We start from the raw sequence: 1,153,433 nt of genomic DNA on the forward strand, positions 1-1,153,433 counted from the left end.
GATGAATAACGTTATGTGTATTAAGTTATGTGTGTCAACCCTACACCTATCAGCCAAAACATTAAAACAACTGACAGGTTAAGTGAACAACACCGATCATCTTGTTCCGGGAAACTTCGGGTTCTGACATTCATGTGGATATCGCCAGACACGCTCCACCCACCTAAACACCAGTGCAGAGCAGGTACCCCACCTTATGGCAGCGGCACTCCCCAGTAGCATTGGCCCCCCCCAGCAGGACAATGCACCACTCCACGCCACAAAAACTGCTCAGGAGTGGCCCGAGGAACATGACAGAGACCTCAAGGCATTGACCTGGCCTCCAAATTCCCCAAATTCCAGTCTGATCAAACATCTGTGGGACATGTTGTTACCCCGCCTCACAACCCACAGGTCTCAAAAGATCTGAAGCCAACGCCCTGGTGCCAGACACCAAGGGACACCCTCCAGAGGTCCTGTGTCCATGCCCTAACAGAACAGAGGCATGTCCAGTCCAAGGAGGACCCACCATGGATCGGTGGTACCTCTGTGGTACTGGCATGTCCCTCAATTATTCAATGTGTGTCTACATAGAAATAAATGGATTTGAGGCCGCACAAGATGCAGCATATGCACAGCCCTTTATTTGGCCAAAAATAACCTATTCTGTGTGGCCTTCAAAAACACAGATCCTTTCCACTTTCCTAAAATTTCATTATGGGAAAAGGTTTTTCGTAGATTTGAAGACAAATGGCTTGCGTGTGTGTGTGTGTGCGCACACGTACACAATGACTGCTTTAGAGACATACAGTGAAACCATGATTTTCTATGCATAATGCATTGAAAGATCGCAGTGTGTGACTCTGGGGTACTTAATGCCCAGCCACTCAGAGGCAATTATCTCGACTAAGCAGTGAGACAAGTCAACAGTAAACACAAGTGCAGCACCAGGTAACCCTTTCTATGAAAACACAAAGACTAAAAGATCCCCAGGCGTCGGCTGCCTGGCAAATAGCATCAGCACTGTTACAATTTGGAGGTGCGGGATTAAGACACAAAGCACCTGAAATCACATTTAGATTCCTCTTTGGCAGACATGGTCGTTTTCATTTTCAATTTTGATTTTGCAACAAAGCTTTAATGATTTATCACCAAAGGAATCCAAGCACTGCTGGTTATTGCAAAGAAATGTGAGATATAGATGTCTTAAACTCCCTTTTCACCTGGCATCATACTCGAAGTACCCTTTTTGTCTCCAGTATACATTTAAATCCCATTTTTTCTACTCTTCATATTGTCATACTGCTACATTAGATTTGTCAAACCTAAGGACTCTTTATGCTTTAAATGATCTAGTCTCTACAACATAGTGTCCAACCCTGTCTGAAGTGTTTTATACCCATTTTGAATGGGTTCATTCGAGGGCAGAGTGAAAAGCTTGTCTTGAGATCTTCCTCCCGGCTGAATCCCACTGCCTCCCGATGTCTCTGCAGGTGTGTTTAATGTGTACCTTTATTCTCAGTGCAATGAATTGTGCAAATGTGGGATAGCAGACAGTACGTGTAACATGTGGCAGAAGAAGTTGTGTGAAGAAAAAAGAAGTCATCCTTTACTTCCCTTCGTTGCTTTTTTTTTTTTTTTTTACATATACAGCACAATACCTCACGAGTGGCCACCTAACAATCAGAGGGGCACAGTCCGAGAGGAGCTTTAATATTGAAATGGAAGACACCCGTCCTTTTCTGTAGACTATTCAATAATTAATAATGACGCAGCCGTTAGCCTGACTGTCTGTACTTTGTAATATGTGCCAAATAATGTCAGTAGGGAGATGATTGCATTATGTTATCATGAGGTGATTTTCTGAAAGGGGACCTATTGTCTTACATACCTTATTTCCTCTCATATATACCTATATACAGTACAGGCCAAAAGTTTGGACACACCTTCTCATTCAATGCGTTTTCTTTATTTTCATGACTATTTACATTGTAGATTCTCACTGAAGGCATCAAAACTATGAATGAACACATGTGGAGTTATGTACTTAACAAAAAAAGGTGAAATAACTGAAAACATGTTTTATATTCTAGTTTCTTCAAAATAGCCACCCATTGCTCTGATTACTGCTTTGCACACTCTTGGCATTCTCTCCATGAGCTTCAAGAGGTAGTCACCTGAAATGGTTTCCACTTCACAGGTGTGCCTTATCAGGGTTAATTAGTGGAATTTCTTGCTTTATCAATGGGGTTGGGACCATCAGTTGTGTTGTGCAGAAGTCAGGTTAATACACAGCCGACAGCCCTATTGGACAACTGTTAAAATTCATATTATGGCAAGAACCAATCAGCTAACTCAAGAAAAACGAGTGGCCATCATTACTTTAAGAAATGAAGGTCAGTCAGTCCGGAAAATTGCAAAAACTTTAAATGTGTCCCCAAGTGGAGTCGCAAAAACCATCAAGCACTACAACGAAACTGGCACACATGAGGACCGACCCAGGAAAGGAAGACCAAGAGTCACCTCTGCTTCTGAGGATAAGTTCATCCGAGTCACCAGCCTCAGAAATCGCAAGTTAACAGCAGCTCAGATCAGAGACCAGATGAATGCCACACAGAGTTCTAGCAGCAGACCCATCTCTAGAACAACTGTTAAGAGGAGACTGCACGAATCAGGCCTTCATGGTCAAATAGCTGCTAGGAAACCACTGCTAAGGAGAGGCAACAAGCAGAAGAGATTTGTTTGGGCCAAGAAACACAAGGAATGGACATTAGACCAGTGGAAATCTGTGCTTTGGTCTGATGAGTCCAAATTTGAGATCTTTGGTTCCAACCGCCGTGTCTTTGTGAGACGCAGAAAAGGTGAACGGATGGATTCCACATGCCTGGTTCCCACTGTGAAGCATGGAGGAGGAGGTGTGATGGTGTGGGGGTGTTTTGCTGGTGACACTGTTGGGGATTTATTCAAAATTGAAGGCACACTGAACCAGCATGGCTACCACAGCATCCTGCAGCGACATGCCATCCCATCCGGTTTGCGTTTAGTCGGACGATCATTTATTTTTCAACAGGACAATGACCCCAAACACACCTCCAGGCTGTGTAAGGGCTATTTGACCAAGAAGGAGAGTGATGGAGTGCTGCGGCAGATGACCTGGCCTCCACAGTCACCGGACCTGAACCCAATCCAGATGGTTTGGGGTGAGCTGGACCGCAGAGTGAAGGCAAAGGGGCCAACAAGTGCTAAACACCTCTGGGAACTCCTTCAAGACTGTTGGAAAACCATTTCAGGTGACTACCTCTTGAAGCTCATCAAGAGAATGCCAAGAGTGTGCAAAGCAGTAATCAGAGCAAAGGGTGGCTATTTTGAAGAAACTAGAATATAAAACATGTTTTCAGTTATTTCACCTTTTTTTGTTAAGTACATAACTCCACATGTGTTCATTCATAGTTTTGATGCCTTCAGTGAGAATCTACAATGTAAATAGTCATGAAAATAAAGAAAACGCATTGAATGAGAAGGTGTGTCCAAACTTTTGGCCTGTACTGTATGTATATATGAGGTTACAATGCCAGAGGTTCATATAAAACGTGGCCAAAATTTCAAGTCATGAGGTAAAGGTAAACGTTTTTTTCTATTTTCAAGACGAGCTGATGTCGGCTTGTGATGCATTTCTTTGTATGGTCATCTGCTCCTGGTGTGCCTCTGCAAGTGTTAAAATTACACACACTGCTTCATGTAGCTACATGCTAAGGGAAACATGAAATTTTGGTTGCTGTTGTTGTTAACTTCTATCATGTTTCTGCTGAAACGTATGTTTGTGAAGATTTTGGTTTTAAATGCTTTTATTGGTGATTTTTTCATGGTAGAAAGTACCACTATACTGCAATGCAGTGCTACATGTAGCTACATGCTAAGGTCATGGAAACATGAAATCTTGGTTATCGCTGTTGTTAATTTTGTCACAGATTTTGGATCATTTCGTACTGGGGCATGTCTGAGTGTGAAGATTTTTGGATTACTGGTGATTTCTCACAGTATAAAGTACTGCTGTACACAGTCATTCCCCACTGCAGGCACAATGCTACATGTAGCTACATGCTAAAGTCATGGAAACAATAAGTCTTGGTTGCTGATGTAATTTTCTCCATGGTTTCAGATCATAGTCCTGCTGGAAACTTTTCTGACTGTTAAGATTTGGTTTAGAAGTGTTTATTTGTGATTTTTACAAACGTACAAAGTGCCACTATACTCACTTACACTTATTCCCAGCTCCAAGAACACTGCTTCATGCTACCCACATTGAACGTGAAAGTTGCCCATGTTAATTTCACCCCAATTTCTAATCAGATTCCTGCTGGAACATGTCTGGTTGTGTTTAGAAGCTTTTGGGGGTGATTTTTCATGGTCAAAAAATGCTGCTATTCTTCGTTACAGTCATTCCCTAGTCTGAGAGTCTACTGCTAACATACATGTAGCTACACACTAATGTCAGGGAAACATGCACTCTTGGTTGCCAGTGTTGTTAATTTTTCCTTGATTTAGGATCAGACTTTTGCTGTAACATGTCCGACTTTCAGATTTTGGTTTTGGTAAAAGCTTTTAGTATTGATTTTTCACTGTAGAGAGTGCCACCATTCTCCATTACAGTCATGCCACTGCTACAATGACGGTGCAGAGAAGCCACGAAATGGAAGACCCAGAAACACGGACCAATCAGAGCAGACTGGGCTGGGTGTTTCGGACAGAGGGTGAATACAGGTGTTCCAGCACAGACAGTATGAGGAAAATAAATTGTTATCTATACCATTAAAGCATGTAAACATGTTCCTATAAAAATCCGAACACAATGAGCCTGAAAATGAGTGTGATATGTCCCCTTTACTATTACATGCAATCCATGCTTTGCAGTGTGAACAGCATGAATCAAGGTCACTAATTCATCATCATTTTGATGCTGAGCCAAGAGATATCTTTTAAATTTCACACGTTTCCCCTTGATGAGTGTCAGTGTTCCCCACAATATGTCAACAAACACCACTATTGTGTTTTATCTCTGTCTGCTTCCACACCAGACTTCAGTAACTCTGACCAGAGATGAGCTGTTTTAAAAACAACTTTATAAAGCCTCCAGTCCCCCTTTAAAGGAAGTGCACACCCGGTGGTGACTCATTGACAGTTTTGTCATGAAGCGTCCAGACCGATCTCTCCCAAAAGGAAATTAATGTGCTTGGGGTCCCAAAGGCTTCAATATAAAGCACCTCAAATATGAATACACTGCACACTAAATGTGTCTCCCACAGCAGATGACTTCCCCTCTGATGTTGACTTTATGTTTCTGGAAACACAAACAGCCCGGTGACTGGGTTTTCTGTGGGTAATGATGCACACCGAACAATTTCATTTCAGATATTGATGGCATGTCATCACCTCATTGGAACTGTAGCTGTTGAATGACAGAGATGTTTTTGTAAGAAATAATGAGGTGTTCACACAGAGTTTTGTTCATTTTACTGAAGCGATTGAATGGGCTGCGTTCAGTTATGCATTTATATTCACAAAATGATGGCCTTATTTCCAATACTGTGAGACAATAGTCTGTGTCTAGATGATTTTGCAAACTGAATACTTCACAGCAATCCTGCTTACGTGACAGGATTACTGTTTACTGCCGACTGTTTCTGAACCTCTAAGAAAATGATTGAAATTGCAGCTTTATTGGATTAACAAAACACAGCCTGCTAATGTAGTCATTTCGTCATACTTTCAGGTTTGTTAACAAGAAGAAAACATCCCATGTCCCAAGAACAGAGTGATTTTCTTCATCAGATCATCCTCAGGATGTCTCAGGTATGGCCATGGGCAGAATATAAGACAATGGACCCCAGAGCAAAGACAATGCAGAAGGCCCCATCACCTCTCTTATATAGGAGCCAGATGCAGATTGTATAGATTCTTCTGGTTGTTGTGTCTCTGTGGTTCGGTGTCTCTTTGAAGTTTTTTGTGTTTGTGGAAGTTTAGCCCCTTTTTGCAGTTGTTTTGAATCTCTTTGCAGCTGTTTTGCATCTCTTTGTAGTTGTTTTGTGTCTCTTGGTAGCTGTTTTGTGTATCTTTGTGGACTTCTTGTGTCTCTTTGTAGTGGTTTTATGTCTGTTTGTGGTCATTTTAGTGTCTTTGTAGTTATTTTAAATCTCTTTGTGGTTGCTTTGCATCTCCTTGTTTTCACTTTGTGTCTTTTAGCATCTGTTTTTCATCTCCTTGTTGTTTTGTGTCTCTTTGTGCATAATAAATGTTTATTTGTGGTCCTTTTGAGTCTCTTTGTAGTTATTTGAATCTCTGTGTCGTTGCTTTGCATCTCTTTATCCTCATCATGTGTCTTTGTGGTTGTTTTGCCACTTTTCATAGTTGCTGTGAATCTTTGTTTCTCTTTAAAGCTGTTTTACACATCTTAGTAGTTGTTTTGTGTCTCTTTGGTTTTGAATCTCTTTGCAATCAGTTTGAGCTGTTTGACATCCCACTGTAGTCATTTTGTGTCTCTTTGCGGACTTTTTGTAGTCGTTTTATATTTATTTGTGGTCCGTTACGGTCTCTTTGGTCCTATCAAGTGTCTTTGTAGTTATCTTGAATCTCTTTGTAGCTGCTTTGCATCTCTTTATAGACATCTTGTGTCTCTGTGGTTGTTTTGCCCCTTTTCGTAGTTGTGAGTCTCTGTCTTTTTGCAGCTGTTTTGCATCTCCCTATAGTCATTTTGAGTCTCTGTAGTCATTGTATGTCTCTTTGTGGCTGTTTTATGTATCTTTGTGGACTTCTTGTGTCTCTTTGTGGTCATTTTATGTCTATTTATGGTCATTTTGAGTCTCCTTTTGGTTTACACGTGCTAATTTGAGTGACATTTTGCAGGTGAGAGTCAGGGCGGACAGTTTGGGCCCCTGGGCCTGTGCCCAGTAGACCAGTTTGTTAATTTATCCATGGGTAGAGATGAAGAACTGTGCTGTAAACTTTAAAGTTTCTCTATGTTGAAAACCAGGCACCAGCCCATGAGTTGATAATTTCACAAGAGTCTGCAGCTTGTTGCTACACTTTGAAAACATCTTTCAAATCGGAGTGTGCAGGTGGAACATGGTGCAGCATCCGCCCTGCCACGTCCAGATAACTGTATGAAGTTAATCAGCAAGGAAAGGGACTTTACATCCTACAAGCTGCTGTGGTGTGACAGATATGAGGAAAAAAATCAGTCCTTAATCTAGTCCAATACACAGTCTACCTTCTCAGCATTATCAAAATTGCATTTTTGATGTGTACGTAGAGATGTGTGTGTATGTCTGTGTCTCTGCCAAGTTAAGGCACTAAAATGCTCAGAACACCTGCATCACTTAAAGATGATCAAGAGGGACACCAAAATTACACCACATCACCCAATTTGTATTTACTTTCCCCTCAAGTGTTCATTTTACTGCGAGCAATGACATGGTGTACCGTGAAATTACAGAAAGGGGAAAATGCACTGACAAAATCACCACGTTGTCAGTGTGAGGTCACTGCGCTTGTTGTGCAGCATCTTATTTTGTTGATGTGGCAAAGTGCAACCCTGTCTAACTATCAGATTATTGCTCTGTGCTCACTGCATCAGGGTGTTTGCACCTGCATTTTTTATGTGTAAGAACCAAACCGCTTCAGCTGTGTTTATTCTTGCCCATGCTGTCATTCTGTCCCGTCAGCCACATTCCCACTTCTCTAAAACCCTCAGACTATTCCAGCTGTCCCAGTCTCCTGACTCCCACATCCAGCCACTTCCTCCTGCCCTGCAGTAATCCCTTTCCCATCATTCCCATCACCTGACCTTCCTAATGTACAGTTTGCATACAGTCTCTTTCAAAATAAATGCACAACGTTGGTACAACATTGCAAATTGACATTTCTGTCCTTCAACAACAAATGCACATGGTTACATTTTGCCTACACGTGGACATGGTTGGGTTTAGGCAAAAGAAGCACGTGGTTGGGTTTAGGAAAAAAGAACAGGGTTTGGCTATACAATCACAGGGGAAGCAAGCACTGGCCTCCTGAGTAAAAGTCGGTGGTTGTTTGACCCATCCACCACCCTCCCGCCAGCCCCACTTGGACTTTCGCCACCTAAATTTTCCTTGTTGTCCTGCGGCGTTTCCCCCTGGCAATGCTGGGTGCTATTAAACAATAATGGCGACCACCCACGTATCATGCTGATGTGAAAGGACGGCTTTTTTCGTTGGTGTTAAACAGGGAACTGCCCATTGGTCCGACAGCCCATTGGTCCAACATCCCATTGTTCCGACCATATTAAACCCATTGTTCTGAAGTCCGTTCCGAAATCATCATGATTCCCTGTGGTTAAGGTCTGGTTAGGTTTAGGCACAAAAACCACTTGGTTAGGGTCAGGAAAAGATCATGGTGACAAACACATAAGCTGTGAGCCTGCTTCGCCTCAAGCCTTTCCCAGCTGACCCAGAGCCGGTCATGGCGCACCATCAAGGCAGAAATACGCCCACCAGGAGCCATTCAGCACTGCGGACCGTCGGACTAATGGGATGTCGGACCAGTGGGCTGTCGGACCAATGACATGGACCCGTTAATCACTGGACGTCACCAACCAAGTGCCGGTTTTTGACGACTTTGGAGTGAGACCGCGTTGGCTAACGTCGACAAACACCCGGCACCCAACACTGAGTCCACTAATGCAGCATTTTCTCTACATTTTGCGGCGAAAGCCCAGAGACAGATCATGTACGGCTGAAGTTTGCGCTGACTGAATTCAAGCTGTTACAGCTGCCAACTGACGGTCTGTCTCCGGACTTAATTCTTGTCTCATTTGTGGTCTGATAAACAGTAAAGCATCAAATTCAGTGCCCCCCAGTGCTGAAAAAATACCAGAGAAAAAACGGATGTAAAATATTATGATATTGTGGTTTTAGCATAATGTCAGTTAACGTTGGCTTGCTTTAGCTAGCTACAAAACTTGTTAGTAAACACATTTTAAACTACAATTTGCTTCATGTCTGGGCCTCTTTTCTCAAGCTTTCAATAGCTTATCAGGGTTCCATTTCACATCTTCATTATTTCTTATGAACTGTACTTATATTTCTTATCTGTTTTTGTGAATAAATGGTGTCAATTGAATTGCTCTATAATCCAGACAATTTGCTAGCTAACAAATGTAGCTAAATAGTGTATTGAGCGGTTAACTTCAGCCAATTCATCCAAACTCCCAGGGCTGGTTTGTAAATTACTTAATCAGCTACAAAGCAACCAACGCCAGCTTAGCTAAGTTACAGCAAGAGGGGCAGCCAACAAGCTAACATTACCTAAGCTAAGGTTAGCCAACTAGCTGTAAAGCTACACTGTATGTGCACCGTAGGCCAGCTCGGTAATCCATCCATGCTAATGACAAAGATTTTCTTAAAGTTACGTACAGAATCTTTAAGCTAATTTGCTTCTGTAGGCATCTTGGCAGGTCAACACAAAAAAGCAGCACAACAACAAACAGTACAAAGTAAAAGTATACGACAAAGAATGAAGAAGACATGCAATACAAAGCTACACACAACAGCACATCATAAGTGTGCTTGCCAAATAAACGCCATTGAAAGTCAAGCCAAAGTCATGAAGACCATAAGATAGAATACAAGGTCAGTAAACGTTGTACTTTTGGCCAATCCCCACTCATTCCCTGCCAGATTGTCTCGCCTCACCATTTGTATCAGTCATAATAACAATGTACTTGCCAACTTAATTGCTGAGATGTGGTACGTGGCAGCATTGCTAAAAAGAAGTCTGTGGTAAACATTAAGTAGTCAATCAAACCGATGTTAGCTATTTAGCAGAGAAAGCCGAACAGTAAATGACCTCCTGGTTCAACTTGACTTAATGTCCTTGCCACAGTGAACACACTGTTGTTCTGTGAACTAAGGGGTTATTCCAGACATTTTCAGCTTTGACAAAAGATAAAATAGTTTAGATAACCTGGCTAAAATGCTGGTTTGTTAACAACCTGTCTGATGATCTGAGTGCACAAGTTTCTTACCTCGTCCGACTTTTCAGATCTCAGCAATAACACTGATGAGCACAATGTTATCATAACTGATAGAAATGGTGGTCAAACTATGAAAATAAGACCCAAGATGTAATAAATTGGAAGTATGCTTTAAATTATGACTTGTAGAGTGGATTCTGGCTTTATCTAGGGCAGGGGTCTTAAATGTTTTACAGGCCAAGGACCCCTTAGCTGAAAGAGAGATGGAGCAGGGACCCTTATACTATAGTATAAAACTGAGTTGTATAAATAAAATAAACTGGGCCTACAGTACGTGAAGGGCCTAAAGCGCCATGTGGGAACAAACCTTTTTATGGTGCATGCAATACTAAACTATTAAATTAATGGTTGTTGGAAGACTCATATTTATTAGGGCTGTCAAACAATTAAAACATACATACATCAACTCTTCCTGTGAAAGTATTTTGGCAAATGTGTTGTAGTAAAGCTGCTGGATTTTGGACACAATTGTCCCCCTGTCCTCTACCGCCGAAACTGCAGTCCTTTGCAGTCTATTTTGTAAGGGAGTTAGTTGCTCACAGGTAGACTTACTCCGTTTGAACACCTGGTCGAGTGTGGCTTGATGAGGCTGGCTGCTAGCGCTAGCATCAGAAGCTGTGCTAGCTTGGATCTCTGGGTTCGCTGCTAAATGATTTGTGTTGAGTTGATATTTCAGGCTTTAATGCTCTTCAGAAATTGCAGATAAGGGTGCACCTATCTACAGTTCAATCTGGGTGTTTTCTAAATGTTAATGTTTAATTTATGGGACCAAGCAGTGTCGTGTCGTCTGCCTCCATCATGTGAGCGACTGTGGCCTTCAATGACACACCGGGATCAAAGGGCACCACAGAACGCTATTAATCAGTGTTTATTTTTTAAGGCGTTATTTTTACTGTGATTAATTATTCGATGCTACGCTATCATTGGCTAGTCTGCATTCAAGGGACAGGACTTAGTGAAGGGTCAATTCAACCTTTTCTCACCCCGAAGTTGTCAAAATCTGGTGCTTGGTCAGTGACTTCCGGCATCAGACACTGACGAAAAAAGCTGCCCTTTCACATCGGCATCAGGGTGAAAGGAAACAGGACGAGAACAAAAGTTAAGGCGGTGCAAGTCTGAGTAGGGTGGGTGGGAAGGCTGGTGGTCGGGTACAACAACCATCAACTTTCCCCAGGGAGTCTGGTGCTCGCCTCCCCTAAGATTATAAAGCCAAACCCTGTTCTTTTTTTCCTAAACGCAACCACGTGTGTGTTGGCAAAACATAACCACGTGCGTCTGTTATTGGAGGAAAAAAACTGTGAAAATGGAGATGTATTTTAAAAACAGACAATGTGTGTAACAGGCAGAACTGGACACGATGACCCCGGACGTCAACAACCAACGCCAGGGTACCTTGCATGTCATAGGTCATGAAAAGTCCGTGACCAAAATATCGATATGTGACGAGGTTGGAGTGAGAATGTGTTGCTCGATTTGGTGGCCCCCCTGCAGTAACTCTGAGGACCTCCAAGGGGTTGCATATTGTGACAGGAAGTGCACTCCCAGTATGTAGGATAAAAACAGGGGGGGGGGGATCTGCAAAGAGAGAAGTAAATTTGTGTTGGACTGTCCTAACTCCATTGTCCTCCTTGGCTGCTGTTTTCCTCTGCTAAACAACAGTTAGCAATCTATTGGACACTAACAAGCAATTTTGTACACAACTGAGTCCTAAAGCAGTCTCTGGTTTATGCTCTTGTTATTCAGAGCTGCAGCATAAATGGAAAAAAAAAAAGATAAACAATCTCTGGGAAATTGCATGCCATGTCTGGAGAAATCTGATTAATGGTCTTCTAACAAGCGCTCCAAGGAGGCTCTGCCACTCCCATCACCCAGGAATTCTGTGTAAATGAGAGAGTCAAGGGTAAGACTGACCTTTTCAAATATGCTTGTTCATAATGTCCCTTACTGACACCTGAAATTCTGCACTTAATTTTAGCTACTCACAGTTCTGGCACACAGGCACAATATGAACTAACTTTTCTCACATCGGCAGGCTCGAGCATTTAGCTTTGCATTACTGCTCAAAGGCAGGACAGCTCTAATGACTGAATACAACTCCTGTCATTAGACTGAGGCAGGAACCAGCTGCACCCATGGGTGTTATGGTGGAGGTTGGTGGGGAGTTTTAAACCCAAATCAAGGCCCCAAAAGTTTAGTCAGTGTTTTTGGTTTCTCCTCTTTGCATGTCCTAACATGAGCTTAAAAAAACAGATTTTTATTCTCCCTGGGTCTCGTACAGTAAAACAAATCAACATTATGTCAAACGTTGAAGGACAGTGTTTGAAAAGTGAAGACGTTGGTGCTCAGACTTCTTTGTTCCTTTATAAATGGCTTTCAGGGACAAACTGTGTCCTTCCTGAGCTGTTAGAGGCTGAGTGCGTCACTCTGTGGACTGAGAAGCAACAGGCTCAGTGTTCTGCTCCTGTTTCTCGGCCAAAGTAAAGTACGCTTTAACCAGCATGTTTAACTGTGTGGGTGGATTTTACTTGACGTAAAGGTCCATGTGTAGGATTCAGGGGATGTACTGACAAAAATGTAGAAAATTTAGGGTATAATCACCTGAAAATAAGAATTGTTGTGTTTCCATGACCTTTGAATGAACGTTTATATCTACATAGGGAGCGGGTCCTCGTCTATGGAGATCGCCATGTTGCACTGCCATGTTTCTACAATAGCCCAGAACGGACAAACCAAACACTGGCTCTAGAAAGAGCCATTCATGTTCTTGTGTCAGCCACTGTAGCTGGCAGCCCCTCTGCAATGACAGCATAAGTCAAACTACTCCAGCATGTATACAGTCAATGGGACCCAAACTGGCTGAGGCGCTCTGCGCATGCTCCACAGTTTACGCCCCAGGCTTTGACCTGGAAGTCAAACAGCATTAAATGCATAACAGAAGGAGAAACTGGTAACAACATGGCGAAATCTACATCCAGAGTCGTGCATTTTTGAACCAATGAAATGTACAGAGCTGTAAAGTTGTCCACCATGGCACCAGTTTGCCGCTAGCTAACCGTAGCTAACTTGTTTGTCAATTGTTTGGTCTGTGATGTAATAGGTCAACTGGAAAAATGTTCAGTGCTAACAAACTGAAAGGGGGCGTGTCACCACCTATCGTAGCAGAGTCAGACATTCTTCGGTCACTAATTCGATTTCCCTCCCGTACTTGTATACTGAGACAAGGACAGTAGTCCATAGCTCGACTTAACTGTGCATGTAAAGATACTAAGTATCATCTTTCCCAATTCATTGTCTATGGAGCAGCTCCAGACTTTCTACATTTTAAAAATGGTCATAGTTCCCATTTGATGACAAAACAGTAATTTACAAGTTTTTCAGTTTGGCTTAAATTTAAATTGTGTCTGTTCTTGGTGGCACAGTGGTGCAGTGGTAAGGACTGTTGCCCCACAACAAGTGGGTCCCTGGTTTGAACCCGCACTAGGGACCCATCTCTTTGGAGTTTGCTTGTTTTCCCCATGTCAGCCTGGGTCTTCTCGGAGTTCTCCTCCCACTGTCTAATGTCAATGTATCAGCTCTGTGATAGTCTGGCGACCTGTCCAGGCTGTACCTTGCCTCTCGCTCAATGTCAGCTGGGATAGGCTCCAGCCCTCTGCGAGGAGAAGCAGTTACAGAAATGGATGGATGGATGTCTCTGCCCTCCAAACATCCAGTAAAAGCTGCGTCGTCTGCCCAAAGTAATGTCAATAGCCATTTATTAGAAAATCATTCAAATGAGGATGGAGAAGAAATCAATATATACAGAAAGCCTCTGTGTCACCCATATGTCTGCTAACCCTGCCCTCTGGTGGGAACAACGTGGAGCTTCTGCTTCAGCAAATAAATTCAATTGTAGTATCCACGGGGGGGAAGTGAGTCTGTGACAGTGAGCTCCTGCTCCCTGTGTCACTGGAAAAAATAAAATGAAATAAATGTGGTAGACAGTGTCCTGTGACATCAGCAGGCTAATGGATGCAACTGAGCAATCAGCTGGCACATCTGCTTTTTATTAGCCTTGGTGTTTACCTGCTCCTGACGAAGGTTTAAAAGAAAACTGAAAGATTTAAACAGCAAATGTGCCTTTTTCAGAATCTGAGAAAGGCATAATACTAAATGTTTGTGGATTTCCTGGTTACAGATTAAGAGATAAACTCCATTTCAGACAGAGAAGACCCGGGATTGAAAGCTGTGAGTCTTTAAAAGTAAATCAAATGTAGTATCACATGTTAATACTGTGTATGTATACACACAGTGGCCACTTGACTGTGTGTTAATTTTGTGATTGTTGCAGAAAAACACAGGTGTGATTAATTTCCTTGATCAGGGCTCAGTTCCATTCAGCGTCCCAGTTACCCTCCCACTAAAGCATTATACAAATTATAATTATATTAAGTGTTATTGATTACACCTGCTTCTCCTGCTACAACATGTCACAACATTTTGATGTGAAAAAGGCCTGTTGCTGTGCCTCCACTCTGCCCCCAGCATCATCTCCAGAGGGGAGCTTCAGACCGATATGTAAATGACACAGGGTCCCTGCAGGTTGTATGTGTGGATTGTTTGGTGTTTAATTATCTGAGCCACATGTTGCACAGGCAGGACATTAATGACATTTCCTGCAGCATTCAGAACTGCTTTAATATGTGTTTTTGGCAACGTGCAGGCATCAGAACAAGCTGGAAACAAGATAGTGACATTTTATCACCTTTATGAAGTTGATCTGACAGCTGATTGAGCAACACATCCAGCAGGCACAGAGCAACATTATCATTCATTCAGAGTCAGGTTTCTGGACACTTGTTGAATGTAAATCAAATATTCGCTCTCATTTTACCCCCACTTTGCTTTCCATCAGCTCCTGAGAGGAGTATCTGTGTCTTTAATGCTTCACTATTTTCACTATTGTAGCTAACATGGCTGGTCTTCTATGCTGGGCAGATCATGCACCGTGTACTCCCGACAGCATCTGGTCATGCTCCTGATGAGATGGTGGATGTTGTCCTGGGGGATCTCTTCCCAGACCTTGATCAGGGCATTGAGAGCTCCTGGACAGTCTGTGGAGGTACTTCGCGACATCAAATACACCAACACATAACATCCCATAGGTCCTTAATTGGATTTAGGTCAGGGGAACAAGAGGGCCAGTCAGTGGCATCAATGCCTTTGTCACCCAGGAGCTGCCCACACACTCTGGCCACATGAGGCCGGGCACTGTCCTGCACCAGGAGGAACCCAGGGCCCACTATACCAGTGTAAGGTCTAACAATCATTCTGAGGATTTCATCCTGGTATCTGGTACAGTAGTCAAGGTACCGTTGGCTATGACATAGAGGTCTGTGTGACCCTCCAAGGATGTGCCCTATGTGGGACTGGGTCGTGGGGGCAGCAGGCCAAGCAAAGCACCCCAGACATTCCTTTCCTCAGCAACGCTTTCCAGCTCCTCCTGGGGGAACCTAAGGAATTCCCAGGCCAGATGAGATATATAATCCCTCCAGCATGTTCTGGATCTGCTCCGGGGCCTCCTACCAGTAGGACGTGCCTAGAACACCTCTAACAGGAGGTGCCCAGGAGGATCCTGATCAGATGCCCGAACCACCTCAACTGACCCCTTTCGACATGAAGGAGCAGCGACTCTACTCCGAGCTCCCTCCGGATGTCCGAGCTCCTCCCCTTATCTCTATGGCTGAGCTCAGCCACCCCACAGAGGAAACTCATTTACACCGCTTGTATCCGCAAACTCATTCTTTGGGGCACTGCCCAGAGCTCATGACCAATAGCTGAGGGTTGGGACATAGATGGACCAGTAAATCCAAAGCTGTGCTAACTGGCTCAGCTCCATCTTCACCATGAGAGACCGGCGCAGCACCCGCATCACTGCATAAGCCGCACCAAACTGCGATCCATCTCACTCTCCATTCTACCCTCACTTGTGAACAAGACCCCAAGATGAACTCCTTTGCTTGAAGCAGTAACTCTCTCCTAACCCGGAGGGGCAATCCACCGGTTTCCGGCAGAGAACCGTGGTCTCAGATTTGGAGGTGCTGACTCTCATACTGACTGCTTCACACTCGGCTGCAAGCCGCCCCAGTGCATGCTGGAGGTCACGGTGTGATGAAGCCAACATCATTTGCATTTCATAACTTTTCCAGGAATTTCAAGACCATTGGAACCCTGCACTGTTGTATTTTCTTAGTTATATTGGTCTGTCCTATCTTTGAAACCCCCCCACCCACGACTATTACTGTTTCATACACAGTGCTAATAACACATTTGTCTCTTACACAAGTCTGGCTTTATCTCTCTCCCTCTTATCTTTGTGGGAATTGTGTGAATTTCCAGCATGATTTGATTTTTAATATTAATCACTCCACTGCCTGCTGGCTTTCACAACATGTTTCTGAGCCACATGGAGATTGTAAAAATAACATTGAAAAGCTAATGACAAGCAGTGGGTTTCACCAAACAATCTCGGTCCAATATTAGAAGCAAACAGATGAAGGATAATGACCGCATCCTGATGTCCTCCCTTACTGTCTTCTTCCTCTCTGCCTCCTCCCACACACGCTGTAACAGACTGGATTGTCAGCGCTGCTAAGTGGTTGATTTGTAGTCGGGGGCCTTTCTTGGAAATTAGACATTGTTTCACCCCATTATGTGTTTTAAACATCACAGTTCAATACATACAGTACACTGTGTGTAAATACACTCAGGCCCACCAACAGATTCATGTACATCATTTCTCATTAATGCTGAATTAGAATTCAGTATTTATAGACTGTTATAAACTGTTTGTTAGTATGCACTCATTTCTGTCCTCAGTGTTTTGTGTAGTTGTTGTTGTTGCCTATAATGTATAAAGTTTGTGAAGAACTTTATCAAAAGTAAAAAGACTGTTCCATGAATTTAAAAGTCTGTTTGGTGCTTGTCCTTGTCGTAAAGGATAAGCCTGATGTTGTCAACAAACCAACACTGCATTAGCTGTCTCGCAAAATTTTGGCAAGCCTGTTTGCTCCCGCTGAAGTAAATCTTTTAAAATGGCTCCAAATACATAGAGAATTAATCAAACAAAGTGTTCTGGACTTCAGAGTTGTTTATTCTCTCTGCCCAGCTCCTGGATGCAAGTGCAAAGAAGGAGGAGCGACACATGCAGCGCTGCACAACACATCAACCCCCCCCTACACCTTAAAGGACCAGAGCAGAGGTGAGTAGCAGGTTTCACATTTCTTCAAATGGACTCCGACGAAATGAATAGAAGCCAGTAGATGTTCAAAAGGTGTAAGATATCTGAAAACTCACAATGTGGAAATTGTTGGAAATAATAACCATAATTACGGATGCATGATACTGGGGTTTTTTTGCCAGCAGATGGAGACATGAAATACGATACTTTTCAATGTATGTGATATTCACTCATTGGACAAAATAAGAAAAAGCATGTTGACCAATTCTGATAGCTCATTTTAAAGCCACTATCTGCCGATACCGATGACATGCTGATATTATTGTGTATCCCTAATAAGGTTTAAGGTAAGCTATTCCAAAGGGCTGGAGTCTCAACAGCAAACGCTCCGTCACCCTTTGGCTCGATGACGCACTCAGATGCCTGCTGCACCTTTTTATTGTTGCCAGGCAACTACCCCATCATCTCCTTACCCTAACCTTTCTGTGTTATCAATCTGCCATTTTTTAAATTTATTTCACAGTAATCAGTATCTAGTTCCTAAAATGTTGAGGCAGAGGGTACTTGCTGTAGCTCTGATTGAGGGTGAGAGGCCGTCAGTAAATAGTTTGTTGGGCACAGATAAACGGAGATCTGTGTGGGTACATGAGACCCTAAAAAAAAAAGAGGGTGGATCACGGGGAGTACCATCAGTTGGTCCAGGAGCTTCGCGTCGGTGATGGCCAGTTGCAAGCATATTTTAGGATGACTCATTGCCAGTTTGGTAACCGGCTGTCTATCATCGGGCCGTGTAGCTCTGGGCACATAGAAACGCAAAAACAGCAAGCAAAAAGCTTCACTCTACTTAAAAACAATTACAAAAAGCTGCTTCCAGCTACAGAAACACTTTCTGTTTGATCAGGACTTTAGTCTTCAGCCTTGACTGGGGAATAGCTAACGGAGCCTCATCACAGGACCTGAGGTTATGGGATGGTGAGTAATGATTCAGAAGCTCAGCCAAGTAGCTCGGCGCCATACCATGCAGGGCCTTAAAAGTCAAGACAAAAATTTTAAAATCAATTCGAAAACGGACAGGCCGCCAGTGTCGGTGTCAAGTCTGGTGGCTGCATTTTGGACACTGTGAAGATGTGTAATCATGTTTTGCTGAGGGCATGTAAACAGTTATAATAATACAGACAATAAGTGATAAAAGCATGAATAACTCTTGAACATTCTTGAAATTAATAAAAGATCTAACTTTAGTGATATTTCTCAAATTGGAAAAACACAAGGTAAAATTTCAGATGTCCTCCAGTGGTCTTATCAGAAACAACCTTTCGACTGATCCACCACAGTCAGGGAGATGGAAGTTAATGGGTTGAAAGCAGAGATGGAGGCAGGTGGGACATAGTCCTCAAAAGGACTTTAGTTTTTCAGAGGCCCCTACCTGAGGCAGACCAGAACATTTGCACTAATACCTTCCCTTATATCTGCTGTACACATATGAATATCAAAATATATATATATATATATATATATATATATATATATATATATATATATATATATATATATATATGTATTTATTATAAAACTGGAGCTGTGAGGCGTTTAAATACAAAGATTTCACACAGACAACTTTTTAAAAGAAAGTTACTTTTACTTAAGCTAATATATGATGGTATGTTGGAACAGTTCATGCCATCACATTGATTAAGAAACTTTGTACAAAAACAATAAAAGTAGTGCAATTAAGTAAAAATGAATAAAATGAGGAGTTGTTACATGATGTTAATATGTAACAAATTCTGCAAAAATAAACTGTTTTTATTGCTTTAAAACTATTAGAGATACATTAAAAATTGAATTTTATTCACATTAAACCCTATAGACCTCAAGATTTCAAAATGTATCTTCTCTTAGAATATTTAAAAGAAATACTTTCTCCTGTTTTTACGCCTGCACAGCAGCCATAGCCGTGGCTGAAAGCATTGTGTTTTTGGGTTGATCGTCCATCCACCAGTCTGTCCATCCCATTCTTGTGAACGGGAAAGGGAATTTCTTCAAATTTGGCACAAACGTCCACTTGGACTCAACAAAGAATTGAATAGATTTTGGTGGTCTAAGGTCAAAGTTTAAGGTCACTGTGACCTCGTCCGTTGCATTCTTGTGAACATGTTATCTCAAGAACACCTTGAGGAAATTTCGTCATATTTGGCACAAACATTTATTTGTACTCAACGATGAACTGATTAAAATTTGGTGGTCACAGGTCACTGTGACCTTGCATCTCATTTTCATAAACATGATATCTCAAGAAGGCCTTGAATGAATTTCCTTTAATTTGACACAAATGTCCACTTGGACTCAAGTATGAACTGATTAGAATTTGGTGGTCGAAGGTCAAAGTCACTGTGACCTCACAAAGCATGTTTTTGGCCATAATTCAGAAATTCATACATTAATTATGGCAAAATTTCACACAAATGTTTAATTGGGTAAAATGATTAAGCGATGACATCTTATATCCAAAAGGTCAAAGGTCAACTTCAATGTGACATCATCATAACCTGCAAACGCACTCATTACTTAGTTATTTTAGATGAATGAATTCAGTGCCTTCTAAAGAATTTTCAAGGATCTGCAGGAACCCTGTATTAATTCACAGCTGAAATAATCCCCAACAGATGTAATATTTACTCCTGTTTGAGTAATGTTGGCTATGAATTACAGTGCCCAGCTACCGTCGGAGATCATTTAGCCGTTAAAAAAAAAAGAGCTAAATATCTGTAAGCTGTTTGTAGATTTGCATCTTCAGTAGAAATCAGTGGACTTGGTTGCTTAGAGTCACAGACAAGTCTTTTTGGGGGTATTTGTTACCTAACAACATACACCATCCTTACCCTTTAACTCCTACATAGAGAGCCTGAGCACTGGACTTCCAGCCCATAATATTTCCATGGCATTTTACTATCAGTCCCAGCAAATGAGTTCAATTAATGTGCTGTGGCAGATCATTAATCTCCCTGTGGAAACAGTGATGTGTGGCTGAGAGAAAGAGGCTCAGGGACAAAGTGATGTTGAACTTTAGAGACGGTTTATTTAAACTTGGATTCATTTACAGCAGTTCCACTGGAGAGGAAAAGGGTTCGAATGACGTCCTAGCCACATTAAACCTACGGTCCTATCTACTGTATGTACAGGGAGGAGGATGCAGCTCGATAGTGCAGAAGGCACAGAGTTGGCTTAATACTTGCCTGTAAGCGCTGCGAACATGACAGAAAGGATAACGAGGTGAAATGGCAGCCTTATATCGGAGACTCGTGTGTTTTGCTTAATGTCAAGCCCAGAACGCTGAGAGATGATGCAACTCAGGAGACCATGGCTCCTCTGTTTTTACTCCAGTCTGTAGTGATATAGTGGAGTAGTTGAAAAACCACCAACAGCCAAGCATCTGCTCCTTTTTCAAACCCATTTCTCTAAATGTACACTTAACAAGCACGGTAATGTGAGCCTCTCGTAGCTCCCACGTGATAAAATGAGCATTGCTTGGGTTTTATTTCTGTAAAGCTGGTGTGTTTTACAATATATGATATGTGAAAGAAAGAAAACTTAAATGAAACTGTACAATGTTAAGGCATTTCGCAATTATAGTGATGCAATCTAACCAAAGATGAACAAAATAAATCACAAAAGGAGGGATAAGAAGCAGGGAAATGCGAGTCACCAACGTTAACTGTGATGGTTTGGCAAGAAAACGGCATGCTTCGTTCACATCTTCAACTCCTCATCACTCACACACACCCTGCCAAACCTCACCCGCACCCCAGCCAACACTCAAAATTTCCAACCGTCCAATAAGAGCTGCCAGATCTTCCAAAATAAAAGAAAAGCATGAGCCCCAGTGTGAAAGCACAGGAGCAAGTGATGACAATAGAAGCAGCAGATCCATGCTCAAATATGATACACATCAGAATTAGGAAGACTTGTCCTAGCATCATTCAATATGGAAAGAAAAAGGTATCAACAACCTTCCACTCGTTCGCCAAGGAACACACGGAAATCAAACAATAGATGTACAAAGTGTTCGATACAATAATGTGACGAGATTCATTTCTGCCACGAAAAGGATAAACCTTATAATATATGAATACCACTCGAAACAAAAACACAATTCAAGTAAAGCCTTTTAAAACTGAAAAAACTACATCATAGTTTAAAATCACTTGGAATTCTTGCATCTCAGATTTAGATTATGCTGCTTATATAAAAAAGTACATTCAACAGGTACATCAATTATGGAACAAAATTATAACATAGAGGTAAGTAAAATCTATCAGTAATTGCTATTGAAAAAAAGTCGTACATAACAGGCGTTAAAGGTGGACTTAGACTGTTTTTATTCTCTTGGGAGGTTTGGATTTAACACGGCGTCTGCTCCAAGCAATGATCTGACAAATTTAATAATTAATAGATTTTATATTTGTGTCAAAACAGCACAGCAGGTAGTGGTCGGTGACTCAAAATTTAAACATCAACAGCAATCTAATTAGAGCAGTTTGCGAATATAATTCAGTACATTTAAAATAAATGATTGTCAAAGTCTCAAAATATGAATGATGGAAAGCATAAATTCTTAAAGCTACAGTTGGTTTCAGCACAACATGAGTCACAAAAATTCAGGGAAATGTACTAAATTTTGCAGTTTGGTCGGTCATTTGACCGTGTTTCACTTCACTGAAGGTATTTAATCGTTAAAATTCAGGATAAAAATGTAAAGTAAGTGTGTTTCTGTAAAACTTTTAATGCCATCATTATATTGAAGATGCCTAATCTTAATAATTTACCTGTAAAATAAAACTCTTTAAAAAAAAAAGAGGGTATTTCTACGTAAAAGCTTTAAGAAAAATGTTTGTAAATTTATTGGTTTTGCACTACTTTAATTTTTAAACATTTTGTTTAGCAGCAGCCTCTAAAAGCATTTGATAATTTAACTTTTTTTTCTACAGTGTATCCTGTCAATACCGGGCGTTTTCAGATAATCACAGTCTAAGGCCGCCTTTATTTATCTAAACATTTCCCAAACTCACTTACACACATTTTGCACACCAAGCAAGTTTTTGCACGTTTTTGTTGTCCTACAAAATAATAAAAATTAAATGATTTAATCATAAATATATTACCATAGTTATACAAATATAATTATATACTAATATATAATTATATTTATTTTTAGAAGCCGTCAAACTGAAACAAAGTTTATATAGTTCAATATCAGATTGTTTACATGTGACCTTGGACAAAATAAAAAATAATCACAGGAGCAAATAAAAACAAAATGTGCAAGAAATCTAAAAGGTGCACTAACTATGCAAACACATGAACACGTGCAACTGATAATGATTCACTTAAAAATTAAAGCACAAGTAATTCAAAAGCATCCTAAAATATAATGACTCCAGGGCCACTTGACATTTACATTAATAGGACAAAAATCACAAGTTTGATTTCAAACCACAGGCTCATCATAGGAAACAAAAAGAGAAGCATGGCTGTGGAAGAAGGGACCGGCAAGTTAATGTTGGAAGGAGAGAAGACGATCTCCTCCGTCTGTTTTCAAGCAAGCAAGTCCACCGTAGGTAAGGCAAGATAATGTTTCGCTTCATCCAGGTGCAACAAAGAAGTACTGAACATTTAGTGTCGAAGCCAAAACTACAAAACTGCTGCAGAGCGACAGGCAGCAAATTAAAAAACAAAACAAAACAAGAGGCAGGTGAGTGATGAAGCCACAGAGGAAGGAAAACAAAAGGCAGAAAAATCACATTGTTTAAGTGTGACAACATCTATTTGTCTTAAAGTAAAAAACAAAAACAATTTTCAACACGGACCACAGGAAGTTCCACAGCTTATTTAACTGCCATTAAAGTGGACTTACTGATAAGCCTAATAGGAGACAAACCGAGACAATGGGGCTCATTAACTTTACTGTTGGTGTTGTGTTCTGTTTATATATTAATGTGCACAGTGCAATCATCTAAATACTTTAATCCACCTTTACTGACACTGCAGACAAACAGGGAACATAGCTGATAATCTGGGACAGAGCTTATATAACTGGGAGTTCTATTAAAGGTTCAATGTGTAAGATTTAGGGGGATTTAGTGGCATCTAGTGGTGAGGACTGCACTTTGCAAGCAGCTGAAACTTCTCCTGCTTAGAATTCCTTCAGTGTTTATTGGTCAGGAGGTTTTTAACGGGAGCCAATTATCCACAGAGGTCTCTTTCTCTCCAAAACAAACCGACCAGGCGATTTAAACCGGTAAAAACACTGAATAAAGCAGTTTCATGTTACAAATCAGCGTTTCTCCGACACTATTTGGCATGCCGGAGACATGCCGCTAGCCTAGCAGCTTCTAATATGTGTTCTTTTTTTTCCTGATAACTTAAAATCCAGACGTTCAGGAGATTTACCGGGAGATAAATTATTTGCAGAGGTCTAAACAGCTAAAAGCGCAGAATAAAGCAGTTTCACGTTAAAACAATCAGTGTTTTTCCGGCGCACCCACTGCGGAGGGGCTGCTAATTACGGTAGCTGACTTAAAAACGCAAATACCCCTTTCTAGAGTCTACGGCTGCCCCCTAATAGTCCAGAAAGGTCATTAGTCAGAAACTCTATCAGGAGCTGCGTCTCGTCAAAATAAATCAAAACGTATAGGAGTGGACCATGTGGGAATTTAATTTAAAAGGACAGACACAGGAAGTGTCCACGCTCAGCAGTCAGACAGGAGTCAGGTTAATTTCCAGGGCTGGTACCTGCAGTTATTCCACAGGCTAGTTAATAACATGTCGGGCAGGAAATCCAAAGTGTGGGATCATTTTGAGAAGGTGAAGGACGAACCCAAGGTGATATGTAAACTCATCTTCATTGGTCGACTACAAACATGACGTATCATCTGAAACTCTGAAACATGGAAGTAGCCACATGCCCATTAGCCCACAGCGTCATTAACAGGCGGCTCGCTCAGTGTGTGACGTGCACTTGTAGATAAAATATAGGCCTATATTAATGAAGGTTCATTAGTACGCTTTTGTATTTCTCTATGAAATTAATATCGTAAACATGAGGGCGACTAGTCTACTAATGGCCCTAAATGACCATTATTGGTTGACTAGGAAAATTCTTAGTCTGAGGCAGCCCTACAAGAGTCAGTGTTTGGTCTGTCTGTTCTGGGCTACTGTAGAACCAACATGGTGATCTCTGTGGATGAAGATCTGCTCCCTCTAGATATTAACAGCTCATTCTGAGGTAACGAAAACACGCTGATTTCTATTTTTAGGTGATTACACACTAAAGAAAACATACTTATTATACTATATTCCATTTCTGCCAATTTTTCTCCTTAAATCCTGCACACTGAACTGTTATTTAATTCCTACGTTTGAACAGATTTAATGCGATGTCCAAATTCTGATCAGACGTTTAATTACACTGTTTGTTGGGCCTGGTGCAGAGAAAAGTGCCAAATTCATTCCCTTCCCTGTTGAAGCTGCAGTGACAAGTGCATATTGAAGATTTAATTATAAATGTGTTGCAAGCATCTTATCCTCGAGCATTTATCTCGACCTGAGTAGTCAAGCATGTTTAGTGCACTTAAACACATTTCAAGTGACTAAACATCATGTTTTCTCATCATGGGAGATAAAAAATACTTTGTTTACAGACGGTTCGGAGATATCCAAACACAACACGCTCAACTCATAACTAAACTCTGATAAATGCCAACGTTTCTTGTGACCTGCTACTCTGTGGTTTTTCTTTTTTACTTGGTAGATGAGGCCGAATGACTGCTAGAAAAATGGCTGTGTTGTTCTTGGATCTGGCCTTCTGCCGTGTTTATGTACTGCATGTTCTGACATGGCACAAGGGGACTCAGGCAAAAATAATAATAAACAAAGAGAGAGAAAAAAAAAAGGTTTTGCACAGAATATCAGAGTTCCTACAAATATTTACACGACAGATACAGGCACTTGTATATCTTTGGTTGGAAAAACCCAACATTGCAAGAGTAATGCATTCACAGAGCTTTTGTGTCCCTTATTTATTTCCAGGGTTCACTAGGCAACTGGTATGTTTATTTATATTTCTTCTGTTTCTTTGAGTTTGTCCATGTTACAGGTAAGTTCTGACATAGCTCTCTGATGTCTTTTTAACCCTCTGACAATGCCACCTGCAACACAAGAAATGGGTTTTAGTGCAGATTACAAACTCATAACAGGAATTACTGCATGCAGGTAAATCATCTTAAGCCCCGTTTCCACTGAGCAGTATGGTTCAGTTCAGTTCAGGACACTTTTTTTTCCCGTTTCCACTGTGAAAAGTTGTGGATGGTACCAATGGACCCATTCTGTACTGTCCCCATTTTTGGTCCCCCCTCTGTTGGGGTACCTAGCACACAGATCTGGTGGAGGTGGAGCTGTGGCGTGAAAATGTTGGCGTGCAGCCTCGTTCTGTGGACGATAAACCAGGTGCAGACTTCCATCTGTGTCACCGGTAGCGAGTGCTGGACGGAGCAGGGAGTGACAACAATCCCGCCCACATTTAAGGGAATGGTTTGCAGTGGAAACGCTCTAGGGTCTAGGTACCATGTCTGAAGGGTTACTTCTGGTTCAAAAGGTACCATACTGAAAGTGGAAACAGGGCTATACATCCTTCATTGAAACAACACACACATAATAAAGACAGGAGCAGTAAATTAGATGAATAGAAGGTGACAGAAAAGATTCTTTAAGTTTGATCAGATTTCGTGAGGTAATTTTGACCCAAGAAGCTACTGTGTTTACAACAGCGTGCAGTGCTGTCTGCAAAAGTGTCATTCTTGATATTACTATTAAAATGGTGACTCAATACAATATTTCAAATCTTAAAACTTAACAGCGCATAGGAACTCTAGGTCTCTTCAGTAAGTAATGAAGAAGCCACTGCTGTGAAGAAATCATTAAAATCATTTTTTGCAATCAACTGAAGAGTAAAGCCTCTAAAATGTCACTATTAAAGAGCATCTCAACCCAGACGTTTCATTATCCCAAATTTAGCTCTGTGTAGCTAACATCTGCTCGATTTCAGCCAATAGCAGCTCTAAGTTAAGCTATTGCTGACGCAAACCCAACATTTCCTGCTGCTGCATCACATTAAAAGTTCCCACCCAGTAGTGTTGCACAGGGGAAAAAAAAAAACATTCAGACTGGTTTGATTTTGATCCAAACACCGGATCAGATCAATACACCAAATTTACCACCAGGTGTCACACTTTACTCTGCAGCTGATCCCATGTGGAACTTAATGAGACTTAAGCCCCTTTTACACTGCCTGTTCAAGGTGTCAATATCGCGGCATAATGCCGCCTTCTTGTTCTGTATATAGGTATGATGGCTGAATGGGGGGACAGAGTTGTCGTAGTAGCAGTGCCGAAACGGGCAGGACAGGACCATGAGCAGCACAGGTGTAACGTTTTGACAACGTGCTGTGTGCGTGACCCACCACAGGAGATTTTTAAAGTAGTTATTAGCAGTTAGCGGCTAACTCAAAGAAAAACAATAGCTACGGTAAATGTCTGCAAATTGGGAAAATGATGACATTCGAGAGCTCCTTACCCTTTTTGCCATGTTTTGCCATTGTTATTGTTTGTAAAGAGCTGCCAACGTATGTTTATGTCACCCTAGAGGCCGATGCTGTGGCATGACTTGTCACGCCTGTCACACCTCGTTTAATTCAGGGATGCCTGTATGTGGTCTAAGATCACATGCTGGAGTGGCATGATGCTGCCGTTGTTTGGTCCTGTGTAAAAATGCAAAGACGGCATTAAGGAGGGACTTTGTAGTGCGATCTACTGGTAAAGGGGGCTTGAGAGAGCCAATGACTGAGAGTGTAGAGACTCCAGTCCAATAGGTGGCAGTAATGCACCTCTATACTGGTTTGCCAATTATCAATAAACACTGAGAACCTAGAAGAGGCAGTGAGTGAAGCAGTGCTACCATCAGCAGGATGACTGACACACTTGCCTCATCTGTTTTTCAGCTCACCCCTTTAGTTGGCTTCCAATTTAAAATGTTGCCATATTGGCGCTGTTTTATTTTCTAAGACTAACTGCCATGTCTCTTCCTACTACCCCATAAAACACGAGAACTTTCTAGTGAACCTGTAGCGTGTGCATGTCCCCGCCTGCCACCTTTAGTGAAATTTGATCTCCTTTGAGTTGCTGGACTCGGCTCGGCAGTAAACGCTACATGGCCTGTCAGACACTTGTGACTCTGTTCGTCAGTTTATAAACAAATACAGTATAATGTTAATCAAATTGTCATATTGCTTATTACTAATGCAATACAAGTTGGATTTAGCACTGTGCAGCCATCAGCATAGGTTGCTAATGTAGGCTAGTTGTAAAGTTGCCAGAATGTGTCATATGGATGAAAGCCAGTTCAGCCAGTTTACCTAAAATCAAACCAGTTTAACCACGCTGGCAAAACCAGAAATTGATCCAACTCTACCATTGAGCATATAAGCAGACGGCTTTTATTGTGAAGCAGCTAGGGAAAATGAAAAGTGATATTACCGAGTGAGCGGAGCTTAATTCGTGGAGCTGTTCTTTGAGATGAACTGCAGAGCTTCAGCTTTGCCCTACCCCCACCTGCCTGTATTGAAAATGGCATAATTTGCTCTGTTATTCACACAGTGTGACACTCAAAACTATCTGCTGGGCCTGACTCAGACGATGAGTCACAGCCTGATGACCTATCTTAACACTGTGAATCCCCGAACTTGTGTGAGCTGGCTCCTCTACAGTGGCTGATAGAAGGTGTTGTGTGTATTGGGCCACAGCAAGCATTAAGACTGAAGAGGACAATCTTCCTTTATCGCTTGGAACAACATGCAACTACGCATGAATCAGCCACATCGAGGAGCACGTAACAATGTGCTGCCAGAGTTTATGGCTTTTGTGTGGCGATACGAACACATCAGCTATAATCACTTTAATCATAACTAGTCAAAGAATAATTAGCAATTATGTTGATGTAGTATTAAGGGTAGTGTCAATATGTGATACTATAGAATGAATGTGCCAAGAAACAATTACACAGAGAAGTCCACATATTTTGGACAGTTAGAGAGTCAGCAGAGTGATTGGATCATGTCTTTGACTGATCACTGGTCATCAATGCTTTGCTGGAGCTACCTGTTCTCGTCATATAGCACTGCTGGTGTCTGTTGTACCTTCTCAGGGCAGAAGTCGGGGTTGGTTTGCCGTACTTTGCCAGGCCGCCCCTTGATGACTGCATAGCAGAACATAGTGATGACCATGACAAACAGGAAGTAGCTCGTGTGCATCAGGTGCAGGTTGATGAGGGAACGGTCGTCCTGGTGGGAAAGAGTTTAAAAGACATTAATAAATATCAGAGTAACTGCAGGTTTGGCATTTACAGTCCTACATATCATAGGGTGCATCTCAGTAGGTGTGCAGTTTATTACTTTCTTGGATCGAACTTAATGGAGTCCTTCACCTGCATAATGATCATTTGGATTAATTACCCCCTGTGAACGTTAACTTAGACATGGGAATAACAACATTACACACTAGGACCAGGAAGTCTGTAAAATAAAACCTGTCAGCCTGATAATAATTGTTGTAGAAAAAAAGGCGGGCGGTAACTCACATCAGGAACGATGACAGTAAGCTTTGGGTTGAGTGCGTGGTACACCTTGCCGATGGCTCCTTTGTAACACCAGAAGGGGTTGTAGTCCTGACTGTACTTGGTATCAGAGTCGCGGACTGTGGTGAACACCTTGTACCAAGATGTGGCATTGGTGTATGTCTCTGGCACGCAGTGTGGCGGCTGCCTACAAACCAAAACAAAGAGCAATGTCTGTTGACTGCTGTCATTGAATGCTTCACATTATGTTGGTTATGACTGCAGAAAATGATATCTGAAATCTGACCCCAAGGGAAAAAAAATCACTGTGGGCCCAATCTTAAAGCCCTGAAACATCAAGCAAACTGCCATCCGTCAATGTTAGGCCGTTGGCCCTCATCTGCTTTTTTATGACTGATTTGGCATGTTGAATCGTCAGGTGAAACAGCAGAGCCCATCGGTGAATGAAATCACTCTTAAAGGCAGTTTAGCTCAGCGCACAAGAAGAGAAACGGAAGTGAGGAAAGTAAACAGCTAAAGTCGAGGGAGTGAGAAAAAAGGTAAAATTATTTTTCTATAGCCATTGAGCTCTTTAGCAGAAACCTTTCATTACTGCTTGTGTTATTGTTCACTGGCACACGGTAAATATCTCTGTTCTTTTAACATTGGATTGTGTTGTTAATGTGCTAAATGGCTAATTAGTATCAAGACAACCTTCTGGTTTCCCTTTTTTGAATGACGATTACAGACTACCACTGTCAGCTGGTGCGGAGAGTTATTTCCTCTCATGCAGGCAAAGAACATACGTGCTGGTTGACTGTTGGCCGTAGTCTTTGCGGTGTGTTCATTTGCAACTTTTTGGCTAGGACACAGGCAACACAATGTGATGCAACAGTTGGCTTCCGTTGCTGCTAGTCCTCCAAAGTAGGTTTAGTGTGTCTGGGTTGTACACCCAGCGCAGCAAGTTGATTGCTTGTTTCATTCTGATGCAGTTGTCACTTTCACAACCAGCGTACACACTGTGTCAGTAATAGCAGCAGTAGTAGTTCATTATTTATTTCGGAAGCTAAAAGTTATGTTCTGTTTCCACTGCCAAGCTTATCAATACAATTTCTAGTTTTGCTGCTTAAATGTGCTGCAGTGACATTGCTGCTCTTACTGCATGACTCTTTGTAGAAAACTGCTCACTCCTCCAATTTGCCGAATCTACCATCCAAATAGCAGTGCGCCAGGTGTAGGTGATCGATCTAAAAATATCACCAACCAGACCATATCACCAACTGCTATGACTAGACATTGTTCAAAAGCACAAAATATTGTCACAAATGATATGAAGGTATTGAGTCAAAAACTTTGGGATACTGTATTTCATTTTTTCAGTGTTGCCCAGCTCTCGGCAGAGATATAAAGTGTGTCCCGATGAGTCAGGGAGGCAGTCCAACTCACACTGTGACTGGGAAGATATTGCTGGCCGCTGTGATGGTCATGCAAGTGCTGAACACCACCTGCTCGCAGTGGCCGTGCAGTACACACTCGTCTGAGTTCCAGGATACAGGCAGGGTGAAAGTGATGTTTATTTCTTCATGGGCTTCTCGGCCTACACACAAAAACATGTGAAAATACAATGAGAGCATTTCAGATTCTTAGGAAATTAACATGAGAGAAAAATCTTACTGTGAGTTTGTTGCTTTTAGGCAGAGCTACATTTCTACGAAACTCATCGATGAGCACAATTCACAGGCATGTAACCTGCATATCTACATTCCCCTCTTTGTTTTTATTGACATGAGAATAATGACCTGCGAAATCAGGCATTAAAGAGAGGTGCCTCTTAGCTCTGAGGCAATTATTAGAGCCCAGAACAGGCTAAACAGCACGCATACAACTCCTACAGCGGGAAACCAAACAGAGCCAAAGCAGCACTATTTGATATCATACCAAGCTACTCCCCTGATAACGAATGATAGGCTGATTTTGCAGGCGTATGCAATATTTATCAAACTGCAAAGGGGATTAGAAGATTATCAGTCAAACTGAGTGGACTCCTGGGTGTGACTGAGGATAGATGTGGTTGTGTTAACACAAGTGCACATCCTAAGGAAATTTTGGAAAATGAGGAGGTGTTGGTTTACTTTCAACACATAACATAAAGGATGTAGACTTAAAAGTATTAGAAAACTTTAAACAAGCATGAATCAAGATGAACATTTACACAGAAAAGCTACCCCAGTGTCAAAATAATTTTTAATATACAATATATTAGGGATGTGCCAATCTGATACTGATATTGGACCGACACTGACTGATCTAGGGATGCACGATAATATCGGCAAGTCATCTATATCGACCAATATTGGCTTTAAAATGAAATATCGTAATCGGCCAACATGCTGATAATATCGGTACGTCACTGACCAATATCGGCTTTAAAATGAATCAGAATTGGCCAACACACTTTTTCTTGTTTTGCAGAATGAATGAATATTATATACAATGAAAAGCATTATATTGTATGTCTCCATCTGCAGTATGCCTGCATAATATGATGTTAATTCCACTACAGAAGAGACCTGATAATCACTAAAATTAGGTGGGGAAAAAAGTGGATACATCGATATCAATATCAGTAATCGGTCAAATGAGTCAGCATATCAGATATCGGAAACAAATCCAATATCATACATTCCTAGACTGATCGATAACAATAGGATTGATCTTTCCTTTTCAATTCTACGTTTACAGTTTGAGCTGCAACTCAAATCTCTATTTGGACAAAATTTTTGCTAAGAATTTTTGTATATTTATTTAATGTGTGGTATTTATTAGGTTTCTTGCTGCGTTTACAAAGTTTACAGATAAACTGTGATTCCTGTTAATTGTAAAGATTTGACTATGACCAAGGGGTTCCTACTAGAGGAGGGTGATATGGCCCTAAAATAATAAAATGATATTTCATGGTATATTTGCGGTAATGATATTCTTGACGATATGACAAATTAGTTAAAAAAAAGTGTTATTAACTCTCGAACATAGAATTGCATCAAAATAAGTGATAGTTTTACAGTTTGCCTTCAAATATTCAGTAAAAACTAAAATGATCTCTCATTTCTTTAGTTTGTGAACAACAACAGTAACTCAGAGTGAGATTCAGATTCTGTTACAATATTAATAGTTCAACAAAATAAAATCTACCACAAATTACACATTTAAACAGCTCCCAAATACAAAACATGTCCCCTGGGATCTATACATATAAAACAACAGGTGATTTCCTTCTTATAGTAAAATCCTAAATGATTGAGTTGTTGTTGTTTTTTTCCACCTGGACCTTTATGCTCTGCCATTTCTCCTCTAATCATCAGGCTGTAACCTGTGACTGGCTGTTATGATACCACAACTATCACACAGTCTGACATATGTAGTTTTTTGTCGAGCCGCGAGCGTCACGTAGGTTTACATTACTAAAGGTTTATGATAAAATCACTTAACACAGACTCCCGTGTGCGCACGGTGAGAGAGGAGAGGGAGAGATGCTGTGCTGCTGCCAGAGGAGCCGCTGAAGTCCGGGGCTGTTCATAAAACATTCAGGACACCACAGTTTATTCTACACTACTGAAGCTGCTCCTCTTTTTGGAACCACAGCGGAGTCGGTAATAATTTCGCTTTCAGTCATGCTTGTCGCTCAGTATGACATCAATATGTCGAGAAGTTGAAATATTACGAGTATCACAATATGAATTTTTCATATTATCATCATATTAAAAATTATACCAGTATTATTATGAGCGAGATGATACGGCACACCCCTTTTTGACGACACTTGGAATAAAATTTAATTCCAATTTTAAAATAATGAAAATTGAAGGAAAAAAACATGAAGTGACACCAATTACTTGAGATTAGGAACAATGTTGTAACATAAAATGACTTGTCTCATGACGGAGATGAGAGCAGAACAGAATTGGGAAACACCTGCCGTTTATTGGCGGGTTTTCTTGGCAATTTCATGTTTCTCACAATGCATGTGGGAATCCACTGCCTTGATTTCCACCTTGCTGAGGTTGAATTCTTTTTTTGCATAAAACACACCAAGTCTTGTATGCAATGCCTTGTTTCAGCAATGCTGCGAAATCTTGGTTGACCCTCTGAAACCTGAGCACATTAGCTTGATTTCTTTCAAAAACGTGGGAAGAAGGCAATGAGCAACGAAAGAAGAAATGACCCAAAAAAATTAGCAAAAGTAAAAAGTTAGTAAAAAGAGCAAAATTAGAAACAAGAAAATTAGTAAAAAGAAATGAAGAAAGTTAAAAACAAACAGAAGGAAATGACCTGGAATAAGCAATTAAAAATTATAATTATATTTAATAAAATTATATTTATTTATATTTAATAATTATATTATATATAATTCTGTAACATAATTTTAAAAGAGAACAATAAATACAGTTTTTTTTTTCCTCTAGGTTTTTTCTTTATTTATTTATTTTTTTGGCAATTTGAGGAACATTTCCTACCAAGTAGCTCATTGCCTTTCCCCCCAAAATCAATCAAGTCTTGCAGTATATGCTGGTCTGTTTAACAAAAAAAATGTATACATATTCATACACAATACTTTTTTAAATACTATTATAATTTTACTACTACTACTAATATCTACTATAATTGAAGAAAAGCTGTTATGAACAATTAATTGACTTTGCGAGGTTCCTTGAAAAGAGGAAGTCGACATGTCCTGGTACACTCTGTTCACCTCCTGTGAATTTACACAGGACTGTTTGCTCGGTGCAACAAAACATTTGCATAGCCCCGTATTGACTTTGTTCAACCAGTCTAGTGGCTTTCACATTTAAGACAAGGGTACATGTTGTTGGCCAGCTGCTAATCCTGTAACAACAATATAACAGCAACATAAAGTGGAAGACAAACAAGGGAAGGACTGTCTTTGGAAAATTCAGCATATGAGAGTCGTATACATTCAGGAACAACAGCGAGATATTGATTTGGAAAAGGGAGAGATAGTCAGAGCAAATCAGAGTTAATCACAACAGAGCAGGTGTTGGAGGCTGGAATGTCCTCAAAGGAAGCAGCCAAAAAACACAGATAAAGCCAATTCCAGTGGGATTAACATTAGTGACTACAAGTGCCGTAATAAATAAAACTACCTGACCTTAAATAGAGACAGAGATGTAAGTTTTCTCTGTTGTTAGGGTGTTATAACATGTTGAAATGCACTCATTATACGTATCCTAACAAAGTTTGTGTTGGAGAGCACTTATGGGCACGAAACAGATTTAATGAAAATAAACATCTACAGTCAGGTCCATAATTATTTGGACAATGATACAGTTGTCGTCATTTTGGCTCTGTACACCACCACAATGGGTTTTAAATGAAACAATGAATACCTGCTTAAAGTGCAGACTCTCAGCTTTCATTTAAGGCTTTTTTCAAAAATGTAGTATGAACCGTGTAGGAATGACAACCATTTCTTCACACAGTCCCCCGACTTTAAGGGCTCATAAGTATTTGGACAAACTAACATAATCATCAATTAAACAGTCAGTTTTAATACTTGGTTGCAAATCCTTCACAGTCAATGACTGCCTGAAGTGTTGGACCCATAGACATCATCAGATGCTGAGTTTCTTCCCTGGTGATGCTCTGCCAGCCCTTTACTGTAGCCGTCTGCACTTCCTGCTTGTGTTTTGGGTGTTTTGCCCTCAGTTTTGGCTTCAGCAAGAGAAACGCATGCTCAGTTGGATTCAGGTCAGATGATATGACTTGGCCATTGCAGAACATTCCACTTCTTTGCCTTAAAAATGTCTTTGGTTGCTTTTGCAATATGCTTCAGGTCAATGTCCAACTGCACTGTGAAGCATCATCCAATGAGTTTTGAAGCATTTGGTTGAATCTGAGCAGATAATGGTGCCCCAAACACTTCAGCTTTCATCCTGCTGCTCTTGTAAGCAAGACAAGACTTCACTGGAATAAATACAGAGGGTTTATCACAAGATGCAAACCATTGGTTAGCCTTAAAAATGGAAGGCCAGATTAGAGTTTGTCAAAAACCATCTAAAAAGCCTGTACAGTTGTGGAACAGCATACTATGGACAGATAAAACAAAGATCAACTACCAGAATGATGGGAAGACAAGAGAAGGAAGAAGGGAAGGAACTGCTCATGACCCAAAGCACACCACCTCATCAGTGAAGCATGGTGGAGGTACTGTTATGTCATGGCCATGTATGGCTGCCAGTGGAACTGGTTCTCTTGTATTTATTGATGATGTGACTGCTGAGAAGAGCGTCAGGATGAATTCTGAAATGTTTGGGGCACCATTATCTGCTCAGATTCAACCAAATGCTTCAAAACTCATTGGACGATGCTTCACAGTGCAGATGGACATTGACCTGAAGCATACTGCAAAAGCAACCAAAGACATTTTTAAGGCAAAGAAGTGGAATGTTCTGCAATGGCCAAGTCATATCATCTGACCTGAATCCAACTGAGCATGCGTTTCTCTTGCTGAAGCCAAAACTGAGGGTAAAACACCCAAAACACAAGCAGGAAGTGCAGACGGCTGCAGTAAAGGGCTGGCAGAGCATCACCAGGGAAGAAACCCAGCATCTGATGATGCCTATGTGTCCAACACTTCAGGCAGTCATTGACTGTAAAGGATTTGCAACCAAGTATTAAAACTGACTGTTTAATTGATGATTATGTTAGTTTGTCCAAATACTTATGAGCCCTTAAAGTCGGGGGACTGTGTGAAGAAATGGTTGTCATTCTTACACGGTTCATACTACATTTTTGAAAAAAGCCTTAAATGAAAGCTGAGAGTCTGCACTTTAAGCAGGTATTCATTGTTTCATTTAAAACCCATTGTGGTGGTGTACAGAGCCAAAATGACAACAACTGTATCATTGTCCAAATAATTATGGACCTGACTGTATATGACTGGACCATGTGGGAATTTAATTTGAAAGGACAGACACAGGAAGTGGCCACGCTCAGCAGTCAGACAGGAGTCAGGTTACAAACCAATCACAGCCGACAGATATCTTTCCCTTCTTCTGTAAATATTCAGTCTGATAAATACAGAAAAGTTAATCATGTTGGTGCAGGGCTACCCAGAGCTTTACATCTGTCCCACAGACGATAGGCCTACACACTTATAAACAGCGCCTGGAAGAAGATCAGCTCTGCACTCAGGATCTCAGGTAAATAGGCTATATGTTGCTTGTTAAGGTTGCTTAGCAACGTCAGACGCAATCTGCCGCTATACGCTCTTGAAAGCTGAATCAGAAAAGAGCACGAGGGTAGCGCCCAGATTGACTGACTCCTGTTTCTGTTCCTTTTCTGAAGATCCACAGTTCTCACACGAGGAAGGTAAAAAGTTGAACGAGGTTTATTGAAAATACAAAAAAGGCAAAAAAAAAAAAAAAAAAAGGTCAGCCAAGTCCTTCCAAATTTACATCTTGTACGGTCCATTACCAACTCGAAGTCCTATATCTATACATTTTCATGCATTACCTGTTGTTATACTACAACACTGCGTGACACGGTCAAAAACTTACTACGATCCGAATCAAACTTTGTGTCGTCTTTTACACACAACGAAGTCGACAATCTCCTTTTGTCATGCGCACTAAACTGCCTTATTGCACCACACCTGGCGTAAATAACCTGTGCCTGTATATAGAAATGGTATACAGAAAATAGTATACAGAAAGTATACAGAAATGGTTGTGCAAACTTAGATGATAGCATAACCTTTTTACAGATTTATTTACCAAATATCAACATGTGTTTAAGTGTCTCTTACAGTTGTTATGTTGGGACAACATTACAATTAATCATCTGTCCACTAAACTGGACAATATATATTTGTTCATATTTTTCTCTTGTACATATTTTTTTCTATTATATTTTTAATGATATATATTTTATTGCTATTTTTTTTATTGCTATTGTTGTTTCTTGTTGCACTGACTGGCACCTTAATTTCATTGTACACACAATGACAGTAAAGGCTATTCTATTCCAACATGCATGGCTGGCAACTTTGCTGTTGTTGAAAAAGCATCTGCAGTAACTTTTTTGGCTTTAAATCAACCGATTTACATTATTAGAATGTAACTGGCACTTTTTGTAACAAAAACAAACAAATTATGTTTGAGGAAAACGTTCATTTAAAAATATTTACAGATAGACAGGGGAGGCGTGTGTAGGGGCTGAGCAGTCAAGAGGAAGGAGCTGAATAAGTGAAGGAGGGAGGAGTAAAAAGAGAGGGGAGAGGCCGAGGAGTCAGGAGCAAGGGTCAATTTTACACTGCATTAAACAGTATTAGAATATGTTTTTGTCTAAAGAGGAATTTAAAAAATCTTGACTGTGGTGGTCATTATTCATGCATGAAAGAGGTGATATATCCACAACCTGTGGCAGTGAGGCATTATTTTTTAAAACGGTTAATAAAGGCTTTATTTTATGGTACAATTGCATGTCTTTCAAACTACAGCTGTTTTGTTTAGACGTTTGGCTACGCTGGTGGTGACAAGAAATGTTGTTGTGTGTGAATTTTTTTCAGGAAGCGGACAGGTGTGAGATATCTGTGGGAATTACAATGAAGAGGGGTGGATCAGAAATAGGTACGTACATGTACACAGGAGCTTTATTTGACCCCCCACCCCCACCCCAAACCAGGGATGATGAGAAAGAGAACCTACCAGACAGGCCAACTTGCTGCCCCAGCACTGTGGCGTACAGGTGAGTGATATTGCGAGAGTACCCTCCAAACGGGCGCTGGGGGTCCAGCGTGAGGGTGATGGGGACTGAGATGTTGATGGGACCCGAGTCCTCCAGCAGGAGGGGAACCTGGGTGCTGGAACGAGCTTGGCCACTGGTCACGACCATGCTCTCTGGCGTGGTCGACTCGTTCAGACCGTGCTTTATTGTTTCGTTCTCTGACACACAAAAGTCCAGCTCATTGAAACGCAGCAGAAAGGTGTTCCAGTCCTGAAAGAGGAAGTGTGTATTAGTTGTTGAACCTGTTAGAATATGTTGAGAATACTCAAGCAAGTGGGTGTTACATTGGGACCCTGCCAATACCAGTGAATCACTTCTTTTGATACCTTTATTTTTTCTACTTCGTTCGACACCCATCATGTGAATGGAAGAATTCAGTTGCATAAAATGCCATCAGGCACCACCGGCGTGTAGAAAAGCTAAACTGTCAAGTGTGTTGGTGACATGTTGGTGAAGATTCTGTCATCCAGGTCATGGTAATTATAAGTGCTATATCGTAAGCAACTGGATTTGCTTGAGTTTCTTGAAGACATTTCACCTCTTATACAAGAGGCTTCTTCAGTTCTGAAGCCCAGTTCAGACCAAAGATTTGAAGTTGAAACAGGAAACTACTTGCAACGCGCTGTTCTGCAACGTTGTAAAAACCTGACGGTTCACACCAATGCAACTAGATGAGATGGTGTATCATCTCTAGTCAACAACTCTCTGTAGTTGGGTTCTGAATTGCAGCTATTCAGGTTTATTTTGTGGCCGAATATAATTTGTAGCCTCTTAAAAAATGAATGAGGATAGTGATAGTGAGATACTGGATACAGTTGCATTTATAGTAGTGATGAAATGGTGAAAAACCCAACGTCCGACACCAGCACACTGTGAGGACGGAAACAGAGGGCTCAGCAGGGACAGAGCACCTGGCACAGCAAGCAAACACACCGTCTGCGGCCATTTTGACTTGACCAGCGGACTTCACTACAAGCCAATTGGCTGCTGAAACAGGTGACGTGCTTTACGTTCTAAAACCAGCTGCCGGTGATTTGACCAGCTGAGTTACAGGTGACACCTTCAGTCGGCGTGAGTCGAGCTCAGACTAGGTTTTGTCTCATCGTGAATCTTTGGTCTGAACTGGGCTTAATGGACTGGTGCGGTGTCACAGGCAGAGAGTTTAAAGCCTGCAACACCAGTCTGTTAGAACTGAAGAAGCCTCTTGGATGAGAGGTGAAACGCCTGCAAGAAACTCAAGCAAGTCCAGTTGCCTACGATACAGCACTTAAGAAGTGTTTTGGTGGCATGCTGACCCGCCAACTCTGTCAAATCACACTGCTCAACTTAACTACACCAGAGACTGTGTGTGGGTTGTAGCTGCTGCAACAGGGGGCCAAACACACGTCACATTAAACTGAGGAATGCTTGTGGTGATTGACTGAAAACAAAACCATACAAATAGTCATTTTCTCATGGGTCAAATGCAGGTATTTTTTGACTGGAGAAGTTTCAATACCACTTGGCACTCTCGCAAACATACGCAGCCCAAATCTCAACCTACTTATTCTATATCCACTGGTACCTTTACAATCCATCCATTTCATTTTATTTGCATATGCTTCCGATGCAGAGCCACATGCAAAGGTATATTTCCATGTATTGTGAACTGGAAGCCCTCTGTTTTTGCACTGACTGGTTTTGTTTTGACTTTTACTTTCTCCAATTTAATCTTTGCAGTCATGTATACTTGATTTGGTATTTGTTATATTAAAACAAGCTTCTTTTAGCCCTACAAACTGAACTGGGTGAGACGAGGTCACAGCGTGAATGCAACATGTTCCAAAAGTTTGGGCAAATACATCCTTGTGGCACAAAGCACATCACAAAGGTCGCGACCTGACATTTAGCATCAGCGGCGCCCACGCTTTACTGGTACCTGAGAGGTTTTTAATGGAGCAGACTGTGTAATTTCATCTCTTTTAAAGAACCGTGTGGGTGTGACTCACCTCTGTCAACTCTGGAGACTTGATCTCCTTAATCTTGAAGAAATACCCGATGGTCAGGAAGGCGATGGCTACTGCACTGACGCTGATCATAAAAATGACCAGCGGTGGACGGTTGTTGATGTAGCTTCTCAGGTTCTCTATAGGATTTAACAGGTACACCTGCATGTGGACAAATGCACAACATGCCAACATTTAGGCATTAATCTCATGTGTCACAGAGATTTCTAACAACAGTGGTAAATAATTAGCAGGCACAGACACTTTGAATCTTTACCTGTACTCGTGTACTCATTATAAAACCTGAACAATGGATCATAACAGTCTGGGTCTAATATTCACTCTCAAAACTTAAGTCTGTTTTAGGTTAAACTAAAATATTTAAAGGTAAACTATGCAGGATTGTCAGTGACTGTTTGTAAACATGCTTGCCGGCCCTAGATTCACCTCGCTGTATTTGTGTTTTTTGGCGCTGTGCCGATTGGATGCCTGCTGCGTACAGTCTGGCACCTGGTCACTAACCCTGACCTCGCCTGTGGGGCTACACGCCCATAATCATCCCAAACATGGAAAATAAGAAAATACAAGCAGAGAGCAGAGTGTCTGCAGAAAATTACACCGTCAAACACTTTCAGTGGGTCAGAAGTGATGATTGAGGGGGATTACCTCTATATGAGTCTATACAGTGTTTTTTTTTGTTTGTTTGTTTTTTTAGGAAAATCCTGCACGATATACACACGTGGACAAAATTGTTGGTACCCTTCTGTTAAAGAAAGAAAAACCCACAATGGTCACTGAAATAACTTGAAACTGACACAAGTAATAATAAATAAAAAATTCACTGAAAATGAACTAATGAAAATCAGACATTGCTTTAGGATTGTGGTTCAACAGAATAATTTTAAAAAACAAACTAATGAAACTGGCCTGGACAAAAATGATGGTACCCCTAGAGAAGATTGAAAATAATTTGACCATAGGGACATGTTAAACTAAGGTGTGTCCTTTAATTAGCATCACAGGTGTCTTCAAACTTGTAGTAAGTCAGTCTGCCTATTTAAAGGGTGAAAAGTAGTCACTGTGCTGTTTGGTATCATGGTGTGTACTACACTGAACATGGACCACAGAAAGCTAAGCAGTTGTCACAGGAGATTAGAAAGAAAATTATAAACAAGCATGTTAAAGGTAAAGGCTATAAGACCATCTCCAAGCAGCTTGATGTTCCTGTGACCACAGCTGCACGTTATTCAGAGGTTTAAGGTCCTGTAGCCAACCTCCCTGGACATGACCGCAAGAGGAAAATTGATGACAAAACTGAAGAGATGGATAATACGAATGGTAACCAAAGAGCCCAGAACAACTTCCAAAGAGATTAGAGGTGAACTCCAAGGTCAAGGTACATCAGTCTCAGATCGCACCATCCGTTGCTGTTTGAGCCAAAGTGGACTGAATAGGAGACGTGGAGGACACCACTGTTGAAAGCAAATCATAAAAAAGCAAGACTGGAATTTGCCAAAATGCATATTGACAAGCCACAAAGCTTCTGGGAGAATGTCCTTTGGACAGAAGAGACAAAACTGGAGCTTTTTGACAAGTCACATCAGCTCTTTGTTCAAAGATAGAAAAATGAAGCATACAAAGAAAAGAGCACGGTACCAACTGTAAAACATGGAGGAGGCTGAGTGATGTTCTGGGGCTGCTCTGCTGTATCTGGCACAGGATGTCTTGAATCTGTGCAAGGTGCATTGAAATCTCAAGACTATCAAGGCATTCTGGAGCGAAACATGCTGCCCAGTGTCAGAAAGCTTGATCTCAGTCGCAGGTCATAGGTCCTTCAACAGGATAATGACCCAAAACACACAGCTAAAAACACCCAAGAATGGCTGAGAACAAAACATTGGACTATTCTGAAGTGGCCTTCTATGAGCCCTGATCTAAATCCTATTGAACATCTGTGGAAAGAGCTGAAACATGCAGTCTTGAGAAGGCACCATTCAAACCTGAGACAGCTGGAGCAGTTTGCTCATGAGGAGTGGGCCAAAATACCTGTCGACAGGTGTAGAAGTCTCATTGAGAGTTACAGAAATCGCCTGATGGCAGTGATTGCCTCAAAAGGTTGTGCAACAAAATGTCAAGTCAAGGGTACCATCATTTTTGTCCAGGCCAGTTTCATTAGTTTGTTTTTTCAAATTATTCTGTTGAACCAGAACTCTAAAACAATGTCTGATTTTCATTAGGTGATTTTCAGTAAATTTTTATTTATTATTACTTTTGCCAGTTTCAAGTTATTTCAGAGACCATTGTGGAGTTTTCTATCTTTAAAAAGTGATGCATTAATAAATGGGCCAGAAAATGTGGTAGAAAGTGTGTAGCCATCTGGAATATCAGAGATTTGAATTAAATTTAGGGTTGAAATTACACAAAAATCAAAGGTAGTTTATGTTGAATTGTCAGTATCTGATGACTGCTTACAGATTTTACATGGTTACTAATGACATGTAAACAATGTATTAGGTATTGTGCCTGATTAAGGTTCTTTCACCCTTTGAAACCTGGAGCAACGTCACTTTTCTTGTGCCGCTTTCTACAGAAGCGTATTGCATTCCCTTGACAAATAAAAAAAGCCCTGTTTTTCTGAGTAATTTTTTCTTTTTTTCGGAGTACTTTATTTATTTTTCTGTTTTTTGGTGTAATTTTTTCTGTTTTTCTGAGTAATTTTTTCCCTGTTTTCTGAGTAATATTTAGTTTTTTGTGGTAATTTGTTTCTGTTTTTCGTGGTATTTTTTTTTTGATCAGTAAGGGTAAGGCATGTAATTAGTTACATATAATAATTGAGCTATGTTTTCGACTGCATCCTTCTAGTGTAGGCCTATCGCTCAATGTAACAGGTTAGGTTAGTAACAGTTTGTAAAATCATGCCCATACACGTTTGTCAGCTAATGTTGTTAAAACCTGTTACTAACCTAACCTGTTACATTGAGCGATAGGCCTACACTAGAAGGATGCAGTCGAAAACATAGCTCGATTATCATACCCTGTGTGTAACTAATTACGTGCCTTACCTTTATTGATCCCGTAGTTGAAACTGTCTAGCAGCAGGAGCACGGATGCAAAATACATCCGTGAGCAGGAGTCACCATGGATGCAGGGGTCATTTGCAGGTGCCAGGTGGGAGATTATCGCGAAATTTTCAAGTATCTCGTCTCCTCGTTCAGAAAAAAAAATACCATGAAAAACAGAAAAAAATTACCACAAAAACAGAACATCCCCTGAAAAACAGGAAAAAAAATACCAAAAACCCCCCCCCAAAAAAAACCAGAAAAAAATACCCTGCAATGCAATACGCTTCCGTAGCTTTCAGATGTCTTTCGCAAGTATTTAAACCCTTGAACCCTGGGTAAAATGGTGTGATTAGGGAAAAGGCAATGTGCAACTTGGTTTAGAAATGTCCCACAAAAAAGAATAAAGCAAGGGAAAACTATATCTATAATTATAATTATTATTATTATTATTACATTTTTAAAATGATGTTACCGAATTAGTACATTATTACAATTATTACACTATATATAGTGTTTATAATTTAAACACTCTTTCCAGGATTTGATTATTAATTCAATCACAGTTAATCAAATTACAAATAAGGTTGCAGCAATAAACTGGTTTTAAGGTATAACGTATTATAAGAGTTGACAGTAATCATACCATGTTCATTTGCTTATCTATGAATTTGGAAAAAAATGCAACTGAATGGAGAATCTCACATTTATTTCAGTTGTTTTCAAACAGGGAGACTTTGTACACATACTTCCATTAACAAAATGGTTTCAAGTTTAATTTATATTTTCATTCCTTTAAGGGTCATTCTGACACCATAATATAAACTGTAATACCGTGACACGTATTATGTTATAAACAAGCACAGAGCTTTCCAGCTAACAGCAAATTGTACCTAACAAGATTAAATGTTAATGTCTCAGGGTTTAGCTCAATTTGTCTTGCATCTTAAAACTTAACCTGTGATGTGACCTGCAGGCAGTGACTCTCCTCATCAGCAGAGAGGACAACAGGACTGACACTGACTGATGTCTGAGTTGTTTATTCTTATAGTTCACTCAGTATTGTGATTTCAGGAGTATGATTCACTTTATTAACATTTTAGTTTCCAGTGAGATATTGAGTTTATATTGTGACTTTGCAGTTTTAATATTACTGTTGCTGCTCTAGAAACATCATTTAGTTAGGATATAATTAGTTACTCTGTGCCTACTCTTTTTAAAATGATTCCTTGTTAAATTTACAGTATTAGTGCTCTGAGAATCTCTTTCATATTCTAGCAAAAATTGGTATTATAACTGAAATATCCCCAATTAAATTGAGTTGAATGGGAAAATCGAATCTAAGCGGGACCTTGTGAATGGAAATCGAGGACATCAGTGGTGATACCCAGCCCTAGTTTACATGTGTACTTTTTTGTATTGTTTGCTGCTTTCATTTTCCCTGTATTTGTCTGAACTGGACGTTACTGTATTTCGCCTCTATGTTGGATACAGATTGCTGCCTTTGCAATGTGCACATTATCTGTCCTTAAAAAAAACAAGAGAGACTTAAAAAATAGTCTCCTCTGCCCACAGTCTGACGTGTCTTTTTTTTTAAGTGTTATTACAAATAATTCCTGCATGTGTGTGAGCTGTCCTGACAGACATCACTGCTCACTCAGTACACACTGTAGCTACCTGCCTGTGTATGACCTTTAGCCATATTCTTTAAGGCAACATACTTCACGTTCAAAACATGAAGGAAGACTGGTTTTCCAACTTCTACATGTGACTTTCCCTCCTCCAAAATACCAAGAGTGTTTGCAGCGTTCAGTAACAATGCAAGAGTTGACTCTTAGTTGGAACAAAATGTATATACCGTTATTTATCATCCAATATGGAGCTCCTTACTCCAAACAGGATGCAAATCACGCTATGCAACGTGAAGACATTTGGTATTAAATAAGATATCTATAACTTGAAAGTGCTTTTAATGAGACGCTGTGTTTGGTTTTCTCCATGCCAGAGACCGCAGCCAGGTGACAGGAGCTGTCAACCTTGTAGCACGATAAGCTAGCTACCTGGCCCTCTGACAATTGTTCCAAGATGTGACAACAGTGTGACAAATGTGACATAGTAGGAATCGGACTGTAACACAAGAAACAGCCGGCTACATGTAACAAAGCAACACATACGCACCATTTTTTCTTTCTGTGCATGCGACGGATGCTAGCTGGGAGGTTCGTTGCGGGCCACAATAAGGCAGCAGTTTAGCTAGCAAGCTAGCTCCGCTGCGAAGCTAGCCTGTAACGTTACTGCTCGCTAGCTTGCTCGCTTGTCCCGAAGCTAGTCCCTCCTGAAGATGCAGCTGAAGAGCAAAAGTCGGTGTTCGGTGGAGACAGCCAGACTTTCAGCGTAAAAAGCACCACGTATCCTCCTTCCCATTCTTTGCTCTATAGTTCACTGCAGCTCTGATGAGAAATAGCTCTTGCGTACAGCCTGGAATAACGTCAATAATGTAGCTAGATCCTCCCCGCCGACATCTCCGCGTACCCGCACTGCGAAGTAGAAGCGTCGTAGCGCCGCCTTTTCGGTATTTCCGTAGAATGTACGCTCGAAATTGCTCGTCCGCGCATTGAGTGACGCTCCCCCGTACGCCGTATGCGTAGACGACGAAAGAACGTTCAGCGTGTTTACAAAATGTTGAGGGCTTTTGCTGCATTCAAGTACCCTAGGAAATATAAGGTGCAACGGGGTTTGCGCAACTGACGTCTTTATAGGCTTGTTTCTTGTTTTTAACAGTGGATGGAGCACCTGAAAGCAACACTCGAGTATAAGTACAGATATTTTTACCAGAAAATGACTTTGGTAGAAGTTAAAGTCACCAGTAATAATAATAATAATAATAATAATAATAATAATAATAGTAATAGTAATAATAGTAATAATCGTATTAGTGATAATAGTAATAATAATCTGGAACATTTTTGTGAATTTTATTTTATTTTATGATGTTGTGCAGTGAGTTTGTGACAATTTTGTTTTTCTTACTCTGTTTTTGTCCTAATTTTGGGTTGATATTGAATTCTATTGTCTCATTGATATTGTGGGATTTTAAATTGATGTACTTTTAATGTTGTTTTGTGAGTGGACCCCAGGAAGACTAGTGACCACTTTGTCGAAGCTAATGGGGATCTGAATTATTATTATTATTATTATTATTATTATTATTATTATATAAGAAGAAGAATGCTAATAAGAATAATAAGACCTAGAACACACTGTAGGGATTAGTAGTAGTAGTATTACTATTATTCTTATATTAAAAATATATACTATTTAATGGAAACATCAGAAATAAAATTAAAATGCTTTTGTGCATGCATTTTATTTAAAGACTACGGGCATGGCCAGTGATAGGCTGTAATTCTGATAAATGTATTTTACATTACATATTTGAAAAACACAGTGGTCTTTCATAATTGATGGACTTTATAGAAATGGTTTTGTTTTTCTATCAAAATATTTTAGTGTTCAGTGTTTATGTATTTAAAAATAATGAAAATACTTTTTTAAGGAAATTTTATCTAACCATACAATGTACAAAAAAAACGTCAGGTATAAAACGAAGACAACAATACATGAGAGCTGAAAACAAACTGCAATGACAGATAAACAAATAATAAATAAAGTAAGAATGGAGATAAGAAACAACAAAACAAACAAACAAAAATCCCAGTTCATTTCACGTCAGGGGTTTCATCAAATATTTTTGCTAATATTCTAAAAGTATTACTAATTATTAAAAAAAATTACCAAAACTTTTGTTTATGAATGAAGAATTTATTAAAATAAAGAAGTTAACAACATAGTTCAGAAACTCGCCAAGATCATCATAGTTACAGATTATATATTTTAGAGTAAATCAATGAGTGAAGTAGTGCTGAAAGCATGAGAACTTAAATCAGACCCAAACTTCATTGTTATTCCACACTGAAAAAATAAATGCGTTATCTGTCTGCATGATGACGTCACAGGTTATATATACAAACCGACTGTGCCCAGTACTTTGCCCTGACTTGTTCAACATGAATGAGGAGGAAGCAGAGGGTAGGTGAGGCATACATTTATGTACAGTAGGCCATATCAAAGAGCTTAACACTTTTTAAAAAAAAAAAAAAGCTTGCGAGTGTTAATGTTTGGTAGGTAGTCCCTTTTATCATTTTAACATATTCGCTAGATGTTTGTTAATTGTTACGCCAAAGAAAATGTCTGAAATAATGAAGGGGTTTTACATAATTGTAGATGCAGTTGAACCAAACCCTTAAGAAGGATGCTCTCTTTTAGCCTGTTTTTTGCCTTAATTTAATAGATAGATAGATAGATAGATAGATGTACCATGTATACTATATATGATATATACTTATTTAATTATTGCAGTCATGTAGATGGTAAAATTACAAGTGCATTATCCATTATAAGGTGATATTTTCTGATGTCATTTTCTTAATGTAGCTGTGAAGCTCCGGTTCAGCAGATGGCGGTAGATACTTCCTCTAATTGTTTAAAGGTCTATGAACCACGGATGTATCATCAGCTTTCTCCCCCATCCGACCATAGATATATAATAACACCGACCACACCGACCCCATCATGCATTGTGAAGCCACAGCAGCCCATGCTGTCGCCCATTTGGCTCTAGCTTCAGGCTAGCTGCATTTAAGCTAATGGCATTTAACAAGAGAGATACCAGAAGTGTGACATTTATCCTTCAAAATAAAGCAGAAGTGCCATCTGTTGAAATAAGTAATGCACCTTACGTAGTTTAAAAGTCGTGTACAAGGTGGGGCAGCAGTTTACGGTTAGTACACAAGGATTGCATGTTCGATTAGAAATACGCTTAATGTAATGGACACCAACTACTTCGTAAGGTTACTTTTATTTTGTTAACCCAAACCGGAAATGCGCTATCTTTATAATGTAATTGGCGTGTAACTGACACTGGTTTGCCGTTGGCTAACAACAATGAGGAGAGCTAGCAGTTTCAACCGCTTTCCCGTATTTTTCAAAGCTTCTCCAAGGTACCGTGACTAAATATGTGACTTTCACTCATTTTTGATACGTGGTACAGTGTGTTTGGCTAAAGCTAACCAACCAACGTTAGTTAACGTTAGCCAAATAATTGCCTTCGTGTCAGTAGACGCGTGGCTTGCTAACGTGTATCTAACGTTTGAACCTACATACAACTTTATCACGGTTAACATACATGCAAGGTTACTGATAAAGTCTAATTCTTGTTGAAATGGCGAAAAGGCACTTGTGAGTTTCACGTTTTGCAAACCCGAAGTTCCACCACCTTTTGTTAAGTTTGCAAAATTGTAATGTAATGACTGTGGAGCATGTAAAACAGTACAGACTGCCAACAATGATGTTTTTATTGCAGAACTTTCTAATGGCATTCTGGTCAGTTATGGTGGGATTATCTAGCAAAAATTTAATTGCAAGTAGTTTCACCACCATCTCCTTTGTTATATTCAGCTGCAGTCCACCAACATTGTGCCTTGCTGTAGACGTTTACCAAAATCAGAAAGCTGTTGTACTAGTTAACGTTGTGTCACTAAAATAAGATAAAACAAACAAAAAAAATAAGACAGAACTTTATTTATACCGAGTGAAACTGCTGTGCAGTTAGTTGCAATACAAAATTAGATGAGTGCAGGTACAAAGCATGCAGTGTAAGAGGTCTGCCATAACAAAATAGAAAAGCAATGCATAGCAAATATAAAAACAAAATATTACAAACTAAACTCACACTAAACTAGATAACAGTAAGGTGCAAAATTTAGGAACCAGCTCACAGTAAGGTTAAAAATGTACAATATGAAAGTAGTTAAAGGTGACATATTATGCTCATTTCTGCTTTCTGACAAGGTTCCCTGATGTCTAAATGGTACGTTAGTAACGTGCTTTGGTCGAAAAAGCTGAAGGATTGAGCACAGCAGGGTTCTTGAAACACCAGTTTCACAGCCCTGCTCCAGATGGCCGGTTTCAGTGCCTTTCCCTTTAAATGCTAATGAGCTACTGCGTGCGCCACCCAGAGACGGTATTTGCGCTGCCCACCTTTTCCTGCCTGTGGAAGACGTGAGGCCGGCACCGTGTGACCATGGCAACGGCTGAGTTTGTGAAAGAAATGGCTGCCGGACAACAGACTGCGGTGCAACCGTACATGTTCGAGCCGGAGTCCGACCCTGAACAACAAGACGCTCCAGAAGAAAGTCAGCAGCCAAGAATGAACATGGATGTTTCTCAGTGGTTAGTAGTTAAGTTTGTTACCTCGACATTACTTTTATGTTACTGCATAGACTAACGAAAGTTTTACTGGCTTAGTGGCCGTATTCCCATGTTGTTACAGATCACAACCCCCTTCTCCTGAGTGTTTACATCATAAATCTTCGCCAAACCTCGGCTGGCGTTTACTGCTGTTCAGTTGCAGTAACGCGGATGCAATTGAACACTCGCCCATACTAGAGAAAAGCATAACCCCATATTATTTATTTATTTTAATTTACCTTTATGTAGCCAGGTAAGTCTGTTGAGAACCTGCTCTTATTTGCAGTGACGACCTGTAAATAGCTACTGCCACAATTTTCAACAACTGTAGTTTTCAATGAGCCAGTTGCCTCCCATCACCTCTCTACCAGCAGTATTGTTTTTGAACCGGTTCCAACAGTTTATAAACTTTAAATAAATATTACAAAAGAAACAATGCGACGTGATTGATTAGCTATGTAGTTTCCAATGAATAACACAAATTCTGTTTAAAAACAGGTGTTCCTGTGGCAATTGTGAACAAATGCCTATCGAGCCCGAGAATATCTGCTGTATGGAAATACCACAAGTAAGTGTGAACACTGGGCAAACATGGTTGTCATTTTACAGTCTCTCTTTTCTGTTATCCATTGTCACTCACCTTTCATAATTTCTAGGTTACACGAAGACTACAGCAGCTTCCTGAGCCACCATCATGCATGGTGGACCATCCTGGCCTAGAACCTGTCTGCCTGAATCTATTTTCACTGCAGAATGCACTGAACATTTATTGGGCAGACTATGGACCTTTACGTCTGAGGGGAATATTGCAGTAAGCTTTTAGTCCTATAAATACTATTAATTTATTGCAAAAGTGTTATGATGAAAAGTACATAACTGCTTTCCCTATCTTACATTGCTTATAGTTTATCTTTACTATTTTTTACTTGGTAACATGGTAACACAACTACATATCAAACAATGAAAACACACAGAACAGTTAGTAAAGATGTTTTATTGCAAGAAACATTTGTAAACATACAAAATAAATATCTGAAGTGGAACAGTTGAACTTGCCAGTTGCCATGGATGTGAACATTCAGTGCTGACTTTCTATTGAATTGTGTCCAGCCAATATAGATACCTAGCCTACAGAAGCTTTGTAAGCTGGTGCTGGGGCTTTCTGGGGCGGAGAGTGAGAGTTGTGCTGCCTGCCTGCATGGTGCTAAGGATTCGTGCAGAGTTCCCTGACGCAGAAGGACAGTATGTTGGGTTCAGACCTGTCCTTGGTTGAACCTTGACACGTAACTGGCTATAACATCCAGCTTGTCGGGTCTTTCATACTGAGCAGAGAGGTCTTCAGGGATTGTAAGTTTCAGCACCTCGTTCACATATGGGGCAGGGTCCTGGAAAACCTTCTCGAAGATCAGGTCCAACAGTGCATCAACGTAGTCTGCAGTGCAATAAACAAAAATTAATGTTTACAAGAAAATTGCACTAGAACCAAAAAGCCTTGTGCTGCAGTGTTGTAAAGTGTCTCTTCTTATTTCTCCTAATTTATACATTCTCCTTATTTATTATTTATTTTGAAAACCATCTAAAAAGAATTCAGATTTTATTTGTGTTTATTTTCAACCTTTTGTGTTATGCTTGTGTGTTCATGTTTATTTTAATTTGTTGGGTTCAAATAAAAGATTTTAAAACTTACGGAATGTTGGCTCTGCTTTCACAGGCTTTGCGGTGCATTCTCCATGTTTAGATTTGGGGAAGTTGACTCTGTACAGCAGCTCTCCACTTGTAGATGTTGCCTGTGGTCGGCCAGTATTTTCATTGTAATGCAGGGCAGCCAGGTAGAGTCTTGGGTGGAAAAATAGTACTTTAAAAATCATAGCAAGCACACTAAACTATAATGAACTAAACAGATAGTGATGTTTTATTCACCTGCATAACATTCCAAGGTAGGGGAAGACAACATTCTTGGGTGCAAACCGCAGAATGACGCTGTGAAATGCCTCCAACGATGAGGTCTGATAGTGAGGGCTGAGCTTTTCCACATCTTTCAGAATTCTCTTATTAGTCAACGCCTTTTCTAGCCTACAGAAAGCTGGTGTTCCTGAAAAAACAAAACAAAACACATGAATTCAAATGGTTTAAACATCTTTTAGATATATAAAAAAAACACATTTTACACACAATTTTGTGTGTCTATCTACCTGCTGTCAACCATTTGCTCTTGTCTCTCGAGGTGCGCTGCGGATGCAAGCACTGGGGGAAAGCAGGATCTTGATGTGTGTGGATGTCTTGGACATGGTTAAGAATGGAGGTCCACTTAGCCACTCTCTCTGGCCCTGACGTAGAGGAGGCTGCTGTCCAGTACACATGGTTCTTTATGCTGCGAAGCCACTTCTTCAGCTTCGCGCAATCTTTGTTGTGGGCTATCTTGACCAGTTTTTTGGACAGCCCTAATAAAACAATATTTCAGTCACGTTCAGATAAACAGTATATGTTGAAAACAAAACACGTAACCCTAACCCATGTAACACATTAGTAATTATGATACTAGGAAAATATAGTGTGTGGACCTGTGAGCAAGGGCATTTTATCCTGATTTTCACCGTCTAACACACAAACACAGTAACGAATACCTTTTTCCATGTGCCAGACATCGTAGTACTGTGTCACTTTGGCCTCCCTCAGGAACTTCTGGATCTGAGGGTGACGGTCTGTGACAATTCTGTCCAATGCAACACCACGTGCCTCCAAGAGAGCAAGGCTTCTCTTCAGACCTTCTTTCTCCATGTGATAACTTCCACCAACTTCGTTGCTCTGATCAGAAGAACACAAAAACAGAACATAAAAGTCTATTAAACAAAATGATTTTTAAAAGCACTCGTTAAACACAGATTAGTTAACTTGAATACAGATCACACCTTTGAACTCACCTGAACCAGCTGTATGTCAATAATAGTGTTGCTCCTCAGGTCCATCACTGAGTAACTGCCAAACTTGGCAGAGTGCCCTTCAAAAATAAATGCATCATTTCACAAAAATTACATTTTACATATCACTTTGTTGTACTTCATAGTAACCACTTTTCTAAACAAAAAAATTAGAGTAAAATGTATCAGAGAATCTTGTATACCTGGTGAGTCAGCCCTTAGGTCGCCACCTAGAATAACACTCTCCTGCTGACTAAGCTGCTCCATCATGGCGTCCTGCACAGTCTTCCACGTGTGTATGATGGCAGGCTCTATGTACGTCCGTGCATGACGGCGAAAAGTGTCATACTGAAACATCTTCAGCTGCATTGCCCGGAAGATCTGAGGACAGACAGACAAGATGTGTCATAAGTACTGCTCTATACAACATTTAGCAATATGATATGCAAAACAAATAAAATTACATAGTGAAGTCTTAATCCATTACCTTTTCAAGTTTGAAGAAAGATGCACCTGTGGTGTATACTGCAGCTGAAAGCTGGAGGTTTCCTGCAGGTGTGCTTCCAGAATTGGCTGGCTGTTCCATTTTCTGAAGAACTGACAATGTGGGCATGTCTGTTCTACAGAGAGGAACGTGCCTATCCTTCTTGTCTGCACGTCTGAAACACGCTGACAGACAGGGCACACCTCAAACAGCTCCATCAGACACTTTTCATAGACAATATATGCTGGTGTCTTATGAACAGGGCAGGAAGGCTCCAGTCTAGTAGAAAAACAAAAATTGCAAAGATAAAGGATCAGGATCATACGAAGAATCCTTGGGGTCGGGAATGTCCATGGATGAACTGCCCTCCAATGGATTCTCCTCTTCCTCCTCCTCCAGTTCCAAGCGAGCCCTTTTGCGTGGTCTCTTTATTGGGGTTGATGATAAGAATGGTTGAGAAGTTGAGAAGGCAATGGTTGAGGTGCCAACTCCAACATCAGCACAGGACACTGATTTCTGTGTGCCTTTGATAGATGAAAACAGAATTTTCATTAGCCAATCCATATTCATAACAGAGTAAAACAAAAATTACATATTAGAGTAACATAGTGACTAACATTACATCATATGCTTTTGTTCAACAAACCTGTGCTTCTGAAGTGAGGCTGGAGAGTTCTCATGGAAAGCTGTGTGCCAACTGTGCATGTCACTGGTTGGTCTGTCTGGCAGGCAACATGATGCACCACAGGCTGCTGTACAGATGTGCTTGGCTAAACACAAAAGGAGATAATATGTTCTGTGTCTGTTTTCTCATGTTACATGAAACAAAGCTATGTAGACAGAAATGATGATTAAAAAATCAATTTGATAAGGCAAAATCTGGCAAATCATAATCCGAGCAAACCCACGCAAATCCCTCATTTCACATTAGATTTAGTAAGTGAGCAATACACATTTGCGAAGCAACTTTTCTGTGTCCGTGCCTGCATATAACTAACGTTAATCGTAGCACAACACAGCAGACATGTGGCAGGTAACCCCTGTCTCCGGCTCCAAAACAAAGTAGTGATTGCTTTACTGCAGATAACGTTTTGGTACTCTCAGATCGGGTCTCTCATGCCAGCAGCTAACACTACACAATGTAGTTACATGCATACCAACACAAAGGAAGTCGTTCGACTGCCAAGGTGCTCCTGGGCATCTAACACACTGTCCTTTAGCACAACATGCTAATTAATTAACGTAGCTCACTGGCCATGAATAACAGACCATTTCATGCTGTCCTCTCTGCGTGTTCACGGCGGAACAATAGCTCACCGTCCGTGAACAACTGAGACCATTTCATACAGTCTGCTCGGCCGTGAGCATGTGGAGGAGACGGTCTTCCATGCGTGATCACGTCGGAACAGCAGCACTAACAACTGAGAAATTGTTCGCGGACGGTGAGCTAGCTAGCAGCTAGCGCTAGCTAGCGCCAGCTAGCATGTTCACGGCCGCGCAGTGGCTCACCGGCCGGTTAGAAGCCATCAAATCTCAATATCCTAATTCATTTTAAGAGTGCTGATATGACAAATTAACGTTTGGCAACATTAACATTACCGTGAATCCTATGGCCAGTAAGCCCAACGTTGTAACGTTAGTTCAGCCTCATATTTACATCGACGGTTAGCGTTAGCTCATGTGCTAAACAGCCAAAGTAACACAAACTACACTGTTTTTTAATACTTACAGTTCCTTCATCTGTGGCGTCGCCACGGACAGTGGGTATGGATCCATCTTTTAGGAACAATCTCGTTGCTAGTCCAGCCTTATACTGACCCTCGTTGCTGAAACAGTCCGGCGTGAAGTGATTGGCACAGACAAAAACGCTTTTGCTCACTGAAGCTGGGGCGTTTCCCTGAAAAATAAAATTTAGCCACTTCGCTCTGATATCCTCTTTGGCAGGGAGGCGATGTAGGGAAACATGAGTATCCGTGCATCCGACGAGCAGGAGTGCTTGGCTTTCGGGTTGTACATGGTAGCGGTCAGGCTGTCATGGCGGATCCTCGTTCAGGTAGCCGGCGTAATATGGGAGGAGATACCCAGCGTGAGGGTGGGAGTATTCATATCACTCAGATTTCACCCGGACTGTTACGTAACAGTGCGGGTGAAATCTAAATGGCTCTTCTAGAGACACATTCCCTGACTCAGCAAGTTTACAAAACATTGACTTAGTGGTCGAAAATCATTCTTAAGGGGTGGGGAGGCACTCCGGATATGCAAATATACATACTAAAGCAACGAAAAAGTGAGTTTTGCATAATATGTCCCCTTTAACAGTAGACAGAAAATTCAAAAATTTTAATCTAGCTAAAAGGTTAAAAATATGATAACTAGCTAACAATCCGATGCAAAATATACAGTAAAGTGCAAATAAATGCAGCTTACGTATACAGTATATACAATGACACAAAGAGGTTACCTTTATGAATGAGAAATATCATAAAACTTCACTTGATAGCCCAGACTATTATTTGTTTAAATCACAGAACTGGGACAGGCCTTTAGTTCCTGTTACACAAAACTATTGCACAGCAAAGACGGCAAATACAATCAAATTGCTTATTTGATCCAATATGAATATTACTTGTATGATAATTAGGGTTTGAATAACTTATGAATAATGTGTTATGTTATGACACCTAAGGCACCTGGCATACTTTCACAGCACTGCTTTATCCTGTTAAAACAATGTTCATAACTAATACTGATTTTTATGAAAGACACTTAAGACTTTTTTGATCATTGGACCCTTACGGACTGATGGAATATGGATAACTAACCGTGTAATCAAGGAATGGACACATTCTGATTCAGAGGAAGGGAGTCACCACTTGGTTTTTCATCATGACCGTAAATCTGAATGAATTACATTCTTCTCTGGTGCTCATGGTTTCAGTAAAACCAACATTAAAACATTTAAAGACGATCTAAACCGCTAATTAACGTTAGTTCAAGTGGGTAGTCAAAAGTCTGGTTCAATACATCCAAAGAACTTACATAAAAAAGAACTGCTTGGCAACCAGATCGGGCGTCTGATTGAGACTGGTGTTTGATTTTTATGTGTGTAGCCACACTGGGCTAATAAAAGGGGCTGGGCTTTTAATTGAAGTTTTACTGTATGTATGCTTGCCTATGAATATGTTTATAACTCACTCTGACATCTCTCCACTTTGTGCATGTATAGGTCCTGTTTGTGCATGTGTGTGTATTTCAGACCTGTGTGTTAATGACAACGGAGTGAAAACTTGAATTTCCCCTCTGGGGGATTAATAAAGTATATAAAATTAAAAAAAAAATAAAATAAAATAAGGTGTCAGAAGTGAGATCCAATACAGAATGTTCACGATTATGTCCATGATATTTCCACTATCACCACATGTAGCACTATCTCTGTACTCTTTTTGTTTGTTTTTTTTAATTAGCTAACTGTTTTTATTTAGACAAATGCATTTAGATATTGAGAGGTGAGTTAAGAGGACTTTTTAAATGTACAACATTTGGTTTGGTAACACATCTGTTGGTATTGAGGAAACAGGTGTAGAGGTTACTTGTAATAGAAACGTGATAATGGAAACAAGTCATGTGATCCCAGTGTGATACCCCGATGAGTTTAAGTAATGTATGCACGTTTGTGTGGTCATGATGTCTGGAACCTTATGGAAATCAATGATTTCCTGTGGACTCAGTTTTTGGGGCTGACTTTGTCCCTTCTGTGTATTGGGAAGCAGCGCTACTGCAAATGAGTTGAATGAGTGCTGATATGAAACCTTTACTCCAGCTGATTGTTCCAGTAATGTTAAATATGTCAAAGCAACTATTATATAGAACGTAAATTAATTGTATCTTTAACCATTATGTCCCTTTGCTTTTCTTTAGGTTGTAACTTTTCCACTGTCACACCTGGATGCACAGACTGCTGTCTTTATTAGCTCATAAGACTCTCTGTGTCGGCCTACAGCCTCTTGGGACACTTGTCAGGTGTCAGCAGCTCTGGAAAGTGTCTAGAGCCTTTTCTGTCTCTTCATGCTTTAAACATCTATCTCCAAGCATTCATGTGTTAAATATTTCCCAGCAAATCCATCCTTCCTCCTTGGTCTCCACGCTCCTCCAGAACGATCCTCCCCAGCGTTCCCTACGTCAGCCTTTCTCCAGCCAGCCAGATATGGCGGAGCAGAGGTTCCTTGTGGAATACGCCAAACGTGGCACTGCAGGATGTAAGAAATGCAAGGACAAAATCGCAAAAGGCATAGTGCGCATAGGGAAGATTGTGCCGAACCCCTTTAGCGAGTCTGCAGGGGAGATGAAAGAGTGGTATCATGTGAAGTGCATATTTGAGAAGCTGGAGAGGGCGAGAGCCACCACCAAGAAGATTGAGGACATCACAGATCTGGAGGGCTGGGAAGAGCTGGAGGACGAAGACAAGGAGCTCATAAATAAACATGTTTCAGGTACAACAGGCACTCGCTTAAAATTACTTTGACTTCTTTTGTACATGCAACTTTTTATTGTGGATTGTATGTAGTTCCAACACTCACTGTAGGGACGCGAAGGAGCATGACCTCTGATCTTTTTAGAGAGTTTCCTGTTAATGTGAACACTTGTGGACAGTCAGCAGTCAGTGAAAGTGACCAGAGGCTGCAATGCAATGTTCATACTCACCTGTACAGTATTGCACAACCAGTTAAAGAGCAGCAGTTAAGTGACTCGAGGAATCAAACATCAGTAGAGATATATCTGAAACAAGTACTGCTCCTGTTGCTTTTTCTACATTTTGATACCCAGTTATTTGGCATTGCTTGGTGAGCTATAAAGGAGTTAATGTATTTCAGGCGACACAAAGCGAGGTGTGCCTCACTTTGTTGCACCTAAAGCCAGGTTCCTGCTCAACCAGTAAAATGAATTACGTGGCCTGACATTCCAAGAGCGCATCATGGATGGGAACGTCTTCTCAGGATATCGTCACATCAGATTTAACAGTGTGATGCTACTCTTCCATGTTGTGCTGTTGTACCTGAGCTTGTGTTGAAGCTAATTTAAGGCTTTCAGGTTAGAGTAATTAAACAATCAAATTTACAAAACAGATTCAGGATGAAAACAGCAGAACAGCTTTTGACATGTATGTATGTATTGTACATGATTGTGTACGCATTGATATACAGGTGTGATAGTAGGGCCTGGCAATCGAAACTTACCTTCTGAAGTGCTACAATGCATGAACACACACAGTGGGGAAAGTATTAACAGATTTAAAAAAAAAAAAAAAAACGAAATTACCAACATGGGTGAAATTGTCCCCTGAAAAACGTTGTACTGCCTGTGTAGTCACATGACTGAGCAAACACTGAGCAACTTGAGGAACTTGTACCAAAGAGAAATGCCGTGTTTGTCGTTTGGACACATTTTGGCTTTCATGAAGATTACACCAAAGAGAAAGAAATCAAATGTAAATACTGCGGAAAATCCATTTCAGCAACCAAAGGTAATACCACCTATCTTTTTAGCGCTTGGAGCACAATCTTGTTACCGAATATGAACAGTGCATGGATCAGAAAAAGAAAAAGACTGAAAAGCACCCAGCAACAAGTGCCTCAACAAAGCAGCCACAAAACAGTTATTTTCCAATTTTCACATGGCAGTATTTAAAATGATTTATTTTGTTTGCAGAAATGGAGGTTTTTTGTTTTTCTATGTTTCCAGGAAACTTGCTTTTTGTATTAAAACTAAAAGGTGACCTTCTTCGCATGTCGTGTTTATTTCAAGTCATGTGTGCTTCGATTTTTAGTTGTTCGAAATATTCAGTAAATAACCATAAAGAGTCCATCTGTTTGTGTTTCCTTCAATCATGTTAAAATCACAAAGATAAGATATGCGCTATCTCATTGGAAAAAATATCCCAGCTTTAATAGTTGAGCATATTTACCTTGTCATTAAACTAAGAGGGCAAAAAACAAAAACAAAATATTTGTTCATTTATCATAATCGAGGTAAATGTTTAATCATGATAATGATTTGAAGTCATATTGCCCAGCCCTATGTGATAGTGTGTGTGGTATCTCATGTCAAATCTCTCCTTATTTGTTCTAAAGCCGTTTGTCTTGTCTCGTAGACCTGATGGCCAAAGTCAATGCAAGTCCAAAGAAAAAGGTGCAGGCCAAGATGAACACCAGTGGCCAGCTGATGGCTCCGCCTGCTGACCCCTCTGTCAACGCTCCACGCAAGTTCTCAGGCTTCACCGGTAAGTCTTGATGTCTCAGGTCAGGTGGTTTCTTATTTGCTCTAAAGTTATTTCACAGTAGATGAAACAACAAAAGCAGCTGAAGCAAGGAACATTATGACAAAAAGGTTGATTGTCTCATTTTGAGACAGCTGAAAGGAACACCATGGATCAGAGTCAGAACAATATGCTCCACCTCTGTCTCATTTATTTCACAACGAGTCCTTAACACGTTTGCTTTTTAGTAAACTGGCTTTTTAATTATGAGAAACTGCAGACAGTGTAATCCAGATTGTTCAGCCCAACTTGTAAAGCCCATTTCAGACCAATGATTTGTGACAAGATGAGTTGGAACAGGCAACTACTTTTCTCTGCAACGTTCCAAAATGGTTTCATCTTGTTGTGAATCTTTGGTCTGAAACTTAAGGTACATTTAAGGTCAGATTGTTGTTGAGGAAAAATCTCTGACAGAGAAGGTTGTTGCTCGCCAAAAACCCTGCTCATCACAATGTCAATGTTTCCTACTTCATTCCTGTTATTGTACATTCATATTTCCATAGTAACTGACTCTATGATGGATCTGTTAAAATCAGGAGTTTGACTGTGAATGTACCCGATGTACTCACTTTGTAAAATTGCTTTCATCACATGTACTTCCTCACTTCACTGCCCCCATCAGCTGCGAAAGCTGGCAGCTCCAGCAGCCCGGGACCATCCTCTTCCTCTGCCAGTGTCAGCCAAGGCAGCCCCCTGTCCACCAAGCTTTGTGACCCCCAGCACAAGGACTGCCTCTTCAGAGAGTTTCGCAAGCTCTGTGCCATGGTGGCTGAACACAACAGCTACAACGTCAAGACGCAGATCATTGAAAAGTTCCTCAAGAAGGGCGCAGGAGGAGGTTGGTGTTTTAATCAGGTTTTGTTTGTTATTTTGCATGCAAGACCAGGATTTGTACAGCTATATAGCTATCGCTAATCTTCTTTTCTTCCATCCTAGATAAGTTCCATGGAGATCTTTACCTGACAGTGAAGCTGCTGCTGCCAGGTGTTATAAAAAGTGTCTATAACCTGAATGACAAGCAGATCGTAAAACTCTTCAGCCGCATATTCAGATGCGACCAGGAAGCCATGGTGCGCGATCTGGAGCAGGTCTGTGATCCTCATGCTCTCACACATCAACACGTATCACTTTGTTAATGTTCAAACGTAAAACCACATATGCTGCGTGTTTTATTTTAGAACTAAAAACCTTCATGTCAGTGATTATTCAAAGCCTTCATTCTTAGACTGAAAATAAATTTCTCAGGGGATTTGTTCTGGGCCAATTATAGTCTCTTGGCACTGTGTCTTAAAAATGATGACAAAGAAACTAATTGTCAAAAATGACACTTTCAAACATATTGGATTTTTTTTTTTTTTGTCAAAATGAAGGGCGATGTGTCTGAGACAGTGAGGATGTTCTTCGAGGAGAGTAAATCATTTCCAGCGGCTTCCAAGAGCCTCCTGACCATCCAGGAAGTGGACGCTTCACTGACCCGCCTCTCCCAGCTGACCAAGGAGGATGAGCAGCAAACTGAGCTGGAGAATATTGCCAAAAAGTAATGCAGTACATCATCATCATTTTCATAGTAATTGGGTCAGGTAGTAAAACAGTACAATAAAGGTAATTTGGTAAAATGATTAGTACTGTGGACCTGCTGTTGTAAAAACAGTTCAAGATAGGGCTGAACAATTAATTAAATATTAATCTCAACCGTGATTTTGGTCGTCTGCAGTTAAATCAACATGATCAATTATATACTACTATACTATACTGACATGCAAAGAGTGCTTGAGACTTGTGCCTGCACTGCAAAGCAAAACAACTAACTTGTTGAATGACTTGAAGAAGCAGCATAATCTGCAGTATGATGAATGCATGAAGGTTAAGGTTAATAATGTTCCTTATGTCACTTCACTGTATCCCCGTCTTTGTCCAGTGTCAACTCAGACATTTATAACAACGAGTCATGGTACTGTGACTGCTGTCGAAGATTTAAATCATCAGTCGACGACCCCTCAGTCAACTGAGATTCTTTAAGTTAAGCAGCGTACCTTTCAGCCCCGTTTCCATCGAGCAGTACGGTTCACTTCAGTTTGGTAAGCTTTTTTCTGTTTCCACTGTGAAAAGATGTGGATGGTACCAGTGGAACCGTTCCGTACGTCCCCATTTTTGGTCCCCCCTCTGTTGGGGTACCTAGCACACAGATCTGGTACTAAAAGGTGGAGCTGTGAACACTGCAGTCTGATTGGTCAATAGAGGATGGTCACTCTGCTCAGGACTGAGTTGTGACTGGTTTTGAGGCTCATGTAACCACTGTTCATACTGTGGAGAGTTTTATTAATAAACTGTAGCTATAAAATGAAAGGATGTTTTGCTGCCTCTCTCAGCAGCTGGAGTCGGAGAAAAAATAACTTCATTCACTGGGCCGACTGCCGGTGACTTTTAAGGTGGAACGTTAAAGGGCCAGTGTGTAATATTTGGCATGGTTTATTGTCAAATCTGAATCTGAATCTGAATATTCTACCCATTAATATGTTTATTTAAGTGTATAATCACTATAAAATAAAATTTGTTTGGTTTTCGTAGCCTTATAATTATGCTTATATATATATATATATATGTATATATATATATATATATATAGCAAGGGCCTTGCTTTAGAGAGGTCGCCATCTTGCGCCGCCATGTATGTAAGGCAGCCCTAGCGGACAATCCAGCCAGCCAGAGAACGCGTTTCACGTGTATAAATAAACCAACGAAGACAGCGGAAGGAAGGAAGAAGGAGGAGGAAATAGCAGAGAGTGTTAGTAGTTCGTCGATGGAGAGTAGTGAAAAGTTTTTTTTAGTTATAAAGTTTGCGAATGGACCACACTTACCACGCAACAGGAGAGAATGAACCCGAACCGTCATCTGCGAGGAAAAGAAGACGCAACTTCACTCCTTGTGATGCACTCTCTGCGGTGCTTTTCCTCCTGGTGATATATCTCCCCAACGATGGTAGCAGTAGCACCGAATCCCATTCTGTGCAGCAAAATGGGAGCGGAGGATTCAGCCTCTCTTCTCATCCGCTCAGTGTACTCCGGCTCTCATCTGTATGCTGCGGCTCAAACAGGTATGGCTCTGGGTCTGTGTCCGCTACAAGAAACTCTTTAAAATCGCGTTCAAAGTCGTCCATTGCAGCTACTATAGTCCGGAGATATTGCTAGGCTAAATAAACAGCTGAGCTCTGTTTACAGGCTACGCTGTCAGTCAGTGTGCGGGCTGGAGATTGGCGGAGCAGAGAGGGGAGGGGGTGCCCGCTAGGTAGTGTAAACGAGTATGTGTGTATGAAGTGTGTGTGTTACGCTAGAAGAGTCAGAGTTTGGGACGGAGTCTTTTACCCCCTGGAGTGTTACCGGAGTTTCTGGAGTGTTCAAATAAACTGGCCTTTTTCCCAAACGCTACTCTGGTCTCCTGCTCATGAGGGATCCATTACAATATCGTAACATGGTTTAGATTTCTAAATAAACATTCACCTCGTCGCTAGATAGACCTACTCCTGAAAAACTTGTGTCTCCGCAAGGCTTTTTGTCCCTACGAGGCCACCATCATTTACCCGACGGGAGGGGTGAGCGAGTGAGCCCTGCAATCTAGAATTTGACCACTGATGTCACTGTTTTCAAAGGTTTTCAACCCATTTTACACACTGGCCCTTTAACTTGTAATGTTACTCAATGCATGAGTTGATGACGTGAATCAATCAGCACACCTTAAATTTCACTGTGACAACTTTGACCATTACTTTAGTTTTTATATGACATACACTTTTAGTAATGAGTAGATCTTCAAGCATTTATATATATTCATTTCGACAGGACAGCATATATCCCAATCCTCACTCTGAGGGGAAAAAAGAGTTGCAGAGCGTTGTTCCAGTGGGCAACATTAAACCCCTGAGCTTGTCATAGACGGACAAATAAATGCACAAAGATGCTGTTTTTAAATATCCCATGGAGAGAGACTCTCACTGCAGCCTGTTCTATTTTGTTCTGAAAATGTTGGCATGCAGCCTCGTTCTGTGGACAGTAAATGAGGTGCAGACTTCCATCTGTGTCTCCACTGATGAGGAAATACAGTGAGTGCTGGACAGAGCAGTGAGTGACAACAAGCCCGTCCACATTTAAGAGTACTGTTTGCAGTGGAAACACTAGGGTCTAGGTACCATGTCTGAAGGGTTACTTTTGGCTCCAAAGGTACCATACCGAAAGTGTTAAGTGGAAACAGGGCTTTAGGGATATTTTGGCCCCAGATTCAGCTGTATTGTGAGTGTTCCTCAGTGTCTCGCTGCCCTCTGGAACAGGCAGCCTCAGGCCCAAACCTAGGGTCAGTCTGAGTGTGAAGGAGGCAGTTGCCTGGAGGAAGAGAGGCTTTGGCCGGTCAGGCTCTGTGATAACATTATCTTCTGCCTTCTGCTTAGCAGTGATGAATTTACAGCCCACAGCAGTTTAATATACGACACTGTCTCTGACTTTTGTTTGATATCTGATATATTTGTTTGGTGTCAACAAAAAATGTTGTTGCTCATTTCTGCTCTGCCGTTATTGTAATTAGTACGTATTAGCTTGAATGGCTAACTTGGCTTGTTTATTGTATTACCTGGACTTCAGCATCACCCTCAAACTCTTTATGGAAAAAAAGAAACAAATCATCAAATATTCGTATCGAACAGCCAAATTCTATTCATTCTATTTACGACCCATTTTCCAAACATTACATGCTCAGTATGATAAGAAGGGTCTGTGGCTGAGTACCTGACTGATGTGTCAATACCAACACTAGTTCTTCTAATAACCCAAGTCATCATGCCTGGTCCTGTCTTTTGTCTTTCTCCACATGACGTCTCTGTCGGTGTTAGACCTGTCAGTGATGTGTAAATTGATTTTTAAAAGCAAGCAGTTTACTACAAAATGTGTAAAAGCTGCGGAGACAGGCTGTCTGATTTCTTTCCCCAGTATTTGTAAATGTTGCCATTATTTGTCTCCACTTGTTTTGCTTGCACCTCTTTTTCCTCTTTGTAGTTTTTTGGTTGTCTGCCTCAGGCATGTCTAACACACACATACTCGACATCTGTATTTGACATTCTACCCTGCACAGTAGCAGATGCCAGAGTGGGATTATGTTTATTTGTCATAAGTAACATCTTTCTAGCTGTAAACAGATAGAAACATTGTTTTGTGTTGTACTGACAAAAAGTCTGCTTGTTGATAGAGCAGATTTTTTTCTGAATTACTAACAGTTTCTGAGAAATGCAGTAATACCAAGTAATGCAGTTATAAGCAGCTGGATTTCTGCTTCGTGAAATGCTGTAATACTGCAGCATTTGCTTCACAATTTTACCCCAGTGATAATCTGCATTCTCTTTCATTATAGATGCACCGCTAATGACCTGAAATGCATCATTCGGCTTATTAAACATGACTTGAAGATGAACTCTGGAGCAAAACATGTGTAAGTGTCTGTCTTCTGAGGAGAAATTAATGTATGCTGTTCTTTCATCGCTTTGAAGAAAGGTTATACACTGAGCCACAACATTAAAACAGCTGACAGGTGAAGTGAACAACATTGATCATCTTGTTACAGTGCGCTGGCATTCATGTGGATTCACCTGACATGCACCAGCCACCAAAACACAGATGAAGTACACCGCTCATTGCCTCCAAATTCCTCAGATTACAATGTGATCAAGCATCCATGGCACATGCTGGTACCCATGGTCGTCCTGCATCCATGCCTCGACAGGTCAGAGCCAAGTCCGATCCACGGTGGGGTGTCTGGGGAGCTTTTGAGGTGTGGACACAGGAGCTCTGGGTGTGTCCTGTGTTGTCTGGCACCAGGGCATTGGTGGCAGATCCTTTGAATCCTGTGGGTTGCAAGGTGGGATACCAGCACATCCCACGGATGCTCAATAGGATCAGGATCTGGAGTATTTTGAGACCAGGTCAATGTCTTGAGCTCTTTGTCACGTTTCTCCGGCCATTCCTGAGCAGTTTTTGTGGTGTGTCATGACACTGCTATCAGGGAGTGCTGTTGCCATGAGGGGATGTACTTGGTCTGCAACAGTGTTTTGGTGGTGGTGGCATCTACATGAGCCAGGACCAAAGGTTTGCCAGCAGAACGTTATTCACTTCAACTGTCAGTGCTGATGGGTGAGTTGTCATACTCCTCTTGACCTCCTCTTTCATTGTGCCTGTTATGCAGCTTGGATGCTGTGGATCCAAATGCTTATGATGCCTTCAAGGCCTCGCGTAATCTGGGTGACGTAATTGAACGTGTGTTGAGGAATCAGCAGGAGGCGTCTAACGGCTCAGGACCCAGGAAACTCCTCACTGTGGAGGCCTCGCTCATGACCCCCGTTCAGCCCATGTTGGTGAGTACCACCACTGAAATGTGAAAAATGTATTCACTCTCACTGTTTTTAATAGTTTCCCCTCTTAGATGTGTTTAGTTTTTTTATGATTCAATACAATGCTGACTGAATAAAGGAAATCAAATTACCAAACAGAGTGAGGGATTTTGACTTAAATAGCAAAGGAAAAGTTTTCATACACATTAAAAAACTGCCTGGATAAAGTCACTTGTGCATTTAGAAATATGTTCTAGATGAGGGTGCTCAAATTGATGGGCCACGTTTTTATCGGCTGATATTTATTTCTAAATAGTCTGATCGGTGGTCTCTACCAAGGCTGAAAGTAAGAGCCGATCATGATGCAAAACATGCAAGACAATTTTCTACGCGCTGCTAATATGGCTTTACCGGTCTGGTTAGCGCTTCCCAGCAGGATAATGCACCATGCCACACTGCAAACCTCACTCAGGAATGGCCCAAGGAATGTGACAAAGACCTTGAAAGATCTGAATGAGCACCTGTGGTGCGTGGCATTAACCCACCTCTCAACCCACTGGACTAAATGGATCTGCCGCCAACGCACTGGTGCCAGACACTGCAGGACACTCCTAGAGATCCTGTGTCCATGCCTCGACAGGTCAGCGCCAAGTCCGATCCAACAAGACCCCACTTTGGATTAGGGGTACATCTGGGGTACCAGCACATCACAAGAATCCTTGAGCAGATGAAGACCTGGGAAATTTAGAAGCCGGGTCGACACCTTCAGCTTTTTGTCACGATGGAAATCCCGTTTCTAAATAGTTTTGGTAGTGTGGCATGCTGCTTTTTTCTGCTGAGGGGCCATTGCCAATGGAGAGTGCTGTTGCCATGAGGGGGGGTACTTGGTTTACAACGGTGTTTGAGTGTGTGGCACATGTCAGGTGGTATCCACATGAATGCCAGAACCAAAGGTTTCCCAGCAGAACAATGCATTGGATCAAAATAATCAAAGTTATTCACTTCACCTGACAATGCATTGTTCTGCTTTTAATGTTTTGGCTGATTGGTGTGTGTGTATATATATATATATATATATATGTATATATATATATATATATATATATATATACATATATTCGTGTGTGTGTGTGTGTGTGTGTGTACAGAGATACTCAAGGTGCCCATATGAAATGAATCAAATGAACATGTGACCTCCCAGCAATGCTTTTATTTAACTGCTGATTCATTATACATTATATATCCAGCAGTAGGCCATCCTATAATAATCTGTTTTTGCCTCAGGACAAGGTATGTGGATTATCTGTCAAAATATAAACCCACTAAATTAGAAATAGATTTCCAATAAAAGAAAGTAATTGTTGCTTTGGTTTGCCAAAGAAGAAAGCGTAAGTAAGATATGACCTTCTGAATAGTTGAAGTAATGTAATGAGATGTCTTTGTTCTAATTCCAAAGGCAGCGTCAGACCTCTTAATAAATGTTAGCTCAAAGGCTCCAGTTTTAAACTGCTGTATGCACGAAAAAAAAGACTCAGATAAAACACATTTCTTTCACTTTTTTAATAATTGCGCTTTAACAAAAGCACATTTTTGTTCAGTTAAGACTACAATGGCCACACATCGAAACAAAACAAAGCAAACCTGCCTCCACACATACGTTCAGTAAGAGAAGAGGGACTGTTTATCTCACCGTTAAGCTGTGTCACTGCCTGCGACTGGCCCGCCAGAGGATTGAATGAGGTCCCTAGATTCCCTCACATTAAGGGAAAACTCAGAGATGAAGAGAATATGATGTTTAGACTCTTTCCAGTTGATTTCTCTTGACTAGACAACCAAACAGGCAGCAGCTGGACCTTTCAGATAACTCTCGACTCTCAACATGACTATCCAGAATCCTGCTTTATAAATGCAGCTATTAATTCAGCACGATTTAAAATGTGCTTTCCAAAAAATCTACAGACCATTAAATTGCACATTACGCAGCAGACTTTTAATTACACAATATGAACGTACATTGGAATTCACTGCAGCTATGTCACATTTAAGTTTACAAATGAACAACACGGTCCAGCTCCCAACTTGCCACAGGATTCCAGCGTCAGTGTTTTCAGTTCAAACTTCCAGCTATTTTTAACTTAAATTTACAGGAGATAATAAGAAGACACATCACTTGCTGTTACAACTAGTTGGCCTTTTCGGAAGGGAGACACATGGAGTTAGATTAGAGTATGGACATGTGTAATTTAGGGTGGTGAGCTTTTAAATACAGTCAGTGTACTAAGAGCCACAGGTGGATGTGCAGTCACATTGCCAACATAGTCACATGGATCAGTAAGATGGTGCATTATTACCAGAAAACACTGTTAGAATATTGAGAAGGATAAATTAGGTTTTATGTTGTTATTGAGACAAACACGTGTCCACCAAAGAATTCAGTTCAAGATGCAGCGTTGTCTTTTTCTCAGCTGTCTTTATTTTTGTATATTACATCTTATAAAATGTATTATTTTAATACATTGAACAACTTATTTTATTATTATTTTAATTATTTTAAAATATTGAGCAAGTTTCAGCAGCAGATACAAACACAGCAAAACGATAGAATCTTAAAATATACAACACATTCAATAATAAAATATTAAAACAGACAACTGCTAATTGTAATTATAATAATAAACTTTATTTGTATAACACTTTTGTAAACACAGTGACAAAGTGCTAGCCTGGAAATCCAGACTCACATCTAGAAAGATTTTGAATCTGGCCCTCACCAATACACTCTTCCTACCCAAGGGGCGGCACTAACTGAGACATATTAAATGCTGCCGCGGGGCAGTCTCCTGTTCCTCTCTCAAGGAAAAAGATAAGTGTAGTTGGCTTAGCGTTTCTTCAAAAGTTAAACTGAATGGACGCGGTCCTTCAGCAGCTGCCATCTTGGCTGTTAACTTAGACTGATCTGATTGGTCCGATGGCGATTCACCAGGCTCTGCTCGTCGGGGCCAGATGCCTGTGCAGTGCAAATTCGAATTTGTTGGGGCGGGGCATTTGGATTTCCAGGTTAACAGAGTGCTGTATGAGACAGATAAAATTGTATACACCATCAAGATATAAACAGCAATAAAATACATAGGGCAAAACATTGACCATAGGATAAGACCAGATAAAACAAAGTTTGTAACAAAAATAAATAAATAAAAGATAAATAAGATTAATAAAAGTGGGATCTAGACAAACAATAGATTTGCTGTTAAAAAAAACCTTCCTGTAAAAGAATGTTTTGAGGAATGTTTAAAACAAAGACATTGAGTTTTCTGACGTCGGGTAAGGAGTTCCTCAGCTGTGGGACTCTTAACAGAAAGTGCCCGGTTTCCTCTTGTAACGAGGCAGGCTGCTGTCTCTTAAAACTGTCTTCTGAGCCAGCAAGTCTAATGTCTAAAGGCAGGGTGTTCCATAATTTGGGGCGTAGTAGCTAAAAGAAACATTCCCAAAGGTTTTTGTACTGATATTACGTACAGGAAAAGGGCAGCTGTGGAGGATCTCAGGGCAGCTGCGGAGGATCTCAGGGTTTGTGGAGGGACATAAAATGTTGGGGAGTCTATGATTTAACATGGGGCGATGCCATTAAGAGCCTTTAAAACCAATAGAAGGACGTGAAAATCAGTTCTGAAAGATACTGGGTGCCAGTGTAGGTTACGTAAAACGGGAGTTAAATGTTCTCCTTTTTTAGTTGTTGTTAAACTCTGGCAGCAGCATTGTGAATGGTCTCTAACTTTGCCGTGGCAGTTTCAGGTAGGCCAGTGTACAGAGTGTTACAGTCATCAAGACGACTGGAAACAAAAGCATGAACAAGCGTCTCGGTAGCTTGCTTGCTCAGTAGAGGTCACACCTTTGTTATATTGCATACATAATAAAATGAGCTTTAATATTGAGATCAGAACCTGAAATGGCAATGCGCTGCAGATAACAATTTGGGTATGGGCGCAACTCATGCCAATCGGCTCTAGCCTAACAGTAGCAGTAGCCCCAAGTGATGGTTTAGTGAATCAGCTGATGTCCCACATGGTAAACAGCGCAGCAAAACTGGGAGCGCTTGAGACTGTCCGTTTGTGTGCGTCAAACTGACACTGACAGAAGAAGATCAGCAACGCCTGTAAATGACGCCAAAACACAATAGAGATCCTCAGCACGGTTTTACTCCCCAAATGGAAAATCTACCCACATCTGGTACTTGCCAGTTTTAGATTTTAACCCCTGTCTGTCAACAAGCAAATAGTTTCAACAGATTACATTATCTAAGCTACTTTTTCTCTTCCAAATACTGATATAACCCGGGGCGTTTTATTTCCAACCTGTCTGATTGTCTGTTTGTTGACCTGTTAGACTTATTTTCAGTTATGGCACAGTTATGTTCCCATATCTCAGCAGTTAACTTGGTGAGTATAGTGTTCTCATTATTGATAAGAATAATGGCCAAAAGCAAAAAACAATGAAATTTAAATCATTAAAAAAACAAATGATCCCTTCAGGGTTGTAAAAGTTGAATTTCTATCGACAGCACAGCCTACAAGATGGCTGACTTTTGCCACGGGAGCGACGAGGGGAAACTTTTAATGAAAAGTCATTATGTATTAGAGTTTGGTTCCTTGCTGAGAGCTTGTTGTTTTCCTTTTTGTGATTCCAGGCGGAGGCATGTAAATCCATCGAGTACGCCATGAAGAAATGCCCCAACGGGATGTACTCTGAGATCAAGTACGATGGAGAACGTGTGCAGGTCCACAAGAACGGAGACCATTTCAGCTACTTCAGCCGCAGCCTCAAGCCAGTGTTACCACACAAAGTCAGTCACGGCTCCCTCACACACACATATATACAGTACAGATTCAAACACACCCACACAACCCATGAGGCTGTACACCAATTAGTCTGACAATGCATGTCAGAATAGAATCTCCTCAGGTTTGCCCCGGCAGGATTAGCAACTTAAAGGTATTTTCCCAGCGTGAAATTTAGACATTTCCCACAGTGATTTTCCAGCATTTGCTCTCTCAGCATGAGGCCGGGAGCCTTAAACATGCAGGGATAAATAGCTCCACATCATGTTCATGGGCCTTTCAAACCACTAGAGGCTGCTGCTATGCACACAATGTGTACCTCACAGCAACCTTGAGCCACAGTAAACGTCAGTAAAGAACAGCAGGCACCAGGATAAAAATACCTCAGAGCTTTAATGCTTTTGGAAATGTAGAAGCAGTGTGCCTCCACCCGTTTTATGCAGGCATCTCTGCTTTGTTCTTTCTTGCTTTTCTCACAGTTCTGCAGACTTTATAATGTTAAAAGTCTCTGTTTCCAAGCTCCACACATCAGTATTGATGACAGTACCTGGAGGCACGCCCCTCAGTCACTTAGCTTCTGAGCAGATTTTTAAGAACCACAACTACTATCTTTCCCTCCTGAGGCTTCTTCTGGCGAGTTTCTCTCATAGTGTGGCCAAGTTTTTGTCTTTTTATCCTGGCTGGCTTTAGACATGTCATCCTTTGTGACTGCTCTGCCCATACTGCCCATCAGCCAAATGGAAGATAATGAACCCTCTGCCACTCTAATAAGGCAGTTTATGTGATTGACTACATTTGCATGAACACTAATGTTTCACTATGATTCCGAATAAGACAGAAGTCAGAATTTGATACAGGTCATGTAAACAGCATATTCCAAATGGATATTTAGAAGGAGGGCTTTTTCCAAATGTATCATTTTCTGATTTAGGGTGCTTTCAGACCTAGAGTTGTCTCCTTTGGTCTAAATCATGGACTAATTTTGTTTCAAAGTTGTATAATTGCCTAGAGTTGGTTCATGTTCTCACGGCAGCATTTACAAGCGGACCAGATCAAATGCCTTGAGTGAGAAAGCTGCTCTTGATTGGTCAGAATTTCCATGTGGGGAAAATCCAGGAAGTAAAACAATGTGTCATGTGACTGCAGTTGGTTCAGATCGAGGTCGGAACACGTTCTCACCACAAACGAACCGCACCAGAGTTTGGAACAGGACCGAGACCACCTCTTCAAGAAGGTCTCGGTACAGATGTTTTTGCGCTACATGAGTGTGATTGCTGTGTTCACACCTGCCCATACGAACCGCACTAAGGGGGCAAACGAACTAGAGTTCAATTGAATCAAACCAAACAGGACAGGTGTGAAAGCACCCTCAGGCATGTGTGATATGGTGGTAATCAGATTGTAGGAGCACTCTTTGAACATGTACACAGCGCATTCTGAATCCAGAAAGCCACAAGTATTTTACACTATTTTACACACAACATTTTCGACATGTTCTTGCAGGAGAATTTTCTCTGTTAAATTTTGAAGCTGAGCAAGAGCAGTGTATGGGATCTCTGCTCAAAGGTACAAAGAAGCAAAATGGCACAAGCAGCTCCAGTTAATCCACTTTACCATATTTTGACATGATAAATGACATGTTAGGGCACATTAATCTGAGTATGCGGGGGTGAATGTTAACTGGAATATTTATTTTCTTCAGCCATGTAAACAGCTGAGTTGGAATATTGTCTTTTTCAGAATAAGGGTAAAAAAACAGTCATTTTGTGTCACTGTCAGGATAACATTCTGTGGAGGTGGGAGTGGATGACAATAGTCCAAGTTTTGTCACATTTTCTTATTCTGGTAAATGATAAGACTGTCAAACTGTTCAGATCATGGAACATGGATACAAGCCCAAATAAAGAAGATCAGCTGTGTTGTAGTCTGAATTCATTGTTTGTCATTTTTTAATCTACGTCAGGTTAAAGCACCTTATTATTGAGACAGTTTTTACCCTGTGAAGCCAATTAAAAACCTGGGGTGGTGCTAGTCTCTGAAGTCTTGCTGTAGTGCTTTTTATTTCTGCTCAGACCTAACCCCTGTGTGTGTGTGTGTGTGTGTGTGTGTGTGTGTGTCCATGTTGATGTTTCAGGTGGCCCATTTCAAGGACTACATCCCTCAGGCGTTCCCTGGAGGCCACAGTATGATATTGGATGCTGAAGTCCTTCTAATTGACACAAAGACCAGTAAACCCCTGCCCTTTGGGACACTGGGTGTACACAAGGTGAGAACACCACAGCCTCTTAAACAAAAAAAAAAAAAATGAATTGAGCAGGTCATTGTTGTCACACCTTAGACTTTCCTCTCCCTCCAGAAAGCCGCCTTTCAAGATGCCAAAGTGTGCCTTTTTGTTTTTGACTGTATCTACTTCAATGGCATGAGTCTCATGGAGAGGTAATGTGTTTCATTTGATTCATTGTCTTTAACATCTTTGCATTCCAGTGTTCAAACACATGATGAAAGCATATATGTTTTAACACGTGATAAATGCTTCATCCAGACTTTAACAAACACCTCGAAACTGAAGGATTTTTTGTGTCTTTGTGGTAGTTGTGTGCCATATCATAATGTTGACGATAATACAGGTATTTGTAATATGAATCGAAAAATTCATATTGTGATACCCGCACTATTTTGACTTGTTGACATATTGACGTCGTACTGTTACCCACAGCAACAACAGGCATGGCTGAAAGCAAATTATTACAGACTCCAGGGTGGTTCCAAAAAGGAGGAGCAACTTCAGTAGTGTGGAATAGACCGTGGCGTCCTGAGTGTTTTATGAACAGTCCCAGACAAGCAAAGTTGTGTCACAAATTTAGTTTACATTAACAACAATGGATATTATTTTTAAATAGTACAAGCTGTCTTACATTTATCCACTGTGGTCATATTTATTCTCCAGGCCGCTGTGTGAGCGCAGGAAGTTCCTGCATGACAACATGACAGAAGTCACCAACAGGATCCTCTTCTCAGAGATGAAACACGTCACTGTAAGTAAAACTCGTGATTTGTCTCTCTCCTATATACATACATACATCTGTAATAGTTCATGATATGGTATGGTGTGTGTGTGTGTGTGTGTGTGTGTGCGTGTGTGTGAGACAGAGGGCAGGAGATCTGGCTGACATGATAACTCGTGTCATCAGAGAGGGACTTGAAGGCCTGGTGCTTAAAGACATCAAGGTTAGTCACCTTTTATTTCTACAGGGTTCAACGCTAAGGTTTTTTTTTCACTTGCCCGGTTGGGCAAGTGCCCGAAGTCAGTTTTTACTTGCCCTCTAAAAATTGTTTAATTTAAGCGGCTATCAAATAACAAAGACTGCGGTTATTACTGTATTGACAGTGTCAGGGCTTAAAGTGAAAAATTTGTCAATCATTCTCCGTCTATAATTTTGCGCCCTACTTGAGCCATGCCCACCTCTATTTATTTTTCACCCCTCTCTCCAGTTCTGCTGTATTAACACCGGGTTTAATATATTTTGCTTCCATCTCTCTGCCCTGCTCTACTCTACTTCAACGCTACTTAGCTCTCTCTCTACTCTACCAGTAGACTACCACATCCACCTGTTGCACAAAACGCACACAGCAGTGTTTCCCCTAGGATGGAGTTGTAGCAGCGGAGGTGAAGCACATGCATGAAAAATAATTTTCACATGCGTGAAACTTTTTTGTATGCTTGCAAAGCACAGCCTGCTGGGATGTTTCTATGTATCTACTGGCACCAGAAGGGCTCTTTAGGACTAAGTACATACAGTACATGTGTGCACAGTAATGAGCAGGTGAAATGTCTGTCTAGCTTACATATGAGGTGTCTCAAGATTTAGGAACATACAATTGTATTGAATATAATAAAGTAAAAAGTCACTTGACATGCTGCTGTTTTGTGCTATGACCTATTTAAGTGTTGGAAGTTGTTATTTACGTGACAACGCCTGAACGCAACACAAGCTCAGCACCAAATGAGTGCCGCGCTGCGCTGCGCTGTCTCTACATGTCATCATGTAGAGACAGAAATGACACGATGACATAACACCATAAATAGTATATTATGTTATTTTATGAAGCGTCCATCGTGCAAAATAATATCAATGGGGGCTGTGGGCAGGACATTGTTACACAGCTGTGCCTGTGACTTCAGGCAGAGAGACCGCTGCATCAGAGCAGAAGGAGTACGTTTAGAAATACATTTATTTTATCAATTAGTTATTAACTTTTACTATTTTGAGCAACTTGCCCGATTGGGCAAGTGAGTTGTTAGTTTACATGCCCGACCTTGAGTTTTACTTGCCCCGGGCAATCGGGCAATTGTTATTGTTGAGCCCTGTTCTACATGGAAGGAAACCGGTGGGAACATGTATCTAACGTACATAACAGTGGAAAGAATGTGAACACAATGAAGGAGTTATGCTGTGTTCATGTTCAGTATATCTTTATGTCTCAGGGCTCCTATGAACCAGGGAAGCGCCACTGGCTGAAGGTGAAGAAGGACTACTTGAACGAAGGGGCGATGGCAGACACAGCTGACCTGGTGGTGCTGGGGGCCTTCTATGGAAAAGGCTCAAACGGTCTGTAACGCCACAACCATCCACTTGATTTGTTTTTTAATTAAAGGCAAATGATAACACACAGAGCTCAGATCACAACATGACGTGACAACATGGTCTCACAAAGAGAAACAAAGCAAAACAAAAACAAAAAGTTAGACTTACACAGACCAACGTGGAAAAAGAAAAGATATAAAAATTAGTCAGATCAAATCAGTCACTGAAATGATTACAGTTTTTCTCAAATGCTAAAACACAAAAGCCAATCCTCTAAACCAAATGACCAGTTGTCTAAACACATTTACTAAATCTAGCCATCATTTGCCAATATCATAAACACATTTCACATGAAGACACAATTCACAAAACACAATCCTCCGTTCTCATAAATCTAAACACATTTTTCCTTGCTAAAACACAAGTTGCAAAAGAACTCTGCTCATATTCTCAAATGAAAGCTCATGTGATGCAAAATGCTTGCCACAGTCAACAATATTTGAACACAATGAACACACCTGGCGTCATTCATTACACACAACGACTCAAAATTGAAGACACCTGTTGCTAATGCTGTGACCACATGTATAAAAGCAAGTTCAGAGTGCACAGTTTCCAAACAAACACAATGGATGAAGGCAGAGTCAGGGGAAGACGAATCCGAGTCAGAGGAGGGAGAGGAGCTGGCCATGAAAGAAGAGGAGCAGGCCAACGAGGAAGAGGAGTTCAAATCAGAGGAGGAAGAGGAGCAGGCCAACGAGGAAGAGGAGAAGGTCCAGGAGGGAGAGGAGAAGGTCCAGGAGGAAGAGCAAGACAACCTCGCACCATCATTACAGACGAGATGCGAGCAACAGTCATTGACCATGTCATTGTCCATGGCATGACAATGGCTGAAGCAGGACTAAGAGTCCGTCCAAACCTGAGTAGGTTCACCGTGGCCAACATTATCAGGGCATTCAGACAACACAACAGGTATTGTACTCTATTGCTTTCTTTGTCACAATACAGTTTTACAAGCCTGTGAAAGTAGTCTATTGGTTTCAAATCAGTTGTTATTGTAAAACATGTCAATTGACAACACATGTTTCTGTCTTTAGAGTTGAAAGAATGCCACATAGAGGTGGGAGGGCTGCCATATTTACAGCGGCACAAGAAACCCTCATTGTGGATATGGTTCGTGAGAACAACCTCATCAGACTCCGGGAGATCAGAGACAAAGTCATTGCCGATAATGTCAACTTTGAGAGCATTGATGATGTCAGCTTGGCCACAATAGACCGAGTTCTCCGGCGCCAAAAGATGTGGATGAAACAGGTCTATAGGGTTCCCTTTGAGCGCAACTCTGCGCGACACAAAGACCCACGTTACAAGTATGTGCAAGTAAGTATACATCCATGTTCACAGTACAGTTAGTGGACATACTGTGTTGCTCAGTGGCCTACATTACTTCTGGACAATACTGTGCTACCTGATTGACTGTTGTTCTGAACACCTGCGCACTTTCACATTTTCACAGAGGATATTACAGTTGGACGCGATGGCCAGACCTCATGAGTACCTCTTCCTGGATGAGGCTGGCTTCAACTTGCAGAAACGAAGGCAAAGAGGCCTTAACATCATTGGCCAAAGAGCCATCACTGAGGTTCCTGGCCAACGGGGGGGTAATATTACTCTTTGTGCGGCCATGGGTTCGGAGGGGCTTGTCCACTGGCATGCTGTCCTTGGGTCTTACAACACCCAACGTCTCCTCACCTTCCTAGAGGAGCTAAAAGACATCCTCCTGGACCGCCAACAACACCATCCTGGGCCCGCACATCCCATTTATGTGATCATTTGGGACAATGTCCGCTTCCACAGAACAAACCAAATCAGAGAGTGGTTCGCCACCAACAGTAACCAGTTTTTAAACGTCTGTCTGCCACCCTACTCCCCTTTCCTGAACCCTATAGAGGAGTTCTTCTCATCGTGGAGATGGAAGGTTTATGACAGACAACCATACACTAGAGAGAACCTCCTAAGGGCAATGGAGCTGGCCTGTGCTGACATCCCAGTGGAGGCCTTCCAAGGATGGATTCGCCATTCCAGGGGGTTTTTCCCGCGGTGCCTGGCAAGAGAAAATATAGCCTGCGATGTGGATGAAGTGATGTGGCCCGATGCAGCTCAGCGACATGATGCCGCACAGTGATTGTGGTGTGAATAAAGTAAATAAAAAAACTTCACACCCTGAACATGTTTTCAAGAGTTGTTGTGTGCAATAGATTGTTTTTGCATTGAGTTGTGTTACAGTAGTGTACATGCAGTATTTTCTATAGATTTATACTCTTCATATGAAACTCACAAATCTAAATGCCTAATCCTCTACAGAGATCTAAGAAGATCCGTTACTGTAAAGTTTCTAAAAAAATATGCATTGGCAGTTATGAAACAAAGAACCTTCTCACAAATTGAGCATTGTGTTTTCAATTGTTTTGCTGTAGTGTGTAATGATGTGTATAGTGTTTACATTTTTGAAAGCTTCGAGCTGCTCTTTTGGTGTGAAAGTTTGAGTTTTGAAGTGAGAAGGTGTGGTTGTGTTTATGTAGCTTTAGAAAAGGGTGTTGTGTTTAGACATTGGGGAACATAGAGGAAACGTTTGTGAAATGTGTTTTAGCATTTGAGAAAAACTGTAAGTTAATAGTACCATTAAAAATAAATAAATAAATTAAATTTACATGACAGGTAGTTGTAATTCTATGTAGTTCCATTTTTCACTTGAACAACTTATTTCGCATTTTATGTTACATTTAGCTACTTTACAATGCTTTGTAGCAATGTTTTTTCCATAAGAAACTGACATTGCACTGTACTTTTCAGGAAACTTAAATTGATTAAGATTTTCATAAAAATATTCTGAGGACAGTTTTCTGGGGACTTGCGTGTCTTTTCCAAGCCTTACCACTTCCTGTTAAATGAGCAGTGTGACTCTGGAGATATCCAAATTAATTAACCGAGACAGTTTTACTATTACTCTGTATTTTTAATAATGCTATTATGAAAACTCTTCCAATGATCAGGGGGGCCATTTTGTGCTCAAGTTTCAGCTGCACTGACACTTAATATGGTGATTATATCCACAGTGCCTTTATTAAAACATACAATAGCATCCTTGTAGAGTAGTGGATTCAAATATGATCCAAAAATATGTAAAGATCCTGACTGAACTTCACTCAGACAGGACGGTGAAATGAACATTAATACAACTCTGTAATGGGGCGTCCGTGGCTTAGTGGTAGAGCAGGCGCCCCATGTACAAGGCTGTTGCCGCAGCGGCCCGGGTTCGACTCCAGCCTGTGGCCCTTTGCTGCATGTCACTCTCTCTCTCTCCCCCCTTCACACTTGACTGTCCTATCCATTAAAGGCTGAAAATGCCCCCAAAAAATATCTTAAAAAAAAAAAAAAAAAATACAACTCTGTAACATCATGAATACAAAAGCCCAGAATCCAGCGTAGCAGCATTTTATGTGAGAACCATGCAGATGGAAGATGGTGCATAAGGAGAGGATGTCATTGGATAAAGCGTACATGCCGACAAGATATGGGAGCCATTGTGGAGGCTGGGTAATGAGCATATAACACAATGGAAGCATAACAAATGCAAAAACAAAGGTACAATCTCAAAAGCATGGCTAATGAAGACAGCTCATGCAGTGTGAAGACAAGCTAATAGAGCTGCGGCAGCAGATGAAAACACTTGTCGTTACATACTGTGGGACAAAGAAAACAACAGCTGGAAAAAAAGACTTTACAAGAGGATTTGAGGAGGATCGTTTTGGGAAGTTAAGTGAAATTATACAGTGTAGGAGTGTTTGTTCAGAGCCAGAGGAGGGACGGTGTAATGGGTTTGCAGAGTCTCCACCGGCAGCACTTTCCTTAATTTCTCTCCTAATGGCATGTGTGTTCTTCCTCCCACCAGGGGGCATCATGTCCAGTTTCCTAATGGGCTGTTATGACCCACACTCCAAGAAATGGTGCACAGTCACCAAGTGCTCCGGAGGCTACGATGACGCCATGTTGGCCAGGCTCCAAAAAGAGCTGGATGTGATCAAAATCAGCAAGGTCAGAGAGGATCCACTTAGAGGCCTGCCTGGAATATTGAGCTGATGTAATAAACTCAAAGATTAATCATTTGTGTGTGTGTGTGTGTGTGTGTGTGTGTGTGTGTGTGTCTTTGTAGGACCCGAGCAAAATCCCAGGCTGGCTGAAAATCATCAAGAACTATTATCCAGATTTCATTATTCGTGATCCTCAGGTGAGTTCTCACTACTCAGCACATTTCCCAGCGAGTTTGTTCCTGCACAGCCAGTTGTATATCTGGGCACTGCAGACCTTCAAATGAAGTTGTAAGTTAAAAGCATCTCTTGCATATGTCTTCTGCAGGAATTTCTCTAAATAAATTACTCTCAAACATATTGAGTTAATGACCACGCTTGCTGCAGAGCTGGGAAGTGCATATTTACTGAAAAACTGTAACTTCAGAGAGTGAAAACATCAGATTGAAATGACCCGTCTGGCTTTCATGTCTGAAAATAGAACTTTGTAATGAAATCCACAAACTTCTACCATTAAACCGTGATAGTCGTGGCATTTGAACAAAAGTTAGAATTGCTTTTTTTTTTTCCTCATGTAATGGAAAAGCACTCATATATCTGTCGTGTCATTTGTGTTTCACCTGCTGTTGTGTTTCTTCTCCTGCAGCAAGCACCAGTCTGGGAGATCACAGGCGCAGAGTTTTCCAAATCAGAAATGCACACCGCTGATGGCATCTCTATACGCTTTCCCCGCATGACGCGCATCCGTGATGACAAGGACTGGAAGACTGCCACCAACTTGGACCAGCTTAGAGTAGGATATCACCATTTTGATTAAAGTACACATTAGGGCTATGCAATACACACAGAAATTCATATTTCGGTATTTACAGGCTGACTGGCGTTACACAAAGCCACATTTGAGATGTCAAAAGCAGTTTTATAAAAGCAGACTGTGATCAAAATAAAGAATAAAGCAAATATGCAGCTGCACAACAGTTACACCTCCAAAGCACTACAGTCCCTGACAAAAGTCTTGTCGCTTATCCAAGTTGTAGGAACAACAAATAATAACTTGACTTGTAGTTGATCAATTGGAATCAGAAATGGCTTATATGTAAGGCAAAGGCCTCTAGATTATGCTTATTATACCAAAATAAAGTTGTGCATCATTCACTGAGTTTTATCATTTAATTAGGACAGAAAGGTCAGATCTTGCTTGGACAAAAGTCTTGTTGCATACAAAAATAATGTACTGTAGAAATGATACTTTATTTTGAATACACAAACATGCTCCAATAACATCAGAACATAAAGTCATGGTGCCTTGGGAAAAAGAATTAAAGGGCCAGTGTGTAAAATGGGTTGAAAACAGTGACATCAGTGGTCAAATTCTAGATTGCAGGGCTCACTTGCTCACCCCTCCCGTCGGGTAAATGACAGTGGCCTCATAGGGACAAAAAGCTTTGCGCACGAGTTTTTCAGGAGTGGGTCTATCTAGCGTCGACTCTTCTAGCGTAACAGACACTTCTTACACACATACTCGTTTACCATACTGAGTGGGGACCCCCTCCCCTCTCTGCTCAATCCCCAGCCCGCACACTGACTGACAGCGTAGCCTGTAAACAGAGCTCAGCTGTTTATTTAGCCTAGCAATATCTCCGGACTATAGTAGCTGCAATGGACAACTTTGAACGCGATTTTGAAGAGTTTCTTGTAGCGGACACAGACCCAGAGCCACACCTGTTTGAGCTGAAGCATACAGATGAGGAACTCCATGTGTTTGATGCTGAGTGGGTGAGAAGAGAGGCTGAATGCACAGAATGGGATTCGGTGCTACTGCTACCATCATTGGGAGATATATCACCAGGAGGAAAAGCGCCGCAGAGAGTGCATCACAAGGAGTGAAGTTGCGTCTTCTTTTCCTCGCAGATGACGGTTCGGGTGCATTCTCTCCTGTTGCGTGGTAAGTGTGGTCCATTTGCAAACTTTATAACTAAAAAAACTTTTCACTACTCTCCATCGACGAACTACTAACACTCTCTGCTGTTTCCTCCTCCTTCTTCCTTCCTCCCGCTGTCTTCGTTGGTTTATTTATACACACGAAACGTGTTCTCTGGCTGGCTGGATTGTCCGCTTGGTTTGCCGTACATACATGGCGGCGCAAGATGGCGACCTCTCTAAAGCAAGGCCCTTGCTATATACATATATATATATATATATATATATAAAAGCATAATTATAAGGCTATCAAAACCAAACGAATTTTATTTTATAGTGATTATACACTTGTATAAACATATTAATGGGTAGAATATTCAGTTTCAGATTGACAATAAACCATGCCAAATATTACACACTGGCCCTTTAATATCGTGTATGACTCCCATGAGCTTGGAGGACTGCATCCATACATCTCGGCAATGACTCAAATAACTTATTGATGAAGTCATCTGGAATGGCAAAGAAAGCAGTCTTGCAGGACTCCCAGAGTTCATCAAGATTCTTTGGTTTCATCTTCCAAGCCTCCTCCTCCATCTTACCCCAGACATGCTTAATAATGTTCATGTCTGGTGACTGGGCTGGCCAATCCTGGAGCACCTTGACCTTCTTCACTTTCAGGAACTTTGATGTGGAGGCTGAAGTATGAGAAGGAGCACCATCCTGCTGAAGAATTTGCCCTCTCTTGTGGTTTGGAATGTAATGGGCAGCGAGAACCTCTTGATACTTCAGACTGTTGATGTTGCCATCCACTCTGCAGATCTCTCGCACACCCCCATACTGGATGTAACCCTAAACCATGATTTTTCCTTCACCAAACTTGACTGTTTTCTGGGTGAATCTTGGGTACATGCGGGTTCCAACAGTTCTTCTGCAGTATTTGCTGCGATTGGGATGCAGTTCAATGGATGATTCATCAGAAAAATCAACCTTCTGCCACTTTTCCACTGTCCATCCTTTCTGCAAGCTGTGGGCCTTGGCAAATGCAACACGATTCTTTTGTTGTCTTCTGTTTAATGCTGGTTTGTGAGCAGTAATTCGGCCATGGAGGCCATTGCGTGAGAGAATTCGACAAACTGTTCTGGTAGATACAGGGGTTTCTGGTGACCAGTTCTGATGTTGCTCTGCTGCAGTTGAAAAAGGGCTGGCCCTGGACTACTGAAGCAACAAATAGGCCTCTCTAACAGTCTTACGGGGTCTGCCTGACCTGGGCTTGTCATGAACGTCACCAGTTTCTTCAAATCTTTTTTTTATCCTCTCAACTTGACGTTTGGATACACTGAAGATGTCTACCACCACAGCAGCAGACTTGGTCTTCAGGCTCTTGATGATCAGCACTTTGGTCTGTGGTTGAATCTTTGGCATGTTGTCAGCGGTCAGGTTGCACTTCACATCAAGGTCTGGTGTGCTGGGTTCTTTTTATACACACCTGGGAATGTGTTAATTACAGTATTTGTCACAGGTGGAGCTCTAATCTGTGATTGGTTGAATCGTTTAAAGGGCCAGTGTGTAATATTTGGCATGGTTTATTGTCAATCTGAATCTGAATATTCTACCCATTAATATGTTTATACAAGTGTATGATCGCTATAAAATAAAATTTGTTTGGTTTTCGTAGCCTTATAATTATGCTTTTATAAATATATATATCAAGGGCCTTGCTTTAGAGAGGTTGCCATCTTGCGCCGCCATGTATGTACGGCAGACCGAGCGGACAATCCAGCCAGCCAGAGAACACGTTTCGCGTGTATAAATGAACCAACGAAGACAGCGGAAGGAAGGAAGAAGGAGGAAGAAACAGCAGAGTGTTAGTAGTTCGTCGATAGAGAGTAGTGAAAAGTTTTTTTAGTTATAAAGTTTGCGAATGGACCACACTTACCACGCAACAGGAGAGAATGAACCCGAACTGTCATCTGCGAGGAAAAGAAGACGTAACTTCACTCCTTGTGATGCACTCTCTGCGGCGCTTTTCCTCCTGGTGATATATCTCCCCAACGATGGTAGCAGTAGCACCGAATCCCATTCTGTGCATTCAGCCTCTCTTCTCACCCGCTCAGCATCAAACACATGGAGTTCCTCATCTGTATGCTCCGGCTCAAACAGGTATGGCTCTGGGTCTGTGTCCGCTACAAGAAACTCTTCAAAATTGCGTTCAAAGTCGTCCATTGCAGCTACTATAGTCCGGAGATATTGCTAGGCTAAATAAACAGCTGAGCTCTGTTACTGGCTACGCTGTCAGTCAGTGTGCGGGCTGGAGATTGGCGGAGCAGAGAGGGGAGGGGGTCCACACTCAGTATGGTAAACGAATATGTGTGTAAAGTTATGAAGTGTGTCTGTTACGCCAGAAGAGTCAGAGTTTGGGACGGAGTGGAGTGTTACCGGAGTTTCTGGAGTGCTCAAATAAACGGGCCTTTTTCCCGAACACTCCTCTGGTCTCCTGCTCGTGATGAATTCATTACAATATCGTAACATGGTTTAGATTTCTAAATAAACATCCACCTCGTCACTAGATAGACCTACTCCTGAAAAAGTCGTGCGCAAGGCTTTTTGTCCCTACGAGGCCACCGTCATTTACCCGACGGGAGGGGTGAGCGAGTGAGCCCTGCAATCTAGAATTTGACCACTGATGTCACTGTTTTCAACCCATTTTATACATTGGGCCTTTAAAGACACGACAAGACTTTTGTCCAAGCTAAATCTGACCTTTCTGTCCCAATTAAATGATAAAGCTCAATGAATGATACACAACTTTATTTTGGTATAATAAGCATAATCTAAAGGCCTTGCCTTTCATGTAAGCTATTTCTGATCCCAATTGATCAACTACTAGTCAGGTTATTATTTGTTGTTCCTACAACTAGGATAAGCGACAAGACTTTTGTCAGGGACTGTGGTCTGCAGCAGGTATTCTGTGAAGTGCTGTAAAGTTTAGTTGATTCTAAACACACATTAAACATGGCTTAATGGTGACAGTTTCAAACACAAGTACACAAATCAGCTTCACTATAACTCACAGCATTCACAGACAAACACTTGTCTTTATCTGGACACATTTTCCAAACAAATACAACATGCTAACGTTATTAGCACAAGCCTATGGTATTTTACATTGTATAAATTAGCCTAGGGATGAGCAGAGATTTCCTCTGCTCATATGAAGCCAGGATAAATCACACACAAGACTTAAAATGCTATTTTGTGGAGGCTTTATTGTCTTCACAATTTATTGTTTCTTATCTGTGAAATTGAAGTAAATAAAAGCTTTGTTTCCACTGAGGGAAATGGGTTCAGCTTACAAACATAGACAGGAGCTTGAAAATATATCGATTTATTGCACCTAGTCGTTATATGGCCCAGCCCTAGTACATATGCCATTGTCTGATGTTATTCATAAGTATAGTTATTCCCAAGTGCAGGAAGAATGAGTTGTGTGCAATTTTACCGCAGAAGTATGAAGAAAATAAAACTTTTAACTTTGAATCAGATACTGCTCATTCAAGGATATGACTTGTAGAAAATTTTTTCTTAAATGCAGTTAACTGAAGGCACCATGGGAAATAATTAACCACAGACACCAAATAAATAGGTTTCAATGAGATGGCAATCACAAAAGATGCTTTAGAAATCAGTAAGTCATTTGTTACTGAATACCCAAGGTGTGTCATTGGATTGTTTGTTGCTAATTGCTTGCAATATCCATCTGCATATCTGATTGAAGTTGGATGAAAGAAGGGAGGTAATGTGGTATAGGTGATGGGAGGAGTGAAAAAATTTAGCCTGCTATTTAACAGTGCACCAATGTAACTGCATAAGCTAAGAATGATTTAAATGTGGAGAACCAAATTTGCAGTCAGTTGTCCTGCAAACATTGACAAATGAGCTGAAATATTGGCCGAGGCACTAAAACGCCTGCGCTACATTATTTGAATGCAACGCAGGTCCTCAATCTTTAGGACACATAACATTACATCTTTTGGCTGAAGCCCATGTTGTCATTTCATCACTCTGCTCAGGAGTTGTACCGCATATCCAAGGAGAACTCTGACTTTAAAGTGACAGCTGGATCGTCTACATCCAATAATGACAAGGGCTCATCAGGAGGGGACAGCGGAGGAAGCTCCCCGTCGTCTTCGTCCCACGGAAGTGCTACACCCAAAAAGACCAGTAAGTAAGCTCAAACAATGAGCTGAATAAGTGTCACTATTTTCATACCTTTTTGTTTTGAAAAATGCTGCTTCTTCAACAGTTTGATTTGGGTTTTGAAATATTGAAATCACAAACATGTAATGAGGCAGGTTTACTTTTTACTTACTGTTTTACCTGTGCAGTGTCAAAGAAACCTTAATATAGTTTGTCATTAACAAATGTCATTGTATGATGTGTCTTAAAAGAAACTCATAAAAAGTCATAGAACTGTATGTCATCCAAAAAAAAAGTTGTAAAAAATGTCCATAGTATGTCATAAAAGTCATAGTATTGTATGTCATAAATGATGTAATGTATAGTAAGTCAGAAAAGATGTAATAGTATAGTCTGTCATAAAAACGTCAAAGTGTAGTATTCCATGAAAATGGTAGTATAGCATGTCAAAAAATGTCCTAGTATAGTATATCGTAAAAAACGTCATAATATACTATGTTATAAAAACGCCATGGTAAAGCATGTCGAAAAAAGTCAGTATAGTATGCCAGGAAAAAAGACATAGTACAGTAGTAAGTCACTGTACAGCATGTTGAAAAATGTCAGTGTATAGCATGTTAAAACAATATCATAGTTAAAGCATGTTCAAAAAGAGTCATAAAATAGCATCTTCAAAAAGAGTCATCATATACCATGTCCAAAAAAACATTATAGTATAGCATGTCAAAAAGGCCATACTGTAGTATGTCTTAAGAAAACTCATAGTATAGCATGTCCAAAATAATTTCATAGTACAGCATGTTCAAAAAGAGTCATACTATAGTAGGTCATAAAAGAAAAGTCATAGTGTAGCATGTTCAAAAAAAGTCAGTATAGCATATTGAAAAAAAGTCATAGTATAGCATGTTGAAAAAGACATAGTATAGCATGTTAAATAAAGTCAGTATAGTATGTCGAAAAAAGGCACAGTTTAGCATGTCATAAGTCGTAGTATAACATGTTAAAAACGTCAGTATAGCATGTTGAGAAAACGTCATAGTTAACCATGTTGTCATTGTACAGCATGTTAACAAAAAGTCATAGTATAGCATGTTGAAAGAACATCACAATTTAGCATGTCAAAAAAGTCATAGTATAGTATGTCGTCCAAAATATGATAAAAAAAAGTCATAGTATAGTATGACGTCCAAAATATGATAAAAAAAAGTCATAGTATGACGTCCAAAATATGATAAAAAAAAGTCATAGTATAGTATGACGTCCAAAATATGATAAAAAAGTCAAAGTATTGGGGCGTCGGTGGCTTAGTGGTAGAGCAGGCGCCCCATGTACAAGGCTGATGCCGCAGCGGCCCGGGTTCGACTCCAGCCTGTGGCCCTTTGCTGCATGTCACTCCCTCTCTCTCCCCCCTTCACACTCATCTGTCCTATCAATTAAAGGCTTAAAAATGCCCAAAAAAATATCTTAAAAAAAAAAAAAAGTCATAGTATAGTATGTCGTCCAAAATATGATAAAAAGTTATAGTATAGTATGACGTCCAAAATATGATAAAAAAAAGTCATAGTATAGTATGTTGTCCAAAATATGATATAAAAAAGTCATAGTATAGTATGCCGTCTAAAATATGATAAAAAAAGTCATAGTATAGTATGACGTCCAAAATATGAAAAAAAAAGTCATAGTATAGTATGACGTCCAAAATATGAAAAAAAAGTCATAGTATAGTATGTCGTCCAAAATATGATAAAAAAGTCATAGTATAGTATGTCCAAAATATGATATAAAAAAGTCATAGTATAGTATGTCGTCCAAAATATGATAAAAAAGTCATAGTATAGTATGTCGTCCAAAATATGATATAAAAAAGTCATAGTATAGTATGTCATCCAAAATATGATAAAAAAAGTCATAGTATAGTATGTCGTCCAAAATATGATAAAAAAAAGTCATAGTATAGTATGTCCAAAATATGATATAAAAAAGTCATAGTATAGTATGTCGTCCAAAATATGATAAAAAAAGTCATAGTATAGTATGTCGTCCAAAATATGATTAAAAAAAGTCATAGTATAGTATGTCGTCCAAAATATGATAAAAAAAGTCATATAGTATGTCCAAAATATGATATAAAAAAGTCATAGAATAGTATGTCGTCCAAAATATGATATAAAAAAGTCATAGTATAGTATGTCGTCCAAAATATGATAAAAAGAAGTCATATAGTATGTCCAAAATATGATATAAAAAAGTCATAGTATAGTATGTCGTCCAAAATATGATTAAAAAAAAGTCATAGTATAGTATGTCGTCCAAAATATGATATAAAAAAGTCATAGAATAGTATGTCGTCCAAAATATGATAAAAAAAAGTCATAGTATAGTATGTCGTCCAAAATATGATAAAAAAAGTCATAGTATAGTATGTCGTCCAAAATATGATAAAAAAAGTCATAGTATAGTATGTCCAAAATATGATATAAAAAAGTCATAGTATAGTATGTCCAAAATATGATATATAAAAGTCATAGTATAGTATGTCGTCCAAAATGTGATTAAAGTCATAGTATAGTATGTTGTCCAAAATATGATAAAAAAGTCATAGTATAGTATGTCATCCAAAATATGATAAAAAAAAGTCATAGTATAGTATGTCGTCCAAAATATGATAGTATGTCGTCCAAAATATGATAAAAAAGTCATAGTATAGTATGTCGTCCAAAATATGATATAAAAAAGTCATAGAATAGTATGTCGTCCAAAATATGATAAAAAAAAAGTCATAGTATAGTATGTCGTCCAAAATATGATAAAAAAAGTCATATAGTATGTCCAAAATATGATATAAAAAAGTCATAGAATAGTATGTCGTCCAAAATATGATATAAAAAAGTCATAGTATAGTATGTCGTCCAAAATATGATAAAAAGAAGTCATATAGTATGTCCAAAATATGATATAAAAAAGTCATAGTATAGTATGTCGTCCAAAATATGATATAAAAAAGTCATAGTATAGTATGTCGTCCAAAATATGATTTAAAAAAAAGTCATAGTATAGTATGTCGTCCAAAATATGATATAAAAAAGTCATAGAATAGTATGTCGTCCAAAATATGATAAAAAAAGTCATAGTATAGTATGTCGTCCAAAATATGATAAAAAAAGTCATAGTATAGTATGTCCAAAATATGATATATAAAAGTCATAGTATGACGTCCAAAATATGATAAAAAAAAGTCATAGTATAGTATGACGTCCAAAATTTGATAAAAAAGTCAAAGTATTGGGGCGTCGGTGGCTTAGTGGTAGAGCAGGCGCCCCATGTACAAGGCTGATGCCGCAGCGGCCCGGGTTCGACTCCAGCCTGTGGCCCTTTGCTGCATGTCACTCCCTCTCTCTCCCCCCTTCACACTCATCTGTCCTATCAATTAAAGGCTTAACAATGCCCAAAAAAATATCTTAAAAAAAAAAAAAGTCATAGTATAGTATGTCGTCCAAAATATGATAAAAAGTTATAGTATAGTATGACGTCCAAAATATGATAAAAAAAAGTCATAGTATAGTATGTTGTCCAAAATATGATATAAAAAAGTCATAGTATAGTATGCCGTCTAAAATATGATAAAAAAAGTCATAGTATAGTATGACGTCCAAAATATGAAAAAAAAAGTCATAGTATAGTATGACGTCCAAAATATGAAAAAAAAGTCATAGTATAGTATGTCGTCCAAAATATGATAAAAAAAGTCATAGTATAGTATGTCCAAAATATGATATAAAAAAGTCATAGTATAGTATGTCGTCCAAAATATGATAAAAAAGTCATAGTATAGTATGTCGTCCAAAATATGATATAAAAAAGTCATAGTATAGTATGTCATCCAAAATATGATAAAAAAAGTCATAGTATAGTATGTCGTCCAAAATATGATAAAAAAAAGTCATAGTATAGTATGTCCAAAATATGATATAAAAAAGTCATAGTATAGTATGTCGTCCAAAATATGATAAAAAAGTCATAGTATAGTATGTCGTCCAAAATATGATAAAAAAAAGTCATAGTATAGTATGTCGTCCAAAATATGATAAAAAAAGTCATATAGTATGTCCAAAATATGATATAAAAAAGTCATAGAATAGTATGTCGTCCAAAATATGATATAAAAAAGTCATAGTATGTCCAAAATATGATATAAAAAAGTCATAGTATAGTATGTCCAAAATATGATATATAAAAGTCATAGTATAGTATGTTGTCCAAAATATGATAAAAAAGTCATAGTATAGTATGTCGTCCAAAATATGATAAAAAAAGTCATAGTATAGTATGTCGTCCAAAATATGATAAAAAAAGTCATAGTATGTCCAAAATATGATATATAAAAGTCATAGTATAGTATGTCGTCCAAAATGTGATTAAAGTCATAGTATAGTATGTCGTCCAAAATATGATATAAAAAAGTCATAGTATAGTATGTCGTCCAAAATATGATAAAAAAAGTCATAGTATGTCCAAAATATGATATATAAAAGTCATAGTATAGTATGTTGTCCAAAATATGATAAAAAAGTCATAGTATAGTATGTCGTCCAAAATATGATAAAAAAAAGTCATAGTATAGTATGTCCAAAATATGATATAAAAAAGTCATAGTATAGTATGTCGTCCAAAATGATAAAAAAAGTCATAGTATGTCCAAAATATGATATAAAAAAGTCATAGTATAGTATGTCCAAAATATGATATATAAAAGTCATAGTATAGTATGTCGTCCAAAATGTGATTAAAGTCATAGTATAGTATGTTGTCCAAAATATGATAAAAAAGTCATAGTATAGTATGTCGTCCAAAATATGATAAAAAAAGTCATAGTATGTCCAAAATATGATATATAAAAGTCATAGTATAGTGTCGTCCAAAATATGATATAAAAAAGTCATAGTATAGTATGTCGTCCAAAATATGATAAAAAAAAGTCATAGTATGTCCAAAATATGATATAAAAAAGTCATAGTATAGTATGTCGTCCAAAATATGATAAAAAAAAAGTCATAGTATAGTATGACCAAAATATATAACAAATGAATCAGGAAGAGTTGTATAGGTGGGATGTCAGTACTGCAAATGCTACTTTATTCAATATATCATCATTGACATGCACTCACTTCACAGACAGCAGCACACCCAAACCAAAGGTGGTGAAATCCCGACCTCGCACTCCTGACTCAGAAGCACCCAGTGCCAAGAAGGTATTTACTCCACATATACGTCATTAGTTTAACCCTGACAGTCAGTTTGAATGAGTAAAGTTGAGCTGCAGGTGATTAAAGGATGGTTTGTTTCCTGCCAGGTGAAGAAGAGTGAAAGTGTTCACAGCAATGGACAAACCAAGACAAAGCCAACCTCTCAACTACTGGAGCCAAGAAATGACAAGGTCTCTAGTCATTAAACAAAGACTAGCAGTGATCTAGCTATCACATATTCAACTCAGATTGGCATGGTGCTTTATAAAAGTACTGAGGAGGAAAGGGTTTTTCTGCAAGTTAAACAAAAATGACTGTCTGACAAAAACACTGTAGTGAGAAATAAATACACCTGATCTTCACATTCATATCATTACAATGTGAATACTTTCTTTTCTAAACAGGTTAGAATAATTAACTGAATAACATGTACAAAGTGCTTCCTCTGCTGACCATGTGTATTTTCTGTGTAGACACTGCTGGACATCTTCAGTGGAGTGAAGCTTTTCCTGCCCGTCTCAGTCGAGGACTTTGACAAACTGAGGCGGTACTTTGTGGCGTATGATGGTGACCTGGTCCCAGACTACGCCGCCGCCTCAGCCACACACACACTGGCTGAACCCGAAGAGGACAGCAAGGCCCAGAGAGTGTCACCCAGCTGGATCTGGGAATGCATCCGCAAGAGGCGCATTGTACCTCCCTGTTAATAAAAATAAGCAGAACACATTTTATACCGTGTGTTAACCTGTCTATAAGAGACTGCACATCAGTGTAACTTAACTCTAAATCCTTGTTTGGACACAAAGCCAGATCACACACTGCTCTCAGGTCATACCTATTTATTCTTTTCAAGATCTTCCTGTTTTTTACCCTTGAAAAGTACACTTAGTTTGGGGGATTAGTTTTTGCCATTTTTAAGTAATTGGAATATTTTGAATACTGGGGATAGATGTAGCCAGTTTACTGGTGACACTGTACTGTAGGTGTAGAGTTATCCTAAGAAATGTAGTTTAAGCAGCTAAATCATGAAATGCATTTTACACAGACATCGTGCAACTAAATCACAGCACTAAAATGAATATGCAGCAGAATTATTTTTACTGCCAAGTGGAACATTTTGCAAGGTATTAGACCCCAGCCCATGAACTGAGAACAACTAAATTTGTCTGCCGTTTGGAATACACAAAATGCTGATGAAATAATAAAAATGTCTGAGTTACATCGTTCTCCCATTTATTTTCTACAATTTGTGTATCAATTTATCCTGCAGCTGCATGCAGAAAGGAAAGAGGTAAAGCACACATGATGCTGCCTTCCTGAACTTCTAACATACTGCGCCACATTTTACCAACTACATGTACAGAGTATATCATAATATGGACGACATACTATACTATGACTTTTTTTTTATCATAATTTGGACGTCATACTATACTATGACTTTTTTATGACATTTTGGACGACATACTATACTATGACTTTATCATAATTTGGACGACATACTATACTATGACTTTTAAATCACATTTTGGACGACATACTATACTATGACTTTTTTATGACATTTTGGACGTCATACTATACTATGACTTTTTTTTAATCACATTTTGGACGACGACTTTTTTATCATAATTTGGACAACATACTATATACTATGACTTTTTTATCATATTTTGGATGACATACTATACTATGACTTTTTTATGACATTTTGGACGACATACTATACTATGACTTTTTTATGACGTTTTGGACGACATACTATACTATGACTTTTCTTAATCACATTTTGGACGTCATACTATACTATGACTTTTTTTTTATCATATTTTGGACGACATACTATGACTTTTTTTTATCATATTTTGGATGACATACTATATGACTTTTTTTTAAATCACATTTTGGACGACATACTATGACTTTTTTATCATATTTTGGACGACATACTATACTATGATTTTTTATCATAATTTGGACGACATACTATGACTTTTTTTTATCATAATTTGGACGTCATACTATAGTATGACTTTTTTTTAATCATAATTTGGACGTCATACTATACTATGACTTTTCTATGACATTTTGGACGTCATACTATACTATGACTTTTTTATCATAATTTGGACGACATACTATACTATGACTTTTTATCATAATTTGGACGACATACTATACTATGACTTTTTTATGACATTTTGGACGTCATACTATACTATGACTTTTTTTTAATCACATTTTGGACGACGACTTTTTTATCATATTTTGGACGTCATACTATACTATGACTTTTTTATCATAATTTGGACAACATACTATACTATGACTTTTTTATCATATTTTGGATGACATACTATACTATGACTTTTTTATGACATTTTGGACGACATACTATACTATGACTTTTTTATGACGTTTTGGACAACATACTATACTATGACTTTTTTTATCATAATTTGGACGTCATACTATACTATGACTTTTTTTTATCATAATTTGGACTACATACTATACTATGACTTTTTTCTGACATTTTGGACGTCATACTATACTTTGACTTTTTTATGACATTTTGGACGACATACTATACTATGGCTTTTTTATCATAATTTGGACAGCATACTATACTATGACTTTTTTATGACATTTTGGACGTCATACTATACTATGACATTTTTTATCATATTTTGGACGTCATACTATACTACGACTTTTTAATCACATTTTGGATGACATACTATACGATGACTTTTTTATGATATTGTCGACAACATACTATGACTTTTTATGAAGTTTTGGATGACATACTATACTATGACGTTTTTATATTTAGACATCATACTATACTATGACATAAAAAAGCCATAGTAAAGTATGTCGTCCAAAATATGATAGAAAAGTCATAGTATAGTATGACGTCCAAAATGTCATAAAAAAGTCAAAGTATAGTATGACGTCCAAAATGTCATAAAAAAGTCAAAGTATAGTATGTCGTCCAAATTATGATAAAAAAGTCTTAGTATAGTATGTCGTCCAAAATATGATAAAAAAAAAGTCATAGTATAGTATGTCGTCCAAAACATGATAAAAAAGTCATAGTATAGTATGTCGTCCAAAATGTGATTAAAAAGTCATAGTATAGTATGACGTCCAAAATATGATTAAAAAAAGTCATAGTATAGTATGTCGTCCAAAAAATTATAAAACGTCTTAGTATATTATGTCATCCAAATTGTCATAAAAAAAACATAGTATAGTATGATGTCCAAAATATGATAAAAACAGTTAAAATTTAATACCTTGGAAAATGGCATTTAAATCTCTTTAATATTTTAATTGTTGCTAAATAGACTGATCAACTTTTATTACATTTTTAAAACCAGTGGACATCCCGGTATGAGAGATATTCATTGTTTTAGGAAGGCTTACTCCTCCTAAACTATATACATCTTGCTTTTATCCCAAATCATGAGACTCTGCACAATCCAGTGAGATGCAGAAAGGTTTTTTGCTGCAGCCCCCTGCATCTGAATGGTTTTCGAGGATAATTCAGATTTGCCTTTTTATCCCCAAGATGCTTTGGGCTATGAGGTGCTCTAATTAAATGTTTGAATGCATTGGAGCTCTGGGGGGGGCAGACTGCACATGAACCCGGCCTGCTTCCACTGAAAGGCATGAAAGAAGCACACAAGGAAGGATTTTTTTCTGTCTCTGTATTCCTCCCTTTTAACAGGTAAAAACAAATCTCCAGCCGAAATCTTCACTTTGCCATGAGAAGCAAAGATGTCTATAAGTCTAAGTAGTGTATAATCTATGCCCACAAAAAAGGCCTTGCTGAAGCAGTAGATTAAAAGAGCATCTAGATGGAGTATATTTCCTGTGTTGTGATGTAACTAACTAAATGGTGTTTTTAATTGGGATGAAATTTAGCAATCATTCAGGTACTTGCACAGTGCTTTCTAGAACCACACGGGAGAAAAAGAGAAAACTTCAAAGACACATTTTCTTGCAAATTTGACGCAGAAACATTCACGCACCTTTGGTCATAGGATTATAGTCGGCTCTCGTCAGGAATCAGTCTCATCCAGTTTTCTCTTTCCTGAGGATCCTTCTGCGGAGCGACTCCACCACTGCAAGTCAAAGTCTTCTTTGATGTGACAAGGCTAAGAAGTAGAGCAGATGACAGTGTTGATTTACTAGTTAAAAAAAAAAAAAAACTCTGCTGCAATATTAAACATTCATTTTGGCTACGTTCATTCTGAATGTACTTTGTCAAAGTGCTTCTTTGTTTCGTCTTTTGTAACTCCAGAACAGAATCTGGATAATTGATGCCTTTGTGGACAGTTATTTATGAGAGGAGGAAAAACTAACAAAGACTGTAGAAGCGTTTCTAGCAATAATATCAATATCATCCCATTATCATTAATATTCACTGAAAGTCCAATAATGTATTTGCTATAGGCAAAAGCTCCTACTGTCTGTTCTGCTGCAGGTTTGCCTTTGTCTCCAACTCTGAAAATATGAACTTCATCTAAAAGAAATCCTAAAATTACCACAGTGTCCCACAAACAACAACCATCACTTCCAAGGAGACAACTGGCAACTGATTTCAATTGAGACGTGCAATCAACAAACTTGTTTATTCCATTTTCAGTCGTAAATGCAACCTTTATATATCCAAGTTACACATGGTGGTTCGACCTATCTGATGTTTATGCTGTGCCTCTTTATGTACTGCGTTGTTTTGTTAGCATCTTTGATAAACTAAATCTACCTGTACAGAAGCTAAGCGATGTAATGCTGTGGACAGGGGCCACAGCAAAACATATTTTAGCCACCTGAAAAGAACCACCTACAACTAGAAGTACTGCTTTGCAGTTACATGCCTGATATGAATGGTGGTGTCTAAATGTATACCTTGCTTGAAAATATATCGGTATATCGTACATAGTCGTTATATTGCCCAGCCCTAGCTTACACTTTAATGGTTATTTTTTAGGTGACCAAAATTAACCAGTTGAGGCAGCATTTGTTTTGCGCCATTTTCTTTTATGTACGTGATGTTGGGATGTTCTACTAAGCAGTTACTGTAAACAGTGACATTCAGTCTATTACAGATTATAAAGTTTTATAGTGGTGGAGCCAAACTGAACTAACTTAACTGGAGTGCTCACTCACAGTTTTGCTTTTTGTAGATGGACATTTGTCCATACACAACTGTAAAGCTGCTTTTGGGAAACTGCCCGATTGTCCTGGATCTAAATCAGCAGAATGAGGCTGTTGTCTGTCACAGCGTGTCTCTGTCAATTAGAATGATAAGACTCCCATACCTGTAAAAACCTTGCCTGGAGCTGCTTTTAAATGGAAATAAAGAGCTTCTTTATCAAACCAGACCTGTTTTACACGAGCAAACATAACTTTAAAGTCTCCATTTTACCTAGATGTTTTGACATTTACCTCTCAACGAAGCCCCTTTGACAGAATCAATACTGAGCTGAATGATGTGCAAGTCAATGCTGAATGTAGTACCTGTCTGGAAGACTTGATCAACGTTGCAGAGCGCAGAGTGGAGTGGCTGACGGCCGCAGCCCTCCCTACTCGCTCCAACAGGATCCTGGTTCTGGGGATGTGACTCCACGACACACCGAGGCCTGGCTGCACCTCCCCGCTGCCACTTCTCGTCACATGATTTGTAACCTGCAGGCCCAGACAGCATCATGTTTAATCTTTTGCTGTGTTTTTTTCACCTATCTGGGGATTATCACAGCATTTCTTCATTCTGTTTCATGGCTTGGTTTAGCTTGTGAGAGATAGTACGAGCTTTAGAAGAGGAAAATAAATATATAAGTGGGACAGACAGATTGTCCCACTTTTAATCAAAGGCGACCATCAAACAGCCTATCAAATCATCTTTATCTCACTTCAAATAACTTGATGATTTCAGATGAAGGCAAATTTACTTTGGTGCCTGCTGGTTTTAATATGATTAGTTCATACTTTACATAATTATAACCTCCAGTCATACACCTGAACTAACAAATGGATTTTTTTTGCCCATATTAAATTGTCAGAAATCAGTAGCCTTTTGTTTTTATCTTGATTTTCTTTTCTTCCCCGAAACAAAAGTGGGGGAAAAAAAATGTTTAGTTTTCATGGCATGTCTCAAAGCAATAACAAGAGGAAGTGTGAAAGGGTTGGCGGAGAGTTTAGATTGACACTGGAAATGCATCTTGCATTTAGAGTAGCACACGTCAAGGACTGTGTCATCCTTACCAAAGCAGCAACATTGAAGTCCTTTGCCATTGTCTTAAGAACTCCTGCCACTTGTATCATCAAGGACATGCCTGGAGGCAAAGGAAGTTGTAGAGAGGTTGGTTCGTGTGCAGAATACTCCCAATGTCTTTTTTTTATGGCATTTTCTAAGCAATTCAACAGTACTAAGTAAAGCTACAGATATCATTGTTGTGACATTTACTGTCTTTAATATTCTTATGATTGGCTCATTTTGTTTATAGCCACGCTGACAGCGGAGCTCAGAGGATGGCAATGACAGTCAGTTCACGACTTTGGACCAGAATAAAAGTATTAGACAGCCTGACGGGGGATTTAGTGTGGAGGTTCCTGGTCCCCACAGGATGAATTGCAATTACTTTGGTGATCCTTTAAAGGCCATGAATATCTTTTTTCTCAATCAGCTTTTTACTGTGAGCGATGCGGTCCTACATCTTCAGCCAAAGTCTTTAGAGTTATTTCACATGAGAGATTTCTGTATTAGTGCTTTTGTCTTTACTGGTCTCGCTGGTTTAAAGTGGGCTGAGGTGGAAAAAGGTGATACCACATACTTAGGTGAACCAAACAGGATTTAATAGCTAGTAAAACTGCTAACTCATTTGTTTAGGAACTGTCATTTGCTACTGGAGTTTAAAACCCCATTTCCACCAAGCTGGAGTTGGAGAAAAAAAAACTTAATTCACTGGGCTGACTGCCGGCAACTTTTAAGGTGGAACATACACATACACTAACACTTTTCGTAATGATCTTCAAGCGTTTATATATATTACCTTCAGCCGGGTTATGTGAACTGCATATATTCTAATCCTCACTTCCTGAACACTAAACCCCTGAGTTTGCCTGAGAAGGCCTAAATGCACAAACCCCCTATCTTTAAATATCCCATGGAGAGACTCTCACTGCAGCCTGTTCTATTTTGTTCTGAAAATGTTGGTGTGCAGCCTCCTTCTGTGGACGATAAGCGAGGTGCAGACTTCCATCTGTGTCACCGCTGATGAGGAAATACAGCAAGTGCTGGACGGAGCAGTGAGTGACAACAACCCTGCCCACATTTAAGGGTACTGTTTGCAGTGGAAACGCCAGGGTCTAGGTACCATGTCTGAAGGGTTACTTTTGATTCTAAAGGTACCATACTGAAAGTGTTTGTAGGAAATGGGGCTTTAGTTTCAATATTCAATGACTGAGGACTCTTAAAAGGAAATACAGTGGAAATGTTATGTTGGATTGAATGGGATCTGTTTCTACGTAAGAATGTACTGTATCTCTGTGGACACATCAATAAAAAAAACTGCTAACTCATTTAAATAAGGGCTGAAAACTAGACACATAACTACCTTTTAATCTGAAACTTTATTTACACACTTTTGCTCCTTGTTTTGTCTTTAGATGATTTTTTTTTCTTTTCATTTAGGTGTTCTTACTTCTTGTCTTTACTGTCTTTTTTTAAATTCATACATGTTATTCCTACAGTCTACAACTGCTCAAAAATATTAGTGCTAAAACTAAACTAAAATTTGTGAGGTCATCAATGACAAGGTCTGAAATTGCTCTCTAGAAAATGAAATGGGCAAGATGTTCTAAATGACATAAAAGCAGCCAGGTGAATATTCTGAGAATATGCAGTGTTTCCCACATATTTACTGTCATCAGGAAAGTCTGTGAGGACAGAGACTGCAAGCTGCTGATGAACAGCCATCGAGACAGTTTTACCCGTTGCCGTGGAAACGTTCAACTGTCACTGCTGTCATATTCATACAGTATGTCATATAAGTTGATGAACAGTGCTGAACTCATCTGTCCCTGCAGATTACAAGATAAATATCCCATGTATAGCATTTGTTGTTACTAAACAAAAATATATGAAAACATCTCTATACAACAGGCTGCACATGTTCAAAAATAAAAATGTTTGTAAATAAGGATAGGACTATAACTCAATAAATTGGGTATAACTAACACAAGACCTTCTTTTGTTGTTTTTCAGCCTTTTTTTTGCCTATTTTACTGCATAGCCTGATAGGCTGCAATAATAAAATGTATTTTCGGCCCCTCTACAGAACTTTACTTCAAAATATCCCTGTATCATGATGTGGTTTTTAATTTAATTTTGTAAAAAGTGTCCATAGTTTTAAACAAAAACCTTTATGAATTTGCTATTTCTGTACACTCACTTTTGGTAGATTTTAGCTTTTTGTTCTTTCTGTTCACAAGTGCTTATGGAAGATTTATTTTAGACCCCCCCCCCCCCCCCCCCTTTGGATGTTGTATTGAGCGATTGCTTAATTAGATTGCTGTTCTGGAGCTTTCTATAAACCAATAGTTAGCAATGAAGTTGAATTAGGTTCACTTGGATTAAGAACTTTAATTATTTTGACTCTCAAGAGGTCAGACTCCAGTTGAAGTAGCTCCAAGGTTAATGAAAACAGCTCCATTAAAAACTGATATCAGAAATTTGACTTTTCACTCTAAATGGCCTGGTTTGAGGTTTAACATGATTGCACTAATGTTTCTGTTGTATTTTCACACTCTCCTATGACTGGAACTAACTTGGATGTCATGCTTGCAGAATGTGTGGGAATCCTGTTGTGATATTTATTTTACAGACATTTGGAGTTTACAGGCTCAGGTGTAAACACAGCCTCAGGTATGATGCACTATGATGGACTCGCAGAGAGAGATATCACCTTCATTCTGTTTGCCTCCCAGTAGAGGAGAGATAACAGCTGACACTGAGTCCACGATCACTGCCTTCACAGAGCCACCGCCAACACACACCTAATACAAAATGTGACAAAATTAGACTGCTGAAAATTTCATCTGTCTTTCTCAAAGGTTCCCCGGGTAAAACGGGATTGTTGGTATATTTTAAGCATTAATATAACAGCAAACAAACCTGCTGAAGCCCGCCACCGCGAAGGCTGTACAGACAGTCGAGTAAAGAGAAGACGTTAAACAAACGGTAGATATGGATCCTCTGGAGAGCTTCCATCTGTAAAATGACAATTTATTTCACATCATCTTATATTACACACCATGCAATATTACTTTGAAACTCAGTCCCTGTCATCTTACCTGCTCCTCTGAGTTACTTGTTTCAGCTTTTAGCATTTGAAGCAAGCGGCTGGCAGTCAGCCCCCCTGTCGTATCGATGAATACTACACTCTGTTTTAGCCGGTAAGAAATGTGCACAGCGACTCCGAAACACACCTAGAAGCCATGACAAGCACACAGGGAATAGTTCAAGATAGCATGGTTAATTTGTGTTAGCTAAACGATAACTCTAAAAAGTATTATTTCAGCCAGAGTACAGTTTCTTATTCTAAAGGAGGAGAGGAAATTCTAAAAAGGAGGAATTTATGAGTTTGAAATTATCAGTGATGGAGAGAAAAGGTAGGAAATGTTCACCTGAGATTTGCCACTTCCTGGGCCTCCTGACAGCTCTGTTATCTCTCCAGTATACAAGCCTGAATCCAGCAGTTTATCTAAGCTGCAAGAAACAAGGTACGATTCATTACTCACACCTGCCACCCCATGTAATAAACTATTAAGTCCACGCACATCCGTAGAGCCAACAAAAACTGCAGTTGGGCGAACATAACACAAACAGAGCTTGCATTAGGTTCCAGACTATTCGTAGGATGTTTGGCCAATTCCTAATTTCAGCTGCTGTTTCATTGCTTCTTATCAAGCTCAGCCACTGGCTGCGTCTTTCAAATTGAATCTATCAAAAAATAGTTGGCTTTCCATTAATCTCAGTGTGTGCCTGCATGCTTGTGTGTGTGTGTGTACTGGTACTTGCTACACAGTGAGGACCTACACGTTTTTAACCGACAGAGTGAGGATACTGTTGTAAAGTGAGGACATTTTGACCAGTCCTCACTTCTTCAAAGGCCAGCTTAAGGGTTAAGAGTTGATTTTAATTAGGTTAAGGTTAGTGTAAAGGCCCTGACACACCAAGCTGATGGTCAGCTGTCGGTCAGCATTGGGCCGCTGATGGGCGCTTGTCCCACTAGTTGGAGTGCTATGTCCTGCACTGTTATCCCTTTACAGCCCCTGTCTGCTTTTCGTTTTTCTTGGCTGATTCAGTATATTGAATCAGCATCTACATCAGTGAATGAAGTCACTATATTGGCAGTTCAACTCAGCCCACAACAGAAGAAAAACAGAAGTGAGGAAAGTAAACAAAGAGCTAAAGTCAAGAGTAGGGCTGGGTTAAAATAATCGATTCATCCGATTCAAATTGATCTTCATTTGAATGACCCGATATCGATTCACAAAATCCGAGATCGATCTTTAATACACGCTTTGTCCCACAGATGTGTGAAGCTTAAACCCCGTTAATCTGTTTTTACATTTGGGTGTAATTTATTATCGTGTTGCAGCAGCCGCTCCTCCTGCTGTCTGTGCGCCCTGGCTACTGCGCCATTTCTACGCCTGTTACTGTGAGTGTAATAAAACCTCCTCAAAGAAAAAGTCAATACTTTATCATATACAGCTGTTCAGCAACATGTAAACATGTAGAAAAGTGATAATTCAATCTGCTCTGTCCAAGTTTCTCATCCACTGCTGCTTATATTATGTTATTAAAAGCACAGAAGCTTCACAGCTAATAGGAAATTGTTACTAATAAGCTGAAACAACTGTTTTTGTTGAAAGGCTAAACAAAGTTCAATGATTAGATATGTAGGGAAAATGAACAAGAGTTTGCTGATGCTATCAAGCTAACCCTCATTTCACTTCATTAGTTGCTTTCCCAATTATTGTTAATGACTGATTAAAGACTGTGTGTTGGGTGGCATGAACTTTACCGTTTCGCAAGGGGGGGTATGAAAGACAGTTTGCGAACTACTGGGCTAGGGAATGCATGGTGTTATAATATGTGTGTGTGTGTGTGTGTGTGTGTGTGTGTGTGAGTGTAGATGGGATTGTTTGTTAGTTACAAGTCTAATGGGTGTGTCTACTGAAGCCAATTTACATATACTTCCAGCAAAGAATAAAATGACATACAATGCATAGTTAAATGTATAGTATACACTTGTTTATGCATTTACTGCTGTAATCAAGTGAACAACATGAGGTAAAAGGAAACTTTTAGTTTGTAATATCGATATAATTAGAGAGAGACGGGACTAAATATCTATGCTTGGAGAGCTGCTGCGTCCATCATTACAGTCGATGGGAAATTGAAGAAGCAAAAACGACATAATAGCCCGTTCAAACTCTGCAGCTGTGGATTACTACATTGATCAGAGCTTTTTGCACTGTCTGATGTAAATGCATTGTAAGATGCAATGTCTTCACAAGATAAATTTTCTCTCCCATGTTCTCCTTTTCAGCTGCTGATTTTTGGTATGTTTCACACTTCCACAATGGAGTTGAGAAGTGGAAGGAGTAATTTATGATGTCCAGGATTCTCAAGGTAAAACTCACATTACTTCCTGCGTAGACATTGTTACATGACTGGCAGCTAAGGCACTTTAAAAGCTTGAAGGGCCATGAAACTCCTCCAGTTGAATCATAAGTACAAAAGACGAGCGACAGCATCATCTGGTTCTTTAATAAGAAGTCTAAGATACAACCCTTTGTACATTCAACTCCCAAGAAACGTATAGATAAAAAAGAAACATCTAACCACTGAGTGTATACTTCTGTTGTGAGTGAGTCACTAATTGTAAGCAGGTTCTAGAGACTACATTGCATAGAAAGATGATAATTAATGCAGCAGTAAAAAACAATTCACTTTCAGATTTGGGTCCATTTTGGATAAATTCAGCAACTAGGGTGCAAATCTGATTTGCTCCTACGACTGGCTTCATACTAAAGCAAATGCAGCTGAAGCTCACGGGAAAAGTCATATTTATACCAAACTGATGGAAAATACTTGATTTCTCAGAAAACAATGGCCACAAGATAGAGTTTTCTTAATTTATCTCTGAAATTCCCTACTTCAGTGTTGAGGAATATTTAGGACTGTGACATGAAAACTTTGATATGAGTTTACAGTGAGGAAAAATACTTAAACATACTCATTTATACTTTTGTTTATTTACTTATTTATTGTGACACAGCGGCTTCTCGTTTTTCAATTCTATTTAGTGAGAATTTATAGTTTAAGGTTAGATAGGACGGGTCTTTATTGATCCCCAGAGGATAAATTAAGTTTTGCAGCAGCATAAGGACAGAAAAAAATACCGATAAATATAAAACTTAAACAAGAACATAAGTGACATAGAAAAGTAAAATAAGAATAGAGGTAAAAATAGAAACTAAACAGAGCAATTTAGTTGCTTTGTTCAATGTACTGTATAGGATTGTGTCTGTTAATGTTGGTCTGAGCATCAAACCTCACTACTTTTCATTGCTGACCCAAATATGTCCACAGAACAGGGTACCAAAAACTGTCAACTGCAACACCGGCAACACATTGTCACACTCTATTTCTTGTTATAGTGATTTAAAGGAATACTTCAACCCCCAAATGACCACTTATTTTACCTTGCGTTGTGTTGATTTTGTACAGAAAACTGTTTTTCTTTCATGTTTCTGGTGAGCCAACAATTAAATTCAATGGTGTCCATGTTTAACAGCAAAACTACATCGAAAATTCTATTTACAAACTCTCACACAACTCAGTATGAGGCAATACACCGTGTATAGTGCAGTCATAGTTATAATTCAAATCTCATTTATCCAGTCATTTGCCCAGTACTTTCCAAACACATACACATACTAACCCATTTGCTACAGCTTTAATATTCAAAACTAAACTGAAAGTGAAATGTATCTATGCTCTTTTCAAAGCCAGACTCACTGACAAAAACAGTATTCTTACCAAACTGATGTGGGCAGTGGTAGACCAATAGCACCCACTTTAAAGGAGAAGTCCGGCATTTTGCACTTTGAGTCCCATTTCTGGGTTGTTTATGATGAAATAGAGTGGTTAAGGCCAAAATTGCTCCTTTTCAGAGAATTTGGCTTTCCCCTACCTGGCTTAACACTGCTGCCTATGGCCATGTGTGAACCTGTCCTAAAACCACCCTAGATGTTCGTTTTCAAAGCCATGAAACTCACCAAGTGGTCAGTGGTGTTTGTTGATGTTCTGACATAAAAATCGTAGCAAACTGTGTTTTCCATCCGTGTTTTCACTATTCATCTCAATTGTGGAACTATTTTTTCAGCTGCCTCACACCCGTGTGTAAACTTCCGCTTGATCGTTCATTTGACCCTGAAGCGTTATACACTCCAGCCCACTCGATGCCGATAATGCTCCTTTACGTGGGTGTCGCCAACCGGCAGGAAACCATTGCAATGTAATGGGACACAGAAAAGAAGCAGAAGAAGGTTGGCGTCGTGTTTAAAGGCATCATACTGCACAGGTTGTTTACAAGCGAGTAAAAATGGGCTAGTTTTGTGCGGTGAGCGACTGCGGGAGAATTCCTCTGAAGAGGAGTTGTCATCAACTTCCCTTCCTCCAGGAGCGCACACAGCACTGTCGAGCCGGCACTTTCACTGAGCTAAAAAACTACAATGACTACATGCTTGTGGTAAACAACCCCCTTTCCGTTTTCGGTGGTGCATTACTACCAACGGACAATGAGGTTTCCTATAGAAAATCAGAGCGAGTTTTAATTATAGTATTTGAGCATAGAGCATAGATACATCTCACTTTTAGTTAATTTCCCCGTGGAGGAAATGGATGCCTGTTTTGGAAGTTCTGAGCATATGACTGGATAAATTAGACTTGGATTATACTACAAGAGCTGGGTGAGAGTTTGTAATTGGAAGTTTTTATATAGTTTTTAGAAATGCATGATACTGGATTATTTGCTGTTATCCAATATGCTGATGAATAACAACTGATTTGGCTGATAACTGATACTGATGTCGATATATCCAAATTTTTTCCCCACCTAATTTTAGTGATTATCATCTTTTCTGTAGTGGAATTAACATCATATTATGCATGTATACTCTTATCATGATGGCCCACCAGCAGATGAGTACATGAAATACAGTACTTTTCAGTGTATGTAATACTCATTCATTGTGCAAAATAATAAAAAACATGTTGTGCGATTCAGATATTTCATTTTAAAGCCAATATCTGCCGATACTGATAATGTACCGATTTTATCATGCATTATACAGTTGAACTATTAGGTAATAGTTCAACTGTTGTTAAACATGGACCCCATGACTTCAATTTAAAGAGAAAGCAAGGAAAAAAAAAACAACAACAACAATTCTTTGTGAACTCAGTGAAACACAGGATGAGTAACTAATAATAAAAATGGTTATTTCGGAGGTGAAGAATTTCTTTAAGTGATAATTTAGTGGACATCTGTATTTCATTTTGGAAAGATTCTGATAGGTTACAACATAAAACACTGGAGCATTAGAACTTTCTAGATTTATTTTACAAAGATGTAGATATTTCTATTGGCACCAGCTTTAAAGGACAGAGTGTTGATTGCACACTTTTATTTAGATCATCACCAAGGTAGTGTTTGTCATCATAATGCTTTGACCATCTGTTCTTTCAGTACAGGAATGTTTTGATTTGTCTATTTTGATGTTCGGTGATCTGTGTACTTTGTTGAATCTCATCATGTTTGCCTGCATGTGATGATGGATGTGACAGCAATGCAGTCAAATCTACATAGCCAAGGTCCTCCAGCTTGAAGGTTAAGCATCGCTGGCAAGCCTGTGGTTGGTTAATAGTGGTTCTCATCACACACAGCGTGACTGTGAAGAGGAGAATTGGTGGGGATGGACATACTTGCATTATTTCTGCCTCCTTTGGCAATGGAGCAGAGAGGGTTGCACTGTTGATGAAAACACCAGGTTGCGCTCTTGTAAGGCCTCAGAAGGATGAAAGTGATTGTCCTTGAAAAGCTGATTTCTCATGGGCTGCACTCATTGGTGAGATCAGAATACTGTTCAGTCCTTGGACCTAAAGGTTTATCTTAGTGACTGGAGTGGAAGCAACGAAGACAGATTTACTCTACTTTTGTTTCTACGCAGGGCTCTTTTTAAAGACTGAGTCTTGTGGACAGATATTTCCTTCCATACACAGCATGTGGTTGATAATATTCTTCATGAGAAGGCCATGACAGGAGACAATCTACCATCGTCATTGAGGTGTTAAGTGACTGAGGCTGAACCGTATCACTTGATCACACCCAAACATTGCATAGCATTATCATATCTCTGTCATTATACTATCAGGTGTTGGCAAAAAATATTATGTAGGCTACATGACACACAAACTGATGACAGCTGTGAACCATCAGCTCTTATCATCCACACTGTTAGTATGAGGAAGCACCACAGCTGCTGGATATCTGATGAGGTTTGTTACGTTTGTGTTGCTTTCGTTCTGCTTGTCTGTGTAAAGTCTGTTTGATACTCTCTGCGGCAAAAAACAAATTAGAGCCATTTATTACTCCTCATAAATGATTATACTATTTTGTATTTTAGCATGTGAGCTGTGAGGGAGGTCTGTGAAAGGCAAGTTGCATTAGTGTGTGCTGCCAAAGAAATGTTTTTCTCCACGATGACATTGGGAGTGTTGACACTTTTTCTTAAAATGATAGACAAGTTTTGGTGATAATATATTTGATAGTAACAAAAACATGGATGTATCAAGAGACTTGGATGCAGCATTTGAGGCGGGGCCCCGTTCGCTCCTATGAAAGTTGCACAGTGGCGCATGAAGCCAAAATCACTCTATCTTCCATATTATGGAGCCAAGAGAGCACTGGAGACTTACAATGGACAAGTTCAGCCAAGTGGCTAACTTTTGCCAGCCGAATAGCTAACTTTCTGTTTAGCACTCCACTAATTTGAATGGAGATAAAGGGATTTAATTGTGCTGCTCTCCTAGACTTTTAAAATGTTATCAGACCAAATGGATCAAATCCCGGTAGGGATCTGTGAGTCAGATCTAGGGGTGGGGGAAATTTTTAGATTCTTAGATGCATCGCGATTCGGACATGGACGAGTCTGAATCGATTCACAAACATCCAAATTTCGATTATTTAAATCTGTTAATTAGAGTAATACAGAAGATTCTAAATAATGCGGAACTAAGAAGCGCGGTACGTGTCATCTCCGGGACACTTTGGGATGCGCACCTGGAGCAGACACGCGCACAGAGGAAAACAAACATGGCTGACCGCTACCCACCTCGCCGTGAGAGCTGAACGGCTTCTTCTAATTTAAAAGCAGATGTGTGGAAACACTCCGGCTTCTACAACGTTGACGGCGGAAGCGAACTGAACAAGAGCCACGTTATATGTAAGCTGTGTCGTGCTAAAATAAAATACTTTAGCAACACAACAAACATGAGAAGCCATGTAACTCGATTCCACCTGACGGAGGAGTCAGGGAGACGGCAGGCTGTTGTTGCTGCGGCAACTAGTGGCGCTACCGACCAGAGAACAATCGAGGAAGCAATTAGAAAGCTGCCACCCTCATCGAAAAAGGCGAAGCGAATTACGAAGGCCATCGCGGCATTTATTGCCAAGGATTTGCGTCCTTATTCTGTCGTGGAAAATCAGGGATTTCGAGCACTGCTGCATACACTGGAGCCCAGATACACTATTCCATCCCGACGCTATTTCACCGACACTCTACCATCAAACCAAAACAGAAGTCATGGCCTCACTGTTGAAGGCAGGTAGGAACGCAGTTACATGTGATGCGTGGACGTCTGTCGCCACCGAATCATTTGTTACTCTAACTGCGCATTTTATCTTGTGATTTAAGATACCAGTTGTTACCTCTGGTTCTGTACAATGAAGTTGTAACTTTCCAGTTTGCAAGCATTTCCATTTATATGTTTAATAAAATATAATGGAAATGAATTCAACTGTTTCTTATTACAAATGCACTGTTTTTAAAAATTGCAAGTGTTGAATGCTTATTCAGTGAGACAAAAAGAAATGTGTGTTGTGAAAAAGTGCATCAATATACATAAATTAAAGATGCATCAATAATCGTTTTATAATCGAATCGTAGCCTCTGAATCGTAATCAAATCGTGAGGTGCCCAAAGATTCCCACCCCTAGTCAGATCCACCCCTAGCTCCTTCACAGGTCCAACCACTCATCCAAATATGGTCACATTCAGAAAGAATAGAACAACCACATATGCAGTAATGACGATGGTTGAAGAAATAGCTAATGCCATCGACAATGATCTTTATACAGTAGGTATTTTTATAGACTTAAGTAAAGCTTTTGATACTATCGATCATAACTATTTACTGGAAAAAATGGAACACTATGGATTTAGAGGGACAGTTCACGCATGGCTGAAAAGTTATTTAGAAAATAGACAGCAATATGTTCAAATAAACCAAACAATGTCTGAACTTAAACCGGTCACCTGCGGATTGCCTCAGGGCTCCATCATTGGCCCCAAATTGTTTATTCTTTTTATTAATGACATATGCTGTGTTTCTAATAAGTTAAAATGTATTATATTTGCTGATGACACAAATTTGTACTCCTCTGGGGGAAACTTAGAAGAACTTTTGCACACTGTTGAACAAGAGCTTGGAGTGCTTAAAACCTGGTTTGATGTCAATAAATTATCTCTTAATATAAAGAAAACTAAATTTATGATATTTGGAAGCCAATCTGGAAGTGATAGTAAATTAAAAATCTCTAACATTGAAATAGGAAGGGTTTGGGAGACCAAATTCCTCGGGGTTGTGATTGATCACAAATTAAATTGGAAGAAACACGTTGAGTATGTAAAAGGGAAAATCTCAAAATCAATTGCAATCATGTATAAAACCAAAGACATGCTAAATCACAACAGTTTATATTTAATTTACTGTTCATTGATACTTCCTTATTTGACTTACTGTGTGGAAATATGGGGATCTACGTTTAAAACCACAATTGATAAAATTGTATTACAACAAAAACGAGCCATACGCATCATAAACAAAGCCGGTTACTATGATCATACTAATCCATTATTTTTAAATTCCCATGTTTTGAAGTTTAGAGACTTGGTTTATTATAGAACAATGCAAATCATGTTTAAAGTAAATAATAAAACACTACCAGACAGCATGCATAAGTTCTTCATAGTGTCTCAGAGTAAATATGAGTTGAGAGATGGAAGCAAATTTATGTTACCAAAAGCTAAAAAAGAAGTTAAAGGAAGATGCATTTCTTTTAAGGGGGTTCAGCTGTGGAACAGTGCTGATCTCAAACTAAAGCAATGTACTTCCTTTGTTATGTTCAAGAAATCATTATGTGCATTTATATTTAGGAGTTATGGCTGTAATTGAAAAACAAAAAAGGGAAAAGAGTCATGTATGTGCATGAGTACGTATGTATGTGTGTATATATGTATGTTTTTTTTTTGTTTTTTTTTGTTTTTTTTTCTTTTCCCACTTGACATCAAGAATTGTGTAGCTCAAGATGCATAGCAGGCGGGCATTAATAAGCTTCGCTTCTGCCTGAGCCTTTTTCAGTCAATTTTGTATTGTTCTTTTCTTTTGCTGCTTTGAAGTATATATATGACTGAAATAAACTAAACTAAACATCTGGCTCTGAATAAACTAAGATGGCAATGGCCGAAATGCTGAACTTGAGGCTTCAAAACAGGACCAAACTGTTCAAGCTGTTCTATTTATTTGTCATTATAACCGCATTACTGGTGATTATTTATAAAAAAATCTCAATGTGTAAATACTATGTGAAACCACCAATAGTCAACCCAACAATATGTGATATGTGAATGTGATATTAAAGTAGACAGCTTAATAATGGAAATTCAGTTAAAAACAGTAATTAGTTAGGAACAGAAAAATCTGACAGTCCATGAAGGTTCCCCTGCTCACAGTACTATGGATTTTAAAAAGGTATTATGGCCTTAAACAGGGAGAGAACTACATTAAAAGATTAAACAATGCATCTGATTATTTTATTATGTAATAGTAGGAAGGGTTTCTTTGATCTCTTTTGATTTCTTATTGAATTTCTGACATTTCTCGTAGTTGGTTGACGTAAGACCAAAAACTGAAAAAGTCCATGTCCATCACATTCTTTTTATCCGTCTCTGGGCTCGAGGCTCTCATTCACTGAGCATATATCAAACAGCTGGAAGAAGAAAGGGAAAGAGACATAAAAATAATATGCCAAAAGGTGTCTCGCAGCAGATGTGATTGAAAGCTGAAGAGAAGTCCTAACAGTGTTTACAGCCTTCAGGGCTTCTGGCTTTAGGAAGGAAAAGTCTAAGCAAGCTGCCTTCACTCAACATGATGAAGAAAATGTAAATAGTCAAATATTTGCATCATGTCATTCAGGCTACGTCCTCTCTGACAGAGCTGTTTTTAGAAAAAACATCACAGTTATCTGCTGATATAATGGATATTGTTTTCAGCATTAGCTTGTAAGCAACGCAGGAAATAACATCAACATATTACAGTCTCTCAGAGACTCTACAAAATCCTTTACATATTACACACTCTGACAGGTACACCTCGCTGAAACTAACGTAGTCTAATAAAACAGCCCTGCGATAAATCCTACTTCCATGACAGCTATAATGTTCAGGTTTGTTCGGAATGTTAAAGAGAGATGTTATTTAAACTTTATGGTCATTTTGCAGGCTGTGGGGTTTTATTTGTTTGTTTTGTTTTGTTTTAAATGAGACAAGTGATATATACAACCAATAACAACATATGACATGTACGGAACATACATATCTGGGGATCAAGTATTGTGGTCAAAACTCCCCCCGGCTGCTACACTAAATAAACCATTGAACTGACAGGTTATCTGATACCCCCGGACAAACACAACATAAACACATATATAAGATATACACACATACATCCACACTAGAATTATCATGATACTGGAATTTCTAACTTCAATACAACACCTTAAAAATATCTATATTCAATACAATTTTCTAGGTTCTAGGTTTTGGTTTAATTTGACAAGGCGCAGCTCTTAATAGAGTTTCACTTTTTTTTTTCCTGCGACTAAGCGACCAATGAAATCCTACTAATGACCTTTCTGGTCGACTAACATTTGGCTGACTATTAGGGGGCAGCCATACAATGGATACATGATAATACCAACAGTTGTAATGATAATGAGGTCCTAACCTGGCCAAGACCTGTCCAATGGGCATAGGACCAGCACATAGGCAGTAGTTTGTGGTGCTTTTGAACTGTATTGCATTATACTGATATTTTGCCCACCCTATATCAACAAGGGTGCCAAATATTAGAAACACCACTCATATAACCTGCAGCCTCCAAACTAACCATGAGGTTGAATCAACACATCCCTTAAACATTTTCAACAAGAACTGAACCATATATAACTACATATAATCATTAAGGCTGGCAGACTGCATTAGTTTTAGTTAAGTATACCAAATGGACTGGAAACTAAGTGTATGTTTCATTACTCTGTCTCTGGATAAACCACACACACCACACTGCCTGTACAGAGTGTGACACCATGGACAGCAGATATCATCCATCAGTTCATCTTCTCGCCAGTAGAGCGCAGCCAAGATACACAAATCACACCGCCTTTACTCACATGGCTGATTCACTTTCATATCACTAATCCAAAGCACTAACTAATTTATGAAAACCACTTAAAAAGAGCCACGGAGAGAAAAAAACACCTGTGGTCATTAATTATGCTGAAACAGTGAGTTTAACTGTAGAAAAGGTACCATCCTATAAATTATGCCATGCTGGCCCATTTCACAGATTTGTCCAGAGCAGCCTGTGTCCTGGCTAAAGAATATTTCCCTTCAGAAAGTGGTGAATTTATCTGCTACGCTTTGTACCACGACTGCATACAGATAACTGAAGCTTGTGATGCCAGCACACATCTCTGGGCAAACCTTTCAAGGGATGCTGTGTCTCAGTTTTGCAGGTTAATTCCAAGCACTGCTGTCACACAATGCCACGCTGGCAGCAGTGGGAATTTTTGGTTTCTTTCAGGTCATTAAATTTTCATTTTTCAATGTACCGCAAAAATGTTTTAAAGGACTTGTCTGTGACGTTTGTTGTTTTTAGTGGAAAGTAGTCAGGCTAGGGGCTGAGTTAATGCAGCTGATATATCAGGAGCCACTGTGGGCTGCGTTCACGAGCCAAATGGAACAACAAGCGAAGAAGTCGGCTCTGGCTGTTAAAATGTAGCACACGGGCCATTTCTAAAACACTCCATCGGTCTGCTGTATTTTTAACCACAGCAACCGTGCTCCAGATGCATATTCTGCTGGCACAGTTCAATGCAAATTGGATTTCAGCAACATTTAAAAGATTTTAGTTTGATAAAAATGAATCGATGCAAAGGAATCTGGTTACAAAACATCTTGTAATGTACAATATTATTGATTTTACAGGTTGTCCTGTGATTGTTGATGGTTTGTGCTGGTCTGCACAGCTTAAGAGAGAAAATTGCAAACATGATGAAACCGACAGAAATGGCTTATAAATGCATGGCTTGTTCCAACAATGGCAGTTTACGCACAAATTGGGTTGGGGGAGTAATTAGTTACATGTAATGGAGTTAGGTAATTAAATTTAAGGTTCCCACACATTTTTACCAAAGAAGTTCCAAAACTTCTCCATAACTTTTCCACTATATTTTACCCCATTTCCATGACTCTATAAAAGTAGTTTAGGTAGTCCTATATAGAGATCATAGGGTGCAATGATGAAGCCAGCGTGCTATACCTTGAGACAAGCATTGTTACGAAAATGTAGCATGGAATATAGAATAAATCTACACATACAGTAGACACTAAGCAGTAACGTCATCGGGCCTGACTACAGCAGACATAAAATATGCGCCATTTGCTGGCAGTCTGTTGAGCAGCCTTTTGGTTGTCTTGATACTTCTTCCCTTTATCATGGCTGACCAAAGCCGATTCCTCCACGTTACTTACGTCAAAATGTTTCGGTGTGAAGCCTACAATCCAGCACAGCCATACATCGAAGGCCATACATTATTAAACACGCACTTCCCCAAGCATTTGAGGATAATCAAACTGCTAGTGCTCACTAACCTCACTCGCTCATTAGACATTCCTACTGCAAACTAGCGGCAGTAGCTCAGTCCATAAGGACATGGTTTGGGAATAAGAGGGTTTACATATTTGGTGCCTGTCTGGACTAAATATTGAGTGTGGACTGGTAGCTTTGAGAGGTGCCAGTTTGCCTCCTGGGCACTGCCGAGGTGCCCTTGAGTAAGGCACCAAACCCCCAACTGCTCAGGGTGCCTGTCCATGGGCAGCACTCTCACTCTGACATCTCTCCATTAAATGCATGTATAGGTCCTGTTTGTCTATGTGTGTGTATTTAACCTGAGTCCTGTCTGACTGTTGAGTGTGGACACTTCTGTGTCTGTCCTTTCAAATTAAACTCCCACATGGTGCAGTCATATAGGTTTTGATTTATTCTGAGAAGGGGCAGCTTCTGAAAGTTTGTTTTGTTTTGTATTTCTGCGACTAAGCGACCAATGAAATCTTGCCGACTAATGACCTCAACTAACATTTTGTCGACTATTAAGGGGCAGCCCTAGTTACTAGTATCACATGATATTGTAAAACTATGATTAGCATATGAAGATAAAGAAGAAGATTTACTTTATTAATCCCTGAGGGGAAATTATATTTTTTCGCTCTGTTGTCATATACACACAGGCCTTAACAGGCGGCTCGCTCAGTGTGTGACGTGCACTTGTAGATAAAATATAGGCCTATATTAATGAAGGTTCATTAGTACGCTTTTGTATTTCTCTGTAATGTAGCACAGTGTTAACAATGTTACTGATACTATTCTTTCTCACACCTTCAACTCAAACCATTGTGCTGCCCCACCCTAAATATATAATTAAAATAATATCTTAAACATGCGGGCGACTAGTCGACTAATGGCCCTAAATGATGACTATTGGTTGACTAGAAAAATTCTTAGGCAGGGGCAGCCCTACTAGTAACATTTCAACGGCAATAGAGTGCTACTCTATATTTCAAATTAATAATACAAGAAACATATTTCAGGTAAAGTTAAGATATGTTTTGGGATTTTTATCAACACATTTTAAACAACAGCCAAAATAAATTTTCCAAAACATTATGTTACTTTCAAAAAATTTTATAATTTCGTATTATTTCCAGGAATTTCATGACCATGAAAACCCTTTGAATTACAAAATAAATGCAACTGTAATAGTTACTATGAAAAAAATACGTAATTAAATTACAGTTGCTAATCAAAAGGTTGGTGATTACAAAGGGGTTAGAGTACGTCCAAATATATTCTTTGCGGTATAAAGTTTGTATGTACAATATATCATTCTTTCTGTTTCTGTTGCATCTTTTCACTGTGCAGGAACAACTTCTTTTGACACAACCTATTTACTGACATTTTTCAGCTTTATTGCCCAGTTTAAAACATTTGTTAGAAAAGTGACGGCCGGGGCGTCGGTAGCATAGTGGATAATGCCGGCGCCCCATGTACAGAGGCATCGCCTCGCTGCAGCGTTCGCGGGTTCAAGTCCGGCCTGCGACCCTTTGCTGCGTGTCAGTCCCCGCTCTCTCTCTCTGTCTCCAAATTTCACACACTGTCCTATCCATTGAAGGCAAAAGCCCACAAAAATAATTTAAAAAAAAGAGCCCTGTAGCTATGGAGCTCCTTACCTGAGGAACTCGGTGTCTTTGTTTAAAACACTCCTCAAAACATTTTTATTTTTTTTTAATTTTTTTTTTTTAATGTATCATTTTTAAGAGGTCCCATGTCTGGGAACGTTCTGTTATCTGAAAAACTGAACACTAAATAAAAAGTTCAAAAAGAAAAACAACATACTTTTACAGGGTTTTTACAGTAAATCTGTTGTGTGTCTAGTTTTTATCCTTCTTTAATCAATTTTATTATTATTTATTCTTATCACACACTGATCTGGTCTTAGCCTATGTTCAATGTTTTTATTTCTGTGTTTACTATTTTGTCTCATAAAGCACTTTATCTATCCATCTATCCATCCATCCATCCATCCAATTAAAATGGTTACTTTACTTTTACGTTTTTTACAGGGTAACTTGTATCTGTAACCTTCCCAACACAGACCATCGTGCCCTTCAACTTTCAAAACATCAAATGCAGCTGTTACTACCACTAAACAAGTCACAGACTTTAATCTGAAGTAATATCAGTTGGCACTGACGAAGAAGCTGCTGTATGCTCAAAGAAGCATCGCCACAAAATCACTTTTGCCTCTAAACTGAACACTGGGGAAATGTCTTCTAATTCAATATGTGGGGAACTGTCCTCAGGAATACATATTTGATTTGGGAGGTGAATCTTCCTTTAAGCTCTTGTGGCACTGAGCCCACTGTTAAATCCTCCAGTCCTCAAAAGACAAAGCAGTGTGCTCTGCTGTGTGTGCAGAATTGTCTTTACCTGGGATTTCCAGTGGAGAGGATGGCTGTTGAGCTCAATAGTTCTTCATACAGATCAGCGCCTGACACGGGGAAAGCTGTGTGTTGGGCCAGCAGCACTCGGCGGATGGCAAACAGAGCCTGAAATACAAAGAATACAGTGTGAGGCTCCACACAAATGCAGCACAGCACAGTAATAACACAACATGCACTCATCTACCTCGGCTAGTGGTGCCAGATTGGGTAGTTTTCTGCCCAATTGGGCCATTGTGATTATAATCCAAATGCACAAGGTGAAATTTTTGGCTTGTTCTGATGCAATTAGGGGGATTTTTTGAGATAATGTCATCATGTCCACACTGTCTGCTCTTTCTGTGCCTTCACATATCACATTTGGTAAATATAGTACAGTGGGCAACTTTGGCTTTAAAGTTCCAGTGTGGAGGATTTAGGGGGATATATTAGCAGAAACATAATATAGTAAGTATAATAAGAGTTGTTGCGTTTCCATCACTCTAGAATAGGTTGTTTATGTCTACTCTAGGAGGGGGTCCCGTAACCATGTTGCCACAGTAACCCAACACGAACAAACCAAACACTGGCTCTAGAGGCCATTCGTATTTTCACATCTGCAACCATACTTAGAAGCCCCTCGATGACGAGAGCATCAATAAGACACAGATTTTTGATATGACACTGCTTCCTTTGGTGTTTTTAGCAATTTAAATCACCTGGTCTGTTTGTTTTCGAGAGGAAGAGACCTCGACAGATAATTCAGCTCCCGATAAAAACCTCCTGAATGTTTGTATCTCAACTTATCACAGAAAAAAAAGGTGAGCACAGGTTAGCAGGTGCTATGCTTGTGGCCTGTCTCTGACATGCCAAACAGCAGTAGAAAAACAATGGTTTGTAATGTGAAACAACTTTATTCAATGTTTTTACCGGTTTAAATCACCAGGTCCGTTCGTTTTAGAAAGGAGGAGACCTATGCAAACAATTCGTCTCACAGTAAAAACCTCCTGAACGTCTGGATCAGAAATAAGGTGAGCACACACTAGCAGGTGTTGGACTAGTCTGACAGCGGTGGAGGAACACTTATTTGTATAAACTGCTTTCTTCAGCATTTTTACTGATTTTAATCACCTGGGGTCTCATTTATAAACATTGCATACACACAAAACAAGGGCTGAAAGAGGCATATGCCACTTCTCACAAGAAAGATGTGACTAATAAAAACAGACTTGATGGGAGAAACTTTGACCCATGCTTACAAACATTTTGGAGATGGGAACTTGGCGACACAGATGGTGAGTTTGAAGCCTGTATCGTCGAAATTGCCAATTATTTTTTGGTGCATGGCATTTTGGCTTTTGTCTGTACATACATTTTCAGTATGGATGCGACATACTGTTTTATAATTGAGACCTCTGGTCTGTTTGTTTTGGAGAGGACGAGACATCTGCCGATAATTCAGCTCCTAGGAAAATCTCCTGAACGATGAACACTGGAGGAATTCTCACCAGAAGTTTCAGCTGGTTGCAATCTGTAATCTTCACCGCTAGATGCCACTAAACCCCCGTAATCTTACCCACTGGACCCCTTTATGGCACCAGCAGGTCACATACAAAAGTTTAAACATCAACACCAAGAGCATATGTGCAGAACATGGAGCAGTTTCTGCTCAGGCTCTAAATCGATGCTTGTATTACTCTGCTATGCTTAATTGCAGGTGTACCACCGTAATGGTTCAGGATAGCGCTGGGATAAACACTGATTTTCTTTATTGATTAGTTTTAAGATCTTCTGTTCAGGTAATTAGAAGTTGGTAAATACTGAAAAATGCCCATCAGATTTTGCCGCCTCTTTGATTTTTCCTTTCTCTCCCTCCCTCAACCCTTACACACCGCTGCGTACAAAATAATGATTGTCCACATCATTTCACGTCTCACACCTACACCTACACCTGTCTTGAAGAAACAGCAAATCCAAGTATATAATTTTAATGTACTGTTTACCTTTGTTGTTTTTCACTTCTGTGGACACAGAATGTTCACTCATGTTTTCTTATTAATCAATTGTCTTCACTGTTTAACGTCAATCTAATGATGCACTATAGTACCGTGTTGTTCTAATAATAAAAAAGAAAAAGAACATCACACCTCAGAGTCCCGGAGCCCAAGATGGAACCTTCAGTTTCTTCCGGCCGCTAACTCAAAACCTAAATGTTCTCAATTATACAATATTAAAAAGAAGAAGAAGAAGAAGAAGAAGAAGACAGGGTGTCTGCAGACATTACCAAGTTAAATTTAAGACGTTTTAAGACCTTTTTAATACCACCTTACCTGACATTTAAGACCAAACCTGCTGAGGAAATAAGTATTCTTTCCAAGTAAACACACTGATGTCAGTTCAAAATGAACAGCAAGGAAAAATGACAACAATTGGGTGAGTTTAAGTTTAATGTGTTTAACGTAAAAAGAATACAAAATGTTATTGCCATTACAAATGCTATTTATTATTGCAATTCTTCGGTTTGTCCGATGATTGTAAAGTCAGGCTGGAGAACTTTTTGTGGTAATGTGATGGTATATATTTAAGACCCATTAAATCTGAATTTAAGACATTTTAAGACTTTTTAAAGGACCTGTAGACACCCTGGAAGAAGAAGAAGAAGTCAAAGAAGATGAAGAAGAAGACGAAGAAAACGAAGAAGATGAAGAAGAAGAAGGAGAAGAAGACTAAGACCAAGACTAAGGGCCCATCCCAATACGCCCCGCCCCCCCTTAGCCCTACCCCTTGGCCCTACCCCTACATTTGCGCATTCCTAATGTCCCAGTGTCCCAATTCCTTTTTGCGTGTAGAGGTAGGGGGCATAACGAGGGGTAGTGGGTATGAAACTAGCACTTCGTATTGGGATTGGGCCTAAGACTAAGAAGAAGAAGAAGAAGAAGAAGAAGAAAAAGAAGAGCAAATGCTGACACTTGAGATACTGGAACAAGCAAATATTAGACTTTTATGTTTGATAACTTAAAAGTATAATGATTCTGGTGGGCACTTCCAAAAGATAAGGGGCGAAATAATTGAAAACACAGTCATTGTCACTGTTATTCTATTTCTATGGGAGAAACTCTAAAATGTGTGAGTGCTAACACAAACAAAGGCTTTCTCCAGTCCCAGAATACTTTGATTTGATACCTCCCAACCATGCATAGTGCTTATCTTGGCATTTTAATTGCCAAACAAGTATACTCACAGCTCTACACAAGCATATTAACTTTGGCATTTGTTGCCTAATTAAAATAAGCACCATCAGTGTTCAGTTGAGACACTGAAACCCTCCATTTATTTGAATTTCAGCACAGTAAAACACCCACACTGACCGACTATATGAACAGGCACATGTGACAATTAGGCATTCATTCATTCATTTTCTGTAACCGCTTATCCTGTTGGGGGGGCTGGAGTCCATCCCAGCTGACACTGGGCGAGAGGCGGGGTACACCCTAGAAAGGTCGCCAGACGAGTCAACCATTCACACTCACATTCACACCTACGGCCAATTTAGAGTCGTCAATTAACCTGCATGTCTTTGGACTGTGGGAGGAAACTAAAGTAACCGGAGAAAACCCACACTGACACAGGGAGAACATACAACTCCTCACAGAAGGGCTCCCCCACTCCCCGGGAACCCTTTTGCTGTAAGGTGACAATACTAACCACCGCACCACTGTGCCACCACAGTTAGGCATCATACAGTTAATTATAATGGAGTCAATTTGATGTTGCAGATCGATAATTATCACTGAGTGAACATCAATCTTGACAGGGACTAACCTACATCCCACATCAGGACAGCTTAACCACAAGGTCACAGAGAAACATCTACTGACTGATAAAGAAGGGACATTTCTACATAAACTCCTGCTGTTAATTTTGTCCCTTGTGAAAACATGACTCTCTAAGACATGAACCTTCTTCCAGTATAACTGGCTGCAAAATCTCATCACTTCGACGAGACTTCATCTCTCCATGGCTGCTTAGAACTGCATGAGATCTGCACTCCAGCAAATGAATAAAAAGTTCCATAACAAACTACAAACTTTTTTATTTATTGAGGATAAAAATCCAAAACATCTCGGCCCACCGTTCACACTAGATCCCACACAGTGATGGCACAGAAGAACAGCAGTCATTACATAATTGGATTTTCACTGGCCAATCAATCAGCTTGCACATTGATAATGATGACTCAAAAGCCTTTGAAGCATAAGTTTTCTACTTGAACGGGCAACTTAAAAATTGAGTGAAATTAAAAATACATTTTCTACATTCTAATTCTGTGTCTCTGTGTATTCAGATATAAAAATCCCACTCTTTTCTCCCCCTGCAGAATGTTAATACATATTCTGATGATTCATATTGCACTCAAGGGCGCATACATAAATGTATCCAATGAAAAGTAATATGGGGCATCCAGCCAACCCCTCCCATCATATAAAACTGCACTTGACTGTTAGTTTGTGGGTCACAGTATCTATCAGAGCAGTATCACGGGTCGGAGGTGTGTGTTTGTATTCTTATTTTCATAGGGAAATATTTTGGCCTTTGCCTGCAGATCTAATAATGGGTGGGTGGTACTGCTCTTTAAATCGCTGTGGTTCCTAATACACAGAACACGGCGAGGCTGCCAACAACTGCTGCCACCTCCCGCACTTGGCCGCCGGTGAGCAGATTAATCAGGCTGTGAATTCGAGAGTCCATGGATGCTAAGTCACGCCCACTTATGAGTGATCAAAACCCAACACAAATTGATCAGATCCCTCTCATAATTAAACCCTGCCCACAAACTCACTTTCACTTGGAAAAAGTCACTTGACAAAAGCTTAAGAAGCTCTACGTGGTGTTTGCCTGGGACTTAAAGGTGGCTGGTAAAAGAAAACTCCGACAGAAATAATTCTTAAAAAATATTGGGACATTTTTCTTCAAATCTCTAAAGGAAGTAGAGAACTTTATGAATAATCCCTTGCAACTCCGATGAAGGTTTGGAATCACATAACGCAAATGAATACAATAAAAGGGGAAAAAGACCATAATTACCCCATTAGATCTTCGATTTGTGTTTTTATCCATCTGTACATTTTCATCCACTTATACAGGGCTGGGTCGTCGGGGCAGCAGGCCAGGCAAAGCACCCCAGATTTCTCTCTCCTCAGTAACACTTTCCAGCTCCTCCTAGAGGACCCTAAGGCGTCCCCAGGCCAGACAAGAAATATAATCCCTCCAGGGTGTTCTGGGTCTGCCCCAGTGCCTCCTACGAGTGGGATGTGCCTGGAACACCTCTAACAAAAGGCACCCAAGAGGCATCCTGATCAGATGCGTGAACCACCTTCATTGAAATGAAGGAGCAGCAGCTCTACTCCGAGCTCCCTCCTGATGTCTGAGCTCCTTACCCTATCTCTAAGGCTGAGCCCAGCCACCCTTCTGACGAAACTCATTTTGGCCACTTGTATCTGTGACCTCATTCTTTCAGTCACTAAGAGTCAATAAGGGAATCGATAAAGAATCAGCCTGATAAGCAAAATCAATAATGGCATCAGTATCAATAAAATCTTTTCAGTTCCCATCCCTCCTAGGAAACTTTGAATTAATTTGCTTGAGTGCAGTTTTAAGCTTATTTGATGTCTGTACTAGGGTTGTCAAAAGTATAGATACTCAAACGCTGTATCCGGATACGATACTAATTTACAAAAGTATCGATACTAACAGTGCACGCCACCTCAGCGCCTGTCGGGTGCGCGAGACGGGTCCAACGGACACACGCTGTGCAGGCAGTGTCTGGCAGGCACAGAGCCCTCGCTGCAACCCAGCTTGTTGTTGTCGCTGTGCATGCATGCACACATTTCTGTTGCTGTAATATGGCCAGCGTGGCTGCAGGAGGATCAGAGCAGCCAGTTTTGGTCAAAAATGATAAAGGAAAAAGCGCTCTTTGGAAATATTTAGTGAAGTGAACACACCACGCTGCAGACGGCAGGTACAGCCTCTCCCCTCACTAGCAGCTGAGCAGCTGGTGTCGCCAGCATCTGTACCTACCATGACTCAGTAGGACAACGTCCCACTAGTAGGGATGTCTGCCGATATTAGCAAAAAACGTGCATCGGCATCGGATCGGACTGCATGGAAAAATGCTGATCCAAGAACTCCGATCCAGTTTTTCACGGACTCCGATCCAGGTTTTCTGGCCAGCCCAGCGCTCCACGATTCAAGCAGTCCATTCCAGTGATCCGCTCCAGCACTTACTATCAATCCACCAGGCCAGCATGCAGACGGCAGACACACACAGAGGGAAGGGTAGGAAGAGTAGCGGTCAACTTAGTTAACTGACTATTTGTTTTCTGCGCTGGTTTTTTGAGAGTGATATTTTTATTTGGTTTACACTCTTACTGTTTAAGTAAAGAGCACTGATGGCATTGTTTTGAGCACAATTAGTGAAACTGGAGCCATGGTGGACTATTGCTTGTTTAAACAGTTGTACAATATTGTGTGCCTGTGCACCAGGCTTGCACTGACACTTGTTAAATGTCAACAATGTCTTGTGGTGGTAATCTATTTTTTATTTATTAGGGGCGCAAAGCACAAGTGTGTGGAGTCTTGCTGCTATTTTAATTTCAATGTTAGACATTTTAAAGATTTCTTGTGTTGATTTATTTTCTATTTATTAAGGGGCCAAAGCAGCCAAAGCAAACCAGCTATATTTTTTATTTAATGTTAATGTTCACGTTTAAAGTTTGTTTATTTAACCCTGTTAACAATAAATGGGTCAGTTTCTCATACCAACTGTTGTGGATCATTCTAACTAACCCGATTAAGTAGTTGTTCTTGTTAGAGTAATATTGCTTGATCAAACCTTTTCTAACATGACTGACAACAAAATAAGTGAATATGTATAATACGCGTTTGGATCGGATCGGTATCGGCCAAAACTCAAGGCTGTAATATCGGTATCGGATCGGAAGTGAAAAAGCTGGATCGGGACATCCCTACCCACTAGATCTATACAACATGAATCTACTGCATGAAAACACAGTGTTCACTGAGCAGGCTGGGCTGTGGTGCTTTTTATGAAAATAGATCAGAGCTGGAAAACATCAAATTTTCAGTCCTGTTTCTGTAGAAACAGCACCAACGGCTGTTTAGCAGGCTTACACATTCTGATTAGTCTCCTCTTCTGGGCAGAGAGGATTTCCTGCCAGAGTTCATGTCCAAAAGCAGGAATGTATCTAGGGAAAATAAATCTGTTGGGTCTCAATTAGTGGGAATGTTGGCGCCTTAATTTGGGATGTGGGCTCATAAAAAAGGTGTTTTTTTTTTTTTACATAGAAACCTTGCCTTGAGCAGCTTTAATTGAACTGTAGCAGGCTGCTTTAGTCAGATGGATGTGTCGGTGCAGATGTTCCACCACTGGCCTCCAAGTTGCTGCAATGTGTGCATACAACAATGGTTCAAATCAACAGCAGGAGTGTGATGCACCAGAGGGATGCTGGTGATCAGCTCAGGGGATGCCTGCAGGCTGAACAAGCTGGTCTGGAAGTCTAGCTGGGCCACTAGGGGGAACCTGAACCTGCTGCAGGCGGTGAAGGGAAAAAGAACATTCGAAAATGTAATGATCTCATGGAGGGCGAAATCTTTCATTCATTCTGTGATAGACTTTCAACTTAAATCATCGCCATCAAGGTGGTACTTAGCTCCCACAACCAATAAGTCATTGGGGGCTTAGTAGGCTCTAAGCCAGAGGCTGGCATACTAGTTTCTGCTTTACCTGGTGTAGAATCTGATGTCTTTTGGTGCAGAAGCAAACCGCTGAAGTCCAAATAAGATTCGTAGATAACATGTTGAAACTGCTGCGGTCGAGTTCAGTGCTCCCGAACACCGGCCCGTGTCTTGTTGGTGTAATTATTCCAGTCCAACAATGATGGGCCAGAGTTTGTTGCTCATACTTGTCGACTCTTGGCAGTAGCGAAGATTTCGTAATCCATGAAACGGCAGCTGCAAACCTCAGTGTGTTGGGTCATCAAAAACCCCGTCCGCCTGAATTTGCTGGCGTTTTTTGGAAGCTGAAATCGCTGTGCCAACCCGAAGCTGAGCAAAGTGGCACACATCAATGATCATTAGAGCCACCCGCAGTTCTTGGAAACTTGTAACACTTGCTTACGTTGTACTTTTTTGATTTACATGCAACATTTAGTGTTGTTGTTTGTTGAGACGGGAAGGAAAGCAGAGACTAGTATGCCAACTCCTTGCAAAACTGGATGTGCGTCACTGTACTCGTGAAGAGCTTATTATATGTAGCCAGTAGGGCTGTGAAGTTCTGGTCGGTTGGTCGACTGTTTGGTTATTATGCTCTTGTCCGACAGAATTCTCCTAAAACAACAGCTGTTGTTGTTCAGCATTTGTATCTGTCCTCTGTAATGGTTGGTCTTTGCTGTGTTTGTCCCATCCCTCCTCCACTGTGACTGGACGGCTGGTGAAACATTGCAAGTATCACAGTATCAATTTTCATTCCAGTAATATCATGAACGAGATGATATGGCACACTCCTGCGTCCCAGATGGGTCGCTCACCCAGCGCCTGCTTATGTGTGTTCACCCTTTATCTGATCCAGACATTCAGGAGGTTTTTTGTCAGTCAAATGAGGTCTCTTCCTCTCCAAAACAAATGGACCAGGGGATTTAAACCGGTAAAAACACTGAATAAAGTAGTTTCACATTACAAATCAGGGTTTCTCCTATGCTGTATGGCTTGTCAGAGATGGGCTGCTAACCCAGCACCTGAAAAAGTGTGTTCACCTTTTTTCTCTGAGAACTTAAGATCCAGACATTCAGGAAGTTTTTTACCATCAGCCGAATTATCAGCACAAGTCTCTTCCTCTCCAAAACAAACAGACCTGATGATTTAAACCAGTTAATATGCTGAAGAAAGAACTTTCATGTCAAAAAAGATGGGTTGCTTACTATGGTGGCCGACGCGAAACTTGAATGGACCTATCTAGAGCCAGTGTTGGTTTCATCCATTCTGGGCTACTGTGGAAACACGGCAAAGCAACATGGGGCTTTTTGTGGATTTTGACATAAATGACCCATTCTAAGGTAACGAAAACACAACAATTATTTACAGGTGATTATACATTCAGATCCTACACACTGAACCTTTAATTAAGCCCCTTAATCTAAACACATCTCCTCATTGTAACATATAACAGCTCATCATTGAAGCCTAACTTTCCATAACATTATTCCCTTGTAATGAATGAATTTCATACCTTTATTTTGCAGCCTTAGAAAGAATTGAAATGAAAACAAAAGACACCCACACTTTAAACTTGGCATGAGCAGCGCAGTGTGGGAGATTTAGGCTCTGACCAATATCATGTTGATCTTAGGCACACCTTCACCCACACACAGCATGAGTTTCTCATTGTGTAAGTGGTTTATATTAGGTGAAATACAATTTTTAAAATAACAGACAGTTACCCTTAATTAAGCAGAATTCCCACTTGGCTTGTTATGTACACTCACAGCACACCAGATCATCTGGTTAACAAGCCAGGTAAAACTGTTTCACAGCGCAGGGTCGGTTCAAGGTAAAAGATCACATTAGCTTTCTATTTTTTTCTGTATGTTTAATTGTATTTTCTCAATAAGCAGTAGACTACAGTGTGTTCTGTAGATATGAGAGAGAAGTCACGTGGCAAAAATTGTAAAAATGGATCTGATAGGAAATAAAAGTACTATTTTAAATATAGCTGTGTGTGTCCAGTAAGCAGTAAACAATAGAAAAGTTTATAGCCACCAGGAAGGCAAAACTCAAAATTTCCTCATTGGGCCTGCCATAAAGTCCTTCATTATCAGTTTGAGCCCACAAAGAGAAGGTCAGCTCTTTCAGTTTCAAATCATTTTGCTGTGAGAATCAGAATGAGCGAGCAGAGATCATGAAAGAAATTCTGCCTAACTCAGTTCTGACCTTATGGGCAGATAACAGGAAACTATATCGTTTTTTTTAGATCATAAATAGTGTTTTCCCACAAACTTTTTCCGAGGTATAAAAGTGCAAATAATCAGGATAGAACCCAGAAGGACCTTCCAGATAAAAGTGTATCAGTGGATAATTGTGTGGGTGGACAGGGCATGGAAGTCAACCCAGGCTTTCTTGGTAAAAAAAATAAATGAAAAGATGAGTGAGAGCTTCCCAGGCTGTAACACATCCTCTGTGGTCAGACTGTCTGTACGTGCAGTCTGGACAAAGAATTTTGTAACCCCGAGAGAAACTGTAGGAACAAAATGTGAAATATATTGTACAGTCTCCATATTCTCAACTCTGCACATTTCATTTTCATGTTGGCCGGCTACTAGGGCTGTTAGCAACCAAAGCAAATCATGGTCGACTGAAATTCTACCTACTCTTTGATGAACTGATTGGTCACTGGTGGAAAAATATCTGCATGGGTTATCTGTAGATTAACTAAATCACCACAGTACAGTGAGTGCACTCTACCTGGTAGCTGTTGTGTGTCCACCAAAGCGTTTTTTTCCTGTCACAGGGCTCAACATTGACACTTGCCTGGGGCAAGTTAACTCTTTGTACAGGCAAGTGGAACACCCTGAGTGAAATATAAATGTGATCTCCAAAGTTATAATATCAGAAAATAAACTGTGCACCTTTAACACTTTTCCAACTGATCTGATTGCACGAGGCCATCCCACCATTTATCGTTGAACAGGACTGACATTCTAGACAGTAGACACTGCAGAAGTTAACTTTGAGGTTGATGATGTCATATATGACATAACATTATGAACAATAAGTATCTCTGTAACACTGCATACGAGAGAGAGGGACTTACTGGGTGTCTTCCGAATCAGGTACTTTTTCTTTTTACTTTTAGTATGTACTGCAGCTGCCTTTAAAATGTACGTACTGTTGCATGCAGTACGCACACAATCGGGACATGCTACTTTTTTTTCCCCTCGGGGATCAATAAAGTATTTCTGATTTCTCATAACATTACACACTGAACTTTGTTCTCTTGCTTTTATATCTGTTACCTTGGAGATGGAACAAACACCACTCACCGAGTTCACCAGAGACAGAGATCAATGCAGAGAGCTCTGCTGTTGTTACTTTACAATGTATTAGTTTAACTTTAAAGTTACAGCCAGGGGTGTGCCATGTCATCTTGTTCACGATAATACCGGTATGATTTGTGATATAAAAAAGTTCATATTGAGGTACTGGCGATATTTCAACTTGTTGACATATTGACCTCATACTGTTACCCACAGCAACAACAAGCATGGCTGAAAGTGAAATTACTACCGTCTCCGCAGTGGTTCCAAAAAGAGGAGCAGCTTCAGTAGTGTGGAGTGAAGGGATGGACACGGTCAGCAACAATACTCAGGTAGGCTGTGGTCTTTAAACCATGCTCAGTTGGTACTAAGAAAATCTCCCCCACACCATTACACCACCAGCAGCAGCCTGAACCGTTGATACAAGGCAGGATGGATCCATGCTTTCATGTTGTTGACACCAAATTCTGACCCTACCATCTGAATGTGGCAGACCTTGGTTGTAACCAGTGGCTATTTGTCTTCCTGTTGCCTTTCTATCATCTTGAACCAGTCTGGCCATTCTCCTCTGACCTCTGGCATCAACAAGGCATTTTGGCTCACTGGATATTTTCTCTTTTTGGAACCATCCTCTGTAAACACTAGAGATGATTGTGTGTGAAAATCCCAGTAAATACTCAGACCAGCCCGTCTGGCACCAACAACCATGACACGTTCAAAGTCACTTAAATCACCTTTCTGATGCTCGGTTTGAACTTCAGCAGGTCGTCTTGATCATGTCTACATGCATAAATGCAGAGTTGCTGCAATGTGATTGGCTGATTAGCTATTTGCGTTAACAAGGAGTTGAACAGGTGTAACTAATAAAGTGGCCGGTGAGTGTATTTAATTTAAAGTCAGTGTAAATACCTTATATGACACAGAGCATCTCTGAGCAAGTTCCTCAATGTCAGATGACACCACGTCCTCCACTGTAGAAACAACACACCATTCTTGTTACTGTTGGTTTTTTAATTCAGATGAAGCATCTTAAAATCAGTGACACATAAACACTCACCTGTTTTAATATCAGCAGCGCGCAGGTCACGCAGTAAATCCGCATCCAGTCCAGGACACATTCCCTCTCTTAAGACCACCATGGTTTTGCATTGTTGACTGACAGTCAACGTGTATCTCTGAGAGAAAGTAATGAAGCTAGCTCTTTTTACAGACGCCGTTAGCAACCGTTGTTTTTAGCTTTGCAGCTAACTTACAAAGCTAACTTTTCTGCCTCAGTGTCCGGTAAAGATCGAATGAATGACTTTCTGGAGTTCACTTTCTAAAGTTCACGACGACAAAACTCCGGCAATGTTTACTTATAACAAACTAACGTTTTTACAAAACTTTTTCGACTTGCTTCACTGACGCCACAGCAGAAAACGCTTCCTTCCGTCAAAACGCGAAGGCTTACGGTTCCTCCTCCGGCTTGCCGTAGTTCAGCGCTTTCGCAGTTTTTGGGTAATGTAGTTTAATGTTATTACTAATGTTAATGTCACTGTTTTATATTGTTATATAATATTATTATTTAATGTTACTGCTCCCAAGTTGTTGATAGGGTGTTACTTTTTTTGTCTTCATTTCTTTTTAAATAATGATCATAAACTCTTTAAAATAAACTAAATCAAACTAAACTAAACTAAAAAATAAATCAAAAATAAAATACATTACAGTTAAAGAAAATAAAGGTAGTTTAGTTTAGTTTAGTTCAAATTATTTTAGTTCAGTTTATTTTAGTTTCTATTCCTCTGCATCTTGAAATCTTTGTATTCACTGAAACTGTGAAATATTGAAATGAAGGTGTAAAAAAATAAAGAATATTGCCCCTCAGTCACTAATTCTATAAGCACTAAAACAGCTGATCATTCACAATTTGATTCAGTCACAAAACATAAACACAACAACACCTACTTCAAACAAAGGCCCGCCAAATATGTTCAAAAACACAAAATCAATGGGAAAAAATGAAGGAAAAAAAAACACAAATTAAACCCAACATAGGACATAAACCATTGAAGCAAAATAAATAACTACATAAAATTAAATTAAATTACATAAAATTACATAAAATAAAGTTAAATTAAATAAAATACCATATAACACAAACAAGTGTAGAAGCTGTGGTAGAGGAGCATCACAAATTAGCCGACTTATAGTCAGAGTAACAACCGCAGCATTGTTTGTGAGTTGTTGTGTACAAGTTACCTCGATGGAGATGCTGTTATACATCATTTCCCATCATGTCAAATTAGTCCAGTCATTATGCATGTGCTTTGTTTCATACTCAGAAATGTTATACGGTTTTCACATAGACTCTTTGGAACAGCTCTTAGTGCACTGGTGCATTATTAATATTCTCATAAAGTCATCAATGAAAAGGCTTCTGGGGTTCACCTTGTCCCCTCTGCAAAAATCAGTGCTGTCGCAAGTGTGGAAGTGTTCGTGGCACTGTTGACGCTGAGGGCACTTACCTTAAGAGAGACTTCTGACCGGACGATGCAGTGATCATAAACTGTATTGCATACTGATCCTCACCAGCTGAAAAAGTCATTGACTTTGGCTCAGCTTGTCCCTCTTTCACTACTCTCTGGCTAAACTTGTAATCAATTTCTATTTGTAGTTCTTCTGTCAAGCAAGCCAAGTTTATTTATAGCACATTTCAGCAACAAGGCAAAGTGCTCTACATAACACATCAAAAGCATCAAAACAAAGTGCAAAAGAAACACATTATCAAAGGAAATTTAATTGCAATTAAAACCTTAATTAAAGAGCTAGAGAAAATAAAATAAAAACAACCTAAAAATATGAAGACAGGTATAAAATAGAAAAATGTACAGTGCAGTGTAAAAAATGGATAAGAGTTTGATTTAATAAAAGGCAGCAGAGAAGAGAAAAGTCTTCAGCCTTGATTTATGAGAGCTGAAGCACATGTGCAGTTTGTGGTGTGTAAAAGCTAAACGCCTAAATGCCTCCTCATGTTTAGTCTTGACTCTGGGGACACAAAGCAGACCTGTCTGAGAAGACCTGAGAGGATGGATCATAATGTAGCAGAGGGTCAGAAATGTATTTGGACCCTACACCATGCAGTGCTTTAGAAACCGACGACAGTATTTTGAAATACAGTCATTTTCAACTTAAAGGGTTACTTTGGTATTTTTCAACTTGGACCCTACTTTGTCATGTTTTATTGTCCAAGTGACTGATGGCAACAACAGTTTTTGAAATTGGTCTAGTATTGAGTGAGACTGCTGCAGCTGGCAACAGTGAAACAGGCTGCACTGTGATTACTTGGGGCAACTGTGCATCTTCAATGTACGTCCACTAAAAATGTTTTTTTTGTCACTGACAGGCTCACATTGGCATTATAAGTGTCTGACAACAATACAGAAAAGATCCCTACAGTTATAGATCTTTTTGTTTAACCAGCAACAGCCGCGAAATCACCATCATCAAACCCACCAGACTCCCTTTTAAAAAAAACAGTAATTTTATCATCGTAAAAGACATCTCATTCAAAGTCCACAAAAACAATACAAATATCACAAAAGCCATCTTGGTTCATCTTCCCATTGTTTCAACAATCACTAACTCTGGTTTGGTTGAAATTAACCCTTGATTCACCCAGTGAGATGTGAAAATATGCTGGCTCTAAACACTCTAAAATTACTGTTTAGTTAAATGGAGTCTGGTAGCTTTGGCCATTTTAGGGCTGTTTCAGGTCAAACAAAAAGGATCTTACTTTTTAAAAAAGGTCTATCCCTGTAAGGATCCTCCCCATAATGTTATTAGACACTTTTAATAATAATCTGAGCCTGTAAATTGCAAAAACAAACACTTCTACATTGACGCAGAGCCAAAGCCTGACATGCACCTCCCCTGAAATATAACTACAAGTCGCAGCGAGACAGACCTCATGTCTGTTTCTGTAAGCTGAAACCATTTCCCTCAGTGGAAACAACCCTTTTATTTACTTTAATTTCACAGATGAACAAACAATAAATTGTGAAGACAATAAAGCCTCCACCAAAATAGCATTTTAAATCCTGTGTGTGATTTACCCTGGCTTCATATGAGCAGAGGAAATCTCTGCTTGTTGCTAGGCTAATTTATACAATGTAAAATGCCATAGGCTTGTGCTAATAACGTTAGCATGTTATATTTGTATGGAAAACATGTTTAGTATAAGACAATTGTTTTGTCAGTGAAGCTTGTGAGTTGTAATGGAGCCAAATTTTGTAACGTTACCTTTGTTAAATGTTGCTGTTGTCCCTGGCTCCATTTGAGTAGAGGAAAAAAGTCTGCTAGCCGCTAGGCTAATATATACGATGTAAAATGCCATCGGCTTGTGCTAATAACATTAGCATGTTGTATTTGTGGGGAAAATATTTCCAGCAAAGGACAAGTGCTTTGTCTGTGACTGCTGTGAGTTATAGTGAAGCTGATCTGTGTACTTGTGTTAGAAATTGTCTCTATTAAGCCATATTTAATGTGTGTTTAATGTGTGTTTAATGTGTGTTTTGAAGCAACTATACAGCACCCCGCCACCGATTAGTTTTTGGAGGTGTAACTACAGAGTGACACAGACACACCACCACACAAGTATAAATGCTCACAACAGCGTGGGCAATGGCGTAGGATCTGCCGCACAAGTATAAATCCCCCTTAAAAGATTACATCACAGTCTGAGCAACACACTGAACCCTGCTAGCCATCTTATCATTTTATTTTAATGATAGTTTTTCTAATCTCTTATTCATAGATGGGTGCATTGCTTCTTCTTTTTAAGCACTTTGAAATTACCCCCAATTTCTACTTTATAAATAGTGTTGGATTTATTTGATCAGATACCCTGTGGAAGAAGGAGAGACAAGAGAAAATATGGTTTTCTCAGGGATCAATAAAGAATCCTGTAATAACTATTAATATGCTAATATAACTCGACCCAAATGAATTGTATTAGAGTCATGGATAAAGAGCTGGTGCTGTGTTAATAATTTGACTACATCTGCGTGGGTGAGTATTGAAGATGAACTTTTTGTTGGTGGAGTTTGGAATAAAATTGCTGCTCTGTACTTTCTATTACTGAAGGCTTATTCTGAGAAGTTATTTCTGTTTCCAGAACAGTCCTGAGAGTACATCACCCAAACGAAGGCGCTTCATCTTATACACAGTGTGATGTAAAAATACTGTGCATGTAAAGGTTAACTGCAAAAATAATGGAAACATGGCTCAAGTATATTGCAGGAGGGACCTCACACAATACTGGTGCCTAAAGGGAGAGTTCACCCAAAAATCAAAAACATATTTTTCCTTTTACCTGTAGCACTGTTTATCAATCTATTTTGTTTTGGTGTGAGTTGCCAAGCGTCTGTGATATCGGCCGTAGAGATGTCTGCCTTCTCTCTAATACAATGGAACTAGATTGTACTCGGCTTATGGTGTTTAAAGTGCCCCAAAAATAAATTTGAAAAACTCAACAGCAATGTCTTTTTCTAGAAAGCATGAGGCGATTACTCAAGATCATTCACAGGCCTTGTTATGAGCAGTTTTGTATAGAAATGATTTTCTTTCTACTGAACTAATAAACGCACTACGTTTGTACAACACCACAAGTTGACGTTATTTTTCCTTCAACAACAAACACACATGGTTGGGTTAAGGCAACATGAGGAAGTGGTTAGGTTTAGGAAAAAAGAACAGGGTTTGGCTTTAGAATTCGGATTCGAACATCACTCTCTCAGGTGAAAATCAGTGGTTGTTGGACCCATCCACCACCCCTCCTGCCTGTCCCAGTTGGACTTTTGCCGCCTTAACTTTTGTTCTTGTCTTGTTTCTTTTTCTCCCTGGCGCTGCCAGACGCTGTTAAAGGATGCCTTTTCCGTTGGTTTCTGACACCACAAGTCACTGTCCAAGCATCGGATTTCAGTGACTTCAGAGTGAGACTGGGCTGTGCTCATCATTATGTGGGATACATGTGAATTTTGGTGCGTTACTTTTCATAACAAACGTACACACTCTGCATGAGACAGCTTGAGTTCTGTGAGAAGTGCATCATGAACATGGAATAAATCTGGATCACCTTCCATATCCCTTGATCAAGATTTTTCTGTAACTGTACAAGATCAGTAAAAGTAAAAAGACCATATATTACATTTTAATTTGACAGAGCTTCACAAAAAATATTGCTATGTTTGGACTGCAAAACATAAACAGTCTCCATCACCTTTTTTGGGGGGGTGAAGTAGTGTAAAATAACACACAGGTAGTAGAGAAAAAAAAAGATTCAGATGAGTCATTGCGTTCACACTGCTCTCAACAAGCTAATTATGAGCATATGTGCGCACCAAAACAGTTCAAGCCAGGCCTGTTGACTTGGTTATTAGCAGAGTGAAAGGTTGTTATGCTGGCTATTTTGTGAAGTCCATTTTTTCTGGTACAGCTGTGAAAGAAATGTCAGTCAAAAAAAGTGTTACTGAGTGCTGGAAATCATGTGGCAAAGAATTCCTGCTTTGATTAAAATCAAAACTCTCTAAGTCACATCTTCTCAAACTGTTTGAAGACAGAAATGGAAATATGGTCAAAATCATTCATTTTAGGGGCAGCCAAGAGGAAAGAGATGAAAATTCAGAAGACTGCATTGGAGTCCTTAAAAAGATTGACCTCAACAAGAGCATTCACAGACTCTCTGGGCCTCGGGTCGATAACGTATTGAGAAAAGAGAAGAGGCAGCACCATCTCTGCTCTACCTTCACCATCTCTAGTGAGTAGAGATTAATAATGCACACAGCAGTTTGAAAAAACAAACAAAGCTCAAAAAAGATGCACAACCCCACGATTCGTCAACACATCAACCCCAAGGAAAAAACAATGGCTCAGTCCCATTTTTACCAAATGGAAGCAATGTTGCCAAAGTCAGCCTCACTCACACAGAGCTTGTCTTTCACAAACATACACCAGATCCATTCCAGACTTCACATTTCAACCCCGTTTTACACGTATGCATGAGTCCAGATTGGTGTCTGAGATAGTGTCAGCTATCATCAGCTGAAAACCTCCACATGAGGGAATTTTTGGTGAGAGAATGGTGTCAAATCTCTCTAACACCAGACAATCATCTTTGCCAAGATTCTGTGAAGCTGGTCTTCAGAAGCCAGTTGCCAAATGAAAGTGTTTTATTTTGGCAGTTGCACTCTGAAAAGTTGAACTTACTGGAACTTTTCAACTCCCTCATGACTTTCTCATGAGTAAATAATTTAGGCCACATTAAACTTTGACGAGTTATACCCCTCACCCTCTCTGGGGATTTCCTCTTGAAATACTACCTAATAATATTTCAAAACTAGGTGCAATAGTATATTAAGAGGTTACCTCTGAACCCAAAGTGTTCAGAGGTACATACTTCTAAGGTCCCTGCTGGTATTGGACATCAAAATTAAGTCAGGGAGATGTTGGACTCTACCCCTTGACCAATGTTAAATTTTGGTTGGAATGAAAATCGGGTTGACGTGTTGGAGAATAAAGACTCAAAACACAAAATAGGACATTTGAGGGTTTACTTGCAAAATAGTTAAAGAATTAGTACATCATGACTTGTTATAGAGTCTGACAAACAAGCGGTATCAGCTGACACACCTACAGCTTTCCAATACACATTAAAAGGTGTTTCCTGTCACATAAGCTACTGTTTTCCTGTTACTCAGACAACCAGCTCTGAGAACAATTGCCTCTCCTCACATAACCAAATCTGGCCAGAATCATGACAGATCATTTGGCTTAAGTCACATCAGGATAATAAATTTATGTCAGGTCACGTACACCTTATATTCACACAAATTAAGCTAATTTGTTAACTAAGGTTCAGGAGCAGGGCCACTTCTCAACCACATCTCTAAGCCCACTTAAATCTGGTCAACCCATCCCGCTCTGTTTGTCTCAGATTTCTCGACCCACCCTCCCTTTCCCTTCCCTTCATCTATCATCCTCCCTACCTCATTCGTACCAACATGAGAGGCTTCTATGAAGAGCATTTTCATATTTCATGTTATTTACATTATCTGGCAAATGCCATTAACATAACAAAACTAAGAGTCCTGTTTTGATCATGCAAGCACAACTACAAATGTTCAAGGTCAGGAAAACTACATTATGGCGCAAGATAAACAGTCAGGATCACCAGAGTTTGCAAAGACCATGAGTGTCAGCAACAAAATACATGGTAATCCACAGAGCTTTAAGTCCCATGACATGGATTTGAGTCACAAATTTGATGACTTAAAACTCAAAGTGACAAAACTGAAAAAGACTTGCAAGTCGACCATAAGCTGTAAAATATAATGGACGTAGCTACCATGACGTCACCCACAAGTGGATACCTCTGAAAAGGCTGAAAAATGAACCCAAAGCAGGAGTACCAAAAATTACAGTTCCTTAAATGGCCATTTCAGGCTGGCTCCAAAAGCGAGTCAATCCCAAAAGACCCCCATGTTAAAATACCCACCTTTGTAGCATAAACAAACATGTTTACAGCTTGGTACATAAATGGTTTTGGTCCATTTTCTGTACCAGGCTGTAAACATGTTTATTTCTGCTGTAAAGTTGGGCACTCTAACATGGGGATCTATGGGTATTGAATGAATTTGGAGCCAGCCTCAAGTGGCCATTCAAGGAACTGCGGTTTCTTGGCACTTTTCGTGTTGGCTTAATTTTTCAGCCCTGCAGATTTCAAATTGAGCTCCACTTGGACTTAAACACCAGTGACTCATGACTTCACTTGGCACTGAGACTTTTGACTTGAAAATACTCGATACCTTGCCCCAAGCCCAAAGATTAAAAAGTATGTTAAGGCTGGCAGTGACATATATGACATTAAGGTACTCTGTGTGTCTATTTTATATTTACATTACACAACAAGACAGGACAGAAACCTACTAAATTCATTTTGTTGTGGTACCAGTTAATAGTGCTCCATGCTATAAAAGTGCAATGTCACTTTCTTTTTTAATGATAAAGTTCAGTTGCACTTATTTTAACCCAGCCAGCATTTGTATGTGGGGCCCATATGGGTAGTTAATGGGCTGAAAAATGAGCCCTATATGGGACTGTCCTTCGGTTCCATATTGGCCCCATGACATTTGCTTATATGAGTGGACTTACCCCAGTGCGCCCCCGATAAGATTCCCTTTTGGGACCCATACCCACTTTGTACCCAGGTAGCCCCAGAATGACCCATGTGGGGCCCACTTGGTCAAACCCACCCATGTGGGCAGTTTGTATGGGGCAAATATGGAACACGTGGACATTCCCATATAGGGCCCATTTTTCAGCCCATTAACTACCCACATGGGCCCCACATACAAATGGTGGTTTTAAAAATTGTAATTTCTGTAAAGTTCATATCCTTTCACTCTGTTAATAAAACTGCATTACATTTGGAAAAGAGCACATTATGACTTGTTTGGGACTCGAAACTCAAAGTTTAGGACTTCGGACTTGACTCTGGACTTGAGTGCAAAGACTTGATACTTACTCAAAACTATGACTTGGTCCCATCTCTCCATCCAACAGCTGTCAAGACATTATACAGTGAACCACTAATACTAAATTGCTGGTGAATCTTCATGAAAAGTCAGTCACCAAAATTCTTATTATTATTAATTATTATTGTGATTCATCTTCTGTAATGAACATCAATGTCTGTACCAGTATTTGTTCTAGTACATCTAGTTTATGGAGGGATATTTCATTAGAGAAGTGAAAATTTTGACCTGCTGGCCAGATGAAAATGGCCTTGTTGATCTCTTTCCAGCCACCCACTGACTCAGGTTGATGACTTTGACCTCTCTCCCAGTAAAAGCTTTGACTGGTTTTGGCCTGCAGGCAGCTCATATGTGTCTCTCGTGTTAATTCACCCTCTTGTCCGAGGTCATTTGATGATAAAGACCACCGCCTTGAACAAAGATATAGATGCCCTGCATATGACCACCTGTTATCATGTAAAAATTGAAGTGTACCTTTGAGCTTAGATTACTTTATACCAAGGGTTAAGACTGAACACTGACGCTCATACTATCAGGCTGTTAGAGTTGAGCAGTGCTTTGGCAGAAAGTACAAAGCTTCTTCTAAAAACTGGAGAGCAGATCGGGAATCTGCAACAACAGATTCATGTGCTGTGGCAGTTCTCTGCTTGTTACAGCTTTGTAGATGAGGTCGGAGAGGTTGAAATCCAGATGCTTCTGGAAACTCTATGCATGCTACCGCTGAGTTTGTTCTTGTTAGAGACAGAGTGCAATTATATTGAGGCATCTGTTATATTATGACCTCTGACCAATGACAAAAAAAATGTTTAGAAATTCTTCTTCTTCATTCTTCAAACATAAGCAGTAAAACAGACTAACTGTGCGTTCACACCAAACGCGATGGACGCGATGTCATCGCCTGTAACGTGAGTATCGCGTCGCTTGATCACAAATGTCACCTTTTTGATCATCGCTTCATCGCTTCAATCGCGATGACACAACCCTCCTCCCGCAATTTTCTTCACCTCCCGCTATTTTCTCGTCAACCATGGCTGAGTTAACTACTGTAGCTGCTCTTTATCTGTTCTGGACATCTGATTTGGATCGGAGACCCAAACGCCGCCATGTCTGGGTTCACAATATCCTCCAGAAAGGCACGCAGCTGGGTGAATATCATCACCTCCTGCAAGAGCTGCGTCTGGATGACGGTCGTTTCCAGCGGTACTTCAGGCTGACACTGGCCCAGTTTGAGGACCTGTTGGCCCGTATCGGTGCGAGGATCTCCCGGATCCTGAAGGACTTTATACAGGCTCCTGCAGTGGTAAAGACTGAGAAAAAAATATATAGCTAGTGGATGTGCATGAGCAGCCCATCTCCAACATGCCAAAACAATATCAGAGAAACACTAGTCTGAGTGGGTGGAAGTTCACTGCAAAGATCAGCCTCTCATTGGGCGGAACGAGCCACCCGCTGAAGTCCCGCCCTACCACCTCTGGTTGCAGTTTTCAACACGTCCTTTACTAACTTTTGCGGTGTTTGATCTTGCGGGGATGTAGCCATTTTTCTGCCATGGTTCGCGTCCCATAGACGATATTTTTGTGGGCGTGTTACACCAAAATCTGTTTCCCCCCAGCAATATTTTTGCAAGAGCACCGTTGCTGTGGCACCGCCAAGAACGATTGTGATTGGTTGAAAGAAATACAAGCAGCCGGGGCGTTATTTTCTCCAATCTTAAAGTGAGAGTCGGCCCAGCCAGACCTTTCTGTTCTTGAGAAAGGTCTGGTGAGCGAGACTAGAGAAACACTAATCTGTAAGGTGAAACTGCTTTATTTAGTATTTTTACCGGGATGAATTATTGGGTCTGTTTTTCTGGAGAGGAGAAGACCTCTGCAGATAATTCAGCTCTCAGTAAAAACCTCCTGAACATCTGGATCAGAAACAATGTCAGCATACATTAAATTATCAGAGAAAATATTTGAGCAGTCATTAGCAGGTGTTTAGCTAACAGCATGTCTCCAATGCGCCAAAGAAATGCTTATTTCTAAAGTGAACTGCTTAACTTTAGTATTTTTACTGGTTTAAATCACCAGGTCCATTTGTTTTGGAGAAAAAGAGACCTCAGTGAATAATTCAGCTCCAAGTAAAAACCTCCTGAACAATGAACACTGAAGGAATTCAACCAGGAGAAGATTCAGCTGGTTGCAATGTGCTATCCTCACCACTAGATGCCACTAAATTCCCCAAAATTATTTAAAAAAATTAAAAATGTATTAAAACTATTGTTTTAAAGAAACCAAAAAGGCTTAACATTCAGCATTATCAATGGCTTTTGCTCATTTATGGCATCTTCATAACATAACAGACCATTATAACAAAGTGTCCTTTGGTCAGGAGTGGAAATTTAGACAGTGCAGTGCAATGTGGTTGCACTGGTGCCAATGGGACAGTGGTGGGGGTGGGGGGGAGGGCATAGAGAAAGTAGGCCCTCCAAAAGTGTGTCAGCCAGAAAACAAGCCCTTGTAACTCATTCAGATTACCACCTCAGAAATACACCCATGTTCAAAGAAGAACTCATGTTAAATTAAAAAGTGGGGCCAACTGCTATATATGCTGTTGTAAAGGCAAACGCATCTCAATCATGGTTTCTTTCTTTTTTTCTTGTGAAAGAGCCAATAGCAATCTGTTCTACAATAAAAATTATATGTTTACTTTAAATAAACTATAAAGCCACAATTAAACTATAAAAAATTATTGTTTTCACATACAGATTTGTGCTGATGATTGCCGGGTAATATATTGTAACAGACTGGGTGTTAACTGTATAGATTCTGTCACTGTTAGTATGTGTTATGTTCACCTACAGTAAAAAGGTCTGTTATGGCAGATGCTGAGTTTTCCGTGAACGTGTTAATCCCAGCAAAGTTGTGTGTTTTTTGATGCTGTGAAGCCTGTCAGTCAATACCAGCACCTATGACAGCGATTTGTGTGAGATACCCCCCTGTGGTTGGCAGAGGTTTGAGGAAGAGGGGTTGTTGTTATTCTCTAGTTTGTGTGTGTGAAGCCGAGGAGTGGGAGTTGTTGAACTAGCTGCTATCTCAGACAGCACCTTGTAAAGCAGACAGGTTTGTTGCTTTGGCGTTGCAGATGGTCCACAATAGCCTGTGTGAAAGTTAAGGGAAAAAAAGCTGGCAAAATGAGTTCATGTCTCGTGACCTCATTGTTAAGGCGACACTACAGTATGTTGATGTTGTCCTGTGTCAAGTTGTAGCTAGTTTGGATGCAAAATCTTGCACTAGGGCCCATCGTAGTAACATGCACTGGGGCCCGTCCTAACTACTGTACCATATGCCACAGCCTTTGGTCCTGTGAGATAAATGAGTAATTGTCACAATAAAACAAATGACTGATTTGTTTTTGTTTGGCCAGTAGGCAGACTCACATTAGGATACATCACTGCAGCTTAATGCTAAATGATAATCATCACAGTCCAGCGTTTGTGGTGAAGCCACTGTAGATCTCTTCCAATCTCATGAGTTTTGTGGGTTCTGAGCCAACTGTCGATGGGCCCCTCCCTTTTTAGCAAGGTACATTACCATGGTAACTAAACTGCACATTGGCCCCGGCAGACTATATCCAGGCTATTGAGCCTAAATATGTATAAAGCCCTGGCATTCACTGGACCCTGTGGCCATTTTAAAACAACCACCTTTATTGAGACAATTTCATCTCCAAACCCGATTACCTGTCTCATTCCAAACAAATGAAACAAGTAATAAAAAGCACCGCACAGTGGGACAGTTGTGAATTAACAGATACTGAGAATTACTGTTCTCAGGGCAGTTCTATTCAGAAAGCAGCGCAGCCGCTCCGCCTCCCGTGATGATTTATTACATCAAACACGTAATGAATGCTTGTAGCATTTCCAGGCCATTTGCCCAGTGAAGATGGCCTCTTTAACTAGCAGGTAGCTCGGATTATTTGATGATAGTTATCAATAATGAATTAAATTTACTACTACATATTAAGAGTGCTCAAATTATTCATTGGATTCCAAGGAGTGATTGATGTAGTAGAATGCACCCGTAGTCCATCACCTCAGCATGAGCCTGACACTTTTAGTGGGAAGACACAGTGTTGTCTCAGTGAAAAGAAGGTCTACTTCAGATTTAATATCTGCCTCAGCTGGAGAAACAACGTTCATCTTCTGATGTTTATGTCCTGCCATTAGTTTGTTGTTTTAAAGCAGGGTGCTACTACTACTACTTTCCTAAAGCCACTTCTATATGTCAATATATGTGGAAACATTGTAAGCAGCTGATAAAGAGAAGAACATGCATTTCCAAGGTTGATGATTTCCACTTTTTTTTTCTCAGTAAAATGAAGGATTACATGATGTTTTGTGCCTTAAGAGGATTCGTTTTTCCTGTTAGACTAAAAACACTCTTTCTGGATAATCTAAAAAATGCTGCATCAGCAAATTTAGCTTAGTTTTTTTAAAAAATAGTTAGTTTAGTTTTAGGAAGGACTTTTTGGAGATACAGGGTTTCTATGACAGCAAAATGATCCTTAAATAATCCACAATTATTTCTAGGGCTGCCCCCTAATAGTTGACCAAATGTTAGTCGACCAGAAATGTCATTAGTTGGCAAGATTTCATTGGTCGCTTAATCACAGAAACAAACAAACAAACATTAAAAAACAAACGCTGTGCCTTGTCAAAATAAATCAAAATCTATATGACTGGACCATGTGGGAATTTAATTTGAAAGCACAGACACAGGAAGTGTCGCTCAGCAGTCAGACAGGAGTCAGGTTAATTTCCAGGGCTGGTACCTGCGGTTATTCCACAGGCTAGTTAATAACATGTCGGGCAGGAAATCCAAAGTGTGGGATCATTTTGAGAAGGTGAAGGACGAACCCAAGGTGATATGTAAACTCATCTTCATTGGTCGACTACAAACATGACGTATCATCTGAAACATGGAAGTAGCTACATGCCCATTAGCCCACAGCGTCATTAACAGGCGGCTCACTCAGTGTGTGACGTGCACTTGTAGATAAAATATAGGCCTATATTAATGAAGGTTCATTAGTACGCTTTTGTATTTCTCTGTAATGTAGCACAGTGTTAACAATGTTACTTATAGTATTCTTTCTCACACCTTCAACTCAAACCATTGTGCTGCCCCGCCCTAAATATATCATTTAATAATTAAATTAATTCCGTAAACATGCGGGCGACTAGTCGACTAATGGCCCTAAATGACGACTATTGGTCACTTAGGAAAATTCTTAGTCAGGGGCAGCCCTGATTATTTCATGCCTGCTTCTTTCCATTTTGTGTTGTTAATAAATTGTGTTGCACATATTGTGATCATGCCTTTATTTCTGCCTTTGCCTCTGAAAACCTTATTTCCGCCCCAGGGATCAATACGTTTATCATAGAAACTAAAAACAGCTCATCTAGATTTGCCCCTTGTTGTATGAAATTGGCTATTTGCTACAAACAGTCCCTTTTCATATATGAACCTGGTTTTATCCACTGATTCTATTCACAGATTCAGTCCCTTCAACTTCATACAAGTAAATGTATCAAACCTTTCGAGTTTTGATATTTTTTCTAAATGTGATGCAGTTTCTACCTGACACTCCCTTCCGACTTGTAACACCAGTCAGTATGTAAGACTTAACATTGATAAAGATAAAATATGTAGGCAGGATATGTAAGCTCAATTCAATGTTTCAGAAATATCACTGACCAATGATCTGTCCTTCTTTCAGGGGCAAATAGTAGACATTTCAGTTACCTCCGAGGCCTTGCGTTGCATTCATTTGGTGTTCGAATAATCTGAAAAACTAGCAGCCTGTCAAATTTCACCTGATCCGATTCCTTTGCTCTTCATTATCAGCATGTTGTTAAAACCCTCTGAGCACTAAAATAAAGCACATTTTCTTTGTCGCATCTATGTTGTTTCCACATTACAACTTAAAGCACATGAACACACACAAGTCGGAAGAATGACCTTTCAAGGAGCATTGGCCTTGGCTGGCGGAGGTCATTTTAAATGTGTTTAAAATGTGCGATTTTAATTATTCCTCCGATCTGACATAGCAACATCATCACATCAGGTCAAAGTGCAGGGGAGGGGTAAGCAGAACTTCGAGAGAGATTTGCAATAGCGGGAGCTAATCAATAGAGCAGACAGGCTGAACAGTGCTAAGAGAGACCAAAGAGTTTTGGAGCTGCTTTTTAGATCCATTAAATGTTTTGGACATCAGGGACTTCAACTGTGGGGCATAGCCATTGGGATTGAGTTTTGCAGCAGCGAATGGTGGAGCTGCAGACCAGCGGACATAACATTGTGATCTGCCCGGGGATGTGAGTGGCATCAGCAAGGAACAATTGGATGTCCGACACCATTCAAATATAAATATATGAAAATCAAGTTTATACCCCAGTATACCACATGAGGATAGCTTGAATGCTTTGAGTTATTTTTTGAATCAGCGGTCTGAGTTAGCCTACATCCACCCACTGAGTTATTGTCGTCTTTGACTAAAATGGTCCTAACTAAAGACTACTTCAAATTTCAAGATCGTTATTATTTACAGTGCAGAGGCACGGCAATGGATTCTCCTGTAGCACCAAACTACGCAAATTTATTTATGGGCAAGTTTGAGGAAGATTTTATTACAGCAACAATCCTTTTTCAGCAGTCGTTAAAACATATTAGAGGTACATTGATGATTTATTTTTTGTATGGAGTGGTAATGCAGAGGATCTGAAGAAATTTCATGAATATTTGAATGGCAAAAAAAGAATCTATTAAGTTTACACTTAATTTTGATTTGGAGAAGATTTCATTTCTGGATGTTTTGGTTAAGACAAAATGTCAATATTTTACATACAGAGGTGTATAAAAAAGAGACAGATAGGAACACTTTTCTCCACTACAGCAGTTATCATCCACCCTCGCTTAAGAGGAGTTTGCCATACAGCCAAATTCTAAGGTATAAACGTATTTGTGATTTGGATGAAATCTTTGAGACACAAGCCAAGAAGCTCTGTAATAATTTTGTCTCTAGAGGTTATAACAACACTGGTTGAAAACACCATGGATAAAGTTTGTCAGATCCAGAGGAATGTTTTGATTGAGCCGAAAGAAAAAGTTCTTTCTAACTCAGTTTCAATGGTGTGCACATATAGCCCTATTTCCAGTGCACAAGGTTGTAAAAAATTATTGGTATATTCTGAACACAAATCCCAAAATTGGAAGAGCTTTTCAAGAGCCACCAAGATTCTTCTTTAAAAGGCAGCCCAATTTGAGCAACTATTTGGTGAGATCCGTTCAACCAAAAAAAAAAAAAACAACCTCATCATTTTTTGTCCAGTGTGCCTAATGACAATTTTCCTTGTTTCAACTGTGTTCAATGCCCAAATCTGATCAGAGAAAATTATTTCTCACATCCTAAAACTGGTAAGATTGTGAAAGTCAAAGGTAGAATAACATGCAACACTAAATTTGTTGTATATTTATTGAAGTGTCCTTGCAATCTGTACTATGTTGGTAAAACAAAATGTGAACTAAAAACTAGAATCTGTGAACATGGACGTTCTATCCGCAATCATGATTCTAAATCGGCAGTAGCCAGACATTTTAATAGCTATAACAGCTGATCTCAGATATATGGGCATTGAGGAAGTTAAGATTCCACCTAGAGGTGGAGATCGGGATAAAATCCTTTCGCAAAAGTAATGTTTCTGGATTCATTTCCTTGACACTTTAGAGCTAAAGGGACTTAATGAGGAGTTGGTGCTAACTTGTTTCTTGTAAGAATGTTCTTGACTAACAGGCCTACAGGTTAACAATAAAAATTTATTAAATCAATTAGCCTGCTCAGTTTGCCTGCTCAGTTTTTTTAAAAAAAAAAAAAAACCTTTAAAAACTTTAAAAATGTTAAAAGCTTTGAACTCTTAGAGATTGAGATGCATTTCATTGTTGAATAACTGTTTAAAAAACATCACTATTGTGTTTACTGAATTGTTTGTGTTGATATAAGAGGCCGATTACACGTGACCGGCTATTTTCATAAACGGACATTTCACCGTTTACGCTTACCCGCGTATATATACACAAGAGCATGCCAAACCTGTAGGTGGCAGTGTAACGAGAAGCTCAAGCCTTCGTTGTATCCATTGTCACCATAGCAACATAGGTCGCACTTTTGACACAGGCGCAAGTTCCGGCGCATACTGTGACGTCGGCTGCCTTTAACTCCATTTATCTCTGTTTATTTCAGTTTACATGCAAACGTGCAACCGGAGTTTTCCAAAATCTCCACTCTGGCCGGAGTTTTTAGAAAGACTCGTTTTCAGAGGAGAAATCTCCGTCTGCGTGTAAACGAAGGGCACAAACGAGAAAAGATGTCTCTGTTTATCAAAATCACCGTGTACGTGTAAACGGCCTCTAAGAAGGGATTGTTGTTGTTTTTTTCCTTTTTTTTCTTCTCTTGCAATTACCTGCAGCTGCTGCGTCAGCCTGATTACTGATAAGTGACACCTGTGTGTAACGCATTCACTTTGTTGCTTGTGCATGCTGTGCATTTTTCATTGAGGATTCAGCACCCAGTCATACTTCTGAGGGTTGAGCATGCTTGTTTGGACTTCTGAATGTAAATATATGAGAAATATTTGGCACGTGCTGTCCAGTGAAGAACTGTCTGAGGTGAACGCACCGTCTTTGGACTAACGGAACCTCAGATGTAAGTTCATCTGAGCAGCTTTCCTGAATCTCCATCCATCCATTTCCAGTTGCTTATCAGGGGACGGATCACGGGACCACAGGCTGAGCAAAGCACTTTCAGTGCAAGGGAATAGCAGCTCTACTCTGAGCTCCCTCCAGATGTCTGAGCTTCTCTAAGGCTGAGCCCAGACACCCTTCTGACGAAACTCATTTTGGCTGCTTGTATCCGCGATCTCATTCTTTCAGTCATTACCCAGAGCTCATGACCACAGGTGAGGGTTGGGACTTGGATCGACCAGTAACTCCGATATTTGGTGGGCTGACCCGGTACATACTTGACACTAAAGAAAGAGTCGTTCAAAAAGACTTGTTCATTTCTTTTTGCCCATCACGAACAGGAGATGAAGATGACACTGACTGGGTTACATCAGCTACTTGGTAGAAATCAGAAACATCAAACATCAGGCGCATGGTGCAAAGTTACAGTACATGTTTTCGAAAGCATCAGTGTGCTGTGAGACAGTTTTCAATTCAGTTTGAGCCTGACTCCATCCTCTATAGCTGGGGATGAATCATGCATGAAATATAAATTATATAAAACATGTCTTTGATAGTCATGTAACATGATGGGTTCGCTCAGTATGTACAGCAGCGCATGGTGGTGTGCTGTGACCTGCAAGCCCTCGCGTCTCCCCCTGGAATGTGATATTATTAATCTTATTTTACACAAGTGTTCTCGTGTCCTGAGCCCACGATGCTCCAAATGCTGCACATCACCCTCTGATGGTCACTGTGGTTCAGTTTGGCACTCTGCAGCTTACTGACATGTTTCTTTCAAAGTAAAATCCCCAAACTGCAGAGAGGAAAATCATTATTGGCTATTTTTTCTAATATTCTTTCACCCATCAATGGATCCCCGAAGTTCTTCTACAAGCAGTTCTTTTAATTAAAAGGTTCCAGATATAAATGTGTGAGGAATCTTTTCAGAGAGAGAACTGCAAAAGAACCTCTTTGATTTCTGATAGTAGACCTACAGATTTATTCTCATGTCCTACTTTATGTTGCTTTGTAGAGCAACATAAAGGTGTAGTAATTATCTGATTATCGGCGCTGCTCCTCATTAGCCTCTGTGTAGTTGAATAAAGGATAATGCAGCTTTCACAGGCTGAACAAAAGTGTCTTACTCATTTATTTCTTCAATGATTACTTTGCTTTTAACCCATCGGCTATCATCTGTCAACAACAAAGCCTTTGTGGCAAGGGCCAATATTTTGGGCTGATCAGGTATAGCCAGATGATGTCCTGGCCAAGACTTCTCTTACATGTGCCAGTCATTTTGACTAGTCTGCACTGGGAAGTCACAATTTACGAGTTGGAAATTTCAACTGAAACGCCCTCTGAAGTCACATTCCTGACTTGGAAAGACAGAGAAATCTCTACAACCTCAACCTCAAAATCCAGGATGGCTGCTGTAAAGCATTAGCAGTAGTAAAAGCTGTGGTAATTTACTGTTTATTAGCACTTACATCTTATTTGTGTCTCATTACAACAGTTGTACATACAGCACTGTCCAACCTCTATCTGTGGACATGTTGCTTTGCATTAGTATGCGCTAAATACAGTGTGTATGGAGCTTTTTCCTATCTTTATTCAAGAGAGTGGTATATCAATTTGAGAGCATTACTTATTGATTTCACATTCAGATTTTGTAATAATGTCCCTCAAAACCCTAGCCTGGTGAAACCATCCTGATCTCGCAAGCTCATGTTCTATTTCGCTCCGCTGATCAGTCTGGCTATGCAATCATAAAGGCGAATTCTGGCATTAGTTAAAGCTTACCGGGCCGATCACAACCGTTTTTTACTTTGGGGCGGGTTATTTGAAATCAAGGCTGCACTGAAAGCTTTAATTGAAAAAAAGGATGTGTTTGCCGTCCTTCCTATGAGGTTTGGAAAAAGTTTAATTTACCAACTGGCTCTGTTGATCAGAAAAAAAGATGGGACTCAGTGAAAACCAGTGGCTATTGTTGTTTCTCCACTACTTGCTAATTGAAAAACCTCTGTCTGAAGTGTATACCAAGTTTTTAATACATGTAATGAATTCAAGAAAATAAAAAGAACTGGCATTAAAGAATCTCTTATCCAGGATGCTTCTAACTTAAAGGAATCCTCCAATATTCATGACTGTGGAACATCACACTTGATAAATATTCGGTTTGTTTGTTGTGGTTGAAGGTTTATTTGCTTTCTCTGCATTTCCTCTTCTAGGTCAGACTCTTACTGATTATTAAGTTGGACATGTTGGCTTAGAAAAAGGCTTGGGGTTATCACCCTCTTGCAGAGGGCTTGCTGCCGATGGACCCTGACAAGATGTTGACTCCCACAGAGGTTGTAAACCCTCCCTTTCTCTGCCATTTAAGGGAGGCTGCCAACAGTTCCTATTAAGTCTAAGTGTGTGTGTGTGTGTGTGTGTGTGGGTATGTGTGGCATCTTACTTCATGGAAATGTGGGAGATGTCCATAATGAAGGATGTCAAAATTAGGCTGAAAACATATCATTTGCATTATCAATATTATCAGTTTGTGTTCTGTTGTTCCAAAGAGGTTATATGATCGATGGAGACATGACGTTACATGCAACCTCAGTGAACTCAGTATTTTCAGTAATGACTTTAAAGTCAACCTCAGACGGCATAAATTGCTTTACATAAATAAAACTGATTGCATTCAGATGATCAAAACAGATGACTTTTAGCGTCATATGTACCAAAACTGGTGGATTCAGTGGCATGTTTGCTTCCTGTGATAACACTTCCACAATTCATGACACTAAGTGGGTGACACTGGAGCCTACGCAGACTTCCAACATGACATGAACGCATCATGAGCCCAGCTCCAACATCAAAGCGGGCTGAGCTTCCCAGGCCTGCTGTGAAGGTGGCAATGGACTAAAAACACATTTTCACCGTCTGAGAGACACATTTGCATGTCATTACACGGAGATCGCTGCACGGCCCAATCGGAAATGATTTTTAAAATCTGGGGTTTTTTCCCAGCACCCTACGTGAAGTAAAGTGCGGCCAGCAACCAGCCACAGCAGCACAAGGCACACAGCAGCCACACAGGGTTTAAAAACAGTCACCTGTTATTGTCTACCTTTCTGGTGTTTCCAATGAGGCTCAGAGACCAGAAATCCACACAGGAGATCTGAGGGGAAAAACAAAGAGACCTCATACAAACAAACTTTGCTGTTGTTGGGTCATGTCCTCTCAGAGGGCCCAGGTGAGTTGTGGTCTAAACACACAACCTCACACTCATCACAGCAGGTGTCAGTCTGTGGCCAAAAGCTATGTTCTCAAGCTTAGACTTTTGTTTCCTGAGCACCGTAGCAGGAGCCAAACAGACTCCCACACACTCATGCAATCGTTCACCGCGCTCGCGGGATCACTCTGAAACGCCCTCAGACTGAGTGACTGTGGATGCATGTCAGGATGTGATGGCATGAGCTGTCAACACTGCTGTTGTTGTTGTGCATACACTAAACTCAAATAAATAATAACTGAGCCATGTCCTCTAAGTTATGATTTTAGGCCTTATAGGACAGGACAAGATGACAATTTTGTGTTGGGGTAAGAAAAGTTGAATTTTTCATGGGCACTTGTGTGCATAAAACATGTATGGTTATCTGGTGAGTTGCACAGTCGCTGTCCCGAAGTCCACATTGTAGTTTTTAGCACAAAGAGATCATCAAAAAGCGAAAAAAATGGCTCACACAAGGGCTTGAAAAACACATCTATGGCATCTATCTTCTATGATTTTTTAATCTTTATGGGCATATACAGCTTCACACACTAGAAAACCTTGAAACTGTACTTATGAAAAAAAGGAAACTCTTTCCAAAGGCTAGCTTGCCTTCCCCTCAATTTTCTAGGCTTTCATTGGCCAAGGTTGAAGGCAAGACATGCTTACAAAGGAACACCTTGAGCCACCATAAAACTTTAAACTGCTGTCTCTCCCACCATGATGAATAATGGTTTTGTTGTCCTTGGTTGCAAAACCGTCTTGCCTTAGAAAACAGAAAACCATCCAGATAGATTTATTTAAAAAGCCACCAGGACACCAGTAGCTGCACTCAGCCTGCACAGCCAGTCACTCTGATAAAAAAGGAAATGCATGCTGGAATTCTGCAAGTTGAGCAGTGGGAGGACACATTGCTTTGGTGAGCACTCGCCAAATGCTCTATAGCAGCTCCTGATTACACAGCATTTTAAGCCGTGAATAATGTTGGTTTGGGTAGAAAGGCCACTGGCACGGCACATCGACCTGGCTAGGAGATGTCAACATGTGTCGGTGAACGCAGCTTGTTTTGATGCTGTCTCTTTATTGGCAACCTTTCTCTGTGTTTGAGCATTTCCCCAACAAACAAATTGATTTTTTCCCAAAGTGCAACACTGCTGTGTCAAAGCTGCAGAACACATCTAATTGTACTCTATTGAGGATTCCTTCTGTGTCATCTATATTTGGCCCTAAAGGTTTAAAAATGAGCCCATTTAATGACAAAGCCTCTTGTTACAAGCTACAGGTTGCAAAAGCTGACCTCATGTAGGAGGGTTATACTTTAACCAGGATCACCAAAAACTCATCCAAAGTCATCCTCAGGAGCTCTAAATCCTGTCTGCATGTCCCCCTATAAAGAAAGAATACAGTAGCCTACAAAGATTTTATGTCATGTGGCATTTAAAGTCTGAATTCTCTGCATGACTGGTCTGTTGTGCTAATGCAAAGTTTGTTCCTCACTTGCATTCCCCTTTGTAGAAAGTCCAGTGTGGCAGCTAAACCAGCTACATGTCCCAAATCTGCCTTTTGTATGTCTTTTCAGAGCCTGTGTCTTGTAATGAACTACCCCACATTTTAACTTCAAGTGGGCGTACAGGACAGGTGTGAAAAGGGCAGTTATGTTTGTAGATTCCACGGAGCTGTCCCCGAGAGGGAGGCCAGCCTAGAGGACACCCAGACACACCAAACCCACATCAAAGAAACTAATGGCAATGAAGGCCGACTGTTACGTTGCTGCACGTTGCCTGTGTCTTGGCCAAAAAGTTGCACTCGAACACGCTGCAACAGCCAACAGCCAACCAGCACGTATGTCCTGCGCCTGCGGGAGAGGAAATAACTCCTCATAGTGGCAGTTGTCTGTTATTCAAAAAGAGAAAACGGACGACCAATAGGATGGGTTTAAGATGTTAGTTAGCCAGTTAGCACATTAACAACACTACCTGGGGTCCGTTTCACAAAGCAGGTTCAACAAACTCTGAGTCTAATTCTGAACTCTGAGTTGATCTACTCTGAGATAGGAAACTCTGAGTTTCCGGTTCCAGAACAGCTGATTTGAATCAGTTTAATCAACTCGGAGTAGTTTCACCTGGAGTCAAGCGCGTGCACCACAACTATAAAAAGCCAGCATCAATGGAGCCCCAATTCGACGAGTCACCATGGCAACGGGGACGGGGAGGGCTGCGTTTTTCACCCCACTAGAATTAGAGGCCGTTTACACGTACACAGTGATTTTGATAAACGGAGACATCTTCCTTCGTTTGTGCCCTTCGTTTACACGCAAACGGAGATTTCTCCTCTGAAAACGAGTCTTTCTAAAAACTCCGGCCAGAGTGGAGATTTTGGAAAACTCCGGTTGCGCGTTTGCATGTAAACTGAGATAAACGGAGATAAACGGAGTTATAGGCAGCCCACGTCACAGTATGCGCCGGAACTTGCGCCTGTGTAAAAAGTGCGACCTATGTTGCTATGGTGACAATGGATACATGGAAGGCTTGAGCTTCTCGTTACACTGCCACCTACAGGTTTGGCATGCTCTTGTGTATATATACACGGGTAAGTGTAAACGAAGATCTTTTTGAAAACGGAGACGGTGAAATGTCCGTTTATGAAAACAGCCGGCAACGTGTAAACGGCGTCTTAGAAATCTTAATGCGCTCATACGGCGAGTTTGAACACGTTTTCAAAAAGAAGTGCAACACCGCTGCAGCTGCAAAAGAGAGGGCGACGGCGTGGGAGAATGCATAAGTTTAAATGTAGTCCTTTGCAATCACAAAAATATTACAGGGGAAAACTGCTTGAATGGTAGCCTATTAATTTATTTCATAGGTGCAATCCCGCGGGGGAGAAGTGCACTTGGCAGCAGTTTAGGATGAAATATAAAAACATTGTTCAAACAGGTAAGACCTCGGCATAATCTCATGGGGGTACCTCATTTTGATCATGTTTTACATTGTAAAGTAAATATTAAGTGGCTGTTTGACTGTGCAGTTGTTTTATCCCCAACATAATGCTGTTTTCACACACATAAATGTCTTCTCATCTATATCATGTTCTGTTAAATAATTAAGCCTATTTAAACTAACGCAGACTTCTACTCAGCCAACAGAAAGAAGGCAGATGCCTGTAAAACGAGCACACTTTTCTGACCGCCCTGCATACAGTTGCCTTACTCAAGTGCTCAGCATCTCTGACATTGTACAAAAAACTTCCATTTGCAAAGAAACACAGCGCATTTTAATACAGTCTGTGAGCGCAACACACAATATCTGCTGGGGTGTGAGAGCATGACTACGATTGGTAATGTTGCAAATGTAAGGACGGATTAGGTTGTGTATGTAGATGATGGACTGTGACGTGAAACGGTACCGCTCAAAAAGATAATTGTGTGGAAATGCTAAAACATCTATGCGCGGTCTGATATCCATCTCCCGACGAATATTTAATTCTCTGCGCAGTAATTCTGCACCTTCATCCACTGATCGTTATCAAAAGGACATGCCATGGTGAAAAAAGTCGCCACCTACTGTGCCTAATGGACTTCTAATATACTGACTGTTTTTTTTAATGTTTTTTTTTAAATGACAGACGGCAGAACTAGGCTACGCCAAAACTCGCCTGCTGACTGAATGAATGAGGAAATCAAATGGAGTGTGTGGCTCTGAAAGAGGGCGGAGACAAAGAGAAACTCGAGGTTCATTGAGAAAAACCTGGTCCCAACCAGGTTAGGTTCATAGAGTCTGTTACTATGGTAACTGACCGAGATCTTACGTTACCTCTCTCTTTGAAACAGGCTAGAGTTACCCCTCTTTCTCTGGTTTGAGTTACCTCCCTTTTTGAAACGGAAAACTCAGAGTTTCCCTCATTTCAGGGTTAACAAACTCTGAGTTTTCACTAAACCTGCTTTGTGAAACGGACCCCTGATGTTGAAAAAACAAAGGATATATACTGTGTGCAAGCAAACAATAACACCAACCGTTACGAAACATTTCTGCTAACGAGCTCAATGGCTAAAAAAATTAATCTGAGCTAATATGACAAGTTTGTTTTGATCTCATGCCCTCCTGACTTAAGTCATTTGTCTGCTTTCCTCACTTCCATTTCTCTTCTTGTGCACTGAGCTGAACTGCCAAACAGAGTGATTTCATTCACAGACGGGCTCTGCTGTCTCAGACGCTGATTCAACATGCTGACTCAGCTGAAAACCAGTCGTCAAGAGCCGACAAGGGCCGACAAGGGCTGACAAGGGCCGACGGCGGTGTGTAAGGGCCCAAATGCCTTTTAATATTTGTGTGGAAAAGCGTTCGCAGGGTTTCTGCTGGGCTACAAAGATAATTCACAGGACTAGCAGAAAACCACAGATATGCGCCGTGGAACCAAGAACCTGGTCTCACTTCGAAGCTGTCGAAATCCGTCGCTTGGGCAGTGACCTGAGGTGTCAGACATTGATGAAAAAAGCTATCCTATGAAGTTGGCATGATACGTGGGCGGTCGCCATAATAGTTGGCGTCAGGGGGAAATGCAGCGAGACAAGAACGAAAGTTAAGGCGGCAAAAGTCCGAGTAGGACAGGCAGGAGTGGTGGTGGAAGGGTCCATCAAACATTGACTTTCACCCAAGAGAGCAGTGTTTGTGTTCCGAAAGATTCTAAAGCCAAACCCTGTTCTTTTATCCTTAACCTTACCACATGCTTTTGTTGCCTAAACCCAGCCATGTGTGTTTGATGTTGAAGGGAAAATAAAAAGTCAATTTGCAATGTTGTACCGACGCAGTACATTTATTTTGAAAGAGACTGTATGCAAACTGTAAATTTCCTGTGAAAATGGAAGTGTAAGCTCAAGTTTGAACAAATCACTAATGATAACTCAACCCAGTCTCACTCCGAAGTCGTTGAAATCCAGCATTTTGGCAGTGACTTCTGGAATCAGAAACCGATTAAAAAAGCTGTCCTTTGACATCGGCATGATACAGGGCTGGTCACAGTTACAGTTTAACGGCACTTAGCAGTGTCAGGGGGAAACACGACTGGACAAGAACAAAAGCTAAGGGGGCGAAAGTCTGAGTAGGGCAGGCGGAAGGGGTGGTGGATGGGTCCAACATACACTGACTTTCACCTGCACCTGGGAGAGTAGTGTTCACATTCTGTAAGACTGTAAAGCTAAACCCTGTTCTTTTTTCCTAAACCTGACTACATGCGTTAGTTGTTGAAGAAAAAAAACGTCAATTCGCCTTGTTGTACTGACAAAGTGCTTTTATTTTGAAAAACACTGTATGTAAACGTTACATTTCCTGGAAAAACAGAAGTGTATTTTGAAAGAAGACAATGTATGTAACAGGCAGAACTTGACACGGCGTCCCAGAACGTCAACAACCAACGCACCCAGGGTATCTTTCATGTCGTATCTGGACGTAGAAGGTCCATAACCAAACGTGATAGGAGTGAGAATGTGTTGAATAACTGGACCTCCACCTTCTATCCATGGTGCTGAAATATGTGCCACAATAAACCCAATGAAATGTGTTTTCATTGCTTTCTCTAAGCCGTGCACTACATGCAAACATTAGGCACTGTGAATATGAGAGAGAGCTGTTTTTAATAGCACAGTAGATCCTTGACGTCGTGTCACATTGCCATACTTTGGCTTTTGCTGAAACAACGCCCCTGCTCTCTGGTCATCATCCCTGCCCTCTCTGAGAAACATTTTACACTCATCTGAAAAAAGCTAAATGTCAGTGAACACAGGTCAGTGTTTTGGAAAGATAAATGGCCACTGTAAAAGCCAGGTTGCCCAACCCTGAGCCTGTCCCTGAACCCCCCGCAGAAAGTTGTATCTAACTATGCAAAAGTTTAGTTTAATCATTCATATTCACTGAAATCTGCCTGAGACTGTTTAAGAAAACTTCTTCCACAGCAGACATTTAAACTTGTCATCGTAGGAAAAACACAGGCGTGACTAATAACATTAATAAAGACTCTGCAAAATACCAGGACCCTGTCTTACCTAAATGGAATGCAGCCATGTTTACTACCTTTATTAATTACACCAGTGCTTTTCCTTCTATGACTTGTCAGAGTGACTGTTGCGCCCAAGCTTTAAGATATATGCCTCAGGGATTTTGGCCTCCACCTCAGGTGAATGGGATTTTGTTTGTGGTGCTCACAGTGTTGAAAAATGACACAGAAGAAATACAAGATCATCACTTTCCAGAAACAGTGTCCTGGGATCAGGTCAATCCACAGAATTCGAAGTAAACTGTTTTCTTTATTGGAACTAGTTTGTACAGGAGAAATAGCTCTTATGAAAACTGTTCACAGTGAGATCTATGGATCATCAAGAGTAATGGGCACAGTGCTTCTTAATATATATGTATATATATGTGTGTATATATATATATATATATACATACAGTACAGGCCAAAAGTTTGGACACACCTTCTCATTCAATGCGTTTTCTTTATTTTCATGACTATTTACATTGTAGATTCTCACTGAAGGCATCAAAACTATGAATGAACACATGTGGAGTTATGTACTTAACAAAAAAAGGTGAAATAACTGAAAACATGTTTTATATTCTAGTTTCTTCAAAATAGCCACCCTTTGCTCTGATTACTGCTTTGCACACTCTTGGCATTCTCTCCATGAGCTTCAAGAGGTAGTCACCTGAAATGGTTTTCCAACAGTCTTGAAGGAGTTCCCAGAGGTGTTTAGCACTTGTTGGCCCCTTTGCCTTCACTCTGCGGTCCAGCTCACCCCAAACCATCTGGATTGGGTTCAGGTCCGGTGACTGTGGAGGCCAGGTCATCTGCCGCAGCACTCCATCACTCTCCTTCTTGGTCAAATAGCCCTTACACAGCCTGGAGGTGTGTTTGGGGTCATTGTCCTGTTGAAAAATAAATGATCATCCAAATAAACGCAAACCGGATGGGATGGCATGTCGCTGCAGGATGCTGTGGTAGCCATGCTGGTTCAGTGTGCCTTCAATTTTGAATAAATCCCCAACAGTGTCACCAGCAAAACACCCCCACACCATCACACCTCCTCCTCCATGCTTCACAGTGGGAACCAGGCATGTGGAATCCATCCGTTCACCTTTTCTGCGTCTCACAAAGACACGGCGGTTGGAACCAAAGATCTCAAATTTGGACTCATCAGACCAAAGCACAGATTTCCACTGGTCTAATGTCCATTCCTTGTGTTTCTTGGCCCAAACAAATCTCTTCTGCTTGTTGCCTCTCCTTAGCAGTGGTTTCCTAGCAGCTATTTGACCATGAAGGCCTGATTGGCGCAGTCTCCTCTTAACAGTTGTTCTAGAGATGGGTCTGCTGCTAGAACTCTGTGTGGCATTCATCTGGTCTCTGATCTGAGCTGCTGTTAACTTGCGATTTCTGAGGCTGGTGACTCGGATGAACTTATCCTCAGAAGCAGAGGTGACTCTTGGTCTTCCTTTCCTGGGTCGGTCCTCATGTGTGCCAGTTTCGTTGTAGCGCTTGATGGTTTTTGCGACTCCACTTGGGGACGCATTTAAAGTTTTGGCAATTTTCCGGACTGACTGACATTCATTTCTTAAAGTAATGATGGCCACTCGTTTTTCTTTAGTTAGCTGATTGGTTCTTGCCATAATATGAATTTTAACAGTTGTCCAATAGGGCTGTCGGCTGTGTATTAACCTGACTTCTGCACAACACAACTGATGGTCCCAACCCCATTGATAAAGCAAGAAATTCCACTAATTAACCCTGATAAGGCACACCTGTGAAGTGGAAACCATTTCAGGTGACTACCTCTTGAAGCTCATGGAGAGAATGCCAAGAGTGTGCAAAGCAGTAATCAGAGCAAAGGGTGGCTATTTTGAAGAAACTAGAATATAAAACATGTTTTCAGTTATTTCACCTTTTTTTGTTAAGTACATAACTCCACATGTGTTCATTCATAGTTTTGATGCCTTCAGTGAGAATCTACAATGTAAATAGTCATGAAAATAAAGAAAACGCATTGAATGAGAAGGTGTGTCCAAACTTTTGGCCTGTACTGTATATATATATATATACATATATATATATGCTGAGTTAAATGTAAGTCTGCTGATAATCTGAATTTTTCTAATTGCTGACAAATCAAATGAAAAGACCAGAACCAATAATGAAGGAATCCTACTGACAAGTCTTGTGTGTATTCCTTCATTTCAGTGTCCACCACAACAAATGTAATCCATGGCTGAAAATAATACCAAATAAATACACTATTATCTTTTGTTTAAGAAGTGCTTGCTGAAAACTACAGTGCCCAGCTGTTTAAGGACATTAGTAAGCCTTTTAAGAATTAGAGTGTATATTTGTTTTAAAAATAAAGATATATTTTTTTAATCCCCGAGGGGAAATTCAATTTATTTTTCACTCTGTTGTTATATATATAGAGGCCTGAAATACACACACATGCACAAACAGGACCTACACATGCATTAAAAGGACAGATGTCCAAGCAAGGAGGCTGCCTTGGACAGGCGTCCCAGGCAGCTGGGGGTTCAGTGCCTTGCTCAAGGGCACCTTGGCAGTGCCCAGGAGGCGAACTGGCACCTCTCCAGCTACCAGTCAATGCTCCATACTTGGTCTGTATGGAGACTTGAACCAGTGACACTCTAGTTCCCAAGCCAAGTCCCTATGGACTGAGCTACTGCTGCCCCAGTTGGCTTTGGGCTGAGTGCCACAGTGAAAAGTATTGAGACTAACAAACCCTTAGCTTCGATCTGTCTATGGGATTTGCTGACTATAACAGAAATGTAAAATAATACCATCTGAACCCTTTTTCCATTCTGTGAGAACCACCAACAAGACTCCATTCACCTCCATTGTATTAGGGTGGAGGCATAAATCTTAGAGTCTGTTTACACCTGGTACTAACATTTGTTCTGGCGATCCAAACACGAGGGGACAGTTGAGACATATCGTTAACATCTGTGCCTATCATACATCTCCAGTGTGTTCAGATGTTGTTACTAACTGTATCACTAACATTGGATGTTAAAAAGGGCTCAGTGCACAGTTATTACATCCACACTCTTGCAAGCTGATTGCTAGCACACTCGCTACTCACATTAGTGCTGGGATGGAGGGACAGTCCAAAAACATTATGCCTCCGGTCATGACTATTGCCAGCGCAGAGGCATAAAAACAAACTGTCAACAGAAGGGCACCTCTCCAGTATTATATCATCAAAGTGCTGCACATATCTTATCCAACCTGGTCTCACTCCAAAGTTATTGAAATCCAGTGTGTCAGACACCGACATAAAAAGCCATCCCTTCACATTTGCATGACACACGGGCGAACGCTGTTATTGTTTAACGGTTTCCGGTGGGGTAGAGGGAAAAGTTAAGGTGGTAGCAGTCCAAGTAGGGCGGGTGGGAAGGGTGGTGTATGGGTCCAAAAACCACAAACTTTCACATTGGAGTCAGGTGTTCGCTTCCTGTTAGGTTGTAAAGCCAAACCCTTGCTTTCACACCTGCCCTGTTTTTGTTTTCAATCAAACTCAACTTCGTTTGAGCAGGTGCAAACACAGCAATCACACTCAGGTGTGCACCAAAACAACCGGACCGAGACCTTCTTGAAGAGGTGGTCTCAGTCCGGTTACAAATTAAATCTGGTGCAGTTCGTTTGTGGTAAGAACATGTTCTGACCTGGATCTGAACCAACTGCAGTCACATGACACATTGTTTGGGTTAAACATGAGCATGTTACAGTCCTGGAGGATTATTAATGTGCACCTCCTCCTGTACTGCCTTAATATGCACATTCAGCACATCCAATGCATCACAACATTGTTTTCTAGTTGGAGCCGCGCCTCGTTTTCAAACTGTATGGTTTGACTAAAATGAACAATGACAGCAATATAGTCCACGATGAGCAGCGCTAAAATCAACCTACGTAGTTGTCCCTACATTGTGACATTAGAAAGGGTCACATTTATCTTGCAAGTGTACTCTTCTTCAACGTTTGGTTTACTTCCTGGATTTTTCCCACATGGAAATTCTGACCAATCAAGAGCAGCTTTCTCACACAAGGCATTTGATCTGGTCTTAGAGAGATTAAATGTCTTAGATCCCATCACCATTGATCATCAGTGTTGCTCATTAATTTGTGTTTGATGTTCACTACTCAAGAAGTTAAAGAATTGTTGAAACACTTTTTTGGGGGATATCAACTTTCCCTCAACTTATCTGTCTACATATATTTCAGTTAGTGACTTCTTACCATATCTCTACAGAGAAGGGACTTATAGGGATATATTTAGGCAGAGAAATGTAAAAGGCACAGCTGGAGCAAGAGCTTTACCAGTCACATGAAGGGTTGTAGCCCTTACCTAAAATGCAACATGTCTCGTCTCAGCATTGCATTCTGGTCTATGGAGGCAGCTGTCAGTGTGATTCTGTTATCTCTGCCTCTCCTATGATGGATTTCTTCCTGCACGATTGCTGAAGGCCTGTGAAAATGGTGAGTCTAGAAAGAAGCCTCCGTCTTTGATTCTTATGGGGCTGACGCTGAAACCTGACATTTACTGTTGATGTTTTATATAGTTAAAGATATTTCTGCTGTCAGGCTGTGTTGTAGCTGCTTTGGAAATATCTTGACATGAGATCACAGTCTCTATGACTGGCCTGTTATCCACAGGAATAAAACAAAAACATTACAAAACATAAAAATGGGACCAGAAATGTAAGCTACATCAACATCTGCTGCTTTGGGTGTTTTTCCCCTTTTTGGTTTCAAAATTTTATGTATAAAAATTGGTTGTTTTACTCAAGTTTTTATATCTTTTTTCGCATATCCCTGTACTGATTAATAAGTCATTAGAGCACTTGATCAATTAATAAGTTCATTCCTCTGGGGCAATAAAAATCCACACATCAGGAGATCAATGCTACAGCTCCCCAAAGCTCTCGGTGGCTTAGCATTGCCCAATTTCTTACACTATTACTGGTATTCATAAACTTTTATATTGGATCAACAACACAGCAGACAACATTTGCCCTGGGTAGAGATGGAACTTGCATCCTCTTAACTCTCTCTTCATTCCCTGGTTTGCTCTCACCTGCCTCCAACTTTACCTGAAACTCAGTGGTAATTAACTCTGTTAGACTCTGGATCCAAATTAGGAAATGCCTAGCCTTCATAGTGCCTCAGACCTCTGCCCCACTGTAAACAATCACCTATTTCCAGGGGTGGGTAGTAACGCGTTACAAGTAACACACATGAGTAAAAAAGTAGTTTTTTGAGGAACGAATACTTTTTAAGTTCCTTTTTTAAAACTGTACTTCTTCTCTTACTCAAGTATATTTTTAAGCCAATAATCTACTTTTTTACTTCACTACATTTGCCATTTACCTTTGTTACAACTACCATATATTTCCAAATAGCCGCCGGGGGTTTGACCCCATTTTGCTTAGGCCTATTAAACGCCGGTCTGATTAAACGCCAGGGCGATTATTTCCTCATTCATTGCCTCAAGGAGGGGTGCGCTTTTACGCACGGGTCGGTGGTGAAGTGGTGCACATGACTCGTGCTACGGACGGACGGACAGACAGACAGCCACGTATCTAAAACAGGTAATACATCTGGCTACATCTTTCCCACATCAAATATCCATGATCGCCTTGACCCGCGTGCGTAAAAGCGCACACAATTCCGTGTCCTCTCACTGCGGACGCAGTGATTTGATGGCCCGGTACTCATTGTAGCCCACTCTTATAAGACCCAATAATAATAATAATAATAATAATAATAATAATAATAATAAGTTACTATGGACCTATATGCCATCCCTTTTAATAAAATTACCAGTAGAGTTCGCTTAAAAACAGGTAATGCAGCCTGAATTACTCACGTGCGTCCCCGGTGAAAATCGCTGACATGCATGGGGAATACAGCTTCTACAGGCTCTCCATAGCTTACTGTCAGGACTCAGGGACCAGAATTCAGGATGGCGGACCGTCGGAATGGCGATATTTCGGTGTGGTGGCCTGTAACTGTTGGTTAAATGGCCAACCCTAACCCGTTCGGTTGGTATTCGGATAACTGGGGCTTTACTGGTATAATGCAATAGCACCACCCAGCGGTGAAACCCGTGTACATGAAAAAAATGACCGGAGCCAGGTCAAAATGAAGAGCTTCTTTTTGTTTGAAAAGAGCCAACTAAGTTAGCATGTTAGAGATTTATGCACATATAATCCCAGTTTAGGACATAGTTCTTACAAAACAAGGGAGAGATGGGATTTTCATTTTGTTACTGTTATGGTCATTTGTAAAATAGTTCACCTGACACCTGGTGATCTGGCAGGAAAGTCCTACAGGGACCTGTTATACCTTTACAAACACATTTGTGGATGGAACTTGGGAACATTATAGTGCTACTGTTTACCATATATTGAATGGTTTCTTATTTATTTTATTGGTTTTTATTTATTTTGTTAACAGCGAAAAAGACGTAGAAAAGACAAAGAAGTTGGGATGTCATTCTGTTTTTAAAGCAAGGTCATCCACTCAAATCACAGATAGGGAAATGGAGAAAGAAGAGGTTAGGTGAGGAAAAGAGGGGTAGAGTGAAGGAGATGGAGAGTGGAAGATTGGTACCTGCTTCATTAAAAAAAAGTTTTACCAAGTGCTGTTTTTTCATTATTTTGCACTGGTCCGCACACCCTAAAAAATATTCAAACGGAAAGTAACTTGTACTTGAGTAAATTATTAACCAGGTACTTTTTTACTTTTACTTGAGTAGGTTTCTCAAATAGTAATTTTACTTCTACTTGAGTAATTTTTTGTCAGTAATTGTACTTTTACTTGAGTACAGATTTTCAGTACTCTACCCACCCCTGTCTATTTCTGCCCTCTTGCACTGATTTAGCCTTTCTGACTTGGTTTGACAAAGGGATAACTCATGGGGGTGCTACTACGCTGAGTGACTCCAGACAGGCTCCGTTTTAATGTGTGTTTAGACAGTTTTATTGTGTTTTTGGTGTGTGATTTATGACTGGTAGGATGCTGATAGCAACAGGTTTCTATCTGGCGTGCATTTAGCTTGCGATCTCAAGCTTACACCAGGTAAAAGAACTTTATTCAGGACCGGCAGTGTCACTCACCGCCAACCCAGGTAGACTCACCTATTCACAGGACTACCTGTTGGAGCTGGGCGACGTGCACCTGGAGCCATGGCAGACACCACCCCTCCTCACAGATCAGATTCCTTTGGAGTTACGCCGCCGACACAAGCGGAGGAGAATACGGAGGATAAGAGGGTCCAGTGGAGGGATACGGAACTAGACTCACAAGTCAGTCTTTAGACACTTTGCTTAACTAAAGACTGATGACTTTCTCCCTGATTTTGTGTTTAGATGGGCGGATACAATTTCAGAGTTTAAAAAAACTCCCTATGTTGCAGAACCAACAGTAAATCCGCAGGGCGATCCTTTGATGGCTCGCCGAACTCTTGTGCTTGTAAACATAGTTCCACTAGAAACGTGTAGCGGTACAAAATGGGTCAGCTGTGCTCACAGAAAACGCCGTCAAAGTTAGTGGATGTTTGTCGCGTTTGTGGCGACACATTCTCACCAACTAAAAGAAACAAACATAATCTTTTACAAGGCCATGACTCATCCGTCCGGCCGGACTATAACGTTAGAGGGAATCGCCTTGTTGTTTACAAATACTTCCGGGTAGAAAACCAGCAGAGCTTTTAGCTATATATATAGCCTATATATCACATTTTTCACATCACTGTATCACCGTTTGGACTAATCCGATGTTTGTAAAGTCTATAAACACAATGATTGAACAAACATTACTATTTCTGTGTGCACGTTTAGCTAGGCTAACCGTTAGCTGTTAGCCCTGTTAGCCGTTAGCAGTGTCTGTAATAGGTAATAACTCATTAAACGGTCCGTGAAAAAAATATCTTTTCCAGCAGATATCTTAGTTACAACATGATTGAGCTAGCAAAGCAGTTTTGTGTTGCTATGTGTGGTATTTATTCAGTTTTAGGAAATCACGATGTCTAGAAAGCATCAGTGGCTGCAGCTGACAGGGACAGCTAACAGCAGCAGCAAAGCTAACATCAGGACGTCATCTGTTAAAAGCCTCCCGTTGTCGGATACGACATGAAACTACTCCAGTTAGCTCAATCATGTTGTAACTAAGACATCTGCTGGAAAAAATATTTTCTTCACGTATGAGCACACGTTTGATAAAACAGAGTTAAATCTCTCGGCATCCATTTTCAAGCTCTCTGTGTGTTTGTTTCCTTGCGGACGAGAAAAGGGGGAGCGCACATTTCCGAGAAGGCGTGTCCTTTTCAAAAATGCAAGAGGCGTTGCTTTGTTGCCGGCCGTTTTCTCCGCTGTGTTAAACACACTTTAGAAAGGAGTGTCCCCAGACTATCAGAAGGCGGAGATCTCTGATTGTCTGGTGGCGACACTAATACGGAACAGACTGAGGAGAAGGCGCAGCAGGCTCTCTTTACCTGCTATCACACTGTCAAATGTCCACGTATATCTTGTATAATGTCTATTGTGTTTTGTGTGTTCTTGTCGATTTTATTTCGGAGCTTGCCAAAGACGAATTTCTGTTACTTGTGACAGACAATAAAGGTTTATCTTTCTCAAAGAATTTCGACTTACCTAAATCCCACCTATTTCGTTTTTTTCAGCTAAGGCATTTTATGTGGAATCAGAACCCCAAATTCCCCAGTCGTCCTCCAGAAACTCTGGTAGACTTTTTGTTGGCTCTTGATCCTGAACAAAAGCGGCTAATTTCTTGCATTTACAGCCTTATCAATTCTACTATTGATAGCCCAGCGTCCGGCCCCCAGGGATTCTTGGGAGCAAGAGCTGGGAACCACGCTACCTGATGATTATTGGCAACAAGTCTTACGGTTGGTTCACTCCTCTTCAATATGTGCGAGGCACGGCCTCCTACAGTGTAAAGTTGTGCACAAAGCTCACTACACTAATTTGAGGCTTTCTCAGATTTCAATGCAACTGATTCATGTAATAGGTGCAAACAGTCTCCAGCCGACCATTCCCATATGTTCTGATTCTGTCCCTCACATTCTGGTCTGATATCTTCAAAACTCTTAGCACAGCATATAATACTACTATCACTCCTGGACCTCTCTTGGCCTTGTTTGGTGGCCCCTTGCAGCCTGTTACCTCAAAAGTCATGCAGACTGTTCTTGCCTTTACCACCCTGTTGGCCAGGTGACTCATACTCCTTAATTGGAAACACCCTCAACCTCCATCTCACAACAGGTGGGTGAAAGAGCTGTTACTGTCCATTAGACTTGAACAGCTTAGATTATCCCTCAATGGCTCCCTAAACTCATTTGAAAAGACTTGGAGACCTCTCTTAAATCATATTGAGTCTTTGACATCTCTGCCTGATTGTGATGACTGTTGTGTTGTTGCCTGTGAAATTGCTACCAATAAAGAAAGTTAATTAAAAAAAAATAAATGTATAAAAACGTCACTGAATTTAAGCCCATATATTGAGGAGCTGTATCTATGCCCTGTCTAAAACATACAGGTTTTCTCCAGCAGCAGCGCTCCTCCTAAGCGGTTTGATGTGAATACTGGTATGGAGGAGCCCCTCTGCAGAAGTGACCCTTTATTACAGGTTGGATAAGGTGTAAATGGCTGGTGTGCTCACAGAGGGCCACGCAGATTGATTCACTCGGAGTCACCCCTGCACTCCATATTGAAACAAATTACCATATTGAAACAAATTACCATATTGAAACAAATTACCAGTGAGCTGAATCTGTTCCAGTGCTGAAATGCCACTGACATATGACATCAGAAAAATAATATGTTAAACCATACCAGTCCTGTTATTAGCAGAGGTGCACTCACACTGTTTATCTGAGCATCGCATGTGTAATTAAGTGGATAAGCTGAGATGGACGACCGCTAGAGTACGGAATGACAAATTGACATGGATGCATGCTTCAAGCAATGTACATTTATACGTAACAGGGAAACACAACACAGTCACAGCCTGCGGTGTGGCTGGACTGGCTGAATCCTACATTTAGACCACAGAACAGACATTGGGCCTCACAGTGGGAGGTGTTTATCACCTTAAAGTTAATGTAAAAATCATGGGTCAGTCACAGTATCTGAAATTACCCTGCAAATGGCTTTTCCGAGGAGTTAGAATCTGAGATATTCTTAAAGGGACATTGTGTAACATTTTCAGTTGTTTATTGGCAAAAATTGATGTCTGCATTCATAAATATGTCATCACTGGTGTATTATTACCTCCACCAATAATCTGACTTATTCTCGTAAAAGGAGAATTTCGGATTTGTTTGTACATTGTGCGGGTAAGTCGTCTGTGAGGTTCCATTACGTTTCGCCATCTTGAGAATACACCCGCCAGCAAGGGACATACAGCACCGCCTTTGGCGTTTTCGTTGAGAGCCAGGCCAGCACTGCGTGACTGAGGAGCCGAAGGAGAGGAGCAAGAGGCGCTTTGCTACTACCCTGGCAAATTTGAAACAAGGTCCCACTCTTTGAGCATAATGCAGGATCATGCATATGCAGCATCATGGGAGACGGAATCCTTGTCGCCAAGAAAGCGCAAAAGGGAATAGAAAAGGCAGCGTGACCGGCGAATTAAAAAAACGAAGGCCCACATCGGGGTAGCCTTTCCCAGGTAGAGAGAGCTGCTGAGGGAGAATGGTAATGCAATCACAGGCCAGCGCCGCTGTTGGCTGTTAGCCGCTGTTAGCGGCTAGTCGCTAACAGCCTCATCCCTCTCCTCGCATCACTGCGCCGCTGTTAGCTGTTAGCCGCTGTTAGCTGTTAGCCGCTGTTAGCCGCTGTTAGTGGCCAGTCGCTAACAGCCTCATCCCTCTCCTCGCCTCACTGTGCCGCTGTTAGCTGTTAGCCGCTGTTAGCTGCTGTTAGCGCTGGCCTGTGATTGTATTACCTTTCTCCCTCAGCAGCTCTCTCCACCTGGGAAAGGCAACCCCAATGCTGACCCTTGTTTTTTTAATTCACCGGTCACGCTGCCTTTTTGATTCCCTTTTGCACTTTCTTGGCGACGAGGATTTCGTCTCCCGTGATGCTGCATAATACATGATCCTGCATTATGCTCAAAGAGTGGGACTTTGTTATGCGGCAGTAGTGCCGCTGGCCACTAACAGCTGTTAGCGGCGCAGTAATGCGAGGAGAGGGATGAGGTGTGTGAGGTTGAGCCACTTGTCAGTTGTCAAAGGACAAGACGTGATTGGTTTGTTTCAATTTACATCCGCCCCAACAGTCCTACGTTGTAAACACAGCCAGCATTGTGAGGAGGGGGTTTGTCAACTCGCGTTGCGTGTGTCTGTGTAGGAGCCTGAATGAATACTCCATGTAGTATCGGATGACATGGTTTCATCAGTGTTATCATAGCTTTTTGGTACACAGCGGCTACAGTTGTTGCAATACGTGTTTGAAACAGTGAGGCGCTAGAGTGCGCCATCTGTTTGAATGCAATATATGATTTCAACGTTAGATAGGAGAAATTCCTATACACCGTGGCTTTAAAGGTATACTATGGAATTGTCAGTACGTATTTTTAAACACAACCTCCAAATCTGAGGACATGGTTCTCTGTTGGAAACCGGAGGATTGCCCCCTCTGGGCTGGGTTGGGACATAGTTGCTGCTTCAAGCTAGGGAGCTGAAGTATCTCGGGTTCTTGGATACAAGTAAGGATAGAATGGAGGGTGAGATGGATGGGTGGTTTGGTGCGACTTCTGCAGTGATGCAGGCACTGCGCTGGACCATCGTGGTGAAGAGGGAGCTGAGCCAGAGGGCAAAGGATTTAGTGGTCCATCTACGTCCCAACCCTCACCTGTGGTCATGAGCTTTAGGTAATGACCGAAAAAATGAGATCGCGGATACAAGCGGACGAAATGAATTTCCTCTGTGGGGTGGCTGGGCTCAGCCTTAGAGATAGGGTATGAAGCTTGGACATCAGGAGGGAGCTCGGAGTAGAACCGCTGTTCCTCCGCATCAAAAGGGGTCCGTTGAGGTGGTTCGGGCATCTGATCAGGATCCTCCTGGGTGACCCCTGCTGGAGGTGTTTCCTGCATGTCCGTCTGGCTCTGGAATAAACCCAGAGCACACTGGAGGGATTACATATCTTGTCTGGCCTGGGAACAACTTGGGGTCCCCCAGGAGGAGCTGGAAAGCGTTGCTGGGGAGAGGGACGTCTGTGGTGCTTTGCTTGGCCTGCTGCCCCCGCGACCCGGCCCCATATAAGTGGATAAAAATGGATGGATGGATGGATTCAAACTTGATCACCTCTCCCTATGCTGCTTGTACGCACACTGCAAGCCACAAGAGAATGAACATTGCATTTGTTGTAATGGAAAAGACGATTCTTTGACAAACTAAGCCAATCACCAGCACTTACCTTTCTGACAGAAAACAGGCCAACTCCACATCATCCTCTCCTTCAGTGCTCACTAGCTAAAGTGTGAGCCAACCCGATACATTCTTATTTGGAAAGAGCTTTGTCCACTTTGCATTGCTATATTTATGTTTTTTTTTTCTTCAGATCTGTGTCTACAATTTTTGTTGTTTCCTCTTGGATGCTGTGCTGCTACCTGTTAATAAATTCTGACCATAGACTATAAAAATATTGGACATAGCCACCATGATGTCAGCCACTGCTTTGCGGACTCTCACTTTGAAGCCTTGAGCTTGGCATTTTAGCCTTCACCATCTTGTTGTTTAGACCCAGAAGCAGGGGCGTCATAATGGGGGGAATCTCTGCAGATATATACACGGCCATACGCTGAGAGTGGAGTATTAGTGATGATTGAGATGGATTACATTTGTATAAACATATACATTGTTTTGTTATTTAATCCTGCAAAGTGCCTCTCATGCATTGATAAATAACTATAACATGTTTTTTTCAGTGTTCAATTTACTGGAAATGTAGCTGAAATAAATGCCAAGTGTTTTATTTGTCTTTTACACATGGAAATGAAATCAGTTCACATGTGAAATTTCCAGTGTCTTTACATTTGACCAATTTTAATGCCATTTAGGGTTTACGAGAATCTCCACAGATTTTACATTATCTCATGTGGAGTCTTGGCTTTTCAAATTTTCATTTTATTTTTACAACTACAAGACAAGAGATGCAGCAAAAAGCAGCAGTTAAACACAGCCCTGTAGTGTCCTGTACTCGAGTTCACAACAGCCTTTCAGACTGGGCTGAAGTTTCTTTATCAAAATGTGTTTATTCTGTTTACAAGGTTTTATAAATCCATTCCAGGATTTTTTTACTCTGTGAATAAAGACAAATGGGCCTAAAACCTGTACACGAGAGCAAAAGCAATTGAGCGAACAATAAACAATACCTGTCATTTCATATCTTCTATATCACAGATACGACAATAAATGTTTGTGTGCCAAGTGTGATCACTGTTGGGTTACACAGTTTGTTTCAGTTACACTGAATGTGGCCCAGAAAATGACTCACTTTTTAAGATTTGAGTCTTTATGAAGACCTGCGGTCTCATTTATAAAACAATGCGTAGGATCCACACTAAAAATGTACGTATGAGCAAAAGCCAAAAATGGTGTGCGTCAAAAAATATTTACAATCAGGCTTCCACCTCACCATCTGGATCATGTCCCGTCTCCAAATTGTTCATGGGTAAAAGTTTTTCCCCTTGAGTCTGTTTTTACAGATCAGAACTTTTTTGTTTGTTTGTTTTGGATGGGAATAAGCAAAAGGGAATAAATTCTCATATTCTCCTATTTTTAATTTCACAATCAACTCTATAATTCTTTTTTTTTTTTTTTTTGTTAAATCTATGTGTTATTACCTCACCTGTGTTTAAGTGTTTTTCATCGACCAGTTTTGGATGCATCTGACTGAAATCTGGTCGACTTAAAAAGCAGCTGATAATATTTTGGTACAAATCCAGATCTGTGATTTCTGCCATTAGATAATTCTTTTTCCAGACACAACTTTGAGTGTGAAGATCTGTCCAAACTGTAGCATTACGCAAGTCTTTGCAACTGGCTATCAGATGTAAGCATCTGTCTCTTCAGTCCCGTAAACCCTCTAACTCTCTCCTAATGACCTGTGTGCCTTACCTGAGTTCAAAAGGCTTTGATCTCAGCTGCCCAAATGAAGTGAACTAAAGGAGTAAACACTCCACACTTCAAGTAAACAGCTCCAGGTATGGATTTTTTTGTGGACGAGAGCTGCTGGATGAATAGACGTGCGGTACAGTAGGTTTATACAGCCAGCACAGCGAGGGGTGAACAGCAGTGATCCATGAACTTCAAACACTAGTGGGACTCAAGCCAGGATCTGATCAACCCTGGCAGGGACACATGCATAGGCAAAGGTGTCAGATGTGAGCTACATACAGTATGGTTCAAATTCAAAAAAGAATAAAAGACTATATGATCAACCTCCTCTCCTCTTTTTACTTCAGTGTCACAGAATGTGCCAGTGATCCATATAGTAAGATAGATTTGTTGTTAAATATCTGGGGATGAGTGGAGGTAAATTTAACTAGTTACTGTAAATAACATCTTCTCACAAAATGTATAAAAAAATCATAACTTTCATATTCTGTATAAATCAGACATGTTTGCGGTTTTTGTGCCAGTCCTTTTGTAAAATATTAAACGAACAGTGTGTAAGATTTAGGGGGATTTAGTGGCATCTAGTGGTGAGGATTGCAATCTAGTGGTGAGGATTGCAGATTGCAACCAGCTGAAATGCCTCCTGGTTAGAATTATTTTAGGGAGTGTTCACACCTGCCCTGTTTCATTCGGTTCAATCACACAATTTGTTTGCTCCCTAAGTGGGGTTCGCTTCGGCAGGTGTGAACACAGCAATTTAATAGACTGTACATCCCCCCAAATCCCCCCAAACTCTGGTCATCAATCTCTGTTGCCAGGGCATTATGCAACCCAAAAGGCATGACCTCATAGGAATACAACTCATCTGGTGTACGTGGAAGCGGGAAAAAAAAATCAGGCTTTGTCAATGCGTTTACCTTTCTGAGATTGGTACAAAACCTGGGGGTGTCACAGAATGAAAACATAATGGTTCTTATTTTCAGGTGATTATTCACTACAGAAAATATACTTACCATACTTACAAGATACTGTTTCTGCCAATAAATCCCCCTAAACACTGGACCTTTAAATATCTAGGGAGTTGAAATAAAGTAGTCATCATAAAAAACAGTTGAAATCATTTCCTAAAATGTATAAAAATCATAATCATCAAATGCCACACTCTGTTCAAGGCCAGTGTTCCTTCATATGTAAAGCTCCTGAAAAAAATCCTTGCTGACACACAATAGACATCATCAGCACTGTTGGGTGCAGTAAAAATCACACAGTGTCATTTGTGTATTGCATTTTCTTTAGTACTTTACATATAACGGGAAAATACAAGGGTTTATTTTCAAGAGAATACAGGAAATTGAACAGTGCTCTGTACATTAAGATATTATCGTGAGTGTTGTGGTTACTTGGCACAGCCGACTGAGCCGTGCACATCGTGCACAGTTTTCCATGGGGGGTGCTGGGCTGGGGGAGGGGGTACAATTCAAGATATTCAATTATATGTAGTAAAAAGACTAAGTTTCTATTAGCAGCTTGAAGAAGACACAAAATGAGCAATATGTGCACTGTCACTGAAGCAGCATTACAAAAAAGAGTTAAAATTCACAGAGGAAGGGGTGAAAAATAAAATGTTTCTGAGACACATCATGTAATAGGCAACATATTTACATACAATGTGAGTAAATCAATGAAAAAGAAAAAATTAAACCCTACGGAAACGGTGTGTACAGCTGCTATTAGATACTTAATCTGTTATATTAGTGTCACCAGATTGGGCTGACCACATTAACACTGAACAGCCAGGTTTAGTTTATAATCCTACATTCATCCTGAGAATCCATCATTTAAGGTTAAAACTGATACACTTCCCGCTGGCTGCTGCTGCATCTCTTAATTTCATGGCAAATCATGTTGATGCTGTGGCTGAAGGACGGGCTTGGACTGTCAAAAAAGAACGTCTCATCTTCTCTTTAGATGTTAACACAGATTGAATATTATTAAACACTAGAATCAGGTCATTATTCATTTCAACCACATGGAACATAGAGAGGGCATGCAGTAAACCAAATCCTTAAAGTCCCAATCCAGGATCAAATGTGGGTCTATATACATGTAGAATATTGAAAGGTATGGTTTACTGATGGAAAATAATCTCATGGCAACTTTAAGAGAAAATTAAAGCCTGTTTTGCTCCAGTATTTACAACGTTGCAGTAACCATTTCCATCTTCAGATCACATTAAACACTTGTCACATATGGCCAGTCGATGAATAAGGAGCTCAGGAAACATATCTTTAACGTAAATATAAAACCTGTCTCTAATTCAATGTTTTTGTCCCATTTACAGCTGTTTTTTGTGGAACAATGCTGCCTTAATGTGAACAATTCTGGATTGGGTCTTTAAAAAGGCTGTGGGGACTGAAAAAGCAGGTAAGATGGCAATAAAATGTTTTAAGTGACGAACAGAGCTCATGCTCATTATCACCACAGAGGCAGCAAGTAACATTAGTTTTCTCACAGGATCACCAAAACCAGTCAGTTAACATAAAAGAAAAAAAAATCCAAGCCCTTAGATGCAGTAGAGAATTAAAGAAAAAGTGACACGGAAACAAATTTTTATCACATGGTTGCTTCATTAGTCCTGAAAATAACTTGTTTTATGTGAGATCAGAGCTTGAATAACATCAGCCTTCAAAAGTAATCTCCAATCATCCACTCTACTACTAAAAGCATACGCTACGCTAACAGGGCAACGGCAATTAAAAATACTATTAGCTCTGCTGTCATCATGCTCTCAGTTACGATGTGTCTGGCTGCCTCGCAATGTTTTGGTTGAAGTCTCACTTGAGATATTTTATGCGCTTTCTAAACACGGCAGATCTTCCCCCCTTTCTGCTTTAGTGTGATTTAAAACCCATGTCAGGAAACCTTTAAAAGCTCAACAGCAATTAACACATTGCTGCACAACAAAACCTGCGAAAGACATCCAGTGGCTGTGCTGTTTTCAATCACTTTGATTTGTCAGTGAAGCCAGTCAGCATCCTGAAACACTTTCACACAGCTCATCTGCCAGTGGCAACACAACTGATTTCTTTGCTACTAGTCTCTTGCCTCGTCCTTTCAGTTCAGACAAAGCAAATGTGTGACCTCTACAAACGAGTTCACTGGAATAGATCAAACAAAATAGGGACTACAGATGTTGTAGAGTGTGTTTTAAAAACAGCATGACAACATGGGATGGCCATGATTTAAATGATAGCGCAAAAATCAATAACTTATTCTTGTTTTCTGGGTGGATGACATTTCCCAAAGAGTTTCGAGGATCTTGCGTTCAGTGACAATGTTTCCAACTAGTACATTTTTTTTTATTTTGCCCAAAGGCTAGAGGCCAACCAAAGGCGAAATAAATTATCAAAAGATTAGATCTGTTACAATTCTGATGCATAGCAAATCCCCATGTTCAACAGTCAACGTGATACCACTTTGTTAAAAAGCTACAGTTCTGTTGTGACATTACCGAGGGGAACCGTCTACTCACCACGAGACTATAAAATTTTCAAGACTTCAACTGGCTCCCCCGCTCCTCTACCTCTGAGTAAGTAACTTGTTGAACGTTCGTGCGGGTGGTGACGCTGGCTCAATACGGTATATACATATTCTAGAGAGGAATGTCTGCATGTATGTAGGCCTGACATGGCATGCGTGTGATGCATGATAACATATTTACTTTGTGTAGGAATGATTATATAATTACAATACAAACATTTACAAATTTGGAAAAAGTTGCTGATTGTGCCTCGAGATCCCCTTCCATGCAAAGAACGTTAGAGATCCTCACAATACACAAGCTCTTTTCTAATTTTACCTCATGCTCGAGATCGGTCGTAGCGTTTTACGTCGTACTACACCGTCTCTAGCCGTAGTGAGAAAACAGGGTGTCCGCGCTGATATAAGAAATGAACTGTGACCATTTTTTTATAAGGCATTGGATTTGTTCAGGACCAAGAGGACTAGTAGTAGGGCACTGCTCTCGACTACCTATGAAATGTAGAAAAATGTAAGGAATGAACATGAGTACAAATCATGAGTGTGCTGCACCAAGAACAACAATGAAGAAAGTTTCGCCATTAAAAGAACGCTTTTCCTACTTTGGCAAAAACAAAATGACTTTTTAACATAGCTTTCATGAGAGTCTTTGACAGTTTTTTGTTCATCAAAGGCATCTTTGTTTGGAGTAGGTACAGTACTGCAGAGTCCCACTGAGCCAGCAAAAACACAGCCAATACTGAACCTCTTCTACATTCCTGTCCATGTCAGGCATTCTTTAGAATCTGAAAATAAGAGAGCTGGAGCAGCTCTCACGTTTGGCCATGGCTCGGCTTCCCCGTGAAACATGTTTCCTGTAGCCAAGATTTACAGATTTCTCTAGTGATTGAGATCCTCTGGTCAAGTCTTTGGCTTCCTCGCATTCTCTCCTGTGTGAGCGTGTATGAGATTACAGCACTGTGCAAACTAAATGGAACACACCCTAACCAAAACGACAGTTGGCCTTTTAGTCTGTGAAAAATTATCTTTCACTTAGGTGAAAAAGAGAAAAATAGAAAGGAACGTTTCTTTAGAAAGCTGAGAGCTGTGCTTCACACCGCACCTCTTATCTCAGGCTATTTCTTTTATTCTGCGCATGTAATCGTGCAGTTCCTCTGGGTCTTGAAAGCCCATATCCTGGCACACCCACTGAATGTCCTCTTCATCTGCTATGGGGATGGAGTTATAGGGCAGCTCTTCTGTGGGAAGGGTGGTGAAGGTGGTAAACTTGACTCTCTTGCGCTTGGAGGTGGGTGAACTGGCCTCCTCGCCGTTCTCCTTCGTGGAGCCCCCGGAGCTGCCGTCGCCCCGCCCGTGTACCTGGCTTTGAACGCTAGTCTGGGAACTGCCACTGCTGTGATGGTCCCCGTGGCAGCAAGTCTGTACGCCCTCCAAAGGGTTACTGGGACTTTCTACCTGCTGTGGTGACAGATCACACTGGGCCCTCAGTGGCTGGCCGTTTCCCAGGAACACCCAGTGGTGGGAATGGTCCATGTTGGCCTGACCCTCAGGTGGGATCCGCTTGTGGCGGTATTTAAGCACGAAGACAATGCAGTTGATGAGAAAGACTAAAATGGCCAGACAGAATACACCCAGAAGAGCGTACATGCCAATCTCAAGGTCGGTCATGTTACGGGGTGAGTGCACAAATTCATCTTCCTCCTCTTCGTCACTCTCAGTTGGTCGCTCCTGGTTGCTAATGGTGGGGAAATTGGTGTAATCAATGGGAACACTGGCAGGCTGCTCATTAGATGTCTCATAAATTCTTCCACTGATGTTCGGATCAATGATTGGACGCCTGGTGACGGGCACCAGCTCTATTTCGCCCTCGGTTGTTGCCTCTTCCTCAGAATCTTCCTCTGGGCCAAAGCGGACCTTGACATAAACTGCAGCAGATGCAATGACGCTTTTGCGTTTGGTTTTCTGGCAGGCCTCACAGATGGTCATCTCTAAACGCACCATCTCACCAGATCCCTCCCCTTCTGCCACCACCACAGGCCAGCGTTGCTGAGGCTCCTGGGATATCAACACAACTCTGTCATCCAGTGTGGAGGCATTGAGGTTGTAGTCTTTGGGATCAAAGTAAGTCAGAGTGGCGGCTGTGTTGTCACTGAAAAGCATCCACACAGACAAACTGGCCTCCTGTCAGACAGAGAGAGAAAAATACAGTTTAGCTTGGCTGTTTTTTTTAACACTTTAAAAAACTTTTATTAACTTTAAAAAGAAGAAAAAAGGTTACATCATGACAAAAATGCAATTACTTCCCTGATGCAGGTATTTGAATATTTGTTGATATCACAACAGAAAATCACATGTAGCCCTTTTCCGTAAGTACACATGTGCTGGCTTGGCCTGACCTGGGGCATCAGCCCGGTGCTGTAGAGATTTGCATCTCCATAGAATAGGGTGACCCACTTGAAGGTGGACTTTAAAGCCCCGTTTCCACCAAACACTTTCAGTATAGTACCTTTGTAACTAAACATAACCCTTCAGACATGGTACCTAGACCCTATGTCCGTTTAGTGTTTCCACTACAAACAGTACTCTTAAATGTGGGCGGGGTTGTTGTCACTCACTGCTCTGTCCAGCACTCACTCTATTTCCTCATCACTGGTGACATCAATGGAAGTCTGCACCTTGTTTATCGTCCAAGAATGGGGTCACATGCGGATATTTTCAGAACAAAATAGAACAGGCTGCAGTGAGTCTCTCTCCATGGGATATTTAAAAATAGTGGGTTTGTGCATTTAGTCCTTCTCAGGCAAACTCAGGGGCTTAGTGTTGCTGTAGCCCACAGCAATGACACTCTGTGGCACCTTTTGTGAGGATTAGAATATGTAATCCGATCGAAATCAATACATTTTTAAACACCTAAAGCGCCACTCACTATTAAAAGTCTGTGTCATCAAAGAGAGACAATAAAAACTAAAGTAATGGTCAAAGTTGTCATATTAAAATTTAAGATGTGCTGATGGATTACTCATACACTGAGTAACATTACAAGTAAACGTTCCACCTTAAAAGTCACCGGCAGTCGGCCCAGTGACTTGAGTCTTTTTCTCAGACTCCAGCTGCTGTGAGAGGCAGCAAAACATCCTTTCATTTCATAGTTAAAGTTTACTAACAAAACTCTCCACAGTATGAACAGTGGTTACATGAGCCTCAAAACCAGTCACAACTCAGCCCTGAGCAGAGTGACCGTCTGCTATGGATGAACCAACAGACTGCAGTGTTCACAGCTACACCTTTTAGTACCAGATCTGTGTGCTAGGTACCCCAACAGAGGGGGGACCAAAAATGGGGACGGTACAGAACGGTTCCATTGGTACCATCCACAACTTTTCAGTTTTCTCACCTTTCTGTTGAGGTATGTAGCACACTGATCTGGTACTAAAAGATGGGTCTAGAAACACTGCAGTCTGTCGATCAGTCAATAGAGAGTCGTCACTCTGACTCAGACTACAGTGGACTATAACCACTGTTGCTACAGTGGCAAGTTTACATACATTGGTCAACTATTTATTGCCTTCTTATCTTTACTAGTTCACAGTTAGCAGCTATAGACTGCAAAAGAAAAAAAATAATTAAATTCACTGTGCCAATCAAAGTCTAACTTTTAAGGTTCAAAGTTATCTTGCATGTTACTCAATGCATGGGTTGACGTTGTGATTCAATGAATGCACCTTAAATGTCAATATGACAACTTTGATTATTCCATTGTTTTTATTGGCTCTCCTTTATGGCTAACACTTATGTGATGTTTCAGTCTTCAAGAGCATAAAAAAGTATTTGAGTTTCAACCAGTTTGGGCAAACTGCGAATATTTTATTTCCTCATTTGGAGATAAAGTGGCAGGACATCCTTCCTGTGTGCTTGTGCAGCACTACACTTCTGCTTGGCTCTTAACACCAGCCTGCTTTTTTTTTGGATCAGTGAGGTGTAGAAGTTCCTTTGCATCGTCTGTGACGATGAAATACAGTGAAAGCTGAATGGAATAGCAAGGCATCTGTTACCATCTGGTAACAACCCGGCCACATAATGAGAGTACTGTCTGTGTTGGGCACATGGCACAGGTCTACAGTTTAGGTACACGTCCATATGGGTTTTGTGCGGCACTAAGGGTACTATATGCGCTTGTGCTTGTGAACCAATGGAACGTTTTTCTCTCCACCCCACTGGTGGTACTGTGTTTTTTAAATTTTCTCTTCAATCAATCAAACTTTGTTTACAGTATATAGCATATTTTCATACAATAAATTGTAACACAATGTGCTTCACAGAATAAAAAGACAAATGCCCCAGAACCAAAAACAACAAACCCACATGGGGGCCTGCGTCATAGTGACACAGACCCCCATGCACCCCGCACCGGAGCGCATCCTGCCTCCAGACCGCATCCAGAAACGACACAGCCCGACCACACCCACACCCGGTACCATCATGCCCTGATGGAGACACATGATACCAGGCGTAGATGTAGTCATGCCAAATCACCTCCAGACACAGTCCAGAGACCGAGACGCACCCCAACGCGAGGTGCAAGGACCTGACAGAACCGAGGAAAAATTTTCTCTTGGCACTGCACAAATGCACACCAGATACCTATCTCCTGCCTGCATGGTCTTCTCACTCCATCAGCAAGCAGGGCTTGTATTTCCTCTGCAGACCAAGCTCTCTTCTCTCTGCATTTGTTGAAATGCAGTGGAAACTGATGAAGTACGTGCTGTGTCAGGCAATAAGAGCGGAGGCTATTTTAACATGTCACTAAATTGTCACTGAATGTTGACACTAAATAATGATGACAAAGCCTGTTTGACATCACCGTAACGCACTTTAAGGCAGTCGGATGCACTTTGGCCCGACTACGGAGATGGTTCATCTTGGGTGCGACTCAGCACAACTCAATCTGGAAATGGAAACTCAAATTAACGTGGTATGGTTTGACTCAGCATGGCCAAAAGTGCCAAAATGTCCAATGGTTGCCGCTGCCCGGTTGGCTAATTCTTCACAACTTTGGCATGAATAAAATGAGCAGGGAAAACAATCTTCTCCAGAGAAGGCACTTGGCAAAATTTGTTTCCTAACCACTAGCTTTACAGTTTTACAAGTTACTGAAAAAGAAAAAGAACTAAATATCTGCCAAAACTTAACAGCAGACAGCGGAGGTCCAAGAGCAAAATGATCAGCACCGTTGTTAGTGTGTGGCTCAACATGGATGAGGACCTAAATACAGGAATTTGTGACTGATTATTAGGCTGAGAAAAGAATAATCACTGATGCTGGAGACTTTGTGACTGACACAGCAGAAAAGCTGTATTTACTACAGGTCTTAACAAATTGATAGGTAGCTATGAATATTCTTAAAAAAGCAAAGCAATGAAAAATCGTCTTTGACCTCTCTGACCAACTTTTGCAATCAAAGTGGGCTGATTACTTCATTCACACTGTCAAAATGATGATGGGTAATGATTTTGCCAAGCCCAAACTGCTCCATTAGCTTTGAAAGTATTAAAAAAATCAATTTAATGTGTGGGTAAAAATTTGTGTTCCTAAAAAGCAGATGCAGAAAATAATGTGTCCTAAATTATAAACGAGTTCATTGTGTCCTCAAACATAACTGTACTGAGTTTCAGAGGTCTGACAGAAATAGTGCGGCACAGGTTTTTTTGTTAGGCTTAAAGGGTTTATGACAGTTTTTAGCTCATCGATGTGAGAGACAAGTGATGGGCTGTAAACCTATAAATGGTGTAAGAAATATACAATTCTTCACCCAAACAGAGAAGTTAAATAGAGCTGCTTGATAATTTCTGCAACAACATATTGTGTTGATATCAGAGTTTAAAAAAAAAGAGTCATGGAGCTGTGACTCTGCCTTGTGTTTATACCTCTCCAAAGAATATGTCAATGGTTCAGATCCCATTCTTTCATGGCATTGACCGTGATTTGAATATCTGTTCCCAACTGAGCCTTTGAAGTTCTGGACTTGCTCCAATCCCTAAATCTCCAGAGCGTTTGTGAACATCCGCAGTATCCTGTGCTCAGTACAAGCCTTGACACGCACACAGACGGCCTGCCTCTGATGTGCACACCAGCAAACCACTTTCAAGCACGGAGGAGGAAGGGGTGGCAGGAAAGACTGCGTTGTCCTGAAGGCTACAACACGGCTCCGCTCTGCAGCGCAGACAGATAAGGCACATACAACAGCAGCGTGTGCTTCGAATGATGAGCTCCTGTCCCGTGTCTTCGTGTTTGTTGCGTGTGATCTTCTTATTTTGTATTTTCTATCGCTCTTTACTCCCCTATGGAGAAACTGGACAAAAATGAAATCCTGCATGGTGGTTACCTGACAACATTCATCTGCTGCCAAGCACACCGCAACACTGGTGTCCGTGTAATCAAGGCTGCGTTTGACAGTCCCCTTTGTTCACAGCTTGCTTAAACATCAGCAACCAACCATTAGGTGAGCTGACAAAGAGGGAATATTTTCTTTCCAAAACAGATTCAGACATTTTTAAGCAAAGGCCAGATACACACCAAGTCTTTTCAGGACAAAAATCCCTTCGGTCCAGTTTGGGAGAAGACTACTATGTTGTGGCAATATCCAACCGAGAGCCAAACTTCTATCATCTCAGCATGACAGAATGAAGACAGCCTTTGATATGGATGATTTAAATAATACATTGAATATGAAATATCTGTTTTTATGAGCTGACTCGGCTCAGAAAGGGCTGATATGGGGGGGGGGAAACAGCAATGAGTGGGTGTTTAGACACTGACAAAAACAATTGGCACATGTTTTCAGGAAAGTTGTGCCCATTTACTGCTAAAAAATAAGCTTTTTTTTTTTTTTTTAATCAGAAGAGGTGACTAGGGAATCAAAAATTTGACGAGACCCAGAAGGACTTCTGTACTATGTCGATATTATTTTATGCATCTGGCTCACTAAACCATCGGCACACAATTTCCACAATTAATGTAGCCTGTGTATTTCCATAAAGTAATGTGTATTAGGGTGAATTTTGCCATTTTTCAATTTTCCTGTTTTCTCTGATTTGTGCTTTATGGCATCAGGGAATAAATATGTATGTAAATTGAACTTAAACGGCTTGGATTATAAAATATCCATAAGCAGGAAAACACGCCCCTGGAATTATAACTCTGGAACGTTTATTTAATAATACCATCCAGATTGATGAATACCGTATTAAGTAGCTCATTTAAGCAGTGACAATGAGTACGTAATGGCAACAGAAATGGTCCATGTTGAACCATCAAGCACTGAAACCTTTCAGTTCTGAAAGGCTTGAACTTTGTCAAGTGGAAAAGAGAATAATGCAAAGAGACCTTGATTGTCCAACTCTTCCCATCCATAGTTTATGTGTTTCATTCATTTCTAGAGTAATAGAGGACATTTAGAAAGTTTTCCTGTGAAACAGAATCAAATGGCTTGAAATAGCTCCAGTACCTCCTCTGAGAGCTTCGCCGGCAGAGGAATTGGCTGCCTTTTATGGCCCGGCCTTGGAGAGCACTTAGGACAATACATTACAATAATTAAATTTCAAGGTGGCCAAGAAGTGGAAAGCAAGAAAAATTGGAATTTAATGCTCGCTTCTCTCTCGCTGATGCTTGATGTGGTTGTCGTTGCATTTTTAGCAACGTGCAGGCCAATGAAAGGGCAAAAGCAGGCAAAGAACTCAGACACACACCCACAAACACACACATCTCCCTAGGTGAAGCAGGGCTGCCAATTAATTCCTTGCAGAGAGTTGCAGAGATCCTTACTCCTGTGTGAAGAGACAGTGGCAAAGGAAAAGCACAGTTTCTGCCTTTTTTTCATCCAGACGTCTCCTCACTTCTCACTTGAGCAATAAAATCAATTTTGGGGAAATGCATTTGGACATATCAGAAGTATTTTTGCCAGGCTTGGCTAATATGAAGGTTGTAATAAAACAGCACCCAAGGATACTTATTAGTTCACTGCAGCTGCCTTTATCTGGTGTCCTTGCTAACAATGCTGGCTGGAGCTTAAAAGATTTAGCTCGGAAATAATTTTATTACTTAGAAGTGAAACTAGTGCCTGCTTGTTGATATAGAGCCACTGAGGGGATTTGCAAATAAACTTCATTTTTCCACTCTGGAGACGGAAATAGGGAAACACAGTGGGTACATAAGGCATTAGAAGCGTTTCCTCTGCATTTCCTAATTGGTTCACTGCCATATTTAAATGCATATAGAGGTCAATGGTATTATGTTTGGACCTGAAGTGGGGCTGTCTATTCATTCCTCTCAAATGACTTAATATTTTGTCCATATACCAATACAAATCAATATGGATGAATCTGTAACAATGCAGCATGCTGTGATTCAACAGCAATTTGACTTAGATGCAATCTAAATATTGATCCAGGGTCCAGTGCAGTATGTACTGTATACTGACATAACAATAGTAAACCTTAACTAACCTTTTAGACTTGTTGCTAATTTGGATGAATTTTTCATTAAAATAGGACAAACTAGGTTCCAGTGTCACTGTCATCATCCAAATTCAGTAGCACTAGCTCTCATTATTTACCTCAGGTGGACTGCAGGTAACTTCACCATCAGTGCACATGCAGCATAAATATGAAGCAAAGGTTATGTTGCCACCTGCATATTTTTATGATACTGTTGTGTGTTTTGCAGCCTAAAATGCTTTTTTTTGAGGGTGGGCATTGGAGGGGAATTGATTTAAAGTCAGTATGTAATTTGGGAACATACATCTGGTTAGCTAAAGTACACACACATGCCTGCTTTTTGTCACTTTGGAGGACATTGTGTTGACATACGTTAAAGGGACAGTTCATTCAAAATCAAAATTACGTATTTTTCCTCTTACCTGTAGTGCTATTTATCAATCTAGCTTGTTATGGTGAGTGTTAATGAAATTGGCTGGAGAGATGTCTGCTTCTCCTAAATATCATGGTACTAGCCAGTATTCTGCTTATGATGGTGGAAGCCCAAAAAGTATATTTATAAAACTCAACAGCAATGTCTTTTCAAGAAATCATGACCTGGTTACTGAAGATAATCCACAGACCTAGTTGTGAGCAGTTTCATGTAGGAACTATTTTCTTTTTACCGAACTACAGCCGCCAACCGTATCACCATGCAGAAGTAAATATGCATCTCCTGTTAGCTCACCTAGCACCACTGAGCTAACTGACATTACAGCTCAGCTGAGGAGGACGTCATTATTGTTTACATCTTGTGCTATCATCAGCACGAGCCTCTCGTCCATGAGTAGACGGACACTTACGTCTGCATGGTGATATGGTTGGCCAGTGTAGGTCAGTAAAAAGAAAAAAGTTCCTCCATGAAGCTGCTCACAACAAAGTCTGTGGATTATCTTCAGTAACTGGATCATGATTTCTGAAAAGAGACACTGCTTTTAGTTGACTTACCGAAACTATTAATTAAGTTTGGAGCAAAACATTTACAAAAGTATGTTTGTAGTTTGTTTTTATTTCAGAGGGCGACGAGCATAGAAGAAAATTTCACTTTAAGCACCAGTTTGCACAGACTACATTAAAATAAAAGTGTATTTCAGTGGTGAGTGTTAAAGGCGCTGTATGTAAGAATGTGGCCAAAACGGTTACTGCACTCAAATTCAAAATACTGCCGCGAGTCGTGTCCGCCCCCCCTCCCCTACAGATTTGAGGTTGCTGGACAGCGGCACGCTGGAGAATGATTTGTTTGCCCACGGGCGGCTGCCGTGGCAGGGCCACGTCGCCACGTCGCCGCGTCCTTGATCTTCGATTTTCCAGTGGACCGTACGAGCAAGTCCGGCTTCTCTGCTGCTAACGCTGCTGCCAGGATACAGCTGAGGAGGAGCCGGCTGCTAATGCTATGTACTGGGACACTGCTAATGCTGCTTGCTGTGCTGCTGTAGCTCAGTCGTAACTGTAACTGATGCTGAGACTCTACTGACTGCGTGACTGGTAGACGGCGGTGGGTGGCGCAACAGGCCAAAACACAAATTCAAAACATAAACATGATTTGCAGATCGTAAAAATGTTTTTTAAATGCGAATATTCTGGCTGTACTATTGTTGTCGCTGAGATCAGTATGTTGTATGAACATTATTCCTTAGTCTCCGTGACATATTAGGATGATTTTACAACTATTTGCTTTAGATTTCTTACATATAGCTCCTTTAAACTGTGGAATTCTTTACAGAATGAATTGAAGGGATGTCTAAAAATATTTCAGTTTAAGTAAATGTTTAAAGACAGAACAATAGGACTATATGGAGTTGTCGTGTAGAAGCTGACATTGTGTTTGGCTTCCAATTCTTCTGTTCATTTATTTATTTATGTTTCTTTCTGAAGTTACTGTAAGTATTGATTATTAACTGTAACTGACAGAACATCTATTCTTATGATTATTTGTGTTTTGGGAGAGGGGCAGGTAATTTAAGATTGTTTTTTTCTCCCTGCTCTGTTTTGGTCATGGAATTGTATAAAAAAAATTTGGGATTGTGACTTTGACTGCTGCATGTGGACATGAGCAGAACAAATAAAAGAATAGAGAATAAATAAATAATAATAAAATAAAATTTTTGTATTGGCACTTTAACACCACAAGCCAAGTACCATTTAGTAAAAATTTATTAGAAAGAAGGCAGACTCTACAGCCGATAACTCCAACACTCAACGACTCATACTGACACTATTTAGACTGATAAATAGCACTACAGGTGAGAGCTAAGTATGTATTTTCAATTTGGAGTGCACTGTTCCTTACATCTCTAGAGACTTAACCCTAACTTTAACCATAACCACAATATGCTTAACCCAAACCTTAAGGTAAGTCCCCATAATGGACTTTGAGAACATATATCCCCACAATGTAACTAAAACAAGAATGCACACACACATTACCGGCAAAAATTCAGTTTTGTCATGAATTTTACACAGTATTTGGTTGAGATCTGTGGTTGTGTATACATATTGTAATATAAATAAAATAACATTGACTGGATGAATGATGGTTCCTCTGTCTTGTCGCACTGTGTGATAAGTTACCTGTTTGGGAGCGGTGAGCGTCTGGATGCCGGTTGCCTTGGCCACCATGGTGTGGCTGTTGCCGGGGCTCGGCTGCAGTGATAGGGTCAGGCCCGAGATGGCGTGAACACGCAGCTCCGTGATGGAAACCTTGTCGTCTGTGACCGCAAATGCAGACTCCCCCAATACTGCATCCACCGCCAGCGGAGACTCCACCTGCAGAGGAAAGATGCTCCTTTATTGTTTCTCCCCATGACAGAGGGACATCGTTTAAGTCCAGAATAGACAACAGCTTTATTGTTTTTCTGAAGCTCATAAAACTCTTGACAAGCCAATTTTGGATTAAAGTGCTTTGCACTGTTGTTTGTTCCAGTGTGTGCTGGATCCATGTGTCAATGCCTCTCTGTCTATCACAGTGAAAAACAAACAAAAAAACCCACTCAAGATAGAATCCATCAGCAACCAGACAGCAATCCGAAGCAGCCACCGCACGCTTTCAAAGTGACGGTTGGCAGAAACACTTGTGCCCATCTAAGTGTCACCACATGAAATACCAAAACCATTTACAGCTGGTCTCGCCTCTTCGGGTAATCCCAGTCTTTTGACAGGCCTCTGCACCCGGTACTTTGAGCACTTTTAAAAGATCATCATTTCACTTTGCAATTGCAACCAGAGGTCATGAGGGACTTGAACAAAAGTAAAGAGCCATTCAGTGAAGCAGTGGCCTTGTCCTCAGAGTCAGACGGAGAAATCTTTTCCACCTTCATCTCAAGCATTTTCCAGCTCGTATCAAATGAAGCGTGCTATGCTACAGCAGTGAGGGGTTTGGTGCTCTGACAAGTTTCCCCAATCAGCGTCGACTGAAATCTGAAACAGTGAGCCAACAAAATCACTGATCCACAAAAAACATTATCTAGAAACCATGAATTTAATGTGATGTTCACGTTTTGAAAATCTGGATTCAAACAAGACCCATAAAAAGAAAACTGTAAATAAAATGACATGGCTCTTCACCTGAAGCCTTTAATCTCCCTCTTCATACTGAAGCCATGCTGTGTCACAAACCCAGCTGCTAAAACTGCTTCTTCCCTTGCGTGACTTTTACATTATTTGTCGTCCAATGTTTTTTTTCTTTTCTTTGGCTCAGATCTAAGTGCCACGTAATTTGTCGTGTAATGTGGTGCAATGTCATTTGTCACGTAAAGGCCTGAGCCAAATCATCTGCGGAAACAGATGCATCTGCAGGTGTCTGGTTTTATTAATTTGGTCTCAATACGTTACGATTTCTGTTGTGCTCAAAATCATAAACTCGCCTAATAAAAACACACACATGCATGTGAACACTCGACACACACACAGAGTGCAGGGCATGCCAGTCTCTTTTTATGACAGCCCCTGTAGCTTGTGCTCATGATCTACACCGTTTAGTAAGTGAGGTCTAAATAACAGAGAGAACAGTTACAGTTTTTGTATAATTTTCTTTATGGCATAAGCTGCATGAAGTGTTTGGGATACACAGACCCTGTATTATCCAGTAAAAAGATTTTTTTTAATGTGCACAAAACAATAACAAAATGAATACTGAACTTCCTCAACAAAAACTGATATTTCAATCCATTTTTCCAACAAACAGTAACAACAGACTGTGGATGTTTCAACCAGGTTGGAATTTACCGTGTCACTACAAATTACTATATTTAAAAGTTTCTCATAAGAAATCATAAGGAATACCACAAATGTATTTCAAACCCTTGTATATTAAAGGTAATTGTAATAATAAATTTAAAAAATAGATTTGATTAAAATAAAGTACTTGGTTGTAAACCCTTTTACTGTTAGTAAACAGTATGATGTTTTTTTGGTGGGCAAAGCATAGCTGGAGGCAAAACAGTTCTCCACAGACATTAGCTAGCACTAGCTAGCAAGTCCTTTTGGCTTGTATTAGACAATGGAGGAAGATGACGTGAGTGGTGCTTTCAGAAATACTCATTATGAGTGTCAGAGCGCACTCTGGCACAAACTGGACTGTTCATATTGCACTCTCTGCACTCTGTCTGGGGAGACGGAGCAGCAGATCGCAGAGCGGAGTGAATGTGTGATCAACTTCACTGCTCGTTAATTGATGTAGAAATGTAAACCTCAGTTTCTTCGACCAACAGGGCTCTTATATTAGTGTAGAGCATCAGACTGAATTTACGAACGCACCAAGTCAGGTCAGGTCACTCACTCACCGGGACCGTGAGTGTTACTTGAATAAGTAACCAATGGGACCAGACTGGCAGACCTGTATGATCTCACTCAGTGGATGGATGATGTCACAGGACATCATACATCCTTTGTGGTTGATTACTATGCCAATCTTACAAAGGAGGACGACACTTGAACCATACAGTTTGAAAACGAGGCACGGCTCCAACTAGAAAACAATGTTTTGATGCATTGGATGTGCTGAATGTGCATATTAAGGCAGTACAGGAGGAGGTGCACATTAATAATCCTCCAGGACTGTAACATGCTCATGTTTAACACAAACAATGTGTCATGTGACTGCAGTTGGTTCAGATCCAGGTCGGAACACGTTCTCACCACAAAAAGAACCGCACCAGAGTTTGTTTGTAACCGGACCGAGATCACCTCTTCCACCACCACCTCATCTGTCTCGGTCTCGGTCTCGGTCTCTGTCTCTGTCTCTCTCTCTTTCTGTCTCATTGTGTCATACGGATTACTGTTAATTTATTATGTTGATCTGTTCTGTACGACATCTATTGCACGTCTGTCCATCCTGGAAGAGGGATCCCTCCTCAGTTGCTCTTCCTGAGGTTTCTACCGTTTTTTTCCCTGTTAAAGGGTTTTTTTGGGGGAGTTTTTCCTTATCCGCTGTGAGGGTCCTAAGGACAGAGGGATGTCGTATGCTGTAAAGCCCTGTGAGGCAAATTGTGATTTGTGATATTAGGCTTTATAAATAAAATTAATTGACTGATTGATTGATTGACCTCTTCACGAACCGCACTTAGGGGGCAAACGAACCCAACGATTGAACCGAACCAAACAGGGCAGGTGTGGGAACACCCTTAGTCTACAGAGGTTAATAGTTGGAAACAAATAAGTCTGTATCTGTGCAAAACACATAAATCCTACTGAGGTCACACAGAGTACGAATGAAAACTGTTTGTATACAATTGATTTTTCTGCTAAATATTCTAAGCTCAAGACTCACTTACTAGCTTTTCCTGGGTGCTTTATATTAAAAAAAAAAAAATATAATCGCCACTTCAGAATTAGATCCTCACCTTCACATTTTATCTCCAGTGTTATGGCATTTGCTACAACATGATAGCCCACACTAATTAGATGGCTTGATGACTGTTGCCAACCTTTGTGTTGCATAGATACAAGAATGGCATAATGCTCCTTGCTAATGTCCTCTTAGCCTACAGAGGTTAATGGTTGGAAACAATTAAGCAGTGGTGTCGGCTGTGTGAAAGCCTCTTTGCAGCTGTGTGTGTGTGTAAGTGTGTGTGTGTCTTCCCCCACAGCACCTCGACTTCCCTGCCCTTGATATTTTGCTTTAAATATCTCTGTACTCCACACTGTGTGTAGCGCTGTCTATTTGCTGCATTACTATCAGTGTAAAGTGTTATACGGTTACAAAAATATTGCTGAATTTCTTTTTTTTTTTTTTTTTTACAAGGAATACAAAGTCATTCTTCATATTGGTAAATGCTTCAGGGCTAAAACTAGGAAACAACAGTCTTCAGTCAGGTTCCACTTCCATATGCATATTGTTTGGATGTGATGGATTAATGTGCCAGAAAAGAGTAAAGTTTCACCAGAGAACACACAAATATGTGCACATGCAAGTGTACATGCTAAACCCTGAGGCATGATAGTAATCTGATGCATAAATAAACTTCTAAAATTTTATGAGGATCACTCAGTGGCATGACGGATCACTCTTACAGCACTAAAGGAGCTTTTTCTGCTACAACTTTGCATCAGCTTGACTGCGGGACTTTATGTTTCTAGGAAAATAGTCAGTTGTAGGAGGGGAGTCAATAGAGGTGAAGGCCAGAAGTTGTTTTAGTGTCCAAAAGGTGAAAGATATGTCCTGAAACAAGAGTGAGTCGGTTTCTGTGTAAAAAACACGTTGAAACATAAATCCTACTAAGGTCGCACCGAGTGTGACTCCACCAGTGAAAACTGTTTGTTTACAATTGATTTTCTGTTATTTCACGTTCCTTTCCACTGTGGCTGGTATTTTCAGCGGCCAATTAAAGTGACTAAAAAGAAAATCTAATACTATCAAAATCAATATTTGCAACTATGTACAAATGTCACAACACGATTCAAAAATACACCACATTGTACACATTGATCGTCTAAATAAAAAAACTGTAATCGCAGAAACTAATCTCGTTCTGGGTTATGATCCTTGATGGAAACATATCACACGGTGTAGGCATTTTATTCCTGAGCTGTCATGTATCCAATTTCAGGGATATTTAAGAAAAATCAGTTTGTCACTACAGATCAGGAGCTGCAGTACAAGTTTAGTATCAGCGCCTGTTCTTCCCCTAGTCTCTGCTATTTTTGTAGCTTCAGCTGGCACACATAGACCCTCAAACGCCACATAAACCTGTTTCATGCATGTTATAGCCGTCTATAGATCTGTTACCCCAAATCTACCTGTGCATAACCTTTTTAATTTTTCAACTAAAATATGGCACCATTTGAACAAAATAGCACAATAAGAACATAGAATGATAATAATTAAATAAAAACATACTCTATTTTAAATCAATAAGCAGCTGAGCACACATTTTGGGACATGAGCAGTACCCAGTGATATTTATAGATAAAATGGTTCACAGGAGTTGCCACCCACAGTTGCCAAAATACAAAAAGAGGCTTGAATGTGGAGGGGGGGGGGGAGCAAACAGAGACGCTCAGAATGATTCATTCCTTCATTTTATGTGCAAGTATAAAGGCTGTGAATATCATTACGAGATGTTAGATAGCTCCCTGACACTTAATGTTGTAAGTGAGGCTGTCAAGAAAACAGTGACGTTAAAATTGACATATTTGCTTATTTCCTTGACATATTTTGGCCACCCTAGCAGCATGGTAACAAAGTAAACATTATACAAGATAGAGGAGATGCAAATTCAGAATACAACCCAACCACGATATCCTGTATGCTAAATTCTGAGTCATGATCTCTTGTTTTTCATCCAGTTACTACTGATGCTATCACAATCAATAAGACTCCCTCACCTACACATGCTGGATGCAACATGTCCCAGAACGTTCTGTGGGGGTTTTCTCCACAAACGATATGAGAAACTTAGGAAATCAGTAACTGTGGAAAAAGAAAATGAAGCAATCTGAGGGAAAACGAAAAACCAAATTGCTGCACTTCATCAGCAAATACACCCTGGAATACATCACAAATATCACAAATTGATAACAGTCTGGGAGAAAATCTTTTCCCCCCAGGTTTTCATTTTTAATGTGACAAAAGCTTGTTTGAAGTGTAATTTCTTTCTGCAAGTGCCAGCAGTTCTCTCCCCCAAGTATTATTGTAAGAACAGAAGACTGCATCAGTGCCAATGGAGTAAATGATAAACTGTAGCCCTTGCTGCATCATTATTTTCAGACACAGTATTTGTGATACAGATCTTTTATTTTACAATGACCATTTGGTCTGTGATTCACCACACCATGGATGTTATACTTTGCCTGCTTTATGCTATCTGTTTTACTCAATGTAGAGATTAACAAACATGATCTTCATTGAATTGTTTTAGGATGGACTTCCAAATAAAAAAAAATGTAGTCATATTATTGTTTTTAATTTTATTGACTGCATTTATTATTTGTTTGATTTAGTTATATCAACCACATAATGCCGGCACAATGACCAAAAACTGCTAATTTTGCCATGCAGCCTTCTTTTCTTTAAAGGGACCAGTTATGCTTTTCATTATTTCCTGTCATATATATAATGTTACAGTAAAAGATTTTCATATTAAACGTGGCCAAAGTTTTCAATAATGAGGTAAACCTATGTAAAAATAATTCTGGTGAGCGAAAGGCTCAGGCCTCAGACCCTTCTGAATACTCTGTCTCCAACGTTTTTTTCTATTTTGTCTACAAGATTACGTCAACTTGTGATGGATTTCTTTTTATGGTCATTTGCTCAAGGCACGCTACTGCAAGTGTTTACATTATGTAGAGTAAACTGCTACATGTAATTACATGTTAAGGCCAGAGAAACATATAATCTTGGTTGCTGATGTTGTTAATTTTTCCCTGTTTTCGGATCATATTCCTGTTGAAATATGTCAGTTCGTATTCAGAGGCTTATATTGGTGATTTTCTAAAGGAGAAAGTGTTGCTTTGCACTGTTACAATCATTACCTAGCTGCAAGTATACTGCTACATGTAGCTACATGCTAACATCAGGGAAACATGTAAACTTGGTAGCTGATTTTGTTCATTTTCCCCCGCTCTCGGATCATATTCCTGTTGAAATAAGTCAGTCTGTATTCAGAGGCTTATATTGGTGATTTTCACAGGAGAAAGTGTTGCTTTACACCATTACAGTCATTGCCTGGCTGCAAGTAAACTTGTACATGTAGCCATATGCTAACGTCAGAGAAAAATAGAATCTTCGTTGTTGATGTTGTTAATTTCTCCCAGACTTCGGATCATATTTCTGCTGGAACATGCCTGGTTGTGTAAAGTTTGGTTTAGAAGCTTGTATTCTAGATTTTCTTGGCAAAAAGTGCTGCTACACTAGTAGCTGTGTCGCCATGTACTACACAGTGTACTACACAGTACATGGCTACATGTAGCTAACATCATGGAAACGGAATTTGTTTGCTGATGTTGTTAATTTCCCTCCAATTCGGCATCACACTCCTGCTGCAACATGTCTGGTTGTGTTTAGAAGCTTTTATTGGTGATTTTCCATGGTAGAAATGAAGAATTCTACATTACGGTCAATCCCTGCCTGTAATAATGATGCAGAGAAGCTGCGATTCAGAGCGCCTGAAAACCCTGACCAATGAGAGCAGAATGGGCCTCTTCAGGAGAGAGGCTCAAGGCCCAGAAACACCAAACCAACATCAAAGAACTTGTGGCGACGAAGGCCATCTGTTGTGTTGACTCATGTAACTTGTCTCTCAGCCAAAAGTTGCACCTGAACACACCACAAACACTACAGCCAATGGCCAATTAGAACATATGTCCACATATGTACCTGTGTGAGAGGAAATAACTCCCCACACCAGCAGGCAGCAGTAGTCTGTGTTCTTCATTCAAAAAAGTAAAGTAGAAGACCAAGAGGATGGATTCAAAGAGCTAGTTAGACAGTTAGCACATTAACAACACAACATGATGTTGAAAGAACAAATTATATTTACCGTGCAATTGCGAACAACAACATAAACAATTACAATCCATTTCTGCTATGGCTAAACAAATAAGCTTACCTAATACAACAAGTTTGTTTCGATATCATGCCCTCTTGACTTTAGTTGTTTGTTTGCTTTCCTCACTTCCATTTCTGTTCTTGTGTGCTGAGCTGAACTGCCAATCAGAGTGATTTCATTAAGCGATGGGCTCTGCAGGCTCCAGCACCAATTCAACATGCTGAATTGGATGAAAAAAGCCAACAACTGATCAAATACCGACCATCGGCTTGGTGTATGTGGGCATTTCAGACAGAGGGTGAATACAGGTGATTCAGCAGAGACACTAGGAGGAATCTCATAGTTTTGACTATTAAACAATGTAAACATGCTCTTGTAGAAACCCAAAATACAATTAGGAACCTGAAAATGAGCACTTTAATTTCTTGAAAACTCATCTGTGCTTTGTGACCTTTTAGTTTTTATATTCATGTCAATGCGCCCCCTGTCTTTCTGTGCTTTTAAGAAAAAAAAGCTCTTTCATGTCACATTCATCAAGCCAATTTCAACTATTTGAATCTTGTGGCAGGGTTTATTTAAAATCCTAATTGGAGCAGGGACAAAGCTGGTGAAATAAGAAAAAAACATCTTGAACTGAGTCTGTCCCTGTTACTTCGAAAACATTTTCTCCCCCTCTGATGGTGGGAGATAATTAACATATGAAAAGCCAGCACCTTCCGGCTGAAAGTAAACAGAGCTATTTTGACAAAATTTAACAATGTGGGATGAATATTGATTCATAGCTACACCAAGTAATGAATGATGAATGTGTTCCATGTCTGCGTTTCTGTCTGCCAGCGAGGAGAGGTCAGCTGTAGTTGTGTAGCTCCTTCCAGCCCAGCTCCCAGTTGAATTTGTCATCGGTGCTGCAGGCAGGGGAAGTGAAGTGAAGCACGAAAGTAGTTACACTTTACATGTTCCTCAACTAGGAGCTTCTCTATCAGTCACTGCTGAGCGCTCTGCTGTGTGCAGTTGGGCGTGGCGTCGCGTTGGCGGCCTTCACAGGAAGCTCCGGCACTATTTCACTGATGCTTAAGGCAAACAGAAGATCAATGATGAGTCCGAGCAGCAGATTGACACTGACCAGCACAGTTTCTTCACTAAACATGGGCGAGCACGCACTCATGCTAGTGTATATTACTTGCATCACACTACATTATCTTCTCTCTACTACACTCCACGCTTCTCTTCTCAAACCTTGCATTCAATAAATCATACTTTTGCAGTGCAGTGCAACGGGAACGTCAATAGAAGATATATTCATGCAAGCTGCAGATGTAGTGGGTACCTGATGCTGTTTCCTGTGGCAGAGAAAGGAAAACAAGTCACCTTTCAGGCAACAAAGCATCCTCAAACATCTACAGAAAATTACACAGATCAGTTTAAAGTAAGCAGCAGACCTTGAGAAGAGATCATTAACACCTTTTTTTCCCCCGACTAAAGGCTATGCCCTATATCACCATAAGCTGCTAATACAGGGATCTGCAGAAGGCAATTTAAACCTTCACTTATACTTTCATTATGCTTTATTACACTAAAATAAACGAGCTGCTTGAAAGTTAAAGTTGCGAGTACAAAGTACATCTTAATCACAAAGTTGAGCAGCAGTAAGAGTCTGTCGTACTCACTAATTGGGAGACTGGAAGGGCATCTTATCAAACAGTATGTGACATTATATTGTGTGAAGCCAGCATATTGAAAGCACTCCACATTTTTTGGAAATTCAAACAGTTTTTTCTTGCTGCCACTTGGGACAGCCAAAGTGCAAAGGCGCACAGAGTAGTTTTATCTTTGTTTTTAAGAAATAGACACACAGCTTCATTTGAAATTCTCTTGGAGTGTAAATAAGAAAATAGAAAAAAATAACACTGTTGTAGGATTTTTTTTGTTGCACATAGTAAAGTCAGATGTGTTCCTTGTGTCCCTCTGTAGAAATAGATATCTTCCTAAAATGTGTTGTTCAAATTAAGTCATACAGTAAATTTAGAGCAGCAAATAATATTGTACTATATAAGCAAGTTAATATACGATATCTCATTCACAGGTAAAACATATAAAAAACGTTTACCTTGACAGCTTTGCCCCTGGTTGCTGTTTGCTAATATGGACATAAAGCTCAGGTGGGGTGTTTAATTTTGGCATCACTGGGCAAAAATCCCATAATTATGTTGAACATATTGTAATTGAAGTGGACTGAGAGAACACTAGGCTGCTGCACCTCCTCTTGGCTCTGTTTTCAGGCTTTGGAATATCTCGGCTGTGAGCCTTTCGTCAATCTCAGGTCATTTCAGAGAAAAGGCATCCCTATTGGCTGTCGAACAAATGCACATCCTGTCAGTGAAAGCCTGATTTGTTTCCAACAAACAGCAACTTTCACCCAAGAGAGTGGTGTTTGCGTCCTGTAAGATTATCAAGCCAAACCCTGTTCTTTTTTCCTAAACCTAACCACATGTTTTTGTTGCCCAAACCCAACCATGTGCAATTGTTGTTGAAGGAAAATAAAAACATCAATTTGCGGCATTGTACCAACGTAGTCGGCTTATTTTAAAAGAGACTGTATGTAAATGTTAAATTTCCTGTGAAAAATAAAGTGCATTTTGAAGAAGACAATGCGTGTGGCAGGCAGAAGTTAACAGGGTGTCCCAGAATGTCTACTAAAGGCCCGAGGCTGCAGCTTTAGGTTTATGTTGATGTAAGCTAATGCTAACATTAGCTGGAGCCTTGAATCACAGTGTGTCCTCCACCCCACTCCCCGCCACTACAGACCACCTCAGCAGGCAGCAGCTGTGGGGACAAACCCGCAATCAGCAGCCACAGCAACCCGTATCTTGCCAGCAGAAAGCTTTCCCCCCCTGACTTCCTGCTGGATCGGCAAACTTTCTGTTGCTGCCATTATCTTACCTGAATCAAAAATCTATCTATCGACTCCAGAATGCACAGAACTCAGCTGCCAGGCTTTTAACGAGAACGAAGAAACGTGATGACATCACTCTTGTTGTAGCCTCTTTACACCGGCTCCCAGTATGATTCAGAACAGATTTTAAGATTTTACTGATCACTTTTAAGGCTCTTCATGGTCTCTCTCCCAGCTATATCTCCAGCCTCTTAGTGCTGTACATGCCAGGATGTACTTTGAGGTCCTTGGGCAGAGGTCTTTTGTCTGTTCCACAGGCTTGGCTGAAAATTAAAGGGTACAGAGTGTTTTCTGTTGGGGCACCGTGGCTCTGGAACAGTCTGCCAGAGGAAATCTCGTCGGCCGAGTCAGTAATCTCTTTGAAGTCCCTTCTTAAAACATACTTTTATCTGAGAGCCTTACCTGATTTTACTTGAGTTTTAAGTCTATTTCGACTGTCTTTTATTTCCTTAGTTTTTATACACTAAAATGTTTTCATCATTCATCCATCCACTTTCATCCGCTTATCCGAAGACAGTACACGGGGGCAGCAGGCCAAGCAAGCACCTCAGACGTCCCTCTCTCCAGAAATGCTTTCCAGCTCCTCCTGGGGGACCCCAAGGCATTCCCAGGCCAGATGAGATATCTAATTCCTCAAGTGTGTTCTGGGTCTGCCCCGGACCTCTGACCCCTTTCGATGCAAAGGAGCAGCGGCTCTACTCCGAGCTCCCTCTAGATGTCCGAGGTCCTTATTCTATCTCTAAGGCTGAGCCCAGCCACCCCACGGAGAAAACTTATTCCAGCCACTTGTATCTGTGATCTCATTCTTTCGGTCACTACCCAGAGCTCCTGACCATAGGTGAGGGTTGGGACGTAGATGGACCAGTAAATAGAAAGCTTCTTGTTCACGAGTGAAGGGAAGCTTTCGATGTTTTTATCAGTTATTTTAAAATGTGTTATTTTCATGTCTTGTCTGTTTTAATTATTGACATGTAAAGCACTTTGTAACTCTGTTTTGAAAAGCGCTTTATGAATAAAGATTACTATTATTATTACTATTATTATCATTTTACTACACAGGTTAGCTGGTGCTGCTGCTGGTCACCAGCCCGCTGTGACACCCAGTGATGGGGTGTTTACACTGGCTGAAATCAAGCTGCCACAGCTGCCGACCAAAGCTCCGGAGCTACTGCCCACTCTCACCCCCAGGAAGCAGTCTATAGTGGTGGGAAGTGACATGGAGGAAGTACAGGATGGCTAGTTACCTAATTCTTGTCTAATATGTGGTCTGATAAACAGAGAAAAAGAAAGCAGGGCAAGGAGGGGCTGAGTTTATGCACGCAACTCGACAATGCAGTAAGATTAAATATATCAATGTATAGGAAACATTGGGTTACTGCATAAAGTGTGTGCATATGCCCGTGGTCGTCTGGTGGGAGGGGCTTAGAACAGAAAGGGGTGAGTTGCAGGGGGAGGCTGTATTTTCAGTTTCTGTCACTTTTTGTTTTTGCCTTTTCCAGGTTTCTGCCTACCCCAGTTTTAATATTCAGCCCACATGACACATGTAACAGGTAGTATCAGTTAACCATGTTAGACAGTAACCTGTGTACAACATCAAGACAGCAAACTCCCAACAAAATACAATTTGCGATTCAGAAGAACAGCTTTATCAAATTGAACCTTGATCCATTTTTTGTGGACCTGAGTGACAGATCAGTTTAGTCTGGTTACGCTCTGACTTGTACAAGCTCGAGCCTTCATCTTGTAGAAATGACGGCCATTTTTCATTAAACCCTCCATCAGTGTAATCAACACTGACGAGCTCTGAGACGTATCCTGCCTGTTTCTGCTTGTTTGCACAAAACACAAAGTGCTTCTCTTCCAAGAGGATGAAGTTCTGATGAAATACAAATGTAATGCCTCTCGAAACACAGCAGGGAAAAAAAAGAAGAAGAAAACATGACCCTCGCTTTCAACTTTTATTGTCCTGTAAACTTTCAGGCAATTACACAGCTTCCCACGTCGCAAAGTAAGTGGGTGCAACAGCTGCAAAATAAACCTCTGCACCCCCCTCTGCAGGGCAAGGGTTCCCTCGACAGCTACAGAGCCGCGCAACCGAACAGTCTGCCCAGAGTCCCTGATAGTCACTCCAATAAAACTATTACTTTCTTGGGGGACATATTCAACTTTATTAGGCAGATCAAAGTACGGAGAGACAGGAAGAGGGGGAATGACACGAGACAAATGTCCTGGGTCTTAAGACATTGCTCTTGTGTATGTGACATCTGGGAATAGAGGCTGTAATGTGGGAGTTTGTTTTGACATTTTATTGCATTTATTATCTTCACACCTTCATAGATTATATAACTCTATATTTTTAAAAAGATGTGATAATATTTGAAGAGTCTTGCTGTTTTATATAATTTAGATGGGCTTAAATTGTGGGTGGAACTTCTTGTACTTGAATATTCACCCTACAAACCTCCAGCTTGTGTTTTTTTATGGTAATGGTAAATGGTCTGCACTTGTATAGCGCTTCTAGTCTTTCGAGCACTCAAAGCGCTTTTACACTACATGTTACAAAGATGCTGAGAAAGTGATTCATGCCTTTATTCCAAGCTGACTCAACTACTGTAACAGACTTTTTACTGGCCTCCTAAAAAACACCGAGAGACTTCAGCTCATTCAAAACTCTTTTAACCAGAACCAAGAGGAGAGAGCACATCAGGCCAGTCTTAAGCCCCACACACTGGTGGCCAAGGCTACCATACATGGTGCCACCTGCTACAGTGTAACCATTCACATGCACTCATACACTGATGGAACAGCCACTGGGAGAAATGTTGGGTTCAGTATCTCGCCAAAGGATACTTCAACACATGTACTGGAGGAGCCAGGGTTTGAAATGCTAATCTTCCCATTAATGGATGACCCGCTCTGCCTCTGAGCCACAGCCGCCCCATGTGACTGACATCATTTTTCCATATAATCCATTAAAATCATCCAGTGAAGTTATCGTTGCAATAGGATTCAAACAGTTGAGACATGTACCACACTGCAAATACGTCATAGAGTAAATATTAGAGTATAATTTTCTGGAGATATTAAAGATTCTCCAGATTGGACTCTATTTACATTCTGCTTTGTGTCTCTGGGCGACTGGTTGGTGTTTGCAGATATTAATGAAATAATCTCGGATGAGACGACCAACAGTGAATTCATCCAAGTCTGGCTTTTTGCTTTCAGAAAAGCTATTGTCCAGTAATCTTCTGGATTAAACCCCCAACTCCCCCCAGGTTTGCCGAATTCCTAGAAAGTCATCACTCTGCCATATAATCACAGGACATAAACAAGCCCTTTACAGAAAAACTAGGATCTGCTATCTTTCTGGTTAAAAGTTTAAACCTCAGATATTTCCTCTTTTTTTGTCACCATTTAAAAAGACCTGTCAGATCTAACACGGAAACACTTAATTCATGCAATAATCCTCAACCGTCTGTCCAAAAAGACAGAAATCAAATGACTGCACTAAGTGAACAAAAGCTGCTCCTTCTCTTCATTCATATTCATGAGCTGGTGGACAATTTGAATCAGACTCCAAAGACTCAAAGACTAATTCAAATCCTCTGAAAGACTGAAATTTTCACTAAGAGGGCCATTGTTGAGATCTATACTGTTCACTTTCAGAAAAATCTGCATAATAATTTCACTGTTCTTCGCACTGCAGACTGGAGGTCCTTTACTGTAACTTCTTTGTAATGTGAGTTTTGTGAGCCATCAATCATCTCATCCCACCGAGATCTAATTTCTGTTTCCTTCATGGTGTTTTAACATGAGACTTTTTAAGGAAGGATTTTTTTTTAAGTTGCCTCGCACATTTCGTTCATTCATTCACACCTACAGGGAGCGAGTTGCAGGCAGAGGAGGCAGCTGGAGTTTTGGTCTCAGTGAACAATGATCACTTGACTTACACATAATAAAGTGATGCCATGCTGGGAGCTTTAATTATGACTGAGTAAATTAGGAGTGACGTCTTCCTATAAATATGCTTTAACTGTTCTTATTTTTATCAGCCGCATTCACTGCACGATTCGAGGGGTGGTAATGCTGGTCGTTTGTACACTGGTCCATACTGAAATATCTCAACAGCTATCGGATGGATTGCTTTGAAATTTTGAAACAATTTCTGAAACATTAAACCTGCTTAGCATATTAGCTTTGTCCTTCTGAGCATGTTAGCATGCTGACATTAGCATTTTGCTCAAAGCACCAATGTGCCAAAGCACAGCCTAACAGAGCTGCTAGCTTGCCTTTAGACTGTAATGGCTGAAATACATGGGGCACAGAGGTAATGCGTCACATGGGCGGGGCAGAGCGGGGTTTTTTACCGGGCTAATAAAAGGGACGAGGCGTTTAACTGGGACTAGGCTTTTAATTGAAGTTTATCAGAATGTGAATGTTGCCCTCAAAATCCTAAAGTTTTGAGGAAATGTTCCTCCGTGAAATCCTCCACATCGTAGCCCTACCACTCCTGACTCCTCCTGCACCCACACCTCTCTATCTCCAAAGAACTACCAGCAACAGATGCTAATAGAGTTATAGTATTTGTGTTCTTTGGTCTTCTCACCCTCACGCCACTTTTCCAAAGGTTCAAAAATCCCGAAGCCTCTACAGTCTGAAAAGTGTCCCAATAGACTAAAAGCCTATCTTACGGCAGCCCGTTATACAGAAAACAAACACACATTGCTCTGGAAATAGCTACACTCTCTCCAAACAGAAGCATATGGCTAATTACATTGCCTTTCAGAACAATAATATCAACATATGATGAATTATCAGCCCACCTTCCTAGCAAATTGTTCAGGAGAGCGTCGCACTGCTATGTTATTGATTTTTTCCAATTTTTTGTTGTTGTTCCAAGATGCATGTGTGATGTTGTTGGTTACATGTAAAGAGTTTTAAGGCATAGATCCGTTCACGCTTGTGTAGCTCACTTCAAACATGAATGTGAACAGTGCAGGCAGAGAGATCAGATCTGGGGAGAGCATTAATCCCTGTGATGTCAACTTAGCCTTCGTCCGGCTGACCTTTGAATGGTGGTCAACTGATATCTAACATGATGAACATCATGGATTTGCTTATATAAGAAAGGAGCCTGAAGGCCACCTGATGGAGGACCCATGTTTTCATTCACAGATTGCAGTTTTCCAGTGACTGAACTGATCCACACCAGCTCCGGTCTGTTGTTCTTGATCAGTCCACTATGTTTTAAAGTTATTTGTGGGATGTAATAATTCCTGAACGCCCTATCTATTTATTTATTTACAATTGCTATGACGCAGTGTGGCAAGTTACGTCTGCTGGTAAATTGATGTATAATTATTCATACCCTTCAACAGATTACAAATGATCCATTGCCCATTTAAAATGATGGATTGGCGACTTATATCTTTCCTCCCTATTTCGCCATCGTCGGACGCATCCATCAGGCGACCATTCTTTCTCCTGACAGCCTGAAATTGTGATCTTTCATGGTGATCAAAAATCTCACCAACCGTTACTTCTCCCTGTCCCCATAAATGACCAGTGAAGCATCCGTAAATCACTGCCCAGGAGTCATAACTTGTGCTGCTTCCTTTTTTTAAGGACTCCTGAAACTGTCTTGGCTGATGCATTTATATGCACTTTACGTCAGACAGCTTTTTTACTTGAGAGAAGTGGACACCAGCAGCTGCATACACTTACAGGGAGGCCGAGAGGTTGTTGTTTTATAACAGACAAAAGGTGACAGAGAAAGATGGAAGGGACAAACAGATTGTGAAACTTTAAGGATGCATCTTGTTAATTACAACTTTGGTGCTCTGTTCACAGTTTAGGCCGTCACTCCAGATGCTTTTCATAACATTGTACTCCTCAAGTTATAATTTTCAAAATGGCCTTCACTATACTGAAGTTTTCTTGGTACTGTTTCAAAGATTTTCTTATGCAGGGTTCAGACTACATGACATTTTTTCCATTCGGACAGTCACTATGTCAGATTCGACATTTATGGAGTCATAAAATCTTGTTGTGATTTGGCTAACAGACACGACAGACTACATGTTCATCCATGACCAGTCATTGCCGGTCGTCTTTCAAATTCCTATTTTTATCATTATTACTTCAGTTGCTGTGGCTGTTCATATGCCAGCTGAAATATGGTTGCAATAATGTAAAAAGTGCCACCAGATGGCACTGCTCAGAGTCTGCCACCTGGTTGCCGCCTTTGAATAAAGTCCTGATTTCACCTGTGCGGTGTGTCCGGCAAAGTCTGGAACTTAAGAAGAAAATAAGAAAATATAGGCATGCGGCGGAGTTTCTGCAGATAAATACACTGCCACACACTGCTAGTGGGTCATAAGTGATGGTTGAGAGGGATTACTCCTGAATGAGTTTATACGTTGATTTTGGCAGACCACAGAATGCAAGGCCAGCCCTAGAAACACGAAAGTCTGCCCATGAGAGAGTAAGTATTGAGGTTAAACTGCTGGTCAAAGTGATTGATGATGTGAGTGTCAGTCTTTCCCCATTGGCTGTTGCTCGTTTCTGTTTAATCAGGCTGTTCTGAGAGTGTGATCAGGTATAGCCTTCCTGTATCATCAAAAAGTTATCACATCTGTTTCAGACTGTGATGAAAATCATTGGTAAGACAGATCATCATAACCTTCAGTCTCTCTTTAACCAGTGCATACTTTAACAGGTAGAGAGGATCCTCTGTGATCCATCCCATATCCTGCAGTCTCAGTATGAGTTGTTACTCTCAGGCAGAGGATACAGAGCTCAGCGGTGCAAACTGAATCGGTTTAAGAACTCTTTGGTGCCTGTATCAGTTGGTATTTTTAACAGTAGCCAAAATAAGCAGAGGTTACAGAGGCTGTACAGCAAAACTGACTGACTGATTGATGCCTCAGGGTGTGTATTTATCTGTTGGTTATGTTTTTGTATTTTTATGTGCTCTTTTTTTATCTGAATGTCTTCTTGTTTGCTGGTGGTGTGTGTCCACGTGTGCCGATGGGAGTCCAACTCAAATTTCCCCATGAGGACAATAAAGTATCTATCAATCTATGAATAGGTGCTGACAGTGCTGCTGCGACACAGACTTCCTGTTTATTTTTGTAAACTGAAATCATTTCCCTCAGTGGAAACAAAGCTTTTATTTACTTTCATTTCACAGATAAGAAACAATAAATTGTGAAGACAATAAAGCCTCCACAAAATAGCATTTGAAGTGTGTGTGATTTTTCCTGGCTTCATATGGGTGGTGGAAAGTCTGCTAGCCACTAGGTTAATTTATGCAACGGGAACTGTCATAGGCTTATGCTAATAATGTTAGCATGTTGTATATGTGGAAAAACGGTGTCTAGTATAAGGCAGTTGTTTTGTCAGTGAACCTTGTGAGTTCAAATGGAACTGAATTTTATAAGGTTACCTTTGTTGAATGTTGCTGTTGTCCCTGGCTTCATGAGTAGACGAAAAGACCGCTAGCCGCTATGCTAATTAATGCAATGTAAAATGCCATAGGCTTATGCTAGTAATGTTAGCATGTTGGATTTTTGGGGAAAATGTGTCCAGCAAAAGACATTTGTCTGTGAACCTTGTGCATTAAAATGGAGATAGATTTTGTACTTCTACTTAGGTTTCTTTAGGTATGTTAGCTGAAACAAATTAAACTCTACAGCACTTCACAGAAACTAGCTTTTATTTATTTATTTTATTTATGTATTATTGCAGAGTGACACATTATTATTAACGTCATGAGTGTGAATTATTAACCTTATACACCTATGGCAGTGGTTCGCCAAAAGTGGTTCGCGGGTCCATTCTGAATGGACCACAGGTGACTTCCATACCTGTCAAGTTTGTTAAAATACACACTTTACTTTGAAGTACGGTGAATTTCCGGCACAGAACTTTTACTTTGAAGTGCTGTTTCCTTCTGTGGAGTGAGTGGCTAATGGGCAGCTACTTGACAGAGGCAGTAAACTAACTGGACGACATGTCCAAACACAAGTATGATGCTGAATATATTAAACTATGTGGACCTTGAACTAATGCCTGGACCAGTTGGGAACCACTGATCTATGGTATAAATGCTCAAAATGACGTAAACCACTGGTTTTGGCTTCAACTACAAATCAAACTTTTGCTAAGGAGGGGAGGGTTGTGTTAAAATCAGGGGTGTCCAAACCTCCTTGAATGGGGGCCAGATAAGACAAGTCAAAATACCTGAGGTCCAGCTGCTTCATGCATCATATGGGTTATTAGAATATAAAGAATCCTGTGCAAATCAAACAAACAATTCTCAACAACTCCTGTGTACTTGTCGCCTCACTGCTTGGTCCCCAAAAACACTGTGTCACAAAACATAATTTCACAAGTTCAAGTGTATCAATGTTTTCTTACACTCCTACTTTACTGTGGCCACGTCTGCTACCTAGCAGGATATGTCTGTTGCTAGGTAACTGTTTGTTTGCTCATTTACCATCTGGAGACACATTAGTCCCACCTGTGTAATTCCTACTTCGTGCATGTCTACAAACTGTGTGACAGTCCTGCCATCGAGAGGTGAATGGAAAAGATGCAAAGTGTGCTGGCTTGAATACCAATAATGTGTGGGGCCACATATAGTGTAGTTTGAACGACAAACCGCAAGCTGTTTAAAATTGGTCCGCAGGCCATGATTGGCCCCTGGCTCAGACTTTGGACATGCCTGTGTTAAATGATCAGTGAGTACAGCTCCAGAGAAAGAAGGTCCCTTCTGCTGTCTGAGTTTAATGCTGCCACTTCCTATTTCAAATCAAAGGCCACGGTCATTTACATGGTCCAGCCGTATATCAGATTGTAACCTCGTCTTGTTTAGGGACATCCTGCATGGTATAGCTTTAATCAATGCATAAGCAATCTAAAAAAGAAACCAGCTTCTTTAGCCCTGGCTAACAGCATCTGTAAACTCTGAGAGAGTGATGAGCTCTAACTTTTAAATCTTCCTTCCTCATCTCTTTAACTACACCTTCAGTTTGTGTGTGTGTGTGTGTGTGTGTGTGTGTGCGTGTGGTAGCTGCGGTGCACATTCCAGGAACACCATACCCGCTTTCAGGCTTCTCACTCAGACATATCATTTGTCATCACAAGGCACTTAATTTTTCACTGCGGATTTATGTGAATTCTCTGCACTGAGGTGTAGAAGGCGGTGTGTTTACCTTCAGCACGGTGGATCCCAGCTCCAGGCCCACCAACACCGTCCTGTCCACCAACTCGGCTATTCTTGGGTCGGCCACCTTCAACGAGTCCTGGACCAGGTCTGTGACATCCACCTGCCAGTCGGGCCCCAGCATGGTGATGACCTGGTCGGTGCCCTCGGTGGAGGTGGTGTGGAATTGGGTCAGCACCTTAACCAGGGCCCGCTGGTACTGCAGAGTGCAGCCTCGGCTCACACGGCGCTCATCGTCCTCATCGTCTGCGTCGCTGTCCCTGGTGCTCCTAAGATGGAGAGAAAAGGGGAAAAATTATTGTGATAAAGAGAAAAAAAATGCATTAAACATTCCTCTATATGGTGTCAAGGATAAATTTAATAAAGTAAGTGCTACTCTAAACCACCCATGAATGGCGTGGGTGCCAATTTTAGGCAGCTGTGAGTGCTCTGCAACAAAGAAACTGAGGTGGAAAACTCGAGAAGCTTAACTCAGCTCCCTGAATCTGGCCAAATTCATCTGGAAATGGCCACTGAAAAGATTAAGAACTCCTCATGAAACATTAAAAACTTAAAGCCGTCACCAATCACAACTAGTCACTTCTCTAAACCGAGCAGCTGCTGCTAAATTATGCTCAGCACTGTGGCATGATGCTACGTCTCAATGTGTGCCGTCTGTTCTTAAGGTCTCTACTCATTTTGTAATTTGACATCATAACGGTGATGAGAAACTCGGCACCGCTCCACACGAATCCATCATATTATCTGTTCTGATGTAACAGCGATGAGGAAAAAGATCCTCGGGGCCAGCAGGGAGGGAATGATAGGCACCAGAAAGCAGAGTTTTGGACCGATGCCCTTCTTATTTCACAGGAGCCCTGGGCAGCGGGGTTAAACATGCCAGGTGCATCCCCCACTGAGCACAATCTGCTCTACAACAAGATGTATGAGTTACCCAACTTCGCTCAGCACGCTTGACAGTCTGCCAGTTCCTCCTTAAAAAGCACTCTTCTGCTTAATCTTAGCTTTGACTTAACTATATGAACGACTTGAGATTCAGGAGAGGCAGCAGGGCTGTCAGCCACTGACAAAGTGTATATCCCACCCATTGATTCAACGAACTGGTCTGATTATTAGGCTAAACACTTCTGTCCCGAGGTCTCATAACCGCTTAGAATACACTCCCTCAACATCCAGATGCATTGTTGCGTGCACCTCTCCACCTGTCCCACCTACTGGGCTCGATTATTAATTCATCTTAGCATGCCTCCTCTCCACACCTCATCCTTCCCAGCCGTACTTCAGCACTCTGCTCTGCTTATAACTTGGCACTGGCAGGTTATGTGATGTATAGGAATAAAATGCCCCCCCATAAGGCTCTCATGGATCATTGGAGGTACCTACATGTAGCTGTTCATTCAAGCAACTTTAACGTACCCTCATGAACCTCTTTCGCTCTGATTAAGCTTGGGTCACCTCGGTGTGTCTATGGTTGGTTGAATGTGTTACTTTGAAATTAATAAAAAATGCAAAGCTCTTTCACAACAATGTGGTGAATTCAATGCTATGGAAAATATTGTCTTGACAGGTAAAAAGCTACGGACATTACATTAGTCAGCACAATGATGCATAGTATTAGTACAAACTGCATATATGCAGTCAGTAAAACAATAACCACAACAACAAAACATAACAACAAAACAAAAATAGCATGTAGATGCAACAACCTGATTTTCCTGTAGTAAATTAGACATTTGCAGGTTACAATAATCTTGCATGTGGATTCTATCTCAAATATTAAAGAGGACCTACGCTCATTTTTAGGTTCATACTTTCTACTAGAACATGTTTACATGCTTGGGGGCGGCTGTGGCTCAGAGGTAGAGTGGGTCGTCCACTAATCAGATGATTGGTAGTTCAATGCCCAGCTCCCCCAGTCGGCATGTCAAAGTATCCTTGGGTGGGATACTGAACCCCAAAAAGCTCCCGATGGCTGTTCCATCGGTGTGTGAGAGTGTGTGAATGGTTACTGAGTAGCAGGTGGCACCTTGTATGATAGTCTAAGCCACCACTGTGTGAATGGGTTAATGTGATGTGTAGTGTGAAAGCGCTTTGAGTGGCTGGAAGACGAGAAAGCTTCCCTGCTGAAAAAGCACAGTCTGCTCTGATTGTTTGACATTTCCAGGTCTTTCATTTATGGCGGCTCTGCACTGTCACTGCAGCCCGGGAATGACTAACAGTGAATACCTGCAATTTTTACTATGAAAAATCACCAACAAAAGTTTCTAAACTAAACTGACATGTTCCAGCGGGAATATGATCTGAAATCGGGGAGAAATTTACACTCCTGGATGATTGCATGTTTCCCTGACATTAGCATGTAGCTATGTGTACATTTGTAGTGTGGTTGGTGCAGGGGAATGACTGTACCGCAGAATAGCAGCACTTTCTATCATTAAAATCACCAATAAATGCTTCAAAACACGACTGACATGTTCCAGCAGGAATATTATCTGAAATCAGAGCGAAATTTACAACACTGGCAACCAAAATTACATGTTTTCCTAACATTAGCTTGAGCTACATGTAGCAGTGTATGCTACGTCTGTCGAAACTGAGTATTCAGAACAGTCTGCCTTTAGGGATTACTTCTACATACATTTACCTCATTATTTGAAACTTTGGTAACGTTTACTATGAACTTCCTTCATTGTAACACTATGTATAAGACACAAAATATGGAAAAGCGTCATAGGTCCCCTTTAAGTTTGTACAAGCCTTTAAAGTTGCATACCTGTCGCATGCATGGCCTTTAAGTTTTTTTTAAAATTAAGAAATAAAAAAACAAACCATTAGCAGAATTGTTAAAAAATTTAGTATGCATCATTTTGGTTGAGACTTGACCATTTGGTGCATTTTTATTCATGGGAAGTGAAATTAGAGTAAAAGAACCAGAAGAAAACAATGGTAATTTATCACCAAATTGGGACCTGCAGAACAAACCTGAAAAAAACACTTTAACCAAACTGCTGAAAATAAAACTCATTTAATGAGCAGTCATTAGTGGTGGCACTTCACACTGGGCTTTATCTGTCTAGTGTTTGCATGTTTTCTTCATCTACTGGAGTTTTTTTAATGTTAAAACAATTAAAAAAGAGAAAATGAAGAGATAAAAAAGTCCTTCATCACATATTCAGATTCAGAGAACAAGGGCTAAAAAAATACAATTAAACAACATTGTCCTGCAGATATTTTAGTAAATTGTTTTAAATTAGGGATGCATGATAATATCAACATGTCATCTGTTTCCGCAGATACTGGCTTTAAAATTAAATATTAGAACCGGCCAACATGCCTTTTCTCAATTTGCACAATGACACACAAAGTACACACAGTAGGACCTAATGCTGTGTTCTATTTACCTTGGACGTTGCAAATTGGAGCTGGGAATGGCGTCAAACGCAAGTTTTAGTACAACAACTCGAAAAACTGAGATGTTATTAGCAATGCCACTTCAAGCTAGGTTCGACATTGTTAGCAATGCCAGTAGTTAACAATGCATCAAGCTGTTTTTTTGTGAATACAAACACTGTAGCAACATGTCCACAGATAGAAGTTGTGCTGTGCGCTGTGTCTATAACTTATTTAAAAGACAGAAGAGACAGTAAACAGTGCATTACTATAGCTTTCACTGCTGTTGATGCACCGAGCAGCAACTTCGGAGTTTTGAGTTCGGGGTTGGTGAGGTTCCTCCGACTTTACGAGGCGGAAATCTGACTTCAGGGGGCGTTTCAGTTAAAATTCCAACTGGGAACTCGCTGCAAAGTCTCAGGGCTGCTGTGAAACTGTGCCAACAATTGTGCAGGCAACAAAAAAGTTTGTCTTGGGTGAGTTGGTACATGAGACAATCAAGAAAGGACCGATGAGGAGATACACGCACACCAATGCAACTGGTTTGGACCGCCACAGAAAAAGGTCCACAGGCTGAGATCAATGCAAAAATAGTCAATTTATTTATGACAGCTGTGCACAAAGAGAAGGGAACTTGGAAATTCTGACTTTCCAGGAAAAGAAACACACCATAACAGTCCAGATATCCAGTCTGCTGCTGCATCAATCCTGACCATTAAGTTTTTTAATGTTTTCTGTGACCTCCAATTTAAAAATGATGCATAACTTAATTTTGAGTACCTTAATAACTCAAAACCAGATAACCTAATCAAGAGCAATCGCTTGATGTTTTTTTAATCATCTTAAAAGGTAATAAGAAGACACTAAACTGGGAAACTAGAACCCTAAACTGATTTTAGGTACAGTGCATTTTTCTTCCTTTTAATATTAGTTCTCTGGCCCGGCTGACATCTGGACTTCATATTGCGGCCCTCTGTGTGTTGGAGACTGACAGTGTTAGCTTCAGGTCATGTAGTTGCTGTTGTACTTAGGTAAGTGAGTTAACAGCAGACGCTGAGACTGCACACTCAGTTACTCATTCAGTTAAAGATGGAGAAAAACCCAATGAGACAGTAAGACTCTCTCTGTCTCTGTCAAGGAGTTTCACAACTCTTGGCTCAGGTCAGTGAAAGTTTACCTTCCTGAGTCTGTACCTGAAAATAAGGTTGATATTTTTTCTCCCCAAGAAGAATATTGTCCGTTCTTATTAGAGTCTCTGATACAACCGTACAAGCTGAAGCTTCAGTGCACACGGGCTGCCCGCCCGATTACACTTCCTTTCCTTTTTTAGAGCATGTTGCTGGATAATGCAGCCAGTGAGCAATTCTACTGCACTGTAGCAAAGGCCCACTGCAGGCCAAGAGACCTTGCTGCGCATGAAGGTTCAGAATGTGTCACGTTGCAGAAGTGAGGGGATGTAGGATGGAAAGGCTGCAACGGAAAGGAAAATAAAAGGAGGCGAGGGAAGGAGTGTGGGAGGTTAGAGGTTGTACAAAGGAGAGTCCGAGCGCCTGTGAGAGGAGGAAAATAAGCAGGGGAGAATGAACGATGGGGGGATTGACAGGAGTTAATGAAAAGACAATAATTCAGTCTAACAATCACAAAATGAAGCAGCTTAGGAAAGTCTGATGCAGATAATCATCACCATTTGGTGTTAGGGGAGTGTGTTTGAGATGACTAACGAGCTGCTTTATTTTGTATCAGAGTTCTTACTTTGAGGTTTTATTTACAGTGCATTGTAAGGCCTTTGCAAACATCAGCTAATTCATTATCGCAACACACTATAATGACTGTAAACAAACAAGACCAAGGTCAACACAAATGGATCCTGATATCTCCTGCCAGTGCTACAGGGCCTTCCAAAAATTAAGATGATTTCTTGTAAATCCTGTTGCTGCCTGTCCATTCAACACATATTCACTCCAACCTCGTCACATATTGACGTCTGGCCATGAACCCTCCATGTCCAGACATGACATGAAAGGTACCCTGGGTGCGTTGGTTGTTGACGTTCTCGGACGCCGTGTCAAGTTCTGCCTGTTACATGCTTTGTCTGTTTTCAAAATACACTTCATCCTCTTATTCATGAGTAGATGCACGCTTCCTTCTGCATGGTGATACGGTTGACAGATGTAGTTTGGTGGACAGAAAATAGTTCCTTCATGAAACAGCTCATGAGGCCTGTGGATTATTTTGAGTAAATGGGTCATGATTTCTGGAAAGAGACATTGCTGTTAACTTTTTTAGATGTATTTTTTGGCACTTTGAGCACCACAAGCAGAGTGCCATCTAATTCAAGAGAAGGCAGACATCTCATCATTAGGCCTGATCAAAAGTGTTTTCAGTTCGTTTCAGTGTTTCACTTCTGATGATTTAACTTTGCTACATTAAAAGAGAGTCCCAAAGGTGGTTCCGTGTCTGTCAGATGATATGAAGGGGATACTACAATATCAGCAGAGCAATAACATAATGCACAGTGGACTTTCGAAGAGGTAGCATTTTTTTCTTGAAACATTATGACTTTCTTCTCATTAAATTATTTATTTTTGTTATATTACAACAATTTTTTTCCTCAAATATAACTTTATTCTCCACTCCTCAGAGAACACAGATATGTGGTATATGTTTTAAATGTGCAGAAAGTTTTGAACAGTTGAGAAAAACAGTCGAAAGCTATACAAAATGACTGAGAGCCTCACTGCATCTTATTCTATAATATATATAGACAATGAATCGTCAGCTGTTGTCTGTTTGTGTTGTTTTTACATTAATAAAGACATTTCCATTATAGATTGGTGCATAAAAAAATTACCACAAAGCAGGAAATTAAGGGTTTGCCTCTTAAAATTTCCTGGAGGGGACAAAATCCAAACTCCCTTCTTAATAAGTGTCCCCACTAGTGTTGAAATGAAACCTTCGCCCTTGTAATTCACCACATTTATTTAAGTGGGTTACAACTAATTAGAGACTTCATAGATTCTCTTATATAGGGGAATACAGATTAGAGAATAGCGATTATTCCGCACACAGCCCTAGACGTATACAGAATCATGGAAACAACTACATTTTCACGGCAACTGAGTACTCTAAATCTACTGATGAGGACGGAGTGATACAGTTGAAAGCTCCAGAACAAGCAAGTGAGTCGACCTTCATTGGGTTTCTTTTGTCAACACAAGAGATTTATGATTTCACATTTGACGCCTCACATTCAATATCAGCAATATCTGAAAACAGCCCTAGATGACAAGAAAATCTCTCTCGGCATTTCCTTAGACTTGTCAAAGCCTTTTGACGCTGTTAATCACAACATCTTTACTGCAAAATTACAGAAATATGGCTTTCATGTTGTTGCTTTAAAATGACTGCTCGATTATTTAACGGACAGAGAACAGTATGTCTTTATTGACAGGTATGATTCAAATAGAGTTAACCTACCTTGTGGAGTACCTCAGGGCTCCATCCTTGGACCTCTTTTGTTCTTGATTTACATAAATGACCTACTTAGCGTCTGCCAAAAGGCACTGCCTTTTTTATCATTCAAGAGGCAAATGAAGAGCTATCATCTATTTTTAAATGGTTTCAGATGAACAAACTCTCAATATAGAAAAATCGAGCTTCATGATATTTGGAAACAAAAATAAAAAATATAACAAAGATAAAGCCAAAATTTTCATAGACAACATCGAAATAACTCAGGTTCCTTACAATAAATGTCCAGGGGTCATAGTAGGTGAAAAACTACCTTGGATATACCATATTTAACTTGTCTGTAAAAAAAAACTATGAAGTCAACTGGTATCTTATGGAGAGTTTGTTTACTGTCGATCATTCCTGTATTTTAACATTTTATTACAACTTAATTTACCTTCATTTAATGTATTGTAATATGGCATGGGCTGCCACATGTCCCACTCATCTCAATAAGACTTTTCTAATTCAAAAGGAATTTTTGAGAGACCCTAGCTTTGCTAAAAAATGTGAATCATCTGCTTCTCTTTTCAGAAAATATCAATTCATTTATCAATTTTAATATGAACATATACCAGACTTGTGTATTCATGTATAAATATGTACATCTCACTTATGACTTGCCAGAGTCTCACTCCGAAATCGGCAAAATCTGGCACTTGGGCAGTGACTTATGGTGTCAGAAACCAACAAACAAAGGCGTCCTTTAAAGTCGGCAAATTTGGAAAAAACTTCTTCCATCTCTACAATCATCATCTGCATTATTGTTATTCAAAAAATATCTGAAAACTAACTTGCAAAGACTGATTCATTTGTATATTGTTTGTATTTTTGTTGTTGTAAATTATACATCTCTAACAATTTTGCAAGACTTCTTAGTTTGGAACTCTATTCAATTCTGCAATCTTTGATTTTGACTTTTTCTTTTTATGTTTGATTGTTGGGAGGTACCTCTCCTGCACAGTATTTTAACTTTTAATTCCTTGTTCCTGTATTTTTTGTACATATATATGCAAATACACTAAACTAAACTAAACTAAAACCACATGCCTGTGTGTGAATCTGGCTTGTGATAAATGTGCTGAATATATGATTTTTTGTGGGGGTTGTATTACTTTTCCAGACTTGGTGACTCATGGATATCTTCAGCATCAACACTTTGACAACAAGCACAATTGCCCTGGAATGAGATGTAGGCTGTTTTTAAAACAAAACCCATGCTACTGAATCAATCAAACAAGAGGTGCAAACATAAGCAGGAATTGATCTATTTCCTGAGAGGTAAACAGAAGGTATCACTACAAGCTACACCGAAGTCTAAAATGAAAGTGGTAATTACTTCATGATGTAAAAATACCTTGTATTTCACCTTTACATAGCACCAAGTGAAGCCAGCCTGCTGTGATAATGCTACAGCTATGGATCAGGCAGCAGAAGAAAAAGAATAATGCTATATCACATATATCAAAAGATACGTCCAACACCACCACTAGAAATATCAGTGAAAACACAAAGAGTCCTGTGGGAAGGCCAGTCTAGTCAGTATCAGCTGCTTCAGAAGTCTGCATGTGGTACCAGCGAGAATAATGGGAGCTGCCTTTGTCTGTTGGTGCCTGATGCTGCAAAGAACTACAGGGAAAAGTAAAGGAAATTACATTCCCTCAGTAAATCCAAATGACAGCATGCAAGAAAGAAATGCTTCACCTGCAGCGAGATGAATTCTCTGGCCTGGCTGTGTGGCAATCATAGCAACCTAAAATAGCTCACAAGGGGTCTTTGATTATTGTTTTCATGAAGGCACAGGGGAAGTTATATGCATAGAAAATGGGTTGGAAGAATTGCAGAGAAACATACTTTAGAGAAAGAAACTTTAAAGCACACCAATTTGCTTGAAACAACCATTCCAACAATTGTTATTCGGGGAACGTTAATAACAAAGAAAATATTGTTATACATGAGTTATACCATATGAGACTGCCGGCAAACCCTGGGGCCCAGTAAACGCCGGACCAATGGCAAACACCATTCAAAATAACGAGGTCTGAACATCTCACAAATCTGATAAAAGCCCATATATGATTCGTCATCTGCAGAGTTCTACTTTAATAGGCCAGGGCTTTTACAAAAAAGAAAAATGAATGAATGGTGCTAAAGTGGGAATTTAAGACACATTTTATACGTCAAAATAATACACCATCTATAACACATTATAGCCCATTGGGGATCTTTGAAAAATGAGGCTATGCAAGATGTTTTCCAAGCGTTCTAGGTCATTTGAAATACCTTAATTCTTCAAACAACTCCTTAAACACGCCATTTGTATTCAGGTTGGGTAGAAATGGATCTGGTCTACTGTGATGTACTCCTGCAGCGACGACAGCAGCCACCCGCATGAGTGTTAATGCTCCCATTAAACATTTCCTAAATGAAGGGTTGTGGGCCTGTTTGTTACCGCTCCATGCATGACAAGAATGCTGGAATATTTTAATGAGCCCAGGTTCCTTAACCTCAGACCACACTTTTCATTGGGGTCCAGGCTTGAGCACCCCTAATCTCCCGCTGGTGTCTTTTTTTCCCCACATCTAAGGCTCTTATATTTCTAACAGCTCATTCATTTTTTATTGCCTGCTGGATTCCTTCTATCGACAAACGCTTCTGCTGTATAATATTGACATGAGGGCCAAGCTTGGTCTTGATTCCTTACAATGACGATGATATAAACATAAGAATTGTAGAAGTGCGGTGAACTCCATCATCACGCTGAAAAGATGAGTGAGTAGATTTAGTCTATATACCTAAAATATAAAAATAGCCACAGATTTATGTACTGCATAGCCGTACTACTGCATGAGCAGTGTGAAGTGCAGCTACAACAACAGTTATTATTCAGAGTCCTGAGTAACACCCCAAATTACCTGCTTGTTAGTCCAAAAACATAATCCATGTGAAAGTACAGCCAATATCCATTGTGAAAATCCTTCTGTGTACTCACCCAAAGTCAAATTAAGTCTGTGTCTTGGACTTGTTGTGTAAAATGGGTTCAGATAGTTATGACACAAACATGACAACCTCGTAGATCAATTTGCACTTGAGAGCCTCATTTCGCAGGGTACAGCTCTGCAGCGTACCTGAGCCTGCCGCAGCATCTAATTGGAGCACAACAAGCAACTACACATAAAATCCTGGAGAACAGGGAGAAGACTGCTTTTTAGTTTCTAGTGTTTAAGAATGCTCTTTGGACAGTGAGTCCTCTGGTAATCATGTGTAAAAGACAAGAAGACAAGAAATTCTGCATCTTTTGCTCTGTGGCTTTGTTGGCTTTTACCATAGAGTAGATAAGAAAAAGAATGCTCTCTTGAGAAGCACTAATGTATGTAATGTACAGTGCTCCAGAGTTTCCATCAAGGTTAAACTTAACATTAAAAGGTCGACTCCATCTGCGTTTTGAAATGAAAACACCCACGCAGCTGTTAGCAAAAAGCAGTGACTTCGGTTAAAACACTGATGATAATAAAAGTAACTGAAAGGCTTAGTTTGGATTTTTGAAGCGGGGTTGTATAAGGAATTCTTATCCATAGTCAGTGTATTACCTACAGTAGGTGGCTGGTACAACCCCAGTTTAGAGAAGCAGGCAGGAGTATCACCATGAAAGGAGTGGCAGTAGCTCAGTCCATAGGGACTTGGATTGGGATTGGGTGGTTCATATGTCCTGGTCACACTGCGGTCTTCAGTCTTAATGACTGATTGAGAAATATGAAGGAATAGGTCTCCTACCCTGATCATCTAAACCATGTCGAGCAAAAAAATAGAAAGTAAGCACTATAATCCAACATAACACATGAGAGACTGTTTGCACATGACTACGCTTATCATTGCAGGTCAAAGTTGAGGCAGGAAGTAATTCTGTGAGCTTTGATGACAGTTATGATAATTACAGTTCTGCTTTATTTTTTCTTCTAAATAACAACCTGTCTGATCTCAAGTTTCCTTCCCTGTCTTTAGCACCATGCTTCCAAATGTCAGCAGCCACCTTGGTGAGTACAATGCTATAATTACAGATGGGAATGAAGGACAAAGCCATTAAAATAAGACCCAGGTTGCATGAGACTGTCATTTTCCCGTAACACTGCATGCGTGCTCAGTGGCAGTTCTTTTCTTTTTTTTTTTCAAGATTTTTTTTTGGCATTTTTAGCCTTTATTTGACAGAACAGACACGCGTGAAGGGGGGGGAGAGAGAGAGAGGGAGTGACATGCAGCAAAGGGCCACAGGCTGGAGTTGAACCCAGACCACTGCGGCAACAGCCTTGTACATGGGGCGCCTGCTCTACCACTAAGCCACCGACGCCCCGCTCAGTTGCGGTACTAGCACATGTGGTGTCCCAGGCAAGCCTCCCTCCGGTGCCGCCCCCCCCACAACCCTTAAAATAACATGTCGTTTGCTGCAGCCCAACAGTCATGTGCTTATTTGCTTTCAGTGACATGTACTTGTGTTTAATAATCATGTAAATCAATAAACAATGAAAAGAGAACAACAAATTAACTTACAGCAATAAAATAATATATGAATATACCCCTATTTATTTCTTTCTGTCTGTCTTTCTGTCTTTCTTTCTTTCTTTCTCAGTCTTGTCTTTCCTGTCTGTCCTCCTACACTCTTTATTCTGAACAGTTATTTGTGTATTTGGTTTACTTTTCATTTGTATTAGGTATTCATCTTGTTATGCCAGTGTTTTGTGTTGAAGTGTTAACCTTATATCTGTAATTTATCCTCCTGAGACCCAAACTTTTGTTTGGTATGCATTTTTAATTTCTCCTAGCTGTTTGGGATCTGTAGGACCTGAAAAGTAAAAAACACGAAACACTGTCAATGACAATAAAGTCCCAGTGTCCTCAAACGAGACGATAACAAAGTCCCAGTCCCAGCTTGTTACTGTTGTTAAAATTGATCAAATGTGTTGCCATATCAAACTACAAACATTATTAATCATAAATAAAAAGTTTCAACCATCAAATGTAATCAGGTTTTGGACCTTGTCTACTTTTGTGTCAGGTTCGGCTACATACTGACTTGGTAAAGAAGTTTGCCATCTTGCTTTTACATGGATTAGTGTATTGTGCTCTTACTACCACTAGATGGCATAAAGTGTCCACGAACGAGGACAACAGGTCTAAGTTAAGTAGAATGAAGTATAGGGTCAAGTAAAGCCAAAATGTGATGTCCTCATATGAGGACACAGGGTCTCAGGAGGTTATTTTGTTTTGTGTCAGCGTGATGACTAGAATAATGTGTTTCTGTTAATGTAAAATAAACAATTCATTCGTTCATTCACTCATCCATTCCTTCCCTCTCTAGTATCTTTTTTATAGTGCTGTGAAAACATCAACACATTTCTCCTTCAAACAGCTGGATTTATTCAAGTTTCTCACCAAAAGCTACATTTTACAAGATGACACTGAACACATCCTGAGAACGTTATAATTTACCTTCACAACATACTCATTTTTTACTGAGTAGAGCTTGAACACTTCATAAGGTAAATCTGTTCGTAGCAGCCACCAGCTGCTTAGAGGTAATGATAACTAGCTGCTAACTGCTAACAGCTAAAATAACCAGCTCTCCTGCTATTTTCATGTTCCTTCTCTCCACATCCAGTCCTCTCAGTAGTGTTATGGTAGCTGAGTGGGCTCCAGAGAGCTTTTGTCACTTTGAATTAATAACGATACAGCTTGTTTCGGGGTTCACGTGATGTTGGATAACTCGCCCATCTCTCCCAGAGAGCAGGTGAAGTGTAACGAGCTGGGGAGGGGGGCCAGTTATCCGATATCACGTGAACCCCGAAACAAGCTGTATCGTTATCAAGTCAAAATGATGAAAAAAAAGGCCTCTCTGTTATTTAGTAGGCTTTGCTGTGTAGTTATGATGTTGTGGCCTTATGTAATATTTCAAATAATAGTAGTAAAAAAATAAAATAGTAAAAGATAAATGTTTGATTTTTTCTTCTTCCATTTGTGGCGCCCCCTATGGATGAAGGCGCCCTGAGCATTTGCCCATACTGCCTACACCACGGGCCGGCACTGTGCATGCTTTAATTTGAGCCTCACCTTCTGTCGGGGAGAATGGGAACCCTCCAGCCTTTGATGAAGCTGAGATTGTTGTCAGAAAGTTCCACCTGCAGGGGAAGTTTGGGCACCCAGACGGTCAGCTCCAGCGGTGCGCTCAGGTGCTCATAGCTGAAGATCACCCTGGCGTTCATGGATCCCCGCGTCTCTTTCCCGTTGACGAACACGTAGTCGCAATTCATGGACACCTAGGACAGATCAGGGTCAGAAGTCAGAGACCATCTATATGGTAATGGTCACGTCGGTGGCAGAGGATCTAAGTGATATGTGATGATATACAGCACAGTATGGATGCAGCTGTCGGTGCCACAATTTATCACGGAGCATTTCAAGGTTGACACTTTCAGCAGAGCAAATACACAGCAAGGATCTCTCAGATATCTGAATGGGATGTGAAAGTTCAGAGCACATAAAACATCTCTGCTGATACTTTCATTTTGTCTTAAAAAAATCAGTTCACTCCAAAAAAACAAAAACCCCATAGAAGTATCATAAGTGGCTTTAGGTTTTTGAGATATCTGTCCCTGACATCGGAAAAACTCATGTTATATTTGTTTGGAAAACATGTTTAGTATAAGACAGTTATTTTGTCAGGGAACCTTGTGCGTTAAAATGGAGCCAAATTATGTACCATTACCTTTGTTAAATGTTGCTGTTGTCCCTGGCTTCATATGAGTGGAGGAAAAGTCTGTTAGCTGCTGGGTTAATTTATACAATGTAAAATGCCATAGGCTTGTGCTAAAAACATTAGCATGTTGTATTTGTGTGGAAATGTGTCCAGATAAAGACAAGTGCTTGTCTGTGAATGCTGCGAGTTATAGTGAAGCCGATTTGTGTACTTGTGTTTGGAACTGTCACTGTTAAGCCATGTTTAATTTGTGTTTAATGCGTGTTTTGAATCAACTAAACTTTACAGCACTTCACAGAAACTCTGCCTCCAACTAGTGTTGTGGAGGTTTAACTGCAGAGTGACACAGACACACCACTCCACAAGTATAAATGCTCACAACAACGTAGGCCACTTGTGTAGGCTACAGCGTAGGGTCTGCATAGAGCTGACCCACAAATATAAATCCTGCTTCACAGTGGCAGCTCTTCCTACAGGCGACAGGTGGCTGGCTAGGGCATCTCCACAACCTCATCCCACCCACCTCAAAAACTTAAAAAAACAAAACAAAAAACATTCAAAGGTCTACTGAGTATGATTTAGTGGCATCTAGTGGTTAGGTTGCAGACCGCAACCAACTGAAACTTCTGCTGTGTGCCAAGCTCATTCTGAGGTAACTTAAACACAACAATTCTTTATTTTTCTTTATTTTCTTTATTACTTTATTACTTTATTATTGTTTGTCTTGCCTCGGACACCTCAGTTCACCTCAGTCTGGCACTGAGGACCTGCTCCGTACTGTATGTAGATATAAACAACTAACTCTAAGGTACCAAAAACACAACCATTCCTATTTTCAGCACACAGTGCTTCTCAGCCGTGTGCCACTGACTCTGCAGGTTTTTATTCCATCCAAACACTACAGCAGCTGATTTCGGCAGCTTTAACCGGAGACGTGGAACGAATCAGTGAAAATCAGCTGCTGCTGTGTTTGGTCAGAATTAAAACAAAAACAAAAAACAGCCGATCTCTGGTCTTGATGGCAGAGTGCTGAGAACCGCTGCTGTAAACTATGCTTAGTGGCTGTGGGCTGTGCTCTGATCTAATTTGCATCTTTTATGCAGTCAAATTAGTGCTTCTAAGTAACAGTGTTTGTTAAGCATGTACAGTGCAAATTAGGCATGCAAACCACGTCCTAACCCCACCACCTCTCCTGCCCCTTCTCAGCATAATGATCTATGAACAATTATACAGACGCATGATATGCCAACAAAAGCTTTTAGGCAAACACGTAATTCATTTAATATGAAGCCTGACAGCAGTGTGACATTTCACATGAACTTCGGTCCTTAACACCTACATCAAGCATTAATAAATGCACATTTCTCCTTTCACAAGACACTCATGTAATGTGATATCATTTGTGACACAGCACTGACACCGAGCGTGAATTCAATATATGGAAATTCTAAATTTAAGCCCTAGCAAATGCCATTTTTAACTTAAAACCATTCTTTAGCGTTCCCATCTCGACAAAAATCTCCAGCTCCATTTGAATTATCATAAATACTTGTCCCCCTCTAACACTAAATTATTAACTGCAATGGAACTGGAGGGCTTTGCTTTTGGGCTCCCATCGAAGATTTATCTAGTGGTGGGAGGTAGCTGGCATTGTAATCAGAGGATCTAATCTTCTGCAAATGGAGGTCGGGCTGGCCAGTCTTCTCAGGGCTGAGGATTCATCATAACTGGGAGGAGGTCTGGGTAATATAATTCCCCCTCCATGCAGACAGGCCAGAGTGGAGGGAAGGGGGGTGGGTGGGTGGATGGACTTCTTAAGATGACAGTCTTTCCCTCTGGTTCAGTTAATGCAATTTTGTGCAGGGTTTGACCTTATGGGCTACCACAGTATCCAGTTTTTGTGTGTTATTGTTCTGTCTGCTCATGTGCGGTCTTATCTGTGTGAAGTGAGTTACAAAAGACGGAAGAAGTTACTCAACACAATGACCCCAGCCACCTTGATTAATCACAGTACGGCTGGCTGTATGTAGAGTCGAGAACATCTGCCTGACACATACTCCCTTCTACCCTAAAGCCACACACACACACACACACACACACACACACACACACACACACACACACTGAAAAGGTGCCCTAGCTGCAGTGCCGCTTCAGCTCCTGCGGCTATTGCCGCTGATAAACTTGGCCGGCTAATTGCAAGTCAAAAGCTGTTAGCAGCTCTGGGTATCAGTGGCCCTGTGGGGGCTTGCTGAGGAGGGCTTTCACACACTGAGCCGCCACATGCCGTCACACTGCTGCTAATGCGCTGTGGCATCTTCCCTGGTGCCAGCAGATTGCCTGGGTGGAGACAGATGATCAGGACAAGTGCAAGTGCTTCCCGCATTCGGTCATGTACTGGTCACATGATGCAGAGTGAAAGACTGGCTAGGTTAATAAAGGTGAGGACACCTAAGGAGCTGCCACACATTTATTCCATAACATTAACTGAATTTATTTTCCAAACGGCTCCAGGAAAGGCTGCAGTGGCTTCTGTACTTCAAGCAAGTAATGCTTTCCTTTTATTATGATGTGACTATTCTCTGTTCATCCACATTCTGCTGTGATAGCGGTTAAACACATTTATTCATATAATCCTGTGTGGAACTTGATCATCATCATTTCATTCCATCTTGAGCAGTTGGACTGCTCAAACAGATTTACTGCCATTACATCATCGGCTCATTATTTACACATGACCCCTTGAATGGACACTCCAGCAATTTAGTGTTTAACTTTCACAAAGTTAGGGGACTTAGAAGAGACAGAGGCGAAGATATCCGGACTTTTGGTCCTTGCTATGTGTCAAGATCCCAAAAGACTGGATCCTACAATTCTACGCTTCCCATGATGCAACTCCATAGCATAATTTGAAAGACCAATCCTGCCTGATAAATATCCACATCTGTCCAGCTCCATGACTCCAGATTGTAGCGCAGACTTTGTGTTTTTTTTCAGTCCCTGGGTGCAGTGGAAACATGTTGTTAACACAACCTCACATGTTGTCACCTTTTTGCTTATTCACACATGCAGCAGTTATGGTTCAAAATTCATTTGGAGTCTTGTTTCTGGCCACCTGGTAAATGTAACTTCAATATTTGCTCATGGCTTTAGTTGTTTTACCAACTTGTGAGGGAAATATCTAAATGCTCCTAGTCTGTAATACCCTTTTCTGACAAAAAATAGCACATATATGCAACTTTTTAAAGGCAGGAAATGTATGCCTTTCTGTTTTTGTTCTCTAGTGAGTCACCTTTGACATCAAGGATGCGTCGGAAAACAGGTAAGTAAATGGCACAAAGCAGCATAGAGCCCAGTGAAAAATAGTGATTACTCCTTTTGCATATGTTACTTATTTAGTCCCTCGTTAAAACTCAGTGCCGACTAATTATGAATTATTGTTTGAACACCGCTTGCGCAGATACCGACGGTATTTTGTGGTGGTGCGTCATTGTATCGTGCCGGAACAGGGGTGACAATTAGTGCACATTGGAGAAGTTTTCCTCGTAGGCTTTCTCGAGTGGTGTAATATAACAAAGTAATAATACTTTATTACAATGATCAAGTATTTTTTGAGTGTATCTGTACTTTGTTTGAGTTTTTGTATTTCTGTCAACTTTTACTTTCACTCCACTACATGTCTTAAATAAAATGCATACTTTTACTCCAATACATTTCCCCCAAGCATTTTCGTCACTTCGTTACCACAAAATTAAATTGGAAGGTTTGTTGAATCAGTGGTCTGAGCATGAAAATTAGATCATAGGTTAATCATGTAAGGGTGAATGCAAACAAGTGTGCCCAAAGTTGCAGCCCAGGCTGTATGTCAGATTAGATGCTACATGCTAGCCACTACATTCCTCTTAGCAATGAGACAGATGTGATGGAAGCTGAGAATGGTGTCCCACAGCATAAAGGGCAAGGAACGTTCAAGGAGATAAAGCTTTATGACATGTAACACCATGGTAACTGCTTCACTGTAGTATGTCAGCCTTGGATAGTCAAAGGTTTTCTTTAAAACCTTTAAGTTGTGAAAAAAGGCCTTGTTTTTCTTTACGTGTAATATTTTAATACGCTATATTTAAAGGTGGTGTACATGTTAAGAAGAAGTAAACTTGATAATACTCTGACGCTTGATAATTCTGCTTGATAATTCTGACCACTTGCGTTTTTTTTATCACTAGCATTTACTTTTACTTTTACCACTTAATTTCATTTAATATAATGAATAGGGATGCACGACACTGGATTTTTTTCCAATATCTGATATGCTGATATTCAACAACTCATTTGGCTGATAACCAATACTGCTATCGATATATCCACTTTTTCCTTTTCCTTTTTCCACTTTTTAATTTTAGTGATTATCAAGTCTCTTCCGTGGTGGAATTAAAATCATATTGTGCATGTACTCTTATTGTGTTAGCCCACCATCAGATGGAGACATGAAATACAATACTTCAATGTGTTATATTCACTCATTGTGCAAAATATGAAAATCATGTTGGCCAATTCTCCTTGAAACTACTTTTGATACTTAAGTACAGTAAATATCAGATACTTTACATTACTCAAGTAATATTCTAATAAGTGACTATAACTTCTACTAAAGTCATTTTCTGGTAAGATATCTGTACTTTTACTCAAGTCGTTTTCAGGTACCTCATCACTGCTGGCTTGCTCCCAAAAAGCCCTATCTGACTGAGATCTATTCATTTCAACCCAAACCAAAACTTTTTACTAAAACTTGACCATGAAATCCCTTTTTGGCAGCAAGCCCTCTAGGAAAAAAAATTAGTGCATCCACATGGGTGTCTTATTTCTACCACTGCCGAATGGAGCTGGTGCCAATAAATACTCATGACTGAACAGTGTCTTTTCAGAGCTTTTCGCAATGAAAACAGCTTCTTGCTGTGGCCGAAAAAGACGCTACAAGAGCGGTCAAAGTGAACCAGAACAGTTATTGTGGGGAGGACAGATAAATAATGGAGAGAAACAAAATACAAAGCTCTGTAAAGCTAATGGGAGATGCAGATAATTCTCCTTAAGTTCATCACTACCAGCATGCCCTTTCACATTATTTTCAGAATAATTTCTTTTATGGATGCTTTAATCTCCGAGCCCAGACTGAGATAACCTGATGGCGTCACCACAGTTAGTTTTGTCAGATTTGACAGACAGATTTCACACCTTTTCACAGGCTGAATAGTACTCCTCACTTGTTCCCCTTTAAACCACTGACAAGCCAAAGAACCTCTTGTGAACAGGAAGTGAAGACTGACTGGTGCAGACACAACTACACTGATCAAAACTGATTAAAGCCTCTTAGCGACATGGGCACTGATAATGAAGGTGAAATATAAAAATACAAAGACATAAAAGACTACAATTCATATTTCATTGTCATTAATAAAACAGAAATTCGTCCAATTAAAATAAGCCGAGAATCAACAAAGAATCAATGACGTCTGACAGAATGTGTAATTACAATGACAATAACAACAATCTCATGTTCCCTTTAATGGTTTCTCTGGACCTGGTGGAGGGTTAAATGCTGTGGGTGGTGGGTGAGGATAGTCAACTGCACATGCTCTGACAGCACAGTATGTATTTTGGAATTTACAAGGTATGTTGGACATTTAGCTTTTATTAGACGGCAGGAAAGGTCAAGAGAGAAAGGGGATGACATGCCACATACTGGACTGGAACCCCTGTTTCCATGGTTACATGGTATATGTCGCAGATCTACAAGCAACCTGGTCACTGCGAAGCACCAAAAGGCTTTTACAGAAAAAAATAAATGGTAGAAAAATAAAAAGAAATAAACAAAAGCAGATACAGACAAAGGATTCAAAACATTGTCCATGTTGGAGTTGCAATTATCCTGAGGTGGCGAGGAAAGAACACTCAGCTTGGCTGCTTGAAAGTTAAAATACACCGGGTGATTTCACAAAAACAGCTTTTGTTCCAGTGTCGCTCTGATTTCCTTTAAGTGTATCAAACAGTCGACGGGAAGACAAGTGATTTTCTCACCCACGTTTCAATGTCAAAGCCACGGCATGACAAAGAACAAAATGGATGTGGAAGAAAAACGGGGCCATCTTGATGACATTCACACGCTGCTTGGCATGTGTTTCCAAACAGAACCTGCAATTATCCCGGATTTTATCTTCAAATTTAAATATTCACTAAATTAATTGCCACAATATTCTGCCAAATGGAGTTCCCATTTAGGGATAAGATATGTATTAAATGAACACTGAATGAAGGCTGACATATGGCTAGCATTACTGAGATTGTGTCTTGGAGCTGTTATGAAGCTTTTCTTCATGTGATGGATGTGTGCTGGCTTCAAGAGCAGTGCAACCAATGAGTTCATTTAGCTCTGTTAGCTAAATGAGCCAACCCCCATTAGCCTGTTGTTGGTAGGATTAATGTTGTTGAGGGTAAAAATGATCTGTTGTTCTGTCTGGAAAGCTGGGACTTTGAAGCCTTTTGGAAACAGTTTAGATGTAATTTAAAAAATCAGCTTTTGATTGATGATCTCATATCGCAAAAACGTGATGTGTATATTTTAAAAGGTTGTTCATTCAACAATATATAAAAATATGTACCTCTTATGGAATCTAGCCATTCAAGTAGGTGCAATCACCTCCATTTGAGGGTGGAGGTAGAACTGTTAGAGACAGATACCTCAAAAATTCCGCTAGTAAAACCAAATCTATACCATGTGGCCGAAATAATATGGACACGTTAACACTACAAAGCTAAGTATTGTTGAACATCTCATTTCAAAACCATGGGCATTCACATGCTACTATCTGTTCTCCTGGAGTTGCTTATCACAAGATTTTTGAACCCAGCTGCAGAGATTTCCCCCGTTCAGCCACAAGAGCATTAGTGAGCTCCAGCACTGATGTTGACTTCTAAGACCTTGCTCACTGTCTGCGTTCTGGTTTCTCTAAAGGGCACTAAACAAGGCTAAGGTCAGGGCTCAATGCAAGCCAGTCTTTATGGGCCTGGCTTTGTCATGTCAAAAAGGGAAAGGCCCTCCTTAAAAATGTTGCAACAACATTGGAAGCAGACTATTGTCAGAAACAGTATTGTGTGCTGAGACATTAAGAGTGGCCTTAAAGTTGTAATACCTGGCCACATGCTCCAATCTAACAGAGGGCAAAATTTCACCTCCAAGCCAACTTCTAACAGCAGGGCAAGAATATGGAAAATCAAACCAATCTGCTGAAACTCTGAGAGCCAGTCTGAGTAACATGGCCATCTTATCATCTTCTCATGTGGCAGTTTTAGCAAGACACAAACACAGCTGTAAGACCTAATACATATTTAGATTGCTTCTCCCCAATTTCTCTTCAAGAATTGACTGCAGTGATTTCTTCATCTAAATCATCAACGTGTCTCTTAGACCCCATCCCAACTAGGCTACTTAAGGAGGTCTTACCTTCAGTTAACACTCATATATTACATATGAGCAATATATCCTTATTAACAGGTTATGTACCACAGTCTTTTAAGGTAGCTGTAATTAATCCTCTCCTAAAAAAGCCCACCCTGGATCCAGAGGTGTTAGCCAACTATAGACCAATATCTAATCTTCCCTTTCTTTCAAAGATCCTTGAGAAAGTAGTCGCAGACCAGCTGTGTGATTTTCTCAATGATAATAAATTATTTGAGGAATTTCAGTCAGGATTTAGAGTGCATCATAGCACTGAGAAAGCACTAGTTAAAATTACAAATGACCTTCTGATTGCTTCAGACAAAGGACTCGTCTCTGTACTTGTTTTATTAGATCTTAGTGCGGCATTTGACACTATTGACCATCAAATTCTGCTACAGAGACTGGAACACTTAATTGGCCTAAAAGGTTCTGCGCTAAGCTGGTTTAAATCTTATTTATCTGATCGTTTTCAGTTTGTTCACGTTCATAATGAATCATCCTTACGTACTAAAGTTTGTTTTGGAGCTCCGCAAGGTTCTGTGCTCGGACCAATCCTATTTACTCTACATATGCTTCCTTTAGGTAACAACATTAGAAATCACTCTGTAAATTTCCATTGTTATGCGGATGATACACAGTTGTATTTATCTATGAAGCCAGAAGAAAGTAATCAATTAACTAAACTTCATAATTGCCTTAAAGACATAAAAACCTGGATGAGCACCAATTTCCTGATGTTAAATTCAGACAAAACTGAAGTTATTGTTCTTGGCCCCAAACAACTCAGAGACTCTTTATCTGATGACATAGTTTCTCTAGATGGCATTGCTCTGGCCTCTAGCACTACCGTAAGAAACCTTGGCGTAACATTTGATCAAGATTTGTCTTTTAATTCTCATTTAAAACAACCCTCACGGACTACATTTTTTCATCTGCGTAATGTTGCGAAAATTAGGCCTATCCTGACCCGAAAAGATGCAGAAAAATTGGTCCATGCTTTTGTTACCTCAAGGCTGGATTACTGTAACTCTCTATTATCAGGTAGCTCTAGTAAGTCCTTAAAAACTCTCCAGCTAATTCAGAATGCAGCAGCACGTGTACTAACAGGAACTAAGAAACGAGATCATATTTCTCCTGTTTTAGCTTCTCTGCACTGGCTCCCTGTAAAATCCAGAATTGAATTTAAAATTCTACTGTTAACTTATAAAGCTCTAAATGGTCAAGCTCCGTCATATCTTAGAGAGCTCATAGTGCCATATAATCCCACAAGAACTCTGCGCTCTGAGAACGCAGGGTTACTCGTAGTCCCTAAAGTCTCCAAAAGTAGATCAGGAGCCAGAGCCTTCAGCTATCAGGCTCCTCTCCTGTGGAATCATCTTCCTGTTACGGTCCGGGAGGCTGACACCGTCTCCACATTTAAGACTAGACTTAAGACTTTCCTCTTTGATAAAGCTTATAGTTAGGGCTGGCTCAGGCTTGCCTTGTACCAGCCCCTAGTTAGGTTGACTTAGGCCTAGTCTGCCAGAGGACCCCCTATAATACACCGGGCACCTTCTCTCTCTCTCTCTCTCTCTCTCTCTCTCGCATCCTATTACTGCATCTTGCTAACTCAGGTTAACTCATATTGCAGCGGTGCCTCGATAGTGTGACGTGTGTGGTTGTGCTGCTGCCGTGGTCCTGCCAGATGCCTCCTGCTGCTGCTGTCATCATTAGTCATACTTCTACTGTTATTATACACATATGATTATTGCCACATATGTATACTGTCAGATATTAATATATACTTTCAACATATTGTACCACAGTAGCCAGAACTATAATTATAATATTATTACTTTCATTAATGTTGTTGTAAGCTACTGTCATTACCGTCTGTCCTGCATCTCTCTCTCTCTCTCTCTCTCTCCCTCTCTCTGTCTCATTGTGTCATACGGATTACTGTTAATTTATTATGCTGATCTGTTCTGTACGACATCTATTGCAGGTCTGTCCGTCCTGGAAGAGGGATCCCTCCTCAGTTGCTCTTCCTGAGGTTTCTACCGCCTTTTTCCCCCGTTAAAGGGTTTTTTTTGGGGAGTTTTTCCTTATCTGCTGTGAGGGTCCAAAGGACAGAGGGATGTCGTATGCTGTAAAGCCCGGTGAGGCAAACTGTGATTAGTGATATTGGGCTTTATAAATAAAATTGAAATTGAAATTGAAATTGTGGTAAGAAAACAACCACATCAAAGCTACGTATTGATGCCATTTGGATTGTTTTTTGGTACTGTTTGTGTTGTCATTAGTTGCACTGTCGGTGCTCATCACATATCGACTTTTGGTCATGGACTTTCCAAATCCAGCTATGACACTGGGTACACGTTCCCCTTGAAGTGAACACCGGCAACCCAGCTAAAAGTCAGTATTGTCGAGATAGGTCTGGCTATGGTGGCAGGGGAGGACGCTGCGCAGACCTGGCAGGCCCAAACGAGCAGTGAGGGTCTGCTGGGAATGCCTGGCGGAAGAACCTGTCAAGATGATCTTCAACTCCCACCTCCGGGAGAGCTTCGACCGCGTCCCGAGGGTGGAGGGGGACAATGAGTCTGAATGGACCTTGTTCCACTCTGCCATTGTCGAGGCGGCTGTTGCGAGCTGTGACTGCAAGGCCGCGGGGGCCAGTCGCGGCGGTAACCCCCGAACCCGCTGGTGGACACCAGAGGTGAGGGGAGCTGTCAGGCTGAAGAAGGAGGCCTACAGGGCATGGTTGGTCTGTGGGTCTCCAGAAGCAGCTGACGGGTACCGGCGGGCCAAGCAGAGCGCAGCAGCAGCAGTCGTGGAGGCAAAGACTCGGGCGTGGGAGGAGTTCGGTGAGGCCATGGAGAAGGACTATCGATCGGCTCCAAAGAGGTTCTGGCAAACCGTCCGGCGCCTCGGGGGGGGAGGCGGCAACTTGCTCACACTGTTTACAGTGGGGGCGGGGAGCTGCTGACGTCAACTGGGGACATTGTTGGGCGGTGGAAGGAATACTTTGAGGAGCTCCTCAATCCCACCAACACGTATTCCAGTGAGGAAACAGAGCAGGGGGTCTCGGGGGCAGGTCATCCAATTTCGGGGGCAGAAGTCGCCGAGGTAGTGAAGGAACTGCGTGGCGGTGGGGCCCCGGGGGTGGACGAGATTCGCCCTGGATATCTCAAGGCTCTGGATGTTGTAGGGCTGTCCTGGCTGACACGCCTCTGCAACATTGCGTGGACATCGGGGGGAGTGCCTCTGGAGTGGCAGACCGGGGTGGTGGTCCCCATCTTCAAGAAAGGGGACCAGAGGGTGTGTTCCAACTACAGGGGGATCACACTCCTCAGCCTACCCGGTAAGGTCTACGCCAGGGTGCTGGAGAAGAGGGTCCGGTCGATAGTTGAATCTCAGATTGAGGAGGAGCAATGTGGTTTTCGTCCTGGACGCGGAACCGTGGACCAACTCTTTACCCTCGCCAGGGTGCTGGAGGGGGCATGGGAGTTCGCCCAACCAGTCCACATGTGTTTTGTGGATTTGGAGAAGGCTTATGACCGTGTCCCCAGGGGCATCCTGTGGGGGGTGCTCCAGGAGTATGGGGTTGGTGGCCCTTTGCTAAGGGCCATCCAGTCCCTGTACCGAAGGAGCACGAGTCTGGTTCGCGTGGCTGGCAGTAAGTCGGACCTGTTCCCAGTGAGGGTTGGACTCCGCCAGGGCTGCCCTTTGTCACCGGTTCTGTTCATAACTTTCATGGACAGAATTTCTAGGCACAGCCGAGGGGTGGAGGGTGTCAGGTTTGGTGACAGGAGGATCTCGTCCCTGCTATTTGCGGATGACGTGGTCCTCCTAGCTCCATCGAACAGTGACCTCCAGCTCTCGCTGGGACGGTTCGCAGCCGAGTGTGAAGCGGCTGGGATGAGAATCAGCACCTCCAAGTCTGAGGCCATGGTCCTCAGCTGGAAAAGGGTGGATTGCCCACTCCAGGTCGGGGGGGAGGTCCTGCCTCAGGTGGAGGAGTTTAAGTACCTCGGGATCTTGTTCACGAGTGAGGGTAGGATGGAGCGGGAGATTGACAGGCGGATTGGGGCGGCGTCAGCAGTGATGCAGACGCTTAACCGGTCCGTTGTGGTGAAAAGGGAGCTTAGCCAGAAAGCGAAGCTCTCGATTTACCGGTCGATCTACGTTCCAACCCTCACCTATGGTCATGAGCTCTGGGTAGTGACCGAAAGAACGTGATCGCGAGTACAAGCGGCCAAAATGAGTTTCCTCCGCAGGGTGGCTGGGCTCAGCCTTAGAGATAGGGTGAGGACATCCAGGAGGGACTCAGAGTAGAGCCGCTGCTCCTCCACATCGAGAGGAGCCAGTTGAGGTGGTTCGGGTATCTGGTAAGGATGCCTCCCGGACGCCTCCCTTGGGAGGTATTTCGGGCATGTCCAACCGGGAGGAGACCTCGGGGCCACCCCAGCACACGCTGGAGGGATTACATCGCCCGGCTGGCCTGGGAACGCCTCGGGGTTCCCTCGGAAGAGCTGACGGAGGTGGCTGGGGAGAGGACTGTCTGGGCTTCTTTGCTGAGGCTGCTGATCCCGCGACCCGGACCCGGATAAGCGGAGGACGACGAGACGAGACGAAACAAGACAAGACGAGGTCTGGCTATGCAAGACTATGTCCAAAGTAAACACAGGTATCTCAAAACACCAAAAACTGACACTGGATTTGACTTCTTCATTTTCTCATCTTAGACTGAAGACTAGAGGCTATAGTGACTTACTTTCGCCCTTCAAGATAGAAGTGGTATTACAAGACAGGATGGGCCTGGGGCAAACTGATTAGTACGCTCATTTTAGTAGATATCTTTACAAGACAACACACAGAAATCTTTAACACAATGTTAAAACTTGTTATAGGAGCCATCCATGGTGTAAAATGTGTGTAGGTTGCTAATTTTTCCTGTAGGGGTCACTGTATTGTTATGAGTGTCTGTCAATACAGGTAGGAACCATTCATTAGCCCTTTTTAAAAAGGAATTGTGCAAATTTGAAGGAAAGCCCAATCAGTCTTCTTTCAGCATTGGCAGTAAAAAACAAAATCAGGGAGTGCGGCAAAATGCCGCCTGCCTACTTTTGTTGATACAGAATGCGCCTTTTTTGGGGAAATGGGGGGGCGTGAGCAAATAACAAAACGTGTAGCTCAGTGTGTGACGTAAACAGTGACGTACTCCAAGGGAAGCTGCGGCTGGTCAGTCCTTCGGCAATTCTCTCATAAGTTGGCCCGTCCTTCACTGTCCCCGTCACTTGACGGTTAATGGCCTCTTCATTTGCGAGGACAAGGAGGGTGCGCAATTCCTTGTCTCCCCAGTTGCTCATCTTTACAGTGTCTGTCAGGTTTGGGTTTCCCTCTTGCTAGTAGCTGCTCATTCCTGCTATCAGCTGTTTCCTGTTTATCCACCGCCAATGGGTCGCACATGTGGCGTCATCAACAGCTCCTCCCACAAGTCATCAAAAGCTCCTCCTGTGGCGGAAGGGTGCTTCGTTCTTTTTAAACCAAAAAGGTTAAAGGTTAAAATATGACTACCCTACGAGGCAGAAAATTGGGCACCTTGGATCAACTCGCCAACCCGGCTCTGTGTGTCTAAATGCTTGCAGTTTGCCGGCAAAATGACCCAACATTCGCCGAAAAACTGGCAGTGTAAAAGGGGCTATTGAGAGACAGATGTTGCTCTGTTCCTTGGGGAGCACACATCGTTTTTTGATCGCAACGGCGGGCCACGTCAAGTGAGATATACACTGCTCAATGCAATCGTGAAAATTTGTAAATTTGAATGGTTAATGGACACAGATTTGTGAATGTTTGTAAGTTTTTCATTTAAGACAATAATGGTAATAAAAGAGGAAGAAGTGGACTCTTTGTTTCACCTGATGAGTAGTAGCTGGTTTGGTTAGGAGAGCACGTCAACAAGTAAGTAGCCTGTCTATGCAGCCCCTCAGTGGCTTTAAGTTTAGGCTTAGCCGCTGTACTTGTAAAATATTTGTAAAAAATGTTTGTTCAGAATGTAATAGAATATTTTAATCTAGAGATCTGGCCATATCTTACACATTGCACTGTAACTGGAACTAAGGGGCCTAGCTTGCACCAAGAAGAACAGCCCTAGATTAAAAAGATGGACCAAGTATGTCTGGCAATATAATGTATATGCAAATATTTTTGGTAACTGGGTGAAACCCAAGAAACTAAAGGAATCTCATCAAATTCAAGATGTCATTACTGACATTTTTGCATCTTCTCCTGCACAATTACTGCTGCCACTTCAACTGATCATTCAAACCACCTCCATCCTGAGCTGCAGGGGTGTTTAAGCACACAACAGAACAAGATCTGTCCCTGATTTTGTTAGGTAATATCTTGTGTTTTAGATGCTAAATTTGGAGCTGCACCAAAGGTAAATGTGTCACACTAATATGCAAGTGTGGCGAGGATGAAGGAGCCTTCAGGCAGGTACAGTATGTGTGCAGGATGACCGCAGGCATGAGAAGTTATGTGCAGAGACAAGGCCTTATCTTTGCCTTCAGATTGGTTATATGAGTCACAATGCCAGGGGGAGAGAATGATGAGTAGGGGGGGGTGGGGGTGTGGGGGTTGGTCTAGGTTGCTTATGATGGCCGGCAAGTTGCCCCTACCCCCTGACACACTCACTGCTTTTTTTTTTCTCTATCCTTTCCCAGCTTGTACAACTGGGGTGCCTTAATAAAGTCTCCTGCACGTGCACACACAGACACAGCTACAGCTGTGCACATGCAGGATTGGCTTATCTGCTATAGGCTCTTGATGCACACTGCAGCTTAGTTATTTCCAAAGAAGAAAGAACTAAGAAATAAATAAAAAATTCTGTAAAGAAAAAACTGACAGCCTCTCACCTATTTTTACTCTCAAAGTTAGAAAAAATATAACAGCCTGTGGGTTGGCAAATATCCAAATTGGAAAAACACTGGGCTGAAAATAAAGCTTTATTCAGGGAAGAAGTCTTGAAAATAATTTTAGTCTAAATGCTGTTAAAGTTGCACTCTCATGACACGAGGCTCACAGGAGATGTGAAAAGGCACTGGAAAGCTTTGTGGCGTATGCACTTTGCACCACTCATCTGAGCTGCTCAGAATATGAAAACAAGACAATCTGGTTAGAATAGATCGGTGACTTTTGGCATGACAGTAATGTGCATGGTATCAAATAAAAAAAACAAAACAATGTAATGGAGTGTTCCACCTTTGTCTGTCTCGCTGTGAATATTTTTATTTCTACGTTGTGGGGGACTTTTTATTGAACTGTCATGACTTGTGTATTTCCTGGGCCTGAAGGGCTCATTTTAAATTAGCCTCGAATGTTCAATGGCAGGGGCATTGAAGCAAGCCCACTCAATATCACATGGCCCAGCGCCTTGTCTTTAATGGATAATGAAAAATGATAAATGATGTGCTGAGGCCAGCCATCCTAATGCAACACCTGTTCTTTCCTATTGACAGCACAATACAATACACCACAACTCCTGCCTTAAAGACACAGGTCTATACAGGAAACTCATTGATCTGAGCTCTGCTATGAGTTTAAATCATACTTTTATTTGTCCTCCCTCGGGTATCAGAATCTATTTATTCAAACCAATTTGTATAAAAGATAACACGGACAGTGTGAGGATGTGAATGTTAGTGTTAGTCCAGTATATCAAAGTGAAAATATATTGGACAGATACTGGTCTTTTAATAAGAACAGATACTGGCTGTACACAACTGATATGATTAAAGCCAGAGTCTGATTCGGCTTTACAGCTTCATGGCCTCAGTCTGTAAAATCCACAATCAAACCTGCCTCACCTGACCTTGAGGAGCTGCTAAGCCACCGAAAAGGATTTCATTAGTCTGACTTGATATAATAGTTTTACTATTCAATGAACAAAAGGCTTTTGGACACAGACTGGATTTGGTTTTCTTCAAATATAATATATTAATTTGTTGAATTTAAAGATTTCTGTTACTGTGGGACAAGCCTGACGAGTCAAAGTTGATCATACTGCGAGTCACGTCCGTCCTCCCTCTCCCCGATGGCTGTTTCCCACTGAGTGCAGTGTATTAACATGCAGCTGTTACTGTATTCAGAATTTTTCAATAGCTGAGCAACCTTTATAGGAGAAGGAGATGGAGTCAGAGAAATGAGAAGCATAAACTGGTTGAAGAAAAGCACTGCTGTGATTTCTATCCAGGGACGCAGGTTAAAACAGTCTGCAGGTGTTCTGATAGATGGAGTGAGATGGCGCACACTTGGGGACATCTTGCTGCTGGCAGAATTTATTTTTGCTCGCAATATGCGTGCTTGGACAGTTAACGTCAACCTCATGGTAATTAGAAAGTGGGTGTTAGACAATAGAAACAATACACAACCATCACCCTCTTCCATCATGCTGCCATGGTCACCCTTTGTGCCTGACACCCAGTGGAAAACAAAGAAAGTGTCGATAAAAACTTGGTTGGAAGTACAGTAGGTGAGACACCTTTGTGAAATCATCTGCAGCTGTCAATCTAAAAAAATAACAAGCCAAAGAAAAATAGAAATGGCTCGGACTAAAAAATAATTTTAACTGCTTATAACTTAAAACTGGACTCTCAGACATAAGGGTTCCAAAAGGGGTTCTCACTGAAGGACGGGGGTTTTACCTAAACCTGTTTACATCCTGAGAACCCCTTTTTGAAGACAGAGATTGCCAAGGGTTCTTTGTAAGACTATGGGTTACAATAAAAACCCTTTTCATCCAAAGATAGAGACCTTTTAACAGACTTTTTCATCCAAAAACACTTTTATTTGAATAAAGGGTTCTGCAAGGGTTCTTTGTAAGTTTGAGGGTTTTTTCGAGAGTCCTTCTCATCCAAGTAACCCTTTATTTAAATAAAGTGTCCTACAAGGTTTTTTGTAAGGCTGATGGCTCCATTAAGAAACCTTTTCATCAAAAAAACCCCACCCTTTATTTGAATAAAGGGTTCTAAAGGGGTTCTTTGTAAGACTAAGGATTACATTAAGAACCCTTTTCATCCAAAGAACACTTTTTTGAAGGATTAATTCTTTAACCATTCTTTGTAAGACTAAGAGGTCCATGAAGAATAAGAATAAAAGGGTTCTGGAAGAATTCTCAAGACTGAGGGTTCTATCAAGAAAAGGTTTCCTCCAAAGACCCTTTATTTGAATAAAGTGTTCTACAAGGGTTCTTTGTGCGACTAAGGGGTTCTATTAAGAAACCTCTGATCCAAAGAACCCCCAATATTTGAATAAAGGGTTTATTAAAAGGTCCAAGAGTCTTTCAAGGTTTTTTTTTGTAAGACTAAAAGTTTCATTAAGAACCCTATTCATCCAAAGAACACTTTTTTTGAAGAAAGGGTTCTTCAAGGGCTCTTAGCAAGACTAAGGGTTCCATCAGAAAACCTTTTCATCCAAAGAACCCTTCTCCTCACCCTCAGATATTCAAATGTTTACACCTGTAAATGATTTCTATAAATGCAGATGTATCTGGAATCCCATTAATCAATTAATCTTACTTGTGTTCTGCCATAGTTGCTATCTTTACAATTAATTCATACCATATAATACCACATGGTCAAAGATATTTTTCTTTCAGGTACCTGGTACTTGGCATTTTGCATTTGGTTCTAATATGGAAGCTAGTTTCAGTTCCCAACCTGCTGCACCACTGAAATACTAAGGGCTGTAGTAGTAGTGATTTTATGCACCCTTATTTCCGACTGTGCATTCACACCAAAAATGTAATGAGTGCCAGTGTTCACTCAGGTCGCTGGCATTTTAGTTTCATACATAAAAATGATTCATTTCCTTCTTCTGATCACAAACACCAGGCCCCTCATAACATGGAACTGGAGCTCTGTTATGGACTCAGTGGACCCGTTATTACTTGCATATGCCTCGTACTAAGGTATTCTTTGAGGTGTGGGTTCTTTGTTCAGTGCTAACTTGTGAGTTTGATGCAGTCTGAGAAGACGTTTTGTCCACACATACTTTCTGCAAACCTTTCATTATATTTATGTGTGTTACTTTGTTTAAATTGTATTTTCGACATCACTGTAAATGAAGGCATGCCCTCAATGATTCCTCGAGAATTAAATACAGGTTGAATTAATGATGGAAAAAACTCTTCTCTTTATATATGATCCCTTTATTGTCTACTTGAAACATATTTTATGAAGTCTGCCAAACAAGGAGAGGCTGATATATTGATATTATTATAGGCTGCGTGAGAGGAGACCTGAGAAGATGGATGAGGCAGTCTGGAGTATTATATTTAATATAAGGACATACAGTATATGCCGTTTACATCATTTAAGGTCACATCTCCCCTCACACCATCACTTTTTATATAATCAACAGCGCAAAGCGACACTGCAACACTTCACTGTGCTGCCTATACAATTATGCAATCTGCATATAGTGCAATCTATTATGATTGTAATTGACTGGAGAAAATAATAACAGCGTAATCACAGCCTCTAATGTGCTCTGCAAGTTGTTGTGATCCCACTTTAATTTATTTAATCAACCAACGAGACTTGATATTGTACTCTCCGCTTGGATTCCCTGTGAGCCCGAGTGGTGATTGTTCCCTGGAACCTGGGATACTGGTGTTATATCAGCCTGCAGCTATCACACTGAAGTGAACAACAAGAGATGCTGGGCTAGGTGTGGTGTGGTGCTTCAAAAAGCATACTGTATAATGGAGCTTTTACTGTTCTCTTGTAACCACACTGATGTATATGTAGAGCTTTATGAACATCCATTGATTTTATCTGAGGCATAAGGGAATAATCAAATCACGAGTGCCTATGGAGCAGCCCAAAATGAAGTTTTTATGCTTTCCTGATGTTGTGACTGTGGTGCCGGGCCACTCTCCAGTATTAGTGGACCAGTAAAGGGATTACATTTTCTAAATTGGCATCTTCTCCCAGATACAGAGATTGAGGAAATCAGGTTTACCGTACCTTGACAATGTCTTCATTGGAGGACTTGCACTGCACAAAGGCTGAGACATCAGTGACTGCTCCGTTCATCTCTATGGACACCATTTTGACGGGAATGGCCACAGTGCGACCAGTCAGAATAGCTGTGTTGATAATCTCAGTGTCCTGCAGAGAGAGAAAAAAAAATGATGATGATGAGAAAAAACATGATATTCATGAAACTGTGTGAGGTATGGAGTGATTTTCTTTGATATTTCATCAGTATTACTGATGTCCACATTTAAAACCATTACCATCAGGGCTCCTGTCTCTCTCAGGTGGAACTCTCAGTGGCAGACCAGAAGTCATTTTACTGAGATGTCTTTCATTGAATTTCATCAACTGACATTTCAAATGTGCTGTTCTACCAGTAAGCAACTGGAAGTAACAGAAATGGGGATAAAAGGACATCATTCAAAAAAAGTGAACAATCCAAGCCTTAGTCATTCACATTAAACACATTTTTAATGTGGTCCTTCTCGGTAAGTCACAGCATCAAGCTTAAACTTCAGGTGACATAAAAGACATGGCATTTACTGTGCCGATGCACAAGATCCGATGCAGCTACTTTAAAGGACAACTTCGGTATTTTTCAACCTGGGCCCTATTTCCCCATGTGTATGTGTGCGTATGATTCATGGGTACCGCTCATTCTAAAATTGGTTCAGTATTGAGCCGCGAAACAAAAATGGTAATGGGGGCAAATGCGTCCCGTATAAAAGTGCTTTTTTTCGCCACTGACCGGTTCAGATTGCCAGTGCTATCTCTGTAGATAGCATATTGTAGCGGCGCTGGGGCAGTGGTGAGTGTGAATGAGTAGAGTCAGCTGTCAGTCAGTGTTGGAGCAGAGAGGCGGATGGCGTCCCCGCTTGGTAATGTAAATGAGTATGTGTGTATGAAGTGGGTGTGTTACGCTAGAAGAGTCAGAGGACGGAGTCTTTTACGTGCTACCCCCTGGAGTGTTACCAGAGTTTTTGGAGTGCTTAAATAAACGGGCCTTTTTCCCGAACGCAAGAACAGGATGTCGCCCAACACCCCGTAGAGCTTTCATAGGCTGCCTTTGTCGGACGGCGAGATGCTGAAGTTGTGGCTAGTTGTGCTACAAATGGATGCTAACACTCCTCTCCAGACACTGTGCCTTGCAGACCATCGGGTCTGCAGTGCTCACTTCTCCCAAGATGACTACTGCCAGCCGAAGAAGAGAAGACATCCAATCCCGAAACACCTCTTCCTCAAGAAAACGGCTGTCCCACGAGTAGAGAGAGCTACAGACACAGTGGAGCAAAGCTCGTGACATCACACAGCCCAGAGGTAAGGGAAAGGCTAAGTTAGTATGCTGTTTACAGAGATAACACTGGTGATCTGAACTGGTCAGTGGTGAAAAAACACACACTTCACACACACATACTCATTTACAATACCAAGCGGGGACGCCCTCCGCCTCTCTGCTCCAGCACTGACTGACAGCTGACTCCACTCATTTACAGTCACCACTGTCCCAGGGCCGCTACAATATGCTATCTACAGAGATAGCACTGGCGATCTGAACTGGTCAGTGGTGAAAAAAAGCACTTTTATACGGGACACATTTGCCCCCATTACAGTTTTAGCTTGTTTCGCGGCTCAATACTGAACCAATTTTAGAACAAGCGGTAACCATGAATCATATGCACACATACACATGGGGAAATAGAGCCCAAGTTGAAAAATACCGAAGTTGTCCTTTAAGTTGGGTACATAAGTGGAAATTTGACTTAGATGTCGGAAGAGATGTTTTTTTGTCACAGCAGGAGTCTCATAAGGGACGAATGCTTCTTATCAAATGTCAGCAATGACTCCTGAAAAAAATTCAACAGGAAGTGTCGCTGTCCAAGCGAAGTGTAAAAGCAAATGTTTATGGTAATACCAGGAAGTGTGACTAACAAACATGCCTGAAATTATTTTTTCCTTAGTGCACCTACATTACCTATGTATTGCTTAGCACTCCACTCAGGAAGCTGTATTATTATTATTTCAGCTTGAACCATTTTGCCATGAGGGTTTTTGAGAATAATGTGTGAAATAAGTTCGGCTGTAATTGGGCCAAATAAAGCATACAGAAATTCATGGCAAATTTCTCAGTTGTTCATGTTAATGAATCTCTCTATAATAGGGTAATGCTACTCGACAGATTGGGGTTTGGTAATCTATTTGTTCTTAAACAACCAATATACACTCACTGGCCACTTTATTAGGTACACCTTGCTAGTACCAGGATGGACCCCTTTTGCCTTCAGAACTGCCTTAATTCTTGGTATCATAGATTCAACAAGGTGCTGGAAATTCCTCAGAGATTCCTCAGAGATTTTGGTCCATATTGACATGATGACATCACACAGTTGCTGCAGATTTGTCGGCTGCACATCCATGATGTGAATCTCCCGTTCCACCACATCCCAGAGGTGCTCTATTGGATTGAGATCTGGTGACTGTGGAGGCCATTGGAGTACAGTGAACTCATGTTCAAGAAACCAGTTTGAGATGATCTGAGCTTTGTGACATGGTGCGTTATCCTGCTGGAAGTAGCAATCAGAAGATGGGTACACTGTGTTCATAAAGGGATGGACACGGTCAGCAACAATACTCAGGTAGGCTGTGGTGTTTAAACCATGCTCAATTGGTACTAAGAAAATCTCCCCCACACCATTACACCACCAGCAGCAGCCTGAACCGTTGACACAAGGCAGGATGGATCCATGCTTTCATGTTGTTTACACCAAATTCTGACCCTACCATCTGAATGTGGCAGCAGAAATCCAGACTCATCAGACCAGGCAATGTTTTTCCAATCTTCTATTGTCCAATTTTGGTGAGCCTGTGTGAATTGTAGCCTCAGTTTCCTGTTGTTAACTGACAGGAGTGGCACCTGGTGTGGTCTTCTGCTGCTGGAGCCCATCTGCTTCAAGGTTGGACGTGTTGTTGGTTCAGAGATGGTCTTCTGCAGACCTTGGTTGGAACCAGTGGTTATTTGAGTTACTGTTGCCTTTCTGTCGTCTTGAACCAGTCTGGCCATTCTCCTCTGACCTCTGGCATCAACAAGGCATTTTCACCCAGAGAATTGCTGCTCACTGGATAGTTTCTCGTTTTAGGACCATCCTCTGTAAACACTAGAGATGGTTGTGTGTGAAAATCCCAATAGATCAGCAGTTTCTGAAATACTCAGACCAGCCCGTCTGGCTACCAACAACCATGCCATGTTCAAATACACTTAAATCACCTTTCTTCCCCATTCTCATGCTTGGTTTGAACTTCAGCAGGCCGACTTGATCATGTCTACATGCCTAAATGTATTGAGCTGATGACACGTGATTAACTCATTAGCTATTTGTGTTGAAGAGCATTTAAAAAGGTGTACCTAATTAAGTGACCAGTGAGTGTATGAAGATAATCTTGAATGAGGAAAAATATGCATAAAAGAACAGCCTTTAGTTTTTCGTTTTTTTCATCATGTGTCTGGTCCCTTACACTTACACAGTATATAATTATACTGAAGTTTAACAAGAGGATGTCTGTTTTTACATATAGTTAAAACTCCTGCATATCAAAAGGGATCAAATGGTGATAAATCCAGCTAGTTGTACGCACTGATTAAAATAATCCTTGAATTCTGATAAACAAGACCAATGTTGTCATTCCAACTGCATTTTTATTTTGAATGCTCTGGAATGCAAACAGCCAATTAAAATACACACCAGGCCTTCAGTCAAAGTCTGAATAGATTCTTTTTTTTTTTTTCTCCTGCAGATCATGTAAGCTGCAAGAGGGTAACAAGTTTTCTCATTTGTGCTGCACAAGTAGCCCAGGAGAGAGACCATGTAAATTTCCTGAAATCAAAAATAACATATTTAAATTTCTGCCCGACACTTATCTTGAAGTCTTAATAAGGGTGTAGAGCATTAATGTGAGACTTTCTCCCCCCACTAGTTTTTCCATTGGTTCCAACTCAACTGCAAGGCCAAGTATTGTTTATTCATTGAGGGTATATTATGCACAGACTTTGCATTTAGTTTTGTCAGTTCACCCACAACAAAGGTAGTCAGTGCTGCAGTGCCCTTAGGCATGACACTCTACCTCTGACAGTGACATAACAGCCCAAAGGTGCAAAGATGTCAAGAGGATCTACAGATACAATCTGAAACATTTCAATGTATTTTATTTTTTTTAGTTAAGCTTGAGGTAAAACAACTCTCTTATATGGCTGACACTAAAATACAAAAAGTAGAAAGACTGAGCATAAGAGTAAAGAGCACATACCAACTATAACCCACATGAGAAGCAAAATCTATATCACTATAATTGGTAATAACTGAGGCAATTAGCAGTAGAGTCACTTATCATTGACTTCACAATAGTTTTTAATTGCACACTTCTTCGACAGGCCTCTCCAAATGGCTGGCACAGAAAACATTAAAGCTTTCAGTCCCATCTGAACAGGATAACTTGAGATATGAGATGGTGGCTGAAAATAACTCTGTATAATATTTCTGAAGTTGTCAAACCACGCACCAACATCATTAAGGAAAGGTAACAACTTCAATCTATTTTCTCTGATTTGTAACTATGCCCAAAACAAGTGTATTTCCATCCACCTATTTTTATTTTACATTTTCAATTTGTGCATAGAAAAACCTCTGGAACACCAAAAGAAAAAGTTCTCATGCTTGGATTAGGTGGAAAGTTGGTGTATCAATAAAAGCAAAATGCAACAAAGTGCAATGCTAAAACTGGTAAGCACAAATGTAGAAAATAAAGGAACACCCAGTATAGAACCTTGTGGAACTCCATTAAGCAGCTGGTGCTGTAGAACATTAACTTTAATACATTAAGTCTTACCAGAAAAGAAGTATTGCACACTAACGCTTTGTCAGACAGGTCTCCAATTAATAAACGTCTGCTTAGGCTTTAGACAGATCAATAATTAAGGATGCAGAGCTCTGGGAATCAAAAATATCATTACACATATCATTACAAACTTCACTGCAGCAGTAATGGCTCAACTTTCAGGCCAATACATATGCCGTTCATATGATATCCTACAAATTAGCACCCCACGAATGACGTTACATCCTTAATGTAAAATTACTCAAAGTTCACTTGAAGTTCACACTGTTCAAAACACATGACTCCAAGGAAAAGTCCCAGCGGAAAGTACCGGGTTTTTATGACCTATCCACCACCCCAACCTGCCTCCTTGCAAGACTGCTCATGACTGCTTTTTTGTTTACCACCTTCAGCGCATTGGTCAGGTGATCACAGCCTTTCAAAATATGTGGGATATGAACAAATGTGGGTGCATTACATTTCATAGGAAAACAAATGAACAATTTGTGAGAACAGCCTGAATATGGTTAGGATTATCAGTAAACCAATCAATAATTTATTTGTCACATGGCATTAAACAAGCTACAATTCCAGCGAAATGTCTCATGATCCCATCAGCATCTTCAACTTGTGCACTGTAATTAAGTCTTTTCTTTTTTTAACGTCTTCATTTTCTGTAACCACTTATCCTGTAAGGGGTCACAGGGGGGCTGCAGCCTATCCCAGCTGACATTGGGCGAGAGGCGGGGTACACACTGGACAGGTCACCAGACTATCACAGAGCTGACACATAGAGACAAACAACCATTTATGCTCACATTCACACCTACGGACAATTTAGAGTCACCAGTTAACCTGACGTGCATGTTTTTGGACTGTAGGAGGAAACCAGAGTACCCAGAGAAAACCCGGGGAGAACATGCAAGCTCTGCACAAAAGGGATCCCAACATCCAGGATTGGGAATAGAAAATGCAATGTTTAAAGCTCTATCTAAACTACAACAGAGCTCCTTTCAGTAAGTCCAATCACTGCGCCCCATTCTTTCTGTATAGTCATCTATACTTTGTGACTCATTTGAAATTAGTCTAAAACATCAGTGTTCTTGATGCAAATGACATCACCCAGATTGGCTTTTCGTTTGTAAGAGTAGCTAATCATTTCATTGTGACTGAACCCCATGATCAAATCTATCTAATTCTCTTCTTTTATTGGCAAGATTATTATTCTAAGTCTTTTACTAGCAATCATAAGCGAAAATCTGCTCAACAAATTCCAGTATTTTTTTAGTTAGATTTGGTTTTGTTGCTAAAGATAGGCAGAGCGGCTTTGTTTTATTTTTTATTTTCCTGGCTTCAAGAAACATGGCCAATTTATGGGAAACAAAGCACAGCAGACCTCTGTGGATAATTGACTGGACTCTGGGGCGAAATCCTAATTGAAAGACATCATCCCTAAGCTCTACTTGCTGTTTTGGCATCTGGTAAGCATTACACTACACAAGACACTTTACAATTACATGTGTGCTACTTTGGGAGCACTAATTATGCTTACCTGAATTCAGTTTGGAACAGAAATCAGTCATTGCTGCACAGAGCTATCATTTCACTTAATTACTATGTTCTTTATGAAGCAGCAAAACAGTTATTAGATTACCTGCTTAATGGTAATACAAAAATGTTGTAATTCGAGCGACATACTAAACTAAATTGGTTTATTATGGCTAAATTGAAAGTCTTTAAACACTATGGTATGAAACAAAGCAGGGCCTATGGGAGATATGAGGGGGACTCTCACCACCTCAAATGTTTTTTTTTTTAATCTTACATTCATTTTCTTTAATAGAAATCATAATAGATCCAACAGAGATAACAAGACAATGGGAACAATGTTCATCCTAAGATTCAATACAGTATCAAAGGAACTCAGCAAATACCTCCAAAAAGCTGAAGCCCTCTTCCTGACAAGCTAGGTTGACCTGGTTGCTCTCAATAGGTGCCTTCATGCCCTGATCACACAGAAAGCTTTTTAGCCGCTGGAGGTGCCTTTTTTTATTCTTTTTTTTTTAATGAGAATGAAGCTTTTTGCTTGCTGTTTTTCGTGTCGACGCGCCTAGTGTTTTTGTGGGAGCACTCTGAACTCCTACAGTTGAAAAAAACGTTAACTCATAGCGGAAAAGTGCCCCACATTATCTCTTTTATTGTCATCATTTTTTTCCCCATTGTCCAATCGGATGATTTGAGAGGCGGGCCTTCTGTGGTGGTCACAACAACAAGTTTACAGTTGGTAAACAATGGAGGAGAAACAGGTGGTAGCAGTTGCTGGATACCCAGAGCTATACGGCCAGACAATAGACAGCTGGTTGTCAAACTGCCCCCGAGTCCTCTAAAATATGCCTGGAAATGTCCATCATGGAGGCAGCAAGAGGGTTCCTGGCTTGAACCCAGGGTCAGAGGTTCGAAACCCAGGGTGGGGGTGGAGCTTGCATGCTCTTCCCATGTCAGCATGGGTTTCCTCCGAGTGCTCCAGCTTCCTCCCACAGTCCACAGACATGTATGTTAGGTTTTGTTGGGAACTGTTAATTGGCCGTAGGTGTGAATTGGAGGGTGAATGGACCCCTGCCATCCCCAACAGGATAAGTGGTTACGGAAAATAAATGAATGAATGAATAAATGTCCGGCAGCGTATAATACTGATGTTGTTACCGGCGGTGTTTCAAACTCATGGTGTCCAGCAGCAATATAAACTGACACTGCCTGGCAGGGTATCATACCGCCGCAATAGGAACCTTTTTGCATCGGTGTCTGACACCAAAGTCACAGACAAAGTGGCAGTACTTGACGTGGGAATGAGCTGGATATCATTACTATCAGGCTAATTTTAAAAAATGAGCCTGCCACAGACTCTAAACAGCAACAGTCATGTCATTATTTTTGCCCAGGGGGGCAGCAATTGTATCAGGGTGGTCATGGCCCCCTTGCCCCCCTCCTTGGGGACGCCACTGGTTTGATGTGGTCATTACCTGATTATCATCACATGTGCTGACATAAAGTGAGTCACAATCAGTCTTCTCTCTGAGGCACACACTAGATCCCCTCTAAAAGTGAGCTCCCGAAAGCCACGGTATAGTTCACACACTGGCTTTGCACATGGCTCACAAGGATGTGCACGAGTTTTTGGCCTTGATATAATAAACTATTCAACCAGCAATTTATGTAGAATTTATTTTTTAAGTTTAAAATGTGTGTGTATGATCTCAGTTTAAATGTAACTCATTTATAGGGTTGATTACACCAACAAATGATTCCCTTTTTGTGTTTACAGATTACAGACAGCAACGTGCTTGTGGTTATTGTAGTCCCATTAAATGTACTTACTTACTGTGGAGCCTGGCTGGAATCAGGGCCTTGGTTTAACAAGCACTGAGGCGAGGTTACTCAGCGTGTGAGACTTAAACGCTCAGTTGAACTTCTACCATTTCCACCTGCTTTTGAATAATGTAAACAATACATTTTGCCAGATGTGTATCTTTATGAATGCACTGAGATATACATGTAAAAATGTGATGCGTGACTTCAAGCTGTGGGCTTTGCACAACACAAAACGTCATTTTTTATTCAACATCTGGTTGTTACTGTGGCACAGAGCAGCTAATGGAGTAAGGAAATCTGGCATAACCGCTACCCCCTGCTCTGCATCATCCTTCCTGTGTTCCTGCCTCTTCAGCTCTCTCAAAGTAATAAGGAAAGAGGGCTTTGATGGCTCTGTGTTAAGAGCAGCCTAAACTGTGTGACAAGCCTCAGGGTTGATTTAACCTTACCATTCTGGAATAGTTTCTCCTTTCACATTGTAAATTCACTGGTAATTCCACCCTTCTCTTCCTCCTTCCTCTCCTCATCTGCAGCAGGTCAACTGTAGTTGGCGCACAATCTGTGGTCTGCCAACCATAAAAACCCTCTTCTTCATTCTCTTTATTGTCGATTTACCAGCCCTTTCTTCTTCCTCTTCTCTCTCCGTCCTTGCACGTTACTCAGCCAAAAGTTACTGTAGGGGTCCATCCTAAACCTTCATCTCTGCTGCTTTGTTACACAAAAAGAACCCTGTTTGTATTTTGGAGACAGATCCACCTCCCACCTCTTTATATCAGCAGTTTCTGAAAGTGCTGATCTGTTCTACAAACCTCTCAGTGGGTGTATGGCACCAGCTGGAAAGTGCTGTACAGTTTGCATCAATTGCTTTAAGCTTACAATGACAGTTATTCTACAGCAAAACAAGTCTTTTTCCTTGGCCTCTTTTCCTTTTACCTGATTCATTTCTGATTGAAACGCTTTAGTTCCTTGACCTGGGCAGCACAGACGTGCTCATAAAAAGCCCTTGGTTGATTTATGAACACACAGCGGCCATGTTCTCTGCGCTAATTACAGTACATTCTGATGTTAAACATAAAAACATCACTTTAGTACTTCAGGGCCGTTTTGTACTCTTGTTAAGGGCTAAGAGATAAGCACCTGCTGCAGGGTCAAGTCCAGACTGGCAACTCAACTTTCATAGTCGCAACAGCGGTTATTACTGTTCTTCATTTAGCAATCAATCATAGTCATTAGATTATTCACATCACACTAAAATAGCCTCCAGGGCTGTTCAGAGCACAATATGCAGGAGAGGTGGAACATAACCTCGACTAAGAAAAGCACAAAAGCACCACTGTCAGGATTCTTTTTTGTCCCTAGATCCTGGTAACACTGAAGTCACTCTTTAAATTTGGAAAACAAACATTTACTGTAATGTAATGTCAAGATGAACTCCAGTGGGTGATCATCAAAAGGCAAACAAACGAATACGAACAAAAGTAAGTTATTCATTCAGACGCAGGCATTGACTCATGCTCATTTCCCAACCTGCTTTGTATGTCATCATTTTTAAACAGGTCAGTATGATTTTAAATTTACTGATTTAAAGGTCCAGTGTGAAGAATTTAGGTGGATCTTTTGGCAGAGATGGAATATAATATGTTTTTTTGTGTATAAACACATTTAGAATCATTGTGTTTTTGTTACCTTAGAATGAGCCGTTTATATCGACATCGGGAGCAGATCCTCGTCCACAGAGAGTGCCATGTTGCACCGCCATGTTTGTAAATGGCCAGCTAGCTTTAGCAAACCTTTGGCAAACCTTTGCATGGTGATGTTAGCTTTTCAAACCAAAATAATCAAATATTTAAGTAGCTATAACAGAGTGCTACAGTACATTCAGAAAACGAAATCAATACCTTCAAACTAAAATTAAAATGGGATGTCTGAAAGTTATTTACGTTGTGTAAACTTGCTTGTGTCCCCATGAAAATAGTTGCTCTCTCAAGCTGCTTCCTGTCTCATCTTTGACTGACGAGGCAAACAGCCAATCAAAGGTCATGATCAGTAAGTGACTAATCAAAAAAGCAGAGACATCAGCCACTGTTGAACCAATCTAAGGAGCGGAGACCCCAATCACTGAACAGAACCGTGAGCACACATTAGCAAGTGCTGGGCTAGCAGCCTGTCTGCAATGTGCCGAACAGCATGGAAGTAGCACTGATTTGTACTGTCGAAACTGCTTTATTCAATGTCTTTACCAGTTTTAATCACCAGATCTGTTTGTTTTGGAGAGGAAGACACCTCTGTGGATAATTTGGCTCCCTGTAAAATCCTCCTTAACAATGAACACTGAAGGAATTCTAACTAGGAGAAGTTTCAGATGGTCATAATCTGCAATCCTCACTGCTAGATGCCACTAAATATTACACTGTTCCTTTAAACTGATCTTAGGAGGATGAGCAAAGTCATTTCTTGACTTTCTGATTGTACATCACACAACCTTGCCATTACGCACCCTCCCATTAAGCGTCTCAACAACCTGCCATAATGATAAAGTTGGTCTGTTCTGCTTGCTTTGATAAGACCAACTGTTTTCAGTTCATCAATCATGTATAATGGGGTGTTACCATGGTCTAACAGTGTCACTTCTCTTGCTGGGGGAACTAGAACGTCCACTTTTGTTTTGTTTTGATGTAATTTACAATCCAATTAGTCACCACAACTGAAATGATGGATTAAGCCTCATCTTTCAAGGCGACCACGGGTGACCGACCTGCAGGACTCCATCACATCTGAAAGTCGATAAATGTTGCCTGATGATGAAAGTTTTTAGGGTTAGTGTGAGCATTTCACTGTGCCTTCTGACAATTTAGAGAGTGCATTGAGCAGAATTGATCTATTCTATTTAGTCAGTTGTGACTATTTATATCATTGAACAATGTCAGTGGTATTTCATAGACTAATTGGAAACACTCAGAGGATTCCTAGGGTGTGAAAACTTTCTGAAGCAATCGAGCCTGACTGGGTTAAGTCTTTTTCTTTGTTTTCATTTCAAAATAAATGTACTCAAGTCTTCTTTTTACGGCGTCAAGGAAGACTACTGATGTCCTTAAAACTCCCCGTAAAACTGAAAATATTGGAGATAATGACAATACCAGTCCCCTCTTACTGTTCCGTCTAGTATTAACACGAGTCCTGTGCTTGGAAACCGCAACTAAAAGGCATTAAAACCAGAACCATTTACTCATATATCTAACAACCAGGTAATATAGGGTGCAGAGGTGGCAGGCAGTTACAGAAGAAGCACCAACAGTTCCTGCCATCCTGCTTCAGAATGTAAATTTTTACAAGACAAAGTCACACAGGCAGAAATCTAATTTTGCAACGCAGCTAAACACATCTGGGTACAAGATGCATGCTAATCCCAAATTTCACCGGAACCAGAAATATGAAGTGAACCTTATGTTGCAACAGATGTGCAGTACACACAAAGTCACAACTGCAGATCAAGTCTATTTAACGGGCCTTCAGGTGAGGAGCAGCTGTAATACTGCAAACAGATGACAGCGAATGTGCGACTGACCAAACACCTTGCTGTTCTTTAAGAGTCTCAGGGCTGCAGCGATGACCTTTGCCTGCCAGGGATACTGCAATGTCCTCAGAAAAACCCTCACATACAGCAAATGCTGGACATCTACTCCTACACGCCACCTGCATCCAGTCCTCTATATTATTTACCATGCATTGTGAATTTTAATGAGCAAATTTCATATAAGTTTTTTGGCCTTTTTTAACTGGAACAGGTGAGTAAAGCAAGATCACAAGAGAGGAAGTAGGCAGGCGAGGCATAGCCAGAGGTACTCAGCACCTCCTGCTTGATTAATTTCCCTTTGTTCCCATAATGTGTTTACTACCCTCACTAATTGCACCTTTCACAAGGCAATGAGAGGAGCCCCAATTAAAAGTAATAGATACCTAAGTGTTCTAGGATTGGTTGACTTTCCTAACAATCAGCAAGTCGTTGGCAGAGAATGTAGATGTTGATTAGATTTACTTGTAATGAAAACCTGTCTGTTTTATGTCCGATGCTATGTGATATTTACTTTTATACAGATGCAGGCTGTCACGAATAAAATATACAGTTTAGGGTGGATAAAGGAGTGCTTGTCGGATTCCTGATGCAAACAGAATTCCTGCTACTTTCACTTCAACACATGGACACACCATTACTGGGATTGAGTAACGTGGGAAGCTCATACAGGTCTTTGATTATGAGAAACACAGACTGCAGCAAAAAACAGCCTGCTTTAAATTTTCCCCCTGACAATCTGCACAAACTCAAACAGGTTTTGGGCTGTTTGGGTGTTCTGAGCTGCTCCACAGGATCAGGAAGCAGCCTGATCCAGGCATTTTTATGAAGGACCGGTAGCAGATATATATGTTTTCCTGTCCAACATACCATAACCTTTTTACTTATTTAGTTTTAGCCAATTGTGAGAGTGTGCACTGTGCAGCTGTGTAAGAAAACAATGTGAAACTAGAATTGCTGCCTGGTGGCTATACAACACATTCTCACTCCGACCTCGTCACATATTGACCTTTGGTCATGGATTCTCCACGTCCAGATACGACATGCAAGGTACCCTGGGTGCGTTGGTTGTTGATGTTTTGGGACACCGTGTCAAGTTCTGTCTGTTACATACATTGTCTTCTTTGAAAAACTACACTTCTGTTTTCACAGGAAATTTAATGTTTACATACAGTGTCTTACAAAATACACGCACTTCGTCAGTGAAGCAACGCAAGTTGACGTTGTTTTTCCTCTAACAACTAATGCACGTGGTTAGGTTAAAAAAAAAGAACAGGTTTAGGCTTTATAATCTTACGGGACGGGGTACCGCTCTCCCGGATTAAAGTCAATGTTTGTTGGATCCATCCAACACCCCACCCACCTGCTCACCTCACTTAGATTTTCACTGCCTTAACTTTTGTTCTTGTTCCACCGCGTTTCCCCCTGATGCTGCTGAGCCCTGTTAAACTATAATGACAACCAGCTGCACATCATGCCAACGTGAAAGGACAGCTTTTTGTCAGTGTCTGACGTCAGAAGTCTCTGCCCAAGTGCTGAATTTCGACGACTTCGGAGTGAGACCGGGTTGGGTTATATACCTCTGCTAAACAGTCAAGAGGCAGTTACAGTTTATATCCATGTCTGTCCAGACTCAAATGTAGCCATCACAGCGGAAAATGCTTCAAATATTCATCTTGCTATAAAGAAACTATAAATTCTTAAACATGGATGCTTCACATACATCTTCAACCAGCAGCACAGAAGATCTATACAATTTAAGCAATTTCAAGACGGACACACAAGATCAGTCACCTATTCAGTGTCCGACCAGAAGTCCTCCCTTCTATTCCTGAGATGTGATCAGAAAAGAGATGGATGAGAAAGGGACATATACAAGGTCACAGTGACCCTTGACCTTTGACAACCAAAACCTTATCAGTTAATCGCTGATTCCAAACACACCTTTGGGCTACATGTGAAGAAATTCCCTGAAGGCATTCTCGAGATATCTCACCCATGAAAATGGGACAGAAAATACAAAAACATAATGCCTTGGTCACGGCTATCGCAGCGGCATAAAAACACTATATATATATAGAGAGAGAGAGAAAATAATCTCACATCAGCCTCGACCTACAGACTAACATTCTTCAGCACTGAGTCACTGTCAGAGTCAGGCAGAGACCAACCAGGTATAACGAACATTTGTGTGGCTGCTTGCACTGTGCAGCCACACAATGGGTAGTGTTGAATTTCAAAGGGAACAAGGCTTGTATGAGATCAGACCTTCTGATGGCCTCCACAGTGAAATATGTCATTATGCACTCTGACAGCTCATTGATCATCCGTCTTACATTTAAAAGCTGGAGGCAGAAATGTAGATGGAAAATTTCCTTTAAGAACAAGGCATTTTCAGTTTTGGTGTTTTGGTTTATTCAACAAACTTTACATGATTAAGGAGTGGACCTGAGTTGGTCAAATAACTTAATGATTTAAAGGTCCAGTGTGTAGGATTTAGTGGCATCTAGCTGTGAGGTTGCTGAACTGAAACTGCAACCTGGTCTCACTCCAAAGTTTTCGAAGGCCGGTGCTTGGTCAGTGAGTCCTCTGCTCTGTCTGATCGGCATCTATATAAATGGCTGAAACATGTGGGACAAGGCAACCCAGTCTAACTCCGAAGTCGCCGAATATGGGCACTTGGTCACTGATTTCTAGTGTCAGACACCGTCGAAAAAAGCCGTCCTTTCACACCATTGTCGGAATTATACACACCATTGTTCTGTAATGGCATCAGGGGGAAACACAGCCGAACAACAACATAACTTGATGGAAGGGGAGGAGGGAGGGGGGTTGAATGTCTGAGTAGGGCAGATGGAAGTGGTGGATGGGTCCGACAACCACCGACTTTAACCCCGGAAGCTGGCATTCGCCTCCTGTTTGAATATAAAGCCAAACTCTATCCTTTTCCCCAAACCCAACCATGTGCGTTAGTTGTTGAAGGAAAAAACATCAGTTTGCAGTGTTGCACCGATGTAGTGCGTTTATTTTGAAAGAAACTCTATGCAAACTGTACATTTCCTGTGAAAACTGAATTGTATTTTGAAAACAGATAATGTATGTAACAGGCTAAAGTTGACATGGCGTCCCAAAACGTCAACAACCAACACACCCAGGGTACTTTTCACGTCATATCTGGACGTAGAAAGTCCATGACCTAATGTCAATATGTGACGAGGTCGGAACGAGAGTGTGTTGGAAACGTAACTTTGGTGGCTGACACCACAATGTGAAAGGTCCTATCTAGAGCCAGTGTTTAATTTGTCCATTCTGGGCTACTGTAGAAGACCAAGACAGCCTCTGTGGGACTTGCTCTGTATGTAGACATAAGCGGCTCATTCTATGCTACCGAAAACACAACAATTCTTTTTTTCAGGAGATTAACGTAATGAAAACATAGTTCTGGAAACTATATACTTTTTCTAGCAATAGACACTTGGTGGAAATTAGGGATGGGCATCAATTTTCGATTATCGATGACTGATTGTTAAGGCTTTTGATCAATCACAAATAATTTTGATCGATAGTCACAGTGTTTCCCCTACAATGCCTGGCATAGGTCCGGCGCGCCGCTGTGCAAACGAGACCCCCCGCCCAGCGAGTCATCGTGCCAACGAGACCATTCCGCCCGGCGAGCACGGCGGCTCGACGGGCCTACGAGACCCCCGCCGGACCTATGCCAGGCAAAAAATCAGAAACAGACGGAGGCTCTCATCGCTCTCCTTGGCGGCTTCCCTTGAGGCCTCTGAAAACACTACGCCATTGAAAGACTGAGGTTTTGCTGAAAACTGAAGTCTGTAACTCTGGCTGGCAACGGTTGTAAACACCCAGGGGTGAACTGCGCATGCGCACCATTCTTCCTCTTTGGCCTGGGGGTTGAAGCTCAAAAGTGGGGCAGCTGCGCTCTCTTGCGGCGACAGTCTGCACTGCACTCTTTTGTTTTCTTTCTTTTGAAATACTTGCTTATCAATTAATCGATAATTGATCGTTATTTTTTTTGATGATCGAATAATGAATTTTTATCGTTTGCCCATCCCTAGTGGAAATGAATCTGAGTTTAATAATAATCCTGTCACTCACCATAGCTAGAGGGATGATGGCCTGAATATCCCGCTGCACCACTGTCAACTCCGTCACCACCTTCTCTGAATCGGGAGGCGGGTTCTGCCCCTTGTAGTCAATGTTCCAGTTGATCCTTCTGGTCACCGAGAGGCTGGTGAAATTCTCCATCTCAAAATCCAACTGCATCACCTCGACATTGCCCAATACATCCCTGCCAGACCATAAAAACACACACAAAACAGAATTAAAGCAACGTTCACACCACCAACATATTCCTGAAAAACACAGAATAACAAGAAATTCTGGCGCTGCATTCAATGTTTCATTCTGGTGATAGAATTGTTGACTGGATCGTTTTTAATTATTAAACATGCCATTCAGTGAGCTGTCGACACACAGCTCTGCAGTTATTTTTAAAGTTTTCTTTAAGCTCCCCTTGAGTTGCAAAAAGAGATCATGTATTTATTAAAGCTTCAACATGTGAAGAACTGCAGCCAGAAGCTTTAAAGCAGTAGATACTTGTCAGATGATGTATTTTAGTATTTGTTCTTTATTCAATATTGTACATCTGCATATCTGAAGGCATGGTGGCACATGAGATAAAAAGGCAGCATGTACTTATACATATGCAGTCGATCACCCTTAGGAAACATCATAGCTTTATTTTCTTGTACTGGAGCTGAATGTACTTTTAAAATAGTTTGATCAATGAGTCGATTTTTGATGAGTTGTCCAGAGAAGATGGATCTTGTTCTTGGCTTCAAGTTGAGGGTAATCAATGTTTTGCATTCAGCAAAGCTCACATGAGCTTTCAGTCATTCATTGATAAAATGAATGTCATAACTTTTCATCAGTCAGAACAGCTCCTTTGGTCTGGTTATTAGAGCTCAGACTTCCTGACAGAAACAAGGCAGTTAACATGTCTTAAAGGTCACAGTGTGCTGTTTGCAACCTGAAGCTTCACAACTGGACGACTGACTTCTCTTTTGAAATGTTACCATTCTTTAGATAGAAAGACAGAATTATTTTATCAGCCATAAAATACACATAAAAACTGATACGCCTAAAGAAACCTATGACATACACCTACAACTGCTGAGGATTTAATTACAGGACAAAGCCACATAGTCCAGTCAATCCAAGTCACAAATGGGCCCAACATAGGAAAAATTGCAATAGTTTTTATTGATCCTTATACCTCCCTGCATCATATATTAAAAGTATACCTTCATGGATTAAGTGGAACAATCTTTTTTTAAGGTCAAAAGCAAAGTTTTAACATTTTACAGTTTCATTGTCTGGGTGAAATGATGTTAATATTAGAGCATCTATGTATCATCAACTTATTTTTTCATCCACTTAAAACAATTTATTTAAATTTAAATAAATTGCAAAAGCAATATGGAACACTGCGCCTCATGATGATGTACCAGAAAAAGACATCCTGTACGTCGTAAGGGGGATTTACACTTGTGCGGCAGACCCTACACCGTAGCCTACGCCGGTGTGAGCATGTGTGTCTGTGTCACTCTGCAGTTACACCTCCAAAACACTAGTGGGTGGCAGAGGTTTCTCTGAAGTGTTGTAAAGTTTAGTTGATTCAAAACACACATTAAACATGGCTTAATACAGACAATTTCAAACACAGACAAACACTTGTCTTTATCTGGACACATTTTCCCCACAAATATAACATGCTAATGTTTTTAGCACAAACCTATGGCATTTTACATTGTATAAATTAGCCTAGCAGCTAGCAGACTTTTTCCTCTACTCATATGAAGCCAGGATAAATCACACACAAGACTTAAAATGCTATTTTTGTGGAGGCTTTATTGTCTTCACAATTTATTGTTTCTTATCTGTGAAATTAAAGTAAATAAAAGCTTTGTTTCTACTGAGGGAAATGGTTTCAGCTTACAGAAATAGACAGGAGGTCTGCGTTGCTGTGTCGCTGCGACTTGTAGTTACATTTCTGGCTACGGCGTAGGTACGGAATCGATTCAACACAGAAGTATAAATCCTGCATTGGATGGGATGGAAACACATACAGGGCAATAGTGGAAACTTCTATTTGTAATGCTTGAAAACATTATGGGAAATTGGATGGTTAGTATCTGATGGTTACATGTGAAAGAACATCCTCAAAAACTAATTTTTAGGCATAAATTGTATGAAAATATCATGTTCAGAAGCAGAGATATGCACTTCTTTCTGTGATGCTGTGACATAATTGCCCCAAACTTCAAGCCCTGAATTTACCTTGATCCACTAAGCATATAATGGTATACTTTTAATATGTTGATTGGATGTCCCACAAGATAACAAAAAACCTTTAATGATTACTACAGCAATTTTCTCTGGGTCCAACCACAGATTGACTGAACTAACAGGCTTATTTTCCATTCTTCTTATTTCCATTGTAACCATTCTTATCTCTCATTCATTTCATTGTTTGATGTGAAAAATAAGCAGCAAAAGCGACTGTAATGATATTCAACGTTTGATGTAAACACAAAAGCTGTCAAGAAACAATCCACCATTATTATTAGTGGTTTCGGTTAATACAATTTCCAGCCATTATGATAAGTGGTTTCAGTTCACACCTTTCTTTATTAAATAAAGTCAAGGTGAAAGAGCTGAAACTCTGCTAAAGCATATTACAAAATGAATCATTCTCTCATGCTGCAATTTAATCTGTTAGTGCCATAATCCTTTTATAAACTGTTTTTTTTTTTTTGTCTGGTAACAAGCCCTGAATACAAATATTACGTCTGTGAAACTAGACGGATTTTCAGACGCCTGGATTAAGTTGCTCTATTTGAGTCTAACTAATGATCTATCAATACCCAATGTTAAACGCCCTGCTTTTTATTACCCTTGGTAGTCAACATTTAATTTTCAAGCAGCAGACACAAACATCTTTAATAGCCTCAAATGGAGCAAAATAACTTGATTCTCTCAACCCTGTTTCTTAAAAAGTCTGTTCATGTTCAATTAAAACAGCAAATTCATATTTCTGAGAATGTTAATCCACCTGTACTGAATGTGTCTACAAATTAAGAACAAAAAAGTTCATTTTTAACCTTTGAAATAAAAGTTTGACTGAATAATTTTAACCCAACCCCACTTAACAGGCTCTTCTATAGCATGCAGTTGAACACCTTGAGTTAAGATTATTTTGTCATTTTATTTGTCATGTTATTGTCCTCAAACTATCCAGAAAAGTTTTATAAAAATATATTTTTGTCATATTTGCTGAAACTTTGACTACATCCACACAGCAGTACATGAGACAGATGATCTGTGAAAGAAATCATATTTCTCTGCCTCCTCGCGGTACTGAACAAAAACAGCCAACCAGAGCCGAGGAGTCTCTAATGCAGCTGTCAATCATGTCGATTGCTGCTCCTGAACTATGGTCAAACTGTCAAACTAGGCAGCGCTGATCAAATATGAATCAAGATTCTGTTACTGTATTTCCTATTTCTTGCCTCAAATGTTTTCAGAAATATATTTTAGTGTACTGTTTAGCTGTGTTAGAGAATCCTCAGCTCTGACTGGTTGTTTTCGGTGCACCGCGGTAGATTCTGGGGAATGCCATTAGAAACAGGAGAAGGAGAAGGAACACAGACTATCTGCCTCTTATAATAGTGACAGTTTCAGCAAATATGACAAAAGTTAATACGTAGTTTAAACTGTCAGTGAAAAATATGGACCCTGCAACCATCTTTTAGGGTGCTTTCAGTTTGTCTCCTTTGGTCTGAATCAGGGACACATTTTGTTACAAAGTTGCATAATTGCCTAGAGTTGGTTCATGTTTTCACAGCAGCATTTACAAGCGGACCAGATCAAATGCCTTGTGTGAGAAAGCTGCTCTTGATTGGTCAGAATTTCCATGTGGGAAAAATCCAGGAAGTAAACCAAACGTTGAAGAAGAGTACACTTGCAAGATAAATGTGACACTTTCTAATGTCACAATGGAGGGACAACTATGCAGGTTGATTTTAGCGCTGCTCGTCGTGGACAATATTGCTGTCATTGTTCATTTTAGTCAAACCATACAGTTTGAAAACGAGGCGCGGCTCCAACTAGAAAACAATGTTTTGATGCATGTCAATGACAAATATTGACACTGAAACCATCTTCTTAGCATTAACTTTCATTGCATTTAATTGCATTTAATTTGTTTTCTGGCTATATGCTGTCACACAGGTTTTAATAGACTTAATGATCAGACAAAGTACACAGGGTCGAACACAATGACGACAGTTTTAACAGCTTTTTAATCAGGGAAAATACCGTCACTGGCATACATATGTGTTACCATGACCTGGACAGATTTCACGATCAGAAGATGGATTTATTATTGGTTTAACTGTTGCTAAAATAACATATCTGCTATCATAAAATCCTATGATTGGTTCATTTTCTTTCACACCACCAACAAACCGCACCAACGTCCATTTGAAAGCGGACCGTGACTGACCTATTCGAGCGGTCTTGGTTCAGTTCTTTGATCCGCAGCAGGGTTCGATTGACAGCTTTCACATCAGCCCAAATGAACCGTACTGACCATGCAAACGCACCTGAGTTTGTTTTTAACTGAACCAAACAGGTTAGGTGTGAAAGCACCCTAACATTTCTTTTACAGTCTAAACTCTATGGATGTTGCTTTAATGTTTAATGTATGATGACACTGTAAGATTTATGGTAAATGGTCAATTTTAACCTTGTGTCTTTTTTAATCTTAAATATGATGATTTCCTTTTACTTACATGGATGGCAAGGCATTTTGCTCACTAGTTGAATTGATTTCCATAAATCTTTTTATATATTTGTTAAATATTAAAAACGATAAAACTAACTGAAAGCACTGGACAGAATGCACTGATTTATTAAATATTTAACAGATTCCCTCATATTTCCCCTGACCATAACCAAGTGTTTTATAACCTTAAACATAACAACTCCAGACCATACAGCCCAGCCTCCTCATTATGACTCCTGTACAGTATAAGAATGTCACTTTTCCTGTTTGGAAAATGTTTTCCGTCGAGTGTTTTCCAGACGGTGATCACATTTCCACCAAAAACTATTTGGCAAATGTATTTTGTATAGGAGACAGGGTCGGACTGTCTCACTGATGTAGCGGAAAAAGCCTCATGCCAGACATGATAATTCATTTATTTGTGCATTACTGAAAACAATCCAACCTGACGTTAGACTTATTTATTTACCTATACGTGTTTCCACTTATGCACGGCTCTGTTGTTAAGAGAGACGTTAAAACTGATGAGAAGTGACAGTTTTCTAATGGCATTCCTGCTTACTTAGACGGAGTTATCATATGCAGTGAATTAATCAGTGATCGTCTCTGAATGAAAACACTGTGCAGGTCTTGTCAATAAACAATCACTGCTCCCTAATCTCGCTAGCTAGCTTTCTTCTTCTATCTTAAGGCCAGAGTGTCGAGCTCGTGCGAGGGGATTGCAAATTTGGGCCTGCCTCTCACTTTCAAATAAGCTTAACTGCAGTGGCTGCAGATTTGCTTCTGACCAATCAATAGCTTTTGGTAGATAACCTGATTGCTCTGGTGGCCGTGCATGTGAAATATTTCAGCATTCCCTCTCATGCTCCTCTCTGCAGTGTGAAAATACCAAACACTTTGGCTGGGATCTCACTGCAAACATGCCAGTGATGTAGCAGCGATAACAGCCCTCCTGTTATGAAAATCCTGCTTGTTGGGTTTGTAATCCTCAGGTTCAACAAGCCTTACATGAAACTGTCTCACTGGTGGCGAAGGGGCAAATTAAATCTCTCTCCACCCGTGACGAGAAGCATCCCACCCAGACCTCACCTTTAAGCTGAGAGCCAGGCGCTTGCCGTCTGTCCTTCACAAAAGCAGAGACCCGTCCCACCATTCAGTCTGAGAGCCTTTTAATGAAAGCTGCATCAAACTATCTGTACGAGCCTCCACCCACAAAAGGCTCCTCTCAGGAACATCGTGATGAGATCTCAGCCTATTTGTCTCGACATCACTCACTGAAAACAAACACCCCCGTCTGTCTGTGACACACTAAAGCTGTCATCAATATGGCCCACTGGAGTGAGTACATGTACAGCCGCTCCATACAGTGTCGACTGCCACCACCCTGGAGGGGAGGAGAATGATGTTCACAATGCACTGATCTGGGTTAGGGGGCATGTTTTTATCAGAGTAAATTGTGTAAAAAAAAAAGGGGGGAAAATGACATTTCTACACTTGACATTTTGACATGGGTTTTAGATCAGACTTAGGAGAAATATCAAATCACTATCTGTCTGCACACGGCCTTATCAGAATGCTCATTGATTCTCGTTTTGGGTTTCTATCTCTTTACATTCACAACAGCAACAGTAACCAAACCTACGACAGTCTTAACTTAAAGGGACAGTTTTAATACACATTTTTCCTCTTACCTGTAGTGCTGTTTATCAGTCTACATTGTTTTGGTGTGAGTGTTAGAGATATTAGCCGTAGAGATGTCTGCCTTCTCTCAAAACATAAACCTCGTTTCCACCAAACACCTTCGGTATGTTCCCTTTGGAACCAAAAGTTACCCTTCAGACATGGTACCTAGACCCTTGGTCCGTTTAATGTTTCCACCACAAACAGTACCCTTAAATGTGGGCGGGGTTGTTGTCACTCACTGCTCCGTCCAGCACTCACTGTATTTCCTCATTATCTGTGATCCTACATTATCATTGGCCCTACAGGTGTAGGATGTGCTAGGTATCATCCTGTGTCAGTTATGGACGTTCAGGGATGGCATGTCAGTCTGCACTTGTTACATGCAATGTGTCTTTTCAAATACATTCCTGTTTTCACAGGGCATGAAGAGTTTCAGCTTGTTAGATGCATACAGGCTTTTCAAAATAAACATACAGCACAGTATTTTTAGGTTTACTCCTTCAGGTTTAGGCAATAAAAGTACGTGGTTAGGTTTAGAAAAAAACACCATGTTTGGTTCAAAATAAGTACGCTTGTTACTAAGGTAATGTAACGTCACGTGACACATGTATCTAGCGTAGCATGCTACATAAACTAGCACATCATGTTGTAATTAAAATAATTTAATTGACTTTTGGTTTCACACTGGACATGAACAGTGGGCTTCCAGGTGGAAGTTTTGAGTCTGTACGACCCATCCACTACACCTCCTGCTCACCCCTATAAGGACTTCTTCACTCTTTAAACTACAATAATTGCCTGCAGCATGAGAAACAGCCACCACCCAGTGCATCTAATACCGCCACTAAGGGTGCCTCTGTGTGTCGGTGTCTGCTGCCAAGGGCCACTGGCCAAGCATTGGTATTTGACGAGATGGGAGTGAAAACGAGCACCAACCCCCCCCCCAAAAAAAATATCTGAAAGCCTCAACAGCAATGTCTCCTTCCAGAAATTGTGAGCAGTTTCATGTTTCACGACCAGTTGCGTAAAGGACATAAAAGGACAGCTTTTCGTCAGTGTCTGACGTTGGAAGTCACTGACCAAGCAGCTTCGGAGTGAGACCAAGGTGCTTGAGTAACTGAGTCATGATTTCTAGAAAGAGACATTGCTGCTGCGTTTTTCAGATGTATTTTTCTGGCTCTTTGAGCACCACAAGCCATTATATCCATTATATCCATTATATCCCCCAGACATCTCTACAGCTGATATCTCCAATGCTCAGCAACTGGCGCCACAACAATCTAGTCTGATAAACAGCACTACAGGTAAGAGGAACAATAGGCCCGTTTCCACCGCAGGAACTTCGGGGTAATTTTACGGGGCCAGGGCCGTTGGTGCGTGTCTCCACCGCAGGAACCACCCCCGAAGGACAGAGTTCCGGAACTTCTACAGGGGCTAAACAAGTCCCTGCCTCGGGGTAGGTACTCAGAACGGCCCCGAAAGACTCCTGGCTGGGGCTTGGGGATTACTTGGTGCTGATTGGATATACTCAAGGAGGGATGTGACGACAACAGAAAGCAACAAAATAGCCGGCATTTTTAGCTCGTTCATATAGCTTCTGCCGCCATCTAAAAAAAACTCACTAAATGGCTCGTGAAAAAAATATTTTTTCCAGCGGATATCTTAGTTACAATATGATTGAGCTAGCAAAGCAGTTTTGTGTTGATATGTGTAGTATTTATTCAGTTATGGGAAGTCACGATGTCTAGAAAGCATCAGCTAACAGCAGCAGCAAAGCTAACATCAGGACGTTATCTGTTAAAAGCCTCCCATTGTCGGATACGACATGAAACTACTCCAGTTAGCTCAATCATGTTGTAACTAAGATATCCGCTGGAAAAAAATATTTTCTTCACGGGCCATTTAGTAAGTTATTACAGACACCGCTATCAGCTAACGGCGTCCCTACGTCCTCCGGCCAAAATGGTCGCGCAACGATTACGTCACATCCAGAGCCCGTAACTTTACAGGAACCTTCCTCATACTCTGCTCTCTCAGTGGAGACACGGCAGTTGAGAGGGCCGAGCGAGAGGACGTTCCTGTAGTAGTTCCTGCCCCCCAAATAGTACCAGGAACTTCTTCAGTGGAAACGGGCCTAATATGTATGTTTTTGATTTTTGATTTTGGGTTGAACTGTCCCTTTGAATTGATGAGCATTTTCCTCTCCTATGCTCTTGTAGCTGCTGTGTTAAAGTTTGTTTTATTGCATTTCCTTGGGGCGTCTCAATAGGATTGACCTTCTCATCAAAATACTAAATTATGTATGTGTTTGCTAATTAACGTCACTTGAGTCCCATTCTTAAGGTTTCAGAGAAAACAAGGAATTATCGCCATAAAGAAATGTTTATTAGGCTTTTCTGTCCTCCATTGTGTTCCATAATTAAAATGAACAGATTAAATATTTCATGTGACTGTTTGCTTCAGATTTGTAGCTACTAGTATAGAAAACAGTCATATTGGTGGTGGACAAATAAAATTCAGCATTAAGCGGTGGGCGGTGAAAGCTTAAATGAGTGATTTCATACCAGAGGAGGAGAGAGGAGAAGTAAACATGACTTGAGAAAGTCCGCTCTCGTTTCCATTACGTTAATGATGTACTGTCTGTATAGCACAAAGTATATGTTTTAAAAGCTGTAGCTTGGGGCTTTTTGTGAGCTCAGGGGGATTTCATTCTTTGATCAGAGGTCTGTTTGAACTGATTAACAGGGAGCGTTCATCGGATCAAAGCACCGCGAGGCAGAATTACAACAGCCGAAGAACAGAGATGGTGAACAGAGAATGGTCCGTGCTTAAGTCCATAATATAAAATCTGAAGCACTTTAGTCCACAACACTGATTTTTAAAAGCATTTAAAGCAAAGTATAAGGATGCTTCACTGAAATAAAGTTAGGGGGATTAAAGTTTTATGGGGATTTACGCACTGGAACTGTTTTTCTGGTGAACAACAGTTGGCACAGTGACTGTGCGTAGCTTCTTAGAGTCTTGTCATCATAGTGAGGTTGCCAGGTTTTGTATCACTGTGCCTGTACTGAGATCTGTATACAAAGACTTGTGCCCACTTATTGTATGTCCCAACCTGTGCCATGGTAAAGATGGACTGAGCAGAGGAATTAACTGTCGTGGGCTATTTTCTTCCATTTACCACCACAGTGACTGTTTATTGGGCTCTGAGTTCTGCCAAATTACCAGTGACCTATTCTTAATACTGTCCTTGAATGCATCATGTGTAGACACAAATGGAAGCTGCTGCTCTGCTAATGTGCTAGTCACACTGCGCCTCCTGTGTAGACATGATGTCAGGCTGTCGCACACACACTTGTGAGTAGGGCTGCCCCCGACCAAACTTCAGTCGACCAGAAAGGTCATTAGTCGTGAAGATTTCATTGATCGCTTAGTCGCAGAAAAAAAACAATTGTGAAACTATTAGGAGCTGCGCCTTGTCAAAATAATCAAAACCTATAGGAGTGGACCATGTGGGAATTTAATTTGAAAGGACAGACACAGGAAGTGTCCACGCTCAGCAGTCAGACAGGACTCAGGTTAATTTCCAGGGCTGGTACCTGCGGTTATTCCACAGGCTAGTTAATAACATGTCGGGCAGGAAATCCAAAGTGTGGGATCATTTTGAGAAGGTGAAGGACGAACCCAAGGTGATATGTAAACTCATCTTCATTGGTCGACTACAAACATGACGTATCATCTGAAACATGGAAGTAGCCACATGCCCATTAGCCCACAGTGTCATTAACAGGCGGCTCGCTCAGTGTGTGACGTGCACTTGTAGATAAAATATAGGCCTATATTAATGAAGGTTCATTAGTACGCTTTTGTATTTCTCTTTAATGTAGCACAGTGTTAATAATGTTACTGATACTATTCTTTCTCACACCTTCAACTCAAACCACTGTGTTGCCCCGCCCTAATTATATTATTTAATAATTAATATGCTAAATATGCGGGCGAATAGTCGACTAATGGCCCTAAATGATGACTATTGGTCAACTAGGAAAATTCTTAGTTGGGGGCAGCCCTACTTGTGAGTGAGAAACAAGATACATGGACGTAAGAATGAAGTCAGTGAGGGCTTAGTCCACAAGTCCAGATGGTGGATATTTGGATTCAGCCTCAGTATTTTCGGCATCCGTTTTTATTATACAGGAAACATTGTGGCGCCCACTTCCTGTTCACAAATTCTCATCTTACAGCCAAACAGTGCACTAAAATATATTTCTGAAGACATTTTAGGTGAGAAATAGACAACAAAATAAAAGTTAGTAGTTTAACAGTTTCTCTCTCTCTCTCTCTCTCGATCCGCTTCTATACTCTTTGTAATGGTGGCAGGCATGTGAAAATGCTTAGTCTGAGCCACAGCCCTTAAGAGAGCTGAAATCAGATTTGAGCTGAGAGATGAGCAGGGAGATCTGGGTGCTGGTAAGATGGAGGGAAGTTTACCTCAGTTAATTTACACATATTATCCACATTGTTACAAAGCTGGTTGTAAATTGGCAACGTGAACGAGTATCCTTCTCTCTGCTGGGCAGCATTAAACAGTATTTGAAATGGGAAAGAGTTCTTGATTACATTAATGGCCCTTTAAGAATCTATGGCTTAGCTCCCTTCCATGTACACATACGCTCATGTACATCACACTTATGCTTATTTGGCTCCGTTTGTGACACAGCCTCCCCTTTTTCTTAGTGTATGTCTTAATCCTCTGTGTTAAGTTACACGTATATATATATTCTAATTTACTTCTTGCTTTCTGTTTGTTCCCATGTCTCCTTAAAACTTAATAAAACGTTAATCATAAAAAAGAAAGAAAGAAAACTAGCAAAGTATTCCTTCAGCACACAGGTATGGGGTTGATGATCGTCTCATCTGACTCTTAGAAAGAAAGCAAATAAATGCATTTCCCAAAACATTGAACTGTTTTTAAAAAGCTTAAACCAACAAACAAAGACATTTATTGATCAAAAAATAGTTCAAATTACTGAAAAACTGCTAAAATTGAGCCATTGTCTGCTGCGCTCCCCACTCTGCACAACATTTTTCCAATTTTTGGCCTACAAAACTTACCTACAAAATAAAATACATATTGTTGTAATAAAAGATTCTCCCTTGGGTGTGGAAACAATCTATGTAAACAGCCCCTTGAGAACATCTATTGCACTAAAAAAAAACCCATTTTCTTTTTTCATGCAACTTCAAAATGGGCAAACATCAGTGATGACGGAGCAGCTTTGAAAACGGGATAAAAGAAATGAAAGAGTGCTTGTCAGTCCACGTCTGTCCTGCACAAGTTTTTGTTGGGAGTCAATATTGGCACTTAAAAATGAGCTGTGAATCTTTTTTTCCTGTTTCATCCCCCGTTTTAACACTGAATTATTCAGAGCACAAAAATGAGACTCATTTCATAAATGATCGGTTATTTCTGTTGTCCTGACTGCGACAGTGGTAATGCCACAGCTTTTTAAAGAACATTATTCATCTGAAAGCCATTGACCACGATCAATAATGCATTGGTTCATGTGGTGTTATCAACAAGCCGCTGCTAAAATGGGACTGTTCCAGATGGGCGGTTACAGGAGAATAAATGGGCTGAATAATTCCAGCGCTGACTAGAGAGTGATCCAATGAAGAGGAACTCCAAGATAAGTAGAGAATAATAAAGAGAGGAGTGTGATGAAGAGATCAACAATACGGCCCGAAGGGAAAACACTGTCACCTCATTTCCTCAGTTTCAGGTAATTTTGAGTAAACAAAACCAGCTGTTCAAACAGAATTGGTACTCAGATGTATTCACCAATGAGATGCAAAATGATGCTGGTGTTTATATTTGTCTTTTTTTTAGGGGGGGAGATGGAGGGGGTTACATGTGTTAGGAGCGGGGGCTTTAAATAGCAAGCAGTTACTTGTTTGCTGCTTAAATTTTGCACTAAAAGACATATGAATGAGAACAATTATTGAACTTAGAAAACATATTTGAATTCTGCTTATTACTGCATTGAATTTGGTAATTAGGGGAAGAATTGTCTTGAGAGTTCATGTGTTTTTGGGGGGCTCATTACTGTAAAGTCTCTGAGCTAGGCTGCTGAACATCCTGCAGTAAAAGCTCATCAGCTCAAATGAAAGAAAACAGGTTTGGAATCTTTTTTAGATAAAACAAAGGAGAATATTATCAAAAAGAAAGCTGCAGGGAAATGAAGGTGCTGAAACGGTGATAACAGAAACTATCCACATTAACTTATTCATTGTGAGCCAATAAAAGTATTGATGAACCGATTGTGATATTCTTGGCTGATACCAATGTTGTTGTTGTTGTTTATTTACTTTTGGTTGTTATTTAGTCCCCTGTTTGTGCCAGGGAAACAAAGAAATCTGTTTCAAAGACATCATTCTTTCATTACACCCTTTGAGCACAAATTCAAGCACAGAAATTTATTAAACAACCTGTAATATAACTTTCTTTTACATGAAAAACATCTTTAAAAAATAAAAAATAAAAAAAAAATGCATGTTCTCCCCATGTCAGTGTGTGTTTCCTCCGGGTGCTCCAGCTTCCTCCCACAGTCCAAAGACATGCAGGTTAATTGGTGACTCTAAATTGTCCGTAGGTGTGAATGTGAGTGTGAATGGTTGTCTGTCTCTATGTGTCAGCCCTGTGTGTATGAATGGCTGGATGAGTCATAATGACCATCTGACTGTATATAATGTATAACCACATTTTAACAGAATAACATTACTCAGATTTACAATGTGTTAAAACTAGAAAAAGAAGTTCTTTCTAATCAGACAGACTTACGTGATGATCAGCACAGGCAACTGAGTTAAAGGAAATAGCCTTTTAGCTAAGTTAGCACACCGTCAGCCAGTCTCTCCGAAGTTCACAGCAAAAGTTACATTTTTTGAAAGTACTCGAGGCAAATTCAGGATCGAAATATTACAGAGTTTCCAAGACACATCGGATATCACAGAGATTCCTATAAGGATTAATGGTCTCAAGCCCTGCCTGTGACACAACAGAAAAACATCGACCACTGCCATCGGTGAGTGTCATCTTATTTACCAATAGGCCAACAGCAGTCAACAAGGCAAATATCTGCTGATAATCTGGTGCATCCCAAATAAAAATACATGTAACATGAGCGGCACGTTTATTGTTTATAAATAGAGCAGCAATGGGAAATATTTACCACTTTGTGGCTTCCTTAAATCTTGAAAGCTGTATTCTGGCAATTAAACTGAGAAGATATTGAAGTCTGAAATATATGCAAACATTATTTTCTGTTTAAGTGAAATTTAAAAAGGCTGCCCACAGGCAACAAGTCCTCATACTTAATGAAAAAATAGGTTACCTGTCATCGCTGTCTAAAAATTACACTTTTGACTCTTTTAACCGCCAATGAGTGTTTTCTGCGCCTAAAATAATGTTCTTAAAATGTGGTTAAAGCTACTGTGTGTAGGATCAGAGCGACTGTGGAAGAATGGGACGCATTATATGTGGATGAAATGTAACATCTGAACTGCTCAGATTGATCAACTTCGTTCTCTCAATGCAACCATCACATAAAAACATATGCACAGCTGCTTTAAGTTAAGGCAACTGACACCACTGCAGCTCAGGAAAACGAATCAGCTTCATGGTGCCCTCATGATTTCTCTGGTAAAGTCACTTCCCACAGCAATAAATAGCATTGCATGTTTTTGCCCGTGACACAAAACAGAGTGCAGCACAAATCTTAAATTACCGAGATGATGTTTTGCTGGAATATATTACTTAAACCTCCTTGAAACTCACTCCGTTTTGATACAAATAAAGACTTCATGCAGACCTTCAAACAACCTAAAATACTCATAATGTGAAGCAATTTCACAACACTACATTTCCACAAGAAAATCTCCAGAGGCATGAGTGCTTTTTATATAAAAAGATTTTACGTTCACGCTCAATCAATTTGATGGGAAAGGAGCATTAAAACATGAATTCTTCCGTGACACCACTCTTTATAATTTCAGATGCCTATTGTTGGGCTGTTTGGCTTTAGGTGGTCACAGAATTGACTGGGTTTTTGACAAAATGCAGCGTGACACGTTGTTTCTCTATCCATGCTTGACCCCCTACTGGACATTTCACACATGGTGACAGGGTGGCAAAGATTACATGACATGGGTCACTAAATATAGCAAGAAAGGCTGCCACAAAGGCGCTAAGAAGTAAACAAGAGAGGAATGCTGGATTTCCTTTTCAGGTAAGGCCGCTCTGTCTTCTTCCTCTCTATTCTCTTTCTCCCCAGCCATGAGGGAGTCCATTGGGATGCCAATATTTAGACCAGCAGTTGCTAATGTCTCCGAGGCTTGGTGATAACCGGCCTAACTCCCAGTGCTTCAGTTCTTAATGAATTGAACGCATCACATATTGTGATTTATGGCTGTAAATTTTTAGTTGCTTTCCCTCAGTGGAACTAGCCCAACAGCAGGCCAAACTGCACACGTGTAAAAAAAACCAAAAAAAAACTACAAACAAATTGTGATGGATGTCCACTGGGGTAATGTGCAAGCAGCTGTTTAAAGGATCGGTTCACTCAAAGTCCCAAAACACAAGGAGAAACCTATATTCTCACCGACCTAAACTGGCATCCATTTGGATAGTTTTGTCTTTATTTGCAGACTCAGAGTTCTGCCAACACTTCAGTACAATTGAGGTGACTGTAATTCTAAGTGTTGGTCCCAGCATTTATCAATGCAGCAAGTCCAAAAGCTTTGTCTTAGTTATTCTGAATAACCCACAAACTTTATTGTCGATAGTTTTCATTAGAACACTTTCTACCAGAGAAATAGTCCCTAAAAGACTGTGGAAAGAGACTACGGTAAAATATAATGCTGTTCAACTTTTGAAATATAATCTTTTTTACTGCATCCAAAGTTTCCATCTAATCTTCGATTTATCACCATTGTATCAGAGTGGAGGCAGAAACCAGCCCTGTTGCTGGAAGTAAATGTTGGCACTGTATATTTCTGCTAACCACAGATATGTTGCATTTGTATGTTTCATATGTATGATATCAATGTTTTTAAAGTGATGTAGTTCTGATTACATGCAAATAACCTGACCTTGTAATTGGGAGGAGGAGGGAATGGGGGATGGCACAACAGCTAGGTGAGACAGCTGCCCAACTTCAGATCACTGCAGCCTTGCAACTGGGTGTTTTTTTAGTGGGGTCAGCGGCATTTCAGCTGTGATTTTGCCATCAAAAGTAGGTGCTTTTCAGCGAGACATCTGTGTCATTTTCAGTTGTGACTGTGCCACCAAGTACAGGTGATTTTTAGTGAGATGTCTGTATTTGTAGCTGCATTTGAGACAATGGTGCATTTCTAGCAGCAACTGTGGCAGCAAAAGCAGATTATGTTTTGGCAAGACATCAGTGGCATTTTCAGTGGCAACTGAGCCACCAAAAGCATGAAATTTTTAGCAGGACATGAGCAAATTTCTGGCCATAATTTACAACCAAAAGTGTGTGCTTTTTTAGCAAGACATTGGCAGTGTTTCCAGCCATGATTGTATCACGAAAACGGGTATTGAAAGCCCAAACATCTTTACTGATCTTTACTTAACCATAACCATGTTCCATTCCACGATGTTCCATACATATAGTTCTCAGAGACGTACAATGCCAACATTTATTCTGGTGAATGGGGTGCAGATATGCCTCCGACACTATGCTTGCCACACCACATTTTTTTGTCATGTGTTAATTTTGGGTGAACTGAGCCTTTAAGCTGCCTCTACGTGTTCCTGCCTATATTTACTGGTCAAATCATTTAGCTGCATTCCTAAAAGCAGCCTAGCAAACGATTAATAGGCTATACACCATTTAGACTGCATTAAGCCTGCAAATCACTTAGCAACTCCAGTTTCACTATTACCATAAAGTTGCATTTACCGTAGAATCTGCCCAGACAGAGTCCATTACAGTCCCGTCAGACACTACAGGACTGTGATTAGGTGTTTTTACTCCTTTGAGGAACTTGGCATAATTACTGCTCTTAGACAAGATCTCATCTCAAAGGTATTTTAATGCCCGCAGTCAAAATTGTCTACCTCATCACTCCACGAAGACTGAATTAACAGCAGATGTAGTGAGACTAGGCAGATAACATCTCCATTCATTTAACTTTGTGCTATAAAGCAGAGGGCGCTTTAGTCACTGCTGCGGGCCAAGGCTGTATTTTATCTTATAGCTCCTGGGGCATTAACAAAGAGTGGTGTATGCTTTTAAAAGCTGCCTTTAATCAGAGAGTGAACTATGACTGTTTTATGCAGGGAAACCTTTTTGGAGACCTTTTGTCCATTGTTTGGGAAGACAAATATCGTTGTCTTTGTGTGGCGGGAGCGAGGGCAGGAATCAACAGCTGCAGCTGCGTTAGTTGGTTAGAGAGATGCAGTGTGTTTAGGCCCGGGGCTGTTGACTTACCCCTGTTTGACTGCTTTGTTCTTGTTCACATCGATGGTGGTGATGGAGTGCTTGGCGCCAGACTGCACCTCCCAGTCCACCTTCCACTGGGCGTTCTTCGACTTGGTCTCCAGCAGGTTCACCCCTTTCTTGGCTTTGACCCTGCAGGAAATGGCGAGGGAAAAAGAAATGGGACGAGTCAATTTTATTAGAGGCTGTGATTTATGTGCAAGGTCAGAGGTGAGCGCCCTCTGTGTGCAGCAGTCCTCCTCCTTGTATTGCGTCATGGCAAAAGCAATTCCACAGATGAATCAATAACAGAGATGAATGAAGATGACAGCGCAGTGATACATGAGACCAAAAGGCTTGGACCACTATAGGTCACAGTGTTCACTAACACTTTCTGTAAAATCAGAATCTACCATGCTTTATACTGCGCCCACTGGGCATTTTACAGTATTATTAACCACTGACGTCAGAAAGCTTCTAAATTTGGTTCACAGGCCTTGTGAAAACGTTTAGACGCAACTAATAGGGCATTTGATTTCATATAAATAACAAATTAAATACAGTTGGATTTCCTATTATGGCACTTTATTAATTCAGGGGGTGAAATCCTCCTCCCACAACCCACAGTTCCTCAGGGAGAACACACTGCACTGCAGGTAGGTCAGGGTTTGCTACAGAACAGGGACTCTGGAACTGGTAGGGATTCACTTTTTTTTTGCTCAAGGACACTTCAGTGGGGAGAATGGTTGAACCTGGAAATCACTCATTATCCCTCTCATGTTATTTTAGGTGTTCAGGGACTGAAATACACTGAGTGGGAAATAATGAGTGCTGCAATGTTTTATTAGTACATGTCTTTAAAAATTAACTTTTCTGTGTGTATCTCTCTTTCAACAGCTTAACCCACAAACTACTGGACCAATCAGCCTCATATTTTTTGTGCAAATTTATGACTGTACGCTAAAGGACCTCTCCTGGTTGCAGTGATTCGTAATTGTTATAAAACCTGTTTTATTGACTGTTTTTTAATTGTCACTGACTGCTGACTCCTCACTCCGCTTAACCAGCCAGTCAGGGCTGCAAGTTTTCTGGAAATTGGTCTGGCTAAAATCAGCAAGAGTTACCATCTGTTGCTGGCCACATTTTGGCCTTTGTTGTGGCTCAAAATCTGACATACGTAGAAAAGTCTGATCTCCAAGGAGATCTTATACTTATGTGGAAAAAAGACAAAATTAATACTGTTTAAAGTCGTTAAAAACGATATGGATCAAAGATTTGTGGCTGTTTTAGTCATTAAAAATATATTAATCCTCATAATTACATCATATCCACACTTAACATACAGTGCCTGTTCGCAGGAGAAATTGATCTGTTCTGTGCAACACGCCACAGATCTGTCAAAAAATAGACCCAGCGTGTATTTTCTTTAGTTTCTGGGACACTTCTGAAACGTGCTGCCGCACGTCTGCTGGAATTACAAGAATTATCTAGAGTGGCCAAGATCAGCCTGATGCACTTTTCTATTTTTTTAATTATTTATTTTGCTCATGAATAAATGCGCACACACACACACACACACACACACACACACACACTTTACTTGAAACATATTGAAGAAAACATACTGTAAAAATTATTTATATCCCTCTCTTGCATTATATGTCCAGGGAATACACATTAACAATTAATCTAATATACATGTGTGTAACCTTCCAAACATGTACACTCCCACTTGCAAACTTAAATACAGACACAGACACACACACACACACACACACACACACACGACAGTAATCTACACATACATACATTCATAACTTTACAGTGCCTACAAAGATTTTTCATGTCCACATACTGAACATGCATTTGTGTCAACAGTGCACACATAAAACAAACATGCAGATGCATAAATCTGCAGCATCTGCACATACATTTGTTCCACCCATTCAAAAATAAACAAGTATATGTTCTCAAACCTGCCTGCTGAGAGAAGAGAAAACTGAAGCTAAATACAGTAAAATATATAGTTTCATAAGAACTAGAAAAAAAGAGAAGGGCAGAGAGGGGCACAACCTAACACGGCGTAAACTGTAACACTGACTTTGTAAAGGCGCTGTATGTAAGAATGTGGCCAAAACGGTTACTGCACTCAAATTCAAAATACTGCCGCGAGTCGTGTCCGCCCCCCTCCCCTACAGATTCGAGGTTGCTGGACAGCGGCACGCTGGAGACTGATTTGTTTGCCCACGGGCGGCTGCCGTGGCAGGGCCGCGTCGCCGCGTCCATGATCTTCGGTTTTCCAGTGGACTGTTCGAGCAAGTCCGACTTCTCTGCTGCTAACGCTGCTGCCGGGATACAGCTGAGGAGGAGCCGGCTGCTAATGCTATGTACTGGGACACTGTTAATGCTGCTTACCGTGCTGCTGTAGCTCAGTTGTAACTGTAACTGATGCTGAGACTCCACTGACTGCGTGACTGGTAGACGGCGGTGGGTGGCGCAACAGGCCAAAACACAAATTCAAAACATAAACATGATTTGCGGACTGTAAAATATTTTTTTAAATGCGAGTATTCTGGCTGTACTATTGTTGTCGGTGAGATCAGTATGTTATATGAACATTATTTCTTAGTCTCTGTGACATATTAGGATGATTTTACGACTATTTGCTTTAGATTTCTTACATATAGCTCCTTTAAGTAGCTACACACGGTCAATTCTTTTGTGCTTCTGGCCAGTTCACTACAATACCACCAAAGAGTGACCCGCAAAATTCCACAGAGATTGGATATGTTTCAGTGGAGTTCAGTGGTTTTTGGCCGATCATGATCTGAATGACTGTCTTGTTGCCTAAATCAGTGGTTCCCTACTGGTGGGTCGTGGTCCAAAGGTGGGTTGTGGATCCAATCAGCAAGGACTGCCAGTGACTCACAAATGTGTCTGTTTGTAAAAAACGTACTGTTTTTTTTTTTTTTTTTAAGTAATGTGAATTCCCCGCACAGAGCTTTTATTTTGAAGCACCGTTTTTTAAGTGTTACAACTGAGCCACCTATAGCGCCTTTTCTCTATTTTTGCACTCCAAACTTCTGTTCAGTTTGAACTCATGTTCTTAATTATATGAGATTTACTTTGTATTTTTAATTTGCCAGGTATCATATTGACACAGTTTCACAGTCTTGTCAATATTCATACATTCAATACTCATATTTTGTGGATCTAGGTTACCCTGTCTATGTGCATCTTTTGGTCCAGCTATTGACTACAAATGATAGGATACCTGTATGGATACCTGTCCTTCCCCTGATGTAGATGGAGAGCTAGTTTATCTACATATATCTATCCATCAATCTATCACAGATGAAAAGATAAAAATACTACACAGACTGTGTATTCGTCTATGTGTTGATCTTTCCGTTCATGAAGCACTGGTGGTTAGTTGAGAGATATACAGATGTTTGGATATCTATCATGAAGGTCACCAGACTATCACAGGGCTGACACATAGAGACAGACAACCATTCACACTCACATTCACACCTACGGACAATTTAGAGTCACCAGTTAACCTGCATGTCTTTGGACTCTGAGAGTGAGCTGGAGTACCTGGAGAAAACCCACGCTGACACAGGGAGAACATGCAAACTCTGCTCCACTGCAGCAAGTGCTTTGCCATTTCTAAAAGAAAGGTTGGGTTTTGAATTTTAATTTTTCACATCTAAATGTGACAATGTTAAACAGCACAAGTTAAATATTAAAAAGAGCTTAATAGTGGCTGTGATAGTAAGCAGGGTTACAGAGGAGCGGAGGATTTTATGGTGAGAAATTCACTTTCCTGGTTCATAACTGCTGAAACTGATACAGAATTTAGATCATTTATGACAAAACATTTGGCTCTGAACAATCTGCTTTGTTCTGACTGTGTATCTTGATGACAGCGCTGGTTTCCACCTTAAACTATGAGGCTGTCCAAATCAGGGACGAATAATTTGAAGTTTTCTGTCAGCTGGGTAACAAACGAGTTCTGGCAGCTGTCCTTTGTGACTTTACCGAGACGTGCTATTAAGGTGTCCACTGACAGAATACGAAATAGCAGAGAGGAAAAACAAAAGCACTCTGTTCCCAGTTATTACTCTGATTCTGGTTATTTGACCACAGAGCCACGCCCGATCCCTGCACTGACGCATGATGCAGACAAGCGGCTCGTACACAGACATGTGGAGCCAATGGAGATTATTGATCTAATGGTCTCGTTTTCATGAAACAGAAGACAGAGATGAATTATTAAAATATTTGGTTTTTGTTTGTCTGCTTTGTGCCGTCAAGACAATTCATTAATGACCACACTGGAGGCTAAGATAACTTTACTCATACATTATGGTCACGGACAGTAGAAAAAACATTTAAATTCTGTATTAAACCTCATATTTTAACAATATGGAGAGCATGAGACAGTCTTGTGTAGGAGGTTGTCCCGTTACGAAAATAAGAGTGCCAATTTCTGCCTTCCTGCAGGCAAAACTCTGGGGATCTTAATGATTTTTCCTTGTTTACAGGAAAACACAGTGCCGGTTTTCTCTTCCCGCCACGAGATCACTGCATTACCACTCCGACAAACAACAGCTTTCTCTGGACAAACTCGCTGAGAGCATTACCCAAATCATATTTTTCTCTGAAGTGTCTCATTTACATTTGGTTGAAAGTTTGAGGTTCCTGCGACATCTTCCACATCGTTCCATTTATTTCTTTGACAGATAAAAATTCTGAAGTCCCACTGAGGTGTTTCCATTTGCTACGCTAACCTGCGCTCAGTGCATCGACCACTCATCCATGATTTGTGAAAGCAATTGACTTTCAGCTGGAGCTGTCTCCCCTTCTTCAGCCTGAACAGGCACACAGCTCAAACACAATCTGGGTTTTAATGTAATCGCCACCGTTCACAGTTTGCTGCTGACAGTATTTAACAACTGATTCAGGGACACTGTGCAAGATAATTATAACTATTAGTCACTGAGTAAAACAATTTGAAATAAGTTTAAACATTGCTTCTTCCCTCAGTTGAACCTTCTGTATACACAGCTCATGGAAGTGTTTCAAGTCCTCCAAACCTAACGACAAAACAGGTCGTTTGACATTCAAAAACATACTCGTGTGAACGTGTTCTGAGAGAGTTATAATTCATAACCACATAAAACATGGTGTTAAAATAATCATTTAAGTATTCACCCATAAATGTCAAGTTATTTAACTTGTATAACACAATGAAGATGTTGAGGCAGAGGGTACTGTCTGTAGCTCTGGCTGAGGGTGAGAGGCTGTGTGGGTACGTGAGACCCTAAAAAAGAGGGTGGATCACGGGGAGTACCACCAGTTGGTCCTGGAGCTTCGCCTCCATGATGCCATTTCCAGGCATATTTTAGGATGACTCAGGGGAAGTCTGACAACCTGCTGTCTATCATGGCGCCGTATAGCTGTATAGCTCTGGGTACCACCAGTTTCTCCTCCATTGTTTACCAACCGTAAACTTGTTGTCGTGACCACCACAGAAGGCCCGCCTCTCAAATCATCTGATTGGACGATGGGAAAAAAGATGACGAAAAATAAAAAAGTCGTAATCGTAACACAGTGCACAAATACATCTGCATCTGTACCTCAAACTTACAACTCAAAAATCAATAATAAATGCAAACGTTTCTGCTGATCATCTCCTTTGGAAATAGGGTCATTCTAGTACCTGTTGACTCAGCTGAGGGATACATTATGAAAGCATTTATCCAACTTGTTGAGCCCTTACGTTACATTAGTAATGCCACCAAATGAAGCCGTGCACACTATCAATATTTACAAGACGGTTTTAACACCATATTAAAACCAACTATATACTGTAGACTAAACCTTTTAAATCTGATCTTCACGAAAGCGTGTGCCGTCCTAAACGTGCCGAGTCTGGTACAAATCCCCCCGATCAAAAAAGATGTATTTTACTTCTCCAATTTGTTTGAAATAAACAGCTGGAGCAGTTCTTACAGGTTGCAGCTTCTAAAACATTGTTTCCTGTTATTGCAGCTCTTATTGTCTTCTTTCATCAAATCCCCCACATTAGAGAAAATACAGTAATTATCTGATACAGCGCCGTCAAGGGGAGATGAAACAGAAATATGTAATGTTTAAGAAATCACCCTGATCAAGCGTGTTGCCTTTGATGTGAGTTGAAAAGGGGAAACGTAATGCCCTCAGACTCTCACTAAATGAGGTGACCCAGTTGCTACTTGATCACTGTAGCTTGTAAAAATACTGATCATAAAAGAGGATAATTACACATTATTGTGGGGCATAACCATTTCCAGTGCATTTCCTGGTGAGGATGCAGCCGTGGTGAGTAATACTTGTATTTATATTCATTACCTACACTCGCCAGCAGCTTATAAAAGCCACTACATATTCATCATAATCTTTTTTAGAGAGCCTGCATATTGCACAGAACCAATGTTTTTAATCAGACGTTCCTTTTCACAGACTCTGCTTCATTTTTGCGCCACAAATGAGAGGGGATGAAGCATTACCCACGGGAGCGCCACATGAAACGGGCTCCCATTGAACAGTGTTAATGCTGATTAATGAAAGAGCATTGCAAATGGAGAAGCTGCACAGCAGTAACCAGCAATAATACACGCCCAAATTCTCAGAATCTCTGCGAGCTGCGGCTGCTGCTGTGACGCAGGGAAAGTGGAGAGGCAGGGTGAGCCACTTCAGCTAAAACAGAGCTATTACTTACTCATTCCACACAGATGCCTTCTGCTATGGCAACACCTATTAGACTCCGAGTTGGCTGACGGACTGCTAAACAGGAGAGCTTTTGGTCAACACATTTCAGGCCAGATTTCTGAGCTGCCTGTTTCTGAGCTCCCTCGGGTTATCAAATTTAGTCTTGTTTTTAGTGGTAAAAATAAGCAGTCCCACCGCGTGCAGCAATCACAACACACTGCAATCAATCAATGATCAATACCAAAATTACTGTGATTCTGTAGTCTGCTATCAGTGCCTATTTTTCAGCCAGTGCAGCATTTGGAAAAAAAAAACCAAAAAAAAAACACATCACATGCTGGCACTGTGAGAGACTTTTAAACATCCATCTGTCCAATAAATGCATTTTTAACTGCTGTGCAGAGAAATAAAACTGGTGTTAAAGACAATACACATACAAATGTACTCAACAGTTCTTCCCTTCATTATGTTGTACGCTCTGCGCTCTAATTACCGCATCCTTGTCTCGTCTTTGCAGCTTGCTGTGTCTCCGTGGTGCGCTTGTACTCGAGAGTTTGAATTGCTCTCCGCTGGGCACACAGGCCCGTAGCCTCATGACCCATTTATGACATTTGCTGCCAGAAATCATGTCAACCGCCGTGCCACACGCTGTCATTTAATCTAACTGGCTGCTGTTAATAAATAAAATATGCAAACCAGGATTAAGTCAAATCATAGCTCCCAAGTCTTTAATTTTTCCTTAATGGGCCTTTTAAAGAGTATTTATTGAACACATTTGAAGAGAACGTCCCCACAGGCAGAGCAGTCACAAAACTGGATTTTTTTTCCGAGGACATAATGAGACTGACTGTAACAAATGCATTTTTAGACTTTAATCACTTTAAATCTTGACAGTGAAATAAAATTTTAATAGTCTGGACGACACACGCGTACTGTATAGGATTAATCTGAATGTTCATTAAAACGGCTAACTGACAAGCTTAGAGTGGAAGTCAGGGTACAGTGGCTGGGATGTGCCAATTTAAGGAGCAAACATGATACAACTGATGCTTTTCTGGAGAGTTAAGACGAGTGTATACTGCGATCAGACAGATGATGCTCGACATATGCCTTAAAAATGTCACAGAGAGAGTTGAAGGCTTGAACAACCCCCTTGTGTCCTGCAACATGTTGGGTTTCCTTTTGGAGAAGAGCACTTAACTCAAACACATTTTTGGGAAGGAATATTTAGTGAGAGTCAATGAGAGGCAAAGTTTAGGGGCAGGGGTCAGCTACCTTTAGTTAGCTACTTTTTGTTTTTAAATTCTTTTAAAATTGCCTCCATTTCTTATTTTCTACCCTGCTTAAGCAGAGTAAGGTCACTCCATTCCTACCTGACACTTCAGGTGTCCATTACACATTGAACGGGGATCTACTAAGGATAGAGTTTTTGAGAGACTCGCATGAAAGTAAAAAGTGTGTCAGCAAATGCTGATCTCCCCATTACCTAACATGGCCTGCTGTGGGGCCTTTTATCTTACTCGTTCTCCCTAAAAACGTCACTAACCACTCACAAATTTCCCTGGCACCGTAATGGTTTCTTTGCAAAATACCAGGCAGCTCTCGAGTGACAAACATGGCTTCACCCTTGGATCACAAGCAGCAATCTTATCAATCATCTAAAGCACTTTGATATCTGTGGTGTTTCTCGTCACAAGTAAACAGCTTTGAGGCTTTCTCGACAGCGGCACGGAGACGTACAGCTGGAAAGCCAGACGGGAGGGTGAACCTGCCAGGGACAGACTCTTTAATGGGAGGCTCCAAAAATTAGAATATGGGAAGCAGGGGAAATATCGCAGAGCAGATTACAAATTTGAAACTGCAGCTGCACACGCTGAAACTGATTTATTTCTTGTAGGTGGAAATGAGCAGTGTGGTGCAGTGATAAATTTGTCTCCTACAAAGTATGGCGTAGTTAACAACAGCACAGTCCTAGTTAATAACACCCCACATTACCTTACAAAACAACCAGACTAAGTGCCAAGCATAAGTGCTTGGTTTTAAAGTAGCATCAGCAGTGTTTTGTTCCAGCTTACACTGCTTTGTAATTAATACAAACAATAAAGTCACATTCGAACAGAGGAGATGAGTAAGCCAGATAATTATAGCAGAGATCCTCCAAAAACATCTAATGCTGAGGTAAGATATCACCATGCCAAAGACTGCAATTATAAAACTGCTTTGTCATTTTCTTTTTGTCTGGAGACTCTCAAAGTTGGGTGTTTTTATGATGCTATTGCTCCTTGTTAGCTCTGTCCTCCACGGTTATGCTCGGATGGAATAAGGAGGCCTGACAATGACAATGACTCTGACTTTTAAAGGGACAGTTCACCCTCATATCAATACATATCACATATTTGTTTTTACCTGTAGTGCTGTTTATCAATCTGGATTGTTCTGGTGTGAGTTGCAGAGTGTTGGAGATATCGACCGTACAGATGTCTGCCTTCTCTCCAGTATCATGGAACTGGATGGCACTCAGCTTGTGGTGCTCAAAGAGCCAAATAAATACATCTTAAAAACTCAGCAGCAATGTCTCTGTCCAGAAATCATGAGCCACTTACTCAAGACTCAAGATGTGCCTAAACCAAACCTCATATACACAGTACTGTCTGTAAAATGTCCTGTCCTCTACATATGTTAAGTACAAATGTAACATTGTATGGCTGCCCCCTAATGGTCGACCAAATGTTAGTCGACCAGAAAGGTCATTAGTCGGCAAGATTTCATTGATCGCTTAGTCTCAGGTAAAAAAGAAATGTGAAACTATTAGGAGCTGCGCCTTGTCAAAATAATCAAAACCTATATGAGTGGACCATGTGGGAATTTAATTTGAAAGGACAGACATAAGAAGTGGTCACACTCAGCAGTCAGACAGGAGTCAGGTTAATTTCCAGGGCTGGTACCTGCGGTTATTCCACAGGCTAGTTAATAACATGTCGGGCAGGAAATCCAAAGTGTGGGATCATTTTGAGAAGGTGAAGGACGAACCCAAGGTGATATGTAAACTCATCTTCATTGGTCGACTACAAACATGATGTATCATCTGAAACATGGAAGTAGCTACATGCCCATTAGCCCACAGTGTCATTAACAGGCGGCTCGCTCAGTGTGTGACGTGCACTTGTAGATAAAATATCTACAAATCTTACAAGCAGAAGAGATTTGTTTGGGCCAAGAAACACAAGGAATGGACATTAGACCAGTGGAAATCTGTGCTTTGGTCTGATGAGTCCAAATTTGAGATCTTTGGTTCCAACCGCCGTGTCTTTGTGAGACGCAGAAAAGGTGAACGGATGGATTCCACATGCCTGGTTCCCACTGTGAAGCATGGAGGAGGAGGTGTGATGGTGTGGGGGTGTTTTGCTGGTGACACTGTTGGGGATTTATTCAAAATTGAAGGCACACTGAACCAGCATGGCTACCACAGCATCCTGCAGCGACATGCCATCCCATCCGGTTTGCGTTTAGTTGGACGATCATTTATTTTTCAACAGGACAATGACCCCAAACACACCTCCAGGCTGTGTAAGGGCTATTTGACCAAGAAGGAGAGTGATGGAGTGCTGCGGCAGATGACCTGGCCTCCACAGTCACCGGACCTGAACCCAATAGAGATGGTTTGGGGTGAGCTGGACCGCAGAGTGAAGGCAAAGGGGCCAACAAGTGCTAAACACCTCTGGGAACTCCTTCAAGACTGTTGGAAAACCATTTCAGGTGACTACCTCTTGAAGCTCATCGAGAGACTGCCAAGAGTGTGCAAAGCAGTAATCAGAGCAAAGGGTGGCTATTTTGAAGAAACTAGAATATAAAACATGTTTTCAGTTATTTCACCTTTTTTTGTTAAGTACATAACTCCACATGTGTTCATTCATAGTTTTGATGCCTTCAGTGAGAATCTACAATGTAAATAGTCATGAAAATAAAGAAAACGCATTGAATGAGAAGGTGTGTCCAAACTTTTGGCCTGTACTGTATATAATTAAATAGTTAAATTAATATTGTAAACATGCGGGTGACTAGTCGACTATGGCCCTAAACGACGACTATTGGTTGGCGAGGAATTGGGTTGGGTCTTTTAACGACATGATAAATACTGAATATCAGCAGCATATTATTTTCAAATCCAGGTTTTTAAAAGTCAGATATCTGAGCATCTGATGAAGTCATCTTTGAATCTCTGGCATCGATCAATAAACCCATCCCTAACCCAGCAAATACTGTATAATCATAATAAGATGGTTAAAATCAGCTCCCCTTGCTCTTTAAGGAAATATTTAACAGCTGATGTTAAAGTTTGCTGAGAGTGAATATCTTCAGAAGGCCTCAGGGAGCATAGAGGCAGAAAATTAACTATATTGTGACGCTACATGCCTGAACACGGGCATTATCTTTCCGTTTCTTCATCACATTCAAAGGCTGCCCAAACATGTGTGACAGAAATGCACTGGGGGAGGACTTTTTTTTCCACAGGATTAACCACCGGCTGGTTTTCAAACATTTTCTCTCTCCGCCTTTGAACTACAGAGACGCTCCCACTGCTCTCACCTTATAAGCACAGGCCTTCTTACTCTGAGGACCAAGTCTTGATGAATAGCTTCAGCACCTTCTAAACTAGGCCTTAGTTCGCACTTATCTCCCCCCCACCTCTCTGTGTACAGAAAAACACATGAATAAAATAAATCATTGGTGATGTGTGATACTGTCATTTCTCATATATGAAAAATAGTGGGAAAGAAATTTTTTTTTTTATCTCTTGTTGAGAGTTTCTCACAGAAAAATAAGGAATTCCTGCCAAGGGGTTGGTGTGTAGTAAAAAGAGCAAGCTCCACACTCAGCCGTGCACTATCAAAAGACTTCGGATCAACTTGTCCAACTTTTCCATTAGCTTTGTAAATAAATAACTTGACAAATGTTGAAACATTTTCTGAATATCAAACATAAAAGAGGAGCTTTTTAACCCCAGCCTGTAATGCTTTCATCATACCAAATTAAAAAGCATTACTGGGAAAATATTGCAAAGTGTTTCAAAGAAATGTCATGGCTGATGATGACATATTTTGCCTAATGGACAGGATTATTTTACATTTATTATGTTGCTGATATTTAACACAAATCGTAACTGAAATTGGAGGTGAGCTTTTCGCAATGTGTTGCTGTGGTGCTCGGTTAAAGGTCCAGTGTGAAGGATTTAGGGGGACATATTGGCAGAAATGGAATATAATATAATAAATATGTTTTCTTTTGTGTATGATCACCTGAAAATAAGACTCGTTGTGTTTTCGTTACCTCAGAATAAGCTGTTTATATCTGCATAGGGAGCAGGGGCCTCCTCCATGTTGCACTGGCATGTTTGTACAGTAGCTCGATTGGCCTTGACCCAAAACGGGAATCCATCCCCTTCAGCCAGCCTGGTCACCACAAAAACAATGGAGCAACACCAAATCTGCCTGCACCTCCTCACTACTCCACGTCTGCCTGCGAGACATTTTCCAACTTTTTTCTTTTTCTACCTCTGCTTCTCCCGGTTTGTGCTGTTGGCTTTGTTTTTTTTCTACCCAAAATGCACTGCGCTCTACGTCACTTCCTCTCTTTGGTTTGCTGGATAGTCCCTTTGCATTTACCATTGTAAGCGAACCGCACCAGGGTTCAATAGCAAGTGAACCGAGACCCTCAGTTTTCAAGCGGACCAGGGTTCGCCTGTTGGTCCACACCAGAGTTCGAATGAGCGTTCACACCACTCCAAACAAACCTAACTATCCGTGGACCAGGGTTTGTTTAAAGTGGCCCAAATAGGGCCAGTGTGAATGCAACCAGAGCAACTCTGAGCAAGGAAGGGACAGAAACTTTTACCATAGTGAGGAAGTGTGGTCGACCCCATTGCTAGGTGTGATGCAGTCTTTAACAGATGTGATTGGTTGTCACAGACATGCCCTTTTGTGAGCCTACAAGGTGTGGACACCTAGTGGGAATGAAATGAACTGCTGACTGTGAAAGTGTTGTCACTGTGTGATCACTCTGCTGATGGAAGGTTGAGACACACTCAAGTCATCACTGCTGCACGGTTGCATTTTTCTGGGTTTTCGAATATGCTAGTGTTGTGATCATTTTTTTTCTGGCCTTAAAACGTTATAGCGTTAGGTGGGAAATTTGTGCGTATCCCTAATGAGATCAACCACACATATTATCCCCGAACGATCTACTCTAAAAAAAATAGAAGTCTGACAGTGTAAGAATGGTTATCACATTTTGGAAAGGCAAGTTTCTTGCAATATTATGGCCAAAACTACTAAAATAATATCCAGAATTATCCTTTGAATAAGCTAAAAGGATTGGTGTTAATTAATTATTTAATTATTTATTAAATTACTACACGGTGCTAGACCCCCCCGGCCTCTTTGACGGCCACGTCTGGCCCATGTATTTGAAACACAAGAACATCATCATACATCATCATAAATTATTATTTAATTAATTATATAATTAAAGTTAATTAATAGCACTGATGGCACACAGACATAACTTCAAGCTGTAAAATGTCACGTTCTTTAGGATAAAGAAAGTGTTTTTGCATTGTTGCCAATTAATTTAGAGCATTTTTACAATGCTTAAACAAGAGAACTAATGCCAGAATCATTAAAGATGTCCTTCCCTTTGGGGTGAATACCTCTTACTGATTACAACCCTCCCCTCCACGCACCGTGAAAGGTCAAACTAGATCCAGGGCTCTGCCACCAACAAAAGTGATTCTGATGAGAACTTGATTTTTGCCGGACCACTCCCTCAAATTTATTCTACTTTCTGAGCTTCACCAAATACAACTCCCCGCTCTGGTTTGTGCTTTTCATCAAGGCCTGACTACAATTCCCTTGTGAAATTATCAAATGAAACGACCAAGACCTTCCTCTCTGTCTGCCAGCCCCAGACAGATTGGACTCCCGTATTTGGCATTCACAAGTGGCATGTTATGCTGCCGAGTGGGAAGCCGTAAACAAACATTTGATAGCGGATGGCGGTGACAACAGCCCACAGAACACTTGTAGTGCCACCATTGGTGAGCAGAACCCTGATGGATGGAGTCGAGATTCGCGGTTGTCCCTTTAGCGATGCACAGATGAAGGCAGAAAAGTAAATAAACAACTAAAATGTCAGCACTTGAATGTCTCAAAGGCATTAGCTGCACTCCCTTTTGCATTACAGCAGAAACAGGCCATCGCCCCAACAGCTAAATTTGGCCAGCAAAGCCTGCCCCCCCCCACACACACTCATCTGTAGGCAGAAGCTCCATTAGTTCCTCTGAGGGGGCACTTTACAGACAACCTTGCCACTTGTGCTACTGCAGACACAACAACGTCCACTCCATGAAGATATGTATAATTCACAATAAGTGCACATTTTTATTTGTCCTTGGCCAGTTGAGGATATGGTGCTTTTATGTATCCAGTGACATGAGATTCAGTCACATACTCTGCTGTGCACCGTGTTTCAGCTTCAGCATGTCATGTTTACAGGGGCCATTTTAAAGCAGAAAAGGTTTGCTGCTGGTTTTTAGAACCTTTCTGATGCTGTCAGTCAATGTCACATTCAAAACAAATATTAAATCATTTCTCTACCACCATTAAAACAGGGAAAGATTAAACTGACAATAAAGTAATGCTGCGTTCCTTGGAAGTCAAAGGTTGGATCTTGGAATGATGTCAAACCTAAGTTGATTGTGTTCCACTACAACAAGTTGGAAAGCTTTAGGTTACCAGGGTAACCCCAGTTCTTTGATAACTGAGTCACGCCTGAAGGGGCTTTCCATAGTGAAATAGCAAGCAAGGTTTTAAAGAGAGCCAAGATGCCGTTAGCAATACCAGTTCAAGCCAGGTTAGCCCCTGTTAGCAATACCAGTTGATAAGAATGCATTTCCCATATTTTGCACATCCACATCAATTTTTTTGCACGTCCATTGAAAGATGTAGGATGGAATTGTATGTGCGACTGTTTCAATGAGACACCAATAAGACATATGTGCTAATAAACTACATACAACTACAGGTTTCACAAGTGTTGATGCATGGAGCAGCCATCTTGGTTTTTGTGGTCAGAGTTGGTGAGGTTTCGTTGACTTTTTGAGTCAGAAATCTGATATCAGAAGTTGTTCCAGATTAAATTTCCGACTGGGAACTAAAAAATTATGACTTCATAGTGCAAATGGAACGCACAATAAACTAAATCAAAATCAAAAATCAAATGTATAACCACGCTCAGGAAGTTCTTATTTTCACTGACAACTCTAGTTAAACTGAGGAATTGTTAAGATTACAGTTATACTGTACCTGTGGTACACATCTTATGCTGACTATTATTTTTTTTGTTACTTAACCAGAAAAACCTCTTGAGATTAAAAATCTCTTTTTTAAGAGTGCCCTGGCCAAGACAGGACAGCAACATAACTTACAGACAGACAACATAGAACAAAAATGTACAGCTCTAAAACAAGCAATAAAACACACAAAATAAGATTACTACAAAGAAAAGCCAAAATCAGTATAAAATCAGAAGTAAAAGTAGAAATTAACCATAAAAATGCAAAGAAACGCAACTACACAGGATTACAAAGGCCGGCTAAGACACACTGTGACATTAGCATATGAAGATTGTGTACAAATTCCTGCAACAGTGCCAAGAAAATGGAAAGAATTCATGGAAAGACTGACAAAAGAGGGAACTTCTTTCAGTTTTGTGTCTCCTGGTCTGCCAGTCAAACAGCAGAGGAAAACATTTCTGTGGTGTGTGTGTGTGTGTGGCTGTGGAGGGCCATGTAAAAAATCCAGGGGCTGCAGACCCTCCCAGCACTCTGCTGGATCCCTCTCTTTTTACAGTTTATTTGGGATAAAGAGACAAAAACAATGTAGTTAGAGTGAAAGTAGTCACCATGGCTCAACAGAAGACCCCGAAGTCCTGTATGGAATCCAAATATGATCACTTGGAAATGCAAAAATAAAGATGTCACAGTAATTGCCAGTGTTGTGACATCTTGACAAGTTTGACAGTTGACAGTGTCTGGGAAACGCAGTGCAGAGATACTGCTGTAATGAGCGCTTAGCACATAAAAAAGTTGATGCCTAACGCAACAAAAAGTTTTGTTTTACTGTAGAGCTCCACAACTCCATCTCTATTGTGTATGCATGATGACAACCCTCGCACCTCATGGGTCCCTAAGATCTCATAACCGCCTCACTAGCTTCAATATGAGCACACAGCTCAGTAGTGCTTGTCCTCAGCACAAAAAAGGAAAAAAAAACAATGTGCTCATCATTATGGCCCTGAGACAAGAGAAGTGTCAATGTCAATATGGGGGCTGCACAACATTGTCAGTCATGAAGACCGGAGCAGCCATCACCACAGATGTTCACTTGGCAGACTGATGCAAATGCTCATTATGAGAGTCAGACGAAAGAACACCCATCTGACAGTAAACAGAGAAGCCAGGCCATGTGAGAGGGCTCGGCCAACGGGGACATTATCAGCAGCAGACTCAGTAATTCAGCCATTTCTGACTGAAATAAAAAAGCCAGCAATGTGCGCCGCAGTATGGCCCAGTAGTCAGGATCTGGCCTAATCTGACAATTCACTGGAGGAGAAAAAAGGAGTGGAAGGCAGGAAAATCATTTAGTTGTTTTGATGAGAGGCTTCTCCGGAGCTGCATGGATAGATCCTTGTAACTACTGATCTAATAAGGCGACATTTAGACACTGTTTCTTATATATGTAGTGATAGCAACGCAGACAAAAAAAAAGGCAGTGTTTTTTAAAATGAAAAGGAAAAGCAGAATGGTTTTTGTAGGATAAACAAATACTTGCAGCCATGCGAACAATCTCTCTGTACCGACTCCAGTGATGTCTGTTGCTATGGAAAAGATCTAGACAATATAATTACAGTGTACAGGAGTACAGGAGAGGGTTTTAAGAGGCTCAACGTTTTCTTCTTAAGTTTGGATATCTTAGAAGTTTAAATGTCAGTTGTGTTCCTACTTGCTTTGGCTGGATTCTGGCTTCTCCCTGCAAAACTCAATTACAGGCCTTAAAACAGAGGCTGTTTGTCTCTGCAGTGGATGAAAAGGGTCTTGTGGGGGGGTTTTAGCTTAAAAGGGTTGAGGGGTGTACAAAGTCTCCCTCAGGGAATTCCAAGCTGCTGTGTGCAATCTGTGCATATGGACCATAGGCTGTGTGGGCAATCATTCGCAGTGCTCGCCACCGCTGGTTTTCAACCTCTGATTTGGGAGAAAGTGTGTGTTTTTACACACATTTTTGTCTAATAAACAAATGCAAATGAGAAACAAAGACAGGACACAATGGCAAGACCTTTCACCCAGCCCAGTCACCACAAGAAAATTTTGGTTTGTATGATTCTGCAAACTACAAATACGTTACATTTGTACATTTGATGTGTATCATATTAATGTTTCTAAAGAAAGTAGTATGTGACCCGATTTTGTCTTCTGAAGGAAGAGGGGAAGGTCTGCCAAGCTGCAGACCACCGCAGACTATTGTTTGAGACCAACAGACAAGACCGGTTGTGATTTAATGAGTCATTGCTGTGTTTCCAGTGGCTTTTTTGGCACCAAACATCGCTGTTATATAGCAACCCATTGCTGCTTTTCCAGCTGCTTTTTAAGAACTGAATGTGGGTGTTTTGTAGCCCCCCCCCACAGTGTTTCCAGCAGCTTTTTAGGCACAGGAAGTGAGTGTTTTTTAAGGCCTAGACACAGCAAACTGACTTCAGCAAACTCGCTGCAACAAAGGCTCCCTGCTGCGTCACCTGACGTTGCCTTGTCTCAGCCAGAAAGTTGCACATGAACACACCGCAAAGACTACAGCTGATGGCTAGCCAGCATGTACGTTCTGCACGGTGGTCATCTGTAACCCTAATTCAAAAAGGGAACCTTGAAGACCGTCCTCATGCTAGTTAGCCAGTTAGCACATTAACAACACAATCCAATGTTGAAAGAACAGAGCATATTTACGGTGTGCCAGTGAATAATAACACAAACCATCATTAACTGTTGCTGCTGAAGAGGTTAAAGTCTAAAGAAAAAATATTTTACCTTGTGTAACAAGTTTATTTGATCTCACTCCCTCTTGATTTTAGCTGTTGTGTAATAATTGACTGGCTCCACTGTCGCTGATTCAACACACTAAACTGCCCCCCCCCCCAAAAAAAAAAAGCCGACGGGGTCGTTGGTGTGCACCTACTAATGCCAGAGTTATACCTCTGTGTCGAATTGACGCCATACCTATGCCGTAGGCTCTGTGTCCAGCAAAAGTCAATGTCTGTGAATGTTGAGAGTTATAGTGAAGCTGATTTGTGCACTTGTATTTGAAATAGTCTCTATTAAGCCATGTTTAATGTGTGTTTAATGTGTGTTTTGAATCAACTAAACTTTACAGCACTTCACAGAAACATCTGCCACTGACTAGTGTTTTGGAGGTGTCTGTGACACAGACACACCACCGCACAAGTCTAAATGCTCATAACGGCGTAGGACACGTGCGTAGGCTACAGCATAGGCTCTGCTGCACAAGTATAAATCCCCCTTAAGGCGACAGACGCTCACCAACAGCCAAACATTGACTGACAGCCAACCATTGTCCTAGTGTGTCAGGGCCTTTACTAGAACAACGCTGCTTTTTCTGCCAACACTGTGCCCCCCATCTCGGAATTTAAGTCAAAACATGACTGTTTATTAACCATAACCAAGTAGTTTTTGTGCCTAAACCTAACTACATGTTAAACACCGTGTCACTGAAGTGTAAAGTTTCAATGTATCCGCTACGAAATAACATGCAAATGTAATGTATCCCTGGTTTGCATAAAAGTACAATGCCAATGTTTTTCCCATGATTTCATGCTATGTCCTGCTGACCACCACCAAACCACAGAACCAAGCACCTCAACTAAAAATAAATATATTTTTAATTCAAAACAAGACAAAAAACTAGAGAAAACATCCTGTTCTGCCTCAGAGATATGTTTTGTGTGATCACAACCTGCATGATTCAGGCTTTTTGCCTCACCTGACCAACATTTACCTTCATACATTGTGAACATATGGGCCGCCATATGATGGAGCAGAGCAGATGGAGTTGCATGACCTGCTGTATGTGACCTGATATCAAAGCATTACTGTACTGCTACTATGCAGCCATTAAATCTAGCTGCCACTGGCTGTCCCAGTGCTTCTAGCTCTGTGTGAAAACACTGATGTTCATGTTGTGACCAGATGTGACCTTGGCAGACATGCTGTCTATAGTGCTCAGACTGGCTGAAAGTAAACACATTAGACTTAAACCATGTTTAATTTAGCCCTGGAGGGATGTGTCTGAAGTGAGAATGCAGTCGGACCACACACAGGAGAAAGGGCTTAGAATTGCACATTTAATTAAGCTGACTGGCCAGCATCTATTGATTTTAAATGCATTGTAAACACCTTTGATATTTGCTCCTAGTTGTGGATAAACTACAGTACGTTAGGGCTGCAATTAACTATTGTTTTCTTTATTGATTAAAGTGCGGATTATTTATTGACAAACCGATTAATGGTTTGGTCCATCAAATGTCATAAAATACTGAAAACTATCAATCAAGTTCAACCTGCGGTTTACTTTCTGTCAAAAGTAATAATATCACTTTACTCATTACTCACTGCCAACAATATTTTCTTACACTACTCGTGACATTTCTTTTCTGTTACATCCCATAAAATTGGTAGTTGTGAATCTTTTCTGCAAATTCAGATGTGTGCCTCTGTGTGAATGTCAGGGTAATTGCTGGCTAAGGCCAGAGAGCTTCTTTGTTACCTGTGGGTTTTCTGTTGCCTGTGACCAGTATTTTCCCACAGCTCTACCGGAAAGACTGAGCGTCACTCGTGGAGCAACATTTCATCCCCAACATATCCAGCCACAAGCTTCATTAGTTCTTTGTAGCTCAGCTGCCCACGATCCAGTTTTGGTTGTTCAGCCAGTGCAGAGCTACAGCTGACCTCCGCGTCCGAGGAAGGTTCACCTTTGGTGGGGTGTATTTCCTGGAGCTTTATGTTGTTGCATTGTTGGTCGTAGTAACCGAGGTGTTTCAGACCAGAGGTTTGAGAACGTGTTTTCGCAGTGCAAAGAGTTTTAGTACAACTACCTTCAGCAACAGTGTTCTTGTCATCTTTCTTCCCAACAAAATCAAAGTAATGGGATTATTTCCAGCTGCTAAGGTAAGCATTTCCAACTAGCTTGCTGTTTTATGACGTGCTTGGGCACATTACTGAAATGAGTCTGCTGATGTGATGTTGTATTTCAAGTCAGTAGTAATCTGATAGCAGAACCAACACTGTAATGACGTGTTTGGTTTTGGGCGAACTGTAATATTATTACTGAAATTTTATTAGTAAACAGTTACACTACTTGTCACTGGAAAAAGTAATTCTATTACTGCCCAACACTGGCTAGCAGCACAGCGTAACAGTGCTAATGTGCTGATGTTGAGCAGGTGTGTTTAACATGGGTGCATCCCAAGTCTCTTATTTGCCATTTCCTGCTCCTAAATCCATGCTTGAATCTGAAGTCATTGTGGTGCTTCATTTTGAAGACCGTCCCAAAGCTCTTATTTCTCCTCAGATGAGCGAGGACCAAGGAGAAATCTCTGAGGTGCGATGAGCGAGGATACACGAGAGCAGCCTTCACTGCAGTCTTTTATCAGCCGCCAAACCCCAGTATTACATTGCTTGGCTGACAGGACTGATCTGATACAACTCAGTATACCTGAGTTTCATACCAGTGCGTCATCCTCAAGTTTTATATTTGATTTGTTTTCTGATTCATCATCTAGTTAAAAATCAGCTCTGTAAATTATAGGTCTGAACAAAAAAGGATCCCACTCAACTTTCTTCGTTCATTAGACCGATGTTTCTTTTCACGATCTGAAATTTCCTACATTAACTTTTATTATAGAGACAATTAAAGTCAGAGAGAGTGTGTCTGTCAGGAAGAAACACTTTATACATCATTTATCCTTGTTTCCATTCAGTCACACGTGAGGCTGATCGTTCCTGGGCTTCGGGTTTGATGAGTTACAGAGTTTCAATTTTCCCTAAAACATTTAGCCTGAAAAATAATTTCCAGTGTTCAAAAGACACCATTATCATATTTTGGGTTATTAAATAATGAATTCACAATCTGAATATCAATAAATACAGATGCAAATAATGAATAAATAATATAAACACATTCAGTGCCTCTGAGTGGAACACAGTACGTCATAAATACAGAGAGCAGGTTGTTATTCATGTGCAGGTGTTTGCTGAACAGAGAGAAAATACTGCTGCTCTGCCACTGAAAGCTGTGTGCCTTTATTAGCATTAACACAGTGGAAGAGGGGGAAACACACACAGCTGTTAAAGCCGTGTGGCAGCTGATCCAGCTGTGATCAGCTGCCACCATCATCAGAAACGGACGTTGCCTCACGTGAAGCTTCAGAGGAAATAACAGCTCATCTCCCAATAACATATTTCCTTGTTTGCTTGTTTCCTTTCTCCTCACATGGTTTCCTTGCGTCTCTCCATACATCTATGGTAAGAGGGACTAAGACGTAAGCAAAAGATGCAGGTGAGGGAAATGTGGATGCAGTTTAAGAGACTTGAGATGCACCACATGTTCAGCATGTTAGTTCTGCAGAATGCTAACAGAGGAAAGCCAGAGGATCACCATGTGAACCATGACTGTGCTCAAAATGTTGTGCCAATTCATCAAGCAGATAATGTAGATATTTTACAATGTAAGTTCACTGGGATTCACTCTCTGGGGACCATGAATGTCTGTGCAAAATGTCTCAGCCATGGAGCCAGTGGTTGAGATATTTCAGCAACCTAATCGCCACAATAAAAATTGGTATTGTACATTCCTGCCAACCACGGATATGTAAGATTTGTACATTTCTATGTTGCAGATTGATATTGTACATTTCTTTGCGTTTTAACAACGCTGTGGTTAAGTTCTGGCACAAAAACCACTGGGTTATGGTTTAGAAGATTGTACTTATTTTGGCTGGAAATACTCCATATGTCCCATTACAAAATGCTGTTTTTGGTGGCACAGTCCAGCTGGAAATGCTGCCTCTGTCTCGTTTAAAAATATCCACTTTTGGTGGTACAACCACGGCTAGAAATACTGTTTATGTCCTGCTAAGAAACAAATGGTTTGGTGACACAATCCAGACGGAAATGCCGCCAACTGTCTCGCCAAAAATATTGTCTCGCTAAAAAATAACCAGTTTTGGTGACAATCTCGACTGGAAATGCCGAAGGTGTCTAGCTAAATAATACCTGCTATTGTTGGTTGTTTGTCTTGAACAGTAGTCTGCAGTGGTCCACAACTTCGCAGCTATCTCGCCATGGTGTCATGTCATCCACAATCCCATCAACCTCCCAATGAGAAAGTCAGTTCATGAACATGTCATCACAACAACGTCACTGTGGAAACCTTGACATGACATGTATGAAGTGTGGAAACATAACCGGTCTGCAGACACATACAGTGCAACATTTTCTTCTGGCGCCTGGGCTGAATTCAGACTAGACCGAAGTGATGCACAGACAGACTGACACAGTCAGCAAGTCTCAAGCCCTAGCGGAGATGACCCTGATGACATCACAGGGGTTATTTTTGTTAGAGTTTAGAAAACTTGCTCCAGAGCCACAGGAGACATTATACAACTGTTTTTCAGTCTGAGAAGCACTCCGCATGATGAATAATATGGTGGAGTGCCCTTTAACTGCAGTACTCTGCACGGTGGGGCAGTAGATAACATCAAAGCAGATCTTCAGATTTACTTGCATCACTGGAGCCGTTCTGTTTAAAATATAAAGCCATAAACAAACACTCTGAGGGCTAATGAACTGATCACCAGACACCAACTTACTGCAGATAACATCAGTGCATTGTAGTCAAAAGGCATCGTTCATACATATTGCATGAACCTCTCCACATTCCCTACATTTACACCTCCTAATGTATAGATCAAAGTGAAGATAATTACATTTTGTTACTGCTGTCAAGCCCCCCAAAAAAATGTTTCACTTGCTGCACAAGAAATAAATCTGACCTGGCCTTTCAGTGCTCCAATAACAAGGCAGTGCCAGAAGTGAACATGTTGAACACAAATCCTGACACATAACCTGAGAGGTAGTATGCCCTGTGTGTGTCTCTCTCAGTCACACACGCACACACACACGGGGTGCACATACAGCAGCATGGAGGCGACAGCATTGGCTGGGAAGGCGTCCTTTTGGAGGACAATTATTCTAAGTAGTTTTCCCATCAGCCAAAGCCATGAGCAGAAGACCCTCGGGTGAGCCAGAACCTTTCTGAAGAGGCAATCGGGGAAACAGCCACTGTCCAATTTATTTGATAAGGCGAGTAGAGCTCAGACCTGCCAACAGATGCAGAGGGGAAGAAAATTGGGGCCGTGCTGCAACCTAGTTGCTGACATTTTCAGAGTTCAAATCACTATGCATACACAGTGATTATAATAATATTTCAGCCAGGGTTCACGGTAGATATTCAAAGTTCAGGGAGCAACGGACGACAGTTTGCTTTCAGTATACTGCACCGACTAAGTGATGGAGCAACAGTATGGGTTACTACCAGTCATCAGAGTGTGAGATAGGAAGGCCGCCGCTTGTGAGCAGCAGTGATTACAATATAGTGAAAGTGGGCAACTGAGCTTCCCTTCAAGGTGCCGACAATAGGAGATTAAATTCAAAGATCTTTTCGAGCAGGGGGTGGTGTCAATGCTCCTGATGTTCTCAACTTTTCCCCCGAGGAATTTCTATTTCAAACTGGACAGCTCCGCGTAAAACTAGCTCTCTCTGGGGATCCTCACCCACACAGAAGCCAGTGTACAAGAAATGCCATCCTTCTCTGGGGAAACACACACACACACACACACACACACACACACACACACCACAAATGATGCCTTCACGAGAAATAAACAACTCACACACAGTCCTCAGCATTCTGTCATACAAAGCTTTGAAATGATTGTACCATATGTGGATTTAACTAGTTCTGTAATTATTAAACATGCATGTGTATTAACTCTGAGACGTACAAAATGATCCCTGCAAAACAGATGAGACAATGAATTAATTACTCAGTTTTAAGCTCAAAAGAAAAATGTGTTGAGGACAGTTTTAGTAATCAGTTATTCATTCAAATGATAACAATAATTATCAATGCCAAATATACGTAGTGTCCAAGAGGCACAAACCAATCTGTGGTGTCATGGTAGCTACTTCCATTACTTTATACGTTTTAGTACAGGTTCCAGCTTTCTATATCTATAGCGGCTAATATAGATACATAATGAGGTGTTAACATGTTGTTTGGACAAAATAAGCATTTGCAAGATGAAACTTTGGGCACTGAGAACCTACTGTGGATATTTCTGATTATATTCTTATTTGTTCGTATATGTTATAGAGAAAATAATAATGAACTGATCCCAAAACATAACTGATACATCAATAAATAAGGAAAATGATCACTGGCTGCAGCCTTAAATGACATAAAGATGGTAGCCTACACATTGCATTTAACATGCTACCTGATTAGCTGGGATCCAAAACATGCTAGCTTGCTGTATGGCACAGAACAGGAAAACAATGCTAATTTTTAAAGGTATACTATGCACAATTGACTGCTACTGTCTGTACACACAATCGCCAGTGAAAATGAAAGTAAAAGCCAACCCCAAATTTACTCTCACTTGGTGTTTCACCTCGCTATATTTGCCTTTTTCAGTACTGTGTCTCTTGGATGCTGCTTCTTATAGTCTGCCACCTGCCTGCTTCCTTTTTATGAAGCCCCGACCTCACCTGAGTGGCTGGGTACAAGCATGTAACCATCTGGAGCACAGTAAATAAAGAAAATTATAGCTGCTGCGCAGCGATGGGTCGGGTCCAGGCATTTTTAGGCAATTCTGAGCAACAAGCAGAAGAATTGGAAGACATTTAGGAATTTAGCAACACAATCTGCCTTTTGCATCAGCTGAGGCTTGAACTCACAACCTCTGAGACTAAGAATTGATTTCTATCTCACTGACCTAATTAGTCAGTGGGTGGCATCGGTGTCCGAAATATATAAAAAAGATTGCAAAGGGAGCTGCAACCTATCTAAATATTTAATTTTTCGACTAAAAAAATATGTATTCTCATAAAATTTCTACACAGAAATCCTAGAATCATTAACACAACTGTTGAGAAAAAAGGTAGCACACCCTTTCACCTCATTTGTATGTTCACAATAATAACGCCCAGAATTAATGCAAGGAAATGGTATAAAAGATCAAACATTCATGCCCTTTTGAAAATGATTTGAGGCATCACAAAGGGCATATTATGTAGGTAAAGTTCGAATAGTTATGCTTCCCTTTGCCTAGGTAAAGTATACATATGAAAAGTTTGCAATCCTCAACAGTTATGGATGGTAAAGTCACACTCAAGGACGTCCAGCGCCAAAAGTTAACTACCCTGTAATTTGGGCAAACTTAGGTCATTCAAAAAGTAAAATATCTCTTGAACTGAAGACATTAGGAGGATATTTGGACCTGATGAAAAGTGAACTGTAGCTGCATTCTCAATGAGTTTAATATCTGAAAGGTGTCCTCAGGTGTTCATGACTCTAAAGGTCATGTGTTCAGAGAGAATTCTGTTCCTGAATACTGTTAACAACAGTCCATGCTGTCTGTAAGTGCATGTAAATAACACAATACACTTATTCTATATGAAGCCTAGGAAGAAAAGCTGTGATGATGAAGCTCCATGGCGTGAGTGTTAGGGCTGAGTTAGGGCTGTTAGACCTTTAAAGTCACTTCACACTCTATAGCACTCTTTCAAGTGGTGAATCTCAGAGAAACCGAACTCTGTTAGATGATCAATGTCTCAGACGAGTCATGTTGCAGACAGGATGAAAAGCAGACAGAGCAAGGAGAACCCCCGCAGATTGTTATTGGACCTGCAGCTCAACCTACAGCCAAGAGAAACCACTCATATCTGATTCACACAGCAACATGCAGCCAGCTTTCTTGTGCCTCTCTTCCAATCGATTTTCAAAACATCTTTGGTAATCTGAGGCAAACAGAACTCCTCCGACGCTGCGCTGGCAGCAGCCTTCTGAATGATGTCAATTATCCTGCAACAAATGACAGCAATACACCTGAGAGCAGCTCCGAGCTATCTGACATACCCTTACCTTGCAGATCTAGCTCTTTCAAATGCAAATCTGCCTTTATTTCCCCTCGGCACAGGAATTCCTCCCTGTACATCTACTGTATGTCAGATTGGTATGTAGATGGAGACATATCCCTCAAGAAAGAAGTGTGAATATACAGTCTAAAGTAGCCAATAATCTGCCCGAGATGGAGAGAGGCTCCACCTGAACGTCATCGAGACGTCTTTGAGCTTATGTAGAGCTGCCTGCGCTCTGAACAGAACTGAAGAGGGAAATGCTCAAGGAGATGAGAGAAACCTTCTAGGCGCCTCTCCACACGGAGTTTAAAATGAAAATGGGAGACACCTTGAAGATGTATTTCAAGAAAGATGACATTACAAAGACATCACATGCCCATACAGCTGACATTATCTGCCAAAAAGTATATGCTGGCCTGCATCCCGGTAGGCCGGCAGTCTGTGGAAGTAGTTTCCTGGCAGAGAATACATCCGCGTCTGTTGATGTCTTTTAAAGCCTTGTAAATTTCTCATCTCTTCCATAACATCCCACAGACTGCATAAAGGTCCTGCACCATCTCAGAGACTAAACTCTACGTGTCCTCTCTGTCCTTGACAGCAGCTCTACCAGTCCCAGCCCTTAGTGAATGGACACGTCTCTATTTGGAACCCCTACTACTTTGAGGAATTTGCCATGCTATGGGACCAAGTTATTATTCAGTTTGCCCACTGCACTAACAGGACTACATTCCTAATATTGAACATATCTCCTTCTTCCATTAGAAATAAAAATAGTCTCAGAACAAGAAGTTCACCAACAGTAAATATAATCCTCAGCTTTTGCAATATGTAGTCAGCCATGTGAAAAGATTCCAGGACATATTTGTTATTCCACATCACAACAAATTGCTGTCTGACCTTCACAGAAAATCCACAGGTTTTACGCTTTCTATCTCATTTCCTCATGGCCAAAGCTAGCAGCCACTGCACCCCCACCAAAAAAAATGCTCTCCTGATTAGGCATTTTAATCAGGCTTACCATTTATTCAGTTCAAACGCATGCCTAAAAGAACACAAAGCTTCGGGAAATTGATTGAGGCAAATGTAAGGTGAGGAATGGATGGAAACTACCCCGTGGCATTTTAGAGAGATGATTCAGAATACCTGAAAAAATCAAAAGAGGGAAAAAATGAACCAAACAACTGACAACGGTGTGAAACAGCATTTCATCCCACACTGCCTTCTTGACATGCAGTTCCACTACATCATTAGTAAACAGCCGGCATGTACTCTTTACAGACTGCTGTCTAAACTATCTTTGCTCTGTTTCATCAGGTAATGTGCAAACTTTAAACTGAAATAATTAGTACGGGAAAAGATTGAGTCTAAACACACCACGCTTTCATTAAATACACTTCACACTGACATTGGACTTCTGTGGCACTTCTAGAGGGCAGTGTCATGTGGATGGGAAGATAAAAGAAATATAACAGAACTTTAAAAGATGGAGATGACTAGCTTTTCAAACTCGACTGCAGCAATTAAATCACAGCATCCAACTCGCTACCCAACCCAGAACTCAGCCCCTGTTTGTTACAATAAATAATCCTGTCTGTCAGATATGGACACGATGCATCCTTTAGCATCTGTATGAGACGCATTGGGCTTTCTACCACGCATCATTATCAGACAGTCAGCGTAGTATGAGGACTGAGAAGGTCTGGTTAGGGCGCTTGGTAGGGGAAGTGGATGGGTAGAAGAAGCACAGGACTTTGACCAAGGAGACCAGTGATTGTGTCCCAAATTTGAAGAAATTCTTGAAAGGCATTCTCAAGATAACGTGTTCACAAGCATGGGACAGACGGACGGACAACCCTAAAACATAAAGCCACCAACCTCGACTATCGCCAGCGCTGAGACATGAAAGATGTGTAAAATGTGGGAATTTAATTAATTCGTCCAATCTCATGTGACAATGTCAACACATCAGGTGAGGTCAAAGTGCAACAGTCAGAGTCAGCTAAAATTAGGGTGAGATTTGTGTTATTGGGAACTAATATTTAGCACTGACAGGCTGAACAGGCTGAGACAGTCTAAAATTCCTCTGTGGCGAGGGACTTCCACTGCGGGTGCATAGTCAATGGGATGGAGGACGACAAGCGGACTGATGATTCACCCAGGGGATGTGAGTGGCTTCAGCTGAGAGACAACTGGATGTCCAACACCATTCAAAATCAAATATTAGAAATTTTGGCACGTGCTGCCCAGAGAAGACATTGTATCTGAGGCAAGGGGCGTGAACCACCAATGTTAGTGCATATGAGCAGTTTTCCTGTAGCTCCTGTACATACTATAGTCATTTTTTGTCATTCATGCACTCAAGTACAGCCGGAGAAACACTCTGATTCTTATGCATTATTGACACCCACAGTAGGAAGTTACAGCAGAAATAGGATAAACTTAAACTAGGAGGATAAACTAGGATAAACCAGCCACCATGCTTGGTAAAATCATCCATTGTTTCATCCATTGTTTCATACCTCCATGGTTGTATGAAACAATGTATGAAACAATCATCCATTGTTTCATACAACCATGGAGGTATTCGGTGATGTTAAATTATTACACACTACACTATACTGACACTGGTGCTGAGGTTTAAGTTTTCCCTATCAAAAAAACCAACAACCATGATGTATGTCACACATAACATGACAATAGCAAAGAACAAAGACCAGTCCCTCCTGTTGTGTCCTTATTAGCCAACTGTTTACATTACCTCTACTGACTCTGTGAAATAAGCTAATATTTAGACTGTGTGCTGTATTTAAATGCACCTAAACTGTTTGCTAATCAGCTGAATGAAAATTACTTTCCTTAATTACAGTGTATTCAAAATGGTCACTTACTTACATATATACATATATAATGATACAGACTTCTACAAATTGGATAATAAAGTTAGAGGAACACAGTCTACACTCACTAAGTATCCAGAGTAAATACAGTATATAAGCACCACAGTCATATCTACTTGGAGAAAGTACTCTGTGCATGGAGAGGCCTGGCTGTAGAAGACCACCACTACTGCTGCTGCTGGGAAATCTTAGGTTAGGTTATTTGAAGGTTAGCAGAAATCCATAACTTCTAACTTGTAAAGTCAATTAGGGACAAAACACACATATACAGTACACAGGCTGCTTCAGATGACTCCCTGTGGGCAACTCATTAAAATGCAAATAGTGCAATTGTGTACTGCTATCTATAAAAAAAGGCACCTTCCCTTTTCTCTCATATGCATTTCGTTATCAGGAATCATGCATAATGATCAAATTATCTACATGCTAGCTAGATCCTTGCGATGAAGATACGGGAGAAATTTATGCCGCAAAGGCCTTCAGCTCCACAACAGACACAACTCAAGGTGCAAACTACTTTGGTTTTCTGAGCACACTTACTGTTCATTCACATCAGCAATAGCTCAATACAAACACTGGTAGCCACCAGTATCTTCAAAGTATAACCACAGACAGCTCTGCTCAAGTAGTTGAGTCTTATTTCTTTGCTTAAGGGCAACTCAACTCCACCCTCACCTCCCCCCAAACTATCAGCCTTCAAACCTTCCTGTTTAATCTTTATGTTTCTTTGACCCCACAATTTAGGGATTTATTAATAACACTGTATGGCTGAACACCCTAGGAGTATGTGGTAATACATTTAAAAACTGCTACAAGAACAAGACTAACATCAAAGATAAAATAGGACACATCAGAACTATATTAATCTCAAAGGACATTTTGTCCCCGAGATGCTCGTTATACAGAGAAAACTAGATAAGTGCACTCAGTAAAGTGCAGATCTCCACCAGGCAAGCAGCTGTGCAGCTGCACCTGGTGAAATTGTCCCTCTCTGCTCGCTTACAGTCAAGATGGTGACGAAGATAACAACTAGATTTACCGCCTTGTGGTTGTATGCCTCTGCAAACCAGTCAAGTTGCACATACAGTTTACATCATGTCTGTGAAAACATGGATGCCTCACACATATCTTCTCCCAGCAGCACAGAAGATCTATACAATCATCACAGTTTCAAGGTGGACACACAAGATTAGTGTCACCAATTCAGCATCTGACCAAATGTCTCCCCCTCTGTTCCTTAGTTATGACACTGAAGTGTTTTTGCAGAACATTATGATGTCACAGTGAAGTTGACCTTTCACCTTTTGGATATAAAATGTCATCAGTTCGTCATTTTATCCTATTAGACACTTATGTGAAATTCTGTCATAATAAGTGTATGAAGGTATGACTTATGGTCAAAAAATGTTTTGTGAGGTCACAGTGACCTTCACCTTCGATTCAGCACAGTTGAGACCAAGTGGATGTTTGTGTCAAATCTGAGGAAAATCTCTCAAGGTGTTCTTGAGATACTGCGTTCATGAGAATGCAACAGATGGACAGAAGAAAACCTAAAAACATAATGCCTCCTGCCACAGCTTTCTTTGGCACGAATGCATAAAAATGATTGACTTATTAATCTTACAAACACTTAATGTTGGGAACATATCACTCCAGTCCTGGCTGAATTTCACCGGCTTCCCGTTCAGTACAGAATCCACTTTAAGGTTCTACTGATTACTTTCAAGTCTCTGCAGGATCTGGCTCTGGCTTACTGTACATTTCAGAACTCCTAACCCTCTATTCTACTCCGAGATCCCTCAGATCAGAGAACCAAAAAGTACCAGGATCCAGACTTAAAACAAAGGGCGATCATGCTTTTACTATTTTAGCACCAAAGTCATGGAACAGACTCCCCCTTAACATCGAATCAGCTGAGTCAGTTCCTCAGTTTAAAAAGTTGTTACAAACCCACATGTACAGACTGGCATTTATATAACAGTGAAAGAGTTTGTATGTGTGTGTGCACGTATGTATGTATATATACATATTGTGTGTATGCATATATGTATGCATAAACTACAGCTTTATTTAACTTTGGAACACTTTAAATCTCTTTTAAAAACCTATCTCTTTTCGCTTGCTTTCACCTCTAGTTGAGACAGACATGTCTTTTACAGCTTTTATTTGTATTTTACCTGTACTCTAGTGTTGATGTTTTATTGGGTAAACCTATTGTTGATCTTATTGATAATTTTTGCTATTCATTCATTCTTTGGATGAACTGTACAGCACTTTGGTCAACCGAGGTTGTTTTTAAATGTGCTATATAAATAAATTTTGACTTGACTTGACTTGACTATATAATATTAATAACACATGAATGAAAAAGCATGTACTAGTTACAATTAGAAACAATAGAAAAAACTGTACAGAAGTCTATATTACTTTTTAAAAATGTTAATGTGAGAAAAAAATAGGTTTTCCTCAACACAAAATCACCATTTTCCACAAACCCTGTTGCTTCCTTTCACTGACATGGCTCTCTCCCTCTTTGCCTTGATTGGCCTGAAGCTTTCTCTTTGTCTTTACTGAAGAGGCTAAATGTTGGAAGTGGTTTCTCCATTGGCCTTTTGCGCAATCCGCCTCCTGGCATTGTGAAAAACTGATAAATTTAGCTCAGTTTGCAGTGAAAGAACAGCATCATTTCCTCAGTGCCTCAAATCATTCTCTATCTCTCTGTCTTTCTGTAAAAGCAATCCAGCAGACTTCCAAACAAGCCTGACCTGGTGGCAAGAAAGCATAAAACACAGAGTAGAGGCTGATAATATACTCAGCAACAGACCTGCGTGTTTGCTATTATCACGCAAATGTCTCGCCCTACATATTGCCATTAATTTGTTGAGGTTAAATCCTACATGTAGCGTAAGTATATTTTTCCTACATAAATCTGCATCAGTTGTCTTTCATATTGACGCCTCTTCGAGCTTCCGTTCAATCTGGATATTCCATCTCACTATCTCATGAAGCTATCTTAACTGAGTGAAATAATTCTGCAGCTGCTGTTGACAGTTGAGGACATGAGGGGGCTGCTTCCTCGTGGCAGTTAGTGCTGATGAAAATTGTATTATTTTTGTGCACTTTATATAACTTCTCCATCCATCTTTGTGTGCACTCTCATTTCTCTGCCCTTTTACCAACGAGCAGAAACAATGATGCCGGATTTATTTCAAGAAGATATTAATGTCAGGTTGAGCACTTGTGAAAATCAATGAAATTTCAGATTCTCTCTTCTGCATACTGAGTGTGTCGAGTATGAAAATAGCATAAGAGTCATCACATAAAAAACCACTCAGGAAAAATATTAGATTTAGCTCATGTTTTTTTAACGCATCTGTAGGAATCTTGATGTACTGTGGCTGTCGTTTAGCGCATAAGACTAAACACTTGAGTGTCAGTATAGGAAGACACATTCTGTACACTCACTCCCATGCATTTTTTAGTCACAACGCAGACTCACCTTTACTCTCCATTTACCTTCTCGCTTCAGTACACACCTCAATCCAATATGCAACAGTGTTTAATTAAACCTTTACCAGATACAGCTGGCAGCTTCATGTAATCAACACATGGATGGAATAGTTAGTACAGATCACCAGGCTGCTAAAACATAGCCTCTGAAAAAGATGTCGCTTGAAGTGGCATTGCCATATGTTCCCAGTTTGTACTGGTTGGCTCCTTCAACATTAATGTTTCATACAGAGCACATGAAATGTAAGGAAATCTTTCTAAATGACAGAAAATGGAGCAGTCTCTTTAAAGCAGGCTATTTTAAGCTCCATTACATGGATTACACCTGTAGAAAAGATGCAGTCTTGTACTCACTGGGAGAGAGTTTAAAAAAAGCAGATATTTTCCAGCATTAGTTCTATGCAATTAAGTCAGCAATTTAGCCAGTATTTGATTAGTTATCCCTGTGTTCATTAGTGTTTGGTACTGTTACTGTAAGGCAGGGCTGAGTCAGGGTCAACAGCGAGGCCAGGTCCCAATGGAAACCAGAGCGACTTAATCTAAAATCTAAAGGCAAAAATGCACTGAAAGGGACTGACGTGCCAGTTTTGAATGACACCTATTGTTTTAAATGGCCAAACACACACCAAAAGCCCTATGAGGCACGTCAAACTGCTTTGACGTCCCTACTCCGACGACGAGCGTCAGAGGACCCAGCAACCAAAGCTGGAGCTAAGAGGAATAAAAAGTCAAAGAAATAACAATTACTAATTCAGTCAGGAACACTTAAGTCAAAGAAAACTGTTGTTCCTTTTGCAGTATTACATATGGCGGCATGGCTCTGTTCTAGGGCCTCTCTGCCTTTCCTCGAGCCTATGCAGAAAGCCTTTTCCATGTGCCTACATGGAAAGCCTTAAGGCAGAGAGAGAGAGCGAGAGAGTAAACCTCTGTGCCCTTCCACATGCCTACATGGAAAGCTGTGAGACAGAAAAGCACACCTCTCTGCCCTTCCAAGTGCAAATGAGGAAAGCCTGAGGCAGAGACAGCAGACCTCCCTGCCCTTCCATGCGCCTACATGAAACCTATGGCAGGGAGAGCAGCTGAAAAAAAACCCAGAACAGAGAACAAGAATCAATGACAAACAGAAATGACATTGATAAGTCAGACACAGCATGAAAAGGAGGAGCTGGGGTGGAGGCAGGTTGCAAAGCGGCTTGCAGAGGAAGCAGCAACAGTAGGCAGGCCAGAGCAGTTTCAATAGGGCTCCATGAATGAGATTTGCCAATGAGATCACATGATTCCTTTCTGTGCAACTATCAGCTGACTCCCTTCCATCAATTAGCTGCTCCATCAGTTGATTGGCTATTTGAGATCAGTTGATGTAGCTGGGTTGTGAGCTTGACACCATGTTCTGCCTGAACTAATGCTATGCTCAAATAATAATAATAACCAAATAAATGGATTTAAAAAGATATACTGTCAAAATATAAACATAGTGAGCCTGTTTTTGGGGAAGTTGTTAAATTGGGGGCCGAGGTGGACTTTGTTAGGTCAGTACAATCATCTCAATCAGATAGAGATGTCACATAACCACAGTACCAGGTTTACATAGGTTTCCAGTAGAAACGGAGCATAAATCACATACTGCAAATGACCGCTGACCTCAGTCAATCAGTGAGGCAGAGAGGAGAGACAGAGAAATGAAGAGGTGGGCGTGCAGCAAGAACACAACAGTTTTTACCGGTGTTCTACTGCCAACCAACTGACGGCAGCAGCAGCATGCACCCAACAGTTGCCCTCCTGCTTTATGTAACATTATAGGCCCCTCAAATAGAAATGTATGGAAAGTTAATGTGGGTATCTGTAAAGCACACTTGTGCCTATCTACATATAAATGGCAATCTTCCCAAAACACTCCTGGTTTTGTGCTGTTGGAATTTCATATAACATTACTCAAATAGAAATGTGTAGAAAATGAATGGGGGTATCTGTAATATACAAAAATGTTGCCTAAATATCGACCTTTTCCTAAATTACTGCTGGCTCTGTGCTGTTGGCATTTCAACTCTGATGCCTGCAGTCTGCAATATGAGCATCATTTGCCGCGCTTCAAATGAGATGCATCAATTATCGTTTTCAGAGGGTTTGGGATTTTTTTTTTTTTTTAAGATTTTTTTGGGCATTTTTAGCCTTTATTTGATAGGACAGATAAGCGTGAAGGGGGGGAGAGAGAGGGAGTGACATGCAGCAAAGGGCCAGAGGCTGGAGTTGAACCCGGGCCGCTGCAGCAACAGCCTTGTACATTGGGCGCCTGCTCTACCACTATGCCACCCAACGCCCAGAGGGTTTGGGCTTTAAGACCAAAAGACTGTAAACTTACCGCGGCTTTTTAAAGGCATCATGATCTTTCTCATGTTTCTGTTGGATGAACAGAGATCTAATTTTAGGGTGAAAATTTCAGGAAAGTGGTAAAATAACATCTCAGATGTTGTAATTTTTCCTTTATCAGAGGCTCAAGAGGTATCGTCAAGAGGCCAACACAAGAAGAGAAGTATTACCACCTTGCTGTGAGACTCTTGCAGCCAGAGCTGTAGGCTTAACTAGTACTAGTACAGTGTTTCCCACAGAATTAGAAGCTATAGCCTCTTTTACACTGCCTGTTCAAGGCAGCAATATCGTGCCATTATACCCCCTCACCGTTCTTTATATACGGTACGATCACGGAATGGGGGAACAGAGTTGTCTCACCTTTATTCCAGTAGCAGTGCCGAAATGGTGTCTGTAGGACAACCAGCAGGACAGGACCATGGGCAGGACGGGTGTGACATTGTGACGACATGTTATGTGTTACTCCTGAAGGGTTACTTTTGGTTCCAAAGGTACCATAACAAAAGTGTTTGGTGGAAACAGGGCATATGTTTCAAGGTTTCTGCAGGTCCATGAACACAGCACAGGCAGATCGCTTCATGAATCACAGGGCGGATCAGATCGATGGATGAAAGGAACAGCTGTTTGTGAGTGAAAGCAAACTTCTAGACCCAGCACGATGAAGGGTGAAGTTTGAGTTTCACTGTTCCTAGCGTTTTGGGGAAGAGTGCACTCAGTGCTCAGAGAGTGTAGTGGAATAAATAACTGGAATAACTGAACAGTATTTATATATTCCAATAGCACTCCTAATCAACGGTCCATCTCCAAAAATATAAAATCAATACATAGTGCTGGATGTTGTTATCGTGGAAAGACTGCCACAAATACATGAATGTGTGGAACAACCTGTAGTACTACTAGGACTTGCCCTCCAGGACACAAGACTTGACCTGAGATTTGACTTGGACTCGTCAATTGACTTGAGACTTGGCCACTCTGCTTCATTTCTTATAATAAACAGCAGAGTTATTCCAAAAAGAGTTGGAAAAGCTGCATTCTCTCTGTGCCAATCCTGCAAAAAAACAAAGCAGACAAAGAAATCTACTTATAACAAAAGACTTGTTAGATACCCTGCCAAACTTTCAAGCCTTACCAAAACAATTAAGTCTGACTTAATACCATTATGAACAACCTGCATGCCTAATGCATAAAGGATTCCACTCAAACTAACTTGACAACAAGGACAAGTACAGTTTCAGGAGAAGAAAGTGTAGCTTTAGACTTAGACTTCACATAACTTACTGGTGTGTTTTTTGACGACAGCAATACAAGTTTGAGGCATGTTCTGTACAAAACAGAGTATTTTGTAGCAGACTGTCTGACCAGTATGACTGATAAGAAAGAAAAAAAGACCTTGGCAATGTACAGACGGACTGAGAGTGGTGTGATGGCTTTGGAAAGGACACTTGCCTGACCAGAAATGCTGCCAACATAATGGCAACACAACAAAAACAGGAATTCATTTCTAAAGTGTTCTTAGTATAAAAGCACAGGAGGAATGATTATCAAAGCAGCTGCTCAACAGGTACCCTGCTGTCACAGCAAGGTCAGTCAGTGGGACATCGACTAAACTAGACAGGACCAAAGAGAGACATAAGAAGATCTTGTGTACAGGAAAAAAGACATCTATATGACATTTTTTTTTTTCTACCAACAAGCCATGACCTTCATCGTTGTCAACTGTCTTTCTCTCTCGATCATTATCAGTCATTTTTCAACTTGCTTTGGCAGCACACGTCAGATGGCCTCCTAATAAAGCCCACTAAATTGAAGCAAACACTAGTGAATCATCTCACGTCACACTGAGCATGTAATCATTACAGCCTTACTACTCTCACCTCTTCACGCCTGGCTCTAATACTCGCCGACCCGTCCTCATGTCAACCCCACCTGAATGTACTTCCCCAGGCTCCATTTAAATCACTGCGCTCCAGTTCCCTCCATCCTCTTCCCTCTACTCCTCTTTGTCTTCCTCTTGTTCTCTCGCTCTTCCTTTTCTGTCTCCTCACCCCGGCCACTCTAATTGCCTTCCTTAGCCCAAATGAGCCAACCGATTGTGCCTCCAGTTAAAAGCTGATGAGGAGTCTGCCCTATGCAGCCCTCCAACTCGTTGGCTTGGGAAGCTTAATAAAGAGGGGGGGGGGGGGGGTGAATGAATTGCAGCATGCAATCGTATTGCAGCGTCCCATGAGAGTCGGGTTTCTGGCACCCACGTCTTTGCAGTTTGGAACCTCATGTCAGTGTTGTTTTCATGGATCAACTGATGTGCATACTGGGTTACTGATACCTAGGGGAAAAAGAAACTCTTTCTGTGTGTGCCTCTTACACAAGTCGGAGATTTACAATAAATGCAACTGTCTCAAACGGTATTGGAAACTTTGCTGAAGGGTAAACAGTGACAAAGGAACGGCAACGCAAAGGACACAGTTTGACACTGTTCAAGGCACCTAATTGAAATGCATGGAGAGCCTATGTGATAAACAACCCCGTGCCCCGATCATTTTCCAGGGTCAAAAGCTGCCTGACTCCTAAACTGTGAAAGTTAGAAAGATGATATTTCACACATCCAGTTATGTCTGGCAGGAAGTAGTAATAAAATGCAGGCTTATTCACAGAGTGGCTTGTTCTTGCGGCAGCAGAATGAAAAGGTAAACATGAGCGTGAGGCTTCTGGTTAATTTACTGAAAAAAAGTCATCCCCTTTTACCACCGAATGTTGGCTGACTTGGCCTCTGCTCTCGCTCATTTTCCGTGCTGCCTAAATGTCACTTGGTCTCCGTAGAAAGTCCCAGAGGAAATTACATCGCTGAACATTTCATGTGTACTGAAAAATTTGGCAAGAGGTGCCAATTAACCGAACCTGAAATGCTTTGTGTATTACTGCTGTTGTTGTTGCATAAATGAGAAGGAATGAGCTAATAATACTTTAATCAGCCAACATAATATTAGCATAATGCATATTTGGACAGGCAGTGGTAAATAAATAGGGTGGGTGAACTTTTATTTTCTATCAATTATCATCATGTGACCAACAATCACCTTCAGGAAGGCATCCATGTAAGAAGTCACTTTAGTGGTGGCTGCTGCACTGCCACTTTCTGTGGGTCTCTTAAAACTGTAACCCAATGATTTAGTCCTGTGCTTCCCTTAAGTTGGAGGATTTGAAAGGGCCAGATTATCACCTCCTTACCCTACACTTCACATGTAATCAATCTTCTATTTATTTTCTTTATTTCACAGTAATCAGTAGCTAGTTCCTAAAATGTTGAGGCAGATGATACTGTCTGTAGCTCTGGTTGAGGGTGAGAGGCTGTCAGTAAATAGTTTGTTGGGCACAGGGAAACGATCTGTGTGGGTACATGAGACCCTAAAAAAGAGGGTGGATCATGGGGAGTACCACCAGTTGGTCCAGGAGCTTCTCTTCCATAATGGTCGTTTAAAGTACTTTCTATTGAGATGGTGGTAACTGTGATTTGTAAAGTCGTATAGCTCTGGGTATCCAGCAACCGCTACCACCAGTTTCTCCTCCATGTTTACCAACTGTAAACCTGTTGTCGTGACCACCAAAGAAGATCCGCCTCTCAAATCATCCAAGAGGACAATGGGAAAACAGCAGAGATGACGTGGGCGCTCCAGCAAAAATGCCAGGCACCAAGAGCACAGAAATGCAAGCGCGTAGCAACGCAAAAACAGTGAGCAAAAAGCTTCTTTCTCATTAAAAACATTACAAAAACCCACTTCCAGCTGCTAAAATGCTTTCTGTGTGATCGGGGCCTGAATAATCAAGCTCTCCAAACACTGGGTCCTGAATTAAAATGATGCAACTTAATGGCACCTTTCATTAAGCCCAGTTCAGACCAAAGATTCACAGCGAGGCAAGTTGAAACTTGCAAATTTGTACAATGTGCCAGTCTGCGGTGTTCTGAAAACCTGCCAGTTTACACCGATGGGACAAGACGAGACGGTGCATCGTCTCCATAGCAACTCAGTCCGAGCCACCTTGTTTGCTTCCTATTTACAGAGGCAAGGCGGTGTGAACACCAGATTTTGTTTCAGCACACACACAGAAAGGACAGCTAGCGGACCATGAGAAGTATTGACCAAATTTGAGAAAAAGTGTATTGGATTAAAATTGCAGACTGCCCCTTTAAATTCAATCTCAAAAAAGTACTGAGTACTAAAAGTACTTCGAGACAGTTGTTTTACGAGTTAAGTTTGCAAATTACAGCTGCCACTCTGGAGGTCTACCCAATGTTTTCATGAGCAACTTGTTTAAATTCCCCTGACTTCCCTTACATAAAGAAAAACAGATTTCATAGTAGCTTCAAATATTATTATCCACTTCCTTTTTCTCATCTGCCTTAAATACCACTTGGTTTCAGGCTTGGAGAGTGTGATTTAACCAAGTAACCAAGCTGGTATACATATATACATACACAGTGTAGAGCGCATGCGCCCGCGCGTGCAGCCTGTTGCAGTCGATCCTGCTTGTTTTCTCGGTTTTCTTACTTTTTTGCTTTATTAAGTTTGGTATTTGTGCTGGCTTTTTGTGATTGTAATTTTGGAACTGCGCCCTCTCAAAACATGCTGATTGAGAGAGTTGTACTCGTTTTCCTCACCCTGGAATTACTTATTTCATTCGGACCCGGCACCATTGCGCAACAACTTCATGGCCGCATTGTTTACTCCAGAGATCAGCTGATCGCGCTGAGGCCGGCCGGCTTGTCGGCCGGAACATCGGAGATACCAGCTGAACTGTGGAGGAAAACACACAGAGGATGCAGGGGAGGAAGTAAACAGCGGCGGAAAAAAGCAGGGTTGAGACAACGGAGGCTTATGGAGAAGAGAAGATATAAGCCGTGTCTCCCCTCTCTCATCATGGGCAACGTGAGGTCACTGGCAAATAAGATGGACGAGCTGACAGCGGTCGCCAAAAGTCAGAAGGAGTACCGGGAATGTAGTCTTATGTGCTTCACTGAGACATGGCTTCACCAGGACATTCCCGACACCAACGTCTCCATCAGCGGCTTTCAGACTGTTCGGGCCGACCGGGACTGCACCGAGAGCGGTAAGCGCAAAGGAGGGGGGCTTGCTGTTCTAGTAAATAACCGCTGGTGCAGTCCTGACCATATTTCCATTAAGGAACGTATCTGTTGCCCGGACATTGAACTGTTCGCTGTTGGACTCAGGCCGTATTATTTGCCCAGGGAGTTTTCACATGCCATTATTGTAACTGTTTACATCCCCCCCTCTGCCAACCCGACGTCGGCATGTGATGTCATTCACTCCACCATAGCCCGCCTGCAGACTAAACACCCGAGTGCCTTCATAGCTATCTCGGGTGACTTCAACCATGTCACCATGGCAACAACATTGCCCACATTCACACAGTATGTGAGCTGTCCTACCAGAGAGGAGAGGACACTGGACTTGCTGTATGCAAACGCCAAAGATGCATACAGCTGCTCCCCCCTCCCCCCTCTGGGTAGGGGAGGACATCGATGGGCTCACAGAATTCATCACAGACTACATCAGTTTCTGTGTGGACTCCACCGTCCCAGCCAGGACTGTCCATTGTTATCCAAATAACAAACCGTGGGTAACAAAGGACATCAAAGCCATCCTCAATGCAAAGAAGAGGGCCTTCAGAGCTGGTAACAGGGAGGAGGTGAGAACAATACAGGGGGAGCTGAAGATGAAGATCAGGGAGGCTAAGGAGAGGTACAGGAGGAAGCTGGAGAGGAAACTCCAGCAGAACAACGTGAGAGAGGTCTGGAGTGGAATGAGGACCATCACTGGCTTCAGGACCAACAACCACAGAGGAGTTGAAGGCAGCATGGACAGGGCCAATGAACTGAATCTGTTTTTTAACAGATTTGACACTGCTGGCCCTGCCCATCCCCCCCCTGACTCTTCTGCTGTGTGTCTTGGTCAACCATCTCCCACTCTGCCCTCCTCCCCCACTCCTCCCTCTCACACCTCAACACCCTCCTGCTTGACCCCCCCTCCTCCTCCTCCTCCTCACACCTCATCCCCCCGTGGTCAGACTGACTGCTCTCTCCATCATGAGGACTACACCCCTCCCCCACGTGTCGTCACCTCCACAATGTGCTTCACTGCTGACCATGTGAGAAGACAGCTGATGAGACTCCACTCAAATAAGGCTGCAGGCCCTGATGGTGTCAGCCCCAGGGTGCTCAAAGCCTGTGCCCCCCAGCTATGTGGAGTACTTCAGCATGTCTTCAACATGAGCCTGAGTCTCCAGAGGGTCCCCTTGCTTTGGAAGACATCCTGCCTTGTTCCTGTGCCAAAGACGTCACGTCCCAGTGGCTCCAAGGACTACAGACCCGTGGCATTGACCTCCCACATCATGAAGACCCTGGAGAGACTCGTCTTGGAGCAGCTCCGGCCCATGGTCAAGCCACTTTTGGACCCCCTCCAGTTCGCCTATCAGCCCCGACTTGGAGTTGAGGACGCCATCATCTACCTGCTCAACCGCGTCTACGCCCATTTGGATAAGCCGGCGAGCACTGTGAGGGTCATGTTTTTTGACTTCTCTAGTGCATTCAACACCATCTGTCCAACTCTACTGGGTGACAAGCTGACAGCAATGCAGGTGGATGCCCCCCTGGTGTCCTGGATTGTAGACTACTTGACTGGCAGACCACAGTATGTGCGCTTGCAACGCTGTGTGTCAGACAGAGTGGTCAGCAATACCGGGGCCCCGCAGGGGACTGTCCTCTCTCCCTTCCTCTTCACCCTCTACACCACGGACTTCAGCTATTGCACTGAGACCTGCCATCTTCAGAAGTTTTCTGATGACTCTGCTATAGTTGGATGTATCACCAAGGGTGATGAGGATGAGTACAGGGCTGTTGTGGATAACTTTGTCACATGGTGTGAGCAGAACCATCTGCAGCTCAACGTGGCAAAGACAAAGGAACTGGCTGTGGATCTGAGGAGGACCAAGACATCGGTGACCCCTGTTTCCATCCAAGGGGTCAGTGTGGACATTGTAGAGGACTATAAGTACCTGGGGGTACACATTGACAGTAAACTGGACTGGGTTAAGAACACTAACGCTCTCTACAGGAAGGGCCAGAGCCGTCTCTATTTTCTGAGGCGACTGAGGTCCTTCAACATCTGCCGGACTATGCTGAGGATTTTCTATGAGTCTGTGGTGGCCAGTGCTATCCTCTATGCTGTTGTGTGCTGGGGCAGCAGGCTGAGGGTGGCGGACGCCAACAGACTTAACAAACTGATCCGCAAGGCCAGTGACGTTGTGGGAACGGAGTGTGACTCTCTGATGGTGGTGTCAGAGAGGAGGATGCTGTCTAAGCTACGAACTGTCTTGGACAATGTCTCACACCCACTCCACCATGTGCTGGTCAGGCACAAGAGTACTTTCAGTGGGAGACTCATACCACCAAGATGTACCACTGACCGCCACAGGAAATCATTCCTGCCTGTGGCCATCAAACTGTACAACTCCTCCCTCTGAGTGGCCCTGAGACTTTCACACACTGCAATAACTTAATTTAACTTGTGCAATAACCCCGTTCACCCTGACTGTATAATATTCTGTTTGTGTAAATTTTGTTTACAGTATATATATATATGTATGTATGTGTATATATATATATATATGTATATATACATATATAATTTACGTTTATGTTTGTTAATAATTCCTGTTTATTTAACTATATATTTGTTAATACTATTGTTTAAATTTCTTATATTTTCATGTATCTTTCCTGTCTTGCAAGGAGCACCTGTAACATAAATAATTTCCCCTCGGGGATCAATAAAGTATTTCTGATTCTGATTCTGATGTATACACACACACACATATATATATATATATATATATATATATATATATATATATATATATATATATATATATATATATATATATATATATATATATATTATGGTCTATTTTATCCACACACAAGCTGCAGCTGTAGCTGTGTTGTTTATCCACTTCACCCTGCAGAGGTGACCTCCTTTATGGAGTCATGCTGGTGGCAACCCTAAAGCTCCAGAGTATCTGCTGCGCAGGTGGCTATGAATAAGAATCTTTAAGATGAGCCTATTAAGAAGGATAGGAGGATATCTCAAGAGGACGTTTTGACCAACTCACACAGAGAGAATGCCTCACCAAGTATTTTCTCACTTGCCTAAGTGCAGATCAGTCATGGACAAACACTGGCTTGCTGTTGATACTGATCCACCTCTCAAGTGAAGGTTTAAAGATCCTCCCACATTAGTCTTTTAACATCGCACTAATAGAAGATATGCTTTGTGGAAATCTGAAATAAACTGTACAACCACGACTTTTGCTTACATTACTTGCTGTCAAAGAACTGCTGTCCTTGTAGCCAATGGAAGCTAAGATAGTGTATAATTTCCCGCAGTATTCATCTCATACAAAGACCCTGCGGCCTGTCTTATGTTGGAAAAACTAGAGCCCTACACTCAGACACCACAGCAATAACAGCATGAGAAATGCTCAATCTAGTAGCCGCCCATTTTAAACTGGCAGAGCACTGCACCGGCGGTGAAACGGTTCAGAAACCACCCAGGAGAGGTGAGCACAACAGGAAGCTTTTAAAAGAGGAAACCTATTGGATGTACTGTCTTACTCCCCTCGTGGTTTAAAAGATGGGTAGCTATCTCACAATCTCAACACACAGAGTTGAAATTGATATTGATCTTTCCATCTGACTCCAGGTAAGACACCAAAGAGGTACGCTACTAAAAAATAAGTTGGACTGTTCCTTTAAAACTAGCTGCTGCTCTTTCCATTAAGTCTCTGTCCTCATTTTGAACTTGTAAAAGTAAAGTGTGCTATAATGTATGCTACAGTATGTGAGAATGAAAATGTGTTAAAGCTCTATTGGCATGGACGTACTGTGCTATAGAAGTCTTTCAAGGCCATCGTGGGTAATGTGTGCATCCTCAAGAACTGTGTCTGAGAGTGTGTTTGTGGTCCCGCGTATGAGGCTTGTAGAGTAAATTATACAAAGTAAAGTGTTTCTACAACCTCGAGCTTGGCTTTCGCAGCAGGATAACAGGGCCAGTCAGGGCTAACTCATTATTCATGTTCCCCCGGTTTCTTCCTAAACCAAATGAACGTGAATGTGTTTGAATGTTGCTGCTAAAGGAAATGATTTGTCAGTCCAGCTCTTGTGTCAAAATAACCATAGTTTGTGTTTTCCGCCATGTGGAGAGGAGAGGAGGCGATTGCTGGATAGATTGCGGGAGAAGAGAAGAGAAATGATGGAGGTGAAAAGGAGTGGAAAACAGATACGGTGAAGGTGAGACAGGTGAGGAGTGATGAACAGCAGGATGATATATCAAAAAACCCTTTTAGTTTTGGACAGTCTTTTCTACCAGAGGAGTGTAAGCAATTTGAGCTGATAAATGTGTGTGTGTGTGTGTGTGTGTGTGTGTGTGTGTGTGTGTGTGTGTTTGAGAGAGAGACAGAGTCGGAGTGAGTACCACATGCTTTCCCCGATTAAATACTTCCCAGAATGTCCCTTTAAAAATTATATTCAGTAATTCAACAACATGCTCAAGATTATTTGTTCATTTATTAAAATCCACACAACCTTCCGTATGCACAATTTTTGGCTAACTTTGGGCTAAATAGGGAACTAATAAATGATCAATACCTAGCCATGGTCATTGACAGGTTCAAACATGGAAACAAAGTCATTAGAGTCGCTGCTAAAACAAATGCTGGTTCTCAAATCAGATATTTTCTACTATTTTGAGTGCATACGTGCAGTCACAATGACAACTTTGATATCATGCAGTGCACTATTAGTACCCGACTGGTGTACTTGTAACGCTTAAAAGTTGAGTGTGGAACACTGGACATTTCTGGTTGCAATGTTGGCAAAGTAGCGGAAGTGGAGGGACCACCAAACTTCACATCCAGTAATCAGCTCCCTCTTCATCTCATCTCATCACCACCATCACCACCAGCAGTGTCTAGACTCCATAGGAAGGGGTTCCCTAACCTACTACGTCTTTACCACCCTCCTGGAATAGATTACATCACAATGGGGTCTAATGGCCAAAGACTTTTCACATTTCTCATTCTTATGTGCACATGAAAATTAATATTGTTTTCTCTCAAAACGAGTCTCTCCTGACTGAAAAAGCAATAGAAGAAGCTGCAGCAATTGTTGTTGCTCTGGTGAATACGCAAACAAGCTAGCAGACACTTTGACAAGCGAAAATCAAATGAAGGTCATATTGCTCTGTCCAGTTGCAATTTGCCATTAAGAAGAAGACTAGGAAGCGCTCAAATGTTGCTATCGTCATTTCCTTTAAGTGTACAACAGCCACTTTCAATTTGAGACCACACCACCCTGTCAAAATTCACGCTCTAAGCGAGTTAAGTACATAGTGTACTACATGGAAATGTACTAATTAAAGAATGTGAATTGAGACACAGCAAAAGCGTGGAAAGCCATGTGAGACTACACCTGGTATTAGCATGCATTTCGCTGATTCGAACACAAGTGGACAGTTCAGACATTCTGGCATTCACACTTGTGCCTATCATGCGTCTCCAGCTAACCACTTATGTACAGATTTCTTTACTGCCTACATCACTTATGCTAAAAGGTCAAAAGGCCTTGAGCATGGATCATTGCGTCCACACTCTCGCTAGCTGCTTGTTAGCATGCTCACTAGTCATGTTAGCTGTTGTGTCAGTACAGCTAGAGATGTCACTGTCAGCAGAATTCAACATGTCTCCTTCCACAGAGTAAAACGATGTACGAGGGACAAGTTTTAGAGCGTTAGCACCCTGTCACCAAACGACCACCACTTCTTGCATTGATGACACAGTCTTTTGGCTGGGACGCATCACAACGCATTAGCATTTACACAACAAAAGATGTGTGATCAAATGTGTCCCAGACTATCTCAGCAAGTGCTTCAAGTGACTGCACTACAATGCATCTTGGTGGTCGTTTACACTTGCATTTAGCGCTGTCCACTTGTGATTGGCTCACCCAAAGCACATGTTAATACCAGGTGTAAGCAGGCATGCTTCAGTAGAGGAATGTGAAATCCCACCTCTCCAGTGACAAACTTTGCGCAGATACAAGTCAGTATAGTCGAGGTCAGACACTGGACAGTGAAGTGACTTTAAATTGAGAGAGAGGTAAGTGTGTTGACTTACAGGCACTGTTTAATTCATAGAGGAAGGTGAGGTGGGATCTTTTGGTATTTTACAGCTGATGCTGCTGTTTTGTTCCAACTGTAAATATCATCCAGTGGCGAGTTTGATTGCCTCCTTTACAAATTAAAAGCCAAAGCTAGAGAGCTCATAAACAAGCACAGTAGTTGGACAAAATGTCCATGGGGCTCGAATATCTGGATTTCAATCTTTCCTTATAATTTCTAATATATAGTCATAGCACATTTAGTGAGCTCTGGAATTCTAAACCAAAATTATCCCAGAGGCAGCAAACTAAGTTGCATTCGCTTGAGCAGAGGAAAAATGAATGTAATTGTAACTGACCCTGATGATGGGAGAGATTGCTGGTCATTAAAGCATAAAATACCAGCCAGGGTAGGAGATAATAAATCTCAGACAGGAACGTGAAACTCAGCAAAATCAGCCAAGGCCAGGACTGTAGCGGCTGGGGGATTAGTGAAGGGCCGGGTCTGAATCTCAATTGTCCCGAATGTCCAGCTTATACACATGTACACACTCAAAACTGCTTGCGTAAGAGCACATGTGCACAGCACACACATAACTGTTAGAGTGGATCTGTTCCTCGTTCGATTATGTGTGCATAAAGCATGTAGATATTAACAGTGACAGTGACAATAACAGCGAGCCTCCTCACCCCTTCAGAGCATGGAAACACGAGAGCAGTGAGCTGAAAGAACATCCCAAAAACATCACCCATCATTGCAGACACTGCCAGGACAATTCGAGGTCTACGTTCCATCGAGCACTCACCAACCAGCTTATGAGGCTCAGCAGCTAGTGGCCCGACATTTACTTCTCACACAACAAGCTGTACTTTTGGCATTCAGACGTAGGGTGCAAAAATAGAACATCATATTCTTTTGTGTACCCAGACCTCTATCAAAGTCAAGTTCACATTTCCTTTTCCTCTCACGCCTACAAAGCACAGCTGAGGTGAAGGCAGCTAAAGATAAAATGGGATATCTAGTTTCCTGGCTGGGAGCCATGCTCTGCATATGGCACAAATATGGACGCGTTCATTGTTCACCTGGACACTTATGTCTGAGGTGTTCTGCACTGTGAATGATGGTACAGAAATGCAACACACTGCTACAGGCATTTTTACGCATGAAAGGGCTGTGAGGGTATGCTGCTTGCCCGACTGCATGATAAGGTGATGTAGCACTGTGGTTTGGTAAAAAGGTAAGACTTAGCAGAGCAAAAAACACATTAAATGTGCAAGTTTCCCAGCCATCCATTTAGCTTCATGAATTACAATGAGCTGAGTGTCTGTTCAGGTAGTTTGATTCGGTGGCCGTTGAGAATTGACATTTTCTGCTGAACAATTGTCTGAAGCAGTGCATCAGTGTTAAATAAATGTTTGGTAATGAATGTTAAACTGAACAGGAGACATGTGGGAATGCTCTCTGTGTACAATGAAGAGCAATGAAGTCTGTATGATATCTTAGGAAAAATTACACACATGGTTTGTATGATATCTTATGAATCGGTGCCATTACAGGTGAGATTAGGTTCAGAATGCTGGTTGGAAGTCGTCACGTTATTGTTTAACATAAAATAACTCAACACTGACTTTTGGTTTCACGTGGGACACAAACCCTGGTCACCTGGGTCAAAGTCCTGTGTTTGTTTGACCCATCCATCCATCATTACCACTTTTGTACATGGACTTTCTCACTCTTTATATATGCTATACTTTATACCACGTCACCTTACTTTCTCCTGTGTGTCCATTACATGAAGGAGGACAGACTACAGTGCCCTGGCTCACATTTAAGTGGGTTATATACAGATTATACTGCATTACTTTTCATAGTAGTATGAACCATGAAGAATGCCCTGGTTTGCACCACTTCCATCATAATTTATAATAATAATCAAAACATTTGGCCCAGACACACCAAACCAACTTGAGAGAACCAGTGGTGATGAAACCCCCTACTGTGTTGCCTCATGTCGCCTGTGTCTCAGCCATAAAGTTGCACATGAACACACCGCAAAGATTTCAACCAACAGCCAACCAGCACGTACGTTATGTGCCTGCGCGAGAGAAAATAACTCTCCACACCAGCAGACGGCGGCAGTCTGTATTCCTCATTCAAAAAGGGAAACAGGAAGACCATCTTGACATTAGTTAGCCAGTTAGCATGTTGAAAGAACAGAACATATTTTCTTGGCCACTGAACAATAACACAAACCCTCATGAAACTTTTCTACCAAAGCGCTCAACTGCTAAAGAAAAATAATCTTATGTGACAAGTTTGTTTTGATCTCACTCCCTCTTGACTTTAGCTCTTTGTTTACTTTCCTCACTTCCGTTTCTCTTCTTGTGCGCTGAGCTGAACTGCCAATCAGAGTGATTTCATTCACCGACAGTCTCCGAGTTGCCGACACCGATTCAACATGCTGAATTGATGCTGTTGAGGGCCGTGGCAATCACCAACGGCCCAACACTGACTGACGGCCGACTGTCAGCTCGGTGTGTCAGGGCTTTTACAGTAAATAAGGACTGGTGTGATGGTGGGAATGTGAGGTGCTGTCCTGTTCCTGCTGTGGATCACTGCTATACACCATGCCGAGCTGGCTGCAGAGTTGCACTGCCCATTTTCAGGGCCATCTTGTTGTGGCTGGGATGTGTGGGTAGTTAAATGTTGGCACAACCAGAAGCCATGGATAACCAGAAACATCCGGAAACATGGACAATTATAAAGCAGCAGCTGACAATGTAAGATGACGCAAAATAGGACTAAATTACAGCGCACAATTTAAAGGAGCTGATGGGATCACATTTCACTGGAGTGGTACCTTATTTAATTCCATGTGACAAATAAATGATTGATTGATGAGCAGGGCTGTAAAAAAAAAAAAAAAAAAAAGCACCACCAACCAAAGCACGATGTGTATCAACAGGAAATCAAAGGAAAGATGTAATGGTGCTGAGTGCAATCAAGAGACTTCCAGCCTATAGGGGTAAGTCCAATGCAATGCTTTTCCTCCATTCAAGATCTAGTGTTGAGTTGCTTGTAGCCACACAAAAGAGAACAGTTCAGCTTTGTTAATAGCTATGATGAAAAAATGAGCTTTCAGCCACACTGCTAAAAAGGTGAGTGAGTTCTTTTGATCTTTGGACAAGAAAATGAACCGAAACTACAAAAAACACCCCTTAGAAAAGCTGTGAATCATTTGAAACAGTTCAATAGTGCTGATACCATACCTGGTATACCATACCTACCTACACTGATACCAAAAGATGACCTTTTTTGACACTTTAAGGAACATAATCTTTTCTTTTTAATGTAAGAATTAAAGCAAAAGCTCTCAAATGTTAAACATTCTCTAAACACAAGCAGACATCCAAGAAGCAAAGCAATGAAGGCAGAATTTACAAGGCCTTGTGACTAATTATGCTTGCTTCTAAACACATGAGCTTGTACATTAGTGCACCAAATCAGATGTGTTTACAACAAGCCAGTGATAGTTAGCTGATAGTGTAGCAGGCGAGCTAACAAGCTGGCTTTAACCAGACAGAAAATCAATATGACTGAACAGTGCTGAAGTGATCAATTCAAAGTCAGTAACAAAAGGTTTGGTAAATTTACAGTGCCTCAATTAGTAGAGAGGTCTTTCTTCTATCCCACTCCAGCTGAGGGCTGTATTTCCGTATAAATGCCTTGCCCAGTACCCAGTGAAGCTTTAAAACTGTAAAACATGACAGGAGGCAGACACACGGGGCCCAGGTGTTTGAGCTCTGCAAACACAAACTATTCCCTTTGCCTTCACCACACCAGATAACGCCGGGCCCCGAGGGAGGCAACACACAACAGCCACGACACCAAGAGGTGGGCAGAGAGGGTGTTGGGGACCTGTTGTCAGTTCCAATTGGCTTGCTCTCCCACACTGAGCTCATGGAGGTCCACTAAGGTAGCCAAGTCGAGCGCCTGCTTGGTTGGGGACAGATAGGGAGGGAAACTGAAAGTGAGAGATGGAAAAAAAAATAGAGTGTTTGAGTGCTGAGCCGCTTCCACATCCTCAGCCCCACTGCAACATCGGTCTGCTGGTTTCATTAGGCTTCAATTAACTGCAGCACATGATAAGGGGGGCATTGATGCTGCTTAACAAGTTAATGCACATGCTGTGTATTTAAGCGGGCTTCGGCTGGAGTTACAGATGATGCTGCTTTTGCACTTTGTCTTCCCATATGCAGCGCCGCTAAGTTGTTTTTCGGCCTATTTTACATCACAGGACACTTAAATGTCACAGATCATGTTTCTTAATACTTGGCTGTGACAGTAGATGAGCGGCAAAATGGCATTCGGTGCACAAAGGGACTCTGTGATGTTCTGGGCAGTGGGAGCCGAATTACTACATGAGCCATTCACAGTGGCTGAGAGAGAACACGAGCTGGAGCCAAACAATCCTCTGCCACTCACTATGAATTCAATTTCAATGTCTGTGTCTATCTCAGGTTTCAGCAGGAGAGAATAATTAACCCTCTTCCTGGTGACATGTAGCAATTTCCTTAAGTAAATGAAGTGCTAATATTCTGAGCAAATGCATTCAGACACCTTGCTAGGCTTAGGCTTGTTGCCTGGTAACAGTGTTTTATAAGAGAATGGTAAATCCTGATTTAATCTGAAGGCGATATGATTTTGAATTCATAATCCTGTATCATCCGATAACAAGAGCATGAAATGGTCCCATTCTTTATGTGATCCTATGACAAATTATCCATATGGAATTATTAAGATTATTTTACACAGATGCTGTAAAACATTTTGCGTAACGTCACTTTCAGAGTATCAATCATCATTTATTTGTCACATGGAAGTTACACAAAGTACAACTCCAGTGAAATGGGATCTATCGTTGGTTGATGCCTTACAATTGTCCATGATTCTGGATGGTCCTGGTAATCCATGGTGTCTGGCTGTGGAATGATTTAACTGTCCACACATCCCAACCTCAAAAATACGATGTGCAGGGTTACTCTTTCTGAACACGGCAGCACCGCACCGCAGTCACCTCTGCATGATGTAATGTTACAGCAGTTATCCACAGCAGGACCAAGAGCACCTCACATTGCCACAGACACAACAGTCTTTATTCACCATAAAGCACACTCCTCCTCTCCTTGCTGTCCTCTGCTCCGTCAGATCGGCATATAAGGAGCCACCTGATTGAATGGTGCTGTCCAGGATTGAACCAAATTTCAGTGAAACAAAGGATATTACAGTTCTTGATAAACATTTGGACAATGGTAAGCATCAGCGTACTGATGCTTACATTGAAAACATCGACCTGGCTAGCTAGCAGCTAGCTGGCTAGAAGTCTATAGGTTAATCTTGCTACTCTTCAGTAAACTGCATTGCACACCAGCTGGGATTGGTGGTAGCTAACATTAGCTCATTTGGCAATTACCACTTGTAACGCAGTCCTGACCTAACAGTGTTGTCATGGAAACATTGTGCCCACCCGCCAGTCTCCCTCGAGGTCGCCCTAGAGAGAACATATGGCTTTTTTTAATGTAATGGGAAAGGTTGCAATCAGCATGTACACCTGGACCAAATGACAGGTAGTCACAGGTATCAATTGCCTCTGGCTCTGATTGGCTTTGATGGAAACACTACTACACTACGAAACTACGAGAACATGCTTATTTTTAGCCTGTTAACCAGCAAGATGCAATGACGTGCCACCACAAAATACTATCTGCCTGCGTCAAAGCAACACTCAAACATAAAATCAAATTAATCTGAAGTTTGAAAGAGAAACCGAATAAGCAAGATATATATAAAAAGAAGTAATGACCGTAACATTTTAACAAGCCTCCGTGCTGATTCCTACTGTTCAGCAACCTGTTTTCCGTGACATCAAACAGGACACGCCAAAAACACCCACACACTCACAGAAAGGCATACTCATCTGCTGCAAAGCCATACACAGCTCTGGTCTACTGGCAATGGTAAAGGAGTCTGTCGCCTATTTTTAGCGGGTTTACCTATGTGTAAGACAAACATGTACACATGCTGATTTTGGTGGAAAGCAGGTATAGGTGGCTCATTTAGCATTGTTTAATACCTAGCTCTGTTAGTGCCATTAGCAATGTCCCTATGTCCCATTACCCCTCTCGTGCCTTCAGCTCATGCAAAACTCTGCTGCCAGAATTCAGACTCCGACTAGAAAACATGTCCACATCACACCAACCCTGGCTTCCCTACACTGGTCACCTGTTGCTTTTAGAATTGATTTTAAGATTTCACTGATTCCTTACAAAGCCCCGAGAGGCCTTGCACCAAGTTATATAACTGATCTTTTATTGCCCTATGTTCCGTCTCGCACCCTGAGATCCTCAGATACATCTTTTCTTGGTGTTCCGAGGTTGAGATTAATTCACAGTGGTGACAGAGCCTTTGCAGTCAGAGCTCCTTGACTTTGGAATGACCTTAAGAGATAAGGGCTGCAAACTCAGTTCCATCTTTTATATCACTTCTGAAAACCTGCTTGTTTAAAACGGCCTTTTGCTGATTTTAATTGATTTATTATTGTGTGTTTTACTCTGTTATGTATACTCTGTTTTATTCTTTTTATCTTGTTTAATTGATTTATTTATACTGTCGGAGCAGTTAGTGGTGCTAACATAATTAACAGTGCCAAAGCAGTTTGAAGCTCAAAATGAAGCCTTTTGCTCACTGGGGTTAAATGGGTAGAGGCCATGAATGAGCGGTGCCACAACCTAGCTCCCACCTGACCTGGGTGGTGGGAAGTGCAGGGCGGCCGAGGCTTAAGTTAGCTAGGCAGTGGAGACAGGACAGTGGGCAGTGGGCATTATTTTCCTGCATGTTAATGCATCTAGTGAGTTGTCAGCAAAGCCAACAGAAAATAAAACACAAGGCAACACATTTACACCACAAAACATCAAAACTTCAGTGCCTCTAAATGGACAGCGCTTTGAAATGCGGTGCAGGAGCTCAATGAGTCAATGGAGGGCCAGAATAAAAGGAGAGGCCTTTTCTATTTCATGTTATTTTGCATTTTTTTCTTTAAAAAATGGGTGTCGGGCTGTGGAAAGCAAAACTCACAGAAACAGACATCCCAAGTTAATACACTTCCTGATTTCTTTAGTTCTTGTATTCCAAGGCTCCATCATCTTGCGTTTACTCCTTTAAAGTCTAAACCCTGTATATGTTTTAAAAGTTAAAAAAAAGTGCTGATGTGATTCCTCCTGCTGAGTGCTGTAATACTCAGCTCTCTCTATCATACTGTCTCACTTACACAGCAGACCTAGCTAAAAATACTTTTTCTGAAGCAAGAGTCTAAGTCGCTCTTTTGCCAAATGGATGATTTTCTTGTCAAAATGATTTTGCACCGCAATAAATACGACACTGTGTGATCTCCAAACCTGGGTGTCAAAGGATTAAAGGGTTGATTCAAACCGGGTTAAGCTATCGGCTTTCCAAGGCAGTGGCAGGTATTGTGTAAGTGAATGTCAGGTTGGCGTGTGAGGGTGTTGGAGTGGAGTCAGGAGTGGTGGCAGGGGATCATGACAGAGGTGTGTTTCCCTGGAGGGATTTGGTGCTGTATCACATATCATAATTACTGCTATTATATAGATTTTATAGCAATTACGAAATGTTTAAGATTAATTAATGTGCTGAGAGTCGAAGTACAGGTGCTGTATGGGCAATTAGGAGAAGGAAACACAGGCAGGATCGCCAGGAAGTCAAAGAAGTCCTTAAATACTCAACATCATTTATCAGTAGGTTATTATGTTTACATGGATGGCATATTGATACGCTACTGAGAATTCTTTAATCGTATTGGCAGACAGGTTTCCAATAGTTTCTTGTAGCAGACAGAAAAACCAGACAGGTGTTTGTTTTGCTGTATTGATGCACATTATGCACTATTACAGTTTAATACCCAGCAGTTTAGCTAAAGAGCCTGGAGTTTGTGCTGTTTTGTTAGTGTGACGATTGAAAATTAGATAAGTGAATGGCAACCACGCAAATTCGATTCAAACCTATTTGATCGCTGCAAGAATCTGGATGTCTGAATAATTTAAAGAAATGCTATGTGGAGAAAAGCCAAGACTTAAAAACAAAGGTTGTGGATTTGAGGAAAAGCTGAAAGGAAAATTTGAGTGCAAATGTGGCCAAAACTGTGTGGAAAATGAGATGAAAACAGAGTTATCCATTACATTTAAATAATGCATCATCAGTAGTTCAGGTATAGGAAAATAATAGATGAGGTGGAGGAAAAAGGTTCTTGTGCTGAGTTCGTCATCACACTAATACCACTAAAAAAGGAAAACAAAGGGAAGCTGCTTACATTATCATGCTCTGTCTCTATATGTGTGTGTAGTCGGCTGAACTTTTAGGGTTAACTCACCAGTAAGAGCTGAATGATCACACAGCATCATTAATATACGTTTCAGCTTAAACAACATTCATAGCTGTTGACTGATCAGATTTAGAGTATAATTAAGGTGTTCCCATGACTTGAACTAATACTAGTAGCCAAACAGACGCAGGTATTTTCACTTTACAGCACATACAAACACACCTGATCCACTCTGACCTCATCATGCAGTACATTCATGATAACAAGCAGGAAGCGAGTTTATCAATGATGCCCTCATTTGTGTGTCAAGGACAAAAACATATTCCCTTTCTTCTGATGTCTTTAAATATGCAGGAACATTTCAAGTCGTAAATCTTGGGAAGGTGTCAAATTCATTTGAAATCGCCTCGACTCTGTGGGCTGTAATACTCAGTGATTATTGTAGTCCTTAAGTGTTTCTTCGTGGGTGGGTAGAGAGCTAATGGAGGCTATCTTGATGGAGAAGTAATTAACTGTATTCAATACCAATACTAAGTAGTTGAAACTTCCAACAGCAACTTTCTAACATACCACCCATTCCTAATGAGGGAAGAGAAAAAGAATGTATATGGTCTGTAGGGGGAAACGTATAATTAAAAGAAACAGTCTGGGGTTTTTTTTGCCTTCAACCTGTGCTCTAATTTTTTTGTTTTTCATTATTTAGAAATGATCCCTTGACAACAAACGATAACATTTTAGTAGTTAATTGCTCATATGGGGATGTGGCAAAAGCACAACAACAGAATCAACAAACAACAAACCCCTGCTTTAGTCGTGGTATCTGTTGGAGGAGAAACCGAAAATGAGCACAGCCGAAATGTTGGTTTTATCTCCATAGATAAACTCAATGTGCACATCTACAGAAAAAAAAGCAGGACAAAGTTGAACCAGAGGGTCAGTGTGCAAAATTATTTCCCTGACCACGAATGCAACCCCGTTCTTTGCTCAGATTTTTAGCTATGTGAAGTTGACAATGGCCAGAACTGCGGAGAGAAGATTCAACTGAATTTTATTCGGGCAACAAGAAATTAGAGAAGCGCCTTCAAGCCTGAGCCTGAAATAACATCAGTGTTCTCTGTCTCTCCTGGTCCCTCTGCTGCAGGATGCTTTCTAGTGCTACAACAAGAAGAATTGCTTTCTTAAACAAAACACTTCCCACAGAGGAGTAAACAAAGACAACCACAGTCCTTAAAACCTCACCGCTGAGGAGAATTATGCTTCTTGGATATGGTTACCAGTTCACTTCATACAGACTACTGTATGCTTGTTTTTAACTACATTTGAACTGTTGTCTAATGCCTCAGTTCGAGGATGCTGCCCACTCTCCTTATGAATGTAAAAGAAAGGAAAAAAATACATGTGAGAGTTCACAACCCGCTGTGAGGCTGGAGCGCTAAACAGCCATTAAAGAGCATGGGAGGGCACAGCAAATGTCCATAACAAATCTGTCGTAGTTTGCTGGAAGGCATCAAATTTGAGGAGTGTGCTCAAAATTATTCTAATTTAAATCAGCCTAACATAACAACCTTCCAGCAGCAGGAACCTCCACTCTGGAGCCCACTCCTCCCTCGAGAAGAACAAAGAAACGAGATGAAAGAAAAAAAAAAAAAAAGGTTTCACACATGGTGGTATGAAGAGCTGGGCTTCGCTGCGTAGGAGGGGGATGCAGGTGGGTGGGGGGGCGGGGTGCAGTCAGTCCTGCTGCATGCAGCCTGGAAAGTTATCACACTGTTCTTACAGATAATACTGACCACGTATAAATGCAATTTGCAGTTGTTAGACGTCACCTCTGTGTTGTTGAAGAGATACAGTGGCAATAGCCGGGGGCTGAGGACACTCCACTGTGGAGCTCTCTTTGAACTCCCTTTAACACCCTCCACTACAGCATACATCATGTTTACAAAAGCAAAGGCCCCCACTGGAGAAAGGCACAGACTACACTGCAAACACTCTTCACCTGGGGATAGATGGGGTCACATACAATTTCTGAAGGCTTGTATATGTTTCAAATGTTTGAAACTTACTCAAAATTTCCAACCTGTCTCAACTCTAAATTGTCAAATCAGAAGAGGCAATAATAACCCTCAGAAAAATATTCATGCCATAGAGAGATTTTCATCAAAATATAACCTTTGTAATTCAGCAGCCATGAGAAAGTTGACACTATACCATATATATATGTATATACATACATATATATATATATATATATATGTATATGTATGTATGTATGTATGTATGTATATATATATATATATATATATATATATATATATATATATATATATATATATATATACAGTACAGGCCAAAAGTTTGGACACACCTTCTCATTCAATGCGTTTTCTTTATTTTCATGACTATTAACATTGTAGATTCTCACTGAAGGCACCAAAACTATGAATGAACACATGTGGAGTTATGTACTTAACAAAAAAAGGTGAAATAACTGAAAACATGTTTTATATTCTAGTTTCTTCAAAATAGCCACCCTTTGCTCTGATTACTGCTTTGCACACTCTTGGCATTCTCTCCATGAGCTTCAAGAGGTAGTCACCTGAAATGGTTTCCACTTCACAGGTGTGCCTTATCAGGGTTAATTAGTGGAATTTCTTGCTTTATCAATGGGGTTGGGACCATCAGTTGTGTTGTGCAGAAGTCAGGTTAATACACAGCCGACAGCCCTATTGGACAACTGTTAAAATTCATATTATGGCAAGAACCAATCAGCTAACTAAAGAAAAACGAGTGGCCATCATTACTTTAAGAAATTAAGGTCAGTCAGTCCGGAAAATTGCAAAAACTTTAAATGTGTCCCCAAGTGGAGTCGCAAAAACCATCAAGCGCTACAACGAAACTGGCACACATGAGGACCGACCCAGGAAAGGAAGACCAAGAGTCACCTCTGCTTCTGAGGATAAGTTCATCCGAGTCACCAGCCTCAGAAATCGCAAGTTAAGGAAGGAAACCACTGCTAAGGAGAGGCAACAAGCAGAAGAGATTTGTTTGGGCCAAGAAACACAAGGAATGGACATTAGACCAGTGGAAATCTGTGCTTTGGTCTGATGAGTCCAAATTTGAGATCTTTGGTTCCAACCGCCGTGTCTTTGTGAGACGCAGAAAAGGTGAACGGATGGATTCCACATGCCTGGTTCCCACTGTGAAGCATGGAGGAGCAGGTGTGATGGTGTGGGGGTGTTTTGCTGGTGACACTGTTGGGGATTTATTCAAAATTGAAGGCACACTGAACCAGCATGGCTACCACAGCATCCTGCAGCGACATGCCATCCCATCCGGTTTGCGTTTAGTTGGACGATCATTTATTTTTCAATAGGACAATGACCCCAAACACACCTCCAGGCTGTGTAAGGGCTATTTGACCAAGAAGGAGAGTGATGGAGTGCTGCGGCAGATGACCTGGCCTCCACAGTCACCGGACCTGAACCCAATCCAGATGGTTTGGGGTGAGCTGGACCGCAGAGTGAAGGCAAAGGGGCCAACAAGTGCTAAACACCTCTGGGAACTCCTTCAAGACTGTTGGAAAACCATTTCAGGTGACTACCTCTTGAAGCTCATGGAGAGAATGCCAAGAGTGTGCAAAGCAGTAATCAGAGCAAAGGGTGGCTATTTTGAAGAAACTAGAATATAAAACATGTTTTCAGTTATTTCACCTTTTTTTGTTAAGTACATAACTCCACGTGTTCATTCATAGTTTTGATGCCTTCAGTGAGAATCTACAATGTAAATAGTCATGAAAATAAAGAAAACGCATTGAATGAGAAGGTGTGTCCAAAATTTTGGCCTGTACTGTACACACATATATATATATATATATATATATATATATATATATATATATGTATGTATGTATGTATGTATATCGTATTTATATATATATATATATGTATATCGTATTTATATTTGTGCACAGGCCCTGCACCGTAGTCTGCGCACGTCACCTACACCATTGTGAGCATTTATACTTGTGTGGTGGTGTGTCTGTGTCACATTGCAGTTACACCTCCAAAACACTGGCATGGTTTCTGTGAAGTGCTGTAAAGTTTAGTTGATTCAAAACACACATTAAATATGGCTTAATAGAGACAATTTCAAACACAAGTACACAAATCAGCTCCACTATAACGCGCAGCATTCACAGACAAAGCACTTGTCTTTATCTGGACACATTTTCCCCACAAATACAACATGCTAACGTCATTAGCACAAGCCTATGGCATTTTACAACGTATAAATTAGCCTAGCAGCTAGCGGTTTTCCTCTTCTCATATAAAACCAGGGACAACAGCAACATTTAACAAAGGTAATGTTACAAAATTCGGTTTCATTACAACCCACTAGGTTCACTGACAAAACAACTGTCTTATACTAAACACATTTTCCAAACAAATACAACATACTAACATTATTAGCACAAGTCTATGACATTTCTGTTACATTTCTGGAGAGGTGCACGTCAAGCTACAGCGTAGGTTACGGCGTAGACTCTATGGCGATGCAGCTATGGCGTCAATTCAATGCAGAAGTATAATTTCCGCCTTATGAAAATGAAAAATCACGAGGTGTACATGTTTTGGAGAGGAAGAGACCTCTACTGGCAATGTGGCTCCTGGTATTAACCTCCTAAATCATCAAAGAAAAAGGGTGAGCACAGATTAGCAAGTGCTAGGCTTGCTGCCCATCTCTGACATGCCAAACAGCATTAAAGAAACACTGATTTGTACGTGAAACTGATTTATTCAATGTTTTTACCAATTTAAATCACCAGGTCCGTTTGTACGTAAGAGAAGGGGACTTCTGCGGATAATCTGGCTCCCGGTACAAACCTTCTGAACAATAAACACTGAAGGAATTCTTATCAGGAGAAGTTTCAGTTGGTTGTAATCTGCAATCCTTACCACAGAATGGCACTAAATCCCCCTAAATATCACAAACTGGACTTTTAAGATAACTTAAAATTTAGTTATCTTTAACACAGGGAGAGTCCTGTGTTTGCGCATTTTTGCTCTTTATACTGCTTCCGTCTTTATTCCTGTCAGCTCTTTGGTCATGTGATTGCAGCCTTCTCAATTACATGGGTTTCTGGTGCAATACTTTACAAGCATACATACGCACAGTGCATATGAACAGCCTCATCGAACAGTAGCAGACATTAACAGCACCATCAATTACTTTTGGTGAGCTGTATCTTGCATCTTTATTCAACAGTGAGCCTGTTCACATCAGTAAGTGAATGACAAAGAGGCAGGCTGTACATGCATGGCAACATGTGCATATGACCACGAGGCATGTTGTCATAGTTGAGGTATGATTTTATCAGTGCAGCCCGCAGCTCCTGCAGCCGAGCAGAGGAGTGATATTTATCCATGTCTGGCATTCATGGAAACAGGAACCTGGCCTGTCTCATAGCTGTGGGTGAGTCCACCTGGGAAATACTGTAGAGGGGTGGGCGGAGTCCAGCAGTGCCTTGGCCAGCCAAAGGTTGCCTCGCTAGTGTCAGATTCCAGATGATTACTGTAGTCCTTCATTTCAAACTCTCCTTAAAAAGACCCAGTTTGGATCCAAGTGTGTCTATGCCAACTGGACTTTTGAGCCAAAACGCAGCTCAACGTTAAATCCCACCAAAAAAAAAAAAAAAAGAAAAAATGTGACTTTTTCAATTCTTTGACAGGAAAGTGAAATCAAGCTGTTGTCCTTCAGTGTGATGGAAAATTTGAATTTCAGGTGCTACGACCGCTCTCGTGATTGTATGCCAAAGCACTTGAACAATATGCTCCGTTGGCAGGCGGGGAGTGCCGTGCATTGAGCTGGAAGCTCTCCGCCACTGGAGTACATCACTGCAGATGCTAGGATGAATATTGCCCTGTTTCAAATGAAAACGTGATAAGGGTGAAAATGTGACGGGGCATATCATGCGGACCGTGCCACCAGAGGGAAGTGGAAAAAACCATTTCATGCATTTACAATCATTAGATTAGCAGTCCTGGATGGCTGCCATCTTTTATGAATATGCATTAACCCAATCATGTCTTTATCAGAATTTCTTCCATTGAGATTGGCTAGCTTCCCATGTGTTCACAATGCATTATCTTAGCCATTATTCATTTACCATTACTCCCATTATGCTGCGTAAAAGGCAGAGATATGCTGCCAAAGTGCATTTGAATCGGCACAGAGCAGCACGGCTCAGCCTCGTGACTGACTTCTGTTTCACTCCTCCCTCTCAGCCCTGTTGGGACTTCCAGTGTTTACAGTGAACACAAGGTTGTGACTGCATGTTGGACCACAAACAGTCCACACTAACATCTTAACAGCCTCAAACTAAGAAATAGCTTTTCTGGATCGATAATCAAAAACTCTGCTCTCCTTGTCAAATAACCCACAATTATTTTTTAGTCCCGACAATTGAATGCAGCTGTGTCCAACCCAAAGAGTGCGGCTCTCAGGACAGCAGTAAACAGTGCATCTCTTGATCTTTGTGTACACGGATTTGATGTTCAGCTTTGCAAATAACAGCCGTGAAGACCACTCACTCAAGGCGGAGAGTGCATCATTAAAATCAAAAGTTAGTTGTGGTGGGTAGATGCAACTTCTCCACACCACTGCCTCCTTTGAAACTGTAGCCTACTGGGCAGTACAATCCTTCACGCTGGGTAGAGCCGTGTCTATTACTACAGATTGGTTCGGCAAATCTCTTGGCAGGCATCATAAAAAAGCCGAAAGAAGGGAGGGAGGGAGGGAGGGAGGGAGAGATAGTAATAAAACCTCGCCAATTTCTGTCTGTGACAACATGAAAGAGGGAGGGACAGGTAAATAGAGGCTGCATGCAGTGGAAAATATGGCTTATCTTAGTCTTGTCCCCTAAACCCCTAAAAGTTTTGAAGATAACTGCATGAGGCTGTGTGTGTTGGAGGAGGGCTGCTTTGTGAACGTCGGAAATGATCTAATGGAGGAGGAAGGGGGACAGAAATTTGATGCTGACTGAGAAATGTGATAACCTCACAGGGTGGATGCCTCACTACCTGCCTATCAACCTAAACATATTCCCCTCGTCTGATTTTCCACATTATTGCATCTCCCTCACTGAATGTCATCCAATCATGAACCGAAATCTGCTATTAGATGAAAAGCAACAGAGAGTGAAGACATTCTGGCGCTCATTTATTTCCTGAATAAAGTTATGCAACACCCGTTTCGGCGCTGTAAAAAAGCAACACTTCCTTAAACTCAGTAACTGATTACAGCACATTTAGCAGCGGTGTCTGCAGCTAAACACGTCCTGATGAATTAATCAGTCTCTCCCAGACGCGTGGGGTAATTTGATCCACTGTTAATGCAGAACTGCTGTTAATCAGGGTTTTTGAGTATTAGCGGCTCATTTTGTTTTTGAAAAACTTAATCGTTTGACTCGTGTCCATAGAGAGTCACTCCAGATGTGCTTTTTTGTGCTCTTGACATAAGCACATAATTTGTTAAAGCATTAGAAGACAACATGTTGCCATGACCGGCAGTAAGTAACAATAAAGCGATCACTTTCTATGTTTTTATCAACCCATAAAGATGCACCTTTTATTATGGAGTCATAAATTTTAATCCAGAGGGATCAGGAGCATAATTTCCCCCAATTTTCTTTTATCTCTGTCACCATCAATATACAAACACGTCTCACAGACAACGATGTCAAAGTGCAGTGAGTTGTGAGATTGCAGAAAGGGCCGGCACATAAAACACATCTGCATACCCGGAGAGACATCAAAATACTTCACAACTTGAGCGGCACATTTTGTGGGAGGCTAAGACTTGAACATAAAGCTGTCCGGATGAAAACAAAGAAATGTGTTTGGAGAGAGAACAAACACATTTGGTGATCGAAAGATTTGCAGTTTCATTTGGAGCAACCGGAAAATGAATTTACAAAGATAAAACAGTTAACGTGCGCCTGTGCAGTCAAAAGAAAAACACATTTTTTATACCTGAGGACTGCTTGTTTGATTACCTTGGAAATGAGGAGCTCTGAGCTTTTGTCAATTTGTCTCTCAGGCTCCTTCTATAAACCACGGCAGTCTGCAGGAGGATTTGGCTGTATTCAAATACGCTTTGGAGAAGAAAAAAAAAAGCGAGAAAGTACAGAAAATCCCCAGGTCTGTGTGTGTTTATCCATCTGTCAGACAAACAGACATTTGATCGACTGACTTCCCAAAGATTGAGACCTAAATGAGCAGTTGAATGTAAACGCAAAGAAGTAAATATAATGAATTTGAAATTAAGATTTGCACGTGTCACCAATCACTGACACAAACACACGGCGGCTATGAGATTACAGCTTCCATCAGACCAATGCAGTCACATGGACAAAAAATGGCATACATTTCTGCAGAGGCAGAGCTTTCATTGTCAATCTGTAGATTAAGTCTTGATGAAAGGGTTTAAAAACCAAACCGAGGCAAAAGAACCAACCACATGAACAGCACTTGGTGGTACTTTACATTATATTAATTAAAAAAGATTAATGAAAGCCATTTAGAGTACAAAAAAGGGCCTGCATGCTGATACTTAGCAGTGGGAATAGATGATGGGGATGAAACTATGCGATTTTCTCCCCCAAACATACTTTTTTAACATTGTGAAAAATGTATGATTCTTTCCACAAAGCCTGAGCACATCACAAAGGTCCAGCACAATTAACGGTGTCGAGAGGAGTTCATTCCAGTTTGATTACGTGGTTAATGGGGAAAATGGCCGCTGATTACACCGTCTACTGCAGCACTTTCATAACATTCCAGTTACTATTATAACTCGTTTCCATCTTATTTCGTTTCTTTGGGAAAGTCTTTACCTTTAAAAACCTTTGTCCCTGAACAATGTTTGTCTACACAACATGTTTAATGAGCCCACCGGCAGGTCCTGCAGGGTCGGAGAGGTTAATGAATAATCTCCTGGCTGGCTATGTTAACAAATGTGAATATCAACAGGCTGTAGTGATAGGGTAGGAAAAGGATATAAATATGCAAAAATATATGCGTATATGCCTAATGAGTTTACAGCTGTACTCGCGACCCAGATGAACTTTGTGGGTTCCAGTTGAGTTAGAGAGAATGTCTGACTTAATTGGTTGTGCCTGGGTTTGTTTGTCTCCAAACCAGACCATCACTCAACAACATGCTGAGCATACCAAAAAGCCCTTAACAATAGATATGGGTCTACAATAAGAATCCTTCAAGTGTATAAACTAGACTTACCTTAACAAAGTTACTCGGCTCGCCTATTCAAGGTTACAAAAGGGCTGAATTACTTTAGTAGTAGCCAAGCAGTGCAATAAACCTGCATAAATATCTGCATTTCGCCTGGCGCAGAGAGCTGACACATGCAACTTTCTTTAAGCATTAAAAAACTAACTCCAGCTCAAAACAGCCCATTTCATTAAAATCTTGGCACATACAGTATATCCCCCCTTTGTGACTTGATCCACACACATTAAAGTTCACAATGGTAAATGCTTTCCCCCCTGCTGCTTGGCCTCAAATGACTTGTACACAGTTGAGAGGGAAAGACAGAAAGAATGGGAGGAATGAAGCAGAAGAGGTGGAGGAGTGGTGGTGGTGCAGTCCAATATGGCCTAATAGAGAGGCTTATTTTGTCACAGTGAAAGTGGAAGCACTTTGAGGCGAGCAAGACTCTCCTGACCCTCTCCTTCCTTTATCAGAGATGAGTGCTGATAAACAGCGGTTCTCTATGTCACCCGATGTGTCGTGACAGGACGGCCCACGGCAGAGGCATCACTTCCCGAGTCATACGATCTGAACGAGCGTGCGCTCCACGGCGAGAGGTGCTGACATTTGTCATCAAAGCTGTTCGGGAAAAGACGAGCCGACACTGACAGCGACAATTGAGACGTGGGACACGGAGCGGAGCGAGACCGCAGAGCTGGCAGGAAGCAGAGGCTGGGGTCAGGAAGTTGCTGTGTTCCCTACAAGGCGCGAGCAACCATCTAGCTGCCGGGGATGAAGCCACTACTGCTGAATGTGGGTCACTCTCCCTGGCTTCCACTGCGCTTTCTCTTCTCAAGCCTTTATTTGGAGCCAGGGCATTTGAATACTGCATGTCGCACCCAGGGCTCTGGAGTACTGCGCTGTTTCCAAGAGCCTTGTACTGTGCACATAGATGAGAATAATATGAATATAGTTCATGTAAATGCAACGAGGCTGTGTTTACTTCAGCGAAAATGTCAATGAGTCACCGAAATCTAAATTGGCAGCTCCTCATTGACTTCATTTACATGCACGCAGTGACCTAGCTGCTGTTTAAAGTCAGGTTTAGCTACTTACTCGACCCTTTGATATCCTACAACTATGTCTCCATATGAATAAACCAATCTTTCTGGCTCCCTGCCAGGTGCAGCTCTTTGGCAAAGCAAAGTTAGTTACAGTGGAAATAATAAGCATTTCATTAGCAGCAGTAATGGTCAGTGCATCATGCTTAACTCAGTAACTTTTCAATGATCTGTCAGATTGTAAAGCAGCACACACAGCAGTTTGGGCTCATTAAAATGACCCACTGTGTCAATCCTGCCTTGGCAATCACTATCACTCTGCAATGTATGAGTAGAAGTTCCCCAGAAAGCCTCATGTTAGACTTTCCATCAGCAGTCGCACATTTCCTCCAGCTGACCCAGCCGGGCCTCCAGCCAATCAGAAATCTTTTGACAGTACACAGGGAGGCCCTGAGTTATCATTACACAGTATAGAGTATATCTGGAGACAGATTTTAGTAAATGCACAGGGAGAACTGATGCTCTGCGATGACAAAATACCATAAAGACATCACAAACATTTTAGAATGATTCATCGGCCAATGCTTTGTATTTAGCGGGAGAATTGTCTTTGTGTCCTTGAAGCTGTGACAAATAGTCCCAAGAGTCAAGAGTGACAGCAGAGTAGGAAGACATGTTTATGTTTTGAAATTTAGTGAGATTTATCACAGCTTTTTTTTTTTTTTCACTAAAAACAGCTGTCTGCTGCAGGTGGAAATGAAGAGAGTTGTGGGTGAGGAAACCCAAACCAGCTAAAGGGGGCTAATTGGTAATTCTCTGCGGGTCCATCACTGTAAGAGCCACATTTCGCATCATATGAAGCCATTTGAAGTGGTACTTTTCATGACAGTATTCCCCGAGTAAATCCAACCGCTGACTGTCGTTTTATTTAACCATATACATGTATTACACATGTATGTCATCTAGTTTCTGTCAGTCAGTTTTCTATTAATGACAAAATGATGCTAATTAACGTCTCTAGCACGTCGCAAAAATGTTGATACTGAACATATTAGCAACATGTTCACTGACATCATATTTCAGTTGCCAAAACAGGCAATCTGGCAATACAGTATCCACTTGTAGTGACTACAGCATTATTGTTTTTTACCTTTTAAATAACATTTAACCAAAATCACGATCTTTCCCTGAAGCCCCTTTTACTACACTGCCTGTTCAAGGCAGGAATTTCACATTGTTATGCCGCCTTGCAGTACTTTATAAAAGGTACAATTCTGGAATCGGGGGACAGAGTCGTCTCACCTTTAAGCCTGCAATGAAGGCAGTGATAGTGCCAAAAGGAGGTCTGTGTAAAAAGGACAGCCATGGACGGGCCGGGTATGAATTTTGATGATCTGCTATGTGTGCGATACACTGTCGATGCGTATGTTATATATCACACTAGAGGCTGATGCTGTTGTGTTACATGTCACGCCCGTCACACCTCTTTCACTCCACAATAACAGCATGCTGTCTAAAATCACACGATACCGCCATTGTTTGGCTCTGTGCAAAAATGCAAAGGTTGCATAAAGATGGGACTTCCTAGCTGCCCTATGGCGCGATCTCTGCATAAAAAGGGCTTGACATTGAAATTAAATGTAGGACAGGAGTCTGGACACGAAACCGATGTTGTGGTATAAAGGTTGGTGCTTGGACATAGTATTTTGTTACCTCAAAGAAGCTTTGTCCCTGAATATTATCCAGGCAGCAATGACTTTGCGACAAACACGTAGTTAAGAAAGCAGTTTAGTAACTTACAAACATAATTTCTAGGGGACAGAGTCGCCTCTGTAGTGTCAGGACAAGACTATCAATACAGAGAATAAGCCAAATGAGCAACTAAAACTAAACAGACACAGCCAATGACTTTAAACTATTTCCCACCAAATATGATACCGTAGTTCAAGTGGCCTCCTCTGAGATCCTTGTGATTTCACTACTTTGCTGTCAACCTTGACTAAGAAGTCACTTAGCACCAAGCACTTCTTAGACATCACTTCTCATTAAATGAGTGTATCCAGTGTTGTGACACTTGAATTCTCTTTTCAAATTAGAATTCTCTATTCAAACAAACAAAAAATGCACTGTGGAGAATATCACTGTCTGTGCAACACATTGGCGTTTTTCCCCCTGCAACATAAGAACATGAGGGGCGGGCGGCCAGGGCGGCCAAGGCTAAGTCATTCTCCACCCAAGCAGCACTCAAACATCAATCCAAATGAATCTACACAGACTTTGACTGAGAGATTGAACACGTAAGAGATATATAAAAGGAAATAACCACCATAAAGTTTTCACAGTTCCTTGAAATAATAAGGACTCTGGTCAAATAGTCACAAGAAATATTGCTTAAAATTAATCCAAATCCCTTGTGTTACACAAAGTTCCTGCAGTTATTCCATTCACTGTTTGGTTTTATTATACCGTTTATCAAATGTTCTGTACTGTTATTACTATGCATTGAATTTAATATAAAATATTCATAAAATATGTCACTTCGTCAGGGGTCGTCAGTTTACTCAATAAAAAAAATTGGGTCCCTTAAGGAAAATGGTTGGGCAACCACAGACGTAAAGCACCTTTCATGAACAGCGTATTGATGGAGTCACTATTGTGGCACTACATATTAATCTGTGAGGGTGAGTAGAAAAAACTGCAGATGATTAAAGGCATGATTTTTAAATGATGTTTACAGTATGAAAAGAAGCTCATCCAGAAACGCCATATCATTCTGCACCATGACAAACAGAGTATGCCGAATAACATTAAAAACAGCAACACACATTATTATTGCATTGCCATGGTAACCGAATTTGACACACCACTACTCCCCATCCCACGGCATGACATGTACTCATGCAGGCACACACGGCGCACATATCTGACAGCACTGCTGTGGCCGCGGGATAACTGGGGCAGATTCCACAAGTGGCCGGCTCTGCCCTCTGTCTGCCTGGCACGCCATCATCTGCATAACAAGTCAAAGATCTTCAAAGGCGGATGACTGAAAAGGAGAGAAATTGGTAGGAACGATAGAGGCAAAGCGAGACTCAGACGAAAAAGAGGAAGCCTTCTGATTCATCTTTAAAGACACTCCTTATTGCATCTTTAATCATCTTCCTCGATGCGAGGGGACGACTCGACAGTTGGCTTCCAGAACTACTGAATTCACACCCTATTGAGTCGAGTCGCTCAGGAGGTTCGAGCTGACCTTTCTTCTCCCTGCCCCATCTCTTTTTTAACTCTCCGGCTTTATCACTCCTCTTTCCATCCCTGCAAGGGGCTCAGAGAGGCAGTCTGCCTGAGAGTTGCAGTGGTGTGTGGATGCTAACATGGTCAGCTAAATGTTTCAAGAGGCAGGGGATATGACAAAGCCTTCCTCTTGTACTACAAAGCCTCGCTGTAACTTTGTCACACCACGTCTTGACTGACGGATTCCCACAGCAACTCTTTTTCTCTGATTTAATGAAATATTTTGTAATCTAGATTCCACATGAAGGCGCACATAAGTAAAAGTGAAGAGCACTGTCAGGCAGAGACTCTGTGTAATGTAGCTTTGTGAGAGCGGAGTATTATGACTGACACTAGATCATACATTTTACAGTGAGGGAGTCTTAAGGAGTGTAAATGTTGCTCTTACAGTGTGAAGACAAATGCTTGGGATTCTTGGGGGCTGGGACTTTGATAATGAATGGTTAGCACTCTCGTCTGGCTACAAGAGGGACGAGTGAGTGAATGTCTTAAAATATACACACAAAAAACACAAATCCAGATTATTAAGTCATCAGTTAATTTTAGATATTAGCCGCCTCGAGACCAGAAATGTCATTATCTAGCGAGGCTGTCATCATGAAGCTAACACTAAGGGAGGAACAAATCTGCAAGAGGGTCCCCCAAAGATTTGAAAACTCATTTCCTACTATATTATATTATTTATCATAAACAAGTACAGCTATACAGTGCACTAAACAAATATGCAATACAGAAAGCAAATACTGTCTACATAAATTACACATACAGTGCAACATAAATGATAAATGACACTTACTCAGACTCCATGGAGGCTATCTGACAAATATAATTTAATAAAGACATTAACATTAACTGAATATGCCTGTGAGCCATGTTCTGCTGGGGTACGGCAACACCACTTGGACTAACTACACACATAACTGCAGCACACCTTAATACTAGAACTAGTAGTAATAATAATGGCCTTTTTCGTTAGTTTAACTGAAGACAAAACTTGGCTTTCTGTGCAGATATAAAAACTGTTTTTCTTTAGTTCACAGAAAAAGAATTGTAGAATCTATATTTTTGTCTTGTTTTGGATTATGGGGATGTTATATAGACCCATTTAGAACAGACATCACAATGACGTCAGTTTGTTAGCTGGAAGCAAAACATGACTCTCCCCCACAGGGCTGTAGGCTACACAGGAGTCTTAAAATGTCGTCTTGTTGTGTTATTGGGAGTCAGAATAGAAGGAGTCCTGGCTCAAAACTTTAATTTCATCACATGCCAGCCGCCACTGCCCGTCAACAAAAACAAAGACAACTATGGTTAAATGTGATAAGACCAAAAGACCGGACGGAGGGGATCATCAAAAATGCTCACATGTGCAGCGCACACTTCATATCAGATTAGGGAAAAAGTATTTCCTGTTGTAGGGATGAATAACGTTATGTGTATCAAGGGTTATCATGTCCACCTCATCACAAACTGGGGAGGTATTAAGAGGAATATTGGATTTCTCCATAGACTTTTTAGCGCATTAGCTAACCTTAGCTCAGATATCAAAACAAACTGGAGGAAACTGTTGAAGTGTCATCCTCCTTTGTAAGATTGCCATAGTAATCTACCACAAAGCTTCCTGTGACATCATCCATCCACTGAGTGAGAGCATACAGGTCGGCCAGTCTGGTCCGGTTGGTCAGTGTGGCAGTCTCTTCAGCTTGTGTTAACCACAGACCTTATGTCAGGCATCTAACCAAAAACCCACTGACTTTGAGACGACAGAACCATGAGTGCAAAATCATTCCTGGGGCACTCTATTGTGATTTGCTCATAATTATTTCGGACAGTGGTGCATTTTTTAAATGTAGATTACTCTCTTTATATTGTAGGGAACATTTTTAGCATCAGAATACTATGGGGAGGGGGGTTGTGCCCCCACCAAAACACATTATAATCACTGCCTTGTCAACTGGTGCGGCGCAGGTTAATGTGGCCTTTAGCTCAGCTTTTCAAAACACAATTTGCTCTCAAAGTGAAACAGGCTGATTATACCGTAACTGTCCATCATCTGAATTGTGATTGGCTGATGAATGCACTCTGAGGTCTTTTATCTGCAGACAACAGATGTAATCACATCAGTCCAGAGTCAAGGAGAGAGCCTGATTTTGTTGATTATTCATTAAATTACACAGAGGCATCTCGTACACAAAGAGGCATTAAATTGTTTCCAATTTAAAAAAAAAAAAAACTAATCAGTGTTTTGTCTGTATAAAACCGTGTTTGTAGGGTGACACACGGCAGGTTTTAACACCTTTTCTGCAATTCACTTATAATCTGGTGGGTTATCATTAACACACCTGAGTGAAAAAGTAAAACATTATTTTTTAACGGTTCCTTTTTTTAAATCTGCAGTTCTACTCTCTACTCAAGTACAAACTGCCTTGAAGGAAACATGTTGCTGCTTTATATAGTCCTTGACCTTGGTGGATTGTGTATTGACGTCATTGTTTTGTCATTCTTTCTCTTACTATTTTTCCCCTTGTGTTGCTTCATGTATTGTATGTGTTTTAATATGAGACACACTTTATTTTCTTACTGTTGTAAGTGTAACTGCTGCTGAAGAGACCTTGTATCTCAATGGGAGCTTTATGGTTAAATAAAGGATGAACAAAAAAATAAAATATTTTCGAGCCATTTTTTACATCACTACATTTATATCTTTGTTACAACTAGTCTGCTCTAAATGCGAAGAGCACCTCTACTGCAGATGTAAGGCTTCCAGCTACCTGGAAGAAAAAGAAGCACCATCTGGTTTTGGACTACGATGTGATGATGATGGAGCAAAACCTAGATCGAGAGGAAGCTTCCAGTGATAATCCTTGTATACATCTTTGGCTTAGTCGCAGAAAATAATAAATCCAAAAAATAAATAAACAAATCAAAACCTATATGGCTAGACCATGTGGGAATTTAATTTGAAAGGACAGACACAGGAAGTGTCCACGCTCAGCAGTCAGACAGGAGTCAGGTTAATTTCCAGGGCTGGTACCTGCGGTTATTCCACAGGCTAGTTAATAACATGTCGGGCAGGAAATCCAAAGTGTGGGATCATTTTGAGAAGGTGAAGGACGAACCCAAGGTGATATGTAAACTCATCTTCATTGGTCGACTACAAACATGACGTATCATCTGAAACATGGAAGTAAATAAACAGTAAAATTTTAGAGAATAATTCCGGGGGGGGGGGGGCAAGGAAAAAAAGTTGTAGCCTGTCTTTTATACAGCATCTTTTACCGCAATTTGACACTTTAATCTTCTCTCTATCTCTCCAACAGGCAGAGTGAATGTCTATACTAACTAAACTAAAACTAAAACTAAACATTTCCTGCAATTAAACTGGTAAACTGGTTTATAAACAGTGTGCTGTGTGTGCCGCTGCGCACCTCACAACCCAGCGTAATAGTTGCGCGTAATGACCGCTCCACGTCTGCACATCTTTCATGTTTGTCTCACTGACAGGAGGAGAGCCTACAGACAGGTACCCATACGAGCCACTCCGCCACAACCGTGCGTAATAGTCGCATGTAATGACTGCTCCTCGTCTGCACGTCTGCACGTCTTTCATGTTTGTCTCACTGACAGGTGAAGAGCCTACAGACAGGTACCCATTGCTCCACCACTGACTGCTCTTGTCCTGTCCTCTCCATCACTAAACTCTGAGCTTAATCATTAGCTTTTAGCTTAGCAGCACTTGTAATTGAGTAGGCTTTTGAACAATGCAGGAGAAATGTTGCAGACAGTTTATATTATCAGCCTGGCCCTGGGGCTTGTTGTAACAGTAAATGGGATGTGTTGTAACATGTGTAGCCTAAATTAAACTGTGTCTGTGTGAGTGAGCACCTTACCCTGCGATGCGCGATGTGGGCAGCCGGGTCCAGCCACACGCTGCTACTGCTGCCAAGCAGCCCCGCCCATTGGAAAGAGTGTAGGATATACCACTACTAGGAATGGGAGGGGGGGACTAAATCTTTTAAGATTTAAATAGCGCATTATTGCGCGATTATAATGAGCACCGCTTGCATTGTGCTTTTAATAAATACTACTGCATTGTTCAAAAATTATTAATTGTGTCTCAAATTATTCTAGGGGGGTACAGCTTTACTGAAGGGGGAGTCATCCCCCCCCCGGGATTTCCGCCCCTGGGCTCGCTCACCGTGTGTCAAACCATTGTGTTGCCCCGCCCAAAACATATCATTCAATAATTAAATTAATATCATAAACACGCGGGTGACTAGTCGACTAATGGCCCTAAATGACGACTATTGGTTGACTAGGAAAATTCTTAGTCAGGGGCAGCCCTGACAAAGAGTAACCTGTACTTTAAATAATTCACTAACTCGGTACGTTTTTACTTAGACTTGATTGAGCCATTTTTATGGCAATAATTGTACTTTTATTTGAGTACATAAGGATGATGTTAAGATACATTAGTATCTTTATTGACAAATGCATCAATAAGCTGCTATGAGGTTGGTGTCAAGGTTTTATCAACAGACTATGAAGAATAAAGTTGATCGAATGTGTTTACTTTTCCTTTTGTTGAGGTAGTTGGAAGTTCAAATTCTGACTCCAGTTACAAAAAGTGAACAGCTGCTGCCACTACTTTGATTGGTTTGGGTCTTAACCTTTAAATGTTAGAAGTTTGGGTTTATTATTAGGGGATTTCTCCAACTGAAATGTGAGGAATGACTATTAATAAACCACTCCTGCAGGGGGGAATTTATCCTGGTTTTGCTTGGAGCATATTGAGTTATTGAGGCTTAATTAATATCCCGCAAATCTCCAAATTTCAGTCTGTAAGAGCTTCGGCTAAGATTACAACAATCATATTTACAGTGTGTTTCATCATCGTTGCTGAGGTAGTCGGTAATATTCTCCTTGCGTTTCCATTCTTTCCTGCTGCCTCACCTACGAGCAGCGAAACACTTAACTTTCCTCAAGCTTTGTCAAGTGCAAATAATCATTTATTCTCTAACCCTGAATACTGTGTTGACAGCCGAGGAGAGGAGAGCGGTGCAGGGACCAGAGAGCTGAACTGGGCCTCATGCATCCTCAGCTCTGTTTCCATAGGCAGAGGGTCAAAGTCAGAAATTTAACACTGCCAAATATTTTTCACTGTAACAGCTATTATGGTCCTTCTGAGACACAGCTCTAATGTCAGAGAATATAAAAACAAATATTGATGTTCTGAGAAAAGAGGGAACAATGGCAGAGCTGTGGAGGGACTGAGGAAGACCGAAAATACAACTTGTAAATTAATAGCCACTACTGGTTGTTTGTTTGTAACACACCAAATTGACACTTGAATCATTAAATATTATGTCCTGTCATGTCAACCCATTTAAAAACCCATTTTTTCATTTTATATTATGCTAATTAAAACAAATGAAAGCTTGTGACTGCTCCTGGATGTACAGGACGTACCCAGATAAAGCTCTTTTATTTCAGTTTGATGGGTTTTTGTCATTTATATGCTAATAAAATGAAGACAATTTGGATACATTTGCAATGGAAGAACAAATTGCATACATTTACTGTAAATTCAATCATTGCTTTTATTCCAGTACTACAGAAGTCAACTGAATAGATTGCTCATTAAATGCTATTTCATAGTTAATCATGGTAAATGGTATTGTTATTATAGAATTTAAAGGAGCAGTGTTTTATTTCTTAGTGAATCCAAATTTAACCAGGTGAGTCTGACCAGTCCAACCATCTCTTTTGCAAGGGAGACCATGTCAAAACAATGAATAAGAAAAAGCTAGAGACAAACAACAATAACCATGATAAAAAACAGAAGATAAACAGCAACATATAGAAATATTCAACCACCCATGCACAATGACAAGCACCAAGCAATTAATTCACCCTCGTACTTATGAGAGCTTTAAAATCACAAACAGACCAACTCTCTTAGTTTATCTTTTTTGAAGGTTATCCTGAGTGAGCGGAGCAGAGACCTTTCTTTCAAACCTCAATCTGTGCACTAAGAACAGACAATAAGACTGGATCTTGAGATCTCAGACTGTAGCTACAGTCAGATCTCTGTTCAATCAAGGTGCAAATGTATGAAAGGAGTTAACTCAGTGTGGCTTTATGAGTGAAAAAAATACCAATGAATGAGCCTACGACAGGTCAAAGATGGCCAACCAGCCTTCAAATAAAGCGTGCAGTGATGAGAGAGGGCGTTACAGTTTGTAACAGTGTGTAGGATTCATAGGATTTAGTGGCATGTAGTGGTGAGGATTGCAGATAGCACCCAGCTTAAACTACCACCATGTGCCAAGCGTGAACTCCGAGTCAAGATCTCTTCAGTCAGTACGTTTCATGCTCAGTTAAGTCGAGATGTGGTTATGGCTGGACTAGGCTATTTAATTGGACTACTTTCCTTGTCCCAGTATACAAGCTCAGGAGGGGAATCGATTTATTGACTGAAGGTTTTCTAACTCTGCTATGATAAGTGGAGATATGTCCCCTTTCAGCTTGTTAGTATTGGACTTTTTTCCAGTTGACCGTTTACGTCACAGACCAAACTATCGACTAAGAAGTTAGCTGCGGTTAGCTAGCGGCAAACCGGTGCCATGGTGGACAACTTTACAGCTCTGTGCATTTCGTCCGTCTAAAACTGCACGGCTCTGGATGTAGAGTTTGCCATGTTGTTACCGGCTTCTTCTTCTGTTACACAATTAATGCTATTTGACTCCACGGTCAAAGCCCGGGGTGGAAACTGTGGCGCATGCGCAGAGCACCTTGGCCAGTTTGGGTCTGATGGACTGTATACATGCAGGAGTAATTCGACTCCCCATGGCCTTATCTGGCTTATCTCAGTTAGTCCGACTGAGAAATCCAATTTACAATGATTTAAGTTGGACTATCATGTTTACATGTCTCTTAAAAGTCCGGTTTTAGTCGGACTAACACAATAAATCAATTTTCTCTAATGTCATGTTAATGGACTGAGTGTTCATCCTTCAAGAGGTTGGTACCAGGAGCCAAATTATCCACAGAGGTCTCTTTCTCTCAAAACAATTAGACCAGGTGATTAAAACTGGGGAAAACACTGACCAAAGCGGTTTCATGCTGTTAATGTGTGCTTACCTTTTTTCTCTAATAACTTAAGACACAGATGTTCAGGAGGTTTTTAGCGGGAGCTGAATTATCAGCAGAGGTCTCCTCCTCTCCGAAGCAAAAACAGACTCTGTGATTTAAACTGGAAAAAGCACTGAATAAAGAAGTTTCACGGTAAAAACGAGCGCTTCTCTGACACTATTTGGCACCGCAGGGGTTGGAGCCGAGCTCAGCTTGTCTCTCTGATAACTTCAGATCCAAACATCCAAAGACAGAAATCTTTCATCTGGTTAAAATATATACTTAAAAACAAGACCTAAAAAAGTGTATAATAAAAATTTAGCTTTAAACTGAATAAAAAGTCAATATGACAACTTCTGCTGGTGGAAATGATGTCGGTGACCAAATGACCAAACCAAAATTATAAATTTCTGTGGGTTTGAACATTGTTGGAAACAATGCTTAAAGCAGTTTTACATTAAAAAAACAGTGAATTTCTGATGCTGCTTTTCACGGAGGGGCTGCTAACTACAGTTGCTGACGCAAATACATGAATGGCCCCATCTAGAGCCAGTGTCTGGTTTGTCCATTCTGGGCTACCGTAGAAACATGGCAGTGCAACATGGCAATCTCTATAGACAGGGAACCTGCTCTCTATATAGATATAAACGGCTCATTCTAAGGTCACAAAAACACAATGATCCTTATTCTCAGGTGATTATACACTAAAGAAAACATACTTATTATAATATATTCTATTTCTGCCAGTATATCACCTTAAATCCTACACACTGGACCTTTAATGTTATGAGAACAGAGTTTATAGATTTAAATATCCTTCAACTGGCATGTGAAATATTTGGCTTTTAATTAAGAGTCGTGAGGATGTTAGATAATGAGCACCAGTTATTATTATTGCGAAGAGGAAACATGCTGTGACTGTAGTCGACATATGTAGAAATGATAAAACTAACCGATGATAATATTTTGGCCCACATTATAGCCTCGGTTTGCTTTCTGTGTGAGAATAGGAACACCACACTGTAGCGAGGCCTTTTAATATGTGATCCACAACCATTACCTGGTCAAAAAGCGCAGGCCTTGTGCTTTTAAACACACTCTGCTTTGAGCAGCAGTTCATTGCAAATTATTCATACAATCCTGTCCCGAGAGGAAAAAAAGAAATCTCTGGATGTTAAGCCACCACTTCAAAAGGTGAACCGTGCTGCACTGCCACACGTTAACCCTGTCCTCTCCTGTTTTATCTTACCTGACTTTAATTACTGCTGGCACATCACTGGGCTCAGTGAAGGAGAAATTAATGAGAAGGATGAAATATATGATTACATGCTCATTTGGCTCTTTAGGCCTAAAATGAACATAAATGGCAACTCATGTGCTGGAAAGAATTGGAATTACATAACGCTGGCAACACTTACATGCACACCATAATCATATGCTATCCCAAAATGCTGCAATTAATTTTGGGGGTTATATAAAAACCTTTATCTCATTATGCTGCTTTGAATGAGGTTGATTATCAAGACTGTAATGAAGACATCCAGTGCTGTGATAATTGTGCCATTAATGGAGGGCTATTTGGACGTGTAAATCCAACGTTTCTTATGAGCCTGTCCACCGGGGACTTCACAGGATGCAGCATCCACACTGCATAGCTTTGTTTACACGCAGTGCTGCAGCCTTAAGCCTAAGCCTTGGACAAATTGCAGACAATTATGTGTGAGCATAATTATAAAGAAAGATATAAGACTGCAGTTCATGACAGAGGGGAAATGACTAATGTTGGCTGAGGTCTACCAGGAACCGGGCAAATAATTTATTCATCAATAACTCTTGTGTACATGATTGCATGGAGGAAGGAGGAAAATTCTCAGAATGAGCTTCTGCTCTGCTTGTAAACAGCTTGATCATATTTTTTTATCCAAAGGGTATGTTATATGAATATAAACACATTAACACATGTGACATTCAGAGTGGAGGCGGAATGAATTTGGAAGCAAGGAGGCCTACCTGAGGGTGAACTGCTCCACAGTGGAGTTGGGCATCAAGTAGAGGAAGATTTTGAGGGTCTCTCCAGGTTTCAGGGGTTTCTCAGGCAGCCTGAGGAACATGTTTTTATCTAACTGCTTGTCCACCAGTAGCTGCTCCTGACTGGCCTGGTACAGGCTGATGCTCCCGATGCGCAGCAGGGGGTGCTGTGACAGAGGTTCTCCCCTGGAAGCACCACCACCCCTGTGACCTGAGCCCTCACTGCACTCCCCGTCCGGATTAGGCCCGTGCAGTGTGTAGTACAGCTCAGCCTGAAGGGTCTCACTGGTCAGCCCATCCAGCAGCCCGTCAGCGGAGCCTTTCCTCCGACCCAGTGGGGCTACATTGGTGTTAAACCAGGACGGAGGCAGCTCCAGCTGGGCCAAGCACTGTGCCAGGTTGCCTTTCATGCGACAGGAGGTTTTAATTTCACGGACATCCCGGAAGGCGTGCAGACGGACGCAGGGCAGCTTGTCCTGAGCCTTGAAGTCATCCCAGTCACGGCCGGCGATGTAGAAAAACACCTGGACCGTGGGGTTGTTGGAGAATACCCGCGCCTGGACAATGAAGGCCCGCACCTTCCAGTTGACTGTTAGCTGGCCCAGGATATCCAGCGGACTGGCTGGCTGGAGCAACTCCTTGGACAGGGCTTGGTCCCGGGCAAAAGGCCCGAAGCTTATGTTGATGGCTGGGAGGTCTTTTGTCTGGAAAACCACAAAACTCTCAGAGCGCTGCAGCGGGTGTCCAGTGCTGGGGCCACTGCTGCTCCTGGTGCTGCCGCCAACTGTTTGTCCTGTGATCTGAGCCTCCCGCAAGAAGAAAGCCAGTTGTGCATTGGACATTTTGAAGTTGACGGGAAGGTACACATTGGGTGGTGAAGGACTGGCTGTCATTGCCGAGGAGCTGAGGAGGGCATCTGAGCTGGTTGGAGGGATTTTGCCTGCAAGAGCTGTGAAGAAAGGAAGGAGAAGAGAGAGAGGTTAAAGCTTTATATACTTTCCTTTTTTAAACAGAAAATACGTTACAATATGTGAGGAAGAAAGAGACATGAGGAGGAGGGGTCAGTGAATCAAAACGATGAATGAAGTATGAGCAGGAAGTCACAGAGGTCTGCTCAGTCAGCCGTAAAGAGGCAAAGGGGAGAAGGTCAACACACACTAATCAGATGATAACTGGACATGTAAAGCATTCAGAGCACCGGCATTCCACTGACACATGCTGCTCACATTGTCATTGTCAGTCTGAGATGTAGCGACACATTCAATCAGTGTCTGGCTATTCAACAGTTTGTACTGAAACATAAAACTCTTCCAAATCTTTAAAACAGATACAAACTCACAGGAGACATGAAGCCAAGTCTGAGCTACAGAATAAAACCAGACAGTTGTGTTTGTGTTTGAATAGTGCACACACTTCATCACACTGTGCCGCACTTGTTGAGAAAAACAAGTCAACATAGCTTAACACCTAAGTTACGACAGTGGAATCAAAGTAGGGCAAAATCAGCGCAGAACAAACAGAATAAATGTGACATACTTATCAAAATTACCCAGAGCTGAGCACAAAAACACAGTTTCCTGTCCCCATGGTCCAAATCATAGATTAAAAGTCCCATATTCCAAACAGTTTTATCATTGAAATCGCATCCTTTAAATCTGGAAAAAAAAAAAAAAAAAAAGAAAATCAAGAAGATCTTTTTAAATTCCCCAAAAGGAAAGCGTCTTCAGAAGGTTTGATACTCAGTGGGCACTCCGCAGAAGGTTTTCTTCTTTTCTGGGTTTCTATTTAGAAAAAAATCTTTGTCATGAGCTGCAAAAGGAAGAATAAATGAGGGTGTAAAAAGGACAAGAAAAAAAAAAGCAATATGCTCCAGCAGTTTGTTCACTTGGTCATGTTCTTGTATCTGGCTACAAAGGTTCCACTGAGCTTCTTGAACTTGTGCTTGTCTAATTCCCCGTGGCTTGGGTCTTGGTTGAAGAGTGGTTCAGCCCCGCGCAGCAGCTCTTTCAATCCCAGACTGTGCATGGCTCCAGGACAGACTCTGATAGACAGGCAGAGCCTCCTCCCGGTTGGTGGGCTGTACGGGAACTATAGACAAAGCCTTTGACGCCGCCCCATCTTGCCACACCTAGTCTCTAGTCTATAATCACCATTTTAGCTCCCGGTCAGAGCTAAGACACACAGCCTCTCAGAGGACTCGCCTCACACCACACACACACACACACACACACACACACACACACCGACACACATATGGAGGCGAAAGGAATAACACTCTCCAGCTCGATTCATCCTCTCCCTCTGGACGTGTTCAGGCAGACTCTTGTGTGTGTGTGTATGCAAGTGTGTATAAGGGCTGGGTGTGTGTGTGTGTGTGTATGTGTGTGTGTGTGTGTGAGGTGGGGCGGGGGATGGATGTATTGCTTGAATGCCTCCAGGCAGAGAGGGAGAGAGTAAGAGAGTGAGAAGGGGAGAGGGAGGGATTAGGTAAAGATTATTGATGAATTAGCCTAGCTCTCCTTCCCCTTCTCTGCCCCCCCCCCCCCCCCCGTCTGCTTTAGCCCCATGAGAAATCCATGAGAATGAGGGGATACCGGTCGGAGGGGGGAGGGGTATCTGGACTGCCTCCCTGCTTCTCTCACATGTGCCTGGAATTCCCATAATAAAAGCGAGAGGGATCCATGGATGTGTGTGTGTGTGTGTGTGTGTGTGTGTGTGGCCCCATAAACTGAATGGCAAACAGTGCGGGCAACAAAAGATGAAGCCGCAGCCGGGGAAACATCCCGCACTTACAAATGAGCAGTCGTAGCCATAGAGAAGGCTGGAGAAACTATAATGATGAGAGAGGCTACTTAGAGGCTGTCTAGTCTTTATCGACCAAAAGCTCTCTACCTCGCAGGAATGTGTGTGTGTGTGTGTGTGTGTGTTTGGAAAGTAGAGCTGCTTTTGCCTTGATCAACATTAAAAGCGACAAACATGCACAGCATTCCACAAGCTTCCTTAAGGGCTCCTCCACCAGAGCGCCATCTGCCTCACTCTCTCCCGGGTCCAAACGCGGAGCCACCGTTCAAATCTCCCACCATTACTGTATATTTTACCGGTCGCATAACAACATAGCAACACTGCGAGACTCTGCTGCCAATCTTCGCCTCAGGAAAGAGGAGAATATGGGCCTCACGTAGACGGATATACACCGAGCATGTCTGCCAATGTTAATACCAAAGCTGTATTTTATTGCTGTGTTTAAAAAGTTAGAAGATATTGCAGGAGCATTACAGACCACGTCTCCTTCACTGTGTCTCGAGGCAGCAGTTGCCTACAGCTCAGAGGAAACCTGAACGCTCAAACCTGCTGGGACTTTTAAAAGTGAATGTATAACGTTTCCCCCTGCCTCCCAAACTACTGTTGAGGTGTCCTTGAGCAAGGCTCTTAAAGAAATGTCTCCATGTGTTCCACAAGCACCTGCTGCTGGCCAAACAACCAAAAACAAAATGGTTTCCAGCTTGCTGCTGTTTTTTTGTTTTTTTTTTTAAATGGTAATTTAGTTTTGAAAGCAGTTTGCCTCCGACTCGACTGCTTCCCTCCCCTGCATCTGTTCATTTAAACACAGGGAGGCTGCGGGGCCACATCAGGGAACTTAAGGTAAAACTGTGGCTCCACAACAGCTTGCTGGCATTATTTGAGCGCGTGCGAGACAATAACGGCGCAATATGTGGCTGTTTGCATCATCAGTGATGTGCAATATAATCTAGCTGTTGGATCAACTCAAACAGGGTGCAGCAGGAGCAGAGAGTAACTGAAGTGTGAGATGCAGTTTGGCGACGTGAAGCAATTACCCCAGGAAATTGGTAAAATACACAAAAATAACTCAAATTCAAAGGGACAGGATCTCTCTCCACACAGGACTGATTGTGACTTCTCTCATTTTTACTTTTTTTTGTACAATAATCCCGGCTTGATACAAGATCATCTCAGTCTTTATTGAAATAAGATGAAAATCCTCCAAACACGATCAAAACAGTTTACACCATGCTGGTTATGGAGATGTGTTTTTAGATGTGTTGCTGCCTTTGGCTGTGACTCTCTGAACATCTGAACAAATGTTTTACAAAAGTCAATATTCATTATTTTTAACAAATTATAGGAGATTTCCAGAATCTCTTTTCTTTTCAAAATCTCAATATCAACATACTCTGGAGCGCTGTCTCTGAGGAAAAGTCATATCTTCTCCTCATATTGTGGCAGAACATTGATTTCCTCTCCATCTGCTGTGATAAATGTGTATTAAATAGCCCTGCTGTCTTTGTGGTCTTTTTATATTATAATGACAGCAACAAAGATATATTCTATAACTGTGTTCTATCAGACATATGACTTGTCACTTACTGTCTTGTTGTAATATAAAATTACTGTTTATTTAAATGGCATCTGGTGGCTTTAGTGATTGTGATTTTGGGGCTGTTTCTGAGGATCTTACTCTTTATCAAAAAATCTGTAGTGATCCTTCCCAAAATGTTGACAGACACTGAGAATAATAATCTGAGCCTGTCAGTAGCCAAAACAAACACTTTTAGTGGACATAGTGTACACGGAGGATGCCTAAGCTCTGAGTGGTTACATAGCAGCCTGTTTTGCAGCTGTCTTGCTCAATACTGGACCAGTTTCAGAAACTGTTGTTCCTATTAGTCATAAAACAGGAAAAAACAGGGTCCAGGGTGAAACATACCAAAGTTGCCCTTTAAAGGAGCAGTGTGTAGGATTTAGAAGCATCTAGCTGTGAGGACCGAAGACTGCAACCAGCTGAAACTTGAACTCCTAGCTAGGAGTCTTTCAGTGTTCGATGTTAAGGAGATTTTTACCGGGAGCTGAATTATCTGCAGAGGTCTCTTCCTCTCCGAAACAAACAGACCAGATGATTAAAAACGCTACAACACTGAATAAAGCAGTTTCACATTACAAATTAATGTTTCTCTGACTCTGTTCGGCTCGTCGCAGACAGGCCACTAGCCCAGCCCTGCTAATGCGTGCTCCCCTTTTTCTCTGATAACTTAAGATCCAGATGTTCAGGAGGTTTTTACCAGGAGCTGAATTATCCACAGATCCCTTCTTCTCTAAAACAAATAATGATTTAAAGTGGTAAAAACATGGAATAAATCAGTTTCACCTTAAACATCTGGGGCCAGTTGCAGAAAGCTCCTTACGTTTGCTCCTCAAGTATGACACTGAAGACTTGGGGTGTGTTCACACTCGGTCCTTTTCAGCCCTCGAAGCAGACTCAAAGCTGTGACTCAGCATTTTTTGCACATATGTGAACACCCTAAAAGAACTCAGAGCAAACCAAACTCAGACCACCTCCTGAGGTTCAGTTCACTTCAAGTCCACCAGTGTGGTTTGCTTAACCTGCGCACTGTGAACACAAAGCGCTCCAGATTAGCTTTGCTCTTTGCCATTGTATTGAGCCCTCCAGATCACATGCTGTTGCACTGGGGTACCTGGAAAAATGGATGAAATCACGTTAACCCAAAACGCTTGCAAGGACACAGGACGAGGAATAGTTTGGTCTACGAAAGATACTGCGAGTCTCCAGATAAGGAATGTAGAATACATCAAACAGCAAACCAAGCCAACATCACGTAGTTACAACAGCTGCTTATTTGGGGGTGGTATTGCCCGAAGCGACCACTGACCAGGAAGAAAAAAAGCCTGGGGAAGAAGAAAACCCAGCTTATCGACTGGCCGCAAGCAACTGCGATATAGTCCTCTGATAGTCCTCAATAAGTGCTTGCACATCCTCACTACTCCACGTCTGCCCACGAGACCATTTCTAACTTTTTCTTTTTTTTACCTCTGCTTCTCCCGGTTTACGCTGTTGGCTTTGGTTTTTTTTTCCACCCAAAATGCACTGTGCTCTACGTCACTTCCTTTCTTTGGTTCACTTCCTCTATTTTTGCTGGATAGTCCGTTTGCATTTCCCACTGTAAGCGAGTTGCACCAGGGTTCACTTGCAAGTGAACCAAGACCCCCAGTTTTCAAGCAGACCAGGGTTCGCTTGTTTGGTCCGCACCACAGTTCGGGTTCACTCCAAACAAACCTAACTATCCGTGGAAGCAGATCAGCGTTCGTTTAAAGCAGACTAAATGGCCCCAGTGTGAATGCATCCTAAGAGGACTGAGTTCAGTTTGTTTTAAAAGGACTACATGTGGAAACACCCTTCCCTGAAATACCTCGCTAATAACTGCCTGGACAAATCCCATTGGATAAAATTGCAGAGCAATCATTAACTGTAAAGGGGCTGGAGGAGCGCAGCTTTGGAAAGTTGAGTGTCTCAGCCCCAGACAGTCACAATCATAAACTGACTTCTGGTAAAATTTAAAGTGCAAAATCTGTTTCATTAAGTGAGTCCATTGGGTTCTCCTGGTTGTATAACACTCTTCTTGTGATGCCTTAATTTTTCTCATTCATCTCTATAAACTAAACAATGTTGCGGTTACGATGGAGTCAGAGGTACGTTATGTTTTTTTCCTAATTGTGTTTACCAAGGCTCTTTGTGCAACGGTGGAACAAACTTTAAGACATTCCTTAAGTATAAGACAAAGATAGGGAGAAAAACTTAAATCCCTCTGTAAACATTTTAAGGAAACCTTAAGGGGAACACTTGAGGATGTTTTGTGCAACCAAATTTTGTTCAAGGATACCTTAACTCGGACTTTAAGAAGAATGTTAACTTAAGGTGCTTTGTGCAACGGGCCCCTGTGTCTTTCTGACATTGAGCGTCCCGTTGCGGAGGGGCTGCTAACTACGGTGGCCGACATGAAAACACAAAAACGCTAATGGCCCTGTCTAGAGCCAGTGTTTGGTGTATCTGTTTTGGGTTACTGTAGAAACATGGCGGTGCAACATGGAGGACATTTATAAGATTTAAACAGCTCATTCTAAGGGAATGAAAACACTATGATTCTTATTTTCAGGTGATTATAAACTAAAGAAAACATATTTTATAAAATAAATAAGGTGTAGCCTTCAATGCTGTAGTGGAACAGGTCAGGTCAGATGTTGTTGGAACAAAGTACTTTGCTAAAGTATATTGTGCCAATAGCACAATGGTCTGTTGCCTCTGAGAACCTCGTGGGGACTGTAAACCAACATTGACACAGATACTTTCACGTTACGCCTGAAGGTCACCCGACTCCCGCCCAGGAGTCACCTAATCCCTTTTAAATCCAATGAAACTGTACAATCACAATACACGCATTGAATGCCATCAAACAAAACAAATCTTTGCCCCTTCCTCTCAACCCCGAGGCCTTCTGGTGTCATTTGAGAAGGTGATTACAGCCTACGATGCATCAGGGTGCTCTTGTCTCATTTCTCTCTAACAACATCACTGGGTAGGTGGGTTTGAAGGGGAGCCTGGACACAGATGGGCTTCCAGTGTGAAACCCTATCGCCTTTCTCTTCCACTTGATGTCCTATTAGACCTCGGGCCAAATTGAATTGAATTCTCTTCCTGTTGTGCTCCCATTACGTGAAACATCTGCTGTGTGTGTGTGTGTGTGTGTGTGTGCGTGTGTGTGTGGCAGGGGAATGAGTGGGTGTCTAGTCTGCAGGCACTTTGTATTCATCAGATTACTTTGTCTGATGTCAATTAATGAAAGTATCGGGCCACTTTAAGGCTGAGGCCACTTCTACTGTTATGCCAATAACAGTCTGCAAAGACAGACGCTTTAGATAAGAAAACAGCAAATGTTTCCAACCACAATGCTGCTGATTTATCCCGGTGGAGAATTTAATCATCAATCCACTTCTTGGAGTTTTCTTGTGTTTTAGAAGTAGATTAACTCTGATGCACGTCCACAACAAGCTTCTTTTTCTCAGTTGCTAAATGCAGAAAAGCTTGCGTGCGACAAACAAGCTTTCCTTCTCAAAAGTAGAAGGAGGTTAATGCCCAACTTCAGTGGGCCTAAACACAGATTTTAGCTGGATTAAGTCTAAATTAAAAAACATTTCTCTCTGTAAAAACTGAGCTTTTTTCAGCTTTTATTTCACAGATAAGAAATGAGAAATTGTGAAAACAATAAAGTCCCCACAAAATAGCATTTTAAGTCTTGTGCTTGACTTATCCTGGCTTCATATGAGTAGGGGAAAATCTGCTAGCTGCTCTGCTAATTTAAGCAACGAGAAATGTCCTAGGCAATGTTAGCATGTTGGATATGTGGTTAAATGTGTCTAGTATAAGACAAGTCTTTCGTTGGTAACCCTTATGAGTTATAATAGCGCAAAAAATGGTATCGTTACCTTTGTTAAATGTTTCCGTTGTTCCTAGCTTCACGATGGAGGGAAACACTGCTAACCGCTCGGCTAATTAATGCAATGTAAATGTGATACGCTTATGCTAATAACATTAGCATGATGTATTTGTGGGGAAAACGTGCCTAGCAAAGGACAACTGTTTTGTTTGTGAACCTTCAGAGTGATAATGGAGCCAAAATTTGTACTTTACCTTCGTTAAATGTTTCTGTTGTTCCTAGCTTTGTGAGTAGAGGGAAACACTGCTAACCACTAGGCTGATTTATACAAAGTAAACATGATAGGCATATGCTAATACCATTAGCATGTTGTAGTAGTGGCCTAGCAAAGGACTGTTTTGTCTGTGAACCTTGTGAGTCATGAAAGTTGTGCTTGGGTTTAATACTGTCCCTATTAAGCCCGTGGATGTATTAAGAGACACGGATACAGCACTGGAAGCAGGGCCCCATTCATTTGTATGAAAGTTGCTCTGTGGCACATGAAGCCAAAAAGTTCAATTTCCACGTCTGCACTATGGGTCCCCATACAGCAAGTGCATGACAGACTCACGGCCACCGAGCACAGCCGAGTGTGGCCAAGCATGACAGTGGCCAGCTTCCTCTAGCCAAGTAGCTAACCTCTGGTTTAGTGCTACGCTAACTTTAAGAGTGTAAAAATGATTTAATCTTGCAGCTCCTATAGACTTTAAAAATGTTCAGACCGAACTGATCAAATCCTGACAGCAAAATGAGTAATTTCATGGGGGTTTTAGAGGGGTAACTGCAGCGCATCACAGACACACAACAGCATAGTATACACACAGCTATAAATCAGCCTTTAGGCCCTACTACCATCGGGCAAAATATCTGGAAAAGCCTATATTCCTGGGATAAGGGAACCAGACGCACCTTTCAACCCAAACAGTCCACTTAAACACAACAATCTTCTTCATGTTACCCAGGTATGCTGCATGTTCTACATAATCATATTTACAAGGATCTGGAATTATCTGTTTAATCTCATCAAAAGCATTCAGCAGACTGAGGCTAAAAAGCTGTGTTCCATAGATACAGTAAATGAAACACTTCACTGTACGTCTTGCTGTCCATATAAAAGCTGTCAAACATAAAAGCCGGCTGCCAAGTCAAGGAGAAATATATGGAGAGGATGTTATGAGGAGGGCAGACATTTGATCTTGAGGAAGAGAAGTGCATAAATGTCTCTTCAAGTTAAAGGTCAGGAAAAATTGTTGAGAGGGTTTAGAGAGAGAGACGGAGCATCCTTACAGCATTACTAATGTTCCAGCGCCAAGGGTTTCCCTATCGATCTTTATCTTACCCTTCACTCCTTCCCTTCTTTTACTCACTACACTGCTATTACATTTGAAATGGTGAAATAATACCTCTCGACTCGCTCGACAAAATACTTATCGCTCTGCATTACACTGTGAGATTACACTTAACAAACACAGTTATTGCACTTTTTCTTGTCAACTTTTAATTTCCGTATCCTTTATTCAGATTCCACTTTTGCCGAGACTTGTATGCAAATAAAGGCCCATAATCTAAAATGGTTCACATTATCATTCAATTAGCTATGAATGCAACACAAAGTGCAGATGAAAAGACATGTTAGCCCGAGGATGAAGGCTGTATTAGCACTTGAAAAACTGGTGGAGTCAGTCCTATTTTTTGCCCCTCTCCGAGGAATGTCTATTTCCATCTCAGTCAGACCTGGATTACCTTTACAAATGGACTGCAGATGGATTATCTCAAACTGTGTGGCTTTATATTCCATCAGTTTCATCTACATGCATAGGGAAATTACATTCAAGTTTCAGTCACGCTAGGAAGGGTTTGTCCAGCCCCTGTATTTGCATGAAATCAGATCACTTTGGTGATTTAAAGTAAAGTTGATCAAATCATTCTACAGGCTACTTGTCATATATTTTGCTATGTTATACGCCCCCTGAGGCGTGCAAACACGCCTAACACATTTCTGTCAGATTAAACAGATGTAAGATGTGAATCAGTATGTCATTAATCACATCATGACATCACAATGAAGCAGAAACACAGATGCGAGGGCCAGTTAAGGCCGTTGTCCACTGCTGCAGCATGTGTGCCTTCTGGCTTCATGGCGGTCACATCATGAAATGTCCACCAGCAGTGTTGACAATGTAGACACAATGTAGAGAGGCACAGCCTGAAGTTTGTGTTTCTCATTTATCACATTTACGGCTAAGCAATGCATCAACCGCATCATGTTTTGGTTTTTATACAGCTAAACTGCTCTCCGATTGGTCTTTTCAGTTTATGTGTAGCCGCAGATTTGACAAGACAAATAAACAAGGCCAGAGAGCTGCCAAAACCACAGAAATAAAAGCCAGATGCAGCCTATCATTCATTCAGTCATTCACTGATATCAGCCATGAAATGGATTCAAAGCTCAGCCCAGGTGCCTGAGTAAAATATTGGCATTTTAAGTTTCTGCAAACCTCAGATATGTTACCTTTGCACTTTTCATACATATCATAACAACACTTTAAAGTGACGTTCAGACGTTCAGACATGGACATAAGCAGGATGGTGTGAAATCAAGGTGAGACGACTGCCAAGCAGAGGACGAGACAAACAAAAGTCGGTTGGGACATTGTGAGCTGTGTTTGTATTGACAAAGCTGACTATTCTAAGCCAAAACATGATCTTTTCCGAAACCTAATCAAGTAGTTTTTGTACCTAATCATAACCACACATTAACCGTACTATTGTCACAACATTAAATTGAAAACTGAAATGTAAAGATACTTAAGTTTCAACACATCCACTACACATGAAAAGTACAAATGTGACATCTGGCCACTGGGTTACAGAGCAACATCCCTTGGACGTTGATTCTTAAACAGCACAAGGAAACTTCGCAGGTTGATGACTCCACAGATATTTAACACATTCTCCCTCTGACCTCGTCACATATTGACATTTTGGTCATGGACTTTCCGTGTCCAGATACAACGTGAAAGGTACCCTGGGTGTGTTGGTTGTTGGCGTTCTGGGATGCTGTGTCAAGTTCTGCCTGTTACATGCATTGTCTTCTTTCAAAATAGACTTCTGTTTTCATGGGAAATTTACTGTTTACATACAGTCTCTTTCAAAATAAACGCACTACATTGGTACAACAACGCAAATTAACGCAAACGCAAATTTTTCCTTTAACAACTAATGCATGTGGGTTTAGGAGAAAAGAACAGGATTTGGCTTTAGAATCTTCCGAGACACAAACACTGTTTGCTGGGTGAAATTTGGTGGTTGTTGGACCCATCCACCAGCCCTATCACCCACTCTACTTGGACTTTCACCCCCCTAACTTTCATTCTTGTCCTGACACGTTTCCCCATGACGCCACTGGCTGCAGCTGTCTTTCATGGGGAAGTTCAAGAACAGCTTTTTTTTGTCAGTGTCTGACACCAAGGGCTCTAGTTTCCTGGCGCAGCGCAGGTGGCGCAGGGTGGCGAACCCCGCGCAGAGCTAGTTTCGAGCAGCACAACCCGAGGCACGCTCAGTTTGGTAGTTTGGCAGACCAAGGTGCGCTGAGATGGGTGTGGCAGCGCAGCAGGGGGAGGTGTCAACAGATCCAGCTTGGCACAGTGACAGTTTCGTGCCAAAAGGCTTCGCCGAAGGTGCGCTAAAAGCTCGCCATCTGAAACCAGGTCTACTGTCAGCGCAGGGGGAGCGCAGCCGGTGTAAACCGAAGTTTGGCTGACCGGCGGATAGTGCGCACACGTCACCAAAACCTCACAGGCTGTCCCGTCACATCTGATGTCAGATCAAAGGGGATTGGCACCGTTTGGCACCGTTTGGCACGCGTAATGGAAACCCAACCTGATTTGATTAACACAGCTGCAAACTAATGAGTTCACATCCCTCTCAGCCAACCACAAACAGCCACAGATAGGGAGTATATGTTCAGCATCTGTCATCTTAGAAAAGTCAAAAGAAAAGAAACAGAGTGAGCGTGAGCGCGCACGAGAGAAACACAACATTGATTTACAATTGTGGTGACCTCCTCCCAGGCTACCTTTGCGAGCAGACCTCCCGGACCAAAACATCAGTTTCCTCCTGGGAGAAGTTTGGCCGTCTGACGCTGCTGCTCTCTTCTGCCATGGCGAATTCAGTAAACTCTCATTACACCTTCACGCGGCGCATTTAAGGGCGAGGAGAGGGGCTCATTTGATTGGTGTGATGTGTGCAAAACCCACTCCACGCCTTCTCTCCTCCCTCTTTCTGACTTGCGCCGGTAGGAGGGACGGAGGTGGGAAAGAGGAGTAGCTGTGCCAGGGCGCACGGTGTGCCAAACTTACAAAATCCGCCTGGCCACACCCAGTTGGCGAAGTGCAGGTGCGCTGCGCCCCCGCTGCGCCCGGTCTGCGAAACTAGAGCCCCAAAAGTCACTGCCCAAGCGCGAGATTTCGACGACTTTGGGGTGAGACTGGATTGAAATGTTCCCAATTCACATGAGGACCAACATCCGATCCTCATTTGAAGACACAGCCAAATAAAAAAAATACAGTTAACTATAAATTTTTTAGGGTTTACCTGATCAAATACAATTTATATGATTTTACAGCAAAATCCATTTTCCGTTCTTGTAAAATGTAATCATATTTTTGATGACTAATCTTGAACTTGGGGGTGGATACATAAACATAACCAATAAAATGGGATTTGGTCAACTGGCCCATCACATCAAACCACACTTGGCTGTTAGCTCGGAGGATGTGCTAGCTAGCAGAGCAATGTCATAGTAAGAGGTGTGTCAAACATTGTTAAGATTTCCAAAAGAGCATGAATATGTGCCAATGTAGTCATTTCTATTTAATTATCTTTAACATGGACCCACTCTGCAAGCGAAGGGAGTGTGCTGATTCTGTTAGACATGGAAATTTGTCACAATACTGAAGCTAGAGATGCTTTAACTTCCTAAGTTCTATGTTGTAGGCAACTGGACTTGCTTGAGTTGCTTACCACATAGCACGTAGGATAACCATGACCTGGATGACATGTTTTTTTATGTTATCTATTCATGTCTCTTCCTGAAAAACAACCTCTATGTCTCCACAGAATTAATATACTATTATCTGTTGTTCACTTAATAATCACCTTGCTTTTAAAAACAAATCCCTCATGGAAATCCTTCATTAATATTCTCCCCCGATCTCCCGACAAACATTGCTTGACCTTTAAAACTAATTGGCTTTTAATCTTTTGCTTCCTCATATAGAGTACTGTATGTACACATGAGCACGTATATGTAGAGTCTGCTGGTACGCATGCAATATCCTCACTAGTCTTTTGCTCTCATGGAAAAATAGTTTTTGAGAAAAACTTAATGACGATCCAGCAGAGAGACTTTAAGATATTGTAACTGCTCTGAAGACTGGTCTGTGATGTGCCATACAAAAAGATAACAAAAGAAAGGGAAGGGTTAATGATCTACGAGTCCAGCTTCCTCTGGATGTAGTAATCCCTCTGAGGGGTTCTGGAGACAGTTCAAAATCCGCCCTCAATTTTCAATCAATCACTTCCTGTGGACAAGAAATGTCTGACACAAGGATGTAATTTGGGGAATCTACAGGGTCTCAATTAGTGGAGATGGAATGTTTCCTCTGTTAAAGTCTCACTTTGTAATTTAGGCTGATAAGAGCGGTGTATTTCCACATTAAATTCATAGTGCAGCTTTAATGAGGCATAATTTGCAGATTAAAGAGGAAGAATATATAACCAGTGTGACACCATCAGTGGGAAATGGAACATTTCATCATTGATCCTTTATATGCACCCATAAAATCATCCATTATTTATATTATCAGTCGCCCTTATCTGGTCCAGCAGAAGCTGTTTGAATGAAGCAACTGAGGCAAAGATAGCATGTGACAGTCTTCTGATTAGAGACCTGCTTAGAACCTATCACTTAGCTATGCCACTCTTCCCAACGAACAGATAAGAACACAAATGTTTGACATCAAATATTTACCAACCAATTAGTCAAAGGCTGAGCTTTGCAGGGAAGTATTGCAGGATGCATGCAAAGAGGATGCATGTTTCAAGAACTCTTTGAAGGAATACAAAACACCATCACCCACACCTTTGCCTTGTTTTGATCATGAGAGCTAGCATGCCTCGTACAAAGCTAGAGTCAACGTCTGTTGATGGAACAAAGACATCAAACTCTGAACCTTCTGACTAATGATATGATGCTTTGCAGCAGTATGTTTCCAACTGCTTTCAGTGAACTTTAAAGTAATGCATGACGCTCTGATATAAATAAATGTCCATCTCCCTACTTCCAATCATCAGTGATTTTTCCCATGAAAGTTTTCACAAGCCTTCATACATAAGCACACTGATGTGAAAATCATGCTATGATGCTCTATATATTGTGCTATATAGCGATCATTTCTCTTAAAGGGATAGTGCACCCATAAATGAAAATTCAGCCATTATCTATTCACCCATATGCCAAGGGAGGCTGAGGTGAAGTTTCAGAGTCCTCACAACACTTGCGGCAATCCCAGGGGAGAGGGGGTAGCAACACAACTCCACCTAATGGAGGTTTACAGCGCCCCCAGATTCAAAAGTCGTCGCCGTGAGCCTCCATTAGGTGGAGTTGTGTTGCTACCCTCTCTCCCCTTGGATCTCTGCAAGGGATGTGAGGACTCTGAAACTTCACCTGAGCCTCCCTCGGCATATGGGTGAGTAGATAATGGCTGAATTTTCATTTTTGGGTGCACCATCCCTTTAACTTTAATCTTAAGCTGAGAGTTTTAGCTCCTTAACTACTAATTAAACATGCTATACAGTTAGGGTTTTTTGGATGCACTTTTCCTGCTTTTCCAGGCAGCCATTGGTTTCCATTCATTTCTATATGGTATGCTTATCAGTCATTGCCCCAGTATGGTTGTGATGGCTGTGCTCACAGCTAAACAGTAGTTACCTGAAGTCACTTCCTGGTTGGAGTTGGGCTTTATACAGAAGGCCATCCTATGGATCGCAGAGAGAGAGAGAGCTTTGACATCATGTATTGGTTTTAGTTATTGTTTATGGAAATTTTCCCCTTTGCATTTAGGTCTGACCATCTAGTGTACGTTGCCCCGTTGTCTCAGTCTGTTAGAGCTGTTTGTTGAGTGAATGTCTAGCTTTGTTAGCCTTATTTTTCAGTAGAGTTATGTTTTGTTGACCTCTTTTAGGAACCCTATAACTCCAGTCCTGTTACCTTCAGTCATCTGCTTTGAAAAATTAATAAATAAACCCACCTTTTTTTAACTTTCCGCCGAGGTCTCCTCCTCTCCAACACATATAGACCAGGCGATTTAAACCGATAAAAAACACTGAATAAAGCAGATGCTGTCTGGCATGTCAGATACAGCTGCTAGCTTAGTACTTGCAAATGTGTTCTAAACTTTTTCTCTGATAACTTAAGATCCAGGGGTCGTATTCACAAAGCTCCCTAGTACTAAGACTTGCTCCTAGTGTTTTCTAAGGAAATTCTTAGAATTGTGATGTTTTCTTAGAACTTCTCCTTAAAGCTAAGACTTGGTCCTTGTAAAGATAAAAATAATTCACAGTGCATCTCAGACCTTAGAATAGTTCCTAAGGTTTCCCATTTCCAACCTAATGCTATAATGCCAGAGATAAAATGATCACAACAGTAAGATATTTGGAAAACTAGAAAAATGCAACAGTGCAGCAGTGATGACTTGAGTCTGTCTCAACCTTCCATCAGCAGAGTGATCACACAAACAGTGACATCACTTTCACAGTCAGCAGTTCATTTCATTCCCACTAGGTGTCCACACCTTGTAGGCTCACAAAAGGGCATGTCTGTGACAACCAATCACATCTGTTAAAAGAAAGGATCACAGCTAGCGACAGAGTCAACCACACCTCCTCACTAAGGTAAAAGTTTCTGTCCTTTCCTTACTCAGAGTTGCTCTGAGAACTTTCCTCTATCACTTCTAAGCTAGGACTCCTTACTAAGAGTTTCTAGGCTAAGTTAGGAGCTCTCAGAGAGGATATGAAGAATGATAGTGAATACAGTGGTTTTTACTGGGAGACAAATTATCCACAGGTGTCTCTTCCTCTTCCTTCAAAACAAACAGACCAGGTGATGTGAACCCATAAAAGCACTGAATGAAACAGTTTCGTGATAAAAACCAGTCTGACACTGTTTGGCATGACAGGAGCTGGAAACAAGCTGCTGCTAATGTTTGCTCAGCTTGTTTCTCTGATAACTTCAGATCCAGAGGTCCAAAGACTAAAATCTTTTATACAGTTAAAACATATAGTTAAAAAACCAAGGGCTGTGGCTTAAAACTGGATTTAAAGTCAATACATGACGGCTTCTGGCTGAAAACACTAAGTGGAAATGATGCCAGTGACAGGCGACGGCGACAAAATGACACCAACTGTGTCCATAACTAAAATAACAAATTTCTGTAGGTTTGAACATTGTTGAAAATGTTTGGGATAATGTCAGTAGCTAACTGAACAAAATATATAATGGTTGATTTTAGACTTTTCAATGTCAGAAAACTTAAATATAGATTGATTAAAACCGGTGGTTCCAGACTGGTCCAGCCCCGGGGTCCAGATTTCTCCTTAGTCATTAGTTCAAGGTTCACACAGTTTAATACACTCAGTGTCATGTCGTCAAGCTAGTTTGTCATCTCTGTCAAGTAGCTCTGCATTAGTCATTCACTCTACAGCGGGAAATGGCGCTTTGAAATAAAAACTATGCCCCAGAAATAAAGTGTGTTTTTCACAAATTTGACACGTTCTCAAGTCACTTGCGGCCCATTCAGAATGGACCCACAACCCACCAGTTGGGAACCACTGATATAAAGGTTCTGCACAGTGGGACCTCATTACATTAATTGTGGATTTGATTTTTACTGTGGTGGACTTCACAACTCAAGCACATTTTAAGTTTGCGAATAGATTTTCACATTGTACAAAAATAAATGGAAAAGAGCATTAAAATTTCTATCACAAATCCATTACTTATTTATCATTGTATGTTAGACAGTCTTCACACTCTGCATTGACTTTATCCTGTGACTAATGATTGATTTTATGACTTTGCATTTTTAAGCTCATATTCAAAAGGTATTTCCAACTTCTAATTGCAAATGTACAAAAAATGTACAGGTTAAAATAATTATGTAGTATGATGTCTTGTTTCATCCTTCCTTGTTTTGCTTTTCTGTCTGGTTTCTGCTTCTCCTCATCACTGCTGGCACTCTCAGATGAAGGCCTGCATGCCTTAACACTTGCCACACCACTCTCTGAATACATTTGGAAGCTGAAGAGGTCAACAAAGAAGCTTTTAAATTCAAATTCAGTTGGCATGGGATTCACCAACAACTTCATCAAGGACCAGAGAGCTGAACCTCTGTGTGTGAAGTTGAGAGGATAACGGAGTCTAGGAGAGAAGGGGTGCCCTGCAACTATAATCACACACCAGAGCTGACCTATGAAGTTACGGATGCTTAGTATGTGTAGTTGCGCCTCAGCTTCCACCATGGCCCCCTGCCTTCTGTTTCTCTGCTACCAAATGGAGCCTTGTAGGCACAGCCACTGCATGGATTAGTAGTGTATTGATGAAAGGATGCAAATGCCTCGAGGCAGCATGATCTGTGCCTCAATACGATCTGAGGCTGACGCAATCTATAGGGCTGCAGACAACAGGGCTTCCCATAGGGGATACTCTGTGTGAGGTAAACTGAGCCTCACAATATTATACAGCTACTGTTACAAAAGGATTTCCTAAACAAAAGGATTTACTGTATTATTTACGGCATTAAACTCGAAATTCTGTCTTGTTTTTTAATTGAATAAGTTAATCTGCATGGTGTCTGCATGTTGTCTATCGCCTGTAAGTTCCTTCCTGTACATCACATCTATGTGTCACACATATGCCGTCTCTCTAATTAAATCATTTATAGTCCAATTATTTTTTTATCGTCTTGTTTTCATTAGTTTTGCTGTTTTGTTGGTTGTTTTAGATGTAATTTTCAGTTCTTTAACCCAACTTGTCTACCCTGCTAAATCCCATTACTTTAACAGAATAGACGCAACGACCTTATTTCCCTATGGCGATCAATAAAGCCACACATCCATGAACCAAAGATAGGGAAAAAAGACCCTAAATGATTTGAATGAAAGAAAATATATCAAGTTACCCCCATAAAAATGAGAGACCGTCTTGCATTACAGTCAATTTACCTCCATTTTATACCATCATTTAGACTGATCTGTCAATGGCTTTACCCTGAGGAGTGCAAGGACAACGCTGATGCATGCAATTCCCGGAGACAAGATAGCTCTCACATTATTTGGCATATCATTCATGGACTGAAGCTATAACTGCATGCAAAGATCCTTGTTTCAAAAAGTCTCAGCTTTGTGACTCTAGTTTTCACTGTACTCCCTGGCAGGGCCTGCTGTCCCGACTTTTATTGTAATCACTGTGAGCCTAAGTAATGCTAAATTATGCTGATTTGTAGGTTATACATTGGCAGTCTCTCATTGTATTTGACCAGATTCAGCAGCACAGCACTAATTGCAGCCCTTTGGGGATAATAAAGCTCTGCTGAACATTGTAACAGGATACACCACTGGACAAAGCTTCTTTTTATTACCATATATGTTTCCAGCCTTCTGGTGTTAGCCATTAATATGTCTTGAAAAGATTAAATGCAAGCTTCATTATTGGAAAAAAAGGGTGGGAAAGACAATGCAGAAAAGTGCACTCAGACATGGACAGATTTTTAACCCCAGAGGAACAGAATGAAGCCCCTCCAGGCATACGTGTGATTTGTGATGTTGGGCTATATACATAAAATTGACTTGAACTGACTTGGCAAGCAAGGAAGACTAATTACAAGCTTAACTTAAAAGGAGAAGGTAGGCAATATTTTATATTTTTGATCTTGTCATTAAAGGAGAAGTCTGGTATTTTGCACTTTGAGCCCCATTTCAGGGTTGTTTATGATGAAATAGAGTGGTTAAGACCAAAATTGTGACGATTGCTAATTTTTGGAGAATTTGGCTTTCCCCTGCCTGGCTTAACACTGCTGCCTATGGCCATGTGTGAACCTGAATCCTAAAACCAACCTAATCTAAAAAAAATCGTAGCAAACTGTGTTTTCCATCCGCGTTTTCACTATTCATCTCGTTTGTGGAACTATTATTTCAGCTGCCTCACACCCGTGTGTAAACTTCCGCTTGATCGTTCATTTGACCCTGAAGCGTTATACACTCCAGCCCACTTGATGGCGATAATGCTCCTTTACGTGGGTGTCGCCAACTGGCAGGAAACCATTGCAATGTAATGGGACACAGAAAAGAAGCAGAAGAAGAAGGCTGGCATTGTGTTCAAAGGCATCATACTGTGAAGGTTATTTACAAGCGAGTAATCCATTGTGCAGTTGTTTAACTTATTACAAAACTTTTTTGTTCGTTCTCGTTTTTCCTCCAGGAGCGCACACAGCACTGTCAAGCCGTTACTTTTGCTGAGCTAAAAAAACTACAATGACTACAACCTTGTCATAAACAACCCCCTTTATGTTTCTGGCGATGGATTACTACCAACGGACAATGATGCTTCTATAGAAAACCAATGGATTAGACAAAATGTCAAATAAATCATCACGGAAACCACAGTTGGCTACAATTTTATGTCAGAACATCAACAAACACCACTGACCACTTGGTGAGTTTCATGGCTTTGAAAACGAACATTTAGGGTGGTTTTAGGACAGGTTCACACATGGCCATAGGCAGGGGAAAGCCAAATTCTCCGAAAAGGAGCTATGCCACAATTTTGGTCTTAACCACTCTATTTCATCATAAATAACCCAGAAATGGGGCTCAAAGTGCAAAATACCGGACTTCTCCTTTAAGCCAAGGATTCCAACTGAAGACGGGAATCTATAAAAACTGGTCACAAATATATATATATATATATATATATATATATATATGTATATATATATATATATATATATATATATATATATATATATATATATATATATATTTATGTAAAAACAAAAAAACAAACAAAAAAAAAGGATAAAAAGCTGGGCTCTGTGTTTTTTTTTTTTTTTTTTTTTTTATGTTACTCAAACAACAGTAGACAATTTATTGGACATTTTTTCAGCCATGGCTCAGGTGTTTAGTATAGGAAGTGAGGTACAGCGTAGATACAAGCAGTGAGTATTTACTATTAAACGAGCCCCGTCTCACTCGGAAATCGCTGAAAGGTCAAACACCAACCACAAAAAGCAAGGACAATGTACATCTTACGAGGGCGTGTAATACATGTCAATATCCGCACTCATTTTCAGGCCTAAAATATCTATTTATGATCAGGCCCCACCCACATCCAAATCCAACCCATTTAGAGTACAGATACGAACACAGATAATTCAGTTAGTTGAACAGATACAGATAATGGTGTACTTTCTCACCCCCAGTATTTACAGCAGCAAGATGCTATCCTGCATGTGCTCGAAATGAACTACAGTGCTCGCGCTCATCAAGACAAAAGAAACATGTCACCTACTGCAACAGTGTCCCTCAATAATGTGTTTGTAATAGTATAACAGCTTAATTAATTTGGATATACCATATATTCCCCTCAAGAACTGCATGAATTGGAGCATCTGCCATCAAAAATAGCATCTTGAAACTGGATAAAAATGATTACCCAGAATTATCCTTCAACTTTATTTAAGAACATCTCTATAGATTAATGAAAATTGAAAATCTCCTCACAGCAAGTTTCACTATGCAGAGAGCATCTTGTTTACGACTGTAACATTGCCCTACACCATGCTAACAATATCAGTGATCTGCTGGAATTATTTTCCAGGTTGTTAAACTAATTCAGTATGAAGGACAACGCAGTGGCCTTTTCTCTGTCATACATAGCCACCTATAAACAGGCTCCCCTCCAGACACAAAAGATTCTTTCAAGCCTGTTTAATCATCAGGGGAGAAAAAAAGGTAAGTGCTGACCATGTCCCTGAGATAACTGCTCTATGTGTGGCCTCTACTCTTTCAAATTGTTCCTCAGGAAAAATCTTTGATTCACACACTCTTTGTTACTCACACAATGCTGGTTTAGCCTCTTATCTTGTTTCTTAGTGGATTCAGGAGAGCTACAAATAATAATCACTCAGTGCTCATAAAAATATTATGAAAAAAAAAAAAAATCTTGTTCTTTGGTGAAACAAACAAGCCTCTTGGACCCTGGAGGGTTTATTTGGTAAGTGACTAATGGGAGAAACAATTTTTTAAACTGGTCCAGTGTTGAGCGAGAGTGCCGCAGCCGGCAGCCATGAAACAGGCTGCAATGTAACCACTCGGGGCGAGTTTGCAGCGTCGATGTATGTCCACTAAAAGTGCTTGTTTTTTGCCACTGATAGGCTCCGGTTATTATTCTAAGTGTCTGACAACATTACAGAACGGATCCCTACAGAGATAGACCTTTTTGTTAAAGAGTAAGATCCTTTTGTTTCAATACATTCTCAATCCAACCTCGTCACATATTGATATTTGGTCATGGACTTTCCACGTTGACATATGACATCCAAGTTGGGTGTTGACATTCTGGGACGCCGTGTCAACTTCAGCCTGTTACATGCATTGTCCGTTTTCAAAATACACTTCCATTTTGCCGGAAGTTACTGACCAAGTACCAGTATTCCAGGACTTCGGAGTGAGATTGGATAGAATAGATACATGAATAAACAACTCTGTTAAATGCCGCAATAACCACAAGCAAAATAGCCATCACAAATGTAACTACCTTTCAAGTCTTTCAGCCCAAATTGGCTACCCGACCTGCCAGCAGTTACTGCTCACTGCTGTAGGTGTGGGCTTGGTGCTAACATTAGCTGCTTTTAGCTGCTAAATGAGAGTCCTGCAGTCTTGCTTGTCTTTGCAGCGACTCCCTCGTTCAGGTGGGTAAAACTGCAGCTGATCATGCAGACGTGAAAGGACGGCTAACGGCAGAAATCACTGCCGAAACGGCGGTATTCACCACCAAACTCCATTTAAATAAACAGTTATTTTATTATCATAAAACACACTTCATTAAAAGTCGATAGAACAAAATAAAACTCACCCTCGTCTTGGTTTGTCTTTCCACTTTTCCAACAATTAACAACCTTGGTTTAATTGAAATAAATCCTTACTTCACTATCACTCAATACTGGACCAATTTCAAAAGTTGTTCCAGTTGCTAACTTACACACAAAAATATGTGAAAAGAATTTTGACCTATTCAGATTTTCCTCTCTCCATACACCTTGGAAGTAGATAAAGTTTTGCCAGAATCCCCTACTCTACATTAATATACCTCATCTTTTTTTTGTTTTTTTTGTTTTCCCCAATGACACATTGAAAATGACACCCTTTTTTGGGTCCTGGGGAAAAGCAGCAAAAAGGAAATAAGATTGGTTTGTAGACACACGTGTTATTTGCCAAGGGGCTGCAGGGGGCATAGGGGTAGATAATTCCTCTCTGCTTTTCATTTTCCTGCCTCTGATCATTAAATTTCATCGCCGTTGGGGATACTCTCCTTACTGGTATGCATTTCATTTAGTCATGGTATTAACACTTTTGTAACCTTGTTGGTTTGAAAAAGCCATTAGCGAGCCCCAATGCTTTAAGCCATATCCTGGCTTTTCAACTGAGAGCCACCCGGTGTGACCACAATCATCTTCTTCTTGTTGACCACTGAGCAGTGGGGGGGGGGGGGGGGGGGGGAGGTGGGGGGGTTGGTTCCTTGCTCCAGGCACCTGGTGACAGTGGTTACTTTGAGAGGTAGAGAGTCATTCAGAGCTCAACACACACACTGGATATGAAATGGGAGCTCCCAGTTTGCTTTTGCCTTTGACTGATGGGGTTTTTACAGTAAGTTTCTCAGTTTAATTGTACAGTGTTGTTCCTGAGAAAGAGTTGTAAAAGTATGTAGTCCTGTGGATTTAAGCAACAATCCCTTTAACAATGGTTTGGGGCCAAAAGGACTGTATCAAGAAGACCTTGGTGGTAAAGGATTTTGCCTGTGGTGAAATGTTGTGAATAAATTCACTCAGTTACCAATCTATTGGGTACACCCGGCTAAGATTACAGTCTGGACATATCCTTTAAGTTTAGGAAAGACTGTGGTCTTGGTTAACAACCCACGTGTGCTAGAAATTTTGTTCACATACAATCTGCAATAGGAAATGCATTTTGAAAGAAACATAATGTTGCCCAGTATAAATATTACATCAGCATTACGAGGATATGCTGTTGATACTAAAGCCCAGTTCAGACCAAAGATTTGCAACAAGATGAGTTGAAACAGGCAACGTCTTGCAATATGCCGTTCTGCAACGTTCTAAAAATCTGCCGGTTCACACCAATGCAACTAGATGAGATGGTGTATCATCTCTATGCAACAACTCTCTGTACTTCTGTTCTGATTTGCAGCTTTTCAGGTTTATTTTGTGGCTGAATATAATTTGTAGCTTCTTAAAATATGAATGAGGATAGTGATGATGAGATACTGGCTACAGCTGCATTTGTAGAAGTGATGAAACTGCGAAAAACAGAAACAAAATGAGCATCAGATGGACTGTATTCGTAATATATACGACACAGTAAGATAAATAACCAACACCAATTAATCATTCAATGAGAATGTGTGTTTGTGTAGGGGGGGGATAAGTACATACAGCGAGCAGCAGCAACGACCCACCATCCAGCACAGAAACAGAGGACTCGGCGGGGACGGAGCACCTGCTGCAGAAAGCGAACGCACCGTTTGCAGTCATTTTAACTTGATCAGCGGACTTTACTACAAGCTGATTGGCTGTTAAAACAGCTGATGTGCTTTAAAACCTGCCGCTGGCACTTTGACCAGCTGAGTTGCAGGTGACACCATCAGCCGGCTCAGACCGGCCAGTTCACACCACTGCAACGTTTCTCTGCTGTTTTTAAATGTGCTAAATAAACTTGATTTAATTTGATGATTAAACTTTTTAATAGTTATGTTTAGGTATTCACAGCACCGGGTTAAAATCAGGCGAAGGTTGTGGACTTTGTAAAAAGGAGTGCTGCAGGGATGATGCGTTTTTTTTGTAGGGTAACCTAGAAGTTAGCGTCACCCTGGTTCCATCATCAAAAAGCCAATGGGATTTTATTGGTGTATTTTACTTCACAGAACAGAATGAGGAAGTCTCTTACAGACCTCATTTCAGGCATCTAACCAAAAACCCATTCAAAAAACCCATTGACTTCAAGAAGAGGGAACCAGAAGTGCAAAAATGCTAAATCATATCTAGATTTTAGGACTCATTCCCACAGCACTCCTTGTTAAAAAGTAAAAATGACCAAGACATAAACAGTTTTCTTTATTATCACCTGAAACCACAACCATTTCCTATTGTAACCAAAGCCTAAACATAATTACACACAGGACTCAGAATGTGAATCCTGGTCTCCGCTGTCAGAGTCATACACTTGTGCACTAGAAACTGGTTTCCTCCACCAAAACATGATGGGGAGGAAAGTGTCACCGGTCTGGTACATTTCATATCACTGGGCAGGTGTATCATTTTAGGATCTCACCGCACACAAACCAAGACAGAGTTTGCTTGGAAATTTCTTTTAAGGTACTCAGAATATCAGTGTTCACACCATACGTGCAACATCTAACCACAGCATTGTTTCCCTTATAGACAATTTTGAATTCACTGATGAAGCCACCACCTGTTTGTTCTCTTAAAATCAGCTTTTATCTTGAAAAAAAAACAAAAACTATGGGACAACACATGAGGACAGTGGCATTGTGATGGCTGACGAGATATTAAAATAGAAATACAGAAAGCATCAGTGCAGAGAACAATTTCGTGTTGCCATGCTTTTGTTGTCAGTGGTGCCTCCGCTCCTTCTAAGGCAGGAATGAATGAGACAAACTCTGGGTGTAAGATGACCTCCAACTTTTGTACAAAGAGGAAACGAAGATATAAATATCCCATTAACTACATTTAAATCTAATCTTAGTTTTACATGGATAGCACCAGTTATCTGGGCAGACCACCTATTCCAACTGTAACACAAATGTACAGAATTTACTGAGCCCACATCTCTGTTGAAAAAAAAAAAAAAAAGGTTAGACGGACACCTCTCTAGCCCCTCTTCTAACACAAGGGTGAAATATTTTCGCATGACATCATACACCCTTGATTTTCGGGTCAAGAGGCTCTGGCTAAATCGACATTCCCATTCTCCCCTGATGGGACCCACGTGACATTTCAGTTTCACAGCTTATCCACTGCTTGTGATGCTGTTCAAACAAAAACAGCAACAGCAACAGCAGCCTTTGGTCTTTTGTGGCGGAGGTCCATTGTATGCCAGCCCTGCACAGTGTCACGGCCAATGCACAGTCAGCAAGGAGCTTTCTGAGCCGAGTGCCTCAGTACTGTCGGGAAGGAGAAAAGGATATCTTTGTTTCACATTTTCTTCATATCACTGTCACACAAACACACTGCTTTTAGTTGTTTTGTTCCCATGGTGACGGGTTACACAACTTGCTGCCAGATCACCATAACAACAAGCTAAAAAAGGGGTGTCAGGAAAGGCACTTACTCGTGGACAAGTAGAGGCTAAGAGCGCAAGACCTTGATTCCAGCGTAACATGGTGTCTTTTCTCCAACAGCAGATTAAAGAGACACAGAATGTGTTAACTCCATTGTTTGGTCGTTGAGTGGAGGGACTGAACTCAAGTCACATCTCTAACCTTAATAAAATACCATGAAACAGTAAGAAACTGCAACAAATCAAGCCTTCACTCTTCTTAACTCTTTACATGCAAAATGATAACTGTAAGCAGTCATCAAGAATCAGAGGCCAATACAAGGTTCATGGACAAAATTTCCAAACTTGTCCATGACTTTTCAAGGACCCATGATAAGATTTTGATTTCAGAGGCATGCATGTCACTGTGTCTGCTTCACTTGCCAGCCTGGTTACAGTACACACACACAGACAGACACAGACACACAGACACACACGAGTCTCGCTTCTCGTCACAAACACCGTCAAACATATCACATATACATGTGATGTCTAAAAGCAGAAAGCTTTGCCAGTTTAAGTCATTAAAAATTAGAACCTTGCAAGTTCTCCATCCACCTCAAGCAACACATTCTCACTCCAACTTCGTCACATACTGTTGTGTTGGTTGTGGACTTTCCATGTCCATGTACAACGTGCAAGGTACCCTGGATGTGTAGGCCACAAAAACACATGGTTAGGTTTAGGCCACAAAAACACATGGTTAGGTTTAGGCAACAAAAACATGTGGTTAGGTTTAGGCAACAAAAACATGGTTAGGTTTAGGCAACAAAAACATGTGGTTAGGTTTAGGCAACAAAAACGTGGTTAGGTTTAGGCAACAAAAACGTGGTTAGGTTTAGGCAACAAAAACATCTGGTTAGGTTTAGGCCACAAAAACACATGGTTAGGTTTAGGCAACAAAAACATGTGGTTAGGTTTAGGCAACAAAAACGTGGTTAGGTTTAGGCAACAAAAACACATGGCAGGTTTAGGCCACAAAAACGTGGTAAGGTTTAGGCAACAAAAACATGTGGTTAGGTTTAGGCAACAAAAACGTGGTTAGGCTTAGGCAACAAAAACATGTGGTTAGGTTTAGGCAACAAAAACGTGGTTAGGTTTAGGCAACAAAAACACATGGCAGGTTTAGGCCACAAAAACGTGGTAAGGTTTAGGCAACAAAAACGTGGTTAGGTTTAGGCAACAAAAACGTGGTTAGGTTTAGGCAACAAAAATGTGGTAAGGTTTAGGCAACAAAAACATGTGGTTAGGTTTAGGCAACAAAAACGTGGTAAGGTTTAGGCAACAAAAACGTGGTTAGGTTTAGGCAACAAAAACACATGGTAGGTTTAGGCAACAAAAATGTGGTTAGGTTTAGGCAACAAAAAGACGTGGTTAGGTTTAGGCAACAAAAACATGCGGTTAGGTTAAGGCAACAAAAAGATGTGGTTAGGTTTAGCCAAAAAAAAAAAAAAAAAAAAAAAAAAAAAAAGTGTGGTTAGGGTTAGGCAACAAAAATGTGGTAAGGTTTAGGCAACAAAAACATGTGCTTAGGTTTAGGCAACAAAAACAGGTGGTTAGGTTTAGGCAACAAAAATGTGGTAAGGTTTAGGCAACAAAAACGTGTGCTTAGATTTAGGCAACAAAAATGTGGTTAGGTTTAGGCAACAAAAACACATGGTTAGGTTTAGGCAACAAAAACACGTGGTTAGGTTAAGGCAACAAAAACACGTGGTTAGGTTTAGGCAACAACAACAACAACAAAAACAAACAAAAAAAAAAACGTGGTAAGGTTTAGGTAACAAAAACAGGTGGTTAGGTTTAGGCAACAAAAACATGTGCTTAGGTTTAGGCAACAAAAAGATGTGGTTAGGTTTAGGCAAAATCATGTGGTTAGGTTTAGGCAACAAAAACATGTGCTTAGGTTTAGACAACAAAAACGTGGTAAGGTTTAGGCAACAAAAACATGTGGTTAGGTTTAGGTAAAATCATGTGGTTAGGTTATGGCAACAAAAACACGTGGTTAGGTTTAGGCAACCAAAACAGGTGGTTAGGTTTAGACAACAAAAAGACGTGGTTAGGTTTAGGCAACAAAAACATGAAGTTAGGTTTAGGCAACAAAAAGATGTGGTTAGGTTTAGGCAACAAAAGCACAAGGTTAGGTTTAGGCAACAACAACATGTGGTTGGGTTTAGAAAAAAAGAACAGGGTTTGGTTTTAGAATCTTACAGGATGGGAAGACTGCTCTCTCGGGTGAAAGTCAGTGTTTTTTGGAATCGTGAAAAACAGTTCACCACAATTCAGTACTCCCACACATTTGTTCATGACTTTGTTCATGACTTTTCAAGGACATATAGTACCATTTTTCCCCTTACCCCACACACTGCGATGTCACACAGGTGGTTCAATATCAGCAAAGTTTCCCTTAATACTCACTGTCTTCTGTCTTGATCACCAGTGATGTGGTGGTTCACTTTTACACTGTGATCTGTAGCCTATAGTTCGGCTTTAGCTTCTAACTATCTTTGTCTTTTTAACCTGTTGTTGCTGCTGAGTCAGTTTGACATCCTGGATATATCCATAGTACCATACAGTTTACAGTCCTTTCATGTTTTCAACAAGTGTTTTCTGACATGTCTAATGTGTTTACAGACAGAAATCTCTGATTTACTTTACCTGGGCTTTAAATGACACCAGCAGACCAGGCTTCATCCAGCAACACTAAGATACAGTATCTGTATCGTTGCTAGCCCCCTGCACGGTCTACTCTCAACATCCACTTTACTGTGGAAATTGCTGCAACTGTCAAATCCCTTCAGCTGAACTTGTACATTATGCTGTCAGACAACTTGACATTACTAGCCATCATAATGTCCAAACCTCAGAATCACTGCCCGGGGATGTGTTTTCCTCCATAATACTGTATAAACCAGTGTCACTTCATTATACTACCGCCAACCCTTCTGCAAATTGACATTTGCACATAACAGCTCACTAATACTGCTCTGCGAGATTAATTCCCATAAAGGTATTACATCCCAGAATAAACTGCCTACTTAGTGAAGACAGTTGATTCTAGTAGTTTTGGCTTTTTCACTTTTGATGGGATTTTTCTCTAAAGCATTTTCTAGCCCACAGCCTCTATCCTGGAAGAAGACATCTGGTGCATTGTCATGTCACTTACTGAGGGCAAATCTACTGTATGGGGCCATGATACAGACACCAGCAGGTAAAGGTTTCCATAGGATATGGGATGAATGGAGTAGATTGGTACAAGAAGTACAAGTAACAGTCCTTAAAGTTTTGGACAAAGGTGCCAAAATTACACATCATAACTTTTTAAACTGCTCATGGGGACTGTCTCTTCTGTTAAAGTGCTCACAGTGTTAACTGAGAGTTATCCAGAGTAAGTATTCCATTGATCTCCATTGTATTAGGCTGCAAGGAGAAACCTTGACAAATAAGCCCTAAACTATCTGCATGGTCAGACACCAGTATTAGGGGCCGTACACATGCCATGTTTTTTGCGACCTCAAATTCATTGTTTTCAATGTAGTAATGAAAAAAATAAGATGATGACAATAGGAGTAAAGATGGGAATAGAACAGAATAGTTGCTAATAGAACCAATAATTGACACAGTGTCCCAGAACGTCAACAACCAACGCACCCAAGGTACCTTTCACGTTGTACCTGGACATGGAAAGTCCATGACCAAAACGTTAATATGTGACGAGGACGGAGTGAGAATGTGTTGCCCCTGCACTACAACCCCCTACATAACTCTCAAACTTACACCAAATGATGACGTTAGAGACACTAAATATATATGGAAGAATTTATACCCAGTTTAGATGCAGATGCCCTTGTGGGAGCAGTGTGGCACTAAGTGGAAAATTTGGCAAAAATATTGGTTGTTTGGTTGTCGTACCCCAAATATAGGTATATTACATCAGAATATCCTCTTTAAAAGCGTTTTATTGAAAAGGCCGATGGCAAAAACCTAGAAAAAGAAACCAAATATGTTGGATAGGTGGGCATAGACCCTCCAATATTAACATAATTTCACCCAGACCACGTAACTGTAAAATGTTGATTGTTCCACTAAATCCATGAAGGTATACTTTTATACTTTTGGTGAACAAGCGCTTCAAAATAAAAGAACAGTGTCCCTCCTTCACAAGTATGTAAAAGAGTATCTGTACTTCACTTCAACAGGCACTCAATCAACGATTTACCATAAGACGGCTTAAGATCAGGGCGTTGAGGTTTCTTAGCAAGACATGGCATTTGTGTGACAGGCAATAGTAATACTACGGATTGTGTTTGAATGGGACCCATCGAGGCGTGACGAGTTTATTATATTATTTTACAATACTTTGACTTCATCTAAATAGAGCTGCACACTGCGATTTCTCATTTCTTTTTTTAAAGGCTTAAAGGGGCATTCACTGAAGACAAAGCTGATTTATTATGTGCATAATATCACACACCCTCCAAATCTGTAAACAGTTTGGAATTCATTTGTTGTGACACTCTGAATGAGCCCAACAAAGATGTAATCTGGAGGCCATTTACTCCTTGTAGTGTTAAATATACCTCAGTAAAAATGACGAAAACAAATATAGGCATAGCCCGAAGCTCCACAGGAGGAAAACAGTGTGAAAGAGCAGTTTTGGAGTTTGAACGTTGTTTTTCTCACTTCAGCGTAAAAAATTAAGGTTTTATCTACTAAGAAAACATGGATGTTCATGGGGTCATTTAAAAAAATGTGCTGTTTGCATATAATGCAATTGTTAAGGCTTTGTCACTCTCACATTGGTGTCAGTTTACTGCATTATTCAACGAAATTTCAGTGTATCATAATGGAATAACTTCATGAGATCAGAACACATTCACTGACAATTCATGAATAAACAAAGAGGTTAAATGCTGATTAATGCAGATTGAATAATTAATTCAATAATGTGCACATAGATAAAGACAACAGTAATTATTTAGGACAAATGACAAACTCAAATTTATTGCCTTAATTAACAGTGACTGGCATCTCCTTTGACTTAATCTGTTATCCATTAGTTGGAGTGAAAACAAAGGGGGTTCATAATAATGTGCAGGTGGTGGAATGTGCAGGGTTTAAATGCATTAATTACAGAGAATTAAGTTCCTATCAACAAGGTTCAGTGACAGGGTGGAGCCTGAGATGGAAGTGTAAAAGTGGGGCACAGTTGGAGTTTAAATGCACGTAAATGGTGAGGGTTTATTATGGGAGTGATGTGATGTGAAGAGAATGTCATTAGAGAGAGGAAATATCCTGGAAATCTTCATGAGGAAACAGTATTATGATCACCAGGGCTGCCCATAAGAGGGGGAAAAGGGGGAAGTTTCCTGGGGCCTAGCACCTGCGAAGAGAGGGAATGGAGGCCAACAATAATCATAAATATCCAAAATATTAGCAACGATAACCCCGTTTTTTATTAACCAAAAAATGTACCATTACATTTAAAACTATAAAAATAACGTAACCTGACGTGCACCTCCCCAGAAATGTACCTGCACGTGTGGTGACGCAGACCTCCTGTTTATTTTTGTACACTGAAAACCATGTCCCTCAGTGGAAACAAAGCTTTTATTTATTTGAATTTCACTAATAAGAAACAATAAATTGTGTAGACAATAAAGCCCCCACAAAAATAGCATTTTAAGACTTTTGTGTGATTTATCCTTCACGGATTTATCCTGGCTTCATATGAATAGAGGAAATCTCCACTAGTCGCAAAGCTAATTTATACAACAATAAATGCCTTAGGCTTGTGCTAATAATGTTAGCATGTTGCATTTGTTTGGAAAACTTGTTTAGTATAAGACAGTTGTTTTGTCAGTGAACCTTGTGAGTTGTAATGGAGCTGAATTTTGTAAAAATGTTGCTGTTGTTCCTGGTTTTATATGAGTAAAGGAAAAGTCTGCTAGCAGCTAGGCTAATTTATACAATGTAAAATGCCACAGGCTTGTGCTAAAAACATTAGCATGTTGTATTTGTGGGGGAAATGTGTCCAGATAAAGACAAGTTTTTGTCTGTGAATGCTGCAGATTATAGTGAAGCTGATTTTTGTACTTGCTTTTCAAATTGTCTTCATTAAGCCATGTTTAATGTGTGTTTTGAATCAACTGAACTTCACAGTACAGTACTTCACAGAAACCCCGCCACCGACTAGTGTTTTGGAGGTGTAACTGCAGCAGACACACCACCACACAAGTATAAATGCCCACAACGGCGTAGGCCTGTGCGTAGGCTACGGCATAGGGTCTGCTTAGAGTTGATGTACAAGTATAAATACCGCTTAACAGGGAGAGTAGGGTGAGTCATTCCTTTGCCATTTTAGGATTTGCAAATTTGCCATTGGGACAAGATTTTGGTGGTGGAAGTGCTCTGGTTTCTGCTAGCAGTCCAAGTAGTGTGACCAATCAAGTTTGAATGGCAGGTAAATAGCCCGTGAGGATAGGTGAGACCCATTGGCCGAAACGCAATCTCTGACAGTGAGTTAGCTTTATATTAGCTGCCGTTGTTGGATTTTTTTTTTTTTAATTATCTGTGTATAGATTCTGCATTAAATTTACCTCAGAAGTCAGAGCTGGACCCATTATGAGTAGAGGAAAAGTCCGCTAGCAGCTAGGCCAAGCTAAGCTTGTGCTAAAAATTTTAGCATGTTGTATCTGTGGGGAAAATATGTGCAGCAAAAGACAAGTGCTTTGTCTGTGAATGCTGCAGAGGTTGTTATATGCATTATACTGTATAAAGGACTATACTGTTTACAGAATAGTGGAATCAAAGATGAATTTGCACTCCACAGCTCAAAAAAAGAAAAGTAGCTTTTACATAGTGAGGCATAGTAAGTCTAACAAAAACTATGTTTTCCAGAATTGTAAATGTGATGCAGCATTTTCTAAACAGACACTAAACTTTGCTAAGCAAACACTAATCTCATATATTTACAATTTTATTGCTTCTGCTACACATCCTAGGCAATAATATAATGGATGACTGAAATATAGCCAAGAAGGACAGCCAGCTTTGGAACAGGTGGAACTATAAGTCTATGTACCCAATGCACCATCTCTGCAATAATTCATATTGCTTAGAAAGTGTTTACTTCTCCTCTCCTTAGATTAAAGTTGAAAAATAACATGCTGGTAGCCAAATGGAAGTTAGATAATACATTTTGTCATTTTATCTGAGCTCTCTCTCGGTCCTTTTTTACACTTGAGAATGCAACAGTGTAAGCTGGCAGCTGACAATAGCATACAGGTGCGGATTTCTGTACAATGACATCCAAGCTATCAGCAGGACTGATGCTTTTGCTAATAGAACACAACATGCACATAAATGTACTGTTTAATTTGTATTGCATCCTTGAAAAATAATATTTCTTACTGCTAACTTTATGACAAAAGTGACTTAATCTCATATCAGTCGACCAACAACTATCCACAGAGACTGCTGCATCTGGGAAAAGGAAACACATTATCACTGCTCCTTGGAAAGCTTAAATCAAAGGTTTTCCTTGGAATTTTTCTTTGTGTCACTGTAGGTTTTATCCTCACTGTTGTCTGAGGAAACAGCATGTTTCTTTGAAACCCATCCCTTGAACACTATTTAATTGCTCCCAATTGCTCCCACTTACTTGGGCATTGATGCCTTAATTTGTATGGGGTGACATAGAAAGATTAATGTGAATAATGACAAGTTTCATGCTGGTGGCATTGTGGTAAAGACCTTAGTTCTAAGATACTGTTGGGGTCGGTGTTTCAGAGAGAGCATAGTTGAGATATATTAACATCTCATTGACACAATTCTCTACTAATGAGATGTGAAACAAGGCGTAGAGTAGGTATGCATTTAAATTTAGTCCCTGATGGAAGCATGAGGCAGGGCTGCATGTGAGGATGGATGCAACTGACATTAAAGAACAGCACTTTCAGCGGGGGTTTTCCAATTCCTTTGTGATTTTAACTTTACTGTTTCCTTTGCTTCAAATGGGGCGTATAAAAGGAAACAATTCAAAGTCACCGACTAGGAAAGAATTCCTGATCTTTCTTTAGTGATTTGGCAGATAAAAGGAAACAAGTTGTGAGATAAAATATTCACGAAACCCCGACATGTGGAAGCATATGTTTTATTGATTGAGAGCAGAGAACAATAGAGTCTCAGGTTTTGTTTTTTTTTTAACTTTAAAAGCACTCAGAGAGCGAATCGAACTTTTACGCACTGAAGGACCAAAGCGGATGCAGGGAAAGTGACGGAGTCCTCCCTCCAGAGCCATTCTCCTGCTACGCTACAAAGGCTAAGGTTAACACTCTGCTCGGGAGGCTAATGGAATGCATTGGAGCTCTCCACTTAGAAGCATATACGGGGTAGCGCTCTCCGTCTGGGGAGATATTATGGCTTTGGGCTTGAAAAATGAATAGGAGGGCAAGGAGACTGTTTGTTTAGGGATCAAACAGCCAAGACAAAGGAATAGGCGGATGACAAAGAGCCTTGCCAACACAGACGCCGGTTAAGTGGATGTCATGAATGTCAGATTGAGCATTGTTCTCTAATGGACCTTGCGAGGGAAGAAGTCTACACTCTGGTTTTCAGACCATTAAACGGGGTATAGGACTACTTGAGCTGCCTCACAGGAGACTGTAAAGATACTAATGGTTACTTTGCAGGAGAAAAATCCATGAGGAGAAATTCTCAGCGTGGGGAACTCCTACTGTTTGGCCGATTGAGGTGTTTGGTTTCCATGACGTTAAGTTTTAATCCAGGTACAAACACCTGCAATGACTTTATCACATCTGTTTCTCTTGGGTTAGTACTAGGTATCAAACATCAATACTGTTTGAGCACTGAGAGATATGCAGTGAGTATCAGCCTCCTACTCAGATATTTCCTGAAGCCAAACAAGTCTAACATAAAACAAGCTTGATTTAGGCACAGTAGGCAAAAATGGCATCAAAGTCTTCTTCTGAACCTCGGTATGGGACAATGGATCAAGACGTTTCAAGCCAAGCTGACAGCACTCTGCCAAACACCAATACATCATTGTTCAAGTCAGGGCTAAAAAAATGTCAAGGCTGCTGTTCAAAGAAATGAGTCCAGGTTGCCAGTGTGTGCTTCCTATTCTAGATATGAAGCCTCTCCTCTGTGCTGCAGTCAAAGGCGTTGAATAAACAGTGCTTGCAATTTTGTCAAAAGGATTACTCAGCCTACGGAGCACTCTATCACAACTCCTTCTCTGTCATGGCGATAAAACATGGGAACGGGAGATTAGCGGTGGCACTGTTACTTGTCCTCAGCCTTCTGAAAGAGCTGGCGAAAGAGCTGAAGAGCAACAGAACGGCCAGACAGTAAACACATCACAGAATTTGTGCATTTTTAAAGTGAGAACCAAGAAGGTCAGAGCTCACCCTCCTTTCTTTTAACAGCAGGCTAAGACCTCTGTCCATTTTACAGCTTGCACTGAAATGTCAAATTGCAAATGTAGACTGCAGCAATGACGGCAGGGTCGCAAGTGTCATATCTAAGGGTGGCAGTATCAGTCTGCCAGACTTTCCACTACACTTGTCCAAAGTAAATATCTATTAGATGGACTGCAGCAAAAACCAAGAGCTTTTGTCATGTTGAAAAAGCATATGGCTATTTCCTGGAGGCAGGACAAATCGAACTAACAAAGTTTTTCAAGAAGTGTTAGATCATTTTTGGCCAGCACTACTTAATCCAATCAATACATTACATTTGTACATTAAATTGTAATGGTTATACTGACACTTAATGTTTCTCGACAACATGGTGGTGAAGGTGTGGTTACGTTTAGGTGCAAAAACCACTTGGTTATGGTTAGGAAAAGATCATTTTTTGGCTTAAAACACCCATGTTTGGTGGCACAAGAAGGTGCTGGAAAAAGAGTGACGGATTGGTGAAAAACATCAAGGTTTGGAGCCTCAACTGACCATGGGAAACACCAAAATGTGTTGATGAAAACACCCAGGATTGATGGCTCAGATGTTGCTGGGAAACACCACAATGTGTTGATGAAAACACAGAGGTTTAGATGCACAAAAGGTGCTTGAAAAGCAGGGACGGGTTGATGAAAACACCCAGGTTTGGTGGCTCAACTGATGTTGGGAAGCACCACAATGTGTCAATAAAAACACCCCGGATCAATGGCTCAAATGTCGCTGGGAAACGTTGCAATGTGTTGGTGATAAACATCCAGGTTAAGTGGCTCAACTGACTGCGGGAAACACCACAATGTTTCAATTAAAACACCTAAGTCCGGTGGCTCAAATACCGCAGGGAAATGCAACAATGTGTTTGTGAAAAAGAACCAGGTTTGGTGGCTCAACTGATGCTGGAAAATGCCAGAGTGTTGGTGTAAAACATTGAGGCATTGTGGCTCAACCGACTCTGGGATACACCACAATGTGTCGATGTAACAGACAGAATCGATGGCTCAAATGTTGCTGGAAAATGCCGAATATGTTGGTAAAAAACATTCAGGTTTGGTGGCTCAAATGCTGCTTGGAAACACTGCAATGTGTCAGAGAAACCCCCCCAGGTTTGGTGGCTCAAATACTGCTGGGAAACGCAGCAATGTGTTGGTAAAAAACTTCCAGGTTTGGTGGCTCAACTGATGATGGAAAATGCCAAAATGTGTCCATGAAAACACCCAGGTCTGGTGGCTCACATACCATTGGGGAACACCACAATGTGTTTATGAAAAAAAAAAAAAAACAGGTTTGGTGGCTTAAATGTCGCTGGGAAACGCTGCAATGTGTTTGTGAAACACATCCAGATTTGGTGGCTCAAATACTGCTGGGAATTGTTGCAATGTGTTTGTGAAAAACACACAGGTTTGGTGGCTCAAATGCCACTGGGAAATGTTGCAATGTGCCGCTAAGAACACCTCAGTTTGGTGTCACAAACACCAGTGGAAACACCAAGAACGGTCTTCAAAAACAACAGGTGTAGTTGTTTGCTGGTTTTGAACGGTGGTCTGCAGCCTGGCAGACATCTTACCTTTGACACACCATCCACCACCCTTTTCACCTCCCAATGACATAATCAGTTTATATACTACGTCACTTTAGAAATGTTGATGTGATACCAATGAAAGTGGTTTGCATGAAAGTACAATGCAAATATTTTCTTCTGGTGACTGAGCTACACTGCAATGCATTATAAATTGCTCCTTTTAACACTGACATCTGATAACAGGATAACCTGATCACCTTGTAGTCAGGTCTATTACACGTATTATTGTTTGAACCCGCATATGATTTGCCACAAAATATGCAGCATTGATTTATGACACAAATGATTCAAGCCAAACAGGGAGTGGGCATGTTGAGTTTTGTTCGTAGGCAACCAAATGCACAGAAAATTCCTGATCTCACACAGACTCCGAATGCCTGAAGCCACAACTGCTGCTGCTGTAGATGACACAGTCCGGGTATAATTAGGAGCACCACCAGGTCAATTATCATTCATCGTGTTGCCAAAAGAACACATTCAATTAATTGTATTCCTGCTGTCATAACACACACTATTGGCCTGTTTGGCAAACTCTTTTGTTCACATTGAATGAATTAATAGATTCCATCCCAAAGTAATTTTCTCTCACAGATCAATTAGCCACTCCAGCTGCACACACACACTCACACAGACACACACTGTATCTGAGACTGTACCAGAGGGCGAGTGAGTAATACCCAGCACAAGGTCAGAGTGCTGTTGCCTTAGCACTTTGCAAACAATAATTCTGCTCCTGTTATGCAAAAAAGTGCTTTGCAAGCTTAATCTACTTGGTCATGGAAAGATTAGCCTCTGCTGTTTCCCCTGACCATGATAATGAAAACTGTAACATCAGGCAGGCGAGCAGTGTTGAATATAAGATGAGAAAGCACTGTTAGACTGACTGACCCAAATTTGTCCCCTTAGAAACCAATCTGGTGGCCAGTTACTAACATCCATCTGCACATGTTGAGCTATCTGTCGTCTTTTGTTGCAATTAATTCCAGTCTTTCTTGTTACGTCTGTATTAAGGCAACTATGCACTGTGATTTTCAACACTATGACCCAAAGTGAGCACTTCTACTGTACATTTACACTCTTATTCCAGTTGTAATGTTATTTTAGATGACATGGAAGACATCATTTCTACATGAAATTAATTATTAATCTCCCTGTTTACAAGATGCTAACATCATATGAATTTGCTGGTTGTGTGAACTGGTGAAGGCATACATCTCAGGGTACTTTTTTATTTTTGTATTTCAGCTTTCTTAACATCGGTTATGGCAGACGGGAGTGACAAAACAATTTCATTTCATTTTATGACAGAATCATTTGACCACACCGACTCCTGTGTGCGCATGGTGAGAGAGGAGAGGGAGAGATGCTGTGCTGTTGCCAGAGGAGCCGCTGAATGAGTTCCATCTGAGCAGTAAGTCACTAAAAGAGTCTGAGAAGTCCGGGGCTGTTCATAAAACATTCAGGACGCCACAGTTTATTCCACACTACTGAAGCTGCTCCACTTTTTGGAATCCCCGCGGAGTTGCTAATAATTTTGCTTTTAGCAGTGCTTGTTGTTGTTGTGGGTAACAGTATGACGTCAATATGTTAACAAGTCTCAATGCGAGTATCATGGTATGATTTTTCATATCGTACCAAAAATTATACCGGTAATATCGTGAATGAGATGATACGGCACACCCCTACTCACTGTTAGATGCCGTTAAGTCTTACCTGCTGGACTTTTAACAAAACACTGTCAGCATAGACATAGACAAATCAATGAATCAACTAGCTGCTGCAGCTCTAGATCTGTATCATGTATCATGTCAGTATGTTCAGATTTGACTGAGTTATGACTTCGAGAGGAGGGGGTGCTATTTTTGATGCAAGCTGTGTCAGAATTGAAAAGGTTAAAATTCTAAACACATAATCTCGATATCCCGATCATAACCGGGATCTTAATGTGCATTTATATACACTAAGTGTTGAAAGAAAGAGTCGGTATGATTTGAATGTGTATGTTAGAAAGAAAGAAACAACAACCAGACTGCAGCCTGGATGACGGTGCCAGCTGTGGCTGCTATGATCAATTACATAACCATACCATCTCTACTGCCATTAATTCAAGAGGAAATGTACATAAGCCTTTATTATCTCATCCATTGTGGTACTAATTGCCTTTTTCCTGGTACTCACCTCCATTTAATCATACAAATTTACCTCCTTCTACAAAGCCATCTGCAATTGACACAACAATTACAGTCCTCCACCTTTCACAGTAAAACAGCTGTTGGATTGTCTCGGAAGGGAAAAAAAGCTCAATTTGTCCCTGTCTTTCAGAACTTTATCTCCATATTGATTCTTTTGTGGGACAGAAAACTCGTCTCAGCTGTGGCAAATTGAGGAAGGCAGTATAAAGCCGTCAGTCGTCTGACATTAACGCTACCATGAGGCAACAGTATTGATGGTGCTCCAGGTGGGACAGGTACAGACGGTACAGCTGGGGGTGTCTGCTCCAGTCTGTCCTCATGTCAGCACGACAGAGGCCCACGCTGCTCCAGCCTTTGCGCCGAGCAGATGGGAACAAAAGAGCTAGCTGTTTGTTGGAATTACAGGGGAGCGCTCATTGATAATCTCCCAGGATGAAGAAGTTGGAGGCTGGGCTGAAGGAGGATGGGTGCATCAATAATTTATGAAAACGGCATCAAACGGGCACAGAAGTGAATGCATTCTTTTTCCCGGAGTGTCTGTGAGCATTCGCAGGCAGTGCTCGACTTTAGATCTTAAACCGTCATCAAAATTTTAAATTTAATCAGAGCAAGAATATATTTTAAAAGTGTGTAATCAGTTGCATTCTCATAGATGATTACCATGAGGTATGTCAGGATCAGTCAACATCATGCTGCTGGCTCAGCTAGATGCAAATGGCTGCTGCTCTGATCACTTCTACAAAGAAGTCTGTTGCTCATTTATGGAGCATGAGTAGGAATATTGAGCTCGACAACAGTCTCACCCCTCTGAGCCGAGTCGAGTGAGTCTCGTGTGCAGTACAGCAGATGCTAATCACTTATCAGAAAGCGTGCTGAAGCGGTGTCACACACAGCACTGATCCAAATAAATACCCTATACAAGATGCTCTCTGTCAAACTGACTGCAAACACAACTACAGACTTGAGCTGTAAGCCCTCATGGGTATGGACAGTTAATATCTGACATATCATGACGCAGCGCAGCACTACGTAGGAAAGGGGAGAAGGATACATACACTCTTAGTGGGAGGAATACATTATCAGCAGGTGGATTTGGGATGAGCTTCAATAAGGCCAGTTATATCAGCTCCTCTCATCCCTTTGAAAGCAGCAGACAGTTGCCAAACAGGCTGTGAAAAGACCCACGGTCACTTCTCCCAAAGAAAGATAGTCGTTAAGGAGGTGAAGAGCCCCGGAATGCAATTACACAACATCCTGAATACAATTATGAGGATGTTCAAATACAGAACAGCAAATATGTATTTTCAAGGACAAATTATGTCCTTTTTTTAGGTTGGATTTGTGTCCCAATGTGTCTGTCCTTGTTAGAAATGACAGGATTGGTTGTATTCAAATGTGACCAATCGTGGACGTGACAATAGTGACCAAACTCGCAGTAGCAGAAGCAGAGGATGTGATTGTTCCTACTTCAACACTGCAGACTACAGTTTACATCCTGCAGCACCAGTACCATGTACCATACAGCAGCATGGTGGTGCAGTGGTTAGCACTGTCGGCTCATAGCAAGAGGGTTCCCGGTTCAAACCTGGGGTGGGTGAGGAGAACGTGCAAACTCCGCACAGAAGGGCTCCCCCACCTCAGGGTTCAAACCCTCCACCCTGGGTTCTCCAAACTCCTGTGCGGTGTTTGGATGTTCTCCACAGTATCACAGCGTGGGGGTTTTTTTGCGGATGCTTCCTCCCACAGGACAAAGACATGCAGATCAACTGGTGACTCTAAAGCCCCGTTTCCACTGAGCAGTACGGTATGGTACAGTTCAGTGCACTTTTTTTCCCATTTCCACTGTGAAAAGTTGTGGATGGTACCAATGGAACCGTTCTGTACCGTCCCCATGTTTGGTCCTGCAGTCTGATTGGTCAGTACAGGATGGTCACTCTGCTCAGGGCTGTGTTGTGGCTGGTTTTGAGGCTCATGTAACCACTGTTCATACTGTGGAGAGTTTTATTAGTAAACTGTAACTATAAAATGAAAGGATGTTTTTTGCCTCTTGCAGCAGCTGGAGTCGGAGAAAGGAAATTGCCGGTGACTTTTAAGGTGGAATGTTAACGGAATATTACGCAATGTATGAGTTGAAGACTCAATCGTTTCTATATATTAATTTTGACCAAATTATGTGAATGGCATATATTCTAATCCTCACTCTGAGAAAAAACAGCGTTGTGGCACGCCGTTCCCATGGGCCACACTAAACCCCTGAGCTTGCCTGAGAAGGACTAAATGCACAAACCTGCTATTTTTAAAAATCCCATGGAGAGAGACTCTCACTGCAGCCTCTTTTATTTTGTTCTGAAAATGTCGGCGTCAGGACACAACGATATTCAAAATCTAAGGCGATATATAGTCTCATATCTTGATATCAATATATCTTCATATTGCCCAGCCCTACTGCAGAGTACAAATATAGTAATTGTTAGTCAGCTGAAATGCGTTTCCATTATTTTCGTCTGCTGCCTTTGACTCCTGCCTTTGATTATTCATATAATTAGAAAAATTGCACTGACTCATTGTCTAGTACGTTTTCATGTGCCCAGTAAAGTCACTATTGTCTATCATACAGTCTATTTAAACCAACATGAACTGTAAACTGCCTTCAAAAATCCAATTTAACAAAATATAATTTTGGTTACCTAGAAAAAAAACTGTGGAGTTTGTTACCAGACCCTGCTTTCCAAAATGGAAGCTAAAACTGCACTGCAGCACCTGATCTGCATAATTAATACCTCAGCTACACAACGTTGCCCATTTGGCCACAAGTGGGTTTGTTTGATGCCACAAAACTGGCTGACTTTTCTCACAAAAAAGGAGAAAAAGCCCAAATAATGAAGCTGTCAAACATTTTTCCAACTCGTTGAGAGGAAAACTGATAAGTTTCACTTCATGCATTTTATCAACATGCTATCGTTACACAGAGCCAGCTCTGGCCTCTTCAACCAAACTCTTGGCCGTTTGCTTTGGCTGTATATGTCGAGTTCCCCCTCTGAGCAGGAAGGGACATTTTTAAGACTCCAATATTTTCAAAAGCACCAACTGCCTCCACCATCGAGGCCAGTGCTCTGCTGTGGAGCAGAGGAGGACATCCAAGGACCAGATCAAAACCTCCCCGCAAAGATCTGCCACTCCATCTGTCAGAGTGGAAGACGCGGTCACACATTATTCTGCCTGGCACCACGTTTGTCAAGATGCAATCCAACACTTGAGTAAAAACAGAGGAGAGGAGGAGGAAGTGAGCCCTGGCTACTCTTACACCAGCAAAGCACTTGTATAGGCTACTTGAATTTAAAAAACGGATAACAGTTTCTGTGAAGACCATATCTATTATGCTTTATGACTACACTCATCAACACACATAATGCTTCCTGATGCACGATATCAACAGTCATAAAACATTATAGATGTGACTTATCATGAATTAAAAGTGTCAAGAGTCTAATGGATGTTCTTGACTAGTTATAAACTAGAGGTTGACTGATGGGGCTAATTATGAATATACTCACCTGTACTCACCTCAACAATCAACTGTAGTAAGAACTCATAGTATGTTATAACAGTCCATGCAGTGTCATAAGAAATCATTGTATGTGTTAAGTAAGGTGACATACGTATTGATGTATCTATAAGGTTTCATTGTTGGTGTTACATAAATTGTGCATTTCTTTAAAAGAATCTATGCTGCATCAATAGCTAATAATGTCTACCATACAGAGGAATACTTTGAGAAAGACTTTTAAAAGACTAAAGTCTGACACCCTCTCACATCTACAGACAATTTGTCACGAGTCAGAGCGTGTTTAGTCACAGGGTAAGATTTTGCAAAGACTAGCTATCTTGCAGAGTCATTATTTGCAAGATTGTTAGCTTCAAAAAGGAAAAGAAATTGGACAGAAATTGTTGCAGCCCCTGAAATCCCTGGTGAATATGCTATATGCTATAGCTAGCTAGGTAACCACTGTAGGGGCTACTTGAAAGCTTATGTTAGCAACTGGAATGTTTTCTAATAGCCTACGAGCTAACTATACATTTCAGCTGAAGCCTGTTAGCTTCATAAGGTACGTCATGTCACCATTTATGAGTGAAGCTAGAAAGCTTCAGCTGACTTGTACAGTTAGCACGTAGGCTATTGCAATCATTCCAGTAGCTAACGTTAGCTTACAACCAGCCTTGATTGAAATGGGGAAAGTGGTTAGCTAGCTAGCTAGCTCGCTATAGGATACAGCAAACTCACTGGGGATTTAGAAAGGACCACTTGAAAGCTCATGTTAGCTACTGGAATGTTTTCTAGTAGCCTACAAGCTAACTGTATGTTTGAGCTGAAGCCTGCTAGCTTTGAAAGTCACATCATGTAACCATTTATATGAGTAAAGCTAGAAATCTTCAGCTGAAATGTACAGTTAGCTCATAGACTTTTGCAATCATTCCAGGAGCTAATGTTAGCTTACAAGCAGCCTTGTCTGAAATGGGGAAAGAAGTTAGCTAGCTATAGCATACTCATGGGGGATTTTGAGGGCTACAACAATTTCTGTCCACTTTTTTTTAGTAGTGCATTGTAGATGTGGTCTTCATTAAAAGTGTTACCAAAAAACCTTTATAGATTTCTTTCTGGAAGCTTCTGTCAGTGAATTTTATTTAACGTCAACCTTGCAGTGTGCATTAAGTGTATCTTTCAATAGGGTTCTGAAATAAAATGTTTGGAAAAAAAGGACATTATCATCAGATATGTGGGACTGTGATCAGATACCGGTGAGTGGGAGGAGGAAGATGGTCCATAGCTGCTTCACATCCAAAAAAATAAAAAATAAATAAATAAATAAAAAATAAATAAATAAATGTTAAAATGGCTTGAGAATATGAGCAATCTGCTCGATGAATTTAAGTCCATATGCACATTATCTGTTTAAGCCTTGTAAATCTTTGCAAGTTCTTGAATAACGCTGCGTTACAGTTAATATAATTTATTAATACATTCAGTGTGAAAGTGTCCAGATGTGAAAATCACACTATGATTGTGACAGATTTTTATCTGAAATGTATTTGAGAGCATGTATTTACATGTTCTATTTGATGCCCAATATGCGTGCATATATTAGCACATATTCTCGCTAACGCAGTCTTTTATGGACGTGACACAGATGCAACCGATGGCATCCCACTGCTCGCGCTGATCATTCATGTGGCTGTGTCTCATTAAAATTACAGACAAATGCAAATATTCATCCATCTCTCCCTCCACCTCCCTCTCCTGTACACTGTGTTTGCTACAATGCCAACACATTGAGATTCCTGTTAATTAACCGTAAGAGTGTTGCCACTTCTCGCTGCACTTTTTACATGTTTCCAAACAGCTTGCTGGTGTGAGTGCTGTCGAAAGGGCTGTCGATTATGGGCATGCTTGCCTGTACGGCGGCCTTGTGTAACTGCACTTAAACCAATAAAAATAGTCATTAGTCTTCAGACACACGACTCTGCATTCACTGACTTGGGTTTCAGAAATGTGTGAATTTAAAGGTTAAGTGGAATTAATGTTAATACTTGTGGAGGCATCAGCGATTCAGGCATTACTGACTCTAATCTTCATTCTACCTGCTGCCATTTCAATGCTGTCACTGTGGAATTACAAATTATTAAGGTGTTCATAATAATGTCCACATTAATCAGAGTCAGGATCGAGTTTCATTTAAATTGAAGGAATGTGGTCTTTATGCAGATTATTCCTATTCTAAAAGGTGTTGCAGTTTGGTGTCATGAAAGACACATTTTAATCAGGGGTTTGGCAGCTTGCAGGTCTAGATACTTGGGCTTAAAATTATTTGACCAAAAGGGCAAGTGCTCCTGCCTTAAACTGAGAATAATGCCCATTTATTTTAATCAAGCTTCTTTAAGACCATATGCACATCTTGCTGGATTGTTTAATTTTGAAATGGATGGTAGGCCACTGGGTTAAGTAAAAATCTCTGTGTAAAAATTCATGGCTTAAGGGGAAACATGCAGTGCTTAAAATATTATGACCAAAAAAAGGATTAAGTTGTTTGAGGGTCTCTCAATTTAATTTAGTCATCATAGCCAGGACAACTCAGTTGCATACTTTCTTCTGTGGCTCTGCGGGAGCTTTGCAAAGGCCCATTGTAGTTCCACAAAACAATCTTAACTCAGACTGCAGTTGCTGATGAAGACAGTGAGGTGGGGTTAAAAGCCACGAAGAAAGTAAGTAATTGGATCTTGAATTGAGGTATTTCCCCAAAGCCTGAAAGACTAAACATTTTTAAAGCACTAAAAGTTAAGTAGAAATACCCCCTAGCAGGTGTATGCCTCCATGAACCAGTCAAACTGAAGTTTACATCCGTGTCTGTACAGACTCATGTGCAGCCATGACAGCTGACAGTGCGCCAAAAGTGAATATTGCTACAAAGAAGCTACAAATTAAAAACATGGATGCTTCACATACAGAAGCACAGAAGCAGCACAGTTTCAGGATAGGCACCCCAGATTAGTGTCAGTATCCAACCAAATGTCTCCCCGTCTGTTCCTGAGTTATGACAGTGAATGGCTAATGAAGTGTTTTTGCAGAACATTATGATGTCACAGTGAAGATGACCTTTGACCTTGTGGATATAAAATGTCATCACTTCCATCACTTTATTTTATGAAACCTAAATTTTGTCATAATTAGTGTTTTGTGAGGTGACCTTTCACATCCAAATCCTGACAAGTTCATCTTTGAATCCAAATGGATGCTTGTGCCATATTTGAAATGCCCTCAAGGCCTTCTTGAGAGATTGCATTCACGAGAATGAACCAAATCAAGGTCACACTGACCTTGACTTTTGATCACAAGATTCTGATGAGTTTATTCTTGATTCCAAGTGGATGTTTGTGCCAAATTTTAAGAAAGTCCCTCAAGTCCTTTAGATATTGCATTCATGAGAGTGAGACAGAGACAAGGTCACAATGTCCTTGGCCTTTGACCACAAAATTCTAATCATTCATCCTTGAGTCCAAGTGGATGTTTGTGCCAAAACTGAGGAAATTCCCTCAAGTCCCCGTAAGATATTGCGTTCACAAGACTGAGACAGACATGAGGTCAAAGTGACATTGACCTTTGGCCACAAAATTCTAACCAGTTAATCTTGGAGTCCAAGTGGACGCTTGTGCCAAATTTGAAGGAACTCCCTCAAGACTTTCTTGAGATATAGAATTCATGAGAATGAGACAGAAGCAAAGTCACAGTGACCTTGACCTTTGACCACCAAAATCTAATCAATACATATTTGGGGATGTTTTTGCCATATTTGAAAGGCCAGACAGAAGTGAGGTCACAGTGAACGTTGACTGACTAATCAGGTCATCCCTGAGTCCAAGTGGACATTTGTGCCAAATTTGAAGAGACTGTCTAGAGACAAATATCGTGTTCACAAGAAAGGCATGGATGGACAAGAGGCAGAAGCATAAAAACTGACATAGTGGGCATTTACCAGGCAGGGAAGGGTGTAAATAAGGAGTACTGGAATACATGATGCATAAAGCAAAACAATACAGGTTTTTTTTTCCTGCTTCACTACCTGCTAATTTTCAACTTGACATCAGTTTACTTGTCCAACATGCGTTATTATTATCTGTCAAGGGCTGTTAAAGACTCTTATGTTTCAAGCTCTTCAAAACAAATGCGATGCCAGCGAGGGGGACAAGAGATAATATCCTCTTTGCAGCAGCAGCGGAGGTTCATGGGAAATATGATCCCAATTTTGAGAGAGAGAGAGAAAAAAAAAAACATAACTACCACCGGTAATTTTCCATGCACTGCTCGATGTTGCTTACAGATCATATAATGTACTTGCAAGCTTGTGTCTGTATGTATTTGGGTTCATTGCTCATTGCATTTAATACTGACATATTGAAAACTTCATAGGGGAAAGATCTCTTCTGTTGTGCAATGTTTTTCATCTTTTCCCATGTGAGTTGCTTTTTTTGTGTCTTTTTTCCCACAAAATTAAGTGGATTGTCAGAGGTTTTCTATTCTGAATGGTTGATTTCCCACATTGTTCCTTCCTTTTTCAGTCCATCAAGAACTAAATAAATCCTCTGCAGCAGCAATGTGATGACCAACATTTGAATTTATTCGTTTACATATTCTTGATATATGCATAGTAAACAACAGCAGTGTCATATAGGTCCTTGTGACGGTGCGGGAGCCACATTATACACAGTCACAGTAAAGAATGCCCTGTTGGATATTAATGCTAAAATATGAAAATTGAGTGTGCTGCCCTCTGGACAACCAATATGCACCTAAAAAATTGAAACATGGCTTTCACACTTAAAAGGTTTTGCATACATATGCAACTCTCATTGTAACTACCTTGCGGCATTCCACCACTTCAATTTAGGATTCAGGAGAGCTCAGCTGGAGAAAGACAACACTTAGAAGGGGCTCTGAAAATAAACTTCTATATTAATGAAGAGATTCTTTGGTTTTTATCAATCGGATGAAGCATCAGGGTTCCCCCAGAAAAGATAAGTAACAGAGAAGGGCAAAAAAAGGGGATTAAGAGGACAAGAGCTCTATTATGTGAATGTTTTCTTTTTTATGTATATATAAAAAAACAATGTTTTTGAATCATTTTACAACAGTTTATAACTGCTTTGAAGTGGCAATAAAAGACTTTGGTCTCAAATGAGCCCGAGACAATTTTCTTTCCACTACAGTGCTCTTACTGTAAAAGTATAATACCTGATGGCAATCTACAGTATAATCGTGCTATGGATTGTGAATATGATTACAGCAGTGATTCAGATGATAAAACAGCGCCATAGCAGCACAATAGTCATGCTGAACAAGGATCTTATTCCTCTTATACAACACTCAACAATGCAAGGAAGGTAATGGTTGTGGTAAATACACATTGTTAGCACTGTGAGTCTTAACAATACATGTGTTAAAGGGATATTTTGCTGATTTTTAACCTGCTTTGTATCATAACAATGTGGGCAGTATGTGTAAATGAAGTGTGGTAAGCTTCCCTCCTTCTTGCCCAGCAACCAAATCTTCCTGTTCTATCTCCAAGAGAACTACAGATTGTGCTTCCGTATTTTCATAGGCCCGCCACCACGGACTCGAGTACAGAAGCAGATCACTCAAACTCAGATCAAACAATAAGAAATATAAGCCAAGATTCTGTTGCTGCATTGTCTGTTTCTTGCCTAAAATGACTTCACAATCATATTTTTGTACACTGTTTGGCTGTAATACAAGAATTTGTGAACAGGAAGTGGGTGCTATACTGTTTCCAGTATTGTAAAAACTGAGACAGAAAATAATTACATCAAACGAAACGTAAAATTAGGCAGTGCGGAACAAATATAACCAAGGTTATGTTACTTCATTGGCTATTTTTCTAATCAAATGTTTTCAGAAACAAATTGGCCAACAAATTCTCACTCCCAACTCTTCACATATTGCCACTTGGTCGGTGGACTTTCACGTCTATATACTACTCGCCAGGTATCCTGGGTGCGTCTGTTGTTGACATTCTGGGATGCTGTGTCTATTTACACCTGTCACTTGCATTGCCTCCCTCCCATTCTTGTGAGCCCACCACCTCAGACACAATGCGCACAGAAGAAGATCTCTCAAACTCAAATCAAACAGTAAAACTAGGCAGTGCTGATCAAATATATACCAAGATTCTGTTACTGCATCGTCAATTTCTGGCCTAATATGTCTTCTAGAACATTTCTGTGCACTGTTTATCTGTAATACAAGAGTTTGTGAACAGGAAGTGGGCCTTCCCACCCACCCTGTAGGGACCTTCCAGATGGTTCAATTACATTGTTGTCCAGTGGCTTTTCAAACTGAGGCCGTCCTATGGCATCATTACCTGACACCGCCTGATGGTGTAACGAACCACTGTGCAAGGATGCCTGTGTTTCATCAGTGTCAGCAAGTGGTGGTATTTCAATCAATCAATCAATTTTATTCATAAAGTCCAATATTACAAATCACAATTTGCCTCACAGGGCTTTACAGCATATGACATCTCTGTCCTTAGGACCCTCGCTGCGGATAAGGAAAAACTCCCCCCCAAAAAAACCTTTAATGGGGAAAAGAAAAGGTAGAAACCTCAGGAAGAGCAACTTAGGAGGGATCCCTCTTCAGCTGACAACTTCAGAATAAGAACCAGTTAACTTTAGCCTACTGTTAAACTGTAAAACAAAATCATTTAAGACAAGCTGGCTGGCATGTTGTTTTCAGTCAAGCAACTTGCATTATATCACCATCAGGAGCATTTATTGGACCACTGCAGGGCAGTGCAGTTTGGTTGTTAGAGGTTTTCAACCTCTTGAGAAAAAGTGAATGTTACAGCCCTTTTTTGTCTGTTTTCTCTGGTCATGTAGCACTGATTTAAAAGTATTTGTGTCTGTCTATGGCACAGACAGTCCAGTTCTATAAAAACACCACCCTTCTCTAATGGAAACAGTACCAAAATAGGATGGAATCAGTAAACCTTGGTTGTGATGATAAAAATGCACCATTGATAGAGGGCACTATGTCTAAACTTAAAGAACATAAAAAGAATTAAAAAAGAGAGAACCTATATAAAGTCTAGAGCCCAAAGAATACCTCTTAATATAATTGAGGAAAATAAACTCTGACCTAAAGATGGGTGTAAATATTTGTGTTTGCTGAACTGGTTCATCATGAGGCTCTGGCAATCCACGTGCAGCCTATTCACATGCTCGGATGCACCACATTGCAGAAAGCAGTGAAGAAGCCAACACTTTCCTTCCACAGACAAGGTGGACTCAAATGTGTTGCTCTGTGTTGCCAAGGACAACAACAACCTGGGAAAAGCTGTCAAAAAAGTGCCAGAAAATCGCGGGCAGCCACCAGACATATGTATCCGTGCTGTGCACTGATGACGAGGAAAACAAGGCCGATCATCGCTGATAGGATCCATCCTCTCCGCGGAAATGTCTGCGCATACAACGGAAGGGGAGCTGTCGGTTCTCTCAGACAAGTTGTATGAAGGAACTCCCATTTCCCAGCAGCCACAAGACTGGATGACAGCTTGAACCCAGTTTTTACAGTCACATATTTCACATCTGTTTGAGGGGTTTTACAAAACAAACACACTATACTTCGATATACTTTCTATGTAATTCTAAAATATGTTGAATTTCCCTCTAGAAAATGACTCTGGGTAAATATCAGGCTAGTTGTCATGTAAATGAAGGTAATTAATGAAAAATTAAAGGCCATATCTCACACTGTGTAACTTTGATTAATGCTAAATAGGAAGTGCCTCTCAAGTGCCACAGAGAGGTCGCAATCTTCATTATACCCCTGAACACGAAGGTATTAAATGGAACAGAAAAACATGCATACATATTCAAAGACAATCAACAGTTATTTCAAAGTTTTGCCCTTTAAATTTCATATTTGGGCCTGATAGTGGAGTTAGAGCAAAGGTGTTGTGTCTACACTAACATGAGGCTCAATTCTGCAGGTGTGTTGACACCAAATATCATTGCAGTCTGGCAGACATCTTGGCCTGGACCAAAGTGTAAGACCAACAGACGGACGGACCAAGCAGCCAGAGTTGTCATGCTCAAGCCCAACTGCCAGCAACACAAAAAAACAAGAACACAATTCTGCTTCTCTTGACATGAACCTCTTGTGGTAAAGTGAATGACTGTTGTCTCCTAGATGCAAGGGTGGAAGTAGTTTTAGTCGCTTAAACACAACCAAACCTGACAACAGAGGTGGCAGAAAATGCATGTGGGGTTGTTTAGGTTGCAGAACACGACATTTTGAATGACAGGTGGTTCTATGCATCGGTATAGAGACTCCACTGGGAGACAAAATGTTATCTTTCACCCCAACACTTTCGCTTCAACCCCGCAGCAAAAAAAGTAAGTCCAGTAAAGTGTCTCTTGTGCAAATGCCTAGACAGACCACTGAGCTCTTCTATGCACTTGTAAAAAAAAAAAAAAATGTTGGTGCAGTTGTTGAGGTTTCAGCAGCAAATCCAGCTCCCATCTGAGCTGACAGCTCAACACCTGACAGACTGTCTGGAAGAGCAGAGGAAGAAATCTCTCTAGGAACAATGAGAGGTACTAGACACTCCGAGGGTCTACCACCACATCTTACAATAACTCTGGTCATGTCACACCAGTCTGTTTCTAATGAGTGTGGAAAGGAGAAATGGTGAAGTTATCCTGAGACTTTTTTTTTCTTGTGGAGATTTTCACTGGAGGATCATGATGGAATTATCAGCAAGCCTCTCCACATGCTAGACAGACAATAATACTGAAAAACGACTATCTGACAGGTGTAATTACATCATTGCTTGTGATCTTCTTTAAAAATTAAGTTCAGTTTATTACAACTTGGCTCTTATGTTTGTGTTTTTTTTGATCATTTCTATTATAATAGAACTGCTGTACACAGCGACAACACTACAACAAAGTCAGACAGGACAAGAAACACAAGCAGTCCTGATGATCTAAACCACTGTACACTCTTAAGCTGAAAACACGGGTCAAGTGCTGCCCCTAGCACACACTGGATGTGTCGCACTGCAGCTTGTCAACAGACCACCATGCAAAGATATTACTACTTTTACTGAAAGATCTGCACTTCCTCCACCTCTGCATTAGCTTAAAATCATGTGTGGAGAGTCCCTACTTAAACTTCATTTCTCATCTGAACTGCCAATCTCCAGAGCTATGATGTCTAACCCTTCTACCACCCAGAGCCCACCTGGAGGTTCTGCCATGAACCCTTTAAACTCAAACACCTTTATGTAGAACCCACCTAGGGGTTGATGGGTCTACCTTACCCCTAGCTCCCTCTCCCACTAATCATGATTTCGTTGAACCCCTGGGGCCAGGGAAACTACGTTCAACAGCCTTGGGCTTTCTTGAGGCTCCTACAGGGCAGATGTGATCAGCCACAACCTGCAAATCACTCATGGTTTACAAAGACATTTTTAGGGGGTGGAGATTTTACGACAATACTTCTACTACAGCCTTTACTATTTCAATAGTACAGATGGGGTGGGAACAAAACAATCCTTAAAGAACTCCCTGTCTTTCAAAAAGGGTGCTTTGAATGAAAAGGGTCCTTAATGGAGTCCTTAGTCTTACAAAGAACCCTTGAAGAACCCTTTCTTTGTAGCTGAATATGATTTGTAGCTTTTTAAAACATGACTGAGGATAGTGATAGTGAGATACTGGCTACAGGTGCATTTGTAGTAGTGATGAAATGACAAAAAACACAAATAAAATGCGCATCAGATGGACTGTAATCATAATCAATACACCACAAAAATATAACTAACCAATGCCAAATAATCAGTCAGTGAGAATGTGTGTGTGTGTGTGTGAGGGGAATGCCTGGTCTCAGTCCCAAGTTGTCTACATGGCTCTTGGGCAGTTACTTGCGGCGTCAGATACCAATGAAAATAGGCATACTTTAACATCGGCATGATACGCAGCGGTACAAGGACAAAAGTTAACAAGAGTAACAATCCCTCAGTGTATGGGGACAACTATGCGTGCACACCTCCGCCATCAATTTTGGTACAATTTTATTAGTACAGGTGGGTTTGATGGCAAAAACTACAGTAAGACTGAGGCTGCAAAAAAAACCCCGAAGTGTATTATTCTGAATGACTGTGAGCTAGAGGGCACCTCAGATCAGGCTGGCTGATGAGGCCACCAGTCGCCTGATAAGGAAGCATCAGGAAGACCAGATTGTTCCCAAAGTGCCGCAGGGCTCCCTTAAGCCTCTCTGTCTCTTCGCACCCTCGGCACAGCTCAGTGTCAGAGCTCTTTGACACAAAAAAGCAGATTTGGACAGATGCTCTGGCAGCCACGGACCATTAGGCCACTTTCTCCTGCTTCACCTAGAACGGGACGGCACTTTCCACCGAGACTAAGGTCAGAGAACATGTCATGGTGGGGGAGCTGAACTGCTTCCACCAAAGTTTACAGCACAGTAAAGGAAACATGGAGAGTGTCTGAGCCCCCAGATACACAGACCTGGATAAAGTCCTGAACATCAAAGGTGCAGACATGTACGATTAGAAAAAGGAAAGATTAGTTTCCTGGGCTTCTTGCTGCCAATTCTTGATTGCAAAACTGTTGTTAAGTTGCACATTCATGAATCAATTTCAACAATGTCAAATTTTGATTAAAAACTTGTCTGATGCACCCATCTGCTCCATGTATATTCCTTATTAGCACAAAACTATCTGCCCTTCTGTTTCTTTGTTTCTTTCCATCATGACTTGTCTTTTTACTTTTTGGTTGTCCTTTTTCGACATTTGTTTTTCATAAGACAATTTCCCTTGTTGCGCTGCGTTGTCTTTCGGTTCCTTTTATCCAGATCTGACGCGTTTTTACTGTCATCTTGATTGGTTTTTGTTTTATTCATTCCTTTTGAGGTTTGAATCTTTAATCAGGCTTTTGTCATTTTCTCCTACACATTCCATATTTGTCTGTCGTACTTGCTTTAATCATTTTTTCTCTGTACGTATAAATAAATGCATATCATACAGGCACTTGACAACACATAAAACATTGCCCAATTTTAATGTGTTTGATCTTTCAGTGGTTACAGACAGAAATCCTGCCCAGAATCCCAATAGTCCTGCCAGTTCACTTTGCATTTTTAAGGAAAAAAGCCAACTTCCTCCAAAGGCTGAAAACTCTCTTTGCATTTTTGATAGAAATGTGTACTTTGGATGTTGGATGTCTTAGATGTGGGAGTTAGCAGCCCCTGCTCTGGTCTTGGGTAATATGTTGTCTCCTAACTCTCCCTTTGTGCCAGCTGCCAAACTACACTGTTGCATCTTTTAAGAGAGCAAAGTGTTTGGAGAACAGCCAAATCAGAGACTGCCATCGCTCTTTAAACTGAAGAAAATGAAGGTAAAGAAACCTCAAAGGCAAGCTAAGTGTAAGGAAAGTCTCATTAGTCCCATATATCAAACATCTGAGGATCACTGCTTGGAATTACACAGAAACTTTGAGTAAAACCAAGTTCTTTTCTGAGAATGAATGGCACCACAGTTTCACGACACAGAGAACTGAGAATGTGTCTAATGCACATTCAGAAGACTGACAGGTTGAGCTGCAGGAAATGATGCAGGAAATACGAAATATAGCACAGAAAACAGCATCACTTGTAAAAGTAACCTGTGTACACATAGAGGCTGAATATATTTTACCAAACTCAAAAAAATGGCCTAATGCCCTAAATAAGCAAATAGTTGAACTACATCTCTGCTTAGGATTCACATCATTCATGACTCATCAAACCATTGCTCCAATGTACTATATGTTAAGTTTCTCAGGTATTTATTTTCTTGCTTTTTTTTTCTGTATCATGAAGGATCACCTATCCACCCACATATTAATCACCAATCTTATACAGCATAATTTCCACCAAGCTGTCTGGTTCATTTCAGTTTAGTTTTGTACATATAAGAACAGTTATTTTTACATTTCCAATGTCAAAAGTTGTCGATAATTCCAATGGAACTGCTCCATTCCTCCGTAGAAACACTGCAGTCCGTTGATTTGAGAGGAGAGAATCGTCACTCTTGCTCACTGAGAGGCCTTTTTACACAGAGATCGCACTAAAGAGCCATGACACAGTCCTTTCTTCATGTCATCTCTGCATTTTTACACAGAACCAAACAACAACAACAGCATCATGCCGCTTTCGTGTTTGATTTTAGACAGCATGCCGGCATCACAGAATCAAAATAGGCGTGACATATTTTACAACAGCGTTGGCCTCTATAGTGTAACATATAACAGCCATGTCGGCAACACTTCATAAACAATAACAATGTCATAACATGACATTAACAATCATTTACCATCCCTGTTATATGACGGCTGATCTCGTCCTTTGCTCTGGGGATAAGGAGCTCCTGGACCTCATTGTTTTCCCAATTTGAAGACATTTTCAGCCGCTGTTCTTCCTCTATGAGTTAGCCGCTAATTGCTATCAGCTAAGTTTTAAATATCTTGGAGTGAGTCGCACGCATAACACATAGTCAAAATGTCACACCTGTGCTGCCCATGGTCCCATCATGCTGGCTGGCATGCAGCTCAAGTGAAAATACAAAACAGATAAAGGGTTTAGGTACATGTTTGTATGAGTTACGTACACGTTCTAAGGCAGGAGTCAGCGACCTTCACTATCAAAAGAGTCATTTTTGTCCAAAAAAGCTCTTAAACAATCTGCCTGGAGCTGCAAAACATGTCTGTGCCTTATAATGAAGGTAACAGTCCCAAATCGCCTAAATAAGCGTTTATTATGTTTTACCATGAGGTGGCTACTCTGTAGTGGGCTATTTATGATTGTTTTGTTGGCAGTGAAAGCAAAAGAATATGTCAACGCACTGGTTAGTTCTCTGTTGACTAAAGTCCAGGAGGACTGAAACGTTAGTGTTATTAATTAATTGTCAAGCTGAGCAAGAGCAGTGTGTGGGATTTCTGTTCAAAGACTCAAGTGATATTTTCTAACGCACTTGAATCTGAGACAGCTGAATGTGCGAATACCTTCCTTGAAACTAGCTGATGAAATGTAAAACATTTTTTATTCTATGTATAGGCTACACATTTTTACAATTGAGAAGGTAAGAATAAATCAAAGCGGACGACAATAAAAAATTAAACTAAAATGTTAAAAAATAGCTGTTATTGATTTCTACACAACTTTTTGCCAAAGCCACAGGGAGCCACAGGTTGCCTACCCCTGTTCTAAGGGTACTACACAGAAGGTGTCTGGTGGAAATGCAGTATTACAAAGCATCATATACGTCCTAATCGTCCTAAACAACATCACCATTCAAGGAAGCCACCGGTGTGTCTACAAGTTTTATAGAATATACAATGTTTATTTGCTGAAACATGTGGTACTGCTTTTATGTGCAATTAGCACAATCACTGTCGTGAGGGACTCTAATCAACACTGCTGGAGCCGGATCTGTTTGCTGCCAATTTAACATCACTTGCAAGAAAACTCATTTTCCACACAGGGTCACAGTTCTGCAGAGGGAGAGGTTTCATTCCAGACAAAATCTGTCACAATAATTTTTTAATTACACCATAATCTTAGCAGACGCAAGTTGTTATTTCAAGGCAAAATGTCTACATTTTGTGTTTACACACCTGCGTGTGCACATTTGTCTGATTAGTCACCACCTGCAGGGATAGCTGAACAGGTTTTGACAGCTCGAAAGCGCTCCTAATTCTTGAAAGTGACAGCAGATTAAGATAGTTGATGAACTGCTTTCCCTCCCAAGCCTCAAAATGAAGCCAAATATGTGTCACACACTTACATTGGGAGTGATTAACTAATCTGATGAATTTTAGCCATGGCTCGAGTTCATATTGTTTACACGCAGTAATTAGTTCTTGACTATTTGTATTTGAACACGTGTATCTTCTGTGAGCACATGTACACAGGATGCGACATTTATGTGGTTTGAGATATTTAATCTGACACCACATCCTCAAGTATTGACTAATATGAAACACCACCCTGCACTGTCAAACAAACTCACTTTTACTTTCTGAAAAGATTTTTCAGCTTTGAGTGTACACAGGAAAGAGATTGTGTTGTGATTTGTGAAAGCTCGTGTTCACCTTTTTCTGGACAAAATATGTGAAAAATTCTAAAAGTCGATTTATTTATTTATTTTTCCATTTGGTGGATCTTCTGACTCTCTCTACACAACAAACAGCTCCACCTGTGTGCAGAGTGTATACATCGATTTATTGGGAGCTGGAGGTTACAGCACAGAGCTCCTTAAACTCCCTGTTCATCCTGAAGCAATGTAATCTCATCCCGAGTGTTGTCACGTTACTGGAACTTCTAACTTCGATACAATACATTGAAAGATGTCAATATTCAATACCATTTTAGATTCTACAGGAAGAAACTGACTTTTGATAAAAGGCTACAACATGACATCAACAACTTTTCTTTTCTTGGTTGGTTGAAGAGAACAGCAGAATGACTGTGGTAAACTTTAACAATGAGAGAGTGAGAAAGTGAAGCCGGAACTGATGTATCAATACTGCCGAAAAACTCAATGTGATTGAAGTAGTTTCAAAAATTGAGCACTGCGTTGGTTCAGGCAGGACACGATGTCAAGCTCAGCTCACATCCCAGCTACATCAGCTGATCTCAAACAGCCCAATCAACAGATGGAGCAGCTGACTGATAGAAGGCAGTGTCTAATCAGTGACTAAAGTGGTCCTGATTGAAATTCAGATTTGATATGTAGCCATAAATCACTATCTTTGACACCATTTTTTTGATGCTTGGGGAAAAGCCTTTCAGGTTGTAACTTGACGCAGGGGGTCAGTGGTTAGATTTAGGCAACAAAACTACTTGGTTAGGGTTAGGAAAAGACCACGGTTGACATTTGTCAAATCCGTCAACTCACATGACTCAAGACTGACGTAACAAAAACAAAATCACTGTTTTAATCAACGTTGGGACACAAACAGCAGTTTCTTGGCTGAAAGTCCTGTGCTTGATGGATTCATCTATCGCCACCTTCCGTCACATCTGCCCTAAGTGGACCTTCTTGCTACACATCTGTTTAGCTCTTAATGTCTGATAAAGATGCAGATGGGCTTACATTAGAGTTGGCTGAAAGCCCAGTGCTTCTCATATAGATGTTAGAGAGTGCACTGCACCTCCATATATGAGGCTGAGGGCCACTGACAATGCAGCGTTTTTGATGCCCTGGGAGTGAGAGCAGACTGCCAACTCGGGGTGTGCCATATCACCTTATCAATCATTTAGGATTTTGAGAAAAGAAGGAAACCACCTGTTGATTTATATATAGAGAGCCCAGGGTACATTTTTTGTATTTGGGAACTGTTTAAATGTGTAATTTGAGGTAGATTTTATTTTGTTGAATTATTAATATTGTATACAGAATCTGAATCTCACTCTGAGTTACTGTTGTTGTTCACAAACTAAAATATGAGATAATTTTTGTTTAGTTTTTACTGAATATTTGAAGGCAAACTGTAAAACTATATTACTTATTTTGTTGCAATTCTATGCTCCTAAATTAATATTAATTTTTTTTTTTTTTTTACTAATTATCATAGTGTCAAGAATATCATTATCGCAAAAAACACCCTGAAATATTGTGATATAATTTTAGGGCCATATCACCCACCCCTACTGCCTACAGCGATGTCCCAAGCCTTACAAATAAATGAAATGCATGATTGTAGTTTAATGCCTGTTTTTGACTTGCTCTTAAAAATATTTTTAAATAAAGCCCAAGTGGAAAACAACCATGATTAAGTTATTTATTATTACTGGTTTTTAGTCTCTGTCTTGTCTTGATTGCAGCTATTCCCCAAATTGCATACAATTTTTCTACAGCACACAACTCCCCTATGAGTGCCTGTATTATTGTGGTAGTTCATTAGGTAGTCAGACGTTTTAAATGGAGCCTCCCTCTATTTTCTTTTTGTGAGATAGAGGGGGCATGGTCGGATTAACCTGCTCAGGGCCTCAGGGCAAAACTGAGCTGCTCTGCTCCTATTAACCCCCCCACCCCCCCTTCCTTGTGCATCCTGTACAGTGCTCCTCTGCTGGGATGTTACAAGGCCCTAGGTTTGCTGTGTGGTAATATGATTAAACACAATTAATTTAGGAATGCCCCTTGAACGTAAGCACAATATAAGCTGACACAATGAAGATCTCGGAGCTAGATTTTGATATAAAGCCCCTCTTCAAGACAGCGCCTCAAGATTAGGTAATAAACTGGGACCCACCTTAAGGCTCTTATCACATCAGCTGATATTGTGCTCTAGTGGTGCATATTCCCATAGTCCCAAAGAAACACAGCAGTTAATCAAATAAAATTACCATAAATTAATTGCCACACAGTGAACTTGGGGCTTTTAGGGGCCCATGGGGGGGTCTGGGGCCATGAGGCAGCTCCCTGCTTCACATGGTTGGTGGTCCAGCTTGGGGAGGGGGGTCAGTATGAAGATACATGTGATAATGTTACAATTTACAAATCAGGCGAGCCGAAGCCCTCTGAAAGAATCAGCCACAATTAATCTGTTAATCACAAAACATGAGCAGATGGATTAATGACAACAGGCCTCATTCACCAGACGTTCTTAAGAAGGAATTTCCTCCTAAACCCACTCAAGCAGATTTCACAAAGATTCTGACTTTCAACAGTGTTTGCTGTTTTGGGATTTGTTCTTATTTCTGCAGGAGTACCTCCACTTTAGAACTGTTGAAGTTATTTTTAAGTTTGGAGTCCAGTGCCCTGACCTCTTCAGACTTTCGTTTCGACATTCTTGACTTCATTTTTTCAACTTTTCTTCAGTTTCTGTGTGTGCATATGAGCCTGCAGTCCCATGCTCTTCTATGGGTATTGGGGACAAATTTTTTACCCCTGTTAATTACGATGAACTGGTGCGCACTTTCAATTTACAAGGAAAATAGGGTCCATCATTTTATGGACACGGGAGTCACGTCATTAATCTGATGTACTTTTCTTAGGACCTTTATCAAGAACACATTTAAGAGGAAACTTAGAAAGGTATTGGTGAACGAGGCCCATTATGTTCTCTCATGCAGCAACACTGGACCTTATTTTCCTGCAATGCTTCTCATCATTAGCTTCTAAACCACCAACCAGTTTTCACTAGTTCTTAATCACTGAGTCTATTGTACATGCATGATATAATAACTAATATATACGATATAATATCTTGCCACATACTGCACCCCTGGGGGAACAAGCACCCCTGGTTGGGAATCACTCATGAAGAAAATGTGAACACACGCAAGATCCATTAAACATACTGTACAAACACATATAATATATAATGAAAACTACTGAAAGCCTCATGTTGAATCGTGCATGCAACATGAGGCTTGTTTTAATATTGTTCCGAGCACCATCTGGAATACTGATGAGACAGCATTCTCTAAATAGGTCATCTTAAAAGTCACAATAACGTACAATATACTTTTGTCAGCAAAACCTTACAGCATCTACACGTTAGCCCTGAAAACATGTTTTAAAATAGAAGTGATGAGGCTAAGCTTTGTGTGAATCCCATGGCTTTCGCACCTCCGGCTGCAGCACACAGTGTGTCTAAGAAGTCACCGACTGACTTCAAATCGGGAAAGTTCTCTGTCTTTCTGATCGGGATTAGGATGTGTTACTTCTGTATCACACACACACACTAGTGGTTCAGCAACAGCTGCATTGTGTGTTTTTACCAATGGTCTTATAGTAAAATATTTATACAGAGGATGCTGGAGTCTGACCAGGCAGGCGGGAAGCTATTTGTTATATTCTGGTTGTTTGAAAGTGTATTTTCTTTTTACATTGTTCATGTCTTTGTATGTACTTTGACCACAAACTAGATTTGTGTCTTCTTCTCTGGATCAATATTTACCTTCAGTGAGGTATTATCTAACACACTGTCCTCTAACATCTGCAGAGTTTTGTTTCAATTTAAAGTCGCAGTTGAAATAAGGACAAACGGAGCTGTATCGGCGATGTGATGTCCACAGAGTGTCATCGCAGACATCCTGATTGTGCCGCCTCAAAGTTGAAATGAAACCCTCATGCTTATAAAACCACTGTTACTGTCATCTATTCTCAGCTTGGCTTCACGATGCCTCTTGTAATGCTGAATTTAGTCAGTGAACTATGTCAGATGATAATGGCTCCCTTGCTACTGTAGCTACTTGCTCCTGCCAGGCTCATGAACATAAGTGGGGAAAAATGTACTGACTGCTGTCAAACTGCCTCAAAAAGAAATAAGAACACTTGACAGGAAGTCTTTACAAACTCAAAGCTGGTTAACAGTATCTTTTTTTCCATAACTGTTGGAGGCCCAGCTGCCCAGCACACACCAGATAAAATATTTGGAGGGGAAGAGTGATGTACAGTAACCAACCATGTCAAGTGTTATTAATAAAAATGATGATCAAATGAAAAAGACAAAAAAACAAGTCATGTGCAAGCTCAACAATAAAACTTTTAGCTTAAACACACAGCAGCCTGCCACCTTCTCTCATGCTTTTTTATGATCATGCTGATGCCTGATGCCTACGATTTTTTTCATTTATGTGAGAATCAGTATAAAGGGGGACTGGAAACATGGCAAGAGAGGGGGATATGCAGCACAGTGCCCTACAGTCGGAAGTTGAACCTGTTGAGGTAACGTGATGTGTCCTAGCCATCAGGGCGCATGAGTGTGTATTTTTAATATTTTTCTCCCTTGTAATAAATTCAGTAGGGCTGAATGTCTAAATATTAATAATACTGAACTTTATTTTAAAGCGCTTTCCAAAACAAAGTTACAAAGTGCTTTAAGTGGTTGATCTCCGATTTAAAACAGTGTGGGTTTCAAGCGAATAAAATGAGGCAATTTCAAGAAATACAAAGACCAATAAAAACAAAATAAAGATAAAATACCATCACTGAAACAGATAAACAAAGTTGGCAACTGCTTGCCCTGTGGAGTCTAAAGCATGTGGATTCCCTCATGGTGTGTTCAGCCTGAATATGAGCTGAACCTTTGAGATGCTTTATTTGGATGTAAAGTCAATGTGAGTGACAGGTGACAATCTGCGCTGGGGAATGCAACATATATCCAAGTGAGTTGAAAATACTTCGACAAAACAATGTGTGTGTGTATTTTGAGACTGGAAGGGGACAATTTTTTTTTAAAGTTCCTGCCAAGTTTTAAGATTGGTCAATCTGAGCTGTCACAGGACCAAAGTAAAGGCATGAGTTACACATACAATCAATGCTACCCAGCTACAGATAATGTCTATACTACGGTTTAATCCAAGAAAATAGGACTCTTGGGTTTAGACACCCAAACTATTTTCAATTCCCAGGAAATATAACGGTAAATGGTAAATGGACTGCACTTGTAAAGCACCTTTCTAGTCTTCCTACCACTGAAAGCACTTTTACACGATGTCACATTCAGCCATTCACACACATTCACACACTGTTGACCGAGGCTGCCATACATGGTGCCACCTGCTACTCAGTAACCATTCACATGCACTCACACACCGATGGAACAGCCACTGGGAGCAATTCAGTTTCAGTATCTTGCCCAAGGATACTTCAGCATGCGGACTGGAGGAGCCAGGGATCAAACCACCAATCTTCCAGTGGACGACCTGTTCTACCTCTGAGCCACAGCCAGTGATGGGAAAACTAGAAAAACTAGTTACGTTCTAGGCATAATCTAAATAGACAGAATGGGGCAAGAAAAGGTGGAAGGTGAACTACTGCATGAAATGTTTCTGGAAGTTATTAATAACTTACTTGGAATGCTGCTTTGTCATTTTTGACCTGCCTGAACTTGTGATATTTTCTCATAAGCTTACCCAAACATGCCCGACCTAGGTTCTGCAGGTTGTATGTCAATCTGTGCATCACTAGTTGATTGACATAAATGATGTTCTTTTGTTTTAATAATTATTAATACCAGAAAATAAGCCGTCAGATTTAAAACCCACAGGATTATGCACATTTTGACACATTCTCAATCCGACCTCGTCACATAGCGACTTGTGGTCATGGATTTTCCACATCTAGATATGACGTGCAAGATTGGTTGGCGTTGGTTGTTGACATTCTGGTACGCCATGTCAACTTTTGTCTGTAACATGCATAGTCTGTTTTCAAAATACACTTCTGTTTTCACAGGAAATGTACAATTTGCATACAGTCTCTTTCAAAAAAAATAAAAAATAAAAAAAATAAAAAAAAAATCTAGGTTTTTATTTCTTCAATGACAAGTGTCTTTACATTTAGCCAACACACACGTGGTTGGTGTTAGGAAAAAAGAACAGGATTTGGCTTTATGTTCAAACGGAAAGCAAACACCAGTCTCCCAGGTGAAAGTCAGTGGTTGTTGAACCCATAAACCACCACCCCTCCCACCCTGGGACTTTTCGCTCCCTTAACTTTCATTGTCATCCTGGCGCATTTCCCCCTGATGCTGCCAGGCACCCAACAACAACAGCAACCAGTTGGTATCATGTTGATGTGAAAGGACTGCTATTTTGTCAATTCAAGTCAAGTCACTACCCAAGCCCTGTAGCTGAATTTATCTTCACAACAAGTTTATTCCCCAGGATTCATGGGATAATGTGTTTCTGCTCCTGGGACAGAAATTGTCTTATTTTTGGGAAGAATATGAATCCCTAGTCTGTACAGTTGGTACGTTGGCTGCTTGGGGACAATAAACACAGACTGAAAAATCACCAGCATCTATGGTCATTGAAAAAAAAAAGTGAAGCAAAAATTAGCTTTGCATTTAGTCCTCTAGCTTATATGGCAAAACAGGTGCTTTTTCCAGTACCACTCAAACCACAAAAAATGATTCATATAAGCATTTTCTGATCTGCCACCTCTGTAGAGCAACAACAACTTCTTGGTTAAAGTAAGAAAAGGATTGTAGTTGTGGCTGAAGGAAACCAATGTTGACTGTTGGTAAATGACAGGATGCAACAGTAGTCTTTAGTATCAAAGTTAGACACTTTGTTGGCCAAAACATCCACCCTGACCTTCTTCCTAACAGGTTTGCGGCACAATAACCATGTCACATTACAACTGCCTTTGCTTCTTGGAGACAAAAGCCATTCTTTGCCTGTCGCTTGTCTGGAAAACGTAAAAATAGGCTGGTTTAAGTGAATGAACAAACTACTGATGCTGTTGTTTTTCTGTGGAGGACAGTCTCCCTGAAGGGTCGATGGAGCCACATGAATGCACCCGAGAAGAGTGCCACAGCCTGTGACAGCCAGACACGGGACAACACACTCTGTTGTAGCAAGTGCCTACAAATGTATAATGTAACAGAACGGGCTTCAAATGGTAGCATTTAAACAATGTGAAGGAGTGCCCCTGATACAAAGAAGATGGAATAGGTGACGTGAATTTTTCAAAGAAAACGTTTTTTATTTTATTTTATTTTATTTTCCTAGAGCAGGATGGCATCACCTTGCATGTCCCCCCAAGTTGAGATTTGGTATTACATATTACATCACTGACATTCAGCATATTTTCATATAAATTAGTTTTTCCCCCATTTATGATGTAACAGGGCTAAAAGTCATCCTTGTAGCAGCCCTGCAGGGATAGACAGACAGACAGTCTGTCATCAGCATCCATAAGCACTGCTGCCCAGTTTGAACTCTGCCAAAACTTTGCATATCACAAAGAGAAGAATTGTATTAGTCTGTTAATAGCATACAACTGATTCCAAAAAAAGTTGGAATGCTGGATTTTGCCATCTACAGGCTATGATATCATCAAAAGGTTCAGAGAAGCTCGAGGAATCTATGCATGTAGGGGACGAGACTGAAAACCAAGGCAGCACCTTGTATGGTACGGTGTTACAGTGGCTCGAATGCTACTGGGGAATGCTGTGATACACCAGTAAAAACACCCAGGTTCAGTGGCTATAAAGATACTGGGAAATGCCGCAATGTGACAGTGAAAAACATCAAGCGTCTGTGCCACAATCCCCACTGGGAAACACTGCAAAGGGTCCCCAAAAGACAACAGGTTTTGTTTGCGTGTCTTGCACAGTGGTCTGCAGCTTGGCAGCCATCTTGCCTAGGAGTCATGCCATCAACCGACCTCTCCACTTCCTGTTGACAAAGTCAGCTCATATACTACGTCACGGTAGAAATGCTGTTACGCTATATATGAAACATACAAATGGAATGTATTCATGGTTTTCAGAAATGTACAACACTAACATTTCTTTCTGGTGACCGGGCTGCTGACAAGGCATTGGCAAATAAGAGAAATAAACGTATGAGGAGTCCGACTGTGTCCACTCTTCTTATACAGTCTCATTTTCATAACCCATACATTTTGTCAGGGGTAGAGAGAAGTGTTGGTTTTGGCTGTAGCTTGTAGATGAACGAGAGACTTCATTAATCAATGCCAATGCCCATCTGTTTGTGGAAAAACTGTACGGGCAAAGAATTCAACATTTAAAGAACAATGTTTCTCAATGTGAAATTGTGAGGACTTAGGGATTTCGCCATCTACAGTACATAATATCATCAAAATATTCAGAGAAGCTCAAGGAATCTATGCATGTAGGGGACAAGGCCAAAAACCAAAACTGAAAACCAACATGATTGTATAAAGGATATTACTATATGGGCTCGGGAACACTGAAAAACCATTGTCAGTAAAAACAGTTCATCGCCGCATCTACAAACGTAAGTTAAGACTCTCCGTGAAAAGTGAAAGCCAAATATCAACATCTAGAAATGCAGCCAACTTCGCTGGGCCTGAGCTCATCTGAGATGGACTGATACAAAGAGGAAAAGTGTGCTGTGGTCTGACAGGTAAATGGACTTGCACTTGTATAGTGCCTTTCTTGTCTTACGACCACTCAAAGCCGAGGCTACCATACAAGGTGCCACCTGCCATAGACTGATGGAACAGCCATCAGGGGCAATTTGGGGTTCAATATCTTGCCCAAGGATACTTCTACATGCAGACTGGAGGAGCCGGGGATTGAACCACTGATCATCCAATTGGTAAAAAACCCGCTCTATCTCCTGAGCCACAGCAGACACATTTCAAATTGTTTTTGGAAATCATGGACTGTGTGTCCGTCGAGCTAAAGAGGAAAAGAACTGTCCAGACTGTAACCAGCTCAAAGTTCAAAGCCAGCATCTGTGATGGTATGAGGGTGTGTTAGTGCCCATTGCATTCTTGGTAACTTGCAAATCTGTGAAGGCAGCATGAATGCTGAAAGGTTTTGGAGCAACATATGCTGCCATCCAGATGATGTCTTTTTCAGAGACATCACTGCTTATTCAAGCAAGACAATTCCAAACCACATTCTGCATGCACTGCATCAGTGTGGCTTTGTAGCAGAAGAGAACAGGTACTAGACCTGCCTGCAGTCCAGACCTGTCTCCTCGTGAAAATGTGTGGCCCGTGCATTGACTGCATTAAGTGCAAACTATGACGACAGAGATCCTTAACTGCTGAGCAACTGAAGTAAGAATGGAAAAGAATTTCATGTCCTCAGTTTCCAAATGCTTACTGAGTGTTGTTTAAAAAAAAAAAAAGGTGATGTAATACATTGGTAAACGTGCCCCTGCCCAAACTTTATAAGAGCATTTTCATTTTTCTGTCAAATTAGTTTAGTAAATTTTGACATGTTTTCATGCAAAAGTCATCACGCAACCTCACATGAAATCATAACACACTGCTGTGTGTTTAAACTGATTCAGTTTGGTTGTTAGATTTGACAAAGGGTTGAAACAATGACTACATCCAACTTTCACAAGTGATTTCCTCACCACCAAGACCCAACTCACCACATGTCAGTGATACAATATAACAGCAACAGAGAGGAATATCTTTGAGTTTCATGCTGGCCCCAATTGGTATATCTTAACACATCTCTGAAAGTGCCAACCAACAGGGAGAAATCCAGACGCTCTTTATATTGAGGGCTGGAAGTTTAGTTCAGAGGTCTCTTTCTTTTTGGCATCACATTACATTCACAATGATACGCTATCATTCTTAATACTCTGTGACATTTTCAAGTTGTGTAAAAATGTCTTTAAATAAGGCTTGTAAATAGACTTCTTAGGAGCTGTAGCCCGCGGAAATGTGTCAATATCTTTAACTGTAAATGCCATCCCATTCCAATTCCTTCAAGAACTGCCTGACCCTTTTTTCCCATGTGGGTGACATTATCGATCCTGTCTCGAAATGCTCCCCGTCACTGCATCACATTACCCTCCGTCTACACATTTGCCTTCTTGCCTTGTTAATACTGTATGCTCAATGAAAACTGGAGACAATTTCACAGGAAAATCCCTTCAGTTTCATGAGTGGTGATTTATACCAACAGAAAATAGCCAAGAGAATAGAGGAAGATCAACTGTAGAGTGACAGCCCTGTGCTGATGCATGATGTGCAGTTTTGTTCCCGTCCACTTTACTGGTTATCAAATAGTTGTTCTCTGTTATATGGAGTTAAGTTAAACAGTCGACACTGATCAAATTAATATGTGCTTGTCAAAAATGACATCTGGGATGTGGGCACATTTTGAATTGATATAATTTTAAAATGAAATATATGACACTCATCCAAGGTTAAAAGCCCACAGGCACACTGGCGATTTGTCTTCAGTCTACATTGCAGACAAGAAGCATTAGAGGCTGCTGATGGAGAACTGACAAAATGTTTTTCTCTTATTGTTGCCAATTTAGTATCTCCAAGTGGGATAAATGAGCTTAGAAAGAGCCACAAGGGTGTAAACTAAAGCCAACTTTCGGCTTCAAGAAATTCTCATTACTTTTTCAAAACTACACTTTTGTACAATTTATGAAAACAGGAAACATTTGGAGAAATTAGATTTATTCAGGAGTCTCTGGACATTAGTTTCAGTTTCTTTATAAGTGAATTCGTGACTTCATGCCATTGACTCCAACACTGATAATAATTTGGTCTGTAATTTCTAACAAACAAGCACAGACCAAGACAATAATGTGTTTATTTACAGTATTGGAAGCCATTTTAAAAAGACCCGTATTACGGTCCTGTTACCTCTATGGTGCTTTCAGACCTAGAGTTGTCTTGCTTTGGTCTGAATCAGGGACTAGTTTAATTACAAAGTTGTATAATTGCCTAGAGTTGGTTCGTGTTCTCACGGCAGCATTTACAAGCCAACCAGATCAAATATGTTGCCCGAGAAAGCTGCTCTTGATTGGTCAGAATATCTGTGCTGGAAAAATCCAGGACGGAAACAAAACACTGAAGAACAGTACACTTGCAAGATAAATGTGACACTGTCTAATGTCACAATGGAGGGACAACTACATGGGTAAAGTAATAATCTTCTGGGACTGTAACATGCTCATGTTTAACCCAAACAATGTGTCATGTGACTGCAGTTGGTTCAGATTGAGTTCGGAACACATTCTCACCACAAACGAACCGCACCAGAGTTAATTTGTAACTGGACTGAGTCCACCTCTTCAAGAAGGTCTTGGGCTGGTTGTTTTGGTGTGCACCTGAGTGTGATTGCTGTGTTCACACCTGCCCAAACGAACCGTACTTAGGGGGCAAACAAACTTGAGTTCGATTGAACCGAACCAAACAGGGCAGGTGTGAAATAAATGAATAAATTGATAGACTTGACAAGGTTAAACTATTAGGGAGAGACGCAGATACGATGAAAATGTACATTTCGCAACAACTCTGTGATGAGTGCGTTTAGGTTTAGGCACAAAAACCACTTGGTTATGGTTGTTGTTATGCTACATATGAAATGTACAAATGTTATGTAACCATAGTTTACAGAAATGTACAATGATGACATTTTCTTCTGGCGACCGGGCTGCTGACAAGGCATTGGCAAATGAGAGTACAAGGAGTCCGACTGTGTCCACTCTTCTTTTACGGTCACATTTTCATAATCCATCCATTTCATCAGGGGTAGAGAGAAGTGTTGGTTTTGGCTGTAGCTTGTAGATTAACGGGAGACTTCATTAATCAATCAGATAACGTCCAAACCCTTGCCATCTGTCATTACAGTATGACTAAGCACATTATGTACTCTATAGATGTAAGCTGGGCTACTGCACAGGCTGAGACTTGCACTGAAGCTAAGGCTAAACTAGAGCAAAATTTAAACATCAATCCAACAGTTTCATAAATCTAGTTATGTGTTTTATTTTAAAAAAAAACAAAACATATTGGCCTGTTTCTCTGCTGTGCCTGTAAACTTGCGTTGCCCTTGTCATGAACACAGCAAAAAAACTGGATATTTTGACATGGCACAGTGTGAAAAGTAGGTGTAATAGCATTAATAATGGCTGCAATGCATTTAGTTGAATCAGTATCCACCATAGAGAGTATAAAGGTATCCACCCAGAGCCCTGGTATTGTGCATGCTGACTCACCGGCATACCTCTCTGAGAGCGTCAAAGGAGTAGAGCCATTAATAATGTTATTAGTTACACCTGTGCTTTTCCTGCTTATATGACAAGTTAAAATGTCTGCCATTACTGATGCACCTCTTGTGTTTGTCCCACGGATGTGTTTAGAGCGATTCGAATGTGGTGACTTAAAAACTTAAAAGCAAAAAAAAAAAAAAAAAAAAAGGGGGGGGGGGGGGGGGGGGGCAACAACACGCCTGCCTCCATGCTGCAGTCCTTCTCTCTCCTTGTGCCTCATCCTCCCCCTGCTGTCAGGATGAGTGTCGGGCTCTTTGCTCTCCCAGATGTTAGCTGGCAGGAAGAGGCTGCATGTCTGTCATCAGTCAGGACAAGTGACAGCCACGTCGGCGGCCTGTCACAGCTGCCGCTCCTCAGGTCACTGAAGGTGTCGTCGTCAAGCCTCCACGCCCAGGCTACCGCCACATTCCCACAGAACGAACGCAGAGGAGAGGGGCTTATGGTGAAAATGTTTGTAGTGAACCAGAAAGGACATTGGGGTTGCAATTACGTAATTTAAGAGACATAGAAAAACCGGAACAATATTTATGATTAGTAAGAGTTGTATGTACACAGGTTATGTACTCAGAATTGCCTCAGTATGTTAAAGCCACAGGATGTAGAGCTCCTCAAGCACACAGTGCATAACAGATTAAATGTAATCCTTGAATGCCATGCAAAAACAAAAGGATGAGGCCATTTCCATGTATATGTAAACACTACTCAGGCATGATAAATGTCTATTTCTAGGTTTCCTACTGCACACCTATGTAAATTCATGTGGACAAGGGCTTACGCACGCTGCACGCCCACACACTGACATCAGCTCAGACTGACCTGTATAAATGGACTATACATCAAGCCACCAAATGTTATGGTCCGATCCTGCAGGGATTGGATGAAACTATTATTCCAAAAAGGGTTACATCATCAGTCAGAAAATGTCGTGACCCATTTTGACTGCAAATGAATCATGCACTATCTTTGAGAGTGTCATGAAAAAAAGATTTTAATATCTTGTACCTCTCAAACTATTCCCAACCTATTTCAGCTGACCTGCCCATAAACCCAAAACACAGATTTCACTTGGTCAGGCTAGAATGACTTTCTGATTTTTTTCTTAATGTAGGCAGAGAACTCATCAGGAGTGGGTCACTGTATAAGCCTATGTCTTCATGACCTTCACTCTCTTTTTTTCAGGACTAAAATAAAGTGGCATCAACTTGTCAAACTAGTGGGCAGATTTGGCATCATGCAGAGTAAATACGCCTGTTTCCTACTGAATGCAAATACACAATGTCTAAAAAATTAAGACTGTCCTCCCTCCCCAAAAAATAACCCCATAGGTTGTCTGTACAAGAAGTTTATTACTACCTATATTTACGTTTGTTGTTTGGCGGCGACCTCTATTAACCATAACAATTATGACGGGAGTACATAAGGAAGTCTGGTGGAGTACAAAAAAGCGATAAAGTACGCATAGAGAGGAGGTCAGGGTAGTGGATGGGTCAAATATACACAGGACTTTGACCCAGAAGATTGCTGTTTGTGTCCTGTATAAGTTATTTCAATCCGTCTTCACTCCCAAGTTGTCAAATAATGACACTTGGTCAGTGGCCCTTGGTGCCATTTCCCAACACACTGAGGAAGCCCTGGCATCTGTTTGCGACGCACTGGCCTGCATTGTTATCTGATGGTCTGAGCAGCTGACTTAGTATAAACAGCAACAGTTCATGAAGGGTAAATGCGAGGTGAGCTGGAATGGTCAAACAAACATGGGACTTTCACCCATAAGATCGCTGTTTGTGTTCTGAGTGAAACCAAAAATGTGTTGTTTCAACAACATGGCGTAGTAACTGCATGATGTGTGTGATGTATGTCACGAAACATATGTAACGTTATGTTGTGTTAGTGTGACCTGCTTATCTTAACCCATCATTAACGTTTTTCTAAACCTTACCACACACTTTTGTTGCCTAAACCAAAGGACGTAAACATAAAAATACAGTGAACCTATGTTGGAAGTTTATTTTGAAATTAGACTTTATGCATTTAATGAGTGAAACTGTACGTTTCCTGTGGAGATGGAAGTTTATTTTGAAAAGGCACAATGCATGTAATGAGTGGAAATTGACACACTGTCCCCGAGCTTCCAAAAGTGATGTTGAGGGGACAACTAGAGCATCATTGTTTGACATGTAGGGCCAGTAACCAAGTACATTAAAGGGAAATTTCGGTTTATCTCAACCCGTCTCCTATCATCCTAAATTTGTTTCAAGTGACTAGTGACATAGAAATAATAGTTAGCATGTTAGCCGTTAGCCTAGATACAGCCGTAGCGTCAGACCTGTTAAAACGTAAGTGAACGGGCATACCTTCAAGTGCAAAGTTAGTCCACTAAACAAGCTTTTTTTTCCACAAAGCCCACCTCATATATTAGGATAAATGTCAGAGAACATATAGAAAACGACATGTAAATGTGTTGTCTTACCTTACCGGTGTGCTGCCATGTTTGTTTATCCCTCTAGCTCTGCTTTCCAAAGCGCGGCCAAAATATCACGAGAACAAGCAGCGATCTCATACCATGCCTGAACAAGCAGCAACAGCTGGAAGGCAGAACTGGACGGTAGCCTGAAAAGTTCATTCATTTATTTTATGAAAGATTTATAGAATAATGGCTGACTTTTTGTCAGACTTCGACTTTGTGGAGGAGGAATTTGATTTTGGTAAGACAACACGTTTACATGTTGTTTTCTATATGTTCTCTGACATTTATCCTAATGATATGAGACGGTCTTTGTGGAAAAAAAGCTTGTTTAGTGGACTAACTTTGCACTTGAAGGTATGCCTGTTCACTTACGTTTTAAAGGGCCACTGTGTAAAATGGGTTGAAAACCGCTGAAAACAGTGACATCAGTGGTCAAATTCTAGATTGCAGGGCTCACTCGCTCACCCCTCCCGTCGGGTAAATGACGGTGGCCTCGTAGGGACAAAAATCCTTGCACAGACACGAGTTTTTCAGGAGTAGGTCTATCTAGCGACGAGGTGAATGTTTATTTAGAAATCTAAACCATGTTACGATATTGTAATGGATCCCTCATGAGCAGGAGACCAGAGTAGCGTTCGGGAAAAAGGCCCGTTTATTTGAGCGCTCCAAAAACTCCGGTAACACTCCAGGGAATAAAAGACTCTGTCCCAAACTCTGACTCTTCTAGCGTAACACACACACTTCATACACACATTCTCGTTTGCAATACCAAGCGGGTACCCCTTCCCCTTTCTGCTCCGCCAATCTCCAGCCCGCACACTGACTGACAGCGTAGCCTGTAAACAGAGCTCAGCTGTTTATCTAGCCTAGCAATATCTCCAGACTATAGTAGCTGCAATGGACGACTTTGAACGCGATTTTGAAAAGTTTCTTGTAGCGGACACAGACCCAGAGCCATACCTGTTTGAGCCGGAGCATACAGATGAGGAACTTGGATGCTGAGCGGGCGAGAAGAGAAGCTGAATCCTCCGCTCCCATTTGGCTGCACAGAATGAGATTCGGTGCTACTGCTACCATCGCTGGAGAGATATATCACCAGGAGGAAAAGCGCCGCAGAGAGTGCATCACAAGGAGTGAAGCTGCGTCTTCTTTTCCTCGGAGATGACGGTTCAGGTTCATTCTCTCCTGTTGCGTGGTAATTGCGGTCCAGTCGCAAACTTTATAACTAAAAAAACTTTTCACTACTCTCCATCGACGAACTACTAACACTCTGCTGTTTCCTCCTCCTTCTTCCTTCCTTCCGCTGTCTTTGTTGGTTTATTTATACACGCGAAACGCGTTCTCTGGTTGGCTGGATTGTCCGCTAGTGCTGCCGTATATACATGGCGGCGCAAGATGGCGACCTCTCTAAGGCAAGGCCCTTGCTATATATATATATATATATATATATATATATATATATATATATATATATAAATAAAAGCATAATTATAAGGCTACGAAAACCAAACGAATTTTATTTTATAGCGATAATACACTTATATAAACATATTAATGGGTAGAATATTCAGATTCAGATTCAGAGTTGACAATAAACCATGCCAAATATTACACACTGGCCCTTTAACAGGTCTGAAGCTACGGCTGTATCTAGGTTAACGGCTAACATGCTAACTATTATTTCTATGTCACTAGTCACTTGAAACAAATTTAGGACGATAGGAGACGGGTTGAAATAAACCAAAATTTCCCTTTAAGTACATAACAAACACGCTTATTTAAACCCAAACCATGATCTTTTCCTAAACCATACCAAGTAGTTCTGTTGCCTAAACCACACCACGACCAGTTCACAGTGTTTAACTCATGTTTATGACTGCGACTGTTAACAGTCATATATGCCTTTTTGCAACACATTCTCACTCCGACTTCGTTACATATCGACGTCTGGTCATGGACTTTCCACAGGCAGATAGGATGAGCAAGGTACCCTGGGTGCCTTAGTTTTTGACATTCTGGGACGCTGTGTCAAGTACAGCCTGTAACGTGCATTGTCTTCTTTCAAAATACACTTCTGTTTTCACAGGAAATTTAATGTTTACATACAAACTAAACATACTGCGTTGGTACAACATTGCAAATCTACATTTTTTTTCTCTTCAACAACAAATACACATGGTTGGGTTTAGGCAACAAAAGCATGTGGTTAGGTTTAGGAAAAAAGAAGAGTTTGGCTTAGTAATCTTGGGATGCAAACACCTCTCTACCAGGTGAAAGTTGGTGTTTGTTGAACTCGTCCACCACCCCTACCGTCCATCCTACTCGGACTTTCATTGCCGCAAGTTTTGTTCTTGTCCTTCTGCAATTCCCCCGGGTGCTATTAAACTATAACTGCGACCGATCACGTATCATGCCAACGTTTAAAGGACGGCTTTTTTCATCGGTGTCTGGTGCTGCAAATAACTGCCCAAGCACCTGATTTAAACGACTTCAGAGTGAGACCGGGTTGCTTTTTGTGTGGATCTCCTGCCACTGGTAGTGGTAATAATTTAGGAAATGCTCCTGTGGGTTGTATTACAGGGTAGAAACATAAACTTATGTGGTCGTATGGGTTGGAAGACTTATTTAAAACTATTTACTATTTTTTATGTATTTACTTATGACTGAAACTCACATCGCAATTAGTTGAAACACATCTTAAAAATGAAGGTACAGTGGCATGGATGTGGCAGTATATGATGGCACAATGAGTGGTTTGAATTATACTGTTTGATCTAATTGCTTCCACCTTGTAGCTGCAGCTGCACAGGACCAATTTTTGCTGAGATTCATGTGTGGAAACATCCATTAGCACTGGGAAATGACCAGATATGCAGCAGACCAATCCAGATGATGACATGACTCACAGATCCTCCGAAACCTCAAGCAACATCTTGCTGTGAACTAGGTGATTTGGATATAAATGACAAGATCTTACAACTGCATAATGTTTGAATTTATTCAAAATGTGACTTTGGGGGTAGAAAACAAGAAATCCACCACTATTATAATTATTATCTATTAATATCATTTTAGTCCTAAGACCTTCATAAGGTGAAAGTACAAGCGACCAAGAGTGTGTTGGATTCTTTCATTTCTTTTTACAGTCAAGGATCTTTGATCCAACAGTCAATAAGACTCTCCGCTATGCAAGAACTTTGTCGTAATTGTTACCTGGGGGGATGGTGTAGTGGAAATCTGATGTTTCCCAAGAAATATGGCCATGGAAACAAGGGCAGTTAGGCCTTGCAAGGTTTCAACCTTGCTTCAAACTATTGAGAATGCAGATTAAAAAAAGATCCACTGGGTCTTGCTGGTGTGTGGTTGTTGTTCTCTATAGCTTGAAAACAAACAAAAAAAAACATGTCTGAAGGTGTGCTTGTATTCCCTAAAGATGATGAAAGGTGCTGTACATGGATCAATGCACCAAGAGAGAGGTCAGAAGTCAAAGGTGGCTGAACAGCAAGGTTAGTTTTGACTTTCTTTGACTCCTTACTGCTACTTTAATATCAAACTACTCGGAAGACAACATCTTCAAACAAGTCCAAAAGTGGTCCGAACAACTCTAACTCATCATGTTATATTAGCCTGTGTCTGTATTAACATAGCTGGAAGCTCAACATGTGCAGAGACATTAACTCACGCTGTTAGTAGTGTTAACTGCAGCGCGAGTCCCGTAGCAGCCCGCCCCCGTTAATCAATTACAGCGGCTGCACCGGCAACGGGAGCGGCGCGACAACCACCGTCTGTCGTGCGACAACTCTCTATTTTACGCGGCTCTTCTATTTTATATTTTTCTTCTATTAAAATCCACATGACACAGATACAGGAAATGAATCTAACGTCAGCCGTCTCAGTTTATCAATGGTTTCTCACACCACCAAGCCAGGTTGAGCTAACTATCTGCATGCAGCAAGCATTTTACTAATTTTGGCCAGAAAAACAGTGGCGGTTGAAGCTAACTAATCTATGCAATGTCTGGTTTTGATTGTTTTCATCTTTAATGATGATCTCACCTGATGATTTGATTGAGTAGCTGTCACTACTGGCCATTCAGTGGGATCATTTGTCCACGGTAAGCATGGTAAGGAGAAGGGACGCTGAGACAGACAATATCAAGTATGTCCGTATAAGTTTTCCTCTCTGGTGGGCACAAGGTGCTGAAATAAACCTTTGACATGCTGATATCTAATGTTCTAGCAAGCTACAGCCATTTTGCATATTGTGGTGATGTAAGTATAGGAGGAATATCAAACCTGACTATCTAGAGGAAGTAAAAGTCATAACAAGGTTTCCATAGGCGAACCTGTGGAAGGGTCACTACGGTGTGGTGGGCTTGGTTTTCAGAGGTTTTCAGAGTCTGATGAGTTGCAATCAAAAATATTCTCTGTGGTTAACCGCTTGTTTAATCCTTGACATCCTCAGATCCAACAGTAATGCAGCAGAATTTACTGTAACTTACTGTAGCCTATCTGAAGCACAGAAGCCAGAGTGAGTACTGGCATAAAAGAAGACCTCAAAAAAATTACCAAGAAGTTGACTTTGTAACAGATGAACTACTGTCAGGTTTTTCAGCTATCATTCTTATGCTTTGATGAAACTCTACAATGTTTTTTCACTGGTGGTACAGGCTTGCCACAAAGCACACAAAAGACCATGGAACCTTTCAATCTAAAAAAAAAATATAAAAAATAAAAAGGTGAAATTGGCACTGAAATGTTTTCCCAAGACGACAGGAAAAGGCAAACGGTAGATCTGAAAGCTAAGCCAGCGGTGTCAACACTAAAAACTGTCCATACTAATTACTTCCCACAGGGAGTTTCCACTTTATTCCCTCTCTGTTGTCAGCACAGTCACAGATTCAACTGCAGGAGAGCGCTCTCACTTCCACTCCCAGGGAATGCTCAGCATCCAATTTCCATTTTGATTTGCAGTCAAAGTATAATACCGCCTTTGTCTTCTATTTAAATGCAAAACATGACACTATTCAAAGTGTGCACTGTATGTATGGAGCTGCTACAGAGATGCAGTCCATAGACGCTAATCAGGAGCAATGTGACTGCGCTGACACCCTGCTTAAAACAATCCGATTATATTGATGTGTTTATTTATTGAATGTGCTCAGGGTTATCATAACTCATCGGTGTCGTGCCCACACCCCTGGCGTGCTTTATCTTCACTCCCATTTTCTCCCTTTTCGTTTTTAACCCCACCTTCTATCTTGTCCTCCCAGCAGTTTTCTCCTTCTCCGTTCATTCCAGCCTTCATCAGTCATGCACTCGTTGCTGTTCTCTTTGTCTTTCCTATCTCTCCTCGCACTTCTCCCTCCCTCCCTCTCTTCGCCTCCCCTCCTTTCCATTCAGATCACTCTCCTTCATTTCAGCGCCCCTCCTCCCTCTGGATCTCTTCACGTCTTCTCTTCCCTCCCTCTATCCTTTCCTCCCTGTCCTTCCATCCTTTCCATCCCTCCCTCCTCAGAAGCGATGGACCAAGGACGTGACGCGCTGATAGCGGTGTGATGTGCATTTGCCGGGCTTTGTGCCACCCCACTCTCTTCTGTCAGACTTGTAACAAACGGCCTCTGCTTCTACTGATACATGGCTAATACCTCCAAAAAGTCAAATACATCACATTAGCTATCACGGCACAGTCTGAAGGGTGGCTGTGGTGTGTATGTGAGTGTGTGGTGGGACTACTAATGTTAGGTACTGGCTGCTGTCTCAGCAGATTGACATCTGGGTAATGAAGTCCTGATGATCTTATGCGTGGTTCTGTTTAATATGGATGCATGCTGCCATAACTTAATGCAGCAGCTCCAATCAACGACTTGCTCATGATGGCTGCTCATTTGCCTGCGGGCTTGTGAGGTCTGTTACTGTCACTTTCAGGTTAAAAAGGCACGTCTGCTTCATGAATAGTATGGATGCTACACAGAGAGGACTCACGGGGGCTTTCTAACCCACTTTTCACCTGGTATCAATAAACCACGAGTGATCACATTGTCATTGCAGAGGCAGCCAGGAGCACTGAAGATCTGATCAACGGGATCAATAACTGGAGCACAAGCCCAGGACTTTCATATACTTTTTTTATGGTATTTATCGCACTATACTTCCCTGTAGTCATTTAGGGCCATTCGTCGACTAGTCGCCCGTGTGTTTACGATATTAAAATGTATATTTTGAGCGGGGCAGCACAATGGTTTGAGTTGAAGGTGTGAGAAAGAATAGTATCAGTAACATTGTTAACACTGTGCTACATTACAGAGAAATACAAAAGCGTACTAATGAACCTTCATTAATATAGGCCTATATTTTATCTACAAGTGCACGTCACACACTGAGCGAGCCGCCTGTTAATGATGCTGTGGGCTAATGGGCATGTAGCTACTTCCATGTTTCAGATGATATGTCATGTTTGTAGTCGACCAATGAAGATGAGTTTACATCTCTTATGAGGTGTCACCTGTCAATGGAAACAAAGCTAAACTCACACACTGCACACATGGTGGATGGCTACTGAGCAAGACAAGAATGTCGTACTTTCCTCCTTGCTCCTTGCACTACTTCCTGTGCTGGCACTGAATGTTGGTGTTCAAAGTCAATTGTGAGGTGCTTATTTGTCCATCGTGAAGATAATCATAATGGACTCCCACACCAGATCTAGTATTCTGTGAGGTCTCTTTACCCTCTGAGAACAAGTGTGATCACAGCTTAGGATTCATTTATATGATGGCTATGTGCTTAGGTTCCATATAGTTGCACTGCTATGGATCTTACTATATGACTAGATGTCAGGGCTATTGCGGCTCCAGAGACACAATGTTCAGAACACAAGACATGTGACTGCAGGTAACACACATCTGACAAAGACAATGCAATGCAAACCTCCGAGCCACAAATACCCCTGCTCTCTGTCTCAGTGAATAAAATGACATAAATACGCTGACCACGCGGGACAGTCTCATATTCAGTAATGAAACAAGACAGACCTTCTGTTGCTTGTATCACAGAGTAATGAAGGGATCAAAACACAGTTGATGTGGGGAACATAATTAAAACACTATATGGTGTGAATTTGTATGATGTGTCTGGCTGGCGTTAAAGGGACAGTTCATCCCTAAATCATGAATACATATTTTTAGTAAGGCCGATATGAAAATGACACTCTGACTGCTTATTACAAGCAAAACACACCATAGCCAGATTCTAGAAATCTACTATCAGACCACGTTTACAAGCCTGGTGTATCAGACTGTCATGCTCTGTTGCCCTTGAAAAACTTTTTTGATTGAGGGTAAATACTCTACTTTTGATAAGATATGGGGACGTTTTATGACATTTCTAGAGGGCTACAGAAGTCTACTTGTCTTTACTCCTTGAATGCAACATAATTATGTGCATTTTCCTTCCTCTTTTTTCCTTAACACTGTCAATACTTGTATAGGTGGCATTTCTGATATTTTAGCTAATATTACAGCTTCTTGGCTGAGCTGTAACATTAGCTAGCTCAATGGCACAAGGTGGGCTAGCAGTAGATGCACATTGCTTGCGCGGTAATACCGTGGCAGGTGTAGTTCGGTAGCCAGAAAATAGTTCCTACATGAATCTGCTCACAACAAGGTCTGTGGATTATCTAAAGTAACCGGGTCATGATTTCTGGACAGAGACATTGCTCTACTCATGGATGAGAGGCTGGTGACAGTGCTGGACGTAAACATCTACCTAGTTAACCACTAAGCTAGCAAACGTTACAGCGCCTTGCCTGAGCTGTAATGTTAGCTCACTCAGTGGCACTAGGTGGGCTAGAAGCAGATGCACACTTCCTTCTGCATCGATACAGTTGGTGGGTGTAGTTTGCTAAAAAGAGGAAGTTGAAACTGCTCACAACAAAGTCTGCTGATTATCGGGTTACCAACTCATGATTTCTGGAAAGAGACAATACTGTTGAGTTTTTCGAATGTATTTTTTGGCTGCTTTGAGCACCACAAGCTGAATGCAATCTAGTTCCATTATACTGAAGAGAAGACAGACATCTCTACAGCTGACATCTCAAACACTCGGCAACTCACACCAAAACAATCTAGATTGACAAACAGCACTACAGGTGAGAGGGAAAGCATACATTTTTGATTTGAGGATGAACTGTCCCTTTAGGGTGGGGATATCAATGGGTAAAATCCCACACTGAGCTGTAAATTAAAACCTTTGCTGTAGCTATTTATAGAGAGGAGCCCATTAACCCCTTGCGTCAAAACTGATCTGGGTTAACTGTGGTCTGTTGCACTTGTGACTACACCTCACAGTGAGCAGAGCAACTAGTCATTGAAGGGACACGAGCAAATTTATTTGCCTGCGGGAGAGTCACTTTTTAATATAATGCTGTTTCTTACAATGGCTTCTGTTCGTTTTTGGCTCACAAAGAATAAAAACAGGTACATAAAATAAAAGAATAACCAGCTCCACTGTGGTAATAATGCAAAATAAAGTGAGCAATGACAGAATATTCTGCACCTGCAAAGTAATGTATTCAGCAGAGTATATCTACAATAGGTAGAATAATTACTTTCCGCAACACTGATCAGACGTGTACTTTGTCAGATCAGAGCCGGTTTTCAACCACAGATGCAGCAAATGAGATAAGACTGAAAAAGCCCCTTTGTTTTTGAGAATGTAATAAACAGTGTTGATATGTTTTGCCAGCACAGACTGACTTGCTGTGTTTGTATTCAGCCACATGGTGTCCATCAGCCCTTGTACGGGTCCACCTGCTCTGCTGCTCCCCATCTCCTGCTCCCCCTCTCCTGTTTATCAGCCCTGTGAATCTAAGTGATGTGCTTCCCCTTGAACCAGCTCACTTGTTTTCTCACTGACGATGTATACGGTATATCATATAGAGTTTGGAGCATAATTTTACTTGTTCAAGCTTTCTTAATGGTTCTCCTTCGTTTTGGTTGGTCTGCCTCGGTGTGTATCGGTGTGTGAGGCTATTCTGGGTGTGTGACGGGGTTATTTTTTTACTTTTTTTCCCTCCACACTCAATTTCACTTGTTTCGCCATTTCTGATGGAGTAAATCAATGCGACAGGAGCACTCTCTCTTGCCTAGGTGGAGGATTTTACACTGCCAGTGTAGAATTTTTTGTTCTCCTCCCAAACAAAAGGAAAAGTGGTTGCCAACAGGGGCAAACGGACCACGTGAAATGTTGACAATCGAACAGCAGAGGAGACAGAGGATGACAAGCAGGAGATTTCTGAGGCTGAATGTGAGCACAGGATACTGCTGTAAATGGCACATTACATGCCATTAATGCACATACTGGTTCACACTGTTTACTGTTAGATATTATGTTGAAGAAGCAGCTAACAGTATGGAAATTGCAAATAAACCCTCAAGCAGATGTGATTTGAAACTGTGAACATTAAAATAAGACATTTAATTTATTTACTACCTCCTGTCACAGTGTTGAGGATTATGCCGGCATGTTTTAGCACACCCGGCGCTAAGCCTGTGAGCCTGCACTGGGAGTTGACATTGCAGCAAAACAAAGCTGCTACCCAGCCACTGGGTCAGAAGTCTTTCCTGTGATCCCAACGTACAGGCAGAGCAACAGGAGGAGGAGGAGGCGATGCCCCCACCTCCCCAGTCGAGACCTCACTTGTCTTATTTGTGCCTCCTCTGCCTCCGTGTGCTTGAAACACATCAGCAAAGTTTATGTGTTTTCCTGAGCCAGGCGAGACACCGGTCCATCTGGCGACCTCAAGTTTAGAGGTGACTCGGGGGCAACTGCATGGCATGGAATTACCACGCGCTACCTTACATTCTCCTGCTCGGCTTTCGATCTCTGATTTCCTCTCAGGACTGTTGCTCTGTCAACATTGTGAAAGTATTTCCAAAACTTGCGTCAATAGTTCTCTAACTGTGCCTTGACATGGTAAAGTAGGAAAACAACTGCACAAAAGCTCACTTATTCTTCAAGTGTATCATTCTATATTGAAAATCACATACAGCAATTCTGAGATAGAAGGCACAGAAAATAAAATGACCCAAACAAAATTACTTGAATGTCCTCAAGCTACCTCGCTCCTGGATTAAGCCGTGGTGCTCTCCATAACTTAACCAGTCCAATTCCCGTGTCTAAGCATTAATGCAACAATTTATGTCCAGCAAAACAAACTGCTAAACATTCAAAACAAGGGACTCTAAGATCTTCCTTCTAAGCTGGTGCTTATCTTGTGCTTGCATCTTATAAAATAGCGCTGACCACATTGCAAGTTAATCAGGTTCAAAGCTCTACTTTGTTCCCAGAAATTGAGTGGACATAATTGGGTATGGAAGTTTTGATGGAGTAACTTTTTGAGGTTTAGTAAATTGATGGTTTCAAATGTTTAACGAGCAACTGCTCCGAGTTTTCATTTTAAACCGAGGCAGTGGTGGGATTGCAAACGTGTACCCCACAGGATGGGGAGACAGCCAAGCCTTTAAAAGCGTTGATTGTTGAATGGAGTGCTGCAGGGCATCAGTTTGAATGAATGACGTCTGGACTACCATCACTCACAATTCAATCAAACCGCACTTGATGCTTCTCCAACCTCACTCCGATCAATCAAGTTTCCATAAGTGAATTATGCTGCAGTAGGCCCTGAGGATCCTACAAATCATGCCACTGTCATTAGCAGATACCTGGGCTGGGGTTCATATGTGTTCAGACGTATAGACGTGTGTGCACATGCCGGGAGGTCATGACCAGAAGCAATAAGGGGATCCACTCAGAATGCCAAGTGGTTATCTAAACGCCAATACAATCATGTGATTTATCAAAGAACTGTCCATATTGGAAAAGATGATACAGACTAATAAAACTAGGTCTTTCTAAGATACTTGGTCAGGTATAAAATGATCAGTCAGTAACATTCAGCCATTCATTTCCTATAGCCACTTATCCTGCTGGGGGTCGCAGGGAGGGCTGGAGCCTATCCCAGCTGACATCGGGCAGGAGGAGGGACAGGTTGCCACACTATCACAGGGCTGACACATAGAGACAGACAACCATTCACATGCATGTTCACAACTACGGCTAATTTAGAGTCACTAATTAACCTGCATGTCTTTGGTCTGTGGGAGGAAGCCGCAGCACCTGCAGAAAACCCACGCTGACACAGGAAGAACGCGCAAGCTCCACACAGAGGAGTTCCCCCATCCCAGGGTTTAAACCCCCCATCCCGGCTTTCGAACCAGGAACCTTTTGCTGTGAGGCAACAATGCTAACCACTGCATGATCGTGCCACTCAGTCAGTAACAAACGGTTACATTTAAAATAATTCAACTTAAAGCTCAGCCAGAAGCAACAACGGCATCAACAACACGTTCTCACTCCCAAGTCGTCCAATATGGCAGCTTGGTTAGTGGCCCTTTACTTCAAACTTTGAAGCATAGGGCCACTGGTCCTAGAGATACCCCTCTAGGACAAGTTTTGAAAATGTTCGTTCCCACTTATTGCGTGTCCTTTCCTGCTCATTACATGCCACAGTGTCTTTTCAATATAGGAAATGTAGGTTTCCAGAACAGCTTCAGGTTAAGGCAACAAAACAGTTTAGAATAAAGATCATGGTCTGGGTTATAATAAGCATATTTCTTACTTAACTTATGTCACATGACGCTAATTACGTTACGTTGTTAAAAGCAACTCAGTGATGACTTCTGGTTTTACCCAGGAAGCAACGGTGTCAGGGGTGAAAGGCCTGTGCTTGTTTGACTCATCCAAAACTCTGACCACCTACGGATGCAAATTTGCTTTCTATACGACATCTTGTGCTCTGAGTGTCTAATATTGCTGCTGAAGGGTTTATGTTAGTTAAAGCCTGGTGCGTCCCATACAGACGCTAAAGACTGCCTTGTGTGTTTATATCAGATATTGAGGGCCAATGACCAAGCTGCTATAATTGACACCCTGGAAATCAACGGCTCCAGTCATTGCAAAACCATTTTGCTGCTGATGATGATGATGATGATGTGTTGACGACCTCAGGATGTGCAAAAACAGCACACAACGAAGGTTACGGTATTGTAACCCTAGTTCTATTAGCACAGGTGGAGTCCTCTACTGGACTTTATGGGTAATACTACTCCTCCAATCATGAGCACATATTCACACAATGAGATCTGAATAAACATAGCTAACCAATCAGGACATGCCTACCTGAATACATGCAGAACCCACAGTATATAAGGAGATGGCCATCCTATACCCTCTTCAGCAAGCAGCGTAGAAGCGTCAGGGCCGCCTTAGCTAATAGAGCTAGGGTTACAGTATTGTAACCTTTGTTCTATCTCACACAGGCTTTGCCCTCTACTAGACTCTAAAGGGACAGTGGGTGGAGCCTGATGAATGAAAGCTTTGTTGGGACAAAACATCGACACAGCAACACTGATCCTGATCAGCTAAGTGTGCAATTTGCTGTCGCTGAAGAGAACAGGGCAAGCCGCCTTCTTATATACTGTTGGTACCATATATATTGACATAGGCACCATTAGCTCTTAATGAAATCCAGATATTTTTTATAGAACAAGTGGAGGAAATGACATACGCAACAGAATTACAGGGCAGGTAAACTTTGTTTTCAAACTCATTTCCACGTGGGAGTCAACACAAAGATGTTCCCTCACTGTAGCCCGATGAAGCAGCTTACTTTACTTCTACCATCTGGTGACACACTTTGACGTCAGGGGTTTTCTTGTTTCCAAACATGCCACAGACAGAAAGGCATCCCAAGCTGAAGTGGTGTCATCATTAAGAACCTGTAGTACACTCTGTACAAAAACACAGGCTGTGTGATGCAAGCCACAGTTTAGGTGACATACTGGATGTCTGCAAAATATGCTTCTAAATTATCCTTTAAAGCCCAGTTAAACCGCCATGTGTTGTTGTAATTTGTTTGTCTGAGTGAGCGTGAGTAAATACTGTGACGTTTGGAGGGTACTCACTGCCTTTATGTTGTAATGAAGTGGCCAACTAATTGCTGAAAATAGGGAAGGTCATTCACCATCTGTAAGCCATTTTTCTGTACTGCTTCATTTGGCAGCAATCATCATTATCTAACACAACTTTATACATTGGCTGTGAATAGCGAACATAACACCTGTGGAAAATGAGCAAATACAAGAGACGTGGCATTAACAGGTTGCTTATAGCTCATGAAGCTACCAAATGTAACATAAGGCATTTACATTTGCAGCCATATTTGTTCCATAAGTAGACTGTGTACAGTGGTAATTATTAATATTGTTGGTCATTTTATAATGAAGGTACTCATGTTATACACAATCCTTCTTCAGGTGACATTTGCAAATTGAATTTTCTTGGGGATAATAAATAGAAATCTCTAAATATTGCACACTAAATCAATTTCTTGAATTTACATGAACATGTATAGAATATATGGACCACATGAATAATTCATGGTGTTGCTTGAAAGTCCCTGCTCCAGTTACTGCTGCATTACAAATGTGGGCTCAGGTGCCAAGCACCACCTCCAATATTACCAATGCACTAGTTGACATTCATGTGGGCCACGACTACACCAAGGGCACCAGGCTTTCTATCACTGTCACAGCTTGACACAGACCTGCACACATAACTTCTGACTCGACTCTGTTGGTTAGGAGCAACAGCAGATCATCCTGGCTTAAGTTAGACAAATAACTCTCCGCCACTCCCTCGTGCCCCCCAATCAGCTTCGGGCTGCTTTTGTCAATATCCGGTTCTTCTGTTCCCACTTCTCAGTGCGTCCCTCCATTCTGCTCAAATCTTATCTCCCACCATCCTTTATTGCTCTCCTCAGCTGAGTGCTGTTGGTTGGATTGAGGAGTGTCACTGTGACTGATGTGATATCGACAAACTATCAGTCTCAGCTGGGTGTGTGTAGTGTCCACCAATGCTGATGATCAAAATCCAATTCTTTTTTGAAAGTGTCATTTGGCCATAGAGGGGGATCATGCTCCTATTTTACCTGAGTGGCCTCGCCTCTGGCACCGCTTTGAGAAAACCCACTTGACTGTATATAATCAGAAAAAGCGGCGCCGTTCGAAGTGATCCAGACAAAGAGCTGACCTACCCACCAGATTGACTACTGCTGTCTATCAGCCTCAATCCTTCCAGCCCCATATCAGGCCGGCACACACACACAGCCACTGAAGCACTAACATGTCAGCATAATGAAATTAGACAGCGTAGTTTGTGATGCTGCATTGTCCTTGTTCATTTGTGGCACCATTCCCACCCCACGCGGCCTCTTCACCCTTTCCAGAGCTGAGCGACCAGGATATTGCTAATCGCTCACAATAGAGGGATTAGCAGGCGAGGACAATGGGGGTCTAAATGTCAGAGCCCAGCACCTGCCTAAAGCCCCCTCTGTCGGACAACAGTCAATGGGCAGCAGGCGGCTGGCTAACTGCAAAACGTTGCGTGTTAATAACTGCATGAAGGGGGCAGAGCTATATGGCCTCTGGAGAGTACTAATACATACATATAGAATCAAGGCATTAGTCGATCCAAGCGCAGTCTACTTTTTAATTAGGACATGGAGCTGAAGCTTATCTTTCCACAGCAATGAAACCTCATTTTTCATTTTCTTCACTGCTACTTGTCTACTGTCATGGTTTTTACAGTATAGGCAATGCTGATGGAAGGACTTTATGCATTATTCTCTGGCACAGTTAAAGTGAAACCTCAAACAAATGCAAGATTAACATAATTAGAAGCGTCCCACTGACCCCTAGAGACAGGAAATGTTATGGAACACTCACTAAATGATTTCCAATAGAATAAACACATTGAGGATGTTCATAGTCTTAAAGGGACAGTTAAGCATCAATAAAAAAAATACTATTGCTTCTCTTACCTGTTGCCGTTGTCACGTAAGTACGAGTCTGACCCCAGACCCAAGGTAAGACAACAGGACTCTACCAGACCCAATGAGACTAAATATAAATTTAATGTAGGACCAGGACCAACTGAGATTCCAGATTTGGGATACTAGGAACCAAAGGGGCCCTCAATTAACAGAATTGGGAATAACAATGTCGAATGTATCCTGAAGGCTACTCTAAAATCTTCTGATGAAGTGACTGTCTCTTAAATGTCTGGACTTTGTTTCATTATACCTTTTCATATTGAGGTGTTCTTGCTCCTCACGGTCTTATTTGTGCTTCCTTTATTCGCTGTTGCTCTATTAATTTGTGGCCTAGCCTCCAGCCACACAAAGCACAATATTACAGGTCCAATTTAATCGGTGAGGTGTGCAGGACTTGAGAAAGCAAATCTTGCTCAGTGTCACCGGTATAAAAATCATTGTCTCATAATAGCTGACTCTTGGGAGAAAACTGACATTCTTCAGCAGCTGGCTTTTTTCAAAGCAAGGGCAAATCTGTTTCGAGAAATATTGAATTTAGTGCTTTTCATGCTTTACAAACCTGCGGCAGAGGATGAGGACTTCACTTTCAAAGATGCCACACTTGTGTTTTTCTCTCTCCTCATTTCCTGCATAAATTTTTGAAAGCCGACCAAAATTGGCCTTGGCATATGATGGTAATTTTCTCACCAGTGCCGTCCAAGGCACTCCAAATTCATCCTGCTTGCTGCTTCACTTATAGTGCAAGTGCCTCTTCCTGCTCAGCAATGCTCGTCCTAATCTTATCAGTGCATACCGCTCTCAGCCAGCCAGAATGCTTCAATGCCTGCTCTCACCTTATGATCAATGGAGATCACTTCATGAGAAAAAAACAGAAAAATCCACCAAAGTCTGTTATCAAGTGAAGATGATACAAAGGCAGGTTGAGAAGTAGAGTTTCTTTAACATTCTTGACAAGTGGGACTATGCCACCACAGGGTGTCATTTCAGACAGTCATGCAGAACACAGGTTGCCTGATATCAGACAGGACTGTCAACTCATCATACTCTGCTTCCATCTTTAGTCAGACATTGCGTCCACTCAAACTTATATACGTGCTAAAGTGGATTTGTTTTCCCGTAACAATCACTAGAGACTAACATATCTACATGAATATAACATCACTTCAAGTCCACACTGATGCATACCCATGCCAACTTATTGGTTTTGCTGAGATTTAAAGAGTGGAGCGACGCAAAGCAAAACTACAATATCTGGCAATATTGAGAAGACATGTCTATTTTAACAGCCTTGAAAGCAGCATAATGTCTTGTTTATAGTGCTCGCCATTGTTGTTATGAGTCTGTATTGTTTCTGGCAAACTGCTTGACAACAGCTTGAAAACAGCATCAGTCCCGCCCATGGCACTGAAAGGCTACTTGATTCCCCCTGCAGTGCTCATTGGTGGGTTTTTTTTTCTATTTTAACCAAGAAACCACTGTTTCATGTCACGATGCCAGACAAATCAGTCAACTGGAGCTCAATGGATAGAGCATATTCAAAGGTCTAGCCCTAGGCAAGAACACAGGCAGTTTTAAATTCATTGCCATCTGCCTTCAGTGACCCAGTCGTACGGAGAATTAACGTGGTGAAAATATCAAAAGTATTCCAAGGTGAATGCTGCATCATGTTCAAAGGGAGTTCTTGTATCCTAGACAAAATAAATGCAACAGAAATGACAAAATGTGATGTTCGATTTAATCGCTAAACCTAGAACAAATACAAAATGAACAAAACTAATGTGAATAATAGAGGCAAATGAAGTGGTTGCTTTGGGTGGTAATCATCACACCACTTATTACAAAAGTTTTGTATAGACCTAACATTACACTCACTCATTGTTAGGCTAAGCTTGCTACTTTGCACCAGTATTGGTGCACAATATGTAAAGTTCTTGAAGATAGTGCTACACCTCTTGCTGTCAGGCATGTTTTCTGTGTTTTATTGTAACGAATTAAATGTAACATGGCCGCCGTTTTGCTGTTGTACTCCATGGGAGAGGGGTTCGAGTTTATATGGTCATAATTGACGGAGGATTTTGTTTTTTTACCTCTTGCTGTCAGAGTTGTCAGGAATAAACAGAGATCGCCTCCGAAGATATTCACGATCTGGGCCTCTTCATATAACACAACACAGGCAACATTAGAGTCCACCTGTTACATATAACTCACCCTTTAAATTTTATTAAGACTTAAAGTTCTGCACAATTATGAGTATGGCTGCTTTGAGTTACAGGCTGTTTGCAGGGCGTCATCTCAGCTAACTGAAGTCACTTAACGATCCTCCCTCCTCCACAGCTTCACCCTGTCGTCCAAATATGGTCACCTCAGGTCACTTCTGGCTCCATTCCAAAATGGTGTCGGCCAAAATGCCAAACTCAAGGCATCAAAACATAAGTACACAAACCAACGGGTGACGCCACAGTAGCCAAATCAATTATTTGTATCCAGTATATGGTTAAAATCTGTGGTTTCTAAAATGGTAAATAGTAAAAGGACTGTGCTTGTGTAGCGCTTTTATAGTCTGCTGACCACTCAAACACTTTTTTTTACACTACATGTCACAAACTACCCATTCACACACACACTCACACACTGGTGACCGAGGCTACCATAGTGCCTCATGCTACTTAGTAACAAATCACACACACTCACACACTGATGGAACATCCATTGGGAGCAATTTTTGCCCAAGGATACTTCAACATGCAGACCGGAGGAGCCAGGGATTAAATCGGTGGACAACCTGCTCTGCCACTGAGCCACTACTGCCCCGAAATAATGCTGAAACACACAGGCCATGTCATCCAATAAAGAAACCAAAGGGATCAACTTGTTGCCCTCACGTTGTAGCCCCGTCTGCTCACATCTACCAGAAGAAAATTACCTCATGAAATTCATGAATTCATATAAATGAATTCATTAAGTGATGAAGACGGCATATTAGGATGCCCACCGCTGATGACCCCGGGAAACTTGAAATATTTTTACTGTGAGGATAATTTGGGAATAGCACATGCAATACTTAACAAATGCAGGCAAAACCACCATTAATCTTCTTGCCACATAACAATAAGTTGCTTTTTAAAGACCGCGCACCGCTCCTCGTTTTATTTTCTTCAACTACAAGCACCTTTTTCCTCAAAAGCAATGTTCAGCACAGTAACACAAAAACAAATTAAATGTCAGACCACCACAAACATAACAGCCTTAGGCTAGTAAAACCTGTTGTATATGTGCAGGAAAAAGATGACTTACACATTAGCATTAAGCCTAGATGAGGTCAGGCATAGATCTGACCCATTTTGGATCTCATATAACCAACAGTGGCTATTTTTGGCATAAAACAATCACTATGGGAGTCTGATTTAAAATGAGCCCCTTTGTCATATTTCAGAATTGGGCGGTGTCGTTGACACTCATCACTTTTTAATTACCCGCTGAATTTAAGTGAAGTTGACACCTTCATAATAAGCCCATGTGTCCTGGGAGCTCATCTGACACACAGTTAATGTGTCTGGATAATATGATTAGCTGTCTAAACAGTCACCTGTCCATCAATCACACTGATTTACATCAAAGTATCCAACTGGGATTGTTTGATAAAAGACAAACTAGACCAATGCTTATACAAATTATGATTCTAACATCTATTAATGTCTTTCATACCGGTGTTAATGGAGAGCGAGCGGCTTTATTTTGTGTCTGAAAAGATCAGATTTGGGGTGAAAAACAGGTGACTAACCTTCAGGAGCCAACCAACCGCTCACGCTAGGGGAAAGAAAATCCCTCGGAGGATTCACAATTTAAATATTCACATAACAAAGAGAGCCGAGGATCAAGTTGTATCTACACATCACAAATAACCCAAAACAGATGGAGCAAAGGATTATGGGAGGGGTTTTTTTGAGGGGGGGAAACAAAGTCAACAAAACAAAACAAACCGCAAAACAAGAACATCTCTCTTCTGTTCTGAGATAAAAACTACACTGTTGATCACCCACTTTCCATATAAAGGAGGCAACCTATCAAGGGCCCCCAAGCATTTGTCTGAAAAAGTGACAGGCTGACAGGGAGAAAGAGCGGGACGGGGGAGAGAGGGAAAGGCTGACTGATGGGTTATGTGGGCTCCCCCACTGCCTCCCTGCATGTACTTAGGAACTGCCAAACCTTGTGTGATATTAATGTCATCTGCCTTTTGTAATTTGACTTGGGAGTTCAAATCTTGTCTCAGCTTTGCCTCTCTCATGTCTGCAGGGTCTTACATCTCCCATAAAGGAAAAAAAAAAAAAAAGAAGTGAGAGGCTTGTTGGGCTTCAGTTTCAAGCAGATGTCAGATGCACCTCACTTCCTCCTATAAACCGGGATGAGTCTGCTTCTTGCAGGAGGGGGGGAAAAAAAGGTCATTTGGCAGCGCTCTCGGCATTTCACGGCAATATTTCTTGCGTATGAAGTGGTAAATTGGAGCCTTAACTCACAGATGGCACGCACTTTGGTGAGAGTCATAAACCGACTGCTTCCTCTGAGGGATTTGTTTGTGTCAAGCACCTGATGCACGTCCAGGGTGTCTGTGATAAATACTGACAGTGGCCAGCAAACACAAAGTGCTCATGCATGATAGTAAGTTAGATGAATGCGCAAACATGCCAACCAGCTCAGGGTCATTTATCTCAGATAAGAACAATTGATAAAACACCATGTAGTAGTACTGACAGTGCACTGTTTCAGCTGTTAGTAAAGAAAAATGAATCAGTTTGATGATGTTGCATTGGCAGGAAATTACACAATAAATGCTCCAACACATGAAAGTCAAACTTTGGAAAACTACTGCAAATTCAATGTATTACTTTATGTCTGTTTCAAAACAGTGCCACCAACGTTTGTTGGCCAGACAGCACTGACAAGTTTCAACTGTAAATGTCTTGCTCAGTACATATCTTGGTCACAATTCTTTAATAACTTAATTTAACACCTTGTTTCCACATAGCTTTGTTTACATGGGAGTCAACAGGAACCTCTGCGTTCTCCGATATCACCGTTTGGTCAGTGAACTTTCATGTCTAAATATGACGTGCTAGGTATCCTGGGTGTGTCTGTTATATGCATTCTGTCTTTTCAAAGTACACTTCCATTTCCAGAGGAACTGCATAGTTTGTGCTCATTAGAGTCTTCTTCAAAATAAACTTACAACGTTAGTAAAACACCTTGTATTCATTTCCTTGTGCCAAAAGCACGTGGGTCGCTTTAGCTCCTTAAATTACCTTGTTATCTGATGGCATTTCAAACTGATCCACTGGTGACACGCCACTATAGGATACTGTTTTCATTGGTGTCTGATGCTGAAATCACTGATCAAGCGGTGTTTTTTGATGACTTTGAAGTGAAACTCCTCCTTCCGTTTTGTTGTTTGTTTGTTTTAGGTCCAGAATTTGCCCCAACTACGTTGAAAAATTGTAATTTTTGTCACAAAATTTGTCGCAGATTTCAGACCATATCCACTGAGTGCCATGTGAAGTTGGCATTAAAACAAATTAGCTTACAGGCTATTTCATTCAATGAAAAAAAAATGTCGTTGAGCTACTTAGCTATCGCTGTTAGTCGTCTGTTATTCACTCACTCTACAAAAGGAAACTGCACTTCAAAATTTAAGCATGTGCTGAAAAGTCATTGTTCTTCAAAAATAAAGTGTGTATTTATCCCCCCCCTCCCCCAAACTTGACATGTTTGTGAGTCAGTTACGGTCCATTCAAAGTGGACCTGGGACCCACCAGTTGGAAACCACTGCTGTATACAGCTATAAAAAGAGGTGGGCAGACCCCAAATACCTGTGTATATGGGGGTGGGAATCACCAGAGGATCCATGATACAATATTATTATGATACTTAAGCCACGACACAACATATACAATATTATTGCGATTTTAAATATGATGTAATATGCTGAGTACTGCGATACAATATATTGCGATTTATTGCCTCTTTTAACTGTGAATTATGTCCCTAACGGAAAACTCTGTCAACATCTGTTTTATCTAATAGGATTTTCAGTCTGTTCATCTCATTTTGGCCATTATTTTGCAGCAAAATGTATTCAGTGAACTGCAAAAGCAATTCAGTGTATTATTCTAGTAGTCTACCTAAAGTATAATTTGTATTTGTAATATTAATTAGGGATAGACCGATATGGATTTTTTAGGGCCGATGCCTATACCGATTTTTTTCCATCACCTTTAGCCAATGACCGATTATGGACTGCCGATTTTCTTGAGCCGATATTTGGGGCCGATACTGCTTTTGCTCCCTCAATTTACATAAAAAAAAATGACACAATGATAACAAATATTACAGGTCTCAAGTTTAAAATAAGAAACATTTATTGAACAGTAAAAAATACTAAAACAAGATGGAAAGTTGAGGTAGAACAGGTAGAATATCATTATTATTATTATTATACATTCAAATAAAAAAAAGAGTTCAGTGCTCTTAAATCTTCCAGTAATGTCTTTATAAAATAAACAAATATTTAAGCTGAAGCATAAATATAACAACAACTACTGTACACAGTAGGATTCAACAGCTTTGTTCAACTTAACCACATACTTTCAAATGAAAAAAAGTGCCAGGGAAAAATAAATCCGCGAACCCACGTGCGTATCGGCCGATGCTGATACAAGTAAAAAACTCAAATATCGGCCCGATATATCGGCCGGCCGATGTTTCGGTCTATCCTTAATATTAATAATGTATATGATAAAAAAATCAATACTTGGCACTGTGTAACGACACGATATTGCCACACAAAAATATCACAATACTAAGCTGTACTGATTTTTCCCCACCCCTAGTGTTTGCCTTCCATTACACCACTCATTGTGATATGAGACTAGATATTGTCTTGGATTTTCAGTATCGTGATACTGTGATTGTCTTTTCCTGGTTTTAAAGGTGGCATTACAGTAAAGTGATGCAATTTTCTGACGTCACTGGACTCTTCTAGCTGTTGTTATGTCAACATTACTGATGATTATCAATAATTTCATTGTGTAAATATTTTGTGAAAGCACCAATATTCAAAACTGTCCGGCCCTCCATGCCTGTTCCACTGTGGCCGTCCCTGACCTGTGACCTCCCTGGGAGGCCGATGTCTGTTGAAAACTGTGCTACATCATTAACAGATCACATTTCATGTTTTACGAGGGTGCATATATTTGCTATGGCGTTTCCATCTCCCCTTCTTCTTTCCTAATCAGTCAGCCCGACCTCAGCACAAGTTCACTGATGACACAAAAGGTCTGGTAGCCTGCGCTCTACGCTGCATTTCCATATTCTGATTCATGTTTTGGCAGTCCTCAAATGAGACAGCCTGCCCACACAAAGGCTTAGGAACATCAAAAGGGCCCAGCTTCCGCTCTCAGATAAATATCTTAGGCCATGAGGTAGGGGGTTAGAGAGACCAGAGCAAATAACAAAGCAGATGAGCCTGAAGTCACCGGGTGAGATTTTGAATAATGCAGAGAGCTGGTTTGGAGGCTCGCTCCTGTTCAGACCAGAGATGCAAAATAAGACAAGGAGCCTGAGTTAATGGCTGGAGCCAGTGGACTGAATTTCAGGAGATAGTGGCACCGGCTATCAATTTTGGCCGAGATAATCAATATGAAATATGACCTTGATGTTACCGCTCTGCCCTGAGAGTGGGTTTTCCTGGGCTGGATAATGTTAGAGAGGCACACAAGTACATCAAATATCCCAATATACAAATAACCCTCATCAAAATGTACTAATGCAGATTTTATCTAGTCTGGAAAGCACAAATGATCTTTTCCCAGCAACTCCCTAGCAGGGGTTAAACACACGGCTCAAGGGCATCACCACAGGAATTAAGGGAAAGTAGAGCAATTCTTCTTCCACCCATAAATCAAACTGCAATTTGTCATTTAACATTTGTAATGTATAGAAGATCCAGATTGAGAGCATTATCTTTTTATTAACCAAGGTCTTCGTCTCTTTTATCCCAACCAAGGCGACACATTATCAAAGTCCCATGACCTTGGCTTTAATAGTAAGAATAATGTTTCATTTTCTTGGATCAGATAGAAAATATTTCTAGCAAGCCAATTAAGTAATTTCATCTTTATCTGTGCGACCTTAAGTCTTGAGGTGACTACCATGAAATGATTTAGATCTAATGTCCTGACCTTTTGAAAGGCATGCATAAAAAGGTCACATTTTATTGGGCAAATATTCTCATTAATGAAAAGGTTGTCTTATTAGACCGAGTGGAATTCAACCTAACCTGATTTCTTAAAGTGAGAATATTTTCTACCATGTTATTTGTATATTTAAAGCAGATAGTAATATTCTATTCCTGAGCAAGGTGCATGCAGCAGATGTCTAACGAGTAACTCTCCCCACGTATGTGCCTTATTGGAAGACTTACAACATGCCTGAGACGAGGAAACTCTGAATGAAACAGAATTTGAAAAGATGAGACCAAGAGGCTAAGTAAAGAGTGTTTGTGTCTTTGTGTAGCTGTTGCCTTTATTTACATATTTACAGCTGAGTAAGCATGTTTTCCAGCTTGTGGGAAACAAACGCAAAGACAAAGTCAAGAGCGTTGCTGCAAATTCTCAGCAAGCAAGCTGCTTTTTTTTTGCATTCATTTAATCTTCTTCCTTACATACACCTTTCATATAAATCCATACAAATCAGGATGAGTCACTTGCAAATATTTGTCTCAGGGATGAGACATATTGATACCTGTTGGAGCAATCTGTCCATGCTGACACACCACCTGTGTATAACAGTGTGGCCCATATAAGATGCTGCTTCTGAGAACATACTATTTGGCCTACCATACCCACTGTGCATTGTGCCACGGTGTACATTCATTCTTTTTGGGAAGGTGGAGCAATATATCTAAAGAGTGACTGTAGGGAAATATATCTCTCCCATCATAATGATACTTGAAAACATAAATTGGTGTTTGATGGTGTTTTTCCTCACATTTGTCAGATTCGCATCATAAATATGCAATTCACATGCAATTCTGTGCAACAAATCACAGCCAGCTGTTTTATTAATTAAGTAGTCATTTGTCTTGCGGTATAATAACCTGTCAACAGCAGCCTTTACAGAGAAAAAAAAAAAAAGATTTTATTTTGCTACATTTCACAAACCTCCCCCCATCTAGCTGCAGTGTTTGTCTGTTAGTGTTTGTCCTTTGCTAGTCACTGGATCAAATACTGATACTGGATTTTTTGGGCCAAAAAAAATAGTGGGCCACTCAAGATTTGTGTCACTGATTCAGTATCTGAACAAATGTCTCCCCTGCTGTTCCTGAGATATGACATTGAGCAATGGGCAGAAAAGTGATTTTTTGTTTCATGTTATGATGTACAGTGAAGTTGACCGCTGTCCTTTTAGATATAAAATGTCATCATTATATCCTATTAGACATTTGTGTAAAGTTTTGTCAAAATTAGCGCTTGAATTCTTGAGTTATGGCCAAAAACATGTTTTGTGAGATTAACAGTGACCTTGACCTTCAACCACCAAATTCCAATCAGTATATTCTTCGGTCCAAGTGGACGTTTCTCTCAAATTTGAAGACATTCCCTGATGGTGTTCTGGAGATATCGCATTCACAAGAATGAGATGGATGCAAGGTCACAGTGACCTTCACCTTTGACCACCAAAATCTAGTCAGTTCATCCTTGAGTCCAAGTGGACAATAGTACCAAATTTGGAAGGATTCCCTAAAGGTGTTCTTGAGATATTGCTTTCGCAAGAATGAGGTCACAGTGACCTTGACCTTTGACTACCAAAAACCAGTCAGTTAATTTTTGAGTTCAGAATATTTGTGCCAAATTTGGAAAAAATATCTTAAGGCATTCTTGAGTTATGGCATTCCCAAGAATAAGATGGACAAGGTCACAGTGATCTTGACCTTTGACAACCAAAATCTAATCAAATCATTGTTGAGTTCAAAGGAATGTATATGCCATATTTGGGGGAAAAAAAATCCCTTAATACATTTTTGAGATAATGCATTCACAAGAATGAGACAGACAAGTTAAAAGTGACCTTGACCTTTGATCTATCAACACCAAAATCTAATTACTTCATCCTTGAGTCCAAGTGGACATCAGTGCAAAATTTAAAGAAATCCTTTCTAGTCGTTCTTGAGGTATCGCGTTCATGAGAATGGGATGGATGCACAGACCCTGAAAACAGAATGTGTCCGGCCTAGGCTATCGTTGGTGTGGAGGCACAATAAACTTGCCCCAAATGTGACACTAAAAGAAAAAATAAAAGTACATTTTAAACACTAAACATCACTTTAAATCAAGTAAAGTACTAATAACTATTGAAAATCAACACAAATGCAGAATACCTGTATTGAAATTGAGATATTGACATGTTCCTGCTTTGTATTGCTCTAACGACAGGCAGAGGCAAAATGAATCTTTCATGAAACATATGAAATACAACCTTGTGATAATAAAGTCTCTTCTGTCCCGCACAGTCCATCAGTGAGTTTTATTTTTAGGTGCCTTAAATGGAGTGGGAAAGATTGAAAAGTACCACTAAAGGTGAAGGGGGACACAGTGCAAGCATCAGTCCCTAATGGCTCTCATGTAGTATTTCAAAGAGGGGAGAGCAGGAGCCCCAAGCCCCCGGAGGCCCAGCTACAGGGTAAACACTCTGCAGGTAATGGCACTGCAACAACTGAATGGCTTCAACATCATTGCTCCTCTCCGCTGAAGCATCGGCATACGGGATGATGGCAGAGACAGCTGCTGCAAAGCTGTCACGTTAATGATGAGGTCGATGCTCGCTGAGAAAGAAAATCAGCAACTCGCCATCACAATTAAATCCCTCATTATCTAAATATTTCCTGAGCTGCTTTTTTACTTTTCTGGTATCAATAACTCTTCAGAGGAGAAGAGAAACACGATTTACTGCAGGTATTCTTCTTTTTAGTGGTTTGTGGTGTACGCCATAGCCTGACGTGCACCTCCCCAGAAATCTAACTACACGCAGACCTCCTGTTTATTTTTGTAAGCTGAAACCATTTCCCTCAGTGGAAACAAAGCTTTTATTTACTTTTATTTCACAAATAATAAACAATAAATTGTGAAGACAATAAAGCCTCCACAAAATAGAATTTTAAGTCTTGCGCGTGATTAATCCTGGCTCCATATGAGCAGAGGAAATCTCAGCTTGTCGCTAGGCTAATTTATACAATGTAAAATGCCATAGGCTTGTGCTAATAACGTTAGCATGTTATATTTGTTTGGAAAACATGTTTAGTATAAGACAGTTGTTTTGTCAGTGAACCTTGTGAGTTGTAATGCTGCCAAATTATGTACCGTTACCTTTGTTAAATGTTGCTGTTGTCCCTGGTTTTATATGAGAAGAGAAAAAGTCCGCTAGCTGCTAGGCTGATTTATACAATGTGAAATGCCATAGGCTTGTGCTAATAACGTTAGCATGTTGTATTTGTGGGCAAAATGGGTCCAGCAAAAGACAAGTGCTTTGTCTGTGAATGCTGCGAGTTATAGTGAAGCTGATTTGTGTACTTGAAATTGTCGCTGTTAAGCCATGTTTAATGTGTGTTTAATGTGTGTTTTGAATCAACTAAACTTTACAGCACTTCACAGAAACCTCCGCTGCCGACTAGTGTTTTGGAGGTGTAACTGCAGAGTGACACAGACACACCACTGCACAAGTATAAATGCTCACAACAGTGTAGGCCACGTGTGTAGGGTCTGCCGCACAAGTAAAGTGGTAGCACTGTGGAGTGCACCGTGCTCCTGAATCACAGGTATGGTATGAACGGCCCATAAGTTCTATGCTTTTCTAGAAGATGGAAATAAATAACTCAATAGAACAAATGTTGTTTTGATGAATTAAAGTGACTTACATGCAGTCTCCTCTTCGCCTGAGCTCTTATTTCGCATGACAAGACTTTGCTGACTTTCTCAAGAACCAGTGACATTTTAAAAGCCTTGACCCTGTGTTGGTTGCACTACTGTTCCTGTGCATAAAAAAACAAGGTCCCCGTCTCTCAGTATGGATACAATGGTTCAGTCTCCTTTATGCACTTTAGCTCCTCTCCTAGAGATGCAAGACTTGAGGTTCAAAGCTTCGGATCAAAAGTACAATTCAAGATGTCTTAAATGGTAATTTGGTGCAGGAAGGCCAAATATTAATGCAGTTTTTCAGTCAGTTATGATCTGACTGTCAAATATTTCATAACAAGATAACCTCTCCCATATTAAGAGCTTGGTAAAATAATGAGATCTCAAATGACTCTTCATGAGGCAGGATTTATGGTTCATGATAATAAACCACAAACAGCTATCTCTAAAATAACTTTTGTTTCCCAGCCACGGAATGACAGGCGTCCTATTATCATTTCCTCTCTAACAGAAAATTGAACAAATAAAACATGATTAAATATAGCTGTGAGCAGCCATTAGCGGTGTCTCAGCCCACAGGGCAAATGATTTGACAGCGAGGAGATGTGCTACATACTTCAGTCTTAGAAAGTTCTACATCTCAAAGTTTCAACGTTTTAGGGAAAGTCCCGCAGCTGCACACAAAGTGGTACAGGTGCTGCCATTTTCAAAAATTGCCAATTTGAGCTAATAGAGGGTTCAGACTGATCAAATGGGGTCTGACATTTCTTGGCCTATTGCGAGCTGTGGCTGAAAGTTGGTACCTCTGGAACTGAGATATTATGCCTGTGTGAATGCCTGCCTTAACATCCTAAAGTGGATAACATCTTTTAGAGGCAAAATAATTATAATCATGACAAACATTCTGCAACTGAATACAACCCGGTGCAGTAACACACAATCTATGACCTTAGACATCTCTGTAACAGGATAAAAACTCCTGTGACACAGTCTGAATAAAATCCACAAAGGCTGCATTTGCTTACAGGCACGTAATGTAATCTCTATACTCTATGTCAGCTGTTCCAAACGGGTGGGTCTCAGTCCAAAAGTGGGTCGGGGGTATGTCAAGTTTGTAAAAAAAACACACTTTATTTTAAAGTACAGTGCATTTCTGGCACACAGTTTCCTGCTGTAGAGTGAGTGACTAACTTGCCAGCTAGCTACTTGACAGAGACAGAATCTAGCTCAATGGCACGACCAAACTCAAGTATGATGCTGCATATATTAAACTGAGGGGACCTCGAACTAATGACTAAGGAGAAATTTGGATCCCGTGGCTGGACCAGTTGGGAACCACTGGTCTATGTAATCTCTATATTAGAGGATATTCTCACAGAAGGGTGCTACAGATGAGGCACCCAATGATGACATGATCCTGAAAATGGGATAAACCAACCCATTGCTAAAAAATGTTGGCACTGTATGTTTCTGGAGACCACAAATACTTCACATTAACACGTTATTATGAAGCACATATATTGAAATTTAACACGTCACCAATGCTGTGGTTAACATGTGGTTAGGATTAGGCACAAAACCTGTTGGGTATGGTTAGGAAAAGATCATGTTTTGGCTTAAACGTCCTGATTGATATTGTAATAACATTTTTACTGGTACTGATGATGTAATAATTTTGACAAAGAATTTAATAATGTAGAAAAGCAGGCCTTTTTCTTAAAAAAGTAAAGTGTGCAAGTATAATGTCAGCCACCGAAAACACTCACATTTGGCACTAATTTTATGTTTTATAAACTTAAGTCTTCATGTAGAATTCAAAATTCACAGCAGATGGTAAGTGGTTCTGTGTTATGAGACAAAGATGCATTAAACTATAAGCCCTATCGACAGGAAATTAACCTACCCACGCCCACGCTGATTGGTCATTGTGCAAGGATCGTCTTACCAATCTTGATCTTAGATTAGACACCAGCAGAAGATGACTATAGCTGCAGAAGATGACATTAGGAGTGACGAAGGCAAAACATTCAATTCAGTCTCCATGAAATGTTTTTCATCTGAGTCAACAGTGAGTCTCCTTCGCCTGATGTTATGAACTTTCTGCCGGGTAGAGCAAGAGTTTACACACCAAAATATAAACCTAATAAATAAATACCAATAAATATCTTATTTAACTAAATACATTCAAGCAGTACACCCCAAATCACTTAAACGCTCCAGGAGGTTAACAACAAGCAAGAGGTGGGCAGAGAGGAGTTCAGCGGTACTGTACAAATGTATTTATTTACTTTTAACTAGAGATCTCCAAACAGCAAGCCGTCATTACATCAGTACAAATTTAACATGTGTTCCAGGTTAGGGTTAGAAAAATGATTTCACTTTAGTTTACAGTACAGCTCCTTTGTAATATCAGTCAGTAAATTTTATCACATTATTGGCCAGGTAATCACATTATTGGGTTTTATTACATTTTCGATCAACTTAAGTGCAAATTTTATTACATTTCCATGAAATGATGACATTATTGGGCGCTACAGACCTGCTGGTACGTGCAGAAATGCTCACAGAGCCTGCTCACACTGGGTCAGAGTCCAGGGTTTTTCTCTTTTTTGTAGTTTGCAGCAGTCAGCAGTGAGCATTTATTCAAAAGGGCAACTGCCTTTTTTGCCTTCCAACTGTGCATAAAAAATCATGACACACTCACTTGCTTGTCCATAGCATTCAATAAAAACCTTCTCAATATATCTCTGAAGGACGACACATTCAGAGGTGACATGGTGGACAGTTTGCCTCAGTGTCCTTAAGAAAAAATTAAAGGTGCAAGATTTAGGGGGATTTGGTGGCATCTTGTGGTGAACTGCAGATTACAGCCAGCTGAAACTTCACCCGGTTGGAATTCCTTCAGTGTTTATTGTTCAGGAAGTTTTTATTGGGAGCTGAATTATCAGCAGAGATCTCCTCCTTTCCAAAACAAACAGACCCACTGATTTAAACTGGTAAAAACTACACATACAAATCCATGAATTTCTGACACAGTTTGGCATATCGCTGCAGGTGGCTAGTCCAACACGTGCTAATGTGTGGTCACCTATTTTTTCCAATAATATAAGATCTAGATGTTCAGGAGGTTTTCAGCGTTTTCTTCCTCTTCAAACAAACGGACCTGGGGTCTCATTTATAAACATTGCTTGCACACAAAACGAGGGCTGAAAGAGGCGTACGCCACTTCCCATGCGAAAGTTGTGATCTGTAAAAACAGACTTGATGGGAGAAACTTTGACCCATGCTTATGAACATTTTAGAGACACAGATGGTGAGGTGGAAGCCTGATTGTAGAAATTGCTGGAGCCTATCCCAGCTGACATTGGGCGTCTATCACAGGGCTGACACATAGAGACAGACAACCATTCACACTCACATTCACACCTACGGGCAATTTAGAGTCACCAACTTCTCTGGACTGTGGGAGGAAGCTGGAGTACCCGGAGAAAGCCCAAGTTGACACTAGAAGAACATGCAAGCTCTGCACAGAAAGGTTCCCCTACCCAGGGTTTGAAAAAGAGACCCTCTTGCTGTGAGGTGACAGTGCTAGCCACTGTACCATATAATATATTATATCAAATTTCTGCCACCTTAATCCTACACACTGGACCTTTAAGATGGAGATATATTGTTGAAGAATAAGAAGGCTAAATCACTGTTCTTCTCATCTAAGAATTTACAATCTATTAGTTTTTATAAAACCCAAGTAGATTATTTTAACTGTCATTTTCTTATCTAAAATGAATTAACACATAATAAACAGTAATTATTACCATTGGGGGACTGCTGGACCATGTGCAGCTAAAATAAAATCTCCAAGTCTGAAACTACGTTCAGCACTCCTGTTAGAGAGAGCAGAAGGTAAAGACATTGCACTAATGCCTTTTTAACACCTTCAGCAATTTCGGCTGAATTGAATATCTCCAAAAACCAGCTCTTATTTGTGCGATCATTATAAAATACTGCAAATACCACAATCTACAAATGATCATTTCTTTGCAGAGACAGCATTAGCATCTCACCAAAGACTCTTTTTGTATTGACCGTTTATTATATTTGTGATAATACAGTGAGGCAGAGCACCCGGCAGACTTTGTTAATTGTGAGGAATAAATGCATCTTCTTGTTATTGCTGCGGTATCACAGGCTTTCTTTCTAATATTAAAATGTTAAAAAATAATAACATATTCTTCATCAGCACTGCCCGTGTTCTCCTGTTGACATCGAATTGCCTTTTCAATAACTGTGGGGACATTTTGGAGCGTGTAAAACATTTGCCGTGGGTGAGACCAGAAGTGTAGTGGTGATGCTCCTGGCCATGGAGCTGTTAAGTCTCTACAACAAAGATGGAGGGAAGCAATAAAACAAACAAAGCTCCACATTCAGCACTCAGGGTCTGGTCATTAACATGGGAAGCATCAACGTGTATCTTTTAGTTTATTTTTATTGCAGATTAGTTGTGTTTTTAGTCTCCTTCAGATACCGTGATAGCTTTATGGATCCTGCACGGCTCAGCCTACGGCTACGTGCAGCTTTGAGGTAGACAGCTAATCAAGATGAGTGTCGGGGCAGGACCGCGATGAACCGAGTGGGAGAAGGCACAGACAATACACTTCCTGTCTGAGGGGGTGAAGAAGGATGGATGCTTTATGATTAAAGGGGCAGTTCACACAAAAAAAAGACTTTTTCAGCCAGGCAGAGTTTCCATCTTATAATGCATGACTATATAATGACGAAAACTCTGTCTGTGGGTGTGTGTGTGTGTGTGTGTGTCTGTTCCACGTTTTTCTCCTCACTGACTTGGTCAATCCATGTGAAATTTGGCACAGTGGTAGAGGGTCATGGGAGGATGCCAATGAAGCAATATTACATCAATTGGCGACTGAAATTGCAAACTTTGAATGGGCATATCTCATGCCCCGTATGTCGTAGAGACATGAAACTTTGCACAGAGATGCCTCTCATCATGAGGAACAAGTGTGCATGGGCCCACTCTCTCTACGGGCCCCTCCACCCCAAGGGCCCCAGTGCAATCACACCGCCTGCACTGCCTATATTTATGCACCTGTGAGTGCCCTTCTAGTAGGTAATGTTTTTAGTGTCTGAAAATCTACCCATATTTACATTTGTGTACAGTATATACTGTCTGTATATGAGGCATTACTTTATACCTTCTTCCTCAATAGTTGCACGTATATCTATGATTTCAGGGTCCGTATCCGACTCAACTTTTTGAGATCTGAAAAGATGAAAAGAGTCATCACTTTCTCTCCACAATGTAAGTACAAAAATAGGCTGTACTTTCTTTATGCAGCGCACTCGTCTGTGCTTGACTGTTCCTTCTTACACTCTAATGTCTTATTATCATGCACGTTGAGAGATCCAACACCCCTTCTGTGAGAAAGACAGTTTGTAAGAATCTATAAAGACTACATTGCCAAATTGAGTCCAGAGATACCTGTGCTTTTTTTATTTTCATATACTCATAGATTTTTATTTCAAATAAAGTCCTAGATTTTAGTTTATCCTCTCATAAACTCAACAGCTCAGAATATAAACTGATCAGAAATTCATTTTCCAACAAGTAAAAACACTTTTTTTTTTTTTTTTTTTTTTTTTTTTTGAGGAGCCGTGTGCGGGAAGAATATTGGAGAGTTTTTTGAGTGGTTGCATCATCCTCTATTTCTTCCACCTGAGCCGAAAACATGTTCCCCTGCTGATGTGATTCTGTCTCATAACCTCATCTTTCACTGTGTCAGCGACTTCTTTACAGGCTGGGGAGTAAAATGCATAGACGATCCCGGGGACTTGTTTTGTGGCATAAACAGAACAATGAGTGAAGCACTTCCATGATATATTTACAAGGCACATTTATAGTCTTGTTTTTCTTTGAAGACCAGGCCAAGGTTTTAGCAGTGATGGAATATTTGGCCATCTGCATTAAAATCTGTTCGCTGTGAACTGCAGTGGGCTGGTATACAGCAGACAGCTTGGGAAAAGAGATGGTTTTATATCTCACTTTAAATTGAGTACATTTATTCTAAAAATATGTGTGCACTATAAAAACACATATGGTTACCAATAATTAACTAATAATTTGTTAACAGACATTCCAGGATGTCTTTCCCGAAGAGGAGGCTGAACAGGATGACAAACATTTTATGCACAGTTTTTGTTTTGCTCAGTTTTTTTGCTCAGTCTGCATAAAGAGGAAATAGTAAGCTGATAGCACCAATTAAATATTCAAGTGAAGTTTATCACCAGAACTTCAAAGCCTAAGTAGGCATGAAAATGATAATGATTGACTTTTTACTGTTATTGACAGATTTTGACTTTGCAATTTGTTTTAAAGGGGCTCTATATGCATTTTGGAGCGTATGAGTTAACAGGACACAGTTCTCAACATGGAGGTGGCTAAGCTGGTGGCTAGCAGCTAACGGTGCTAACTCCAAAAACAGCACTAACCAATGGCAACATTGCTGACAGAGCAACACATTCTCACTCTGAACTTGTTGCATATTGACGTTTGGTCATGGACTTTCCACATCCAGTTATGAAGTGTGAGGTAGCCTGGGTGCATTGGTTGTGGAAGTTCACCATCAGTACAACACCGCGAATTGACGTTTTTTACCTTCAACAACAAACGCACATGGTTATGTTTAGCCAACACACGTATGTGGCTGAGTTTAGGCAACAAAAGCACGTGGGAAGCAAACACCGACCTCCTGGCTGAAAGTTGGTGGTTGTTGGACCCATCTACCACCCCTCCTGCCCCCCCTACTCGGACCTCTGCCCCCTTAACTTTTGTTGTTTTCCCGCTAACTTTTCCCCTGAAATAATAACAGGGACTGGCTGTGCATCATGCAGACGTGAAAGGACAAGCTTTTTTATCAGTGTCTGACACCGGAAGTCACTGCCCAAGCACTGGTATTTAACTGATTCGGAGAGAGACTGGGTTGGACAGTGCTAAAAGTGTTAATTGGGAGGAATCAGAGGGCGGGCTCTATGCCTCTGCAATGACGCCATCAGCAGTAACCACCCAATGTAGCCTCATAGAGCTGTTCGTATGATATCCCACAAATAAGTAATGTCATTACGTCCTTAATGTACAGTTACGTAATTGACGTAAAATTGCGGAAGTTAGGTTTAAGCAAGTAAAGCTACTGTGGTTAGGTTTAGGAAAAAAAACATGGCAAGAACGTACCTTAAAAAGAACTTTCTGAACACACATCTTCAGGTGAAAATCCCAGGGTAAAGTCCCCAGAGCAAGTCCGCATTTTTGTGACCCATCCACCACCCCAACCTGCCTCCTTACAAGACCACTCAGGACTGCTTCCTCATTTACTCCCGTCAGCACTTTGGTCACATGATCACAGCCTTTCAAAATACATAGGACATATATGAATGTGGGTGCAACAGTTTATGAGAACAGGTGAATCCACCACGAGCACAGTGCAAAGCAGTGGCGATGAGCAAGCCAGTGGGATACACATGTGCGTTAACATGCACTCCAACAAGACAAGCTTACCACAGCAAACAACAGAGAAGCTCAGATTACAACACACACAGAGGTACCATGACCTCATTCTGTGATCAGGACACTATTCCACCATATCGTTACATAGCAAAGAGTGGTCTGCGGCTACATTAATGCTCTGAATGTCACATACAGAACCTTAAAGACATGAGTTACATGAAGTGATGACTGTTCTAACGACACCAGATCACAGGACTCTAATGGGGGTAAGAATAGAGCTAAGTGCAGCTCTAAGCCACTTTGACCTCACTGTGTTTGCCGGCTGTGTTGTTGTTGTTGTCTAATGGCCCTCATCGATCTCGCCTATATTTATATTGTGTTCCATTTAGAAACAGTATGAGCAACATTGGCGTCTAGTTCATCATCAAATTCAAACGCATACTTTGCAAAATCAATAGCCTCTATCTTGTCTTCTGTTGAGGTCAGACTACTTACTTGGTGACATCAGCGTGTCATGACTTCAGCAAGTAGAGCATCCCTACAGACGGAACTGCACAAACCAGCAGATTCAGCCTGTAAAAATCTAATATGGAATAAAGTGTTTAACTGTGGGAAAACCTGCTAAAACTAGGCGATAGAGTTCTTTGCCATTGCAGGTAGACCAGAGCTGTATACACAACCCGGTCTCACTACAAAGTTGTCGAAAACCGCTGCTTGGTCAGTGACTTGCGGCGTCAGACAACGATGAAAAAAGGCATCCGTTCACATCGGCATGATAAGCGGCCAGATGCCATTATTGTTTAATGTCGGCCAGCAGCATCAGGAGGAAACAGGGTGGGACAACAATGAAAGTTAAGGTAGCGGAAGTCTGAGTAGGGTGGGCAGGAGTGTTGGTGGATGGCTCCAATAGCCACCGACTTAACCCAGGAGGCTGGACACTATTGTGGCTGCATTTTCGTAGGACATCATATGAACTCTTCTATAAGATTAGTTAGGTGGTTACTGCTGATATCTGGACGGCGTCCTAAACCCAACCACATGCGAGTGTTGCCTACACCCTAAAACGTAGCCATGTGCGTTCATTATGCAAACTGTACATTTCCTGCGAAAACGGAAGACAATGCATATAATAGGCAGAAGTTGATACGGCGTCCAAGAACGTCAACAAACAATGCACCCAGGGTACCCAGCATGTCATATGTGTACGTGGAAAGTCCACGTGACAAGGTCACAAGGCTCTGCAATAGATGAGTATGTCTTTCTGTTTTTTTTTTTTGTTTGTTTGTTTTTTTTAAATTTGAGTGTGTCACGTTCAATGTCATGAACAGGCTGGAAAACAGGTTAGTAGACAGCTAGTCTCGCCACCAGACAATCAGAGATCTCTGCCTTCTGATAGTCTGGGGACACTCCTTTCTAAAGTGTGTTTAACACACCGGCGAAAACGGCCGGCAACAAAGCAACGCCGCTTGCATTTTTGAAAAGCACATGCCTTCTCGGAAATGTGCACTCCCCCTTTTCTCGTCCGCAAGGCAACAAACACACAGAGAGCTTGAAAATGGATGCCGAGAGATTAAACTACCTTTTATCAAACGTGTGCTCAGTTCACAAGATTGTGGAAATGAAGGACTTACAGCGACTTGAGCCATTTTGTACCGCTACAAGTGGTTCTAGTCGGACTATGTTTACAAGCACAAGAGTTCAGCGAGCCATCGAAGGATCGCCCTGCAGATTTACTATTGGTTCTGCAACGTAGGGAGTTTTTTTAAACTCTGAAATTGTATCCGCCCATCTAAACACAAAATCAGGGAGAAAGTCATCAGTCTTTAGTTAAGCAAAGCGTCTAAAGACTGACTTGTGAGTCTAGTAGACAGCAGAAAGGACCACGGAGGCAACAGTGGTTACTTGTTTTTTATATCTCTTACTTATTCAGTACCTCTTTCAAACTCTGTGCAGACTAATGTGGAACAATTTGAGCGCTACTGAGAGTGAGAGCATCCCCCTGGGTTTCATAATCCCATAATTGCTGATCGGAGCCGATCAGAGCTGGAGCCGATAAATATCTGTGTCTACAGCAGAGTCACTTTCCAAATACTGAATGCCCATTGTAACCTTTCCAACTAAAGACAAAAACTAAATGTTAGTGGGTGTTATTTGTTTTTTTTGTTTTTTTCCAATGGGAAAGAGGTTTTAGTGTTTGACTAAAACATTACTACTACTCCACCTCACCAGGCTCGACTCAGCCAGCCTGGTCTAATCTGCTTAAAAAGGTTTACTGTGATGAACAGTTTGCTGTTACCTAAATGGTCTTTCTGGGAGATCACCAGGTAAATGACAGAAATGAAGCAGTAATATCTCCCATACACTATACACAATCAAATATACCACTGACTGGCTGTTTTTCAAATTGCTGCTTTGTTGTTTTTATTCTATTATGTACAGACAGAGTACCTCCAGCATATTACAAGTGCACTTAAGTTGCCATTATTGTGCAGGTATTCTATATCTGAACGTTTGCTGGCTGGGTATCGTATTGCATGAGCAGTCTTCATTATCAGATAACAATTGCTGGTAAATGGTAACAAATAGAGAGCCCGGTGAGTGGAGATGAGGCTAGATAAGATATAATAAAGTTATACAGGCCTTGTGCATTCACAACTGATTCAATTGCAGCCTAATGTTCCAGATTACCCAGTCTGTGATCAAATAAAAAGAAGAAACACTTTCTAATAAAAGTACACCTAGTGCCGTCTGTAATTGCGATGCATTCAGCATGTCACTGTAATTAAGCCTATAGTTAAATGAGGTGGTGTACAATGAGCATCCTACATCCTGAACAGCAGTGCAATGACAGTACCACAGTGTAAGGCAAGCTTTTGTTCTGCCGGTGTATGAGAGCAGAAATTAGAATCTTGCCAATTTCCTAGACATTGTTCGTGCGGCACGTGTCAGGCATCGACTCGCACAGCCCTCAGTTCTGTAAATTCCATGAGACTGATGGGTTTGTGTGTGTGTGTAGCAAATGAAAATGCGAGAGAATTGTCGAGGGTGTGAGGGAGTGCATCAAACCGTGCCACCGTCTGCAGAGTACAGAATCCATAGATGGCTGCTGACGCTGATACGGGATTATCCTCTGGTGGATTTCTACATTATACATCTCATCTCCTCCTGCAGAAGCCATACTGCACAATAGCAGGCTCAAGCTAAACAAACTGATTGCTCAAGCAGGGATCCCATGGGCATGGATAACCATCTTTTTTATCTGAGATAATATGAGGAGAGACTTATTGGCTTTGAGGCATACTAACATTCTCAACTATTGTGTCTTCAGTCAATAATTTCACATCCTTCGGAATAAAAGTATTTCAATTACAGACACCAATGGTTGAGCAGTGGGGGGAATAAGTACTTCAAACCTTTGCTTAAGTTGAAGTAGCAGAACCTCAATATAAATGCACCCAATTACAAGTAAAAATGCTGCATTTCCTTAAATTTTCCATAAAGTTTTTCCAATATTTTTTATATTAAAAACAGATCAAATCACTATCACAGCCTGTATTCCTGTCTTAATCAAAAAAACTTTGCAATGACCACATCACACCAGTTTAAGCCTCTCTATATTGGCTTCCTGTTAGTTTTAGGATTGACTTTAAAATCTTATTAATTGCTTTTAAGGCTCTTCATGGCTCCAGATTACACTTCAGACCTGTTAGTCCTTTATGAACCTCTGCGTAGTTTGAGGTCTTCTGCTTGTTCCACGCTGAAGACTAAAGGGGACAGAGCTTTTGTAATCAGGGCAAATTTTGAATCAAGGTATAAGCAGCGTGTTGCTACTGTGCAACACTGTGATTTTTTTCACAACAGCAGGTTAAATCCCACTAAATTTTGACATAAGACATCATGTAAAAATAGATTCTCATTTATTATCGAGTTGATGTAGTTGTGACAGAAACAATGAACAAAAACAAACCAATCACATAAAAGGCCTTAACATATAAAATATTAAGTTGAGCAGTAAAGTGCCATGCTTCATTAGATTGTGCAGTAACTTCACACCAGTGCCACCCTGCAGTGCCATGTGACATCTGACTGCTGGGTTATGAACAAGGTTTCAACTCGAAGGAGTTGTTCATCTTGAAAACTGTCAAGATTTCGTCTCACTAACACCTTTCAACTTCCACATGCATCGCCTTTTCTGACACCTTTGATTAAGTAGGCTGGAGTTTGGTTTACTGAGCAGATGATTCTTGAGCGCAGTCACACATGAAGCCACATCCCAGGATGCACTGGGCAGAGAGCAAGGAGATACAGCCAGAGACCGTCATTAAACTGAGATGACTCACTATAGAGTAATTTCCTGTATTTGTATCTCGTGGGTTTCACTACTGCCCTGCCCCTTTAGGAGACTAGCGGTGGCCCTGAGTGTATTCATTCCAATGGAGAGGTGAACATGATCAGATTCTTTTCCCCCAGAGTCACTGAAGTAAATACTGGACTGATTTTTCACAAGCCCAAACCCTCGAAGCATTATGACACTAAAGTAACAAAGTCTGTCTCAGCAACACACTCTTGCTAGATCTGGCAACAAATGACGTGATCTTGTACTAGGTTGATATCAGATATGGAGCTAGCAGATTAAAAGCACTAGCACCAAAATAAAGAGCAAATATTAAATTTCAACTGGATCTAGTGTTGTATCCTTTTGAATCTGCTTTGTCCATCCACACAACTTTCACAACACTTCAAAACAAGATGGGGGGGATGTGGGAAGGGACAACTGCGCCCACTTAGGAGACCAGAAGTGTAGGCTATACAATAGAAGTAATAACCCGTGCAGCCTCCTTCCACAGTCAGTATGTAAAGCTATGTTACTTCATAGCTTATGATTCAGAAGGCGCTGTCATCGTACAATCTACATCAAATGTGATGTCATACCCAAGTTTTCTAGATCCATGTCGCACAGCGTCATTTGCACTAAACTTATAAGACTGCTAAAATCTAGGGCTGGCCCCGAACAGTCAACCAGATGTTGGTCGACTAGAAAGGTCATTAGTCTGCAAGATTTCATTGATCGCTTTATTGCCAAACAAGCAAACAAACAAAGAAAAAAAACAAGTGTGAAACTCTATTAGAAGTCGTGCCTTGTCAAAATAAATCATGGACCATGTGGGAATTTAATTTGAAAGGACAGACACAGGAAGTGTCGCTCAGCAGTCAGACAGGACTCAGGTTAATTTCCAGGGCTGGTACCTGCGGTTATTCCACAGGCTAGTTAATAACATGTCGGGCAGGAAATCCAAAGTGTGGGATCATTTTGAGAAGGTGAAGGACGAACCCAAGGTGATATGTAAACTCATCTTCATTGGTCGACTACAAACATGACGTATCATCTGAAACATGGAAGTAGCTACATGCCCATTAGCCCACAGCGTCATTAACAGGCGGCTCGCTCAGTGTGTGACGTGCACTTGTAGATAAAATATAGGCCTATATTAATGAAGGTTCATTAGTACGCTTTTGTATTTCTCTGTAATGTAGCACAGTGTTAACAATGTTACTGATACTATTCTTTCTCACACCTTCAACTCAAACCATTGTGCTGCCCCGCCCTAAATATATCATTTAATAATTAATATGCTAAATATGTGGGCGACTAGTCGACTAATGGGCCTAAATGACGACTATTGGTTGGCTGGGAAAATTCTTAGTTGGGGGCAGCCCTATGCTAAAATCTCAGTCTGTAGGAGGTTTCTTTCTTCATTGACACAAACATGATTAAAAGCCGAAGAGAAATTACTGTAAATGACAATTAAAAAGACAAACTAGGTACTGTAATTAAAATCTATTATTAGCATATGTTTTAAAGAAGCTCTAAAGCACCAGACTTCTACAAGAAAACCTTCGACTACAGGAGTGCATTAGAACGCAGGGAGAAAACATGCAAATTCCTGGCAGAAAGAGCTGTGAATCAAACTTAATCTTAAACAAAACAGTATGTGCATACTAAGTGTCCACACAAATGAATGCTGCCCCACAAACAACCTGTTCCATATGACTAATTTAGCTGCTTAAAGTAGCTACATATAGAACGTACGTGTGACATACAAAGCACTGTATCTCCGCTGCTGTGAATGCGATGACGTGACAGGCATAATAAGATGCACTTTGCCTGCTGGAATGCAAAGCTAATTTGTATCTTCCAAAATAAATGCATTTACAGAGACACCTTCTCAGATGTTGATGCTTGATTAAAAGTGTCTTGAGGGAAGAAAAATGCACATGATGCTTTGTTTGGAAACCGTGCGTTATTCTCCTGGGAAAAGGCTGAAGGCATTTGTCACTTTTTATTTTATTTTTCTACCACAGCTCTCTATTGTGAAACGTGAGACAGTGAAGGCAGCATCGTTCCTTAATGGCACCACAAGTCCTTCTAATGTTTCATAAGGTGGAGGCGAAATGAATCCTCATCCATCAACAGATAGATGATAAGACTGACTTGTTTGATTCATGGACATGAGACATCATTTAAGGTGCATTAGCGAGTATGCAGACTCTATAAACAAAGATAGCAGTGTTTGTCCTGCATGGAGAATTGAACGCCGGATGCTTTGCTCAGACTCTGCGCTACTTTATCCCAAAATTAACCATGTGCATCAGCTGTAACCGCAGCCGCAGAATCCCTCCAGAATGAAGCAAGGTGCAAAGACAGCAGCTAGCAAATTAGCACTGGCCATCAAAAGCCTACAGAACGTGACACACATAACAAGATTCAGCAAATCAGTCAAAGCTGACAGACAGAGTATCAGATGCAGGAAGAAGAGGAATAATGATGGTGGGGAGGAGTAACGCTGTTATGCTTCAGCTGGTTTCCATGATAACTGGTGACTATTCCCTGAACGCCTCGGTGGTTGTTTGGAATGTTGGCAGACATTGAAAGACAGAAGATGGATGACAACAGTAACCTGTCCATATAAATGCCTTTTTGTCTCAGGAATAATTTTTTAAAAAATCCATCAGATACATTTGTGGTCTTAGATTTCAGTAAAACTGGTCTTTTCATAAACCTAGGCTGCAGTATAAAGATGCAAATACTTCTGACATTGGTACGAAATGACCAGAGAAAACAGAGGAAAAGGGCTGTGGTGTTCGCTGTTGCTCAAGAGGTAAAAACAACTACAACCTACAACTACCAAAATGTTAGAGCTGCTCACGACGAAGAATATTCCTTGTCGACCAATAGTCGTCATTTAGGGCCATTAGTCGACTAGTCGTCCGCATGTTTACGATATTAATTTAATTATATATTTTGGGCGGAGCAACACAATGGTTTGAGTTGAAGGTGTGAGAAAGAATAGTATCAGTAACATTGTTAACACTGTGCTACATTACAGAGAAATACAAAAGCGTACTAATGAACCTTCATTAATATAGGCCTATATTTTATCTACAAGTGCAAATTAAATTCCAACATGGTCCAGTCATATAGGTTTTGATTTATTTTGACAAGGTGCAGCTCCTAATGGAGTTTGACGTTTGTTTGTTTTTTGCGGCCAATGAAATCTTGCAGACTGGTGACCTTTCTGATCAACTAACGTTTGGTCAGCCATTATGGGGCAACCCCACAGAATGACATGTGGTACACCAGACCAATAAACGCTCCAAAAGGTGGGTGATTTAATTCAAGCTTTTTCAACAGGAAACAATTATGGTGGCCAGCTGGACACTTTTGATGAAAAATAGGCAACACAGCAACACAATCTTGGTTCAAATTTGATCAGCACTGCTTCATTGCATTGATTGATCTCAATATTGTCTGTCTCAATGGTGCCTACTTCCTGTTCACAAATTATCATATTACAGTCAAACAGTGCACTAAAATCTGTTTCTGAAGACACTGAGAAATAGGCAATACAGTAACAGAATCTTGTTTTATATTTGATCAGCGCTGCTTTGTTTTACTGTTTGATCACAGTTTGGTCTGAGTTTGAGAAAGAATGAGAGATGGGTTTCTCTCTCTGTCTCTCTCTCTGTCTCTGTCTCTCTCTCTCTCTCTCTCTCTCTCTCTCTCTCTCTCTCGATCCACTTCTATACTCTTTGTGTCCGTGGTGGAGGGCATGCGAATATGCAGCAGTACAGTCAGTACTTCGAGCAACAGCCCCAGGGCCAGGGAAAATCCTCTGGATGATGCAAGCAGGTTTGAGCTGAGAGATGAGCAGGGAAATCTGAAGGCTGGTTAGATGGACGGAAGTTTATGACAATTCATTCACACATACTACCCACACTGTTACCACACAAAGCTGGTTGCACAATAGGCAAAGCACCTCTTTAACCAATCAAGGTATCAGTCTGCCCACAAAACAGTTTAAACTCCTTTCATGATAACAAATTCTCATTCAGCACCACTACAAACAGCTGAGAGTCAACAAACCAAACACACTGATATGACAGGCTTCACAAAGGCACATTAACCCTTGTTCACAGCAGGCACTTCAACTCGTCACAGCTGGGGAAGCACAGGTGTTACTAATGACATTAACAATGGCTCTGTTCCATTCAAGAGTCCCAATAAGCCATGACCATGTGACAGTGAGCCAGCACGCACAATACCAGATCCCTGCACTCCGCACCAGATGATGGCACTGTATCACATTTCTTTTTTTTCTGCCAGCTGAACAATAAGAGAGAAGATTTAACAGTTTTCTTTTGTTTTGTCATTTCACTGAGGACAGCCAACTTTTTGAAAATGACTCCGGGTAATGCCGTGCTGCACGGGATGACAAAGAAAGCGCCAAAGATGGAGAAAAGAATGAGGATTTCAAAGCTTACCAGATACCTTTTAACCTATCCTATCCCCTGTCTTTTCTCTGTACTCTATCTCCCTGTCCGCTCTGCCAGAGGAAGAATACAAACAATGAAAACAGGAAAGGTCAGCGGACTTCCCATTCTGTTTGAAACACATAATATAGCAATAAATAATACAGCCTTTTCATTGTTAACTGGGGAGAGGCTTTGTATTACATTGTTGCTTCAATTTGGTGGGAGGTTAAAGAGCACAATCTTATTATCCTTTTAGATTTGGGAGTACTGTAAAATAAATAAAAAGCACTCATTGACTGGAGCTGAGAGAGGAGATGAAGAAGGCATGTTCGCACTGCCCACACCCACGTTGTTGTACCATCAATATTTCGTACCTGCCCACAAAGCTCAGCGCCTGTCGGTAAACAAGGCTGCCTCCTCATCCTCTCCGGAGGCTCATTAAAATTTGAGTACCGGCTTCCCTTGTCAAACAGAGAGTGCTTTGCTTTTGGGGCCTAACAATCCAATAAATATGATGAACCTCAGCTGGAGTGACCTGTGCAATGTAGCAAATGACTTCATGAAAGCTGAAATAGGGGAGAGGGGGAAATTAGCCGACTGGTGCATCGTTGCGGGCCATCTTTCAACTTTAAAGCCTGCTCTTTATTGGACAGAAAGTTCATCGCCCATCACATCCCTTCACCCTTCATTAAGCAAAAAGTAACAGGAGATATTGTATTGAAGTCTCTTCTGTGATCCATGGCATCATACTTAATCAATGACTTCCTTGATATGGCTCCAATTTATGTGAATTAGAGTTCCTAATTGCACAAATGGCTTAAGATCTGAGTGTAAATATGTTAATTATTTAAGCTCTCCACAAATAATGAGCTGCTAATGCTCACAGATAGAACGTGACATACGTAGACCATATTGTTCCAACACTGAGTGGATTGTGGGGAATTATATTTTCCCCCGTCTCTCCGCAGTCTGACAATGAATATGAAATGTGACCCGCGGTTCGTGAAGACACACAGGAGAGCGCTGACCTGACCCTGCGCATCCCGGAGCTTTTCTTAGTCACAGCCAACCCCATTAGATGCACTGTCGATGATTAAACATGTCACACCCAAACAAGCCTTTCACTACCTCCACTGATTGCATGGGCATGGCTCTGTGTAATCCATCTCCGCTTTTCTGCAACCTACATACTTCAGGTCATTTTCTGTCAAGGTTAAGCTTTACTGTGTGTGTGTGTGTGTGTGTGTGTGTGTGTGTGTGTGTGTGTGTGTGTGTGTGTTTAGATATATGTATAACCCCTCTATGGAGGTCATCCATTTCATTATGGATCTCCTCGTGGAGCCATTTCAAACATGTGGGCAGTAGTCTGAAAATAATTGCATGTACATGACTTACCTATATGAGCAGGGCGCCATCAGTCACCGCGGGTCGACAGCATATGGAAAAGAGAAGAGAAAACAAAGTTAGAAAGTTGGTGATGTTTATTTAAAAAAAGAAGAAGAAGAGAAGAATAAGAGTTGAGCTCCACACACACAGGAATCAGAATCACACTCCTAAGGAGCACAATATTGCCATCTTGAGAGTGGCAATGATCACACTCGCCTCCTCCATCATCCACTTCTGGAGGCACTTCTATGAGTCACTGGAAGAGAAACCTCTCAACCCTTCCCCAAACGCAGCCCGTCTACGTGGACATGAGAGCGCGTCTCTCCCCAAGCATCCATCCAAAGACATTCCCAGCTTTAATCATCGACAGAAGCTCCATGTGAGCAATTAGAAGTTATTATAAATGGGACTGGTTTCACTTAGGTTCTTGTTTTCCTCCTGCTTCCACAAACAACACTTTCATTCTGAGCTTCATTTTTTCTTTGACTTAGGCAACATTTACAATTTTAAATACAGGATTTTGAGGCAGATACCAATATTGATATTTCCAATAAATCAAATCTCCTGAATTCGATGACCACGTTTTCTGTCTCTTGAAGTAACTTACTTTGCCTTCCCTTCCCTTCTTATATATTTTGGCATCCAAGTTATTGCTTTTCTGCCAAGAACTAGATTTCATGAATTATTTCATTTCCAAAGCATAATAAGTGCTCAGAAATAATAAACAAGTTAGTGGCAGGAGTCTGCAGAAAAATAATGACAGCTATGTGTGGTAGTGGGTAAAAGGTCTTCAGAGAGATTTTTCTCAGGATAGGGAGAGTGTGACATATTTTCTGCATGAAAAAAATTACAGATGAGCTTAAAGGACATGATTTTCCCAGTGCAGTGTGTTTTGGTACTTCATAGCAATACCTATTACATGGTAAGTTTTGTGTAACTCAAGTGTATACATTTTTATGAGGCTGTAATTTTGTAATTTTAGCTTCACACTTTTATTTTCTTCAATGAGGCTCAGCACATATTTGAATTTAAGTGAAGAAAAAAAAAAGGACAATTCATTATGAAACAATGATTGCTATGACCAGTAATGAATCAGACCTACAGGGCAGATTGGATTTGAAATGGATAAATGGATGCAGTTGAGACCAGTATAATAAAGTTGGCAACCATTTTGGAGATGGCACAGGAGCAGGGCTTTAAAAGTGGTCCACAGGTGCTCCCTGCCAAAAGGTTAATGTGGCTCGGTAGCCTATAAGTGGGAGTAATTACACAAGAAAAGACATCACATTAATGTTTGGGAAGCTGAGAGTATCGTGGCTTCTTTAGCACACCAGCCAAACAGAATCACAGAGACCGAGTGCAAAATAAGAATCTTTACGTGTAGGACTTGAGATGGCAGTTATTCCATATTGTGGTCGTCCCTGTAAATCTGATCTTATGAACAGAGGAAGTATTTGTTTGTGAGGCAAACACGCAAAGCTGCAGCGTTCCCAGAGGCAATCCTGTGCAATATCTGCAGCAGCTTTACACGCTCATACTGTACCGCCACATACTCTCCATCCATCCATACACTGCAATAATCTCACAGGACGTGTGAGCGTGTGAGTCAGGCAGTCTCAACGTGTGAACCATTGCATGAGAACAGTACAAGCTAAATCAAGCACAGTGAAGGGCCCTGATAAGATCACAGAGAAGAGAATGGGGCACTGCAGCTGCACCAAGTCTGCCTCCGAAGAATGAGGGAGTGGCCACGGTGATTCGAACTGAACGGACAGAAATGTGACAGGCGGTTCTGTCCGTCTCGCTTCTGTTGACGCAGCTAATGTGTCGCCCATTCACAATGCAGGAACACGGATAGCAATAAAAAGGAACTTCGCCACAGCGCTGGTGCTGAATCCTGAATGGATGATGACAGCTCTGAATCATTTCTGAGAAATGAATGGAAATGGACGCACAACACGGTCTCAATGTAGCAGAACAGTGTCTAATATGTCCTCTATGACTGACGTGGAAAGGGTGACTGAAATGACACTACGGTCAGTTCCAGTGTCAGGATGTAAGTTAATTTAAATACAACTATACATGAAGAGTCAGAGATTTTAAAACACATTCTGAAGTGTTGCAGGGTTTGATGGTGCCTCTAAAGGTAGCAGCCAGTGTGACAGGTGATTATGATTTTTTTTGTTCCACCAACAACTAATTTTAGCAACATTTGGTGCCTGGCAGATGGTAATTTAACTCCTTGGCAGATGTCTCTGAGCAAAACATTGAAATGACATCATAACCACAGGTCAGCTCACCATCAGGCATCAGGCAGAGCCGTGTGTGTGTCTGTGTGTGTGTGTGTGTGTGTGTGTGTCTGTCTGTCTGTCTGTCAGGGGGATTCGCAGTTTAAAATAAATAATTTATAATGATGATTATTACAATTATTATTTTTATTATTACTAATAGTAGCAGTAGTAGTACTAGTGGTAGTAGAAGTAGTAAAAGCAGTAGCAGTAGCAGTAGCAATAGTAGCAATAGTAATGGCAGTTGTAATAGTAGTATTGGTAGTAGTAGTAGTAGTAGTAGTAGTGGTAGTAGAAGTAGTAGTAGTGGTAGTAGAAGTAGTAAAAGCAGTAGCAGTAGTAGTAGTAGTGGTAGTAGAAGTAGTAATAGCAGTAGCAATAGTAGCAGTAGTAATGGCAGTTGTAATAGTAGTATTGGTAGTAGTCGTAGTAGTAGTAGTAGTAGTAGTAGTAGTGGCAGTGGCAGTGGCAGTAGAAGTGATAGCAGTAGTGGTAGTAATAGTAAAAATAGTAGTACTAGTGGTAACAGTAGTAATAGTAGCAGTAGCAGTAGTAGTAGTGGTAGTGTAGTAGTAGAAGTGATGGCAGTAGTAGAAGTAGTGGTAATAATAGTAAAAGTAGTAGTAGTACTAGTGGTAACAGTAGTAATAGTAGCAGTAGCAGTAGTAGTAGTAGTACTAGTGGTAACAGTAGTAATAGTAGCAGTAGTAGTAGTAGTAGTAGTGGTAACAGTAGTAATAGTAGCAGTAGTAGTAGTAGTAGTAGTAGTAGAAGTGATGGCAGTAGTAGAAGTAGTGGTAGTAATAGTAAAAGTAGTAGTAGTAGTAGTAGTAGTAGTAGTAGTGGTAGTAGTAGTAGTAGAAGTAATGGCAGTAGTAGAAGTAGTGGTAGTAATAGTAAAAGTAGTAGTAGTACTAGTGGTAACAGTAGTAATAGTAGCAGTAGCAGTAGTAGTAGTTGTAGTGGTAATGTAGTAGTAGTAGTAGTAGTGTAGTAGTAGTAGAAGTGATGGCAGTAGTAGAAGTAGTGGTAGTAATAGTAAAAGTAGTAGTAGTAGTAGTAGTAGTAGTAGTAGTACTAGTAGTAACAGTAGTAATAGTAGCAGTAGCAGTAGTAGTAGTAGTAGTAGTAGTAGTAGAAGTGATGGCAGTAGTAGAAGTAGTGGTAGTAATGTAAAAGTAGTAGTACTATTGGTAGCAGTAGTAATAGTAGCAGTAGCAGTAGTAGTAGTAGTAGCAGTAGTAGTACTAGTAGTAGTAGTAATGATAATGGTAATCATAGCAATAGCAGTAGCCTAATATTAGCAGTAGCCTAAACCTAAACTCTATATGAAATCAAAAGGAAAGAATATTGAACAGCCAAATCTGATGCGACTGACTTAATTCTGTCGTGTACTGCCTTTCAACATGTATGTAGTGGGGGTCCCTGCTCCATCTCTTTTTCAGCTTCGGGGTCCTTGGCCTGAAAAATGTCGGACCTGTCTGGCTTTAAACTTGCATCCTTTACATTTATTTATTTATCTATCTGTCTGTTTATTTATTTTATTACATTTTTTAATCAAATCCAGCAACTCCAGTGCTTGAGATAGAACGTGTCCTCTAAGTGGGCTGAACAAAAGAAAACACAGCAGAACAATTTTTAAAAACAGTCCAAGTGCTTTCAAAGAGACAGTGTTGACCTGTTTGAGTATTTATCCATCCACTCATATTCTGTTTTTAAATCCTCCATCCTCCTCCACTACTCATCACTGCAGCCCAATTGAACAAAACACCAAAGACAACAGCTTATGTTGATGTGCTCCTCTCTACACATCTTCAATTTCTTTTCAACAGGTGTTGGTCTTGGCTCCTAATTTCATGTGTGCACAATGCTGCCTTTACCAACAGCACCGTAACAACCAGTAAAAATGTGTACCCCAATTCCTGCACGCACAACTCCCCTCAGGACCTCATTTCAATCTCTCAAACTGCCCCCGAGTCTACAAGGAGCAAAGGTGACAGGCGCAGGTCTATGGTACATAAACTACTAATGGAATGGATATTGGCAAACGACAGTGAGAGCATTTTCTTGGCTAAACTATCCAGAGAGCCTGCGAACATTTTGTACACAGTGATTGGCTTAAAGTCAAACCTAGGCAAATTGAAACTTTTACATCAAATTCCAGCACTGAGACCGCCTTGGACAAGAGACCTGTCTGCAGCATTACAAGTGGCAGCCAGTGGCACACGTGGGATCTTTAATTCATGATCTACCACAAAATTGGCTGCAGATTAGGTCTGGGATGTTTTTTTTGTGTGTGTTGGAGGGAAAGCAGAAAATATGTATATTTAGTTTTCAGGCCGGGATTGTACAAATGAGTCCCTATACGGACACAAACACGCCTAATGTCCTTGTAAAAGTGAGCATGCACTAACTCCAACAAACAGCATCCCAATCTAATCAGTGATTCATTGCTCGTCCTGCAGACAGTAATACACAACAACACAGCTAAATTGATCATTCCCATGATTCCCCAGCAGTACAAAGATGGACTACAGCTAACTGAGAGGGAAATGGGGAATGTAGTGATGTGATAATAAATAGACTTCCCCGCACAATGCAATTTGTGGTTTCCTCAACGGCTCCAGCAGTACCTTTGATTTGCAAGATTACATTTGTAGTTTGGTAGCATCCTAATACCAAAGGGGGAAGGCAGGGAGAAAAACAATGCAAACATGAGTGAGCACCAGTTACTACTAGCTGCTGTGGCTGTCAGGTCTAAACGCCCACTCAAACAAAAATAGAATTCATTTATTCTGCATCTCTTCTGGAGACAAACACAGATGTTGCCCGTGCAGCCGCAGACCTGCAGAGGTGTCGTGACAAAGCTTACACACACACACACACACACACACACCCCTGCATACCTCGTCATGGTGGCTTTAGCGTGTTCTGTCCTACAAAAAAAGGAATACACAGATTCTGCATGGGCAAACACGTCACTGCACATGCTCAGGGACATGCTTGATGCCCTATTAGAACATTTTTAGAACATTTTCATTCATCTCCACTCCAGTGCTCCACTACATCTACTGACCCTAAGAATTTGTGCACTGTGTAAAAAAAAAAAAAAAAAAGGCACGAGCACAGCTTTGTGGCAATGTGACAGGCAATTAGGGGCAAATCATTTCTGGACAGCGTCCATGGCTTGGGGAAGGGGGGGGGGGGGGGGGGGGGAAACTTGAGAGGAGCAGGCCTACAAGACCTGGCAACAGGGATTGCTTGCTTTGTATACTCCAGATGTTGTCCTACTTTGCCATTTAGAGAGTGCTGCCTTTTGTCACGCATGGCTGAAACATCATTGTGTTCGGGGAACGTTCAACAATGGTTCAAGCTGCTTCCGCAATTGTCAGTTAGAGTTTGGGATTGTGCGTTGACCTCTGACCGAGAATCATCGAAGTATAAAAACAGACACCACAGGTCAACTATGTGCCACTGAGTACTACGGTGCACACCAGGTGATTTCATAGACTGGCTACTCCTCTTTGATTACATACCTTGTATAGAACCTTTTGCTGTTAGTAAACAGAATGATGCTTATGTATGAGCTGATATGACGTGAGCATTTTTGCTAATCGCCTCCGTCCAGTCCTTTCGTCTTATCACATTTAACCTTAGTTGTCTTTGTTTTTGTTGACGGGCAGTGATGGCTGGTATGTGATCAAATTTAAGTCTTGGGCCATGACTCCTTCTATTCTGGCTCTCAATGACACAACAAGATGAGATTTTAAAGGAGCTATATGTAAGAAATCTAAAGCAAATAATCATAAAATCCTCCTAATATGTCACGGAGACTAAGGAATAATGTTCATATAACATACTGATCTCACCGACAACAATAGTACGGCCAGAATATTCGCATTTAAAAAAATATTTTACAGTCCGCAAATCATGTTCTTGTTTTGAATTTGTGTTTTGGCCTGTTGCGCCACCCACCACCGTCTACCAGTCACACAGTCAGTAGAGTCTCAGCATCAGTTACAGTTACGACTGAGCTACAGCAGCACGGCAAGCAGCATTAGCAGTGTCCCAGCATGAGCAGATGGCTTCTCCTCAGCTGTATCCCGGCAGCAGTGTTAGCAGCAGCATTAGCAGCAGAGAAGCCGGACTTGCTCGAATGGTCCGCTGGAAAACCAAAGATCAAGGATGCGGCGACGCGGCCCTGCCACGGCAGCCATCTGTGGGCAAACAAATCAGTCTCCAGCGTGCCGCTGTCCAGCAACCTCGAATCTGTAGGGGAGGGGGGCGGACACGACTCGCGGCATTGATTGCAGTAACCGTTTTGGCCACATTCTTACATACAGCGCCTTTAAGACTCCTATGTTTTGCCTCCAGCTAATAAAATGACGTCAATGTGACATCGGCCGAAAAGGGTCTAATGGAGAACCTCAGTGCTACACCAGAGGCAACAGGACCTGCTTAAGTTTCTTGAAGATGTTACACCTTTCATCTAAAAGGCTTCTTCAGTTCTAACAGACTGGTGCGGTGTCGCGGGCTTTAAACCCTGTGTGGGTGTGAACCCTTGCAGAGTTGATGAGGTAGTATGTGAGTCGTTGACCCACCCAACCATCATGTGTGTTATCACGGTTAGATGGGTCCAGGTGTGAATGGATGTTAAACTGTCTGGGGAGGGATCTCAAGACTGCATTGTAGGTGGGTGATAAGTGGTGTCATAGTGGTGACTGTAAACAGTCAGCCTGTGTCATGCTCATAACAGCAGAGAGAGTGCAGAGTAACTGCAGAGAAATCAGTGCATTTTAAAGGGCCAGTGTGTAAAATGGGTTGAAAACAGTGACATCAGTGGTCAAATTCTAGATTGCAGGGCTCACTCGCTCACCCCTCCCGTCGGGTAAATGACGGTGGCCTCGTAGGGACAAAAAGCCTTGCGCACGAGTTTTTCAGGAGTAGGTCTATCTAGCGACGAGGTGAATGTTTATTTAGAAATCTAAACCATGTTACGATATTGTAATGAATCCCTCATGAGCAGGAGACCAGAGGAGCGTTCGGGAAAAAGGCCCGTTTATTTGAGCGCTCCAAAAACTCTGGTAACACTCCAGGGGGTAAAAGACTCCGTCCCAAACTCTGACTCTTCTGGCGTAACACACACACTCTCCATAACTTGACACACATACTCGTTTACCATGCTGAGTGGGGACCCCCTCCCCTCTCTGCTCCACCAATCTCCAGCCCGCACACTGACTGACAGCGTAGCCTGTAAACAGAGCTCAGCTGTTTATTTAGCCTAGCAATATCTCCGGACTATAGTAGCTGCAATGGACGACTTTGAACGCGATTTTGAAGAGTTTCTTGTAGCGGACACAGACCCAGAGCCATACCTGTTTGAGCCGGAGCATACAGATGAGGAACTCCATGTGTTTGATGCTGAGCGGGCGAGAAGAGAGGCTGAATGCACAGAATGGGATTCGGTGCTACTGCTACCATCGTTGGGGAGATATATCATCAGGAGGAAAAGCGCCGCAGAGTGCATCACAAGGAGTGAAGTTGCGTCTTCTTTTCCTCGCAGATGACGGTTCGGGTTCATTCTCTCCTGTTGCGTGGTAAGTGTGGTCCATTTGCAAACTTTATAACTAAAAAAACTTTTCACTACTCTCCATCGACGAACTACTAACACTCTCTGCTGTTTCCTCCTCCTTCTTCCTTCCTTCCGCTGTCTTCGTTGGTTCATTTATACACACAAAACGCGTTCTCTGGCTGGCTGGATTGTCCGCTCGGGCTGCCTTACATACATGGCGGCGCAAGATGGCGACCTCTCTAAAGCAAGGCCTTTGCTATATATATATATATATATATATATATATATATATAAGCATAATTATAAGGCTATGAAAACCAAACGAATTTTATTTTATAGCGATTATACACTTGTATAAACATATTAATGGGTAGAATATTCAGATTCAGATTCAGATTGACAATAAACCATGCCAAATATTACACACTGGCCCTTTAACATCTAACTCTGTGAATTTAGGGTTCATTTTGACAAAAACAGAGTTAGTAGTTTAGATAGTTAGTGGACTAACATAACGAATAAGGCACAGTTCACATGCCACATTTTTTGCGCCCTCAAATTAACTGTTACCTCCGCCAAGGAGGTTATGTTTTCGCCGGTGTTGGTCTGTTTGCCTGCAAAATAACTCAAAAAGTTATGAACGGATTTTGATGAAATTTTCAGGAAAGGTGGAAAATGGGACAAGAAACAGATGATAATTTTGGTGGTGATCAGTTGAAGCAAAGTGGATAAAATAATAAATAAAGTCTATCGTCTGACAGCCTCAGCAGCAATTCCAATTTCTAACTAATAAAGATGGTGAAAATAGCGCCATCTGGTGGCCGGAAAGCGCGTCTTGTTCTACTTGCTAAATATTGTTCAAATTCTAAAGTTGAAATTAATGTTCTGTGTTGGAAAAAAGAAAGTGAAAAATACAAAAAACATATTATATTCTGTGTTGGTACAAAATAAAAACGAAATAAATACACCACAGTGTCTCCATGGTGAAGGCATATATAACCTTATAATGATAGTGATGCAAATAACCTAATTGTGATGCAGGCTGCAAAATCTGATGCAGAGGGGGAGGGAATATCACCTACTTGGCAGAGGTCTGCACTCGCTGAGTGCTTTACTAGTTTTTAATGTAGACGCGCAGTAGGCATGCTCAAATGTCAGAGCGACAAGCAACTATTTTTTAGGGTGCGACAGCAGCGCACCACATGTCATGTGACAAGGACCAACCAATCACAGCTAACAAATCATAAATGTCAGTCTGTGATAAATATGGAGAAGAAGATAAGCATTTTAGTGCAGGGCTACTTCATAGGAAGAAGATCAACTCAGGACTGCACCCAGGAATTTGGGTAAAAAGGCTATGATACGGTGCTTGTTAAGGTTGCTTAGCAACCTCAGATGCAACCTGCTGCTGTGCTCTTGAAAGCTGGCACAGAAAAAGAACAGGAGTAACATCCATTGCCCGACCTTCCAGGTGGTTAAAGACGCAGCATGTTTATAGGCCCTAACAAGACTAGCGCCGCACACAAATACCGCCATATACCGTATACCCCAGTGAAAATCCAGGAAGGTATAAAGGTATGAAAACATTAGATACCACCCAAGCCTAGTGGAGTGCAGTGTACGTGGAGATCATTAGAGTAAGAGAAAATAAAATTGCAAAGCAATCCAGGGCACATTGCAAAAAAAGAAAAAGAAGACGAAAACATTTACAAATTTGCAGATACCATATCTTTTATTGTTGGATATCTATTATTACTGTTTGTTAGCTTATAAAATTAGGGATGTCCCGATCCGATATTCGGATCGGTATCGGCCGCCAATATTATTAAAAAACATGCATCTGCATCGGATTGGACTGAATGGAAAAATGCTGATCCAAGAACTCCGATCCAGTTTTTCATGGAATCCGATCCAGGCCAGCCCAGTGCTCCGCAACTCAAGCAGTCCATTCCAGTGATCCACTCCAGGACTTACTATCAATCCACCAGGCCAGCATGCAGACACACAGGAAACAGCAGCACCAGGCTGGCACTGACACTACAAAATTAACTGAAAAGGAAAGGCTGCATTGTTTGTTAAATGTCAACAATGTCTTGTGGTGTTAATCTATTTTTTATTTATTAGGGGGCCAAAGCACAAGTGTGTGAAGTCTTGCTGCTATTTTAATTTCAATATTAGCCATTTTAAAGATTTCTTGTGTTGATTTATTTTCTATTTATTAAGGGGCCAAAGCAGCCAAAGCAAACCAGCTATATTTTTTATTTAATGTTAATGTTCAAGTTTAAAGTTTGTTTATTTAATCCTGTTCACAATAAACAGGTCAGTTTCTCATACCAACTGTTGTGGATCATTCTAACTAACCTAATTAAGTAGTTGTTCTTGTTAGAGTAATATTGCTTGATCAAACCTTTTCTAACATGACTGACATGACATGACTACGCGCTTGGATCAGATCAGTATCAGTATCGGCCAAAACTCACGGCTGTAATATCAGTGTTGGATTGGAAGTGAAAAAGCTGAATCGGGACATCCCTATATAAAATACAATAAATTTAAAAAAAGGAGGGGGGTCGGAGCACAGGAAGCTTGCCCAGGGCACCAAACTTGCTAGGATCAGCACTGCTTGATGCAGACATTTGCATCTGAAACACACAGCAAACCAGAAGTCAGTCTGTTTATTTTTCAGTCATCCATCTTGTGTACATCTGATCAAATAGACATGGCTCAGTTTTAATTATTACATCTGTCTATACCAGCCACACTACAGCCTGCATTTCCCCTGCATTTATACACACACTGCAACCTGAAGCATCTTTAGGTCTTTTTCTCTGCTGAATCTGAATCACTGAATCTGTGCTGAGCTTTGGTTCTTACTGTAGGAACACCTTTGAGCGCACAGCAGCTCCAGCACAGACACTGACAGAGGACTGAATCTACCCCGGTGCTGCTAACCTGCTCCTTTAGTTGCGTAGCTGGTGTAAACAAGGTGTTAGCGTACAGCAACTCAGCTGGAAAATAGACAGACCTATTTTTTCTCCTGTGCTGAATTGCAGTGATGAATCTTCATGGAACCAATCACAGCCCACTCTGAACAAAACAGCAAGTTGTTTTCAAAAATCAGGTGAAATTCATTGTCAGCTGAACACTTTGACATGCAGTTTGCAGTGTGTCTGCACAGAGGTTAACAGCTGAATGTCTACCATGTGCTACACCGAGGCCAATCAAGTCAAGTTGATCTATATAGGCCAGAATCACAAGTTTGCCTCAGAGGGTTTTACAGTCTGTACAGCATATGACCTCCTCGAAATTAAAACCCATAGTGTGGGTAACCAAAAACTGCACACAAAAAAAAAAACAAAAAAAACCATAAAGTTAAAATGGAAGAAAGCTCAAGAGGACCAACAGATAATTTCATCTTCAAGGGTAACAGACAATAGTTGCTGTATGTACAGAAATATACATGATAAGGAAATTAATGAATGCTGGACGGAGCAGTGAGACAACAATCCCACCCACATTTAAGAGTACTGTTTGCAGTGGAAACACTTAAAGGACTTAGGTTCTAGGTACCCTATGATACTCTACGACTCTACGAAAGTGTCTGGTGGAAACGGGGCTGAAGTATTTGGTTGTACTCATATCCCATGGACTCATGTGAGCAGCACCTAATGCCAAAACAGACCTGAGACATGGTAAGGATGTTCTCACCTGCACAGATACAGAAAAAGCACATATAGAATAGAGAGTATTTCTCCACTATCTGTTACTTACAGGGTTGTCAATGCCAGGTCTTATTTTATTTTATGTGGACTGTCTCCTGTGACTTTTCCTCCTGAGTTCATTGTCAGAAGAACCTTCACAAAGACCTAATTTATCTGGCACAGATCAGCTAGGCCTTTATTCTCCTGACAGTCATCCTGATGAAATCCACATAAAGTGAGTCCCACTACCTCCTCACCCCCTCTTCACCCTCGCCATCACCCTCTCCTCTTCCATCTCCAGGACACCACTTTAATCTACTTTCTTAAATGTCTCAACGTCCCTCACTTATCACGGTCTTAATTTTGTGGTTTGAAGGTGCATCGACACGGTGACCTTGAGAGTCTGGCTACAGCTCTTTGTGTGTTTCGAATCCGCACAGTGCAGTCTGGGAGGCCCAGTGGACAGTAAATTAAAATGATGCGGCAGACAGTTTCATTCTCAAAATCTGTGTCGTGGAAATAGCACAATGTTTGTGTGCTCTGATTAGTTGGAAAGTACAGGGCAAGAAAAAGCCTCCTGCAATTCTGCAAAACCTCAGTGGGACTGAAACAATCCAATTACGGATAACAGCATCAACGTGACAATACAATGCACCAGTGTCCTGGCTTCAGGATAGGTGGGATGTTGGATGCTGAAAGAGTCGAGCACAATTCTGCCATTTCCCACTCCAGTCCCAGACTGTATACTGAACAGATTTGAGGCACATCAGAAGTGACAGGGTTTATTTCAATCATCTGTAGACATATTAAATTAATATAATGGATCACACAGTGAGCTACAATTTTTTTTTCCAACAGCTCTGCTATGGCCTAAACTTTCAACAAGCACCCTTTGTCATCTTAACATGCCAGTGGCACAGGTTCCAAAAAAGCACTTATCTAAATTAAAGGTCTACTGTGGAGGATTTAGTGGCACCTAGTGGTGAGGTTGCAAATTACAACCAACTGAGATTTTTCCTGTGTGCCAAGTGTGTCGGACAGGGGTTCAGCAACCTTTACTATCAAAAGATTTTTGACCAAAAATAATCTGTCAGGAGCTGCAAAACATACTGAAGCCTTTGAATGAAGGTAACACAGCCTATCTAGCTACTGAATACAACTTGATGCTATGTCAGTCACTTAGATATAACTGCAGCCTTCAGCCAGGAGAAGATGTCATCAGGTGGCGTCCAACTGTCATTGGGCGTTTCAACCCTCAACCACCACCCTCAACCGCCCTCCAGTTGGCAGATCGGCAGTGATGGCCAGTCACTGCCCATCTTCTCCTGGCCCCCAGCTCAACTCCTCCCTCCTATTCCATACCCAGCAAGAGGCTCTCTCTGCTGCCTCCCCCAATCTATTGTCGGCTGTCTTCCTCTGCCTTCCTGCTATCCCCAGAGCTGTGAGCATCTTCCACACGGACCGTGCAGGGAAACCCCTGCACCTAACCTCAACTGGGAATAGCCAGGCTTGCCATCTTTTGTCCCTGCATTGTTGGATCAGGTCCTGGTACTTTGTGGCTTTTCTCTCTGAGGCCTCAACACATCTGTCTTCCCAAGGGACCGTCAGTTCGATCAGGATGATCTTCCTGGTCTCCTCAGAGCACATAACTATGTCAGGCCTCAGGAAGGGGTTTGGACGACCTGGGGAAAATGTAGTTGCCTTCCCAGGTCCACCCTCATCTCCCATGATAGTACTGTCTGCAGAAGGCCCTTCTTGGTCTTCTAGGAGGATGGTGGTTTTTCCCCCTCCCTGATGAACTGAATAGATGGTGTTGGTCTCACATGGACTTGACGCTTTTTCCGTCTCTCCTGCTCCAAGATGTCAGCCAGTGCTCTGAGGACCTTGTCGTGGCGCCAACGGTACCTCCCCTGGCTAAGTTAATCAACTTTGCTAATAGGTCTAAATGAGCACCACACAGCATGGCCACTCTGCAGTGAGCTATTTATGATTATTTCATACTTCAACTTTGCAGCATTGACAGACATTGAAAGCAAATCTGTCCAGACACTATTAATTCTTTATTTTCCTCTAAAACTTTTCCTTTTTCGGATTTGGAATCCACAGCAAAGCTAACTAGGGAGACTCAAGACGAGACTCCGCTATTCAGATTTGGCAAATTTAAGCGGAAAAGGTGCCAGGCTGTTGAGGTATAATGCACATTTTAGTTTTTAGTATTGATGTGCCATCCTGGAGGAGCTGGACTACCTGTGCAACCTGATTAGGCTGCAGGTACCACCTCATGCTACCAGTAGTGACAAGGACACTAGGAGAAGACCAAACTAGAGGAGAATCAGTCAGGAAGGATAAGGAGAGAGCAACTATCTGTGGACACCACATGTAAAACCATTCCCTTTTTGGGTGTTGTCTTGCTTTTGCCTCTCCATTGCACCTGTTATCACTTTGATTTGCACCAAAGCAGCTGAAACTGATTCACAATCACTTGTGCTCCCTATATGGACAGATTACTATCCCTCAAGTTTAACTGGTTTGGTGTTAGACTGTGACTGTTAAGTGTTGTCTTTAATTGTTCAAGCAGTGTATAAGAACCAGTAGCAATAATGGCACTTTGTTATTTATGATTATGATTACATTTGGTGAGGGGTTTTTTTGGGGTGGTGATGTGTGGTTGCCAGAAGTAGCAATATATTGGGGGGGACATTTTGAGCATATTTGAATATTAGGCGGTCGTTAGGTTGCTGTCGTGTACTGTATTGTCTTTTTGCAGAGACAGACAGGGGGACATGGTAATCTCCTGTGTCCCATCTAAGACAGTGGAGGCACGTTAAAAAACAAGAACGACAGGTGTTAACTCAAATTGTGTTTAGAGAAACAGATGGGATGCAGAATTTACTACAAACTCAGTGGACATGATATGCAAACAGACATCTTTTTTCACTTTGCGAAAACACATCTGTTCATTATATTTAATATAGTTTTGATGTGTGTAATTCCATCAGGACTCGCAGATATTTGCCGTGTGTAAAATGTGCAAATTGATAAGCACTCGTCCCGTTCTAATTGCCAGCTCGAGAGACAATGCTCATTACTAACATTAACACATTCGCTTGGGCCTGATTAGTGACCAGCCACAGGCGCTGGTACACATTTAACAAACTCAAACTACGAGATAAACCTGTCAACAAATTCTGGATCCCCTGTCTGTCCATTATTCCAGATGATGCTTCAACTGCACAGACATGCACTGCCATATGTAACACGACATGACATCTCACACAGCCTGCCGCCACACACACACACACACACACACACACACACACACACACACACACACACACAGAGGCCTACAGAGGCAACAGCACATTTCTCTGTTAAAAACAAAGCCGGGGATAACACATCACACTCCAACCAAGTGGGACATCACGTCTTCGGCTTAGCTGTGATCAAATAAGTTTTGTGATCTTGCTTTGACATGTCGGAGCAGCCCTCTAGTTTACTCACTGGGGTTGAGTTGCTGCATTCCCATGAGGTAGAAGGCGCCTGTCCAGCCCTTCTCTGCCTCCTGCAATCCCTTTGCCCAGCCCTCGCCTTTTTATAGCCCCAGTTCTTTGACTTTTTTGTTCTCTCATCCATACAGCCTATTTCTTCACATTTACATCAGTCTCTTCTCTGAAGTTCGCTGCTCACTCATCCTCCGTCTCAGACTGCTGCCCCGGGGGCCTCGAGGGTGGACCATTAACACAGGACTGGGGATTAAGGGACAGGCTTTCCCAGCTGATGATCCTGGACAACCTGGACAACTCAGAGCACGGCCGCTGCACCGCCAGCATTAGACTAACCTGGAAGCGCGCATGACGAAAACAGACATGCAGATATGCAGGCTAGGTACGCACATAAGCAAATTAGAATTAGACCAATATAGCAGCTGGACCCTTTTCAGATTTACTATTCACTTACTTGTTCAGTTATTATCTTTTTAATCAGCTGATTCTCCATTTAAAGCTAAAAATATATCCCCAAGTTTGCATACCATTAAATAAATGTGGTGGGTCATCCTGACATAAGGAGCAACTAACCATAAAAAATGTGATTAGTCTGGGTGTCAGAGGAGTTTTACTGCACAATCTGTTGAAGCTGTGGGTGAAAAAAAAACAGTGAGAATATTTCCAAGTATCCAGTATGTAAGATTTAGGGGGATTTAGTGACACCCATTTCATTCCCAGCATGAATTAGATTGTTGGGCTTTGTTATTTTAATTTATTATTTTAGTTTAGGTTGCAGATAATTTTTAGATCAGTTTTTGGAAATTGTTTGGTTCAGTTTCAGTTTAGGTAGTTAAAGGCCCAACGGTCACAACTCCCCATCTATTGTTTCTTTCGGCCAGGACCTCCAACCCATATTGTTTCCCTAATTTGAGTGGTAAGAATTGTTCTACAGAAGAAATGTAAGTATTTTAACTGTATCAGTATTTAGAGATATTCCAAAGTAAAAGTCCCACATTTCTACCCTAAAAAAAAAAAAATCTGAAACTTGACGTGCCATTAAAAAAAAAGTTGCTCATAATTCCTGATAATAACTGTAATATTTAAATATTTGAGTTCAGGACATTTCACACTACACCCATCCTGAAATTTAAGCATCTTTACTGCATCAAAGTTTATATTAGGTATGCGCGCAATTAGACGTCTAAACAATTAAACATCCGCCCCCTCGCTAGTCGGCACCAGAAATATTAGTCGGTACACCAATTAGTGTTTTATTCATGTACAAGGCTGCTTAACTGTCATGCAGCCGCCCACCACTAGTGGGTGCTACAGAGCCGTCAGACAGCGGTTCCCCTCCCCGCGGAAATGCTTGAGTGGACTGGAGTTTTAAAACAGCTTGGTGGGAAACTGGAGCGACGTCCTCTCACAAAACCAGCGCGGTTTGGCAATACTTTGATCTAGAAAATGAATCCAGCAGCAATTAATCTTTTTTGAGATGTTATATTATTTATTAACTTTAAGTGAGTTGTTGTGTGTTGTGTTGGACTGTATGTGGCCCCCCAACTAAAATGAGTTCAACACCTCTGCTCTAAAGTAACACACAAAGGTTCTTACTTTCAGGTGGTTATACACAAAAGAAAACAGGCTTATTATACTGTATTCTATATCTGCCAATATATCCCCCCTAAACCCTACACACTGGACCTTTGATGTTCCCCATACAGAGACACTGGTATCAGCTTTTAAACAAAATCATATTTGTCAAACTCAAAAGTGCACAATTACTTACACGCACACTCAAGCACACATGCTGCTCTGCTTTCAGACGCCCTTGGATGATTCACCATTAGGGTAACTCAGAAAGTGTAGTGTGGAAAGAGGATGGTAGCCAGAGTCACGGCGCGCCCGCAGGCAAACACACTCCCTGTCCCAATTTTTGTTTGTTTGTTTAATTCATTCTCTCCACATTCAAAAATGGCTCTCTTTTTTTTCTACCCTGCATACTATCTATCTGTCCAACAGAGTATCTATCAAACAGTGTGATCTGGAGAGAAACTGTGTCATTGTGAGTTCAGGAGTGCGCTGTACTGTGGCAAGGAGGGGGGAGAATAAAAAAAAACCTTAACAATGCATTTTTAGACACTTGAAAGAGCGAAGTGTGCGCACATTCACAGCGCCTGTGGCAATTCTCAGGATGCTATCAACCTGAGTGCAATTTCCATCTGGGGTGGAAGACATAAGAGGAATGAGTATACAGTAAATGACTTCATCTTTCAAGCCAATTTCCCTAAAGGCAAGATTAATCCATATGTTCATTATACATGGGATGTGGGCACACGACAGACCGACTCATAAGAAAGGAAAAATGTGACTTTAACAAATACATATTTTCTTAAGTTACACTGTATGCAGGCTTTGTGATGTGGCACTCAAAGAAAAGCCCAGCTACTATTTCTGTCTTCCAGTCTCTCTGTGTGGTACAACATAGACTTTCATTAATTGTAACTGTAAAAATGCCAGCCTACCATCAAGCTGTCATTTGAACTCAGAATAGAAGACAGCTTCCTGATTGGTTCCTAGACCAGCTATTACTTTTAAAATATAGTTACACATAGCAATAATGTTGAAGGGATGATGTCATGGATCCCCTGAATGTACATCCTATTTCGTGTTAAAGCAAGGAGTAAAAACGACAGTCTCACTCTGATTCTCAAATTAAATACAAATATGCTACAGCAGCTGTACAGTAAGTGGAGCAGAGGTATCTGCAGACCATTTGTAATGTGGATCCATACTCTCTTTGTATGATAATCCCTTTCTTGAAATCACAATACATTCAGCTGGGGGCGGGCTGTAATCAAGGCATTCAACGGTGAAATTTCCCTCTCATTTTAGGACACGGCAACAATAGGCAGAAACGGTGACACGGCTGCGTATGAAACACACTGTGGTGGGCAACATCTTCAGGGCGACTGGCGACTGGGTGGCTCCGAATCTGCCACTTCTGATTCAATAAAGCCGAGTTGTTTTCTAGTGCGGGGGGGGGGGGGGGGGCTACTGTAAAAAAAAATAAATAAATGAAATCCTGACAAAACCTTTTGCTGTAGCGTTAGCTTAATGCGGATGCATCTACAGAGCCGGGTGAGGTTAAAGAAAAAAAAAAGTCTTAATGGATTATTTAACAGGACACATCCGCTCTGCATGGCTGCTCACCGGCTGTTACACAGCCTGCTTTTCTCCGGTGTTACTGCCAAGTGTCTCGGTGTGACAGCTGGCACACCTGATCTATCTGATTGGATTAGTGCAATCAGTGGGCAATGTGCTTAGAGCTAACCAGGGTGATGGTGGTGGTACGAGTGCTGGTGATATTGTTAGTCAGGTATGAAAATAACTGGAAAAAATCCATGACAGCATGCTTCTTCTGGCAGCGCCACGCACCAAATGAAGTGCTTCAGTCTCTCCTTTAATATCTAAAAGACTCATCATGAGCGGCATGTTGGCCTCTGAGGAACACTTGGTTTAATGACTAGTTTGTGTGGGTGAATGGCGGAGATATGAATTTGGTTATGGAATCACAGATTCATAGTTTAGCATTTACCTGACCACTATAATCCACTAATGCATTTCTACAAGTTACTACTCCATGAATGTGGTTCTTAACATAAAACAGCATACAAGCTTAAATGAAGGGAAGGGTGTTGAAATTGGCCCAGTATTGAGACCGCTGCAGCCACAGCACTGAAACAGGCTGCAGTGTAATGTCTGTGTAATCTCTGTGGGCAATCCCACACGGTCAATTGACCCTTCGCTAAGTCCCGCCTCCAGATGCAGACTGGCCAATCATAACATAGCATCAGGCCGGCTCAGACCAGGGTCCAACAAAAACACAGCTGTGCTCCATTGACTCTAATGCAGTCGTTTCAGATTTCCTTCATTTTCAGGCTGGTTTTGTGGATTTGGAGCTAAATGTTGTGCCTGGGGCACGTCGTGTATTAATGATACTTGTTACCTGGAGATGTTGGAAAAAGATAAACGTTTCTTCCCTGCTCCAAAACCAAAATCAAACCCTGAAAAGTGTAGGGTTAGCTAGCTAGCTACTGAAGATATAGCCTACTGAATGTATACACACGCTGCTTTTGCTTTTTAATGATTATAACAGTGAAACAAAGGCCGACCCTGCTGTACAGGAACCAGTGAAGGGAAGCAGGGAAACTTTGCTGATATTGAACCAGGTCTGTGTCATCACATTGTGCACAGATGAAGGTTGTCTGACTTCCCTCTGAGATCACCAACAGTTTGGCAGCGGAGGTCTGACGGCTTGTCGGACCATCACAAAGGGGCGGGGCTTAGTGAAAGGTCAATTTACATCCAGTAAAAGGGCTTGATTTTACCACTTAAGTGTCTGACAAAAACATGGAAAGGACCTAACAAAGAAACTGAACATTTTTCTTTACCTTCACCACCTCACAAGAGGTGACTTGTTGCAGGAAAAATAACAACAGAAATGTAAGTGAGAGCTGGAGAGAGGAGTGCCAGCAAGAGTTTGCTGTGTTGGAGTACAGAAAGCATAGCTTTTTGTTATCTAAAAGATTTTCAGTGTGTCATGGCTGAGTATTTAGCTGACGTCAACAATGTGGAAAAGTCCTTGAGATCTCAGAATGAGACTTCTCCTTGAGTGAGAGTTGGTTACTCACAATAAAAAAACAGACTGGATCGAGAGAAAGGCACAGAAAAACACTTCATTTCTCTGTAGGTTCTTTTCTGTAATGTTGTCAGACACTTATAAAAACTATCTGATCATGTCAGTGGCAAAAACAGATGTAAATTGACAGTTTGCTATTGCTCGAAATGAATACACTGCAGCCCATTCCGCCGCTGTGGCTGCACTGCCCAGGCACTTCACATAGCAGCAAACTAGTTATGAAGATGGAAACGCTTACCTTAGCAGCTGGAAATATTCCCATTAAATTGATTTTGTCAAGTGGAAAGGTGACTAGGGCACCATTGCTGTAGGTTCTTTGACTAAAACTCTTTCACCCCACCAAAGTGTGCCCTCCTCACCCAAGGACATCAGTTGTACACTGGCATAACAACCAAAACTGGATTTTAATCCTAGGCAGCTGCAGGTTACAAACTAATGAAGCTTGTGGTTGGATATGTTGCTGATTAAATGCTGCAGGGGAGCGCACAGGAACAATGCTCTGCCATGTTTTTTTGTTGTTTTTTTTCCCTCCGAATGAGGATTAGAATATATGGAGTTCACATAACCCGGTCGAAATTAATATATATAAACACTTGAAGATCCACTCATTACTAAAAGTGTCATATAAAAACTAAAGTGATGGTCAAAGTTGTCACAGTGAAATTTAAGGTGTGCTGATGGATTCATGTCATCATGTCAAGTAATATTACAAGTTAACATTCCACCTTAAAAGTTGCCGGCAGTCGGCCCAGTGAATGAAGGTGTTTTTTCTCAGACTCCAATAAAACTCTCCACAGTATGAACAGTGGTTACATGAGCCTCAAAACCAGCTACAGCTCAGCCCTGAGCAGAATGACCGTCCTCTACTGACCAATCAGATTGCAGTGTTCACAGCTCCACCTTTAAGTACCAGATCTGTGTGCTAGGTAGCCCAACAGAGGGGGGACCAAACATGGGGACGGTACGGAAAGGTTCCATTGGTATCATCCACAACTTTTCACAGTGGAAATGAAAACTGTCAATGAGCACAATCAACCTTCTACCTGTAGTGATACAATACAGGAAAACACACTTCAAGTCTGAAGTGGAATAGTTATGCAGATAATCAGTACTGGCAGGAAGATAACATCTCAAGATGATGGAAGCAATTACAAAATCATTTTTTCATTTTACTGCTAATGGTGACAGCAGGTCAGAAAAATCTAAGCAGAGCTCCGAGGTGGGAGTGGGTCACTGAATAACTTTCGTGTCGTTTCTATTAGACTGTATTTACATTATAAAGGGACTAATTAAGCTCTCAAGCTTATTAAGATATGACTTTAGTTTTATAGTTGACATTTACCCTAGACTACATTCATTTGGCAGACACATTTTGATCAACTTGAGGTATGTGCCTTAACTTTCACAAGGAACAAGAGCTAAATATCATGACGAACATGTGCAGCCCTCATTAATAAATGGCATGTTAGAAAACTATACTGCAAGAGCAATGAAAACAGCTGCATAGTTGGGCCAGTTATGGAGATAATGACAATGTAACCTCATGCTACTGTTGACAGCTCTGCACTGCTTAATGTTAAATTTACCACCGATGGTTATTAAATCAGAAGCAACTTAACTTTCACTTGCTATAGCTTGTTAAGACATTGTTACTTCGGTTGGCTGTAATTAAAGTTATGGCTCTTACCATTTGAAAACTGCACATTTTTAAATTGGTATTTTCATATGAAATCAATTGTACTGCTGCTTCAGGTGTCACACTGCTGCATGGCTGCTTCACCAAGCGTCCTTTTCCTTTTCCCCTCCTCTCACATCAAAACTGTACTTTTATGACCCTAAATTGGTGGCATGCATTATCAATAATTTATTCACAACATGAATCCAAAAGTGCTCCCCTACTTTTGGTGATAATGACAAAGCGGCAGTAGCTAAGTCTCATCTGACTGTGTTCGGTCTATGACACTGCTGACAGCTCTCAGTCTTTGGTGGCTGAGCTAGCGCTGGTTTCACAGACTGACAAGCTGGAACTCATCCCTAAATCCTAGAGGTGCCAATTCAGAGCTTTTAAGGTAATAAGCTTAAAGGGGAGCTATTGTGATTTTCTGTATTTTGTGTATAATTAAATCTAGTGTAACAATTAAGGATGTTCATATTAAATGCGGCCAAAGTGGTAAACTTGTGTTGATATAATCCTCAGGCTTTTCTCAACTATTTTTTGTACTCTGCCTACAGTATGAATACATAGTCTTCTGATCCAGGCACACTGCTGCAGGTGTTGACATTACACTGCTAAATGAAGCTACATGCTAACATCAGGGTAACATATAATCTTGGTTGTTGATGTTGGTAATTTCTCCTCAATTTTGGATCATATTCCCACTGTGTTTAGATTCTTCATCTGTGATCTTTCTTGGTAAAAAAGTGGCGCTATAGAGTGCTCCAGAGATGATGTTTTTCTGTAGGTGGACACAGAAGTTAGCATGGCCCTGGTTGCCTTGTCAGAAAGCCTATGGGATTTTTCCACTGGAGAAAAAAAAACCCTGCAGGGCACAAACATTTATGAGTTTTGTTTTGTTCAGAAAGATAATCTTCACAACTGAACACCACTTTCATGATTACTGAGGCCTGAATGCAATCAGCAGAGGTAAGAAGCTAACGGTAAGCTATAGACAAACCACACTATGGTTGCATGAGTTACCATAGCTCGGCTTTAAAGCTGTGTTCTCATTCAGCCGCTTGTTAGCAACTGCCTTTTTGAAGACATGTAAAAGCTTCAAAATTCACAAGCGGGATATTAACTGACATATTTTATGTTGTATAACAAAACGTTAAAGTCTCCTCAGCTTGTGTTAACCACAGACCTTATTTCAGGCATCTACTATAAAAACTTCAATTAAAAGCCTGGTCCAAATTTAACGCTTAGTCCGTTTTACTAGCCCGGTGACACTACACATTTTGATAGATAAACACCTGTCTCAAATAGAGGCCTGGTCTGGATGCCAAGCAGTTCATTTTCTTTATAGAAGTTCTTTGCATGTATATAACCAGGTTGTTGGCTACCTCAAATTATGTGTCCATTGTTTGAGTACCCTGTAAGTTATTCATATTCCTTTAGTCCATAAGGGTCCTCGGATCAAAAGAATCAAAAGGGTTTTTCATAAAAATGAATCCAAGTTGTGAGGATTGTGTTAACAGGGTAAAGTGGTGTTGTGTCGGTACGCTAGGAGCTGTAGTCCTCGAGTGTCGTAACTCTCTTTCTCTGATGCGCTGTCTGTCGGAGTTAGAGCAAATTAAATAAACATTTTCTTGTATGTCACATCTTTGATGAGTGACAGTTTTGTGGGAAGGAATTAAAGGCCTGTCCCAAATATAGGCCTGTTGATTTTAGTGATTTAAGCAAATAATAACTCAGGCTATTAATTGAAGTTTTATGGTAACCAAAAACACACTGACTCTGAGACACTTTGACAAGCAGGAGTGCAAAAATGCTAATGAATTTCTGGGTTTAAGGATTCTTTCCTGGGACACTCTACCCCCAGTTAGAGTCGTCCCCTGGCTGCAATGACGGTGCAGAGATGCTGGGACATGTAAGACCTGGAAACACCGACCAATCAGAGAAGAACAGACTTTTTTGAAAGTGGGCTTAAACTGACAGATGCTAAAACAAAGCATTTCAGACAGAGGGTGAATACGAGTGTTCCAGCACAGACAGTATGAGGGAAACAGTGCTTGGTGGCTGAACCCTGTTGTAGCAGAAATCTTAACTAAAAGTCTGAACCTGAAAATGAGCATAGTAGGTTCCCTTTAAAGTATTTTTAAAAGTTTAACAAGTAAAATCTGATTTATGTTCGGCTTCTGCTAGCATTTACTGTTTATCAATGTACCTAACTGCTACTTTGCTAAGTGCTAACTTGCTATAATAAAGTGCAGAATTAGCTTTCCAAATCTTTAAGTACTTAAGCTAAATGTTACAATTACATACAACGCCTCTTTGCCCATCTCATATTAGGGTTTTTCTCACAGGAAATAAAGGACTGTAGTGGGTAGAAATAACAGCAGAGTAAACAAACAACAAGCCACTGCCAGCTGTGCACACTGATTGACTCAGAATGAATCTTAAATGTATAATAGTCATCCAAACGTCCAATTTATTGCTCCACAAGATCTGCCCAGTACCAACAGAGTGTAATGAGCTGGAATGACCTACTTTAACCAACACCTACAGCATGGGTGGCCTCTCGGAAATGAGAGTAAAGCCAGAGCCTGTACAGGAGAGAGAGACAGTGACAGTAACTTAATATAGCTGTCTACTGCTTCATTCGGTGAGCCACATTACACCGAGGCCAGGTGTAACTGCAACTAATTTAGCTCATCCAGATGAATCTGACATTTTACTGATAATTAAACTCAGTCAACTGAATGTGTGAGGCTGACCTTCGACCCTGGAGAATGACTGTATCTAATGATTCAATCTGTAAAAACGCCAACTAAAACCAGTAAATATTCTCTGGTCCAGTCTTGTATGTGACAGATTGTGCTGTAGAATGAGTCCAGTTAGTAAATACCATTCTTCTTAAGCTGCAGTACTTTATATTTTTTTGTTTGAAACATGGTCGTTCCACAACAGTTGCTTTAATCATGTGCCAGTGGTTTAGTATGCAGGCAGTGCTCCTGTGCTGGCTCCTGGTTTGTTTTTCTCCATTCATACAATCTTACTTTAAAGCTACTAAGGCACACAGCTTATGTGCATTCAGTTGTGATTCAATAAAATGTCAGAGGGTGATTTAGGACGGCTGCTCTGAGGTAATATTACTCTTTACAGAGAACCAGGCATAAGGTGCTTTGCTAAATGATGTGGCGATGTATGCTCATACAGTCTAACACGCCACCTACATCACACAGCACATGCTGTAGGAGGATCCTGCTGATGGCACTTTAACGGGCACCATGATTTGTGATACATTATATGCATGAGCACACCTTCCTGGCTGGAGAGAAAACAAAGGGACTCCCATAGACAACAAACAGCAGAAATCTGCGTGTTTATGCCAGAAAAACAACAAAGAAATACACTGATCTGTGAGTCCCGCAAGGCACCTGATGCCCATTCAGACCTGCATGAAAAACAGGGGACATGGAGAGAGCAATGCAGAAAACACAGAATGAGCATTTTTTTTATCTGCAGGGGGTGATAGGGTTGCTGATCGATCACATCGCCAGGCACTGAAATGTGTGGCCTTAAAAAACTCAATATGGCCTATATTATTATTTCTGGAACAAAGGCTCCCCACATCCTCTGTAAACTCCCAACACATCCAAGTGAAAGCAAAAAGCAAGCAACAGTGATGTGACACTTTTCCTGTCAGGTTACAAAGTCAAATGCAAAAGCATTACCATTATAACATTCTGTTGGTGTTCTTTAAGCAGACATTTCTGTCAGATATCTGCAGCAGCCTGCAGGGACCTGTTGATTGCAGGCTTGTTGACTAAGTCGGAAAAACAGCTTAATCTGTTTTCCTTTAAAGATTCAGTGTGTTAAGCCCCGTTTCCACCAAACACTTTCAGTATGGTACTTTTAGAATCAAAAGTAACCCTTCAGACATGGTACCTAGACCCTGGCGTTTCCACTGCAAACAGTACCCTTAAATGTGGGCGGGTTGTTGTCACTCACTGCTCCGTCCAGCACTCACTGTATTTCCTCATCAGCAGTGACACAGATGGAAGTCTGCACCTAGTTTATCGTCCACAGAACGAGGCTGCACGCCAACATTTTCAGAACACAATAAAACAAGCTGCAGTGAGTCTCTCTCCATGGGATATTTAAAAATAGCAGGTTCGTGCATTTAGTCCTTCTCCAAGTGAGTATTAGTATATACAGTTCATATAATCCAGTCAAAATTAATATAAATGCTTGAAGATCCACTCATTAATAAGAGCGTATGTCATATAAACACTAAAGTAATGGTCAAAGTTGTCACAGTAAAATTTAAGGCATGTTGACTGATTCACATCTTCAACTCATGCACTGAGTCATATTACAAGTTCACGTTCCCTTAAAAGTTGCCAGCAGTCGGCCCAGTGAATGAAGTTGTTTGTTTTTCCCTCAGACTACAGCTGCTGGGCTTGTAACCATTGTGGCCGACACAAAAATTTGAATGGTCCCTATCTAGAGCCAGTGTTTAATTTGTCAGTTCTGTGCTACTGTAGAAACATAGCAGTGACCATGGCGATCTCCATAAAGGAGAACCTGCTCCCTATGTAGATATAAACAGCTCATTCTAAGGTAAGGGAAACACAGTGATTGTTATTTTTAGGTGATTAAACACTAAAGACAACATATATCCCCCTGAATCCCCCACACTGGACCTTTAAGCTCAGCTCCAATCTCCTGACTAAGCAGTCGCACATATAAAACATATGGCCACACCCTCTATTGTCCCCCACTTGGTCTCCTGATGCAGCAGCAGCTTTTGGTACTTTAAATAATACAAGAGGGCTGAAATTTGTTCTGAAATTTTAATTGTGGTCTGGTCTGGGGATGTGCATTAGGGAGCATGGATGGAGCAGTGGGTGGGGATGGAAATAAGTGCTTTCCAACTGCCTTCATTATGAGGGAAGGTGGGGGGCAGGCGAGGGCACGGAGGTGAAAGTAAAAAGGCAGAGGAGAGACAAAGAAACTGTGGAAGGGTCTACACTTACTGCCCTCCTGAGAGAGTCGTGTCCCAATAGCTGTGTCGGTAAACTCCTCCTGCCCCAACCATCACTGTGCACCGCAGTATTGATCTGAGGATACGCGCACCACCCACTAACAAAAAGTTCTGCAATCAAGTGCAATTACGCCACATTTATGACCACATGACCGGTGCCTGGTGCTGCAGAGATGCTCATCTGCTCTTATAATTCATAAGTAATGAGACAGCTAAATAGATGTGCCTGACCAAGAGGAAATGATCTTTGTTCCTGAATGATTTCACCACTAAACCAGCCTGGATGTTGCAGTGGGCTTGGGTTTTTATAAAAGGTTATAATGTTCAATTAAAGATGTTACTACCCACAGGTTACAATCAAATGCAAGTTCATAAAGCGGCGCGTTGGCCTGAGATAATTCCCAGCGTCCAAATTACTGGAATGAAAAAAGCATTTATAAAATTAATGATTAGGAATTCCTTATGTAACGTCGGCAATTTGCATTTCCAGCACAATACTGTATGTTAATTGCTTCTGCCGTCCTGCAAATCTGGCGTTTGAAAACAGATTGTCTGATGACTGATTCTGACAATGAGGGCCTAATGCTTCATTAACGTTTGCGAGCACACATCTTTAATCTGCGTCATTGTTTGTCCACATGCATTCCCTGTCATGTTATTAAAGTGCTTAACCCCCATACAGACCTCCATCACCTGCAAACCACAATCATCTCAACGGGAGCTCGTGTAGCAAACTCGACGGTTATGCTACTGTACACTGCCTATCAGAAATGACCTACATGTTCATTAAATTGTGTCCTTGGAGGCCCTCTCATCTGCAATGCAAACAAAACCCATTGTTGTTCTGTAAGCAGCTTATGAAGGGGTGTGTGTGGTGGCGTTTAATGCACACACACACACACACTCACACACACACACACACACACACACAAAACGGAGTCCTTATGGGTACGCACTTCTATTTCTATATGGACCCATAGAAAGAAACGTTTTTTCAACCTCATTATGTTGCACAATGTCGTAAAAGTTTGCCATAATTACAAATCTGATTACATGGCCAAACATGTTGATGCTGCATTATTTTCTAATATAGAAAATACATGTTTAATTAAAAAGTGAGGCTTTAACAAGGAAGAGTTCCCTTTCCTCCACAATCTGAACTAAGTATGTAACCATTTTCATTTTTATTGCTTTCTTATACACTCACCGGCCACTTTATTAGGTACACCTGTTCAACTAGCTAATCAGCCAATCGCATGGCAGCAACTCGATGCATTAAGACTTGCGGACATTGTCAAGACAACCTGCTGAAGTTCAAACCGAGCATAAGAAAGGTGATTTAAGTGACTTTGAACGTGGCATGGTTGTTGGTGCCAGACGGGCTGGTCTGAGTATTTACTGGGATTTTCACACACAACCATCTCTAGTGTTTACAGAGGATGGTTCCAAAAAGAGAAAATATCCAGTGAGCCAAAATGCCTTGTTGATGCCAGAGGTCAGAGGAGAATGGCCAGACTGGTTCAAGATGATAGAAAGGCAACAGGAAGTCAAATAACCACTGGTTACAACCAAGATCTGCAGAAGACCATCTCTGAACCAACAACACGTCCAACCTTGAAGCAGATGGGCTACAGCAGCAGAAGACCAGACCAGGTGCCACTCCAGTCAGCTAACAACAGGAAACTGAGGCTACAGTTCACACAGGCTCACCAAAACTGGACAATAGAAGACTGGAAAATCGTTGCCTGGTCTGATGAGTCTGGATTTCTGCTGCCACATTCAGATGGTAGGGTCAGAATTTGGTGTAAACAACATGAACGCATGGATCCATCCTGCCTTGTATCAACGGTTCAGGCTGCTGCTGGTGGTGTAATGGTGTGGGGGAGATTTTCTTAGTAGGTAAAGAAAGGCTCACACACAGCAGGGCTCCTCTTCAGTGCAATTTATACACTGAGTGAAATGACAAATTAATAAATTGCACTGAAGAGGAGCCCTGCAGTGTGCGAGCCTTTCTTTACCTGCTCAGCTTTCCACATTTTTGAGCTCAGCACCTGCGCAATTTTGTTCGTGGATGTGCGTGCTTTTTGCTGCTTTGAAGATTTTTTTAGTACCAACTGAGCATGGTTTAAACACCACAGCCTACCTGAGTATTGTTGCTGACTGTGTCCATCCCTTTATGACCACAGTGTACCCATCTTCTGATGGCTACTTCCAGCAGGATAACACACCATGTCACAAAGCTCAGATCATCTCAAACTGGTTTCTTGAACATGACAATGACTTCATGGCCTCCACAGTCACCACATCTCAGTCCAATAGAGCACCTTTGGGATGTGGTGGAACGGGAGATTCTCATCATGGATGTGCAGCCGACAGATCTGCAGCAACTGTGTGATGTCATCATGTCAATATGGACCAAAATCTCTGAGGAATGTTTCCAGCACCTTGTTGAATCTATGACACCAAGAATTAAGGCAGTTCTGAAGGCAAAGGGGGTCCAACCTGGTACTAGTAAGGTGTACCTAATAAAGTGGCTGGTGAGTGTACATACACATGGTGAAACTGAATTTTGAGTTGACAACTTTCAGTCCCATAACCTGATCATGCAAGTTATTGAAGCTGCATAATGCTCATCACCCGTGCACATATAAACCCACCTGGCCTCAGTGCCAGATAAATTTCCCTTTTTTCCTCTCCCCTGAACCAACTTATTTTTTGGGGTCAGTGTATTTGAATTCCTAATACAAGAGGTGATTTTGATAACAGGCTTATTCCTGTGGTTTTAATTGTAACAGTCAAATAAAATTGTGAATCACCCCAATTATTTTGAGTGTATTGTCTGAGATGTATGGAAGTCAGGAAAAAATCCAGTGATCCATTTTCTAACTGTGATCGTAATTCTCTTTCCTGTGTTAATGACTTCACAGCAGGTGAAAAAATGGTTTTGCCAGGATAATCTTTCTAAGTTCTTTTCTTCTTTTTGTTTCATCTGTGAAACAGGTGGAATAAAGCAGGAATCTGACAAAAAAATCACACACCAAAACCTTTTTCTCATGCTTTTTTACAAATGAAAATGAAAAATAAAAAATAAAAACTCTGGCAATACTTTTCTTTGCCCCACCTGTTCTTAAGTCACAGGAGAGAAATCAGAAAGACGTAGAAAGGGATCACCAGGTATTTTTTTCCACTTGCCACCCAGGGCTTCTGTATAAATATCTGTTTGGAGTCAAAGTTGAAGACAGCAGGAATTTTTGGACGATAACCAAACAAACAAAAAAAGGTTTGTAATTGAATGGATGAACACTACTTTTTATGACAAAAAATCATTAATGCACTGACCATAGGTTTGAAGTTTCCATGCTGTTGTAATTATGACAAGAGACACGTGTGATCAAAGGTGCTGAGCCTGAAAGAATCATAGTTTTGCTGCAGGGTTTGAATGTACTCAGTTTAAATTGAGCCTGTATACGAGGACTTCATTCAGACATTATGGGAAACAATCAACACAAGGGAAGCTGATGACAAAGCGGGGCTGCACAATTAATCGAATGTTAATCATGATCTCGATTTTGGCCTCCCACAATTACACGAACATGATCGACTGCGATATTGACATTTCTAATGCGTGCTCCTCTCATCATGGAGACTCTGCTGCAAATCAAATCAAGCAACCTGCCTCCACTTTTGAGGATTCTGTCATGCTGCTCCATGTGCACCATGGAGTGTCTGCAGGGGTGTAAATATACTGTAGAAATAACTATGGGCACAACTTCCAGTAAGATAGCGGAAGTAGCAGTAAGCTAGTTAGTCCCATAAACTGTCTGTAGTTAGTCCCAGCGCCTACTCTTGGTGGCTAACCGCCAACACTGGTTCTTCTCCAAAGTAATTTGCCTTCAGTTTAGCAAATACGGATTTATTTTTTTTAACAAATATTTAACTAATGTTAACTTAGCATCTTCTAAAATGTCTTTTTGGAGCTCTGGTATCTGTTGCACTGTCCGTGTCTATAACGACTAACAACCAGTCTAAGCTGAATTTTTGTCTTCAGCAACTGTGTGTTGGACATGTAACCAGAACAAAAAGGGACAGTTGCTGTTGTCATGGTTACCACTGATAAAAGAAATAAAACCACAAGAGTTTCACGAGACATAGTGAAAAAGTATTAAATCAGAATTGGCGGAAATCGCTGGTTTCGGTTCAACACCGGAAGTTGCACCCAAAATTCACTCAAGGTATCATGGGGGCTAGGAATAAGGTGGATAGGATGCACTGGGGCTTGTCGCAACTACCGTACACCACTAAGCAGCAGCCTGTGAAAAACTTTCCTGAATGTCGCAACTGCAGCCGTCAAAATTCATCTGTCATCCACCATCATTGTTCTTCATCTGTTGTTTGGAAGTACTGGGATTTAGGAGAGAACAAAGCACAAAAAGTGCATGAGACTTGTGTCTGTATGCAAAGCAACACAACTAACTTGTTAAACCACCTGAAAGAGCCTCAAAATCTGCAGTGTGATAAATGCATGAAGGCCAAGAAGAGTAACATTGCTAATATACCCCACTAAATCCCTGTCCTTGTCCAATGTTAACTTAGATATCCATAACATCAACACTTCAGCGCATCATGGTACCGTGACTGCTTTGAAAAAATATATAGTGGTGGATATGTATCTATGGGAGATGCACTGAATTCAGGTAAAGATAAAACTTATTTAAGTGTTATTTTTATGCAAAGATTTGTTAATTAGCAGGAATGTAGCACAAGGTTCGGTAGTGGCCGTAGCACATTTGGTGCCCTAAATGAGCCTCATTCAGTCATTACACAACCACTGAATGAGCCCAAATTCAATAATACACATTTATGAAACAACCTTAAAAAGAAGCCTTTTTACTGTAAATGATGTATCAGAATTCCCTCTCCAATATTTTACCATTTTATAGTGCTGTGAAAACATCCACACATTTCTCCTTCAAACAGCTGCATTTATTCACGTTTCTCACCAAAAGCTACATTTTACATGATGACACTGAACACATCATGAGAGCGTTATAATTTACCTTCACTCCATACTCATTTTTACTGTGTAGAGACTGAAAGCTTCACAGCGTAAATCAATACAACCTCAGTGAGCTGCTCAAGGCGACCACCCGCTGCTAAGAGGTAACAATAACTAGCTGCTAGCTGCTAACAGCTAACATATCCAGCTCTCCTCCAGCTGATTTCATGTTCTTTCTCTCCATGTCCACTCCTCTCAGTAGTGCTGTGGTAGTTGAGATGGCAGCAGAGAGCCTTTGTCATTTTGACATGATAACGACACAGCGTGTTTCGGGGTTCACATGACATCAGATAACTCCGCCCACCTACCCCAGAGAGCAGGTTAAGTGTAACAAGCTGGGGAGGGGCCCCAGAAAAAAGGCCTCTCTATTATTTTGTATGCTTTGATATGTAGTTGTGTTGTAATGGCCTTATATATTTCAGAATAATAGTAGTATTAGTTAAAATTTTTAAAAGATAAACATTTTGTTTTAGGGGTCAGACACACTTGTGACTACATTCAACAGTAATGTGTTTATCTAGCTGGAAACAGAAGCTGGATCTTTAGCCAGATTTCTTCACACACACTTTTTTGAGGACACAGCCCACGAACCTGCAAAAGTCCAGAGTGTGAATCTAGCCTACGATCTGAGGACAGACAGGATTATTTATCATACCTTTGTGTGCTCGCAAAGGCCGCGCCAACACTGTGAAAATGTTATTTTCTTTTACATGAATTTCCATCCGCTGTTGCTCTTGAGACAACATCAAATGACAAAGAAGCTCCCCAAACACAAAGAAACAAGATCAAAGAGTTTATATTGTGGGGATTATGGTGCAAAAAACCCTGCTTTGTTGTCAGAGAGATGAGACATACTGTTTCCTTCCTTACTGTTAGAGTGCCCTGTAGCAAGGCAATACCCCCAAGTGCTGCAGGCGAGATGCTAAGTGACCAGCGGTTCAACTTGTGATTCTATTGAGCATTGAATAATCAGTAACACTGCTGACAAAGACTTCTTTAGATACATTAAGTGTTTAAAGTCTAAACTGTAGCACATTTAGGATGGAGGGTTAGAAATCGAGTATTTATGGATGTTAAATACATCAGCAAAACTGCACATTTGCTATTAGAATTTTCAGGGACCCAGCTCCAACTGTGTAAGGAAAAAGCACCCATGTATAATTGCAGAATATCCATCACTTCATACATGATTGATGCAGGTATTTAGGGCCGATAATATGGAGGATTCCATTCCCAAATGCTGGGAGCAATCAATGGCAGAGAAGATGAGGAGCAATAATGACTCGCCTGCATGATGAGGTTAACCCTGCTGCCCTGTCTCAGGCCATAAAATAAAAATAAGGGGCCTGAGCACATACCTCCCAATGCCATTAGGCTTGATCATTCAGTGCACATCCAGATAACTCCAGCAATCCTCGTGAAACGATTGGGGCACAATTACCCAAGAATTCAGCTCAGAGCCCAGAGCCACTTCAATGAGACTTCACGCAGGACCGCTGTTTCCTCAGAAAGTCACGTTTAAAAGTATGTCACTTTAACGAATCTATTCTTTTCATGTGTTTTTTTTTTCTTGAATGCAGAGCCCAACATTATAGACTGCACAGGCCTTCGGCAGCTACACATCTAATTTGCCTGCATAAACAAGCTTGTGAAGAGAGGTATGCAGTATGAAAAACGCCCGGCCCCAGCTGTATCTGGTGGCCTTGTCGAAGCCGAAGAGCTCTGACCTCGGCATGACTGAATAACCCAGTTAATCAGGAGCAATGGTAAACAGACATTATGAATAAAGAAAAAGAGTGAATCTCGAATATGCGCTGTCATTGCCCTTCACAGCGTGCAGATGATATCACACAAAGGTGTCTTGAGCTGAGGCAAGGTCTGCTAATGGCAGAATGGGATGATTAGAGCAGCTGAGGTGCCAAGGACAGAAAAATGACATTGAAAACATGCTGTTTCATTCTTGTTTGTTCCATCAAAGTCCAGTATTATGAAAAAGAATCTATACAAGCTACATCAAGAACAATAAACAACAGCAAGAAAACACAATACAAAAGCAGCCAAACAAACAGCCTGTCTGCCTGTTAAGCAGAAAGTTTTAGAGACAATCTGTGGTACGCTTTTAGCTTTTATGACTTTTAAAGGAATACTTCAGCCCCCAAATGATTACATGTACGTCAGTTATCACACCCTGTTATGTTTTATTTGTGAAGAAAACTTTGTCTGGCATGCCTGCGGTGAACAATGAATCCAAAAACACAATATTTTTTGATAAAGTAAAAGAGGTACAGATTTAACAACAGCAAAACTACATCAAAACATTCTTTTGCAAACTCTCACAGAACTTGTCCCAGTTATCCAGTCGTATGTTTAGTCCGTCTCAAACAGAAAGCCCTTTGCCTCAGGAAACTGAACTGAAAGTGAAACTGATCGATGCCCTCTTTAAAGCCAGAGTCTATGACAAAAACAGCAATTTTACATCACTGAACACAGGAGCTGCTGGTGTAATTCTGCCTCAATAGGTAGTATGTATGTGTTGTTGTGTGACTTTTGTGAATCAGAACTAACAACACATTCTCACTCCGACCTTGTCACATATCTAAGTTTCGTCATGGACTTTCCACGTCCAGAAATGGCGTGCAAGGTACCCTGGGTGTGTCAACTTCAGCAGGTAACATGCACTGTCTGTTTTCAAAAGACACTTCTATTTTCATAGGAAATAAACGCACTACGTCAGTACAGCACCGTGAATTGACAGGTGTGGTTAGGTTTAGGAAAAAATAACAGGGTTTGGCTTTCAAAACCTACAGGACACGAACACCACTCTCTTGGGTGACAGCCGGTGTTTGTTGGACCCATCCACCACCACTCCCGCCCACCCAACTCAGACTTTCAACACCTTAACTTTCGTCCTTGTACGGCCGCGATTCCCCTTGACCTCGCCGGTCACGGTTAAAGTATAACGACACCCGGCCATGTATCATGCCGATGTTGAAGGACGCCTTTTTTCATTGGTTTCTGACACCGCAAGTCGATGCCCAACGACTTCAGAGAAAGACCGGGGTCTTTGTATACAGTATCTTTAAAGATAAACGCACTTTGTAGGTACAACATTGTGAATTGACTTTATTTTCATTCAACAACACGGATGTGGTTGGATTATAGAAAAAAGAACTGGGTTTGGCTTTACATTCAAACTGGAAGCCAACACCGGCCTACCGGGTGAAAGTCGATGGCTGTTTGACCACTTCACCCTCCTGCCCTGCTCAAACTTTTCGCCCCTGAACGTTTGTTGTTGTCCCACCACATTTCCCTTGACACAGTCAAGTGCATTAAACAATAACAGCAACCGGCTGCGCATTATGCCGATGTGAAAGGACGGCTTTTTTTTGTCTGACGCCGGAAGTCACTGCCCAAATGCTGGTTTTTGATGACTTCGGAGTGAGACTGCGTTGGAACTTACCCTTTAAAACACCAAAGTCAGCACAGAATTACACAGACAAACTAACTAATTCAGGCAGCAGTAGATCAGCAGCTCCAGTGTTCAGCAAGGTAAAATTATTATTTATGTCAATGGAGTCTGGCTTTGGATAGAGCATTGATAAGTTTCCCTTTTAGTTCAGCTCCCCGTTGGAACAGGTTGCCTGTTTGGGAAGTGCTGAGAATAAGACTGGATACATGAGACTTAGAGTACACAGCACAAACTTGTTAGAGTTTGTAAACAGATGTTTTGACATAGATTGCTGTTGTTAAACCTGGACCCCTTCTGCTTCAATTAACCATTAATTTTCTTCCATTTCTGGATTCTTCATTCACCACGAGCCCGGTCTCACTCAGAAGTCGTCAAAAACTGGCACTTGGGCAGTGACTTGCGGCGTCAGAAAAAAACGGCGTCAGCATAATACGCAGCCGGTTGCCATTAGTGTAACAGTGCCTGGCGGCATAAGGGGGGAACACAGCGGGACAAGGACAAAAGTTAAGGCAGTGTAAGTTTGAGAAGGTCAGGCGGTAGGGGTGGTGGATGGGTCTAACACACACCAACGGTGTTGTACCGAACAAAGTGGACGTGGAAGGTCCATAACCCAAACGTCAATATGTGAAGAGGTCAGCGTGAGAATGTGTTGTTACCACAGGCATGCAAGAAAAACATTTTCTTCACAAATTCAATGTAACATAGGGTAAGTTGCTGATATACAAATGGTCATTCTGGCAGGGGACATACAACTTTAAATCACTGTTCCAGTTTAATATTTAATTGATGGTGAGAGCGTGACATTTAAAGTCTGTCCATGCATAAGGCATGTATGTTATAGATGGATAGGTGAAGAGGGAAGAGTAATTACTGATCACGTATAATAGTTTTAACTGCTTTTAAATATCCACTGTCAAGAACAGTACCAGTTAATGTATCTGCTTTTTAATATATTACACATATTACCACCATCACATGTCCACTTTATCGCCCCCCTTGTTGACCTCTCATTGACAAGAGGCAAGGTAAATGACTGTGTTCAATATGCAGCCTGGAGTACTCTGCTCAGGAGTAATCTGAGCCAGATGAAGAATACTACAGGACAGGAATAAAACTTCTGCTGGTGGCCAACAGCTTGACCCTCGCTGAACATGAAAAAAAATGTTTCAAAAAAAGTATTTCCACATAAATTAGATTTTTTTCCCTCCACCAGTAAAGTGCCATTTACATTTTTGTACCATTTTTTGGTTCAACTCATGACAACCTTACAGTGGAGCCTTGAGACTGAACAGAAATATTTCTAGGCCTGGTCTTCTAAATGAAAATTAGTAAGCAGCATTGAAGGCCTTCTTTAGGGCAGCCACAATAAAGGCTGTTGAATAGGAGTGAAACATTGCTTTGAATACAGATCAGGGCCAAGAGGATCGCCTTATTATTGATAATCAATATGAACTTCAACCCTTGCAGGCTCCTGGTGTTCAGCTCCTCACTGCAACTAATAAGATGCCCAATGTAGCTTAACCAGCGGGCTTCACAATTAACTACCAACAGAAACAAGGCAGAAGGAGATAACAGGACAGCCGCTGTGTCCTGCTGTGAATCAGCAGAATAGAGTGAATCCCCTGTTGTCTCTTTTAGGCCTCATATTAACTGATGAACTGGCTGTTTTTAATAATCATAGTCTACTTAATGTATTATTGTCTGGAGGAAACAAATCACTAACACAGGACATTCAAACTAGAGCTGTTTTATATTCGCCTGCTAACATCACACTGTTGAATAAGCATCAAAGCAAGTCATTACTCACTTTTATTTTAATGTTGTATAAAAAGCAAATGACTGAAAGTGAAATAATTACCGACTCCGCTGTGGTTCCAAAAAGAGGAGCAGCTTCAGTAGTGTGGAATAAACTGTGGTGTCCTGAATGTTTTATGAACAGCCCCGGACTTCTCAGACTCTTTTAGTGACTTACCGCTCAGAGGGAACTCATTCAGCGGCTCCTCTGGCAGCAGCACAGCGTCTTTCCCTCTCCTCTCTCCCCGTGCGCACACAGGAGTCGGTGTCGTCAAGTGATTTTGTCATAAACCTTTGGTAATGTAAACCTACGTGACGCTCGCAGCTCGACAAAAAGCTTACTAGTTTGTTAGATCGTCAAGAATATTGTCATCGGCCCGCCATAGTTTAATTTGACCCGCCATAGTTTCTAAATAAAAGATTTAGGCTGCCGAAAGTATTGATTTCTCATGATATAAATAATATCTCGAACGCCGTAGCATTTTGTGTCGATGTGCTCAGGCTGTCAGATCCAGCGCTCGACAGTGCGAGCGTTTCACTCGACTAAAAATACGTGTGTGCGAACTGTAAAAAATATTTAGGGGCACATGTGCGCATAAAAAAAATCAGCCGAAGCAGCCTATATTTTTGTCAATAAAAATATATGATAATCTAACCACAAATGTTGGAGGAACTCCAGCCACCTTCCCTCTTCCCCATGTGACACGGTTATGGGCGGTTTTCCAAGCCACTGTCGGCACAATGAATGTAAGTCCCACTGTCGGCTGGGTGGAAATAAGTCAAAGGGCTCTAGTTTCCCGGCGCAGCGCAGGGTGGCAAACCCCGCGCAGAGCTAGTTTCGAGCAGCGCAACCTGGGGTGCGCTCAGTTTGGTAGTTTGGCAGACCGAGGTGCGCTGAGATGGGTGTGGCGGCGCAGCAGGGGGAGGTGTCGACAGATCCAGCTTGGCGCAGTGACAGTTTCGTGCCAGCGGACAGTGCGCACACGTCACCAAAACCTCACAGGCAGGTTTCCAGAATGTCAGGCACATTAACGATGCAATAAATACCCACAAAACCACTATTCAATGCAACTATCTGCAATCAGCACATAAATGTATCTCTATATCGACTGTCCCGTCACATCTGATGTCAGATCAAAGGGGATTGGCACCGTTTGGCACGTTTGGCACGCGTAATGGAAACCCAACCTGATTTGATTAACACAGCTGCAAACTGAGTTCACATCCCTCTCAGCCAACCACAAACAGCCACAGCATCAGATAGGGAGTATATATTCAGCATCTGTCATCTTAGAAAAGTCAAAAGAAAAGAAACAGAGTGAGACTGTGAGAGAGAAAGAGAGAGAGCACGCGCACACGAGAGAAACGCAACATTGATTTACAATTGTGGTGACCTCCTCCCAGGCGACCTTTGCATCATCAGCCCGTGGAGGTCTGCTCGCAGTTCCGTATATTCGGACACTGCGAGCAGACCTCCCGGACCAAAACATCAGTTTCCTCCTGGGAGAAGTTTGGCCGTCTGACGCTGCTGCTCTCTTCTGCCATGGCGAATTCAGTAAACTCTCATTACACCTTCACGCGGCGCATTTAAGGGCGAGGAGAGGGGCTCATTTGATTGGTGTGATGTGTGTAAAACCCACTCCACGCCTTCTCTCCTCCCTCTTTCCGACTTGCGCAGGTAGGAGGGACGGAGGTGGGACAGACGAGTAGCTGCGCCAGTGCGCACAGTGTGCCAAACTTGCAAAATCCACCTGGCCACACCCAGTTGGCGAAGCACAGGTGCGCTGTGCCCCCGCCTCGCCCGGTCTGCGAAACTAGAGCCCAAAGTGTGGAGAAGAGGGACCGGGAAAAGCGGCGGACCTCCGGGGAAGCCTGCTCCGTTCTCCGCGCAGTTAGGGTGCCCCCCCCCCCCCCCCCCCAAAATATAGTTTCCCAAAATCCTGTGGGAAACACTGTGTTATGGTACTTGTTTGGGGGAATCAGTTAACATCTAATGGAAAGTCTAAACTGGTGGCCAGAGGGAGGCTTGGTCATGGCTACATAACCCCAGATGTGTAAATGTGTATTGTGGTGTGTGTAGCTAAATGTTGTGTGTGCTACTTTAACAGCATGAAATTACATGTTGTTGTCGGTTCAAACAGCTGTTTCCCACAGTCAAATCATTGGGCATATTACAAATTATAATTCTATTATGTAGGGAATCTAAAGTGGAATTACATCAGCCAAAAATCTGCACACCATTTTCCCATGTGTATTAACTGAACCGTATTTTCTGAGCAGGAGACACCTGTTTTTATTGAAGCGAATTAATCAGTCTTAGCAATAGCATTGAGCCTGTATCTTTCCCGTTATTACAGAGGTAGATTTCTTTTTGAGAGTTAACTTAAATGCCAACAAGCTTGGAAGAGTCCCATTAATCAGAAACTGTTTCTTCATGGACTTTAACTCAGTGCTCAGTAATATGTTCTTTTCATTTATGACTTCTAATCATGCCATGCTCACTAAAATGGCTTCTTGTTTGCTTGTATGTCTGCAAGTAATGTTTGATGTTTGATCTCTCATACACATGTTCAGCAGCTCATTAGCAGCTGTTTCATCACACCGGAACAACACTAACTATGTGAATGCAGCTGTGGTGTCAGCTCAGAGTGGAGTGGCACAGGAAAAGCAGGCGTACAGCTGGTCCACTGACCGAGATCATAACCCCAGTTGCCAAGTTGGTACACTGCAGCTGGATCGCCCACTTACACCAACAGCACTATGTGTACATTAGCGTGAAAGACGTATCAGTTTACTCAACTCTCAACTTCACCAGAGAAAGCAATCCTGTTAGTGGTCCCTGAAGCTCCGAGCACTCGCAGGGTAAGGATTTCACAGCTCTTTGATTACTCTGGAAAATATCTCTGCAAAATCGATAGCCTGAATGCCTGGCTGGTGGCTGGACCCCCGTATCTATTACCATAACATCAGTCTCCAGGTCAAATCTGACTCCTGCTGTGGCCGCTGATAAAGTCTGCCAGCAGGTTTCAGTTTCCTGTCTTTTCATCAAAGTCTGCTGGACCATATTTACTGCACTATCCTTCAAGCCTAACAACCCGCACACGCACAAACAAGCCCAAACAACTGCATCGACAAACATATTAATTGTGTTTACCTTGTGCACAGTAATGAATACATTTCTGAGCTGCCTACTTTGTAAGAAATTCTTCAAAGGAAGAGAAATGGCACTGTGAAGTTTTGAGGGTAGAGACCCAAATGATTCATGGAAAAGATTTAGAAACCAGAACTCAAAACTTCTCTGGTTGACACTCAGTGTCAGAAAGATGGATGAGAATAAGCTTCTGTAATAGACTGGCATCCTGCCTCGAGGGGAAGGACTGGTAAACCTTAGCTGCCTCACACCGCAGAAACAGGAGATGAGCTGCTGGTTTCCGAGCCAATGGCTCCAACGAGGCTTACACAACCCAGCCATCATTAAGATATCAAATTCAAAGGCTGCAGTTCTCACTGTAGTTTGGTGAGTTGTTGACTATAGGCGTATATTTAGAATTTCATCCCGTGTATCAGTCCTCCATATATTTCTTTTTCATATCTTTTTTGATGAGTAAGACCAAGTTCTTTTTTAAAAAAAGTCACTATTGTGCAGCATTTTTATCAGATTGTAGGAACCCAGTGGCTAGAATAAATGAGCCGGCCCAATGCTATGTTGTGATTGGCCAGTCTGCGTCCAGGGGCAGAACTTAATGCAGGGTCAACTGCTGCTGGTCATACTGCCAATGTCCTGCTAAAAAAGACCTAGTTTTGGTGATAAATAATGTTAAAATTGGGCTGAATCATAGTTATCTTCAAAAACAGGATATTCAAATTATTCTAATATTTGTTTATAGTAAAATAAGACAATCCCAGAGGAGATTGGTGTTTCCATTTGATTCATCACAGCCTCCCCTGGTAGGAAAAGGGTATACGGCATGCACTGCCTACTGCCCCCACAGTGTCATATTTAATACTATCACAAACTCAGACATGGTTAAATCCTGTAATATAGTGACTTTAATCTACAATTCATGGTCAGGATTTACAGCATGGACTGGAGTGTTAGCCTCCTTTGATTGGCAGTTAGCGAGTATACTGCATATTCAAGTATGACAAACAGGGCATCCTCTGGTGGTCAAGCAATATCAAGACACATACCACACAACTTGAGGTTCAGCCCTGGTTTGAATCTGGCTGATGACCTTTGCAGCAATCTCATTTCGACTGTCTCACAGCATGTTTTCTGTCACTATACGCTGTCAGACTCAATCATTGGATGGGTGGATACTGTAATAAGTGAAGAACAGTGGAGACGGCTCACTGCACCATTTACTCTACATCACCACGAACAGCAGCACCAACCCCTCCCCGAACTTTTCTGGTGGCAGAGGGAACAAATGGGACTGCTCTTATGTGCATACAGAGGAGATGACCTGAATGTGTTTCCCACAGCACCAGATGAATTTATCAGGAGCCAAATTCAGGTCAGTAAGTCAATCAGACAGCTCTTTCTCACCTTATATTGAGTGATGCTCATGGTTACAGTCCAGCTTTGCACCTATGGGTGATAGTGTAACAGTTGCAACAACTTCTCATACATTAAAGAGAACATGGGTGATTTGTCAGTGCTTTCCAAAATGACCAAAAAACTATCCAAAACTAGAACTAGCGCCCCGCGGTTGTATGTCTCTGTGCACCATTCAAGTTTCTCTTGCGGTTTACATCCATGTTTGTGAAAACGTGGATGCTTCACACACACATATCTTCATCAGCTGCACAGATCGATACAATCAGCACAGTTTCAAGGTGGACACCCAAGATTAGTGTCACCAATTCAGTATCTGACTAAATGTCTTCCCTTCTCTTCCTGCGATATGACACTGAATAATGACCAGAAAAGTGTTTTAATGCAGAACATTATGATGTCACAGTGAAACTGACCTTTGACCTTTTGGATATAAAATGTCATCACTACATCATTTTATCCTATTAGACATCTGTGTGAAGTTTTGTCATAATTAGTGTATGAATTCTTGAGTTATAGCCAAAAACATGATTTGTGAGGTCACACTGACCTTGATCTTTGACCTTTAACTATTAAATTCTACTCAGTTTATTTTCTGAGTCCAAGTAAATGTTTGTGCCAAATTTGAAGAAATTCTCTTAAGGCATTTGTGAGAAATCACGTTCACAAGAATGAGAAGGATTCAAGGTCATATCTCATCTGGTCTGGGAACACTTTGGGATCCCCCAGGAGGAGCTGGAAAGTGTTGCTGGCGCCTGTTGCCCCCGCAACCCGGCCCGGGATAAGCGGATAGAAATGGATGGATGAACTAGACATTGTTTTTTTAGGAAAATTCTGCATATATTCCTATAAGTAAAGCTTGTGACTTGAGTCTCCAGTAACAAATTCATACACTTTGTATGCCCTACTTCCATCCCAAGAACTTTAGCCACAGTATAATACAGTTTTCTACTTCCATATTGCTTTTTCCTTTTTCTGGTGAATGACTTGATACAAATCATTGGACTGAAAATCAGATATGCTGCCAGATGTAGCACTATAAACCAAGTGCTTTTGATGGTGAGTGGTGTGATCATCTTGAATACTAACACCAACTACAGTTACGGCAGGTTTTTTCACACCACGCTCAGGGCTGTGGGAGTGCTCAGCACTATCTTTGGGTTGCACAATTCCACCAGTTGTGCATGTACAAAATACAGAATTGGCCTCATTTTTCTAAATCCATTCGGCTTTGTTGAAATTAAATTGAAAATGTAAATATTCCATACATGGGGACATCAAGCTCAAAATGGCAGATATTATCAAAGTGTTGATAAGAAGGCACACTGACACAAAACAGAAATATCTTCCACCCCGCCACTGAAACCAACATCATTCCTTCACCCTGGCACTTGTGTGAAATCATGCAAGTCATGTCTCCATATGGATGTATATGTTGATTTATACCGCTGCTATCAGCAAATGCAACTTTGCTCTTATTCATATGCAAAGGAGAATGATTTCTTATCTCAACTTTCTACTGACAGAGAGATAATTCATTGCAGAGGGTATATTCAGTTGCATAGCAACCTGCAATTATGCATGCTGTCTGGCAAAAAGATACTCACTGTGTCCTTCTTCATTTCCTCCCTTTAAACTATACTAGAGTAGTTCATATTTCACACCGAGTGGACACGATAAACACGTCAATTAGCCTTGTCAGGAGCAGATCTACTGCAGCCTGTCATAGGGCTGCAAACTAATTTACCCCCTAAATTCATCAAAATCTAACCCTGTATATAAAGTACTCAAAGGTCTGATACTTCACAAGAGCTGACAGTGGAAACATTAAAAGCAGCAGGGGTTGGAGTGGGAGAGAATGGCTGCAGTGATGCCCACAGTGGACATAAATTAGGTATACTGCGGGGCGGTATGTAGCATCTTGGGATTGGCATGAAAACAGCAAACTGAGCCGGATAGCATCACCTCAGGGTCACCAAATCTGTAGTTTTTGGGGTAGTTTATTACACCTGCTGCTAATAAATCTTCAACAATAGGGACCACATGGAAAACCTTGGTACTGACTCAGCTGGCTGTACATCAAGAGGATCCTCACCTTTGCTGCACTGGTTGAAGAAACCAGTGTGGAAAAAAAAGACAACAATGAGAGGGTGGCAAAGAGCATTATTTCCACAGACACAACCTCACTTGTGTCTGGGAAAAGCAGGGCCTGCACAAAGCTCAAGTATCATTGACTGCAGTTCATAGTCACCTGAAGTGGGCAGAATATGAGCCATTGCCATTGGCTGCTATTCAGGAAACCACAGGCTAAATCAGATAAATTGAACTTCTCATTTCTACTGCACACCATGTCTCAGCTGGACTGTCACGGACAGCAACTCCACCTTCTGTCTGTCTCTGCAGGCTTCGTTTACTTTGTCAATTTTACTGTTGAGTCTTTGCCTCTTTATATTGTTGATTATGATTGTGGAAGTCTTTAATGCTGTGTATTCTGATGCATAAACCTTCCCTGAACTTTAAAAGTGCAGCTCCCGTCCTTAGAACACCAGACCTTTAATGCTTTATGGTAAATGTACCAGTTGGGTCATTTGGGCCACTTTGGATCATCAAGAACTGCAGTGACGACAAAAAGGTGAAACAAATGGAGGGTTTAACAAAATCTAAGCATGGTGCAGAGGAGCCTTTTTCCCTCCTGGTTATTTCAAAGAATTTGAAGCAGTGAATAATCAGAAAACACGAGTCAAGCCAGTGAGACAAAAGGTAATACCCCTTGTGTTACACCGTGCAGTGAAAAGTTACAGGTCCTATTTATTGGAATAGTCTTTCTGCTTTCCTCAGAAACATGAAATTCATGAATAATTTTGAATATGTTATCAAAATATGAAACAAAAACAAAGCACACATGCAACTTTAACACTGCAGTACGAAGTATTGTTTCTAGAGGGTCAAGACTCTGCACAGGGGATGTGTCTCACAGCCATCTGAGAACATAAGGAGAAAAATCCATATGATTCAAACTAGGGCTGCCCCCTAACAGTCGACCAAATGTTAGTTGAGCAGAAGGGTCATCAGTCAGCAAGATTAAAAAACAAAAAACAAAACAAATGTGAAACTCTATCAGGAGCTGCACCTTGTCAAAATAAATCAAATCCTATTTGACTGGACCATGTTGGAATTTAATTTGAAAGGACAGACACAGGAAGTGTCGCTCAGCAGTCAGACAGGACTCAGGTTAATTTCCAGGGCTGGTACCTGCGGTTATTCCACAGGCTAGTTAATAACATGTCAGGCAGGAAATCCAAAGTGTGGGATCATTTTGAGAAGGTGAAGGACGAACCCAAGGTGATATGTAAACTCATCTTCATTGGTCGACTACAAACATGACGTATCATCTGAAACATGGAAGTAGCTACATGCCCATTAGCCCACAGCGTCATTAACAGGCGGCTCGCTCAGTGTGTGACGTGCACTTGTAGATAAAATATAGGCCTATATTAATGAAGGTTCATTAGTACGCTTTTGTATTTCTCTGTAATGTAGCACAGTGTTAACAGTGTAACTGATACTATTCTTTCTCAAACCATTGTGTTGCTCCGCCCGAAATATATAATTTAATAATTAACTTAATATCATAAACATGCGGACGATGAGGTCATTAATTCTATGATGGCCTCTACGCGAGTTCTGCGCTGATGCTGATGACAGCAGGACCACTTAGGCCCTGTGTCCACATAGTGCCTTTTTCTGGCAGAAAGGCACTGGGAGAGCACTGCGGAGCGCTGGGATGAAGCGTCTGTGCGCCCAAAAAAAAAAAAAAAACCGCTCACGAGGGTTTTCGTTTCTATGACAACAACATCTTGACAATTCCTGTAGCTGCGCAGTTTTGCAGCATCGCCTCTTTGTTTTTTATTTATAGTTTGACATTTCTTTCACGATGAGCACCAACTGGAAGATGCTTGCGCTCACATTATGTTTGGATGAGCTTCATGTCCCTGCTGTCACTGCTCAATCTGACAGACGTACATGTAGAGCAAGGAGGATGTGGGTGCATGACACTAACCGTCGGAGGCATCAATACGGTGAATACCATCGCCTCGTTAATGGTTGGCTATAGATAAAAATAAGCGTACTGCGTGTAGGGTGATAAAAGCACAAAACTCACCAGCAACATTCAATGTCCAGCTGATCTCCTCCCACAACTGAGCTTTTTTGTCTCCGTTATGGTAATGTCTGTGTGACATGTCATACAACTCCGGATAGACGGACACGGCCAGCAACAGCTTCTCCTTCATTTTTTCTGGTTACCAGGGTGACGAGTTCCGCGATATGATTGGCTCCCTGGAAAAAGTGCCGGTGACAACACCAGCGCCTCTCTGAAAAGTTCAGAGATTTTCAACTCAAAACGCTCGGAGCGGTCGCACAAAAAAGGAGGAGCGCTAGGAAAAAAGACGCTGGGCGCAGCGCCTTTATCCTAGGCGGCCGCAGATGCTCTCTCCTCATTGGGAACAATTGAAAAAAGACACTGGCCTTCTTCTGGCGCTCAGAGAAAGGTGCTGTGTGGACACAGGGCCTTAGATGTTCCTGTCCCAATAGGCTCGTTCGAGATGACCTGCACCTCGCCTGGAAAGTAGACGAGAGCAGGCGGCCGCAGCGGGGGGCGGTGACAAAAAGCCGCAGTGAAGTCAGACAGTTTCCCGACAGTTTCCAGCAGCCTTCAGTCCATACAGGAAGTCACAGACACACTTACATCCTATCAGGAATGATGTCAGTTCATTAAAAAAGTGATCAGACCCATATATCAGTTTGTTTTAACCATCAGTCACACAACATGTTTTCTGTTCACAGAATAAACCTTCAGGTCAGACAAATACAATCTTAATCTCAAGAATTCAACAAAAATGAGTAGTTTATCTAAAATGTCATCTTGTTGAGTCGACATCTGAACCAATCAGCTGTTAGATCAGGTGAGAGCCAGGCGGTGCAGTCGGTGGAGAGCAACTGCAGCGCCTGGCTCTAAAAACTGCAGCCGCCTCGCTCTCGGGCTTTATCGCCGTCCACTTTTGTAAAACGTCAGAGCAAGTCGGGATGAAGTCGGACACAAAACTAACCGGCATGCATTGTGCGCCGATCGCCGGTGATCGAATCTGTGCAGGACTGGCTCATCTCGAACGAACCTATAGTTGGATGCATATATGTTATAGTGAGCTTAAGTTTTGAAATTTTCGTCCGGCAAAGGCAACTGACTGTATTAATAATTGTAATAATGACCGAGCTGCATCATGTCAACTGAACCAGCTGAGAGTGCCATAATGCAATATGTATGATTATGATTGATGATGATCATACTGCGCTGTTTTGTGGCCCCTCCAGCAATGGTGTCCTACGCACAGCGCATGATACATTCGCCTGTAGCGCTAGAGCTGCATAAAACATTAGGTCCCTCTAACAACAGTCTATTTTTCTGATCATGTATGTGATGCAACAAACAAAAGGAGGGGCTTTTTTGAACTACTCCTACTAGCAAATGCATTTCAACTTTATTTTATTTCATTTCATTTTTCCCACATAATACAGCTAAATCGCACTGTAGACTTACATCAAAATGTGTGAGGCAATCTAGATGTGTTTGAACAGCTCTTAATGAGCTTTCCTGTGTAGGTTTTCAATAAGAACTGTATTATAATGTTTGTATAATATCCACGGAGAGAGGAAACTCAGTGTGGATTTCTTGTAGCAGAAAATTTGGGCAGCTTTTCTTTATTTACAACATGAATGTCACACAGAGATTCGGTTGCAGTTTTCAATCAAAAACAGCACTTTAAAAGGTGAAGTGAAATAGACTCACAGTGATCTTGTATTGAACCAAAGCCGTTCTGCTCACGTTGCTCACTGATGGACACTGACATATTGGTAATTAAACCTGCTGACTGCTGTTTATTTTCTTAACATGCTGCTCTGCAGTTCGTTTTTTCACAGCGCTGCACGTTGAGAAGCCATCTTATTGTTTTAACAGTGTGTAATGAAGCATATTTGATGGCTGGTATATACAGAGCAAACAAACAGAAGGATCAGTAATAAATCAGGCCTCCATGGCTGCCACAGATATTTCCAAAACGCCTGGATCGTCCTGATACTAATCCTGTGGATCAAACTCTACAGATCAGTATCAAGGACTTGGAACATCCCAACATATTAGACTTTGAGTTTTCTTTGTTTTCATGCTGTGTTTTAGAAATGACAAACTCTTGTTTGCTCAGCTGTGCTCCTCACTGTGAATGTTTATTAATTTCCTTTGAAACAATCTCAGCGTCATAGACAGTAGAATCAAAATGGACGACATGACAGCTCCCTAAAAGTGAAGCCAAATCATCTTGATCGCCTCCTGGTGGCTGGCTGCAGTACATATATACATATATGTACACATATATATATATATATATATATATACACATACATACATATATATATATATATATATATATATATATATATATATATATACACATACATACATACATACATATATATATATATATATACATACATACATACATATATATATACATACATACATACATACATACATATATACACACACACACACACACACACATATGTACATATATATATATATATACAGTACAGGCCAAAAGTTTGGACACACCTTCGCATTCAATGCGTTTTCTTTATTTACATGACTATTTACATTGTAGATTCTCACTGAAGGCATCAAAACTATGAATGAACACATGTGGAGTTATGTACTTAATAAAAAAAGGTGAAATAACTGAAAACATGTTTTATATTCTAGTTTCTTCAAAATAGCCACCCTTTGCTCTGATTACTACTTTGCACACTCTTGGCATTCTCTCCATGAGCTTCAAGAGGTAGTCACCTGAAATGGTTTCCACTTCACAGGTGTGCCTTATCAGGGTTAATTAGTGGAATTTCTTGCTTTATCAATGGGTTGTCCTATTGGATAACTGTTAAAATTCATATTATGGCAAGAACCAATCAGCTAACTAAAGAAAAACGAGTGGCCATCATTACTTTAAGAAATGAAGGTCAGTCAGTCCGGAAAATTGCAAAAACTTTAAATGTGTCCCCAAGTGGAGTCGCAAAAACCATCAAGCGCTACAACGAAACTGGCGCACATGAGGACCGACCCAGGAAAGGAAGACCAAGAGTCACCTCTGCTTCTGAGGATAAGTTCATCCGAGTCACCAGCCTCAGAAATCGCAAGTTAACAGCAGCTCAGATCAGAGACCACATGAATGCCACACAGAGTTCTAGCAGCAGACCCATCTCTAGAACAACTGTTAAGAGGAGACCGCATGAATCAGGCCTTCATGGTCAAATAGCTGCTAGGAAACCACTGCTAAGGAGAGGCAACAAGCAGAAGAGATTTGTTTGGGCCAAGAAACACAAGGAATGGACATTAGACCAGTGGAAATCTGTGCTTTGGTCTGATGAGTCCAAATTTGAGATCTTTGGTTCCAACCGCCGTGTCTTTGTGAGACGCAGAAAAGGTGAACGGATGGATTCCACATGCCTGGTTCCCACTGTGAAGCATGGAGGAGGAGGTGTGATGGTGTGGGGGTGTTTTGCTGGTGACACTGTTGGGGATTTATTCAAAATTGAAGGCACACTGAACCAGCATGGCTACCACAGCATCCTGCAGCGACATGCCATCCAATCCGGTTTGCGTTTAGTTGGACGATCATTTATTTTTCAACAGGACAATGACCCCAAACACACCTCCAGGCTGTGTAAGGGCTATTTGACCAAGAAGGAGAGTGATGGAGTGCTGCGGCAGATGACCTGGCCTCCACAGTCACCGGACCTGAACCCAATCCAGATGGTTTGGGGTGAGCTGGACCACAGAGTGAAGGCAAAGGGGCCAACAAGTGCTAAACACCTCTGGGAACTCCTTCAAGACTGTTGGAAAACCATTTCAGGTGACTACCTCTTGAAGCTCATGGAGAGAATGCCAAGAGTGTGCAAAGCAGTAATCAGAGCAAAGGGTGGCTATTTTGAAGAAACTAGAATATAAAACATGTTTTCAGGTATTTCACCTTTTTTTGTTAAGTACATAACTCCACATGTGTTCATTCATAGTTTTGATGCCTTCAGTGAGAATCTACAATGTAAATAGTCATGAAAATAAAGAAAACGCATTGAATGAGAAGGTGTGTCCAAACTTTTGGCCTGTACTGTATATATGAGTCAGGTGGGGTACTCATTAGGTCATTTGCAGTTGCATGATTTAACTACAACCCCTTTAGTAAGACTTACAATTGGTGCCTTAGTGTCTGATTGGTGCAGATGTTGGCCTGCAAATTAAGAAGACATATTAATAATACATAGGTAATATTTGACTCCTAATGAGCCACCATGAGAGCTGAACTGCTTATGGTTTACTTGACAGATTAATTTGCTCACACTTTACATTAGTCAAGTGATACCCTAATGCTCATTAATAATTACATGGTTTCAACCCTACTTAGTATAACTACCTCATAGTGGATTGGTCCAGTGCACAGCCAGACACTCCCCCATCCACTGCTACAATTGCCCACACTTACCCTTGTCACTTTAAAATGTGGTCCCCCAAAGCAGGCTGCAGGGACCCATCGTGATCCTTGAGAGAATTCCAGGGAATGCTCAGAAATATGAGGAATAGTTTAATAGTTTAACCATACTTCCACTCCCCAGAAGTTAATGTAATGAGAGTTTTTTATGATGATTTTTGCTCATTAGTCTCTATTTGCACAGGGACTAATGGCACACTGGATTCCTCCCTCAGCTTCCCTGCTGCAGATCTCTTCCATTTAGTCTTAATGAGGTTCACATGGGAGTTGTTCCCTGCTCCCAGCCAGGCTCGCAGGGCAGAGGTTGTCATTTTCACTTACTGAGGGCATTGTGAGGCTCTTAGAGGATGTGGTAGAGATTCCATGCGATACAAATTGACAAGAGTATTACACAGTTCACCCTGATGGTATCACCTCACCTACATCTACAGTACAGGCAATTAAATCTGATCTGTTGAAAACTATATCTGAGAGCTTTCATGGCCAATATCTACAATCATATACATTGATTCGGATGAGCGGGTGGGTGTGTGGGTGGGTAGGGAGCTGTCCTTTACACAAAAGTTTAAAAATTTCAGTACTCTTAAACTTTTAGCTCTACAACTCGTCTGTGACCATTATAGATGCAGAAAAGAACTTCACACCATCTGCTCAGACTAACACACGCAAACAAACTGAAGCTTTTTCCAACACCTGATGGAAAGTAATCACTTTCACTTCTTGCTGTGTGCTTTGGTTCTACAGAGATCTGCAGATGATGCATCAAGGAAGTTTTCCCGCATTAGTCACCAGCTCCTTTATGACACTCAGCTTTATTGGCATTTGCCTGACTACGTGTTTATAGATGCCATATAATGCCTCCTTAAATAATGATATCAATAGAAAAATGTAGCCAACCTCTTCACCCAGCTCAAATGCCACTCAACGCCCACCAGATATTTTATCCCAGCAATGATGCAACTAACGACCACTCAAACAAAAGTGTCATGAAGAGGACTGAAATGATCCACCGGGTTCCTCCTCTTCATTTAACTTTCAGCTCGCTGTACGCACTTGCCCTGTTGTTCCACAAAAACCCTGTGAGAACATTAGCTTTTTGTTGCCTTGGCTGCAGCCACGTGAATCACTTCTGTTTTCTCTCATATTCACTTAGTAACCATGCCAACCATCTTCAAATTCCTCATCTGTGCATCTGGATGAGGTTTAATTGTGAATATGCTCTGTTTTGATGAGCCAGTGTGTGAGCTTCATGCCAAAATCCACATTCAATGTGGGCAAAGCCGTCAATATAACCCCACATTAACCCTTTTATTAAGAGTTGGATATGAGTAATTTTTCTTCACTGCCAGTATGATGGAGGTGTGTCCCAGTAGATTTCTGTAAACAACAGCCTGTTAACCTACAATGAGATTTTTTTTTACACGCACTGTTTATTCATGTCATTTTTCATTCATACTATATGCAAATGACTTCATCATCTAAAGACCGAATGTATCCTGGAGTTTTGTCTGCCATTGAACAGATGGTGTGGGTCAAACTGTCTTACAGAGCTGCTAACCCTCAAGGAATTTCATTAGTCTGGGTTTTCATTGGAAAAGTTCACTGTCCCGTGATTTGCATTCTTATAACACTGAGGACTGAAAGTATGAAGGTTTTGTTGTTATGTAAAGGCCACAATAGTGGATTTTATTGGTTAGTTCTTCTTCCCTGGTTGAAAAAGTGTTGAAATCGGCCCTCATCTGTTGGACTGAAAAATGCATGGCACATGGGCCGAAGTCGTCAGTCTAAACCTTGTTTCAGAGAATCATCAAACCTGAAAAACATGTATTCTGGGAGAAGAAACATAAGCTACAGACAACTTAAGGAGTTATGATTTAGCACTGCACTCCCACTGAGATAGGAGAGTCACAAGACAGTTAAAACATCAAGTTATAAATAAAGCAGTGAAGGCTGAAATATCCTGACTTTTAAGGCCCAAAGACACCAAACCAACATCAAGGAGTGGAGACAACACATTTTCACTCCGACCTCGTCACATATTGACGTTTCGGTCATGGACTCTCCACATCCAGATGCGAGGTGCAAGGTACCCTGGGTGCGCTGGTTGTTGACGTACTGAGAGACCATGTCAAGCTCTGCCTGTTACATGCATTGTCTTCTTTCAAGATTCACTTATGCTTTCACAGGAAATTTATCATTTACATACTGTCTCTTTCAAAATAAATGCACCACGTTGGTAACAACACAAATTGAGGTTTTTTCTTTTAACAACAAAAATGTGGTTAGGTTTAGGAAAAAAGAACAGGGTTTGGGCTTCAAATCTTGCGGGAAACAAACAGCGCTCTCTTGGGTGAAAGTCAGTGTTTGTTGGACTCATCTACCACCTTCGGCACTTTAATTTTCATCCTTGTCCCGCCGCGTTTCCCCCTGACGGCGCAGCCCCCAACACATATCATGCTGAAGTTAAGAACCCCTTTTTTTGTTGGTTTCTGACACCACATGTCACTGCCCAAGCGATGACTTTGGAGTGAGACCAGGCTCGTGGAGACAAAGCATTCAATAGTGTCTTTTCAATACAGCCTGCCTGGTAAATCCCGACATCTTTTAAACTCCGTACCTTCAGTCTGTGATGCTGGATTTCTGTTATACATTTTACTCTCCAAGTTGAATCCAGTACAACCCTGATGACATCATGAGGGGTTATTGTCTGAAACTTAATCAAGAAACTTTATGCGACAAAACTGTTTCCACAGGCTGAGTGCTACGTCCCATGACAAATAAACTCCCATGTGTATAATCAGTGAAGTGCCTCTTTAAGTCTGAAACACTGGCATCTGTTCTAAAATTTAAACTAGCTGAACCCTAATGGACATATTTTCTGGTTCAGGTAATAATCAAATTCATGATACATTCCCTCGTCAACATTAGCACAACTAGACTCATGAATCATGAGCTTCAAAATGCTCTGCATGCCTAATGAGTGATCTAGGAGGATTTATTCAGGCGAAGCAGTTGCTCTTTAATGGACAAAACTCAGTAATGTCCTTGTAGACATCAGCAGAGAGGTCATTTTTTTTCATCAATGCACTCAACAAAATAATGCTGCTGAGTGCTGGAGTGGGACTCCACAGTACACTGTATTTATGCAGCTTTAACAAAGCCAACAAAATCCACATACAAAACAGGATGTCCGTTGTTTCTGAGGAGGGAAAGGCTTTGTGGCAGCTACAGGCCTATCTGCTGGCGTAACCCTGTTGACTGGAGCCACATCTGCATGCATTAGGTTTTGCTGTTCAGGATCAATAGTGGAGAGGCTTCAAAGAGGACGGCAATGTGCCAGAGGGCTCCGTAGAGAAGACGTGCTCAGCTAAAAAGCATCAGGGTGCGTGGATCCCGACTTCTATTGTGCTGTGTGTTTTACATTTGCCCCCTCGCAGGGAGCAAACAAACACTTTTATCAACACCTCAGCTCTGGACATAAATAGAGCTCTTCAGATGAAAGGGGAGTGAAGAGCAAAGGCGCAGAGCAAGACATGGTTCTTTGAGTGTAGAACAGAAGAGGGTGTTGCACAGTTAATCAAAATATTACCGAACTCACAATTTCGCCAAGTGCAATATCCAAATTACAGCGCTAAAAAAATGCTCCGCGACCCCTAACAGGATAAGCAGTTATGTCTAGGGTTGGGACTCGTTAGGATTTTAACTATTCCGATTCCTTACCGATTCCTACATTATATTCATTATACTTGCTATACTTAAACAAGTATATAATAAACACAAATGCAATCATACAAATACAAAAACATTATTCTAACTGTTGCACAGTACAATTAGATGAAAATACACATTTGTGTGTGGTGTGTATTTCAGATTTAGGGCTTGTATCATCTCCCTGAGAATATATAACAACAAAAAGTGATTCTCTGATTTCTACAGTAACACTATTAAAATTAACCACAACAATGTAATAAAAAATACTTATATGCATTCATGCTTGGGCACTGTTATTTACATGACAACACCTGAACATAACACACACACACACATTGGCTGTTTGTTTCTACCTCTCCCCTCACTGGAAGCGGACCTCCCGCCGCCCGCCTCTGCCTTGATTAAACGCTGAAAATTAAATAAAAGAGGGAGACAGGTGTCTCCTATTTTATCTTATTTTGTTAAATTTCTACCGCTCCCCTCGCTGGAAGCGTCGGACCTCCCGCCGCCCGCTCCCGCCGCCCGCTCCCGCCGCCCGCTCCCGTCTCAAACACGGAGATCTCTCTCCGCTGAGCACCCGGCGCACGCCCAGCCTGTTAAATAGCCTGTAACCATGACAACTGTGTGACACAAACTCAGTGCTTTAGTGATTAGATAATGTCAGGCTCAGTCGGGTTCGGACAGAAATATGTCGCACTCTAATGGAAATGCACGTGACGGTTTATTTATTTTATTTTTTTTGTACAATCTAGGAACCGTTTGCAGGAACCGTTTCGCCAAATGTGATGGAACCGGTTCTGGAACCGGAACTTTGGACCTGGTTCCAAAAAAGAACCGGATCCAGATCCCAACCCTAGTTATGTCAAATGAATGAATGAATGAGTAGCCCAGGCTACTAGTTGAAGTTTTATGATATGTATAAACAATCAAAATGTAACAAGGATAAATAGCATGTAACATTTAGTAAGGAGCATGATGACTCCATTAAACTGTTTCAAGAGTGTTAGAAAAATATCAAATAAAAACACAAACATGCACAACACTGCATTTTTAAGAAAATTAAAAGAAAATTATATCACCCTGTCAACTAGATTAAATAGTTTCAAGAAAGCCTACAAAAATATAATGTGGACACACTTTCAAGAATAAAGGACAAGAGTAAATAACAAGTGTTAGAGCACTCGACTTCCATGCGGAAGGTCCAGGGTTCGCAAGAGGTTCCCACCGCCGAAACAAACGGTATCAGATTCCTTAAGGAGGCTTCAGGATAAGAGAGTAACTCCGGAATCTGAGCCAACTCCTCAACAAGGGCGCATCTCAAGCCCATTGTGGGCGGGAGCTTCCAGACGTAAAAACGGATTCAGTAAACAACAAGAATAAATACATCTACACAATCAGAGTGAGCTGAAACACATTTGCTTTGTTTTGCCCATATTAAATAAAAAACTATCTTTGTGAGTGCTGGCATTCTGTACGTTTTGATCTCATTATAAAGTCCCAGGCATTAATCTGCTCTAACAGGCTCCACTCCTCTGGCTGAGGCTTTCCCCAAGACTTTGGACCCTGCTGGCTGCAGGGATTTGCTCCCATTCAACCACAAGAGCATTAGAGAGCTCAAACACACATGTTGGCTGATAAGGTCTGGCTCGCAGTTGCCGTTCCACTTCATGCCAAAGGTGTTGGATGGAGTTGAGGTCAGGGCTCTGTGCACGCCTGGGAAACACTTTTTTTTGTTGACCTGGCTGCATCCAGAGAGGCACTGACATGTTGACGCAAATATAAACTGTTGCCACAGGGCTGGAAACAAAAAGTATACAAAGTGTGTGGACAAGGGTGTCCACAAAGTTTTGGCCTTGTAGTGTAGACAAAGGATTATATCGACAGCACGGGGACGGATGTTTATTGAATGTTGCTTTATGACTGCACGTCGACCGGCTGCAATGACAGTATCAGTATAACTTAAGGTGGACAGGTACACTCGTTACACAACAGATTGGTCCTTATTATCACAAATTACAATCATTTGGTGCTAAATATGAGGCATCTGGCCTCTTTATTAGCCCTAGCACTAACAATTCCAGTAAAACAGCAAAAGCATGGCTCATTTTTTACGTTACTTGACAAAGGCATGTGCTCTGAATATGTGAATATCTCGGATTAGAGGAAGAGAAATGACAAGGACAAGAGTAGAACATATCTATCGAGGTGTCTCTTGTAGAGGTATGATTAAATGTGCCGGCTCTTGTTTTATATTAGACCATATCAATACAGTATTAGCCATTAATGGGAGAGAATGACGACGGCAGTGTTGAAAGACGGGAAAGAAAATGGGAAACATGAGAGAGGAGGCAAATTAGTTTCTCACCTATGTTGGGCCGCAGATCTGAAAGGGCTGGAGAGGGAAAAAAAGCGGGCGCATACTTCAGAATTAATTGCAGTGCCAGCTGCCAAATGCGGACATATTTGCTTTGTAGAATGTGAAGCAAAAAGACTCCATGATTACAATGCAATCACATACTGATTGGAAATCCTCAATGGCGCAGCGAAAGAGGCAGTCATTTTGGCTTAGGGTGGGCCTGATTACAGCTATAGAGGGAAATAAAAAATATCGCCACATTTGGCACAAGTCAGACGGCTCTCCTTTGTCTGGCTCTTTTTTATTAACTGGTATTTTGACAGCCGACACCTGAGAGATTAAACAGAAGTGAGAGGAGAACGCGAGCCCTGCAATTATTATTTAGTCCCTGAAGTGATTAATGCTCTGAAGATTTGGGAGTGGTTCATGAGTATTAGCTACACAACACCAGGATTGTATTGTTGGTGGAATAAGCGTTAATATGCCCCGAGTGTATGAGGTAATAATGCTCATTTGTAACTTCTAATAAGTAAAACTCAGGCATGAAAGGATCTAGTATTCATCATGCCTTGAAAAACATTGCAAAACACTTTCCTTTGACTACAGGGCAGTGTGTGTTCATGTGTGTGTTCATATTAGAGCACAATACCCTTAAGAAAATAACAAATATTATGCTGATGAAGGGAGGAGATGCGGAAACTGAGCTATGAGGTGATTTTGGTGGCAACCAAACTGGAGGCAGTTTTTGTAGCTATGCAGTAATGAGGCTGGTGTGAGATTGACCTTGCTTAAATGGCATTGCTAAAAAGGCTACAAGGACCACAATCAGGGCCATTTAATCACCAGGCTTATTGCTCCTAATATCCCAGGTTGTGAAGCGAACAGGTTAAAGTGAGTTCAATGGCTTCAAACCTTTGCTTGTGACTTTATGAATTCCAGTATCAAATTTTGCACTTTGTTACACACCCTGCTGAAAGCTAAGCTCTGCAACAGCTTAATCAGTAATGCATAATACTCCTAATCCCACTGAAATCCTTGACAAGTCACCCTGCCAAACAACATGATTTGTGACAGATTCCTGCCATATATCCCACTGTTTACATGACCCTGTGCCACCCGTCAGCACCCAGGAGAAGGGCTGCATTCAACACGCTATCAACACCCAACCTCCTTTGAACTCAGAGTCACACCACGCCTCAGTGTCCCAATTTCAGCCTGGCATATGACGCTAACTAGTAACCACACTTCCCAGGGTTCCATTGTATTAGTTGTGTTCTTTGTAATCACAGGCGAAGACGTTTTGTCATTTGTGCTCTGGGAGCCTGCGGAATAGTCCTAATTCCTGCTATTCTCAGGCAGGAATTACATTCTGAAAAGCCTTTCTTCCTTGAGACAATGCAGGCGAGTGGGGAGAGAGCTGTGGAGCCCGTGGTGTGTGATGGAGGCTGTAATTGGCGCTACGCCTCACTAACCTCATAGCAAAGGTGTAACGACGGGTGATGGAGTGACATACGGTGGCGATGAGCAGTAGGGGGCAAACTTTGAACATGTGTGAAGCTCTAAGAAAACCCTTATAAAAGTTGACTCCTGTCTACAGACTAATAACTGGACTACTGTGTTGCAGTGCATGAAGTGGCTTCAGATGCTGCTCATTTACTTTGCCTGTATTAACAATGTGTTTATTGCTGTGTTTTATTTTTTCTGTTGATGGCATTGTTGATTTGTGGGTCAGTGAGTCCACTTCTTTGGTCATAACTGAAATATCTCATAAGCTGTATGGATTGCCATGAAGTTTTGAAAAAACACCCATGGTCCCATGGGTGTTAAAGTGAATGGCTTTGTGATTCCGTGACTTTCCTCTGGCACCATCATGAGGTTGATATCTGTGGTTGAGAGTGAATAATCTTGACATGAAATTTCCTACAGATATTAAAGGTCCCTAGAGGATCAATTCTAATCACTTGGCGATCCCCCCTTCTTCTGCACCACAAGCTATGGATGGGCCTTTGAAGTAACTTCAATATTCAAGTACTTGCACTAACAAAATTTCAGGCTGTTCGCATAAACTGTTTGTATATTTTCCAACAAAAAGTAACGCATCCAAATTCATACATTACCCACTTAATCATTACCCAGTCATTTCATGCATAACCCACATATTTTGAAATCTGAGTGCTCATGTTTTGCCTGTCGCTGTGTTCCTAGATCTCAGAAATTAACATAGTTTAATATCACAAATAGGAATTCTGGCCAGAACAGCAAATTCAATCCGGTCTCACCTAAGCTAACGAAATTCAGAGCTCGGGCAGCAACTTGCGGCATCAGACACTGACGAAAAAAGATGATGTCAGCATGATACGTGGGCAGTTGCTGTTATAGTTGAACGGCACTCGACGGTGTCAGGGAGAAACACGGCGGGACAAGAGCTAAAGTTAAGGCAGCAAAAGTCAGAGTAGGGTGGGTGGCGGATGGGTCCAACAAAAACCGACTTTCACCTGGGAAAGCGCTGTTCTTGTCCCGCAAGATCATAAAGGCTAACCCTGTTCTTTTTTTATCTAAACCCAACCATGTGTTTTTGTTGTTGGAGAAAGAAAATGTCAATTCATGTTGTTGTGCTAACATAGTGCGTTTACTTTGAAAAGACTGGATGTAAGCGTTATGCTTCCTGTGAAAACGGAAGTGAAAGAAGACAATGCCAGGCAGAACTTGACATGGCGTCCCAGAACATCAACAACCAATGCACCCAAAGTACCTTTCACGTCGTATCTGGATGTGGAAGGTCCATGGCCAAAGGTCAATATGTGACAAGGTCGGAGTGAGAGTGTGTTGGCTAATTAGACCCAAGTAATAATAAACTTAAATTATCCTCTGCATATAAGCTCCTGCATGTCAGTCCCAAACCTGCAGCTGTATAAAACCTCACTAACTCTGACCAGTGAACAGCATGACAGTGGTCATAGACCAAATCTTTCTGACATAAAATGGAACATTAAATCTGCTTCTGTCTCATACATGCACACTCTGGCTGGAGTTCAAGATTGCTCCTGACAGCCAGTCATGTTCACTGTTCCACCTGGCCTTTGTCAAAGGTGAGCACACTACACCAGATCTGTAAAAGCACTGTTACATCAACGAAGTCTGGAGCACCCGTCAGAAGCAGCCATCCAGGAATTAAAGCTGCAGAGTGAAGCTACAGAACACAAGCACTAAAAAGCATTATCACAGAAACACTACTTTAAAAAACAACATCTGTCAATCTGTCTTCAAATTGGAAGAATCCTGACACATTTGAGCTCCAATTAAAGCCTTGTCAAACATGTCAGGCAGTTACTCCATTGTGTCGGGAGACTTTCCAAATAAGATTTACATTTTTTTCATCATTTAATCACCCTGAAAACTGGAGGTTATGCTTTCAATTTGTCACATTTTGACTACATTAACTTCCCGTCCTGCCTGCGTGATATCTCCAGATCACTGTCAAAAACTGCAGCCAGACTTTTGATGGGAGCTCAGAGGAGACAGGATATTACACACATTTAACTTCACTGCAGAGGACTTCAGTTTCAACACAGTATTGATCATCTTGTAGACATTGTTTTGTCCTCAGGCCTATATAACAAGTCACTCTGAGCTTGTAACTCACAGTAAACCAATGTGTAGTCTCAGATTTCATTGCTACAGGTTAATTATTTAAATTATCTAAGTATCTAAATGATCTAATGGGTATTAAAAGAGCAAGGTGTAAGATTTAGGAGGATTTAGTGGCAACTAGCAGAGTGGATTTCAGTGGAGCCAAATTGACCCTTCGCTAAGTCCTGCCCCCAGACACATACTGGCCAATCATAATGTAGCATTGGGCCGGCTCAGACCAGGGTCCGACAACAACATAGCTGTGCTCCATTGACTCAGATTTCCTTCATTTTCAGGCTGCTTTTGTGGATTTGGAGCTAAATGTTGTGTCTGGGGCACGTCGTGTATTAATGATACTTGTTACCTGGAGAGGTTGGAAAAAGGTTTGTTTCTTCTCTGTTCCAAAACCAAAATCAAACCCTGAAAAGTGTAGGGTTAGCTAGCTAACTACTGAAGATATAGCCTACTGAATGTATACACATGCTGCTTTTGCTTTTTAATGATTGTAACAGTGAAACGAAGGCCGACCCTGCTGTACAGGAACCAGTGAAGGGAAGCAGGGAAACTTTGCTGATTTTCAACCAGCTGTGTGTCATTGCAGTGTGTGCAGATGAATGCTGTTTGACTTCCTCTGGAGATCCCCAACAGTCCGGCAGTGGAGGTCTGACCGCTGGCGGTGGCACAGGGGCATAGCCATACACCGTTCATCTGCACACACTGTGATGTCACACAGCTGGTTTAAAAACAGCAAAGTTTCCCTTTATATTCATTGTGTTCTGTGGCGATCAGCAGTGATGTGGTGGTTCACTTTTACACTGTGATCTGTAGCCTATAGTTCGGCTCCAGCTTCTAACTATCTTTGTCTTTTTAACCTGTTGTTGCTGCTGAGTCAGTTTGACATCCTGGATATATCCTTCAGGGCTTAGCTAAGAGTCAATAAAACAGGCTACACTACAAATCAGTGTTTCTGTGATGCTATTTGGCTCATCAGAGACAGGTCGGTAGCCTAGCACCTGCTAATTGGTGCTCACCTTATTTCTCTGATAACGTTAGATCCAGACATTCAGGAGGTTTTTACTGGGACCCAAATTTTCAGCAGAGGTCTCTTTCTCTCCAAAACAAACAGACCCAGTGATTCACACCAGTAAAAAACACTGAATAAAGCAGCTTCACGTTAGAAATCAGTGTTTCTCTGACACGGCTTGTCACAGAGAGGCTGCTAAATACAGTGGGTGACTTGACAATGCATATGGCTCTGTCTGGAGCTAGAGCCAGTGTTTGGTTTGTCTGTTAAAAGCTATTGTAGAAACATGGCGGTGCAAGGTAACAAAAACATACTTATCATATTATATTATATACCATTTCTGCCAATAAATCCAACACACTGGACCTTTCAAAAGGCAAAACACTACAAAAGGGAGTTTGGCTGCAAGGAGTAACAGCATACCTTTTACTATATGTTTACTATTTCATACTACTCCCTAAAGGGTTTACAGTAGTAAAGAGGAGAAAGCAAAGATCACTTTTGTTCACTCAGACACAAAAAACCTTTAGGCAGGCCTCGTGATGAAGGAGGAAATGAATCGTAGAGCAAGAGGGCATGCATAAGCTAAGAACCAAAGCTTTAGCTTTTGGGCGACGGTAATGCGTGGGTCTGGTTTCTGGAGGAATCATCTCCTTACACAGCTGTGTCCAGGCCAAAGTGTTTTGAGATCAATCTAGGCTAAGTCTTTTCTCATCCTCACCTCACCCTTGGCACAACAAGCAGCCTCATACACCTGATCACAGGGGCTTTCGTAGGCTCAAGGCTTTTCCACAGTTTTTGAGATAGACTACATTTCTGCTGCAACACAACCCTTGGCCCTGCAACCCCTTCCGCACAACTCTGGCCATTTTGTATTCATGAAAAGCTGCAGGAGAAGATGGAAAATTTGCTGTAAATGGGCTTGATTAATCTGGCAGCAAAGTCATGCTGGGGCGACAACTTTAAGATGCAAACTCCTCTTTAATCAGCTTGTGCCCATTATCACAATTATCTATTTTCAGCAGCCTAATCTTTGCTTTAATCTGCCAGGATGGTGCTGCTAGTGCTAAAGTAAGCACACATCTCAAATGAGATCCCAACTCTGACCTTGATAAGTGCATAAAACTGCCAAAGGCTGGTTCTACTCAGAGCGGTAAATATATGGCACTGGGAACACAACAGCTACAAGCTACTCTCTCTCACAGGTACTCAAATGTTTGGCAGAGAGCCACTTTGGACAGAACAAATCATAGCAGCAGCTGCACTTATCTATGGATATTTTTCCCGTCCTCTCACAGAATGAGGTGAATAAAAAGCCAACTGTGTCCCGCACTCTTCTTCATTTTATCCATCTTAATCATGCAGCAGCTAAACAGCACAAACATAGAGGCCTTCTGCCGTTGACCTGGGTTCAACTTTCAGCCAACGGATGAGGCATTTTGTACCGGCTAGCAGGCTGGAAGTGTAATTAGAAGGTTAATGGTTTAATCCCAGCAACAGCACGTTTCCTCATCACCGTCCAAGTGGCACACTTGTGGAGCAAATCCATACAATCACTGTTAAATGGTGGTGTATCACAGTGTGACATTGATGCAGTTGGTCAAAGCTCTGCTGTTTCTTCACTAGCGTATATGTCAAGGGATTTCTTTATTCAGGCGTCTTATGAAATGTCAGTGTAACAACATAAACTCTACTCTGAGCAGCTACAGCACAGCAAAATTTCCTGAAGTGACAATGGTGACTAGTAAACTTAAAATAACCCTTGTACTTTGTATTGCAACCCACATATAAAATCAAAGCTAAACTGGTCTTTTTTCGTTGTTAATTTGGTCATTTTCATCTAATTTGTAGCTCAGTGGCTGCAAACAAGTCCTGAAGATTCATCAATAAACTCCAAATTGGCAGTCAAAAACTGATGGCAGACGTTTTGGGCTCCAGAGGCAAAAATCTTCAGTAAATCCATGGACATGTAAACTTAGATATCTCTGACTAATGAGGCATCAGAACAGAGCCTCAGTGTTTGAAGCCTTATTATAACCCATAGAAGCAATCAGTACCGTTCTTTGTGTCCCCGAAACAGACTGCAGTTGGACTGAATACAGAACAGGAAGAAAGGTAGGGGAATAAGAAGGAGAAGTGTTTGGCAAACATAAAAAGTCAAAAAACTGTTCCAGCGAGGGGAAATATAGTTCACCTTGATTTCAGTGGAACTTCGAGTGGTTACTGTTACCATCTACAAAAACAAGTCAGGACATGCTCGTATTACCATACGAGCATCCAGAAAACAAGTCTTTACATTCATTACGCAGGAGTCAGGGGTGCAGTCCACTGTGAGAATCCATAAAGAAGCTAAAATCAGATGTCAAAAGAACAATAAACTCAGCCACAGAGAGAAGATGCACGCTGCATGTTGTGCTGCTTGGCTTTTGACTGGTAATGTCAATGCGGTTAATATCCTCCAACAGTGTTGTGCATACAGTGAAGAATGTGGGCGACCTACAATATGCGTTAATGGGATAAGTTTGCATAGTTCCAGAGTGGCTGCAGAACATGATTGAAGTCAGGACAACACTTTATATCATTTCAAAATTCAACTCATAATAACGTATCTCTTTAAAGCAGGCAAACATTTGACTCGAAGACCTCACAGTCTGCTTGTTGCTGTCATGCCCTGCAACATATTTTGCAATGTGTGGCCCCGATAGACCCCCTGCCCCAGTTAGCTTTGTGTCAGCGGGGCCAAACAGCAGTGAGAGATCACAGTTTGAGAAATCTGAACTTCAATGCCCAGAAATTACGTAATTTCTCATCAGTAAACTGCTCACAGCAGGCTACTGTTTACCAGCCCGGCTGGACTGCGATCTGTTTTTTCTTTACGTCAGCAGACACCAAAGAGACAAGGGAGGCAAAAGATCTTTTGCTGTGAGTCAGGCTGTCATAGGACAGAGCACTGCTTACTGCTGTTAAAGAAGTATTTCACTGCTGGAAAGATGGTCTTATCATAAAACTGGGCTGTCTGTGCCGTAGAAAGATGCAACTACTTTTGAAATTGTGGCTAGAGAAATAGAGCTGTCACTTTTGCTCAAGAGGTAGAAAACCTACAACTACTAGAATGCACTGCACTGCACTGTCGGCACAGTGATGCAGTGTTTAGCATAGTCAGCTCACAGCAAGAGGGTTTCTGATTCAAACCCAGGGTAGGGTCCTCTTCTATGTGGAGTTTGTAGGGCTGCCCCCAACTAAGAATTTTCCTAGTCAACCAATAGTCGTCATTTTGGGTCATTAGTCGACTGGTCGCCCACATGTTTACAATATTAATTTAATCATATATTTTGGGCAGGGTGATTGTGCTAAGTGGCTAATGGGCATGTAGCTACTTCCATGTTTCAGATGATACGTCATGTTTGTAGTCGACTAATGAAGATGAGTTTACATATCACCTTGGATTCGTCCTTCACCTTCTCAAAATGATCCCACACTTTGGATTTCCTGCCCAACATATTATTAACTAGCCTGTTTGGTCTGAGTTGGAGGGGTTGTGGGGTCCTATCTTGATCCGTTATTTCACTCTTTGTGTCACTGGTGGTAGTAAACATACAAAAATGCAGAAAAACAATCTGTAGTTGGAGCATCAGTCCTAATATTGTGCCAGTGAAACGTCCTCCAGATGACGTGAAATGCGTCTTCCAACAGATTTGAGCTGAGAGATGAGCAGGGAGATGTGGGTGCTGACAAGATGGAGGGAAATTCACCATAGTTCATTTACACATACTAGCCTCATTGTTATGATACAAAGCTGGTTGAAAATCACCGCATTGCTCTGGATGTCGTGCTTTAATTTAACTTGATCACTTCATTTACAAGCAGAATTTAGATTCAGGGCTGATTAGACAAGTGATTTTTACATGAAAACACTGCAGCGTGCCACTTTGTATCCCTCTCTCATTTCTCTGGTCAAATGAATCAAATCCTTCTGAGCCACTTCATCAACACTATGTGTGTTTCTAATGTTTAATCTTTAACATCCAGAGCTCTATTTAGATTGTCAGGCTTTACACACAGTCATTTTCCCTTTCATCATCAATCGAGCTGCTGCAGGATTTTTCCAACTCAGACATGCAAGCCCACCAGAGGCCCAAAATGATACCGCATTTGTTTGTAGATAAATTTATGATGTCTCATAAATTTCAATTGGAATATGTACCCATGGAAATGTGTTTGTGTTGCTGTGAGCTATGAACCCTCGTGCTCCCTGTCTCTGCTCTGGCATTTTTCTGATACTTGCACATCCTGCTGATATTGCTTTGCAGCTTTGTAGTTACCCTCACACACAAATTTGCATCAAATTTCAGCTATCTTCAATGTTTGGGATCATTTGCATGATGTTGTTTGCTATCTGACAGGGTGTGCACTTGACTGTGTCGGAACTTGAAAGGGCTGGTACATGGAATCAGGGAGGGGGATTACTGCGACGGATGGCGCTGGATGGCACGAGCCAGAACAAACCATTCTCCAAATCTGTCCATTCTCCTAAGGACACAATAAAGTCTAATGTATCTATTAAAGGGGCAAAGAGCTATATGTCTTTCCTGTTGCAAAAAATAACACAAAAAAGTTCAATGTTGTAATTCCTTTTGGTCACCAACAGATGTAGCTAAATGACATATGCCTCATAACAGTCCTGTACAGATGTGTGTCTTTCTTACTAAGCAAGAACTCTCTGTCTGTCTGTATGTCCTTCGCAAGTCAAGTTGCATGTTCTTTCGATCTACGTCACACTTGGCGGGTGTATCACTGAGAACCTAAGGATGTGCAGCGTCAAACTGGGTGCAACTTCTAAACAAAACATGTCCAATATTAATAAACTTTGAATAAATGTGCAAACAGTACTCTGTGCAGCAGCAGGGGCACAGCTTCAGGAATCTGCAGTGTGGGTCGAGCACATATTGGCGATAGACTGTGTGAAAGATTTTGAAGTCTCAAGTGCAGCATTTTGGCGCCACAAGTGAGCAAATTTGGACAAGAGGGTGAAGCTGTGACAGAGCAACAGGTGAATCTGGCTCAAGCTGTGATGACACCTCGAGGACAGCCTGTCACTCAAAGTGACATGCCCTTAATTAATGTGTAACTTTCAGAGCTGGGCAAGCTACTTGGAAAATGTAGTGAGCTAAGCTAACAGTTACTCAACATCAAAAATAAAGTTTCACTACACTGATGCTATCTCTATCAAAAACAGAATTCCAAAATATATTTGTAAGTCAATAAAACCATAATAAAAAGTAATATAAACAATAAAATTACAGACCTAAATGAAAACCTTTCTTTTTTTGGGACATTAGAACATGACTGAACGGGAACGGGACTGACTCGCTTTTAGAGCCAGCCTCAAGTGGCTGTTCGAGGAACTGCGGTTTTGGCACTTCCGTGTTAGCTTTATTTTTCAGCCACAAAAACAGTGGTCTCCACCTACGTCTACAGCAGGCCTTTACAAGCCACAGCTCGTTAACTGCAGTTTATTTTTGCTGCTGGAAGCTGGATATACCAAAGTAACAACCAAACTCTTTCACTTCCCTGGCGCCAACAAGCAAAAGCAGAACCCTAACCCTACATAAATCGCACCATTGCAGCTCAGATTATTTAAAGTTGCCATACTAACTTGTAAAACTTATAATGTTACCATTGGAAAAATACACCAATCAGCCAAAACATTAAAACCACTGGCAGGTGAAGTGAATAACATTGATAATCTTGTTACAGTGCAATGTTCTGCTGGGCCTGAAGAACGTGACAAAAAGCTCAACGCATCAACCTGGCCTCCAAATTCCCCAGATCCCAATCTGACTGAGTGTTAATGGGATGTGCCAGTACCCCAGAGGTACCCCCCATCCACAGTGGGGTCTTTTTGGATAGAACTTGGCTCTGACATGTCAAGGCATGGACACAGGACCTCTGGGAGTGTACTTTGGAGTCTGGCACTGGGGCGCTGGCGGTGGATCCTTTGAGACCTGTCTGTTGTGAGGTGGGTTACTGGCACATCCGACGCATGCTCGATCGGATTGGGATCTGGGGAATTTGGAGGCCAGGTTGATGCCTTGCAGTCTTTGTCACGTTCTGCGGGCAATTTCTGAGCATTGTTTGTGGTGAGGCATGGTGCATGTTCTGCTGGAGGGGGGCACTGACATCGAGGAATGTTACTGCCATGTGGGGGGACTTGGTCCTCAGCAGTGTTTGGATGAGTGAAATGCTTAAAGTGGCAGCCACATGAATGCCAGGACCAAAGGTTTCCCAGCAGAGCATGGCATTGTAACTAGATGGTCAGTATTTTTCATGTCATCTGTCGGTAGTTTTAATGTTTTGGTTGATCGATGTACCTCCGCAAATAAAATCCATGCTCTACTTTACAAACGTGGTGATTATGTCAAAGCAAGTAATTCATACCCCTTTTTGTGGAATTTACTGACTGCAGTTCACTTTTGCTGTTGGAAAACAGATATACTAACCTTATAACCAAACTCTTTTTCCCTTCGTTGGAGTCATCATTCGTATAGCCTACGAGAACAGCACCAATCTGCCTACACTACTCAGTGGTGTAACTCTGAACCCAAGGAAATGTAGTGTAGAGAGTGAATTTGGTTTAGTTGGCCAATTGCCTGTTTTTAGCCAGCAGTCAGCCGGTTTCAAACAGGCATGTTCTGAAGGGGCACTGTACCAGCATATTACATGCACTATATACTGCATGAATTGTACTCTATAATCCTACAGTATTCATCAACACTGGAAGGCACCACGGCAGGCTGCAGCTTTTAGTTCCAATCAAACAGTTTTGGAGCCTGCCACATACCTCTATCCAGAACAATCTGCTCCCACAGATGGGAGACAAGGCTGGAGAAGAGACATCAATATATGTGATCAAGTGTCGGTGTCCCATTGTAATGCACTTGGCAAATGATTTCCCCCCAGCTGCTCCGCACAGCGTCATAAACCTGAAAACAACAACTGGAAAAACAGCAAGGGATCTCATTCATTTCCCAGCCGAAATGACACCAGATTGAGGAGAGGTCGGCTTCCATCTGCAGAGATAAAGGTGGCTGTCATTAATCTGCACACACCTATCAGCTCCACGTCTAATTGGCTACCAGTAATGTAATGGGGGGAGGGGGGGGGATCAAAAAGCATTCTGTTAAGGTTGGATTTTACAGGTGCCACTGTGAAGATTCACCGTGATATTTTCAAACAAAAATTAGTTGAGAGCAGTGGAGTCATTGAGAATGGAGTGAAACAGACTGGAGCCAAGAACTGTCAAAGTGATGCATATATTAGAGTCATAGCTAAGAAAGATATCTTATAAAAGTCATTTTTAGGAGTATCATGTCACTTACACAAATCAAGTGGTCCAGACTTTCTCTAGAGTTTGGCGTTTTCTGTGCAAGAGACAAGTGATTTGCCTCATTCTGCCTTATGTAAAGACAGACACATGATTGAATAACACAATCAGCCCAGTTACTAGTAGAACATTTTCCTTGCTTAAAGCAAAATAAATGTCAGAGTGAATGCCACTACACAGATTAAAATAGATATGTTTTGTAGACCAGTGCCTTAATAAGCCTCAATGATTTACAGCCACCATTCACTGACTTTTCTCTTATTTTTGCTCCATCCTAGGGCCTTTTCAGCACATGGGAGAAGTTTGCCTTTATGGCTTTCTGACAGAAATCTTTTCATTTTAACCAAAACAAAACCTAACCAGGAAAAGGCTTCCTGGCAGAAAGTTCTGAAGGCACATTTCTTCCAGCACCTTGTCACACCTGAAAGTTCCAAACAAAGTCTCAAACAAGATTTGCTTTTTTGTCACATATTTGTTTGATCTGGTTTGTTTTGGACAACTTAAAAGTGTTGTAATTTTTCTAGGGCTGCTCCCTAACAGTCGACCAAATGTTAGTCGACCAGAAAGGTCATTGGTCAGCAAGATTTCACTGGTCGCTCAGTCTCAGGAAAAACAAACAAACAAACAAACAAACAAACAAACAAACGTCAAACGCTATTAGGAGCTGCGCCTTGTCAAAAATAAATCATAAACCTATATGACTGGACCATGCGGGAATTTACTCCGAAAGGACAGGCACAGGAAGAGGCCACACTCAGCAGTCAGACAGGACTCAGGTTAATTTCCAGGGCTGGTACCTGCGGTTATTCCACAGGCTAGTTAATAACATGTCAGGCAGGAAATCCAAAGTGTGGGATCATTTTGAGAAGGTGAAGGACGAACCCAAGGTGATATGTAAACTCATCTTCATTGGTCGACTACCAACATGACGTATCATCTGAAACATGGAAGTAGCTACATGCCCATTAGCCCACAGCGTCATTAACAGGCGGCTCGCTCAGTGTGTGACGTGCACTTGTAGATAAAATATAGGCCTATATTAATGAAGGTTCATTAGTACGCTTTTGTATTTCTCTGTAATGTAGCACAGTGTTAACAATGTTACTGATACTATTCTTTCTCACACCTTCAACTCAAACCATTGTGTTGCCCCGCCCTAAATATATAATTTGATAATTAAATTATACTGTTAACATGCGGGCGACTAGTCGACGAATGGCCCTAAATGACTACAATTGGTTGACTAGGAAAATTCGTATTCGGGGCATCCCTAGGTCAAACTGAGTTCAAAAGTCTGGACCAAAAGAGGTAGATTTAAAAGGGCTTTTATTAACAGTAGAAGAACCAAACTGGTCTATGAGAAAGCAGCAGTTTGTGTAGAGAAAGAGGCAAGAAAGTGTCATCTGAGACAGGTATTTCTTCTGCAATCCACATTTTCTCTCCATAGTGAAGGGTAAAATATGTTGCTTGTGAAACAATATATCCAGCTATTTCTTAGGTCAAGAAGGAATTTCCATTGTTAGATGAAAATCTTTTCTGCTTATCTGCACGAAGGAAATAACCGTAGCAAGACCACTGCTTCAGTTTGCAGAGGCTTACTGTGTTTTCCCATTTTGTTGGTTGATGGGGTTACGGTCACAGACTGTTATATTGTGCAAATATGTCCTCTCAAAGTGCATGGACTCTAACCTGTCCAGCCTGGAGACAGAGTATATTTTCAGTTATCTAGGACGCCATGAGGCAGAAAAAGTGTTTTAGACTTTTAGAGTTAGATTTATTAACAAGATGCCTCTAAATGAGTGACACTTTGAGATTCTAGCAGATACTGTAATGGAAACTGATAAAGGAACCAAGTAAAAAGACACACAGAGAACTCTGTGATGCAATATAATAAAAAAATCTTTAATCTTCTAATGTTAGCCAGAATTAACAAACCGAAAACCACACTTAAGTTATGTGCAGATAACAGCCTGAAAACTGATTTATTGGTCTAAGCTTAAGTAAGCCTAATATCCATCTCATCGCATGATCTGTGCTGAACTGCGGCAGACATTTGCCAGATTGCATTCATGGGCTGATATCTACACTGGCTCCCCTGAATGATTGCCACGAGGCACTGCTGCACTCACGCTTCATCTAAGAAATCCCCAGTGAACACTCCATCATCTTCCAGCATTTCCTGAGCTGGATGCAGCGTTGAGCCGTCTCCATCAGGCCCCATTCGCTGCGTGATTTCCTGTTTGCTTTCTGTTTAAGCTGTGCAACACCTCACCATTACAGCTTCAATATTTCGTTCAATATCACATGTTACAGTACAATCAGGTGCTGTATAGAATTCAGCATTCAACGGTAAATCCATGAATGCCTCTTCTGTAAAAGCAGAACCAAGAATCAAGGTGTCGTACCAAATGAAAATCACAGTGTTCTTGAAAATGAGATTGAACGAGCTGTATAAAATGAGACCCTTGTAAAATATAAATGACGCCTCCATGCCGAGAGGTCGTCCTTGGCAAGACAGTTACAGTTAGGGTCAAGCTGAGAATGAATGATCAGAATGCCTTCTTTCCTGGCATGCCCACCTTCGTCCGCACACTCAGTCTAACTAAAAATATCTCTGATAGTCATGTGTTAGCAGTCCATGTAATTAATGGACTGCAAAGTCAATAACGTCCTCTGAGTCAGCATCCTCACAACAATATGGTGCAGTGGCTCTAAATGTCTTGTTAAGCCCCACTAACCACTGCAGCAGCCGCACTGTGCCACTTGTCAGTACATCTGAGTAACTCATGTCCGAACTCAAGTGAAATTCAATTAACAAATTTCTGTGTATAACACAGGAAACTGGCTGTTTAAAGTAAATCAAAGCCAAACCAACTGATTATGAGTCAATCTCAGTCCTCTGAAATCAGCGCCTGCCTCAGCTCCTTTTGAAGCTTTAAGTAAAAGAGGAAACAGTTGCACTTGATTTCTAAATTTTGGAAGCATATTAATTTGTGTGTGTGAATTACAGGATTGCACAGCATGAGAAGTCAATCTGTTGTGCATACACTGTAAGATGCCATAACTTTGACTGCAGAAAGTTCCGACCTTTGATACTATTGTCATCCCTATAGCTTAGAGAAAGATGGGTGAGAAAGTTCACATGACCTCTGTGACCCTGTATGTGTAAGACTTGGCTGAACTTTTGGGAAAGTTGCCCTTTCAGCACAATGCATCCAAACAGGGCAGCCTTCTCTTACCCTCCAGCCACTGTGGATCTCTGCAAAACACACAAGGAATGGTTCACAACAGTAATCACAATCTGAAAGACTGTTGGATCCATTCATATCATTAAGAAGTCAAACGGTGACAACATCAACTGCACCGCAGCGGGCGCAGTACCTTCAGCCAAATTCTACGAGTCCGTTAAAGTAAGCTGACAGCTCAGGAGTCCCGAACAGCCAGATAAATAGATAAAAGCTCCTAGCGACAGGGAGCCTGAGAGCTGTATGACATTTGTCTGGGATTTGTCTTGTGTGAGCAAAATAAAGCGACTACAATGAAGAGGAGGGGGAGGAAGGCTGAAGCACTGCCATTATTTTGTCCACAGAAGAAAAGCAGGAATGATTTTGCAGATGCCTGAAATACGGGGGAAATAACACTTAATACAAATTAATCCTCTCGAGGACAACTTTGAGACAGAACTGCCAAAGACAAAATTAATGTTCGCGGATAATTGGCAACCTGCGTCTTTCATGCTAATGAAGATTAATGTTGACACAAACAAGGGAAGATCAAAGATGCCTGTCACTCCTGAATGTAATAGAGAAAACATCCGGAAACAAGGCAGGATCCATCACAACCTTCAGGCATCACTTCCTGGGGTTTTGGCAGCTGGATGAAAACTCATTTTGGTCAAAACATAGAGCAGCAATCCCCATAAATATCATAAACCGCAGCAAGGCAGAAGGCATCTATTATATTTTACATCTGGAACTAAACTAGGATCTTGGTTCCTAAATTGTTTTGCTGTGTAAAACCATAACTGTGTCCACGCTTGAAAGCAGTCAATTCAATTTATACTGTAGGATGCAGGAAACTGCAGTCCACCAGGCTGGGGAGTGTTTTATATACTATATAGAGCTGTGATCCATCCATGACCCAAGCAGTGTGTTAAAGTGCAGCCCTCTGGTGTCACCAGCACAGATGTTTAATCACATCCACGGCAGGGAAGCACCTGATTGGAATTCAGTGGGTGGGGGAAATGAAGGCGGAATAATGAGCGCTCTAATGGAGCAAATATGTATGTTTATGTACACATGACTCTCTATTATCATTTCTAATAACATGTTTGCCATCCAGATCTTCTCTCTGTCTTTATGTAGACAGAAACAAACTGCAAATTCTAAAATAACAGCTGATGTTCTGATGTTGGTTGATAAATAAAGGCTGGTCACTAATAAGCAAGCGTATGATGCCCAGCTGTTATCTGTATCTGCTTTGTATCACAAAAATATCTGCATTCGTCTCAGTATTTGGTTTGATACTAGAAGTGGGCACCGCCTAAACCGCTTGCCAAAAGTTGGGAATCAGCTGTTGTATTGATGTTTTTCTTCTTTTCTTCAATAATAGTTACATTAAGAGATTTAAGAAGGTGCAATTTAAAAACTTCATAGTGGCTTGAGTGTTTCTGCCTGCTTTTAAATGATGTATCGGAGGGAAGGAGGGTGGGCAGGCTGGTTGGTCAGCTGGTTGGTTGGTTAGCTTGTATGTCTATTGGTTGGCTGGAGGGTTGATTGTCTGGGTGGTTGGTTGGAGGGGTGACTGGTTGGTTGGTTGGTTGGTAGGTCGGTTGGCTGGTTGATTGGTTGAATGACTGATGGGTTGGGTAGTTAGCTGGATGGTTGGCAGGTTAGCTGATTGGTTGGTTAAGTGGTGGGTTGGCTCGCTGGTTGGTAAACTGGTTGGTTGTTCAGCTGTTTGGTCGGTTGGCTGGTTGGCTGTTTAGGTGGTTGGTTGATCGGTCGGTCGGTCAGTCGGTCAGCAGGCTGGTTGGTTGGTTGGATGGTTGGTTGGTAGGTAGGTAAACTGGTTGGTTGATTAGCTGATTGGTGGGTCGGTTGGTAAACTGGTTGGCTGGCTGGTAAATTGGTTGGTTGGTAGGTAAGCTAGTAAGTTGGTTAGCTGGTTGGTGGGTTGGTTGGTTGGCAGTGTTGGGGAGTAATGCATTACTAGTAAAAAGTTACAGTAATAGTATTACACTCGCCTAGTGTAATGAATTACTAATAAAGTTTCAGTAATATTTCAGCCACCCCAAAAACAAATAACTTGTTACAAGCTTACTTTAGTTGTCACCCCCTACTGATTTGAAATCCATCAATAAATATCCTCGCAAATTCACATCACCAAGCAGCAAGCTAGCTTTAACAATGGAAATACAAAATATTCCTATTTCTTTGATTTGTCAGAAGAGAAGGTGACAAAAACATGGTTGTTCCAGGTAGTGGTACTAAGACTCTTTCCACTGCAAAAAACACAACCTCAAAACTCCTGAAACACCTTTACAACCGACAGCACAACAACATGAAGCTTGTGGAGATACACGCCATCAAAGGTGAGCCCTCTGCAGCCACAAAGGATGGCTATAACTAAACAACCACAACTGTATTGTAATCATGGAAAGCTACAAGCAACAGAGAACTAATGAAGCCTGTGGCTGGATATGTGACTGACTCTCCATCTTCAGACAGATCCTTAGGGAAACACCAGTGTCATGCAACAGAAGACCTCTAAATAAAAAATAATTTGCCAGCTATCCTATTCAGATTACCCTGAGACACAGAGGTACACATGCTAAGTCTGAATTTTGAGGAGAAACGCAATCACCTATTTTTTGGTGTAATGGAAAACTAATATATTAGTAATCTAATGAATTATTGTTGGCAGAGAGAGATAAATGAAGTAATACTATTACTTTTGAAAAGAGTAACTAGTAATGAGTAATACATTAATTTTTTTGAGTAACACTGTTTGTTGGTTGGTTGGTGGTGAATTTTCTGCTCATGTCATCGTGGTGCTTCTGATACAGCACCTCCAAATGCAGGAACAAGACCTCTGCCTGTTCCTATTTGGCCTGCTGGCTCTTCCTCTTTGCCCAGGGCAAATTCTCTCCACATGAAATATTACAACTATTTCTGCTACTGCCCCAATTTTTTTGTTTTGGCCCTCTAAACTAAACCAAGTGTTCTTAAACAGGCAGTGACCTCGACTTCAACGGTATTCATGCACTTACAGCAACTGACACATGAGCCACATGATTTAAAACCTACTTTTGAGCCACGTTTATTGGGGTTTTATATCATTTTTCCCCTTTAAAATTCAGTGCCTGCGCACATATTTCAAGTGTGAAGAAATAACGATGACATTTTTTTAGCTTAAAAACTTAAATGTAATGAATTGTAGCGTGTGAAGAAAATGTAGAGAAGCTCGAGCCTGTGAAAAATGCAGACTAACAGGAAACTTGTCAGAGCAGGAGAGCGGCCTGCTTGCGCTATCAGTATTTTATGGAACGGCTTTGTGAACAGAGCTGGCAGGCACAAAATTTTTATAGACAAACAAGAGTGAGATCGCTCACACAAGACACATTTGGTAAATAACACCAGGATGAATAAGAGCGGGGCAGGCAGACGGGGTACACGTGCAGATTTGATAAATAAGAGTGACAGCATTTCTGAAAATTTGATTTGATAGAGCAGGAAGAGTAAGAGCTCAATACACAGGTAAGTGTTTCCGAAATTAGATAAGAGAGAAGAGTAAGAGCAGGATGTGCAGGTGGGCATTTAATATATTTGATAAGACATGTGAGACTAGAGCAGTGTGGTACTGAGAAGGTTTCTGATGATATCTGCCTGAAGCCATGATGATATCATGACACAGACATGTGTAGTTAAATTCATTCTGGTATACAGGGAACTGCTGATAAACCGAAATATATGAGCTGATACATCAAGTCAACCGTGAGGCTTTTTAGTAAATATACCAGGTATCAGCCAGTTAGGTTGTCAAGCTTCAAGATTACAGTACGACTAATGATGGATATTTAATGTTGATTCTTACAACAATAAAATAAATGACAATTAAATAAAAAATAAACATCTGATAAGATATTGACGGATGTTTTTTCTTTCATCAACACACAGCACTAACATTATGTGGTTGAGTTTGGATGCTGTATTTTACAGTTATCAATATACTTTAATATCAAAACGGTAACAGTACATATGACAGGAACTTTGAACTGTAAATCACTCTGAAATTTGTTTTAGGTTAATGGCCAACAACTTAATTGTTTTGGTTTTACCCTTACCGCTCTCATCAACTTCATTTTCAAGAGCAGCTGACTCTGCCAGGGAGGAGAAGTTAATATTGGACTTTAACATTCATTTGGAGGTATATAAATGCTAAAGTTGCTCTTTGTCTGTTTGATTGTGTGACGTTGTTCGCCATCAGAACCTAAAAGGTGACAATATGTCAGTGTTGTGTTCATAGCTCATTTTTGCTGCCCCCTAGTGGCCAAAGATAATTGTTAAAATAATTTCCTGGAACAATGAATATTTTAAAATGTAAGTAAGTCAATTTTCATTCTTTTGTTTTGTTGCTTTCTACAGACAACCAACACCAGTTTATCTGCAATGAGCTAATAATATCAGCACACTAATATATCAATCAGACTCAGTTCAAGATGATAGCAATCACTCATATGGCAGTGTATCCTCATGCAGCAGTTTTTCCTTATGTCTTACAAAAATGCACATTTAAAGGCTCAAAATGATATCTAATGAATTAGCGCCCCTACCAGAAAGGTTAGAGTTAGGAAAAGAATCATACAAGCACAGAAGGGGAATCAGTTTATTGACTGAGGTACTACATGTCTGACATCTGACTCTGTTAAGATTGGTGGTGATATGCCTTGTTTCAGCTTGTTAGAAATGGACTTTGTTTTGGTTGACCTATTACTTCACAGACTAAACAATCGAGCGTCGTCCAGCTGTTCTGCCGCTTTTTTTGAACAGTCCGCCATTACGTGTTTTCCACCCATCCATGTATTTTAAATATTTAACTCTCTCAGCTGACACGGAATGAACTGTGTGTCCTTGTCCTAAAAAAATGCACAGCTCTGGATGTAGAATTGGGCATGTTGTTACTGGTTTCTTCTTCTGTTACGCATTTAACGCTATTCAACTTCAGGGTTAAAGGCCGGGGCGGACACTGTGGAACATGCACAGAGTGCCTAACATACTGATGGTTTGGTGTCGCCACATTACAAACTTAATATACAGTTATGTATTTAGGTTTAGGAAAGTTAAGTTGCACAGATTAGGTTAAGGAAAAGATAGATGATTATTACATCGTAACTGGCAGCATTTCAACCTGATGACATCCAGCAGGGTATTAGAACACCGCGACAGGTGCTGTCCTGCCGACCAGCAGCATAACACTGCAAAAGTTCACATCCGGCTGTGTTACAAACTGACGTACCGCCGCATAAAGTGGCTTTTGGCATCAGGTGTGTGACGCTGAAATCAAAGACAAAGAAGTAGTACTCAACGACTTTGGAATGAGAACGGGCTGCAGATTTTGGCAAGTTTTTCTTCAGAATAATGAAGACAATGAAGAACCTTGAACTCTATTAGCCAATGCATAATGATGGTGTATGTACAGTATGTTCATCAAGGTATCTTCTCAAAGATTTTCTTTTAACTAATCGTAATGAATATATCCAATGGATCTGCCCATTATAGAATGAAGGGGTGTCGTCACCCTGCCCTTTGAGCTGCAGTATAATCTGACTCTCAGGCTAATTAAGTAGCACTGGTGTCACATTAGATTTGAGTCTCAATGTCTCAAGAGCTAAATGCATTTCCAGAGGCTTTTACATCCCACAAGCAATACAATTCTGGCAAATCCTTGATTTTCTGTTTGTTTTTGACATGCCAAACAAGTAAATAAATAGTAAATACTGATACCAAGTAATACCTGTCACTAGCCATGATTTAAAAACAAAAAGTCAGCTACAAACAAAACGTAGTGGTATAAATGTCTGCGCTGAATCCAAGTCTGTTCTGAACATATTCCAGCTCTTGTCTGAAAAACATTTTGATGTCATTATTCGTCTCATTTGACTGCCAGCACATGTCAAGGTGATTGTTTACTAGCAACAGGAGCTCCACTGTCAGCCCTGAGTCCTAAATAAAGATATATGCTTTGAATATGGCAAACAAATCAAACATTGCATTTAGCGTGTCTTTGATATTTTTTGTTTTCCTCAATACCCAGGTCTTAAACTACACCCTCTATCCGTAATTAGCTGCCCGGGGAGCGAGGTTCTGTTCAGATACTAACAGACAGTTCAGGCCGTCTCTCATCAAACAGCCGACAATCGATTCAAATGATAAATCTCCTCGTCTTTCCTTGATTTTGACAACGCCTGTCATGATAACTGGTCACCCCGTATCCCGTCTCATCTCGGGAGTGCTTTTCATCTTTGAAAGGCAACATGATGTGGTCTGTGATCAGGCCTGTTTAGTATGGAGGACCAGCTCTTCACATCTGGCCGCGTCTTGACGCAATCAAATCAATCAATTTTCAGAATGGAAAAGAAGTTACATACATTGTGTGACGGGCAAATGGGAACAGCGGGTGCTTCGAGGAATTAAGTTTGAAACATGTCCAGCTCTCTTTGGGTGGATTTTAGCCTTTCTCTACTTAATTTGCCTGCAGAGAATAATTGACCACTTAGAGGTTAACAGCTTGCCTCATGAATGACACGTTGAGTAAGTTGGTGCAGAGGGTGGGTGTTTATAACTAGAAGAAAAAGAAGACTCAAAATAGCAAAAACTTTTATAACCATAAAATTGCATTAAAACCTCATGCGGCTTAAGTGACGGGTCTTTAAAGTGTGCTAGTTGATCTAAACGACCTCAGCTTGTCAGTATAGTGATGAGACATTCAAAGTTTTATTGGGTGTGAACATGAAGTGAAGTATTTTATAGGACCACCTTTGTGGTCGAATGGAACATAAATTGTTTTGCGCTGCTGTTGTGTGCCTGACTGGTCTCTATTTAATAAAATATCAAGAGATCTAAGGTCTGAGACTGAGACAACATTAAATAAAATTACAGTGAGACAAAGGCTCCAGACCATCTAACAAACACTGCTACCAGGCACCGCAGCTCTAAAACCCTCCATGAAGTAGACACAGATTGAATCGCTCTTGCATAACATTAACTAACATCAACAACAAAATAAATCTTAAAGGGCCAGTTTACTCCAGAATTAAAAATATATATTTTGCCTTTTATCTGTAGTGCTATTTATCGGTCTAGATTGTTTTGGTGTGAGTTGCAGAGTGTTGGAGATATCGGCCGTGGAGATGTCTGCCCTCTCTCAAATATGATGGAACTAGATGGCACTCAGCTTGTGATGCTCAAAGCACCAACAAAATATGTTTTAATGGTTTATCTCTTTCCAGTAATCACAACCTGAGGTGTGTACTATGAAGCCAGTTCAACTTACTCAGGATATCTTTTCGCTATCTGGCTTGACTAACCCTAACACTGGCCGTCTGGATAACCGGTACTACAAAGCTGGTTATCAACTAGTTCAGTCAACTCTGGGTATTCCTATCCAGCCACGAGTTCATGTGAAAGAGGTGGGGGGGGGGGGTTAATTACGAGCGAAATCATCAGGAGCATGAATGAAGTAGGCTTCTTCATATGATAGGGTGTTTGAGACAGTACAATGACAATGGCATAGGACATGAATGATACTCTGTTAAATGTAGAAACATTTAAAATACTATTCAAAAATTCATTGTCAGACGAGACTTAAATCGTTTAAGTATCACTAGGCTAAATTTGACATAAGTAGAGTATTTTTTGCTGAATATGTCGCATCTTTTTTTTTTTACCCCGAGACTCCGAACTTTTGCACGTGGATTCTTTTTTCTTCAGTGATCTGATTGGTCAGAGGTCAGGGTGTTGACAGGCTGTGATCCAATACCCTGAAGTTAACCTGCTCCCTGGCAGGTTAGCTGTTCAGTATAAGTTACCACGGTGATTTATCGTGGTACAATAAGAAGCAGCTTCAAAGTGCTGAAAACCAGAAGTTAACCCTTAAGTTACCTCGCTAACTCCAAATCCTGCTTCGTAGTACAGGCCTCTGGTTACTCAAGATAATCCATAGACCTCGTTGTGAGCAGTTTCGTTGTGAACTAACTACACCCGCTAACCATATTTGAGCACAGAAGGAAGCGTGCATCTACTCATGGACAAGAGGCTTGTACTTGTGACACCACAAGATGTAAACTTTAATGGTGTCCTCTCCGGCTGAGCAGTAATGTTAGCTAGCTCAGTTGTGCTAGGTGAGTTAGCAGTAGATGCATGTTCACCCACTGCTAACTCACCTAGCACAACTGAGCGGTTATACGATTGGAGGGTGTAGTTTAGTGGAAGGAAAAAAGTTCCTACATGAGACTGCTCACACCAAGGTGTATGGATAATCTTGAGTAATCAGATTATGATTTAAGGAAAGAGACATTGCTGTTTTTCAAAGGTATTTAAAATGCCATCTAGTTCTATTATTTTGGAGAGATTGAAGACATCTCTATGGCTGATATCTTCAACACTCGGCAACTCAGATTGATAAAACAGCACTACAGGTAATTGCCGCATTTATATTCTATCATATATAACAATGACTTGAGCAGAAAACAACCCCCACAAACAAAAAATAAACAACTGGCTAAGATGGTGCAGTGACTTCAAAGGTGTGACAAAATGGCAGGAACCTGGAAAAATCTAATAAACCAATAAAAAACAACCAGCTTTTGTGTCAACAAGTCCTCCAAATTAAACTTAGAAGCATTTACTGAACTGATGCCCCTATCAGCAAGACAACAAGACTGTGTCAAAGTCTGTCATATTGTTCGCCCATCCATCAGCCTCGCCTGGCAGCCACACAGCAGTTTGTGTGATTGCTTTTGCCTTCGCTAGTTCATAAGTGAAATGAGCCAATTGCAAACACAAACCATTTGTTAGACTGTTGGGTAATCAGCCAAAGTAATGAAAAGGTACCGAGCTTCTGTGGCTTTGCAAATTTGAGAAACCAAATCACAGCGGTATGCAAGGTACACTTGGCTTTTATAAACAGTGTGAACTTCCAGCAGAGAGAAGTGAGAAAATTAGACTTCACATGGAGAAAAAAACATATCAGGAAAAAAGTTAAATTCTTAAGAAATAGCAGCCTGATTATTTGATTATATTTGAGCAATGGGGTTCAATTATACAGTAAGGAAATTTAATTTTTACTTTTTAGGGCCTGTTTGCATCAGTCAACAGTTAGAGGCCAGTCATGATATGTCATCCTGTGTGACAAGATTTGGTGTGTAGAGGCATTTATAACACCTTCAAAGTAAAAGAGGATGCAAAATGAGTAAAGCAAGGTCTTAGTCATGGGTTTAAAAGCCAAATAGGGCTGCCCCCTAATAGTCAACGAAATGTTAGTTGACCAGACAGATGATTAGTCCACAAGATTACACTGGTACGGTTTTGTATTTCTCTGTAATGTAGCACAGTGTTATCAATGTTACTGATAGTTTTCTTTCTCACACCTTGAACTCAAACCATTGTGTTGCCCCGCCCAAAATATATAATTCAATAACCTACATTAATATTGTAAACATGCGGGTGACTAGTTGACTAATGGCCCCAAATGATGACTATTGAGCAACTAGGAAAATTCTTAGTCAGGGGCAGCCCTAGTGCTGAAACATTAATTAATTAATTTTCCGTAACCGCTTATCCTCTTAGGGGTCATGGGGGGGCTGGAGCCTATCCCAGCTGACATTGGGCGAGAGGCAGGGTACACCCTGGACAGGTCACCAGACTAACACATGGCTGACACATAGAGACAGACAACCATTCATACTCACATTCACAGTCACATTCACACCTATGGACAATTTCGAGTCACCAATTAACCTGCATGTCTTTGGACTGTGGGAGGAAGCTGGAGCACCTGGAGAAAACCCACGCTGACACAGGGAGAACATGCAAACTCCACAGAGAAGGGCTCCCCCACCCCAGGTTCGAATAGGAACCCTCTTGCTTTGAGGCGACAGTGCTAACCACAATGAGGACTGATCATTTTGTCAGTCAACAGAAATTATCCCCCTAACTATTTTGAAAAATAATAAGAAAAATGCCAAACATTTGTAAGTCCCAGCTCAAATGTGAGCTTTTCCTTTGTTTGATATCACTGTAAATTTAATATTTCTGCTTCAGCAAAACGAGCAATTGAAGGCATGACCTTGGGAGCTCTGGGAAATTATGATGTAAATTTATCACTGGTGTCTGACATTTCACAGACTAAATGATACATTGATTTGAAAAGAGAATAATACAAAAGTGGAACAAAATGAAAAGAACATAATAGTAATAAAAAACCCTGTCAGCGCTTTATTACACCAGTAACAGTCTACTTTAAAGTCAGTACTTACAGACGGTAAGACTACTATGTCAATGAGATTATACCCGCGGACAGGTGTGTCTGACCCTGACATAATTTACATCCATCTGTGATCATCCGATTTTACAAGAAGTATATTCAGAATGATGACATCACCTCCACTTTCCATAGCATCAAATGTCATCCAACTCAATTTTGTTCATTTTAGCATTGTCTTCCCTCAACATCTGTCCTCTAAGCCCTGGTCTGTTTCCTCCCAAACACAGCAACTGTTGCTTAGTAACAGCTTGTGACTGCATGCATTTATAAATGTTGATATTGAGCTAATTAAAATGCTCGTAAATATATAAATCATCACAAAAGCACCCCAGAATAATTGTGTTGAATATGTGCATGAAAAAGAAGCTACATTTTAATGTTTCAAACAGCAAGGAAAAATGTAAATATGTTAACACAATGCTTACATGGTGCTACCTTGCAACACTGTCAACATAGAGAAAATAATACTGAAAATAAAAGATTTGGTGACACTTTCTATGAGGACCACTTCTATAATGCACTATGATTACACTCATAAACACACATGATGCTTCCTGATGCACTATATCAGCAGTCATAAAACATTATAGATGTGACTTAGAAGTGTCTAATGGATGTTCATGACTAGTTGTAAACTAGAGGTTGACTGATAGGGCTTATGATGCATTATGAATACTTGTACTCACATAAACACACCTTAACAATCGACTGCAGTAAGACCTCATAGTATGTTATAACAGTCCATGCAGTGGCATAAGTAATCATTGTATCTGTTTATGTAAAGTGAAATTCATATTGATGTATTGTATTGATGGCTTCATCATTATGTTTCATTGTTGGTAAGTGTGATGCATTTTCACGTATTTTAAAGAATCTATGCTGCATCATAAGAGATTGTCTAACTGTTACCATACACTAGAATACTAAAGTCTGAGACCCTCTCACATCTAAAGACAATGTGTCATGAGTCAGAGAGTTTTTAGACACAGAATAATATTTTACAGACTCGGGCTCTTACAGGGTCTCTACTCGCAATATTGTTAGCTTCAAAAAGAAAAAGTTCACAGAAATTGTTGCAGCCCTCAAAATTCCCAGGGAGTATGTTATATGCTATAGCTAGCTAGCTAACCACCTTCCCCTTCCTAAACAAAGTTAGCCTATTTGTAAGCTAACGTTAGCTACTTGAATGTATGCTATTAGCCTACAAACAAACCGTACATTTCAGCTAAAAATTTAGTTGGAAAAAAAAAAAAGTTTTGGTCATAGGCTACTAGCATACATACCAGCATCTGACGTTAGCCTGCAAATAGCCTCTACGGTGGTTAGCTTGCTAGCTATAGCATACTTACAGGGGATTGTATGAGCTGCAGCAAATGTTGTCCATTTTTTTCCTTCTCCACTCTATCATGGCAAAAATGTAAAGACATGTCAAAGAAACACTCCTGTTCACTCCACAACTACACTTTCTCCTCCTGACCTTTTTCACGAACACAGTGGTCTCGAGTGGTCGAAATCCAACGCTTGGGCAGTGACTTGCGGCATCAGAAACCAATGAAAAAAGCCGCCCTTTACCATCAGCATGTTGCTGTTATAGTTTAACAGCACCCAGTGGCATCAGGGGGAAAAGCGGCGGGACAAGGACGAAAGTTTAGGTGGTGAAAGTCCAAGTGTGGCAAGTGGAAGGGGTGGTGGATGGGTCAAACAAACACCGACTTTCACCCAAGAGAGTGGTATTCACATCCTGTGAGATTCTAAAGCCAACCCCTGTTCTTTTTTCCCCAAACCTAACCACGTGCTTTTGTTGCCTAAACCCAACCATGTTTTTGTTGTTGAAGGAAGAAAAAAAATGTCAAGTCACAGTGTTGGATCAATGTCAGTGTGTTTATTTTCAAAGAGACTGTATGTAATAATTAAATTTCCTGTGAAAACAGAAATGTATCTTGAAAGAAGACAATGTAATGTAACACGCAGAACTTGACACGGCATCCCAGAACGTCAACCACCAACGCACCCAGGGTACCTTGCACGTCGTATGTGGACGTGGAAAGTCCATGACCAAAACGGAAATATGTGACTAAGTCGGAGTGTAAATGTGTTCTTTCCACTGTTCAAGAGAGGGGTTGCGGGGCTGTTGCTGCAGCGGCCCGGGTTCAAATCCAGCCTGTGGCCCTTTGCTGCAAGTCATCCCCCCCTCTCTCTCCCCCCTTCACACTTGGCTGTCCTGTCCATTAAAGGCAAAATGCCCCCCCCCCCCCAAAAAAAAACTAGGGGGGGGGGGGGGAGTGAATCTAGCATCTTTTTGGATTCACATTAACGCTTTTACACCGGTAACACTCATGAATTTGCAACAAACACTGAAAATATGACTTATCTTTACTTTTCCAGACCGTCTGAAGTAAAAAACACTGTTTTGGCTGTAAGTTTTATACTCAGTGCTGTTGGCAAAGCACTTAGTAATAGGATGCCCTCTGATAAACAAATTTGTGTTCATAAAAGCAGTCTATGTACTACGTAGATGCATCACTGCTCAAAAACATTATCCCTACCAGCCATATTTCTGTTTTAGACCCCATAAAAAACACACACACAGGCAGACAGTGTCATATAGCAGTAAATAAGGAGACCAAGTCAGTCAGCAGTATTTTCTGTACTCTCAGCCTGGCAGGGCCCAACCAATTAACATGCAAACAGGCATCGCCTGCTGTCTGAGAGCACCAGAGGCTGAACTCTGCATCAGTCCTACTGCTGACTGCTTCAACCATATTTACAGTTGCCTCTGCTGTGCTCATACAGAGCGAAGGACATTCCAATAAAAAGTGAAGCTTGCAATCTGCGGATATATACAGCTATCCTGCACTGACCACTCATGATGATAATGAGGCATTTTTCTTTGGCACTTTATCAAATTATAATGGTGAATCACTTTCCTACCCACTTACAGCTACTGAGGGGCCACATGTCGAACCACCCGTGCAGGCATTTGCAGCTAAAAAACAGGAACTGGAGTAACTTGGATTTAAGAAATAACAATATCTTGGTGTAGCTTGGAGTAAAGGTCAATGGCAATAAACAGGCCAAGGTTTGTAGGGCATTGTTGTGTGACAGACATGCTCTTTCAAATAAAAGTCAATGAGCGGTGACACAGACTTGTTTAAATAATTCAAAGTAATGACTGTCACATCCAGACATGCGTGTTCGCAACTACATGTATGGGCAATTTACTGGAATAAGCGCTATGAAACTCTTTACTGTAGGAAACCTGCAAAGTCGTTTCTCATTTAATATTTCGGCTGTATGTGTATGCATATTATGTCCTGTGGTTAAATAGCTTTCTGGTCTAAAGAGTTTACTCTTGGGGGGAGAAACTTCCATCTTTGCTATCTATACAATGTTTTTTTTTTTCCTGAGTGACAGCTGAATGTAAATTTTCCTTTCATACAAAGATTACACTGTTATCTTTAACCACTGTTTCTGACTGAAAAACTCTAAAACTCTGAAAATCTCATTGTAATTATCAATATGACTGCTTTAAGTCCACAAGATAAGAAAACAACACCAAACAAGACCGTAAAGACCAACGGCTCTATCTTAAACCCAGTGCAAAGCAGCACTCATTGCTAGTTTCAGACCTATGCAGTTGTCAATTTAACTGACAGCACCCATGTTACGTAGGTAGCAAATTTGCTGGCATCCATTTGTGCGCCCATGGCGGTGCAGGTCTTAAAAGGCAGTGTAATCAAGCACATTTTTGGCAGGAAACAACTGCACCACTGACCAACATAAACCTGGTTTAAAATCAACTCTGCTGTATTTTTACACAGGCATGTTACAGTTTCAGGGATGTGCAAGTTGGTGAAAAATACATCATTATAGGGGAAAATATTAATTACATTCTCTAAAATGTGAACATAGCAGAGAGCAGAGCAGAGATGCTACGTGCATTTACGCACAAAGAGCAGTGTGACTTCATTGTTTACTTCAGAAGCTGAAAGCTTGGTTATGTTTCTTGTGTCAAGTTCGTAACTACAGTTCATTGGTTTGCTGCTTGAATGTCCCACGATATCTGCTGCAGTGACATCACTGCTCTTACTGCATTACCCTTACTGCATTAGAAAACTGCTCACTTCTCCAATTTGCTGAATCTACCATTTAAATAGCAGGGTGGGTATACCAGGGAACAGCAGATGACACTGATGCAATGTCCAAAACACACCTATAATTGATTAAGGTACTAAATACAACCCCTTTACCCACTGTCCCTGAATTTGAACCCAGATTGTATACTTGTTAACAACCAAAGTGGAGATGTGCATGGCCTGTATACACTCATGTCATGCAATTTAGACTATGCACTACAGATTGTTTAAATAGGGCCCCAGAATGAAAGGTATATTAAAGTGTTTTACAGTTTAAAAAAGTAACATTACTACATTACTAGCTTAAATTGGGTGAAATGTTGCAATACTAGCCCCATTAAAAAGAGGAAAAAACGATGTTATTTTGAATCTAAGTCTGGCGTTTTGTTATTTTTCCATCATTACCTAAACTGTGTTTAAAATTGATATGTCTTCAATCGTCATGATACTGTAAACTGACAAAATAAGGCCCAGGTTGCAAACAAAGTCTGGTCAAAGCATATTACCAGCCATAATACATTTTCATTAAAATCCAAGTTTGTAAAATGACTTTTATGTTGTGTCTTTAAAAAAGTTACAGTTAGCTCATCATATTTCCTCAGGCAAGTTGTTCCAAAGTTTAAGGGCCCTCACTGCAAAAAAAATGCTTGATCATCTCGTCTTTGATCTAGACTTTGAAACATACAAAAGAGCTCTGTTTGAAGACCCCCAAACTATACTTCTGAATAGATGAAGAGAGCAAATTCTTCTTGTCCTTGTGTGTTCCTCGGTCCTTAATTTGTTTGAAATATTATCTGCTCTTTAAAGTGTGAATCTGAAACCAAAATAAAAGGAAAAACAGAGGAAAGAGGGTAGATAAAAGAAGTTAGACTCTTTGTGGGAATAACTCCTTGATAACTCAGTGTAAATAAGATGATACAGGACCTACCCTACATTATAACCCTCCCACCAGCTGAAGTCTCACCTCATTTCCAAAGGGTCAGACACTTTAAAGACATGCCATGTTCTTGTAGTTTTCAAAAGGGGTTCCAATTGTTATTAGGACTTGAATGACTTTAAGAGTTTTTACAAATCAGAAACGAGTTGTTTCAGTAGCTCAGGAAGAAAAGGTAGGGAACAACACACACGCCTCCAGGTGAGACACTGTTTTTACCTCGTTTTAATTTTGTGATAAAACAAAAGAAATCTGTGACATGCAGAAATGTAGCGTAACAGTAGAGAAGAATCACAGGGTTTTTGAATTGTCATACTAATGTCAGTTACACAGCGATAAACATTAGCCACCACGAGGTGCTGGTTGTATCCAAGGGCTGAAAATGAAGCCAACATGTGCCAAAAACTGCAGTTACTCTAATGGCCACTTGAGGGTGGCTCCAAAAGCCCAACTTCACAGCTGAAATAAACATGTTTACAGCTTGGTACATACATGGATGTGGTCTCTATAGCTAATTTCTACTTTCATATCTGTGTGGGGGTATATTTTTAAACTACCTGTTTCAATGGAATAAATGTATACATATTTAAAGGTGTGGTCGCATGTGGGTGCCATCTAATGACCAGTTACTACCACTGCGACAACGTTAGTAAGGTAATGTAACCATTGGGGCTGACCCGAATGCCTCGAAGCTCCAACTGATGCCATGGTAATCGAAGTCCAAATCAGTATTTGAATGCTCCGATTTTCGTTGTTTTTCCACCACTAAAATGGAGGCGTAAATTCAAAGGCGGTGGCAAGTATCAGACATGAATGAGGCCAGTGTCCTCAGCACAAGCACCCTCCCTTTGCTTCAAGTATTAAATCAGCAGTCTGACAAGGAAGAGGGATAGGTGAGTCAAACTGGGGACAGTTATCCGTGGCTGCCAACCGTAGTGAAGCACTTGCTTTGCATCTAGTGATGAAGCCCCACCCCTGCCATTGCAAGTTATTAATAACTTAATTATTAGTAACCTCCCCTGGGTCCCGTTATGTCCTGACGAAGCTTTGCATATTCACTTCAAAGCCCCTAAAATGGTATTCGGTACCATGGCCCAACCAATGATTCATGAAGCATAGGTGTAGCCATAAGTGTCGCTATTTCAGTGTGTTTTTAGTTTATGAACGTTCACTGTAAAATTTTGGTCATTTAGGAAAGTCCTGTTAAGGTATTTGATTGTATTAAAGGACCCTCCAAGAGGCTATGGCAATTGTCATACAAGACAAAGTAAGGCCGTAGCAGCACAACCCCAGAGTGAAGGTTGTGTCCAACTGCTAATGACTTCACCTTATTTCTTTTTTTTTTTTTTTTTTAAATTGCATAGTGTCAGTAAGTGAGGGAACAGAGGCAACATGTGCACAAAAAATATTCATAATCCTCCTTGCAAAGTGGGTTGGTCAAATTTAGTTTAAGAACATCAGAAGAGATACAAACAGTACCAAGCAGTGGCAAATTAAATTCTGGACCCCGTCACAACGAATTGCACGGATTAATTTGATTTGCTATCACACATAAGTGATTAACTGCAGAGATGCCAAGGAGATAAAATTCAGTTTAGGCACAATCAGATGAGAGGGATTTGTCTTGTTCTGATAATCTCAACCTGTAATGATGTTTTCTTCTTTTAATTAAAGAATTAGAGTATTGCATCTGTCATGGAATAGTAATATGTGTTTGCATATCCACATGCATCACGCTGTTATTGTGTGAGAGCCCTCTTGTTCCAAATTTAGATCTCTGGCTTGGGACTAAAGACATACATGATGTTTTATAGATGGAGAAGTTGTGGTGGAGGCTTATAAAACTCACTGAATAATGTCAAAAATGAACTGCTATCAAAAACATGACATTTTCAAGACACAAGCCCTTCACCAGATAATTATACAAATCACATGAATAATGGCAAATTCAATGAGCTGTGAATGTATGCATGGTTAATGATGTTTTGAAGTGAGCCATTATGCAAACAATTTACATGTTTTTAATGACCAGGACACTGTTGAGGAGATGGAGGACTGATTTCATTAGAGGAGTGATAAACACAGACATCACTGCCCTTATTCACAAGCATGAGGACAGTCAGCAACAGCCAAGCAAGCAAACGTGCTGTTCACTCTCCAAATCATACGCAGGCAGGACTTTGTAATGAGTCCTCAAGACTCATCTCCGAAATGGGTGTGTTGTGTAATAGATAAGATGGAGGGTATCAGCTTCCCTGCGCGGAGTCATATCAGGACTTCTTACTCATGCGCTGTTTGTGTAAAACAAGCATTGATGAATGCATCGTCCAGGATGTTGTACATCATCGTCATGGGTGGTGAAAGTAATCAACTGTCTCAGGTAATCTGTGTAGAATTTCATCACCTACCGCTGTTAGATATCATGGTACTGACATTACTTCCCGGGCTTTGCTCTGAGAGATACAAGTGATAACAGTGATTTTCTCCCTTTTCTTGGCTGTGGTGCTGAATCGAGCTGACTTCTGTTTGCGGGCACTGGATAAAGAGTGTTTTTGCCGGTTGTTCCAAATGTAAAATAAAATTCCCTCCTTGATTGTTGTATGATGATGATGATGATGATGATGATGATGATTGATGAGCATGTTTGTAAGACATGAATTTGGCACTGCTAAAATATAATTTTAACAGTTCCTATAAAGCCAGATGACAGAGACATATTTGCTGTGTGGTTCCCTCCCCCAGGCGTACATAATGTTATATTGTAATAAGTGCTGAGATGTTTTAACCCGGTGAATTACTCTGAGGCCAATAGTGAATGACGAGGGGAAAATCACTTAGCATACAAATCAATTACCCATAATGCAAAGAAGCCGTGATGAATTGAGAGAGGGAAATAAGCGTATTCATTTTCTTTAAGCCGGAGTCACATCAGGGCCACTTTGCTAGAATGAGAGGAAAACGGAATGAAGTCAAAATGTACTGTGCGATTCTCCGACAATGTGAATTATCATTTTGGGAAGTTTTGCTCATTGAAGAGGTTTGTTGTGATGAAAGGTTGTAATTTACTTTTACTTTTCCAGTTAAATTTTTCTCAACCTGCTTTGCCAAATACTATGTAATAAACTGGATGAGGTAAACACATTATTTAGTATTTAACACTTTTGTGTGGCTGTAAAATGTGAAAAATGTTAATTTAATTCTCACTGGAAAACAAAACAAACTATGACCTTGATCTAAACTATTAAAGTTGAAAGTTTTCATCCAGCTCCTTTTATGTTTTTGATGAATCAGTTAATCATTCAGTCAAAAAATGTCTAAAATAATGCAGAAGTTCAGTTTAAGAGATATTTTAGTTTTCCTAATTTTTCTCTCTCTGGACCTATCCTAAAAAACATCTTTTCCAACCTTCTTTACTTGACTCTGTATTTATATAATGGCACAGAAAAGTCTTGATGTGCTTCAAAGACCTTCTTATGTGCAACTGTTTTGCGTCATTTGAACAACTCTCAGCAAAGTTCAACCTAGCAAAAAAACATTTTTTCGGGTATTTGCAAATCAGACATTTTCTTCACTCTCAGATACAAAGCTTCCCCGAGACACCTCATATATTCTCTGCTTAAACCTGTCGCACAAACATTTGATATCCACCATCTATGACAGGTTAGCGGACATTAGGCACGCCCATCTTGACAAAATCAAATATGCCTGGGAACAAACTTTAAACAGTTTTACACAGGAATGAGAAAAATCAGAGAAAAGTAAGAACGTTCTGGAGTAATTTCCTTCTATGCTGCACAAAGTACTTTAGCACACATGAAGCTGCAAATTGCTCTGAGAGCTAAGTAATGGCGGTATTTGCTCTCAGTAGCCAAAAGAGTGACGTCAGTAATTTGCACACAGAAAATGTTTATTACTGAGGCAGGTTCATCATGTTTTGAGCTTTACTCTGGTAAACAGGCTGAGAGAGGCCAAAGATACACTGCTGCTTCTGAATGTGGACATGTTTAATCACCCTGTTGGAATGTTATTGCTGTGTTAAATCGGCATAAGTAGTGGGTATCAGCATTATAGATATAAGTTGGAAGACTCCTGCTACAGCGACGAGCATGTGTAGGATGCTGTTATCAATTATTTAATGGCCTCGTTTATTGTTAGGCAGTAACATGTATATGAGTTCACTGTCATAGGGAGGTGGAGGGGATGGTGGATGGCGTGACATCTATACAGCTGCCAAGCTGCAGACCACTGCTCAGTACCAACAAACAACAACACCAGTTGTTCAGTAGAAAGACAATGGGGCATTTCGTGGATGTTTTTTTGCGACAAACACTTTTGATTCAAGCAGTGATTGTGCAACCAAAACCAGGTACTTTAAGCCAAAATATGATCTTTTCCTCACCTTAACCAAGTGGTTTTTGTGCCTAAACTTAACCACCTCTACCACAGCTTTGTTGAAACATAAAGTTTGACTGATCCGCTACATAAAAACATAGAAATGTAACATATCTGTGGTTTGCAGAAATGTACACTGCCAACACTTCTTCTGGCGACTGGGTTAGCCTGTAGCACAGCAACTCAACAACTATGTTTGTTTTGAATGGTTGCTAAAATTTGCAATCTTGTTGCCTTTCCTTGAATCATATTTGACTGATTTAAATAATATGTTTGGCCAATTAAGTTCTTCCACAGCTGCCTGTAATTAGAGGGTGTTTTACATTTAAGAACACTGTATTTAAGGTATTAAGAAATGTACAATAGTGCAAGTACACAGGTTCCAGTATTGTATTGAAAATATTTGACACACAGCCCTATTAGTGGGCAGGGTACCTTGCCATAGTGCGTCATCACCTTTAGTGAATTGTTTGGGGCATCTGTGGCTCAGAGGTAGAGCGGGTCATCCACTCATCGGAAGATTGGTGGTTGGATTCCCAGCTCCTACAGTCCGCATGTCCAAGTACCCTTGGGCAAGATACTGAACCCCAAATTGCTCCCGATGGCTATTCCAATGCTTACTGAGTGGCAAGTGGCACAAGGTATTGTCAGCCTCAGCCACCAGTGTGTGAATGTGTGTGTGAATGTGAAGTAATGTAAAAGCGCTAAGAGTGGTTGGAAGACTAGAAAGGCACCATACAAGTGCAGTCCATTTACCATTTGATTCTGTTTATGCTTCACATAAACTGAAAATCATGGCCTGTCCTAAATCCATACAATATCATAATTATACATGGATGTTTTATCATTTTATCTTTAAAAAAAAAAAAATCCAACATACTCAGCCATTATTAACAGGAAATGATTCAATACAACATCAGACATCATCAAATTAAATCAAATTAGCCTGTTCAGATCCCCTGTCCATTCCAACTTTTCTAGGATGTCTATGTCTATGATTACAGTCATCCAACTCCACCCAAATGCCCAGACTTATTGGATGGGATGTCTATAAGCCAGAAACAGTCCTCCACATCATCTAAAGTGGACTGCTGTGGAGCCACGCCCCCTTTTTCAACAAGCCTGGCCGTCAAGGCAAGGAGGAAGTATAAGGCATGTTTCAGTCTATTAATCATGTTGTTAAAATACAATTTTTTGTATTTAAACTGTGTTTAAAGTAAACGAGACATTATATTACTTATACATGTCAAAAAATTTATTTTAAAATACATACATATGTATATATATATATATATATATATATATATATATATATATATATATACATACATACACATATATATATATACACACACACACACACACACACACACATATATATATATATATATATATATATATATCTATACGACCATTAGAGGGGAAATATAGTTTGAATATAATACTGAATAAAAATACTGCTCTGACTTGATTTTCTAATGAAACAATCGGCTTATAATGGATCCTATTGATTATGTACACAGAATATTTATCTTTCAACATACTGTTTCCTGGATATCGTTCAAAAATTGAGGATATTTTGAGAAGCAATAACAAATACTTTACAAAATATATATGCAATGTGTTTAAAAGCATTACTTTATTCATCATTAGGTTGTTATCGTAGTTGTTTTGTAAGTGATTTGTTTGTTGGGTTTGCTGTTTTTTTTTCCTGTAGATCAACCTTATGCTCATCTATTTTTGTAAAATGTAATACTGTTATAATATCCACAATTATAATTTTTTTTTTGTTAAGTTTGGAACATAATTGTGTTCTGTTCATGTTTTTGTTTTTGCCGCCCCCAAGTGGCCAAAAAAATCTTTTTTGCCTGTTACTCAATTTGACCCAGTAGAAACTGAATAAACAATTATAAAGAGATGTATTGTTATGTTGATATTATTCACTGTTGTGGCTCCCCATTATGTATTCATGACAGATCATCTCCTGATGTATGATGGGTGACATCCCTCCAGGCTGGTGTTAATACTGACTCAGGTATCATGTTGTGAAATCTCCAGTAGCCTTGAATCTTGGTGACTGCATGATAAACTGCATAACATGGCGTTTATCTAATTTGTATCAAGACAATCAGATTGGGGTTGCTGCAGATGAAGTTATGTCACATTTCATGTGCTCCGCAGCACACTGTGTATACTGCATATGACTCATTGCTCTAATTGGTTTGAGTGTTTCAGCAGTGCAGGGCAGCAGTGTTTTCATCTCTTGGGAAGCCAGATGTTTTTCACAGTGAGATCACTCATAAGACTTGTGGCATAAGAAGTCGGCAGAAAATACAGGGACTCATAAGCTGGTCAGATTCAATCATACAAATGCTCCTGTTTCCGTAGCACAGACAGAAGGTTGGATAATTGGTACATCCTTAATTGTCAGTGAGCACATTAATGCAACATCCATGTTTATTTTCACTCCTTCTAACAGTGCTTTCATAATGACACTCAACAGAAAACCCCTCGGCTGTAGTGGTTAATTAAAACCAGTAAAATCAGTTTTATGTTTTCAATTGAATGTGTCACAGTTTCAACATCATCGGATGAAAAAAACATGAGTGCACTAAACCTCTAGAAAAAAAGCTTAAGGGTACGTCGACACTGAATTTTAATGTGAAAACCTAATTTTGGATACTATTTATGGGAAGCATTTTTTCAGCAGTAGCCATTTGCGACAAATTGTCACTCCAACCTTGTCACATATTGATGTTTGGTCATGGACTTTCTACATCCAGATATGATGTGCAAGGTACCCTGGGTGTGTTGGTTGTTGACGTTCTGGGACGCCATGTCAAGTTCTGCCTGTTACATGCATTGTCTTCTTTCAAAAATACATTCCTGTTTTCCCAGAAAATTAATAATTTGCATACAGTCTCTTTCAAAAAAGTCTGTCGTTGCCCTTAAACAATAATGGCAACCAGCCGTGTATCAGGCAGACATGAGAGGACAGCTTTTTTTAAATTGTGTCTGACACCAGATCGGATTTTGACGACTTCAGAGTAGAGGTCGTCCGATAGTGGATTTTTAATGGCCAATATAATATTGATAGTTTGGAGCAAGAAAAAAGCCGACAGGGGCGTTGGTGGCTTAGTGGTAGAGCAGGCGCCCCATGTACAAGGCTGTTGCCGCAACGGCCCGGGCTCAACTCTAGCTTGTGGCCCTTTGCTGCATGTCACTCCCTCTCTCTCTCCCCCTCTCACACTTGTCTGTCCTATCCATTAAAGGCTAAAAATGCCCCCCAAAAATATCTTAAAAAAAAGACAGACGATTATTCAGCAGGTAACATCGAAGAAAGCAGATGTGCGAAAGTCCCCTGGATGGAAAGGAGGCTTTCACTGTTGCTAGGCAGAATACAACACAGCCCCTGCAGTCCAGACTGGAAAACCTTGCCTACCTACGGAGTGACACCTGCAGTCAGTTTCTCATTTCTTTTTCTTTCTCTCCTTTGTGGATGGTGGCTGTTCAGCAGTGTTGCCATGCGTGAATGCCTATCTTACCACTGGTAACACTTTTCATCAGTAGAAAGACATTAAGTGCATCAGACGCCTCCACCTGAGTTATTTCCCCTCAACATAGGTACTCTAAGTCTCCACCATACTCTTGAACCAGAGTGCTATCTAAAGGGTTACTCAGCCAGCCAAAGTAATATCCAGGAGGTAAACTTCCCTCTGTGAAAGCAGATAATCAAGGAACAGCTTCGAGAGACAATTGTGGGGAGAAATCAACAGAAAACAGGTCTGTTTTGACATGAGTGCCACTCAACAGCCTTGCAGTACATTCACCTGTTACCAGGACAAAGTCACGTTCTTTATCGCCAGATAAATGCGGGGATAATTGCTTTCTGAGAATATGCTATCTGATGTCCGGTGAAAAATGAAATTGAAAGTTTGTTGTGCATTTATGGCTGGAGTGCACTAAGTGCTGACCCCTTAAATTATACCAATCATGCTTGCTAGCAAAACAGAGAACGCACATGATGTTATTCTATAACCAGAAACCTTATTTTGCCCCTAATGAAGAGGTAACGCTGTCCCACATTAGTTAACTTTCATTTAAATCATACAAATGAACGAAAGCACACACTGTCTTGTATTTCAACAAATTCTCACTCCATCCTCATCGCATATTGACGCTTTGGTCATGGACTTTCAACATCCACAAACAACATGCAAGGTACCCTGGATGTTCTGAGACACCGTGCCAAGTTCCCTTCTTTCAAGATACACTTCCGTTTACAACAACTGGCCGTGTTTCATGCCGTAGTTAAAGAACGCCTTTTTCGTTGGTTTCTGACGCCGCGAGTCACTGCCCAAGCGCCGGATTTCGACGACTTGTGAGACCAGACTCTGTATTTGCATGTGGAGTACTCCATGAAAAAGCCTTACAGCCGTACCCAGTGAAGGTTACAGCTATCAGCCACTATCGGAGCCCCATTCCGCCATTAACAATAGTTTATGTAATGTCCTATTGGTGCCGATTAATCGGCCACACCAATGAATTGGTCAACCTCTGATTCAGAGTGAGACCAGACTGCCAATCAATGTATTTGCTCCTGTAACAGTCTTTCTATACAGCAGTTCCCATTGCTATGCTGGGGTCCACCTTTGCAGTGTAGGATTCAGTTTGCATACCCACATGTCAGAGATTCACAAGAAAAAATGTCCAGTGTGCATATATTCAAACATTACTGTCATTTTATCTCATTAATGGCAGCCTCCCTGTGTACTAATGGCTCTCCAGCAGTCATATGAGATAGGTTAAGTGAATATTTTTCCTGTAGCTGCTTCACATTAAAAATGGGCAAACCACGGTGGCTTTTATTGTGAAGCAGCCACAAGAAATTACGTGTCACCAAGGTCAGTGACGGGATATGGTCATATTCAGAGCTTTTTTTTCCCCAGTGGATCCTTTTTAATTTTGCAAGCTTAAATAGCTCAAGAAGAAGCAACCACAGAGAGTTGTAACAATGAAGAGTTGCAGCTCTTTCTGCTGTTTGTGCAAACCAGCACACCACCAACACATCATCACCGTGAACAACAGCTTTTACCATGCTGTCCTGTTGTGTGGAAAAACCACTCCCGCCGTGCATGCAGCATGAGGTGTCAGAGCACTGCTGCTTACCATACGACAGGAAACGGACGATTGTGTACTTTTTTTCTTCATTAACAAGGTGTGTGTGCTGCCTCGATTGATGCACTCTTTTCATGTCCTCCCAAAGATAAACTAATGACTGAAACACATATGAATAAATAGAATTTATATTTGCTGCCAACTTTAACTCTTAAAGCGACAGTAGGTAACTTTTTTGGTATATATGGCAAAACTTCCTGTCACTACATCCTTACAGTCATACATTAAGCACGAAGTATGTGAAAAAAGCCTCCTCATGGTGCTCCTAATGGCGTTTGGAAGAACCTTTAACAACCAGTCAGAGCCGAGGAGTCTCTAACGCAGCTGTCAATCATGTCAATCACTGTTGGTAAACTGCGGTCAAACTGTCAGACCAGTCAGCGCTGATCAAATATGGATCGCAATGCTGTTAGTGCATTGCTTATTCGTAGCCTCTGACATTTTTTAGAAATAGGGATGGGTGATATGGCCCTACGATAATATCACAATATTTCAGGGTATTTTTGCGATAATGATTTTCTTGACAATATGACAAATTAGTATTAAAAAAATTACACATTTAAACAGCTTCCAAATACAGAAAAAATGTCCCCTGGGATCTATATATATAAATCAACAGGTGATTTCCTTCTTTTAGCAAAATCCTAAATGATTGAGTTGTTGTTTTTTTCCACCTGGACCTTTATGCTCTGCCATTTCTCCTCTAATCATCAGGCTGTAACCTGTGACTGGCTGTTATGATCCCACAACTATCACACGTTCACATATATGGAATTTTTTGTTGAGCCGTGAGTGTCACATAGGTTTACATTACCAAAGGTTTATGACAAAATCACTTGACAACACCGACTCCTGTGTGCGCACGGTGAGAGAGGAGAGGGAGAGATGCTGTGCTGCTGCCAGAGGAGCCGCTGAATGAGTTACCTCTGAGCGATTAAGTCACTTAAAGAGTCTGAGAAGTCCGGGGCTGCTCATAAAACATTCAGGACGCCACAGTTAATACCACACTACTGAAGCTGCTCCTCTTTGTGAAACCACCGCAGAGTAGGTAATAATTTTGCTTTCAGCCATGCTTGTTGCTGCCGTGGGTAACAGTATGATGTCAATATGTCGACAAGTCGAAATATCGCAAGTATCATGAGATCAATTTTTCATACTATATTTAAAATGATACCTGTATTATCGTGAACGAGATGATATTCAACCCTAACTCTATTTAGAAACATATTTCAGTGTACTGTTTAGCTGTAAAATTAGAAAGCTTGCTCCAGCTGGGGGGCAGTGCTTCATTTCTGCCTTGAATGTTTGGCAGCTGGGTCACAAACCTACTCATTTTTAAGCTAAACAGTACACTAAAATATGTACCTGAAAACATCTGAGGTGAGAAATAAGCAATGCAGTAACAAAATCTGCATTCATATTTGATCAGTGCTTCCAAGTTTGACCGTTTGACCGCAGCTCCACAAGCAGCAACTGACATGACTGAAGGCTTGCTATCTTTAAAAATGAACTGTAATTGGCCAAAGTCAGAGGCTAGATTTTCTAAAGCCTGAAACCAGAGCCAAGAGGGGAGTCTCTTGTTCTCTCAGACCACTTGAATTGTAATATGCTGAAAGGTTATTGTGGGGTTTTGCCCAGTGACGCCAAATTTAAATGCCTACCTGAGCTTTAAGCTGCATTACATAGCGCTGTGTGGATGACTGCAAATAAACATGGAAATTGTAAAATCTATAATACAACACAGTCTGCCCACTGGGTTATAATTCTGTCTGACACACCTGAAAACAGCGTGCCCTTTCAGCAGGCCCTGAGGTGCTTCGCTCTGTAGCTGCATACAAAGTTACATCAGACAGGGCCAGCAGCAAAATACAGCCAGAACCATTTTATTAAATGATTCAAATCGAAGAAAAATCAGATTTGCAGATAATGAAGGATTTTAGTGGATAAACCTCCAAGTCTGACCTGTGACTAGTTGCCATTAGCGAATATGGCTCATTGTATTTGCACATGAAAGACAGCAGGCATCTGCGTCGAGGCCAGCTGAATCATTTTCAATGGGATTGGCTTTCCACTCTGGCTGAATTAGTAGTGGCCTAAGATGTGCCGCAGAGGGAGTGAATGTAAATTTGCTTGACACCTATTCCCCACAGGACACCCGTCTGCAGTGCCTAATTAATATCACATAATTCAAATGTTTTCTATCTGGTTTTGGTTCAAGGGGTGGAACTGTCTGGGTGTGTCACCCTCCTGTCTTCACCAGGCCTGCTGAGTATTACTCCTCCAGTGGCAGCACAGATGACAAGCCGCTAAAGTGAAAGATTACACTACTGGCTAGCTGTAAGTGAGAACCATTAATGTGATTTTGGGATAATGCCCATTGATTAATACGGCCCTGGGGGCTTTGACATTGAAGGAGTGTGCTTGTCATCTCAGCTAAAAGCAAGGGAGCCTCAGATATCTGCCATCAGTACACAACAGCAGGAAAAAAAAAGTCACTGCCAACATTTTAATTTATTTTTTCCCCAAAGGTGAGGCGATATGAGATCTAAGCTGAGTCTGAAAAGAAGATAGGCAATATTGCTCGCTGTGGGCCTGATTAAAGCCAGTATATTGAGAGTCAGACTATCAGTTCATAGAAAATGCTTTTTTTAGTGTCAGTCATGGAGGATCATTACACATCAGCCGCAGGGAGGACGGATATCAAGTTATCTTCGGTTTCATTCTTCAAGGTTTAAGAGCATTGGCAATCTTTCTTCATCAGCCCTCACCAGCCCAGCTGCTGCTGGTACAGACCGCAGCCACCGTCGTAATGTCTTATCGCTGCACTCGGGCGTATTAACACTGTCTCCTCTCCCTCTCTGTGGTCTGCTGGTGGATCGCATGGGGAAGCACTGTCTGGAAATATGTGACTGGCCAATTAAAGTCAAGTAGTGTTGAGACGGTATCAGGCATTTACTTTTTTTTCTTTTGTTTACTTCAAGTTGCAGGAGGGTGGCTTTGCGCATTGGCAGCTGCAGAGCGTGAGTGTGAATTCGGAGGACCTTAATTCCCTGACGTCATGTAAAATAGCAGCAGTAAACTGCACACAGCTTAATAACAAAAGGACAAGAGAAACAAGAGATCTGTGGTAGGTGAGATATCTTTGTCTCAATGTGTGGGAGGTTCAAGGGGAATTTTCACAACTAAAAATATATTAATTAATTTTGTCACTTTCTGTGGGCAAAGCAGACTCTCCTGCCAGAGACCAAACCAACGTCAGGGCTTTAACAACTTTATTCTATTTTCTTAAAAAGTTGCTCAAAGACTATGACTTGTAAAAATGTCCATTGTACAAAATTATTCGTGTAAATTCGCACAAATGTCCAAAAATGATACAGTTCACAGGCCTGTAATCAGGACTGCCCCTGACTATGAATTTTACTAGCCGACCAATAGTCGTCATTTAGGGCCATTAGTCGACTAGTCGTCCGCGTGTTTATTATACTAATTTAATTATTAAATGATATATTTTGGGCGGGGCCACACAATGGTTTTAGTTGAAGGTGTGAGAAAGAATAGTATCAGTAACATTGTTAACACTGTGCTACATTACAGAGAAATACAAAAGCGTACTAATGAACCTTCATTAATATAGGCCTATATTTTATCTACAAGTGCACGTCACACACTGAGCGAGCCGCCTGTTAATGACGCTGTGGGCTAATGGGCATGTAGCTACTTCCATGTTTCAGATGATACGTCATGTTTGTAGTCGACCAATGAAGATGAGTTTACATATCACCTTGGGTTCGTCCTTCACCTTCTCAAAATGATCCCACACTTTGGATTTCCTGCCCGACATGTTATTAACTAGCCTGTGGAATAACCGCAGGTACCAGCCCTGGAAATTAACCTGAGTCCTGTCTGACTGCTGAGTGTGGACACTTCCTGTGTCTGTGCTTTCAAATTAAATTCCCACATGGTCCACTCATATAGTTTTTGATTTATTTTGACAAGGTGCAGCTCCTGATAGAGTTTCATGTTTGTTTGTTTGTTTGTTTGTTTTTCTGCGACTAAGAAACCAATGAAATCTTGCTGACTAATGATCTTTCTGGTCGACTAATGTTTGGTCAACCATTAGGGGGCAGCCCTACCTGTAACCCAGCACATTAGAATACTGTGATCTGTAAAGGGTGTGTAACTGTGTGTCTGCCTTTGTGAAGACTAATTTGAGTTTTAGGCCTTGTTAGAGAGGAAATATTTTGACTGGTCCTCACTTCTTCAAAAGACTTGGTTTGAGGGTTAAAGTTAGACTGTAAGGGTTTGGCGGGGCTGCCTTCGGACAGATCCTGGTGCCACTTTTTGTTTCTTCTCTGTCAACACAGCTGTAAAATAATTTAGGTTCTATCAAGCAGCCACTATTTTGAAAGTAATCAGTCAGCTGCACAAGATGAAGATAGAGATGGAAGGATAGCAAAGAAAGAAAGAAAGAAAGAAAGAAAGAAAAAGTAAAAGACAGACCCTCAGCTGTCCTGGTAATTCCTTTGAAGGCAGTTTGAACTGATGCCTTCCGGGTGATTCAGAAAAGAGAGCCAGACACTCATTTTCCCCCCAGTTGGGATCCCTAATTTGCACAAGAAATTACAGCCTCTGATGTTGATGTACAACAATGTATCTTGCGCTGCTAGTGTATCATTTGGATGACTCATCTGGTCGGCACCATTTTTATGGAATTTGAGAAAAACTTGTTGTGTTGTTAAAAGCCCTCTCTGTAAACCAAATGTTCCTTGCAGGAAAATAAAGATGTGACTCAGCATTACACTAGATTCAGCTTATGATATTGGAATTAAATTACATAATAAGCAGTGGCATCTTACATTGTTGTATTAAAAACACTTTGGATGAAAACCTAACCCTTTTTAAACTTTTGTTTCTTTTCTGTAAATTGTCATCAGAGAACATTCAGGATGTTCGCTCCATGCTGACCTTCAGAGGTCCTAAATAACAGTCGCGCCAGTGCTGGAATATTCAGATATACTGAACTGGAGAAGCAGCGTCAGAACTTAAATGTCAACAGTATTTTCCAGCCAAGAATATCCTTCATTCAGTTTTAAAGGGCTACTGTGGCCGCAGCTCATTCATCCATAGATCAGGTGAAGAGCATTCCAGGTGAAATGTGACATTTTCAGGGTAAAGCACAGATTTCCTCTTATGGATGACACGCCTCCACATTCGATTTGACATCTTTTTTAAAATCACAGAAGCAGCTTCAGATTATTAAAGGGGTATGCCAATGCAATTTAAGCTCCGAGTGGAGAAATGGAGATAAACAATGTGTCTCAAATTGGATACCAATTGAATAGTCTGACATTGTCAGAAATCTGTGTTTGGTCATGGACCTTCCACATTGAGATACACCGTGCAAGGTACCCTGGGTGTGTTGGTTGCTGACGTTCTGGGACACAGTGTTAACTTTAGCCTGTAACATGCATTGTCTTTTATCAAAATATACTTATACTACTGTTTTCATTGGGAATGTACAGTTTGCATACAGTCTCTTTCAAATTGAACATTGGTACAGCACCACAAATTGACTTTTTTTTTTTTTTTCTTCAACAACAAATGCACGTGGTCAGGTTTTGCCAACACACACACACATATGGTTGGGTTTAGGAAAAAAGAACAGGGTTTAGCTTTACAATCTTACATGAAGCGAATGCCGGCCTACCAGATGAAAGCCAGTGGTTGTTGGACCCATCTTCCACCCCTCCCGCCTTGGACTTCTGCCGCCTTAACTTTCATTGTTGACCCATCGCCTACCCCCTTGATGCCACCGGGCACTGTTAATCAATCATAGCAACCAGCCGTGTATCATGTCGATTTGACATTCTCATCGGTGTCTGACACCAGAAATCACTAACCAAGCGCCGGATTTCGATGACTTCAGAGTGACACCAAGTTGAATTTTGTCAGGGTAGTGTTGTCTTAAATCAAACACAGCCCTCGTACACTTACAAGAAATGACATTTACGGCAGATGTGACAACTTTTCTTCTTCTTCTGCTCTGTCAACTGCAACCACACGGAGCATCATTGCCAATGTTCCACAACGATTGTTGCTACACATGGCTCTGCATATGGTACACTGTACTGCACAGCCCAGTGAGTGTGGTGGTTGTTTATTTCTCCTCTCGCACTCTCTTCGTTTCTCCCTCACTTCCTGTCTCTCGTTCCTCTCTACCTGTTGCTCTCTTTCTGTAGGAGCATAGCACCTGAGAGTAATTGGAAAATGAGAATGAAAGGGAGCTGAGGGAAAAGTGTGAAGAGAGAGGGTTGGAAATTAGTCCTAGCCACCAGCCAAATGCTGGTAAACTATGCAAGTGGCTACTAGATTTGCCTCACTGACTGGCCAAACAAAACTAAGTAGCTGTTAGATTTTGGAATCCACCAGCCACAGTGGCAAGTAGACAAAAAACTTGATTTCCACCCTTGGGAGAGACACATAGAGACACTCTTGCAGCAGCACAGCAGTCACAAGGGGAAATTGTTTCACTTTTTGCCTCATTCCCCAGCATGATTTAGTGCATTGGGTTTTGTTAATTTGGTGTGTTATTCTAGCTTGGGTTTGGGTTGGAGGTTTCTTGTAGTTCAGTGCTCACATTTTGTTTTGTTAGTTTAATTTCAGGTGAGGAGGTTTAGGGGGATGAGCTGGGGACGATGGCCCATTGAGTGTCTGGCTCAGTGATGCTCCATCTTTTGTTCCTTTCGGCTGGGACTTCCAACCCTTTTTGTTTCACCATTTGATTTGTAAGTATGGTTCTTATTTTTGATTATATATCAATCAATCAATCAATTTTATTTATAAAGCCCAATATCACAAATCACAATTTGCCTCACAGGGCTTTACAGCATACGACATCCCTCTGTCCTTTAATATTATATATTAATCCTTGTTTGATTTTTCCTCTGCAAACTGTTTCTGGCGTCCTTTATATGTTTCAGTCTCTAGCTGAGCCTTTGTCTGTAACAAGTGTCACTCGCCACAATGTATGTAATGTATTTGAGACTTGATTAAATGGTGTAATGCCCATCTCCAAGCAGAAAATGGAGTGTCTTTTTTAAAGCCGATTTCTGTCTGAAAGGTTTTGCAAATGTAAAAATCACATGAACCCTCTTGTAATGACAGTCATGTTAATTCAATATAGCGGTTGATGTTTTTTTGTACGCGTCTGCTTTGGTTACATCAGCTGCTTTGATGCAATTTTCAACATGTGATGAAGCCATGCTGCATTAAAAGACGGGCCTGGGTGTGCACAAATTCATTTTACTCTGCCTCAGCTTTAAGTCTTTTTACAGCTGTAACACTAGAATATGTGCATGCAGCAACTATAGAGTCACTTACATCCACAGTCAATTTAGAAAATCTCCACTAAATACCAACAATGGAACTGTCACATCCTGTTCTACATGGTGTTTTACAGTGACTTCTGATTGAAATGTGCACTGCATATAAATATCTTTTTCATCCTCACTCGGAGGAAGTTGTTTGAGATGTTGAAAAATTCTGCCGCACTTGTACTGTAATAGTCTTTGCATTGTTTCATGCTGCAAAACAGCATTCTCGAAACTCTAATTAGAATAATGAACTGACAATTGCCGATAGCATAATTCCACCTCTGAAAGCCGTCTTTATGATGATACCACTCACAGCTGGTGAGAACTCAAGAATTTGATTCAGAAAGTAAAGATAGATGTGAAATAAGTCATTATTATTGATGACATTTCACTAAAAAAAAAAAATCCTAATTTTGACTTCCATGTTGCTTTGAGATAGTGGATTGCCCCCTCTGGATTGGGAGTGACTTACTGCCCCAAGCCAGGGAGTTCAAGTATCTGGGGTCTCGTTCATGAGTGAGGATAGAATGGAGTGTGAGATGGATCGGTGGTTTGACACAATGTCTGCCGTGATGTGGCTGCCAGACCGTAGTGGTGAGGAGGGAGCTGAGCCACAAGGCAAAGGTGGGAGATCATGAAATCCAAACTCCAATTTGATCACAGATTTTTACACAGGATTAACAAATCCAGACACAATGTAATCGGATAGGGATGCACCGAATATTCAGTAACCGAATATATTCGGCCAAATACTGCAAAAAAACACACATTCGGTATTCGGTGGAATAAGTTAAAATCAAGGCCGAATAATAGGGGCGTGTTTTGATAACGCAATTAAACAGCGTGCCGTGACGGGCGGAGTAAAATGTCGGCAGTGTGGCGATCCGTCCGTCACCGCACTAGCATTTGCGACTAAAAATAGTTTTGAGCGAGCAAAATAGGCTTAAATCATTCAGCACGCTGTGCGAGCAGCCTACGGATTTCAACCAGCAGCAGAAACGAAAGGCGAATCCCACCGATTGTGGGTTGAACGGGGGTCACAGACACAGACAGGAATGTATCCCTGTCCATCGGCTTACCGGCGACGGAGAAGTCGGCTCCAATAATATCCTCTTCTTGCCGTCATGACTGCCCAGAAGTACCTGAACAGCCGAGCCAGCCGAACACAGGTATGTGATGTGTCAGAGGAGAAACGAGCCGTTCACGGCCCACAAACCTCACCGCACTTTAGGGACTGTTCGTTACTTATGAAGGGACTGTCAGGGGAGGAGGGTGGCTGGTTGATTCTTATTTTATTTATTTATTTTATTTTGATCCCCCCTATGTTAATCACTGATTGATGCTGTTTTTGAAGTATGAATAAGTCAATAATTTATTCCATTGAAATATCATTGATGTATTATAGAAAAGTGATTTATCTTTTTATAAATGACAAAAGGCACATCTGCCTCATTTTCGCTGTGGTATCGTGATGCTACTCAGAACTAGGGCTGTCAAAATTGCTCAAAAATGACATTCGAATATTCCTTCTAAAAATAACTCATAGGTTCGAACCATTCGAATTTTTTTTTTTTCGCATTATGTCCACAAGAGGGCAAACTAATACAAGGAAACATACTTGTATATGTATTAAGGAAACATAACTAGCCTACTTGTAGGTATTTTTAGTTCAACATAAACGTCTTTGAAAACATTTAAATACCTACACATTAAAACACATAAAACAATTATCTATAACATTACGTTATATTATGACCACGGACCTCTCGCTCGCCCCCCCTCTCTCTGACCAGTCAGGCCACACCGCTGGCGGAAGCGCTGCGAATAGCCTCGAAGCGCCGAGAAGTGAAGCCAGTTTCCTTTCGGCGCCCATGTTAACCGATTGTGTCATCCACACCGGCTGCGCCGCGCCGCGCAGCTCCGTGGCCGGCTCTGGTCTATTTTCTGCGCGAGTAAATGTGTCAAGCCGGGTGACGGAGACAACAGCTGGGAGCAGAGCCGCTTGTCGACCAGCATGGAGAAATGCGCGTCTGATGTGAACGGAAATGCTCCGGCTCGTGCGCTGCGCTTCGCAGCACCTCCGCGGGCGGTGTGGCCTTATGCAGTGCGGTGGGTGCAGCGGCCCAGGCCAACGCCCACTCGCAAAGAGGACAGCTGCGGTGGTGGTTTTTTTTTTCTCCACAATTGAATATCAATTTTCACCTTCGAAGGTCCATTTTTTTTTCAAATTCGAATTTAAATTCAAATTTAGAATATTCGTTGACAGCCCTACTCAGAACCATGATATTTTCATTGGTATCGTACCGTGGGTCCCTATTTTGGTACCGTGACAACACTAATCTTGAGGGGGTTCATCTGCAAAAACTAATGAACAACTAAACAACGATATTCGGTATTCGGTACTCGGTATTCAGCCAAGCGCTTAATATTATTCGGCTTCAGCTTCGGCCACAAATTTTCATTTCGGTGCATCCCTATATTCAGATGTAACTAGTTGCTGTATTTGAGGTCACAAAAACAGAAAGCAAAAACGTATGTGACCAGGCTTTTGTGCTCTCACAATAACACACTCCTTGTCCTTGACAAAGCATGCAGGCAACTTTGGAATATGTGTTGGGTTCTTTTGAGCTACATGGTGATATACATGAACAGCTTTTGCCTCAACTAGGGCTGCACAGTATATGCGGTAGACGGTAGAAATGATATAAATTTGGCCCACGGTAGAGATTTGCACTCTACCATCCTATCGTCGATGACGTCATCACACCTGCCTCAGTGTGAAAATGGCTGCGAGCACAGAGACAGCGGAGCAAGAGGAGCTGATTCACGTCCGTGATTTAGCGTAGCACGTGCAACATGTGTTGCTGGAGAACTTGTGAGTGACTCTTTTAGCGACTTACCACTCAGAGGGGACTCATTCAGTGTCTCCTCTGGCAACAGCACAGCGTCTCTCCCTCTCCTCTCTCGCCGCACGCACACGGGAGTTGGTTTTCGGCAAGAGAGTTTGTCATAAACCTTTGGTAATGTAAACCTATGTGACGCTAGGGGCTTCACAAAAAACTCCATAAGTGAATGTGTGATAGTTGTGGTATCATAGCAGCCTGTCACAGGTTACAGCGTGATGATTAGAGGAGAAATGGCAGAGCATAAAGGTCCGGGTGGAAAAAACACAACTCAGTCATTTAGGATTTTGCTAAAAGAAGGAAATTACCTTTTGATATAGATCCCAGGGGACATTTTGCACCATAGAGTACTGGGTTTTAATTTTGAGTTTTGAGATCTGCATTCTGCACAATAAATGCTCTAAAAAATACATTATATCTTTGCTTTTGTTGTTGTTTTTTTTATCAATTAAGCTTTGCTAAGGGACTACAAAACCCATTCAGAAACACTTCTATTATAACTTTTACACTTAAATATATACCGCGATATATACCATTACCGTGAAGGGATTCGATTTATACCGTAATATAAATTTTAGGTCATACCGCCCAGCCCTAGCCTCAACACGTGTTTTATTGAACAAACATTGTCTAAAAGCACCAACAAAGGCCAACAGATAGATCCTGAAGCAGCTGTGACTCCTTACACTTCCAAATATTAGGTTTGATTTTCAAAGGACATGCTGCCGATGGGAAGAGCAGTCATTTTGAGCCCCTGAATCTGATGATGACAAGGACGTAGAGAGCAATCCCTGTCAATCTAAAACCATTTGAGTGTCCCAACAGTGAGGCTCATTGGATTACATGATCTCTTCATCTCTGTTATTCTCTCCCCGGCTTGCCTCTGCTGGAGCTCTATGTGCGACCTACAACATTAAGGGCAAAGCAATAATTCCCTGTGCACTGTCTAGAGCCTGGAGCGATAGGATAGGCCTTCCCCTTAACGCCAGCACGCAGGACAACAGACGCAGCATAGCAGGGCAGGGTGGGGAGGGGAGGATGGGGTCTAGAGGGCGAGGATTAGGGATACAGGGGTGAGAAAGGGAATCCAGGGACAAGTATATGCTGTGAAAAGCTTTTATAAATCTGACATGAGGCAGTGGACATATTGATTGCCCTGGAGGTAACTTTAATTGTAGAGAGTAAATAAACAGAACAAACACTCTGAGCAGGGTGGACTGTGTAGTTGCTGTCAGACTGGAAAACAATGAGTTGTATGTTGTTTTGGGGATCAAACACACAGCAGCCTTTGCCCATGTTGAGCACTTGATATATTGGAAGTTAAGTGAGAGTGGTATTGAACTTGAGGTCCAGATGTCTGCAACCTTTCATAGATGCTGCTAGTGACTGTCCTTGAAATCAGGAGTTTAATGTCTCTTTTAAATCATTTCATAACAGTTATCTGGTTTTGGTGATATGTTTTATCATACATCATCAAATCTGTGTGCTTGTTTCAAGCTGAACTTTAAAAATAATCGATGAAGCCACCATGACCTCAATGATTGGGTTGTTTTATCCCGTTTTGTAGTATCCAGAGCATTGAGTTTGGCATTTTGACTGTGGCCATCTTGTTTTTTTCAGAGCTAGAAGTGACCATATTTAGGACCAGAGGGTCAAACTGTGATAGAAACTAGGGGTGGATCACTTAAAGTGGCTCTGCCCTGAATTATGTATAACTTTAAGCCTTAATGAAATGTAAATGGGTGAGTTAAATAAAAATTCACACCCTGTACAGTTGTCACAAAGGGGGAAATTAGCTATGGAGACCAAACAGTTTTTGGTACCAGGCAGTAAACATGTTTATTTCTGCTGTACAGTTGGGTCTTTTAACATGGGGATCTATGGGGACTGGTTCGCTCTCAGAGCCAGCCTCAAGTGGCCATTCAAGTAACTGCAGTTTTTTGGCACTTCTGCATTGGCTTCATTTGTCAGGCCTGGAAATTGTCGCTTGGTTGCAACCAATGATTATTTTCTTTATCAATTAATGTGCCAGTTCAGGCCTTGATTAATCAGTTAAGTGATAGGTCTGCAATGCCAGGGATCAGCACGCCCGGGGCCCCATCCCTGCCTGCTGCCAGGCCCAGTTTCCTCCGTGGGGTGGCTGGGCTCAGCCTTAGAGATAGGGTGAGGAGCTCAGACATCCAGGGGAGCTTTGAGTGGAGCTGCTGCTCCTTCGCATCAAAAGGGATCAGTTGAAGTGGTTCGGGATGCCAGCTGGTGTCTCCCTTTAGAGGTGTTTCGGGCATGTCCCACTGGTAGGAGGCCCTTGGGTAGACCCAGAACATGCTGGAGGGATCACATCTCATCTGGCCTGGGAATGGGAGGGGCTGGAAAGCATTGCTGGGGAGAGGGACATCAGGGGTGCTTTGCTTTGCCTGCTGCCCCAGCGATCAGGCCCGGGATAAGCGGATGAAAATAGAATGGATGGATAGGTCTATTTAATGTCCAAAATAATGGGAAATGTCACATTATCAAAGGTAACATCTTCTTGCCTATTACATCTAAGCAACAGTCCAAACCTCAGAGAATTACTTCACTGTACATAAGACAAAGAAAAGCACCAATAAAAGTCTGACAGTTCAGCTCAAAACTTGCTCCACATATACACAGGTATTTCTCAACAACAGGAATATTCTGTCCTAAAAAAAAATCTCATCCACACAAGCACTGTTGTAAAAGATCTCTGTCCAAATGAAAAAGGAAAAATAATTGAAGCACTGTCAAAGTATCTCAAAACAACAGGCAGCCTTATAACCCTAACCCTAAAGCCATGCAAAGAGAACAAAGATGTTGACTGATCAGAAATCTGAAAAAAAGCTAAAGGTGATAGCTTGTTCTATACCTGGAACAGTGACCTCTGTAGCATATTCTGATGCCTCTAAATACAGTGAGTAAACATGCAAAAAGTCATATCAGCAATGTTAGAACCAGTACTTCTTTGGCTACATCCGCCACTGCACAAAATGTACTCTTACATGTGATGCCTCACAAAGAAGATAAAGGTGCACACTCTGACATCACAAGCCCTGACCCCACATCCACAATAAAAACCTTCATCCTGGAAAGAGTTTTACAAAAGGCTCATTTCACAGCGTTCCCACACATTTTCACGTAAAAAAATCTCAAAACTTTCCCATGACTTTTCAAGGACCCTGAATATTTATTCATTTATTTGGAAGAGCATGCACTTCACTGTATCTGCTGCACTTGCTGACCTGGTTACGATACCTTCTACACACACACATGCAGCAGAGTCCTGCTTCCCATAACAAATGGCACCACACTCTATCACATATACAAGTAATGTTAAAATGTGGACGACTTGGCAGTTACAAGTCATGAAAAATGAAAAGTGTGCAAGTTTCTCTATTTGTACCAAGCATCAAATAGGTTGTCTGAGTCAATTTGCCTTACTTGACATTGCACGTCCTTCAACGCAACTATTGCGCAACGCAACTATTGCGCATCGCAACGTTGGCGCTAAACAATATATCTTGCGACACTAAGTGGACGCATATTGGAGCTATGTAACACAACGTCTAACTTACAGAAAAGAAATTCGCTGTTATGTTATATTACCTAAAGGTTATCCTTGAAAGACTATAGAAATATTTAAAGTTTTTAATGATTGTTATTAATTCCATTACTTTTACAGGTTTTCCATGACCGATTTCAGTAAACTAAAACACACTTTGGATAAAGACAAAAGGCCAAAACACAAGAAAAAGCTACGTTTTTACGTTTTTTCTGTAAGTTAGAAAAAGCTACGTTTTTCTTGTACGTGTGGTTTAATTGATTTTTAAAAATAGCCACTGATTGATTTTCTGTGAAAGATTAATCAAATATTCCTATTACTGTTTGAGCTCCTCACATCACATTCCTGTATCCCCGTGGAGTTTTCCTGTTATTAGTCTGTCATCTTCCTCCCTGCTTTTTGCCGACCCAATGCTACATTTCTCAGCATATTACCGACTGTTCATCAGTGAAACAGCCTATAACTGAAGGACATCCAACAGCCTCTTATTGGACAGACAAGGTCAATCTTGGCGGTAAATGCAGTATTTTCCACTGCATTGATTTCTCTTTCTATATAGAGTTGACAAAGTCCACTTCTACAACTTCTAAGTCTTTGGGTTTTATGGATTGTGTAGCACATCACTATATGCTCTTGTGAACAAACAAAACAGGGCCCATGCTCATCAAACTACTGCTCAACACAGCCACTAGGGATCAAATATTCCAAGAAGAAACACATAAACATTTTCTCAGCCTGAGTGAGTTATAAAAACCATAAATCGCAGCAACTGATGAAGTAAAGATAGAGTAAAGCCTTCTTTTTTGTGACCTACGGGCAGTGCGAGTCTTAGTCATTGCCATTTAAAATCTATAAGCTCCTGATATTCTTGGGAGATGGAAATTAATCTTTTTTTCCCCAAGACAGCTTTCATCATTAGTAATTAGGCCTACAATTAGCCTACTTTTTTAATATACACTGTGGCATGATTGCGTATGAGTCATGCCGCTAAAATTATAACATGTGCCTTTATCCAAAGAAAAGGAAATGTCATTTCTTCCAGTTAGACTACACTAACATTATGTGCTCAGTGCTGCAGGCAAAATAGGATGTGTTACGCTGTGAACACTGACTGAATCCGGTGTGTGTCTTGCAAAATATTTAATGTAATGTAGAAAAGAAAATGCAAATAAAAAAATCACATAAGAAAATGAAAAGTTCACTATGTGTCAAATGGGGTCAAATTTCTGTCAACCGTAATACGTTATCTGAATGTGATTACACACCAACTATACTGTAAATGTGAGAGAGTATGTTTCAGGCATACAGAGACAACATATGTGAAGGCATCTGTTCTATTCCTGCCATCATTAGTTGTGGGTTATAGATGCTGGCCCTCATGGCATCTTCAAGGCAAACTTTTTGTACTGTAAGAAAGAAGGAGTCCTACTTTCTGTGAAATATAATGAATTCTTTCCTCTTATGCATGCAGTTATTCAACAAAATTTGTGAGGTGAATACATTTGTTTCTGGTTAATCTTCCACAAGTTTCGGGACAAATTTTCTGCATGAATGTCTCCACCTTGTTGGATTTTCCTGAGGATTATGATCAATTTGGGAGCGCTCAGCAAGGAATATGAAGGTACAGTGGCATTTATTCACATCAGCAAGCAGGGGTGGTAAGCTTACTATGCTGAGTGATATGACAAATTAGCAAAAGTCTTGGATTTCAGATGCATGTTAGAAACTTCAGAATAGCTCTAAAAGGAGTTACCAATCCTATCATGGTGTCATGTATTACTGCGGAAAACTGTGGATTGTGCTGTACTTCCTGGAGGAAACTCACTTCGGCCGCTTGTATCTGCGATCTCATTTTTCAGTCACTACCCATAGTTCGTGATCATAGGTGAGAGTTGGGACGTAGATGGTCCAGTGAATTAAATTGTTTTTTCACCGACTCCAGCTGCTGAGAGAGGCAGCAAAACATCCTTTCATTTAATAGTTACAGTTTACTAATAAAACTCGATATGAACAGTGGTTACATGAGCCTCAAAACCAGTCGCAACTCGGCCCTGAGCAGAGTGACCATCTGCTATGGATGAACCAACAGACTGCAGTGTTCACAGCTCCACCTTTTAGTACCAGATCTGTGTGCTAGGTACCCCGACAGAGGGGGGACCAAAAATGGGGACGGTACAGAACAGTTCCATTGGTACATCCACAACTTTTCACAGTGGTAAACAAAAAAAAGCATACCGAACTGAACTGTACTGCACTGCTCGGTGGAAACGGAGCTTTAGATGCTTTAGAAAAAGGAGTGACCAATCCCATCATAGTGCCATGTATCACTGCAGAAAAATGTGGGTTGTGCTGTAGTTTCCTCCTTCGGCTCACACAACACACACAACACACACAACACACACAACACATATACTCCAAATTATCAACAGTGGACTGTCGCTGAATCCCCACCAAGGATGGACCTTGGGTTCTAGTCATTTAGAAAAATCTAATCTAGAATACAAAACTTACTTGTGGGTTCTTTTCCCATAATATAACTGCAATTGAGGGGTTTTTTTTAAACACATTTTCTTTTTTCTTTTTTTTCTGTTTTTGAGAAATTGTGAAGAGGAGACTGGCATCCTTGAGCGACATCTATCTATCAGTGTCTTTGGATTTTGGAAGCATTTTAGAAACTTCAGTTAATCTTCAAAAGGAGTTCCCAATCCCATCATAGTGCCATGTATCACTGCAGAAAAATGTGGATTGTGCTGTACTTTCTGCCTGGGCTCACACAACACACACAACACAATCACACACACACTTCCACACAACACCTTATGTCAGCTGCCAAACCCACACTGATGCCTCATTCAATATAGTAAATGGGGCAGAGAAAAGCTACAGCTAAACACATAGTGACTCTTAAATTAATTTGCTCAACCTTGAAGCCTTGAATCTCTCAACCAGAAAAAAAGCCAATGAGAGTGTCATGTTATATTTGGAATCATATCGAAAACGCTGCAACATACTGTTACACCTCTGTCATGGATATGTGGACACAGAGGCTTTTTCAGAATGGATTGTTATGTCTACTTTTTGTTGTTTGTGTTAAGGTCTTTGGCACAGATAAGTTACACGCCTATCATTTTGTATGCTACATTATCACTGTATTCCCCCTTGATTTAACCCATGTGTGCAACTGACCACATGACTACGTCTGACCTGTGAGCACTGGCAGCGAAACCTTTTTATAAAATGTGCTAATGAAATTACAATGTTCCAGACGAGGTAGGCTGCATGATGAGGATTGATGACACATTTTAACAATCTGGCTCTGCAGAGAATGCATGCAATATGATTGAAGGACTTTCGTCTGTCCTTTTCCTCTTTGCAACTGATGCTGCAGCACAGTTTGGACAGGGTGGGGCATAAAAACAGTATTCTTGATTTCTAAAAGCTTTGTTTTGTACTCTAGTTACATACAAAGCCTATCTGTGCAGTCTTGCATGGCTGTCAGGAGGGGTATTCGCTCCAATCACAGGTTCAAGAGGGAATATAAAGGTCCAAATTCCCTTTTTAAAATGACTAAATGAACACACTTCCTGCTGAGTTCATGTAAACTTGCCCTGCTTTAAGGCACAGTCTAAACTGTCGGAATTCATTCCAGTAGCTAGAGCTCAAGGTGGAGAAAAGTTAAATTAGTAAGCCTTTTTTTTTAAGTTAACAACTTCAATTTTGTTTTTAATCAATTAACTCAGAAATGTCAGTTTTTAATTGCACACAATATTAAGTTGATGTAATTACCACCATCAAAATATTTGCAATGTACAAGGTTTATCTAAATCAATTAATTAGAATTTTTTAACTTTGCAACCTTGCATTTATTTTAATGGTAGTGATAAATACCCTGACTTACTTTGTAGAGTGTAAACACCTTTTAGCAGGGGGACAGCAGTTTGAAACAAACAAAAAGAAATGGGTAGTAGGGGTGTAACAATATACAGTGGGTCAATATTTTGAGAATCCAAAAACATTATGATGTATCAAAGAGCCAAGAAATGGATCACTATGTGGATGGAGTACTTTGTTTAGAACGGATCAATATCAAAAAAATCTGGCTCCAAAATAGGGTATCAACACTGTGTGGAGTGCAGAGCCCAATGGAGCTACTTTTCTCAAAGTCAGACTATCTGGGTTCTCAGCTACTCCAAGATAAAACTTCAACGCACTGAACAAGTCGGTTTGAGATAAATTGTGTACGACATGAAGTGAATTTTCAACTTGTTTTGACTGCTGGAGTTAATTTCCAGTGCGGGTCTTTTAGGACAAACAGTCGATTTCTACTCATTTCTCTGTGAATTCCCGGGGTCAAGCAACTCTGGTAACTTCTTGCTCAAGTTGAAGCATTTTAAACTTAAATACTGTTTTTTTTTCACTTTTGCGCCCAAGGAAGAATACACATGGAACTTTATTTTGTTTGGGAAGTATAATGACATCTGAACAGAGAGAGAACAGCACCTACAGATACTAAAACTTGCTCGTCACTCCAAATCCATCCAATTTCCCTACGAAGTTCACCTGTTGCCTCACCTCTAAATAAAGTGAAGACAGTGTATGGATATTCAGACTTAGTGACTCACATACTAGCAGAACTTGAGACTTCTGCTACACTTAAGCCCTGTTTCCACCAAACACTTTCAGTATGGTACCTTTGGAGCCAAAAGTAACCCTTCAGACATGGTACCTAGACCCTAGCGTCTCCACTGCAAACAGTACTCTTAAATGTGGGCGGGGTTGTTGTCACTCACTGCTCCGTCCAGCACTCACTGTATTTCCTCATTAGCAGTGACACAGATGGAAGTCTGTACCTCGTTTATTAGTCCGCAGAACAAGGCTGCATGCAGACATTTTCAGAACATTGAGTAACATTACAAGTTAACGTTGCACCTTAAAAGTTGCCGGCAGTTGGTCCAGTGAATGAAGTTATTTTTTCTCCGACATCTCTCCGACTATCTCCAATAGTTACGGTTTCCTAATAGAACTCTCCATGGTATGACCAGTGGTTACATGATCCTCAAAACCAGCCACAACTCAGCCCTTAGCAGAGTGACTGTCCTCTACTGATCAGTCAGATTGCAGTGTTAGAAACACAGCTCCACCTTTTAGTACCAGATCTGTGTGCTAGGTACCCCAACAAAGGGGGGACCAAAAATGGGGACGGTACAGAACAGTTGTACTGGTACCATCCACAACTTTTCACAGTGGAAACAGAAAAAATACGCACTAAACTGAACCGTACTGCTCATTGAAAATGGGGCTAAACTGGCCTAAAGTTTGGGGGGAAGATGCTGTCCTGTAAGTTTGAACTCTCCTTTATGTGTCAGATGATAGACTGGATTATGTCTCTACAGTATGTGAAAGAAAATTCAATGAAAAGACAAACGGAGATGAGGAAGGAAGCGCCGGACAAAGAGAAAGAAACATCGAAGAGGAACAGAGACCAAAGAGGACTTCTGTACATGAAAAATAGATCCCTCCCTTTGTAAGTAACTCTATTGAATGTTGCATATTGAGCTGTGCATAATGTATTCTGTGACGTCTCCCAACATCTATCGGTGATGAGCAGCAACTGCAACAACATCAATCCATCCCTCTCATCCACTTAACTTACAGTGGCCTGCAATTAATTGACTCAAACAGTTACATTATGTCTGACAGCAGAGAGGAAGTGCCAGCAATTAGGATTTCAAATCCAACTAGAAATATGTATTTTATCACAGTCATTAACATGCTTTTTTCTGTCAGCTTGCACCAGTAGTACTCTGCTGGTAAGTCACTGGCTCGCAGTATTAAAGTAGGAAATATGTGGGTGTTTGAGTGAGGGTTGTTGGCATGTATATAGCAGCATGGACGTGCGAGGGTGTCTCTGCTGGGCCAGAATGTGAGTTTTGAAGAATTCCAACAACTGGCCATGTAATTACTGAATAATTGATCTGTGACTTTATCAGCCCTGGAAGATATGCTATGGTAATGTGTTGTGCAATGTATGTACATGAATGTACACATATATATATCGACATGTAAATTGAGTGTTTGAATGCAGAGAAATGGCTCCAACACAAATTATTTATGCTAGCATTAAAGCCTCACTCAAGATAGGGTTTTCCTCAATGTACCACAAGAGACTGAGAAGGGGTGTCTTTGATTTTTGTTGCTTTAAGGACCCAGTGTGGTGTTGATAACTGGTTAGTCATATTTATATAAGATAAAAAAAGTAAACAAGGCTTAAAATATTGACGGCGATGCTACTTAACAACCTCCCCACTTCCATTAGATCAGCTGAGTCTGTTGACTGGTTCAAAAAACACCTAAAAACCTACTTTTTTAGAATGGCTTACTCATAACATCTTATCAATTCAAGCGTGTACTCTGGATGATGACTACATGCTCGCTGTGCTCGTATATGTGTGTGTTGTCTGTATGTGTTCTTGAATGTGTCTTGTATGGTCTTGGGGCCCTCTTTTCTTTGTGTCTCAATGTCAATGTAAAGCACTTTGTAACCTGTGTTAAAAAAGGTGCTATATAAATAAAGTTTTACTTACTTACTTACTTCCTAGCAAAGATCTGCTAATATCTGCTGTAACGTTTAACTTCATACTCTGAATGTGTCTAAAATCTTCTCTTAAATTACCTGAAACTACTTCTTTGATTTTCTGATTAAACATCTAAGGGCATTTAAGAGTCTCAAGGACTTCTGAGACCATGAAAGAGCCATACAAATGAACAAAAAAAAAGAGAGAGACAAATATGACAAGGCCGGTGTGTCATGTAACGGTTATATCAAAAAAGGCACAGAAGTGAATTTCTTCCTTTGAAAACATTGTGGCTGGAGCTCACGGTGAAGCCAACATGACCTTCACTTCACTTGAAATGATTAGTCTTCAGCCCACAGGACACACATCTTTTACCATCCCTAAATCTGAAGTAAACGCATGGTCCAGAGTAATTTAATAAGTGCTGTGTCGCAGTCGTGCTCCTCCATAATAATTACCATGTCTCGTCTGTTGCAACATTGGTCTGTTTGCGGTGCATGCAATTTCCCGCAGTTACAAACTCTCCACCACAAACGGCATGAAGGATTTATGCCTCCTTGACACTCAGCATTTGACCGATTCACAGTGACGCCTGATACTTGCCCTCAGGCTTTAATGGTGGTGCTTGGTGGGCCTCTGATGAAACATTAAATATGAGAGCATTATTAACCTTGAAATGTTCTCAAGTGTTTTGATATATATTTATGTTATTCATATGCTTTCTTTCAAACTGAAGTCATCATAAAGACATGTAAGTGGTACAGTTGAGAGTTTTCAATATGGAGAGACTTTACCTTGATAACTTTGATGAATAAAGATGAATATAAGAAGGCTCGGTAAAATAAAACAAAAAAACAAATAGTCTTTAGACTTGAACCCTAGGTGGGGGAGCCCTTCTGTGTGTGGAGTTTGCATGTTCTCTCCATGTCTGCGTGGGTTTCCTCCAGGTGCTCCAGCTTCCTCCCACAGTCCAAAGACATGCAGGTTAATTGGTGACTCGAAATTGTCTGTAGGTGTGAATGTGAACGTGAATGGTTGTCTGTCTCTATGTGTCAGCCCTGTGATAGTCTGGTGACCTGTCCAGGGTGTATCCCACCTCTCGCCCAATGTCAGCTGGGATAGGCTCCAGCACCATGCGACCCCTAGCGGGATAAGCGACTACAGAAAATGATTTAGTTGAACGGAACCTGGCGCCATCAGGGGCAGGACAAGGACGAAAGGTAATGGGGTGGGTGGGGATGGTGGTGGATGGGTCCAACAAACACAGACTTTCACCTGAGAGAGCAGTGTTAGCGTCCCATAAAATTCTAAATCCAAACCCTGTTCTTTTTTTCTAAACCTAACAATGTTTGTTTGTCGTTGAAGGGATAAAAAAAAAATGTTAATTTGCGGTGTTGTGCCGACGTGCATTTATTCTGAAAGAGACTGTATGTAAACGTTTAATTTCCTGTGAAAGAAGAGAACTTGACATCTTTCGTCCCAGAACGTCAGGGTACATTGCACGTCGTATGTGGACTTGTTAAGTTCATGACCAAACATCAATATGTAACAAGGTCAGAGTGAGAGGAGGTTGGGAGCATCAGATGGCACACTGAAATGTGTTTAATCATAAAAATACATTAATTATCATGTAAATACATATAACTTCTATTGTCAGTGATTTAAGTCAGTAAGTAAATTGTTGTACTTGATCCCATCTACAAGGTGAATCAGACCTTTTCATGGCCCCCCTTGGCCTCAGGCCGGGGTCATCTGTACCCAATGACCTTCCTGACGGCGGGCCTGCTGAAGTCTTGCAGATACAGTAACGTGTCACCATTATTTGACACATTAATATGTAAATGTGGCCCTATCTTATTGCATATTCAGGTATCTGACTTGTACAAAGTCAAACCATTTTAAAACTTTTCAAAATACAGAAGAACGATAAGTTATCAACACCTGGTGCATTAATTTTCCCCCTTGTGTCCTTTATAACCTTGGACTTCCATCTGAGCTCCCAAGTTTCCACCATTTCACATAAAGTTTGCACATATAATTGCATACATCCTCATAATTACATCGAGGCCTTGACCTCAATCCCAATTAGATTCTTTTAAGATAGGGTGTAATTGACTGTAAGCAATGTCTTTATTGGTTATTAACAGTATTTTTAGACACCATGAAGAAGTTCAGTATCCATTTTAGTGTGATAAAGTTTTAGGGTTTGAATGGGTGGTTTGAAATCTGATATTGCTTTCACAGTGTGCTCCTTCACCGCTGTGTGAGAGATTGCTCAGCAATTCGCTGTCAAACTTTGACTCATCAAATCCTGTTAATAAAGATATCCAGCCAGCGTCCGTGCCAACGTTTCAATAGATTTTTTTTTCCTCTTCACTCTTACATCATTGTACTTTAACCTTAAGACAGGTGTAGCTTTACATTTAAATTGTAACTTGTACAGCTTTGAACATCACTTTCAGTTTAGATCACTGGATATCTGTAGGTTAAGTCTGAACGAATAAAGTTCAGAGAGTGACGGCAATGTCTGCATAGCCGGCTGGAGAACTTGCCGAGCTCATAAGATTCAGATCAAAACACAAGCGACTGCGTTCTTCTTTTAACAACGTTGCTCTATCACAACAATCTCATAAAGTGATGACACATCCCACTGGGGGATCTGTGTTTGACCATTTGGTGTTTCTCCCTTTTCACTAGACCAAAGCGTCTTATTAATAGCACTGTTTTCTTCTCCGAGAGGCTTTTCCAGACGTTGATAGCACCTGGAGCTGAGGGCTGTTTCATCATGTTTTAAAGCAGCCTGTTGACAGCACTGCAAGATAAGAAACAGTGATAGATGATGCTTGTCAGGTTATGCGTTTCAGACTCCAAAGTCCACTCCAGAAAAGAGCAGAATCTTTTACTTTTATCCATCCAACACCAGCCTTTATATGCCGAGAGCTACTTTTAAATTGGTGGGGATAGACAGGGAGGGAGTCTTGGCTTGTTTGAGTTAACATTACAACATACAGGCATGTTTGTGATCATGACAAAGATTTTGAAGCCTTTCTTAAAAGATCTGTCAACAAAAATAGGTGCAACCATGCATCAGCTGGCCCCGATCAAATCTTAAAAGAAATCAAGCAAATGTGAACGGACTTTTGCTTCCCCACACACACCACAATATTTCTGTCTTTTATTCACATTTCAGATTCCTTTGAAATACTATTGGCTCTATATCCTCCATTTTTCCTGCATTTCCCCTCTTGATGCTATTGTGTCCCATCACATCTGCAGCCATGGACAGTGCAGAAGAATTGGATAAGACAGGTCTTTTGAAGATGAGAGAAGGGTGAGAGAAATTTAAGTAAGAGGAAGCGTTAATGGGGCCCAGTGGCCATGTGCCGGTGCCCTGAGTGGCTTTGATCCCTCCTCTCCAAATCCAGCAGACTCCAGTCAGGGTGCTGACAAGTGTAATTTCCTGGTTGGGGTGGAGGAGGAGGTGATAGTGCTGACAGGCCAAAAAAACCCACGGGGACTCGTGCTTTAAAAAGCTACGCTCCATCAACGATCACACAAGGTGATTATCTGAGCTCGAACTCAGAGAACTTTAGGTGTGTTCTACAATCCAGTGGGATGGAAACAGAAATGTCAGTGAGGCTGCAACTGACAATTATTTTCACTATTGATTAACCTGACAATAATTACCTGTCATTTAGCCTGTGAAATGTCAAACAGTAATAAAAAAATAAAAAATAAAAAAAAGTATGATGCCTTCAAAGGCTTCTTTTGTCAAACCAGCAGTCCAACACCAAAGACATTTAGTTTATAATAACGTAACATAAAAAAAAGCAGTCAGTCCTAATATTTGAGAAGCCGACACATTCTCACTCCGACCTCGTCACATATTGACGTGCTTGGTCATGGACTTCCGGTAAACCAGCAATGTCTTGGTAAAGCCTGGCCAGAAAAGCAGCGATGTCCTGGTGAAAAGAAACATTTCTCATGCCTAAAAAAACACTAGAAAAACATTGATGTGTCACAATAAAACATCCATGTTTAGTGTCTGAAAAGACAATCAGAAGATAGCAATGACTCACTTTATCAACCATTTTCGTGTGCCTTGGCAGGAATCTCCCCTTGGTGGCACACCATAACCCTGTCCCCTCCACCTCCAGATGACAAAGTCACCTTATAAATGATGTCAGTGTCAAACACTGATACGATACATGCAAAACTTTCCAATGCAACAAATTTGTGGTTTGCAGAATGTACTAGGAATGGGGGAAAAATCGATACAGCAAAGTATCGCAATATTTTTGTCTGGCAATTTCATATCATCACATAGTACCAAGTATCAATTTATATCATATAAATTCTCTAAATTACAAATACAATTTAACCTTTAGGTAGCCTAATAGGGGACATAATTCACAGTTGAAAAAAGGTAATAAATCACAATATATCACAATATATTTTATCCTGATATTCAGCATATTGCAACACGTTTGAAATCGCAACAATACTGTATCATGACCGAAGTATCACGATAATATCGTATCATGGATCCTCTGGTGATTGATTGGTGAAAAAACATTTTCTTTTAACGACTGGGCTGTTTAGTCTGAGAAATTCATGAAACAAACAATTGACTGTCAAATTTGTTGTTTTCTGCACTAATGTATTAATCTTTTTAAACGTACGCGGAACTGTATCTTAATTTATGCAACTCATGTATGTTGTCTTGTTATCATCATTTAGAAATATCACTAGTTGCTGTAAATTGCTTTTATCTCGGTTATTTTTCTATATTTAATTATCTTTATTTCGTTCAAATGCAGGGTTTTAAGCTTGACTGGCTCTGCTTTGTCACAAAGGTAAAAACACTGCCTTTTGCAAGAAAAATCATAACTATTAATGATTCTTAGTTGTCATTTGATATTGGGTGTGGGTGCTTTGACACCTCCAGCCCCTCAAAGGCTCGCTCAGAACAAGCCTCAATACTGGAAGCAAAAAACTGTGAGGAACATAATGTCATTCTTGTTCAGATCATTTTGTTATTGGTCTTATTTCGCTATGTTAATTTCCCGATGTTCATGGGAGGACAAGGAGATCAGATCAGTGTGCAGGGAGACTTATCGGATATGTAACACCTCTAGGAAACCATGGCTAATCATCATAATATTAAAACTACTTCATTTAATGTAAATGGGATCCTAATAAACCCGGTGAAGCGAAGCAAGATTTTAACCAAAACCTGCAGCTGGAACTTTTTTCAAAATTGATGAAACGATGAAAAAGCAGTTTGTAACATATTAGTAAAACATCTGTTATTTAATAAGGTGTATTTACTCAAGAAAAACATATATCTGCCGAGGTTATGGTGCAGCTAAAATGCTAAAATTACATTCTGAAGATTTTACCATTACTATTTCCCCGAGGCGCTGGAAGCACAAGTGTGAGCGTGATCACCCAGCTATTAAAAACACAGCATTCCCCTAATTTAACTGCATGTGTTGCCAGCAAACGCTTAAGTATCTCGATGATGAGCTGGAGTTGTTTACAGAGTCCACAAATGTCATTATTAATAAGTTCTTGTGGATTACTTAAAAATAATGACAAGTCTGTGGGTGATGTAATCATGATTCCATCTGTGATAAGACAGAAACCTCTCCCGACGTTCAGTAGGCCAGCGAGATAAGCCCATCTGATTATATTCCAGGTGGATCTCACTGTACCGAATACAACTCAGCATGTGTGCTTTGATAGACGTGCATGTTGCTAAGAGGAACTCCAAAGCACTGCAGTTTATATTTTTCCAGCTGCCTCCTGTGAAGATCCCACCAGGATATATGTATCCCCCAAAGCTGTAACAAGATCTCTTCTATCGCATTTCTGATTTATTAAAGATGCTTTGCAGGTTTAGTGATGGAAAATAGAGAAAAAGCTACCGAGGACTTCAATGCAAAGTACTGTGTGCACATGGATGTCCATATTTCCTTGCCCAATGAGGCACTAGAAACATTTGAACAGCAGCATGCAACATCATTGTTAGCTGTTACTCTAGATACTTTGTAAATGCCCTTTTTAACCATTGTTATTGTGGGGTTTTTTTGTTTTTTTTTTTTTGCAGAAACACACCTTCTAATAGCTTTAATCACAACTGTGGCTGCAACAAGACAACCCCCCAAACACCAAATTCATTTCTGATTACTTGAATCAACATACAAAAGTATTTCAGTATCACAAATAGTTTACCACATTTTTTTAATTGGTGTGAATCCTTTTAATACAACTTAATTCAGGAATATTGAATAAAAGAAGGAGCTCTCTAAATTCTAGGCGTGTTTAAAAAATCCAGCATTTCCTGGTCAATTAAAAGGTCATTTCTTTCACGTAAATTAATTATGATGTCAGGTATCGTTGCTTGTTTATGTACAGTTCAAATAACTTAGGGTGCTTTAATAAAAAGTTAACACTTAAAAGCTTGGAGGTTTGACTTCGTAACAAATAAAGATCATGGGATAAGACCAAAAGCTCCAGAGCAGAACAGCTCCAGAACAACTACTAAACTGACCTCACGGTGAGACTGTTTTCTCAACTGTTGTTTCAAAGGTAAAAGGTGACCTTTTCTAACTAACTTTTTAAATGCAGTCCTTTGATATTTTGGGAAAGACCCTTATTCCCTTCCTTGTCGAGAGTTAGATGAGAAGACGGATGACGCTCATTATGGTTACAGTAATACGCTCTTCTTGTGAGGACAGTCTCAGATTGTGTGATACAGAATGGACAGTGTGGTGAGATAGTTTCCTCAGTCAAAGGGAGATTTTTTACTTAAATTCAACTTTCCAAAACGTCTACAAAAGCACCCACATTCAGACAAAAGTAGAAGAATATGTCAAAAACGGAAAAAAGAAGAGTTCACACACCAGTAAATGCTCAGCCCGGTCGCCAGAAGAAAATGTTGGCATTGTACATTTCTGCAAACCCTAGATAAATTACATTTGTATGTTTCATATGTATCATATCAAGTTTCTGGATTGATGTAGTATATGGAGGTGGAGGGGGCAGTGTGGCGTGACACCTCAACACATTCTCACTCCAACCTAGTCACATATTGACGTTTAGTCATGGACTTTCCACGTCCACATACGACGTGCAAGGTACCCTGGGTGCATTGGTTGTTGACGTTCTGCGACACCGTGTCAACTTCAGCCTGTTACATGCAATGTCTTCTTTCAAAATACACGTCCATTTTCACTGGAAATTTAACGTTAATATACAGTCTCTTTCAAAATAAAGACACTATGCTGGTACAACACCACAAAATTACATTTTGTTTTTTCTTCAACAACAAACACACATGGTTAGGTTTAGGAAAAAAGAACAGGGTTTGGCTTTAGAATCTTACGGGATGCGAACACCGCTCTCTTGGGTGAAAGTGGATGATTGTTGGATCCATCCACCACCCCTCCTGCTCGCCCCACTTGGACATTCGCCCCCTTCACTTTCGTCCTTGTCCCGCCACGTTTCCTCCGATGCAGCCGGGTGCCATTAAACTATAACGGCAACCGGCCGTGTGTCATGTCGACGTTAAAAGTCGCCCTTTTTCATCGGTTTCTGACGGCGCAAGTCGATTCCCATGCGCCGGATTTTGACGACTTTGGTGTGCGACTGGTGCGACTAAGCAAGTTGCCTGCCAAGCTCCAGTGACAAAGTTCTGATTACATACATGATGTTTTTCATTTTATGCCAAAACATGATCTTTTCCTAATCATAACCAAGTGGTTTTGTGCCTTAACATAACCACACATTCACCACAGCATTGCTGAGATGTAAAGTTTAAACTTACTGTTACAAAACCAAGGTTTGCATCATCTTACTTCGCCAACAATTACTCTGCCAACTGGGTTTAAATGCTACCATGAATACGTATTTTTGATTACCACTGAGGTGATGATTTGAGCACCAAGTCCAGTGAAGAGCTTTGCTCGGTGGTAATCAAAAATTTATATTCATGGTAGCATTAACTAGTGTGCTGACTTTATTTTTCTGTTTTTAAATTTAACTTTCAGCATGTGTGCTCTCAGCCACATCATGTTCCCTATGGGACCAGAGCTGAACAAATCAAGGCAAGGAGGCTGATTAAAGAAAGGATGGCTCATCTATAAATGCCCCAGTCAGTTTAATGAAACCTGAAATTTATCACCTTTAATCACTGTAATGCTGCTTTATATTGTTCAGGATTTCAGCTCCACCAGGAGCCACGGCACTGACTTCTTTTCCCCTGCAGCTAAACTTCCTATAATCTATATGTGCTGTAAGTGATACAGAGCAATGTATTGATTATATTGGTGGATGACTTCTATAGTGTTCGAGCTGTTCTGTGCTACACGCAGCTAGCTTAGCAGAATTACACTCCCCATAACGCCACTAATTTATTCAAGTCGAGCTTTATTTGCAGAGTAAGCTTTATGCAAGGTCCTTTACAGTCAGAGTAAAGGTGGTGCCCTATTTAGTTCAATTAATGAATTCTCATATTAATCAATCTATTGGTAAATTAACCGTGGAAATAAGGACTGATGAGCATCTAAATGACTTAATTACTTCACAGGCCTATGCATTTAATCTCCATGAAAGCTAAAGGAGTTTCATTCATAAGGAGGTACCTGCAGCAGTGTATCCAGTGTACAATACACAAGCGTTCCCTGACATTGAGTTGTGCTTCCTTGTGAGTGATCCATATAAAATTACTGTAAAATCCCTCTTTCTCATGTTTTCTCTGAGTCATTTAAATATAAGTAGGGTTAGTGCGTGAAAGACTGAGGAAACGAGCAGGTATTTATTTCTAAGGTTTTCAGACATTACAACACACACTAGTAGCTGATAGAGTTCGACAAAGGTCATTGACTGCTTAATGCTCCTTTAACTGATATGTACTTTCATCCTGCATGCCACGGATTAGACCAGTATTACAACGAAAAAAAGTGCTTTGCCTTTTATGTAGTTAGTCATCCCAGTTGATGTAGAGTGCCATTGAGGCTCGGTCGTTCCAGCTGGGTCAACCCTTTTTTCAGATGGCATGCAAAGATGCCTCTTCACTGAAAAACAGCCCTAAGAGAATCACTTTATATAAAAACCAAATGTGTGTCCTTGTAAAAATAGATGCTCAGACAACCAGATATTCGTGGACAAATTGACAACACAATTTTATAAGAGATTTATAAGAGATAAGAGAAGAACATGTAAGCTTTTTTTTTCCTCTGTGCAGAAAAAGGGCAACTCTCACTGATGGATTACAGCTTTAGATTGACAAGGATTATAGGCAGCGGGATATTTAATGGAAGTTTCAAGTAGTTCTTATAAGCAGCTGAAGGTCACACTACTTGAATTGCATGAGGCTGCACACAGTACATACGCACAGAAGAAAAGTCTGCGGGGGCTCACAAAGGATGTTGCATAAATGTGCATAAATGAGTGAAGTCAATTTATCGGAGTTAAAAGTTCATTTATTTATATAGTCGTATTCAAAGTCTCAAAGGATTTGCTTGTTGTAACATTCATGATGAACCTTGAATATTCAGCAGATGCATATCTACGAACATGGGAAGCTATGGATATATATAGGTTGTTTTTTTTTTCCTGTGGTTAAATTAAAAAAACATCCATCTTCAAATAACACAAGCTTAAAAATGACTGTCGTGCTTGAGCAGCCTACACCAGCATTCACAAGAAAATGTGCTTCTTATTTTACCAACCAAACTAACTAGACCAGAAACAAAGGAAATATATCATTTAATTCTAAAATGATTAGTCGATTTAACAAGTAGTTTGATCAACAAAGGATTTTTGGACAACCATTTTTATAAGTGATGGATTGCTTTAATTATTTATCAAAAAGAAAGCCAAGTATCTGCTTTTTGCAGCTTCTCAAATGTGAAAATGTTTTTTCTCTGGTTCATATTATTATAAATTGACCATCTTGGGCTCTGGAATAATATTTACGTACACACATCACTTTGGCCTTAAAAAACTGTGATGGTTAGTTGCTTTAGTTTTACTATTTTCTCACATTGTAGAGACTTAGATTTGCATCTTCTGAATATTTTACCTGACAAGATAAACTACATGTTACAACAAGAATGCTATTAGGGGGTTGGACCACAGCTGGAAGAGGTCTGGTTTGCAATAAGATCGGATCTCAGCCAAGCTTAAATCTGAAATATGTACACTTTGGTCATGTTTTTAAAGAAAAAAATCCAAGCTCTCTATCAAACAGCTAAACACAGCCCCTCCCTCACCTAAAAGACAAAAGTGCTGGACATAGCCACACATCTCTTGACCACCGCTCCAACATATCTGCCAACATAATTTACAGAGTAAAATCCAATGACCATGTGGGCAGAATCAAGTTTAATAAGCTGTGTCTCATTTCAGGGGCTGCAGCCTCCGAGGGCTGAAAACCGACTGCGTCACATCCGCACGACCAAGGCTGGCCTTTTTTCATAGCTCCTTCAAATGTGGCTGAGAAATGCATCCTTCTTTCCCAGAATTCAGAGGATGCAACGGATGAATCCTTCATGGCCCAGCCTATCCCAAGATGCTTTGCGCGCTGGTAACAATTATACACTGAACAAAAATATAAATGCAACACTTTTGTTTTTGCTCCCATTTTTCATGAGCTGAACTCAAAGATCTAAAACATTTTCTATACACACAAAAGACCATTTCTCACAAATATTGTTCACAAATCTGTCTAAATCTGTGTTAGTGAGCACTTCTCCTTTGCCGAGATAATCAATCCCACCTCACAGGTGTGGCATATCAAGATGCTGATTAGACAGCATGATTATTGCACAGGTGTGCCTTAGGCTGGCCACAATAAAAGGCCACTCTGAAATGTTCAGTTTTATCACACAGCACAATGCCACAGATGTCGCAAGTTTTGAGGGAGCGTGCAATTGGCATGCTGACTGCAGGAATGTCCACCAGAGCTGTTGTCCGTGAATTGATGTTCATGTTAATGTTAATGTTCATTTCTCTACCATAAGCCGTCTCCAAAGGCGTTTCAGACAATTTGGCAGTACATCCAACCGGCCTCACAACCGCAGACCACGTGTAACCACACCAGCCCAGGACCTCCACATCCAGCATGTTCACCTCCAAGATCGTCTGAGACCAGCCACCTGGACAGCTGCTGCAACAATCAGTTTGCATAACCAAAGAATTTCTGCACAAACTGTCAGAAACCATCTCAGGGAAGCTCATCTGCATGCTCGTCATCCTCATCGGGGTCTCGACCTGACTGCAGTTCGTCATCGTAACCGACTTGAGTGGACAAATGCTCACATTCGATGGTGTCTGGCACATTGGAGAGGTGTTCTCTTCATGGATGAATCCCGGTTTTCACTGTTCAGGGCAGATGGCAGACAGCATGTGTGGCGTCGTGTGGGTGAGCGGTTTGCTGATGTCAACGTTGTGATCAAGTGGCCCATGGTGGCGGTGGGGTTATGGTATGGGCAGGCGTATGTTATGGACAACGAACACAGGTGCATTTTATTGATGGCATTTTGAATGCACAGAGATACCGTGACGAGATCCTGAGGCCCATTGTTGTGCCATTCATCCATGACAATCACCTCATGTTGCAGCATGATAATGCACGGTCCCATGTTGCAAGGAGTTGTAAACAATTCCTGGAAGCTGAAAACATCCCAGTTCTTGCATGGCCAGCATACTCACCGGACATGTCACCCATTGAGCATGTTTGGGATGCTCTGGATCAGCGTATACGACAGCATGTTCCAGTTCCTGCCAATATCCAGCAAGTGGAGTGGACCAACATTCCACAGGCCACAATCAACAACCTGATCAACTCTATGCGAAGGAGATGTGTTGCACTGTGTGAGGCAAATGGTGGTCACACCAGATACTGACTGGTTTTCTGACCCCCCCAGACCCCCCCAATAAAGCAAAACTGCACATTTCAGAGTGGCCTTTTATTGTGGCCAGCCTAAGGCACACCTGTGCAATAATCATGCTGTCTAATCAGCATCTTGATATGCCACACCTGTGAGGTGGGATGGATTATCTCGGCAAAGGAGAAGTGCTCACTAACACAGATTTAGACAGATTTGTGAACAATATTTGTGAGAAATGGTCTTTTGTGTGTATAGAAAATGTTTTAGATCTTTGAGTTCAGCTCATGAAAAATGGGAGCAAAAACAAAAGTGTTGCATTTATATTTTTGTTCAGTGTATATTTAGTTAAGTTAACTAACTATAGCTAACGGTTAACTGTTGTTAACATTACTATTAGCTAAAAGCACACAGCTTAAACAACCTTAACTGAATATGTTTACATGAAAAAGCCTGAAATATATCAGACGGCGGTGTCCCCGGTGGCGAATCATCTCCTCAAGCTAACTAACTTACTAGCTTACTCCTTCTTTCGTCAAGCGCAGCTGGTTGCTAGCTAACTGTGATGGCAACGGGTCAGGGCAAGAACAACTAGTGATGCAACCAGGAAATCGTCTGCAGACGAGACCTTCCCATTTTGGAGAGCATTCTTCAAAGAACATGGCCGACATCGACCGCAAAGGCCACATCATTCAGAGGCTGCAGCCCCTGACTTGAGACACAGCTATAGAGCACTTATTCATTCTAAGTGTCCAGATACCAATCACATGTGAATAACAACTATTACTCAGTAAAAATAATCAACAGACAATGTGGGCAATAATTAAAAGGTAAAAGTTCAGAGAGGCCCAAAATTTCCAGACATTTTCAACATGCTGTGTGTGTTGTGAATTTTGTAGAAAGACACCAAAGACCAATAGTGGGGGATCTCCTGCAGTCTCTGAAACCTTTGTTGGTCTCCTTCAAACACAATTGACCGATCCTAAGTCCTGTCCCCTTTTGTTTGTGTTGCTAAGTCTGACGAGTTTGATAATAAGAAATACGGCAATGCTGGTTCTGCTTAGCTGGGTGATTACTAGACAGGTACTCAGCGTCAGGCAATATAGCTTCAAGAAGCGAACTGCATACTCCAGTTTGTTCATTCATTTATTCATTTTCTGTAACTGCTATATATACTATCACCGGGCTGGCACATGGAGACAGACAACCATTCACGCTCACATTCACACCTACGGACAATTTAGAGTCACCAATTAACCTGCATGTCTTTGGACTGTGGGAGGAAGCTGGAGCACCCACAGAAAACCCTCACTGACACGAGAAGAACATGGAAACTCCACACAGAAGTATTTGAATGAGGATTAATTCAGGATGTTAACTTTAATGAACAAGACAAAACAACACAAATTGAGACTTTTGGTCTTCATAAAAAAAGGGAAAAGTGGAGAGGATGACAAGACTATCGGTCAGCATTGCTCCTGCACTGCTGGGTAGCTAGGTAATCTCAGACCAAAGATTCTTGACGAGACAAAACCATTTTAGAACGTTGCAGAGAAAAGTTGCAGCGGTGTGAACTGGCTGGTCTGAGCTCGACTCAAGCTGGCTGATGGTGTCACCTGCAATACTGTAGCCAGTATCTCACTATCACTATCCTCATTCATATATCAAGAAGCTACAAATTATATTCAGCCACAAAATAAACCTGAGAAGCTGCAAATCAGAACAGAAGGGCAGAGAGTTGTTGCATAGAGATGATACACCATCTCATCTAGTTGCAATAGTGTGAACCAGCAGGTTTTTAGAATGCTGCAGAACAGCACATTGCAAGTAGTTGTCTGTTTCAACTTGTCCCATTGCGGATCTTTGGTCTGAACTGGGCTTGACATTATCCCCATTAATCCCCATTAGTTTCATCCCCATTAATGGCATTATGGCCATTAATGGGGATGAAACTTTTCGTCAGGGGCAATAACAAAAATTATCTTAAAAAGTGTGGGAAATACATTTGTTTTAAAATGAAATTTGATCATAAGCTGCTGCGTTGGTTCTAAACACAATGTTCTTTCTATTCTGTGTGTTTGAATAATGTGTAACACCATTTATTCGAATCTAAGTCAATGGTGTTGTTATTCATACTTCAGAGCTCCATCCCAGCACTTGGAACAGAGAGGTCTGTAACCCACAGTATCGTCTTTCTTTCCAAACCAACTGTCTCAGTATTGGTGTACTGGAGGAATCACTGCGCAAGATTACCTCTCAACACCACATTAAAGTGATAAATGGCCGCATCACTCTTTGGATGGAGTCAATCTCTTCTGTTCTCATTTTATTACAGCCAAATCACGTTTAACCACATCACCTGAATTCTAAACAACCGGGTTTTATCAAACAATGACCTCAGCAGTCCAATCTAACAATGAGGATTAGGTCTCCCCGATGGAAGTAAGGTTTCATTTCAGGGACAAAACAAACACTGATTTTCACTCAAGTGCGAATACTAATGTCTTCAATCAAACAATTCAAGTTTAAAAATGCTGCACAGGTATGATACTGTGAGCTAATTTGTCCCTGAGGCTTTTGATAATATTCTGGGTACCTTTTTGCGGCTCAAAAGAATCAGGATGGCTTTCTTCTACATTTGATAACAGTTTCCTTCTGTCTCTCTGTGAGTGTTGACACCTCCAGGATATTATGCCTTATTTTAAGCTATTTAGACATTTTCGCTCTTTCGTGGAGCTTGCTGAAGGGCGGCTGGTGAAGATTCAAGGTCCACGCGTTACCTTTCAAACATGTTAGGTGCAAAGACTGGATTTGGAACTGGCTTCACATGCCAGACAGAGAAGCGATTCAGGAAGAGGGCCTCCCAGGTCGCCCGCCAAAGGCTCATAACACTGGGGGTGACTCACTGTGCTGCGCAGATACAGTCCAACTTCAGCAACTTATCATGTGAATAGAGAACATTACAATCCTTTTCTTCTCCATGACTGAAGGCAAAAACTTTCTCCAAGTACATTCTGATTTCAACAGACCAGAGGGTTCTACCCGATGGACAAGGCAGAGGGGGGGTGGGGGATTTTTTGAGATCTAAATACTAAATTATCTTGACAGGCCTTAAAAGAGGAATTAAAAGAGCCATTATATTGCTGAACAAAAGAGGGTGGAGGTTAAAAACCTTCATTATGTTCACTTCTTTCTTTCCGTTATCAGGTCGCATGTACATCAACGTCTGAATGGAGGAAAACATTTAATTTCAGAACATATTTCAGAAAGATTATGACAGAAAGTACTCCTGGGCCGTCCTTGAAGGATTTTCTCTCTCGGGCCATGCCACTGGACAGATTAAAGTAAACAAGGTCAGAAGTGATGGGGCTGTTCATGTTTCAGGATAAAGGAGCAGAATCTACTGTAGGTATTACAGACTGTGTTGTGAAATGGAAGACAAGCTGGGTCCTACTTAAAGGTCACAACTTTTTTGTAATGCTGCAGGTTGATGGCCTTGGTTTCTGTTCTTATTTCTGTTTTTTTCCGAATATCTGCCTGTCAGAGATATAAGGATCATCTCACTGGTCTGGCCGACTGGGAAATAGCACAGCAGCATTAACTTTAGCTCGATAACACCAGAGCAGTCTAATGAAAGCCACTGTAACTCTTAACAGCAAAGAATTAGGGCTGCCCCCATCTAAGAATTTTCCTACAACCAACAGTTGTCATTTAGAACCATTAGTCGACTAGTCACCTGCATGTTTATAATATTATAGTTATTAAATGATATATTTTGGGCGGGGCAACACAATGGTTTGAGTTGAAGGTGTGAGAAAGAATAGTATCAGTAACATTGTTAACACTGTGCTACATTACAGAGAAATACAAAACCGTACTAATGAACCTTCATTAATATAGGCCTATATTTTATGTGCAGTAGTCTGCATATTCAAGTCGCAGCACAGCAGCATCCCACACACTCACTGTGATTGTCCTTGTTAGCATGTATAATTCAGATGGCTGTCACCTCACTGCCAAAACAGAGGAATTCTCTCAGATTTCCACTTAAATTTGTTTTGAATGGGCGGCCACCCCACTGCTCAACATCAGCTCACAGTGAAGAACTGCCAAACCAGAAACCTTTGCTGTTATGTGGCCAATTTCCTCTCCCTGGAGAAAAATGAGCTGAAGAATGCATTGAAGGTCAAAGTAGTATCAGCAAAAGAAAGACTAAAATAATGATTGCATTAACATGCAGCTGGGGAGCTGTGTGCTCTTTAAAGAGTTCCAGGGAGGAAGTAATACAATGGTCTCTTGTTCTGCATTCTGCCAACACGCTCGAAGGAGAGCAGCACACACAAAACAAATATGAAGGTAAATCTGCGCTCTCTGAGGCACACATGCTCGCAGCTATGCTCACTAATATGTTTGGCAAAATGCAAGGAAACATGTATGTGGTGTGACTGTTGTTGACAGTTTTATTTTTGATTTATTGTCATTGATTTTGGCATTTTTTAATGGTTTATTTCTGCTTGGGTGCACTTCCATTTTTTCTGCGTTTCAATTTGGTTTCTTATTCTGCTCTGTGACATTTTCATCTAAATAAATCTGTTATGCTATTCTCCATCACGGACTGTCATAACAACAGTGAATCAACCTGAAAAGAGTTCATGAAAGCTTTGAGATTTATTTTTACAAACACCTGGTGTCCTGTAGGAAAACTGGAATCTTTAGACACATATCACGCAATTACATACATAAGTTGATGGTGCCCGGAGCTCTAATCCATCCAATTATTTTTGAGATATATCATGAATGTCAGCACAAAATTTCATGACAATCCATGTTATAATGGTGGAGATATTTCAGTCAGGACCAACAGACATGCTATACCTACAGCCACATAGCTAGTTTGGCTAAAAAACAAGTGGGAAAACCTTTCGGAGCACAAGAATTGATGCTCGTTATTGTTACAGTTCATTCAGAAAAACAAAAAATCAAGTGTGCCTAAAGTCAGCAAGAGCATGAGCTACAGAATCTCAAGTGTAATCCAGCAAAATACACATGGAAAAAGATCCCAGAACTGGTTGAAGGGGAAGCACGCTGCGGGAAAAAAACACAGAATTTACCACTGAACATAAATGTGAAATACTCCAGCAATTTGTAAAGCAAGAGAATCATTCACAGAGGGTCGAAAATTGGGAGTTAAATTATTTTTTATCATGAACACATCTTCCAATTTTAGTATTTTATTAGTATTATTATACTTATTACTTTATCAATATTGTTTCAACCCTCTGAAGTGCACAACGTAACGATGCATTTAAAAGGTATGGGTTTTTTAAAAAAAAAAAAATTGACAAAATTATACTATTTATCAAGAAACAAAGTGTAAAAACAAAAATTACAGTCAGACTTTCTAATTTCCGATGGTCTTTGAACACATCATGTGTTTTGGGTATATTTTATTTAACCTTTGTTTATATTTCCTGCTCCTTTATAGTTATTTTCCTGTTTTTTCTTTTATCACTGTAAATATACAGCACTTTGAGCTGATGTTTGTGTATGAAAGCTACTGTATAATCTAGGTTTTTAAGTATTAATACTGACCTTGTGGTCATTTCCTAGAATTGGCATCATGACCACGTTTGCTGCCTCAACCAATTATGGCCAATAGGCGGCTGGGGACAATCAAAGAAAGCTGACTGACTCACGGTCACAGCCATATGAATGGTTTATGAAGTCGTACAGGCTAAATGTTGGAGAACAGTTGCCTATTTACACACACAGTACACACACAGCCACATTAGCATTCATCTGGAGTTATGTTTACATCCACCGGTTGAATGTTAAGTCAAGGAGTCACTCGCCTTTCAGCTTTGTTTTGACTCCTGACAAAAATATCTGCACTTCACACTCATATTCTCATTCAGACTCTGTCAGCGTTCACTGTAAACAAACTGACCATCCTCTAAAGCATTTTCACCTGCTCCCCCAGAGTGTCATTAGAGCTCAACTGGCTCAAACATCCAAGATATGACTGTGGGATTTTCTGTGACCTTAAAGGTCCAGTGTGTCGGATTTAGGGGGATATGATGGTAGGAATGGAACATAATAGTATGTATAGTAGTAAAATAGTATAAAAGTATGTTTTCACGTGTGTTTCATCAACTGAAAATAAGAATCGTTGTGTTTTCATTCCCTTAGAATGAGACGTTTATATCTACATAGGGAGCAGGTCCTCGCCCACAGAGTCTGCTATGATGCACCACCATGTTTCTGTAGTAGCCCAGGGCAGATGATCCAAACACAGGCTCCAGATAGGGTCACTTTTGTTTTCTCACCTGCCACCGTGGTTAGCAGTCCCTCCAAAACAAGTGCCAGAAAATCTTCTCACACCAGCCTCATCACATATTGACGTTCGGTCATGGACCTCCCGTGTCCAGATACGACATGAGAGGTACCCTGGGTCCATTGGCTGTTGACGTTCTGGGGAAGTTCTGCCTGTTACATGCACTGTCTTCCTTCAAAATACACTTCCATTTTCACAGGAAATTTACCGTTTACATGCAGTCTCTTTCAAAATGAACGCACTACATTGGTACAACAACAAGAATTGACCTTTTTTTTTCCTTCAACTAACGCACGTGGTTAAGTTTAGGCAACAAAAACACACTGTTAAGTTTTACAATCTTACCGGACATGAACACCTCTCTCCTGGGTGAAAGTCTGTGTTTGTTGGATCCATCCACCACCCCTCCTTCCTGCCCTACTATGACTTTCGCCGCCTTACCTTTCGTTCTTGCCCCACCGGGTTTCCCCCTGACGCCAATGTTAAAGGATCTCTTTTTTCGTGAAGTCTGACGGCACAAGTCACTGCCAAAGCGCCGGATTTCGACGACTTCCAAGTGAGACTATAACACTATAACCACGTATCATGCCGGCATTAAAGGACCGCTTTTTTTGTCAGTGTCTGATGCCGCAAGTCACTGCACATGAACCGGATTTCGACAACTTCGGGGTGAGACCTGGTTGGCCAAACAGTGTAGTTGAAACACTGATTTGTAATGTGAATCTACATTATTTAGTGTTTTTGCAGATTTAAATCACCTGGTCCATTTGTTTTGGAGAGGAAGAGACCTCTGCAGATAATTTCTCTCCCAGTAAAAACCTCCTGAACAATGAAAACTGAAGGAATCCTAAGCTGGGGTAGTTTTAGCTAGTTGCAATCTGCAATCCTCACCCCAGATGCCAAAAAATCACCCTAAATCTTGCACACTGTTCCTTTAATGCAGTATGCCATATCTAGCCTCTCTCTCTCTCTCTCACCAAAGCAGCTTAGTCATGAGGATACAGTTTTGTTCATATTTCACTTGTATATAGATGCAAATACAACACCATGGCATCTGCAAGTCTCATCATAAACCATGTGATTTTTGTACACCATAGATTCATTGTTAATAGTCACACCACATTATGTCTGATGTAAAATAAATATTCATGGTTGATATTTGATTTCTAACATCTAAAGAGATTTGTTCAAACTGTCCCTGAAGTATGTAATTTTAGATTATGAGCAGAATGTGACACACTAGTTCCCTACTTTTTGATCGACATGTTGGAGTTTCTATCTGCCCACACGTTGTTGGGCAGTGATTCAGAAAAGACGACGCTGCCTGTTATGTTTGCAAGTCGCAGACAGAAAAACAGCAAATCTATGTGTGGATACTGGGTTTCAGCTGTGACGGAAATACCCCTTGAATTTTCGAGATGGGGGACTTCAGTTGCAGGGGAGGTAAGACTTTAGGTCATGTTTGTCACAAATGTCATTCCAAATCAACTGCTGCAGAGAGAGAATTCGTCTGGGTATGCATTTTGTACCTTAGGTCAGTTTTGACAAAGTAGACTCAAGAGCTGATTCACCTCTTAATAAAAAAACAAAACAACTTGTGTAACACATTTAATCTCTAACAACTATGAACTTTAGCGAAACACTGCATTAAACAGAGTCCTTAAATATTCAGCGCCTTTGTTTATTATACTGCTAAACGTCTAAATAAATTTAAACCAGGTTAATATAAACACTACACCGCTTGAATACATGAATATTTCATGCATCACTGTGGAGCATTAGCATAAAGCTGTTTGGTCTGGCTAAAGCTATCTGCACGATGAATACAAGGATGATTTGGCAAAAGAGGCAACTCTGAATCCAAACAATGGAGAAGGTTGCAGTGAAAGAAGACAAGAGCTCCTCGTTCTACATGCAGCATTGGATGCAGTCTGTGGGAAATAATGCTTCAAGGGGAGAAAAATATCATTTTGGTTATGGAGGAACTGCTTTTGTCAGCTTTGAATGCTGGGAAGAAAATGGATGACCCAAATAAGCAATGACCCATCGATCCATTTACAGCTTTTATTCGGTAAAATAACTTGTGCAAAATGTCTTTCTGAAACTTGTTTGCAGCCCCTGGCGACCCTGCAAAGGATAAGGCAGTACAGAAAATGAATGGACTGAACTACATTCTAACTTAAAGCTGCATTAATTGATTATTCTGGCTGCTTGGGGATAGCGGAACAACTTGGAAACACTGTTATAACTTTTTTAAAGTGGTTACAGTGAAGGTGTTGGAACAATAGCCTATTTACACATCCAGCAGACACTCATTTGGTGCTGTGCTTGTTTTCATCTAATAAATGTATGTCCAACACTCATTCTTTTTTGGTTTTCAATAACTCCTGAGGGAAACATCTGGCTTGTTAGTTTGCCTATGTTCACCAGGCACACAATAACTTTGTGTGTCTGCTGTTTGGAGGTGGGCTGATTGCACACAATGGCATTTGGCTGAAAAGAACTGCCCACTGCTTCTGGAAACAGGGTCACTGAGAACAGAGAACAGAGTTTACAAGCCATAACACTACAACATTGAGCTAAAGAAACTAAAATCTGACACAGAATTGATGGGAACAGCAGTGTCCTGTAATAATCCTCCCTAGGTCACTATGCAGGCTGTTCTCATGCACCATTTGTACTTATACTAACCAAGAGTAAGGTGCCAGAATTCATATCTAACCAACGTTATCATGAGCAAGTAAGTTGTATACAGCTCATGTAATTGGGAAGGCTGCGATCATGTGACCAATGCACAGATGGGAGAAAAGAAGGAAGTAGTATAAAGAGCGAAAGTTGGCATAAGGAGGCAGGTTGGGGTGATGGATGGGTCAAACAAGCACAGGACTTTACCACAGAAGACAAGTGTTCCTGTCCTGTGTGAAACCATGTGAACTTTAAGTTAATTTTACATCCTCACCATTAGGGCTGAAACGATTCCTCGAGTAACTCGAATAATTCAATTACTAAAAAGCCTCCAGGCAAATTCGCCGAGCAGACCCGACACAACAAGGTAACGTCAACATCACATTTAATTGCATTTAACCATGATCAGTGATTGCTAGCTGAGATTCATACCTAAGCCTAATCTACGTAACTTTACATTAAGTGTGTAACTTTACATTAAGTATATAACATGATGAAGTTGAACAGGGTTTCTTTTCCTAAACCTAACCTGTGTAACTTTACATTAAGTAAGTAACTTTGTTAAGTGCATAATATGATGTGACGATGGACAACCATGTTTCTTTTCCTTAAGCTTAACTGCATAACTTAATGTTTACTGAGTAACTTTACTTTATGTTAGGTACGTGATGTGACAAGGTCAAACAGTGTTTTTTATCCTAAACCGAACTTGCGTAACTTTACGTTAAGTTTGTAACTTGTGACGTGACGATGGCCAACCATGTTTCTTTTCCTGAAGCTAAACTACATAACTTCACATTAAGTAACTTTACATTACCTGAAGTACATAACGTGATGTGACAATGCCCAACCATGTTTCTTTTCCTAAGCCTAACTTATGTAACTTTACTTTCCTAAACCTTACCGATGTATTTTTAGGTATGTTACTTGACGACATCATTAGTGGAGTGTTAATTTGTTAGATATCATGTGTGACCCCTCTCATGTTACATACAGTCATTTAATCCATTTATAATATGAGAAATATTAATTACAGCTTAAAACATTTTGATCTATCTGGAACGAGGAGCTGTCTCACAACATGGTTAAAGATTTCCGTTTTAATCTAATGCGCCATGTGTTGTTTTCTGATGCAGACATCCAGAAACCTTGTTTCTGCTTTGCATTAATGAAGGACAGATTTACAAAAAAAGCAAGTACAAACTGCAGCAGGCTATTTGAAGCTGTGAGTGTGTTTAAAGAGAAAACTGTATGCACACAGAGATACAGAGTCCCGTGGTTTCAACCCAAATGACCCCAAAAAGGTTCTGCACCTCTGCAGGGCAGGTGAAACAACACAGCTTCCACTGCGGCTTGTGTGTACTGGGCTGTGTCAAAAATACAAAGAACCACTTCTGTCATACATATGCACGCACGCAGAGCCCAGAACAGATAAGACATTACGCTGAAAAGAGGAAAAAGGGGTTTGATTAATAACTTTTAATTGAATCAATTGTTGAAGCAATGTTGCTCTAAATTCACAGATGATATCTCCCGTTTCTGGCGCCATTGCTAAGTTTGTTCTTATTGTAAAACTAAATGTTCTTTTTACAAAAGAAGTACACAGAGAGCCAAAATCAATTCAGAAGTAATATTGCATGTTAATGAAGACTGACGATGATACACTGAAAATAAAATGTACTTTTACTACATCACTCTTATGTTAATCATGATAAAAATGTAATCACGTTTTCTCAAGTGTCGTCATTTACTATGCATGAAGTTAATGTGTTAAGTACTTATTCATTTTCATATATTAAGCATAACTGTATGCTTGCTTCACTAATCAATGTAATTTCTTCTGTAAATATATCATATCACTGTATTCCGTGAAATGAGCCACTCATAGTTACCTCATACTGTTTGCTTACACATAACATCTTAATAAAGTGCTAATGCTGTTTGTTGTGTTTCAGCTTGTCCTGGTGCTCAATAGTGGTTGAAAAAATACAATAACTCAGCTCTGGCTGCATTTTGGTATAATCCACACATTATAAAAACCTATACTGAAATTTGAAAAATACATACAATTTTTTGAAGTTAAAGTAAAATAAAATGTGGCTCAGACTGAGAGGTCTAACTCCACTGTGCCCTCCTACTGTGTTTTTGTATGCTTGGTTAATTGTAGTCGCATTGATAAAGCCAAACATGCCATCTCATCAGGGGAGGTAAAGCACTTATACATTTTTGACTGAACGCTCTGCTTATTTAGCAAAACACACTTCAGTCATTCTCATTGACAGTTATAATACAATATTTTTTGCTGTCTCAGAGCTTTTTTTATTGGTTATTTGGGGAGGAGAGGACATTTCGGTGCTATTACCATCACTCAAACAAACAACAGAACCAATTATCGTCCTACTTTTTGCTTTCACATTATGACCCCCGCTCTGCATTCTTTTGTGGATTTCTTTTGTGGATTTCTGAGGTGATTCAAGAATGCAGGAAGAAAACCAAACCACAAAATGACCATCAAATATCTCATTACGAAAAAAGCCTCGGCCATTGGTCATAGCCATGAATCTTTAAAATGGCATAAACCCCCATCTTAAGGATGATTAATGCATTTATGATTTATCAGAGCTACTCGCACTGTGGACAACAAATCATTATAGTTCATGAATATGTAAGAGGCCAAAGGTTTGGTCTTCAAATGAAATGCTCATGATACATCGCTAATGACTTAAATGTCTGTGTGAAAGTACATTATGTGCAGCATTACTTATTGCATTATTTCAACTCTTTCATATTTCACGCTGTAGACAAAAGTGTCTCATTTTGAAATTTAACAGTTTCAGACAAACATAATAGATTTTTGTTAGTCAACACAAACTGGAAGCAGTGAGAAAAAAAGTTTCAGAGGGGCTCTAGAGAAAGGTAGACAGGAAAACCATTTTAAATATGTTGATGAGAAGAATATTTCAAGTTTCAGACTTCATTCGCAATTCCCCACATCATTTTATCCTCCCTCGAGTTATTAAACACTACTTAACCTGGGTAAATGTAGCCCAATGGCAAGACACACAGCTGATCAAAATTAAAGCAGTAGATAAGGGAAGAATACTGCAGGATACATGACCCACATTTTAAGCAACTGTTTTACTTGTATGTCAGCCATGATCATGACCAGTAACTGCTTATGTAAAATTAAAAATACATTATTTTCTGTAAAAACTTCATGTATTAACAATTGGCATTGGCTGTTTTCACTGAGCTCCCACACCACATGACATATAAGAATTGTAATTAAACAAAATAATACCATTAGTCAGAGTTGCGGCTCCCACAATCACTCTGATTCTACAACCAGCCGGCCAAATTCAAAAGGTTAATCATAGTCATTGTGAGCAAATTACAGGCATTTTTGAGGAATATTAATTGGTGAGAGAAACACACAGGGCACTAAAAACTTTATCAATACATCTACTGATTATTTTCCTAATGAACTGATGAATCTTAGTCTTTAAAATGTCAGAAAATGAATTAATTTGTCAAGTGACGTCCAAATTTGTTTGTTTGCTCAAACCAACAAAAAAGTCAACAGATATCCTAAAGGTGCTTTATGTAACTGTGGAGAGAGAGAGCTGATTGTTACGTCTGATTCAAGGACGTCAAATACCAACGCTTTGGGATGGTGGTTCAGTCAGACTACCAGCGAGGACTGGGCAATTTAACAACCATGTACGATCTATCGACATATTTTCAAGCAAGATTTAAATTTAGACAACGCTGTTTATATCGTTATAGGGTCAAGTTGCATTACATAACATACCAGTATGCATTTCTCCGCTCTCACACTCCCTGCACAGCTCCGCCCCACTCACTCACTCACAAGTTCTTGAGCAACATTTCTTAGAGCCGTAGCCTGACGTGCACCTCCCCAGAAATAGAAACCATTTCCCTCAGTAGAAACAAAGCTTTTATTTACTTTAATTTCACAAATAAGAAACAATAAATTGTGAAGACAATAAAGCCTTCACAAAAATAGCATTTTAAGTCTTGTGTGTGATTTATCCTGACTTCATATGAGAACAGGGAAGATTGCTAGCTGCTAGGCTAATTTATACAATGTAAAATGCCATAGGCTTGTGCTGATAACGTTAGCATGTTATATTTGTTTGGAAAACGTGTTTAGTATAAGACAGTTGTTTTGTCAGTGAACCTTGTGAGTTGTAAAGGAGCTGAATTTTGTAACGTTACCTTTGTTAAATGTTGCTGTTGTTCTTGGCTTCATATGAGAACAGGAAAGATCGCTAGCTGCTAGGCTAATTTATACAATGTAAAATGCCAAAGACTTGTGCTAATAACGTTAGCATGTTTTTTTTGTGGGGAAAATGTGTCCAGATAAAGACAAGTGTTTGTCTGTGAATGCTGCGAGTTAAATTGAAGCTGATTTGTGTACTTGTGTTTGAAATTGTCACTATTGAGCCATATTTAATGTGTGTTTAATATGTGTTTCTAATCAACTAAACTTTGATATAGTTTTCATTTACATGTTGTGTAGCTGCATACTTTAAATTGAGAAAAAAATCCCTGTCTTTGCATTTTATTTCGATCAGTCTAGTTTTATAAAAGTGCTTGTGACATCTCAAATGTGTCTTTGACTTGCAACTAAAAACATGTTGCCCATTTTTTTTTAGAAAATACCAAGATATACATTGTGCATCACTAGTCAGCCTCCTGATGCCATGATACTAATTTTCGTCCACATTGCCCAATCCTACTACCAGCCTATAGCATCAGTATTTGACGACCTGGGGATGAAATTCAACTATCTTTATCCAGTTTATGCTACAGCACGTTAAACCGACAGACATTCATCAGCAGTCAACCACAGATGAGAACCAATGCCCCGAGAATGTACAATTAATGTCAAGTCAACTTTACTTACTGCCTGCTTGTTTTTGAACTTTTCTCTACTCCTATGTCACAGCGTTGCTCTGTTTGCTTGACTCTGTGAGTGGAAGACTGCAGGTGCTATATGTGTCTACTCTTGTCAAGGAAATCCCCACCCAAGGCATCTGACTCAACCAATCATAGCTTCATAAACCCATTTGCTGCTACAGTGATGTCATTGCACTCTGCCTGCTGCAGACACTTCACTGTCTCCACTTTCTTCACCTCCATCTGAGGGGTTCTCGTCATTTCACACTCCTGTGCTCCGACCTGTGGCATCCGCTTTATTGCATTTGTTTATGAAAGCAGAATAATACAGAAACAAATATTGTTTCTTCCAATTGTGTGTACCTACACAGTTTTTTTCACCCAGTATGTTAATCAACAGGAAGACCAACTCCTGCATCTGTTCTGCTGCGTATCAACCAGTGAGGGATTTTAATTGGGAACTCCCTTAAGAATTGAGCCATTAACAACAAACACAATTTGTAGGTTGCAGCAATAACACGGATAAACTAGTGAACCAGATGAAAGAAGTATGCATGCTCAGCAAAATCCTACCTGAGTAAACATTAATAATCTGCTCAAGCTTTATCAGGTTGTGAGAAAGAAATTCTACGACAGCAAAAGGCAGCCTTTAAATTCACCATCAGCAAAAACACTGCTTCTTTCCAATAAACAGTAAAAATCAGTGTTGTATCTACAACCAGACCTGCAGATATTTGTTAACACTTTGATGCACACAAACTAGAATAACTGCCTCGCGGTTGTGTGCCTCCACCACCAGTCAAGTTACAACTTAGATCCATTTAGACTCATACATAGCATGATAGTAGACAATCCTTTGAATATGAATGTTGGTGCAAAGAAGCTACATATTCTAAAACATGGATGCTTCACACACATCTTCAATCCAGCAGTGCCGAAGATCTTTAAAATCACCACATTTTAAACATCACCAATTCAGTATCTGACCAAATGTCTCTCCTTCTGTTCCTGAGTTATAGTGTTGAATGTTGGTCAGAAAAGTGTTTTTGCTGAACATTATGATGTCGCAGTGAAGTTGGCCTTTGACCTTTTAGATATAAAATATCATTTTATTTCATTAGACATTTGTATAAAATTTTGTCACAATTAGTGCATGAATTGAGGAGTTATGTCCAAAAACCATCATCCTTGAGTTCAAGTGCACCCTTGTGTCAAATTCAAAGACATTCCTTCAGATGTTTCTGAGACATTATGTTCACAAGAATTGGACATACATGAGGTCACAGTGAATGTGATGTTTGACCACCAAAATCCAAGTGGATGTTTGTGCCAAATTTGAGGAGAATTCCTTCCATGCATTCCCAAAATATCACCCTTCTGAGAATGGGACAGACGCAAGGTCACAATGACCTTGATCTTTGACCACCAAAATCTAATCAATCCTTGAGTCCAAGAAAACGTTTTTGCCAAGTTTCAAGTAATTCCCTCAAGGCATTTCTGAGATACCACGTTCACGAGAATGGGACAGACGCAAGCTCACAGTAAACATGACATTTGACCAAATCTAATCATGTAATTCCTAAATCCAAGTGGACATTTGTGCTAAATTTCAAGAAATTCTTTGAGGGCATTCTTGCAATATTACATTGTCAAGAATAGGATGGATATGAGGTCACAGTGACCTTGACTTTTGACCACCAAAATGGAGTCAGTTCATCCTCGAGTCCAAATGGACATTTGTGCCAAATTTTGGAAAATTCCCTCAAGGCATTCTTGAGGTATCACGATCATGAGAATGGGACAAACACAAGCTCACAGTGAACTTGACGTTTGACTGTCAAAATCGAATCATGTCATTTTTGATTTCGAGTGGACATCTGTACCAAATTTCAAGAAATTCCTTGAGGGCTTTCTTGAAATATTACATTGACAAGAATGGGATGGATATGACCTTTGACCACCAAAATTTAACCATGTTATCCTTGATTCCAAGCATACGTTTGTTCCAACTTTGAGGAAATTCCCTTGAGGCGTTCTTGAGGCATTGCCTTCAAGAGAGTAGGATAGACAGACAACCCGAAAACATGTACCTCTGGCCATGGCTGCCGCCGGCGTGGAGGCATGAACCCAACACACATTAAAACTGTGCCAACTTTTTACAGCGTCACATGAAATGGTCTAAATACACGGTGTTGAGGAGGTTTCCTAGTAGAAGATATTTGGTGGAGGAAGATGAAATAAATGCATTTAATGTCTCTTGCTGCACAGGAAAAGAAAACGATGCTGCTACCCACAGAAACAAAACATCGACAGAAAATCAAAGGAAAGAGAAGTCAAATGAGGAGGAGAATGAAGAGGAGATGTACAGGACCTCAATATAGGAAATTAAATTAATGAAGCAGTCATTTCCTCACTGTTTACCCCCAAGCTTAAATCTAACATCTCTGACTGACAAGCACTAAAGCTGAGTGGGGAATAAAAACCTATTTGAGAAAAGATGTTCAGCTTTTAATTGAGCTACAACAACTACATTCCTCTACACCTGACTGTCTAATGACACTAATGAGCTCACAGTTAGGCCTGGATCCTCAGAAAGGAAGCCAATCAAGGGAGCTGAGCAACTGAGCACTGCTGGAGCTCTCCTGCTCAGGTCTGAAAAACCGGTTTGATGAATAAAGACTTTTGTAAAAGCTATAGACAGGAAACACTGACTGCAACTGCAAAACAGCGTGATATGTTGTGTGCATTTTCCCCCATTCGTGCTTTGTTCCAAAATGATCACTGGCCAACAGATCATTGGGCTTTTTTAGAAAAGCCACTGGGGAACTTGAAATACCAAAGTCATGCTGATCTGCTTCCCAGACAACCTTTTATGTTTGTTACAAAGAAAAATATCGCCATTAGTTTTAAGAATTTTCCCAAAAGATTGTGAATCATTGATATTACAAACCCTGCAGGTCAGACGGATTATTAACTTCTGTAAAGTCAGATAGTGTCCGTTTAAAAGGAACCTGTGTTAATGTCAAATCAAATTAGAAAAGTTAATTGTGTTAATTTATCTTTAACCCCAGCAGAAAAACTTTCAATGCATAATTATTCAAAAAAGTTAATTAGAGGATGACAGGTGCTCGATTGGCACATGCAAAGCTTCATATTATCTGTCGCTGACATGGCACACATGTCAAATACCCCCAAGACCGGATGTCACCATCAGCACCGAGCCGGTCCTGTGTAGGCGATAAAGGAGTTGTGATTACCGTCCCCTCTCTGTGAACTTGCGGGGGCAAAGCACAGTGCAGCTACGTCTAGCCACATCTAGCAATCTGTAAAATTACTCCTGGGCTTTGTGCTCTCATCTGCACATTTAAGCCCGAGTGCCGCTATGGCAGCTTAATCTTGATTCAGTCAATCTCTCTGACCTCTTTCTTTCAGCCCTCTTCCTGCTGTGGGGACCTGAGGCGCGACACTTCCAGGGAGATGTGTCAGACAAGGATAGAGAGACAGCTGGTATACATTTCTCAGCGATGTGGGAATCAGATCGTCAGACGACCCCGCTGCTGCTCCCTGACTTCAGAAGGCGGGAGTTACTGTCAGTGTCAATGATGCCCTGTGGAAGATTCCTATACTGCTCAGCAGAAACGCTCAATACAATGGTGCAAGAATGTCAAAGAATGAGTGGTGAAAATAAGACTTTTTATATCTGTACTTTATCGACAGCGTTACATCTTAGTCATAATTAAAGGATTGAAGGATGCCATTCAAATTACTGCCATCTTGGATGGCTTTGATAAAGTTACTACAATAACTAAAGTGCTTAAGGACAATGTCTCTAACATTTAAACCACACTTTTTCAGCAATACAAAAAGTAAGAATACATCCAATATTGAAACAAATATTCAACATATTGAAATGAGCACTTTTAATGGACATTCAGAACTACCAGAGAAAATGTACCAACCTTAATGTAGGCTGATGCACATACCGCAGATTTTGGTTTTGTGTATTGATTTTGCACGTGAACTGTTTACGACAAGACTGCTTTTTGTCCGGAGCTATATATATATTTATTCATTTATTATTGATCATTGCAGCAAAGACAGTTGTTTCCATATTAGACTGTTTTAGATTAATGTTTAATTTATTTTAGACTGTTGTTGAACTTCTTGTAGGTATTTTGCATGTATGAGTACGCTGGTCACTAAAGTCCCATTTCTACCAAACACTTTCTGTGCCGTACCTTTGGAACCAAAGGTAACCCTTTAGACATGGTATCTAGACCTAGCGTTTCCACCACAAACAGTACCCTTAAATGTGGGCGGGGTTGTTGTCACTCACTGCTCCGTCCACTGTATTTCCTCATCACCGGTGACACAGATGGAAGTCTGCACCTCGTTTATCATCCACAGAAGGAGGCTGCACACCGACATTTTCAGAACAAAATAAAACAGGCTGCAGTGAGAGTTTCTCTCCATGGGATATCTAAAAATAGGGGGTTTGTGCATTTGGTCCTTCTTAGGCAAGCTCAGGGGTTAAGTGTTGCCATTGCCCACAGGAACAACGCTCCACAACGTTTTTTTTTTTGTTTTGTTTTTTTTTTTTTTCGGGGACTGTGTTAAAAACTGAGTAGCAGGTGGTACCGCATATAGTAGCCTCGGCCACCAGTGTGTGAATGTGTGTGTGAATAGATGAATGTGACTCGTAGTGTAAAAAGGGCCTTGAGGAAGGCACTATACCATAAAACTGAGCTGTCCATGCTGGAGAAAGAGAAATACTTTTGAAGTTGGTGCTACATGACCGGAGAAAAACCAAGGAAAACAGCTGTGGATTTGCTTTTGCTCAAGAGGTAAAAAACCTACAACTACCAGAATGCACTGCGCTGCAATACACAGTCCCGCTGGTAGGTGACGTAATGCAGGTTTGGCCATCTTGACAAAGGACACAATACGGCAGCCGGCTGGTAACAAACAATCTCAAATTACAGGTTAACGATAAGCTAAATATGAAAGCACTTAAGACAAGAGATAGGCAATGCAGCAACAGATTCTTGGTTGATTTTTGATGAGCGCTGCTTAGTTTTACGGTTTGTTTACAGTTTTTTCAGATTCCAGTTATACAAAACAGGAATGGCACCCATTTCCTGTTCACAAACTGGTTTAGCAGCCCAAAAAATGCTCTAAAATATGTTTCTACAGACATCTTATGCGAGAAGTAGGAAATACAGCATAATATTGCTTTATAAATGATCAGCACTGCCTAGTTTTACAGTTTGTCAGTTTAGTCTAAGTCTGAGAGGGAGAGAAAGAGGATCGGCTTTTATACTCTTTGTGTCCGTGGTGGCAAACATACAAAAATGTGGAAGCACAATCTGCAGTTGCACCAACAGCCCTAGAGGTAGCGAAAATTGGCAGAGCCAGATTTGAGCCTGAGCCTAACCCTAACCCTAACCGCTGGTAAGATGGTGGGAAGTTTACCACAGTTCAACACATAGTACCACCATTGTTAAAATATAAAGCTGGTTGGAAATTGGCGAAGTATCCCTTTAAAGAACCAGCTACAGTTTGGTCAGTCTTCCTTTCTCTGTTGTATCGTACATCAAAACATGACTAACTACCTCCAAACTTCAACGGAAGAACAGCAGACACTTGTTTTTGCCAAGAAATGTGTTCTCAGCGTCAGCAGGAACAAAATGCTGCTGCCAACAAGAAAACAACACCATGCAACAGCTGGTCTGTCATCCCACAAAAAGGCTTCCAACATCCGCCAGATGTGACTTTAAGGTGTGCCTGTAGCTGGCACGCACCTCATCTCGACGGTGACCAAAATGATGCTGACATGCTCGCACCAAATGTGGCATCCTTGATCACCATGACAACAGCAGAACTGACGCTGTCTAAGCTTGTCCTGCTGATGGATCCAGATGTTACACTTTGAATACTCTGGGTATATTGTGAGCCCACACACAGGAAGGCGCAGAGCAAAGTCTGTCAAACTTAGAACAGGCCTTTATCTACTTTATATCTTTAAGTTATCTTGACTTTATCACCCTTAAGCTAATATTGATGACTCTCAACATTGTCTCAGAAGTTTTCTAAAACTTGGGATTGTTCTTGACTTTTATTTTTTCATGGCGGAGGTCTTTTGAAGCCTGTTGAGACTGCAACAGGAGGGGACAATTTAACTAAACATGACAGACACAAAATTCTATTTCTTCTAAAGACATATACAAGTTAGCAAAAGCACCAGAACTACTTCAAAGTCTCCTTCAAATCCTCCTTTCTTATTTTATAACTCCGGACAAGATTTTGAGATCTCATCTAATTGGTTTAATTTTACTTGTTACACGTCCAGATTAATCTTCACTTGTCAGATTTAGACACACTGCAGAACTCAGAAGTTTTTTCTCGACTTGCACTAACCCTTACCAACAAGGGCTGGATCCTATCCCAGCATGTTCTGGGCAGAGGCATGAAATTACCATAAACAAGTCTCCAGTTCATCATTCACATTAAGGCTGATAACCACAAGGTGATCATAAAGACTCCAAACAGAAAGAAAAGAGATGGGAACAGAGCTCACATCCTTATAGCTTTGATGCGAATGCTATTTACAGAGCCATCAAAGACCCCTATTACTCTAGTGTCACCAGCATTTACTAAGATAAATTAATTGTACTCACCTAATCCATAGGTACGGCAAGGGCATCAGCATGAGACAGGAAGGAAGAAAACAACAAAGGGAAAACATTATTAGCAGTGTGTTTGAACAGCGTGACAATAAGAGGGCATTTAAGATAATTGAGGTTAACACCAATATAGATACATGTGTGTTTGTATTTATGTTTAAAAATGTAAAGGTTAGCGGATTTAATTGTGTAGGCCTGAATAATTTATTGCAACAACACGTGTCCATATACAGGATTTAAATAACCGGTTAACAAACAAAACATCAGATTTCACATTTACGCAACGTACGACACATCTCAGCTGGATGTTTGTGGTTTTGGTTTAGAGCACTGGTTCCCAACTGGTGGGTCATGGTCCAAAAGTGGGTCCGGAGTCCGTTCTGAATGGACCACAAGTGACTCGCTAACGTGTCAAATTCATAAAAACACACTTTATTTTGAAGTACAGTGAATATCTTGCACAGAGGTTTTAGTTTTAAGTGCCGTTTCCTGCTGAAGAGTGAGAGACTAATGGACAGCTACTTGATAGAGACGGCAAACTAGTCTAATGACATGACACTGAATATGTTAAACTATGTGGACCTTAAAACAAATGAGGAGAAACCTGGACCTCAGTGCTGAGCCAGTTGGGAACCACTGCTTTAGAGTGTGATGAGTTTAGATAAACTGAGGGCTCACTGCAGAAACACTGTGGTCACTACTATGGGTTGCTAGAAGTGCCTATGCATTTCAAAATCAGCATCGAACATATCTGTTCAATCCTGAGCAGGGCGTCAGAAACGAAATTTGTTCCGTCATTACTTAATAGAATTTTTAGAAAACACAATGACAATTAATTAGGTTTACTCAAACCTTTACTCAAACCTTTATTTAAGACTCTGGAAATCAACTGAGGGAGACCCTAATTTTCAATAATGCCGAGCATGAACAAAGACATTAAAACAACTAATAAGCAAACAAAGAACAATCGTGCATATCAATTAAAACAAAAATGAAATCATACAAAACAAGAAACAATAATAACAATGAATGGGCTCTAAAAGTAGAAATATAGGATGATACTCATGCTACATTTACACTCAATTAAAACAAGATCAGAAATAAGGCACTTAAACAGCCATATGGGTGTCAGAGTGTCTGAGTTTAAGGTCTTCTGCAGATTATTCCATGTTTAAGATGCACTGTAAGAGAATGACATTCTTCCCAGCTCAGTTCTGATGAAGGAAGCGTGAAGCAGCAACCTATTTCTGTGAATGAGTACCAAGATTATGTGAGGACAGAGTTAAGAGTGATGAAATATAGTGTGGAAGCATCTGTATCAAAGCTTTATAAATGAACAAATACCAATGCTATTCCCGCCGCACAGCCAAATGTGGCCAGCCAACCTTTCGGTAAAGGTGGTAGTGATGGGTGCTGTAATAATCATCTGTTATGAACTTAAGGACTGAGCGATAGATAACGTACAGTGAATTCAGTGTAGAGGCAGCAGCTTTTCCGTCCCCATAATCCAAAACAGACAAAAATACAGATTCTACAAATCATTTCCTGTGTACAAATGGGAACAGTTCTTATTTCTGTACAGGAAGCCAAGTACTGTCTTCAGTTTGGCAGTCAAAATGTCAGAATGGTGCTTAAAATTAAAACTGTCTTCCAGCCAGATACCAAGGTATTTGTGCTGTTTGACTTTCTCTATGGATGAGCCATTTGCAGAATGATTATTGAAAGATTCAGTATGACCAGTCTTGGTGAACAGCATCTATTTGGGTTTGTCTGAGTTAAGTACCAGCTTGTGGTTATTTAACTGAAGTTGAAGCAAATTAAAAGACAATTGTAGACCTTCAATGGCTGATTGAGCAGATGCTGCGAAGCAATATGAAACTGTATCATCCACATACAGATGAAATTTACATGATTCAGAAGGGGATATCATTTATGTAAATTGAAAGCAATATTGGCTCTAAGTTTAGTCCAATAAAACAAAATATTGATAAAAGCAGCAATACTTTCTAACCGCCTGATGCACATTTCCTTTGGTAACAGCAGCTAAAAATATTTTAATACATCTTTCAGATGTTAAAGTAGAAAACATTGGAAGATATTATTGATCAAAGTCATAGCAACGTGTTGATTTAATTTACTTTGTTAGCAGCTGATGATCAAAGACTGAACCCCAGATCTTTTGCTTGTAGTTGCCTGTTATTGACCACTGAAACAAATCTATTCTATAAAAGTGTCTAGGCTTATGTGGTATGTATTTGTTCATTCCTTCATACATTTATTGATAAATTGTGTGGTATCAGATCAGTGCATAGTAAGGCTGACCCAAAAAATCTGAAGCTTCGAAGCTTCATTCAATGGCACAGGATTCGATTGTGAAAAAATAAATTGAATATTCTGCCTTTCTCGTTTTTTTGGGGGACCTTGAACGCAACACCATCTCCGACGAGGAAATAGAAAGCCCGACGTGCAATGAATGGAGACCTATTATCCTGCTTGAACACAGACAACTAAATTCTTTCAACAATGTGACTCAAAATAATGATAAAATAGATTTTATAATGTAAAATAATATGCTGATAGTGACATTTTCCACCGGTCTGCTGCGCTTTGAGTCTGGTGTAGTGACACATGCTGCTCTGAGTCGCGCATCTGTCTGCTTGCGCTGCAGTGCGCACCGAGCGTTTTAATTTTTAGTGTTAAATCAAAAGTTAAACACTACTTATCAGCAACCAGAAGTGTTTTTTCGTTTGTGAATATTTTTATCTTAATTCTAGGGTTGCAAGAAACTACCTTTTCATCATAATTTGTAAGTTATTAACTTTTTTGGAGGGTTTTTTTTTTTTTCGCTCAGCAAAAAGTTCTCAATTTTTGGATTCATTGTTCTCCATGCAAGAGAAACACGGGGCGAGTCACTGATACAGAAATAATCATTTTGTAGGTGAAGAATTCCTTTAACACCATGTGCTCATAGAACCAAGACAATGAAAGAAACCTGTAACCATTGAAATGAATGTAGCGTCACTACTTGGCACAATACTGTCCACTATATAAAGTTAAAATACATTCTTGCCGACGGCAAATCATAAATTTAATTCTGTGTTAAATTCCATCTACAAGGCCAGTTACTGGTTGTGCCAACAAGCAAGACCTAATACTCTGTCAGAAAAGCTCATCACTGGGGTTTAATACATTTGTGTTGCATTCTGCTAACTTACAGAATATAATCAGGAAGTGAAACACCAGGGACTCTGTAAATAAAACATCCTCCAGAATGTCTTCAGGCAACACGTTGGGGGAAAAATGTTCTTTAATCAAGTGAGCAAGCTCAGGTTCTGGGGATGTCAGACATCTGTTGGCATACATTATCTCAATTCCTGTGTCGACGGCTAGTTGGTGTCTGTCTAAAAAAGGTCAGAGATGGGAAAAGGAGGTGTCAGCGCCGTAGTGGTGATGGAGTGGGCTGGCACAAAGTTCAAGTTCACCTGGACTGGGAATCTTTATGCCCTTATTGACAAAAGGTCAAGGTAACTAACGATCTGTTGGAAAAGGTCACAGCTATCCAATGAATACACCTCATGCCATTTACATACCCTGCCATCATGCATAACAACTGGCTGTTAAGGAACTGGATGCACACCACTCACATATTACACAATGTGACTGCTAAATGTTGTAAATAATAATAATGACAGGTTTGATTGCACCACACGTAGAGCATACACAATCCTCACTTAGCTAGCCAAATTATACAAAACACTCTTTGCCTTTTATTTAGTAAATAGTAGCTGCAACATGTTCTCTGCTTAAATATTAACTATGCAAGATATCTGATGTTCCTGCTGCAGAATGCATTAATATTTGTTGCCTGTGGTCAGATTTAACTTTAAAAATTAATGCAAAGCTTTGAAACGGGGGTTGTTTACAACGAAGCAGGAGGTGGGTGAGATGCTGGATACACACTGAAGGAAACGGATCAGGCTTTAGAAGCTGAGGCCACGCTATGCTGATGGTATAAACCTCAGCGTCCAACCCTTTAGAGAGCGTGGACAGGAGTGAATCGCAGGCCTTTTTTGATGCTTTCAGGTGCAAGCTCTGAATATACTCAATCGGCATGACTTGAGAATATTGAGTGGAGCTCACGACTGAATGCCACCATTCAGAAGTTGTCTCTTCTTCGGAAAGTGAGGATCATGCCAGTGTTATACAAGCTTTTCATCTCCCACATAAATAGACCTAGAGGTATTCAGCTGGAAACCTTCTCCCTCTGGATTTGTCACTGAATGTTTCCCCACATTTTTCCCCTGGCTAAATGAAGAGGAGACGTTTCATTTGTTTGGCTCATGGAAGATAATAGTTTTATTTTCTATGAATACAAAGAGCTTTGTAACCATAAATCAAATTATGTGTTCAAAGACTGAACATTCTCATGGACTGTGCAGTCTTTTATGAAAGAGTAATATTAGTCATTGTTTTTAAGTTGATAAGCTGGAAGGATGGGTTATCATTAAGATTAATCTCTTGACCCATTTGCCAGGTTGCAACATAACCTAACACAAACATTATTCTTTGCATCTCAAGCTATTTAAATAATCACAAAATGATACACAGGTAGAGGAGAGCTGGCACAGCTGACTCAGTAGGTGAGGTGTTAGCAGAGTGCAGTGCTGTATGCTGCAGTGTTCTGTAGGGGTGGGGGAAATTTCCGATTCTTAGATGCATCGCGATTCGGACATGGACGAATCTGAATCGATTCACAAACGTCCAAATTTCGATTATTTAAATCTGTTAATTAGAGTAATACAGAAGGTTCTAAATAATGCGGAACTAAGAAGCGCGGTACGTGTCATCTCCGGGACACTTTGGGATACGCACCTGGAGCAGACACGCCAACACGCGCACAGAGGGAAACAAACATGGCTGACCGCTACCCACCTCGCCGTGAGAGCTGAACAGCTTCTTCTAATTTAAAAGCAGATGTGTGGAAATGCTTCGGCTTCTACAACGTTGACGGCGGAAGCGAACTGAACAAGAGCCACGTTATATGTAAGCTGTGTCGTGCTAAAATAAAATACTTTAGCAACACAACAAACATGAGAAGCCATGTAACTCGATTCCACCTGATGGAGGAGTCAGGGAGACGGCAGGCTGTTGTTGCTGCGGCAACTAGTGGCGCTACCGACCAGAGAACAATCGAGGAAGCAATTAGAAAGCTGCCACCCTCATCGAAAAAGGCGAAGTGAATTACAAAGGCCATCGCGGCATTTATTGCCAAGGATTTGCGTCCTTATTCCGTCGTGGAAAATCAGGGATTTCGAGCACTGCTGCATACACTGGAGCCCAGATACACCATCCCATCCCGACGCTATTTCACCGACACTCTACCATCAAACCAAAACAGAACTCATGGCCTCACTGTTGAAGGCAGGTAGGAACGCAGTTACATGTGATGCTTGGACGTCTGTCGCCACCGAATCATTTGTTACTCTAACTGCGCATTTTATCTTGTGATTTAAGATACCAGTTGTTACCTCTGGTTCCGTACAAAGAAGTTGTAACTTTCCAGTTTGCAAGCATTTCCATTTATATGTTTAATAAAATATAATGGAAATTAATTCAACTGTTTCTTATTACAAATGCACTGTTTTTAAAAATTGCAAGTGTTGAATGCTTATTCAGTGAGACAAAAAGAAATGTGCGTTGTGAAAAAGTGCATCAATATACATAAATTAAAGATGCATCAATAATCGTTTTATAATCGAATCGTAGCCCCTGAATCATAATCGTAATCGAATCATGAGGTGCCCAAAGATTCCCACCCCTAGTGTTCTGTGATATTACCATTTCAGGAGTCAAAACACTCAAATCCTATAAAAATGGCTTAAACGTTCAACATCACCAATGTTGAAGTTGACTACAGGATTTACAAAAGCAGGTTAGCTTAAAAAGGGATCCAAGAAGAACCACTTATTGTCTTTGCTGGTCATAAGTAGTGTTAAGTATTTATTTATCTATCTGTCTGCAGCTAATCTGGCATACTACTGGACCCATCAGCCTAATATTTTTGGGCATATTTATATATCTTAACTGCTCTGTTTTATACTGTCACTGATTGTTGACTTCTCAATCCTCTTAACCGGCTGGTAGGGGTCCCAAGTGATCAACTAGGGCTGCCTCCTAATAGTCAACCAAACTTTTGTTGACGAGAAAGGTCATTAGTTGGCAAGATTTCATTGGTCATTTAGTCGCAGAAAAAAAAAAAACAGCAATAAAAACCTATATGACTGGACCATGTGGGAATTTAATTTGAAAGGTCAGACACAGGAAGTGGCTACGCTTACCAGCTAAGTAAAGTTACGTACATATATAAATTAACTTTCATATTTAACATAACATTACGAACTTCATATAAAATTACTGGGGCTAAAGTCAACCAAACATTCGTCAACCAGAAAGGTCAATAGTTAGTGCAGTTATTCCACAGGCTAGTTAATAACATGTCGGGCAGGAAATCCAAAGTGTGGGATCATTTTGAGAAGGTGAAGGACGAACCCAAGGTGGTAAACTTATCTTTATTGGTCGACTACAAACATGACGTATCATCTGAAACTCTGAAACATGGAAGTAGCTACATGCCCATTAGCCCACAGCGTCATTAACAGGCGGCTCGCTCAGTGTGTGACGTGCACTTGTAGATAAAATATAGGCCTATATTAATGAAGGTTCATTAGTACGCTTTTGTATTTCTCTGTAATGTAGCACAGTGTTAACAATGTTACTGATACTATTCTTTCTCACACCTTCAACTCAAACCATTGTGCTGCCCCGCCCAAAATATATCATTTAATAATTAAATTATTATCGTAAATATGCAGGTGACTAGTCGACTAATGGCCCTTAATGACACCTGTTGGTAGACTAGGAAAATTCTTAGTTGTGGGCAGCCCTATGATCAACAAAATAAAATAGTCAAAAGGCATTTCCAGCAACTGTCCAGACCAAACACAAGCCTTAACTAGTCTGTTTCAGGCCACATTTTGGCCTTTGTCATGGCTTAAAAACGGATATCCACAGAACATTTTGGTCTCTTTAAGACCAGGAGCATTTGCAGATTCATTTCATACCTGGTATGTTATGATCCTCTAACATTAGGCACAATATGAGCTGAATTAATTACCATGTTGTTATCTTCACCACCATCTTGACTCCAAGGGAGCCAGGAAGGACAATTAAGTGCACGAGTTTCATTGGATATTGTATCCATATAGCCTGTGGTTACACGTTAACAATGTATGCAGCGTACTGTCTCCCCTTCATACCACTACACTCATGCATACATGCTGGACACACAGCCTGCCCTGAATTCCCTGTTTCCCGCCCACGACACACCTGGAAGAGATCTGCTCTCTACTGAGTGCACTTTTCTACTTGTAGTCTATAACGTACTGAATGGTACACCAAGTTTCAGTGCTCCACACAACAGAATTTATAAAGATGACATTACCATCTGCATTTATTCTTCATTTACCATGATCTGAAAGCACAAGGCAGCATATCGCTTTACTGTATTATCTAAAAAATATATACCCTGTTAGGTTACAGAGCCGCATTAAAACTGTTGAAATGGAAGAACTGTATCAGTTGCTTTGTTCTGTCCCATTAACTGTGTACTTGTATATACTTCACATATTGACAACCATTTCCCAATTACTTTTGCAACCTATGTTACGCCTCAGAAAATGGTTGGGAAAGTGTTAGAGTGCAGGCAGCTTGTGGTTGATGGGCTATGATGTGGAAAATCACTAATACAGTCCTTAATTCAATTGTAACTGTGTGTTGTAGGCTCATAGTGAATAGTCAATAGATAATGTAATGTCCTTTGCAAAGTGTTTTGCATGATATTCTTTCTGAAACTGAATGGTGACAACTAGCATTCCTAAAGTGCATGTCATGTTAGGGTTAGACAGATTCAAATATTAAAGCGACACTATTCAACTATGCACGTTGGCAGCTGCACAACATAACTATGCCTGAGGGTTACAGTACTTCAGCTTAGGCCTGGAGACTACAAATTTATACCAGAAACACTGTGTTACAAACTGGAGGTGTGGAGTTTGAAGGATGTGGGTGTTCCCAAGCAGGGAGGGTTGAATAAAAACATGGCACTACATCCTGTTTGAACTTTATCACTCTATAACACAGGCGTTAATAGAGCTTATCAGCATTACAGATAGGTAAGAATGCTCCTGTTACACCAACTATAATGTTGAGAATACTGTTATCAGTTACTGTTTCTTGTTACGCTGCAACCTGTAAGCTGATTTTGGGGATGGTGGATGGTGTGATATCTGGGTGAGAGGGCTGCCAAGCTGCAGACGACTGCAGACCACTGTTCCAGACCAACAAACAACACTGGTGGATCTTTAGCGAGACACTAAGGCATTCCAAGCATTGATTGTGCCCCCAAACGTGGGTATTTTAAGCCAAAACATGATTTTTTTTTTTCTAACCATAATTAACTGTTTTTTTATGCTGAAACATAACACAGCGTTGTTGAAAGGCAAAGAAATTAAAAGTTTTGCCAACAACTGTTTAAAAAGGTGATAACAGCAATCTGGATGTACTAGTCGGTGTGGCAGGAGCCTTCCAACTTATGTCTCTGATAACAACTACCTATTCATAGAGTGATGACATTTAAAATGAGTGGCCATTGAAGGCTAACTGAGATATGTAAAGGATGCAAAGTTGTTGTTTTTTAATGAACTGAGGCACAAGTGAGCATTTATATTATCCTGGAAACAGGATTTTTGGTTGGTTTGCATTAGAAAATGTGGGCAGTTTACTCAAGCGGCAACCTACAGGGCTTAAAAACGAAGCCAGCATGGAAGTGGCTAAAACTGCAGTTCTTTGAATGGCCACTAGAGGCTGGCCGATGTTAAAAATGCCCGACTTTACAGTAGAAATAAGCATGTTGACAGCCTGGTTCAAAAAAATGGTTTTGGTCTGTCATAGACTGTACAGAAAGATGGACAACATGACAGCTCCCCAGAAGTGAAGCCAAAACATCTCGGCTGCCACCTGGTGGCTGGCTGCAGTATATAAATATATAAAACTCAAAGTGAGTGTCGAATACATTTTTCCCCAAAGATGGCTTCTGTCATTTTAGGTAGTTCCTATCACGCTGATGTGGGTTTAAGTGTTTGTTTTTTTGGATAAGTTTGGCTTTAATTAGCAATTTGATAGTATAGAAATGGGGATTGATGGCATGATTGACAGCTATGTGTACCAATCGGTGTGCTTGTCATCAATGGCACTGCTCTCAGTTGCTTAGACGGATATTTGGGCAGGAAGTTAACACCATCAGAGATTGACTCTGACTTGGCAGTGGCCATATCCTGGATATTTTGGCTTCATTTTAAACAGTGGGGGTAAGTGGAAACGCATTGTTTATCTTAAAATACAGTCTATAAACTTTATAGTTAATTTCCCTTTCATGACAACTGTACATGGGGGTGAATTTTTTACAACTCACCCCTTTACATATTCTTAAGGCTTAAAGTTATGCAGAATTAAGAACAGGCCTCTTTGGCTGACAGGCTGCCTACTGATAGAGGTCCTCAGCTTCTCGGTCAGATCCAGCTTCAGCCTCTTGCCCAAATGTGGCCACATATGGCTCCAAAAAAACAAGACAGCAACAGATGAAATGCCGAACTTATCATCAGTAGCTACACCATTTTTACGAGTTTACCACAAGTTTTAGAGCAAGGGGGATAAAATGGGGTTGTTTTCATGACAGTTACCTCTAGTCTTTAAGAACTTTAGTCGCTCACAGTAAAACTTTTTGTACAGGGACAAGTAAAACTTGACTTGAGGCAAGTAGATTTCTGACCCATTTCCCCGACAGAGCAAATAAATCTAAAACACTGACATTGGACGCTGCTACTGATGATTCCAACACCAGAATGTCATTTGGTAAAACAATGTGAGTCCACAGAATGTCTCCAGTTCTCAGTTCGACACTCATATTACAGCTTCAAATCCTATTGACTGTGCATTGCTGCTAGGTATATCCCACTTATGATCCACATTGTAGTGCCCTGCACGGGCCTATTATCTGGGCCCGGGCCCGGCCCTGGCCCGAGGGGGTGGAGCCCCAGCCCGGCCTGGCCCGACAGGTTTTCAGAATTCTCATGCCCGAACCCGAAAAAAAGCCCGACTTTTTTTTTGTTTTGTTTTGGTTTTTTTTAAACTTCCCATAACAACATGCATGCTGCTAATGTTACAGACATTAAAATAGTTTAATTGGGGTTTTTAGCATGGTATTAAGCTATATTCATTATATTTTGATTGAAAGGATAAAGTTAAATATGAATTTATTTAACTAAATGACTGTATTCTCCTATTTAGTGAGAATTGTCAACTGTTGCTGCGCACTGTTGCAGTTGCATCGCGCACAGTCACTTCAAAAAACAAAATAATCAATTAAACAACGCCCAAAATGCTTCAAACACTTTTCTAAATAATCTTAATATTGAAAGGAAACGAAATATACCCAGATAAGGTCGGAGGTCTATATGTGCAGTTATAGACCTCCGACCTTATCTAAGCACTTTTAATGGCATAAGTGGGTATATTTCATTTCCTTTCAATACTAAGATTATTTAGAAAAGTGTTTGAAGCATTTTCGGGGCTGTTTAATTGATTATTTTGTTTTTTGAAGTGACTGTGCGCAATACAACTGCAGCGCCTGATATTGCAAATTGTAGGTGGCAGGTCTATTAACAAATAAACATGTCTATCCAAGCCTAAGCTACAAACACGAACAAAACAAACCTTATCACAGTGTCTATGAATGGGATCAGTAAAATATTGTAGCGACCCTGCAGTGAATGTTCTGTTGTAACGTCAATGTTCTGTGAGCGGGGTGCGAGAGTGACGAGGATGAGGGCTGTGTGAGTGCGCGTGCTGGTGTGTGTGGAGTGAGCTGGAGGAGAGAGCAGCAGTGCACGGTTCGAGTTAACGTTACAGCTAAGTCCTTGTTTTGTGGTTGTTTTGGCGTGGTTACAGCCAACAGTAACCTGTACTGTTCAGTAACAAACGGTGGTTTACCGAATAACTGCGTCATCCTTCCACACGTCCTGGCGGACGCTACAATATGATGAGTGATGTGCAGTGAAGAGGGAGAGGCACAGCAGCTGCTGCATTCAAGTGTTGCCGTTTAAATCGGTTAAACACAAACACACACCTCTCTAACTGGCAGGTTAAAAAAAAGGCCCGAGCCCGGCCCGTGTCCGAGGTAATGATGTGGTAATTGGCCCAAAGCCCGGCCCTTGGGCTGTCGGGCCATCAGGCCCCTCGGGCTCCAGTGCAGGGCTCTACCACATTGTACAAATTTATGCAAAGGTCTGGGAATAAGATTTACTTAAAACAACAGCTACAGAAACCCCTGTTTAATAAAGACAAACATGATATTTAGAGTCGAACATTCCTCGGGTGTCTCAGCTCAGTAAACAATCCATTCACCTGCCTCCTCCCTCGATCATATGCCAGAAACTAACAACACAGGGTCATGTCTATTACTGAGGAAAGACAGCACCACTCGCAGACAAAGTCAAATTTGTTGCCTTGTCTAAAAAGGGTAATCACTCAGTGTAAGTGCAGTTTGGAAGAGAACGACGGGATCACATGGGCGTATAAGCAGCCTATAAAACGAGCAAAGCAGCAGAGAGGAGAGGGGAGACAGAGTGGGTTTAGATTCAGTTTATCTGTAAATAGATGTGGTTTTTCTGACCATTACTGAAGAGGGAAAACTCACATCAAGTGTGCAACTTAAACTTTAATAAGCCATCAGCCAGATTTAATACTTTGCCACCGATACCGTGGGCTCTTAAGATAAACCCTGCGACTGTTATCTCGGTGAAGAGCCAGGATGCATGGAGAGCTTACTGTATGTTCAGGAACCGGTCCAGTTTTTAATGAGGGTAAAAGGACACAGCTCTCATCTTTATTTCATGGCAGTGTGTGCAACTGTGGAGTCCTTGAAAAGGAAAAAAAAATCTTGGTGATAAACAAGGCCTATCTTGAGGAGGCCTTGCAGCAGTGAGCAGGCCTATATCAGGCACTGTTGCATGGCAGATAATATGAGCTGCTGGCACTGGGGAGGAGGGGGTGTTTGCTGCAGACTGAAGGTAGAATCTGCTCCATGGGAAAGGGACACTGCTGCTGCCTCTGCCATCGATGTCCAGTGAGGTCCCTTCATTAGCCTCTGTGTCCTCTGCTTTCTCTTCATGCCTCTCTCAGTGTCCTGTTCACCCTCCACAGAGCGATGGGGAGGGCTCTCTGAATAGCAATAACCCAGCCCAGCATCAATCCATCTTCTACTTCATTAAGGGGGCTGCAGCGTTATTGCTGGGCTGTAATGATCCCACAGATCTGCCTCCCATAGGCTGACTTTCTTAGGCTTTTGGAGATGTCATAAAAGAGAACACATGAGTTGTGCCGGAAATCTATGTGAATTATTAATTCTTCAGTCCCTGGAGGAAGTTTGTCTATGTGTCTGTGTGCGTGGGTGAGTGTGCATGTGTATGCACGAGCACATGCGCTCACTCCTGGCTACCGCTTTATACTTCATACAGGTTGATTCAAAATTTATGTTGCCAGCTCCTTTGGTGCCAGGGAGTTATTGCAAAAAAAAAAGTCAAATGAAAGGCTGCAGTAATAGTAATGCAGTACAGATATACGGCCACCGCTTCTCATTCACATTTGGGGATGGTAATGTAAAAGAGATGATGCTTTATGCAGACTAATCCAGCAGAAACACATCAACAGAAACCAGAGAACTGAGAGAACAAGACAGGGTTCAGAGCCCTGTGTATACAGACTACACCAGGCTCACACACTCAAAACCTTTTTATGTTTGCTATAAAAAAAAGTCCAGTAAAAAACACAAGCGTGGAATATCCCTCTAAGAAGCCATTAACGCAGAAGGGGAGAATATTTAAGGATTTTTTTTTGTTCTTTTACTCCTCATTTTCCTTCTAAACAGTAATTTAAATGTGCTATGTGTATCATTTTTAAATATCTAACTATAATTGCTATAATGGAAATACACCGGCATAATCACCATAAACAAAGATAAATCATTTCAGACATTATTAGCAGCCTGTAGCTTCTGGCAGCAGAATTGTTATATCTGGTGTTAATCAAATTTAAGGCCACATTTCCTACTAAATATTCAAATCCTGTCACTGGGGGTCTTTGCCTCTTTCTTATGTGCTTCATTAAATACATTGAAAGGTGATTAGTCTATACCACTGCAAGAAATGTGGTGATGTAACACAAGGCGGAGGTCTCGAATATAACATAGTAATCATTTATTGATGTCAGAATGATGTCTTTATGCTGTGTTATTCACAGTGTTCTACATGGCATTTTTGTAAGTGTGCCCTTAATCTTTAAAGAAAATATCTTTGTTGTATTTGAACTGGGAAGTTGGAAATTTCAACTGGAATGCCCCCTTGAGTCGGATATCCAACTGTGAAGAACCTAGGGCTGGGCAATATGAAGATATTTTATTGTAACTGAGATATGAGAATGTATCTGGTCTTAGATTTTGGATATCGTTATATTGTGATATGGCATGAATGGTGTTTTTCCCTCATTTTAAAAGGCTGCATTTTTGTATCGGGATCGGCTGCAGACTGACTTGGCAGAGATGGCTGCCATCTTCTTTTTATATTGATTAGTGTATTGTGCTCTTACTACCACTAGATGACCTAAAAAAGTGTCCACGGACGAGGACAACAGGTCTGAGTTAAGTAGAATGAAATATAAGGTCAAGTAAACCCAAAAAGTGATGTCCTCATATGAGGTCACAGGGTCTCAGGAGGATATTGAAGTGTTTTTGAGGAGATTGAAAAATATCGAAATATACATATCGCCCAACGCTAGAAGAACCTCAACAAACCTGACCTCAAAATTCAAGCTGGCTGGTCGGGCATCAACAGTAATAAAAGCTGTAGTAATATGGTGTTTATTAGCACCTCTGTCTTATTAGTCTCTCATTAAATCAGTCGTACAGAAAGTACTGTCCGACTTCTATCTGTGGACGTGCTGTTTTATGGTATTTGAATGCTCAAAATATAGCATAATGGGTTGTTAACTGGTGGTGCTAACAAAGGCCAACCTAGCCACAGCTGGTATTGGTACAACTCGGGTGTGAAGTCATCTCCAGCTCTAACATCCAAGGTAAAAGGATTGCAGCATTAATGTCAATAGTCAGTGCCCGCCTACAGTGGGATTATCACTTTCACATGTTGAGAGCACAATCAGACATTATATTTGTATATATACTATCCTTTTCAGGACAAAGCAAAATAGTTTTGGAAGGCACTGACGAATGATGCACTGCCAATCGGGTAGTCAGATCAGAAAACGCTCACATGGGTCACTTTGGAAGGCAATGAAAAATAATTTTACAGCCACAACAACACTCCAACAGCTGGTATTGTTTTCACCTTGTGTGTGTGTGTGTGTGTGTGTGATCATGGCAACATGTGGTCCTGGAGACACCTATTGTAGAGGGAACTACCAAAAATCAGTTTTCAGTATTCTGCCAGGTGTTTTATGTCCATCTGTTTGTCTCTCTGTCTGTGGACAGATTTTGCCACTGCAACAGCATCACAATAATGTAAGATGGAGTCACGAAACTTTCCATGTGTACAGATGAGGTCAAAATGAAGGCCAAGGAGCAAAGAGGTAAGAAGTAGGGAGGTAGGAAGTAGGGGGCATGGGCAATTTATCTATCTCTCTCCAAAAGCCCAAACTGACTCTTAACTAGGCTTTGGCATGTTTAGTTCACCTCGAGCCTGATTTTCAGTTGAATTACATTTGAAGTTCAAGAAAAGCTACTGTTAAAAAGGTCAAAAAATGCATATCCCCAAAGTCAATGAGTAATCATGCTAACTAATCAAGACCTCAATATTGACAACTTGTGATTATATAAATCGTGATTATGATTTTTGCCTTAATCAAGCAGCCCTATCCATTTCAGATGGCCATGATAAACCAACACATTCTCACTCGTCACAAATTGACGTTTGGTCAGATACGACGTGAACCCTGGGTGGGTTAGTTGTCTGGGACGCCCTGTCAAGTTCTGCCTGTCACATGCATGGTCTTCTTTCAAAATACACTTCCCTTTTCACAGGAAATTTAATGTTTCGATACAGTCTCTTTCAAAATACATGGACTACAACGACGCAAATTGATGTCTGTTTTCCTTTAACAACTAAAGCACATGGTTCAGTTTATGCAATAAAAACACGTGGCTAGGTTTAGGAAAAAAGAACAGGGTTTGGCTTTATAATCTTAGGGGACACCAACACCACTCTCCCAAGGGAAAGTTGGTGTTTGTTGGACCTATCAACCACCCCTCCTGCCCAACCTACTCGGACTTTCTCCACCTTAACTTTTGTTCTCGTCCTGCTGCGTTTCCCCCGACACGGCCCAGCGCTTTTAAACTATAATGATGACCAGCTATGTATCATGCTGGTGCTAAAGGACAGTTTTTTTCATCAGTGTCTGACGCCGCAAGTCTCTGCCCAAGCGCCAGATTTCGACCACTTTGGAGTGAGACCGGGCTGGATAAACATGGGTAATGATTTCCTGCCAATGGAGGCACCCGGACAGAAACTGTGATCTATTTTGTCTTTTTGGTTTGAGTCCTTGTTTCTACTTCAAAAAGTCAAAGAAGAAACTGTTACCTAGTGATGGTCAAACAGCTGATGCTGATGTTAAAATCCATGTGCGTTACTTTTAATATAACCAACATTATTAGAATCTCTCTATGCCTGGTTGGATTTATTCAGAACAGTAATGAGTCATGAGGACATGCTCCTTTAACCATGTCTGAGAATCTCTCTTTAACAGTCTAATCCATAACTTCTAGGTTTAAGATTTGTCAGTCTGAATGTCTAACAGCTACCCGAGGGAAGCAAACAGTAGGAAATAGGGGCTACGCACTATGTAAGGTTCACACTGACAGAGCGCTTGTTTAGAGGGCCACACGCATGCCTGAATGCAGCCATTATTCATAAGCATCGGCAATCCAATCAATTATCCAACGGGGAGAGGGGAAACAAAATCCATGAACTCTTGAGTCAATGAAGTCAATGAACTCTGACCTTTTCACCAATCTCATACCACCCACACTAATCAGACAGCTGTACCTACATCGACATACAGAGCATCAGCACAAGCTGGGGAGCTGCACAGTCACGTAGTCCTAACGTAGAAACTGTTTGAAAGCCTCCCAAAGTCCCACACAGATTAGAAAAACAAGGCTAGCACAGAATAAGGGCTGGGTGTGAATGAGAGTGATGAAGAGTACAGGGAGGGAGAGGGTGTGCGGACACATCACTTATCTGCTACTGATGCCGTGTTCACCTCCGCCAAATAGATCTGTCAGACTGGAGCTTCTCAAGGCTCCTGAGGGAAAACTCAATAAAAAAGGCAACCCGGGCATCTCCCAGTTTCTCGGGCCAAAGTAAATAGGTGCCGAGCGTGACATTATTGATATACCATAAACTAACACTACTGTGGCTTCTCAGTGTCAGTTACTGCTGTCAGAGCAGTCACTGCAACTGTCACTTCCTGTCACTGCAGTGGAATATTTGCCTCGTATCAGGACAGGAAATGGAGCTCATAAGATCAACACGCAGTCAAGTGGAGGGAGAAATATGTTGTTTTTTTTTCCTAAACTTAGCTGCACCACACATGAACCGACTCCAAACACCCAAACGCCTTTTAACTTTACAACTTTATAACCAACTGAAGTCTTTTTGGTGCCAAAGCAGAAATCCTCCAACGAAACATTTAACTTCATGCATTATACATGTGTAAGCGAGTACATGACCTTTGTTTGAAGGTATTAATCATGATCAGGCATTTGCTGTTTTGGCTTAGTGTGGTTAAATACAAAACACTGCTCATGTTTGCAAATTAAGGAGAGTTTAAAATGAGCAGGTTCAGCAGTAGGATTTGTTTAAGATCATAAAGATATTCAGAAAAGAGAGAAATCTGTTGTGAAGTTGGAGTAATTAACACACTGCTTCAATGCCTGTTTCTTAAATTTTAGTTAGGCCACTATTAAACTAATATAGAGAACATAGAAATAAGTGACAGAAGAAAAACCTAAATATGCAGATGCTTTAATACAAGGCCTGGAACCAGAATCCTGCACGGGTCCATTTTTGAAAACCCACACTCACCCCTACCTATAAAGCTCAGTGCCAGAACTGACCCGTTACCAGTCATTATGTCTAAGGGTGCTTTCACACCTGCCGTGTTTGGTTCGGTTCAATAGAACTCAAGTTTTTTGCCTGCAGCTAAACCCCACCCACCAAAAAACATAATGCAGTTTACTAACAATATAAGGGTCTATAGAGATTAGCCAGAATGACCCTTACATGTAAGCCCCAAAATATTGGCAGTTGACCCCAGAGGCTCCTTGTTCAGACCAACAGCCGATGGATGCAGGGATTGGGGGGTCTCTAAATGGTTTCGAACAGATGCTATGGCCTTAACAGTCACAAGATCTCAGCCCATCTGCACACTCATAGGAGAATCTGGAACAAACGACAGACAGTGCTCTCCACCGCCATCATCGACAAGAATAGTGTTCACCCCTCTGATAGAGTTCAAGAGACTTTGAGACAAGAAGCACTGAAGCTGTTCCAGGGTCTCGTGATGTCCCAACACCTTAGTATAAAAATTTGTTTGGTTTTTTCCCTTTTCACCAAACAATCCTCAAAATATATAAAACAGAGAGGTCTATGTGGAAAGAGCAACAAAAGAACTGATTATTACAAAAAAATCATAAAAAAAATCAGCTCCGAGCAGACAAGTTGGAGGATGTAAAAAGTGTCAAGACCTTCCATGTATCCCAAGTAACTGAAGCAAGACGAAACAAGGTTACTATGAATTTGTTAGCAGAATAGTACAATCAACATAGTGCATCAGGGAAAGTCAAGTTCAGGATCAAATTAAAGTTTAATTGCCAAACAGCCACAATTCCCTATCTTCTCTTTTGTGCACATAACTCAGCAGAAATCATGCTCATTTAATATTACTGCCCTCTGTCTCTCCAACTATCAGTACTTGTTTCTGAACTAATTAAGTGCAGCTTCCCTTTTTTTACGCTTAGACATTCTACCTCAACACTCGCCCTAGCACAACTTTCTTTTATTACACCTGCACTAATTTGCACTTGCTTTTTGGAGATGGAATTATTCATGCAAGAGGGATCCACACAAATTGGACCGTCGTCACTGACTGCGGCAGCTTCTTCTTTTTACCATTCCTTCCCTGCAACATTTAACACCTGATTAAACCGTGACACAGAAAGTGTCATTAAAGTCCATATCTATATATTTTTAATCAAACACTAAGCTCGTCTTGTTTTTACTTTCCATGACTACTGCTGCATTTGCTGTAGCTCCTGAACAATAAAAGCCTTTGCAGTGGTTTGCACAAAATTGCGTTTCAATCATACTGAGTAAATAAGATGTAATATTACTTATTTCTTGTGAAATGTCCTCTAATAGTTTCAAACTAGCTTCTCTGTGGGTCAGCAGGGCTGCTGTGTTAATAACCAGGTCACTGTCTGCTCTCGGTGGGAAACTCTGCTCCACTCCGTGTCTTGGCTGGACTGCTTGATCGATGAATGGTGAATAAACTCATCTCTCTGCAGCGCTGACCCTACTGCTTCAGTCTACAGACACAATCAAGGAATACTGGCTGGTAAATCAATTCACCAGTTTAGCAAACGGGCTGGCACACAGTGAGGCCCACACACAGCCAGAGTGTAGTGGCAGTGGTATTGTCCCAAGGAACGATGAGGCAACAAGCCACCTGTGATGAACATTTGCAGCCTCATGTTCGCTGTTATTCGCCCTTGAAAAGAGTTGCCTATGAAAGTTCTGGAAATTATAGATAATGAAGCAAACAAAGTGTGTGAAAACAGGGAAAATTACACAGACACACCGTCCAATTGTGTTCATCAGTGCATTGGCCTATGGTGGTTGATTTTCAGTTCTCTATGACAGTAACACTTGTTCTGCATGGAACCTGTTGAATGCATGTACATCAAACTCAAAGGGTAGTTTCAGATTCAAGCGGGGTATTTACTTCTGCATTGAATCCCGTCGTATATACAGTGAAGGCTCTGCATTGACTCATGGCGTGCACCTTTCCAGAATTGTAACTACATGTTGCGGCATCGCAGACCTCCTGTCTCTCTTCGTAAGCTGAAACCATTTCCCTCAGTGGAAACGAAGCTTTCATTTACTTTAATATGACAGATAAGAAACAATAAATTGTGAAGACAATAAAGCCTCCACAAAAATAGTATTTTGTGATTCATCCTGGCTTCATAGTGAGAATCTCAGATCGTCGCTAGGCTAATTTATACAATGTAAAATGCCATAGGCTTGTGCTAATAACGTTAGCATGTTATATTTGTTTGGAAAACATGTTTAGATTGAGACATTTGCTTTGTCAGTGAACCTTGTGAGTTGTGATGGAGCCGAATTTTGTAACTTAAGCTTTGCTGTTTGCTGTTGTCTCTGGCTTCATATGAGTAAAGGAAAGGTTCGCTAGCCGCTAAGCTAATTTATACAATGTAAAATGCCATAGGCTTGTGCTAAAGACAGATGGTTTGTTATAATTAAGCTGATTTGTGTACTTGTGTTTGAAACTATCTCTATTAAGCAACGTGTAATGTGTGTTTAATGTGTGTTTTGAATCTACTAAACTTAACAGCACTTCACAGAAACCCCACAGCCAACCAGTGTTTGGGAGGTGTAACTGCAGAGTGACACAGACACACCATCGCACAGGTATAAATGCTCACAACAGCATAGGCCACATGCGTAGACTCTGCATAGAACTGACACCCGTGTAAATCTCCCTTTATTCAAGTCTGCATTAAAGGTCCAATGTGTAGGATCTAGGGGGATTTCAGACTAAAAGGATGCTTATTTTATGAGACAGCTGCATTATCTGACCAACTCAGACTGCTGAAGATTCTAACCTAACAGTGGCTGACAAAGACAAGGTACATTCTGTCCCCTGTCCATCCCACAGTGGATTCATTCTTGTGAAAAACAAGTCATCTCATTTAACTTCCAAAATGCCGATGTTTGTTCATTTTGTATGTTTCATTTTTAACCCTGCAGAATGCATCATGTGTAATGTACAGTCTTTGATGCATGGTGCATTTTGTGCACCAAAAAAGTGGATCAATAACAGACGTAATTAAGCTCACAGTATATGTTTTGAAAACCACTTTGATAATAACTACAGCAGCTCAACACCTCAGTCCAAAGTAGTTATTGACAGACACATTGCATATTTGTTAGCTTGTCCAAACAGTCAATAAAAAAGAAAACACAGAAAAAGTTTTAATTATTACAAGCAATCTTTTCGACATGGCGTGCACCAGCGGGTCATTTTAAAATCAATTAGAATCACATAACACTAAAATATCTTACAAAAAAAGAACAGAAAAAGAACAGTGGCTTTCTCAAAGGTAGTTGTTTTAAATTTGTTCGGGCTGACGGCACACTTGTGTGATTGCTATAATGCCCGCAGGCATGTTTTTAGGAATGATTTGTGTTGTTCCAATTTGACAATGTTGCCAGGTTAGGGGCAGGGAAGGAAAAAAAGACCATGATACAGCTATACCCCTTTACTACAGTCATCGGCTGGCTTGACCCATCAGCCCAGCGTGGCAGGGATTTGTGTCTCCATTACAACAAGGCTACCCGCTTAAAGGTGTGTCTTTAACTGATGACGGCTTGTCTTGAGTGTGTAACTTTGGTATCTGATTTGTTACTGCGTTTGTTTGTGACAGTCTGGACGCAATTTGTCCCGCTGATTGGCTTGTGTGGAATGTGTTTTGACACGGGTCCAAATTTATGAATGTAGAGGTCATCATAGCGGACATCACTTGATTTTGAAAGGGTTTCCCTGGGGATTCCCAAAAGTGCAGTTTGGTGTACATAAGACCATTGTGTCCTGTGGCGGGAAATAGGCGCTTTTGGGAGTCGCAGTGACTTGTAATTGTATTTGGCGTGATTATTTGGGTTTTGCGGGCTGGGGGAAGTCTTTGCTTTTGGTGTCTGTGCGTGGAGAGGTAAATCAGTGTAAGGTAAGTGTTGTCTGACTGGTGTGCGTAAAGTTACTTTGATGTAAATGGATATTACCCTGTCAGGCATGGTGGCGTTAACCCTTTGGGTTTCGTCTTGTTTGTTGTTCTACCTGTGTTTCAGTGAACGCGGTCAGAGCAATTTGTCTCAGGGGCACATCCATAGCTCGGGGGGGTCGCCAGGTTCTGGTTGCTTTCCCTCACCACTGGGCTTCTGTGTGTAAATACCCACCTCCATTAACTACATGAAGACGAATGTTGAGCTAAGGCAGGTAGATTTTTGGATCAGGAAGTCAGTGAGACGGGCATACTCATATGCTGTTTAGGCCATAGTTTTGGCTTGTGCGCCAGGTTAGCCTTTACTATTCACAAACACATAAGTATGGTGACTGTGGAGGACTGTTTTGCTTCTCTCTCAGTGGAGTTTTTAGATCTTTGCACAAAAGAGCAGCTGCTAAAAATAGCAGAGCATTATGAAACAGATGTTGGCGATAAAGGTCTAAAAGAAAATATGAAGGGCATTTTGAAAATAAATTCATTGGAAAAACAGGTTATGACTGAACGACCATCGGCTGTTTCCCCTACTACTCTGTCCTCGCTCATATCAACGACAGATTTAACATTTGAGCGACAAAAAGAATTACTCATGTCACAACATGACCATGACAAATTTAAATTTAAAGCAGACATGGAGAAAGAGTTCGGATGCGGCAGCAGACCAAACAGGCCAAGATGGAGATGGAGCAGTCGAGTTTGGAACTAACACAGGTCATGACAGTTGGTGTTGTATTGTTTACCCATATTTCAAGGAAGTACACTTATTAAATCTAACTTTTTAATGGCACATCCTTTGCCACACTTGGAATGAATAATTCTTGACTACATGAACCAATAGGAGAAGCTATAGCCTTGTAACATGCCAAAAAACACTACTATGACTGAATATTTCATTGAGGCTGCTACATGGGTGCAGTGAGGTTATATGAATAAAAATGCACCCCTTCTGGATATTCAGAACAGAGTATTTTCTGTGGCCATGCTTTCATTAAAATTAAACCTGCGTAACATGATGATAAATTCAGGCATTTTAATACCCTGCAAAGCCTTTTTTCAGCCGTTAAGGACCCACAGATGCCCCAGACTTCAAGAGAGGGGGAGCTAACCCTTTGTGACAAACATGACTTAAATGTGATTCCAGAAAAAAAAAAAGATTCCCCATTTCAAATGTTTTATCTTTTGGTTTGTGCCCGGCGAGCTGAGATAATAGATAATTGCAGCACTGAATTGTTATTAATTTATAATTCTGTTATTATCATCTGTTCATTAGTGGAGAGAAACTAGAGTGCACTCTGCCCCACTTCCACTCAATTTAGCAAGACATCTTCCCAAACTGCCGGCACCACAGTGGTTCCCTCCATGTGTGTACAATGCTAGTTGTGCTTCCACCTAAACCAGACAGAAACTGTTATATGAAATGACTGTGCTCAGAGAGAACACCCAAATACAATGTCCTCGGCAGGTGGTAGGACATTTGATGACAGACACAATGACAGTGGAGAGTAGAAAATTGGAAGCAGTTTTGAGGGGGGCAGTTTTTCTATCCTCAAATTGTTCGCATGATATGACAAAACCTGCAAGTCTGTGACTGACTGCTCATTTTCTTGTTAGCTATTGAATTCTATTATATGTATGAGAGTGAATCGAGGTTTTCTTTGTTTATTTTGACCGACCTTCATTCACAATGCCATGGTAAGAGGCTACGGTGGTGCTAATTCAACAATACCACAATCAATAAACAAAAAGAGTCCAAAATTTAATGGTACGCATTAATGACAAAGCAACCCCTGCATTTATTTTGGGTTTGCTCAGTGAGACACAACGTTGAAGATAACATTTTTCATTAATATAAAAGTCTCAGACAACTCCTAATTGTGATTTGAACTGCGGCAGGAGGAGGCCTTCGTTCTGCTGAATTAAATTCGCTGCATGGAATGACTTTTGCCAAAATAAGCCAAAAAACACAGGCAGCGTACTTAACCTTGGCTGCTTGTTTCACTGCTATCTCCGTTCTCTGCTTCACCTGGGAATTGAACTCAATCTAATGAGGAATACTGATTAATGAGAAACGTGACACACTATATGTGAGCCTCCATCAGAGTTCTCCCCGGATCCACAGGAGGACGAGGGGTCTGGAAGTGCGAGTGCCCAAACAGCATTTAAAACCCAACCAAAAGCTCAAACAGGAGCAGGAGCTACGTAACCTTCCCAAACTAAATCAGAAACTTACTGTGTTTGTGTTTCCAACACGTCTGAAAAACGGAGATTAGTAAAATAGACCAATTACAGATTTTTATAAAAGGACAGCTTTGTTTGAGAAGCAATTCAAAATAATCATGTTTTTCTTTGGCATGTAATATGTGAATGACAGCCGCAGAGCTTTGTGTTTTTTAGTACAAAACCACAATGAAACAAACTGTGAATAAAGTTCAGATGTGTTCGTCGTGCTCTCACTCATTCGTCACAATCTCCTTTCAGACCAGTTGGGACAGCGACCACACAACTTTGTTTTTAACTTCAATAAGCACTGCAAGAAATGTCCACCCCTAATATTGATTTTAGTGGCACCACTGCTTGCTAACTGTGAAGTAGCTGTAGCAGCCTGAAGGTTTGTGTTACTCCAATCAGCACCGCTCAGTAAATCAAACTCCACCCTGATTATTTCTTTTTGTGGACCCAGGAACTGAATTTAAAACCTGGTCCCTTGAAGACTCATTTATACTCCCTTTTCGTAACGTCACTGCCCACATACTTCCATGCATCCTTTATGTTGGCATGGATACGGCCAATAAATGTCACTAGAGGGCAACAAATGAGACGACAGTGGAGGGGTCACAATATTGCACCTTTTAACGGAGGCAGCATTGCAGAGGGTGTCATATACACTCGCCTGCCACTTTATTAGGTTCACCTGTTCAGCTGCTCATTAAAGCAAACAGCTTCAGCCAATCACATGGCAGCAACTTAATGCATTCAGGCATGTAGACATGGTGAAGACGACCTGCTGAAGTTCAAACCGAGCATCAGAATGGGGAATAAAAGGTAATTTAAGTGACTCTGAATGTGGCATGGTTGTAATAACCCCAGCTGAGATGCATATTCTTTAATGTGCTGTACATGTCAATAAAATGCTCCTAAAACCCCACTGATAGCAAAATATCCTATGTATTAATTGGAAAATGCTACATTCAGATTTGAAATAATGAGCAGAATATGCTGTTCACATGACCCGTCTCGAATTCAAAATATTGTCAGAGTGAAATATTAGTGTGCATGTAAATTCAGATTCAGATTCAGAATACTTTATTAATACCCGGGGGGAAATTGTTTAATTAAATTGTTTAATTTAAATTAATTAAATGTAGTCAATAAGAATTCTTGACCTCTTGGCATCTCAAGACATTAGACCTGCACAATTACATTTGCTTGGTGGCCTTCACTGTGATACCAAGCTACAGACATTTTAAGTTTCCATCAACAACATTCACCTCCCTGTTGAGGTTTTTTCGGGCATGTTCCACTGGTAGGAGGCCCCGGGGTAGACCCAGAACACGCTGGAGGGATTATATATCTCATCTGGCCTGGGAATGCCTCGCGATCCCCCAGGAGGAGCTGGGAAATGTTGCCGGGGAGAAGGATGTTCGGAATGCCTTGTTTACCCTGCTGCTCCCGCAACCCGACCATGGATAAGTGGGAGATAATGGATGGCATGGATGGATCAGCTACATGCCAAAATCTCTTTTCTGTTATTTTTTTATTTTTTCTCAGAGGCAAACAGCCACTATGTTAAATTAAGACAGGAGCATAAAACCCTGTTCTGTGCGCACTGTGTCCACTGTATGCACCTAATTCTTTTTGTTGACTACAATTTAATCTACTCTATGCACATTACACCGTGGCATTTATCCAGATTACAGGATTAGAGTATAATCTAAAGCGTCACAGTAACCGGTGACTGTTAATGATCAAATGTCAGTATTACTGTAAAACCACGGCCAACAATGACGTCAATTAAGCATCGCACTACCAGACTTGTTTCAACAGGGACTTTCGTGTCAGTTAAGAGTCAGCTGTATCTAATTAGATTCACACCTGGCACCTGTTCTGCCCTCCAGTTAAGGAAGACTGGGATTCAGTTCAAGATGCAGCGTGATGTTAGATGCTGTTGCCACACGTCAACTGTTGGACTTGGCCCGATATTGTGCTGACTGCTGCAGTCCACTGATGAGAGGCCTGGCCGGTGGATGTGTTTATTACCTGGCTGCTCTCTTTAACTCAAGGATCTCAAATATGAGAACCATGGAGGGCCCAGACAATCCAGGCTTTCATTCCACTCGAGGAGTACACTGGAGGATTTTACTGATTAGCGGCTTCTTACGGAGGAGGAAGGCAATCAGTGGAGACACTTGTGTGATGTTTGGCTCAGTCAGAATTCTGCACAAATGTCAAAAAACATTTTCTGTGACTTAATAGAGTGACAGTATTCCAGGCCATGAACCACCGAGTGGAGGTGATGTCGAGATGTTTGAGGGCCTGAATTTAAGAGGCTACTTTATGGCCAAAGCATGTTGGCTCAAAATCAACCTTTAAAATAAAACTTGCAGCTGTGCCATTATAAATATGTAAATATATTGTGCATATATAAATATATCATGAGTCCAACTTATCCCACAGCAGTGAACAAACCTGTATCTCCATTATATTCCAGCCAGTCAGTGCAAACACAAGAACAAGCACTTGAGCAATCAATTAATCAACAGTAAATTAATCAGCAACAGTTTTCATGTGATTTTTTTTTAAGGTCCCCCTTCAGACATGTTTTAATATTATTTTGTTTAACATGATTTTACCACATAAAAGCCCAGTCACACCAAACCAACTTCAGCGAACTAGCAGCAATCAAAGCCAACTGTTGCATGGCCAAACAGGTGCCCATGAATACACCGCAAAGACTACAGCTGACAGCTAACCAGCACGTACGTTCTGCACCGGCATGAGAGGAAATAACTTTCCACACCAGCTGACGGCGGCAGTTTGTATTTCTCATTCAAAAAGGGAAACCAGAAGACTGTCTTGATGCTAATTAGCCAGTTAGCACATTAACAACACAATCTCATGTTGAAAGAACAGAGCATATTTAGGCTACATGCGCCAGTAAACAATAACACAAACATCACAAAACATTTCTGCCAAAGAGTTCAGTGGTTAAAGAAAAATAATCTGACCTCGTGTAACAAATTTGTTTTTATCTGACTCCCACTTGACTTTTGCTCTTTGTTTACTTTCCTCACTTCTGTTTCTCTTCCGGTGCACTGAGTTTAACTGCCAGTCAGAGTGATTTAATTCAATGACGGATTCCACTGTCTACGATTCAACATACGACCAATGGCCAACCACTGGCTTGGCATGTCAGGGCCTTATAGTTAAAAAAAAAAAGGTGGCCTTAGTAGCCTTAAACAGTGATTGGCTTTCCTGGTAGTACTGTATCATACTCTATCTGGCTTTCCTGTTGTACATTTGTGCACATTCCTAAAATCCAAGAGTCAGACATGACGGCCTGCAGTACAGGAGTGTGATAACACCTCTGATGTAACAAACCTTACACAGATACAAGTCAATATAGTCAAGGTCAAACATTTTTGGGGACTTACATTTTTGAGTGGAGGGGAACTGTACTGTTCCACAATCTAAAATGTGAATTTATGTATGATTTTAATAACCAGTTCGTCTACATTAAATATAGTGTTACTTTACATCCAGTTTTCTGACACCGCATTAGCCTCGATGTAATTAACCTCAGGTATGTGAATCACTCTCTCAAGGTGGGATTCCTTTCCTTTCAGAGGTTTAAATTGAAACTCGCCCTGAGCATTACAGCAGCGCAGGAAACCTTGCATACTGTACCTCACACGTGTATCTTTCAATTGCTTGACGATTTAAGACGTGTATTTAAACCACTGCTGTGTTATCCGTTTAGTCCCTGGGCAATTCTAAGCTCTTACCTAGTTACAAACAATACAAAAAGCCATCAGACAGGCAGTCAGGCAAAGAGACACAAAGACAGAGTCAATAAAATCACATGGAACCTCTCACGCCTTCACACATCACTGGACCAACTACACATATCAATCCATAGACACCAACACACACTCCGCCCCCCACCCCCACCCACCCCCCACTGCGTCACATGATGTGGCAATAATGCCTGCAGATCATTGCACTGGCCATTCACTCTCTTAGTATTTGAAACAGTGACACCAAACAGGTCAAAACATTTTTGGTTGCATTAAATGACTCAACATCTCTTATTTGCATATTTATTGTCTGTCTAAATCCATTAGCACTGCGAATTCATGGCCTGGTTTGACACTATGACTTAAATATTTAGTAATGACGGAATATTTTTATCGGCTTGGCAGGTTTACACTGTCAATAACAGCCAAATAAATACATGGAAGACAAACCAGCTAAACAGTGGCCCATTAAATGCAGCAATTAAGTGACAGACCAAAGACTGCCCCATTAAAAAATAAACACTGATCGAGTAAATACTGGCCCATTAACTACAAACAGACTGGCCCATTAAGTGCCAAGATAGAGTGACAAATTAAGACTTGCCCAATACATAATTGAGATTGTACGATTAAAGATCAACTCATTAACTATTTAAGTGTGACTGACAAAAAAGTTGGTAGAATACACACAAACAGAGAAAACCCAACATAAAACACTGGCCTATTCAACACAAAGTTATATAAAAGTAATAATAACTTTAAGCAGATAAAAGATTCCCAAACTAAGAATGGTTTTCAACGGATATCTCTAGTTTCAGTCCAGATTATGGCCAGTGCATTTTTCTGGTACTGACCAAAGTACGTCTCTAGCACTGAGTATGGAAAGTACCAAAAGCTGGCACTGCATGTCCGGTCACTTTAAACAGTAACTCTCTGGAGTCTCCACTGGGTGCCTGGTAAGCCAAGAAACTCTCTGGTGCATACCCCCACCAAATATGTCAAATAATATTACCAATTCTTACGCTTACAGCGACACTTACCTTTCTGGAAATTTTACGCTTTTCTTTGTTTCGGTTAAAATGCTATTAATAAGCTGATGGCACACTAAAATGTAAGTGAATTCCACCAGAAATAAAAACTCATAATTATACCATTCTCATATGGCTCATATGGCCCAGCGTCCTGTCTGTCTTCCCCACATGGAGGCTTCCGACTGACGTAACCGCTCACGTGACATCCGCCTGAGTCAGTGAGACAACAAATAGGCTTGTAACAGGGACTCTTGTGGATATAAAATTTTCTCGGTAACAATGGCAGACAAATGCGGACCATCGCTTTCCCCTCCAGCCACTCCAACAGTGAAGTCAGTTGGCAAAAGAAAGAATATAGCAGAAAAAGCTAACACTAAGAGAGAACTCAATGCTGCAAGAGCCAAAACTCACATCAACATCGGCTCTGCTTTTGAGCGATAGTGAAGACTGGTGCAACTTAATCCTGAGCTAAAAAGGGACGTGATGGTCGCAGAGTTTCTGCTGGACAGGTATTTTTAGTTTGCCTCTAATGTAACATAGGCTATAATGTAACATATGTCAACACAGCATCCAGTTGCTAATGGCTAACGTTAGCCTACTGTAGCGTAGCCTCTGAAACATTAACGTTATCTTCCTTGTGCATTTCCACTTACTAGTAACGTTAACGCTACTATCTAACGTTAGCACTGTAACCTTATTCTAAAACTCATCAGTCATCACTGACTCCGGTTGAGTTTTAAAACTCTAGGGTTGCGTTTGACTATCTTGGTTGTAACGTTACACTCACTCTCCACTTTCGTGTATCTAACGTTACCTTGCCAATGCCTACGTCTATCATAGACATAATGGAGGAGGGGGGAGTAGGCCTTTGGAGGGAGGTGGAGTTGCAGGAGGAGGGGGATGGGACTTTGGAGGGAGGCGGGAGTTGTGGATGTTCAAATTTTTTTTCAGTGCTGTGTGAAATGCAAGAAAGGTAAGAGTTGCTTTAAGTTTCTGAAGAGATTACGATTAAGATAATGATTTTGCCCTTGTGTTTGAACGTGTTTGTTTCCATAACAATGGCACCAACATTTTCGTCAACATGATGCCAGAATAAACAGCAGGGTTTCTCGGGTGCAGCACCTATGCGTTTGATTATTTCATGGTGTCTAAGCCAAATGACTAAAAAAATAACTACGCTGAGACACGTTTTGTTCTCATCTCTGATCACGCTGCTTATGTCCTCTCATGTGCTCTCTGCGACACACAAACACAGCAACAGCGAACGAGGAGAGGTGACGATAAGCTAATAGTTGCTTTTTTAATTCCAATGTCTGAATATTTTTAAGAATTAAAAGTTCATTGCTCTTTAAAAGGCTATACTTTCATTATTATGCTATTCTATTATCATCATATCAGTGGCATTATAATGGTTTTAAAATGACAATGACATCATTAATCACAATTATTTTTTGAACAATATATCATCCATCAAAGGTACTTATCGTGACAGGCCTAATAACAGTAGGTGCTAAATATTCTAAACAACTGGATAACTGTATTTGTGTGTCTAACTGTATTTTCCAAAATATCAAACTGCTGAGGTTGCCTCAAAGTAAGGTTTTGGACAAACCATCATCTTAACATTGGAACTAAAACTCGGACATTATACTGACATCACAATGATCAGTTTCAAACAATACCAAACCTGAGTCAAGGGTTGGACATAAATCCTGTCTGGGAAAGCAGCCGTTGGTGTTTCATTTCTGAGTGCTTGCTCAGTCAGTCAGTCTGAGACGGACAAACTAAACACTGGCACATTAAATATTCAGACCTACTGACTAAACACTAGCCCATTTAAAGGCTAAGGCAGACTGACTGACTAAACACTGGCCCATCAAACACTGAGGCAGACAGACGGACCCGACAGCACAGCATCTGTTCAGCATTTTCATTCTCGCTGAGGGGGAGGCACTCGCCACTTGACCCTGGGAGTGCCATCCATATCACTCCAACAGCTGAAAGCGCAGCATGAAGCCGACCGCATGCTGGTTGCAAGATTTCCGATGCGGCACCTCGATATCAGGGGCTGCGTGATTGCAAAAAAGTGGAAGGGACAAAACCAGAATTTTGCTCGGGGACGCTGGGACTTAAGGTGTGCAATTTTATCAACTGCAGGATGCTTTTGGTGTACCTGGTAAAAACGGTGTTTAACGGACTCACTCCAACAGATACTACAAACAACTCCCCGAGGCTACAGTCAGTAAACACTATTTTGGTGAAAGCGTTATACTAATGTATACTATTGTGGTTCATGTTTATGCCGGCAAGGCGAGTTATCGCTTTTGATGTAGCTGTCACGATTAGAATAATAAAAGAGGTAATGTTCAGAAGAGATGGGAAAAAAAGGGTGTAAAAGAGAGACACTCAGAGTCATGGAGAGGGGTGAGATAAAAGGAAGGAGAATGAAAAACAAAGATTGAGAGGACTGGTGAGAGATAAGTTATTTGGGAAAAAAAATGTGAGTGAGGAAGATGAAGAGAGACAGCTGCAGTGAAGTTTGACGTGACATCAGCCTAGTTTAGATTTGGGAGCCGAGAACCATTTCCATAACAGAACTGGTTTCAACTGTACCAGACAGAGTTCTTGTTATTTTATGCTTAAGCACTTACTGCACATCGATGGAAAAACCATTTATAGGCTGTTGAGAGCTCCTGTCAAAATGTACACAATGGAAGGCCAGAGAGCTGTTGAAAGCCTTGTGATTTTGTCAAGTCCACTGAGCAATGTGGGGTTTTAAGGGCAACACCAGAATGATAACTTGTGATGGTAGAAGGTAATTAAGGTCCAGCCTGCAGGGAAGTGAATGCAAAGAGAGACCTCGTTTCAGCAACCCTGAGAGATCAATGTGAGGGGGCTTACTACAGAGGAACCGCAAAATAAGCTGTAACTCAGGATGGGCTCTCGGAGTCTGTAATCCGTGATCTGACACCAACTCACACAATGGACCCGTTCCGGCCAAGCACCGCCGGCTTTCTGGTGGTTTGATCAACATATAAAAGGCGTGTATGTGTTTGGTTCGGCCATACTGACAAGAACAGACATTTATCTCATGGCTTTTGTGTTGATTTTGGCCAGTCCTCACATCAAAAGAGTATAAGCATTTGAGGACTAATCATGTCAGTGTGCTTTGACCACAGAGCTTGTCGGATGGTTTAATACTATCGGAAACTCTTCACCCCCAGAACCTGTCTGAGGTCAGAATTGGGAGGGTGGCCTCTGACATTTTCTTTAACTTTCTGAAACTGACAATGTGAGAAGCATGCAAACTCTACGCAGCCAGGAGTGTACAGATGAGACAGTATTCAAGAACTCTCGCAAGCTCTCCATTTGTAGTACTTCCTTAACTTTTCATGTGGACAATGATGTACAATATCATCCATGCCTCTGATGAGAGACTGTCTCAAAGTGTGCACCCTTACCCCCATTTTGGCAGGCTCTTTCTTTCTCAGCTTTCCAGTGTGGGCATTTGGATTACGACCAGTCAAGCACTCACATTAAATTGTATATACAAAAAAGAAAAAGTATTTCAAAGTAAGAATAGGGTCCGAAACAAATCCCTAAACAAAAATACAGTTGGGGTTAGGGTGAGCCTATCTTTCTGCGCTGCACATACTGAAGAGATTAGCTGGATGCTGGATTTAAATTACGAAAACAAGCAGCTTTGGAAATATTTAATAAGGAAGGAAATGCACTTGAAGGACACACACTAAGTGGCCAAAGTAACACTGACTGTGAGCAGAACTTTTGTTTGTTTGTGGTGAGGGTTAAAGTTAAGGCTGGCCCACATTGAAACCTAACAAATGTTGAAAATGTGAGAAACTCCACACATATCGACATGTCATAATAAATTCAAGAGTTTTGTTCCTATAGTTGTGGAGAGCAACAATTTGGCCAAACCAGCACAGCACACACACTTACAGATTCCATTCACAAACAACAAGAGTCCTGACTCCAAAACCGGAAATCTTGCAAATCTCTCGCAATCAAAAGTGAATTTAGAGTAAACAAAAATAGAAGACAAAGGGCAGAAGGAACAAGCTGTGAAGTTTTTGCACTATTTTTTTTTTTTTTTTTTTTACAGAAAATCCACGAGGAAAAAAGAAAGAAGCAGTGATAAAGTCATGGAGACAGCATGAACATGGACTGTAAATGTTACAGCTTGAGCTGGAGGTGAGGAAATTCTGAGCTGAATCCCATTTGACATTGCATTAAAACCCTCAGAGACCTGCAGGCCTGCTGGCGATCCTCCAAGTACTGCCTTCGAAACAGGATATCAGATCATGAATACTGAACATATGAAATATTTGTAATTTCAAATCAGTGTGGCAAGGACCTATGAGCACACTCAACACTCAAAACATATCATATACAGCAGGAAAATGGGGCAAAAATTATCTTTAGAAGCATCAAAAAGTCAAGGCTTTGCTCACTACTGTTGGGAGTGGAATCAACCCAAACCCAGGCATGGAGTTGTAGAGATCAAGGCTGAGGGTCTGGGGCGAGGGGAAAGCATCACATCCTGGCAGTACTCACTCTGAACGTGTGTGTGTGCAACAGGATACTGTACCACAAGCAAACAGTGCTTTGTTTACTTGAGGCAGTTTAAGCTCTGAGGTTGGCATTACAGACTGATGTGTTTGTCAGTTTATCATTCCCTCTGTGTCATTACATCTGCTTTGATTTGTCACTCTATTATCCAGCCATGCGACACGCTTTTGGCGTTCTCAGCTCTGTTTTCAGAGATAGTTTATCACAAAGTACAATTGAATACAGAGATTTGTCTTGGTCGCATTTGCGGTGACATTAACACATTACTGATGCAGCGACACACTGCTCACTGATACGAGTCATGAAGACAAAAATGGCAAAAACAATTGGTTGTATTTCATTTTCACCTTCGCAAATCTCCAAGAGGCCGACTTGCATGCCTGAATTTAAGACCGAGGTATCAGATATAAAGGTTATCCTTTACATTTACAATGATAAATATCAGCTGTGCTGCGGAAAAACAAGAATACATATCCCATAATGTAGTTTTCAATACAATTTAAATCATACTGAATGGGGCATTTCAGTAAGTAGAACAATGTCAAAAATGCTTTGACTCTCAAGCAAATTTCTTTTGCACATTTAACATGAATGCAGCAGAAACAGATGTGAATCAACAAGGGAAAGTGAGAAACCCTTAAGGTGTCAAACAGGCTATAACTGAACTGTTAAGCACAGCATTAAGTCACAGCTGTTTAAGTGTGTTACTACAGTGTGAAAGTCATTTACTCTGAGTGTATATATGTTTATTAAATAATGTCAGACTGTTGAAGTTCTAGCTCTACATTACGACTGCCCCCAATTATGAATTTTCCTAGTCGACCAATAGTGGTCATGTAGGGCCATTAGTCGACTATTCACCCGCATGGTATCGATATTAATTTAATTATTAAATCATATATTTTGATGGTTTGAGTTGAAGGTGTGAGAAAGAATAGTATCAGTAACATTGTTAACACTGTGCTACATTACAGAGAAATACAAAAGCGCACTAATGAACCTTCGTTAATATAGGCCTATATTTTATCTACAAGTGCACGTCACACACTGAGCGAGCCGCCTGTTAATGACACTGTGGGCTAATGGGCATGTAGCTACTTCCATGTTTCAGATGATACGTCATGTTTGTAGTCGACCAATGAAGATGAGTTTACATATCACCTTGGGTTCGTCCTTCACCTTCTCAAAATGATCCCACACTTTGGATTTCCTGCCCGACATGTTATTAACTAGCCTGTGGAATAACCGCAGGTACCAGCCCTGGAAATTAGGGGCTGTACACATGCTGCGTCTTTAACTGCTTAAAAACATGAGGTAGGATGCTGGGCGCTACTCATGTGCCTTTTTTGTGCCAACTTTCAAGAGCGCGGTGGCAGGTTGGGTCTGGGGTTGTATCGGTCAAATTAGTTGTTACATATTGGCATATCGGATATCGGCAAAAAAAAATCGAATATCCCTCGTTACATTACGTTACATCAAACGACAAAATTCCATTACTTTTCCAAAACTTGTATTGATTTTTACAAATTCCATGACTTTTCCAGTTTTTCCATGACCTTGGGAACCATGTAAATAATCCTCAGGTTGAACGTACGCAGATGTTACTGTTCTTATAGCTTCTGGGTGATGAAGATTACAAGTTGCTCAGTAATAGTTCAAAGACATAACAAAATTATGCAACTTTTAGAGATCAGATAATCAGCGGTTGTGTACAAAACAAGCACAGCTCTGAATCCCTCTTGCAAATTGTTCTTTTTGCTAAAACTAATATTTGTAGAATTTATGTCTCAGTGAGTATTATTTTAGAAAATGCACTTTTTTCCTCCACAAACTCCACAAAGTGTGTCAGTGTTTGCAAATGCTGCAGCTCTCCCCACAAAACTCAATGAAAGCCTAATCAGAGAGGAGAGAAAAATTAAAGAGGGACTGATTAATTAAAACAGTGACTACATGATGCTGAACATTTCCTACTATGTTCCACAGCCGTTCTACTTATAATGAAAGACTACGCCTTTAAAATATAGAGCTTGTGCATACTGCGTGCCAGGAACATTCCGTCTGTCACTCAAACATGACAAAGAGAAAGAGAAGTTTTTTCAAATTATGATGTTTCTGGCTGGTTTAGAAGCAAAAACCATTTTCCAGGTACCATTGTTATTTAGATCATTATTTGAAGATGGAAATAAAGATTAAGCTTGGTATTTTTATTCATCCAAACTGTTTAATGGCTCAGGTTCTTCTCAGATCTCCAGTATGTACAGTACTCAGGCAGCCATATGCTTTTGAAATCCAATCAATTATAAATCAAACTGGATTTATTTCAAATCTGTCTGATATTGCTTGTGTCTAACTGTGTCTCCGCATCCCTGCGGCTCTGCAATAAAAATGATGAGTAAAAAATGTATCATATAAGAGATACAAATAAAAAATTAATCTCACTCTCCAGATTAGGATTGGACAGTAAAATACGATATATGATATATACATCAGATGGTTTGAACTTGTCTTTTGTTTTACAATTTGTTTTAGAGTTTATACTGTGGAAATTAAAATTGTCTTTCTATCTGCACTTGCATCAGTGCAATAAAGTATTTATGCTTTATTTCAACCCTATTGCCAGAAAAAATGTTGGCATCATACGTTTCTCCAAGACCCGGAAACATTACATTTGCAAATTATTATTAAAGTAAGTGCTTTAGGGGGCATAAGCCTAGCAGGAAAAGCAGTGATAGATGATAGTTACCTGAATATGTATAAACACTTCCCTCCCTCTGTCAGTGAATCTCCTAAACTCAGTAAATAAGGAGGGTGTAAAATAAGGGGCGGTGCTGCATGTATTTTAATGCACTCCAAGTCTGCACTGATATGTACTAAACACTCTATGTCTGTTTTTGCATTATGTGTATTTTATTGTGGCAGCCTTTATGTCCAAAACAAATTTCTCTAAAGACAAATAAAGTAATCTTGAATCTTGAGTTTTGATGTCTCACTAAAAAACAACTGCTTTTCGTGGCACTATCCCGGCAGGGAACGCAGAGGTGTCTCAGTAAAAAACAATCACTTCTTGTGGCACTATCCTAGCAAGAAAGACAGTGATGTCTCAGTAACAAACAACTGCTTTTAGTGGCACTATCCAAACAGGAAACGCAGCACTGTCTTGCTTAAAAACAATCGCTTCTTGTGGCACTATACCAACAGGAAAGACAGTGATGTCTCAGTAAAAAAGAATTGTGTTTTGTGGCACTACACCAACAGCAAATGCAGCGATGTCTTGCTAAATAACAACTGTTTCTTGTGGCACTATTCTGACAGGAAACGCAGCAATGTGTCAGTAAAAAATGACCATTTTCGTGGCACTATCCCAGCAAGAGATGGATAAATGTCTCAGTAAAAAACAACCACTTTTAATGCCTAAAAAGCCGCTGGAAATACAGTGACAGGTCGCTACAAACCACCTACATTTGGTGCCTAAAAAGCTGCTGGAAATGCGGCAATGACTCCCTAAATCACAATCCATGGTGTTTGTCTCAACAACATCTTAATGTAGTTATTTTACATTTTTTAGAACAGGTTTTATCTCTCAATATATCAATATTAATACTGCGGCATTACATATAGCATGATTTCATCCATATCATCCAGGCCTAAGTAGTAGACAAATATACTGAACTGTCCTTGGCACCCTTAAAGGGATAGTTCGGGTTTTTGGACATGAAGTTGTGTGAAATGCTGACCATCTGTAGCTCTGATGTGACGGTGTCACTACTGTCAACGAGCCTCCTGCTCTGAGAAATGGCCTGTAGCTTACCGGAGAAAAAGTAGTTCTTAAGATATACAGGGGACACGTAACCAAAAGGTTTTAAGCTACAAAAAAGTATGTATGTGTTTTGTTAGACTATTTCAATAATTTTAAAACATCCCCACATTACGTCAGACCTTGCTATCAATTGGGACTATTTTCTGGCCAGTATCACTCCGCCGTGCAGGCATGCAAGACAGCACGCCAACAGAAATCAATCAGATAGTTCATCACCATGCCGTGCAGGTGCGCAGGATAGCAACGGCTAACGAAAACTTCATCGGCTGTTTCCAACAGAGAACCAGTAGGCTATTATTAGTGAGGAAGAAGATGTACTAGCCCTATACTACAGCGCGAACACCGGCTCAGGCTCACGACACACCCTCGTCAGCTGCTGCTGTAGGTAAACAGAGGAATACCAAAATGGTGCAAACTTGTGATTTCCCCAGCTGTGGGAATAAAAACATTGCCGGCTCCCAGTTCCATCGGTTTCCTCGCTACCAAGCCGGCGAGGGTGAAGCAGCTGTGCATATGTCAAGCTCACTTCAGCTGCCCACAGATCCTGACGGACAGAGAAAAAGCAATTTCCGCACTGCTGTGCCCAAAGAGAGATATATTACCTAATACCAGTCTCTATAACGATGTCTGTAACTGATTGTCTGTAAAACAAAATGTTTGATTGAACTAATAGCCTGTTGTGTTGTGGAGAGTACATTATACGCGGCCTCGTTTTACCGTCGGCATTTAGTTTATTATATTAGGCTAACTGCTAAATCCATGACATGAGTAATCAATCACATAGAAATGTGAATTCATATGTGATTACGACCAGTCTCTGCTTTGTTCTGGTAGTGGGTTAGCCAAAGTTGCCTACGGGTTACATCTGTAACAGGAAACCGATGGAACTGGGAGCCGGCGATGTTTTTATTCCCACAGCTGGGGAAATCACAAGTTTGCACCATTTTGGTATTCCTCTGTTTACCTACAGCAGCAGCTGACGAGGGTGTGTCGTGAGCCTGAGCCGGTGTTCGCGCTGTAGTATAGGGCTAGTACATCTTCTTCCTCACTAATAATAGCCTACTGGTTCTCTGTTGGAAACAGCCGATGAAGTTTTCGTTAGCCGTTGCTATCCTGCGCACCTGCACGGCGTGGTGATGAACTGTCTGATTGATTTCTGTTGGCGTGCTGTCTTGCGGGCCTGCACGGCGGAGTGATACTGGCCAGAAAATAGTCCCAATTGATAGCAAGGTCTGACATAATGCGGGGATGTTTTAAAATTATTGAAATAGTCTAACAAAACACATACATACTTTTTTGTAGCTTAAAACCTTTTGGTTACGTGTCCCCCGTACATCTTCAGAACTACTTTTTCTCCGGTAGGCTACGGGCCATTTCTCAGAGCAGGAGGCTCGTTGACAGTAGTGACACCGTCACATCAGAGCTACAGATGGTCAGCATTTCACACAACTTCATGTCCAAAAACCCGAACTATTCCTTTAAGTTGCTTAAAGGTTTTTCTTTGGACAGTCCAAATAGACTATTTTGACAATGAATTGTTAATTTGCTGCTTTTTTTATTGTCTTATGTGATAGAAACAGAGTATCACAAGCTGTAGACTGTTGGCAGAACAGAACAAGCCATTTAACCATGGGAAAGATACTGGCTTTGTATTATGGGCAATTTTTCAGTTTCCTGACATTTTGTGGGCGTGACATGATTAATTGATACTGTAAATAATTGCATTCTGCAGCCCTATAAGACGCAAATATCATCAAAATTCAAAAAAGAACTGTGTATTCAATCATTCTTAAATTCGTTGACGATCAGTTACAGGAGAGCTAAAGAGTTGTCCAGGAGCGTTTCTGTTCCAGCTCAGCTTTGGCTGGACTTAAATGCCTCACTGTGATTCTTGATGGGACATGGACCTTAAATGACCAAAGGATACAGTCTTCAGGAAATATGATTCGCTCCACTTGCTTTCAACAAGGAGGATGAGAGAAGACACAGACAAAAAGATAGTGACAATGTCCAATCTGGCCAGTCCATTATGGAGAGGCGCAGGGGAAAGCAATAGGGCTGGATAAGACTTCAAATCTTAAGTCTTCCCCCAGAAAAGAAGCAGTGAATGAAAAGGCTTTCACCGTGGCCTGGAGAGCTCATCCTATGAGTTCTCTTATGAGGAGGGCAACTAGAAAATCTGAGAAAAAAGGGCATTTGATTTGTTTTCTTCTGGTGCACTTAGTAGGCACGCAAGCATGTAGATTTGCCCTACAAGCACACGATGTCAACTGGATGGAAAAAGAGGCCAGTTAGGCGGGGGAGTGATGGAATTAAATACTCTTTTAAATCCCATTTGGTGACATCTGGTGCCATCCCAGTGCTTAGAATAGTTTCCGAAGTCTAAGTGAAATGAATTAATAATTAACGCTTTTCTCCATGTGCTTTCTTTGTGCTTATTTGGTAAAAGCCGTCATGTAATGATGTGGCTCGAACCATTCATTACATTTCAGTCTGTCACCCAGCAACTTCAAGAGGGAGTAAGGAAAGAGAGTTTGATCTCATATGCAGAGAGTCTTAAATTAAATGTTCTTCTTCTGTAAGCAGCAGTAAAATGTGTTGTCCGAGTTAGAGACCAACATAAAAACGCTCTTTAATGTTCATAAATCTGTCGCAGGAGAATACACAACTTATTCATTATACAGCAGGCTGTTTTAGCCAAGTATCACTCTGAATATCGCCCTGGTCAAAGCCAGCTGCACTGAAAAACTGCATTTTAAAACAGTATGTTAGTTGCTGCCTTAACTGCATAGCATTTCACCCTTTAGTTTGGTTTAGTTTGGTTTGTTTACTCAGGTAATGTAATTTCAGTACAGGACACCTGAAACTGTAGACTAGATCCTCTTTGTGTTTAATCAGAAGTAACCAACTACAGCTAACCCTTAAAGTGCCCGAACTCATTATTCAGACAGAGTAGACAGAGTTTTCCTTCATTCCGCTGTTTTATTCACAGGTTTCAAGTGGAACAAATATGGGAGAAGGGAAATGTCTTCAAACAGCAACAACTGGGCTTTCATTCAATTATTTACTTTTCTGTAAGGAAATGTAAACCTACAATCTTTTCAACACTACTTCAGGTAGTCAGGTCAGAATGGGCGACACACTAAAAGGCCCTGTTTACACTTGGTATTAACATGTGTCTTTGGGGATCAGAGTACAGGCGTGAATGCACCCAATGTGTCCTCAACACGGCTTGAAATTAGGGATGCACTGAATATTCGGTAATCGAATATATTCGGCCGAATATTGCAAAAAAACACACATTCGGTATTCAGTGGAATAAGTTAAAAGCAAGGCCGAATAGTAGCGGCGTGTTTTGATAACGCAATCAAACGGCGTGCCGTGACGGGTGGAATAAAATAGGCTTAAATAATTCAGCACGCTGTGCGAGCAGCCTACAGATTTCAACCAGCAGCAGAAACGAAAGGCGAATCCCATCAGTTGTGGGTTGAACGGGGGTCACAGACACAGTATTCCTGTCAAATACGGCGGCCATCGGCTTACCAGCAACAGACAAGTCGGTTCCAATAATATCCTCTTCTTGGCGTCATGACTGCCCAGATGTACCTGAACAGCCGAGCCAGCCAAACACAGGTATGTGATGTGTCAGAGGAGAAACGAGCCGTTCACATTTCTCTCTTTCTGGCAGTAACGGCCCACAAACCTCACTGCACTTTAGGGACTGTTCGTTACTTATGAAGGGACTGTCAGGGGAGGAGAGTGGCTGGTTGATTCTTATTTTATTTATTTATTTTATTTTGATCCCCCCTATGTTAATCACTTATTGATGCTGTTTTTGAAGTATAAATAAGTCAGTAAGTAATTTATTCCATTGAAATATCATTGATGTATTATAGAAAAGTGATTTATCTTTTTATAAATGACAAAAGACACATCTGCCTCATTTTCGCTGTGATATCGTGATACTACTCAGAACCATGATATTTTTATTGGTATCGCACAGTGGGATCCAATTTTGGTACCGTGACAACACTAATCTGGAGGGGGTTCAACTGCAAAAACTAATGAAAAACTAAACAACAATATTCGGTATTCGGTACTCGGTATTCGGCCAAGCGTTTAATAATATTCGGCTTCGGCTTTGGCCACAAATTTTCATTTCGGTGCATCCCTACTTGAAATCCAATTGCTCAGACCACATTCGGAGTTCGTTTCGGCTGCACATGGCTGAATTCTTTCAGCAGTGTGCACGCTCATGTGTCCCAACACTAAAGAACCACCTACTCAGCTGATATTTTTGCTAATCAACTCCCCACCAGATGGGTAAACTTTCTGTTGCTGCCATTACGCAGGTTATACACAGGGCAATCTCTACAGCTGCTCTCCTTTTGCACCAACCCTTCGAGGCGAGTCTTTCAAACACAAAAGCTCTAATTACAAAAGTGAATATTGGACTTGTCTGGTTATGAAGCAAGTGGTGATTATTTATCTGAGCTATTTTTGAAATTGTTTTTCGCCCTTATGGCCCCAAATCAAGGACTGCACCTCTGAGTGAATGCACAGTTTTTAACCTCTGTAACCTCATCATTCTCAATAAAATGTGTCATGAGACTTGAATGTGCAGTTTATGGTTCTAATCTGTTGAATTTCTCACCTGCTTCTTTGCAGGTGATTCCATATGGTTTATGTAAATAGAACAGTGGATAACATTCATAGGAGGAGGCATTAAGGGCAGGAGACTGACTCAGAACAATAGTTAAGCATCACATCCTACACAAGTTCAACACATCAACAATACAGGCAAACATAGCTGTTGCACAACGAGGATGCTTTGCCAAACTAAATGATTTACATAAGAAGAAACAACAAATAGTCTTGTTTTAACGTCTCTCAAATTCAGAGTTTGAGAGGAGCAGGAGATTGTCGATACCTGTTTCAAGATGGCAAGATTTATTTGGCTCCCAACCTGACTCTGGAATAGGAATGACGAAGAAATGAACACTGAGAACAACTGCTGCAATGAAATGGGGTCATAATTTAATTTTCCTCAATTGACAGGCTCTTAGTGGCTCTCTGAGCAGCTCTCCTGCCCAACATGCATGTGATTGAAATGGTGGATGAGGAATCTGTCACTCCGTCTATTCCATTTTGAACTTGCGCTTTCTCGGCTGAACTCAAATAAAAACAGAAAGTTAATTGCGTCCTCATCAAAATCCAGACAGCTGCAGTCACAACAGAAGTCCATTTGCTGCTCGGCATCTGTCAAGTGAGACAAATATTTACTGAGCCAGACACCTCCAGTTACCGACCGCATTGTGGGGGATAAACAAAAAGATCGAGTCTCCACACACAGGGAGCCTAGAGATGTCACTAACTGAATTCACAGAGAAGATGAATGATAAATAGTTAAGTGGAACATGGCATGCTTTTCTTCTGAATGACAGACCAGCACAAGGGAAACCTCTGTCATTCTCCTCCACCCCGCCATCTGATGTTCTCTGTATCTAATAACTGGCAGAAAGAACCTCATCTTTACAGTTTGCTGCATCTCTGTGCAAGTTTATCTATGAGGTGCCAGAGAGGATGAAAACAACATCAAATCATCGGCAGGAGGGATGCAAACAAGCTGCCAGATATCATCAGAGGGAAGTGTAAAGTGCATCGGAGAGGGCATGGGTGGTGGAGCACCACTGTAAATCCATTCAGAAAAAAAGAAAACAAAAAAAAAACAGACATCAGTATTGAGTTTTGTGTTCAGCTCTGTCGCTGCAAGCTTGTAATTCAAAGCTGGCGTGATAAATCTGACCCTTATTTACTCATTTAAGCAGCCGTTTCTGTCTGCGAGCCAGAGCTAAATACTGTGTGATCAGATATAAATCCTTATTTCATACCGTAAGCCAAAAAGACTAGAAAGACACTCCATTATTATGATAAGAAGACACTGGCAGTGTTGATGATTTGTGGACTTTGAACTTGTGCAGCGTCCCGTGCATGTTAAGAATTTTGATTCCAATTAAAGATTTAATTTTAAGATTTATTAAAGATCAATGTTAGAACCCCAACAGCAGTGTTAATATGGTTATTAATTCTTTGATGTAGGGAGACACTACAGGTAAAAACATTGTCTTCTTTCAGACTACTGGGAAGAAACAGCCGCATTACACATTTAGGTGTTTATTTTAGTTAATTTTTCTGTTCTGGAAATGCAAAAAGGGTATAATTAATTATATAATGCCTCCTTTATGAAAACTAGTAATACAAAAAAGAAATGTCCTAATGTAAGGCATCAACTATCTGTAAGTTAAAATCAAGACACTCGCAATATTTTGACTTGTTGACATATTGACGTCATATTGTTACCCACGGCAACAACAAGCATGGCTGAAAGCGACCTTATTGCCAGCTCCACAGTGGTTCCAAAAAGAGGAGCAGCTTCAGTAGTGTGGAATAAACTGTGGTGTCCTGAATGTTTTATGAACAGCCCCGGACTGCTCAGACTCTTTTAGTGACTTACCGCTAAGAGGGAACTCATTCAGCGGCTCCTCTGGTAGCAGCACAGCGTCTCTCCCTCTCCTCTCTCACCGTGCGCACACAGGAGTCGGTGTCATCAAGTGATTTTGTCATAAACCTTTGGTAATGTAAACCTATGTGACACTCGGGGCTTGACAAAAATTCCATATATGTGAATGTGTGATAGTTGTGGTATCATCGCAAAATACTGTGATATTATTTTAGGACCATTTTGCCCACCCCTATGTGAAATTCTACAATACATATCCTTAAAGGCCATTTTGTCAAAATTAGTGATTGGTCATACTCTGAGCCAGAAATCTCTACTTCAGTAGCACTTACACACCAAACATTTAAGTTTTATCCCTATCTATAATCTGAAGGTTTTTACAGAGGTTTTTTTTTTTTTTTTTTTTTTTTTCCCCCCCCCCATTTATCCTTCATAGCCTAATATAGAAAAGTAGGATCCAAATTTCTCTTTGTAAGAATGTTTGGCTTTAATATTTCAACAAACTGAAATAAGAATGTTTGTATCTGGTTTTATCCAATGTTTAAATTTTCTGTTCAGGAAATGGATGCAACTTAGCGCATATTTATTTAAACAATATTTAATTTGTATATTTAAACATGAAATTTCAGAAAACTTGTAACACAAATAATAACTGTCTTAATGTAAGTAATCAACTGGGTAAGTTTCATGGTGATATTATAATGAATTTTACCCTATACTGTCCATCTATAGTGTCTCAAAGCCTTTGTCATAACCGAACAGTATTAACTACAGAACCAAACACTGAAAACGGTATTGCTTTCAGTGTCATGCAACCTATTTTGTTGTTGTTGTTGTTGTTGTAATATTTACTAAAGTTTACAAGTTCCAGTTCCAGCCCCAAAGGTGTTGGATGGGGTGTATGGTCAGGACTGTGTGCAGGCCAGTCAAGTTCTGTAGCAAGTTCCATTCAGAGGGACTGTATAAAAAAGATGGACAACATGAGAGCTCCTCAAAAGTGAAACCAAAACATTTCAAGGGCCCCCTGATGGCTGGCTGAAGTACAGGTCTCAATGCCCAGCCCTTCCATGTTAGCAGATGCAACACAGAAATGCACGTCAAATAAAGTTTTTTTTGATAAATTTGTTGTTATTAGCTATTTGATAGTATAAAAAGGAGGTTTGGCATTATGACTGACAGCTATGTGTGCCAGTAGGTGTGCTTGTGATCAATGACAATGCACGCGATCGTTCAGACAGGAACTCAACACTGCAGAGATCACTACTGTCACTTGCACAAGATGGCAGCAGCCGTGTACAGAACAGCTTGTCTTTATTTTTCTACAGTGGAGGTATGTGGAGACGTGTTGTCCATCTCTATCTACAGCCTTGATTCAAGTGCATGGAGGGAATTGGGGCAGCTGTGGCCGTGAGGAGATAGAGCAGGTTGGCGGCTTGATCCCTGGCTCCTCCAATCCGCATGTCGAAGTATTCTTGGGCAAGATACTAAACTCCAAATTGTGTGTGTTAATGTTAAACTGGGAAGCAGGTGGCACCTTGTATGGTTGCCTTGGCCACCAGTGTATGAATGTGGCATGCAGTGTAAAAGCAGTGGTCGGCTATGCAAGTCTCTATCGTCATGTTCAGAACGGAAAGGGCCTTCCCCAAACCGTTGAAAAAGTAATTGGAAAAACACAGCGAACACACCAGCAATTAACTAATTTTTGGCCACTTAAAGGCAGGAACAACAAGCTGCACAAACATATTGTCACCTTTTAACCTGATTTGGCAAACAGTTTTCTATTTACACATCCAGCAGATACAGAGCATTTATTTAGAGTCTTGTTTCTTTACACCAGGCGAATAAAAGTCAGATATTTACCCTCCTTTAAGTTCTGCGTTCTGTGGTTTCCTTTAATTCCTGAGGTAAATATCTGCCTCTTTAGCTGCTAAATGCTCCGCTATGCTCACCAGCTAGTCTCCAACTGTGTCTGCTGCTGTTTGCTGCTGAGCAGGTAGTGTACAGTCAGTTTCTGGATGTTTTCCAGCTGCCTACAGCGGCCAGAAACCACACTATGATGGTGAAAGTGAACAAATGCAGAAAAGTTGTGGGTCAGAAAACTGAAATACTGAGCTGGAAAGTGTAGAGCTGGGCTGAGCTGCAGTCAGGTGATAATTACCTGTGGATCTGTCACAACTTGAGAATAACCTTGTATCCCGAAGCATGAAGATTTCCCTTAATTGGAGCTAAGGGGCAAAGCCCAAACCATGACAAACAGTCCCAGAGCAAAAGTAACAAAAGTATATGGACTTGTCCAACTGAAGTGTGATGTCTTATATCTTACAACAGGCTTTTGTAGGACTCTGCCATCCTCATATAATGGCTGAACTCAAGACACCCAACACCTTCAAAAAAAGCGTCCCACAGACGGTCTCTACAAAATATCTTCAAAAGGTATTGTACTTCAGTACCTCGCTCGTTGCTGGAAAGTTCAGCTTAAAGACAGTCTGTTTGAAATGAGCACTTCAGCACCTCTTCTGTGCTGTAACCCATGAAAAAAAATCTCATGCTTTAAAAAAGATATTCATGTGGAAGAACAATACCAAAGAGAGACTTTTCAATCCCTAATCCTTTTCTCAACCAAATGCAGCACGCTCCCCAATACTTCCTACCTGCAAGCCTTTCACTAAGGGTGAGCAAATAATTCACACGACTGTTCTTAAACACAGAGGCGCTCAGATAAGATTAGCCAATATGGCTGTGAATGAGAGATAAGTGTAGACTAATTCCTGCTGTCTTGGGGCAGTGTTCCCACAGAGTCCCAGTGGGCTGTCCTGCAGCTGAAGCTTCTTGAAATGCTACTATGGCTGATCAAAGGCGCCAGCTGATGACTTTGGTACACTTGGCAGGCTAGAATTTGTTCAGAGTGAGGAAGACATGTGGAGGCATTTGTCTACTGAAGGTACTTCCTGATTTGCCGTGCACGACAAGCGAAGCCTTTGCATGATCACCGCACCGCAGCCCAGAAACACATTGGCCCGACATGGTTCAATCTTGATCCTGAAGCGAAATGGTGGAGGTTTCTTCGGGGTGATCGGTATGCTACGCATACACTTTCTTTGTGGAAGCACGATGATAGGAAATCTCACTGAAGTAGACAACATGGCTGCCTGTCTTCAAGCTGGCAGAGAGCACAGTATAGCAAATATGGAACACCTGCTGCGTGATGAGCAGCTGAGAGCCAGGAGGAGGCTTTTCATCTGATTTGAAGCAAAACCAAACCGTGGCCATCAGTGGAGCTAAAGCCTGACGTCTTTCCCAAAAAAAGACAAACAAGGGGAGAGATATCTGTTTCCATATCAAACACTTAACAGACTGATAAAGCAGCAGGATTAAAAAGCTTTCTAACCAAACGATGACAAGTGCAGCTACGGACCCTTTTTATTACTCAGGGCATGCTGGCAAGCTCGCATCATTTGCCAAGAGATAAGACAACAGTCCCTTTTTTCCCCCCACTTCAAGTAAATAGAGTTCTGGAGCTATGTTATCCAACATTCACTGCACAAAACTATTTATTTTGGAAGTCGGCACACTCAATTACAGCAGAGGGCAAGATAAAAGACAATACTTCATTTCAAAACAGATATCGACTAACATTTTCTGCTGTCGATACTTTGCAACAATGGCTCAGAGAATTCAGTGCAGGGGTACTGTCGTTTTGATAGCGTATTATTTTACCCTGACAGCCGCACATGTCGCAGTCTTTCCCACTGTTCCTTCACTCTTTGAGGGAGAAATATTTCAACTGTCAAACTTGGCAAACCTGAGAAGAGACATGTGCTCACTCATGTTCTCCTACATACAGCTCTGCCACTGTCTTCTAATACCCAATAGTATGGGCATACTGTAATTTGTCAAGGCTCTTGTAAAACCTTCTCTGACATGGGAAATGGGAATATGAAACAGAGAACGTTCATAAATATGCAATGGGTGTTCTTAGCACTGACATTGCCTCTGTTTTCCCATACAGATGTGATGCAATTTCATATTTGATGTGGCAATATAAAGCCTCATACCAATGACACCTTTGAGGTTACATGAAAAAAATCAAGAAGTGCATATTGCAGAGGGGTACGTTCACTATCTGATGCTCATCAGCAGAAAGAAAGACCTGTTGTCCCTTGAATAGTGCTGAAGATGATTAATTGATTTCTCAGTTAATCAGAGCTGACATCCCGCTTGAGCTGTAATCACATTAATCATATTTCTAAGCATCCCACACTAGTAGGCCACTAACAACTGATGGGATAATTTAACCACTTATTTCAATCATTTTCCTGACCTGCCAACTTTTATGCACATCAAAGTCCACTGGCAGAGAATATGTCACATCACAAAGGAAAACGCTAAAATTCATTGATGATGGATGGAAACAGTGTCCAGAATTAACTTTTTGACTCACCAAGGGGACTCTTAGATGAAAAGGATTTACCAGCCAAAATAATAAATTGCCTTTTTGTGTCACATATACAATTATTTCAGTACATCTCATTGAGATAATAAGATATTATGTTAAATATAAATTTAAAGGAAAGGCCAGAGCAAATTTTTTATTAATATATTAAACAACTCATCATCAAAGCCTCAGCTGGTACTGGTGAGCAGTGATACAGTGTTTAAGGGTGCTTTCACACCTGCCCAGTTTGGTTCAGGTTCGTTTGCCCCCTAAGTGCGGTTCGTTTGGGCAGGTGTAAACACAGCGATCTCGCTCAGGTGCGCACCAAAACAACCGGACTGCGATCTTCTTGAAGACGTGGTCTTGGTCTGGTTACAAACAAACTCCGGTGCAGTTCGTTTGTGGTGAGAACGTGTTCCGATCTGAACCAACTGCAGTCACATGACACATAGTTTGGGTTAAACATGAGCATGTTACAGTCCTGGAGGATTATTAATGTGCACCTCCTCCTGTACTGCCTTAATATGCACATTCAGCACATCCAATGCATCAAAACATTGTTTTCTAGTTGGAGCCGCACCTCGTTTTCAAACTGTATGGTTTGACTAAAATGAACAATGACAGCAATATAGTCCACGATGACCAGCGCTAAAATCAACCTGCGTAGTTGTCCCTCCATTGTGACATTAGAAAGGGTCACATTTACCTTGCAAGTGTACTCTTCTTCAACGTTTGGTTTACTTCCTGAATTTTTCCCACATGAAAATTCTGACCAATCATGAGGAGCTTTCTCACGGCAGCATTTGATCTGGTCTGCTTGTAAATGCTGCTGTGAGAACACAAACCAACTCTCGGCAATTATACAACTTTGAAACAAAACTAGTCCCTGATTCAGACCAAAGCAAGACAACTCTAGGTCTGAGAGCACCCTAACTCTAGGGCTTTTATCGTGAAAGGTAAGCAAAGTAAACAGTGCCACAAAACTAGGAGTGCTCGAGACATTTCCGTTATGACGTGAGTATGAACACATCTGTAGTGTGTGTGTGAGACAGTGAGAGAGAGAGACACCACATTACAGCAGAGACTCTCAGCATAGTTTTTCTTTACATGACTATTTTGGTACAAACATTTCCCCACTAGTGTGGCAGATAGCCTTCCGATAATTACCCACCAACCAGAAAATCTACCTGCATTTGGCGCTTGTCGTGTGTTAATTTCGGAACCTGGATGGAAAGCATGCAATGACAATCCAGGGCATAATCAGCACAAGTTAATGTGAATATCAACTGGGGGGAAATCTGAACCCTATGATCAACACAAACGTTGCAAGGAATGCACAGAAAGTTTCATAACGATTTTAAGGTTATTGTTATAACAGATGTTAAAACAGATGAGAATGCTAAAATGTGGATATCCTTAAACTCTTCAGTATGGGAGCCAGATATTTGGTTGCACTGTCGTTCAGACAGATTTCAAGCCAATCTAGGCCTTCGCAAAATATGTGAGCACAAACCTAGCTTTTTGTTTTGCACACACATAAACTGCATAAATTCCAGATAGTGATAACTAGAATTACCACCTTGAGGTTGTATGCCTCCGTGCACCAGTCAGGTTGCCCTTATAGTTTACATCCATGTCTGTGAAAACATGGACGCTTCCCACACAACTTCCCCCCGGCAGCACAGAAAACCTATACAATCAGCACAGTTTCACCTTGGATAAGATGAGTGTCAACAATTCAGTATCTGACCAAATGTCTGCCTTCTGTTCCTGGGATACGACATTAGATAATGGCCAGAAAAATGTAGTTAACCTTTGACCTTTTGGATATGAAATGCTATCATTTTATCCTGTTAGACAGTTGTGTGTCATTTTTGTCACAATTAGTTTATGAATTCTGGAGTTTTGGCCACAGTGACCTTGACCTTTGACCACCAAAATCTAATCAGTGAACGTTTGCGCCAAATTAGAAAAAAAATCCTCAAGGTGTTCTTGAGAGATCACATTTACAAGAATGAGACAGATGAGGTTACAGTGAGCTTTGACCTATGATCACCATATTCTAATAAGTTCATCATTCTTTGACTTATAGCAGGGGTCCGACTAGACTTGTTTGATCCTCACCACAATGACCTCAAGAAATATTGCCTCTAGCCACAGCAATTGTCAAAGCTTAGGCATAACAGCCAAGATGGCTGCAACTGATGGGGAACTTTCTGTTAAAGGACTATTTTCAAATTCTGATGGCAAAAACGGCAACAGTGGTTCACAATCATATGCTACACCATCACAGCTCATCTCTGCAGGCTGTAGTGTGTTTACATTTGTCCATCACTCAGTGCTACGTCATGTTCCATTGCTCTGATTGGTTGTAGGTCTATCCAATTGTGTCGAGAAGCATTTTGATCTACGCCCACTGATAACACCGCTTCACATTTGCGAACTGGTCTGGCGATGCCAAGATAGCTCATTGCTAGTCTTCCAAAGTTCAAATTAAAATCACATTAAAATACTATAGAGTACACATATTTACATCATACATACACATGATCATAAATATCTGCCTACACACACCCACACATGCACATATTTCCATGAACCACTAGCGGAATTTGAGTCAAACAGAAGATCAACTTTAAGCAAAAAAGGGAAAGGATCAGAGGTCAAGTGTCAGAGCTGCCATGCTTTGACGGTTTTCCCGCGGCTTAAGTGTGATCCTGTAAGAGTCGAGGCGAATGGAGAGGAGAATTGAGTAGTGGAGGTGATGCGAGCCTGTGTGGAGAAAATGACTTGAGGTGCTATACTTGTACTTCTACAGAGGATTTTCCGCCCCCACTGAAGATTGGAAGTGGATTCTGATGTTTCTACTGGAGTGAGAAGTTCATTTCATGACTGATGAGCCAGAAAGGAGAAGAGTCGACAGTAGTTGGATTGATGACCAGAGCAGCATTGGCAGAATGAAGAACATTGCCCAGAATGTAGGAAGTGGACCATGGCCCGCAGCTATGAGGGTTGTGGATGCCTTTGAAGTTGTGTGTGCCAGCTTTATGGTTTTGAATTTGATATCATTTGAGAAAGACAGCAGTGGAAGGAGTGTGGTAGGAGCGTGAGCTGGGAGAATTTGGGATAGCTGAAGACGAGCAGGGCAGCAGAATTAAACGTGGAGGGTTGAACAGGGTGTTTTTTGTTTTTTTTTCATTTTGGAAAGCCAGCTTTGAGATCACTACAGCAGGCAACAACAAAAAGAAGACGTCTCATTAGATCTTTTAAAAGGTACAAAAACACAGAATCAGCTCTTCAAAACAGCTGGATTTCTATTGGTTAAAGTAAGGCATAAATAATGCTGACCTCTTCCTTTTACACCCCTCAGACATGAGACCTTTCATACTAGGTTTCTGCATCCTATTCAGCAACGACTGAAAGATGTTCAAAAAGACTATTCTGTTGAACCATATCAATGCAATCCATTAAGTATAATTGCAAAGTGTAATTAACCAGTCTGTAAGAATAACACAGAATGTCTGTTCCAGGTTGCAATCTATCAATTTTCTGCTTAAATTAAAGAGGGGAGATTTACATTGTGCAAAATTTACTTAAAACTTAAGAACTTGGAATAGCTTTCAAGATGGTTTTCTCCTAGAACAGCATTTTCATTCTCTTTCATGTGGAACAACCCTCCTCTGGGGTGGAAAATTGAAATTTTAACAGTAGCAAATCACTGTCTCCACCATCCTCTTTCCTTCCTTCCTTCTTCTTGTCTGCTGCAAGACAGTAAACTGACAAAGCAGGATGCAAAACATAAACAACACAGCCAAACTAGCAGATTTTATAATGAAGAGACGCGGCAAAGCAAAGCTTTAACTGACGGTGAAATACATAACATTATACAAATCCAGCTATCAATACTGAGCTGCTGTAGAAGGCCCGCGGGGTCTATATTGCAAGACAACTTGTTTAACTTGACAAATATGAGTGTGGTGATATCGACTCTGTTCCTCATACGGAAAACCCTTGTGAGAGTGAAATATGAATGGTGTTACTGTAGCGGGATTGACGCCTGGGCAGGAAACAGCTAATAACTCCTGGCCTCTAATTTCACAGGAGATGTGTGCGTGAGTGAACTGTGGACAAACAGCCACAGCGTGCAAGAAATTACTGTCAGACAGTCACGTCAAACATCCGTCAGTACAGATGGGAAGGATCTGCAGTCAGGCTTAAGGGACAGATGGTGTCAGTCATGTCAAAGGGTTAATAGGTTCTAAGAACTAAGGGTATCGTATGCTGTACAGACTGTCAAACACCTTGAGGCAAATTTGTGATTCATGATGTTGGGCTAGGGCTGGGCGGTATGACCTAAAATTTATATCACGGTATAAATCTTTTCTGAATGGAATTGACCTGGATAAATGAGAATATCCACAGACCCATGGTATAAATCGAATCCCTTCACGGTAACGGTATATATCGCGGTATAAATTTAAGTGTAAAAGTTATAATAGAAGTGTTTCTGAATGGGTTTTGTAGTCCCTTAGCAAAGCTAAAATAATATAAAAAAATAAATAAAAAAAAAAAAGGAAAGATATAATGTATCTTTAGAGCATTTATTGTGCAGAATGCAGATCTCAAAACTCAAAATTAAAACCCAGTACTCTATGGTGCAAAATGTCCCCTGGGATCTATATCAAAAGGTAATTTCCTTCTTTTAGCAAAATCCTAAATGACTGAGTTGTTTTTTTTCCACCCCGACCTTTATGCTCTGCCATTTCTCCTCTAATCATCAGGCTGTAACCTGTGACAGGCTGTTATGATACCACAACTATCACACATTCACATATGGAGTTTTTTGTGGAGCCCCTAGCGTCACATAGGTTTACATTACCAAAGATTTATGACAAAATCACTTGACGACACAGACTCCTGTGTGCGCATGTCGAAAGAGGAGAGGGAGAGACGCTGTGCTGCTGCCAGAGGAGACGCTGAATGAGTTCACTCTGAGTGGTAAGTCGCTAAAAGAGTCTGAGAAGTCCGGGGCTGTTCATAAGACATTAACTCACTCACTCACAAGTTCTCCAGCAACACATGTTGCACGTGCTACGCTAAATCACGGACGTGAATCAGCTCCTCTTGCTCCGCTGTCTCTGTGCTCGCAGCCATTTTCACACTGAGGCAGGTGTGATGACGTCATCGACGATAGGACGGTAGAGCGCAAATCTCTACCGTGGGCCAAATTTACATCATTTCTACCATCTTCCGCATATACCGTGCAGCCCTATGTTGGGCTATATAAAACAAACTGACTCGACTTAAAGGGCCAGCGTGTAGGATTTATGGGGGATACGTTGGCAGAAATAGAATACAATACAGTATGCTTTCTTAGTTTATAATGACCTGAAAATAAGAACTGTTGTGTTTTTGTTACCTTAGAATGAGCTGTTTATATCTACAGAGGCAGCAGGTCTTTGTTTGTTGAGATCGGCATGTTGCACCACCATGTTTCTACAGTAGCCCAGAACAGACAACCCTAACACTGTCTCTATACAGGGCCATTTGCGTTTTTGTGTCGGCAACTGTAAAAAGAAACCCAACTGCAATGAACAGCAATGGAGTTACAATGATTTTTAACATGAAACTGCTTTATTCAGTGTTTCTAGCAGATGAAATCACCCAGTCTGTTTGTTTTGGAGAGGAAGAGACCTCCATGGTTAAAACCTCCTGAATGTCTGGATCAGACAAAGGATGGGCACACAATAGCATTTTATGGGCAAGCCGCCTGTCTCTGAGATGCAGCACAGCGTCAGACATGCACTGATTTGTAAAGTGAAACTAATTTATTCAGTGTTTTTAGTGGTTCTCCTGGTCTGGTTGTTTTGGAGAGGTAGAGACCTCTGTGGATAATTCAGCTCCTGATAAAAACCACTGACAGAATTTTGTCCAGGAGAAGTTTTAGCTGGTTGCAATCTGTAATTCACTGCTAGCTGCCACCAAATCCCCCTAAATCTGACACACTTCACCTTTAATAAGTCTCCTATGGTGCACACCTAAGAAGATGATGTAAAATCATATGATAGTAGGTGTCGGTAGGCTGCACACCAGTTACTTGAATTATCTGACATTTCATATTACAAATTCGGATGTCACTTTAATAACTCTCAATCATAACCGACAGTGACACAGACATTGGTGGTTGGTCCAAATAATTCAGCGTATGTCAGATGACCACGCCTCTTCAACCAAAATGGACTGAATAAGGGTGCTTTGGATGGACAGGTCTTTCTCTTGGCGATGGTGATGGAATATAAACAGATGCCCGACTCGGCAATTTGTCTAATAAAAGATAGCAAGAGACAGAAACTGAACTGACACGGAAATTTGATGGGGTAAGAACAAAAGTTAGAGATATATTGGGCCAATATGAGCTACATATATATATAATATGAAAGCTCTTGATGAGCTCTTTCCACTGCCAAAGGGGTACTTCTAAATTCTAACCCAATCCAGAGTAATTAATCAAAAACCAAAACACTTAACACTGAAGAATTTGGAGCCAAAAAGGGTGTAAGTGTACTTGTTCACTTAAAAATATTGCTTTTCAATAAAATGTCAAAATATTGTCAATGAATTCTGTTGTCATCCACATGTTTATCGAGTTTTTATATTAAAGATTAATATCAATAAACAAAGTCAGGAGAACATATGGCATTTTTTGTTTCGGCTGTCATGTTAGTCAAATGTCACTTACACCCCTCTGGTTTTCACTCCTTTGTTACCTACAGTGTATAAAGGGGTTATTCACCTTGCTTTGCCCGGCAGCCACGTTTGCAAAACGACAGGAGGCCAGAGGCCAGTCGCACCAGCCTTGCACAGGTCAGGCGTAAACAAGGGTGTTTCTAGGATCTGAGGACATTTGGAACTTCGCCCAGACATCTGTCGGCGGTTTCGGAGGATACTTCCACTGCTTTTTTTTTTATTAAGTCTTACACTCTGGCGCCTTATTTACATTAAAAGTACAACAACATTCCACTGTCAGTCAATTTATTTTGGAAAGAGGTGTTTTCACATTTGTGTTACACCGTCATGCAGTTGTCAGGTAAAGTTGACAGCGGTTATCAAAGCTTTCCTGCCATGTTGCGTCTGATCTCAGAAGTTAGTCACAAAATAAAGTATATCACCAGTCCCATCCTTTGACAATACTTCACCTGCAAAATTACCATTTGTACATCAGTTATGTACCGCGTGTGACCTTGAATTCTTGACAGAATCTTTGTTTTTCCTCGCATGCCTGCATGGAGAATGGAGGATCCAAAAAAGGCAATCATTCTTTATGTATTTCTGATCTTTGCTGAGTGACAGTTTTGTTTAAAAGAAATTAAAAGCCTGTCCCAAATATAGGCCTGTTGAGTTCAGTGATTTAAGCAAATATTAGCCCAGGCTATTAATTGACGTTTTATGGTATACTGCACAAGTTGTCTGAGTTTATAAATGGATGTTTTGATAGTTTTTATGTTGTTAAACGCAGACCCCATTTTTTAAATTCATGAATAATGTTCGCCTTTTTTTGGGGGGGATTCTCCGATTAACACTGAGGCATGTGAGAAAAACATTTTCTTCATGAATTCAAAGGAACACACATGAGTGACTGTGAATTCATTTTGTGGATGAAGTCGTCCTTTGTTAACAAATTCCACAAAGAGGCAAAAACTAACTAATGCATTAGTCTGTCTCTTAATACTTTCTGACTCCACTACCACGTCCCATCGTCTTCTTTACGAATTAAAGATCTAAGCATATATTCTTTCACTTGGAAAAAAAAACAGGAGACTATTTTCCACAAACAGCTGGCCAGTTGGCATTACTTTCAGGCGGAGATTTGGTGCTCAAGTAAGTCCTCACAACAGCAGGATGGTGTCTGTGGGATCGACTTGAAATGAAAATACAGAATATCACCATACTCATCCTTTAAAAACCAGCCTGAACCCACACTATCCGGTTTCTGCATAAATACATAAATCAGAGGACACACAATCCTACAGAATATTAACAGCACCGGCTGCTGAGCCCACACGAAACAGATGTAGCCAACTTGTCATCGTGGTGGATTCTTGTGTTAAAACGAGCTCCGCTGAGACTTCCAAATATGACAATCAATATTAACTTCATGACCCTGAGTGATTACAAATCATCAGCAGAATGAATAAGAATACTCTTTTTTAGTTCAGGCCTGAAATATTGACAAACGCCAAATAAATGCAGACGCTGGGGCACAGTCACACAGACATTTCACTAATATGTACTCCAATAAATGGAGTGTATTAAAATCTCAAAGGAAGCCAGTCATACTTGGCCTGCCTCTGAAGAAATATATCATTCTGAAGAATGCCAAACATCTTCGTCAACTCAGAGAACACTGTCGTATTAAACATATCTGTCCTTGCCTTAAGTGCAGCTGTCATTTTGCTGGATGTACAGCTTTTATATTTCAAAGTGACATTTTTAGACATCAGCAATGACTAAAACGTACAATTAACAGTCCTCCAGATCTGAAACACTCTTGGTGAATAAATTCCTGTTCGACAATGTAAAGTGTTACATATGGCACGCGTGTAATCAAGAAATTTCTTAATCAAACTTAAAACGTCTGTTTTCTGTGGCAGACTATTGCTATGTAATATCAGTAATAAAATGTCTTTAATATAGTATACTGTATTTGTATTAAGTCAAGTGTTCTTTTTATTTCCTAATTGGATCACTATAGACCCTTTTACTGTTCATTAATTCATGTTGAAATATAACGCTCCGTGTCTTCAACCAACAGGGCTCTTATTTTAGTGTAAAGCATCAGACCGAATTTACGAATGCACCATGTCAGGTCACTCACTCTCCGGACTGCGAGTGTTATTTGAATAAGTAAATACTGACCAATGGGACCAGACTGGCCGACCTGTATGCTTTAACTAAGTGGCTGGATGATGTGACAGGATTGCCGAAGCTGGGATGGCTGGCTTTGTGGTTGATTACTATGCCAATCTTACGAAATAGGGCAAAACCTGTTTGTTTCGCTATTGAAGCTAATGTTAACTAATGCACTAAAAGGTTAGCGTTACAGAGAAATCAGTTATTTCTCTCAATACTTCCCCAATTTCTGATTAGGCGGACATGATAACACTTAATACACATAACGTCATTCATCCCTAAAACAGGAAATACTTTATTCCCAACCTGATATGAAATGTGCGCTGCACATGTGAGCATTTTTGATGATCGCCTCCAACTCGTCCTTTGGTCTTATTGCATTGAAACATAAACTAAGCACAAAAAGTAAGGGAATTTGTGTTTTTTAGATTATTTCTTTGTTGTAACAATGCTTCTTGGCATTAAATCTTATACTGTTGGAAAGCCTGTTTATTTCCCTTTTAAATGGTGCCACATTTGTAAGGAACACGCATTTGTGGGATGAGCAGCAGAGCTGAGTATGTGGGTTGCGCCCATGAAAAATTTGCCAAATCTTCTCTGCCAATGCCAAGCAGCTTTTTGCTGTTGCTATTGACTCTTGTCTTGAGGTCTGGTACCCCAGGTCTATACACAACTCTAAAATTGCAGATTTTTAAAGAATTGGAAAAGATACAAAGTTCTAAAAAGGCTTGAGATGAGTGTAAAAAGCTTCACACTGAACTTTACAATATAAAGATCCACACTAAGTTAGCAGAGCCAAGTGCAAGGCGCCCTTTTTTATGGTGTTATAAAACTCAGAACAAAGCATTAAACTGATCAGTGGCAACATGGTTATACACACTAGAAGTGGATTTCAAAGAACATGTTCAATCAGTGACCCTGGAGCAAAGACATCTTAATTACAACATTTCAGGAGCGATGATGATCAGGCAGTGACAGTCCTTGGGAACACACATAGGTAACTCATTTAATTAGCACTAATAAGTAGGAACATGGGTGTTTTTATTCTGTCCTTGGATTGTTAAGATGGTAAAGAATCAGTGGGTGTAAAAGACACTCACATCCTTTGTTTCTTAGGCAGTTTGTTTCTCTGGCAGAGTTAATGAGAGAAATCAGCCGTAGAGAAGTCTCTCAGCTCTTGAGTTTGTGCTGAAGTGCCACATGATGACTCAAAAATCTCAATTAACTATGAAAAAGAAATTCAAGAGCGTGTGACATTTACATTTTACTTTAAAAAGCAAAGTCTGTAAAAATCTGTAATAAGAAATGCAGCAAAACCAGAGTTACCTGCTTACTTACTGAAGCAAATCAATATTTAGAAAAATATTAGATAAAAAAAGGAGACATGAGATGTCTGGGTTTGGGATATGTAGGGCGATCAATATTAACGAGATTCAATGAGAAACACTGACCTTTGATATCAGACACCTTTGGCTCATCATGGCTGTTGGGTGAAAACCTTTCCTGCCTGAGCTTTAGTTGAATCATTTCATCCTACTCATTTAAATGAGAAAACAGTGTGAAACTAATGTGATATTGTCTGGACATCAAGCTTAAACTATGACTGTGGGATGTGTATAAAAAGGATATGATGAATGACGACTGGTTGGTTAAATAATTGTTGAGTCAAAGACAACAGGATGTCAATTATTTTGGTTACTGATAAAATCATTTTAGTCTTTTTTCAAGCAAATTGTTTGATGGTTCCAGGTTGTCATGTGTAAAAATGTGCTGCTTTTCTTGATCTTAAAGGGGAACACCACCTAAATTTAGATTTTTCAATTCAACCATTCCTCCCCTGACAATAAAGAAACACTGTTCATCATATATATACTGACAACTTGAAATCAGAAACCCTGATTCACTGCCTGACATCACTGCCACCCTGCCCACCCATCCAAAGGATTACTCTCTGCTGTCATGCAACATTTACAGCTACCACTTTATTCTTTATCGAGAGGTTCATGTGGCAAATCCAAAGAGTCCAAAAAGGGACTCCATATCTTACTAAAGGTTTGAGAGGACCCTTTGAGTGTATATTTGATTTTTTCTAACTTGAAGAAAAACATAACATCTCTGACCCAATGAGAAAAGGATGGGGGAGCGTGTTGCTTCCAATTTAGAAGGACCAAACGTCTTGCCAGGAGAGTAGTGAAAGGTATAACCGTGTGGGCTTTATTTGTAAGATTGCACAGGTTTTCTTCAAAGTTAGACCCAAAAGTGCACAGACTGGGTTGGAGTCCAGTTGGGACTCAAAGCTTTAAAATCCAAAAGGTGGGGAGGCTTGGACCCAACCAAAACATATGCATTAAGTCTGCTGGCTGGCCTCCACATCAAGGGCATAAAGGCGCAACATTCGGATATATCTTTGCCAGTCTAGCATTAGTAAGATGAGCTCTATGTGCCACTTGCAGTTGTATCAAGCTATGTTTACCGTATGTGGACGATGCTTGCATCAATTATAACATGGAGTCCCACTGGTCACCTGTTAGAACTATTCCAAGATCAGAGTGCCATTTTCATATTTTCAAGGGAGTGTGGATTCTGGACCCTGTGGCTGGACCAGTTGGGAACCACTGGTCTAAGTGACATCTAGAACAGAGGCTCCCACCTGGTACAGCCACAGTCAAATCTAAGTCAAATCACCCCTGAAAAAAATCTTCTACCTCAAGTGAGATACAATAAAACGTCATTTTACGTCTTGCACTTTGCATTTTTGTCTTCTTGCTTTAACTTTATCTACTTTAATTTGTTTCTCTTATGTTTGGCAGGACTTTCCTGCTTTCTGTTGCCATATTGCATATGTTTTTTTTTATTCCGCCAAATGAATTGGATTTTTCAGGGCCTCAATGTGCGTGAAAACTCATGAAACTTTGCACACATCTCAGAGCTGATGAAGAATTTGATATTTTTAGGGTGTCCTGCTTATGTGCCCAAAATCCCCAGCAAGATTTCAACAATGCAGCCCCTTTCACCTATATGTATGAAGCTTGGCAGCCACATGTAGCGCCCCAAGACGTACCAAAAAGCCTCTTGGAGCCATACCCCAAACCAAACAGGAAGTCAGCCATTTTAAATTTACTGTGCAATTTTGGTGAATTATTGGCCATTTCCAGGGGTGGTAAATCAATGAACTGATCCTAGAGATTTTATCCGATCGACTTCAAACCTTGGTCTGTCCCATCGAAGGACCTTGAAGAAGAAAAGTTATTAGAAGCTTGAGCTTTCATCACAAAAATGACTTTCACAAAAAATAGAACTGTCGCTTCAGCCAGCGTCCTGCTAGCACCCCGAGTTGTGTGAAGGTGCGAGGGCCCGTTCATTGCTGCTTGCAGCTTTAATTATAATTATTATTAGCAACATTTTTTTTACAGTTTTCAACACAAAAATGACAACACAGCAGCCACAAAAGCTAAACATCTGACTGAGCTCTCTCAGGCAAAATGTACAAAGCACACAATAACCTGGAAGAGGTGACAGTCACCAATGTGCTGTTAAGTATCTATGTATGCATATGTACTGTTTATGGATACACTCAGTCCCATCACAGAAGACATTGATGCAACAACTAAACATCTGAGTAAGAGAAGGGAAATGTCTACCAATTAAAAGAAATAGCATTACAGAAATGTGATAATAAGAAAAACTAATTATAGCTAGGTAGAGGATGGGTATGAAACAAGAACAAAACAGGACACATCAGTCAGAGAATGAAAATAGGTAAATACAAAAATAGATATAAAACACCCCACCTCATCATCCAAAAATGTCATTCTGCCAATTTTCAATACTGCAGTCTATCAGTCCCTTTAATATAGTATTTGTGAGTCTTTTCCCAATGACCAAGTCTTTAAAAAGTATTATCGTTATTAAAAAAGGGTCGTTAACAAAAGGTCCAGTGTCAATAATGACATGAAGAGATGAAAGCTCATAAGCATGCTGCTACATTGATCTATCCAGAGGTGGAAATACATAAATAATGCAGTCCTCATTATCACTTCAAATTAGCAGTTTCATGTCAAAAAACACCACATAAATAAATACAATTTGCATAAAGTAGTGACTAAGCAATTCATAACAAAATATGTGAATTAATATTTCAGGACTACATTGTAGTCATCAAATATTAATCCAAAATGATGATCCGTGACCTCATGTGACTGTATAACATTAAATTTAAATAACACTCAGATCACTGATGGTACAAGACATAAAGTGAATTTGTGTGGATAATGTTTAAGCAACACACTGGCTTACTAAATATAAAAATACAAGTGTTATGCCAGTGTTTTCTAAAAGCAAGAGCCTCTCAGTTTCTGCTTTAAAAAAGCATAGACTGCTTTTTTTCCCCTCTTTGTGTTGTGGCCAGGTTATTTATATAACGGATTATAAATACAGCTTTACTCACAGTTGCATTATTTGTATTATATTAATCTTTTGTAGCTGTTGTTACATGTTGTGTTGGTGCATTTCTTGGCAGGACTCAAATTTTGCCCTGCAAAATAATATAATAGTTTGTGTTTTCCTCACACATTTGGACAAACAGCTTGCTGCTTGCTAAATTAGCTTTGAGCTGTAGATTCGAGTCATGTTGAAGCATTTCTGTTAGAATCTGTTGGTTAAATTTCCTCAGCACTTCCTCGCTGTACTGTTCTTCAAAGAGAAGAACACCCTGATTAACAACAAGTATTTGAGCTGCCTGATATCCCACCATAATCAGCACGGTACAGTCAACATAACCGCCTATCCTAATGAGGTCATTAGTTAAGCAAATTAAGGCATTCATTATAAAATGTCATACATACTTGTCTGCACGTAACACATGAACAGAATTCATATGATGTGCATATATTTAAGCATGACAAGGAAACGGCAGTTTTAAAAATGTAAATGCACACAGTGTCTTCACATATTGTCCGAATCTGTGGTGTAACTACTGCTGGTGTGGCTTTTTTTTTTTTTTTTTTCATGCTTCCACTCAGATGACACCATGACAACACACGTCCTCCTACCTGCCACCTAACACAGCGGCGGGACATTAAACATGGATCATGTCCTCAAAGTAGGCCACTGCAGCTCCAGACACCTCCAGAAAAGCTCTCCGTGCATCTCGTCGCCTCGCCACTCCAACAAGCAGCCGGGCTTAGAGTTGCTGCTGCGTGCTGCTTTGATATTCCAAATGGCAATCCAAGCACATTGCTTCAGAGTGCAGGCACTTAGTCGCATTTTAAACTTTTAACCTGCTTTAACCTGTTTTAACCTGCTTTCTTATTGGTTGAGGTAGAAGAAAATAAGTGCTAACACTTTCATCACCACAGTAAAGGTGTCTACATCTGATTTCAGGCTGGCAAGACATCTGCATTCTTCAAGCTTCAAGATTGAAGAATGGCTTTTAGAATATTTTACACTCAAAATAAAAATTAAAAAAAAAATTATATTAACAAGAAGAAGATTGGAGAGAACATTCAAGTAGCAGGTGTCTTATCTTTAGCAGACTGACTGTCACTTTTGTTAAAAAAGAAAAAAAAAAAGGAAAAAATGTTCATTCATTCTCTGTAGCTGCTAATGGGGGTCACAGGGGTGAAGCCTATCCCAGCTGACATTGGGCGAGGGACAGGATATACCCTGGACAGGTCCCAGGGAACCCATGCTTACACAGGAAGAACATGCGGACTCCACACAGAAGGGCTCCCCCACGGAAAATCATATAATCTGTTGCTAATTACAGCACCGTCTCCTAGAAATTACATTTATATACAACTCATTTGAAGCAGCAAATTTGTTTGAGAGGAAACCTAATGTAGAGTAAATTACATTTTCTATTAAAATAATGTTCATCGTAGGTGCTTCAGGTCGGAGGTTTCAGGATGTGTTTTTTGCAGTGGAAAAAGTTTTAGTACAACTACCTTCAGCAACAGTGTTCTTGTCACCTTTCCACCTGACAAAATCAAAGTAATGGGAATATTTCCAGCCGCTACGGTGAGCGTTTCCAACTAGCTTGCTGCTTTATGACGTGCCTGCGCAGTGCGACGATTACTAAAATGAGTCAGCTGATGTGATGTTGTATTTCAAGTCAGTAGTAATGTGATAACAAAAGTAACATTGTAACAAGTTGTTTGGTCTTGGAGTAATTGTAATATTATTACTGAAATTTTGTTAGTAATTAGTTACACTACTCGTTACTGGAAAAAGTAATATTATTACTGTAACATATTACTGCTGAACACTGGCAGATAAAGACATACATTATTGTCACCAAGGGAAAACTTTACTTGGACTGTACAAAGCTTGATTCGACACATTTGGGCACTCAACTCCAGCAAACAGAGCACATAAAACACAACACCACCACAACCAGTACAAAAATACAAATGCAAAAACACACACCCCGAGGCATCAATCAGTTTTGGTTGTGTACTGCAGTTTCAGCCACCGTAACCACTGCTTATTTTAGGCTACTGTTTAAAATTCCCCCTGATAGAAACACAAAGCAGTTCTTAAACCACTTCAGTTTGCACTGCTGAGCTCTTGTGTTTGACCTTCATTTTGTGTTTGTGTTTCACTCTCTTCATGGGCCTTCGTGCAACATGAATCACAGACTCATCATTCTGACTTTACTGTTGATGGTAAGATAGATGTGCGAAAAGATACAACAAGACTCGTATTCTATAAGCAGATTCGACACTGGAGTCAGAGTTGATAAAATGCCATTTAACCGACCATCACACTAGCTTGCTTTTTTATTGATCCCTGACATAAACCAGTTCATTGCTATTTATGTACGATGCATATTTATCACTTTGGTACCGATCGGCTACACAAATAAGAGACAGGGGATGTGTTGAGCTGAATGTTGATTGAAGTGGCACTCCTAAAATTTCAAGGAACAAGCACCAGTGTTTCTAGTCGGCAAAGTTGGACAGGAGTCTGTAGGACAGAGTAAAACACTGAAAATAAACACAGCTGAATGCTGCAGTGCACTACAGGATTAATGCTGAGGGCAAAAAGTCAGCGCTGACAGATTATGTCTGGATTTCACTTAAGTGACACCTCATCAAACCCTGCCCTCCTGTTTACTCTTGTTTTGGCCAAATGGTGGACGACAGACTGAACGCATGAAGCTGTTAAAGTGAGTGACAAGCACCTCTAAAAATACACCAACTCCAACAGAACTTAACATCACACACTTTAAAAAGGGCGCAACAACAGTCGCATATGGCCCAGATAATGTATTCCTCTAAAGCAAAGCAGTCAGGCTCATCAGTTCAGGCGTGACTTTAATGTATAATCTCACTTTCTTGATTTCCTTTTTCCCCCCTCACAGTTCAGACGGGGAGCCGGAGTCTCTGACTCCCAGCATAGCTTCAAAGCGCTCAACAGTCTGGCCTCTCGAGATAGGTTACTGTTTCGCATTGCATTGGTTACTATGTCACACTCCCCCCAGCAAGCCCGGAAACGTGCTTCCATTGTGCCTGTTTAACCATGCTAAATCATATTCCACTCTTGGGTGTTTTGACATTTCGCTAATTAACCAATTTCCCCTTTCTATTTGCAGCCCACCGTACAATCACAATCATGTTATATGGCTTTCAGTTATGGCACACTCCACCCGGCACCCACTGAGAGACCCATGAGAACTTTTACACATACCCAGACTGGGGATTACATAATACCTGGGGAGTCCAGTCATGGGACCAGGAAAGCTTCCGTGGAGGAAAACTGCAGTTTAAAGCAGCGAATGTGGAACAACCAGTGAACTGCGTTTGAAATATCTGCCAAACATACCAATTGAGCACCAGTGTCTCTGATGTCATTTCCTGCAATATTCAGGATTATCTATAAATGTAGATTCTGGGAAAAGTGAGCAAAACCCAAACAGACAGACAGACAGACAGACAGACCATATTCCTTGTGGCAGACATAACTGAGAGCATGTTAATATGGATTTAGTTTTGCCACAGATGTCTCATGCTGTTTCATACCACTCTGCTGTTTCATGACCCACAAAGGCTGCGAGCTCAATGGTCAACTTGTTGACCCGAAATGCATTACATCAATGAGGTGGAAACTGTTCAATAGCAGATAACTCATAGGACGAATTGGCGTTCTGAAAACATTTAAATAAGCATTTCTGGAGTGTATCATGAGGGAGATGTGAATGATGACCAAGCAAATGAGGAACTCCTTGCTGATTCAGCAAAATAACTTAATGATTGAATTATCTTTCAAAGTGTCACAGGAGTATTTTTTGGTTCATAATTGAAAATGGCAGAAGCTGGAAACAATTTCAGCTACCTGTCAGTCAGTAAGTAATTGGCTGTTTTAGGGGAGCGATGTGAGGGATCCTGAGGGCGAGAAATCATTAAAACAAAGCAGCTTTGTGGCTCATCACATGAGAGCGCCACTTAAACAAAAGTTTTTTATTGTTGCAGAAGGAACCACTGATATTATTACATAGAGCTAAAAATAGTTTTATCTGAGGATCTATTTTGTTTAAAAGCATGTATTTTTCTATATGATGCATCTGTTTTGTGTCTTTATCAAGTTTTATTAACAAAATAAAACTTATTAACATCAGTTTGAGTTTGGCTCATTATTACCTGGTAACTAGCTTCTAGCGATCCGGACCACTCTGCAGAAGGCAGGGTGGCGAGGTGTTCAGGTGTTTTTAGTCAAAACAACAAACATGGCCTTCTTGTGAGGTCGAACAGCAGCCCTGCGCTCATCTAGACACTTAATTCTGCTGCAATCACCACTACTACTACTTGCGGCGTGTGTCTTCGCCATGACACCCCGAGACAGCTGCTTCCCTCCACGTACACAACGAAGTACACGTCACACCCTCAGAGATTACCCACAAGGCCAAGGACCTTAGAGAGCAAACAGTTCTTGAGTGAGCAAAACAGGCAAGACAGTTAATTTATTTTTTTCTCTTCGTTAACTGTGCTGTGGTAACTGATGGAGGACATTTGTAGATGCTTGTGAAGCTCCGGGATTTGCCATACAAACATCAGTTTGCTGAGGGGGTCCATGTTTACCTGAGCAGATGCATTAGGACGCATTTCGATCGGAAGCAAGGGATACTGATTTGGTGTTACCGACTTTCAAATTGTAATGGATTGCAGCATTAGCTCAAACACACTGGGGAGATGAGGAGGGTCCCTACGTTCTCAAGATGATGCTGTCAGGACCGCATTACTAGCAGTAACCCCAGGAGTTAGCACAACCAAAAAACACACTGACGACCCATGACTGCAGGCTACTTTGTAGTTCCTGTATGCCAGTCGGTAACTGACAGAATTTACAGTTATTAAGAAGGGCACTAACCAACCGGGAAAGTGTTTAATTAGATGCAAAATTAGTATACGCCCCAAGTGTAGGATAAGCCATCAACGGTTTTTATCACATACAGGAAATAAGAAACTCTAGAATACCATTAAAGAACGTCTACAACTTAAATTGTCATTGCTGGGCCAGATCGTGGCATATAGGTGATAATCAGTGCAAGACACATGTGACGAATCTTAAACATGTATTTTGATTTCATGACATCTTTAAATCTTACTTTCAGAAACTGAATCGTTTCATGAAAGTGTGTCATTTGGGGTTTTTTTTAATTCTATGGTCAATATTGGTCGACGTTTTGGATAAGACTTTAGTTTGGTCTGGTTATTGCGTGAATGAGTGAACATCAGTGCAGCCTTTGTAGACTTACTTAATACTTAGAAAAATATCCACAACTCCCCAGTGTTATGTCTTACAGCAAACGTAGGATTTAAAAAAAACAGACTACAATGTCAGCTGGGCCCAGATGACATTTTCATGGTTTACTCTAGTCACTCATTTCCTCCCACATCCAGAAATTAAATTGGGATATAAAAAAAAAACAGAGTGAATGTTTTTCACCCAGAGAAAACAGGGCTGAACAACAAGTACAAGTCCTAAAAAACAAAAAGCTCAAAACCCAAAACAATTGAATGGAAGAAAAAGAATAAGCTGATTTGTCTCAAGATTATGAGTAACTTGGGAGATATGTATCAGTCAGGATTGTCATGCTCCGAACAGCTGACCTTAATACCCAAATCACTGAAGAGGGCAGGGCTACGAGCGATGATGCCCCCGAGTCTCTACATTTTTTGGCATCTGGCCCACATGATCCAGATTAATTCACAAGGAGAACAGCAGTGAAATACACCAGTAACTGCTAGACATGTTGCCAATGCTGCACATAACCAACCGTAAGAGTCAGTCAAGACAGCCAAGAAGCACTTTAAATTGTGACTGTCATCGCTAAACGCAGCTCAAAGGAAACTGTGGGAGACTGTTGTCATGGGGCCTACTCCTGCTGTCAGTGAGTCGTTCTTAAAAATCTGTTCTTTTACATCATTCATGGCATGAACACTCTCACACAGACGCTGGTTTTATCCATCCATGACTCTGAGAAGTAATCAGTGAGGTCATTTTCTTTTGCATTTGGTGCTTTAAGTGGTGGTTAATAATTTTTCTGTTGATGACTTGTTGCAGTTTCTTTTTGCTCTGCTCAGTCACAGTGCAATCACTGAAATGCTGACCACCATGTCTGACTTATTCTTTAAAAATCAACCAGTAATCGTGGCTGGAGCGTGAGTTTCCATATTTATAGACACCTTGTGCAGTTTCCCCTACTGTTTCTAATCAAATTGCATTGTGTGTATTCTGTGATTTTTTTTTTAGAGTTGCAAAAGTTAGGTGATATAATTTTGAGGCATCGTTTAAGGTTTTAGGAAACCTGGTATTTGACACATATTTTTTGTTTGTTTACAATTTATAGTCAGTACAATCACCTGTTTAATTGAGAAAATGATAAGAATAGTTGCTAATGAAATTAAAAAATTGATAGCAACCCTTGTTCATTTCCACCTTCTTAAAACTCTTTTCAAAGTTGATTCTTTTGTATTTTAAAGCAGGCATTGTTTACATCAGTGGTTTGCAACTCGTAGACTGTGGTCCAAATGTGGGTCATTGGTCCGTTCTGAAGCTGAAGATGTGCCAGTTCACCTCCTGGGTACTACAGAAGTGCCCTTGAGCAAGACATTGAACCCCCACACTGCTCCAGGGGTGCCATGGCTGACACTGCACTATAGGGGTGTGCCCTACCATCTCGTTCACGATAATACCATTATAATTTTTAACATGATATGAAAAAAATTGACACTCACGATATTTCGACTTGGTGACATTTTGATGTCATACTGTTACCCACGGCAACAACAAGCATGGCTGAAAGCAAAATTATTGCAGATTCTGCGGTGGTTTCAAAAAGTGGAGCAGCTTCAGTAGTGTGGAATAAATTGTGGCACCTGAATATTTTATGAACAGCCCCAGACTTCTCAGACTCTTTTAGTGACTTACCGCTCAGAGGGAACTCATTCAGCGGCTCCTCTGGCAACAGCACAGCGTCTCTCCTGCTCTCTCGTCGTGCGCACACAGGAGTCGGTGTCATCAAGTGATTTTGTCATAAACCTTTGGTAATGTAAACCTACGTGTTGCTTGCAGCTTGACAAAAAACTCCATATATGTGAATGTGTGATAGTTGTGGTGGTTGCATCACTTTGAAATGTTTTTTCAGTACTTTAGTATAATGTTTGTGCCAAAACTGCTATGACACATATTAAGCCGCCCCCTGTCACATGACTGTAGAAACAAATTTGACATCAGAAACTAGCACGCACATGGTTGCATACTTCCACAAACATGAGATGGCAGATGACCAAAACAAAGCCTGGTGCAACGAGAGATAGAAAGGAAACGTAGCATGATGTGGCACTATTTATGCATCAATATATACTTCACTTAACACATACAGTGACAACCTAAGATACTGCATGGACTGTTATAGCTTACTATGAGTCATTACTCCAGCTGATTGTTGAGGTGTGTACAGTATAGGTGAGTACAAGTAGTCATAAATTAGAGGTTGACTGGGGCTTGTAATGCATTATAACTCAAGAGCATCCATAAGACACTTAAAATTGTAATTAATCAGAGGTCACATCTATAATGTTTTATGATTGTTGATATAGTGCATCAGAAAGCAATATGTATGTTAATGAGGGTTGTCGAAAAGCACTTCGAATGCATCATAATTCACTCTGAATGCCCCCAATAATGCACTATAGATGTGGGCTCACACAATGTGTAATACATTTGTGATTTGCCTTTAAGTGCGATTTTTTTTTCCTTAAAAGTTTTTTTTTGAAAAATACTCATTAAAGAAATGATTGGTAAAATTTTAACAAAAAGTACTGGTATTGTATCAAATGTAAATTTTGGTAACACCCATCCCTCATCACTGTCACCCACTGTGGCTGTGTGCACGCGTGGCTCTGGGGCAACTGCGGCTCAGTCAGTATAGAACTGGTCGTCCGGTGATCACTGAGTTGGCAGCTCCTCCTCCCCACATGTCAAAGTATCCTTGGGCGAGACACTGAACCCCAAATTGCTCCTGATGGTCAGGTCAGCACCTTGCATGACAGCTTGCTGCCATTGGTGCGTGAGTGTGCATGTGAATGGGTGAATGAGAGACAAATTGGATAAAAGCGCTAGAGAAAAAATGCAGCCGTCAATCAGTGGGATAGCGTGAAACTGGCAGAGGTCATGTGCACTGCATCACCTGTATGTTTGCACTACAGGGCGTTTAAAAACTCCACAAGGTCTCCATAAACCCTCACAAATCAATATTATTCATATTAACAAAGCAGTATATGTGACGTAAATATATAACAGACAGCTGCGGAAAGACAAAAACTCTGCTGTATGTTACTCAGCACCAAATTGCAGACACTTAGAGACAAGCTAGTGAACGTCTTGAAAGATATAGCAGATAAGGAGCAAAAAAATTCCTGCAGGAGTTGGTAACAAGGTGATACGATGTCAGAAATTGTTTTTAACTTGTTCTGCTGCCCCCTAGTGGCCAAAAATATACTGATTCAGCTTTAATTGTCAACTGTCATCACTAGAACAGCCCTAAAACATGTTGTTTTTTTTGTTGTTGTTGTTGTTGTTGTTGCTATATGCAAGTTGGAGACTAGGAGTTATCACAAATAGTTCTGGAGGCAATTTATATGACAAAATAAAATGGATACCTTCTGGTTCAGGCATTCTGGCAGCAGGCTTGAGTTTATTTCAGGGCCCAGGGCAGGGCATATGTGTTTCAGTGCTCTGCATTTAATCAATTGTTTTGTTGCCAGAAGTATTCGCAGAGGTGGCCCGAGTTGGAAAAAAGGGATACCTCTCAGCTTTGTCTTAAATAGATGGCGCCACTCCTGGGGTTATTTTACACAATCATGTTTTAAGGGAGGCTTTGTGCCGTCGAAGAAAAGACTGAATTGCGGACAGGCTTTGTGCCAAAGTTAATGACGTTTCTGAGGGAGGTAACTGGTGCGAAAAAGAGAAACATTATCATATCACCTCAGTATTATATTATCAGGGGAGAGTCTACTTGTTTGCTAATTGTGCTGGGATTTACAGCAGACATAGCTCTGGCAAATCATATGTGAAGAGTGTGGGAGAAAATGAGAAGTAGCTTAAGTGGGAGAATGACGGAGGGAGCAAGTGTGTGCATTCGAGAGAGAGTGAGAGATGGAGAGGAGGGAGCAATAAATCTAGGACAGGCACTGACTGCAGGGTGAGGGGTGGGAGGGATAGTGAGGTAGAGAGGATTTCAGAGAAGAGTGAAGGCAGAGCTGAAGAGGGAGGGAGGTAAAAGCAGTCGCAGAGAAAAGAGGAGAGCCTCAGACGCATGCTTCGTATTATGAGGTGGGGGATTTGATTTATATTAATCATGCAAAGGGGCAGGAGGAGCTCACTCACGTCACATCACTGTTGTAGGATTACAAGATTTATCAGTTTGCTTTGTATCAAAAAAATGTTGTCTTTCACCACTACTATAAAGGGAATGAATGCCGTGACAAGTATGATTTTATTTTTATTTCAGCTGTCTGACCGGAGGAATCACTCCAGCGTGCAGAGGATTTTACTCGGTCTGTGAAACCTGCCTCATCCAGCTTTATTAAGCTGCTAACCCAACAAAACTACTTCATTACAATGAACAGAGGAGAGCTGCGGCGTCTCATGATAGTAGAAACGCTGCTTCTGAAGTCTTTCCACCTTTGCAAAAACTGAAGTGTAAGGCTGTGCTAGGTTCATCCACAAAATGTTGAGGAAAATGTCCAGAATATTAAAAGACAGTCGATACTGGCTGCTTTGATCCGAAACATCCAAAAACCCACAAACTCCACAAAGCTATATGAAGAATTTTTGCTCCTTTCAGCTTTTTTTTGTTGTTGTTGTATTTTCAATGAACCACAACTTAACTGTTTTGGTAAGTTTAACAACATAGCGGAGCATTTTGTAGCTAAAGAGTCAGATTTCTTTTTTTCAGGAGTTGGTAGAGACCAAAGACAAAAGGAGAGCAATTATTGCCGAAAACATGAAGCAAATGCCAAAGTTGCTCCAGGTCTGCTAAATGTGTTAATAGGAAACTGTTTGCCATAACAGCTTCAAAGGTGGCCATCGGTGTTGTGTTTTTAAAGTCCGATATTAGGAAGGAAAAAGCCGAAAGTCGATTAATCTTTTGATATTCAACCCCTCAATATTCGGCACTGTCAAAAATGAACAATCTCTGACTTTATAGGATGCTGGATAACTGTTGAACTGAACATGTGAGTAAAAGTAATAGACATACCCGACTAAATTTAACAAAAATCTGAATATATTTTGGTGCAATAAGCGAAGATGTGATTAAAAGATTGGCATCTGTGTAAAGCACTGTTAATTGCCAGCAAGAAAGCGATTACAAAGAATTGGTACACATCTGAGCCTCCAAGCCTGAAACAATGGATGGACATAATCAGGGAGATTTTTATAATGGAAAACATGAGTTTTTTGAGGTCTAGAGCATCATTCCTCAGAAAATGGAAGAAATGGACTGTCTTTATTTCAGAAGACGTGGACACGGCTTCACCATGAATGTCTGTGGACAATAACAATAGATTTAACATGTGGACTCTATGGCATCTATGTTATGTCTAAACATCTAAAAACACTTAAAATAAAGAGTAAAACAAATCTGAGTCACTGAATATCAAACTCAAAGTAATAAATATTTAAATAAACATAGAAATCTAGAACTAAACGAACTCAAAGTTTGTTCAGTTAATAGAGCCTCAACGCAAAACGGTGCTCAGAGATGGATAGTATTTCTGTTACATGTATTTTAAATATGTATTTTCCACTGATCCTGTTAATTGATTTGTCCACAGAGATATAGTATGTTCTTACATAGAAACAGATTCCATTTAGTCTATCATAACATTTCCAAATTTTTTGGTTCAGCTACACCCACTGTATTTCCTCTTTAGAGTCCTCAAGCAACGAGTATTGAAACTAAAACTCCAGTAGCATGTATCAAGTAAAGGTAAAAACTGGTCAGGTCTGAGTTTCTAAACAACCTACTTAACCACTTTGTTTCTCTTCTAGGACGTCATAATCCAGGGTAAATAGAAAATAAGTGCAATATTTAATAATTAAAACAAATAAATTGTCCTGGTTGTGGTTTCTATTTTATTTCCTCCCTTTACTTTTTTAGGTTGTTTCTGGGAACAATTCAAGTAGGTGGGAAATCAAGAACATAACCAAAGATGAACAGAGCCCGCGAGAGACAACAAGTCCAACTTCTACCTAGGCTGCCTTATTATCTATATCGTTGTCTTTTTATTTTATAGTTGAACCATTTTTCCCAGTCTTTTTTTAAAAACTGTCCTTCATTCATCCATATCCTGTAGGTAAGATTCTCCATCTCTTGTGCCCCCATATGTCCAAAGTACAGTAAAAGACCTGTTCTTCTCACAATGAACAGAAATTTTAAATATGTATTTTAATTACTTCTTTTGTAATTCATGTTTGACGGGGCGAGAAATTTGTAAGAAAACATCTTCAAGTGGAGTAATTTTGTTTTTTCAAAATACACAAAATGATTAGGGATGAACCGAAATGAAAATTTGTGGCCGAAGCCGAAGCTGAATATTATTAAACGCTTGGCCGAATACCGAGTACCGAATACCGAATATCATTGTTTAGTTGTTCATTAGTTTTTGCAGATGAACCCCCTCCAGATTAGTGTTGTCATGGTATCAAAATTGGGACCCACTGTACGTTACCAATGAAAATATTATGGTTCTGAGTAGTATCACGATACCACAGCGAAAATGAGGCAGATGTGCCTTTTGTCATTTATGAAAAGATAAATCACTTTTTCTATAATACATCAATGATATTTCAATGGAATAAATTACTTATTGACTTATTCATACTTCAAAAACAGCATCAATAAGTGATTAACATAGGGGGGATCAAAATAAAATAAATAAAATAAAAATCAACCAGCCACCCTCCTCCCCTGACAGTCCCTTCATAAGTAATGAACAGTCCCTAAAGTGCGGTGAGGTTTGTGGGCCGTTACTGCCAGAAAGAGAGAAATGTGAAAGGCTCGTTTCTCCTCTGACACATCACATACCTGTGTTTGGCTGGCTCGGCTGTTCAGGTACTTCTGGGCAGTCGTGACGCCAAGAAGAGGATATTATTGGAACCGACTTCTCCATCGCCGGGTAGGCCGATGGCCGCCGTATTTGACAGAAATACATTCCTGTCTGTGTCTGTGACCCCCGTTCAACCCACAATCGGTGGGATTCGCCTTTCGTTTCTGCTGCTGGTTGAAATCTGTAGGCTGCTCGCACAGCGTGCTGAATGATTTAAGCCTATTTTGCTCGCTCAAAACTATTTTTAGTCGCAAATGCGAGCGCTGTGATGGACGGATCGCCACACTACCGTCATTTTATTCCGCCCATTACGGCACGCTGTTTGATTGCGTTATCAAAACGCCGCTATTATTCGGCCTTGCTTTTAACTTATTCCACCGAATACCAAATGTGTGTTTTTTTTTCAATATTCGGCCGAATATATTCGGTTACCCAATATTCGGTGCATCCCTAAAAATAATTTCTAAATAATTCATAAAACAAAACAATCAAAGAGTAGGTTACAACCTGGAGCATGCATGAAATGCTGGAGGGCTTCTAATTTGAAAGATAGGCTTTTACTTTAAACAGGAAGTGCAGTATTGACTTAGTCACAGACTAACATGTTTATAGGGCTGTCTCCCTTTTAGCAGTCCAGCCATAAAACATATGTGAATACATCTTAAAACGGAGTACAGTACACTTAGACACACTCACACAGCAGGAGGGACCTGCCTCTCTGGAGCTGTACCCACTGATCAGCTCCTCTGGTGGGCGACATACTGTACGTCTCTGTGTGACTTGTGGAGTCTGCGTAGCCATTAGAAATTCTGCCAATAACAATTTTTAAAAATATGTCCTGATCGGTGCAAAACCATATATTGGTCACCTCTAGTTTACAGCTCTTTCTTTGCCCCCAAGTGGCCAAAAAACCTCTCATTCACCCACTCATACAAACCGACCAGGCCATCAGGAGCACTCTGGAGTGCACAGAAGTCCCTTATATTCCCTGATTGATAATAACCACCAGGGTGATTTCATTAATAATGAACGTCAGAACTTTTATTCTATAAACTGAGACGCTGCTGCCGTGTCAGCTGTAACTGCACTCTACACATAAACACAGAGCAACAGCTACTGTATTAGATCAGACTCCATGGCAAGTCATTAAAAGCTACTGACGACTGATTTTGCTGCTTATCCGCGTCCTATGATGAATAAAAGGAAAAACTCTTCTTTCAAGGTGTCCACCAGTGCTTGGCAGCGCCGGCTTGAGCGCAGTTTATTTCCTCGTCTTAATGTCTGTCCAGTTAATTTAACTGTAGCAGCTGAGGCTGTGTAGAAAGCCTGCCTAATTAATGGTTCAACTCTAGTTTGGAGACACTGTGGGATGTCTGTGGGGAGAGCAGCCAGACACCGGGCAAGAAAACCACTCCCCACAGCGGCTCCGGTGACTCGGCCTCCACTGACGGTATTGACTTTGAGCTTGGCCACAACTGCAAGGCCGTTTTCTGTTGAGTGTGCTTTTAAATTGCCGTGAGGGCACGGACCTCTCTTTAGTCTCTTCTTTTTAATTATATTTTAAATACCTTCTTATACATAAAGCAATTTGGACTGTCTCAGAAAATGAAATGTGCTATATCACTTGCTTAAAGTTTGTATATGCGCCCTAATTTGAATCTATAAAGCGCTCTGTCATTTACAATGCCATACTCCTCTAGCTCCTGTTTGTATGGGATGTTGGTGTAGTTGTTCTGGTGTCAGAGTAATTTATTTATCCTCCATTTTAATGTAAAGGATGAAAGAAACATGATTTAATCAAACTAATGTTGGTTGCACCAATAATTTCAGAACCAATTCAGCCTCAGGCCAGACATTGCTTCTGTGCTACTTCCATTTACTTCCACTTATCTGCCTCTCTTGTTGGCTCTAAAATTGAATTTTTTTACACATTTTCTTTCTGAGAGTAACCAGAGCTCTTTGACGCTAAACAAGATATTTTAAAGGGCTATTGCAAAGTTCTCACTCTCTATCCTTTGGTGATGTATGATTATGCATGGTGACATTTGAACCACTGGACAGGAACATCAGGGCCCTCAGTGAATACTTTTCCAATTAAAGCACCCAATTCAATGGAGGCCACCCAGGTGATTTCAGCGTGATTTCTTTCTCAATTGGAATGGTGTCTTGAGGGTTAGTGTAATTTAATTTACCTGCTATTATTCATATTTTTTATCGTAGGTCCCAATTATTGCACCTAATCAGTTAAATTCTTCCTCAAGCAATTATTGAGACTGTACACCCATAAGCAAAAAATGAACCTGCCTATCGATTTCAGTGTTTAATTTGTTTCTCTTTGTTTGACAAGAATTAGGCCACGACAGGTACAACCCTTCTTTTTTTTTTAGAAATTGTAGGGAATATTTTGAGGGACTGAGATACTGTCATCAAGACTGGAAAGGCTAAAAGCAGTCAGTGCCTTTAGCGCCTTTAGGTGCCCTAAAGTTTTAGGTCTTAAAGCACGAGTTGGTTACCAAATAAAAAAATATGACAGCAAACAGAGCTGTGTCAAATGATCATGTTATAAAAAGTATTACACTGAAGAGGCTACAGCAGGACACTTTGCTATTTGAGGCCATGGAGAAAAGCAGATTATCCAACTGTTAACTCGCTTTTTATTAACAGACGCTCCACGGGTTACATGACAGATACATTTGCACGTAGGACATAGGAAGATGGTGGTGGTGGTGGTGGTGGGGCTGAAGGTGGGGTTGATTGTGACACCAAGCCAGTTGTTCTTTCCAAATAGCCAGCTAACAGGATAAGCAGTGAATTAACTGCAGGGGAAGAGTTTGATTACAAGCTCATTAAATACAAGTATGTGTAATCATTTTGTTTGACAAAGATTTTCTCAATAAAATGAGTAAAATCTCAAGTATCTACTGAGCTCTGTGCAACACAAAGGAAACCACTCTATAGTCTGTTGTCAGAGTTTACATGAGAAACTAAAGATAGGGATCACTCCAGCAACTCCTGACTTAAAACAAATAACATGACATACAACAACTCCTGACTTAAAACAAATGTGGGACAGGGGCGCAAAGTGGATGGGCCAAAGCTCTATTTCCTGGCCCCCTTGCTTGGACAACATCCATCTCTGAACTTTGTGATCTCAACTGCACAACTGTTAAGTTTCGTGACTGATTCTTGCATGGTTGTGATGCTATGGCATTGACAAAATCTGTCCATAGACATATTAACACCTGGCAAAGTACTAAAAACCACCTCTCTGGTATTTGCCACCATTAAAGATGTCTCCAAGTCCACATTTTGCCATGACGACACAAACACAGACTCACAAGGTGAGAAAAGCCTTTGGACTGTTCGCAATAACGTGTCCAAATGTGCGAGCAAACATCTCTATAAAATGATTATTCATTGCCAAAATTATGTAGCCATGACATAAGTCCCTGACTTTGGGCTCATAATAACATTAAATGTTCCTTATGCAACACTCAGAGCATTTATATAGTAGCAAACCACTATTTGCTATGCACAGAATGAAGTCCCTGTGTGTGTGCTGTAATCCGAGCTTCTCTGTAGTCTGATGTGGTGAGCCAGTCCGGCCACGCATGCACGGTAGCTGATATCCCACTGGCTAGCTAATCACCTGCTCATACATCAGTTACCATTGATATCGGAATGGTGTTGTTGCGGAAGAGTAGCACCCACCCTCCCATTCCCCCCTGGTTAACGCCATTAGCTGCGTCAGCACCGCTGTCTTTGTTTAGCGCCATTTATGGGGTTAGCCCCTTTGAAATCCAATAACTCGGGATGCATGGGATTGGTATTTTTGTTGATATCTGAGATGCCGATATATAACAACTCATTTGGCCGATGACCAATACCGATAAATATATCCACTTTTTTCCCACCTAATTTTAGTGATCAAGTCTCTTCTATAATGTAATTATCATCATATTATGCATGTATACTCTTACTGTGATGGCCCATAAGCAGATGGAGACATGAAATACAATTAGGGATGCACCGAAATGAAAATTTGTGGCCGAAGCCGAAGCCGAATATTATTAAACGCTTGGCCGAATACCGAATACCGAATATCATTGTTTAGTTGTTCATTAGTTTTTGCAGATGAACCCCCTCCAGATTAGTGTTGTCACGGTATCAAAATTGGGACCCACTGTGCGATACCAATGAAAATATCATGGTTCTGAGTAGTATCACGATACCACAGCGAAAATGAGGCAGATGTGCCTTTTGGCATTTATGAAAAGATAAATCACTTTTCTATAATACATCAATGATATTTCAATGGAATAAATTACTTATTGACTTATTCATACTTCAAAGACAGCATCAATAAGTGATTAACATGGGGGGGATCAAAATAAAATAAATAAATAAAATAAAAATCAACCAGCCACCCTCCTCCCCTGACAGTCCCTTCATAAGTAATGAACGGTCCCTAAAGTGCGGTGAGGTTTGTGGGCCGTTACTGCCAGAAAGAGAGAAATGTGAAAGGCTCGTTTCTCCTCTGACACGTCACATACCTGTGTTCGGCTGGCTCGGCTGTTCAGGTACTTCTGGGCAGTCATGACGCCAAGAAGAGGATATTATTGGAACCGACTTCTCCATCACCGGGTAAGCCGATGGCCGCCGTATTTGACAGGAATACATTAACGTTACTGTCTGTGTCTGTGACCCCCGTTCAACCCACAATCGGTGGGATTCACCTTTCGTTTCTGCTGCTGGTTGAACTCTATAGGCTGCTCGCGCAGCGTGCTGAATGATTTAAGCCTATTTTGCTCGCTCAAAACTATTTTTAGTCGCAAATGCGAGTGCCGTGACGGACGGATCGCCACACTACCGTCATTTTATTCCGCCCATCACGGCATGCCGTTTGATTGCGTTATCAAAACGCCGCTATTATTCGGCCTTGCTTTTAACTTATTCCACCGAATACCAAATGTGTGTTTTTTTGCAATATTCGGCCAAATATATTCGGTTACCCAATATTCGGTGCATCCCTAAGTACAATACTTTTAAATATATGTAATTTTAATTCATTGTGCAGAGTAAGAAAAAGCATGTTAGTCCGATGACCGATGACCTGCCGATATTATCGTGCATCCCTACCTATGACTGACGGATAAAAACTGAGGTCTGCTGATCTGTTGAGCTTCAGCTTAATCAGTGGTGAAATCCAAGCGAAACAAAGCTCAGACATCAGTGTGGTTTAAGTCCTGCAGAGTCTAAATTATGCTTAAAGAGAAACATATCTTATGTTCTCTAATCATCAAATTAAATGTCAGAAAAGTTGAGCTAAAAAAATCCCTTGGTGGTTTTTAACATTTTAAGATGAGCAGATGATCTTAAACTTGCACTGCAACTAAAAATCATCCTCTGAAAAATAAATAAAGTAAGATAAAGGATTGAATGGCTTGTTGAATGCTGCTGAGTAAAACGCTGAACAACCTTCTCTCAGAGACTTGAGAGTGGCAGTCACACCCTCTGTGGAGTTTTCTTTTTTTGGCCGCCGTGTATTTTGAACTGCAAGAGCCTTAAGAAAAATATTTGGCTCCTCGCAACGTAAAATATTAATGATTACATGAGATACAAAAAGTGATCTGCTCAGCGGTGAAATTCTGGTTTGTGGATTTTTGTTCAAGTGTATTGACTCAGCTAATGATAGACTCGTGCTTGTGTCAGCTATACTGAGTTTCACACAAATCCCCCAAAGGTTTTATGTACTTGTGTGTTTGTTGCTGCATGATTAATTAGAAAAGTTCCAAAAAGTTTATTTTCCACTCAGCTCCTCTGCAACATGTCAACACACTGCATATTTAGGCCGTCATAAAATCCATTTTGCACTTCTGCTCATGTCAGGATCAATTATTTTGACTGACGGATTGACCGCTTGATGGACTGCAGAAAGATTCCTAATGGTCACACTCATGCGGGCTTCTCGGCCAACACTCTTTCATTAGTTGATTTGAAAAAGAAAAGCATGTTCAAAGAGGCGATGGAGCCAAATGGACGGAGTGCTGAGAATTTTTTAGTGTACAAAATATGCCAGTTTGTAAATATCCATAACTGGACTGAAAGACCAGTTGCGTATAAACACAGTAGTCTAATACCTACTTATAAGGGATTAACAACCAGATGGTGCAACAGTGTAGTCACAGTGTGTGGATCACATGTCCTCGCTCCCTCCCTCCTGTCTTTTGTACTGCACTGATGTTCAACACAGGATGTGATCATGTGGGTGGTTTACTGACCTTAATCAGGGCTGCCCGTTAAAAACTGCTCATTACTTGTGGGTTTCTGAAAGGTTTGGTCACTGCTTTCTAAAGAGGACCCACAGTAGCAAATGAGAGACGAATCGACAAGGGGAAGAAAGGAGCGTGGTTTTTAGGTAATGGTGGAAGCAAAGCTGGTGTAGCCTGCGGGATTGATGGACAGCCAAGATGAAGGTTTGCGGAAATGCGGCCAGAACTGCAGAGGCTAATTTGTCTTCCAAGACAAACCATAACCATATGGGCAAGAAAGAGTCAGGGATGGGGAGGGCAACTTGCACCACTGAGCCTGAGGTGTGTGTGTGTGTGTGTGTGTGTGTGTGTGTGTGTGTGTGTGTGTGTGTGTGTGTGTGTGTGTGTGGTGGGTGGGTGGGTGGGTGGGTGGGAGGAAAAAAACTGAAGGTGGTGCATGAATCCCTCTAGCAAGATAACATCCGGTGGAATGTAGTTTTCGTCCAGATTTCAGCTGCAACTAAACCATTGCAGAAGGACGGGGCGCCAAGAGATGATGAAATTAAAGGAGCTTTATTCAAGCCTCAAACAAACATAAGCGATATGAAATACCTGAACAGACCATTTGTTTGTTTCGTGTATTATTTGGAAGGAAGTGTCCTAAAATGGCTGAATTTCGAGGATGCTACGTCATTAGGACTGTTCCAATGTCAAAGATTCCACTAAGGACATTGTCCTTCATTTGGAGAATTTTCAAGGATGCATATGTGTATCCCCAGTAGGTATGGGTACCCACAAATCTTTGCCCTTGCGCACGTTTTGCTGGAAGTGAAGGCGGGGCCTCTTCAATGAAACCTGCCCCACGGAGCTAGGTAGGACTTAGATAAACATGTCAGTTATTAATATTAATATCTAATCTCCAGGAGTTAATAATATCTCCAGGAGTTTTTATCACACAAGTTTTTTCGGACCTAATTGTATTGCGGAGTTTTGCACAGCGGCAACCGGATCTTTGCTTTCAAACCACAAAAAAATGTGATGGCACAACAGTCTCCTTCAGTTAGTGCTGCACGATTTGATAAAAATGTGCGATTGCGATTATGGTGGACAATATCGCGATTTGCAATTACAATATAATTACAATATACAATATAATAAATAAATGCTTTGCTTGATTCAGTGTTTCCCCTACATTATATTAGGGGGCACTGACCTGACATAGTTATTGTTATGGACAGACAGTGTGTCAATGACCATCAACAGACTGAGCACAGTCAAACACGCTGCTCACACAGCAGCGCAGCACGGAACTGTACACACAGCGGAGCGAGCCTGTGTTGCATTCAGGCGTTGTCACGTAAATGACAAATTCCAGCACGCCATAGCACAACACAGCAGCATGTCAAGTGGGCCGAAACCAAGCAAAATTGCTCAATTTTTCATTTGTTATGGAGTCCATGATTTCCCTGTGACACTTACAAATGTTTGCTTAACTGTGCTTGGATGTTGTTTTGTGAGGCTCTGGCGGCTTTCAGTTGTCTCTTTGTCTTTAACGTTACACGGCTCAGCTTTCTCTCGCATGCACTCTTCCTACTTTTCCCTGTGCTGTGCTGTCTCAAGTGCTGGTATAGATTGGTCGTGTTGCCGCGGGACGTGGTGACTTTAACTTTTAAACTTTAACACAGCACGTCTTTCAGGTACGGCGACGATGGACAGAAAGACGTGCTGTGTAAAAGTTTAAAAGTTAAAGTTGCCACGTCCCATCTCAAGTGCTGATATAGACTGGTCGTATTGCCGCGGGATGGGGCAACTTTAACTTTTAAACTTTTACACAGCACGTCTTTCTGTTCAACGCTGCCGTATCTGAATCCAAAGTATCGCCATGTAACAGACGTTTTTTTCGCCACCAACTCAGGCTGTTCTTGGTCGAGCTCATGCTCTCCTTCAGCGTCTGTGTTGGTCACTGCTGCACGCCGGCTGCACGCACCAGGATAGCTTGTGGGCATGATGTCAACAAACTCCACACACAACAGGAGAGGTAGTCACGTTCACAGACACACACGTTAACATTTATTTACATTAAATCGCAAATCGCAGCCTTTTATGCAGTTATGTAATCGCACATCCTGACATCGTGATTGCGACTGCGATTAGATTAATCGTGCAGCACTACCTTCAGTACATTATTCTATGCTTTCTTTTGATTTTCACATTGGCTAGTCATCCTGATTGATTTGTCTTGTGATTAAATCGGAACCATTGAAACAAGTTGTAGGAAGCCTCTGCAAGTAATTGGTTGCTGGCAGACACTCTGTGCTGCAATAAAATGGTTAATCAGCAGTGCCGTGCACTGTAGAGCCGATGCGCTGCTGGTTCTGCCGGCCTGAATAGAATATAATGTCTATAGCCTTACTGTTGTGTACAGGCTTTATAGACTGAGTGATGCGCGGGTCAACCCGTAACCTGCGGGACCCACAAATGGACCTGCGGGTCGGGCAGCAGTGATCGTCTGTTAAATCGGTCTGTAAAAGACTGACATTATTGCCTATTACTGTCACGGCATCCGAAGGTACTGATGTGTTGAGCAGGTGACAGTCCGCGGTCGTTTTCAAAACACACTTATGTCACACACTCCAAAAGAAACTTGTTGAAATTTTAAACAATAATTTATTATACAAAACGGGGGAAACAAACGTTGACAAAAACGGTTCCATAATTCATATTAAATTCAAAAGATAACGAAAAAACAGCTACAAGTTAGAGGGAATAGTGATAAGTGGTAAAACTTGGCACTGATCCACAGCCTCAGAAGGATTTTTTTTTTTTTTTTTTTTTTATATATATATATATATATATACACTTTATTAATCCCCGAGGGGAAATTCAAAATGCGCTCAAGCCTGCCGTGCGCACAAGCTCAGTTGGTAGGCTATACTATATTTTCACATTTTTAACAATGCAATTTAAAAGTTTTGATTTTTATTGATAACCTACATTTACCATTTACCTATCCATAGAAACGAATATTCGAATATCCGAATATTTGGGTACAGCCCTAGTGCTAAGTGCCACAAAAGTTTCATTTAGCCTACCTGTATCTTTTTTTAAGTATAATCCAGAATATATTCTCCCTAAAAGGCTTTGGAAATATTGCTTACATTTGTTCATATTGTGCAACAACATGAGAGAGTGCCCAAATCATCACAATGATGCACACCTGGAGGCACTCGTTAGCTAGGAAGGACTCCTGTCTCTGTAGGATCCTTCCTTGGAAGGACTCATCCTACCATTGAAGGATCCTTGACTTTGAGAAACACCATACAACTGCACAGAGGAGGTCAAGATGGATGATTGGTAGGTGTGTAACAGTACATGTATTTGTATTGAACACAATAGGCATTACAAAACAAACAAGTCTTTGAATTAATCCTATTACATTTGGAAAATCTGCCCCTCCCACCCGAAATATTCTGCTCCAGTGAGACACACTGGGAGGCAGCTACACTTAGCTAGCTCATTGCAAGATAGTTAGGAAAGCCTTTACTAGACCAGAAATAGAAGATCCTCCTACTACCTACAGGTGGGACACTGAGAGCCGTAATTGTGGCTGATCAGAAAACAGTAAAAACAATGTTGTCCTTCCAACAGGAGTGCCGCATAAAAGCTCCTTTTATAAGGCAATGACGGACAACATCTTTTGTCATTCAGCTGGAGTCCTTGTTGAGTCTTTCTGGTAGCAGCTAAGAGCAACAGAGTAATCAGCAGTTGATGGGATGGGATGAAATGTCTTTCTTGGGATGGTACATAAAGAGAAAGTTGAAGTTACTTAAACTCAGGCTCGTGAAAATGGGTCCTTGTTCTGGCAACACTGAGTCATACCATATCAGAGTAAAAATTTATTTCAAACCAGAGACGTACAAAACACAACAGTAACAGCCTGATATCAAAAAAGATGTTGGCTGTATCAAAAAATACAAGAATCTCCCAGATTATCACTTCAGCACTTCGGTCTATCTTCTGTCTGCAGGCAGACGTATACTTGAGCCGAGAAACAAGTTTTCTAAAAGAATCAATGCCGTACACACAATCTCCGGGGACGAGCAACCTCCTGCCTTTTATATCCACTGTGTATCTCACTCCGTTGATCTTATGACTCAGACTTACTGATTATCCTCCCTTGCATTTTGTTCACTCCTTGAGGAGAACTCTTTGACAGATACTTGTGAACTGAAGAAATTAGCATTGCTTCAACAGTTCAGTGTTTTACAGACAATTTCAGTGAGAAAACAAATCTCAAAAAGTTGTCTCTTTTTCCATCTACGGGTGCAGTGACACAGTATGCTTACAGGTCAACTCAATTCACCACTCACGGCTCACAGTTCTACGCTACACACACAGTACTTTAGGCATTGAAGCAACATCATGCAACTTTTTACCTTAAAATAAAAGCTCCAAAATCATTTTTATGGTACACTGACTTACAATAGAGAAAATGATGCCTCTTTCAGTCCCACTCCCAGAACCAAACAAATTTTGTTTGTGAAAATTCACAATACCTGACAAAATAAAGAGACACATTTCCTCCTTTGCCTCTCTCCACTGGAGTTACCTATCTGGCTGTCACCACTCCCTCCCTGTCTTGTATTTGGCACCATAGCTGCATGGAGCTGTCCTCCACATTCTGTGTACGGTCCACATCCTCCTCCTCTTCATCATCATCCACCTGAACATTACTATCTGACCTGCTGAAAGTGAGCTATCTGAGTTATGAAAGGATACTGATGTGTCCTGCCGCCAAATTTCCTTCGCTGATTCTTGGTCAAACATCTCTCTAAAGGCTTCTGACAGGTGCGAAAAATGCAGAAAATCCAACCTGTTCTGAAAATTTTAATGAGGGACGAAAGTTTTGGACTCACGCCTCTGGTGTCTGTAGATAAATACACGAATGATGTCTCTTGTGTATTTCTTTACAGATGGATAGAAACCCTCATAGAAGCTACCTGTAGCCATGGGGGATGTCTATTTTTCGCCATCCAGTAGTTTGGAATATACTATTGGAACATTACCGGGCATTAACGTTTGAATGGAACAGCTGAAGGAGTCATAATGACAATCTGACTGTATATAATGTATAACCATATTTTAGCATGATAACGTTACTCAGCTGTTACTCATATGGTCTCTCCGAGATCCTCAGCAAAAGTTCAACTTTTTTAAACATACTTGCGTCAGTAGGGATGTCATGAGAACCAGATACAACTTTACCCTCAGCGGGACGTGTTGATTCCTGTCGGAACTGACGAGGGCAGTATACACGTGTCAGTCTATGCCGAGGACGAGCGCCGAAGAAGAACCCCTGTTCTCCATCGTCTTTGCTAGAAACAATGGCTTCTACAAGTGCTAGAGCTTAGAGCGGGCCCAAAAAATCCAGCCCAACCTCACCCAAGCCCATGCATGTTCTGTCCAAGCCCGGCCCGTCCCGTCCCTTTAACTGTAATTATGAGCCCAAGCCCGGGTTAGACCCGACTTTGTTTTCAGGATACAAATGTGGACACTGGCGGCTGGCTCTCGTCTTTCTTTCCACGGCAAGCCTTCGTCATGTGCCTCTTAAGTGTCGAGGTCCCCGTCTTTTTGCTGTCATGTACCAGCATCGTGCTGCACTTGGTACACTCGACGAAGCTGACACACACATTGTCACAAGCGACAACTCACATGTGCGCAGCCACAGTTTAGTCTTCAATGCACATTATTTGAATATCTAGTTTTAAGAATTTTTTATTTCAGTGGTCAGTGTGAGCCCCTGTATTATCTTGTGCAACAAATGCTGATGGAAATCAATATTTTCCTGAGACTTTACTGTGTTTTAATCTGCCAACCATATCAGCCGAAAGTCAGATGTAGCTTTCAAAGATAACGTTGAGAAAAAAAACACCTCAACCTCATTATACTCCTTAGATAGATCTGAGTTTGGATATTACACCATCATGGAAAGTCCTTAAAGCTGGCTCTTGATGAATCCCATCATGCATTTCACAGAGAATTATGAGACCTGTGGGAGGTAATTAAAGCTGGCAGCCACAAATCCAGGTGCACCAATTAGCAATTGATAAACATGATAAGATAATTTATTTCCAAGTGAGTGTATGAAGGAGGTCCCTCAAATTGCAAGTTGCCGTCACGGATCTAATGCATTTTCTTTGATTCCAGTTCAAGTTTAAATCAATACCAATTTATTTCAAATTAGCGCTCTGAAACTGCTTAATCTAAATTACATGGCTCAAATAAACACATGACATTTAAGAGAGCAGCTTGTGTCATCACAAAATGTACTTTCAATTAGCAAATCATTAGTCCAAGATATAAATAATATTTCTTTTTCCCTGATTGCAAACAATACACACTGATGATAGATGACAACTTGCCATCACTCATCCTGCAGGAGCTGCATGTGTCTGTGCTGGTGACACCCACCAGCCAGCCCAGAGCGAAAAGGTTCACAGCAAAGTCACATCACAACACACTGCTCCTGGCACGCGGCCCCATCTGGATACATCACCCTGCGAATGCATACACTTGAATACACAAACACTTTTTCAGAGACCTTGCCAAACAGCAGCTGAAGCTGGAGACAGGAGACGACTTTCATCCTGAGTTTTATTATTTCTGCGCCGGCCAAATGAGCCAACAGATAAGTGGCCGGCTGCGAAAATGGGATTTAGATTTTCCGACCACATATTGGTTATTATCCTGACATGCCATGCAAATACAAGGGGGTCGCATTCGACCGGATTCAGGCGACAGACAGCTGAGGGGAAGTGCAGGCCATGAACATGTTCATTCCAATAATCTGTACAGCTATGGAATGGTAATGGTGCAGAGAGGTTAAATACATCCGCTGAGAGCCAGGTCCAGTTCTCTGCAGAAGTGGCTCCTAATTGTCAAAGTAATTCGACACACGCAACTGACAGTGTCTGTGAGTGGGAAGCCAGTGAGGGAACATTCCCTCAGGTCCCCAGGAGGACGCATATGGTCGTGTACGCCATCAAAAAGAACAGCAATGTCATGAACTATGGTACGCGGTAACTATTCAGGGTTGAGTAAACTGGTTTGCGAACATGCTAAGCTCAGCCCGTTAAACTAACCTCCAAACAATTTGGTAAAACGTGTTCACCTGATAATTACCAAACTAATTCAAGCCTGGTATTTGACCAGCAGTACTCCCAGGCCTGTGTAGCTGAGTTTTCCCTCACACATCCTCACACATTTGGGGCAGCTGTGGCTCAGAGACAATCTTGCAACCATGCTTTTCCAGCCACTCTAACCCACAATCCTCTGCACATCGGACGATACGTCACATCAACTGAGACACAAACAGATGACAGCTGACTGACAGCTGTGTGAAGTCCGAATGATGGACAACAGTGCATTAAAGTAACTGATGAACAATCGAATAGTTATAATAGTAATATTAACTGTTTAAGTAAACAAAATAAATATCACAAACAGCAAAAGGACATAACTATTAAAAAAACAATGACAGAGTAATGCAGATGTGATTGAACTGTCACAAATATATGTTAGAATTTACAATCTGTGCAGCAGAGCTCTCTTGGTTTATCTCCATCTCTGGCGAAGTGGTTAAGTGGCATCTGTTTATCTCCAAGGTAACGAATATGAAAGCAAGAGGGTCAAAGTTCAGGGCATAATGTTATGAAGAAGCAGTATGTCTCGATTGTGTGCATACTGCATGCAACAGTGAGTACTTCTTAAGGCCAGCTGCAGTACCTGCTAAAAGTACAGGAAAAAAGTGTGCAATTCAGAATGCATCCTTTGTCTCATGGTCAGTTTAATGACTAGATAGTTAAGGCTCTGTTCTGGTTGCTGAAGTTTAATGTTACATTTCATAAAAGTGAAATCATTTCCTGTTGCTAGAGGGTGTAGGGGTGTAATGATCCATCTATCTGGATCGTTGTATTAATTCAATCATCAACGATCCAGTATCACTGATGCAAAGAGACAACTTCGATCTATATCGTCATCTTTAGGATACACTTTTATTTTGAAAGTCTGTGTCACGGTCAAACAGTGGCAGGCAGATGACAGGCAGCCGAGAGAAAGACGATGAGGATAACAGTATTTACTCGGGATTAAATCAGCAGCGTGGAAATATTTTGGATTTCAGAGAATTAAGGGGTCAACACACAGAGCAGAGATAAAACATGATGTAACGTTACCTGCCTGGACGGCCATCTCATTCTGCTTACTTCTCACCACAGCAACACTAGCTGCTCTGTTTCAACAATGTGCGACAGAAAAAAAACATGCATGCAGGCTGAAATTCAACCATGCTGTTCTGTCGAGAGATACAGTGACTTGCAGTGACAGCGGTGAGCAAGAAAAAGTATAAATAACACATGTAATTTGTCAAGCTACAAATGGAGGAAAGTCTGCTAGCTCCTAGGCTAACTTATGCAATGTAAACATGCTTGAGCTAATAATGGGTGACTAGCAAATAAGCATGGCAGCTTTTTCTGCAATAGACTGTGTTGAATGGGCAAATGATATCATGTCATAACGATGGCAGGCATCCAAATCGCATCATATCAAAATTATTTCATGCAATACACTTGACAATATCGCCAAATATCATATTGTGTTGCAACCTGTGATTTACAACCTTATGCTAGAGTCAGGGACACTTCATTTCAGGCAAGGTGCCACATCTCCAATGTAATGAGATGTAAGAAACCCTGGTGGCATTGGCAATGACAAAAATATTTTTAATTGGGCAAGAAATGGCAAAAATACAGAAAGATCTAAAAAGTTACTGCCTTTTCCCCAAGTGATGATTAATTTCGCCAAATAATTAAAATGGAAGGCACGAGAAGATCTTGAACGCAGCATGGACCGACTGTACAAGATGAAAGAACACGAGAGCAGTAAATGTTTCTGTCTGAAATCCTCAAGATTTAAAATCTGGAGCTTCCCTACAGGGATTTGGGAAAGATGGTTAACCTAACAGTGAGAACTCCCACAGAGATTTCCTAGAGATGCATACACACTTCTAAATTATTTAGCTAATAGTGATATATTTAGATGATTAAACTAATTCACTCCACTGTGGATCCGGAGTGATGACACAGCTGGCTTCAAAGCGTTCATTCTCTGTGTCTCTGGCTCAGGCCAAGAAATAAATGTTTGGTTGCACTGTCATCAAGCATGTGAGCAGCATTTGGGAATTCATAAAATGGAGCAGCACTCCCCTTCGATCCTCATTAAACATGTGGCAGTCATGATGACTTCACTTGTTCGTTTCACCCTGAACACACAATTTGTTCCGATAACAGGCTCACCTCCAGCATTTGTGAGCAAAGGGACTCCAGTAACACCATGAAAAATGACTTCTTCACCACTGTAGAATGTCACACTGTGACCGTGAGGCAGATGAACCTTGCACTCCCAGTCCTTGTTTGATTTCCCAGGGGGGTTGCAGTGCTTGCTTCGGGGAGCCAGACCTCCCATCATTCATCAAGGATCATGCTTGTCTCCACTTTTAACAGAGGGCTGTCAGATCCCGACACATCTTAACACAACAGTAAGACAGGCTCATAATGTCACCTGTTCCTGCTCAAGTGGATTCTGGAGCAGAAATTTTTATTACTGTCGTCTAGCACACGGGTAAAGCTAGTGCACACTCGCACGGAGGAGGAAGGTGGTTGTGTAAGCAAACCAATCTACTCTGTCAAAAAAAAAAATCTCCCTGGTTTGAAAAATAATATAAATTCTAATTTCTTCCAAACTACTGCAACTTAAAATCCGCAGGTTTTTCCATTCAACTCAACTTTGGAAGTAAATGAAATGTAAAATATGTTCCAGTGTTTTACCTCCCCACATGCACTTTCCAAATATGTGATTACAAAGTGATCACTTGTAGTTTTACCAGATCTTGTGTTGATGCTATAGTTTAAGATTCTACACAGGACGTGTTAAAGCCCAGCCCAGCAGTCTGGGATGGTCCAGTCCAGTCCTGTTTGCACTGTGAAAAGTTGTGGATGGTAATGGAACCATTCCTTACAGTTCACTTTTTTTGGTCCCCCCCCTCTGTTGGGGTACCTAGCACACAGGTCCGGCACTAAAAGGTGGAGCCTAGAACACTAGAACCCTAAGTTCTCACTGTGGTGTTTAACTGCAAGGTTCTGAATCACTGGCAACCCCCTATTTCCTACTTTAAGAATTCATCCTGCCTCTCTTCTAACTAGTTAGTTAATATCGTCAAGCCTAATAATTACTTCAGAGGGTAAACAGCACTTAAATCTTGTATAGCATGTAATATCCTGCTTTTATCTATTATTTTTGGTAGGTATTCATTTAATTTGTTATAGGTTTATTTTTTTTATTTCATTTTATTTTATAAGTGATGTATTTTCTTATGTGCGCGAGTATCTGAATATTGGGGTATTTAAATACACATATATAGGTTCTGTATCTGAAAGCCATACTCTGTAGCACTATAACCTGTGGTAAGCTAGCTCACAGGGGGATACCAGTGGAGTGGGATTTGGTCATGGATAGATTACTGAACGGACCTACCAGGCACAGGCCCAGGGGCCCTAAGTGCCCTGGCCTTCACCTTCAAAATGTCAGTCAAATTAACATATATCGACCAGGAAGAGATACAGGGCAACCACAAGGAGACACAAAATGACTGCAAAGAGACACAAAATAACCTTAATTGGACACTAAGTTACCTCAATTAGCCAGAAAATGACCTCAAAGAGACACTACATGACTACAAAAGACACAAAACAACCACAAGGAAACACAAAATAACAACAAAGAGACACAAGTGACCCCAAAAAGGCACAAACTGCCTCAATCAGACACAAAATGACTACCGAGAAACACGAAAAAATAAAAAAAAAGACACAAAATTGCCTCAGAGAGATGCAAAAAAAACCACAAGGAAACACAAAATGACCAAAAGAGACCTCAAAATTTCTCAATGAGACACAGAATTACCTGAATTAAAAACTTAATGACCTCAATGAGACACTTAATGACTACAATTAGACACAAAACAACCACAAGGAAACACAAAATGATTACAAAGAAACACAAAATAACCAAAGAAGACATCAAATTATCTCAATAAGACACAGAATTACCTCAATTAGACATTAAATGACCTCAAACAGATGCTAAATGACTGCAAAAAGACACAAAACAACTGCAAGGAGACACAAAATGACTACAAAGAGACACAAAATGACAAAAAACACATCAAATTATCTCGTCAAGACACAAAATTACCTGAATTAGAAACTAAATGACCTCGATGACACACTTAATGACTACAAAAAGACACAAAACCACAAAGAGACACAAAATGACCAAAAACACATCAAATTACCTCAATAAGACCCTAAACTGCCTCAAAAAGACACAAAACAACCACAAGGAAACACAAATTGCCTCAAAGAGACATAAAATGACAACAAGGAGACAAAAAATGGCAAGAAACACAAAACAACCAAGAAAACACATAAAACTGCCACACAGAGACACAAAACAACAAGAAGGGATGTACAGTTATTGTACTGTTACTGTGCTATTGCCATAAAATGTGTTTACAAAAAAAATGTTTATTTACAGCTGCAACAACTGACTATTTTAGTGTATCTCCACCCATTCTGTAAGGACAAAACCAAACGCACCACTGATAACCTCTCCAACAGTGAGAGGTCAGTGAGGAACAGACAGCTAACTTTCACACTTTGGCAGTAATAAATCATGGAGCCCCAGAAAGCACAGTGGGATACTAGTCTTTAATACAAGACTCTGACAGAGTGAATACAACATTATATCAGTCAAGATTATGCTGATGTCATTCATGATGTTATAAACTTCTTCTCTGCCAAGTCACAAAGGCTAAAAACCTTGCACGAACCTTGCTGTCATGTCAGCTATAGGCCCTTGATGCAGGTGAAGTGGCAGACTGAAAGCCGTATCATTATCATCACTGATAATAACCAATGATTCAAAGCTCTATTCCAGATACAGCTATACTTCTATTACCTCCCATCACGTTTCAGCATCGCGCCAGCAAAAGGATAAAACCACACAAGGACTACAGTCAAATGCTCTGTTATAAATCAATACCTGTAACCTTAAAAAAGCCTTCAAAATAAAATAGGCGAGGATTTATGAGACAAGTAGGCACTAAAAACAGTCAAATAACCGATGTGTTCGGTGGAGTGAGTAAAAAATGAGTTCCCAAATGTTAGATAATGGCAGGAAATGGAGGAAACGGAGAGAAATTGCAGCGTCCCTCAAAGTGCAGTCATCAGACACGTCATTTCCTTAAAGTGTAATCAGTGGCATCGAAGATGCATGACACACCAACATATGCTGTGGCACCCCCCTTAGGCCAATCAGCGCAGTTTGGAAATGCAACTGCGTGTAACAGACGGACAGCCAGATGAACGCATGGACAGGCGATAGTGGGACAGATCGGGGTCAGTTCATACCCAGCCCCAGTTTCACTGTGGGAACAAAAGTATCACCATGTTATCAGTTTGAGCATGAGGTCATGCATATTTAGTCCACATTCATCACAGAGAGGAGGAAGACATTATCGTCAAACCACAAACCGCTGAATAACAACACAGTTTTTTGACAAAGCTCCAAACCAACACTGAAATATTCTCATTTCTGAGAGACTAATTTCAAACCCCGAGTGGACTCTGAAGACACTCTGTCTGTCACCTCAACCAAACCTTGACAAATAGAGATTGAGCTATTTAACACATGAAAAGAGAACAGCAGGCCACTGGTCTCTGCAACCTTGTTTATCACCCTATCAAGGTTTTCCAAGGATGCCTGCTCTGCCTGCTTTCATTTATTGGATGCAATGTGATGGCTATAAACACTTGGCTTATGATAAAATCTAAATAGGAGAAAGTGACATAAACAAGACAGGTTTAAGTTTGCATTTGGTAAAATGTTTTTCATAGGGACGCTGGATCCATATGCATCCTGTTCCAGTAGTTTCTGTCTGTTTTAAAACTGTCTTCTCTGCAGTACCTTTGTCTTGCATTTGCCAATGCTGTCAAATGTGGCCAGGATATGCAAGATTAAGACGTCAGGTCAAAGTAATAAGGCATGCGACATGAGAAAATTGATAATCTAAGATCAGTTCTGATCAGAGTTTGGCAAAACTAGGTTTGAAATAAGTAAATCTAGATTAGGGCTGGGCCAAGGGTCGGCAACCTTTACCACTAAAAGAGCCATTATCGGACAAAAAAGAAGGAAAAAAAATGGAGTTGCAAAACATATTTGAATAAAGGGAACAGTGTCTAAGTCTAAATTAGCCAATCAACATTACAAATAATGAGCATGTATCAATATGATTGACTATAAAGTGGCTACTCTGTAGTGGCATATTTAGAATTATTTTGTACTTTACCTTTGCAGCGTTGATGAAAGCAGATGAATTAAATCCTCTGTTTTCCTCCAAAACTTTTCTTTTTTGGAGTTGGAATCCAAAGCTACCCTTCCCAGATAGACTCCAGGTGCCACAGCTACTGAAGTTCAGCAAAACTTAGAGGAAAAGGCACCAGGTCGTAGACGTGTGATGAACATTTTAGTTGATAAAACGTTAAAAACTTTTTTTTATTTAATGTACAGGCTACAATTCCTTACAGTTGTAGAATGCAATAACCACTACAGGCCTACAACAATGGCAAATAAAAATCTGGATGTTAGAAAACAACCCTTATTCATTTCCATATAATTTTATGGCAGAGCCATGGGGAGCCAATGGAGAGGGTCTAAAGAGCAGCAGGTTGCCTATCCCTGGGTTCGGCGATAGGGAGACACTCCAATATCACAAAATTTTTGATGGAATATCTTTATATCAACATTGCAACAATATTATAGGTTTGACTATTGGTACTTTTACAAAATATTTAGGCCTACACAATGAGATTTCTGATAAATAATCATCAATAATATGAATATAATGACTAAGTGCGTAAAGGCACAGTCTGAGAAATTCAGAAAATTCTATCACTTTACTGTGAAGCAGCCTTAAAGGGCCAGTGTGTAAAATGGGTTGAAAACAGTGACATCAGTGGTCAAATTCTAGATTGCACGGCTCACTCGCTCACCCCTCCCGTCAGGTAAATGACGGTGGCCTCGTAGGGACAAAAAGCCTTGCGCAGACACGAGTTTTTCAGGAGTAGGTCTATCTAGCGACTAGGTGAATATTTATTTAGAAATCTAAACCATGTTACGATATTGTAATGGATCCCTCACGAGCAGGAGACCAGAGTAGCATTCGGGAAAAAGGCCTGTTTATTTGAGCACTCCAAAAACTCTGGTAACACTCCAGGGGGTAAAAGACTTCGTCCCAGACTCTGACTCTTCTGGCGTAACACACACACTTCACACACACATACTCGTTTACAATACCAAGCGGGGACCCCCTCCCCTCTCTGCTCCACCAATCCCCAGCCCGCACACTGACTGACAGCGTAGCCTGTAAACAGAGCTCAGCTGTTTATTTAGCCTAGCAATATCTCCGGACTATAGTAGCTGCAATGGACGACTTTGAACGCGATTTTGAAGAGTTTCTTGTAGTGGACACAGACCCAGAGCCATACCTGTTTGAGCCGCAGCATACAGATGAGAGCCGGAGTACACTGAGCGGACGAGAAGAGAGGCTGAATCCTCCGCTCCCATTTTGCTGCACAGAATGGGAATCGGTGCTACCATCTTTGGGGAGATATATCATCAGGAGGAAAAGCACCGCAGAGAGTGCATCACAAGGAATGAAGTTGCATCTTCTTTTCCTCGCAGATGACGGTTTGGGTTCATTCTCTCCTGTTGCGTGGTAAGTGTGGTCCATTCCCAAACTTTATAACTAAAAAAACTTTTCACTACTATATATATATATATATATATATATATATATATATATATAAAAGCATAATTATAAGGCTACGAAAACCAAACGAATTTTATTTTATAGCGATTATACACTTATATAAACATATTAATGGGTAGAATATTCAGATTCAGATTTGACAATAAACCATGCCAAATATTACACACTGGCCCTTTAAATACCAGAAAAAGACCACACTAACGATATTCAATATCCAAAATTAAAATGAGCTCTGTTGCTCAGTTAAAGACTAATAATCTATGTTTAGTAAATCCATGTTTATTGATGTGAACCAAAATCAAATAGAGTTTAATCAATGTCAAGAGGCTTGTTTACTAGGGCTGTAATCTCCTGGTCAACTAGTCGATTATTTGGTCGATATGCTCTCGTCCGACCAAATTCTCATTGGTCAAATAATCGCCATGTTACTTTCATAAGGAGAAAAGCGCTACATCAATAGCTTTCCAGGATTAATTGAAACGAAGCTTGTATTTACTTGTATTTCACAGATAAGAAACAATAAATTGTGAAGACAGTAAAGCCTCCACTAAAATAGCATTTTAAGTCGTGTGTGTGATATATCCTTCAGGGATTTATACTTTGGGACTTATCCTGGCTTCATATGAACAGAGGAAATCTTCGCTCGTCGCTAGGCTAATTTCTACAATGTAAAATGCCATAGGCTGGCGCTAATAATGTTAGCATATTGTAATTGCTTGGAAAACGTGTTTAGCATAAGACAGTTGTTTTGTCGGTAAATGTTGTGAGTTGTTGTTGTGGGTATGTTCCATTACCTTTGTTAAGTGTTGCCATTGTCCCTGGTTTTATATGAGAAGAGGAAAAGATCGCTAGACACTAGGCTAATTTATACAATGTAAAATGCCATAGACTTGTGCTAATAATGTTAGCATGTTGTATTTGTGGGGGAAATGTGTCCAGATAAAGACAAGTGTTTGTCTGTGAATTTGCGTACTTGTGTTTGAAATTGTCTCTATTAAGTCATGTTTAATGTGTTTTGAATCAACTAAACTTTACAGCACTTAACACAGTCCTCCACCGCCGACTAGTGTTTTGGAGGTGTAACTGCAGAGTGACACAGACACACCACCGCAGAAGTAAAAATAACGTGCAGATTTTTTTTTCCCCACCACTAATCGATTAGTTGAAGATTATGTACAACTTAGTCGACCAAGATTTTCTTTGGTTGACTACAGCCCTATTGTTTACCCAATCAAAATAAATAAATTTGTATACTGTCAGGACCGATGAGTAGGCTATAAAAGGGGAGGGAACCATTGACTTCCGGCTGCTCTCAGCTACATTGTTTGCTAGCTTGCTTAAAAGTCAATCAGTTAATATCTTCTTGTTCAGCCATCGTCCATAAGCTTCCTTACTGATGCGTATCTTGAAAGAAATTCTTGAGCGTCATTAAACTCAATCAGGTTGACTCTGTCCTTTAATTTTCTTCAAGGAACGCGATTACTTCACTCAGTCCATCTCAAAAAGGCAGCCATTTTAAAAGTTAAACCTCCTCTAGTGTAAGTTTAAAGTTAATACTGGATCAAAATTTTAATTGAAGTTTTGCTGCAACAGAATTTAATGTTAGTTTAGAGTGAAAATTAAACCGACTTTTGAAGAGAGTTTTAGTGCAACATGACTGAAAGTCAAACTATGATTTCACCGGGTTTTAAAAAATAATCCTTATTGATTAGTTATGTAAAAGTATAGCTACATTTTGGGGCATAAATGCTGTCAGCACTGTCTACCCTGCATTAGACCAGTCATTCATAACTACGGGTCCTTGGGGGAGTTCGAGGGGGCCCCCAGAAAAATGGGGAATAGTTTATTTCTACAATTTAATTCACTAAAGTATTGAGGCTAATGTGAATAGGAACCATAAGACTATAGAAAAACTATAGAATTCTGAGCCTAATCATATCTGACAACCAAAATATTTTGAGATTGAGTTCTGTGACCTAATGTGTATAAAATTTAAGGGTCCTTGGCACGAAAAAGGTTGAAACACTAATCTGACTGGCCAAAGGTGGAGTGTGCTCATGTGTGCATCAGGCCAATCAATCAGAAGATAAGATTTTTGGACATCTGGCATTAATGCCTAATTATGGAAATGATCCTCATCATCGGTCCATCGGTCAGCAACTAACATAACCCCACAGTTTGGCAACCATCACACTGATTCTGGAGATGGTTGGATTTGGAATCTGGAGGCAGCTGTGGACAGATGATTGGGTAATAAAAAGCATACTGACTACAGATTGGCTCCTGTATGAATAAGAGAACAGGAACAGTAGTATTTGGCTTTTACTTATTGTTTGGTCCACAGACAAAGTCAATATTGAGTGTGTGGGAGTTTTTACTGCGATGAAAATTAAAAACTGTGCTTTGTTGGATTCATTCATTACCTCATTGATAAACAGTAACCAAGACAAACTTTTAATTAAAAGACTTTTCCGTTCTAGCCAACCATTTATATATCGGGCCAATATAATCTTTGTCCATAGGCAGGAGGCCAGTGTTGGCCTAACATGATAATGGTTGGCCATAAGCAAAACAGCAAAGAAGTCTCATCACGCCAATACTGGCCCAACTCTGGCTTTCTGTTCGGCTAATGTTGTCCATCTTTGTACCACCTGCCCAGACACTGCAGATGAACTTTAGCTTCCTTACTAATTATGAGGCAGTTACTAATTGTCTGTTCTCCTTGTTAAATGAATAAATAAATACAGAAACACACAAATAGAGTCATTACAAACCCGAGCCATGAGATATTGCCCTGAATATGTACAATATTCTTACTTTTATATTCAGTCTGGTGCAAAGCAAACCTCCAACACCCAGTAAAATGGATTCCAAGTATTTCAGAATTAGAGTAATGAAGTCTATGCAAAACTTTTAATTGTATGAACTGTTATCTGCTACTGATAGACTTGTGCATTTAGGCCAAACTCTCCTCCCTCGTGTCCTCTGAGATCTCTATGACTAATTCATTATTCTAAGCCTCTTTAAGGTTGGCACTCAAAAGCCGTGTGATCACTGAGAGCAGATACAAAGACTGTGGAACTTTATTATTCCAATTTACTCTGGATTTACCAATCCCCCCCACCCCACCGCCTACAATTGTGCGAAAATTACATATGCCTCACGTAGCAATTTCATGAGAAAAACAAACGTTGGCACTTTAAATATATACAATAAATGAGGCACTAAAAGGATGAACACTCACTGATGATTGGGATGGGAGCAACCATGACTCAAAATCACCTCTCCTCTTCTTATTCAAGGCTGAAAATCTTTCACTTCTGTGAGACTGTACTGCTTGAAGAAATGTACCTTGATTATATCAAAACACGTGTGACAACTTTGTGTTTACAATTATATCAGCTTATTTTTACACTTTCTTTCTCTGATTAATTACAAATCAAACAGAGTCCAGCTTTCAACCATTAAAAAAAGAAATTAGATTTCCCTGCCCTGTGGCACCAAGCAACTATTAATCCATCTGTGGGAGTCTGATAGGGTTTCAGTCAATACCAATGACTCAATGATTACTTGGCCAGCAGCTGAGCTTTCTGACTTGCAAAACTAATGCTCCCATCTGCACCCTCTGGTTTGGAACAAACAATCTTTTACCCACTGGAGTTTTTTAAAGACATTTGCAACCCCACCTGCTGGAGCAAATACCCCTCACCGGTCGGAGTTCACCTGCCAGATTTGTTACCGCTCAATATGGTCAGTCAATGGGATGAATACATCTACTGCACAGGCTGAATTCAGGGCCGTAGTCAGGATTAAAGACATACTGTGTCCCTCAAGTGATTTAAATTTAGGCTAAAATACTGGAATCATCTTATGGAGGACAAAAGATGACTTAATTATCCATCAATACATAAATGTATAAATAAATAAAAACAGGTAAGTAAGAAAAATAAATAAACAACAATAAATGTAATAAATAAATGTAAATAAATACAGGAATAAATAAATGCAGAAATAAATATGTAAATAAATACAGATAAATAAATAAAATAATAAATAAATGCAGAAATAAATGTAATAAATAAATGTCAATAAATACAAGAATAAATGAAAAAATAAATAACACGGGGGGGAAAAAATGCTAAAAAAAAATACAGAAATAAATCAATTCATTAAAAAAATAAAGACTTAATATATAAAAAAAACACTGACAAAATATGGAAATAAATGGATAAAGACAAATAAATTTCACAAAGTTGATATCTTTATAGGATATAAATTAAAATGTTAAAATTTATTATTATTATTATTCCATTTAATAAAATGTATTTTCACATTTTGTACAACCCCATATATTTATTTGCATATTTATTTATCTATTCCTGTAATTATTTATGCAAATATATATTTCTTATTTTTATTTATTCCTATATTTATTATTTATACATTTATTTATTTCCCTTTTTTATTCATTCTAGTTTTAACTGACACACTTATTCATTATTTCTGTCTTTATTTAATTATTGCTGTATTTATTTATACTTTTATTATTTATTTGTTGACACTTTGGTCATTTTTCATCCTCCATAATAAATAATAAAATATCTGCCGTGTCTAACTTGAGATGAGAGGCGAGCTACAGAGGTCTGTTAAGATAACTTCTTTCTCAGTCATACTTGTAGCCTTAAGCCCCCTCTGGAGTCACATAAGGCTTTAAACAACTGTATTTTCCCATAGGCAAAAGAATTCGATGTGGAAAAATTGATGGAGTTCCCCTTTAAATTGTAGCACTTCCCCTCCAGGTGGCTAAAACCCACAAATTCACAAAATGCAGAGGACATGAACTCACTGTCCTCAATGACTGCTATGATCTTGGCTAAATCTACAGCTGATGGACAATTTCTGGTTGCTGATTTAATTCACCAAATAAGAGCCTTTCTAGGTTTGCGTCACTCGACATTCAAGGTTCTAAACATTCTGCAAATAATTAGCCTCTAAAAGCACAATAGGCATTGTTGGTAGTTTTGTAACTAGCAATATGGGACCATATTCACTAAAAGCCTGTGCCTGCAGGATGCACTGCAAAAAATAAAAACATGTACCGGATGATGAGCCATTGTTGGCTTGAATGTAATAAAGTGGAACTTAAAAATAGATTTCTACAGTGTTGTGAGTCCTTGGGAAGCAGAGAGCATTAAGTTTTGGGACTCAGCAGCTGCAAGAAAGATGTGGGAGTTGAAACAAATCACCTGTTTAGCAGACGCTACATGCAGTGAGGCACGTGGAGCTCACATGGATCCCCCGCTATTACAGTATAGATTAGAACAATATTTTCCATATTCTCTAATTGGTATCTTTTTTTGTGAATTAAATGGCTGCGAAATTAATCAATTTCTCATTTTGCCTGCGCCCCCCCAGGACCCCTCTAATACCCCGCTCTGAGAGCCAAAAGATTAAACTAGTGCTAATTGAACAGGTTCTTAATACACATCCACATATCATGGGGAGACAGAGGATCAGTGTATGAGGACAGCTTGTGTTGATGATGCAGGTGCTCCTGTTTCTCCATCAGGGGAGGTCACATCTCTTTTGTCACCGTCAGGTTAAGGGCTGAGTGGACGTCTAAGATTCAAATTCACTGCAGTGACTCCTCAAGAAGAATTTGTAAGCATGGCAGATGTAAAAATTGAGAAGCAGGGGGGAAAGGGATATCACCAATTTAACATAACTGCTGAAGGAAAGGTTTAAGTGCTACAAGTTATTTTTTATTCATCAAAGACGGTGAGTGAGAAATGTTTACTGAGATGTATGATTAAAATTCTAGCCTATGTTAAAAAGTTAGCCTACTAGTAGGCCGGCCCAAAGCAAAAACACTGAGGAGCTTGTAGCTTTCTTTTGCTTTGTGTGGGTTAAATCCTGTTTGATAAGCTTATTGTAGAATTATTATAATGTCTTTTGAACCTAATATAGCATAGCAGAGACTATTACAACAGTAAGGGATTCCTTTTCTCTCAAAGCCTATGTAACCTAATAAAAGAATTGATTACACTGGGCATTGCTCAATCTGGCAGCATGCTCCAGGGTAGGAAAAAGAATATTTTCATAGACCATAGAGCACACAGTAAATGATATGGACCTGAGTCACGTCAGGGCACAACCTTTAATGCTATTGGAGAGAAATAAGTGAGCCAGTGATATTTTGCCGGCCAGCCAATAGGCAGTTTGTGACGCCTAATTCTGAGCTGGTGAAAGCGGCAGCTGCATATGTAAAGCAACAGTTACAGTTCAGAACTTATTTCAGCTTGATCTGTACAAGCACAGATGGGTTCCAGTCTGCTTTCATAAAATTGGCTATCAGTATTGTTCCCAAAAATACCAACAGAGACTGAGTGGAGTTTATGCTGAAATGGAAAATGCACTAACCAGCTCTGACTGAGGCTACTGATAGTTTTGTAAACAGACATTTTCCAATACGTTCGGCCTCTTGTCCACATGCAAACGGAATTTTAAGTCACTAAAATAGATATTTTTTAAAATGCCGTCTAGGGTGCAGATTTTTCAAAACTCAAGTTAAGGTTTTTGTGTGTGGACATGTAAAACGGAGCATTTTGGAAACAATGATCTCCTCAGTTCGCACATGCCCATTTCTGTAATGGGCATACGCTGGACTATAACAATGGCTTGTTGACTACTGGTTTGCTAAAATATTGTTAGCACTTCATGGTCTAATAACTGCCCCACACTTCAACTTAGTATTGCTGCACCATGTCACAGACAAACAGCTCTACCTAATGTTATGTGGTCCACCTCAGCACATCGGTTAAAAGTCCGCCAGAAGTGGCAGTTTTACAGAGTAGGATTGCTGTCAATGAGGAATGGAAGTAAGCCTTACGCACGTCCACACTTGTATCTTTGAGTGAGCTCCTTCATCCTTGTGTTGAAGGGGAATCAACGGTGAGGAGATCTCCAGTAGGTGTTACGAAAAAGATAACAATGGGGGTGTCCAGCAGCTCAGTCGGTACAGCAGGTGTCCCATTTACCAGTGGTCCCCAACTGGTGAGTCGCGGTGCAAAAAGTGGGTTGGGGGTTCATTCTAAGTGGACCGCAAGTGACTCGTCAACAAGTCAAGTTTGTAAAAATCACACTTTATTTTGAATTAGAGTAAAATTCTGGCACAGAGCTTTTATTCTGAAGTATTTTGAGTAAACAACTGACAACTACTTTAGAGAGACAGCAAACTAGCTCGATGACATGGCCAAACGCAAGTATGATGCTGAAACCAATGACTAGGGAGAAATCTGGACACCGTGGCTCGACCACTTGGGAATCACTACTGTATACAAAGATCCACCCCCCCCACCCACCCCAATCTTCTTTCATTGTAGAGCGGCACCTTATGTATTGCTTCGCTCAGCACCTCCTTGCCCCACTATTGCTCTCTTTCTCATGAGATTACTGCTGCAGGAGCACTGGGGATCAGTTGGTGAGAGTCCGCCTGCACACACATATCGCTGTGTCAGAGCTGGGGCGGCTGTAGAGGTAGAGCAGGTCGTCCACTGATCAGAAGATTAGCGGTTCAATCCCCGGCTCCTCCAGTCTGCATGTCAAAACATCCTTGAGCAAAATACTGAACCCTAAATTGCTCCCAATGTCTGTTCCATCAGTGTGTGAGTGTGTTAAAAACTGAGGAGCAGGTAGCACCCTCTACTGTTGCCTCAGCCACCAGTTTGTGAATGGGTGAATGTGACTCGAAAAAGAAAAGCGCTTTGAGTGGTCCGTAACAGTTAGCATCACGTGGCTAACATTACCTAATGTAGTATTAACAGCAGCTGCAGAAAGATGGCTTATTTTTGTCATGTGAACTTTAAAATTATGGTTAAATATGGAAATTACTGAAGCCTAGTTGTTCAACAAATTGGAATAATCTTCCACTTTTCTTGAGATTGGTTACCTCTTTTGGCTGCTTCAGGACTTCTTTATGTTCACATCTCAAATCAACTTGCTCATGGTTGTAAAACTTGTACTAAAAACTGCTATGTAACGATTCAAGGTCACGGTATCCAATTCTAATTGTTGTTGTACAAAAGGGGAGACAGTGAGCGAGATGTCTGAATCTGTGTATTTGTAGCATATGTTTGTTATGTAATGCAGTTCTGTCTGTATGTTTTTGTCATGTATTTGTGTCTGAGGACCCCCATGAAAGTGAGATGCTACATCTCAAAGAGCTACTCTGTTCATAAATTAAATAGATTAATTTCACATAGCATTCCTATTCTAACATTAGATTTTTTTCTTTTTTTTTTTGGCGAGTACTCAAGTGCTCTATAATAATTTAATGTGAGTATTGGAACATGAACTTCAAATGCCCATCCCTCACGTGCAGACAGGGCCTGAGCGAGTGGTTCCTTCTGTGTGAGTTCTGTCATATCTAAATAGAGCTGAAAGGGATTTCATGGGGTTCATGGCTGGAAAAAGAAAAGACATCTCATTTCTAAATCAAAATCTGTGACTTAAGAGTGTCCTAATGTGCATGATGTAATGTTTTAAAAAATGGGTTAATGTTCCAGCATTTAATTGGAAATTTAATTAGTAAGATTTCACAGTTCAAAGCTGAAGTTCCGTTTGACGCAGTTTGACATGTATCCTAAATCGATGGCGTGCTAGCGGGAGGTGGAAGTAGAAAAACTAATGAACACTAAAGCTCAAAATGCATCTCTATATTTTGTTTCCTATTAAATCCTCACTCATGTTTGCCACTTCTCAGTGCTGTTTTCTTTCTGGATTTGAATGCTTACTGAGTTCCCCATTGTCACCAACAATAAGTGTGTTTGAATTAAACATGACAGAACAACAGTGGCCTGTTTTTGTTTTTTTTGTTTTGTACACAATGATCACTGAAGTCAGGCAAATCCAGTGCAGTCAATGTTATGGTGGCCTAATTTGTAAAGCATTTGTTTCCCTGCGTTAAAATCAATATGACTAAGATTCAAACTGTATGTTCAGCAGATATGCACACTCGACCCTCAACAAGTCCTAGACAACAGTATTGATTGATTTTGGGGGTTATTTCAGAGACAAACAACACAATAAATAGAGGCATGTGCTCTGTCCACAAATTGCTTCATTTACTTTTTGTTCCTCTCCAAAGCTGCATACACGACAACGACACACAGACACATAGCTGGTAATTTAACGCATTTCTTTTAATCATATTCATAACTTTTGCAGCGTTTGACATTTTTCTAAGAATGCCACAATTTTCTTTTCAGTGTCTGATCTCTGCTCTTAAATTACATAAATTCCAACAGTCTGTTAAAAAAAGAAACCTTAGAAATTCTACAGGCAGTAATAATTACACTTCCTGACGAATAAAGAAGCCGGGATTATTCAGAAAATGCCCAATGTAAATGAAAAATGTTGAATCAAGTAAACACCACAGTTATGTGAACTTGCAGCAAAGCCCATTTTGTCACTCAAGGCTAAACGCTGAAGCTTCCAGTAATGGCAGCGCTCCAGCAGAATCAGAAGTCATGGCCAGACTACAGAGCGAACTGCAATGTTTATTTACATCGACTTCAAAAGCCGGAGTGTTCTCTACACACAAACGCACCGCTCCATACAAAGTGGAGAACCTGTCACTCAGGCGGAGAAGACATCCTGTCATGTTCGGGGGGATTAACATAAGGAGCTGACAGCTACATCTAACATTCTGAGGCAGGTGTATTCATCAGAAATCACAACAGAAATGTCTGTGTAAACTTGTTAGTCCTTTAACTGCCCGTATATCGTTAACCCCTTCCACTCTGCAGGGACTCCGGCGTCATTACTGTCTTTTAGAGGCTGTATTGGGTTTTAAGTTTTAAAGCTAGAGTGAAGATACTGGTATCAAATGACAGGAGCAGACCAAACATGTCAACTGGTACCAACCAGGTCATATTAGCTTGTTGGGAAGGGTTAAATAAAACTCAAAATTTAGGCTAAATTTTGGCAAGGGTAGAACTGGCATGGCTATTTTCACAGGGGCCAAAGAAAATGTTTTTTTTTTTAAAAAAAAAACAGACATCACTGTATAAGATGACCTATAGTGACCTCTAAGATAATTACAGCATCATGAAACTTTACAGCCACAAAAAGAGACCTCAGGCATTCTGCAGTTTTCTCAGCAGTTTCCAGAACAGAAGTTCTCGCCATCCTTACAGTTTTTGAAACCAAATCATGGCATGGATTTTTCTGTGCTGTTCCTCAAGGTCTTTGTGTTTTATTGTGGTATTTTGGAGGGATTTTTGAAGGACTGGCACCTGAAAGTCAGAGATGCGAATCATCAGTCTGAAACTCCTTAGTCGACTAAGATTGCTCCAAACGAAGCAGTCAGGACAGATGTTTATTTTTATTTATCAATGTCGTAGACCTAAAGAAATTCTTACATTCTCCAACTGTAAAAAAATGTGAAGTCTATATACCACATAAAAAAATGTTTTAACATTTCAACAAGTTCAACTGGCACGTTTTCCTTAAAATTTTTCCAAACCTCGATAGCAGTGGCTCGTCTTGAGTCTTCCAAGCTGGTTAGCTATGGGCGGCAAAACCAAAAAAGTAAATGTCTCGAAATAAAATGGAGAGTGGACGAATTTGTTTGCTTTCACTGCCAACTCTTAAAGTTCAAAATAATCATAAATAGTGCCCTGCAGGGTAGCCACCTTGTGGTAAAACATATTAATGGATGCTCATTTAGACTATTAGTATAGGCTAATTTATGTATATGTTACCTATATATCTATGTTACCTTCATTATAAAGGTTCAAATACGTTTTGCAGCTCCACACTGATTTTTATTTTTGGTCAAGAATTGCTATTTTGATAGTTAAGGTTGCAGACCGCTGCTCTAAGCCCTTACGCACTCTAAACTTTAGAAGTTTGAACAGATGCCTAACCAAAAACACAATGTTTTCTACAGATTTATGACTATAAGAACTTGACACAATGTGCTGAGTTGCATCTCTAATTAATCAGGTTCCCTGCTTTCAGTTGATGTCTACCACTTCTATGAGGCATATGCTGTTGACCTGCTATCTCCCCATAAAGATCACCTGTCCCCCCTAAAAGACAACTACAATGGGTCTATGATAGGGAGGGGACGAGTAGAAGAGGCTATATATAACATAAGATCAACTTTTGTTGATCCCCCAGCAGGGAACTTTGGTCAGTAAGACTCGGACAGAACAGATAACAGAGATCACAGTCTTGTTTCACATCACTGGAATAACATAGGGTTGCACAGCATCATTACCCACTGTGTTGGAACTATGGTTTCCATTACCAATTAATCTACTTAATATCTTCTTGATCAAGCAGTTCATCATTTGGTCTGGAGAATACCCAGCACAATTTCCTGAAGCCCAAAATGCTTCATAAAACTGCTTGTTTGTGCAGCCAGCAGTCCAAAAAACAAAGATAGTCTGTTCACAGTCACGTAAGTCAAAAGGTAAGCTCACTTCTTTCTACTTTTTTACTTTCAAAGTCTTCAGACCCGTCCGACTTGAGGCAATTCATCAGATTTCGTCCCTCTGGAGCCACAAAAGGTTTTACACAACTTTTCTTTCACATATGCAGCAGTAACCCCTCAGATCTGTAAACACACTTTGATGTGTAAAATCATTGCATTCGAACATTCAAACTTATTTTTAGTTGAGAATTTCAAATAAATCTTCAGCTAAAAATGTAACAGCAAATATTTACTTTCCAAAAACACAAGTGTTGTCTTAATATGAGTGGCACAGTCAGTGGATTCATGGCAGTGTTTGCAGACTGTGTTGACACTTCTACAACTTGTGATTCTAAAAGAGATGCTAGAGCCACATGTCCTACTTGCAATTACCGCTACAAGACTAGAGGGGAGATTTTCTTCCAGTCTGCAGCTTGTATTTACAGTAAATCTTACATGACATGATCTGACATGACATTAGAAAGTGTCACCTCCAACTACCTCCACAGAAATGATTGTCAAAGTCAAACAGCGGGACTAATCTGCAGGGGCACGTAGCTTGTTCAAATACACTTCCACGTCTGCCGTGCTGACAATGAGAAACAGTCGTGAACTTTAAGAACCCCGAGCCAGACTCGCTGAACTGCAGCAGGAAAAGCAATCCCGCAGCTGAAAACAATATTGTGCTGAGAAAGATTTAAGTGTTGGGCCGATTGTAGAGGAGGAAGCCGGGGTTGCCAGACTGAAGCATGCACGTCTGAGTCCTTTAGCAGATTTGTAGCACCAGGAAATCAGTGTGGGGAGCAGAGAAGATACTGAAAATATGCTGAAAGCTAAAACTCTTGGTTGTATTTCTTCAGCTTCCTCTGAACTGATCGCAGACAAATCCTTCATGGAGGCTAACAGTCCTCTGGGGAAAGACCGTTCATATGCAGAGCAAGAGAGCTAACACCTTCGTACCACATGGTTTATATGATCTGACTTCTCCAGCTTCGAAAGTCTGACAAATGACTGGTACTGTATGTATAACTAGTCTTAGGAAGTTTTCACACCTGCCTTGTTTCGTTTGGTTGAATCAACCCCTGCAGCATTTACCATCTTGCACTTCATTTGGGCAAATGTAAACGCAGCAATTCCACTCAAGTACAGACCAAAATAACCAGATTGGGACCTTGCTGAAGAGGTGGTCTCGGTCTGATTATGAAGTATGGTATGTTTCAGGGTTGGGGGGGGAAAAATCAATACAGCATGGCAATATTGTATGGATACACAGACATCAAGTATTGATGTTTTATTATATCAATTATACATTTTTGCAAGTTGACATTTTAACCCTATGGGCCCTAGGCCTTTTTGGGGTATTTTTACTGCCTTTACTTTTAAGCTCATATCACAGTCTTTATAAAGGCTACATACACATGCTATATCTTGTTTTTTTCAGGACAATCTGGGCTAACCAGATTTGCCATCATCCAATGTCCTTCTATGTGCCTGTATTTTATATTAATTTTTATATCAATGAAAAAACAAATCTGTGTGCCTAAATTCTTACATTTTTACATGTATCTCACCATAGCAAGTTGGAAGTTGACATATTGTGCCATATATGAAGAGGGGAGACTCTCTGGAATCTGGCGGGGGGGAGTTGGGTGCCTTCTGCACTAGGGGGGTCCGGGGGCATGCCCCCCGGATAAAATTTTGAACATTTGACATCTAAATGAATTAATCTGGTTGGGGCCGGGCAATTTTAGGCAATTCTGAGCAACAAGAGGCAGAATAGGAAGACATCAAAAACGTCTGCATTAAAATGTACATTTTACATCAATTGAGGCTTGAACTCACGACCTTTGACATCAAGGAGCATCTTCTATCTCTCTGAATTGCAGCCCCCAACCTGTAGCCATTTCTCTCTCTCTCTCTCTTTCTGTGTGTGTGTGTGTGTGTGTGTGTGTGTGTTTTCATCTCTCTCGTGTCTAGACCAAACTGAACAAATATTTATAGACGGACAAGCAACATCATAATTAAACAGGCTTTTATTTTTAAAATTTATTTTATTTTGAAAATTGGCCGGATTCTCTCGTCTTCTCTGTGTCTGACTTCCTGTTTGGTACGATCCGCTCTATCCAGCTTAACAGAAGCGCTCGCAGCTCACGTGAAAAATAAACCAGACGTCGAACTGAAGCACTGCAGTGCGCGAGCCTCCGTGGGCGCTCCGCTTTGCTCAGCGGCCTGCGTGGACAGTCAGTCAGATAGGTTAACATGGGCGCCGAGTGAAAACTGCCTCCGCTGCCGGGTGCTGCGCTTCGAATATTCCTGCGCCAGAAATCCAAGCCCTGATAATTAGGCTAAAGTTGTCTGGGTGCGCAAAGGTGAAGTGGCTGGTCTTGTCATACAAATTTTGATGGAGTGTCAACTGGACAGTATGGAGATATTTGCATCTTGAAAACCGGACTACAAATGTGGATAGACAGGGAGAAACACACGCAAGCCTAAGACGTGGTAAGATACGATATCCTCACTATATGAAGTGACTGATAACAAGATCTGTATAATGGATTGTAAAGAAATTTGTCAGGTTTTTATTTGGTGGACAATTGATCTGGATTTATAGCGTGATGGGATGACAGCACAATGATGTGTGTGGTATCACTGGTAAGCTCTGGTCCTGCGCTTTCATGTAATATGCGTGGCTTCTCATTATGACGTATGGTCGTGAAGAAAATCCACAGAGAAGAACGGTGTGAATTTGAACGCGCTATGCGTCGTTTCGGGCCCATAGGGTTAATACAACTTTTGGTACTAGAATAATAAAATCAATTGCTTTTTCAGTCCACTAGATGGTGCTGATGTGGGTTTTGTTTTTCCGGTGAGGCATTTGGCAGAAAGTTCATCAAAACTGGACTTATTTTAGTTTTTTTGACACAAAAAGAAAGGAGGACTTTGATCTGACACATGATTTACAAGCAGTGTCATATGAGAATAAAATTCTCTGGGAATACTACGAACATGAGGGCTCACGTTACACTCCATCATCCAGAGATAGCGTTAGCCACTGATAGCCACGCTAACGCTAAACTGCTCAGCCGAAAATTCAACCAATGCTGGACACACTTACCTTGACAAAACTACCATCCAGCTCTGAGAGAACTAAGAAACTAACACAGTCCATCACCAACTTCATGTGAAAGATGTGACTCCATACAGCATTTATAAACACAAAGGCGTTTGTTACATGCTAAAAACACTAGAACCCAGGTGTGTGACTTTGTCCCAGAAACTTCAAAATGATTAGCTCTTTCATGCTTGTATTTTAATTGGTAACAGCACACGTGTAAATTGGGTGTGTTCATAAAAATAACTTGATGCTCTACACTAAAATAACATCAGTCGTTACACAAGTACTAACATTCAGTTGCCGGGGCAGACTTGACAGGAGAGGGCAGACAGACAGGGCAGGGAAGCAAAAAAACAAAACCGTGGAGCAGAGTACCAAGGCCGCAGTGGGTACGAAATCCCTGCCCTGGTGTGCACTCACATCAGCATCTGCTCATCTAGGGGTAAAAGTTGCAGCACTCCTTTAAAACAGTTGATAGGATAAGACAACGGGTTTGAATTCACACTAAGTGTCCCTGCACAGGGAGGGTGGCACAGCTCTATTAGCGCTGCTATCACTTCTACAGACCTTCTGTGAAGTTATACAATCTTTTGCCGCAAAGCCCCCAGCCCTTTGTCCAACAAGGGAGGTCTTGCCCCCCTCGTGGACACGTGTCATCTGCCATATGTGGACAAAATGTGTGACTACCATTTCCTCTGTTCAAATTTGTATTCCTCTTAGAGGAACTAAAGGGGCCACCTTCAGAGTAACCTTTTCTTCATTCAGAAATCTCATTCTCTTTCAGGGTATCAGGGGAGACAACTTATTAAGCGTGAGATATATTGCTATTTCATGAAAGGGCTGCAAGAATTAGAGGAAAAGGATTATAGTGTTGTAGGACCACAGAAAGAAAGGAGTTTAACACAGGGGGTGCCGTCACGTATAGGTGATAAAACCTGATAAAGGTGTTAAGTAAAGCCCAGCTGACGACAGAGCTAACATCCGTCCCAGAGGGTGGCCGAGATGTGGCAATACCTCTCGAGGGATGATATACTATTGTGCATCTCATCTATTTTACAGGTGTTTACCCAAACGTGGAATCTAGCTGGTAAAAATGTTCCCAAGCCTGACTCACAATACCTTAGGCAGCAGAGAAAGCTATTTCAAATCAAAGGCACTGTGGCGTCTGTGCGTGAGGTGCTGTGCATGGGAACTGATTTCATACCAAACACATGTGATCGCCTAATGTAGAAGACAGATTGCCTCCCCGCTGAGCATGGTAACGGAGCTTCATGATTCTGGAGGAGAGCTGGAGGACGTCCATGAAATCATGAAAAGTGCTTGTATCCCCTTCTTTCCTTCAAATTCTCTGCTGTTAGGAACACATTCTGTGTAGATGACATGGGTACATTTCTCTGAAATGACTTGGTGCAGGGAAAAGATATGTTTTTTAAAGTCACAATGCCAAAAATAAAAGTTTGGGCATTTTGAAAATATAAAGTTATGTGACAAAAAGTATCTTCAATACTCTTAATCTGTATCTACTGTATGTGCATCACACATTGTCATTACCTGCCACTTCAAATGAATAGTTCGTTCATGCAGTGTAATTATTCTGTACAACGTCATCGCACTCCAAAACTGCACACTAAGCCAAGCAGGTGGTGGACTATTTCAGACAGAGACTACTTTCTGTCATTTCCAAAGATACACAAAATGAAGAGCAAAAGATCACACTACTTAACTGCAAGAAGCAGATGGGCTGCATGTATGTATTCAGAAGCTGTTTAAATATAACCCATGCCGGGAAGAGTTGTCTGACACACACACAGCTTAACTATCCTAGATCAAGTGTTTTGGAGGAGCGGTGCTCGGAGCCTTGAAAAAGTCGGGGAAGGTTTATTTCTCTCAAGGTCTTTACAGACATGAAATAAATGGCACACCACTATCTGCCACTCAGGATTCAAGTCCATCCATGAACCAAGGAACCTATAATGCATGTTTTATTTACTGTACTTAATCTTCCCTTGAAAGAAATGGGGCTGTTTAAGTTGACTGAAAACCAAGTGGGGGTATATTCAACGAGGTAAATTGATTTCTATGAAGGCGTTCACCTCGGGCAAAAAAAAAAAAAAAAAAAAAAACATGCAGGCTTTTAGGATTCAAATGCTTCAAGATTCCGACATTAAGGTCTACCAATAAAAAGGGGTAATGCATTGTGAACAAGTAGTGTGCTCCTTTAAGTAAGAACTACCAACGCGCCCTGAAGCTCCTTGAGAGAGGTCTTGCATATCACAATACATCTAAAGGAAACGGGGGGCTTCACGAAAGGTTCCTTTCACCGCTCATGAAGGACAACATCCTTAGAATTCACTCCACAACGGCCAAGCATAAGCAAAATGACCGCTCCCAGCATCGAAGGGACTCAAGCATAGCTGGGCCTCTAAACACTGGAATTCCAAACACATTTTTTTGTTGTTGTTGTTTATTTGTTTTTTGGTTTTTTTTGTTTGTTTGTTTATTATTATTATTAGTATTATTATGAATTATTTTGATCAGACAAATACATGAATGACATGACACACCTTCTGTTGTTTTTAGAAATTAAGTCTGCAGTCAGAACCAAAATTCAAATCTACCCAAACAACCAACACAAAACACAAAACATCAAGAACAGGGCTGGATAGGTCTGGATTTTCAAAATAAAAGCCCCCAGATGGTAACAGAAGATGAATAAGGGCTCTTGGATAAGACTGGATTTTCAAAATACAGGCCGCCAGATAATAACTTTAATTTACCAGGGAGTGCAAACAAAGCTAGGTTTTTAAAATAAAAGTCCGTAGATGCTAACAAAAGATTAACAAGGGCTTTTGGATAAGACTGGATTTTCAAAATACAGGCCCCCAGATAATAACTTTACTTTACCAGGGGGCACAAACAAAGCTACATTTTCAAAATAAAAGCCCAAAGATAGTGTCATGATCACATTTAAAGCTTTTTCAAATGTCCAATAGTTGCAGTGAGTTGAAAAATTTGTTGAATCTTCAATCTGGTACACTTGGTGATTCAACTACTCTCAATACTTTTGTCTACATACAAAAAGTAACTATACTTTTCCCTCACATTTTTCGATCTGCGACTACTTCCTCATACTTTAAGCTACAGAAAGCACTTGCGTATCAAAAATGTTACGCTCTTTAAGTACATTCATGTTTGTATTCGACTTTTTTTTACTTTTTATGCTTTTAAAAAAGTACAAAGTATTTCTTCTTTCAGTCTTTTAGATCATTAATATCAACCTTTCCACATTTGACGGTATTACAGTTAAGCTTCCAGCTTTTCTTTTAGCAATGTGTCTCAGCTCTCAGCTTTTTTAGTTGATGCAGTTCAGCTTCCAACTCTGCCAGTTTTACAATTCATTTTCCAGGTTTTTCAGCAGTGCAGTGCAATGCATTTGAGCTTTAAGATTTCTGTATTTTCAGCAATGCTTTGCAATTTCAGCTGTCAGCATTCACACGCATTTTTGGCAAGAAATGCATCTTTCTGGCTAAATATCTTCCCTTCCAGGCCCTCCATACATAACCTGTTCATAGCTTGCCATAGAATGCTCCAGGTATGGCATTTTTCTGTAGGCCATCTCATTGACTTTGGGATTTCTGCAGAAAATAAGTTCATTGGCAACCATTTATAATACTGACACAATTTGTTCAGCAAGACAATCTTCACAAACGACCATCAAACTAGTAAAATGCTTAAGTTAGGCTCTAAACGAACTACACCACAGTCACAGGACCATTCTCTGTAGTATCATTTAGCCACTTGTTAGCAACCGCCTTTTTTAAAACACATAAAAGCTTCAAAATTCACAAGTGGGGTATTTATAGATGTATTTTTTGTTGTAGAACAAAATGTGAAAGTCTCTTAAGCTTGTGTTAACAACAGACGTTATTTTAGGCATCTAACCAAAAACCCATTAATCTCATTTGTGTGCTTAGTACCTCTATCCATTCTTTTAAAGTGGATAAGGGGTGTTTTTTTTTGTTATCCTGCTCCCTGATATCATAACAAAATGCCACCATTATTTCTGTCATTTTGTCATTTCAACATCAAACACAGTTTTTTAATACAATTTAAGAAATTCAGCTTTGGCTTATTCCAACAATTCCATACAGAAAATCAATTAAAACAGTGACAGGCCCACCTGGAAGATCTGTGAGTATAATTACAGAACAAGGCCGCCAGTGAAACAAGGACTTGTCTTTCCAGTAACAGCTTCTTTTTCTTATTGTTTCCAGTAGGTGGCTGCCCTGCTGTTCAGAGAGCAGATTGGTTTTAGCCTTAAGCTCATCTGTCACTGAAAATTAAAAAAGAAATCAACTTGCAAAAGGGTGCCATGCTGCAAACAGGGTTTTTACCATTTTCCAACACTGACAGCTAATGCCACAAAAAGCTCTTCCCTTAAGCATCGACTGGGAGCTACGAGCTAAATAAAAAAACCATATGCTTCATGGATGTGAACACAAACAAAAGTGGCAGGTGTACCAACGACAATGCGACATCCTGGCATCACCGGGATATAAAACAAAAGCCGAATAACTAAATAGCGACACTGACTCATTTGCAGTCAAAAGGTGTTGATGCATATGGACAGGCAGCGAGGTTTCTATCGAGTATGCAACAGTGTTTTCCATACAAATGGGAGGGGAAAAAAGGAAACCTCTTCAAACACAGCGATGGAGCAAAGGCTTCGTTTTTCACCACATGTAAATCAATTAGGCTAGAACATGAGAGGTGGTGTGTCACACTGCTGCTTTGTCTGCTCTCTGTCCGGTGTCTACTCTCAAAGATAGGCTGGTGCTGGGAAGGCTGCCAACTACATACAAACCATGACTGGGCAAACACTGCTTCACAGGCCATGTTACGCAGCTGATTGCAGACACAGCTCCAAGCAATCAGTGGCACTGAATCACTACTTCCATATAACACTGTTAGTTATATCTATTTAATCCATTTATCCAGGTAAACCACAATATATCCTCTCGACATGTCAGTTCCAAGCTTTCCCCTGGGAAATTATTTAGCCAAGGTGGTAAACCATCCAGGTCTCATGATCACTTTATAAAGAAGATAATAACCTATTAAGTATATGACATTTACTGTGTGAAATACTGCTTCGACTCAGTTTGCCTGAAGGTTAATGTTTTCAGAGCTGAAACAATCGTTCGATTAATTTATTAGTCCATGGACAGAACATTCATCAGCAACTATTTTATTAACTGGTTGATCGTTTTTAAGTCATTTTTCAAGCTTCTCAAATGTGAGAATAACTTGCTTTTCTATCGGCTTAAATTCTAGTAAACTGAACATATTTGGCAGGGTAGCAAACCTCAATACTTTCTAAGCACCAACCAAAATGTGTCTGTAGCACTGAAGCCACATCCACACTAAGATGCTTTCATTTTAAAACGGCATTTTAAATGAGATGGTGCTAAGTACAACCAGAAATTTATTTTCTTGGACCAACAATAACGTGGTAGAACTGTTACTAAAAGTAAAACACGAGTATAAGGCAGTCATGTTGGTTAAAAAAAAAACAGATTGGGATTCATCGCAGAGCAAATACAGTGACATATCAGAGCGGTAACAAAAGCATCATCCAGAGCTGGAGAAATTTGAAGCAACAGGAAAGGAGAACTACAAAAAGTAGGTAGACCTAGCTATAATTTTTGCTTGACATGTTGTGACTAAGACCCTATTAGGAAGCGAACATGAGTGTCTGCATCATTGTTTTAAAAAGGCTCAGTTTTTACCTATCAAGACTAAAATACAACCAAAGTTTTCAAACTACAACAGGTCAGCAGTGTTTTCAAGGTCTCTGTTTAGGGGTTCAAAAATGCTATAATAGTGTTGACATGAAGCATGAACTTGTGGATGTTGCCTGAGTATAGAAAATATTCCTGTACGGAAAGGTGGCATCAAATGTGTGATCAGATTCCTAGTCTTATTAAATAATATGGCTGCCCCTGTTTTAGAATTTTCCTAGTTGACCAATAGTCGTCATTTAGGGCCATTGGTCGACTAGTTGCTGACATGTTTACAATATTAATTTAATTATATATTTAGGGCGGGGCCACACAATGGTTTGAGTTGAAGGTGTGAGAAAGAATAGTATCAGTAACATTGTTAACACTGTGCTACATTACAGAGAAATACAAAAGCGTACTAATGAACCTTCATTAATATAGGCCTATATTTTATCTACAAGTGCACGTCACACACTGAGCGAGCCGCCTGTTAATGACGCTGTGGGCTAATGGGCATGTAGCTACTTCCATGTTTCAGATGATACATCATGTTTGTAGTCGACCAATGAAGATGAGTTTACATATCACCTTGGGTTCGTCCTTCACCTTCTCAAAATGATCCCACACTTTGGATTTCCTGCCCGACATGTTATTAACTAGCCTGTGGAATAACCGCAGGTACCAGCCCTGGAAATTAACCTGACTCCTGTCTGACTGCTGAGCGACACTTCCTGTGTCTGTCCTTTCAAATTAAATTCCCACATGGTCCACTCATATAGGTTTGATTTGATTTGTTTTTTGTTTGTTTTTCTGCGAGTAAGCAACCAATGAAATCTTGCCGACTAATGACCTTTCTGTTCGACTAACGTTTGATCGACTATTAGAGGGCAGCCCTATTAAATAATAAAATGCTTTGCTATTTTTTACTGATTATATTTAGACAGCATTTACAAGTTTGGCTTCTTCAGTTAAACTATCCGAACCCAACCCCATTGTTGTATCAGCACTACAATCAGAATGTCAAACAAAATGTAACTCTACATTCAATCTAAATGCTGATGTCTTACTAATTTAACTGCAAGAAAACACCAACCTATGATAGAAACTCGGCTTTAAACGCTCTTATCAGCAAACATGCCTATCTGAAGTGTCCTTGAGCAAAAACCTTAATCCCTATCAGCTCCAGGAACGCTGCTCTGCACCTGACCTCTTACCTTAACGTGAAAGAGAACGGTCCAAATAAGCCAGAGTTGCCCTTGAGGCATCAATGAAGTGTCGTGTTTGAGCTGAGATAGCTGCTACATCTCCGTCTTAGCTTATGTGGCGAATGACCCATCACAGTGGCATCTTGATAACAAATCCCTGAGAGGTTTTTATTTCATCAACCCTGCAGAAAACTAAATCGTTCGCTTAATGGCTTGTTTACAACGTTACGTGTGAGCCAATATGTATGAAAATATAAATGTGAGGTGAGAAGAATGAAGAAGAATAGATTCATTACAGCACTGTATTCTCCCCAGAGCAGTCTTAAAGTCCATGATATTGCTTTTTCACACCTGGGGATTTGTCTGCTTAGCTGTTCATCCAGCAAGTCGACTGCATTTCTCTTGAGGTATTCTTGCAACTTCTTTACTTAGCATACAAGTGTGACAATGAGAGAGTGGTTTAAACCTCATAGGGTGAGTACAGCAAGGCCCTCTGTGTGTGTGTGTGTGTGTGTGTGTGTGTGTGTGTATCTCTGTGTGTGGGACTTGAGGTCTCTGAGGCCAAAAGCCTCTGAAACCATCCTCCCGAGGCAGCCGGCCATGCGCCAAATCTGTTACTGCAATTACTTTTGACAGCAGCGCCTTCATTGTCCAGGAAGGTGGGCATCCCTGCGCTAAGCAACGCTGACCACGGGCGCTAGCAGGATTTGTGTAGGCAGAGTATTGCAGCACATTCGCTTCGCAGCCTTGGTGAAGCCATCAAGGAGAGTATATTCTTTAGTGCACACGTAGGCGTTTCTTTTGTGTGGTAATGAAACTGAGGCAAGTCTTAGTGAAAATGAGTAGGAGAGGGAAATATATTGTGTGAAATGCCTGAGAGCATGCGAGGGGACGGTGATGCAGTAAACACGGGAAGGATTGCACTCTGGCACCGTGCAGCTTTACTTGGGAGCTGGATTCATTCCTACTAAAGTCCCTCGCAATGTCGGCTTCCTGCCGGAAAACAGTGCTGCTGCATCAATAAAGAAAGAAGTCTGATATTAAAGGAGGATTAGTGTTTTTTTTCAGAGTTCATCTTCATCACCGGGACATGTCAGGAAATCATCCTCGGGATGTTTAATTTGGATTTTCGTACACTTTGCTGTGCAGATGTCAGTCTATGTAGGACAGACTGTGTAAGAGCCCTCCCACGACGACAGAGACGACTTTGCACACAGACAAGGAGAAATCAAAAGGAGATGCTAGACAGTTGTGTAACATGCTGTGTGTCTGTACGAGTGAGTGTACTATGAGTTTCAGCTCAGGTCTCACCTTTCCCTGCACATATTATGTGCGTCTTTGCTTGGTATTTATGTCTGCTCTGGTAAAATATTTTAATCTCACACAGTGTGATTACCTGTTTTTAAGTTATAATGTGTCTGTGATTTTTAATACTGAACTTACAGTAACCCTACTGGATAAACATACCAAAAGTACCATAACATTCCTGCAGGGGGGTTGCACTTTTTTCCTGAGACATCTGTAGATGCTTCTCTAAAATGTGTAACAGGATTAGCTCTGTGACTCTGTGTGTGTGTGTGTGTGTGCGCGTGCATATTCAAAATTCAAAAATGACCAATCAGGGCAGCAGCTACCTCTGCAGTTGCATGTTGCAGAAATTTGGCACCATCACTTTTCTATGCAACACAATTATGAGCCTGAAAGCCTACTGGATGGGGGGGGGGGGGGGGGGGTGTGTGTGTTCACTCACCATATGAAAGCGCCGCCACACAGATGAGGACAGTCCATCTGCAATCCTGTACACCTGACATGGTAGAAATCCCAGCAGGCGGATGTTAAATCCCAGTTGTTCCAGTAGCCGATGGTGGGGTAAATAACCCTCTCTGCAGGTGTTAGCCTCCACACGATGCTGTTGCAGTTCTTCCGATGTTCCTAAGTTGGATAATGCGCAATAGATTTATACATATATGTGGATCTGCACGAGTGTTTGTGCGTGATGTCTGTCGAGGTCTTCAAAAACGTGAATGTCCAGCTACAGTCTTTACAGTGTCTTTGCCAGCAGCGAACCGAAGGCACGACCGAACCGCGTCTTCTCCAAGCAAAAGATTTTTCTGTTCCACATGGGAAGAAGAAAGTTACAAGTATCCGGCTCCAAATTGGACAACTGGGGACGGAAGGGAGAAACCCGGTGCTCCCGAAACGGATCCAAGTCCTTGCGCGAAGCCCGATAAATGTCCCCCAAAATCATAAATCAATGGGCATCAGTTGAGAGATGACGCGCGCGCTGGCTTGAAACACAGGAATCCTGCCTGCTCACCCCCCAAAAAGGGCTCGACTAGTGTAAATAAGAAGCGGGAGAGAAAGAGCGGAAGGGTTTGTCTGTGTGATGATTAGTCATGCTTTAATTAAGGATTCAAAAATGAAAAATTCCCTTGCGCAAAAATCGTGGAAAACAGGGATGGAGAGGAGGGTAAAAAAGGCATCCGACGGTTCCGCACCGCTCTGGTTCAGCTCTGGTTCAGCTGTCACTGACTTCTCCTGTTTCATTTAAAATCCACAGCAGACAGAAGAAGCTGGAGACACATTGTGAGCCGGGAAACGGTGGAAACGGCTCCCAGAAACAAGCCACAAAGCTCGTGTTCACCGAGGTTTCCAGTAGTTCACCTACCGCAGCGTGTTGCGACAGTTTGGGAACCACCGTGCGAACATTAAGAAGAGCAGAAATAGCCAGAAAGAAGAAATAAAAAGTCCTGTTACTTTCTTATTCCGCGTTACTTTGTGGTGTTAACAGACAGAGAGACGGAGCAGAGCATCGTCGGTGCTGCTTACCGGGAGTCTGAAACACAGCCAAGTCCGACGAACTCTCTGGTTTGGTGTTTTAATCCGAATAATCCGACTTGACCGTAGCTGTCGGTGGCGTTTCCGCCGGAGACCGAGCTCATGTAGCCGCTGTCTCCTCCACAGATGTGTCGGTCCGGTTCCGCTCCAAACTAAACGTGTTCTGTTCACCTTAAAATGTCCAGACCCGCAGCTCGCGCTCGTTAAGGTAGCGACCGTTAAAGCGCACTTCCGGTGGAGATTTTCAAAATAAAATTGAAGAATCAGGAAGTCGGATTATTTTTTATTTTGAGTAATCTAAATTAAAATAAAAATAATTTTGAGTAGCTACCTGAAAATTAATTTAAAAATAAACTTCATTATTATTTTCATTATTATTTATAATAATGATTGTGTATTAAAATTTTGTTTTGAATATATATATATATATATATATATAATATGAATAAAAATAATAAAACATATATTATATAATACAATATAATGTAATAAAATAATATAATATAATTAAAAATATATAATAGTTTAATATAATATTAAAACCAGACTATAGCATGAGTTTAGCCAGACATTTAAGAGATAATACTAACATTACATTCAACATGGATCCTGAACAATCCCTAAATTATGTTCACTAACAGCATCCACATTATAAGGACTCACTCATATTTCAAAATTACATTCAAGAAATTTTAAAACACATTTATTTTAGGCTCAAGCTGAAATTCCATAAGCTTTTTCTGTCTCCAGACTTCCAAAAATGACTTGTCCAAATAGCAGGCTCGTATCCTACATTTTAATGCTCAACCTTACATGCTTCTATTTTCAAAGGCACGACGGCTGACATCCGGTTTTGTCCACATTTGGCGTGGTGAACTTGACGTGACTCAAACCGGGTATCACAGACAAAAAATTAATCACGTGAGTGGCTTACTCCTCCTCATCAGAGAGCAAAGTACCGAAGAAGCAGCCTCCTGCACTCCTGCACAGTCATGGCTTCACTTTGTTCTGCTTGGGAGGCAATAAGAGTGTGCATACACTTAAAGAGTAATGTGTGATGTAAAGCGTTATAAAACTTTAAATATTTAAGCATTAGAGCCTTTCTGTGGCCAAAATGCTGACCTGACAAACACAGGTGCAATTTAGGACATTAACAGTGTCTGCATCCCATTTAGTGTGCCAGGTTTTTTTTTTCATTGAGCACTCTGGCTCTCTGGTGCACCCAAATGGAACCAAGCTACCATGAGTGTTGGTTAGGCTTTTTCTATTATGCCATAGGAAGGGTCAATTATAGTAAATAAAGAGGCCGATGTCTTAATTATGTACCATTAAGCCATTTTCAGATGTAGTAAACATGTTGCTGGTTTACCTATAAGTGGCCATTATGTAAATGTTCCATAATGGCTTCCATCCTTTCTTCCTTTATTTGAGAACGGGAAAAAAAATAATATCAAGGAAGAAGAGTGTGCTCAGCCATCTCACAGGCTGCATCAGTGATGGGTTTTAAAATGTATTTAGACATTGCTGCCATATAATTAGACTTTCATCTACGTAATTGGCATGGCAGAAAATATAAACCATAGGGAGTGAGTGCTTGTCTGATTATTATTGTGGTTGTACATGTTTTGTTTGTTTTAGGGGGGTTTATATGTCTTTTTATAAGAATAATTTTTACAGACGTGAGAAGAGTCTCAACAGATGAAATATTATACGTCCAATTTAGTAAAGGTCTCACACAGGCTGCTGTAGAAGTAGACAGCAGGAGACACTGCATGTGATGTTTCCTTGTTCATTCTTTCACAATGACAGAGAGCCCCCACGTCTGAGAGGTTAAGACGCCAGCAACAACACTTCCAGGTTTGGAACCTAATTTTGCATCACTCTCTCCTTCATTTCCTGTCTGGCACTGTCTAATAACAGCATGAAAAGCCCAAAACTGTGATTAAGAAAAATCTTTCTCCAGTGTAAAGCAGTTTTCTGTGTGCTTCCTCGTTCTTCTCAGCTCTAAATATGTTGGTTATCTGATTGTACGTGTGCTTTGGAAGAAGTCAGAAGTGAAGGTGATGAGGTCAGGGGCGTAGGACAGGAGGGAAAGGGGACCAAGAATACAGGGCCCTCATGTATACAGTACAGGCCAAAAGTTTGGACACACCTTCTCATTCAATGCGTTTTTTTTATTTTCATGACTATTTACATTGTAGATTCTCACTGAAGGCATCAAAACTATGAATGAACACATGTGGAGTTATGTACTTAACAAAAAAAGGTGAAATAACTGAAAACATGTTTTATATTCTAGTTTCTTCAAAATAGCCACCCTTTGCTCTGATTACTGCTTTGCACACTCTTGGCATTCTCTCCATGAGCTTCAAGAGGTAGTCACCTGAAATGGTTTCCACTTCACAGGTGTGCCTTATCAGGGTTAATTAGTGGAATTTCTTGCTTTATCAGTGGGGTTGGGACCATCAGTTGTGTTGTGCAGAAGTCAGGTTAATACACAGCCGACAGCCCTATTGGACAACTGTTAAAATTCATATTATGGCAAGAACCAATCAGCTAACTAAAGAAAAACGAGTGGCCATCATTACTTTAAGAAATGAAGGTCAGTCAGTCCGGAAAATTGCAAAAACTTTAAATGTGTCCCCAAGTGGAGTCGCAAAAACCATCAAGCGCTACAACGAAACTGGCACACATGAGGACCGACCCAGGAAAGGAAGACCAAGAGTCACCTCTGCTTCTGAGGATAAGTTCATCCGAGTCACCAGCCTCAGAAATCGCAAGTTAACAGCAGCTCAGATCAGAGACCAGATGAATGCCACACAGAGTTCTAGCAGCAGACCCATCTCTAGAACAACTGTTAAGAGGAGACTGCGCGAATCAGGCCTTCATGGTCAAATAGCTGCTAGGAAACCACTGCTAAGGAGAGGCAACAAGCAGAAGAGATTTGTTTGGGCCAAGAAACACAAGGAATGGACATTAGACCAGTGGAAATCTGTGCTTTGGTCTGATGAGTCCAAATTTGAGATCTTTGGTTCCAACCGCCGTGTCTTTGTGAGACGCAGAAAAGGTGAACGGATGGATTCCACATGCCTGGTTCCCACTGTGAAGCATGGAGGAGGAGGTGTGATGGTGTGGGAGTGTTTTGCTGGTGACACTGTTGGGGATTTATTCAAAATTGAAGGCACACTGAACCAGCATGGCTACCACAGCATCCTGCAGTGACATGCCATCCCATCCGGTTTGCGTTTAGTTGGACGATCATTTATTTTTCAACAGGACAATGACCCCAAACACACCTCCAGGCTGTGTAAGGGCTATTTGACCAAGAAGGAGAGTGATGGAGTGCTGCGGCAGATGACCTGGCCTCCACAGTCACTGGACCTGAACCCAATCCAGATGGTTTGGGGTGAGCTGGACCGCAGAGTGAAGGCAAAGGGGCCAACAAGTGCTAAACACCTCTGGGAACTCCTTCAAGACTGTTGGAAAACCATTTCAGGTGACTACCTCTTGAAGCTCATCGAGAGAATGCCAAGAGTGTACAAAGCAGTAATCAGAGCAAAGGGTGGCTATTTTGAAGAAACTAGAATATAAAACATGTTTTCAGTTATTTCACCTTTTTTTGTTAAGTACATAACTCCACATGTGTTCATTCATAGTTTTGATGCCTTCAGTGAGAATCTACAATGTAAATAGTCATGAAAATAAAGAAAACGCATTGAATGAGAAGGTGTGTCCAAACTTTTGGCCTGTACTGTATATATATAGTAACTTTAGAACCAAGAGTAACCCCTACAGACATACTGTACCATAGATCCATTTAACATCTGACCAAAGACTTTTTAACGTTGGAGCGGTTGTTGTCACTCACTGCTCCGTCGATCTTCCGCTGTATTTCCTCTTTAGGAACATCTGCACCTCGTTTACTGTCCACAGAAAGGGGTTGCACGCCAGCAATTTTAGAACAAAAAAGAACAGGCCGGAGTCAGTCTCTCTTGATGGGATATTTTTAAGAAGCGGCTTTGTGCATTGAGTCCTTGTCTAGCAAGATGCAGGGGTGTAGTGCTGCTGGAGTGCACCAGAAACAGAGTACCATAAAACTTCAATTAAAAGCCCTGGCTATTATTTGCTTTAGCCACTGAACTCAACAGACCTATATTTGGGACAGGCCTTTAATTCCTTTCACACAAAAGTTTTACTCAGCAAAGATTGAGAAATACAAACAAATTGTTCATTTAAAACAGTATGAATATTACTTGTATACAAATTAGGCTTCAGATAATATATCAATTATGAATCATTCACTAGATCTAGCTCTGACAGAGCATCAGAGACAGAGAGTTACGACACCTGGCATACCGACACAACAACACTTAATCTTGTTAAAACAATCCTCACAATTTAGATTCATTTTTATGGAAAAACATTTTGATTCTTTTGATCTGAGGACCATTATGAACTAAAGGAATATGAATCATTTACAAGGGGCATCGAGGAGTGGACACATAATTTGAGCTAGCCAACAACCCAGTTATACCTATACATGCAAAGAACTTCTACAAAGAAAATTAACTGCTTGGTAACAGACCTGGCGTGTAAAGCTCCATTTCCACCAAGCAGTACAGTTTGGTACACACTTTTTCCGTTTCCACTGCAAAAAGTTGTGGAAACAAAGGAAATGTGCCGTACCGTCCCCATTTTTGGTCCCCTCTCTGTTGGGGTACCTAGCACACAGATCTGGTACTAAAAGGTGGAGCTGTGAACACTAGAGTCTGTTGGTTCATCCATAGCAGACAGTCACTCTGCTCAGGGCCGAGTTGTGGCTGGTTTTGAGGCTCATGTAACCGTAACTGTTCATACTGTGGAGAGTTTTATTAGTAAACTGTAGGATGTTTTGCTGCCTCTCTCAGCAGCTGGAAACTGAAAAAAGAAACTTCATTCACTGGGCCGACTGCCGGTGACTTTTAAGGTGGAACGTTAACTTGTAATGTTACTCAATGCGTGAGTTGATGACGAAAATCAATCAACACACCTTAAATTTCACTGTGACAACTTTGACCATCACTTTAGTTTTTATATGACAGACACTCTTAGTAATGAGTGGATCTTCAAGCATTTATATATATTCATTTCGACCAGGATAGCATATGTTCTCAGAGAAAAAAAGCATCACAGAGCTTCGTTCCTGTGAGCTATGGAACATTAAACCCCCGAGCTTGCCTTTGAAGGATTAAATGCACAAACCCACTATTTTTAAATATCCCATGGAGAGAGACTCTCACTGCAGCCTGTTCTATTGTGTTCTGAAAATGTTGGCATGCAGCCTCGTTCTGTGGACAATAAACGAGGTGCAGACTTCCATCTGTGTCACCGGTGATGAGGAAATACAGTGAGTGCTGGACAGAGCAGTGAGTGACAACAACCCGCCCACATTTAAGAGTAAGGTTTGCGGTGGAAACGCCAGGGTCTAGGTACCATGTCTGAAGGGTTACTGTTGTTCCAAAGGTACCATACTGAAAGTGTTTGGTGGAAACGTGCTTAACTGAGACAGGTGCGTATTTGTCAAAATATGTAGCCACACCGGGCTGGTGAATGGGACTGGGCGTTTAATTGAAGTTTTATGGTATTTATATTATTAATTGCATGTGTGGTTTTCCTGCTAAATCAAAGTGTCTGCCATGAAAAAGATTTTTTGAGCAGCAATTATATCAAATTCAAATTTCAAAAGACGTGGATCTGCACATCAGCTGCATTACAAAATTGTGTAGGTTTGTGAGTGTCATCGAGAGGTTGTGGAGCACAGCATAGGAACCATGCAGATACTTAAAGGTAAATTGAACTCTATTTCAGACATGAGATCATATAAAATTGCACATTTACATAAGAAGGTGCAAGTCTGAAAGGGGCCTTGGGTCTTTGCTTTTTAATTAGGCATGTTTCCAAGTTACTGTATAAATAAAAATTCAAGCTTTAGGAGATGTTTCCCTCGTGGTGACTCACTAAATGTTTAATGTTGAGCACATAGAGCTGGTCATAATTCTTAACCTTCATTTGCTGCCTTATGTGGGAGGCCAGTTAACAATCTAGCTAAGCAATTAAAATTAAGTCAGTGGACAGTCTCATGTCAAGTGGTTTTAGATATTTTGTTTTATCCTTGTAGCTTGTCTCTACCAGAGGAATTTTCAGAGCTCATTGTATTTTTTTTCTTAATAAACTCTTGCAGGAAAAGGCTAACAGGCACACCAAAGTCCCATTGTGCCCAAGAACTTAACAAGAGCAGCTTTCCCCGGTTTAGCAGCTAATCTATCAGGACCACTTATGCAAATCAAGTCACTTGCAATTTTCCAGTTAGAACACCTGAGACGCAGCGCAGCAGCAGGCAGCCAGGTGAGAGAGCAGACTGTGGTTCCCCACCGTACCTGCGAGTATCCGGGAGAAGACTGTGCCGCCGCCGCAGGCTTCACTGATGCAGCTCTGGCATGACTGTTAATGGTTTGTTAATGCATTTGACTTTGTAATTTATCTCTTTATCCTCTGACATTTGGAAAAGACTTATTGTCAAATGGAGAACTTATTCCTTCAAACTCTTGTGCCTCTGAAGACAGAAGAGTCTCTCGTGGTGATAAATTAAGAGGTGCCCAGCCTGGGAATTTAATACCACCTGCAATTACACATGAAAATTGACTCCTTTTATACTAAAACAATGGAGGCTATTCACTTAAATCAAACAGGCCCCTGTTGTTACACCTTTCCATTGTCACTTCTCTAATTTAATACATTCATTTTCTCAAATGTGTTAAATTTTCCTGCCAAGTGTGCACCACATTTCCATGTGAGAAATGCTTTTGCTCACAGTTTTGCCCATCAGATCCCATCCTGTGGTACTCAATACTCAGTATTACTGGATGCTGCTGACACTCGCATGTTAGTTATCGCATTGTCATTTTGGCAACATTTTCTATGCTCATGCAGCTGTTTGACACATCTTTGTCTCCCTGTCGTCAACAACATAATGTGGCTTCTGTCTGATGTACGTAATCTTGGATAAAAATGTTCCCTGCAAATGTGTTGTTACCACAATTTGCCCATCTCTTATTCTTCCAGGTTAAGGTGATTTTTGGATCAGTTGAAATTAGTTTGTTATTTTTGTTTCCTACTTGAAGTAATCTTTAAAAAATTCTATGTATACATGACATTATGTCTCTTTTTAGTACCCTTATTGTAGGCTGCATTGTAGTGTTACAGATAAATAGTTTCTCTTCACACATGAATTTCTAAATTTCTCACCAAGGTTAACGTCTTTCTTCCTTTCTTTGTGACTAATATCAAAAGCACGGTGTATATGCTTTGTAAATGCTGAAAACCTATTGTCCCCAAAGCTACTCCCACACACACACACATACAGACATCACAAACACCAATTACATTGTTCCAACGCACCCATTTTGCACATAATGTCTCCTCAGTTCCCTCTACACTTGTTAGGATGTTGTAATTTTACTTAAAAAAACAACATCTCATACAGACAAGCGCACAGCAACAAACAAATCTCATTCAGGACAACTCATTCATATGCACGACCATGGCGACAGGATAATGGGGTGCTGAGATAGTGTGAGTCACTCACCAGTATGCCGTACTCATGCATGGTCATTTGCTCATCGTGCAGTGAGTTCTCCTTATTTGAGATTCCCCAGCAAGCCAGGGGCAATGCTGTGTGATGAGGACAACACAATGATGTAACTACACCGGTGAGTAGCTTGTGCAATATTGTGACAAAAAAATGTCAAAATGTCCCACTATCATAAAGTAATGACAGAAAAACTTATGACATCTGTGCTTTCCTCACTGATTTGTAGTTAAAGGTAATGTCATGTGCTACAAAATGATTCAATTTAATTTTATTTCTAAAGCCCAAAATCACACATCACAATTTGCCTCAGAGGGCTTTACAACATTCGACATCCCTCTGTCCTTGGACCCTCACAGCAGATAAGGAAAAACTCCCCAAAAATCCCCTTTAATGAGGAAAAAAATGGTAGAAACCTCAGGAAGCGCAACTGAGAATGGATCCCTCTTCCAGGGTGGATAGATGTGCAATACATGTGTGTACAGAACAGATCAACACAGTAGATGTACAGCAATCCATATAATGATATATTAAGAGAGGGAGAGACAGACAGAGTAATGACAATTATAGATATTAATATTTGATAGTATATGTATTAGGGGTGAGGAAAAGTTGCATAGTATCACAATATTTTGCATGGCGATTTTGTATCGATACACGGATGCCAAGTATCGATCTCTTATTATATACATTATTTTTTTTGCAAATTTTTTTGGTGCTACAATAATAACATCAGTTGCCTTTTTGGTCCACTAGATGGTGCTGATGTGTTTTTTTCCTGGTGAGCTCAGCAGACATCTCAGTCAGCGGTTTTTGGTGGTAAGTTTATCAAAACAAAGATGGAGAAATCAGAAATGCGCCGTTGGTGTTTAAAACAAACGTCTCGACCTATTTTGGATTTTTTAAAACGGAAAGAAAAGAGGACTTGGATATAACACATGCGATTTGCAGGCAGTGTCATATGAGAATAAAATACTCTGGGAATACTACGAACATGAGGGCTCGCATTACACATCACCATCCAGAGATAGCGTTAGCTGCTGACTGCCAAGCTAATGCTAAACTGCTCCGCCAAAAATTCAACCAACACTGGACACACTTAGCTCAGCAAAACTACCATCCAGCTCTGAGAGAGCGAAGAAACGAACACCGTCCTACTTCATGTAAAAGATCTGCGTCCATACAGGATTTTTTAAAACAAAGGCTTTTGTTACATGCTAAAACTGGAGCACAGGTATGTGACTCCGTCCCCATGTTTTTTCACCGACACAGTCGTACCCAAGCTCTACGGAGAAGTGAAGCATAAAGCTGAGGAATCTGAGTACAGCAGGAAGGGCGGCGTTAACCTGTGACGCCTGGATTTCAAGGTCAGTGGATTCATATGTGACTATAACGGCACACTATCTCATAGAGGACAGGAGACTGCTGTCTCACATTCTCCAAACTAGTGCAGAACACTACAGTCACACCGGAACAAACATTGCAGACCTGCAAAATGCAGCACAAGAATGTAACACCTCTAACATGGGTGTTGCCATTCAGTTAGCAGGATACCTGCATGTGAAATGTTTCACTCATGCTTAATCTGGCCTCACAGAGGGCATTAAATCTGTCAACAGTTAAGTCTGTCAGGTGTATGCAGCATTTCTCACAGGTTTTATGATGGTGTTGGTCAGTCAGATGAACAGACTGAAAAATTTTATCTTATGAGGTAAAATTGATGTTGACACAGTTTTTCTTTTGGGAAATAATTTGCAGGTGGGAATAAAGGTTATAAATCGCAGTATATTGCAATATATTGTATCGCAATACTCAGCATATCGCAATAATATCATATTGTATCATGATAATATTGTATCATGAGTCCTCTGGAAATACCCACCCCTAATATGTAAGTGATAATAATAATCATATGTGTATAATAAAAGTAGTAGTATGACTAATAATAATAGCAGTGGTAGTCGGCATCAGGCAGGACCACGGCAGCAGCGCAATCACGCCCTCTGATCCAAGCGTAGCCATGGTTCGAGGGAACCTGAGAGACAGTGCAGCACAAAGGCTCCGGAGAGGAAGCCGATTTAATGACATGCAGTAATAGTACATGAATGTTAGCAAATGAATAGGAACTTTTCAGAACTTTTCAGATTCTAAGAGCTAGAGAGAGAGGAGGACAGAGGGGGCTCAGTGTGTCATAGGAGGTCCCCCGGCAGACTAGGCCTATATCAGCCAAACTAGGGGCTGGTCCAAGGCAAGCCTGAGCCAGCCCTAACTATAAGCTTTATCAAAAAGGAAAGTCTCAGGGTGCTTTCAGACCTAGAGTTGTCTTGCTTTGGTCTGAATCAGGGATTAATTTTGCTATAAAGTTGCATAATTGCCTAGAGTTGCTTCGTGTTCTCATGGCAGCATTTACAAGCAGACCAGATCAAATGCGTTGCCCGAGAAAGCTGCTCTTGATTGTAAACCAAACGTTGAAGAAGAGTACACTTGCAAGATAAATGTGACACTTTCCAATGTCACAATGGAGGGACAACTATGCAGGTTGATTTTAGCGCTGCTCATCGTGGACTATATTGCTGTCATTGCTCATTTTAGTCAAACCATACAGTTTGAAAACGAGGCGCGGCTCCAACTAGAAAACAATGTTTTGATGCATTGGATGTGCTGAATGTGCATATTAAGGCAGTACAGGAGGAGGTGCACATTAATAATCCTCCAGGACTGTAACATGCTCATGTTTAACCCAAACAATGTGTCATGTGACTGCAGTTGGTTCAGATCCAGGTCGAGACCACCTCTTCAAGAAGGTCTCGGTCCGGTTGTTTTGGCACCACCTGAGTGTGATTGGTGTGTTCGCATTTGGTGTTTTCAAACCGCACTTAGGGGGCAAACGAAGTTGAGTACAACTGAACCAAAGCCAACAGGGCAGATGTGAAAGCACCCTTAAGTCTACTCTTAAATGTGGAGACAGTGTCAGCCTCCGATACCGAAACAGATGGCTCCATTGAAGAAGAGTCTGATAGCACCAATCAGGATTTACAGACAGTTTGTATAGACATTCATGGTGCCCAGCAGATACATAATCGTTTTCAAACTTTGACTTGTAACTTTAAAAACTTTATACAAATGTGTTTTTGGTTACAAACTCTTGACAGACACATGTAGCTTAGTTTCACCAACTTTAACCATTAAACTGGTCATCATTTGATACGACTATGTGCTGCAGTCACAGCAGCAGCATGTTGCGGGGAGGTTTCTGTGTAAAACCCACAACTTAATTTATGTGCAGTCTAGGCAATGACTACATGCTTTAAGGCACATAAAAGTAGTGTTTAGTTTTAAATGCTGCAGATGCTCCAACTACATAATTGCCTGCAACCACGCTTTCACTGTATAATCAAAAACCTAATGATGTGAGAACTAAATACTTTTCTGAATTTATTACTTCTCAGTAGGAAAGCTCGACTTACCCATGTGATATATTATGTGATTGCTGTCTTTACCAGTATTCAAGTTACTGTGCATCCATCCTTTGAACTATTTCGGAGCTGATGGAGACGTGAAGAATAAAATGGGTGCAGATGAAAACAGCAACCCCGCCACCATTCCAGTCAGCATCCTTTATCGAAACTGATGACATCCATACTCACACTTCACTGATGCAACAGTGTGCCGCCAATGACCCAATGTCCACAGAGTGAGCAATTAAAATGATCTAGTCATCGGCTCCATTAATTTCCTACAGAGCTGAGTTGCCATAGTCAATGTGTGAACTCTCATTAGCCGTGATGTCAAAAAAAGAGTCAGGCACCGCTGATTTTTTTTATTTCTTTGCCTGGATTTCTTTGCTTCCCTGACAATGTGATTTTCTTTTGTCAATACACGGGCTGCTCGGTAAGTGTGAAATTGACGAGAAATAGATTACTGCCATTCAAACCCTCCCGGATCTCTGTAACTTTAATCTGGAAGAGTTCCTATGGATTTCAGACCAAGAATGAAAATGTACAAAGTTCAGACGATGATTGAGAGCGACAGTGATTTACATTGAGATATCCCTTATTTTGCCTCCTGTCAGTGGTAACAGGATAAGCCTCATTCATGTCAGTTAGGTGCCAAAGTTGAAATTACTTTTACTTAGAGCACAAAACCTGGAAGAATATCCATCTGCTTTTGCTTGTAGCATCTGCTTTCTTCTTTGGAAATAATAGATTTGTTTTGCACAGTGGTTTGGAGAAAGTAGGTTAAAGTGTAATTTTTTTGTTATAATGAAACAGTGTTTATTTTAAAGATACACCATACAGGAGTTTCCTAATAACAATGTATAGACTCATATGGAAGTAATTCCTCTCAATCATCACTTATGACCCACTAGAAGTCTGTGACGATGTATTATTCTGCAGTTACTCTACCTGTATATTCTCATTTGCTTCTTATTTTCTTGGACGGGATGTTTATGAGTTTGTACCCCCACATCACGCAGGTGAGGTTGGGGCTTCATAAAAAGGTAGCAACCAAGTGCCAGACTGGAAGCGTCAGGCATCCAAGAGACACACTGCCCAAAAAAAAAAAAAGTAAGTATAAGGAGCCAAAACGCCAAATGAGAGTGAATCTGGCTTTACCTTCACTAGCAAGTGTGATTAACGACAGTAACCGTCAATTTTGCGTATCATACCTTTAAAGGTTCGGTGTGTGAAATTTAGCAGCATCTAGCGGCAAGGTTGCAGAGCTGAAACCTCTTCAGTGTGCCAAGCGTGTATGAGTACTAAGGTGGCCGACACAAAATCACAAAGGACCCGCTCTGAGGTCGTAGAAAACTGCAGCTTAGTCAGTGACTTCTAGTGTCAGACACTGATGAAAAAAGCTGTCACGTCAGCATGATGCCGCCGGGCACCATGAATGTTTAACAGCGCCCAGCAACGTGAGGGGGAGATGCGGCCAGACAACAACAAAAGTTAAGGTGGCAAAAAATCCAAGTAAGGTGGTGGCTGGTAGGCTGGTGTTCGTTTCCTTTCGTCATGGACTTTCCACCTCTAGATAGGACGTGCAAGGTACCCTGGGTGCGTTAGTTGTTGACGTTCTGGGACACAGTGTGAAGTTCTGCCTGTTACATGCATTGTCTTCTTTCAAAATAAACGCACTACGTCAGTACAACACCACAAATTGACTTTTTTTTTTTCCTTCAACAAGAAAAGCATTTGGTTACGTTAAGGAAAAAAAGAACAAAGTTTGGCTTTATAATCTTGCGGGACACAAACACCACTCTCCCAGCTGAAAGTCGGTGTTTGTTGGACCCATCCACCTTACAGGGACTTTTGACGCCTTAACTTCTGTTCTCATCCCACCGAGTTTCCCCCTGATGCCGCCAGCAGTCGTTAAACTATAATGGCTACCAGCAGTGTATAATGCCGACGTTAAAGGCCAGCTTTTTTCATCAGTGTATGACATTGGAAGCCACTGCCTAAGCGCCGGATTTTGATGACTTCGGCGTGAGACCAGGTTGACTGTACACAAACAGCATGGTTGAAAGTCCATGTTTGTTTGATCCATCCAACACTGGGCTGAGACTGGCCTGGATAAACCCTCCCTAATGTAGTGGTTAGAGCACTCGTTTCCAGGGTTTGAATCCTGCTGGTTTTGGCGTCAGCAAAGGCATGCATGGTTGCAAAAGGTTCCCACCACCGAATCAAACGGGATCAGATTTCTTCAGGAGGCTTCAGGATAAGACTCCAGAATCTGAGCCAAGTCCTCAACGGAGACGTGTCTCAAGCCCGTTGTATACGGGAGGTTCCAGAGGTAAAAGCGGATTCCTACAGTACTGTCTCAGCACCAAACAACAGACAGATGATGTTAGCATCTAGCTAGCTAGCTAATAGAGAAAGAGGAGCATTTAATGGAATAATAGAAAAAAAATAGAACAGAGCTATAAAAGAGGTCACACTGGACTTATTCATTAGATGGCCAAATATCAAAAATGCAATAAATGTAGTCCTATTGTTCTTTTCTACTGGCACATTGCTACCTTAATTATTTATAAATGCACAATTATTTGACGATGTGCACTGCTTCTTATGACTCGCCTCATATACTGTATATGCAGGTTCCCCCTTGCATATTTCACCAACATCTCTAAAGTCTTGAGAGACCTACTGGTGAGGAGGATTGAGTAGACATGTGTAAGTGCACAGCAGGAATCTTTCCAGGCAATTAAAGCAGAGCTGGAGCACCCAAGAGATCGGTATTGGGGTAGTGCTAAAACTAAGGTTTCAGCAGATTCGTTTTCCTATGGGCATGGGGATGTTCTTATGCAGCAACAAGAAGACAGCCAGTAGAAACCTGTTGCACACATATACAGAAGCTTGTCTGTGAGAGACACAAAAGTCGTGCACGGATTGGAAAAGCAAGAGGAGCTGCCAAATCAGCTCATTCTGCACTGTTGTTGGTCTCTAAGTGTTTTGGTCATGACCTTCATTGAAAGCAGGAAAGATAAACTAAAGGTAAACAAATTTAGTTTTCATCAACCTGGAATATTTTAGAAATCATGATCAAAACTAGCTCAACACAATGTGGCTTTATGTGGATATATTCATCAAGAACATGAACTACATGTTTCCTTCATACTCTACATCAGTCACTGGCTAAACTTTGCTCACTTCAACATTTTTCCTCTTGTCATAACATTGTTCTTTGTGTGCGTGCTGTTTGAAAAATACAAAGCTAAAAGGAGATGTAAATACACATATGTTTATGGGATAAATTGCAATCACTTGAGACATCGACAATCACAGGGAAAATAAGAACAACTGCAGCAGTCACTTTGCAAGTCAGATGAAAGTGCAATCACGCTGTCAGAACATCAGTACAGTCCATCATCACTGAGCCGCTTTCACATGGATGGCACAGATTTTCAAAACAAGCTCCCAGGCTTGATACTGCCACTCTCAGTCATGTTAAATGTTGTAGCTACATCGGAGCTTTGTTTTCAGTGAGGCAACAGCAGAAAACCACAGCTTACAGAGACAGGTCTTTGAATGTGTTTCTCGCCGGATGAGGTAAACGGTTGTTTTCACTTCTCTGCAGCAGATTTTATTCTTAAACTGTGTAAGATTTGTTAAAAGGTTGGTTTTATCAGAAATGTACGTAGGCAAAGAATGCCCATGCTTGCAATTATCTTTTTAAAAATGCTGTTATTTCGAATTTACAAGTTATTTATTTCATTATCTTGAGAATACAAGCTTTATTTTCTCAGGATAACGAGATAATCAACCTGTTATCACCAGAAATCAAAAGGTTGTTGAAGCCAGGGTGTTCAATTATCTTGGGGTCTTGTTCACAAGTGAGGGTAGAATGGAGCGTGAGATGGATTGGCAGTTGGCAGCATCTGTCGTGATGTGGGCGCTGTGCTGGACTGTCACAGTGAAGAGGGAGCTGAGCCGGAAGGCAAAGCTTTCGATTTACTGGTCCATCTACGTCCCAACCCCCACCTATGGTCATGAGCTCTGGGTAGTGACTGAAAGAATGAGATCACAGATACAAGTGGCCGAAATGAGTTTCCTCTGAAGGGTGGCTGGGCTCAGCCTTAGAGATAGGGTATGAAGCTTGGACATCCAGAGGGAGCTCGGAGTAGAGCCGCTGCTCCTTCGCGTCGGAAGCGGTCAGTTGAGGTGGTTCGGGCATCTGATCAGGATCCTCCTGGGCGTCTCTCGTTGGAGGTGTTCCGGGCACATCCCACTAGTAGGAGGCCCTGGGGCAGACCCGGAACACGCTGGAGGGATTACATATCTTATCTGGCTTGGGAACACCTTGGGGTCCCCCAGGAGGAGCTGGAAAGCATTGCTAGGGAGAGGGACGTCTGGAATACTTTGCTCAGCCTGCTGCCGCCGCAACCCACCTTCAGATAAGTGGTTGAAAATGGATGAATGGATGGACTTACAATGTTTATCAGAGATCAGGAGTGCAAGTGCAGTAAAACAGCATAAATGAGTCATTCAGTCATTCATTTTCTGTAGCCGCTTATCCCGTTAGGGGTCGCAGGGGGGCTGGAGTCTATCCCAGCTGACACTAGGCGAGAGGCAGGGTACACCCTGGACAGGTCACCAGACTATCACAGGGCTGACACATAGAGACAAACAACCATTCACACTCACATTCACACCTATGGACAATTTTCAGTCACCAATTAACCTGCATGTCTTTGGACTGTGGGAGGAAGCTGGAGCACCTGGAGGAAACCCAAGCTGACACAGGGTGCTGTGAGGCGACAATGCTAAGAACAGTCACAATTTTAAAGGTCTTGTTTTATGAAATTGTAACGGGAAAAAAAAAGATTAAAAATCTACCGCCATGCTAGCGGTTCTGTGAGTCTGTACTTCCTGTATAAACAGAGCAGTGCTTTGAGCTAAATGCTAGCATGCTAACATGTTCACAATAGCTGCTTTTACACTGCCTCTTCAAGGTGGGAATGACACGCTGCTATGCCACCTCACAGCTCTGTATAAAAGGTACAATGGTGGTATGTAGGGATGGAGTTTTCTATTTTCTGAACTCGTTTTGCTGGCTTTTTATTCCTTAACTTTCACACAGGCTATTGTGGGGCATAGCCAACAAACCTGTCTGCTTCAACAACTCCTGCTCCTCGGCTTCACACACACAAACTAGAGGAATAACAACTACCCTCTCTCCTCAAACCTCTGCCAACCACAGGGGGGTATCTCACACAAATCTCTGTCATAGGTGCGAGTATTGACTGACAGCATCAAAAAACACACAACTTAGCTGGGATTAAGATGTTCACCGACATTACGGAAAACTCAGTAACTGCCATAACTAGAGTTGCCACCCGTCCCGTTTTTCCCAGAATTGTTCTCTTTTTTCATCAGCTGTCCCGGGAAAAAAAAAATTGCTCCCGGGACACAATTTGTCCCGTTTTTTGGGGAAAATGCAGCAGCAGCAGGCCAAGGAGTCCATCCAGAACGACGCATAGTGCGTCCAAATTCACACCTGTTCTTCTCTATGGTTTTTCTCCGCGACCGTGCGTCATAGCAAGAAGCCACGAATATCACGTGAAACAGCAGAATTGTAGCTTTCCGAATGTTTTCACAGCGAAAAAAATGATAAAGTTACACTAAAATGATGTATAACAGAGCTTTCATACAGCTCTGCACACACATTACTCTGGATTACTCGCGAATGCAGCATCGCACAGAAATGCCACACATATCACATGAAAGCGCAGGATCAGAGCTTTCCAGTGATACCACACATCATTGTACTGTCATCCCATCACGCTATAAATCCAGATTAATTGTCTACCAAATAAAATCCTGACGAATTTCTTTACAACCCATGACACAGATCTTGTTATCAGTCACTTCATATAGTGAGGAATATCGTATCTTACCACGTCTTAGGCTTGCGTGTGTTTCTCCCTGTCTATCCACATTTGTAGTCCGGCTTTCAAGATGCAAATATCTCCATATTGTCCAGTTGACACTCCATCAAACTTTGTATGACAAGACAAGCGCACTTCACCTTTGCGCAACCAGACAACTGTAGCCTAATTATGCATACATGACAGGGCCATAGTCACCATATACATTGAGGGGGACACGTGCCCCCCCACCAATGCCCAATTTTTTTTTTTAATGCAATCAAAGTGGCAAATATTATCTTGGAGGACATCATTGCACTTGGTTGACTATTTTTCTATGATCTTAGATGTAAATATTGCATGTTTCTTTCAGATAAAACACATTTTGACTTGTGAATGAGTCAATGGAATTTCTTGCAATAATGATAAAATGCTGGCAATCATGTCCGCCTGGCACAAACCACATGTTTTGGACAGCTGTGAAGTGACAGAATGTCCCAGCATCATGGTTCTTATATTACCAGATTCCAGAGAGTCTCCCCTCTTCATATATGGCAGAATATGTCTTTTTCCAACTTGCTATGGTGAGATACATGTCAAAATGTAAGAATTTAGTAACACAGATTTGTTTTTTTCATTGATATAAAAATTAATATAAAATACAGGCACATAGAAGGACATGAAATGATGGCAAATCTGGTCTCCTATGTCCGAATTTCATGTTCATCTTGGTAATAATGGCCGAGCCCTCTGCCTTAAACATTTGGTCGAGTGTCCCTTTTTTTCACAAATCCAAGGTGGCAACCCTAGCCATAACAGACCTTTTTTACTGTAGGTGAACATAATACATTCTCAACAGTGACAGAATCCATACAGTTAACACCCAGTCTGTTACAATATCTCCCATATATATTGACATATAGGTGTTGATAAGTACCATCTTGTACAGCTACATTATAGACATTTAGTTTCTTTCATCATGCAACAGATAGATAAATTTGCATGAAGCCATGTGTGCTTTGAAATGTATTGCTCAAGCTTTTATTAAGTGAGTTTTCTGCTCTTTGTATTCATTGAGTTTTCTCTTCAAATCCTAAAGATGTTTTTGTTGTGAGAGGTCTCTGTGTGTCCACATCTTTGCGGCCTCGCTCGTGTGTGTGAGCACTCAGTTTATTATTCCCACACAAAGCAGATAAACTCAACATTAGTTCTGCTTCACATTTCTTCCGCTGGTCATCTACACCCACACACTGGGTTTGCGGCACAGTTTGAGAACCGCGGCCGCACCACAGCTCCTCTGCAGGAGGCCTCATGAAAGGAGGGAGATAAAGTTGAAAGACAAAGCTGCGAGAGACTGTAAACAAACGACATGCGGGTGTTTCAAAGTGTAGAACCCGAGCGCAGCATGCAGTCTGCTGTAGGATTGAGTGCCAGTCATTGACAGACTTGTAGCACAGTGTGAAATCTGCGTGAGACAGCCAGTTTCTCGCCCAGAGCTGCTTCTGTCATTACGACAACTTTTAAGATCCTGGCAGGTGTAAGGGCTGACAGTGTTTTTTTCATAAGTATAATTTGCTCATTATTTCAAGATAGGAAAGGCCTTTCACACAGCCACAAAGCAACTTTTTGAAATGCTAAAATCTATATCTGCTGCACATATTATTCTAGAAGTGTTTAGACAGAGGTAATAGCCCTCAATTTTCCTCTTCAGTATTTCATTATCTAGGACTTTCAACATGTGAGCAGCCATATTCCCCTGTCACGCAATAAACTTCTTAGTTGCTAGTTATTGAGATTTTAATTGACTATCAATGCAGCACTAGATGATATTACGGTTCTTTAATCCAGCTAAAAACATAATGTCAACAGCTGTCTGCGGTTCAATGAGCAGATTTGTGCTATTAAAAGAGATCGTGGTAAGGCACAACATAAATGGAGGAGTCGTAAACTTGTTTTTCATTTGCGCATGAAGGAATTACTGACAATTTAATGCTGCACTTCAGGGTGTCAGAGAAAATATGTTAGTAATCTTATTACTGGGAGTAGCAATAACTGCAGAACTTTATTAAAGGCCACTTGTCAAGTGGTGAATCTAATCTTTGGTCACTCTCAGGGACAAAATGAAAAGTTCTTGATTTTCACCGCAGAGACAAAAACTGAGATATGGATTCACACAATGCCAAAGTACTGTACATCCCGAACACAAAGTGAAGGAGGTAACACTTCACAAATGTCTCTTAATATCCCTCAAAACACACTCATCTGTAAACTCTCGTCACCTCTAATTTTCCAAACTGAAATACCTCCACTAACTATAAAAACACTGGGACTGGACTTCATGAGGCTTCAATCTCAACAGGATCAGACATTACAGTTGTGATTTCATGCTTTCACAGGTACGACTTCACGGCTACATAAAAGCAAAGACTGCCCACACCTATTTCCACCTCGACCTTGGCCCCATTTGTGACTTGAGCACTTTGTACGATACTGTGATTCAGCCACATAACGCAAACCTCAGGGAAAAAGTCACAAGGTACCTTTTACGCTTTATCCACCGGCGAGATGCATCATCAAAGGTATTCTCATGATCACACAGATGTCTTCCATCTGCCTGGAATGATAAAATGTTTGCCTAGAGCAAAACCAGCATTTCAAGTCAGTGTTTTCACAGACTGTGCCACTCTGTTCTGCTCTTCTTCTTCAGAGGTGGTTTGTATCAGTGCATTAAGTGGACTGCATACAGTTTCCCAAGATAGCACTACATTCGTTCCAATGAAAGCTGCTCACCGTGGACCATACGCCAAAAGACTTCTTCAGGGTTTGGTATTTTTGAGGCTATGCAGTAGAGCATGCACACCAACGTCTAGACTTTTTAAATTTAGTTGGGTCGAAGTCTAATGACAAAAAAGTAATTTCAGGGTGTCTTTTTACAGCTGATCCATTTGTAATAATTGGGCACGGTCCTTTTTGGGCCAGCGCACATCAGGAGCCCTGCAATACAGACTGTGGTCACTATGCCAAAATTGCCCTAGGGACCTTGTGCAATATTCAACTGGGCCTATACAAAAAGTTATGAATTAATTTTTAATTGACTGTATCAGTATGTTGTGCGCACCCATTTCCTGATAAAGAGGCAAACTAAAAAATGTAATTCAATTTAATTAAAAAAAAAACCTTCACAGGGGACCTCTTTGTCATTGTTCACATGTGGGAATTATCAGTGTGTGACACATCAAAATCCCTGACTGGCAGCCAGTGTGAGGGATGATAACATTCAAAAGGAGAAAGCCATGAGAGGGACAATGGATTGCTTTACTGTACGGAGCAAATTAAAACAAAGTGCCAGTGAAGACAACCTGCCGCCAAAAGAAAACGAGAAAAAAACTGTCAGTAGACAGTATCACTAAAGCTACCTGTCTTATTTTCTCTTATTTTTATTGTCTTTTGTTGTGATAAGAGTGATAACACACGTTATAGAAGCTGTTGTGCACAGATATAAACACAGGTGTGCCTAGAGATTTTGGCCTGTCCTTGCCTTGGACACAAAAAGTTTGGAAACCACTGAATTCATGTTTTATGTGATATTTTCTTTTGCAGGGATTTAGCCATTTTAATGCCAGGGCTCGCCTCCCTGTGTGTTAACATTCCACCGAAACAAATTTCCTCCTAACACTATTTTGTAAGAGCACCATCACTGCATCCTGGGCTTCTCATTCCCAAGTCCCCGAATACCGCTGCTGTTTCAGTAATTTTAGCATCAGACACCGGTACAAAAAGGCACCTTTTACAGCAGTATGACCAATGCCAGGCGGCGTCAGTTTGAAATGCCGCTAGTAACAACCTAATAGAAAGCAACCAGGTCTCACCTGGAAGTCGTCGAAATCTGGCGCTTGGGCAGTGACTTGTGGCGTCAGACACTGTTGAAGAAAGGCCTCCTTTAACATCGGCATGATACGCTGCCGGTCACAATTGTAGTTTCACAGAGCTTGGCAGCGTCAGGGAGAAACGCAGCAGGACAAGAACAAAAGTTAATGCAGCGAAAGTCAAAACTTGTTCTTTTCCCCTGAATCTAACTACATGTGTTAGTTGTTGGAAGAAAAAAAAAAGTCAATTTGTGTTGTTGTGCTGACGGAGTGCGTTTATTTTGAAAGAGACTGTATGCAAACTGTACATTTCCTGTGAAAACAGAAGTGTAATTTGAAAGAAGACAATGCATGTGACAGGCAGAGCTTGACACGGTGTTCCAGAACACAGCATCCTGGAATGGCATTAGATGCAAGAGGATACGTAGTGCATCATGTGTCTATGTGAAATTCCACTGACAAAACAGTGATATTTGATGAAATGGGATGAGAGCATGTTGGCATTGCACAGAACAACTGTGATTGGTTTAAAAAATTACGAACAATCCGGAGTGTTTTTCTTCCCCTTATCGTGGAATTATGATGGGTTCAGCCAGACATTTCTGCAGCTCTGGCACAGTGATAAAAGTAAGTGCAGAGAGGGGTGTCGGTAGGGTAGTGGATAGTGCCGGCACCCCACATACAGAAGCATTGCCTCACTGCAGCGGTCGCGGGTTCGAGTCCGGCCTGCAACCCTTTGCTGCATGTCAGTCCCCACTCACTCTCTGTCTCCCCATTTCACACACTGTCCTGTCCATTAAAGGCAAAAAGCCATCAGAAATAACCTTTAAAAAGAGTAAGTGCGGAGACAGGTCTGACTTTACGAGACCAGTTTTGCCCTAACTATTCAGCTGATACAAAAGCTGCTGTGGTGGTTGCTGAAAGCAGTGAACATTTTTCAAAACAAATGGAAAAATATATTCATCTATGCCTTGTTACTTCTTCAAGTCAGCTTTCAATAAGCTGTACAGCTATATGAGTCGTATACACACATGTTGTCCCGACCTTTTTTTAAAGATGCACTAATCCATATTTTTCTGTTAATAATAAATCAAATAACAACATAATATCAAAGAGATTGCTCATAGCAACAAACAAATTATTAACAAACTCTGCAGGTCCTCCCTCCTCTGCAAAGCATATATCAGCTGTGTTTTTTGGCCTGTACTCAATGTCAACACTTGGTGTGATACTGAAAAATGCATCGGAAAATCTTTTCAGTTACCCTGAAATGCTGAGGCTGCCAGTTACTTCAACACCTGTAGCCCAGTCGCCAGAATAAAATCTTGGCCTTGTACACTACAACAAACCACAGATATGTTACATCTTAATGTTGCATATGTATCATATCAACATTTTATACACCAGTCGGCCAAAACATTAAAACCACTGACAGATGAAGTAAATAACATTGATCATTTTGTTACAATGCAATGTTTTTCTGAGAAACCTTGGCTCCTGCCATTAATGTGTATACCTCTTGACATGCACCACCCACCCAAACACCATTACAGACCAATACACTCCCTCGTGGCGACGGCACTCCCTGATGGCAGTGGCCTCCCCAGGCAGGACAATGCACCATGCCACACCACAAAAACTGCCTAGGAATGGCTCGGCAGACGTGACTAAGTTCGAGGCGTCAACCTGGCCTCCAAATTTCCCCAGATTCCAATCTGATCGATCATCCAGTGGGCATGCCGGTACCTTACCTCGCAACCCACAGGACTCAAAGGAACCGTCGACAATGCCTTGATGCCAGACAACACAGGACACCGCCAGAGGTCCTGTTTCCATGCCTCAGCAGGTCAAAGTCTCCACCGCAGATGGGACTTGGCTCTGACCTGTCAAGGCCTGGACAAAGGACTTCTGAGGTACTGGTTTGTCCCACAGTTGCTCGATCAGATTGGGATCTAGGGGATTTGAAAGCTAGGTTGATGCCTTGAGCTCTTTGTCACGTTCCTTGGGCCATTCCTGAGCAGTTTTTGTGGTGTGGCACGGTGCATTGCCTTGGTGGGGGGCAACTGCAATCAGGGTTACTGTTGCAATGAGTGGGGGTACTTGGTCTATCACAACGTTTAGATGGGTGGAGTGTGTAAAGAAGCATCCATGAGAATACCAGGACCAAAAGAACATTGCACTGTAATGAAATGATCAATGTTATTCACTTCACCTGTCAATGGTTTTAATGTTCTGGCTGATCGGTGTATGAGCTGGCTCTCACATCAGGTGGATGGTGGAAGGTGTGAGGCCTTCATGCAAGATGGCTGCCAAGCAGTTGACACTGTTCAAGATCAGTGATATTTCCAGCCGTGTTTTTGGCACCAAAACTGGGTATATTTTTTAACAAGATGACGTGACACGTCCAGCCGTGTTAGAGGCAGCCAAACCAGGTATTTTAGGCCAAAACATGTCTTCCTAACCCAAACAAAGTGGGTTTTGTGCTTTAACCTAACCACATGTGAAGCACAACATCGTAATGAAGATAAAATAAAAAAATGAAACGTAAGAAGCATAAAGTTTAACGTATCCGCTACCTATGAAATGCACAAATGTAACATATTCATGGTTCACAGAAATGTGCAATGCCAACATTTACTCTGGCGACTGGGTTGACAGCTGTTTGCAACCAAGGACACTGAACCTGAAAAATTCATCCTGATAAGATTCTTACAGCGGAGCCAATACTACAAATATCACTCCCAAATGTCATATCAGTACCGCTCAGACAAATACACTTATTCTGGGGATTTCATATTAATTATTGAGCCTCTGAATTTTTCAGACTAGACACTGGTGAGTTATTGACTTCTCCTGCTCTGAGTAAAGTGCAGTAATCAGTTGTCCTGAAGGCCGTGTGTAATTAACTCACTTGTTTGCAGTACACATGGATTGTGGATATGAATGTCCTCATTTCATTCCATTTAAAACCTCAGTGAATAGTTCTTTAAATTGATTTTGCTAACATTTTCATTTGAAACGCCTCTCAGCCTTCGTGCAGCTCACTCGAATGGCATCACATATTAGATTATTCCTGAGCATAGAACATTTTCCCTTTAAGATTTACACAATGATAAATTCATCATATTGACAGTATTGTTAGGAAATATTATTACACTGATAAAGGCCTGTGGGCATCCAGGCTGGTGCTGCCCAAAGGTTAATAACTGATGATAGACGTGATTGATGGAGTTGACCCAGTCACATTTATAAATCACCCTATAGTATAAAAGTTTAATTCTTAAGGACATCTCTGTACAATAAAAAGTGTCTCTAGAGCGCAGAGATGAACACTTTGGCTCTCTTGGTCGCGGTGACCTTATTTGACCAGAGTGAACCGCTGAATCTCGTCTTTGCAATGTCTGTATGAACTTTATAAGCCCTGCATGGCCTCCAGTGCCACTGAAATTGCCTCTTTGTCGATGTAGACTTTGTCCATTTAGCCTTAAGATGCTTCCGTGTTTGTACAGTTTCATCTCAGCACACTTTACATAATCTTTCTGAAATGTGCCCTCTTTATTTAACATACTACATTTGGATATTTGCTTTTTGTATTTGTTGTATTGGTTTATTTTTAACCTTGATGGTGTCACATCCATTATCTCTCCTTTATTAACTGCTGATATGCCTTAATCCAATCTGGAGTTAAGACTATTAAGAAAGGCTTATCTTTACCAGAGATTGTGCAGAAGGACCTTCCAGACACTGTGTCACATTGGAGGCTGTCTCTAAACAGTATTCCCACTAAAAAGAGCTTACGGGTCACATAGGCTATAGTTTAAATATAGCTTAGACTGAGTGTAAAAAGGTCTCATCATGCTTCTTGGGCGCCCAGGTAGTCTGACATCACCAGACCAAATTGTAAGTGTGAATTCGCCTGGAGCCTCCAACATGTTCTCATCCCAACACGTCAAATATTGCTGTTTTGTCAGTGGACTTTCACGTCTCAAAAGTATCATGATTTGGCTTAACATTCTCAAAGGAAGCGAAGAGCGTGGAAATGTGGGCTTTGTTGGACCCATGCACCTCCCCTCCCCCTGCCCTATAGGGACTTTCCAGCACTTCATATTATGTTGTTACTGGTGGTGTTTAAAACTGTGATGTTCAACGGCATTATGAACTTATGTCACTCGGTGGTGTATCATACAGCCATGAAAGGTGCCTTTTTGCGTTGTTTCCTGATGCTGAAACCACTGACAAAACAGCAGTATCTGACAACTTGGGAATAAGAACATCCCAGTTCTTTTTCGATTTCAGAGGGGCATTAGCAACGGGTGTAGACCAAAATGCTTCTGGACACAGTAGGGTAGACCTAAAACAAAATAAAGCAACGAACCATGATGGAGTGCTGAGTGGAAAAATTTTATCGTTATCGTGTAGAGTGCTGCCATTTTTGCCATCAGGATTTGTAGGTGTGTTTTTACTTACTCTACTAAAAAACTGAAATGGTACTTAAAGTTGTCTCGAACACGCCCCATAATAGATCAGTAGTTGTGACTGACACATCAGATTTCAAGCTGCTGGAATTCTGTCCAAAGGTGTTTTCGACCACCTCCGGGACAGAAAAATGAAGCCATTGCGGAAGTGCTAAAAACTGCAGTTCCTCTAATGGCCACTTGAGGCTGACTCCAAAACAGAGTAAATCACCATAGACTGTCATGTTAAAAAGCAAAAAAAACATTTTGGACTCTATAGCTAATTTCAACATCCATGACCTGAACCATGGCATGAACTGTATGGGGGTCTAAATTTCTATAACTCAACTGTTTACATTTTATTAAGGCCCAAAGTTACACATATTTAAGCGTGGGGCTGCTTTGGGTGACAGGCTGAGCGTCACCACAGTCTATGAGTCAGATCCTCCCCTTGCTCCTCCACAGCTCAGTCCTCTCAACCATATTTGGTCACTTCTGGCTCCAAAAATCCAAGATGGCTACAGCCAAAATGCCAAACTTGAGGCTTCAAAACAGAAGTCTACAAACCAATGGGTTACATCACAGTAACTACATCCATTATTTTTAAAGTCTGTGGTTTGGACCAGACACATCTAACAGAGCAAATACAACATGAGCTCACAGATTCGTTCGATTCCCAGGCAAGGGACATCCAATTGTCCAGGACTAACACCCCACTCTCAGACCATTATGTTTACATTGGGAACACATAACATTTCATGAGACAGAAAAAACAAAACAGAACCAAAAGCCCTTTTTTTTCCCTTGGCCTTAGAATTGTTTCAAAATGTTGAGATTTCACCATAGACTGTATAAATAATGGACATAGCTACCATGACGTCATCCATTGGTTTGTGGGCTGCCGTTCTAAACTTCGACTTTGGCATTTTGGCTGTTGCCCTCTTGGTTTTGGAGACAAAAGTGACCATATTTAATAGAAAGGTTGGCGCTGTGGAGGAGTGATGGGTGGATCTGACTCACAGACTGTGGTGAGGCCTTGCAGACAGCCTGTCACTCAAGGAGCCCCACCCTTAAATATGCACAACTTTGGGTCTTAATGAAATATAAACAGTTGAGTTACAGAAAAATCCACCGCCAGTTCAGTTGTCATGAATATTGAAATTAGCTATAGAAACCAAAACTGTTATTTGTTCCAGGCTGTAAACATGTTTACTTCTAAAGTTGGGCATTTTAACATGGGGGTCTATGGGGATTGACTCTGCTTTGGAGCCAGCCTCAAGTGGCCATTTAAGGAACTGCAGTTTTTGGCACTTCAGCATTCGCTTCTTTTAAGCCTCGGAGGTCACCACTTGATTTTCATGCCAGCAACAACAGTGCATTACCATGGTTATAGCTTGTGATTTGTCATCAGTTGTCATTTTTGATTGTGTGATTGGTTCAAGAAGGCAGGTCTTATCTAAAATTAGTCTGGGGCAGCAGTATCTCAGCCCGTTGGGACTTGGCTTAGGAGCCAGACGGTCACCGGTTCAAGTCCTCATCTGGACCAAGTTTGGAGTGTGGACTGGTGGCTGGAGAGGTGCCAGTTTGCCTCCTGGAACTGCTGAGGTACCCTTGCATAAGCCACCAAACACCCAGATGTGCAGGGCACCTGTCCATGAGCAGCGTCCCCGCTCTGACATCTAATGCATACGTATGTATAGGTCCTGTTTGTGCATGTGTGTGTATTTTGGGCCTGTGCATGTAACATGTAGAGTTAAAAAAAATGTATTTACAACAACAACAATGTAATTTTGTGATATAATGTTATGCATGCTTACAGTACTCCATTAAAGTGGGCCTTGGACCTGGTTCAACTGTAGTGTTAGCATTCTTCACAAGTAGCATTAGCAGCTGGGAGCAACCCACCATCCTCCTAAATCACTGCACCTGCTTGGTTGCTTGAAGTCTCAGCGTGGTTTGGGTCATGCGAGCCAGAGCAAATCCCCCTGCTTCTACATTTTAAACACCAGCTGGTCGGGCAAATTAAAACATGTAGCTTCGCTACACAAAGTTAGCAATGTGATTGTTAAAATGTTTTATCATGCTGAACTATGTTCATGACCATTCATTCACCACATGGACTGTGCAGAACAACATTTATGTGCTTTGACTGTCTGAGGGAGTGCAGTAAATTTATCTCAATCTTACTTCACATTTGCCTGGACACTGGAGAAAAGATTCACTCTTGTTAGGCTTTTGTAACTTACCTGGTCTTTGCTAGTGACCGTGATACATGCCTGGTTGTTTGGTATCTCCCCTTCCCTGTCAACAGTTTGTTATTACCGTGACCAGTTGTGAAAAGGTCTGGGTTAGTAAGACTAAGTCATCTGTTGGGGTGTCATTACAGGTGGATGTCAGTAATGGCCGCTCAAAACTGCACCTTCCCTTTGAATGGCACAGAGTCTGGGAACTGCTGAGTCACAAGTCATGAATATACAGCACTTAACATGTGGTTTTTATTCATAGTTTCGGGCCTGGATATTCATGCCTTTGGGTGCTGAATATATGAATCCCTTTTTAATTTGAATTTACATTTTTTCAGGCAGGCTAAAATCCCTGTTGCCATGCTTTCTGTGTGTACTGATTCGCAACAGGAGATTTATTCTGGAATAACAAGCTGTAGGTACAGCTAACCTTGTTGTACAATGAAACCTGTTTATAAGCAAAGGTGTCATTCAAGACTACATTTACATGCACACAATAATGTCACTGTTCCTAACTCAGCGAGACAGCATGAAGCTATATAAGCTGCAGAAAAAAGAGATGACATAATAATCCTGTTTACAAGACTGAAGGAATTATTGTGACTGTCCAGAGTTGTGCTCATTTTTTACTCTGCCTCTGAATCTCTGCTTGCTTCCTACGACCTGCCCTTTGAGCCAGCTCGAACCTGCCGACGGTGCATCTGATAGGGCTTATATAATTGTCGTACTCACAGACAGCATGTTCTTATCTGCTGCACAGAAAGTTCTCTGTTACATTATTTTCTTTTATAGATGTATTCTCAGATATGTTTTCAATGGTCGCATCCAGGCTTGCTTTTCTTTCTTTTTTAGTAGCAATATTTGTTGGTCACTTCACCGTTTCATTTATTTATTTATCAAACCACAAGACTCTGAACTGCCTTTCAGATTCATTTCTGTGTGTAATATCCCCAAACCTCCTCCAGTTTACCAAAAACAACTCAGAGAATGGTCTTTTCATCCTCCACACTCTTTTCATATAATCAAAAGAGACTTTTATTTTACTTTCTGTAGCTCCGTCAAATTATTTAGAGTTTTATATCATAAAAAACTTGATGGTAAATGGACTTGCACTTGTATAGCGCCTTTCTAGTCTTCCAACCACTCAAAGCGCTTTTACACTGCAGAGTCACATTCACCCACTCACCCACTGGTGGCAGAGGCTACCTTTCAAGGTGGCACCTGCTACTCAATTTAGACATTTACAAGCACTCACACACCGATTGTGCAGCCATTGAGAGCAATTTGGGGTTCAGTATCTTGCCCAAGGATACTTTGACATGCAGACTGGAGGAGCCGGGGATAGAGCCGCCAATCTTCTGAATAGTGGACGACCCGCTCTACCTCCTGAGCCATGGCTTTATTTCCTCCCTTTGTAAGACTTCTTGCACAGTGGAACTCTTTAGTGCATATTGGGAGCATGGGAGCGTATTCACTGGTGGTGTAAGGTAGTTATGATTGGCCCCAGTGCACGCTATCATGCACATATCATCTTGTCACATGACCACAGACTTGACACTGGATACATTAACATACCTATTACCCAACAATCATCATTGCATATCTGTATATGACAAAAAAATACCAAAGAAAATAAGAAATTAAGATATTATTAATTCAACTAAACAGTTTTAATTGTTGATTTTAGTTATAGAATGTGCATATAATTTTGTTATAGATGCTACTGACTTTTTTTTTTTAATTTTTAAGATAAACATGACAGAGATGGGTTTACCTTTTTCAGTAGAATAAAGTATAAGGTCAAATAAACCCAAAATGTGATGTCCACATATGAGGACACAGGGTCCCAGGAGGATGTCCCATTTTGGGTTTACTTGACCTTACACTTCATCCTACTTAACTCAGACCTGTTGTCCTCATTCATGGACACTTTTTTGTGCCATCTAGTGGTAGTAAGAGCACAATACACTAATCCATGTAAAAACAAAATGGCAGCCGTCTCTGCCAAGTCAGTCTGCAGCCGCATATGCAGACAAGGTCCAAAACCTGATCACAGTTTATGGTGGAAACTTGTTTATTTTACTTTCATCTCATTTGAGGACATTGAGACTTAATTATTTTTTTACACTTATCGGGTCCTGCTGATCCCAAATAGCTAGGAGAAATTAAAAATGCAAACCAAACAAAAGTTCAGGTCTCAGGGGGATATGGCGCACCCCTAGTACCTCAAAAAGACCCCAAAGAGATGTAAAGGAACTGCAAAGAGGCACAAAACGGAGGAAAACCACCACAAAGTTTGTGTTTCGTTCCTATGTAGGAGAAGTGGTGGGACCTTTTTGCATCCCTCTGCCCAGAGGCCCATTGTCTCATCTCCTCATGATAGCAGGGATACCATTAACTTGTTTTAATTAAGTATTAATGTGAGAAAATTGAATCATGTATAATAATAATCTAATAAAAATGACTGAACTTCCTTACATATTGCATGTGCAGCCCATGCAAACATGTCGTCTCTGTGTGAACTGTGACAGACTGAGCTGTAAACAAGGTGTTCTCCGTATCGTTGTGTCATATTGTTTGTTAGCAAAGCAACTCTTTCATTTCTTTGCCAATAGTACACTCTGCATCTCTCAGTTGAACTTAACAATCCCATTAAGCTGTCAGCCTTTCCATGCCTGTTCCTGGCTGATGAGACTTTGCGTCTGAACATTTTCTTCAAAGCCAACTGTTCTCTTTCCCAAGTTTGTTTTGCTGTCTCACTAAAAGGTGTGCTCTCTCGGAGTTATCCTCAAAAGCCTCTAAGTCATTCTGCCAGCCGGCGCTCGAGTCTGGACGTTACTCACTGGCACAGATTACCGGAGTGTCTGATTTTTGTCCACATGAGTGCGCACAGTTGCCTCCTGTTGAACGCACAGAGGCACAAGTGTCTGAGTGAAAACTTAACCAAGCCACAAAGTGAATGCCAAAATAAAAAGGAAAGAGGAAGAGTCTGTGACCCTGAATCTCTGGTGTTTCAGTTGTGTTTTGCATTGCAGCTTCCCACACTGCTGACTAAAATTACCATAGTCAAACATACATAACATACAGTACATTATGTACTCTACAGGGAGCCCCTTCATGGATTTAAGGCTTTTCATTTGCCCTCACTGCTGGACGGAAGTCCCACTAACGCCAATAAATGAGGACTGTTGGAACACTACATCATACTTAGATTGTCACGTGGTCCTCAGAGCTACACATGTACTTTCATAGAGACATAGATTTTACATGAGATCAACAGTAGTCATGTATATAATCTAGGACAAAAGCCGCAAGCCGTGCAGCTGCAATCATGATGATAATATTGGACATTTTGACATGTTTTGACACATTTTATCACAATTTTTCTGCTGTGAATCTGGGTCGCCACTGGAATCCACTATGAATCCATGCAGACTGCAGATGCTGGTCTCTGTGAATGAGCAAGCAACAAACATTTCAGAGCCATCTGTCAAGCAGTTTTTAAAGCACATTCTATAATGGTGACACTCAAAAGATTTCTGGCGGATTATTCCGCGTGTGGTCACACAATTTGAGGCATGGATATTTAAGGCTCCTTTGAGCCACTGTTCCTGTTATATATTTAAGAGCGTCCATCACAGTGTGGCACTACACAGTCTGTCAAATGAGGATCTGACTGTGGCTCCCCTGGAGTTGTTCAGGTATGACGTCGAGTTGGCTACATCTAGCACAAGCTGAGGAGATGAGATGGATTCAGTCTTTTCTTGATTGATGATGCTGACAACAGATGTTGGCAAGTTGGCCTGTCAGATGCTCTGAAGGCAGTCAGAATTTTCCTGAGGGGCGTCAGATCTCCTCTTGTCGGATGAAGAAGACAACACCCTGACAACTCATCACACTAGCTGACCTGAAGGACATATCCACACGCTGTAATTTTTGTTGAAAATCTATGAGGTTTGCATTTTGTGGCAAACTGTACAAATACCTCTGCCTTTTAGCCAACACATTCTCATTCCAACCTCGTCACATATTGACGTTCGGTCACGGACTTTCCACATCCACATACGACGTGCAAGGTACCCTGGGTGCGTTGGTTGTTGGCGTTCTGGGACACTGTGTCAAATTCTCTTCTTTCAAGAGACGCTTATGTTTTCACAGGAAATTTCTAGTTTACATAAAGTCTCTTTCAAAATAAACGCACTATGTTGGTACAACACCACAAATTGGTGTTTATTTTTCCTCCAACAACAAACGCATGGTTGGGTTTAGGCAACAAAAGCACGTGGTTAGGTTTAGGAAAAAAGAACAGGGTTTGGCATTAGAATCTTACGGGACGTGAACACCACTCTCTTGGGTGAAAGTGAGTGTTTGTTGGACCCATCCACCACCACTCCTGCCCACCCCAGTTGGACTTTCGCTGCCTTAACTTTCGTCCTCGTGCTGCTGCGTTTCCCCCTGACACCACCAGGCGCTGTTAAACTATAATGGCATCAGGCATCTCATTATGCCGACGTTAAAGGACGCATTTCTTTGTTGGTTTATGACGCAGCAAGTCACTGCCCAAGCAGCAGATTACAATGTCTTCAGAGTGAGACTGTGCTCCTTTAGCCACTGCCAGATATGAGCACGCTTCAGCCAGCTGCAGGTGGACCTGTTTGCCTCAAAGGTGAATGCTCAGTGCCCAGCATTTTTTTTCCCTGAAGTGCCGGGATATTCTACTGGGATTAGATGTACAAGCACATGAAAGGCCATAAGTCCTGTTCTGCCCCCAGTGGCTTTGACTATTTTACACCAACAAGAGTGAGGGAGAGGTCTTTTCATTGATACTGATAGCCCCAATGTGGGCAGGGAGCCAATGGTTAATGGAGATTGTTCTGCTCCTCTGGAGCCAGCCATGGCTCTTTCTGCTGCACCGCGACCTGGCTTCCTGAGAGGAGATATTTCATTATTTCATCGTCAACTGGAATGCCTCGCCTTCCAAGCCTGGCCCATGAAAGGTTTAATTTGAATGCGGTGGGGCTCATTCATGTCATTGACACTATTCAAAGTGCAAGGCCATGACCACATGCAGGTTTTTGAACTGTGGTGTGGAAAATTAGAGGTTATTTCACCGCTCTGTGACAGCAATTCTCATTTCTTCAGGAAATGTTGGATAAGGACAATGCTTTTTTCCACCTTTAAAACCCAGACACAGATCACGACCTGTCCTCCTGCCCTGTGGGTTGGACGCTGCCCAGTTGTGGTGATCAGGCATCTCTACCAGGAATGACAACATGATTAAATGAATCTGACATGTAAAAGTCATTCAACCAATTCCCCAAAGAGAGAACAGAAAGAGTGCATGTGTGGCTGAGTGAAAGAGCAAGAAAAGGACATAACTATATTTAGATATTGTATAATTTAGTCCTGTGCAATTCTGTGGTTTAGAAGTGAAGTGTATGGAGCTACACTGCAGATTCTGCTAACAATGACAGCCAGAGATTAACATGCGACAACAGCAATAGGTTCATCGAAGGTGCATCAGTAGATCCATGCCATATCAATCAATCAATTCAATCAATTTTATTTATAAAGCCCAATATCACAAATCACAATTTGCCTCACAGGGCTTTACAGCATACGACATCCCTCTGTCCTTAAGACCCTCACAGCAGATAAGGAAAAACTCCCCCAAAAAACCCTTTAACAAGGGAAAAAAAATGGTAGAAACCTCAAGAAGAGCAACTGAGGAGGGATCCCTCTTCCAGGACGGACAGACGTGCAATAAATGTCGTACATATGCATATTCCCTTTATGGAAAAGGTGTCAGCTGCTGTCATGTGGGTTCTTGCTAATATGTGGTGATCCCCACCTTTGGGTCAGTATATACCCCATAGTGAGACAAAGAAAACTTAAAGGTCCAGTGTGTAAGATTTAGGGGGATTTTAGGGGCATCTAGTGGTGAGGATTCCAGATTAGAATCAGCTGAAATTTTTCCCGGTTATAACTTCTTCTTTATCGGCAGAGGTCTCCTCCTCTCTAAAATGAATGGACTGGTGATTTGAACTGGTAAAAACACTGAATAAAGCAGTTTCTCATTAAAATATCAGTGCTTTTACAACACATTTGTAGCAGAGGGGCTGCAAAATATGGTGGCCAATGCAAAAATGTGAATGTCCCTATTTAGAGCCAGTGTTTGGCTTGTCCATTCTGGGCTACTAGAAACATGGTGGACAACATGGCGATCTCTGTGGACAAGGACCTGCTCCTTACGTAGATACAAACGGCTCATTCTAACATAACAAAAACACAACGCTTCTTATTTACAGGTGATTACAGACCCTTTTACTGTTAGTAAACAGTATGACATTTTTCAGTGGGCAGGGCTTAGCTGGAGGCAAAACAATTCTCCACAGACATTAGTCAGCACTAGCTAGCAAGTCCTGTTGACATGTTTTAGACAGTAGAGGAAGATGCCGAAAATTGTGCATTCAGATATACTCATTCCTAATGCCGGAGCGCACTTTGGCACAAACTGGACCGTTCGTAACTTCTTAGCGCTGTCGGAATGTACCGGGCGCACTCTCAGAGTGAACGTGAGATTAACTTAACCATTTGTTAATTTGTTAAGAAATATAACGCTCCGTGTCTTCAACCAACAGGGCTCTTATTTTAGCGTAGAACGTCAGACTGAATTTATGAGCTCACCATGTCAGGTCACTCACTCTCCAGGACCGCCAGTGTTACTTGAATAAGTAAACACTGACCAATGGGAACAGACTGGCCGACCTGTATGCTCTCACTCAGTGGATGGATGATGTCACAGGAAGCTTTGTGGTTGATCACTATGCCAATCTTACAAAGGACACTAGAAAAGTTTCCTACAGTTTGTTTTGCTATCTAAGCTAACGTTATCTAATGCACTAAGAAGTTAGCATAATGGAGGAATCCGATATTCCTCGTAATACTTCACCATTTCCTGATTAGGTGGACATGATAACCCTTAATACACATAATGTTATATGATATGAAGTGTGTGCCACACATGCGAGCATTCTTGATGACGGCCTCCATCCAGTCCTTTCGTCTTGTCGCATTTAACCCTAGTTGTCTTTGTGTTTGTTGACGGGCAGTGGTGGCTGGCATGTGATGAAATTTCAGTTTTGAGCCATGAGTGGCTCCCAATAACACAACAAGACGACATTGTAAGGCTGTAGCCTACAGCCCTGTGTTGGCATGTTGTGTTTTGCCTCTAGCTAATAAAATGATGTCATTGTGACGTCGGCCCTAAAAAGGGTATACACTAAAGAAAACATATTCCATTTCTCCCAGTATATCCCCTAAAGCTCTGTTCCCTGATTGCATAGCAGAGGTGTCTCACCTGAGCAGCCTTTTGGTGTCAAGCAAGGATAAAGTGGGTGACGTTGTATCAATCTCTTTAACGAGAAAAGCAAGTGACTCTGACATCATGACTGATGACATCATGGCTGGAGAAAATGACAAAGAGGCTTCTGAAGATAACGCAGAGAGAGAATGTTCCCTTTAATAACTATAAGTTCTCATGTGATCAAAGTGTGCAGGCATCGAGCCAGGCATTTCTCTGCTCCCTCCCGCCAGCCCCCACTCCCATCATGCTACTGCTCCACACAAGATAGACAGACCTTTAGGCCAACACATGCACTTTCAAACAAGCTGTTTGTACAGTCTGAAAAGCTCCTATCAGACAGGCGGGAGGTCTATATCACAAAGTTTTTAGTACTTTCAGAACTTGACACTTCAACAGCTGCCAGGTGTGCGCAGGCATAAAAATGGGCAGAGCTCCAAGCACTCCTCAGGTACTTTTCTCCACATTCCTCTCATTCCTACTTCCATCACCGTGTTCACTGCTGAACCGCACCAAATCGCGCCGTTGTTGACAGTGATGGAGGTGGCATGCCTTCAGGAAAGACATGCGGGAAGAAGTGAGACTCAAACAAAGATCAAGTTCTACACAATGTAGATTCACCTCCATTCAATAGTTTTGAACGCAGCTGCCAAATGTGGTGTTAAACACACACAACAGTAGATGAACTTGCCTGCACCTGTTTTACCTGTACATGCTGTATGTCGTCCTCTGCTGTATTGATCGCTTATACAAAGGACGACCACTGCTTTATCATTCCAGGTAGCTACTCAAGTACATATGACTTGACTTTTCCATTGTGGCGGATATCTGCATCATCTGACCTTCTTAAAGATCAGATGCCTACAGTTATCCAGGTGTTTGTGTGTAAGGTCAATCATTATTCAAATGTCCCTCTGTGTGCAATGTGTCACTTGACCTTGAGATGAAATATGTCAGCATGTTGATATCTGCAGTTTGTTAGCATGAACAGCATGAATTACATGTTACCAACAAATGTAGTTTATAAAACCAGGTTCAGGAACAAAGACCACGCCTCAAACACATCACACTTCCGCCCAAAAGTATTTCAGCACACTTGATACATTCTCTCTCTTTGAGGCATTTCTCACATCCCATCCGTCCAATCCCTTCTTGCCTCTTACATCTTTTTCTAAGCTCCTTCCTGCAAACAGGAACCAGCGGGAGCTCTGTCCGAAGCCGAGTTCATGAGGAGACAACTCCACTCATTCTCAAATCCCCGAATCCCTCCAGCATTCCTGCCTTCAACCAATACATCCATCATTGCCCACGACTCAGAGACCCAGCTTTCATGCCTCGGCCTTCAGTCTTTCATCCCTTCATCCCTCAACCCTCATCCCTTCATTCCTCACTCTTTATCCCTTGATCCTCATCTTGTCATCCCTAACCCGTTTATCCCCTCATCCCTTCGTCCCTCATCCCTTCGATCCTTATCCTTTAATACCTTATCCATTCAACCCTCAGTCCTTCATTCCTTACTCTTCATCCCTTGATCCTTATTCTATCATTCCTAACCCTTCATCCATTCGTCACTCGACCCTCATCCCTTCAACCCTCATCCCTTCATCCCTCATCCATTTGACTCTCATCCCTTCATTTCTCACTCTTCATCCCTTGATCAACATCCTGTCATCCCTAACTCTTCATCCATTCATCCCGAGACTCTTATCTCCTCATCGCTTATTCATTCAACCCTCATCACTTTATCCCTCATCCATTTAACCCTCATCCCTTCATTCTTCAACCCTTCATCCCTCAACCCTTTGACCCTCATCCCTTCAACCATTATCCATTAGACTCTCAACCTTTCATCCCTCAACTCTTCAACCCTTATCCCTTCATCCCTCAACCCTTCATTCCTCACTCTTTAACCCTTCATCCTCATCCTGTCATCCCTAACCCTTCATCCATTCATCCCTCGCCCCTTGTCCCCTCCTCCTTTTCATTCGACCCTCATCCTTTCATCCCTCAACCCTTCGACTCTCATCCCCTCATCCATTTGACCTTCATCCCTTCATTCCTCACTCTTAATCTCTTGATCCTCATCCTGTCATCCCTAAACCTGCATCTATTTACCCCTCAACCCTCATCCCTTCATTCCTCACTCTTTATCCATTGATCCTCATCCTGTCATCCCTAACCCTTCATCTCCTCATCCCTTTGACCCTCATCCCTTCATCCCTGAACCCCTCGACCCTCATCGATCCCTCCATCTTTATCCTTTCATCTCACACCTGTCATCCCTTGACCCTTCACCCATCATCCCTCCATCTTTATCCTTTCATCTCACACCTGTCATCCCTTGACCCTTCACCCTGTCATCCCTCCATCTTTATCCTTTCATCTCACACCCTTCATCCATTGACCCTTATGCCTTCAGCCCTCAACGCTTCAACCCTCATCCCTTCATCCCTCATCCATTTGACCCTTGACCCTTATCCATTCATTCCTCACCATTTACCCCCTCATCCCTCCAACTTCATCCCGCACCCCTCTTTCCTTGAATCTTATACCTTCGTTCTTCATCTCCAACCCTCATCCCCTTATTCCTCGACCCTCAACCCTTTATTCCCTCATCCCTTCACTGTACATCTTATCATCCTTCCATTCTCATCCTCTCTCACCTGTCTTATAGGTCTGGTCTTTGTTAGTGAACTAATGACACATAGATTATATACTTGTGGAGATTGGTGGGTTTTTATTTGTTTATTTTTGTATGTTGGGGGGAAGCACTTTTGTTCATGACTTCATAACCTATACTAACATATGCATCCTGATTTAGCTGATTTACAGCAGGATAACCTTGCAGCACACAGTGTTTGTCTTATCACTATTTTGGCTTCCTAGCACTCACTGCCTAAAAAATGTTCAATATTAAGAAGTGTGTGACTTACAGCTGCAGCACAACCCAGACTGTTTAAATCAGTATTAGAGAAAATAGTCTCTATGAAATCTACTTATTTCAAGGAAACTGTTCCTGTAGCTACTGAATCTTTTAGATGTCATTTCTCAATGCAGTGAGCACCACAAACAAAGTGCCTTACCTCAGATATTTCACAACCTGGACAAATAAAACAAAATATATTTACACAGCTATAGCAACCCAATCACCAGAAAAAATGTTGGCAAACCACAGATATGTCACCTTTGTCATTATGTTGCGGATATGTTAAAACTTGATGTTTCAACAACCTTGTGGTTAGTATGTGGTTAGGTTTAGGCACAAAACACTTGGTTATGGTTGGGAAAAGATCTTGTTTTGGCTTGAAATACCTGGATTTGGGGGCACAATCCCTGCCAGTAACACAGTGATATCTCAGTGAACAACCTCTTTTTATGCCACTATCCCAAGCAGGAAAAGCGGCGAAGTTTTGGCAAAAAACAATTGCTTTTCATGCCACTATCCCGGCAGGAAATATAGCAATGTCTCGCTAAATAACCACTTTTCGTGCCACAACCCCAACAGGAAATATAGCAGTGTCTTGATAAAAAAATGGCCGCTTTTTGGGCCACTGTCTCAGCAGGAAATGTAGTGATGTCTCTGTAAAAAATTACCACTGTCTTGGCAGGAAATGCAGCAATATCTCGGTAAGAAATGACCACTTTTCATGCCACTATCTTGGCAGGAAATGTAGTGATGTCTCAGTCAAAAATCACTGCTTTTTATGCCACATCCCCGCTGGAAGCACAGTGATGGGTCGCTACAGAACACCCACCTTTGGCGCCTAAAAAGCATCTGGAAACATAACAATGACTCATTAAATCATAACCAGTTTTGATGTTTTTTGATCTGGAAAAGTCACGAGATGTCACGCTATCAACAACCCCCTTCTCCTCCCAGTGACAAAGTCAGATGTTGATATGATACATATGAAACATGTAAATGTAATGTAATCATGGTTTGCAGAAATGTAATGCAAAAGAAAATAGGTTGTTTTATTGTAATTTGGGTGAAATGAACCTTTAAACCCTGCAAAATTTTACACACAATATTTCAGCTGCCTACATTATCTTGTATTAGATCAGTTCGGTGTTTGTTAGTGTTTGCCTGCCACACAAATTGACGGTGTAGAAAAAACAGGCATCTCTCCTTATTTTCTTTGTCCAAGAACATTAAAATGTAAAATATTCTCTCCTATTTACAGGGGCCAATTTGTCAGACACCGTTTTTAACTGCTGGACTTTCAAATGTTCTACCTTGCAGATGAAGACCTTGCAGAATGATAAATCAAGACCATGCTCTCAAACTTAAATTATTTGACTCACTGGCTTGGAAACCATTATTGTCTGCATGGGGCTATTCCTCATTTTTATTGTTTATTATGTTTGAAAATATTGTGTCCTGTCCTTTTATTGCAAAAAAAGAGAACTGAACACTGTTAGTTTTTATACTGCAGCATCATATACTACTTTTATATGGGCTCACATAATTACATTTGTCATTCGGAGACAACTTGGCATGGACTTAGCCATTGATTATGTGTCAGTTTTTGGGTTAATGCGCAAATCCCACTTGGGCTGTAATTTAAACCATGTTCAAACTGGTGTTAGAACTGTCAACTTCTATTACTTTTTATGGGAACTTAATGAACAGCCTCCAGACAAACAAAGCTCAATGTTCTCCCAGGCCTTGGTATACAGATTAGAAAGCAGTTTATTTTAATCTTTAGTACTTTTTATAATCCATGTAGCATCAGTTGTGCTGGGAATTGTGGACATAATGCTATTTAGTTGAGCCTGCTTTATGTATATTTAGGTCACAGACTGGTTTTGATGAGTAAAAATTGAAACATATTGTATCTGTAGTCAGCTTAGTTGACCACAGATGCCAAGACAACGCCATCTTCCAGCTTTTTGTGTACAATAATATATATATTTTTGTTTAAATGGCTGAAAATGGGCTCAAAGATTATTTAAGCAACCAGCCTAAAGTTTCACACAGATATATTTAGATTTTAATGGACAGTTATTTGTGTCATACCCATGTATCTCCAGTTGAGGGCAGCAATACTGCTGAAAGGGATATAATCTCCTTCAAATAAAGAGGCAGAGGAAGAGGTGGAGGATGGACAATGAAGACGTTTGCTGTAAAAGAAGAAGAATGCAACCTTCACGTGCACCTTGTAAGCCACTAATTTAAGGCTGAGGAGGGCTGTATGCTCAAAGCTTTTGCGAGCAGAAGAAAAACCTGATTATTTTTCTTATGTCTATTGATCATTAAATATATTTATGCTGAATGAAGGAAAAGGGTGTGCAGATATATAACTGGTTAGGACTGCCATGTGGAGTTTGTCTCAAACTGGGAATGAGGAATGCCCATTTGTTACTGACAGATGATATTCCATCATCCTTGATGGCTTCATTATTTCCCCAGGAAAAATACACTTTTAGAATATATTTGATGAGACTTCACTTACTGATACAGCTTGACTGTATCTCCTGCTTATGTATGAAACCATGAATGGATTACTGAATGGGCCTACTGGGCACAGGCACAGGGGCCCATGGTGTCAGGGGCCCCTTTGGCCTTCATCAGCAAAATGTCACTCAAAAATCAACATGTGTGGACCAGGAGGAGTCTCAAAATGATCACAAAGAAATGTAAAGGAACTGCAAAGAGACACAACATAAATCCAAAAACAGGCAAAACAACCACAGAGAGACACACAATGACTACAAAGAGATGCAAAACTACTACAAAAATCAGGCAAAACAACCACAGGGAGACATAAAATGACTATAAGGAGATGCAAAATGACTAAAAAAAACAGGCAAACAACCACAGAGAGACAAAAAATGACTGTAAGGAGATGCAAAATGACTAAAAAAAACAGGCAAACAACCACAGAGAGACAAAAAATGACTGCAAAGAGGCACAAAATGACTACAAAGAGGCATAAAATGACTACAAAGAGACGCAACATGACTACAAAAACAGGCAAAACAACCACAGGGAGACACACAACGACTGCAAAGACTAACAAAGTGCCTACAAATATGGGCAAAACAACCACGAGGAGACACAAAACAGCTACAAAGAGACACAAAACAACTACAAAGAGACACACAATGACTACAAAGAGATACAATTTGACTACAAAAACAGACAAAACAACCACAGAGAGAGACACGCAACGACTACAAAGACTTACACAGTGCCTACAAATATAAGCAAAAATAACCACAAGGAGACACAAAACTACTACAGAGACACAAAATGACTACAATGAGACACAAAATTACTACAAAAACAGGCAAAACAACCACAGAGAGACACACAACAACTGCAAAGACTCACAAAGTGCCTACAAATATGGGCAAAACAGGGAGGAGGACACACGAGGAGACACAAAACGACTACAGAGATGCAAAACGACTACAAAAACAGACAAAATAACCACAGAGAGAGACAAAGAGGCTATGAGATGCAGAATAACTACAAAACAGGCAAAACAACCACGGAAAGACACAAAAAGACTACAAAGAGATGCAAAATGACTACAAAAACAGGCAAAACAACCACCGAGAGACACAAAAAGACTACAAAGAGATGCAAAATGACTACAAAAACAGGCAAAACAACCACAGAGAGACACAAAAAGACTACAAAGAGATGCAAAATGACTACAAAGAGATTCAAAACGATTACAAAGAGACACAAAATGAATACAAAGAGATGCAAAACAACTACAAAAACAGACAAAATAAGCACAGAGAGAGACAAAAATGCTACAAAGAGATGCAAAACGACTACAAAAACAGGCCAAACAACCACAGAGACACAAAATGACTATGTAGTGACACAAAATGGTCAAAAAGACACAAAATCATCCCAAAACCACAAAAAGATGCATAATGGCTTCAACAAAAAGCAAATAATAACAATAACAAAGGCAAAACAACCACAAAGTTACGTGTCTTGCTCTTATGTGGGAGAGGTGGTGGAGCCTTTTGCATATCTGTGCCCAGGGGCCCATTAATCTTATAATCCGCCCATGTGTGACACAAAGCAAACATATTTAAGTTTAAGAAATATCCTCACACTGTTTAAACAGACAGTTAAATTCTAAATCAATAAAAGCTTAGGAGCTCCCATGGGAGGGTCCTTATCTGGTGCTTCGTTGCGTTTAATATGTTAGACAGCCGTTTAAAGTTCCCATCTATGGTTGGTTCCCACAAACGTGCTTCGAATTTCTATTTTCCCGGCGGTCCCTGAAGGCAGCCGCAGAGGAGGAAGGAACCCTGGCAACGCTGTCACAAAGCTAACGCTAACGTTACCCGTGTAGTGCTGCTAAGCTCCTGATGCATCAGCTTTGTCAACATGCACTTACAAGTCTATCAAGGCTGGGTACCATTTGATCTTTACCTCGTAGCTTCCCCCTAACGCGTGTTAACAAATTCACAATGGAATTTTTTAACGAGCCGAGCTAGCAGACTTTTTCTTCGTCGTAGCCACAGTCAGTCGACCAGCTAACCAGAACGAGCTGTTGTTAGCTTGGTGAATATGGCGATTGTGTCTGGCTCCTGTGCCAGGGTAAACGGGTCTAGAAATGGGCCGTCTGTGTCGGCTACACCCTCCGGATCCGTCGGACAGTCTCAGCCCATGATAGCGGTGTGGGAATGGCAGGATGACCTGGGCTACTGGCGGCCTTACAGCGGCCAGGTGAGCGCCTACATCGAGCGGTGTCTGTCACCGCGGGGCCAGAGAGGAGGAGGACCCGGCTCAACGAGCATCTGCCTCGGACAATCAGACCCCAGCCTGTCGCCTTATCTCATCGACATACCAAGCTTGAAACAGTTTCGGCAGGACACAGGTGAGCCACGACATACTTTATTACTTTAATACATCCACGTTAACCCAACGTTACATTTGTAATCATTTTTTAATGTTGTGCCTCGAATTAAAGCAGTTATCAGGCCAGGCTAACAGAGGACTCTAGCTAGCTAGTTAGCTTTAGCTCACAGGGCGCTGTTGTTTTGATGAGTGTTTACACAGCTCTAAACCAAGATTAGCGAACTGCTCAGGATGAAGTTATGAAATTTAGCCTCAGGCGTCTCTGTTACATGCTTTCCTGTTATCAAACGTTAGCTAACTCATCCACATGACCTGTCTACACTGCTGACGCCTGTAACATTAGCATGTTTTGCTGCTTTGAGCTCAGCTGATTCCTGCTAGCTAGTTTGAATGAGGAGCAACAGAGCTTGCAGATTAACGGCAAATAGTTGTTATAAAACACTTGTACAAATCCCAGTGCTCCTGTAAATAATGTGAATAAAGAAAAACATTAGCTAAGTAACTGAACTGGCAGCCATTTGAGATAAGCTTGTACCAAAGTAGGGATTATAATGTTTACATTGTTGACATTTATAAATAAGGGTTCTTATCTGTGGGAACTGGGCATTTGTCTTTGTTATGGTGCCACATTGGGATTTTTGCTGAAAATGTGGATTTTGTTTTCCATATAATGCTTGCATGATCAGTTGAAATTATCTTTTTATTCTCAGGAAAGACACGGTCAGTACGTCGGTCCCTGTTTGCCCAGTCCTCAGGCCTCGGCAGTGGTGTCTACTGGGAATGGCTCAACGATGAAGGAGGATGGACTCCATATGAGACACGAACCTCTATCCTTTTGGAGCACAGCTATCAGGCCCGCCAAGGCACGGCAGATTTGGGCCCTCATGGATACAATTACATAGTGGATCTCACATCTCTGGCTCAAGTCAACAAAGCAACGGGCTTCAGACGGCAGGTCCGGCGACAGTGTAACCTCCCCTATCCACTGGCCTCCTCTGGCCCCCCGGCCATCCCCTCGGGCCCTGCCTGCTCCTGCCAGCAGTGCTTGAGCCACAGCAGCACAGGACCCATGCCCAGCCGTTCACGACATTCCTTTTCATCGGGCAGTCTGAACCGGCCCAGTCTTCAAGGGACAGGAAGGGCTGCCGCTGCTCACCCCACTTCTGTCTACTCGCCGTACCCCAGGAGACCCCTCTCTGTGGGGGGAATGTCCTGGGGCAGCCCCTGGCCTCCACCACCCTCTGGTAGTCAGCTGTCTGCACCGCTTCTGACCAGCTCTACCAGCACCAATGGGTTAAGGTTGGTATCTGATATGTGTATGGGATTGTGATTGTGTTTGCAGTGCAGTCGGTTTGGTGAAACATCAACAGAAAGATGCCCCTATGGATAAGTTAGCTGACCGAGGATGTATGCTATGGGCCCCTCTCCACCCTTTCCTCCCCTTTCTTCTTTGACTTTCCTGTCAGTCTCCACGTTGACCTATCTTGTAAAACAGGATTTACAAAAAAAAAAAAACTGTAGCTCCAGCCCTGCAGTGGCATGTTTGTTTTGGCTCAGGTCCTGTGACTCTTGTCTGTGTCATCTTCAGCCTGCCTTCTTTTCTGATCCTAACGGCATAAAACTACTTTCAAAGAATTGCTTACTTAAGTGTTATAATGGGTACACAGTTCACTTACAGTTTCTCTTTGCTCTAATTAAGTTTCATTAAGTGTATCGTCAGCCACCGGAAATTAATAATAGGATAGTAAAATGCTGGGTGCTCACACTGTGGTTAGTGTTATGAACCTCATTTTTCAGTGATTGTTCACACTTCTCAATGATTACTCTGGATGGAGTATCTAGTAAGGACAGATAACAACATTTAATAGAGTTCTACATTTTATGCATATGTATATTTATTTGTTTTGACACAGTGGCAGGTCAGTGTATTTTAAAAAAAAAAAAGAAGTAATTTAACAGCATATGCAAAATGCCACTATGTTCTAATGTGAAAGTGATAAAGCTAAGAAAATTTATTATTTAAAAATAGTGGTTATTTTTCTTACTCCATAGAGCGATTTATAATTATGTTGCAGGTTTCTTTTGACTGTAGATTAGCTGATATCGAAGGGCTTCTCATTATCAGTGACACATTTCCTCCTATTGTGTGACCAAGTCCTCTCATTTTGGGTAAAACATCCACACAGGGTTTTTTTTTTGTTTTGTTTAACTTGTCTTCATTTTGACAGATGGGACAACAGGGTTAGTGCTGAAACAAGAGGGAGATGAGTCGATCAGTTGACTGACAAAAATGTAAATAATTATTTTGATTACTGCTCAACAGTCGTAAATTTTATATTTTTGTGCCTTTGACTATTTGTCAGACGTAAAAAGCAACATGAAGACGTCACTTTGAGCTCTTTGAATTTTTGAAGGCACCTTTTCACTATTGCTTCAGGGTGTCTGCAGGTTCTTATAAAGTCTTAAAATATCTTAAATTCAATTGTATAAATATTTGGCCTTAAAGTCATTAAACAGGCTTAAATATATTGAACATGTGGACAAACATTTTGTCTAATTTAATAATCCATTTTTTTATTTCTCTTTGTCGACATGATTCAAGCTCTTATGCATCAACATCATTTCTGATGTTACAAACCTTTAAACCTACCACTGAAACAAATATGTACCTGTTGGCAAAATGCAAATTAACCTAACTCACTCTAATAACCATATTCCTACATAAAGCCTATCTCTGCACAGGACCACATTTATTGTATACTATAAAGTTATACTCACCTACATGCTTAAGTAAAAAAGAGATATTTGTCCAAAATTCAGTCTTAAATTTGGTTAAAAAAGATCCAGAAAAGGTCTTAAAAAGCATTAAGTTTAAGTGTCTTTCACCTGTAGACACCCTGTATTTGGCATTTTGTTGACTAAACTGTTAATTGAAAAAATAATAGGGGCTGCGACTAATCATTTTTAAAATTTTTCCATTAATCCGTTGATTATTTTCACGATTAATCGTCTAGTTGTTTGGTGTATAAAATGTCGTTAATTATGAAAAATGTCAGTCAGTGTTTCCCAAAGCCAGAGATGACGTCCTAAAATATTTTGTCCACAACCCAAAGATACTCAACTTACTGTCACAGAGGGTATGAACCAGTAAATCACACTTAATTTATGTATTTTTTTAATTAAAGAAATTATTCAAAGGGATTAATAAATTATCAAATTATTTGCATTTGCATTCAAACCTAAAAGATCAATCTTTAAATTATTGCAGCTCTTATGAGTATCACAATACTTCAGTAATGATACAGTTTTGTTGTCATTTTAAATGTTCTGCAATATGCTGAGTATTTACATAACATATTTCGTCACATGTTGGATTTATTACCTTTTTTTTTAACTGCAAATTATATCCCCAAAGAAAAACTTTGCCAACATCTGTTTTATCTAATCAAATAAAGTTTTCAGTCAATGTGATTAGAGGACTGAAAAAGCTTCCAAAATTTTAATTGCATTTGCAATATTAATAATTTATAATAATAAAAAAACTTGATGCATGGCGTCCATGAATCAATACAATATTGTAATACTATGCTGTATTGATTTCTTTTCAACCCCAAACTGTTTTTGGTTTACAGCTCTATTATACTTCAGTACTAACAATGTCTCATTTCTTTTCTGTGAAGGCTGTTTTGCACAGTGAGCATATTTGTTGGGCGCATATTCATCAATATATTGGATGTTGAGTCACGCTCCATAGTTGCATTATGCTCATGCAGTCAATATTAAGTTGTTGTTAATCAATCTCAGAATGGCCTAGTTATTTACTGGCCTGTCTGAATGTGGTCACTTTTTTCAGCTCCTTAAGTAAAAGGTAAATAAACCCTTGCAGTGAATTCACAGGCAGGTTTTATTTTCTCCTCTTGATGTGGGGCCAAAGCTATTCCTAACGTCAGCATGCTTAAATGTTCTAATCCTGTGAAGTGGATTGGAAACTGAAATCGTTGTTAAGGCTTTGTTTTGTTCTTTCTGCCTGGTTCATTGTTGCTGTTTTTACTGACTGAATGTCCTCTGTCCTTGTTTCCTGTCCTGCAGTGTTCCTTCCATCTCTGTGCAGCTGAATGGATCCACCAGTGTAAGCTCTGCCCTGGCAGGTAAACGGGTCACTGACCATCCATCCTGACTGTTGCCTCTGCTCTATTCTGCACCACGCGTCTGACTTGGTCGCAGGTTTCATTCAGTATAATGTTTGTGGTTCATGTGCCTTTTCCTCTGCGTTTGTCTTGTGAGTGTCAGTCTGTTCGGGAACAGCATGCCACAAAAAAAAGCTGGAAGAAGGGGGTTAATAAATAAAAAAAGAACGCACCTCTAACTTGAAGAGAGTGGGGGAAACAATGTCCCTGAAACCATCAGAGAGAGGCTTCCATTCAGCGAGAAACAAAAGTGATATGATCCTGTTTGTTTCAATAGAAAACATGAAAACAGCCTCCACACAGGCTTGTTTTTATTGAGAGCCCACACAAGTTTCCTCGTGCTCTACAAAGAATTTGGCCCTGGATGCAAAAAAAAAAAAAAAACATGATTGACTTTAGTTTGAAGTCTTTATCCTGTAAGACAGCTCTCGTCTCATTGGTCCATGCCACTGTGGTTTTTGTAAGTTGGCTCAAAGCTAAAACATAATAGATGGGACGACTAATAACAAAAACAATACACCTACATAAGTGGAATACATTAACTTGGATGATTTGTGTTTCACATAACTTGAATGTTGATGTAAAAATATATCAGTGAAACCACTATTTTATAAAATGTTTTATAGAGAGGCGAAGTCCTTCCTCTTCTTGCGGACCACATTTTGCATTAAATATGTAGTTATGAAAGACAAATGATTTTCTTTTATCTTGTTTGAATTGTGCCATGATTTACACACATGGTCATTGTTGATATAAAAGATGTTTTTGCAGGTTAAGAAAGTCAGTTTGTTGTAAAACTATTGAAGTGCAAGACTGTGAAAATACATAATTAGAAAGACTACACAAGTCACATAGGTGACATCGTGGCGTTCTCGTGCTGAAGCTAAGATGTCTGTGTGTTTTGGACTCAAACGAGCAACGAGTCTTGCCCATTCTTTCACTTCCCGACTGATAAAAAGACTAGCGATGCATGATAATATTGACACGTCATGAGTGTATGTCATTAAAATGAAATTTTTGAATCGGCCGACACGCTGAGAATATCGGTACATCATTGATATCGGCCAATATCGGCTTTAAGATTAATCACAATCAGCCAACATGTGTTTTTTTATTTTAATGTGCGCTTTTTCCCACAGATGTGTGAAGATTTAACGCCATTCATCTCACCGGTATAAAACAGGCCGCAGCGCTACCTTATTAACGACCGTAGTATTGAGCTCCAAGCTCCAACATAACCGGCTCTTTTATCTGTAACTGTCACTGTTTTTACGTTTGGGTGTAATTTATTATCATGCTGCAGCAGCCGCTCCTCCTGCTGTCTGTGCGTCCGGGCTGCTGCGCCACTTTAATGCACACACACTAACACGGTGTAGAGACGCTGCTGTGGAGACAGAAGTGAAGATAACTCGAGCTGGTGACAGCTACACTTGTTACTGTAAGTGCGATAAGGGGGCGGACTTTGCCTCTCTGTTCACAAACAGCTCAGGAGTACTTTGAGAGACTTACCCTTTACACACCTTGACCTTACTTTTTGACTCAGCTCTGTATAAAAAGGGACACAACCCTATATTAAGGTTCTCAAATTGAATTTCCCATAATTGTTGTTGAATATTGTGCTTTTTTAAATCCAAAGATACCTGACGAAAACATTAGTATGTGTATTTTGGCGTATTCCTCTCATCCATTTTTTTTGCATGCGTCCTGTGCCTGATAAATTTGCTTTCAGTTGCTTTTTTGAAGGCCCTTTTGTATCCTCACACATGCTTGTTTGGAGCGTCATGTAGATTCCTGCTCTCCCAGCTCCCCCTCAAAACATATTTGGATTCTTTTCCATAAAAGGAAACATTCAGCTGAAACACAAAGTTTCAGTCAAGAGTCTCTCTTGAAATTAAAAACACCCAAGTATGCCTCAACTTCCACAGAAACTATAATGCATTTTCTGTTCATGACGCCCAACTCACTAGTGTCAACATAATGCTTTTTTTTTGGTCATTTCGTCATATGACTCAGATCTGACAACGTCAGTTTAAGTCAGGAGAATTTACAGCCCCGCTATGTGATAACATCTTAAAGCTATTTGAAGAGCTAACAGTTATTCCAAGTACGCATATTTATCAGATACATCAGAAGTTCAGTTTCATGGAGAATATTGTATTAGTTCAAGATAATGGGCAACTGAGGTAAAAAAAAGCTAATCTTAATAGATGTATTTAGCGGTGAGATAATTTATGGTGATTTATGCCTTTTCAGTAAATCATGATAATACCATTGACTTAATTTAGATTTTGTATTCTCAGTGCGCCGAGCTCTAACATTTTGGTCACCTTGTTACCGTCTGGGGCTTATTAACACTCATGCAGCTCAGCTTGTTCTCTGTATAACCTGTGACCTGTCCGATGTTGCAGGTGTACTCACATTTAATTTTTTAATATAATGAAGTATTCTGTATTTTAAATCATTGCATACAAGGCCATTGCGGTTGTCTTTTAGAATTTCACACATGGAATTTAATTTCCATCTTGTAATGACACACGGTCACGTATATACTGCTTAGACTTTCCCTGTAGTTCTGTAGCTCGTATAGTAGGCGGGCAAGTTGCTCCATTGACATGCAAAGTGAGCTCTCACTCTTCTTATTTATTTTTTTCCGCTGCACACTTCTCAAATTATAACTCCGTTTCTTGGCTGTGATAAGCTGACTGAATCAATACAATCAGCCCGGAGGAAACTGGTGGACCAGAACCTCATTAGTGCAAAGCACCGTACCATGACTTTGGCGAATCATTTCAAATGGAAGGTCAGTCATGCGGTGTCTTCTTCAGATGTACCGTTTTAATGATCACGAGTCAGTAATGAAAATTAGCAGTTAATCAGCTCCACATTTCATGCACTTTGTTTATTTTGTATTTTCAGTTTTAAACCCGTACAATAAATACAACTGCTTCCACTATTGTTGGAGGTAGAGTTAAAAATGGGAAGAGAAGGTTCAGTATGTGTTTACAAGAGTTCGGTTTTTCATAAACAGGTGTTTAACAACATTAGATGACTAAATCAGCCTTTTACAGTGACCGAAAACTGCATATGTTAACATGATTGTTGCACTCCTTGGGCTGTTATTGACTATATTTACATTCACGGTAAAGTTCCACTATTATTCTGAATTTCATTTTCATGTAAAGAGCACATTTCATTTGCATATTCTGAATTAGACCTTATTAGTATTATTGTGTTCAGAGTATTCATCTCACCTGCAACACACAGCCTGTTGCCTTTTTCCTGTCAGCTCTGTGGGTCGTCACAGATGGGGTAGAGATGCAAAAGAAAAGGCCACATTTCTCCTCGGAAGGAGAAACACACCTACTTTAAAACATAACGAAAGACTGGATATCAACAGGTTTTTTTTGAGTATTCACAAATATCAGAAGAAGGTGGTTGAAGGAATGAAAGAGGAAGGCTGCGTTTGCAGTTGAACAAGATCGCTACCGGTGAAGGACTTTGAAAAAAATCCTATTTTTACATAAAGAAACAAAATGGCACAAGCGGCTCCAGCTGTTCCACTTTTCTATATTTTGATGTGACAAACATCAAAATATGTATAAATAATGGATGTAGTAACTGTTACATCACCCATTTGTTTGTGGACTCCTGTTTTGAAGCCCCAAGTTTGGCAATTTGTCCGTCGCCATCTTGGTTTTTTGGAGCCAGAAGTGACCTTATTTGGACGATAAGGTGTGGAGGAGTAAGGGGTGGATCTGACTCCCAGACAGCCTGTCACTCAAGCAGCCCTGCCCTTAAATATTCATTGATTTAAGCCTTAATAAAATGTAAATGGGTGAGTTGTATAAAAATTCACCCCTCATACAGTTGCCAGGAATGTTTAAGTTAGCTATAGAGACCAAAATTATTTTTTGTACCAGACTTTAAACATGTTTATTTCTGCTGTAAAGTTGGGTATTCTAACATGGGGGTCATGAGGAGTTTGCAGGCGGCCTCAAGTGGCCATTCAAGGAACTGCAGGTTTCAGCACTTATGCACTGGCTTCATTTCTCAGCTGTGGAGGTCGCCTCTAGATCCAAACCACCAGCTTTTCAAACTTTAAAAAGGAGTTGAGGCAAGTTGATCAAAAATGGTTTTGGCCATTCCTGTTGTTTCAAATACTTTAGTAGAGTAAGTAAAAACGCATCTTTAAATTCTGATGGCAAAAAATGGCAACTCTCTGGACATATTGATAATACCGCATCACAGCTCATCTTTTTACATTTCTCTGTCACTCACTGCTACGTCACATTTTGTTGTTTTATTTTGTTTTAAGTCTATCCAGTTGCGTCCAGAGGCATTTTTGTTTGCCCTTTGCTAATGCCCCTTGGAAATCGAAAAAGAACTGTGAGGTTCCAGCCCGTTGTCACTCCCATGTCGTCAAATTTGTCTGTCAAACACTGACGCAAAAAGGCACCTTTTACGGCAGGATTGACTCGCCTCTAGAGTCGGTCTCTAGTGGTCGTTCAAGGAACTGCAGTTTTTGGCAAGCTTCGCGTCGGCTTTATTTTCAGCCCCGAGGCTTGCCACTCGTGAACTACAGGTTAGGGCACGTTAATCGGAGTTCGTGCAGCTGCGTGTTAACAGGAATACTATTGGAATATTTACTTTCATTAGCCATGTAAACAGCTTTGTAGGAACCTTGTTTTTTTTTTCCAGAGTAAGGTCCAAAACAGGATTTTATTGTGCATGTAATGCAGTCAGTGAGTTTTGCCTCCAATTTTTCAACCTGGAAAATATGGCAGCTACATTGGGAACATTGTCAGGTTTGGGTTTAACGGTCTATTAAAGTAAGCTACTTCAATTCTCACCTCATCAGTTTGAGGAGAGACACAGGCCATGCATGACTTCACTTCATGTTCAATTTTTCATTTGTGAAGAAAAATTAATGTTCCATTTCCTCTCCTTAGAGGGTACATGGTGTTGCCTTAGAGCAGACGATCGTGCTAAAACTAAGATCTGCAACGCCCAGTCTGCACTGCCAAGCTGTTCCCAAGGATTGTGGTTGTCATAATGTAAACCATTCCTCATAGTCTGCTGATTGATTGGTCTGACTTCCAGCTTCTGGGCACCATCAATTCTTAGTGGATCTTTTCCAGGCTCCCGAGATAACTTGTAGTCTTCACTTAGCTCATGAGATTAATGCTAGCTTGACAACAGAAGTCCTGATTGAAAAAACAGCTTCGCTCATTAATCAACAAAGAAGAGACAGAAGATTCATAGTCAACCACTAAACCGACGGCCATATGTTAAACATGATCAGTTTGGTTTTAACTTGAAGGTTCTTGATGCTGTGACTGACTCCAGTGTTTTGTGTATGAATGAGCGACACGGTGAAAACATCAGATGCTGCTACATTTCTCATACCTTTGATTTGTTCCTTTCTACTCCTGCATATCTCCACTTGCTCTCAACCCTCACCTGCCCCACTTCTGCCCCGCCCCATCCCGCCTCAACCCAACCCCACCCTACCCCCCTGCTCCAGGCATGGCCTCCATTTTGATGTCAGCAGTGGGACTCGGCGTGCACTTCACCACTGCCCCCCTCCCTCAGCAGCAGCAGCAGCTACAACAGCAGCAGCAGCAGCAGCAGCAGCAGCAACCTGCTCCTTTCTCTCTTCCTCCTCCTCTCCTCCCCCCTGCCAGCAGGCCCAGCAAGCCCCACAGCAGCAGCAGCAGCAGCAGCACCACCACCAGTACAGTTAGGAGAGCAAAGAGGCAGCACAGGAGAGGTAGCTACCACGCCACCAGCCCTTCCTCCACCTATTTTTCTCCATTGTTCTCTTTTGCTCCAGTTATCACCACCACAGGCTTGAGGAACATTTCATCCAGCATCCACTCACTCTCACTTGTCTTCATGTGTTCATAGGGTGTGTTAACACTACTCAGCTTATGTGTTAGTCGGAAATAAAAGTGCTGCTTCTTGTGCAACTGTGAAATAAGAAGATAAGTGTGACCAATGTGCTCTAAAACCAGACCTTTGACTCGTCTGATTCAGCCTCTCTGTTCTCAATATCAGCTTGCCTACCTGCCATAAAATCCTGCTTCTCTTAAATATTTATCAGCTCTCAAAGATGAAACATGCAGCACTTTTTTTCAATACAGTCTTCTAGTTTCTCCAAGACTACCTTAATTGAAAAACGGGAGTCTGGGAAATGTGGAACAGTCCAAACTCTGCTGTGTAAGCACAATGATAGTGAAGAAAACTTCCACTATATGCTGTGGCCTTCACAGCCACCAGATCTCAAAGAAATGTCCCAGGAGCCACTGCTGCACTAAAGAGTGCAACGATTAGTCCATTATTAGTCAGTCAACAGCAAATTAATTGGCAGATATTTAGATAACTAGTCCTTTGGGTCTTTTTTTTTAACCAAGCAAAAATGCCAAAACAAATGGGCAGATAATGAAAATGATTGCAGCAGTTGCAGCACACGAAGCATCTGGCCTGCTTGAATCAAACAAAAGACGTCTTAATGCATTATATTTACTGACAAAGTTGGTGTTTGTTAAAGGGGGTTTGCTTATAGATAAGTTGGACATAAAAAACCCAAACAAAACAAGCACTTGGATTTGAATTATGAAGCTGCACTTCATCACTGCCTCTTTATTTCTGCCTGACTTTCTTTTTTCATCTCTGCATTGTCATGACCATAAATTACACCTCCTCCACACTCATTGTCTGCCACTTCTTACTTGAAATTCCTGCTCTTGAAATCAACAGGGGACAGACACACAAAAACGCAGAAAAAGTGTTGATGCCTGGAAACTTAGCAGCGAATATATTTTTTTCTTATTTCTCAGCCGGGAGAAAACCTTTCAAAATCTGGAATTAAATGGAGCTGTCTTGTGCGATAAACTCCGAAAAGACATTTGAACATTTAATAAGCTTTCAGAAATTTGCTTCCTAAACAGACTTGACACTCACACATGTGCGTATGTGGGAGAATATGGTCCATACATGCACTAAGTGTCTGTATCCATCGCTCACGCTGCCCATCACGGTTGCACATGAACATTGAATGTTCATTCTGTCATCATGCATTCAAGTTGTCTCTGTGGCTTGTGTGTTTGCATGTTTTGCATACTGTCTGTGCACATTTATTTGTATGTAGCAGACACAGAAAGAGGAGAAATCCTTAGCTTATGTGGCCAATGTTCGCTGGAAATTCTAAAAAATTATTTGATGTTGTAAAGAAAATCATTTCCTTTCATCTCAGCACAGTCTCATCTTTTTGTTCGGCAGGTTGTTGGAGTCACAGTTTTAGTGTCTGGGCCTGTTGCAGCTCATTCATCTCTTTGTGCTTTGTCTTTTATCCCTCTTTTAGCCTCAGCTCAGAGACCCGAGGAGGTGATTCAGCGCTACATGGAGGTAGTTGGAGGAGTACCAGATGAGGTAAATGTTTCATGGTTAGGTTTTTTTTTTTCCCTCCTAGATGTCACAGAACTAAAAGAAGGTTTCGGTTCTTAAAATAGAGAAATTTCAATATAGCATTTTGATGGACCGTTCATATGGCTGTTTGCTGTTTCTGGCCTCAAACTGTAATTGTGACACTAAACACTCTGTCCCTGGGTTTCCCTCAGGACTGCATTATCTGCATGGATCAACTGTCCAATCCGTCCGGCTACGAGACACCGTCCGCAGAGGAGGGAGGCCAGAGCATCCTGCCAGACACTGTGGGGAAATTCATCAGATGTGGACACACCCTGCATATGCTCTGCATGCTGGCCATGTACAACAATGGCACAAAGGTACACGCCTGTTAAATGACTGCATGGAAACTGCTGTTTTTATGCCTCTGTGCCAGCGATGGCCGTGACCGCAGGCATTATGTTCATGGGTTGTCCATACGTCCTTCTGTCCCATTCTCATGAACAAGAAATCTCAAGAACACCGAATGGGAATTTCTTCAAATATGGCACCAGGACGAGATGAACGGATTTGACTTGGGTGGTCAAAGGTTTTTGACATGGATCTGCACTGTCAGAGACACTTGTCTGGTTCGTGGAGGCATACAAACGCAAAATGTGTGTACATATTGATCTGAGAAGTCTGCCTTGAAGTACCACATTGATGGACTGCACTTGTACAGCGCTTTTCTATTCTTCTGACTGCTCAAAATGCTTTTACGCTACGAGACACATTCCCCCATTCACACACTGGTGGCCTGAGGCTACTGTACATGGTGCCACCTGCTACTTAGTAACCATTCACACACACTCACTGATGGACAGCCACCAGGAGCAAATTTGGGGTCAGTATTTTGCCCAAGGATACTTCGACATGCAGACTGGAGGAGCTGGGGATCAAACCTCCAATCTTCTACCTCTGAGACAGCCACCTGTGTGTCCGTAACATTAGCTTTACAAAAGTTAAAGATACAAAACACTTTCACAGTGTGATGGAGTCATTGTCGTAAAGGAAAAGTTGGGCATTTGGGCAAAATATATTTAGTGGTATTTGCTCTTTTTCTTGAGTTAGATAAAAAGACTGATATCACTCTGTGCATTATGTACAGAGCTACAGTGAGGAGGCGATTCACTTAGCTTAGCGTTACGACCAGAAGCCACTGGTTGCCTGGCAACCTCAGGATGACGACAAGACTCCTAGAAGTCACTGCGCCTGGCTGCTGGTCGCCAATAAATATAATATTTCCAGCACATAACCCTCTGGGAATTATTGTCAAGTTGTTCGCACACTTCTGTATTTCCCTGATTAAAAAGAAGGAGACACAACGGGCCTTATCTTCACCCTGGATGGAGAAAAGTGTTGCACAGCACAACTGTTACTGCTAGTTCAGACTATCGCAGTTGTCACTTTCATAGCCAGTGTTACGTTGTGTATGTGGCAAATATACTGAGGTCAGGTGCATTGTTGGCACATTGCTATTTTTAGGTAGCGAAAAGCAATTGGGTCATTCACCAACAAAAACCTGGTCTAAAGTCAGAGTGATGCAGTTTTTTCCCGTAGTTTGAATAACATATTATTCGGGTAGTAAGATGCACGCACGTACACTATGCTTGTTATATACACAGGGACACATGGATGGATTGCAAGTGGGTGAAGTGAGAGAGAAAAACGGCCCTGTAAACAGCCTGCACCTGGCTTTTAAAGGGAATGGGGGGTGACTCTGGTTGAATCCACATTAGGCCCTGAACAAAATCTTGTAACTACAGTACACAATCCATTGACTACATAACCATAGATACTCCATATATACACACTTAACAAGGCAGAACTACTTTCAGGTACAGAGCATCTTGTGTATTCCTAACTGAATTCACAGTCAGGCATCTAAAATATATTGGTGTGCTTTAAAAAATGGTTGATGATAGTGTTATGTATGTTTTAATGTGTGGAATGGTCCTTTAAAATGTGTGGCAATAGACCGTTTTCCTGCTCACAGTATGTTCTAGTGTTTCATTGCTTTTTATTTGAGGTGTAGTGTATAAACTGAATACCAAATAACTCAATCATACATACAAGTGACGATGAAGCACTGGTTGATGAGACCAGAGGCGTCAAGACTTGTTGAGGGAAGGGAACACAAAACAAAAGTCTCATCAGTGGATCGATGAGTATTTGATCAGCGCCTAACCTGGTTTATATCGATCGTTTAAAAGGCTCTCTGGTCGTGTTTTCCCCTCAGGACGGCAGTCTGCAGTGCCCCTCGTGTAAGACAATCTACGGAGAGAAGACCGGCACACAGCCCAAAGGCAAAATGGAAATTTACAGCATCGCCCAGTCGCTGCCAGGCCACCCAGACTGTGGCACCATCCAGATCATCTACAGCATACCACCTGGCATACAGGTACGTCTGCACACTGAGCTACCACTCTGCCAAGAATGCAAAGTAAATCCAGCCATGTATTTTGATTTTTCCTTCCAGTCTTTTATTTTCTACCAGAGCTGCAAAATCAGAGCATAAAAATTGGGTTTTTAGCACGAAAGACACCATAATTTCTCCTCCTGAACCAAAGTTAGGATTTGAAAAATTAGGGAGTTATAGTATAGTCAAGGGCTTGACAAATATGTATCAACATTATCAGATATTTTATTTGAATGGAGAGAGTACTGGCTGCTACAGAGTGAGTTGCAGTATGGCTTGTTTGGAGCCTTTAACAGTAACTTCAGCATTTTTCTCTGCAACGTTCTAAAATGGTTTTGCCTAGTCGTGACTCTTTGGTCTGAACTGAGCCTCAAGCCGCCCACACATGATCAGTGGCTAAACTGTGCCACAGTTTTCCTGTGAGGACAGCAGTGGCCCCAGGTGTACTGCTGTGTACTGCTTGAAATTGCCACGGAGCACTGCTGTCAGAGTTCAGATTATTGAAACTTTGACCCAGGTTGCCGTTGACCTTTCAAAGCGCATGGCAGCGAGGTAACAGCTGTGTGTGACATCAACAGAAGCAACAAGCAGGGGAGGTGGAGAGTAATGGAAGAAAAACTCATCCAGAGTTCTGTATAAAATCATATCACGATCTCGCTAGGTAAAGTAATGCATGGTGAAATGTCAGCAGTCAGACGGGACGACCAGGTTTGTGAATAGCTTATAGTTTATGAACTGAGCTAAATCCAAAGCTGAGGTTAGCTTGTGCACTTTTTGATGAAGTGTATCTGCTCCATGCTCTGCGCCCTCCCTCACGGAGAGTGAAGAGCACATTTCTTATCACCTGAAGGCAGCTTAAATGTGCGATTTACATTATGGAAGTATTTCATGTATCACTTTTATCAGAGAAAAGACTTTGAGGACGATGACTCTACTCTTTGGACTGATCTCAGGGAAACTTATGAAATGACTGCAGGGGAAAGTACAGTCTGGACCGAAGCTCGTTCAGTGATGTTTCCAAATAAGTATTTTAACAGATTGATGTTCAGGCTCGACTGTGGGAGAGCACTCTCCTCTGTCCTATTGCGTGTGGCTCACAGTGACACCCTCCTTTGTTACAAGACTTTGTTTGTCTTGTGGGAAAACCTTAATTTCTTTCCGTGTCCTGCTGTAACCATGCGTGCGGATAAATTGCAGCGCATGTATCAGCGATCTAAAGTTACAAGAACGTGAATTAGATTTGTATTGAGCTGTTTGTCTACAGTTATCTCCAAAACACAGTTATTAGATTATTGTATTGTTCCAACTGATCTCTGCTATTAAATGTAATGTCTCTCCATTCATCAATTGGTTCTTGTCCTCCTCCTCCACCACCACCAGGGCCCGGAGCATCCCAACCCAGGACAGCCGTACACATGTAGAGGCTTCCCTCGCTTCTGTTTTCTACCAGACAACGACAAGGGCAGGAAGGTAAAAAGCAACACATCCCACAGCTGGGACCAACTCCACACCACAGACGCCTGTATACAGTGTAAACACGTATCCATACCCTACCACACGTACAAACAAACAATCAATATCTTCAGTTACATCATCACTGGAGAACCAGAGTGGAGCCAACATGACACACGAGGTGCACACAGTTCGATACCACAAACACAGGTCTCCATCAGGACTGGAGTGTTTCACTGTGATTAAATTAGGAACATTTTGTGCGCATTATAAAGTTGTGTTGTTTCCATGGTGAATTAGTAGCTCATTTCCTGCTCACTGGCAACTGCGGCCGAACACTTTAGCTTCTATAAATAATCTCCGATGTAATTCAGTAATGGAAAATTGGATTAAATTATTCCAGTTGTAGTTTATCTGCGCCTGTGCCTCAGACTCACTTCCTTCATCAGAGTCCCTGGTGTGAGGATGTTCCGCGGAGAACACGGATTTGAGAACGGACACGCAGCTCGTCCCGCAGTGTGGTAAACAGTTTAGAAAACACCCTTCACTTCCATCAATTAGGGAGCCTAACTGTCATGAATACCTGAAGTCACATAAAGCCATAGAAATAGAATGAGAGTAGAATGGACTTTCCCATTCAAAGGATGGTCAGAGCAGCGGCCATTTTTATAGCAATCATTGTAGGCAGCTAACTGCTATATAAATTTATATTTATACAAACCGACTTGTGGCCACAAACTCACTGTAGCGAGCAGTACCAACTAAACATGCAGTGGAGTAGTAATGCTGGGTTCACACTACATGATATCAGCCCGATTATGGCCCGACACAGCGACGTATGGTGTCGGCTCGGATCGTGAACAACAGTGAGTGTCGTACGCGATAATCCTTTGTTTCATCTCGTGTAGTGTGTCATAGTAGACGACAACCGATGCCACGTCTGGGACGCCTCACGACAGCTGTCACTGTGCTCTTCATGCACAGCGACGCAACAAGTGCAACTGTCGTCAACTCCAACTCTCTGCCGTCTGCCTGTCTCTCCACTCCATGTGTGTGCGCAGCTAAACACCACACACCATAAACAACAGCAAAATGCAGTAAAAGACTGTTTTGTTATTTACCTAAATTTTGTGCACTTCTTTATATTGCTTAGCTTGTCTGTCATCTATGGTCCATGGTGTTTTTAGGGCGGACACTCAGAAAGCCACCTCAAGTGCAAGAAAAGCCAAATGGGCAATAAGTAATTTATTATTGCAATCTGGGCAAAACATGTACAGACGATGGAAATAAACACTCCCCGGAATACAGTTCATTCAGGTAACTCAGGCAGGGGCTACATGGAAGGAACAAACACCAGAGAATACTCTCGTACAGGAAAAGAGAAATTCTCTTGAGACAGCGATAAGGCCAAAATATCAAAGAGAGGGTTTGTTATTTTATACTTTATTTTGTAAAACCATTAAGAAACAGCTTGGATGCAGGGAATTTTTCTTGGCACATCACAGAGCTGTTCATTTGATTGAGTTTAACAGCTTTAATGTACTTTAAGTGTGCACTGAGCAGAATAGACGTATCAGATCGAGACTCGGTATCGACAGACACTCAATATGGACTCAGGCAAAAAAACATGATTGGGACATTCTTAATTAGGGCTGCAGCTAACAATTATTTTCTTGACAAGCTCTTGACAGTTTCCTGACAGTGTCCAGTAGCATTCAGTCCGCACAGGAAGTCACAGAAACACTCACATCCTGTAAGATCTGATGTCGATTTATTAAAATATTATCAGACTCATATACCGCCTCGCTTTGATGATATTATCGTTGCCCACTTTTGTACGATGTCATAGAGAGTCAGGGTGAAGTCGGACACAAATCCAACCTGTATGAATTATGCGGCGATCGCCAGTGATCGAATCTGCACAGGCCTGGCTCATCTTTGAACGAGCCTGTTGTCTTCAGATTGCTTGTTTTGTCTAGACTATACTGTCATATAGGCAAAGAGAACCAGTGAATGGTCACGTGTGAGAGGCTGGAACCAGACACTGATTTTGCTTTGTGTTGATTTACAGACTGATTTATTATCCACGCATTAGTGCTTTGTGGGTTTTGAATTCGAGCTCTCTAATGTTCGCCCCATGTCTCTCGTTAAAAAAAAGGTGCTGGAGTTGCTGAAGGTGGCGTGGATGCGACGCCTCATCTTCACCGTGGGAACGTCCAGCACCACAGGAGAGCCCGACACAGTGGTGTGGAACGGCATCCACCACAAAACCGAGATGATGTCCAACCTGTCGGGCCACGGCTACCCCGACCCAAACTATCTGGACAATGTTCTGTCTGAGCTGGCCTCTCAGGGCGTGACAGAGGACTGCTTCAAACCTCCGGGCGGCTGCAGCGGCGGCAGCAGCTAGGTCACAGCTCCGAGCTTCACACACACTTCCACTCACTGCTGAGTTAAAACCCACCTCTGCGGCCAGGTGGACCTCCTGCAACCTCCTGTCTGTTCTTAAGTTCGTTCAAACCTCATGGAGTGAGCAGAAGGGGGAGAAGTGAGCTGAGAAAAGGTCTCGAAGCGTCTCTGGAAGAATGCAGAGTGGAGGGCTTGCTGATAACGGTTTACGCTCCACTACATTCCTGCTCATCACAAATTCCCAGAGTCTGAACTCAGAGAAAACTGGAGCCACTTTTTTTCAAACCTCCATAAACTGGAAATTGTGTTTTTACTTTGTTTTGTTTTCCTCCATCATGAGCCTCATCTGTATCCCCTTGTCCAGTTACCATAAGACTGGCAGCTCACACTGGGGATAAAAATCTCTCTCATTAAGCACTTTAGTTCTGACAGTGCGTTTAGCTGACAGCGTGTGATTTCCCGGTAAAGGGCGGCGAACTTGTTTTCAAATTGGGAAGTTATGCAATTAAGGTGTTTCTGCTGAAAACCTTTGTGTTTGACACAAAGTCACACTGAACCTTCTCGTAGCAAAGTGAGTATATATTAGCCTATTGGATGAGAAGAGGCAATACTTAACTGATGTAAATAAAACAGACAAAAAAAATAATGAAAAAAATAATGTAAAAACAAACAGGTTGTGTCCACAGACGCCAGTCGAGGAGATAAAGTTGTTTTAACATTTAACACTACTTCTGATTTGACCATCCGTTGTTATATTTTAATCTAATTTTATAAGCAGATGTCTGACGCACTCACATGGTGATTTGTCATGTTAGAACTTTGCAGTAACTGTGCCCCCAGGCGCTCTGCAGCCATTGTTTTTGTCACTTAGTATGTTAAAGTTTGTGTGAAGGGACAAGGTTACCATCGCATATAGCTCGACGACCTCAATCCTTTTGTCCAGACAGATGGGACGGACCGAAGAGATATTAAAGAAGAAGAAAAAAAAGAAAAAGCTCCGGTTAAGAACATTTTACAGTGTGACAATCAAGGTCATCGAACTCGTCTTGATTAAACAAGACACGTGAAGCCGCGGCGAGCATGTTAATGTTCCCGCTGGCTGCAAACTCACCTCCTGTATCCACATGCATTATTCTGCTCACAGTACTGCAGTACAGATGCTGAACTGAGTCTTGACATGTATACAAGCAAAACTGAAAAAAAGTCTCTGCAATAAAGAAATAAGGCAAAATGAATCCCGTGTCTGACCTGAGTTCTGTACGAGTAATGCAGCAAGTCTTCTTTATTTTAGAGTTTTTATTTTTCTAAAGAAAGTCCTTGAGTTAGTAAGGTGCTGATCTACTTCCAACAATGCTGAAATTTATTTATTTAACCAGGAAGTCCCAATGAGATTGAAAGTCTATTTTGCAAGAGAGACCAGAGTAAAAAACTAAAATGTCAATGGACAAACTGTTTGAGTCACCAGTAAGCTCAGAGCATGTATGTACTGTATGATCTGAGGTGTACAGCATTTGCATACATACAGTATCTCACATAAGTGAGTACACCCCTCCCATTTTTGGAAATATTTTATTATATCTTGTCATGGGACAACACTATAGAAATGACACTTTGATATACCTAAAGTAGTCAGTGTACAGCTTGTATAGTAGTATAGATTTACCTTCCTCTGAAAATTACTCAAAACACAGCCATCAACATCTAAACAGCTGGCAACATAAGTGAGTACACCCCACAGTGAACATGTCCAAATTGTGCCTAAAGTGTCAATATTTTATGTGCCAACCATTATTATCTAGCACTGCCTTAACCCTTTTGGGCATGGAATTCACCAGAGCTCACAGGTTGCTTCAGGAATCCTCTCCCACTCCTCCATGATGACATCATGGAGCAGATGGATGTGAAGACACCTTGCGCTACCCCACCTTCAGCCTGAGGATGCCCCACAGGTGCACAGCTGAGTTTAGGGCTGGATACATACTTGGCAAGTCCATCACCTTCACCTTCAGCTTCCTCAGCAAGGCAGTTGTCATCTACTATGTGTGTTTTGGGTCATTATCATGTTGGAAAACTGCATTGCAGCTCAGTTTCTGAAGAGGGGCGATCATGCTCTGCTTGGAATTCATGTTTCCCTAAATGAACCGAGCTCCCCAGAGCTGGCAGCACTCATGCAGCCCCAAACCATGATGCTGCCACCACTATACTTGACTGTAGGCAAGGGACAGTTGTCTTGGTGCTCTTTCAGCATGTGTGGCACCTTGGTGAAGAGCACAAAGGCAACTGTCCCTTGCCTACCAAACGATGCTGCAGCCATAAACTCCATCACTACCTGTCTTTTGGCAATAAGTAAATGGATGAGCAATAATTTCTTAAAGTCAAATGAAGACAAAACTGAAATCCTGCTTGTCGGGCCTTAAACAAAAAGAGAAATGCTGCTTAATAATCTGGGAATTTTAAACCTCCGAGGTGACATGTCTTGGTGCGATCCTAGATTCAGATCTAAGCGTCAAGTCCCAAATTAACAAGATAATGAAAACATAATTTTCCCGCCTCAGAAACATAGCTAAGGTACGACCATTTCATCACAGAGAGACTTCAGCTGATTGAAAACTCTGCAGCTCGGCTATGAACCAGAACCAAGAGGAGAGAGAGCACATCAGGCCCGTCTGAGCTGCTCTGCACTGACTTCCTGTTACATTTAGAATTGATTTTAAGCTCCTCCTCCTTGTACACAAAGCCCTACATGGGCTGGGACCAAGCTACATTGCTAACTCCCTTGTTAACTGTTTGCCTCCAAGAACACTGCGATCATCTGCTGCTGGTTTATTGGAGGTTCCCAGAAACAGGCGGAAGAAGATCAGGGATGCAGCCTTTGTCAGTTACACAAAGCTATGGAACACACTACCTATAGATATCAGAGAAGCTAGCTCGCTAAATGTTTTTAAAAGAGAGCTAAAAACGTATCTGTTCACTTTAGACTTTAACTAGCTCTGACTTCCTGATACAGGTATGAAACTTTCCATTTAAGCTTCACACTGCTGCAACTCTTAAAATCTTACCTGAGTTTATGATTTATAGTTTTACAACTCAATAATCTGCTCAGGAATGACCCAAGGAACTTTACAAAACTCTAAAATCCAGACCCCATCCAATTGAGCATCTGTGGGACTTGCTGGTACCTCACCTTGCACCCTACAGGACTCAAAGGATCCGCCGCCAACGCCTCTGGTGCCAGACACCACAGGACACCACCAGAGGTCCAGTGTCCATGCCTGAAGCCAAGTCTGATCCACGAGGCATGGACACAGGGTCTCTGGGGTACCAGCATGTTCCACAGACGTTCAACTGGATTGAGATTTGAGTTATTTGGAGGCCAGGTCGATGTCTTGAGCTCTTTGTCACAGTCCTCGGATCATTCCTGAACAGTCTTTGCAGTGTGGCATGGTGAACTGTCCTCCTTAGTCATGAGTTCGAGGTCCCACAGTTTAATACTTTCAGCGTCATACTTGTGTTTGGCCGTGTCGTCGAGTTAGTTTGCCGTCTCTGTCAAGTAGCCGTCCCTCAGTCAGTAACTCTACAACAGGAAATGTCACTTAAAATGGAAGCTCTGTGCCGCAAATACACTGTATTTCAAGACAAAGTGTGTGATTATCTGTGATTATCTTCGGCACTCGGCCTGCAAAATAAAGTGAATCAACATGTCAACTCACACCGTACCACAGAGCCTTGAAGTCCAAACCAAAGACATACTTTCTAGTACAAGAGCGCATGAAGCACCTTTAAAAACAGAGTTCACAAAGTGCTTTGACAGACAAAGCAAAGCAGTAGCAAAAAACCCCAAAGGAAATATAACAGTAGAAAGCCAAACAGTGATGTCGAAACCAAAGCAGGACACAATGAAGGTACAATGTAGACAAAACTGAGTGTTGTTTTACTCACCTGTCTGTGGAGGACTTAAAAACTCACAAAATATCTCTAGTCCACAATCTGCTCCAGATTCAGCTTCTCTGCTTATTCATCCCCAGTGTAACCAGTCCACTCAGCCTCTCTGTCCCACTGTGGTCGTCAAATTAACAGTCTCAAACAGCAGGAAGTCCTCACACACCAGGGCAGTGCATGGCGCTGCTGTTATGAGTTTAATTTGGGTCAAGTCATTGCATTAAATCAGTGATTCGTAGACCTTCTTCATGGCAGCCATTTTGACACGACAGCAGGACAAACACAGGTGAAACTAATGACACTAATGGACGTTGACTCTTCTAGCTATCCAATCAAACTTCACCACCATCTCTATCAGCCAATCAGGATGCTACTCTCCACACCCTCCTCCACCCTGCTCACCTGCAGCCATTGTATCCAGAGTCCAGACCCCTTCCCCTACCCAGCCACATTGTCAGCACTTCTACATCTTCACCAGCGTCTAAGGGTTCTCTATTCGACTATGGATTCATCACAGCACCTTAGATATTTACCATCTTGATGGGGTCTAATCTCCAAAGACTTTTCATATTTTTCATACTTATGTGCACGAGTTCAGTTTCAGCATTCAAAAAGCCAGCAGCACCCTGAAACGAGCTCACTTCAATGGAATACAGTCACATATAATGTCCTCAGTTATACCTGTGCTTTTCCTACTGCAGGGTTCCTACAGCTAAAGGTAAGTTTTAATACTTTAGACCCCCTTTGCCTTCAGAACTGCCTTAATTCTTGGTGTCATAGATTCAACAAGGTGCTGGAAACATTCCTCAGAGATTTTGGTCCATATTGACATGATGACATCACACAGTTGCTGCAGATTTGTCAGCTGCACATCCACGATGAGAATCTCCCGTTCCACCACATCCCAAAGGTGCTCTATTGGACTGAGATGTGGTGACTGTGGAGGCCATTGGAGTACAGTGAACTCATTGTCATGTTCGAGAAACCAGTTTGAGATGATCTGAGCTTTGTGACATGGTGCGTTATCCTGCTGGAAGTAGCCATCAGAAGATGGGTACACTGTGGTCATAAAGGGATGGACACGGTCAGCAACAATACTCAGGTAGGCTGTGGTGTTTAAACCATGCTCAGTTGGTACTAAGAAAATCTCCCCCACACCATTACACCACCAGCAGCAGCCTGAACCGTTGATACAAGGCAGGATGGATCCATGCTTTCATGTTGTTTACACCAAATTCTGACCCTACCATCTGAATGTGGCAGCAGAAATCCAGACTCATGAGACCAGGCAACGTTTTTCCAGTCTTCTATTGTCCAGTTTTGGTGAGCCTGTGTGAACTGTAGCCTCAGTTTCCTGTTGTTAGCTGACAGGAGTGGCACTTGGTGTGGTCTTCTGCTGCTGTAGCCCATCTGCTTCAAGGTTGGACGTGTTGTTGGTTCAGAGATGGTCTTCTGCAGATCTTGGTTGTAACCAGTGGTTATTTGACTTCTTGTTGCCTTTCTATCATCTTGAACCAGTCTGGCCATTCTCCTCTGACCTCTGGCATCAACAAGGCATTTTGGCTCACTGGATATTTTCTCTTTTTGGGACCATCCTCTGTAAACCCTAGAGATGGTTGTGTGTGAAAATCCCAGTAAATACTCAGACCAGCCCGTCTGGCACCAACAACCATGCCACGTTCAAAGTCACTTAAATCACCTTTCTTCTCCATTCTCATGCTCGGTTTGAACTTCAGCAGGCCAACTTCATGTCCTAAAGTCTAAATGCATTGAGTTGCTATACAATAAACACAAACAACAAAATGAAAGTGCAAGGCAACACATTTTATTTCAAAGGCCTAATTGGCGTTAAGGTACAGCATATTAAATATCGTTAGTCCAGAGACAGTCATTGCAGAATAACATACCATTCTTTCCTTTACATGATACATTCAGGCTGACTTTAAATGAGATATTTTACATGTTGTTAATGTGGTGCTAACAAAGAAAGGCTGTTTACTGAAGGTCTTGTGTTTACCGCAGGTACTTCCTGCCGCCCGCGCGAGCAGAGGTTCTACCTGTCAGGCAAACATCGAGTCCGTTTCGTCTCCTTTAATTTCTGATGGCTTGCGGTCGCCACAGCGCCCAATTAAGACACTTCACTGCTGCTGTTTAATTTGATTTCAGCGGTTACCTGTGGTTACTGAGTGACTAGTAGCATCTGCGTTAGCGTTGTGGTAGTTCCTCGAGGAGCTGTATAACAGAATAATGTATTTTACATCCCTGCACATAATGTTATATTTCAATAAATATAATAAATAAAAGTACAAATATCTGAATATTATGGAACCAGATCGTTATCAAAGACATTTTTTTGTCAGTAATACATTGCAACCAAATGCTGGATACAACAACATGACTCAGTGGATGGACACATCAGAAATGCAAGGGCAAATAACATGACTTCAGTAATGTTTTCAGAAACAATATTACCGTCATGATCAGCTTCAGAAGGAAAATAAAAAGTGACGTCTGTCCTGCCGGCGCTGTGAGGAGGCGGGAGACAGAGAACAAGCTTTTTGCCCTGCGACATTTTTGATCCACATACATTCTGTTGTTCCTCAACACTCAGGACGTCATTCACAGAGTCACACCTTCAGCTCTCTATACTCAGTCTGGAGAGATCGTTTAGTCGTAGCACTCTGACAAAGTGTTAGTGTCGCATGTGGAGTCAAGAGTCATGAATATCACTTTGACACACTCCGCCTTTTATCCCTTTGCTGCAGTCCAGGTTCGTCCTTCAGTAATTGACTTTCCCGGGAACCTGCACATTCACTCCGCTGTAGTCCACCATGTACATGGGCCACTGCTGCAGGCACACACACACACAGACACACACACACACACAGACACAATGATAGAGGAAAGTCAGTCGTAACAGTGGAGAAAATGCTTTCATTCGCACAAAGAGGTTGTTGACCTTGCCTCAAAACTTAATATTCGGCTTCAGTAGTTACAGTTAAACACACGATCGTATCGACCTGGAGATTCTCACTCAGAAGTGAAATGAGATAACAGCTTCAAGCAACACTGGACTGCACATTTTGAGGGAAGCATCAGTGAAGCGTTTAAAGAGATGTCTGGAGTTATCCTGTAGTTTTTTCTTCAGGGGGTCTACAGGTAACAGACACTTAAATGTGATGCTTTTTAAGACCTTTTGAAGGATAACTTTTGCCAACAGACAAGTGCAAGTTTAAAGTAAAAAGACAATTTCTGAGGTTCAGTGGTTTAAAGATTTCAAACATCAGAATTAAAAGATGGTTAAATGAAATTAGATAAAATGTTTTTGGAAATGAGACCTCACAAATCCAAATTTAAGACTGTTTAATGACTTTTATTTATACAATTGATTTTCAGACTTTCCAAGGACCTGCAGACACCCTGTTCTTACTGTCAACAAATTCCCTGAAAGGCCAAAAATCCAATGCTGAGTTAATCTGTCTCTCGATACTGTTGGTTCCTATTGACTACACAAATCTTAAGGCCCTGACACACCAGACCACAGGTTGGCTGCTGGTCAATGTTGGGCCATCGGAGTGTCTGTTGCCCTTGTTGATGCAGTGTGTCCCCCACCGTTGCCTCTCATCAGCCCCTGTCTGTTTTTTTTTGGCTGATTCAGCATGTTGAATCAGCATCAGTGATGGTGGAGCCTGTTGGTGATTGATTGGCAGTTCAGCTCAGCGCAAGAGAAGAGAAACGCGAGTGAGGAATGTAAATGAATGAACGAGCTTAAGTCAAGAGGGAGTGAGACTAAAACAAACTTGTTACATGAGGAGAGATTATTTTTCCTTTGCCACTGAGCTCTTCAGCAGAAACGTTTCTTGGTGGTTTTTGTCATTGTTCACTGGCACACGGTAAATATGCTCTGTTCTTTGAACACTGGATTTTATTGTTATTGTGCTAACTGGCTAACTAGCGTCAAGACGGTCTTCTGGTTTCCCTTTCTGAATGATGAATACAGACTACCGCTAACACTCAGCAACTCACACCCAAACAACCTAGATTGAAAAACAGCACTACAGGTATGAGGGACACACATTATATAACATCAATCACTGGTCCATCATTTTCCAAACTCACCATGACTGGAATCTGATTGGTTGATATCCCCAGGTCAGAGGAGGCAGGGACTCGGTTGCTCTCCTGGACTCTCTTACGCTTTCGTCGATTGGTGGATGCGTCTGTTCCTACTGGAGACACATAACGGTTTTTGCTTCCATGTGGCTTCAAAGCACTGAGCTCTATTTCTACTAGCATGAGGAATTATACACCTACCTGTGTTACAAGCTTGGCTACAGATTTCTGCAAAAGGTCTGTGTGAGAGAGAAAAATCACGGCAAAAACAATTAGGTAATTCACATTCGAGCACTGTTCAGACTGAACTCATTTCATACCTAAAATTCTGCTTGAGGTAAGTCTTTGCCTCCATTCTTTCATCACAGCTTAACTGCTTCAATGTCAAAATATTGTTCACTATTTCATATTATTTACATTTGCTGCTGAGGGAGATTTATTCTCTGACATCTCAGAGGCTGAATTTAAATCCCAAGCATAAATAAACCATAATGAGCTTAACTACCAGGAGGCGAAACCCTAAATTTGCACTGGAATATACAACGTGGTGACAGCGCGCAGGCTGCTGAATATTCAGGTGTCTCAACACTCACTGTAGCTGGCTCTTGATGTTGAATGTTATTTTATCTGCGGCTTGAAGGATTTTCTCCAGGCACACGATGTCGTAGGTGTTGGGGTTTCGGAAGGGGATGTCATCTGGAAGGCCACTAACTTCTACAGACTCTGGACTGCCTCGGATTAGCTTGTATGGGACCACGACGGAACGGTCTAAGCCCAGAGCCTCACCTGAACACACAGCATGACAATGTGATCAAAAACACAAAGCAAGGCAGAAATTAAGCTTTCTGGTCAGCTGCAAAGAGCTGCTGACAGGAGGACAAAAAGGCTTCATGCTGCTTGTATTTACCAACAGTTCTACAACAAAAATACATGCAAATGTTCTTCTAAATAAAATGTAAACGCAGGTCTTCATCTGAAAAACTAGTTTATGAAATTGGTCCAGTACTGAGGAAGAGGGCTGCAATGTAACAACTCTGAACATGTTCACACTGTCAATTTATGTCCACTACAGGTGTTTGTTTTGCCACTTAAGTGTCAGACAACATTATGGAAATTTAACCGAAAACAGCCAATAATTTGCAACTGCCAAACACACCAGATTCCACTTTGGGTGCTTTCACACCTGCTCTGTTTGGTTCGGTTAAATCGAACTCAAGTTTGTTTGCCCCCTAAGTGCAGTGCCATTACAAATGAACTCTGGTGCGGTTCGTTTGTGGTGAGAACGTGCTCCGACTTCAATCTGAACCAACTGCAGTCACATGACACATAGTTTGGGTTAAACATGAGCATGTTACAGTCCTGGAGGATTATTAATGTGCACCTCCTCCTGTACTGCCTTAATATGCACATTCAGCACATCCAATGCATCAAAACATTGTTTTCTAGTTGGAGCCGCGCCTCGTTTTCAAACTGTATGGTTTGACTAAAATGAGCAATGACAGCAATACAGTCCACGATGACCAGCGCTAAAATCAACCTGCGAAGTTGTCCCTCCATTGTGACATTAGAAAGTGTCACATTTATCTTTCAAGTGTACTCTTCAACGTTTGGTTTACTTCCTGGATTTTTCCCACATGGAAATTCTGACCAATCAAGAGCAGCTTTCTCACTCAAGGCATTTTATCTGGTCTGCTTGTAAATGCTGCTGTGAGAACATGAACCAACTCTAGGCAATTATACAGCTTTGTGACAAAATTAGTCCAAAAATTAACTCTTGGTCTGAAAGCACCCTTAAATTAAGAGTAATTTTAGCATGTGGAGAACCAGCATATTTTCACTTCTAACTGGGTGAATTAAGGGTTTATTCAAACCAAACCGGAGTTGGTGACTGTTGGAACGATGGAAAGACAAATCAAGATGTTTTTATGAGTTCTATTTGGTTTCTGTTTACTTGAATTCAGTGTGTTTTATGATGACAAAATTACTGTTTATGTAAATGTAGTCTGGTGGGTTTTACTATAGCAATTTTGAGACTGTTTCTGGTTAAACAAAACGGATCTTGTTCTTAAATAAAAAGGTGTATCTCTGTAGGGATCCTTTCCATAAACTGTCAAACACTGATAATAATCTGAGCCTGTCAGTGGTGAAAACAAGCACTTTTAGTGGATGTAAATTGACGGTGTGAAGATGCCCCTAATGGTTACATCGCAGCTTGGACCAATTTCATTAAATGTTGTTGCCATTAGTCACTCACATTTGACTGACGGTTGGGCACTCGACACTTTTAATAAGTGTCACTCACCAGAAATGACGGATTTTCATCAGAAAAAAGCTGCTTGACACTTCTGTCACGCACCTGGAGAATTTTGTTATGTTGCGGACTTGTCATACAGACCAGAATAGAATAGAAGCCTTGGACCAGTACAATGAAATTTTTAGAAGCACAAACAAGTGACAACCCAGAAAAATACCTCAATCACATCACCAATAACTAAAAATAAAATAAATAATCAATAAAGGCTCTTGCAGTCTGTTTCGTAGTGTCACTAACATCGCCATGGAGATAGCAGTTTTTAATCCACATCGACTCCGACCTGCGTTCAGTGTCTCCGTCAACAGAAGCAGCCGTCGTCTGTCTTAACCAGGCTGACTGACTGCAGACATTTACTGAACCAAAATGATGTTTCTGTCAGCGCCACTGGAAGAAATTAACAGTGCTTCTATCCATTGATCAATTGATTGTTTTAAATTCCCAGCCCACCACAGCGAGTGAGGGGAATCTGCCGCTCACAGACAGACTGGCAGCAACCGAATCGATGAATACACAGTTAATTAGGAAAATTAAAAACACACATATACAGCTGGATATCTGTGTGATTTAAACAGCTGTCTGTGCAGATTACGCTTCACTTGATGCAACAGACTCAGACAATATAAAGCCTTTCAGTGAAGCAGATATTAAAAACGATGTGCGGCTGTTAAATTTCTTTTGGATGACACTTAACAGAGGTGTCGGGTGCCCAACCATTAATCCGGCTTTAGACGCATAAACACGGGAAGATAGGGTCCATTTTGAAAAATACCAAATTTACCCTTTAAGTAATTCAGGGGAGCCAACAGTAGCTATTGATCACATGTAAATGACCATGCAGAAGGAAAATGATACAACTGTTTAGTGCAAACACACAGCAACATTCAGCCCATTGTTCTTAGTCATTGAAAGTCAAATATTCAATGTAACAAAAACTCAAGTTGACGTATCACACAAGAATCAAAGTCTACTGACCATATTTCTTGTTGAACAGTTCCTTGACTTGCTCTCGAAGGACTACTTTCTCCCCCATGCGGTTAATATCGTCATCATCTGTCAGGTGGGGAGAATCAAGTTAATGACAACTTTTAAAATAAAGTCCCTGATGACGCATCAACAGGAAAATGTCTACTGTAAAGCATTTTCTACTCACCACTTATTGAGGCGTAGGCCTTCTTTAGTAAAGTGACGCGTCGAGGTGCTGATGAAAATAATACATTGTATATTATTATTAATATGACATAACATTAGACATTGTGATTACTTATTCAGATTTTGTGATTAAAAACCAAATGGTGTCATTACCTGGTTTTGGAATGAGTCCTTGAAAAGGTCTGCAAAGAACAAAGTGATGAGTCATCCTTAAATCATGTTAAAGATTTAACAGATAAAACAAACATTTAAATACATTTCAGCGGGAATAAATTAAACTTGAGGGCCAACCTTGAGTAGTACTCAAGCAAAGATATTGTCAAGACAGGCCACAGTATCACAGCTAAGGGGAATTATTTGGACCAGTTAAAGGAATACTCCCCCCATTACCATTTGTATATCAGTTACTCACCCCATGTTACGTGGAACGGTGAACAAAAATTCCAAATACAAAAATTCTTGATAAATTAAAGTCATAGGAGTCTGGGTTTAACAACAAAACCTTTGGAACCAAAATAACCCTTTGGACATGGTAACTAGACCTGGGAGGGACAGAAGAAGTCGCCAGTGTTTAAGTGATCATGTGACTGGTGATTCCCACCTGGTGATGGTAAAGCTGATTTTGTCAGCGACCGCCAGGATCCTCTCCAGGTTCTGGGAGCCGAAAGTGCAGGGCTTCCTGAAGGGGATGCCGGGGGGAAGGCCCTCGATGATGACCGAGTCTGGGTTGTTCTTGATCCTCTTGTAAGGCACTTGGACGGGGTACTTGATGCCCAATGCCTCCCCATACTTCCTGTTGAACAGATCTTGGACCTGCTCTCGCAGCGTGTTGGCCAGGTCGATCCTGGACAGCTTAGACTCCAAGCACTCTGGAGACGGAAGAGAGAAGAGAATTCCAACATGCTGTGTTTGATTGGAGTCTGCTGTAGTTAGTCAGCATATTACCCAGTTTAGCTTTGAAAGCGAGGTTGATAAACATGAGAACACAATGGCCCATTTATGTATGAACCTGAGCGTACCTGAAAAACCAGGTCTCTTAGATATAGCTGCAGTGTCATCTGTTACTGGTGTTGCATCCTTGGCATCCAGCTCTGTGGAAAAAAAACATTTAAAGGTTAAACTTTTGTTTTTGTTGCCTCTTAAGATTTACTGGTGACAACAAACGTTAAGAGCTGCTCCTTGTTCCAGCAGCTGAGCTTTGTCACAAATAAAAAAGGTTGAGACAGCTGCAGGAAATCCCTGCAAGGACTTTCTTTTTCCCCTTAGAAGAGCAGTTTTAAAAATAGCTCGTGAACTGGATTTAACCTCATAATTTCAAGCATGCAGAGGACAGAGCAAATAGCATCTTAAACCTGCATTATGAGCTTTCCAGATGGTGGAATATGCAGAATATTCCACCACAGCCCCCCCCCCCCCCCCCCCCCCCCTCCCTGCTAAGACAGTACTTTATCTTCAGAGTGTTTAATATTACAGTATGTATGGCGACATAATTATAAAATATATACTGCATGTACAGCAGGATTAAAAATTACTTTGCTTATGGGTTCAGTTTCTTGACCTCTACGAATTTTTATTATTACAGTGGCTATATTTCTTCATTGGGGCTTTTAGGGAATCTTTTCATTTTATTGCAGAGGGTTGGGAATTAAAATGACTCCCTGATATTGTTGCATTAAAAAAGCCTTCCCATCAGGCTGGAAAGACTAAATGATGATTTTAATGTCATTATTCTGTTATTTATATTTACATACACAAGCCAAATATAACACAAGTATAAGGTGGACATACCTGAATCACAGATGGGCATGGAAGGCAACTCTTGTTTTACTTGCTCAGTTAACAGCTCAGGCCTGGAAACAAACAATTAGCACAATTTTTACAAAGCTGTGAATGAATCCCTTGATTTAGGTGTCACTTCCTTGTCTGAAGACGACCTTCTTTAACATCTAATACAAACATTTTCCCTGTTTTAATCCTGTGTCCCTGTGTTAATTATATAGACTGTATGATTAATAGATATGGCTACAGTGACATCACTCATTTGTTTGTGGACTGCTGTCTTGAAACCTTGAGTTTGGCAATTTGTTTTGACGACTTTTTATGCGTGTGACCCACCGTGGAAGATTTAAAAAGCAGCTACTAGCAGTTAGTGGCTAACTCAAAGAAGAAGAACAGTGGCCGAGGTCTGGGAGCTCCTTAACCTCTGAGCAGAGGATGAGATCAGCCGCCAAATAACAGAGAAGCTAAATGATGGTTATTGCCATGTTATGGTTTATGAAGCGCTGCCTGTGACGCCTCTTTTGGCTCTGCGATGCTGGCACGCTACTTAAAATGATGCCACTGTCATTTGGTCCCGTGTAAAAATGCAAAGGAGGCATAAAGAAGGGATTTAGTAGTGGCTCCATAGCTCAATCTCTATGTAAAAAGGGCCACAGACACCCTGCCCCTCAAGCGACCCCGCCCTTAAATATAAGTAATTTTGATCTTTATAAAATGTAAATGGGTGAGTTCTAAAAAAAAAAAAATTGTGCCCCCCATACAGTTGTCAAGAATGTTACAATCAGTTATCAAGACAAAACCGTTTCTTGTTCAAGGCTGTAAACATGTTTATTTCTGCTGTAAAGTTGGACATTTTAACATGAGGGTCTCAGAGGTTGAATATATGTCAAATATATGTAAAAAAAAATCAGTTCCACTATATTTTTATATCAAAATCTCTGTCCTTTCTCCTCCTTCTCCTTAACATGCATGTTATTGTGCTAATTTTATGTGCTCTCACCTTTTAATGACAAACTGAATCTGACTGCTAGCAGCTAAGATCTTGCGCAGTTTGGCCGCTCCGAAACAGTTGGGCCTTCGGAGGGAGATTCCCTCTGGCAGCCCGGTGACGCACAGGTCCTCTGGGTACATCTGGAACTTGGAGTAGGGCACCTTGGCTGGTTCAGGCAGGCCCAGAGCCTCAGCTGCGGAAGAGGAGATGGCATATAAGTTCACTGGTTGCTTATTTGCTAATACAAGTAAGGTCTTAACAAGCAAACACTTTCCAACTGTCACATAATTGTTATGCACAATCACCACTGTTCATTGTTACAGTGCTGAGATGTTCTGATCAGCTGTTTCCTTCGTACAGCAACTAAAACTCCAACTCCGGAATCCTGAAGCTTGGCACATGAAATTGTGATAGATCTTTTTCATCTCCTTTAATTTGCCCCACACTTATCAAACTGATTCTGATGTGTTAAATTATTGAGAAAACTTAAATGTTATAATATAAATATTTGAAGAGGCTATAAAAGCTTAACTTTGCACTTGCTGTACACTGGTAAAGGGTGTGTTCACGGAGGAGGAGATAAAAGTCTTACTGCAAAATGAATGGGCCCGAGATAACTTCCTGCCCTCGTATGAATGAGGGTTAAACATGGCGTCCACAGGTAGCTTACCGTACTTAATGCTGAAGATGCTCTCCACTTGTCTCCGAAGCTGAAGAATCATTTCACCAATGTCCTCCACCAAACTCCCTGCTGAACGAGTCAAACACACAAAAAACATTTTCACTGAGAGCGTTAAAGGAGAATTATGATGTGAGGGCAGCTTGGTTAGTGGGAGACTTCCCACCTGTGATCAGAACAACTTTTCCTCTCGCCAACTTTATTTTGATTAATTCCTCCTGCTCTACGCTGGCCTGGTAATGACAAACTGACTGTGTGGTGTATTAATCACCACAGACCATAACAAATGGACACAGGGGGGAAGAGTGGTGAAAAGTTGCAAAAATGGGGGAGAAAAAAAATTAGAGAAAGTAGAAAATCTTTTTGAGGTGGATGTGACTAAAAGCTTCAAATTAACTGTGCTGCACCTGAGGTAAATGCAGATAATATATCTACATGTTCAAAACTGCAGTTCAAGCAAGAGCGTAGAAGAAATGAACTTGAAGATTATGAAAATAGCCTTTACGTCAAAGAAATAAAGGTGTTTTTATGCGCATCTGTAACATGTACCTTCAGAGGATCTTCTGATGCTCTGGGAGGCCGCACTGGGTGACAGAGCTTCAGCTGCAAGATGAGAGACAAACATGAGGAGGGCAACACATACAGCTGCTTTCAAACCACTGCAGAACAAAGAATTCAGATGTATGATATATTATTCAGGTAAAAAACAAAACCAAGTTGTTAATGTCTTGATGGTACGCTGTTAACTGAGCTCGTGAAAAACATCGGTGGCTTTACAGCAGTCATGAGCTTATAGTAACTAAAGCAGTGATTATTACATTTCTAAAAATGTAGCTGGTGTATAAACAGGGGAAACATATAAGCTGCAATAATTCAATATTATCATCCACTGTACTATATTCTGGGCAAATTGTTCTTAAAAACTCACAAAATAAGCCATTACTTTTACACCTGTGAAGAGTTTCCTCTGATGTACAGTTAATTGCATTGAACATTGTTTTTTTTTTGTACATACAACACCTGCAAGTAAGATACAGCAATAGAGATATTCATTACAGCCATGTTGTTTAATCCGACAATAAAGTGCTGGAACTGAACTTTATTAAGTTGACAAATGTAGTATATGATATGGTGCCATTTTTGGACTGCATTAACCCTATGAAACCTGGAGCAACATTACCTTTCCTGTTCTGCTTTCAGGCGCAGTTCACAAATATTCACACATTTGATAACTTGGTAAGAAATGTCACACAGAATTATCATAATTTTGAAGCACTCTTTCCTTATAATTTCCTTGTTTGTTTGTTATTAACTTTCTTTTTTTTAAACTAATTTTCTAATTAGTACTAACTTACTTAATAATTTCTCGGGTCATTTCTTCTGTCGTTGCTCATGACCTTCTTCCCATGTTTTTAAAAGAAATCAAACCAATGGGCTCAGGTTTCCATGGATTAAAATGCAAAATCTTCCTCACTCTTTGTTCATTAATAACTTTGGACACACACACACACACACACACTTAATGACAGTTAATAAACTGACTGGTGTATTCAGATCTGGAACGGTGACTGAGGAGGTATCACTCTTTTGCAAGATGTCTTCACCATCAGTAACATAAACAGCCCACGGATATCGGAGTCTGCCCTGTTAACTTCAGATAAAATCCTAACAACAGGCTAAGAACTGATTGAATATTGTGTGGATGATTGTAAGGTGTCCCCACTATGATTTTATGTCAGTGTAGTGATGTGGAACAGCTTGTTACATTCTCTGGCTTGGCGCATTTGATCAGCAACTTAGAAACCTCCTTGCAGGAAATTCTGGAATGTATTATTATATTCCAGTCCTACCTCTGAGTAGAATCATGTCATGTTCAACCAGTTAGTTTTTCTTCTGTAGCATCGTTTTCATGCTAAATTATGCAAGAAGCACTTGCCACTGACTGACAAGAATCCATTATTTTGTTTGTAAATGCTGTCTGCCTGAGTGGGACACCTTCACATCGTCTACATATATAGAGCTAATGAACTTTGTTTCTTTAAGGCTCATTTACACTCCCTTTACGTACGAAAATAGTTTCATCTATTTCAAATTTTGTAAACATCACTGCCTCAGACTTCCGTGCGTCCTTTATGTTGGCATAGATACAACCAACAGGTGGCACTAGAGGACAGAGTCATAAGTTTCACACCACAACAAACAAGGCGACAGTGGAGGAGGTCATAATACTGTAGCTTTAAACAGAGGTAGCATTGTAGACGGCAGTGGTCTGTGCAGCCATGATGAATTCCTTTCACCATTTTTCACTATATATTATTGTCTATTACCAATTTCTTTTCCGTTCCGCCATTGTTTAAATTTCTTTGTCGTCTCCTACGATCTTATCTTGCTTGGTGGTACCGCTCCATTAAGTCAGTTTCCATAAGCTTTCAGAAAATGTGCACAAATACAGACAGGATTAACGCAGAGTACAGACAGAAAGCTCCGTCTGTCTCCGTATCTAACACTGAGCATAAATGAGCCCTTAGCATGACTCCGTCTGTGTGAAACCTCAAAAAACCCTATTTTCCTCAACTATGTGTATGTATATAATGCAAAACAGCCAAAAATGACACTTAAATAAAGAGCATGTAACAGCAAATAATTCTAAATGTGACATTTGCTGCACTTACCTCCATTTTCTTTCCTTTAGTGGTCATTTGTGAAAGAAAAGAAAACTTAAACAAAGCACAATCAAATCAACAAAATAAAACAAAATGCCTCCTGAAAGCATCGTATGCTAACCCAAGATCACATCGAGTAGACTCTTCATTCTCTGTGGCATTGTTATAGCTCCATCCAAATATAAAAACAAATGCCTCATTAATATGTTGATTTAATTTATAAAAAGACATCTAAACGTCGATTTTGTTTTTAGGAGCTTTTAGCATTTAATTAGTAGTTTTACACACATGCTTCTGAGATATCCCGACGACCCAATGACTTTTACGCAGCCATCCATTAACTTTTATTCAATGTCTGTTTGCAAAGAGCAGCTCAAAGGGTAAGTTCACCAAAATGAGAGTACAGATTTATGCTGCCACCCCAATATAAAGGAGGTGAGCTGATTTTTTTTGTGTGGTGTTCACAGCATTGTCAGAAATCTCAGTGACACATGCTGTATCTCAAGTATCTGCTAAGCTTGATACAAGTAGACAGGTAAGAAAATAGGTTTGTAGTTTAGGTGAACTGACCCTTTAAGGTGAAATATGAATAAACAAGTCACTGCTTGTTTATTAGCACTTGATAAATGAGGCTTTTGCGGTTTAGAAAGAGAGAGCAGTCTACTCAAATGTCTTGGTATCCTTACTCTAGTCACCTGTGCTTTAAAGGTGAACAGTTTGGTGTTAGATGGAGGGAAGATTTGGGAGTATTGAAAGGATCTTTGAGGAGCAGTTTTGTCTCTAATACATGAACTATCTCTAATCATTCTGGGGCAGCAGGACTAGGGGACGATGTAACTCAAAATCAGGAAATATGCACAATGCATCAGTCTTAATATCTTAAATGGCAAAAAATGACCACATGGAAAGTTTTAATATACATAATGACTCAAAGACTCAAAAGCAGAGTATGTCAAACAGCTGATGCATGGTGCTTTTTCACAGATGAGAGCCAGTATTTGTAGTGGGAGAAGAGAAGGGCTACAGTGGTCCAGAGTTGGGGAGTGGGGATTCTTAAGGTTGGGGGTGTAGCTACCACTGACTGGGGAGGTTTAGTCGTGGGGTAGTGGGAGAGTGGATGAAAAAAGTATCTGAGAAAAGTGTTTTCATACGTGTGGCAGCTTATCTAGCTCCCTAAAACACAGCCAGAGTGTGGGGTGGCAGTGGTTGGCGCTGGGTGGCACCACGGTGGCTGTAAGGGCTGTGGGTGGAGCTGGCATTCCGGGGGGCTGCGGTGAGAAGGAGGTAGATGAAATGGAGGTGGGGGCTGACGGGGCTGAGGTTACCTGCGTGGTTTTCCATTTGGTGATGGGGAGCAGAGGGAGCAGGGGGGACAGAGGGAGCAGAGGGCGAGGCTGTGGCTGGACACGCTGCTGCTGCTGCTGCTGCTGCGACTGGCTCGGCCACAGACTCGCTGGCCTCCTCCCCACTTGTACCAGCGTCTGGAGAAACAAATGTACTCATGACCTTCACAAGCTTTTTATAAGTTTCACTGTACACAACATGAGAGCAACAGGAAATATAAGGCTTCCTGTGACAGGGTGATATTTCCTGTGTTGCTGTTTTTAGTTTGTTAAAATATAATTCTGATATGGACAGGTTTTATACAAGACGAAACTGATCAACGTTTGACATCTGATACTGGTTAGTCCTCATCCTTAAAGTGTTTAATCTTGTAAAAGCGAAACATAAAGTGCAGAAAAAATTCACCTGGCAGATAGCTCCAATACTTTGGGAACTTAACAACCTGCAACCTGGAGCTTCCCAAAACCTGAACTTGTAAGAACTGGCAAGGCTTTTGTTTTGGGATCTCCTTGTGTTTCCACTGTGTTTTATGATATAAATCATCGACCAAAAGGAAAGTCTGTCCAGGGGCGGGACTTGGCAAAGGGTCAATTCCCCTCTTAAGGGGGTCACTAAGTAACATCCCCAGAAGCACACTGCACATTGACTGGCAAGAAGAACAACAAAAAACACGGACTGCTTGACAATCTCAGTTGACTGAGGGGTCTCTAAGTGATGATTCTAATCTCTGACTTTCAGAAGGCAGCCCTAGGAAAATGTCTGAGTGTCTGGTCTTCATTTCTTTCTTATCATATGCCAAGCTGCTGCCTATGATGTATCCACTGCAACTGTGGCTATCAGCACTTACCAGATGTCAAAGAGACCATACTACAGTCTTTCTGAGGACATCATAGCTTTACATTTCAGACTAGTGACACTGTATCACACACCTGTGATAGGTCAGTGATATTCTATGAAATCTGCATCTCTGGATACTCTGTTTATAATCTAAGTGAGCAAATTTCAAAGCTAATAGCTGCAAAGCATGTGCACACTTACCTGGCACTGTAACTTGAATGATTTCCCCATCTGGAGGCTCTGTTTTAATCCTTTTCAAAGGAATGCAATCTCCTGAAGGACCTGCGGGGATTGAACAGTTCATTCTGCCTGAGTTGCCATCAGTGTGTGGCTCTGTGTTTTATGGCTGCATTAAACAGATTTAAGTAGGTGATAGAATGTGTTTGAACTGACTGGACTGCAAAACATGGTGGGAGATTTTCTTGAGGGACTTCCAAGGACTGTTAACATTGCTTTAAAAGTTTCATTTGATACTCAGGGCTTAAATCTTTTGTTAAAAATCATTATGAACATTTTTTTAATAATGCGGGATTGCTTTTATTTGCACATACCTGCTTCACAGTCAGCCAAGGGACTCACACATGCACTCGCTGATCTGTGCAATTGAATAAAACACACTCAGGTGACTACCAAAATTACAAAACTGGTTCATTAACAATACATGACCAATTTTGCTTTTGTTATAAATGCAATTAAATCTGGCTACATGCCACTATCCCATATTTCGACATTTTAAAAAAAGGTCTGCGGGGTAATGCTAAATTTCTGCGTGGGCTGTGCTCTGACCTGCTGCTGTGAGGATTGCTGACCAGCTCTGCTGTTGTAGGCGGGATGCTCAGATTGTCAAGGAAGCTGTCTTCAGGCATGGAGCCCAGGTCATGCTTGCCCTCCTCCCTTGCAATCTTGCCAGCAGCTTCAACAAACAAGACACAGAAGATAAACAAACACTGCATCCCATTAGCGAGGAACATCTGTGGGGTGTAAATATATAAATAAAGACTTGACAGATGAGTTTTCTGTTAGCCAGTTACTGTAATTAATTGTAAGGATTCTGACAAATATTGTACGGCTAAATGCCTGGCTCAAGCCCCCACACAAAGCACACATGGAATCCTACCAAAATAATTACATTTTATCCAAAGTTCTCCTCTGAAAAGATGGAGATCATTTTTCATTTTAATGAAAATACAGGCTACACTTTGGCCACGAGCCAAATTAGCTCTGATTTTGTCTCAGGCTGCATTAGTTTCAGCTGGGCATACAGAATAAACTGTAAACTGAGGGATACTGCCTGCATACAGACACAAGTATACGCTACTATATGATGAATTTAGCCAGCTAGGATCCAAAGGTAGGTAAACTATTATCTCAGTTTGCTGCCACCGTTTTTTCCAAACAGAAACCTCACAATTCTAGAAAGACTGGCACATTTTCATGTATAATTAGAGACAGTGGCAATGAAAAGTCATACAGAGACGGATCAGCAGTGTTTTATTAATGAGGCAAAATCACAGCTCATATGCATGAGAAAATTGTATTAAAACAAAAACAAAATTAATCACACTCTTACCAGTGAAAATCCTTTCATCAAACATTCTGGAATATAAAAAAACACAGAAAACAGGCCATTAGTCACTGAGTTCAAAAGAGTGTTTCAGCTCTCAGGGCAGAAGTCATGATGCAAACACTGCGCATGTGGAGGAACATATCATTAACAGCTTTTTTAAGCACATTAACTGCTCTTTACACAATCAGTTGCAGTCAAACAATCACGTAAATGAGTCATCCCTTTGTTGCCACTAAATCCCACTGACTAAAATTAGCTGTGTGGATGTGAACTGAACTCCCCCTCCTTCTGGCGCATGCTACTGCTCGGTCTGCCACCGAGACATTCCTCTCCTGCTGTGATTGTAATTAATCTTTACACACAACTATTCCTTTAAGTCATGTTTATTTACATCGATTTGCAGCATTTTTAGATTCAGATGAAACTTCTAAAACTGGTGAAAAAGGGTGCTGTTTATCAGTACTTTCCTCTATAATCATTGAGCTACCTGACCTTTTAAAGGGAAAACTTTATTTTTTTTTTTTTCATCAATTTTTTTGTGTCAAAGTGACTAATGAGAACAACAATTTTTGAAATTGGTTGCGCTGTGAAACAGGCTGCATTGTAATCGTTGGGGTTATATCTAACTGCTGGGGGCGGCAGTAGCTCAGTCCACACGGAACCGGAGGGTCAAGTCCCTATCCAGAGCAAATATGGAGTGTGGACTGGTTGCTGGAGAGGTGCCAGTTCACCTCCTGGGCACTGCAAAAGTGCCCCTGAGCAAAACAACGAACCCTCAACTACTCGGGGCCCCTGTTGCTCTGATATCTCTCCATTTAATGCATGTATAAGTCCTGTTTGTGCATGTGTGTTAGAGCGCAGCTCAGGACGCATTTTCGTGACCAAACCCGACCCGAGTCTGACACAGTTATAACCAAGCCCGGCCCAACCCAGACAGACTTTCTGATTTTCATTAGTTCAGTCTGAATATTTACCGCCTCCTGTCTGAAATGTAACTATTGGCCTGTGTTGCGTTCAGGCGTTGTGCCATAGCACAACACAGCAGCATGTCAAGTTGGCCGAACCTGAACCAAACCCAGGCAAAATTTCTAAACTGTTATCTGAACTCAGCCCAAGTCGGATATCCACACTCTAATGTGCGTGTGTATTTCAGGCCTGTGAATATATGACAACAGAATGAAAAAACAAATGTACTCTTCTTCTTCTGCATCCATGTACGTCCAATTAAAGTGCTTGCTTTTGCCTCTGACAGGCTCAGGCTGACACTGAATTAAAAATCGAAGCATGGCAGACTTTGTAATATTGGCAAATATATCGTTGTCCTCAGAATCGATATAATATTGCATCGTGGTGAAGCTAATAATTCACACCCAAGCTAATGGTATCCACAGCAATAGAAAATGTACGCTCTGAGATTTTAAATACCTTTAAGCCATCCAAACACAAGTGGACAGCCAAGCAAATCACCGTTACCACCTGTGTCAACCATGCCTCTCCAAGGCTTGCAGCTGGTCACTTGTGTTCAGATTTCATTGATGCCTATGTCACTTTGGCTAGAAGGTCAAAGGGCTCTGTGTATAGTTATTATATTCGCACTCTTGCCAGACATATTAGTGGTTATGTTGGTACAGCTGGTAAAGACACACAACACTCCATCCAGCTCAGAGTAAAATGGGCAAGTTACAGAACACTGGCACTTAAAGAACCACCACATAATGCATTGGTCTGTCTGGTCTGTCTGTCTGTCTTTGTGTCGAACCGAGTCATAACAAAACAGCAAATAGAGCGGATCAAGCAAAAGGTAAAAAACGTTTTCTACGTATTTCTCTTAATTTCTCTGTGGGACTCCTCTGATGACAATCCGAGCCTGTCAGTGGCAAAAACAAGCACTTTTATTGGAAGTACAGTGACAGTCTGCTGCTGCCACAAAGACTGTATTACAACCCGATTTACTGCCTACAGCTCTATGCTCCAGCTGCAGCGCTCTCACCCAATACTGAACCAATTTAAAAAATTCTTGTTTCCTTTTAAGGCTTATACACAAAAACATGGGAAAGAAGGGTCCAAGTTGAAAAATACTGAAGGTTCCCTTTGGAGCCAGATGACCTAATTTTATATTGGGGTCACTGCTGAGCAAGACTACGCTCTACAGCCATTACACAAAGCTCATAACACTAGAGGCAAAACACACTGAGAAACAACACTGCTGTTATTGGTTCTTTACCAGTAAAATATAAAAAAGTAAAACATTTGAAGTTTGGTCTGAGGGCCGGTGATTTCTATATTGTTCTTCTACTGTTCTTGTTCTTCTTGAACAAATTCCACAAAATTATCCACACCAACAATGACTTGATCCTACTAATGATATGTTTTTGTGGATCCAAAGCCTGACACGGGAGCACAGAGCTCAGAGTTTTTCTGGGTGACATGTACCTTCATAACAATGAACATGGGCGCAGTCGTTTATTTTTAATTCAGTCCCACATACACCGTCCACCTGCTGTGAATACTCTCGAGAGCACCAAATGTGGACTAATGTGATGCCAAAAATAGTTCCAGACAAATACACTATTTACTGTTGTTTGGGTAACTTTTGCTAAAATCTACTGTGTCCAGCTGTTTGAGGAAATTAGTGAGCCTTTAAAAGTGGAAAGTATATATTTGTGTTGTTTTGAAAGATTTATATCTTCAGTAGGAACGAACAGGCTTGGGGTTGAGTGACACAGACAGAATAGGGATGTCGTAAAGTACTGAGGGACAGAATAACACGATGCTCATTTTGGTCTTTTCATGGGATTTGCTAACATTAAGAAAAATATACAATAATGTCATGGCACACTAACAATCCTGCATGGTTCAAGGTCTCCTTATTGGCTGTCCTGCATGGCTGTGAGGCTGGGTGGGTTGGACTTACCTAGGGGTAGAGGCTGTTTTAGTTTGAAAGGGGGCGTGCCAAAGTATTTATTATCTCTTTTCCACCAAAATTAAGACGAGTAAACCCACTAAAAAGAGGCTATAGACTCCTTTCCCATTACCAGTAGACCAGAGCTGTGTACACAGCTCTGCAGCAGACGAGTATGACTTTCTGTGTGTGTGTGTGTGTGTGTGTGTGTGTGTGTGTGTGTGTTTTGGGTGTGTCATATTCGACGTCATGGACAGGCTGGCAAACAGGTAAATAAACAGTAGAAAGCAGCATGAAAGCCTGTGAAAACTTCAACTTCTACTTCTATATCTCGTACTTATTCAGTCTCTCTTTCAAACTCGTTACGAACTAATCTGGATCAATGTTTGAGCGCTGCTTGGGTGGAGATGGATGGCATTTTGTGGTGGTGTGTCATTGCATTTTGCTGGTTAAGGGGCTAAAATTAGCCTGTCCATTTGGGTGTTGCGTTTCCATCAATGCCGATCGGAGCCGGAGCTGATACATACTGTATCTGTGACAAGTGCAGTCATTTGACTCATGTACAAGTGTTGATTTGGACCTTTCCCATTACATTAAAAAGCCAGATGTTAGTGGGTGTCGTTGGGTTTTTTATGCAGTGGGAAGGGGCTTAACAGAGATGATTCGGACCAGGTGGGGAAGCGCAGTTGATGAGAGATTTCAGAGTGTTCAAGTTTTGTTCTAAGTTATTGTCTGCGTATTAAATCATAGACATATAATGTCTACTAATAAACTGCTAATGGAGTACCGACGCTACGCAGTGTGGACCATGGAGAGGAAGCTGACTAAGTGACAACCTTCAGATCAGTGCTGGGACAGCAAGGCAACAGGTTGGCCCACATCCCTTAACTCTAGCATGGCAGCCGAACGCTCGCTCTCTAGTAATATATTTAGGGGCAGTCAAACTATGGCAGCCCGAGAAGAGTGTTTGCCCTAAGTCATAGTATCAAGTGCCCAAGGTTGTGTTTACTCTAACAATAATGCCAGCCTTACTCTTTAGGATTGTTTCACAAATGTTAAGGGATCTTTTGATGACATAAAGTGCTGGAAAAGTGGGAATTCTGAAACTACTTTAATAAAAAGTCAGGGGATCACCAAAGTCAGTAAGATTCATCCTTTGGTGACCACAATCATGCCAAATTTAATCCATTTATTGCTGTTGAGATATTTCTCTCTGGACCAGATTATTTGACCAACTCGCCAACCACATCATCTTCCCTTGAGCACACTCCTCCAGTGTGGTTATGGGATTTTTATTATTAAAAAAAAAAAGCCAGTAAATGTTGATCTATTTGCCTTTAATTATGAAATTGAACTGCCCACAACATGGATTTAAAATTAGGTTTTTATGACGTGATATTATCTGAGCATAATCAATAGCAAGGCTACAGCTCTAAATGAGAACAAAATTTTGGTTCCAGTTAAAGCAGCCAACCGTCATAATAAATGATCAGTTAGTTTAAAAATGAACGCAGTCTGTCAACAGAGAACATGCCAAAAAAGAACATCAGGGCCTGCATCTGGAACATCTCTCAATGACAATGGGAATGTGATGTAATTCTGAATTAATCACATTTTCAATCTTTCCTAATTCTATTAGCACTAATGAGCTGCCTGCAGGATTCGTTAAAAGATGTGTTATCTCAAACAAGGCATGGTGGCTCATTTAAATTAGCTTAAACAAATGGATGGAAGAGCAGCCGTTAGCACAATATGCTGGAAAGGGAAAGTCATTTGGGACATGAATGGAAATGGTTTACCAGTCAGCGGGACGTACTGTGCTGAAGAAACAGACGTTTAACAGACAGATGGTATAGGCTGGCTCGCTTGGTGGCTGCTTATTAAAAATCTTTTTGAAATAAAAGTTTCTGAGACAATTCCATACTTTAGTTTTGTGGATGGTAATGAAGTGCCAAGTGGGTAAATCGGCAATCAGTGACTAAATTAGACTTAATTAGACATGGAAGCGAATGGTTCCTTGAAAATCTACTCTGTGAATTACACCAGCCTAATACTTTAAATTCATCCCAAAGAATTATATTTGCCTAAAAAGGTATATCGTGCTGACAACATTCTAAAATAGCACTTTCCATATTGTAAAAATTGATTTGATTTGATTTTCCATGACTGTTTTAATATAAAGCTTGTGTAGGTGCTATATAAATACTGTGAAAGTACCAAAGCTCTCAACCCACAGAGAAATGTGCACAGTTTTCAGAAACTGTGGCATTAAACAAGCTGTCAGGACTTCTGTGAAGTTGTGATGTCACGACCATACTTTATAGACTGTTTTAAACTTGAAACATAAACATTTAATTCAAAACATATCTCATATCTACAGACCATAAATGTGAGAGCAAGTATGGGGGTGACGAGGCGTATAACCATCACATTTTTTGGACCTGCTTAAAGATATAATTGTTTTGGGGTAATATCTGAGGAGTCATGCAGGATATTCTTGGGCTGCCGATCCCACTGACATGCCTGTCACTTTATTTGGGTGACCTGCCAGAAGGAATAACAGGAAATGACAGATACCTATTAAAAATATTCAAAGTAGTGGCAAAAAAAAGCAATCACTTGTAAATGGCTACAAGTCGATCTGCCTGCTGTAGATAGCTGGCTTGAAATCATCAAAGGGATTCATAAGATGGAAACACTGACTTTCTTACTTAGACTGAGAAATGATGAGTTCAATGCAAGATGGACAAAATGGATACCATATTTTTTTGGAATAAGGAACGTGTTTGCTGGCTCAGCCCGCCTGTTCTTGTTGCTTCAAAGATAATTTACTCCCCTTCTGCTGTCTGCTTAGATCAGGGGTCGGCAACCTTTACCATCAAAAGAGCCTTTTTTGGCCAGAAAAGGAAAACAAAATCTGTCTGGAGCTGCAAAACATATTTGAGCCTCATAATAAAGGTAACACAGCTTTCTGACAGCACAGTGGTACAGTGGTTAGCATTGTCGCCTCACAGCAAAAGGGTTCCTGGTTCGAACCCAGGGTGGAGGAGCCCTGAGTCAGCGTGGCTTTTCTGCGCATACTCTGCACTAAAAAAAAAGGCTAAATAAAAGCTATGTGCCCAAACAAACATAAACACTTCAAATGGGTCCCTTTGTATTTCCTGTTAGACTGATTTGTGAATGACATCATCTGACAGCAAGTACACCTGACATCAAGCGTCTGGCAATGCAGTTCCAGTGAAACGGTCTAAAGTGCTACCTCACTGTCGTTACAATCATTCCTTCAGCTGCAATCACCAATAGTGCAAATGTGGTAGAACTAGAAACACTGACCAATCAGAGAAGACTTGGCTTTTTTGAGAAGGTGGCTTAAAGAGACAGGGACTAAAATGAAGTGGTAAATAAAACCCAAAATACAAGCATGAACCTGAAATTTAGCAGAATGTGGAACCTTAAAAGCACCGGTTACCGTTTGACAATGAAGCGGATTCCATGGCGCTCGTCCAGGATGCGTTTGAGCTTGGGAACTCCATACGTGCAGGGTCTCTTGAAGGGGATCTGGTCAGGAATGCCAATGATCTCCACGGCCCCTGGGTCACAGGCTATTTTGCGGTAGGGGACAGGCACCATGTGATCTAGACCCAGGGCCTCAGCTGGGGAGACAAAACAATAAGCAACCACATGTTTAAGAAAACCAATGTGACGCTACTTAAATATTACCTCAACTATGAGTACAGCAATTGTGGTTCATTTATCTTTATGTATTTGTTACTCGACAAACATTAATTTGCACAAGGAGAAGCAGCCTCCGGTGGAATGCACACCCCATGTAAAGGTTTGGAGAAGTGAAGACATTCCAACTAAATGAGAAATTAAACTTTAAGGGAATGATAATCGGTGCTGTGGGCTTGGATAGAAATAAATCTGAAAACAGATCCCATGAGCTAGAATGTGGGAATGCTTTTTCCTCCTTAATTTGTAGACACTGCTCATAATAGACACTAAGTATCCACTGAATAAGTGCAGTTGGACTGCTTACAAGCACCTTTTGAATGCTTTAAATAAGTGGCAAAACAATGCAAATATTTCCAGAAGTAAACTTGTAATCATCTGTATATTTCCTCTGGTTGAGCTCATTTTTTGTAGGAATTAGCAGCGTACTGTGCCCACAAATACATGTCTTGTGTAGGAAAAGATGATCAAACCAAAGCACTGACCCCAATCCATCAACATCCGTAGATACGCACAGAATCATCACTGTGCATGAAGAATTGCTTGAGGAGGCAGGGATACCTTTGCAAATCGCTGCCTTATATGTGATACTGATGCCCAAATAAAATTAAAAATGCAAAGTGAGAGGCTTTCCTTACCATATCTGCTGTTGAACAAGATCTGAACACATTCCCTCAACGTGTTGATGTCCTCAGTTTCCCGAATGAAAGAATCCCATTTTTCTGCGAGGAAAGAACCAACTCGTGTCAATGCTTTACATACAGTGACACAGAAACAGCCTTCTTTGATTAAAGTCTATTGGAGCTTTAACATTCAAATGAGCTTTCCTTCACTGGAGCGCCAAAGATCTGAAATTAATCTTCTTCATCTACTCAATGTCAACTTGGGAAATAAGTACAATCTTCTTATAGGATTACTCTTGACATCTTAGTAGCTTAGCCCTTAATGGTTAAGGTTTAGTATAGTTTAGCCTTTGTTCAGTAAACAATGCTTGGCTACTGTATGAACTTGTAAATCCAAGCAGCACACAGGAGACAGAGGAGAACACAGGCGAAGACGTGGAACAAAATGCACAAAATCCTCCTCTGGGATGGCAGATTTGAACTTCTATCATTATTTAGAATAAATAGATTTTGACAACATATTACAGCCCAACTGATGCTGAATCTTTGAGGCTGATCCTGCTGCTGACACTCTGCAAAATGTGTGAGCTTAACAGTTAAAAAAATAAACTTGTAAACGGTCCATGGTGGACAAACTATGTTGGTGTCACAGTTTATAATCAACATCAAACAAGTCTTTCTGCACAGCAGTTTCCTGATACTTAACAGCCGACATCAAAGCTGATCTCAAAGATATTAACCACCGTATCAAACTGAAACTGTCACATTTAAGATTATCTAGACTTAAAATCTCATGGCACACTTTTTAAAGGAACAGTGCCTCATTTTCGGAAATGCTTGTTGACAATAGATCGATACCTTTCTCATGTCTGTAAATATAAAGATGCCCGAGGGACACAAAATCCTCCTACTAGCACCTGTAAAAGGTCACTAATTTCTTAATGTTTTGTGTGGATTCAAATACAAGATGTAAAGTGGAGGGTCCATCAATATGAAGTCTAACCCACAGAGCTATTATTTCTAGGGATGTCCCGATCCAGCTTTTTTACTTCCGATCCGATACCGATATTACAGCCTTGAGTTTTAGCCGATACTGATACTGATTTGATCCAAGCGCGTAGTCATGTCATGTCAGTCATGTTAGAAAAGGTTTGATCAAGCGATATTACTCTAACAAGAACAACTACTTAATCCGGTTAGTGAGAATGATCCACAACAGTTGGTATGAGAAACTGACCTGTTTATTGTGAACAGGATTAAATAAACAAACTTTAAACTTGAACATTAACATTAAATAAAAAATATAGCTGGTTTGCTTTGGCTGCTTTGGCCCCTTAATAAATAGAAAATAAATCAACACAAGAAATCTTTAAAATGTCTTAACATTGAAATTAAAATAGCAGCAAGACTCCACACACTTGTGCTTTGGCCCCCTAATAAATAAAAAATAGATTAACACCAGGAGACATTGTTGACATTTAACAAACAATGCAGCCTTTCCTTTTCAGTTATTTTTGTAGTGTCAGTGCCATGAAAAACTGGATCGGAGTTCTTGGATCTGCATTTTTCCATGCAGTCTGATCCGATGTCGATGCACATTTTTTGCTAATATCGGCGGCCGATACTGATCCAAATATCGGATCGGGACATCCCTAATTATTTCTAATCACAGTAAAGGTTTCCAAAAAAACAAAAAAAAAAAAAACAAAACCCCGACACACACATAGAAGTGCTTAGTGGTAGAGCAGGTGCCCCATGTACAAGGCTGTTGCCGCAGCGGCCCGGGTTCGAGTCCAGCCTGTGGCCCTTTGCTGCATGTCATCCCCCTTCTCTCTCTCTCCCCCTTTCACACTCAACTGTCCTATCCATTAAAGGCAAAAAAATGCCCAAAAAAATATCTTTAAAAAAAAAAAAAAAAAAAAAACTGCAGTTCCCCAAATGGCCACTTGAGGCTGGCTACAAAAGTGAGTCAAACCCCAAAGGCAACCACATTAAAATGCCCAACTTTACAGCAGAAATAAACATGTTTACAGCCTGGTACAAAAAATAGGTTTAGTCTCTGTAGCTAATTTTTCCGTTCATGTTGACTGTTATAATTAAGGACATGTCTGCTTTGAGTGCCAGGTGGGTGCTACCCTGTGGCAGCGTTGGTGAGGAAATGTGACCATGGCTTAACTCCTAAAATCAGAGTTTAGCCGTAGCCGTGGCTGTTATGACATAGCATGAAAGTTAATTGCAACTTTCTGGTTGCATATAAAGTCTTGTCCAGCGTTTGGTCTTGTCCAGTGTAATACAATGTCAGTGAAGCAGTGACATTTAACGTTAAAGCTAACTGAGAGGAAATCTGCCAGCAGTATTCAGAACATCAAGGTTTGCGCAGTTAAAATCTTTCACATCTTTAAATATGATTGAAAGGCTGCTCTTCAATGTTGGCTTTCAAAGCGAGTACAAAGTATTCTGTCAGTTGATAAATCTGACTCACAGGTTATTGTTGTTGCTCATTTACATATCCAAATATATAATTGTTGCCTGAGACAAAGGATGTTACGAGGGGTAAACTTGCTCAGTCTGTCTGACGCCTCTTTGAAAAACAATAAACCAGTGTTATGCATTTAAATGAGGCCAGCTGCTGACAGTAATGTGTGATATTGACATAGCTTGTTGGTTATACGTTAAACCATACCTGACTTTTCATGCACGATGGAGAAGAGTAGCCTCTTGGAGATGTGGATGCCGGGAGGGCTCTGACCTTGCTCACCAGGTAGTCGTGTCGTCTCATCTGAAAATGTAAGATGAATGAATATGTTCAGATCAGTTCACTTGCAGTCAGAGATGTTCACTAGATGTTCGGTAATTACTTTTTTAGTTTGACTAAATTATGTGTTTTTCTACATTTTAGAGTCTTGACTTTTATTGGAGCACTTCAAATAAACAGTAGGTAAACAACCTGACTTACCTACCCAACTACTGGTGGCTCTGTGTTAAATGACTCATTTAGAGATATGAGTATAACAAGAATATGTGCTATAAAAGTAAAGTGCTGCTTTGGATGAAATAATGAGCAGTATAATAATCAGACTTCAAAGCACACAGCAAATTTAACACTTTTCCAGGCACACCGGAGGCGAAGGATAAAGCACTTAGTCTGAAATACATTTTTTTAATACAGAGATTTTGCTTTTCATTATCATTATGATCATCATTGTGAATGTTATGTCAATCTTGAATTTTGCCTATTCACAAAAGGGATCTTCTGAAATTCACCCAATATTGTTTGAGAAGGAGCCAATGTTCTGCAGCTGGCAGTCAAGCTCTGGCTGTTCTGCTCTGTTAATGCTGCGACTGTGGAACACCCACCCGAAACATCATATAACACTGTTAGAACCATGAATGTATAAAGAGAACTGTACACAAGAACATTTTTTTTTCATTTCATTTCATTTCATTTCAAATGAAAGGAATGCCAAAGAATGAGGTCGCTGAAACAAGTGGCCAAAATAAGTTATCTCCGTGGGGTGGCTGGGCTCAGCCTTAGAGATAGAGTAAGGAGCTCAGACATCCGGGGGGAGCTCGGAGTAGAGCTGCTGCTCCTTCATGTTGAAAGGGGTCAGTTGAGGTGGTTTGGGCATCTGATCAGGGTGCTTCCTGAGCATTCCAGGCACGTCCCACTGGTAGGAGGCCCTGGGGTAAACCCAGAACACGCTGGAGGGATTACATATCTCATCTGGCCTAGGAACGCTTTGGGGTCCCCCAGGAGGAACTGGAAAGTGTTGCTGGGGAGAGGGACGTCTGAGGTGCTGTGCTTTGCCTGCTGCCCCGCGAGAGATGTGTCCAAGTCAGCGGATTTTTGAGGTACATCATCTTCCCAGTACAAACATTTAAACAACTTTTATTTAAATCACTGTGTACTAAAAGTTGAAAAATTCACTAATAGCCAAATCTAAAATGATTTTCCAACTGTCATTCACGTGAACCCTAGACTGAGCAGGTGGGAGGAGGGGTTAAAGTTAAGTGTACTTGCTCTAGTGAGGATGCGGGTGAGTTTATACCAGAAAGTCGAATGTTTTTGGCTTCATGAACCACTGAGAGACTTTCATAGGAATGAACAGGGCCGGCCTCCCACACTGTATCCCAGTGGTTCTCGAATGGTGTGCTGTGATGCAAACCCAGGTGTGCCATGGGATTTCGTGATAACCACACAGTATTATTACAATATTCAACTGGGCCTATACCAAAAGTTATGAATGAATTGTTATTTGACTGTATCAGTATGTTGTGCGCACCCATTTCCTGATAAAGAAGCAAACTCAACCTAAAAAAAAAGAATCTAATTTGATTTAATTAAAAAAACCCTCACAAGGAACTTATTTGTCACCGTTCACACGTGGGAATTAGAAGTGCGTGACACATCACATTAGATTACATTATTTCCTGTTTAATGGATGTGTTATTAATGTTTTGATGTAATTTTAAACTCAAAAAGTTTGAAAACCACTGCTGTATCCAACTCTCTTTACATCCATGGTTGAAACTCACCCTTCACAAGGGTTGCACAATTATTCCAACATTAATCAGGATCATGATTTTGGAATTCCCTCAACTAAATGGACACGATCGACTGCGATACTGATGTTCAACATGTGTGCTCCTCTCTGCTTCATATCAAATTAATCGCCTCCTGAACTAACAGCCAGCCTTCACTTTTGAAGAGCTGTCATGCCGCTATGCATGCACCCTGCAGCAGCAGCCTGAGAACATTTTTCCTGAATGTTGTGACTGCAGACGGGCAAAATGAAAATCATCTGTTCATCATCCACCATCATCTGCTGTGTGGAAGTATTTCGGATTTAAAGTACATGAAACTTGTGTCTGCTCTGCGACACAGCACAACGTACTTGTTAAACAACCTTAAGAAAACACCACAATCTGAATGAACGAGGCCAAGACAAATACTGCTGCTGAAGTTACCTCAATAAATCCCTGTGCATCAACTCAAATATCCAGAATGATGCTGCATAGAGCGCCACAGCACCGTGAACATACATGAGTACAATACACTAGTACATTTGTACCTCAGCAGGAATGTAGCACAACATGGAGCGAAAGCAGTCCTCTGTTTATTTAAATGTGAAAGTACAATAAAAAATCCTTTGCCCCTAAAATCAATGAATAATTGCTATAAGTAATCATGATCTCGATAATCGTGATCATCATTTTGGCCATAATTGTGCAGCCCTTCCCTCCACACACGGACATCTTACCATTGTTTGCACAGTCCTTGACAGACGTGCTTATCTTGTCTGTCCCTACTGTCCAGTTGGCCAGCCTGTCCTTGCCCAGGTTGAGGAGCGACATGGGCTTGAAATCCAACTTGCCATCCGGGTGAGGTTTGGAGGACATGGGCATGCCGTACAGGAAGTTAGACAGGACAGAGTTGCTGGAAGTGGCGGGACTTGATGATGTGACTACCTGGGCAGTAGTCTTCCCTGGGCCGTGGCTGCTCGGTGTTATGACGGTGGTGGAAGAGTTGTGATTGACATCAGTGCTGGATTTGGCTTCTCGAGACAAATCTTCTGCTGGCCTGTACACAGACACAAAATCAAGAGGAAAGCCATTTGGAGGGTCACATACATCACAGCAAGACATCAAGTGTTTTGTAAACTGTATTGCCTGCCAATTGCCTCTTGGCTTACACCAACATTTGCTGCAGAAACAGCTCTTTTTGAGGAGGGCGAATGGATCTGCTCCATTATGACATCGCCTTGATAACCTTTAGAGAAAGTAGCTAAACGATAAATGAAATGAGATGATGTGTTTATTTGGTATTTCAGCTCTTCACCTTTGCCTTCGATTCTACGGTTGTTCTCTCTTCCTCTCGTCATGTGCTTCTTCAAGATAAAGTGGCAAACGGACCAAACACAAGTTTAAGTCTCTATCTTAACAACATTTACACTGTGTTGCATGTATTTTTAGGTTGTTCATATTCAGCTTTCCTTATGCAAATGATGACACAGTAAACCCTCAGTTTTTTCTGGGCAAGGCATGTGACAGTTCTTAATGGTGCAAACACTGAGAGGAGAGTCTTTACACTCTGCTACAAATCAGAGAAGGCAAAACTGAAACTGAAAAAATATGTGAGTAATCTAATTACTTGATAGCTGCAGAGCATTTAGTGTTTTCAAGGCAGGGTTCACATTGAAGGGAAACTTTGGTATTTTCCCACCTGGACCTTTATGCTCTGCCATTTCTCCTCTAATCATCACGCAGTAACCTGTGACAGGCTGTTATGTTACCACAACTATCACAGGATGGATGGAGCTTTTTGTCGAGCTGCGAGCATCACCTAGGTTTACATTACCAAAGGTTTATGACAAAATCACTTGACGACACAGACTCCTGTGTGCGCACGGTGAGAGAGGAGAGGGAGAGACGCTGTGCTGCTGCCAGAGGAGCCGCTGAATGAGTTCCCTCTGAGCGGTAAGTCACTAAAAGAGTCTGAGAAGTCCGGGGCTGTTCATAAAACATTCAGGATGCCAGTTTATTCCACACTGCTGAAGCTGCTCCTCTTTTAGTATCACGATACTAATTTTTCATATATCAAAAATAATACCTGTATGATTGTGAACGAGATGATATGGCACACCCCTCACATTTGGCCAATCAGATGGAGCCCTACTGCCCTAGATGCCAGGATGTAGATGCAAGAGGGTGACTTAAGGCCTACTGGTTTTGTTTTTTCTCATGTCAAAAAAACTGCTGAGAGTGAACTTGTGTTTTGGACATGATCATACTGCCCATGATGTGCTCTGCATAGATCTAACACCTGTCCGCCCGCCCACACGTTCCCATCACCCGGCTCTCTGAAGCTCGGTGTGCTGCCATTTCCTGCTGAAGAGGAAAGGGTGGCAAGACGGTCCCCAAGGACTGCTGGTAGACAATAACCTTGTATTTTAAGGTTCATAAAATACACCACGAATAAGTAGGATATTACTACAGACTATCCTGTCATCTTACTGCATCACTCACTGACGCCATGTCAGTGGTGCTTTTCTTTCTCCACTTGAATGTTTATCAAAACAAATTCTGTGACACTGACATGTTGGTTACAACAGCTTAATAGAATAATTAGAGCTAACGAAACAAAAACTGCTTGGGTGAATTCACATTTTTACAGCCTTCAGGATTAGTGTATCTTCCTGGGTAACCTAACCTAACCCTGTAAGTTTATATGGGGTGTTCACTTTGTATTGGTAAACACATACTGGGCTCATGACCTTGATCAGCCTGACTTAAATGTATATTGCAATCATACCAGTACCCTCCCCACAACTACATACTATAATCAGAGCATTTTGGCTGTCAACAGGTTCAAAGTCAACATAGACTGTCCCTGCATGACATTCCCGCTCCTGTCCTTGCTGTCACCTGTTCATTATGATCTGTTTATAAGCTGAGTGACTGAGCTGACCTCTCAAATAAATGTTGACTTAACCTGAAGTCCTACAACAAGAACCAGTAGCTAGGCTTTGTTCAGACAGACATCCGCACTGTGTGAAAAAATTCTTGTTCAATTGAAAGGTGTTTTTTTTTTTGGCTGGATCAATCTGCATTGGCACCCCCGACATCAACATAAATCTTACTCCAAACATGTTCTGGAGAGAGACTAACATGTAACCTGAGAGAGTGTTTTTCCACAGCTGAATTAAAACCCTGTCTATCCTTCACTAATGCACTACAGCCTGTCTGCTACCAATAACTAGCTCCAATAGATGCCAGGACAGCTATGTGCTTTCAGCCATACACAAGCATCTATCTCTGGAAAGCATTAGAGGCTAAGTTGAAATGCCAAACTTCCTTTTTTCCATTTTGGTGTGATCAGATGTGAAACAGCTGGTTTCATAATCTGATGCGAGCGTTCAAACAGCAGTCTGTTATCCCCCACAGCAGTGTGTTAGACAGTAACAGACAACAGATTTTGACTTCGCAGATGCACCTTTTTACTGTGAACTGGATGCGGTGGCTCTGCTCCAGAATCTTCATCAGTGTCTTGGTATCATACTCAGAGGGCTTCTTCAGGGTGACTCCCTCAGGCAAACCGTGGGCCACCACACAGCTGGGGTCCTTCTGGATCCACTCATAAGGCACAGGGACCAGGCTGCTCTTCCCAACAGCCTCACCTGCACATTGCACGAGGTAGTGTGAGCACAATGGCAATGTAGTACAGAATAAAACCTAAACGAAAACGCTTCTGTTCTGCTTTTGGATAACTAGAATTACAACTAACTAAGGATAAATCTTTGCTTTGGTCATTTATGTTTTTGTTATGAATAGGGTTTCACAGTTAAGATAAGAGTTGTATGGCATTAAAAATAACTACTGAAGAAAACATGCTGCACTTGGTAAATCCTTACTGTAGAGTACAGTGAAGACTTCCTCCACCATCTTCCTCAGAACAAAGATGTTGGACTGAGCATCCGATGGAGCTCTCGGTTTCCCGTGCTCACCATCTTTACTCGGTTTGCTGAGATCGCCTTCCTGGTCTTTGGTATGGGCGTTTGCTGTGGTCAGATTCTGCAGACATGGCCCCCCTAAAGCCAAATAACAAAAACAAGATTAGAGATAACAAGTGCAAAAGAACATTTCAGATGCTTGTAGGTCCAAATCGAACAAAATATGAGTCTGAAGAAAGTAAATTTAACTTTCTTTTTACGATTGTTTTTCCTTAACGAAGTCAGTTCTTTGACTTTGAAGTAGCTGTATGTGACATTCATTCATTTATATAGCAGCAAACCAGTATTTGTTATGCAAAGATATAGTTGAGTAATGGCAGCTTCTGTGTGGCCTGTTGTGGTAGCCATGCTGGCCACATTCTCCTTGGTGCATGTGAGTCCCTATGAGTGTATCCCACTGGCTAGCTCTTCACCACAACTCTGCACTGCACCCATACCACTGTTACCTCTGATATCACAGAGATTGCGCTATAGGGCTGTTATCAAGTCCCTTCTTTATGCTGCCTTTGCTTATTTACACAGAACCAAATGACGGCAGCATCATCCCGCTTCAGTGTGTGATTTTAGACAGCACACCAGCATCGTGGAATAAAGAGAGGCGTGACGGACGTGACATGTAAGACAACAGCGTCAGCAGCACTTTATAAATAATAACAAATGGCAAAAGATGGCAATAATAATTATTTACTGTCTCTGTTATATGGCAGCTGATCTTGTCCTCTGCTTAGAGTGTAAGGAGCTCCAAAATCTCATTGTTTTCCCAATTTGCAGACATCGACGTCCACTGTTCTTCTTCTTTGAGTTAGCCGCTAACTGCTAACAGCTACTTTTTCTCCTGCAGTGGTTCGCACACATACGCACTGTCAAAATGTCGCACATGTCCTGCCCGTGGTCCCTTTGTGCCAGCTGTCCTGTTTATAGAGACACTGTTTTGGTGCTATTACAACCTCCTGTGGCAGCTGAAATGCAAGACCGCTCTGTCCTCCTATTCTGCAATCGTACCCTATACACAGCATGCCGAGGAGGCGGAACAATATTCCCGCCTTGATCAGGCAGCGTAAAAGGGGTTTCTGAATCATAGATATTCTCTGAATGCCACATACAGCTCCTTTAAGGGTGCCAAATAAAACAAGAAAAAAAGAAGATTGAATATCTGGTTCCAAAAAAATGATAAATACCACATTTTGAAAAATGGTGCCATGTAATATGAATGACTTTTTTGTCTGACAGTGTGTCAGGATAAATGTAAAGCTTCTCAAACAACTGGTGATTAGGAAGGCAAGATTAAGTCACTCAGTTCAAACACTCATCATTTGTTGTTGCTGAATACCAACTACCTCAAACATACCTAAACAAACGGTTTATGTCTATTCTATTTCTTTACTAGACAAAACAAAGTGAAGCTACTGTTCCATGTAAGTGGCAGGAAAAACTCATTTCACCTTGAATAACCAGCCTGATAAGATTAAACTGCACAATGGGAGGTCACAACCCCTCAAATTCGGGTTATTAGCTGGGAAACATTGTTGAGTCTGAGGAGGTTATTTGCTGTTTTACTTTTGCTTTCAAGGTCAACAGCTGGGACTAAATGTCCCTGTGTTGATTCCTGAAATATGGCTCATCTTACAAACTTGCATACTAGTTTGTTTATAGGAAATGAAGGCCCTACAATTTGGATGAGAAGTATACTGACATATTTTCTCACAAGGCAGCTCTGTCGCCATCAGTGTGTGAGTGTGTATGTAAATGAGGGATTGAGAGGCCAATTGTAAAGTGCTGTGTCCATTACGGCAGAAAAGTGCTGTGTAAATGCACTCCATTTACCTTAATTTGAACCTCTATTAGTGACAAGTATTGCAACATTAACTTACACCTATCTCCTCCTAAACAAGCCTCTGACACGCTAACTGTTTGAGCGTTATGAGCAATTCAGTGATTGAGTTATTTTGCAAACGTAACACATCGAAAGGTTTTGCCAAATGAGATGTGACAAGACAGTTAGTGAATATATCTTTTTATTGAACAAAGTGTGATAAAATGTGTGAAACTGTAACTACTTTGTTTCCTGCCGAAGTGATCTGACATTGAGAAAACCCACGAGGTGCTGCAGTTATTGAAGCTTTTGGCTGAATCTGCATTTGTGCGATCGCAAAACTGTACAATCCTACAGGGAGAGGTCTGACACGAGTGCATTTTTATGTAAGTGCCTCACAGCCGTAGCTATAAAGAGACTGATCAATGCTCTGTCAAGAGGGAATAATAGAAAACAGCATTTGCAATTACACACGCAGGAGAGCAGAACTTACGGCAGAACTTGTAGAAGTCTGTTTGGATTTCCCTCCTGGAGTTGAGAAACACTCTGCCCTTATCTGTGCCGACAGCAATCACACTGTCTTCGTGCACGGTGACACACGCCACCTCAGCATTGAGCTTAGACATCGCCATGCACTGCAAAACAAAGAGGCATCATTTACTCATAAGTCATTACCATAAACTCTGAGGAGGACGTGCAACTCAAGAGTTTGTTAAGAGCTATTCTGATTCTCTTGAGATGGAACAAGATACTTAATTCAGCCCTCAGATACTCTCACAGGATCGTGCATATTATGAGTTTCATAAAACTGCTACAGAAACGCAATGTAGATGTTTATTAACATGTTTCAATGGGGGTTTTCAGTTATTTGCTAAGAGCAGTTAATAACCTTGACGCCACAGATTGAATAAGATCTCCAATGAAATGACATTGTGTGAGACTTGATCTGGAACATACCACTGAGTCGAGGGCAGACACCAGGCTGGTGAGGATCTCCTGTCTGGCTGACACCAGCGGGGCCTGTGGGTCGCCCCGGGAGTTTGTCCTGATGCCATCGCATGCCAGCTTCCTCATCTGAGCCATGCCTCTGTGGGGACCAGATGAATACAGTTTAGGCAGGAAGCCACGGTGCGACACAGACAAACTCTGTACGTGAGCATGCATTCATGTACACATGCAGCAGTGACCTGCATTCAAAGCAGTTTCTGCTGACATCACTTGGTTTGACTTTAAGCAAATATAAGCGTGCATTCAGGGTATCGATCTGAGACTGGAGGCTGGGAGATGAATCAAGTGAGAAAGGGGAGACGCTTTTTCTCACCTAGGGTGCATATTTCATATCCTAACGAGATAGATTCTACAGCTATATTAACAGCTCTGTGAGGCTTTATTTAGGCACAGTTAAATGCTTACAACATTATGTTAACATGCTCACCATCAAAAATGTTAACATACTGATAATTAGCATATAATACATCAGACCAGCAACACATAATCCAGAGTAGGCTCTCATCTCCACGCCCACTTTTGGAGGAAAACAATCCAGGATTACATCTTAACATCAACCGTGTGCACAGAGGAGGTTGAAACATGCCTCCAAATTTCTAATGAAAACAAAGCGGTTGAAAATAATGAGGCAAACCGAAGAGTTGCTGTGTAGGTATCATGCCATGGCCAACTCCTTGTTGCCTTTTGGGGGGAAAAACGCACTGTGACATAAGGAGAGAAACAAGGAAATGCAGACAAGCTGGTGTGTAGCGGGTTAATCAAGGCTTTCACAATGAAATCTGAGGCACTTAATATACCCAATATTCACTGTCAGTGTGGTAAATTACTAAATTGTGCTGGTGACAGTGAACATTAGCTGAGTCTAAGGCTGCTGCAGTCACTACAGTCATACAGTATAGCAGCATGACTGTCGTCTCCAGCTAAATATCAGCCTGGATCAAACGGCTGGCTGTTATGAGGTTGGTTTTTACAAACAACAGTGATTCAATCAAATACTGATGTCCAGATTAGCAATATCCGGCCACTGTGTTGGGTCATTTATCCACTTGGAAGGGACATGATGCCGATCAACATTAATTTATTAAGTTATCCTGAATGCTCAGGTTCATGCAAGGTCGCAAAACAACCATTAGACATGTCTACATAGCAGATGTTTGTTTAACAAGTAATAAATGCATGCAGACACGCTAAAATATAATCCACACACTTTAAACTGCATTGACAAAAATATAAAATATGATCTTTGGCTTCCTATCCCCCAAAATAGGGCACAGCCTGGACATTCTGCGAAGGTATTTGGTCATAAACCAGAGTATTGGACAAATGTGAGTTTTTAATTAATCCTGAAGAAGATGCAAATGTGTGACCAAAGTTTCATGGCAGTCCATTCAGAAGCTGTTGTGACATTTCATTCAAAACCACAAATGTCAGCCTTACTATACGTTCAAACCAACAGCGACCAGAGCTTCCAAAACGGCGGAAGTCATTCATTTTCAATGCGAGCCCGGCGACTTGGGCGACCTGGTCGTCAGCCGCGCGTCTTGGCCGACCAAAGCGACCGGAGCGGTCCGGAGGGGAGTTAAAACTCGTTTAACTTTATGGTAATGAGCTCAGATGCATTTCGGCAACAACCAATCGGAATGCTGACATGCTTCGATGAAGCGGGTCCCAGAGAACAAGCCATGTAACTTTAGTTCCTACAGCACACTTGTTCCGACAATGGATATCGAAAAGTTTATTACAGTAGTCTGCTTTGCGGCTCCTTTAAATTGACAAGCACAATCGAACGTTCGAATGATTCATGTGATGAGCGACTAGAGCGACCAAAGCCGCCACACAGTCGTGCTTCTTGGGCGTCCGCGAGAGACTTTGCCTCTTTGGAAGCTTCTGGTTTGAACATACATTTATAGTGGCACTAGAGGAAAGTCAGAGGATCTACAAAGTCATTAGGATTCATCATCTGTAAACCATAAATGTCTGTGCAAAATTTTGTACCAATCCATCAGGTAGATATTGAGATATTTCACTGGATGAGTGAAAAACTTTGAGCTGCTGGTGGTGTTGGAGAAAAAGTCGCAGGCTCAACAATAGTGATCCAAACTAAGATATTCATGTCTGGGCCAAAGTGGCCGACCGACCAACAAGGACATCCCTAGAGCCACTCCGCTAGCATGGCTAAAAGCCAAATGAATTTGTATTCGCAAGTTATGGTTTGCCTTTGTCATTTGGGGCTAATTAGAGCACTCGCATGATGTCATACAAGCCACTTTCTAATGCACTTTCTCTCCTTGACAGATGGTGCAGGAAAAAGAGATACCAAGATAACGCCTTAAGTTTCCATCACTGCACGTAGAGTACCATGGTGCAACTGTGTGATACATTTAAACAGACGCTTCCTTTAAAAAACAAAATCACCTCAACTCCAAATAACAAGACAGACAATGGAAATTAAAGTAAAGAGGCAAACACATAGGAATTGTTAAAGAAAAACTGCTCGGCTAAAGCCAGGCACTATGTTCTCATGGCAACTGAAACCCGTCTCCTTGGAAACTAATCTCGGGGCATTTGAACAATGCAGCTCTGGCCTTTAATCTCTCCAGACACTGGGAACCATTATACTAGCCTCTGGCAAGCCCAAACCACTGACTCAATAGAGAGAGGACAGAGAGGTAGAGAGAGATAGACAGAGGCAGGGAGAGAAAAGAGGAGGGTGGGTGTGGTGGGGTTCAGCTGCACCAGTCTGAACGTGCCAAGTCTGTTGGCCATCTAAATCTGCCTCCCCTGAGGCCACAGCAAACATTAGCCCCTTCCTAAATTATTACAGCCTCGAAATAGATGGCCTCTTTCCCTCACATATTTAAAAGGCAAAGGAAAGTAGCGAGGAGGAGAAAGGTGGGGATAAGCGTAGGCTCGGGATAATGCCATGTCAATTGCTGTGCAAGAGGAAGCACAAGCACAGTGTCACGGTCATGTTATGGGTGCTCTGTGAATATTGAACAGTTCAATGTGGGACAACATTAAAAAAAAAAAATAAGGCAACCAACCATGAGTGTACTATACAGATGAAGGAAAAGAAAACCCAAGATTCTGAGATGCAAATCCTGCTGCAGCTCTGCTGATAGTGAATGACGCAAACTTTGTGGACTTGCCAACACTATTCACTGTGATTTCATCGAAACCATCACTTTGACAAAAGCTCACTTATTCTCTGAGCCCACAAAAATCTGCCAGCAATCCTTTTTAGTGGGAGCTACAGGTTTTGGAACTTGTACGGACTTTGTGCTTTAGTTTCTGTCTTTCAAACAGAGTTCAGTATCATGTAAAGAGGCAATCTTAAGGGTAAAGGAAAAAAACCCATTGACGTATGATTCGAAAACTGCTAAAAAGATGATTAGCAGTAGCCAACAAACTAAAAAAACCTTCCACTTTTTTTTAAACATATCGACTGATGTCTTACTACGATGTATGCCTCTTGCAGGGGCTTTCCTGCATCTTAAAATCCTGGGCAAACTGCCGGAGGGCCATTTGGAGCTAACCTCTAAGTGAATTTAAATTTGCCCACAAACTGCATAAAACCTTTTTAAGAAGACCAAAAAAGGGGCTGTAATGCGATGAAGATGTTTACTGACAGAGGGGTACTTTGGCTGCAAATCTAAATAATGTCAATATCTACACAAGTCAGCCAAGGTGACCGATGAATATTTTGTGTCTACGACAGCTCTATGTCAGTTTTCTTTCTTCTTTGGGGTTCTAAAAAAAGGGCTAAACATCACCACATGAAGGTGTATTCGCAGTAGCATTAACCAGAGCTTTTAATTAAGCCATTGTTTTTCAGCATTTACACCAACTTTACATGTCTGTACTCTTCTCTAAGTTAGTAGTAAACCTGTAACTTGGCTTACATAGTCAAATTACGAAAATTAAAGTCTGCTGGCCTGATTCGTGAGGCATCTGTTACTCTCTCAAGTCTGTGTTTTGGATTAACAAACATTTATGTCAAACAAGAAGTGCTGAGCGATATGGAGAAAATCAAATATCAAAACATTTTTTACCAAATCCCTCGATATCAACATTGCAACGATATTCTAGGGCTGACTACTGGTGCTTTCATGAAATATTTACACAATTACATTTCTGATAAATAATCGTCAGTAATGTGGATATGATGACTAAGAGGGTAAAGGCAAATAAAAAAGCAGCTAGAAGCGTCTGGTAAGTTTAGAAAATGACATCACCTTACTGTAATGCAGCCTTTAAAACCAGACAAAGACAAAAGACGACATCCACTCTCATATCCCAATACAATATAATATCGATACACTGACCAGCCCTACTTGAAAGCATGATGATGTGGTAACACACAAGGTCAGCATTGCCTACGAATGGTTTAACAAGATGTGACAGTATTCCAGAAAGTTTAATGGGACTTTAAACGCCCTGCGCACCTACACAAGCGTTTTCACTTATTCCTGATAATTACAGACCTCTGCTCAGGTTGAAGTTGGGCAGGGCAAAACTAAAATCAAGTGATGCCATGACACAAAATAAATGGCTGCACTCCATCAGACTGTGCCTTGTAATGTTAACTCCCTATCAGCTGATTGTCAAACAGTAGCAAGTAGTGGAGCAGCTGTAGGCTTTAGATGTACTCTGAGGAGTGTTTGTTTTAATCTTGAGCATGTGAATGAGGACACACGAGCTTTCAGGTGATACAGTACGCATCACTGCCAATGGTTTCACACTATTCCTCTGATCTACAGGTGGCGGTGAGCTGCCAAGAAACGGCATTGCTAGTTTTTCATGAGGAATGACATGCATTCAACATGTTTTATTCACCCTCAAGGATACACACAGTGTCCTTTGGTGAGGAGCACTGAATATAAACAGGAACTCTGTGTGTTGACAAGGTAACTCCACAGGGTACCTTTCATTTAATCTTTTGATGTGTTGGCAGTATATCACATTATCAGGTGGATTCAGCCAAGGCGAGCTATGTGACGTATGAGTCTGTCTGTGTTATTTGTCATGCTGTTGGTCCACATGTTAATTTGTTTATGTGCTGCATGGTGCCATGGATTTGGGTCAGCGTGTCGTTTTTAGGATGGAGTCAACTACGCCCGACTGGCCCAACTGGTTAAACTTGCACTCTGCAGTATGTTCGATAAAGGTTAAAAATCTGACTGATAACAGGTGGAAGATAACTAATAAGAGTTTCAAAGGCAATGTTGATTAAGTGTAGTTGGTACACGCCAACACACCTGAGAGTATGTTGAATTAGGTGGGATTATATGAGAGAATTACACAGGTACAAAGGATCCTTGGGACAGATGTTTTGTTTCAGAGGTTTGCTGCTTGTTCGATATTCAGTGGGCTAAAATAAGTTAGTAACTGAATGACTCTTGGAGCAAAATGAGCATCAGTCTCAACTACACATCTGGCATTTCACTAATCAAATAATGCGTGACAGTTAATTTCTTCAAGGAAGAAAAAGGCACAACTGCAATTTTGACGTACCAGCAATTTACAGTAAGCCAGGGTGTGGTTTGACAGCTACTATCTAACTTATCATTACAGCATACAACAACATAATCCCTTTGTTTACACCCTGTGCCCGAGGCCGTGGCCTTTTGGGAATGTCATCGGTGATGTTATGATTTTTAACTGCTCCGGTGCCAGGCAGGATTCAGTGGCGAACAAAGGACAACAGACATCAGCTTTGTGAAAATCCAATTCATATCAATCCTCCAACAAAGGACTGGATTTGACGAAATTAAAGCAACATAATGGATGGCGATATTGTGCATGGCATTTGCAGTTAATAGGATGAATCATGCACAACCAGTTATCCTTTGAGCACTGCATGGTTATTATTTTACAATTGAAAATACAGTAACATATAGTGCTTTTACACATTTTCCTTTTCATCTGCTGACAATACTTAAAACAAAATGCTGTGTTTTAAGGGTTTTGTGTTTATATAGCAGCAATTCAATGGCTTTATAACAGGTCAGCATGGCCATAATACTTGAGCTTGTTAATTAACTCATCAGAGTAACAAATATTCAGAATAACAGCTGATTTATTTTACTCAGGATGATTACAAACAAGGTAACTTTAAACTGCCATACTCTGAATTGAGCTGGCCTGTTGCTGTATTCACAGAAGATATTTTAAGGTACGAGCAGGGCCAGGAGTTGTGCTGAGAGTTTCTTGTGCTGGGAAATGCTGCCAGGAGAACTACTATTAAGTTCACATCACATGAGAGAGGAGAGGAATTACTTTGAAAAGCTGGACCCAGGAGAGAAAGCTCCAAACTACAGGATATGAGACCAGGGTGCAATAAATACAGTCTGGGTCTGTTCTTGTAAAGGAAATGAGCGTGTGTACAAATCCGTCTTATTTCTCTCCGTGTCTTGTGGATTCAATCCGGCAGACAGTTGCAGCTGACAAAGTTTTATCTCAGTCAGCTTTTTATAAACTTTGACGCTTCTTGTACCAAGTACAGGCAGACAGCTGGGAGCAAAATGGGAAGAAAACAGCACTCTAACTAACGCTGTCTGGAGTCACTGTGACACACAACAAACACTTCGCCTTATCGAAATTGTTGTCTGTTTTGTAGTTTAACAAACACTCCGCCAACCGTGCTACTCTCAATACAAGATTGTAATTAACGATAAGGCAATTAGCAACCCATTGTTTGAGTTTATTGCAGCTTTATACGGTCAAACACGGCTGGAAATTAACTCAGCGAGACTGTCGGTTAAATCTTTCTGTATTTAAACTGTTTCGCTGAAGTTCAAACGTCTTGTTTCCCTTCTCCTTTACACTCGCTACGTTAGCTAGCTGGCTTTGTTGTACTAGCTCGGTAACCTTATCAGTGATAGCAATATATGGGGGGGATAATTTAGCAAGCAGACAGACGCTGTATCCTAATCGTAAATAAAGGCTAGCACTCCACTCGCAAGGTTACAGGGAGAAGTCCCCTGTAGGCTGACTTAACCGCTAACTAACAGCAACCTTTCTTCACTACTTACCGTGTGTCTAACTAATCAACGCTGGCTCATTAGCTAACGGTATCATAATAACGTTCGGGCGAGCTAACTAGCTAGCTTACACTCGTTAGCTCTGTAGCGTTAGCCCTTTTGCTAGCTAGCGCTAGCACTTTCCTTTCATCTCCTCCCCCAGTCCTGAAATTAGGTTATAATCTGTAATTTCTAAATGTACAGTAACGAAAAGCAACACGCTCCACGACAGCAAACTATATAACTGCTCATGAATATTAAAAGGGACGGCGAAATCTCACCTTAATTAGCGATTAAATAGCCTTGTTGCTGCTGTCAATCCCGGAATAGGTTTATTCCCCCGTTTTAATCCATCAGAAACGCTCACAATTCCCATCCACAATGAAGCTGTGCCGTCTGCTAAAACATCGTAATCCGCCACATCACAATGTGGACTCCGACCGCACGTTTTACTCTCTATTATTTGTGTATTTTTTCTTAGTTTATTTGTCTTTTTCCCTTAACAGAGCAGGGTGTCCCTTTCCCCTTTCTTTGTTCTGTAATCCAGTAAAATTGAAACTCATTCGCCTCCTGCTAATCCCAGCCCAACTCAACAACAGCATCTATTGGCTGCGATTTACATACAGGATTAACGGAGGAACCTCTGGAAATACCCCCGGGCGACAAAATTTACATGCAAAGGAAATATTCCAAGTGCGATTTCTTATTATATTAGGACTATGACAGTTCAAATCACTGTCTGCCACTTGGCTGCAACTTCACACTGTCAGTTTTGCTTTGAGAAATCCCACAGACTGCATGAATGTGTGGTTTGGTGACAGTTGTTGAGTGTCCAAATTATTTATTTTTAAAGATTTAGTCAAAGTGGATGTACAGCAGCTACATGGATCTTCTGGCCATGACATTTATGCCACGGCTCTCTTGTGATTGCCTAAAATAGCTTGTCAGTTTGATATAGGGTAAAGTTCATATCCTTGGGGAGGGAAACAAATAGTTATCTTGTAATAAATGTTGCCAGAAACCATTTATAATTAACCTAATCCACTACATCACTATAATCTGGTTACTTTTGCATTAATTTACACCCAAATCACTGTGAAATATTAACTCAAACTGTGTTTCACCAGGAGTAAAAATGTGATTTGTGCCTCTGCTTCACACACGCTGTACTTTTTGCTCGCTTCTGCAAATAAGTAATCACTTATTTATTCAAATGTCACCAGCATAACCAATCTGCCCTCTAGCAGAAAACTGGGACACGTGGATAAGACCTGACATTTGCCAAGGCCAACAAGTAAAAGTGATATGTGTGGAGCTTCGAAATCCAAAGATTGTAAATAAACATGCAGTGTCTGGGTGTCAGGAGCTTGGCCCTTTTCCCACACAAATGAATTATTGCCTCCTCCTCTCATCAAGTAATTTTAATACCAAATATTTGCCCGAGATGAGATATTTACAACAGGATTTCTCTCTCTCTGTATATGTGTGTGTGTGTGTGGCAGAGCAATGGATAAATGGTTATGGCTGCAGGCACAATTTCCCAAACCACTGACTTCTTAGTGGTATGAAATCTGACACCACTTTGAATCAGCTTTGCAGAAATATACCTATCTTCTGTGCTTTGCCCTCAAAAACAAACATACAGAAGTGACACAAGTATGAAAGTGTGAAATAAAACACCACCAGCCCTTGCCCACATTGTTAATATTTAATGACTCAATCTCCGAAACCATTGCAGCAATAATCCAAAGGGTATGAACCCTCCAGCTGAAAAGGCCATGTACAATATCCAATGGAAAATTTAGTTTTTACCTCAGCTGACTGGTGCCTGCCCTACATGCTTTGCTCAGGAGACACCCCTATTTCCACCCCTACTCAACTCTGCGTGGTGTCTCCTGTGCAGCAATAGCAACCTATGACCAACTACAAAACAGGATCTCCTAGTTTAGTTATGGATAAAACAATATTTGGAAGACTTATGGTGTAAATTCTATACGTGTTGATGACATTTTTGCAAATTAAATCCAGATGTTACAAACCTGGGGAGGGACATTGTTTGGATTTTAGCTCCTGTGACAGCCCTTCAGTAGCCCCGCTTAACAAAAGGACAGTAAAGTAATCCACATTTAGATACAGCATCAAAATGGGCTCAATCAGGCGTCACCTGGGGCTGCTATGTCATAGCATATAGAGTTAATTAATACTAGTGTATGGATGGAGTCTGATACATAGTCCACAGTAAATAAAATAGCTGATAATTACTTATAAGAGGTGTATTGGTACAGGGTCAGAGTTTAACAGAACAAAAAAAGTCTAGAATAATTCACTATATTCATCCTATAAACATACTGTAACATAACTCAGAGCTGAATTCAGGAGGTCTCCCAGGTTCATGAAGTCCCAGCAGGGAGTCCACTGATGTGCAATGGCTAAAAAGGACTACTTTTTTTTTTTTTTTTTTTTTTTTTTTTTTTTTTTTTTTTAGGAAGATTGGCCCAATAGCAACCTTAACTGAACCTTGAAGAGAGCACTGGTGGTTGAAATCATCTCTGTCAGCCTTGTTACAGATAACTCTCCCCTCGTGTACACATGGATGATAAAGAATACTTTATAATAAGCAGAACTTATGAGGTCGTTTCATGTTTTGTCCATGGCACTGAAATAATTATGTTAATTGTTGTGTTCCTCAAACACGTTAAACAAGTCAACAAAGTGTATCCTATCTTCTTAATTGGTTCTGATGATAGTTGGCCTAGATTCGACTGCAGGTAACCATAGCAACAGTGGTGATGCTTTAGAGCATGTTAGTTAATGTTAATGAAGGATTTAACCAGTTCTTCTACATATGTTGGATAAAAAAACATTCCAACGTTCCTGTAATGCTTTCTTTGTTGTGGCCGTTATATAAGCGTGATAATGCACTCAAAGGATGGAGGAAGGAAAACCGTTTTCTCTGTTTTGTGTGATACCTCCACCTTCTCCATCTCCATCTTTTTACTCATGTTAATACATTATGCAGAGCTTGATTGCTTACATAAAGGCAAAGTCTAAACCTGACACAGTTTTCAGAGAGTAAATGCACATTCATGAAGGACACTTTAAGAGTATTGTAGCTTGCTGTTGATGTTATCCAGACAGCGCTTTTTTGTTTTTCTGGTATCTGATTTCATAAAAGTTAAAGGAACAACGTGCAAGATTTAGGGGGATTTAGGACATGTTTACACGGAAACGATCTGCTGAAAACGGAATCATTTCTCATTTTCTTTTTTGAAAGAAGTTCTGTGTTCAGACGGCAGCGTTTTGATAACAATCATCGTGCACACGGATCTGCAATAATGTCCAAAAACACTGTAGTATACATGCCAGGCCAGTAGATGGCGGTGTGACTTTGCAATCACACAACACGCGCCTGCACACATGCACTTCCTTCTACAGAGTGGTGATGTATAAACAAATAAAACGGCAACCGCACGAATGTTTGTCTGGACGGATGATGAGGTGGAGTTGCTACAGTACATCCACACTTTGCTGGAGAAGCGTTGATAAATTCAAAAGGGTGAGCACTACAAACAGAGCTCATGAGTCCGCCATTGTTGTTGTAGTCAACTTTCTTGCACATGCCTAGTGACTGGAACCATAATGCACATGTGCATCAGCCAAAACGCAACTAAAGTTTACCGCTTTCAGTTGAAATCATTGTTGTGTAAACAGGACCCTAGTGTCAACTAGTGGTGGGCATTTTACATGTCTTCATCTCTTCACACCTAGATCACTGCAACAGCCACTTTTCTTGCCTAAATCAAAAATGTATGAATCGACTCCAGAATGTAAAGAACTCAGCTGTGAGGCTTTGAACCAGAACAAAGAGACGTGACCACATCACTCCAGTTGTACCCTCTTTACATCGGCTCCCAGTATGATTTAGAATAGATTTTAAGATTTTACTGATCACTTTTAAGTTTCTTCATGGACACTCTCCCAGCTATATCTCCGACCTCTTAGTGCCGTAAACACCAGGACGTACTTTGAGGTCCTCGGGCAGAGGTCTTTTGTCTGTTCCACAGGCTTGGATTGAAAACTAAAGGGTACAGAGCGCTGGTTGTCAGGGCCCCGAGGCTCTGGAACAGTCTGCCTGAGGAAATCAGGTTGGCCGAGTCAGTCAGTCTTTGAAGTCCCTTTTGAAACATACTTTTATTGGAAAGCCTTTCCTGATTTTACTTGAGTTTTAAGTCCATTTATTGTGTCTTTTATTTCCTCAGTTTTTATACACTTAAGTGTTTATATCAGTTCTTTTAAAAGTTGTTGTTTTCATGTCTTGTCTATTTTAATCATTGACATGCAAAGCACTTTGTAACTCTGTTTTGAAAAGCATTATATCATCATATCATTATAATTATTCTTATCCACAGAGGTCTCCTCCTCTCCAAAAAAAAAAAAAAAAAACAAACAAAAAAAACCAAACAAACAAAAAAAAAAAACGGATAAAAACACCCAATAACGCAGTTTCATGTTACAAATCAGTGCTTCTACGATGATGGTCAGCATTTTGGGCTGCTAGCTCGGCACCTACTAGTGTGTGCTCACCTTTTTACTCTGAAAACTTAAGAACAAAATGTTCATGAGGTATTTACCAGAAGCCGAATTATCCGCAGAGGTCTCTTTGTCTCCAACACAAATGGACACGGTGATTAAAATCGGTAAAAATACTGAATAAAGCAGTTTCATGTTAAAAATTGGTATTTCTCAAATGCTGTTTGGCATGTCGGCGGTGGGGGCTGCTAGTTCAGCACTTGCTGTTATGTGCTCATCGCGGAGGGGCTGCTTACTATAGTGTTCTACGTGAAAACACAAATGGTCCTATCTTGAGCCAGTGTTCGTTTGTCTTTTCTAGGCTTTTGCATTAACAACATGCCGCTCCCTGTGTAGATATAAACAGCTCATTCTAAGGTAAAGAAAACACAAAGATTCTTGTCGTCAGGTGATTATATGCTAAAGAAAACATAATTATTATGTTATATTCCATTTCTGACAATGTATATCCCCAAATCCTACACACTGGATTTTTAAAGAGTGACAAAAAGTTAAAACACATTCACACACACACACACACACACACACACACACAAATTGGATGGCTTAAAATCTGTCTTTTGCATTATCAAAGTGAATGAGAGGATTGAGACAGAAGCAGAGTATTTTGTTGCGGACTGGTGGAAATAAATAGTGTTTGGAACAGACTCAGCACTCAGATGGAAACTGGAGAAGTGGATTATGTGGTGGGAGGTGGTTTTGAAGATGGTTTAAAAATAATTTCCAACCAAATCCTGGCCACTGTTGGAATCCATCATAACAAAAATGGATTTAACCTGATCACAACCAAGAGAGATGAATAATAAACCTTCTGAGCTACTTTGCAGGCCTGTGTTTGTGTTTTCTAATCATAAGAGAGATTTGAGGTATTATTAAAGATCATTTTTAATACTTCCATTACCTGCAGTCACCCACAATTACTTATCATATTGTACACTAAAGCCGAAGCGTGAACACTGGACAGAGCTGAGTGTAATGAGTTTTCAACCAGTTCTCTCTACAGGTATTAAGTAAAGTGACAACTGAGCCAAACTCCCTAAAAATAATAGTCAGTCATCCTTGAAGAGTTGCTCTGAGTATCACTGGCCGAGACAGCTCACCCATACAGGATTATAACAAAGCTGAGGAGAAGAGTAAAAGCAATAAATAAAACAAACAAATCGACTGAGACCCAGTTCTTCACATCGTCGTCCACAAGCCGTTTTGCCTTCTGGTTCAAAATGAAGAATTGTCACAGAGTCCCCGGCAACTCGCAGACTGAAAATTTCTAACTACTGTAAAGCATCAGAAGTTGCCATACTGTACGTTCTCAGGAGTTGTACCGATAATATCTCTTCATGTCCATGTCCCATTTCCTGTTTATATTTTATAGTACTTTAAGCGGTCTTCATGATTGGCTAATAGGTGCTTTCTGCAACAACACATAAATTCACTCGAGATAGAGATTCGCTGTTTTGGTTTTAACTGTAAACTGAAATGTTCTTCAGGCGTCCGTCGCAGAAATCAGGAGTAACGTCGGACGAGCTTTCTTTAAGATGTACCTCCGCATGCCCCAGTTCACTCTTATCTCTTCCGCTCATATCAGTGTTGTTCCTGAAAAGCAAAAAACAAGGCATGTTAGTACTGAAAGGTATTCATGACATCATCACATCTATAATGGTTTATAGTATGATGAAAGAATACCAACATCTCGAGTGCTGTCTGACTCCTGATGATGAATTCCATTGGCTGAATTTGCACCATGCACCTAAGAAACAAAGTCACAGATTGTCAGCGTATTCTGGATATGATTTAGCTGTGCTGTACATCAAATTAAAGGACTATTTTGACATTTTTAAAAACAAATTCACTTGACTTTCTTGCTGAGAGTTAGATGAGAAGATTGATACTAATCTCATGTCTATACAGAGAAACAGCTTGAGCTTTATGCAGGATTTATACTTTTGCATCGGATCAGCGCTGTACCCTGGGCTGTAGCCTGACATGCACTTCCCCAGAAATGTAACTACACGTCGCGGTGACGCAGACCTCCTGTCTGTTTCTGTAAGCTGAACCCATTTCCCTCAGTGGAAACAAAGCTTTTATTTACTTTAATTTCATAGATAGTCTTGTGTGTGAGATTTATCCTGGCTTCATACGAGCAGAGAAAATCTCAGCTTGTCGCTAGGCTAATTTATACAATGTAAAATGCCATAGGCTTGTGCTAATAACATTAGCATGTTGTATGTGTTTGGAAAACATGTTTAGTATAAGACGATAACGATAATGATAACGATAACGATAACGAGAAGATAAGTTGTTTTGTCAGTGTGTAATGGAGCGGAATTTTGTAACGTTGCCTTTGTTAAATATTGCTGTTGTCCCTGGCTTCATAGGAGTAGAGGAAAAGTCCACTAGCTGCTAGGCTAATTTATACGATGTAAAATGCCATTGGCTTGTGCACAACATTAGCATGTTGTATGTGTGGGAAAATGTGTCCAAATAAAGCCAAGTGCTTTGTCTGTGAATGCTGCGAGTTAAAGTGGAGCTGATTTGTGTACTTGTGTTTGAAACTGTCTCTATTAAACCATGTTTAACGTGTGTTTAATGTGCATTAATGTGTGTTTTGAATCAATGAAACTTTACAGTGCTTCACAGAAACCCCGCTGCCGACTAGTGTTTTGATGGTGTAACTGCAAAATGACACAGACACACCACCGCACAAGTATAAATGCTCAAAACGGCGTAGGCCACGTGTAGGCTATGGCGTAAGCTCTGCACAAAGCTGACGCACAAGTATAAATCCTGTTTTAGAAGTGCTGGTTTTGTTACCTTTTGAAAGAGTGAGGCAAACTGTTTACTCCTGTTTGTTGTCTTTATGCTAAGCTAAGCTAAGCTAACTGATGGTGGCTTCATCTTTACCTTGCACACATGACATAGGTCTAGATTTTCTCACTTTGCAAAAAGTGAATGAGTGTAAAATGTCAAACTGTTTCTTTTAATACACAACATGTATTAAAATCCATTTTCTCTGTACAAAAACACACACTACTACACACATGACTTCTGTTATATTTACATCCTTTGAAACTCAAATTAAAAAACCCTCGTGTTAGTTTTTCTTTATCTTCAAGCATTCTATCATCCTACTTCTTCCCAAGTTATCTCACATCAAAAAAAATTTTTTTTTCTCACTGAATCTGTGAAAGCAAGGTTTTACCGGGCTTTTATCTGGATGCCTGCGCATGGCCTGGACCAGCTGGTCGACCTGCTGGTTGTGCTCCATGGCGGTCCTCAGGGCGTCCTCAGTGCTGAGAAGCCGCTGGCGGAGGCGGTTCACCTCTGAGTCCAGGACAGAGGGGTCCAGCATGGAGTACCGCCGGTGGTCAGGTGAAGATCGTTCCCGACCCTGAAACGCACACAAGGCAGGAAGATCATGCTTAACGTTAAATCATTCATATCACACAACAGTTTGTGTGATAAACTTCTCCACAACAGATTATCATACACTTTATATAAAGAGCACATTTTCATATTCAAATACACTGAGATTCCTTGCAGGGATCATGTCACAGATTATGCAGTGAATATATAAATCAGGGATACTCAACTTGCTTTACCTGGTGGCTATTTTTGCAAAATGACGGGAGGCCAGGGGCCAGTTTTTAGAATTTGAGGACATTCAGAACTGACCCCTGAACTTTGTAGGGGGGTCTGGGGGATCCTCCTCTGGCACTTTTTGATTAACAAGCTCTATATTTTTTATTTTTCAGTGCACTGTGTCATGTTATTTACAATCATTCATTCATTCATTTTCTGTAACAGCTTATCCTGTTGAGGGTCGTGGGGGGGCTGGAGTCTATCGCAGCTGACAATGGGCGAGAGGCAGGGTACACCCTGGACAGGTCACCAGACTATCACAGGGCTGACATATAGAGACGGACAACCATTCACACTCACATTCACACCTACGGCCAATTAAGCGTCACCAATTAACCTGCATGTGTTTGGACTGTGGGAGGAAGCTGGAGCACCTGGAGAACATACCCATGCGACCCAGAGCTTAACATCTGTCCCACGGATGATAGGCCTACACACTTATAAACAGCGCCTGGAAGAAGATCTGCACTCAGGATTTCAGGTAAATAATGCTATACAGTGCTTGTTAAGGTTGCTTAGCAACCTCAGACGCAACCCGCCACGCTCTTGAAAGCTGGCACAGAAAAGGCACAAGAGTAAAGCCCTGCGCCTGACCTCGTGTCTTCCAAGCGGTTAAAGAAGCAGCATGTGTACGGCCCCTAATTCCAGGGCTGGTACCTGCGGTTATTCCACAGGCTAGTTAATAACATGTTGGGCAGGAAATCCAAAGTGTGGGATCGTTTTGAGAAGGTGAAGGATGAACCCAAGGTGATATGTAAACTCATCTTCATTGGTCGACTACAAACATGACGTATCATCTGAAACATGGAAGTAGCTACATGCCCATTAGCCCACAGCGTCATTAACAGGCGGCGGCTGACGTGCACTTGTAGATAAAATATAGGCCTATATTAACGAAGGTTCATTAGTACGGTTTTGTATTTCTCTGTAATGTAGCACAGTGTTAACAATGTTACTGATACTATTCTTTCTCACACCTTCAACTCAAACCACCAAAATATATAATTTAATAATTAAATTAATATCGATACCATGCGGGCAGCTAGTCGACTGACGGCTCTAAATGACAACTACTAGTCGACTAGGAAAATTCTTAGTCGGGGGCAGCCCTAGACATTACACTTATTACAGAAATTAGAAATTCCTAGAATGGGGAAAGAACAGGACCAAAAGTTTCAAAAACTGATCATGATGAACAGTTGGGGTCGGTTTACCCCACGAGCAATATCAGCTCATAATCAGCTCATAATCACCAAGTCCCTCCTTCTCACCAGTAGAAGCAATTTTTCACGCAGCATCTTGATGTCTTCCTGAAGTTTCTGCTCCTTGAGCTTCCACTCGGCCTTGTGCACTTCTCGGTTCAGGTCTTTCTCCATGTCCCTTGAGTGGCGATGTGATTCCAGGAGTAACACCCTCAGTTCATTCAGACTCCTGGAACAAATAAGACAAAACACAAGAGTCGCACATCAAACAAAGAAACCTCAAGTGTTTGGTAATACTGAGAAAAATAGATCCAATTTTCCTACAAACTTGACCACTCCGAAGAGCAATAATGATAAAGAAGCAGGGCAATTTCTCTGTCAAGGATTATACGACTGGTATATCTGCTCAGACCTTGCACAAAGGTCATTATCATTTAAAAGCTTACCAACTCATGATGTGAATAATATATTAGTCTGGCTGCTGGGGATTGTGGAGGCAGCCTCACCTCTGCACATGTCAGACTGGCTGGTGGAAGCCACGTTCCCATAGTCAGACTGCCCGTGCATATTTGGCTTTTTGCCCACATGGTGTTATCAGTGAACCACAAATACTCTGGGCAATAGTTTTCAGTAATCAGGGTACCACACAGTACCCAAAGGGGTTAGCCACCGTGACATCTGCCCTTATTTAAGGTGCTGTATATTCATAAGTGCACCTCACACACAAAAGCTCTCTGTCTGACCAGCTTTGTCTCTTTGTGCTGAAATTGTTAGAGCATCTTTTCAAGCTGAGGCAATAATATGTCAATGTTGTGTTCACAGCTTGTTTCTGCTACCCCCAAGTGGACAAAAAAAAAATGCAGATTTCTAGGAACTGAAAGGTTGTTTGATTTTTCAATACTGAAGCAATGCCCTCCACCTTACTGATAATGTATTCTTCCTCTCCCTTCACTGTTTCCTACGGCGCCTCAGGCATGCTGCCCTTTTGACCATTCCCAAACTTAGACTCAGTAACACTATTTTTTTTTTTTCACTGACTCGCACTTTATTATTGTTTGCTTGTAATAATCATGCTACTAAGTGGCTTTCTTGAATTATCTTGTCAACTTCAACAGATTGAAATGTGTAACAGTGTTCAAAGTTGCCTGTCTTGAGGCAATGTACTAGTTTGTTTTCCTGAAAGGATGTCACGGACTGAAATAGCTGCAGGAACATTAAGGCAGCTAATGATACCACCATCAAGTCACACTAACTCAAGGGGCCACCCACTGAATTTTTCAATGGATGGTATATACTTTTATTGCATGAACCATAATTGCTGCAGTGATGATACACAAGAAAATATTCTGCTATAGCCAAAGGCACTTATTTTTAGTGCCTTGTAGCATTTCCTAACATCATAACCATCAATAATGTAAGAACTGCATCGTGTAGGAGAGCCAATAATGTAATACAATTAGACCAATCTGTAGAGTTCCTCCTGCACTGATGGAAAAAATGCATGTGAATGTGTGTGGACTTCGTAAAACAGAGCAGGACAATGTTTAATAAAGCCCTGCACGTCTGCAATGCAATTTCTTTTTACACTTGGGTGGTTAAATAATGACCTCAATTATCAGAGTTTTACTGAATGTAGCCAGATTTGGCAGCTTGAGCTGAAGGAACAAAAACAGCTCTGGGAGGTTGCGGGGTGCGGCGAAAACAACTGAATGCAATCTGTGAGAGGTGGACGTCTGGCAGGTTTTTGTTGCTTCCCTGTGCTGGCTGCTCCCTAAACTCAAGAGGAAGAGACCCAGAGACTCGGGCCACGGGTGTCACATCAGTGTGGTGCAGCGTTCTGTGCAGAGCTGGTTGAGACTGAAAAGGTGGGGCTAGCTCGAAATAATGAGCAGTGCTGGTTGTTTCTCAACCTGCCATTTCAGCCGTAGGTGTAATGAACCTCATCAAAGTTTAATAGAACTTTATCTGTAAAATTTCAGTTCACCACTGTGATGTATCAGCCGCCAGATAAGAACTAATTACCTGCAGCTGCTGACAGAAATCAGAGGAGAAACACCATCATTTCAAAGCTGCACCAATCAATGTTTCTATATTAGCAGTGGATCAAATGTGTAACGTGAAAAGGAGCACATGTAGTGTCGAACCCAGTTCCTCTTGGCCAGTGGCATGGTGGTGGGTGTATTACTAGGTGGATGGGTCAGCTACTGAAGAGGAAGTGGGTATACTCTCCTTTAAATTCTAGTGGCTTTTTTGCTAATAGGTGGGTATGGTGTAGGCGGCAAGAAAAAGAGGAGGGTATACCCTGTATACCTGCGTATACCCTCCACTACACCACTGCCTTTAGCCCTTCGGAGAGTTTTAGGCCAAGTTCATACTAAAACGATCCGCTGAAAACGGAATATTTTCTCATTTTTGTTTAAAAAACAAAAAAAAAGTTTGTTCAGAACAAACAAAATGGCAACAGCACGAATGTTTGTCTGGATGGAAGACGAGGTGGAGTTGCTACAGTAAATCTAAACTTCACTGGAGAAGCGTTGATAAATTCAACAGGGTGAGCAGCACAAACAGAGCTTGGGAGTCCGCCGTTGTTGTTGTGATGGTCGATTTTCACGTGCATGCCTAGTGACTGGAACCGTAATGCGACCTGCATATTGCAAGTTCACATGACAACGAAGACGGTGCTGTTTCCAAAAAATTGCACTCTGGAACCCGTTTTCAAAACGTTGCATTTTCAGGCACCCAAAACGCTGCTGTCGCGTAAACGATCAGCCAAAACACGACTAAAGTTTACCGTTCACGGTTGAAATCGTTGTCGTATAAACAAGACCTTAGTGTCAACTCAAAAAAAACAACAACAACAACAACAACAAATATTGATGAAATATGTCCACTCTAATGGACCTCTTAGTTTATAATTTCAGGCAAGCAAACGGGCCGAAATGTAAAACTTGTCATTGATTATGCTTCATGTATATTATGAAGGCAGCAGGAAATTTCTTCTATCATTTAGCAAGACTTCACAGGAAATAGAAAATGCCTATATACTGTATATGTAGCACTTTTATCAGAAGGATTTTACAATTTGTCCCTCATTTACCCATTAACACAGCCAGACAGGCCCGCTGTTGGGGTGGTCTAAGGGATGACCCCAGCCCACGGTCAAGGGAGGGGGGGGGCATGAGAAGGTCTATGGTTGACCCTTAAATAGGATCAAGTACAACAGTTTGCAATGGTTTACTTACAGCCTTACAAATGCCACTAATGTGAACATGTGAAGTGGATTGCAGCCCAACAAGGTGAGTAGAATGCCTCATCAAAAAACAAAAATTCAGGGTACAGAGAGAACAAGAAAGTTAAAGGAGCAGAGAGGGAATGGCCAAATGAAGAAGCAGCAGGTATGACAGGCAGAGCTGAAGGTGAGAAGTGAGGAAGACTACTTCTAAGCAAATAGAATTGCTGTATCAGGCTCAGTTTTAAAGCTACACATGAAGACACAGGTATCATATTAAACTAGAGGACCAAATGAATCCACTGATATCAACCATGTTATGCTATCTTGTCTGAAAGGGGTCAAATAATGCTCCAAAGTTATGCTAAATTTTGGCGAGGGAAAAAGTTTCAGTTTCAGTTTTGCGCACAATTTGCCCAATATTTGATTTATTTATTTCAATAAGATGAAAAAAGTGAAATTGTGTCATTTTTACGGCGTCTGTGCAGCCTTGTTTATTCGCTGCGTTCATGGAAAACACAAATTAATGCAGTCATAAAGTGTGGAAAAGACCACATCACTGCATAACTCATAAATGTTCAGACAAGCTCAATATCTGGTTATTTGTGATGTTGTGCATATATGCAATTCAAAGATATTGCCACATTTTTTTTTCATACTAATTTGGTCACAGATGTGCAGATTGATTCAGTTATAATCATACATCTGTGATGTACAAACATAGAGGCAGCTCTGTGTAGGAGTGTGCGTTGAGTCGCACACCATGCTTCTTGTTTTGCTTTTGATGTCAAGAAGCTCGCTCTGGCTGCACTCTTTTATACAGCTGTAAACATTTTGGCTGTGCTCACTGCCTGCTCCAAGTACCATTTAAAACCTGTATGATAATCTATTTTTTAGAAATTCTGAGCTTTGTATTTTAGAAAAAATCAATGAGACAGTAATCTGGAAACAAATATTTTTTCAATTGGCGTAGGAACGTGTTTAAAAAGACCCTTAACTTATAATATTTCTCAGTTATCAGTATTAGTAGTATGTCTTGTCTTAGTTTTAGCATCGTCACTTCACAGCAAGAGGGTTCGAACCCAGAGTGGGGGGTTGAAACTAGAGCCCCAAGACTTCCTGTCTGCAGCTACTGAGCTCATCTCATCTTACTGAATATGTTTATTGCTTGTTTATAAGTTTATCGCTTTGTATTACTCTCTCACAATATGTTTTTTTTTTTTACTGCAAAGTCTATATGCAGAACACATCTCCTCTGTGTTTTAAAGTTTTAAATGAAAGCTCCCTGCATCCTCATTACTATCATGGGGACAGTTTGTTGTATTTCACCTTGCTGACAAATGAATACAACAAACACTGGTGCTTGTACAACAGCAGCACAGCAAAATGTGTCCTGATTGCACCACAGTGCATTGTTGTTTACTCACTGGCAGCAGTGGGAAATAAAACCTCTTGTTGTAGATGCTGCTGATAGCAATGCAACTCCTGCTGAGCTGATAAATGATAGAAGTTTTATCCAGATGAAATGAAATGAAATAGAGGGATTCAAATAATATCGTTCAAGCTGACAATATGTCAATAAAATCAATACGCATGTCCGTGCACTCCAAGTATCTGTCCGTTATCAAACTGATAATAAGACGTAGTCTTGTGCATCACGTCTGCATGTGTCCAGATATCATCTTTCATTCCAGTTTCCCAGTAAGTGCTGAGGCAGATTGTAAAATCAATACAGCCGTGTCTCCATACCTCTCTTTCTTCAGCAGCTCCTGGCTGATATTGACCAGCTGCCCAGAGGCATCATGGGACTTCTTGGTCATGGACTCCAGCTCTGCCTCCACACGCAACTTCTCCTTGGCCAGGGCTTCGGCTTTCTTTTCCCCTGAGCGAACTTTGCCCTCCAGTGCTGAGAGAGAGAGAGGAGAGATGAGAAGCAGGTTCTTGGCTGGGAATTAAATTAACACTTTATTCAGCATTTATAAAAAATATTGTTTATATAAACACCTAATAAATTGTTGATAACACACTGTGATGTAGTACGCAGATTTATGGACATTCTTAAATGTTTGTGTGTCTGTCGACAACACTTTGCTACATATAATTATTAATTAATTGTATATTACAATTGTATTTATTAATGATTTATTTATTTATTTATTCTTCACTTTCTATGACAACTGAGGATCCTTCTCATCCCTTCTCACCCTCATCCATTCAACCCTCATCCATTCATCGTACATCCTATCATCCCTCTCTCCCTTGATCCTCATACCTCCATGCTTTCTTGTAAACCCCTAATTCATCATATGCAACAGACCATTTGAAATCTTTATCCTGTGGGTGTGGTCTTTGTTAGTGAAATGGAAGTATGTGTAAAAAACAAAATAAAGTTGAGATTGACTGCAGCAACTCCACTTGAAACCTTTTTTTTTTTTTAAATGGAAGTTTATGTCAAAAGTCTCCCTTTTGAAAAGAACATCTCTGTTCAGTTTGCGCTGTTTTTTAATATCGTAGATAAGCAATATCTTGGTTTTATTTTTTTTAGCCATCGATCTTTAGCAGAAAAGGTTTGTAACTGTTGTTTTTTTTGCTAGGGCACGGTAAATATAATTTGTTCTTTAAACATTAAGTTCAAGCAGGAACACTTCAAAGAAAACTTTATTTCCATTTGTAGTATTATATTTGTTGGTATGGCTCTGTTCTGGAGCCCCTCTGCCTTTCTGCAGGCCTACACAGAAAGCCTCTTCCTCGCGCCTTTGTGGAAAGCCTATTGCCGAGGGAGCACACCTCTCCACCCTTCCACGCATCTATGTGGAATGCCATAAGGCAGATAGAGAGAGCATACCTCTCTGCCCTTCCACATGCAAATGAGGAAAGCCTGAGGCAAGGAGAGCGAACCTCTCTGCCCTTCCATGCGCCTACATGGAAAGCCTAGGGCAGGGAGAGCAGCAGCAAAGACCCCACGGCACAGAACAGAGCAGCATTAATGACAAACAGAAATGACACTGATAAGTCAGACACAGCATGAAAAGGAAGAGCTGGGGTGGAGGCGGGTTGCAAAGCAGCTTGCAGAGGAAGCAGCAACAGTAGGCAGGCCAGAGCAGTTTAAATATGGCGCCCTGAATGAGATTTGCCCATTGGTTGCATAGAAAGAAATCATGTGATCTATCAGCTGACTCCTTCAATCAATGCGCTGATCCATCAGTTGATTGGCTGTTTGAGATCAGCTGATATAGCTGGGATGTGAGCTGAGCTTGACATCGTGTCCTGCCTGAACTAACGCGATGCTCAATTTGTGGTGCTAATGTGCAAACTGGCTAACTAGCATCTTGAATCGTCCTGTCGGTCTTCTGGTTTCCCTTTTTCAGTGACGAATACAGACTACCACCGTCTGCTGAACGTACTTGCTAGTTAGGCTGCTGGCTGTGGTCTTTGTGGTCAACCTTTAGGCCGAGACACAGGAAATGGGAGGCTACACAACAGTCAGCCTTTGTCGCCACTCGCTCTTTGAGGTTTTCTTGTTGTGTCTGGGCCTTGAAAGATAACTTCCTAATGTTCTCTCAAAACCCACATTCGTCCTTCTGCGCAATAAAGTATTCAAAAGGTTACCTGAAGCTACTGTTAGGCTTCAGCAGTCTGAGTTAGCAACATCAAATTACACTCTTCCTAGTGCGACAATCACTCTTTGTTTTAGTATTCCTCCCCTGCAGCTCTGCATCACTAACCAGGGAAACACAAAGAGGGAACTCCGTGCTAAAAGGACTAACTTCTACTCTGATGGAGGACTGTGGACTGTGTGCCCTGAAGCTTAAACAGGAAGCATATTAGGAAGGGATTCCCAGCTTGAACCATGCGATGAGGTTTACAGAGGCAGGATAAGGAAACTATCCTTCTCTTTGTGTCTCTATTGTTCTTTTCTTTAAAAAAAAAGACTCAAAATGTATTCTTCAAAGAGTGTCAATTTGATTATCTGAACCACATGAAGTGTGTTTGGGTCCTTTTGATGTGATGGAACTTTAGGTTTTCAAAAGACAGCTGGTCGACAGTTTTTTCAGCAGTGATCAAAGAATGTAACGGTGAAGATGAACACAATCCGCTGCACAGTGAACTCAGCATGACTACTGGAAAATGAAGTGAAGCCTGCAGTCACTGCACATCACACATCACGACGCACGCAGGGCACTGCACAGATGTACGGAGGGATGATAGAATGACACTAATGAAGATCATTACGTAAATACGATGCATGATTTAGAAATGTGTTATAATTTTAGCAAAATAAAGCTTAAATTGACAAACAGGGCAAACATGACCTGCGTTGTCATTGCTTTATTAGCACTGTTGTTATAGTGTATGAAAAGACGTGATCTCTCCACTCAATTATTTAATCATTTCTTTTCATGAAAAACCTTCAAGAAAAAGACATGAGAGCTCGGAAAAGGTCATCGACCGCTCCTGGACAATGACATTTACCTCCCATCTGGGATTTAAGGGCTTCAACCTGCGAAGAGAGAGTCGAGACCTCCTTTTCCCTTTTCAGCAACTTCTCCATTGTTTCTGTAGAAAAACAAAACAGCAGTTAGTGTCTTGCATGAAGAACGGATCATTCAAGAAACAACAATAAGTCCACCAATACAGGCTCTTGGGAAAATGTGACAAAAGTCTGTAAGGGGCATGCTGTAGGTTTAAAGTCACATATAAATCTCAACCTGTAAACTGTAGCCTTATATTTTACAGACAGATATGAGAGTGATCTTCAGAAATTTAATAACCAAAGTATTCCTTTAAATGGCTCACAGCATTTCTCTCCAGTCCTCACAAGCAAAAATAAACAATACGATCAGACACTCAAAAACTAATATAAAATCTACACTGAGCAATCGACGGCTTTTAATGATTCTTCAACAAAAACAATTTATCATTTAGCTTTTGTTTTTAATTTGGGAAGTAATAACATGCAATATCATGCAAGGAAAACAGAGAAACTGAAATATATGAATGGTTTGTTTTATGAATTTGAAGTTAGTATGAAAATAAATGGATGTTGGTACCTTCGATATTCTGTTTTAGCTTCATCTTCTCATCTGAAATTTCATTATCTTCTATCACCTGGAAAAGGATAAAGTGTTAAGATAGCTGATCTTAAATCAAAGCAATGACAGGACTTGACTGGATTTCTGATTTGTTACTTATCATTCCTCCTCAGCCACTCACATTTGCATCATGGGATGTGTAGCGGTCCGCCTGGATGGCCTGGAGCTGGTTCGCCGTCACCCTCAGCTTCTCCTCCAGTTTCTGGATCTCCTCTTGGCTCTCTGCCTGGGCCTTCTGCAGAGCCTGATAGTCTGTCATCTTCTTCTCCGACAGCTCCAATCTCTCTCTCAGCTGCTCTGTGCATTTGTCCTGCTCAATGCGGCGCTTCTCCATCTCCGCCAGCCTCTGCTCCGCCCTCTGTAGCTTATCGGTGGCTTCCTCCAGGGCCTGCTTGCTGCTTTTGGCCTCGACTTCGGTCCTCCACGTCTGGTTGCCCTCGGCAAGCTGATCTTTGGCCTCGTGAAGACGAGTGCAGAAGTCTTCACGTTCCTTGGTCAGGATGGCGGCTTCGATCTTATGTTTGGCCTTTAGGTTCTCCACCTCCAGCTGGTGCTCCATCTTTAGGCTCTCCAGAGTGGTTCTCAGCTCCTGGACGTCCTGCTCTTGGCCTGCTGGAGTGGGATGATCGCTACTTAATGAGGCCTTCAGTTCCTCCAGGGAGCGCTGGTGGTCAATTACTAAAGTGTCAAATTTATCCTGCAGAGGAAGGTGAGAAGAATGAGATTTTTTTGTTGTTTATTTGGAAAGCCATTAATACAAACTGATTAAAATGTGAACATTTGATAAAATTTAAAAAAAATTAAATTTATCCTGTTTTATCCTTGTTTCCTTAAAATTTTCCAGTGCTTTTGCTCTCCCTGTTTGCAATAAGGAAACATGCAGCATGGAAACTGCAAAATCTAAACAGATAAATTCAAATGTGTTGCTCTCTGCCTTTTAAAGCTTTTATCAGTTCTACTTGCCAACCCTCCCAATTTTCCCAGAAGGGCCACGTTTTTAATTGCCTTCTCCTGTTTTCCTCCAGGGGTCACAATTCTCCTGTATTTCTCCCAAATTATGGCAAATTTTCACACTTTTTTTTTCTTTTTGTTATCACAACCTGTTCCTGGCAGTGTACAGCGTGTATAAGCCAGACGGCACACTGTTTCCTCCCTCTTAATGCTTACCCCCGTCAGGCCTGTCTGAATCTTACGCAGTTGTCATTGGAGACTTCATCTCCCTGCTGACTGTATTATGGGTGCATAAGCCTGATGGGACCACTCTAGCCTGCCGTTCTGCCTCACTCAGGCATCCAGGACCCAGGGGTGTGTGGGTCAAGGAGGACAGGTGGCTGTGGGTCAACCCTGCAGCCTGGCCTGTATCTCTCCTTCAACTACTCTGCTAGAGTACCAGGGGCATGAACCGAAAAACTAAACTAAATTAAAAGTATTAAACATAAAAATGCTGTTGCAATACTTGTTATATTGTTATTTTAATTCTTTGCAGGAAACAAAGTCTCTGGACCTCAAGACCCCCTGCTTCCATGCAGAAATCCTCCCCATATAATTGAGGTCTCAAGGTTTCAGAGTGTGAGCATACATACTTTCATGACTATGTGATTCACAGAGCTCTATTAACGTGGCCCAACCGCTCTTGTGAAGTTTCTTTGAACAGTTCAAGTTAAAAAGAATGTAGCAGAATACCTTCCAGGTGTCCATCATTTCCATGTTTTCCTTGGTGGCCTGTTGAACTTTCTGCTTCATCTCACTGACCTCCTGGCTCTTATTTTCAACCAGCGCCTTCAGCGAGTCGATCTCCTGCTGGCTTGCTGCTAATGCCGCCTCATACTTCTCTTTAAGCTTGCTGCTCTGCTTGTAGTGCTCGTGGCTCGCAGACACAAGCTGCTCTGGCGGGACCGGCGTCTCCAGCTGGGTGCTGGCACCCGGGGCAGCGTTGCTGTCGTCGGCTTGCTGCGAGCCTGTGTCAGATCCTCCGAGTTTAGCCTGGAGTTTCTCGATCTCAGCTCTCCTGAGGCTGAGCTCCTCCTCCAGCTGCATGATACGACTCTGCTCTTCAACCGTGGTTTGCTGACAAGAGAGAAACAACATCCATCACTGCCACTGAAAGTTTCTCTGATGATTACCATTTGCAGAAAGATGTCAGCCTTTTCAGAGAACGACATTATTGACTCAGCAGGTGGGAGACCCTGCGACTGAATGATGTCATTCCACAGAAAAGGTGAGAGCAGAAAACAGGCTTCAGAAAAAAGTAAAACAGAGAGAAACCCCTGAAGGTCTTTGCAAGGGTTGGAGACGGTGAAGTGCATTCCAGTGAATATACAGTACAAATAAATGACATTAAGCACGAGGACAGTGACAAACTGTGTAACAATTTGGCTCCCTGCTGAACTCCTTAGATACAAGATGATACAAAGACTGACTTTTGTTTCCTAGTAACCATATTTTAGTATTTATGCAGATCTTACTCAGAGTATGTATTAAAATATTCATGGCAAATTCTGATGTTTTTTTCTGATTCTGACAACACTTAACGCTCCCTAAACCCACAAATTTCCATTTTTATCTTTCTGTTTTTGTGCGTATGAAACAACACAATAAAAGCTGTTAATTGGTGACCTTTAGAGGAGGTGGGAGACGGTCCAGGAAACAGATTGTTTTGGACCGGACTGGCTCTGATGTGACAGAGTCGCTGTCCTGCAGAGAGCACTGGAGCCGACAGCTGTATAATACACAGGCTGACTAAGAGGATTTTCCACTCCTGCAACACGAATGTAACAGAAGCTACACCCACAGGAACTCAAGATTATCTCTGATCTTACTTTTGTGACAGTTCGTTCACCGTGTTCCATCAAAGTTACAGCAGGTTACCTTAAGAAAAATAACTTTTCTGAAACTGTTATTTTGTCCTAACAAAAGCACAAGAGAGAGATAATCTGTGGAAAAAATCATGTTCCTCTAGCTCCTCCTGGTGGTGTTTGCAAGAATCCACCACTCCTGAAAGAAAGCGACCAAGCAGAGCCAGGAGGTCGCACTATAGGGCCACTATCTAGTCCCTTTTACACAGAACCAAACGGCAGCGACATCATGCTGCTCCTTTGTATGATTTTAGAGAGCATGCAGACATCATGGAATCAACAGGCGCGTGCCCGGTGTGACATGTGGCACACCGGCATTGGCCTCTAGTGTGACATATAACATTCGCGTCGGCAGCGCTTTATAAACAATAACGACGGCATTAACATGGCAATAGCAATCATTTACAGTCTGGTCCTCTGCTCGGAGGTTAAGGAGCTCTCGGACCTCATTGTGTTGTCAGATTGCAGACATTTTCGGCCAATGTTCTTCTCTGAGTTAGCTTCCAACCGCTAACAGCTACTTTTTAAATCTCTCCCACGGTGGGCCACATGCTTAACACATCGTCAAAACATCACACCTGTGCCTCCTACAATCCTGTCCAGCCGGCTATTCAGTTTATACAGAGGTGGTTTTGACGCTCAAAACCAGAAACAACTCAGCCCTGAGCAGAGTGACCATCCTCTACTGACCAATCAGATTGCAGTGTTCACAGCTCCACCTTTTAGTACCAGATCTGTGTGCTAGGTACCCCAACAGAGGGGGGACCAAAAATGGGGACGGTATGTAACGGTTCCATTGGTACCATCCACAACTTTTCACAGTGGAAATGGAAAAAATGTGCACCCAACTGAACTGAACTGTACCGTTCAGTGGAAACAGGGCTTTACATCTTGCTGTTTGCGTTATTGTCATCAGATGTCCGACGTGGGTTTGAAAGGTCTAGGACGGAGTGCCTTAAAACAAACTGTCAGTGTTGTGAAAGACGTATCCGTTCAAAAAGTTTGTAACATTAAGTCTCCGATAAATAACTGTCTTGCAAATCTTGTAAATTCCCAATTTCAAATCTTGCAGGTGCGTTCCAGTGTCCCTTCTTGAGCAGGCCAGAACTATATTTGCTTATTATTTTAGATAAATACCATCAAAGTACTGGCACCATGAAGGGTTTGCATTTCACAAAAGTCCAAACAAACCATTATACATGTTTTATGATACAGCTGTCTTCATATTAAAGTTGACAGTGTGTCATTCATTGTATCATTTCCATCCAAAGATATTAAACTAAGGAGCCAAGGGGTCAATGTGTTACTGTCCCAGTATTTGTTCAGCTCACTGTATATGCAAAGACGTGGAAGATGAGACGAGAGCACAGCCATTCTCTGATCATCTAGAAGCAGCCAAGCAAATATAATAAAGCCATCAGCAAACGTCCACACAGCTGCACTGCACACACACACAACTGCAAACATTCTCCACACACTTATATCCAATTAAAATTAAAAAAGGAGATTAAAAGAGAGGACCTGCTGCACAGTGCAAAGATGTTAATTTCAACCATCTGGGAAAACAATCTACGAGACCTCGTTGTTACTAGTTGATTCATATCAAAGCCTGAATAACATTCAGATTATGGCACAACAACACACAGGAATAAAAGAGTAAAAAAAGAGTCTATGCAAGGTTAATGTCCTTGACAGGATCTGAAGTCGATGTCAGCATCTGAAGTCGATTTGAAGTCAAGAATTGAGATAGCTCAGCAGCGGATCAAAGCCAAAACAAGATCAAATCTTTTTTTTCACCTTGGTTCTCTTACCCAACCTCAAGGATACTGCATCATGAGAGCATCTTCCCTGTTGGCAGAAGCAGACCTTACTGCATATAGGAATCCAGTGTTTCAAAGTGTTTTGTTATCTTTTGATGCCTGAAAATTGAAAGCACAAGCTCGTACGGTTTGATTTGTGATACCATTTTCCATTATTGAAGAGGCTTTCTCCCTGAAGTGCAGCACTGCGTGTCCAAGTGGTGTAGAGGACATCCTCTGCCACACTCAACTACTGATGGTAAATGCGCATGACCACCATGATTCAGCTTGAAACATTCATCTAAGAATCAGCGTTCAATCCCATTAACAATTTAGCAATTTCTCATGTGTTATTAATTACATAACTGCTCCAAACATTAGCGCAGAGCTCGGGGGGGGGGGGGGATTCACCCACAATGTTCTCCACAGTTGAAATGAAAGGCTGTTATAAATGTTACGTCCTGGCATCTCAAAATGCAGCTGGCAACTGATCTGAAGGCCAACCTTGAATAAAAAAGATAAATCATAATTTAAAAGAACATAAGCAGCAGCAACTGCAACAGAAGACGTGTAAAGCCGAAGCAGCTGACGGATGTCTCGGGGGAAGCTCTGGGTCAACAGTGAAGAATCGTATTTATGATATGATAGTGAGGGAATGAAGGAGAGGACAGATGAAGTCAGTCTGCTTATATGTTTATGTGATTATGTCTTTCTACTCTTACACAAGGCAAAAAATAATCACCCATCAGTGACATGTTGAATATCTAAGGCTATTACTGACATTTTTGGACTTTTTTTTTTTTTTTTTTAGCAAAAGAGCAGTTCATAGAGCACCAAATACTTTACATATCAACATATTTAAGATATAATTTTTTAAAAGATAAAACTGGAAATATATTCTATTTTTTTTATTTAAATAAATGTAATGACAAAAAGGCCCAGGACCAACAATGAATTGATCCAGGTCTGTGTAACACACCTAAGGCCAGTTGCCTGAAGAAAATGTTAGCATTGTATGTTTCCGCAAACCACGAATATGTTACTTATGCATATTTTATACATCATATCAACCTTTCTACAGTGATGTAATACACAATATGTGCAAAGGCTCAAACTCAAAACATCAATACTTGACTGAGATTAGTACAATACAACTGGTTAATGAGAACATACACCACAACGGTGACACTGAACAAATTTGATCTGAATATTCCTGACTACTGCTGTATGTGTGTAACACACATCAAGGGAATTTGTATCACTGCCTATGGGAGTGTGTTGAGATGCAAAGATTTTGGAGGTCGGTGCTACAATTTGTCTCGGATGACCTCATCTGCATTATCTTTAAGTCCTAAGCTCTGCTTATTAGGCATGTTTCCAGACCCTGCTTTTCCAGCAGCTTTTTAGCCACCAAACATTGGTGTTTTTATCCAAGTGGTCCCTGCTTTTCCAGTGACTTTCTAGCCACCAAACGTGGGTGTTTTCAACCAAACAGTCCCTGCATTTCCAGCGGATCTTTAGCCACCAAATGAGGGGATTTCTAACCAACTGGTACCTACTTTTCCAGCAGCTTTTTAGCAACCAAACATCAGTGTTTTTAAGCAACCCATCTCTGCTTTTTCAGCGACTTTCTAGCCACCAAACGTGGGTGTTTTTCAGTGACCCACTGCTGTTTTTCCATCGAGGGACCACACAGAAAGTGGTTGTTATTTACAGTGATGTTGCAGCGTTTTCTGCAAGAAAGTGCCACAAAAGTGTTTATGTTTTACTTAGATGCTGCTGCGTTTCCTTCCATGATATTGGCATGAAAAGCAGTTGTTTTTTACAGTGACACTGCGTTTTCTGATAAAGTAATACCACAAAAAGGGGTTATGTTTTTCCCAAGACATCGCTGTGTTTCCAGCTGGGATAGATGCATGAAAAGTGGTTGTTTTCTACTGAAATGTCACTGTGTTTCCTGCTGGGATTGTGCCACCAATGCAATGGGATTAGTACAATCTTTTCCTAACAATAAGCAAGTGGTTTTTGTGCCTAAACCTAACCACAAGAAACAAAGTCTAAATGTATCTGCTACAAAATAATGCAAAAATTTAACATAATTGTGGTTTGCAGAAACGTACAATGTGAATTTTTTTTCTGGCAACGGGGTTGCCAAAGCTTTAAATTAAAAATGTATTTTTATTTACATATTAAATATACCAGAATTGGCTAGGGGGGTAGTTTTCATCTTAAATCCCTGGCCAGGTGTGACTGTAACTGTAGTGATCTTTGAAAAAACTGCAAACTGACATTGCAGGTCTGACTGACCAATATGTGTGTATTATTTTAAATTACGATTCATATATCTCTAGTTTGATCTGATGTGAACTTGGACACCAAAGACAAGTGGAGTATGACTTGTTCATGAGTCATGCCACTATCGGCAATGAAGCAAACAGGAGCAGAACCATGCAGGCTACAGGCAGAGGGCTCGTGCTCTTTACCCTCCTCTTCTCTAAGTCTTTCTGAAGCAACTCTGCTCTCGACTTTTCGAGGAGCAGGCTCTGTTCGAGCTGACGAATATGGGCACGCTCCAGTTTCCTCTGAGTCTACAGAAAGAGACAAAGAGAAAGACAGGGAGGAACAAAGGACAGATTGAAAAGAAGAGGAAGAAGAAAGACTCAAAGGGAAAGAGACCCATACAGATCCGAGAGGGAATGATTGAGATCAGAACAGCAGTCAACTTATGATCAGACGGCAGACTCTGGTATGAGCTGATCATATGATGAGGAGACTGAAGGGGAGGGGGCTGGACATGTAGGTCAGTTAAACTCCAGACTCTGAGGTGAAGTTCATTTTGCAGTTAAGATGCGTCAGGGAGCTAAAAAAAACATGTCTGTCTGTCTGTACTGTTTGGAGCATTGGGAACCCTACATTAATGAAATACAGCGTGCACTCATATACAAGATACTGTGGTAAAATTAACCAACTTGTTTAATGATGTGTTGAACACTCTCATACTTTACATTCTAACATTTAATCTCAGTAAAAACACTGTTAGTGAAGTCAAATGATCTGAGTATGATCTTGTTTGTCTGTTTTATGTTCATTATGTCTGTTTTCATGTGAAGAACTCAGTGCTTACACCGCCTTTATTGTAAAGCACTATGTGCTGCAGTATGAAAGGTGCTACATACATAAAGTTTATCATCATAATTATTATTACATTGTTTTGGTGTGAGTTGCAAAGTGTTAGAGATATCGACCATAGAGATGTCTGCTTTCCCTCAAATAGAATGGAACTAGATACTCAAGAGAAAACTCAAGAGCTGTAACGTTAGTTAGCTCAGTGGTGCTAGTTGAGCTAGCCGTAGATGCACGCTTCCTTCTGCGCAGGGATACGGTTAGCAGTGTGGTTCAGTTAAAGGGAAATAGTTCCTACATGAAACTGCTCACAACAAGGTCTGTGGATTACCTTGAGTAACAGGGTCATGATTTCTGGAAAGAGACACTGATGTTGGGTCTTTCAAATGCTTTTTTTGGCACTTTGAGCGCCACAAGCCAAGTGCCATCTAATTCCATTATATTGGAGAGAAGGCAGACATCTCTATGGCCGATATCTCCAACACTCGGCAACTCACATTTCAACAATCTAGAGTGATAAACAGCACTACAGGTGAGAGGCGAAATATGTATTTTTGATTTGGGGGTGAACTGTCCCTTTAATACTGACTACGACAAACAAGGTAGGGAAGTCAGAGATTTGAGAGACGGACTAATGCACTAATGGTTTTTAGTCTTTTTATGGGATTTGTTTCCAACAGCAAGGATTTTTTTTTTTTTATAAACAACTGTGTTTTCTGCACTTCCTTGTGTAAAGATGGCCTCCAGTCAGTGCTGGAACATTATGCTTAGTTATAAAGAAGGCAACAGCTGCTGCTGTATTACAGTTTAGAAAAATCTATGTTCTCAAGTAGCAGTCTTGAGCCTCTTTCGAATACTTCAGTCACTATGTTACAGACTGAGCAATCAGACTGTGTTTGTTGGTGTCTCCATTTGGAGGGACAGCCAAGAGCATATTTAAAAATGACCAAATCACAATTACCTTACATTCAGGTGCTTTTTTAAGGGACTGACAGTGTTCCTTATCTAACGAATTTCAGACACTGCTGTATCGCTCAAAAATAAGGTGCAAGTGTGCATGGGTTTTAAATCCTTGCATTTTGCTTGACAGTTGCCTTCAGAAATTTGCTGCAACTGAACACCGCATATAAAACATGTGTATTGCTGGGGTAAGCAGGTCCAAGTCCAGACCATTCTCTCACTAAACCTATTTAAAATGTTTGTATGTTGTCTACAGAAAATGTTTAAAGTGCAAACGAGACATTATGCTCTTCTCTGCGTGTACAAACCCCTTATGAATCTTCCTTTTACCTTCACAGGGTGCATGATATTGAAGGATACACTGGATTTTAGCATGTGGAAGCACATAATTTCAATTACTGATACTGTTCATAGGTATTAATAACACTGATAAATACCTCCAGGTCTCCTTTGGTGATGGATTCCTCCTCCACTCTGAACTGGAGGTCCTCCACTTTCCTGTGAAAAGTTGTGTGAGACAGAAAATTAAATAAAATCAGTGGATCATGGACACTTGAACACTTGTACATTAGCACAAGATGATAATGTCTTACCCTCCTCTGTGTGCCAATATGATTATATGAATATATTTCTTAACCTTACACTGTCTTGTAATTTGTCTGTCTTTGTAGAAGTCACAACTTTTGTCCCAACAGTCATGAGAGACAATCTAACTTTCAGGAAAAGTTCAACATCTTGGGAAACAGGCTTAACTGCTGGAGCGGGGGCGTGTTAGCTTGCGATACAGACTGGGACTGTTTTCAGCTCTGTCCAAAGTGAAAAACAAACCTCATTAACAACTCTAAAACTGTCTTGTTTATACAGTGTGTCTCATTTGTTTAATCTGTACACAATACTGAAATGTAAAAACCACAATTTATGATTTTAGGGAGAGATATGAGCTGAAACTATTTCTCGATAGCTTATCTATCCGCCCAGTGCTTCTCTGCAGCGTCTCTGGCTATAGCACGGGTTGCCTAATTCAGTTTTGGTCTCAGAAACGGCACAATGGTACCAAAACTGGCAACCTCATTGTGACTAATTGCCATTGCTTTATTCTGTTTATGCATGTTAATAAGTCAGCTTTTTCTTTACTTTGGACAGAGCCAGGCTAGCTCTTTTCCCCTGCGTCCAGTCTTTATACTAAGCTAACCTAACTCCAACTCTGTATAGTACAAGTTTATTTAAGACACAGTCTAGAGACATTTCAATGAAATGAAGCATGTCTGAAGAGACCATGATCAATACTCATATGATGAAGTGACTCAATGTGACTCAGAACAAAACAGAAGAACACTTCACACACCCATTTCCTGAGACAGGTCCGTAGGAGAGGGATGACTAGATCAAAAGTTGCAAATAAACTCCTGCACACTGTCTCACTTGCAAAAAATACATTTATATTGGACGTCTCGTAGCTGGACTCTCAAATGGCAATGGTTTGTAATAATCAGAGGCCATCTATAAGTAGGGAGAAGCTGTAAGACTGCAACCAATCACATTCCCCGTTTTGGTCAGATGTTTCGATTCTAAGATTTTGCTGCAGAGTGACTGCTCCTCACTTCACTGCTCTCTGGTACAGGCAGCTGCCGACCCAGACCCAGGGTGAGTCTGAGTGAGATGGAGGCAGGCTCCAAGATAACATTATCTTCTGCTTAGAGGAGATGAATTTACAGCTCACAGCAACTCAATACAACACAGTCTCTGGCTTTTCTTTGATACCTAGGGTAACACATTTCCAACCTGTCGTTAGCGTAGTTAGCATGTGTTAGCTCGGAGGGCTTACTTGGCTCGTTTGCTCTATTACTTGAATGTCGCTGTCGCCCTGAACGCCCTGCTCAACTCTGTTCAAACTTTCAAACTCCATATGGAACTGAAGTCAATCTGAGTTGGGTACAGCCTTAGAGCTAAATGTAGCGTAATATGCAATATTACATTAAATAGGTAGATTCCTACAAAATAAATGCTGAAAACCCCAAAAGCTAAACTGCATTCTCAAACAGATACATTCACATGGCAATTAAAAAATCAGCATCAATAAATAAATAAATAGAAACCTTCATAATAAATACACCAGGGACAATTCTGATGGGCAAACACTATATCAATGTAAACATGCTGTATGTTAAGTAACAATAATGAAATTTATGTCTATCAAGACTGCATAAATCAAATTATGTAACTCTCTATAACATCACTTTTCTTGTGATACTTTCAGTCGCCTTTCCCAAGTATTTAAACCTTTGAACCCTGAGCTTATTATTGCACTTTAAATTAAATATTTAGAATTATGGTACAGAATTATTATAATTTTAAAGCACTTTATTTAGGTTATTTCCTTGTTTGTTTGTTTTACTGATTTTATTGTTTTTAATATTCTCTTTTTACTAATTTCTTACAAATTTTTTGGGGTCATTTCTTCTTGTGTTGCCTTCTCCCCATGTTTTTGAAAGAAATCAAGCCAATTTGCCGTCAGGTTTCGAAGGGTTAATAGGTGACGTTTGTCAATGAACCCATCATAGCATGCAAAATAAATAAATAAAAATAATAATAATGAATGTACTTAGAACGCTCAAAAATGCTAACTTCAATAGACATCAAGGCCTCAAAAAATGATAAATAAATGATTTAAGCTGCATATATAATAATGGGGATTGTCATATAGTAAAGAGATGTTTGGTATTTATATCTTCCTGTTGCACGTGTGGAATGTGATTGGTTGCAGACTTAGAGCCAATCCCTACTTAATTAGATGGTTTCTCAATGTTACAAACATTTTTCCTGATGAACGTCCAGCACCAAAATGTCACAAATGAACATATTTTTTTGCGAGTTATAACACAGAACAAGTAGGATTTTAGATTTAAGTCGTAGGGAGTGAAAGTAGCATGACTCTGTTAATACCTTTTCTCCTCTTCGAGCTGATTGGCCAGCTCCAGTTTATCTTTCTGTGCGCCGGCCAACATGGCTTTGACTTGCTGGAGGGTGCTCTCATTCTCTGTTACATACTGTGGATCGTCAGGAGAAAGGCGTTTGTGAGACAGACAACAGATTGTTGTTGCATAAGTCACAGGGCAGATTGGTTTATGCTGAAACACCAAAAGACATGTTTAGACTTTTAGACTTAAGGCACCGTGTCTGTCTCGTACCTGCACGTGCTGCGCCTTGAGCACGCTCAGCTCCTTCTCCACCTCACAGATGTGGCTGGTGGCCTTGGCCATCTCTGCTCGCTCCAAGTCCCTCTCAGCCAGCAGCTGCTCGATGTGCTGCTGCTTCTCCTTCAGGGCTTCCTGGAGCGCAGTGGTGCCTGAAATCTTGCGGGCGTAGCGCGAAGATGTCTCCGTCAGCTGAAAATGAGAAAGGACATAAAACATAAGGAAAGTTTAGGCAAAGGAAATAATGTGGGGGAACAAAGAGGAAGTGGGTAGAGAGGTTGGAAAAAAGAGCGACAGGGGAAATCAAAGTGATAGGAGAGACTCTGATGAGGTAGGAATGAGGACAGATTAGACTTTATCATTTAGAAAGATTGGACACATTTTAATCAGCTTCACACATTCCTCTCAGATCATATCTGGTTAAGGTTGAAATGCTTTTCTCTGACATCAACCTTTAGCTCACTGAGATCATATTATAATTATTTAATGATCACGGGAAAACAGTCTGTGATCTCCACGTAAAAGGCTTTGCTTTCTTGTGCTCTCCTGGCACTATTTCATGATTATGAGAAAACATACAGCTTCATGATCAAAAACATCATGTAATAGCTGTTTAGTGAACCTGACATGACGTCTGCTTTCATGTATCACAGATCAATCATTTCATGCTCACCAAAAGCTTGTTATCCTGCTGAAAACAAGATGTGTTACAAAGAAATTCATAAATATCCTGAGATACAAGAAAATACAAATACACCCAGCCTTCTGTATGAGCAGCTCTGCCTCCCAGACAAAAGGAAGACCTCCAGTTAACCCTGAAGAGAACTTTATAAGAATATTTTCGATCATATTGGCCACATGAGTGAGTTTAAAAACCACTGGTCTGATTTTTTCCCCCTTTTCATCCTCTCAGGGAATATTTGGGTGCAATGATTATAAAGAAATATCGTTTTGGCCATTGTCTTCATAATGACAGAATCGCGGGTCGTTTAGTGCGGGATATTTCTCAACCTCAACGAGTTTCTCATCATCCTTATTTCATCACACATGAATCGCAGCAACAGAGCTCCCTTTTTATGCATCATGGTGAGGAGAGGAGTCGAGCTGCCATAGGAGCAGAGAAGAAGAGCTGCTACGGGAGCTGGTGTGTACAAGCAGACAGCGCGTGGGGGAAAAATGGATTTAATTCCAGGGGTGGCTAGGCTCGAAATAGGACACTGGGGTAAAGTGCCACGGGGCAGCGCATCCAGGAGCACCGACACGCGTCTGGCTGCTGCCGGTGTGTGGTGGTTCACTGAAAGTAATACTGGCGTATTTTCTTAGGTGTGGCATTCGCCGCTGGTGTGTTTTAGCCTTCAGAAAACTTTTTTTTAAGGTATAAAGTAGGCCCAAATCTCAGCATCTAATTCATTTCTGTTAAGAAAACTAAATTGAAGTGTTATTTTTAAAGCTTCAACCATCATTTAAGATATAAACTTTAAATAAAAATCTCTCAGGATGAGGGCACAGTGAAGACCTGAACATAAGCTCTATTCACAGTCTTCACTCTCTACTAAACAGCCTCGTCCTGAGTTAGAAAGTACGCAGTTATAACAACCAAAGATCCAAATAGAACAATGGCCAAGAGTCAAGAAGGAGCCTATTAAGCATGATTATTTAAAAAAAAAAAAAAAATACGTGATACAGACGGACATTAAAAGTTGTAAAAAATATCAGGAAAACTCATCCAGTCATTCAGTCTGTCTCTTTATTATACTCTGCTTCTTTTTGATGCTTCTTTATTATATTGCTTTGTATTTTTTTTCTACTGATGCTTCCTGTTTGCATCATCCCTTTGCTGCTGTAATGTTGCAAATTTCTCTGCTGTGGGACGAATAAAGGATTATCTTATCTTATCTTGTTGCATACACTAATTGGATTAATCGTACAATTCATCAGTTGTTCTGTTGGCGTTGAATATAAAATACAATATCCATAAAATATGGCCCTTAGTCAGAGGTCGTCACTTTACTCAGTTATAGAAAGGAGATCCCTTTCAGGAAAAAGTTGGGAACACCTCATCTAAAGCACTAGAGGTGCTTACATCCTGAAAGATGCAACATTTCGTTTGACCACTAGAGGGTGCTCTATGAAAGGATTCTATTAAGGATTCTTGTTTTACAGTAGAACAATACTGAGAAATGAGTTTTCTTCAACAAGGACATCCTGGTTAAAAGCCGAAGACATTCTTAGTGATAATGTAACTGTAGGAGCCATTTTATTTCTATTGATATTTGGGGACTGAATCCCATATCCTGAAGTTAATGTTTTCCTTCTATTTTTGTAAGTGCTCTTATCTTAAGCCTTGACTCACCTACGGATTTGGGAAAATTAGGATGATGTTGCAGCTGTGTCATCAGTTAGTCAGCACAGGAGGACGCCAGCACACCACTTTGTTTTTTTACGCTTGTTTTTTTTTTAATCATCAGACTGGACTGTGGAAATAAATAATGTAACACATCACTCTAATCTGTCTAATTAACGTGGAAAATGTGTTTGAATCTCTGCTGGGCGTCTATATGTAGAAACTGGAAGCCACCACAGTGTATGTACATTAAAAAAATCATTATCATGTCACAAATAACCTTATTGTTTTTTTGTCTGCATCATTTGACTTTGATGAAACAGCTGAGATGCTCAGAGGCTCAATCGGCCTCAACATAATGTCAAATACATGGTTACTGGATGTCACAAAGGTCATGAATTCTTGCTTTTGTGAACGCAGCAACGATTGCCTGAAGTCATTTATACTTTGGATGTTATTAATATTACAGAGCCTACTTTCCTACCATTTAACGACACAGACTGTGGTACACCAAAGATCTTTAGGAATGACAGTGAGTCAGAGGATTCTGTGCAGCGTGATCCGCTTGATCATTCAGACTGGCTGCTCTCAGCGCTGCCGGACACTGCTGCCAACAATTAAGGAAAGTAAAGGGGAGACTTCTCCATCTGAGATCTGGCCTCCAACCAGGAGCTAAAAATCAATGTGAGATATCCTGATGTCCCATTCCTTTTAGTTTGTAGCCAGCCTCCTGAGGTTATTCGTCTTAAAGACACGGTGTGTTGGAACAAGATACTCGAGCTCTCTGTCAGCTGCTGCAACAAAATGCAAAGTCAGTGAATCAGAGCTTCACGCTGCACAGCAGCAACATGCAAATTATTAACTGCTCAGCAGATAAGCGGGCAACTCAACACAATGAGCCAATTCATCACCCCGCTGTTTGAATTTGGAGACTAATATGAATATGAATATTTCACAACGAGAGAAGCCATGAGAAACAGGTAATTATCAATATCAAAAAAAACATTGGTGCATCCCTAATTTAATGGTATTGCACCTTGTAACTCTGGTTTTAAAAAGCACTATAGACCAAAATGTTACTTACCAACTTATTTACTTTCAAGAAATAATTTTGGGGAGAATGCCTATTCACTTTCTTGCCAAGAGTTAGATGAGAAGACTGATGCTACCCTCATGTCTTGTCCAACTCTCTGCAAGAAAGCGATTGCTTCCCAAAGACTTCCTTTAAAGAGCACATCACTGCATGAGCCGCCGCTCTGCTCTCAGTGTGTATCTGAGGCACGCTGCCGTCATCTTACCAGTCCAGTTCGGCTCGGTCGTCCGCCCACGGAGGAGGCCACCGAGCTGACTGAACTGATGGAGGAGCTGCTGGGGCTGTGGGCCAGAGAGGAAACCCCCATGGCCATCCGCTTGCTCTTCTTAGCCTTGGCAGGGCTGGTGGAGGGGAAGCCGATGCGGATCACCTTGTGGATCGGAGCAAACAGGCCGAACTTGGGAAGACACTGAAAGTATCTGAGGAAGAGAGGGAAAAAGATGTTTAGAGTTATGTTTAGCACAGAGCTGCTTTACAATTATGTTACCAATACAGTAGTCTGAATGATTTTTTGATGATGAATGATTTAGACTTTTGTTATTCTCGTGTGCTTTTTATACAAACTTGAACCAATAAACTTTGAATCCCAAACTTATTGGGAGAGAAGGTCACAAACAAAACCAAATGTTGGAACAAATCTTTCGTAATAACAAATAAATGTGTAGCGCGTCTTATCTGGACTTTCTTCTTTGAAGTTCGAGTAATACTTCAAAATGTCTGCACCCAAATTTCACCCATTTTAAACAGTTTTCCATTGTTGGAGGGAGAAAAATGTGCTGTGCTGTGAAAAATGTAATATGCTTATCATAAATATGATAAATGTAATAAATATGAAGCATAAAAACACGCCTGACCAACGAGTGCAGACCAGCTCTGGGCTAGTGGGTCAGTCAGTGTAATTTAATGGACAAACAGATGAAGGAACAAAGAACAAACAACTGAACAGATGGAGCCACAGTCTTCCTCTCAATTTCCCTTTAGGGGAAAAGCAAAGGAATTTGGGGAGCTTGAAGCATATATAATGTGTGTGTGTGTGTGTGTGTGTGTGTGTGTGTGTGTGTGTATGTGTGTGTGTATACCTTGTACCAGCCACGGCACCATCATTCTTCCCCAAGGGCTCATCCAGCTCGACCCCACACCATTCACCCTTGGCAAAGTCTGTCTCTCCCATGTAGCGTATGACTCCCATTTTAGAGCCTCCCACCTGCGACAGAGAGGAAAAAAAAACAACATTCAGAAAAATGTTAAATGCATTTCAGGAAGTGGCTGTGAAAGAATAACCACAGCTGGTTTTATTGATTATTAGTCCTTGTAAATCTTAATATACCATCATCAAACGAGGTAGGGTTTATTTGGGATACAAACATGGTCAAACACATAGCTTGACATTCTGATAAATACGCCTATGTGTTTTCTGGAGAAGAGTTACAGTAGATGAGAAGATCAATACCACTCTGATAACTGTGCAGATATGAGGAATGAAGCTACAGCCAGCAGCTGTTTAGCTTAGCTTAGCACAAAGACTGGAAACAGCTGGCCTGGCTCTGTCACACAATTTGATTTTGCTAAGTGGGACATTCCCCTGGATCAACATCCCACTTACACTGAACAAAAACCTTGCAAGCTACTGCAAGGTTAGCAAGTTAGCTTGCTAACTAAGTTGACTATGCTAACGAGTACACTTGCTTATAGACTAGAATATTAGCAAGTTAGCTTGCTAAGTAGGGAGGCCATGCTAACCAGTGAGCTCTCCAATAGGCTAAAATTTTGTGTCATGCATAACCTACCTACTTAGTAAGCTAACTCGCTAAAATTTCAGCCTACTGGCAAGCTTACTTGTTAGCATAGTTAACTTAGTTATCAAGCTAACTCACTAACATTTCAGCTGAGTTAGTATGATTAAACAGAATCCTCAGAAACACTGAACAAAGACCATGTAAGCTACTGCAAGGTTAGTGAGTTAGCTTGCTAACTACTATGCTAAAGAGTACACTTGCTGATAGACTAGCATATTAGCGAGTTAGCTTGCTAAGTAGGTAGGTTTTGCTAACAAGTAAGCCTGTCACTAGGCTAAAATGTTGGGTCATACATAACCTACCTACTTAGTAAGCTAACTTGCTAACATTTTAGCCTATTGGCAAGCTTCCTTGTTAGCACAGCGTACCTAATCAACAAACTAACTCGCTAACATTTTAGCCTATTGACAAGCGTACTTGTTAGCATAGTCTACCTACTTAGCAAGCTAACTTTTTAACATTTTAGCCTATTGACAAGCTTACTTATAAGCACAGTCTACCTACTTAGAAAGCTAACTCGCTAACCCTGCAGTAGAATACAAGGTTGATGCAGGTCCTTGACCACTTATTAACTTTTCCCAAGCCTCCAGTGGCCAAATCATGGAATTACAGCTTCTGAGTCTGTGGTGTGATGCCATTGGGCCCAAAAAAAAAAAAAAAAATAGACGTACATTGTGAAGACGTTGAGAAGAGTCAAATGATTGAATATTTTTCATTCAAGTTAGTGAAGGGCTAAACCGGAAGTTAGTCACTTGGCAGGAGAAAGTCTCTCATTAGCTTGCTCTTTGGGTAATTCTAAGGTCTGGGTAATTTTATACCCAGGAGGTCAAACTTCTTTGGCATCATGCACCACTGAGCAACTTTAACAGGACTGAACAGGGCCCGACCTCCAACGCTATATCCAGCTCTCTGTATACATCCACGACTTCTATTAGTATCATACACACTCAGAGGTTCACTATACAGAAGCAAAAATTGGGATTTCAAACACTTCTGTTGCCCTACAAACACAGAGAGCCATGACTACAGTTGAAAACTCTTTAGATTTTAAGAAATGTGATTTCCACTCATAAGGGAAAATCATCTACTCTCTGACATATTTAGGGTGCCACGTCTGACAGCTCTGTGTATCCCAGTCGGGAACACCGGTTTCCTGTTCGGAAGACAGTCTAAAATCTGCACACACTCTTACTGAGGTCGGCCAACATGCCAAGTACAGCTGCTCATGTGACTCACACATGGTGACCACATGTATGAGACGCAAAAACTCTCATCTCACCCTTTACAACTTCCTAAAACGTCTGAGAGAAACACTCAGCATAACAGAAATACGATACCAAACCAAGGACAACACACTATCAATAAATCATCAACCAACCTATCACCTCATTGAGTTTTCTCTAACTACATTACTGTAATCCCATTCCTGGGCTGTTGCCAAATTAACATGTACAGAATGTACAGAATGTGGGAAAGTGAAAGGAGCATGGCAGATGTTTCAGTGCTACATCTGCTATTTGTTTTTACAATAAACATCTAATAATTTTAAACATTCATTTAAGAACCATAAACTTAAAAAAGTCCCATGTGTAAAAACATATTTGCTACTGGATTAAGTAGCTAAAGGAAGTGAAGACAAGGACAAACAAAAAAAGGGTGCAGTGAGTCACACTTCATCTTTCTATTGTCAAATTATTATTCCACTTCTCTGACTCTGTCCTTCTCCTGAATCACAGAGGCCAAAGAAGAGAACGTGGCACGAAACACTGTGGTGTCACAAGACATTAAACTGAGGTGGTCTGATGTCAGCATGACTGTGTGATGTCTCGGTGACTCAGTGTCAAAGTGCCAGCAGTGCTAAGGCAGCCACTCAGCAGGAGGCTCCGTCTTGGCTCCTGTTACTGCCAATCTCATGTTAGAGCTGGACAAGACGAGAGCTAAATCCGTCTGGAGAGCTGGAATCAGAGAATTCTGACTAATGCAAAAGTGCGCCTGTGCCTTATGACTTCTGTGTGTGTGGACTGGGGGGTGTCTGGTGTGTGTGCTCATACGTGTAAGGCTACATTATGGAAGCGATGGACCATTTTCTAATTAGGGAATTATAATCAACCCTTCGCTAAGTCCTGCCCCCAGATGCAGACTGGCCAATCATAACGTAGCATCAGGCCGGCTCAGAGCAGGGTCCACCAACAACACAGCTGTGCTCCATTGACTCTAATGCAATCATTTCAGATTTCCTTCATTTTCAGGCTGGTTTTGTGGATTTGGAGCTAAATGTACCTGGGGCACGTCGTGTATTAATGATACTCGTTACCTGGAGAGGTTGGAAAAAGATATATGTTTCTTCCCTGTTCCAAAATCAAAATCAGACCCTGAAAAGTTTAGGGTTAGCTAGCTAGCTGCTGAAGATATAGCCTACTGAATGTATACACATGCTGCTTTTGCTTTTTAATGATTATAACAGGTAAAAAAATCTATATCCTTCAAACACACACTGTAGACCCCTCTGTCTGCTTCTCTCTGGAATCACTGTTTCATTTTTCCAAAAATATGATAATATTTCTTCAGGGAGTGCAGTTAGTTACAGTGTGGGCTCCATGTTTACACCTCCAGCTTGTCGGACCATCACAAAGGGGCGGGGCTTAGTGAAAGGTCAATTAGATTATTCATAAAGATGCACTTCTTGTTATTGTGACGTTTTGGATGTATTGTGTCGTTAATGATCAAACCTTTGCACCTGGAAGACATTTGGTCATTGCCTTGTGGTCACTTGTATCAGGATTATAGATATTTTGCTGAATAATTGTCAGCCAAATTCAATTAAAAACTATATTTATATCTAAAGTGCTGTGTGCCATATCTGCTGTTATTGGAAAAACGAGAACTTCCTTATAAAGTGCTCAAAAGGCATGAAAATGTACTATTTTCTTGGTCAAGCCTTCCCCTTAGCACTACGAGACACAAGAATCAAAGGCCTGGCTGTGATGTCATCATGTTGAAAAATGTGAGACGTGTTTTGAATGAAGTTATTGTAACGACATCGTATCAGAGAGTAAAATCTTGGGTGGTTGTTAAGCATTTACACGGCTCATGCTGCATGAAATCAGATTGGAAATTAGGACATGATAACATTTTAATTTCTCTTTTATCCTGTTTAATAAAACCATTTAGACTCCATGCACACCCAACTGATGCTATTACAACTGTGTTATGTCTGTGTTAAGGAACAGTTTCATCAACTAAAGCCATGTGAGTGGCCTTTAATACTATCCAAATAAACACCTCACTGAAAGAGAACTGCCTTTCAACACCTACCAAACTCTCCAGCAGAGGAGCAGCCTCTGGTTAAATACTAAAGCGAGCAGAGGGGAGGCAGCTCTGTGCTTCCTGTGGGTGCTCAGACATCAAAAGGTGCCAAGGCAAATCATGTGTTTGGCCTCTGAGGTTGTCTGTCTTTTGGGAAACATTTCTGCAGTTCATTCTCTGAAATATTCTGAGTAACGTTCTATTTAGGCAAGCTCTAGATGGCAACATCGACAAAGTCTGAGTTTAGGTCAAGATTACTCCTCTGCAAAAGGACAGGGCGCTGTTTAAGTGCCAAAGATGCCTCCAATTCAAGTAAATGTGTGTGAAAACAGTGTCCTACTCTTGCTACTACCACATAATTCAATACAGAGTGGAAGAAAACAGCCTTTGCTTTATGTCCTCAAAGCGTAATCGGAGTTTCACACTTTGTGCTCGTTTCACAAAATTTCTGAGGTGGTGTTTTATTTCCAATAGCAGAGGAGGGGGCATGACGCAACTGGATGGCAGCATCAGTGAGATGGATTACACGGGAGAGGCTTAGGAAATAGATGGATTCACTGATCAATGTGTCAGCAGTGGTCTCTCCTCTCTTAAGTGCTGAAAGTAATCCGGAGTGATTTACAATATTGACCAGGAGGAAAGGCTTGTCGAGCTCCTCGCTTCAAACTGCACAGGATCTGATGTAACTATCCCCTGTGCACATCAGTAAATGGAAAGCAATGTGACCCAGGCCAATAATTCCATGCAGTGGACACTGTATACACTAATACAGGGTCAAAAGCAAAAAGTAGATAAAAATGTTCTTCCCGCTGTCGACATTTTGACCATCTTCTATTGGAAAAGGGCAATATAAAAGATAAAGTTACAACAGAGGATAGATGGAGGCTAAATTCTACTAAAATACAGAATAAGGACGAGCAGAACTTTCCTGTTGGGATGAGCCGTGTATCACATTACACTGCAGGAATCCATCTCTACCGAGGGCTTCATGAAACTGTGATTAGCCATCCACTGGGACTCTTATCTAATTACTTCGAGCTCTTATGGATCATTATGGAAGTCTCAGATATTTACAAAAAACATTTCAAATTGTAAGTGTTAGATTGACAGATAGTAAAATTATTCATATACTCAATCATTTGCTTTATGGAGGGAACTTAATGAGAATGAGAATACCACTTTTCTATCTGTTAAGTGTAAGGCTACGACAGGTAGATAAGCTTAGCACAAAGACTGGAGACAGGAGGAAAAAGTTAGCCTGGCCCCTCCGCAAACCTGCACAGGATGAGCACATATAGAAAATAGTTTTTGAAGCGTTGTGTCTGAAAAGTTGTATGGAAACAGCAAAATTAGATAAAATTTCCTCATTCATTCATTTTCCATAAGCGCTTATCCTGTTGGGGGGTTGCAGGGGCTGGAGTCTATCCCCGCTGACCCTGGGCGAGAGGCAGGGTACACCCTGGACAGGTCACCAGACTATCACAGGGCTGACACACAGAGACAGACAACCATTCACACTCACATTCACACCTACGGACAATTTAGAATCACCAATCAACCTGCCTGTCGTTGGACTGTGGGAGGAAGCTGGAGCACCTGGAGAAAACCCACGCTGACATGGGGAGAACATGCAAACTCCACACAGAGGGGCTCCCCCACCCTGGGGTTCAACTAAATCTTGTGGGTGGATACAAATTCCATCACTATAAGGAATAATGTCTAAAAAACATTTCTCATCCAACACAAAATTACTCACCAAAACTCGATCTCCAACTCTAAGGTCCTTATCCCCTGCTTTCTTAACTGAGCCGCTGTCAGACATGTTGGACCCCGACTCGTTGCCCGTTTTCACTGCGCTGTTGAGGAGGCCCTCTCTCAGTGGCACGACCACCCGCTGGCCAGAGGGGGCGCTACCGCCGCCCTGCTGACTCACATTCTGGACAGAGAGCGAGTCAGTGGAGTGGCTGTCACTTCCCTCTCCGACCGGCTGTCGGGTGAGCTTCGAGGGTCGCGTGAAGATGCCCTGGAGGGGCTGGCACTCAAAGTAGCGCACGCCGCCCACTGACCCATCGTTTTTGCCAACTAGGTCATTCAGTATCACGCCTGCCCACTGTCCTGGGGCGAACTGTGTCTCCCCTAGGTAGGCAATAACTCCTAGTTTGACACCGTTGACCCAGACCTGCTCACCCACTGTGTAGTCCCCCAGAACATCGTCGCCCTCTTCAGAGATTTTAGTTGGTGTGGTGGGCTTGAGTGGAGCATCTGGAGAAAAAGAAAAACATAAAATATAATTTTTAATGTTGCAGAGCAGGGAAAGTGCTCCCATCACAGAAAGAAACATGAGCATTACCGAAATAAAACTAACGTAGTAAAATGTGCATTGAATTCAAATCAATACATCTTATTGTAATCACAACCCCTCCTCATTGGAGGGTCAAGTTGTAACACTGCCTACATTGTGAGATCATCCTCATTCACAGTCCAGCAGAATTGTCCTCACACTATTCATCCCGTTTGACCGTGTCATGCTGGCAAGAAGAAAAAAAAAAAAAAAAAAGGAGACCGAAAAAAACTGCTGGTGTGGCAGCATCCAGCACAACGGTGCAGTTTGTGCAAGATTAGGCATTACTCTAATTCCTCCTGAAAAGTGGGTCAGAGAGACGGTATCTGTGATGTGCCGGTGATTAACCCTGCCATGCTGCCCTGTGATATCGCCTGTTTGACACATAGATGAGCTGGTTCTCTGTGTTTTTCCACAGCAGCCTGTAAACTGAGCAGGGCACCATTAGCACGCGGTCTGCTGCACTGCACTGCCAGTAAAAGTCTGTGTTTATCTGCGTGTGTGTGTGTGTGTGTATGTGTGTGTGTGTGTGTGCGTGCGTGCGCGCAGGAATGGTCGGTGCCAGGGCTGTCTCCCCGACACCCTGAGAGAGGGCCTGGGGCTTTGTGGGCCCCAACCGTTGGGCTTTATGCCTCAATTGCTCCCATATGTTGCAATGTGAGACACATTCAGCACAAATGCAAATGGGTCCGAGTTCAAAGAGGTTTTAACTTGATGATACAGTTTCAAAGTAGGAATGTGCCGCTTCCAGTGTTAGAATATTTTGGGGGAAAACTGTTGCTGACAATTTCCCTCATCTTTAAGATGAAATGCACAACTGTAATGTTTAGGAGAGACGTTTAAAACATTTTACAAGGTGCATTTCATTGAGTACTATTAAACATCACAATTATCAGCTGATCAAGAGATACTGACGATCAGAGCATGGTACTCAGGTCTGTCATTGATCAGTAATGTGTCAAAATGAATGTCCCCAGAGCGAACTGACATACTGCATCAACATCAGCCGTAAGTCACTCTGTGTTTGACCCATATCTGCAGCTGGAATCACAGCTGGATTATGAGGTCTATCCAAAGCAGAGTCCTGCACCAGGTTGGGTCCCTGTGGGTACCAGATGGGTAACCCGCAAAAAGTTGTGTACAAATATGTGTATATATAAATTCACTGGTATGGGCACAGGTAAAAATGACAAATATATTTTCTATTTTTCAGAATAAAACAAATAAAAAAAGATGTGTAGTACATGTGTCATGTTTAATGACAACTAAATCACTACTATCAAGCTGCAGTTCCTTTTATTTTGAAAGTCAATGACACAGGTCGAAGCTGTTGAGACATTCGTCACCAATGTGGAGGACTCCAGCCATGAAACTTTGCAGCCCGAGGATGAGGTGGCAGCCTACATCGAGTTCAAGACACCCAAGGGGGATCCTTTTGAGATTTTATGGTGGTGAAAGGCTAAAATGTTTCCTAACCTGGCGGTGATTGCGCGGAATATTATCGCCATCCCGGCATCGAGCGCAGTAAGTGAAAGAGACTTTTCCTCTGCTGGATTTGTAATTAAATAACAGAGAACCCAGCTTAATGTGAGGGACTGTAGACTGTGTTAGACTTAGACATAGTGATGGGTAACAGTTTAGTTCTGGTACTGAGCTGTACGGGTATGGGCAAGTACAGGTTTTCAAAAATGGACCCGTGCAGGACTCTGATCCAAAGCACCAAAGATGGTTTGGAAATGTACCTGAGAAAGCTTCCTGCTAACAGATAAAGGATTAAAATGTCTGGTCAAGATTCAGTTTGGTATTGATTTTATTAAAGGGGACCTTTTATTCTCTTATGCATTTTGAGTCTTATATAAAGTGTTACAATGAGGGAAGTTCATATTAAGGCCCTGACACACCAAGCCAACAGTTGGGCTGTCGGTGAGTGTCTGTCCCCCTTGTTAAGGCGGTGTGTCGCGCAACGTTGCCCCTTGTCGAGTCCCACCTTTTTTTTTTTTTTTTCCCCACCGATTCAGCATGTTCTATCGGTGTCGGCTATGGCGGAGCCCGTCAGTGAATGAAATCACTCTGATTGGCAGTTCAACTCAGTGTACAGGAAGACAAAACAAAACAAACTTGTTACAGAAGATTAAGATATTTTTTCTTCAGTCACTGAGCTCTTTAGCAGAAACGTTTTACATAGGGCTGCCCCTTAATATTCAACCAAACCTTAGTCAACCAGAAAGTTCATTAGTTGGCAAGATTTCATTGGGCGCTTGCTAATTAATAACATGTCGGGCAGGAAATCCAAAGTGTGGGATCATTTTGAGAAGGTGAAGGACGAACCCAAGGTGATATGTAAACTCATCTTCATTGGTCGACTACAAACATGATGTATCATCTGAAACATGGAAGTAGCTACATGCCCATTAGCCCACAGCGTCATTAACAGGAGGCTCGCTCAGTGTGTGACGTGCACTTGTAGATAAAATATAGGCCTGTATTAATGAAGGTTCATTAGTACAGTTTTGTATTTCTCTGTAATGTAGCACAGTGTTAACAATGTTACTGATACTATTCTTTCTCACACCTTCAACTCAAACCATTGTGTGGCCCCGCCCTAAATGTATCATTTAATAATTAAATTAATATCGTAAACATGCGGACGACTAGTCGACTAATGGCCCTAAATGATGACTGTTGGTCGACTAGGAAAATTCATAGTCAGGGGCAGCACTAGTTTCATGATGATTTGTTATATCACTGCTGCACTGTACATAATTATGTTCTTTTGATTGTGTTGTTATTGTGCTAACTGGCTAACTAGCGTCAAGACGGTCTTCTGGTTTCCCTTTGTGAATGATGAATACAGACTACCACAGTCTGCTGATTATTTATTTCCCTGTACCGGTGATGAGGAAATGGGCGGGTACTGGACGGAACAGTCAGTGACAACAACACCGCCTAAATGTAAGAGCACTATCTGCAGTGGATATGCTAAACCAAAGTAGGGTATGTGTTCGTAGAGGTTACTTTTGGTTCTAAAGGCACTATACCAAAGGCTTTTGGTGGAAACAGGCCTTTTGTGTTTTCCTGGCGTAAACACAATGCAACTACTTTGATAGTTTGCCTTTAATATAATGAATCCAGTTTCCTTCACACTGTATTTACTTGTACACTACCTTTGGTCTGACTCTTGTTTATAGAATCTCTGCATTCTTTATACTCATTATCATTTTTTTTGTCCAGTACTGTTTCCACAGTTTCAAAATTGCTTCCAGTAAAAGGTTCAAAGTAAATCTGTCATCTTTAAGATTTATTTGAAGTTTGTTTGTCTGGCTGCACAGCTGTGCACCTACATGCACAGTGAGGGCAGAAGACACACAGTTATTATTTGTAAGTAAAACATCGGATCAGCCAGTGCAACATGTGATTGTGGCCAGCAGGCCCAGAGCAGCGTCTCAAACCTGATCTAACCCATGATTTTGAGTTGCTGGGGCAACAGGAGAGCGAGGGCAAAAGGATCCTCGGCAGAAGGAAGACTGGAAACACAGCACTTACTTTCACTATTGTGCTTGGCCACCTCCCACCACCATCTGAATCCCACTATTCATCAGCTTTACACAATGAAACCTCCACAGCTTCCTCCCGTCCCTCCTCCTCCCAATTACCCCCCCATGTCTCCCTGCTTTGGTTACACACACACACGCACACACACACACACACACACACACACACACACACACACATCTCTTTCTCTGGCCCCTTTAACTCTTCCTATTTATGATCATTTTCCACAAAGGCTATCATCTTCGCCCTCCAGCTTGTTCTTTTTGTTTGAAATTGGGCTGATGCTGTGTTGTTGTCTTCAGCAGTGGTTGTGGCAGCTGCGTAAGGCTGACCAGCTCTGACACTAACAGATGGAGGGGGCTGAGCTCGTTTTTGACTTTTGATCCATTTGTTGCTCCAAATGTAGTCCTGTGTTTCAAAGTCAAATCATTTCACACACAGAGGAAGTCTGCAACGATCAAAGATCTTTTCTACGTGCACACCCAGGTTCTTTGTGATTTTTTGTTAGGTCTAAATTTCCGTATTTGCTGTGTATTTCCAGTCTTTGTATTTAGGTTGATTTAGTCTCATGCTGCCAAGTTTCAGAAGAGCTCAAGCTTCACAAGGACTCACATGGTTTGATAGTTTGTCTGCAGGACAGTGATGAAGGAATTTAATTTTGTGTTTGCCAACAATGGTTGCAGATGAATGTTGGAGTGAGCAAGAGGGATCAAAACAAAACTGATTTCAGTCTGTCACTTTAAAGGCATGAGCTCTGTGCCATTATGTACCTTGTTTTACATTCAGTTAAAGTTGGGCAGGCACTTTCATTTTTAGCATCACTGGGCAAAAATCCCACCATAAACAAAATCATCAAGCATATTGTGATTCAAGTGGTCTGAGAGAAAACTGGACTTCTGAGCCTCCTCTTGGCCCTTTTTCTAGGCTGTAGAAAATCTAGCTTGCGATAGGACACTTTGGCCAATCACAGGTCATTTCAGAGGAAGATGGACTTATGAAAAAGAGTCTAAAATGGAGTCTGACAAATATCGAAACAATACATGTCAATATCAGTGAAGTGTTTCAGAGATGGAGCGAAACCGTTGTTCGTAATCAGAGCTAAAGGCTCATGGCTGCGGCTTCAACTTCACATTTATGTGGCTAACCTTAGCCTGATACTCAAATCACAGTCTGTCCTCCGCCTCACTCACCACTGCTACAGACTCACCAAGAGAAATGTGGTCAGCAGCTTCAGAAACTGACCCCCAGCCAGCAGCCGCAGCAAACCAAATCCAGCAAAAACCCCAGCCCCAGCGGACCGGACAGTGCCGACTCCCCACTGGATTGGTAAACTTTCTGTTGCTGCTGTGACACAGGTCAGAAGCAGGACTGTGGCTGGCCACCAGCCTGCTGTGACACCCACAGCTGGGGGGGTTGTGCTGGCCGAATTTGAGCCATGACAGCTGCTGACTGAAGGTCCATCTCGGAGCTGCTGCCCACTCTCCTTGTGGCAAAGCCGTCCACAGAGGTGGATAGTGAGGCGGAGGGACTGTGGGGTGGCTAGCTAGCTAATTCTTGTCTAGTTTGTGGTTTGATAAACAGGGTAAAGAGGGGCTGAGCGAATGTGCTGCGTGCAACTCTACAGTGACGTAAGATAAGCAATGTATGTATAGAAGACAATAGGTTACTGTATGAAGTCTGTGCATATGCCAGTGTCGTTTGGTGGGAGGGGCTTAGGACAGAAAGGGAAGAGCTGCAGGAAGAGGGTGTGCTGCCCTTTTTTTTGCCTTTTCCAGATTTCTGCCTACCCCAGGTTTCAGGGATTGGTCATTCATCACCCATTAACCTTGAATTTGGGGACATAAACCTGTGTTTTCAGGTATTTGGTGCTACCTGAGTTCAGGTAAAAAGCTCCGCTATTCTCTGAGGGAATTTGCCTTTTGTAGCATCATTTAGTCAGACTGTACTGTACTGTCCTATATACAGTGCTACCAGGTCATACACAATTTACCACTGTCCACAAGACAAAATAACCATTATAGGTCACACCTAAAGGCCTGAAAACATCAAAGGATCCAACTGTGGGTTTGGGTGGGTCTCACGAGGTAGCTCAGCCTTTGACATCACTCGGTGTGTCTGAACATTGTTGGTGACACTGCAACTAAAGGAGCAGGACTGATTAATTGTATGTCAATTGTTGGACTTAAAAGACTGCTGCATCAGTGTGATGAAGTCCTCTTGATTGGTGTGGTATTTAATTCAAAGCAGACATTTCCTTCTGCCTATCTATGTTTCTCAATCTCATTTTCCTCAAGACTCAATACATCACAATATAAGTCTTAATATAAAATGACATATACAATGATGGAAGGTTTTATCCACCGGCCCCTGCCACTGAGTAAATGTTTAATTATTTCATAGAGCAATTTAAGCTGTCTCTTCAGACCTCTCTGAATCAAATTTAAGTGTCTAAGACACATACTGTGTATCCTAAATACCCTGGATTCTTATGCAGGGTCTAAAGGCAGAGGTTGCGGGATGTTGTGCAGATTACAAAGCCCCTTGATGTCTATACAAATAATGTTATCTACCCCCCGTGCTCTCGCTGTTATGTCACTGTAATCACAGTTTGAAGCTACTCTAATATATATATACCACAGTACCCCTCATTAACCCCTTGTTAAGTACAGTGCTGCAAATGTGTTGATCTTTTTATCTTGTTAAAGTTCATCTTAAAGCTGCACTAATCAGTATGCTTGTACAGAGGATAAAAGCCAAACTCTACAGTTCCATTCAGCGCTACAGAGAGTTTCAGGTCATTGTTTTGGTTTTACGGCTGCAACTTCTGTAGTTTGGTTCACTCTAATCTTTCCTGTTCCAAGATGCAGCAGAGAAAAACTTCAGACATACCCACTGTGCCCTACCCGCACAGCACCAAACAGCAGACAAAGTTAGCTTATTGTTGCAGATGTTTGTCTTAGCAGTTGGTGAAGATGAAAAAACAGAGCTAGGAGGAAAGTGAATATTGGACTTGCATTCATCAGGTGGCCAGAAACACGACTTAAGTAAATGTTAACACTGCTCTTCATTACATGTGTATAAAGTGTTGAAGGGATAGTTGGGATCTTCTGAAGTGGGGTTGTATGAGCCACTTATTGATAGTCAGTGTATTACATACGGTAAATGGCGGTCAACAAGCCCCCCGTTTGGAGAAGCATGTCACAGAAGCTAAGCAATGTACTACTGTGGAGGTGGTCAGTGCAAAATGTATTTTAGCCACCTAAAAAAAGTACCACTTAAAAAAACTGACAACAGTTTAAGTGTATGCTGTACTGGGAATATTTTCACTGCTTGATATTGCTGTCAGACAGCTCTTTCTAAAAGCCAAAACACACCAGCGTGCCGACGTGATGCGCCGCAGCACTACTCGCTATTGTCCCATTTCCCAGCATCGCCGCCCTTGAAAAAGTGCTTCTTTTTCAGAGAAAAGCCTATTTTGTACTTCCTAGCTCCCGTAGTAGCAGCTCTGTTGAAGAGCAGAGAAAAAGAACTTTGGCGCCATCTATCGTTTGTTTTACAGTCATTGTTATTGGTTCATTATTAGTCATTAATGACATACAGACAACTATAATAAGCAATTCACATTGGTACCGATGCTTGTTGTCGTGGTCGTCCTGCGTTGTGTGTTTTCTTTCTCTTCCTGCATCTTCTTCCTCGTCTTTTGTTCTAATTGGCGCTTGGCAACCAGCTAGTCACTTTACCGCCACCTAGTAGAGTGGAGTGTGCAATAGAATTCCGGTTGACGCCCCGCAGCGCTGCGCTTACTGTGTGTGTTGGGGGTAATGGGGAAGCCAATAACAGCTCTCATCAAAGCCACCAAACTCCACTGACAAAAACAGTAGTTTTAACAGGCTGAACATGGGAGCTGCTGGTGTACCACTGCCTCGATCGGTTAGTTTATTTGTGTTATTGTGCAACTTTGGTGAATCAACACCAAAGTCAAACAATAACACAAATAAACTGACTGATGGAGGCAGCGGTAGCTCAGTGGCTCCTGTGTTCAGCGATGTTAAATTACCTTTTTTCTCAATGCAGTCTGGCTCTGAAGAAAGCAAAATCACAACTTCAGTTCACCCAGTGGACACTGCTGTCTGACAGCAAGTTAAAGCAGTAAAAATATTCTTAATATGACATACACTTAAACCAATATTGATTTTTTTAAGGTGGCTAAAATATGTTTTGTTGCTGCCCCTCGTTCACAGCAGTTCACTGCTTAGCTGCAGTGTCAGTACTCCTGCCTGCTTCTCCAAACTGGGGGCATGCCAACTGACATAAACTGAAGGTAATACACTGTCTATGGATAAGTATCTCCTTCAAACACGTCAGAAGATCCGAGCTATCCCTTTAATATTCTAATGATGTTCTTGCAGCTTGTTGCGCCCCCCCCCCAAAATATTAATAATAAATGTTTAAAGCACAAATGAGAAGCAAAGATTGATGGCATATATGGTGGACTAATTGCAGGTGTGTACTGAATCAGGACCGTGAACTACACAAATAAAAGGAGGAAGCTCTATGGCTCCAAAAAAAGGCAAGAGCCAACGACTGCGACTGAGACACTTCTGCTGAGAAACTTGCTTTCAAGGTCACAGGAGATGTGGCGTCAAAAGCAGCGGCGCAGCTCTGTTATTTTCACATCAAAAGCAGCAAGAATGAAGGCTCAGATACTTTTCTTGTGTTCGCCCTTTGACTACAGCTTCTTCTGGGGGGCGAAACGGTTCTTTAAATTCAGCAAAGTAAACTCTGCCAACTTCCGACACAGTGGCCCCTTCTCACAATCTTCCCAGCTAAAACCAACAAACAGGGGGTTGAGATTTGGAGCACGAGGCCAGGTCAGTGATAAGACTATCTGGGGCAGGAAACTAATCCCTCCATCTACTCACTGAGGCATCAGTATTGTCCCACTCATATCTTATAAGTGTTTTATAGCCAACTTAGTGTAACAAGAGGGATATCATTAAAAATAATAAAGGAATCATAAAAATTAGGGGTACAAGGTTGACTGACTGACAAGATGAATGACCAACAGAAACACTAGATGTAAGTCTCACCTATGAAATGAACTGGTAGCTCCAAAAAAAGCTCCTATGTGATCTTGGTGCTCTTTGAGTATTGGAAAAATCTGTTCTCAGCTACATTACATGATTTCTGAAGTGCAGACTGAAGGATTGCCACAAATTTTAAGGTTGGATTTCAACAGTATGTGCAGCAAATTTGATATGCTTTCCATTAAAACACCTGCAATGCATTCACGTCCAGTCATTCCTTTAATTTAAATGAATACTGTGGTAACTACTGAGCTTCAGAAGTACCAGTAGGAGGATTTTTTAAACCTTTGGAAAAAGCCAGGGCAGCAGTATCCCTCTGTTTCCAGTCTTTACGGCAGGGGCATAAATACAGACAGTGAAGTCAGTGTGATTGCACTGGGGCCCACGGGATGGAGGGGCCTGATTGCCATCTGGATATATGCCTGCGTTCAAAAAACAACTCATGTTAAATCAAAAATGGTGCTATTTTCTATATATGCCCTCAAAAAAGGCAAACCTATCGTCATCATGGTTTTAAGGTGTTGTAAAATAGTATAACACATTCGGCAAACATTTAACATAATTCAGTATTAACTGTAGCTCCATGTAAAGAAACACCTTTTGGCGTTTGTTTTGAGACTGCAGGCTGAGAATGAAGTCAGACGGGGAAAGACAGGGATATCGTGTACTGACGTTGAGTGATGGACCTTTCAGTCTAGGTGTCATTCTCTTCTGCAAATTCTGATTTAATACTTGTTCGCTATGTCTGGTGAAACTCTTGTGGTTTTATTTCTCGTATCAATGGTACCTTTGGCAACAGGAACAATCCCTTTTTGTTCTGGTTACATGTTCAACACACAGTTGTTGAAGACAAAAATGTAGCTGCGGCTGGTTGTTAGGCCTCATTTACACCTCAAGCGATGCGTTCGCGAAGCGGTCCACAAGCGTAGCGGCAGCACACATATATTCACACAAAAAAAACAAGAAACGCGTCGCACAGCGGCTGCTGCCGCACCCTCAAAATACAAACCACACCTGAACAGTTGGTGGCCGTAGTGCACCGTGTTTGCAAATCTCCAATAAACCCCAAAGAAAATGAATTGAGTTTGGACCCTTCGGTTGTCTTTATATAATGGATGTCGGACATCATAAAAGGTCAACATGCTTTTCGACCTCCTCAATTATTCTGTAGTCATCCATCTCCAAAAGATAAACATGTGGCTGTCAGGTCTCGTTTGGTCAAGGGGGAGATGTCTACGGTGGCCGAGAGAGGTCACAACACACAAACACGAGTTTGCGTGTGTTGTGACTAGGGCTGCAGCTAACGATTATTTTCATTGTCGACTAGTCTGTCGATTAAAAATGTCGTTCTGTCTCTCCCAAACACCAAAATTATGTCATCTTATGTCTTGTTTCATACTCACACCAAAGGGTTTGGTTAACCGTCATGGGAAAGTGTGTAAAGCTTCCAATATTTGAATGCAAGAAGATGCAATAAGAGTATTTTGGGGTACTTTTATTGTACTTTTCTATGAAAATGACCGATTAGTCGACTAATAAAATACCGATTATTTTAATAGTCGATTAGTCATCGATTAGTCGACTAATCGCTTGCGGTGTAAACAAGGCCTTAGTGGTTATAGACACGGACAGTGCAACAGATACCAGAGCTCCGAAAAGACATTTTAGAAAATGCTAAGTTAATATTAGTTAAATATTTGTTAAAAAATAAATCAGTATTTGCTAAACTGAAGGCAAATTACTTTAGAAAAGAACCAGTGTTGGCGGTTAGCCACCAAGAGCAGCCACTGGGACGAACCACAGACAGTTTATGGGACTAACTAGCTTACTGCTACTTCCGCTATCTCACTGGAAGTCGCACACATAATCATTTCTGTAGTAGTGCCCTCAGGAATAAGGTGGATACCACAGCATTGGATAGAGAAACTCAGATTACAACACACAGAGTGGTAGCGTGACTTCATTCCCTGCTCATTCTCTTCTCGTCCACTTAGAATGATAAATCCCCTAATACACTGTCATTAGTCATAAATGAATTATGGATATCTATAATGTGAATCTCATTAGTCTAATACAGTAAATGATAAGATGACATGATGATGTCTCTGAAATCAGTGCAACAGTGGGAAATGAAAGCTGCTCTTTGTGCATCATGATTGTGTATTTTCTTTTCTGGATAAACAGGATGTGAGTAAACTAATGAGTTCATGTGAGGCAGAAACAAACTGTTTAAACACGCAAAAATCTAGAGGAGCGCTGGTCACATTAGGATAGCTACCTAGAGCAGCTGACGAGCCCTGATGCAACATTAAGGGATTAGCTTTTTGAGCTGGTAATGGCACAGCTTGGGATGATTTCATACACAATTTGAGATGCTGTGCCTTCCACACAGAGAGAAACAAAAAATGAGCCCCGGGGCCAAACACAAACTTGGATGGAGAAATGAAAGCCATTTTTGTTTGCTCTCTTTCAAACTGCTTAAAGAACATCCTTAGGATGCTTGGAGATGTTTTATAGAGCATTCAAACTGCTTTTCATGTTCTCAGATTTACTGACATCACCAACGTTTTAGACTTTTACTCATATGTCATTATTATTTCACTAGATCCAAACATTAAACCTTTCATTAATTCAACATTGACAGCACACAGAATATGACCTGGAGTAGGATAGAAGTTTCTTGCAAGCAGTCTTAATACTAATCTATCCAGGCCAGGTTGGCCACTGTGATCGTTTAAACTATTAAAACCATTGACATAATATGGAATAACATTTCTGACACTGCATTAAAGTAATTATTAACACTGTAAGATTCAGTAAACTGAACACTTCCTGTGCTGGAACAACTTAAATAGCAACAGCTCTGTTTTTTTTCCTTCCCTCACTCTCATGAAATTCCACAGTCAACATGAACTGTGACACACTGGTAGCTGCCTCTGATAAGACAGCCTCCCCTACACACTGACGATAATGAGAAACAAGTACACTATCAGCCAGAGAAGGCTGGCTATTCTTCTGTTAGCTGCGAGTGAGGCTGTAATTTAGCAGAAAACAGAGCTAACGTGCGTGTGAAGCTGGTGGGACGGGGCTGTCATGTGAGCTAAAACCAGGGGAGGATAAACAGTGCGGCTGCATTCAAGAGCGAGAACAGCTGTGATTACTTTTTGCAGGCAGGGAGTTGTCATTTAGATCCAGAGGGTTTTTCAGAGAAGTCTAATTTTGGTAAGTAGTCAGTTTTTCAGTAGCTGTGAGGTCGACGTCATGCATTAGTCATGCGTCAAGAATTCATCTCTCATTTCTGATTGATGATGATGCTGCGTTCACATGGAATCAGATGGAAAACACTTTCCGGATGGCATGGGAAACACAAACATTCTGACGAATGGCAGGACAGTGAAACGAAACACAAATGGTGACCTGTTGCGATGTTGTGTCATATTGTTTACAAAGAATAGACTAAAATACATTAAATAAGATAATTTTGTGTTTATTTCTTTAAGTATTTTTTTCAGCAATGTCCAGTAATTGTCCAGATCGCCTGTTATCTCCTTGTGTGCAGAGCTACGTAACGTGAAGTTGTGAAGTCCGTCACAGAGGACAACAAATAGTTTAACAGTTTTAACTCTGAATGGCAATGCCGTCTACTGAGAGGAGAGGGAAAGACGCTGTGCTGCTGCCAGAGGAGCCGCTGAATGAGTTCCCTCTGAGCGGTAAGTCGCTAAAAGAGTCCTAAAAGAGAAGTCCGGGGCTGTTCATAAAACATTCAGGACGCCACAGTTTATTCCACACTACTGAAGCTGCTCCTCTTTTTGGAACCACCGTGGAGTCTGTAATAATTTCACTTTCAGTCATGCTTGTTGTTGCCGTGGGTAACAGTATGACGTCAATATGTCAACAAGTCAAAATTTCGCGATTATCAAGATATGAATTTTTCATATGATATTAAATAATCACCCATACTGATGCCACTGTATATTTTCGTCATTTTCAATAGATATCAATACGAGACAACAAAGGAGCTCTTGGCGCAGAGGTAGCAGGCCTTGGATACACAAAAAATCAAGAGTCATTTTATGGTGTTGTGGGTCATAAAACATATTTCCCTAAAAGGCATTCTAAGAACAATCCTCAATCTTAAAATTAAAATGGTATTTTTCTTTATGTTTTCTTCCCTTGCACACAAAAAGTGCTATCTGAATATAATTATACTGCTGCTGTTTAGCTAATAAATTCTAAATGTGCGTAAAGCAGTGACAAGCTCCAAACACTGATATATTATGATCTTATCATGTGATTACTTGTCTAATTATGATCTCCCAAAGTTTACAAGCCAAACATGTTTTTAGGGGTGCGTTTTTTGCACTCTTAAGTCTATCGTTTTCAAAGAAGACATGCTATAGGCACAGTCGAGAGCAAGAGCAACCACTCAAAGCAGGCAGATACCTTCCCTTTCTTCCATAAATATCCCTGTGCGTTCCAACACCCATACCACCATACTATATAGCAGTGGTTCCCAACTGGTCCAGCCACAGGGTCCAGATTTCTCCTTAGTCATTAGTTCAAGGTCCACACAGTTTAATATATTCAGCATCATACAGTGGTGGAAAAAAGTTTTCGGACACCCCATGCATTTGTGAAATATTGCATTAAGAATCACTCTTAGGTCTTCAAGTGCAATTTCTTTTAGTACAGTCACAGCCAAAATACTAAATAAATCCTAAAAAAGCCATTAAAAACTTAAAATTGATTGGTTCCATAAAAATACATAAGAAATTTTGAGTATGGGGTCATTTTGGTACCACTGATGAAGGTCGTTCTTTTTATTAAAAGACACAATTGTTGTTGCCAAGCTTCGTGTCTACATAAAGTCAGCACATTTGAAAGTTCTTCAGACACAAAAATGGCTAAAACAAGGAACCTAACGCAGGAAACACGCCTGAAGATAAAGATTCTCAGCCAGGAAGGGTACAGCTGCCACCAGATAGCCAGGAAGTGCAGATGCAGTCCTTCAGCAGTTGGATACACTCTGCAGAAATACAGACGAACCAACAGCTTGGAAGACAAACCAAGATCTGGGCGTCCAAGGGTTTCTTCAGCAAGAAATGACCGCATCCTGATCCGCATGTGCAGGTAAAACGGCCGAATGACATCACAGGAGCTTCAGCAGCAGTGGTCAAACCAAACTGGTGTCCAGTGTTTCACCCGCACTGTACGTGGCCGACTTTTAGATCATGGCTTAAGGTCCTACAAGGCTATCAAGAAGCCCCTGATCAATGAGAGACAGAGGTTAGCCCGGCGTCGTTGGGCCCAGGCACACAAGAACTGGACAGCCAGGAATTGGAAGAAGATTTTGTGGTCAGATGAGTCCAGTTTCCAACTTTATCTTCCTCCTACTAATATGAGGGTACGCAGAAGGCCAGGCGAAGCATTATCTCCAGCATATACAGTACCTACTGTCAAGCATGGTGGAGGCAGTATCATGGTTTGGGGATGCATGAGTGCTGCTGGTGTTGGTCATCTCACTGTCTGTGATGGCACATTGAACTCTACCAAGTATTGTACCATTCTCGAAACCCACATGCTCCCTTCTGCGCGTGCACTGTTCCGTCGAGGTAAAAACTGGATGTTTCAACAAGATAATGCCCCTTGCCACACATCCAAGGCCAGTAGAACTTGGCTGCAGGAGCGCAGTATCCAGGTCTTAGAGTGGCCAGCTCAATCCCTGGACATGAGCCCCATTGAAAATCTGTGGTGGATTATCAAAAGGTCTGTTTCAAAGCATAAACCAAAGAATTTAGAAGAATTAAAAGCAGTAATTCAAGAAGAATGGGACAAGATTACCCCTCAACAGTGTGAAAGGCTCGTGGGGAACATGCCAGCCAGGATTAGAGCTCTACTACGTGCCAATGGCAGGACTACTAAATATTAATTTGATGATGTGATGGTTTATTTATTTTTTGTTCAGTTTTGAACACATTCTCTGTTATTTGTTGACTTTGATACCGACAATGTTGAGAACTGATAATTGAAACTGTCAAGAATTTAGTTTTGTTAGTTTTTCTTGTAAACAATAAACAAAAAAATATAATTTGTATTTGTTTGTATCTGTCTAATGCAGCCACACCTTTTGAAACACAAAAAAGATTTTTCCACAAATATTTCGTGATAATATTTGAGATTGTGTAAAATTTTAAGGGTGTCCGAAAACTTTTTTCCACCACTGTACTTGCGTTTGGCCATGTCATCCAGCTAGTTTGCTGTCTCTGTTAAGTAGCTGTCAGTTAGTCACTCACTCTACAGCAGGAAACAGCACTTCAAAATAAAAGCTCTGTGCTGAAAATTCACTGTACTTCAAAATAAAGTGTTTTTTACAAACGTGACACGTTCACAACTCATTAACGGCCCTTTCAGGATGGACCTGCAACCCATTTTTGGACCGTGACCCACCAGTTGGGAACCACTGCTATATAGTATGTCAGAAAAAGATTAAGTATGTGTCACTACATAGTATGTCAAACGCAGTAAAAAACATACCAGGATGTTCTACTACATCCGGTCGGATTTAGCAGTATGCAAACCAGCATGCTTTTCTGGCTATTCTGACCCACAATCCTCTGCAGCGAAAGATATGGATGACAGCATATTCAGGTGACTGATGACCAGTTGACTAGTAATAACAGAAATATTAATTGTTTAATTGAAAAAAAAAATCATAAGTATCAAATCACAATGAGAGAATGACATAGCTGGTGTAATTTTACTATCGTGAATATAATATGTTTGAATCTACTATGTCTGTAGTTATTACTTCTTGCAAAATAACAACATTAGAATTGGGTTGCCCCCCCGTCTCTGGCAAGCTCAGTGAACGCATTTTGGTTTATCTCCATGGTAACGGATATAGTAAGACAGGGTGTAACATTATGAACAAGTAGTAGTAGTAGTATACTGCACACAACAGTACACACTCTATAAAGGCAGCTGCGGTACCTACTAAAAGTAAAAATAAAGAGTATGCAGTCTGGAACACCCCCTCAGTCTTTGATTAATATGGAGATTAAGTTAAACATTTTAGTCCAAGGCTACCTGGAGCTTTTCATCTGTCCCACGGATATTTTAGGCCTAATACACACTTAAAAAACAACCGGAAGAAGATCAGCGCTGAACTCGAGATTACTGGTAAGTAGGCTATGATACAGTGCTAGTTATGGGCGTTTAGACCAGTGGTTCCCAACTGGTGCAGCCACGGGATCCAGATTTCTCCTTAGTCATCAGTTCAAGGTCCACACTGTTTAATATATTCAGCATCATACTTGCGTTTGGCCATGTTGTAGCTAGTTTGCTGTCTCTGTTAAGTAGCTGTCTGTTACTCACTCACTCTATGGCAGGAAACTGCACTTCAAAATAAAAGCTCTGTGCTGAAAATTCACTGTACTTAAAAATAAAGTGTGTTTTTTACAAACGTAACACATTTGCGATCCAATCAGAATGGACCAGCAACCCACTTCTGGACTGTGACCCACTAGTTGGGAACCACTTGCTTAGACCATAACTAGACACAACCTGCCTCCACACCCTTGAAAGCTGGCACAGAGTAGCACCCAGTGCCTGATCTCCCGTTTTCCAGGAGGTGACAAACGTAACGTCCCGGCCCTTACACATCCAGCAGACAGAGAGCAACACTAGCATTTATTTGGAGTCATCTTTCCAACCAATGTAAGGCCAAAACTATGTTCAGCAGCTAGTTACTAACTACGTGTCTACTGTTTGATACAATTAAGTGAAAGACACATAAACGCCCCATAGAGCAGAGGGGAACTGCAGAGTCATGTGATACTCACTGTGGGTTTGTCACTACAATTAAATCAATTTTTAAAGTACTAAAAATGATTAGAGCAGCTTTAAAAAAAAGAATCACTACACAACAGAAAAGCTGCATTAAAACCACCAAGTATGAAATGACCAGAGAGAAGCATGTCATTCAAACTCTCTTCAAAGTCTGAAAGTCTCTCTGCCTGAATATATACACACATATCTAAATATACATTACTTTAAATGGCACCCTCTCAAACTGCTGAATGCTAACGAGAAAATAGCTGCGTTGAAGATCTTTATAAATACACTGGAAGATGAAGTTAAAGAAAACAGCTTCTGTGTGCGTAAACTAATGCAGCTGTGCTCTTGTGAGTCATTAACACAAATAAATGATCTAAGCCACTTCCGCTGATGAGAAGGCATAGCTGGAAGAAAGAAACTCCTTATATTTTCCACGGGGTCAGAAGGAGGAAGTTAACTTACTGTCTTTAGGGACTACAGGGCTGGAGGTTCCACCCCCTGAGGTCCTTCCCACTGGGCTGGAATGCTTGGGCCCCCGGCCAGGGATTTTTAGTCCACTGGACTTGAGCATGTTCATTCTACAGAAGCAGGGAGACGGCCGGGACGCGAGAGCTCCTCCCTGGGTGATGAAGGCTTGTGGATCAGGCACTAGATGTGGGAGTGGTGGCTGTCGCTCTCCATGTTTAGCTGTTGGGATAGGGCAGTCATAATTACAGCGACAGTTCAGAGAAATAACAGGTAAATAAGCAATCTAAAAGACGCTTGCTTCAAGTGCAAGCTTATGTGTCACCCCAAACGTGTCGCTGTTTGTACAGGAGAATAACACAAAGGTCTTTTGCCACAGGTTTTCAAACATTAGTGAAATTCCCAGTCTTATCATGACTTGACTGTTTGGTGCATACTTCAGGTATGTGCAGTGATTTGTGGTTTAGTGCAGCTGCCCTAAGTATTAGCTTTGGGCAGCAACATGGGGGTTAGGACCCACTGAGGTCTCACTGGATAAATCTGAGGGGTCACGTTGAATAAGAAAGAACAAAAAAGTGTAGTTTTCTGAATAGTTATTTCATTTTTTTTTCTTGTGAAATACTTGGTGCTTCTTACTTTTCGGGCTTCTAAAATCTCTAAAAGGAAAGAAACTGGAAAGGAAATGTCCCCACTAGGCCATAAATTGACAAGAAGTCTAGTCCTATGTGGTTTTTACAGTTTCATTCATATTTCTGGTTTTCATTTGTACTTTAATCCCAAATATAATGACAAAAAACAAAGGATTATAATAGGATTTGTTTACATTTAGGAGTCTGAAATACTGCGCCATACCATGCTCAACTGGCACCAATAATGTAGGAGGTGTCACTGTTAAAAGTGACAGGAAGATATCAAAGTATTATGTGCTTATTTCTGGCTATGAATACATTCACATTTGTGTTTCTCACTATAGCAAACCTAAAGGTAGAAATTAATGAGATAAAGGCTCTATCCCAAAACTGTAAGTACCGTTGCTGAGCAGGGCAAGGAGCTCTCAGCTGGAGCATCTCATTAATGAACAACCAAACCCTGTGGTCGCACAGAGACACACCTACAGATCAAAGCTGTTTTGTTTGTTCTAGTTCTATTTCACCTCTGTTAAAGGAGCAGTGCGCAGACTGTCGACACAACCAGCTGAGACTTCTTCCATGTGCCAAGCATGAACTCCTGGTAAGGATTCCTTCAGTGTTCATTGTTGTTACCAGGAGCTAAATTATCCACAGTGGTCTCGTCCTCTCCAAAGCAAATGGACCAGGTGATTTAAACCAGTGAAAAACGTTTTCTACAATGCTGTTCTGCATTTTAAATGGCTGCTAGCCTTGTACCTGCTAATGTGTGCTCACCTTTTTTCTCTGGTAACTCATGACCCAGATGTTCAGGCAGTTATAACTGGGTGATTTAAACCGATAAAAACACAGAATAAGGCAGTTTTGTGTTACAAATCAGTGTTTGTCTGATGCTGTTCAGCTCATTCACAGACAGGCCGCTAGCCCAGCACCTGCTAATCTGTGCTCAACTTTTTTCTCTCATAACTAAAGATCCAGATGTTCAGAAGGTTTTTACCGGGAGCCGTATTATCCGGAGAAGTCTCTTCCTCTCCAAAACAAACAGGCACGGTGATTTAAACCAATAAAAACACTGAATAAAGCAGTTTCTCAATAAATATCAGTGTTTTTCCAATGCTCTTCTGCTTATTGCAGATGGGCCACTAGCTCAGCACCTGCTAATGTGTGCTCACCTTCTTCTCTCTCATAATTCAGATCCAGATGTTCAGGAGGTTTTTACTGGGAGCTGAATTATCTGAAAAGGTCTCTTCCTCTCCAAAAATAACGGACACTTTGATTTAAACTGGTAAAACCACTGAGTAAAGCAGTTTCACAATAACGATCAGGTTTTCTCCAGTGCCGTTCTGCTTATTGCAGATGGGCCGCTAGCCCAGCACTCGCTAATGTGTGCTCATCTTTTTTCTGTGATAACGTAAGATCCAGATGTTCAGGAGGTTTTAACCTGGAGCCCAATTTTCCGCAGTGGTCTCTCCCTCTCCAAAACAGGCGGTTACGCTGATTTAAACCGATAAAAATGCGGAATAAAGCATTTTAACACAAAAAATCTGTGTTTTTCCAATGCTGTTTGGCTCATCCCAGAAGGGCCATTAGCCCAGCACTTGCTAATGTGTGCTCATCTCTTTTCTGTGATAACTTAAGATCCAGATGTTCAGGAGCTTTTTACTGGGAGCTGAATTATCTGAAAAGGTCTCTTCCTTTCCAAAAGAAACGGACACTGTGATTTAAGCCAATACAAAACCAGAGTAAAGCAGTTTCACATAAAGGAAATCAGTGTTTCTCCGATGCTGTTCGGCTCAAGCCAGAATGGCCATTAGCTCAGCACCTGCTAATGTGTGCTCATCTCTTTTCTGTGATAACTTAAGATCCAGATGTTCAGGAGGTTTTTACCGGGAGCCGAATTATCCGGAGAGGTCTCTTCCTCTCCAAAACAGACGGCTACACTGATTTAAACCGATAAAAGCACGGAATAAAGCATTTGACCACTTAAAATCTGTGTTTTTCCAATGCTGTTCGGCTCATGGCGGAGGGGCAACTACGGTGGCGAGAACACAAATGGGCCAATCTAGAGCCAGTGTTTGGTTTTTCCGTTCTGGGCTACTGTAGAAACATGTCGGGAACACATAGCGGACTCTGTGGATGATGACCAGCTCCATATGTAGATATAAACCTAACCAAAAGGTAACGAAAACACCATGATTCTTATCTTCAGGTGATTATACAGTTAAGAAAACATAATTATTACATTATATTTCTGACAATAAATCCCCCTAAATCCCACACACTGGACCTTTAAGTCTATTTTTGACCATTTTTACACGTCTTATCCAGGTTATCTGACCTAGTTAACACCTAGCAACCCAACTTGTCACTATGATTACATTTGTCACAGTAAATCTATCATTATTAATAACACCTCATTGCTTCACACATTCTTACACGGTTTACTTATCATTTTAACAACATGACTGGGAGTCAATGTAGGCCGGTGCCCAAGTGGAGCATGGCCTACAAATCATGGCCCAAAAGCCATTAAGAAGATATAATGCTGTTATAGCCTACAATAAACAACACATCTGGTTTAGGCTTTAAACTAAACACTGTGTATGAGGGAAGAAAGCATTACATATCAGGCTTGTTGAGCATTTTCATTAATATTTACCATCATTTGGCTAATGAGAAGATGTGCATTTTTATTTCTAGGGCAATCAATCCTATTAAACCTGTCGAGAAAGATGGTTTTGGTATGACTGAAGTGTAAAATAAGGCCCAGGAGTGTCGGCTGCTGTGGCTTTTATACAGCCTAGGCTTTTCTTCAAATGGGCCTGGATTCATTTTCCAACCGACACCTGATTTTGCTGAAAACAGGATGAAAGGGTTGGGATGATAATGCGCACCTCCACAAAAATGTAACACAACGCCAGTTTGATCCATTGTTGTAGCGACTGCGGCAACGTGGTCCAGACTGCCCTTCACTTACACCCCCCGGTCCCTCCCAGGGAAAAGAAAATGACATGAAAACACATTAATACAGGAAAATACTCACCTTTCTGTGTGAAATAAGAGCGTCCGAGGGGGTGTCCGACCACCGGCCAACTTTCAATCTTCTTGCCAGGAGCGGGGGATTAGTGGTTGCCACTCCCTGGGATGCAAATATGGATGCTGAGCAGAAACTGAAAGGGAGAGTCAGCGTGGATGATGGCAACAACTGCACGGTGTCAGCAACACACCGGGGATGGTTAGCAGTTAGCCTGCCGGTTCATATTTTACACAGGAAGATAGCTAAAGCAGCCACCATTCAGCGAAAACAGTCGACATATAAGGCTGTTTCAGTAGCGGAATAGAAGCACACAGGTCCTGACGGTTGTTCCCGAAATGAAACGCAGCATCAGCAACACTCAAAAACAACTTTTCCGTTGTCCGACTCTCCGTTAACAGACTCCCCGGGTAACCTTCGCTGTTTTCCCCGGCCTCTTCTCACTCTTGTCGGTGTTCCCACGGTGGTGAGGATATGTTGGGTTAGCACAGCCTCCCTCTGACTCAACCCACCGGCTAGACTGAACAAAGGGGCAGGGAAGCAGAGCCTCCTGGGGGAAAGATGAGAGTCAACTACAGTCTAGTTCATCCCTGTGGCGATCTCCGTTTAGAAATGTGGGGATTTTACCTCGCGTGTGCTTATCAGTCAAAATACATGACTCACAAGGCATGACTCAATGCTATGTCTAATCACTGCTACTACTCTTTGATTCGGCTTAACAAAACCGACAAAACAACTTTAATTTGGACATAACACTCCACATTTATAATGGCCTCCTTGTGTTCTTTGCCCGGCTTCGACCGCGCATCCTCAATTGGAAAACATCTGTTGTCCCAGTTATAAAAGTCAACATTTTGCACGAATGCAATGCTGTTTAAAAATTATAACTACGCCGAACTGAAAACTGGTTTCTAGTGTTCTATATTACAGTCCTTCATCCCAAGATACTACTTTGTACATTCGGTAATAATTAAGAAAATATTAAATAGCGAAAATTCTGATTGGAGTTCAGCACAGGGTTCTGTGAGATCTAACACAGGCAAACTGCAGACACTTTCCAAGCAGATTTGAGATCTTTGAAACACATGATGTGTATGGAGGAGTGACAGGGTCAGTTTAGCAGCTTACATTCACTGACCACGGTCAGCACGTGAACCCTTTAAAACGTGTGGGCGATTCATTCTCATATTTCTCTGATACTGTGGGTGGGGTCAAACCTGTCTATATGGATCACTTCGCCTTTTCCGGATCGATTTGAAACGTTGCGATTGGTCGGCCCAGAGAGTCCACATTGGGAGACACTGGGATTGGTCGGCTTGTCTGCTACTGGGAGTGACCCAGTTTGACAGCTGTACCGCGAAATAGAGACCTATGGATTAGTGCTGCACTGGAGATGTTGACCCAGTCATTAACATATATGACTGGATGACTACATGCAAAAGACCTCACAACCTCTTCTACACAGGGGCATGACACTCAGACGTTGTGGTGGTTTTGCCTCTTTTTTGTTGTTTGTGTTTCTCTGAGTTAATTTTGTGTCTTTTTTGATCGTTTTGTGTCTCTTTGTGGTCGTTGTGCATCTGTTTGTAGTTATTATATTTCTCTTTGCAGTTCCTTTGTGTCTCTTTGTGGTCATTTTGAGTCTCTTCCTGATCGGTACATGTTAATTTGAGTGACATTTTGCAGGCGATGGGCAGAGGGCCCCCTGGGACTTTGACCTGTAGGCCCATTCAGTAATCCACCTATGGTTACACTTCCCATCAGTATATAAAGTAACTAACATTATCCCCACCTTTACCAGCTGCAACATTAAAGTGACATTAGTGCATCACCAATTATAATTCAGTAATATAATATATATCAATCTGAAATGGGCTATTCTTCAAAATGAATACTTTTACTTTTGGTACTTTAAGTACATTATGATGCTAATGCTTTTACTTGAGTACAATTTTGAATGCAGTACTTTTACTTTTATCAGAGTTTTTTTTTCTTTCTTTTTTTTACAGTGTAGTATTGCTACTTTTACTGAAGTAAAAGATCTGAATACTTCTACCACCACTGATTATGTGTTAGAGTATTTCCAGCAGTCGCCAGAGAAAATGCTGGTGTTGTACGTTTCTACACAGAGAAACATTACTTTGCATGTTATTATGCAGCAGATTCATTAACACCCTACGTTTAAACAATGCTGTGGTTAGTGCATGGTTAGGTTTAGGCTTAAACACCCAGTTTTGGGGGCAAAATCCCCACCGGGAAAGCAGGGAAGTCTCCATAAAAAAATTAAAAAACACTTTTCATGTCACTATCCCGGCAAGAAATGCAGCATTGTCTCTGTAAAAAAACAACTGTTTTTCATTGGCACTTTCCCCACTGGAAAAACAGCAACAGTTACCTAAAAAACACAAACATTTGGGAGCTTAAAAACAGCAGGAAATACAATGATAGGTCCTTAAAAATGCCCATGTTTGGTGGCTGAAAAGCTGCTGGAAAAACAGCCACAGGTCCCAAACAACACCCACGTTTGGGGGTTGAAAAGCCAGTGGAAAAACAGCCATGGGTCCCTAAAAACACCCAAGTTTGGGGGCCAAAAAATCCACATGAAACACAATAATGGGTCTTTAAAAATGTCCATATCTGTGGGTTAAAAAGCTGCTGGAAAACAGCCACAGATCCCTACAAACACCAATATTTGTGGGCTGAAAAGCCAAATGAAACACAACCATGGGTCCCTAAAAAGACCCAAGTTTGAGGGCCAAAAAAGTCACATGAAACACATTATCGGGTCCTTTAAAAATGCCCATGTCTGTGGGTTGAAAAGCTACTGGAAAAACAGTCACAGGTCCCTAAAAAAGACCAGTGTTTGGGGATTAAAAGCTGCATAAAACACAGAGGCAGGTCTCTAAAAAACACCCACGTTTGAGGGCTGAAGCCACCAGAAAAACAGCCATGAGTCCCTAAGAAACACCCATATTTGTTGCCTAAAAGCCGCAGAAAATATAGCAACAACTCGCTAGATCACAACCCCTTTTGCTGTTTGTTGCTCTCAAATAGTGGTCTGCAGCTTGGCGGCCATCTTGCCTCAGTGACACGCCATCCACTATTCCCTCACATGCTATGTCACTTCAGAAATGTTGATATGATACGTATATTTTGCAGAAACATACAATGCAAACATTTTCTTCTTGTGACTTGGCTGAGTTTCTTTTAACCAGGAGCAACTTCCTGGAGTCTCAGGTTGGTGGTTGCCTGGCAACTGCTTCTGCAAAAGTCAGGCACACAAGGTGATGATCTTTTGATCTTGTGGATCTTAAAGCTGTACGAATCAATATTATTGCATTAAAAGTGGATCAAACAACTATAGATCTATGCAGTGTTGAAGGCGAGTTCTTATCAGACTCTGCTGCTCTTCTCAGCTCTGCCTTTGAGCATATTCTCACTGCTCTCGTCATCCCTGTTTCCAGCCACAGGAGGCTGCTGTTTTTAGGGTACAAGCTCTGATAACCCTACTGTACTCTACCTGCCCATCACCAGCAGAAGACAAATTCAACAACTATAGCTGTACATTCATCAGGTGACCAGAGACAAGAAAATACAAGTGCTCATCTTCCTTTTTTCTTTTAGATGTGTTCGTAATGATTATCCTATTCTGCCCAGCATTAGCGATCACATCCACAAAATCCATTAAAAAAAGCTGCCAGAGAATCTTGGACACATGACATGTCTGAACAAATAAAGGAAATGAGGTTTGTAAAAGCATTCGTTTTAAATTATTTCCTTATTAGTTTGTAAACCAGACTTATGGTGTGGAGGTTGACCACATTAAGCAGCTGTTAGTTTTCCTTTCGGCCACTAGAGGTCCCCAAAGCTCTGGAAATTAGTCATTACTGAGACATAGAGATGCCTGTCACAAGGAAGGGGACACTATTGGCACATCTAAAACTACATGAATTAGTTAAGAAATGAACCAGTTTTATACAACTAATACATATATTTACATATGTTTATATATAAACCTACTAGAAGGTTTTATACTATTACTATCACAAGGCTTATTGGCTTTTAAAGCTATGCCCGCATCAGCTCTACAATATTTGTAAAATGTTTACATGTGTTTTTAATTGCTTCAAATATACAGATATTCTCATATTAATACACTCCCATTTTGCTGTTTTTTCATGCTGATTACTGAATGTTTTCCCTGATGGCATGAAAACAACAAATGATTAAGGAGCCCCTTTTCTGTCACTGAATCCCCGGACGACCCCTGACTTAGTTTTATGGATATTCCAAATTATATAGACTGCATAACTATGAAATAACACAATATACTGTACAATTTACCCCAAAGCCGAGGAAGTTTGTGTAAAATGAGTGATTATTTCCTGTGAATTTTGCATCACAGATAAGTTTTCCATAAACTTTTATAGGATTCTCTGTATTATGTATTTCTTTTTTTTTTTGTAATAGTCATACACACTTAAAAGGCTTCTTTCTTGTTGAGAAAATTAGCGTTTTCCTCCTCCTTTTGCTTCTCCATTGGTCTATTAGCTCTTTGGTTGTTTTAACTGCGTACTTTTCTAATGCAGGATGTGCCCCATCAAATTTTTTTAAATCTTAAAGACAGTCTTAAATCAGTGATTTCCAACTAGTGGGATGGGGTCCATTCTCAATGGCCTGCAAGTGACTCACAAACATGTCAAGTTTGTTTAAAATACTCTTTATTTTTAAGTACAGTGAATTTCTTGCAAATAGTATTCATTTTGAAGTGTCGTTTCCTGCTGTAGAGTGAGTGAATAACGGACAGCTACTTGACAGAGACAGCAAACTATCTGGACACTGAATATATTAAACTGTGGGACCTTCAACCGATGTCTAAAGTGAAATCTGGACCCTGTGGATGCACCAGTTGAGAACCACTGTCTTAAATAATAATATTAACTTTAAAAAATGACAATTTCATTGACTGTTTATCACAGAAATTAGGAAAATGCTGAAATATCAGGGCCGTAACCAGGGTTATGAAACTAGTGAGGTACAAACCATGCCAGTGTGCAAAGCGCGCAAGCAAAAAATATTTTGAGCACTTATTTATGAATAAAAAGTAAAATAAATAGTGTTTTAAACTGTGCAATTACACAAATACACAATCACATAATGTTGTTGACTGGATTCTTTATTTTTTCTTACTTTTGGCACTCTCAGATATAGATATATAGGCTGTTATTGACCTTTTGGATGGCTGGCTGGATCCTGTCTCCAGAGGGTTCAACTCACTGAAAGTACATGAAAAGGACAGACAGACAGACAGACTTATGATCAGTTAATGCAAATGTGACAAATAATACTGTTTTTTTTTTTCATCTCAATTTTAACCAGGTAAGCATTTGAGAACAAATTCTTATTTACAAAGGCTGTCTAACAGTATTACCTTCGGAAGGCCAGGTGGATCCTAAGATTATTTTGTGTCAATCAAATTCAAGTATACAGTTAAAAAAGCTGGCTATAGAAAATATACTCAACAAAAATATTAACACTTTTGTTTTTGCTCCCATTTTTCATGATCTGAACTCAAAGATCTAAAACATTTTCTATATATACAGAAAAGACCTATTTCTCTCAAATATTGTTCACAAATCTGTCTAAATCTGTGTTAGTGAGCACTTATCATTTTCTTAGAACACGGCTCTCTTGAATACTCGATTCTGATTGGTCAATCACCAATATTCTGCGGTGTCTATTTCTCGACAGACCACCGCTGCTCCGTGGAGCAGACCGTTGCTAGGGACTCCATAGCAACGGCCGTTTATTAAGCTCGTCTCGGTGGCGAGTCTGGCAACTCCGTGACACAGATGCGCCCCGTAACCCGTAATCCCTTGTTTATGACAGATATGACTACAAAAATAGGAGAGGCTCCATCCACATCGTGGCTGAAAAGCAACCCTGCATGATCAGAAACTCTGACCCAGTGTCACAGCTCTCCTTTCGTCTCGGTGGCACCGCGAGTCGGCGACACAAACGCGCCCCGTAATCTCTTGTTTATGTCGTATTTTGATCAACATTATGTTTCAAATTAATTATTTCACTCCTAAGCCGTGTTCTAAGCGGGATAATGTATAGTTGGTCGGTTGTTATGGATTCAGGATGTTATGTTATGGATTCAGGATGTATGGAACTTCCATAGATCCTGTCGACGTTTATTTCTCCATAATAACCGACCAGCTATAGCCTACATTATCCTTTACAGAGATAATTCATAATACCTCACAGGTGTGGCATAGAAACACAACTCCTGACTGTCGGCTGTAGCGGTTAATATAATTTGTGATCTTTCTATGAATTAGATTTTCATATTTTTTTGTAAAATGTATATTTTTATAAAAAATCCCAGGAAATAGTAACCGAGGTATTTACCTCGGGTACCTCATAGCTAGTTACGGCCATGTGAAATATATGTTTAAAAATTTTCTTACACCCCTTAAAATTAAAAAAAAAAACCTCGCTGCAACTCACCATGAGGCCTTAATGGAAGTTGCCTGGTGTGAGCTGCAGGATCACAAGCTGTTGAAGCAGGAGTCAGAGATGTGGAAAGGTCTTCAAAATCCCAACATGTCAATCTCTATGATTTTTGGCAGTAACCCATTAAAGAAAGGAAGTGCATTGTTTTAGTTACGGAGCTTGTGATGTCAGAAAGGCCAAAAACCAAATCTAAAGTGTTTTAAAGTAAAAATGCTGCCACTTTGGTGACCCTCAGTGGCAGCATTTTTTTTCTTTCTTTTTTTATCAATATACTGAGGAGGACATTTTGAGCATACTTGGAGGGAATGAGTCCCACCAAATGTATATTACAATGACTGCCGAGACTTACCTTCATTTACTGGTGGAATATTCATGTTTGGTGGCAAAGTTTAACCGAACGGATGCAACAGTTTTGCCACAGCTTGTTTTTTTTTAGTGAACTGACTTTTCCTGTTGAATTTTTGTCACGATGATTTTTGCATCTATACCGTCATTTGAGCGGTAATCTGTTACCTTTAAGAAGAAAAAGAAGAAGAAGATATATAGATGTTGTCATACACACACAGGCCCAAAATACACACACCTGCACAAACAGGACCTATACATGCATTAAATGGAGAGACGTCAGAGTGAGGTGGCTGCCCATGGACAGGTGCCCTGGGCAGCTGGGGTTTTGGTGCCATGCCCTGGGGCATTTCAACAGTGCCCAGGGGGCAAACTGGCATCTCTACCAGTCCGGACAGGGATCTGAGCCGGCAACCCTCCTGTTCCCAAGCCAAGTCCCTATGGACTGAGCTACTGCCGCCTCAACAGGGAATGTCTTCGTGGTAAAGCAGCTTCCTTGAACTAGTATCTTGTCTACATGACTTCAGTTACTCTGAGATTTTGTCTCTGTTCTCAGATCATAAGCATTTTGTTTTTGTGTGACAGTTAATGAACAACTGCAGCAGTTAAATTCTCAATGCAGTTCATGTCTGAAGTTAAACTGTTGATCTTGGTTTCAGTTTTTGTCTTACTTGCGTTGATTATTTAAACTATTGTGATGCTCATCCTATATGTGGACAATTATTTTGCAGTTTTGTAACAGTTATTAATACAAGGCCTAATATTCAACCTAATGTCACGGTCATATCCGTTTACTGCAGTTACTCATGCTTCATTTGGTGTAAGCGTTATTTGTCTAACCTAGTTTGTCCAAGCTGCACAGACTGTATCTGTGCCAAAAGATGCTCAGGATCATCGACTGTATGTATTTGTTGAGATTGTGTTTGTCTTTCCCACAGTTCCAGTGTGTATGTGTGTGTGTGTGTGTGTGTGTATGTCCTTAGTCCACTTATCGCAGGTATTCTCTTGGTCAAATGTATGTTGGTTGAACCAGTTAAGCGTCTGACCTGATTCCAGTTACCCTTTGGGCTCGACCGCCAGGGATCATGGTCTGCAGTATTTTATGATTTCCAAACAGAACTAGAGGTCTTCACTGTTCTGTAAAACTGCACCCTTACCCACAGTATCCCTCCACTATAGGCGTGTTTACTAATACTGTGCAGACTTTAAGAGATCTAACAGTAATTAAATAAATGTGGTGTCTCTAATTTATCATAAGATAACACGGGCTGCATTGCATGTCTGTATATGGAGTGCTGCAATGCATAGTCACTGTTTCCAAGTCCTCTCAGACCCAATACAAGGTTTGCACAGACCTAGGATCTGCATGTTTCAAGTGGAACATGTGCCACATAGATGAAAGAGGAGTTATCACCTAATGTACTGAGATCAGCCTTTCAGCTAAAGAATCTCAAACATGTTCTCACTGTTGTGTGACTCTAAAGTGACCCAGTGAAAATGTGCATTTTGGTCTCACAATCAAACTGAAACTTCAAATTGATCGGACTAAACTAGCAGCTTTGTTTGTTTAGGTTTGTTTGTGTGGATCTTCTGTTTGCCTTCAGTTCAGGGCTGTGATCTTTTCCCCATCCTGGACTGTAAACACACCGGCAGAAACTCACATCTGACACCAACACTCTATTCATTCACAACAGCTAAATCAAAGAGCCTTCATGTGCCAGTCACTGTATGTTCACACGTATAAGTTGTGTTTTAAAGATACTGAGGGCAATCATTTTGTACAATACAAACCTAAATGTCACATGCATCCTGTAAAATTCACCTAAATTCACCAAAAACCCCCGAACCAAGGCAGACCCAAAATAAACAGAGATCTGTTCCATTTTTAGTACATGTACATACTTGTACGTGTGCATTTGAAATGTAACACTGAAGTTTCTGCTTCTGTCACTGAGTTGCATACGTTTCAACACACTGAAATAAAGTTGTTTTTTTAATCTTTGCCTGAATATTTTCTTGAGAAAAGGTGCAGCAGATGATCACTTTCAAATGATATGTTATATGAGTAAACCACTTAAACAACAACAAATACAGAAGTTGTTTGCATATCATAATAATCAAAAATCACTTTAGGAGGGCCCACGGACGGGCTATCGGACTAGTGGTATTTAAAGGAAACACTTTATATTTTTTTCTGATATTCCTGCAGTTAACTCACCAAATTATAATTTATATAAATGTCTGTGAGCTGTTTCTCTGTTGTCTTTCTATACTGTATTTTTGGTATAATAGTGTCTATCAATACTTCACTCGAAAATCATCAGTTTGTTGCTTTGCCAGTGTGAATGCACTACAAAAACTACATACGGTGCATAAATTGTCTATTCTCTGTTCTACTCTTAATTATGGGGCTCACTTTTTAATGCAGCTATCTACATACATAAGCATTCATGTGTGTCATAGTGTTCTGGGGGACAAAAATTCAACAAATGACAGTAACAAAAGTTATCATTTATTTCCAATTAAAAATGTGATTTTGTGGTGCGTTGTTGACAAAAGTTGTTTTATGTTCTGTAAATACATCCCTGATAATCAGCAGAAAACATCAGCCATGCCACAATAATTTCAGTTTTTGGCAACGTATTCAACATTGTGACACACGTTTTGCGCCATGAGTCCATATGAATGTGTACGCAGGTGCATACTGTAGATCCTCAGACTGGTAAAAACAAACAAACAAAAAAGGTTTTTTTTTTTATAAAAAAAAAGGTGATCCTCAAACTTCTGATAATATGTATAAATAAATGCCCAAGACACGCTCAGCAAACATTATTCATATTTCAGACTGCAACCCAAATACATGTAACATGTTCACACTATGATAATAAGGCACAATATTAATTTATATAAAAACAGCATTAAAATGTTTGATTCTGGATTGTAATCAGGGAGACAATTATATTTTGATTTGCTTACACTAAATGTGGGAAGTCCAGTGTCTGAGTTTCAGGTGATACAGTACTGTGAGAAGAGTATAGAAATATCAGGGTTAGGTCAATATTGGACTGTCCAAAATAATGACAACAAAAATCAGCTGAGAGTCAAAATGTTTCTAGGATGTTACTGACACATTTAAATCGTCCAAAAATCCACAAGACCAAATCATCAGTTTATGATATGTTTCCATTTGCTTTCACATACCAGTATTAAAGTTGATTTGTTATTTATATTTTCTTAAAACAGTCAATTCCTGCATGTAATATGCAGCACAAACAACCTATGTATTTGTTGGCTCGACATATAGAAAGAACAGCAGATTTCTGTGATGTAATATGTATATATTTTTCTAAATGTATATAAGCGCAGAACTGTATCCCTCCATTTAAAACTTTTTGTACTTTGTCAACAGGCACCATGTGGCACCAAACCATTAGTCATGGATTTTTGATTTAAAAACTTTTGAAAATGGGAATATGTGGCACTGACGCGGTGAACTCCCCCAAATGTGTTTCATTTTTCACAAATGTTGCTGAAGCATTGTCAGTCATCATTATCACAGACGGAGCCATCCATGCTTCATAAAAATGATAAAAGACGATCAAAGGGTCGTTTAATCTTCTCAACACATCTGTGTATATGTGTGTAGTTTTAACTTTATGTGACTTCTCTGCATAACAGATGAGTTGCTGTCAGGGTGATGGAAATGTGCAACATCCTACAAAACAATCAAACATTTACAAAGAAAAGACGGTGAAATAGCTGCAGTCATAGTCTGCATTTGAAACTGTCCTCCAATGAAATGTCACACTTCCACTTTATTCAACAACCTTTTGAAAAAAGCTTACAAAAAGGACCGACCACAGATTGCAGAGAGGCCGTCAGACACACTCTGACAAGCCAGGTTCTGGACTTGTTTGCATGTTGTGTATTTAATTTGTCCCGTTGCTCCGTCAAGCATATAGTGACAACATTCGAGTAAATACACTACATAAATATATGTAATTAAAGGAAAGTTAACTGCAGGCCACATTTAAAGGTGTGATGGAGTGACAGTGACCTCAGACGTATCCTGTGATGTCATATCCTGCCGCAGTGGGTTTCTTGGCTCCCTGGACTCCATGTACACTGGACTGGGAGCTGTGACTGGTATTGCGGACCAGCGTCTGCCCCCTGCTGGCTGCATTGATGCCCCCCACCTGCATGGTGGGGTTGTGGTAGGTCTGAGAGGTTGTCCGTACCCCTGTGCCCGGCACACCACCTCCCATTGGATATGGATACCCTCCGCCGTGCCGTCTCCCACGGCCGCCATTCTGCTCATCGCAGCATGACACACACAGCATCCCTCCACCTAGCATGGTGATGAGCGCAGAGGCCAGACCAACATACAGACACTCCCCCAGCTCAAACTTCATGCTGGTAGGTACGGTGGGTCGGTAGAAGGTCTGGACCACCTCATGTGTGGTCCATGCCACTGGTATGAGTGACAGGAAGCCTGCCGCAAGGAATAAGCCACCGCTTGTGCCTGCTACACGACTCTTAACTGTTCCTGAGCTCTCCAAGCACAGAGTGCACTGCATTCCCAGGGCCGCCAAGGCAATGGCGAGGACAGACAGCACAACTGAGATGATCATGAGAGCCCGAGAGGCCTGCAGGTCGGAGGGCAGGGCCAGCATGGAGTTGTAGGTCTCACACTGGAAGGCCCCAGTGCTCTGGTAGACGCACTCCATCCACAGGCCCCTCATGTTGGCTACGGCGGTGACGATGTTGGAGCCGATGTGGGCGGATATCTGCCAGTATGGTAGCACTGTGGCGACCAGGGTGCCCAGCATCCCAAACAGGCCCATGAAGAAGCCCATCAGCTCCAGAGCTGCTGACGCCATGGCAACAACTGTGATAGAGGAGACCCAAAAACAAACACAGAGAGGAGATGAATAAACAGACGCAATGAGATCAGCTCCTGAGGAACCAACAAACAATAATTTGTCTGTAGCAGATGTGTTCATGTCATATTGCTGTTTCTGTGACTTCCAGAGTTTCAACATCCAAGTCATGACAAGACAAACAAATATAGACGCCTATCGTCAGCCAAAGTCAGTCCTTCAGGGCAATTAAACCCAAATTTAATATTGTCAATCCTCAGTATTTTTAACCTGCAACTATATGTTCTCTTGAGACGTCCCGTGACCTGAACACTTGGATACTATACAAATGTGTTTCTCTTCTATTCCTACCATCCATTGAGTGTGATATAAATGTGGCATTAGTAAATTACGACAAATTAAATGTCAGGTGAGTTGTCAGCCACTTAATGGGATACTAAATTTACATTTCCACAGAGAATGGGAAGTTTACATCAAGCCATGTTCAATTTTTTGGACAGGGTGCCATCTGTAAGAATGGTGTATGATGGTCATGCAATAGTATTTGGACAAACCCTTCCCTGTAAACAACATAGATCCATATGACTTGGCAGTCCAAGGCTTGATTACAGACTCCATTATACTACCTCCACTTAACCAAACAATGTAAAGCATGGCACTTCAACAGGGCGCCTGCGACCCTTAGTTAGCATCACACTGGCTCCTGTGTCAAAAAGCCTATGGGATTTTTCCATTGGATTTTGGATTATTACCAAAAAATGAGCTCTGTGGCAAACAAACGTTTATGGTTGCCTACTTACACGTCTCGTTCAGCAAGATAATCTTCACAAATATACACCACTGTTGTGATTATTGAAGCCTAAATGCAATTGCCAGGGGTAAAAAGCTAATGTTAAACAATATAAACAAACTACACTACAGTCGCATGACTTAACATCACCATCACAAGATGGCAAAGCCATGTTTGGCGTGGCTTGGCATAATGACGTTCTGTAAGCTAATTTAGCAACTTGTTAGCGACAGCCTTTTTTAAGACACATATAAGCTTCAAAATTCAACAGAGGGGTGTTTACGGACGTATTTTATGTTGTAGAACAAAACCTGACAGTCTTTTAAGCTTGTGTTAATCACAGGTATTGAACCACAAAACCATTCAAAAACTCATTGCCTTCAAGACCAGGGGTAGGTTGCACCAACTGGTCTTTACTACGCCTGGTCGTAACTCCTAAGATGGTCTTTGTTAAGACCAGTCTTAAGGAGTGGACTTACGCCGGTTGCACCAACAGGGCTTACGCCTGGTCTTAACTACGCTGGTTTTAGCTGTGCGCGTCCATGTGAATGCCCCCGGAATGCCCCACGCGGCCTGCCTAGAGGAGCGCGGTGACGTTAAATGACGTGCCACTGAATCACCCCGCGTGCTTGACAGATGACAATTGACAGTTGACAGCCCCTCTCATCTGTGTTGACAGTTTATTTACAGTTTAAGATTTGAAGAAAACATGAAGGATCAACGAAAAACTTTACTGACACTGAAATTAGAAAATTAATCAAGCTGTACAGCGAGCACAAGGACGTATCACAAATAAGAAAATACAGTCGGTATGGGCAGAGATAACGGGGCACATCAGTACGTGTTCAGACTCTGGCTGCCTTCATACAGAGGCTGACATGAGGAAGAAGTGGAAAGATCTTCTCAGCAGGGCAAAAAAATACATCTCCTCCAAAAAAAATCATCCAACTGGCGGGGGTCCTCCCTGAAAACCTCAATTTACAGTGACATCATTGTTGACGTATTTGGGGAGGATTCCCCTGCCTGGTGGGAAGGCGAACGCCAAGTTACCACTGACTTAGCTTAAGGCCAGGCTTAAGACTAGTTGGTGCAACCGGCCCCTGGGAGCTGTGAGTGGTAAAATGCTAACTCATTTCCAGGTTTTAGCACTCATTCTTAGGGCACTCTGTTGTTTGCTAATTTAACTGAACTTTTTTTTCTTTAAAAAATACACATAAACACAAATCCAACAAATTATTAGCGAAGATAAATTAACCTTTTCATAAAAAACAAATGTAAGTACGGTACACAACATTAACGATAGGCTAACTATTTTGAATCCTTGTGCAATCATGTTAGCTAGCTAACGCTAAATCATTATGTGGTGCTTATGCATAACAGTGAGGTGAACTAGCCTAGTTAGCTAACATGTACGTACTATTGAAACACATTAGCCAGATAGCTGTATTATTATTCAAAGTGTACGGTTATTCTTGTGAGCAGCCACAATGAATGTGCAGAGGGGGGAGGCTAACGCACCTAGCCATGCTACAGCTGCTGCTAACTTAGTAGCTACAGATAAGCTAACCTGAACAAGCAAGTGGTTTTTGGCTTTGTTAGCTCACTAACTGTAAGCTGGGCTGATTTAGTAGCTGCTGTTTCAACAAACGCAAAATTTGTATGTAGAATTTATTATTAATACTTAGCAAAGAAACTAAATAAAAATTTGATCACAAAAAAACTAACTTGATATTGTATGTTAGTTTTTATGTGTTTATATGCGTTTGTCAAGCATTTACCAATTTATGTGATCATTTTATTAATGATCAACATTTCATGTTGATAATATGCTATGGTCTTCCTTTCATGAAAAAGTGAGAGTATCACCTCAAATTTACTACTACATGTACGGGAAAAAATGTGTATTTTGGACTTGGGGGTGAACTGTTACACAGTCAAATTACTTTTAGCATAATCTAATTGATAACTGTATCGGCTTGTTGACGACCAAAATCACATACAAACAGCATAACATATATAGCTCCTTTTAAATGAGCTGAATTGGCTGTATTGGTGTTGATATGAAATCTTAACTGCTGGCAAAGGTGGTGCTTAGTCACATCCAAATTATAACCAGTGGCTATTTTGCCTCTGGTTTGTTGATACTTTAAAAAGAGCCAAGAGGGAGAAACTATAGCCATAAGTAATCCCTGTTATGTCTGACTCAAAATTACTATTTACAACCAGGGCGTTAATTTGAAAGGTCTTTACATGGCTGCTCATAATTACAGTGTGGAAGACATGACGTTACGGCGGCTTTACCTGCATCTGGAAAAGTCCAGACATCAGGTACGGACTGAGTTAACTTTAAGCTAAAGCAATCTCAACAAACAGTGATGCGACAACTGCATGTTTCAAATCAGATCCAATACTACTCATAAAGAAGATAAATTAGCATCAACACATCATGAAAAACTGACTGTGGTTAACTCAATCACTACTTCAACAATGAAACATAGATTGCTTGTCATTTAACAGCCTTTATTTGCTCAGATGTGTTTAGTGTAAGAATATTTTGTTTTTCTGATTTGCTCCCCAAATTATGCTTTGTTTGGGACCAATACAGCTGCAGCAGATGATTTGGCTCTTTTGAAACTCTGCTAGTAGTCTCATATTAATTAGAAAACTCAAGTGCTGTTTGCCAGATATCATTTAAATAGGAATATTTCAAGCCAATACATCCATCTCTCTAATGATATAACTGTATTAATTCAAAGTTTAAGTCCTTGTGTCGTGTTGTGCCTGAGAATACAGTATTATACACCACACACACATACACACACTCACAGTCCACTTTAATGCATTACCTGAGAGTGCCGCAGATTATGGAAGAGCCAGACCCTGGACGAGTTGAAGATTTGATTATGTTCTTTCGCTGCAGGAGCTGAAGTTGCAGCTGGAGCAGAGGATGAGGAGGTAGAGGATAAAGACACAGCAGAGCCTGCAGCCTGTACAGATTGTATTCACCACTGCTGGTAATTCTGTTGAACCTGCCCCTGCTTCTCCAGTAGTCTGTTTCTCCAGCTGTATCAGACTCTGACTGCTTCCTCAGACCTTGAAATAGTCGCAGCTGTTGTGCCGCTGCTGTACTTCTAATGAGCACTTACTCTGCTGGCTGCATTGGACCAAGGGAGCCAAAAAAGACTTTTGTAATATCCTTTGAATTGGAAATACGACTGTTAAAAAAGACTTTCCTCTTAAACCAGCAGTAATGCAGGACAACAGATGGTGTTAAGTGTCCTCCTGAACATTGTCTCTCTGTCACTGCCTCTTGTCTCTGATCTCTGTCCCTCATCCAGACCTTCACCTCCTGTCATGTACACAGACACAGTGAAACCACTGACAATAACACACATACATCAGCACTGCCAGCTAGGTTAATCATTCTCTCATCGGTCATTTCTCCAAAACAGGTGGCACACTATCGGCAGCAGCTCGCTCAGCAGACCCCTGTAAGAGAATGAATATTTCAGGATGTCAGTTCTCTGAGTGAAAAATGTTTAATTCAGCAAAAGATTTAAGTGCCATATTACTTTAATGAAAAGAATTTATAAAAATAATTATCCTTTCATGTCCCTGTTCAGTCTGCAGAAATCCCAAAAACTGCTCATGAGCATTTTTTGTGTTTTTTAATTAAAGTTGGAATAAACCAGCCCAAAGCAAGAAAAACAGGGAGTGATTATAATGCTTTTGAAATAATTTGTTTTTATCTTAATTTAATTTTTTTTGTTTTATTTTACACCTTTCATTTTGGGTTTCTCAGCAGAGATGTTTCCCTCTGTGTGACGCGTGATGGTAAAGACAGACAGTCGACATAAAGACGTAAACAATGTGTTTCCATTTGTTGTTGCCTTCCTTGCTCCCTCCTTCCTTCCTTCCTTCCTATGTTGCTCCCTTCTCTCTTATTCCCTAATTCGTTCAGTCAGTGAATTTATGATTTTGTTCATACTCAGAGACAGAATAAGTCCCCGATCACACAGAAAGTGTTTTAGCAGCTGGAGGCGCCTTTTTGTAATCGTTTTTAAGGAGAATTAAGCTTTATGCTATCGTGTTTTGGTCATAGATCCGTCATGAAAGGTACCCTGGGTGCGTTGGTTGTTGACATTCTGGGACACCGTGTCAAGTTCTGCCTGTTACATGCATTGTCTTCTTTCAAAATGCACTTCTGTTTTCACAGGAAATTTACCATTTACATACAGTCTCTTTCAAAATAAATGCACTGTGTCGGTACAGCACCACAAATTGATGTTTTTTTTTTCCTCCAACATCTAGAGCACAAGGTTGGGTTTAGGCAACAAAAGCAGGTAGTTGGGTTTAGGCAAAAAAGAACAGGGTTTGGCTTTAGAATCTTACGGGATGCAAACACCAGCCCCCCTGGTGAAAGTCGGTGATTGTTGGACCCATTCACTAGCGCTCTCACCCGCCCTACTTGGACTTTCGGCGCCTTAACTTTTGTACTTGTTCTGTCGCATTTCCCCCTGATGCCGCCGAGCGCTGTTAAACTTGAATGGCAACCAGCCACGTATCATGCTGACATTAAAGGACAGCTTTTTTCTGTCAGTGGGTGACGCTGCAAGTCACTGCCCAGACGCCGAATTTCAACCCGGAGCAAGACCGGGTTGTGCAACGCGCCTCATGTTTCAGCACTCAAGTCGCCTGGCATTTTCTGAACTCCTCGAGTTGAATAAACTTCAACTCAGAGCGGAAAAGTGCCCCATTGTCCAATTGGATGTTTTGAGAGGCGGGCCTTCTGTGGTGGTCATGACAACAAGTTTACAGTTGGTAAACAATAGAGGAGAAACTGGTGGTAGCGGTTGCTGGATACTCAGAGCTATACCGATGATAGACATCAGGTTGTCAAACTGCTGTCAAGTCGTCCTAAAATATGCCTGGAAACAGCCATCTTTGAGGAGAAGCTCCTGGACCAACTGGTGGTACTCCCCATGACCCACCCTCTTTTTTAGGGTCTCATGTACCCACACAGATCTCTGTTTCCCTGTGCCCCACAAACTATTTACTGACAGCCTCTCACCCTCAATCAGAGCTACAGCAAGTACCCTCTGCCTCAACATTTTAGGAACTAGCTACTGATTACTGTGAAATCAATGAACAAAAAATTGGTTACACAGGAAGGTTAGTGTGAGGACGCAATGGGCAAAATGCTTTCTGTGTGATCAGCCCTCAGGAATTAGAGGCGGAACATTTACTTATTTTTATTATTTTATCTTTGACTTTTTTGATGCATCATTTAAATGCAAACTTATTTCATCAATTTGTACTAGTTTTCTTAAATTCATCACTGTTATCATACCTGAGTATTATTAAACACACACAGTAAATGTCTACATTTCTTTTCGGCACATTTCAGACTCCATACAAAAACCTGCCGTAACACATTGTGAATTTACTGCTCATTAAAGCTGACGCCAAACTTGGCAGCCTCCTGTGCGTCACCATCCATCTACTGTTTCTTGGGTTGTTGCTGATGCCGAGAGCCACAAAAACATCAATCATAACAACAAATAATACATACCATGTCAGTGTGTCTCCAGATATGCCCTTCCTCGTCGGTCAGCAGCATTGTCATCTGACCTGTTTACATGTGCCATTAGTGTCTGTACTGGTGTCAGTGGTTACAGTTGCCCAGTTTGTTGCTGATCCCCATCCTGAAGCTCGAGCCTTTGGTTCCTAATCCCTCCAACCGGCCCTCACATTGCAGCAGCAGCATCATAATGGGATTAGCGTGTAATCCAGTCACTTCCCCTACGAAAGCAGAATGAGAGGGCAACGTCCACACACTCAGAAACACTGAGCCATTATTATAAACCACAGAGGGGCATTATCTGGACACACTGCATACTAATGAGGCAGCTCAGGTCGGCCTGTGCCTCTGTGTTGTGCTGCTGAGACTGGCTGGTGGGTCAAAGAGAGGAACACAGGATATAATGCTAACTAAACATGAACATCATCACAAACTTTTAGTGGTGTAACTTTGTAGAGTACTGTAATTATTAAACATGTCATTCTAAGTCAATGGCATTGATCTGCTGCTAGAACAGCCTCCACTCTTCTGGGAAGGCTTACGACAAGATTTCCCAGCCTGCCTGCAGGGATTTGCTCCCATTCAGTCACAAGAACATGAGTGAAGTCATGCACTGATGCTGGGTGATCGGGTCCGCCTTGCAGTCAGTGTGTCAGTTCCTCCAAAAGATGCTGGATGTTGGTCAGGTCAGGGCAGGGGCATTGTTAGGATATGAGGACACTGGGAGCTTAGCTTGGACCTCTGCAGAGGGGTCTGGGGGGAATTCAAGTATCTCGGGGTCTTGTTCATGAGTGAGGGTAGAATGGAGTGTGAGATGGATTGCGGTTTGGTGCGGCTTCTGCAGTGTTGCAGGTGCTGTGCCAGACCGTTGTGGTGAAGAGGGAGCTGAGCCGGAAGACAAAGCTTTTGAATTACTGGTCCATCTACATCCCAACCCTCACCTATGGTCATGAGCTCTGGGCAGTGACTGAAAGAATGAGATTGCGGATACAAGCGGCCGAAATGCGCTTCCTCCATGGGGTGGCTGGGCTCAGCCTTAGAGATAGGGGGAGGAGCTCGGACATCCGGAGGGAGCTTGGAGTAGAGCCGCTGCTCCTTCGAAACGTCGAAAGAGGTCAGTTGAGGTGGTTTGGGCATCTAATCAGGATCCTCCTGGGCACCTCCTGTTAGAGGTGTTTCAGGCACGTCCCACTGATAGGAGGCCCCGGGGCAGACCCAGAGCACGCTGGAGGGATTACATATCTCTTCTGGCCTAGGTGGGAACACCTGGGGCTCCCCCAGGAGGAGCTGGAAAGTGTTGCTGGGGAAAGGGACGTCTGGGGCGCTTTGCTTGGCCTGCTGCCCCTGTGACCCGGCCCCGGATAAGCAGATGAAAATGGATGGATGGATGGATTAATTATGAACTGCGAAAGTAAAAATATTAGCAGTTGTTAGTAATTAGTACTGAGTAGAAACAGAATACTGTGAAACTGCTATCATTACAATTTAGAGAATATTTTGAGGTAGTTGTAGGTGATTAATGCACTGTAATGCACTTTTTGCTGGAGTGACAAAACAGACATTAAAAACCCCCAGCTTATTCAGAATGCAGCAGCCATGGTTTTAACAAAAACTAAAAGGTCTGACCATGTGGTATGAAATGTGTTATTTGGGGCTGAAGCCTCAGATACCCAGGCCTAACAGCGCCACTGGGTCAGGGCTCTGTACTGGACCCTTCCCCAACAGCCCAGTCACCAAAAGGAAGTGTTGGCATTTTACTTAACAGCAAACCACGTTTTTAAAGTGATAAAGTATATGAGCTGACTTTGTCATCTGGAGGGAGAGGGGAAGGTGGTGTGTCACTTGTTGTTCGAGACCAACAAACAACAACACCATTTGTTTTCTGGTGACCCCTCACTGCGTTTCCACCAGTGTTTGTGGCACCAAACCTGGGTGTTTTTCACCAATCTGTCCCCGCTTCTCCAGCAGCTTTTATGCCACCAAATCTGTGAATTTTAAGCCAAACATGATCTTTTATCATCACACATTGATTTGTGGATGGCTGTTTAGAAGCCACGAGCTGTTGCCATCCTGGGGTTTTGGAGCCAGAAGTGGCCATAGTAGAGGAGCAAGGGGTGGATCTGACTCATGGACTGTGGTGGTGCCTTGCAGACATCCTGTCACTCAAGCCGTCCCGCCCTTAAATATGCATAACTTTGGCCGTTAATACAATGTAAATGGGTGAGTAATAAAAACATTCACACTGAACAGTTGTCATGAATGTTGATATTAGCTATAGAGACCTAAATTGTTGTTTGTGCCATGCTGTAAACATGTGAAGTTGGGCATTTCAACATGGGGTCTACGGGATACTCTGTTTTGGAGCCAGACATTGGAGGAACTGCAGTTTTTGGCACTTGGACCGTGGCTTATTTTCCCAGCCTCACAGGTTGCCACTTGGGTTGGTTGTTGCCACAAAGTTGAAAGAGCAGTTGTAATATATTCTGTGAAGACACTCATAGACCCCAATCATGTCTCCTCTGTGTCTCCTGTGTGCTTGAGTTGGTGATTGTAAGTTTCTTAACCTCTGCTCATATGACATCTCTTTAAGACCTGAAATTATTTTAGTAGCTCTGCACTAAACTTTCTAAATGTTTCCTATACGTTATGAAGACACCAGACCGAACCTGCAAAGTCAAGATCTCACCAAGGATAATGCCTAAATGTCTAATGTCTGAAACATAAATGTGTCATTGCATTCTGGGAGTCACTTTTGACTCATCACAACTGTTTGAAAAACACACTGATGATATCACAATGATGGTGACGATTCTGTCCTCCCTTCCTGGCTCCATTTCACAGGCCAGACGACAAGCTGCTGTTTATTACCAAAAAAAAAGTATGTGACTGTCTCAAAGATAATAAAGCACTCGAGCAGAAAAGTAAACACCACTGAGACCTTTAAATCCAGACTGAAAATCTATTTTTACTTGCTTGAATGAATCAAGTTGTTTATCTTTACTGAGACACTTGTGATTTTACACTGTGAATACTCTTACTTACCTAATCATATCGAGAATTACAGATCCTTGCCTGAGCCAAGAAAAACAACCCCAGACCAAAATTCCACTTAAGCATGTGGGCAGGAGCATCAAACAAACTTCTGGCCATAGTATATAATCAACAGGCCAACAGAGGGCCCAAATCCTTCTTTACTTTGATGTGTTAACTACCTGAGAAGAGAAAAAAACCTGTTACTTCTGTTCTTATCTAAAGGTATTTGAGATTTGACTAAAAAGAAACGTGATACTTCAGATAAACTGAAAGCATGTAAATCCCCCACGCCAAGAAAACAGGTTAACCACTGAGTTTATGTTTAAGAAAAGAATTGGACAAGTTTAAGAGGGATGAATATGAAAGGAAAAAAACAGGAATCAATGAATCAGAAATATATGGAAGCGTACTGCATTCATTAGAAATAAAAATCTGCCCTGTTTTCCCGAATTAACTGACAATAATATTCCTGTCAATTCAGTAAAACAAGAATTGAACTTATTATTATCTCGTCAATTTATAATACAAATAAAATCTGATTTTTTCCCTCCATGAAAGCATTCCTCATAACTCTGAGATGATAATCTGGTTAATTTAGAAAAACAGAGCAATTTTTTCCTCTAAAGTGAGTGGATGATGCTTCCAGCCAAGGGAAGTAAATATAGACAGTGCAGGAAGTGCGATTGCATTTGGGCCCCTGGGGTGGAGGGGCCTGTAGTGAGAGCGGACCCCTGCAAGTGACTCAGATTGCCTGCTTGGAAATATCCCTGAGCTCAAAGAGGAATGATATGAAAAAGAATACCAATTTAAAAGCGATGTCATTTGCTGTGTATGTCCTCAAGGCAAACCTGTCTGCGTCATGGTTTTGTTTTTCTTTTTTTAAATAATCAGTAGCTTTTTCTATACAAGCTATAAAATCTATATCTATCTATCTATAAATATACTACAAAAACTATTCAATAAAATGGTTAATTTCTTTCTCTCTCTGAGTTTGAGCTCTGTTGCTCTCTGAGGAGGAGGATGTAGTTTGTGGCTCATGTCACAAGAGGGCGATAGATAACAAGGCAGTTTGATGGTGCTGGTGGCAGCTTCATTGTGGGACTTTTCTTGAGTTAGACATCTCACGGTTGACCTTGATGTGATGATAGAGCACATAAGTGATTCTCAGAACAGTTTTGAGAATCTGAGAAATTAAACTGTCGCAAAGTTCGGTCAGTTTATATTTATCTTATATGTACTATGTTCAGTCTAAGGGAAAAGGCTGGGAATCACTGCTCTACAATGAAAAGGTGCAGCTCTAATTCAATACCTGATGACAGTCCACATTTTTCTGGAAGTCCATATTTGTATTACAATTACATTTAATTTAACAAAGCATGAAATGTCATATTAGCTTTCAAGAAAAAGTCAACATGGCTTCAATCTATTTTTAAGTATGAAACAAGTAAGCTACAACCAGTGGCGTTGTTTGGCGTGGCCATCAGAGGCTTCAGCCCTAAATGTTTTAGCCCAGGAACTAAATAGGCTGTATATATATTTAAAATACATAAAGGCTAATAATAAAAAAAGCCCTAGATCTGATATTGTGTCATTTCATTCATGCATTAAAGCCCTCAAAAATAACACAATGTAGTTGGGTCCTTTGTGTCGTTCAAGAGAGAGAGCGCACACAGGTAATCACTTTAGTGTTGCAGCTGGAAAAGGTGGAGCTCATTTTAGATCAGGGGTGTCAAACATACGGCCCGGGGCCCAGAACCAGCCCGCCAAAGGGTCCAATCAGGACCACTGGATGACTTTGCACACCTAATAATGATGCTCTTATGAAGGCTGAGAGGTGTCGGTACGTTTGCATGCAGCTAGAGAAAATCGAATTATTGGCTTAGTCCGACTGAAACCGTACTTTTAAATGCATGTGAACAGCTTAGTCCGACTGAAATTGGACTATCCGTAGCTCGACGAACACACCTAGATAATTTGACTGAAAATCGAACTATTGCTGCACACTTAGTTCCACTGGAGGTGGACTTGGTGTTCTGCGCACGCACCACTTTTTCTTTCGCGGGCTTTCACCTGGAAGAAGAAGATGATGTAGCAGCAGTGCAGTAACTCCTGTAAAAACAAACACCATGGTGACTGAGAAGCAGAAGACGCACCTCTGGACGGACGAGGAAACTACATTCATGCTCCGACAGCTAAAGGAGCTAAACATTTTGAAGTTTGTGGATGGTAGGAAAAAGCGAAACGCGGATTTATTTAAAAAGTTTCTGTACAAGAACCTGAACTAGTTCAATACGCACTATATTAAAAAGGACACAGTCAGATGTACTTGGTCAGAAATTCAATTTTCTCTTCTGGATGTATACTCAGACAAGATGAGAAGTCCTCCTTGACTGATTAGCTGAGCTATGAGCTTCACTCGACTACTGCGTGCATGTACATGTACTGACTGAGTAGCTTTCCTCACGTAAAATGCAGGCTTTTCTACCCTGAGCAGAATACAGCTCTCTGAAAAAAGCAATGCATACTTATTGTGGTCATATTTCAAAGATATTGAACATCTTCAGCTTCAGTTCAAGAGAATCTGAGTTAGACTTGTATCTTAAAAGAAGACTGGTGGAACCGTGCTGCTAAGACACTGCCGAAACCCTTTATTTGTAAATGGTTTGTATGGCAGGGGAAGACTTAACCATTAAACGAAAAAAACAGGAAACATTTGGAGGTGTTTGTAATTTATAGGATATTATGCAATGGTTTTACAGGTCTGGCCCACCTGCGATCACCTGTGTATGGACGGTGTTCTAAAATGAGTTAGACACCCCTGTTTTAGATGCTTTATATACTGCTAGGTAGTTTAATCTTTAACTCTACATTATCATTTATTAGCTGATTATATTTTGTATTGATGATCTTAGTGTTCACAGTAACTTAAGCAAATAAATATAACTGAGTAAAATGTGCAATGTTTTCCTCAGATGAAGAGTAGAAGTATGAAGTAGCATAAAATGGAAGTACTTAGGCAAAAGTACCTCGAAATTCTCTAAATTTCATTGAAAGCAGTTGCAAAGTATTCTGCTTCTGCTCAATACTAATCACTAACAACTTAATATTTTTATAGCCCCCAATGTCCTCAAATCCTTGAAACACACCTGGCTACCACAAAGACTTTTGTTTTCAGTGGACATTATAGTTTCCGCAAGTCTCCTTCAAAAGCAGACTGACCCGAGATGACTACATGGCTCCATCTAGTGTCCAAAAGAAGAACAGCACCGAGTTTAAAGAGCATTTCAATTGACCTTCATGTCACACTGCAGAGGGACTGGTTCACACAACGTGGACTGGCTGAAAGTCACTGTATCAACCCAAATGAAAACCTAGTTTCTCTTTTTGTTGTGTATGTATTTATTAATACAACCAAAGGATTAAATCTGAGCGCATTCATTCATGACCTTACATGCTGAGTCCGTCCCTCTGACTGAACATGTACACGCCTGCATGTATTGATTACCCTGAGGTCAGAGAGTTCAGTGTCTGGCTAATTGCCTACTCAGTCAATTTCATCTTGAAAAGCTTTGCCAGTGTTTTGGAAACATTGCAGTAAAAATCATGCCTCATTTTAGTAATATTTTGTTTTTGTTTTGCCTAACTATGAAAAGTCTGAAGATCATACCTAAATTATGGCTACAGAAATCACTTCCTGTTTCCTTCTTGTGATTTGTGTTTGTATGACACGCCATTTAATCAAAGCCTGTTGCTTAGATTGTCATAAATACTGTATTATATTTATTAAAATGACAATAAAAAGGCTAATTAAAAGCAAAAGTTATGACAAATGGAGGTTTGGTAGAAAACAGACATTTATTAAAATGAGGTAACCACTTCTTATCCACAGAAAAATAAATAATAAACAATCTCAGCCTGTTATTTACAACTCTGGATGTTGCGCGTTGTTGACAGGAATAAAAGGTTTTTATTTTTTTATTTCTTCTCCTCCTGCTTCTCCTTCTGTTTCTCCTCTTCCTGTCGCTCACGGCCAAACTCCACCACCAAAGGTTTCCCTAGCAACCGGTATCCGTGGACCAACTGCAAGGCTTTCTGGGCTGTTTCAGCATCTGTCACAGGACGACAAATACACTCACTAACTGATCGAATGTCTCGATGTGTAATGAAAAAACAAACACACATACACAGCTTAGTTTGTTTATGATTGGTCAGTGTGTTTGTCACTTTGGTCCAGAGTGAAATGGACTGTTGTTAGCTCTGATACAAACCAATAAGCGCACTGCACCACTTTCACCTCTTGTGTGGGAGACACTGTTTTTCACCTGGCAGAGTGATGAAGGCCTGACCCTTCATCCTCCCAGTCAGCAGGCGGTAAAGGACTGGCGGCTCATTCTTCTGCTCAAACCTGGAGAACAGCGCCACCAGCTGGGCCACTGAGGCCTGTGCACTCAGGTTCTTCAAACACAGCACCTGCACAGAGACACAAGTCTTCAATACGTCTCTGCAGATGCTTGGTGGAGTTGGTCATGTCACTGCATCATCTGTGCTCAGTGTGTGTGTGCTGTTACCAGGGTGTAGCTCTAAGTTTAAAGCTGCAGCTCTTTGATGTACCATATGAAAATATAATTAAAGTTTACAACAATCATCATCCTTTTCTTCTGACAGACTGAAAGAAGTGAAATTTATGAGTCCTCCACCTGCAGATCCTTAAGGTTTTAAACTACCGCGAGATAATTTATGTCATTTTAATGCTCCATTGTCGGAGCATTAAGTGCCCATAGGACCCCTATTAAAATTGAAACAGTTCCTGCTTGCTGCATTCATTCGTCCTGCTCACACTGGCCACCAAGAGATCCATTCCCATAGCAATTTCGATGAGCTCTCGCTCTGTGCAAAAATGTATTCTAAACTTTCTCCAAAGGTAATACAAGGCTTCATCAGTCGCAATAAGATAAATCAAGTGGATACTTTTTAGCACTAAATTCTCTCTTTGTGTGTCCCTGCACGGTGTTTCCTTGCTGAGCTGCACAGGAGGGACAGTAAGACGAGGGGATAACGTACTAAACTGACAAACTTTCGAAGATGTTCACCTGATTTATTTGTCAAGTCCGACTGCTGAAGTGTCACATCAGCCTCAGGTGAACTTCCACTGCTGTGAATTTTGTCATCCCTCACTTACATTGGATATATGAAGTGAATTATAACAACAAGCAAAACCTGTTTTAACAGCCTCGTTTGCACCAAGCAGTCTGATTCAGTTCAGTTCAGCTCGTTAACTTAGATATATATTTTCTATTTTTCTGTAATTAACAATATATTAATATATAAATAGGTATTTATTCATTTATAGGTATGTGAGTGGACACACATGTATACACTGGCAGAATTACATATATTCATACTTTGGGCAATTTGTATGTTACTTATTCAAATATAAAAAGATAGCAGGACAAGTTGATGAAGATATAAATATATATATATATATATATATATATATATATATATATACAGTACAGGCCAAAAGTTTGGACACACCTTCTCATTCAATGCGTTTTCTTTATTTTCATGACTATTTACATTGTAGATTCTCACTGAAGGCATCAAAACTATGAATGAACACATGTGGAGTTATGTACTTAACAAAAAAAGGTGACATAACTGAAAACATGTTTTATATTCTAGTTTCTTCAAAATAGCCACCCTTTGCTCTGATTACTGCTTTGCACACTCTTGGCATTCTCTCCATGAGCTTCAAGAGGTACTCACCTGAAATGGTTTTCCAACAGTCTTGGAGGAGTTCCCAGAGGTGTTTAGCACTTGTTGGCCCCTTTGCCTTCACTCTGCGGTCCAGCTCACCCCAAACCATCTTGATTGGGTTCAGGTCCGGTGACTGTGGAGGCCAGGTCATCTGCCGCAGCACTCCATCACTCTCCTTCTTGGTCAAATAGCCCTTACACAGCCTGGAGGTGTGTTTGGGGTCATTGTCCTGTTGAAAAATAAATGATCGTCCAACTAAACACAAACCGGATGGGATGGCATGTCGCTGCAGGATGCTGTGGTAGCCATGCTGGTTCAGTGTGCCTTCAATTTTGAATAAATCCCCAACAGTGTCACCAGCAAAACACCCCCACACCATCACACCTGCTCCTCCATGCTTCACAGTGGGAACCAGGCATGTGGAATCCATCCGTTCACCTTTTCTGCGTCTCACAAAGACACGGCGGTTGGAACCAAAGATCTCAAATTTGGACTCATCAGACCAAAGCACAGATTTCCACTGGTCTAATGTCCATTCCTTGTGTTTCTTGGCCCAAACAAATCTCTTCTGCTTGTTGCCTCTCCTTAGCAGTGGTTTCCTAGCAGCTATTTGACCATGAAGGCCTGATTGGCGCAGTCTCCTCTTAACAGTTATTCTAGAGATGGGTCTGCTGCTAGAACTCTGTGTGGCATTCATCTGGTCTCTGATCTGAGCTGCTGTTAACTTGCGATTTCTGAGGCTGGTGACTCGGATGAACTTATCCTCAGAAGCAGAGGTGACTCTTGGTCTTCCTTTCCTGGGTCGGTCCTCATGTGTGCCAGTTTCGTTGTAGCGCTTGATGGTTTTTGCGACTCCACTTGGGGACACATTTAAAGTTTTTGCAATTTTCCGAACTGACTGACCTTCATTTCTTAAAGTAATGATGGCCACTTGTTTTTCTTTAGTTAGCTGATTGGTTCTTGCCATAATATGAATTTTAACAGTTGTCCAATAGGGCTGTCGGCTGTGTATTAACCTGACTTCTGCACAACACAACTGATGGTCCCAACCCCATTGATAAAGCAAGAAATTCCACTAATTAACCCTGATAAGGCACACCTGTGAAGTGGAAACCATTTCAGGTGACTACCTCTTGAAGCTCATCGAGGGAATGCCAAGAGTGTGCAAAGCAGTAATCAGAGCAAAGGGTGGCTATTTTGAAGAAACTAGAATATAAAACATGTTTTCAGTTATTTCACCTTTTTTTGTTAAGTACATAACTCCACATGTGTTCATTCATAGTTTTGATGCCTTCAGTGAGAATCTACAATGTAAATAGTCATGAAAATAAAGAAAACGCATTGAATGAGAAGGTGTGTCCAAACTTTTGGCCTGTACTGTATATATATATATATATATATGTGTGTGTAATATTAATATTTAGATATTTTTTGTTTTCTGTAATCAACAGAGCCGCACCATTACGTCCTGTTTTCTTTGTTACCCCTCAGTTGGGGTACCTAGTACACTGATCCGATACTAAAAGACGGAGCTGGAAACACTGCAGTCTGCTGACTGGTCAATAGTGAATCCACACGCTAGCTCAACAAGGACTCGATGCACAAACAACCTATTTTTAAAAATCCCGTCAATTGTGACAGAGACTGTAAATGCTCCAAGCTGTATTTTTGTTCTGAAAATGGCATGGATCAGTGTTCTCAGTTTGATTGGGCTGGGAATGCCAAAAAATTTCACACCTTCATTTGGTTCGGTTCACTTTCACACTGTACTTTTTAAAGCGGTCCAAACCGCCTGGACAACGTCATGCAGTTACAACAGCTGCTTGTTTGGGGGCAGTATTGCCCGAAACTACCACTGACCAGGAAGAAAAAAAGCATGAGGAAGAAGAAAACCCGACTCATCGATTGGCCAGGACCGAAAACAGAGATCCATCCCCTTCAGCCGGCTTGGTCACCACAAAAACAATGGAGCAACACCAAATTTGCCTTTGTTTTTTTTTCGACCCAAAATGCACTGCGCTCTACGTCACTTCCTCTCTTTGGTTTGCTAGATAGTCCGTTTGCATTTCCCACTGTAAGCAAACCGCACCAGAGTTCACTTGCAAGTGAACCAAGACCCCCAGTTTTCAAGCAGACCGGGCATTGCTCGTTTGGTCCGCACCAGAGTTCGAATGAGCGTTCACACCACTCTAAACAAACTGAACTATCCGTTGAAACAGACCAGGGTTTGTTTAAAGTGGACCAAATAGCGCCAGTGTGAATGCGTCCTTAAGGGTACCCCACCTATAAAGGGGTGTCTCCCACCTTACCTCTCCCCTTTAGCTGTTGTACTCCATGGGAGAGGTATGTGACGTTGCAGTGTAGCAATTTCCGTGTTTTAGTGCTGTTAAACTGTTTATAAGTTCATTTTTCAGCCTAAACTTATTGTATTATATGCTAACATATTCCTGTGTCACTTAATCTGTGTAGGGGCCTGAGTTATGTAGTCGTAATTGACAAAGGACTTTATTTTTACCTCTTGCTGTCTTGCTTCTGTGTTTTACTGTATTGAATTGAATGTAAGATGGCCACCCTTTTGCTGTTGCACTCCATGGGAGAGGGGCTCGAGTTATATGGTTGTAACTGACAGAGGATGTGAATACACCACACACTGAGAGGGTAGTGCATCCTTTCAGGTGATGTAATGTCTGTTATGGCAGCCATACTGGAGGGAAAAAATAGCAGGAAAACAGCTGACAGCATTTCTAAACTGATTTCTTCACATACATTTAAACAGTTTTTGAATCTCTGGACTGGTTTTGAGTGGAAACTATTCGTAATTAGCCTAAAAAAGTGACTCATAGCTGTTGATACCTTGGAGGGTTTTCCCGGCTGGTAGTTTCGGAACCTTGGGATGCTTCGGATCCCTTCTACTGATTCCCGATTCTTTAGGATTTCTTCATCTGAGACAGTTTCAATCTCCCCTCTGACAGTCAGCGGTCCCCCTGAGCTCGCCTTCCCTGCTCCACACAGGCTGCCGATTGGCTGGCTTATATTTATCTGAGCTGGAGCAGCCAGTGGTAGCTGCCCTGGTCTGTCCTGAGCGAGCTGCTGCTCTGAGGTGTCTGAACTTGACTCTGACTGTGCTGACAGTTTTGACTGATTGTCCTTTGACTGGTTGCTGTCTGTCTGAGAGTCCTGTGGTTGGTCAGATGTAGTTCTGTGTGCAGACAGGTGTGATGCCCCACTTGTTTCTCCCTCTTGTGGTGAAGCTTGTTTGCTCTCCTTGCTGAGAACGTCTTTGTAGAGAGAGTCCATTGGATCAGAGAATGGCGCCCCCTCCTGGCCCTCCTGGTTATCTTCATCTGTGACAACACAACAACAAAGCTGGTGAGATGTTCTGACATGGACAGTGAGTGTTTTACTTAATACTCTCCTTTGTGCTATTGTTTTAAACGTTTTTTTAGTTGCTATAGTCAGACAGCAACTTGTTAAATCCCACAGTGACAGTCGCATGACAAAACCCTCTCAAAGACCTCAGAACAGAAGATGTATGAAGGCTTTAATTTCAGGCCTGGTGTGTAGATAATGTAATTCTACTTTTCTGGAAACTCTGTTCTAAAGCTGACAATCTGGGAACTGAGATGTACTCAATTTAAGCAATTTATGTCCCCTAACAATGCTTGTTTTTGCCACTGACAGGCTCAGATTATTATTCTAAGTGTCTGACAACATTATGGAAAGGATCCCCACAGAGACAGACCTCTTTGTTAAAGAGTAAGATACTTTTTGTTTGACCAAAAACAGTTCAGAAATCCCCATCCCCAATTCCACCAAACTCCATTTAAATAAACAGTAATTTTAGTGTGTACAGAGCCATCGTATTTTCATATCTGCCTGGGTGAATTAAGAGTTTACTTCAACCAAACCAGAGTTGGTGATTGTTGGAACAGTGGTAAGACAACCCGAGACATTATTTGTGAGTTTTATTTCGTTTCTGTTGACTTTGAATGAAGTGTGTTTTACGATGATAAAATGACTCTTTATTTAAATGGGGTCTGGTGGGATTGGTGCTTTACCTCTGTGGTAAAGTGCAGTGAGGAAACCCAGGCGGTCAGTTCCCTGGAAAAGTGCTTGTTCGATCTCCATCTCCCGGCGTGACAGCGGCCGGCTGGCAGCAAAGCGCTGTGGGCGGGACAGGAGCTCTGCCCTGGCTTCGATCTTGTCTCTGATCACCTGCAGGCGCTGCTGCTTCGCACCTGGGGCTGCGCACACACCATGGGACTGTGTGGGCACAAGGTCGGGAGTCAGACGATAGTTTGTAGGGTGAGGTTTTTATACAGTGTTTCCTCAGAATAAGACGTTAGATTTGGCCCACATGTGTACACAATTATACAAACATATTTAATCTGACATTTGCATGTTTCATTCAGGTTGAGAGTTTCCAATCCGTGCCACCTGAATGTGTTTGCATACAGACAACCAGAGAGAATATGAGGAGAACATGCTGGTGTACCTTCTCTGCTGCCTCTGGTACGTCTCTGCTCTGCCACAGCTGGATCTCAGTGTCAGTTAGGCCCAGTTCCCGCAAGCTGGCCAGCTCCTTCTCCCCGTCCTGCAGGGCCTGGAACTGGGAGAGGCTTCTCACTCCAGCTGCCTGTTCCCCAAACGGCCGATAGAGCGCCGCGGGGGCGAAGCACTGCCTCTTAGCTACACATCTGTGGGACTCAAAGTTGAGCTCAAATTAAGATCCAACACATAAACTTTTGTCTACATGATGTGTACATGATGCGGGAATCACACTCCCAAAAGCAGCTGCAGACGCTTTCAAAGTCATGTGGCTTCAATGTTTCTGATATTTTACAGTCAGAATTTACTGATAAAAAGATGGCTGAATGAGAGTATGCAGCCCCGGGGGTTGGTGAAGAAAATCCTCCCGGCTGCTCAGTGGGACACTGTGAAGGCAACATAACAGAGCATTTGATGGACGCTTTTATCCAAAGCACCTCACAGTAACAAGAGCGTGGGATTTTTTTTTTTATTTCTTATATATAAAGCACAGAGAGCTCCTGTGGGAATAAAGCTGCAGACATTGCTTACTTTTCCCAGTGAGCTACACAGGCAGGTTTTTATTAACACTGCTTATTGTTTTTTTTTTTTTTATTGTCACTGTGTGGCAGTAAATTCATCCAGTGATGGGTTCGCCATATATTGCTCTGTCAAGGTCTGCTGTCAAGAGGCTGATTTTTAGTTTGAAACCTGCAAATTTCATGACAGGATGTTTTGTTTGTTCAGTAGTAGGGAGAATATTTTCAGAATGTAGTGCGACATTAGTGCCAATGCACTGATGGCTACTGTAGGCAAGGGATTGTATTGTGGTGCATTTTGTATCTAAAGTTTGTCCTAATCCCAGTGGGTGTCTGCAGCACTGTAAGAAAAATCTAGTTGGCTGGAAGTACAAGACAGTGGCAAAAGGACATAACATAGAGCTAAACTGTGCAAGATTGTTTGTGAACAAAATGTTTCCATGGTTTGTGTTTAACTTTCTCTCTACATGCCATTATTTTTAAAATACAAAAAGACTGACCGGTCGATGTCAACGTCAGTGTGGAGCTGCTGCAGCAATAGGCTGTGCAGCTGCCGCTGGCCCTCCGTCTCCTGCTCCTCCAGCAGCGGGCCATCCTCGCAGGGTCTCCGGCTCACTCTGGCCAACAGAACACACACACATCAGTTCAGACACTCTCAGTCGATGCTTACACAACAGTAGGGCTGTCAATGAATCGATTAGTTGTTTGTAGGGATGCATAATAATAATGGCACATCATTTGTATCGGCCAATATTGGCTTTAAGATGATTCAGGATTGGCCAACATGCTTTTTCTTATTTTGCACAATGAGTGAATATCACACCAGTACTGTAATTCACGTCTCCATCTGCTGGTGGGCCATCACGATAAGAGTATGCATGCATAATATGATGTTAATTCTGCTACAGAAGACACTTGATGATCACTCAAATTAGGAGGGGAAAAGTGGATATATCAATATCGATATAGGCCAAAAAATTGTTATATATTGGCATGTCAGATATCTGCAAAAAAATCTAATGTTGTGCATCAGTGTTTCCCAAAGTCCAAGATGACGTCCTCAAATGTCTTGTTTTGTCCACAACCCAAAGACAATACATTTACTGTTGTAGAAGAGTAAAGAAACCACAAGATGCTCACATTACTCACATCAATTAATGCATTATTAAATTAGCTGGCAACAGATTTAAAAGTTAATCCACCATCATCAGCAATGTGTTGGTCAGGTGACAACAGCTCTGGGTCATTTGGTGGACACTTGGGCTCAACACAGAAATTCACAAGAAAATTTAAAACTAGACAGAGGTTGAATAGTTACAGTGGAAGTTAATAACTTGGACAACAGAGTCAGGGCTGTAACTAACAATGGATTTCATTATTGATTGATCTGCCAATTATTTTCTCAATGATTGGATTCACTGTTTGGCATGTAAAAAAGAGAAATGGTGAGAAATAACCACCACAATTTCATGCAGCCCTCCATACTGTCTTCAGATTGCTTATTTTGTCTGACTGACAGTCCAAAACCCAAAGATATTTAGATTGCACTCACATAAATCAGAGAAAAACAGGCAGGTCTCATCATGCTTCATGAGAAGCTGGGACTGGGGAACATTAGGCATATTTACCTGGCAAAATGACTTAAATGATTAATGAATTATCAAAATAGCAGCTGGGTGATTTTCTGTGAATCAACTAACCTTCTTATTAATAAACTGGTTACATAACTATACAGGAGGGGAGGGATCCCTTTAACGTCACTGGGTGTATTAGGGAAGGTTTCAAATCAATAAGCAGGATAGCTTGATAGCAACATTGGATTTAAAGGATCTCATTTCCCATCCTTTAATTTTATTTTCAAACACTTTATAAATTGAATTTCCAGATCATTGACTAAATCACAGACAGGTGACAAATAAAGGAAAACCTTCAATGAATGAAACATATGGAAACATGGAGGGTCACAGAATGGTTTGATGATTGGGACATGATTATACTATTCTATCACCTATGGGAGATTTTTGACTAGTGTTTACTGGGTGTTCAGACAAGAAATTTAGGGGCCTGATCGCCAAATTTGTCATTTGCAACATTAGGTCAGTCCCAGGCAACCCCCCTTTTGATTTAATTGTACCTGGCTCATCAAAACAAACACCATGCATGCAACCCCAAGGGTTGCAATATGATGGCACATTGTGTCGCTGCAGAAGTTGAGCCAGGTTTCTCTTGTTTGGATGATTCTATGTTTCTTTATTGGGCTCCCATTGAACTTATGTTGTTTTCATTAGACTGAACATGGCCTAGTACAGTGTTCTCCACCACCACCACCTTCTCCATCAAAACACAAACTGAGAGAATATCTTTTGGAGGAATGGCGTTAGCCCATCCAGTAGATAGTTCTGAGGCTTAGCAAATCTATGACAAGGCACACTGAAGCTCATCGGAGAAGCTTGTGTGGCCCAAAACCTTAATACATTCAATGTTGAGTTGTCCTTTAATTTGGGAAGCTGCATCCATATCGCTCGCCCCTACTTCTGCCTGAAATGATGTAAGAAAAGGTGTAAAATATCAGCTGGGCAGTGGACTTTAACTAAGGGTCTATACTTTATTAATGAGAGCAAAGGGTGGCTGGGGTGGGACTTTGTTATATTTTATATCATGACCCTCCCTGGAACTACAAATATTTTTCCTTGAGCCACACACAGTGACTGCATGACCCTCCCTTTGTCATAAATAACCATATCTCACAGTTTCTAGCTGTGTTAAATGGTGTGATTTTGGAGATTTTTTAGAGAAAACATGCCTTTAAAACCTACTTGCAGGTTTTGGAAGGAACTATCCAGCAAAGCCTGAGATGCAGCTGTTAGACAGAGCCTGATAAGCTTGGAGATCAAAAAGAAGGAAAACAAACTTGCATATTTCGATAAAAAATGTCAGTATGCATCACTTAATGAGTGTTTTTTAATCTGGAGGAAGGATCTTTCCATCAAAAATAAAACAAAAACGATATGATGGGTAAGTGTAAGTGTAATTTGCATGCCTGCCCCCATTGACTCCAGTAGAAGTGGAACATCAGGCCCGTGTTTCTGCGCTCTAGGTGCCTGGCGTTTTTGCCAGACGCCAACAAGTATAAAGTTGGTAAACAATGGAGGATAAACTGGAAGTCTCCGTTTTCTTGTGCCCAACACACTATTTACTGACAGCCTCTCACCCTCAACCAGAGCTACAGCAAGTACCCTCTGCCTCAGCATTGTAGGAACTAGCTACTAATTACTGTGAAATAAATTAAATAAATAAATGGTAGATTAATTACACAGGAAGGTTAGGGTGAGGTGTTTTGCAACTTTTATATTTTCATTGGTTTGAAGTTCGGAAGGTAGTTAAAATAAATACAAAATGCAACCAGTTAATCAAATCAAAAAACAAAAACCCGATTTTGCACCTCCCCTCCCCTCTCATAAATAACGAACAGTCCCTAAATGTGTTTTAGCGGGTGCTCTGATTGTGTCTGTGTCTTCCTCAGTACAGGTTTACAAACCACCTTAACTGCCCTTTGAGGAAGAGGAGAGAGGGCTGCCATATTTCTATTACATCTAACTTTTTTGTTTTGTTTAAATTCTCTATGAATCCCTTTAACAGTTGCTAAATGTGATAAATTGAAACTTCCGGGGCCAAACCAGACGAGGACAGCAGGCAGAGGTGAGACGCACGGTCTGCGCTACGCTGTGAATCGGTGTAGGTTAATGAAAGTATAAAAGACCAGTCTAACGTATTTTAAGATGAAACTGCGGACAACAGAACACACACGGGAGCCACAGAGATGCTAACGCTAGCTTAGTTGGCTGTAGCTATCTCCATGACAACAACGGTCCTGAAGTAGACTGAAAGATCGACGTAACAACTACGAAAGAGCTTTAAACTGGTATTTTATGGAAGCACTTAGATTAATACACGTATTAAACCAAATACTTTAGATTAAAATGCCTCATTTTTTATAAAATTACTGGTTTGTGACACTGATAACTGCAAGTGTTATTTACCTTCGCATGCTTCCGCCTTGTGCTTCGACTTCCGGCGTGGGGAATCATGGGAAGTGTAGTAAAACCGCCATATTACCAATAATGAACTATAAGATATATTTCATGGTTACACTCGAGGAAAATAATGCCACAGCTTAGATTTGAGGCATTTTGGGCTGGAAATAGATACATGTATATTGAGTTTAGTGCAGTTATTATAACAACAGAGAGGAAACAGTGTAACCACAGTGTGTTTTTAAGCTGTTTGGCTGAATGTTGTTCTCTCTATGGAAATCCACGAGATCTAACACGCAGCATGCATTTTTTTATTATTATATAATACCTTTCAAAGAATAAAGCACATAAAACCTTTCCAAGTAACCCACCACACCCAGCTTCATTAGAAGGGGTGTGGTTATATCCCCATGTCTATCAGGTTGCCTTGCCTGCGTTGATGCCTTCAGCTGTGGACGGTGTCATATTTATTAAACGTGATGCTGCAAAGCCTTACTGGATATATACTCTAAACCGCTCCCACCCTCCCCACCCAGCTGAAGTGTCCTCAATTAGCCTGCTGGCTGACGTCAGTAAGGTGACATGGGTGCTGCTTCTCTTCATCTCTGAGCAATAAGCAGCCAGCTGCTGCAACATGGCATTAATAGACGAGTGCACAGAGCCTGGCTGTTTGCATGCAGTTAAAAATTTCCCATGCATTGGTGCGCGGTTGTGCAGCAGCTCCTCTCCTCCTGCAGCCCGCCCGCCTGCAGCCGGTGTCGGGGTCGCCGGCAGCTCGGCTCGGCTCCGCTCCGCTCGGCTCCTCTGCAGGGCTGCAGGGCTGCGCAGCTCCTGACTGACAGAGAGATGAGGGGTGGGGACGCAGGGTGGGGTCACAAGCAGGGAGAGGCGGAGGAGGAAAAGGCAGAGAGAGAGAGCCCAGCCCTTGAATACACGGCAACAACACGCCGTCAGAGAGAGAGGGAGAGACACAGAGAGACTGGCTGTTTTTGGGGGGAGCAAAGGGAGCCTTCGACGCTGCGGATATGAACTGAAAAGACACACTGGAAGAGACAGGGATCGTGTTCCTATATCCCCAAATCTTACTGTAAAGGTGGAAAACTAGCCCCCCCAAACCCTCCTTTCTCCCCACCAGTTCTTATTCAGATAGAGCTACACCCAAAGCCCCGACCGACCCCCTCCTGCTCCTGCTGCTCCACCCCTCCGCCGCTGCACCGCTCCGGCAACCGAGATGCACACGGAGACCCGTAACAAGAAAGTAAGTGCACGTTATTGACTTTGCCCTGGTCAATGCAAAAAAAGAGAAACATCTATCTGTGTGGATGATCTGCCTGAACACAAGCAGAGTTGACATTGTCAGCTCAACATGTGCCAAATACGCATGTCAGTGAGCATAGATGTCTATAACAGATAATTACAAGTGTATCCTTGCAGACAGGCAGTTTATTTTGCAATTACTGGAAGAGTTTTGTAACAGCGACCTCATTGCATTGCAAGAACATCATGTTTGGAGCAGTGTCATTTCCACGGATGACACGGAAACCTCTCCGTCTCCCCTGTCTGTGTCTTTCTCTCTCTGGTCGAGGTTAGTTCAGGTTCAATTCTAAATGCTCTGTGATCTCTGAGAGGCAGGAAGGAAACGGAAGGCAGAAACTGCAGCTTGTAGGACACCATCTTAGCTTTTAAAGGGCCAGCAGCCTCCTCTGAAATACACAAACACACACAAGCCTGGGAAGCGGCCAGGTACACTGCCTCCAGCCACACTGCACGGGCCCTGCTGCCGACTGGTGCCTTTAAATGAGTGTTGCTCTCGGCACAGTGTTTTTGTGTGTCAGGTGGGTTGGTAGGATGCACTCAGAAGTGGAGCAGGTCTCAGATTTGGACACAAAGGCTGAGAGTAGATACTGGTATCTTCACTTCAGCTCCTGATATGTGATGGTTTGGGGGGGGGGGCTGGAGGCTGGAGACGCGTCACAGTTTGGTACAAGTTCCTCAATATAGAAGTGAACTTCAAACTGCAGATGTGCATGGCTGACCAACTGATGTGCACTGTGCTTGATTGACTTAAGCAGTGCACAGTACTTCACTACCACACCACGCACTGCAGTATCCTAACACTCTTGATCTGTGGTGTTTTTTTATTGTTATTTTTTACGGGAGACTTGAAAGGTTTGACCACTTTTTCACTCTACTGGGGCAAGACTGCAACTAACAATTGTTTACATCATCGATTATATATTTATTTATGTATAAGGCAATGTTCTGCTGATTTTTTTTTTTAATTTATCAATTAACTGTTAATATAAAATGCCAGAGAATAGTTAAAAATGTCCACCGCATTTTCCTAGAGCCCAAGGTGATGTGTTCACTTCAAACAGCACAAGAAGCGCCAAATATTACTCACTTTTCAATTATATTAAACTGCGAAAATCCTTACATTAAATCAAATCCTTTATAATTCATGTTTCGAACAATTATCAAAATAGTAGGTGATTGATTGATTATCTAATAGACAGACTGTTTAACTGACAGCTGTTTTGGGCTTACTCTCCATAGACATAAACTTGCAGCCTGCAACCAGTTGTGTAACATCGTAGACCAGTTGCAGGTGATGGTGTATTAGCAAGTGGTTTGTCTGGCCAGCCTGTGCATGCCAAGGCATGAAAGCCAGTTGTGGCCCTTCTGTGTGGTCCCTACCTGCTGGTTTAGCTGTGTGAACACAGGTGTTATGCAGAAAATCAAATATCACAATATATCTGACCAAATACCTCGATATCAATATTTCAACTAGCCACAAAATATCGACACAATTAGAACAGCTAGAACAGTCTGGTAAGTTCAGAAAATTACACGACTTTACTGTAATGCAGCCTTTAAAACCAGGAAAAGACAATACTTACGATATTACAATATCCAAAATGTAAGATGAAATTTAGTCTCGTATCACAATATCCAGAAATGAAATTATATCGCCAGGCCCTAAGTTTGGAGATAATAGATTTGGGTGGCTTCCCAAAATATATAATTTGATCATGAGTAAGGTATAAAAGTTTCTTTATGCTCCTGCGTACACTCGACGCAACGTGCGTGCAGTTGCTCCGCAGTTGCTATGTGCTTATCATAGTTCTGCTTCCTGTTGGTCTATGTCGCTATGCAACTCCCTGCCAAAGAGCTTGGGGGCGCGGCGTTCTTTTATATACCTACCTAGACTCTGTGACGTCTGTGGTCATTGCTCGTTCATTGCTTGTTTATCTTCCGGCTTTGCTCTAGTCACAGTGAAGATGCCGACTGAGAGAGAAAGACTGTTGCTGGAGCTCGAAATGATTGACATTGAACGACAAATGCTCTTATTACAAATGTTACGATGATGACGAAGTGAGAGGCGACTGCGCCGATGGTCTGTATGCCTGTTGAATGGCTCGAGGGGGTGTTGTGGTACTGCAGCAGGAAGTGAAACCTTGTGAAATGCCGGAAATTATGTAGCTTGAAGGACCAATTATAGCTCTTGCAGTCTGCGTTGGGTCTGCGTTGCCTCGAAGTGTGGTTACAACTTTTTGGAGGTGCACGTTGCATCTCTGCGTTGGTCGCAGAGGGATGCAAGGCCTCTGCAAAGCCCTCTGCGTTGTAGGTGCGCAGAAGCATAAACCTTGCTTAATGATTTGATAGACGTACCATAGAGCAGAGGTTCCCAACAGGTGGGTCGTGGTCAAAAAGTGGATCGCGGGTCCATTCTGAATGGACCGCAAGTAACTCACAAACATGTCAAGTTTGTAAAAACACACGTTATTTTTAAGTACCGTTAATTTATTTTGAAGTTAAGTTTTGTAAGTGCTGTTTCCTGCTGTACAGTGAGGAGTAACGGACAACTTCATGACGACATGGCCAAACACAAATATGATGCTGAATGTTAAACTGTGTGGACCTTCAACTCATGACTGTGGAGATATCTGGACCCTGTGGCTGGGAACCACTGCTATAGAGATTCCTAGCGCTGCCTTGTACCAACGCTGTATTTCACACTTCAGCCAATGTACTTCTTTTAGGGCTTATTCAGATGTACACATGTGAAGTTGACGAGTGTTCACACAGTAAAATGGAAATAACAGCTAGAATTGTCAAGGTAACAGAGGCTTAGCCTAAAGGCCAAAACACACCGGCGCCGTACAACGCGCATCAAAACAGCCACCCCCATTGTTTTCTATTTACAAACCCACACCGGCTGCGGCTCGGCACGCGTCGACGTGGCACTTCATGCTATTGTCCTATTTTTCCAGCGTTGCCGCCCTTGAAAAAGCGCTATTTTGAACTTACCAGCCTAGCGGACTGTGTGCAACAGAAATCCGGTTGACGCCACACAGCGCAACGCTTTTTGTGTGTGTTGGGGGTGGCACTTGACTCGCGTCAATGACGCCGCCAGTGTGTTTTGGCCTTAAGAGTAGTTATCCAAACATTTCCCAGAGGTAGAGCTGCTAGGAAGTTGAAATAATGTCCTTAGTCGTGTGAAACCTTAAAAAGCCAGTGTTCAAGTTGAAGTGAGCAAACTGGCAAACACGACTCAGATCAGAAAATGACCAAAAACATAAATGGAAAGGATGTTTAATCAACTCCGAAAGTGTGAGGCAACTTGTTGAGTTAGCAGCTTTATGCTAGATAGGGCTCCAACAAATGATTATTTTTGTTGCTGATCAATCTGTTGATTATTTTCTCAATTAATTGATCAGTTAGTTGGTCTAATAAATGTCGGAAAATGGTAAAAAAGTCAATTGATGTTTCCTGAAGCCCAAGAAGATGTCCTTAAATGCCTTGTTTTGTCCAAAACCCAAAGATATTGAGTTGACTGTCATAGAGGCGTGAAGAAACCAGTTAATATACACATTTAAGAAACTGGAATCAAAGAAATTAAATTATTTTTCAAAGGAAACCTCAAGCTGATTAAACGATTAAGAAATTCCTTGGCGATTGTTTTAATAGTTGACAACTAGTCAGTTAATCATTGCAGCTCTAATGCCAAGAGGTCTTCAGTTAATCACAAGAATGCTTCATAACAAAACATTTTCTTCTCTCGCAACTGTCACTACTTTCCCACCAAAGCAGCTCCGCCTCCAGGTGAAGGTAGGTTAGCAAATTAGGGAGTTCCCTGTTTGAGCATCTCTTGTGTAGAATCCGTACACAGGGTCAAAGCATTTGGGCTCCGGGGCAAACATGTGACTGCTCTGCTCAATGAAGGGCTTTGAACTCAAAGTGGAAACCAATAGATCCATCTGCAGCCTTGTGACTGAAGACTGCTTCCACCCCTGTCATTTTTAGAAGTAGCAGCCGCAGGAAGTTGCTTTCAGCCTGCAATAAACTTAGTGAGGTGTTGTCATGAACCCCCCCATACAGTTATAATTAGCCTCGATGAATCCATTAGATAAAAGGAACATTTATGACTTATGCTGCTTGTCAGTAACCCAGGCGATCAACAATAGCATCTGAGTCACAAGCACTGCAGAAGCCAGATACAGTAAATCTGCCGGAATTTGCGTTGAAATAGAACAGTGACACTTTATGCTCAGGTTTCAGACATGGTGAAAGAGCGCTGGCATAGATGTAACAGCTTCATGATGGCACTTTATTCCCATGTCTATCTTTGCTACTAATGCTATGTGCATACATTTGAAGCTGAAACATATTTGAGACCAAAAGTCAAAGCAGCAGGATTGGAAAAAAAATATTTTAAACATCATCGTCCCCTTTTTATCGCTTGGGCCTTGGATCTGTGTGTCACAAAAAAACCCAAGTGGATCTGAGTTGACTTATCAGCTCTGATCATGTGGTGTGGTTTAATTATCGCGGAAAAAAAATTATTTTTTTGGGGCAGATGGCGCGAGTGAACTGTGAAGTGCAGGAAAAAAAAAAGTTGCTCTTTTTGATCGTGGCTGCTTGTTTGTGTTGGTGTTCTCTCTATTCGGGTCTAATTATCCTCAGGTCTAGACGTCTGCTGTGACGTCTTCTTTTAGGTTGAAAGAGGTTGAGATTCTATAATTTCTCCCCTTGTTTATTCCAAACAAACCCCAGACATAAAACTTCCTGTATGCTGGAGAATCTTTCCCTCATGCAGAGCTGCATAACAAGAACTGTTAACAACATAAAAGCTTTAATGAGCCATAATGAGAACAGTGAAATACACTTTAATGTTACATCAGTCAGTTGACTGCAACAAACCAGACATTTATTAACACACTCTAAATATTGTTGGTTATTACTTTGAGTTATGTGGTGTAATATTGTCCAAATACCCACAGGTAAGATGAATATAATGGACCACACAGTAACAGTAGGAATAAGTATTTAATTGTTTTCGCACTAGCTGAAAGTGTAGAAACATTTTTCTTACTTTCTGGTTTTTACTCTTACCTTTGACCCAGATAACTGTTTTTGACGCTGCGGGAACGGAAATCAATTTCCCGCCGTCACACTTAAGGCTGTGCATTATTGGAAGTGTAGTTAACTGATAGCAGCGCACTGATTCTTCATCACAGAGGCACGACTGAGCATGCTCCACGGTTTGTGTGTGAGTGTGTGTGTGTCCAGGATCAGCTGTAGACATGAGAGCAGGGTCAGCTGTACATTCCTGGGCAGGGCATCAGCAGGAAAGGGCCCTTGAATACAAAGTCTGCCTGTGTGTGTGAGAGATGGAGTGTGTGCCTGTGCGTGTGTGTGTGTGTGTGTGTGTGTGTGAGCGAGCTGATGCCTCACAGTAGGCAATGATTAACTGTGCTGAGCAAAGTTTGATCAAACTACCGAGATAGCGCGTGTTGTGTAGAAGTGTTTCCCCCTCCACACTACACAGACACATATGAACACATACATGCACATCTTACCGAGTTGTGAGCATGACATAGATGGGTGGAGGGGTCAGAACTAGGCAGTTGTTGCCAGCATGTTGTCACCTCAGCCTTATGAATAATAATTTCTGCCACTTCATCAACATCCGGAACATTTTCAACAGTGGTGAACTTTTTTTGTTTTTGTTTTGTTTTTTAATTTTTGGGCTTTTTGCCTTTAATATACAGGACAGTGTGAAATGGGGAGACAGAGAGAGTGGGGGGACGACATGCAGCGAAGGGTTGCAAGCCGGAGTCGAACTCGCGGTGGTGGTGAACTTTTTAAACGGAATGCTACATCACGCAGCCGTGCTGGTGATTTTGCATGTTTCAGCTCATTATGTTCACTTTTTCCATACTACAATTTGCCTTGTACAACGAGTGCTGTATGTTTTCTGAGTGATTTTGTGGCTTCTGTGGAGCCATTGGTGTCAATAGATTTCAGCACATCATGAAAACCAACACGACGAGACTTGTAGAAACTGCTATGTGTAGACAGTCCATTCTAATGAGCCATTAGTCACCTTTATATTTTGTCTTGTGATTGTTGCATGGCAATGCTGTCAACAGCAAAGACAAAAATCCACAGTTTAAGGACACTTGTACCCTTTTCCGTCTGAAATTAGCGCATGTGTGCGGGTTTTTTAAACACGGGATACCTGCTAAAAATACATGATAGACTTCTTTACCGTTGCCAGTAGACCTCATATGAGTATGCCTTTCTGTGTGTGTGTGTGTTTTTTTTACTGGTTTGTCAAGTTTGACATCACTGACCGGCTGGAAAACAGGTTAATAAATAGTAGAGCAGCGAAAATGTCACAGCGGTTACTTTTTCTCCAAACTCAGTGCGACTAATTTTGTATTTTGTGGCAGCGTGCAGGGACGGTTTTTGCTATGGGCAATGTGGGTGACCGGCCAGGGCACAATCTATGTGAGGGCAAAACCAAAAAAACCCCAAAACTCACCAGTTTTCTAGACTACCGCTCATTTCCATGTCAAGTTAGTGGAGTGGGCGCTGGGGCCCAGCAGCAGAAAGGAAAGGTGAATCCTGGCGGTTGTGGGGTGAACGGGGGTCACAGACAGGAATATAGTGGAGGCTCATAGTACTCTGCGGCGCAAGATAACGGCTTACCGGCGACAGAGAAGTCCGATTCCAGGTCCAGTAATTTCCTCTTTCATTGGTGTCATGACTGCCCAGCACCTGGACAACCGAGCCGTGGCAGCACACAGGTATGTGACGTGTCAGAGGAGAAACAAGCCGTTCACATTTCTCTCTTTGTGGCAGGTAACGGCCCACAAACCTCACTGCACTTTAGAGACTGTTCTTTACTTATGGAGGGATTTTTTTATTTTTTTATTTTATTTTGATCCCCCCTATGTTAATCACTTATTGATGCTGTTTTTGAAGTATGAATAAGTCAGTAAGTAATTTATTCCATTGAAATATCATTGATGTATTATAGAAAAGTGATTTATCTTTTTATAAATGACAAAAGGCACATCTGCCTAATTTTGGGGATGGGTTCGCCCAGGACATAAAACTAGCCAGGACCGCCTCTGGCAGTGTGTCATTGCATCGTGCTGGCAAAGGGGTAAAATTACCACCTCCACCCAGTTGTTGAATTTCAATCACTTCCGATGGAAGCCGATTTGAGCTCGAGCCGATAAATACTTGTGACTACTGCACAACAGGAACGGAAAGCCGATTGTAAGCCTGCCCATTAGATAAAAAAGCCAGATGTTAGCGGGTGTTAGTGTCTTTTTTGTGCAGTGGGAAAGGGGCTTAACTTGACATTTAAAGGGGACCTATATTTTGTGAGCTTTATATAGTGTTACAGTGAAGAATGTTCATATTAAATGTAGCCAAAGTCTCAAATTCTGAGGTAACTGTATGTAGAAATAATATCTGTGAGCATAAAAGCTAAGGTTTCCTCCTGGTCTCTCTGTTTCCAGCATTTTTTAAAGCTCTGGCTACAGTATGATGTCATAGTGTGATGAATTTCTTTATATGGTCATGTACTTCAAGCACGCTACTGCAAGAGTTTACATTACGTAGCCTACACTGCTACGGGGCTTTAAGAGATAGGTGCTAAACCATGTGTGATACACAGAGGGTGAATACAGGTGTTCTAGCCCCGACAGTATGAGGAAAATAAGTGTTTTTTTGACCATTAAAACATGTAAAAAAGTGTTCTAGTAGAAACCCTAAATACAAGTATGAACCTGAAAATGAGCTGAATGGGTTCTCATTAAGACAACATCCATGTTTGCTTATTTGTCTCGACATTGGGCATTGATATTTTAAATGTCACAATTCCTCAAATTGGTGCTTTTCGGAGAACAACTAACAGCTTTAATTGCACAACTGAAATGCGGTTAAAGCCAGTAAGCACAATGACATCATAGCTTCGACAAATCAGAGCAGCAAATTATTCACTGCGATGGATTTACTTTGAATTAGAGTTCTCCTAGGGAATCAACACATGCACTGTCAATGTATATCCACAAACTATTCCTTAAGAGTCAGAAAAGTTTTAAATGTAAGCCTACGAGCGAGACACAACCCAAATGTGCAACAAGTCAATTGAATTTAATGGGAAATTTTACTTTTTATTCCCTTGTGCAGATGTTATTACCTGCAGATGCATGGACTTTCATACCAGACATATTTTCGGGGATCTAAAATATCAGTGTACATGTAGGTTTTTAGTGTCAGTACTATAAAATCAGGGGCATCTTTCTCAAACTTCAGGTAAGATAAGATAAGAATGAAGCAAGAAATCTGTCACAAACATGGCACAAACAGTGTTCTTAGCACACAGTAGTCAAATATAGACCAGAATACAATGCATCTGCAAACAGGTTTGGATTTGCAGCATGTAACTGTCACTATTTCTTCACTGGAAAATTTGATTCCAGTATTGCTGTTGTTCATTCCACCCACCTACACACACACACACACACACACACACACACACATATATTATATTCCACTTCTCAATGAAACTAGTTCATAGTGCAAATGTTTTGCACTGGTTTGCAACGTGTGGTTGAATTAAATCTTTCTTTCCATTAGATGTGTGACTTTGCAGAATCGTTGGTTAAATACAAAATGTCTATGGTCAGAACTCAGTCAAACAACACATAACAGTATTTGAATTTAGGCATTATTGCACCATGAAGTGAATTGTGCACTGCCTGTTATATATTCAAACCATCAATCTCAAAGTTCAGAGTTACTAGTGGAAGAATTACATTTTGGGAAATGTAGGAAGACCTTATAGTAGAAGCAGGTGTAGTTTGAGAGAAAGCAGGTGCACCAAAAATACATTACAGCACCTGATCACGCAGACGAACTTGGCATGTGCTGGATGCCATTAATAGATTCTCTCTAATGACATAGAAGTATCCAGGGGTGCATTTGTGATTTAAAGGCACTTGTGACCCAGAGATCAGGAGTCTCATGCTTCACCGGCTGAGCTAAGGGCGCTCTAATAAGTGTACTGTAAGTGTTTTCCAGGTGGTGAGGAGGTGGCGGAGCTAACCGGCTCACTGCACTTTTCCATTTTCCATTTTATGCGATGCTCTTATTCGGAGTAATTTACGGCATGTGCAGCAGCACAATAAGCTTCACTTCCTTGATCACCAGGACGAGCGCGAAAGGTTGGATAATGGTGTGCTGCCAGTTTCTGTGACCACCAGATGAGATGGAGACGCATCTTCGTACAGAAACGTTGACATGTTCCCCTGCAGAAGCTTGTACAAACCTTTACTGAGTATATGTGTTTGTGTATTTAGGTGGTGAACCAACTCAGCAGAGTGGGTGACTGGTTAATTGGCCAACTGGCTGCCTGACTGTGTGTGTGTGTGTGTGTGTGTGTGTGTGTGTGTGTGCGTGTGTCTTAGTGCATGTGCAACAGAAGAGATAAATGAGAGTGAGGTATGAAGCCATGGCATGAGGAATGGACTGGGTGCATTAGGGCGGCCGCAAGGGTCACGGCTGGCGGGTGGCGTTGTAGTCGGGTCATTCAGTCAGCTGTATCGCTGAGAATTAATGGGAGGCAGGTAGTCTGGAGAGCAGAAGAGAGGTAAATGTCAGACCTGTGCTTTTCATTAGTCTGCATCCACTGTAGAGCCAAACAGAGCTGCACAGGCCTGCATTTTTTCATATCTTCTTAAGTGCCGTGTCATAATATACAACTATACAGCACTATATTAAAAGAATCTAAGGAAGATACAGCATGGAAAGGACACTCCTTCAACATGACACAAGGCCAGCTCCGTAAAGAAATGGGTTTCCCAGTTTGGTGTGGAACAACTTGACTGGCCTGCACAGAGCACTGACCTCAACCCTGTCCAACACCTTTGGGATGAAGTGGACTGCGAGCCAGACCTTATCACCCAACATCAGTGTTGGATCTCGCTAATGCTCTTGTGGCTGAATGGGAGCAAATCCCTGCAGCAAGGTTCCAAAGTCTTGGGGAAAGCCTGAAACCACAGAAGTGGGGGTTGTTATCGCAGCAGATTAATGCCCATGTAGATATATTTGGGTGTCCACGTACTTTTGTGTTCATTTAGAAGAAGGTGGGATTTCTGGTAGTGTTGACAACTGGTTTGATTTTGCTAAAATCCGTAGGGATTATGCATCTTGATCGTGAGTGTTCCACATGGTGTCTGCATTATTTTGGTAAGACAATATGGTAACTTATTGCTAATTTCCTGCACAGGGTTAACAGACATTGAGAAGTGCATGGGGGAAGCAGGGTTGTTGGTGGTGTCACGGTGTCTTTTCTTTTTTTCTCTGTTTGCTGGGCGGCCTTGCTCAGGCTGGCCTGCCCCAGGGCTTTAGGGCTATTTATAGAGACACAGCACCGTTTATATGGTGAAGGCAGAGCAGAGTGGAGCTGGCTGATTCTCATGTCACGATACCAAAATTCAAACCTGGGCACCAAGTTTGATATCCAAACATTTGAAGCTTGCCTACTACAAATATCACAGTGAACAAGAGTAAGCATCAAGCAGTGTGTATCCATACTTGAGACATCCTCGCATGTACTGTTTGTTCTGAGCTGCTGAGCTGTAGATCTGACCTTGATTTCCCTATAAAGAGTCTGATTTTCCTTACAACCTTGTAAAGGGGATTCAGACCTGGACTGAAGTGTGTCTGCTGTTAAATGAAGAAAAACCAAAACAATGTGTACAGTGAATGCAGCGGAGGTGATGGAGAACCATAAACAAATCACAGCTAGCATCATGGAGATGTGGGTTGGATTCCATAGAAATATTAGTGGAGGCCTCTCTTATCTTTTTTAAGTTGTACTGTCAGATAAATGCTCAGGACTGGAGTGGCTCAGTATTTGTCAGATCTGTAAACAAAATAGTTCCCTGCCCGACTCCTGGCACTGGTTTCGTCAACCAGTTTTTGGTGGAACTGGGATCCAGTTCAAGTCGTGATGGACTGTTTGACTCTGTTACAAGATGCGCTGCTGCAGTACATGGATAAGAGGCAGACTGCAGCTCTGTCTATTACAGGCTTCCTCCTACTTATTTTTCACTACTACAGTCTACCATTTACACCATCTGGAGGTGACACTGGAATTAATACAAGATCTGCCTCTAAAACACATTGTTGAAAACACTTTATAGGGTGAAATCTGTCTAACTTGCCAGATTTAAACTAACATACTTCATGCTTTTATACATTACAATCACAAAAAGAGAAAGCTGGAACAATGGAGAAAAGAAAGTCCACTCATATTAATGTCATACATACTGGACATATTGACCTGTGAGTTATTTACTGTTTTTATTAATTGTTGAGACTGTAAAATGTCAAAAAATAGTGAAAAAAGTGCATCAGAATTTCCCATAGTCAGGTCGTCAAATAGCAATTCCTGCCAAATTAACAGTCCATAACACAAAGACATTACAATGATTTAAACAGTGGGGGATTTAAGGTGGGATGTACTATATTGCTGTCATTGTTCATTTTAGACAAACCATACAGTCTGATGTACAGGGAGGAGGTGCACATTAATAACCCTCCAGGAGTGTAACATACTCATGTTTAACCCAAACAATACGTAATGTGACTGCAGTTGGTTCAGATCGAGGTCAGAACACGTTCTCACCACAAACGAACTGCACCAGAGTTTGTTTGCACCCAGATCGAGACCACCTCTTCATGAAGGTCTCAGTTCGGTTGTTTTGGTGCACACCTGAGTGTGATCGCTGTGTTCACACCTGCCCAAGTGAACCGAACGTAGGGGGCAAACAAACTTGAGTTCAGTTGAACCGAACCAAACAGCGCAGGTGTGAAAGCACCCATAGATGGACTGTGGTTCAAGTCCACACCCAGACACTGTTCTATCAGGACCCACACCTATAACCTTTCAGACTGGTCTCATAAACTGTTTGTACATTTTCCCACGAAAAGTAATACACCCAGATTTGTACATATCTCACATATTTTGAAAGGCTGCTAACATGGAACCAAAGGGAATTAACAAGGAAGTAGTCCCAAACAGTCTTGTAAATAGGCAAGTGGGGAGACAGAATGGGTGGGTCACAAAAATGTGGACTTTCCCCTGGAGACACATGTTCAGAACTGTGTAAACTTTGAATGAACCTTGAGTCATTTTAAGGTAGGTCCTCACCACTCACCGTTTCCTTTCCTAAACCTAACCACAGCAACTTTCCTTGCCTAAACCTGACCTCCGTCACTTTACATTAATTACGTAACAATAGATCAAGGACATAACGTCATTTGTGGGGCACTAATTCGTAGGACATCATATGAACCGTTCTGTGAGGATACGTGAACCTTTGAATTACTGAGAATTATTAAATTTGTATGGAGCATTTGTATTTCAGCATTTCTAGACTTTATGGCACTGGTTTATCAGCCCAGGAAACTCTCAGACCAGTTGCATGCATTGTAAATCATCTCACGTGATTCTACTCAGCTGATCAAATCCCCCAGGAACAGCACTGGGCTTTGAGGCCAATTTGACACAGTGACCAAACTGAGTCCTTCATGTGATGCCTTGAGGGCCAAAAAGACTTTAACTTATAGACTTCCATAGTGAAAGAGACATCAGTAAATCAGTGGATACATTTTCTTTGGGTGTCACAACCCCACAAAATGACCCAGAATTTATTCTATCCAGTAACATTTTGAAAGCCTAGAAGAGTCCCATTCAAGTTAGAGGAGGGCTGAACTGGAGTAGCGCACTCAGTTGGCGGAAGTCTTCCAGTTCTCTTCATACATCCATGGGAGAGACAAGATGAGAGACAATTGGAGACATAAGTGAGTCAGAGAAAAGCAATTTGGTGCGCTCAAAAAGGACAAAAGCAGACACTGACAATAAGAATGGACAGACTCTTACATGTTTATCCTTCTCACAGGCAGTTCAAAACAAGTATTACAAATCCCTGACTGGATATAAAACAGAAAAAAACGGCAAATCTTCAGATTTGAGAAGTTGGAAAATGCAGTAAATGTTTCAACTACTGGACCTATTTGGAGGGTGGAAAAAGTCTGAGATGGTGGAGGAGGTCTGGAAAGACAAGAAAATTTGTAGGTGTGGCAAAGTTTAAGTAACCAGCCTGCATACACTGCAGCAGTCAAAGCCAAACGCAGTGTTTTGGTGTGGCTTTACCATTTTGCCCATTAAAAAAAACCTTAATTTGATTTGGTTTGGAGTTTACTGCCAGTTTAACCTGAATTTATGGCTGGTTTGGCTGGATATAAATTGCTGACAGACATGTAATTGGCAGCTGTTTGTGAATAATACACACCCAGACGCTCTGTGTCTTTTTTCCTTTTTCGTCTGTCAATCATCAACAAGACAAGAAAAGCAGGAGGTTGGTAGAAATATCGAGATGGAGGGGAGAGTGAGAAAGGTGGCGATAGAGTTGGGAAAAAATCCCCTCTTGTTTACACACACATCCAAACACACTGAGTTCCTTGGAACAGCTTGACCGGCCCAGTAGCCATCTGTGTTGACTATACATTGAAGTGACAGTTCAGTTCTGTCTGAATGTGCTAATCTGTCATCCTTGTATGTTTCGTGATGATTCTGGCAACATTTGAGTTCGCCAGTTTTCCTTCTGTTTATTCCAAACACAGTGAAAACCTGAAACACATAATTTATGGGGTTTTCGTATGAGGGAGCTACCAGATGGGGAGTGTTTCAGCTGTCAGGGTGAAATTTATTGTCATCTTCTCCATATACAGTGTTCAGTATACGAGGGGAGGAAATTGTGCTCCTAAAAAAGGTATGAAAAACAAAAAGGGAACAGGAAAGCTCAAGTGGGGAATTGAGGATGTAAAATGAATATCAATAAATGTGAGGTGTCCAAAAAATATTTATAGTTTGTGTTAAAGGTAGAGAGCTGCATTCACCTAGAAGCTACAATGAGATATCTTTGAAAGATTTTGCTCTGAAAATGCTACAAGAATCATAAATCTTACATTATAGGTCCAGTGTGTATGGTTTAGGGGGACATATTGGCAGAAATGGAATTCAATATAAGAAGTATGTTTTCTTGAGTGTGTAATCAACTGAAAACAAGAATCTCTGTGTTTTCATTACCACCCAATAAGCTGTCTATATCAACATAGGGAGCGGGTCCTCGTCTACGAAGATCGCAATTTGAACCGCCATGTTTCCACAGTAGCCCAGAATGGACAAACCAAACACTGGCTCTAGATAAGGCCTTGGCTCTCAATGAACACCTTGTGAACATCTGGATCTTGAGTTATCAGAGAAAAAAAGGTGACCACACATTAGCAGGAACTAGGCTAACAACTGTGTCCGACATGCCGGACAGCAATTTGTAACAAGAAGCTGATTTAGGGCCTGTACAATGTTGCATTTTTAACGACCTAGAAAATGCGAGGTTGGGCGTTTGGCGCTACCCTTGTGCCTACTCTGTGCCAATTTTCAAGGTCATGGAGGCAAGTTGTATCTAAGGTTGCGAAGCGACCATAATCAGCACCATATCATAGCCTACATACAAGAAATCCTGAGTGCAGAGCTGTTGTTTTTCCAGGGCGTTGTTTTGTAAATGTGTATAAGGCCAAAATCACTGTTTGTGGGACATATGTAAAGCTCTGGGTAGAAGGGATAGAACCGTCTGGCGATTGAGTGTGCCTACCGCACGTCTACATTGAAAACAATGAATTTAAGGGTGCAAAAATGTGGCATGTGTACGGCCCCTTATTCAGTAGTTTTACGGGTTTAAATCAACTGGTCCTGTTTTAGGGGGGAGATCTCTTAGGATAATTCGGCTCATTGTAAAAACCTCCTGGACGTCTGAGTCAGAAATAAGGTAGGTGCACATTAAGTTTTCAGAAGAATAGGTGAGCCCACATTAACAGGTGCTGGGATAGCAGCTCGTCTGCGCTGTACCAAACAGAGTGGGACAAACACTGATTTGTAAGGCGGAACTGCTTTATTCAGCGTTTTTACCGGTTTGAATCACCTGGTGCGTTTGTTTTAGAGAGGAAGAGACCTCTGCAGAAAAACCTCTTGAGCAATGAACACTGAAGGAATTCTAACGAGGAGTTTATGGTTGTCACACAGGAGAAGTTTCAGATGGTCGCAATCTGAATTCCTCACCGCAAGATGCCAGTAAATCCGGCACACTGTTCCTTAAACAGCTACATTTAATTTTTTTGAGATCGTCGTTAGCTTGATGGTGTGCGGGAGGACAGAAAAAAATGTACCGGATCGGATAGCTTGTGAGCTCATACATAGAGCTCACACACCCTCACACACTTCTGAGGGACTCATTTGTGTTCTGGTGTGTGGGATTAAGCTCAGAGTGCGTCAGTGTTTTTCTGACTGTCTAATAAAACTTTAAAGGCTTCATCTGGGCTTTGCAAAGACTTGTTGGTTTCTTTACTGTTGTTCTTGCCCCTCTCCTCCTCCTCTCTGTTGGGTTATGGTTTCTCAGTCTCTCGTCCTTGTTGCTTCATCTCGGCATCAGCGTCATTACTTAAACTCTCTTCATGGAGTGAGAGATTAAACTGACCTGTTGATTCATTCATTCACCAGTTTTCTGAACATTTTATTGACTGGTTGGCTGTCATTTACATTTACTAAGTTCCTTGTTCGGCTGTTTGATCAGCAGACTTGTTAAATGGATGTCAGTCAGCTCATTGGCTTGTTTACTGGTACAAAGAGTGACTAGTTTACTGACTGACCGTGTGTGAAAGTTTACTTTTACACACACATTCCACGCATGACAAGGGATAAGGCCTACACATGCAGCACGTCTTTAACCCTTCATACCAGACTGTCGGTTACCTGTGACTAAAAATGTGGTCATTGGAGCTCACACAAGGCCCACAGTCCGCAACTGTTGTTGTGTTTTTACATTGAGGATATATCATGGGGGATTTCTTTCTGTTTTTATTTGCTGAGGTTTTGAGAGGTTTTTCTTTTACAGTAGATCTCTAAGCCCAATAAAAGGGAGGTAAAGTATTTAATTCTACCTTGCTGTGTCCACCTTTCTATGAAATGTACTGTACACACATTCATGTCCATCTTATGATGAATTGCAATAATGTTGGTGATCCCTTTATTTTTTATTTTTGCAACATCCATGTCAAATTCTTATGCCTGTAAAATGTGACCTTCCTGTTAGCCTCGGCTGAACTTTGTGTTTAGTGCTAATTAGCAACGGTTAGCATGCCTAAACGCTAAACAAAAATGGTGAACATAGTAACATAACATCTGTTAAACATTAGCATGTTAGCATTGTCATTGTGAGCCATAGTTTTTTAGAATACCTAGATACCGGATGCCAATTCTTTTCAACGGTGTTGCTCGCTTGGGGCATAGGCCTACGCCAAAATGGTTTTCTAGCTTTTGGTTTACTTCCGCGTGATCTCTTGTCCTGCAAACACTGCCCTGACCGTTAATGTGTGTTTTACATGCTGTGGACATGTTGCATCAATTTTGCAAGGATGGTGCACAACCTACGATCCAACTGACGCAGATGATGCAAAGCAGCCAACATGTGCGCACGAATGCGTCATTAAGAGCAAGTACATCTCCAGCCTAGAGTTGGCGGAGGTATGATCACATCATCCCATGTGAGGTTTAATGGGTGGTGTTTTCCATGTTTAACTTCCGTTCTATTCTATTATTCTATGGAAGATGATTAGTGTAGTGTTTGGTGCTATTACTGCTGGAAAATGCTGGTTCAATGCCGGAAGTTGCCCCCATAATTCACACAAGGCATCATGGGGCCTAGGAATAAGGTTGATAGTAGGACTGGGAATTTCATTGTCATTGACATAAGTGTAGCTGACTACTTGACTATCTTAAAAAAAAAAGAAATGTGAGACAGCAAGCGAGAGAAAGCGCGAGAGAAAATGAGTAAGCTAACAACAAAAATTAACAAACTTTTATATAATGCAATTCTGTGTATTTGAGTTTTAGCAGTGATGCGTACATAACAACAATCTAAAAGCAGTGTTGAACTGGTGTGTTCGTGTATGAAAGACGTAATGCTAGTGTACCGACTGCTCCACTTCGAGCTGACATAAGTGTTTCTCATCATGTTGGCGAGCTGGTTTGCAGGGTGGTGGCCTGGACTGTTATGGAGCCTGTTCGTGGAGTTGACGCCCGGAGTCTTCTGGATGAAACAATACCAGCTCTAACAGTAGGAACAGAGTTTATCTGAAGGTCATGAAGCTGCTGGGAGTTTGTCATGTGAGCTGCTGCTTCAGAAAGCACAGCTTTGTTAGGACTGAGGTTTATAATAGCTCATGTCTCTGCTCATTCCGTGTCCTGTCCATGTTCCCTGGCACTTCTTCTTCAGTTTCCCCTTCAGCAGTCCCCTGTTGCCCACCATTCACAGTATGAGATAAATACAGTTTTCAGTCATGTGTTGATAATGGGTTTTCTTTGCTACACCTAATACAGTATGTGTAAGCAATCCAGCCCTGTTCACGAGCTCCGAGCCAAGTATGTCTGTGAGCCATCCTTTTTGGAGGTGTTTCATCCACAGAACGTTTACAGCATGATGGCGGCCACTGTGCCCAAAGTATTTTAGTCCATTCTTGCTTTTGAGTTGCCTATTTTTCTTTCGTTCAAAGATTTGGCAGCTTCAGCTGTAAGCTTGCATTTTTAGAATCAGTGCTAACTCTGCCCATGGAACCACAACAAGTGAAGAAACCTCAAACCAACGAGTGGATGTGCTTACAAGCTCTGTACATCTCTCAGAGCAGGAATGTGTGGAGTGTGAATTTCACTGTGGTAGTCTGAAAACATGGAAAGTTTCCTTCAGTACTTCCAGAGAATTCTGTCAGGTGAGGTAAACAGACGCACAGAAACACACCCTGAGTTTCAGAGGCCGTTTACACGTTGCCGGCTATTTTCATAAACGGACATTTCACCGTCTCCATTTTCAAAAAGATCTTCGTTTACACTTACCCGTGTATATATACACAAGAGCATGCCAAACCTGTAGGTGGCAGTGTAACGAGAAGCTCAAGCCTTCCATGTATCCATTGTCACCATAGCAACATAGGTCGCACTTTTGACACAGGCCAAGTTCCGGTGCATACTGTGACGTCGGCTGCCTATAACTCCGTTTATCTCCGTTTATCTCAGTTTACATGCAAACACGCAACCGGAGTTTTCCAAACTCTCCACTCTGGCCAGAGTTTTTAGAAAGACTCGTTTTCAGAGGAGAAATCTCCGTTTGCGTGTAAACGAAGGGCACAAACGAAGAAAGATGTCTCCGTTTATCAAAATCACTGTGTACGTGTAAACGGCCTCTCAAGATTGTTTCAGCATAACTTTGGCATCATTCTGTGGAACTGGGATTGTGCGTGGGCACGTTTGTGTTTTCAAACGTGTTTTATAGTTAAAAACGGTTGCTTGAAACTGAATTTTGAAAGAAGGATGAACAATTAGTTATTTTACGATCAGATAAAAAAGAACAGTCAGCTGAAATAAAAAAAAGTTCTGTAGTGCAGCCACCCCGTTTAAATGGCAGATGAGGTGGTCTGACACTGGAAAAACTTTAAAAGGGGTGCTGAAGGACAAAGCACAAAGTGGCATTTGCTAACAAAAAGTTTGCTGGAACAAAGGCAAAAATGAAACCTGGGTAATTCATTAAAAGTAAATTAAAAAAAAAAACACCAAACAAAAGTTGCACTGTCATGGCAAGCTGACACCTTCTTATTCCGCCTATTCCTTTTCAGCCTTACCTAACTGGAACCTACCACCTGCCCAGGTAAGTATAGGGTGTGCTAAACAATGCAAGAATTAAAATCATGCAAAATAATTAAATTACCCTCAATTAAAGATTTCAAAGTCAAAGCTAACATCACAATTTATCTTTCCAGGCACCCATACAAACCAATGAGCACACCAAATGTAGTAGAATTTAATTTACTGCAAAGCTGTCTTACCTTTCTTCCCACACCTTAGCAGGGCCCGGCCCCTCCCTGCTAAGAGGACATAATGAGGCACACCTGTTTGCACTATCCCTGATTGAGCAGCTGAGCAGCTCATCTAATCCTGCATCCCGGTAAAAAAAAACAAAACAAAAAACATCAGACACACAACAGGATGAACTCCTTCCTGCAGATCGAAAGGCACCCTGTGCACAGGTGTGTGTGTGTGTGTGTGTGTGTGTGTGTTAAGAAATGATCTCTGATGATCTCCAAGTCTCCAGTCTTCAGTGTACTGTAAAAGTAGTGTGTGCTTAATATTATGGAACGATCAAGGTCATGCTTGTAAAAACCAACGTTTACTTGCAGTTAGAGACAGAACTTGAAAGCGATCTCTGTTTATTGATGTTAGATGTTTGTGTGACTTCTCCATCCTCCCCCACATCCTCTCGACATGGACTTTGTCACTCTTTGATAACGTCCTGTGATGTGTCGTTTTGGGGGATCTCTCTGAAATGACTCATGCTATCTCTTTTTTTTTTGGTACTTAATGTGGTTTTCAGTCTGAGCGCCTTGTAAGATTACTTTAATTACCTGAAGCTAATTGCTCCAGATGTGACAACATGCTGTAAAGTACTGCGCCTCACATGCAACCCACATGTATAATCACTGTCACACATTGCTGCAGCATCTTCAAGCTGTAACACAGGCGTTTTATTGTGTTTAGGCACCTGCTGCTGAGTGACTTTTAATTCTGAGCATCATGTCTACGTTTGTGGTGCGTTGAGTTTTTGGACCGCACCTTTGTAAAGTTAAATAGATTTAAAGCTCAGGACTCCAAGTCTGAAATTTGGAAAAAGGGAGATTAATGTATATGTAAGAAGTTACAACTCAACAGCCAGAATTTTGAGGTCTTTCCTCCTGATCTCAAAAGGAACAGGAGAGGAGAAGCTTTGGTACTGGATGAAGGGAGAGGAAGTGTGTGTGTATGTTCATTATTGGAGGTTTGAGTGTGTGAGTGAATGTGTGCTTCTGCTGAGAATGTGTGACTGTGAATTATGTGAATGAGTGTGTGTGGCGTGGTGTGGTGTGGTGGGAGGGTGGCGAGGGGTGGGGCCTGTCGAGCGTGTGTGTGTGTGTGTGTGTGTGTGTGTGTGTGTGTGTTTAAGTGTGTGTATGTGCATGCGCTTGTACACACACATTCTTCTCAGTGGGCTCCTGTGAATGTTTGCTGCATGCCAGTGTTGATGCGCTTGCGTGTGTGTGCTTGTGTGAGGATATTGGCCGTGTCACCTCAGATTAGGCCCTGATGCGGTGGTGTTGGTGGTGGTGGTGGTGGAGAGTGACCCCCTACCAACCACGCCACAGTCATTAACGGGGAGAAAGAATCCCGTCGCCATGGCAACCGTGGCCGCGCTGCCAAAACGGCCACAATGAAAAGAAAAGGGGACGTGGGAGGGGGGGGGGGGGGGAGGGGAGGTGGGGGGTGGCAGTGAAGGAGGAGGAAGAGGAGGGGAGGAGGAAGGTGGTGAAGGGGGTTGGGGTGGTGGTTGAGGTGGGGAGGGGGTGTGTCTGAAATTATGTGTGTATGATGACAGATAAAGGTTATGGGAAATGATAGAGAGAGACAGAGGATAGTGATGATAGGGAGAAAAGATGATCAGATAATAGGGTCACAGTTCCAACGCGTGCGCACACACACACACACACACACACACACATCTTTTTTGGGAAAATGATACTGATCTGATATCTCAATGTTTTGGAAGTATTTGTGTTTGTTGTCACACCAGTGAAGCCATCACGATATTTGAACTGGAAGTGGAAACAGCTAATGACCATCACATGACCACAGCAGGCTTCCGTCCACATTATTCAGGGGATAATAGCACCAGCATTTTTTCAGAGTGACTTTATAAATGCGAGGTCCTGTTTTTCCTTCCAGTGTTAACCAAATACATGTTACCTCACTGGAAAATATTTGGGCGATTTTGTATGTTGGATCACCTAAACAGGAGTTACAATCAGCATACTGCATTAAGTGATGATGTCATATTTTTGCCCCACCAAAACTCAAGGAATCTTGTAAACAAAGGATTTCCAAGACGAATAGGAAAACACGAAACTCTGGGTGGTGTGTTACACTCTGTTTCTGTTACTTACTCATGACAGCATTTGTTTAGAGTGAGGAAAGTGAAAGTTCTCCAGACATTACACTGCATTTTAACAGCAGCAGGAGAAACACAGTATTCCTCATTCGCTGTTTTTCAGCTGTTTTCTTTTATCAACTCCGAAGAAGGTCCGCAGAATCAGGTCTGGACATTGTCTGAAGTTTGTCCTTTTACACAGGCAGCACACAACAGGAGATTGTTTATGTCAGAGGCGTTCTCACCCCCTGGGAATGCTCCGTTTGGTTTAGGCAAGGGGTGGCACCTGGGTAGTTTGCAGGAGGCAGGACATGACACTGATTACACTGCGGTCATGTAGCTGGTTCGTAATTTGGTCATAAACAATAGTCTCTGACTGTTCTTGAATTTGTCTGATGATTTCCGACGTCGAAATCGAAGTTGCGGAGGACCGTCTCACTTTAGGGGACGTTCCCTTTACCGCCCTGTAGTCAGAGTCTAAAACACCACATAGAGTAGCTACTAGCTGCACAGGTCAGGTGGCACAGTTTTAGTGGTCCAGCCAGGAGATGATAAGCATCTGGTTGAGCATGTGTGCCACCTTCTTGGTAAAAAATCCTCCTCATTTTTTACAAGAGGAATCTACAAGAACTACTCTGTCACCCCTGGTTTCCCTGCTGAAGGCTAATGTCAGAGGTGATGGACAGGTCTTAACCTTAAAATCCTCACAAGCTTCATATCCAAGTTGAGCTTTAGGTGGAGCCTTGACATCTACTCTGAGATATTTGTCAGGCCAGCAGTGACCTCCACCTGAGTGTTGGATGGGAGAAACTTTAACTTTGGACATTTGTGTCTAATAAAATGCCTCCTTATGGTTTCATAACTTAGTGATCTTGCACAACCTAACTGCTATCCAAAAGTATGCACTTTTATCCCCATTTGTATGATTCATATAGTTGAAATAAAGATATCCAAAACAAAAGTTAAGCCATCAGGAACAAGCATAAACACTTTGGCCATTAGACTTGGGACAGCATTTAGTACAAACTAATTTGTCTGAAGCATACTGAAGCTATACTCAATTCTATTAGACACAATAGAGCTGGTATAATTTAGACCCAGCCTGACTCGAATCACAGTCATGGTCTCAGATAATAGGAACCCAGGAGACCCTGGAAGACCCTTAAGCCCCTTTTGATTAGTTGATTATTGAATACTTGACAAGTGTTAAATTAATCGGCAACTAATTGATGATTGGTTAATTGGCTTAAAGCAACTCTTACCTCTCTTGCATTTCACACAGCACTTAGAAAAAATTTGAACATCCACAACTCCTGCCTCCCTCCAAAGTCCCATCCCCCTCCTCCTGCAACTCCACCTCCCTCCAAAGGCCTACTCCCCCTCCTCTATTATAGGCCCGTTTCCACTGAAGAAGTTCCTGGTACTTTTTGGGGGGCAGGAACTACTACAGGAACGTCCTCTCGCTTGGCCCTCTCAACTGCCGTGTCTCCACTGAGAGAGCAGAGTACGAGGAAGGTTCCTGTAAAGTTACGGGCTCTGGATGTGACGTAATCGTTGCGCGACCATTTTGACCGGGGCGACGTAGGGACGCCGTTAGCCAATGTAATAACTCACTAAATGGCCTGTGAAAAAAATATTTTTTCCAGCGGATGTCTTAGTTACAACATGATTGAGCTAACTGGAGTAGTTTCATGTCGTATCCGACAACGGGAGGCTTTTAACAGATGACGTCCTGATGTTAGCTTTGCTGCTGCTGTTAGCTGATGCTTTCTAGACATCGTGACTTCCCATAACTGAATAAATACTACACATATCAACACAAAACTGCTTTGCTAGCTCAATCATATTGTAACTAAGATATCCGCTGGAAAAAATATTTTTTTCACGGGCCATTTAGTGAGTTTTTTTTAGATGGCGGCAGAAGCTATATGAACGAGCTAAAAATGCCGGCTATTCTGTTGCTTTCTGTTGTCGTCACATCCCTCCTTGAGTATATCCAATCAGCACCAAGTAATCCCCAAGCCCCAGCCAGGAGTCTTTCGGGGCCGTTCTGAGTACCTACCCCGAGGCAGGGACTTGTTTAGCCCCTGTAAAAGTTCCGGGACTCTGTCCTTCGGGGGTGGTTCCTGTGGTGGAGACATGCACCAACGGCCCTGGCCCCGTAAAATTACCCCGAAGTTCCTGCGGTGGAAACAAGCCTTATGTCCTCATTACGTCTATGATAGACGTAGGCATTGGCAAGGTTACGCTAGATACACGGAAGAGGAGAGCGAGTGTAATGTTACAACCAGGACAGTCAAACGCAACCCTAGAGTTTTAAAACTCAACCGGAGTCAGTGATGACTGATGAGTTTTAGAACAAGGTTACAGTACTAACGTTAGATAGTAGCGTTAACGTTACTAGTAAGTGGAAACGCACAAGGAAGATAACGTTAATGTTTCAGAGGCTACGCTACAGTAGGCTAACGTTAGCCATTAGCAACTGGATGCTGTGTTGTCATATATAACATTATAGCCTATGTTACATCAGAGGCAAACTAAAAGATGTTACGTGAGCGGAGGCCTCCACGCGGGAAAGACAGACAGGACGCTTGGCCAATCATTGCATTCAGTCCGAATTCAATGATTGGCCGGAGTTTTCTTAGAACCATGAGAATGGTATATGAGTTTTTATTTCTGGTGGAATTCACTTACATTTTAGTGTGCCATCAGCTTATTAATAGCATTTTAACCTAAACAAAGAAAAGCATAAAATTTCCAGAAAGGTAAGTGTGAGAAGTTTTAGGAAGAAAAAAAGTCAAAATTCTCTGATTCCAGCTTCTTAAAGGTGGATTTTTTCTGGTTTCATCCTCTATGACAGTAAATAGAATATCCTTGGCATTTGAGACATTTGAGGACATCATCTTGGGCATGTGGAGACATTGTTCTACATTTTTTTAACCATTATCAGAAATGTTCCCTTGAAAATTGCTCCAAAACAGTGGGCACTGAGTTTGGAAGAGAGACTGAATAATAACAGGTTTAAGAAGTAACCACTGGATCATTTTCACAGGCCTCCATGCTGCTTTCTACCGTTTACTAACCCTGTTTTCCAGTACATTTGTAACAATGAATTTGTAACAATGAATTTACACTCCAGTAAAAAGAAATTAGAAAAGCATACTTGTTTGCTACAGAACCCTGAACTTGGAAAAGGATTCTGTTGCCTCTTTTTAGTGTTTTTTTAATACATGCTAATTGGTGGAAAAGGCAAATTACTGTGGGCCCTGGTTGTCCACTGTTCTTGGACTCAAACCATGATGTTTCTTGAATGTTGTTGCCATCATAGTATCTTATCTTGTCGCCTCCTACTGTCAGAAGGAGGCAAAACCTAGTCATAACATAAAGAAGAAGCGAGTTATATCTCTGTATCTGTTATATCTCACTTGTGTTGAGTAGAAGGGGTCGTACTGGCCTTTGATGGAGATGAAACAACTATTAGTTTCTTTTTGAAAATGTCTGCCTGGACCGCCTCTCAGACAGCAAAGTAAATCCTGTGAATGTTTGTGTGTGTGTCTGCACACACTCACTCATGTTTGAGGTTAGTTCTGGCCTACAGGCGCTTTGAATTCAGTGTGAGCTTTAGAGAAGTGCTCTTACCACAACTTTGTGGTTTGGGCACGTGTGTGTCTGTATGTGTATGTGTGTTAGTGCATGTATGTGTATGACGGGGTAATATGTGTTTAACTTAGTGCAGAGTACACTAACTTTGTCTAGTGTGTGTGTTTGTGCGGATAAGAGGGTGTGTAGGGAAGTAGCGGCCGACTTTGCGTCAACAGGGTGTGGTGTGATAACAGCCAGGCAGCTTCTCTCTCTCTCACTCTTTCTAGGTCTCTCTTGCTTTCTCACTCTCTGCCAACCAGATGGAGACACACCCAGTTCTCCTCTGCACTTCTCTGCATATGTACAGTCTGTTTGTTGTTTCTTTTGACCAACATTTCAAGGAATCACAAGATGGTAGTATGTCACTACTTTTGGACCGACCTCGAGGTAGGAAAAAATAACGTGAACACACCCAAGGAGAGGTCTGAAGTAACTAAATTGCAGTTACAAACACTCCAGACACACTACAGAGATGGGTCAAATCTGGCTGGTTGCCAACAAGCAGCATCTGTCGGCCATAAAAGAGCCAATCAGCAGCAACATGAGTCAACTAACAGAGCCCCAGAAGAGGCCAAATAAACCAAGCCTAAACAGCAAATGCAAAAAATCCAGAGTGTCAACATGGAAAGAGTCTGGAAAATCACGGTAACATCTGGCAAACACTGACAAAACTGCTTTAACAAAGAGCAGGAGTGGTCACAAGCTGAAGCTAAACAACAACAGGGACGTGTATTACTAAAATTTAGTGAAAGGCCCAAGTGACCATGTGTAATGTGAAATGGGTCATTTGCTCAAAGGAGTATAAATCACAAAGGCCCATATTGTTTCGGTTTTACTGCGCATTTACTGTATAGTCCAGTCTCAGTGATCTCATTAGTCCCATTTCCAGCAGGCAGCTCTTTTCAGACAGGAAACTGATAAACCCAGAGTATGCCACCAAACAGCTGACAGACTATAGCGGGATTTATACTTCTGCGAATTGACGCCGTAGCCTTCGCCATAGCCTATGCAGTAGCCTGACGCGCACCTCCCAAGAAATGTTACTTGTGCTACGCAGACCTCCTGTTAACTTTTGTTTTGCTGAAAACCACTTCCTTCAGTGGAAACGAAACTTTTATTTACTTTCATTTCACAGACAAGAAACAATAAAATGTGAAGACAAAGAAGTCCCCACAAAGTAGTAGTTTGCTAGCTGCTAGGCTAACATATGCAATACAAAATGTCATAGATTTATGCTAATTACGTTAACATGTTGTATATGTCGGGAAAATGTGTCTAGTATAAGACAGTTGTTTTGTCGGTGAACCTTGTGAGTTGTAATGGAGAAATTTGTGATGTTTGTGACGTTAGCTTTGTTAAATGTTGCTGTCGTTCCTGGCTTCATTTGAGTAGAGGAAAACTCTGCTAGCTGCTAGGCTAATGTATGCAGTGTAAAATGTCATAGGCATATGCTAATAACGATAGCATGCTGTGTGGAAAAACGTCTGCTCTGCGTAGAGCCTATGCACAACTATAAATAAGCCTTAAGTTATCAATTTTCGGAAAAAGGATCCTATGTCCCCCGGTTGCAGAACATAGGGGGGAACATAGGACCCGGGGAACATAGGGATGACCTCCATTTAATGGCTAAAGAACCATATATTTCCCTCAGGAGTTGGTGGAGACCAAACCTGAGCCAAAAGGAGAGTGAATATTGGCCTTTGATTCATCAGGTGGGCACAAACACGACTTTGATGAATGCTAATGTTGCTATATGTCTGCTTGATGTGCATAGAGGCAAATGATTTGGTGTCATGTTATCCAAAACAATTTTATAAAGTGATTATATGTCCCAGGTGTGAAGCTCCCCTTTCATGGAGTACGCCATGGTGTTTCTACAGTATCCCAGGATGGACAAACTGGCTCTAGATAGGGCCTCTGGGTTTTTTGCATTCTCACAATTTTGCGTCAGTGAGCGTAACTCTCCTATGTGCTTTAGATCCCACTAAATCCTACACACTAGATCTCAAATGCATCTCATTAACAAAAATTTAAAAACATCATACAGTTAAATGTTTGAGACTCAAAGGATGAATAGAGTAAAACAAGATGAATAAAACGATTCTTTATGAAAGAACAAGTAAGACAAAAACAAAATGTGCAGCTCATACAAAAATAACTGATACAGCTCAGTGCAAAGCAACCTTAAATGACCCATGTGTGGAGCAGTGTTTGGATTAGTGCTGTCATTTCTTTCTGTTAAGTGTTATTTTATGGTAAATATGAACCTGACAGTGAACCAGTGTTGCAGGATTCCTCAGTGATTCCCACCTCGTCTCGGTCGGCTTCTCCACAGCAGAGAAAACACCCTGCAGCATTTTTTTCCTCGTGGATGTCAAAGAAATGACATGAAAGATATGGCGCAGGAAAGTCTGTGGATGCTGCCGGGTGCTTGGTTATGCTGCTCTCAGATGCTTATCCTAATGGCTTGTTTGGGTGGCAACAGATGATTACAGATCATTACAATGGGAAGGGGTAGATTTATTAAGTCAGTTGTAATATAATATCATATAAAACTGTCAGTCAGTATTGAGAGTTTTAATACAAATATAGCTGCTTAAGGTAAATAAGCAGAGTGATAGTTTTGTTGTAAGTGTAAGACCTCAATACTTTTTTACCTCTGACCCTTGTCCATCAAATACCCAAAGTTGGCACAGATGCTTCATCAATTTTATTTTATTTTTTAAATCTTTTTCTGGTCTAATATTGCTCAATTTGGATTTATTTACATTTTCCTGTTAAGGTGACTAAATGTTGAACCAGACAAGCACTGGGAGAGCGCGGACCTACGCTACGCCAAATGCCCTATCTTGCATTGTCAATAAATCCGCTCCAAAATGTGATGGGTTCTTCCTTTGCTCGTGCTTCACTCTTTCAGTGAGTTTCAAGAAAATCTGGCCTGTAGTTTTCCTGTAATCCTGCCGACAAACAAGCTGAAGTGAAAACATAACCACCTCAGCGAAGGTAAAAATGTGTGAAAGTGTAATTGGTATTGAAACTCAGATTTCGGTTAGGAATGATGCACTCCTCGAAATGAAAATGTTTTTTGGTGTGTGTTCGAGCAGAGTGAATCATCATCACAATGTTCCTCAGTCTGTTCGTTTTTGGCAACATGAATGAAAGAAATTAAATTTCTCTTCACACCGCTCACATTTACACACAAAGTTCCTTCCATCAAACTTTTCTCCATCTCACTCCTCCAACTTCACCAGCTTTGTCTTTGGCTTCTGTCTCTTTCTCTTTGCATGTCATTTTTTCATGCTCTCCGCAGAGACGGTATTGTGAAACAGCAGTGACCTTTGACCCTGTGGCTATTTAACATCACTGGCTGGTCATTGTTGACTCGTCCCTCCTGTTGTTGTTGAGCATGACAGGCAGGCATCAGCTTTTGTTTTGACTTTGTTTGCACTTCGAACCAACTCTGAAGTTAGATAAGGTGTATGTGTGTGTGTGTGTGTGTGTGTGTGTGAGAGAGAGAGAGAGAGAGAGAGAGAGGGAGAGAGAGAGAGAGAGAGAGAGAGAGATTTATATCTGTAGATTTATATTTAATAAAAAATATCTTGAATATAAAAAGAGCAGGCGCGCACATCCAAACAGCGAAGAAGGTGCTGGACTAAAAGAATTAAACTAAACAAACAAAGAAAATTCCGCACACTTCGAAGTGTGCGGACTTTTCTTTGTTTGTTTAATAAAAACTATCTTGATAACAGAAAAAAAATGGTAAAAGCAAGGCTGTTGTTTTTCTAAATTCTGGAAAACTGAACCTTTGTTGGTTTTTAATCTTACAGTTTTCAATCAGTAAAGATGATGAAACTTGTGTTTATTCCCTTTAAATATGTGGTAATATTAGATGTCATATCATACTGTACATTTAATGTTTGTTGTAGCATTTATATTGTAATTTCTACCTTTGCTTACTGTGAATTGACACCTAGATACTTAACTATGGTTTTGAAAAGGCAAGCATTAACTGATCTGTGCTGTAGCCTGACCAGTGCACCTCCCTAGAAATGTAAATACACATTGCGGCAACGCAGAGCTGTAAACTTTTATTTTACAGAAAAGAAACATTAAATTGTGAAGACAATAACGCACCCACAAAATAGCATTTTAAGTCCAGTGTGTGATTTATCTTTGCTTCATATGAGTAGAGGAAAGTCCGCTAGCTGCGAGGCTAATTTATGCAATGTAAACCTTCATAGGCTTGTGCTAATAACATTAACACGTTGAGTTGTAATGAAGCAGAATTTAGTAATCTTTGTTAAATGTTGCTGTTGTTCCTGGCTTCGTATGAGTAGAGCAAAACTCCTCTAGCTGCTAGGCTAATTTACGTTATGTAAAATGTCACAGGCCTTTTGGAAGTGTAACTGCAGTGCACAGTCACACCACTACACAAGCATAAATTACAACAGAGCAGGCTCTGCATAGAGCCAACCTACAACTATAAATTACAGTTAAGACGCCACATTGGCCCTTATGCAGTGAAAATAATCTTTAGCTGCAACCCCACTTTGAACCAGGTAGCCAATGGATACTTGTTGGATGTAAAGTTTAGTTTTACTTGTGCCATCTCAGCTCTTGGTAACTGTACTCCTCGTCTTACCATGGTGACAGGTTTATCAAGATCACCACGTGTCCATGGTGACCTGGGCTCATGGACACTCAGCACATCTTATCTTTCAGCGTGTGGGATTCAAAGGATTCACATCTCTTGTTTCCTCGAGTGAGCGTCAGAGCAGCTACAGCCCTGAACTTCCTGCAGCACATCTCCTGCCCGCCGCCCGGCCCTGTGTACAGCTCTCTTAGTAGGACCCTGGCCCTTTAAGAGGCGGTGGTCCCCCCCCTCAGCTGAAGGAGGGGTGGAGGGAGTGAAACTGTCAGGGAGTGGTTGGGGAACTGGAGATAAGTTTGTCCTCTCTGTCACAGAGGCGGACGTGTACTTTTTATTTTACTGTATCTGAATGTGATGATGTAATGTAACAACATCATCCGTCTGTGACGCTTACTTTAGATGTTTATTATTTTTCTGAATTTATTAGAAATGAATTACCATGTTGTGATGGCAAAGACGTTACTGAGGTAAAACAGGGAAGGATTGTATAGAGAGAGAATGGAAGGCTCTGAGTTTAAGAAAGAGGGGGAGGAAGACGACTTCTAAGGTCACAATTGTGTGAGAGAGGGTGAGAAAAGTTTCCCTCCTTTTACTCCTCTTCCCTCTCAGTTTTGTTTCACATTGTACACTGTCTTGACTCTGGTTTTTAGTTTTCTCTACCTCGCCCACACCTCTTTCATCCACTTCTGTTTCTTTTTACCTCCCCTCTCCTCCTAGCTCCTTTTAACTCTGTTTTCTGACTCACTGCTGACATACTGGCTCTCCTCTCCTCTCCTCTCCTCTCCTCTCCTCTCCTCTCCTCTCCTCTCCTCTCCTCTCCTAACAGTATAGAGATGGCACAGCTTGGTACAGCGAGCCTCAGGCCACAGCAACGTGGCAGGCAGTTGCACACAACATACACACGACGAGAAAAGCATTCAAGGCTGAGAATGAATGGATGGATGAAAATCACAGTGTCACGGGAGGAATGTTTTATTGTCTGACTGTCTGTACACATCTTTTGAGGAAAAGAAAATGTCAGGATAAACAATTACTCCGGCTGTGTTTAAACGGAGATTAGCAACATGTCATTAAACACAACCTCTGATATTTTCCTGTTGCACAACAGATTTTTGGTGGCATGGCCCTTTAGCGCCCGACCAGCCTCCACCAAACACCCAGCTGCCCGTTTCATCTCTGTGACTTATTAACCAAGCCCCACCCATCCACACGCACACACACACACACACACACACACACACATGCACACACAGCAAGGGAGGTCAAGAGGAGGCAAAAAATGAGAAAGGGAGGGGAGTGTGTGTATTTGTGCATGTGTGAATTTGTCTATGTAAAGGAAGTGCAGGCCAAAAGCTTCTGACCCTAATCGCTCTTACACCATATGTATGTGTGTGCGTGCGCACACACACACACACACACACACACTGACATTGACGTTTGCTTCATTTTGCTTCGAGGCCTCCATTCCTAAGAGGGGGTCCTCCTGCTTCTCAGGGCTGAGGCTGCAAGGGGAGGGACATGTGTGTTTGTGTGTTAGCGGTGTGTGTGTGTGTGTGTGTGTGTTAGGGACTCCAGTTACAGGAGTTGTGCAATGTTTGGACCTTCAAGTGGAAACCAATGGGAACTGACCTCCCTGCCCTCTCCCAACTTATCTGCTCCACCCTCTCTCCTCTTCTCTCTCGGCCCTGTATTTCATTACCAGCTGCGACAGCGTGGCTGATATTGTTTTCACCTTGTAAATCTGTGCGTGTGTGTCATCATGGCAAAATGTGATCCTAGTGACACCCACTGTAGTGGGGAGTACCACTGAGGGGGTTTTGAGTACTGTGCCAGGTGTTAATATAGCCCTATTTACACAGAGATCCTGCAATGGGCCTCTATGTAGCTCCGCATGTGTGTTTTTACAAAGAATTAAATAATGGCGGCATAATGCGCCCCACTGTGTTTTGTTTTTCGATAGCATGGCGGCATAGTGGAAGCAGAAGAGGAGTGACTGGCATGACATGTACCACAGCAATAGCCCCTTTTACACTGCCAGATTTATGGCGAATGTTGGACCGTTTTGCCAGCAAGCTGCGAGCGTTTAGACACACAGAGCCGGACTGGCGAGATGATCCGAGGTGCCCAATGTTCTGCCTCCAAGGGTAGTCATATTGGTGGAACCTTTTTAGTTTAAAAAGAACAAGGCGCCCTTCCGCAACGGGAGGGGCTGCTGAAGACTTGTTGGAGGAGCTGTTGATGACGCGGCACGTGCGACCCACTGGCGGTGGATAAACAGGAAACAGCTGATAGCAGGAATGAGCAGCTAGTAACAAGAGGGAAACCCAAACCTGACATACACTGTAAAGATGAGCAACTGGGGGACAAAGAATTGCGCGCCCTCCTTGCCCTCGGAAATGAAGAGGCCATTAACCGTCAGATGACGGGGAGGGTGAAGAACCGGCCGACTTAAGAGAGAATCGCCAAAGGACAGACCAGCCACGGCTTCCCTTGGAGTACGTCACTGTTTACGTCACATGCTGAGCTACACGTTTTGTTATTTGCTCACGCCCCCCATTGCCCTGAAAAAAGCGCATTGTGTATAAACAAAAGTAGGTTTGTTTTTATACTGCCAATGCTGAAAAAAGACTGATTGGGCTTTCCTGCAAATTTGCACAATTCCTATTTAAAAAGGGCTCATGTCTGCCTCTCATGTGACGTTAGATGCTAACTGCTACTAGTTGTTTTTTTAAAATTGAAATTGCACATATAACACATTGTTTAAACTTGACACCTGTGGTCACCTCCTGCCAGCCCCCCCCCTCTACCTAACACCCTTGGCCCAACTCATTATAAATCACGGATGGTTGTATCCCAGTTTCAATCAATTATTCCCGTCCACTGATCAAGCCTTGAATAAATCTGGCACAGTTCACCTGTTTGACCAAACTCACTTCTCTCCTGTCATGTGCTCCATTGCACCACATACCCATTTACTGTAGTGGTCTCTAGTTATATTAAATTGAAATAGTTAAAGGTAAAACTATCAGGAAATCTTAAGGTACAGTACAGTTGATAGACTGCCGAAATGTCACTGGCCAGTTTGACCAGCCAGCAAGGTGTCACAAACATTTTAGCCGTGTTTGATGAGGACAGGTCTCGCTGAAGTCACAGTTGTGGCTTTTGTAGTATCAGGACGGGCTCTGACCTTCCTGACCTGCACATGAACTAATCTTGTCTGTGGGCTAAATAAGTGACTTGCCTCAGGTGTTTGACCAGTTATTGATGGAGGAAGTAAAAAAACAATGTGATGTATCCAAATATTGTAGTGGAGTTTAATAGCAGGAAGTGCTGTAGGGCATTTAGAGGTTCTTTCAGGTAGTGAGGGGTTGCTGACACCACCTCTGTTGCTTCCAATGTAAACACAGTGGCAGCTGAGATTGATGGCATTGGTAATGGCTTCTACATTCTCTCCAATAAAGGCAGAAAATGTCCAAGAAAGACTTAAAATCACAAAGAGCCATACCAGTGAATCAGTTCTGTGCCACTTCTGTGTGCTAAAATCCAAAAACGCTGAAGCCTCAAGCTTTTAATCTGGATCTAACAGGGTACCATCTTTGGAACATCACCACCTCAGGAGCAGCAGATGAAACTTTTCTAAAGCCATGGGTCAGACTTAGTTTGGTGTAAGGGGTGACTGGGAGACCTTTTTATGCTAACGCTTCCCATTATTGATCAATCTGTAACCAACCTGGGACGCCCATAGCACCATGTGTTTGTCCCTTTATTTCTCTCGCTACTGAAATGTATCCAAGTAATCCCAAAGATGCCATAAAATCTTTGAAGATGCATGAACTCCCACCGTGACTGAACCTGCACTTTGACTGCTTTTGCAATCATTGCACTGACAAATTACTGTTTTATATCTGAATGCTGATGTTAGACGCCGCTATGAACTGAGATTGAACCCACAGCGGTATGAGCAGGCGGCCATTATTGGGGGAAAAAACCCTTCCACCTTTCTTTTTATTTCGGTTGTTTCTCTTCCTCTTCTCACGCTGATTAGACTCGCAATTACATCAAATGACAGTGAAGCTGCTGCTGCATAGTTAAATAACAAAACTATTAAAGGAAACTCTGAGTTGAACAGACAGAAACAAAAAAACTGGAGCCAAACGGAGCCAAGTTATCTTTATCTGCACATGTGATGAGAAGGACTGTGTGTGTGTGTGTGTGTGTGTGTGTGTGTGTGTGTGCGCCTTCAATTGGGTACTTTGGGACTGCTTTGGAATATTGCTGCGTGTGCATTCATGAGTGTGGGCATAACCAGACATGAATCGTATATGTGTACATGTGAATGTATGTGTGTGTGTGTGTGTGTGTGTGTGTGTGTGTGTGTGGACCCTTTGGGGGCATGAACATAGTGCGGCTGACTGGGGCAATCCCCCTCCCCCCGCCCAAAACACACACACACACACACACACACACGGCCGGGGGTGTTGGAGAGAGGCAGCAGTGACAGAGAGGAGAGCACTGACCCAGATAGTGTCTCTGTCCCACCCTCTCTCTCACACACACTGTAAAAAATAGTCTAAGCAAATGCTTTTTATTTCCTAGTGTAACAATGGATTTACATCGGCTGGTTATGCTTTTGAAATGTCTGTCAGAAAATCGTAAAAAATATCAATCAATCTTTTTCTTTCAGTTTCAGTCCTGTGATGTTTTTCTTCCTTAAAAGCTGAACTTTTTAAACTCAGTCTCCAGATGGGATAAATCTCAAATCCCAGGCTTGGTTTTTTTTAAACAGAAATTTTGCAAAACTCAAAGGCAACATCTAACTTTTGTCTGATGTCTTATTTTAAATCAGTATAGCCCATCACGCAGCACTGCACCTAGCTGGGACTGGACGTAAATATGACGTCAGGAAGACGGTGGGCTCCTACATCAGACAGATGTTAAATGATGTTAGAATTTCATGTTGTGTGGGCGTTGCCGACGTTGGGTTTTCCATATGTCATGACGAAATGTTGATATTCAATGTCAAGATGACATTGGCATGAGACGTTTGGATGACAGTGGATTTTGGATATTTAACAACACAACTTAAAACCAACAATATATCAACGTCCTCCATCCGTAATGATTCTATGGCAAATTAACATCGGCATTAGACGTTATCTAGACATTGAAATCTGGTCACCCGACTTCACAAATGTGAATTTAATGACGTCGCCGGCCAGGTGGGCAGTTGTCAGACAACGTTGCGTTTCTAAAATACTCTAATGATTTCAGTATTCATGAGCTGCTATTTGACTACTATTTTATAGTTAATTTCTTGACAACAGAAACTGACATATATAAAAATGAGAACAACTATGTCATGAATTTTGCTCTTATTTTACAAACAGAACAGGTAACAAAACAGAGGGTTACTAGGCTCGGTAACCGGGCTGTCTGCTGATCAATTATCATTCCCAAGTGGTGAAGGCAAATGTGACGAGGGATTTTTAAAAACCTAGTTGCAGCAAAAAGACGTCAACCTGATCTATCTTCCAACACGATGCAAAAATGGCATTAGCAACATTATTTCTGGCTAAACAATGATATGTCATTCTTTGTGATTTAATGTTCTTGTTTTGGTCCAGATAAAGTTTGTGGATAATTTTTTGTTTTGGCCCTTTACCACTGAGAATGAAGCGTCTCGAAAACTCTCTTCAAAGATGATAACATCTGAAAACACAGTCTTGCATCGCAGTGAAGCAACAATTGTAACCATACACCTTTCTTTTACCTCCCGCTGTCTGTGTGATCACTGACATTGTGTTAAAATATACCTTATCACATGATCCAGGTGTTGTCAGAGTGTGAAAAATACATTCAAATGCAAAATAATTCTCTACAGAGAGAGCCCCAGGGGAGAGACGATCACACCAAACTTGAGGTGTTTGTTAACCTTTATTTCTATTAGCGTATTCCTTTATGTCTGAACACAAAGCGTTTGGGACGCTGTCATTTTTTGCAGTAACTTCATCCAGCACCCCTCTTTTCAGGTCTCCATCATGTCTGTCTTCTTGGTACTGCCTTCGACTTTCACTGTCCCACATCAGAAAGATACCAGCATAAATATGTTAACATTTTTTTGTTAAACTGTTCTGATAAGTGGGTGAGCTGAATGTACTTGTTTTATATGACGTAGTGGCAGGATTTGAATCCCAGACCAGGACACACAGAAAGTGAAGCCTGACAAGACATGACTCCTCTCCTCAGCTCCCTCAGCTCAGCAGTAACAGACTGGTTGTTCTGAGCGGGTGTGAATGTGTGGGACCATAAGAGGATGAAGCAGAGTGTTCAGTTCACGCTCACTCAGCCTTCACAGGTTAAAAATAGATCTTTAAAAATGTGGAGATTGGCCTGTTTGAAGCCCAGAGACTGATCCTCTAGTGGACGGCTGCAGAAAAACTCCACGACAAACCAAACTCTGAGTTTTGGCCTCATTAGCTGATGTTTCCTTTTGGGGATTTTTAGGTTTAACGATTATTTTCATCACTGATTCTGTGAAAGATAAGAGTGACAAAACTTAAAAGGTGTGTAGATGAGAAAGAGATCAGAGTTCAATATGAGCGTGGTCCGAGAAAGGGTGCCAGAGGTAGGGGGATAGCAAGTTAGGAAGGGGCAGTTGACCTTTATGACACTTTATGCTGCTGGCTCACAAGTGTAGAGATCATAATGAGGGCTGAGTTTGACGATGGGCTTGGTCTGAGCAGGAGCGCTTTAAGCGGGATTTATACTTGTGTGTCAGCTCTTTGCAGACCCTACGCACTCGGCCTACGCCGTTGTGAGCATTTACACTTGTGCGGTGGTGTGTCTGTGTCACTCTGCAGTCACACCTCCAAAACACTAGTCAGCGGCGGGGTTTCTATGAAGTGCTGTAAAGTTTAGTGGATTCAAAACACACATTAAACACACATTAAACATGGCTTAATGGAGACAATTTAAAACAAGTACACAAATCAGCTTCAATTTAACTCGCAGCATTCACAGACAAACACCTGTCTTTATCTGGACATATTTTCCCCACAAATACAACAATACAATACAAATACTAACGTCATTAGCACAAGCCTATGGCATTTTACATTGTATAAATTAGCCTAGCAGCTAGCAGACTTTTCCTCGACTCATATGAAGCCAGGGACAACAGCAACATTTAACAAAGGTAGCGTTACAAAATTTGGCTCCATTACAACTCACAAGGTTCACTGACAAAACAACTGTCTTGTACTAAACAGGTTTTCCAAAGAAATACAACATGCTAACGTTATTAGCACAAGCCTTTGGCATATTACATTGTATAAATTAGGACAAGCGGAGATTTCCTCTGCTCATATGAAGCCAGGATAAATCACGCACAAGACTTAAAATACTATTTTAGTGGAGGCTTTATTGTCTTCACAATTTATTGTTTCTTATCTGTGAAATTAAAGTAAATAAAAGCTTCTTTTCCACTGAGGGAAATGGTTTCAGCTTACAAAAATAAACAGGAGGTCTGTGTCGCTGCAACGTGTAGTTACATTTCTGGGGAGGTGCATGTCAGGCTATGGCGTAGGGTACGGCGTTGATTGGATGCAGAAGTATAAATCCCGCTTTACGCCCCTGGCCGACATTTGCTAAGATAAATCACAGATCGTTATATTTTTATTTAATATAGAAACTTGCCCAGTATTTAAGTGTAATCAGCAAACATACCAAATAATTACACACAAAATATAATGCCCATGTTCTCCACCAGAGGGAGCTTTTTTAAAATGTTTTTATTTCCAAACTTTCTAGTGTAAATCAATAAAGATCTAAACATCTGCTCACAGAAGCATACTTATTGCTACAGAAAAAGTCGCATATAGAAACTGATTACATCTACGATACATTTGAAGCTCATTTGAATGCATCTTTGCTTGATTCGGCACAGCTCCGAGTGAATTAGCATTCAAACTACTTCTAAAAAGTCAGTCAGTGTGAACACAAGTTTAGAGCATTGGCTACCTTCCATTTGAAACAGGAACATTGGATATTGCTTGTTGCTGATTGTCACTCATCTGATTATGTTGTCTTTCAGCTGAGCAGGGTCATAGAAAGGTTTGCGGTTTCCTCGACTCAGTGGTGACGCCATGTTGGTGAAAAGGTCCTATCTCTGTCCGTCTTTTTTTTTTTTTTTTCAGTCCTCTACATCCCTCTCTACCCCCACCCTGACTTCCTGTGGTGGGATCAGAGGCTGACAGGGTCACACCCACCCCACCCTTTTTTATTCCTGGAACTCCACAGTGGGACCCCTCCTCTGGGGAAAAGCTCTCACACACACACACACACACACACACATACTCTTGTCACTCCTCATTTACACACACACAACATGTGCATATACACTCCGGCTCTCACTATCACTGCTCATTAGTGCTGCTTTCTCCACACACATGCACACACACACACTCCCGGCCCCTTCGCTGTTACTCCTTCCTCTTGACTGCCTCGTCTGCCAGCAGATGTGGATCAAGTCGGATTTGCAAAAGATTCTCAGTATTTGCTTCGTCCTGTTCTCAGTGGTGGAATGGGTGTGGTTTGTATGCTGAGGCACGGCTACAGAAAGTTCAGACGCCTTAAAATTTCAATTTAGCATGTTTTTACTGTGATTTACTGCTTACGTGGCTCCGTGTGAACTCCACCCAGCTGGAGCACCAGATTAGGTTAAAACAAACGCTAAGGAATTGTTTGCAAATCCATTTCGATCCAGGTCTGGCCACAGCACTTAGCTCCTACGATCTAAAACCTTTTGAGCAGATGTACACTGGACTCTGCTTACTTGTCTTAGCACTTTTATGACTTGTGAGTGTTTTGTTTACAGAGTTTAAGGCCTTGGGTTGTGACAGAATATCAGATATTCTGTTTTTACTCTGAAAGTGTTGCTTCATTTGTGTGAGATAAGCTGACATGAAGAAATCAAGTGAAAACAAAAAGTAATCACAAATCGTTTTCCACATATCGAACACTCGCCCCAGTGTTGGTTTGAAAGGTGGCTGTAGAAAGTTGGTTGTTTCCTCAAAGCCGCTGCTGGAGCTTTGCCCTTCAGCTGTGCCGTCTGCAGCCTTCAGTTCTTCCCAGCAGACAAAAACAAATCCTCCCTCCTTAAAACTGTCTGACACTCACCTAAAAATGTCAACAATGATGCTTTCACGACTTAAAGAGGTGCTTCGTATCATGTCTGGCACTCATGAACCAAATCTAATTTATTTGTGAAATTCCCCCCACAAACCTGTGAGCTCCGCCACTTTCTTAGTTTCCATGTGACCAACAACAGCCAACAACTGTTTGCATTTTCTCTGTTGGGTGACCTTACAGCTTAATTAGAAGAAGGTGATGAGGACAACTGAATTCATTCAGGATTGTTGTGATTATTGAGGGCGAGCCATTCTTATTCATGCTAAAATTGAGCAGGCAGGTTCAACATAAAAGGCAGGGAGGAAGTGGCCAATCATAGAGGAGAACAGATGATAGTGAGGCCAGCAGAGGCGAACAGTATGAAAACATGCTGGAACAACCACCTTTAAAACAGAACTGAAAACAAGGTAAAGGACAAAAGTTAATTTGTAGGAACATATTTATCAGAGCACCTTCAGAATTCAGGATGTTTGATTGATGCCCTCTCCACTCTAAAGCCCTTTCTAAATAGGAATTGTGCAAATTAGCAGGAAAGCCCAATCAGTCTTTTTTCAGCATTGGCAGTATAAAAGCAAAATCGGGGAGTGCGGCAAAATGCCGCCTACCTACTTTTGTTCATACAGAATGCGCCTTTTTCGGGGCAATGGGGGGCGTGAGCAAGTAACAAAACGTGTAGCTCAGCATGTGGTGTAAACAGTGACATGGGAGGGAAGCTGCGGCTGGTCAGTCCTTTGGCAATTCTCTCATAAGTCGGCCTGTTCCTCACCGTCCCCGTCATCTTACGGTTAATGGCCTCTTTGTTTGCGAGGGCAAGGAGGGCGCGCAATTCCTTGTCTCCCCAGTTGCTCATCTTTACAGTGTGTTAAGTTTTTTTTTCCCTCTTGCTACTAGCTGCTCATTCCTGCTATCAGCTGTTTCCTGTTTATCCACCGCCACGTGCGTCATCAACAGCTCCTCCCACAAGTCATCAACAGCCCCTCCCGTGACGGAAGGGCGTCTTGTTCTTTTTAAACTAAAAAGGTTCCGCCAATATACTCTACGAGGCGGAAAATTGGGCGCCTCAGATCAACTCGCCAATCCGGCTCTGTGTGTCTAAACGCTCGCAGCTTGCCGGCAAAACGGCCCAACATTCGCTGAAAATCTGGCAGTGTAAAAGGAGCTTAACTCTACAGACCAGTGTTTCTCAAATGGTGTGCCGTCATGCCAATCCAGCCAATCAGATCAGAGTTCATCCTGAACATTTGTTGAATGTTGGTGCCAAATGGCAGCTCTGCAAAACCTAGGTCACCCTCAGTGTTTTAGCTGGTTGAAAAAATGATAGCGGACTTTTTAAAATTTTGTACAAGAGGAAGGAAGGAGGAGGATGGAACGGGAAGTACAAGATACTTAGTTTCATGTCTGGTGTAGTTACAGAGCCTGGCTGTGTGTGGGTTGCCAGTTGGGGGGGAAGGTGTGGCATGGGGCTGCCTTTACCTTTGTTTAGAGACACAGAGGGGGCTCTGTCCCATTACAATGGCACCGACTGAGAGACCAGCGTGTGTCCTCTGTGTGTGTGGGAGGGGTGGTGCTTGCAGCCACACCCTGACTGATTGGCTGTGGCCACACCTCACTGTGGAATCCACTGGAGCTGGGTCACATGTCGGCCCTGCAACAGTCTCAGTGTGCAGTCGCAGGCAGAACAAAACAGTAAACAGCATAATAGACAAAAACACTTTGTCACTGGAGGAAAGTCCAGTGATTACGTCTTTATTAGGCTGACCTGGATTTTTTTTCATGCAGCACTGGATTGGGGATAAAGAAAGAAAGTATACAGAACAGTAAGTACTTTTACTCTAGTACTTTATTGAATACAGTAACTAAACTTTTATAACAGATAACATGTCCATGGTTTTACTGTTAAAACTTTTGCTTAAGAAAAATACAAAATGCTGAACTTATAATTGGGTGTCACTTGACTGTTTTATTACACGTGGAGTCAGTACCTCACGTCCTTACAGTAGATGGCAGACCTACATAGCACTACATTCACCAAGACAGACAGCAGGATGCACAGCAGCGTCGTGGCTGCAGACAGGAAGTAGAGACCTAGTTTGTGTTTCAGTGTCTACTGCACCGTGAGAAAGATAGAAGTCATTTCACTGTCACTTCCTGTTTGAAGCCCGCTCACATAGGATGTCATGGTCAATACTAAGCCATGGTGGATCAATCAGTGCGATCATCCTTTGGTGTGTCCAGGTTCAACCACGCCTTCATTCTGAGCCCCAACCATATGTTTCAGCTTGTGTTATACCACGTCAGGCTCACAGTTCAGGCTCTTAAACTTAAAGACGTAAAGCTCAAGTGTGGACGTGCTGATGTGACAAAGTCTGATTTCTTTTCAAAACCACAAGTCGAAAAAATTCCACTGAAACGCCAGCTGTGACCGTGTTCACATCAGCAACAGCTGACAGCAAAGGGGAAGAAGAAAAAAAGGAGGGGAAGTCATCTTTTTTACAACTTCCTCTCGTGTGGGTCAGCGGTGTTCAAACTGTAGGTCACGACCCAGCGGTGGGTCGCAGCGTGGAGACAAGTGGGGCAACAAAAGCCAAATTAATCAGGTGATCTGATTTCGTGTGTCATGGTTTAAATTGATTGTCTTGTTGCTTTTGTGTGGGGAAGACTGAAGTTCAGTTATTCTGCAGTTTTAAATCACCTTCATAAAGCGGTAGATCGACTGAAAATGAACTGACAGCGATTTCTGTAACAGAATATTTATTTTAGACAGTTTTCAGTCGAGCTCTGATTCCGTCCTAGATTTTTGACTTTTTCTTTTCTGATTTCAATGACTATACAGGCAGTTTTAATATCAAACTAATTTTTGATATGGTTGCCTGTGTTTCAACAACATTTAACATTTGTGAACTTTGGCGTATTTTCTTACGTGTATAAAAAAGCAATTGTAGATTAAAAATAGCTGTAGGTCACGACCCAGCGGTGGGTCACAGTGTGGAGACAAGTGGGGCAACAAAAGCTGAATTAATCAGTTGATTTCATATGTCACAATTTAAATTGATTGTCTTGCTGTTTTTGTGTGGGGAAGACTGAAATTACAAAGTTCAAAGTTATTCTGCACCTTCAGTAATCAATAAATAGAGTTGTAGATTGAGAGAAAATGAATCGTCAGCGGAAAGTACAGAAAAAAGTGTATTAGCAGTGGCGCAGAAACAGTGGTGCTACACTTAACTATACACTGAAGTCACATAATGCTGGGATCCAGAGAGAAACCTTTAAGTAGATGATTATAATGTAAATATTCGCCACTGTTCACCCAGCTATATACAGGAGCACTGCTAATTCTCAGATAGAGTTGTAGTACATGTAGATGTCTGAGAAAGGAAGTGGACATGGAGAGAAAATGGAGACAGAAAATAAGAGAAGGGGTGTGTGTATTAGTAGCAGTGTATGTGTGTGTGTTGAGTCCCTCTGCTTCGGCACTCCCCACACCTCTCTCTCTCTTTCTGTGTGTGTGTGTGTGTCGCTCACTCGGCTTCCAGAAAAGGGTGTGTCCGCCTGCCTGCCGCTGAAAGGGAGGGAGGGGTCAGTTCACGGCTACTCCTCCCTGCTCTCTCTCACTGCCTCTGTTATTTCTCTTTCGCTCTCATTCCCTCACTGGCAGCCTCAGGATTAGGCCTTTTGTCTCTCTGCCTCTTTGTCTCTCTCTTTGCCTTTAATTTTCTATCTTTTTTTATTTTTTTAAACAGAGTGTGTGTCAGTGTGTGTGTGTTTTTACCCCCCTCTTCTGGCTGATTTTTGAGGAGGTGGTTTCATTAGACAGCTTTGAGAGCAGAGGTAATGCTTGTAGTCAGGCTTCATTTCCCTTCCAAACTCTAGCATGCCATTTCCTGTCCTCTCCTACCTGTCTTCCTCCCCCTCTTCCTCCCCTACTGCCTTCTTATTTGTACTCTTCCTTTTTCACATTTTGCTTCCTCTTCTCTTGCTTCCTTAATTTTCTCCCCCACCCACTTTACTCCTCATTCCTTCTTCAAATCCTTTGGCCAATCCCCTCCTTTCACCCTCTCCCCCTGGCCTGGAAGTTTTGGCTTTTTTTTTTTACATTGTTCTCACCCTTCCTCCCCTGTTTTTCTCTTCCATCCCCCCCTTTCATCCTCAACTACCCCCCTTATCACCTCCTCTCTTCCCCTCCTAAACCCCCGTCTTCTCTTTTCCTACTTTCTACCCTTCTATTTGTCAATGATCCCTCTCACCTTCTGTCTCTTCTTCTTCTCCTCCTCAGTGCCAGTCGACTCCTAAGCAGAAGAAGAGTGCTGTCGGCGCCCAGAAGAAGCAGAGGAGCCCGGCCAAGCACAGCACCCTGACCCAGCAGCAACAGCCGCCGTCGTCATCATCACCGCCGCCGCCGGTATCCCCGGTGGAGGAGGAGAAGGAGGAGGAGCCGGTGACCAGGCCTCGGCCGCCACAGGAGGAAGAGGAGGAGGAAGCAGGCGAGGAGGAGCGAGAGGAAGTGGCGACACAGTCTGTGAAGAAGAAGAAGGAGGAGGAAGAGCAGGAGGAGGCAGAGGGGGGCGAGACAGTCATGCCCTCTGTACAGATCAAACCAGAGCCAGAGGAGATGGAGTGCACGGTGAGGAGGGGGTGACAGGGTGGATGGAGGTGATTGGTTGATTGATTCGAAGAGGCTGAAGGGCATGTGTGTGAAGAAGCAGAAGGATTGGTAGGCAGATAGGTGGATGGGAGTCAGGTGGGTGTGGGAAGGTGCGGCCGCCGCCTACTCGCTTCGCTCACGATCAGGCATGTTTGATCACGTCAAGTTCACACTCAGGATTAAAATCAGACAGACGCTGGAGGAGGATTTTATTGTGTTTATACTTTTCTTGGCATCAACAAGATTTACAAATGAGTCAGTGATTAACTGAGTATTAATTTGTCAAATTATACAAATCTTACCTCCCTTAGTGTTCCAACTTTGGGGAATCCAGGTTTGATCTTGGCAGCCAAATGTAAATCATAGCCATGACCTTTATTTCACACCAACACCTAATAATACAGATCTCTGTAGATGAGTCAGAAGCAAGCCGAATTCATATCTCTCAACTATAAAGAGTAGTTCTGATTTATTACAACCTGGGTCCTATTTGGTGGTTTCGACCATCACTCATTTCTGTAATAATATTAGCAGGCTTACCCACTTAATTGCTGTAATCTAGGAACACGGCAAGATCGCTACAGGCTACACCAATGAGCAACTTCTGGGGTTGAACCAGGGAGTAAATGTGGGAGTGCCAGAAACTGCAGTTCTTCGAATGGCCACTTGAGGCTGGCTCCAAAAGCGAGTCAATCCCCATAGACCCCCAGCAGAACTTTACAGCAGAAACAAACATAAGCCCCTTTTCCACCGCAAGAACTTTTATCAACTGCCCGGGATTTTGAAAAACCTCCGTGCGTTTCCACCAAAATTACCCGGGTAAAAAACTTTCCCTCAGCCCCAATTTACCCGGGAAAGATGATCTAGTAGGGGGATAGGACTTTCAGATTACCCATAATTCTTGAGGGGTGGGGCTGTGTGCCGAGGAACACTGATCAGTGGAGCACACATGCAGCGTTCCACATTTCCTGGTACGGGCAGCCACTGCAAACTGTATTACATTTCTACAAGCTTCACTTTGTTTGTGTTTTGATTAAGGATGAGTACCGAAACTCGGTACTAAATTAGCCCCGGGGCTAAATTATCAAAGACTGTTGTATTGATAAGGGCTAACAGTATCGGTCCTTCTGTGCCAGCGCTGAACTCGAGTTGAGCAGCTACGCTCATTACTGTAAGTGACATTAAACCTTAGCAAGTAAGAAGCCAATACTTTATCAATACATGTGTTCAGCAGCATGAACATGTAAACATGTAGACAGTGATATTCAATATGCTCCGTCCACAGTCTCTCATCCACCGTCACTAACTTTATGTCTTACACAAGGACAGCGCGCTAGTTCAGCTGATAGTGAATTGTTACTAATAAGGTCAAATGACAGCTGTCTGTATGTAGACTAACTTAGTTTGACACTTATCTTAAAACACTTTTAAACTTAGCTGCTGGCTGAGACAAACAGCCCCAACTCTCTACACCAGCATGTAATCAGCCAAACTGGCGGACCCAAATACAGGGCACATGCCGAATCATCTACGTTATCACGCTAATTTGAATAAATTTTCCGGAACTTTGAGGTGAGGTGGAAACGCAAACCACACAGATTACCAGGAATTCTTTTACCCAGGTAAACAAATTCCTCGTAATAAAAGTTCGTGGTACAAAAAATAGTTTTGGTCTATATGGCTAATTTCCACATTCGTGAAAACTGTAAGGGGTGGAGCTAAAAAAATCCAAGTTGGCGCTTCAAAACAGGAGTCCACAAACCAGTGGGTGACATCACGGTCGCTACATCCACTATATTTATACAGGAAAAGTGCTAAACGCAAGAAACAAGACTGTCGAGGCTGTAATTGTAGCTAAACATATTTGGTAGAGAAAACAAACATGAGTAGTGAAATAATTACCCAGATAGTTAGGTTTAAACTTCCATCACAGCTGACTTCCTGTGTCAAAGCTGACCTACCATATGCACAGTAGTTTTGCATACACGTTTCCTGTGTGAGGAGGGATGATTACTGACATTTCAAATGTGCTCAGTTTCACTTTAACCTCCAGATGAAGTGGTTAAGATGATTTGGTTAAAGGTATATGCTTGGTTACAACCTGTCTAATCATGTGACTGCTTGTGTCTTGTGACAGCACAACTGATATAACAGGCAGAACTACAAAACTCAAGTGGTAATGAATTTTCCTGTTTCTTGATGAGCATTGTCTTAGAATTTAACAATGAATACACGGACCTGGAATAAATTCACAGTAGAGGTAGATGTGAATCGATCAAGAAGCAAAGGTTTAAGCTGAGGTTTAGACCAAAGACGGCCCTGTGTTAAAAAGTATGCGAGGAACTGTTTTGGAGGCCATGTGTTGTTTGGAGTGCCAGCGAGATGATGAAATACAATACAGGAAGTCCAGTTTGAGTAACAGATTAATACATTTGAAGGCTTAGCAGAAGCAGTTTATTATTCTACGAGGAAGGATTTTACAACTCAGCAGAGTTAGCATTACAGCAGTCCTTTCATAATTGTCATTGCCATGATCACTGAGTAAACCGTAGAACTACAGCTCTCACATTACAAAATAATCCACCAGGAGTGTGTACTTGTACATATCCAAAATTATGCAGGGTGACATCGTCTGAAATTGCAGCAAAAGTTGCGGCTGTTTTACCGTTTTGTGTTTGTCTGAACCTCCGCTGCATCAGTGCTGTCTGAACACGACCCAACTGAGGTCGGATAGTGATCAGCTTTATTTGGCTTCTTGGGTACTTGACGAAGGTCCATGACCAAAATGTCAATAACAAACTAAGTGCTTACAGTATGTGAGAATTCAAAATTTCTTTCACTTTCAAGCTTTGAAAGCTCCTGCACTCTTTTCAATGTCAGAGATACTTTGACATGGGTGTAGAATGTGAGTTCTACATCTGTAGGACTTTTTATCTCCTCACCTGCACCACAATGCTCAGTATTCGGTGTAAACATGTTAACGATAACTTTCTGATATCTCTCCTGAGCACATATGTTTGTACAAGGCCTGGTATAGTTCTGTGGTTTTAGAAGTAATGTGTTCTTTGTTGATGACAACTCCCAGGTAGTTATGAAAAGTCAACACTGAGTTTCTATAACAACTCAAAACATTTTCTAAACTCTTCTTCTTGAACTTAACTCATGTCTTTCTTGTCATATTTTGAGTGTGTTAAAAGGTGCCCTCAAAACTGGGTGATTTGTGATTTTCATCCTACTGAAAAAGCAGTGATATCTCTTAACGTCACGAACTTAGAATAAGCAGGAATTCCATTTTGGAAACATTATTGGATGGAGGGAGTCTTCCTCTCTCCCGCAGAGGATGTAGAGGAGCAATCGAAGGGGAATGAACTGAGTTAAATGGAAACTGTGGGTAGTGGATTGGTGGGTGGAGCACAGAATGAGGGATGAATTGGTGATAGATGGAGATCTGTGGATGGAATGAAGGAAGTGCGTGAGCAAAATTGATGGAGGAGTGCCTGGAGGGGTGGGGGAGTTTCACAGGCACATTAGGAGGGGTGGGTCGGATGATTGGCTGATGGTTGCGATGAAGGTCAGGAGCGTCAGATGCTTTGGCTTTCTTGAAAAGTAGAAATTGTGGTAATGTATGATCCTTTGGTGCAGTTTGAGTTTCTGTTTGTTTAGGTATGGTAGCTATCACAACACATGCCAGTTGCCCAACTCTTCATCTTCTTCTTCTTCTTCTGCTGTTGCTTATTCCAAACAAACCAGAGTCATAAACCATATCACTTCCTGTGCCGAACTACCTCCCACTGAGTTTTCATATCAGAAAAAAACAATGGTTTATTTACTTGTAAAACCTGCCTCAGTTTTCCAGAGCCCAGGGTGACGTCGTCAGATAGCTTTGTTAGCCTGTTAGACAATTTTCAAGAGACCAGATCTGAGAAGCTGTTTGGAATTCTTGCTTGAAGAATGATTAATCCATCGACTTTGATTTTGATGTTTGCACAATGGTAGTGTTACGAGTGAGACAGCAAACCTTTGACAGCAGGTTCAGCTGTCACAGAGACCAGTAGGAAATCTCTGGAAAGGGAAAATGAATGAGAAACACCCTCATTGTCCTCAGCAACTGCTGCTGCTGGAGAACCTTTGAGCAAAGCATTTAACCCCCTGTAACTCTGAATGAATGAATGAATGAATGAATGAATGGAGCTATGTGGAAAAAGCTTGTGTACTGTCTGGGTATCTAAAGATGATGATGAGTCTTTCTGCTCTGTGGATATGATGTCAGGACAGTGAGGGAATAGGAAGCGCAGGTTGTCCTGGCGGCGGCTAGAAAGGATTGATGGATGGATCAAAACATGTAGAAAGTCATTAAACACACTTTACAAATAGACAATTACTCTTACTCGGTGTTGACATTTGTGGTTCTGCATTTAAAGCAGCAATGATGACCTTTTGTTTGTTTTAATCCTGAGTGACTTTCAGGGAGAGTATCGACAGAGCAACCTCCATGAAACAAATAGTGAGGAGGTCAGAGGTCACAGCAGCGCCAAAGCACCCTGACAACACACTGTGAATAATTTTGAGGAGAAAAGCTCTTGAAAAGAAGCTCCTCCAAGGGTTATCATGCATTTCCCCTCAGCGGACCAGCAGTTTTATTTCAGGATCAAACTAATTTGTCCAACTGGCTGCTGATAAATTAAACTGATTCGGAGGGCAGAGCTGCATCTTTTCCTTTATGACCTACACTCCCCCGCTTCAGGGAAGACCCGTATCTTTCAGTAAACATGACAAAGTGTGCAGTTCGAGCCTTTAAATCATGGCCAGAAGGCGTTTTAGACATGACAAATAACATGGCAAAAGACTTCAACTTTAAGGTTATTATGACCCCACTGCTGCATAAACTTGTGTCTTCCATACCAGTGAAGTGTTAGTCAACCCCCTACATACTGTATATGTCTGTAATACTGTTTTTGTTTGGTTTCAGTCCGTGTTTAGTAGATGACATTTTTGAGAAATTTGCAGCATTTGTAGCTACACTTGGGACCCTGATGTTTTGGCATTGTTATGAGCTGTTTTAGTTGTTTTACTTTGATAACTGAAATCTCACAGTGCCCAAAAATTCCCAGAACTCTTCTAATACGTCATTTATTTTGCACTTTTGGCCAAATCTAATAACAGACATCTAATGACCTTTTTGTTCTTGACCTGCTATGTTAACATTAATTACTGATGTAAACAACAGTGTTGGGGTGTAACTAGTTATTAGGGGTGAATGTATTAACACACAGTCACCAAGTATCAGTATTTTATCATATAAATGATAAATATTGCAAATACAAATTAACCTTTTGGAAGCCAACTAGAGTAATAGCATCACTTGGTTTTATCAGTCCATTAGTTTTGCTGCAATAAAAATGATTGAAGTCAGATGAACAGACTGAAAACTATCTAATTAGATAAAACAGATGTTGGTTCAAGTTTTCTTTGGGGACATAATTTGCAGTTGGAAAAGGTAATAAATTGCATTATATCACAATATACGTTATCGCAGAACTCAGTATATTGCAAGATATTTAAAATTGCAATAATATTGTATCATGATGTATCGTGATAATATCGTATCGTGAGGCCTCTGGTGATTCCTACCCCAACTCATTACATGTGTAATGTAATTAAATTACAAAATAAATGTAACTGTAATCTGTTAGTCATTAAAAAAAATAAGTTGTTAGTACAGATACAGATAATTTTGTTGGTTAAACAGATACAGATAATCCTGTACACGCTTTTCCATAGTAATTGAATTACAGTTACCAGTTACCAAATGTTGGCAATTTCAAAAGGGTTACACCTGAATATATTCTCTGCTGTAAAAAGCTTATATGTAGAATAAAACAATTAATAATTCTGTTGTTTGCATTTTTTTTGCTGAACGGGAATCACTTCCTTTGGCATATTTCCTGACAACGTGGGCCAACAAAGCCATTGGGACAAATTTGGCGCTTGTATACTTATGTTTTTATAATTTTTAAACTTTATTGCCCTGTTTAAACATTTGTTAAAAAAGTAATGAAAAAGCAATCATATATAATTCATTACATTACTCATTACATTTTAATAGGGTAACTAGTAATCCGTAGCCTATTACATATAACAAATAACCTTCCTAAGAATGGTAAACAAACATTAAACAGCACCGGAAAACGTTCATCAGTAAAATGTTGTTATGAGTTTGTTTTCTCCAGTGCCTTGTCTTGAAATGGTAGCTCCTTTGTTTACATTTTAATTTTGGATTATACCTTCTGGAAAGTAAATTCTCTATCATTAGATGCTAACATTATTCGGTCTACCTCTTGTCTTCCACAAGGCCACATTATGTTCTTTAAACTGTCTTTAGTGATGCATGGTTACCTGGCTATTAGTAGAAACAAAGCTACTACTTACAGCTCTTCTTTACGAGTGTTTTCCAGCTGGCTGGTTGCTATTTTTCATTATGATTAAGGAGACAATGGTTATTGGTGGCTAGACTTTCTGAATGCTGATTAAATATAATCATAAGTAATAAAATCTTTGGGAGTGTTTGCATGTCACCCTGGCTGTGTTGGCAGCGCAGGCATGTTGCTACACCTTTGACATTTCTCCCTTAAGTGTTAAGCTGATAGGTAGGTCCCTGCACCCTGTTATAATCGGAGACAGACGAGGGTATAGAATAAAGGGCATGAGCAGTAATGATAAGGCGAGGCCCGTCGGGAGTCACAGGCACGCTATAGCAGCCATTAACCCAGCCTACATACTGAGGAAGAAGGGAAGGGTGTTGCCAGCTGGATGGGGTGGAGGATGGGTGAGGTATGAAGAGAGGAAGCTGTAGGAAGTGCAAAAATGAAGAGAGGGAAGAGAAGATAGGGAGAGCAAAAGAAACAATCTGGCGGCGAGGAGACAGATGAGGAAATGGAGAGTGCAGATGGAGAGATCGAAGGGAAGGTGGAGAAGGAGGTGGAGAGGGTGTGGACAGTCAGATAAGGAAAGGTTGCACTGCAACATTATGACTACCATCCATTTTGTCCTCCTCTGTGTTGTCTTCAGTGTTGTCCCAGTTGACTTTGAACAGCCAGCAGCAAGGAGATGCAAACAGAGGCTAGCTGCTCCCATTGGTTTTCATTAGAAAAGCTAACAGCGCTAACAGCCTTTTTAATGAAACTTTAAGGCAGGTGGAGGGATTTTTTTTTGTTTGTGGCCAAAGAAAAATCAATTTAAAAAGGTCGATGTAGTATACTGGGTTTCTGGGAGATTGGCTCGGCAATGACAACACACACACACACACACACACACATCTAAGGTGAATCTTAGGTGAATATTTCAGGTATATTCATCCACCTTAGAAGTATTTGTAATTTTTTTTTCCCATTTACTGCCTTCGCTCATGGAAAAACTAGACCTCACAAATCCTCGGGCCACTGTGAATCTATATGGATCAAAAATGAAGAATATTTTCATTCCACTATTCACATTTTCTACAATTTCACTCCCTAGAAGCTGCAATAATTATGGCGTTTTAGATTTTAACTCTTCACCCCACCTACAGTAATGGCAGCAGTGCAATCTTCAACAGATCTAACTCAAAATGTTCTTCCTGCCACGTCAAATTCGGCCACACAGTACAAGAAATCCCCCAGTCTGTAGTTCTCCATAAAAGTGTAGAATGAGATTTGCCTTGGTGATGGTATGTGAGAATGTGGGATAGGCAGGATTGGCTCTATTAGCAGGGAGTGGTATTTTTGGGAGGAGAGAGGAAACACGCAGGACAGGAAACCGGCTATTCTTTATCCTCAGCTCGGCATCTGTACCTTTCAATCCAGTCAGAATTTGGCAACATCAAGTAGAAATTATGCTCCTAGGTCACATGGTCACATGGTCAGGTCAAGTTCCCAGTGTCCCCAGTCTTCATTTAGGTTAAAGATTGGTTTAGGCATGTGTTGGTTATGGTTGAGGTTAGGCTGATCCTCCAAGGTATGAATATTTGTGGAGAGTTGTCAAAAGTGAATTGAAATGTGTGCGGATACACAAGTCAAAGAATTAATTGAATGGTGAATGAATAGTTCGTAACAGTGAAATGAGCCCTCTGTGTCACCTTTGCTGAGGCGATCAAATAAATGTACTTCACCCGCGAAGACTCATTTAGCAGATGAAAGGAGATCATATTCAGTTACACTTTGTCAGTATCACATTCATGAGCAGGTTGAGGGTTTCCACTTCAAGTGGTTGTCCTTGCAGTTCAAATTTATTCTTTTATTTGCTGGTTGTTTTGGTGGCATTTACCTGTTCTGTTCCCCTCATCTTTTATCCAGCATGAGACCAGCTGATGATCCAGGAAAGAAAGGTTTTGATATGGCTGTTAGTCAGCCAGTCAGCAACTACACAGCCGTTAATTTGATTTGATTGGATCTGCTCTCGCTGCAGTGGTCAACATGTTTACAAAAACAAAGAAAGAACCCATTTTTTTAATGTTGTGGTTCATTTTATTGATTTTATGAACGACACATATCGAAAATCTAAAGTCATGTATTAGCCAGTCCGCTGATGCCCCACTGTTGTTTTACATTGCACTGACCACATCTGTAAAATTTCCGTTAAAAACTTCTGTTATCAAGGAAACAGGCCAAAGTTGCAAAATACTGATGATACACAACCTGCTCAGTCATTATTTACAACAGACATTGCTCTCACTGATGACTCCAGTTATATGAAAAGGCCAGTTCCATGTTGCCCCTGGCTCTATGATGATTGGGTTTGTGTTTCAGTACAGCCTGATACAAACTTTACCTGTTTTTTTTCCCATTTAAGTTTTTTTTTCCCATTTAAGCATTTCAATACACTGCTTTTAGCAACTCATATCACAGTAAAATCTCAATTATGCAGACGACACCAGCTTATACGTAGCTCTGTCTTGTGAGTGACAAGTACAATATATTCTTTTTAACTTTTTTTTTTTTTTTTATAGTGGCACAGTCATGTGACAACAAAAACAGAATGAAAATGTAACACCTCGAGTAAAATTTAACTCTAAAGGGGCCACACAGTTGTTTTTTTCTCATTTTTGTTGCTTTCAATTACAGAATTTTCAAGCGTCTTTCCTAAAGAATTAAAGATGCAAATGGAATTTATTAAGTGTTCCCTGCATCCTGTATTGTTAAATATTTACATGCTTAATATCCAGTGTCTTTAAACCGCACTGAATATAGTGGTAGTTTATGTCACATTATGGCAATACCTATCTAAAATTCCAAAAATATGGATTGATAAAAACATTGCAGGAAGAACAGGTTTATGTGCAGCTTCAAAAGTTATTTGTCATGTTTCCAGTGAGTTCAGTTATTCATTTTTATTGATCGTCTCAGTTGATCATTTATTTAGCCAAACAGAGGAACTGACTGCCAGATAATGTACAAAAAGTGAGGGTGTGAAGGAAGTGGTGGGTGCAGAGATGGATCTATACTTCAACCCCACAAGAGCCAAACACCTGCCGCTAGAAAATAAACTCCTGATTTTAAACCTCTAACATTTCAGAGAAAAAGCAGAATTTGTCAGCATGTTCTCATGAGGCTGTGAGGGGTTGGTGAGGTGGGGGAGGGGTCTGGTAGAGCTCTATGTGTGTGTGTGTGTGTGTGTGTTGTGTTGTGGCATGGTGTGGTTTGGGTTAGTGAAGGGTGGGGGCTGGGTGGAGTACTATTGCGTAAGGCATCATTAAGCAGAGGGTGTGTGCGTGTGCGTGTGTGTGTTGACCACACCTCTGTGGCTGTTTCGAACAGAGGGGAATGGAGTTTCCTGTCCAAAGATAAAGTCTCCAGGAAGGAGGTCCTCTTGGTATTCACTCTACTGGGAGCCTACAACCACTTAAACGCCTCACATTCTACATAATCTGTTGTTTTAACTCAAATTCACTATTATCACTTTGACACACCGCAATACTGACAAGACTATACAACAAACCTCAAAACGCATGCTGGTTCAACTTGTGATAGTTGCTCAATCTCCGTCAAGATATGTGTAGCCTAAGAAGGCCCACAACCAATGATTATTTTCATTTTCAACGAAACCTATTATTTTCTCAATTAGATCGTTTTTCTGTTGATCGACTGAGCAGTTACTCAACTAATCGCATTGTGCAACTACTGTTAATTGATTTAAGAGAATGTAATTGATGCACATCAGTATGGATGCTTGAGAGAACCTGAACGACCACCTAATGTAACACGTGATGATCCGATGTACTGGATTTTCAGCCCAGTCTCACTCCCAACTTGGGTGGTGAATGGGTTAAACAAAGTGTGGACTTTCACCTGGGAGCCTGCTGTTTGTGTTAAACCAAAAGTCCATTATTAGTTATTTTAATAACAACGCAGTGTGTTAGTATGTGTGGCTTACTATGCTAGTGATGCCTATCACATGATATTACATTACAATTGAAATAAACATACTTATTTTTAGCCAAACCATGATGTTTTTTCGGATGTACTGGATTTTCAAACTGGTTTCACTCCAAACTTGCCAAATACCGATGCTTGGTCAGTGGCTCTTGGCATTAGACATCGATACACTGAGGCACCCTTTAGAAGTGGCATATGACACATGGGGCAGTGGTATTTTTTGATGCTCCTTGTAACCACTGTAGTATAAAGAACAAGAAAGTCTACATAGGATGGGTTGGAGGTGAATGGGTCAAACAAACCCTGGACTTTAACCTGGGAGCCTGATGTTTGTGTCCTGTGTGAAACCAAAAGTCAGTTGGGAAAAGGATGGAACAGGAGACATCCGCACATCGATGTAATTGGGCTGGAAAATCAGGAAAAGGTGTCTCCTCTGCCGTCCTGTCTTGTTTGTCCATTGAACTGACTTATCCAAGACAAACTTTTTGTTGCCCAAAGTAGGCGCATTTTCATAGCAGCCCTAAGAACTTTTGCCAAAACCTAAGAAAGTAAACCGGCTCTATGCATGTAATGAGCAGAAACTGTACGTTTCATGTGAAACCAGATGTTAATTTTGAAAAGACACAATGCATGTTACAAGTGTAAATTGAAACACTGTTCCTGTGTGTCCAAAACTGATGCAGGAGGAGTACCTAAGGCATAATATTTTTGTAGGACCACTGACTAAGCGTTGGTATTTAACGAGTTGTGAGTGACAACGTGTTTAGATTTCGGACCCCTTGAAGAATAGCCGGTGCCATTGGAATCAGCAAATGGGAATCATTTTAAACACAAAAGGAATTTTCAGGGTTTTGCTGTTAATTTGCTGTCGGCTTCTCCTGTGTGCCTGCTGTACAATTTGTTCACTGACAGATCTGGACACATGGAGTGCCACGACAGTTCCAACGAGAATGAGAATGCTGTGGTCTTTACATTAATGGTTGTGGACATAGTGCACATACTGCAGCATGCACAGACCAATGCTGGACTTTTTGCTGGTTGACAATTTGGCAGTAGTTTTGGAAAGAGAAAAAAAGCTCAGATTTCAGGAGAGAACATTTCTGGTAGGGCTGGGCAATTAATCGAAAATTAACAGACATTCAGAACCTTTTTTTTTTTTTACATTCTCTTAATACCTTCCCCACTGTGTGTGTGTTCAAGTAGTGTACCCTTAAAAATGTACTACTTAGTTTGTAGTCATGTGACGATGCCCCATCCTGTTCGCGACCTGGAAGCAACATGGAGAAGAACTCAAACACTGAGCTAACTGAGCAACTTGAGCAGCTTGTACCAAAGAGAAATGCCGTGTCTTTTAGGGTTAGGGTTTCATGAAGACAACACCAAACTGAAAAAAATCAAGTGTAAACACTGCGGAAAAGCCATTTCACCGGTCAAAGGTAATACCGCCAATCTGTTTCAGCACTTGGAGCACAATCACGTGACCGAATATTTAAAGTCCACGGCTTAAAAAAAAGAAGCGTCCAACAATTAGTGCCTCCACAATGCAGCTCTCGATATCACAAGCATTCACAAAGGTTGCACAATATTCAAGATATAGAAATATTCAATAGATAACGATAAACAGTTTATCTGCGTGCGTTTCCTTCAATTATTTTAAATCACAAGATAAGACATACCCTTCGTTAGCTACAATAGTTGAGCATATTTATAGTACAGATCTTCTCAGTGAACTATACGGGCAAAAAACAGAAACAAAATCATCGTTCAGTAATCGTAATGCAGGTAAAGTGTTCATTTAATTGTGATGTTGATTTGAGGTCATATCGCCAAACTCTAATATCTGGTACCCTGAATACCATTTGAAAGATACCTACATTGTTCATGAGCAGTATGAGGTGCCTTGCTCAAGAACAGTTTGGCCGTAGGTTGTTGTAGGCTGAGAAGACGAGAGGTGGTGACGAAAAGTTAAAGGGTAGTTGGTTCATACTAATTAACTAGTGTTTATGAGTGTTAGAACAAGGTCAAAGGTCATTTTGCGGCCTTGTTATGTCTTTACAGCAAAACTTAAGAGATTCCCTCGCTTTATTTGTAACTCTTAAACACAGACACACAGACACACATACACACAGACGTACACGCACACACGCCTTTATCTCATCTCATCTCTTTCCCCCGCCATCGTTCTTCTTCTACTTTCTCTTTCAAACTCTCACACTTGTCTCTCTTTCTCTCCCCCCTTTCTTTCTCTCGCTCTCTAGCCCTAATAGGATATGTCGAGGGAGGCTCTGCTTCCGCTCGCCCCGTCACCATGGCAACCGCGGCTCTGGCGGGAGTTGCCGAAAAGACTGTGTAGCCTGACCCCTCCCCGCCTCACTCCCTCCTCACTCCTCCTCTTCCTCCTCCACCTTTCCAAACCAGCCTCACTCTCTCTGTTTCTCTACCTCTCTCCCTGCCCCCCCCCCTTGCTGCTTCAGCCAAAGGCGAACACACACACACACACACACACACACTGAATACCTGCCAGCAAGGCACAGTGAATAGCCCTGTAATCTCTCCCTCTCCCTCTCTCTCTCTCTCTCTCTCTCTCTGATATACACAAAAATACACACACACACAAACACACAATGAGGCCCTCTGTGCGTGTGTGTGTCACTGATGTATGCACATAAACAAGTCAGTTGTCCTCCAGCAAACAGGAGCACTCATGCACAAAGACAGGCCACAACACACACACACAAACACAGTCACACAGAGTCACACACATGTACACACACTCTTATTACTTCCCGTGTGTTTGTGTGTGTGTGTGTGTGTGTGTGTGTGTGTGTGTGTGTGAGAGAGAGCATGAGACATCAGAGGTTAGAGGCCTATTTGCTGTGCTTTTGCCAGGAGGGCTTTGCTAGCTTGAGTGTTAGTCAGTGTGTGTGTGTGTGTGCATGGAATTGTGTGTGTGTGTGTGTGTGTGTGTGTGTGTGTATGGTTGAGCATTCAGTCCATTCAAAGGACAGCACATTCACAATTTTGGGATGCAGAGAGAGAGAGAGAGAGAGAAAGAGAGAGAGAGAGAGAGAGACAGAGATGATGTGGGGGGAGAAAGAGGAATGCAGTGCAGATATTGGACTGATGCAGCTCCCTCTGCTGGTGCAGGATGATGATGTCATTGTTGGCAGCCCACTTCCTCCACAGTGGAGCTTCCAGGAAGTAGAAACAGCTTCACTGATTGGGACAGGAAGCACATACGACTGTTGTGGTTGCGTGTGTGCGTTTTCTTTTTTTTTTTTTTTTTTATGACAAACCGAGTAAGGTGGTATTTTTAGAGGATGGCTGATGTGTAAGACTGAAGGAGTGTACTATGAAATGAAGCAAATACACAAGCATATAGGTCAGTTCTGTGTATTGATACAGTCAAGGCTACAGCTCTAGAGCGTTGTTGTTGGACAGCTTCTCCTGTTTGTCGAGAGATTGCTGTAGTGTTAAGCTGCTGGTGCGCTTCAACAGAAGTGCTTGTCGGATGGCCGAATAGCCTCAGGAACTGACAATCTGACATTCAAACGCACTTCACGCTGTGATTAGTTTGAACTGCTCTCTGTCTTCACAACACAAACATAATGGCGACACTTGAAGTGGTAATATATTTGGTATGGTAGAAAATGAGGCAGTGGTAACAGTCTGAGATTGATTTCAAGTTTCTGCCATTGTTGTTGTTCTCTGAGTTTGCTGCTGACATTACTTGACATTGTGATACTCTGCCTCCATTGTTCATGTGCTTTACTGGGGGGGGGGGTACCTTCCTCCTGACTTCAACACAGAAAAAGATACTATTTACTAGTATACTACTACACTATTAAAGAAAATATGCGCAATTAGAGAGCAAGGCCGGAATTAGCAAGAATATATATTCTAGGGGATGTGCAAAGTCTCACAGTTTCAAAGAATAAAGAGTGTGTCATGTCAAGAGATACTCGTCCCAAAGATATGTATTAATTTAATGTCTTTTGAAAATGTATTGCAGATAAAGCATAAAAAAGGCAGTTAAGGTTGTTGGGATCCCTGATGATTCTCCTGGCCTTACTCTTGTGTCCCTGTCAGGACACTCTTGGTGGTGCACAAGTAGAAAATCATCAGGAACGGGAGACACAGAATTTCCTCAGTCTCTGCCTTGCCTTTCCCATAACTGAGTCAGTATGCAGCGCCCAGGTCAGACTCTCTGTGATGTGGACACCAAGGTACTAGGTGCAGAGGACCTCTTGATATCAAGGGGAATGTAGTTCCTTCTCGCTTCTTGCCAAAGTCAACACATCTCCTTATTTTTGCTGACGTTCAGGAGTAGGTTGTTGTCCTGACACCAGGTTCATCCCAGATCAATGAGCTTTGTGATGAGCCTGGAGGGAAATATGGTGTTCAGCACTGTGCTTAACTATATCAGAGGCTAGAACTCACTAGTGTCTGGTCTCTTCCTGCAGTAAATTCATCATGCTTCAATGTGTCATGAATTAGCTTTGTCATATGACACGATCAGTAAATGTCTTCCTGTTAAGAGTGCATTTGGTCTACTCAGCTCTAAAATTAGGATGTTATTCAACCAAGTGGGGTGAGATAAATTCACCTGGTTCCAACACAAACAGTCTGTTTCCTGAATTAAAGTGAGGCATCGCGTGGGCTGACGTTGTCTGTAACGACCATTCATGGTGTTGAAAGTCTTGCTGCCAGGACACTGAGCCAAGATGTTTGTGGTTTTCATTTATGGAACTGGTGATTTTGAAATAGGTCAATAGATTGTTCTCAACAGCAGTTTTTTGTTTCATCACCCTCAACAGTATCCATCAGGAGGGAGATTAAAGAAATGCAACAGCTGTAATCAGATTTTATCTTTGAATTTCTTTTATTTTATTGGTCTTTATTATATGCAGTGTATGCTTGGTTATGAAGCCGACGCTTTGCTCACTGAAAGCTTGTTTTTCAGACAAGGAAGGGAAGTTGTAATACTTTGTTAATCAACTGGAAAGAGGACAGGAGGACTGACATGTTCTACAGGAATATCTGGAGACATTGTTGATATATGAGTGATTCAGAGGTGTCAACTGAAGACCGGAATGATGAGCCGTGTGCTTTGTCTTGTCTTCTTTGACCTGTGAACTATAACGAGACTCTCTCACAGCTGGATGCAACAAGTTTAGGCACATTCTTACACAGGGAAGCCTGCAGGAAAACACAGGGAAAGAATCATAAAGAATGTCAAGAGAGAAGTTGTTGTGCCACCGAGAAATGTAAATTGCCACAGTTTAGCCTAATTACCAAAATACACAATGTAGTAGTATCAAAGCTACCAGTTGTAAGCTTTTTAAATATTTCAGCATCTTCACTTTCAGCTAAGTCTGATTCATGACCTTGATCTTATATTATCTGCCATCACTTCTGTCAGGTATGGTGACATCTTATACAGAGTCTTCAGTGATGAGATTCAAGGAGTGGAGACAGACTTTTGCAACTGAATGAGTGGATGGGGCGTTGTATCACAAGTAGACAGGTTTCAAACAAGTCCAGTTTAGCCCGGTTACATAAACTACTTACTTGGAAGTGAAAACCAAGGTGAACAATAAAAGCATCTACATTAGTTTGTTGCAGAGCTCTGTGCCTCCACATTTCCTTGTCTCAACAGGAAATCTATTTAGTAAAATGGGTTTAAAATGGACATGAATGATTGCCGAAACTATGAATATAAAGCCATGGTTGTTGTTGTTTCTCCTGAAGCAAAGTAGACATTGTAGATATAAGACTTGAAGAGGGATAGGTGAAACAGTTGTGAATTTTATTTTATTCTTATTGAGTTCTAACTGCAACTCTTGTCTACATCCTGGTCGTCTGTAATTAACAGTGTGCTATGTATTAGTCATACATCTCAGATTCTTTTTGATCATAGTACGTAGCATCCTTACATCAAGAAGCTCACAAAATACTAATGATACTCCCATAGGCCTTCACTCACTGAGGCGTGATGAATAAATGACATAAAAATGCAAAAGACATGCCTCAACATATTTGCATCAAACCTGTAATGCAATGATCCACAGCAGGAACAGGACAGCACCTCACGTTCTCACTGTTACACAAGTCCTTCACCATAAAACACAAGCCTCTTCTCCATCTCTCGCCAGAGTCCTCTGCTCTGTCAGATCAGCATATAGAAAAAGAGCCTCCTAGTTTAATGATGCTGTCATGGATTTAACCAAATTTCGGTGAATCAAAGGATATTACTGTTCCTGATATCCTGTTGGAAAATGCCCAGTGTATTTTCCAATGCCTGTACAATGGCTCGAGGGGTGTTAATCATCTGGTGCCCGTCTTCTCCATCTTTCCTTGACGTTTACTGATGTTTACATTTGAAAACCTCAACCTGGCTAGCTAACAGAAGTAGCAGTAGGAGAGTTTACAGACTGGTGAGTTGATGCAAATTTGCGACAGTTGTAACAGGTCCGGCAACTTTTGTCGACACAGTGTGATTGGTTAATGCCTTTATTCTTGTATAGGTACATGCTAAATAATTGCACGAATAAAATGCCCTCGGTGTGTAAAAGCTTAACAAAAGTCTACTAATCATGCCTGTATATGTTAAATTCATATACGGTGGTTGTATGAATTATAAGGTGCATAGACGTGATGTTAATTGCTGCAGATACATAATTAGACATCCAGGCCCTTAATTGGATTCCTCCGTTCATCTGCATTGGAGTTTAGCACAAGTGCTGATTACCCTCTTAACCAAAATGCTTAAATATCATGTTTAACAACTGTGTGAGCGTGTGTGTGTGTGTGTGTGCGTGATGGTAGATTTTTCTTTTAAATTGGAGAAACTGAAGCTGCAGTGTACATTTATGTGCAATGAGCCACGCAGCCGTAATTAAAACTCAAGTAGAGTTTGCGTTAAGGTCAGAGCAAGGCCATCGTGTGTGGACGGTTGGGACGACTAAGTTACTAAGCACCCAGGAAATCAACACTGGCAACTCCTGTTAGGTAACATTAGGCTGAGAGTCAGTGTTAACACAGAGAGCTGTGCTGGGATCAGCCTGCTAACAGGTGGGTGAGCCAGAGAGAGAGATAGAGAGGAATAAGCTGCGGGATGGGGGCAGTTGGAGTTTCCTTGGGTGGGTCAGGCTGTAAGGGGTGGAGCTGCATGTGTGAGTGTGTGTGAGTGTGTGCTGGGTGGGGCGAGGCTGCGTGCTTCTCAGTTAATATCTCCCCCAGCTGTTGTTTTTGCTCTCTGTCTTTATTATATCGTCCATATCTGCCTTCCCACTCCACCTCCTCAGGCGCACACAGACACACAGATACAGTACATGCACATACAGATTCATTCGTGTTTGCCCCCAAAAATCAGAATTAAGAAGTGTTGATCACAGATGACATTGACACATACGCACTCCCGGCAAATCAATACTAAAGGTGCCTCTCCCTTCATCTCTCCTCTATCCTTCCCTTCTCTTTACCTCCCACTGTACCCCTCTCTACTTCCATCCTCCCTTTGCCTTTAACATATACAGACACAGTACTGTTTGTGTCACATTGGGACCTATTGATTTTCTTCCTGTAGAAAAAACAACAACAGTGACGCGGACTGAAAGCCTATTAGGCTTCGGTGGAATTTAGTGGTTTCACTCAGTGTGTTTCTGTGTAGGTGCAGGAACGGTAGGGTAGTGTTACCGTGTCTGTTGCTGGTCCCCTCCTGCACCAACTGGGCAGTACCTTTTGGCCATTTTCCACCAAATATCTAGGAACTAAAAGCTGGTTTTGCATACCTGTTTGCATTTTCATGGTATCTAAAGAACAGTGAAGACAAGGGATATTTGAATTATAATAGATTAAAAGCATATTTCTTTTTTCACTTGAGACAACAACACAGTGCCATCCTGTTGTTTGTAATTTGCATGATTGTGTAATGTTTGAGTGACTGTTGAAGAGGAAACGTGCAAAGGCAGAGAGACTAGTAGTAGTACAGTGTGTCTTCTTCGGCTTTTTCTCCCGTTCTTTCCCTCTCACTTGACCGGGGTTAGCTGCATGTAGCTCTTTCGCCCCTTTCCCTGTGGCTTTGACAAAAAAAAGTCACATTGAAACAAATAAGGACCATTTTTTAAAATTTTAATTTTCATTTAAAATTGTTGAAGGCCTAAATTGATTTTTACATTTCCAAGTGCTATACACCGAAAAAAAAAAGTTTCAGCATCCAGCAACTAAAATGTACTTCCTACGTCTGTGACCTGATGCCTTTTCCTCTAAGTGTTAAACTTACTTAAATGGCAGTGACTAGTCTTGAGTCTCCCTTGGTAGGTTAGCCGCTTGCTATGGATTCCACATGCAAAAAGGAAAATTCTCCAAGAACCACAGAGAACTTAATTCGCTAGGCTATAATATACAATGTAAAAGGCCATAAGCTTGTGCTAATAACATTAGCATGTTATATTTGTTTGGAAAAGTATTTAGTATAAGACAGTTGTTTTATCAGTGAACCTTGTGAGTTGTAATGGAGCTGAATTTTGTAACATTACCATTGTTAAATGTTGCTGTTGTCCCTGACTTCATATGAGTAGAGGAAAAGGCTGCTAGCCGCTAGGCTAATTTATGCAATGTAAAATGCCATAGGCTTGTGCTAAAAACATTAGCATGTTGTATATGTGGGGAAAACGTGTCCAGTAAAAGACAAATGTTTTGTCTGTGAATGCTGCGAGTTATAGTGAAGCTGATTTGTGTACTTGTGTTTGATATTGTCTCTATTAAGCCATGTTTAATGTGTGTTTTGAATCAGCTAAACTTTACAGCACTTCACAGAAACGCCGCCGCTGACTTGTGTTTTGGAGGTGTAACTGCAGAGTGACACAGACATAAATGCTCACAATGGCATCGGCCACGTGCATAGGCTACGGCTTAGACGCTGCATAGAGCTGACGCACAAGTATATCCCGCTTTAAGTTCAAATATGTTTTGCGGCTCCAGATTACGATTATTTTTTTGGCCAAAAACTGCTCCTTTTAATAGCAAAGGTTGCCAACCCTTACACTAGAGTGTTAAGGAAGTCAGCCTCATTAAAATGACAAAAGATTCTCATCCATACTTCCACAGTGCATCTCTACATTCTAAACGATGCTGTACATCAGTGATCGAATCTTGTGCTGGACCAGTAACTGAAGTTCAACAGCACTGCAGGCTCCACCTCATGGTTTCTGGGCTACTAGAAAGTCTTGCGTCAGGAGGAGGGGCTTTTTGGCTGGCAGAATTACAGCCCATAAACTGAAATTGAACTTGGTCATTGTGGTTTGTACAGATAAAGTAATAAGTAATCTATTCTATCAACAGTTTGTGGAACAGCCCCTGGGATGGAAGAGAGACATTTGAATAGAGATTATGACGCTCACTCGCAGGCAGTCTCCTAGGAAGCAGACTGTAACACTGTATGGAAAATCAGTATCTTTAAAATTTAATTTCTCGAAGGGGATTTGCTGCAGGAGCTGTTAGCGTTGACACCATGTGTAACCTGTGAGTTCTGTGCTGCTGACAAAGGTGCCAGATTTAGCGTTACCTGTTAACCCTATGTGAAACTGGCACAGTCACATAACAAAGAACCCTAACACACTCAGTGACCTGGGTGAGTTGTGGTCGCAGGGCTTCTGATACAACCAAATTGGCAGAAAACATGAAGAATAAAATAAAAAAGCTGCTCTTCTCTTACATGGATGTTGTGCCATGATCATACATACCATATAAATAGCCCTCTGGGGGGCACGTAAGGTTACTGATAGCAGAGCGGCATTACTTCCGTAAATCACTCATTACTTTATCTATATGAGCCTCAGTGTGAGTACAGCACGATTAAAGTCCTCTGGACATATTGCATATCCGTCTCTACCTCTCTGTGCCCGGCTTTCTCACCACTGCAGTCCCAGCTGCTACCCGCTTCCATTCAAGTTAGAGATCACATGAATTAATTGCAAGGCGAAGACTGGGTGACCCATTTTATGGAGGAGCAGTTGAACCGAGAAGTGCAGGGTGGAGAAGGGAGCACTCTGGCGAGCTCCACTGCAACACGTCTAGCTCAGCGAGGGTTTTTTGTTTTTACTTTATATTCAGGCAGGTTGAGTTTATTGTTTGCAGGTGCAATGGCAGATTGTTGTGACTGTTTCGGAGACAGTTATTTTATGGCTCACAAACAATGCAAATTTGACTTCAGGGCAAGTGAAAGGTGAAGCTCAGTTTCGTGCCTTTGTGTGGAAACGGAGAACACAGTGACAGAGGGTCTTTGTTTTGATATTCAAATCAAGATTGGTGAGGATCTTTATTGGTGATAGAGAAATCCATTGTCTTCAGATCAGAGCTCAGGAAATATGTCTTGGCCAATCTTAACTTTGCTCCTGAAAATCCACATTAGAGGGTAAAATCCATCATGTGACTATAGTATGAAGACTCTCAGGACAAGTTTTTTTCCTCCCATGGGTAATGAGCTGCTATACATCCTGCTTTTAAAGCTAATCACTCTGTCCTCATATCAGAAAGTTTCTCTTTCATATTTTCCGCCTCATTCTGTCTCTCAGATCACAGAGCTTCAGTCCGGCGAGGTTTCTTTTTTTTTCAGCCCCTCAGCCTCTTCTTTTGGGGATTTTGCAAAGAGTTGCAGGTTTAATCTGAGCAACCGTGAAAAGAGGAAAAGAGGAGTGGGGAGTAAAAAAAAAAAAAACAGAGCAGAGAAATACGAGAGGGAGTGGGTTGAAACGAAGCCAAGCGGGGATGAGAGGGTGAGGTGGGAAGAAACAAGGGTGTGGTTGATGTAAAGAGCGAGAGATGCTGGAGGGGGAGGCGGGGGTGTGGGAGAGAAAAGGTGAAAGGGGTGTGGTCATGAGAGAAGGAGAGAGAAAATGAAGGGAAGGAGAAGAGGTGGGGGTGATGTGATGGAAAGATGAACGGACTGGGAGGGGAAGGGAAGGGAGTTGGTGGTGGGTGGGGAGCGAGTGGAAAACATGGAGTCAGCTGATAGCTCCCAGTTTCCATGGCAACACTAGGCCTTTCCCACCCACTCTCTTTCACTCCGGTCTCTTTCTCTCTTCCCTGCCTTCATCCACTCCCTCACTTCTTTCACACTTCGTTTTCTTTTCAGTTTTTCCTTTCTTTCATATTTTTGTGGCTGTCTCTATAATCACGTTACGGCCCTGCTTCCTTTTTGCTCGCTGATCCTCCTTTTTTCTTCCTCTGTCCTCCTTCATCTCCTCTCGCTGGCTCTCCTCTCCTTTCCTTTCCAGTTTGCCGATTATTGAGCTCCTGAAATTGCTCCTTACCTCAGCCAAGTTTGGTGCAGGTTCCGTGCGTGTGTGTGTGTTTGTTGTGTGTCTTCGATGTCTCCCTCTTTCCTGGCTCCTTTCCTTTTTCCTATAAGAGCTCCTTAAATTCCTCCTCATCTCAACCAAGTTCGGTGCCGGTTGTATCTACATTTGTTTTTTGTTGTGGTGTCAAAGATAAGGTGAAATAGAGATATATAAAGTCTGAATAAGGAAATCTTGACAAATAAGATGTTCAGTTGTTCATTGACATAGATGGAATGCCAAAAATCATTAAAAAACACCGACATATAGCCGCCTGCAATGCAAATCTCCTTTAATGCTGGTTATATGCATGTGTAATGATAGTTGACTGCAGGATGGTGTTTACCAACCTTTATATTTGCACCTTCATCGACTGTCACACACAGCCCTGCCTCCGAGCGAACTGCGTGACCCCGATAAAAGGGCGTAGCGGAGTCCCCACCCTCTCCTCCTCACCCAGAGCCGAGCCACGCTCAGCTGAACTGGACGGAGGCCAACTCCTGGACTGGAGGCTCGCTGCTGCTCCCTCTCCATTTCTCCTGTCTCTCTTTCACTTCTCCTCTTTTTTGTACTCTCAGTCAGTACCAGTCTCTCTCTATACCCGTCCAGCCCTTCTCTCTCTGTCTCACTTTCTCCCCCACCTCCCCCCCGCCAGAGTCCCACACAGCAGCCATTGTTCCCTGTGCGTTGGAGCTACATGGCAGCTGAGCCCTGGGTGGCTGTAGAGGCGAGCGGGGTGCTCAGTTCCTCTGAGGAGGCTGAGAAAGCCAGGGCGTGACATGAAAAAAACCTGATGCAAGTTATATGAAAGCATTGTTCCAGGATGAAGCAGTTCCTCAAAGCAGACCTTGCAAGCGAGCGTAGTCCATGTTAACGGATTGAAAAACGAGTTCAGAGATCTGAAGTTCAAACATATACAGTACGTGGAGGGTTGAGTTGGGTTCAGAAGTACTTTTCCTCACTGGAATTCCTCAAAAAGTTTTCTTTCCTCAGTATTCCTCAACAAAGAAACAGGAGTCTCATGGATAATTTAACTATAGAACCATTTAGGACTGACGTCACAGTGACGTCAGTTTGTTCGCTGGAGGCAAAAAAATGACTCTCGACCACAGGGCTGTAGGCTACACAGGAGTCTTAAAATGTTGTCTTGTTGTGTTATTGGGAGCCAGAATAGAAGGAGTCCTGGCTCAAAACCAGCTGCCACTGCCCGTCAACAAACACAAGACAACTAGGGTTAAATGCGATAAGACAAAAGGACTGGACGGAGGAAACCGTTAAAGTGTCGTCTTCCCTTGTAAAATTGCCATAGTAATCAACCACTGGCACCAACTAATGTCTGTGGAGAATTGTTTTGCATCCAGCTAAACTCCGCCCACCAAAAAATGTCACTGTTTACGAACAGTAAGGGTCTATATGCTGAGGTTCATGTTGTGGCCATTGGTTTAAAGTTTTTGCTCTGTGTCTGAGACGTCTTGGCTTTAAATACTACAGTACCCATGAGCATCAGCAGCAGACATTATGGAGAAAACTTGCAAATACAAAATGCTTTGTTTGTACAATTGTTGGCGAACATTGAATGTTTGATCACTCAAAACATAATCTTTAGCTTTCCCTGGCTGAGTACTTTGTACTAAAATGCATCCTGGGAGTGGATTTTTATGCACATTGGTTTGAACCTTTAAATATTTATCCATAGAAACCAGATATTTCCTAAAGCTGATGGTACTAATGGTTCAACCAGGAGAGTTTCTTGCCCAACCAGGCTTTAAAGTGCTTCAGCTGTCAACACTGTACAGAAAATCAATGGGACTTTTACTTACTGGAATCATGGACATCGAAAATAACTTCTGTCTTTCCACCTCAGTAATATATTAACATGATATATTGACATGTGTATGCATTATGTCCATTGCCACTGCCACGTAACAGCCAGGTGACTGCGTATCAGGCAGAGACAGGAGTTTTAACAAAGCCTTGCTGCTGTGTTTCCCTCGTTGATGCGTCTACAGCTTAATCTCACTGCACAAGAGAACACTAATGAAATCATTTCTTTTATGGTGGATTGTGTGGTTCCTGTTGGCTTTTCAAACAATAAAGCAGCATGTGTCAGCATTTGTGGCATGCTTCACTTAACCGAGACCAAGCAGGTCTAATTAATGTATCAGTTTGCCAATACAATTATTCCTACGCTGTCTTTAAGAATAGAAAATCTGACAGGAGTCACTATGTTGAAGATGGAAAAAAACCTGCCTCACAGTGATGTAGAGAGTCACTAACCTGCTGGAGAATTTCATCAGCAGGGTTTTTTTAACAATGTAAATGCCTTTTCAGGAGCCTTTCTGTCCTGATGTCTGTGTTTCTGTGTGTGACATTTGAATGTTTGCAATATATGTTTTCGTTTTCTAAACTTCTCTAATTCCCTCTGTTTACTCCAGCAGGCAGATGTAGGTGACGACTGCTCACAGCCAACAGACTTGAAGGTGAAGACAGAGTTGCCAGTTTGCAAGACAGAGCCCTCTTCGCCCCAGCCGTGCGCGGCCGAGGATCAGACCGAACCTGTCGACCTGTCGCTCAACAAGCCCCGCTCCTCTTCGCTCCCTGCTTCTACGACAAACACCACAGTCAACCCTGCACCCAGCGATGCCGTGACCCAACCCAGCCTGTCGGCTACACCAGTCCCCTCTGCAGTACAGTCGATAGGCTCCATGGTAACTACAAGTTCCCACTTCCTCTAATATTACACTGAAGTTGTTGAACTCTGCACACAGGGTGGTCAGAGCTGCCAGTCATTTTTCCCTCCTCTTGTCCTCTCTAGGTGCTCTCACCGGGCTCCATCTTGGCCACGCAGGGCGCCGGCGGTCAGCAGATCCTGCACGTCATCCACACAATCCCCTCGGTCAGTATGCCCAGCAAGGTGGGCCAGCTCCAGACCATCCCTGTGGTGGTGCAGTCGCTACCTGTTGTCTACACCACCATGCCTACTGATGGTGTCGCCACGGCAGCCATTACAGTGCCGCTCATAGGCAGTGATGGGCGCTCAGAAGGATCTGGTGAGTGGGAAAGAGAGATACCATAATGGAGGACAGTGGGGTCACCACTATAATGAGTGTGGAATGATCTAATCAAAGTGGCAGAACACAGTCCAAACCACAGCCTCCTCTGTTATTATCTGTATAAATCCAAACACCAGCAGAGAGTCATACACTGTCACAGAATAGGCCACTGCGCTATTTTCAGACTTGCTCCCTCGATTGGCTGCTTTACCCTGACTTCTTTTCTCGTCAAATCGTGACATGTCTTCCCCCTCTTTCAGCTATTTAAAGATGATATTAAAAAAAAAAAAAAAAAAATTTCCAGCGAGGCAGAGCCGGAGAGATCGACTCTTCGGGTAAACAATCTTCAGACACAACGTCAAAGAGTTGTGCATCTAGAACATAACAGTCTCACTTTATGTTTTATTATGCCTCATAAATTGTGCCCATGACATGATGCACAAGAATTCCTCCCCTGCATCACATGCACATCATATGACTTGCTTCTAGTACTGTCTTTGCTGCTGTTATTAAAGGTCCAGAGTGAATGATATATAGAGGGGTATGTTGGCAGAAATGGAATATAATTATAATTTTCTTTAGTATATAATCACCTAAAAAAAAGAATTGTGTTTATTTCATATGGAGCAGGTCCTCGTCCATGAAGTCCACCATGTTGCACCGCCATATTTCTACAGTAGTTAGCGAGAAGCAACGTCGGAATAAGAATGATTTTCTCACATGAAACGGCTTCATTCAGTGTTTTTACTGGTTTAAATCACCAGCTCTGTTTATTTTGGAGAGGAAGACACCTCTGCAGATAATTTACCTCAATATAAACCTGAACATCTGGATCTTTGAAGTTATCAGACAAAAAAAAAAGGTGAGCACACACGAGCAGGTGCTGCGCTTGCAGCCCTTCTGCCACGAGCTGGAAGGCATCAGAGGAATTGATTTGTGACGTTAAACTGCTTCATACAGTGTTTTTACTGGTTTAAATCAGCTGGACTGTTTGTTTTGGAGAGGAAGAGACCTCTGTAGGTAACTCGGCTCCTGATTAAACCCTCCTGAACAATGAACCACACATTTTTAGTTCATTTTTAGTACTCATCATACTCCTATTGTTACTGTATTAAGCACTTCTGTCTTGTATATTTTGCCAGATACTTGATATTCTATTGTCGTAAAACTGGGCCCAGTGAGTGACCCTGACCTGGGCACCCCCACTGGTTGTCTGGTTGGTACTGGTTGTGTAATTTGAAACACTTTCTGGCACAAGAACTTCCAGCAAGATAGATAAAGTTCTGTTGAATTGAAATTGAACACTGAAAGAATCCTAACTGGGAGAAGTTTCAGCTAGTCGCAGTCTGCAGTCCTCACTGCTAGATGCCTCTGAATCATACACACTACTCCTTTATTGCTACTGCTAAAACTACAATTAAATCCAGTCTTACTCAGTTTACCATATAGGCAAACATCACATCAGACTGGGTAGGAAGGTGTTTAAAGTCACAAGGAAACAGAATTTCAGAGCATATTTCTTCCTTAAATGTCATTCATGTTGAAACAGGATGTCAGGAAGGTACGCTGCACAGGGAGTGGTTGTTTAAAATCATGCAGGGTTAGGAAAAGGAAGGCAATGTGAGATGGATGTTTGATTACTACACCTCTCCCCTCCTCTTCCATTCTTTCTATCTTTGGCTGTCACACCCGCCATTGTTCTACCATGGCTCTGTCACTCTTGGCCACACTGTCATTTGCAGGGAGCTCTCAGTCTCGGTGGACTACAGTGAGTCTCCTGAGGGAGGTGGTGTGTGTGTGTGTGTGTTTGTGGTTAGTGATATGTTTGACTTGCCGTCTGTCTGCCTGTCTATCTTTGTCATTCTGGAAGCTCTCCATATGTGCCAGATGATTGATATTCCCACCTAAATGAGCAAACTTGTGGAAAGAAATGTTACATATGTTGCTGAAAAATGTTCCTGATTGAAATCTGTCTCAACAGCTGATTCCGTCCAAGTCAAGTCTCTAGATGTCTCGTTAATCAAAAACAGGAGCTTACAGCACTCCTTCCTGAGCAGGCACAGTGACATGAGGTTGCTGAGTAACTAATCTGTCATTTTTTAACTTGTACCTGAGCATGTACTCGGACAAGCTCTGCCTCTCAAATGTCCTGACCTTCTCCCCGACGGAGATTAATCAGTGTGTGAAAAGGTGATTAATGCCTAAGAAGCAGTGACAAAAGAAGTGGTGTTATGCTATCATCATGTCAGCCGTTAATTAGGAGCGCCTCAAACATTCTGATCCACTTCATTCTCGTTAAGCAACGGTGAACAGAGGGGTTAAAGAAGGTGTAATCCATCCCTGAGTAAACACGCAGGGGAAGCCCGACATTTGCTCAGGCAAGCTGGCAAAACAGGCCTCCACCCCTTTGACAAACTGCAGTAAAGTCCGTCTCTAAAGTCAGTTCAATGCAACTTGGTCTCTAATCCAGACCAGCGCGGCCTTGACTCAGGAATGTAAACGAGGCAGGCAGCGACTCTCGGAAACGTCTAGAAGAATCTCCAGCACACAAACTGGCCTGAGGATGCTCTGAGGATGTGACGTACAATATGTGTAATTCACAACCTTTGTCTCAAGCTGCCTCCTCTGCTTTACATCATTGCCCAACATGCATTTCATCTTGTCTATAAAGTCTTAGAAAAGGTGCATGTTAAAGGTTTACTGGATGCAACTGCTTTGAGTTATACAGGTGTTCATGTAATTGTGCCACCTGTGCTTTTGTAATTCATACAGAGTGAAAGAGCCATTTCTTTATTTGACAAAATGCAAATTCCGCACTGCAGTCTATTGTGCTCTCCTCCTCTCCTTCCCCTCCCCGAGGAATTACATCACATTAACAGAGTGTATTTATACTCTTTCATTGGGCTTTTAAAGCCGTGTTTGGAGTCTTCGCTTGATTCAGGGGCCATAAATGTCAGCAAGTTTAAACACTAATCTCTTGGTACTAAGAGTGACATAATACCAGGCTGAAAAGCAGCTTGTGTCACAGTGTCACACCTGTAACCACACCTAGCAGTGACGTGGCTGTGTGGTGACACACCCTGGCCTTCCACGTCAGCGTTTGAGGTAAACAGAAATAAGATTCTCAACGGTTGCGTTGCTCCTTAAAAGGAGATTTGATGATAGTTTCTATTGGATGTGATGACAACATCGCTTCAGACAAGTCCACTGGGGCAAGAGACACAAGCAGTGAGACGATTAGAAAGGTTGTAAACAAGTCAACAGTTTATGTCGGTCCAAAGCACTTTATTTAGGGGTGAAACTAGGAGTGAGAGCACAGAAAATGTGAGTAGTAAGTTGGAAGTAGGTCTGTAAACTGTGATGGATGTTCAGGATGGACAGTTTGGGTAATACTGGTATACTGTTTCCCCCTTTAGATACATTTGGCTAATTCAGATTTGTTTAAAACCCGTCTTATTATATATGGGACACTGTCTGATTTCTTTTTTGTGATGTTGCTGTGTTCCACGATCTCAGAGATTAATGTGGTGAACTACAATGCAGGGATGGGACTGATTAATTGTTTTGCAAGTCACGAATAAGTCTCAAATCTTTCCACTCAAGTCCCAAGTCAAGTCCAAAGTCGTAAACTTTGGGTTTCGAGTCCTAAACAAGTTGCAATGTGCTCTTCACAAGATATAATGCCAAGAACTGAGTAATTAGATATTAAATTTACAAAAAAAGAAAGTGATCACTTTTTAAACTTTTTGGAAATTGTTGCATCTTCATCTGTAGTTTCTGACCCACACACATTGCATCCTGTAGTTAATTTTTCTTTGTTGACCACAAGGCCTTTTTTTTGGCTGATTCAGCATGTTGAGCAGCTTAAATCAAGAGGGAGTGGTTTGTGTCATTGTTCATATGCGCATGGTGAATACGCTCTGTTCTTTCAGCATTAGATTGTGTTGTTAATGTGTTAACTGGCCGACAATTGTCGAGCTGGTTTTCCGGTTTCCCTTCTTGAATAATGAACACAGAACACTACCGCCGTCTGCTGGTGTGGAGAGTTATTTCCTCTCACACAGGCGCAGAATGCAAATGTTGGTTGGCCGTCGGCTGTAATCTTTGTGTTGTCCAAGTTTTTGGCCCAGACACAGACATCGTGTGGTGAAGAGTTGGCTTTTGTCGCTGCTAGTTCTCTGAAGTCGGTTTGGTGCGTCTGGACTTTAATGTAAAGTTAGTTCTTTTGGGTTCTCTCCTGCAGCTTGATTGGATGCTGTCAGGTGAGTTCAGACAAAGTGGATCTGGGGAATTCAGTGTCGACTTGCTGGGCATTGTGTTGATGTTAGTTGATTCTGGAAATGAAGTTAAATGAAGTGATCCGTGGCACAGTTTTATATCTATAGGCTTGGGGGAAGACATCAAGTATTTTCAAGTCAAAAGGCTCCAGTCCAAGTGAAGTCACGAGTCCAAATTGAGTTGCAGAGTCTAAAGTCATCAAATTTTTGCCTCGATTCTGACTTGAGTCCACACCTCTGCCAAGTTGTAATAAACTACAGTTATCCTTTAAAGGTGGCGTCAGTATTTTCCAACCTGGCTGCTCTTTAGCCTTTATACCAAACACATGGGAAAAGAACATGGTCTCACACATTCAGTGGCTCACAGTTAGCACAGTTATTGTTCACTCAGTTTCCTGTCAGAGAGAAATGTCCCCTAAACTAATCTAATGTCATCTAAACCTGTGAGCAGAGCCAGGTGGTTTCTGAAGGTTCGGTTGCTGCCTGTTCTCCTAGCTCGTGTTGAAATAGTGCTTTGTTGGTGCGCTTCAGGAGCCCAGGAGTGCTGTACAACACTGAAAAGAAAAACAGACAGAGAGTGAAGATGTGAGGGGAGTGAGTGAGGGGGAATGAGAGAGAAGGAGATGGGAACTTTGATATTTTCTGTTTCCTCCCGGTACCTGCAAAGCGAACAAGCAGGCGGCAGCTGACATTCGCTGTTCATGTGTTGTGGTGTTGTGTGGGAGGAAAAGGAGGAAGGGGGAGCTTGATAGGTAGATGCAGATGGAGGAAGGGAGTAAGGCTGGGTGGGTGAGGTGGAAGTGGGGGGTGGGGATGGAGATGGGCTGAGCATGCGGCAGGGGTGAGGAAGGATGAGGCGGGGAGGGTGCAGGGGTCGAGCGGAGAGAGGAGATGGGGTTGTTTTGCCTTTGAAAAAGGAAGGCTGCAATGGTGGAGGGGTGGGGGTGGCTTAATTGTCTCCCGAGACAAAGAACACTTCTTTTGGTGTGTGACCCTCTCCATACCAACACGCACACAGATCCTCCACCCAAATTCCTTGCGTCACCCCTCTAACCGCCCCACCCCTCCTCGCTCTCTCCAGGCTGGGTGGACTTTGAACAGTATGGCTGCCACATTCCTGCAGATAGAAGTGAGGGGAGGAGGTGGAGGTGGAGGGGGCACTTTTTTGTTTTCTTTCATTATATTTTTAGACCAAATAATTAACTATCACAGTTTGATTTTAATGCATAAACTGTTCTTTGTTTGCTCATGTCGTGTTTTCCGCTCTGGTAATATTGTTTCTGATAAGCAGCAGCCCGTGAAGTTTTCAAATTGTGAATTCAGGGAAGAGATGAGAGGAACGAGGGACTTTGACCGAGAGCAAGAGCGAGAGTTAGTGCGTGTGTGGGTAATGGACCAATAGTAGGCTAAATAAATTAGTGCTGCTGCCTGATCCAGACACAGATCATCTGACCACAGAGGAGATCATATTTACAGACACATCACAATATGTCCAACTAAATAAATCAATATGGATAATGTAATATAAGAATACATATTTCACTTTTTTCCTATGAAAACAGTAATAGTTAATCATCATTTATATAACTGCATGTGTCCTGACGCCAGACACAAAACATCCTAAGTGTTCTTCCTGAGTATGACACTTAAGGCTTCATTTGTCTTCAGCTAAGGGACTTACACAGTCGCACCAAATCCCTTAAAAGGCGACATTAGTTAAGGAAGAACATTAAATCATTTACTGCATTGAAAGAGATTTTTCAGTGGTAAAAGTTTCCATGGAGATTGTTTGTTTGCTTGGACTCAAGCTTGTGACGCATGTTATTGTCTCACAAAGTTGGCTTATAGTTGTAGTTAAAATGGTCAGAGAAGGAAAAGATTATACTTCTGGAGGAATGCAATCATAAAAAACACATATTACAAATTAAATTTGATCCCCAAATACCAAAAAAACAGAAAACGATTGTAGGACGAAATTACCACGAAAATTAATTTAGTCAAATCTGTATTGTAAAATCAAAAGCATACTCATTGGGTTCTCCTGGTCGCAAAACACTCTCCTCAGGGTGTGTTGGTTTTTTATTTATCGACTTAAACTCAGTCATGTGGCAGTTAAGATAGAGTCAGGGGTACCTTAAGTTTTTACCTTGCTTTGGTTGCTTGTGCAAGGGAATAGGGATTCCTTAAGTATAAGACCAGGACAAGGAGAAAACTATAAATACTTAAGTGAACGTTTTAAGGAAACCTTAAGGAGAAGACTTAAGGGAAACTTAACTCATCCGGCGGATTTTCGCTTGCTACAGGGCTGTGCTTGAACCACAGACTGTACTTGTTTATTTTTGTCAAGGAGGTTAAGAAGACGAGACGTCACAGTGTCATATTGCCTCATATCATTGGGGTACAACACATGCGCAGTAAAATCTGGTTTGCAATTTCCAAAAGGCTCAATAGCTAGCACACTATCATAGAACATTGTGGTTAACTGATTATTTTCATTGAGGTGTCCGCAGCCCGAAATATATTTAGAAAGATATGGATGAGAATTACAATTCCGCAATCACTGAAAAGATCCTTAATAAAAGACCAAAAACAAAACTATTTTTGTATGAAAATGTTTTATTGTACATCGACCGCCATCCATTTGAGTGTGCCCAAAAAGTTCTGTCAGGTCCAGCACACTCAAAGAGCACCTAAGCAGCATCATCCCTTAATCCATAGGGCCGTCTGCAGTAACCTTCCAAAATTGTAGCTCCAGTATTGCCTATTTCTCACCTAAAATGACTTCTGAAACATATTTAGTGCACTGAAATTCGAGAGCCTTTCTTACCAGATGACCACCATAATGTTTTCAGATGCTGTTTCAGACTTGCGTTATATTTATTGGTCCAGCCCAGCTTCTTTAAGAAAGACTGGGTCATAAATGTAAATGAGAAATGACACAATATAACGCTACATATCAAACAGTACATGACGGCATCATATGATGTAGAATAAAACTGTCGTCCACCCAGAGCAGGAAGTGACCTCTTCATATCCATTGTTTGTTAAAAACTATTGATTAGAGCAGCTTTGAATATCACGTTATGCGATCTTCTAATCTAGAGTAGTCTCACACTGAGGGACCTGACCTTCCAGAGACAACAGGTCACGTTCTGAAGCGGACATTAATTTAAATTTCAAAATAGCCGTCATTCAACACACTTTCAATTACGAATGGTTTGAAAGGACCATCTTCTTAAGTGAAAACCCAGTTAGTATTTCTAACAGCTTGCCAAACTCGAGGACAACCAGCAGAGGCTTCCGATAGCCTCGAGAGATTTGTCTTTCAGTTAATTGCTAATTAGCACTGTCTATGAGTTCTGCAGAATATTTTTCATTAACATCTGTTCACATTGTCTTCCTCCTGCTTTGACATTGCGAAAAGGTTGTTGAAATAATGGGGGGGGGGGGGGGGGGGGGGGGGGGGGCTGGTTGGACTTGGAGGACTTTTTCTGTTAAGAGAAAGTGATGAACACTAAAATATGTCAAGGATTTCTGAGAAAGATGTAGAAACGAGGAGACATGCAGAGAATTCCAGCATGGGGTATGGACTCAAATGTGATCCATCAATTCTGCAGTTTAGCAGACCACACCTAACCACACACACACACACACACACACTTAGAGCAAGGCTTTGTCTTGCTAAATTGCTGGAATCCAGGCATCTCTGTAAAGAAGTTATTAACCCCCTGCTGCTTTCTTCTGTCTGTTTCCACCCCCTCTCTCATCCTCTATTCTCTCAATTCTACTTCTCCCATTTCCTAATTTCATTCACTGATTTCACTCTTTCTCTGGGCCTCTCATGCTCTTCATCACCCTTTCTCAATCTCGTTCCATGCCATCTCACATCTGTCTAATTTTCCATTTTCCTCTCTCTCTGCATTCACACCACTGTTTCACTCTCTGTCTGTCCGCCCTCCTATCATTATCCCCCCATCCTGTCCCCTCTGCAGTTCGTATTAAGCCAGGTTCGACGTCTCCGGTGGAGTATCAGAGTGACAGCGATGCAGAGAGCGGTACAGAGTCTGGATCGGCCTCTCTCAGTGCCCAGAGCCTCGACGCAGGGTGAGTCCGGCCACAAATGGACACAACAAACATACTATATTAGGGCACACTTCTGTCCAACAGTTAAATATAGAGACATGAAAGAGGCATGTTCCTGAAGAAATGGGAAGAGACACACTGAGTTTTTCACCACTAGTGGTGCAGTGGAGCGATGTTTCGATTGGATCTTGTACTCCAGCAACATGTGCATCAGCCTGCAGGTGATGCAGTCCAACTGCAGAGGATGGGAGTGCAAATATAAAGTGGGTTGTAGACTGACACTGATTTACACAAAAAGTACTCTGAATTCTTATTTGAAGATTTGTGAATTTCCAGGGCAGCCGCTTAAGTCTGATCTAGTGGCAGTATACCCTGGTCTCCATGCTGCCTTCACTGGTTGTACTTTTTATCTCAAAATAGTCAGTTGTACAGTCTGTTAAGCCTAGTTCACATGACACGATTTTCACCGCAATTTTGATGTCGCAGAGGATCTTGAGAGCCACCTGAAGTCGGAAGTGAAGCTGCAGATAGTCTGACACGGCGAGTCCTCATGTGTGAACAAGCCTACGAGCAAGTCGCCCCCTCGTCTGTGACTGGGACTGGATGTCTGGCATGCTAGAAAACTGGAGAAGTGTGACACAACTGACAAAGAGCATCAGCCAATGAGAGGCCGGATACGTCCCACGTCAGCACGCAGGAGGACGGAAGAAATGTGGACAAGCCGCAGGGTTGCCAGGTCCAGTCGCTTCTTTTGGGCTTGTTTCCAGAGCCCTGGTTGCTTGTTTCTCTCCCAAGATCTGGCAACACTGACAAGCCGGCAAGCAACAACAACAATGGCCACGTCCACAGGATCACGGGGAGCGTGTTGTGTTTGGACCCAGGCCCTGGAGGCAGATCTGATTCAACACTGGGAAGAATATCCATGCCTTTACAATGTTGTCATTAAAAAAAGCATAGTTTGGTGAAGTCACCTTGTTATCTGGGGCTCGGTGGAGAAATCTTGTGGTGTGCACACACAGGTCATAATGCAGTTGGCGAGACTCCCGCTGACAGAAACACACATCGCCAGGTATGAACACTCAAAAGATTATGATAGTCTCCGCGATGCAAAATCGGGGTGAACATCGTCTAATGTGAACTAGGCTTTACCTGACCGTTACCTGGGACTGAACGCCAATTTTTTGATGTGCTGCTAAATCAAACAGCTGTTTAGGCCTATCTTGAAGTCTATATCTACCAAATAAAAGATGGTAGCTGTCTGCAGTTATACACCTGTGTAGCAGGTGGCAGTAAACAGTAGCAGTAGATCATTTAAAAGAACAGAAAAAGACTGCAGACAACATTAAAAACAATGTTAATGTTTTATGTTATGAAGCAGGGTATGCAAACAATATGATGATAAGACCTCAAAGGAAGAGTTCAGAATTCTGGAAAATTCACTTATATGTAATAATAATAATATGCTTAGAGATAGATTCGGCACATAACTCCCTTATAAACCCTAAACTACTATTACATTTCTGTTCCTGCACGGGTATAACAACATCTTAAATAATAAGCTTTAATGCCCAAACGCATCAAACCGATATCAAACTAGTTGCGACAAAGGCTCATGTCTCCTGTGCCTTGGCCACAGAGTTGCACTTGAACACACCACAAAGACTACAGCCAGCGGCCAACCAGCATGTTCGTTCTGCGCCTGTGGGAGAGAAAATTACTGTAAGACTAACTAAGACTGACAGGATGGATTCACAACGCTAGTTAGCCAGTTAGCACATGAACAACAAAACCTGATGCTGAAAGAACAAATGATATTTACGCTAGTGCGCTAGTGAACAACAACACAAACAGTTACGAAGGATTTCTGCTAAAGAGCTCAATGGCTTTGAAATAATCGTACCTCATATAACCAGTTTGTCGTTTATTTGCTTTCCTCACTCCCGTAGATATGTTGGTTGGTATATTTTGGACAGGGCCAGGCTAGCTGCTTCCCCGTTTCCAGTCTTTATGCTAAGCTAAGCTAACTGCATCCTGACTCCAGCTCTGTATGTAGCGCACAGACATGAGACTTTCTCATCTAATTTTTCTCATCTCTCGTAATGCCAAAAAATGTTGAACTATGGGGACAGTGTTGCTGATGTCACAACAGTTGGGACTGGATACAACGTGGACAGTCAATGTTACTGCAGTGCTCCATTGTAAATCAGATGTTGTAAAACTGTTGATGGGACATAAATGCCATAAACCACGCGTGATGTCATCTCGGGGTAAAGTCCATGATATGAGTCGACAGGGCCAGCTAGAGAGACGCTAATGCGCAGCAGGGTTTATGGGAAATGCGGTCTTGTTGTGTGGATCACCTCCCTCCCCTGCAGCCTCCTGACTAATTACATTACTGCAGCGCTGCCATGACTGGACACTTATATAACCTTATATAACCCGCTGTACAACAGAGCAAGCTGGAGACGCCCTGGCTGTATCACAGGGAGACAAGTGTGTGCATGTGTGTGTGTGTGTGTGTGTGTGTGCAGTACACACTTCATAGCTGAAGACATTTTGATCCTCTCAAGGAAACTATGGACATTTGAGAGGTTGTTACTTGTAAAGCTCAAGGCTGCAGAGTGAAGGTTAATGTGCCAATGAATGCTCTTACACGTATAGTAACTTGTCTGTGTGTGTGTGTGCACGTGTGTTTGTGTGTGAGAGTGTGTGTATGTCCAGTGTGTTTATTAGTATTATTAGTAGATCGGGACAGAGCTCCTGCCACACCCAGTAGGCGAGGCCGCCCGACAGTAACTGAAATTCAGGGTGTGGATGTTGACAGTTAGCTTAGTGCTGTAATCTTGTGTGTGTGTGTGTGTGTGTGTGTGAGTGAGAGAGAGAGAGAGACACACACACACACACACACACACACACACACACACACACACAGAAAATACTTAATAGAATAAAGTGAACAAGTAGGTATATGCGTTGTCATTTGTGAGGAGAATTGTGTGTGTGTGTGTGTGTGTGTGTGTGTGTGTGTGTGTGTGTGTGTGTGCACGCTTGCGTGCGTGTGTGTGTGTGTGTGTGTGCTTGTGTGTTTGTGTGTGTTGCTGGGCAGGGCTGTCCCAGAACCGGGGTGTAAACATGATTTCGTAATGCAGTTTGCCATCACACCTCCCTGTAAAATGGCTAGGGGAGAGACACTGAGGCTTTTTTTTTTTCTTTTCAAACCAACATTATTAAAATCATGATTATCACCTACATATAAATAAATCAGATTATCATAGAACAGAAAACTTGTTTATAGGCATCGGAATATAAAGTTAATGTGAGACGGTGAGAGGCAGAAGGAGGGTGAGTGGAGGGAGTTGGTTCAGATTCTCTGTGTTGAAAGAGAGGTGAAAAAATGGAAGGGCAGGAAGATAGGAAGGAATAAAGGAGAGGAAGACAGGAAGGCTGAAGTGGAAGCTGTTGTGCAGCTGTGTTGAATGCTGTGTGACTCTCTGACGCCCCCTGGTGGGCCCAACATCACTTTGAAATGAATCTGAACCTGATGAGAAAAACACATGATTTCTCAAAGGAGCTGTGACAGAAAGTACACCTTGTTAAATTCAACCTAACATAAACAAATAAACAAATTATCTTTTTTTTTTGGTGAAGTATTCCTTTTGGCGTCTTTAGCAGTGATCAGCGTCACTGACCTCTTTCCCTTTCTCAGGTCAGTTATGGACTTAGAACCCGTCGATCCAGATTCGCCGGACATCAAGAGGAGGCGGATCCACATGTGTGACTATGAAGGCTGTAAAAAAGTTTACACCAAGAGCTCCCACCTCAAAGCCCACAGGAGGATACACACAGGTAAGACCAAATTCAAAAAGTGTAATGAATTTTTTTTTTGCGGCAATCATTCGATATATCATTCGAAATAATGATATAAGATGTGTTTGGTAAATTGTGTCGAGGTGGAGATACGGGCTGCACACGTCTTAAACTGCTTGGAAAGCGTGAGGTCAGGTACTGGGTGCTCCTGAGTGCAGAGCTGATCTTCTTCCAGGAGCTGCTTTTTAAAGGTGTAGCCCTAAAATATTGTCCATGGGACAAGATCAGATCACAGACTGATATTTACAGAAGAAGGGACAGATATCGGTTTGCTGAGGTTGGTTTTTCCTTGTCACATGACATGTGGTGCGCCCTGCTGCATTCCAAAAGCTTAATTCTGTTTGTCCCAGGACGTAGCCGTTGTGCCCTGAAATATAGGTGCTCAGAAACACTTACACATGGCTCTGGCATTTGAGCATGCCAGCTACACATCTACATTGAAAAATAGATTCAAAGGCGCAAAAAATATGGCATGTGTACGGCCCCGTACTCTTCTTTTCCTTTCCCCTAACTCTTCTCCTTGTCTCCTGCTTCCTCCAGGAGAGAAACCCTACCACTGTACCTGGGAGGGCTGCACCTGGCGCTTCGCCCGCTCCGACGAGCTGACCCGACACTTCCGCAAGCACACCGGAATCAAACCTTTCCGCTGCACCGAGTGCGACCGCTCCTTCTCCCGGTCCGACCACCTCTCCCTGCACCGCCGCCGCCACGTCATGATGTGAACTCTTGACCTCCTTCCTCGCCCCCCCACCCCCTTTTGACGAAGTCCCTCACAGCACATCTTGTACCAGTGCCCCCCCCCCGGTTACATCCTCACCTCTGCTGCCCCCACATCAGGATTTTAATCAGCAGATAAAAAAAGACACTGTACCTCCTCCCTCCTTCCTCCTCCTCCTCCTCCTCTTCATCATGAAATCACAGGAAAATGAGGGATGTGTCTGCATTTGTGTGTGCGCCCAGTGGAGGTTTTTTACTGTGTGTGTTTCAACACATCATCATCACCGTCCACCCAACACCCCCCAGAAACAGTCCCCTCCCTACCATCCTCCAACTCCACCCGTCACGCGAGACGTCACCTCCTCAGACAGAGAGGGATGGACTGAAGGTCGCCCAGCAGCAGGGACGTTCATCCATCCATCACATGCATCCATCCATCCACAGGAAAGGAGGAGGAAGAGGAGGAGTGACATGTGTGTATCACTTTCAAACCAGAAGGGGAGTCTTAAGCAGGATGTCACTTCAGCTGCCCGAACAATATTAATTCTGTACATATCCAGAGTTGGGAAGTAATGTGACTGCAAAGCCAAAACATGCCTCAAATCACTCCTTCTAACAACAGCAGCATTTCCAGGGACCTTTTTAAGAACTCAAGAACTTATCTATCCAATTTATCCATTGTGACTTGAGGAATGATGGCAAAATGGATGAGCTGAATCATGAGATATCTGATCAAGGGATAGGTTAACAAGACTACAAAAGTTTGATACTCAGTCGGTGCTACGGACACATTTCGGTTGGTAACAAAAAAGTATTTAAGTTCAATTTCCAGCTCAAAATCTTGGCCCAAAAAAGTCCCTGCTCTGGGACAACAGTCTACTACGATAAACACAGTGATTCTGTCTCAAACATATATGTAATTGGACGTTTTTGCAAAATCTTACATTTCAAATGCAAGAAATCCGCAAAGCTCTTAGTTCCTGGGACTGTGTGGAAAAGGGTTTAAAATAATGAATCTTGAAAGTGAAGGCTTCCCATCCCTGTGCATATCAGCGTATGAGTGTGTGTATGCGCATGTTACAGGCTTTTTCACAGCAGCTGAAGTGACGTCAAACAGGTATCTCCTCTTTGGCAAACATCTGTCTGAGATCTAAAAGTAGATTATTGAGTCCCGACTCCCCTCCCCTCACACCCGCATCACCCCGCACCCCCCACCCCACCCCCCCACCCCCCCCTCCCCTGGTACAGGGAGCTACAAGACTGTGAACTTTATAAAGATTCATTTGTTTTCATTGTATCAATCACATTAATGTCATTTGCGTGTTCTCCCCCTCCCCCGCGCACACCTTCCTGATTGTTCTTCGATAACAGTATTTGCTTTTTATTGCGTCGTTGTTGCTGTTGTTTTTATGAGATAAGGCCTTCAGTTCTGTCTTTATTTCCCTCCCCCTTTTCTTTGCCACGTTTGGCACTCTTAACAGAATGGCATCCTTTTTAAAAAAAAAAAAAATATTCAGATCCTTTTGTTGTGTTCTGAGGCTGTGAAAAAGACAGAGGAGACACAAAAGTAGTCTGAGATTACAAGTAAAACTCTCGCGCAGGGAATTGGGGAGCTTTTTCTGAGTGCGTGTTCTATTGCGTGTGTTGTTCGTGTGTGTGTGTGTGTGTGTGTGTGTGTGTGTCTGTGGGTGAGTGTGCATGTTTTGAGACAAACACATAATCAGAATTTAAGATTTTTACGAGTGTGTGTTCCGGGCACTTGTTGTTCTTTTACCTCTTGCCCGTTGAGCCTTAATAACTGAAGTCAATCTGTAAGGGCGAAACCAGAACCACTGACAGAGGACGTTTGGCCACTTTGAGTCTCACTGTGAGCACCTGATCTTTGCAGGATTGGCTTGTTTTTCTTGTTACTTTCTGTGGGAAGGACGTTTCATTACTTAGCTTGAAAACCAAGAGGTTGAAAGGTGCTACGTGAGTGACCTTTAAAATTAACATTTTAATTTGGGTGACAAAATCTAAACTAGACTCGAGAAACCTGGAAGCTTTTGCTGTCACAGTACCAGAATTTTAAACTGCAATACAACGACAGTGACACTCAATACCACTTAATACCACAGCAAGAAGAAAAAGCCATAGGCACACACAATAGGATATTTTTTTCTTTATTTAAAAATTATTAACCTGCCGTAACAGCCATCAGTTCAGGGCCAGTTGATTTTCTTCCTCATAGTTTGATTTGTGCAGCCTTGGGGTAAAAATCTGATCTGTTTTTTACAGTTTTGGTCTTTTCAATACTATTAAATGTACAATTAAGAGAGATTACATTGTGTTAAACACTTGGTATTGAAAAGGTATCTAAGTAGTGATACTTAGCAACCTTAGCTTGCAGACTTCTACTCACTAGTTTACATAATGAGCAACAGTTATAGCAGGAAATCTGCGTGACTGCCTTTTTTTGGGGCACAAAACATGAAAAGGGCATTACCAAGCAAGCAGATTCAAAGATAACAGAGGCGGGAAATCACGTAGAGTTAAGGAAATAATTAACATCTAGCTGATGATGGAAATCATGGTCCTATTATTGGGAAATTGTAGCAGTGACTGTCTCATTTCAAAGACAAATACTTTGACGATTTGGAACCAAACAGCAAAAAACACCATGAACGCCTCCTTTTAACCACTGATAGCCGTAATGCTAAAACTCTAACGTAAATGCCATTTTCACTGACTTCATGACTGTCAAACATCCGTGGAGCAGCAGGACATGGAGCCAACATGGCTGCCACTGAAAGCCACAGTGGCCACGCCGTCTGTCAGTGGTTCTGGGAGACACCAGGCACTGTGTCGGGCTGTCAGGGTCCGTAGTGCCTGCGATTTAAACCGCGGGGAAACTTAGCGCTCTCCTCACTAGCATTTCTACCAGGGTGGGGGTTTGTTCTCTTTCAACTGAGTTTGGTTCTCAGAACTTAATTTAATGCCTCAAAAAACTAGAGCGTAATACTTTGTCGTCCTAAACCTTCCCTAATATCGACCCTGTGCTGAAATCTGATCAGCACATTTTTCTATATCTGATCATGTCACAGATATAGGCAGTTGGAACAGGATTGAACCCCTAACCCTGCTCCCCTAACCCACGCTGTCCATGTCTTAAGTGGGCTGTTTTTCAGCTCCTGTTCTGGGCTGAACTTGATTATGCAACATAACGCAGACCTCGCTCCAAGCGCTGTTCTGAACTCAGTAGTCAAGCACTATAGCTGGTAGTTGTACTGCTGATATGCAGCTCACATGGGTTGTAACGAGAACCTTTAAAAGGGAGGTCCGGATGCGCAGGAGCCTGTGCTGTCGATCACTGGACGCAGCCACCTCTGGAATCACTTTCAGAATAGACACCGAGAGCTGTGACACAGACGGCGATGTCTTAATCAAGGGGCTGAGGGTGTGATCAGTGGAATATGCTTTTCGCAGTCCTGATGCGTCCCTTTACAAACATAAAGGCAAAAACAGATTTTGCTTTTGCAACGCTGTCCTAGTTAGCCATTCGGAGTTACTGTTGTTGTTGTCATTTCAAAAGCTAGTAAGCGAGAGCAAAACATTTAACGCCTGACTTTAAACAGTACGGTAACCGAGATGGACGTGCAGGCTTCCTGTGAGCTGATTGCATGCCATGAACAGGGCAAATTGTTGTTTGGTCTGTACACTGCAAAAAAATAAAATAACTGAACTAACTCTAACTCTGAACTAAATTCACTCACTTGTTCAGAGCGATTTTGTTCTTTTCTGCAGTGCAGAGCAAAGCAATGTTCCCGATTCTTCTAACATCCCCCCCGCTTCAACTTAAAAAAAAACAAACATAGTTACTAAGCACATCTTTCTAGAAGAGTATATGCATTTGATTGCAATTTTCTTTCTTTTGTAAACTGTTGATAAAAACATTAAGGACAATGACAAATAATTAAGATAAATCCATGTAAATAAATGTATATAATCAAAAAGTGCAGAGTAAATGTAACGGGTGAATTTCTATTTTTAACACTGACTAGATAATGTGAAAAAATATTTTTTCTTTCTTCTTCTTCTGTTGGTTTGATGAAATGTGTTTCATCACGTGTTGTTTCTTTTCAGATCTAATAAGACATTTGTTTCGTAGTTTCTTAAAAACAAACAACAAAAAAAAAAGAATTGGTCCCACTTGTGTTGTGCACACTTGTTGCATGGAGAGTAGCCTTCTTGTTTTCTTATAGTGACGTTGGTGAGCATGTCAGTGTGTGTGAGACTGTGGGGTTCCCTTAACATTGATGAGGAGAAAAAAACATTGACAATTATTAATTAGGGATCCATTTATTATTATCATTATTAGAACAGAGCTTGACATTTCTGCACTGGACCTCATTTAGATTATCAACATGAACAGGGAAACGCAAGATTTAGTTGGTTTGGGCTGGAAAACACACGTTTCAGAAAATTTCAGGTCAGATGGGGCTAAAAAATATCAATGTTTTGGTACATGAGCATGGATTTGATTTTTAGTTTCACTCTCCAGACTCACAGAAGATCAATTATGTTGAAAAGTAGTAGTTAAACTTATCAAATCTGTTACAAGACACAGGAAAGAACACATAGTCGCCTACAGAAATGAAATTCCCATAATTAAAATATGCTAATAAATTTCTTCCCATGTGAAATTAATTGGAGAAAAGTTTGATGATGATATTTAAAATATTTGTATTAAATTAAATGGATCCCACGCCCCTTTATTTCCAAGAACATTTACCCCATGTAGCACATGTATGTGTCATTATGTACCTGAAAATGATTACAAGCACACTGATCAGCTCTGGTGACCATTACATTATATTACACAGAGACAAACACACACTGAGACCTCCAGTGTCACACTGAGGTCAGTGATCACACCTCAGAGCCTGTTGACGATGACCCAGACAAAGTTTATTTTTTTGTTGTTTCTTTGGCGCTGGTGTTGGAGTTGTTGCAGGGAGACTGATGCATGTGTTCGTGTTTTTTCCTGCTTCCTGTTGGTTTTTTGCGGTTTGTGCGAGCTTGTTTTCCCCCTCGGTATTCTTCTTGATATTCTGTTCATGTATAAAAGCAGGAATGTTCATCTGTGAACAGACAGTGAGACATTTTAAAGATCCTCAACTGAGACCTTGACGTGACGAGAGTTCACGTCCGAGGGTGACGTCACTGACTGTGTCCGTCTGTGTGCGAGTGCCTCGACTCACCTCGAATCACTTTCCTCTGCAAATCACAAATTTTAGGTATTTTCTATTGAATGCAGTAACTTATGGGCCAGTACTATATTTACTCAGTGCAATGCAGTTATCATTATAATAATACAATTATTAATAATATTTTTTTCTTTTTTTTTTTTTGTATTTGTACAGAACAAATGTGTAAAGATCAGTGAGGAAAACGTGAGCTTTTTGATACTGTGACTCATAGTGTTTAAAAGTCAGTTTCTCCCTGTACAGTTGTGATTATTTCCCTCTTCCTCCCTTCTTCTTTTATAGAATAAAAACTGTTTTTGGTGCAATTTAATGCCTGGTGTCTCTGTGTTGTTTATTCTATTTTTAATACAATTTAAACAAAAATATTGGTACATTGAACATCCAGCCTGGTAAAAAAAAGTCACAGCTCAGAAGTTGAGACACTGGTCAGATTCTGAATTTGTGACACAAATCTTGGGTGTCCACCTCGAAACCGTGCTGATTGTTAAGATCTTGTGTGCTCCTCTGGTAGTCCATCACAAGCTCGTTGGTTTTGCTTATATTGGGCTCTTTATCAGTTCTCTGTACTCCCAAATAAGAATAGTCTCTAAGTGAAGACAGCATGTTTGTTGCAGGAAATTATTCACTGGAATCGAACATATTGATACCAAATTCTGGGCATAAGGTTGTTCCAATGGACCACATGGGAGATGTGAGACAGGAAGACAGAAAAGCCTGTGCAGTCTGAAAGTTGGGTGCACTTTGTCCACAAGAGGGAGTACTGCAACAGGGAATGGCGGGACAATTGAAGGAATCCAAACACTGAGGACTAAGAGCCGAAAACATCCAACTCAGGAAGATGAGGTAAAGTTACAGGTGTTGCAGGTGATAATAACTGGCTTGTTTAAAATGCAAATTACTCTTTCAAAGTTACTGACCGCATGGTAACAAAAAGAAAGTTTACACAGGATCCTTCATTTGCATTTCAAACAGGAGAACACTGTGATCAAACGTGGTTAATAAATTAAAAAAAACAGAAAAAAAGTGCATCGACTAAGTCATAAAAACCTCTTACTGTGTGTGTGTGTGTGTGTGTGTTGGCTCTGAATTAAACTCTCTTTGCCGTTCACTCTAAATGGGTTTATTAGCCTCCTGCAGTCATGATCAGGCCAATGATTAACACACAGCGTCAGTCACTGCATTCACACAGATGCAGACGGAGACAGACACACACCATATAAATGCAATAAAGAGCAAAACTTTGCTGCTTTGTGATTTGGCTGCGTGCACAATAGTGTCACATCACTGTCATGAGTCATAACCGGCCTGCTGCCATCATAACCGCCTGATTCTTTTTGTCCAAACCTGTCCGGAGAGTTTGGTGGAGAAAGTTTTCGCCTCCCACACAGAGGATCAGTGTCTCAATTCATCTTGATTTGAAGTTTGAATGTTTGTGTACAGTTCAAAAGCAGGACTCATGATTTCAGGAGACAGATAGTGAACATGTGTGTTGTATCAGCTATTGGCAACCGAATCTTGGTTTAACTGTGTTTGTGCAATCACTAATGACGACTCTACAACCCACTCACTGTGACTCAGTGAACTTTATACACTTCCAGACCTCTTTCGATAACCGCGGACTCACCGCCAAAATTATCATTAGAATAAACTACACGAATACACACATTTTAAAAAAGGGAAACAAGCCTAGAAGTTCTGGTGTCAGAAACTACCTTGAGTCCAAATCATTTAGCCTGTGTGTGTTAATATTTGGGAAAATTGTGCCAAATTTTCTGTTAGCTGTATATATATTATGGATATACAGAGAGCTATCACTGGATTACTTCAATACTTTATCTATATTTAAGCAAATTTAAGGACATTAATACGGATTAAATGTGGAGATAAGTCAAGATCATGAGATCAGTATCATGTTTGTGTTCAGAATTGACTGAGTCGTCACTCTGAGAAGAAGAGTTCAGTTTTTTTTACTGTACTGATAATTAGTACTATATCACTTGAATGTTAAACCCAAGTGTTATATCTTTGAACTAATGTGGTAATCTCTGCATGCACGAGCACAACAGCTGCAGAGAGGCCAAGGATGCGCAAGAGTTTCATGCCTGTTTTACCTTAGGCTCGTGTAGCCAGACCTTTATCGGCAGGGCTGTATCCACGCTTGGAAAAAGTCTGGAATCACAGTATTACTGTTCTGCTACAGGAGTGTGTAAGAAAACAGATCAACATCAGGAATGATAGTCATGTGAGATGTAGTCCAGACTTTTCCGAGGTACGTTCATAAGCTGACAATTAACTACAGTTCAAATAAACACAAGAAGTTTGTGCTCTAGATAAAGGATCAGCGCTCAGTGAATAACCTCCTAAGCCCTACGATAAGCTATTATGGCAAGGCTTAACTATACAGACCAGTGAGCAGTGATAACTAACACATCTTTGGGGTCATCAGGTGGGAACCTCCTTTCACCAGTGTTTCATCTAGTTGGTCCCACGACACCTCCAGGAGGCTAGACAGTGATCTCTGGCATCCCAGAGACACTCCCCTAATGCCAGGTCTCACTGCTCCCCGCACTGACCCAACAACCTCCTTTACCTTACTTACACATGGCTTTCTCAGCCTAAACAGCACTGCCACCTTCAACCAAACCCAGGCTCCATTTATGCGAGCTCCAGTTAGTGACCGTGCCGATACTACCTTTCCTAGCACATTCACCATACCCTATTTCACATGCTACATATCAGAACTCCACTATAAGCTAAAGTTAAAGAAGATAGAGAAGATAAACTCACATGGCTTTCTCAGCCCAAACAGCACTGCCACCTTCAACCAAACCCAGGCTCCATTTATGTGAGCTCCAGGCAGTGAGGAGATAGAAAAGATTAACTCACAGAATCAGCAAACACACTCACCTTGCAGCATGGTCTCAAACAAAAGGGATTCAAATAGGCAAGATCAAAGCAGGCATGCCTTATTGCACACTGCAAAATCTTCATCAAAACTTGCCATTTTCAGTTTGTTAGTTGTTAGCTTGGATGCTGTTGTTGTTTCTGATAGCAAAGGGGATTTTGAAAACAATGACATACAGTAAGCAGAGGGGAGGGGGAATGCCAAAAGAAGCAACCAATGGCAGACTTATAGGCACAGTGTACATCCGGTGAGTCAGACAAGTTTTTAAGTCTCCTTTTCCCTCCTCTTATGCAGCATTTCACTACTTTAACACACAAATCTCATCAAGTAAACAGTCACACCATTCTATTAACTTAAGCACCATACAGTTTGAACCCATTTCTGATCCGATTTTTGAGCCTCACAACACAATTTAGAGTCAGAACAAATTTCAGCTTTGTTGAGCATTGTTTGCAGGGGAGCGAGGAACGATCATAGCCCATTCAACTGCTCCCAACCTGCCGTTGAATGTCTGGATGATTTTCTGACATGTTAGAAACTTTGGTTGGCTGTCGTCAGGCTCTCGCACAGTTGAAAAAGAGCCACAAGGCAATTTTTCAAGGTCATTGCCATTTTACCATCAATCATAGCCTAAACCAGGCTAGTTTGTTGGTGCTGCTAACTTGCTAACCTGCTATGAACTGTTTGCAGCCTTAACTAAAGCCTAGTTCACATTACATGATTTTCACCCTGATTTTGCTTTGCGGACACTATCGTAATCTTTTGAGTGTTCATACCTGACGACGTGTGTTTCTGTCAGCGGGAGTCTCGTCAACTGCGTTACGACCTGTGTATGTACACCACAAGATTTCTTCATTGAGCCCTCGCCAACAGAGCCTCAGATAATGTGATGACGTCACCAAACTTGGAGACGACACATCGTAAAGGCATGGATATTCTTCCCAGTGTTGAATCAGATCTGCCTCCAGGGCCTGGGTCCAAACACAACCCATGATCCTGTGGACGCCGCCATTGTTGTTGTTGCTTGCTGGCTCGTCAGTGTTGCCAGACCTTGGAAGAGAAACAAGCAACCAGGGCTCTGGAAACAAGCCCAAAAGATGCGACGGATATATAGAGAAAAAGGCGACGTTTAGAGAGCAAGCCCAAATAAGCAACTCCACTTTAGAAACAAGCCCAAAAAAAACACAACCCAACTACCAATATTAGTAAGCGACTTTACAAAAAAAAAAATCCCAAAGTCACGGCTAATAAGTGGACCTGGTAACCCTGCGGCTTGTCCTCCTCACATTTCTTCCGTCCTCCTGTGTGCTGACGTGGGACGTATCCCGCCTCTCATTGGCTGATGCTCTTTGTTAGTCGTGTCAGACTTCTCCAGTTTTCTAGCATGCCAGATATCCAGTCCCAGTCGCAGATGAGGGGGCGACTTGCTCATAGGCTTGTTCACACGAGGACTCATCGTGGCAGACTATCTGCAGACTCACCTCCGATCCAAGGTGGCTCTCAAGATCCTCTGTGACGCCAAATCGCAGTGAAAATCGTGTAATGTGAACTAGGCTTAACTTAAAAGCTTATTTGGGACCTATGTCTGTACATTATTTTGAATTGTACCTCTGCTTGCAAACAAATTTCTGTCTACCTGCAGCCCCGAAGCAGTCAAACCAATCTTTGACAACTGTCAGTAGCCAGAAAAGGTCACAGCAGCGGAGACTGCTTTATTGTCTATTTTATACATACAGTGTGAGCCCTGTCGTGGTTTAACGATTGGCCTGAAGAGAGTGAGCACATGAATCATGAGCTTTGCCCTTACATTGCCATCAATTTACTGGAACAGTGGGCGCTGGAAACATTTCTAAAAACGGGCTCATATCGCACAATGTAAGCCCAGATTAAGAAGACAGAGGACACACTGTTTCATGAATGGAATTTGTGCAATATAACCGCTATAGACCAGTTGTTTTGACATCATAATAAAGATATAAACTTTGTGGGTTTGGTGGGTCTTGTCCGAGCAGCTCTTTGCCAAACCATGCGAACAATACAGCTGATTTCTGCATGTCTGAGTGACAGGTCACAGTCTGCAGGCACTGTGGGTTGTTTTGACAGCAGCTATTTTGGCTGGTTTCCCTTTTCCATCCTCTCATATGTCATCTGGGCATGGCACCATGTGCAGGCAGCTTTTGTCTGCAACACTTTGTCCTAAATGTAAACGGTTAAAACAACGCCTAAACACAGCAATACCGGTCCAGCCACGTTGACAAAAGGATCATTACCTTGAATGCACTTTGACTGAGACAGTGGTGAGATCTTGTTTTTCTAGTTCTATTTGTACTGTTAGTTTTAATGTTGTCTCTGTGCAAATGTTCAAAGGAAGGAAAAATAAGAAGGTTTCCTGCAGAGGGATTTTTTTATTCCAAACACGACAAGTGATGTTCTCCGACTTTTGTTGAAACATGTCATTCATTACTGCACTTCCTGCATATTTTGTTCAGTCTCACATCCTGGTTCAAGTTTGGCAATGCACAAGCCGTCTTTCTGTAATCAGCAGTGGCGATCCTGGACTCTGGGGGGCCCAAAGAAAGACGACCATCTTGCCCCCCGTACTCCCATGAAAATGCAATTCATTCATTTGGTAAAAAAAAAGGCATTCGGTCAGTTTTGCATGATGAGATGTCACAATCATTTGTTTAGAAAACAACACACACACACACACACACACTCACACACACACACACACAGAGTAATAAACTGAAAACACTTTCAGAAACCTTTAATATATTACAAAATTTGGATCTGAAGATAAAGTTACATACTGTGTGTTCTTGCACTTGGATCAATAAATTCCATATCATAATTGTTTTTAGCGACTTAATTCCCCACATATGTTGACCTGTGTGTTTTCCTGCAGACAAACACACAACCTGCTGTTTACTGAGACGAAGTCTGTCTGGATTTCATTAGAAATAATCCGAATTACTGAAAGTAGGGTGCACCAATTGAACACTAATGGTTAGAAAATAATTGTGGAGTTACAACTCTTAGAATAGTGACACCAAAAATCAAAAACTTTTCCAACAGATCACAAAGACCAGAATGTGAAAAGGGGTTTTAAAGAAGTTTTGAGCAGGGTTGTAACATGACTCAACATATTTTGAAATGACGGGAGAGCACACGTGAGTTCCACCTCAGGACTCATGCAAATTATAAAAGAAAATAAGCTGAAATGATATAAAAGCACCAAACACAACTTGAAACCAAACATGTGAACACCAGGGGAGACAAAAGGAGATTGACACAGAGTTATATGAGTTGTAGCAGTCGGACCAGGCGATCTGAATTCCCTCTAACGACCCTTGACTCTGCCTCCAGGCTCTCACAGGCAGAGAGGCCTGTTGTTCATTTTCTGTTTTCATTCCATTTTCTTTCTCAAGCTGCTTATTCTGATCACGTGCATGTCACCATCAATCTGATAAAACAGAAGGATCATCAGTTTGACTGAATTTCCATCATGTTTGGTTCATGAATTAAAGCTCTTGCACACCAACGCAGGTAGTTTCACTCATGATTAGGCCTCTGTTCAGGTTAAAGTATGGTAGACTTATTGTAGGAGTTACATGAGGTCACTGAACTCCAGTGTACCAGTAAAAAAGCTAGTAAAGGAGTAAGCTGTCTCATCCTAACAGGTGCAACAACATTAACAAGACAGTGGAGGGCATGTTGATTTAGAGGCCGTTTACACGTTGCCGGCTATTTTCATAAACGGACATTGCACCGTCTCCGTTTTCAAAAAGATCTTCGTTTACACTTACCCGTGTATATATACACAAGAGCATGCCAAACCTGTAGGTGGCAGTGTAACGAGAAGCTCAAGCCTTCCATGTATCCATTGTCACCATAGCAACATAGGTTGCACTTTTTACACAGGCGCAAGTTCCGGCGCATACTGTGACGTCGGCTGCCTATAACTCCGTTTATCTCCGTTTATCTCAGTTTACATGCAAACGCGCAACCGGAGTTTTCCAAAATCTCCACTCTGGCCGGAGTTTTTAGAAAGACTCGTTTTCAGAGGAGAAATCTCCGTTTGCGTGTAAATGAAGGGCACAAACGAAGAAAGATGTCTCCGTTTATCAAAATCACCGTGTACGTGTAAACGGCCTCCTAGAAAGGTATGTACAAACTCACAGTCCGGAGAGGAGGCCTAATCAAGTGACAGAAGTGAAAACACCTGTGTGGACCGTGAGTGCTTTCACACCTGGGCTTTGATGGTTGGAACACAGGATGCAATAGAGGCTAATGGAAGATTTTAATACACCTTGATGTTGCTGTATGTCTTACTACAGACAGAGCATTCATGTCACACTTCACTCACAGTTACAAGATGACTAAAAAACAGAAAACTAAAAAATTAAGGAATAAAAATAAGTAACTTTTTTACAATTTATTGTAATGAAAGGCCATGCTGTATTAAAATTACTGGCGCTCAACTTCTTGTCTCTTTTTCACATAGTTGGAAGATAGTTGATGAAAACAGCCACTGATTCACAATGTATTTGGCCCAAATTTTATAAATCTGCTTAAAACTTGCATAGAATCTCAGTGAGATCATATATACATGTTGAGCATTTGTTGGAATGAGTGGAACATCTACTGTATGCACTGTCAGCGTGTCCCTTTTAATTTCAATGAGAGAGCAGGTACGTGCATCACTAAATCTTAGGCCCTGTCTACACCTGGTATTAACTAGCCCAGTCCCCAGACGAAAATGTTTGCATTGCACATCTCTGCAAACCATGAATATTATATAATGTTATATTTGCACGTTTCATTTGTATCACATCAGTGTTTCTGAAGTGATGTAGTATATGAGCTGACTTGTGTCACTGAGGCCAGACACCTGCTGAGCTGTGGACCACTACAAGGCACTGATTGAGACCAAAAAAACACCAACAAAACTGGTTGTGTTTTAGCCACCCATCACTTTTTACAAGTAGCTTTTTAGGCACCAAACAAAGATGTTTTTTAGCAACCCTTTGCTGTGTTTTTTTTTTTTTTTTACTGGAGACTGGGCCATGAAAAGTGTTTTTTTTTTTTTTTCCAGAGACGATGCATTTCCAGGTTGGATTTTGCTGCCAAAACATGATCTTTTTCTTCCCATAACAAAGTGTTTTTTGTGCTTAAACCTAACCACATGTTAACTACAGCATGTGTGTTGCTATTACAATCTGGTGATTGGGTTGTATAAATGTGTGTCTTGGGTGATCCAATCACAAGTGGACAGATGTATTGCGATCAGATCACTCAGACCCCTTGCAGAGGTGGTCTGGGATGCATTCGACCACATATCTTTTGTAGCATAAATGCTGATGCATCACCGACAAGGACTACGTTATCAATACGGAATGTAACGCTCTATAACTTGCCCACTTCATAACGAGTTGGACAAAGTTTTGTGTGACCGTCCATTGTTTTTGCCCCATGAAAGGACTCATGCTGAATTCAGCTGACAGTGATATCGCCAGCTGTATCGACACAACCGCAAAGTGTATATTCTAGCAAACAGCTAGCAGGAGTGAAGATGTAATAACTGTGCTCGGAGCACTTTGGCCTTCTAGTGAATGTGCCATAGGCAGGAATGAAATCTGAACCTGAGTGATCAGCTGGAAATGCATGATAGACACAGGTGTGAACAGTGAGGTGTGTTGGCTGTTGACTTGTGTTTGGATCACTGGAACACATGTTGGTAGCAGATGTAAATAGGATCATTGATACAGAACCAAATTTTACAACCCTAGAGTCACGACTTAAAAAAATGGATACGAACAGCTCCAAAACGACAACAGAGACAACATCTCTGGATGACTTAAAGTGTTTTTTTGGTGTTTATTTCCCCCTTTGTATCAGCTATTTAATCTCTCATGTTCTTCTGTGCCTGTTCATCAGAGAGATATTTCACTTCTCTGAGGGGACTGCAGGCAGTACTGCAGGAACAGTCGGACAAGTTTTAACAGGAGTTTTATTGCTGCGACTGTGGAATGAGGTGCGAGCTGAGCAGCCAGCTTCATCAGGCCCTCAGGTGAGCGTTCAGGAGACTGGGGCCAAAGAAATGTTCCTGAACAGCAAATGAAAAAGCAACTGATTGTAGATAAACAGGTGAGTCATCTGGGTACCTGCAGGGAACAGCTTGGAGCACTGCTGGTGCCAACCGAAGTGCCTTTTAACTTCTGTGAACATCACAACATGTTGTAAATACTCAAATCACTGATCAAGGTTTTTTTTTAACGTGTGACAAAATTTCATGGCAATCCATCCTAATGTTGATGAAACATTTCACCCAAAAACAGAAATTTTAACATTACTGTGAGGTTAGAGGAAAAGTCAAAGAATCACCAGAGTCTTTAGTATTCTTCTGGAAAGATGAATTTAGTGCAGACATTCATAGTTTCTTCTGGAAACCTTGTCTGCACTAAATTCTGTGCAAATCCATCTAGTAGATTTTGTGATGATTCACTGGATAAATAGAAGTTTGTCATGCTGGTTGTGTTAGATTAAAAACCCAGAGGATCACCAGTATCAGTAGGATTCATCCTCTGGTTACCTGGAATGTGTCAAACCACAATTTCTCGCCAATTCATCCAACAGTTGTTGAGATATTAAAGTCTGGACCAAAGTGGTGGACAGTCCACTCCTTAATGCTGATAATACAACGTTTTATTATTGTTTTAATTTAGTCATGTGAAATACGAATGACGTGAAATACGCAAATGAAGCGGTGCAGTTGAAAAACCAGTACTTCAGTGACCAGCATGTGTCGCGATAGTCAATCAGCATTGAGATCCTCCGGAGACAGAGGACGCCAAGGACATACTAGTGGCAGTTCATGACACAAGTTATTCATGCGTATGTAGCAAGCAAACACAAAATATTCTAGCATTCAAACTTGCATAAATAAAGTGAGGGAAACATTTGTATCGCGTAAGCGCGTAACAGGAAAATACAAATCAATGCAGGATGTGGTGGTTGTTCTGGTGACAGCGTGCTAAAGCTCTATGACTCAACCATTCTGCGTTGGATGAAGTGTTACGTGATCATCCACCATTTTGCCCCATGGAAGATGTGTTGGATTCTGCTGACAGTGATAGCAGATCTCCACCTGTGCCAACAAATTTGCTAACATGACTGGCGAGACTGTGGATATAGAAACTGTGCACGGGTCCTTTGACCTCCTAGCTGAAGCAACGTAGGCAGTACCGAAATGTGAAGGGAAGTGGTCAGCTGAGATGCATGAATGAATAGCAATCCATGATCTAAATCTAGGAAGCCTTTATTGTCATTGCATAGGAATACAATGAAATTAGTTGTGCCACTCAAGTGACGCATTCCAACAAAGAGCATAAAACACAAGACACAGGACATTCAGTGTGGATAAAAATGCAATAAAGGAATGAATATATTCAAAGTGCAGCAAAGTACTTAGTGGATGGAAGAATGGCATTAGTAAACATTATTTGATTTTTGGGGAAAAGACAGAAATGGAATTACGAACAATGGCGGTCTTCAAGAGAAAAGAATACACAAGCTGCGCTGTAGACAGGAATTCACATCAAACACATTTCTTGGTGATTCATGATGTATATACTGTACACAGATAACAGAAACCAACACCTGTGCATGCACATGCAGAGTACATGTGTTAACATTAAGGGCGTTGTCTCAGATGATGAGGCAAATCTCCGAGGCTCTGTGCTGACAACATCTTGGCACAAACATAATGATTACTTTCCCTGACAGCAAAATACAGCAGTGGACTCCACCCTCTCTGCCTTTATATCTTTATACTCCGACTTATTCTTCTTGCTTAATTGTTGACTTTTTCCCCCCTCTGCTCTTTTGTGTCACGCAGCCCCAGCAGAGCTGCCTGCTGGCGGGGTTACCTTTCACCTGCCACGTCACGCGAAGACAATCAGGTATCTCCGACCTGCTGTGCCATAATGGAGCAGAGTCGTCGATGCGGGAGAATGATTAACTCTTGTTTCCTCTACGTTTCTGTCAAAAGCCGTCAATATTTTCTTTTTAATGTTTGACCCAGTCTATTATCTCCTCATAGATAGGATGTTATCGGCGCCGTGCAAAAATCACGTTGACAAGAAAATCAGATCTTTGGAAGATGAGAGCAAATTAACGACTGAACTCAAGAAAGGCAATGCCAAAAATTGCACCATACAATTGACATTGACTTTGTGTTTTCTTTGGTTTGAACAAGTTCATTTAAAGGCATTTTTTGTGTTGGGTTTGTTTTACTCACACCGTCAAAACAAAAACATTTCTACACCATTACCAAATGTCGCACAATGACTGTTTTTCGATGTCAGTTTGTCCAGCTGCTGACATTTTAATGTCTACTGAACATTTCATCCATTCTTTCCAGAGACTGTGTAAAAGAAGTGAATGTAGCCACCAAAGGTCACCCATAGGAGTTCAGCATTTTGGCCGTTGCCATCTTGTTTTTTTTTTTTTTTTTTGGAGCCAGAAGTGACCATATTTGGACAAGAGGTTGGAGCTGTGGAGGAATGAGGAGTGGATCTGACTCAGAATCCGAGGACACTGCCACTGTAGTGACTTGCCAGTCACAAGGTAGCAATGCTCTAAAGCATACCCTGCTTTATAGTCTTCTTTACTCTAAACAGGACTGTAAATTTACAGAATGGTCATCATGCTGTATTGAAGACGACTTGAAACTAGCATTTGAGACCTTAAAAATGTTCTGTCATCATCATGTATTTTTTCAGACAGTATTGAAAGCTGATGTGAACAAAATGTGACCAAGGAAACAAAAAAACAACCCGATCCACAATTATTTTATGAATCTTTTTATTTCATTGCAGCATCTGCACAAACAGAAAACAAAAAATATGTTGTTCTTATCAATTTGCATATAAACTGATAAATTCTCTTACACACATATATTTAGTATCAAAACAAAATTAAACAAGCATTTACATACAACCGATCTAAAATCCCATTAGTTAAAAAAAAGAAAAAAAAATATTAATATTATAATAGGAAATAAAAGCAAACAAATATTTACAAATTCTTTTGTTGAAGCTGAAACTAAAGTTATGTACACAGTGGGTGGTCAGTGCTCCCTCCATGAGGGAGACAGGAGAACTTGTTTCCTCGAGAAGAAACTCTTAAAAAAAATAAAACAATCATAGTGTTGAAATAACAGGATGTGTTTCCCATAAATGAACACATGTTGGACAGACGTGGGTCAATCAAAGCGGCACACTTGTTTTTATGGAGTGCAGGTGGGTGGAGCCTGCAGCCTCAGCAAACAGGGTGAGGTTGCAATGACGATAAAAAAAAATGTTTCTGCGACTGTCTAAATGTTTTGGCTTCACCAACCTGTTACACTTAAGTTAATGCCAAGTTTAAGTATCTGCTCGTAAAGTCTGTGGTTTTTAAAAGGGCAAAGACAACTACTGAAAACAACCAAACCAATATCATCCAGCTACAGTGTCAGAGCCAGAAATTTTAGTTTCAGTTACAGCCCAAACTGCGCCACCTACAGGCAACAAAAAAAACTGCAACAGCAGCAGTTTAATACTACAAATGTAGACATGGTGATATGGTACAGCTGCGGTAAGAAAATTACTACAATTTTAACTTTGCTAATAAGAAAAGTTTCATCCTTGAACTATGGTTGTGAATGCCTGGAATAGTAACTGAACACAATGCAAACAGTACTCTAAATAAAATTCACCTTTAACATTCATTGCCTGCAGGTGGAGCAATCGCAGGAGCTATTACTTTCTTTGCCTGTAGGGGTCGACACCAACATGTCAACATCAGCAGGTCTGACGTGCTGCTGCTGTTACATTCATTTTCAATAGGCAGGGCACAAATCTGCGAGTCCTAGGTTAGTGAAGGAATGACTTGCCACACTCTGCCTGTGACTGGCTAATACTCGTTGTCTTCACTGGTTGGATTGATTAAGTCTCAGCAAAAGGGTTGGAGCTGGTTGTGGTATGGTAAGAATGTCAGGGTAAGCCAATTAAAGGGAAGAGTAAGGCAGGCCATTCCTTCGCTATCCTAGGAAACACAAATTGACAGGGGGTACAAGTATAGAACTGTTCTTGCGCTAAACAAACAGCTCCCCCTTGTGGAAAGGCGGCTTGAAAAACATGACTGAGCAAGTCTGCGAGTCAACTGGAGCTGCTTGAAATTTCTCAACATGACATTGCTAACGTTCAGTTTTGTTCCTTAACACGCATCACTTTACGTTGATGTGTATCTGGTATTCTGACAAGGCAAAGTGCTAGAACCAGTGAGGAAAAGGTGAGATCAGGTGTGGATGATCAATGATAAAGTGAATGAATGACAATTAAATCATGATTCATATAGATAAAGTATTTCACTGCCTCAAATACAGTTTCTCAACTCTGGGATTTCTGTATTTTTGTACATGTCATTGATCACTATACAAGCTCCACTGGAAGACATTTGAATTTCAGTTATTATTCCGACAAACTGGAAAAGTTTGCACTGTAACCCAGTATAACCAGTAAGCTCATATAGGGCAGGTTTAGATTTACACATTAACTCAGTCTCCAAATTGTTTGTCTGTGGTGATGTCACTGGAGTTTGGGTTCTGAACTAGGTATGTTTACGGGTATTGACCGAATTACGTCGCTACTACCAAGTACTAATTCATGTTAAATCCAGCTGCAGACCTTCATGGCTTCGGGGTGCTTGGCGGCAGAGACAAGCAAAATTGCTTGTTCACTGTTGCTTGTTCAAAGATTTTTATTACTGCCTTTACAAAAGAGTTTAAAATTCATTAAAAAGAGTTTAATACTTAAAAAAGGTGGCATTGGGTATAGGTACTGAATCCCAGCTAACGGCACCATAACTGGTTTTGGTTCAAACATGAACCCAACCCTAAATGTTAGTTTCTTTTATTCTAACTTCTAATCTTATTCTCTCTACAAGAGAAAAAGGTGGCAGAAGATTGTCAGGAACAACGATGGTGACACTGACTCTCGAACTCTTCATTTGTACTGTGCAACATTTTTTTCCCCAAATGTAATTCCTGTCGTTGGCAGACGTTCAAGCTACACCACTGCACAAAAATGCGTGGGCATCCTGGGCTGGCAGAAGAGACTTTTTTTTATAAACCCCAAAAGAATGCCGGAGCCACAACTGACAATTAATGTCATGCAATCAAGTGAACGTTAACCTGCCCTTGGTCCAGGAAACAGGACTGACTGTGAGCTGTGAGAGTAATTTACCAGCCGCTCTGTACATTAAAACATTAAGGAATGATTACATAACAGGTTTATCCACCCACCTCTTTCTTTCTGAAGTTGAAGTGTTGAACAAATACAGAAGAGAAAAAAAAGGGGGGGGAAAAAACAGCGCTGAATAGAAACCGCAAGCAAACCGCAGACTGTCGTCAGAGGAGCTTGGTTGCCGCAGCAACGGGCAGTGTCATGGATACAAACATTGGCAAATCACTCTGCTCTCTGAGCTTGACAGGTATTACCTGTGCTGAAACAAGCATAACTGGGCGATTATTAACTTTTCCGTGGAGAGTTCTCTGATTGTGTTTGTTGATTTTTGTGTTTACTTTTTTCTTTTTGGCCCTTAAAGGGAGATCATATCCGGAGGAAGTTTCAACATGGAATATGACTCATATTAACATTTGTTTAAAAAAAAAAAAAAAAAGGCTGTCAAGTATAAATCGCAATACATTCATTGAATTCTCAGACACATGTATGCACACAGATATAAACAAATATTTACAAAGGCAGGACTGAGGGGAATACAGCTCCCCCTCTCCGTGAAAAAGTTCATACCTCAAAATTATAAAAGTTGACAGTGATGATGCTGATGATGAAGGTGGCAGCAGATTGGTAGGAAAACATATAGTTCATGTTTACAGGAGAAGGAGGTGTTTTCAGGTTGTTCCACAGGCTGCGGAAGAGCCTGACAACATAGTTCCATGATGTCGAGCGAATGTGTATGGGTTGCGTATTTATGCGTCGGACCAGTGTATGTTTTAAATGAACATACTGCATCTGTTCAGTGATGAGAACAGACACCAAAATCATCCCAGAGTCCCTGGTAGATCATTAGCTTTGGTGTTTCCGCAAACACTGTGTTGACTGATAGCAGATGACGAGTATTATCTCAGAAATACTGCGTATCATAGAGCTTGCCGTGACAGTTCTGTTGCCGGGAACTACTTTCTCTGTTTGGATAACAGAACAACTAACTCATACAAGGCCAGTTCGCCTGAAATGTCCATAATTCGTCAAAAAACTGCCTTTGGATTCTCTTTTCTGTGCATTTTCCCTTTTTCATTCCAATTCCCACTGTTAACTGCACCCCCAGTTGGCCTGTGGAAGGTGTGTGGTACCATGTGACTCCTGTAATACACCTGGAGTCTGCCTCTTTTCACCTGCCACAGAGGAGTTTCACCAGGAGATCAGGAAGCATAAAGAGAGCTAACTCCATCTCCCTCAGACCCCTCCATTGAACAGGAAGCCTGACCAACCAGTAGGTGTAGCGACAAAGATGTGATCATCACTGGTTTCCAACTAAATGTGTTTGATGTGGGTGTGCTCTGGATACTGCTATATGCTGACGATCACTCAACTTATAGCACTGAGCGCCAGAATAAACACAGGTGCACAGGGATGATTTTGGGACTGTATCTCTTCATGATTCCTTTAATGGGCTTAAGTTCAGGTGGCTGTTATGTCTGGATACTGCTGTATTTGTGTGTGATGGTTGGGATGGTTTGTATATACAGGTATGTCGGAGTTAATTCTGGTGGCGCTTCATGTGCAGGGCCAGGTGGTCAGAGCGTGAAAAGCAGCGGCTGCAGGCGATGCACTTGAAGGGTTTGGCTCCGGTGTGTTTCCGGTAGTGTCTGGTGAGCTCATCTGATCGGGCGAAACGCCAGTCACAGTTGTCCCACGTACAGCGGTAGGGCTTCTCACCTGCCAGAGAGAGGAGGACAGAAAGAAGGCATTAGAAACATACAGGGCATCTTATCAGAAAACAAGATTATGTACCGGTATATAAAGTCTGCTTGTAAATGTAATTTTTTTTTTTTTTCATTCACTGAGACATACAGCATCTGCTGCTGGTCCCTGAAAAGTCACACTGCAGTAAGCACCTTGCTCAAGGATACCTTGGTAGTTCTAAGGAAAGGGGAGACTCACACATATTTACAAAAGCGTAATGCACTCACTTGAAGATAAAAAAACCTGTATCCTCTTTTTTTTCAGAATTAACAAGATCATTAACTCGGGATTATGAGATTATGTGAGAAAAAACATCTACTCTTTTCTTCCTAAATTTGCAACATTACCTCAGAATTATGAGATAATGGCAAAAAAATCTGCTCTTTATTTTCTGAATGGACAAGATTATTATCTCAGAATTATGAGAAAAAAAATCTATTAATTTTCCATAAATTAACATTATTACCATAGAATTATGGCATAATGACAAAAATCTGCTTTTTTTCTAAATTAAGAAGATAATATCGTTAATTCAGAAAAAGGATTTTTTTTTTATCCTGTTGATTAAAAAACAGAGCATTTTTTTCCCATGGAAACTTTTCTCATCTTTAATCAATAATTTTGTTAATGTGATTTTTTTTCTTAAGAAAATGAATTATGCTTCCCTGCTTATCTACCCACACTTTCCCAGAGACTGATTTTGGATTCGGCCCAGAAACTGAAACAAGCTAACACCATGAGAGAAATGATAAAACAGGTTTGCATGCTCGAGTTAATTAAATTACGAATGACTAAACTGTACTATGCAGTCATCACAAAGGCGATTTGCGTTTTTCACAAGAAGGAGGAATCTGACTATGAAATTATTTGAATTTATTACATGCTGGGATTAATGCCAATATGCCTGAGAGGGGTTCCTCTGATATTACTGAAAAACTGCCTGTATGTGCGAACATGCTGTAAAGTCCAGATGTGCTGAAGACACACAGGACACGGATCAACAAATCGTCATGGCTAGATGAGTATACAAAGTTCTGCTCTGGCAGCCACACTGCTCAGACAAAGACGCACCAACAGTAACTGTTTCAAGTTTTGGCAGCTAAACCAGTCGTCAGTCTATGGATCATTGTTTGATGAGTGTGTGCCTGTTTTGTTTGTATCTCACGCTTGCAAACAACACCACAATGTAAAATGCTGTAACAAATGTTTATGAGTAAGGAAATACTTTCCTGATCGAAGCATACCCTATTGTTTCAAAATTATAAGGTACTTCTGGATAAAAAGGAATGAAAAGACAGAAACTGCGAGGCGGATATTCAAGGCGCCAAAGAACAACGTGCCAAGTCAATCTAACACAACACTTATCCTACCCCACCCAAACACTGACATTTCTCTGCTGTGCCACAACGTGCTATTGCCAAACAGTGAGCTAATCATCAACACAGAGCAAAAGCTGTTGAATAGGCTGGTATGCAAACAACATGAAAAAAAAAATATGCATGTTTCATCGCCAAGGTGGAAATTAATGTCTGAGAATCAATGCGAGGCAGGAGCACAAACAAAACTGAAAGGAGATAACTAAACAGTAAAACTCTGCTGAAGCCAAAGTCCTTGAACTGGTTTGATACTTTCCAGAGCCAAAAGGAAGAGTTCATGTCCTGAATTATTATATGACATTTTCAATAAATGTCATCTTAAAGGAACAGTGTGTAAGATTTAGGAGGATTTAGTGGCATCTAGTGGTGAGGATTAAAGCTTGCAACCAGCTGAAACTTCTCCATGTTGGAATTCCTTCAGTGTTCAGCCAAATTGTAAACCTAAAATGCTCTTTTTAAGCCTATGAATGGATACAAGACACTTGGATAATGCTGTACATCAATTTTAAGACACTTTTTTTTTTTTTATACAAAGAAACCTGTTTGTGTTCATCATTGATTTTTTTTCCCCAACAATCACTAAAATAAATACTAATGTCTCTCTTAGATTATTACCTCAGCGTCTTCCATTTTTTTTAAATTAACATTATATGTTGCTGAGCTGGAACATTACTTTTTCTTGTTGTTAGTTATCCTGCAGAGGTTTAATGGCACAAAATGTATTTCTAAATTGCGTCCTAGACTGAAAAGTCCCAGAGGAACTCTTTTATCAGCCAGTGTCAAGAGAGTTTGACTGTCTTTGGCTGTTGGGGCCATCAAGGACTCATTACCAGCGTGGGCCTCGTTAGTGCTGATTAGATAGCTTCTTCTATTGACCATCAATCACTCAGTGGCAGCCATTAGCAGAGCGTGGGGGTCCAAAGAGCACAGGGGGGTCAGGTGATATGAAGAACAAAGAAATAAGGATAACAGAAAGTGTTTTTAAGAAAAAAACTTCCTCATGATATGGCATGTTTCTAAAATATCCCATCCTTATTAGTCCAACAAAATCTTAAAGTGATCATAAACACATTTACAGCAGCATGGATCTCCTTTATCCCCACATGATTGAACCTAAGAAGCCGCTTTAATACAACAAGCACCTCAACCCCACATCAGAGACTCTGAGGCACTCCAGCCTCCTATCAGGACGATATCCTGTTTCTTGAGTTAACCGCTCTCGATGTGTGTGTAGAGGCGGAGTACAAATGTCTCCATATAAAAGGCTGAGGCTCTCGAGCCGCAGGTGTGTTTGGTTTTGCTCTATAGCTGCGCTGTCGGGGTCAAAAGCACAGCCGCCTCTCTGAGACTATTATCCCCCGAGGGCTGGCAAACAGGCCGGTGAAACACGACACATACACGCGCAGAACAAACACACTTGAGTGGTATATATTCCTAAACAAGCTGCCAAAATGTCAGGTGAAAACCTACCCCTCCATCCATCCATCCATTCATTCATTCATCCGTACATGCTTTTATTTTCCTTTCATCTGAAGGAGGAGATTTACCTGTTGATTAACTTATTACCTGAAAAGTGACAAGAAAACTGACTGGAGAATACTTGTATGGCTGTTAAAGTCAAGATCCTGACTGAAATTTAGCTGTCTCTATTTCAGTTCTCATGAAAACATAGCTGAATATGAGCTTTTCCAAAAAACTGAAACTCGTAGGGGCTTAAATTGAGCTTTTTGTATGTGTTTCAGCTGAATGATCTTACCCTTATTCACTCTGTAGTGATTTTAAGCTATGCACAGTTTCTCCTCTCAGCTTCTTGCACAATATATTTCCGTGTCCTCCTTTAAATCTAAAAGGCATCAGCACTCAAAAGCCTTTACAGGCATTCGTACAAAACAGACAGCGGTTGTTTGATCAGGTGGCTGATTAAAACGGTCGTTCTATTATCTCTCTCGTTCTGTTTCAAACACACTAATGAGTGCATGTAAGAATACGTCATAAACCATAATGGACAAACACACACACACAAACACTGCAAAACACACACTCAGAAATGTACAAGCAGTGTAACAGTGCATCAATCACTCAGGGACAAGAAAAGCTTTTTGTTACGTGCTGCTGTGTACTTTGTGAGGAACAATTGTATGTACTCTATATAGGGGACTTCAGCTCTGTCTTAAAAGTTAGCAAGTACTCTGATTACTGCTGATTCTGTTCTCCACATGACTTCAGAATGAAGCCAACATGAGGTTAAAATCAAACCTGTATAAAAAAATTACACTAAAAAAAGTGTCCCCTCACTTGTAGAAAAAAATGAACAAACAATATTACTTCACTTATGCCAAATTTTTTTTTAAGTGAGATCAGAGTGAAATAACAGTAGTTATATCAGCATGTTTCCATCCATGTTAACACTAAACATCCATGATACTTATAAAATATATATTTATATAGTTTAAATACCCATTGTTGTTTTTTTTTCAACATTAAACATATCATGAAAGTCAAATACAAATTTCAAGCACACTGTATGTACTGTCATATCCACCCACCTCATGTGTGTAACGCAACCTTATAACATGAAGTGAGATGCTGTTTGCACCCAGCTGTATATTCCTGGACATCCTAGTAACGTTGAAATATGATGTTAACAAGAACATGACACGGCACCACATTTATATTTTTCGATTCTGCTAAAGTTTATGTCCACAATGTGCATTCAGCAGCTTTAAACATCCTGAAAACTGAAAATCATGAGCCAACATAGCCTCACAAGGGACTCTAACCCCAGACTCTTGTGTGAAAGTCTTGTGCTTCATCCATCACCTGTTACTCCTTCCTTGGATTGTGTCTAATAAACCTGGCTCTGGCGGTACATTTGTGAGGTTTTTTCTTCTTGAACTACCAGTTTAATCTCAGAGAATATCTGGGAATGTCTAGTACTGGCCCAAACCATGACATCTTTGTGCTAATCCTAACCGCCTCCGACCTTGACATGTAAATGTGACGAGTACTAGCCAATCACAGCCAGCAGTGGGATTCATAACATGTCACTGGGATGGGTGTAAATAGCTGAATTGCTGCAGTGTGACCATTCTCACCATTCATATCTATTCCAGCACCCTTTGCACCACTGCACTATTGTCTTACTGTTTACAGAAATCATTGTTATTGTTACAGTGTTTTATACTTTCCTTTTTAGAATTATATATTTATATCTTTACATAGCAGTTAAATATTTAAGTTTTATCTTTGTTCAGCTTTGTTGTCCTTGTTTTAAGTGTATGTCTATTTCTGTGTATGTACATTGAGGGCAACAGAACTGGAGTCAAATTCCTTTACTTAAAGGCCAAAAAAGCAGATTCTGTATTGACAAAAAAATTAAAATGCGTAGATCTTTCAAACCACGTGCAAACTTATTTCTTCTACCTCAAACCATTCATGCCCCACATGACTATCCACAGTGTAGTATAATACACCAGAGCATGATAATAACACTTTATAACCATCTCTTCCTGGTTTTACTGAGTCAAAGAGCAAACACTTTCAGGCTCTCCAGGACGCCCATAAACTCTTTGTGGACCTCTTAGCTTTATCAGCTCAGTTAGTGTTTGTGAAGAGGGCTGGAGGGTTCCCTAATCAGGCTGATAGCACTCTACTCTGTACACACACACACACACACACACACGTAGACGCACTAACACAATTACAAAAGTCAGCGTGCAGAGCTCAAATGGCTGCTGAGGCCACAGTCAAGGTTGGCTGGTACAGGTGGGAGGGGCAGATTGGGCTGTCAGTGACCGCAGATAGTGATGCACTCCAACAACATGCACATCAACAGCTCCCAGGTGGTTCACGCTTCAATCAAAGGCACGTTGGCAAAGGCTGCTCTGTCCATTGATAACACTGAAGCTGAAGCAGGGATTCAAACTGACAGCCTGTTTGTGGTCTGGCCTGGTGTTGTTGACAGCGGGAATACCAAAGTATAAGATACATTCACCTGTAGAAAACAACTGCGTCACCACCACTTGGAAGAATTGGAGCTAATGAGGTTGATTTGGAGGAGTCCAGTGTAACAGTCCTTTTACATCAAGATTTTAACCTGTGTCTCATGCAGGCTTGAGCATCAGCCATGAGCCAGTCCCAGCATGCACTGTGTGGGATGCAGGATACACGCAGATGAACACCTTTACACCAGTCTAGAGTTTACAGTTTATCTAAAATGCTTGTGTTTGACGTGTGGGAGGAAACTGCAGCAACCTGTTTATGAGCATAAAAACTCCACACAGAAAGGTTTTCAAATAGTTTGTGCTGCAAGGGGACAGTAAACTCGTGAACCACCGTTTCATCTCACCCTGACCAATTCCAAATTTGATACATAAACATCTACAACTGAAGCTAATCACCTCCAGTGTTGGTTAATCTCCTGAGCTGCCATCAACTTTATTTCTCAGGAAAACCTTGTGAGAAGATGACTTCTCTTTATAATGGTGATCAGTGCGTATCAGTGTTCGAAAAGTAGGTTACTTCTGGTGAAGAAATCAACTGATACTGACATACTCTTGCTGTAACTCACACTCTCAGACCCACACAACTTCCTGATACTATCGCCTGAAGGTTGGAAAAAAAAAAAAAAGAATTCATATCTCACTTCCAGCGAATTGAAACAGACACCGATGAGGGTTGATGTTTCACAACATTAAAGATTGGCTGCCGGCACATGACAGACCGCTGATGCAATGTATAGATTACTGTAGGGCTGCACGGTATATGCGGTAGACGGTAGAAATGATATAAACTTGGCCCACGGTAGAGATTTGCGCTCTACCGTCCTATCGTCGATGACGTCATCGCACCTGCCTCAGTGCAAAAATGGCTGCGAGCACAGAGACAGCGGAGCAAGAGGAGCTGATTCACGTCCGTGATTTAGCGTAGCACGTGCAACATGTGTTGCTGGAGAACTTGTGAGTGAGTGAGTTAATGTCTTATGAACAGCCCCGGACTTCTCAGACTCTTTTAGCGACTTACCGCTCAGAGTGAACTCATTCAGTGTCTCCTCTGGCAGCAGCACAGCGTCTCTCCCTCTCCTCTCTCGCCGCACGCACACGGGAGTTGGTTTTCAGCAAGAGAGTTTGTCATAAACCTTTGGTAATGTAAACCTATGTGACGCTAGGGGCTCCACAAAAAACTCCATATGTGAATGTGTGATAGTTGTGGTATCATAGCAGCCTGTCACAGGTTACAGCCTGATGATTAGAGGAGAAATGGCAGAGCATAAAGGTCCGGGTGGAAAAAACACAACTCAGTCATTTAGGATTTTGCTAAAAGAAGGAAATTACCTTTTGATATAGATCCCAGGGGACATTTTGCACCATAGAGTACTGGGTTTTAATTTTGAGTTTTGAGATCTGCATTCTGCACAATAAATGCTCTAAAGATACATTATATCTTTGCTTTTGTTGTTTTTTTTTTTATCAATTAAGCTTTGCTAAGGGACTACAAAACCCATTCAGAAACACTTCTATTATAACTTTTACACTTAAATTTATACCGTGATAAATACCGTTACCGTGAAGGGATTTGATTTATACCGTGATATAAATTTTAGGTCATACCGCCCAGCCCTAGATTACTGTAAAGAATGACAGCAGATATAGAAACGCTCCTTGTGGCATGCACAAACAGACACACAGGTGCACTGCATGCTAGAGTGGAAACAATTGAGTAATCGATCTAGAGATGCTAAATGCCAAAACTCACTGTTTTTAAAGACTTCTTAGGCTTTGGGATATTGGGGTGGGTATTGCTCTGTTGATATTTTATAGAACGATCAATTGTTGAATTTAATTGTTGGTGTCTGTATTGGCCTTCAATTCCCTTAGTCACACGAATAGAGACACTATGGTTTTATTTTATCAGTAAGTCTGTCAATCACAATCTGTCATCAAATGTAAACAAGGGTGTAAACACAGAGTCTACGTGAGGAATAACAATAGTAATAATAATAGTAATAATAATAATGATAATGATAATAACAATAATTATGTCTGAAGCCAGCAATTAGAAATGTTTTAAAATCAACTGGAAACCACTGCAAAGAGGCTACAATTTGGATTATGTTATCTTTTCTATTTACTGTGAACAAAAGACTGGCCACAGCATTCTGTATGAGTTGAAGGTGTGAACAGGCTTTACCACTCAGGTTAGCAAACAGAGAGCTGCATTAATCACTTCTGATAAAGATAGAGTATACAAGTCAGAGAGTGAAAAAAAACCCTACATATTGAAACAATTTCAAATTAATGCAAAAAGGGACTGGACTAGATTTTTAAAGTAAAGTTTGGAGTCCAAAATTAGGTGCAGTGTAAAGTGTCAGATTGCCAAATTCTATGAGTTCAATGAGCAGAAAAAGACTATTTTGTTAAACTATTAGACATTTAAAATTGGATTATTAGCCAAAAAGCATCCATCCCTGTGACAAACTTGCTGTGCTAACAACAGCGGAAATGTGCAACATTTTTGCTACTATACTAAATATCAAACAAAAGCCAGAGACTGTGTTTCAAGTTGCTGTGAGCCGAAAAATTCACCACTTCGAGGAAGCAGAGAGGAGATAAAGTTATGTCAGAGCCTCACGGTGCAGAGTCTCTCCTCCTCCCTCTTTGCATCGTGTTTGCAGCAGCTTGTACCAAACAGTATTGTAAAAGTTATGAGCACTCACTCTGGAGCAAAATCTTGGGACCAAAACGTCTGACTGATGATTTGAATATCCAACTTTCAGGGGACAGCCCTACAGATCACCATATTTGTGCAAGATTAGAAAGTAATGAGAGAAGAGGCCTGATCTATGCAACATCCACACACTTGTTCAGGTTTTGTTTATTTTGCCTAAAATATTCCAGTGCGGTTTACAACAGCCAGGCCAGTATTTCATCACATGCTCAAGTTATGAGTCATCATCAACTGATACAAAACAAGATTAGGCAAGCCTGGTTTTGCGAGATCGCATGTGAAGCCAGTTTAAGAGATTCACAGAGTGACCAGAATGAGTTTACCGGGGCGTTTACTTTCCACACGAACTCTGGACAAAGTGCAGTCTGCTACATGTTGCTGTGCGATATGGTGCGATTTTTGGTCAATTAACACAACGTGCAGAAGGGACTGTCGATTCATTGAGGAGTGTCAGTGGCTCTCTTTAAGGGGAACTTAGTTGGCTGTATATTGTCGTAAAAAAAAACCTGCTGAATCTAGAAATACAGTTGCTAAGTTTGCAACATTGGGGAGATTTTAAATGCAGTGGTTCCCATACCAAGAGTCAGGATACACCAAAGGGGGATGCCAGATGGGATAGGAAGGGAAGAAACAGAATAAGGAAAGAAAGAACAAAGACTGGAATAAAGCAATCTGACAAGGAATAACCTGTTGTTGTTTGAACTGGTCATTCACCCTGTGATGCAGGGAGACATAGCTTGGTTTATAGGGGTAAAAAGCCAAAAACACTGTTAACTAATAGCCCACTGGATCTCCTTAAAACTGTTCTGCAATGAGAACAAGATGCAAAAAGAACCACAACAATTCTGAATCATGCCTAAGGGGAGCAGATGAGTTTCACAGTTTGATTTATTTGATGTCATGTTAATAACAAAACCTCTTCCAGGTGCAAAATGAGTGTACCACAGATGATTCAACTATTGTCAAAGTGGTCAAATATGTCATAGACAAACTGATAACAACTTACAGTATTTGTTCGTCTTTGTTAGCTTAGCCAGTAAGATGGTGACGATGGGATTGTCAATCTCACCATGTTATACAGCCCATATATGACATTTCTCTCTAATACTGTTTACATTTGTGTCTAAATTGTCAACAGCGTACTTGAATAATGTCTCTACTCTCTTACTAGTTTCTTGTATTGTTCTGTTTACTATTCTCACTGCATATTTTACAATCTATTTGTCTTATGCGCTGATGTATCCTGCTGCAACAAGCCAACTTCCCCACAGCGATCCATAAAGTTTCATCTTATCTGTTTATGACCACAGAGAGATCTGTTTCTATTTGCACGCTCATTCACGTGTTCGCTCTTTCTCTCTCGTCACTGTTTTCACACACAGCGCATGAGTAAATCTCTCAAATCTAGGTCTGAGGCTGCTGGGAATCCGCAGGTTTCATCTTACAGAAGGGAAACACATCGAAACCAGCCTTCCCCCATTCTGCAAACCCCCCTCCACCTTCCTCCTCCATCCTCTGAAAAGGGACTGAAAAGCTGGAGTAACTGGTTTGGCCTTTTAACAGCGGTGTTTTAACAGCATGTCTTCCCTCTTTTTTTTCCTCTTTCCTTCCTCCTCCCTCCCTCCTTTGTTCTCTCTCTCTCTGGGGAAGCTCAGACGACAGGTTTGAGCACGTATAAACATGGCGGAGAAAAAAAAAAAGTCTTCAGAAAACTAATGCTAATGCTTCTATGTCAATCTTCCTTTTCATTGTGTTCTTCACCTCTACTGGGTGTAACGAAACTGGTGATGTGACAATATAAGCAATACACAAATATATAAACTGAAGCCAACTCAACTCTGAGCTAAGTGGTTACAGTGGTGAGATTGTGACTGGACGGTCGCTGGTTTGAATCCCAAAATTAGTTCAGATATTTGGACAGAAAGAGTGAATACATTTGATTTCAGAGGGCAGCACACAGGTGTGAATTTGTGCAAGTCCTGATTCTCAGAAATTAAAATTTAATGCTATTATTTAGGTGCAAGAGATCCAAGAAAGCTGATTTTCTTCCATAATACACAATACAAAGTTATATTTCTTACTATTTTCAATCAGGTAGCCATTGGTTAGTGACTTAATATCTTATCAGAAAATCCAGCCACCTGATGCAACTGCAGACCTGAAGTTATTCTTTGTTGGTAAATGGAACATTGCGTTGATTCACTCAGAGTGCTGAAGTCACGCTCGCATTAAAGGGAAACTTTGCTGATTTTCGACCAGGTCTGTTTCACAGCAGTGTGTGCAAAATGCATTACGGTGGTGTGAAATGTGTCATTGATGATGCATTTCCTGTCACCCAGCAGCTTTTGCTCACAGTATGGGGGGCAACCCGGTGCTTGCGGCACAGGGGGAAGCCTGGCGCCATTCATCTGCACACACAACACAACGCCGTGACATAGACCTGGTTGAAAATCTGCAAAGTTCCCTTAACTGATTGGCATTGACTGATTTCATTTCTGATAGTGGACAGTGATGTGCAATTATATGTCAGGGCAATGAAACACCAATGCAGCATCTATTTCAAGTTGAACCCAGAGAAGTGTTTTCTTACCTGTGTGCGTCCTTTGGTGTGCCTTGAGATGAGAGCTCTTTGTGTAAACTTTGGTGCAGCCTGTAAAGAAATCAAAGACAAAGATCATGAGCCAGGCTGACAGCGGAGAAGTGCTCACCTGGTGCAAAGTTTACATTGGCCATAAAGCTGTTATCCACAGAGAAAATGTGCCATTTCTTGACTTTGTTTTTCACCTGTGACCCAGTGAGAATGACATACCAGCAGACAAACACACACTCGCCAACCAGGATCTTTTGTAAGGGAAACCAAGTGGACCATTCCAAACAACTAGTCTCATACACTCCCAATTAATCAAAGTCTTGAAGGCTGAGAATGACTAATTGAGAGCAATGTTTTTGCAGTTTGTAATCAAATATGCCGGCAACCTGGAATCTGTGCGACACGTAAAAGAGAGGTGGTGTATTACTGACAGATTTGCATTTGTGCTTTTGCTTTGAGTTTATTTACACAACAGTGACATTGGTAGAAAGCAATTTGAACCAACTTGTTGGAGTGGTTTTGTTGAAACTTGTTTTGTTTTCATTAGTTATTTTTGTCGCAAACGGTTAATAAATCCCAGGAATCCATGCAGGGCTTAAGCTTCTCATTGTGTGTGTGTCTCGTGTTAAAAATGGAGGCATGGTAGTGGCGCTTCAATGTTTACTTTGTGTGTATGGGCAGATATTGGATGGCATGCTGGTTTGTATGATCCCAAAGACGCTCTGCATGTGATCAGTGGTATATGTTCTGCTCACTGCAATATTGGATGTAGAGCACAGTACAGAAGCAGAGTGCATGACCGGCATGTATCATGTAGCAGGAAAGCTCCAGAAAAGTCAACAGAAAGAAGGAAATTGCACCAAAAAGCCTGATAATGACAGTGAATTGTGTGTTTTAGTTTGCTTTTCAGACAGCACTGGTAGTTACCCTGTGAGAGGTAACAAACAGTCAGATTATTTCCATGACACTGTCTTTTAGCTTGTAGAATAATCTGTTTATGTTCAAGACATTGTCACTAAAATCAAAGAACACAAACGACAAAGAAAAGATGTTTCCTGTCGCCAGTGGAGAATTATTTCCTCACTTTATGAAAAGTCATTGTAAAATTAAGACAAACATGTTTCAAATTTAAAAGTAAAATGCAAATAAAACAGACCTGGGTAGTCGCAGAAGTGGATCCTCCTCTTCTCCAGCTCTGGGTTGTTCCGCCTGTTGTATTTGGGACCTGTCAGGACACCCTGGCCGTGTGTCATGAGCAAAGCATGCGGAGACAACCCTGTCAGCTTTATCCCTCCCAGACGCTGCTGGTATGGAGGCGGAAGTTGGGGCGCTAAGCTGAGCAGCTCCGCCTGAACGTCTGGGCTCCCTGGCTGAGAGTTTGGGGGTGAGGGTGGCAGGCTGTGGGGTGCTGTGTGCTGGGATGAGTTGGCCGGAGAGGCCTGGTAGTAACTGTGATGCTGCGGTAGCTGATGCTCTACCATCATGTAGTTGCTGTTGCTTGTTGGTAACGCAACATTGCCGAGGTTCAGCATGGTCCTGCCACTCGTGGAGGCGTGTGCAGACGGGCTGGTTTGGGTCAGAGTCATGGTGAGGTCAGCAGCGCTGGTGATGGGCATGTGGTAGACCTGTGGCTGGGGGGCCGGGGGGCCGATGTGAAGCTCTGTGTCCAAATTTGGCTGCTGCTGCTGCTGCGACCCTACAGGCGCAGTCACCACTCCTCCAGAGCTCATGTCTGGTTTGATGAAAACATTGTTGACTACAGGCGGCATGGTGAACACAGAGGTGAAGTCTGGCAGGGCCTGGGTGGTGGTGTTGGGGATGGAGCAGGGCACTTCGAGCCCGGGCTCTATCTTGATCTGCTGTGGCGTGAGAGTCTTGGTGTTGGCCCGGTAGAGGCCTGTGCGGAGATGAGTGGTGCTGGGAAGGATGACGTTGATGTTGAGGCTGTAAGGGGTGCCAGTTTTGTCCTCAGAGAAGTACTCGTCAACGACAGAGGCGCTGTCTCGTCTGTATTTCTTGTCAACGGTGTCAATCAGGTTGCTCAAGAGAGGACTGTTGACCTGGGGGAGGTATTTGTCCAACTCTAGTCGAGTCTGAAAAGAAACAAAGGAGAGGAAGAGTAAAACATGTGTAATGAAACTGCAATTTACCACAAGTTTAACTAGTTATTTTGTAGAGCCTGATCCTCACTAAGTGATTTCCCAAATGTCTTACTGAGCCTTACATAAGAGTATGAACCTGGTGTCAGTCAGAGTTGAGCACACTGCCATGCAAACACAACAACTTCTTCTATCATCTTCTAAAATGCTGCATCGTCACTCCCAGGGTTTGGGGTTTAATTTCCACTAAAGCATTTAACCAAAGTATCAGCTATAGGACACTGTGGAAACATCCACAACAGCAGCTGCAGCTACTGTTTGGCACAATATTTGTTTAACATCGACATGGACAGAGTATTTGTTTAACTGCTGTAATTATTTTGTGAGATTAATTGGCTGCAGATGGTGATAAGGTGACTGTGAAATGGCTCAGTTCCACCCAATCCACAGTTAATAGAATGAAGCCAAAATACATACAGATGTGTGTACTGTATATATATGCATTGAGGTGAGAGACAGCAGAGTAATTAAAAGAGAGTGAAAGCTGTTTTAGGATTAAAGAAAGGTTTTAGAGAAGTGGGTACCAAGACCACCTCCTTCATCCCTTCATCATCCTCCCCTCCTTCATACCTCACATTCCTGTTCCCCAGTGGAGCTCACTGCCCTGACTAACAGTCAAAACCAGGATGAGAGACCGACAGCTAGAGGGATTCCACCTATCCAGATGTATGTTACTCCTTTTACATTCAGGGCTGCAACATGTTTCACTAGTTAGCACCTGCTGCATGCTGGGAAACGAATTAATCAGTGATAAGTAACTGTTTGGTTGGAATTAAAATCTGCAAACTGTCATAGATTCATAAAAGCAAATAGTGAATATTTATTGGTTGTTGCTTTATTCATGTGCTAATCATTAGGTGGGTCTCGCAGCTGATATAAAAACAAAACCTAGACACTAAAAGCTTTTCACTTTGCTGATTTAAGATCTCATTGTACAACAGTTGTTTCTTAGGGAAGTGATGTGTTTTACATTTCCATTTCATCTGGGATAAAGATGGGAAGACGCAATCAAGCCACAAGAAATACAAAGATCAGTATGATGCAGTGCACTTCAGGTAAAGAAAAGGGAAAAAGGAGAGAACTGGACAGGTCACCAGACTATCACAGGGCTGATACATGAGCCCTTTTTAAATAGGAATTGTGCAAATTTGCAGGAAAGCCCAATCAGTCTTCTTTCAGCATTGGCAGTATAAACTCAAAATCGGGGAGTGCGGCAAAATGCTGCCTACCTACTTTTGTTCATACAGAATACACCTTTTTCGGGGCAATGGGGGGCGTGAGCAAGTAACAAAACGTGTAGCTCAGCGCGTGACGTAAACAGTGACGTGGGAGGGAAGCTGCGGCTGATCAGTCCTTCTGTGATTCTCTCGTAAGTCGGGCCGTTCCGCACCATTCCCGTCATTTGCCGGTTAATGGCCTCTTCGGTTGCGAGGACAAGGAGTTGCTCATCTTTACAGTGTCTGGCAGGTTTCCCTCTTGCTACTAGCTGCTCGCTAATTCCTGCTATCAGCTGTTTCCTGTTTATCCACCGCCAGTGGCTCGCACATGCGGCGTCATCAACTAAATTGGGCACCTCGGATCAACTCGCCAATCCGGCTCCATGTGTCTAAAGGCTCGCAGCTTGCTGGCAACCCTATGGACAATTTAGAGTCACCAATTAACCTGCATGTCTTTGGACTGTGGGAAGAAGCTGGAGAGAGAAAAACCAGAGAAAACCCACGCTGGTTTGAAGCAGGAACCCTCCTCCACTCCTCTCCACCTCAAAATTAGCCCAGTAAAACCTAGTGATAACTGCAAATATTGGTAAAACTAGCAGTCATGTGCACCTGACAGCCACATTTGGTCGCTGACTACCTGTCTGAAAATGCATTAACATTTGAGACAGATGTCTGAAATAGATGCACCACCACCACAGTCCATTCTATATCTTTTCCAACATAAGAGTGGTGTTTTTCTTTCTTAAGTGACTGTTTTTCGCTGAGAGGTGATACCACAGACATATAACATGCAGAGAGTCTGTTCCCTAGAAAACAGTCAAATTAAATAAACCAACTCACACAAATCACAAAGTGAGTTAAAATTGCCGGTAGCAGCAAGAATTCACCTCTTAAATGTGCAACTTCATGCAAAGCTATAAAACCTATTTCATTAATTGTCTATTCACTCTAAATGATGAAATCCTACATAATCAGACTATTATCTGACAAACTGCTGACTTCTCACAAAACATCTGTACATTCATGTTTTCATATGTGCTCAGGTTTGAAGTAGATGAGATCTTGTGGGGAAAACAGTGATGTCAGGTATTTTCAAACACCGAACAAAACTGAACAATATAAGAATGAAAACCTGATGACAGGTGTTGCTGTTTTGTTTTTTTATGTTATAAGGGCGACGCAACAGTCAATCAAATCTGATCCGATCTACTTGCGTAACAGATGATAAAGGTGAAGAAACTGCGGATTTGTTGAAATAGAGAGAGAGAGGTTTTTTAAGCGACAAGACCAGACAGGTGGAGGATTGTCTAAGAAAATAAATTGCAGGTATTTTTCTCCCTGTTTAAGCAGAGGGCATTATCTGATCTTAATCCTGATTAACTCGTGTGTGTGTGTGTGTGTGTGTGTGTGTGTGTGTGTGTGTGTGTGTGTGTCATTCAGAGTCTATGAAGCAGAGACTCACTCTTTTAGAGGTGCATTAGCCGTTTCGTAAAGAATCTGTGCTGCAGAGACCGACCACCACACCGAGGAACATGTGCCACACAAATGCAAAAAAGCAAATGTATGTCTGCGAGCACAAACCTACACAAATGAAGGCATGCATGCGCAGATGCACGCCAATATACCGACACACAATCAACTACACACGGGCACACAAACAGAGAGTTCCTTCCATGGGTGTGGCCGATGGAAGTGGTTCGATGCGTGAAGAATATGATGAGAAACAAAGCAATCAGCCAAACCAAAACAAAGGCTGAAGGCATGAGAAAGATGTGGCGAAACGTAAACATAGTCAGGTAAAAATAGACCTGCCAGACAAATCTGATCATCGCAGTGACAACAGATACATGGTTCTGAAAAAAGGATGAAGGGAGGGAGGAAAGAGAGCAAAACAAAATAGAAGGAAGTGAAAGAGAACAAAAGACCACGAGAGAAAGAGGGAGAAAATGACTGAGCAGCTAATTATGAAACTGATATGATGCAAGAATGAGGGCAGCTAACCCGATGAGGACAACAGAATGGATTCAAAGCGACGGTTGATCAGGAAACAGCTCACACACACCTGATGGGAAATCTGCACATTTCTGAATTCATAGAAACATGCTGTACATTTTGCTGCTGCACAGATGTAACAACAGTTCTCATTTCTCTCAGTTGTGTAACCAAACGCATGTTCAAAATAATTCTTACTCTTTACTTTTTTTTATACACTGATTGATTTTTTAAACAACCATGAAAAAAAACAGGAAGGGTTTGGGGGATCCTTTTTATGCATTCTGGCACCTTACTTACATTCAAAGTACAAAAAAAATCCCATTATGAAGCTATTTATTTTCATTGTGATTAATAAAATGGTCAGCAGGCCACATGTTACCGTTATGTGGGCTGGATCTGGCCCATGGGATGTAAGTTTAGTATCGCTGCCCTACAGAAACCATAACCCAGAGTGTACAGTGCAGTCCTGGACTGGATCGAATGAACTGGGACAAATGACCTAACGAGGTGCTGATGTGCTCGAGGTCGTGTCCAAACAGCTGAACAGGAGGCACAAAGCAGCAGAGAAGACCTGTTTCAACACTCGTATTGTGCAACGCTGCTTCAAGTGCCAGCGCCATCAACACACAAACACACACCCCACAGCCCCTAATAATCTGCTGATATATTTTCATACACAAACTTTAGAGGGTTATTGTTTTTTGGGCAGCTGGAGGGGTCAGTTCTTTGTGTGTGCATGTGTGTGTAAATACTGTATAAACATATTTGTAATGTGAAGGATATGTTGTGTTAAATGTGATCTTGAAATGTTTCTGTTTTCATCACTGGCTCCATAATTTCAGGCTTTTTAGAGCTTTAGTTCAGTATTAATGCACATTCAGCTGGTTTTAAGCAGATATAATATCAGTTGAAAGTGTTTAAAACAATGCAACTCATCTTTTTCAAATGGTAAGCTGCACATTTGTTTTTTTTTCAAAGCTCAGTACAAACAGAAAAAATGTGTTTCTGTGTAAGTGTCTGAGTATGCGTGTGTGTGTGTTTAATCACTGGTGCTCACGGTGGCTAATAGATGCCCATCGTTCGTCGCCGGTGAACTCACACCACCTTGTCATCAGTGCAATCTGAGCGCTGGGTGAAATTAAAGTCTTGGGTATTTACTGAGGGGAAAAAAAAGACAACAAATACAGCCTCTCTGTTTCCGTCCCTCTGAGGGCTCCTGTGTGCCTCTCGGGCCGGGACACAAACAGGCCCTGTGCTGCGGGGGCTGCTGGCAGCTGTAACCCTTGGGTGCCCTTGGTCACTTCCCCTGCTGGCCTGCTGTTGATCCCTCTTGCTGTCAAGCTCTGCTCCCTGATTTGCTTGCATCGTTTTTCCACTACTGGCAGTTCCCTGTTTAGCTTTTAGAGAAAGGCTGTTGGGATCAAGGCAGGATGCTGATGCAGTTTCTGTAACACAGAGCCAGGTACAATTTTGCACCGAAAGTTTAAATACTGAAGTTATTTTGAAGTTTAAACCTAAAAAAAAAACAAGAATGCCTTTATTTATGTGTCTGCATGCAGTGCAAAGATATGCTGAAGGCTTAGGTTAGCCTGGCTTAGCTCAATTTGTGGATGGCTATGAGATAAACTAGTATCTTATCTCAAAATAAAAGAAGTGCAAAAAAGGTGGACTGTCTAACACTTTAAAGTAAATCCTCCCCTGGATTTAAAAAAAAAAAAAAAAAAAAAACCTAAAAATGAGACAACCTTTAAAAATCATAAATCATGTAAAATGAGCCCAAAAGAAGTGCCTCCTCTTCCTCCCTTCTCAGAGGGAGAAAATAAAATCTTTGGTCAGCCCTTAAAGAACAATATGACTCCACTATCTCAATACTGTAAAATTCAAAGAGTCGTACTTTTATACAATATTCTAACAGCTAAACGAAAACCCTGCCATTTTCAAAAAGCAGGCGTGTCTGTGTTTATCTGAGGCGACCGTCTTCCAAGTGTTCTTAAAAGAGCCTTGTTAGTATTGTTAACAATCCTTGACACATTACACAAGAGGCCCGGCGACCTCAAAGCTAGTTGATGAACTACATTTCAAAATGTCTTTGTATGATTTTATGTGGTAAATGAGTTGAATGTCTTCAGGCCAAGACTGAGTTAATAATTAGAGAACATGTACAACTGCTCCGTTATGAATCCTTCTGCCTGATAACAGTCTCTTATCAGTTCAGTTCAGGTTTATGGGATGGAGTGGGAGTTTCCACACTTCCAGCCAATATGGTCATCCATCCTTAAAGGATCTCGATGCTTTAGCCATATTTACTACAAAGAGAATGTACATTACAGAGCTATCTATTTGACAATCATAGCAGTGTTTTCCCCCTCATAATCCCAGCAGCTACTAGTTTCCATTCAGTATGAGAATCAGCCTGCAGAGACTCGAAGCTAGCGTGAGACAGGAATCCACCACAGTGAACATCTTGTCTGCTTTTGCTGACAAAGTTAGATTATTGTTGAGTGCAGCTGATATGATTTTGAAAAGTCTGCACTTTATTCGCACACAACAGGATGGATTTTAAATAAATAAAAGCAGACATGATGTTGACAGCGATGCCATTACTAAGGCAATTATTCACAAAGGTTAAACAGGCATGCCCAAGCCGTAAAACATCAAAGCCACTCATTCACCAATGTCAGCTTTCTAACCGATCAGGACACTGAGTGAATGGCTGGATGATCTATACATATCTGCACTTGATCACTTAATAATGTCACAAATATCCATCATGCTGAAATTGTGTTGGGAGATTCAGTGAAGAATGAGGTGTTATGATCTGCCTGCACTCCTTTTACAAAGCAATGGCCAGAATAAATGTTGGCATTGTAGCGGATAAGTTGAAACTTTAAATTTCAACAATGCTGTGGTTAACATGTGGTTAGGTTTAGTCACAAAAACACTACGTTATAGTTAGGGAAAGACCATGTTTTAGCTTAAAACATCCAGTATCAGTGGCACTATCTTGGCTGAAAATGTGGTGATGTCTCTGTAAAAAACAACTGCTTTTCGTGGCACGATCTCAGCTGAAAACGCAGAGATGACCCTCGCTAAAAAACAACCGGATTGTTGTTTGTTGGTCTACAGTGGTCTGCAGCTTCACTTCAGAAACACTGATATGATGTGTATGAAACATACAAATGCAACGTATCTGTAGTTTGCAGAAACGTACAACATTTTCTTCAGGCGACTGGGGTGCCTTTCAAACTTACTCCTCTGTCTTAACGGACAGCCATCCTAATTTCCAAAACCTTTTTCATCTACGACATATGCCAGCTTCATACTGAAGCAGTCATCATCATGCCGAAGAAAAATACAATAAAAAACAAACAACCACAGCAGCCCTTTGACCTCACTCTGCTTCCTCTGACCCAAAAGCCTCCAAGATACAAATACGGCTATCTTCATCAGACCCCGTCCCCCTGCTAACTGCTATACAACTAGCTGCATCTGCACACCAGGTTTGCTTTTATGGCTCGTAGGAATGTGGAGAAATGGTGGCTGTTCGCCTTTGGATCTCCATAAAAAATAAAAAAAAAAAACTGATAGCGTCGGGGCCCCCGGTCTGCTCGCTGTGAGTCAACAGAGCAGAAATCATGACAGGGTCATCAGAGCAAAAACAAAACCTTTGAGACTGTGGTGATGTTTCATGGCCCTGCTGATGGAGGGAGAGATACGGAGGCTTGCTTTGGCTTCACAGGACAGTGATGAGTGAGGACAAGAGTTAACTGCTGGGTGGTCAAAATCCACTTTGTCAGTGGATTTTGGATTAAGTGTACTGTATGTATGATGATACAATATGTAATTTTAAATGATTTACACACAAATGCCCATAAATTAAGATAAATATGGCAACCCAACATATTGTAAATCTCCATTTATGTGCATGTACTGTATATAATTGATGTATGGGAATAGTTTTATAGGTGTTTTTATAGTTTACAGGAATCTGACTTTCTTAAATACCTGAGTTAGCCGACAGCGGGGATAAATTACTCAGAAAACTTTGCTGGTGTTCAATGTTTGTTGTGTTGATTGCTTTATGGAGCATGTTAGTTTTAGTTCTGTTATTTGCCGTGGGCTGTATTTGAACCAGCAACCCTTAAAACACCAAAAAAATACAATGAATCACTGTGTACACATATTTTTTTTGTGGGGAAAGATCCTTTGGAACTGAGTTGCAACATCCTAATATTCAGGTTGATGCTTCATCCAAACAATAACCTCTCTCACGTGTCGTCCTATTTCTGTCTCTTATTTCTTGTCACCCTTTGTTCTATATTGTCCCACAAAAAAAGAAAGGGTCCTTCTCAGATTTAGTTCGCAGGAAGGGTTGATGTGTGCATAAAAATATATGTATAAAACCATCAGTTTACATTCTACGGAGTTCAAACTGCCTGAAGAAATGGGAATAAAGACATTTGTTCGATGGTACGGTGTGGGTACATCCACATCCTGTGTGTAACGACATGTTTAAAGATACTAGAAGATTCCTCCACTCACCACAAAATGATTTCACCTTTTGCTTTAATTCACCAGAGCAATTCTCATTGTTTTTCCAGACACACTGAACGGTAAACAGTGGTAGTCATTTAAGAGATTTTGCAGCTTCAGTGGATGAGTTTGTAGACCACAGGCATTAGGAAATATCAGAACAGGACTGTCTGTACCAGAGAACACAGGCCGCCCGCAGACACATGGCTGGGCATGATGGGTACGGATGACATCAGCAGACCAAACAATCCGAACAGCATGAGTCAAATGATAAAACTCCTAAAGCTTGGTTTTTCAGTCTGCTGGTGAACTGTCACTCTGCGGGAGGATCAGACTGATTCATGGGTCTGCAGCTATGCCAGTTGTTGCCTATATGATGCAGGTTCATAGCAGCTCAATAAAACCTCTCAGCAAAAGCTAAAAACAAAAAAATAACGTGCACAAAAGCCTTTTTTTCCAACTAGAGATATTCACATGGAGGGATGTGAGGCAATCTGCACCACAAAATTGAAGGTAAAATGAGTACATTTGTGTTAACTGTTTTATCTATTGATGAATTTGCAGAAGAGATTAAAACAATAGTCTGTTTTGTTTCATGATATCAAGTTAATTACACCAACAGGAAGAGAGCCCAACACAGGTCCCTAAATTAAAAGCTTGGACTCTCCTTTTACCTCAAACCCAATGTTGGATAAGTAAAGACATAAAGTCCAAAATAAGCTGAAGTCTTCCCAAATGTTTGACTCAAGAACGTAAAAAACAAATTAATCATGTTTGCTCACATCACCCATTAGGTTGGGACTCTGCGAGCTGAGACTCGTTGTCAGCAGATGCTCGGATGCAAAGCAGCTGCGTGTGTTGTCCTGGAAGTCAAATCTTTAGTCAAACCAAAACCATTTCAGCCTTCAGCAGCATGAAAAAGGCCCGTCACCAACGAGGACAAGAAAAAACAAGCAAATGTACCACAAGTCACTAATCACTAATGGAGGGCTGACATGATGGGAAAACATGAGGAAGAGTTTCAGAATGACATCAGAAGCATGAAATCAAACAAGGTGAGGTGCCAGCACAATCCCAGCATGGAAAGAACATCTTGAAAACCAAGTTTAAACCATATCTGAGTATTGATCTTCAGGAATCATTAGGCGTGACTGGTAGCACACAATTGAACTGCACGCCATGAAGTTACTCTGTAACTGCCTCTGTCTGTGCTCAGTCTAACAGGAAACCCATTGGTGATTTAACGACAAAAGAATCTGGAAATAGGTTTCATATTAGTTACTTATTCTGCCATTACTGCCGAGTTACAAGAGCAGATTAATTCCAAAATGAAACATGTACTGTTTGAAAGGAAAGTAGAGGGATAAACCTCCAAGAGATGGACACAAAACAAATTCAGCTTCCACAATGTTTTGATGAGCCGTCAGACTTCAGACTTTGGCTGCAAAAAGGGGGAAAAAAGGTCAAATTTTCTGTGGTTTAACTTCTCCAAGAGACAGACTTGTAGTTTGTCACTGTTCTGTAACACAGGACATTGGATATCTTTGAATTTTGGACCTTTTCACTGTTTTCTGATATTCAATAGACTAAATAACTCACACAAATAATTGCAAAACTGATTAACAGATTGCTTGATAATGGAAATAAAAGCTACAGCCCTGTTCCGTACAATGCTAAACAACAACAACATGTCCCTCCACTGTATGGCCACTGATGAAGATATTAAATCCAATTCAATCAAATCCAGTCAGGTGATTTGCAGAAACATCACAGACTAAGCATAACAAAGACTGGATCCCAGTCGACCTCTTTAAATTTTACATTCCAAACTCAGCAGGCAGATTTAGTATCAGCATGGTTTAATGCCCCTGCGTTCAATAAAAAGGGGCTGTACGGTTGGCTTGCTGCGCTACATAACAAACACAAATCCAGTGAAAACACTTGTTGCAGAATAGTTTTCCAGATCAATGGCCTGTGACCAGAAATGTCCTAAATGGGCTACTGTAAAAGGAAAAAAAAAAGTCCAAATACCTCAAGCGACAAAAGGAAGTTTCTCGAGAAGTTTTGCAAGAGCAGCATCTGCAAATCTTGTTTCAAAGCTGCACTGATATCTTTATATCAATAATGGGTCAAAGGACTATGTGTAATGTAAAAGGGGTTGCTCATAGTGATGAACACACAAAGTATTATCAACTGACTCTGAAGTTTCCCTCAGTTTTAAGGATATTGTAGCGTCTTTCAGCCGATTGTTTTGGTTTTGCAGCGTGCTGCTTTAATGTTCTGTTCACTTTCTCAGCTCTCAGCAACCTCCTTTCCAGTGACCACATGTAGCCGCATGGTTCCCCACACATTCATACATCTATGGTGGTGCGCCACAATGTCAGCATTAGCAGGCACATGTTGATTTTGTAGTTTTGGAGCTGGGCCGTTCATTAATATATATACCATTCGGTTATTCAGAGCGCCACACTCCGCATAGTGGAAGTGAAACTTAACCGGCCAATAATACATATAGAAATAGAACTTTCCTTTTAGCGTTGTCCATCATTTTGCCAACCTACTTCAGAGGAAAACAGCTGTGTTCCCATGAAAACGGTGCACCTCATGGTCCAGGGCTGGCTCTAAAAATTTTGCTTTCACTGTGCAGGAGCTGCTCCTCCAATGAAATTTGATTTGATCAGCCCTGATCTATCCAAGCACAAAACTCGCCACCACGCAACTCAAACTCAACAAACTGCTGAGGAAGAAAACAAAGCTCTGAAGTGTTATGCCTGTGCTACGTTCATAGACCTTTGAAAAACGGACTTTATAAGATGACTTTACAGCTTGTTGCCCTGCACCCAAGAGGCCAAAAGATCAATAGATGCAGGTTTAAAAGAAAACCACTCTGCTCTTATGGAAGAGCTCAAGACCTAAAGATCAGTGAGTTCATTAACAGACAGGTTTTTGACGAATTCTCTGTAGCAAAATATTTTCCTTCCCCGATAAGAACCGTGAAGACAACAACACTTGAGCGAACCAAAGACCTGCATGTGACGGGAGCCTCATGAGCCTTTCACTGCTGCTGTGACTTTCTCATGAGGTCGGCCCTTTATCATCCTCCCCATTGCCTCGAGGCGGCCTATGGAGATGTGGGCCCTGCTCAGACAGGTCGGGCAACATACTGCTGTCACGACACCGGCTTAGTTAAGCGCTTTTTAAAACAGCAACACAATGACACAAAGACATGTCTCAGAGGGTTAAAAAAGAGAGCGTAAAGACAAGAAACAGACACTTTTTTTTTTAAACCCAGAACTCTCTGTTGTGCTTTGTTTGAGTCGGACACCCTGTGTCTGAGACAGGAGAAGAGAGGGGATGAATGGGGGGTAAGAGAAAATGAAAGAGAGCCACCTCAGTGATCTGTGAGGAATGCCTTTAATAAACCGTCTTCACTCACGTTTGCAGCGGCTCAAGAGCACATAAGGTAAACCCTCTCACTGCGGCTGCTTTCATTTGCCTGCGGGGGCAACTATTTTACTTAACCTGACTTCTTTGTTCCTGACAAAGTCATATTTTGCATAAGATCAAGCACAGCGTGTTACAGCGATGAGAAACGTGAGAAAAAGCAGTTGAATGTTAGCCATTTTGTTTTGAGCAAAACTTCAGAGCAAACAACAAAAGTGACATAACCCATGTTGTTGTAGAGAGGATGTAAGACATGTTTTCATGTTAAAAATATAAACTTGTAAGGTGTCTTTTGAAGCAACAGGTCTGACTATCAGAGGATCCTCCTGCAAACAAGACATTTCGTCTTATGATGCACAAATCAATGATTAACAACTTAAACGTGCAGTTGTGCTCATGCTCAAGTGTTTTTTGGCTGCATTACAGTGCGATTGATTCATGCAATCCAACAAGCATACAAACCAGTTCATTTAGGCTATAAAATACTTCTGTTTACGATGTCATTCTGACCTACATTTATCTGCTGCAAGCGAGGCAGAGAAGGTACACAGTGTTTTTTACATCACTCAGAAGACACGGGATGAAAACCTGTATACAGAAGTACTAAGAGACCAACTGCTGATTTGATAATTGAGCACTTACAAAATGTTTTGTCTTGAACTGAAACTAAAATAGCATAAATATTCATCCTATTCAACGTAATTATATGTCATAATGTGAATTTATCCAAAGAAAAACAAGACATAACATTGGTTAGCTTCTACAATCGCACCTGTCCACCTGACAGTGCCAATAAAGTCAGTTCAAAAACAGCTCCAGCACGTGACCGCTTTCCTTCCATGTTTGCATAAAAATCAACAGCGTGATCCCGGCCTACTCAACGCATGACGCCTTGTGAGGAACACACGAAAAAGCATGCATCGGAATAGAAAAACCAAAATGAAAGCCCGAACAAACATCTTTAACCCATCCAATCCACTGGGGGCTCAGCGCTGCTGGCCATGTGGGATCCACAGAGGAGCAGAGCAGTTTTTAGCCTCAGGTCTCAGGGTCTGCCGCCTGTTTACCAAACACCTGGCAGAGGGCCAAACTCATCACTGTACAAAGGCTTCTGGTTTCTGTTTGCACTCTGTTGTGACCGTGCAGGGCTGATGTACAATTCGCAGACATATAACTATAATGCAGCTGTCATGTCTCCGCTGTTGTTCGTGTTTGACAAAGAAGGTGGTGGTTGGCTGTTTGTCCTTTTGTATCACTAATTTTCTGCGATTGATTAGGGACACAATCCTCCGCCAAAACGTGACACTTCCTGAGATGTTCAAGCACATATCTGGCATCAGAGTGACAACTATTTGCTGATTATCTTGGACAGACAGATCTACGGAGGAATGCGTTGATGGACTGATGGACTGATGGATGGATGGAGAGGGGGCCATATTGTAGACTTGTCTAAAATTCAACCTGCTTCTCTCCATCATGTGATCAAATCCCATGACTGAATTGCTTCTGCAGGCAGGGTCAGTCATTATCATTCGAGTAAAACAAACAGTGTGTCCTCAGCTCCTCTCTGATTAAGCATAGTGTGTGTAGCCTCGCATAATAAAAATAAGTGTAAGTATTAATTTAACAACACATTCATATCAGCACGGCACAGCAGGTATACATATATATTGCTTGTTTGTTGGCAAATAAACCCCAACAATTACAAACTACAATACACATTTTGTTGCTTTCCTGTAAATATGTTAACAGTGATGGAAATTATTTAAGAGAAAGTAACTACACAATATATTTAGCACAAATACAAATCAATGGAAGTGTCTGTATCTGTATAAAAATCTTAAAAACAAAATAGCAACAAACTAAATCCACTAAAACCAATCTACCTTGCATTTCAGAAGCACAAATAAAGTTAGATTTGAATAATTTGTGTTGCAGAGCTGTCACTTTGCTCCAAACAGCTTCCAGGTGAACTTTACCTGCGTTTTCTAACATGTCAGGTGTCTGTAAAGGACTTTAACCTGCACAGGTGAGCTGCCTCCTGCACAACATGCAGCTCTGCGATTATTCACTGCTTATTAGCAGCTTTGTGTATATCCAAAACGCCCTTTTATTATGACTGAAGCAGCACCTGCAGTCACGCTGTCTGTTAAAACATGAAAGTGAAGGTAAGAGATGAAGAAAAGCGGTTAAAATACCCGGAGAGGCCGGGCTCCCGGTGAACCGGGGGGTCCGGCCGTCCTCAGCGGGTCGGCGGAGACTCTCACCCCGGGTTTGACGTCCTCAAACACGGCCGCCTCCTCTGCGCTGTCCGCCCCCGGCATCCTCACCGGCTTCAGCTGCGTGAAAACCGCCCTTTCTTCTGTCGTATGCGGCGGATTCATGGCCTGTCCTACCCTCGCTGCCATTTAAATGAATTCTTAAAACCAAAATTCAGAAGGAAAATTTATTTCTATAAGTACATACAGAGTTATTACTGTGAAATGCGCCTTACTAAAACTGAAAACTACGTGGTAATTCCTCAGCCCTCCCCTCTGTTCTGCCGCACAGGTAGCTTTACCTGAGCTCAAGTATGGACCTGCTACCTGGAGGTGACAGTCACTGCGCGGCACAGCCAATGACAGTAGGGGATGAGTCCTGTGGGCCAATCGGATGCGGGGAGGGAGGCGGGACTCACCTGAGAAACTGAAGGAAAGGAGGAAAAACAACTGCAGGGCATCAGGCCAAGTACTGACTCCTCTCACACACACACACACACACACACACGCATGCACACACACACACACCTTTAGCAATAACTGCAAATTTGATTTATTTTTTAATTTCATATTTAAATTGCTGTAAGAAAAAAATTGCCAAATTATGTTTTTTTTTCCTGGTCATGTTTCTTAAGTTTGTGATTTTTGCAATACCGTGTATCCCCATCACACAAAAAAGAAATAAATGAGTCATGCTGCCAAAGGTCAAGTGGGGCCATGAGTACAATTGAAACCTATTGTATCCACGGCTGGTGAAATAGTGGAATTGGTGAGCAGAATTTGGGATGTCGCAGACAATAAACCTTTATGATGGGTGGCTGTAGACGACTGTCGTACATCCTAACTAATCAACCGTTCACATGGCCACACAGGAAATAATAAAAAGCTGTCACGACTGTGCATTTCATTGCACGCTGCAGCAGGTCCAGCAAATGATAAAGGTTTAGTCACAGTGAGCAATGACAGTGGCACAAAAGATTTAATTCATAGAAGTTTAATAGAAATACACAGATATAAGACAAAGGTCGTGTGTGGTCAGAAAATGGAGTGTGTTGTTTATAGCAGGGGCTAGAAAAACATTCAAATACACGTTATGAGAAAAAAGAAATCTATTAAAAGGAGTCCGATGAGAGAGCTAACAAACCTTAACTCTACACGGTTAGTATCCTGGACATCTTCATCTGTGAGATATCACACCAAACACTCACCGTGACTTTCACAGGCTTGGCTCAAACTAGATGCAACAGGATCAACTTAAAGAAAATTACCATGTGCATTTATGTGCTCCTGCCCTTCATTGTCTCCACAACAGTGTACATACTTATTTATCTTAAACACACAGGAATGAATTGTACTCTTCACTAAGCATTTCTATTGTTGCTTCAAAAGACAACACACCCTCATATGGGAAACAGAAATAGACCACTTGCTGAAATACAGCTGTAGATAAGCCACATGCGCTTCATAGCTCAGAGTCCTAGCAGCCATGAGCTTGTTTTCACTAGCTGCAAGCCACAGATACAATAGTGACACAACATACCTTCTCTCCTCAGCACTGACAGGTAACATGTCACTACTGTGGCACTTGTTTCAGATGTTTCTGCTCTCTTTATGTAAGCACTGGACTCCAGTGTTGTCTGCGTTGTGTTAATATGAAGACGCCTGGACTGTGGATATTTATCATCAACACAAATTGATGAGGACAATCTTATTGTTGACTAGATGTGTGGACTTGATGTACCAGTTTTGAAGCACAATAATGCAGTTAGGACATGGTTTTATTTGTCACAAGCATGGGTGGATTATGAGACAATGGGCCCCTATAGGCACAAATGTACAAAGGGCCGTCCACCTCTCCTATGTAAAGCGACATAGACTTTGTGGTGGTTTTGCATCTCTTTATGCATCTTTTTGTGGTAATTTTGTGTCTCCTTTAGGTAATTTTATGTCTTTTTTTGTTATTTTGTGCTGCTTTGTAGTCATTTTGCATCTCCTAGTGGTTGTTTTATGTCTCTTTGTGGTCATTTTGCATCTTGTTGTGGTTGTTTTGTGTCTTTCTGTTGTTGTTTGGGTCTCTCTAGGTTGTTTTTATATTTTAATGAGGTAATTTTGTGTCTCCTTGAGGTAATTTTATGTCTTTTTTTGTTATTTTGCGCTGCTTCATAGTCATTTTGCATCTCATTGTGGTTGTTTTATGTCTCTTTGTGGTCATTTTGCATCTCATTGTCGTTCTTTTATGTCTCTTTGTGGTCATTTTGCATCTCCTTGTGGTTGTTTTGTGTCTTTTTGTTGTTGTTTGGGTCTCTTTAGGTAATTTTATATTTTACTGAGGTAATTTTGTGTCACCTTCAGGTGATTTATGTCTTTTTTGTGGTCATTTTGAGTCTCTTCATGGTTGGTACATGTTCATTTGAGTGACATTTTGCAAGTGAAGGCCAGGGGCCCCTTGAAACTTCAGCCCCTGGCCCTGGTAGGCCTGTTTTGTAATCCACCCATGATCACAGGAAGCATGTCCAAACCTATTGTTTTCATTTACAGTACATCACCTGTGCTGCTTACAGTGGTTTGTGTTGCCCTGTTATTTATTTAGCTATTGTACTGTTTCTTATGGCATCAGTATAATACTACAAGTGTTTACTACAAAGACCACTGAGTGTAGCATGCACGATACAGTTTTGTTTATTTGCACAGTCTGCACACCCTGTCTAAAGGGGAAAATATTTGTTTGTCAGTTTGTTGTAACAGGTGGTGATGCACTTGTCAAACCTGAATGGAGGATTTTGTTGAGTAAAAACAAACCACCAGGGTATTATGGTCTGATATCGTAGGTTTACTGCTGTTAAACCCGAGGCCTATGTGTCATTATAAACCGTGAGAAAATTCTGCACTGATGTAGACTCTGTTTATACTGAATATAATAATAGGAACTTTTTTGATCTGGTCTAGTTAGTCCTACTGGTTGGCTCACATTTTTGAAGAGTATAATTATACCACAGTAGAGCATGGCAAGCTGTGATAAAAGAGCTGGTACAATACCCTGTGTAGGTTAAACAACTGTCAGTTGGTAATATTCCAGGACGGCTAGTGTTGCACAATAAATATAACAACCCTACAGGAGGTTCAGCCCAACAGGGGGGAACCAGCCTGTCTGCTATTCTAGCATGACGCTGATGTCGATCTTTTTTTTCACTATTGTAAACCTATCCCACGAGGAGACAAAAACCAACAAGGTGTTGGTCTGTCTGTCTTTCCAACTTCTTGACCTCTCTATGGTTCCCTTACACCTGCTGCTTCCTACTGAAGATATAAACCCTTAAAAATGGACCACAAATGTGTAATTTAATTTCTAGAGTAACGAAAGAGTCAACAACAATGTCAGCTGCTCTGTGAGGCCTGAACACAGCAGTTGTTCAAGCTAATGCTAACACTAGAATGCTAACATGGTGCTGTTGAACAGGTACACTGTTTGCTCACCATCTTAGTTTAGTGTGTTAGTATGCAAACATTTGCTAGTTTTGTGATCCGGTGAAGCACTCCTTCTGTTTTTGTCTCCGTATTTCAACAACTATTGGATGGTTTGCCATAAATATTGACGGATATCCATGATGCCTAGAGGATGAAACTTAATGAAGTTGATGATCCCCCTACTTTTCCTTTGGCACCACCACAAAGTTGAAAGTGTCAATTTCTTCAATGCCAATAATAGCAAATATTTGCATACTAATATGCTGAACCAGGAAGGTAGGTGTTGGTGATTGTAAAAGATCAGGTGCTTTTCAAGGATAGAGCAAGTAATCACATAAGAATGAAAAGACAGTGACTTACCAGCTTACTTGACGTAGAAGTCCATGGTAAAGGTGGTCAGTCTGAAAAGCAACCCGTTATTAAAGGTCCCATATTATCATAAGTTAGATTTCCCTATCCTTTTAAAAATAAAGCAGGTACACGTGCTATACAAACACTGGGAAAGTGTCAAAACACTCAGTCCACAGAGAAATGCACACAGTTCATTTTCAGAAACTGCACCTTCAAATGAGCCTTCAGGATTTCTGTGAATTTGTGAAGTCACAAGTATACCACATAGACTGATTGAAACATAAACACTCTAAATGGGTCATTGTGTATTTTTTCTTGGAATGTTTTGCAGTGTATGTGAATGACATCAGCTGACAGGAAGTAAACACTGACCCAAGCTGTTGCCTCGAGATGTAATTCCAGTGAAACGGCTTATAAAGACAAAGGCTTATCACAGGTATGTTCAGGCAGACAGTAAGAAAAATGGTGTGTTTTTTTGAACACTGAAGCTTGTAAACATAGTAGAAACCCAAAATATGTAAGATGTAATATATGTAAGTATGAACCTGAATATCTGAATAATATGGGACCTTTAAAGGTCTAGTGTGTAGGTTTTAGTGGATTCTTGTGGGGAGGTTGCAGAACTGCAACCCAAGTGTGTAGGAGAACTATGGATGGCCCTATAAACCCCGTGTTTGGCTTGTCCGCTCTGGGCTACTGTAGAACAACATGGCAGACTCTGTGTGAGAGAAGCTGCTCAACATGTAAAAATAAACAGCTCATTCTAAAGTATGGTACTGTTACTGATCTGGCCTCTGTTTTTCCTGAGGTGGACAGACTGGAGCCACTGAACCAGGTCTTCCAGCTCCTTTTTTGATGATTAACATTTAATTACAGCTCTTAAAATTGGCCAGTGCTACTTTTGTCATGCTTTTATTAAGCAAACACAATCATACCTTTGAGAATGACATTAAAATGACACTCCACCCACAATCTTTGAGTATGAAACACTCAATCCTCATATAATTAAAATGTGGCTGCATGAAATTTGTGTTTGGTCATTCAGCATTCAGCAGTCAGCATATTCCACTTGTCCACTGTCCACCTATATGCTCAGTGCACTCCAACTATTCACAGTTTTTTCCTAAATCCTGCCAAACACCCTTCCTCAGGCTCAGCCCTGATGCACAAGCATATGTGTCTTTACCTTTTTCATGAGCTCTAAACTTGGCCTAAAGCCAAACTGCAGTGAAGCATACCTTCATTACCTCAAACATAATTCATCTTAAACAAACTGTGTGAACCTGTACTGTGACTACAGGGTGATACAGGTTTAAATAGCTCCCACTGAGATTATTATAATGACTAACAACATAAAGAGTACTGCTATTGATATTTGACACACCTTGACAATTTGCAATGTTCCAAAACCACACGTGTTTTCTATGTTCTTTTCATTATTCTCCTAAATATGTATTATTATTTTTTATTAAAGTACCAAACAACAAAAGGGTATGAAAATAAGTGATGTTTTTAACAATTACTGAGGTTGTTGCTGACTTAGAACATTTGGTTGCCATTAAAAATGTCCATGTTTCTGTCTTCTTATAGGCTTATAGGCATAGAGAGAGTGGACCCTCCAACAATGCGTTGGGTGGAGAATGGGCCCCTACGAGTAACTGACACCTTGAAAAAATACACGTGTTCAAAGAAGAACTCTCATTCAATTAAAAACATCATAATTTGCAATATATGCAAGTGAAAAAGGCAAACTCATCTCAGTCATGATTATTTTTTCTTTTTTTGTAATAGTCTTCTGGCATACGCCCTTAGACTGTCAGCTCCGTTGATGCAAGCCAGTCCAGTGTGTCATCATTCAGGTCGATTAGACCACCATCACCATTCGGTGGCCGGTATATGGGGCAGCTGCTTATTATATGTTCTACAGTTTGTAACTGATCCCCGCATTTGCAGTGGGCACCGTCCACAAGGCCCCATTTCTGCATTGCTGCACCGAAGCATCCTACACCTGTCCTCAAGCGGTTGAGGGTTGTTCATTGCTGTCGAGGCAGATGCTGGCCAATGACGTCCGTGGGATCTTCAATAAAGTGGTGAAGCCTACATGGTTCTGCTGACTTCCACTGTCCCTCCATCTTGCCTTGACACAGGAAGCTTTGGAGGTGACAGTTGGTATTGTGCGGAGCAGTCCTTGGGCATGTGTGGCAAAGGGGTGTCAGGACTTAAGGCGCGTGCGTTGTGGTGTCTCCGTAACGATCTTGTGGAGGAGGTGGCATTCACTCGTTTGTGACTTTCGGGCAAGGGCCAACGTTGCTGCTTCCTGTCTGACCTTGGCTGTAGTGATACCAGCGAAGACAGGTAAGTGGTTTGTTGGTGTGGCTCTCAGGCACCCGGAGACTGTCTGTGGGGCAGTGTTGAGGGCAGTGTCCAGCTTCCTGACGTGGGAGCTACGGCACCAGACCGGTGCACAGTACTCGGCCGCGGAGAACACCAGGGCCTCGGTGGAAATGCGCAGTGTCTTTGTGGTGGATCCCAATGTGGTATGGGCTAGATGACGTATCAGCGCGGCGCGGGCAGTTGTCTTTGCCTTGACACTGTCCAGGTGTTGTTTGAATGACAGTCAGTAACATCTATATCAAAATAATATGCATATTCTAACTATGAGTCAACTACTCTCTAAAACAAGTGTTCCATAACTATAAATCAGCGCTTATAATTGTTACATTAAAGTACTAATTTCTTATTTTCTTTTGTATTTTTTTTTTGTTACATAGAAATATGCACTGATGATTGCTGGGTGATGTGTATGTTGGTATTATCCAATGTCAAGTCTTTGATCATGTGACGAGACGATATGTGCACGATAGTGTGCGCTAGGGCATGTCGTACCTACCTTACACCACTGATCAAGAATGTTTGTAACTGACAAAATGATGCACATGAAAGAAGAGTTATTAGTTTGAATGCAATACGACTATTTTCACCTTAAAGCTACTTCGGGGGCGAAAGTCTAAAACTGTGTGACCTTAAAAACGATTTACTTGTGCACACGTGAACATGTACGTGCAACAATGCCAAGCTGGAATTTATAGATTGTAGCTGATGGTAATGCAGATTATTTTGGAATAATACATCATGACAAATAACCCATAAACCTGTCATGACAATGCTTTAAGTATAGACTCTGGCTCCAGGCGTGTTCCTTCTCCTCAGTTTCACAAAGAAGCTGCGTCACCCACGCTATGATTTATCACTAACACATAAAACAGGCCTTCCAGATTTCCTACCGTCTCTCTCACCTACTGTAAACCCTCTCTGTATCGGGAACTGCCCATTGGTTCGACAGCCCATTGGTTCGACATCCCATTGTTCCGACCATATTAAACTCATTGTTCCGAAGTCCGTTCCAAAATCATCATGACGCCCTGTGGTTAAGGTCTGGTTAGGTTTAGACACAAAAACCACTTGGTTAGGGTCAGGAAAAGATCATGGTGTGGGTTAAAATGAAAAAGAAAGTGGCAAACACATAAGCCGTGAGCCTGCTCCGCCTCAAGCCGGTCGCGGCGCACCATACGCCCGCCGTGAGCCGTTCAGCACCGCAGACAGTCGGACTAATGGGATGTCGAACCAATGGGCTGTCGAACCAATGACATGGACCCCTCTGTATCGACTCTATTTCTTTTAAACACATAGATGAAATGTATAGATTCAAAAGCTTGATAAGGTGGATGATATATCACAATAACAGGCTGCAGCTTGGAACAAAGGCGAAACCTGTTTAACCACATAAATTATGTTCATTGTAATTTGTATGTGCATTTGTAGTAGAGAGTAAACAGACAGAGAACAAAGAAAGAGGAAAAGCAAAAAAACAGTGTAAATAAAAGACAGATAGAAAGAAGAATTAAAGGAAAGTGAGAGAGTATTAGTTTAGCGTTTTCATGCTTTATCTCCTAATTGGAGGAAAAGACTTGTGATGATGAGAGGGAAGACACTGGCTACACTGCATTCCTCTGTCTCTCTCCAGCAGTGTGTGCTATTAGGCGGAGGGCAGATGAGGACACAGTTTTCACACTCAGCTGGTTAACGCCCTGTACTCACAAGACTTTAGGTTAATAAGGAGAAGGTCGTCTGATTTTTCATGCCTTCTAAAATGCCTCTGCAAGGATCTGATAGGGTTATTAATCAATACCTGATTTCTGGGTTTCAAATCTCACTTTCTGGGGTGTGTTTTCCATCAGAACAGTTAAGATAGAGACAGAAATAAAAATATCAGGGATGAAGCAGATGATCCCTTTAAGAAAAACATCCTAGTGAATTTTAAGCAACCTTCATTAATGTTGCCAATATTAAAATGCAAGTAAGTCGTGTTTCAGCTGAGTTTCCGTGAATAAGAGTTCATCATCATTCCTTTGAAAAATGAGTCACATTTGACCATTAAAGCATGATGCAATGCTGAAATGCTGAGATCTGATTGATTGGATTGGGGGGACAGAGTTGTCTCGCCTCTGAGATGGGAATGGAGGTAGTAATGGCGCCAAAACAATATTTGTATAAATGGGACAGCCGGCAGGACGGGATCATGGGTGGCACAGGTGTGACATTTTGACGTGTCATGTGTGCGACACACCGCAAGAGATTCAAACGTAGCTTGTAGCAGTTAGTGGCTAACTCAAAGAAGAAGAACAGCAAAAATGTCTGCAAATTGAGAAAACAATAAGTGGGAAAACAATGAGGGTCAAGTTATTCTTGAAATTTATTTTTTTTTCCAGGTTTAGCAGTTTAGTTTGACAATTCAGGTCACTAGTCCTTTATAGTCACCTGTCAGAGATAGATGATCTACAACTGCACCCAGAGGGTCCACAGAGGTCAGTGGCTGTTGTTGCCTTGCAGCACAAAAGCGATTAAATAAAGCAGCTTTTGTGTACGAAGCTCTGTAACTATCAACAAAGTATTGGCAGAAATGGTATATAATTATCCTTACTTTGTTTTTATTAGCTTAGAATCACCTGCAAATAAGAATCGTTGTGCTTTCATTACTTTAGAATGAGCCATAAGTATCTACATACAGTGCAGGTCTGCCATGTTGTTTTGAGCCCAAAGTGGACAAACCAAACACTGGCTCGAGAGAAGGCCATTAGCGTTTTTGCCATTTTGGTGTCGTAGTTCTTTTACACGCAACCTCACTGCTAGATACCACTGAATCCTGAAGGATTAGCATTTTTCAACAAAATCCCTCAGGTTTATTGGGGTTGTGAGTTTCAGACAATGGTCAGTCTTTTTTTTGGCTCCTGTTTGCTGCAGAGGAATGACTGACTGATGCTATCTGCTTCGTCTAGACATCAGACAGCCTTCATTAACCCCTGCTGCCTCCTTAGAGCTGACCACTGATCAGCTCCTTTGTCTACATCTTTCTGACCATCAAGTGGCAGCTTCTGGCCATTTTAAACACTTTGTTCCTACAATAAAATCCTAATAATGTTAAGATGCCTTTTACTGTGTATCCAAGCAAAGGGATAAATAGAGAAACATAATCCACTAAAATGGTTAGCGTTGTCGCCTTACAGCAACAGGGTTCGAACCTGCTAACTGGCTGGGGCCCTGCTGTGCACATTCTCCCTGTGTCAGCGTGGGTTTCCTCTGGGTTCTCCGGCTTCCTCCCACAGTCCAAAGAAATGCAGGTTAATTGGTGACTCTTAGTTGGTCATAGGTGTGAATGTGAACGTGAATGGTTGTCTGTCTCTATGTGTCAGCCCTGTGATAAGCCCTGTTTCCATCGAGCAGTGCAGTATGGTTCAGTTCAGTTCAGCAAGCTTTTTTTTATTTGCAGCCTTGTTCTGGATGATAAAAGAGGTGCAGACTTCCATCTGTGTCACTGCTAATGAGGAAATACAGTGAGTGCTGGATGGAGCAGTGACAACAAACCCGCCCACATTTAAGGGTACTATTTGCAGTGGAAATGCTAGGGTCTAGGTACCATGTCTGAAGGGTTACTTTTGGTGAAAGGTACCATACCAAAAGTGTTTGGTGGAAACGGGGCTATAGTCTGGTGACCTGTTCAGGGTGTATCCCATCTCTTGCCTGATGCCAGATGGGACAGGCTCCAGCCCCCCTGTGCCTTTTAACAGGAAAAGTGGGAACAGATAATGAATTCCACAAAAAATGATTTACCCAGTCTGGTGAGGAAAATTTAAAAGTGCTGCAAGTTCCTAAACCAAAAACTTGGCATGGAGGTGCAACTAAATCCAAGTTAATTTAAAGACATTGACTTGAAACGTAATTGCATGTAAATGTGAACGAGATCAATAGTTGCACCCATTTTGTCCATTGTTGTGTGCCCCAAACTTGCCTCACATAATTACAACATGTATCTAAAATGTTTGTGTCTATAAAACAATGGAAACACAAGACTAGAGTTCAGGTTATGGGAAGCTTCAGGTTACAGGTTTCCTAAGAAAAGAACTATCTGTGGGGTGAGGGAAAGGTTGTCATTGTGATAAACAGCAGCCAACATTAATTGTTAGCCTGTCAGGGGACTCTGAGGGCAAAAGTGTAAAAAGTATTTTTGTTGTTGAAAAGCTAATAGCTGAATAGGCGAACAAATCTCTCAACATTTTATCTCTTCATTGTTTTTTTCTATAAGCAAAAAAGGTAGCAGGCGTCTCACCTTTAAACAAGTGCTGAGAATAATCTCTGGCAGCGATTTATGTCAGATGTAGCTTCTAATGGCTAGAATTAAACACATGGCTATCGTCTGATTAACCTGCTCCCTGCAAACAAGTGTTGGCCGAAAATAATATTGAAGACACCACTCTGGGTTTGCAGTCTTGGCTGATGACTGACATACTCATCGGTGTCTTGGAGCATGATGCCGGATGTGTTTATTCAAGTAAACCTTAACCAAAGTGCTTTCGTTGACATAACCTAACCACACATAGGATTTGGATAAGAACCACAATCTCTGGGGAGCTTTACAAGTCCACCATCTGTCCTGGGCAAGAACTCCCTGCAACTTTGTGTGGTATCACTGGCAATATCTATCTATCTATCTATCTATCTATCTATCTATCTATCTATCTATCTGTGTTGGGCAAGCTACTTGGAAAGTGTAGTGAGCTAAACTACTAGTTACTTCAATATTAAATGAAGCTTCACTACATCAAAGCTATCACCCTCAGAAATGTAGCAAGCTAAGCTACAGCAAAATGAAAGTAACTAATGCAACTACATCCAAGCTTTTTACTAAATTGAACCAACTTTGTGCCAAGTCAGTGTTATCTTACTGATCAATAAAACTGTCAGTCAAACAGATAGGCAGGTAAAAAAGTTAAGTTCAATTGTTTATTGAACAGTGAGCTGCACTAACTCACAACACGACTCAAACCACAACAGCAAGAATGAAGACCTGCTTCCAACAGTCACAACATGGTCAAAAACGTACATGCGTGTATGTATGTGTATGTACACTGCATAAACTCAAAATCTTACCAAGAATACTTATTTCTAGTCAAAACAAATCTCATCACAATTGAAATAATAAATAATAAATATATATAAATCATCACCTAAAAAGTAACTTGTTTTTAGACAATTTTCTCTTCTTTCAGGAAAACTTTCACTTGAAATAAGTACAAAAAAATCTGTCCATTGAACGACCAAGTTTTTTTTTTTTTTTGCTTGCAATAAGAAAAAAAAAACTTGCTCCATGGGCAGATTTTCATACTTATTTCAAGTGAAAATTTGCTTGAAACAAGTATTTTTTAAGTGTAAAGAGATTTGTTTTGACTAGAAATGAGGCTAGTAAACACATTTTATAGTGAGCAGCATACACATGTATGTCCCCTACAAATCCCAACCGTGTTTACAAAGTTTGAATGAACGAGACGGACGCAAACGAAACGGAGGCTGCGTATTGATCCTTTTGCCTCTGTCTGCAGGAACGAATAAAAATCCCATTCATGATGGGGTCAAACGCATCATGTGCATAATTAACCACAAAACAAGCAAATACTTCATCTTAATGACATATAACACTCATTATGCTTCAGCTGAATCCTCTAAGCAAATGACCATGTTGAACTGAAATTAGTTTATCACGTTAAATGTCCAAAATTGTATGAAATTGCTCCAATGTGTCAAACCAAACTTTGCGCATAATCACACAGCCTGATATGCCCTGCAAACACAGTGGGACTGCTGTACAGACCGTTGGTCTTTCTTACCCTAACCCTGGTTATTTTCTGAAAGCACAGAGCAAACAAATGTCTTTTTTTTCTCCCCCGGTCTGCTGTCAGCAGAGAGCGGCAGCTGCAGCGGGGATTTCAGCACCACGGACGGCGCGCGTAAAAAGACTTGACAAGCGTGTCCTTTTAAATGTGTTTGCTGCTAGAGAAATTATACATAATAAATGAAGACAGTGACATATTTTCAATAAAAAACAATGAGTTGAACGTTCATTTCAAGCTTTTGTAGTACAACGAGTTTCAGAATTGTGCGAGTGCGGCCGGAGAGCGGGCGGCAGTGTTTAATGCAGGAAACTCGATATGGACTTGAAAATCAATTTTGGAGTGGGGGTCGTTCGGAACGGCGGGGTTTGGGAATGGAGGGCTGTCCCCCGCCAGGTTCATGCGGAAGTGACTCTGTGTGGTAGCGGTGACAGTTTTATTTCAGCCCATAACAGAAATCCCCGCCTTGTTTGAGCTTCACAAATGATTTTGGAAATGTAGCTTGTGTGGACACTACCGCGCTAAGTGATCAATAAAAGAGTAGACAGATAGATAGATAGATAGATATTCAATTTGTAGGAGTCATTAATCACAATTAATCTATGATCAACCAGGATATGCAACACGTTACTGTGTGTAATTTTTTTTATAAAAGTCCTGAGGAGGAATTTGCAGCAGGGCTCCAAATTGTCAGCTTCAGGTTGGTGTAGACCTTCTGTTGTCTTTTAAGTCCAGCAGCAGAGATGGACAGATCACAATTATTCAAATCAGATCTTTTGAAATGGGCTGCTTGAATGATCGAGGTGTAACTGCTGTATGTTTGTGAGTGTGTAGATTGTGGTGTAATTAATTCAGGCCTGAGAACTATTAGAGAATTTCAGTTTAAACTCTGTACTAAGCTCAAAAATGTATTTCTCTCTTCATCATTGCAGCCTGATGTAGTAAAATGCAATAGGGACAGAGATGGATAGAAGTAAAGGTAAAGGTAGTATTACATTATATTGTTAAATAACAAGAGTACTTAGGTTTATGTAAATTTAAGTTTATGTAATTAAGTAAGTTTATGAGTTTTTTGTTGTCACCCTAAAGGGCTGAGGGCAGGGCTTCAGTACCTGAGAACAGACAGCAAAAGCAGACTGAATTTTCTGAGAATAGAAATAAAAAGTGATAAAATAAAATAACAAAATGGCATCAAGATTGTAGCATTTCCATTATTTCCCTCTAAAATGTCCTTGCATTTGTACAATTTAGTCAAAAAAGCTGCATAAGCACCACCCAACTCAATCACTAGTTAGATCTTTTATATTGGATGAATGTCCAAAATGCCTGGATTATATTCAGTGACATTTTTTATCATCCAACATCCAATTTTTTCTGCAATATTTGTGCATATAGCAATTAAGAATGGGATGGTAATGGAAAATATGGAAAATACACTGTTATGGTATGGTTCAGATAAAGCCTAGTTCACATTATACGATTTTCACCCTGATTTTGCGTCACGGAGACTATCGTAATCTTTTGAGTGTACCTAGCGACGTGTGTTTCTGTCAGCAGGAGTCTCACCAACTGCGTTAAGACCTGTGTGTGCACACCACAAGAATAACACGGTGATGTCACCAAACTTGGAGACGACACATCGTAAAGGCATGGATATTCCCAGTGTTGAATCAGATCTGCCTCCAGGGCCTGGGTCCAAACACAACGCGCTCCCCGTGATCCTGTGAACGCCGCCATTGTTGTTGTTGCTTGCCGGCTCGTCAGTGTTGCCAGATCTTGGGAGAGAAACAAGCAACTAGTGCTATGGAAACGAGCCCAAAAGAAGCGACTATCATGCGTTTAAATAACTTATTAGACGGATATATGTAGAGGAAGGTGACATTTAGAACGCAAGCCCAAATAAGCAACTCCATTTTAGAAAGAAGCCCAAAGTCGCAGCTAATAAGTGGACCTGGCAACCCTGTGGTTTGTCCTCCTCCGTGCTGATGTGGGACGTATCCCGCATCTCATTGGCTGATGCTCTTTGTCAGTCGTGTCAGACTTCTCCAGTTTTCTAGCATGCCAGATATCCAGTCCCAGTCACGGACGAGGGGGCGACTTGCTCGTAGGCTTGTTCACACATGAGGACTCGTCGTGGCAGACTATCTGCCGACTTACCTGTGACCCAAGGTGGCTCTCAAGATCCTCTGCGACGCCAAAATCGCTGTGAAAATCGTGTAATGTAACTTAGGCTTAAGGAAACTAAAACACCCATTTAAGGTTACAGTTCAACCCTAACCCTAACCCTAATCTGCAGAGTCATCTAATATATCCAGGCATGATGGGCTGGCCTGCTAGGAAATAAGTGATAACAACCCACCATCAGAGTAAGTGTATTTCTGTTGAGTAATGTTTGTCCAATTAGTTTTCATTTGTTTGTTTTTTTAAATCAGTCATGGGAGAAAATATATTGACTGAATTAAAAAAGATTACACAAAAGGTAACCAGCAGACAGTGAGGATGATGAATATGATACAAATGTGATGATGACATCCTTGTCATGTTGCTGATGATTGTGATAACAGTGTCTATAGTAACGCAGTGAATGGTTCTTTCCATTGCCGTTGTGTGGTACTACCAGTGTGTTGTGGGTGTGATGAAACCCACTCTGGAGGCCTCTTATTGACTGAGGGAGGAACCTGTGAACAGCCTCTGATTGTTCTCAGGAATGACGCCTCCAATACAGGCCTGTTTACTTTTCTTTAAGTTAAGAGCTTAAGCATTGATCCGAGTAAACTCAGAACTGCGATGCTTCATCATGTCAGTTATCAGCAGTATGTACAGAGGTGAGACACTGTCAAGTTCAAGGTGGTGGGAGGAGGTGATGGGACAAAGGGAGGTGATGGAGGAGACTTTTCACAGGTAAAAGAGAAGTGGAAAAGATGTGAAACACAAGCACAAGGAGACTCATGGTGTGCCCAGGGAGAAATATCAAATACTTCAAAAATGAAATTTGAAAGTCACAGGATTATATGACACAAAGAGGGAAGCCACAGTTAGAAAAATTATTTTATGATTTCATGACACAATTGCATATCACAATATTATATTACTATCATCAGGATCACTGCCAGGTTGTCATATATGCTCATGACAACTCATTTCCTGTGAAGCCAAAGTATGATTAGTCAACATAAGAGCTCTTATCTGTTCAGACACAGCAGACTGATCACTGCTACACTCATTTTATTGATATTGTGTTAACAGGAACGAGTCAGACAGTTTATGGTGTTTACCATACAGTATCAGTTGCAGTCTGTAGTTTAAACTGAACAACCTTGTGTGGACACATTACTCAACACTGAGTAATCAAGAAATTACAATGAGCAATCAGTGACGTCTGAGGCAAGAATGTCATTAAATCTATGGCTACTCTCAGTTTGTGGCATGGCACCGAATACAGGCTGCCAAACACAAACAGTACCCCTAATATTATTAAACTACCAAGGCCAAATGCTGTATTGAAAGTGGAACCTAATTTGTGTATTCGCCCTGTGTTTTGATCTACTTTGATACTGAATGGCTTCTTCCTTGGCTTATGCTACACCTATCCACCAAGCTTATGAAAAGTGGACCACTAATTTTACCCATAATCCCGCTGACAGACAAACCAACTAGCATACAAACTGAACCGAAAACATAACGTCCTGGTGGAGGTAATTAGTACCTATTCAAATCCAAAAATAATTGTTATCTCTGCTGAGCATAAGCTTGGAGGGGATCATGTGTTTGTTCATGTGTGTGTGTGTATCTGTCTGTCCGGACCTAATCTCAACCTTTTTAAAAAGGAATTGTACAAATTAGCAGGAAAGCCCAATCAGTCTTCTTTCAGCATTGGCAGTATAAAAACAAAATCGGGGAGTGCGGCAAAATGCTGCCTACCTACTTTTGTTCATACAGAATGCGCCTTTTTCGGGGCAATGGGGGCGTGAGCAAGTAACAAAACGTGTAGCTCAGCGTGTGACATAAACAGTGACGTGGGAGGGAGGCCGCAGCTGGTCAGTCCTTCGGCGATTCTCTGTCAGCTCGTTCTTCATCGTTCTTGTCATCTACCGGTTAATGGCCTCTTCATTTGCGAGGGCAAGGAGGGCGTGCAATTCTTTGTCTACCCAGTTGCTCATCTTTACAGTGTCTGTCAGGTTTGTGTTTCCCTCTTGCTACTAGCTGCTAGCTAATTCCTGCTATCAGCTGTTTCCTGTTTATCCACCACCAGTGGGTCGCACGTGTGGTGTCATCAACAGCTCCTCCCACAAGTCTTCAACAGCCCCTCCCATTGCGGAAGGCCACCTCAGTCTGTTTAAACTGAAAGGGTTCAGCCTATATGTCTACCCTACGAGGTGGAAAAGTGGGCACCTCGGATCAACTCGCCAATCTGGCTCTGTGTGTCTAAACGCTCGCAGCTTGCCGGCAAAATGGCCCAACATTCGCAGAAAATCTGGCAGTGTAAAAGGGGCTTCACATACTACTGGACCATTCAGCCTATAACTTTGTGTTTGTTAAAGATCCTTTCCAGGTTGCGGTGATTCACAACTGCTGAGAAACCTGTTTTATTGACTGTTTTATACTATCACTGACTGCTGACTCCTCACTCCTTTTAGTTGGCTGGTAGGGGCTTCAAGTGAACAATAAAGTCATGTAGCAAAAGCATTTCTGGCAATTAAAACAACAAGACTTAACTCGTCGTTTGCGAGCCACATTTTTGCCTTTGTCATAGCTTCCATATAAAAGTTTGGTCTTATTTGAACCGGAGCATCTGCAAATTAATTCTATACCTGATACATTATGATCCACCAACACTAGGCACAATACAAGGTGAATTACTCCTCCTTTTAGTTATCTTTGCTGCCATCTTGACTATAAGGGAGCCGGGAGGAACAATTTCACTGGGTGCAGCTGTGCCATATGGATTGGCTAGAGCAGTGATTTCCAACTGGTCCAGCCACGGGGTCCAGATTTCTCTTTAGTCAATTATTCAAGGCCCACACAACTCAGTGTATTCAGCATCATACTTGCGTGTGGCCACGTCATTGAGCTAGTTAGCTATCTCTGTCATTTAGCTGTCCGTTAGTCACTCACTCTACAGCAGGGAATGGCACTTTAAAGCTCTGTGCTGGAAATTCATTGTACTTCAAAAAAAAAAAAAGTGTGTTTTTTACAAACTTGACATGTTTGCGAGCCACTTGTGGTCCATTTAGAATGGACTTGGGACCCACTTTTGGACCAGGACCCACCCCAGTGGCCAAATGCAGTCACCTGGTGGAGATCTGCTCTCTACTAAATGCACTTTTATAGATTTTGCCTAATTTTACTCCTGAATGTTGAATAACTATGATAAGTGATTGTGCTCCATTTCTTTTAAGAACAGTTTAAAGTCTGTGGTAGAAAGTAGAAAGTCTCTAACCCCTTACCTAAGTGTTAGGATTTTTAAGAACATACTGTGAGTCTGCTAACTTCAGACATATGTTAAACCATTAACATTGAGAGCATTTCACTGACAGTGACATGTCTTATCAGGAAGGGCCTGAAGCAGTTTATGGCCATATATTTCTGTAACTAGGAGACTCATATACATTGCAAAATATGGTAACCCTGGGGGAATAACATCGCTGGCACTGCAATATAGCAATAAATGTTCAGACAAATTCTGTGTAGAGAAAAGATACTTCTTTAAAAGGAAGTTTGAAAAGTACAAAAATCTACAAACAGCACGTCTGTTCATATTATCAGACAAAATCCTGAGGTTTTATTCCAGAACTGACACATAACCAAGTATGTTTCATGTGTAATGGTGAGCTATCTTCAGTCCTGCTGGTGCATGTTAGTGATCATCTGAGATTCATTTGTGGTTTGGTTAATCACGAAATGTAATCCAGATCAGATAATGCTCATCATTTTAAAAAATCCTGCAGAAAAGTCCCCAAAACCCTGAAACTGGTAAAAGTAACAAGACTGGTTTCTTTTATGTTATTATTATATTAAGTATTTGCATATCAGATGCACGATAACATAACGCTGTAAACCTCTTGCCAAATACTTCAAGCAAGAAGAGAGAAAGCACGAAATGTGTTTCACAACCCTGAGGTTGCTGATAATCCTGCAGGATGTGTGACCATATTTGGGTATCAGGAAGTCCTGGAATTCCTTCAAGTGAGATATGAGTGAGTTTGTGACATCATCATGCAGAGGGCAGGAGCAAATGAGGGGGCAGAGCGCACACTAAATGCTGTGTTATTCGTTTCCTGTACCTGATAATGGGCTGAGGCAATACACGTCATTGCACCACACTGTGTGAAACTAAAAGCTGCAGATCAGCATCATCCTATAATCACACACTGATATGGATTCACTGATTAACAGACAGATGTAGATTCAAAAAGCGTAAATAATCCTCAACACAATACTTGTACCAACACTGTAGCTCTCAAACTTTTCTCATATAGGAAATCCTGCTCTCCTCTGGTATTAGCAATAGATGTATCACCCCAGTTTGCCCAGTTTACAGCAGACTGATGATTGTTGTTTTAACCCCTAAAGACAGAAAGCTCCCACCATATCAGGTTACCCCTCCACCTGTCTGAGCGGGAGAAACCAAGGAGGAAAGGTTAGAGAGATACAGATACTAGGAGTGAAGAGAGGTGGGCTGAACTATTATTAACTCATTGTTGGTGTGTAAAGTGGAAAAACTCCTCACGGAGTATTTCAACCAGCTGAAAAGTCCTGCTTTTGTCTCCTGCTTTGTCCTGCTGAGCCGTGTCTTCCCATGAACCACCTGGTTCTCTCTGAGACACTTAATCACTACAAATATGTGCAACATGTTGGGTGAAGGCTGGCTGTGTGCCCTAGATATTTAGCTATGTGGTAAAAAGAGCAGGTATTGTGGCAGTTTACTACAGTACCATTCTGTAAAAACAGGAGGAAAGGCAAATAGACATCAGTTGATCTGCCACTTCAAAGCATCATCAAGTTAAATGACAGCAATAAACTAATGCTGAACAAGAAGAAGTAGCAGCAGACACCAAAACATTGTTTCTATTGATCATCCTAGATTAATTCTTCTCTTTATCCAGAGGTGTACTGTAGTTCTCACCAAGCAACAACCTGCCAACATGAAAATGCCAAAAACTGCAGTTCCTTGAATGGCCAATAGAGGCAGGATCTCAAAACCAGTTCATCCCCATAGACCCCCCATGTTAAAATGCCACATTCTACAGCAGAAATAAACATGTTTACAGCCTGGTACAAAAAATGGTTTTGGTCTTTATAGCTAACTCAGTCAGATCCACGCCTTGCTCATCCACAGCTCCATCCTCTTGCCCGGATATGGACAACATCAAAAAAAGGCAACTGCCGAAATGCCTAACTCAAGGCTTAAAAATGTGAGTATACAAACCAAAGGGTGATGTCACAGTAGCTATGCCCATTATTTTATACAGTCTATGGTTGAGATCAGTGGAACTTTTTGCAATACTTGAATAAGTTACTATGCTTATATGGCCAATGGAAGCTAGTTGGTTTTAAAAACAAACGTACACTCACGTAGACATTTACTGTCAGTAGAGAGTCCTATCTTCACTCTTGACAATTTTTAAATGGCCGATAAAAATTCATTTGAAACTTTTCAAAAATGACAAAACACTGGCTCATTATGCAAACTTTGCAGTTTGGCTACATATTGCCATGTCTTGATTACATTATTTAACTTTGTCATGACTCAGTATTATCGTAAATGTGGCCTAATGTATCTTGAGAATTGTGAGTAATCTCAGTTAAGCTGATAAAATGCTAAACAAGCCTGCTGGCTCATTCTACTAAGACACTGAGGCTGTAATGTTAACATGCAACCACAAGCATCCGGCAACATCTTATGTCTGATCTTGTCTTATATTGCTGCAGCTGTCTTATGAACAGTATACATGGTCAAAGTGCGTCTTTATATGGACCAAAGACAAAGAAGTTTTCGCCAAAGTAGCAACTAATCTCGATAAACAGTACTCGCTGACTAGATGTAGAAGGACGTAAACCCCTTGTCTCACAGTTTTGTAGAGATTGGTATCAGCAGCATTACAATACCTCAATTCAGAGGAAATTCTCTCCCACGCATTTAGACAATGGGGAGGGAGCTGGAGATCCTAGAAATGATCTATGTGGGCGCTACAAGAAAAAAGATAAGAATCATATAACATCTCTGGGGTAAAGTGTTTCCTAATCCATACAACTGGCATCCAAGGAAAACCTATGAACTGGCAATGAGTGTGAGTAACTCATTGTGATGTGGTAGGTTCGGGATGTAGTAGTAGTCTTCACCTTTAACCACACAAGTGGCACAATGGACAGAGCTGCAACACTGGGGAGGAAGATAACATTATGGTTGGAGATAGAACTGCATTAGAAGCGATTACGATGGGTGTATTGCTACAGGTACCAGTGCAAAAACAAAAGTACAATCTATGAAGTCTTGATTGTGCAATACATTCATGAGTCTGAAAGCTTTCCAAACGCCAAAGCACTGCATTGCATAATTCTATAATTTTACATCTAGGAAAAGTAATGTTTTCTCCTCGTGACTGTAAACATCAGAATAATGTCACTAATAATGTCACCAATAATGTCATTTGACTGCATTTCTGGGTGACTTTGCCATGCATTGTGGAAAAAGACTGCAGTATTCCCTCACAGTGGTCAAACTGAAATGATTGAGGGGGCTTCATTTTTTGACACAATGCTAATGTTGGTCTGAAGATGGCCTAAAAAAAAGTAGAGCCCATCAGAATCAACAATTATCCATACAATATACCAAGCAGGTGGTCATGTGCAGTCATTGAAAAAAGGCCAGACATCAGGTTTCCTGACACACAGATGGGTGACAAATGAAAGGAAGACGCAAGATTAAGTGTTCACCAGAGTTCAGTTTCATAAAGGCTGTTGAACAAAGCACTTTTTTGTGAGTCTTAATGCACAAATTAAATTATTATCCTTTATTTTCTGAAACAATTATAGTTTGTTTGTGTAAGGATAAAACAGAGAATATTGATCAGCAATCTCACACACTACTGGGCCAATCAGCCTAATATCTTGTGTGCACATGTATCTTTCTTGGTCATGGTGATTCACAGTTGTTGAAAAACCTGTTATATTGACCGTTTCATGGACTGCTGACCCCTCACTCCTCTCAACCGGCCAGCAGGGGCTGAAAGTTTTCCAGAAATCATCTCGGCTAGAAACAACAAGTCTTACTGTCTGTTGCAGGCCACATTTTGGCCTTCATCAGGTCTCAAAAACTGATGTCTACAGTATAGAAAAGTTTTTTACTCATTTTGAACCAGCACATTTGCAAATTAAGTTCATACTCGAAATGTTATGATCCACTAAAGCTAGGCTTGATAGGAGGTGAATTAAGGTGTTTCTCAATACCAAGTATGCCAAGTTTGGACTTGCGCACTTGGGAGTTCGGACTTGGCAAGTTCGACTCAGGAGTACAAACTCCCAAGGACGGCTACCATTGCCGCTGGTCTGTGATAAATGCATTCTGGGATACCTGGCTGTCAAAAGTCCACATAAGACACCTCCTGATGCATCCCCGATGGAACGGGCAGAGCAAGTTTACATCTGTGAGTCTGCATGTCCTCCCTGTGTCAGCGTGGGTTTTCTCCAGGTTCTTCAGCTTCCTCTCACAGTCCAAAGACATGCAGGTTCATTGGTGACTCTAAACTGCCCATAGGTGTCAATGTGAATGTAAAAGGTTGTCTGTCTCTATGTGTCAGCCCTGTGATAGTCTGGCAACCTGTCCAGGGTGTACCCCGCCTCTAGCCCAGTGTCAGCTGGGATAGGCTCCTGTACACCCATGACCTTGAACAGGTTAAGTGGTTACAGACAATGGATGAAAGAAGTTTTCCTTGGTATTTGTGCTTCTACCATGAGTAAGTAAGTTGGCGGTTAAGTGGTTTCTCTTCTTTGTCTGTTTTAATTGTGTTTATTGTTATTTCCTATGAATACATAGGATTTATTGTTGTGTTGTTGTTATCAAAAATATATTCAATTACATACAGTACCTATTAGCAGGAAAACTATCTGCTCTGTGCAATGAATTGTGGCTCCATCAACAATAGACAAGGCATATATTTTTTATCAGCTGCTGAAATTAGGCCACAAGTATTACCTAGAGTGGCCATGATCAGCCCAGTGTCTTTGCACTTCCTGAAGCAAAGGGCCAACAGCTATTTCTCTGGAAACTCTGGAAAATTGAAAAACCCTTTTCAGACTGAATGACGTTGATGTGTGTGGTCATTCATTCAGTGCTTGATCACGTGTCCTCATTTTTCAAAACCTGTTGTTCATGTTGGCGAATACAACATGAAATGTGACAATACTGATATAGAACACCATGTGTGTCTTTATGTGAACTACTACTCTGACATCATTCGATAACAATAGCATAAAACCCCTAAAACAAAGGCTTTTTGTTCCGAACCCGAAGGAGTACGTGAACACAAGGGTCAACTGTAGTACATGATGTAATTTTAAGTGAAACAGTAGAAGGTTTCCTGATTTGAGTCACCACAGTCAATTCAACTGGCAGGAAATTCTGGAAGAGCCGTGATGGAGGTGAATGATTCACCTTCAACCAAACACCATAAAACTTCTTGTGGCACACGTCCACATTCATTGATGAAAGGTCAGGGACAACTGGATATCTGCACCAAGAGTTTCCATTTTAGTAGCTCATATCATGGCACTGCAGTGCTTGTTCACACACACACACACACACACACACACACACACACACACACACACACAGTTCTGAGCTCCTGATCTGTCAGCATCAGGTTCTCTGGCTCTGCAAGCGGGTGTCAGGGTGTCACGCAAGCGTAACTTCACCCCATCACGACACTCTCAGCGTGTCAACAGGAGCACCACGGACCACAATGCAACAGTAAAATGATGCGCTATTGAATGGGTGACAGCCAAGTGGCGCTTCATTTACTGGCAGGCAAATCCCTGGAGACCTGAGACCATCTGTGTGTGTGTGTGTGTTTGTGTGTGTGTTTGAGGTTTCTGTTTGTAAAGAGACTAAGGAGGCAAAAGAACCCCACTCAGATTGTGCATTTGAGAAAAGCACACGAGTGTGTGTTCAAGTGTGATGTTATTATCACAGTATGGGAGTCGGACAATGACAATCATCTCTGTGTGGAAGTACAGACTGCATTGTGTTTCAGTGGGATCATTCACAGCTTTATCCACAATGTAACAACTCTTTGGGTACAAGGTTGATTCCCAAAACACTCAATGTCTCCATCAACCACCATGTTCTCCGTCAGTTACGTATTCTCATTGAACGGCTCATACGATATCCTAAGAATTTCAGCCCCGCGAATGACGTTATGTCCTTAACATACAGTTATGTAATTAACGTAAAGTTACTGTGGTTAGGTTTAGGAAAAGAAAACATGGTAAGGACGTACCTTAAAATGACTCAAAGATTACTCAAAGTTCACACTGAACCAAGCACGCAACTTCAAGGGAAAGTCCCAGGCGCAAGTCCAGTTATTTTGTGATCCATCTTCCACCCCAACCTGCCTCCTTACAAGTGCTCTGAATTTGGGTGCATTGCTTTTCGTAGGAAAACATAGTAAAAATTTGTGAGAACAGTAGGACCTTCAGTTGAGTCTTAAAGAGGTATCGAGGCATCTGTTAAATTCACATTGACCTCGACCTCATGACCATCAGTGTTCACAAACCAGAGGATCAGTCCCACAAAACCTCTTAACTTAGGTGTTTGTATAGATTCATACTGACATTTCATGAATAAGATGCAGTGATTCCAAACATTGGCTATGGTAACAGAGGTCACAGTTTGGTTCCTACCCAGGTTTAGGAGTCATGGTTTGGTGTGGTGGCACAGCAGGGAAAAAAGACAAATGCATAAAGATCTGTTTCTCTTCATTTATTTTGAAGAGACAATAATGTAAGAGTCAAAGAGATAACAGTCCTTGAGACTGAGGTAGCATTTTGACCACTGGCAACTTTGGCAGCCATTTTTATTATAAAAATTTCAAACACTTCTGTATTACACTGTAAAACACTGAACAAACTTCTTCCCAAAGGCAACAACAGGTCACAAAACAAACTGAAAAGCATCCCTTATGCTATGAAACTGACACTGTTGGATGCAGTGTGGAAAAGTAGTTGGCTCCTGTTTATTTTTTCCACGGTGAACGGCACATCTGGGTGATACTATCAAATGTGTGTTAGCATGTTGGATGTGTTTCCATTTTCACCCCCTACAGCAATGAAGCAACGCCGACACACCGTCCTCGTCTTACATGCAAGTCTCTCTCCATTGCTGTTGTAGCTGAGTGAAAACCCACAGGCAGACCAGCTTGTTGTGCTAATCTCATGCACATGGTGCTTAAAGCGTATGGCTAAATGTTTCTAGACGAAACTTGCGCTGAACTTTGATTCCATGTTACGTGCATCGTTTTTTGTACCATGTATTCTGCATGGGTTTGTGTGCACCAGACTGTAACAACCATACTGCGGCACTTTGGCCTTAATAAAAGAACTGATACCAGCCATCCAGTAAAAAAAATGTTGTCTTTTGGTCATGTCAATCACACGTTTTATCTGCTTTACATAGCTAGAGTTAATTTGGAGCTAATAACATTACAGAGGTAAATATCTACCTGAACTAAGTCAAGTGAATTGATGGCTGCAAACTCAGTTGTATCTCTGATGGTGTTGTTAAGTGAGATGGACGAGTGAAAGGCTCTAAAAACGCTTAAAAAAAAGCTGGCGGTGTGGATTGCCTTTAAGTCCATAGCAGGTGACACATCATATGTCTTGCAAGCCGATTACCTACAGCAGTGTTGTTATATGATAAATTAACAGTCATTAATAATGAGTGAGATAATACGTTATGCCTGGTTGACTGCGGAACGGACACCAGACTCCCTAAACCTGGCGACAGACACATGTAGGTCAGACCAATGAACAGAGACACATTAAATAAACAGGGGGATATTTTTGAAGCAACACAAAAATGTGTTAAGTACTTTACTTTATAAGACTGCAGAATTCTCCACTGGCGTATGTCATGATAGCTTTTAAAACCCTAACAGATTAATCTATTGTGCTTTATGGCTGTTTCCAGTAGAAGTACCAAAAGGTATAAACCAATTAAGCATTAGGCATCCTGGAAGGAGCAGTGCTCTGTCGCTCAACAGTTACTGTACTGGGGAGCAAATAGGGTTCATCTTATAAAAAGGCTGATGGGATTTTTCTCCACCTTCAGAGGATCATGGTTCGGAAGTCATTCAGGGACAAAGAGAATCCCAGCTGTACATTGGTTTCATCAGGACAGACAGTTCGAGATCAAGGCTGAACACTAGAGGGAAGCTGACGTCAAGTAAAATAGAGGGTGTTCAAAGTCAGTCATTCATCTAATTCGGTTTAACAGCATGGAGACAGCATGATAAGATCAACGGTGCTATAAACAAACCATGAAAACATCACAGTATTGCGTGTTCGTCTAATAATTGCGTATAATTGAATTATTATTTGCATGTAAATGTAGCAGCTGCCTGAGGGAAGAACGGAGACAATGCAGTTGCATGCTGGAACAAATGCTAGTGAAGAGCAAATTAGTGCAGCACGCAACGTCAGCAGCAGGCAGAGCGCTTCCTCCCTCTGCGTCAAAAACGACATTCCGAGCTTCACTGAAGAATCCCGATTGGTCGAAGGCACAAACTCAGGTGAATCAACCAAAATATCACACCGTTGTTTTGGCAACCGCCGTCAAGCTATGATCAAGTACAACAGCCACAGGGCAGCAAATGGCTTCCAGGGAAATGTCTGCATTCAGATGTGAATGTGTGTGTCAGAGTTAATCACATATGTTCCTAAAGAGCAAAAATATAGACTGTAAGTGCTGAATTAATTAAGTGAGCAGCAAAAAGCTCTGAAAAAAAAGTTGTATTGGGATGTTAAAGCCCAATCAAAGCCCATTTTGCAGGTTGCAAAACACAAGGTGCACAGTGCTGCCTTTTTTGTTGAAGCCTGTCCCAACCAGAGCGCTTTTAGCAGCCAGATACGTCTTTAAAAAAACAAACAAAACAAAACTGCTGAATTATGAGGGATGATGTTTTTCTGTAGCCCAGCGCAGAAGTTACCATCACCATGGATTTTTCCATTGCATTTTGGACCATTGCACAAAATGTGGCAAACAAACCTTTATAATACTTACATGTTTTGTTTAGCAAGAGAGTCTTCACAAATGAACACCACTTTTACGATATTTGAAGCCTAAATGCAAATGCCAGATGTATAAAGCTAACATTAGGCATAATGTTGTCACAGTGAAATTTAAGGTGTGTTGATGGATTCATGTCGTTACCTCATGTACTGAGTAATATTACAAGTTAACGTTCCACCTTAAAAGTCACCGGCAGTCGGCCCAGTGAATTAAGTTATTTTTTCTCAGACTCCAGCTGCTGAGAGAGGCAGCAAAACATCCTTTCATTTTATAGTTACAGTTTACTAATAAACCTCTCCACAGTATGAACAGTGGTTACATGAGCCTCAAAACCAGTCACAACTCAGCCCTGAGCAGAGTGACTGTCCTCTACTGACCAATCAACAGACTGCAGTGTTCACAGCTCCACCTTTTAGTACCAGATCTGTGTGCTAGGTACCCCAACAGAGGGGGGACCAAACATGGGGACGGTACGGAAAGGTTCCATTGGTACCATCCACAACTTTTCACAGTGGAAACGGAAGAAAACGTACTCAACTGAACTTAACGTTGCCACCATGACAAGGCTGTAAAAGCATTGTTCCATGTGATGACATTCAGTCTCATTCAGCCACTGCTGGAAAGTAAACTCACAGTCTGTACCCTAAAATCTGCATATAAACAACAGTGAATGTGGCGCAGAGAACCGGAGGTCAGGTGGGTATAAGTCCCTCAGAGTGAGTTTGGAACAGTTTGACAATCTGCTATCTATCTTCAGGCCTAATTACAGTTGGTAAAACATTAGAAAGTAGTGGAGGCGACAGTACAGTACAGTACAGTACAAGATATGTGCCCTACTAGCTTGTCTAGCAGTGCGACGATGAAAGTGAGCTAACATTAGCTTAACACTGTGCACTACAACAGAAGATCTGCCTGTCGATACATCTGATTTGACAATGGGAAAAAACGCTGATGACACTGGACACTTTATCTACTCTGAGTTGAAGTTATTTCAACTTGAGTTGTTCAGGCGGCCCAAGCAAAAACATGACGCACATAAAGCATAAAAATAAAAGGCACTCCGCAACACAAAAAGTAGTGAGAATAACGCTTTACTCTCACTGAAAACCATTGCAGGTTGCCGTGGATTATCACCCACTCATGGTGGATATATGGCAAGAGCAGTGCCACAGCATAAACACATCAATATTTGTGGAGCAGCAATTGCAGGTGATGATGATCAGTAGACACAGAGTGGTGGTTGAGGGTAACATTTTAATGTCTTCACCAAACTCTCATTTTATGGCTTTGCCTGCTCCTGTTTCATCTCGTGCCAAACCGCTCCAAGAACAAATACTTCAGAGCTTTGGGACTGGTTGAAGCATGACACACTGAGCCGTTTGGCAGAAAACAACCATCCATGCGTGTTTGGTTATGGGGCAGAATGTGCTTGTTCACTGGAAGTGATATGATCTAGAGATAAAAATAAAAAAAACTTTTCCAGTGTTCTTTTTAATTTATTTGGAATTTTTAAAGATGAAAGAGATGCAAACATTTCAAAGAGTTTGTTGTCATAAAGGAGTGTGATTACAGCTCAGCCTCATAGGAAGCATTAAATGCTGGTTGTCCTGTATTTGGGTTGTAACGGGTGGAACTTTCTCATTCCATCTCATTTACATTTGTCCCTTTGTGCTGCTGGCTTGTCTTTAAACACATATTTTGTTGGTCTAACAGATCGAGACAAATCTGTATCAGCCTGATAGATCAGTTTCTACCCCTTTCACTAACAAAGAATCCCCATCAACTTCACATCTCCTTCTCACTGATTTCATGGCTTCTGACAGGTAGCCTCACTCGCCTCCCCCTTTTAACACAGAGCAGTCAAGCTGAGACTGTGCACAAGTGCATGAACACACAGGTGAAAAGCTTTTCCTTCATTTGAGGTTAAATAACATGCTCAACTAAAACCTGCAAATGACTTATCTTAGAGACTAAAGAATCATTTTCAGCAGAAAATGGGGCCAGTTAAAATAAATAAATAAATGTATGATTCACAAATTCACAAACAGAGCACACAAATTTTACAATAAAATAGAATAAAATAAATAAAGTAAAATAAAAAAAAAGTAAAATATGTAATTTTATTAGAGGCAAAACACAGTAAGATGACAGACTTTTGTATCACCATATTTTATGTTTAATGCACTGTGTCCTGATTTTTGTACAGAATCATGTCCACCTTTTTTACTTCATTTTTTCTTTTCTTCCCTTTGTACAGCCTGTTGTAAATACAGTTTTACTGAATTAATGCACTTAAAAAGACTAGGTTTGATAAGATAAAAACATTGTATGTTGCAGAGAAGAAAAGACTATTATCAATCTTTATTGAATCTCAGTCACCATTTAGTCATTTTCTTATCTAGGAAAAAGATCATTAAAAATGGGAGCTCCAAAACTTCAAGATGTGTGTACATATTAACTTCTCCTGAAGTAATAAGAAAAAAACCCAGAATCCTTATCGTTAGATCAACAAGTAACTAGTTAGATTTTACACCCAGGAGATTTGGTTTATCTGAGTCACCGCAGAACTGTTGTCTTTAGAGGTGACAGGTCTTCACTTGGGGAAGATGATATCAGGGAAATTAAACTGCTGTGGTTTTTGTGGTATTTATTTAGTTTAGAAAAGTTCAACTGTTCTCATATTTCAGACGTCAGAGGTGTGAATAGCCGCCTGTCAAACACTAATTGGGAGCATTAAAGTTTAGTGTTTCAGTGGTGGAACGGCTGCTGTGCAACCAGAGGTTGAATGTTGCAGGATGTCAGAGAGGAGTTTTCCACTCACCCTTGTTCTCACTCAGGAGACATTTCTCTACGTCTGTTTAGTGGGCGTTGGAATGACTTCAGCACTGACGTGTGCCCGCCTTTGAAACCATGCTGAGTCAGACTCAGTAACGTGCTTGCACGTGCTTGCACACAATGTGCATTTAAAAATCTGTATTGACAGGGACAGCAGGAAAGAAGAGGAGAATGTGAGGAACGTGGAGTGAGACAAGGCTGCTATTCATCAGTCGCTATGTTCAACATCTATATAGGCGAAGCAAATTTATTTATATAGCACATTTCATACCCAAAGGCAGCCCAAAGTGCTTTACAGATAAGTCAGGACAAGTCAAGGTTCATTATAACCCAATCACAAAGCATGACTTGAAAGGCTGTACCAAAAATAATTTCAGTTCAATTTCAATTTCAATGTTATCTGTAAAGCCCAATATTACATATCACAGTTTGCCTCAGAGGACTTTACAGCATACGACATTCCTCTGTCCTTGGGGGGGGGGGATGGTAGAAATTTCAGGAAGAGCAGCTGAGGAGGGATCCTTCTGCCAGGATGGACAGACGTGCAATAGATGTTTTGGGTACGGAACAGATTATCATAATAAAATTACAATAATCAATATGACAAAATCATACAATACTAAAATTATAAAGATTAAATTTAATGAAATTAAATTAATTGGCCAATGTCTTTCTTTATGCAGATGATTATGTCTTTTAAGGGAGCAGTGTGTCAGATTTTATGGCATCTAGTGACATCTAGTAGTGACCAGAGGTGGGTAGTAACTAGTTACATTTACTCAGTTACATTTACTTGAGTAACTTTTTGGATAAATTGTACTTTTCAGAGTAGTTTTAATGCAAAATACTTTTTACTTTTACTTGAGTTATATTGTTCTAAAGCAACAATACTCTTACAACAACCATAATTAAATATGGACTTACTGGCTCTTTATGGGGTCCACAAACAAATCGGAATTTTGACCAAGGAGAAAAGTACATAATAATGCCTGCAGATTTTAATTAGGCCAATTTACAAAAAAGAAAATCGAACACAGAGTAATATACTTTGTTATCTGGCCCTCTGTGGCAACCCACCTGACCACAGTCATTGGTGTTAAGCACAGACAAAGTGAGACCGACATGACCAAGAGATGGTAAGGCCATTAAGATAGGAAAAACACTGAGCACGGATTCAAATGATGCTTGGTCTCTAAAGACACCTTTTTTCTAGTTGTTAGACACTGGTAGCATTTGGTGATGCATCAAACGGAAATGGCTGAGCCTGTTTGATGTGGTTGGAGTGGACATGTTGCTGCAGTTACTTGTGGGAAGATGAAATGCTGTGTAGTGAAAACTAATTTATTTGGAAAGGGTGGAATCTTGTGATTCAAGAAATTTCCACTGGCAATGTCATCCTAAAAAACAGCAGAATTTGAGCCAGTTTCAACTTTTTTGAATCCACAGAGGATGATATAAGAAAGAGGGACAGACAGGGAGAAAGAGAGGGTATGTGTCGGCTGTTTGCTTTGTCATTGCTCAATTTAGTTTGTTTTCTCTGGAATTAAAGCAACAAAAGCTCCGATATGGTACGACCTTTGACCAGGTTCATTCTGACAGTTACTGTATGAGACTGTGATGGATGGACGCTAAAGCTAACCGACTGTCCAAACACTGACATTCACATCACACTCTATCATACCAATACACACACACACACACACACACACACACATTCTTGCATTTGTTCCCAATACACGTACCCTTATATTAACTATAAATACTACACATTTAAACCCCACCTAACCATAACTTAGTCATAACTGTAATCTTAAAGGGGAAGTGCACAGATTTTACACATCGGAGTCTGTTAACAGGTTTGGGAGGGTTCTGCTGCATATGTCAAACAAGTTGTAAAAAGCCTTTTGTGGCTCCAAAAGGAGCTGCAGGAAATCTGACAAACTGTCCCATAAATTGGGGCTGAAGACTAAAAGCTCTGGCTGCTGGGCGGTGCTTGGTTTTGGCTCAGCAGCTTTTAACATGACAGCTGGGTCACAAATTCTCTCATTTTACAGCTAAACAGCACACTAAAATATGTTTCTGAAATCATCTGAGGAGAGAAAAAGGCAATGCAGTAACAGATCTTGATTCATATTTGATCAGCACTGCCTAATTTGACAGTTTGACTGCAGTTCAAGAGCAGTTGTTAAGTTCAGTTAAGTTACAGCTACCATTTTAAATGGATTAATAGTATTTTGGGGTTTAAATTTCTTTATCTTGGCTTCATCTGATCTGTGCCAACACACCTCTTACTGTAAAAGTGCACTTTTTTACAAGAACACATCATCCCAAGAGCAAGGGCTGAATGCAAACCATCATTTGTGTACCTAGACAGTGATTGTGCCTCCATTTCAAAGGTATGTATATGGAAAAGGCAATCAGGTCTTTCTAAAAGTGAATCATGATTCTCTTACTGACGTCAAACTTATTCAGCTGTCGAATGGAGATAGAAAAATGGAGAGCAGTACCAAGTTTCCATCATACAATAGCATCTTGGCCTTGGAGATGATATCTGACATGACGGTGACAAGGGCAAAACATTTCCACCAGGAGAAGCTGAAACAAATACATCAACAGTTGCTGTAAATACATAAATGATGCAAAGTCAAACACAAACAAACACCAAAAACAAATGCAACAGAAAAATGTTGCATATGCAGTCAGCACAACAGAAGGATGCCTTTAGGAGAAGAGCATGGGACAACATGAAGGTGAAACAACATGGTTTCCAACCTGACAGAGAGCGCTAGCACTAGCTACGTAAGGGCCTGTTTATACGGTTCCGTATATTTCTGAAAACGGGTATTTATCTTTGCGTTTGCACCTATCATTTACATGTAAACACCGTTTTTCTCGACGAAAACAGAGATTTTCAAAAACGGCTTCCAAAGTGAGAGGCCGTTTACACGTACACGGTGATTTTGATAAACGAAGACATCTTCCTTCGTTTGTGCCCTTCGTTTACACGCAAACGGAGATTTCTCCTCTGAAAACGAGTCTTTCTAAAAACTCCGGCCAGAGTGGAGATTTTGGAAAACTCCGGTTGCACGTTTGCATGTAAACTGAGATAAACGGAGATAAACGAGTTATAGGCAGTCGACGTCACAGTATGCGCCGGAACTTGCGCCTGTGTAAAAAGTGCGACCTATGTTGCTATGGTGACAATGGATACATGGAAGGCTTGAGCTTCTCGTTACACTGCCACCTACAGGTTTGGCATGCTCTTGTGTATATATACACGGGTAAGTGTAAACGAAGATCTTTTTGAAAACGGAGACGGTGAAATGTCCGTTTATGAAAATAGCCGGCAACATGTAAACGGCCTCTGAAAGTTTTTAAAAATATCTGTTTCTGTGGAGATGTGTAAACAGCATAGACGGAGATAACGATGAGGTTGCAACCCAGTTCACTCATGCCCATTAGGCACTCGGGAATCACAACAACGATGGCAGATATATGCCGGGTTGTTTACATTTTGTTTGCACTTTTGGGACTACTTACGAGCTTACAAATGAACTTAGCACTGCTGCATCAACATCACCGCTACAATGGTGCACAAAGACGTCTGCTGTGCACAATATTATGAAGTGCATAGCAGCTAACTATGCTACATAAGGTTAAAATGTAGTTTATCATTGTTTTTATCACTAGTGCCAAGAGGAAAACAAATCACTGTGCATGCACAGAACACTCTTCTATGGTGTTTAACATATGGCATATCGCCACCTACTGGTCTGGCATGCTAAGTGCAGCAAAAAAGCTGCCGTTTTTGCGTTTTCGTGTAAACAGGGATATCGTGTAAACCTGGAATTTTTTTTTTATACTGGATAAATAAAATCTGTTTTTATTTGTATCTGTATCCCTGTATACAAGGCCTAAATCTGTTGCTCTTTTATTATATTGTAAAAGACTAAGGCAAAATATAAAAATAGAATATGTATGTTTTTATTTCAACTCTCTATTCTACTTTTCTTTCCGCTTAAAAAACACTTTTGTCTGGTCTCTCACCCTTAACGCGAAAGACAACCTGTTCCACTTAGCGCTCCCACTAGAGGCCTGGAGAACTTCTTTTCTTTTGCATTTGTTTCCTGGGTTTGTGCGTTTTTTAACTTTGCATCATCTCTGTATTTGCAGTGTGTTTGCTGTTAATGCATTTGTTTCTAATGCCCATTTATATTTTCTCAAAGAGGAAAAGAAGTGCAGCTTTCCAGGTGAATCACAATGACTTGAAAATGATCACCTGAAAATGTGTATGTGTGCCTGTAAATGGAAGTTGCTGGAAGATATTTGATTGCTGTTGACAAAATAGATTACACCCACACTTGCTTGTCATGTGTGAACACAGCCTGTAGGTTCTCACAGCTGATCACTGGCCTGCTCATCTCCTATGAGCGGCTCACACCTCCCTCTGCTGGACGAAGGAAAGACGTCCACCTTTTCAAAAAGACTGTAAAGCAACAAACCAACTGAAACATGAAACAGTGAAAGACGTGTAAATTAGGATCTATTTTTTAAGGGGGCTGCAGTTCCAGTGAGTTGCTGTTTGGACACTTTTTTTGGAATGAAATGTTGCTTCTGAATTTGAGCACCACAAGAAAAAAAAAAAGTCATTGACGCCTACTGTTGCAAGAGAGTAGCAGATGTGTCAAATGTCACAACCTGGTCAAATAAGACCAAAATGATCTGACATTGTTAGATACAACTTGATATAAGTTTGAGTGGACTGACCCAAACTCATCCAGCCTGCTACAGATGATTCACACGCAATGTAAAATGGAAAGTGTGTGTGGGTGCGCTACCAGATTGCACAGTTGCCTGTGTGGCTACCCACACACACACACACACACACACACACACACACACACACACACACACACACACACTCATCATTGTAACTGACATTGTATTACGACAGCAGCCTGGGTTGGTCTGTTTATTCTATTGTGTCATGATTGTTAAGCCACGTTAATACATATAGATGATCTCAACAGATATGCACTCACGCTCTCTCGTTCTCTTTCTCTCTCTTTCACACAGGCACACACACACACACACACACACACAGACACACACACACACACACACAGACACACACACACATGCTACTATGGCAAGCCATTTTAACATTTAATAGCTAGACTGGATATTCATTACTGATATCTGCAATATAATTTTGCCTAGTCAAAACTCTTATTCAAGATATCTGTAATTCAGTTTTGACTAGTAAGATTCAAACTACTTTTGCCATTCATGTGTATGGGGTTTCTCATTATAGATATCTTCAATGTTGTTGTGGATATCTGCAGTTCTTATTGCGGATATCTGCAACTGAATTGGAGATATCTCTAATTCCAGTTTGAGATATCTACAATTTACAATTTAATTTTGTCTAGTCCAGGCCTGGAATTTCGTCATTTTTGGTTGCAAGGCCACTTGGCCTATCGTGTTGTCAATTTTTTGAGGGCAGCAAGGCCATAAATTAAAACAATGATTTATCAAGTCCACGTCCATAATGAATTTAATTTAAGGACTAAGGATAACTATCTGTGAAATGAATAAATAAAACAAGCTCAAGTAATAATAATGAGTATAATAAGAAATAATGTGATTTATTTAATAGCACTAATAAACCCAATGTGTTTTAAATATAGAACAGCCAGGTTCATGTATTAATAAGCAAACAATCTTAAATATTAGGCCTAAATATTTTTTGAGTGTACATAATAAACTGATTCACTGAACGAGACTGGCTTACAATTATTTTTGATGTGTTGTTAGATAGCTAACAAAGAAACAAACTACTGCAGAGCTATTCAATTACTATTTCAACTACTATTTTGCTGTTAGCACCGCGAATGAGAAACAGAATGAAATATGACTGTCTACATGCTGATCACATGTATTGATAAAGTATTGGCTTGGCTGGCAGATGTTTTATTGCACTTACTCACAGGAACAAGCGTAGTTGTCGTTAAGTAAAGTAATCATGAAGTTATATTCCCTTCATCTGCCTCGTGGCCCTTGTGAAATTCCTGCCCTGGACTAGTCATAATTCAAGTTCAAGATATCTTTAATTATCATCAATTGAAGATATCTACATGGTCCTTTCTAGATATCTTGAATTGAGTTTCAGATAGTCAGAATGACGTTGTAGATATCTTGAATTCGAATTATGACTAATCAAAATGACGTTGTAGATATCCGCAACTGAATTATGACTAGTCAAAATGACGTTATAGATATCCGCAACTGAATTATGACTAGTCAAAATGACGTTGTAGATACAGTACAGGCCAAAAGTTTGGACACACCTTCTCATTCAATGCGTTTTCTTTATTTTCATGACTATTTACATTGTAGATTCTCACTGAAGGCATCAAAACTATGAATGAACACATGTGGAGTTATGTACTTAACAAAAAAAGGTGAAATAACTGAAAACATGTTTTATATTCTAGTTTCTTCAAAATAGCCACCCTTTGCTCTGATTACTGCTTTGCACACTCTTGGCATTCTCTCCATGAGCTTCAAGAGGTAGTCACCTGAGATGGTTTTCCAACAGTCTTGAAGGAGTTCCCAGAGGTGTTTAGCACTTGTTGGCCCCTTTGCCTTCACTCTGCGGTCCAGCTCACCCCAAACCATCTGGATTGGGTTCAGGTCCGGTGACTGTGGAGGCCAGGTCATCTGCCGCAGCACTCCATCACTCTCCTTCTTGGTCAAATAGCCCTTACACAGCCTGGAGGTGTGTTTGGGGTCATTGTCCTGTTGAAAAATAAATGATCGTCCAACTAAACGCAAACCGGATGGGATGGCATGTCGCTGCAGGATGCTGTGGTAGCCATGCTGGTTCAGTGTGCCTTCAATTTTGAATAAATCCCCAACAGTGTCACCAGCAAAACACCCCCACACCATCACACCTCCTCCTCCATGCTTCACAGTGGGAACCAGGCATGTGGAATCCATCCGTTCACCTTTTCTGCGTCTCACAAAGACACGGCGGTTGGAACCAAAGATCTCAAATTTGGACTCATCAGACCAAAGCACAGATTTCCACTGGTCTAATGTCCATTCCTTGTGTTTCTTGGCCCAAACAAATCTCTTCTGCTTGTTGCCTCTCCTTAGCAGTGGTTTCCTAGCAGCTATTTGACCATGAAGGCCTGATTCGCGCAGTCTCCTCTTAACAGTTGTTCTAGAGATGGGTCTGCTGCTAGAACTCTGTGTGGCATTCATGTGGTCTCTGATCTGAGCTGCTGTTAACTTGCGATTTCTGAGGCTGGTGACTCGGATGAACTTATCCTCAGAAGCAGAGGTGACTCTTGGTCTTCCTTTCCTGGGTCGGTCCTCATGTGTGCCAGTTTCGTTGTAGCGTCTGATGGTTTTTGCGACTCCACTTGGGGACACATTTAAAGTTTTTGCAATTTTCCGGACTGACTGACCTTCATTTCTTAAAGTAATGATGGCCACTCGTTTTTCTTTAGTTAGCTGATTGGTTCTTGCCATAATATGAATTTTAACAGTTGTCCAATAGGGCTGTTGGCTGTGTATTAACCTGACTTCTGCACAACACAACTGATGGTCCCAACCCCATTGATAAAGCAAGAAATTCCACTAATTAACCCTGATAAGGCACACCTGTGAAGTGGAAACCATTTCAGGTGACTACCTCTTGAAGCTCATGGAGAGAATGCCAAGAGTGTGCAAAGCAGTAATCAGAGCAAAGGGTGGCTATTTTGAAGAAACTAGAATATAAAACATGTTTTCAGTTATTTCACCTTTTTTTGTTAAGTACATAACTCCACATGTGTTCATTCATAGTTTTGATGCCTTCAGTGAGAATCTACAATGTAAATAGTCATGAAAATAAAGAAAACGCATTGAATGAGAAGGTGTGTCCAAACTTTTGGCCTGTACTGTATCTCAAACTAGAATTATAGATAGTCATAATGTAATTGTAGATATATATAATGACAAACCCCATACACATGAATGGCAAAAATAGTTTGAATCTTACTAGTCAAAACTGAATTACAGATATCTGTAACTGTAGTTTTGAGTAGTCAGAATGATGTTATAGATATCTGTAATTCAGATTTGACTATTAAGAATGACGTTATAGATATCTGTAATTCAGTTTTGACTAGTCAGAATGATGTTATAGATATCTGTAATTCAGTTTTGACTAGTCAGAATGACGTTATAGATATCTTCAATTAAAATTCATACTAGTCACAATGACATTACTACTAGTCAAAATGACATTGTTGATATCTATAATGGTGATTCTGGACAGTCAAACTTAGCGATTAAATGTTAAAACGGCTTGCCATAGAAACCCCATACACTTGAATGGCAAAAGTAGTTTGAATCTTACTAGTCAAAACTGAATTACAGATATCTTAAAGGAGCTATATGTAAGAAATCTAAAGCAAATAGTCGTAAAATCCTCCTAATATGTCACAGAGACTAAGGAATAATGTTCATATAACATACTGATCTCACCGACAACAATAGTACAGCCAGAATATTTGCATTAAAAAAAAAAAATTATGGTCTGCAAATCATGTTTATGTTTTGAATTTGTGTTTTGGCCTGTTGCGCCAACCACCGCCGTCTACCAGTCACGCAGTCAGTATAGTCTCAGCATCAGTTACAGTTATGACTGAGCTACAATGGCTGACGGTGCAACTAATTCCCAAAAAATGCCAAGACAAAACTCAAGGCAAAGCGAGGGTCTATAGGAGATGCTTTTGAACGGTGGAGATGGTTGAAAGCGGAGAAGAATTTGAAATCGGATATCGAAATGGCTACTCTTCTCCGCGACAGGTAAGCTTTAGCCAAAGTTGGCTAACTAGCATCATAGCTAGACGGGGATGGACATTTCGAATACTTTCAACTGTTATTCATTTTTGATCATACGTTGTAGCCCATGTGCAGATGGGTCATCGACCCGACTGATTTTTTTGAGAAACAAACGTTAGCAGCACGGCAAGCAGCATTAGCAGTGTCCCGGTACATAGCATTAGCAGCCGGCTCCTCCTCCGCTGTATCCCGGCAGCAGCGTTAGCAGCAGAGAAGCCGGACTTACTCGAACGGTCCGCTGGAAAACCAAGCTGGCCGGGAGCAAACAAATCAGTCTCCAGCGTGCCGCTGTCCAGCAACCTTGAATCTGTAGGGGGGGGGGGGGGGGGGGGGGGGCGGACATGACTCGCGGCAGTATTTTGAATTTGAGTGCAGTAAACGTTTTGGCCACATTCTTACATACAGCGCCTTTAAATTAGAGTTTTGACTAGTCAAAATCTTATTACAGATATCTGTAACTGTAGTTTTGACTAGTCAGTATGACGTATGATATCTTGAATTAAAATTCATACTAGTCACAATGACATTACAGCTAGTCAAAATGGTGTTGCTGATATCTATAATGGTGATTCCAGATAGTCAAACTTAGCGATTAAATGTTAAAACGGCTTGCCATACGCACACACTCTTCCCAGATTGAGATGATGAGGTGTCAGATTTCCTCCTGCAACAAGGTCCTATGGTAAACAGATGTGAGCGCACCAAGATAGATCAATGCATGTGTGTTTACGTGTGTGTGTGTGTGTGTGTGTGTGTGTTTGTTTCAGAAGGATCAGAGATAATCAGAGCTGTCTAATGACCCCTCCAGAGAGACCTCAGCTAATCCCCTGCACCTCTGGGACACACACAAACACACACTGTGCTTCCCCACTTCCAGCCAGCTCTCATGGGGGTGCGTTTGGTTCTGGCCTGGTATGGTCTGGGTGGGTGGGGTTATAAGAGTAGAGTGCTGGTGCAGGTCAAAGGGGCTTCAGAGGAGATGAGTGTATGGAGGAGTGAGGGATGTGTGTCAGTGGATGGTTCAAGGTTTGATTGATTTCCAACCTTTCATGGTGATCGGTTTCAGTTCATTTGAGTCAAATGGGAAAAACACCTCTCAGAAACTATGATTGATTGAAAAAGGGATTTTATTAAAGTGGTGCTTTTGTATTGTTAGTCCTCTACAGTAGGTTTAAAGTTGTACATCCCTCCTTGACAAAGGGACTACAAGTTCGTCACTGATGTATCATGTAAAGGATTACATAGTTTCAAGTCTACGCAAGTTTAACTCACACAGCATGCTGACATCAACAGAAACCAGTGGCTACCTTGGAGGAGGGAAATCAATGTAACTGTATGTTGCATTATTGAATGGCACATTAAATGTAGCTCATTCAGAAAGAAAGGTACTGTATACAGAGACTACTTCTTCCAGGATAATGTACTGGATCCAAGTCTGTGTGTGTGTGTGTGTGTGTGTGTGTGTGTTAACCCCCCTCTCTAGCCCTCTTCTCTTAACCTCTGCTGAGGCTCATATCCTGACAAAAGAGTGGATTTGAATTTCAGATGCCGTACATGAACCCTGCTGAATGAATGAACGACTATAAAGGAGCCCATATGTTACTGGTTACAACAAAAGGTTTTGTGTTTCGTGAATCAAACTTAAAACAGGAAACAGAAAATATGAATAAAAAAACTGTATATATTGTCAGGTATTTTAAAAAAAAGTTCCTTGGTCATAAAATGCTACAAAAAGTTGTCATACAGTTGTTACAGAGGGAATCTTTGGATCAGGATAAGAGCTTAGGTTGCATATCAACAATGGGGGGAAACATATGAAACAGAGGGTTTGGGGTTAATTTGATCAAACACCTTATTTCCAACATTGTGATTATTTTTTATGCACCATCTTGTGCCCTTTCTGCATCAGTTTATGGTGTGAATTTTGTCGAAATAAAAGTTCTCTGCTACGTTCATATTTGTATTAAAGAAAGTCTTTGTCATATTCCATAAGTAATCCAGCAAGAACTTTATCTGTAAGAACATACGGGTAATTTCATCTATAGGGGAGACCGGGTATGGTTGTAACAGCAGGATGCTTGTAACAGCAACACTTTCACCAGGACAGGATTACCTGTGAATCATTTGATGCAGTTACTGTATGAGCACTTCCGTCCTGACCCTGTGTGGTTTAATGTACAAAAACCACTTGGTAATGATTAGGGGAAAAAAACAACATTTTTTTGCTTAAAACACCCACATTTAGTGGCAAAAAGTGACACAAAAAAATGAGATGGGTTTGTGAAAAACACTCAGGTTCAGTGGCCCAAACGCCGCTCAGAAACACCACAATGTAAGGCTTAAAAACGCAGAGGTTTAGTGGCTTAAACGAAACGCCAAGATGTAAATGGACCTGCATATGTATAGTATTCACCCATTCACACACAGGTGGCCGAGGCTACCATACAAGGTGCCACTTGCTACTCAGTTTTTAACACACTCACACACCGATGGAAGCATCATCGGGAGTAATAATAGAACCTCTGATCTTCCGATTTGTTGACGACCCGCTCTAACAGAATCCATGGCTAAGATGCCACAGAAGATAATGTGATGTGCCCTTAGAAACACCCTGGTTGGTTGCCACAAATGCAGATAAACACTGTAGCCGGGTTTCCATCCACCTATTTTTATGCGCATTTTCAACAATTGCGAAAAAAATCTTGGAATGGAAACGCCAGAAATTTGAAAAAAGGCTGAAATATCGCAAAAAAGTTTTTACGCTTGGAGGGGGTGGGAAAGTCAGCCTACTGATATTAGGAAAATGTGACTTTTGGCAATGGAAACAGATTTAGCGAATAAACAATGACGTAGGCTACCGAATCCTACTTCACACACACACCTGTGAATGTAGAGAGAGGTAATTACTCCAGTGTCAGGTGAGTGTATTTCACAACTTACCTGAATAGACTGGATGTGTTCAATACCGCTGCATCATGTGCGCTGCCTGGTGTACCAACACAGACATCACGGCATTATGTAGGCTACGCTGACAACGCTGATATGAGTGTGATGAGAGCTCTCGCAATAGCCAAGAAGTTCCCAAGGAATCTCTCCATCTTGTCGTAGTCATGGATGTGCCGGTAATTGTTTACATCAGTTGTGGACATGAGATGCTCTCAATGACGTCATCTCACGGCGCCCTCTTCTTCTATGGGTGTTCTTTTGCATTTTTATTTTTCATGAGAAGCGCCACCTTCTGCTCGACCTGTTGACTCCCAATACTCGCAAAACAATAATGAATGGAAATGTGCATAAATTCGCATTTTCTTTTGCACATTTTCACAAAATTCGCTTAAAATTTGCGATACATTTGGATGTTATTGTGAAGGGTTGGTTTGTTGGTTACTTGACTGAGGCAACAGATCTGTATTTTGGACTCACTCCATGAGAGATAGTGAGCATCTGTCAGGTATGTGTTAGCAACTTAGACCTTAGTAGGGATTGGTTTTTAGTCTATGTATTCGTTTTTTATCTGTATTTTTGTAATTGTGTTATATTTCGGGGTGTCAGTGGCTTAGTGGTAGAGCAGGCGCCCCATGTACAAGGCTGTTGCCGCAGTGGCCCGGGTTCGACTCCGGCCTGTGGCCCTTTGCTGCATGTCACTCTCTCTCTCTCTCTCTCTCTCTCTCCCCTTCACACTTGACTGTCCTATCCATTAAAGGCAAAATGCCCCAAAAAATATCTTTAAAAAAAAATTGTGTTTTATTTAATTAATTCTGTGATATAGTTAGAGAAGTTGGAACATTTGCAGTAGACAAACAAGGGTACTTAGTGCCAAAATTTGAGAGCTGTCACATCAAAATTTAGTGGGTGCTGAGACGAAAAGCGCTTCAACCATCCCTATAGCCATGAGGAAGTCTGGGTGGATTACATAGGCCTATGTGTTACCTATAACATCAACAGAAAATAGAAAGGGCACCTGCGATGAAAGAGCTCAACTCAGTGAATCCAGGTATGTGTTTGATCTCTACAAGGCTTCACCTCTTCAATCCACCCCCGTCAGTGCACATGAAAGGCAAGATGGTGATCTGTGTTTGAACATACCCTGCACCTCCATGTCAGGAAGGTGATTCTGACAACAGGTATATGTTACATTTGTACTCTGTCTCTTACCCCCATGTACCTGTACAACTCTGCTAAAGTATTAAAAGAAACAAGAAGAAAGAAACTAATTCTGTTTCTAACAGAAGCTCCACCGCACTCACACTCATCTCTCCCAGGCTGCTGTGGTAGGAGTATTTCATCGTCTGGCAGCGTTGACATGATCAGCCATAACATCACCTTAGGCTACCATCAGCTTCAATGTAAATCACCTGCCAGCAGAGAGCAGAGGTGGGCCGTTCGTGTGGAGGGAAACTGACTTGAACGTGTAAGAGACCCAACTCCCCACCAGGTGGCAGTAGAAGTCAAAGTTCATCTGGTCATCTCCTGGTTACCAGTCAAACACAGTTTCTACTTGGCAGAGAGCCATATTTATATTAGGGACAAGTTATTCTGAGCTAATTGGCACCTGATGTTCACTTAATGAAGACAGAGTCAGACAGGAAGGCCCTGAGAGAGCAGCGGAGGCAAATCTCCTGACATGACGGAGAAATGATACCACTTCCCAGTAATTAAGACGCAAGCATTTACACAGAAACACCCCAGACACACTCATGTACAGATACATGCACACACACATGCATACACCCACACACGCACAAACCACTAATGAGCTCAACAACCTGTTCCAATCAAAACATCATCAAGCAAATTAACAGCAGAATCTGTCATTTGGAAAAGTCTTGAGGGTTTGTGATGACTCTGTTTGACTGTGTTTGGTACGTTTTTTGGTATGTCTTGCATATAGACACATATTTGCATATTTACACTGAATTTAAATGGTCCTTTAAAGACAACATCCAAAGTGCTGGAGCCTATCCCAGCTGTCATTGGGCGAGAGGCAGGGTACACCCTGGACAGGTCACCAGACTATCACAGGGCTGACACATAGAGACAGACAACCATCCACACCTAAGGCCAATTTAGAGTCACCAATTAGCCTGCATGTCTTTTGACTGTGGGAGGAAATGGAGTACCCGGAGGAGTCCCACGCTGATATGGGGAGAGCATGCAGGCTCCTCCGCCCCAGGGTTTGAACCCCCCACCTCAGGTTCAAGACAGGAACCGTTTTACTATGAGGCGACAATGCTAACTACTGCTCCACTGTGCTGTCCCCCCAGGAATGTAAACATATTCATTTTTTAGCACTGTGAACTCAGTTCAAATACTGAACTATAAAGGTAAACTAGTTTATTTTAATCTGTGTGAACTAAACTTGAAGATAGCTCTTTTGGGATGTGAATGTGCACAACACTGATGCTCCCCAGAACAAAACAAGCACATAAATAACAGGGTTCACAACCCTACACCTCTACAAAAACCAAGTCTCAACCCAACCTTGTGGGCAGGGCGTAAATATAGACAGTGTGGTTGCACTGGGGCCCATAAAGTGAGTGGTTGAAGGGCCCACTGAGAACAGGCCCCTTCGTGTGATTCAACTTGCCATCTTAGAAATATGCCAGTGTTCAAAGAAGAACACATTAAAATAGAAATGTTGTCACCTGTTATAGTATTATAGTATAGTATAGTATAGTATAGTATAGTATAGTATAGTATAGTATTTTTTGTCAATACCAGATTTGCAGTGATGATTGGTAATGTGAATGCTGATGTTGTCCAACGTCAAATCTGTATTTGATCATGTGACAATACTAGGATAGAATAGAATATACGGTACCTGTTTTGAAGCAAAATCTGGCACCAGGGCCCGTCATAAAAATGTGCACTTGGGCCCATGGGGTCACTGCCCAAGCGCCATATTTTGACAACTTCGGAGTGAGGCCAGTTTGCCACTGCTTGTGGGGGCAAGCTTCTTTCCCTAAATGGAAGGTTACACATACACACTACCAGCCACACACACACACACACACACACACACACACTGTAATGTTGGATCTGTCAAATCACAATATGGAGGCAGCTCTCAGCAAAGCAATGTTAAAATATCAGACAAACATTTGATATCAACATGGCTGCACAGTGAATCATATCTGAGTAGATCCGTTGCATGGGGGGATTCATGTTATTTTGAATCCCATAACTGATCCAATCTGATAATTCCACCACAGAAGTGTTAACTGACCCATCTGCTGCTGCTAATAATAACAGAATAATCCACATCTGCTGTGACTGCAGCAAAATATAATGTTTCCAAACTGGCTCTCAGTGTTTCTGCTCTGCAGTGTGAATAAGCCGTCCTAACTGACTCTGTGGTTCATTAGTATAAAGGTTTATGAAAAGGCTTCATTAAAATTGCATCCAGCATTTCAGTGCCTGTAATGAAAGTTAGTGCGAGTGTCAAAACCTCTCCCGTTAACCAAACCCACCCAGCGCTGCACTGCTGTAGACTCATCATGTGGTCTGAATCCTGGACTTGCTGCTCAGAGATTAGCACCTTCTGTGTTTCCAGCATTATTCATCCAAATAAATAAAGTATTGTTCAGCAACCTCTGCAGATACTCATGAAGCTGCAGCACTTTTATTTCATCCTCTGCTGTGAATGCTTTAAAAAGCTTGCTGACTGATGTTTACTTACTGCCTTTGTGTTTTTTCACAGGTTTTGATATATATAAATGAAGAATAGTGGTTGGGTTTAGAAAAAAGAATACAATCACACGGGAAGCAAAAACCGGCTTCCAGGGTGAAGTCAATTGTTGTTGGACCCATCCACCACCCTTCCCATCTACCCTACTCGGACTTTTGCCTTCTTAACTTACATTGTTGTCCCACCGCGTTTCCCCCTGATGCCACTGGGCGCCTTTACACAATAACAGCAACTGTTTGCGAATCATGTTGATGTGAAAGGACGGCTTTTTCGTCTGTGTCTGATGCCAGAAGCCACTGCCTAAGTGCCAGTATTCAGTGTCTTTGGAATAAGACTGGGCTCCTCTGCAGCCCTAAAAGCATTTTCCCCACAGGCCACTACTGTAAAGGAAACTTCTGTAAAACTGTTGACAGGACACCTCAAACTGCAAACAAGGTCAACTATGAATCTTTCTATTCTGAATTTTTGAGCCAGTGTGGTTTTATATTTGTAGAACTTTCCTCAAGCTGAGCAAACCGAATTCCAGTATCTAATTATTATTAAAATCTATGTTTAGAACACTTTGACTGCTTGAAGCAAATGGGAAATCCTGCAACTTCTCTTTAGCAATAAAAAATAAATAGATATTTTCCACAAGTAGTTTGACTCCCAGTAGCTAATTTCACTACTGTTATTGTGTGTCTTGTTGGTAATTTTACTAAAATACCAGAAAAAATATTTGCATTATATGAATCTCCACACCAATGATGATGGATGGCCATGATGGAGGCTGTTTGCTCACAGTACCTCAGCTCCAACCTGGCTTTACTCACATTAAAGCCCTATACGGACGGGAATCACGGGATTAGTTTAACATGGAGACGTGGGGTAAAGAAATTATTACCAGGGATTTTAGTCCTGTCCGAACGCGCCATGTCTGTAATCATTACGGATAATGTCAGTAAAAATTACGGTGACTCTTACCTTCTGTAACACAGTCCAGAGAAAATACCTAGGGTAATATTAATCCTGCGCGAACACGATCCTCTGCAAAAATGTATGTAAATATTTCGTCACGTCCTGTTTACAACCATTTTTCCGCATTTTTTCGATGATGGAGGTGCTTGAAGAAGCATTCTGTGTCGTGATAGGGAATATTCTTCCAATGATCGCACAGCTCTACATGGGAGACCAATCTAAAAGGTCAAGAAGAAAGCACTTTTCAGAGCCACAAGACTTCTGGTTGTGTTAGGTAGGCCTAATATAAATCCATATTGCTAATCATTGTGTACACACAATCCTGCACATGGGCAATATTTCATATTGGGCTAATCATTAATTATTATTATTCTTCAGCTGATGCTTACAGGAAGCAAGGTAGCACGCACATGCCGAAAAGGGAGGTAATGCCAGGGCGCTAACCGAGTTACCACTCCCATCTCTGGTAGAATTACGGAAATTTCTTTTCCCGTGCGAATCGGACATTTATATTACAGACATCCTGTGGTAAACTGACATTAGTCCACATCCCTATGTAAAACTAATACCGTCCGAATAGTACTTAAGAAACTAGAATTTTCTGGCTCCAAATCACAAGATGTCAGAGTGATAAACCCCTAAAAAAAACCTTTCAGAACGTTGCATTGAAATATATATATATATATATACATACATATATATATATATATATATATATATATATGTATAATCAGTTGTCCATGTTTTTCTATGGTCAAAAACATACTCTCTAGACTGACACTGTCTAGAGTAATACTTTCCACTTTTGACATCAAACGCACTGTCATACACACTGAGCTTTTTTCCCTGCTCTTTCTGTTTGTGTCCACTGGAACCTCTATGCTAACGTCCAGTGGAATCTCCCGCTCTCCTAAAATGTTTTACCTTTTAAAGTGAAAAATCACTACACATCCAGTGCAGATGATGGTCTGTGTGTGCTGTGTTCATTAATTCAGGGGTCTGAGTGGTAGCAGTCACTCCAGCTCCATCATCACCAATCCTCGCTTGTTCTCTTTCCTGTTCTAATTGCCCGAATAGTTGTACTGCTGCCGCCCATTAGTATAATATCCATTAGTCTGCCTTTCCTTCCCCCAGACCACCACTCCCTGCCTTTACTACACCTCTGAGACACACACACACACACACACACTCATAGGCAAATCATAAGAGGCTTGCAATGAACATGTACAGCAACAAGAGCAAAATTTTCCGTTCATATTTCAGTGTTTTCTTTTTCATTCAATACCAGCCGGCTCTTATAATAATTCCTTCAGCAGAGCCTTGATCTGTTGGTTGCCATCTCACACAAACAAGCATACAAGCATCCTGCGGTTCCTCCTCCACAGAAGTAACGAGCTAATGTCGTGTTCCTCTGCGAGCCTCTGGGTAAGAGCTGATCTCTCTGCCAACGCGCTTTTATGAGAGTGTAGAAATGGAAAATGGGGAAATTATTTATCTCACTAACCCTTCAGGGGTGTATTAAAACCTTTCCTATTACTTACCAACGGCATCGCTGTCTGACGCTTTCCAAAATAAGGCCATCATGCAAAGTAGGAAAATTCTATCTCACAAAGAGCCTAAACAGACTCAGACCCAAGAGAGGACTGAAATAAGCATGGACTTTCTTCAGAGTGATGTGTCTGCTTATTATTTTAAATCCTTTTTTTTTCCTACTGCACAGTTCATTACTGCACACGTGCATGGGTTATTCATAATTTTTTTCTTCTTTTCTCTTTTCATTTAAGCATGTTGCAGAAACTCAATATAATTTATATCTACAGAAAAATATCATACTCCCACCCACACTGTTGGATTGACAGGTGATCATGAGAATGACAATAAATATCGAAGGCAATATTTTAAACACTCTATAGAGTACTTGAGGGGTGACATTTTTCTGCAGGCCGACGCGGAAGTTAGCGTCACCCTGGTTCTCTCATCAAAACACCCATGGGATTTTTCCAATGGATTTGGGGTTATTGCAGAAAATAAGCTCTGTGGCAAACAAACATTTACAACACTTACATGTTTTATTTATCAAGATAATCTTCACAAATAAACATCACTTTTATGATTTTTGAAGGCTACATGCAATCACCAGAGGTATAAAGCTAACATTGGGCTATTGAACTACACCATGGTTGCATGTCTTACGGGCACCGTCAGAGCACGGTTATAATGCTGTGTTCGGCGTGTTGATGTTTTGTAGTCATCTCATGTAGCCACTTATAAGCAACTACTTCTTTTAAGACACATAAAAGCTTGAGATGCTAAAAAGATGCTAACTCATTCCTGGGTTTTAGGGTTAATTCCTGTGGCAGTCTATACTATGTCCATGAAAATATTCATTTCTGATTGGCTGGCAGATATCCATTAAAATCTTGTAAAATGAGGCAGACACAGTGTAAATTAAACCAGATATTAATTTTAAAATTGGACCTTATTTCTGTCAGGTGGATGTCATCGTTAGTTTTAGGGGCATCATGACGCCTGTTCAATTGCTGGAACAATCAAGGATTTAGCTGTCGGACATGTGGAGGGATTTCTTATAGGTCAGTTGGTCAGGTCTTGCAGGCTGAGCAGATCCACTGTCTGATGTCTCACATGGCTGCTGTCAAAAGATCAGTTAAAGTACAGTCTTGAATGACTTGAATTTTTTTTTTAACAAAATACGCTCTGTTTAAGGGGACATTGCTCTAAATCCATGAACAAGGTACATTGGACTTCAGGTAACCACAGTAATTGCACATTGGGTTGCCGTTTAATTGTCACTGCACTAACCTAACCATGAGTTAACCAGACGACAAACACACTTTAAAAATGAACACAGCTTCTCTTTTTGTCTGTAGTTATGATAATACATTTTATTAGGCAGCATGGTGATGTAGTGGTTAGCATTGTCGCCTCACAGCAAGAGGGTCCCTGTTTGAACCCACGGCGGGGGACCCCCTCTGTGCATTGCATGTTCTCCCTGTGTCAGCGTGGGTTTCCTCCAGGTGCTCCAGCTTCCTCCCACAGTCCAAAGACATGCAGGTTAATTGGTGACTTTAAATTGTCCGTAGGTGTGAATGTGAGTGTGAATGGTTGTTTGTCTCTATGTGTCAGCCCTGTGATAGTCTGGTGACCTGTCCAGGGTGTACCCTGCCTCTCGCCCAATGTCAGCTGGGATACACTCCAGCACCCTGCGACCCCCAACAGGCAAGTGGTTATGGAAAATTGATGAATGAATTCTGTGCTGCTTCATCCTCTAACCCATTCTGTTTGTTGTTGGTTATTTCCTTAAAAACTACGACTTTCTCGTAATATTACGACTTTTTTCTCATTAAATTGCGACTTTATTTTCATTAAATTACAGCTTTATTCTCATTAAATTATGACTTTATTCTCATAATATTATGACTTTTTCTCGTAATATTACAACTTTATTTTTTTTTCTTCAATGTGGCTTTAGTACTCCGTCATAGTTTTTACATATCTGCTACATAATAATGTACAAATGTTACATATCCATGGTTTGCAGAAATGTACAATGCCAACAATTATTCTGGTGATTGTTATGGACTCAGCTCACCCATGTTTTGAATATACAAAGACACCTTTCCTTGCTGTTGTTGCCTCAGGTCAAGTATCTTTCACACACACAATAACAGCAGTGCAACACTCATCAAACCTCAGATTGTGTCAGCTTCATGTCAACTCTTTGGACTTTGCACTATTCATGATTTTTAATATTTTTTAGACATTTAATAAAGTATACACAAGGATTAAGAAGACGCAGTTGAGAATGCAGGGATGAAAAAGAAGAACAAGAAGGAGCGAGGGAGTATAAGGAGCTTGAAATGGAAATGGGGAGGAGAAGAGAAGAAAAGAAGAGGAGAGGAATGAGAGACCTCTGGCAGATGATGAAGAGGAGAAATCAGGGACTGGTCAGGAAGAAGTGGGGAAGCGTAGGGGGATCACAGCATGATTATTTCATAGTCTGAGGAGGCAGATCCACATCAAGCTTCCCACAATGTCAAGCAGTCAATCAGCATCAGCCTGTGTGTTTGTGTGTGGGGGTCACTGGTACATTGTAAAATTTTCATACAGCGCTATGTATCAGTCACTCATTGCTTTGGGGCAACAGAACAGGTAGAAGTGTGGGTGGATTACACAAAGTGGAAAAAAAAGATTAAATATTAAAGTCGTACTCCTTTGACTGACCCGGCATATTCAGCAAACTGATCCAAGGGACATCGGGCCTTGAGAGGTCAGAGGTTGGGACACTGGATGAGAGCACAGACGAGGAGGAAGAGCCGAGGGACTTGCCCGTCCCCTCCTCATCTCCATCCCCAGCCTGCAGCCTCGGGGAGATTTGCTGCAGCAGTTTCAGACAACTGAAGTGCAGTCGGAGTTTCAGCCGTCAGTTGTCGCAGGGCAGGAGATGTCGTAATCATAAGAGGTGTCAATCACATAAGATTAGGGGAGGTCACTTGAGCGGTGGTCTGCTGGGATTCTCCAGTGTCAGGTTGTCAGGGCGATGAGACGACTACAACAGGCTTCCCCCTGACCCTGCGCTCAATGTACATGTGTGAACAAACATATGAGCGAACGCAAGCAAGCCACACACACTCCCCTCCGGCATGAAAGAAAGATGATGGCATGAATGATGTATTGTACTGTTACACACTACAAACACTCACACACACACACACATAGAGACAGTGCAGGGCAAAAAATTGGAGTGATATGTTGGCTTCTGTAATGTAGTCTGTCTGCTGCAGAGAGAAGGAAGGGAAAGGAGGGAAAGAAAGAAGGAGAAGCTGATTGACAGATGGCTGAACCCTCAATGTATTCCTTCTTTACTCATACAAAAAGAATGGTGGACTTCTCTGGTAAATAAGATTCCTCCTTGATATTTTTTGTCAAGAAACCTTCAGGTAATAAGTCCAAACTGACATAATTCAAAGGTTATTATGAAGCTCTTATAAACTTAATGTTAATGTTGGCTGGTTCAGGGCTTCATCAGTGATTCAATTAGGTCTGGTGTTGTTGCTGAAGGCTGTTTCCCCAGTTGGAAAAACAACCGAGCCAATCAAAGCTTTGCAGAGACTACAAATGTGGATGTCAGTGGGAGAAAGTAAAGATAATGGGGAAAGAATGAACACGAATGCTTACAGAAATGTCTTTTTATATCATGACAAATGCTTGCAGGGACAATTTACTTCCAATTCAAAAATACATATTTCTCCTCTTATCTGTAGTGCTGTTTATCGATCTAGATTGTTTTGCTGTTGGTTGCCAAGTGTTGGAGATATCGGCCGTAGAGATGTCTGCCTTCTACCTAACTAGCTGGCACTCAGCTTGTAGTTCTCAGAGCCCCCCAAAATACAGGACACAGCAATGTCTCTTTCCTCCTGCTCAGTGATACGGTTGCCGGGTGTAGTTTGGTAAAAAGAAATACATGAAACTGCTCACAACAAGGTCTGTGGATTATCTTAAGTAACTGAGTCATAATTTCTGGAAAGAGACACTGCAAATGAGTTTTTCAAATTAATATTTTTGGCACTTTGTGCACCACAAGCCGAGTCCCATCTAGTTCCGTAATATTCAAGAGAAGGCAGACATCTTTATCCAATATCTCCAACAACTGGCAACTCACACCAAAACAATCTATACTGATAAATAGACCTTTTTACTTTTAGTAAACAGTACAATGGTTTTGGTGGGTGCGGCCTAGCTGGAGGCCAAACAATTCCACAGACATTAGCCAGTGCTAGCTAGTGAGTTCTTTTGGCTTGTTTTAGACTATGGAGGAAGATGATATTAGTGATGCATTCAGAAATACATATTCCGAGTGCTGGACCGCACACAGACTGGACCGTTCGTAAATTCATAATACTGCCAGAACGTATTGTTTGGTTATCCAGAGCACTCTCTTGGCACTCTGTCTGTGGAGACGGAGCAGCAGAGATCGTGTGATTAACTTAACTGTTTGTTAAGTCATATAGAAATATAACACTCCGTTACTTCAACCAACAGGGCTCTCATTTTAGTGTAGAGCATCAGACTGATTTTACAAACGCACCATGTCAGGTCACGTTACTTGAAATACTGACCGATGGGACCAGACTGGCCGACCTGTATGCTCTCACTCAGTGGATGGATGATGTCACTGGAAGCTCTGTGGTAGATTACTATGGCGATCTTACAAAGGAGGACGGAACTTGAATGGTTTCCTGCAGTTTGTTCGGCAATCACAGTTAACGTTAGCTAATGTGCTAAAATGTTAGCGTTACAGAGAAATCCAATATTCCTCTTAATCCCTCCCCAGTTTCTGATGAGGTGGACATGATAACCCTTAATACACATAACGTTATTCATCCCTACAACAGGAAATACTTTTTCCCTAACCTGATATGAAGTGTGCGCTGCACATGTGAGCATTTTTGATGATCCCCTCCGTCCAGTCCTTTGGTCTTATCACATTTAACCTTGTGGTTTGTGTTCAAATTTAAGTTTTGAGCCACGACTCCTTCTATTCTAGCCCCCAGTAACACAACAAGATGACATTTAAAGACTCCAATGTAGCCTACAGCCCTATGTTGGCGAGTTGTGTTTTGCCTCCAGCTAACAAACTGATGTCATTGTGACATCGACCCTGAAAGGGTCTATAGCACTGCAAAAATAGGAGGAAAAATATATACTTTTGACCTTGGTGTGAACTGTTGCTTTAAGGAGGTACAATGATTTAGTATTGTGAGAGGCAGATCAGAAAAAAACAGAAAAGGATAGTAGCGGGCAGACAGACAAGCAGAGACAATCACACTCCTTGTTTCAGACACTCCTGTGTCCATTACTGTTGGTGCCAACAGTTGGCTGAACATCAATGTTTACAAGGGCACACAAATAAGCATGCAGGGCCCCTATTTGTCTGTATTTCCACCTCAGTGCTTTGCTGCTGATCAGGCATTTAGGTTGTTGTTTCAGTGGGAAAATAATTGGACAGCTTTCAGGCTGCCTGTCACACTGGAGGGCCCTGTGTGTTCCCTGAAGGTGTGCGGCAGTTATGGCTCAATGTTAATTGCAGGGTTGCAGGTTCTAAGCCTTCCCTGTCCACATGTCCAAGCACCTTTGAAAGAGACACTGAACCCCAAATGCTGCCAATGGTTTGGACATTGTCTGACATGTTACACTGCCATTGGTGTATGATTGGATGAATGAATGAGAAGCACATTTTAACGTGCTTTGGATAAAAGCACTGCATAAATGCAGTTTTGTTATTCTTTAACAAACTCTAAACCTCAATTCAAAGACCTGGCAAACTTCACTGTTGCTCTTTGAAGGGATACTATGCCGGTTTTCAACCAGCTTTGTGCCATGACAATGTCAGTATGTGCAAATAAACTTCACTCCATACCAGTGCCTCATCTCTCAGCTCAAATCCGCTGGATGATGCCAACCCGTTATCTAGTGGATTTTTGCTGACTCACTTGCTGTTGCTCAAACTACAGATTGTACTTTCACATTTTTGTCAACCTGGTCTCACTCCGATGTAGCCGAAATCCAGCACCAGTGATCCAGCGATCCGGTGGTGGCGGTGTCAGGGGGAAACATCATGATACAATAATGGAAGGTAAGGTGGCAGAAGTCCGAGTAGGGCGGGCAGGAGTTGGTGGATGGGCCCAACAGCCATGAGACTGTAAAGACAAACCCTGTTCTTTTTTCCTAAACCCAACCATGCGCTATTGTTGCCTAAACTTAACCACATGCATGTGCTTGCAAAATGTGACCACATGTGTTTGTTGTTGAAGGTACCAACATCGCTCATTTCTTTCTTTCCGGACACAGCATCCCAGAACATCAACAACTAATGCACCCAGTGGGCTCCAGTGAAGGCAACTTCAAATGGGTTCCTCTTTGTGGGCTCAAGTGGTGCCAGGTAATCCCCACACTGCAGTCCTGACGTGACCAGGTCTTACACGTCGTATCTCGATATGGAAAAACCATGACCACCAATGATGTGTGACCAGGTTGGAGTGAGATTGTGGTGTCTTTCTCAAACTCTGATCAAACTACAAAACCAGGCAGTGATGATCAAATATGAATCAAGACTGTGTAACTGTATTGCCTATTTATTGCCTAAAATGCCCTCTGAAACATATTTTAGTGCACTGTTTAGCTGTAATATGAGAAGTTTTCAATAGGAAGCAGGCACCGTTCCTGTGTTATAAAAACAAAGGCTGAAAAAACTGAGCTCAAACAGCAAAACTAAGCAGTGCTGATCAAACCAAGATTCTGCTCCTGTGATGCCTGTTTGTCACCTCAATTGTTTTCATTAACACAATTTAGTTCACTGTTTCACTATAATTCGAGATTGTTAGTTGCCAGCCGGCCGTCGCATTGTTTCCTAGTTCAAAACAGACAAGGTCGCATTACGTCACTCATCAGCTGGAGTGTTTGTTCCTGGTCATGTACCAGTTTCAAAAGTATGTGTCTCCGCCCCATTTTATAAAAAAAAAAGCCACCTTCCTAGCAGTGACATACTTCTTTAATTGCAGATTCAAATACATGATTAAAAATCCCATGTGTAAAGAAATGCAGTGTCTACAATTGTTCAGACACATTCAGTCTGAGTTTGAGTTTAATTAGAATTCATATTAGTTGCTACATTCGTTCTTAGCTTGAGTCCGTCTTGACAAATGCCGTTGCACCAAAGGTACAGTAGCTGTCTAATAAACTGACCAGAAGTACTAACAGTATGTAGAAGCTCATCATCAAACTTTTCCCCGCTGTTATCCTCATATGCACCTGTGCAGAGGTATACAAAGATCAGTTTTAGATAATAAAGAAAGAAATGAACTGAACTGAACGTACACAACTGCCATAAACGAAAAATGAAAACATAATTACTCATGCTGGGCAGATACAGTTCCTCAGAAACATCTTAATGAGTCTTATCTTTATTGTAGGTTTAATATTTACATAACTGTTGTTATGTGATAACATCTTCAGTATTCTGACTGAGCTGGGTTTTGTTCCAGTGAAGGCAACTTCAAATGGGTTCCTCTTTGTGTGCTCAGGTGGTGCCAGGTAACCATCACACTGAAGTCCTGACATGACCATGTCACACCTAAGTGCCTTTTCAACATCACAGCCAGCAGAGATAAGGATAAATGAAACCATCCAAAACTCATCATGACTCACATTTGGATACGGTATGGCACTTAGAGTGACTTTTTGGTGTTGCCTTCCCTGAAAACGGTTTAACAGCAACTCTCATTTAAGAGTATTTCCTGCTTTAATCAAAACATTTAGAAATTAAATTATAATTTATTAAACACATCCAACCCTAAGGTAGCTCTCCTTTTATACTAAGACTTGTGGAATCATCAAGTCTTTGTTAAGCATTTTTTAGTATATTTCAGGCTAATCAGTGCCATCATTTTTCATGTGCACACTACACATTTTCCAGGACATTTTCACGAGAAAAACACATCAGATAAATAACCATGTTGATGGGAATGGTTTGCTCTCTTAAACTGACAAATGCTCTGATGGGAGTAAACAAGGAAGAGGTCCTGGGTGGTCTTGTAAGGAGATAAGTTTTATGATAAATCCTTTTTTCTTGTTTCTTTTCCTAAACCTAGCCACAGTAACTTTTTTTGCCTAAAACTACCCTCTTACTTTACGTTAAGCAGGAAATGTCATTCAAAGGGCACTAATTCATAGGATATCATTCAACTGTTGCATTTGCTTTTTTGCTGGAAAAAATAAGAACTGATCTATGAGGATACATTGAAGTAGTTTGCAATGTAATGATGATTAAAAAAAAGCTGGATTTTGAAAATCCTGTTGTTTCCCCTTCCTCTTATTTTCATTTGGATTCTGCCTATTGTGGGTTTTGATACCTGAGAAAGAGATTTTGTGGACATTATTTGTCTGAATCTCTAAATTTGTCTATATACATCTTCATGTGTTGAGCAAATACCAAATTATATTTTTAGACTTTTAAAGAGATGCACCTGTACTGCTTGGTTTTGACTTGGTGTCCATTTGGATCTTAAGTTGACTCAAATCATAACTCGATAATCATTGAAGCCAGCATGATTTCAAAATCTTTGCATATGGATGACTGTGACTAAGAACACTGAGGGTTCTTCGATCTCCACAATAATCCCTCCCCTTCACCATAATGACATCTCCTCGGTCCTTGCACGTTAGCTTAAGCTGAGTGGTGGAATGTGTTTCTGCATGGAACAAGGACTGTAAAAGAGAAATACAGAGTATTACTTCCAAGACCACAATCCTAATTACTCAGGCTGCCTTCTTTACTCATGGCCCTGGGGCTTGGACTCTACTCATCATTCACCTGCTGCTTGCATGAATGGCAGGAGAAAGAGACAAAGGGTTGTGAGAGAAGGGATTATGCCTAACAGCTTGTTTATAAGGTAACAGTTGCAGGACGAGCACCTCCCACCTGCTCCTCTTCCAGCTCCCCGTTTCAAAACATGAGGGAGAAGCCCTTTATCCATAGTAACTGTCTCAGAACAGTCAATTGATCTCAGAGAGTCCTTTCAACTACTTGGCAAAGGCTTTAAATCCATTTTGTCACCCCCAATTACCACTTACTACTTTGTTCTAGGTTTTGAGGTTGGGCAAAACTCCAAACTTCTCAGAGTGAGTACCCAAAATGGGCGCAGCAGCAGCCCAGTTGCCAGAGGAAACTGTTGGCATTGTATGTTTCTGAAAACATTACATTTGTAAAGTGATTTAATATATAAGCTGACTTCGTCATTGGGAGGTGGAGAGGATGGTGGATAATGTATCATTTAGGCAAGATGCTTGCCAAGTTGCAGACCACTGCAGTCCGCTGTTTGACACCAATATTAAAAAACTGTTGTGATTTAGCAAGTCATAGCTGTGTTTTTTTTCCAGCTACCTTTTTGGCACCAAACTTGGGTGTTTTGTAGCGACCCGTCACAGTTTTTCTAGCTGTTTTTAGGCCCTAAAAGCGGTTTGCAGAAACATTTTTTCTAGTAATAGGCTTGGCAGCAGTGGACATGGCTTCTCAATTAAAGCACTTTTCTTCCACAATATTGGCATTATCATTCAGTGGAATTTTGAAACATGTTACTGATGTCGGCAATTAAGGAACTGAAATACATTGTGCCGCTGCATTCCTGTATCTGTGAATCAGTGCGTCAGCTAACTCATGTTTGGAAAACAGACACATAACAGAGAGGACACCTTGTCTACACTTGCACATGTTGCCTGGTATTAGTCACACTGTGTGGAGTTTCCCCGCTGATAATCTGATCTGATCATCTCATGTTGGCCTGTGCAATCAGAACTGATATGAAAAAAACAACAACAAAAAAAACAGTGTGATATATTTTCTTAGAATGTAAAAGAAGAGACAGGCACAAAATTTGTTAAGAAAACCTTTTAATGTGAAATACACAATTAAACATTTATGTTGAAGGCTCCAATTGTGTTGTTTATTTTCCGAGATGTCGTTCAAATTTATTTTTTGGCAAAACAAAACAATCAAACTGGAATTTGTTTTTACTGGGCTTGAGAGGGCTCAGGTCCCATGTAGGGGAAAGGTACAGAAGTGTCTGGATTTACTATCAGGGCACTAAAATGCTACACTAAAAGCTACACTTCATCAGGCTGCATATAGGTGAACATGCAAGGAGGTCACTCTGATATGTCTGCGTGGCATTTTCTTTCACAGACCTACTTATGGATTTCTTAATGTGTTGCATGGATCATTGTTGATGAGATTTCAGAGGTGTGTGTGTCGATGGCTCCTCTGCAAGCCTCTGATTTCTCACTGACTTTGTCTTTTGTGATAATTATGTTTAAGATCACTTGTTGGATACTTTTGACGCTGCAAGCTCAAGTAAGATTTTTCAACAATGCTGAAACATCCATGCATGAATGAATAATTCACTCACAGCGCCGTCAAGCTGATGATCTCTGAAGAGCAAACGTGAGCAAAAAGCGATCCTCAGTGTGCTCAGAGCCGACTCTACACAGACTTATGTGCAGCCTCTAAACAGGTGGAGTCAATCTGAGGTGATTGCTCTGCCTCATGGCACGCTCTCAGATGAAGCTTTCACATGGCAAAATTTGGGAGTAAACAACATATAAAGCATGGAAATACACTCTGGTCCACATGTACATGGGTATTTCTGAAGATGGTGTTTTCCTTCTTCCTCTCAAAAAAAAAAAAAAAAAAAAAAATCCATGCCCATCCATCCAAATTTGGGATGGGCATGAGTGCTCAAGTAGGTGAGTTCTCAATTTGGACATCAGTATTCATTTAACATAAAGAGGAATTGCCACTCAACCTCCCACATTTGAACATGACCGATATATATCTATATATCTATATAGATCTATATATATATATATATATATATATATGTATATATATATATTTTGTTGGCATCAAACAACTAACACTACCTAATGGTCATGAACAGCTTTAATGAGAGAGCCAAGCTGTTTCGATGACTATGTGAGTTTGTTGGGGCCGTTCAACGGCTCGATGTTGGATGTTAGCCACTGCTGCTATTAGCTAGTATTTACCAGGGAGACGTTCAACTGACTGGGAGGAGAACGCCCACGGACTCCAGATAATCTTTTAGTGCTGCATCTTACCTTTGCAATGGCAGCAACAGAAAGTTTGGTGATTTTTCTTATGTTAACTTAGTAGGCTAATTGAAACCTGGCTGTCTAAAAAATGAATTTCAACTTGTTTTCTGTTGTTGACCAATATACATTCCTATCCTTACATTAGTCTTTTTTTTAAGTCTTGAATACTCTATAATAATTACTGTGAGTACTCAAATATAGAAGTTACATAGGATGACCATCCCTAGTCCAAATGAAAATGCACAAACACAATTGAAGTGCTTTCAAGAGCATGCCAAACCAACATATAGCCCTTACCCTGAAGTTACACAAAGAAGAAGAAAAAGATGTTTGTCATTTTAAAAAACTATAAAAAAAGCTATTACTGTGATGCTGCCTGTTATACTGAATATGACAGTGAAAGGGTAATGACACATTTATGTGTAAACTTAAACTTAATTAAAAATATCATTATCAAGGGTAAAACCAGCTGTGTTTTGTCCCTGTCCCCCATTACATGAAATGTCCCCTAATTTGCGAAGCCTCACAAAGGTGATTACAGCACACACTCTGACGTCAACTCTGAAAATACGTGTTTCTGAACATCTTCAACCTGGAAGGAATTTTACAAAAGGTTTTATTTCAGTGACCTGATCAGCATGTGGACAAAAAGCCAATATGCATACTACGTTTTTTTTTCTAAAATACCTGTGCACATGAAGAGCAGGCCTTCACGTGTTTACATGTGCATACATAGAATAGATATCCAAGTATGTTTAAATAGAGTCAAACACTGAGGATATCAGGTGTGAGACAATAATGAGTCACACAACATGAGGAAAATAAAATCAGATTTCATCATTTGACCCAAATCTTATTTGTAAAAACTGATTTTTTCATAAAAATATTACATCCGGCACATTTACTTATAATCTGACCACAGCCCCACTGAGTCTTTCTTCTTCTTTGTAATCACTTTCCGTCTTTCTCTGTGTGTGGAATCAATACAGAGTAAAGATAAAAACCAAATGATGAACTCCAAATGACCAACTAAGTGGTGTAAATTGATTGTTTGCCCTGCTTTACCACTGTGTATGTAAATGTGTGTCTGTGTTGGTGCATGAATGTGTGTGTCTGTGTGTAATCCCGTGTTATATATGTGTGTGTGTGTGTGTGTGTAGGGTGTGTGTGTGTGTGCCCCACAGGGAGTGTGTGCTCTGTGATCCAGGTAATGCAGACCAGAGAGTGAACAGGAGAACAAACCAGAGGCGACCGCTCGTCATCCATCTTCTCTCTGTCCCACTGACCTCGTTCATCTCGTCTTCATTTATTGATCGATGGGACGACGCCGTGTTGTGTTTGCAGGCCGGTCGTGACAACCTGGTGACAAGACTCCACAGGGGATGGAGGGAAAAGAGAGAGTGTCGCAGCAAGTACAGATGGAAGGAGAGAGAGATAATGGGTGATCCTCAGGGCACGGCCCCTCCAGCAGTTTATAAAGGTGAATTTTATACTAAATCAGAGAGAGGATTTCATTTGAAGTCATAATCGTGTGCTTATGGATTTTCACCTGGGAAAAGTGTTTGCTCATTGGACAAAGCAACAGTTGACATGTGTGATCCAACAAGATTACATCATCATTTTCTAAACCTCCTGTTTTACACGTGTTTTGATAAATAGAGGGCGTTTTAAAAAATATCTGTTTTGGGGACCTAAAACTTAATTTAATTGTGGATGAGAAACGCAGAGAAAAATATCAGTTAACAAAAGTATCTGGATACGTAAAGACAGGGCCATAAAGTTATGCTAAAAAATTTGAGAAGAGGGTTAATCAGAATTTTTTTTTTTAATGGAAGGTCAAAGTGCTTGTAGTAATACTGATTATTTGGACAATGCAACAGGAAAATAAAAATATGGAAGTTGGAAGTTCATGAAAACCAGACAGCAATCCACGTTTTACAATTGCCATCCCAGGGCTTTATTTGTTTTTGTTTTTTGGCTGATTGTAATCAAACTACAAACCCATTATTCATCCCATCATTTCAGATGCTTCGGTTCACAATCACTGCAGACATTTCCCTATCGGTCAGTCAATAGTGGTCGCATGCAATCTGCACCCAACATTTTAGCATCAGGCTCCCCTATTGGCATTCCCCTCAAAAGCAGCATGTGATTATGGGTGTTGACATTCAGCAGGGTCAGCCATTACGCTGATAATTAGTAACACTGCACTGATTCAAATGATCCATCATGGCAGTGCCTTGCAGATGAAGCCAGTGATTTATCATCGTGTGGAATGTCTGAGGTGTGGTTTCTCAAAATGTGGGCTGAGGACACTGTGTGTGATGGTGGAGGGTCTGTGGTGTTGCTTTAATGATCCCAACAGGGAGAAATTCAATGAAAAAGTAAAGGAGCATAAAATTGGATAGCAAACAAAACATGAAACCCTTTCGACTGGTTAAACTCAAGTTTGTAAAGATGTTGTCGACTGGCTCACAGTTTCTCCCACATATAACAACAGATTTATGACCTGGAATGACAGGCTTGTTAAAAGGTGTGATTTTAGATAATGATCAGGACAGTGTGTGGACTAACAGGCACTTTGACGCTTGGACAGACTAATTAATGTACACATGGACTGGAGTCTATCCGTAGCTCCTCAGCCAAACTCATTGTGAAGGGCTAAGATTATAAATGGCTTAGATAAGAGGAGAGGCCATTATGGGTCAGTAGCCAGGTCTTGCTGAAACTATTTTTTTTTCACAGGAAGTACAGTTTCTGCTCCTTAGATGCGTACTGTTTTTTCTATAACAAACCTACAATGTCAGTGAAATTGCGTTTATTTTGTGGTGCAACAAATGCATGTGGTTAGGTTTAGAAAAAAAACATCATTGTTTGGCTCAACATTCATACAGGAAGTGAACACCAGACACCTGGGTGAAAGTCTGGTGTTGTTGGGCCCATTCACAACCCCTCCCTCCTGCATTATAGGGACTTTTCGGGTCCTAAATTATGTTGTCGTCTGGTAGTGTTTCAAACTGATGCAGTCTGGTTGTGTTACTAACTGGTGCCGCCCAATAATGTATCATACCGCTGTTAAAGTATGCCTGTTTTTTGTCAGGGTCTAACGCAGAAACCAATGACCAAGCAGTGGCATTTGATGAAAAATATCATGCTTTTCTTTTTAAACAAAGCAAAAGAAGAAACTTTGTGTCTTCCTGCCCTCCCTGGTTCAAAGCGCCTTTTGAGTTCACTACTACATCACTGCAGCAGATGCCTAGTGAACACCCCCTGAAAATCTTAATAAATGTTAAAATGTGTCTCGTTATAATACGACTGAAAATAATTCTGAAATAAAAAAAATGACTTAGACATTTAACATTTTTTATTCAGTCTTTTATTAGTTGTTTCATAGGTGAGTTTGTCCACTTAAATAAGTTGAAGCCAAGATGGGGAATGGGCTGAAAGCAACACACAGATTGCATCAATTGTTGCCACAACTATCTCATTTTATTACATTTTTGTAAATTCTCTGTACGTGTAAAATTTTTGTTAGCATTGTCACCACTCTGGGATGATTATCCTGCCAAAAAATGTACAGATGAGAAGCAGTGCAATTCAGATAATGCTCAAATTTCAGGTTACAAATTTTCAACTTTGACATACAGTCAGTAGATCTTTAATTTATCCCTGTACAAAGTGTATTTAATTTAATTTAAATTCATTAATTTATTGTGGTTAAAAAACTGTACAGGAAATGTAATGACTAACAAAAATAACACACACCGCATCCAAAATCATCAACCATCCCACACCCAACCTCACAGAACTCAACCACCGATCTGTCACACGTCTAGCATGAACTATAACCAATGACTCGGATCACCCTCTCAACCCACACTTCACACTGCTGCCGTCCGGGCGCAGATACAGGACCCTGAGGTGGAGACGAGCACGCTTCAACAAGAGCTTTGTCCCGTCTGCCATCTCTGCACTCAATAACCTCCCCCAATAACCTTGTATGGACCCAGCCCTCCTGAGTGTGATATATATGTGTCAGTTGTTCATGTCTGGTGGTGTTCGTGCATTGTGTGTGTATTGATATGTTGTTCAGTGTTTGGTGGTATTTGTGCATGCATTTCCCCATGGGACAATAAAAGGCTATCTATCTATCTATGTATCTATCTATCTATCTATCTATCTATCTATCTATCTATCTATCGTAAACTCTAGTGGAGTTGAGAGGACAGATAACAAAAACAAAAAACAGTTTTTTCTACAGTCAGATTATGTGTTGCTGCCTGTAACAACCTGGCTCAAGTTACTATAATGAAAGGGAGACACACCGTGATCAAGTGTTAATAAAATATATTTATGCAAAAAAAATTAAAGCAAATTAAAGCTTAACTTAAATGATTAAAGTATGAACTGTGGGCATCAGTAAAGTTAATAGTGTTTAATGTACACGAGTGTAAGATTTAGGTGTGAAGAGAGCACTGTGACTCACAGTAAATTTCAGATGATGATCAGGGGCCATCACACTGTCAGACTGCTTTCATGCTGAAACAGATCTCCCCGTTGCAAAATAAAAGTTAATCATTAAGCGTCATGCACTGTTTGGAGTCATTCCTGAGGGGATAAACGGCTGCGAGGCACTTCAGTTGGTCAGCTGTTTTACAGACAGCGACAGACACCAAGCAGAGAGCGTCAGGTCAATAGTGCTAACAGCAGCAGTCAGAGGAAGGTTTGTCTGAGAGCGGCAGCGCAGAGACAGATGTGGCTGCTGCTATAGATCCATGCTGCATTATCTGCCCGGCCTCAGGCCAAACGACAGCCACTCAGGACACAAGGGGAAGTACAGGTACACACACACACACACACACACACACACACACACACACACACACACACACACACACACATGCACACACATACAGTTAGTTTGTTGCAAGAAATGATTGATTTCTTCTTGAGTTAAAACATTCCAGGTACAGTATTAAGTAATTAGTAGGAAGAAGGGATACAGTAGAAGAAGAAAATTATTTCTCCATAATAGCAAATAATAATAATTATAATAATACTAATAATAACAATAATAAATGTTAATAGAGAATCAGCTCTAACAGGTAAGACTGTTTTATAATAGACATATTTAACGTGGGAGTCTTCTATGACCAACAAATTAACTTCCAGTTGCATGTAAAGAAAATGATCCAATCCTGTTTCACTTTAACTAATACTGCAATGACATCGAATTGCAAACCGGATGTCATTATAGTACATGAGATGGTAAAAGTAGGTGAGGCTGGCAGAGAATACCAATATGATTGCCTGTTAAAGTTAAAATATTTTAACTCTTTGTCATCGTCTGAGGTGGAATCCATGATGGACTACCTCAGGCACTGAAAGGCACTTTCCAAATAAAGTTTACTTACTTGCTTACTTTCTTACTTACTTACTGCTGATATATTGTTAATTTTTGCCCTTGGCTCAACATGACATCAAACATTTACACAAAACATTTTTTGAGATATACTGCTAATGCCCAAACTGGATGGAGAACATACTGTAACATAAACAATATTGTTTTTACATACACTGAATACCCCAAATGATGTCCACTGACTGCCCTTTGTTTACTCACACATATGCTTTCAGCTTTTTGAATCTCCCGCCAGCTGAGCACATCCAGGTCATCTGATACACACACCTGAGGTGACTCACACACGCCCAGAAACAAAAGTCTGATCTGCTGACAATGAGCAGTGCCACGCGTCACACAAAGCCAAGGAGATACCAGAGGAGTGTGTCGGTTTGAGCTGTTGTGATCTCCTCTTGTCTTCAAAACAATGACGGACGAGAAGAAGAAAGGATTTTTTTTAAAAACAATCCACCACGCCTGGAAGAAAAGGTAAATCTGTTGTTCAATTTCAAAGAGATGAAGTGATTTGAGACTCAGGTTAACGGAAAAACTGTGGGGTTGGAGTTACCGAAACCCTAAACAACTGTTTAAGTTGATTAAGGGTCCTTTTTTGTCTGGTGAACACCATGGAGCTAGTCTGGTGTCACTGGTTTATACAGTATACATTGCATCATCCTTGAGGAGTATTCCTGATGCCCACATTTCAATAATAATAAAATATGTTAATGGATATTCAAACCACGAAGCCACCAAAACATTCACTGCAATCAAAAAGAAATGTGTCTGGTAGAAAAAACAATGAGCAAAAACATTTACACATTGTCGACAATGGAAATTTAATTTCATGTCCATTGTCATCTGTAATCTGAATCTTTTTGCTTGAATTCATTTGAACAGATGATGAGTGAAAGCTGAATCAGTAACCCACAAGAAAATCCAATTACTCCTTCAATTATAGGAGAACTAATTAAGTTTAACTTTTTATCGTGTGTGTGTGTGTGTGTGTGTGTGTGTGTGCGCGCGCAGTGAAGCCAGCTCTAAGAGGTCCCGACAGGAACGTATGGTAACATGGCCGACCCCCGGCGCTGTAACACTTGTAGAGCAGCGCGCTGGCCTGCAGGTCCTATTGTTCTGCCGCCATCAGCCCCAGCGGGGACCGGGCTACGAGGGTCAAAGGTTGATTTGGGCTTTTGAAAAAGGGGACCTTGTTTTCCAGATGACCAGAAATAAAAATTCCCCCCTCCTTCTTATTTCCTGCCCCGGCTAATGTGACAGGGCTTTGCTGTGAGAAATATGTTGGTTTTTTTTACAGTGTGAATGAAAAGAAAAAGATTTATAATCACTAAAATGGAAAATAGGAAAAAGGGAAATGAATAAAAAATAGCAGAGGACAACATAACAAAAAAAAAAAAAAGTTATGCAAATGTTAGTATTATTGGTGGATTCAAAGGGACACTCCAAGAAAGAATTCCTGATGACAAACTATTAGTCATTTGATTGATTTTTCTTAGATATAGTAACATGACATAACAAAATATGATCAAAAACTTGAGTTCTAGTTTTTTTTCAATAGATCAGTAACATCATATTGTGACAGTTTTGTGCTTTTTGATGTTGAACTTGGTTTCTATGTCTGAAATGATGAAGGTTACTGTTATTTTGAGGGTTATGGAATACTGACTGTACCGTAAAATACTTAAAACTGACAACAGCTCTTAAGATGATTTCACAGAGTGTTTTCCTACATAGGATACAGTATGTTTACCTGTTCACAAGATGCTATCTGTGTTGGTTTAAGCTTCAGATGATTCATTGTCAGATTGTGTGTCCATAATACTACTGAACCACTCACCATAAATGATGTATGCTCATGCTAATTTAAAAACAACAACCCAACAACAAACAAGCCCTCTGTCTGAAATCACATACTGTGCACTACATACCAAATACATGTCCTATTGGTCAACATACTTTTGCATTAATAAATAGTAGTATGTCTTTTTAATATAATTACATCACTTCCTGAGTGCTTCCTTGCTAGTTTTGGAGACACATAACCATGGCAACCCGTGCCAATCTCAGATCTACTGATAATTAAAAAGTCGTTTTTTAGACATACTAAAAAAATCTCACATAAGCATCTATGTCATCAACAACAACTCAACTGAAAATCTACAGCCAGGCTAGCAGCTCTGTGAGGCTGTGGCTTACATAGACACTGTGCCTATAAACTAATGTCAGCATGCTCACAGTTACAATGTTGACACGCTTATTACCATTATACAGATGATCACCAAGGTCATTAAGATCCATCCTCTGGACACCATGCATATCTGCAACAAATCTGTACCAACTTGTTAGGATATTTCAGTAACACCCCTGCCCCCCTGCCAAAAAAAAACCCCTTCTGTATTATTGATGGTTTCTTCTGATTTTTATCTTTTTTTTTTCTTCGTAAAATGATTTAGATAATTTCACATTTTTTCTTCCCCTGAAAAGTAAAAACTAAAAACTAGGATTATTGGATACTGTAACAGCCACAAACACAAAGACACACTTGCTCCTTCCTGACATCCATCATATGATGTGCCTGGAAGAAGAATTGAGAGGGCTGGAAGAGGAGGAGGCGGAGGAGAGGAAGAGAGAGGAGTTATATGACAGCATCTATAAAACAACACATAGTCACCATCGACCCCTCCACCCCATTTTCTCTCCCTCCCTTCTCACCCTCAGGGCGCTCTCCAAATCCCCTCCCATCCTTTTTCTTTCCCTTAATCCCCCCCTCAGATCTTTGAGCTTCAACTAGCTACTGTTTAATCCTCGGTCTGCTTCTTGTTTAGTCTTTGTGTCCTCTGTGAATCACCAGGACCATCAGCCAATGAATGCACTGGAATTTGTCTCTGGATCTTAATGGGCGGAGCCAAAAGGGACACAAAAACACAAGTTAGCTGGCAGATCAGGAACTCTGATTAAGTTGTAAATGATGTTGGAGTTTTGTTTTCAGAGATTGGCTGGCTAGTTTACCATTTAACTGTCTAATAGCAACAATGCAGCCAGTGAGTCTCACTCAAAGGGCATCAAAGTACACCGCTTGGCTAGTGTTCCCAATGTGACTGTCGGGACAACGGGGTCATCCTTTAGCATCTATATGAAATGCATCAGGCTTTCAGCTAACTCCAGTGTCAACAGGCATAGTATAAAGAGCAGTAAAATCCACTTAAGGAGGTTGGGAGGGGAAGTGGATGGGTCTAAAGGCCCGAACATACTCGGGCGTACTATAAGCAGAGCGGATTCCGCGAGGAATGTCCGCAGTCATTCGGGCTTTCATAGTCGAGTGCACTTCCGCGTTGTAGTTTCCTGTAAAAATGCCCGTGAAAAATCCCTGCGATGTGAAAAATACATGCCAAGCAGTCACTGGTGCACGGAGCGGAGTCTGTGTGGTCGTAAAATCTGAGCTTTGCGCGCACAGGGCCTGCAGACGTCCGCTTTGAGTCCGCGTGGACCTCCGCGGAGTCCGTTCCATGTACGTTCTGCCCAAGTATGTTCAGGCCTTAAGAAGCACAGGACTTTGACCCAGGAGACCACTGTTTGTGTCCCACGTGAAACTAAGTAAATACTGAGTTAGTCAGCTGACATGACATATGTCAACCACAATCTTTTCTTAACCCTAACCAAGTGATTTTAAGTCCACACAAAAGATTTAGTTCAAACAGTAAACATAATTTATTAAACTAAGATTACTTAAATAACAAATGGAGTGTGTAGGTCAGCAAAGTCATTAATGGAAGCCATACATGAATGTGTGTAAGGTGTGCTGTGGAGGTGTTGTAGGTGCAAACAAAAAGCAATGATGCCAGGTGGATGTCTGCTGCAGGAAGGGAGTGAGCAGGTGAAAACATGAGGCAGCTTTTGTAGCCTGGAAGGCCCAGGTGAGCTTCATCAAGGTAACCACTCTCCCATGTCAGCCAACTGCAGACAGTGGGAGGGGTGTCACAGTCAAGATACAATGCAAAAGGCTGTCTTGGTCATTATTATAGTGAAGCTATATAGATATAGACAAGTAGGGATGAGATTACGTTGAACAATGCCAGCAATGTTTTGCTTGATTTTTTTGGCTAGTCCTTCAGCAGACTGCAGTATGATCAATTTAATTTAGTTAAAAAGTAGACCTTAATTTTCCAACTCTTATCGATGTGTTTTAGCTGTTACCATAAACTGAGACATACTGTATCAACCTGCTCTCACTCTCAACTTGTCAAATACCAATGCCTGGTCAGTGGCCCTTGGCATCATATGAAGCTCTAGGTACCCTCGTGCATCGGTTTTGGATGTTTAGGGATTGTGTGTCAATTACGTGTCAATACACTCATTACATGCATTGTATATTTTCAAAAAATAAACTTCTGTTTTCACAGGAAATACACAGTTTCTGCTTGTTGCATGCATGCAGCTCTTTTCAAAATAAACTAAACCTAAACCTAAGGAAGTAAATGAAAAACTTTGTGTCACATGACTTCTGTCACTGGCATAGCGTGCTACATATACTGCCACACTATGTTGTTATTTAAATAACTCCATTGACTTTTAGTTTCACACAGGACACGTACAGCAGCCTCCCAAGTAAAAGTCCGGAGTTTGTTTGACCATCCACCTTCCCTCCCCCCTGCCCTATGTGGACCTTTTCACTCTTTAGTCTATGGCAGTTGTTTGAAGGTGTTGTGAAGGGTGCCTTGGTGCGTCTGTTTTATGCCAAGGGCCACAGACCAAGCGTCTGTATTTGACAAGTTGGGAGTGAGACCTGGCTGACTTTTTAGATAATTTGTTTGACACTAGATGTGTTAATACCAGTAAATTTTTCCCATAAAGCTGTTGGACAAAGACATTAAAGACATTATTTATTTATTTTACCAATTCTTTCTTTTACAGTTAAACTTTATTCAAAATATCTGAACTGTTTGATGAAGTTTAATATCATGCACATTTTCTCCCATTTTAAATTTTAAATTCTAAATTAGAGAAGAGAAGCAGTAGGGTGTGTCATTAGCTGTGAGCCATTTATGGTACAGTTAGGATTTCTTTTTCATGCTACATTTTATTTTGCTATTCATAATAATTAATTACAAACAGAAATTTCTATTTATTAACAAACTGTTACAAGTACATGGCACATACACAGCAACACATGGCTCCAAAGTCAATTCCTACATACAAAAATGCTAACTAAGAAATTGATAGCTTATAAGCTATTAGTTGGCCACAGGTTTAAATTGTATAACACACCATAATTGTGTTGTATAAACCATTAAATCTCATCTTCTGTTGATGCCAGTGGAGACAGATGTTCGGTTGAAGTCATATTTTGACGCCCCTTCAGCCAAAATAAATTCCTGTGGTCATCTGCGGTTTGAAAGAACCAATGAGATTATTTATGCCTCCCTGACACATTTGTGATCTGCCACTTAAAGACCCAGACAGTGAGGACAGTGTTGTGGCCTGTGGAATGGCCTGTTGAATGTGAGAATGTGTAATGAACAAGAGGCATTTATTATAGATCACACACATCATTTATTCATCCGTCTGCTCTGTCTGTCTGTCTGTAAACATGCCTGTGATCCACAGCGTGTGTGTGTGTGTTGCTATGTGATTCTGTATGGTTGCTTTGATAGTTCATGTTCTTTTTGAGTGTATTAACACATGTGTGTCCATATGTGTGCATCTGTTGCATCATCGGAGGGTCACCTGTGTGTGTTCTTCAAAGGTAATCTTGTTTATATTTTTGAACTGCTGCTTGAAAATACATTACACAATTTTGAGTGGATCATGTATGGTCACCTTATATTGTTATTGTTAAAAAAAAACAGAGCTGACTCCAGCCCCTAATGCAAACCACCGTCCATCAAAACATGAACAACTCACCATGGAGGTAGGTAGGTCTGTAACTTTCTGTGCTCTCCGTTCTCTCTCGTCTTAATGGCCTCTGAAATGCTGAAATCAACAAAACGCATTAATGCCCCCGTGAGTGAGACAGCTTGATGAGTGCAGAGTGCAGATGATCTATGGATCAAATCGTAGGGAGTCTCTCTCCAAGATGGCACGATGGTAATTTGTTGTGTTTTGACATGTCCAGATGTCAATACGGTGCATTATGCCCGTGCACTTCATTTCAGCCAAACACACCAGGGAATATGAGTAAAAGATCATATGAGCACAGAACAGAAACTGAGCTGAAGTCTGTTGGATTAAATACATTTATTTATATCTTGAATTAGCTGTGTTTTATTTTCATACGATTGTACATAGATTCATGTAACTCTGCACAAGTAACAGGGGCTCTTTTTCAAACGGCACCTTTTTTTCAAGCTTTACAATCTAATCCAGGCTGTTCTCACAAATTTCCATATGTTTGGTATGTTTTCCTATGAAAAGCAACACATCCACATTCATACATATCTCATGTATTTTGAAAAGCTGTGATCATGTAACCAACGTGCTGACAGCAGTGAACAAGGAAGTTGTCCTGAGCGCTCGTAAGGAGGCAGGTTGGGGTGGTGGATGAGTCACAAAAAAAACCTTTCCCCTGGAGTCGTGTGTTTGGACCTGCGAGAACTTTGAGTCAACTTTGAGTCATTTTAAGGTACGTCCTCACCATGTTTCTTTCCCTAAACCTAATGTCAGTAACTGTACTTGCCAAACCTATAGACACCCAACCATGTAACTTTTATTACCTAAACCTAACCTTCTGTAACTTTACTTTAATTATGTAAGTGTATGTTAAGGACGTGACATCATTTGTGGGGCACAAATTCCGAGGATATCATATGAACCGTATGATATATGAGAATACATTGTCTTATAATGTATTTGAATTAAATTACAATGGCTTCCAGTAAAGGAAGAGTTCAGTTCCTTCATCAGGCATGCTTCAACCAATCACAGACCTTGTGTGGATGGTCTGAGAGCTGCAGAACCTGACTGTGTCTGTGTCCTTTGAGTTGCAGGTTGGCCCCTCTAGCTACAGATCATCCTTATTTTCATGATGTACCTGTGGGACAGAAGCATGCAGACAGTCAGACATCAGCTCAACGTGACATTTGTTGTACCTTTTTTTATCCAAAGAGAGAAAAAAGGGTATTTTGAATACACACGTCTTCCAGACTATCATGTGCGTTAGTTGTTGAAGGAAGAAAAACATAAATTTGTGGTGTTGTACCCATTTAGTGTGTTATTTTGAAAGACACTGTATGTTAAGGGTAAATTTCCTGTGAAAACAGAAGTATATTTTGAAAGAAGACAATGCATGTAACAGGCAGAACTTGACACGATGTCCCAGAATGTCAACAACCAACACACCCAGGGTATCTTGTGCATCATATCTGAATGTGGACAGTCCATGACCAAACATGGATATGTGACGAGGTCGGAGGGAGAATGTGTTGGACTGTTTGGGATGGAACCCAAACAGAGGTCTCTTGTGTCAAAACAACACAATTCATCAAGCCATTCGTCCACCTTGACCTCCTCTATAGGAATAAAAATCTACTTATGCCTTTGTTTGAAATGATAAATTAATTAATTAACATCAGTGATATCAGTACGTTGACAGTAAAGTATTTTATCAGTACTTACAGTATAATACGATTAAATCATTGTCAGTTTTGGAGCTTTCCATTTCAAATGAACTTGCTGAACCTGGTGACAGTGCAGGTTATGATAAAGGACGAAAGTACCTTATAGCTTAGAGAAGCAGGCAACTAAACGCATTTGTCGACTGGAGAATGACGGGACCTGATGAGCACGAAGTGCGGATGTTATGTACTTGAGGTCAGGTCAGAGACTTTGCAAGCCTCTAAGATGGGATAGTAATTTGCTGTGTTTTGACATGTCAGATATCAATATGGTGCATTATGCTCTTGCACTTCATTTCATCCAGACACACGAGGGAATATGAGTAGAAAACTGCTTAGAGTGCATGCGTGATAGAAAATTGGCGGTGACCTAAAGGTTTGAGAAACTGGCTCTTGAGCAGAAAGTAATGCATTGGAATCCCTGTTTTTCGTTTGCTTTACTGCTTAAGAAGAAAGTTCTCGTGGGACGTTTGTACATATTCGTATGAAGAGGAAGGTCAATTACTCTAAGGACTTTTACGGAAATGTACAACAGGGACTGAAGGACTTTTTTGTATGTTACACAGAGTGAAACCATTATTCAAACTTTATCCTAACCTTAACCAAAATAATTTAACTAATAGATTAAGAAAACAGGAAAATGCTATACTTAATTGATGAAGTACCTCTTTAAGGTTTACAATGGATACCAGTTGTAATTTATGTATTTTACAAATACATCCAAGAACGTCCACTGGGATCGCCAATTACTGAACGAATTGTTTTTTTCTGGTAGAAATAAAAAAAATTTATGTGATAGTCTTGTTTTATATGTTGGTTCCAGGAGCTCATGGCATTGGTTTTTCATCACCTCCCAGAAGTTGTTTCATTCTCACTCACTCCATCACGTTAACCACAGGTTAAGGTCTTTAATTTAAGATATACAGTACATGTTGTTTTGGCTTCAACATCAAGCTTGGCACGAGTGTGGCATTCATGAGCAGCAGCTGTCAGTGGCAACAACTAGTTGTATGTCACCACAGGGTAACAGGATAGCATTCAGTGCTTTGCGTAGGTGATCCTTTGGCCCATGTGCCATATGCTCTCCCATGGCTCCAGGTAAAGCTTAACCGAGAAGGCTGCTGTATGTGTTGCTGGTTCTTATTTCCAAAGTCACTGTGTTTACCCCTGAATGTTTCTCCGGTGTGGCGAGTAGGCCACAAAGAAGACAGTTACATTAGAATTGCAACTGTTTTGTGTCTGCTGGGCATTCTGAAATCCTCCAGATCTGGAAAAATGACCTCTTCACCATTTGAAATGATCATTGCTATGGTCATTTTCATTCACATGTTATAGTAAGTCCCAATGCAATTTCTCTGCAATGTTCTAAAACAGTTTTGTCTCATCACAGCACATATGAAACTGGAGGTTTGGGGTTCTCCCCTAGGAAATCCTGAGCATCAAACACTTAATGTCCCACATTCTGGTAAAGTTTTATGCACCAATTTTTGCCTTTTCTACATCAATTTATTGCGGAAATGTATTTAATTTTGTCAAAATGAAAGTCCTCTGCTACTTTCATTCATTCTAATTTTATTAGCCATATATTTGCGTTAGAAATAAACAACAATAAAAGACTCTGGAAATAAAATAAAAAGACATTTATAAAATTTGTTTGTATCCAGACATTTTAGGAAAAGAAAAATGAATGCAAAATGTAATATAATCCTTTACACAGGGACACATGAAGGCAATAAAGCTGTCAGACAAATAATCAATACCTTCCTCTGTTCAATGACGAACCTTCCATTATCGCCATAACAACCCTCATCACCATAACAACCCATCAGGATCCAAACCTCTCTCCCAATCAAGCTGACTCTTTCTACAGATCTCCTCAACACTGTCATCTATTCAATTAATAATTTAGACATTTGATTGGCAGATGAGGATCAATTAACCAATTAAAGGTCTTGCACTGGGTTTGGGTTTAGTCCTGTTTTCTGTCCTTCTCTGTATTTGCCGTAGAGATGCTGGAGCTGAGTTTGATTGACAGGCCACAGTGTAGCATAACGTTCGTCACCTCAGGGCACAAACCGACTTCTCCATCAGATCAGAGGTCCATCTGTCAATCTGCCATCTCGCATTCACTGTAATTGTGCGTGCGCCTCTGTTGAGTCCACAGGTGACAGAAGTTACACTCTAAATGAGAGCAATGGTGCTTTTGTGGAGCAAAAGGTAAACAACTCCTCATTTCTTCATTCTCTCATTTCTTTCCACTCAAGATTGAACTCAAGTTGAAGTGCTGAGAAGTTGGATGAATTTATTGTGTTTCTTCAGTCTGTGTCAACTCTGGTGGTAGAAGTCAACAAATACTTCAAAGTACAAGTACAAATACCCAGGTGGTTTTTCTGCTCAAACTTCTACTTCGGAGTAAAAGTACTGTAAAGTTTGCCGTTAAATGAAGAGTCGAGGGAAGTGATGTGTTTTAATATTCAGAGATAGCTGCTATGGATGAACAGATGAAAGTTAATTAAAGTTAACCTTTAAAGTGATAGTTCGGGTTTTTGGACATGAAGTTGTGTGAAATGCTGACCATCTGTAGCTCTGATGTGACGGTGTCACTACTCTCAACGAGCCTCCTGCTCTGAGAAATCGCCCATAGCTTACCGGAGAAAAAGTAGTTCTGAAGATATACAGGGGACACGTAACCAAAAGGTTTTAAGCTACAAAAAAGTATGCATGTGTTTTGTTAGACTATTTCAATAATTTTAAAACATCCGCGCATTACGTCAGACCTTGCTATCAACTGGGACTATTTTCTGGTCAGTATCACTCCGCCGTGCAGGCCCGCAAGACAGCACGCCAACAGAAATCAATCAGACAGTTCATTACCACGCTGTGCAGGTGCGCAGGATAGCAACGGCTAACGAAAACTTCATCGGCTGTTTCCAACAGAGAACCAGTAGGCTATTATTAGTGAGGAAGAAGATGTACTAGCCCTATACTACAGCGCGAACACCGGCTCAGGCTCACAACACACCCTCGTCAGCTGCTGTAGGTAAACAGAGGAATACCAAAATGGTGCGAACAGCTGTGGAAATAAAAACATTGCCGGCTCCCAATTCCATCGGTTTCCTGTTACAGATGTAACCCGTAGGCAACTTTGGCTTGTGTCAATTGGGATGAACCTCGCTACCAAGCCGGTGAGGGTGAAGCAACTGTGCATATGTCAGGCTCACTTCAACTGCCCACAGATCCTGACGGACAGAGAAAAAGCAATTTCCGCACTGCTGTGCCCAAAGAGAGATATATTACCTAATACCAGTCTATATAACGATGTCTGTAACTGATTGTCTGTAAAACAAAATGTTTGATTGAACTAATAGCCTGTTGTGTTGTGGAGAGTACATTATACGCGGCCTCGTTTTACCGTCGGCATTTAGTTTATTATATTAGGCTAACTGCTAAATCCGTGACATGAGTAATCAATCACATAGAAATGTGAATTCATATGTGATTACGACCAGTCTCTGCTTTGTTCTGGTGGTGGGTTAGCCAGACTTGCCTATGGGTTACATTTGTAACAGGAAACCGATGGAATTGGGAGCCGGCGATGTTTTTATTCCCACAGCTGTTCGCACCATTTTGGTATTCCTCTGTTTACCTACAGCAGCAGCTGACGAGGGTGTGTCGTGAGCCTGAGCCGGTGTTCGCGCTGTAGTATAGGGCTAGTACATCTTCTTCCTCACTAATAATAGCCTACTGGTTCTCTGTTGGAAACAGCTGATGAAGTTTTCGTTAGCCGTTGCTATCCTGCGCACCTGCACGGCGTGGTGATAAACTGTCTGATTGATTTCTGTTGGCGTGCTGTCTTGCAGGCCTGCACGGCGGAGTGATACTGGCCAGAAAATAGTCCCAATTGACAGCAAGGTCTGATGTAATGTGCGGATGTTTTAAAATTATTGAAATAGTCTAACAAAACACATGCATACTTTTTTGTAGCTTAAAACCTTTTTGTTACGTGTCCCTCGTACATCTTCAGAACTACTTTTTCTCCGGTAAGCTACGGGCGATTTCTCAGAGCAGGAGGCTCGTTGAGAGTAGTGACACCGTCACTTCAGAGCTACAGATGGTCAGCATTTCACACAACTTCATGTCCAAAAACCTGAACTATCACTTTAACAACAGATCATCCACAACAGATACAGTGATATCTGGGAAACCCGGTCTCTCACACAAACTTGTCAAATGCAGATGCTTGGTCAACGTCCCTCTGCATCATATGATGATGCACAGAGACACCTTTTAACGGTGGTATGAGATGCAGTGGTTGGCGGCATTGTTACAGCTGTTTGTTGCCTGTGTGACGCCAAAGTAAACAGTTATTTTAATAACCCTGTAATGTAATGTGCTCGTATGTGTAGCATGCTGCGATAGTGACGTATGTTACATTAGAAAAAACAGTACTTATTTTGAGCTAAATCATGACGTTTTTATCTAAACCTAACCACATGCTTTTGCAACCTGGTCTCTTGGTCTGTCAGTCTGTTGCTTGGTCAGTGACTTCCAATGTCAGACACTGACGAAAAAAGCCGTCCTTTCATGTCGGCATAATACGTGGCTGGTTGGAGTTATTGTTTAATGGTACCTGGCAGCGTCAGGGGAAACGCAATGGGACAACAACATGAGTTAAGGAGGTGTAAGTCCGAGTAGGGTGGGTGTGAGGGGTGGTGGGTGGGTCCAACAACCACGGACTATCACGCGGGAGGTCTGTGTTTGCTTCTTGTAAGATTGTAAAGCAAACCCTGTTCTTTTTTCCTAAACCTAACCACATGCTTTTGTTGTCGAAGGACAAAACATCAATTTGCTGTGTTGTACCGACGTAGTGCATTTATTTTGAAAGAGACTGCTTGTAAACTGTACATTCCCTGTGAAAACGGAAGTGTATTTTTAAATCATACAATGCATGTAACAGGCTAAAGTTGACATGGCATCCCAGGACATCAACAACCAACACATCCATACTGTGTCTCAAATCGTGTACTTCTGTACTTACACTTAATATTTTGAGTGCATAAGTGCGCTCACACTGAGAAATATGGAAAAATGCAGTGCACTATGAGTACCCGGATGGTGCACTCAAAATGGTCAAGAAGTTGTGTGTGGAACTATGGACACTTCTCACCCTCAATGGTCGCCATCTTGGCTACGTAGTGGAAGGGGAGGGACCACTTTTCAAACTGGAAATGGCGGCCATGACTGTGCGACCGTGAACATCGCTGCATTGTATAATACATATGTTTTTTGCACTAAGCACCACTATACTGTTTATTGCAGCAGTATGTTTATTGGGTTAATTTAGCAGTCTGTAATGATTTGGTACAGCAAACGATAACGCGAATGCTAATGCTAGTTTGCGAACTAGTTAACAGCTGCACATTTTGACGTTGTGGGCAAATGGTGGCGGTAATGCCCCACTGGCCGGTTACAATTAGGCATTAAAAGAAAAAGAAGAGGTCGTAATTTGCGGCCGTCATTTCCAGTAAGTGCACAACGGCCATGTTTGGTTTGAGACAACACTACCCTGTCGAAATTTGCACACTACGCCAATAAGTAGATAGTGCACATAGTATACTACATGGCAGTGTACTAACGGAAGTATGTGATTTGAGACACCCCACCAGTGTACCTACGTGTCATATGTCGACGTGGAAAGTCCATGACCAAACATCAATCTGAGACGAGGTGGGAGTGAGAATGTGTTGGCTTGGCTTTAAATCTAAAAACACTGTTTTATCAATGTTCAGAGTTTACTTTGGAAAGGGACTGCATGCATTTAACAAGGACTTACATCCTGTAAAAATGGAAGTTTATTTTGAAAACACACAATCCATGTAATGCGCAAAAATGGACACACCATCCCTGACACCCAAAGGCAATGTTGGAGGGTATGTAGAGTGTCATAGTGTCATGTTTAGGGCCCCTAACCAAGCCACTGTATTCAATGAGTTAGGAGCAAGAATATGTTGATTAAACACAACAAACAATTGTTCCCAAAAAGTGTGAAGTAATGTGGTTACTGTTGACACCTTGGTATAGTCATGGCAGGAAGTATTGGCCTTTGTTCAATTAAATCAGGTAGACTGAGACAGAAAAGTTATGGAGAGAAAAATAGTGCAGTGAGACAGAATGAAAAGTGAGTAAAAGCAACTGAGAGAGTGAATGGGTAAATAAATGAGTAAACAACCTAATAATTAATTAAGTGTGTATATTAAAGAGGGAGTAACTGAGAGAGGGTTTAGTTCGGGTATGGAACAGCAATTATAGGAGTGTGGTCAGAGACGAAAAGTAAAAATTTTCTGCTTATCGCACTAGGTGTCAGGATGTGTCAACCATGTTGGACATCCAAGTCATTCATATAGGGGGCAGTGATACCAATGGTAGTGTAACTGCAATTATTCTTTTCCGAACCAAACCAAAGTGGCCATGTGCAGGAATTGTAGAAAGACAGATGTAAAAAAACATCATTGGGTTTCCCAAAATTATCCAATACTGACATTCATGTCTGGTGACAGTGCTGGCGAAACCAGTAAAACAATCAGCAAAGACGGCTACACTGTCAGCCTTCAGTGTTCCTCCTCCTCCTCCTCCTCCTCCTCCTCCTCCTCCTCCTCCTAACATGCATTTCTCTCTTCTTCATTCCTCCACCACAGGTTTCTCCCTCTCTCTCTGTACCTTCCAGTGAACGTCATTAAATATTCACAGCTCCATTCTGGGCTAATTGTCCTCAACATGGCAGAGAGCAGTGGAATGAAATTAACCCATTAGCCAGGAGCGGCTTTCATCAGAGCAGCAAGGCCAGGAAGTGTGTGTGTGTGTGTGTGTGTGTGTGTGTGTGTGTGTGAGAGAGAGAGAGAGAGAGGAGAGAGAGAGAGAGAGAGAGAGAGAGACGCCTTCTGTTCTGAAATTCACTCATGCAGGTTCCTACAAACAGACACATAAAACAAGCGTAACAGATGCATCACTCAGACTCCATCATTTGTGGAGTCCAGATGTGGAGATGCACTCATTATAGCAGGCTCACAAATTCTGACTTTAGTCACGCCCCTCTCAATATCACACAGATATCCTTTATGCCATGCCTTTATGTTAGAATTAAGGAAATCTATTAACTTCTAAAAAGGAATTACGTTTCATTGTCCTTGACGTGTTCATTTCCCTTTTCTCATTCCTGCTATTTTTGATTGATGAGTTTTTTCATCCATGTTTTTTCCATCTTTCAGTATTTCTTTCTTTCCATCTTTCCTGTCTTTCTCGGTCACCCGGAGCCCCTCTCACAACTCAGGTCAATAGCGCTCTATTGAATGTATTGACAGGGTAAAGTGGTCCTACTTAACAGCGCAGAGCGCCGCGCTCTCATGACAGTCTCCAGAGGCAAAGGGCGAGTAAGGACGAGGAGAAAGGGAGGGCGAGAGAAACAGATAGACGAAGAAGGAGATACAGATAAATAAAAGTAGACTGATCAGATTTTGGAGGGCTCACTATGATTTCGATTTCATAGGGACATAATCTGTTTTGTCTCTATTGAAAATGAGTCCAAAACACATATGCATATGACTTAACTGCAGGGTGTAGGTTTTATGTCATATGAAACAGGGGGTTGGGGGTCCTCCCCCAGAAAGTTGTGAGGCAAACACCTAATTTCCTGCATTCTGGGGACTTTCTATGCATCACTTTAATCTTCTAAATGATAAACAATCTCTCAGAAATCTCCACCTTTGATTAACTCGTTGGCACCATTTAGCAGAGTCAGTTTAGGGCAAGATGACAAGGAAAGACAAGTCAAAATATATTTTTATAGCGACTTTAATACACAAGGGAAGGTGGAATACTTTAAATTATAAAGAAAAGAAAGGACAAAAATACTCATTTAAGGCAAATTGGCTGAGTTAACATCATCCTCCTCTGGGACTAAGCTGCTACCTGTCGCCTAATTAAGACGCCGACTCATTTCTGCCTCATTAGCGATCATTTTTCTTCCCCTTCCTCCTTTGTTTTTCCCCCCCATTCTCTTCTCCAAACACCTCCTCCGTTTGTTTGTTTTCCTCGTTCCACTGCATCTGTTGCGGTGGAGAAATTAAATTTGATAAACGAGTCGATCTTTAAATATTAATTATGTATTAATTACATTCGCAAGGCAAAACAAACCTTGCTTAATGATTTATGAGGATCAGTCCCACTTTACTCCCGATTTCATTGTCCAATGAGAATCAGTAGAGAGGAGGGAAATGGAAGGGCTGGCAAATTAAAACAATGAAACAAAATGTGATTAGAGAGCGAGTGAGAGAGTGTGACTGCGTATGTGTGTGTGTTGTCATGCTTATAAGTGTGAGATAACAACATTCAGGCCTTTTAGAAATCAACATAGACATTTGAAAGGAACACATCTTCAACAGGAGATGAAAGAAGAAGATAATGAGGTTAAAATTGTCACCACTTTCTGCTCATGTTTAACCTTTGACCTGCCTCATCTCATGTCTTGATTTACATCCCACATGGAGCTCTATGATCTTTGACCTCACAGTGACCTTGGACTCTCTAGAATCTGAACAGGTTCTTTTACTATTTTCTGAACTGTTTCCATTTACACTGCAGTCATATCCTCCTAGACTCAGAACATTTAAAATACAACACGTTTAAACAAATATTTTACTGTTATATCCAGATTTATAGATAGATGGAGTACACTGTTGTTTATTTCTGGCTGACATGCTGCTAACTTGCTTTACATCCTTTGGCTGTTGCCAGGCAGCCATCTCTGCATGGGTAGGTATGCAATATCTGTTTTATTAACAGCATTGCTAACTGCCTGTCCAGCAATATCTATGCTGTCTTTGTCCTGTGAATTTCATCCTTTTGTCAGATTCAAAACATCTTGCCAAAGGACTGCAGTTGAAAATCAGCCAGCTGGCTAACACTGGCACATTTTTATTACAGAAATGTTCATTAATATGTGTTGTCCTTATGAATAAATAAATAAATAAATAAAAAATGGAGGTTCAGATCTTTTGCTTTCGTGAAAGTGATACTACAGTATTAAAAATACTCAATTACAAGCAGATCTTGCATTTCAAATGGTAACATATTAAAGTATTTTTTGTAAAATTTACTGCAGGTATCAAAAGTGCCAGTGTCAGTGTTATATTATTACTGTATATTATGGAATCCATATTATTATCCATATTGCCATTAATATGTAAACAGTGAGCTAATTTTAAATTCTTTATATACTTTAATTTTAATCTATAACATGCATCATGTTTTATGAAGTGTTTTGTGTAAAAGTGTGTAAGATATGAAATATTGATCAGTGAACAGTAACCACAGCTGTAACATAAATGTTACTCAGACAAGAAGCACAAAATACACAAGTGAGGAATCTGTGAGTAACAATTTGAACTGATGCTCATTTACACACAAGCCTGACACAAGTCTCTGTCTTTTGCACACACTAACACACACATACACATCACCTGTTCTCCTGACAGTTTGCCATCTCTTGGGCAACCTCCCACCTCTTTACACACACACACACACACACTGAGCCTCCCAACGCTAATAAATATTTCAAAGGCGGAATGTTTAGTAAACAAAGGTGTGTGTGTGTGTGTGTGTGTGTGTGTGTGTGTGTTGTATTGGAGTTTCTAAGGGATGCTGAGAAGAGGTGTCATATTTGCCTTCTACTTCGCTCTCTTCTCTTCTTCCTCTCTTCCCCCTCTGCCTCCTCTCCTCTTCCTCTCCTCTCTGAAATTTGACCTTGCTGTCGTGCCGTTTTAACCAAACAAGCGGTGGCCACTGCTGCGTCCTGTGTGGAGCGAAGAGAGAGAGGGAGGGAGGGAGGCCCAACCCACGAACCGCAGCCTGCAGCATCAGGTAGGCGACACACTGATACACTGGAAGTGTGTGTTTTCCTGTGAATTGTATATGTGTGCGCAATGTGTGTGTGTGTGCTCTGCATTTTCATGGGGAAAGGTCAACCTGATCTAAATGAGCCCTCTCTGTTTAAAGCACATATGTGTGGTTATACTTTGCATTTTGCTTACCTTTAACATCCCGTTAACAGGCAGTGGTGGTACAGCTAAGTACTCAAGTGCTGCACTTACTGTAAATACAATTTTGAGGTCATTCTACCTGACTTGAGTAATGATATTTTCTCCAGTTTTATACTTTCATACTTTTTACCTCTCTACATGTATCTGATCTTGCAAGTTATTTTATAGATTCACATTAACAATACAAATCATAATCATCAGATAATTTAACATGTATTACTATGGTTTAAAATAAAACTTTATTGATTCTCAGGGAAATATACACAAGTCCCTGTGGTATATAAAGCAGTTAAATTGAGCTTGACGACATTAAAGTGATGAACATATCAATAATTATAATTAAATAAAACACCTTATTCTGAAAAGGGCCATTCTGCCTTAGGAGTACTCTTACTTTTGGTACTTTAAGTATATGTTTATACTTTTTCTCCTTCACTTAAGTAAAAATTTTAATACTACATTTACTTAAGTGAAAGATCAGAGTAGTTCTTCCACCTCTGTAAACAGGTTTTTTGAGATGAAACACTGTTTATGTCATATGAAACTGTGCTATAAATTATTAAATCGAGAGTTCAAATTGTGAATTAATCTGTAAAAAGGAATATGTAAATGACTTCAACACCTGCTGGGCATCCTGACTCCAGGGAGTACTTAAGGGAGCACTGTGGCGGTGCAGCTGAGGTTGTGTTTATGCAGACACAGAAATTTTTTGGTCCATGTTTGGCATGAAATATTGCATAAATTTCTTCAACTTACAAACTAAGATGCACTTATAGCTTGAGGCACACGGAGACCTCTGAAAATCAAAAACATCAGCCTTTTCAACCACTTAAATAAGAATACCAGGAATTAACGCAACATAACGTTACTATAGTTAGTGTTTTTGCAGTGATATTATCATTCATAACAACTCTGGTACCATTTTTTAATGAGGCATTCTTTATAAGTGTGGCACTCAGCCTACTTCAGTCCTACCTCTTCAACAGAACTTTCTCTGTTGCCCTGGGTAATGTTTCTTCTTCCTCAGCCCAGTTGAGGTGTGGGGTCCCTCAAGGCTCTGTCCTTGGCCCTCTTCTGTTTTCCATATATATGCTACCTCTCGGCCAGGTTATCCAGACTCATGATGTGCTTTACCATTTCTATGCAGATGATACTCAATTATACATGCTGTTAAAAACCACAGATTCTAGCAGCCTATCTAATCTCTCACCTTGCCTCTTTGACATTAAATCCTGGATGTCCCAAAACATCCTCAAATTCAAAGCCTCTTTTAAATCTTGTCTTAAAACCTTTATCTTTGTAAAAGCTTTTGGGAATGTTTGACTGCTTTTATTTTATACAGTTTTAATTTGTTTTATTTGTATTTATTCATTTTTTTGTTTCTTGTGTATCAGTCTTTTAGTCACTTGCCATGTCGGTTTGATCTCTTCTTGTAAAGCACTTTGTAACATTGTTAAGAAAAGTTTATCATTATTATTATCAACAGTTAAAAAATTAACTAATGCTTCATGCAGCTATGAGCCGTTAATTATAAAGCAGTACCATAATTTCCTTTCATTGCCCAGAGGCAAGTATTTAAAGGTGGCTTGTGATGTTAATGGGTCTTTTTCACAGCAGTCTCAGGAGGAAAGGCACAGGTGTAAATAATGAAATTAATGATGGCTGAATTTATTTAGCTGATTTCAGGTTCACGCGCTCACTGGGCCACTTGAATAGAACATAGCCTTTGTTAATGTTAATGTGCTTTTCCTGTGACAAGTCAAAATGTCTGATGTGAAAAACAACAGCTCTACTGCCTTTCAAAACCAAAACTCACAAACTAAATCTACATATGTGTATTTCCTCCTGTATTTGTGCATACCATTACACATGTGCCTGTGTGTGTGTGTGTGTGTGTGTGTGTGTGTGTATGTGTGTGTGGGTGTGTGTGTGTGCTGTAACGCCACGCTGCCACCCACAAGAGTGCGACACAAGAAACCCCAACTCCCCACAGCAGAGGCAGAAATTATCATACCGCAGCTCACCAGCTCCGAGTAAATAAAACATTAAAGACTCACAAATTTGGCTCACAAATTTGGAGAGTGGGAAAAATTTAAAGTGCTTAATACTTAATACACACTTTACAGTATGTTCTGCCGTATCAATATGTAATGAGGACTAACTGGCAGTCCGCTAATCCAGTTTCGCTCTGGTGTAGTGAAGATATGAAGCATGACAACTTATTGTCCCCAAATCTGTCTTATAAATCACAAAATAGGAGGGTCAGTACACGTCAGTCTAATAAAGTTATGCTCTGGATCCAAGCAAAAGCAGAGTAAAGGATCTGTTTTCAAAGTGTGGTGTTTTCTTGTGCACATGTCCAATATATGGAGGGCTTTCCAGACTGTGTGAACTACACAGATGAGACATGGAGATTACCTGGATCTGACAGTGAAATTTTATTTGACAGTACACTATAAACCCCAAATTGCTCACCCAACTTAATTTTTTTTTTTTTTTTTGGAAACAGCTTGCATTTAAAACTTTCAGTTTAGCACTATACAGTAACATCAAGGTTTTGAGTACACCACACAAAAATTAAATGTGTCACATGGCCCTTGTCTGACAGGAATTTTATGTCAGTTTAACATAACGTTTTTGTTGCTTGAGCATTTACCTATATGTCATATGAACATAAAAAAAATCAGTAAACATTTTTATAACCATTTTTTAAATTTCATTGAACTAAAAAATACTATACAATGATAATGTTAATAGACCTTAAACTAATTAGACTATAATGGCTTTACTGTATACATTTAAGAGAAATTAACTTAAAATGCAAAAATTTTTGACTTAACATAAAAAACATGTTTTTGTGTAAAGTGAACATTAGACTTTTATGTCATTTTGACAATGTGGGGACATTTGTGCAGACTTATCAATGAAATTTTGTGTCACTGATGGATTGGGGTTTACAGTGTATGCTGCTGCACCTAAATATGATGTTGTCTATTAGAATATTGGGTTAGGGCAGAAATTGATGCTCATTCAAAGTGTAAACTATTGGGATACCAGACAGGAAGCAAAACAAAAAACCTGCAATTTCTTTTTTACAGTTAGGGGGAAGAAAGGAAAACCGTCTAAGTGTGAAACAACTTGAAAACCCAAGGAAAATATTTTTCTTCTCCTTTCTTTTTTTGGTTTGGTAATGTTTTATGATGAAAAAAATGGGCGACGATATGAAAAAGTACATTTTAATTTAGTTGTGACTTAAATGCCTCATCTAATGGCAGCTAAATTTGTGTGAAACTCCTTGTTCATCAGTTTGATTTAATTTCAAAAAACAGTTAAAATTTCACCATTAGCCTACTATGAACACAAATGGTAGGTCAGAGTTATCTACAAGTCAAGATGTAACAATATAAAAATGCAATCATGTTTGCTAAATGCTCTCTGACCTAAATGCTCTCTGACCTTTGAACCCCTCTGAGCCATGCTCCTAATCAAATGTTTTGTGACTTATAAATATACCAAGCAACAAACCTGTATTCAATGTGAAAAAAATAAATAATAATAATTCAATTAAATTAAAATTAATTCAATTAAAATAAAAGAGAAATTGAGGATTTTTATCATTTTGATTATAGGAACACTGGATTAAAATTTGTATGGAAACAAAAACTGAACACAGAAACAAAGATTGTAGAAGCTAATTATAATGGCAGAGGGAGGAGAAGATGATAAGGCAGCTTCTGTGGTATGGTTATGTGGCTTAGTGTGTGTGTGTGCGTGTGGAGGGGGGTTACAGCTAAGTAGATAGGTGACAGCAGTGAGAGCAGGAATTGTGAAAGTGTAGCTGACCCCAAGCTGCTGACAGGGGCCCACACAGGACGAGAGATGGAGAAACGGAGAAACGGAGAGACAGAGAGAGGGAGGGTGAGGATGAGGGAGGAGACGTTGGGTGGGGGTTGTAATGTAGCAGGGGGAGGGCTAGCAGAGAGGGTAAGAGGGCTATGAGACTTGAGAAAAGCCTGAGGGTAAACACTGAGGAGGAGGAGGGCGAGGGGACACTGCAGGGTGGCTGAAAATGGCCCAAGGTGAATTCTCACATTTTGCTCCAGATTTTAAAAAACATGATTTTGGTTACCTTTACAGAGAGATTATCTCTTTAAATAGTAGTTTAAAAGTTTGACATTCTATATATACACCTATTCCCCCCAAAGTGGCTACTTCCTACTTTGACATTATAAGTTGTTTTAAGCTGTTTTAGCAAGTGTCAGTCCCGTCTCCAACAAGCTGTCAGTGACACCATGTGATGATGGTCTCCCCCAAACTTGTTTCCCCTTTAGTTTCCCTTTGAAAATGTCGTAATCGCTGCAGAAAGGGATGATTAACTAAACAGCAGAGACCCTGTAAACATGCTGTTAAAGCTGTACAGTAAGCAGATAACATGCAAGACCAGTAAGAATAAGACAAAATATAGATATGAGAACACTGTTTATCTATGAGGTAAATAAACGCCATGATCTTAGTGGAAAAGAAGAAACAGCATCAAATATTTAGGCGGGTCAAACAGCTTAAATATGCAAAATATCACACATGCTGGTTAGAGACTCTTGAATGTATGAAATTGATGTTGTTTTATAAAGGGAACTAATATGAGTACTCAGTTGGAGAAATAGTGAGACATCACATTTCACTCTGATGTCCTGATTCTAAATGGCAAATGTGATTGATTGATAAGTCTCTTGATATAAATAATGGAGGTGTAAATCACAAGTTTCATCACAATATGACATTATATAGATTCTTTGGACAACGGTATGACAGTCGCTGATATCACAACGTCTGCCAGGATACGACTGATTCAATTCAGTTTATTTCTCATTGTCTTTTGTCGGCTGCTTCCCATTGTCTGCCTGGCGCTAAGCCGCCATACGTGTTTAAAGGTTAAAGATGGAGGTGTGCTTGGACAGAAAATGGTGACACAGACTTGCCATGGGAATTTCAAAATAAAGGCTATATAGTTGCCGTTTCAACATACCGAAGTTCCTGTGGACCACTTAATTTTTGAGGTGTCTCAGTTTGACTCGTGTTTCTGTTCCTTTTCTGAGGATCCACAGTACTCACATGAGGCAGGGAAAAAGTTGAACGAGGTTTATTGAGAATACAAAAAATGTCAATGTCTTATTTGTATATATTCTATTTCCGTTATCAGAAAATTATGACGATCCAAACCAATACAAACTTCATGTTGTCTTTTACGCACAACGTTGTCCACAGTCTCCTTTTGTCATGCGCACTATCTGCCTTACAGCACCATACCTGGCGTAGATAGCTTGTGCTTGTATTCTAACACATAAATAAAGTAAATACAAACACAACCTTAGCGTAGTCCACTGCTATACCCTGTTCAGAATATACAGAAACTATTGTGTAAACTTAAATATCATCATAACATATCGGAGGTGTCATATCAACACAGATGTCTTTACCAAATATGTGCTGAAGTGGCTGTTACAAAGGCCGATCGTAAATCTGAAGATAAATATCAATGTTTTCACTGTTGATCACTGAATTGATGTATCGATCCAGATCAATGTATTGCTACACCTAATAAATAATACAAGCAAGTTTCTGTCCTACGCGTACATGCATGAGAACTGTGCAGGAATCCTTACCAGAGAGCAAACCAACAAGTCTTTTAAACTAAACACTTAAATATGTTGTTTGTAACGGCATCCCAAAATGACCAATAGGATGATGAGGACAGTTACAAGCACGAGTAAAAAAAACTTTTCGCAGGGAGTCTACAAACCCCCCTCAGTGTCTGAAATTAAAAAAAAAAAGAATATTAAAGACATTCTGATACAAGCCTGAAGAAGGCCATATGGAACTGTACACTTTATATATGTTTTGCATCACAGTAGTTGTCGTGAGGTCTAAAAGTGGTGGTGGTGGTGGTGGAGGGGGGAATGAGAGCACAGTGGTGGTGATAGTAGTTTTAGGTTGGGGGGGGGGGGGGGGGGGGGGGGGGGGGGGGGTTTGGGGCTGCTCCACCGAGGATAATGGGAGCAATGGGAACAGCCCAGGCGGCATATGGCCAGGCTGGGCTGCCTGCTGGTGCACCAGCTGTGGAACTGGTGGCTGAGATCACACAACCACTAAAGAACCCATCATCCCTCCCTCCCTCCCTCCCTCCCTACTCCCTCCTCCCTCCCTCCATCTCTCTATGACTCTCTTATTCTCTCATGTGAGTTTACTTTCAGGGTACTATATTTACATGAATGGTAATTCTCAAATGGGTTAGGTTCACATTTTTTAAGTCTGTCTTGATATTTTACTCACATGCCTGCATGTACATAGAGAGTTATTGGTCGGTGCAGTCATTCCTACAGTGTTCTGCAATGATATGAAATATTGTTTTCTGTGATGCTGGATGTGGTTGTGTCCCTGTTTTTAAATGTTCTTTTTCCATATATACTATCTAGTCACTGATCTTGTTCCGATGTGCATTACTTAAAGTATGGTTGGCCTTTTATTAATGGATGAGTTGCAGTTACTGTATATTGTTTCATTTATCAATTTAGTGGTAAATCAGGCTCCTGAGCACAACTTATGTCCTCTTGGAATATGTGTTAGCTTGTGGTAGTAGTGGCACTATGTCTTCCATATGCCATCTTGTGTGATCTGTTTGACTTGTGTGTCTTGTTTTTTTACTGTACATGGGTGACGAAACTATTCCCCCACTGGAGATGGGTAAAGTTGCTTATCTACCTGTCATACTGAGCATGAAGCGACCCCTCTGTAGTATGATTTTACTGTTCTTTGCAAACATACATTCTAAGTCCAGCCAAAGCTAGTAAAAACAGTTAAAGAAATCTAATGTGTATCTGCCAAAGCTACATTATTATGAGTATAAAGTCCCTCATTGTGTCTTCATAGACAAAAAAAATTAAATCAATCAAAACTAAATGGATGGATTTGTTGTTTTCTATTGTATTGTCCAACAGAATTATACTTCTGGCCACCATGTTCTCATCCCCTGGGAGGCAAATGTGGCAGCTCGGTCAGTGGCCCTGGGCGTGTGACACAGATGCACAACGCACCCGTTTAACATCTGTATGAGATGTACTAGGCTTTCAGTTAACTCTAATGTAAACTTCTTTGCTGCATGACATAGTATAAAGAGCAAGAAAGTCTGCGTAGACTGGGTGGGACGTCAGGTGGATGGGTCAAACAAACACAGGACTTCCACTAGGAGGCTGCTGTTTGAAACCAAAAGTCAACAGTGAGTTTTTTTCAAGGACCTAACATTGTTATGTGTAGAAGCACTTTATCATGATATTTGTAGGTGTTCTTATGCTTCATTCCCATACTTTGATGCTGTTTTGATACGTGTTATACTTGTTTTAATGTATTTTGTTTTAAGGTTCTTTAAATGTGTATTGCTGTGATGTCTTGTTTTGGAATGCTGAGTGGCCCATCTGCATAACAGAATTAACATTGGGTACTGATAAAGAAACCTTGAACCTTGAAAATCACATGACACATACATCACGTGACATATTCGTCAGCTTGCTTATTTTAGTGAAGTTATGTAACAACATTATTTTAACCCAAACCATGGTCTTTTGCATAAACCTGAATTGCGCACTCTATTCCTGAGCATCCAAAACTGATGCTAGAGGGGTACCTCTACAGAGCGTCATAGTTTGAAGCATTACTGATCAAGCTGCCATATTTGACGAGTTGGGTGGGAGTACGTGTTGTTCTGGTAATGTAATGAAGGCTCTGAAATAGTCTTTAAAACATCATTATATTAGATCAGACGAGATTAGATTCTATAACTTCTTTTGACTTTACCATTATGATGTTGGAAGATAACGTTTACAGAAATTGTAACTGATAAGTTGAACAAAGAAAACTTAGATTTTTGCCCGGTCAAAAGGTAGCTGGTTGTGTGGTGCCAATTAAGATGCATGATCATATTGTAAAATCCTGGCCACACCAAATGGCAGTGACGACGGACTAAATCCTTGGTCACATCTAAACAGCAATATGCAGCTGCCAGGATGAAAACTAGCCACATAAATCAGACGACTGAAGCCTCAGAACTTCACCTGAACTTTAAGAGATGGAGGTCAAGTCACAGTCTTCATCCTGGGAGAACAGTCGATGCATTGGGAAGGGATTGCTCTGAACAGGGGGGATGATTACAGTGACAAAGAACTCTTTCAATATACGTACTATGTCATGTGACAAACACACACACTCCATCCAGGCTGCTTCCATTCGCTCCCTCTGCTAACCTTTATTTAAATGACAGCTCTTAATGCGCCGATCCCCCCCAACCACCACTCTACTCTCTCGCAGTATCTCTCTGCCTCGCATGCCCCCAGGCAGCTCCTAATGCAGAGGGACAGGAGGTTGATGGGTGTGTGTGTGTGTGTGTGTGTGTGTGTGTGTGTGTGTGAGGCCAGTTTGGGTGTGTCAATTAGTATAAAAGCATCTTCTTTCTTTTTCTGTTTTTGAATCTTCCTTTTCGGGTGTTATTTTTCTTCCACCTCCCTTTTTTATCTCTCCTCCTTTTCCTCCTTCTCTGTTCTCCACACTTGTCTCCATTTATTGCTCCCCTCTCCCCTCCTTCCCCCTTATTCTCTCCTTCCATCCTCTCCTTTCCACCATTACTCTTCTCTCCCTTATCCTCCTTTCTTCCCAATTTGTCCCTCCGTCGTCTCCTCTCTTCTT

At 41.1% G+C, this 1,153,433-nt stretch overlaps 13 protein-coding genes and 1 long non-coding RNA gene across 30 annotated transcripts; 4 read left to right on the plus strand and 10 right to left on the minus strand.

Moving 5' to 3' along the window:
- Nucleotides 1-25,193: 25,193 nt before the first annotated feature.
- Nucleotides 25,194-45,341, minus strand: tmem248 (transmembrane protein 248). 2 transcript variants are annotated; one of them, XM_033609384.2, is made up of 7 exons: nucleotides 44,953-45,334; nucleotides 39,719-39,877; nucleotides 37,652-37,940; nucleotides 30,372-30,522; nucleotides 28,950-29,133; nucleotides 28,510-28,653; nucleotides 25,194-25,468 (listed from the first exon to the last, which is right to left on the minus strand). In XM_033609384.2, the coding sequence occupies exons 1-7, from the start codon at nucleotides 44,953-44,955 to the stop codon at nucleotides 25,448-25,450; spliced, it is 951 nt and encodes a 316-aa protein (XP_033465275.1). In that variant the 5' UTR covers nucleotides 44,956-45,334; the 3' UTR covers nucleotides 25,194-25,447. The 2 variants fall into 2 exon arrangements, with proteins under 2 accessions (XP_033465275.1, XP_033465266.1); XM_033609375.2 differs by having other exon boundaries at nucleotides 25,319-25,468; nucleotides 28,472-28,653; nucleotides 44,953-45,341.
- Nucleotides 45,342-46,829: 1,488 nt separating this feature from the next.
- On the plus strand, nucleotides 46,830-91,250 carry lig3 (ligase III, DNA, ATP-dependent). 3 transcript variants are annotated; one of them, XM_078172316.1, is made up of 21 exons: nucleotides 46,830-46,863; nucleotides 56,404-56,975; nucleotides 58,634-58,762; nucleotides 59,421-59,636; nucleotides 59,735-59,886; nucleotides 60,169-60,335; nucleotides 64,190-64,267; nucleotides 65,018-65,186; nucleotides 69,844-69,999; nucleotides 72,129-72,260; nucleotides 72,351-72,430; nucleotides 72,942-73,029; nucleotides 73,145-73,222; nucleotides 74,481-74,604; nucleotides 78,533-78,675; nucleotides 78,794-78,868; nucleotides 79,315-79,461; nucleotides 84,662-84,812; nucleotides 89,961-90,037; nucleotides 90,139-90,222; nucleotides 90,505-91,250. In XM_078172316.1, the coding sequence occupies exons 2-21, from the start codon at nucleotides 56,432-56,434 to the stop codon at nucleotides 90,736-90,738; spliced, it is 3,024 nt and encodes a 1,007-aa protein (XP_078028442.1). In that variant the 5' UTR covers nucleotides 46,830-46,863; nucleotides 56,404-56,431; the 3' UTR covers nucleotides 90,739-91,250. The 3 variants fall into 3 exon arrangements, with proteins under 3 accessions (XP_078028442.1, XP_078028443.1, XP_078028441.1); XM_078172317.1 differs by having other exon boundaries at nucleotides 46,845-46,867; XM_078172315.1 differs by lacking the exon at nucleotides 46,830-46,863 and adding an exon at nucleotides 47,700-47,834.
- On the minus strand, nucleotides 50,299-51,833 carry LOC117270027 (uncharacterized). Its single transcript, XM_078172318.1, has 3 exons — nucleotides 51,004-51,833; nucleotides 50,771-50,919; nucleotides 50,299-50,515 (listed from the first exon to the last, which is right to left on the minus strand). The coding sequence occupies exons 1-3, from the start codon at nucleotides 51,012-51,014 to the stop codon at nucleotides 50,337-50,339; spliced, it is 339 nt and encodes a 112-aa protein (XP_078028444.1). The 5' UTR covers nucleotides 51,015-51,833; the 3' UTR covers nucleotides 50,299-50,336.
- Nucleotides 51,871-53,994, minus strand: LOC144464651 (uncharacterized). The gene is made up of 3 exons (XR_013492316.1): nucleotides 53,132-53,994; nucleotides 52,489-53,009; nucleotides 51,871-52,382 (listed from the first exon to the last, which is right to left on the minus strand). It is a non-coding gene; the product is annotated as an uncharacterized LOC144464651 (long non-coding RNA).
- Nucleotides 74,609-76,808, plus strand: LOC117250595 (uncharacterized). Its single transcript, XM_033616603.2, has 3 exons — nucleotides 74,609-75,552; nucleotides 75,678-75,960; nucleotides 76,097-76,808. Exons 1-3 carry the CDS (start codon nucleotides 75,164-75,166, stop codon nucleotides 76,763-76,765), a joined length of 1,341 nt encoding a protein of 446 aa, XP_033472494.2. The 5' UTR covers nucleotides 74,609-75,163; the 3' UTR covers nucleotides 76,766-76,808.
- rad51d (RAD51 paralog D) lies at nucleotides 90,660-127,329 on the minus strand. Its single transcript, XM_033609397.2, has 11 exons — nucleotides 126,944-127,329; nucleotides 126,796-126,857; nucleotides 114,789-114,907; nucleotides 99,731-99,812; nucleotides 99,398-99,532; nucleotides 99,219-99,314; nucleotides 99,010-99,100; nucleotides 96,308-96,378; nucleotides 95,564-95,731; nucleotides 94,072-94,197; nucleotides 90,660-90,731 (listed from the first exon to the last, which is right to left on the minus strand). The coding sequence occupies exons 1-10, from the start codon at nucleotides 127,023-127,025 to the stop codon at nucleotides 94,102-94,104; spliced, it is 1,002 nt and encodes a 333-aa protein (XP_033465288.1). The 5' UTR covers nucleotides 127,026-127,329; the 3' UTR covers nucleotides 90,660-90,731; nucleotides 94,072-94,101.
- Nucleotides 127,330-172,164: 44,835 nt separating this feature from the next.
- tmem132e (transmembrane protein 132E) lies at nucleotides 172,165-727,694 on the minus strand. 2 transcript variants are annotated; one of them, XM_033642168.2, is made up of 9 exons: nucleotides 727,509-727,694; nucleotides 344,167-345,133; nucleotides 266,937-267,077; nucleotides 249,990-250,182; nucleotides 234,053-234,196; nucleotides 214,906-215,111; nucleotides 201,893-202,172; nucleotides 182,307-182,501; nucleotides 172,165-173,385 (listed from the first exon to the last, which is right to left on the minus strand). In XM_033642168.2, the coding sequence occupies exons 1-9, from the start codon at nucleotides 727,567-727,569 to the stop codon at nucleotides 172,315-172,317; spliced, it is 3,258 nt and encodes a 1,085-aa protein (XP_033498059.1). In that variant the 5' UTR covers nucleotides 727,570-727,694; the 3' UTR covers nucleotides 172,165-172,314. The 2 variants fall into 2 exon arrangements, with proteins under 2 accessions (XP_033498059.1, XP_033498049.1); XM_033642158.2 differs by lacking the exon at nucleotides 727,509-727,694 and adding an exon at nucleotides 345,721-345,948.
- Nucleotides 727,695-770,811: 43,117 nt separating this feature from the next.
- dtx2 (deltex 2, E3 ubiquitin ligase) lies at nucleotides 770,812-790,495 on the plus strand. Of its 2 annotated transcripts, XM_033649268.2 has the most exons (9): nucleotides 770,812-771,366; nucleotides 772,058-772,646; nucleotides 775,437-775,495; nucleotides 781,059-781,304; nucleotides 782,898-782,965; nucleotides 783,154-783,321; nucleotides 785,220-785,381; nucleotides 786,780-786,869; nucleotides 789,010-790,495. In XM_033649268.2, the coding sequence occupies exons 1-9, from the start codon at nucleotides 771,057-771,059 to the stop codon at nucleotides 789,259-789,261; spliced, it is 1,944 nt and encodes a 647-aa protein (XP_033505159.2). In that variant the 5' UTR covers nucleotides 770,812-771,056; the 3' UTR covers nucleotides 789,262-790,495. The 2 variants fall into 2 exon arrangements, with proteins under 2 accessions (XP_033505159.2, XP_033505168.2); XM_033649277.2 differs by lacking the exon at nucleotides 781,059-781,304.
- Nucleotides 790,496-795,008: 4,513 nt separating this feature from the next.
- gtf2ird1 (GTF2I repeat domain containing 1) lies at nucleotides 795,009-836,775 on the minus strand. Of its 5 annotated transcripts, none has more exons than XM_078172323.1 (27): nucleotides 836,527-836,775; nucleotides 829,173-829,302; nucleotides 828,709-828,850; nucleotides 826,304-826,480; nucleotides 825,886-826,069; nucleotides 823,154-823,473; nucleotides 820,576-820,671; nucleotides 817,908-817,991; nucleotides 817,007-817,190; nucleotides 810,639-810,664; nucleotides 809,855-809,981; nucleotides 809,620-809,663; nucleotides 809,270-809,350; nucleotides 808,213-808,368; nucleotides 804,774-804,827; nucleotides 804,216-804,293; nucleotides 803,555-803,738; nucleotides 802,564-802,625; nucleotides 801,795-801,866; nucleotides 801,377-801,644; nucleotides 800,929-800,957; nucleotides 800,777-800,824; nucleotides 800,599-800,676; nucleotides 797,906-798,098; nucleotides 797,514-797,551; nucleotides 797,319-797,425; nucleotides 795,009-796,047 (listed from the first exon to the last, which is right to left on the minus strand). In XM_078172323.1, the coding sequence occupies exons 2-27, from the start codon at nucleotides 829,296-829,298 to the stop codon at nucleotides 795,979-795,981; spliced, it is 3,027 nt and encodes a 1,008-aa protein (XP_078028449.1). In that variant the 5' UTR covers nucleotides 829,299-829,302; nucleotides 836,527-836,775; the 3' UTR covers nucleotides 795,009-795,978. The 5 variants fall into 5 exon arrangements, with proteins under 5 accessions (XP_078028449.1, XP_078028447.1, XP_078028448.1 ...); XM_078172321.1 differs by having other exon boundaries at nucleotides 797,319-797,428; XM_078172322.1 differs by having other exon boundaries at nucleotides 804,216-804,296.
- Nucleotides 836,776-837,936: 1,161 nt separating this feature from the next.
- clip2 (CAP-GLY domain containing linker protein 2) lies at nucleotides 837,937-897,946 on the minus strand. 4 transcript variants are annotated; one of them, XM_033649248.2, is made up of 18 exons: nucleotides 897,419-897,946; nucleotides 893,747-893,971; nucleotides 876,225-876,730; nucleotides 870,446-870,570; nucleotides 869,572-869,785; nucleotides 865,924-866,121; nucleotides 865,679-865,782; nucleotides 863,173-863,233; nucleotides 858,651-858,701; nucleotides 855,682-856,065; nucleotides 854,120-854,695; nucleotides 853,957-854,014; nucleotides 853,379-853,462; nucleotides 850,655-850,811; nucleotides 845,746-845,905; nucleotides 844,035-844,223; nucleotides 842,523-842,582; nucleotides 837,937-842,428 (listed from the first exon to the last, which is right to left on the minus strand). In XM_033649248.2, exons 2-18 carry the CDS (start codon nucleotides 893,859-893,861, stop codon nucleotides 842,417-842,419), a joined length of 3,054 nt encoding a protein of 1,017 aa, XP_033505139.1. In that variant the 5' UTR covers nucleotides 893,862-893,971; nucleotides 897,419-897,946; the 3' UTR covers nucleotides 837,937-842,416. The 4 variants fall into 4 exon arrangements, with proteins under 4 accessions (XP_033505139.1, XP_033505132.1, XP_033505150.1 ...); XM_033649241.2 differs by lacking the exon at nucleotides 858,651-858,701 and adding an exon at nucleotides 861,136-861,240; XM_033649259.2 differs by lacking the exon at nucleotides 858,651-858,701 and having other exon boundaries at nucleotides 897,419-897,945.
- An 8,817-nt stretch (nucleotides 897,947-906,763) lies between these two features.
- On the minus strand, nucleotides 906,764-915,746 carry cldn2 (claudin 2). Its single transcript, XM_033649361.2, has 3 exons — nucleotides 915,516-915,746; nucleotides 912,790-913,432; nucleotides 906,764-909,161 (listed from the first exon to the last, which is right to left on the minus strand). The coding sequence occupies exon 3, from the start codon at nucleotides 909,151-909,153 to the stop codon at nucleotides 908,332-908,334; it is 822 nt and encodes a 273-aa protein (XP_033505252.1). The 5' UTR covers nucleotides 909,154-909,161; nucleotides 912,790-913,432; nucleotides 915,516-915,746; the 3' UTR covers nucleotides 906,764-908,331.
- Nucleotides 915,747-922,396: 6,650 nt separating this feature from the next.
- On the minus strand, nucleotides 922,397-933,722 carry rbm41 (RNA binding motif protein 41). Of its 3 annotated transcripts, none has more exons than XM_033649314.2 (7): nucleotides 933,421-933,717; nucleotides 929,881-929,997; nucleotides 928,810-929,011; nucleotides 928,373-928,577; nucleotides 927,168-927,658; nucleotides 922,880-923,027; nucleotides 922,397-922,666 (listed from the first exon to the last, which is right to left on the minus strand). In XM_033649314.2, the coding sequence occupies exons 1-7, from the start codon at nucleotides 933,426-933,428 to the stop codon at nucleotides 922,533-922,535; spliced, it is 1,305 nt and encodes a 434-aa protein (XP_033505205.1). In that variant the 5' UTR covers nucleotides 933,429-933,717; the 3' UTR covers nucleotides 922,397-922,532. The 3 variants fall into 3 exon arrangements, 2 of the variants coding, with proteins under 2 accessions (XP_033505205.1, XP_033505216.1); XM_033649325.2 differs by having other exon boundaries at nucleotides 922,522-922,666; nucleotides 922,826-923,027; nucleotides 933,421-933,722; XR_004502849.2 differs by lacking the exon at nucleotides 922,397-922,666 and adding an exon at nucleotides 926,830-927,018 and having other exon boundaries at nucleotides 922,893-923,027; nucleotides 933,421-933,722.
- A 562-nt stretch (nucleotides 933,723-934,284) lies between these two features.
- klf8 (Kruppel like factor 8) lies at nucleotides 934,285-1,021,272 on the plus strand. 2 transcript variants are annotated; one of them, XM_033649292.2, is made up of 7 exons: nucleotides 934,285-934,672; nucleotides 977,603-977,950; nucleotides 1,002,158-1,002,427; nucleotides 1,002,535-1,002,769; nucleotides 1,011,042-1,011,153; nucleotides 1,014,839-1,014,978; nucleotides 1,015,540-1,021,272. In XM_033649292.2, exons 1-7 carry the CDS (start codon nucleotides 934,646-934,648, stop codon nucleotides 1,015,719-1,015,721), a joined length of 1,314 nt encoding a protein of 437 aa, XP_033505183.2. In that variant the 5' UTR covers nucleotides 934,285-934,645; the 3' UTR covers nucleotides 1,015,722-1,021,272. The 2 variants fall into 2 exon arrangements, with proteins under 2 accessions (XP_033505183.2, XP_033505175.2); XM_033649284.2 differs by having other exon boundaries at nucleotides 934,286-934,672; nucleotides 1,002,155-1,002,427.
- An 11,443-nt stretch (nucleotides 1,021,273-1,032,715) lies between these two features.
- On the minus strand, nucleotides 1,032,716-1,063,487 carry klf5l (Kruppel like factor 5 like). Of its 2 annotated transcripts, none has more exons than XM_033649299.2 (4): nucleotides 1,063,203-1,063,487; nucleotides 1,048,744-1,049,680; nucleotides 1,047,588-1,047,647; nucleotides 1,032,716-1,036,868 (listed from the first exon to the last, which is right to left on the minus strand). In XM_033649299.2, the coding sequence occupies exons 1-4, from the start codon at nucleotides 1,063,341-1,063,343 to the stop codon at nucleotides 1,036,690-1,036,692; spliced, it is 1,317 nt and encodes a 438-aa protein (XP_033505190.1). In that variant the 5' UTR covers nucleotides 1,063,344-1,063,487; the 3' UTR covers nucleotides 1,032,716-1,036,689. The 2 variants fall into 2 exon arrangements, with proteins under 2 accessions (XP_033505190.1, XP_078028450.1); XM_078172324.1 differs by having other exon boundaries at nucleotides 1,063,134-1,063,487.
- Nucleotides 1,063,488-1,153,433: the final 89,946 nt, after the last annotated feature.

Source organism: Epinephelus lanceolatus, chromosome 11, assembly GCF_041903045.1.
Source record: "Epinephelus lanceolatus isolate andai-2023 chromosome 11, ASM4190304v1, whole genome shotgun sequence".
NCBI classification, from domain to species: Eukaryota; Metazoa; Chordata; class Actinopteri; order Perciformes; family Serranidae; genus Epinephelus; species Epinephelus lanceolatus.

What these genes read in the sequence shown, in the direction of transcription:
- tmem248 (XM_033609375.2), bottom strand. An exon ending in AATATCTTCCCAGTCACAGT is followed by an intron (nt 29,134 to 30,371) that starts GTGAGTTGGACT and finishes TTTGGTTTGTAG; the next exon opens with GCAGCCGCCACACTGCGTGC. An exon ending in TTACTGTCATCGTTCCTGAT is followed by an intron (nt 28,654 to 28,949) that starts GTGAGTTACCGC and finishes CTTTCCCACCAG; the next exon opens with GACGACCGTTCCCTCATCAA.
- LOC117270027 (XM_078172318.1), bottom strand. An exon ending in GAAAGCAGAGCCAACATTCC is followed by an intron (nt 50,516 to 50,770) that starts GTAAGTTTTAAA and finishes ATTGCACTGCAG; the next exon opens with ACTACGTTGATGCACTGTTG.
- lig3 (XM_078172316.1), top strand. Translation starts at nt 56,432, where the DNA reads ATGCACAGACTGCTGTCTTTATTAGCTCATAAGACTCTCTGTGTCGGC. An exon ending in CAAGTTCTCAGGCTTCACCG is followed by an intron (nt 58,763 to 59,420) that starts GTAAGTCTTGAT and finishes TGCCCCCATCAG; the next exon opens with CTGCGAAAGCTGGCAGCTCC. An exon ending in GGACACTGGGTGTACACAAG is followed by an intron (nt 72,261 to 72,350) that starts GTGAGAACACCA and finishes CTCTCCCTCCAG; the next exon opens with AAAGCCGCCTTTCAAGATGC.
- LOC117250595 (XM_033616603.2), top strand. Translation starts at nt 75,164, where the DNA reads ATGTATAAAAGCAAGTTCAGAGTGCACAGTTTCCAAACAAACACAATG. An exon ending in GCATTCAGACAACACAACAG is followed by an intron (nt 75,553 to 75,677) that starts GTATTGTACTCT and finishes TTCTGTCTTTAG; the next exon opens with AGTTGAAAGAATGCCACATA. An exon ending in CACGTTACAAGTATGTGCAA is followed by an intron (nt 75,961 to 76,096) that starts GTAAGTATACAT and finishes ACATTTTCACAG; the next exon opens with AGGATATTACAGTTGGACGC.
- rad51d (XM_033609397.2), bottom strand. Translation starts at nt 127,025, where the DNA reads ATGGTGGTCTTAAGAGAGGGAATGTGTCCTGGACTGGATGCGGATTTA. An exon ending in GCGGTGGCGGGCTTCAGCAG is followed by an intron (nt 99,101 to 99,218) that starts GTTTGTTTGCTG and finishes ATTTTGTATTAG; the next exon opens with GTGTGTGTTGGCGGTGGCTC. An exon ending in ACTTCAATGTTGCTGCTTTG is followed by an intron (nt 95,732 to 96,307) that starts GTAAGGATGACA and finishes CTGGGCCTGCAG; the next exon opens with GTTACAAATCATGTGACGAG.
- tmem132e (XM_033642158.2), bottom strand. Translation starts at nt 345,799, where the DNA reads ATGGGACTTTTAATCTATGATTTGGACCATGGGGACAGGAAACTGTGT. An exon ending in AACAAAGCAGTCAAACAGGG is followed by an intron (nt 250,183 to 266,936) that starts GTAAGTCAACAG and finishes ATGGTCTGGCAG; the next exon opens with GGATGTATTGGGCAATGTCG. An exon ending in CCCATTCTCCCCGACAGAAG is followed by an intron (nt 202,173 to 214,905) that starts GTGAGGCTCAAA and finishes TCTCCATCTTAG; the next exon opens with GAGCACCAGGGACAGCGACG.
- dtx2 (XM_033649268.2), top strand. Translation starts at nt 771,057, where the DNA reads ATGGCGATTGTGTCTGGCTCCTGTGCCAGGGTAAACGGGTCTAGAAAT. An exon ending in AAAGAGGCAGCACAGGAGAG is followed by an intron (nt 781,305 to 782,897) that starts GTAGCTACCACG and finishes TCCCTCTTTTAG; the next exon opens with CCTCAGCTCAGAGACCCGAG. An exon ending in TTGGAGGAGTACCAGATGAG is followed by an intron (nt 782,966 to 783,153) that starts GTAAATGTTTCA and finishes GGTTTCCCTCAG; the next exon opens with GACTGCATTATCTGCATGGA.
- gtf2ird1 (XM_078172319.1), bottom strand. Translation starts at nt 829,298, where the DNA reads ATGGCTCAGATGAGGAAGCTGGCATGCGATGGCATCAGGACAAACTCC. An exon ending in TGTCTGCCCTCGACTCAGTG is followed by an intron (nt 828,851 to 829,172) that starts GTATGTTCCAGA and finishes TTTGTTTTGCAG; the next exon opens with TGCATGGCGATGTCTAAGCT. An exon ending in AGCAATCCTCACAGCAGCAG is followed by an intron (nt 809,664 to 809,854) that starts GTCAGAGCACAG and finishes TCAATTGCACAG; the next exon opens with ATCAGCGAGTGCATGTGTGA.
- clip2 (XM_033649241.2), bottom strand. Translation starts at nt 893,861, where the DNA reads ATGAACATGCTCAAGTCCAGTGGACTAAAAATCCCTGGCCGGGGGCCC. An exon ending in TCAAGGCGCAGCACGTGCAG is followed by an intron (nt 865,783 to 865,923) that starts GTACGAGACAGA and finishes GACGATCCACAG; the next exon opens with TATGTAACAGAGAATGAGAG. An exon ending in GCTAAAACAGAATATCGAAG is followed by an intron (nt 853,463 to 853,956) that starts GTACCAACATCC and finishes GTTTTTCTACAG; the next exon opens with AAACAATGGAGAAGTTGCTG.
- cldn2 (XM_033649361.2), bottom strand. Translation starts at nt 909,153, where the DNA reads ATGGCGTCAGCAGCTCTGGAGCTGATGGGCTTCTTCATGGGCCTGTTT.
- rbm41 (XM_033649314.2), bottom strand. An exon ending in CACTGCACTTTACCACAGAG is followed by an intron (nt 927,659 to 928,372) that starts GTAAAGCACCAA and finishes GTGTTGTCACAG; the next exon opens with ATGAAGATAACCAGGAGGGC. An exon ending in AGCCGGGAAAACCCTCCAAG is followed by an intron (nt 923,028 to 927,167) that starts GTATCAACAGCT and finishes GTCTCTGTGCAG; the next exon opens with GTGCTGTGTTTGAAGAACCT.
- klf8 (XM_033649284.2), top strand. Translation starts at nt 934,646, where the DNA reads ATGCACACGGAGACCCGTAACAAGAAA. An exon ending in CAGAGGAGATGGAGTGCACG is followed by an intron (nt 977,951 to 1,002,154) that starts GTGAGGAGGGGG and finishes TGTTTACTCCAG; the next exon opens with CAGGCAGATGTAGGTGACGA. An exon ending in GCCCAGAGCCTCGACGCAGG is followed by an intron (nt 1,011,154 to 1,014,838) that starts GTGAGTCCGGCC and finishes TCCCTTTCTCAG; the next exon opens with GTCAGTTATGGACTTAGAAC.
- klf5l (XM_078172324.1), bottom strand. Translation starts at nt 1,063,343, where the DNA reads ATGGCAGCGAGGGTAGGACAGGCCATGAATCCGCCGCATACGACAGAA. An exon ending in CGGGAGCCCGGCCTCTCCGG is followed by an intron (nt 1,049,681 to 1,063,133) that starts GTATTTTAACCG and finishes GTTTCTTTTCAG; the next exon opens with ACTCGACTAGAGTTGGACAA. An exon ending in ACACCAAAGGACGCACACAG is followed by an intron (nt 1,036,869 to 1,047,587) that starts GTAAGAAAACAC and finishes TCTCTCTGGCAG; the next exon opens with GTGAGAAGCCCTACCGCTGT.